The following is a 1,003,108-nucleotide window of genomic DNA, read 5'->3' on the forward strand; positions in this document are numbered from 1 at the left end:
GTGTACAACTTAGTTGGGGAAAGGGCATTCAATGTCTAAAGAGAATAAGCCTGATGCAGGTGGTCCAAAGGTCAAACTGATAAACTTTGTTCCAAAACAGATGAGTCTACTTTTTTTCTATTAAAATCCTTAATTGCAGTGCCTAAAATCCTTAACTGCAATGAATATGAGACTTAAAATTAACTATAAGAAACTCTCAGGGGTGTAATCGTCAACTAGTCATCTATGAGTGAGTAAGTGAAGGTGTTGACAGCTCCAAGAGGCCACTCTTCATTACATTCTTTCTTATTTGTGTCATTTTCCAGTATTAGCCACCACTTATGCTGAAATTGATGACATAAAAAAGGGAAAAAGTGAGAAACCCACTTTTCCTTTTAGTCCCTTCCTACTCATCAGTCAGCTGAAGAAAGAAAGTTTGGGTAGAATGTGTGCATATTAAGAAGTGACATAAAAACAGTTGAATTATTTTTGTACAGCATTTCTACTGCGATGTTTAAACAAATGAAAAAAAAAATACATGTGCATATACAAGCTACAAAACAGAAATTGTGAGACTTTTTGGAAATTTTGCATATCAGATAAATGTTCTTATATTTACATGTAAAACTAGCACTCTTGTTATAAAAAGGAATGCTAAAATTAATGCTAATAACTTTACATTATACTTTTTATTTACTTAAAAATATTAAATAGCAAATTTTTAAAAAACTATGAAAGTAGAGAGACTACAGAAAAAAAGAAAAAGCTTCATGTTTTATTTATTTATTTACTTAGTTACTTATTTTTAGAGACAGAGTCTCTCTCTTTCTGTTGTCCAGGTTGGAGTGCAGTGGCACAATCATGGCTTAGTGCAGCCTCAAGCTCCTAGGTTCAAGCAATCCTCCCACCTCAGCCTCCCAAGTAGCTGGGACTCCAGGTGTATGCCACCACATCTGGCTCTTCATTTGTTAGTACTGTACTACTTTCTTAGGGCTTCCATAATAAAATATAGCAGTCCCTCGGTATCTGATGGGAATCGGTTCCAGAACCCCTGTGAATACCAAAGTCCGCAAATGCTCAAGTCCTTTATATAGAATGGCTTAGTATTTACATATAACCCACATACATTCTCCTGTATACTTAAAATCAACTTTAGATTACTTGTAATACCAAATACAATACAAATGCATTGTAAATAGAAGTTACACTGTATTTTTTCATTTGTATTATTTTTCATTGTATTGTTATTTTAGACTTCCAGTTGGTCGAATGCATGGATGTGGAACCTGTAGATATGAAGGACCAACTGTACCACAAACTGTATGGTATAACCAACATAAATTGATTCTTTTACAATTCTGGAGGATAAAAGTCTGAAAATCAATATGTTGGCAGGGTCTTGTTCTCTCCAAAGGCTCTGAGGAAGCATCATTCCTTGCTTCTTTTGGTTTCTGATGGTTGTCAACAACCCTTGGCATTCTTTGACAGCACATCTGCATCACTTCACTCTCTGCCTCCATCATCACATGGCTATCTTCCCTCTCTTTGTATGTTTGTTTCCAAATCTCTTTCTCCTTTTAAGAATAGAAGTCGTTAGTTCTTGCACCCTAACCCAGGACAACTTCATCTTAACTTGATTATATCTAGAAAAAAATACTAACTCTATTTCCAGATAAGGTTACATTCACACATTCCAGGTGAACATTAATTTGCAGAAATGCTATTCAACTCAGTGAAAATGCCTTTAACAGCATTTTTTCCTTATATTTTGAACAAGGCACCCTGAATTTTCATTTTCCCTAGGCTTTACCCATTCTAGCCAGCCCTGATTGTCACCTTGTCATTGATAGAGCCCATGTTGGAAAATATGGTTTAATGAGACAGACAAATGAGTCTGCTAGCTCAACTCCAGAATTATACAGACTTGCCCACTCTGTTGCAGCCAGTTGCTTCTAGACAGGCCCATGGGAAAGAGGCATGCCCATAAAAGACACATGCCTATGTAGCATGGAGGAGCAGAGACTTTTGTCTCTATAGGAAGGCTTACTCCTAAGATGAAGAAAATAAGAGCAGAACAAAGCATGGCCAATTGTTCATTCCAACTTTCTAGTCAGGCCATTTCATCTACCCAGGATTAGAGGTCAAAAAGTATACTAGTCAAACTCCCTTTACAAGGAAGCAACATTAAAAATGAAAATAAAATTTTTAAAACAATCCCCTGCTTTTGACTCTTTTAATTAATTGAACTATGCCTTTAAGCCTGTAGCCAATGAAGTATGGCTATCTCCTTCAGAAAAAACGGATCAGAAGTTTACCAGGATATCACTGCTCTCATTTCATGTAGCTACTCATTTGGGTGCCTCCTTGGACTGCTGGTGAGCAACCTAGATTTAAGTCCCTGAACTCTCTGAAATGGATGAGAAAATGCATTAATTCAATCAAATCCAATGTGAAAATCACACTTCTATTTGCCATCCTAAAATGCAGCTAGCCACAGAAATATGACAGTTATAGGGCATAAACCTTCTAATATGTGGCTGAATTCACTTTGTTCATATTTTGTTGAATTTTGTTTGTTTGTACATCAATCTTCATAAGAGATATTGACCTGTATTTTTTTTCCCATATTATATTTGTCTGGCTTCAGCATCAGGGTAATGCTGGCCTCACAGGATAAGCTAAAAAGTTATTTCCTCCCTCTTCAACTTTTTAGAAGAGTCTGAGAAAGGCTGGCTTTGAGTTACTGTATAGCATCCTTCCATTTCAATCTGAAAGACTGCCTTTACCATTTCTTCTAAAGAAGATCAGTGATAATGAATCCTTTAGCTTTTTCTTGTCTGAAAATGTCTTAGTTTTCTCCTCATCATGGTGGACATTTGTGGTAGGTATAGAATTCTCAGTTGACAGGTTTTTTTTTTCCTTTTAACACTTTAAATATATCATCCTACCAACTCTGGATTCCAAAGTTGCTGTCTGATAAGCTGGTTGATAATCTTACTGACAATGACCTATGCATGAGGAGTTGCTTCTTTGTTGCTGCTTTCAAGAGTCTCTCTTTGTTTTTTGTCTTTCAGCAGTTTGGTAATAATGTGTTTGTGTGTAAGTGTCATTGGCTCTGTCTTGGAGTTCATTGAGCTTACTGGATTTATAGATTAACATCTTTCATCAAATTTGGACGTTTTTAGGCATAATTTCTTTAAATATTCCCTTTGGCCTTTGTTCTCTTTCTTTGCCTTCCTGAACTCTCATAATGCATATAGGTCCCTTTGATGGTGTCCCACATTTACCTTAAGCTCTGTTCACTTACTTCATCCTTTTTTTCTGGACTCCTCAGGAATGGTTTCAGTCAGTTAATTTGGTTCCTTTAATTAGGTCATGTTTTTCTGTTTCTTTATGTGCTTTGTGATATGTCATAGTTGAAAATTGGACATTTGGCTGGGCATGGTGGCTCATGCCTATAATCCCAGCACTTTGGGAGGCCGAGGTGGGCGGATCACCTGAGGTCAGGAGTTCAAGACCAGCCTGGCCCACATGGTGAAACTCTGTCTCTACTAAAAAATACAAAAAGAATTAGTCGGGCTTGGTGGTGGGTGCCTGCAGTCCCAACTACTTGGAGGCTGAGGTGGAGAATTGCTTAAACCCAGGAGGCAGAGCTTGCAGTGAGCCGAGATCGCACCACTGCACTCCAGCCTGGGAGACAGACCGAGAGTCTGTCTCAAAAAAAAAAAAAAAAAAAAAGAAAAAGAAAACTGGACATTTGAAAAATAGACACATCTCCTATTTTTGCAGACTGGCTCTGTGCAGGGCAGTCCTTCGCCCATTAGCTGGACTTCCTCTGAGCCTAGGGACATCCATACATGAAAATTTAAGGTCTTCTTAGGTCTTTTCTGAGTATGCATCTTTCCTGGGCCTGAAAGTGGCCTTCTCAACTCTCCCATATACATGGCTTCCATTGAATGTCTTAATTTTCCAAAAAGTCTGACCCTTGATTCCCCTCTGGGTCTTAGATGGTCTATTGCATATTTCCACCTGTAATCTTTATCCCAGGCATCAGGTCTGTAGTCTCCCTGTAGCTTTGACAAGCAGAAAGCTGACATTTTTTCCACCTGAAATCTGAGTTAGGAGAAATAGAAGTCAATCCTTCAAGCAGCACCCAGAGAGGTTAGAACATTGCAAATAAAATATTCTCTTCTGCAGGTTGGGGTGAGGGGACTGGTAACTGGGCTGTCATCTCTCCCAGGCCAAGACCATGATACACGAGAAGGGAGATGGGAATTTGGGCAAAGCCAAGTGAAAGTAACACAACATTTCTTACCATTTGAAGGTGGCTTTTTCCTGATTCAGAATGTGTTTGTTTGCTAAAAACTTTGACTATTTTCCGGAGTTTCTATAAGGTTAGTAGAGCCAGTTTCTGTTTCCTTCTTTGGTGTTTTTGGCGTTTCCAGAGCTTGGAGCTTCCTAGTCTGACATTTTGTTAATGTCACTCTTGTTGATTAGTCCTTTCATTGAACCTTTTAATGTGTTCTTCACATTCATTGATAATAGGACAAAGACCATTCATTCTTCAATGCCATTATTTTTCACCCACATTCTAAAGACAGTTTCTATGATACCACCAAAAACTTATTGTTAAACGCAACGTAATAACACAGAAAAATCTTGGAGTTTAGAGTTCATCAGGACTTCATTGGAATTCTGGTCCACAATGTATTCGTTTTTGGATCTTGGACAACCATCTTAAGCTCTGCAAGTCTTAGGGTAGTGAGTTTATCCCATTACCTTCACCTGTAATATAATCACATTACAATTTTGATTTAAACTCAAGCTTAGACCAAAAGCTAGGTTTTCTGTGACTTCTCCCCTGATTAACTCACAAGCCATCTCTCCCTTATTCAAATGGCTTATCTTATGAAAATCCCATAAGCGCTTTTATGCCTCCTTTGAATTAGTATAGTATTTCTTGTTTGTATCACTTATATGTCAGTTGCCACTTTGTAACTAGAAATAATTTCTTCTATTTGTTCATGTCTTGGCACTTTCTTAAGAATGTGTTCCTCTGGAAGAAAAGTCATGTCTATCTGCTAATTAATCTATTGTATATTTATTGACTGTTTCCTAGACATTGTGTTAGGTTCTGTTTATAGATGATAGTGAAATATAATTCCTCCTCAGAAAGTCACAGTCTTTTTGGGAAAATAGATAAATCAAGCAGCCTATGTATCAAATAGTTTTGCATTTCCCACAGATAAAGTGATTAATAGGTACAATAAATTCATGTATCATAAGTAAATATATAAATGCTTATTTGGTATTAAAATCCAGTTAACCACTTTTCTATTTTGAAATAGAAATTTTCTATTTTCTCCTTGGTTTGCTCCTTGCCATCTGGTATAAACTTCAGATAGCAAGAAGCAAACCTCAAGAGGTTCAGAACTTTAGTTCTGAGAAGTATCTAGAAGTTCAGGTGATTACTTGGCATTTATACAACTTGCTTTACATGAAAATACAGCTGTAAATCTCACAAGGTTAGGTGATCTTTTAAGAATTTCAATATGTTCTGCTATTTGTTGGAAGACCTGTAAGAATAGCCCACCTTTAAAATGCAATTTAATATACAACAGGCTATGTGTTAGCTAAATGAGCTCAAGAAATGAAGGAAATATGTTTTAGTTCCATCTATTTTGGACCCCCAGTCGAACCATCCACTTCTGCTCTATCTCTGCCATTTTATCTTCTATAAAATGGAGGAAGCTCTAAAGACATAGTTAAAGAGATGCTACACAGCTTCATATGTAATTGTCTTTATTTGTTTTAGAATACCAATGACATATAAACAACTACTACAATACCAATGACATAAAAACGACTACTACGAAGAATCAAGTATTTTTTGAGTCAAGTAGGACTCTGTCAAAACAAAGAGAAGTAAAGGGACCCCAAAATGACTATGACTTTCTCAAGGGGACACAATTATTTTTTGATAGATCTGGAACAAGAACCTAGATATCCTCAATCCCACTTTATTGTTCTTTCATTGGGTTCTGAACACAGATAAATAAACAGAAAATAAAATTCTTGTCTTCTACATAACTGGTGCAGGTCCTGGCAAGATTGAAATTGGAATACTGAGTATTAAGAAGTAATTGAAAAATTGTGAAAGCTAAATGATACATACCAGGTACATAGGAATGTGTAGCACCTGAAGATGATTCTATAGGTGAGCAGAACTGGTAATTCAATGTGTGTGTGTACTGTAGTTTACAACAGGATAGTTAAATTTCATTTTCTGATACCTTGAAGGCTCCTCCCAAACATACAACACTAAATAAATATTTAAACTAGATCACATTTAGTTCTGCATGCTTATATACATCAATAAATAATTTGTTTTAGTTACCTTGATTTTTAATTTATACTTGGTTATTTCCAAACACAAAACAGAGGCTGGACATAGGTATATGGGAGGCTGCAGAGATAAAATAAGCTCACTTTATTCACTGCCAAAAGTAAGATCCTAACAACCTCTACATACCTGAATGTGTTCAGACCAACTATCTTCATTTTACAGGCAAGCCTTCTGGAAAAATCAAGCTGAAGAAATCTTAATTGCCCAATGTCCCTTATCTGTTTCAATAAGTATAATTATATAATATCAGAATTCTTCTGAGTGACAGAGAAAGGCAGCCTGGCTGAACATCCCCATGGCCATAATGCAGATATGATGGTCTCCAGCTATTTTAGAAAGACTGGAGCCTACTATTCCCATTACTTATCTTAATAGAGAATAACATTTAATATTCTCTATGTTTTGTGCTGGATAAATCTTTTTCCCTTTATTAAAATGAATGACCCATAACTGAGTCTGTAGTTTGTACATTGTTGGAAGCTGAATAAATCTCTGTGGGTTACCAGAATCTTATTAATAAGTCACAGCTTTCTAGGGAGGATCTGCTCAAAAACTCAAAGTTTAGTTTTACATTTATAACTAAATTATGATACAACCTTGAGCAAGTTAAGCTCATCTGTAAATGAAGAATACTGATACTTGCTACTTCAAAGGGCTCTTGTAAAGCGTTCAATAAATTAATAGAGGTGTATACACATGCATATATTTTAATACTTACACATACTTTAAAAGAACCCTACATAATCCACTACAAAAATTTTGTGATGTGTCTCCCTAAACTAGTTCCCAACTACCCTGTTAAAATTATTTAAATGAACAAAAATCTATATATTAAGATACACATCAGAGAACTCCAAATACTGCTTCTCACAGTACCCTGTCCCAGCCATGCTGCCTTCCTCTTCACACAAATCTTCAATTCAGAAACCCTAGGGATTAATTCACTAATCAACCCACACCTTAATTCATTCAAGAAAATTATTGATACCCTACTAAATGTCAGGTACTGGTTTACAGGTATATTCAAGGAATATTAGCGAAAAAGAAAAAGTAAATATTCCTACCTTCTATTTGGGTGGGGGGGAGTAAACAAATGAATATGCAAATACATAAACATAAGTGTACACATGTAAATTAAATTTAAATAAATAGGTAAAATAAACAGTATATCAGATATGTCCTAGAAAGAAATATAATGCAGGGAAGGGAGTTGAAGAGTGTCAGTTGGTGTGGGGGTTGCAATGTGAAATTATGTGGAAGGTGAAATTTAAGAAGAAACATAATGGGATCCTAGGAAACAATGATGTGTATGTCTGGAAAATGAGTGTTAGAAAAGAAATGGTAAAGAAAACAGTCAGATGGGACAGCCATGGGCAAAAGTGTTCATATAGTATTCAGGTAACAGAAAGGATGATGTCACTGTGTAGGGGAAAGAGGGATCAGAGTGGAAAGAAGGAAATGAAGTCAGAAAGGAAATGGAGAGCTCAGATTGCTAGGGTTTTGGAAGCATTTTGAGTACTTTGGCTTTTGCTTTGAGTAAGCCATTGAAGAGGCTTGGGTGATATTATCTGACTTACGTTTCAACAGGATCTCTCTTGGAGATCATTTTGATTAGAGACTGTAGGAAATTAAGGACAAGATTGGGGAGACCAGGCTGGGCACGTTGGCTCACACCTGTAATCCCAGCACTTTGGGAGCCCAAGGTGGGTGGATCATTGAGGTCAGGAGTTGGAACCAGCCTGGCCAAGATGGTGAAGCCCCATCTCTACTAAAAATACAAAAATTAGCTGGGCATGGTGGCAGGTGCCTGTAATCCCAGCTACTCAGGAGGCTGAGGCAGGAGAATCGAATCCAGGAGGCGAAGGTTGCAGTAAGCCGAGATCGCGCCACTGCACTCTAGCCTGGATGACAGAGCAAGACTCCATCTCAAAAAAGAAAAAAAAAAAAAAAGATTGGTTGATTCAAACAAGCGATTTACTCAAAGATGTGCCTTCTACTCAGTAAAGACATAGATCAGGGGTTAGCCAAAAATGACCCACAGATCATTTTGTATGTCCTGTGAGCGAATAATGATGATTACATTTTAAAAGTGTTCCTGAAGAATAAAAGGGAGGAGGTAAAAGAGGAGGAGGAAGAGGAGCTAAAGAAACTGCATTTGGCCCACAAAGACTTAAATATTTAAAACCTAGAAAATGTTTGCCAAAACCTGAAATAAAGCATCTGACTTTTCTTGAGGAAGTAGGTCCTCAATAAAATTGGAAAGAGGAATACATGAGTAAATTAGTTGCTGAAAATATTGTGAAGTAATAGATATCGAGAAATATCTATGGCTTCATCCCCACCCTCAAAAACAATGCCATTCATTTCCATTGAGCTAATGAAAAATGCAGTTTGGTTTTCAAAACAGTTAACCAAAAAACACGGTCTTACATAAAAAAAATCATAAAATTTATATAGCAACAAAAAAGCATTTTCACAGAAATTAAAATTTTACAAAGCATTTCTATATCGATTATGTAATTTAATCTTCCAATCAACTCCATGGGATAGGTACTATTTCCCCATACAGAAATTACCATATCCTAAATCCTTAGTGATTGATTCCTCAAGAAAAATTAAAGTCTTGAATGCTACATCTGTTAATACTAAGGGTAGTTTTCTCCTATGGGAAGGTTGGCTTCTAGAATGAACAGGAACTTTCAGTTCAAGGTGACAGACCAGGAACACATATTTACTTTGTGTTCCTCCTGAAATTGTACTTAAATAAAAGTATACAAATACCAAAATGTAGTAGACCAACGAAAGCCAAGAGATTGTGGAAGTCATCAACCACAGAAAGGTGTTGATACATTTCTGAAAAGCAAAAAGTTAACTGGAGAGGAAATAGATGAAACAACCAAGGAAAGGCTACTCTAAGAAGTAGCAGCACAAAGTCTGTCTGTCCTTGCTGAGCCCTGGTTACAGTAAAGGGCGGAAGAGTGTGGACAAATGTGAATCTGAAAGAGCCAATTCTTCTAAATCAATCCTGTGTGGCTAACTGGGCGTAAATTTAAAATACAGCCCAGCAGCCATTTGCTGACTAGAGTTTATACCTGCACTGGCCAATTGGAACTAAGCCAATGTCTTTCTTTCTCTTTTTCTTTTTTTTTTTTTTTTTTTTTTTTTTTGAGACAGAGTCTCACTCTGTCACCCAGGCTGGAGTGCATTGGCATGATCTTGGCTCACTGCAACCTCTGCCGCCTCACCCAGTGAAGTAGCTGGGATTACAGGTGTGCACCACCACACCCAGCCAATTTATTTATTTATTTATTTATTTTTGTAGTTTTAGTAGAGACAGGGTTTCACTGTGTTGCCCCGGCTGGTCTCAAACTCCTGATCTCAAGTGATCCATTCACCTGGGCTTCCCAAACTGCTGGGATTACAGATGTGAGCCACCACAGTGGGCCAGAACTAAGCCAGTTTCAAACCTTCATTTGCCTAAAGAAACTTATGTGGGAACCTGGACAGCGAACTTTTGCTATAAAACCCAAGTCTTCCCTTTGTTTTCTGGAATGCACCTTTGTTTTGCAACAGAGGATGCAAACAGTTCACTGGAATAAAGTCTCTTTCCTCCACATTCCTTTTTCAGATAACTTTTCTTCACGAGAGAGGAGACTGAAATTATTTTAGGGAAAAAAGTTCATTTAATGAGGTTCATGAGTCAATAAAGTCCAAAGGATTCAGTGTGTCCTCACATTAACTCTGTATGACTTACAGTGGGTTGTTGGTGAAAGTGTTCAACTATAGGGTGCTAGGTATGGTTTATTGTCACTACCACAATTCTATACAAAGCTAGCCACCCAGAGATTCATTTGATATGACTGGAGATTGGTGCTTTAAAAAATTATTAAATTACAAGTAATCTCACCTGGCAACTATAAATTGTTGCTATTATCACAGTATTTATATAATTATTAAATTAAATTTTTGGAAAATATTTTGCCTTGACAAATTTCATCTCAACATGTTTGCGTCTGCCAAGTCAAAAGATCTCAGAATAATCAGTTGCCATCTAATGTTATTTTGCCTCACAAACACAAGGAAGATTTTATATTCAAAAAAAGCATCTATTCCCATTTGACAAGAAAAATAAAGAGGTGGATTTTTCTGGAATACCCTTGTCCAAATTTCCTTTTATTGTCCTGAAGCCCCAATATTCATTATTTGTTTAATGCATTTTTCCTGTTTGGGGGAAAATGCTGTAATTTATTGTTTTCAAATAAGCCTGACATTTGATTTTGTTTCAGAGTTCTTGTAGGAAATCTTTGTCCAAAACTTGTACCAGATTGTTCTTTTTGTTTAAACAAATAAAATCAAGAGATTATTTTTTATTAAACTCTCCTCAAATGATATCAAGAGATTACAGTTAAATGCCATAATTGTAAACAATTTCTCGGTTCCCTGAGAGGTTAGGAAGGACTTATAATATGTCTCCTCTTTTTAAACAGAATTTGGGTCTGAGCAAAACTTTGTGTCCTAGAAACATAAGCTTTGTTGGGTATGGAAGCCCACATTTACTCTGACATAGTATAAAATATATGAACAGGGGGATAAAAAGGATTTTGTAGTATGTTAACTAGGTTTGATGTTATTTTAAATCGATTTTTAAACTAAAAAATACATTAAAATATTTTTACTGATCTCTGATTCTTGGTTCTGAACCTTCCACATGTCCTATGTCTGGCACACAACATTAGCCCAAAGAGAGCAAAGCAGTCCAGTTAAATAAACCAAAGAAACAAGATTAAAACTAGATAAGGTCATGTGTAGGATTTTCCAAATCTTTCTTGTCATGCTGAAACTTCCAGCTCTTAAAACAGTAACACATATTTCCTTTGTCCTAAAAACCAATATTAAGTCTCCTTCCTTGGGCATAAGAATATGGATAGTTATACTTAGGTGACAGTAATGTGTGGTAAAGAGTGGGCCTTGCTGGCATGCGGACAATGACCAAATTGTATTGATCATATTTTAATCGAATACATTGCTCCACTACTGACTTGCAAATACATGATGAATTTGCTTTCTAACATATTCCAAGAAGGCCAGAGAACTGGCTTATCCATTTGGATTAATCCACTGGTGAATTTCTTTCGGGATAGGCCAAAATGGATCTGGACTATAATCTTTACATATTTAGATCCTTCAAACTAGACCAAAAAGGAAATCTGGGCTGCAAGGCTCAATTAGAAGAACAGTGTGGGATGCTGCTTTGCTGACTATTGGGGGTCGCTGCCCCATGTCTTCAGAGGAGACTGGAGCCCAGTGCCTGCCATGACCAACTTATGAGGTGAAGTAAGGGCTTCCCCCTAGGAACGCATGTGCTTAATACAGATGTGCTGTGTGCTAGGTACCCTAAGGACTACAGGAAATAATGAGAATACATGATGTGTCCATAACAAGGAGGCACACAGGCCACGGCACCAGCTCTGGAATCACACAGCCCAGGTTCGAAGCCTGGCTAGGCCACTGTCATATCAATGACCCAAGGAGCAAGCAGCCTAAGGCTTAAATGTTGTTGCTGTTGTTTGTTGTGGTTTTTTGTTTTTGTTTTTGTTTGAGACAAGAGTTTTGCTCTGTTCCCCCAGGCTGGAGTGCAGTGAGGTGATCTCAGCTCACTGCAACCTCCACCTCCCGCTTTCAAGCGATTCTCCTGCCTCAGCCTCCCTAGTAGCTGGGATTACAAGTGCGTGCCACCACGCTCAGTTAATTTTTGTATTTTTAGTAGAGATGGGGTTTCACCATGGTGGTCAGGCTGGTCTCGAACTCCTGACCTCAGGTGATCCACCCGCCTTGGCCTCCCAAAGTGCTGGGATTAAAGGCGTGAGCCACCGCGCCCAGCCTTAAATGTTGTTTAAAACAAATTTGTGAAAAGAAGTGAAGAGGCCCTGCCTGCCAGGAAGAGATGTGGTAGGGCGTAGCATCTAGTCAGGACAAGGCACCACGTCCCCTCCTCGGAAACCCTCACGGCCTGGCTGGTGACCCTGGCGCCACAGAGACGGCACACCTGGCTCCAGGCAGCACAGAGCACTGCCAAGGTCCTAGAGGAGGCTGGCAGGATATAGGTTGTCCTGTGCTTAACTTGAAGCAGATGTGCCCTCTGTGAACCGGGGAATGGGGACGGCCGACACAGGGCCACTGCGTGCAACAGCGCCGGGCCAGGGCTAAGGAACAGGCAGAGCCGGCGCCCAGGTGACAAGAGCTCTGGCGATGGGCCCGCAGGCCCCAGCAGTTCCCTCATAGAGGCCACGCGGTGCAACACCTGCCACCGGCAGCGGGGCTTCCGGGGGTCCTGGGGCAGCTGGGGCCGACGGGGCGTCGCCCTTTGCCCTCTGACCCCTGCCTTTTGCGCCCCCGCTGGCGCTCCCTGGTTCTGTGAGGAACCTCGCGGCGGCGTCGCAGGCGTAGAGCCAGTCAGTTTGTGCTTGGTCGCCAGAGGAGGCGGTGGCTGAGGAGAGTTGAGTCCACTGCTGACCCTGTTTTACGGTAGGAGGCACGGCTAGCTCTAAATGGGCAATTTACTTAGTAAATTTAGACCCGGGTGCCGCCGCCGGCCCCTGCCAGGGCCAGGGCGTGGCGCCCCCGCTCCCCTGTCCCGGGACGCCTCCCCGCCCGGTCGGGCTCACTCTGTACCCACCCCGCGCCCTTTCCGCGGCCTGTTCCGCCGGAACGCCCGTCGCAGGCCTTCAGCAGCCAGCATCTTCGTCGCCCCTAAGAGGCCGTGTCCTCTCCCTCGGGCTGCGGCCGCCCCTCTGGGGGTCCTGCCGGCTGTGGGTTGGGGGCTGGCCATCAGGAAGACACCCATGCTGCCTGCTCGGAACCCCCCGAGGTTTGGACACCCCAGTTCCGTAAGGATCCCTCCTCCCAGCCGCATGTTCACTCTCCTGCTGCCTTCACCACGTGAGCCGGCGGTCAAGGCCAGGAAGCCCATCCCAGCCACTCTCCTGGAGGAGACCGAGGTGTGGGCCCAAGAAGGGCCCAGAAGAGTGAAGAAGGATGAGGATCCGGTGCAGATCGAAGGGGAGGATGACGAGAAAAGGACCCCCCTTAGCAGCGGAGAAGCATCGTCCACATCCAGGTCCCAGGGCACCCAGGGAGACGTGGCCTCCTTCAGATGCAGCCCTGGGCCTCTGGAGGGAAATGTCTACCACAAGTTCTCAGAAAACAGCATGAGTGAGAAGGCCCAGGCGTCTCCAGCGAGCTCCTGCTTGGAAGGCCCTGCCATGCCCAGCACACACAGCCAGGCCGGATGTGCCCGGCATCTTGGAAAGCCTGATCCGGATGCAACAGCGCCCCCTGAGCCAGCCGTTGGCTGCTCCCTGCTGCAGCAGAAGTTGGCTGCGGAAGTGCTGAATGAAGAGCCACCGCCCAGCTCCCTAGGCTTGCCGATTCCGCTGATGTCCGGAAAGAGGATGCCTGATGAGAAGCCTTTCTGTATTCCTCCAAGGAGCGCTGCTCCTCCCAGAGCTGCCCGCAACAGGCCCTGCAAAAGGAAAATGTCGATTCCATTGCTGCTGCCGCTGCCCCCTTCACTGCCATTGCTGTGGGATCGAGGTGAGCTTCCCCCACCTGCTAAGCTCCCCTGCCTGTCTGTTGAGGGAGACCTACACACCTTGGAGAAGAGCCCTGAGTATAAAAGGAATAGCAGAATCTTGGAGGATAAAACAGAGACCATGACAAACAGCAGCATCACCCAGCCTGCCCCTTCTTTCTCCCAACCTGTGCAGACCACAGACTCCCTGCCCCTGACCACTTACACTTCCCAGGTCTCAGCTCCTTTGCCCATCCCTGACTTGGCTGACCTGGCTACTGGACCCCTCATCCTGCCTATCCCTCCACTTTCCACCACACCAAAAATGGATGAGAAAATAGCATTCACAATCCCTAACTCTCCTCTGGCTCTTCCTGCTGACCTTGTTCCCATTTTGGGTGATCAGTCTAATGAGAAAGGAGGCTCTTATAATTCAGTCGTAGGAGCAGCGCCTCTCACTTCTGACCCCCCAACACCTCCTAGCTCCACACCCTCCTTCAAGCCTCCCGTCACAAGGGAGTCCCCAATATCTATGTGTGTGGATTCCCCTCCTCCTCTTTCCTTCCTGACTCTTCTTCCAGTCCCTTCCACCGGGACCTCAGTTATCACCAGCAAGCCTATGAATTCCACGTCAGTCATTTCCACTGTCACAACAAACGCATCTGCCCACCTAACCTCACAGACTGCGGTAGACCCTGAAGTAGTTAATATGGATACTACTGCCCCATCTCAGGTTGTTATTTTCACATCTTCCCTAAGCTCCAGAGTGAGCTCTCTCCCAAATTCCCAAATACATTGCAGTGCAGAGCAGAGGCACCCGGGAAAGACATCAGTCTACACATCCCCACTTCCATTTATATTCCACAATACCACCCCAAGTTTTAACCAACTCTTTGGAAAAGAAGCCACCCCTCAGCCCAAATTTGAGGCTCCTGATGGGCAGCCGCAGAAAGCTTCTCTCCCCAGTGCCTGTGTTTTCCTGAGCCTTCCCATCATTCCTCCTCCAGACACCTCCACTTTAGTGAACAGTGCCTCTACAGCATCATCATCCAAACCTCCCATTGAAACCAATGCTATGCATACCACTCCTCCTTCCAAGGCTGTCATCTTGCAGTCTGCCTCTGTCTCCAAGAAGTACCTCCCATTTTACCTGGGGCTTCCTGGTTCTGGGAACACACAACCCAGCGGCAACACTGCCTCAGTCCAAGGCTCCACCAGTTTGCCTGCACAGTCAGTCAGGGCACCAGCTACAGCTTCCAACCATCCTTTAAATCCAGGAGCCACCCCTCAACCCAAATTTGGGGCCCCTGATGGGCCGCAGCAGAAAACCTCTCTCCCCAGTGCCCATGATTTCCTGAGCCTTCCTATCATGGTTCCTCCAGACACCTCCACTTTAGTGAGCAGTGCCTCTGCAGCATCGTTATCCAAGCCTGCCATTGACACCAGTGACATGAATACCACCCCTCCTTCCAAAACTGTCATCTTGCAGTCTACCTTTGTCTCCAGGAAGGAGGAGTACATCCGATTTTATATGGGGCTTCCTGGTTCTGGGAACACACTACACAGTGACAGCATTGCCTCAGCCCAAGTCTCCACCAGTTTTCCTGCACAGGCAGATAGGAGACCAACCACAACTTCCAGCCATCCTTTAAATACAGGATCCATCTCTCATTCCACACTTGGGGCCACTGATGGGCAGCAGAAGTCTGACAGTTCTTTTATTCTGGGGAATCCAGCAACCCCAGCACCAGTTATAGGCTTAACATCTCCTTCAGTCCAGCCACTGAGTGGCAGCATAATTCCACCAGGTTTTGCAGAGTTAACATCACCATATACTGCATTGGGCACACCTGTTAATGCTGAGCCAGTCGAGGGTCACAATGCAAGTGCTTTCCCCAATGGCACAGCAAAGACTTCTGGATTTAGAATTGCCACTGGGATGCCTGGCACTGGAGACAGTACCTTACTGGTTGGAAATACTATTCCAGGCCCACAAGTGATTATGGGACCTGGAACCCCTATGGATGGTGGGAGCATTGGGTTCAGCATGTCTGCCCCAGGCCCCAGTTCCACATCAGGAGAACTCAACATTGGACAAGGACAGAGTGGGACACCCAGCACCACTTCTGTTTTCCCATTTGGTCAGGCAGCCTGGGACCCAACTGGCCACAGCATGGCTGCTGCACCACAAGGGGCTAGCAACATTCCTGTATTTGGATATACTTCTGCTGCCGCCTACATTCCTGGTTTAGACCCACCTACCCAGAATTCATGCAGTGGTATGGGAGGGGATGGCACCAGATCCATAGTTGGAGGCCCTTGTGTTCCTGCTTTTCAACAGTGCATCCTGCAGCACACATGGACAGAGAGAAAATTCTACACTTCAAGCACCCACTACTATGGACAAGAAACATATGTTAGGAGACATGTCTGTTTCCAACTTCCGTAAGAGCACCTGTGGTTCACCTGATCACACCACATCAGTTGTGGTTGTAAATACCAGCATTATCCTTTTGTATGGTCATGCTTCTAGTTTCATCTTCATGCCAAGCACCTGCCATGTACCTCTCCAGAACTCAGGTTGTGCACCAGGAGGGGACAACAACATCCCTGTGCTCCCTTTCTCTGTCAGTACACATGGGTCCCACCTGGACAAAACACAGGTGGTGCATCTGCAGTGAATGGCAACATATCTTTAATTAGAGGCCCTTGTGTATCCACCTACCAACAAAGTACCTAGGGCCCACCTGGACAAAACACAGATGGTACCTCTTCCAGGAGTGTCAACATTCATTTGATAGAAGGCCCTCATGTGCCCATGTATCAGCAAAGCACCTGGGGCCCACCTGGACAAAGCACAAACCATGCAATGAGGGACAGCAACACAACGGCTGTGACTGGTTGTACTTTTGGTCCCCCATTTACACAAAGCACCTGAGGCCCACCTGGCTAAATGCAGGTGGTGCAATAGGAGATAGCCCCAGATATTTGTAGGGAGAAACCTCTAGTCTCCCTTTCAGTAAAAATACTATGGACCTGCCCAACCAAGGTGCTCCTTTTGACTTTAGAGGAACCAGCATTGTTTTTGTTTTGGTTTGTTTGTTTGTTTGTTTGTTTGTTTGTTTGTTTTTGAGACGGAGCCTTAGCCCAGGCTGGAGTGTAGTAGCACAATCTCGGCTCACTGCAACCTCCACCTCCTGGGTTCAAGCAATTCTCCTGTCTTAGCCTCCTGAGTAGCTGGGACTACAGGCATATGCCACCACACCTGGCTATTTTTTATAATTTTAGCAGAGACAGAGTTCCACCTTATTGGCCAGGCTGGTCTCAAACTCCTGACCTCAGGTGATCCACCCACCTCGGCCTCCCAAAGTGCTAGGATGACAGGTGTGAGCCACCATGCCCAGCCTAGAGGAGCCAGCATTGTTAGTTAAATACTTGTGTTTGGATGGTCCTGGTCAGAGCACCTGTGCCTGTGATGGAAAGCAGCCACTAGTGACACTTGTACCTGCCAAGGCCTTCATAGGAGCCACCAACTCATTTTTTACTCCTATCAATGGTCTTAAGAAATAAGCACTCTCCCTGCACATACAGTTCTCATAAATTGACATTGTTCCAGGAGGAATGGGCTCAGTTCCCTCAAGGTTAAACTTAACCTGCTCTCTTCCTACAGAAGCTGGAGGCCCAAAACCACAGACAGAGAGAGAGAGAGTGTGTGTGTTTGTGTGTGTGTGTGTGTGTTTATTGGTGAGTGTGGAGCAGATGAGCCCAGTCAGAACCGCACTGTATTTTAGTGGTCTTCTGCACTGTGGAGGGTAGAGGAAACCTGGCTTGACTGTTAACTTGGCTGACCCTACCTCTGGGCCAGTTCTCTCTAGTCATGGACAGAAAGGCAAAATTCCCGACTTTGTGGACCCTATATTCTAGTTGAAGGGGAGAAAAGAAGCAAAAACATGGAAATTATCTGGTAAATTAGCCAGTAACGAATGCTATGAAAAATAAAGAAGTACATGGAGGATTGAGATTGTAGATAGAAGCAGGTGTTTCAGTTTACACTGTGAACAAGCCTCACTGGGAAGGTAAATTTAAACGAAGCCTAGAGAGAAGCAGTTGAGCCAGATATATGAGCAAAGACCTTTCCAGATAATAGGAGTGGTCATTGCAGAGGCTCAAAGGAAGGATCCCTGGTGTCCTCATGGAGCAGTTAGTAAGGAAATGTGGCTGGAATGGAGTCAGCAAGTGGGAGGGAGGGATAGAGAAGAGGACAGAGGAGAGATGTGAGTGGAATTCCTTCCTCCACTTTTTACTAATTGTGTAATAACAGTTGACTCAAACTTCAAAAGTCTCAATGAAATCAGTACTTTTACTATGGCCTGTTTATCTCATAAGATTTTTGAAAGGATAAAATGAAATAATATGGAGAAATGACTTATAAGCTTTTGTTGTAATTTGTTATATACATAGGGATGGATAGACGGATGGATAGATTAGATGATAGATAGATAGATAGATAGATGATAACGTTATGGACTGAATGTTTGTGTACCCCCAAAAATTGATATTTTGAAGCCTAACTTCCAGTGTGATGGTATTAGGAGGTGAGGCTTTGGGGAGGTGATTAGGTTTAGATGAAGTCATGAAAATGAAACCCCCATGATGGGATTTGCGCCTTTATGAGAAGAAATACCAGTGCTTTCTCTAATTGCCATGTGAAGGTATACCAACAAGGTAACAGTCTGTAAGCCAGGAAAAGAGTCCTCACAAGAAACAGAATTTGTCTTTATCTTGGACTTCCTAACCTTTAGAATTGTAGAAAATAATTGAATGTTGTTTAAGCTACCAGTCTGTGGCATTTTTTGTAGCAATCAGAACTGACTAATAAAGATAGATAGATGATAGATAGATACATAGATAGATGATAGAGATAGATGATAGATAGATAGATAGATAGATAGATAATATACATATATATGTATGGTCAATGACTGAGTTCCTTAGGCAATGGTGCCCTGATTGCCTTTATTAGGCAATTCAAATAGAAGAATAGAAGAACCCCCTTTTTTTTTTGAGATGGAGTCTTGCTCTGTCACCCAGGCTGGAGTGCAGTGGCGTGATCTTGGCTCACTGCACGCTCCACCTCTCGGAAGAACCCCTTTTTATTAGCATAAAAGCACTTACTTTTATGAAGCAAACACATGTAAAAATATGATAACAGAGACTAAAACATTTATGAGATTAGGCCTGAAAGAAAACAATCACAGAGAAATTACTGAATTCCTCTTGGCACCCTGGGGCCTGATTCATTCGCTCTAAATTGTTTAGTACAGTTCCAGAGGATCAAAGCTCCTGTTTCCTGGCCAGATAATCACCTAACTTTTGTAATCAGAACTGCCTTTCAGAAGTAGAGTGGAAATCCAGTTTTCTTCTAATAGCCCTATACCCTTGCAGTATTACCAGGGACAAATTTTTTAAAATTCATACTTCTTGACATTTTTTAAAAGGCTTCAAGCTAAATATTATGATCCTGGTAAGACAAACTTTGAATAAATGTGTGAGAGATACAAAGATAATTTTTGTTTTCATGTTTTGATGCACTTACACAACTGAAACTATTTCTAAATATTCTTTTATTTTTTATTAAGATAAAAAGCAAACATAATATCAATTTAAATAATACTGAAAGTCAACCTTCCTACCACAGTTCCCTCCTCCAGAGATAGTGTTTAGCTACTTTGATGTCACTCCCATAGTTCTGAGTTTGCTTTTTTACTTCAACTATTATGTTATCTTACAGATGTCATTGTTTTTCCTAAAACTTGAAGTGCCTTCCTTTTTTTCTCCTTGAACTCTTTTCCCATAAAAAAAAAATGTTTTTGGTTTCTAGAATTTTCAAATAGTATTGTTTACTTGACTGAATCCCTTCCTTTTCCAGAAACCTTGAGCCTCCTCCACTGGTTTGGGAGTGGTAAGACCAAAGTAAATGTAAAAAGTAAAGTAGAGGTTCCTCTTCAAAGACTTTCCTCCCTATCTAATTAGAAATAAGTAGTAACTTCTTTTAGAAGCAAAATGTATTCACAGACCTGTACTAACATTCTTAAATATCTGCTAGTCATAATAAAGAAATCAATGTACTTTATGTTCTTAGCTCCCACAATTTAGCCTAAGTATTTGCCCTGGCATGCTTATACTGGTCCAAGCATTAGGTCATAGCCTGTTCCTCTTCCTTATTTAGAAGTGTTTTTACCTTTCTCAGCATTCCACAAGTTACTTCCTCATTCCTTTGTTCTCCTCTACCTTTGCCTCTTTTAAAAGTTCTAAATTGCTAGCCAATCGGGACAAATACAGAATGTGAGGTCCTGTTCCAGCCAATGGAAACCGGACACAGCAGTAGGGTGGACGCGTCAGGTTATAAATGACCCTGTCTCCTTTGTTCGGTGTACTCTTGTGGCAAAACTGCTGGCAAGTGTACCCTTTCTGCAGGAAGTAAAAATGGCCTTACTAAATAAATTTATGTTCAAGTGCTATTTCTTTACGACACCGAGGAACAAGCATTTCAAACATAAGGACATGGTCTCAGAAGAAAGAGGCCTAAAGGAGCCACCCAAACTGCTTTTAGTTTAGCCCAGAAATGCTCACTAATCAATAATTTTTAAAAAATGTCTAATTCTGGCTGCATCATCCTAATTTCCTGAATCTATGGTAGAGCCAGGAATCTGGATTCCAGGCAGCACTCTAGGGAGGTATGATGCAGACAGTCCATGTTTCCTATTATTCCAAACACTGCTTCACACCTTACATGAGAGCTCACCAAAGTCCTCATTCATCTCATAAGATAAAAAAATTTGTATAGGATGTGGTTCCAAAGCCCTAATTAGTAATAAGCAGAGTGTTTTCCTTACATCTGTGTCTCATGAACTAGAAAATGGCCTGCGGAAAATTTGAGAATTTCCAACTCATGGATGCATGTCTTTCTTGCTCTAAATATCTTCATGTTAGAGGTCTAGAAACTGCCCCCAACTGTGAGAACACTGTCCAGGGCCCCCTTAACCAGTCACTGCTGTGATCCCAGGGTTATGTGATGCAATGAGGGCTTCCCAAACAGCAATTCATTCTTTACCTGAGGCAGAGCTGGGAATGGCTCTCTCAGAAGTCCCAGGACAGGAATATCATCATCAGATGTGCCTTCCAGATAGGAAAATTGAGGCTCATAAAATCAAATATTTGCTAAGTTTTACAGCCATGATCTAGATCCTGGATTTATCCAATGCATGAAATGGGGCATGGGAGGGACTAGAAAAAAAGAAGCCAAACAAAATCTCTGCTAAAAAAATTATCTGTCTTAGGTAAATAGTACCTTTGCTTTAAATGCATACTAAGCTGTGAATGACTGATATCAGAGACTTTCTTGGAAGTAGGTTTCATAGGATGGAGGACAAATGAAACTTTATGGGCGAAGAAAGAAGGGTCAGTTGGGTGGTGCATTGAAGTAAGTGGTTCCAAAAGCAAACTAGGTCAACTTTTTAACTGGCTAGTGAAAATGAGATTCCTCAGGATACAAAAGCAAGGAGAAGACAGGAATAAATCAGGACTCCAACAGGCAGAACAGGATTTATTTAGGGCATGCAATGTGGAGGGCCCTAATGGGAACATGACAGTGTTGAGAGGAGCACATTCTCTTGGGAATGAAGCATTCCTGCAGGGAGAGTCTCTGAGACTTCCTAGCATATGTCTGCTATGCAGGTAATTACATTGTCAATCTAATGGTTTAAAAAATATTCTGGTGAGGGGAAGCATTAGTTCAAGACATGTGAGATGTAAGCAATCAACAGACCAAAAACATTGATACTTTATGGGTGTCGTAACTCCATATTACTAAATGGCCATGTTTTGCCATCTTAAAGCTACAGGGGTTCTGGGCTTCAGTACTATATGCAGAGAATATTAACACCAGACATTGGTTGTTTAAAAATGATTATCAGGCTGCGCACAGTGTCTCATGCCTGTAATCCCAGCACTTTGGGAGGCCGAAGCGGGCAGATCACCTGAGGTCAGGTGTTCAAAACCAGCCTGGCCAACATGGCGAAACCCTGTCCCTACTAAAAATACAAAAATTAGCTGGCCATGGTGGCATGAACCTGTAATCCCAGCTACTCCAGAGGCTGAGGCATGAAAATTGCTTGAACCTGGGAGGTGGAGGTTGCAGTGAGCCAAGATCAAGCCACTGCACTCCAGCCTGGGCAACAGAACAAGACTCCATCTCAAAAAAAAAAAAAGAAAAAAAAACTTGTCATCCTTACTTTATTATATTACATCCTGGCACCATTAACCATCATTTTACTGCATATAGAGAGCAACTCTATACTTCATGCAAACTACATAGACTAGCATTTGCTTTGTAAAGAGAAAGGCAGGACGATTCTCAAAATAAAAGGAAACTGGAGGAATTCTGGGGAAAAAATAGAGGAGATAAGTTTCACTCGCGTCCATGTGAAGAGACCACCAGACAGGCTTTGTGTGAGCAACAAGGCTGTTTATTTCACCTGTGTGCAGCGGGCTGAATCCAAAAAGAGAGTCAGCGAAGGGAGATCGGGGTGGGGCCGTTGTATAAGATTTGGGTAGGTAAAGGAAAAAGGGGGATTGTTCTCTGGCAGGGAGGGGTGGGGGTCACAAGGTGCTCAGTGAGGGAGCTTATGAGCCAGGAGAAGGAATTTTACGAGGTAATGTCATCAGTTAAGTCAGGAACAGGCCATTTTCACTTCTTTTGTGGTGGAATGTCATCAGTTAAGGCAGGAACCAGCCATCTGGATGTGTACATGCAGGTCACAGGGGATATGATGGCTTAGCTTGGGCTCAGAGGCCTGACATTCCTGTCTTCTTATATCAATAAGAAAAATAAAATGAAAAAGTGGTAAAGTGTTGGAGCAGCGAAAATTTTGGGGGGTGGTATGGAGAGACAATGGGCGATGTTTCTCAGGGCAGCTTCGAGCGGGATTAGGGGCGGCGTGGGAACCTAGAGTGGGAGACATTAAGCTGAAGGAAGATTTTGCGGTAAGGGGTGATATTGTGGGATGGTTAGAAGAAACATTTGTCGTATAGAATTATTGGTGATGGCCTGGATATGGTTTTGTATGAATTGAAAAACTAAAAGGAATAAGACAAGGAGAAAAACAGGTATTAAAGGACTAAGAATTGGGAGGATATAGGACATCCAATTAGAGAGTGCCTAAGGAGGTTCAGCATAGCCCTGCCAGCAAAGATTATTTATTTACTTTAAGAGGGAGTTAAGAGTGGCGGTTTGGGGCTAGCACCAGGAGATACCAGCTGTGATGGATTGCAGAAACAGTTTACTGACAGTGTAAACAAGAGCGGGGCATTTAGGAATAGTTGAGAATGGTGAATAGGAGTATGACTAGACAGAAGATAGTCATATTTGTCATGACAAGTTTTTTGGGGTGCAGTCCAAGTTGTTCTGGTGTCTGGAATGAGACTGGGACCTAATAAAAAGGAGCGTCTATGCAGGAGCTCAAATGGGCTGTACCCTGTAGCATTCTGAGGACAGGCCTGAATTCTGAGAACGACAAGTGGTAAAAGTATTGTCCAGTCCTTTTTAAGTTGGTGGCTGAGCTTGGTGAGGTGTGTTTTTAACAGACCATTAGTCCATTCTACCTCTCCTGAAGACTGAGGACGGTAAGGGATATAAAGGTTTCACTGAATACCAAGAGCCTAAAAAGCTGGTTGGGTGATTTGACTAATAAAGGCCGGTCTGCTATCAGACCGTATAGAGGTGGGAAGGCCAAACCGAGGAATTATGTCTGACAGAAGGGAAGAAATGACCATGGTGGCCTTCTCAGACCCTGTAGGAAAGGTCTCTACCTATCCAGTGAAAGTATCTACCCAGACCAAGAGGTATTTTAGTTTTCTGACTTGAGGCACGTGAGTAAAGTCAATTTGCCAGTCCTGGGCAGGGGCAAATCCCCGAGCTTGATGTGTAGGGAAGGGAGGGGGCCTGAGAAATTCCTGAGGAGTAGTAGAATAGCAGATGGAACACTGAGAAGTGATTTCCTTGAGGATAGATTTCTACGATGGAAAGGAAATGAGAGGTTCTAACAGGCAGGCTAGTGGCTTGTAACCTACATGGAAGAGGTTATGAAATGATGACAGAATAGAATGGGCCTGTGAGGCTGGAAGGAGTTATTTTCCTTGGTCTAAGAACCGTTTGCCTTGTGTGGGAAGAGATTGATAGGTGGAAGTTTCAGCAGGGGAGCAGGTGGGAGTGGCCAGATGAGAAGGAGAAAAACTGAAAGTGAGGGATGTAATTTGGAACGCTAGCTGCTTTTTTAGCTATCTTATCAGCATAAGCATTGTCCTGAGCAGTGGGATCTGATGCCTTTTGATGGCCTTTGCAGTGAATGACTCCAGCTTCCTTTGGAAGTAAAGCGGCTTTGAGAAGCGTTTTATTAAAGAGGCATTAATGATGGAGGACCCTTGCGTAGGGAGGAAATCTCTTTCAGCCCATATAACAGCATGGTGGTGCAAGATATAGAAGGCATATTTAGAGTCAGTACAAATATTGACGCGTAGTCCTTTTGCAAGAGTGAGGGCTCAAGTTAAGGCAGTGAGTTCGGCTTGCTGAGAGGTAGTGGAGGGCAGCAGAAAGTATAAGCATCAGGTGTGAGTAAGAAAATAGATTTTGGAAGTTATGAGAACGGTAGAGAGTGAGTTGAACACATTTTGTGATTCTGAGGGCCTCTAAAAGTATTAAGGCAGTGGTAGCCGCTGCACACAGACATGAGGGCTACGCTAAAACAGTAAGGTTAAGTTGTTTGGACAGAAAGGCTACAGGGTGCAGTCCCGGCTCTTGTGTATGAATTCTGACTGCACTAACCATGCCTAGGAAGGAAAGGAGTTGTTGTTTTGTAGAAGTGATTGAGGTTTGGGAGATCAGTCAGACACGATCAGCAGGGAGAGCACGTTTGTTTTTATGAGAATTATGCCGAGATAGGTAACAGATGAGGATGATATTTGGGCTTGACTGAGGTAATGGGGGCTATCTGTGAAGGCTTGTGGCAGTACAGCCCAGGTAATTTGCTGAGCCTGATGGGTGTCAGGGTCAGTCTAAGTGAAAGCAAAGAGAGGCTGGGATGAAGGGTGCAAAGGGATAGTAAAGAAAGCATGTTTGAGATCCAGAAGAGAATAATGGGTTGTGGAGGGAGGTGTTGAGGATAGGAGAGTATATGGGTTTGGCACCATGGAGTGGATAGGCAAAACAATTTGGTTGGAAAGGTGCAGATCCTGAACTAACCTGTAAGGCTTGTCTGGTTCTAGGACAGGTAAAATGGGGGAATTGTAAGGAGAGTTTATAGGCTTTAAGAGGCCATGCTGTAACAGGGAGTGATAACAGGCTTTAATCCTTTTAAAGCATGCTGTGGGATGGGATATTGGCATTGAGTGGGGTAAGGGTGATTAGGTTTTAATGAGATGGTAAGGGATGCATGATCGGTCACCAAGGAGGGAGTACAGGTATCTTATACTTGTAGGTTAAGGTGGGGGATATGAGAGGAGGAAGTGAAGGAGGCTTTGAACTGGGGGAAAAGTTGGCAATGAGGTGTGGCTGTAGCCTAGGAATAGTTAGGGAAGCAGATAATTTAGTTAAAATGTCTCGGCCTAATAAGGGAACTGGCAGGTGGGGATAACTAAAAGGAGTGCTTAAAGGAGTATTGTCTAAGTTGGCACCAGAGTTGGGGAGTTTTAAGAGGTTTAGAAGCCTGGCCATCAATACCTACAACAGTTATGGAGGCAAGGGAAACAGGCCCTTGAAAAGAAGGTAATGTGTAGTGGGTAGCCTCCGTATTGATTAAGAAGGGGACAGACTTACCTTCCACTGTGAGAGTTACCTGAAGCTCGGCATCCATGATGGTCTAGGGGGCTTCTGAGGCGATCGGGCAGCATCAGTCTTCAGCCGCTAAACTGAGAAGATCTGGGAAGGAGTCAGTCAGAGAGCACTGGGCCACAGTTCCAGGGACTCTGGGAGTGGCTGCCAGGTGAGTTGAACAGTCCAATTTTCAGTGGGGTCCCGCATAGATGGGACATGGCTTAGGAGGAATCCTGGACTGCAGGCATTCCTTGGCCCAGTGGCCAGATTTCTGGCACTTGTAGCAAGCTCCTGGGGGAGGAGGTTCTGGAGGAACGTCTGGCCGCTGCGGTTGAGGTGTTTGGAAGTTCTTGTGTGCTGGAGATGTGGCTGGGGTTTGTTTCACAGTGGAGGCAAGGAATTGCAAAATTTTTCTATTATTGTACACCTTGAAGGCGAGGTTAATTAAGTCCTGTTGTGGGGTTTGAGGGCCAGAATTTAATTTTTGGAGCTTTATTTAAAGTTGGGAGCAGATTGGGTAATGTATATTGAGAATAAGGTGGCCTTTTGACTTTTTAGGGTCTAGGGCTGTAAAGTGTCTCAGGGTTGCTACCAAACGAGCCATGAACTGGGCTGGGTTTTTCATATTTGATGAAAAAGAGCCTAAATGCTAACTGATTTGGGAGAGGTCGGATAAAGAAAAAGGAGTATTAACCTCGACTGTGCCTTTAGCTCCAGCCACCTTTTTAAGAGGAAATTCTTGGGCAGGTCAGGGAGGGCTGGTCACAGAACGAAACTGTAAGCAGGACCAGGTGTGAGGAGGGGAGGCTGAGGAAGAATTGGACCTAGCTCAGCCTGGCAAGGAGCAGCCTGGGGAGGAGGGGAGAGGTCAGATGGGTCTGTAGAAAAGGAAGATTAGAAAGACCCAGTGATGCTTGGGGTTGGGACTGAGGGAACAGGCGAGAGGCAAAGAAGGAGGATTTGGGATGAGTCACATTGGAAACAGAGACTAGGGAGGGAACAGTGTGTGAAAGAATGCCTGGACGTCAGGCACCTCAGACTGTTTGCCTATTTTACGACAAGAATTATTTAGATCTTGTAGGATGGAAAAATTGAAAGTGCCATTTTCTGGCTATTTGGAACCACTGTCGAGTTTGTATTGGGGTCAAGCGGCATTGCAGAAGAAAAGGTGTTTAGATTTTAGGTCAGGTGTGAGTTGAAGAGGTGTTAAGTCTTTGAGAACACAGGCTAAGGGAGAAGGAGGAATGGAGGGTGGAAGGTTGCCTATAGTGAAGGAAGCAAGTCCAGAGAAAAGAGGGTAGAGACACAGAGAGAAGGGATGGGGGATGCTTGCCCCCCAGGAAACTGGAGAAGGGGTAGAGACATGGAGAGAAGGGATCGGGGGTTTCCTTCCCCCCAGAAAAGCAGTACTTGCCGCTGAGGGTGACAGGACCAAGGCAGGCATCCCCACGTGGTCAGACACCTCTGAAACGTGGGTGAATAATCAGGCAGGTGTCCCCGCATGATTAAACACCAAGGGAAGACTGTCTTCCCGAGTCCGAGACTGGCGCCGGAGTTTTGGGTCCACAGATAAAACATGTCTCCTTCGTCTCTACCAGAAAAGGAAAGGAACTGAAATTAAGAGAAGGGAGAGACTGAAGTATGGTGCCAAGATTCAAAGGAGAAAGAGGTTGTGGGATAGTAACAGAGGTTGGAGAAGAGAGTAAAAAAGGCTGCTTACCAGATTTAAAAATGGTGAGATGTTCCTTGGGCTGGTTGGTCTGAGGACCAGAGGTCGTAGGTGGATCTTTCTCATGGAACAAAGAGCAGGAGGACAGGGGATTGATCTCCCAAGGGAGGTCCCCCGATCAGAGTCACAGCACCAAATTTCACTCGTGTCTGTGTGAAGAGACCACCAACAGGCTTTCTGTGAGCAACAAGACTGCTTATTTCACCTGGGTGCAGGCGGGCCGAGTCCAAAAAGAGAGTCAGCAAAGGGAGATGGGGTGGGGCCGTTTTATAAGATTTGGGTAGGTAAAGGAAAAAGGGGGGTTGTTCTCTGGCAGGCAGGGGTGGGGGTCACAAGGTGCTCAGCGGGGGAGTTTTTGAGCCAGGATGAGCCAGGAGAAGGAATTTCACAAGGTAATTGTCATCAGTTAAGGCAGGAACAGGCCATTTTCACTTCTTTTGTGGAGGAATGTCATCAGTTAAGGCAGGAACTGGCCATCTGGATGCATACATGCAGGTCACAGGGGATGTGATGGCTTAGCTTAGGCTCAGAGGCCTGACAGTAAGTGTTACTTGTTTCTCCTTCTTTTGATGATAATTGTGTTCTGCTATTTCATAAAGAAAGGTCTACATTAATTAGTTGATAATGTAATTAGTTTATTAGCCACATGTAACAAGAAATAATAGAAAAGAAAGCTTAGGGTCCACATAGGGTGGTTCAACTTACTTATAAAGGTAATTTACATCACCTATAAAGAGTACCTCTTCATCCTGGGGCTGTTGCAAGATAGTTGTATCATGCAAAAGCATCTGTTGTTCTTGCAGTCAGGAATTAGATGAAAGGGTTGAAGGCCAGGCTTATAAAAATGACTTCTCCTTGTGTCTTCACACTTTTCTCCTGTATTATTCCTGCAGTTCTGTGACCCATGCCCCCGTAGAGTAATGACAGAACATAGCACCTCTGCCTGCATGGATGCTGCCATGATAACCCTGTCTCCTTCTTACCACTGGATATGAAGATTGGCTTGATGAAATTGGGACAAATTGTTCTCCAGAATACCAGGTCCATCTTCTCCATTCTCCTGCTTTCCCAGGTGCCTGCCACAGTGCAGCCTGGGACTCTCTGAAAGCAGTAACCTGAAGCCTTACTAGGTCTCAATCATTGTTTCACATCACTCAGGTATCATTCTATCCTTCATTGTCTTGTGTACAGTTTTCTGCAAACTGTTGTCTCATATCTTTCCCTTTTGCATGTGTTTACATGAGATAAGGTATGTCCCAATGCTATAGCTTTATCCACAACACCTTGGTTTCTTCCTTATACAATTACTCAATCATTACTGTACCTCTGGCTTGGCTATCTGCTTCCAGCTGGCAATATTAAGGTTAATAAAGAAGAATGTGCCCATGCCTATGTCCTGAATGGTATTACCTAGGTTTTCTTCTAGGGTTTTTATGGTTTCAGGTCTAACATTTAAGTCCTTAATCCATCTTGAATTAATTTTTGTATAAGGTGTAAGGAAGGGATCCAGTTTCAGCTTTCTACATATGGGTAACCAGTTTTCCCAGTACCATTTATTAAATAGGGAATCATTTCCCCATTTCATGTTTTTGTCAGGTTTGTCAAAGATCAGATAGTTGTAGATATGCAGCATTATTTCTGAGGGCTCTGTTCTGTTCCATTGGTCTATATCTCTGTTTTGGTACTAGTGCCATGCTGTTTTGGTTACTGTAGCCTTGTAGTATAGTTTGAAGTCAGGTAGCGTGATGCCTCCAGCTTTGTTCTTTTGGCTTAGGATTGACTTGGCAATGGGGGTTCCTTTCTGGTTGCATATGAACTTTAAAGTAGCTTTTTCCAATTCTGTGAAGAAAGTCATTGGTAGCTTGATGGGGATGGCATTGAATCTATAAATTACCTTGGGCAGTATGGCCATTTTCACGATATTAATTCTTCGTGCCTGTGAGCATGGAATGTTCTTCCATTTCTTTGTATCCTCTTTTATTTCATTGAGCAGTGGTTTGTAGTTCTCCTTGAAGAGGTCCTTCAAGTCCCTTGTAAGTTGGATTCCTAGGTATTTTATTCTCTTTGAAGCAATTGTGAATGGGAGTTCACTCATGATTTGACTCTGTTAGTCTGTTATTGGTGTATAAGAATGCTTGTGACTTTTGCACATTGATTTTGTATCCTGAGACTTTGCTGAAGTTGCCTATCAGCTTAAGGAGATTTTGGGCTGAGACGATGGGGTTTTCTATATATACAATCATGTCATCTGCAAACAGGGACAATTTGACTTCCTGTTTTCCTAATTGAATACCCTTTATTTCCTTCTCCTGCCTGATTGCCCTGGCCAGAACTTCCAACACTATGTTGAATAGGAGTGGTGAGAGAGGGCATCCGTGTCTTGTGCCAGTTTTCAAAGGGAGTGCTTCCACTTTTTGCCCATTCAGTATGATATTGGCTTTGGGTTTGTCATAGATAGCTCTTATTATTTTGAGATACGTCCCATCAATACCTAATTTATTGAGAGTTTTTAGCATGAAGGGTTGTTGAATTTTGTTGAGGCCTTTTCTGCAGCTATTGAGATAATCATATGGTTTCATGTCTAAAACACCAAAAGCGATGGCAACAAAAGCCAAAATTGAGAAATGGTATCTAATTAAACTAAAGAGCTTCTGCACAGCAAAAGAAACCACCATCAGAGTGAACAGGCAACATACAGAATGGGAGAAAATTTTTGCAATCCACTCATCTGACAAAAGGCTAATATCCAGAATCTACAATGAACTCCAACAAATTTACAAGAAAAAAACAAACAACCCCATCAAAAAGTGGGTGAAGGATACGAACAGACACTTCTCAAAAGAAGACATTTATGCAGCCAAAAGACATGAAAAAATGCTCATGATTACTGGCCATCAGAAAAATGCAAAGCAAAACCACAATGAGATACCATCTCACACCAGTTAGAATGGCAATCATTAAAAAGTCAGGAAACAACAGGTGCTGGAGAGGATGTGGGGAAGTAGGAACACTTTTACACTTTTGGTGGGACTGTAAACTAGTTTAACCATTGTGGAAGTCAGTGTGGCTATTCCTCAGGGATCTAGAGCTAGAAATACCATTTGACCCAGCCATCCCATTACTGGGTGTATACCCAAAGGATTATAAATCATGCTGCTATAAAGACACATGCACAGGTATGTTTATTGCGGCACTATTCACAATAGCAAAGACTTGGAACCAACCCAAATGTCCAATAATGATAGACTGGATTAAGAAAATATTCTCACTCATAGGTGGGAATTGAACAATGAGATCACATGGACACAGGAAAGGGAATATCACACTCTGGGGACTGTGGTGGGGTGGGGGGAGTGGGGAGGGATAGCATTGGGAGATATACCTAATGCTAGATGACGAGTTAGTGGGTGCAGCGCACCAGCATGGCACATGTATACATATGTAACTAACCTGCACAATGTGCACATGTACCCTAAAACCTAAAGTATAATAAAAAAAAGAAAAGAAAAAAAAAAAAGAAAATGTGGCACATATACACCATGGAATACTATGCAGCCATAAAAAAGATGAGTTCATGTCCTTTGTAGGGACATGGATGAAGCTGGAAACCATCATTCTCAGCAAACTATCGAAAGGACAAAAAACCAACACCGCATGTTCTCACTCATAGGTGAGAATTGAACAATGAGCATGCAGGGACACAGGAAGGGGAACATCACACACCAGGTCCTGTTGTGGGGTGGGGGGAGGGGGGAGGGATAGCATTAGGAGATATACCTAATGCTAAATGACGAGTTAATGGGTGCAGCACACCAACATGGCACATGTATACATATGTAACTAACCTGCATGTTGTGCACATGTACCCTAAAACTTAAAGTATAATAAAAAAAAAAGAAGAGCGTGAATGAAGTTTATAAAGAGAGATAACTGCACTACCATTGTATTGCCAAAGGGAAGGTCAGAATTAACCAATGCACTGAGTCTTAAGAGTCTCCATGGGGTTGTCTACTGTATGTCAATGAATGAATGTTTTAAGAAAAATCTAAAGAAAAGAATAATATCTTTGCCAATCAATTACACATACAATAGCATTATTTTATAATTACAATAAAATCCTTTATAGAATTATAAAGTTTTATTCACATAAAAATTAAAGCAAAATTTAAATAACTCATAAATTAATCCATAAATATATTGGTATTCTGATTCTGATTGTTATGAATCATATTTTCATCCAGAGTTACAGGTGGTATAACATCACCCACTGGTATGAAGAATTATAGCAATGAAACATTGCTTTATAAAGGAGGCTGCACCATTGCCTGTGTGATTTCTGCCTTTCCTATTAACACACATTCTTCAAATTATAATGCAGGTGAACTTTATTTATGCAGCTGAACTTTCCAGAAGATGACAGCATAAGATGTCAGGGGAAATTGTTCCATGTGCAGACACTGAAAACTATGCCATGGCTGCCACCAGAGTAATAATAATTATGATAAAATGTGAAAAAAGTACTAAAAGAGGTGAAATGTGGTAACTGATACAGACACAAAAATACCTATCAAGAGAGCATATTGATAAACTGAATCTTAGAATCTTAGAGCACAAGAAGACTTTCCTTGATCTCAGAGGACAAACCTGTCCAAAAGGATAAGAAGTACAAATCGTTGAGAATTAGCATGGTCCATAGCAGGTCTCTATGGTGGTTTGAGAATGGTGCGGCTGGAGAAGAGACTGGCTGAGGGAAAAGTCAGGGCTCACATCCTGTCCTCAGAACAGAAGAAAGTAAAAAAAAAAAAAAAGGTTAATCTTCAAGTTCAAAACCCCTTCAGATTGAAAGAATGTTGGAGTTTATTGGGAAAAATATAGGTGAAGAATTTGAGAGATTCATTCATTAGTGAAATCCAGTATAAAGGATAATTTTCTGTTGTTCTTTGTCCACTACCTGTGTGGAGTTTGTAAGGGAGCCACATCGACAAAGTATTCATATTCTCTGGTATTTCAGTTCAGTGGGTATTGAAAAAACTTAACAGAAATATGCACTATAGGTGAAAGAGCTGCCCTTGAGAACTCAGGGCAAAGGCATCAGACCTGGAATGGGATGAACAAAGGAGACCTGTAGGAGGAGGAACATTGGAGGAGATTCTGGAAAGTGAGAATCAGTGAGTCCAGCAAATGGGAAGGAAAGAGGAGAAAGTGTGTCTGTGGCACAGGCCAAGCCATGAGAAGGGGCAGTGGATTGGAAGGACTACTGGGATCAGTAATATATGAGGACAGGAGCAGGAAGGGCAGACCATGGAGGGACTGAGGATAGACACAATGGATACGTTTCTTCATTAACATACACATGTTCACACATCTATGTCTCCATCTTCTCTTACATGTTCTTTGATATTCTCATGCAAACCTCATGGTATTCTCGTGTGTCTCGGCAAAACATATATGACTTTACTATTTCCATCACAGGGCCTCTTTTAAATTATATACATAGCAATTGCTACCGACCTAAATTTCTTTGGTGAATTATTTATATGTACAGTATTTGCCTACTTAGTAAACAAACAAACAAACATCCCCCTGTGAACCCAAAATATCTGAGATAGATCTCAACGAATTTAGGAAGATTATTTTGCCAAGGTTAAGGATGTGCTTGTGACACAGCCTCAGGAGGTCCTGACAACATGTGCCCAAAATGGTCGGGGCACAGCTTGCTTTTATCCATTTTAGGGAGTCATGAGACATCAGTAAATATGTGTAAGATGTACATTGGTTGGGTCAGGAAAAGCAGGACAACTCGATGTAAGAGGCTTCCAGACCATAGGCAGATAAGAGACAAAAGGTTACATTTTTTTGAATCCTTGGTCAGCCTTTCACTGAATACACAATTTAGTCTGGCTCGGTGAATCTGCATTTTTACATAAACAATAGGGCAGAGGAAGCAATCAGATATGCATTTGTCTTAGGTGAGCAGAGGGATGACTTTCTGTCCCACACCTGTGACGATAAGCTGTCAGTTTACATTGCCAGGGTGAAATTCAACAGAACTGTTTTAGAGTAGAAATCTTGAGGCCCACAAGGAATGTTCTTGTGGGCAAATTGTGAGGAGGATGTGTAGCTTTAGCTTTGTAGCTATCTTATTTAGGAATAAAATGAGAGGCGGGTTTGTCTGACATCGTTCCCTGCTTCACTTTTCCCTTGGCTTAGTGAGTCTAGGGTCCCAAGATTTATTTTCTTTTCACACCACTTTAGTATGCTTTTGGTTGATCATTTCTGACAAGAAGTATCTCCTCATTTCATGGGGGAGTCACCTCTGTATGCTCTTGTCAGGTTCACGACTATGGCAATTGTCACGCCAGGGGTCGGGTTCCAGCCCATGCTGAGGTCCTAAGGGAGTGGGTGGATGAGCAGAAAGAACACTTGGGGGGCCGTAGGCAGGTGAAAGATGATTTTATTCAGTAGCAACTCTCATTAACAGCTTTCTCACACTGTCCAGCCTGTCTCATCTGCTTAGTGCTGCGGCCCCCACACACAGCTGCGCAGCCAGCTCTGCCTTGCCTTCAGGGTCAGCAGCTTAACCCTTTCTCTCTCTGGGCACAAGCGAGCCTAGCTGGATCCTGGCTTCCCTCTGTCCGTCTGCAAAGACGGACAGCTCTGGCTCCCTCTCTTTCTCTGGGTGCTAGTGTGTCTGCACAGTGTTAACAGAACAATTACACCTTTTACGGACAATAGTGGCATAGAGACAAGTAATGGCCTTCCCATGTTATGGCTACATGGCTGTGATAAGAAGTGGAGCTACATGCCTGCACTCTAAACTCGCTAAGTCATGCAGGATGTAAACATCCTACCTCGGCCGATCCTTGACCAAAGCACAGCCATGTTCCTTACAGCTCTTAAGCGAGGGTTTTGTTTGGGATGTTGTGTTTTCCTTCTTAATTTTGGATGCTTTTATGTTCTGCAGACTATTAAGCTATCAATATTTATTCCAAAATTCCAATTGCTTTATCTTTCATCTTGTTTTTGCTTTCTTTACAGTAAATATATTTCCTTCTAAGTTCTGCTTTCATTGCATCTCACATATTTTGGTAAGCTGTATTTTCACTTTTATTTATTTTATAAAAGTTTTTATTTCTCTTGAGATTTTTTCTTTGGGTCACATTGTATTTAAGAGTATAATGTTTAATCTCCGTGTATTTTGGGATTTTCCAGTTATCTTTCTGTTATTGATATCTAGTTTAATTTCATTGTTGTCAGAGAGTATATATTGTACAATTTTGATTCTCTTAAATATTTTAAGATGAGCTTTGTGTTCTAGAATATGTTTATTTTGGGGAAGATTCTGTGTGGGCTAGAGGAGAATGTATATTCTGCCTGTTGTTGAATTAAGTGATCTATAGATATAAGTTATATCCATATGAGTGATAGTGTTGAGTTCAAATATGTCCTTACTGATTTTGTGTCTGCTGTATGTTTCCATTTCTGATAGAGAGGTGTTGAATTCTCCAACAATAGTGAATTCTTCTGTTTTTCCTTACAATTCTCTCACTTTCTGCCGCACATAGTTTGATACTCTATTATTACCTGTATACATGTTCAGGATTGTTAAATCTTCTTGAACAATTGACCCTTTTATTATTACCTAATGCTTTTGTTTATCCTTGATAATTTTGCTTGCTTCAATGTCTGTGCTGTCAAAAATTAACACAGATACACGTACTTTCTTTTAATGCTAGCATGATATATTTGTTTCATCCTTTTACTTCTAATTTGTATGTATCTTTATATTTTAAGTGAGTTTCTTGTAAACAACTTATACTTTAGTGTTTTTTTAATCCACTCTGACAATCTGTGTCTTTTAATTGGTGTTTTTATTTTTTATTTTTATTTTTTTTTTGAGACGGAGTGTTGCTCTGTCGTCCAGGCTGGAGTGCAGTGGCGCGATCTCAGCTCACTGCAAGCTCCGCCTCCCGGGTTCAAGCCATTCTCCTTTCACAGCCTCCTGAGTAGCTGGGGACTACAGGCGCCTGCCACCACGCCCGGCTAATTTTTGTATTTTTAGTAGAGACGGGGTTCACCATGTTAGCCAGGATGGTCTCAATCTCCTGATCTCATGATCCGACCCCTCCCAAAGTGCTGGGATTATAGACGTGAGCCACCGCTCCCAGCCTAATTGGTGTATTTTGACAATTGGCATTCAATGACATTATTGATATAGTTGGGTTAATCTCTACCATCTTTTAGTTATTGCCCTTGTCTTTCTTCCAGTCGTTCCCTGCTTTTCATAGTTTAATTTGAGCATTTTATATGATTCAGTTTTCTCTCTTTTCTTAGCATATCAGTAATACTTCTTTGTACGTTTTTAGTGATTACCGTAGGGACTATTTTTTATTTAGTAGGTTTATTCTAAGAGATAACGCTTGGTAAAATAACAATAGCAACAATGTATTTGATTAGGTATACTAATGTATGTTATATATATAAACACATATACATAAATATTTATAGAAGTATGCTTATATATAAGTGAAACTCATGAAAGAATTTATAGCAAGAATGGAAGGAAAGAATTGGGGTATTCTGTTATAAAGTGTTGACACTACCTCTGAAGCAATATACTCTTATTTGAAAGGGAAATTGGATTAGCTTTAAATGTAATATTGCAAAGTATCGGTCAAGCTGTTGGACCAGGAGCCTCAGTTCCTTGCTGGCTGTTGGTCTGAGGCTGAATTCAGTTCCTTCCCATGTTGGCTTCTCCCAAATGGCAGAATGCCTCATCAAAGCCACTAAAGGAGAGAGTTTGCTAGCAAGACAGAAATCACAATCTTGTGTAGCATAATCATCCAAGTGACATCCCAGCACCTTTGCAATATTTTGCTGTTTACAAGCAACTCACAGTGTCTGTCCAAACTCAGGATGAGACTATTAGAATACAAGGTTGTGTTTACCAATAAATTGGGATAATTGGGTGCCATGCTAGAGTCTGCCTGCCATATGAGGTCTTCTCCAATCTGCAACATTTTTTCAGACTTCACATATTTTAAATAACGTTGATGTGTTTGAAAAGAACTGGTTGGATATTTTGTAGAATGTCCCGCAATATAGATCTATCAGATCATGCTTGGACTAAGGTTATGGCTTAATTTAGACGCTCATGTTTATCCAAATTTGAAGACAAAATACCAAGCAATATACTATTTGCAAATATAAACTAAAAGATAAAAATAATTAAAGAAAAATAAGGGAATGACAAATAGACAATTCAAAATAACAGTAATCTTCCCCAGGCGAGGAAACAAATGCAACTTGGATATGCACACATGGGGCATCAACAATATTGATAATGTTCTGTTTATTAAGTTTGGCAGTAACTGACAAAAAGGCAAACTTTTCTATTTTAGAATAGTTTTAGATTTACAGAACAGTTGCAAAGACAGTACACAGTATTTACACATACCATACATACAGTTTCCTTTATTATTTTCCTCATACATTAACGTGGTATATTTATCATAATTAGTGAATCATTAGGACACATTATTATTCATTAACTTCCTAACTTTTTTCAGATTATCTTACTTTTTACTTAATGTCCTTTTTCTGTTTCAATATCCTACCTAAGCTCCCACATCACATTTAGATATCATGTCTCCCTTAGGCTCCAAAGGTTACGGTCAACTAATTTTATAAGGTTGTCAAGGAAATTCAGAATGAAATATTTATCTATCTATCTATCTATCTATCTATCTATATGTATTCTGAGACTCTTTTTTTATGAAATTGACATACCTAAATTTGGATTTCTCTGATATTTTTCTCATAATTTAAGTATACTTACATTAATTTATCTATTTTGTTGCTCAAATTGTTCCAGTGTTGGTCCTTGGAAGGTCTTTTATATGATTCCTATACCATTTTGAAATACCTAGATCATTATGGTTTGGTTGGTTGTCTGTTTCATTGGTTTGATTTGTTGTTTAGCATTTTCTTATTTTTATTCATTACAAGGTACTTCTGGTTAATTTGCTTGGTTTCCTGCCCAATCCTAGTACACACCATTTCTGCATGAAGTTCTAATTCCTTTTGCTCATGAATGGTATTAGAAGCAACCATTTGGCCAGTGGATGTACTCATTGCTACAAAGAAAAGGATATTAATTCTAGATTTTGTCATCTGAAATAGCAAAAGAAAGAGCCTTTTATCTATCTCTATAATTCCACCTTTCCAGAGTGTCATATAAATGGATTTATACATTGTGTAGTCTTTACAAACTAGCTTTGTTCCACTGAAGCATATGCCTTTTATATTTGTGAAGTGTATCTCATGATGATGTAGATTTGCATTTCACTAAGGACTAAAAATGATAAGCATATTTTTATGTGTTTATTGGACATATCTAAAGAGGTTTTGTAAAAATATATATTCACACAATCTACCCACTTTTAATTATAATATTTTATTTTTCGCCAGGTGTGGTGGCTCACGCCTGTAATCCCAGCACTTTGGGAGGCCAAGGCGGGTGGATCACCTGAGGTCAGGAGTTGGAGACCAGCCTGGTCAACATAGTGAAACCCTGTCTCTACTAAAAATACAGAAAATTAGCCAGGCGTGGTGGGGGGTGCCTGTAATCCTAGCTACTCCAGAGGCTGAGGCAGGATAATTGCCTGGGAGGCGGAGATTGCAGTGAGCAGAGATTGTGCCATTGCACTCCAGCCTGGGCAACAAGAGTGAAACCCTGCCTCAAAAAAAAAAAAAAAAAAAGACATTTTATTTTTCATTTTTGAGTTGTAAGAATGTTTTATATCTTCTATTCAATAGACTTCTATCAGCTATATGTTTTGCAAACATTGTCTCTGATTGCTTGTGTACTCTTGATGGTGTGCTTTGAATTGGAATCACAAAATTTAATTCTGATGAAGTTCACTTTACCATTTTTAACATGTGACATTTGTATTTTGGTGTGATGTATTACAAGCCATTGTTTTCCTAAGGCACCAAAATGTATTTCTATGTTCTCCTATATGGGATTTGTACTTTCACCTCTTACAACTGATTTTATATTTTTATGTATGGGTTAATTATTGGACACTCAATTCTATTCCATTGACCTATTAGTCTATCCTTATACCAGTAACACAATGCTGTGATTACTGTCAGTCTGTATAAGTTTTGAAATCAGGAATTATGAATCCAGGACTCCAAACTTGTTCTCCTATTCAAGATTGTGTTGGCTGTACTGGAGCACTAGCATTTCCATAGGAATTTTATAAACCATTTGCCAAATACTACCGAAAAACTTTTACGAAGGAAGATTTCTTTTTTTTTCCTGGTAGGTATTATACTTTATTGTTTTAATAATTTTTATTTTTATTTTAAATTCAGAGGGTACATATGCAGTTTTGTTGCATGGGAATATTTTGTGATGAGGGTACATATGCAGTTTTGTTGCATGGGAATATTGTGTGTTGCATGGGAATATTGTGTGATACAAATGATCCCATCACCCAGGTTGTGAGCACAATACCTGATAGTTTGTGAACTGTAGCCCTATCTCTCCTTACTCTGCTAGACACCCGTATCTATTGTTGGCAATTTTATTTCAACGAGTACTCAATGTTTAGTTCCTGCTTACAAGTGACAACATGTAGTATTTGGTTTTCTCTTCCTGTGTTAATTGATTTAGGACAATGGCCTCCAGCTGCAATCATGTTGCAGCAAAGGATTTGATTTTATTCTTTTTCATGGCTGTGTCCATGGTATATATGGACCAATTTTTTTTTAATTCAGTCCACCATTGGTAGGCACCTAGGTTGACTGCATATCTTTGCTATTGTGAATTGTGTTGCAATGAACACACTACGGCAGGTGTCTTTTTGCTAGAACAATTTATTTTCTTTTAGATGTATACCCAGTAATGGGATTGCTGAGTCAAATAGTAGCTCCATCTTAAGTTCTTTAGGAAATTCCAAACTGTTTTCCAAAGTGGCTGAACTAATTTACATTTCCATCAACAGTCAATAAGCATTCCCTTTTCTCTGCAGCCTTGCCAGCATCTGGGGTTTTTGTTGTTGTTGTTGTTTTTGCTTTTTAACAATAAGGATTCTGACTGGTGTGAGATGGTATTTCATTGTGGGTTTGATTTGCATTTCTCTGATGATTTTTGATGTTGAGCATTTTTTCATATGTTTACTGGCTGCTTGTATTTTTTTGTGAGATGTATCTGCTAATGTCTTTTGCTTGCTTTCTTAATGGGGCTATTTGCTTTTTGTTTATTGAATTGTGTAAATTCCTTATACATTCTGAATATTAGACCTTTTTCAGATATATATTTTGTGAATATGTCTCCCATTCTGTAGGTTGTCTATTTACTCTGTTGATAGTTTCTTTTGTTGTTCAGAAGCTCTTTAGTTTAATTAGTTCTCACTTGTCAATTTTTGTTTTCGTATCAATTGCTTTTGAGGACTTAGTCATAAATTCTTTCTCAAGGCTGATGTCCAAAATGGTGGTTTTGGGCTGTTGACATTGTGGTTGTTGTTTTTTATTAACTTAATGCATTACACTAATTACTTTTGTATGTTGAACCAAAGTTCTTGGGATAAATACCCTTGATCACAATGTATAATCATTTGTATATGTTGCTGATTTGTTTACTCGTGTTTCCTTGAGGACTTTTCCTCTATATTCTTTAGTCATATTTGCCTATAATTTCCTTTTCTTCTAATGTCTGTCTAGTTGTGGTATCTGAGTAAAATAGCCTCAGAAAATTGCATTGGAAGGGATTGCTTCTCTGTTCTTCTGTTTGTTTGTTTTTGTTTTGGATCACCAGGATTCTTGTAGTTTGAGGTTTTCCATTTAAATATTTTATACGTCTTGAGTCATTTTTTGCATGTGGTGAAAGACGGGTCCAGTTTCATTCTTCTGCATATGACTAGTAGCACCATTTGTTGAATAAGGAGTCCTTCCCACATTGCTTATTTTTATCAATTTTGTCAAAGATCAGATGGCTTTAGGTGTGTGGCTTTATTTATGATTTCTCTATTCTGTTCCATTGGTCTATGTATCTGTTTTGGTACCAGTACCATGCTGTTTTGGTCACTGTAGCCTTGTAATATAGTTTGAAGTTGGGTAATGTGATGCCTAGAAAGCTAAGATTTCAACATGGATTGTCTTGAATCTGCAGATCCATTTTGAATGTATTGCCATCCTAAGACTATTAAACCTTCTGATCAATGACCATCAAATATTTTTCCACTTATTTAGTTTCTTTAAATGTTTTCAATGCCTTTTTGTTTTCAGTGCACATATCTTGCAGTTATTTTGTTAAATTTATTCCTAAGTATATTTTGATGATATTTTAAATGGAATTGTTTTTTGAGTTTTACCTTTAGATTCTTCATTGCTACAGTATACAAATACAATTAATTTTTGTATATTGATCTTGTATGCCGCAACCTTGCTGAAGTTGATTTTTTTTAGTTCTAATCATATTTTAGTATATCCTTAGATATTATATACAAAAGACCATGTTATTTTTGAAGAGAAATAATTTGAATTCTTTCTTTTCAATATGAGTGTTTTACCTGTGTTTTTCTGGCCTAATTGCCCTCACTACAACCTCCAGTATAATGTTGAATATAAGTGGCAAGAATAGACATCATTGTCTTGTTTACAATCTTGGGGAAACTACTGAGCTATTCATAATAGCACATGATGAGAATTTTTGTGGATGCCCTTTTTACGTTAAGAAAGTTCTCTTCTATCTCTAATTTGTTGAATGTTTATATGATAAATGGGTTTTAAATTTGTCAAATGCTTTTTCGGTATCTTTTGAGATGACAGTGTGATTATTGTTCTTCATTAATATAGTGCATTACACTAATTATTTTTGTATGTTGAACCAAAGTTCTTGGGATAAATACCCTTGATCACAATGTATAATCATTTTTATACATTGCTGATTTGTTCACTAAAGAAGTCCTGCCTTGAGGAATTTTGCCTCTATATTCATAAGCTATATTTGTATATTTGTTTGTAATTTCCTTTTCTTCTAATGTCTGTCTAGTTGTGGTATCTGGATAAAATTGTCTCAAAGAATGCATTGAAAGTGATCTCTTCTCTGTTTTTTTATTTATTTGTTTGCTTTTGTTTTGGTTGTTTTGAGACATTAATAAAGGATTGGTAGTAATCTTTAAAGGTTTAAAATAATTCAACACTGAAGTCATCTCAACCTAGGCAGGGAATTGAATCCTACCAACAATTACATGAGCTTGGAAAAGGAACCTTCCCATGTTAAGCCTTCAGTTGAGACCTTAGTTGAGACCCGAGTCTCAGACATTCTCTGTATCTTGATTCTTTACCTGGAGGAATTGTAATAAGAATTATTTTAAGAAGGTCTATACAGAGGCCTCTGGTCTCAGCTTCGCATCTTGATGATAAGATTGTTGCCTTTCTTCCAGTGTGGGGAAGGCACCATTCACATCTCTTGCTCTTAAAAACAGATAATAGGTCAGAATGACCTTCTTGTACTTGCTGTTTTTTCAAGTGCCTATAATTCAAAATAGTCAATATACCAGAGTGGTATATTATTAACTCCTTCATGTCTACCATATGGAACTTCTCTAGAAGTTTCACATATTAAATGCCTAATTTGGTGGCTTTGGAGAGAAAAATCAAGTAACTGAGTGGCAAGAGATTTACGAAGGTAGAAAATAACATAGATTAAAACAAGAATAAATAAGCAAGAAAAAAAACCCAACAAATCTAAGCACATTGCACCATTTCCCATTAACGAAGTCTCTCATCCTTGGAAATAAATCAGTCAAATAAAATTGTTGAGCCTCATTTATCTGATGGAGAGAGATTATCTTGTCTTTTAAAAGGGCAGATTAGACACTATTTGTCTCATGTGCTTTACGTAGAAGCAACATTCTTCACCAATGATTGCACAGATTCCACCTTTTAGGGCCTTAAATGTGCATAGTGTGACAATTATTTAAAGTATGACCAAATCTAAACTGTTAACTTCTGATTGGAGTGCTTCCAACGATTGCATAGTGACATTAAATTCTTGTTATATTACTATGAAAAAATTTATAAATGCATTTTCCAACTCATAAGTCACAGAGCCAGGAAAAAGATTTCTCAATACTAAAGAGAAGTTAGAATTATATAATAGTTCTATTTTAAATTTTTAAAATTATTCTAATGGTGTTACCTATTTTTTTCAACATTTTAATTATACTTTAAGTTCTAGTTCAACATTTTATTATACTTTAAATTTAAATTTAAAATTTAAAAAAATTTCATTTACTTTTTTATGGGGTTATTTGTTTTTTTCTTGTAAATGTAAATTCCTTGTAGATTCTGGATATTAGCTCTTCATCAGATGGATAGATTGCAAAAATTTTCTCCTATTCTGTATGTTGTCTGTTCACTCTGATGGTAGTTTCTTTTGCTGTGCAGAAGCTCTTTAGTTTAATTAGATCCCATTTGTCAATTTTGGCTCTTGTTGCCATTGCTTTTGGTGTTTTATTCATGAAGTCTTTGCCTATGCCTATGTCCTGAATGGAATTGCCTAGGTTTTCTTCTAGGGTTTTTCTGGTTTTAGGTCTTATGTTTAAGTCTTTAATCCATCTTGAGTTCATTTTTGTATAAGGTGTAAGGAAGGGATCCAGTTTCAGCTTTCTGCATATGGCTAGCCAATTTTCCCAACACTATTTATTAAATAGGGTATCCTTTCCCCATTGCTTGCTTTTGTCAGGTTTGTCAAAGATCAGATGGTCGTAGATGTGTGGTGTTGCTTCTGAGGCCTCTGTTCTGTTCCATTGGTCTATATATCTGTTTTGGTACCAGTACCATGTTGTTTTGGTTACGTATCCTTGTAGTATAGCTTGAAGTCAGGTAGTGTGATGCCTCCTGGTTTGCTCTTTTTGCTTAGGATTTTCTTGGCTATATGGGCTCTTTTTTGGTTCCATATGAAATTTAAAGTAGTTTTTTTCTAATTCTGTGAAGAAAGTCAATTGTAGCTTGATGGGGATATCATTGGATATATAAATTACTTTAGACAGTATAGCCATTTTCATGATATTGATTCTTCCTATCTATGAGCATGGAATGTTTTTCCATTTATTTGCGTCCTCTCTTATTTCCTTGAGCTGTGGTTTGTAGTTTTCCTTGAAGAGGCCCTTCACATCTCTTGTAAGTTGTATTCGTAGGTACTTTATTCTCTTTGTAGCAATTGTGAATGGGAGTTCACTCATGATTTGGCTCTCTGTTTGTCTATTGTTGGTGATAAAAATGCTTGTGGTTTTTGCACATTGATTTTGTATCCTGAGACTTTGCTGAAGTTGCTTATCATCTTAAGGAGATTTTGGGCTGAGACGATGGGGTTTTCTAAATATACAATCATGTCATCTGCAAACACAGACAATTTGACTTCCTCTATTCCTTCTTGGATACCCTTTATTGCTTTCTCTTGCCTGATTGCCCTGGCCAGAACTTCCAATACTATGTTGAATAGGAGTGGTGACAGAGGGCATCCTTGTCTCGTGCTGGCTTTCAAAGGGAATTCTTCTAGCTTTTGCCCACTCAGCATGATATTGGCTGTGGGTTTTTCATAAATAGCTCTTATTATTTTGAGATATGTTCCATCAATACCTAGTTTATTGAGAGTTTTTAGCATGAAGGGCTGCTGAATTTTATCAAAGACCTTTTTCTGCATCAATTGAGATAATCATGTGGTTTTTTTCATTGGCTCAGTTAGGTGATGGATTATGTTTATTGACTTGTATATGTTGAACCAGCCTTCCATCCCAGGGATGAAGCTGACTTGATTGTGGTGGATAAGCTTTTTGATGTTCTGCTGGATTTGGTTTGCCAGTATTTTATCGAGGATTTTTGCATTGATGTTCACCGGTGATATTGGCCTGAAATTTTCTTTTTTTGTTGTGTCTCTGCCAGCCTTTGGTATCAGGATGATGCTGGCCTCATAAAATGAGTTAGGGAGGAGTGCCTCTTTTCTATTGTTTGGAATAGTTTCAGAAGGAATGGTACCAGCTCCTCTTTGTACCTCTGGTAGAATTCAGCTGTGAATCCATCTGGTCAGGGGCTTTTTTTTGGGTTGGTAGGCTATTAATTACTGCCTCAATTTCAGAACTTGTTATTGGTCTATTCAGGGATTTGACTTCTTCCTGGTTTAGTCTTGGGAGGGTGTATGTGTCCAGGAACTTATCCATTTTCTAGTTTATTTGTGTAGAGATGTTTATAGTATTCTCTGATGGTAGTTTGTATTTCTGTGGGATCAGTGGTGATATCCCCTTTATCATTTTTTATTGTGTCTGTTTGATTTTTCTCTCTTTTCTTCTTTATTAGTCTGGCTAGTGGTCTATTTTGTTTATTTTTTCACAAAACCAGCTCCTGGATTCATTGATTTTTTGAAGGGTTTTTCATGTCTCTATCTCCTTCAGTTCTGCTCTGATCTTAGTTATTTGTTGTCTTTTACTAGGTTTTGAATTTGTTTGCTCTTGCTTCTCTAGTTCTTTTAATTGTGATGTTAGGGTGTCGATTTTAGATCTTTCCCACTTTCTCCTGTGGGCATTTAGTGCTATAAATTTCCCTCTAAACACTGCTTTAGCTGTGTCCCAGAAATTCTGGTATGTTGTGTCTTTGTTCTCATTGGTTTCAAATAACTCATTTATTTCTGCCTTAATTTCATTATTTACCCAGTAGTCATTCAGGAGCAGGGTGTTCTGTTTCCATGTAGTTGTACAGTTTTGAGTGAGTTTCTTTATCCTGACCTCTAATTTGATTGCACTGTGGTCTGAGAGACAGTTGTGATTTCTGTTGTTTTGCTTTTGCTGAGGAGTGTTTTACTTCCAATTGTGTGGTCAATTTTAGAATAAGTGTGATGTGGTGCTGAGAGTTATGTATATTATGTTGATTTGGGGTGGAGAGTTCTGTAGATGTCTCTTAGGTCCACCGGGTCCAGAGCTGAATTCAAGTCCTGAATATCCTTGTTAACCTTCTGTCTCATTGGTCTTTCTAATATTGACAGTGGGATGTTAAAGTCTCCCACTATTATTGTGTGGGAGTGTAAGTCTCTTTATAGGTCTCTAAGAACTTGCTTTATGAATCTGGGTGCTACTGTATTAGGTACATATATATTTAGGATAGTTAGCTCTTCTTGTTGCGTTGATCCCTTTACCGTTATGTAATGTACTTCTTTGTCTTTTTTGATCTTTGTTGGTTTAACGTCTGTTTTATCGGAGACTATGATTGCAACCCATGCTTTTGTTTGCTTTCCATTTGCTTGGTAGATCTTCCTACATCCCTCTATTTTGAGCCTATGTGTGTCTTTTCATGTGAGATAGGTCTCCTGAATACAGCACAGCGATGGGTCTTGACTTTTTATCCAATTTGCCAGTCTGTGTCTTTTAATTGGGACATTTAGCCCATTTACATTTAAGGTTAATATTGTTATGTGTGAATTTGATCCTGTCATTATGATGTTAGCTGGTTATTTTTTCCAGTTAGTTGATGCAGTTTCTTCATAGCATCGATGGTCTTTACAATTTGGCGTGTTTTTGCATTGGCTGCTACCGGTGTTTCCTTTCCATGTTTAGTGCTTCCTTCAGGAGCTTTTGTAAGGCAGGCCTGGTGAAGACAAAATCTCTCAGCATTTGCCTGTCTGTAAAGGATGTTACTTCTCCTTCACTTATGAATCTTAGTTTGGCTGGATATGAAATCCTGGGTTGAAAATTCTTTTCTTCAAGAATATTGAATATTGGCCCCCACTCTCTTCTGGCTTGTAGGGTTGCTGCAGGGGGAAGGGGCAGCTATGGGCACAGCTTCAGCAGACTTAAACGTTCCCACCTGCTGGCTCTGAAGAGAGCAGTGGATCTCCCAACACAGTGCTCAAGCTCTGCTAAGGGACAGACTACCTCCTCAAGTGGGTCCCTGATCCCTGTGCCTCCTGACTAGGAGACACCTCCCAGCAGGGATCGACAGAAACCTCATACAGGGGAGCTCTGGCTGGCGTCTGGCAGGTGCCCCTCTAGGACAAAGTTTCCAGAGGAAAGAACAGGCAGCAATCTTTGCTGTTCTGCAGCCTCCACTGGTGATGCCCAGGCAAACAGTGTCTGGAGTGGACCTCCAGCAAACTACAGCAGTCTGCAGCAGAGGGGCCTGACTGTTAGAGGAAAACTAACAAACAGAAAGGAATAGCATCAACATCAACAAATGTTAGAAGGAAAACTAACAAGCAGAAAAGAATAGCATCAACATCAACAAAAAGGATGTCCACACAAAAACCCCATCTGAAGGTCACCAACATCAAAGACCAAAGGTAGATAAATCCACGAAGATGAGGAAAACCAGTGCAAAAAGGCTGAAAATTTCAAAAACCAGAACACCTCTTCTCCTCCAAAGGATCACAACTCCTCACCAGCAAGGGAACAAAACTGGATGGAGAATGAGTTTGACAAATTGACAGAAGTAGGCTTCATAAGGTGGGTAATAATGAACTCCTCTGAGCTAAAGGAGCATGTTCTAACCCAATGTGAGGAAGCTAAGAACCTTGAAAAAAGGTTAGAGGAATTGCTAACTGGAATAACCAGTTCAAAGAAGAAGATAAATGACCTGATGGAACTGAAAACCACAGCACGAGAACTTCATGAAGCATACAGAAGTATTAATAGCCGAATCGATCAAGTGGAAGAAAGGATATCAGAGATTGAAGATCAACTTAATGAAATAAAGTGTGAAGATGAGATTAGAGAAAAAAGAATGAAAAGGAAAGAACAAAGCCTCCAAGAAATACGGGACTATGTGTAAAGACCAAACCTACATTTGGTGTGCCTGAAAGTGATGGGGAGAATGAAACCAAGATGGAAAACACTCTTCAGAATATTATTCAGAAGAACTTCCCCTATCTAGCAAGACAGGACAACATTCAAATTCAGGAAATACAGAGAAAACCAGAAAGATACTCCTCGAAAAGAGCAACCCCAAGACACATAATCGTCACATTCACCAAGGTTGAAATGAAGGAAGAAAGTTTAGGGCAGCCAGAGAGAAAGGTTGGGTTACCCACAAAGGGAAGCCCATCAGACTAATTTTCTTATATTTTGATGATTGCCATTCTGACTGAAGGGAAGAGATATCTTATTGTAGTTTTAATTTGTATTTCCCTGATAATTAGGGATGTTGAGAATTTTTTATATATCTGTTGACCTTTTGTATGTCTTCTTCTGAGAAATGTCTATTATTTTGCCCGTTTTAAAATCAGCTTATTTTTTGTTGTTGCTGAGCTATTTGAGTTCCTTATATATTTTTTACATTAGCCCCCTATCAGATGTATAGTTAGCAAAAATATTCACTTATTCTATAGATTGTCTCTTTGCACTGTTGATTGTTTCCTTTGCTGATCAGAGGCTTTTTAGTGTGATATAATCCCGTTTGTCTATATTCACTTTTGTTGCCCATGCATTTGAGGTTTTATTTGAAAAACCCTTGCCTAGGGTTTTTATAACTTATTTATGACCTATGACATTAGCTTACTAATGTCATTAAGTTTTCCACTCATGTTTTCTGCCAGTATTTCTATAGTTTTGAGTCTTACCGTTATGTCTTCAATCTGTTTTATGGCTTTTTTATTGCTTTTGGATATGGTGAGTGATAAGGGTCTAATTTCATTCTTCTGCATGTAGATATCCAACATGATTTATATGCAAAGGAAGAAAAGTCAATATGTCAAAGCAATGTTACACTCCTCTGTTTATTCATAATAGCGAAGAGATGGATCAGCCTAAATGTCTACAAACAGATGAATGGATAAAGAAAATGTGTTATATATACACAATTGAATACTATTGAGTCATAAAAAGGAATGAAATCTTGTCATTTACAACAACATGAATGAAGTTGGAGGACATTATGGAAAGTGAAATAAGCTAGACATGGAAAGAAAAATATCGCATGATCTCATTCATATGTGGTAATTCTAAAACACATTCTCATAGAAGTAGAGAGTAGAATAGTGGCTACTAGAAGATGGAAAGGGTAGAGGAAATTGGGGATGGTGAGACATTGGTCAATGGGTACAAAGCTTTGGTTAGATAGGAGGAATAATTTCCAGTGGTCTGTTGCATAGTAGGATGACTAGAATTAAATGTAAATGTATTATATATTTTAAAATAGCTAGAAGAGAAGTTTTTGAATGTTCTCATCACAAAGAAACATACATGTTTAAGATGATGGATATACTTACTCTAGATTGATCATTACACAATTTATACAAATATTTATACATCACATTTTACCCCATAAATATTTACAATTACTGTATATCAAACATGAATTAATAAAAATAAGGCAGCTCACAATGCAGAAAAAAAGGGATTTAGAATTGTGAAGCTACAAGTGGATTTTCTATGATGCCATGCCAAGCATGTTTCTGTGGTAGTACTTTAGGAACAAAGGATCCCAAGTTTGTAACTTTGCTGGCACTTAAGATGGAGTGCCTGGTTGTAGAATGTGTTGGGTATCAGCATCCATATGGTCCTGACCATCTAGATGGGAGCTCATTACATATCTTGTCACCACTTAATATAAAAAGACCAGTGTTGTTAAGGGATGATGTCAGAGTGGAACTTGTACCTCACCTGGTTAAGGTTTACTGTATCTTCTCATCTGTCATGTTGGCATCTGCTCATTACTATTTTTCATGTATCCAGGTCAGTTTGTAGGAGCAAAACACTTTACCACTTTACAAAATAACTAATAGATGAGGCCTTCAGTTTGGCTTTGGCAGCAGTAAAGCTTAGTATTGTCTGCCAACCAATGAGCCCAGAATTTTGGTGTGTGTGTATATATATATAACATACATATATATAAATAAGTTATATTTATGACCTGTTACATATATATGTATGTAACATATATATATGTATGTAACATATATATATATGTGTAACATATATATATGTGTGTAACATATATATATGTATGTAACATATATATGTATGTAACATATATATATGTGTGTAACATATATATGTGTGTAACATATATGTATGTGTAACATATATATGTAACATATATATGTATGTAACATATATATGTAACATATATATGTATGTAACATATATATATAACATATATATGTATGTAACATATATATATATATATATATGTATGTATGTAACATTTGGTGTTTGGCAGCTCAATTAGAAGGAAAGCTGAGCTACTCCAGTTTTCCCAGGGCTGGTTTTTTTGCCAGCTGTAACATCTGTTGATTTGTCAAGTACATGTATCATAAGAGTAAGTAACAGGAACATATAAAACCTTCATGAGAGGTTTAAGGATAACACCTGTGGATCAAACCACAGGGATTGTTTGCAGCATTGCCTTTGTATGGCATCTAGAAGGAGTTCAGCATTATGTCTGTTTTCCGTGTAAAGCGAAAACTTCTCTTCTAATGACTTTACCTGAGCAAAGGACAGTGCTTAAGCTTCCATAGAGGTCTATCTGCAGCTAATTAACTCACCACATGAAGAAGTAGAGCACACTGTTTCATTGGTTGTAGATGCCATACCCTGCTAAACATCCATTTTATGGAGTTGCTACTGATATTGTCAGGAATTAAAATTACTTCAGGTTCTTTTTTATTATCTAGATGTTAACCAGTAATCAAACTAGTTAACATGGCCAGGATTTGGAAAACTGGTGCAAAAGATCCCACATCAGTGCTTGACCTGTTGAGAAATTGGAGAAGATTAATAATAAGAGTAAGACACTGAAAGAAAACACATGTTTGAGAATCAGAGAGAGAATAAGATAAATTGAGACAAGAAATATTTAGTGAGCCACAGAATAAATGACCAAGAAATGGGAAAAAAATTGGTGAGAGACCATTGTTAAACGGCAGAGTTTTGCTGTATTGTTATTGTTGTTTTGAAAGTAGCAAGGCTAAGAAAGGGGGAGAAGTAAAAAATATACAAAGTTTCTTGATCTTTGATCTTGGGAAAATCTGCTTACTTTTTGTTGCTGCCTGGGCCAATTCTCTTAAACACTATGCTGTTCTATAATGAAGAATGTGGAAAAACTTGCATGCCTTTCACCTAACCAATATTCCCAGCTGTACCTTGAATAAAGAGGGGGGTTTAGAACCTTAGAACATTACTGTTAATGCTTATTTCTCTAAAGTCCTTGTGAATCATAGGCAATCCCCAACATGTCTCCCACTTTATTTTTTAAATACATTCTCAGTGAAATTTATTCGATGCCACACTTCCTCTTTTTTTTCCCTGTTTTCTGGAGACTTAGGGACCTTCCTCTCCATCTGTAACATTCAGTGGTGCCAGAACTCTGTACAGACACATCTGGGTTTCTCTTGGGCAAACACAAATGACCCAGTGGCCATCGTCCTTCCCCTGTAGACCACAACCTCAAAGAGCAGGGCTACAGCTGGTCCTGCTGAGCTCAGAGCCTCTCTGAGGGTTCTGCAGGGGCAAGGACAAGAATACATGTACATAGATATATAACATGGACCATTTGAGCAAGGAAATGTAATGCAGACATTTACAAAACTATGTTGAAGGAATCATAGATTCCAGCCAATGTCTATAACCTTTGGGTAAGGGAAAATCAGACAATATGCTGAAATTCATTATTGCATATTAATGAAATTGTTGGTCTCAGCATTCAGAGTGAGAGTGTTAGTGTTCGGTCTATACAAATTAATGCCTTTTTAAACCTTTCACAATTAGGACAAACTAATCTACAATAGAAACATTCATAGCTCGTTTTAAGCATGAGACTCTGAGCAATTTTGTCTTGTTGGTTTTCAGAAAAGTCTCTGTCCTTCTACTTTTGAACCAGAGGTTTGTCAACGATCAGATGGTTGTAGATATGCAGTTTTATTTGTGAGTTCTCGGTTCTGTTCCATTAGTCTCTGTGCCTGTTTTTGTACCAGTGCTATGCTGCTTTGGTTACTGTAGACTTGTATAGTTTGAAGCCAGGTAGTGTGATGCCTCCAGCTTTGTTTTCTTTGCTTTAGATTGCCCTGGCTATATTGGTTCCATATGAATTTTAAAAGAGTTTCTTTCTAATTCTATGAAGAATGTCAGTGGTAGTTTAATGGGAATAGAATTGAATCTATAAATTACTTTGAGCAGTATGGCCATTTTATGATATTGATTCTTCCTATCCATGAGCATGGAATATTTGCCCATATGTTTGTATCCTCTCTGATTTCCTTGAGCAGTAGTTTGTAGTTCTCCTTGAAGAGGTCCTTCACCTCCATTGTTAGCTGTATTCACAGGTATTTTATTCTCTCTGTGGCAATTGTGAATGGGAGTTCATTCATTATTTAGCTCTCTGCTTGTCTGTTGTTGGTGTATAGGAATGCTTGTGATTTCTGCACATTGATTTTGTAGACTGAGACTGCTGAACTTGCTTATCAGCTTGAGAAGCTTTTGGGCTGAGTTGATGGGATTTTCTAGATAGACAATCATGTCATCTGCAAACAAAGACAATTTGACTTCCTCTCTTCCTATTTGAATACCCTTTATTTCTTTCTATTGCCTGATTGCCTTGGCCAGAACATCCGATACTATGTTGAATAAGAGTGGTGAGAGAAGGCCTCCTTGTCTTATGCCAGTTTCCAAGGGGAATGCTTCCAGCTTTTGCCCATTTAGTATGATATCGGCTGTGGGTTTGTCATAACTGGCTCTTATTATTTTAAGATATGTTCCTTCAATACCTAGCTCACTGAGAGTTTTTAACATGAAGGAATGTTGAATTTTTTGCACTGATGTTCATCAGGAATATTGGCCTAAAGTTTTCTTTTTTTGTTGTGCCTCTGCCAGGTTTGGTATCAGGATGATGCTGGCCTCATATACTGAGTCAATTTTTTGGAATAGTATTAGAAGGAATTGTACCAGTTCTCCTTTGTACCTCTGGTAGTCTTCAGTTGTTAAACCATCTGGTCCTGGGCTTTTTTTGGTTTTAATTTTATTTATTTATTTTATTTTATTACAGCCTCAACTTCAGAACTTGTTATTGGTCTCTTCAGGGACTCAACTTCTTCCTGGTTCAGTCTTGGGAGGGTGTATGCATCCAGGAATGTATCCATTTCTTCTAGATTTTGCAGTTTATTTCCACAGAGGTGTTTATGGTGTTCTCTGATGGGGGTTTGTATTTCTGTGGGGTCAGTGGTGGTATCCCCCTTATCATTTCTAATTGTATTTATTTGAATTTTCTCTCTTTTCTTCTTTATTTGTCTAGCTAGTGGTCTGTTTTGCTGATTTTTTCCCAACAAACAGCTCCTGGATTCATTGATTTTTTGAAGGGTTTTTCATGACTCTAACTACTTCAGTTCCTCTCTGAGCTTAGTTATTTCTTGTCTTCTGCTAGCTCTGGGGTGTGTTTGCTCTTGGTTCTCTTATTATTTTAGTTGTTACGTCAGGGTGTCAATTTGAGGTCTTTCTCGCTTTTTGATGTGGGCATTTTGTGCTATAAATTTCCTTCTTAAAACTGCTTTAGCTGCATCCCAGAGATTCTGGTATGTTGTCTCTTTGTTCTCATTCATTTTAAAGAACTTTTTGATTTCTGCCTTAATTTTGTTATTTACCCAGAAGTCATTTAGAAGCAGGTCGTTTGATTTCCATGTAGCTGTGTGGTTTTGAGGAGGTTTCTTAACCTTGAGTTCTAATTGGATTGTGCTGCAGTCTGAGAGACTGCCCTCAGTTATGTTGCATTTGCTGAAGTGTGTTTTACTTCCAATTGTGTGATCAATTTTAGAGTAAGTGTCATGTGGCACAGAGAAAAATGTATATTATGCTCTTTTGGGGTGGGGAGTTCTGTAGACATCTTTCAGATTCTCTTAGTCTAGAGCTGAGTTCAAGTCCTAGATATTTTTGTTAATTTTCTGACTCAATGATCTGTCTAATACTGACAGCAGGGCATTACAATCTCCCATTACTATTGTGTGGAAGTCTAAGTCTTTTTGTAGGTCTCTAAGAACTTGTTTTATGAATCTGGATGCTCCTGTATTTGGTGCATATATATTTAGGATAGTTAGCTCTTCTTGTTGAATTGAACACTTTACCATGATGTAATGCACTTCTTTGTCTCTTTTGACCTTTGTTGATTTGAAGTCTGTTTTGTCAGAAACTCGGATTGTAACCCCTGCTTTTTTTTTCTCCTTTCCATTTGCTTGGTAAATTTTCCTCCATCCTTTTATTCTGAGCCTCTATTTTTCTTTGCAGGTGAGATGTGTCTGTCTCTTGAATACAGCACACTGATGGGTCTTGTCATTTTATCTAGCTTGCCATTCTGTGTTTTTTTGATTGTGGCATTTAGCCCGTTTACATTTAAAGTTATTATTGTTATGTGTGAATTTCACCTTGTCATCCTGATGCTGGCTGGTTATTTTGCAGATTTGTTAATGTAGTTGCTGCATAGTGTCATTGGTCTGTGTACTTCAGTGTTTTCATAGTGGCTCATAATGGCTTTTTCATTCCATGTTTAGTGTTTCCTTCAGGAACTCTTGCAAGGCAGGCCTGGTGTTAATGAAATCCCTCAGCATTTGCTTGCCTGAAAATGATTTTATTTCTCCTTCAATTATGAAGCATATTTTGACCAGATGTGAAATTCTAGTTTGGAAATTCTTTTCTTTAAGAATGTTGAATATTGGCCCCAATCTATTCTGGCTTGTAAGGTTTCTGCTGAGAAGTCTACTGTTAGTCTGATGGGCTTCCCTTTGGAGGTGACCTGGCCTTTCTCTCTGGTTGCCCTTAACATTTTTTCCTTCATTTTGTCCGTAAAAAATCAGATGATTATGTGTCTTGAGGATTGTCTCTCATGGAGTATCTTCTTGAGGTTCTCTGGATTTCCTGAATTTGAATGTTGCCCTGTCTTGCTAGGTTGGGGAAGTTCTCCTTGATGATATTCTGAATTGTGTTTTCCAGCTTCATTTTATTCTCCTCATCTCTTTCAGGTACTCCAATCAGTTGTAAATTCAATCTCTTTATATAGTCCCATAGTTCTTGGAGGCTTTGTTCATTCCTTTCAATTCTTTATTCTCTAATCTTGTCTGCCTGCCTTGTTTCAGCAAAATAGGCTTCAAGCTCTGATATACTTTCTTCCACTTGATCGATTCAGCTATTGATACTTGTGTTTGCTTGATGAAGTTCTCATGCTGTGTTTTTCAGCTTCATTAGGTCATTGATATTCGTCTCTAAATTGAGTATTCTAGTTAACATCTCCTGTAAACTTCTATCATGATTTCTACCTTCTTTGCATTGGGTTAGAACATAATCCTTTAGCTCAGCGAACTTTGTTATCACTAACTTTCTGAAGCCTACTTCTGTCAGTCATCCATCTCAGCTTCAGCCCAGTTCTGTGCCCTTGCTGAAGAGGTGTTGCAATCATTTGGAGGAGAAGAGGTACTCTGGATTTTGGAAACTTTAGTGTCTTTGCATTGATTTTTCTTCATCTTAGTGGATTTATCTATCTTTGATATTTGAGGCTGTTGAGCTTTGGATGGGGTTTTTGTGGGATCTTTTTTGTTGGTGTTGTTATTGCTTTTTGTTTGTTTTTCTTTCTAACAGTCAGAGCCCTCTTCTGCGGGTCTGCTGCAGTTTGCTGGGGGTCTATTTCAGACCCCGTTCACCTGGGTTTCACCAGTGGAGGCTACAGAACAACAAAGATTAATGCCTGCTCCCTCCTCCAAAAGCTTTGTACCAGAAGGGCACTGATCTGATGCCAACCAGAACTCTCCTGTATGAGGTGTCTGGCTAGCCCTGTTGGGAGGGCTACTCAGTCAGGAGGCACGGGATCAGGGAGCAGTTTGGCTGCCCCTCAGCAGAGCTGGTGCTCTGTGCTGGGGGCTTCCCCCTCTTCCAGATAACCCAGACTCTTCAGAGACAGCAGGCAGGAAAGATTAAGTCCGCTGAACCTGAGACCAAGGCCACCCCTCCCCCTAGGTGCTCTGTCCAAGGGAGGTGAGAGTTCTGTCTGTAAACCCCTAGCTAGAGTTGCTGGAATTCCTGCATGGAGGCCCTGCCCAGTGAGGAGGGATGAATCCATGTCCCACCAGAAGAAGCAGTCTGGCCACGATTGGCCACAGCTGCTGTACTGTTCCTTGGGAAATACTGCCCAGTCCAAACCACCCAGCCTCTCTAGCACTGGTGGGGGAAAACTGCAGACTAGAGCCACAGTAATGGTGCCCCCCACTTCCCATAACTCAGTCATCTTAGGCAGACCCCAGGCTGTTGTGCTGGCCAGCAGGGATTCCAAGCCAGTGGGTCTTATCTTGCAGGATTTCATAGGAGTGGAACCCACTGAGTGAGGTCACTTGGCTCCCTGGCTTCAGCCCCCTTTCCACGAGAATGGACGGCACTCTGGCCACCTGGAGTTCCAGGAGCCAACAGAGTATATAAAAACTCCTGCAGCTCAGTGCCTGCCCCAATGGCTGCAGAATGGTGCAGCTGCCATGGGTCTGCCCAGTTTTGTGCTTGGGACCCAAGGCCCTGGTGAGGTAGGCACACAAGGGAATCTTCTGATCCACAGATTGCAAAAATTCATGGGAAAAGTGTAGAACCCCAGGCAGGCAGCACTGTCCCTCACTGCCTCCCTTAGCTGGGAGAGAAGGTCCCAGGTGAACCAGCTCCCGAGTGAATCATCGCCTCACCCTGCTTTTCCTTGTTTTTCATGGTCATGCCAACTGCCTAGTCAGTTGCAATGAGAAAATCTGGGTACCTCAGTTGGAAATGCAGAAATCACTTGCCTTTTACATTTGTCTCAGTGGAAGCTGCAGACCAGAGCTGTTGCTACTCGGCCATCTTGGCCCAGCATCTTCTCTCTTTCTAGCACTACAAGATGCTCTGTGTTAATTGTGTTGATTCTCTGCCCACACCTCATAGTCACAATTTCTTCAAGGAATCCTAATTCTTTTATTTAGTTAATAGTATAGGGAACAAAGTTCTGGGCAATAGGTGCACTCATTGCTATTGGGAATCTGTTGTTTCTAGGCTATGTCAGCTGACAGAGCAAAGGAATATGTGTGTATACTAACTCACACATATACACGTATGTATACATGTTACTGCATTTGCCCATATGTGTCTATATAGAGTTAAACTGAATCCCTACTAATGTCTCGTCACCACATTATCTAATCCAGCAAAACATGAATCAGTTTCTTGTTCTTGGAAAACAACTTTACCAAGTAAAGTGCAGTAGTTATGGACAACTCCTTTGACAATTAGTATAGTCACTTGTTTTCTAAGTAATGTACATCACTCTCCCTTTCCGTCATTCCTCTCAGTGAGGATATTCCATCCATTTATTTTACAGTTACAGAATTTTTTGTATTCCTCTCTAGGATCCCCATCTTCTGAATAGATAGATAGATGGATAGATAGATAGATAGATAGATAGATAGATAGATAATTTAGTTTCCATGCATTTATATTTACTCTTTGTAATGTAAAGTTCAGTATGATTTGAAAAAAAGTATCAACATATCATTACAGTATCATAGAGAATAATTTCATTGCCCAAAATAAATGTTTTCTATTTCATCTATTCCAACCTTGCTCTCTCCCAAGCCCCTACTTACCACTAATCTTTTTTATTTTTTTCTGTAATTTCACCTTTTCCAGAGTGTCATATAAATGAAATTATACAGTATGCCTTCTTTCATGTAAGAATGTGCCTTTAATATTTGTGAAGTGTAGCTCTTGGTGGCTGAGATTTGCATTTATATTTCACTAACAGCTAAAGGTGTTGAGTATCTTTTCATATGCTTATTAGGCATAACTATAGCTTTTTTGGAGAAATGTCTGTTCACACAATTTACCCACTTTTAATTAGAACATTTCCCTTTATATTTTCGAGTTGCAAGAATATTTTACATATTCTGGGCAATAGGCCTCTATCAACTATATGATTTGCAAACATTGTCTCCCATTCTTTCATTTATGTTGATGCTGTTCTTTGAGCCACAAAAGATTATAATTTTGATGAAGTTCATTTATAATTTATATTTTTCTTCTTTCATTTATATTTTGGTATCATATCATAGAAACCATTCTTTTACCAAAGGCCATGAAGATTTATTCCTATATACTCTTCCATGAGATTTGTAAATTTAGCTGTTATATTTAGTTCTATGATCAATTTTGAGTCAGTCGTGTGTATAGTGTGGGAGGAGTCCAACTTGGGTGTGAATATCCACTTGTCCCAGCAATATTTATTGGAAAAAATATTTTCCATATAGAGTTGACTTGGCAACCTTGTAAAATCAATTGACCATATATGCCAGGGTTAATTTTTAGACACTAAACTCTATTTCACTGACCTATATATTTATCCTTATACCAGTACCGCAATGTCTTGATTAATATCAGGTTGTAGGAAGTTTTAAAATTATTAAATATGAGTTGAGTAATCCAACTTGTCCTTTAAAGACTGTTTTGTAGCACTTGCACCTCCATATGAATTTTAGAATTGCGTTGCCAATTGCTTGAAATCATGAAAAGAAAAAGCTAGGATTTTTACAGGAAATATATTGAATCTGTAGCTTTCTTTGGAAAGTAGTGTCACCTTAACAATATTAAGTCTTCTGGTCAATTATCTTGGGAATTTGTTTTTACTTTTTTGGGAATTTATTTAGGACTTTTTTGATTACTTTTTATTGATTCATAATACGCATTTATTTGGTACATGTCATATTTTGTTACTGCATAAGATGTATAATGATTAAGTCAGGGTATTTAGGGTATCCATCAACTCAAGTATTTATCATTCCTATGTCCTGGGAACATTTCAAGTCCTCTGTTCTAGCTATTTTGAAATATACAATATATTGTAGTTAACTATAGTCACCCTAGTCTGCTATCAAACATTAGAACTTCAAGAAGACAAATATCACATGTTCTCATCCATATTTGGGAGCTAAAAAAGTTTATCTCATGGAAGTAGAGAATAAAATAATAGATACAAGAGGCCAGGAAGTGTGTGGGTGTGGGATAAAGACATTGGTTAATGTACACAAAGTTCTTTAATTTCTTTCAGTATGCTTTCTGCTTTCCAGTGCACATATCTTGCTCATATTTTGTTAAATGTATTCCTAAATCTATTCTTCTTTGATGCTACTCTAAATGAAATTCTATTCTGAGTTTCATTACTAAACTGTTAATTTGCAGTATATAGAAATACCATTTACTGGTACCAAAAGAGATATATAAACGAATGGAACAAAACTGAGGCCTCAGAAAGAATGCCACACATCTACAACCATCTGATCTTTGACAAACCTGACAAAAACAAGCAATAGGGAAAGGATTCCCTATTTAATAAATGGTGTTGGGAAAACTGGCTAGCCATATGCAGAAAACTGAAATTGGACCCCTTCCTTACACCTTATACAAAACTTAACTCAAGATTGAATAAAGACTTAATCGTAAGACCTAAAACCATAAAACCCTAGAGGAAAACCTAGGCAATACCATTCAGGACACGGGAATGGGCAAAGACTTCATGACTAAAACACCAGAAGCAACGACAACAAAAGCAAAAATTGACAAATGGGATCTGATTAAACTAAAGAGCTTCTGCACAGCGAAAGAAACTATCAATCAGAGTGAACAGGCAACATACAGAATGGGAGAAAATTTTTGCAATCTATCCATCTGACAAAGGGCTAATATCCAAAATCTACAAGGAACTTAAACAAATTTACAAGAAAAAAAAACCATCAAAAAGTGGGCGAGGGGTATGAACAAACGCTTCTCAAAAGAAGACATTTATGTGGCCAATAAACATATGAAAAAAAGCTCATGATCACTGGTCATTAGAGAAATACAAATCAAAACCACAGTGAGATACCATCTCATGCCAGTTAGAACAGTGATTATTAAAAAGTCAGGAAACAACCAATGCTGGAGAAGATGTGGAGAAACAGAAATGATTTTACACTATTGGTGGGAGTGTAAATTAGTTCAACCATTGTGGAAAACAGTGTGGCGATTCCTCAAGGATCTAGAACTAGAAATACCATTTGACCCAGCAATCCCATTACTGGGTATATACTCAAAGATTATAAATCATTCCACTATAAAGACACATGCACACATATGTTTATTGCAGCACTGTAATAGCAAAGACTTGGAACCAACCCAAATGCCCATCAGTGATAGACTGGATGAAGAAAATGTGGCACATATACACCATGGAATACTATACAGCCATATAAAAGGATGAGTTCATGTCCTTTTCAGGGACATGGATGAAGCTGGAAACCATCATTCGCAGCGAACTAACACAGGAACAGAAAACCAAACACCACATGTCCTCACTCATAAGTGAGAGTTGAACAATGAGAACACATGGACGCAGGGAAGGGAACATCACACACTGGGGCTTGTCAGGGGGTTGGGGGGTAGGGGATGGATAGCATTAGGAGAAATACCTAATGTAGATGACAGGTTGATGGGTGCAGCAAACCACCATGGCACGTGTATACCTATGTAACAAACCTGCACATTCTGCACATGTATCCCAGAAAATAAAGTATAATGAAAAAAAAAAGTACCATTGATTTCTTTATTGACCTTGTATACTGCAAAACATTACTGAACTTGTTTTCTGGTTCTAGTCTTATTTGAGTAGTTTCCTTAGGATTTTCTCCTACACAAGATCATAACATTTGCAAAAAAAAAGATTGTTTGAATTTCTTTCCAATATGGATAATTTCCATTTCTTTTTCTAGACTAATTTCCCTGAATATATCCTCCAGTACAATATTGGATAGGAGTGACAAGAGTAGAAATCTTCATCTTTGTTCTAATCTTGTGGAAAATATTGAGGGTTTCATGATAGCATATGTTGTTATATGAGTATTTTGTGGATGTCCATTTGAATTAAGAAATTTTATGTCTATCTCAAATTTGTTGAGGTTTTTTTTTTCCATGAATGGGTTTAAATTGTCAATTGTTACTTCCACATCCTTTCAGTTGATCACCTGGTTTTTGTTCTTTAGTCTATAATATAGCACATTACCTTAACTGTTTTTATGCTTGGAACCAAACTGTATTCTTGGGATAAATACACTTGGTTATAGTGAATGATCCTGTTTTTATGTTGCTGTGTTTGGTTTTCTAGTATTTTTGTTTAGGTTAATGCCACAATATTCATAAAGTTATTTGCCTGTGATTTTCTATTCTTGTAACATATGTGTCTAGTGGTAGTAAACTGGCCTCATAGAATGCATTTGTTCTCCTCTCTGTTTGTTTGTTACAAGAACAAGCTTAGCACAACTGATGTTAATGTTGGAGACAGCATGGCCAAGATGATTTCAAAGTTGATTCAGAAGACATTTATCTGAATGGGAAAAATTTTAGGAATACTTTTGTCAGTGTACTTTGCTTATATTTTCCATCTCCTATAACTGCAGAACTGACATAAGGCAAATATCCATTTATTGATTTCAATTCCTTTGGATACATACCTAGAAGTGTGACTGCTAGGTCCTATAGTAGTTCCATTTTTAGTTTTTGGAGGAAACTTCATACTGTTTTTCATAATAGCTGTACTAATTTGCATGCTGTTATAAGAATTTGCTTTCTTATAACAGTATAAGAAAGTTGCCTTTTGCACATTTGCAAAGTTGAAATAAATTTTTTCAGTAATAATAAGACAAAATTCTAAGTGATAAATATTTGTGTTATACTTTGTCAATGGTTTTATTCTTTCATTGTGACATATAAAGTAATGGTGCATCTTACAACTAATGCAAATGATATATCTTGCAATTTACTTAGACAACACTGTCAGTATTAACAAATATTGGCTTAATGGTTGGTATATAACTGCTATTAGTCTACATGCTTTATGTATTATTAGTTCATTCAAGCTTCACAGAGTCTCAAGTGGTAGGCATTATTACCACTCCTATGGTCCAGTTCCAATCTGAGGTAAAGTTCCGTAAGAAAGAAATAGAAGCTTGAGATTAACTCAGTCTATCTCCAGAGTCAGTGCTCACATCAACTATGTTAGCATATCTTTTCTCCTGTATGGTAATTACTCTCTAGGTCTAGTTTCAGAAATCTTACTCTACCTCATGGTCATTAAGTTACTTTTCTAAGTTAAACTCTAAAAACTGTAACAAATTACTTTTACATTTAGGTCAATGATCTACCTGGAATTGAATTTTTGTGAAATGTGAGATCAAAAGTCAGATTTTAATTTCACTCTATGGATATTTAATTTCCTAGAATATTTGTTCAAAATGTTATTTTCCCCCATTGGTCTTATGTATAATTCACTTGTTTGTATATGCACATGCCTTTATTCAGTTCTCTTTTCTCTTTTTCATTTACTTATTTCCCTTTGTGCAAATGCCACTGTCTTAGTTAATGAAAGACTTCACTTAACACAAGTATTTTCCATCCAGAGCCCTGTCTCTTCATCACTGTGCTGTTCTGTAATGAAGACAGAGAAGAGTGAAAACTGCATGTCTTGTACCTACACAAATATTCCCAGCTGTGCCTCCAATAAAGAGTAGGGTTTAGGATTTTAGAACATTGCTGTTGACACTTATGTCTCTAATGCCCTTGTAAATCTTAGGCAATCCTTCCAACTCCACTCACCCTATATTTTAGAACATTCTCAGTTAATTTTATTTGATGTCACCCTCACCCATCTTCATTTTCCTTTTCTGCTTTTCTGGAGCCCTAGGGAATTTCCTAAAGGCTCCCCAGTGACAGCCAGGCATGGCAAGAACCAAGAAAGGTACCCCTGAATCCTCCTGGACAAGTAGAGACAACACAGTGGCCAAGATCTTCCTTCTCCAGACAATGTCCGCCAAGGACAGGGCCACAGCCTGTGCAGCTAAGCCCAGATCCTCTAGGTAGGGTCTGCATGTCCAGCTGCTTCCTTCCCTCCCTTTGGGTTCAGTTGGGGAAGTCAGCCCTTTGGTATAAAGCAAAAGTTTGTTCCAAAACCATTCTGCTTACTGACCAAGGAAACATTACTGCTTCACACCTTGCCTTGTAATATTATATTAGTTCTTTTTATTATTATTATTATACTTTAAGCTTTAGGGTACATGTGCACAACGTGCAGGTTTGTTGCATATGTATACATGTGCCATGTTGGTGTGCTGCACCCATTAACTCGTCATTTAGCATTAGGTATATCTCCTAATGCTATCCCTCCCCCCTCCCCCCACCACACAACAGGCCCTGGTGTGTGATGTTCCCCTTCCTGTGTCCCTGCATGCTCATTGTTCAATTCCCACCTATGAGTGAGAACATGCGGTGTTGGTTTTTTGTCCTTTCGATAGTTTGCTGAGAATGATGGTTTCCAGCTTCATCCATGTCCCTACAAAGGACATGAACTCATCATTTGTTATGGCTGCATAGTATTCCATGGTGTATATGTGCCACATTTTCTTAATCCAGTCTATCATTGTTGGACATTTGGGTTGGTTCCAAGTCTTTGCTATTGTGAATAGTGCTGCAATAAACATACATGTGCATGTGTCTTTATAGCAGCATGATTTATAATCCTTTGGGTATATACCCAGTAATGGGATGGCTGGGTCAAATGGTATTTCTAGTTCTAGATCCCTGAGGAATCGCCACACCGACTTCCACAATGGTCGAACTAGTTTACAGTCCCACCAACAGTGTAAAAGTGTTCCTATTTCTCCACATCCTCTCCAGCACCTGTTGTTTCCTGACTTTTTAATGATTGCCATTCCAACTGGTGTGAGATGGTATCTCATTGTGGTTTTGATTTGCATTTCTCTGATGGCCAGTGATGATGAGCATTTTTTCATGTGTTTTTTGGCTGCATAAAAGTCTTCTTTTGAGAAGTGTCTGTTCATATCCTTCACCCACTTTTTGACGGGGTTGTTTGTTTTTTTCTTGTAAATTTGTTTGAGTTCATTGTAGATTCTGGATATTAGCCCTTTGTCAGATGAGTAGGTTGCAAAAATTTTCTCCCATTCTGTAGGTTGCCTGTTCACTCTGATGGTGGTTTCTTTTGCTGTGCAGAAGCTCTTTAGTTTAATTAGATCCCATTTGTCAATTTTGGCTTTTGTTGCCATTGCTTTTGCTATTTTAGACATGAAGTCCTTGCCCATGCCTAAAATTTGAAAATATTTTTAACATTTGTTTATTAATTTTTTTTGGCCATACAAACTTTATCTACAGTGTTTTATTTTTGTATTGTATATTAATGCCTTCTGTATTTAATAATGCTACCATAAATGTATTTAATAATGCTACCATACCAAAAGGCATATATTAATGCCTTTTGTATTTAATAATGCTACCATAAAATGTATTTAATAATGCTACCGTAATAACTTTTCAAAATCGCTTTTTAATCATTTTCATCTTTTCAAGCATCAGTCTTTCCTAAATTGAATGGAAATATCACTTGTTTTAGGGAAGACAGATGGTACATATTCTCTGTATTTGCCATAAATATCCTCTGAAATACCTCTGGTTGTGAAGAAGAGACTTGTCTAGCAGTCACAAGGCAAAATGTATCCACAGCCTGTTGCTTTAAAAGAGCTCTGAATGTTTTCATTGTATGGCCTAGCTTATTCTAATTTTGAGAGATTCACAAAGGCATTAACTTATATAGACAGAACACTGAGATGTAGACATCATCTAAATGCAGACACCAGTCACTTCTTTACTGTACAAATATGAACTTCATTGTACTGCTTGCAAGAAATGCAGACACCAGCCACTTCTTCACTGTGCAGATATGAACTTCATCATACTGCTTGCAGGAAAATGCAAGATGGCAGTGTCATATAAAGTTGCCTTTTTGTGGTCAAGAATAAGACAAAATTGTTGAAGGCTAAGTTCACCCAAATGGCTTCTTCTTGTGTCTGGATTTTTTCCATAGTTCTTTGATCCATGTGCCACATCAGTGATGATGGTACATAGCAAAGCTATCTCATGGCAGCTGGCATGAATACTCTTTCCCCTTCCTAGCACTGGACATGGAGAATGGCTTGATGAAACTCAGCCACCTTGTTCTCCAGACTCTCAGTTCCACCTTCTCAACTCGAGTGTCTTCCAAGGTCCTTGCCACACCCACAGCCTGGAAACTCAACCATAACCCAAGGCTACAGTAGGACTCACATCACTATTTCTCATCTCTCAGGGATAACTGTCCTTTTTTAAAAAAAAAAATGTTCAGGCATTTGCAAACCATGGATTCCTATACCTGTGAATTTTTTGTTTTCACATGGCATAAGGAATATCTAGTCCCTATTAGTTTCTTGATGACATTTTGGTTCATTTGTGCAATGAATCCACCATAAGTGTACTCCGAACTGTATGTTTCTACTAGGCAATATTAAGACGTGTAAAAAGAGATGTGAGTCAAACCCATAGAGACAGACAAGTTAACTGACCCACGTAACATTAAAAGGGAGGTGTAATAGCAACAACACAACAAAGGTTGCTGCCTGGGCATTAGAAGTAGAACACCACACCCAAATGGCTAAAACTAGTGGCCAGAGATAAGAACTTAGAGGCATCTCTGTCACCTAGCAGGCTGAGTTTCCACCTTCCTGCTGCTTTCTTTAAACATGCCATTCAGGCATTTGCCCGTGAACTTGAAGTAACATACCCATTATTTCCTAATATATACCCCAGCTGCCGCTCTCCTCGCTTTCTTTCTCTCTTTGTCTCTCTCTGACCGTAGGATGGAGGACTGCCCTCCTGACTCATTGTGCCCTTCCTGGCAGGATCTGTAAGTAAAAATCTTTGAACTTATTTGTTTTGGGGGCTACCCTAGACCAGATTTTCCCCAGGACACTAAGGAGAACACAGGTTGAGCTCCCAACATCAAAGCCATGGTCAGGCAGGAATAAACTGGACACAGGTCAGACAAGAGCCACAAGGGTGTCTGCCAGTATCAATGTTTTCCATGTAAGGGACACCTGGTCACAGGTCTTACAGCTAGGCGTTAGAACGTCTACCAGGTAAGAGAAGTAGCCTGTGAAAGACACAGTATAAACACCCACATCCAGTTCCCCATTATGTACTGTCAGGGCAGGGTGGCTAGCCTCTCTGATACTGGAACCCCAGCTTAGCTGGGGCATATCAAAACAATAGTCAGTGAGGATGGGACGGTTGGCTCAGTTGTACACCTCCATGATGCCTATGAGCTGCAAATGGCTCAGTAACTGCCTCTCCCCCGTGGCCCTGTCACTTTGGGAAGCCAGCACTGCTTGCCAGTGGTATGTAAATGCTATTGCCAGTGTTGCTGTGTTCTCACACAAAACTGTCAACACTGTGAAACAGATTCCCCTGTGGTGTCTGACCACTGGTGTCCAGTGCAAGGCAGGTGTGTTTCCTGATAGTCTCTCATAGAGACGACCTGGGGGAAAGTCTGAACGTTATTAATTGGCTGGTGCACAGCACACAGACAAAGTCGCGCCAAGGAGCGCTCAAGAGGATGGTAGTGCTCACCTCCACTCTTTGGACAAAGCCAGGCATGGACTCTACCTCCTGGGAGCCTAGGAGAGTCCCCTAGATAGTGCTGGTTAGAGAAGCCAACTGCTGGGCCCACTGTGTCAATGTCAGGACTGAAGCTGTGACAGCAAAAAGGGTAAGTAAAGCAAGCCCTGACTCCTGAAGGAGGCAGAATCACCAGGGAGATACGCTGCCAGGCAAGCCCAATTATGTTGCTGCACACCTTGCTTCTGTTGCCACGCGTACCCCGACCCCATAGGGTATCATGAGTCGAATTCCTGGAACAATGTGCCTACGGCTCTGATGGGCAAATACAAATGCCCTGCTCAGCCAGTCCTTGCCCCACCATAGACAGTAGATGATGTCAAACAGGGCTTAGATAAATACAAATTTCCCAAGGAAGCTGCCTGGGCTGTACACAATGCCACTGCCAGTCATTGTGCAAAGCTCTAGAGCTGCAGCCTGGAGCTCAGGAGCCAACTCTAATAATGATTTTTTTTTAATTGATCACACTGCTGCATGTTGACCCTGGTCCCTCAGAGGTCAGTGGGGACACCCTGGAATGGGAGGTAGCATTTATGAGTCTGGGAGGAGGCAGCCTCGTCCCCAGGTGTCCTGGTCACTACCCACCAAATCAAAATGACCAAAGATAATCAGCAGGACCAAGAAATGGGCACCAAAAAGGGAGACCCGTGCTTACAATAGAAGCTACTTGACACTCCCAGGTGCTCAGGAGCTTGTCAGGTAAACATCTGAAGACAGAGAGGAACAAAAAGTCATTTTTAGCCACATAGAAATACAAGCCATTCTAAAGATTTTACTCAAAAGGAAAAAAAAGATCAACAAAGGACTGCTTTTTTTGCAGTGGGGGTTGTCCAGGAGAGTTGCTGCTGCTTAGAGACACTGGACCTCTTTCCTCCTCCCTCTTCCTCTTATCAGCCAGAGGCAGAAACTGAGAACCTCAGCTTCAGGTGGCCTAGCAGAGAAAGAGAGAGACAGAGGGAGAGAGACTGCCCCTTTAGGTGGCTACAAGTCCAAGAAAAAAAGAGCGGAACTTGAAACTTTATGTGAGCAAACTCCAACTTTAGCAAACATAATGCTAGTCTTAGATTACTTTTATGGACTTATGAAAAACTCCTAGATACGGGTGGGTAGGGGAAAAGAAAAATAATAAAATGTATTATTATCTTTAGTAACCTCAACATTTCTTAAAAATTACTTACTGTAGAGCGGGGTGTCCAATCTTTTGGCTACCCTGGGCCACATTGGAAGAACAGTCTTGGGCCACACATAAAATACACTAACACTAACAATAGCTGATGAGCTGAAAAGAAATAGCAAAAAAAGGTTATAATGTTTTAAGAAAGTTTACAAATTTATGTTGGGCCACAGTCAAAGCCGTCCTGGGCCACATGTGGCCCACATGCCACAGGTCAAACAAGCTTGCTGTAGAGGTTTTGACAATCTTTTATAAATGCCTTCTGGAGTCTCTTGACCACTCATAATGAAGATTAGTTGCTACAGGGCTTCTGATGCAAGAAATTGCCCCACTGGGCTTTGTGCTACAGCCCATTAAAACAAAACATGACCCATCACCTGCTGGGCTCTCCTGAAATAGAGGGTCTCACAGATCCCGGGCCTGGGACTCCACACCCAGCTGCCCACTATGCTTTGGGTGATAGAAACAGACCCGCTCAAGCTCAGCACAGCTACTGAGGCCTCTTTAAGGCAGGAGGAAGCCAAATCCGGGCCCTCCCATAAGTGCCACCTGCAGGAGGGTGTGGCTTCCCCTGTCTTCAGTCCCTTGCCAGATTCCAGGGCTCTAGAGGTGTTCACCTCTCCCTCAGACCCCTTGACTACCAGATGAGTGCCCTGGGATTCCCTAAGTGAACATTAATGGGAGTTGGTAAAGTATGTGAATGGCACTGCTGACCATCCTATGGAGCTCGGTGGAGAATTAGTGCTTCAAATTAAAGAAAGTGAACAGGCAAACATCTACCATTACTACCACCAACAATTAAAATTTACCCAAATTTTGCTGTTAGAATACTTCCAATCTCTTATCCAGGATGTCTCTGATAAAGAACTGGACCCAAGAAATGATGTACATGACCGAGCTTACGCAGCCATCTTAGCACCGGATGCCCTTGTCAAAAAATGATGCCATCTTCACATTTTTATAAACTATTTAGCCATAACCTGAAAGTTGTCCCTGTGAAGGCAAAATACAAACAAACCTCTAGGACTCTGTGGCCTCAGAGACACCCAAAATATAAATCAAAATTACACCTCCACCTATATACTGAGGCCACAATGCAAGACCACTCTAGAACACTCCTTATTCCCCTCAAAGTCACATTACTGAGAGTAACCAAAACACACATTTCAATTCTTAGAACAGCATGCTGGGCTCTTCAGAAAGGCTGTTAATAGAACTTTCGTTCCCTTATAGTTACCAAATAACTTATTTAATTGAGAAATACAATGGTGTCATCAAAGAAGCCCTTTTCAAATTTCAATGCCACAAAGAAACGCCTAGAATTCTCTAGTTTGCCACAGGCATTAATCTACTTTATAATAACTTTTATCTAATTCCCATTCCATAAAGGCTGGAAGCCAGATCGAGGATACATAACCTTCTGGGACTCACTAAATATAGATTATCCCATAGGCCAGGCAGCTGTTCATGTGATTTGGGACCCGTGTGAACCTAAATTTCCACCCAAAGCACAACCCTGTAAGGTGCAGCTGCGCACTATTCTGTTTGTTGCTGGCTTTATTACTACTGGCTTGGGTGCTTTTATTGATTTACAATCCAGAGGCCCAAAACCTCCAGTAAACCATGGTTTCAACCAAACATGACAAATGTTGAGGCCCACATCAGCTTGAGTGGGTACCTATTTGAAAAGAACACTCCAGTCAGGCCCCTGTGGAGAGCTGTTGGAACCAAACAGTCTTGGGAAGCAATTTTACACCAAGATGGGAAAAGAGTCTTTGTTGGAAGGCAGTCCTAGAGGTACTGCATCTCCACTGCCACCAGGACTGGATACAGACAGGGCAATTACAACCAATTAAATGGAACCAAAAGCACCAGTGTTTAACACTGACCCAACCTCTGCAAACAGTCCTAGAGACTCATCTCAGCATGACGCCCAGCTAATAACCTCACTTCAACCCCAACTGGATGGTTGCACCATGCAGCCCTGAACCATCCATCCTCACCTGAGGTCAGACACTCAACTGCCCAAAACAAGTCACTATGCTCTCTTTTGCCCAAGGTCATGCATGCACTTCCAATTTATACTAACCATGGATGGAAACAGCCTACACTTCAGAAAAAAAGTGCCACTCAAGTCTTTCACGATGTACCCTAAGGATCCACAGCAATTACTTATAATCTGTGATTCTAGTCATTGACCCCAACAAGGTGAGCAAAGCCTGCTCAGGGCTTTCCAAATATATTGGGTCACACCAGACCCCCAAGTCCCCACCTTCCCATATAGGGCTGCTACCTGGGAGGGCTATAGGTCACCCCACCAGAGATAACAATGTCCCAGATGACATCACTCCAGCCCGAGATGACACTGTACAGCATAACACTTAGCTACAAAGGTTTCCAGAAAGACAAAACAACTGGCAATTGACAGATCCCCCCACTACTTGGCTACAGAACTCAAAAGTTACCTTCCTAAATTTCCTGGTGAGGACCCTTGGAGTGGCATTTTGCTGAGCTAATGCTTTGCCTACCCCAGGGCCCCTGGTTTACATCACTGACTGTGATTCTACCAATCGGCTCCCTGACACCTGCTGGGTTGCTCTTTACTGCTATTAACCAGCTTTGGCCGACTAAGGTAGCTGTGCCTGCCGACAGCCTCGTGGATCCCCTACTAACCTAACCAGCCCCGTGCAACCACACTCCCCCACTAAGCGGAGTTCTGTGTGTTCTTGTGGTGGAACCATTTTGCCTTTCTTGGAACAGTTATTTATTCCCCCCACTGCCCCACCAACCTCTCCATCTCCCACTTCACCAGCTTCCCTATTAATCTTAAGTACATCCCAAGGGGTCTCCCCAAATGTTGGTGATCCACACCATCAGAGTTGAAGACTACCCAGGCCCCTCTACCTCCGCTTCTCCTTGGGAGCCTGATTGTCCCTGTATCTTAACATGGTGGCTAAGTGGGGGCCACGCATCTCAGGAGATGGAATTGCTGGGCCTGCCATTAGACCACACCAAAGCGCCTCCCTGAGTTACAGGCTTACTTTAGCATGTAGTCTTATTCTTCCCAACTTGGCTTAACTATAGGCACCATGGACATCTCTCCTGCTCACACATGACCCTAAGTTGCAGCCCAATTGCTCTATGTCCAAAGCACACATGTTGCTATTTGCCCCTCCACATCGCCAAGCATAGTTCACATATTTACATATCAGCCCCAGATTTAATGCAACTTGGGGACACTTGGGGGTTCAGAAGCCACCACCTCTTGAGGCCTAGGGGTAATAAAACACATCTTAGGGTTCCCTCATGCATCCACAGAAATATACTTTCATCCTGTGGAACTTGGAATTCATTACACCCACTTATTCCCACAGCCCTGCTTTTGTTTTCCTCAATGAAAGGGTGACAACGGAGCTCAGACTCAAGTCTGTAATTTCAAATGTGTCTTAGTATCCTGGGCCTTCCCTTGCACTTAACTAGCCAATACTTCCAACCTTGGTTCATGCCACACCCATTATGACAAAGGCGGGCTGTTTTTACCCCCACACTCTTGGGGAGGGGATTGTTACTTTAACGGGCAGGGACTGTGGTGAGCACCACTGCTCTGTCCATGCAACAGTAAATCATCCAGACCAATACAAATGTGTCAGCTGCACTAGCAGAACACACACATCTGTTACTGCACAGCCTCACTTTGATGTAAGAATCAATGGAGTCTGTCCCAGATGGGATCAAATAATCACCTCATCATAGATCACCTCCTGCCCATAGGTTAAGGGGAGGAGTCTGTACCATCTTGGGAATAACCTACTACATGTACATAAATAACCCTGGCCAAATACCAGCTAATCTAAAAGCCATGACTAAACAGATGTAGGTATTTCATGACTTTACCCGGGTTTACAACAACATTCCCACCAAGACTCTGGGTAAAGGGTTTGATCTGTTCACATGGCTCCACCCTACACAGTGGAGTGGATGGCTATGCATGGGATTTGGGGCCATGCTTTCATATCACTTATCATTTCATTGTGCTCATCAAATACCTTACTCAGTGCCTGACTCAGATTTCCCTGTTGGCCTTTGATGTTTCCACTGTTCAAAAATACCTCCGCATACACAAGCTCTAATACCTAGACATCGTGTGGTCAATGGTAACAAGAATGACATAGAAAAGGTCATAAAGTTGGGCATTAGCAGTAGAATAGCACACCTAAGTGGCTTAAGCCATGGCCAGAGATAGGGACTTAGAGGCATCTCTCAGACATTTACCTGTGAACTTAAAGTGACTCACACCCTATTCTCTTATATAGACTGCTAGTCACCATGCTTTCTCTTTACCCCTCCCTTCCTCATTCTCTTATTCTCTCTCTCTCTCTCTCTCATCCTGGAACGGATGACTGCCCTTCTGACTCATGGTGCCCTCCCTGCCCAAGGTCTCTTAAGTAAAAATCTTTGGACTTGTTTCCTATTTTGTCAGTGGATTGAATTTGCACATTCCTTTGGAGGAACCAGGGGCTACTTCAGGGAGATTTTTCTCTGGGATGCTGAGGAGAACACAAGGTTGGGCTGCCAGCACCAGAACTTTGTTTAGGCAGCAACAAACTGGACACAAGTCAGAAGGAGCCACAAGGGTGTCTGCAGGAATAAGCAAGTTTCCCATGGGAGGGACACCTGGTCACAGGTCGAACAAGGCATTAGGCACAGGCATTAGGACATCTGCCATGTAAAGGAGTATCCTGTGAAAGGCTTATTGTAAATGCCCATGTCCAAATCCCCTTTATTTCCTATAAGGGCAGGGTTGTTAGCTGCTGTGGTATGGGAACCCCAGTTTAGTTGGGGGCTCTCAGAATAGAAGGTCAGAATTGGTGTATGCATAGCACCTGTAGGAGTCCAGGTGAAGGTCGTCCACTGGAAGTCAGTGAATCAAAGATTTAAGATGGATCTAAAAGGAAATATATCTTTCAATTAAACTATAAACATAATAGTCTTATTTTACACTTGCTGGAAAAGGCATTCTAGAATTATAAAGGCATAAGTTTTATACACATGAAAATGAAAGTAAGAATTTGTGAAATTCAACATAAAGGAAAACTCATTAATTTGTGAAATTCAGCATAAAGAAAACTTTTCTGTGTTGCTCTTTGTCCACTACATGCGTGCATTTCTCAAGGGAACAACATATACAACGTTTCCATTTTCTCCTACATTTTGGTCCAGTAGTGATTCAGAAAATGTAGCCAAAACTAAACCGTAGATGGAAGAGCTGCCCCTGGGAACTCAGGGGACAGGCACCAGGCCTGGGATGGGATGGACAAGGGACGCCTCCAGGAGGAGGAGCATGGAGGAGATGCTGGAGAGTGAGGAGCAGTGAGTCTAGCAAACAGGGGAGAAAAGAAGAGGAGAAAGTGTGTCCGTGGCACAGGCCATGCCATGAGAAGGCAGTGGATTGGAAGGACCACTGGGATCACTGATATATGAGGAGGTGGGAGCAGGAAAGGCAGACCACAGTAGTACAGGGCAGGGGAGAGAAGGCCTCTCAGGGAGTGATGCAGGGGCAGCTCCCTGAGGAATGCATTCTGCATGGAGGGATTTGAATGTCTGGGTCCTATTTGTTTAAATGTTACCCCTGCCCATGAGATCTACATGCCAGGATGACAGTCAGGAGTGAGAGTGGTCCCTGCCCACTGAGAAGGCCTCTGTGGGATTAGGTTTTGGGAGGAGCGAGGGTGGAGAGGGACAGAGAGGACCCCCATGCTCATGGAGTAGCAGGCTCAGGGACCTTGGATGATCCTGTTTATGTCCTTTTGTCCATTGCTCAAACCTTCCACTACACCCCTAGTACAGTTCCTGTCCCTGCAGTCATTTTGCAGATATAGGTGGGATCCATGGATCAGAAAACTCAAAGCAGTCGGCTTATGGCCATGTGGTGTCTAAACATCTGAAACTGATTGCTGCCTACGAGGAAGTGCAAATAAGCGGGATCTGCAGCTGCCCAAGACAGGGGACCCAAAGGGAGAGAGCAGTGTGGCAAGCAAAAGGCATGCTGAAGAGGCAGTGAGCCAAGGTGGGCCTTGGTGGGGGCACTTTTACAGGATGTTTTCCTAGGCCCTACACATGTTCCCCCATCTGGGTCTGCCTGTTCCTCCTCCATGTGTTTTACTATTCTCCTACAGACCTTATGATGCTTTCCTGTCTCAGACTGTAACTTTTTTTAACTTCATTCTTTCTATGGCACATCTACTGTCTTTGCAATATTATATCTTTCCTTCTGCTTACTTTAGATTTAATTTGCTCTTCCTTTTCCAGTTTCCTAAGTTGGAAACTTAAGTGATTGAATTTATATTTTTTCTCTTCTAATATATGCATTCAATGCTATGCATTTCCCTCCAATCTCTGTTTTCCTTGAATCCACATATTTTGATAAGTTGTGTATTCATTTGCATTTGGTTCCATTTTTTGTCTCTCTTGAGATTATTTTTTTGAACTCTATCTTATTTAGAAATGCATTATTTAATCCCCAAGCATTTTGGGATTTTCCAGTTATTGTTTTGTTGTTATTTTGTTATTTATTTCTAGCTTAATTCTATTGTGGTCTGAGGGTAGATGTGATAAAATTTCTAGTCTTTTAACTTTGTTAAGATATGTTTTACAGTCCGGAATGTGGTTTATCTTGAGTCGTCAATGTGGGCTGGCAAAAAATTTATATTCTGTCCATTGTTGGATAAAGTTGTCCATAGATGTAAATTATGCCCAGATGATTGAAGATGTTGTTGAGATCAACTTTGTCTTACTGATTTTCTGCCCATTGAATCTGTACATTTCTTCTAGAGCTGTTGAGGTGTCCAATTATGATAGTGGACTCATCTCATTCTCCTGCAATTCTGTCAGTTTCCTCCCACATAGTTGGAGGCTTTGTTGTCAGGTGCATACAACTTAAGGATTGTTGTATCTTGGAAAATTGAGCCCTTCATATTTATAGCATATCCTTCTTTATTCCTGGTAATTTTGCTTGCTTTGATGTCTTCTCTATCTAAAATTAATTTGGCTACTCTTGCTTTCTTTAATTAGTCTTAGCATGATATATTTCCAGCCATTTGCTTTTAATTTATACTTGTCTTTATATTTAAGTATGTTTCTTATAGGCAATATATACAGTGGTTGGGTCTTGTTTTTTGATCCACTCTGACAATCTGCTTTTTCATTGATGCATTTAGACATTCAAAGTAATTAGTGATATAGTTTAGTCAAAATCTACTATATTTGTTATTTGTTTTCTATTTGTTGCTCTTGTTTTTTGTCCCCATTTTATTATTATTGTTGTTATTAGAGACTTGGTCTCACTCTGTCACCCAGGCTGGAGTGCAGTGGTGAGATCATGGCTCCCTGCAGCCTGGAAATCTTAGGCTCAAGCCATCCTCCTGCCTCAGCCTCTTGTGTGTACCTGGGACTATAGGTGCCTGCCACCACACCTGGCATATATATGAATATAGTGGCATATATATTTAGAGATGGGGTCTTACTATGTTTTCCAGGCTAGTTGTGAACGCCTGGCCTCAAGTGATCCTCCCACCTCAGCCTCCCAAAGTACTGGGATTACAGGCATGAGCCTCGGAGCCCAGCCTTTGTCCCTATTTTTGCCTTCCACTTATTTTTTGCCTTTTATCATTTTATTTCAACATTTTATATAATCTATTTTCTTTCCTTTCTTAGCATATATGCTATACTTCTTTTTTTCTTTTATTAGTGGTTGCTTTAGTAAAATCTTTTATTTTTCATATTCTTAATTGATCTAACACAATAATAGTTTATCAAAATAATAATAGCAACAACATATACAAATATATAATACAAGATTATCTATATTTATATATATGCATGTATGAGTATATATAAGTGAAATGAATGACAGAAATAATATAAAGGACAGAAGGGAAGAAATAGGATTAATTTTCTTTATAGTAAGATACTCACACTACCTGTGAACATCTATAGTATTATTTAAAAAGGGGGTTGGTTTACTTTTTTTTTTCTTGAGACAGAGTCTTGCTCTGTCACCCAGGGTGGAGTACAGTGGCACAATCTCAGCTCACCGCAACCTCCGCCTCCTGGGTTCAAGCGATTCGCCTGCCTCAGCCTCCCGAGTAGCTGGGATTACAGGTGCACATCACCACTCTCGGCTATTTTTTGTATTTTTAGTTGAGACAGGGTTTCACCATGTTGGCCAGGCTGGTCTCGAACTCCTGACCTCAAGTGGTCCCCCAACCTGGGCCTCCCAAAGTGCTGGGATTACAGTTATGAGCCAACACATCTGGCCTCCAAATTACTTTTTAAGTAAATTGCAAACTGTAGGGCAGGCTGTTGGACCAAAAGCCTCAGTTCCTTGCTGGCTATTGGCCAGAAGTTGACTTTTAATTTCTTCCCATAGTGGCCTTGCCCACTGGAAAATTCTTCCACATTGCAAAATGATTCTTTAAATTTATCAAGAAAGAGTTTGCTAGCAAGATAGAAATCACGATCTTATGTAACATGATGCCCAATGTGATATGCCACCACCTTGACAGTATTCTGTTGTTTCAAAGCAATCACAGTTTCTGACCACACTCACTCACAGGGAGGAGGTTAGCATACAGAGTGTGTATACCTAAAGGTGGGGATCATTGGGAAGCATCCTAAAGTCCACCTTGCAGCTCAGGTCTTCTCCAGTATGAAATCTTTTCTGTCTTCATTTATTTTTCATGACCTTGATGCCTTTAGAAAAATACCAGTCAGACATTTTGAAGCTGCCTCAAACATGGATTTGTCTGGTGATTTCTCATGATTAGACTGCAAATAAGGGTTACATTAAACATTTGCATTGATCTAAGTTTGAAGACAAAAAAATTGAGCAAGATATTAATTTGAAATGCAAACTTAGAGAAATAATAAATAAAAACTAAAGAGAAAGACAAATATAGAATTCAAAATAATAGTTACCTTCAGCAAGGAAGAAAGAGGATAAAATTTTGGGAATGCTCTCAGGGAACATCAACAATATTGCTAATAACCTTTCTATGCAGCTTCGCAGTGACCATAGGAATAAACTTTTACTTTGGAATAGTTTTAGATCTATAGAACAGTTGTGAATATCATACAGAGAGTGTATATATGTCCCGCAAACAGTTTCCCTTATTATTAACCTCTTATATTAGTGGGACATATTTGTCTTTTGTTTTGTTTTGTTTTGTTTTTTGTTTTTTGTTTTGAGATGGAGTCTCGCTCTGTTGCCCAGACTGGAGTGCAGTGGTGCAATCTCGGCTCACTGCAAGCTCAGCCTCCCCGGGTTCACCCCATTCTCCCACCTCAGCCTCCCGAGTAGCTGGGACTACAGGCGCCCGCCACCACGCCCGGCTAATTTTTATTTTTTTATTTTTTTATTTTTAGTAGAGACAGGGTTTCACCATGTTAGCCAGGATGGTCTCAGTCTCCTGACCTTGTGATCTGCCCACCTCGGCCTCCCAAAGTGCTGGGATTACAGGCGTGAGCCACCACGCCCGGCCATATTTGTCACAATTAACAAACAAATATTATATGTTATCACTCACTAACATCCGCACTTTATTCAGATGTCCTTGGGTTTCATTTAACGTCTATTATCCATTCTAGGATGCCTCCCAGGACACCTTTTCACATTAGATGTCATGTCTCCTTGGGCTCCTATGCCTGTGACAATTTCTCAGACTTTCCTTACTTTTAATAATATTGACACAGCTAATTTGGAATTTCTCTAATGTTTTTCTCCTGATTAGACAGAAGTTAGGAGTTTGGGGGAAGAAGAACAAGAACACAGAGGGAAAGTGTCACTCTCATCCCATCACCTGAAGGGATGGTCTATCAATAGGCTTTATCACTGCTGATGTTACCTTGATCACTTGGATGATGTAGTTCTTATTTTCTCTGCTGTAAAGTTTCTCATTTCACCGTTTCCATGCTGTATATTTAAAAAGAAGTTGCTATTCACAGCACATACCTAAGAAGTAGAAAATCATGCTCCACCTCTTTGGGCAGATTACCTACAAAATTACTTGAAATCCTTATGTCAAAAGGCACTGAACAACCTTTCATATGCTCATCCAACAAGAAATGGTTATTCAAATAATTTGCCCATTTTTAATTTGTATGTTTGCCTCCTTGAGTTGATTTTGTTTTTTTGAGACAAGGTCTTACTATGTTGCCCAGGCTGGAATGCAGTGGTGTGATCACAGCTCACTGCAGCCTCGACCTCCCCTGGCTCAGGTGATCCTCCCGCCTCAGCCTCCTGAATAGGTGGGACAGGTGCACACCACCACACAAGCTAATTTTTCTATTTTTTTGTAGAGACTGGGTTTTGCCATGTGGCCTAGTCTGGTCTTGAACTCCTGGGCTCAAAAGATCTGCCTGCCTCGGCCTCCTAAAGTATTCTGGAGATTATTAATGTATTCTGGAGAACAGAACCTTATCAGCTAAATGAATTACAAAATTTCTTCCATTTTTGGGGTTTTTGTTTTACTTTTGATAGTGTAATTTTAATCACAAATAATTAAGATGAATATATCTATTTTTTTCTTCTCTCCCTTGTGCTTCTGGTGTCAAATCTTAAAAACATTGTTTAGCACTTACATTTAGGTATATGATCCAGATTGAATCAATCAGACATATGGCTTCAGGGAGGAGTCCAACTTTCATTTAAGTATCCACTAATCCCAGCAACATTGGTTGAAAAAGACTTTTTTCATATTGAAATGACCTGGGAACCTTATAAAATCAGTTTACCATATTTTATAGTCCATTATGATGTATAATCTGTATTTCATCTCTCTCTACCATGTCTTGGTTACTATCAGGTTTTAGTAAGCCTTGAAATCAATGAGTGAGGAGTTGAGTACACCAACTTCGTTCTTCATTTTGAAGATTGCTTTGTCTTTTATATATCTCTTGCATTTCCATGTCAATTTTACCATCAGCTTGCCAATTACAGCAACTGAAAAGCCAGCTTGGCTTTTTGATAGGGGTATAGCTGACCTGGACCACATTTCTCACTTCTGAGACCTGGATAACAGCTATTTAGATGCTGTTATTTGAGTATTTGCAATTCAAGATATTTTCCCACTCTTCCAACCTCATAGTTAACTCCTTGAGAAAAGACGTAATTATTTAAGTTACTCATATCATTTTAATTCCTCACCTTAAAATTCCTCATGGACAGTTATTCTGCTCATTATAACAGAAGCTCCTATAAGAGCACAGTGACTTGTTAAATCCCATTTTACTCTTTATTTCAGTGCATATTTTATAGTCCATTACGGTTTATACCCTGTATGCTATCCCTCTCCAAACTCTCCAGGAAAATAAAAAGGCAGAGATGCAGGCCATGAAGGAGACACAGGAGACATAGACAAGGAGGGACCCATCTTAAACTGACAAATAATGTAACCAAGCACCTTCACAGCTGAGCCTCAAACTGCTTTTAAACTTTTTTTCTTCTTTTCCTCTTCCTCTTTCCCTTCCGAGTCTTAATATATAACTTTGAGACAAACTACATATATGTTATCTTTTGTCTTGAAAACAGCCTCAGAATGTGCTGTGAACCTCCACTCTCTATTTTTCCCCACACTATACTCCCATGCCTTTGCACCTTTATTTACCTAAATGCTTGTTAAGCACGTGCCTTGCTCTCTTATCTGGTCATATATTTCCTTAGAAGTTTCAGGGGTCACATCCTGATAGGGACCCGGCACCTTCAGAATTCTCTTTCCAACAAAAGATTACTTCAAAGACAGAACCCACACCCTGCTGAAGAGTGCCAACAAAATTAACTACAACTAATTTATAAGCTGGCAGGATCCACGATCGTGCCAGCCCCTTCGCCAAATGGGACAATAATTCAGGAGGACCACCAGAGCAAGCCACACCCCATGGCACCTCCTAGCCCCTCTTGCTTCTACATTCCAAACCCTTTCTTTAAAACCCCTCCATTCCCTCCACAAATTGAAGAGTGCAATGGCTCTCGGCTCTTCCCCTTGCTGGCACCAATAGTAAAGGAATATGACTCTTTCTTGTCATAACTCATTATTATTTTGACTTATTTCAAGCAAGTGGACCGTTTTGCCAATTACAATAAGAGTCAAAGAGCTCTAAGTGCTCAGACTTAAGACAGGACTGATGATAGATACAAAGCTGTAGGGGGAGGGCAAGGAAAATCTGTTTTGTTTTTGTTTTGTTTTTGTTTTTTTTTTGAGACAGAGTCTTGCTCTGTCGTCCAGGCTGGAGTGCAGTGGCGCAATCTCGGCTCACTGCAACCTTCGCCTCCTGGGTTCAAGCAATCCTCCTGCCTCAGCCTCCCAAGTAGCTGGGACTACAGGTGCGTGCCACCACGCCCAGCTAATTTTGTATTTTTAGTAGAGACAGGGTTTCGCCATATTGGCCAAGCTGGTCTCGAACTCCTGACCTCACGTGATCCGCCTGCCTCGGCCTCCCAAAGTGCTGGGATTGCAGGCATGAGCCACCTCACCCGGCTGGAAAACATGTTATGGAAATCACAATGAAACTACTTCTGCAGTGACCAATCATAGAGGGATGTGTATAATCACCATCCATGCAATTAGAAGAATGAATGGTAAAGAAGAAAAATATAGATTTAAAAATATTATGGGTTGAAGAATTGAATTTGGAATAAAGCTTACAAGAAACATTACTCATATTTTTAAGCTTAGGACAGAAATCCTCAAGATACTACTTTTTCTAAAAGTCTTTAGAAAGCTCCTGCTCCACCACAAACTTTCAAGTAACCCTTTCCAATTTCTGTCTTCCACCTCAATGGATTCCTTGAATCACAGTTTATAAAATTACCTCTCCAAACTTTGAATAAGAATTCCAGTAGTACACTAATAACTCTAATATCTATAATAACTATGCCAAAAATAGAGTTATTCAATTATATGAAAACATATTGAAGCATATTTCCTCAGTAATAGCCCATAATACAGCAGATGTGGACAATGATTTACCACTGAGAAATGGGCAGTCACAGAAAAAAACAGAGTATTCTGTTTATGTTACAGTGCGCATTTTCTTACTTTTTCAAAGAGACATATATGTCTTAATATTGATATTGTAAAAACACTATTGACCAGAAGGCAGCCATAATGTGGTTGCAACTGTGCACACATTCAAGAACTTGGTCTGAAATCCTTCCATTAACACCTCTGGCAGTACCATCAACACAACTTGCAGAGGGACTGTTACTAAGTAAGAAAGATAATCTCACAGAGAGTAGCACAGGACTCTCCCAAGAAATGTGGCACAACCAAAGTTTCCAATTAGCACAAAAGATGCTAACGTGGGAAAAATCAAGGAAAAGAGGAGTTAAAAAGTGTTTCAGAAGGCTTTCATCTGATGAGAGCTATTTTAGGAGCATTTTTGTTAATGTAATTTGCTTTCATTTTCTATCTCACGTGATCATAGAAGTGATATAAAACAAATATCAGCATACTGAATTCTATGCCTTTTGCTACATTCCCAGAAGTAGGATAGTGGGATCATATGGTAGTTATATTTTAGTTTTTTGAGGAATTCCCATACCATTTTCCATAATGTCTGTATTAATTTGCATTTCCACCAACAGTGTACAATGGTTACCTTTTCCACATTTACATAAGTTGAAAGAAACTTTTTTCACGAATAATAAGAAAAGTATCCTAAATGCTAAGAAATATCTATGTGATAGTTTCTCAATTGTTTTCTTTCATTGTGACATATAAAGTAATGGTACATTTTACAATTGATGCACATGATACATGTTGCAATTACATTTAAAAAATTGGTCAGTATTAGTGAATACTGACTTAGTTGTTAATGCAGACCTGCTATTATTCTACACACTGTATGTATTATTAGTTCATTCAACGCTCACAACTTCTCAAGAAGCAGGCATTTTTTTTTTTTGGTGAAGTGCATTTTATTTTATTTTATTTTTATTATACTTTAAGTCTTAGGGTACATGTGCACAATGTGCAGGTTTGTTACATATGTATACATGTGCCATGTTGATGTGCTGCACCCATTAACTCGTCATTTAACATTAGGTATATCTCCTAATGCTATCCCTCCCCCCTCCCCCCAACCTCACAACAGGCCCCAGTGTGTAATATTCACCTTCCTGTGTCCATGTGTTCCCATTGTTCAATTCCCAAACATGCGGTGTTTGGTTTTTTGTCCTTGCAATAGTTTGCTGAAAATGATGGTTTCCAGCTTCATCCATGTCCCTACAAACGACATGAACCCATCATTTTTATGGCTGCATAGTATTCCATGGTGTATATTAACACTTCCACAGTCAAGTTCTGAGCTTGCGCTAATGTCCTCCATGAAAGGAACAGAAGAACTGTGAGATTGACTCAGTCTGGTCCAGTGTCCTCGCTCACATCAACTGTGTTAGAATATCTTTCCTCTTAAATGGTAAATACTTTCTACAACTATTTTAAGAACTTACCCTACCCCACGGTCATGACATTATTTTCCTAAGTTAGGTTCTAAATCTTGTATTAAATTTTTATTGTATTTATATCAATAATCAAGCTGAAATTGATTTTCTGTGAAATATGAGAACAAACATCTTACTTTATTTCTCCATCTCATTTTATTTAACATAAATAGATGTTAAATTTCCCAGAACATTTATTGAAAAGGTGTACTTTCCCTGTTGGTCTTTCTCATAAATTACTTGCTCATATATGCTTTAGTCTGTTTCTGTGCTCTCTTCTCTTCTTCCATTGGATTATTTTTCTTTCTCTGTACAAATAACGACACTTAATTACTAAGAGACTTAAGATAACACAAGAATTTTTCCTCCAGGGTCCATTCTCTTAACCATTGTAATATTCTGTAATGAAGAAAGAGAAGAGTAAAACCCACATGGCTTGCACCTACCAGTACTGCCAGCCGTATTTTGAATAAAGAAGAGGGTGTTGAACTTTAGAGCACTGTTTTTGATGCTTATGTCTCTAACATCTTTGTGAATCTACACCACTCCTGCTTTATTAGTACATTTTGAGTGAATTTTATTAGATGCTATGCCTCCTCTTTGTTTTTCCCTACTTTCTGAAGCTTCAGGGACTTTCTATTGCCCCAGAAAAAGCCATCCTTGGCAGGTTTTTGAAGAGGCATCCCTGGTTGCATCCTACTCACACAGATAAGCCTCAGTGGACTTGGTCCTACTCCATTGAACAATGGCTTGGCTGCAGCAGGCACAGCTGAGCTGACAGCTCTTTGTGGAGTCTGCATGGGGAATGCCTCCTGCCCCCAGCCTTCTGTGGTCAGTTTGCAAATTACATTCATTTTTATTTGTTTAATAGACAAGGGTCTTGTTAGGTTGCCTAGGGTGGTCTCAAACACTTGGGCACAAGCAGCCCTCCTGCCACAGGCTTCCAATTAGCTGGGACTAGAGACATTCTTTCTTATAAAGAATGTGTTGGTTCAGTGATCACTTTAGCTTGCTAACCAAGCATTGCTATCATTTCACACTTTGCCTGGTAATATGTGTTCTTGCTTTTTCTTTTGCAGGCAAATATTTTTAGCACTCGGTATAAAATTTCTTTATTTTTTGGTCATATAAAAATCATCTAAAACAAAATTTGTATTTTCATATTATATTTTAATGCCTCTCATTCCCTAACATTCCCTAATTTAAAGTATTCATAGTCATTTTTCATAATATCTTACTAATTATTTTTTCAAGCATCACAATTTCCTAATAAAATGAAAAATATCACTTTTATTAGGAAAGACAGGTGTTACATACTCTCTGTTATAGTGTTTTCCAGAAATTTTCTATAAAATACCTATGGTTGAAAAGGAGAATTACTTGGACTTTTCTGAGAGCCAAAAGGTAAAATTTGCTAAGAGCCTCAGGCTTATAAAAACAGTGAATGTTTGTATGACTTAGTCTGTTGTGATTGTGAAAGGTTAAAAAGGCATTGGTTTGTGTAGATAAAACACTGAGACTCATTTTTAAAGCAAAGGCCAGCCACAATGTTACTCACAATGTTACTGTGCATGTATGAACATCACATTGTTTGCTTTTTCCTTGACCCAAAAGCTATAAACTTTGGCAGGAGACTTTAATTCCTTCCACCTTACTTTCACAAAGGTAAACATGGCATTTTTGTACAAGTGAACCATAAGATAGATATGTATACTTTTCTTGTAATTTGATAAGTGATTACTAAAATTACTTTCAATGAAATGAAAAATGCCACTAAGGAAAACTGTACATACATCTCCAGGTGGAATATATTTTTGTAATAGGTTCTCTTGGAAAGAAAATTGAAACCTTTATTTATCACCTAACAAAGTATTTTTGAAAGTTCTCATGCTTGTGTTTTTAGAATTTTATTTTTGTTGATTCAGTCAATAATTTTCTCCATTTTCTATTGCTTAAATGTACATTCATGTCCATTGTTTTTTAGGCTCAGACTTTGACAGTCCTCTGATATACTTTATATGTAAATAGATGGCTGAGTGTTCTGGCTGATGAACATGGGTTACTTAACCAGAGTTAAGCGAGGACTTTCTCACCTGAAACCACCAAGAGACACAAAAGCCAGAAAAGGACAGAAATTAATTCAAGGGTCAACAAATAGAGTCGGCTTTCTTTAAGACCTGAAGTGTAGAAGTCTAGGTTGAACCCTAGGTTGATTACGTTGAAGACTACATTCTCCTGTGAAGCAAGCATTCCTAAAGGGTAAGGCTATGAGACACAATAGTGCATGCTGGCTATGCAAGTGATGAGATGGCCAAGCTAACAGTCCAAAAACTATCCTGGGGAAGGGGCAGTCATTTGTTCAAGATTCCTGAAATGTGAGGAAGCAACAAAGAGCAGACACACTTTATGGGTAATTTTACTCCAAATTAATAGATGGGCACTTGTTTTGTATGCTGTTTTACAAACTGCCTTCGTTTTCTTATGAATATGCCATTAGGATTTGTGAAATGGGTATCATGACGGTTTAGATTTGCATTTCATCGAGGACTAATATTGTTGAGCATCTTTGCATTGTACATTTGTATAGCTTCTATGGAAAAATGTCTATTCATAGAATTTGTCCACTTTTAACTAGAATGTTTTTCTTTATATCTTTGACTTATAAGAATATTTTACAGATTATGTACAATAGACCCTATCAGCTACATGATTTGTAAATATTTTCTCCTATTGTTACAGGATTCCTTCAGTGCTGCTTTGCCAGCCGGGAATCTCTGCAGCCATCGCCACCTCTGCCCGGGTCTCATTCAGACCCACTGGGTTCGCTCTGCCCACTCAGCCCGGCACGCTGTGCTCTGCTCTCGCCCCAGCCCAGATCCCACGGCCCCTGTGGCTCCCCACTCAGCCTGCAGCTGGACTGGGAGTGCCATAAGTGAATTCCGGTTGGGGGCCAGCATCCAGACAAGGGGAATGTGGTGGCACCTGAAAACGGAGGTGACAGCAGTTGCAAAGCCCCAAGGGGTGTTACAGCTCTTGCTTGGGGAGCCCTGAGGTCTGAGCCCCACAGGAATGTTGCAGCTCTTCACTCCTGTAGCTCATAGCTCAGTGAGCTGCGGCATATTACAGCTCTCTTTCTCCTATAGTCCAACCAGCAGGAGCATGTTACCAGCCCTTTGATTCCCGTTATTTCCAGCTTGGTGAGCAGAAGGGAGTGGCACTCAGTGGCTGTTTCTCTCGGTGAGCAGAAGGAAGTGTTACAGCTCATTTTAATCCCACCATTCAGTGAGTTCCAGGTTCTTGTCCCACGACCAGGAGGAATGAGTAACGTGGACACTGGAGAGTGAACAAGGCAGAGAATAATTTTATTGAACAACAGAAAAGCTCTCAACAACGAGACAGGACCCAAAGTGGGTAGCCGACTGTGAGGCTGAGTCCGGGAGTTTTTATGGGTTTGGAATGAGGAGGTGCAGGCTGTAGGTAGTCTTGGGAAAGGCAACATTTGATTGGTTAAAAAGCATTATTCCAAAAAACCAATCAGTAAAGAGTGGGCAAGCATGAATAGAAGTTCTCACTCTGGTCCATGGACTCTCTCCAGAACTGGTAGTTTGGTTTTCAGGCTTCAGACTGTCCTTGGCTTGAAGGTCAATTTTCACCAGAGAACCCATCCCCGTCTGCCTAGGAATTTGTCTGCCTCCTGTGGCTATCACTATTATTTGGGTGGTCTTGATAGTGTAGTTTGAATAACGAAAGTTTTAAATTCTGTTGAAGTTCAATTTATTCTTCCTGCTTCTATCACTTCTATTTTGTGTGATAACTTAGACTGTATTATTTGACCTAAGGCCACAAAAGCAGATACATATATTGTCAATCACAGGTTTCATAGTATTAGTGATGGCAGCAGTGGGCCATCCGGAGCAGCTGCTGTTGTCATGCTGGCCACTGTGGGGAGGGCACAGGAGGAGGCAGAGCTGGGTCTGGGGTGGTGCTGCGCTCCACAGAGCTGGCAGGAGCCAGGGACAAGTAGGAGTCCCCAGAGAAGCCCTGGGGGCCATCATGATTGGGATGGACCAAGTTGCCCACTGGTCGGGGAGCAGCGCGGTCAGGCATGAAAGGGTATGCAAAGAGGGTCCCAGTGAGAACCTGGGGCCCCTGCCCCAGGCTCTGAGGAGGCGCAGCCAGGGCTTCCTGCATGCTCCACAGAACAGGCAGGAGCCCTGCCCTCCCAGGCACAGGACTGGGCATCTCTGCAGTCTACACCCTTGGGGGCCCAGGCAGGCTCCCCTTACCCCTGCAGGCTCAGGGGTGTTGGCTCTTGCTGCCTGGCCCCTCCCCACTCTGGGTGCCCACTCTAATCTTTGAGAAGGGTTGGGGCCAAGCCCAGGCACTGCCACAGCCCAGCCAGTGTGGGGCACTGGGGCAGCACTGACACATCAGCCCCTTTCCACCTCAGCCCCCTCCAGACTTTGGTCACCAAAGAGCATGGGGTAAGCTGAGGGGGAACTGAAGGTGACTCAGCACTGGCCTGCAGGTGCCCCTTGGTGCAAATAGCCTGGGCACCATGGACAGAGGCATCTGGCAGACAGGCTCTTGGGTGAAAGGGGTCGGTCCCCAGTGAGGCCCCACTTTCAGGCCAGGGAGGGCCTGAAGGCTGGGGGCCAGGCTGATGCCAGACCCATGGGCCAGAGTTAGAACTTGTATTGCCTTTTCCAGGCCCAACTATGGCCACCCATGGACCAATCCACATGCACTTTCTCCCCTCTGAGGCCCATAAAAGCCCCTGGCTCAGACAGAGCAGAGCAGAGCAGAGGATGGGATGACCAGTTGCAGAGAGCTACCCTCTCTCCTGAGAACTGAACATTTACTGGAATGACCTGCTTGCAGAGAGGAGTTACCCTTTCTGTTAGAAGCTGAACACTCGTCAGGACACCCTGGCTACAGAGAGGAGCTGCCCACTGTAGGGCTTCTCTGAGCTGTTCTATTGCTCAATAATGCTCCTCTTCACCTTGCTCACACTCACCCTGTGTATTTCATTCTTCCTTGTTGCAGGACAAGAACTCAGGACCTGCCAAATGGCAAAACTAAAAGAGCTGTAAGGCAAATAGGGCTGAAACATGACCCTTACCCACCACATTGCTGGTGAAGAGAAAGAGAAAAAAGCTGCAGCCCTTCAGGGAGCTCAGACCTGGGAGCCCCCTGAACCAGAGCTGTGACTCCCTCTTTGGGGCCCTGTGAGTCCTGACATCTCCAAGTTTCCAGGTGCCACCACATTCCCCAGTGTCAGCCGGAAGCTGCTTGGGGTGCACTTGGTCCAGCCACAGCCTCACAGAGAGCCAGCATTCATGCCAGCCACAGGTTTTTGGCCACTAGCCACAGGTTCCTGGCCAGAAAAGCAACACCCCAAAGATCTTGTAACATTAGCTCTTACGTTTAGGTCAAAAGATTTTATGAAAACCATAAAGCAGCTACATCTGCAGTAACTGATCAAAAACAATTTGTATGACCGCCATACATGGGATCATAAAGGAGGAATGGGGAAAATGGATATTCAGTTTTTCTGGATGAATAATTTAGATTTAGAATATCATTTACACATAAATTGAATTTTTGTTATTTCTAGTTTACTCTTCAGGTATTCCTTTGGACAATGTCTATAAAGTCCAGCCCTGAAATTTGAATTAAATAACTGTAAAAATTAACATGTAAAATAGAAATTACAGTATTACTGAAATAATCTAATATACATAATAACTAGGTAGAAGGTAAATAAAGTTTGCCAATTTGTATGAATCTATATTTCAACAGGTTTTCTCACTAACAAAGCAGAATACAGCCAATGAGACACCACAATATAACACTGAGAAATAGGCAGCCACAGAGAAAAATAATATATTCCACTAATGCTAGAGGATGTATTTTCACAACTTTCAAATAGAGTTCCATCTAACAATTGATAGTGTCAAAGCACTGTTGCCCAGAATATGGTCATATGTGGTTCTCCTCATATGCACACACATGAACTGGGTCTAAAAAACCTTTCATTGGCCAGGCGCAGTGGCTCATGCCTGTAATCCCAGCACTTTGGGAGGCCGAGGTGGGCAGATCACGAGGTCAGGAGATCAAGACCATCCTGGCTAACACGGTGAAACCCCGTCTCTACTAAAAAATACAAAAAATTAGCTGGGCATGGTGGCAGGTGCCTGTAGTCCCAGCTACTCAGGAGGCTGAGGCAGGAGAATGGCGCGAACTTGGGAGGAGGATCTTGCAGTGAGCCGAGATGGTGCCACTGTTCACTGCACTCCAGCCTGGGCAACAGAGGAAGACTCTGTCTCAAAAAAAAAAAAAAAAAAAAAACAAACCTTTCATTGACATCTTCTACTAAAATCATCAACACGGAAACTGGCAGACGGCTGTCAGTAGGTTAGAAGGATAATCCCACAGAGTGTAGCAAAGGAATCTCACAAGAAATGCAGCATCACCAGTGCTTCTGATTAGCAGAGATGATGATAATGAAGGAAAAATCATGGATGAGATGAGTTTAAAAGGGATTCAGAAGAGTTTGTTCTGAGTGGGAAAAATTTATCAGTACCTTTATTAACATATTTTGCTTATAATTTCATCTCATTAAATAAATGGAATGAAAAAAGACAAGCATCCACACACATATACATTAATAAGAATTATTTTCAATATTTGCTAAATACTTGAAGTCATAAGAAGCATTTTGTCATACTTTGTCAAGGTTTTATTCCTTCACTGTAACATAAAATCATGTTGCATTTTACAATTATGGAAATGATCCATATTCCATTTTGTAGAAAACAGTATCAGTATTAACAAATACTCACTTCATGGTTGATATAAGTCTATAGGTGTTATGTATCATTTGATCATTCAGTTCTCACAAAGTCTCACGTGGTAGGCACTACTCTCACTCCCATGTTCAATTTCTGAATCTGAGCTAAGTCCTACAAGAAAGGAAAATGAGGACCTTGAGTTTGACTTGGTCCATATCCAGTCCTTGCTCCCGTCAGCTATGTTAGAATATCTTTTCTCTTGTGTGGTAAATATTTTCTATGACTAATTTAAGGAATCTTACCCTATCCCATAGTCACAAAGTTATTTTCCTAAAGCAGGTATAAATACTGTATTAAATTATTTTTATATTTGAGTTTATTATCTACCTGCAACTGATTTTGTGTGTAGTACAAAATTAAAGATGGATTTGATGTTCCCCAATGAATATTTGATTTCCTGGATCATTGATTGTAAAAGTCATCTTTACCCCATTAATTTCGCTTATAAATTATTTTCTTTTGTATGATTTTGTCTGTTATTGAGCTCTACTTATTTCATTGCTTTATCTCTATGCAAATATCACATTTTCTTAATTACTAAGAGAATGCATTTAACATAAAAATTACCCATAGCCTGTTATCTTACTCACTGGTCTATTCTGTAAGGAAGAAAGGGAAGAGTAAAAACCTGCATACCTTGCACAAATACCTGTATTCCCAGCTGTACTCTGAATAAAGAGGAGGGTTTAGAACATTGGAATATTACTGATGATACTTATGCCTCCAATGTCCTTGTGAATCTTAGGTAATCCTCCTAATATTAGTCTCCACGTTAGTTGCTTACTACTTTTTTGGTGAATTTTATTAGAGCTCAATGTGCTTTGTTACAGGTCTCTACTTTTTGTAGCCTGGGGATTTTCTACTCCCCCAACAGCCAGATGAGGCAGAAACCCCTACAGACATCCCTATGTGCCTCCTGTGCAAGTGCAGTTGCCCCTTGAAGGCAGTTCTCCTGCTGCAGACCACGCCCACCAAGGGCAGAGTCACAGCCACTGCAGCTGAGCTCAGAGCCTTCTGTGGGGTCTGCAGGGGCAAGGCCAGCTGTCCCCTGGGATAGTTTGAAGAATGCAGTTTGTTTGTATAATAAAGATGTTTCTCTACGTCATTCATCTTGCTAATCAAGGACGTTTAACAGCTTCAGACTTTCCTGGTAATATTTGTTCTTGCCTTTTTTTGGCAAATATAGTTAACACTTCTATGCATTTTTTACCTCACATAAACATCATCTAAAACCATTCATATTTCTGTATTGCGTATTAATGCTTTTCATTCCTGTATATAAAAATGCATTCATAATCGCTTTTCAAAATACATTTTCAGTTACCTTTTCAAGCATCATTCTTTACTAATTGAATGGAAATATCACTTTTATTGAGAAAGACAGATGTTACACAATTTTCATTTTAGTATTTTCTAGAAATTTGCTGTGAAATACCTCAGGTTGAAAAGGAGAGGGACACAGGCTTTTGTGAGGACCATAAGACAAAATTTACTGAGAGTCACATGCTTAAAATAATCTTTCATTGTTTGCACTATATGGCTTAGTTTGTTCTAATTGTGAAAGGTCACAGGCATTAATTTGTGTGGAGGCAACACCAAAAATCCCATTGTGAATGCAGAGAATCACTTTGTTACTGTGCAAGTAAGAATGTCCTCATATTGTTTGTTTTTATTCTTACCAAAAAGCTGTAGACATTGTCTGGAATCTTTGATTCCTTCCAACTTGTTTTTGTAAATGTCTGCATGATGTGTTTTTGTCCAGACAACCAATATATAGACATGTATTTTTTTTTTACTCTTTGATGAGTGATTATTAAATTGTTTTTAGTTTTCATTGAAATAAAAATGCCATTCAGGAAATGTCATACATCTCCAGGCAGCATATATTTTTATAACATGGCCTTGGAGAAAAAGAATTAAAAACTTTATTTTCTGTTATCAGTGAACTAGCAAAATATTTTTAAAAGTTATCACAGGTGTGAGTTTTTTTTAGATTTTATGTTTTTTTGACTCAGTTAATAATATACCTACCTCAGTTATCTAGCTGCTGTGTCAATATCCACTGTTTTAGGCTAAACCTTTTATACTCCTCTGGCATAGTTTGCATGTGAACAGATGGTTCAGTGTCCTAACTAGTGAAGGTGAGATTCCTAAAGCACATTTGAACAGGAATTTAGGACTCAAGAAGCAATTCTGAGTTCTGAGTATATTAAAGGTAGGCTAGATTAAGTTATTATGTTTGGTAAGTTATGTGTATTACATGTATTTTCCAATTAAATTATTTTCAACTTACGATGGGTTTATCAGGAAGTACACCCATCATAAATTGAGGATCATCTGTAATTTAAATGGAGGTTTCTATTTAAAAGAGCATAATGCATTTCTCATCAAAAGAAGGAAAACCAGTAATTTTTAGGTCCTTTATTTGTGTCCCTGAAAATCTTCATAAATTCTATAAAAAGAGTGAAAACAGGTGAATCAAAACACAGATTCCATTCTGTCGTATAAAACAGAACATCACAAATCATTTTCATAGATAGCTTTTTTCTAGTTTTTAGAGCTGGATATACGTTTTTGTTTTTTGTTTTACATGATTCAACGGCCTCAGTAATGTCACTTCATAGATTCTACGAAAGAGTGTTTGGAACCTGCTGAATCAAAACACAGGTTCCATTCTGTGATAATAAAAATGTACATCACAAAGCGTTTTCACAGACAGGATGTTTCTAGTTTTTTATAGTTGGATATTCGTTTCTTTTAAATTTGGGGATGACCTTGCCCTGCTGTCTTTCACTACATACATACCACAGCTATATAGTTTGCATGGAGTACTGGGTGGCTCTCAATATTTAGGAAAATTAAGATTAGTGGTATCAAATCACAATACAATAAAATAACGAAGATGATGGAGACCAGGGGAACTGTCTTGTTTTGTTTTGTTTTTAAGAAGATCTGCCCTTGAAATTCTCTGTATAGAGTATAGAAGACCACAGCCCCTGACCACAGCATCACCTGGCAAACAAATATCCATCTATCATTTGGAATAAAAATATCCATAAAGTATCAATGCTCTTGGAAACTTGGATTCTCACAGCTCATAAATGTTTTGGAAATCCTGCCAAAAATATTTTTTAGATCACTAGACTGAAGATTTCATTGCTTGTGTAGCAGCCAGTTGGGCAAAGTTATCTAACACAAAGCCTATTTTATAATAAAATGTGGAATAGCTTATGCAATTTATTGACTACTGTACTGAAGGTGAAAAACACAATGGTTTCATGGGTCCTTGAAGTACACTTTCTGCTGAATTCATGTCAGTTTCCCACTATCATAAAGTTGAAAAATCTTAAGTGAAACATCCCAAGTCACAGAGCATCAAAATGTAATCAGTATATCAGTCACACATAACAACACATTGTAGAAAATGCAGGTTTGGTTTAGGTGTGGTGGTTCATCCTACTCATAAGCAGTTCTTTCATCTCTAACGAGTCGCCTCTCATCGTGGGCTAATGCTGCAACATGGGCTGTGTCATGTAAAAGCCTGTCTTTTTACAGTTAGGAATAAGATGAAAGCGTTGAAGGCTAAGTTCATTAAAATGACTTCTTCGAGTGGCTTTGCCTTTTCTCCTGGACTGCTCCCATAGTTCTGTGACCCATGTCAATATAGAAAATGGTAGCACAAGCCAACCCTCTCTGCATAGGTGCTGGCATGATTCCTCTCTTCCACTCTTAACACTGGGCTTGGATAATGGCTTGATGACACTGAGCAAAACTCTTCTTAAGACCCTCAGTTTCATCTTCTCGACACAAAAAGTCTCAAAAGTCCTTGCCACACTACAGAAGGAAACTTAAAGCTGTAACTTGACACAATCTTAGGGCTCCTATAATTGTTTTAAGTCTTTCAGGGATTACTGTCCGTCCTTGATTGATGTACAGTGTCTTGCAAACCATTGGTCCATATAATTTTTATTGTTCCGTATAATTTCCATTGTTCCATATAAGCTGTCCAGTTTTTTACATTTGTTGAGGCATGTCCAAACCATATTTGTTTTTCCACAGCGTTTTGATTCATACCTTCCACAATTACACAATGATTACTGCATTCCCAGCTGTTTGCTTCTAGCTCGCAATACAAAGGAAAAATGTGTGTGAAACTCACAGAGAAAAATCGATAATTAAACTCCGTTTGTAACACTAAAGGGAAGATCATAATTGACCTATACACAGTATCAGTAGGAGTCTCCATGGAAGTCAGCCACTGTGTGTCAATGAATCAAATATTTCACATGGAACTATAAGAAAGGATATCTCTGTCAATTAACTACAGTCAAGCATTAGAACGGGGATGTGTTCTAAGAAATGTGTCATTTGTCGAGTTGGTCATTTTATTGTCAATGAAAAGAGTCAAACTCTGTAAAATATTTGAAGAGATTTATTCTGGGCCAAATATGGCCCGGGACACAATCTTCAGGAGGTCCTGAGAACACGCACCCAAGGTGGTTAGGGTGCAGCTTGGTTTTATACATTTTAGGGAGGCATGAGATAGCAAATACATATAAGAAATATATTGGTTTGGTCCAGAAAGGCAGGTATTCTAAGAGGGGTGGGGGGTGAAGGTAAACTTAAACATTTTCTGATTGACAATTGGTTGAGTTGGTCTAAAGACCTGGAATCAAAGAAAGGAATGTCTCAGTTAAGATAAAAGGTTGTGGAGACCAAAGTTTTATCATGCAGATGAAGCCTCCAGGTAGCAGGCTTCAGAGAGAATAGGTTTTTGTGTTTATTTTTGTTTTAGAGACAGAGTCTCACTCTATCGCCCAGGCTGGGATGCAGTAGTGCGATCTTGGGTCACTGCAACCTCCACCTCCAGGGTTCAAGCAATTCTTCTGCCTCAGCCTCTCGAGTAGCTGAGATTACGGGATGCGCCAGGGTGCCTAATTTTTGTATTTTTAGTAGAGACAGGGTTTTGCCCTGTAGGCCAGGCTGGTCTTGAACTCCTGACCTCAGGTGATCTGCCCGTCTGGGCCTCCCAAATTGCTGGGATTACAGGCATGAGCCACTGCACCTGCCTAGGTTTTAAAATGTTTCTACTCAGACTTAAAGTTGGTATTAATATTAATGCTGGAGAGGTATACTGAGGCATGACCAACCCCCACTTCCTGTTAGGGCCTGAACCAGTCTTTCAGGTTAAATTTTAAAAGAGCTCTGGCTGAGGGGAAAGTCCATCCAGATGACTGGGCACTCTTAGAATTTTATTTTTTGCTTACATTGTGAACATCATAGAGTGCACTTACACAGACCTAGCTGGTATATCCTCCTATACACCTAGGCTGTATGCCTATTGCTTCTAGGCTACAAACCTTTGCAGTGTGTTACTGTACTGAATATTCTAGCCAATTGTAACACAATGGCAAATATGTGTGCCTGTAAACATATCTAAACATGGAAAAGGTAAGAATACAGTATTAGACATAAAAAATGGCACACCTGTATAGGGCACTTACCATAAACGGAGCTTGCAGGACTGGAAGTTGCTCTGGGTAAATTAGTGAGTGGTGAGTGAAGGTGAAGGCCTAGGACATTACTCTCTGCTTCTGTAGACTTTGTAAACATGGTTTTTGTCCCTTCCATCATTTTCCAGGTGCAGATACGATCTATGGATAAGAAAATTCAGTGTCCATGCCAGGCACGATGGCTCATGCCTATTATCCCAGCACTTTGGGAGACTGAGGCAGGTGGATCATTTGAGGTCAGGAGTTCAAGAGCAGCTTGGCCAACATGATGAAACCCCATGTTTACTAAAAATACAAAAATTAACCGGGCATGGTGGTGTACACTTTTAGTCCCAGCCAGTTGGGAGGCTGAGGCAGGAGAATTGCTTGAACCCAGGAGGCAGAGGTAGCAGTGAGCCAAGATTGCAACACTGCACTCCAGCCTGGGCAATGGAGTGAGACTCTGAAAAAAAAAAAAAGGAAGGAAGGAGGAAGGAAGGAAAGGAGGGAGGGAGGAAGGAAGGAAGGAAAGGAAGGAAAGAAAGAAAATGCAGTGTACAACTCAACACCACCTGGTATCAATACATTGTGGGTGAAAACATTCTAACAGGAAGCTGTAGAATAGGGAGATCTGCAGCTGAACAGACAAGGGACCCAATGAGAACTCCAAAGACAGTGAAAACTGGGAACATGCAGAGATGGTGGAGGGTGGCAGTGGGTGGGCCTTTCGGGACTTTTCCCCAAGGATAAACACATGTTCACCAATGTCTGTCTGCATGACCTCTTCCATGTTCTTTGATATTCTCCTAGAAGCCTCATGATTTTCTCGTGTTTCTCAGAGAATAATATGTATTTTGTCTTTATCCTTGTACCCAATACCTTGTATACCTAACTATACATACCTAAATTTCTTATGGGTGAATTATTCACAGTTAAAAAATGTGCCAACTTTGTAACCAAATGAAATTACCCTGGTTTATACACCCTTCATGTCTTCAGAGTCCTGCCTGCATGCCTATAAGCAAGGGTTAAGTTTGGGGTGTTGTATTTTCCTAGTTAACATTGGATACTTACATGTTCTGGGAACTTTTAGGCTATCAATACCCAATTAAAAATTCCAGTTGCTTTATCTTTTACTTCTTTTCCTGCGGTCTTTAAAATATATCTTTTCTTCTATTTGCTTTGGATTTAACTGTCTCTACTTTTTTCTTTTAAGCTTCCTAAGGTGGAAATTTAGATGAGTGATCTTTAGATTCCTCTTTTCTCATATTACACTAAGGCTATCCGTTTCTCTCTAACCTTCCACATTGCATTCCATGTTGCATTTGATAGGTTGTAATTTCCTTTAAATTTAGTTCAAAATGTTTTTAAAATTTGTCCTGAAATTTCTTCCTTGACCCATGTGTTATTTAGAAGTATGTTATTTTGCTATGTATTTTGCAATTTACCATTTATTTTTCTTTTACTGATTTGTAGCTTAATTCTGTTGTGGTTTGAGTGCATGTGTTGAAGGATTCCCATTCTTTTAAATTTGCTAAGGTGTGTTTTATGGGGGAGAATTTGATCTATCTTAGTGAGTGATTCACGTGGGCTTCAGAAGACTCTGCATTCTGGCCATTGTTGGATAGTCTGTGGGTGTCAATTGTATCAAGTTCATTGATTGTGCTGCTGTGTTCAACTGAATTCTGCTTTTTTTCTGCCTACTGGATCTGTCTATTTCTGAAAGAGGAGTGTTGAAGTCTACAACTACAAGGTGAATTCAACTATTCCTCCTTGTGGTTTTAAGTTTCTGCCTCACATAGATTGATGCCTTGTTGTTAGATGCACACTTGTTCAGGATTGTTACATCTTCTCGGACAATTGACACCTTATTATTATGTACTGCATTCTTTATCTCTGACAGTGGAGAATATTTGTCACAATTAATAATTTAATAATAGACATTATCATTCATTAACAACCACATTTTACTTAGATTTTCTCTTTTACTTAACAAATATTTGTGTTCCAGGATCCCATCCAGGATAACCCATCATTTTTAGATATCATGTCTCATTAGGCTCATTTTCCCTATGTTGATGATAATTACATCCCTGATTTGGAATTTCTCTGATGTTTTTCTCATGATTTTACTGGATTATGGATTTGGGGGAGGAGGAAGTTGTCATTTTTATCACATCTTATCAAAGGTAGATATTATCAACACACCTTTTCTGTGTTGATAATTTTATCACCTGGATAAGAGAGATTTATCAGATTACTCCACTGTGAAATTACTCTCTTTTCCCATTTCACCAGTTTCCTTTTTGAAAACATGTCACTGTACTTCTTTGAGGAGTGCTTTGTATTAGGTTGGTGCCAAAGTAAATGTGGTTTCAGACTGTGAATTGTAAATCATTATAACTAGGCTCAAGCACATCTTTATTAATCAAAATAGGAACCATTACAATCAACACTCTTTTTTTTGTTTGTTTGTTGGTTTGTTTGAGACAAGGTCTTGCTTTTTCACCCAGGCTGGAGTGCAGTGGTGCAATCTCGGCTTACTGCAACCTCCGCCTCCTGGGTTCAAGCAATTCTCCTGCCTCAGACTCCAGAGTAGCTGGGACCACAGGTGTGTGCCACCATGCCTGGCTAATTTTTGTATTTTTAGTAGAGATGGGGTTTTGCCGTGTTGGACAGGCTGGTCTTGAACTCCTGACCTCAGGTGATGCCCCCTCCTCGGCCTCCCAAAGTGCTGGGATTACAGGCGTGAGCCACTGCGCCCTGCCAACACATTTTTGTTGAATGAGAAATAAGTTTGTTTATTCCTGTAGTGTAAAAAGCCATGCTTCGGGATTTGATGAACTATTGGAAAGCATTCTCTGTATCCTGCTGGTTGTGGAAGTGTTTTCCCTGCAAAAAGTTGTCAAGGTGCTTGAAGAAATGGTAGTTGGTTGGTAAGAGGTCAGGTAAATATGGCTGATGAGGCAAAACTTCATGGAAGCCCAATTCGTTCAACTTTTGAAGCATTGGTTGTGCAACATGTGGTCTGGTGGGCATTGTCAAAGAGAAGAATTGGGCTCTTTCTGTTGAACATGCCAGCTTCAGGCATTGCAGTTTTCAGTGCATCTCATCAATTTGCTGAGCATACTTCTCAGACGTAATGGTTTCGCTGGGATTCAGAAAGCTGTAGTGGATCAGACCAGCAGCAGACCACAAACAGTGACTGTGACGTCTTTTTTTTGTGGTGCAAGTTTGGCTTTGCAAAGTGCTTTGGAGCTTCTTCTCAGTTCAACCACCGAGCTGGTAGTTGTCAGTTGTTGTACAAAATCCACTTTCGTCCCACATCACAATCCCATCGAGATTCATTCATTGTTGTTGCTTAGAATAAGAGAAGGTGACCCTTCAAAACGACAATTTTTTTTTATTTTTGCTCAACTCATAAGGCACCCACTTATCGAGCTTTTTCACCTTTCCAATTTGCTTCTAAATGCTGAATGACCATAGAATGATCGACGTTGAGTCCTTCAGCAACTTTGTGTAGTTGTAAGAGGATCAGCTTCAATGATTGCTCTCAAATGGTCCTTGTCAACTTCCAATGGCTGGTCACTACACTCCTCATCTTCAAGTCTCTCATCTCTTTTGCCAAACTTCTTGAACCACTACTGCTCTGTACGTTCGTTAGCAGTTCCTGGGCCAAATGCATTGTTGATGTTGCAAGTTGTCTCTGCTACTTTACAACCCATTTTGCTCTCGAATAAGAGTTCAAAACATTATTTCCATAGTCTAAAATAAACAAAGTAAACAGCAAGTAGTAAGTCATTAGCAAAAACAATTAAAATGATGTATAACATAGCTACATTAATTTAAGAATGTATTCCAGCATCAAATGGCAAATTCCAACAACGCAAAAACCTCAATTACTTTTGAACTCACCTAATAATTCTCATTGTAGAGATCTTCCACTTCCTTGGTTAGCTGTATTTCTGGGAATACAGCTTATTCTTTTTGTGGCTATTGTGAGGAAGATTGCATTCTTGATTTGGCTCTCAGTTTGAATGATGTTGGTGTATAAAAATGCTACTGATTTTGTACATTGATTTTGTATCCTGAAACTTTGCTGAAGTTGTTTATCAGATCAAGGAGATTTGGGGCAGAGACTATGGGGTTTGCTATGTATAGAATCATATCATCTGCAACTGAGGATACTTTGATTTCTTCTCTTCCTATTTTGATGCCTTTTATTTCTTTTGCCTGATTGCTGTGGCTGGGACTTTCAATACTATGTTGAATACGAGTGGTGAGAGAGGGCAAATATAGTATATTCTCACTTATAATCAGCATCTAAACTTTGAGTACACATGGACACAAGGAAGGGGACAACAGACACTGGAGTCTACCTGAGGGTAGAGGGTGGGAGGCGGATGAGGATCAAAAAACCACCTATCAGGATATGTGTTTATTACCTGAGTGACAAAATAATCTGTACACCAAACCCCAGTGACATGCAATTTACCTATCGGTAAATTTTATCTACAGGTAAAGCACATCTGCACATGTATCCCTGAACCTAAAATCAAAGTAAAAAAAGAAAATATGTCACTATACATAGCACTATACATAGAGGGTATTCATGCTTCAACTTCTTATGAAAAGAGTATCTGAAAATGTCGTTGAAGCTTCTTCAACAAGGGCAATTTGGCTGTTTTCCATAATTTATTTCATATTTATCCAATTATTTATTTGTATCCTGGAAAATATTGTATGAAATTATGGCTATTTAATTTACACTGTTTTATAATTCTTTCTTTATTCTATTGCTCAAATTGTTTCAATGCTGGCCACTAGAGGTCTCTCAGTTGGCTCCTGTATCATTTTGAAATAACCCACATCATTGTGGTTTGCTTTAGTTTATTTCATTGGCTGTGTGTGTTATTTCACACTTTCTTACTTTCAGGCACTACAAGATGATCCAGGCAAATTGTGTTTATTTCATGCCCAAGCCAAGTATCCACCATTTCTTCAAAGAGTCGCTACAGGGTCATCTGTTGACTGGGGGCCTTGTTAGCTGACACAGCAAAGAAATATACCTGTGTATACTAACACACACATATAAATGTATCTATAAATATTTCCTCATGTGTTCATGTGTATCTTTATTAAGTTAAATATGAATTCCCCTAATGTCTCTAACACCAACGGCATCTAATCCAGCACCACGTGAGTCAATCTCCCCATTCCCTCTACTTCTTCGTAATCTCTCACTCTAACAGTGAGAAATTTGGCCTCCTTTACTTAATAATTGAGTTCCAAATTACATGTGCAGTGGCTTCAGAATAGTTAATCTATACCCCTAGTGAAACAGCATTACCAACTAAAGTACAGTGCTCATGGACACTCCTTTGGCTTTTAGGCTCAGAATTTCCACTTATTTCCTTAGTTACTTAGGTCAGCATCTTTCCCCACCTTTATAATCTCCCTTCAGTGAGATTATTTTATACATTTGTTATTCATTTATCTTATTTTGTCTGCATTTCTCCTCCAACATATTAACTAGGTATTTAATTTTCAAACATTTATGTTCACTCTTTGAGTTATAAAGTTCTATAGGGCTTCAAAAACAGTACAATATACCCATCATTACAGTGTCCTTCAGATGAGTCTCACTGCCCTATAGAAGTTCCATGTACTTTACATATTCAGCCTTCCTCCTTCAAAAGCACCTAGTAACCATTAACCGGTTTAACATCTCCATTGTTTTACCTTTTCCAAAGTGTCATATCAATGGAATTATACAGTCTGTAGTCTTTCTAAACTGGCCTTTATCATTTCAAAATATGCCTTTAATTTTTTTTGAAGCATATGGTGATTTATATGTTCACTTCCTTAAGAACAAATGGTGTTGAAAATCATTTTATATGCTTAAAGGAGTTTGTATTGCTTCTTTGGAGAAATGTCACACAATTTACCAATTTAATTTTTTTATTTTTAAATTTTGTGGGTATATAGTAGGTTTATATATTTATGGTGTACATGAGATGTTTTGGTACAGGCATGCAATGTGTAATAATCACATCATGGAGAATGGGGTTTCCATCCCCTCAAGCATTTATCCTTTGCATTACAAATAATTCAATTACATTCTTTTAGTTATTTTTACATGCACAATTAAGTTGTTATTGACTATAGTCACCTATTGTGCTATCAAATGCTAGACCTTATTCATTCTTTTGTGCTATCAAATGCTAGACCTTATTCATTCTTTTGTGCTATCAAATACTAGATCTTATTCATTCTTTCTATTTCTTGGGCCTATTAATTACCCCACCTCCTTTCTAGCCTCCCACTGCCCTTCCCAGCCTCTGGTAACTAACCAGTCATCTACTCTCTATGTCCATGAGTTCAGTTGTTTTGTTTTTAGCTTCTACAAATAAGAACATAGGAAGTTTGCCTTTCTGTGCCTGGCTTATTCCACTTAACATAACTATCTTTAGCTCCATCCATGCTGTTGCAAATAATGGGATCTCATTATTTTTTATAGCTGAATAGTAGTCCATTGTGTATATGTACCACATTTTCTTTTTCCATTCATCTATTGATGGACACTTAGGTTCTGTGGTATTGTTAAAGAAAACAAAACCAGACACTAAAGTGATAAGGACAGATTTTAATTCGTAATGACTATTGTAATAGCGGGGAGGATCCAGAGTAAACTGAACTCAACTTTGAATTGCACAATGGAAAGTGGGCTTTTTAAAGGAAGAATGAGGGAGTGGGGTAGGGGAGAGGGATGAGCAGGGCCTTACTAGAGTTGAAACTGCCTTTGCAAATATTATGTCAGTGAGAAAAAATGTAACAGTAAACTAAACTAACCCACCCCCTTTCTTGCCTTTCCCTTAATTATTTCTGGGCTGTTGGGCTGAGCTAACTTTGTAAGAAATTTAGGCTACAGTGTAAAAGATAATAGGCCTTCCCTAAAACTCAACTGCTTTTGTAAAGCTAATGGGAGGCTTATCAGGATGTGGGGAGGAGAGGCGCCTGGGTCCTGCTAAGGTGCAGACATTATCCGTAGGTTATAAGACATGCAACTTCCCCAATTACTCCTGCAAATAACACCACTATTGTAGATTGGCCTTTTGAGATATCTTTCCAGGTTTTTTACAAGTCTGACACCTATGGCTCCACCTAAACCTGACGGTTCCACCTGGACTGCCAGTCCCACCCACGCCTAAGGCCCCACCAGAAGCGATTTGGCCCTCAGGAGAACAGCCTCGACCCCCACTATGATTTCATCTCCACCCCAACTAATCAGCAGCAAGCACATGTTACCTGACCACCCCCACCTCTTCCCCCAAATTGCTTTTAAAAAACCCTAATCTATGCAATTCAGGTGAGATGATTTGGGTATAAACCCTATCTCCCATGTGGTGTGGCCAGCCCTGTGTCTATTAAACTCTTTCTCTACTATAATGCCTTGGTCCGTCTTTATTCACCGGGCAACAAGAACCCTTCAGGTGGTTACAGAGTCAGGAAAGTGAAAAACCACAAAGGCTGGTTAAGCGTAACTGTGCTTAGGCCAGCTGTGTCTGCTAGCTGGCAGTTATTGAGGTTAGGATTCTATCTTTCCACAGAGAATAGGAGACAGAAGCCCTATCCTTCCCAGTGATAACATTTCAAAGCAATGACTTTCAGGTCTTTGAGAAAGGCTCTCTTGAGTTGAAAGGGAAACATATGTATCTCAAAGGGACAGAGGAAGGATTCAAAATGGTAAGCTTTTTAATAATTGTTCTAAGAAAGTGTGGCCAGGGGCCTATTCTCAGGTGTTGGCTGGAACAAAAAGTAAATTTTTTTGGCAGCCTTGACTCATACTGCGGTTAACGACCTTGCGCTAGTAGAAACTGTTTTAGTGTTTGGCTAAGTCTTTTAATGTGGTAGGAGAGGGGTTGAATGAAATAATTTATACGGGGAGTCTGCAGTTCTTATTTGTAGGTCACAGTTAAAGTCTAGTCCAGAAGAGGGCTCAGAAGAGCCTAGCTAGAGTTTGACCAAGAAGTGAAACTCTGTCACTATCAAAGATTATATTGGATCCCAAAATTCATACAGAATCTCAATGGACTCTGAATACTCAAAGTAATCTTTAAAAAGAACAATATTGAAGGTCTCATACTTCTTGATTTCAAAACTTATTACAAAGCTACAGAAATCAAAACGGTGAGGTGCTGGCATAAAGACAGATATATAGACTAATAGAACAGAGAGCCCAGAAATAAGCCTTCACATATGTAGTCAAAGGATTTTTTGTAAAGATGTCAAGGCCATTCAACTGAGGAAAGATCGTTTTTTCAACAAATGATGTAGGGAAAATTGGGTATCCCCACACAAAAGAATGAATTTGGAGCCTTACCTTATACTGTATATTTTAAAAATTCAAAATGGATCGAAACCTAAATATAAGAGCTAAAAGTCTAAAACTCTTTGAAGAAAACATAGGTGAAAAGTTTATTACTATCAGACTTAGCAGTGATTTACTGGATATGCCACCAAAAGCATAGGAAACAAAAGTAAAAATTTATAAATTGAAATGTATCAAAATTAAAACCTTCTGTGTATCAGAGAACACAATCCATACACTAAAAAGGCAGTATACAGAATGGGAGAAAATATTTGCAAATCCTATATCTGATAAGGAGTTCATATTCAGAACATGTAAACGACTACAACTCAACATTAAAAAAACTGATTTTAAAAAATGGGTAAAGGACTTGAATAGACATTTCTCCAAAGAAGATACATACATGGCCAATAAGCACATGGAAGGATGCTGAATATCATGGTTATCAGGGAAATGCAAATCAAATGCACAATGAGATATCACCTCAAACCAATTTGGATGATTACTATACAAAAAAAAACTGTGAAATCCAGAAAACAAAAAATGTTGGTGAGGATGTGGAGAAATTGGAATCCCTGTACACTGTTGGTGGGGAGACAAAATGGTATACCCTCTAGAGAAAGCCATTTGGTAGTTCCTCAACAAGTTAAAAATTGTATTACCATATAATCCAGAAATTTAATTTCTGGGCATGTACCTGAAAGAATTGAAAGCAGAGTCTTGAAGAGATATTTGTGCACTCATGTTTATAGCAGCATTATTCACATTAGCCAAAACATGGAAGCAATTCATGTATCCACTGACAGATGAATAGATGAACAAAATGTGGTACAGGTTAAGTATCCTGTATCCAAAATGCCTGGGACTAGGAATATTTTAGATTTTGGATTTTGGAATATTTGCATCACATGTAGAGGATGAACATCCCTAATCCCTAAATATCCAAAATTCAAAATGCTCCAATGGGCATTTTCTTAGAGCATCATGCTGGCACTCAAAAAGTATCAAATTTTTGAGCATTTCAAATTTTGCTTTTTTGGATTAGGGATACTTAACCTGTCTACATACAATGGACTACTATTCAGGCATACAAGGAAGGACATTCTGATAGATAATGCTCAATGAATAAACCTCGAGGATATTATGGTAAGTGAATTAAACCAGTCACAAAAAGACAAATTCTGTATGATTCCACTTATACAAACTACCTAGGGTAGTCAAATTCATAGAGACAGAAAGTAATATGGTGGTTGCCAAGAGCACAGGAGGGAGGAATGGGGAGTTACTCTTTAGTGAGTATAGAGTGTCAATTTTGCAAGATGAAAGTAATTTGGGAATTAATCACACAACAGTCTGAATGTACTTAATACTACTGAACTGTACACTTAAACATTTGTAAAATAGCCAGGCACAATCACTTGCACCTATAATCCCAGGTACTCTGGAAGCTGAGGCCAGAGGACACATTTGAGCCTAGGGGTTCAGGGCTACATTGAGCTATGATCCTACCACTGCACTCCAACCTGGGCAACAGAGTGAGACTCCATCTTAAAAAAGAAAATGATAGATGTTATGTTGTATGTATTTTACAAGTGATGTTTTTAATTTTAAAATGTTTAAAAATGCAAAATTGCTATCTAAGACATATACTGCATTTTTAAAACATTTTTAAATTTTAAAAATTACACATATGGCAAATATATATATTTATATATGTTTATATATTTATATATATTTACATATATTTATATATTTACATATATTTATATATTTATATATATTTACATATATATTTATATATATTTATATATATTTATATATATTTACATATATATTTATATATATTTATATATTTATATATATTTACATATATATATTTATATATATTTACATATATATATTTATATATATTTACATATATATATTTATATATATTTACATATATTTACATATATATATTTACATATATATATTTATATATATTTACATATATATTTATGTATATTTATATATATTTATGTATATATATATATATATATATATATATATATATATATATATATATATATATATATATATATATATATATATATATATATATATTTATATATATTTATATATTTATATATATTTATATATTTATATATATTTATATATAATTCATTTTATATATATATTCATTTGCTACTAAGACGTGTGTGTATGTGTATATATTATTTATATATGTAAAAGTTGACCAGACACAGTGGCTCACGCCTCTAATCCCAGCATTTTGGGAGGCCAAGGCAGGTGGATCACTTGAGGTCAGGAGTTTCAGATCAGCCTGGCAAACATGGTGAAACCCTATCTCTACTAAAAATACAAAAATTAGCTGGGCGTGGCGGTGTGCACCTCTAATCACAGCTACTCGGGAAGCTTAGGTAGGAGAATTGCATGAACCTGGGAGGCAGAGGTTACAGTGAGCCAAGATGGTGCCACTGTACTCCAGCCTGGGTGACAGAGCAAGACTCTGTCTTAATAATAATAATAATAAAATTAACAAAACTATGAGTCTAGGTTCAGGAACAACTGAAAAGATGACTTAAGAACAGAGTGCAGAAATTATTGTGGCAGGGCCTGGAGCTCATTTCTTGACTTTGCAGCTTGTTTCTTGACAGAGCAGCTATAGGAGAGAAGATAAAATTTTCCCTTTGCTCTCTGAACGTTCACTGAAAAATCAGCTGGCAAAAGGCAGATTAATAGGAGAAAGGGCATACAAAATTCTATTTTAACATGAGTAGCACAGTGAACCTCAGACTGATTACCCAGTAACCCAGTGTGTTAGGCAGTGTACTACATAAACTTACATACCCTTTTCATAAGGGAGGGGAGATGGGGAATGTAGGCAAGACTTTGGAGGGGCATTCAGTCATTAGAGAAGATAAATGGACCCAGGAGGTGGGAGGTAGACATTAGGGGAAGGTGAGGGGCAGAGCTGCACAGGAACAAAGGTTGTTTTATTATGCAGATAATGTCTTCCTGGTAATCTCTTGGAGCTGCCCTCAAAAGAAGATGGTAAGTCTGTCTAGGCATGGTTAGGACTCCCTGTCTTTTCTATGCTGAATGATCTTTCCTAGTTCTTGGATGAGATCCCCAGGGAGGGGTTTTAATACAATTACATTTCTTTCCAAAAGAAACTTTCTTGGTCAGATAAGGAAATTTCAGACACAGCCCCTCTCTACCACTGGAGATAGGAAGAAGGCAGGATTACAGGGACCTTGATTCTGAGGCAGCTTCTAAGGCCTCTCAGCATGTCAAAGCACAAGTCTTTGGGGTATCACTCTCTAAGCCCTAGCAAAATACACTGATTTGTGTATGAAAAATGGAGCTTACAGCTCAGACAGAAAATCTATCCTTAATAACGGAATTTTCAACTTGATGTGGCTTACCACATGTACAGTATGAAAATATGTCATTTACGGCTCATGCCTGTAATCCCAGCACTTTGGGAGGCCGAGGCGGGTGGATCACCAGGTCAGGAGATGGAGACCATCCTGGCTAACACGGTGAAACCCCATCTCTACTGAAAATACAAAAACTTAGCCGAGCATGGTGGCGGACGCCTGTAGTCCCAGCTACTTGGGAGGCTGAGGCAGGAGAATGGCATGAACCTGGGAGGCTGAGCTTGCAGAGAGCCAAGACGACGCCACTGCACTCCAGCCTGGGTGACAGAGCTAGACCCTGTCAACAACAACAACAACAAAAAAGAAAATATGTCATTTATATTCAAAGCATCAAATAAATTTTTTTTTATTTCTTTTTATATGTGGACATATGAATTTAGGCTTGCCAGAATATAATTATTAATTCTAGCAAATGTGCATTGTCATATTTTGCCCAAATGTTTAATCAAATAAATGAGTTTAAAATTATCTCATTTCCAAAGAAGCAAAATTCAGCTTATTATTCTAGATGTTTTACTTATGAGTTTACTATTTACCCCGTTACTGTTATTTCTGGCCTTCCTGTGGCAGTATTGCCATCCACTGAAACTGTCCCCATAAGAGGAGCATTCGTAGGTTTTTAGGAATACTAAAAATACAAGTCACTCCCCATCTGTTATCTGTTGTTTCTTCCCCCAAAATTTGTGTGATCCCTGCAATGGATGCTTACATTCATTCTTTTTATTTGCAAATCACTGACTCTTAAAATGAAAACTATTAAATTGTAGAACCACTCAGCAAGATGTACAAATTAAAATTATATTATAATAGGGAACCTAAGCTCAGTGTACGTTATTAATGCAGAGGAAAAGTATTTAAGAACAACTTGAGTGGTAGGGGGTCAGTTTCTAAAGTGAGATGATGAACAAACTGTGTTGACCTGGAGGTTCCTTCTCAACTCGAGATGTCACATTCACTAGAAGGGGCAGGAACAAACCCCAGGTTGGTCAGAACTGTCTCTCCCTATCTCAGGAGATTGCATTCTGGGCTGATTCTACAGTTATTCTTGAGAATTGCAAGTGAGAAAGGGGGAGAATCCATCTGATTTACCCTCTGATAACCAGAGAACTGCATTACATTTTAACCTCAAAAAGTTACATTGTTCCCCATTGTAGTAATCCTCCTCCCACTCATAGCCTTGGCAATTATTGATCATCTTGATCTCAATAGATTTGCCTTTTCTAGAATGTCATATAAATGAAATCATTCTGTATGTAATAATTTAGGTATGTTTTTTCTCAGTTAGAATAACACTTTTGAGATTTATCATATTGTTTCATGTATCTGTAGTTTTTCTTTTATGTTGACTTGTACTCTTTCGTATTCTTTCTTGAATGAAAATACCACAATTTGCTCATTATTTTTATGGATATAAAATGTTATCAATATGGATAACTTCATGGATATAAACAGTCTAAATGGTCATTGTGATTTCAATTCACATCAATGAGCATAGTTTGTACTTATTTGCCATTCATATCTATTGATTAATGGTTACCATTTTATTTTATAATGTTTATTAATTTATTCTTAAATTTAATCTTATATGTATAATTCTCTATACAAGATTGATCACAGTTATACACTGAAAATAATATTTCATGCTGAGCCTCTGGCATCTCTTGCCATTTTCTTAAGTGACATTCAAAAACAACAATTATAATAATTTTTAATTGAATACATTACTTTTTCTGCTTTATAATATTTATTTCCTGTATACAAATTATTTCTTAACCTAAAATCACAAAGATTAACCTCTATGTTTTCGTGTGTGTGTGTGTGTGTGTGTGTGTGTGTGGTTGAGACAAGGTCTCACTCTGTCATCCAGGCTGTAGTCTAGTGGCACTATCTTGGCTTACTGCAACTTCCACCTTCCAGGCTCAAGTGATCCTCCTACCTCAGACTCTCAAGTAGCTGAGACTACAGCCACCACCATGCCTGGCTAATTTTTTTGTGTTTTCATACAGCCAAGATTTCATCATGTTGTCCAGGCTGCTCCCAAACTCCTGGGCTCAAGTTATCCACCCCATTGGGCCTCCCAAGTGCTAGGATTACAGGCATGACCCATTGCGCCTGGCTGTTTTTTAGAAATTGTCTACCTTAAGGTTTTACATTTTAATCTATGATAAATTTTGAATAATTTTTAATATATACTACAAAATAAGGGTGAACATTTTGGTTTTTATTTTTGGTATATGAATATTCAGTTGTTCAAGAATCATTTGTTGCAAACTCTGTCCTTTCGCCATTAAATTTCTTTGGAACATGAGTCAAAAATCTACCAACCACATAAGTGTAGGTCTATTTCTGGGTGCTAAGCTGTTTCATTTATCTAAATATATATCCCTACACCAAAGCACACTATCTGTACTAATACTGCATTATATTAAATTTTGAAATAGGTAAAGTGAGTACCCTAACATTGTTCCTCCTTTTCTTAATGTGTTTGGCTATTCTACTTTGACTTTCTAATACAAATTTTAGAATCTATTTGTCAATTTCTACAAAAAAAAATAATGGGATGTTGATTGAGGATTTAGTGAATGCATAGATTAAAATGTAAGAATCGCTCTCTTAATATTGACCTTCCAATTCATGAAATTAGTGTATCGCTGTATTTATTTAGATCTTTTAAAACTAATCTCATCAGTGTTTCCTAATTCCCAGAGTACAATTTTTGCCAGATTTATCTCTAAGAATATCATTTTTATATTGCTGTAAATATATTTTAACTTCAATGCTCAATTTTTCATTATCGCTATAAGGGAAGACAGTTGATTTTCACCTATGCATTTTTGCAAACTAAGAAAATCTAGTGACAACCATGTGGTATATATATTGCTACATGTGAGGCATGGACAAATGAACAACAAACATACATTTCTCCTATATCTGAGACATCAGTCAAGCTGATATTCGAACATATAGGCAATAAAAATCAGATTAGAGAGGCTGCATAGTTATGTGGAAATCCACAAAATGCATGTGCATACAACACTAATTTAAATGGTCACTGCAGGTATCCTGCAGGAAGTAATTTAAGATTGAAAACATGAATAAGTAGCTGAAAAACGATGCAAATTTAAGCTGGGAAAGACAAAAGAATGATTAGTATTCATGTAGAAACCATGACATGTATACAAGTCAAAATATTTGAGGCATCACAAGAATAGCAATTTCAGAACACATGAAGGAAGTTACAAATCTATGTCAGGGCTAGATTTTTAAGAAATTATGTGGGGTTGAGGCTCAGCCCCTGCATTGGCAAAGAAAAAGTTATGGGTGATGAAAATAGACAACCTAAAGTCCTGGAAAAGAGTCCACACAAAATTTTAGTATTTTCAAGGTAGAAGCTTCTCTTGACTCAGTTGGACCTCCCTGTGAAAAATACGAAATCAGAAAAGGAACTTTCCACCTAGAAAACGAATTTCAGTACCAAGCATAGGTTGCTTTCACGCCTAAACCCCTCCTTACTTGAATTGCAGAAGTACCTGCTATACTGTAGTTTTTGGGCATGAGGGACCCCTGTGCTCACAGCGCCATCTAGCATCAACAGAAAGGGGGGCTGATGGCAATAGAAAGGGGGGCTGATGGCAGCCTTAATAAATTCAGGAGAGGAAAAAAAAAAACACAAAACAAAACAGATGGCGGCCCAGCATCCAGGAACTGCTGTGTTCATTTGAGTAGGATTTTTCTTATATTCGTTTAAAAACTGAAACATAATTCATAATTGCTGCAGGGGTTAGGGGTGAAATGCAATTGGTAACCATTCCCAGTAAAGACTCAGGGAATCCTGGCCCAAGACCACATTTCCTGTCATTTAACGCAAGGGTTAAAAGGTCGAAGTGAATCCCATTACGCTAACTGATTTCATTTACAAACATGGATGTATAGGAGTGTGTTACTATGCACGGAATCATACTTCGGATGTGAGTGTAAAACGAGTTCAGCTGATTTTGCACTGTCACATTAAACCCGGAACCATGTGTTTCCATATACATCACGCTCCTCTTTGGTAGCACTACAGTTCATAAGATGAATGTAATTTCTTAGATTACAGCCTTAACGGGTTATTACTCTTTCAATGTTTTCTAATGTGATATAGATGTCGGACGTATTCGCTCAAGTATACGTGGCGGGGCCGGGGTCCCGACCGTCTGTCGGAGCGAGCTGTGCCGCAAAGCCCAGCTACTCCGATCTCACAGGGATGGTGGCAGGAAATGCGCCATTGTTCGGCGCAGCGAAACAGCCCGCAGTGCGCTGTAGGAAGGTCACATGACAGAGGGGGAAGACGGTGGCCGGCAGCAGCCGATCCACTGCGCGCCTGCGCGGCTCCGGTGGCGTGAATGTCGCTGGTCTCCCGTCACCGTTTCCGTTTCCGGGCGAGTCTGTTCGGCTTATGGCGTCTGCTAGGAGTCTCCTATCCGGCGTTTGTGCCGCAGAAAACCTTTAACCTGCGTTTTACCCGTAAACATTTTCCTTTTTAGGCTTCCTATCATTGTTTTGGTTCTTGCTCCTGTATTAACTTTGTTTTTGGTTTTTTCTTTTTTTTTTTTTTTCAAGACGGAGTCTCGCTCTGTCGCCCAGGCTGGAGTGCAGTGGTGCGATCTCGGCTCACTGCAAGCTCCGCCTCCCGCGTTCACGCTATTCTCCTACCTCAGCCTCCCGAGTAACTGGGACTACAGGCGCCCGACATCACGCCCGGCTAATTTTTTTAATTTTAATAGAGATGGAGTTTCACCATGTTAGCCAGGATGGTCTCGATCTGCTGACCTCGTGATCCGCTCGCCTCGGCCTCCCAAAGTGCTGGGATTACAGGCGTGAGCCACCGCGCTCGGCCGTATTAACTTTGTTTTAACCTAAGTTTTGTTTCTTTTTCCCATAAAAATACCTTAGTGTTTATGCAACACTGTCTTTTCATAAACGTTGCACAGACCATGATTTTATACCCTTTCTTTTAAATATTAATTTTCATTTCTCTTTTTTCTGCATTCGTCTGAAAAATTGAATTATTTTTCAATAATTTTGAAATTACTGTCATTTTTTAAGGGATACTTCTTTAATCATGTTTGTATTTTCCCTAAGATTCTCGATTGACTCTCTTTTATCTTTTCCAACTAAGCACCTGTTTTACGAGAGGTATTGTGGGGGCTTCAAGGTCAAACTTTCCCCCAATGCCTCTATATCCATTATAAAATACCATTTTTTATTTTAACAAAAAGTTGTACAAGGTTGAAAGAAGTTTCTCAGCTATATGCTTTTCTCTGTATCCTGACTTCCCTTACTTCATCACTCTATCCATCACTTTACAACTGATAATTCAATCCCAAAATTCTTTTACTAATCGGCTTATTAAATTTGTGCCTTCCATTTGAAGAACCGGGGGTTACCCAAGGCCTGATTTTTCCTAGGACACTGGGAGAACACAAGATCTGGTTCCCAGTGCCAGAGAGATGATCACCTAGGAAGAAACAAGTCATAGGTCAGACAAGAGCCACAAGGGCGTCTGCCGTTCTAAACACATTTCCTGTTAGACAGACACTTGGTTATGGGTCAGACAGTTATGGCTTAGGGCATTGGCCACGTAAAAGAAGTATCCCATGAACGGCACACTGTAAACACCCATTTCCAGCTCCCTTTCATCTCCCATTACGGCAGAGTTGATCGCCATTCTGGTACCAGGACCTGGATATAGTTGTAAGTTCCTAGAACCGGAGGTCAGAATTGGCCTTGTACAGTACCTGTAGGAGTCTAAATGAGGGCTACCTACTGGAAGTCAATGAAACAAAGATTTAAGGTGGATCTAAATGGAAATACATATATCTCAAACTGCTATACACATAATAGTCTGATTTTGTACATATGAACTTGAAAGTAAAAGTAATTCATAAATGAATTCGCAATATTTTGAAACTAATTCTGATCTGAATTGGATTTTGAATCAGAAGTCATGGATGTCTTCCACCGTCTGTGCCATGAAGAGAGATGGCAATGAGGCATTCCTTAGTAAATGAGGCTGCACTACTCTGTGATTTCAACCTGTCCTGCTGACACCTTTGTGCATGTTTTGCTGCAGGTGACATTACAGAAGGAAATAGCAGAAGGTTTCAAAACAAGTTCATCCATGTGCAGACAATGAAAACTATGCCATGGCTGCAAGAAGGCTAACAGAATTGTAACATTTGACAGAAAATAATACAAAAAAGTGAAATATGATAAGTAAGAAGGATATGGAAATATTTATTAAGGGAGCCATATTAGTAGAGCTACATCTTACAGAACAAGAACATCTTCCTTGATCAAAGGGGCAAAACTTTCCAGGAGAGAAAAGGAGCATATGAGGTAGAAATAGCGTGATCCATAAGAGGGTCTCTACAATGGCTTGAGAATGGGGAGACAAGAAGAGTCAGGGAGACAGCAGGGTTTACACCTGTTCTGAGAACAGAAAGGAGCAAAAAAAAAATGTTCATTTTCAAGTTCAAATCCTCTTCAGATTGAAAGATAGAGTTAATTGGGGAAAAGACAAGAATATAGTAAAGAGTTTGAGAGATTCATTCATATGTAAAATTCAATATTAAAATAATCTGTGTTGCTTTTTGGCCACTGCATGTGTTGGGCTCACAGGGGAAAATATTTTTAAAATTTATGTCCTCTGATTTCAGTCCAGTGGGAATTCAGAAAACTTAACAAAATCCAAACTGTAAGTGGAAGCGTGCCCCTGGGAACTGAGAGGACAGGCATGAGACCTGTAATGGGATGGACAAGGAAGGCCTCTAGGATGAGGAACATTGGAGGAGATTCTGAAGATTGAGGAACGGTTTTTGACCAAGCAGAGGAGGGGAATTAGAAGAGGAAAAAGACTGTCCATGGCACAGGCCAGGGCATGAGAAAGGGGCAGTGGATTTCAAGGAATTCTGGGAGCTACTGTTTGTAAATTATAGGAGTAAAAAGGGAAGAGCACTGTGGGACTGGGTGTTAATCCAGTGTAGATGTTTCTCCATGTACATACACTTGTTCACACAGCTGAGCCTAGTCTACATGTCTCCTTATGTTCTTTGGTATTCTCCTACAAGCCTCATGATTGTTTTTGGTGTCTCAGAGCATAACATGCGTTACAATTCCAGAAAAATATGCAAGGTCTGGGAGGAAGAAATTTGTATTATTTCACTCAAGTAACATCCCATTACCTTTGTAATAGTCTGTGTTTCAAGTACATCCCATATCCTGTCCACTGTCAGGCGTGGCAGATTATACTACAGGGTTTTGTAAAACAACAGGTAGGGTTCATTGAGCACCATCTTATGGTCTACCTGTCACATCGGGTCTTTTCCAATCTGCAGTAGTTTCTCAGTCTATTTTGCATGACTTTGACCCTTTTGAAAAGAACTGATCAGGAATTTTGTGGGGTGTCCCACAATATGGATTTGTCTCATGTCTTCTCATGATTAGACTGGGGACATGCATAAATTAAACATGTCTAAATTTGATGACAAGAAAAACTGTACAATATACTATTAAGTAAGGTAAGGCTAGGCACAGTGGTTCATGCCTGTAATCCCAATCCTTTGGCAGGCTGAGGCAGGAGAATTGCTTAAGCCCAGGAGTTCAAGATCAGGCTGGGCAACATGGTGAGACCCCCATCTCTACAATAAATTTTAAAAATTAGCCAGGGTTTGTGGCACTTGCCTGTAGTCCCAGCTACCCAGGAGGCTGAGGCAGGAGGATTGCTTGAGCCTAGGAAGTCAAGGCTGTGGTGAACCGTCTTCATGCCATTGCAATACAGCCTGGAAAACAGAATGAGATCATATCTCTCATTTTGGGGAGGTGGGGGGACAGGGTCTCACTCTGTCACCCAGACTGGAGTGCAGTGGCGTGATCTTGGCTCACCACAACCTCCGCCTCCTGGGTTCAAGTGATTCACCTGCCTCAGCCTCTTGAGTAGCTGTGATTACAGGAATGTGCCACTACTGCCCGGCAAATTTTTGTATTTTTAGTAGAGATGGGGTTTCACCATGTTGGCCAGGCTGAGGGACCATATCTCAAAAGAGAAAAAAGAAATGCAAACTTAGAAAAATAAGCAAAAAAGGGAAATGTCAATTAGCAAACTTAGAATACTGGTAAACTTCATGGGGTTAGGAAGTGGATTGAATTGGAGAATTGCACACATGAGGCAATGTTGGTAATGTTCTGTTTATTAAACTAGGAAGTGACTTTTTAAAAAATATTAATTTTTCTATTAAATATTTTAAAATGCTTTTATATTTACAGAGCACTTTCAGAGACAGTGCAGATGATTTATATATACCCCAAACACAGTTTTCTTATTAATCTCTTAAATTAATGTTGCAAATTTCTCAAAATTAAACTAGTGTTATATATTATAATTCAATAACATCACACTTTTGTTCAGATTTCTTAGTTTTCTTTTATTGTCCATTTCATGTTCTAGGATTTCATCCAGGATATCATGTATTCCTAGACTCTTTTTGCTTTGACAGTTTCTTAGATCTTTCTTGCTTTTGAGGTCATTGACATCCCTCATGTGGGATTTCACTGATGTTTTTCTAATGTTTTGACTGGAGTTGTCAGTTTTAGGGAAGAAGATTACAGACAGAATATGCCATCTCATCACATCATATCAAGGGTACACACTATCAACATGCTTATTACTGTTGACATTAACTTGATAATTTCCATGAGATAATTTAGGTCAGGGATCACCATTTCTTCAAAGAATCTTAGTTCTTTATATTGTAAGGTAATTTTTGTTCCCCTTTCCATGTTGACCTTTTTAAAAAGAAGTCACTGTGCCCAGCACATATTTAAGAATTGGAAAAACATGCTCCACCTCCTGCTAGGCAGAGCTTCTACAATGCCATTTATGTTTCTTTACCATGGACAATTTCTCTATTCTGCTCCATGCATTATTTATATTCATCATTTAATATATCATATAAAATATATGAAATCACAAATATTTACTTCACACTATAATTACTAGTTTATTGATTTTGTTCCTCAAATTGTTTTAGAGTTTGCCATGTAAGGTCTTTCAGATGATTCCTATACCATTTTGATATATCTACGTTGTTGCAGTTTGATTTTGTTTTTTGTTTGTTTGTTTGTTTGTTTGACTGCTTTGTTGGTTGTGTTATTGTTTAGCATTTTATTACTTTCTGGCACTATAAAGTGTTCAAGCTTAATTGTTTTGATTCCCTACCCAAGCCTAATGTTCGTAATTTCTTCAAGGAGTTTTTATTTTTATTGGTGTCTAGTATTAGAAACAATGATCTGGGCAGTGGGTGCACTCATTGCTACTAGGTGATCTGTTGATTCTGGGCTTTGCCAGCTGACAGGAATATATCTGCATATTAACTCCACAAAAACACATATGTAAAAATATATCTACATTTGTCTATGTATATCTATATAAATTTAAACCTGTATTCCCACTAATGTCTCCAATTCTAATCCAGTACCACATGAATGAATCTACTTATTTTTACTACTTGCATATAACCTCTCATTCTAACAATGAGAAAACTGGCCCCCTTTATGAAAACGTTGAGTCCCAAAATATATGCAGACTGGTATCAGAGTTGGTCATTCATACTCCCATAGGAAAGGACTTTATAAATTAAAATGTGTAAGTATATTATTTTACCTGTGTTTCTCAATGGAATGGCCCCTTTCAATAATGTTTTAATTTGTATACATTTTTATTCACTCTTTGTGATATAAAGTTCTGTAGAATTTTACAAATAGTAGCATTAACTGACCATTTTCGTAGCATAGAGAAAAATTTCACTGCTGGAAAGAAATCTGTAATTTTCCTTTCCAACCTTCCTCTCACAAGTTCCTAGTAGCCTCTAATCATTTTAGTATAATTTCAACTTTCCGCAATGTCATATAAATTATATTGAACAGTACATAGTGATGCAAACTACCTTCATTTTCTTATAAATATGCCTTTAAGATTAGTGAAGCAGTGAAGTGTATCACACAATGAATTTGATCTGTGTTTTACTAAGGACTAAATTTGTTGAGCATTGTACATTTGTATAACTTCTTTGGGAAGATGTCTAGTCACACAAAAATTTTGCCCCTTATTTATTAGGATATTTTTCTTTTTATTTTTTAGTTGTAAGAGCATTTTACATATTGTGGCTAATAGACCCCTATCAAGTGTATGATTTGCAAACATTTTTTCCCATTGTTTGGGTTATCTCGATTGTGTACTTTGAATAATGAAAGTTTTAAGTTTTGATGATGTTCAATGTATGGGTTTTGTTTTTTTTTTTTTTTGCTTGTTACTTGTATTTTGATGAAATATCTTAGACTCTATTGTTTAACCTAAGGCTGTGAAGACTAATTCATACATTCACTTTCATAGATTTTGTCATTTTAACTCTTACATTTAGGCCTATGATCCACTTTAAGCCAATTGTTTATATGATGTGAGGGAGGAATCCAGCCTGCAAGTGGATATCCACTTCTGCCAGCAACGTTTATTGGAAGAAACATTTTTCCATATTGATATGCTTTCACAATCTTTAAAATCATTTAAACCATAAATATAAAGGTAATTTTGTGGACCCTCAGTTCTATCCAATAACACATATGGCTAAACTTATACCAGTACCACAATGTCTTGATTACTATCAGTTTGTAATAAGTTTTGAAGTCAAGAACTATGAGTCAAGTACTCCAACTGTATTCTTTTGGGTTAGTTTTGGCTATTCCGGAGCAATTGCATTTTCATATGAAATTTAGAAGTAGCTTGCCAATAACTGCATTTTTTAAAGAAGCAGTATTTTACTATGGATTGTATTAAATCCATAAATCCATTTGGGAAGTATTGTCATCATCACAGTATTAAGTTTTCTAATCATTGATCATGGGATTTTTATTTTTACATTTTTTAGGACATCTTCAGTATCTTTCAATACATTTTATAGTTTTCAATGTACATATTTTACACAGATTTCATTAAATTATTCCTAAGTATATCTCCACTTTGAAGCTTTTTACATAGGAACAGTTTTCTGACTTTCATTATTTTTTTTTTTGAGATGAAGTCTCACTCTTGTCACCCAGACTGGAGTGCAATGGTGTAATCTCGGCTCACTGCAACCTCCGTCTCCCAGGTTCAACTGATTCTACTGCCTCAGCCTCCCGAAGAGCTGGGATTATAGGCGCCTGCCACCATGCCCAGCTAAGTTTTGTATTTTTAGTAGAAACAAGGTTTCACCATATTGGCCAGGCTGGTGCCGAACTCCAGACCTCAAACAATCTGCCCGAATTAGCCTCCCAAAGTGCTGTGATTACAGGTGTGGGCCACCCCGACCAGCCTCTGACTTTCATTTTTAGATTAATTGCTAGTATATAGAAACAGAATTGCTGGTCATCGCTCACTCCAGGCTCCTGCTCTCAGGCTCAAGTGATTCCCCTGCCTCAGCCTCCTGAGTAGGTGGGGCTACAGGTGCATGCCACTAAGCGTAGCTAATTTTTTGAATTTTTTTGTAGAGACAAGGTCTCACCAGGTTGCCCAGGCTTTTCTTGAATTCCTGGCCTCAAGCGATCCTCCTGCCTTAGCCTCCCAAAGTACCAGAACTACAGGTGTGAGCCATCATGCCTGGCCAGAAATAGAATTGATTTTTTTTTTTAGATGGTATCTCACTCTGTCGCTCAGGCTGGAGTGCAATGGCCTGATCTTGGCTCACTGCAACCTCCACCTCCTGGGTTCAAGCGATTCACCTGCCTCAGCCTCCTGAGTAGCTGGGATTACAGGTGCCCACCACTATGCCCAGCTAATTTTTGTATTTTTAGTAGAGACAGGGTTTCACCATGTTGGCCAGGCTGGTCTCAAAACTCCTGACCTCAGGCGATCCACCTGCCTCGGCCTCCCAAAGCGCTGGGATTACAGGCCTGAACCACCTTTGTATACTGCAAAGTTACTGAACTTGTTTTTAGATTCTAATCTTACTTTACTGAATTCCTTAGGATTTTCTATACACAGGATTATGTCATTTGCAAACAAAGATGGTTTAACTTCTTCCTTTCTATTGTGAATGTCTTACATTTTTTGTAGCCTAATTGTCCTGGCTACATCCTCCAATACTCTGTTGAATAGAAGTGGCAAGAGTGGACCTCAGTGTCTTATTTCTAATCCTGGAGAAATTACTGAGGCTTCCATGACATTGTATGTTTCTATGTGAATTTTTAATTGATGCTCTTTATAGGCAAAGTTCCCTTCTATGCTTCATTTGCTCAATGTTTTCATAAATGCTCCAATCATAAATGGGGTTTTAATTAGTCAAATGCTTATTCTTCATCTTAAGTGATCATGTGTTTTTACTCTTTATACTATTTAGATAGTATATTTTACTAATTGTTTTTGTATGTTTATCCAAACTTGCAATGCTGGAATAAATACCCTTGGTCATAGTGTATATCCTTTGTCTACGGTGCTTTTGTGTTTTGATAGTTTTTCCTTGAGGATTCTCGTATTTATAAGGCATGTTGGTCTCTAATTTTCCTTTCTTACAATGTCTTTTTCCAGTTGTAGTATCAGGTTAACTGACTTCATAAAATGCATTGGGAAGTGCTCTCTTTTTCCTTTTTGGTTTTCGTTCCTTTGTTTGTTTTCTTCTTCTCTTGGGAGAGGAGTTAGTGAAGGATTGTTATAAATTCTTTAAAGTTTTGGTATAATTTACTAGTGAAGTAATCTCACCCTGGGCATGTAATTGAATCCTAACAACAATCTGTGAGCTTGGAAGATGATTCCTCCCCAGCTGAACCTTCAGCTGAGACTTCAGCCTAGACATCATCTACACCAGGATTCATGCCCTAAAGAAACAGTGAGTAATATGTGTGTGTGTGGTTTTGAGGCACTTTGCTGTATAAATGAGTTATACAGCAATAAATAAGTAATAAACCTGACAGTTAATGTACTGTGGCATCTGGAATGAATCATTGACAGAAAAAGTGACATTAATGTAAAATCGGGTAAAGTATAAAGACAGTCTGTATTTCAGTTAATGGTTTTTACCACATTCAATTTTATTTGTTTTCACAAATATGTTATGGCTATTTAAGATGTTAAGATTGCAAGAAGCTGAATGGTATACAAAACTCTTTATATTCTCCTTATACCTTTCAGTAATCTAAAATTAATTGTTATTTTTAATTGTCAGATAATAAGTGTATGTACTCTTACTCATGGGGTTAATTGTGGTGTTTTGTTATATGTATACATTGTGGAATGGTCAAATTAGGCTAATCATCATATCCATTACCTCAAATATTTATTATTTCTTTGTGGTGAGAACATTTAAAATCATCTCTTTTAGCTGTTTTGGGAAATATACAACACATTCTTATTATCTATATTCACCATGCTGTGAAATAAATCACCAGACATTATTCCTCCTGTCTAATAGAAACTTCAAACCCTTTGACCAATGTCTCTCCTTCCCCAACCACCCCTTCATAACAACCTGTGGTAACCACCATATGATTCTCCACTTCTATGAGTTTGACTTCTAAGATTCCACATATAATTGAGATCATATGGTAATCGTCCCTCTGTGTCTAGCCTATTTTACCTAGCATAATGTACTGTAGGTTCATCCAAGTTGTTGCAAATGACAGAATTTCCTATATTTTTAAGGCTGAATGGTATCACATTGTGTATATGTACCACATTTTTGTTAATCCATTTATCCATTAATGAGCTCTTAAATTGTTTCCAAATCTTGGCTAATGTAAATAATGCTGAAATGAACATGAGAGTAAAGACATCTCTTCAACATAGTGATTCCAATTTTTTTGGCATATACCCTGGAGAGAGATTGCTATATCATATAGTAATTCTATTTTTAATTTCTTGTGACACTTCCATAGTATTTTCTAAAATATCTGTACTAATTGACATTCCCACCTACAATGTACAAAGTTTGTCTTTTTTCATTTCCTCACCAACATTTGTTATATTTCATCATCCTGACAATAGCCAAAGTAGCAGGTGTGAGCCAATATCTCATTATGATTTTAATTTACACTTCTCTGATGATTACAAATGTTGAAGAATTTTTTCATATGTCTGTTGGACAGTTGTATGTCTTATTTTGAAGTCCTTTGCCCATTTTTTATGTTGTTACTTATACTCTTGTAATTAAGTAGTGCTGAGACCAGCTCGGTCGTGGAGACCATAATCCTGTGGCACTAGAGGAATTAAAGACACACACACAGAAATGTAGGGTGTGGAGTGGGAAATCAGGGGTCTCACAGCCTTCAGAGCTGAGAGCCCCGAACAGAGACTTACCCACATATTTATTGACAGCAAGCCAGTGATAAGCATTGTTTCTATAGATTATAGATTTACTAAAAGTATTCCCCCATGGGAAACAAAGGGATGGGCCAAAAGGAAGGGATGGGTCTGGCTAGTTATCTGCAGCAGGAACATGTCCTTAAGGCACAGATCACTCATGCCATTGTTTGTGATTTAGGAATGCCTTTAAGCGGTTTTCCGCCCTGGGTGGACCAGGTGTTCCTTGCCCTCATCCCGGTAAACCCACAACCTTCAGCGTGGGCATCATGGCCATCACAAACATGTCACAGTGCTGCAGAGATTTTGTTTATGGCCAGTTTTGGGGCCAGTTTATGGCCAGATTTGGGGGTCTGTTCCCAACAAAGTAGTTTGAGTCTTGTATATTTTTTAAGCATTTCACAATTAAAATCTTATTTTAAAAGTGTTGTTTTGGTACCAAAAAAAAACTACACAGACATAAACAAATAACCTCCATCAGGTAATGATGATTCATTGGATGATGGTCATATACATAGGGAGAGAATAGGAAAGCATCTTCCTTATCTATTCACAATTCTAAATTCAGGTGCATCTGCTTCAGAAAGACACCATCAAGCTCCAGGAACTTTTCTCCTCTTTCTTTTTTCCCACTGGCTTCCCATTACATAGTCACCACTTTCCTGAGTGTCAGTAATCACTTCTTCAAAGAAAGCTTCCTGTGTCTCACATATCACAGAAAACCCCATTTTAAGAAGTTGTCAGATAGTTTATCTACAAGATCCCACTAAAGCCTTTTTGGAAGGCAGGGATTCAGGACATTAGAAGGAAAGATTGAGAGATACCAATGACAAGGAACATAAGTCATATTTCTGCATTTAGGAGAGTGTTTCCATGTGCAAGGAATCCTTCTTTAAATTTTCACATGACAACTATACCTTCAAGACTTTGAGAGAACCCTGTGATAATGAAGTTATTTTATTCTATAGACTCCACCATGAATTTATTGGGAGCATGTGTTCTGCTGAGATTTCGTTGTGGAATTATTGTTGTAACCAAGCAAGTTAGAGAGAAATGCCACACTTTGAGATGAATTCAGGAGTCCTTTATTAGCTGGCGACCGAGAGACAGCTAATGCTTGAAATTCTCTCGGCCCCGAAGAAGGGGCTTGATTTTCTTTTATACTTTGGTTTAGAAAGGAGAGCGGGGAGCTTAACTGTAGCAATCTTACAGAAGTAAAACGGGCAAAAAAGTTAAAAAGACAAATGGTTACAGAAAAGCAAACAGTTCCAGGTGCAGGGGCTTTAAATCCATCACAAGGTGATAGACACTGGGCTACTAACCAGACACGAACACAGGGGCTTAGGGTGCTATCATCTGGACAAATTCCTGGGAACTGCGGACCTAGCTTGCCATAGCATCTTATCAGTTATTTGCATTTTTTGATGTCCTGGGAGTCAGCTGGCAGAAGTTAAGTCCTTGAGGAAGGGGGTGGGTAAGGAGCCCTTGTTGTCTTGCAAATGAAGGAGCCAAAAGGAGTCCCTCCGCTTTCTCAACTAAGAGGGAGTGATTCAGGTTAATACAAGTTAGAGTATCACATTATAGTGCCAAATGACAATTCCAACAGCCACAGAATAGATATCATCATGGTCGTGGGTGGGCTGTGAAAAAAATAATAACTTTATATACCTGATAGATTAAGCCAATTTCTGCTGACACTGACCAAAAAAAGTCAGAATGGCAGTCCATTAAGTATACACAGTAGATGTGCACAAGGAGTGACCCACTGAAAAATGGCAAGCACGTTGATGAGCTCTAACGCCTCATGGTGAGAGACTAAAAATTGTGCTAACATGATATTACAGGCACAGAGGACACAGTGCTAAGCAGCAAAACCCCAAATATTACTATGAAAGCATCACCTCCTAAACAACTTGTAAGCTGGTTTCACTGAGATTAGACTGCCCAGCAGATTTCTCAGAAAGATGTCAATGTAAACATTTAAACTTCCCAAATAAGAGCACATTATGAGGCAAGAACCCAACACCCTGTTTCCACACAAGAGTCTGAATAGAAGTTAGAGTGCAATGAATACATAGCTTATATGTATGACATCCAAACATGCTATTAACTTAAATGAACCTCTACAACCTGAAAGTCTAGTTGCAAACACACTCAACATCCAAAATTATAAATTACGCTTCTTCTTCACTTAATATATTCATGAAGAAACACAAAAACCCATTCCGTTTTTTTAAGTAGCTAACAGGAGAGTTGACCAGAGTAACAATTAATCCAAAGAACAAGTTTTATGAAAGCCGCAAAACATCTACTTCTGCAGTGACTGATCAAGAGTGATTTCTATGATCACTATCCATGAGATTAGAAAGAGGAGTGGAGGAAAAAAAATGAATACTCAATTGTTCTGGATTAAAGAATTGGATGTGGAATGCAGCCTACAGAGACTATTGTTCATATTTCTAAGATAAGGGCAGAAATTCTCAAGTACAGTTTTTTCTAAGTCTGTAGAAAGCAGCCAGTCTAGTGCAAACATTCAGCTACCTCTATGCCATACCTGTCTTCCTTCTCAATAGTTTTTCTGAATTGTATCTTATAAAATTATTTCTCCACATATTTTGTACTTTTGTTATTTCTAGTTTGATCTTAAGGTATTCCTCTGGACAGTGTCTATAAACTCCAGCCCTGCCCAAAGGAGACTTAATACAATTTGGTCATGGATATCTACTATGTACTTTTCACAGGATATGTACTATGTACTTTTCATAGGTGGCCAAATGCATAAGTATCTGACCTGTGACCAGGTGTCCCTATCACAGGAAACTTGATTATATTGGAAGATTCCCTCGTGGTTCTTGTGTGATCTGTGTATGGTTTACCCACGCCAAAGCCGCCACGCTGTCAGGGAGCTTTGGCTGGGAAAACACTTAGGTTCAAGTGTGTTCGTCAGGTAAGACATAGAGGAGGCAACTCAGCAAAACACATGAAATAGCATGAGCAGTGCATTCTTTACACATCCCAGAGAGAAGAGGTCAGCATGCCTTACGTGACCAATGAGAAGGGGGAGCCTTCCTGGACACAGGCTCACAACAAGCCAGTAGGGAGCAAAGAGAGAGAGTCAGAGGGAAGCCCAGTCGCTGAAGCCTTTATTGGGATCCACTGCATTACACATGCAGGTTTCTCATGGGGAGTTCTAATTTCTGGGTTTGCAGGAAACAAGCATGAGTTCCACAGAGTCACACTATGACTGACAGGGGGCTACTGCTGCATATCTGCTCAGTTCACATGGAGTAGGTGTACTCTGTGGGACAAGTCAATGTAACTGTATCAACAACTTTCAGGAACTGGGAGGAATTGAGGAACTTGAAACTGTGTCAAGGATGACTGAGTCCTGCTTCTGGTATATGCCAGTTAAGTGTTATACAAAATAGATGCTGAGGCAAAGTAAAATTATCAGAATTTGCAACATATAAAATAGGAATTCCAGTAATCCACTATTAACTCCCTAAGAACCATGCAGAAGGTAAAAGGACTTGGTTAATTTATATGAAAATATATTTGAGCATGTTTCCTCAATAAAAGAACAAACTACAGCAGATCAACAACCATAATATTCCACTGAGAAATGAGCAGTCACAGAGAAAAATAGTGTATCCACTAATGCTAAAATGCACATTTTCACACCTTTCAAATAGAGATCCGTCTAAAAGTTCATCGTATCAAAACACTGCTGGCCACGACACAAACTTTATGTGGTTGTCTTTGTATGTGTCACCTGAATCTGGTCTAAAAAGCTTCCTTGACAGCTTCCAATAATATCATCAACATCAAAACTTGCAGAGTAGCAGTGGATTAGAAAGATAATCTCACAAAAAGTATCATAGGAATCTCACAAGGAATGCAGCATCACCAGATGCTTCTGATTAGCACAGACAATAAGGGGGGAAAAGTCAGGCAAGATAAGATTAAAAGTGACTCAGAAGAGTTTGATCCAAATGGAAGAAATTTAATAATACTTTTCTTAATGTATTTTGCATAATTTTTCATCTCCCTGAATAAGAATGATATAATACAAATATCCACATTTGTATAAGTTGAAAAGAGATATCATCAGTAATTATGAGGTAAATATTCTAAGTCATAAGAAGTATTTGTGTCACAGTTTGTCAATGGTTTTATTCTTTCATTGTGACAAAAAATAATGGTGCATTTCACAATTGATGCAATTGATGCAAATGATACACCTTTCACTTACATAGAAAACACTGTCAGTATTAGCAGTACTGACTTTGTGGTTGGCGTATTGACCAGCCGTTAGTCTACAAGTGTTATGTATCATTAGTTCATTCAATTCTCACAACATCTTAAGAGTTAGGCCTATTACCCCTCCCATGATACTGAATCTGACCTAAAGCCCTACAGGAAAAGAAGTACCTTGAGGTTGACTGTGTTTGTCTCTAGAGTTCAGACATTCATTCAGCTTGCTGATGAAGGACACCTTTTACAACTTCAAGCTTTCCTGGTAATATTTAGTCTTGTTTTTGTTTTGGGTTTGTTTGTTTGTTTTGGCATAAAAATACCTTTAACATTTGTTTGCAGTTTTCTTTTTTTAATCTCACATAAACATCATCTAAAAGCAAGTTAACATTTTTGCATTCTCTATTCATGCCTTTCTTTCCTTTATTTAAAAATGTATTCATAACTTTTTAAATATACTTTTAATTATTTTCATCTTTTCAAGTATCATTTTACCAATTGAATGGAAATATCACTTTTATTAGGAAAGATAAATGTTACACATTATTTATTTTAGTGTTCCACAGAAATTTGCTCTGAAATACCTGTGGTTGAAAAGGAGAGGGATAGAGACTTTTCTGAAAATCACAAGTCAAAATTTGCTCAGAATCACATGCTTTAAAAGAGCTGCGATTGTTTTCATTATATGGCTTAGTTTGTTCTAATTATGAAAGGTACACAAGGAATTAATTTGTGTATACAGAACACTGAGATTATTATTCTGAATGCAGTGAAAGCCACTTTGCTGCTCTGGAAGTTAGAATGTCCTCATATTGTTTGCTTTTTGTCTTACACAAACGCTATAGACATTGGCTAAGTCTTTTCTTTGATGCCTTCCAACTTGTTTTTGTGAATACATGTCTTTGTACAGATAAGCCATAATATAGATATGTATCCTTTTCCTACTCTTTGATGAGAGATTACCAAAAATTGCTTCTGGTTTGCCTTGAAATAAAAATACCACTCAGGTGGTGCTGTCATCCATCTCCAGCCTGCATATAGTTCGATACTATCGTCTTGTAGGAAGAGAACTACAAACTTTATTGATTTTCTATTATCAACTAGCAAAATATTTTTAAAAGGTTTTCATGCTTAAAGTTTTTTACATTTTATTTTCCTTGATTCAATCAATATTTTACCCACTTTTCTATTTCACTTCTATGTTGTTGTTTATTGTTTCAAGCTGAACCTTTGATACTCCTCTGAGTGAATCGATGGCTGAGTGTCCTGGGTAGTGAATATGGGATTCCTCAACCCGGATTCAACAGGGATTTCCATCTGAAGAAACAATTCAGGGCTCCAGAAAGCAGTCTGGGATTTCTTTAGCACCTGAAATGTGGACTGTGCAAATACCAACAGGATTGTATTGAGAGGAACACATTCTCTAGTGAAGGATGCCTTCCTGCAGGGTGAGTCTGCAAGACTCAATAGCAAATGGCTGCTATACAAGTAACAAAAGACTCAATATAATGATTTTAAAATGATTATGGTTGGCAATTGTTCAAGATTTATGAGATGTGAGAAATGAAGAGACCAAGAGTATTGATACATTATGGATATTTTTATTCTGAATTAATAGATAGACATTTATTTGCCAGGCAATGTTGCAGGGACTCTAGTTTCAGTCTTCTACACAGAGAATTTAAAGGGCAGACTTTAGTTTTATCTACAGTACCCTTCATCTTTACTCTATTTGATAACCTGGCACTCCTAACCTTAATTTCCTTGTAAATTAAGAGTAACCCAGTGCTCCATGCAAATTGTATAGACTGTGATATTTATGCAGTGAAGGACAGGCACAAGATTATTCTTAAATTGGAAAGAAACTGGAAGTGTTCTAGGGAAACAAAGAGAGGAGATAAGACATAACAGTTTTTCCTTGTTTGCATGAGAAATTTTTTCTGTTCTTATAAATAGAAAACTCGGCCAAGCGCAATGGCTCACCTGTCTAATCCTAGCAGTTTGGGAGACCAAGGCAGGTGGATCACTCGAGGCCAGAAGTCCAAGACCAGCTTGGGCAATATAGTGAGACCTTATCCCTACAGAAAAAAATTAAAAATTAGCTAGGCATCGTGGCACAAACCTATAGTCCTGGCTACTCAGGAGGGTGAGGAAGGAGGATGACTTGAGCCCATGATTTCAAGGCTACAGTGAGCTATGATCGCACCACAGCACTCCAGCCTGAGTGACAGAGTGACCCCTATTCCCCACAAAAAAGAAAACTCCCTTTAAATTATAGATGCTCTCTGAACTTACTTTGGGATGACATTCGCGTAAACCCATCAAAAGTTGAAAATATCATAAGTTGAAAATGCATTTAAATCACCTCACTAACCTAACATCATAGCTCAGCCTAGCCTACCTTAACGTATTCAGAACACTTACATTAGCCTATAGTGGGTCAAAATTGTCTAATATGAAACCTATTATATAAGAAAGCGTTAAATAGTTCATGTAATTTAGTGAATAAATCTGTGAAAAACAGAGTGGTCACGTGGGTAATTGAAATATGGTTTCTATACAAGGTGTATTGGTTTTCTGCCGTCCTACAGTCAAAATATCTTCAATCGAACCATTGCAAGCCAGAGAGCATTCATTTTAAAAAATGTAATCTTTGTCAGCCACAAATGACAACATATGGTACGAAATGTAGATTTGGGTCCAGATGTGGTGGTTCAACCTATTTATACACATTTCCTTCAATTCTAATGTTTCACTTTTCATATGGGCTTGTTGCAAGATGGTTGTGTCATGTGACTGCCTCTTTCTGCAGACATTAATAAGATGAACAGGTGGAAGACCAGGTGTATTCAAATGTATTTTCAAGGGTCTTTGTTTTTTTCTTGTGGACTGCTACTGCAGTGAAATTAGGCAAACTTGTTTTTCCAGACCCTAGTTTAATCGTATCAACACAAAAAGTCTCCAAACATCCTTGCCACATCACAGCAGGAAATTATCTTGAAGAAGTACCTTGAGGCGATAGTAGGTCTCATGTCACTATTTCATATCCCACAGGTATCACTGTCCTTCGTTGCTTCATGCACAGTGTCTCACAAACCATTGTTCACATAATTTGTCCACTTTTTTTGCATTTGTTAAGGCGTATTAAACCCTATGAATTTTACTACAATATTTTGATTCCAGGCCGGGTGCAGTGGCTCACACCTATAATCCCAGCACTTTGGGAGGCCGAGGCAGGCAGATCACGAGGTCAGGATATCGAGACCATCCTGGCCAACATGGTGAAACCCTGTCTCTACTAAAAATACAAAAATTAGCTGGGCATGGTGGCACGTGCTTGTAATCACAGCTACTAAGGAGGCTGAGGCAGGAGAATTGCTTGAGCCCAGGAGGCGGAGATTGCAGTGAGCCAAGATTGTGCCACTGCACTCCAGCCTGGCGACAAAGTGAGACTCTGTCTCAAAAAAAAAAAAAAATTGATTCCTGCCTTCTGCAATTACTCAGTGATTACTGTATCCCTGACTATTTGCCTCAAGTTGCCAAGATGAAAAAATAATGAAAGTGAAATGCTTAGATGAAGATAATTGAACTGGCATTTGTGACACTAAAGGGAGGGGAGGTCAGATTGGTCTTGCACAGTATCAGCAAGAGTCTCGATGGGTGTCAGCCACTGTGTGTCAATGAATGAAATATTTAAGATGCACCTAAAAGAAAGGATAATGTCCCTGTTGATTAAACTACAGTCATGTTTCACTTAATGAAGAGGATACATTATACATTCTTATAAATGTTTGTTGGGCAGTTTTATCATTCTGGGACCATCATACAGTGTACTTACGCAAACTGTAATAGGTTGTGCCATCTACTACACACTTAGGCTATATGGTATAGCCTATTGCTCACAGACTACAAACGTATGTAGCATGTTGCTATACTTAATACTGTATGCAGCGCTAACAAAGTAAGTATTTGTATATCTAAACATACATAGATGTTAGAAAAGTCACAGCAAAAAATATAGTACAAAATCTTTTTTATGGCCAGGCGCAGTGGCTCATGCCTGTAATTCCAGCACTTTGGGAGGCCAAGGCGGGGGGATCACCTGAGGTTGGGAGTTTGAGACCAGCCTGACCAACATGGAGAAACCCCGTCTTCCCTAAAAATACAATCTTAGCCGGGCATGGTGGCGCATGCCTGTAATCCCAGCTACTCGGGAGGATGAGGCAGGAGAATCACTTGAACCTGGGAGGTGGAGGTTGCAGTGAGCAGAGATCGCGCCATTGCACTCCAGCCTGGGCAACAAGAGCAAAACTCCATCTCAAAAAAAAGAAAAAGTATATATTTTTTAAATTGTACACCTGTATAGGGCACTTATCATGAACGAAGTTTGCAAGACTGGATGTTCCTCTGGGTCAGTCAGTGAGTAGGAAAGTGAGGGCCTATGGCATACTTTACACTACTGTAAACTATATAAACACTGTACACTTGGGCTGCATTAAATTTACTTTAAAAATAAAGTAATTGGCCAGTTGCAGTGGCTCACACTTGTAATTCCAGCATTTTGGGAGGCCCAGGTAGCCAGATCACTTGAGGCCAGGAATTCGAGACCAGCCTGGCCAACATGGCGAAAACCCATCTCTACCAAAAATACAAAAAAAAAAAAAAAAAAAAAAAATTAGCCGGGCATCATAGCACACAACTGTAATCTCAGCTACTCTTGAGGCTGAGGCATGAGAGTCACTTGAACTCAGGAGGTGGAGGTTGCAATGAGCCAAGATTGCACCAGTGCCCTCCAGCCTGGGTAATACAGTGAGACTCTGTCTCAAAAAAAAAAAAAAAAAAAAGTAATTTTACTACGACAAATGCCTACAACATCATTAGGAAGTACTTTTTTTAAGCTCCATAATAATCTTGTGGAACCACCATTGTATAAGCAGACTGTCATTGAAAATTGCATTATACTTTGCAGCAGAAAAGTGTATTATACACATAAGGGCCTATTTTACACTAATGGAAAACGCCCTCTAGAACTATAGAAACTTGAATTTTATTTACATAAAAATGAAAGCAATATTGAAATTAATTTATAAATGGGTTTGCAAATATCTTAAAATTCTGATTATGATGGTTCCAAATCAGATTTTAATCCAGGGCTATGAATATTTTAACATCACCCTCTGTGGCCTAAAGAGTAAAGGCAGGCTGGGCACGGTGGCTCACGCCTGTAATCCCAGCACTTTGGGAGGCCAAGGTGGGCAGATCACGAGGTCAGGAGTGCGAGACCAGCCTGGCCAATATGGTGAAACCCCATCTCTACTAAAAATACAAAATTAGCCAGGCATGATGGTGCATGCCTGTAATCTCAGCTACTCGGGAGGCTGAGGCAGGAGAATTGCTTGAACCCGGGAGGCGGAGGTTGCAGTGAGCCAAGTTACGCCACTGCACTCCAGCCTGGGCGACAGAGCAAGACTCTGTCTCAACACACCCACACACAAAAGTAAAGGCAATGAAACATTTTTTAATAAAAGAGGCTGCGTCATTGTGTGATTTCCACTTTTCCTGCTGACACCCATTATGCAAATTCTGATGCACATGATCTTACAAGAAGATGACAATGTAAAAGTTCAGGACAAATTCATCTATATACAATGAAAATGAACAATGAAAATGAAAACCAAGTAATGACTGCCACCAGGATAACAACTACTGTGATAAAATTTGAAAGAAAAAAATAGCAAAAATGGTGAAATACAGCAGCTAGCAAAAATTTGGAAATGTTTATCAAGGAAGTCATATTAATAGAGGTGAATCTTGGAGAACAAGACAATTTTCCTCGGTTTCTACGAAGGCAACACTGTCCAGAAGGACAAAAGAGGGGCAGATGAGGAGGATGGAGCAAGCAACCAGGCCCATGAGAGGGGCTCTGCAGTGGATTGAGGATGGAGAGGCTGGAGAAGAGGCTGAGGGTAAGTCAGGGCTCACATCCTGACCTGAATAAAGAAAGGGGCACAAGAACCAGGTTCATCTTCAAGTTCAAGTCATTTCAGATTGAAAGAGAGTTGTACTTTATCGTTAATTAGGTAAGAATGTAGTTAAGCATTTGACTGATCCATTAATTCATTTGTGAGATTCAATATAAAGGAGAATGTTCTGTGTTGCTTTTTGTTTATCACATGTGAGGGGCTCACAGAGGAACAACACAGATAAAAGTTTCCATTTTCTCTGATATTTCAGTCAAGTAGTGATTCAGAAAATGTAACAGAAACTAAACTGTAGATGATAGATCAGCTCCTCAGAACTCAGGGGACAGGCATCAGACCTGGGATGGGATGGAGAAGGGAGGCCTCCAGGAGGAGGAGCATTGGAAGAGATTCTGGAGAGTGAGGAGCAGTGAGTACAATAGACAGGGGAAGGAAAGCGAAGAGGAAACAGTGTGTCCGTGGCACAGGCCAGGCCATAAGAAGAGAGCAGTGGATTGGAAGGACCGCTGGGATGAGTAATATGTGAGGAGGCAGAAGGGCAGACCACGGAGGGACTGGGCAGGGGAGGGAGGGCCGCTTCCTGAGGACTGCATTCTGTGGGGAGGGATTTGAATGACTCAGTTTTCTTCTTTGAAATATTCCCATGCTGGGTGCGGTGGCTCACGCCTGTAATCCCAGCACTTTGGGAGGCTGAGACGGGCGGATCACAAGGTCAGGAGATCGAGACCATCCTGGCTAACACAGTGAAATCCCATCTCTACTAAAAATACAAAAAATTAGCCGGGCGTCGTGGCTGGCGCCTGTGGTCCCAGCTGCTTGGGAGGCTGAGGCAGGAGAATGGCGTGAACCCGGGAGGGCGGAGCTTGCAGTGAGCCGAGATCACGCCACTCTACTCCAGCCCAGGCGACAGATCGTGACTCCCCATCTCAAAAAACAAAAACAAACAAAAAAATATTCCCCCAAGTCCATGAGGTCATCCAATCAGAAAAGACAGTAAGACAGTCAGAACATGTGAGGATGGTCCCTGTCCACTGTGGAGAGGGGACCGGAGGAGTTGGTGCTGAGGAGGAGTGAGAGTGGAAAGGACAGAGAGGTTCCTGTCTGCTCAGTCATTTTGCAGGTGTCGGTGGGATCCAAGGATCTGAAAATTCACAGTGGCTGGCTCATGGCCGCCTGGTATCAATACACTACAGGGTGAGAGCAACGTCACAGGCAGCTGGAAATAAGGGGGTCCACACCTGGCCCCAGAAGAAACCCAATGCAAGGCACACAGGCACTGCAGGAGGGGAAATGCAGAGAGGGTGGGGGTGGGTGGGGTGCGCAGGCCTTTATGGGACTTTCTCCAAGGACATGCACATGTTCACCCATCAATCGGTGCCTGCATGTCCCCTCACATGTTCTTCGATATTTTCCTACAAAATCTCATGATTATTTCATGTTTCTTGGAGTGTCACATGTATTTTGACTCTCTTCTCACACCCTTTTCTTTGTATACATAGCAATACTTCAATTTATTTTTGGTGGGTTATTCATAATTAACGTATTTCCCAACTTTGGAACCAAATTAATTTGCCCCGCTTTGCATGCTTAGGTTGATCATAGATTCGTGTCTCCTAATTTCAGAGTGGATCACCTCTGCATGACCCTAAGCAAGCGTTCAGTTTGGGGTATTGCATTTTCTTAGGTAACATTCGACACGTTTATGCTCCATAAACTATTAAGCTGTCACTAGTCATTTAAAAATTCCAGTAGGCTTTATCTTTATTTCGTTTTCTCTATATTGGCATATTATATTTTTCTTCCGTTTACTTTGGATTTAACTTGATACACTTTTCTTTAAAGGTTTCTAAGGTGAAAATTTTGATGACATATATATATATATATATATATTTTTTTTTTTTTTTTTTTTTTTTTTTTTTTGAGGCGGAGTCTCGCTCTGTCCCCCAGGCTGGAGTGCAGTGGCGGGATCTCGGCTCACTGCAAGCTCCGCCTCCCGGGTTCACGCCATTCTCCTGCCTCAGCCTCCCAAGTAGCTGGGATTACAGGCGCCCGGCTAATTTTTGTATTTTTAGTAGAGATGGGGTTTCACCATGCTGGCCAGGCTGGTCTCACACTCCTGACCTCGTGATCCACCAGCCTTGGCCTCCCAAAGTGCTGGGATTACAGGTGTGAGCCACCGTGCCTGGACAGATTTCTTCTTTTCTAATATATATATTTGAGGCTATAATATCCCTCCAAGCTCCCTGATTGCACCCCATGAATTTTGATAAGTTGTGTTTTCCTTTAAATTTAGTTCGAAATATATTTTTAAATTTCTCTTGAGATTCCTTCTTTGACCCATGTGATAGTTAGAACTCTGCTATTGAATATCCATGTATTTTACCAGTTATCATCCCTTTATTAATTTCAATTTTAATTCTATTTTGACCTGAGTTTATATATTATATGATTTCTATTCTTTTACATTTGTTAAGGTGTGTTTTATGGAGGAGAATGTGGTCTCTCTTTTGATGAGCGGTTCATGTAGGCTTGAGAAGATTGTGTGTTCTGCCATTGATATGGTTTGGCTGTGTCCCCACCCAAATCTCAACTGGAATTGCATCTCCCAGAATCCCCATGTGTTGTGGAAGGGACCCAGGGAGAGGTAATTGAATCATGGGGGCCGGTCTTTCCTGTGCTATTCTTGTGATAATGAATAAGTCTCACGAGATCTGATGGTTTTATCATGGGTTTCCACTTTTGCTTCTTCCTCATTTTCTCTTACTGCCACCATGTAAGATGTGCCTTTTGCCTCCCACCATGATTCTGAGGCCTCCTCAGCCATGTGAAGCCGTAAGTCCAATTAAACCCCTTTTTCTTCCCTGTCTCGAGTATGTCTTCATCAGCAGCATGAAAATGAACTAATACACCCATCGTTGGGTAAAGTAGTCTGTAGATGTCAACTGTACCCCCAATCCGTTGATGGTGCTGCTGAATTCAGCCAAATCCTACTAATTCTGCCTGCTGGATTGATTTCTGATAGAGGAGTGCTGAAGTCTCCAAAAATAATGGTGGATTCTTCTATTTCTTCTCGTAGTTTTAACAGTTTCTTCCTTACATAGATTGAAGCCCTTTTGTGACTTACATACTTGTTAGGGATTGTTATACCTTCTTGAATAATTGACCTCTTTATCGTTATGTAATGCTCTTCTTTATTCCTGATAATTTTCCTGGCCTAATAGTCCACCCTTTCAGAAATTAATATAGCTATTCGTGCTTTCTTTTCATTCATGCTTTCTCCGCCCCCCTGGGTTCAAGCAATTCTCCTGCCTCAGCCTCCCAAGTAGCTGGGACTACAGGCGTGTACCACCATGCCCAGCAAATTTTTGTATTTTTAGTAAAGATAGGATTTCACCATGTTGGCCAGGCTGGTCTCAAACTACTGTTAGCATGACATATTTTGTGTCATTCATATACTTTTAATTTAGGTGTGTCTTCACATTTTTTAATTGACAGGTATAATTGTATGTATTTACTGTATACAACATTATGTCTGAAGTATTATATACATCGTGGGATAATTCTAGCTAGTTACTTTGTGCATTACCTCACCTATTATCTCAGAGATGTGATGTGATAGCTCACTATGGCTTTAATTTGAATTTTCTTTTATTTGTCTTTATATTTAAATGGGTTTCCTATATAAAACATATGGCTGGGTCTTTTTTAATTCACTTTGACAATCTGTGTATTTTATTTTATTTCATTTTATTTTATTTTTGAGACAGTCTCACTCTATCACACAGGGTGGACTGGAATGACAGGATCTCGGTTCACTGAAGTCTCTGCTTCCTGGGTTCAAGCAAGTCTCACATCTTAGCCTCCCAAGTCACTGGGATTACAAGTGTGCGCCACCACTTCTGGCTAATTTTCGTATTTTTAGGAGAGACAGGGTTTCACCATGCTGGCCAGGCTGGTCTCAAACTCCCGACCTCAGGTGACAGTGCTTCGGCCTCCCACAATGCTGGGATCATAGACATGAGCAACCGCTCCTGGCTGACAATCTGTGTATTTTAATTGTTTTATTTTTACCATTGGTATTCAAAGTGATTACTGATATAGTTGGATTGATATCTACTATATTTGTTACTGTTTTCCATTTGTTGCCCTTGTTCTTTGGTCCTATTTTTGTCTTCCACCCATTTTCTGCCTTTTGTGGTTTAAATTGAGAATTGTATATGACTCCATTTTCTCTTCTTTAACTTTTTTTTTTTTTTTTTTTTTACTTTTTTAGTGGTTGCCCTAGGGAAGAAAAACTTTTATCTTCCTAGTAAAATCTAACATAACAGTTTGATGAAAGAAATGACAGCAACAATGTATTTGATGATGTATTACTAGGTATATGTCGTGTGTGTCTGTGTGTGTGTGTGTACATATGAATGCTTATATACAAGTGAAATGTCATGACACTGGTGGGTGTTTGATTTAGTATGTCTTATTAGGTCTGGGGTAGGGCATGGGTCAAACCCAACACCACGCTGGACCCAGCCAGTCTCAGCGAACTTAGCCCATTAAAGTCTTATCAGCCTGGGCTTGTCCTTGTCCTTGTAGCTCATTTTAAAGATCCTTTCTTGAAGTTATGTGAAATTACTGCTTGATATTTTCTTCTTTTTCATATGACCACTCAGCCTTCCTATTTTATGCCTGTTTATTTAACTAGGGGGTGGAATAATCATTAGGTATTCTGGAAAGGGAGGGGATTTCAGGGACCCCCGGTTACTGTACCCTTTATTGCTTACTTGGGTTTGCTGGGAAGGGTCATGGACATGTCACCCTGACAAGGATTTTGGCCATTTTCTCTCTCTTATTTTGGGGTTTTCCTCTGGTTTATTCACCTGGTTCATGTTTTAGCTGTTATTTTGGTTTTTCATCCTCTTGCCACAACCCAGTGCTATTCCTATATCAATGAGGCATCAACAATATTGATAATATTTTGTTCATTAAGTTGGGCAAAGACTTAAGAAAAAAATAAACTTTTTTAGAATAGTTTATATTCACACAACACTTGCTAAGGTAGTACAGTTTCCCTTATTAAACTCTTAACTATTTTTATTATTAGTGTGGGACAATAGTAGTAACTAATGAACGAATATTATACATTATCCTTATCTAACATACATATTTTATTTATTTATTTATTTATTTATTTATTTATTGAGACGGAGTCTCACCCTGTCACCCAGCCTGGAGAGCAGTGGTACAGTCTTGGTTCACTGCAACCTCTGCCCCCCTGGGTTCAAGCGATTCTCCTGCCTCAGCCTCCCAAGTAGCTGGGACTACAGGCGTGTACCACCATTCCCTGCTAATTTTTGTATTTTTAGTAGAAATGTGGTTTCACCATGTTGGTCAGGCTGGTCTCGAACTACTGACCTCAGGTGATCCACCTGCCTTGGCCTCCCAAAATGTTGGGATTACAGGCATGAGCCACCGCACCCGGCCCACATGCACATTTTATTTAGATGCCTTAGCTTTCACTTAATGTCCATGTTCCATTTCAGAATCCCATCCAGAACCCCACATCACATTGAGATGTCATGTGTCTCCTTGGGCTCCTATGCCTATGACAGTTTCCCCTACTTTCCTTGTTGTTGAGGACACTGACATCCCTAATTAGGGATTTCTCTGATGTTTTCCTCATGATTTTACTGGATTTCTGGGTTTAAGGGAGGAAGAACACGGAAGGTAAGTGTTATTCTCATCATATCATGTCGAGGGTGCACACTATCAACATGCTTTATCACCGTTGATAGTAATTTTGTTCCCCTTGGCAAGCAGTTGTAGTCAGATTTTCCCACTGTAAAATTATTTTTCCCCTTTATTTTTACATTTTTGAAAATAAGTTACTATACGTAGTACATATTAACAACTAGTATTCATGTTCCACTTCCTTATGAATGGAGTATCTTAAACAGTTGGGAATTCTTCACCATGTACAATTTGTTGATTCTTCACTATTTATCACATATTAATTCAATAATGTATCCATACCATAGGGATTATATGAAATTATGAATATTTATTTTATGCTTTACTTACACTCATGTGTATTATTGCTCCCATGGATCCATTCTTAACCATTGGAAGGTCTTTCAGTTGACTACTGTATCATTTAAAATTGCCAACATCATTTTGGTTTTAGTTTGTTTGGTTGATTGTGCTGCAGTTTCACGTTTTCCTACTTTCAGGCTGTGGAAGGTACTCCAGGTAAAATTTTGATCACTCCCTGACAAAGCCTAGTATCCACCATTTCTTCAAAGCATCCTAGTTTATTTCATTGGAAAGTGGAATTAGAAATGATCTGCCCACCAAGCGTACTCATTGCTACTGGAGTGTCTGTAGATTCAAAGCCTTGTCAGCTGACACAAAAAAGAAATGTACATGTGTATACAAACCTGCCTATATAAACACCTGTGTAAATATTTCTACATTTTCCCATATATATCTACATAAACATGAATTCCTACTGATAATCTCCATCACCACATGATTTCATCCTGCAACACATGAATGTCTCTACCCATTCCCACTACTTATGTGTAATCTCCTACTCTAGAGAAAGTTGGCTTCCTTTATGTAATAATCGAGTCCCATAATACATGCACGATGGCTTCAGCATTGTTAATCCATACTCCCATAGGAAACAACATTACCAATTAAAATACACTGCTCATAGACAACTCCTTTGGCCATTAGACTCAGAATCTCCACTTATTTCCTAAGTTGCTTAGATCAGCTCCTTTTTCCCCCATTCCGTCAATGGGATTATTTTCATACATTTGTAATGCATTTTTCTTATCTTGCCTGCATTTCTTCATGGGATTCCCCCAACCTAAAAATAAGGTTTTTTTTTTTTAATTTTCATATATTTAGGTTCACTCTTTGACTTATAAAATTCTGTAGGGTTTCAAAAACAGTATGATGCGTGCAGCGTTACAGGATCATGCAGAATGTCTTCACTGCTCTAAAAATATTCCATGTACTTCACCTATTGAGCCTTCTTCCCGCTTAGAAAGTTCCTAGTAAGCACTAATCCGTTTACTATCTCCATTGTTTTATCCTTTCCAGAGTATCATATTAACGGAGTTACATGCTCTGCAATCTTTTCAAAGTGGCTTCCTTCACTTTAAAATATGCTTTAATTTTGTAAAGCGCTTTTTTTTTTTTTTTTTTTTTGTGAGACAGAGTCTCACTCTGTTGCCCAGACTGGAGTGCAATGGTGTGATCTCACCTCACTACAACCACCACCTCCTGGATTCAAGCGATTCTCCCACCTCAGTCTCCCGAGTAGCTGGAATTACAGGCACCCACCATCATGCCCCAGTAATTTTTGAATTTTGTAGAGACAGGGGTTCACCATGTGGGCCAGGCTGGTCTTGAACTCCTGACCTTAGGTGATCCGCCCACCTCGGCCTCCCAAAGTGCTGGAAGTACAGGCGTGAGCCATCATGCCTGGCCATAAAGTGTATCTTATGGTGACTTTTTCCCTAAGAACTAATGGCATTAATCAACTTTTCAGGTGTTCATTGGGCATGTGTATTGCTTATTTAGAGAAATGTTTATCCAAACAGTATACCCATTTTTAATTTGGATATTTGACCTTTGTTTGGAATTGTGAGAATCACTTCTATATTCTGTACAGTGGACACTGAGCTATATAACTTGCAAATATTTTTTCCCATTCTTTCAGTTGTCTTTCAACTTTTTGATAGTGTTTGTTGAATCACAACTTTTAACTGTGATGAAGACAAACATGTTTTTTGTCACTTTTTTTGATGGTAACATCAAAAATGGTATCTTAGAAACCACTGTTTAACCTTAGCCATAAAAACATATTTCCGTGCTATCTTCTACAGGTTTTGTAGTTTTAGAGCCTGCGTTTAGGTGTGTGATATATTTTCAGTAAGTCACGTATATGTCATGAGGGAGGAGTCCAATTTAAATGTGGACATTAGCTTGTCCCTGCAAAATTTGTTGAAAAAAATATTTTTCACCAATTAATTGCCTTGGCAACTTGTAAAATCATTGACGATAAATGTCAGGATTAATTTTTCAACATTTCTATTCTATTTCATTGATCTATATGGCATTCCTTATGCCACAGGATTCTTGCCGTGTCACTTCACCAGCCGGAAACCTGTGGCCAGCAGCACCTTCTTCCTGAGTATTGCTTGCTCCTGCTGGATTCATTCCTCCCACTTGGCCCAACAGGCTGAGCTCAGATAGTTCTACCAGCCCAAATCCCAAACCTGGCAAGGGTGAGCCAGGCACAGAGTGGTGAGAAGTGTGTGCGTGAGCAAGTACAGAGTCCGGCCATTGTGCACAGCCAAACATGCTGACTGCTGCACAGAGACAGGCAGCTCCTGGCACCAGCACAGGCGCCAGCTCTATGCAAGGATGTGGCTGGACCAAAGGTACTACATGCAGCTTCTGCTGTGAGCACCTGCATCTGGATTAGGGGAAAGTGGTCGCACCTGCAATGAATGAGGTACACAGACAATGGGAGGGTGACCAAGGTGGAGAGGAGTGTAATTGAGCAGCAGAGCTGTTCCTAGAATATGACCTGCAGTAGGCAGCACTTTTCGGCAGGCAAGTCATCCCCACATTTCTTATAGTCTTCCTGAGTCCAGAGTCTTTATGCGCCCAGAAAGGTGAAAGTGCATGCTGATTGGAACCGAGAAGTCCATGGGCAAGCTCAGACAAATAAGCATTAAGTTCTCCCACCTGGCTGCGTACTCCACCCACAACTGGCAACCTGCACTCCAGGTTTCAGGTCATCCCTGGCTTGAAAGTGCGGTTTCAGAAACGACCCCGCTTATCCCTGGCTTGAATGTTAGGTTTCCCTAGGGACCGTTTCCACTCCCAGCACCCATCTGCCTCCTCCCCTCAACACACCCTCAACAGCGCCCCTGTGGTTCCTGCCAAGCTCCCTTCAACACCCCCGCCCCAAGCTTCCCTCCCTGAGCTCCTTGGTGCCCAAAGTTTCAAAGTGGGCCAGAGCAGCACAAGGGGACGGTGTGACAGAGCCACCCCAAGCACACACATACATCTGGCCAGGTTGTGATATGTCCAGAGTCAGTTCCTTCCAGTAGGTTCGCAGTCTCGCTGACTTCAAGAATTAAGTCAGGGACCTTTGCAGTGAGTGTTACAGCTCTTAAAGGCAGCACATACCCAAAGAGTGAGCAGCAGCAAAACTTATTGTTAACAGCAAAAGAACAAAGCTTCCAGTACACAAGTCCCAGCGAGTTGCAGCTGTGGGCTGGGAGGGGGTGGTGGCCAGCTTTTATTCCCTTATTAGTCCCCGCCCACATCCTGCTGATTGGTCCATTTTACAGAGTGCTGATTGGTCCATTTTACAGAGCGCTGATTGGTCCATTTTACAGAATGCTGATTGGTCCATTTTACAAACCTCCAGCTAACTACGGAGTGCTGATTGGTGCATTTTACAATCCTCTCGTAAGACAGAAAACTCCAAGTCCCCACCCGACCCAGAAGTCCAGCTGGCTTCACCTCTCAGTGATAGCTCCTGGGCTTGGCTTCAACTTTGTTCCGAAATCAGAGCTGGTGCCAGGAGTGGGGAGAAGCAGGCGCAGGCACTTCTGAGCTTGTTGAGTCAGGAGAGCTTCACAGACACTTGAGAGTGCAGGGGTGCCCTTATTTAGAGAAATGCTTATCCAAACAATATACCCATTTTTAATTTGGTTATTTGACTTTTTGTCAAAAAGTTCAGAGCTGCAGCTGGGTGGCTGCAGCTGCACCTGGGAGCACAGGGTTCCCACCCTGCCAACTTGGTAGGGTGCGGGGTTTCTGCCAGCTCCGTGGAGCATGCAGCCCCAGCGGCACCTCCCCACCGGCAGCTGGCTTCCCCACAGTGGCAGCCAATGCCATCACCTATACTAGTACCAAAATCCCTTGATTACTACCAGTTTGTCACTTTGCATTAGGTATTGAAATCTGATAATCCAACTTTTTTTTTTTTCAAGATTATTTTGGCTGTTCTGGATCTCATGGATTTTTATTTAAATTTTAGAAACAGCTTGCCAGTTACTACAGAAACACACACACACACAGAGAGAGAGATTTCCCTATCACAACCACAGCACTCTGCTGAGCAGCAGCAGAGGTTCCAGGAGCCGTGCCTACAGCACTTACAAAGCCGTGGAGCTGCAAACTGCTCTCTCGTAGACATCCACACAGCCAAGACTCTTCTTTTATGGTCTGTAATCATGGAGTATATTTTCTCTACCTGGTTCAAAGCTTCCATGAGAGAACGGCTCCTGGGATCTTGAGATCTGGGGTGACAGATACAGCTGACCTGGACCGTGTTTCTCACTTCTGTCATCAGAGTAGCATATTCTTGGGTACTTTTTAGTTTGACTTTTGTAAGCCAAGAAAGCTTCTCACTTCTCCAAGCTCACATTTCACTCCTTCAGGAAAAACAAATTCATTTAAATTCCTCATCTTCCAGAAAAATAATAATAAAGGGAAGAGTAATTGTAATAAACAAGCCATAGATGAGGACAAGGAGGGACCCATCTCAAATGACAAGACAGTCGATGAGCTCCAAGTGCTCACTGTAGGAGAGGACTGTTGATACATAGATGACTGTGCTAACATGATGTCACAGGCACAGAGGACACAGTGCTGAGCACCGAGTCCCTAAACGTTGCTCTGTAATAGCATAGAAGATATTATTTTCTACAATTTACTAAACCATCAGATTTCACAAACACTTGACCTTGCCATCAGAAGTCTTGAAAGATGACATTGCCAATGTTCCAAAGTCTTGAACCACATTAGGCAAGAATCCACCACCCTGTCTTCACAGTGCAGCTTAAACAGAAGATAAATTCCAGTGGATGGATGGCTCATACATTGAGCTCAGGGCTTCTTGTCCATTTAATTGTGCCTTCCTGGAGACAGAAAATCTAGGTGTAAATTCATTCAACATCCTTAATCATAAGTTGTATGTGTTTTTCCCTCACCCAATGTGTACAATAGGGGACACCAAAACCCATTTCAATATCAGTATCCAAAAGCAGAGTTGACCAGAGTAACAAGGAAGCAGAGCAAAATATTTTATGAAAACCGTAACGAATCTTATTCTGCAGTGACTTATCATGAAGTGATTTGTATAATCACCATCCACATGGTTAGAAAGATCAGTGGTAGAGAAGAAGAGAGATAGATATACAAAGATTAAGGATTAAAGAATTGAGGGTGGAATGTAGCTTACAGGGAGCATTGCTCATATTTCTATGGCAGAAATTCTCAAGACACACCTTTTTCCAAGTCTTTAGAGTGCTACTGCTGCAGCGCAAACTTCAAGTAAATTTTGAATTTATATCTCCTTCTCAATTGATTTCTTTTCTTTTCTTTTCTTTTTGAGTCAGGGTCTCACTCTGTCACCCAGGCTGGAATTCAGTGGCACAATTACAGTTCACTGCAGCCTTGACTTCCCAAGCTCAGGTGACCTTACCTCCTCAGCCTCCCAAGTAGTTGGGACCGCAGATGCATGCCACTGCACCCAGCCAGTTCCTCGATGGGTTTCTTAAGCCACAGTTTACAAAATTACCTCTTCACACTTAAAATAGGAATTCCAGTAGTCCACTAGTAAGTCTAATATCTATAATAGGTAGGTAGAAGAAAAATGGAGTTGGTCAACTTACATGAAAATATGCTTAAGCTTATTTCATCAATAACCAATCAGAATATAGCTGAAGAGTCACCCTGATTTAACACTGATAAATGGATGGTCACAGTGGGAAAAGGTGTATTCCATTAATGTTAAAGTGCACACTTCCACATTTTTCAAAGGGTTGTGTTTTAATATGGGTATTGTAAGAAAATGACTGGCCAGACAGCATGATACGGTTGCCATCTTGTGCACAGGCATGAAGTTGGTCTAGAAACCTATTATTGTCACCCTCTGATAATATCATTATCATCAAAACTTTTAGAGTAGCTGTCAGTAGGTTACAAATATAATCTCACAGAGGATAATACAGAACTCTCTAAAGATATGAGGCAAAGCCAAAGCTTATGATAAGCACAGGTGATGATAATTTGAGGAAAGTCATGAAAACGGTGAGTTGAGAAGTGATTCAGAAGAGTTTGATCTCATGAGAGCTATTTTAGGATTATCTCTGTTAATGTATCCTGTTTTAATTTTTCATCTCATGTACTCATAGGAGTGATATAAGATAAATAACATGTTGAATTCACTTCCTGTGTATATATTCCCAGAAGTGGAATAGCTGGATAATATGGTAGTTCTATTTTTAGTTTTTTGAAACCTTCATTTTTTTTTCCACAATGGCTGTACTAATTTGCATTCCCACCCACAGGGATTCCCTTTTCCACATTTATTTAAGTTCAATAAAATTGTAATCAATAATAATATAAAAATTCTAAGTGATAATAAATATTTGTGTCACAGTTTTTCAGTGGTTTTATTTTTTGTGGCAAAAAAATAATGGTGCATTTTACCAATGATGCATCTTGTAATTACTTAGGAAAAGCTGTCAGTATTAGCAAATTCTAATTTAGTTGTTAGTATAGACCTGCATTAGTCTATGTGCTCTATGTATTACTAGTTCCTTTAAACCTCACAACATCCCAAGAGGTAGGCAATATTATCACTTCCATGCTCCAGTTCTGAATCTTAGCTAAAGCACTTCAGTAAAAAATAGGAGATGCTGGAGCTTGACTGGGTCTGTCTCCAGAGTCCTTGCTCACATTAGCTATGTTACGATATATTTTGTGATAAGAACCTTCTAGATCTAGTTTCAGAAATCTTATATACCCCATGGTCATGAAGCTATTCTCCTAAATTAGGTCCTAAATACCGTACTAATTTTTTTTAAAAAAATATCTAGGTCCGGCCAGGCACGTTGGCTCACGCCTATAATCCCAGCACTTTGGGAGGCCAAGGTAGGCAGATCATAAGGTCAGGAGTTCGAGACCAGCCTGACCAACATGGTGAAACCCATCTCTACTAAAAATAAAAAAATTAGGCATGGTGGCGTGCACCTGTAATTCCAGATACTCAGGAGGCTGAGGCAGGAGAATCATTTGATCCTGGGAGGCAGAGGTTGCAGTGAGCTGAGATTGTACCACTGCATGCCAGCTTGGGTGACAGAGCGAGGCTCTGTCACAAAATATATATATATCTAGGTCAGTGATCCATCTGGAATTGATTAATTTTGAAATGTGAGATCAAATGTCTATTTTATTTTCTCCTACGGATATTTAATTTTTTGGAACATATATTGAAAAATCAATATTCCCTATTTATCTTTCTTTACACTATTTTTCTTACATATTCTTTTGTCCTTTTTTGAGCTTTCTTTTTTCATTTGTTTATTTCTGTATTTTTCTGCGAATACTAAAGTAACTCAGTTACTGAGAGACTTCATTTTACACAAGAATTTTCCCTCCAGAGTCCATTCTCTTCATCACTGTGCTGTTCTAGAATGAAGAAATGAAAGAGTAGGATCCTGCATTCCTTGCACCCCAACCAAAAATACCAGGTGTACTTTGTTTTGTTTTGTTTTGTTTCAATAGAGTTTAAGACTTCAGAACATGACTGTTGACACTAATGTCTCTAACGTCTTTGTGACTCTCAGACAACCCCAACCAACTTCACTACCACTTTATTTTTCAGTAACAAATCAGTGAATTTTATGTGATTTTGTGCCTTCTCTTCCACCACTCTGGGCTTTCTCTATCCTTAGAAACATTGGCAGGAGCTTGGAGAGTCATCCCTGGGTGCATCCCGCTCATGTGGATGAGCCTCAGTGGACTTGGTCTTACTCCTCTGGACCATGACCCATCAAAGTCCTGGCTGTGGCAGGCAAAGCTGAGCTGAGGGCTCTCTGTGAGGCCTGCATGGGCAAAACCAGCTGCTCCCAACACTCCCTAAGTGATCTGTTTGGGTATTCATTCTGTTTTTAATAAAGAATGAGTTTGTTCAACAATGACTGAGCTTGCTGACCAAGGATAATTACCCTTCAGACCTTGTCTGATAATGTTTGTTCTTGCTTTTGCTTTGGCACACAGTTTTCAACACTTTGTATTAATTTTTATTTGTTTTGGTCACATAACAATTTCTGCAACCAAATTCATATTTTTGTCTTGTGTATTAATTTCATTATTGTATTTAATAATGCACTTATACCCATTTTTCATAAAACCTTTTCAATTATTTTCATCTTTTCAGTCATAAAATTTTCCTAAATAGAATAGGAATATGACTTTTATTGGGAAAAGCAGATGCTACACACCCTTTTTCCGTGTTTTCCAGGAATTTCCACTGAAGTACCTCTGGTTGAAAAGGAGAACAGAGACTTTTTTCACAGCCACAGGACAAAATTTGTTCAGAATTAAATGCTGAAAAAGGAGGTATGATTGTTTTCATTATATGGCTTAGTTTGTTATAATTGTGGAAGATGCACAAGGCATTAGTTTATACAGGCAGAATACTGAATCTTCAATTCTGAATGCAAAGAATAGCCATTTTGTCACTGAGCAAGCATAAATATCATACTGTTACTCTTTATCCAAAAGCTATAGACATGGCTGAAGTCTTTGATTCCTTCTAACTTGTTGTAAATGTATGCATGTAATTTCCTTGTACACATGGACCATAATATAAATATCTATAGTTTTCTTGCAATTCAGTGAGTTACTACTAAAACTGTTTACAGTTTTCAGTAAAATAATAAATGTAACTCAAGAAATCTGTAAATACATCTCCAGGAAGCACAAATTCTTGTAGAAAGGGAATTGCCATCTTTACTTATTTTTTTTTTTTGGTCATCTCCTAGCAAAATATTTTTAAAGGTTTTCATGCTTATGAGTTTTTTAGATTTTTGTTTGCATTGGCTCAGTCAATAATTTTCCCATCCTTCGATTATTTAACTGGTCTGATGTTTATTATTTTAGGCTAAACTTTTGACACTCTTCTGATATAATTTGTATGTGAATAGATTTGCTGAGTGTCCTGGATAGTGAAGATGGGATTCCTTGACATGCATTAAGTAGGAATTTTCCCACCGGTAACCAATAAGAAACACAAAAGTAAGAAGAGGACAGAAACAGTTCAGGACTCTAACAATTAAGAATAGGTTTCCTTAATTTAAAGTTTACAACATGGAGGGCACTAATGACAGCAAATTCCTTTCACTAGTGAAAGGAAAACATTCACTAGTGAAAGGACCATTCCCACAAGGTAGATCTCAGACTCAGTAGCATCTATTTGCTATGCAAGTAAAAAAATTCTGTAGTTGAATTCAAGATGGCTGACTAGACGCGCCAGGAGAAACTTCTGCCTCTGAGAGATAAGCACGTCAGGAATACTGGCACACTCTGAGCAGATCTTCAGAGAGAAGGCATTGAGAGTGAACAGAGGGAGAATACAGATGCTGGGCTGAAGGGAAAGGAAGCTGGAAATCTCACACAGGGCTGCCATGCCCTGGGACTCTTTTCTGACTCCCAATAACTCAACTCTTGGGGAAGGGGTGAGTTGAACAGGAACGGAGCAAGGCACTTTCACCATGGGCCTCTGGAATCCTGGCAGCTGGAGACCCCACGACCCCCTTGGACACTGGAGCTAGCAGAGAAAGCGTCTTAGAGAGGTCGGAGGGGCAGGACTCCAGCCTGTGTGGAGCCCAGAGGCTTTGATGAGGGAATGTCTGCAGTGGAGCATGGCCAGGGATGCCAGTCCCCGAAGCCTCACCATGCAGCTCTAGGAAACTTTAGCCTTAAGGAGACTGTCGGACCTGGATGGAGCAGGGTGGTCTTGCTCATGAGGCAGGGCCAGTCTGATCTGGACTCCCTCTTTGTCTGCTGGCCTCCCCCAGGTCCCCAGGCTGGCCATGCCCACTTGCAGTGCAGCCTCAGATGCCCAACTGGGGTGCTTCCTGGGAGCCTGATCCTTCATCAGCAGACCATGCCTGTTAGAGAGCTCCAGCAGAGCGGCCCCCACCAATGCATGCCAGCCCACCAGCACTCTCCCTCTACTGCAGCCTCCCTCATGCCACTTTGACAGGGCTCAATTGCCCATGGCCACAGCCCTGCTGCTTTGTGGGCATGTGCACACAGACCTCACCTCCCCTACCTATCCAGTATGCGTGTGCAGGTGCAACCCACTGTGCAAATTTTGCCAGTGTAAGTGGAGCCGAATCCACCATCCCTTACGCCACACTGCCATTGCAGACCCAAATGGGCACATGGAGACCAGCAACCCCATCCCCTCTGTGCCAACATTGCCACCATTGTGAACACACATATGAATGCCAAGGCCTGGTGCCTCTCTCTGTGCCACCACTAGCATGAACACATGTACAGATGCCAAAAACTGCCACCACTGCAAACACACGCTCAGAGGCTGGCAGCCCTGTGCCTGCCAGCAGTGTGATATAGTGCCCCACTTCTACTGGTGTGAGTGTGAGCAAGAACACTGAAACAGCACTCTGATGATACTGCACCCCAGCCAACATGAATGCACCCCAGCACACTGCCACTGCTGCTGGCATGTGCAAATGAACACATTCCACTGCCACCATCCCTAAAAGCGCTTTGGCTGGCACCACCTATTGAAATATTGTGGCTAGTGGTCCAGGAACACATCAACCTCTCTGGCACAGCTGGTGTGAATGTAAATTACTTCAGCCAGCATGGAAAGCAGTTTGGTGATTTCTCAAAGAACTTAAAACAGAATTGCCATTCAGCTCAGCAATCCCATTATTTGTTATCTACCCAAAGGAATACAAATGTTTCTGCCATAAAGACACATGCACGCATATGTTTATCACAGCACTATTCACAGTAGCAAAGACATGGAATCAACCTAAATGCCCATCAACAGTAGACTGGATGAAGAAAATGTGCCACATATATACCATGGAATACTATGCAGCCATAAAAAAGAATGAGATCATGTCCTTTGCAGCAACATGGATGGAGCCAGAGGCCATTATCCCAAGCAGAGTAACACAGAAACAGAGAAACAAATACTGCATGTTCTCACTTACAAGTGGGAGCCAAATATTGAGTGAAGATGGACACACAGAAAGAAACAACAGACATGAGTTCTTACCTGAGCGTGGAGGGTGGGAGGATGGTGATGATCAAATAACTACCAATCATGTAGCATGCTTCTTACCTGAGTGACAAAATAGTCTGTACACAAAACACCTGTGACATGCAGTTTACCAATATAACAAACCTATACATGTACCCTTAAAATTAAAATACAGGTTTTTAAAAAATCCTCAATCTAATGGTCTAGAAACTATTGGGGAGGGGATTTGTTAAAGATTCCTGAAATGTTAGCAACCAACAGACCAAGAACATTGACACTTTGTAGGTAGTTTTAGTTCAGATTAATAGATGCACATTTGTTTCACCTGGTAAGTCTGCAGTCAGGAGCTCTGGGAGTCAATGCTGTATGTTTCAAGATAATGTCAAGGCCAGATTTTGGTTAAAAAGAAAACCTAAATAAAAAGCCAAGCATTCATCTTCACTCTATTTTTGTATTAGAACCTGACACCATTATTCATAATTTCACTGTATATGAAGAGCAACCCTATACTCCATACAAACAACATAGACTGTGGAATTATGTTGTGAAATGTAAAGAGAAGATGATTCCCAAATTTAAAGGAAACTGGAGGTGTTCTGGAGAAACAAATAGAGGTGGTTAACCTTACTGATTTCTTCTCTTGATGATAATTGTTATTTGCACTGTAAGTAAAAACTTCTACTTGAATTACTCTACAATGCTGTAAATCTATCACTCACACATACAAAATACCATAGGAAAAAGGGGTAGTTCCACATGTGGTGGTGAAGCCTACTTAGGTGCATAATTTTCTTCATCTCTAAAGAGCGTCCGTTTGACGGGGTGTAGTGGCTCATGCCTGTAATCCCAGCACTTTGTGAGGCTGAGGTGGCCAATCACTTGAGGTCAGGAGTTCAAGACCAGTCTAGTCAATGTGGTGAAACCCCATCTCTACCAAAAATATAAAAAATTTGCCAAGTGTGGTGGCTCACACCTGTAATCCCAGCACTTTGCGAGGCCAAGGAGGGCAGATCACAACGTCAGGAGTTCGAGACCAGCCTGACCAATATGATGAAACCCTGTCTCTACTAAAAATACAAAAATTAGCTGGGCATAGTGGCACATGCCTGTAATCCCAGCCCTCAGGATACTGAGGCAGAAGAATCGCTTGAACCAAGGAGGTAGTGGTTGCAGTGAGCCGAGATTGCACCGCCGCACTCTAGCCTGGCCGACAGAGCTAGACTTCGTCTCAGAAACAGAGAGTGCATTCATCCCTGGGCTTCTTGCAAAATGGCCTTATCATATACAGGCCTCTGTTTTTGTTTTGGAGTTTGTTTGTTTGTTTGTTTGTTTTGCAGACAGGGATAAATCAAAAGGATTGAAGGCCAGGTTCACTAAATGGCTTCTCCTGGTACTGGGTTTTCCTTCCGAACTGTTCCCATAGTTCTGTGACCATGTCTCCATAGAATAAGGGTGGCACGTGGCAAACCTAAATGCATGGAAGTGGGCATGTTTACTCTCTCCCCATACTTAGCACTGGATGTGGAGAATGGCTTGATGAAATTGGGTCAAAGTGTTCTTCCAGAATCGCCGTTCCATCTTCTTAACTCAGAAAGTCAGCCAAGGTTATTGCCACGCCGTAGACTGAAAATCCCCTGGAAGCACAAAGCTGGAGCAATATGAGGGTTCACATCATGTTCAACATCTCTCAGCTATCACTGCTCTTCATCGTTTCATGTACAATGTCTTGCAAATCATTGTTTAATATACTGTGTTGATTTTTTTCTTTTTTGCATGTGGTGAGGCATATCAAATTTCTATTAGTGTTTCCATATCTTGATTCATTCCTCCTGCAATTGCTAAATTATTACTGTACCTTCAAGTTGTCAATATTAAAGTGAGTAAGTAACAATGTAATTCAAACTCACAGAGAAAGACAGAAAAGTAAACAGGTATTTGGAACTCTAAAGAGAAGGGAAGAAATGGTCTACCCACACAGTGTCTGCCAAAGTCTCCACTGTATGTCAATAACTCAAAGACTTGAGGATCTAAAAGAAAGGATAATATCTCTGACAATGAATCTATTATACACTTCTTAGCCTTATTTTATGACTACAACAAAACTCTCATATAATTATGCAGGCACAAGATTTATTCACATAAAGTGAAAGCAATATTGGAAGTAATATATAAATAATTCACAAATATCTTGATATTCTGAGTCTATATATTCTAAATCAAATATTGACCCAGAGTCATGGAAATCTTTATATCACCCTCTGTGTCATGAAGACTGATGGCAATAAAACACTTCTTCATAAAAGAGGCTGTACTATTCCCTGTGTAATTTCCATCTTTCCTGTTCATACACATTCTACAAGTGTGGGTGCAGGTGATCCTACCTGAAGGTGACAGCAGATCAGATTTCAGGACTAGTTCATCCATGTATGGAAAATGAAAAGCATGTCATGGCTTCTACCAGATTAATGCAATTGTGGTAAAACTTGAAAAAAGATCAAATTGATGGAATAGTGTAACCAATAGAGATTTTGAAATATTTATCAAGGGAGCCCTATTAATAGAGCTGAAATTTGGAAAATAACAAGATTTTCACTGGTCCAAGAGGGCAATGCAATTCAGAAGGACAGAAAGGGGCAGATATGATAGAAACAGCATGGCCCATGGGAGGGACTCTACAGTGGATTGAGGATGAGGAGGCTGGAGAAGAGGCTGAGGGGAGTCAGGGCTCACATCCTGTCCTGAGAACAGAGAAGAGCACAAGAAACAGGTTCATTTTCAAGCTCAAACTCTCTTCAGATTGAAAGAAAGTTAGTTTCTTGGGAAGCAGACAAGAATATAGGTGAAGAGTTTGAGAGATTCATTAATTTCTTTGGGAAAATCAACATAAAGGAAAATCTTTTATGTTGCTCTTTGTCCATTACATGGGTGGGGCTCACGGGGGAACAACATAGACAAAGATTTCCTCTTCTTTGATATATCAGTTCAGTGGAGATTCAGAAAACTCAACGGAAACGAAATTGCAGGTGGAAGAGTTGCCATTGGGAACTGAGAGGACAGGCATCAGACCTGGAATGGGATGGGCAAGAGAGGCCTCCAGCAGGAGGAGCATTGGAGGAGATTCTGGAGGATGAGGAGCAGTGAGTCCAGCAAACAGGGGAGGGAAAGGAAAGAGGAAACAGTGTGTCCATGGCACAGACAAAGACATGAGAAGAGAGCAGGGGATTTAAATGTCCTCTAGAAATAATAATATGTGAAAAGTCCTGGAGCAGGAAGAGCAGGCCATGGAAGGACTGGGCCTTGGTTCAGTGGATGTTTTCCGCAGGACATACACAGGTTCATACTTCTGGGTCTGCACATCCTCTTACCTGTTCCTTGATATTTCACTACAAACCGGATAATTTTTTCATGTGTCTCAGAGTATAAAGTGTTACAATGATAGCAATAACACAAGATCTGGGAGGGATAAATTAGTATTCTTTTATTAGCAATAACATAAGATCTGGGAGGGATAAATTAGTATTCTTTTGTTAGCAATAACATAAGATCTGGGAGGGATAAATTAGTATTCTTTTGTTATTATACAGTACTTACACTCCCTGTATAGCAATATAGTGTTATTTGAAAGAGGCTTGGGTTAGTTGTAAATAATATCGCAAATTCTAGGAATGGTTATTGAATCAAGAGCCTTAGATACTTTCTGGTCATTGGACCCAGCCTACATTCAATTCCTTCCCATGCTGGCATTTCCCACGTGGCCAAACACTGCATCAAAGCCATCAAGAGATAAAATTTGCTAGTAAAACAGAAATCACAAGTATGTCTTATAGTCAGCCAAGTGACAACCTATTACCTTTGCAGTATCTGCTGTTTCAAAGCAAGCTACATGTGCTGTCCCTAGTCAAGAGTAGAGGGCTGTTCAGATTCCACATATAAGTGAGATCATATAGTATTTGTCACTCTGTTCTTGGCTTGTTTCCTCAGCATAATTTTCTCTAGGTTCGTCCATGTTGTTGCAAATGACAGATTTTTGTTTGTTTTTGTAAACCAAATAGTAGTCCATTGTGTATATATGCCACATTTTTAAAAACTTTCATCCCATTGATAGTCACTTTAGGAGTTTCCATAACCTGGCAACAGTGACTAATGCTGGAATAGACAGGGAAGTGGAAAGGACTCTTCAACACACTGATTTCAATTCATTTTGGCACATACCCAGACATTGAATTGCTTCATCATATGATAATACTATTTTTTGTGTTTTGAGGAACCTCCATGTTTTCTTCCAAAACAGCTGCACTATTTTGCAATGTCACCAACAGAGCAAAATGGTTGCCTTTCTCCACACCCTCACCAACGCTTGTTATGTTTCATCTTTCTGACAATAGCCAATGTATCAGGTGTGAAGTGATACTCACTGTAATTTTAATTTGCACTTATCCAGTTATTAAAAATGTTGAGCAGTTTTTCATATATTGTTTGGCCATTTTTATTCCTTCGTTAGGGAAATGTTTGTTTAGGTCCTTTGCCTATGTTTTTAATACTGAGTCTTGTTCTGTTGTCCAGGCTGGAGTGCCGTGGCACAATTATGGTTCACCAGCCTCAACCTCCTGGGATCAAGCAATCGTCTCACCTCAGCCTCCTGAGTAGCTGGACTGCAGGTGAGTACCACTATGCCTGGCTAATTTTTGTATTTGTTGTAGAGATGGGGTCTTGCTATGTTGCTCAGGCAGGTCTTGAATTCTTGGGCTCAAGCGATCCTCCTTCCCAGGCCTCTCGAAGTGCTAGGATAATAAGGGTGAGTCACTACACCTGGCCCTTTGCTCAGTTTTTTTTTTTTTTTTTTTCTTTTGGAGACAGAGTCTAGCTCTGTCGCCTAGGCTGGAGTGCAGTGGCGCGATCTCGGCTCACTGCAACCTCCGCCTCCCATGTTCAAGTGATTCTTCTGCCTCAGCCTCCTGAGTAGCTGGGACTACAGTCACGTGCCACCATGCCCAGCTGTATTTTTATTAGAGGCGGGTTTCTCCATGTTGGCCAGGCTGGTCTTGAACTCCTGACCTCAGGTGATCCGCCTGCCTCAGCCTTCCAAAGTGCTGCGATTACAGACATGAGCCACCGCACCTGGCCCCCTTGCTTATTTTCTACGTTGTTGTTTGTAGTCCTGTTATTGAGAAGTCTGGGATTCTTGTATATTCTTAAATTATTTTGTAATTAAAGTGTTGTTTAAAAAGTATTATTTTGGTACAGAAAAAAGAAACAATCCAAACACAGACATAAACAAGTGACCTTTGGCTCAGGTGATGAATGGACACATGGGAGTGTATGAAAAAGCAGCTTCCTTATTTATTCACGATTCTAAACTCCTGGGCACCTACTTAAGAAAGACACCATCAAGCTCCAGGGACCCTTCTCCTTTGCCTTATTCCCCTTTCTCCCTTTTTATACTCTTTTTCTTCAGTCACCACTTTCAGTGTCAGTAACCACTTCTTAAAAGATAGGTTCCTATGTCTCATATATCACAGAAAGCCCATATTCAAACATCCTATGGCACTGTTATCTGCAGGATCCCACTAAAGCCATTTTGGATGATATGACATGTGGACACTCAAAACCAAGAATGAGAAATATCAATGACAGGGAACATAAACCATATTTCTTCATCTAGGAGAGTGATATGGTTTGGATGTTTGTCCTCTCCAAATCTCAAGTTGAAATGTGATTCCCAATGTTGGAGGTGGGGCCTGGTGGGAGGTGATCCCTCATGATTCTTTGGAGAGTGATATGGTTTGGATGTTTGTCCTCTCCAAATCTCAAGTTGAAACGTGATTCCCAATGTTGGAGGTGGGGCCTGGTGGGAGGTGATCTCTCATGATTCTTTAGCACTATCCCTTCGTGATAAGTGAGTTTTCACTGAGTTAGTTAGCTCACCCAAGATCTGGCTGCTTAAAAGTCCTGGACCTACCCTTCTTCTCTTCCTTCCTTCTGCTCTTGCTATAAAAAACACCTGCTCCTGCTTCACCTTCCCCCACGAGTACAAGCTTCCTGCACCTCCCCAGAAGCCAAGCAGATGTTGGTGCCATGCTTATACAGCCCTACAGAATAGGGAACCAGTTAAACCTCTTTTCTTTATGAATTATCCAGCCTCAGGTATTTTTTAAAACAATGCAAATGGCCTAATACAGATAGCATTTCCTTATTACAAGAATTATTTAATTTTCAAATGACAACTGTACCTTCAAGTTTCTCAGGGCATCCTGTGATAATTAAGCTCTTTTCATTCTACTGACCCTACAGACTCCATCAGGAATTGACCACGTATTCTGTTGACAATTACACTGTAGAATTTTGTTGCCCATTGCAAGCCTAAAAGCCACAGAATAGATATTGTCATGGTCATAGGTGAGCTGTGTAAAAAAAAAAAAAATGTTTATAAACCTATTGGTTAAAGCCACTCCGTATTTACAACCAAACTGCTTAAAGGTTAAAATTAACCTTTTGATTTTTGGCAGGTGCAGGCTAGTAACTTATTCAGAATGTGTTGTGCACAGGTGAAGAAAGCCTAGCAGAAAAAAAGAAAGACAAAAATACAACAACCCGATACAACACATCTTCAACATTCCTGCAGTGATACATGAGATAGACACAGGCTGAATGGTGACTCTGCATATGTGCTGGCTAAACAAAGAATCCCCATAGTGGATAGAACTGTCCACTCATCCCCTGCACAGCTGCCTATTCACAGACCACAGCACTGTGCTGGGTAGCACCAGGGTTTTGTCCAAGAACCATGTCTACAAAGCCTACAGTGACATGAGAATGCATACTGCACTCACATAGACATCCACGAAGTCCAGATTCTTTTTCTTTTTCAGATCATTATCATCCTCCACACAACATTCATAGCTTCAGTGAGGAGACTGGCTTCTGCAGGCTTGGAGGTCTGAAGTGAGAGATACAGTTGACCTGACCACATTTCTCACTTCTGAGATTAAAAGAACAGTTAACTTAAGGGCTGTTATTTTGTGCATTTGCAAATTAAGAAAACTTTGGCTGGGTGCGGTGGCTCACGCCTGTAATCCCAGCACTTTGTGAGGCCGAGGCGGGTGGATCACGAGGTCAGGAGATCGAGACCATCCTGGCCAACACGGTGAAACACTGTCTCTACTAAAAATACAAAAATTAGCTGGGCGTGGTGGCGTGTGCCTGTAATCCCAGCTACTCAGGAGGCTGAGGCAGGAGAGTAGCTTGAACCAGGGAGTCGGAGGTTGCAGTGAGCCGAGATCGTGCCACCGCACTCCAGCCTGATGACACAGCAAGATTCTGTCCCCCCCCCAAAAAAAAGAAAAAGAAAAAAGAAAAGAAAACTTTGCACTCCTCTGAGTTCATACTTCCTTCCATAAAAAAAGCAGGCTTATTTGAATTTGTCATCTTAAAACATGGATTTTTCTTCCATTTATTTTATTATAATGGGAGTTCTGCTAACAGAGAAATGTCTTGTCAAATTCACTTTTCATCTTCATTTCAATGCACACATTACAGTCTATCATGATTTATACTGGGAACAACATATAGATCACCAAATTCTTCCTAAAAGCTGGGGGAAGAGAATGGCAAGCCATGAAAGAGACATAAGTACATATGGACAAAAGGGACCCATCTCAAATGACAAGAGGGTCAATGAGCTCCAAGTGCCCAGAGCAGGAGAAGACTGGTGATACATATAGGACTGTGCTAACGTGATGTCACAGGCACAGAGGACACTGTGCTGAGCACCGAGTTCCCAAACATAACTCTCTCATGGAATGGAAGACATGGTTTCCCAAAACCTACTAAGCAACCTATAACCAGATTTCACTGAAGTTAGACTCTACCAGAATTCTCAGAAAGATGCCATTGCAAACATCCCAAATGCAGAGCACATGGTGAGGCCATAACCCAATGCCCTTTCTCCACATTCAAGCCTGAATAGAAGAAATTAGAATTCAAAGAATGCATGACTAACATATATTACATCAGATATTGGTGTTAATTTTATTGAGCCTTCCTGGAAACTGAAAGTCTATTTTCGAATACAAACAACATTCTAAATTATATGTGTTTCTTCTTTATTCAACATATTCATCAAAGAATACCAAAACCCAGGCCCAGCACAGTGTCCCACACCTGTAATCCCAGTACTTTGGGAGGCCAAGGCGGGCGGATCACCTGAGGTTGGGAGTTCGAGGCCAGCCTGACCAACATGGAGAAACCCCATCTCTACTAAAAATACAAAATTAGCCAGGCGTGGTGGCACATGCCTGTAATCTTAGCTACTCAGGAGGCTGAGGCAGGAGAATCGCTTGAACTCGGGAGGCGGAGGTTGCAGTGAGCCAAGATCGTGCCATTGCCCTCCAGCCTGGGCAACAAGAGCAAAATTCTGTCTCAAAATAAATAAATAAATAACCAAAACCCACTCCATTTTTCAGGTACCCACAAGTAGGGTTGACCACAGTAACAAGTAAGCAAGCAAAACATTTTGTGAAAACCGTGAAGCATCTTCCTCTGCAGTGACTTATCAAAAGGGGTTTGTATGATCACCGTCCACAGAATTAGAAAGTAGAATGGGAGAAAATTAGATACACAGTTGTTCTGGAATGAAGCACTGGATTTAGAAGGCAGATTACAGGGAAAATTGCTCTTATTTCTAATATTAGGGCAGAAATTCTCAATTACATTTTTTTCTAACTCTACAGAATACTACAACTCCAGCACAAACATTGAACTACCTCTTTGCCATTTCTACCTTCCCCCTTAATGGATTTCCTGAACCATTGCTTATAAAATTATCTCTGTAGTTTAATACAAAGATAATATATTAATATGCTCTATTTTTCTTATTTCTATTTTACTCTTCAGGTATTCCTCCGGACAATGTAATGCTAACCTAGCCCAATGAGAATTGATAGAATTTGGTCATAAGTGTTTAAAATGTGCCTCTATATATTCTGTTAGATAGCCAAATGCATAAGTGTGTGACCCATGACCAGGGGTTCCTCTCACAGAAAATGTGTTTATACTGGAAAACAACCTTGTGGCTCTGAACTGCATCTGGTTTACTTCTACTAAAATAACCAGTCTCTGGGAAAGTCCTGACTTGAAAAAAATTCAGGTATATTAGTCGAATGAGACATAGAGGAGTCAACTCAACAAAACACATGAAATAACAGATTCAGTGCATTACTTACAGATCCCAGAGAGAGCAGAGCAGAATGCCTCAGATGGCCAAAGGGGGAGCCATTCTGGACACACACTCACACGGCTGAGAGAGGGGCCCATAGCTGAGGCCTTTATTGGGGTCCAGTGTGTTATTCAAGCAACCTTCTCACAGGGGGTTCTAACTGCTGGGTTTACAGGAAGCAAGCATGAATCCTATAGAGTCACACTGGGACAAAGAGGTGGTCACTGTGGCATATTCACACAGCCCACATGAGATATGGATGGTCAGGGGGCAAAGTCAGATGCTTCATCTAGCTATCTCATAAGGAGTGGCTGTATAAAGTCTGTATCTACAACAACTGCATAAAGAAAGTGGGAGGGATTAGAGAACTGGAAAATGTGTGAAACGTGTTAAGTCCTGCTTCTGGTATGACCAAGATAAACATAATTCAAAATAGATGCTGAGGCAACATAAAACTATAAAATTATAAAAATTAAAATCATGTAAAGTAGAAATTACAACAGTACTCTAATAATCTCACATATAGCTAGGTAGAAGGTAAATGAAATGGGCTAATTTATATAAAATTATGTTTGAAAAAGTCTTCTTGAGCCAGACGCGGTGGCTCACGCCTATAATCCCAGCACTTTGGGAGGCCTAGGCGGGCAGATCAGACCAGCCTGACCAACATAGTGAAACCCCGTCTCTGCTAAAAAACACAAAAATTAGCCAGGCATGGTGGTGTGCGCCTGTAATCCCAGCTACTCAGGAGGCTGAGGCAGGAGAATCACTTGAACCCGGGAGGTGGAGGTTGCGGTGAGCCTGAGCCAAGATCATGCCATTACACTCCAGCCTGGGCAAAAAGAGCAAAATTTCATCTCCAAAAAAAAAAAGAAAGAAAAAAAAAAAGAAAAAGAAAAAGAAAAAAATCTTCTTGGCTAGGCATGGTGATTCATGCCTATAATCGGAGGAATTTGGAAAGCTGAGGTGGGAGGATTGTCAGGAGTTCAAGACCAGCCTAGGCAACACAGCAAGACCCCAACTCTACAAAAAAACAAAATTTTTTTCCAAAGTGGCTGGGCATGGTGGCACATGCCTATAGTCCCAGCTACTCAGGAGGCTAAAGCAAAAGGATCCCTTGAGACCAGGCATTGGAAGCTGCTGTGAGATATGATCACACCACTACATTCCAGCCAAGGTAATACAGCAAGACCCTATCTCTTAAATAATAATAATAATAGACCAGAATTCAGCAGACAAGTCACTATGATATCACACTGTGAAGTGAGCAGTCACAGAAAAAATATAGTGTGTTCCATTATTGCTAGAGTACATATTTTCACATCTTTCAAACACATATGTACTATGGTTTAGATCTTTGGCCCCCCAGACCTCCTGTTATAAATTGATCCCCAGTGTTGGAAGTAGGATCTGATAGGAGGTGCTTGAGTTTTGGGGGAAATCCCTCAAGAATGGCTTGGTATTGTTCTCATGGCAATGAGTGAGTACTTACTCTGCTAATTTCGAGGAGAGCTGGTTGCTGAAAAGAGCCCAACATTTGCCCCCTCTCTTGCTTCCTCTCTCACCATGTGATCTCTGCACACACAAGCTCCCCTTTTCTTTCTGTCATGAGTAGAACCAGCTTGAGACCCCAGTCAGAAGAAAGTATTGGTGCCATGCTTCTTTTACAGTCCATAGAACTGTGAGCTAAATAAATTTCTTTTCTTTATAAATTACCCAGACTCAAGTATTCCTTCCTAGCGATACAAATGAACTAAGACAAAATGCTTCTTAAAATTGATAGTGTCAAAACACTATTGGTCAAAATGCAGACTTTTTGTGGTTGTCCTTATATGAATGCACATGAACCTGTCCTAGAAACCTTCCATTGACACCTTCTTTTAATGTCATCAACACAAAACTTGCAGAGGAGCTGTCAGCAGGTTGGAAAGATAATCTCACAGAGTGTTGCGTAGGAATCTCACAAGAAATGAAATATCACCAAAGCTTCTGGTTAACAGAGAAGATGATAATGAGGAGAAAATCATAAGAAAGATGAATAGTGACTCAGAAGAGGTGCATCTGGATGAGAGAAATTTATCAATATCTTTATTTTTCTATTTTTTGAGACAGAGTCTTGCTCTGTCACCCAAGCTGGAGTGCAGTGGCACAATCTCGGTCCACTGCAACTTCCATCTCCCGGGTTCAAGCAATTCTTCTGCCTCAGTCTCCCAAGTAGCTGGGATTACAGGCACACACTACCACACCGGGCAAATTTTTGTATTTTTAGTAGAGAATTTTTTTTTTTTTTTTTTTTGAGATGGAGTCTCACTCTGTTGCTGAGGCTGGAGTGCAGTGGCACAATCTCGGCTCACTGCAAGCTCCGCCTCCCAGGTTCACGCCATTCTCCTGCCTCAGCCTCCTGAGTAGCTGAGGGGACTACAGGCACCTGCCACCACACCTGGCTAATTTTTTGTATTTTTAGTAGAGATGGGGTTTCACCGTGTTAGCCAGGATGGTCTCGATCTCCTGACCTCAGGATCCTCCCGCCTCGGCCTCCCAAAGTGCTGGGATTACAAGTGTGAGCCACCGCGCCGAGCAGCAATACCTTTTTTAACGTGATTTGCTTATATTTGCATCTCATTGGAGTGATATAAAACAAATATCCACATTTATATATGTCGAAAAGAGTTATTGTCATTAATTGTGAGGTAAAAATTATAAGGTGTAGGAAGTATTTGTACCATATCTTGTCAATGATTTTATTCCTTTACTATGGCGTAAAATAATGATGTATTTTACAATTGATACAAAAAATATATTTAAATTACTTAGAAAACACTGTCAATATTAGCATACTGATGTTGTGATTAGTATAGACCTGATATTTATCTACAGGCATTATGTATCATTAGTTCATTCATTTCTCCCAAAATATCAAAAGGTAGGTTCTATTACCACTCCTAAGTACAAGTTCTGAATTTGAGCTAAAGCCCTGCAAAAAAAGGGCTGTCTCCATAGTCCTTGCTCACATAAACTATGTTAGAAAATGTTTTTCTGTTAAATTGTGAATACATTGTAGGTCTAATTTAATAAATCTTATGCTAGCCTATAGTCATGAAGATATTTTCCTAACATAGGTTGTAAATACTGTATTAAAAGGTATTTATATTTGGGTCTATGATGCACCTGCAATTAATTTTATGTGTAATGTGAAGTTAAAGGTACATTTAACTTCCCCCAATGAACATTAATTTCCTAGAACATTGATTGTAAAAGCCATCTTTCTACTAATAACTGCTCTTATTAATTATTTGCATTTATATTATTTTGTCTGTTTTGAGCTTTCCTTTATTTCATTGGTTCACCTTTCTATCTGTGCAAATATTACATTGTCTTAATTACTAAGAGTCTTCATTTAATACAAGAATTTTCCATCCACAGCCCTTTAGCCTATCTACTGTGGTGTTCTAAAAGGAAGAAAGAGGCTAGTAAATCCTGGATACTTTGCTCCTACACCAATATTCCCAGCTGTACCTTGAAATAAAAGGATTTAGAACTTTAGAACATTGCTGTTGTTGCTTATGTCTCTAATGTTCTCTTGAATCTTGACAATCCCCGAACACTGCTCCCCGCTTTATTTGTTTAGTCCAGTCCCAGTGAAATAAATTAGATGTCAAGGCTCCTCATTATGGTTGCCTGGTTTTTGGAACCTGGGGTACTTTGTACTCCTCCAGCAACAGCCAGAGGTGGCAGAGAGCTGTCAGTCATCCCTGGGTGCCTCCTGCGCAAGCGCAGTTGTCCTCCTGCGCCGACCTCGAATGCGGTCCTCCTGCTGCAGACCACGCCCACCAAGGGCTGGCCGCAGCCACTGTAGCTGAGCTCAGAGCCTTCTGTGTGGTTTGCGGGGGCAAGGTCAGCTGCCCCCTGCCCTCTCTCTGGGGCTATTTGAGGAATGCGGCCTTTTTGCATAAGAAAGGCTTTTCTCTACAGTAACTGTGGTCGCTGATCAATGACACCTTCCTGGTAACATTTCATATTGCTTTTTTGGAGGTGGGGGTGCAGATATCTTTAAAACTTGCATGCGATTGTCTTTCTTTTAATCACATAAACATCATTTAAAACCAATTCATATTTTGTATTGTATATTAATGCCTTTCATTCCTGTATTTTAAAATGCTATCATAATCATTTTTCGAAATACATATTTAATTATTTTCATCTGTTCAATCATCTTTCTTTAGTAATTAAATGAAAATAGCACTTTATTAAGAAAGACAAATGTTACATATTCTCTGTTTTAGTGTTTTCCAGAAATTTGCTATGAAATACGACTGGTTGAAAAGGAGAGGGTCAGAGACTTTCCTGAGAGCCACAGGACAAAATTTACTTACAATCGCAGGCTTAAAGAAGCTATGATAGTTTAAATTACGTGGCTTAGTTTGTTCTTATTGTGGAAGGTGCACAAGGAATTAATTTGTGTAGACAGAACACTGAGAGTCCCATTCTGAATGCAGAGACAGCTACTTTGCTACCGTGCAAATGAGTGTCGTCATATTGTTTGTTTTTCTCCTTACCCAAAAGCTATAGACATTGGCTTGCATATTTGAGTATTTTCACTTTGGTTTTGTAAATGGCTGCTTGACTTGCCTTCCTACAGAAAATCCATAATACAGAGATGTATTATTTTCTTACTCCTTTATGAGTGATTAGTTTGCACTGAAATAAAAATGCCACTCAGGAAATGTCATACATCTTCAAGCAGCATATATTTTAATAGTATCATCTTGTAGAAAGGGAATTACAATCTTTATTTCTTCTATATCAATGAGCAAACTACTTTTTTAATTTTTATATGTTCATTTTTATTGACTTAGTCAATAGTTTACCTACTTTTTAGGTTTTACGTGCTCCATTAATGTCCATTGTTTTAGGCTGAACCTTTGACACTCCTCATATATCGTTTGTATGAGACTAGATGGCAAGTAAAGATAGGATTCCTCACCCTAGGTTAAACACTAACTTCCTCTTGAAGAAACAACTTAGGAGTCCAAAAAGCAGGCTAGGAATTGTTTAGGTTCTGCAATACGAATTGTGCAAATGCCAACAGGATTGAATTGAGAGAAACACATTCTCTAATGAAGGACTCATTCCTGCAGGGTGGATCTATGAGATTCAATAGCAAATGGCTGTTATACAAGTAATGAAATCCTCAATCTTATGGTCTAAAAGCGATTCTGGGGGGCACTTATTTAAGATACATGAGATGTGAAAAAGCAATGGACCAAGAGCATTGATAGTTTATGGATATTTTTATTTCACATTATTGATAGAGCTTTGTTTGCCAGGCAATGCTGCAGTCAGGCACTCGGGGTTTCAATACCCTATACAGAAAATCTCAAGAGCAGACCTTGGTTAATTTTTTTAAGTAACCCTCATCTTCATTCTTTTATTGTATTATGACCTCGCGCCATTGACCTTAAATTTCACTACAAATTTAGAAGAACCTAATAGTCATTGCAAACTAGATAGATAATGGTATTTATGTAATGAAGGACAAGGGAAAGATGATTCCCAAATCTGAAAGAAACTAGAAGTTTTCTGGGGAAACAAATAGAGGAGATAAGATTTACTGGTTTATTCTTCATTGATGAGAGTTGCGTTCTGTTCTGATAAATGGAAAGCTCCATTGAAATTACAGATGGTCCTCAACTTAAGTTGGGGCTACTTCCCAATAAACCATATTGAAAATGGTTTCATAAATTGAAAATATCACCATAAATTGAAATATCATAAATTGAAAATATCACCAGTCAAAATGTGTTTAACATGCCTACCTTACTGAACATCATACTTTAGTCTAGCCTGTCTTAAGAGTGCTCAGAACACTTATATTTGCCTACATTTGTACAAAATCATCTAACAGAAACCATATTTTATAATGTGTTAAATATCTCATGTAACTTATTGAATACTGCAATGAAAATGAAAAGCAGAATGGTTGTATGGGTACTCGAAGTACAATTTCTACTGAATGTGTATTGCTTTCTCACAATTATAAAGTTGGGAAATCTGAAGTCATACCTCAGGGAGTGCTTTTATTACACAATACAGGTTTATCAGACGCATATACCAACAAATCATAGGAAATTCAGGTTTGGGTCAAGGGGGAGGGGTTCAACCTACTTATACATATTTCCTTCCTCTCTGTTGGGCTACCTTTATCCTTGGGATTGTTGCAAGATGGCCGTGTCATGTAAAGGGCTGTGTCTTTTAGCATCATGAATAAGATGAAAGAGTTGAAGGCCAACTTCATTCAAATGTCTTCTCGATGTGTCCTTCCCTTTTTCTCCTGGACTGCTCTGTGATCCATGTCTCTGTAGAAAATGGCTGGCATAAGTCAATTTCTGACTGGGAGCTGTCATGATTACTGTCTCCCACTGTTAACACTGTACTTGGAGGTCTTGATGGAATTGGGCAAACCTGTTCTTTCAGACCCTCAGTTTCATCTCAACACAAAACTCTCCAAAAGTCCTTGCTGCTCCACAGCAGGGAACTCTCTTGAAGCAATAACATGAGGAAATAGTGGGCTTGCATGGCTGCCTCACATTCCTCAGGTATCACTGTGCTCATTGCCTGATGTACTGTGTCTTGCCAACCATCATTCCACGTAATTTACCCATTCTTGGTTTTTACATTGGTTAAGGCATGTACAAACCCTGTTAGTTTTTCTGCAGTATTTGGATTCATACCTTCTGAAATTACTTGACGATTACTGTGTCTCTGGTTATTTGCTTCTAGTTGGCAATACAAAGGAACAATGTGAATGAAACTCATAAAGAAAAACCTATGATTTAATGGGCGTGTGTAACACTAGAGGGAAGGTCAGAGTTAGTCTATGCATGGGTATAGGTAGGAGTCTCAGTGGGTGTCAGCCATTCTGTGTCAACAAATCAAATATTTAAGGTGGATCTAAAAGAAAGGTAATATCTCTGCCAATTAAACTAGAGTCACGCATTGACTAATGGCAAATACAGTCTAAGAAGTGCATTTTTAGGCAATTTTGTCATTATGAGAACAACGTAGAGAGTACTTACACAAACTTAGATGGTATAGCCTACTACATGGCTAGGCTATATGGTAAAGCATGTTGCTTCTAGGCTACAAACCTTTACTGAACTGTAAGCAATGATAACACGATGGTGTCATATCCCATATATATACACATACACACACATACATATATATACATATACTATAGTAAAAATATGATATAAAACATTTTTTAACTGGTACTGCTGTTTAAAGCAGATATCATGAGTGGATTTTGCAGGACCGGAAGTTCATCCAGGTGAGTGAGTGAGTGAGTTGTGAGTGAAGGTGAAGGTCTAGGGCATTATTGTACACTACTGTAGATTTAAGAAACACTGTATGCAGCCGGGCGCGGTGGCTCACGCCTGTAATCCCAGCACTTTGGGAGGCCGAGGCAGGCGGATCACGAGGTCAGGAGATTGAGACCATCCTGGCTAACACGGTGAAACACCGTCTCTACTAAAAATACAAAAAAGTTAGTCGGGTGCGGTGGCGGGCGCCTGTAGTCCCAGCATACTCAGGAGGCTGAGGCGGGAGAATGGGGTGAACCTGGGAGGCAGAGCTTCCAGTGAGCTGAGATCGCGCCACTGCACTCTGGCCTGGGTGAAAGAGCGAGACTCTGTCTCAAAAAAAAAAAAAAAAAAAAGAAACACTGTATGCTTACGCTATACTAAATTTATTTTAAAAACCTGAAGTAGGCCAGGCGCAGTAGCTCACGTCTGTAATCCCAGCACTTTGGGAGGTTGAGGCAGGAGGATCACGAGGTCAGGAGTTCGAGACCAGCCTGACCAAGATGGTGAAACCCTGTCTCTACTAAAAATACAAAAATTAGCCGGGCATTGTGGCACATGCCTGTAATCCCAGCTACTCAGGAGGCTGAGGCAGGAGAATCACTTGAACCCAGGAGGCAGAGGTTACAGTGAGCCAAGACTGCACCACTGCACTCCAGACTGGGTGACAAAGCGAGACTCCATCTCAAAAAAAAAAAAAAAATCCTGAAATACTAATGACATTATGATTGCTACAATGTCACAAGATAAGATAAATTTTCAACTCCATTGCAATCTTATGGGACCAGCAACGTGCATATTGTCTGTTGTTGACCAAAACGGCCCTTATGTGGTACATGACCCTATACACATAACAGCATATTTTATATTTATGGAAAAAGCCCTTCTAGAATTATAAAATCACAAGTTTTACTCACATAAAATTTAACACAATATTGAGATTAACTCATAAATGAAATTATAAAAGTCTTAAAATTTTGACTATGATAGTTCTAAACAAGATTTTAATCCAGAGAAATGAATGTGTTCACGTAATCCTCTGTGGCATAAAGAGTAATGGCAATGAAACATTTCTTAATAAAACAGGCTGCATCATTGTCAGTGCGATTTGCACCTTCCCGTTGACATCCATTCTGTAGGTATTGAATGCAGGTGATCTTACCTGAAGGTGACAACAGAAGATTTTATTACAAGATCACGCATGTGCCCTCAATAACGCCATGTCATTGATGCCACCAGGGTAACAGCTATTGTGATAAAATTTGAAAAATAAACATATGTGGCTTGAACCCGGGAGGCGGAGCTTGCTGTGAGCTGAGATCGCGCCACTGCACTCCAGCCTGGGCGACAGAGCGAGACTCCGTCTCGAAAAAAACAAGAAAGAAAAAAGAAAGAAAAATAAACATACGCTAAAAATTTAGAAGGATAGTAAGTAATAAGCATTTGATTGCTTGAGCCCAGGAATTGGAGGCTGCTATGCTCTGTGATCACAACTATGAATATCCATTGCACTGCAGCCTGAGAAATATAGCTAGGCTCCATCTCTAAAAAAGTAAATAACTAAATAAGTGTTTGAAAATATTTAGCAAGGAAGCCATACTAATGTAGCTGAATCTTGGAAATCAAGAAAAAAAATTGTTCGTTTAAAAGGGCAAAATTAAAAAATTCTTTCCAGATAGAAAGAATAGGTGCAGATGATAGAGCAGCGTGGCCCAGGGGAGGGGCTAAGCAGTGGACTAAGGATGGGGAGGCTGGAGAAGAGGCTGAGGGGAGTCACATGTTGTCCTGAGATGAGAAAGGGAAAAAAAGAAACATGTTCATCTTCAAGTGCAAACTCTCTTCAGATTGAAAGAAAGTTTTTAGTTTCTTGGGAAGCAGAAAAGAATATAGGTGAGGAGTTTGAGAGATTCATTAATTTCTTTGTGAAATTCAACATAAAGGAAGATATTCTGTGTTGCTCTTTGTTCACTATATGTGTGGGGCTCACAGGGAAGCAATATAGACAAAGTTTCCAAATTCTCAGATGTTAAAGGCCAATGGGGATTCAGAAAACGCAACAGAAACTAAACTGCAAGTGGAAGAGCTGCCCTTGGGAGCCCAGAGGGCAAGTTTCAGGCCTGGACTGGGTGGGCAAGGGAGGCCTCCAGGAGGAGGAGCTTTGGAGGAGATTGTGGAGAGTGAGGAGCAGTGAGTCCAGCAAACAGGGCAGGGAAAGCGAGGAGGAAACAGTGTGTCTGTGGCACAGGCCAGGGCATGAGAAGAGGGTGGTGGGTTGGAAGGACCACTGGGATGAGTAATACATGAGGAGGCAGGAGAAGGAAGGGCAGACCATGCAGGGACTGGGCATGGGGGTGAGGGTGCCGGGCAGCTCAGAAAGTGATGCAGGGGCCGCTCTCTGAGGACTGCATTCTGTGGGGAGGGATTTGAATGTCTCAGTTCTTTTATGAAATGTTATCCCCAATCCATGAGGTCTTCTGATTCAGGAACCAGTCAGAACAGGTGAGGGTGGCCCCAGTCCACTGTGCAGGACCATTAGCATTGCCAGGAGGGGTTGGTGCTGAGGACAAAAGAGAGTGAAAAGGGGCAAAGAACTTTCTTTCCTGTCTGTCATTTTGCAGATGTAAGTGGGATCTGTGGATCTGAAAATTCACAGTGGCCAGCTCACCACCACCTGATGAAAGATACACCACAGGGTGAGAGCATCCTAACAGCAAACTGCAAATGAGGTGGGTTTGCAGCTGCACAGAGAAGGGACCCCAGGGAAGCTACACGGGCAAGGCAGGCAGGGGACTTCAGAGGTGGTAGCAGTGGGTGTTGATGAAATTATTCTCTGAGGATATACACGTTTGTCAGTGTACGTGCATGACCGCTTACATGTTGATGTTCGCATACAAACCCCACAATTTTCTCATGTTTTTCAGAGCATAGCATGTATTTTGACTTTATTCTTTCTACCACACGTAACCATGCCTTGTATACCTAGCAATACTTAACGTTTATTTTTGGTGGATTATTCATGGTTAATGCATTTCCTGACTTGGTAGCCAAATGAAATTACCTTGCTTTACAGGCCTTTGGTTGATCATTTCTGAAGATTTGTGTCGCCTGAATTCAGTGGGGGTCACCTCTCCATGATCTTAAGCAACAGTCCTGTTGGGACTGTTATGCTATCCTACTTAACTTTGGACTTGTATGTCCTGGAAAATATGAAACTATCGATACTCACTTGAAAATTCCAGGTGCTTTACCTTTTACTTTGTTTTTGCCGTGTTTCCAATGTTATATATTTTCTCCCACTTACTTTGGATTCAATTGCTCTGCTTCCTTTTACAGTAAAAATTTAGATGTTTGAATTTTGGGTTTCAACTTTTCTAATATATACACACTCAATGCTGTAATTTTCCTCTAAGCTTCCCTGTTGTAGCTGACAAATTTTGATGAGGTGTGTTTTCCTTTCAATTTAGTTCAAATTATTTTAAAAAATTTCTCTTGAGATTTCTTTGACCCATGTATTATTTGGAAATGAATTATATAATCTCCACGTATTTTGCAATTCACCAGTTTTTAAAAATTGATTTCTAGCTTAATTCTGTTGTGTTTTGAGTGCATACATTGTATTAGTCTGATTCTTTTAAATGGTTTCAGGTGTGTTTTATGGAGGAGAATGTGGTGCATCTCGATGAGTGGTCCTGTGGGCTTGAGTTCAATGTGTATTCTGCCCGTTGTTGGATAAAGTCTGTAGATGTCAATTATATCCAATTGACTGATGATACTGTTGAGTTCAACTATGTCCTTACTGATTTTTTCTGCTTGGTGGATCTGTCTATTTCTGATAGAGGAGTGTTGAAAGTCTCCAACGATAATAGCGGATTCATCTATTTCTTATTGTGGTTTTAACAGTTTCTGCCTCACGTAGACTGATGCCCTGTTGCTCTGTTGTTACATGCATATATATTAAGGATCATTATATTTTCTTGGAAAATCGATCCCTTTATTATCACATAAGGTCTTTATCCCTGATAATTTTCCTGTATTTACATTACATTCTTTCTGAAGCTAATAAAGCTATGCCTGCTTTCTTCTGGTTACTGTTAGCAAGGTACATTTTGTTTCATTCATTTACTTTTATATGTACTTTTACTTTTTTTACATTTACTCTTATTAATTGACAAAATTTGAGGTATTGACTATGTAAAATCTTCACATCATCTTCAAACATGATGTTTGAAGAATAATATATATTGTGAAGTGAAAAATTCTTGCTAAGAACATATGTGTTACCTCACACAGTTATTTTTCGTGGCAAGAACACTTTACATCCACTCTTTCTTCATTTTTCATAATGCAATTTATTGTTAACTATAGTTACCATGTTGTACAATCTCTTGATCTTTTTCTTCCTATCTAACTGAAATTTTGTACCCATTCACAATCATCTACCCATCCTCATCCCCTACCACCCTTAGGCCCTAGTACTCACCATTCTACTTTGTATTTATATAAATGAGCTTTTTTAGATTCCGCTTACACATGGGTTCATGTGGTATTTGTCTTTCTCTTCCCGGCATATTTCATTTAACATATTGTCATGCAGATACATTCATTCTGCCTCCAATGACAGTAATTCTCCCTTTTTAAGGCCGATAATATCCTGTTTTGCATATACACTGCATTCTTTTTATCCATTAATCTGTTGATGGGCACTTAGGTTGATCCCATATTTGGCTATTGTGACTAATTCTGGAATGAATGTGGGAGTGCAGATATCTATCCAACACACCGGATAGTCAATGAAATCTCCCAAGGCAGATTTTATTACCTTTGGATATATACCCAGTAATAAGACTGCTCGATCAAAGGGTAATTCTATTGTTTTTTTTTTTAGGATCCTTCACAATTTTTCCCATAATTACTATATTGTACTAATTTACATTCCCACCGACAGTACACATGTTCCCTTTTCTCCCTATCTTTATCAACACTAACTTTTGTCTTTTAAAATAGCCATTCTAACAAGTGTGAGATGATATCTCATTGATTTAAATTTGCAATTGTCTATGTATGTCTTCATATTTATACAGATTTCCAATATACAAGATATAACGGGGACTTGTTTTTAGATCTACTCTGACAATGTGTCTTTAATTGGTGCATTTCAACCATTGCTACTCAAAGGGATTACTGACATGGTTGTGAGAGGTGAGGCCAGCTGGACTTCCTGGGTCGAGTGGGGACTTGGGGAAATCTCCTGTCTTACAGAGGATTTTAAAATGCACTAATCAGCGCTCTGTAAAATGCACCAGTCAGCAGGATTCTAAAAGTAGCCAATTGAGGGGAGGATTGAAAAAAGGGCACTCTGATAGGACAGAAATGGAACATGGGTGGGGACAATAAAGGAATTAAAGCTGGTAACCCCAGCCAGCAGCCACAATCCGCTGGGGTCCCTTTCCACGCAATGGAAGGTTTGTCTCTTCGCTCTTCACAATAAGCCTTGCTACCGGTCACTCTTTGGGTCCATGGCATCTTGGACTAAGAGTCCAAGGTCAGTTCAACTTGGTGGAGCAAGCTGGCAGTTAGATGAAAAATATACACAGACTTGCTGCAGCTGTACAGATGATGAACGTAGAACTCAAAAGATGATGGAGGCCGGGCGCGGTGGCTCAGGGCCTGTAATCCCAGCACTTTGGGAGGCCGAGGCGGGCGGACCACGAGGTCAGGAGATCGAGGCCATCCTGGCTAACACGGTGAAACCCCGTCTCTACTAAAAATACAAAAATTAGCCAGGCGTGGTGGCAGGCGCCTGCAGTCCCAGCTACTCGGGAGGCTGAGGCAGGAGAATGGCATGAACCCGGGAGGCGGAGCTTGCAGTGAGCCAAGATTGCACCACTGCATTCCAGCCTGGGCGACAGAGCGAGACTCTGTCTCAAAAAAAAAAAAAAAAAAAAAAAAAAAGATGATGGAAACAGAGTAGAAATGATGAGAATGATGAATGATGCCTGGAGCTTGGTTCCTGGGTTGCTGTGGTGTTAGATGGTCACAGAGCAGCTTTTTGGAAGCTTATGTCCATGTCTCCTGCTAACAGTAGATACTTGATTAGAATGGAACAGAATGTTTACCTGATTTTTACTTATAGCACCTGGAATGCTAGTAGTAAAATGTAAGCCCTTTGGAGACAGAAAATTTTTCAATTCTGTGTTTTCAGAGCCTAGGATAATTCCTCTGACCTCACTGGTGAGAATACGTAGGTGTTAAACTAATGCACGGATTAAACTATAAGGGCAAAGAAAAAAGTTCCCCTTTGTCCTCTGAAGGTTCACTGAAAAATCAACTGGCAAAAGGAAGATTAATAGAAGAAAAGGTATGTAAAATTTTATTTTAAATTGCATAGGGAGGGAACCACAAAAGAATGATGACCCAGTGAGGTACACACGTTTATATATCTGTTTTCATAGAGGAAGAAGGCGATGTGTAACATAGACTATTATTTTAAGAGGCAATAGACCATCAAGGAGAATGAACAGACCCAGGAGGCAGGAAGCAGACATTAGGAGAAGGTGAGGTGCAGAGCTACGCAGGAAGAGAGGTTGTTGTTTAATGCAAATTAAGTCCTCCAGATAATCTCTTGGAGCTGACCTCAAAAGAACAGACGGTAGGTGTGTCTGGGCTGGTGAGGACTCCCAGCCTCTTGATCTTTCCTGGTTACTTGATGAGATCCCTGGGGAGGATGTTCAAGACCATTGCATTTCTTTATTTTATTTTATTTTCAGATGGAGTCTCACTCTGTTGCCCAGGCTGGAGTGCAGTGGCATGATATTGGCTCACTGCAACCTCCACCTACCAGATTCAAGTGATTCTCTTGCCTCAGCCTCCTGAGCAGCTGGGATTACAGGCGCCTGCCACCACACCCAGCTAATTTTTGTATTTTTAGTAGAGACGGGGTTTCACCATGTTGGTCAGGCTTGTCTCAAACTCCTGACCTCGTGATCCACCTGCCTTGGCCTCCCAAAGTGCTGGGATTACAGGCGTGAGCCACTGTGCCCAGCCTGTAAATGCCCATCCCATTATATTTCTTTTGTAAAGAAGCTTGCTTGGTCAGATAAGGAAATTTCAGAGAGGCTCTTCCTGGACTTGGGAGTGGGAGACAAGATTAGAGAGACCTTCATTCTGAGGCAAATTCTAAGACGGCTCAGCATGACAAAGCACCAGTCTTTGGTATATCTGAGCCCCAACAAAATAAACTGATTTGTGTATGAAGAATGGAGCTTACAGCTCAGACAGCAAATCAATCCTTATTGACTCAGTTTTCAACTTCATCTGGATTACCAGATGCACAGTGTGAAAATAAGTCATTTGCCAGCCTGAGCAACATAGCAAGAGCCCGTCTCTATAAAAAGTGTAAAAATCTAGCTGGGCATGGTAGTGACCGTCTGTTGTCCTAGCTACTCTGCAGCCTGAGATGGGAGCATCACTTGTTACAGTGAGCTGTGATCATGATCAGGTCACTGCACTCCAATCTAGCTACTGAGTGAGACCTTGTCTCTCTCTCTCCCTCTCTCTCTCTCTCTCTCTCTCTATATATATATATATATATATATATATAGCCAGGCGTGGTGGCAGTCACCTGTAATCCCAGCTACTCAGGAGGCTGAGGCAGGAGAATCGCTTGAATCTGGTAGGTGGAGGTTAAAGTGAGCTGAGAGTGCCACTGCACTCCAGCCTGGGCAACAGAGCGAGACTCCATCTGAAAAAAAAAAAAGAAATGCATATAATATATATAGTATATATAGTATATATATCTATATATAAAATAGATATATATAGTATATATATCTATATATAAAATAGATATATATAGTATATATATCTATATATAAAAATATAGATATATAGTATATATATCTATATATAAAATATATAGATATATATACTATATATCTATATATAAAATATATAGATATATATACTATATATAAAATATATAGTATATATATGAAAATAAGTTATTTGTATTCAAAGCATCAAATAAAATTTTGTTTTAGTTTTCTAAAAAAATACAAGTAACATATATAGGCATGCTGTTTTTCTTCTTATATGTGACTACATTACTTTAGTATGTAGCAAATATCATTTGCTAGCTGTAGTAAATGTGCATTGTCACATTTTGTCCAATTTTGTTCAAACTTTAATCAAATGCCTAAGAATTTAAAATTACCTTAATTTTGTAGAAGCAAATCACAGCTTATCATTTTAGATGTTTTACTTACTTATGAGTCTACTATTTCCCACGTTACTGCTGTTTCTGGCCTGCCTGTGGCAGTATTGCCATTCACTGGAACCTGCTTCCATAGGAGGAGCATCCTGATGTGTTTAGGAATACTAAAATTCAGATCATTCCCCATCAGAGTTGTCTATTCTGTTTCTCCCTCTCATCCCCATAATGAATGCATACATTCTTTCTGTTTGTTTGGTAATTATTGGGTCATTTAAAATGAAGACTATGAAATGAGAACAGAACCACTGACCAAAATGTACAACTTTTTAAACGTACCATGGGGAAGAAAGGTCCAGAACCTATGCGCGGAGTATGTTACTAATCCAGAGAGAAAGTATATTTAAAAACAACCTGAGTGGTCAGGAAGTCAATTTCTTTTTTCTTTATTTTTTTAAGAGAGACAGGGTCTCGCTTTGTTGCCCAGGCTGGTCTCGAACTCCTAGGCTCAAGCCATCTTCCCTCTTCGGCCTCCCAAAGGGATCAGTTTCTGAAGTGAGATGAGTGAGTTGATTCCTTGAGCATTGTCTTAATATGCTACGGCTACCATAACAAAGTACCAGAGACTGGGTGGCTTACGCAACAGAAGTTAACGTTCTGGAGGCTATAACGTTCTAGAGGCCGGCAAGGTTGTATTCTTTGTGACCTCTCTACGTGGCTGGCAGATGGCCACCTTCTCTCTGTGCTCTCACCTCTTCCTTCCCCTGTGCTTGCACATCCCTGGTTCTCTCATCCAAGCATTCTATTCTTATAGGGACACCAGGCAGATAGGATTTGGCCCACCTTAATGACCTCATTTACCTTAATCATCTAATAGAAGGCCCTATGTCCAAACAGTCACATTCTGAGACACTGGGGGTGAGGGCTCTGCAGGGGAGAAAAATAATACCTTTCCTTCACCTGCTGCAAGGTTCGTGGCTGAGTCCTCATAACAAAATCCAGATTAACAAAAGAAAAGTATGCAAATGCATTTTTTTTTTGAGACGGAGCCTCACTTCTGTTGCCCAGGCTGGAGTGCAGTGGTGTGATCTCTGCTAACCACAAACTCTGCGTCCCGTTTTCAAGCGATTCTCCTGCCTCAGTCTCCCGAGTAGCTGGGACTATAGGCGCCCACCACCACACCCAGCTAATTTGTGTATTTTTTAGTAAAGATGGGGTTTCACCATGTTGGCCAGGCTGGTCTCAAACTCCTGATCTCAGGTGATCCGCCCTGCTCGGCCTCCCAGAGTGCTGGGATTATAGGCGTGATCCACCACGCCCAGCCACAAATGCATTTAATGTAAGTTTTATGTGACACAGGAGACTACGGAAATGAAAACTCAAACATCTAGGGAGAACTGTGCATTTTTATGGACAGTCATTTAGAAGTATGATTGGAGGACAAAAGGGTATGATCTAATGGTAATAAACTGGGAGGAACTTACCAAGGCCTGACTGTTCAGGTTCTTCTTGGCCTCCAAGTTTGATATTCCTTCCCTTCGGGCATAGGGCAGAATACCTGTCACATGAGGGTCTTCAGGAGAGAAGAGGTGGGAGCAGGTCATTTCAAACCTTTCTCCCTCTGGAGTTTTCTGTCTCCTCCAGCTTAAAATCCTTAGTGTGCCAGGGTGCCATACATTGGGGTAGTATTTCCTGTACTCCAGTAGCTTCAATGTATAAATCTTAGCCACAACAAGCATGAATAGAGATTTCAAGCTACAGAAGGAAGCAAAGGACTACCGAGAGGTAAAGATGTCCAAAGGTAACTCTGGCGAAAAGAATGAACTCCTTGTACAGCTGTGAATGGGAGTTTGGGCAAGCGTTAAGTCTGAACCTACCTATAGGTGGGACTCTTAACCATTTTATATTTATGCAGAGCGAGTAAATGGAAAAATCCCGTGGAAAAACACTAATCATATATTGCGACTTGAGGGGGCTACAGATTTTTTTTTTTTTTTGAGGTGGAGTCTCACTGTGTAGCCCAGGCTGGAGTGCAGTGGCTGCGATCTTGGCTCACTGCAAGCTCCGCCTCCTGGGTTCACGCCATTCTCCTGCCTCAGCCTCCCGAGTAGCTGGGACTACAGGCGCCCACCACCATGCCTGGCTAATTTTTTTGTATTTTTGGTAGAGACGGGGTTTCACCGTGTTAGCTAGGATGGTCTCGATCTCCTGACTTCGTGATCCACCCGCCTCGGCCACCCAAAGTGCTGGGATTACAGGCGTGAGCCACCATGCCCGGCTTGGGGGGCTACTGATTTAAAGAAAGAAAGATTAAAAGGATTTTGATGCAATAACTCTTTAAATTTTTTTTTTTTGAGTTGGAGTCTCACTCTGTCGCCCAGGCCAGAATGCAGTGGTACAATCTTGGCTCACTGCAACCTCCGCCTCCTGGTTCAAGGGATTTTCCAGCCTCAGCCTTCCAAGTAGCTGGGATTATAGCATGCACCACAATGCCCAGCTAATTTTTGTATTTTTAGTAGAGACAGGGTTTCACCATGTTTGCCAGGCTGGTCTTGAACTCCTGACCTCAGAAGATCCGCCTGCCTCGGCCTCCCAAAGTGCTGAGATTACAGGCATGAGCCACTGTGCCCGGCCAACTCTTTATTTATTTATTTTTTTTTTTTTGAGACGGAGTCTCGCTCTGTCGCCTAGGCTGGAGTACAGTGGTCCAATCTCGGCTCGCTGCAAGCTCCACCTCCCTGGTTCAAGTGATTCTCCAGCCTCAGCCTCCCAAGTAGCTGGGACTACAGGCACCTGCCACCACGCCCAGGTAAAATTTTTGTATTTTTAGTAGAGACGGGGTTTCACCGCGTTAGCCAGGATGGTCTCAATCTCCTGACCTCGTGATCCACCCGCCTCGGCCTCCCAAAGTGCTGGGATTACAGGCGTGAGCCACCATGCCCGGCGCCAACTCTTTAATTTTTAAAATTGGGTTTCTGGAGGTGATATCCATCCTTTTCCAGTACACAGTTTATAGAGTTTCAACAAATACATACTGTCATGAAATTACCACCGTAATCAATGTTTCCCATAGTGGCCACAGCTTGGGAAATCCTAACAAAGGCTTTAGGCTTCCTGGCCTCTGCTGCCATGACCCTGTAGAAAGAATGGATTACGAGATTCGTTCCCACCTGCCCCTCCCTGGGTCTCAGATCTTCCCTATCTATCAGATAAGGATTGGATTGAGCTGGTGTAGCCAGTTTGTCTGTCCCTGTGCTGAGGTTACTACTTCTGCTGGCACCCAAAGCACTTGTTATAGATCTAAACAAGTTGATTTCAGTCATCCAGTCCAGCAAGGGAGGACATGTCCTATATAAACTTGATGTGCCTGATAACATAAGCCACCCCACTGGAAGTATCAGATGTTTCCCGCACTACTAGAGGGTTCCTAGCACCCTGGTCCTCCCTGATCCTGTCCCCCAACACTGTGAGATCCCATAGAAAGTGGGGGTCACCTTGGGGAACACTGCCATAAAATTAGAGTTAGGGGGCCCTTTCTGGGGTTTTATGGTGGCCTGAACCACAAACCACCCCCAAGAACATGCACTTTGAAGAGAAAAGGAAAAAGAATGGTAGGGAACACTGAGGTTGGAATTTCACAGGAACAGCCTAATTAGCCAGCTACCTGGTCCACCTCCATCCACATCAAGCTCAGTGTTTCCCAACATGTGCTGCAGTGCCCCATTTCCCATGCATTGGAGTGTAGTGTTTAGTGTTCATACTACTAGATAGAAGTACCGCCTCCTGAGCAGGCCTTCTTGATGTCCTATCTTCAGTTGCTTTGGCTGTTCCATTGTTCAGTAGCTCCATTGGCTTGCAGATGACAGGGTGCATACAAAGCCCATCATATTCCATGAGAGCATGGCCATTGTTTTGCTGGTCATGTAGTGAAGGATGCTTCTTGGTGAGACTGAGGTCCTCTGGGGTGTTCAAAATCATGACATAAGTTCTCCTCAATAACAGCAATGGTAGTATCAGCATCCACAAGCGTGCATATTTTTTGTCCTTTCCAAGTAGCAAGCTGTTTTGATAGTCTTTGTCCCCACAAAGAGGCTCTTTAAATATTCTAGTCACTCAATTGCCATTCCCTGATGAGGTATGTAGGCTGTCAGCAACGGCCCACACATTGGTGAAATGCAGGAAGACCTGGTGGTAGGGGTGGCCTGCATGGTCATCACAAATGCGTGTTGTTTGGTCCACTGGGCAAATTGCCAAGGTTTATTCTGACAAATGATGATGACAACCACAGCCTAACAGACCCCATCTGCTCTGTTGTTTCACTGAGCCATCAGTAAACCATGCCACACCATCAGCAGGCTTGTCTTGGAGCCTTAGGCTCCAGACAGCCATGGGAGGAGCCAAAGCACACCCAGTGGTTCTCTTGGTGTCTTCTAATTAGCTAGCCATTTGTTCACGGAGCCTGCTGGTCACATGTGGTCCTAGCTGGGCCTGAACTTGAATGCACCACTTCCATTTGATAAGTGAAGTCTATGGAGCCTGTCTAATTTTATTGGTTGAGCTTGTGAGCCATCCAGAGAGAAATGGCAGTTCAGGTTGCAGAGTTTCATCTGGCATTCTGGCCACGAGGTGCCCAGTCCAAAACAGTACCCAATATCAAGTAAGGATTGCCATTTAAAAGAGGGATATAGGCCGGGCGTGGTGGCTCATGCCTGTAATCCCAGCAGTTTGGGAGGCCAAGGCGGGTGGATCACCTGAGGTCAGGAGTTCGAGACCAGCCTGACCAATGTGATGAAACCCCATCTCTACTAAAAATAGAAAAATTAGCCGGACATGGTGGCATGCGCCTGTAATCCCAGCTATTCAGGAGGCTGAGACAGGAGAATTGCTTGAACCCGGGAGGCAGAGGTTTCAATGAGCCGAGATTGCACCATTGCACTCTAACCTGGGCAACAAAAGTGAAACTCCATCTCAAAAAAATAAAATAAAATAAAGAGGGATATTTGGTGGCTGCCTGAGGCAACTTATGTGTCCAAGATCTGAGAGGCTGGTACACCCCAGTGTCAGTTTTCTGTTGCCAGAGACATCCATCACTGTGCATCAGGTTGCACACAACTGTGATTTCATCTGGCTAGCACATTTAAGGTTTAAAAGGAAGTGCCTGAGACACAAATTGTTGTAAACCTGCTGCTGCAAAGGGTTCCATTCAAAGTGTGTGGCTTTATTGGTTACCTTGACTCTGGGTGCCAGAAGAACCCCCATGTGAGATGCATGTTGTCTCCAGTACCCAAAGCGACCTAACCAGCTGCCAGGCCTCCTTTGTATCCGTGAGTGCAGCCAGGGGCTTGCCTGTATCTGGGATACTGTTTTGGCTTCTTGCTCAGGTAGCTTTGGCATTCATTGTGCCCATGGCCTTTTTGACCAGCTAAACTGGGCTGTTACATTGTGACAGGTGGGTTGTCACTTTTTTCTTTTTTTCGAGACGGAGTCTTGCTCTGTCACCCAGGCTGACCTGGTGCGATCTTGGCTCTCTCTAACCTCCGCCTCCCAGGTTTAAGCACTTCTCCTGCCTCAGCCTCCTGAGTAGCTGGGATTATAGGCGCCCACCACCATGCCCTGCTAATTTTTATATTTTAGTAGAGACGGGGTTTCACCATGTTGGCCAGGCTGGGCTTAAACTCCTGACCTCGTGATTCACCCACTTCAGCCTCCCAAAGTGCTGGGATTACAGGCATGAGCCCCCACGGCCAGCCGGTTGTCACATTTTTATCTGTAACAAGTAAATCCAGAATTAATAAAATAGTGTCATTGTTCCATTTAGTATGCAGTACCACTTTTTTTAATGATTCAGTGCGGCTTGGGTAGCTTAGGTAACAGGCAGGAGTGGATACGGCCCACTATTGTGTCTTAGTTCTTAGCTGTGAGGGGGCATAATCTTCCAGGACATCAATGCCTATAATGCACTCAGGGTGGGAACCAGAGCCACCTGCATAAAAAGTTGCTCACAGGGCTCTACCCACAAGTACATAAGCATTGTGTGCAGATAAGCATCACGGGCCACCAGTTTGTTCCCAAACCTCCCAATGTCATCCGTTTAATTATTCTCCTAAAAGGACCCAGAAACATTGTCATGTGGGTTCCGGTATCCAAGCACCTGAGAAAAAACTGAAGTCTTCTCTTTTCTCCTCTTATCATAACAAGGGTATAAGGCCAGAGGGCTTCAGTAGGGACCTAGAGGCCTTGGCCCCATTCTTAACTGTGTCAATCAGACCAAGACACTTAGGTGGCAGTGTTCCTTTATCAAACACTCACAATAGCCACACTGCGTAAGATTTCCCTGGTCTTCCTCCTTATCCTTTCGAGCCTGACTCTTCCCATCTTCTGGGCTGACATTGTACGTGTTAGTTCCTCTCATGCCTCAGGGACCATACAAGGACCTCTCTCTAGTTTCTTCTTGGGTGCCTCAGGGGCTGTCTGAATACTCACCATTCAAGCTCTTGGGCCCTGACAATAAGGGATCACATAAGTGCCCAGCACCTAGGGGACCTTGAACTATGATCTGCTGTTTCCACATTCCTTTCTCTCTGTCTCAGTCCATGCAGCCAGCTCACTTACATCTGTGGGGAGGAGAGTGACATGTCCCATTTACCACCCATCCTTATCCATAACTCATCCAGGTACATGTCCAGCCCCTGTGCTCCTGGGCTGATGTCTCTGCCTTGGGCTGAGTACTGGGTGGTATTGCCCCTCCCACTTTGCCAGAAAGCCATGTTTCTCTGACCGAACCTTACCCACTGCACCAATTTTTCAAAGCAGGTTCACCAATTACCAATCCCAAGGGAGGACTCCACCACACAGAGGACAGCAAAGGTCATCACTATACCAGCCATCAGGAATAGGAGTCCAGACACTTCTACCCACTGCATCCTCCGCTGCAGTGCTACAACTGCCTGAGAGCAGTGAGACAGAACACATTCTCAGGCAGTAAGTTAAAGGATGCACATTTATTATTTACAGATAGGGAGAAAGTCTTCCTTCAAAAGAAGCCTAGGCTCCATTCTGAGCTCATCCCCAAAGGCTCAAGAAGGGTTCCCAGGGCAGATGAAGTCTGGATTGCAAATGCCCCCCTTTCACACAGCTGAGGAAGCCCAAAAGGCAGCCCACCCTGGGTTACATATCTCAGGGCAGACATGGCGCATTGAGCAAAGCTTTAAGGAAATACTGCTTTCAGGGCAGAGAGGAACAAACCCCAGCTCTCCTGGACAGTCCCTCCCTAACTAAAGATGTGACATTCCTTAGGAAGGGCCAGAACAAGGCCAGGGTTGTTCCAGACAGTCCCTCCCTAGCTCAGAATATTGCATTCCAGGCTGATGCTACACTTATTCTTGACAAATTAAAACTGAGAAAATGGGAATAATTGAATCCATCCAAGGCCACCTGGAGGACTGTTTTGCATTTTCACCCCAAAAGTTCCTTGTAGTAGTCTTCCCACCATATTTAGTTTTGGAAATTATTGATATCTATCTCCATAACTTTGCCTTTTACAGAATGTCATATAAATGAAATCATTCTGTATGTAATCTTTCAGTAACACTTTCGAGATATGTCATGTTTACTGTATCAATGGTTTGTTTCTTTTTGAAACTGACCTGTGCTATATTCAATGAATGTACCACAATTTACTCAATTGTTTATGTTTTTTTTTAAGACAGAGTTTCGCTCCTGTTGCCCAGGTTGGAGTGCAATCCTGCAACCTCGGCTCACTGCAACCTCCACCTCCTGGGCTCAATGATTCTCCTGCCTCAGCCTCTGGAGTACTCATCATTTTTATTAATATAAAATGTTATAAATATGGATAACTTGATGGATATTTGTGTTGAGGTATTATATGGTTACTACAAGCATATGGTTTCATTCATCTTGGGAAAATAGATCTTAGCGCTGAGATGCTGGATCATATAACAAAAGTATGATTCAGAAGGCTGGTTGTGGTGGCTCATGCCTATAATCCCAACACTTTGGGAGGCCAAGATGGGAGGATCACTTGAGGCCAACAGTTCAAGAGCAGCTTCGCCAACATAGTGAAACCCCATCTCTACTAAAAATACAAAACTTGGCCGGGTGCAGTGGCTCATGCCTGTAATCCCAGCACTTTGGGAGGCTGAGGCAGGCGGATCACCTGAGATCAGGAGTTCAAGACCAGCCTGGCCAACATGGTGAAACCCCGTCTCTACTAAAAATACAAAAGAAAATTCTCCAGGTGTGGTGGTGCATGCCTATAATCCCAGCTACTCAGGAAGCTGAGACAGGAGAGTCACTTGAACCCACGAGGCAGAGGTTGCAGTGAGCCGAGATCATACCACTGCACTCCAGCCTGGATGACAGAGTGAGACTCCATCACAAACACACACACACACACACACACACACACAGAAAACTTAGCTAGGCGTGGTGGCACACGCCTGTAATCCCAGCTCCTCATGTGGCTAGGGCATGAGAATAGCTTGAACCTGGGAGGCAGAGGTTGCAGTGAGCTGAGATGGTGCCACTGCACTCCAGCCTGGGCGATAGAGCTGACTCTGTCTTGAAAAAAAAAAAAAACGTATGATTCACTTTACAAGAAACTGCCAAAATGTTTTCCAAAGTGGCTATCATTTTGCATCCTAACAGAAAATATGGGAATCCCCGTTACTCCACATCCTTACCAGCACTTGGTTTGGACTCTGTGTGTTTGTGTGTGTCTGTAGTGTGTGTGTGTGTGTGTGTTTGTGTGTGCGCATGAGTAAATATATGTGTATATATGTATATATATCGACTCTTAATAATTCCAGTAGGGACATAGTGGCACCTTACTGTGGTTTCAATAATTTACATCTTCCTGCTGATAATGGCATTGAATAAAACTCATTAACTTGTTCGTCATCCATATCTACTATTTGACTGTCACTCTTCTCATTTCAAAAAATGTTTATTGTTGTATTATTAAATTTAACTATGTATATGTATAATTTTGATATGACCTACATCTGTTAAGTACCGAAAATATTTTTTTCTGAGCCTGTGCCATCTCGTCTTTCTCTTAACAGTGTCTGTCAAAGAGCAGCATTTATTTTAATTTTGACTAAGAATAATTTGTCCTTTTTTGTTGTTTTTTTTTGAGACAGAGTCTGTCTCTGTCACCCAGGCTGGAGTGCAATGGCACAGTCTTGGCTCACTGCAACTTCCGCCTCCTGGGTTGAAGCGACTCTCCTGCCTCAGCCTCTTGAGTAGCTGGGATTACAGGCACCCTCTATCATGCCCGGCTAATTTTTGTACTTTTGTAGAGATGGGGTTTCACCATGTTGGCCAGGCTGGTCTTGAACTCCTGACCTCAGGTGATCCACCTGCCTCAGCTTCTCAAAGTGCTGGGATTACAGGCATGAGCCACTGTGCCCAGCCAATTTATCCATTTTTAAATTTTGTGCTTAATATTTATTCCCTACCATTATATATTGCTTAACACAAGGTCATAAAGATTACCTACAGTATTTTCCTTAGAAATTTTATGTGTTAAGGATTTACATTTATATCTGTGGTATTTTGAATTAATTTTATATCTAGTGCAAAAAAGGGTGAAGAGTTTTGTTTTGTATTTTGGCATATGAATGCTCTGTTGTTTTAGGAGCTTTTGCTACAAATACTCTCCTTTCTTCAATTCAAGAAAATTGAATTTCCGTGGCACATGAGTCAAAAACCTACCAACCATATATGTATATGCTATAATGCTCCAGTTATCTAAATATTTATCCTTATACATATCCATATATGAATATGCATATGCTATACATACATACATATATGTATTTGCTATACTGTTCCATTTATCTATTTATCCTTACACCAATACCACACTATCTTGACTAATACCACATTATATTAAACTTGAAATAATGGCCAGGTGCGGTGGCTCACGCCTGTAATCTGGCACTTTGGGAGGCCAAGGCAGGCAGATCACCTGAGGTCGGGAGTTCGAGACCAGCCTGACCAACATGGGGAAACCCCATCTCTACTAAAAATACAAAAATTAGCCGAGTGTGGTGGCACATGCCTGTAATCCCAGCTACTCGGGAGTCTGAGGCAGGAGAATCCCTTGAACCTGGCAGACGGAAGTTGCAGTGAGCCGAGATCATGCAGTTGCACTCCAGCCTGGGCGACAAGAGCAAAACTCCGTCTCAAAAAAAAAGAAAAGAAAAGAAAACGTGAAATAAGTAGTGAGTCCCCCAATATTGTCCCTTTTCTTCTAAATTGGTTTGGCTATACTAATTATTTAGTTTCTTACATAAATTTTGGAATCTACTTCTCAGTTTCTAAAAAAAATATAAAAAATCAGCTGAGGATTCTACTGAATGTATAGATAAATATGTAAGAATTGACCCTTGGTCAGGCGTGGTGGCTCAAGACTGTAATCCCAGCACTTTGGGAGGCTGAGGTGGGTGGATCACGACGTCAGGAGCTTGAGACCAGCCTGACCAAGGCATGGTGAAACCCTGTCTCTACTAAAAATACAAAAATTAGCCGAGCGTGGTGGCAAGCGCCTGTAATCCCAGCTACTCAGGAGGCTAAGGCAGGAGAATCTCTTGAACTTGGGAAGTGGAGGTTGCAGTAAGCCAAGATCGTGCCACTGCACTCCAGCTGGGGTGACAGAACGAGACTCCGTCTCAAAAAAAAAAAAAATTGATCCTTAATATTGAGCTTTCCAATCCATTAAATTGGTATATCTTTATATTTATTTAGATTTTTTTGAATATCAATCTGATCAGCATTTTCTAATTCCCAGAGCACACATTTTGCACACATTTTGTCAGGTTTATCTCGAAGTATATCACGTTTTTATGCTATTATAAAATACATTTTAACTTCTATAGTCAATTTTTCATTATCAGTATAAAGGAAGTCAACCGATTTTCACTCACTCATTTTTACAAACTAAGCAAATCTAGTGGCAGCCATGTGGTATATACATTGCTACTTGTGAGGGATGGATAAATGAAAAACATTTCTCCTTTATTTGAGGCATTTGTCAAGCAGAGATATGAACAAATAGGCAATGCAAATCAGAGGGGTTGTAGTAGGGAATGTGCATTATTCTGTGGAAATCCACAAAATGCATGGGCATACAAACCAAATTTAAATAGTCATAGAAGGAATCCTGCAGGAAGTAATTTATGATTGAATAAAGTAGCTGAAAACCATGCAAATTAGAATTAGACAAGACAAAAGAAGGATTAGTATTCAGGTAGAGACCAGGGTGTGTCTACAAGTCAACATTTTTGAGACATCACAGGGAGAGTAACAATTTCAGTACACTGAAGGAAGTTAGAAATCTATGTCAGGGCTAGATTTTTAAGAAATTTTGTTCTGTGTCAATAAGTTAGGATTTTTATAGTTTTCTAAGGTTCTATTCAGCTACTATGGGGTCGACTCAAGAATACAGCTGTTGTAATTGTTAAAATGGGAATTTGGGAGTCTTTTGAATTTGAAAGAAAAAACAAATGTGCGGGATTGAGGCTCAGACCCTGTACAGGCAAAGAAAAAGTTAAAAGTGAGGAAAATGAGAGACAACATAAACTCTGGGAAAAGTGTTCACAAAAAATTTTAGTATTTTCAGGGTAGAAGCTCCTCTTGATTGAGTCATACCTTCCTGCGAAAGATACAAAGTCAGAAAAGAAATCCTCTACCTAGAAAACGACATTTTGGCACCAAGCATAGGTTACTTTCATGCCTTAATTTCACCTTACCAGCATTTCAAAATACCTGCTACACTGTGGTTTGAGGAATGAGACTACTATGCTCACAGCGCCACCTAGCATCAACAGAAAGGGAGGCCCATGGCAAACTTAATAACAAGAGGCGGGAAAAAAAAGGTGAGGCCCAGGAACCGGAAACTTAATTTGAGCAGGATTTTTCTTATATTTATTTAAAAACTAAAATATTGGCCGGGCACTGTGGCTCATGCCTGTAATCCCAACACACTGGGAGGCCGAGGCGGGCAGATCACTTGAGGCCAGGAGTTCAAGACCAGCCTGGGTAACACGGTGAAACCCTGTCTCTACTAAAAATACAAAAATTAGTGGGCATGGTGGCGGGTGCCTGTAATCCCAACTACTGGGAGGCTGAGGCAGGAGAATTGCTTGAACCTAGGAGGTGGAGGTTGTAGTGAGCCGAGATCGCGCCACTGCACTCCAGCCTGGGTGATAGAGTGAGACTCTCCCTCAAAATAATAAAATAATATTGCTGCAGGGGTCAGTGGTGAAATGCAATCCATAACCATTCCCAGTAAACACTCAGCGAGTCCTGGCCCATGCCCACTTTTCCTGTCATTTAACGCAAGGGTTAAATATCAAAGTGAATCCCATTATGCTAATTGATTTACAAATACGGATGTATAGGAGTGTGATACCCTGAGCGCAATCATACTTCGGATATAACTGTAAAACGACTTCAGCTGACTTTGCAGTGTTGCAGTGTCACATTAAACCCTAAGTTGTTTGTGTTTCCCTACACATCACTCTCCAGGAGCATTATAGTTCAGAAGATTAGAGTAATTTCTTAGACTAAAGCCTTGATGGGTTATTATTACATAAAACGTTTTCCACTCTGATGGAGAAGTCAGGTGCATTCGCTCATGTCTCCGTGGCAGGGCCGGGACTCCTGGTCCCCCGCGATTCTGAGCGGTGCCTCACAGCCTAGGTCCTCCAACCTCACAGGGCGGCCCGCAGCAAATGCGCCACTGTCCGGTGCGGCCAACCAGCTCGTGGTGCGCTGTGGGAAGGTCACAGGACGGAGCTGGGGGGCGGGGGCGGCGGTGGGGGCGGGGGCGGCGGCGGGGGCGGGGGCGGGGGCGGGGGCAGATCCTATTTGCGCCTGCGCGGGACTGGAGGATTCGGTGTTGCCCTTTCCCCCTGCTATTTCCGTTTCCGCGCTTCAAGCGGATCTCTTCCGGTTATGGCGCCCGCTGGGAGTGTCTTATCAGCCGCTTATACCGCGGAAACTTTAACCTGCGTTTTCCCGTAAAATTTTCCTCTCTAGGTTTCGTATCATTGTCTTGTTTCTTACTCTTGTATTAACTTTGTTTTAACCTAAGGTTTCTCTTTCCCAAAAACTGTGGTGTTTCTTTACAACCTCTTTTTATAGTTATATAAACATTGCAAGAACCATGATTTTATATTCTTCCTTTTCAGTATTAATAACTTCAATGTCTTTTTTGGCATTTGTCTGAAAATTTGAAATATTTTTCAATTTACTGAACTGATTATCGTTTTGTAAATATCGGATACTACTTTAATCATTTGTGTATTGGCCTTAAGATTCTCTATTTTTAACTCTTCCACCAACATACCTTTAATCTGAGAGGTGTTGTAGGGGCTTCAAGATCAAACTTTCCCCACAGTCTCTATTTTCATTATAAAATACCGTGTTTTAAGAAAAAATGTACAAGGTTGAAAGAAGTTTCACTACTACGTGTTTTTTTTTTAATTTTTATTTTATTTTATTTTATTTTGAGACGGAGTCTCGCTCTGTCACCAGGCTGGAGTGCAGTGGTGCGGTCTCGGCTCACTGCAACCCCCGACTCCCTGGTTCAGGCAGTTCTGCCGCCGACTCCCTGGTTCAAGCAATTCTGCCTCAACCTCCCGGGTAGCTGGGATTACCGGCACATGCCACCACGCCCAGCTAATTTTTGTATTTTTAGTAGAGATGGGGTTTCACCATGTTGGCCAGGATGGTCTTGATTTCCTGACTTCGTGATCCACCCGCCTCAGCCTCCCAAAGTGCTGGGATTACAGGCGTGAGCCACCGCGCTCGGCCTCTACTATGTTTTAAAACAGTGGCTAGGTCATGCTTTTCTGTGTATCCTTACTTCCCTTATTCCATCACCTCATCCATCACTTTACAACTGATCATACAATTACAAAATTATTTTACTAATCAGATTAAATGTGTGCCTTCCATTTGAAGAAGAAAGGTCTACTAAAGGCTTAGTTTTCCCTAGGACACTGGGAGAATACAGGATCTGGTTTCCAGTGCCACAGTGGTGATCACACAGGAATAAACGGGACACAGGTCAGACAACAGCCAGAAAGTCATCTGCCAGTATATGTTTCCTGTGAGATGGACACCTGGTCCCAGGTCAGACACAGGTGTTAGAGTGTCAGCTAGGTAAAAGAAGTAACCTGAAAGAGACACGCTGTGAACAACTATGTCCACCTCCCCTTCATTTCCTAGTATTGGAGGGCTGCTAGCTGCTCTGTTACTAGGACCCAGATTTAGTTGGGGCCTCTCAGAACAGGTCAGAATTGACCTATGCACAGTACCTGTGGGAGTCTGGATGAGGGCCATCCACTGAAAGTTAGTGAATCAAAGATTTAAGATTGATCTAAATGCAAATAGATCTGTGTCAAACGACTATACGCATAATTGCCTTATTTTATACTTATTGAAAAAATCCTCGTAAAATTATAAAGGCATAAGATTTACTTGTTATGAAAATGAAGGCAATAATGAACGTAATTCATAAGTGAATTTGCAAATATCTTGAAATTCCAATTCTGATTTTTCCAAATTAGATTTTGATTCAGAGTCATCGATGTCTTCACACCACCCTCTGTGGCATGAACAGAGATGGTAATGAAGCATTTCTTAGAAAACAAGGCTGGACCACTGTCTGTGTGATTTCCACCTTTCTTGCTGACACCATTCTGCATGTTTTGATGTAAGTGATGTTACCAGAAGGAAACAGCAGAAGGTTGCAAAACAAGTGCAAACAATGAAAGCCATGTCATGGCTGCCAACAGGCTAATAGTGATTGTAACAACACTTGACAAAATAATTTTTAAAAATTATTCAAATATGATAACTAATAACGATACAGAATTATCAAGGGAGGTCCAATTTTTTTTTTTGTCTGAGACGGAGTCTCTCTTTGTTGTCCAGGCTGGAGTGCAGTGGCACGATCTCGGCTCTCTGCAACCTCCCTGACCCAGGTTCAAGCATTTCTCCTGCCTCAGCCTCCTGAGTAGCTGGGATTACAGGCGGCTGCCACCACACCCAGCTAATTTTTGCATTTTTAGTAGAGACGGGGTTTCACCATGTTTTTTGGCCAGGCTGGTCTCAAACTCTTGACCTCAGGTGATCCACCCGCCTTGGCCTCCCAATGTACTGGAATTACAGGCGTGAGCCACTGCACCCGGCCTAAGGGAGCTCTATTAATGGAGCTGAATCTATGAAACAAGAACATCTTCCTTCATCAAGGGAGCAAAACTGTCCAGAAAAAAAGTACAGATGAGGTAGAAGGAGCCTGGTCTATGTGTTCATCTTTGTGGTGGATTGAGAATAGGGAGGCTGGAGAAGAGGCTGAGGGGGAAGTCAGGGCTCACTCCTGTCCTAAAAGCAAAAGGGAGCAAAAGAACCATGTTCATCTTCAGATTCACACATTCTTCACTTTGAAAGAAAATTTAAGTTTATTAGGAAACCATATCTGTGAGGAGTTTTTATTTTTTTTTTGTTTTCTTTTTTTGAAACAGGGTCTTATTTTGTTGCCCAGGCTGGAGTGCAGTGGCATATACACTGTTCACTGCAGCCTCTACCTCCTGGGCCCTAGCAGTTATCCTACCTCAGCCTCCCATGTAGCTGGGACCACAGGCATATGCCACCAAGCCCTGCCTATTTTATTTTTTTGTAAAGACGTGTCTCACTTTGTTGCCCAGGCTGGTGGGGGGAAGTTTTAGAGATTCATTAAATAATTTGTGAAATTTAAAATAAAGGAAAATATTCTGTTTTGGGTTTTGCCCAGTGCATGTTTGGGGCTCATAGGTGAACAACATGGACAAAATAACCTCTGATATTTCAGTCCAGTAGTGATTCAAGGACTGTAACCCAAATCTCAAATGTAGGAGTTTTGGGTTACAAAACTTTTGGGAGCTGAGAGCACAGGCATCAGACCTGAAATGGAATGGACAAGGAAGGCCTCTAGGAGGAGGAACATTGGAGGAGGTTCTGGAGAGCGTGGAGCAGTGAATCTGGCAAACAGGAGAAAGAGAAGAGGAAAAAATGTGTCTGTGGCACAGGCCAGGGCATGAGAAGGGGACAGTGGATTAGAAGGACTGCTGGGATTAGCAACATGTAAGGAGGGCAGGAGCGGGAAGGGCAGACCATGGAGAGGCTGTGAAGGGGAGAGTGGGCAGGTCAGGAAGTGACACAGGGCCGGCCAGCCCACTAAGGAATGCATTTGTTGTGCTGGTAGTTCAAATATCAGTCTCGTTCCTTGCAACAGTACCTCCAGGTCAAGAAGAGTGAGGATAGCCTCTGTGTCTGAGGAGGTCCCTGTGCATTATGAGGAATTGGTTCTAGGAAGAAGGGAGAGTGAAGAGGAACAGAGAGGACCCTCCAGATCCAGTACGGGCCAACTAAGGGAACTTGGATGCTCCTGTTCATGTCCCTTTCTCCATCACTGAGACTCGCCCCATCCCACCCTGAATGCAGGTTCCTTTCCCCTCGGTTATTTTGTGCGTCTCAGATGATGACATGTATTGTAACTTTATTCTATCACATATGACTTTTACATTATATCATAGAAAAAGTTACTTACATAAATTACTTAATGGTGGATTAGTCATAGTTAAAATGTTGTCAGCTTGGTAAACAAATGAAATTATCACACTTTAGTTTTTCTTCGTTGATCATTTATGAAGATTAGTGTCTCCTCATTTCATGGATGTCACAACTACATGTTCTTAAGTAAGGTGTATGCTTGGGGTGTTGTGTTTTCCCTGTTAATGTTGGATACTCCAGTGTTCAGCAAACTATAAACCTATCAACACACATTTGAAAAATCCAGTTGTTTTGTGTTTTATTTCGTGTATCCTGTCTTTACAATATTATATCTTTTCTTCTGCTTACTTGAAATTTAATTTGCTCTTCTTTTTCTAGGTTCCTAAGATGGAAACTTAGGCGATCATTGGGCATCATCATAGGGTCTACCTGCCAAATCAGGTCTTCTTCATTCTGCAAAAGTTTCTCAGTCACCACTTATATTTCATGACTTTGACCCTTGTGAAAATACCAGTCAGATATCTTGTGGAATGTCCCACAATGTGTATTTGTCTGATGGTTTCTCATAATTAGACTAGAAACAATGTGTAAATTAAACATATTTTTCCAAATTAGAAAACAAGAAAAACAGAATAACATATTAGTTAGAAGTATTAACATAGGGCTGGACGCAGTGGCTTATGCCTATAATCCCAACACTTTGGGAGGTGAAGGTGGGCAGATTAATTGAATCCAGCAATTCAGCAATTCAAGACCAATCTGGGCAACATGGCAGAACGCTGTTTCTAAAAAAAATGCAAAAAATTAGCTAGGTGTTGCAGCATATGTCTGCAGTCTCAGCTACTCGGGAGGCTGAGGTGGGAGGATTGGGAGGGTGGCCTGAGCTTGGGAGGTCAAGGTTCACTGAGCTGTGATTGTGCCATAGCGCTCCAACCTGGGCAAGAGAGTGAGACCATATCTCAACAAAAAAGAGAGAAAAGAAAAAATAACAGAGAAAAATAATTTTTAAAAATCAGGTAATGACAAATAGGGAATTCCAAATATATTGCTAATGGTCTGTTAAGCTTGACAGTGCTTTTAGAAAACTTGTTCTGTTTAGAATAGTGTTAGACTCACAGAACAAATTGGTAATATAAAGAGTTTACATATACCACACACAGTTTTCCTTATTATAAATCTTAACATTAGTGTGTTACGCTTGTTACAATTAAGAACCAATGTTAAACATTATCATTCACTGCTATCCATGCTTTATTCACATGTCCTTAATTTCACTTAATGTCCATTTTTTGATTCTGGAATCCCATCCAGGATGACACATCATATTTAGATGTCATTCCTCTTTATGCTTCATAAGCTGTTGACACTTCCTTCAACTTTCCTGGTCTTTCATGACATTGACATACTTCATTAGGAAGTTGTCTGATTTTTTTTTTTTTTGAGATGACTCTCGTTCTGTTGCCCAGGCTGGAGTGCAGTGACGCGATCTCGGCTTGCTGCAAGCTCCGCCTCCCAGGTTCACGCCATTCTCCTGCCTCAGTCTCCCAAGTAGCTGGGACTACAGGCGCCCGCCACCACGCCCAGCTAATTTTTCGTATTTTTAGTGGAGACGGGGTTTCACCGTGTTAGCCAGGCTGGTCTCAATCTCCTGACCTCGTGATCTGCCCACCTCGGCCTCCCAAAGTGCTGGGATTACAGGCGTGAGCCACCGTGCCCAGCCATAGGTTTTCAAAAGGAGGACTACACAGGGAAATTGCCATTCTTATCACATCATACCAATGTTACATACTAATAGCATGTCATATCATGTTGACCTTAATTTGATTACCTATTTGAATTACTTCTTATCAGATTCTTCCACTGTTAAATTGCTATTTGTTACACTTCCTGTGTTGTACTTTTGAAAAGAAGTCATTAGGCTTAGTAAGAAGTGGGAAGTCATTCTTCACCTCTTTATGGGAAGAGTATCTGCAAAAATAATTTGGAATCCTTCAACATGTGAAATGTGTCAGTTTTCCTCCATTTGTTTTATATATTTTTTCACTCATTTATTTATATCAATATGCAAACATGGATCTTTATTTTACACTTACATTTTACTAGTTTATTTTGTTGTTCAAAATTTTCTACTCTTGGCTATTGGAAGGTCTTTTAATTGGCTACTATATCATTTTCGTATACACACTCCTAGTATAATGGCATGAATCCGTTTATGAGGCTAAAGCCCTCAAGGCCTAATTACCTTTTAACAGCCCCACCTTTTAATACTGCTACAGTGGCAGTTAGTTTCCACTAACTGTAGGGGACAAAAATTCAAACCATAGCAAGAACATACCAAAACCATTTTTAAAAACAATAATGCATTTATTTCTGCAAAAAATGGCCATAAAGGGCCACCTTTATATGTGATCATGTAGATCACCCTCTATATGATAAGGAAGACAAATGGAGAACGAATTAGATAGAGAACTGTTGTGAATTAAAGTATTAGGTTTGGAATACAACTTTTTGGGTTGATTGCTCATATTTCTTAGAACAGAAATTCTCAGTGTACAACTTTAACTCTGAAGAAAGCTACCCATCCAATGAAGAAGTAGCAAAGTGACTGTTTGCCATTTCTATCTTCCTTCTCAATAGATTTATTGAAACATAGCATATACATCACCTCTCCACATTTGTTGTACTTTTGTTATTTCTAGTTCATTCTTGAGGTTTCTCTTTAACACAGCGACTATTAATTCTAGCCCAGTTGGCCAGGAGCTGTGGCTCACACCTGTAATCCCAGCACTTGAGGTTGAGGTGGGTGGAATGCTTGAGCTCAGGAGTTCAAGACCTTTGGGCAACATGGTGAAACCCCATCTCTACTAAAAACACAAATTTAGCTGGGTGTGGTGATGGGCACCTGCAGTCCCATCACCATACTCGGGAGGCTGAGGCAGGAGAATCACTTGAACTTGGGAAGCAGAGGTTGCAGCGAGCCGAGATTGTGCCACTGCACTCCAGCCTGGGTGACAGAGCGAGACTCCGTCTCAAAAAAAAAAAAAAAATTCTAGTGCTGCTCAAGAAGCCTCTAGAAGATTTGTTCATGGATGTTTACATTGTGCCTTTCAGGGTACACTTTTTTAAATCTTATTTTACAGCCAAATACATAATTATCTGATTTGTCAGTGGTTTTATTCTCCATTGTGAAATGTAAAGTAATGATGCAACCTATAATTGATGTGAATAATTTATTTTGCAATTACTATTTATGTCAGTATCAGCAAATACTACATTCATTTGTATAGATGATATTAATCTACAGGTTTTATGGATTATTAGTTCATTTCATCCTCACAGCATCTCAAGAGGTCGGCACTAGTTTTACTCCCAATCACCTAGTGAATTTGATCTAAAGCCCTACAAGAAAGGAATGGATGAAACTTGATTTTGACTGAGTCTATCTTTGAAGTCTTTACTTACATCACGTGTTTTAGAATATCTTTTTTTGTATGGAAAACACATTCTAGGACCGGATTAAGAAATGTTACTCTAGGGCCAGGCGCAGTGGCTCATGCCTGTAATACCAGCATTTTGGGAGGTTGAGGCAGGCAGATCACGTGAGGTCAGAAGTTTGAGACCAGCCTGGCCAATGTGGCAAAATACCGTCTCTACTAAAAATACAAAAAAATTATCCAGGCATGCTGGCGGGCACCTGTAATCCCAGCTACTCAGGAAGCTGAGGCAGGAGAATTGCTTGAACTCAGGAGGAGGAGGTTGCAGTGAGCCAAGATTGCACCATTGCACTCCAGCCTGGGCAACAGAGCGAGAATCTGTCTCAAAAAAAAAAAAAAAAAAAAAAAGGTATTCTACCCCGGAAGTCATGTTCCCAAATTAGATGTAAATCCTGTGTTAAATTGATTTAATATTTAGGTCTAAGATCCACCTAGGAATGATTTTATGTGTAATGTGAGGTTATAGATCAGATTTTATTTTTCCCTGTGGATATATTTCTTGAAATATTTATAGAAAAATTCACATTTCCCCAATTAATCTTATAAATTATTTGTGTATATATGCTTGTGTCTGATTTGCTCTCTCCTTTTTTTTTCCATTGGTTTATTTCTCTGTGAAAATATCACACTATTTTAGTAAGACACTTCATTTAACACAGAATTTTCTCTCTAGGGCCTTCTCTTAGCCAAGTGTGCTATTATATAAAGAAGAAAGAGTGAAAACCTCTATGCCTTGAACCTACACCAATATTCTCAGTTGTCCCTTGAATAAAGAGCAGAATTTAGAACTCACTATTACTGATGACACTTAGGTCTTTAATGTTCTTGTGAATCTTAGACAACCCCCACAACATCATTCCCTGCTTTATTTGCTTAGTCCATTCTTGGTGGATTTTATGAGATGTCAACACTCCTCATTAGGATTCCCTCCTTCTGAAGCCTTTGGGATTTTCTACCCACCCAGCAACCACCAGAGGTGGCAGAAACCCCTGCAGACATCCTTCTTGCGCAAGCGCAGTTGTACCATGAATGCGGTCGTCCTGCTGCAGACCACGCCCACCAAGGGCGGGGCCACATCCACTGCAGCTGAGCTCAGAGCCTTCTGTGGGGTCTGCAGTGGCAAGGCCAGCCGCCCCCTGTCTTCCCTCTGGAGCTGTTTGAGGAATGCAGTTCTTTTGCATAAGAAAGGCTTTTCTCTCCAGTCATTCTGCTTGCTGATCAAGAACACTTAACAGCTTCAGGCTTTCCTGGTAATATTCATTCTTGCTTTTGTGTTTTTGTTTTAAGGTCCAAATATCTTTAATACTTGTATGCAGTTTTCTTTTTTATAATTTCACATAAACATCATCTAAAACCAACTTCGCATGTTCGCATTCTGTATTAACAACTTTCGTTTTTGTATTTAAAAATACATTCATAATCACTTTTTCAAAATATCTTGTCAGTTATTTTCATCTTTTCCATGATCATTCTTTACCAGTGCAATGGAAATATTACTTTTATTAGGAAAAGCAGATGTCACGCGGTTTTTAGTGTTGTCGAGAAATTTCCTATGAAACATCTCTGGTTGAAAAGGAGAGGAACAAAATTTTATGTGAGGCACAAGATCACATATGCTCAGAATCGCATGCTTTAATAAAGGCTGTGATTATTTGCATTATATTGTTTAGCTTGTTCTAATTGTAAAAGGTAGACAAAGAATTAATTTGTGTAGACAGAACATTGCGACTCCCATTCTAAATGTAGAGACAGTCACTGCACTGCGCAAATAGGAATGTCGTCATGTTGTTTGCTTTTCTCCTTACCCCAAAACTGTAGACATTGGCTAGAGTCTTTGATTTTTTTCCCAACTTGCTTTTGTAATTGTCGGCATGATGTTTGCACAGATAACCAATGATATAGATATATATTTTTTTCTTACTATTTGATGAATGATTAATATTTTGGGTTTTTTTTATGTTTTCAGTGAATCAAAAATATCATTCAGAAAATGTTGTCATCCATATCCAGGTAGCATATAGTTTTATAATCTGATCTTGTAATAAGGAAATTACAGTCCTTATTGATTTTCTGTTATTAGTTAGCATTTTTTAAGTTTTCATGCTTGTGAGTATTTGGGAATTTTTTTTTTACTCTGTCAATAATTTAACACCTTTGTATTGGTCATCTGGGTCGATGTCTATTGTTTAGGCTCAACCTTTGACACTCCTCTGAGGTAGTTTTTATGTGAATTTGTAACCACCCAAGGGATTCACCTTGCCAGCTGTCTAGACAGAGCCGATTTATCAAGACAAGGGAACTATAATAGAGAAGCAAGAATTCACCCAGAGCCGGCTGTGCAGGAGACCATAGTTTTATTATTACTCAAATCAATCTCCCTGTAGGGGGATCAGGGGTTTCTAAGAATAATTTGGTGGGTAGGGGGTCGGAAAGTGGGGAGTGCTGATTGGTCATGTTGGAGATGAAATCATAGGGAGTGGAAGCTGTCCTCTTGCGCTGAGTCAGTTCCCCGGTTGGGGCCATAAGATCAGATGAGTCAGTTTATTGATCTGGGTGGTATCAGCTGATCCATCGGGAGCAGGGCCTGCAATAGATCTCAAGCACTGACTGAGCTTAGGTTTCACAATAGTGATGTTATCCCCAGGAGCAGTTTGAGGCAGTTTAGAGTCCTGCAGTCTCCAGCTGGATGAATCCTAAACCGTAATTTTTAATCTTGTAGCTGATTTGTTATTCCTACAAAGGCATGATGGAGGGGGGTTGTTTTGGGAAAGGGCTGTTACTGTCTTCATTTAAAAGCTAAACTATAAACCGAATTCCTCCTGAAGTTCGCGGGGAATGAACAAGGGCAGCTTGGAGGTTAGAAGCAAGATGGAGTCAGTTAGGTCAGATCTCTTTCACTGTAATAATTTTCTCAGTTATGATTTTTTGCAAAGATGGTTTCAAATTGATGGCTTAGTGTCCTGGGTAGTGAAAATGGAATTCCTCAACCTGAATTGAACATGGATTTCCTCCTGAAGAAACAATTTAGGGCTCCAAAAAGTAAACCAGGAGCCTGGCACAGTGGTCACACCTGTAATCCCAGCACTTTGGGAGGCTAAGGCGGGTGGATCATAAGGCCAGGAGTTTGATACTAGCCTGGACAACATGGTGAAACCCTGTCTACTTAAAAAAAAAAAATACAAAAATTAGCCGGGCATGCTGATATGCACCTGTAATCCCAGCTACTCGGGAGGCTGAGGCAGGAGAATTGCTTGAACTTGGGAGGCTGAGGTTGCAGTGAGTCAACATCGAGCCACTGCACTCCAGTCTGGGTGACAGAGAAAGACTCTGTGGGGTATGATGAGGCTTCTCTTCAAATAGCCTGATCAATCGTTTATTCTTTAATTAATAGTAACCCCCACCCCCTTTTCCTTTTTCTCTTTTTTCTTTCTGCCTTTGTTGCATGCCCGGACATGCCACAGTAGCAGGCTTATCAGTACCAGCTCACATTCCTTTCCTTATTTGGAAAGGAGACTAGCTCTCTAGCTCATTGCAGACACCCCTTCCCCTTTTCCCCTCTCTCCCTTATGTGCCCACCTTATCTAAAGAAAGTTCAATTGTCTAGCCAACCAGGATTAGTTCAGACTGTGCGACCTGACCTCCACCAATGGGAAAAGGGTACAGGGGCAGGACTTGGGGCAGGAATAAAGACTCTTGTGCCCCTTTGTTCTGGTGTGCTTTCATGGCGACTGGCCAAGGAGAAGCACCCCTCTGCGCAGAAGTAAAATTGCTTTGCTAAGAATCCTTTGTTTGAGTGTTCAATCTCCCTTAGGATTTTGAGCATTATTCCCAACCATTCAATCCAAAAAAAAAAGTAGACCAGGATTGATTTAGGGCCTGTATTATAAATTGTACAAATGCCAACAAGATTGTATTCCACTAGAGGAACGCATTCTCTAGTGAAGGAAGCATTCCTGCAGGATGAGTCCCTGAGACTCACTAGCAAATTTCATACAAGTAATGAAATCCTCAGTCTAATGGAATAAAAACAATTCCAGGGGCATTTGTTAAAGATGTATAAGATGTGAGAAACCAACAGACTAACAGCATTGATACTTTATGGATATTTTTATTCCAAATTAATAGATGTGTTACAGGAAAAGGGTCCTGATCCAGACCCCAAGAGAGGGTTGCCGATATTCAGGGCCAGTCTGCAGAGTAAAGTGAAAGCAAGCTTACTAAGAAAGTAAAGCAGAAAAAGAATGGTTACTCCATAGACAGAGCAGCCCTGTGGGCTGCTGGATTCCCATTTTCATGGTTATTTATTGATTATATGCTAAACCAAGGGTGGATTATCCATGCCTCCCCTTTTTAGACCATATAAAGTAACTTTCTGATGTTGCCATGGCATTTGTAAACTGTCGTGGTGCTGGAGGGATGTAGCACTGAGGACGACCAGAGGTCACTCTCGTCACCATCATGGTTTTGGTGGATTTTAGCCGGCCTCTTTACTGCAGCCTGTTTTATCAGCAAGATCTTTATGACCTGTATCTTGTGCCAGTCTCCTGATGTGACTTAAAATGCCTTAACCATCTGGGAATGCAGCCCAGTAGGTCTCATCCTCATTTTACCCAGCCCTATTCAAGATGGAGTTGCTCTGGTTCACATGCCTCTGACAGATGGACATTTGTTTGCCAAGCAATGCTGCAATCAGGGGCTCTGGATTTCAGTCCTCCATACAGAGAATGTCAAGGGCAGACCTTAATAAAAATAAATAAATGAATAATCAAATTTTTAAAATTACCTCTTTCATTCTTTTATTGTATTATGATCTGACACCATTAACTTTAATTTTCTTGCATATGGAGAGCAACTTGATACAAACTGGTATTTATTTAGTGAAGAAAAGAGATAAGGTGATTCCCAAATTTAAAGGAAACTGGAAGTTTTGTGGGAAACAAATGGAGGAGATAAGACTTACTAGTTTCTACTTATTTTAATGAGAATTGTGTTGTTCATTTATAAATACAAAGCTCCATTTAAATTACAGATGCTTTTGATTTATGATGAGGTTACTTCCAGATAAACCCATCACAAGTTAAAAATGTCATCAGTCGAAAATGCATTGAATATACCTAACTTAGTTAAAATCACAGCCTAGCCTATCATCCTTAAGTGTGCTCAAAACACTTATATTAGCCTAACGTTTGGGAAGATCATCCACACAAAGCCTATTTTATCATAAAGTGTTGAATATCTCATGCAATTTATTGAATACTGTACTGAAACAGAAAAACAGAAAGATTGGACACTCAAAGTATAGTTTCCATTAATGTGTATTGCTTTTATTTAATTTAAAAATTTTAAGTTGAATCATAGCAAGTGAGGAAGCCCATATATTATAAAATGTAATAAGTTTACCAGCCACAAATAACAACAAATCATAGGAAATGCAGGGATTGGGTTGAGGTGAGGTGGTTCAACCTATTATACCCATTTCCTTCATCTCTAATGGGCTGCCCTTCATCCTTGGGGTTGTTGCAGGGTGGCTGTGCAGTGCAAAGGGCACACAAGAATTGCTTGAACCTGGGAGGTGGAGGTTGCATTGAGCTGAGATTGTGCCACTGCACTCTAGCCTGGGCAACAGAGTGAGACCCCATCTCAAAAGCATAAATAAATAAAAGGATAATATCTCTGTCAAAGTACAGTGATGCATTGCTTAATCATGGAAATACCTTCTGAGAAATGCATTGTTTGGTGATTTCATCTCTGTGCAAACATGGAGAGCATTACACAAACCTAGAAGGCATAGCCTACTACACATCCAGGCTACATGGTACTTACTATTGCTCCCAAGCTATAAGCCTATAAGCATGTGACTGTCCTGAATACTATAAGCAATTGTAACACAATGATAAGTATTTAAACATGTAACCTATCTAAACATAGAAAACATAAAAAGATGGTATAAAACAAAAAATATTGTTCAGTTGTATAGGGCAGTTGCCATGCCTGGAGCTTGCAGGACTGGAAGTTCTTCTGGGTGAGTCAGTGAGTGAGTGGTGAGTGAATGTGAAGACCTAGGACATTACTGTATGCTACTGCAGACTTTAGAAACACTGTAAACTAAGGCTACACTTAATTTATTAAAAACTAAAGTAATTGTGCTATGGCATCGTGACAGCTTTGACATCTCTAGGTGATAGGAAGTTCTCAGGTCAATTATAACCTTATGAGAGTACCCTCCTATATGTTGTCTTTCCTTGACAGAATAAAATATCATTTTGAGAGCCATGACTAATAAACACATAAGAGTCGATTTAATATTTATTTTAAAAGCCCTTCCATAGTTATAAAAGCATAAGTTTTAGTCACATCAAAATATAAACAATCTTGAAATTAATTCATAAGTAAATCAATAGATATCTTGAAATTGTGCTTATGATAGTTCTAAACCAGACTTTAATGCAGAATCTTGGATATCTTAATCGCACTGTGTGGCAGGAAGACTGATGGCAATAAAACATTTCTTAAAAAAGAGGCTGCAGCATTTTCTGTGCAATTTGCACCATTCCTGTTCACACCTGTTCTGTAAGTGTTGCTGCAGGCGATCCTGTAAGAAATGACAGCGGGTTGCAGCGCAAGTTCATGCAAACAATGAAAAGCATGTCATGGCTACCACTAGGCTAACGCTATTGTAATAAAATTTGAAATAAAATAGACTAGAAATGATGAAATATGAGAACAACATTGGAAATATTTATCAAGGGAACCATATTAATGTAAGCGAATTTTAGAGAACAAAATACTTTTCCTAGGTCTGCAAGGACAAAACTGTCCAGAAGAACAGAAGAGGGACAGATGAGGTAGAAGCAGCATGGCCCATGAGAGGGGCTCTGCAGTGGATTGAGGGTGGGGAGGCTGGCAAAAAGGCTGGGCAGAATCAGGGCTCACATCCTGACCTGAGAACAGAAGAGAGCACAAGAAACAGGTTCATCTTCAGGCACAAATCCTCTTCAGATTGAAAGAGAGATGGAGTGTCTAGGGAAGTAGGCAAGCATTTGGGGAAGGAGAGTCACTGATTCATTAGTGAAACACAACAAAAAAACAAAATCTTCTGTGTTGCTGTTTGTCCACTGCATGTGTGGGGCTCACAGGGGAACAACATAGACAAAGTTTCCAAATTCTCAGGTGTTTAAGACGAGTGAGGATTCAGAAAACTTAACAGAAACTAAACTGCAAGTGCAAGAGCTGCCCTTAGGAACTCAGGGGACAGGCATCAGGCCTGGGATGGGATGGACAAGGGGGGCCTTCAGGAGGAGGAGCATTGGAGGAGATGCTGAAGAGTGAGGGGCAGGGGATCCACCAGACAGGGGAGGTAAAGGGAAGAGGAAACAGTGTGTCTGGCACAGTTCAGGGCATGAGATAAGGGCAGTGGGTTGGAAGGATCGCTGGGATGAATAATATATGAGGAGGCAGGAGCAGGAAGGACAGACCATAAAGGGCCTGAGCAGGGGAGGGAGGACAGCTCTGGAAGTGATGCAGAGGCTGCTCCCTGCGGACTGCCTTCTGTGGGGAGGAGTTCGAATGCCTTTTCTTCTTTTAAGTGTTACTCACAATCCATGAGATCTACTGACAAGGAAGACAGTTGGAACAAGTAAGAATAGTCCTTGTTTGATGGGAAGGAGCAGTAGCATTACCAGGAGGGGTTGGTGTTGGGGAGGGGCAAGGGTGGGGAAGGGCAGAGAAGTTTCTGTCCCCTCAGCCATTTTGCAGATGTAGGTTGGATCACTGGATCACAAATTCACAGTGGCTGGCTCATGGCCACCTTGCATCACAGGGTGAGAGCAGCCTCACAGGAAACTGCAGATAAGGGGGGTTCCCAGCTGCACAGAAGAAGGACAGCAGGTAACTTTCAGTCAAGGTTGGCAGGGGGCTGCAGAGGTGGCAGCAATGATGGTGGTGGGCAGTGTGCAGCCTTGTAGGCCACTGTCTCCATGGACATACAGATTTGCACGCATCTGTGTCTGCGTGTCCTCTCGGTGTGCTGACATTCTTACAAAATCCTCATGAATTTCTCATTGTTCTGAGACCATAACATGTATTTTGACTTTTTTCTACCACATGTACCCTTTCATGTGTACCTAGCAAAATTGACCAAAATTCCTTATTGGTGGATTATTCATAGCTACAGTATTTTCCAACTTAATAACTAAATGAATTGCCCTGCTTTGTATATGTTTGCCTAATCATTCCTGAAGATTCATGTCTCCTCATTTCAGGGGGAGCCACCCCTGCATGTTCATAAGCAGGAGTTCAGTTTAGGGTGTTCTGTTTTCCTAGTTAACTGTGGACACATCTGCGTTCTGGAAACTATTAAACTCTCAATACTCATTTGAAAATTCCAGTTACTTTATCTTTTACTTAGCTTTCACTTTATTTACAGTACTCTCTCTTTTCTCCTGCTTACTTTGGATTTCGTTTGCTCTACTTTTAAGTTTCCTATGGAGGAAATTTAGATTATCGATTTTTAGATGTTTTTTCTTTTTTAAATTTTATTTATTTATTTATTTTTATTTTATTATTATTTTTTTTTTTGGAGAGGGAGTCTCTCTCTGTCGCCCAGGCTGGAGTGCCATGGCGTGAACTCTGCTTACTGCAAGCTCCGCCTCCCGGGTTCACACTATTCTCCTGCCTCAGCCTCCCAAGTAGCTGGGACTACAGGCGCCCACCACAACGCCCGGCTAATTTTTTTTGTATTTTTAGTAGAGACGGGGTTTCACCATGTTAGCCAGGATGGTCTCGATCTCCTGACCTTGTGATCCGCCCGCCTCGGCCTCCCAAAGTGCTAGGATTACAGGCAAGAACCGCCGCTCCCGGCCCCTCTTCTTTTCTTTTTTTTTTTTTTTTTTTTTTTGGTGGAATTTTGCTTTTGTCACACAGGCTAGAATACAATGGCGCAATCTCGGCTCGCTGCAACCTCTGCCTCCCGGGTTCAAGCGATTCTCCTGCCTTAGCCTCCCTAGTAGCTGGGATTACAGGCGCCCGCCACCACGCCCAGCTAATTTTTGTATTTTTAGTAGAAACGGGGTTTCGCCATGTTGGTCAGGCTGGTCTCCAACTCCTGACCTCAGGTAATCTGCCCACCTCAGCCTCCCAAAGTTCTGGGATTACAGGTGTGAGCCACTGTGCCTGGCCAATGTTTTTTTTTGTTTGTTTGCTTTGTTTTTAATAGATACATTTCCCCCCTATGCTCCCTCACTGCATTCTACAAATTTTGATAAGATGCATTTTAATTTAAACTTAGTTCAAAATGTTGTTTAATTTTCTCTTGAGATTTCTTGCATCATGTGTTATTTAAAAGTGTGTTAGTTAATCTCCATGTATTTTGAAGTTTACCAGTTATGTGCCTTTTATTGATTTCTATCTTAATTTTATTGGGGTTTTAGGGTATATATTTGTTAACATAAAAATCATGAGATCTATAAATTTGGAAAGAAAAAGAGCTATAAATATTCTTGAAGGTAGCCCTACAGCATGTATACTGAACAAACATGCACGTAACCTATGACCCATGTTCACCTTGGTGTGGAGACTGAGCTTTTTTTTTTTTTTTTTTGAGACAGAGTCTTACTCTGTCCCCCAGGCTGGAGTGCCATGGTACCATCGTGGCTCACTGCAACCTCTGCCTCCCAGGTTCAAGCGATTCACCTGCCTCAGCCTCCCAAATAACTGGGATTACGGGCACCTGCCACCATGTCCAGCTAATTTTTGTATTTTTAGTAGAGACAGGGTTTCACCATGTTGGCCAGGCTGGTCTTGAACTCCTGACCTCAGGTAATCCACCCGCCTTGGCCTCCCAAAGTGCTATGATTACAGGTGTGAGCCACCACGCCCAGCTGAGACTTAACATTTAAATGTATTACAGTTAGGCCCTACACACAAAAGCCCCTTTCAGGACACAAAGGCAGACAAGTACACAATCTCTAGAAACCAGTCAGACCCAGTCCATGTTTGGTGGGCTCTTATCAGGAGAAAGTTACTGAAATCAGTCTCTTGTGCAATCAAGGCTGTAGCGATGGCTGTTGGAACAGAGGCTGGAGTTAGCGTCTGGCGGTGGATGAGCTGCAAATTGTTTTAAGATTGTTTATGTGGAAGTCAGTGCTTGCTTAGCTGCTAGAGAAAAAGATAAACCTCCTGTCAGTTAGAACATAGTTTATTCTTCAACTATAGGGGTGAGTGACTTAACCCTTGCCTGTCATGGCCTTAGGTCTTATTTATAATTTGATATCTTATTGCCACCAAGAAGAGTTCATTCCTTCATTCTTATGATCTCTATTTTAATATGAATGCTGGTCAGTTGTTGTGTCTAAACTGCAAAAGAGACAGATGATAACGAGGCATGTCCCACTTCCTGTCCCATCATGACTGGAAACTCAGTTTGTATGGTTTCCCTGCGGTCCTGTCTGTTCAGTCAGTTGGGGGGCTTAGGATTTTATTTTTAATTCTCATAGAGGAGTGTTGAAGTCACCGACCGTAATAGTGGATTCATCTATTTTTCCTGTTTTAACGGTTTCTGCCTCGTAGTTTTATGTTCTGTTGCTACATGTTAGAATTATTATATCTTCTTGGAAAATTGACCCCACTATTATTATGTAATGCCTTTCTATTTCCCTGATAATTTTTCTGACTGTATAGTCAGCTTTTTCTGAAATTAATATAGCTACTCCTGCTTTTTCTATTTGCTTGCTATATTTTGTTCCATCTATTTACTTTCAGTTAATATGTCTCCATTTTTATTAAATAACAGATAAAATGAGATGTATGTACTATGTATAACATGAGGTTTGAATAATAATGTGCATTGTGGAATGGCTAAATCCAGCTAATTAACATGTGTATTACCTCACATAGTTATCATTTTTGTGGAGAGAACACTTTCTATCCACTTTTTAAGCATTTTTTTAAATAGACACAGGCTCTCGCTCTGCACCTAGGCTGGAGTGCAGTGGTTTGATCACAGCTCACTGCAGTGTAGACCTCCTGAGCTCAAGCAATCCTCCTGCCTCAGCTTCCTGAGTAGCTGGGACTACAGGTGCACACCACCATGCCCAGCTAATCTTTAGCGTTTTAAAAATAAGACTTATGTTTTTAACTAGAGAAACCATATGGTACAATAGATCTCTTGAAATTATTCCTCCTCTCTGACTGAAATTTTGTATCCATCCACAAAACTTCTGCCCAACCCCACCCTCAACCCCAGGCTCTGGTAACTACCGTTCTACATCCCCACTTGTATGAAATCACATTTTTTAGATTTCACATGAGTAAGATCTTGAGGTATTTATCTTTGTATGCTTAACATTTCAGTTAACATAATGTACTCCAGGTTCAACCATGTTGTCGCAAATGACAGGATTTCCTTTTTATATGCCTCAGTAGTATTCCATTGGGGATTATATATATAATTTTCTTTATCTGTCAACGGACACATAGGTTGATTCCGTATGTTTGCTATTGTGAACAATGTTAAACACTTCTCATTGAGGAGTGTTGAAGTCACCAACTATAATAGTGGATTCATCTATTTTTCCTGTTTTAACAATTTCTGCCTCATAGTGGTTTGAACACTGCTAAAATATACATGAGTGTAGGTATCTCTTCAACATACTGATTTCATTTTCTTTGGATATATAGCCAGCGTTGGGATTGCTAGATCTTATGGTAGTTCTATTTTTAATTTTTTGAGGGGCCTCTATACTTTTTTCGATAATGGCTGTACCGATTAACATTCTCATCAACAGTGTGCAGGGGTTTCCTTTACAACACCTGTTATCTTTACTCTTTTTAATAATAGCCTTGTAACAGGTATAATATCTCATTTTGATTTTAATTTACATTTCCCTGTATCTGTCTTTATATTTAAATAAGTTTTTTTTTTTTGGGGGGGACGGAGTCTCACTCTGTCGCCCAGGCTGGAGTGCAGTGGTGTGATCTCGGCTCACTGCAAGCTCCGCCTCCCTGGTTCACGCCATTCTCCTGCCTCAGCCTCCCGAGTAGCTGGGACTACAGGCGCCCGCCACCACGCTCAGCTAATTTTTTGTATTTTTAGTAGAGACAGGGTTTCACCATGTTAGCCAGGATGGTCCCGATCTCCTGACCTCATGATCCACCCGCCTCGGCCTCCCAAAGTGCTGGGATTACAGGCGTGAGCCACTGCGCCCGGCCTTAAATAAGTTTTCTCTAGAGAACATATGGTTAAGTCTTGTTTTTTGATCCACTCCAACAGTCTGTGTCTTTTCATTGGTGGTTTTGAGCCATTGAAAGTCAATGTGATTATTGATAATAGCAGATTGCTATCTACCATGTTTATTTCTGCTTTTCATTTGCTGCCCTTGTTCTTTGTTCCTCCTCCTGTCTTCCATTTGTTTGCTTCCCTTTATGGTTTTAATTGAGAATTTCATATGATCCAATTTTCTCTTCTTAGCATATCATTATATTTTCTTTTTATTTTTAAATATTTTAGTAGTTGCCATATGAAATAAAAACTTTTTCATATTTTAGTTGATATAACAGATAACAGTTTGTTAAAAACAAAAATTGTAGCCATTTATTTGATGAGGTATTCTTATGTTTATAGTTTGAGTGTGTGTGCATGTATATGGGTGTGTGTGTGTATATATATATATATACACACACACATATACATATGCATGAATGCTCATATATAAATGCAATGAATGACAGCAATAGTACAAATTACCAAAGTACAAATGACTATTGTTTCCTTATTATAGGCAACTCACACTACTTGTGAACTGATAGAGTGTTATTTGAAAGGGAGTTTGAATTAACTGTAAATTTAGGGACTGGCTATTGGATTAAGATCCTCCATTCCTTGGCTGGCTGTTGTCCAGAGGCTGCATTCAGCTCCTTCCCATGTTGGCTTCTCCCACATGGCAGAATGCTCCATCAAAGCTACAAGGGGAGAGTTTGCTAGCAAGACAGAAGTAATGATTTTACATAGCATAATTACCCATGTGATGTACCTTCAGCTGTGCTCTATTCTCTTGTTTCAAAATAAGTCAAGGTTGCTGCCCACACTTACAGGGAGAGGATTAGAATGCAAGGTTGTGTTCACCAGCAGGTGGGAATCACTGGGTGCCAATCTAGGGTCTGCTTGCTGTGTCAGATCTTCTCCAACCTGCAACAGTTTCTCAGTGTTCAATTATTTTGTATAACCTGAATTCTTTTGAAAAGTACCAGTCAGGTGTTTTGTGGAATTTCCTACAAAATGGATTAGTCTCATGGGTCTCATTATTACAATAGAGATATGCATTAATTTAGACACATGTATGTGGGTGTTAAGAAAAACTGAACAATGTATTACTTAGAAATACAAAAGGAGAGACCAGGTGCAATAGCTCACACCGGTAATCCCAGCACTTTGGGAGGACGAGGTGGGAGGATCACTTGAGGCCAGGAGTTCCAGACTAGCCTAGGCAACATAGCCAGACCCTATCTCTAACCACAACAACAAAAATTTAAAATTAGCCAGGCATGGTGGTGCACACCTGTGGTCCAAGCTACTAGGGAGGCTGAGGCAGCAGGATGTCTTGAGCCCGGGAGGTCGAGGCTAAAGTGAGCCATGATCACACCACAGCGCTCCAGCCTGAGCTACAGAGTGATACCGTGTCTCAAAAAAAATGGGGATATGCACTCAGGGGTTTTCAACAATATTGACAAGGTTTGGCTTATTATACTGGGAAGGGAATTTATAAAAAAGAAACTTGTTAAATTTTAGAATAGTTTAGATATACACAGCAGTTGCCAAGATAATACAGATCATTTCCTTATGCTTAGCATATAGTTTCCCTTATTATTAATCCCTTACATTAGTGGGTGATATTTGTCACAATTCATAATTCAGTAGTATACATTATCCTTCTCTATGATTCACATTTTATTTAGAATTTTTCTTCTACCGAATGAACACTTTGTGTTCCAGGATTCCCTCCAGGAGACCACATCACATTTAGAAATCCCATCTCATTAGGTTCCTTCTGCCTGTGACAGTTTCTCAGACTTTCCTTGTTATTGATGACATTAACATCCCCAATTTGGGATTTCTCTGACATTTTTCTCATGATTATACTGGAGTTGGGTTTGGGGAAGGAAGATCACTGAGAGAAAATGTCATTGTAACCACATCATATCACGGGTGTCTACTATCAACATGATTCATGCCTGTTGATAGCAATTTGATTACCTGGACAAGTTAGCCTTTGTCAAATTTCTTTACTGTAAAATTATTTCTTTCTCCACTTTCCCTGTTTCACTTTTTGAAAATAAGTCAGCATACATAGCACATACTTAAGAACAAGAAAGTTATGCTCTACCTCCTTATGAACTGAGGACCTAAAACAAGAGTTGAGAACTCTTTACTGTATACAGTTGGCCTGTTCTCCACCATGATTTCATACCATTTATTTATACTGTATTGAATATGATATGAAATTAGATATATTCAGTTCACATCTCCCTTATACTCCTTTATTTCATAGCTCGAATTGTTCCATTGTTGGCCATTGGAAGGTCTCTCAGTTGGCTCCCATATCATTTTGAAATAGCCACATTATTTTGGTTAGATTTTGCTTGTTTGGTGGTTCAATTGTAATGTTTCATAGTTTCTTACTTTCAGGCACTACAGGGTCCTCCAGGCCAATTGTGTTTATTTCGTGCCCAAGCCTGGTACCCATCATTTCTTCAAGGGTCCTAGTTTCTTTTATTGGAAAATGGCTTTTAAAACAAAGATACAGACCCAGGTATATTCACTGATACTGGGTCATCTGTCGATTTGAGGAGTAGTCAGCTGACAAAACAATGAAACGTACCTGTGTATACTAACCCACACATATACACATATGTGTAAATATTTCCTCATATGTTCATATATAACCTGATTAACTTAAACATAAATTCCTACTAATGTCTCCAGCACTACATGAATATAATATAACTTGAATCAATCTCCCCATTCCCACTACTTGGTTGTAACCCCCACTCTAACAGTGAGTGAGTTGGCCTTGTTAACTTAATCACCAAGTTAGAGGCTACATGCATAGTGGCTTCAGAATTGTTCATCCACACTCTCATGAAGAACAACATTACCAACTAAAGTACAGTGCTCATAGACAACTTCTTGGACCTTTAGATGCAGAATCTTCACTTTGTACCCAAGTTACTTAGGTCAGTTCTTTCCCCCGCCTCCCAGCTTCCTTTAGTGAGGTTATATCATACATTTCTTATTCATTTTTCTTATTTTCTCTGTATTCCTCTATGGGATCCCTCAACCTACAAATAATTATTTTCTCTGTATTCCTCTATGGGATCCCTCAACCTACAAATAATTTTTTTTTTTTGGTTTTTTGTTTGTTTGTTTCTTTGTTTTTTGAGATAGAGTCTCACTCTGTCACCCAGCCTGGAGTGCAATGGTGTGTTCTTGGCTCACTGCAGCCTCCGCCTCCCAGGTTCCAGCAATTATCTTGCTTCAGCTTCCCAGGTAGCTGAGATTACAGGCACGCACCACCACGCCCGGCTAATTATTTGGTATTTTTAGCAGAGATGGGGTTTCACTATGTTGGCCAAGCTGGTCTCAAATACCTGACCTCAGGTAATCCACCCACCTCGGTCTCCCAAGTCTCCCAAGTGCTAGGATTACAGGCGTGAGCCACCATGCCTGGCTTACAAATAATATTTTTAATTTCCGTACATTTAGGTTCACTGTTTGTATTATAAAGTTATGCAGGGTTTCAAAAACAATATGATGTAGCGACCATGCAGGAAGTTTTTATTACCCTAAAGAAATTCCATCTACTTCACCTATTTCACTGTCCTCCTTGGAGAGTCCCTAGTTAGCATTAATCTGTTTACTATCTCTATTATTTTACCTTTCCCAGGGTGTCATATACATGGAATTGCACAGTCTGTCATCTTTTCAAACTGGCTTCCTTAACTTAAAAATATGCCTTTAATTTTATGAAGTATATCTTACGGTGATTTAGATTTGCATTGCTGAAGGACTAATGATGTCAATCATCTTTTTATGTGCCCTTTGGGGATACATATTCTTTGAAGAAATGTCTATTTATACAATTTACCCATTTTTAGTTGGTATTTGTCTTTTATTTTTTGAGATGTGACAATCTTTTATATATTCTGAACAGTAGACCCTCATTACCTATATGACTAGCAAATATTTTGTCTCTTTTTTTTTTGAGACAAAGTCTCGCTCTGTTGCCCAGGCTAGAGTGCAGTGGTGCAATCTTGGCTCACTGCAAGCTCCGCCTCCCCGGTTCACACCATTCTCCTGCCTCAGCCTCCCAAGCAGCTGGGACTACAGGCGCCCACCACCACGCCTGGCTAATTTTTTTGTACTTTTAGCAGAGACGGGGTTTCACCATGTTAGCCAGGATGGTCTCGATCTCCTGACTTCATGATTCGCCCACCTCAGCCTCCCAAAGTGCTAGGATTACAGGCGTAAGCCACCACGCCCGGCCTTTTGTCCTCTTTTTAGGGTTGTTTTATACTTCTTGATAGTATATGTTGAATGACAAACATTTTAAAAAATAGATGAATTTATCTATTTTTGCTTCTGTTACTTGTGTTTTTTGTGTTATATCTTAGAAACCATTAATTTCAGACCATGAAGATACATTTTTAAAATAACTTTTTTTTTGAGACATGAGTATCACTTTTGTTGCCCAGGTTGGAGTGCAGTGGCACAATCTCAGCTCACTGCAACCTCTGCCTCCTGGGTTCAAGTGATTCTCCTGCCTCAGCCTCCCAAGAGGCTAGGATTACAGGTGCCTGCCACCACACTAGGCTAATTTTGTATTTTTAGTAGAGACAGGGTTTCACCATTTTGGCCAGGCTGGTCTCAAACTCCTGACCTCAGATGATCCACCCACCTACCATACCCAGTCAAAAATACATTTTTTTTTGGAAAATATAGTTTAGGCTGGGCGCAGTGGCTCACGCCTGTAATCCCAGCACTGTGGGAGGCCAAGGCGGGCGGATCACCTGAGGTTGGGAGTTCGAGACCAGCCTGACCAACATGGAGAAACCCCGTCTCTACTAACAATAAAAAAATTAGCTGAGTGTGATGAAACATGCCTGTAATCCCACCTACTTGGCAGGCTGAGACAGCAGAATCGCTTGAACCTGGGAAGCAGAGGTTGTGGTGAGCTGAGATCCCACCATTACACTCCAGCCTGGGCAATAAGAGTGAAACTCCGTCTCGAAAAAAAAAAAAAAAAAAAAAGCTGGGTGCGGTGGCTTACGCCTGTAATCCCAGCACTTTGTGAGGCTGAGGCGGGCGGATCACACTGCACTCCAGCCTGGGTGACAGAGCGAGACTCCGTCTCAAAAAAAAAAAAAAAAAAAAAAAAATAGTTTTCCTCATTGAATTGCCTTGGCAACTTTTGCAATCCATAGACCATAAATGTCAGGGTTAATCTTTGGACAGTCACTTATATTCCATTGACCTATATCACTGTCCTTATGCCAGTACCACAATGTCCTCATTACTATCACTTTATATTGTTTAGAAATCCCATAATCCAACTTTGTTCTGCTTCTCATTACCAGTGTGGTTCTTTTAGATCTCATGAATTTCCATATGAATTTTAGAATCAGCTTACCAATTACTCCCGCCTTGCCCGCAAAAAAAAAGCAACAGGGATTCCCATAGCACAACGACATCACTCTGCTGGACAGCAAGAGGGTGTGTTCAGGAACCATACCTAGTCTACAAAGCCATGGGACTACATACCACAGTCCCAGGGACAACCACAAAATCAAGACTCTTCTTTTGTTTTTGTTTCTTTTTTTTTTTTTTGAAACGGAGTATTGCTCAGTCACCCAGGCTGGAGTGCAATGGCACGATCCCGACTCACTGCAACCTCTGCCTCCTGGGTTCAAGCAATTCTCCTGCAAATATTTTGTCTCTCTTTTTTTTTGAGACAAAGTCTCGCTCTGTTGCCCAGGCTAGAGTGCAGTGGTGCAATCTTGGCTCACTGCAAGCTCCGCCTCCCCGGTTCACACCATTCTCCTGCCTCAGCCTCCCAAGCAGCTGGGACCACAAGTGCCCACCACCACGCCTGCCTAATTTTTTGTATTTTTAGTAGAGACGGGGTTTCACCGTGTTAGCCAGGATGGTCTCGATCTCCTGACCTCGTGATCCACCTGCCTCGGCCTCTCAAAGTGCTGGGATTACAGACGTGAGCCACCGTGCCTGGCCAACTCTTCTTTTTATGGTCTGAAATCACGGAGTATATTCTCTACATCTCATTCCTACCTTCAATGAGGAAATTAGTTCCTGGGATCTGATGACCTGGAGTGAGAGATGCAGCTGATCTAGACCACATTTCTCACTTCTGAGATCAGAATAGCAAATATGTATGTACTAGTAATTTGGACATTTGCAATTCAAGAAACCTCGCACCTCCCACAGCATACTTCATTCACTCCATGAGAAAAAAACAAACTCACTTAAATATTCATCTTCAGAAAAAAAAAAAAAAGGCTGCCCGCTGCGGTGGCTCACGCCTGTAATCCACTTTGGGAGGCCAAGGCTGGCAGATCACGAGGTCAGGAAATCGAGATTATCCTGGCTAACACAGTGAAACCTCGTCTCTACTAAAAATACAAAAAATTAGCCGGGCGTGGTGGCAGGCGCCTGTAGTCCCAGCTACTTGGGAGGCTGAGGCAGGAGAATGGCATGAACCCGGGAGGTGGAGCTTGCAGTGAGCCAAGATCGCACCACTGCACTCCAGCCTGGGTGACAGAGTGAGACTCTGTCTCAAAAAAAAAAAAAAAAAAAAAAAAGGCAGAGTGGCAGACCAAAAACGAGCCATATGTCAATCTGGAGTAGGAGTGACCAATGTCAGAGTGGAAAATGAGGGCTGATGAGCTTTGGTTCTCAGGCTTTAGAGTAAAGGTGGTAGATGCAAAACTGTCTATCCACCGTGGGTTTATACTGATAAGTGGGCAGTAAATGAAAGAATAGTGTAATCAGCTGATGTTAGAGTGCACCTTTTAACAACGTTCAAGTACAGATGCATCTTAAAATTGACATTGTAAAAACAAAGTTTGCCAGAATCTAGTCATAATATGGCTGTCCTTGTCTGCACATGCATGAACTTGATCTGAAAACCTTTGATTGACGTCTTCTGGTGATATGATCACCATCAAAACTTACAGAGATGCTGTCAGTAGGTTGAATAATCTCATAAATAGGAGAGTAGGACTCTGTCAAGAAATGTGATGTCACCAAAGTTCCTGATTAGCAAAGATGATGACAATGTGGGGTAAATCATGGACAGGGTGTGTTGAAGGTGATTCAGAAGAGTTTGATCTGAGTGACAGGAATTTTAGGAATGCTGTTGTTAGTGTATTCTGCTTATATTTTCCATCTTTGTCATCATAGAAGTGATATAAGACTAATACCTGCATTTATAGTAGTTGAAAGTTTTTTTCAGTAATAATATAAAATTGTAAGTGATAAGATGTATTTGTCCTATAGTCTACGAATTTATTCCTATATTGTGACATAAAATAATGATGCATTTTACAATTGACTCAAATAATAACTATTTCAATTCCTTAGAAAACACTGTATGAGAAAATGCTGACTTCATGTTTAGTATAGATGTGCTATTAGTCTACAGGTTTTAAGTATTATTAGTTCATTCAATTCTCACAACATTTCAAGAGGTAGGCAATATTACCACTCCCAAGTTCCAGTTGTGAATCTGAGCTAAAGCCTTACAGGAAAAGAGTAGAAAAACCTGAGCTTGACTTTGTCTGTCTCCAGAATCTTTGTTTACATCAACTATGTTAGAATATCTTTTCTATGATAAATACATCCTAAGTCTAGTTTCAGAAATTGTGCTTTACACAATAGTCATGAAATTATTTTTCTCAATTTCAATCTAAATGCTACATTAAATCGTTTTTAAGTTCAGGTCAATGAACCATCTGGTGATCATTTTGTATGTAATGTGAGGTCAAAGGTGAGATTTTTATTCCCTCCCCCACCGCAACAGAAGAATATTCAATTTCCTAGAACATTGATAGAAAAATCAATTTTCCCCCCATTGAACTTTAATATGTATGTATAAGAGTTTTCCACTGGGCATGGTAGCTCACACCTGTAATCCCAGCAATTTAAGTGGCTGTGGTGTGAGGACTGCTTGAGCCCAGGAGTTTGAGAAAGGCCTAGGCAACATAGCAAAACACTGTCTCTACAGAAATAAAAATTTTAGGCCGGGTGCGGTAGTTCATGCCTGTAATCCCAGCACTTTGGGAGGCTGAGGCGGGCAGATCACCTGAGGTCAGGTGTTCGAGACCAGCCTGGCCAACATAGTGAAACCCCATCTCTACCAAAAATACAAAAACTAGCCAGACATGGTGGCACATGCCTGCAGTCCTAGCTACTCGGGAGGCTGAGGCAGGAGAATCGCTTGAACCTGGCAAGTGGAGGTTGCAGTGAGCCGAGACTGTGCCACTGCACTCCAGCTTGGGCAGCAGAGTGATACTTTGTCTCAAAAAAAAAAGAAAAAAAACAAAAAAAATAAAAATTTTAAAAATAAGGAGTGTTCAACACTCTTTCTACTTGCTAACACTTATGCAGGTTCAAATCTTGCCTTTTAATATTTGTTTTTAATTTGTCTTGCAGACTAATGTCTTTATCACTTGTGTACATTTTTTTTCCTTTGGCCACATAAGTATCATCTACAACCCAAAATACATTTCTCCTTTATTTAAAGCACAAGTCAAGCAGACGTTCAACAAATAGGCAATAAAAATCAGATTAAAGATACTGTAGGTCCAGGAGCTGTGGCTCATGCCTTTAATCTCAACACTTTGGGAAGCTGAGATGGTGGATCACCTGAGGTCAGGAGTTTGAGACCAGCCTGGCCAACATGGTGAAACGTCTTCTCTGCTAAAAATACAAAAATTAGCTGAGTGTGGTGGCGTGCGCCTGTAATCCAAGCTACTCAGGAGGCCGAGGCAGGAGAATCGCTTGAGCCCAGGAGGCAGAGGTTGCAGTGAGCTGAGATTGCTCCACTGCGCTCCAGCCTGGGCCACAGAGCGAGACTCCATCTCAAAAAAAAAAAAAAAAAAGATGCTGTAGTAGGAAATGTGCATTACTCTGTTGAAATCCACAAAATGCATGAGCATACAACCCAAATTTAAGTGGTAATTGAAGGTTTCCTCGAAGAGGCAGTTTGTGATTGAATAGATGAAGAATAAGCAGCTGAAAACCATGTAAATTAGAACTAATAAATAACAAAGGATGATTAGTATTGAGGTAGAGAATGGGAATGTATAGAATGCAAAAAAAATTGAGACATCGCAAGGAGAGCAGCAATTTCAGTACACTTGAAGGAAGCTAGAAATATATACCAGGGCTAGATTTTTAAGATATTTAATGCCGTGTCAATGTGTTGGTATTTTATAATTTTCTGTAGTTCCAGACATTAGCTAGGGTGTGCTCACTTAGGAACACAGCTGTTGAAATTGTAAAATGAGAATTTGGGTCTCATACATTTGAAGAAAAAAATATATGGGGTTTAGGTTCAGATTCTGTACAGACAAAGGAAAAGTATGGGTGGGGAAAATGTGAGACAGCCTGAGGTCCAGGAAAAATGGCCACAGAAAATTTTCGTATTTTCAGATAAAATCTACTCTTCAAGTTAGACCTCCCTACGAAAGATGCTAGTTCAATAATGAATTCTCCACCTGGAAAAGGACATTTCAGCTCCAAGTCCAGGTTGCTTTCATGCCTTAAAGTCACCTTATTTGTATTTCAGAAGCACGTGCTACACTAGCTTTAGGGAATGAAGAACCATGTGCTGACAGTGCCATCTAGCATCAACAGAAACAGGAACCAATGGCAACCTAAATAAGTACAGAAAAAAAGGTGGGGTCCAGGAACCAAGAATGACTGCTGATTTGAGCAGGATTTTTACAATTTGTTTTAAAACTTAAACATAATGCATAGATGCTGTGGAATTAAAAAATGCAACCTAGGCCGGGCGCGGTGGCTGACGCCTGTAATCCCAGCACTTTGGGAGGCCAAGGCCGGCGGATCACCTGAGGTCAGGAGTTCAAGACCAGCCTGGCCAATATGGTGAAACATCTCTACAAAACACACACACACACACACACACACACACACACACAAACACACTAGCCGGGCGCAGTGGCGCGCGCCTGTAATCCCAGCTACTCGGGAGGTTGGGGCAGGAGAATCGCTTGAACCCGGGAGGAGGATGTTGTGGTAAGCCAAGATCGGGCCACTGCCTGGCGACAGAGCGAAACTCCGTCTAAAAAAGAAAAAAAATGCAATCTAATAATGTCCAGCAACGATACAGGGAAGCCTGGCCCATGCTCACTTTTCCAGTCACCTGCTCTTAAGTAGTGCACGGGTTAAAGAACGATGTGAGTGCTAGTGGCTGATTCTTTCACTTACAAACATGCATGTACACGATTGTGTTACCATGGACAAACACATAAAATTTGATTGTAAAACTAGTTGACTCTTAACTGTGACACATTAAATCCTTGAGTAAATGAGTGTGTGTTTCCATACATATATTCAGTACCACTACAGTTCACAAAATGAACGGGACTTCTTAGGTTAAAGCCTTGTTAAGTTATTCTTTAAAACGCTTTCCAATCTGATAGAGAGCTCTGGCGTATTCGCTCAAGTTTCCGTGGCGGGTCTAGGGCTCCTGAAGCCCCACGGGTCTCACTGCTACCCACATGGCTATTACCGCAACCACCGCTGCCACGCAGCCCGCAAGAAATGTGCCACCGTTCTGAGCGGCCGACAAACCCGCAGTGCGCTACGGGAAGGTCACCTGACAGTTGGGGAGAACGGCAGCCCGCAGGGGCCGATCTTCGGCGCGCCTGCACAGCGCAGGCGGAATTGGGGCGCCTTTTCTCCTTCCGGTTTCCGTTTCCGTGCGCCCCGAGGGTCTGTTCCGCTTATGGCGCCCGCCGGGAGTCTCCCTTTCTTCGCAAGCGTTAACCTGCGTTTTACTCGTAAAAATTTGCTTTCTAGGCTTCGTATAATTGTTCTGGTCTTGCACTTTATGTGTGCATTAGCCTTGAGTTTGCTTGTTGTTTTCCCATGAAAAATTGTATTGTATTTCTGTAACAGCCCCTCCTCTTGTTACATAAACATTGACCAGTAATTGTATATCCTTCCCTCTCAATATTAACAATTTTATCTTTTTTGCGTTCTTTGAAAAAAACGAAATCCTTTTCAAAAATACTGAACTTGTCATTTTTAAGAAATGAGATACTACTTTAATCATTTCTGTATTGTCCTTAAGATTCTTTATATATTCTTTATTGTTTATCTTTTCCACTAATATACCTTTAATATGAGAGGACTTGTAGAGGCTTCAGGGTCACACTTTCGAAACCCAGAGTTTTAGTATCTCCTTATAGAATATTTGTAATTTAAGAAAAATTATACAAGGTTGAATTTTCAAAAATATATTTTTAAAATATATTTAAAAAAGTATTTTTAAATATAGTCCTCCGGAATGCAAAAGGACAATACTACTTTCAGCTAGTACTTTTTAAGTGATTATTTTCCGCCACGTATTCTTTTGAAATTATGCATTTAGGCCGGGTGCGGTGGCTCACGCCTGTAATCCTAGCACTTTGGGCGGCCGAGGCAGGCAGATTGCCTGAGCTCGGGGGTTCGAGACCAGCCTGGGCAACACGGTGAAACCTCGTCTCTACTAAAATACAAAAGAAATTACCCGGGGGTGGTGGTGTTCGCCTGTAGTCCTAGCTACTCGGGAGGCTGAGGCAGGAGAATTGCTTGAACCTGGGAGGCGGTGGTTGCAGTGAGCCGAGATCCCGCCACTGCACTCTAGCCTGGAGGACAGAGTGCGATTCTGTCTCTACAAAAAAAAAAGAAAGAAAGAAATTATACATTTAATTGAAGCTCAGAAAATATATGTGTGATGTTTTCTATGAAATGAAACATTGTTTAGATGAGAAAATAAATGTAAAATGCATTTGCCTTTTCAAAGCAGCAATTAGTGGCGAAGTGTGAATACAAAACCAGTCTTCTTTCTGCAGAGACCATGTCTGTCACCCTTGTGCTGGAATGAACAACATCACATATTTTTTTGTTTGCATATGGCCTGAGGGTCAAATTCTGCCCAGCATGTTTGCTTTCTTTTTTAAATAAATATTTATTGGAACACAGCTATGCTGTTCATTTTTGTATTGCCGATAGCTGCCTTAATGCTACAATGGCAGTAGTTGCAAGAGACAGAATGACCCATAAAACCAAAATTATATACTCTCTAGCCTTCCTATCACCCACTGTTCTGTCTGGTGTTGGGGCAATTCAGTCTTTGGTATGCTAATTTGGATGAGATTCACACTTGGGCTGTTGGAGAGGAGTGGGTGAACCTGTTGAGTTAATCAGCAACTCCAAGAGGTCCATTTCCCAAGCATCTTTCCTTCCATAACTTCACAGTAATTTTCGTTTCCTTATGTCTCCTCTGGCCAATATTTTTCTACTTCTGGGGTAGGCGGTCAGAGGAAAGAGAAAAAAAGGAAAATGGTGAAGTTGGACCCACTGTCTTGGACCTATGACGACTCCTGGCAGAGAAAGGTTTTCCCACTTTTCGTTTTTGTTCTTGTGAACTCCCTGAGCAGCCACTGTCATGACAACATGATGGTCTGAGAGGTGGAGTAGAAGAGATTGGAGAAAAGGGCGACAGAGTGAGACCTTGCCTCTAAAAGAGGGGGGTGGTGGTGGAGGGATGGGAGGAAAGGGGGATTCTTCACTCTTGAGTTCCGTTTTCAATCCTCGAACTTTTCCTGGAGCCCGCAGTCTGCACCACAGCCTCACTTCTGGGTTTCTGCCTGTCTTAAATTCAGGCCTGGGGATAAGTGAGTGGTAAAAATTAAAATTCATCACCAATTTAGTAGTACTTCACAGTCCAGTGTTATTCCTTCATTTCTGTTACTACTTAGTCCTCAAACAGCTGTTCCATACATTTTATCCAAGTTTTATAGCTATATTCAGTAGGAGAGACAGGGCAGAAAATACTTTTTCTTTCCTGAAAATGGAACCCTAATGGGAGCCTGATGAATTTTTTAATTGAAGCCAAAATAAAAAAATTAATATGTGCTCATAAATTCATATTTATACTCATAAAATATGACATTCAACCCAAGTTCTTCATTTTAACACTTACGCCTTTTTTTTTGAGACAGAGTCTTGCTCTGTTGTCCAGGCTGGAGTGGAATGGCATGATCTTGGCTCACTGCAACCTCTGTCATCAGCGTTCAAGCAATTCTTGTGCCTCACTACCGGGTCTTACTACATTGCCCAGGCTGGTCTCGAACTTCTGGGCTCAAGTGATCCTCCCGCCTTGGCCTCCCGCAGTGCTGTGATTACAGGCATAAACCTCTACAAATTTTAATCTACAAAAAACAAAATTATATTCGCTTTACCTGTGTGACATTTGAATAATGACGGTCCATGCAGGCTTTACATTTCACTTTTATGAACTAAAAAAAAATTGAGCCTCCACAGGGCAAGTCCTCTGCTGTGCATGGAAGATAGGCAGGTGTTCAAAGCATAGAAAGGTACTGCTGCCCCAGGTAATGCAGTCAAGAGGGAATTCAAGCATATGGAGGTGATTTTCATTGCTATCAAGAGTGTGGTTTAAAAAGTCACAGTAAGGGCTGGATGTGGTGGCTCATGCCTGTAATCTCAGCACTTTGGGACGCCAAGGCAGGTGGATCACCTGAGGTCAGGAGTTCGAGACCAGCCTGGCCAACATGGTGAAACCTTGTCTCTACTAAAAATACAAAAAAAAAACAATGAGCTGGGCATGGGGGTGGACACCTGTAATCCCAGCTACTTGGGAGGCTGAGGCAGGAGAATTGCTTGAACCTGGGAGGCAGAGGTTGCAATGTGCTGAGATTGTGCCATTGCACTCCAGCCTGGGCAACAAGAGCGAAACTCCGAGAGAGAGAGAGAGAGAGAGAGAGAGAGGGAGGGAGGGAGGGAGGGAGGGAGGGAGGGAGAGAGAGAGAGAGAGAGAGAGAGAGAGAGAGAGAAAGTCACAGTAAGGCACCCTAGCAGAGTGAAACAAAAACTAAAAAAAAATCGTGTTCCAGCATAGGCCTGAGCATTTAAAAATCGAAGAACCGTGGAAATATTAACAATTACATAAAGTGCATCTAGATTTTGAAGTCATTTCATGCAATATTCATGAGTTCTGGGTTTATCAGTTATTCCTCAGCTTTATTTGGTGTATCAGTTTTAGGAATGTGTATGTATAATCGTCAAGTCTTCTATCTGAAAGGTACCAGAACAAAGCCTGGCTTTAGGATCAGATCCTGGGCAGGCAAAAGAGCGCTAGAGGCGGAACAAGATATCCTTCCTATCTGAAGTGGCCATGGGTTTTCAACTGACAGCCTTCTCCTCATCCACTTCCACCTTCCCCGATGCTCTCAGAGGTAGACTATGAAGGCCTCTCCCTAACCACTTTCTAGCTGCCTCTTCATATCCTTAGTGTATCATTTCTCCAAGCTGTAGGTGTCCTGCTAATTGATTTTGAATTTTTATGTTCTTCTGTGTGCGAATGATTAAATATTAAATACAAAAGTCGGTTCATTTGTTTGTTTTTTCCAGGCTTGTAATCTCTAACTTTCATTTTTGCTACAAAGCCTTTAAAAAAAAAATTCAGTTACTCTAGATTCAGATTTTAATTAAAATTTATTTTTGAAGGTAAACATCTTACATAAAATTTGGCTAAAAGGGAAGAAAAAAAACTACCTAAAGTTTATGTGGTCATCCTACTTGCAATATTTTAGCAAGCATGATTTTTATTTAATGAGTTTCAAAAATTTTGACAATGAATACTATCACAGAGACTAAGAGTGTGTGATTTCTTCCACTTTCATAGCACAGATGCTCCTCGACTTACAATGGGGTTATGTCCCCAATAAACCCATCATAAATTGAAAGTATCTTAAGTTGGCCAGGCACGGTGGCTTACGCCTGTAATTCCAGCACTTTGGGAGGCTGAGGCAGGTGGATCATGAGGTCAGGAGTTCGAGACCAGCCTGACCAACATGGTTAAATCCTGTCTCTACTAAAAATACAAAAATTAGCTGGGCGTGGTGGTGCACATCTGTAATCCCAGCTACTCAGGAGGCTGAGGAGAAGAATCGCTTGAACCCAGGAGGCAGATGTTGCAGTGAGCCGAGATCATACCACTGCACTCCAGCTTGGGCGACAGAGCGAGACTCCATCTCAAAAAAAAAAATATATATATATATAGTGAGTTGAAATGCATTTAATATATCTAATCTATTGAATATCATTGATTGGCCCAGCCTTGAGCACTTAAATTTGCTCAAAACACTTACATTAGCCTACATTTGGGCAAAATCATCAAACACAAAGTCTATTTTATAATAAAGTGTTGAATATCTCATGTAATTCATAAAATACTGGAAGTGAAAAACAATGGTTGTGTGAATTCTCAAAGTTCAGTTTCTACTGAATGCTTATCACTGTCACACCATCATAAAGTTGAAAAATTGTAAGTTGAACCATCTTAAGTTGGGGACTATCTGTACTGTGAAATTCCAACTTCTGGACAGTCAAGAAGGAAGCCAGTAAAATCAGAAACCAGCGGCTTTGCAGCCAAGTAAGCAGGGAGGCCAAGCGTATTCCTTGGATGGTCTGCGGTGGGCAGTCTCTGCCAGGATGTGCCCACTTAGCACACACAGCCCTGTACATCAGCCTGCAGGAAAGGCACCTTGGCCAGAGCCTCGGGCTCACCCTAGAGCACTATAGAAAGGTCATCTGGCTGTCTGGGAGGACAGTAGCCCACAGGGGCTGAAGCTGGGCACACCCACTGGGTGGCTCAGGGCCAGTTTTATAATCCCTACCCCCTCAACAAACACACTCCACTCTTGACCACTGCACTCCAACCTCTGTCCCTGCATCCTCCACCAGGCTTTACACCTGCAATTGCACTTTGGATAATAACAGGCATCATTGGCAATATCTTACACTCTATCATTTCAGATAAAGCCTTGAAAAATATGTGCAATTATATCTGTGCTTCTTTGTGGATATATGTTTTATTATATTCACTATATGATTATAATAATATTAGTTACTACTAGTATTTATCAAGAATGTAGGGCTGAAGCTGGGCACAGTGGCTCATGCCTGTAATTCCAGCATTTTGGGAGGCTGAAGCAGGTGTATCACTTGAGGTCAGGAATTTGAGACTAGCCTGGCCAACATGGTGAAACCTGATCTCTACTGAAAATACAAAAATTAACCGGGCATTTATGCCTGTAGTCTCAGCTACTCGGGAGGCTGAGGCACGAGAATTGCTTGAGCCTGGGAGGTGGAGGTTGCAGTGAGCTGAGATCGTGTCACTGCACTCCAGCTGGGACAACAGAGCCCCACTCTGTCTAAAAAAAAAAAAAAAAAGAATGTAGGGCTGGGCATGGTGGCTCACGCCTGTAATCCCAGCATTTTGGGAGGCTGAAGCAGGAAGATTGCTTGAGCTCAGGAGTTCAAGACCAGCCTGGGCAACATGGCATAACCCTGCCTCTACAAAAAAAAAAAAAAAAGATCTATATACACACACACAAATGCCAGGCATGGTGACACATGCCTGTGGTCCCAACTACTTGAAAGGTTGAGGTGGGAGGATCGCTTGAGCCCAGAAGGTCAAGGCTGCCGTGAGGCATGATGGATCCACGGCACTTCAGCCTGGGTGAAAGAGCGAGACCCTGTCTCAAAACACAAACAAACAAAAAGGGTGTAGTATATTCCTGGTATTGATTGTGCTTTTCATAGTTTAAAAGTAAGACTTGGTGTAAAGGTATGCATTGTGTAGTATAAATGCACAGAGAGGAAAGGAGAGATTGGGTACAAATTCAGGAAGGCATGAAGTGTTGATGTCATGACACTTAGCCCATCCTTGCTCTGCACAGACCACGTTTCTCACCACTGTGCTGGTATGTAGACACCAGCATGATCTTCTGAAGCCTCGGATAATTTGGTGTGGATAGCTTTCTTTTGGATTCTTTTAAATTTTGTTATCTTAAAGCTTTCCATAGTATTTCATATGGATAGGCCACAGTTACTTTCCATTTACTATTATACTTTTATATATTTTTTCTTATTTTGATATGAGAAACAATGTTGGAATAATCATGCCTAGACATAAATAAGCCAATTTCAAAATGTTTGTAGGGGAGACTCATAGTGTTGCCAGAAAAAGGGGCCCTGACCCAGACCCCAAAAGAGGGTTCTTGGATCTCTAGCAGGAAGGAATTCAAGGCGAGATGCAGAGTGCACTGAAAAGAGAGAGTTTATTGAAAGCTACTCAGCTATAGAGTAGAGCATCCTCAGAAAGCAAGAGGAGAAATGCCTTGTATTTAAGTTTTTTTTATGTAAGTGTCTTGTCTATGTAAAGACTAAACTAAGCTGTGTCTACGTGCAGATGGGTTGAGAGCATGACAAAATTTACTATTCTGTTGATTTAAAGAAAATGGTCCTTGACATTTTAGTAAGTACATCAAAGCCATAACTGTAAGTAACTTGAAAGCATATATTGTTATGGGTATTGGGACATCTGGATTTTGTGTTGTTGTAGGAGTGTATCCTTGCACCGGTAGCCTAGGTATTGTTAAGCTGTTTCCTCAATTATAAACATGACTATGGGTTGTGACCAGCAAGGAATGTGCCTTAGTTAATCTCAAGATGGAGCTGAACTTAAAATGCCATTACTTTGGCTCTAACCAGCTCCTGCTTCCATAACAGTGGGGTCAAAAGGTGTTCCTTTAAAATCTTCCTAGACACTGCCAAATTGCTTTTGGAAACTTCTCACCTGGTGAGATGGCATGAGTATCTTTGGCTCATTTTTCTACATAGACTTGGAAACAGTTTTATGTTTATAAAATATGTATCACCTCATTTATAAATTTGTTTGAATAATTTAACCATTTTGCTTTTATTAGCTATTTTGCTACTCTCTGTTTTCCTTGCCTGAGTCTTTCCCACATCTCTGCAACATTGTATCATTTCCCACACCTAAAACCAAAGAGGGACAGGCAAGCCAGTGGAGAGAGCAGAGGCTGATGAGAACGAAGGATTTTCCAGGAAGGAATCTGGGGCTGTGTGTGTGTGTGTGTGTGTGTGTGTGTGTGTGTGTATGTCTGGGTGTGTGAATATTGTTTTTATTAGCCTGTAGCCCACGTGTTGCATGGCCATATTTTTACTATCAGGATATAAAACACACTTACACACAGCTGCATACAAATGCAATGAGTTTATTTTTCATATACATTTCAAAATAATAGCGTGAACAGACCAGAACTCTTCTTCAAAGTTCAAGAATGTCCTCATGGATCCAGCATCCGTCTGGTTTCTGTTTCTGCATTCTCAGTACATAGCCTCACTTCTCTTTCTCCAATTTTGGAGGATGTGTAAAAAATTTTATTCTTAACCAAACATTAGTCAGGCTCCGGAACGTTCTCTTAACTCCATCCATGCACTTTCTTGTAAAATGCAGTTTTAACAAGAACACTGCTAAGTTAGTTTAGCAAGACCCCCACACCTTAGACATCTGATCACCTTCTATATCTTATCAGGTTCCTCATCCTCCACCATCCCTTAAGTGATCATCCCAGCTTGTCTTCAGCAAGAATCCTATTAGATCAATTTAGCCAGAATCCCTCTTGCCCCTGATGTTAATTCTTAGTAATTTTCCAACCACTAGTCCCCACCCTGTTCCTTGGCTATAAATTGCCACTTGCCCATGCTGTACTTAGAGTTACTTAGAGTTGAGTCTCACTCTCTCCCACACTGCAAGGCCCCATTACGGCGGTCCCTAAATCTATTGCAGTGGTCCCGAATAAAGTCTTCCTTACTATGCATTAACACGTATCATTGAATATGACTTTTTCTTTAACAGATACTTTGACGAAGGTAATTGGGACTCCCATCAAGTCTCCACACAGCTAGCAGCCACGTGGGGCACTTCTCCAGGTAAGGATTGTCCCTGTTCCACTTATGTTCCTGTCAGTAAAATGGTAGGTTCAGTGTCAGGCTTTACCATTTTCTTCAGGGAGAGACCCATCTGATATTTAGTCAGCCATCAGATGGGTCCAGCCATAGCACACATTAGCTGTGACATGACGTCGTTTATGACAATGACTTTGAGCAGAGTTGCACACCTAAAAAGGGACTCAATTAAAATTATCATTCATTTTAGTTATTTCTCAGATGCATTTATTATTTCCATTTTCCAAAACTCCTAATGTTACATTTCTTCTTCACATGTTAGATATGAACAAAGTAAGACTAACTGTGGCCACATCCTCTTTACTTAGGACCCTACCCAAAGTGGCAGGAATGGGATGTAAAGTGACATAATCAGACACAGTCAAACTGGCTTTTAATCGTTAAGTATCATTGTCATCTCAAAGCACTTGGCATAGTTACTGACCCCTTAAATGTCCTTTCTCCATCTTATCTTCTCCTTTGTTCTCTGTATCATCTTCCGGTCCTATAGAAATATATCCCCACGAGCACACACTGAGGTCTTTTTTTTTTTTTTTTTTTGAGACGGAGTCTTGCTCTGTTGCCCAGACTGGAGTGCAGTGGCATGATCTCAGCTCACTGCAACCTCTGCCTCTCGAGTTCAAGCGATTCTCCTGCCTCAGGCTCCCATGTAGCTGGGATTACAGGCATGCGCCACCATGCCTGGCTAATTTTTGTATTTTTAGTAGAGACAAGGTTTCACCATGTTGGCCAGGCTGCTCTCAAACTCCTGACCTCAGGTTATCCTCCGGCCTCGGCCTCCCAAAGTGCTGGGATTACCAGCATGAGCCATCGCACCTGGCCTCACTGAGGTCTTAATGCTGAGTTGAACTTTGTCTCTGGCCATGAGCATCAGTCCATGTATTATAATAGGTTTGGGTTGGGTGTGGTGGCTCACACCTGTAATCCCAGCACTTTGGGAGGCCGAGGCAGGCTCACAGGTAAACAATTTAGACAAAGTTTTCACATTCTCTGAGATTTGTATACATTGGAGATTCAGAAAAATGTAACCGAAAATTAAACTATAGGTGGAATAGCTGCCTTTGGGGGCTGAGAAGACAGGCATCAGACCTGGGATAGACAAGGGAGGCCTCTTGTTCCTTGAAATGATACCCCAGCCCATGAGGTCTGCATGCCAGGAAGCCAAATGAGTGAGGATGGTCTGTGTCCGCTGGGGAGGTCCCTGGATGTTGCCAAGAGGGATAGGGTCTGGGAAAGAGTGAGGATGGAGTCAGGCAGAGAGGACCCCCCAGGCTCATGGATGGACTGACCTGAGGACTTATATTAAGTCATAGGACAGTAGAGAAAGTAAGAGCCAAGCATAATGTAATCCTAACAATGTAAAAAGTATTAATCATTTTATTATTAGTTAATGTCACTGAACTGTACACTTAAAATGGCTAAAAAGGTAAATTTTAGGTTACATATATTTTACCGTAATATAAAATGACAAATATATTAGAAATGACTTTTTTTTTTTTTTGAGATGTAGTCTTGCTCTGTTGCCCGGGCTAGAATGCAGTGGCACAATCTCGGCTCACCACAACCTCCGCCTCCCAGGTTCAAGTGATTCTCCTGCCTCAGCCTCCCAAATAGCTGGGATTACAGGTGTCCGCCACCATGTCCAACTAATTTTTGTATTTTTAGTAGAGACAGGTTTCACTGTCTTGGCCAGGCTGGTCTCGAACTCCAGACCTCGTGATCCACCCACCTCGGGTTCCCAAAGTGCTGAGATTACAGGCGTGACCCACCACGCCTGGCCAGGAATGACTGTCAACTATATTTTCTTAACATATGTATTCCTACACAACATCAGTTTTGTAATAGTTTATTTTTGTTTTGTTTTGCAATTTTTTTCTTTTATTGTAAGGAAAGAAGTACATTTTTTCAGCGTGTAAGAATGCAAAAGTAATTATCAGATGTTTGTCACATCTTAACAAAATAGGACCTTATTTTCCTAGATGTTGCTGCATTCAGTCCCTTTCTTGGTATGGTAAAAGCATCAATCAGCCAGGGAGGCAACTATAAATACAGAAGAGCAGTTTCCTACAGATAGTCAACCATGCTACCCCTCTTACTGACTTAATTTTAATATTGGAGCCTGGCACAATTAACCTAGTTTCCTCGTAAACACAAGAACAACGTACTGCAATCAATGTAGGCATATACAGGCTCTTAAAGTTCTGAGAAGCAGCAAGTAAGTTCATCATTTACTAAGATCCTTGACATTCTTCTGTTTCTGTGAAATTTATGCATCTGTGAGAAGTTTCTTTTCTTTTTTTATTTTTTTTTGAGACAGAGTCTCGCTCTGTCACCCAGGCTGGAGTGCTGTGGCACAATCTTGGCTCACTGCAACCTGAACCTCTGGGGTTCATGCCATTCTCTTGCCTCAGCCTCCCGAGTAGCTGGAACTACAGGCACACGCCACCACACCTGGCTAATTTTTATATTTTTAATAGAGACAGGGTTTCACCATGTTGGCCAGGCTGGTCTCGAACTCCTGACCTCAGGTGATCCACCCACCTTGGCCTTCCAAAGTGCTGGGATTACAGGCGTGAGCCACCGTGCCCAGCTGAGAAGTTTCTTATACTAGAAGAAAAAGAAAATTTGATTTATTTTAAAATATAATGGTTTAGTCTGTAGCAAGTAATATTAATTTTTTTATTTTTTTATTTTTGAGACGGAGTCTCATTCTGTCACCCAGACTGGAGTTCAATGGCACGATCTCCGCTCACTGCAAGCTCCGCCTCCCGGGTTCAGGCCATTCTCTTGCCTCAGCCTCCTGAGTAGCTGGGACTACAGGCGCCTGCCACCACGCCCAGCTAATTTTTTTTTGTATTTTTAGTAGAGACAGGGTTTCACCGTGTTAGCCAGGATGGTCTTGATCTCCTGACCTCGTGATTCACCCGCCTCGGCCTCCCAAAGTGCTGGGATTACAGGCATGAGCCACCGTGCCCGGCCCTAACACGAATTCTTAAGAGAGGTGAACCAGGGATGGGATTGTGGATCAATCATGCAAAGACCGACTCCTCTGGGCTTCATTTCCTCCATACTGAATGTGCATCCCTACATGTTCATGTTGTTGTTTCATAGGTAGTGCAGGGGGTCAGAATAGGATACCCCTGGCTGGGTGTGGTGGCTCACGCCTGTAATCTCAGCACTTTGGGAGGCCAAGGCAGGTGGATCACCTCAGATCAGGAGTTTGAAACCAGCCTGGCCAACATGGTGAAACCCCTTCTCTACTAAAAATACAAAAATTAGCCGGGTGTGGTGGTACACGCTTGTAGTCCCAGCTACTCAGGAGACTGAGGCAGGAGAATGGCTTGAACCCGAGAGGCAGAGGTTGCAGTGAGCTGAGATCGCACCTCTGCACTCCAGCCTAGGTGAGATTGAAACTCCATTTCAAAAAAAAAAAAAAAAAAAGGATATCCTCAATTGCGGTGCCCTGGCATACTGAGTATTTTAAGCTGAAGGAAATTGAGAAAACCATGGAAGCAGGAAGGCCACTCTCTGATTTGCTCCCACTTTTCTCCCCTGAAGCAGGTCATAAAAGAATTATCTGCCCTACCTGTCCTGAAAGTAGGTCATAATGGGACCCTCATTTCAGAGGAGTTCTGCCCTATCCCTGGATACCAACAAAGATCTGAACAAACAGGTCTTATGAATTTCTCCCCAGGTAATTACTATTAGATGATACCCTTTGTTCCCCAAAGCTATTTCTTCAAAACTGTCCATAAAAATACACCTATCCAGCTGGGCACAGTGGCTCACACCTGTAATCCCAGTACTTTGGGAGGCTGAGGCGGGTGGATCACGAGGTCAGGAGTTCAAGACAAGCCTGACCAACATGGTGAAACCCCACCTCTACTAAAAATACAAAAAACAACTAGCTGGGTGTGGTGGCACAAGCCTGTAGTCCCAGCTACTCAGGAGGCTGAGGCAGGAGAATCGCTTGAACCCAGGAGGTGGAGGTTGCAGTGAGCCGAGATCGCGCCATTGCACTCCAGCCTGGGCAACAGAGCGAGACTCTGTCTCAAAAAACAAAAACAAAAACAAAAAAACAAAAAAGCCCCACCTATCCCTTGGCCTTTGCATCTTGATTTCTGAAGACTCACATGTCATGTAAAACTTACGTTAAGTAAATATATTATGTTTTTCTCTTGTAAATCTGTCTTTTGTAATCAGGATCTCAGCCATGATGCATTTTGGCTTGTCAGAAATAATCACAACATGTGGAGAAATAGATAAAATGCCATTTTTAAAATTATTATTATTTTTTATTTTTTTGATAGAGTCTCGTTCTATCGCCCAGGCTGCAGTGCAGTGTCATGATCTCAGCTCACTGCAACCTCCACCACCCAGGTCCAATCAGTTCTTGTGACTCAGCCTCCCCAGTAGCTGTGATTTCAGGCATGCACCACCACGCTTGGCTAATGTTTGTATTTTTAGTAGAGATGGGATCTTGCTATGTTGGCCAGGCTAGCCTGAAACTCCTGGCCTCAAGTGATCTGCCCGCCTTCGCCTCCTTAAATGCTGGGAATACAGTTGTGTAATGGTATTTTTTTTTGAGACAAGGTCTCAAAATGGCATTTTTTTTGAGACAGGGTTGTTGCTCTATTTACCAAAGACTATACAAGATTATGTGAACTTAAAATAATATTCGGGTTAATTTCTGTATTTCTAAGTTTTAGGAATACTTAGTTATGTAAGCATTTACTTCCCTTTAAGTCAATTAAATCCTCTTTTAAGGAACTTTATAAATTAATTTGGTAGTATCATTGGGCCCAGTAGAGTTTTTTTTTTCTTTTTTTTGAGACGGATTCTCGCTGTGTTGCCCAGGCTGGAGTGCAATGGCGCAATCTCAGCTCACTGCAACTTCTGCCTCCTGGGTTCAAGCGATTCTCCTGCCTCACCCTCCCAAGTAGCTGGGATTGTAGGCTCCCGCCACCATGTCCAGCTAATTTTTGTATTTTTAGTAGAAATGGTGTTTCACCATGTTGATCAGGCTGGTTTCCAACTCCTGACCTCAGGTTATCCACCCTCCTCGGCCTCCCAAAGTGTTGGGATTACAGGGATGAGCCACCACACCCGGCAAATTTCTTTTAAGATATTTTATAAATTAATTTGGTAATACCATCAGAGGCAGAAAAATTTCACACAGATGGAGAGACATACATAAACATACAGGCAAATATCAAAAGAGATCTTCTAGCTATCATTCTAAAATCTTAGCCATGAATCAGAAACACATAGTAATACAAAGTCACTGTTTTATATGTAACAGTTATCTCTCATATTTTCTCCATTTCATATTTTTTCCCTATTGTCCCTGGTAAATGGGACAAGTTAAGGCTATGTACTAAATATTAGGCCTAATGCTTTTTACCAATATTCATGGAGAAGGTTTTTAAGATCTTCATTTGCCCTGTGAAGCCCTTTTGAAGGCTGTGGACTAAATGTTAAATGAGTCACTGCAAAGACATCTAACAGCTATCGAAATGTCTCCACCACCCATCTGAGTGGATAAAATATCCAGTCTATTTCCAAATAGTCTTTTTTTCCTCTTCAGCCTTGGTACTTACTTTTGGAGGACTCTGAGTCCCTTGACAGCAGGGTGGACTAAAGTTTAAGAGAAGAAGTCTGACAGGGGAGGAAGACAGAGAGATGGAGAAGGTAGGAGTTTGAAGGGATCATATCCAGGACTCAAAGGAACTGAATGGAAGATTGAAAGTGGCAAGAGTAGGAAGGAGGAACAGAAAGAGGGGGAAGGAAGAGGTCTTAAGGGAACCAGCTGGGGGAGATATTAAATTCCCCAAAGAGGCTAGTGAAGCTCCAAATTATCCTTAGCAAAATCAGGCCGGGTGTGGTGGATCACTTGAGGTCAGGAGTTTGAGACCAGCCTGGCCAACATGGTGAAACCCTATCTCTACTAAAAATACAAAAATTAGTTGGGTGTGGTGGCACATGCCTGTAATCCCAGCTACTCGGGAGGCTGAGGCAGGAGAATCGCTTGAACCTGGGAGGTGGAAGCTGCAGTAAGCCAAGATAGCACCACTGTACTTCAGTCTGGGTGGCAGAGTGAGACTCCATCTCAACAAATAAATAAATAAATAAATAAATATCCTTAGCAAAATCATGCCAAAAAGAGGGAGGTAGGCAGAATTGTGAAAGCTTATAGCCAACAGAGGTTCAAGAAAAGGCTTTTTGTCAATGGATAAGTTTACATGGGAAGATCCGGATCAAAAGGAGAGAACAGAGAGGACTTAAGAAAATTGTTCCTATTGGCTGGGTGTGGTGGCTTATGCCTGTAATCCCAGCACTTTGGGAGGCTGAGGCAGGCGGATCACCTAAGGTCAGGAGTTCAAGACCAGCCTGATCAACATGGTGAAACCCCGTCTCTACTAAAAATACAAAAATTAGCTGGGCATGGAGGTGCACGTCTGTAATCCCAGTTATTCGGAGGCTGAGGCAGGAGAATTGCTTGAATCTGGGAGGCAGAGGTTGCAGTGAGCCGAAATCGAGCCACTGCACTCCAGCCTGGGTGACAGAGTGAGACTCTGTCTCAAAACAAACAAACAAACAAACAAACAAAAACAGAAAAGAAGAAAAGAAAGTTTTTCCTATAAGTCTGTAACTATCAGCTTCCCATTAGGCCAACTATTGATCATAGAGGTCTTAAAAAATCCTTTCAGGCTGGGTGCCGTGGCTCATGCCTGTAATCCCAGCACATTGGGAACCTAAGGCGGTAGGATTGGTTGAGCCCAGGAGTTCCACACCAGCCTGGGCAACGTATTGAGACCTCATCTTTACTAAAAATAAACAAAATTAGCTGGGTGTGGTGGCATGCTCCTGTAGTCCCAGCTACTCGGGAGGCTGAGGTGAGAGGATCACCTGAGCCCAGGAGGTCAAGGCTGCAGTGAGCTGTGATTGTGCCACTACACTCCAGCCTGGGTGACAGAGCAAGACACTGTCTCAAATATATATAATTTTTTTCAAATATCTTATCAGGTTTTGGTCAAGAGGAAAGGTAAATATTCCTGATAGTACATTCCCATTAAAAAAAAATGTACCCGTTACAAGTGACTTGGAACCAAAATCCATAGATTCTTTCATGGTTCTTTATCGGTATGGTGATAGGGTTTTCATATTCATGTGTGAGATGTGCCTCCCTCAGTCCTTGTTATGACATCATTACGTGTCTGACATGACAAAAAGGAAAAGAGAAAAAGGTGGAGAAAGGTAAAAAATAGGAAAAGAAAAACTGAAGGAAAAAGGAAAAAAACCCAATCCGTAAGCCTTTTATGACTTACCCATGAATGCAGAGGCATCTTCAAAGAGGGTGCAAAAAATGCAGCCCTCTAAAGATGCCAAACCACTCTCAAAGATAGCCAAAAGAAAGGCAGGCCTAGATACTCCCCCTGAGAGCTGGCAATAGATGTTAGCTGCAAATGGGTTGCAACCCACATGTCTGTCCAGCTGTATTCCCACAGCCCCCCAACCTGATGGTTGGCTGCTTGCACACACAAGAACCAACAACTTGTACGCCCCATCAAGTGGAAAACCAAGCCAAATTCTTTTTTTTTTTTTTCCTTTGAGACGGAGTCTCGCTCTGTCGCCCAGGCTGGAGCGCAGTGGTGTGATCTCGGCTCACTGCAAGCTCTGCCTCCCAGGTTCACGCCATTCTCCCGCCTCAGCCTCCCAAGTAGCTGGGACTACAGGTGCCCGCCACCACGCCTGGCTAATTTTTTGTATTTTTAGTAGAGACGGGCTTTCACCATGTTAGCCAGGATGTGTCTTGATCTCCTGACCTCGTGATCCGCCCGCCTCGGCCTCCCAAAGTGCTGGGATTACAGGCGTGAGCCACCGTGCCCAGCCGAAACAAAGCCAAATTCTTGACACAAAATGACAGAAACAGAAAAGCAATAGCTGCTCCTGGGAGGGAAAGGATCAATAACCAATAGGCACCACAAAATCAAGCTACAGTCACAATCTAGATAATGAATTTTTATAATTTTTTTCCTATCCATCTGCATTGGGAAAATAAGGGACAAGGAGTTTTTACTTTCTTCTCTTGACCAGGAACTACTGACAGAGATCTGGGAGAGCTGACTTTGGTGAAAATTCTCACCTTGCACAGGCTTGTGTCTGTTTTCCAGAATCCTACCTGCAGACTCCAGAATGAAGTGTCCCAGCTGTCCCTTTCTCGTTGCCAGAAACTTCTACCCTTCTCATTCCTTTGCTTGTCCCCCTGTAACAAGAGACAGATTAATGAGAGAAAATCATGCAAGTTGATTTACTGTATGTTTTATGTAACATGAGTCTTCATAAGAAAACTAAGCCCAAAAGAAGCAGTTAAACCTGAGTGTTTTTTTTGCTGGTCTGATGAAGAGCGAAGAGTCATGGAGAAATGTAATGGGACCAAAAGGTGTCAGCTAAGTGTAATAAACTGGGGGAAACAGCAAGGGCTATTCCTTCAGATTCCTCTCAGTGTCCCTGTGTCTTCAGAGATAAAGATCTTTTCCTCTGGGTAAAGCGTGGCAGCTCTCACATGAGGGTTTTATTACTTGCTTCAGCAGAAAGTCAAAAAGCCCTTCCCAGGTTTTATGACCTCTTTCAGCGAAAGGTGAGAAAGTCCTTCCTACACATTTGGTTTCTGAAATTCCTTCAGCTTAAAATATTCATTATGCCAACTTTCCATATTTTGGGTTGGCATGTCCTGAATATATTGTCAGAGCATTACAGAAAAAATACACCCAAACACACACACACACACACACACACACACACACACACACACGGACAACACATTCCCTATGACTATCTTAAAATTGATTAACCTCAAACATTTAATTTTGGATGACTGAGTCAAAAAGAGAATTGAAATTGCCATCACATATCTGGTCAAGCTGAAAGATGGCATTTGGTATTGGAAATTGATGGCTGCTGGTCATTTAACACCCATGCCTCAGTTACATATCTGGCTCATGAGATAAGAATGCTAAACAGTATAAACAAGACACCTCAGTATGAAAACGTTCTGCCGTTACAAAGGTACTCTCTTTGTGTTACTCTGCATTCTCTCCCAGCCCTGTAGCAATTTATCCTTTGTCCATATATTGAAGATAGATTTGTTTACATCTACTCTTAGCCTTCCTGAATATCCTTTGCTCCAGGAGAGCCTTAAGCCAAGGGTAGAAATGACAAGACAGACTCTATGTTTGCAGAACACCACATAGTCACAGCGATGCAAATGGAAAGGAAAATATGAGAACAAGGTCTTTCAATCCAGATTTGGCCTATGTTTGTATTAAAGGTGTTATTCCCATGTAAGACCTTAAGACATAATATTAATAATAATTCAGCTATGAAAGGTTCATGTTGAGTTCTACTTGCATGGGCAAGCTATTAGGTAGAAGTTAAAGATGCACAGAACACATTAGTTCTTTCTAGGTATATCCTTAGCAGAGCAAAATTGCAACCCAAGTTAGAACAGGAAAAACTTGATGAAGCATGAAATTACCAGCTGGTCTGATGGGAGATATGATGTGGCCCTGAGGTACAGTAGGTGGTGCCTGAAGCATGGTGACAGTAGTGGAAACACCTTAGGGTGACCCACAATTAGTCACTCTCATTCAATTCCCTTTCCTTGGGTGTGGGAAGAACCTGCCAATAGCATGTGGCAAAGGATATCGTTACTGTGTTTATGCTATGTTATATGTCAAAAGTGAAGATATAGTGCAGATGTAATTAAAGAAATCAGTTGGCTTTGAGTTCATTAAAAGGCAGAATAGCCTATGTAGACCTCCCCTTATCAGATGAGCCACTTAAAATGGCTCCTAGGCAGATCACAAGGTCAGGAGATCGAGACCCCCCCGCCGGCTAACACGGTGAAACCTCATCTCTACTAAAAATACAAAAAAACTAGCTAGGTGTGGTGGCGGGCGCCTGTAGTTCCAGCTACTCGGGAGACTGAGGCAGGAGAATGGTGTAAACCTGGGAGGCGGAGCTTGCAGTGAGCCGAGATCGTGCCACTGCACTCCAGCCTGGGCAACAGAGCGAGACTCCGTCTAAAAAAAAAATGGCTCCTAGGCCTTCCCTGATGTCAGGGAAAATAGAAAAGACTCTGTCTCTTCACTGTTGCCTTTGAAGAAGCAAGCTGCCATGAATTCTATAGCCATTGTAAAATGAATTCTGCCAACAAGCAAATGAGCTTAAAAAGTAACAGAGTCTGCGCACAGTGGTTCACGCCTGTAATCCCATCACTTTGGGAGGCTGAGGTGGGTAGACTGCTTGAGCCCAGGAGTTTGAGACCAGCCTGGGCAACATGGTAAAACTTCATCTCTATAGTAAAATACAAAAATTACCCGGGCACAGTGGCATGCACCTGTAGTCCTAGCTGCTCAGGAGGCTGAGGTGAAAGGATGGTTTGGGTCCAGGAGGCAGAGGTTGCAGTGAGTCAAAATCACCCCTCTGCACTCCAGCCTGAGTGAGAGCCAGACTCTATCTAAAATAAACAAAAACAAAAACAAAAACGTAATACAGGCCACTGACACCTTGACTGAATCCCTGTGAAATATTTCACCTGAAAATCCAGCTAACCTGTGCCCACTGACCCACAGGAATGGAGATAATATATTTACATTGTTGTAAACTGCTAAATTGACTGGATGTGGTGGCTCACACCTGTAATCCCAGCATCTTGGGAAACCAAGGTGGGGGGAATCACTTGAGGCCAGGAGTTTGAGACTAGCCTGAGCAACGTAGCAAGACCCTGTCTCTACAAAATTAAAAAATTAGCCGAGTGTGGTGGTGTGTGCTTGTAGTCCTAGCTATTCTGGAGGTTGAATGGGAAGATTTCTTTAGCCCAGGAGTTCGTGGTTACAGTGAGCTATGATCACACCACTGCACTCCAGAATGGATGACAACGTGAGACCTTGTGATATGGTTTGGCTGTGTCTCCACCCAAATCTCACCTTGAATTATAATCCCATGTGTCAAGGGTGGGGCCAGGTGGAGATAATTGAAACATGGGGGGTGGTTTCCCCTATACTGTTCTCTTGGTCATGAATAAGTCTCATTAGATCTGATGCTTTTATAAATGGGAGTTCCCCTGCACAAGCGCTCTTGCCTGCCACCATGTAACATGTGCCTTTGCTTCTCCTTTGCTTTCCTCCATGATGGTGAGGGCTTCCTAGCCATGTGGAACTGTGAGTCCATGAAACCTCTTTCTTTATAAATTACCCAGTCTCAGATATGTCTTTATTAGCAGGCTGAGAATCAACTAATACACCCTGTATTAATGTATTAATACATGAATAAAAAAAGTTGCTAAATATGTAGAACTACACTCTGTGTCTTCCCTTTAGTGTTAGGAAGATCAAATAGGCACTACAAGAGCATTTTCTTGGTAAATGGTATCTAAATTCCCTCTTATCAATGGCAATTACTCATTTGGACTGCTAACACCATAGGGGCAAAAATCCTGACATGTATGAATCTTGTGGGAGAAGCACTTGGAAAAAAAACAAAAACAAAAACAAAAAACAGAGACAAACATTTCTGAGCAAAAATGCAAGCTTTTTAAAAAAAATAGTTTGTTTTGATCAGTTCACATCATGTAGGTCATTTCATCCGGCCTCATTGGCATATAAGTAGTATATATTGAGCTAGGCGTGGTGGCTTACGCCTGTAATCGCAGCACTTTGGGAGGCCGAGGCAGGCGGATCACGAGGTGAAGAGATCGAGACCATCCTGGCCAACATGGTAAAACCCCGTCTCTACTAAAAATACAAAAATTAGCTGGGCATGGTGGCGGGCTCCTGTAGTCCCAGCTACTCGGGAGAGTGAGGCAGGAGAATCACTTGAACCCGGGAGGCAGAGGTTGCAATGAGCGAAGATCGCACCACTGCACCCCATCCTGGCGACAGAGTGAGATCTGTCTAAAAAAAAAAAAAGTAGTATATATTGAAAGTATAAAGGGGTGAACCACTTTGAATTGCGTATGACAAAAGAAGCTCAGAGTTCAGGTGAAAAATGTGTTATTACAAACTCAACTATCAATTTAATCTGTCTTTAATGTATGAGTCAAAATTAAGTGTTTTCTGTTGGGGTGATCGGACCCAACACCAGGCCGTGGGGGCGATGAAGTCCCACGGAGTCAAAGGAATGAGAAAAGACAAGTTAAGAGAGAAACTGGGACCAGGGGCCAATGCTAGTATGGAGGCTGCGAAGGCCCCAAGCTCTGGGACCCCATGCTATTTATTGGTGATCAAACAAAGAAACAGGTGGCGAGGCTGTGGGGGTTGAAAGGAAGTGGTGTATCAAGCAAATGAGCTACAGCTGTGATGGTTTAGCATTTTCTTTGAAACATATGGCTACTTGAGATAATGGGAGTGCTAGAAGCAAGGAGCCAGCAAGTCTAGACACATTCCAAAGGCCACAAGGGGTTTTAGACCCTGGACCCCAGACACGTTCCAAGACTCTTTTACATTATGTCAGACATCCAGGCCCTGCCTCAAATTCTCTCCCAACACTCAGCTTTTCTCCCAACACTTTCTATTACAAACATCAACGGAAAAATCAATGATCTGTTTAAAATATTGTAAATACCATCACTATGTTTGAAGATATGTTTTAATTTTTTATTATTCCTTTAATTAAAAGAACTGTATGCCAATTAATAAGCTGTTGCCTTTTAGATCAAAATTAATCATTCATTGCCTGCTCTGTGAAAATTGAGTCAGATACCCTTAAAAATATATTGTGTTGCAATAGTAAGTTTTTTCAGTAATTGAAGGTGGTTGGACATTGTAAAAAGAGATTTTCCTTTCTGATTCCACTGTGGTCTCTCAGCCGTTTCCCATAGCATGCATGCCTTTCTCCAGCACTATATTTCTACAGTATGCATGAGCAATCCTGCAGCAACAATGGCTTTTCTAGCATCAGGCTCCTACAACGCATGACAGTCAGCAGCACTAGTGGTCAGCCACTTCCTATATCCCCTACCCTTAGGTGGTTTCTAGTGTAGTGCTTCCAATAATATACCTACCTGTGAACACCTTTCCCTGGCACCTAAGTGGGAAGATTTCTGGAAAGTTCCACTGGTGCCGCACACTGTGACTATTCTGTGTAGCCTCTAACAAGCTCTGGATTGCAATCCACTTATAGTAAATAAATGTCCACTTCAAACATTCCCTCCTCAAATTCTTGTGTTTTGTCTGCCTCCTGATTGGACCCTCACTGAAAGAATTAATGCTGGCATTGTTCCAAGAGATATTTCCACAGAGATGAATCTGGGAGGTTGTGTTGGTCATTCCTTTATGTTTGGGCACATTCCACAGCTCCTTGTCAATGTGCAATGGGATACTAGCAACCTATGACATGCAGTGGTATCACAATTAATCAAGCAATGACCTGTGGTTGATTGTGGCAAAGTGCCAACTGAAACACGTGCCTTGGGAGCCCGAGTGACTGCTGCACTGAATGTTATGGCAGTCAAGATAACTGTAAGGACTGTGGGGTGGAATGGATTCAGTTGAGGGTCCTTGAGTGATTACGAACAGAAAATAACAAGCTTAGGTTCCTTAATTCTCAGTTCAAGCCACGGTTTGAAAACCTGAGAACTTCCATGGCGACTATAAAGGAAATTCATTTGTTGTAGCTGCAGGGCTGATATTGTTAAATATCAAAACCAAGAATGAGATCCTGAAACTTGGAATGGGTCAGGAAACTTGGAATGGGGGAATCTGTTTAGACTCAGTTGAAACTGACCATCTGGAAACAGAAAGTCAGGCTGAGCCTTTCTTACCAGTTTAAGTAGCTTGTCTCTATTGTTTGAAGAAAATATCTTTCCCTTGCACAAAAGCTGGGTTAGATACCATTAAAGGGGATGCCCATTTTTCTTAAAGTCCCCTACAAATCATCACTTTTTGCTAGTAGCATGACTAGACCCCATAACTAGGATTGAATAGCAACCTATTCCTAAGGGATAGGTACACACTATGACCTGTAGGAAACAGCTACATGCAAAAGGAACTGTGACATATATTGGAAGAAACCTGGGGAATGTTGGAAGAGCATTCTAAGGCCGTTATACTAAGGAGGACAAAATATAACAGTAGATTGGGTTAATTAATCTCAGTGCTATTACTGGGGATTCAAGATTTATTGTGCTGCAGGCATGTGGCTCACACCTATAATCCCAGCACTTTGGATGCCAAGGCAGGAGGATAAGATGAGTCCATAAATTTAAGACCGGTTTGGGCAACATAAAGAGACCTTGTATCTACAAAAAATAAATAAATAAATAATCCAGTGAGAGTGGTGCACCTGTAGTCCCAGCTACTTGGGGGCTGAGATCAGAGGATCACTTGAGCCCTGGAGGTTGAGGGTGCAGTGAGCTGTGATCATGCAACTGCAGTCCAGCCTGGGCAACAGAGCCAGACCCTGTCTCAAAAAATTAACAAAAAAAGATTTATTTTGTAGTTCTCCTGGTAGAGATCTTTCATCTCCTTGGTTAGATGTATTCCTTGGTATTGCCGTCTTAGGTAGAGGAAGAGGGCTCAAACATCTTGCTTATGTGATAACTTTGCCAAAGACACAATGTACAATTTGTTTTAAAGGCCAGTGAGGGATGTACCAGTAATCAGAATGTTTTGGCAAACAGAAGACTTTGGTGGTAGCTAACTGATCACAGGGTCCCTAGAATGAAATAGATGAGAAGCATACTTAGAGTATTGTTTGATCTCTATATCAAGAAAAGTTCCGGGTCTGGTAGTCAAATGTTCAACAGATGCCTACCTAGCTTTCAACCCTAAGTCAATTCACAGTTGCAGAGTGATACCACACGGACCATGAAAAGAACACTTGTTTGTATGACTGAGACAAAAAAGAATGTCATCGTGTTCTACCTTACCTGGGAATATGCTCAATTGGTGACAAAATTGTTGCCACTCTGTGCATGACCACAAAAGTACCGCAGGTATTGATTTTGAAGTTACACATAAACTTTAGTGAGTGGGCATATTTGCAAATATGTAACCTGAGAATAATGAAGATTAACTATCTTTAAACAACATAAGGAGTCAACATCAGTTTCTGAAGTAAAATAATGACTAAGTTAAATTTTCAAGGGCAAATTCAGATTCCAAGTGCACAGAACATAGGAAGAAAAGGACATGCAAATCAGAAAAATTCACAAGTGTAATGAGGCGAGAAGGGACATGGCGCACCAATTACAAAGGAATCAGAATGATCTGTTCATAGAGTTGTAAATGGGGTTGTGGAGGAAGAAATGAGGATGAACAGATAGGCAAGACAAGTTCTTTTCCTTCTATGTAAATAAGAGAAACTGAGAAATTGTAACGTAAGACAAGATCTAATATTATTTTTGGACTTCAGAATGGTATTGCATAAATGCTTAATTGTTCCTGATTTCGGGAGGGGAAAATGGAAATAGCATTTCCGTTGCATTTTTGTGAACAAAATTTGAGTGATCATGTTCTTTGTTGCATGTGGTAGATGGAGAGGTGAATGAAAGATTCAGCTTTCTTCCTGTACTTGAGGCATCTGTGAATTGGGAATTCAGACAAACAGATAAGCAACTAATTCTGGATATAAAATTTGTGATTTAGGCTATGCATTCTACTGGGGAATTTCAGATGTATAGGAATGTAGTTGAAATTTAAGTGGTCAGGGAATGCTATCTAGAGGAAGAAAATTATGACTAGAGACAAGAATAAATAGTAGTAACTTAAAAAAATATATATCAGGGAAGAAAAAATGGATTTTTGTTCCAGGAAAGAAACTAAGTATGAACAGATGATGAACTATTTCAGGAACTGTGTCTGCAATTCGTTCCTTCCAGTGGGTTCTTGGTCTTGCTGACTTCAAGAATGAAGCCGTGCACCCTGGCAGTGAGTGTTACAGTTCTTAAAGATGGTGTGTCCAGAGTTTGTTCCTTCAGATGCTCAGATGTGTCCAGAGTTTCTTCCTTCTGGTGGGTTCGTGGTCTTGCTGACTTCAGGAGTGAAGCCACAGACCTTCGCAGTCAGTGTTACAGCTCTCAGTCCGGAGTTGTTCCTTCCTCCAGGTGGGTTCATGGTCTCGCCGGCTTCAGGAGTGAAGCTGCAGACCTTTGCGGTGTTACAAGCGTTACAAGCTCGTAAAGGTAGTGTGGACCCAAAGAGTGAGCAGCAGCAAGATTTATTGCAAAGAGCAAAAGAACAATGCTTCCACAGCGTGGAAAGGGACCCCAGTGGGTTGCCACTGCTGGCTCCGGTGGCCAGCTTTTATTCCCTTATTTGGCCCTGCCCATGTCCTGCTGATTGGTTCATTTTACAGAGTGCTGACTGGTCCATTTTTACAGAGTGCTGATTGGTGCGTTTACAAACCTTTAGCTAGACACAGAGCACTGATTGTTGTGTTTACAATCCTTTAGGTAGACAGAAAAGTTTTCCAAGTCCCCACCCAACCCAGAAGCCCAGCTGGCTTCACCTCTCAGAACCACAGATACAAATTATTTTATTTACCTGAATCAATCTGAAAGCATATGCTGGGGCTGGATGTTGAGGATACTTAATGGCACATTAATTCTTTGATTTTGTATATGTTTAGATACATTCATTAGCTACAGTTTGCAGCTTCCTAACAGGGATTCCACAGATATGACTGTAAATTGAGAATTTTGGTTTCCCAGTGTCTGAAAAGTGGTTAACCCAAAGTTTTGGCTTTAGAGAAAGAGTCTATACAGGCAAAAGCGTAGAGGGTTTGGCAGAGAAAAAACAAAAACAAAAACAAAACATCCTAAGGGCCAAAGGAAATGGTTGCAAGGAAAACGGTCAAAAACTTGCATCATTCTCTTCATCCACTCACACCACTCTATGCAGGATCCCAAATCAGTCCTTGAATGTTTCGGCACAGGTTCCATTCATGCTTTCCAATGGAAACTTCATTTGGTTTATAGGATTCAGGATTGTGGAACCATCCGGTATCAAGAAAATAAAAGGCCATGAAAAAGTTTACAGAATGTTGGTATAAGCAGCTGCTAGGGATATTACTGAGTTTTAATGGGAGAGATAGTCCCAGAAAGCTGGAAGAAGAAAGATCAGGGCCAAGCGCGGTGGCTCACACTTGTAATCCCATCACTTTGGAGGCAGAGAGGGGCGGATCACTTGAGTCCAGGAGTTCGAGACCAGCTTGGGCAATGTGGATAAACCCCATCTCTACAAAAACATACAAAAAATTGCTGTGTGTGGTGGTGCACGCCTGTGGTCCCAGGTATTTGGGAGACTGAGGTGGGAAGATCACCTGAGCCCAGGAGGTGGCAGTTGCAGTGAGCAGAGCTGAGGTCTGGCCACTGCATTCCAGCCTGGGCTACAAAGCAAAGTCCTGTCTCAAAAAAAAAAAAAAGATCGGAGCAAGAAAAAGGAAAAAGATGGGTAAAAACATAGAAACGACTAAGTTCATTTCAGCAGGAATATATTTTTAAATATATTTCAAAACTGAAACAATGCTATGTTTTGCTGCAGTGTGTGAGGGAACACAATTCAGGCTAATGCACAGTAAAAATGCAGGGAAGCCTGGCCCCGTAACCACTTTTAATACCACATACTACAGTTAACAGTTGGTGAGAACCCTATTAGGCTGATTTCAATTACAAACATGGATGTACAGGAGTATGTTTTAATGGCACACATGCATAGTTCATATTTTATTAGAAAATCTGTTCAGGCCGGCTACAGTGGCTAACGCCTGTAATCCTAGCACTTTGGAAGGCTGAGGCGGGTGGATCACCTGAGGTTAGGAGCTCAAGACCGGCCTGGCCAACATGGTGAAACCCCGTCTCTACTAAAAATACAAAAATTAGCTAGGCATGGTGCCGCGCGCCTGTAATCCCAGCTACTCAGGAGGCTGAAGCAGGAGAATCGCATGAACCCGGGAGGCAGAGGTTGCAGTGAGCCAAGATCGGGCCACTGCACTCCAGCCTGGGCAACAGAGCAAGACTCCCTCTTGGGAAAAAGAAAAGAAAAGAAAAGAAAGAAAGAAAATCCGGGCTGGGCACAGTGGCTCACTTCTGTAATCCCAACATTTTGGGAGGATCACTTGAGATCAGGAGTTCAAGACTAGCCTTGCCAACATGGTGAAACCTTGTCTCTACTAAAAATACAAAAATTAGCTGGGCATCAGCTACTCTTGAGGCTGAGGCAGGAGAAAGGCGTGAACCCGGGAAGTGGAGCTTGCAGTGAGCCGAGATCGCGCCACTGCACTCCAGCCTGGGCAACAGGGCAAGACTCCGTCTCAAAAAAAAAAAAAAAAAAAAATTAGCTGGGCGTGGTGGCATGTGCCTGTAATCCTAGCTACTTGGGAGGCTGAGGCAGGAGAATCGCTTGAACCCAGAATTCAGAGGTTGCAGTAAACTGAGATCCTGCCACTGCACTCCAGGCTGGGTGAGAGAGCAAGACTCCGTCTCAAAAAAAAAAAAAAAAAATTAAAAATTAAATCCACCAAATTAGCTCAAGAACACTTCCTTGACTGGCTCAGAAATCCCATCCGATTTTAAGATAGATGTTAAAAAATAACAGGGAGGACCGGGTGCGGTGGCTCAGACCTGTAAACCCAGCACTTTGGGAGGCCGAGGTGGGGGGATTATGAGGTCAGCAGTTCGAGACCAGCCTGGCCAATATGGTAAAACCCTGTCTCTACTAAATATACAAAAATTAACTGGGCATGGTGGCGTGCGCCTGTAGTCTTAGCAGCTCAGGAGGCTGAGGCAGGAGAGTCGCTTGAACCCGGGAGGCGGAGGTGGCAGTGAGCCGAGATCAAGCCACTGCACTCGAGCCTGGGTGACAGAGTGAGACTCCATCTCAAAAAAAAAAAAAAAAAGACACATTATTTCATTTTAATAATGTTAGTCAATTTTTTTTGTTGTCGATGAGTTGCGTTTTGTTCATTAAGAATCAGCTGTAACATTTGTTGGGACTTGGTAGAAGATAACTGCTAGGTGGTTGTAGCTGCCAGGCTTTTAATGAGAGGAGCTTAGTTTAGCGAAAATAAAAGAAAAACAAAGATTAATATTTGGAATAAACTGTAAACTCAGCTTCTGAGTCCAGAGATCAGCCAGTCAAGATTGTTTAGACTTGAGCTTATCTTTAGATGGTGAAGTTAGGAAGGTAGTGACAGTCTAATGAGTTTTCCTAGTTTACAGTTTGTATGTCTTTGGTGATTACATCCAGTGTTCTGGTGAACTTCCTGAGGGGCCCACCCAGCAACAGACACAAAGGTGATTTATTTGAAACTGTAGGAACGAAAAAGTAATATATTTTCATCACCCATTACAAGGTTAACGAGTGAGACTCCTATAACAAAAGACATATTAATAAGAAAAAATAATATCAAATGTAGTTACTAAAAGTATTATGTGACATGGGAGCTTTTAGAAATGAAGATCAAAAGAACCAGGGAGAATCCTGGGTTTTTTTGTTTTTGTTTTTGTTTTTAATTGAGACAAGGTCTGGCTTTGTCACCCTGGCTGGAGTTCAGTGACACGATCCCAGGTCACTTCAACCTCCACCTCCATGGGCTCAAGCCATATTCCACCTCAGCCTCCCGAGTAGCTGGGACTACAGGTGGGTGCCACTGCACCTGGCTAATTTTTGTTTTGTTTTGTTTTTGTAGAGATGGGGTTTTGCCTTGTTGCCCAGGCTGGTCTTGAGCTCCCAAGCTCAACTGATTCACCCACCTTGACCTCCCAAAGTGCTGGGATTACAGACATGAGCCACCGTACATGGCTGGAAAAATCTATTTTTACAGAGAGCTATGCAAATGTGTGATTGGAAAACAAATGGGTATGACCTAGTGGCAATAATCTGAGGAGAAATTAGCCAGATCTGTTCAGATTCTTCTTGGTCTCTGCGTATAGAAAAGGACTGCTCCTGAGTGAGGAATTTATGACCTACTTTCCGGGGAGGTAGGTCAGAGAATTCTTTTGTGACCCACTTCAGGGGGAAGAGGTCAAAGACTGTGCTTCCTGCATCTATTATCTCAATTTCTGAGGTGCCATATTTGGGGGCATTATTTACAGAGACTCAAGGGGGTGTAAGTGCCTATTATCAGAGGTCATTCTTACGGAGGCTATTAACGAAATTTTAGGTGAATGGCTGAGCAGACATCTAGAAGTTGTCATCCAGTCTATTTCTAATTAGGTTTTTTCTTTTCTGACGCAGGTAGTTGATTTTGCAGGATCTGCTGTCCCTTAGGAGAAGAGGGCCCTAAAGTTCAAGTGATTGTGGGACTGGAGGAGATAAAAGGCTGGCAGGGGAGGGCAGAGGGAGGGAGGATGAAGCAGTTAGGGGCTTGAAGGGGGAAATATCAAAGGAGGCAAGAGAACTGAAGGGTAAAATAATGCCAAAAAAGAGGTGGACAGAGTTGGCAAAGCATATCGTAAGCAGGGATTTGAGAAGAGGGGATTCAGATGACAGAGAACATCCCAAGGGAGAAGCAGAATCCAATATAGAGAATGGATTGGTCTTAAATAGAGCTGGGAGTAAAAGATTCGCAGCCCAGGAAGTCAGGGAATAATACCTACGGAGGAAGGACTTCCAGGCCAAGTATCCAGGGAATAATCCCCACTGCTATGGTTCTAATGATGGTGCCCTCTCAAAAATTCGTGTTGAGGCCGGGCATGGTGGCTTATGCCTGTAATCCCAGCACTTTGGGAGGCCGAGGCAGGCGGATCACAAGGTCAGGAGATCGAGACCATCCTGACTAACATGGTGAAACCCCGTCTCTACTAAAAATATAGAAAAATTAGCCAGGCGTGGTGGCGGTCGCCTGTAGTCCCAGCTACTCGGGAGGCTGAGGCAGGAGAATGGCATGAACCCAGGAGGCAGAGCTTGCAGTGAGCCGAGATCGTGCCACTGCACTCCAGCCTGGGTGACAGAGCGAGACTCCATCTCAAAAAAAAGAAAAAAATCATGTTGAAATGTAATCTTCAGTGAAATAGTATGTTGCCCAGGCTGGTCTTAAACTCCTGGGCTCAAGTGATCCTCCCACCTCGGCCTCCCAAAATGCTGGCACTATAGGCATAAGCCACCACGCCTGGCCAAGACACTACCTTGAAAGCACAGAGTAGGCCAGGCGCGGTGGCTCACACTTGTAATCCCAGCACTTTGGGAGGCCAAGGTAGGCAGATCATGAGGTCAGGAATTCGAGACCAGCCTGTCCAACACAGTGAAACCCTATCTCTACTAAAAATACAAAAATTAGCTGGGCATGGTGGTGGGCACCTGTAATGCCAGCTACTCGGGGGGCTGAGGCAGGAGAATCACTTGAACCCGGGAGGTGGAGGTTGTGGTGAGCCAAGATTGCACCACTGCCCTCCAGCCTGGGCAACAGAGCTAGACTCCATCTCAAAAAAAAAAAAAAAAAAAAAAAAAAGAATAAGAAAGAAAGAAAGCACAGAGCAGCCCTTACTAGACACAAATTATGCCAGTGACTTGATGGCGTAATTGGACTTCCTGACTCCAGAACTGTGAGAAACAAATTTCTGTTCTTTATAGATTTCCTAGGCTCAGTTATTATGCTTAGCGGCACAACTGACTAAGATAGAAATTGGTACTGAGAAGTGGCAGTGTTGCAATAACAAATACCTAAAAATGTAGAGGCTGCTTTGGAACTGAGTAATGGGTAGAGGCTGGAAGAGTTTGGAAGTGCATGCTAGAAGAAGGCTAGTTTGCCATGCATTAAGGCGATTCTGACGAGGCTTCAGAAGATGAAAAGCCATAGAGAAAGCCTCCGTCTTTGAGATTATCTAGGTGGTTGTGAACAGAATGTTAGAAAGAATATGGACAGTAAAGGACATTCTGATGAAGTCTTAGATGGAAATGAGGGATATCTTATTGGAAACTGGAGGAAAAGCCATCCTTGTTACAAAGTGGCAGAGGATTTGTTCCTGGAAAGAACAGAACAAGGTCTGGGAAAGAAGGGAGTTTATTTCTGCAGCTGGTTACAGGGAGAAGGCCGGAGTAACTCACCATACCAACTCAAAGTTACAAGTTTTTTTCTAGTGCTTATATACATTTTAAGCTCCCATGCTAGGAGTGGAATTGCACCTCCAAGCAGGAGTGTTTCCTTCAATCTATATCTAAACTTTAACTAGGACCTAGGGTCTGGAAATCTTTCTCTAGAGTCTTGGAAAGCTTTTTAATCTTTTTTTCTTTTTCTTTTTTTTTGCTGTCCATAAGTTTATTGTCTGTATCTGAAAAATCATCATAGAAAATTGTTTGGTTTAGCTCTCAGCAGCCTGCTTCTGAGCTCTGAGGAAGCTTGCATTCTTTTGAGCTACCCAATCCTTCTTCTGAGCAAGGGACATTTTGGGATGGTTCCACCTCTTCTTTTTAACTTCTTTCTTGGGCTTATTTTCATAGACTGGATTCTCTCGTATAGCAGCATGAGCTTCCTTATACATTTCCTCCATCATGTCTGGAGTTACCCTGTTCTTTATGTATTGAGAGAACTGTTTCTTGTAAGCATTTTCATCTTCTTCCATTAAGTAGCACATGTAATCGGCAACATTCTGGCCCATGATGTGCTTCCGGTGTACTTCTGCATTAAATTCCTTGCTTTCAGAACCATAACCAGGGAATTGTTTGGTACTGTGAGGGATAGACAAGCCTCCATCCACAGCTCCCTTCAGGGCACCAAAAACTTTATTGCCAGTGGTAGTTCTGGCAAGGCCTGCATCCAAATAGCAGGTAAAGGCACTTGGCTGACCATCAATGCTTTCCACAATGTATTCATCGCCAGTCACCTCCACTTGGCCTTCATAGATCTTGTCCATGCCAAACCTACTGAGAAGCCTGCGGGCCAGCGGCAGGCCAGTACAATATGCTGCAGCATAATTTGTCGGGCCAACCTTCACACCATATTTTGGCAGTTCGTGTGCATATGCTGTGCAGACTATCATATCCCCCTCTATATGGGCATAAGCAATCTGACAAATGATATCTCTGTTTGTTACACGAACTATCATCCTGTATTTGAGTGTGTTGTATTTATTTTTATCCTGTATCACCAAGCGTTTCCGAGTATCGTAATCAGTTTTACCCTCTCATCATCGTCTTCTAAATTTCACTTGGTATCTCTTAAAGTAGGCCTTATTCTTAACAACTTTAACAAACCCCATCCTGCAGAACAGAGACCCGCGTCCACAGCTCAACAGAGACCAGCAGGCACAGCGGCGCTGGGGCAGGGAGAAGGGGAAAGCTTTTTAATCTTCAGTGGGTACCTGGAACAAGGTATCTGTGTAAAATGCTTTTATTATTCAACCAGACTTTAGGCTAAGAAAGCCCATTTTAATGGGTTTATTTTAATATTCCAGCCCTCATGCTCAGTCACCTGTTTCTCCAGTTCTTTAATGTTTAACTTATACATTCATTAGAATTATAATAGAGGGTCAGTGGAAACTGACTGTTCTGGTTGCTAATGGGAGCCTGCCCTGCCACAAACTTGGTGGAAGTATTTCTGTGTCTTAATAGTTTTTTGGAGGGTAGAATGTAAGAGCGATGAACTAGGACATTTGGCAGAAGAAATCTCTAAGCCAAGTTTTCAGGGTACTGCATAGCTTCTCTTAACTGCTTATAGTAAACTGTGAGAAGAGAAAAGATAGGACTTCTAATCAAAAGGGAAGCAGATTAGCTGGGCATGGTGGCACACACCTGTAGTCCCAGCTACTCTGCAGGCTGAGGTAGGAGGGTTGCTTCAGCACAGGAGGTCGAGGCGGCAGTGAGCTATGATCGTACCACAGTCTGGGCAACAGAGTGAGATCCCATCTCAAAAAAAAATGCTAATTATTATTATTATTATCATTGAGATGGAGTCTTGCTCTGTCGCCCAGGCAGGAGTGCAATGGTGCGATCTCGGCTCACTGCAACCTCTGCCTCCTCCCGGGTTCAAGTGATTCTCCTGACTCAGCCTCCTGAGCAGCTGGGATTACAGGCGCCCGCCACCACACCCGGCTAATTTTTGTATTTTTAGTAGAGATGGGGTTTCATCATATTGGCCAGGCTGGTCTCGAACTCCTGACTTCGTGTTCCACCCACCTCAGCCTCCCAAAGTGCTGGAACTACAGGCGTGAGGCACCTCACCTGGCCAAAGACTATTATTATCATTATTTTATCCAAAATGTGTTTATTGAGATGGTTTCCCACTCATCTTGATTCAGGGTGCTTTTAGTGCTGCTTTCTCCTGAAGGACCATCCTTCCATAAGCCTTGCTTTTCCTCCTGTAGGCTGGCAGAGGAAAGTGCAGCAGCCAACACCCAAAACCACTGTTGGCACATGGCTAAAGACCGTGGTGATTTTATAGCATCCTGGGCATTTCACATCCATGAAGTAGGAATTGGGGCTCTGCACCAGGTGTTTCTTCTTGTGTTTCCTCTTCTCCTCTTCTGGAGAGGGATGAAGGAGATCCTTTGCAAGAAGCATGTTCTTGTGGGTAGGTCGTCAGTGCTGGAAAGGGCCAAAGAAAATTATTTTTAAAGGGAAGTTGAACATAAAGATTTGGAAAATTAACAGCCTGGCCTTGTAAAGAATTTTTTAAATAAGTTCAGGAGACAAAACCAACTGTGTGGCCAACTGACCGTTTCATAAGGAGATTAGTATGACTAGAATGCCAGATGCTATTCATTAAGACAATGGGAGAATGACCCTGAAGACATTTCAGAGAGCACTGAGAATGCCACAACCATCACAGGCCCAAAGTGCCAGGTCCTTGAGGGAATAACAATTTTAAGGAAGGAGCCCAGGATTCCAGTGCAACCCAAGATGCCTGTGGGAACTTGGGGCTCACTGACTATGCTGCCTCATGTATCTGCTCCCTGAAGTCAAGCAAAGCTTCCCCATCTGTGGTTCAGGTGGGCCCAGGTACAGCTCAGATCACTCCTCCAGAAAACACAAGTAGTAAAACATGGGGCAGCATGCATGTGGTGCTAACTGCAGGCATGCTAAATCCACAGCTGTGAAGGCATGGCTTTCTCCACCTAATTTCCAAGGAAGCCTTGAAGAATGCCTCAGGGCCCAATCAGAGAACTGCTGTAGGGGCAGGGCTGCCATAGAAAGTTCCCACTAGGGCAATGTCCAGCAGAACTATTGGGTTGGGGCCACCACAGAGTGCCCTCACTAGGGCAATACTCAGTGGAGCCATAGGGACAGGGCCACCCCTGAGTTCCTAGACCCAGACCTGTAGATCCGGTAGTGCGTATTCCAACCTGTAATAGACATAGACACCTGACTACAACCTGTAGAACTGTGGCATGGGCTGACTCCAGCAGTCATGGCAGCAGGGTCCCCTGGGGGCTTGGGAACCTAAGCACTACCCCAGTGTCTCTGTAAGGTGAGAGGTAGAATCAAAAAAGCTGACTCTCACACCTCAAGATTGAATTTTGTTGGCCTTGTTGGGTTTTGAAGTTATGTGGGACATGTTACCCCTATCTTCTTGCCTATTTCCTCCACCAACCTTTTGTTTTTGCCATGGGGTCGAGCTATGTCACCCAGGCTGGTCTCAAATTCCTGGGCTCAAGAGATCCTCCTGTCTCAGCCTCCTGAATAGCTAAGACTGCAGGCACCATGCCTGGCTTATTTCTGACTTTTATAAAGGGAATGTTTATCCTGTGCCTGTCCAACCATTGTATTTTGGAAACACATAATCTGTTTGACTTCACAGGTTCACAGCTGGAGAGCCATTGTCTCGGGATTAATTGTACCTTGAGCATCACCTATATCTGATTTAGATGATATTTACATGCGACTTTCGACTTACACTTGAAAGTTGATGCTGGAATGAGTTAAGACATTTTGGAGTTACTAAGATGGAATGGACATATTCTTGTGGGTGAGAACGACATGAATTCTCATGTCATGGCAAGGGTGGAGTGCTATGGTTTGAATAATGGTGTCCCTTCTAAAATTAGTGTGGAAATTTAATGCCCAATGCAACAGTATTAAGAGGTTTGGCAATTGCGTGGTGACTAAGCCATGAGGGCTCTGCTCTAATGCATGAGATTAACATCTCTATAAAAGTGTATTAATTTAAAGGGAGTACTTTCTTGCCCTTCTGCCCCATTCACCATGTGAGGACATAGTCATGGCTCCTCCACAGGATGCAGCAACAAGACATCATCTTGGAAACAGACAGCAGCCCCGTTTAGACCTCCTTCTGCTGCTTTGATCTTGGACCTCTCATCCTCCAGAAACACGACAAATAAGTTTATGTTCTTTATAAGTTACTCATTATCAGGTATTTATTTATTTATTTTTTTGAGACAGAGTCTCGCTTTGTCGCCCAGGCTGGAGTACAGTGGTGTGATCTCAGCTCACTGCAACCTCCGCCTCCTGGGTTCAAGTGATTCTCCTGCCTCAGCCTCCTGAGTAGCTGGGATTACAGGCATGCACTACCACACCTGGCTAACTTTGGTATTTTCAGTAGAGACAGGGTTTCACCATGTTTGCCAGTCTGATCTCGAACCCCTGACCTTAGGTGATCTGGCCCCATCTGCCTCCCAAAGTGCTGGGATTACAGACGTGAGCCACTGTGCGTGGCCAATATCAGGTATTTCTAATAGCAGTACAACGGACTAAGATACTCAGGAAAACAGAGCCAGGAGGAAAAATATTCTATCTCAGGGAGTTAAGGAATCATGCCCACTCAAGAAAGAGTATAAGGGCTGGGCATAGTGGCTCACGCCTGTAATCTCAGCACTTTGGGACGACAAGGTGGGCAGATCACTTGAGGTCAGGAGTTTGAGACCAGCCTGGCCAACATGGTGAAAGACCACCTCTACTAAAAATACAAAAATTAGCCAGGCGTGGTGGCACATGCCTGTAATCCCAGCTACTTGACAGGCTAAGGCTGGAGAATCGCTTAAACCTGGTGGGAGGCAGAGGCTACAGTGAGCCAAGATCACGCCACTGCACTTCAGCCTGGGTGACATAGTGAGACTCCGTCTCAAAAAAACAAAACAAAACAAAACAAAAAAAACAAAGAAAAAGAGTGTAGGGGAAAAATAACACTCAGTTTATTTTTTAGTCCAAACAGACCCCTTTAACAAAATAAAGATTAACAAGAGAAAAGCAAACAAGTTTATTAATGTGTGTATTTCATCTACACATGGAAAATACCCAGAGAATGAATAGTTATCAAAGAAGTGCTTTGAATTCCAGCATATATAGCATCTTCAGCAGAGAACCGTACATTTTTAGAGAAGTGAAAAGATAAAGAAAAAGGAGATTGTGTCCGTAGGGGTGACAACTTACGGAAAGGCAAATAAATTGCAGATAAATTCAGTTACTAAGCATGTTGCTATAAATTCCTTTGGTATCATTTCCAGGCTGACCAGGGTCTAAAGTTTTCTTCAGTGGTTAGCCTTTGTTCTCCCTGGTAAAAGCGTGAGTGTGGAGAGTGGGGAGGGAGAGGGTACCTTTTGTCTTCGCAACTCTATATCTTGCTTTTCGGCCAGTAAAGGAAGAACAAAAAACTTCCCTGCATCTGCTTCTTCTTAATTGTCTTCAGCTCAACAATGCTTCCAGTTTTAGGGTGGCATATTCTGGCCTCCCACAAGAGCCAGGAAGAACAGATGTGCAGCCCAACGGTGAGGAAATAATTTTCACCCTACAAAGAGCCAGGAAAAAGACCTTCCATTCCAGGAAGTACCTTTCAAAAGATACCTGGGAGTCTAATCCAGCTTCAAACTATACTCTGAATTCTTAAGAATCAAGGCCAGGTGTGGTGGCTTATGCCTGTAATCCCAGCATTTTGGGAGGCTGAGGCAAGGGGATCGATCACTTGAGCCCAGGGTTTGAGACCAGTCTGGGCAACATAGCGGGATAGTGAGATCCTCTCCACACACAAAAATTAAAAATAAAAATAAATAAAAAAAATTAAAACCTATCCTTACAAGCTTCAGTGGACACTTGTCCAGAGCAATCAATGGCTCCAGAGTCTAATTCACCAGTGGATCCCCAATCAACTTATTAGGAATAAAGACAAGGTTTCAAAGGTGCACCCTGAGGTCCTGGGTGAGAGGTCCAGGGGACCAAAAATGAATAACTGAAAAAATTATATATTCAGTGATACTTATTAAAGCATGGTAAAGAAAACTTTATTCAGGACCATTGTGATAGATACAGGGACCAATGCAATGGGATTTTGCAATGGAATAGAGAGATTGCTCTGAACTCCAAATAGATCATGGGAAAAAGGGACGTTATAACCAAGAAGCAGGGTTGGGGTGTAGTGGGTGAAGGAATGGAAAATTACTAAAAGGAAACATCAGGGATAAGGGGGATTCTGGCTAAACTGACACCTAACAAGATTCTTGTTAAAGATGGGCCAGAGTGGTCATGTATCACTTGGAAGATGGTGGAAGATGAACCTGATCAGATATCAAGGGTGATCAGATATCAAGGAGAAGAGGGTTCTTTTTTATATTTATTTATTTATTTATTTTTGAGACAGAGTCTCGCTCTGTCATCCAGGCTGGAGTGTAGTGGCGTGATCTCGGCTCACTGTAACCTCCGCCTCCTGGGTTCAAGTGATTCTCCTGCCTCAGCCTCCTGAGTAGCTGGGATTACAGGCGTGCACCACCATACCCGGCTAATTTTTGTATTTTTAGTAGAGATAGGGTTTCACCATGTTGGTCAGGCTGGTCTCAAACTCCTGACATCGTGATCTGCCCGCTTCGGCCACCCAAGGTGCTGGGATTATGGGGGTGAGCCACCTTGCCCGGCCGAGAAGAGAGTTCTTGATAAACAGACTTCCTTGTTAAAACTAGATTTTATAATGAGGTCCACAGATGGGTGGAGGAGAAGCCTGAGTAAATTTTGGTTAAGCAGAGAAACTTTGTCATCCCTCCTGTATGCATTATGCTCCCTTTTCTCCAGTGGAGCTCTCTTCAACCTTGATGTTATTGTCCAATCAGTTTGTTTTCCCAGTGTTGATGTTCTGATTTCATCCTACAAAAATATAGCATAAACTTGTATTTGTTGCATTCTACAACATAAGCCTGACAATATAACAAACTGTTCCCAAAGTTATAAATTCCTCGTCTTTTTATTTGTAATTTGACTTTTAAAAATCTATGTAATTATAGAAGAATGTTGCTACTATAAAAATTTTAAGGGGTGGCAGGGAATAATTCCAAAATTATAAAACTCCTTGTGACAAATTTAGGAATGATATTCAGCTAGTTCTATAGTTTTTTATTCCTTGAATAATCAGCGATATACATCTGATTATATACACACATTGTGGTTTTTTTTTGGCCAGGTTGACTTTTTTTTTTTTTTTTTTTTTGAGATGGAGTCTCACTCTGCCACCCAGGCTGGAGTGCAATGGCACAATCTCGGCTCACTGTAACCTCTGCCTCCCGGATTCAAGTGATTCTCCTGCCTCAGCCTCCCATTACAGGCACCCGCCACCAAGCCTGGCTAACTTTTGTATTTTTAGTAGATAATGGGGTTTCACTACGTGGGCCGGGCTAGTCTTGAACTCCTGACCTCGTGATCCACCCACCTCGGCCTCCCAAAGTGCTGGGATTACAGGCGTGAGCCACCGCGCCCAGCCTTGGTTGACTTATTCTTTTAAGGAGCAATGTGGGTTAATGTTTCAAAGTGAAAAAATTTAAAAACTTAGGGGAAAGTGGGGGGAGAGAGAGACAAAGACAGAGACAGAAAGAGAGACAGAGTGAGAGATGGAGAGAGATCAGATAGGTACATAAGCTTAGTGACTCAGCCTGTAGTCCCAGTTACTTAGGAGGCTAAGGCAGGAGGATTGCTTGAGCCCAGAAACTCAAGTTTTCAGTGAGCAGTGATCTGCAACACTGCACTCCAGCCCATGTGATAGAACCAGATCGTCTCTAGAAGAAAAAAAAAGAAGAAAAAAATACATATACATACATACATTGGTGTTTGTTTCTACATATGCTTCATAGTATATGTGTACATGGATTATAGGTAGATCATATAATGGTAACAGTATTAAATTAGGTGTCAGCATTTGTTGAGGAAGTAGTACGCTCGTGTTTGAAATTTTAATTAAGAATTGTGTACGGAGTTGGTTCCTTCCGGTGGGTTTGTGGGTTTGTGGTCTCACTGACTTCAAGAATGAAGCCACAAGCCTTCTGAACCTTCGTGGTGAGTGTTACAACTCTTAAAGGTGGCACAGACCCAAGGAGTGAGCCGCAGCAAGATTTATTGTGAAGATCGAAAGAACAAAATTTCCACAGCATAGAAGCAGACTGAGCAGGTTGCCACTGGTGGCTGGGGTGGAGTGGCCAGCTTTTATTCCTTATTTGTCCCCACCCATATCCTGCTGATTGGTCCATTTTACAGAGTGCTGACTGGTCCATTTTACAGGGTGCTGATTGGTCCATTTTACAAACCTCTAGCTACAGAGCATCGATTGGTGCATTTTTACAGAGCACTGATTGGTGCATTTTACAAACCTGTTGTAAGACAGAAAAGTTCTCCAAGGCCCCACCTGACCTACGAAGTCCAGGTGGCTTCATCTCTCAGAATCAGCTTTTAAAGGCCATAAATTTCCAGGTAAGTAGGAATAGAAGAAATGAACATTTCCTTTGAGATCTATGATGTCATATTTTTTTCTCCATCAACGATTTAGTTCCTTCTGGATCAAATACTTTTTAAATGGATGTATGTTTTATAGTAGATGTTATGTTGTCTTAATTATTTTAAAACTCCTATTCCTGGACTCTCCTGAAGAGGAGAATTTAGTAATTTCGAAGTATTTTTTGAGGCTAGGGAAGAAAAACCAAGATTACTGCATAAGGTTTCAGGGGATGTTCCATGCCTGCCACCTGGTGAAAATGAGGGAGCTTTCCTCCTACCTGCCACCATTACACCTGCCTGCAGGTAATAACGCCATCATTTCAACGCGGCCTGGGGTATTCTGGGAAGGTGACGTGTGGGGGCGCAGTGACCGCTAGCAGGGGCCAAACCCGCCCTGGTCTGCGCTGCAGTGCGCAGTGAGGATGTTGGTGCTGCTCTTCAGGGTTTTCTTTCCGCAGCCACGGGAAGCCCGTGTTCCATATTTGTTTTTCATGTTCTCTCGTTTTTATGTTGTGGATTTAGTTTTTTAAAAACCATAAATGTTCCTCTACAGTCTTAACAATGTACCCTGTAAAATAAGATTTTAAAAGAGCCAACTTCCCTATTAATCTTATACTTTTTTCTTTTCGTTCTGGCTTTAACAAATGTGACCTAAAGAGAGCTCTTGATTTTATGTAGAACAATACAAGAATAGTTTTACATTAATCTTATGGTTAGAAAAATCATTTATGGGCAAATTTGTTCCCATGCCTTACTTTTAAAATATTGTGTTGTCTTTAATTTTCAAAATACTTTAAATATTTTTCAGTAAGTTTGAGGGTAGAATTTATTTTAATGAGACTCCTCTTATAAAAAGTACGTATCTGTATGTGCATATGTGTATACTGAATTTGCTTTGCTTTTGATTCTATCATTCTGTCACTTTTCTATCAAAATATCTCTAATGGACAGAGGCCAGAGACAAGGACTTTTACAGCAAATTTGCCACAGTACCACACATTTTATCTTAAAAGATGGTATGGATTTTGCATAACATATATATGCAAACATATATATATATAACATAATATATATGTGTATATATATATAACATTATATATATGTGTATATATATAACATAATATATATGTGTATATATATAACATAATATATATGTGTATATATAACATAATATATATGTGTATATATATAACATAATATATATGTGTATATATATAACATAATATATATGTGTGTATATATAACATAATATATATATGTGTATATATAACATAATATATATGTGTGTATATATAACATAATATATATGTATATATATAACATAATATATATGTATATATATAACATAATATATATGTGTGTATATATAACATAATATATATGTGTGCATATATATAACATAATATATATGTGTGCATATATATAACATAATATATATGTGTGCATATATATAACATAATATATATGTGTGCATATATATAACATAATATATATGTGTGCATATATATATAACATAATATATATGTGTGCATATATATATATAACAATATATATATGTGCGCATATATATAATATATATATGCGCACATATATATAACAATATATATATGTGCATATATATATAACATAATATATATATGTGCACATATATATAACATAATATATATATGCGCACATATATATAACATAATATATATGCGCGCATATATATATAACATAATATATATGTGCGCATATATATATAACATAATATATATGTGCGCATATATATATAACATAATATATATGTGCGCATATATATATAACATAATATATATGTGCGCATATATATATAACATAGCCGTTTGGTTTATTTTATGTGTGTGCGTTAAAAAGTTATTCAATTGCTGGGCGTGGTGGCTCACGCCTGTAATCCCAGCACTTTGGGAGGCCGAGGCGGGCGGATCACGAGGTCAGGAGATTAAGACCATCCTGGCTAACACGGTGAAACCCCGTCTCTACTAAAAATACACAAAAAATTAGCCGGGCGTCGTGGCGGGCACCTGTAGTCCCAGCTACTCGGGAGGCTGAGGCAGGAGAATGGCGTGAACCCGGGAGGCGGAGCTTGGAGTGAGCCGAGATAGCGCCACTGCATTCCAGCCTGGGCGACAGAGCGAGACTCTGTCTCAAAAAAAAAAAAAAAATATTCAATTATGCTTGTTAAAGCAAGGTAAGGGTCACCATGGTGATAGGTACAGGGACCTCTGCAGATAGAGATTGGGCTAACTCCAAACAGCGTAGGCAAGCGGAAATTTATAACCAAAGAGCAGGCTGGGAGGTCTGTGAATGGAAAATTACCAATGAGAAACCTCAAAGGTTAGGGGGATTCTGGCTAAACCAGCCTAACAGGATTTTTGCTGAAGACAGGCCAGGGTGATCAAACATCACTTGGGGGATGGTGCAGGATGATGAACCTGGTAAGATATTAAGGGTGATCAGATATCAAAGGTAAGGAAGTTCTTGCTAAAGCTGGATTTGACAAGGAAGTGCACAGACTGGAGAAGGTTCAGGTGCCTGACTAATGTTTGATCAAGCAAAGAATCTTTGTCAGTGTACAGAACGCTATGTTTTTATAAAATGTTCCTCTGCCCCATTTGTATCTCCCCTTTTCATGGAACACAAAGCACGTTTTGCATAACTTCTAGATACATGTACTTCTATTTTGAATGACCTGATATATCTTTTTTCTTTACAATTCTCAACCTCAGCATATGTAAGTGGAACTCAGAAGGCAACATTCCCTGAACATACTCTTCCACCAGAATCTCCTCTACAGATTTTTGCTGCCCCTTTTACCAGTGGCTGAATCTACTTTCTCTTATGTAAGTAGAAATTTTATATATCTCCAGCCTCTTCCTCCTTACCTTCCACTTGCATGCACATCCTGTCTAGTCTGTGACCTCCTCTGTTATAAATGCTTGTAAACCTTTTTTTCTGAATCAGAAACGTGTTGTGTTGCTCAAGCCGTGTTCATTTTAATTACGATTTAACTGCATAATTTAATTATTTCCCCATTTTTTGGATACAGTGTTTGCTTTTCTCCGGTTACTTTGTTCTAGTATATCCCTCTGGCAAGAGCAGTCATTTCCCCACTTGAGTGTGCATTAGTATCACCTGGGGGCTTGTTAAACACAGCGTGCAAGCTCCATCCCAGGGTTTCTAATTCTCAGGGTTTGGTTTGCGGCAGAAGAATCTGCATTTCGAACAAGTGCCAGGACTGGTCTGAGGAACACACGTTGAGAGAGGTGGGATTCGGGTTCACTAACCTGGGTTAGAGAAAATTACAGTAATGTGCCAAATCTGAGGAGGGAGCAGAGCTGAAGCCCAGTTTCAATATGTGAATGAGTGCTTTATACACTCAAACCCCCTCAAGGGCTGGGGAGTAAGGGAGAACGTGGGCGGGCAGCGGGCGTGTATAGAGGCATAAACTCAATCCCAGACCTATGGATTCAGAATCACATGTTAACAATTCTTCCAGTGTTTTGTATGTTTATTATAGTTTGAGAATGACTGGACCAAATTGCCTCCAAAATCTTAAGTCCCAGCAGTGAAGCGAAGCTCAGACATCATTTGCATAGCTATTGCTTTGTGTCTGTGTTTTAGGTCAGCTGCTGTTAAAGGTTTGTTTCGGAGAGTTACCCAGGTGTAGTACCCTTCCAAGTAGATAATGATTGAAAGAGTATGTGCTGGAGGTGTATGATATTTTCCATCCACTTCAGCCCATTTTTCTGATGGGTCAGTGACAGTCCATGATTTGTCTGGTGTAATACAAATTCTGGAAGTGGCATATATCCAAGGACAGCCATAATATTCCACTTGGCCAAGGCTCTTCTGACAGGCTCATGTTCATGCAGGATCAGATCTGACCCAGAATCAACAGAACTGAAGCTGCAAATTCAGCTTTGTGAAGGCTTCAGATGTAGCCATGGTTAAAGAAGATTGACATTAAGCAGGTGAGCAGAGTTTGCTTGAGGTTCACCCAGGGAATTCGTGAGGATGCAGGTGCGTTTTTTTATGGCCTGAAAAGCCCAGTTTTTGAGGAGTTACAGTCCCTCTCAGAAACTGTTCCTGCAGAGTAGCCCTGGAAACATGTTTGTCTGCATTCAAGAAAGATCTTCCTTCTGTTCATATAAAGGAAGCCAAACTTATTTCCCAGGTAAGGGAGTGGAAGCAACTGTGATACGGAATCCTAAGGCATGGGGGTTAGTTGTAATCCAGGCAATATGTAGGGTCAGGTTCTCCAAGTCCTCCTGTGGTTAAAGGGCTCCACCCTAGGAAAGTGAGCCACCCAGGGCTTGGTAAATGACCTTATGATCAGCCCTTGGCCTGTTAACATGTCGTAACTGAGGCACAGGACTGGGTTCTTGGTTTGAATTTGCTAGTCAGATGGCCATTGCAGAAAGGGAAGAGAGCACAGTCCTTCAGGCCAACTCACTTGGCCTATTGAAACTGGCTTTTCTGAGCACAGTCTAGTATTGTTGCGAATTAAATACAGCAGAGGATGTAAGTTACCAGTATTAGTCACTATCAGTTGAGTACTTATTCTGTATCAGCCACTGTTCCTCTTTTCCATTTCCACCTGTTATATGTTAGTGACGATAAAAATGCCATACAGACCGGGCACGGTGGCTCACGCCTGTAATCCCAGCACTTTGGGAGGCCAAGGCAAGTGGACCACCTGAGGTCAGGAGTTTGAGACCAGCCTGGCCAACATGGTGAAACCTCCGTCTCTACTAAAAAAAAAAAAAAAAAAAAAAAAAATTAGCCGGGCACCGTGGCGGGCTCCTGTAATCCCAGCTACTAGGGAGACTAAGGCAGGAGAATCGCTTGAACCTGGGAGGCGGAGGTTGCAGTGAGCCAAGATCGTGCCATTGCACTCTAGCATGGGCGACAAAAGCAAAACTCCGTCTCAAAAAAGAGAAAAGAAAAAGCCATACAAAAAGGCTAAGAGCCTTGTTCAACCTCACACATGAAAGTGGCAGGGCTGGGGTATTAATTCAGGCATTCACAATCCAGATCCTCTACACATTTCACTGACATGAAACCCAGAAATTTCAGGTCTACTACCTTGAACCCAGAACTATTTTTCTCAAACTTGTTTTCTTGTGAGCTATATATAGGGAAAAATTGCATACAATACAGTACTGCTTTACAAATATATCATCTAATACCCAAGTCAAGAAAGACATGATCCTGAGCTCCCTCAAAACTCGTGGGTATCCCTTCTGAATCTTGACCTTTTATTCTGACTGAGATGAATCCTCCATGCTGCTCTTTGTAATTTTATTCCTCGTGATTACATACTTAAGCTACAGGAATACATCTTACGTAGTTTTGTTTATTCTTAACTGTATGTATTTTTTTGTCTTTTCCACTTGATATTGCATTTTCTGTATTTATCCATGTTGTGTGTAATTCCAGCTTCTTAATTTTTATTGATGGTGTTCTCTCATTATATATAATATATACAGCATGTAGCATGTATCTTTCTCACTGTGTATGTATACAGAGTGTATGCATATCACTATAGGTATACAGACATATCATTATCCTAGTATTTCCATATCTATGCCACAGTAGGCAGATCCTTTTTTTTTTTTTTTTTTTTTTTTTTGGGAAGACAGAGTCTCGCTCTATTGCTCAAGCTGGATGGAGTGCAGTGGCGCAATCTCAGCTCACTGCAACCTCCGCCTTCTGCATTGAAGCGATTCTCCTGCCTCAGACCCCCATGTAACTGGGACTACAGGCACCTGCCACCACACCCAGCTAATTTTTGTATTTTTAGCAGAGATGGGGTTTTACCATGTTGTCCAGGCTGGTCTCGAACTCCTGACCTCGGGTGATCTGCCTGCCTCAGCCTCCCAAAGTGCTGGGATTACAGGTGTGAGACACCATGCGCGGCTGCAGATCCCTTCTATACCTGATGATTGTTTGGGTTGTGTCTAGTCTGCAGTTATCACCAACACTGCAATCGTAATCACTGAAGTATGTGTATCCTGATTTATATAGGTACACATCTCTCAAGGATCTGTAACTGGTAGTGGAATTCATGGATCTTCAATTCAAATGTTGCTCATGGCAGTGTTAATTATAACAACCACTTTGGTAAACTACCTGCTATTACCTACAAAACCATGTGTACCTTACACACGCACCATCCATTCTACTGTGTGGAGTAGGCCACGGAAAAGTACATGCACAGTTGATGAAAAGACATGTATTTAAATGTTTATAGCAGCATTATTTGTAATAGCCAAAACTGGAAATAAAGCAGAGTGGGTAAGTAAATGGTGGTATAGGAATTCAATGGAATTCAACTATAAATAAAAAATAATGAACTGTATCTACATGTAAAAACCTTGATGAATTTTATAAACACAAAGTTGAGCAAAATAATCTAGGCAAAAACATACTTGTCTGAGCCCATCTCTGTAACATTCAGAAGTCAGTATGACAAGTCAGGATGGTGGTTACCTGTGACAGGAGAGAGGCTGTTTTGGGAAGGGCTCACTTGGGTCTTCTCAGTTGCTGGAGTTCACTGTGATAAATTTAGGATTTGTTTCTTTTTAGTGCCGTGTATGTGTGTGTGTGTGTGTGTGTGTGTGTGTGTGTATATAAACATTTTTTTTTTTTTTTTTTTTTTTTTGAGATGGAGTCTCACTCTGTCACCCAGGCTGGATGCCTGGCTTTTTGTAGTTTAGTAGAAATGAGGTTTCAGCATGTAGCTCTGGCTGATCTCAAGCTCCTGAACTCAGGAGTCTTTCCTCCTGTACAGGAGGGAAGACCTTTCCTCTACTTTCTGAGAATTCAATAATTGAGTCCTTGAAAGAAATTGACAGTAGTCAGATTAATGGGAGAAAAGGTATACAAATTAGATATGGACACAGGGACATCACATGAAAGAAAAGCGAATATCCCAGAACCCAGTGAGATTCAGAAGCTTATGTACCCTCTTCTTAGGACAGAGGGTATAGGTGATTAGGTAACTTAGGGGAGAGTAAACAGTTTGGGGGAAAGATAAATGGACTGTCAGAAGAACAGGTAACAGCCGGTGACAAAGTCTGCGTGTGTTATCAAGGTCTACTCTCCTCTCCTGTGATAGGAGCCAATCTTCCCTGGTTAGTGAGTTTCCTGGGGAGGGGATTCATGACAATTAAGTTCCTTTTAGATAATCTGTCTTTAGATAAGGAAGCTCAGAGAAAACCTCTGCCTGTATGAGCTGCTCCCCACATAACCTCAGTTGAAAGTAATCAGCACACCAAAGCATCATATTTTGGGGTGGAGATCCTCCCGCCTCAGTCTCTCAAGTAGCTAGGACCAGAGGCATGCACCATCATGCCCGGCTACTTTTTTTTTTTTTATTTCTTGCAGAGACAGAGTCTCACCATGTTGCCTAGGCTGGTCTCCAATTCCTGACCTCAAGTGATCCTCCTATCTCTGTCTCCCAAACAGCTGGGATTACAGGCATGAGTTACCATGCCCAGGCTAGGGGTGGCATTTCCTGAACTCCTTCAGCCCTCTTGGGAAATGTGCAGGCAGGAAGAAAGAAAAGAATACCCTTGTCCACAGCCAGGTCTTGTTGAGCTTATGCTTGGCAGAATAGAACCTTACACCCAGCCACGTGAAAACTGGGATGATAAATGTCTGCATGTCTGACAGAAGGTTTGGCCTCTGATTCAGCTGTGGTGATTTTTCCATCTACTTAACTCCAAATTCTATTAGCTAGTATAAACTCTCTATTGGACTATGAACACAGTAAGTACACAATCATATGATTATTTTATCTATTGACTTAAATAGAATTGTGTATGAAGGCTGTACTGAAGTTATTCAGGGTTGAGTCAGGAAAAGCTAAATTTCAACCTCTTTTAAGAAAAATATTGATGCCTCCAAATCCATAGTATATATGTTGCTTACTAGCTTATAAAGGGCCCCTGGAAGAAAGGACATTTCCGGTGTTTTATGTCAATCATAGGAAAATAAGCTATAAGCTTTTTTTTAATTCTTTGATTCTCAAAAGTAGGATTGTGGCCAGGCATGGTGGCTCACACTTGTACAGCACTTTGGGAGGCTGAGATGGGAAGATCGCTCAAGGCCAGGAGTTCGAGACCAGCCTGGGTAACAAAGCAAGACCCCATCTCTACAAAAAGAAAAATGTATGATTGCGTCCCCCTACCACTCCCCAACACTTCCCTGGCTCCACACCCCAGTTCCTCTGCTCTCATTTCTGCTGTGTCTTACTCCATGAAGCTTTCAAAACTGCTTTTATAGAGTCCTCCTTTTCTTTTTTATAAATTTATTATTGTTGTTGTTTAATTAAAAGACAGGATCTCACTCTGTTGTGCAGTTGTGCGATCACTACAGCCTCAATCTCCAAGCGATCCTCCCATCTCAGCCTCCCCAGTGGCTGGGACCATAGGTGCATACCACCATGCCCAGCTAATTTTTTTTTTTTTTGAGACAGAGTCTCGCACTCTTGCCCAGGCTGGAGTGCAGTGGCGCGATCTCGGCTCACTGCAAGCTCTGCCTCCCAGGTTCACGCCATTCTCTGGCCTCAGCCTCCCGAGTAGCGGTAGCGCCCGCAACCACACCCGGCTAATTTTTTGAATTTTTAGTAGAAATGGAGTTTCACTGTGTTAGGCAGGATGGTCTCGATCTCCTGACCTTGTGATCCGCCCGCCTCGGCCTCCCAAAGTGCTGGGATTACAGGCCTGAGCCACCGTGCCCGGCCCACTAATTTTTAAATCTTTTTGTAGAGATGGGATCTAACTATGTTAACCAATCTAGTTTCAAACTCCTGGCATCAAGCAGTCCTTCTGTCCAAAGTGCTGAGATTGCAGGCATGAGCCACTGTGCCAGGCCCCTCATTCTTTAAATAGCTACTTTAGATTCTATTGTAAGGATATTTTAATAATTTTCCAACTTTTATTATATTGAGTAGGTGATTCCTTTTTAAATTATATATGTAAATTTTTATTTATATATTTGAATAATATGTTTACATAGTTAAAAATCAAAATATACGAAAGGCATACAGTAAGAAGTCATCTCTTTCCACCCGTAATGACAATATATCCCCTTTTGCCTGGCACAGATGCACACATAAATTATTGTCCTGACATGATTATGAATAATCCTGCTTTCTCTCAGAAGTGTGCTAGTTTGAATGATAAATTATGCAGACATTCTGCTTGTATCCCTGCTTCTTCACCATGCTGTTATATTCCTTCCAATTCAGAGGCAAATGTGATATCATTGCCTATGTGTCTTCCAGAGGAATTTTATTTATATTTTGTAAGTACATACATGGATTCTGGTTTTTTTTTTGCACTTTTTAACAAATAGATGTATCCATGCTATTTTATTTTAAATTTTTACTTTGAAACAACCTTAAACTTACAGAAGTTAAAAGAATATTAGTAGCAGGTGTGCTGGCTCACGGGTATAATCCCAGCACCGTGGGAGGCTGAGATGGGTGGATTGCTTGAGGCCAGGAGTTTGAGACCAGCCTGGGTAGCATAATGAGACCTCCTCTCTACAGAAAAAAAAAATGTAAAAGTTAGTTGGGTGTGGTGTTGCATGCCTATCGTCCCAGCCACTCAGGAGGCTGAGGCAGGAGGATCGCTTGGGTACAGGAGTTAGAGGCTGCACTAGACCATGATCACACCACTGCACTCCAGCCTGGGTGACAGAGTGAGACCCTGTTGCTTAAAAGAATATTTTAAAAAAAACCTACCCTTTATCCAGATTCACAAATACTAATATTTTTTCACATTATTTAATCAATTTTTCTCCTTCCCTCCCTCTTTCATTTCTCCCCCTTTTCTTTTTTTTTGGAGACATGATCTTGGTTTGTCACCCAGGCTGGGGTGCAATGGCATAATCATAGCTCAATGGCATTTCAAACTCCTGGGTTCAAAGAAACCTCCTGCCTGAGCCTCCAGAATAGCTGGGACTACAGTCATATGCTACCGTACCTGGCTAATTTTTAAAATTTTTTATAGAGACAGGATCTTGCCATGTTGCCTAGGCTGGTCTCAAACTCCTAGGCTCAAGTGATCCTCCCACCTTGACATCCCAAAGTGTTTTGATTACAGGCATGAGCCACCAAGCCTGGCCTCCTTTCCCTCTTTTTTTTCTCCCTCTGTTTCCCACTGCTTATAAAGTTTTTAAATTTTTTTTTTTTTTTTTTTTTTTTTTTTTTTTTTTTTTTTTTACTTTTGACCACTTTGAGAGAAGGTTGCAGACATCATGTCCCTAATGCATTTCCTGAGAACCGGGATATACGTTTGGATAATCATAGTAAAGATATTAATTCAGGAAATATAACATTTATACAATTATTTTATCTAATCTACAGGCCATAACCCAGTTTCTTCATTTGCCCCAATAATGTTTTTTATAGCTTTTTCATGTTAAATATCTTGTTTGGCACTAAGTATCTTATCAGTCTGCCATAATGTTTAATATCTTTCCTCTGAAATGGTTCCTCTGCCTGCCTTTGCCTTTCATGTGTTTGTGACTTTTGAAGCATGCATGCTAGGTATGTTACGGAATGTCCTCAGCTTGAGTCCATCTGAAGTGTTCTTAAGACTGGATTCTACTGATGCTGTTTTGGTTGGCACAACACGGTGTTTACTATTGTGGTCGTCAAAATGATGTTTTATGGCTAAACCATTCTTTCAACATTTAATCATCAAGGAAATATAAATCAAAACCACAATGAGATATCATCTCATCCCAGTTAGAATTTGCTGTTATCACAAAGACATAAAAATAAATGCTGATGAGGATGCAGATGACAGGGAACTCTCCTATACTTTTGGTGGGAATGTGAATTAGTATAGTCATTATGGAAAACAGTATGCAGAGTCCTCAAAAAACTACAAATGGAACTACCCTGTGAACCAGCAATTCCACTACTGAGTATTTATCCAAAGTTAAATCAGTGTATTGAAGAGAGAGCTGCACTCTTGTGTTCATTGCAGCATTATTCACGATAGCCAAGATATGGAATCCACCGAAGTGTTCATCAACAGACAAATGGATTAAAAAAATGTGGTGCATATACACAATGGAATACTATTTAGCCATAAAAAAAGAATGAGATCTGGACATTCACAGCAGCATGGATGGAACTGGAGGACATTATGTTAAATGAAATAAGCCAGGCACAGAAATATAAATAGCTTAAAAAGTTGACCTCATAGAAGTAGAGAGTAGAATTGTGATTAATAATCACAATTATAAATAATGGTCAGTATCAAAAAAAATTGTCATTCTACAGTGCTGCAGAACATTAGAACTTGTTTTCTCTATCTAGCTGTAATTTTCCCTCTTTTATTTTTTTTGAAACAGGGTCTTGCCCTGTCACCCAGGCATGGCATAAGCACGGCTCACTGCAGCTCAAACAATCCTCCTGCCTCAGCTTCTGGAGTAGCTACAGGCACATGCCATCATGCCTAGCTATTTTTTTTTAATTTTCTATAAAGGTGGGGTCTTGCCATGTTGCCCAGGCTAGTCTCAAACTCCTGGCCTAAAACAATCTTCCTGCCGTGGTCTCCCAAAGTGCTAGGATTACAGGTGTGAGCCATCACTCCCAGCTCCAATTTTTAGATACTGACCCCATTTAGATACATGACCTCAGAACACATTCCAAGCTCATGTTGTATCTCTCTTGTCCCCACTATTAAATCAGCTGTGTTTTTTCCAAGGAATCCTGATTTCTATTGTGGAGAAGCGTACTTAGAAACCAAGGTCTTGGTGCTACTGGTATGTTATTGCTTTTAGGCCCTTCCAGATATACGGGATATAAAGATATAGCTATATGTATGTGACTATATGTATTGTGTATATATGTATGTAGCTATATGTGTGTATGTGTATATATATCTTCATGTATTTATAGTGATATTTTCCATCCCAATCTACACCGCAGGGTTTTTCCTTGCCTTCCTATTTGTAGAGCTTCCTTCCACATTAAGAACCCTCTCTCCCAGTGAGTGTCACCCCATTTCTGTTTCATCTCTTTCCCTACTCTCCCCCTTGCCTCCTAGGGTCCCCTTTCCTCTCATCAGTTGCCAGACAAGAGGAGCATCATCATACACACATCATAGATTTAATATTAAACTTTTAAAATTTTCAGATAAATGTAAGCAGGCTTCTGCAGTGAAAGGGGCCAGGTCTAGGAAGATGGGGAATACTTGCAGGCACCTGGGAAGCTCAGGGAAGCTGCAGGTACCCTGTCAGTTGGGTGTCCCCTCATGAGGGTGGCAGACTGTCTCCTTGAGTTCTGGGTGGCAGAAATGGCCCAGGGCCCTGGGCTGAGACCCAGCCAACTCTCTATGGGGCTGCCACACGACTTCCTAAAAAGGCATAAACACATTTTCTTCCAAGTGGAGTCCAGCATATTTTATTTTCCTGTTGAATGGTAGACAGCATGAGAGCAGGGTCCATGTGATGATTTTTCTGTCAGTATCAGTTTCTGCAAGAGCAAAAATTACATATTTTTATTTTTCAAATAAAATCAATTGAGACAGTAACAAATTTGCTCAAAGAATCAACCTGAACACATGTACATCTATTATGTATCAATAAAAAAATGGCCAGGCACGGTGGCTCACACCTATAATCCCAGCACTTTGGGAGGCCAAGGCGGGTGGATCACGAGGTCAGGAGATCAAGACCCTCCTGGCTAACGCGGTGAAACCCTGTCTCCACCAAAAATACAAAAAATTCTCTGGGCGTGGTGGCAGGTGCCTGTAGTGACAGGGCGAGCTTGCAGTGAGCCGAGATTGTGCCACTGCACTCCAGCCTGGGTGACAGAGCGAGACTCCATCTCAAAAATAAATAAATAAAAATAATAAATTTTTTTCTAGATAAAAAATATAAAAATTACACCACAGTCCAAAAAAAAAAAAAAAAAAACTGTTCAAGACTGATCTTTCATAGTGATTGGGTCTATGAGTAAATGTTAAATAGATGATTTATTAGGTTTCTTTTTATTTCAATGATGAGATGGAGAAATATATTATTTTACATGAGGGCAAAAAATATTTTATGCATAGATATTTTTTATTTTGCCTATGTCCTTAAATTCTCAGAATATAGATTATTGCCTTCAGAAATCTGTCTAGGTTCACCTATACCTTATTAGAACTCAGCTTTGCTGGCTGTGGTACACCTGTAATCCCAGCACTTTGGGAGACTGAGAAGGGAGGATCACCTGAGCTCAGGAATTTGAGACCGGCCTGGGAAACATAGGGAAACCCTGTCTCTACAAAAATACAAAAAAAAAAAAAAAAAAAGTCTGGGTGCAGTGGCTCACGCCTGTAATCCCAGTAAATCCCAGTACTTTGGGAGGCCGGGCCGGGTGGATCCCGAGGTCAGGAGTTCAAGACCAGACTGGCCAACATGGTGAAACCCCGTCTCTACTAAAAATAAAAAATTAGCAGGGCATGGTGGTGAGCATCTGTAAGCCCAGCTACTCGGGAGGCTGAGGCAGGAGAATTGCTTGAACCTGGGAGGTGGAGGTTGCAGCGAGCCAAGATTGTGCCACTGTACTCCAGCTTGGGCGACAAAGCAAGAGTCTGTCTCAGAAAAAAAAAAAAAAAATTAGCCAGGCATGGTGGTGCACACCTGTAGTCCCAGCTACTCAAGAGGCTGAGGTGGGGAGCCCTAGTGGGTGCAGTGAGCCAAGATCACACCACTGCACTCCAGCCTGGGCGACAGAGTGAGACTCTGTCTCAAAAAACAAAAAAGTGAGCTTTAATAAATTCTATAAAACTTTTTTCTAGTTGAGAGTACGTTACTACAAGCTAACTTTTAAAAAAGTCATATTATTTGATTACTAGGAACTTTGCAATTAGTTTTGCTTCTTCTGGTTTTTATTTTTGCCTGGCACAACATTTCCTTCCTTGGCCCCTGTCTGTATTAATAATGCTGCCAGGATATACTGAATGATTTTATTCCAGTTTTTTCTACCTTAATTATGTTAAAGAAAAACAAAAGCTGGGTATTAGTTATAGTGGTAAGGACACATTTTAATCACTAATAACTATTGTAATCGTGAAGAAAGTCCAGCATGAACTGAACTCAACTTTGGTGTGTACAGAGGTGACTGGGTATTTTAAAGGAAGAATGAAGCTGGGTGTCTACTGGACACTGGAATGAAGCTACTGCAGAGGCTGAGGCAGAAGGATTGCTTGAGCCAGGGGTTTGAGACCAGCCTGGGCAATACATCAAGACCTAGGCTGGGCGGGGTGCCACACGCTTGTAATCCTACACTTTGGGAGGTGGAGGGGCGGGGGGTGAATGGCTTGAGTTCTGGAGTTCGAGACCAGCCTGGGCAACATCGTGAAACACTGTCTCTACAAAAATACAAAAATTAGCAGGGAATGGTGGCACATGGCTGTAGTCCCAGCTACTCAGGGGGCTGAGGTGGGAGAATCCCTTGAACTTGAGGAGACAGAGGTTGCAGTGAGCCAAGATCTCACCACTTTACTGTAGCCTGGGTGACAGAGTGAGAACCTGTCTCAAAAAAAAAAAAAAAAAAAAAAAAAAAAAAGACTTTGCTTCACCCACAAAGGGAAAATCAGGGAATAGGAGGGAGTTGAGTTGTGGGGTAGGGTATGCTCAGTTGAGTCAGAGAAGTAAAAATTTACCAAAAGTGGTGGTTCCATGTAAAACCTACCTGGGATTGCTAACTGGTGCTGTTTGAAGTTAGACTATGACCCTCGCACAGAGGCCAGGAGACAGGGGCCCTATCTTCTGCTGTTGGCTGGAACAAAGAGTAAATTCATTTGGGAGGCTTCACTTTTTTCAGGCAGGCTATTTAAGGGGGATACAGTCAACCAGGGGATATGGCCTTGAGATGCTAGAATCTATGTTAGTATTTTGTTCAAATATTTATAGGCCAGGGTTAAGACTGACTTTGTTTCTTTGTTTTTTGAGATGGAGTTTTGCTCTTGTTGCCCAGGCTGAAGTGCAATGGTGCGATCTTGGCTCACTGCACCCTCCGCCTCCTGGGTTCAAGTGATTCTCCTGCCTCAGCCTCCCGAGGAGCTGGCATTACAGGTGCTCGCCACCACGACTGGCCAATTTTTGTACTTTAGTAGAAACGGGGTTTCACCATGATGTCCAGGCTGGTCTTGAACTCCTGACCTCAGGTGATCCGCCTGCCTCAGCCTCCTGAAGTGCTGGGATTCCAGGCATGAGCCACTGTGCCCAGCGTAAGACCTAGTTGAGAAGGCAGCTCAGAGGAACCTGGCTAGAGTTTGGTCAAGAAGACTATCTCTGTCAATCATAATGTGTATTCCACCAATAAGAGTCATTGAGTCTGTAAATGTTTTTTTTTTTTTCCTTTGAGACAGAGTTTCACTCTTGTTGCCCAGGCTGGAGTGCAATGACACAATCTCGGCTCACTGCAACCTTGGCCTCTCAGGTTCAAGTGGTTCTCTTGCCTCAGCCTCCAAAGTAGCTGGGATTACAGGCATGTGCCGCCACACCCAGCTAATTTTGTATTTTTAGTAGAGATGGGGTTTCACGATGTTGGTTAGGCTGGTCTGGAACTCCTGACCTCAGGTGACCCACCTGCCGCAGCCTCCCAAAGTGCTGGGATTACAGGCGTGAGCCCCCATGCCTGGCCAAGTCTGTAATCTTGATTGAAAGTTTACTTTTGACTGGGCATGGAGCTCATGCATGTAATCCCAGCGCTTTGGGAGGCTGGGGCAGGAGGATTACTTGAGTCCAGGAGTTTGAGACCAGCCTGGGCAACACAGGGAGACCTCTTCTCTACAAAAAATAAAATTAGCCGGGCTTGGAGGTGCGTGCTGATAGTCCTAGCTACTTGACAGACTGAAGTGTGAGGATCACTTGAGCCTGGGAAGTTGAGGCTGCAGTTAGCCAAGATCCATGCCACTGTGCTCTAGCCTGGGCGACAGAATGAGACCCTGTCTCAAAAAAACAAAAAGAAAAGAAAAGTTGACTTTTTGCCAGCTGTTAGGAAAACATCTGTGGCTCTGGAGGGCGGCTGGTTTAAAGAAAAAAAAAAACAATCAGACATACCTGATATCTACAAGAGGATAATGAGCTTAGTATGGTGTGTGTAGGAGCCTAGAGGAGAGAGGCTGGGAGGGGATTCTTGGGGAAAACGGTGGTTGAGTTGGGGTTCAGAGGCAAGCCCCTAGGTCTTAGGCTGGGCACGGTGGCTCATGCCTGTAATCCCAGCACTTCAGGATGCTGAGGTGGGCGGATCACCTGAGGTCAGGAGTTCGAGACCAGGCTGGACATCATGATGAAACCCTGTTTCTACTAAAAATAGAGGAGAATTTGATGGCCATTCACAGTCAAGGGAACTGAACACATCAAAGGGATTGCCAGAAGGGCAGAAGTCCTGACTTACAGGTATAAGGAGAAACAGAAGAGGAGACAAGGTGTGGGGTCTACCAGGTGGGCAGGCCCATTGAGTAGAGGGTACATGGCATTCATTGAAGGATTTTCATCAAGGCAGTCTTCTGGTAAGATACGGGGAAGTCCACAGGCTAATTGGAAAACAGAAAGAATGAGATCATGGAGACAAATTTAGGGACTGACTCCGTCTGTATTAATTTATACCAGGGGTCAGCCAAGTGCAACCTGTGGCTAAATTTGGACTGCTATGCATACATGTATGGCTTGTGAGCTAACAAAGTTTTTTATGGTTTTAAATACTTGAGCCAGGTGCGGTGGCTCACACCTGTAATCCCATCACTTTGGGAGGCCGAGGCGGGCGAATCACCTGAGTTTGGGAGTTCGAGACCAGCCTGGCCAACATGGTGAAACCCCGTCTCTATTAAAAATACAAAAATTAGCTGGGTGTGGTGGTGCATGCCTGTAGTCCCAGCTACTCAGGAGGCTGAGGCAGGAGAATCATTTGAACCTGGGAGGCGGAGGTTGCAGTGAGCCGAGATCATGCCATTGCACTCTAGCCTGGGCAACAGAGTGAGACTCTGTCTCAAAAAATAAAATAAATAAATACTTGAAAAAAGCAAAAGAATAGCATTTAATAAAAATTATATAAGATTCAAATTTCACGGTCCATAAGTGAAGTTTTATTGGAATACACTCATGCCCACTTGTTTACATATTGTCTGTGACTGCTTTCACACTTCACACTACAAAGGTTGAGTAGTTGTGAGTGATCGTCCTCAAAGCCTAAAATATTTACTCTCTGGCTCTCCTCTCTACAGAAAAAGGCTGCTGATCTCTGCCTGATTCATTGATTGATTATTATTTGAAATGGGGTTTCACTCTGTCATCCAGGCTATAAAGCAGTGGCGTCATCTCAGCTCACTGCAACCTCCACCCGCCGGGCTCAAGCAATCCTATCTCAGCCTTCTGAGTAGCTGGAAGCAGAGGCGTGTGCCTCCGCTCCCAGCTAATCTTTTGTATTTTTGGTAGAGACGGGGTTTCACCATATTTCCCAGGCTGGTCTTAAACTCCTGAGCTCAAGTGATCTGCCTGCCTCAGCCTCCCAAAGTGCTGGGATTATAGGCATGAGCCACCGTGCTTGGCTGACCTCTGATTTATATGGCCAGATGGGGGCAGGTACTCAGTTGCTTGTGCATATTTTGTTGGGAGATCACAAGTTAGCAAGATAAAAGTGCTTTCATCACAGAGGTTTCAGTCTAGTAGAAGTTAAATTTTTGTGCCGGGTTCAGTGGCTCACACCTGTAATCACAGCACTTTGGGAGGCCGTTGCAGGCCGGTTGCCTGACCTCAGGAGTTCGAGACCAGCCTGGGCAACACAGTCAAACCCCATCTCTACTAAAATACAAAAATCTAGCTGGGCATGGCAGCATGCCCGTATAGTCCCAGCTACTCGTGAGGCTGAGGCAGGAGAATTGCCTGAACCCGGGAGGTTGAGGTTGCAGTGAGCCGAGATCATGCCGCTACACTCCAGCATGGGCAACAGAGCGAGACTTTGTCTCCAAAAAAAAAAAAGTTCGATTTTTGTTTAATAGGTGAGATCATATGAAACATAAATATAAGTACTGATGTAGGGATTGTGCTTTGTGAATGGGTCTCTGCCTGCAAAACATTCCTGAGAAGCTTTCTGAAGGGTTCAAGCTGAGAACAGAAGGATGGAGAAAGAGATTCTGTAAGTTAGGAGGCAAGAATCTGAGCTAAGATTTGGATGTGACAGGACCATGAGTGGATAGGGAATGTTTTGTTTCTTGAGTGGGAAGTGGGAAGCATTTTGGGAACAAGGTAAGGAAGAGAGAGGAGGCTGCAGTGTTTTTAAGGAGTCCTGCCCACGCCAAGAAGTCTGGACTGGAGGTCATTTGCTTTAAACATGTCATCTCAAGCATGTGTGATCTATTTGGAGCAAATATAATCAAGGGAAGTTTTAAACAGGAGAGTTTTCAGAGCAGTGGAGTCTGAAAAGTTGCCCTAAAATAAGGTTGAGCATAAGAAAGTCCTTCTTGCTTCTGGAAAAAGTGGACTATGGGTGCTCACTCTTTGGGGCCAGACAGAGAAGAATTAAAAATCATGGGCTGGGTGCGGTGGCTCACCCCTGTAATCCCAGTACTTTGGGAGGCCAAGGTGGGTGGATCACGAGGTCAGTTCAAGACCAGCCTGGCCAACATAGTGAAAACCACGTCTCTACTAAAAATACAAAAATTAGCTGGGCATGGTAGCGCATGCCTGAAGTCCCAGCTACTTGAGAGGCTGAGGCAGGAGAATCACTTGAACCCAGGAGGCGGAGGTTGTGGTAAGCCGAGATCATGCCACTGCACTCCCGCCTGGGCAACAGAGCAAGACTCTGTCTCAAAAAAAAAAAAAAATTGTGTTATTTCTCCCTTTTGCACCTAATCTCCCACTGAAGATGACTGCAACTTTCCTGTGAATTCTGAACCTGCTGCCAAAAGATACTTCTTTATATTCCATGATTTTGTGTAAAACTTTGTGGTGAGAATTAGAGAAAGCTTAATTTGCTGCTTGGCATCCAGAATTAGGAGGCCAAGTTAGGCTCCCATGTTAATTTTCAGAAAGCCCATGTTCCTGATATCTGGTAGGGATGGCGGTGCTGAACTGTGAAGGTGTTGGAAACCAGAATTTTGGCAGAAACGGAGTCAGATTTGAACATGGTACAAATTTGGACCAAGGGCCTAGTGATAGTTAGGTCAGGAAATTGGGGACTGTATTGGTCCATTCCTGCACTGCTATAAAGAACTACCCGAGCCTGGGTAATTTATAAAGAAAAGAGGTTTAATTGGCTAATGGTTCTGAAGGCTCTAAAGGAATCATGGCTGGGGAGTCCCTAAGAAACTTGCATCATGGCAGAAGGCAGAGGGGAGTCAGGCACATCTTTACATGGCAGAAGCAGGAGAGAGAGAGCAAGGGGAGGAGGTTCCACACACTTTCAGACAACCAGATCTTGTGATATATCACAAGAAGAGCACCAAAGGGGAAATCCACCCCTGTGATCTAGTCACATCCCACCAGGCCCCACGTCCAACATTGGGGATTACAATTTGACATGAAATTTGGATGGGGGCACAGACTCAAACCACATCAGGGACCAAAGAAATATTTTACTTATTTTCAGTTATCAATGGAATTTACTGCTGATGAGAAATAAATGTATCTTGCCAGTAACTTATAAAGTAATAAAACCGGCCAGGTGCGATGGCTCACGTGTGTAATCCCAGCACTTTGGGAGGCTGAGGTAGGTGGATCATGAGGTCAGGAGATCGAGACAATCCTGGCCAACGTGGTGAAACTCTCTCTACTAAACATACAAAAATTAGCTGGGCATGGTGGTGCGTGCCTCTAATTCCAGCTACTTGGGAGGCTGAGGCAGGAGAATCACTTGAACCAGGGAGCCGGAGATTGCAGCAAGACGAGATCATGCCACACCACTCCAGCCTGGCGACAGAGCGAGACTCCGTCTAAAACAAACAAACAAACAAAAAAATCAAAACAATTTCCCTAGAAATGTATAATTATTGACACTTTTTAGTATTTAAAAAATTTTCAGTGATACCCTGTATTTACAAAACAAAACAAAACAAAAAAAACGAAAAAGCAAGACAAAAACAAAACAGGCATGGTGATGTGCACCTGTAGTCCCAGCTACTCAGGAGGCTGAGGTGGGAGGACTGCTTGAGCCTAAGAGTTCAAGCCATGATCTCACCACTGTACTCTAGCCTGGATGACAGAGCAAGACTGTCTCTAAAAATTTTTTTAATTAAAAAAAAATTTCATCTTGACTTGCTTTTCATGTGAATCTAGTGTATTTGCTACTTTTTGATAATGCTTTGCACTTTTTAAATTGTAAAAACATTACATAAAATTTTCATCTTACCCGTTTCAGGGGCACTAAGTGCATTCACATTGATGTGCAACCATCACCACTGTCTAGCTCTAGAACTTTTTGTCTTACAAAACTGAAAATTGCCCATTAAATAATAACTCCGTTTCCTCCTCCCCACACCCCATCCCCTGGCAACCACCATTCTACTTCCTGTCTCCATGACATTTGATTAGTCTGGATATCTCGTATAAATGGAATCATACAGTATTTGTCCTTTTGTGACAGGCTTATTTCATTCTGTGTAGTGTTTCCAAAATTCATCCATGTTGTAGCATGCATCAGAATGTACTTCCTTTTTGAGGTTGAATGATACTCCATTGCATGTATGCATTACATTTTATTTATTAATCCATCAGTGGATGTTTAGGTTGCTTCTGCCTTTTGGGTAATGCAAATAATGCTGCTATGAACATGGGTGTGCAGATACCTCTTTGAGTTTCTGCTTCTAATTCGTTTTTTTTTTTTTTGAGCTGGAGCCTTGCTCTTTCGCCCAGGCTGGAGTCCAGTGCCACGCCATGATCTCGGCTCACTGCAACCTCCACCTCCCAGGTTCAAGCGATTTTCGCTTGATTCTCCTGCCTCAGCCTCTCAAGTAGCTGGAATTACAGGCTCAAACCAACACACCAGGCGAACTTTTTATATTTTTGGTAGATTGGGGGTTTCACCATGTTGGCCAGGCAGGTCTCAAACTCTTGAACTCAAGTGATCCACCCACCTTGGCCTCCCAAAGTGCTGGTATTACAGGTGTGAGCCACCATGCCTGGCCTTCTGCTTCTAATTCTTTTAGATATAACCTTGAAGTGACAGTGCTAAATCTAGCACTGTCTGGTCTTGAACTCCTGACCTCAAGTGATCTGCCTGCCTTGGCCTCCGAAAGTGCTGGGATTACATGTGTGAGCCACCATGCCTGGCCAATTGAAGATTTTTATTACTTACATTTTCCCAGAAAGGGGGCATGCCACACTACACCACATCACGTGAGGAGCACTAGGTTTTGGTCAGGAGGCAGAAGATAGGAGTGAAGGGAAAAATCTAGGGCAAAGCCTTTACTGGGGACTCCAAGGGAAACACAGGGCAGGTTTGAGCATAGGATGGGTTAGTTTAAATAATTCTGGTTGGCTTTGGGCTACAGGGATGGTCTCTAGTGACTTGGTTTGTGCCCTGGGTATATAGAATATGGGAAATAGTGGCCAGCGAGAGTTAGCTAAGGAGTTGGCTGGGCTACAGACTGGGATTGGTTGTTTGGCATATGAAAGACATGCTTATAGACAAATTGTTATTATATTCGAGAATTAGCTAGCTTTGGGAAGGACATTCTCTCCCATGATTTGCAAGGCCCTCAAAAGCCAGAGCAACAAAAATACAGAAAATAAGATATAGTTAATATAATTGGCTTGGTGATGAACGGATCCCAAATAGTCAAACACAGAAGCTAAGAAAACCCAGAACACATGGTAATTCTTCTGTTGCATTTTTTTTAGGAAACCACATAGTGTTTTGCATAGTGGCTGTAAAAATTTTCCATTCCTACCAACATTATACAAGGTTTTCAATTCCTCTGGTCTTCACCATGACTTACGTTCTGTTTCTTCTGTGTTTTATAGTAGCCATCCAAATGGGTGTGAAGTGGTATCTCACTGTGATTTTGATTTTGATTTTGATTTCCCTGATGATTAGTGATGCTGAGCATCTTTGGATGTGCTTCTTGGCCATTTGTATGTCTTTGGAGAATTCTTATTAAGACGTTTGCCCATTTTTATGTATGTATATATGTATGTATTTATTTATTGAGATGGAGTCTCTTTCTGTTGCCCAGGCTGGTGTGCAATGGCCCAATCTCGGCTCACTGCAACCTCCGTCTCCTGGGATCAAGCAATTCTCCTGCCTCAACCTCATGAGTAGCTGAGATTACAGATGTGCACCACCATGCCTGGTCAATTTTTGTATCTTTAGTAGAGACGGGGTTTCACCGTGTTAACCACGCTGGTCTCGAACTCCTGACTTCGAATGATCCACCCACCTCGGCCTCCCAAAGTACTGGGATTACAGGCGTGAGCCGCTGCACCTGGCTTGGCCCATTTTAAAATCAGGTTTTTTTTTTTTTTAAAGTTGATTATAGAATTCTTCTTTTTTTTTTTTTCTTTTTGATACAGAGTCTCACTCTATCGCTCAGGCTGGAGTACAATGGTGTGATCTTGGCTCACTGCAACCTCCACCTTCCGGGTTCAAGCAATTCTCTTGCTTCAGCCTCACAAGTAACTGGGATTACAGACGTGTACCACCATGCCCAGCTAATTTTTGTATTTTTATTAGAGATGTGATTTCACCATGTTGGCCAGGCTGGTCTCAAACCATTGGCCTCCTGTGATTCACTCACCTTGGCCTCCCCAAATGCTAGGCTTACAGGCATGAGCCACTGTGCCTGGCTGAGGAGTCTTATATCTATTCGGACTATTAACATCTTATCAAATATATGATTTGCAAATATTTTCTCCCATTCTGTGTGTTGCCTTTTCACTCTGTTGATTGTGTCCTTTGATGCACAGAAGGTTTTGATTTTGATATACTCCAGTTTATCTATTTTTGTGTTTCCTTAGCTTTTGGTGTTGTAGTCAAGAAATCATTGCCAAATGCAATGTTATGAAGCGTTTTTTCCTGACAGTTTTATAGCTTTAGGTCTTATATTTAGGTCTCTGATCCATTTCAAGTTCATTTTTGTATATGATGTAAGGAAAGGGTCCAACTTCATTCTTTTGCATGTGGATATCCAGTTTTCCCAGTACCACGTGTTGAAAAGGCTGTCCTTTCCCCATTGAAGGTCTTGGCACAATTGTTGAAAATCATTTGACCATATGGAAGAGTTTATTTCTGGGATCTCTATTCTATTCCAGTTGTCTATGTTTTGCATTCTTTTTAAAAAATATTTTTAGTCTTTACATTTCAGAATCAGTATTTCAAATGTGACTTGTAGGACTACGTGCAGTGAGGAAGATTGTTAATCATCCTATTCTGACCAGGAGTTCTGACAACTTTGGTGCTGTAGGCGGTGTCTAAGGCAGGTGTCAGCAAATTTTCCTCTAAAGGAGCTGTGTGTGTGTGTGTGTGTTTGTGTGTGTGAGTGAAAAAGAGGTGAGATTTATTTTAAATTTATTTTAAGAAATTGGCTTACATGATGGTACAGTCTTGCAAGTCAAAAATCTGCAGACTAGGCTGGCAGTCTGGAGACCCAGGGAAGAGTTGCGGTGTTAAGTGTTAAGTCTGAAACTAGTCTGAAGGCAGAATTCCCTCTCTTCCTCAAGAGATCTTAATCTGTTTTCTTTTGTTTTTGTTTTTGTTTTGAGACAGAGTCTCACAGCCCAGGCTGGAGTGCAGTGGCACAATCTTGGCTCGCTGCAACCTTCGCCTCCCAGGTTCAAGCGACTCTCCTACCTCAGCCTCCTGAGTAGCTGAGACCACAGGTGCACACTACCATGCCTGGCTAATTTTTGTATTTTTAGTAGATACGGGGTTTTAACATGTTGGCTAGGCTGGTCTTGAACTCCTGAGCTCAGGTGATCCATCTGCCTTGGCCTCCCAAAGTGCTGGGATTATAGGCGTGAGCCACTGCACCCGGCCTAACAATGACATTTTATATACACACAGGCACATACACAAACCTATTTATAAAAGATGAAATACTCAAGACAATTACAGTTCTGATTTCTGTAACTGGTCAGGTGGTCACAGCTCATATTTGTAATTACCTTTGTCTACTACTCATTATGTATTTCCATTGTCCTCAGCAAGCACCACGGCTGGTTGTGATTATTTATCTGGTGGGGTGACCCAAACCTTTGATTTCTGAAGGGTCTAGGCCAGTCATAGTCCTGCCTGAATTTCGTTGTTAGAGTTTTCCATGGGCTTTGGTCACAGAGCTTGGTTAATCCTGAAATACCCTAAGGGATCCCTTGTACTTCATATGTATTCTTCCTTACTTCCTTTGTGAAGCAGAAGTCCAGTTTCTCCTTGGTAATCAGGATGAGTGGCACTAGCCAGCACAACAATTCCCTTCTTTGTTGATTCAAAGGCATGAGGAGCCTAAAAGGGTTAGATGGCAGTTTTTTGTTTTTATTTATTTATTTATTTATTTATTTTTTAGACAGAGTCTCACTCTGTCACCCAGGCTGCAGTGCAGTGGCGCAATCTCAGCTCACTGCAACCTCTGCTGCCCGGGGTTCAAACAATTCTTCTGCCTCAGCCTCCCCAGTAGTTGGGATTACAGGTGCCTGCCACTGTGCCCAGCTAATTTTTGTATTTTCAGTAGAGATGGGGTTTCACCATCTTGGCCAGGCTGGTCTTGAACTCCTGACCTCGTGATCCACCCACCTTGGCCTCCCAAAGTGCTGGGATTACAGGCATGAGCCACCGTGCCCGGCCTAGATGGCAGTCCTAACTTCTACTTCAGTCCAATTACTGCTATATCTACTGATGGAAATATTCCTGCTGTTGGAACTAAGACTGCCAGACCAGAAGAGTATGAGATCATGGGGACAGGAAACACAAATTTTGCTAGTTGGTCAACTAGGGATATTTGTGGAGGGCTGCCACTCCCATTTCTATCTTTTGGTTTCTAGACTTGTCAACCCCGACTATGGGAGAAACAGCAATATATTGGACACTGACTCAGACAGTATACAGCCTCCTGAAAAGCCTTACCCCAGTCCTGTAAAGTATTACCAAATAGCTGGTACTGTAACTGAATCTTCAAAAGGCCTTTCCACCATTCTATGAAATCATCTGCCTTAGGATGGCGGGGAACATGGTAAGACCACCAAATTCCATGAGCATGGGCCCATTGCTGCATTTCCTTTGCTATGAAGTGAGTTCCTTGGTCAGAAGCGATGTTGTTTGGAATACTATGATAGTGGTTAAGGCATTTTGTGATTTTACAGAGGGAACTTTTGACAGAAGCATTGCATGCAGTGTAAGCAAATCTGTATCCAGAGTAAGCATCTGTTCTAGTCAGGACAAAACACTGGCCCTTCCATGATGGAGGGGATTCAGTGTAATCAACCTGCCACCAGGTAGCTACCTGATCACTGTGGGGAATGGTACCATAGTGGAGACTCAGTGTTGGTCTCTGCTGAGGGTAGATTGGGCACTCAGTGGTGGCCATAGTTAGGTTGGTCTTGGTGAATGGGAGTTCATGTGGCCAAACCCATGCGTAACCTTCATCCCTGCCATCATGGCCACTTCGTTTATAATCCCATTGGGCAATGACAGAAAAATGAGCCTGACTGTACATATGAAACAGGTCACCCTATCCACTTTGTCATAAAAATCCTCCTCTGCTGAGTGGGCATTCACATGGCCACAAATGTCTTTACCTTTTTTTTTTTTTGGGGCTGATTTAGAGGGGTCTATCTATAAGTCCATCTATCTCTTCCCAAGGCTTCCTTGTCACCAATTTTCCAATCATGCTCCTTCCACATTACTGACCAGCCAAACCATTGACCACGGCCTATAAATTGGTATATAATTGTATATCTGGCCATATGTCCTTCCAAACAAAATAAACAACCAGGAACACTGTCCCAAGCTTTACCCACTGGGAGGATTTGTCTTCACCACTCTTCTTCAGGGAGGTCTTCAGAAAGGCTCTGTAGTGCAGCAGTTGTCCACTTCTGGGTGGTATGTGCATGTTTTGTAGAACCATCTGTAAACCAGGCCTGAGTCTTCTCTTTTTCCATCATCTGATTGAAGGGAACCCCCCATGAGCCATAGGTGCAGCTGGGATAGAGAAAGCAGTGTAGCAGGAGTGGGGGCCGTGGACATTTGAGCCACTTCTTCATGTGACTTAGTTGTGTCTTCAGATCATGTTCTGGCTGTGTAGGCTTAACTTTACAGCTGGGCTGGTAAGATAACACCCAGTTCATGAAGGGCAGCTTAGGTTACATGGTAACTTGGTGTCCTATGGTTAAGCCTTTAGTCTCCACTAATGCCCAGTAGCAGGCCAACAGCTGTTTCTCAAAAGGAGGGTAGTTAACTACAGAGGATAGCAGGGCTTTGCTCCAATATCCTAAAGGCCTATGCTGCAACTTACCAATGGGGGCCTGCAAAAAGCTCCAAAAGACATTACTGTCTGCTACTGACACTTCAAGCATTATTGGTTCTTTTTTTTTTAATTTTTTTATTTTTCGAGACAGGGTCTCGCCCTGTTTCCCAGGCTGGAGTGCAGTGGCATGATCCTGGCTCACTGCAGCCGCTGTCTCCCAGGTTCAAGCAATTCTCATGCCTCAGCCTCCTGAGTAGCTGGGATTACAGGGGTGCACTACCATACTCAGCTAATTTTTGTATTTTTAGTAGAGACGGGGTTTCACCACGTTGACTAGGCTGGTCTTGAACTCCTGACCTCAAGTGATCTATCTGCCTCAGCCTCCCAGAGTGCTGGGATTACAGGCATGAGCCACCACACCTGGCTGCATCATTGGTTCTTGCAGAATCATGTGACCATAGAGGCAGAGAAATTTATGTTGCAGCCTGGACCTGTTGCAGAAGCTTCTGTTGTTTTGGGATCCACTCAAAACTACAGCTTTTCAGGTCATTAATGTAGCACATGAGCTGGGTGTTTGAATCCCTGAGCTAATTTTCCCCCTACTTTGTTCAGTGAAATTAGGTGCAACTAGACAGTCTCATTATACTTGTTAGTTTGACAAAATGTTTGAAGGTATCATACATGTTAACCCAGAACCTTGCCTTTTATACTTATTTAATTTAAAGTATCTGGGCTGGGCGTTGTGGGATCCCAGCACTTTGGGAGGCCAAGGTGGGTGGATCACCTGAGGTCAGGAGTTCGAGAGTGGCCTGGCCAACATGGTGAAATCCCATCTGTACTAAAAATACAAAAAGCAATTAGCTAGTGTTCTTTTGATTACTCGTAATTAATGCCTTTAAATCTAGTTAGTTTAGAGTACCAATTTCAGAAACCAACCCCAGAACTAATTCAGAAAATTTATTCTTAAGATCTGGTTCAGGTAGAGCTACTCTTGCTACCGAAATCTGTGTGTGTTAGGGTTCTCCAGAAAAACAAAATGAACTAACAGGATGTGTATAGTCTCAGTCTCTGTTTCTCTTTCTCAGAATTGGTCATGTGGTTATGGAGGCTGGCTAGTCCAAAATCTTCAGAGCAGGCTATGGATTCAGGGAAGAGTTGATGTTGTAGCTCTAGACCAAGGGCAGTCTGGAGAGAATTTCATCTTCTTTTTCTTTGGTTTGTTTTCTCTTATGGGTTTCAATTGAATGGATGAGGTCCACCCATATTAAAGAAGGTATCTGCTTTACTCAAAGTCTACTGATTTAAATGTTAATCCCATCTCAAAACATGCCATCGTGGCACCATCCAGGTTAATGTTTGACCAAATATCTGGGTACCATGGCCTAGCCCCATTGACACATAAGATCACTATCACAGTCAGATAACAAATGTTTAGCTTTGTGGGTCATATGGTTTATGTTACAACTACTCAACTGTGTGGTTGTAGTCATAGACAATACATAAACAAATGGCTGTGGCTGTGTTCCAAGAACACTTTATTTATAGATACTAAAATTTGAACTTCATATAATGTTCACATCATAAAATAAACTTTTCCTTGGATCCTTTCCTCCTTTCCTCCTCTCCCCCTTTCCCCCACCCACCATGTAAAAAAAAAAAAAAAAAAAAAAAGTACCACAGCCAGTTGCAATGGTAGGTACCTGTGCATATCACTATGCCTGTAATCCCACCTACTTGAGAGGCTGAGGCAGGAGGATCACTTGAGCCCAGGACTGCAAGGTTATATTGTGCTATAATTAAACCTGTGATCGTGCCACTGCACTCCAGCCTGTGCAATATAGAAAGGCCCCATCTCTTTAAAAAAAAAATATACAGGCAGCAGGCAGGATTTGGCATAGTTTGCTGACCGTCAAGGGCTCTCTTTTCTAAAACATAGGCATGGTAAGAATATGTGCAAAGGCCATGGGTGAAGAGCTTTTTATTTTGTTGCTTGTGTTCCAGTTGGTGCATTCTCAAGAGTAGGTACTTTCTTTTCTTGTTCATTCTCTTCCTGAGCCTATCTTGGGATTTTCTAAGAAGGTTGCTATTAGTCTAGTCTTTTTCCAGCTGCTCCCTAGATTGAGGCGGGAGAGGAGAAATTCAGCAAAGATTTCTCTCTCCTCATCAAGGCTGTCCCTTGCCTGCTTTCCTGTGGGACAGATGGTGCATGTAGGCAAAAGGCTGGAACATGTTGGCTGCTCCTGTTACTTGGTGCTTTGAGCAGAAAGGCCTGTTGGGTTAGTTCCTGGGCTCCAGTGCTCAATGTGTGTGTGTCCTGTTTTGTGTTTTTACCCATCTTTCTGCCTTGGCTTTAGGTTTATATGTTTGCATTTATAAAAACTTCTTATGGAATAGAATTATAATGAAGAGGAGCAGCAAAGAGTTGTGGTTGAGAGCTGGCAGTACTGGAATCAGAATGCTTGGCTTGAATCTGGGCTCAAATGCTTGAGAGCTGTGTGACTTTGAGTACGGTTCTTTTCTTTTCTGGGCATCAGTTTCCTAATCTGTAAAAGGGATGGAAATAGGGCCAGGCATGGTTCCTTATGCCTGTAATCCCAGGTACTCAGAAGGCTGAGGTGGGAGGATAGCTTCAGCCTAGGAGGTCGAGGCTGCAGTGACCCATGATTGTGCCACTGCACTCTAGCCTGGGTAACAGAGTGAGACCCTGTCTCTAAAAAAAATAAAAAGAAAAGATGGAAATGAAATAGTAACTCACACGGTTTTTTTGTTTTGTTTTGTTTTTTTGAGACGAAGTCTTGGAATCTCACTCTATCACCCAGACTAGAGTGCAGTGATGTAATCATGGCTCGTTGTAGCCTTGACTTCCTGTGCTCAAGCAATTTTCCTGTCCCAACTTCCTGAGTGGCTGGAGCTACAGGCACGTGCTACCATGCCCAGCTAATTTTTGTATTTTTAGTAGAGATGGGGTCTCCCTATGTTATGCAGGCTAGTCTCTAACTCCAAGGCTCAGGTGATCCCTCTGCTCAGCCTCCCAAAATATTGGGATTATAGGCATGAGCCTGCAGTGGCCATCACATGGTTTTTATTTTTTGTTTTTTATTTATTTTTAATTTTTTATGGATCTAGTCCTGAATCCAGAACATGATTTTTAAATGAACTAATGTTAAAGTACTTAGAAAAGTATCTGCTGCATAGTAAGGATATGTGGTTGTACAATAAATAAAAATAAAGAGAGCTGCTCACATAGAGTGCAGATTTCAAACCATCTAGTCTTTCTCGTTTTATTACATTGAATTTCTGCTTCTGAATTTTTAATTTTGTTATAAGAAGGATGTTAGTCCCTCTAAAGTATCATTTCCAATATTTTGTTTATGTTCCATAAATTTTAAGGTTATTTTACTTCAAATTATTTTATAATGTATATGCCTTTTATATTTGTTTTAGTTATATCAAAATGCAGCTTTCAAAAATATTTTAGTGTGTATAATTATTTCAGATTACTATTAGTAGAAGTGCTTTTTTAAAAGACAAATATTATATTTAAGAGACCCTGCCACAAAAGTACTCCTCATGGAAGGGAAGATGGACTGGGGATGATGTGGCAGTTATACAGGGAAAACTTCACATTATTTTGTATTTAAAACATAACCTGAGGCTGGGTGCGGTGGCTCACGCCTGTAATCCCAGCACTTTGGGAGGCAGAGGCAAGTGGATCACGAGGTCAGGAGTTCAAGACCAGCCTGCCCACTATGGTGAATCCCCGTCTCTACTAAAAATACAAAAATTAGCTGGGCATGGTGACATGCACCTGTAGTCCCAGCTGCTTGGGAGGCTGAGGTAGAGAATTGCCTGAACCCGGGAGGCGGAGGTTGCAGTGAGCTGAGATCGTGCTATTGCACTCCAGCCTGGGCAACAGAGTGAGACTCTGTCTCAAAAAGAAAAAAACCAAAACAGAAAAACATAACCTAATTTTATATTTTGTTTTGTCATACAGTTGTATTTGTTTTAAAATATCTTTCCACCCCTTCCAAAAGTATTTTATCCAAGTAGCAGCACATCTTATTTCCATGTCTGGGTTGGACTTTATTTATACTTGTCTGAAACTAAGGAAAAAGAAAGTAATTTATATCAGTTAAAAGACCTCTACTTCTCAATAAGTTAGGGGGCGGAGGAATGGGTCTCAATCTACCACTCACTTTTCTGCTAGAATTTTTTTTTATATTGATACCTCCCATTCTTTTTTTATTTTATTTTATTTATTATTATTATACTTTAAGTTTTAGGGTACATGTGCACAATGTGCAGATTAGTTACATAGGTATACATGTGCCATGCTGTAGAATTTCTTAATGTTGCATCAGTGTTTCACAATGTAATCGAAAACTCAAAATAGCAATCTTCCTTTTTTATTTTATTTTATTTTATTTATGTTTTGAGATGGAGTCTCACTCTGTCGCTCAGGCTGGACAGTGCAGTGGCATGATCTTGGCTCACTGCAACCTCCAGCTCCCAGGTTCGAGTGATTCTCCTGCCTCAGCCTCCTGAGTAGCTGGGACTACAGATGCATGCCACCATGCCCAGTTAATTTTTGTATTTTTAGTATAGACGGGGTTTCATCATGTTGGCCAGGATGGTCTGAATCTCCTGACCTCGTGATCTGCCCGCCTCGGCTTCCCAAAGTGCTGGGATTACAGGTGTGAGCCACCGCACCTGGCCTCAGAACAGTTTATATTTAAAAATTATTTCAAAGATAGGAGAGAGTTCCCATGTGTCTCATATGTTTCCCCTATTAACATGTTACGCTTGTTTCATTGATGTACCAATATTGGTACATTTTTATTAACTGAAATTTATACTTTATCCAGATGTCTTTGGTTTTTCTAAAATACCCTTTTTCTGTTCCAGGATCTCACCCAGGAAATCACAGTACAGCTAGTACTCATGTGTCTCAAGGTTGTTCTTGGTTGTGACATTTTCTCACTTTGTTTTGATGACCTTGACAGTTTTGGGGATTACTGGTCGAATGTTTGTAGAATGTCCCTCAATTAGGGTTTTTAAAAACTGATTTATAATTCACATAGTATAAAATTTACCCTTTTAAAATATATAATTCAGTGCTTTTGAGTATATTCACAACGTTTCCCAACCATCCTATGGTTGGAAAATTAGATAACCTACTAATTCCACAAAATCCAGAATATTTTGATCATCCCAGAAAGAAACCTCATAACCAACAGCAATTACTCTCCTTTCACTCCTCTCCCATCCCCTGAAAATCACTAATCTGCTTTCTGTCTATATGGATTTGCCTATTCTTTTTTTTTTTTTTTTTTTTTTTTTTTTTGAGATAGAGTCTCACTCTCTCACCTAGGCTGGAGTGCAGTGGCGCAATCTCGGCTCATTGCAACCTCCGTCTCCTGGGTTCAAGTGATCCTCCTGCCTCAGCCTCCTGAGTAGCTGGGATTGCAGGCACGTGCCACCACACCCGGCTATTTTTTGTATTTTTAGTAGAGACAAGGTTTTGCCATGTCGGCCAGGCTGGTCTTGAACTCCTGACCTTAGGTGATCCACCTGCCTCGGCCTCCCAAAGTGCTGGGATTACAGGCGTGAGCCACCACACTTGGCCTGGATTTGCCAATCCTTAACAGAACATATAAAAAGAACCATAAAAACGCCTGACATGTTGCCTCATGTCTGCAATCCCAGTACTTTGGGAGGCCAAAGTGGGATGATTTTTTGAGTGTAGGAGTTGGAGACCTCTCTGGGCAACATAGTTAGACCAGGTCTCTACAAAAAAATAAAAAAATTACCTGGGCATGGTGGTGCATGCCTGTAGTCCCAGCTACTAAGGAAGCTGAGGTGGGAGGATTACTTGAGCCCAGGAGATGGAGGCTGCAGTAAGCCATGATTGTGCCAATGCACTCCAGCCTGGGTGACAGAGTGACACTCTATCTCAAAACAAACAAACAAAAAACCCCATAATATGTGGCCTTTTTCTGTCTAGCTGCTTTCACTCAGCATAATGTTGTCAGGGTTCTTCCATGTTGTTTCATGAATCAACACTCCATTCCTTTTTATAGCAGAATGATATTCCATTGTACCATGCCATAGTTGTTTCCTTTTTCTTTTCTTTCTTTCTTTTTTTTTTTGGAGAACGGGTCTCACTCTGTTGCCCAGGCTAAAGTGCAATGGTGTAATCATAGTTCACTGCAGCCTCAACCTCCCTGGCTCAAGCAGTCCTCCCACCTCAGTTTGGGTAGCTGGGACTAGAGGTGCACACCACTATGCCTAACTAATTAAAAAAAAATTTTTAGTAGAAATGGAGTCTTGCTATCAGGGAGATCTTGGACTCCTGAGTTCAAGCAATCCTCTCGCCTTGGCTTCCAAAAGTGTTGGGACTGCAGGCATGAGCCATTGCACCTGGCCTCACATTTTGTTTATTCATTCATCAGTTGATGAGCATTTGAGTTGTTTCCAGTTTTTAACTTTTTTTTTTTTTGAGACGGAGTCTCACTCTGTCACCCAGGCTGGAGTGCAATGGCAGGGTCTTGGCTCACTGCAACCTCCGCCTCCTGGGTTCAAGCGATTCTCCCACCTCAGCCTCCCAAGTAGCTGGGACTACAGGTGCGTGCCCTCACACCCGGCTAATTTTTGTATTTTTAGTAGAGATGGGGTTTCACTGTGTTGGCCAGGCTGGTCTCGAACTCCTGACCTCGTGATCAGCCAGCCTCAGCCTCCTAAAGTGCTGGGATTACAGTCATGAGCCACCACCAGTTTTTTAGCTATTATAAATAAGGCTGCTATGAAAATGCATATACATGTTTTTGCATTAAGATATGTTCTCATTTCTTTTTTTTTTTTTTTTTTTTTTGGTGACAGGTTTTGCTCCATCACCCAGGCGGAGTGCAGTGGTGCCATCACAGCTTACTGCAGTCTCCACCTCTCAGGCTCAAGTGATTCTCCTACCTCAGCCTCCCGAGTAGCTGGGACCAGAGGTGTGCAACACCACATTTGGCTTTTTTATTTTTTATTTTGTAGAGACGAGTCTTGCTATGTTGCCCAGGCTGGTCTCGAACTCCTGGATTCAAGCGATCTGCCTGCCTCAGCCTCCCAAAGGATTGGGATTACAGGCTTGAGCCCCTGTGCCCGGCCCCTATGTTTTCCTTTTTTTTTTTTTTAAATTTGAAACGGAGTCCTGCTCTGTCGCCCAGGCTGGAGTGCAGTGGTGCAATCTCCCTCACCGCGACCTCTGCCTCCCGGGCTCAAGGGAGTCTTTAGTCTCAGTCCCAAGCAGCTGGGACTGCAGGCGCCCGCCACCATGCCTGGCTAATTTTTGTATTTTTTAGTAGAGACAGAGTTTTACCATGTTGGTCAGGCTGATCACGAACCTCCTGATCTCAGGTGATCCACCTGTCTCGGCCTCCCAAAGTGCTGATATTACAGGCGTGTGAACCACCGTGCCTGGCCGTTTTCATTTCTTTGTGATCTGCTTAGGAGTAGAATTGTAGGTCATATGGTAACTTCAGGGTTAACATTTGTAAGCATTGCCAAACTCTTCCACTGTGGCTGTGCTGTTTCACATCCCAATCAGCAGTGTTAGAGGGTTCCAATTTCTCCACCTCCTCCACAACCCTTGTCATTGTCTTTTTAATTCTAGCCCCAAGTGGCATCTCATTGTGGTTTTCATTTGTACTTCTCTAATGACTTAACGATTGTGTCTTTTCATGTGCTTATTGGCCATTGGTATTTAAGAACTATTTTAATCCTTTGCCCATTAAAAAAAAATGTTTTTGTCCTTTTATTGTTGAATAGTAACACTTTTTTTTTTTTTTGAGACAGTCTCACTCTATTACCCAGGCTAGAGTGCAGTGGCGTGATCTGGGCTTACTGCAATCTCTGCCTCCTGGGTTCAAGGGATTCTCCTGCCTCAGCCTCCCGAGTAGCTGGGACTACAGACATGTGCCACCATGCCCAGCTAATTTTCATACTTCTAATAAAGACGGGGTTTCACCACGTTGGCCAGAATAGTCTCGAACTGCTGGCCTCAAGTGATCTGCCTGCCTCAGTCTCCCAAAGTGCTGGGATTACACTTATGAGTCACTGCGCCCAGCCAAGTACTAACACTTCTTTATACATTCTGGATACTACACTCCTAGTAGCTTTATGTTTAGCAAATATTTTCTCCCATTCTCTTGGCTGTCTTTTCACTTTCTTAATGTCCCTTGAATCGAAAACTTTTATGTAACTGTGATGAAGTTCAGTTTATTTATTATTTTTGGTTGCTTTTGTTTTAGGTGTCATATCTAAGAAACTGTTGCCTAATTCAAGGTTACACGGATTTATATATATACACACATATATTTATACATGTATACATAAGTATACATGGAATATATGTGTAAAATATACACATACACAAATGTTATATATCACATTTATACATAGGTATATATGTGTACCTGTATACATATATAACATGTATATATATGTTCTATAACAAGTGACTTATATTTTATTGATCTATTTTGAGTTAATTTTTGTACATGGTATGATGCAAGGGTTCTGATTAGTTTTTCTAGTCTCCTTTGTCTATTCTGTACAGAATAGTTTTATTGCAGTTTTAGTGTCCTTTAAGTACATAACCTTAAGTGTTTGGCTTGGGGATAAATGTAGACTTTGGGAAAATTGAATTGTTGGGAGACCTATCAGGGTCTACTAGCATGTCATAGTGGAGTTTAGTGGCAATGTCTCCTTCTCTGTATCTTCACTCCCCAGTTGTAGGATATGTTGAATCAGACCTATTATTAACTAACATAAAATATAAGTGAGCCTAATGGCAGTTCTCTTTAGATTTTCTGTAAAGCCCAGGACACCCATTGTGACCTCTCAGACTCCAAAGCGAATTTCCTAATGGAGTAGAACAAACAGGAAATTATGAGGAAAGGCAGTCAGAGTTTGAAAAGAGAACACACCAGAAACAATGGAAGATAGGTCCAAGAAACTAGATAAGTGCGAGTTGAGAATTGAATATAATTTTATTTAATTTTAATAATACTTTAATTGTAAAAGTAATTCATAATCACTGCAAAAAGTACCAAGCACTGTAAAAATTAAAAATACAAAACAATCTCAAATTGTGACAGCCAAGAGAAACCTAAAGAAACATGATTATAATGTTTGTGGCATGTAAGTTTGGTGTCCACAATGGAAAAAGGATATTAGGAAAAAAAAGAAATATAAGATATAGAAATTAGTTAAAACAATGAGAATAAAAAATGAACACCCAATTCCTGCTCCTAGAAGAAGTAGTACTCTAACATTTGGTGAAGTTCTAAGAGCCAACATTTTTACCCAGCTTATACTAGGACCTGTTCTAAATAGTATTTTAGCTCATTTAATTGTTAAGCCATTGTATAAAGTAAACAGAATCCCTTCTTTTGTTACAGATTAGGAATTTAATGCACAGAGGGTTAGATAACTTGCTCAAAGTAACATTGTGGTCAAGAGTCAAAGCTAGAATTTGAATCAAAAGAGCCTGAGTCCAAAGGCATGGTTTTCATCACTGGACTATAATGGTGTGTATTCTTTCATAATTTTTTCAGTGTAAAACTGAACATACAGTATGCTTTTATTTTATTTATTTTTTTGAGATGGAGTCTTGCCCTGTCACCAGGCTGGAGTGCAGTGGTGTGATCTCAGCTCACTGCAACCTCCGCCTCCCACGTTCAAGCAATTCTCCTGCCTCAGCCTCCCGAGTAGCTAAGATTACAGGCATGTGCCATCACGCCCAGCTAATTTTTCTGTTTTTTGTAGAGATGGGTTTCACCATGTTGGCCAGGATGGTCTCGATCTCCTGACCTCGTGATCTGCCCACCTCGGCCTCCCAAAGTGCTGGGAATACAGGCGTAAGCCACTGTGCCCAGCCTACATTTTATTTTTCGATTGACTCCCGTGATCAGAGTCAACTTCCCATGTTATTTTATGTGAATATGTATCAATGAACTATTAGAAATTGCAATGTTTTTGTAGGTCAAAACAATTCAATATTGACAATTTTATATGATTCAGCCTAATACATCATTTTTTCCATCAGCCATATTGCATGTTATTATTTATATATACGTTTATTTAGTTAGCCTATCTGTTCTCTGTGAGGAACATTACACAGTTTCTGAGATTTTGTTACGATAGAAGTCAGCATTGATAAGCCTCTGCGCACCTGTTTTAATGTAGGATCATTGGGAACTGAGCAGTAGCTTACAGGGCTTGGGAGGGGATTTAACCATTTAGTCAACCTCCACTCACATCACCCTCCCTTCTTCGATAATGGGCAATTGAGAAAGGGCAAATGTGTGTAAAAACTATGCAGATGCAGTTTCAGGATTATTTTCTTCTTTTCTGCAGTGTCTTTTCCCAAGCTACATCAGCGTCTAAATTTTGGAGTTACTGATGCTTCCGTTATTTCTGCAGATAGAATATTATGTCGTAAATAATGTTTACTTGTCCATTAGTATTATATAAAAGTGCCTGTTTCTCCCCACTCCAGCTATCATTGATTATTGGTAAAAATTTTAATGTATCCAATTCTAATAGGCAAAGAAAGGCTCTCCTACTTAGATCTTAGGTGGGGGTCTAAGTTCATATTTTTGTTTTACAAAAATTGAATAGCCAGTGTTTTTGAGTTGAATGATCTATCCATTCCGTATAGGAGAGTTTAATTATATTGTGATTTTGGGGGAGATAATTTTCACAATTTACCCCCTCAAAATGTAGAAAGTAGAAAAAGGGTAGAAAAATCGCACCAAATTTGAACAATGTAGCATGCTTTTAGAGTTAGGGATATTTTCTTTTGGAAGGATTTCAAGTCTGGCGTATTTGCATTGATTGTGGTTATGGCGCATTTAACTTTTCCAAACCAGCTTTTTTGTACCGCACATAGGAAGACCTGAGGGTGAGTGTAAATTAGGATTGTTTGGCCAGTGGTGTGTGCAAAAATTTATTGTAGAACCAAGAATTATTTCTTTAGTATTTTACACATTTTAAAAAACAGGTAGACATGTCCATTGATCCCAGGTTGCTTATGGTTTCTAGAGGCCCCCTCTCATTGCAACAGTGCTGTGGGGCCCTAGGGGTCCAGTAGCCCCCTCCCCCCAGGTCATTCCGGTGAGGGAGGGAGCTGGGACCCCTGCACTGCGGCAAACAAGCACGCCTGCGCGGCCGCAGAGGCAGGCTGGCGCGCATGCTCAGGCGGGGATGTGTGCGAAGCCTGCCGCTGCTGCAGCGAGTCTGGCGCAGAGTGGAGCGGCCGCCGGAGATGCCTGACGCATCTGTCTGAGGAGCGGTCAGTGACGCGATGGAGCGGGCAAGGTCAGCTGTGCCGGTGGCTTCTCTCAAGAGACAGCCTGGGGAGCGGCCACTTTTATTCATCAGATATTCCAAGTTTTTAGGACTTGGAGTACTGAATAAACGGAATTTGGGCCCTAAAGTCCTTTGTTCTGGAGAACCAGATCCGGAATGTTCAGAGGCTTGCTGTTGTGCCGTTCTGCCCCGATGGTATCCTGTCCGCTCGCATTGGGGCGCGTCCCCCATCCGCCCCCAACTGTGGTGTCGCGACAGGTCCTATTGCGGGTGTCTGCGGTGGGAAGGGCGGTGGTGACTGGGAGCATGCGGGGTAACCGCAGTGGGCAAGGGACATGGGTGGAGGTGGGTACATCAGGGTGATTGCAGTTCCGTGTGGCGAGGGTACGTGGGGGGACCAGTGCATAGGGATTTTAGGCGGAGGTAGGTATATTGGAGTGATTGTGGCGGGGCGAAGGTACGTGAAGTGATCGGTATTTAGGGGGTGTTGAGCGCAGGTAGGTGTATAATAGTGACCACTGCGTGGTGGAGCAGGGTACGTGGGGCGACTGGGGGGGGAATTCGTCGCAGTGACCGAGGCGAGGAGGCTATGGCAGTGGACCAGGGGGATGAGTCGGTGTGACAGTGGTGGGGGTTGTGTTGGTGGTCGCGGCGCGGGGAGAGTCCGTAGGAAGTGGCTGGGAGGTAGGGGGAAGGCGGCGACAGTGGGTATTGGCGGCGGTGGGCATTGGCAGCGGGTAGGCATGGCGGTGGTGGACTTTGGCGGCGGTAGGCATGGCGGCGGTGGGCATGGCATGGAGGCGGTGGGCATGGCGGCCGCGGGGCCTGTCGCTGTCCGGAGTGACTAAGGGACGCTGAATGATTGCTGTGTAGAGGAGGGGGCATCAGAAGGGGCAGTAGCACAGTCCGCAGCCTTTAATTTTCCTGTGACCTGCGATGGTCATCTGGTTTGCCTACTGTGGTGGTGGTGCTTTTTTATTAAAACTGCGCAATGCCTACACTGCCGCAGGGGCTGCAGAAATGCGTGGAATCCTTGCGTACCCTTTAGGAACCCTCGCTTTAGAGGCTATGGCATAAGAAGACTGGAATGATGTGCAGAACTTGCATTTACAGATCTTTTGACTGATAGGCCAGGTGATGCCTGGGGGTTACTTTTTTTTCATTGTTTCTCTCTGTTGGGAACCAGGTCTTGGAAGGCTATGTCGAAATAACCTGGGGGTCTGTGTTGCGTCACTGCCATTGTGCAGCTCCTTCAAGATGGCCGCCGCTGCAGCGGCTTAGATCTGCGCAAGCGCTTCAGCGGGGGGGTGGCCGCTTCCTCCCTGTAGAGCCGCCAGTGGGGAGGGGGCAGGTGGTGTGTGTTCAGCTTCTGCTGTTTCGGAGTTTCAGCCGTACCCTCTTTAGGGTGCAGTGGTAAGGAGAGGAAGCCGGCCAAGGTGGGCGGCTGCCCCCTCCCCAAAGTGCTGCTTGGGAAAGGATGCAGGTTGCGCAGACGCAGCAGAGGTGACAGTCGCCTCCGCTTGCAGTGGGGCGAGACGTGGGGCAGGGGAGCGAGGGCTTACGCAGCTTTTGCCTGGAAGGAATGGCAGCCCTCCCCTTCACCTGGCTGATACAGCAGCTGTTCCTTTCCGGTTGTGGCGCAGTAGAGGGGGGAGGAGGGAGATGGGTTGGCGCAGGCTCCGCCTAGCAAGCTTGGCAGCCACCCCTTACCCACGGTGCAGCAGTAGAGGACTGGAGGGGAATGTGGCTAGAGGCCAGGCATTTGTACCACCTCCGCCTGTGTGGGATGGCAGCTGCACTGGGCTACTGCTTTTCAGCTCTGCAGTAAACTAGAGTGGTGGCGGCCTGGAGGCCATCAAAGGTGCAGCCACCCCAAGACCTGCTGTGCTGTTTCAGCAAGCCTCCATTAATGATAGAGATTTTAAATTGGTTTTCTGACTCCCTGGAAAATCGTACCTTTTCATTTTTGTAGTTCCTCTCTTGGTTGTATTGTGCGCTAATTCTCTATTTTCAAACTGGACTTGTTAACCCCTTTTTTTTAACTCCCTGTAGTCTTTGATTTCCATTCGACACATTTAATAAATGTCACCATTTAAGATTCAGTTATCCTTCTTAATCTCTGGATAGTCCATTCTGATGCACTGCATACTTTCCTTAAATGGGTTGGGGGAGAGGACATCGTGATGGCTCTTCCCGACTAAGGTTGAAAGGTGTTTCAAACACTGGACCTCTTCATCTTCTGGGAGTTGAAAGCTGCAAGTTTTGTGCTCAAAGAGAATAAAAGAGAAAAGTGGAGACAATCTTATTGGGGTGGGGTTGTGCTTTGGATCAGTTACTGTCTTTTTTTGGATTTTTAAATTAATGATCATTTTTGAAGTTGGAGCTACTACAAAAATTTGGTGAGAAAGGTTAATGAATAACTGCATTTTTATATTCCAGTACTTTTTTAAAAAATCATTTTATTCTAAGGATTTTGTCTTCCTTTGCAGGATTTTCAGTGCTTGCCTTTTCTGTATTTACATTTTCCCTCTATCATAACTGGTATGTCTGGTTGCACTGAGTTGTAATTAACAGAAAAGTTAAATCTACGAAGCCCGAAAAGCCTTGTTCTGGAATAATCTATTTTTGGGTAGTTTTAAAAATAGCAGGAGTCTGGGATTTTATATGATATTTATAATTTACCCTTTTTTTTCTGCTTGCATGAAGATAGCAGTTCACATACATATATTTCTTGGTTTAACTTCTGGTCATTTGGCTATTTGCAAGCTGAGTATTTAGTCTGATCCGCCATTTTGTAGTCTTGCATTCAGGCCCGGGATCCTAATATGGCAGATCCCTTTGGAAAGGCCTCTTGAAGTTTCAAGGTCTGTGTCCTACTCAGTGAATTGGCTCTGTGCTAGGGCTTTTTGGAGGCAGGGAGTGGCAGCCCTTCCTGTGATGCAGAGGAAGGAAGCTTGGTTGAGAGACCCTTATGTTGTTGTCTAAGGCAGGGTACTAACTGATTTGGATTTATTCACAGACCTTGCCTTATCTTGATTTCACTATTCTATCTGACCAGTGTGTCATTGCCGAAATGTTTTCCACATTTATAGTTACTCTGTATCTTTATGTTTCCCTTACCCTGTTCCTTTTCCTAATAAACATCTTTGTTTTACAAAAAATTTTGTTTATAAGGTGTCAAGGATGCCAAGATAACCTCCTTTGTTTATCAGCGCCCTCTGTTTAGCTATTTTTTAGGAAGAATCATTTAAGCAGGTTGTGAGTACTGCCCTCAATTACTTGGACAATGAAGTTTTAAAAATCTTATTTAGACCTGTCACTGGTCCTGTCTCCTTTTTTTTTTTTTTTGTGGCCCAGGGCCAGAAAGCTTGAGTGAGAATTGTTACTACTTAAGGTAGCCTCTCTCCATTTCTGGATGCTAGCTGGCTCAAAGTTTTTTTTTTTTTTTTTTTTTTTTTTTTTTTTTTAAATAGACCAGGGTCTCCCTATGTTGTCCAGGCTGAACTCGAACTGCTAGACTCAAGCTATATCCTCTCCCTCCTCAGTCTCTCTCTGGCCACTGTGGCTGGCCCAAATTCTCTTTTTGTTAATTCTCCTCAGATTTGTTTTGGAGGCAATGAGGTTTCTTATATTCATGGGGTACAGATTAGCAGCCTATCATTAACCTTATTTTTTTGTTTTTAGGAGACAGGGTCTGGCTATGTTGCCCAGGTTGGAGTGCAGTGATGCAGTTATAGCTCCCTGTAACCTCAAACTCCTGGATCAATCTAGACTCCTGCCTCAGCCTCCCAAGTGCCTGTTAGTACAGGCTTGAGGTACTGTGCCCAGCTAACTTTTTATTTTTTTGTAGAGAGGGGTCTCCTTATGTTGCCCAGACTGGTCTCGAACTCCTGGACTCAAGCAGTGCCCCTGCCTAGGCCTCCCAAAGTGCTGGCATTGCAGCCATGAGCCGCTATACCTGGCCAACTTTGTTTATTTTTATTCTTGAGATCTTAGTTAAATTTTATGGAAAATTTAGGCCGTAATAAAATTGGGATTCCATTGCTTTTTGCTTTTCAATATATTTCCGGATTATTACTTTCAGTGTAAGTGATCTGAGGGCAAACATTTAACACCCTTTCTATATGATGATTTTTTCATGATGTCCTCAGTTTCATAAAATGTTGGTTTCTGTGTTGGGGATGCAGTTAGATAAATGCATGTGTGTGTGTATCTAGAACATTCAATAAAGTAGTGTTTTCAAAATCTTATAGATGACATTTTATATGTAGATTAAAAATAAGTAGATTTAAGCCAGGTGCGGTGGCTCATGTCTATAGTCCCAGCACTTTTGGAGGCCAAGGCAGAAGGATCACTGGAGCCTGGGAGTTCAAGCTTGGGTATTGAGACCCCGTCTCTACATTTAAAAAAAGGTAAATTCAGAAAGTTGAAATAATAGAATATTTTGGTTTGATGGCTATTTCCTCAGTTGACCTCAGACCTTTCATATTGAGCAACTGCCGAATGGGTTCTTTTTGTTTTTTGGTAAGACAGTGTTTGCAGTTGTACACTATTAGATTAATCATGGTTTAGTTGATAGTTTCTTTAATTGTATTATATTAAGGTACTACATTATTAGCTGTATTTGTGTGCCCACCATAATGTAGCACTGATCAGTACTAAATTCCTTTTTATGGCTGAAAGACATTCGTTTGGATATATCATATTTTCTTCATTCGTAAGTTGATGGACATTTGAGTTGTTTCCACTCTTTGGCTATTATGAATAATGCTACTAGGAACACGTATAATACGTTTAATACAAAGAATTAGTTTCACAAGGTTTTACTTAGCCCTCGTATATGCCAGGTTCTTGAAATTTTGTCTTTTTGGAAGTATGAGAGTAGTGGTAGCTGGGAAGGCTGCAGGTATAATAGAAAGAACATGAACTGTCTGGGCATGGTGGCTCATGCCTGTAATCCCAGCACTTTGGGAGGCCGAGGTGGGTAGATCACCTGAGGGCAGGAGCTCGACATCAGCCTGGCCAACATGGTGAAACCCTGTCTCTACTATAAATACAAAAATTAGCTGGGTGTGGTGGTGCATGCCTGTAATCCCAGCTACTTTGGAGGCTGAGTTTGGGTCTTGTAATATTACTTCATCTAGCAGTAGAGTTAGTGTCATATGTTACTTTCATGATTAACATTTTTAGGAAGTTGGCAAAGTCTATATATAACACTTTATGTTTCCACCAGCAGTTTCCCCACATCCTTTACAAATATTGTGGTGTCAGATGGTGGCATTTCAGTGGGGGTTTTTTCATTTTGAGGCAGGGTCTGGCTCTGTCACCCAGGCTGGTGTGCCAGTGGCATGATCTCAGGTCACTGCAACCTCTGCCTCCTAGGCTCAAGCGCCCTCTCACCTTAGCCTCCTGAGTAGCTGGTACCACAGGCATGCACCACCACACCCAGCTAATTTTTGTATTTTTTTGTATAGATGTTGCCCAAGCTGGTCTCCTGAGCTCAAGTGATCGCTGGCCTCAGCCTTCCATGAACCATTGCGCCCTGCCTCATTGGGATTTTGATTTGCATTTTTTAGTGACTAATGTTCAGCATCATTTCATATAGATTAGCCACTTGTATGTGTTTGGAGGACTGTCTATTCAAGTGTTTTACCCATCGTAGCAATAGAATTTGCCCTTTTATTGTTGAGTTGTGAGAGTTCCTTACATATTCTGGATACCAAACTTGAAAAAATACTTTTTTGAGGTGTGAGTGACATACAAAAGCTGTAGATAGTTAATGTTAAAAGTTGATATGCTAAGAGATAAGTACATGCCTTTGAAATCATTCTTATCAAAATTAGTGGCATAAATGTGTCTGTCACCTGAAAAAGTTTCTTTGCCTCTCCCTACCTTCTTTTTTTTCATTGTTTGGATTTTCTTTTTGTTTGTTTTGGATACTAGAAACTTAGCTGTATGTTAAGCAAATATTTTTTCCTATTCTGGTTATCCTTTCACTTTCTTTAGTGTTTTCGGAACTTTATTTTTTGATGAAGTCCACTTTATTTTTTATACTGCTTGTAATTCAGGTGTTATATTTAATAGACCATTGTGTAATCAAAAGTAATAAACATTATCAGTGTATAAAATTTTACCATTTAGAAATCAAATATGTGTGTATGGCTTGATTAGAACATTTAAACTCTTGAAAGAATAAAACAGCTGTGCGTTATTGGTAAGCTATTTTACCAATCTAAAAGTCTAACATGACTTAAAAACATCTAGGGTTCAGAGAATTATTAATAGCTTTTGGCATGTATCTTTGAATTTTGCTTTTGAGATATTACTTGTGTTACTTTAGTGAAAGGTCCTGCTGACCTTTCTGATTTATCATCTTTAAAGGTTCATAGGTGGTTTCTGCAGTCCCTAATATGGCTAGTCTGGTGTGGGATTTCATGTTCTGTTCCCTTGAGCAGCCATTTTATGAGGGGTTCTGCAGACGTAACATGGCGGGTTTTTTGTTTGTTTGTTTGTTTTTGCTATGTGGATAGTTTTTAGCTTGAGCAGCTCTTCTATTGCTTTGCAAATCCTAAAGAAAGCACCATTTGCATGTTTTTTTAAAGTAGATATTTTATAATTTAAACTATGTTCTATTCCACTATATAAGTATGTCTACTGTATCCTAAAAATATTTTTTGAAACCATTTTGGAAATCAGGTTTACTGTTTTTGGGGGGAAGGTGAGTAGGGTAGTGGTGGTATGTATGTATCTACATCTGCATAAGTGGGAATTTTATATGTACGTGACTACAAATAGAGGTAGATATATTATTTTAATTTCATTTTCTGATTTTTTTTAAAACCAGATTTTCTGATGTCATGGGCTTCTAAAAGGAGAAAAAAGTGGTTATAGCATAGATTATGACTGTTTGAAGGTTAAAGATCTTGTAATAATTTTACCTTGTTTTAATTAGATTTAAAAATCCATTATATTAAATGTAGTTCTAAATATAACCTTGACAAATAGTTATTTCATAGATTGATGCAGTCTACCAAACAAATGCCTCTCTTTTCTGTTTCAGGGATCGCTTACACCTGAGACGAACTACAGAACAGCACGTACCAGAGGTGGAAGTCCAAGTCAAACGCAGAAGGACTGCCTCACTGAGCAACCAAGAGTGAGTACAGACTGTGTTGGGAACAAATGCAAGTCAGAATCTCCTTTCAGATTAGAACAAAATATCATGCAATGAGGGGATTAAAATGAACATAATTGAAGAAGCAGACACATCTAATACAGAAGATGTAGTAAAAAAGCAATGAAATTCTTAACCATATTATCCTAAAATAATTCACCCTCTTAAAGATTTTAGTATAATTTTCTTTTTTCCTATACGTGGGTAAGTGCATTTTATCTTTATAAAATTTTGTAATTACCCTTCAACATAAGCATACTTAAATTTTTCTGCATTATTAAATCACTTTGTATGCTTGCAAAATGTACTGTGCGCTGAAGTGATTAATTTACATATTCATTCTTGCTCTGTGATATTTAGGTGTTTGTTTTTGGTTAGTGCATTTATTCTGTTAAAATTTAAAATACATTTGTGTTTTTTATCCTGTTTTAAGTATATATATGTGGAATGTATATATAGGATGTATACACAGACACACTCAGACACATATTTTAATTTAGATTTCTAGAAGGGAAATTTTAATTAAAAATAGGTGAACATTTTAAATGACCTAATACATATTTAGTCCACATTGAAACTTTGGCATTTTGTCATTGCCATTAAAATTTTGATGGCATTAAAATTTGATGCCATTAAAATTTTGATCAGTAGGTAGCATTTTTTTCTTAGCTACAATTGTTTTTTTTAATTATAAGTATTAAAAATTCATGAAGATGATTCTTTTTGTAAAACAGTTTTGCATAAAAAGTAAGTCTCATTTTAAAGCAACTACCAACTTAACTGGCCTTTTCCTCCCCAGAGATAATCATTAAGTAAATAGCCATCAGACCTTGTCCTATGCATTGTGTGTGTAGTGGGGAGAGAGGAAGGGAGGACATGGGACACATTTGAAGTTTGTGTGCATACGACACCGTGCTGTCTGTATTTTGACAATATGTCTTGGTGATCTTTTCATATCAGTACACATAAATCTACCTTATTTTACAAAGTGTGCGTGGTGTGATAACATTATTATTGTAATCGTTAGCTTGCTGCTGGATATTTAGTTTGTTTGCATTGTTTGGCTATTAACAATGAAAAGAACAGTCACTTTGAAAACGCAGTGTAGGCCAGGCATGGTGGCCCATGCCTGTAATCCCAGCACTTTGGGAGGCTAAGCCAGGCGGATCACAAGGTCAGGAGTTCGAGACCAGCCTGGCCAACATGGTGAAACCCCGTCTCTCCTAAAAATACAAAAATTAACCGAGTGTGGTGGCACGTGCCTGTAATCCCAGCTACTTGGGAGGCTGAGGCAGGAGAATTGTTTGAGCCCAGGAGACGGAGGTTGCAATGAGCTAAGATGGCACCACTGCACTCTAGCCTGGGTGACAGAGCAAGACTCCATCTCAGGAAAAAAAAAAAAAGAAAATGCAGTGTATGAATACTAATTTATTTTATTTTTTTCAAATTAAAGGTTTTTCCTCATAGTAAAAACTGAGTAGTAGTTTGTGTGTCTTTTGTTATTTCCTCATTTTATATGTGAAAAGTTGAGCTGGATGTGGTGGCTCATGCCTCTAATCCCAGCATGTTGGGAGGCTGAGGTGGATCACTTGAGCCCAGGAGGTGGAGACCAGCCTGGGCAACATAGAGAGACCTCCTCTCTACAGAAAAATAAATTAGCCAGGCGTGGTGTTGTCTACCTGTAGTCTCAGCTACCTGGGAGGCTGAAGTGGAAGGGTCACTTGATCCCAGGAGGTTGAGGCTGCAGTGAGCCATGTTTGTGCCACTGTACTCCAGTCTAGGTGACAGAATGAGATCTAGTCTCAAAAAGAAAAAAAAAGTTGTAAAACATCTGTTAGCAAGTTTTAAATTATGGTGAGGGTAAAGATTTTTTTTTTATTTTTTCCTATTTATTTTGCCGATTTTTACTATAGTGAGTATATTTAAGTACATTTTCATTTTTTAAAATTGCTTTGGAAGACGTATTTTATGTACGTTTTGTTTGTATATTGGTAAATATTTTGAAAGTATTTTGTGTAATATAATTTGTCCTTTATATATAATAGGTTATTCGATCATTCATTTTATTTGATATGAAATCTCTTTTTTCATCTCTTCATTCTTTTTGAGACGGAGTTTTGCTCTTGTTGCCCAGGATGGAGTGCAACCTCCGCCTACCAAGTTCAAGTGATTCTCCTGCCTCAGTCTCCCAAGTAACTGGGATTATAGGTGTGTGCCACCATGCCTGGCTAATTTTGTATTTTTTTAGTAGAGACAGGGTTTCTCCATGTTGGTCAGGCTGGGCTCGAACTCCCGACCTCAGATGATCCGCCCGCCTTGGTTTCTTTCCCAAAGTGCTAGGATTACAGGTGTGAGCCACTGCGCCCAGCCTCTCCCTTCATTCTTTTGCAGCTCTGACGTTTTTTTAAAGTGCCATTACTATTCCCTGAGTTTCTAGAGGTAGTTCAGAGATGGTGGTGGAGGTAGGGCTGAGGTTTAGGACTCTTAGGTTTAGGACTGTTAAGTGGGTGAAGGTTCTATCTTGCTATATTTTTGTTACAGTTTTTTTCCTATGTAACCTCAGTGTGGACTAAATAACAGGTAGTCTCATCCTCATCTTGTTGTGGGATGACGTTAGCCTTCTAGGCATCTTGTCCATATTTATGGAAACATTTTGATGGTTTTGAAGAAGAAATAACTTGAGTTTTTCTTATCTGCACTGCATATATATGTACAAATACTGCAGGGTCTTGAGTTGGGGGAATGATCTGAGTAAAGTGTAGAGTTAGGGAAATAGTATAATTTTTCCCCCTTGTGCGTTTTCATTTTGAGAGTAATTGGATTATGGAATGGGTAAGCAGGATTGGTTAACACTGCCTCATTGTCCATGTGTTTAGGATTCTCAGGATTGGTATACTTAGAATGTTATACTAGAAGTGTTCAATATTTACCCATTCATCTCCTACTTCCTACCAAATCATAAGTAGTATTGGGAGGCAGTCTTCCTGGAGGAGTTGTGTGGTTATTAGCCCTAAAGATCAATGAAGGAGGCTGGGTGCGGTGGCTCACGCCTGTAATCCCAGCACTTTGGGAGGCGAAGGTGGGCAGATCACCTGAGGTCAGGAGTTCAAGACCAGCCTGGCCAACATGGTGAAACCTCATCTCTAGAAAAATAAAAAAATCAGCCGGGTGTGGTAGTGTGCACCTGTAATCCCAGCTACTCAGGAGGCTGAGGTGGAAGAATCGCTTGAACCTGGGAGGCAAAGGTTGCAGTGAGCCGAGATGGTGCCATTGGCTGTGCCTGGGTGACATAGCAAGACTCCATCTCAAAATAAAGTAAAAATAAAAAGTTCACTGATTTATTTTAAATTTTTTATTCTGTCTTTCAGTGTATTTGTCACTAAATTAGCTCTTATTCTTTGGGGCTGGATGATGTATCGTGAGTTCGAAGGGAAATTGGAAATTGGAGCTGGAGAGTTGTCTTAATATATTTTATGCTAAGCTTCACATGTCTTTTCAAATTAATATTCTGCACTCTATGAATTAAATTCTGTGTAGGCTGCCTCATTTTCTCAGTCTTTAATCTTCTATTGGGTTACAGGTTAGATCTGAGGGGGACATTGCAATAGAGAATTATCTTACGTTTCAAGATAACATTATATATATTTTTTTTTACTGAAACACTTTTTAGACCTTTATGAATAATAATCAGAAACTTAGTTGTCATTTGTAAACAGAGGTTAGAGTGGAGAATGCCCAAATTAAGATTTATTTATTCAGTGATTAGACTATGAATTAGAGTATAAAGTAGACTATGAATTAGAGTGTGAAGATTTAGAGGTATGTGCAGTGCAATTCTGACTACTTGGAGTTAGTGCAAATTTCACAGTTGTCTAGATGCCCTCCAGAACATTCCCCTCAATGCAGACACCAACTCCAAGCTCCAGGGTTGGCAGGGCACCCACACTTCCGACCAACAGTCTATAGATTCTGAGGTCCTACTATTTTCTCAGACTTTATAATTGACTAAGGTTTTATAAATGACTAGTAGATCTCAAGAAAGTGCTATACTTACTAGTTTTTTTTATAAAGGATACAAATGAACAGATGCATAGAGCAAAATCTGGGCAGGTCCCACACAAATCTTCCCTGTCCTCAGGATGCATTACCTGCACATTAGCGTATATCACCAATCAGGAAGCTCACCAGAACTCCAGATGTCGATGATTTTTGTTGGGGATTCATTATGTTGACAAGATTGAATCACTGGACATGTCACTGAATTCAGTCAGCAACTCTCCTGCCCTCCCAGGAGGGCTTGCTCAAAACCCCAACCCTTTAGTCTTTGTTTGATCTTTTGTGGCCTGGTTAGTCACCATCTTGAGACATCTCATTACCAAGAACTCAGGTGTGATCCTAGGGACCCACCTTGAGTAACAAACACATTTCTTTCACTGGGTAAATTCCAAGGATGTATAGGATGTATAGGTTACTTCCCAGGAACCAGGAGCAAAGGCCAGTTAAATTCTTTATTATACAGAAGCAATTTTAAAATGTTACTGAAAAACCATAGAAAAAAGTCCAATTTCCAAATCCTTACATGCCAACAAGGGCAGCATTGTTGGTGATCCCCCAGCTCCTCACCTCAAGGCAAGCTGTCATTTCCTGTATGTCTTCCTTCTCATCATCAGATTTCACAGCCAGGTTACTGATTCATAGGGGTATGTCGAGGGCTTTTGTCTGGAATTCCCTGCTTACCAGTAGATGATTGGTTTACATATTTTAAGAGCCCTTAAATAGCCCTGGAAGTTCTATATTTCAGGTAGTGACTTGTCAGGAGGATCAATATGAAGGACGGCCTAAACATCTCCCTGCAAATGCTTTAGCAGCATCTCCCTCCCCTCACCCCTGGGGAGAAAGGATTGTTCACACAGGATAATTTGAAAGTGAGTGACTATATATGGTACTGATGGTGTTTCTTCAAGGCTGCCAGCTCTTGTGTTTTTAGTTCTTTTGGAAATATTTCTAGACTTGGTAAGTATCTTAAGTATCCACTAGTCCCTTGTACAATCTCTGTGTAGAGATTCCTGTTTTGTGTTATAATTTCTCATAAGATAGTGTCATCCTCTGACCCTAAAGAAAGATCTTCTTCCCTGGGCGTGGTGGCTCACGCTTGTAATCCCAGCACTTTGGGAGGCCAAAGTGGGTGGATCACCTGAGGTCATGAGTTCCAGATCAGCCTGGCCAACATGGTGAAACCCCATCTCTACTAAAAATACAAAAAAATTAGCCGAGAGTGGTGGCAGGCACCTGTAGTCTCAGCTACTCGGGAGGCTGACACTGGAGAATGGCGTGAACCCAGGAGGCGGAGCTTGCAGTGAGCCCAGATCGTGCCACTGCACTCCAGCCTGGGCGACAGAGTGAGACTCTGTCTTAAAAAAAAAAAAAAAAATTAGCTGGGTGTGGTGGTAGGTGCCTGTAATCCCAGCTACTTGGGAGGCTGAGGCAGGAGAATCACTTGAACCCCGAAGGCAGTGTTTGTGGTGAGCAGAAATTGCTTCATTGCACTCCAGCCTGGGCAACAGAATGAGACCCTGTCTGGAAAAAAAAAAAAAAAAAAAAGGAATATCTTCTTAAATGTAAGGGTACCTAGTTTTCTTTCATATGGTTTCCTATAAAGACAAATGTATTTTTATCATTTATATATATTGTGCTCTTGTTGTAGGTGTCAGTTGTACCCGAGGCGTTCTCAGCAGCAGCAAGTACCTGTGGTGGATTTCCAGGCTGAACTGAGGCAGGCATTCTTAGCTGAGACACCAAGAGGTGGTTAAAGCCATATTGGAGTAGCGAGGAATCTGATTCCAAGCAAAAACCAGGTTAGAGCTAATGCAGCAATGATCAAGAATAAAGAATCATTAAAGAATGGGGTGTTGGGGGTTCTCTTAATTATCAGTGACACATTAATTTTTTTCCTTAGAGCTTCATACAATAAACACATTGCAGAAAGTTTTAGAAAGTTTTGCAGGACCTTAAATTTTCTGCCCTGACACTTTCGTCATGTTTCTGTATTCCAGTTATTGTAGCGCATGCTTTTCAGGTAGTTTTCTTTTGCGTTTTTTTTAATTATATAAAAATATTTCACTATAAATGGCTCTTGAATACCCTGTTACTGAATGTTTATAATTTCCTTTTGTGGGAGGTGTCATTTTTTTCTGCCAGTAGTTTGAACAAAGCTTTAGTAGATAGCTTTGTATAAAACTTAGAATAATTTTTTCAAATATGCAGATGTGAAAATAAATTGAATCAAGGAATATGAACTTAAGGTACATTTTTCTAAATTATATTGCAAAGTATTAAATTAGTATTCATTGCTTTCGAAAAATAAAGGGCCAGTTACAACATACTTTCACAGCATTATTTTAATTCAAATATGGTTTATGTCAGTGAATTATAAATACACAGCACATAATTAACAATGAGTATTAGAGAATCTAAATACTTTCTCATGCTTATTTACTAATTCCTTTTTGTTTTGTCTTTTTCTCACTTTTCTGTTTTAACCAATGTATTTCCTCTTTGAATCAGCAGACAATGTAATAAAAATATTATTCATAATTTTTCAATGTGATGTAGATTTATTTAGTTCTTTTTATGTTGCTTTCATTTTTTAGGAAAAAGTTATTACAAAGTCGATTTTGATTTGTTTTCTTGTTTTTCCTCTGTGATTTTTCTTTTTTTCTACTTTAAGTTTTAGAATGCCCTCATTTCTGAGAGTTTACTATTTACTTTTTACAAAGTAAGAGCAGAGAGGAATTGGGTTTACTGATAAATTCCTTCTAGCCTTTTTTTAAGTCTGTTTTTGAAGTATTATCCTTCAACTTGAATCAGTTAGGCTTGTTTATGGCCACCATTTTGAGTTATTAATTAATTTATTTATTTAGAGATGAAGTTTCACTCTGTTGCCCAGGCTGGAGTGCAGTGGTATGGTTTCGGCTCACTGCAACCTCTGCCTCCCAGGTTCAACTGATTTTCCTGCCTCAGCCTCCCAAGTATCTGGGATTATAGGCACCCACCACCACACCTGGCTAATTTTTGTATTTTTGGTAGAGACGGGGTTTCACCATGTTCTCCAGGCTGGTCTCAAACTCCTGAACTCAGGTGATCCACCTGCCTTGGCCTCTCAAAGTGCTGGGATTACAGGCGTGACCTACCGCGCCCGGCCCATTTTGAGTTTAAATCAAAGGAGACAGAAATTTTCTGAGAAATCCTCCTTTCTTGAATCCTTTATACACAACATTTTCTAGCAATTGCATAAGCAAATTGGAATCTAATCATTGTCCAAAGCTTTTCCCTTGAGTAAGGGAATTTTTCATTGAATAGGTGTGCACAACTGATTTTTTACTTTTTAGGAATTTTTTAGCTTCTCAGTTCAGTTCACAGATTTTTGTAAATTTTTAAATACAACATTTAAGTCATACATTATAGTCTGCAAGTAGGACCATCTAATTTTATGATACTTAATTATATCTTATTCTAGTCTCAACTGCTAGTTCTACCTAAATAGTACCCATTACTAGTATTCCTGTAGAAGAAGGGTTGGTAATATATCTGGACCACTACCTGTGTCTATAAATGAAATTTTATTGGAACACAACTCAGTTCATTTATTATGTTATCTTTGGCCACATTGGTGCTACGGTGGTGCAGCTTTGAGTAGTTGTGACAGATTGAATGACAGGCAAAGCCTAAAATACTTAGTATCTTGCTATTTAAAAGAAAATAATTGGCTGAGTTTTATTTTAGAGGAGCAGATTGAAAGAAGAAAACACCAAAGTGGGGGCCAGTCAATATAGTCATAATGTCATAGAAGGTGATAAAGAATAGATTATAGAAGTATATACGAAGTATACATTACAGCGTAGACAATCAGATGAATTTCTTGGGGAAGGGATCAGTCTAAGAGTCATGTTAAAGTCTGCTGTGGAGGAAGATGGGTAGTCTTTAACAACATTTAAACACTTCGTACCCGTTTTCATTAAAAATGTAAGGCACACGATGGCCAGGAAAAATAAGAAAATAAACTATTAATGTGGCCGGGTGTGGTGGCTCACGCCTGTCATCCTAGCACTTGGGGAGGCTGAGGCAGGTGGATCACCTGAGGTCAGAAGTTCGAGACCAACCTGGCCACATGGCGAAACCCCATCTGTTCTAAAAATACAAATATTAGCCGGGTGTAGTGGGGGACACCTGTAATCCCAGCTACTCGGGAGGCTGAGGCAGGAGAATTTCTTGAACCCTAGGGGCAGAGGTTGCATTGAGCAGAGATTGTGCCACTGCGCTTCAGCCTGCGTGACAGAGCAAGACTTCTATCTCAAAAAAAAATTGTGTTATGAATATTCTGTTTTTCTTTGGTACCTAAATATTTACCAGGGTACATATCCAACTGGATACCTACCTAGTAGTTGGGATGCAGGGTGTAATATTAGTATGACTTTTAAACGTTTTTGTTACATTGTTTTCTAAACACATCATGAGAAGTGCTGATGGCCACTAAAAATTAGTAGACCATTAGTTTCTCAGTACCACCCTTTGTATTCTGGTGTTTTTTTGTTTTTGTTAAATAAACCTTTCCAATAAAGGAAATTTGTTTTCTTGTGTTTTTAATTGGAATTATTGTGTATTAATATTTTGCATTTAGTTTTCTTTTGTCACTTGTTTTTGCATACTCTTCGATGGAGGATCTCTATGGAGACCCTCTATAATTTTAAATTTTAACAGATCAATACTGATATTCCATGGTGTGTCTCATTTGCTATGTGTGCCTTGGCCAACCCTAGTCATCTTATTTTACTATTTGCTATGTGTGCTTTGGCCAACCCTAGTCATCTTATTTTACTTTTGAATTAAAGTAGATTTACATTTTTATGTAGTTTAATCATTTGAAAGTCTACAGTTTCCTAAAGTTTGAAAACTTGTGCTTCTGTGAGGGATACCAGTTCGTTAATTTGCTTATGTGCCCTTTGATCTCAGAAGATACACTATGACTGCTCATCCATCCTTGCAGTGTGATGTTGCTACTCTCGTCGCCTTTCTCATGAAGTTTTGTTTTCTTGTGCTGTAAAGATAAATTTGACCACTCTGCAGTGATTTATTTTCTTCTTTCACTTACAAGGTCATGACTACATTGTATCACATTTAGGGATGAGAGAGAACTGTTTCTAAATTCCAAATCTGTCTCTTAAGGGAATCCTTTTAACTGCTGTAGGAGGTCAACTCCTATTGTGAGTAAAACATATATCTCTTCTAGCTATACAGGTTATTATTATATTATGATATATATATAAATATAAAATAATAATCTGTCCCTAATTCTCTAGGTCTTCAGTTCTTTGGGCCATAACTCACATCCCTAGATGTGTTTCATACCTCTGGACCGCTAAGCTTGTGGGAGTTATTTATATCCTATTGCTCAAGGTCATTGCCAAGGTCTGATTTTTCACAAAAAAATTCCAACCTCTGGCATAAATGGGTTAAAAACGGCTTTAGTGATGTAGTGCTGATAAACATAAAATTCACCCAATTTAAGTGCATGAAGCAATGATTTAAGTAAATTTACAGAACTGTGCAATCATTGCCATGAACTACTCTGGAAACATTTTCATCACCACAGTAAGATCTGTCTTGCTCATTCACAGTCATGATCCTTGTTGTCTCTTTGGATGGCTGAAGGTCCCAAGTGTTGCAGTGCTATAAAAATGGATATTGCTGGCTGGGCGCAGTGGCTCATGCCTGTAATCCTAGCACTTGGGGAGGCTGAGGCCGGCAGGTCACCTGAAGTCAGGAGTTCGAGACTAGCCTGGCCAACGTAGCGAAATTCCTTCTCTGCTAAAAATACAAAAATTAGCCGGGTGTGGTGGCGGGCGCCTGTAATCCTAGCTACTCAGGAGGCTGAGGCAGGAGAACCACTTGAACCCGGGAAGTGGAGGCTGCAGTGAGCCGAGATCACTCCATTGCACTCCAGCCTGGGCAACAGAGTGAGACTCTGTCTCAAAAAAAAAAAAAAAAGGATATTGCTAATGAGTCTCATATACCATGTTTTCTTGGATTTAGACTGCTTTATAAAGAATCATAAGATAATATTCAAAACTTCTAAGTTATAGTCCTTAAACTCTTACTCATATTTAGGACAGAAACTACATTTAATTTTTGTGGAGGTCTTTGTTTGCTTATTTGAAAAGTTCTTTTGAGATCTTTATAGGTTTTATTTAATACATTTTTTAATGTACAGACATCAGATTCATGGCCACTGAATGACAGCCAGGCATTAGAGTATTCTTTTTTTTTTTTTTTTTTTGAGATGGAGTTTCACTCTTGCTGCCCAGGCTGGAGTGCAATGGTGCGATCTCCGCTCAAAAAGATACTTTTGAATCCTTTTCAAAAGTAATTTGTGTTTCATTTTTTAATTAGTATGATAAGCACTTCAAGACCCTTTACAATTCTGGCTAGATTTGGTTGCCATATTTAATAGCATTTTATAAATAATGGAGAAAAGGGAAACATTATGCATGCTTGATTACGGTCATGAGCTGCATTAACAATTCCGTTCAACAACAGACTGCATATGTCAGAGCAGTCCCTTAAGATTACAAAACCATGTTTTCATTGTGCCTTCTCTCTCTTCCCCACCACCCCCAACCCTGAGATGGAGTCTTGCTCTGTTGCCCAGGCTGGAGTACAGTGGTGCCATCTCAGCTCACTGCAAACTCTGCCTCCTGGTTTCAAGCGATTCTCCTGCCTCAGCCTCCTGAGTAGCTGGGATTACAGGCGCCTGCCACCACACCCAGCTAATGTTTGTATTTTTAGTAGAGATAGGGTTTTCGCCATGTTGGCCAGGCTGGTCTTGAATTCTTGACCTCAGGTGATCCGCCCACCTCGGTTTCCCAAAGTGTTGGGATTATGGGCGTGAGCCACCACACCCAGCCTCTTCTCTGTTTAACATTGTATTGTGAGTGTTCATAGTATGCAGGATAGTAACATGATATACAGGTTTGTAGCCTAGGATCTACCATATTGCCTAAGAGTATAGTAGACTCTGTGTATCCTCTAGGTTTGTGTAAGTACACTGTTCATACTGTGATGAAATCACCAAATGCATTTCTCCTAATGTGTCCCCATTACGTGACTTATTTATTTATTTTGAGATGAAGTTTTGCTCTTGTCCCTCCTTGTTGCCCAGGCTGGAGTGCAGTGGCGCGATCTCAGCTCACTGCAACCTCTGCCTCCCAGGTTCAAGCGATTCTCCTACCTCAGCCTCTCAAGTAGCTGGGATTACAGGCACCCACCACCATGCCTGGCTAATTTTTTTGTATTTCTAGCAGAGACGGGATTTCACCATGTTGGCCAGGCTGGTCTCGAACTCTTGACCTCAGGTGATCCACCTGCCTTGGCCTCCCCTGGTGCTGGGATTACAGGCGTGAGCCACCTCACCCGGCCGTTAACGTGATTTATAACTTTGTCCTTCATTACTTGATCTATGAAAGTTGTTTATGTGAGTCTATATATATATATTCCATAGTCATGTGTTCTCTTTTGACATGGGAAGTCTTAGGCAGGTTTATAACACACTTGGCTCTTAGTGGGGAAAGATTACCTGCCATCATCTTGAAGCGAATTTAGGGGAAGAAAGAATATTGCAAATGACAACATAGGTATTTCAGAAAAAAGGAAAAATCTGAATGAAAGAGTAATTGAGATGTTGATACAGAGATGACTTCATATTAATTCTGAACTAGAGAGAGAGACACTACCTTAAATAAGGATGGAAAGAAAAATACTAAATTTGGGAAAATGACGCTTAGTTTTTGAAACATTTAGGAATTACTAGGTAAAATAAAATTCAATGACTTTCATCAGTCCTAAGTGTGTCAAATGTGAGAGTTAAGAATGAGGGACTAGGGAAATGTGGCAGTCCCTTGGTGAGGAAGCTAGTATGAGAGGAAGGATGTTTTTGAACGTGTCTGTCATAGTGATTTTCATGCAAAATTGTCTGCCTGTTTTAAAACATGGTAGATTGCAGTGCAGCTTTAACATGCTTTCCTCTGCAGGCTCCATCTACTCTTTGAAGCTTCTGCCCAGCTTGCATTGTTTCTAGGAGAACCTGCGTCATACCTTTATCTATAGCCTTCCCCTAGGTCTTCAGAAGCATCAAGTTTTAACTGTGGACATTGGATTTGGTGGAACAGCAATCATGGTAAGCTGTATGATAAGGCTGAGGGTTGAAATGTGCTGTAAGGGCCGAAAGAAATAGTTTGCCAGCATGTGCAGTGATCTTGGGTTCTGAATGTTAGAAATAAGGATACATCCATGGATATGGATTCTCATTGCATTGAGTATCAGCTGAAGATGAGCTGATTTTTTTATTTTTATTTTTTTCAGACGGGGTCTTGCTCTGTCTCCCAGTCTGGAGTGCAGTGGTGCGGTCTTGGCTCACTGCAACCCTGGGTTCAAGAGATTCTCGTGCCTCAGCCTCTTTATTAGAAACAGGGTTTCACTGTGTTGGCCAGGCTGGTCTCAGGCTCCTGACCTCTGGTGATCCACCCACCTCGGCCTCCCAAAGTGCTGGGATTACAGGCATGAGATGAGCCACTGTGCCTGGCCATGAGAAATGTTTCATGATGTGAGAAAATACAGGAGTTTTTGGTCATGATTCCACCAGTGGTGAAGGACTGTCCTGCAGATGATGGACTCTCAGGTCAGATTACAATAGAAATAAAGAGGGCTTTGAAAATGGAAGGGTTTTGGCATTAACAGTACAGAGAAAAGCAGTCTGGAGAGAGAGAACACCCTACATCATTGTGGTTTGGTTTACTTAGGGGAGTGGACAGTTTAGAGCATGCATCGTCACAGAGAAGGATAATCACCTGTAAGGAGGTGAAAATTGGTTCTTGAGATGTGAAAAAATACTTCATAATCCTTTGTGGTCCTCCAAAGAGCCATACTAAATATGGAAGAATGTTGGTGAAAAAGGAGAGAATATTTGTTTAGTTAAGGAAACCAGGCTTAGATTATGTAAGGGTGGAGAAGAAACAGGAGAAGATTAGAAGACTAGGGTGTTGGCAAGCTGAACATGACTCTTGTCTTACTGCTTCTAGACTGTTGGCAAGAGTAGCAAGATGCTGCAGCACATTGACTATAGAATGAGATGTATCCTGCAAGATGGCCGAATCTTCATTGGCACCTTTAAGGCTTTTGACAAGCATATGAATTTGATCCTCTGTGATTGTGATGAGTTCAGAAAGATCAAGTAAGGCTGATTTGGGCAAATGGGGGTTGGACACAGAGGCAGTGGGAAGGGAAGGCCAGAGCTGGAGTAAGGGATTTCCGAGGGTAACTGAAGTAGTTAGGGAAACTATGGTAGAGCCAGTCTATTGTTTAACCTCTTGACCTGATCTCTGAATTAGGTCAGAGTCTGCATCTGAACTCTTTTAAGTTTGTAAAACAATCATGGATTTATTACTGGGAGTAAAAGTATATGCTATGGTCAGAATACTCGTATTTATTTTTAAAATTGAGAAAAATGCTATATTAATTAATTGGTTGGCTTCTGCAGCAGTCTTAGACCAAATCTTGGTTGAAATGGAGAAGAACAGTTGTTCTTCATGGTTGAGGAGTTGGGATATGGTTGCCATTTGGTATCCTCTCTTTGCCTATCACTGTTCCCATTATTTCAGTTCTGTGTCACCTGTCATTATGATTTAATTATTTAAGTAATTTTTTAAAGAAATTTCCATTTTAATGTGGAAACCCAGGTTTCAATTTTGTTTTTCTTAAAAGGTATTTCACAAAAGAAATTAGTCTTGTTGTAGTGTAACATCAAAGGAACATTCTGTAAAAGACTAAAGTTAGATTAGAAAATAGCTTCACTATTTACCCTTGTATATTAACTGTGTTTACAGATATTTTTTGGCTTGTTTTTCAGTGATAACTCAGTAAATGTTTAGCATCAGTTGTCTTAATTGATACTTGAGGTTGTATAAATATTTTGATGAGTGAGTGATCACTAAAATTTATCTCACTAAAATTTAATTCTGATTTGTAGGCCAAAGAATGCGAAGCAACCAGAGCGTGAAGAAAAGCGGGTTTTGGGTCTGGTGTTGCTGCGTGGGGAGAACTTGGTATCCATGACTGTGGAGGGGCCACCCCCCAAAGATGTAAGGAAGATGTAGGGCAGGACAGAACTTTAATTTGCAGGGACATCATATTATGTGAGATGTCTGAAATCAGGGTAGAGCAGACACAGTTCAACATGGATTGTCAAATAAAATGTGCCAGGCACTTAATATCAATTGTTGGTTGCCTATGCTATTCGGGATTAGGGGATTTTTGGTGAATTATTCTATGTGCTGGGCATTACCTAGGTAAGGGTAGGAGTTGGTGATTCATGTTTGCTTGGTATGTTTATAAAAGAGGTGTTTTCACAATTTGACAAATAATGTGCATTTTATACACAAGATACCTCCATGGTATACTTGCTTGTTTGTTCATTTGGACACAGAACTAATATGAGATAGGTGTCATGGGAAAATGGTGGAGAGAAGTGATCTCTGATGAATAAGAATACTGAGAACTTGTAAATTGTTTGATTTTAGGCTATGAATTTTCTTGTTTCAGACTGGCATTGCTCGGGTACCACTTGCTGGAGCTGCTGGAGGCCCTGGGGTTGGTAGGGCAGCTGGTAGAGGAGTACCAGCTGGTGTGCCAATTCCCCAGGCCCCTGCTGGATTGGCAGGCCCTGTCCGAGGAGTTGGGGGACCATCCCAGCAGGTGAGGAACCAGCAGAGGGTTTTATATTATTGGGAGAATATGACTAAGCCGGAGGCCGAGGAGATTTAAAAACCTAAGTGTATGTGTCATACAATGTAAACAGCATATGGTTTAGGAGGAACCAAAACACAGATATATGGGAGGAAGGGAATAAAACTAGCTGCTTAAAATGGTCATTGGGTGATTAAAGTTACCCAGGTTACTCTTGGCAAGAGTAACTTGCCACTAGTGGTGAGTGAACAGAATGCATGGATATACCACAGTTGAAAAGACCAAAGGGCTTTTTGGATGTCAGTGTACTAAGATTAGTTTTTAAAATATGGGAATAGGCCGGGTGCAGTGGCTTACGCCTGTAATCCAGCACTTTGGGAGGCCGAGGTGGGCAGATCACTTGAGGTCAGGAGTTCGACACCAGCCCGGCCCACGTGGTGAAAACCCTATCTCTACTAAAAATACAAAAATCAGCTGTGTGTGGTGGTGGGTGCCTGTAATCCCAGCTACCAGGCAGGGAGACAGGAGAATCGCTTGAACCCAGGAGTGGGAGGCTGCAGTGAGCTGAGATTGCGCCATTACACTCCAGCCTGGGTGACAAGAGTGAAACTGTCTCAAAAAAAAACATGGGAATAATGAGAGAAGTACATTGCAACAGTTGTTTGTAACTAATTGGTCATTTTTCTCATTTATTTTCTGTGTTTGAATAATGTGAAGGTTTGCATCGCTTTGACTGTTTCCCGCCCTGCCTTCTCAGGTAATGACTCCACAGGGAAGAGGCACTGTAGCAGCTGCTGCTGTTGCTGCGACTGCCAGTATTGCTGGAGCCCCAACACAGTACCCACCAGGACGGGGCACTCCGCCCCCACCCGTCGGCAGAGCAACCCCACCTCCAGGTAAGGGATTGGTGAACACGAAGACGAACTTGAATCTCTGATGAGAGATAGCTTACTGATTTAAGACACAGCCTGAGAGCCTAAGAATTTGGGGAATATGCTTCCTTCTTCTAGATACTGGTTTTTAATGAAAGACATAGAAGAGTAATTGTCATATAGAAGTTATTTGACTCTATCATTGTTGTCTGGCCCATTTCTTTAGGGATTATTTGGGCTAAATTCTAACTTTTCTAAGCCATTTTATGAGGCCTTTATTTCTACCATTTTTCACTGTAGGCATTATGGCTCCTCCACCTGGTATGAGACCACCCATGGGCCCACCAATTGGGCTTCCCCCTGCTCGAGGGACGCCAATAGGCATGCCGCCTCCGGGAATGAGACCCCCTCCACCAGGCATTAGAGGTGAGTGGGAGCATAGGGGTTTGATGGTTCAGCCAGGCCCCTGAATATGTGTATCCTCTTTTTCTCAATGTTTCTATTTCCTTTCCAGGTCCACCTCCCCCAGGAATGCGTCCACCAAGACCTTAGCATACTGTTGATCCATCTCAGTCACTTTTTCCCCTGCAATGCGTCTTGTGAAATTGTGTAGAGTGTTTGTGAGCTTTTTGTTCCCTCATTCTGCATTAATAATAGCTAATAATAAATGCATAGAGCAATTAAACTGTGAGGTACTGTTGTATATATTTTTTTGCCTGTTGATTTTGATGAGATCTTAAGTTACTGTGGATGAGGGTGATGCCTATTAAGCAGTTGATTCAAATCATATTCTCTTTAATTCTTAGGATAAAAAGGTTTTCTGCTATCTAACTTTCACTTTGTGCATTGACTGGTGTTGGTTAATAATGTTTTCATGACCCGGGGGTTTAAGTGGTTGTGCTGCTTCACACATGGCCTCCTGCTTCTCATGTTGCTATGTCACATTATCTGAAGGGAAGTGGGGATGGGATGAAAGGCCTTGTAAGGCCACCTATATACTGAAGGAAGTTGTAGTGAATCACAGTCCATGCTCATTACATATCAAGGCATTTGAAATAGAAGTTACTCTTTTTCTTGGGATGTTGACCTCAGTTGATCAGGTTTTACAGTGTCCTATGATCAGAATAGAGGATGTGATACTGGAATAATCATTTTCTACCATTGAGTAAGTATTTATTTATAAATTACTAAATGAGTGGAAGATCCTGGGTACTGGGAGGCAGGAGGTTGCATATTTGAGTTGATAAGTTGTACTACTGATAATAAAGATAACTGACACACTAAAACATACTTGGTACACTGAAATACAAATTACGGTTATGTCCAGTGGTATCACCAAGTGACAAACTGGGAGCTAAATAGTTCAGAAATGCCCTAGTCTCTAGGTCCAGTTTGAATTGGTTATGGAACAAAGAAGCCATTTATAAAAGGGAAGAGATTTTTAGGTTTTGCAGCTAAGGTTTATAGTAGGCAGCGAGGGAATGATTCATAGTGATTGTAGCAGTTGGTTTACCAAGCACTAAAGAGATTGGTGTTAACTCCATAATACTGATAGACTGATTGGAATTACATTTTTTCTCTTGAATTTACCAGGAGTGGTTGTGAATGTCACCTTTTCCATCTTTTAAATTACATCCTTGCAGGTGGTAATCACTCAAGGAAAAGGAATTATCAGAGTAACAATAGTTCCTGTTACTGACTTGATATGGTCTCTGCCAGAATAGCTTCTCAGATTAATGGCCACTCTCAGGTAAGGAAAATAAAGAGGCGAAGCCTTAGTTGCTTTAGGAGATGATATAATACAGGTGTGACATCAGTGTTTTCAGAATTTGTAAATGTTAAAACAAACTTCTTGATTTACCAAAGCCACAACCAAAGTACTTTACCTGGATCTTTCAAGACAGAGCTTCTCAGTTCAGACAAATTGACTGATGATAAGACAAACACTTTTCCTCTACAAACCGTGGGGTAGTATGTAGAGAGACCTGTGATTTCTTCCCATACTGCTCTGGAACTACTTCTAATTATACTTTTTTCTTTGTTTGTTTTTGAAGGGGAAGCATTTCTCCTTGCATTGGTTTGCTGGTATGGATGGCCCTTAGATTTTGGCATGAGTGATTATGCAGCCTATTTGAAGAAAACCTGTTTTCAGGACCTTTTTAATTAAATATGGCCTGTTACATGAGTTAAAGGTAAGTTATAAGAGCTCTAGATTCTGCAAGATGCTTGCTTCTTGTAGTTATTTTGCTTGGTGATAATACATTTTCTTTTGTCTGGAGCTTCCTGGACTTTTTGAGAATCCTGATTGTGATGATATAATAGGAGAAAACTTGGGATATAGATAGTATAATTGAGTGTGGTGAATCTTTTGTTATGGAATGCTAGTCTAAGCTTCTGTGTGTTTCCACTAGGGACACACATCAACATATCAGTCTTAAAACATTCTTGGTAGTTAATGCTTGATGTTACTTAAAAATCATCCTACATTCTTGCATTAAACTACATACACGTGGCTGGGCGCGGTGGCTCATGCCTGTAATCCCAGCACTTTGGGAGGCCGAGGCAGGCAGATCCCGAGGTCAGAAGATCGAGACCATCCTGGCTAACACGGTGAAACCTCGTCTCTACAAAAAATTCAAAAAATTAGCCGGGCGTGGTGGCAGGCACCTGTAGTCCCAGCTACTCGGGAGCCTGAGGCAGGAGAATGGTGTGAACCTGGTGGAGCTTGCAGTGAGCCGAGATCGCGCCACTGCACTCCAGCCTGGGCGACAGAGTAAAACTCTGTCTCAAAAAAAAAGAAAAAAAAAAAAAAAAGAAAATACATACATGTCTCATCTAAAACATGGTTGGTCAACAACTTTCTGATTTCCTGATACACATTTTATTAACCGGCTCCTTAAATATATCCATGTTGCATATCATGTTTGACATGCTTTCATTGTAGCTTATAGAATAATTTCAAATAGAATTTTGGGATAAAAATTATGCTACCTTAAAATAGGTTATGAAGTATTTGAGGTATTCTCTTTTTATATGATAGGTAAACTTGGCTTGGAATTAAAAAGATTTTGAAAGTTGCTTAGGGAGCTCCCTGCTTTTGTGAACTCATTATTCCTTAATTATGATGTCAAATTTCAGAAGTTTGTTATTAACATACCGGTATTTTGCTTTTTATAGATTCTTGTAATAGAATATTACAAGTAGAAACTGATTTACATAGATAATTATGTGAAATAGTGCTGCTTGACTAGGATTTTCATGATCTCATTTCAAAGATTAGCAAAAACACCCTTTACCTGGTATGTTTACCTCTGATACTACCTTCACTGATTTCAGCAGGTAGTCAGTTATAATCCATGGATTGAAGTTTTGATTTATTTATTTATTTATTTGAGACAGAGTCTCACTCTGTTGCGCAAGCTGGAGTACAGTGGTGTGATCTTGGCTCACTTTAGCCTCTGCCTTCCGGGCTGAAGCGATTCTCCTGCCTCAGCCTCCTGAGTAGCTGGGATTACAGGTGTGGGCCACCACACCTGGCTAATTTTTGTATTTTTGGTAGAGACAGGGTTTCACCATGTTGGCCAGGTTGGTCTCAAACTCCTGACCTCAGGTGATCCGCCCAACTCAGCCTCCCGAAGTGCTGGGATTACAGGTGTGAGCCACCGCACCCCGCCATGGGTTGAAGTTTTTAAATGCATGTTTTCCGGTAGTTAATACATTGCTTGATTCTGTCTTATAATTGCATTTCAGTTCTCTTCATCTTGTCCATACACATAATAATGCTTAGTATATAATAAAGCAAGGTATATTTTCATGGGATTTTTGTAGTGGGAGAATGACATCTGAGCCTGAAATAGGATATTTGTGTTGTAACTTTTTCAGTGTCATACGATACCATTTTTTGACCACTTAGTTGATGCCTCTGAAAGGAAGAGAGAATCAGATCGCTAAAATTTGATGTGTCGTCAGTGTGGATCCTACTCAGTAGTGTCACAACGAGGCTGAAAATCATATTAAGTGCTTTTAGGACAGAAACGTAAACTGCTCAGGTAAAATAACCTTATAAAGAGAAATAAGCATATATTGCAGAGGCCTTGGCTAGGTTCATGATGACACAGGACCTTGTCTGAACATAATGATTTCAAAATTTGAGCTTAAAAATGACACTCTGAAATCCAGTCAGTGTGCCTCACTAGACTTTTCGATTTCAAGATTTTCTGCAGAAAATGTTTTGAAAACTTTGAATACTTAAAAATGGCAGGTGTAGTATTGCACTTTGCTAGTTGCTCAGATACCCTTTTTTATTTGTATAGATATTCTGAGTTCCTTTTTTTTTCTACATGTTGTACGTTGTCGAAAGCTAAAAGGAAACTTATCCTTGGATCACGGAAGGCAGAGGCATTTGGTGAGATGGAAACAAGGATGTGTAAAAATGAGACGACCACCTCTCGGATTAAAAAAAAAAAGTGCCAGAGTTCTAGGGTTCTAAGTGATGTCCAGGAAGGAGGAGGAATAATATTTATGGAGCATATATTATGGAACACAGTGAGTATAGTACCTGCCTTTAAATGAATACTGTTGGTTTTTTAGGACAGTTGCTTTTTTTTCTTTTTTCTTCAGCTGTGTGCAGTTGATTAACTTGTACAGAGCCTATCACACAATAGATGTTTAAGAAATATTAAGTGAATGAATGAGGCAGCATTGCTAATTTTTGTATAGTGAGACAGTATCTCACAGTCCAGGCTGGAGTTCAGTGGCATTAACATAACTCACTGCAGCCTTGAACACCTGAGCTCAAACGATCCTTTCACCTTATCCTCCAGAGTAGCTGGGACTACAGTCGCGTGTCAACATGCCTGGCTAATTTTAGTTTTCTAATTTTTTTAGAGTTGGGATCTCACTATGTTGCTTAGACTGGTCTTGAACTCCTGGCCTCATGCCATCCTCTTGCCTCAGCTGGTATTGTAGGTGTGAGCCACTGTGCCAGGTACTAATTTTTTTTATGTTAGAAAACAAGTTTTTAGGTATTTTATAGTTACTTCCTTATGACAATATCTCATCAGAATCTAGGCCTATCTGATATCTGACTCCATACGTTTATACCGTGTAGTCAGCCATTCCCAGATAGAGGTCATTTGAGTTACTTAGTGTTTACCAGCACTTGTTTACTACCTTGCGATGATATTTACAGTGTATTTTTGGGTATGGTTTTGGGGTTATTTGGTTGTTGTTAAAATGCCTGTAATCCCGGCACTTTGGGAGGTTGAGGCGGGTGGATCACCTGAGGTCAGGAGTTCGAGCCCAGCCTGGCCAACATGGCGAAACCCTACCTCTACTAAAAATACAAAAATTAGCCTGGCGTGGTGGCAGGCACCTGTAATCCCAACTACGCAGGAGGCTAAGGCAGGAGAATTGCTTGAACCCGGGAGGCGGAGGTTGCAGTGAGCCGAGATCGCGCCAATGGCACTCCATTCAGCTTGAGTGACAGAGGTGAGACTCCCATCTCAAGGTAAAAAAAAAAAATAGAAATCAGCAACTGCTATTTGAGTTTACAGGAGTGAGAAGTCCTCTCTTGCATGGTGAGATGGGGAACATTTAATTCAATAGAAATATTTGAGACCAGGTATGGTGGCTCAAGCCTGTAATCCCAGCACTTTGGGAGGCTGAGTTGGGTGGATCACCTGACATCAGGAGTTTGAGACTAGCCTGGCCAACATAGCAATACCCTGTCTCAAAGATACAAAAATTACCCAAGCTTGGTGGTGTGTGTCTGTAATCCCAGCTACTCAGGAGGCTGAGGCAGGAGAATCACTTGAACCTGGGCGGCAAAGGTTGCAGTGAGCCGAGACCATGCCACTGCACTCCAGCCTGGGTGACAGAGTGAGACTCCGTCTGGAAAAAAAAAGAAAAAAATGAGATATAAAGTTCAAAGGATGTATTTATTAAGCCAATATAAAGTAAAGAGGTGGGGAATGTTGTAGAAGTATATGTTGATAAAGGGATCAGGTGGTTGTACAATAAGAAGGGGGTTGCAGACATGGAGAAACAGTTCTTCTAGCTCTTCCACTTTCAGTATCATCTGTGTGGGTCACTGGAATCCTTTTTCACAATGCCTGCTTGCCCATGAGTTTTAAGAACTAGTACAGTGTAGAAATGATTAGTAGGAAAAACTTGGCTGGGTTAATTTGCTTTGCTGAGCCGATTCAACTTAAAAAGCGAGGTCCATACTAAGTGCCCAAGAATCAAGAAGGAGGCTCACATTTGAACTTGATGTTTAGTTAATGTGAATCATTTTCTGTTGAACTAATGAGAATACAGTGACCTTGAGGGTTAGGTTGTACATCTGAATTGTTCGGGCTGTTTCCTGTCTTTTGGATGTTTTGTTTGTATAGATATTTTCATTTTATGTTACATCATTTGTTCTTTGGTAGCAAAAATTGAGTTGAAATGATACAGTTCCTGAAATCTATGATTTCATGTTTCGGAGATATGTATCAGGAATAATAGTGTGGGTTCTCATGAGAAAATCTGGATTGCATTACTGTGCTACTTTGGTTTCTTGTCAGAGAAGTTAGTAGTTTAGACCTCCTTCAGAATCCTTTCTTTGGACTTTGTGTTTCTTACGTTGTGCCAGCCTTGATTTTATTTGTCTGTCCTCTGTCTTTCTATACCATTTGTTTACACTTAACTCTAGAATTTTTTGATGCATGTTTTCAGTGTACTCTAGTCCTAAAATTGGTTTACATTTAATTATTGGGGAGAATAGCAAGTTGTCGATAGTATCTGTGGTGGCATTAGTGTATTTCTGTTTCAGTTCTTTGGACAGTTTGCTAGTGGAAATAGTCATTGTATTTAGCTCTGTGAGACCCGACTGGCAGATTGCTGTCTCTCTCTCTCTCTCTCTCTCTCTCTGTGTGTGTGTGTGTGTGTGTGTGTGTGTGTGTGTGTGTATGCGCGCCCGCGTTTGTTTCCTTCATGTAGATTGCTGTGTGTGTCTTTTTCTTCATAATTCCCCTTAATTCTGTGTGCTTTGAATGACACTGTTGTTGTTACTGTTGTTTTATATCCATTGTCACATAAAACTCTTATCATTTATTCTTCCAGGCCAGGGACTGTCCTTATGGGTAGAGATACACTATCTGCAGGAATTTATTTTTTTACGTATTTTTACTAGTTGATGGGAAAGACATTGGGAAAGACCTGGGCTGGATTTGTGATGAGCTGTGTTTACTGAGCATGATGAAGTAAAGCTCAACGTGATTACTCTGAAGTCCAGCCTTACTGTCAGTCTAAGGACTCAGGATACAAATACTCAAAACATAAATTCTTAGACTCTAAATTTCACATGGTTTTTCCTATCAGTACAGGTTAAGGATAATGGCGTGTTGTAGGTTTTTCCAGTGCAATACAAGGAAGTTGGTTCTAGATCCTTTAGTACAGTTAATGTTTTGTAGAGTGTGTTCTATGTTCACTGCATTGGTATGTCTCATCTTTGGCATGATCTTGGCTCACCGCAACCTCCGCCTCTTGCATTCAAGCACTTCTTGTCTCAGCCTCCAGAGTAGCTGGGATTACAAGCATGTGCCAACATGCCCGGCTAATTTTTGTATGCTTTTGTGGAGACAGGCTTTGCCATGTTTGCCAGGTTGGTCTCTAAGTGATCCACCCGCCTCAGCCCCACAAAGTGCTGGGATTACATGCGTGAGCCACCGTACCCAGCCACACCTTTGCTTATTTCTACTATGCATTTCAAGTGATCATTTCAAGAGAATAAGTACTTAGGAGCTCCTATGCTCTTTTTTTTTTTAACCCTGTTGCTTGCATCACCCGGTTCCAACCCTATATGAAAGTTTCATGAGCATGTTTCTGTCACTGAGGCAGCTTCTCCATTTGGCATATAATTGAGAAATTGCTAGTTTGTGGCTGAGACATTGGTTTGAGAGGAGACGTAATTTATATATTTAGCAGAATGCTTAAGTTACATTTCCAGAGATTAATTTAATTCTACTTTTAATTAAGTTAACCCTTTGCTGTATCTTTACAAGACGTAGGTGGAGATTTAATTTTGACTCTTAGATTCAGTTAAGGTGATGAAATTGGCATTATATAGTTTTTGATGCTGAGCCCCACGGAGATTAAAAGATTTGCTAAACACCATGCAATTTTTGAATCACATCTCTAATCTCACATTATTCTGTACTCTATTTTTTGCTTGTATGATTGATGGGTCTTTCATTATCTGTGATTGACATTCTATGAGTAGGTGCTTTTGCTTTGCCTATAAGTCGTTATTATGAAGGAGGAATGGTGAATAAGAAGGTAATTTAGAAAAGCCTATATTAAATATACCATGAACATTGAATATAGCAAGATCTTATTCTCTAGTTGTTATCTTAGTTGATAAATTCTGTATGTGTTATGTGTTTGTGTATACATATGTACATATTAATGATGTGGGTGTTGATACTGTGATCACATGACAAATGACTGGTTTATAGTGAAAAGCTGTTGGGGTTCAGAGAAATGAACATTCTTCTAAAAGTGAGGTAGATAAGTTATTTTATAGTTCTTGCCTTTGAGTCTCTGTTCTTCTGGTAGAAATGTTAGTGTATTTATAACCTCTCAGATTTGTTTGGTTCTCTTAGTGTTCTTGATCCAGGCAGTTAGCGATATGTTGGATGAATTGAGAAAAATGAGTTTTTCCTTTCCTACTAACTGAATTAGATTAGAAATAAGCAGTTAAGTGAGAAAAATAGGGAATTAGTGCCAGATATGTTGAGGTGTAGTGTTGACAGGGGGTCTTTTACCTTCAGATGTTTGGTGCAACTTAGAGAATGCAGTGGTAGTTGCTGGCCCAGCCCATCCAAACAACCTCATTTGTGGGGTGATACTTCACAGATGACTTAAAATAAATCCCCTGAAAATAAGAATCTCTGGAAGAGATGACACGTGTATGTGCGTGTGTGCACGTGTGTGCGTGTGTGCACGTGTGTGTGTGTGTGTGTTTTGGTGGAGTGGTAGGAGGAGGGTTGGCTTAATGATGAGAATCATTATTTCTTGAATTGGATGACACTTTCCATTCCTGCAAAGGGAGCGTGAGGTCCAGCCTTGCTAATTCATGATCAAAGTAATTTGCTGAGAGTAGTGGAAGGAATGAGTTAGCAGAAGATGGCAAATTGCATTAATGAGTAGTAGGAGGAAAACAAATAAGCAAATTTTAATGTGGTTGGAACATGTTCCTGAGTTGTATGAAGGGAGACAGGTAAATTGAGAGTAATGTTATGATTGTTTCATTTGTTGGAAATAAGGAAAACTTGCATGGTTTGAATTGTGGAACAATAGGTGGTGTATGTTAGGAGTCAGAATTATCATTTAACATGTAAGTTTCTGTTTTACTTCAGATAAAGAATGTCAGCTACCTTTCCCATGTTAGCTTCTATACCTTTTCTTGAGGTGACCATAAATAGGTAATATTGTCTTTCACTGAGATTGTTTTAATTAGCGAAGTGTGCTGATTAAATGTCTTTTCTTGATAAATTATTAGAATGAATAAAGGATGGTATTTCTAGATAGCCTTGGTTAGTCAGTGATTTGTTTAAATTTAGTGTGGATAAGAATCACCTGAGGGCTTTTTAAACACAGTTTACTGGGTCCTGACCTTAGTGTTTCTGGCTTATTAGGTATAAGTATGAGAAGTTGATTTTTATCAAGTTTCTAGATGCTACAGATCTAGGAACCATACTTAGAGTGCTATTATATGTCTTTTAATGTACACTGATATGGAAAAAGCAATGATACATCATGTTATCGCATATTTTAAAATGTGATCATGACCAGGGAATCTTGAAAGTTGTCTTATGTAATAATGTAAATCAATGTAGAATACCATATATTTTTTTCTTGCAAGGTTATTATTAATAGGAATGACTATTTGTAGCCAATGTGTTCAAATGCATGGGAGGACGTAAACACTTCATAATTTCCTGGAAATACAGACATATATCACTTAAAATAATACATTTCTAATATAAATTTAAATTATCTACGTGATATGAGGAAACGAGCTTATTTTTGATAATTTTCCTAGCAGTGAATCAACTATACTCATTTGAATCTAAATTAAATTAAATTTGAGTAAATTCAGCCATTTCTAAATTCAGTCCATATAAATTCACTTTGGGTAAAAGAAGACAAAATTCCTGAAAACAGTAGATTAAAAAAATAACATTTTAAGAGCAGGTATGATCTCAATGAATATAGTGTGGTAATTTCTGCCTAATACCTACCCTTTTGGAGGAAGGAAAGGTAATCCTGTTTGTGTTTAATGTTAATTACTGAACTCTTTATAACTTGTTTTATTTATTTATTGTTTGATTTTAAGCATCTGCTTCTGGTGGACTTACATATGTTGGGTTTGGGAAATTTCAACATACAGGTTGGCATTCCAGTGGCTATAGTTGTTTCTTGAAATTTAGTACTGTTTTCCAATGATGATTCTCTTTGGGAATAGGCTGTTCTCTTTTACTTAAAAACTGTAAAATTAGCCACTTCAGTTGAGACTCCTCCAGGTTTGGAAGTGGTGAAGAATATGGATATATTCAGATCAAATCAGTCATTCTCTGTGATACAGCAACTGAACAAGAAACCCAGACTTCAAACAAGCAGACTTCTTTGGGTTGGACTGAATAAAATGAGAAGAAATTACAGAGGATTTGAAAATGTATATGGCCTAGGAATTATTGAAATTATTTTGGAGGGTGGCAACAAATTTGGGACATTGTACTTTCTGTTTTAATGTCAATTGTATAATGTGTAACTCTAGTGAGCATGGCTGGATACCGTGGCTTCACATTTTAGGTAGACTGGGTGTTTTATCTACTGAGTGAATTACAGCCTTCGGCAATGATGTCAAGGTAGCAACAAAACCCAAAAAATCCATCCTTTAGAAATTGTTTTAAGTCACAATGATGATACCTTCTTTAAAAGCTTTGACTTACTGAAATAATGCTTTTCATTTGTCCAAGATGAGTACATAGCAGAATTTGGAAATATGGTTCCAAAAGGCTAAATAGACTGACTTTTTTGATATTTTTCCCTTATAGGGAGAAAGAAACATTAACGGTTTATCAGATGCCTTGACTGTACTTTTTACTGCTTTGTCTTCAAGGCCTAGTGTAATAATTAACATCTAGTATGTGTTTGATGGATAGCCAATTTTTGCTTCATTGGTATGTTGTTACCACAGTCATTGGTAGAGTCAATATATGAATGAAGAAAGTATAACAAATTTGCCCTCTAGTAGAGTACAGGCAAAGTATGGCCGTCAGTTTCACCCTGATTTTTTTTCCTCCATTCTTTTTTAGGGTTTAGGTCAAGAACAAGGGCATTTCATTGTACCACATAGCTGAGAGTAGGGAATTGGGACATACTGTCTTGCTTTAAATTAAAGTTGTCTGTTTCATCAAGTAGAGAGGTTCCTAAGATATTGCCAGATTTCTGACTCGGGGTTTGTTAAAAATAGAAAAGGTAGTTCCTTAAGGTTGTATTTTATTGGATGCCTCCACCTGCTTCAGGCTAGCTCACTGGAGAATAAATATTCCAGGTTAAAAAAAAAAAAGCATGTGTTCACGTGAACTTGTCCTTTGAGCAAACCTGTTGGAAATCAAGAGGTCATTGCTGTTGGAGAGGATAAGAGGGTGTACTTGTTGGTGTGTTAAGAGTAGTTCACAACATAAAAATAAATGTAAATGCATCTATTATATTTGGGTTGGCAAAATATATTGGTTATTTACTCTGTTGATTCCTGTAGTGTACATAAATATGATCTACAACTCTGTGAACAAAAAGGCTTGAAAAATTGTTCTGAAAATGGACAAATCATGAACAGATAATTGAACAAGAAAATAAGCAGAAAGTAAATTTGTGAAATATTTCAAACTCATTTACATTCAGAAACATCTTTTTAAGATCACTGTGATACATTCGACTGTCAATTCTGAAGAGACGTATAAAGGAAATGCCAGCTAAGGAGCAAGGAAACAGCTTTCATTCATGGGCTAAATTGCAGCTTAAAAAAGATGGACCAGGATTATTTCCTTTAGAAACTTACTGTACAAAAGATACTGTTCACCCCATTAGAGAACTGATTTGAAGTTACTCTTCCCTGTGAGGGCTCTGTCATCTTAACTGTATTCACATACTTTCAACTGTTCCCCTTGCTGCTAACCTCAGGTTCTTTAGTTCATCTATCTGGCAGAGCTGATTTGGGGAAAACAAGACAAACCTTCTCAGGTTTTCTTAATAAATAAGCAGTTGTCATGTTTCAAGAGTTTTAGAAATGAGCAATAATCAAGGAAGAGGACAACGATTGCATACGTTTATAATATTTAGAACATCTTTTGCCACAATAAACACTGGAAACCACCCACTTGTGGACACCAAACATTTGGATTTGTATATTTTGTGGCATTCCCTCACTCTAATCCTCTCATCCTTAAAAATTTTCAGAAATTTTTGCAGCAACAAACACTGATTGCAACATATGATTTAGGGTAGATTTATGAACCATTTTTTCACTGAAATACATCAACAGGAGTGAGTAGTCTGAGTGACCACCCCAGCATGGAGAAAACTGTAGTTTACAGATTCTTCTGGAGCATTTTTATTTCTAGATTGCGGTGGAAGTCTAACCCCCCTTGGAGATGTCTGCCTTAAAGGGTCTTTGGCCAGGGTCCTCTGTAGAGCCATAGTCCAGATCTACTCTATTTGTGTGCTCCTTACAACATCAGAACAGCAACTCTCAATCCGGATTCATCCCCAGAATGCCGTCTGAGTCACAGCGTGGCAGGTGCATAAAGAATTATCTACTGAATTGAGAAACATTTCAAATATATAAAACTTGAAATATTTTGGGTAGTCTGTACAAACTCAAGTTGACAAGCCAACCCTGCAGGAATATATGGATAGAAGGGGAAGGATAACATGTTGAATTCAGCTACATGCCTCATCAGCTAGAAAACCTTGGAAGAAAGAAAGATAGATTGATACTTGCCTGAACTTCATCAACCAATAATATTTTTTTTCTTGCTATGGAGAGTCCACTCGCCTTTGGAAGATTTACCAGTAAAAGCCCTGCACATGATATACTTGTGTGCACATGCAATAAGGACATCATTCCCCAACTCCTGCTAGCATTGTGAAAGAGCTCCAAATATTCAAATAATATAAACTTTTTTTCGTGGACATTTAGCTTACGAGTTTGTTTAAATATGTGGGAAAATTATGTTTAGATAATAGTATTGAAATGAGAATGTAAGATACACATTGAATGATAAATGTGTATGAATTGTTCATTGTGCCTTAGGTAAGCCAGACAGTGAAATTAAATGTGTAATAGTTGTATTTTTTTGCATAATCTTGGAATGTAATTAGTTAAAAGCAAACACTTAGATTTTGAACATGAATCTGTTAAGCTTGTTAATGTAGTTGCTGTGGCTAAATAACTGGTTTCCTGGGGAAGCTTCTATTTGCTAGAATTTTATTCTGGAACAGTTGTTAGAAAGGAATTCTCAGGTCACCTTTTAAAGATATACACAATTCTGTATTCACTTTTTGAGTGCATAAGGGTAATAGAAAATGACATGGGAAGCGTTAATTAGAAAAAAAGGCATTTTGTTTATGTGCATTTGAGGATACAGTGTTTGAAGTTTCTAAATAATTGTTTTATGACATTTTCTTGGTACATAGATATTGCTAACAATTAGTTTGCTGAAGTATGTAGAAACATTTTAAGAAATGATTTTAGAAATATAATTGTTAAAGTACCTCTGATGTATATTAAAAATCCTTTTATTTTGGTTTATATTGCTATGGATGTTTTTCTGGGGGAACTTAATGTATACAACTTCTAACTAAGAAGTTTTATTAATGCTGCTTTATGTATGAAAGTCATGGATGTGGATGTTATTTTGTCAGTGGTCTTTCTGTTAAAATTTACGTGGTGTAAGATTTTCTTTTCATGATGGAATTGCCAAAAAGGCCAGCCTCTAGAACACTTACATGTTAAGGGTTGGGTGGGATTTGTATTACTTTGTGTATATAACCGACAGGATTGTGTTACTGAATCTTAACCAGCATAGAGATGGCTGACATTTTGCATTTTGGGGGACATTAAATTGTTACACAATGATGTCATTGGTTACTGATAGGAGTGTTTAGACTCTTAGATGGCTTTGTTAGTATTAGGCAAATATTAGATGTGGATTTAGGAGATAAGAGGGTGGGGTGTTGGAGCCCTGTGTGCACATGAGCATATGTTGCAGGGCCTCCAGACCTAAATCCACGTGAAGATGGTGGTGGTGGTCTTACCTATATGTTAACATTACATTGTAAACAGGTAGACTACTTTCCTTTTGCTAGTGGGAGTGTTAAATCACCTCTCAGAACATTAATTCATTAAATTGCCCCTAAACATTAATTGATTGCTGGTGGATATGCTAAATATTTTTAACATCTATTTTTCTAAATGTATAGATGTCATTTTTAATTCATAGGGGATAGAACCAGTTTTGCTTGCAAAAAGCAAACTGTTCACTGGATCATTGGGCTTAATTTTTAGGTTGTGGTAGATATAATAGAAATGTTCTTACAATTTGTAGTATAATACTGTATATCTCTATAAATATATATGTGACTGTTTTTCTGATAGATGCAACATGGTGGAAATGTCATCATAAATGTCGGTCTGCCTTTGTTTATAGTTTTCAGATGTGTATATGCAGTTTTTTATACAACAGAAAAATTGCCACATGAGTCAAATAGCATAGGTTAGAAAAGTTCTCATTTGCCAAAAATATGTGACTTTCATAATAGTGAGTTGTTTTTGATTTAAAATGTTTCTATCTGTAGAGGCATTTTATAAGTTTTTATGGGGATACTAGCAATGGGATGTGAAACCTGAGTTCATTAGATCATTGGGTGATAATGGAACCCTTATGTGTATACAATATACATGGTTATATGTTTTTTAAAGCATAGGAGCTATTATGTCTGCATGGTTCTAAATATATATACACACACGTAAACACATATCTATATATCTATCTATATAGATAGATAGATAAATACATACATATGTAGTGAAAGCTTTTGTTTCCTCCCTCACATAGGCAGATTATTTGTGTGTGTAAATGAGCAGCTGAAGGGGAATTTTGTTACATGTGTATAAGACAGTCACAATATATAATTGTTTTGCTTTAATTGTTTAGTCTTTGATTTGTAGGAATTGCCAACACGTATATTTGTGTGTATGCAGGTTTATATATAAATACATATCACTGTATAAACAACATTTATTGTCATAGGATAGAAATATTCTTAAGTTGCCAGAGATACTGTATGGCTGCTAAATGTATAGTAGAAAAATGTTACCTTTTGCTTTTTAGCATCTGCATACAGATTACTAATAGGCGTATATTGTGACCAGTAAACCACTAGACAAGGGCATAAACACTTTAGTTTGATCAGTAGAATTGCTATGCCATGTTTAAATGGGATTTATTTGGTTGATGCAGAATATATAATTGTATCTAGAAGATAAATATTACAAAAATATTTTAATATACAATTTCTGTCATATTTTTGGAAATATATTTTTATTCAAAAGTAGAATCATTGTTGCCAATAGAGTTAGCATCTTTGTGTGCTTGTGAGGTTTGATTTTGAGGGTTTTCTTGGTTTTGTTTTGGGTTCTGGAGTTCTAAAAAATGAGATTGTCTTTGTCTAAACAATTTTTATATAAAAATGTACATTTTTGTATTATTTTTTCTTATTCCAACCTAATCGGTGGCTTGTCCCTTCCTGTGTTTATTGGGCTGTTGGGTGCCTGGATAGAGCTGGAGACCATTTAACTGCTGTATGAATAATAGATAAGCGTCTTGAATAACATCTGAATTTCCTAGGTATGTAGAAACACCCACCATGCACATATATGAACATACAGAATATATGAATGTTAAAATATGGTGAAAACAATCTTTTGCTAATAGAAGTGTTAACCTTTATTTTTAAAAAAAATTTGGTGTGTATGTAGAGGTTTATTTGATTGTTAGTTGTGTCCATGTATAATATGTCATCTACCTTTACAGATGTGCAGAAATTTGTTGTATTTGGTGGATATATTTTACTTAAAACTATAGGGCAGAAGCTTTTTATGTTTGTTGAAGTGAAATGGCATACCAAACCTGTGTGGTAGAGTGGGATTTTTAGATTGCTGTGTGTACAGTCAGGTTATATCTTTAAAATACCTATTCGTTATATATTAATATGTAGACATTGCTGATACATATGTATGTAAAAATCAGAGTATTTTTATTAATATAGGCATTAGCTTCTTGATTCACTTGTTTGTTGGGAAGCACTTGGAGAAGGATGTTGAATACTTTGTCATTTCATCTCTGTGACGTACAGTTGTCATGTCAACCCTCCTATCTGCGGGTTTTGCATCTGCAAGCACATGCAGCTGGAAAGTACAGCATTGGCAGAATCTGAAACCCGAGTAAAGAGCACCTCATTTTCATAACCATGGGTTCTGAAGAGCTAAGGGAGTTGAGGATGCACCGATTTTGGTATGGGGGTACGGTACAGGTACAAATCCCCGATGGATATCACTAGACAACTGTACAATCCTCTTTAGCTTTTTTTTTGTTTTATAGACAGTGTGGACGTGCATATATTGCAAGCATCACTTTGTTAAACTATGCTTAACCCTGCAAATGATTTTAAGAGCTCTGTGTGGGTGGCTTTCTTGGGTTTACTATTAAATATCTGTGTTTATCATAGTTGTTCTATAACATTTCAACTTTGTAAATATGTAGTTTGTTGATAAAGAGGATAGAGACATTTTTCTTTTGTTGATAGATTGTTCTTTCCCCTTTGCTTAGTCTTCATTGTGTTGCTGGGATTGTAAAAGACAAATTACTTGCACATATTTAAGCTTATATATTAAATGTATATATGCTGTCATGTTAGAGAGGGAGAGTGGTTCCCTCCCCCACATTTTGATTTAAAAGTAAAAATTAATTTTTATTAAATTGTTTGGGTCAGTTTCATGTAAGAATAATCTCTACATTGAATGGTATATCTTGGCCGGGTGCGGAGGCTCACGCCTGTAATCCCAGCACTTTGGGAGGCCGAAGGGGCCAGATCACGAGGTCAGGAGTTCGAAACCAGCCTGGCCAATATGGTGAAACCCCGTCTCTACTAAAAATACAAAAACTAGCCGGCCGTGGTAGTGCACATCTGTAATCCCAGCTACTCGGCAGTCTGAGGCAGAAGAATAGCTTGAACCCAGGAGGCAGAAGTTGCAGTGAGCCAAGATCGCGCCACTGCACTCCAGCCTGGGCGACAGAGTGAGACTCCCTCTCAAAAAAAAAAAGGTATATCTTATTTTCTTTGATGTACTGAGGTTCATGATGCAATTCATTCTTAAGCATATACTATAGAATCTTTAAATTATATGGTTCTGTGTTCATTTGTGGCATGACAGTAACCAAGACAATTTAGTAAATAATCAGCAAATGAAATATTTAATTTTGAACATCTAGTATTTCTAGATGTATAGAGAGTCTCACGAAGTAGATTTTTTAAGTATCTTGTTGTAAATTTGTTAGTACTGTTGTCTTTTGCAATTAATGTGGCAATGAAATTGATTATTGATACACAGGCTCTTGGAGCTAAACAAAATTTATCGTGTTTTAATTTGGATATTAGAAGGAGGAAATGAAAAGAGACTCTCTACATTTTACCTGTTATTATATAGCTTACCATTATATCAGATATGAATTGCTTTTTTTAAAAAACTTAGATTAAATGTCATGTAAATGCATTTAGTCTTTCCAGATACACTTCTTGATATCATAATTTTTATTTCCTGTTAATATTCAAGATATAAATGACTTCATTAAAGAGATTTTCTACTACCTCTAGGAACTATACAATATTCTGTATGTGTTCCCTTGGTTGCATGACAATATTCAAGACAACTTTGTAAATAATAGATAAAAAATTTTAATTTTTAACATCTAGTCTTTCTAGATGTATAGAGTCTCACAAAGTATAATTTTGTAAATAAGTCATTGTAAAATTTCATGGTTTCATTGTGTTTTGCAAATGTCTTGGCAAAGAACTTGATAAAATTTTGGGCTTCTTGACCTATACATATTTTGGTATCTCTTTATTGGGTTGTTTAGTGTAAGGAAAAAGTTGAAAGAATGTATTTTCAACTTTGAATTGTAATCAGAAAGAAAATATATTTTAACCATTGTTTAGTGCTTCTGTTATATATTGAAAACTTCAGTCTTAATTTTTTAGTTACATTGTTGATAGGGCATTATATAAATATACTTCTATAGTCATTGTAGGAAATGTCTTTTATAAGGAAATATTTCTTCTACCTCTGAATTACACAGTTTTGTATTTACTTGGACTGCATGGCAACATTCAAAAAACACTTTGAATAACAGATAAAAATGACATTTTCTAAAGCTCTAGGTTTGCTAGATGCATGAAGTCTCAGCAAAGTATAAATTTGTAAATATTTCATTGTAAAATATCATAAATTGACTCCTTCAAGTGTTCAGTAGTACAATAGGTAATCAATAATTGGCCTCTTGGGACTGACTGTAACGTTTTGGTGTTTGTATGTTTTGAGACAGAGCAATAGATTGCCTCCATATCTTTTAAACATTCAGGTCTCTTGTATAAGAAAAATAACCATTGTGGGGTTTTTGTGCATCTTATACTAATATGAAACAAACAAAACCCCCTGGATATTTTATCCTTAGAAAGATAGAGGAAGACAGGAGAAGGGAATGGTCATTGTAAATTAGATAGATATATTGAGTGTTAGAAGATTATTTAAATAATTGTTCTTTTGTTATTTGTACTCTTTGCAAATTTATTTAAATGCATATTCATGTATATCATAAGTATATATTCACATGCATGTCTAAATTTAGTGGCATAGATCTATCTCAGGGGTATTAATCTTTCATTCGTGTACTGATTTGTGTTTTATTTTCATTTAAAAAATTGTGGAACCAGTGGCTGGGCATGGTGGCTCATGCCTGTAATCCCAGCACTTTGGGAGGCTGAGGCGGGTGGATCACCTGAGGGTCAGGAGTTCGAGACCAGCCTGGCCAACATGGTGAACCCCCCCGTCTCTACTAAAACTACAAAAATTAGCTGGGCATGGTGGTAGATGCCTGTAATCCCAGCTACTCGGGAGGCTGAGACAGGAGAATTGCTTGAACCCTGGAGGTGGAGGTTGCAGTGAGCCGAGATTGCACCATTGCACTCCACCCTAGGCAACAAGAGCAAAACTCTGTATAAAAAAAAAAATTAAAAAAATTGTGGAACTAGTGTTTTATTTCTAAGCTTGCAGATATTTCTAGAATTCCACTTACTGTTACATCTAAATGTATGCTGATTTTTCGTTAAATAATAAGCAGGTCTGTAAACATTTTCTTTTCTAACCTCTTTCCATATTTATATGAGTATAGAAAAACTGTGGTTATGAATATTTTTTACTTTTTGATAACTTTTAAAAACTATCAGATATGTGATAATCAGATAGATTTCAAGTTTACTTACGGTGTAAATTAGGAAAATTTTTATAAAGATTCTATCCAGTATTGATCAAAAGTATAAATTGTGTGTCTTTTTAAGCAGCAGTTTGGCAATGACAATCAAATTGATACTATGTAAAAGTTTTGAAATGTTATAGCTGGCTACTGGGGTTTTTATCTATTCCAGTTCTCGAAAATTTACCAAATATAGGTTGGCTGTAAAATCATAACTATCTGAGGTATCTGTCAATAAATCAAAGATTGCAATGATGATAGCTTCTTTAACATGAATGTAATTCTAACAGTAAAAAATTTCTATATGGAATATGTTTTGTAGTCCTAAATTGATATTTTATATCATTTTTCAGTGAACAAGTAGTTGTTTACAGGTGTCTGTGCATATGTCTCAAGTTTTTCTAACTAAAATATTAATAGTTAAGTCTAAAAATATGAATTATACGTGGGGCTTGTCATTCTGACATTTAATACTTCAGCGTGGTGATAATGGTGATATAATATACTGTTTGAAATTGTAACACATGAGTTAAAATCAAAAGATTGATAAGTACATATTTGTATATTGCTACATGACAAAAATCTAGGAAGAATATGATTCACATGAAAATTCTTTGGAAGGACATGACAGACTTTTAACAGTCCTGTATAGTGAAAGGAGAATAGAACGACTACTTCTACTTTCTGTATCTGAAATTTTCAAAAGCTATTTCAAAATGAACATTTAAACAACAGGAAATTTTAGAGACAACCACTTTGTGCCTGTCTTCATCCTTGACATTCAACATCCTAGGAACAATGGGCTGTTGTATTCAACTTCTTATTCCCAACAGCCATTATGAATGGTTTTTGATTGATCTCACAAAGAGCATGTGCTTTAGACATTAATGCAGCGACTACCATGAAACAGAGTATTGGATTACCTAAGGAAAGAAGCAGAGGATGGAATTTGAGGTAGGTGTCAAACAGTGAAATTTCGTTTGAGAAACAGATGAGTGAAAGAAAATAGTAACTGAAACATTCATTCTATAAGGAGAGTACATTTTAATACTGGCGATGCTGTATTTGTGGGTACTGACTAGATCAAGATGTTAGAGGAGGTGTCTCTTGGGATAAGTTGGAAGTTATCCTTCATTAATTTGGTATAAACTGAAAACAGATTGCTTCTTTCCTTTTAAAGTGGTTGAGTCTCTGATGGGTTTAAAGTAGGCCTTTGGGGATTTATAGATCATTCAAAATTAGCAGGGGAAATTTTAAATATTCTCTGCATCTTTCTAAAAGGTGTGGTTTAAAGTTGGTGAGAAAGTGAAATGGTTGCTGGTTGAACTTGATTTTCTCTATTCACTATGCCTGGCTAGCCTAAAATTATCCTAATGGGTATGTTCAGGTGCCTGATTTGTATCTAAATGTTTCTGTATTGGATACTGTTTTTCTTAGGCAATCAGGATGAGTGAAAAATTGATTTGCAGCTGACCTGCAAATGGAATCATCAGGAACATCCCTTTCTCATGGAGTCCCTTAATTTACAAGTTAACTGCAAACATAGGTAAGAAGGTTCTGGTGCTATTTGGGGGTGAGGTATTGGTGAGGTTTTGCCTAAGCTCAGGAAAATAATACTGGTACAGGTGTATTTCTTGGCCACCTTGGAATTATCAAATGAGTTAGTCTTTAAAATATATTTTATCGAAGTGAAGGTATAGTTTGGTTCCCAGACCAAACTGAGGGTCGGGCTGCTATTTCTCGTGCCCCAATAATGAGATGCAGATGAACAGGGGAGGAAGAGTTAGAGCTAGTTACAGGAAGAAGGCCTGGAAATTGTCACCACACCAACTCAAAATTACAAAGTTTTTCAGAACTTATATACCTTCTAAGCTATATGTGTACATGTAAGTGTGTATCTAAAGACATAAGTGATCTATAACTAAGGTCTGAGTCTTCGAGACCTTCCTTTGGAGCCTCAGTAAATTTACATTAATTTAAATGGGTCTGGGTGCTGAGGTGATTACCATTATCTTGTTTCCTACTAAATCATGGAGGTTTGGGGAGTTCCTTTAGAACCCCCAATAAACTTGTTTGTGGAGGCCTGGAGAGTTTCTTCAGACCCCTAATAAAACTTGTTTAATCGTGCTTTAAGGTTCAAGAGAGGCCTAGGTAAAACTTGGTGGGCTTTTGTGACATTCCAACCTTTGTATAACAAAATGGCTCTTTCAGCTTTTAGTATTTAACTTAACCACTCCGTCAATACTGAAACAGTTGTTATGGAGGCCTCCATTAGAGGGACCTGGCCTGCCACAGGTGCGCGCGCACACACAGATGAGAGTACCTTTAATTAGTTTACTTATCTATGGTCAAACACGACAATATAACTAATAAAAGAAATGACCAGGCATCTAATTACTAGAAATTATAAAATTGACAATATGTGTGTTTTCATAAATGTACAGTTTTCACAAAATGTTTTCACATACAGTTCTTTGATAAAGGGTGAAGTTCATGGAAACCACAGAAAGATGCTGATACTGTAAACTATTAAAGTCATTACTGAGGTTGTAAGTTGACTTTGCTATAGGATTGATAATGGGAAGTGTTTCTAAATGTTAACATAACCTGTAATAAAGTTCAACATGAGCATTCACTTAACCTGCCGCCTTAGCTGTTTCATTAGAGTGGTATATATCTCACCTTACAGTGTTTCTTCTTTTTCCTTGTCAGGAGATGATAGTTCCAAGAAGGAACATTTTATCGTCTTTGTTTTTAATCTCAAGAATGGTACCTACCATCAGTGAATGACCTGTTGCAGTGCTTTCATTGAAGTGTTCTTCGTTCCCTCAGCAATATGATTGTAAGGGCAGTTGAGTGCTAACTTGACTGGGAGAGGGGCGGTTTGGTTAGACAGGACTTGATATATTCTGTTTTTCATAAGCTTGATGTTTTTTTCTGGCAGCTACTTGACATTCAGATCTGATTGGTTACATATTGCTATGTAATAAATTATCCTGAAACAGGGGCATAAACAATATTGTTATGTCCATGGATTCTGTTGGTCTGACCATGCCCAGGACAGTTTAGGAATTGTATCCTCTCCAAAGTTTCATTGTAGCTTCTGTGTTTTTAGTATAGTTACTATTTCTTTCTCATCAAATAGACTGAACTCCTTTTGTTATTATCATTTAAATATTTAGGCATTGTTGTCATGTATATTGTGCATAAATGCATGTATACTGCAGGTAATAATTCTGTATGTGAACAAGTGACCTAGAGGTAAAGGAATCCAAATACAGAGACGTGTGGATAATGTGGGAGAGGTCAGTTTTTCACAAGACATAGGAAAGAGGCTGGGCGCGGTGGCTCCTGCCTGTAATCCCAGCACGAGGCCGAGGTGGGTGTGTCGGTCACTTGAGGTCAAGAGTTCAAGAACAGCCTGACCAACATGGTGAAACCCCGTCTCTACTAAGAATACAAAATTAGCTGGGTGTGGTAGTGTAATCCCAGCTACTTGGGAGGCTGAGGCAGGAGAATCGCTTGAACCCGGGAGGTGAAGATTGCAGTGAGCCAAGATCACACCATTGCACTCCAGCCTGGGCAACAAGAGTGAAACTCCATCTCAAGAAAAACAAACAACAACAACAACAAAAAAGAAGGAAAGAGCTAACATCTGACCTCCTTTATTATTAGAATACTCCAAAAGGAATTTTGATCCACATGCTCTTTCTTCATAATAGAATGAATGTTGCATGTCATTTTACAGACAAATTTTATTAGTTCTTGCTGATGATATAAACTTTGCTTCTAACCTTTTCCCATTTTCCCAACTGTGTCTCTCAGGTGATGACTGAAAAAGGGAAACTGTGCCACTATTTGTACCATCATTTTCACCAAAATCTAAAAATGCTTTTTATGACGTATGGAGACATTCTTCATGTTTGTTTCAGTGGACACTCCTTGCAGATGTAAAAAACTGAGAAAACTCACTTTTGGAAAGTGACCTAAAGAGTGTCATTGAAGTGAATTTTAAGTAGGCACGATGATTGTTTTCATGGTTGCTGTTGGATCATATCTCAGGAGCTGGAATGACAGACATTATTGAACAAAGAAATCAGGATAGTGGAACTTAAAGGGCTTCATCTCAGTGCTTTCATAAGTATGAAGTGCATATATTTATAATTTTCACTAATCACAGGGTAAATATAAAATTGATTCATTAAAAATGTTTCATAAGAATTCAAAGGACATAGAATTTTGTGAAATGTAGTATTTTTACTTAAGTGCCTTTTCTCTGCTTCTACCCCACAGCCAATTTTTTATAAACCAGTTGATAACATAAGTAGTTTTTGGGGGATGATACATTACTTATACATTTTCTATGTAGTAAACATGTATGTGTATGTGTGTGGGTGTGTGTCTAATTACTTTGTTGGACAGATTCCTGTGGTTTGGAACTGCTGGGGCCAAGTTTATACAAAAATCTACATTTTTGAGTAAACTCCCCATGACTCTAGTAAGTTTCCACAGTATTTGAGTATTCTTTATTTCCTAAAGCTGTACAAACATCAGATAATCAATATTTGTAAGGATCGATAATATAATTTATAATGAAATTGCTTTATCAGCTATTAATGTTAACTACATCATCTTCATATAGCCTTATAACTCATTTGTGCTATTCCATTTTCCTCTGTTCCTTTTATTTTCACTTCCCTTGTAATGTTAGTCTCTTTGTACTGATTTCTGAAGAGTTCATTTATGATTAAACATGTTAACATTTTGTCTAGAATTGCAAATATGTTTTTTCTCATTCATTTTACTATGGTGTTTTATTTTTTGGTTATACAGAAGTTGTATATTGAAATATAATCTTGTTCTGTTTTATGACTTTGGAGTTTTGTGGTTTTTTAAAACATGTTTACATTGGTATCATTTATTTGTATTGCCTTCTATTTCAGCAGTTAGTTTGTCATTTCTTTTTCCATTAATCATCATTCTGGTGTTAATGAATGCATTAAATATTTAAAGTACTCACTTTGACCCGTGTAGTTATCTGTTAAGTTCTACCATAAAGAAAATTTCCAGGTAAAATTGGCTACATTTCTGTTAACTTGCCTTACCATTTTATTGACACTTTAATAATTACTAATGATTTATACTGTCTTATCTATTCCATTGAGTTCTATCTCATTTCTCTTCTTTTTCAGAATATTCCCTCTGTATACTTGCATTTTTTTCTATCAATTGACGCTTACAATTATTTTTGCAAGTTGGAAAAAAATGCAGTATTAATTTCATTTGCAACAAATTTAATAGATTAATTAGGAGAGAATAGATATCTTTAAAATTGAGTCTTCTGTCCAACTGCAAGGTAGGTCTTTCTATTTTTAATGGAATAATAATTTGGGGATATTGCTAGTGCAGTTTTTTAAAGTATTTTTTAATACTAGGCATTTTTTAGTTATTTGTTAATTTAGTGATTTGGATTAGTCATTCAACTTGTCTAATTGGTATGTGAAAACTTTTTGTATGTCTTTTCTAGTAATCTTTACTGAATTTCTAAAATTATGACTTTCTTGAACAATCTGTCATTTTAATTACCTTGATTAAAGTACATTTGTAAGTACTTCTAGGATATATGGAAGTAGAAAGTATACTTGGCAATTGGACTGTTAATTGCAATCCCCTTAGGTCATGGTTGTTTTTGTTCTTATTGGTATTTTAGTAATCTTTTAGAAGAAAGATGTTTTACCAAATTTGGTGACAGGTTTAATAAAATTTCTTTTTGTATAGTTGAAAAACTTGTCCTTATAATTATTAAGGTTAAAATTAACATATTCCAAAATTGAACATTATTCCATCCCATGAATGAAGTAAATTATATTTTAGTATATACTCCTTAATTATAGTTGTTATAATTTCATTTGGAATTTCTGAAATGATTCCTAAACAAACAGCTTTATACTTGTTCTGTTATCAGAGGTTTTTAATGTTTTACTGGCTCTTTGAAACCATTTTGAGTATTTCTGACACAGACTAGAAACAAGTAATATTTTTCTTTAATTATTTTGAAATGTTGGCTTAAAAAGGTGTTGAAATAATAGCGTGTTTTTTTTTTTAAAGTTATTTATCTTTTGTCCAAAATCAACTAAGCATTTATGCAAGCATGTGTTTTTTGGAACCCTTTTTTCTGTTTCCTTGTTCTTTGTGTTTTTCTTTATGCCAATATCACACTGTTTTGATAATTGTAGCTTTGTAGTTAACATTTTGAAATTGAGAACTGTGACTCTTCCACCTTTGTTCTTTTTCAGGTTTATTTTGCTCATTTCAGTCCTTTGAAACTCTGTATGAGTTTTAGGATTTTTTTTTTAATTTTTGCAAAAAATGTCATGGGAAGTTTACTAGGGATTGAGTCTGCACATTGCATGAGTATTATTGACATAAACAATACTAACTCTTCCAGTCCATGAACATGGGATGTCTTTTTATTTATGTCATTTATTTCTTTCAGAAATGGTTTGTAAATTTCATTGTACAAAAAATTTTCTTTGATCTTACTGGTTAAGTTACTTTCTAAGTATTGTATTTTTAAAATGCTATTGCAAGTGGAATTGTTCTTTGAACTTCTTTTGTGAATTGTTCATTGCTATTTTTGCATGCTGAATTTGTAGCCTGGTATTTTGTGGAATTTATCAGTTCTGAGATTTTTTTTTATGCTCCCAAGGAAAATTTTAGCCCGTAATAATTTTTTTGGAGACATAGTCTCACTGTTGCCCAGGCTGGAGTGCAATGGCACTATCTCCCAGGTTTGAACAATTCTCCTGCCTCAGCCTCCTGAGTAGGTGGGATTACACGTGTCTGCCACCACGCCTGGCTAATTTTTGTGTTTTTAGTAGAGATGGGGTTTCATCGTGTTGGCCAGGCTGGTCTCGAACTCCTGAGCTCAAGTGATCCTCCTCCCTTGGCCTCCAAAAGTGCTGCAATTACAGGTGTGAGTCACTGTGCCCGACCAGCCTATAAAATTTTAGTGGATGCCAAGAGAGATACTTCTACTTCTTTTCTGACTTGGGTGTCATTTCTTTCTTTTTGTTACTTGATTGCTGTGGCAAGGATTTGTAATACTGTGTTGAAAAGAAGTGGCGAAAGCAGGCATCCTTGCTTTTGTAACTGATACTAGAGGAAATCCTTTTAGTGTTTAACCTTTGAGAATAATGTTTGTTTTGAGTTTTTCATTTATAGCTTTTACTATGGTGATGTGATTTCATCTATTCCTAATTTGATGAATGTTGAATTTTTTATTCCTTAGTCTTTGTCTTGCTTTGGTAAGAGGGTAATGCTGGCCCCATAAAATGTGTTGGGGAGTGTTTCCTCCTTGAATTTCTTAGAAAAGTTTGAAAACACTTGTTATTTGTTATATAAGTATTTATTTGATGGAAGATTTTTTTTTTTTTTTTTTTTGAGACTGAGTCACGCTCTGTCGCCCCAGGCTGGAGTGCAGTGGCGCGATCTCTGCTCACTGCAAGCTCCACCTCCCGGGTTCACGCCATTCTCCTGCCTCAGCCTCCCAAGTAGCTGGGACTACAGGTGCCCGCCACCACACCCGGCTAATTTTGTGTATATTAAGTAGAGATGGGGTTTCACCATGTTAGGCAGGATGGTCTCGATCTCCTGACCTTGTGATTCGCCCGCCTCAGCCTCCCAGAGTGCTGGGTTTACAGGTGTGAGCCACTGCGCCTGACCGGAAGATTTTTCATTAATAATTCAGTACTGTTAATAGTTTCATGCGTGTGGTTTTGTTTTGGTGGCCTTTAGTTTCCTAGGTTTGTAGGAATTTGTACATTTCATCTAGATTATCTAATTTTTTAACATTCACTTGCTTATAGTACTCTTACAATCTCTTAGTTCTGTAGACTTTATGTTTCTGATGGTAGCAATTTGAGTCTGCCCTCTTTTTTTCTAGTCCACTTAGCTGAAGCTTTGTCAGTTTTCTTGATTTTTGTTTATGAAGAACCAAGTGGTTATTTTGTGTTCATTTTCTGTTTTATTCATCTCTATATCATTCTTTATGTCCTTCCTTTTCCTCTTTGTGTTTACTTTGCTTGTGTAATTCTTTAATTTGTACAGTTGGTTGATTTGAAATTTTTTTTCATGTTACATTAATAGGTGTAAGATTCATAAGAAAACATGTTTTATTTTCATTTTCATTCATTCCCACATATTTTCTAATTTTCCTTATAACCTCTTGGTGTACTAGTTGTTTGTGTTTTCTCATGTCCACAAATGTGTGACTTTTCCAAGGCTTTCCTTCTGTTACTGATTTCTAAATTCATTGTCTTGCTGTGGTCAGAGAAGAGGCTTCTTTTTCTGTCTGTTTTTTCAAAATTTATTGAGACTGAATTTGTGAATTAACTACATTTGTTGTGAAAAATATCTCATGCACTTGAAGGGGAGTGTGCATTTTGTTGTTCAGAGATTGTTGTGTGCATATCTGTTAGATATAATTGATTTATTGTGATATTACACACTTCTATTTTCTCTTTTTTTGTGGGGTGAGGGGTGAGACAGAGTCTGGCTCTATCCCCCAGGCTGGAGTGCAGTGGTGTGATCTCGGCTCACTGCAACCTCTGCCTCCCAGATTCAGGCGAGTCTCCTGCCTCAGCCTCCCAAGTGGCTGGGATTACAGGTGCCTGCCACCACACCTGGTTAATTTTTGTATTTTTGGTAGAGACAGGGTTTTGCCATGTTGGCCAGGGTGGTCTCAAACTCCTGACCTTGTGATCCACCTGCCTCGGCCTCCCAAAGTGCTGGGATTACAGGCGTGAGCCACCACACCTGGCCCACACCTCTATTTTCTTGTTTTCTGGTTATTCTACCCATCATTGAGAGTAGGTTCTTGAAGTCTATATTTCTTAGTGAGGAAATGTCTATTTCTCCCTTCTTTTATGTCAATTTTTGTTTCATATATTTTGATGGTTTACTAGGATCATAAATGTTGGTCATCTTTATCTTGTAATTTTTATTAATGTATAATGTACATTTTTGTTTGTTGTAACATTTTGGATTAAAAGTCTGTTTTGTCTGACTTAAGCAGTCTACAAAATAACTGCTTCTGTAACACCTTCTCTCCTACCCCTTTCAGTTGATGCTACAAAATTATATGTTTAACATTGTGTATCAAAATATATATATATATTTGAGATGGAGTCTTGCTCTGTCACCCAGGCTGGAGTGCAGTGGCGTGATCTGGGCTCACTGCAAGATCCGCCTCCAGGGTTCATGCCATTCTCCTTCCTTAGCCTCCCGAGTAGCTGGGACTACAGGTGCTCGCCACCACGCCTGGCTAATTTTTTTGTATTTTTAGTAGAGACGGGGTTTCACCATGTTAGCCAGGATGATCTTGATCTCCTGACCTTGTGATCCGCCCGCCTCGGCCTCCCAAAGTGCTGGGATTACAGGCTTGAGCCACCACACCCGGCCCAAAATATATTTTGTAAAATTTATTTTTTGTTAAATTTTTTAGAAGATAACTTGTAGAGTTATAATCAAAGTTACAATAATATTTACTGGTTTTTTGCCTAATGTGTGGTTTTATAATTGATCAATTCAAGTCATGTAGAATCTAAAAAAGGCAACAGGCTGGGCATAGTAGCTCATGCCTGTAATACCCAGCACTTTGGGAGGCTAAGGAAGGAGGATTGCTTGAGACCAGGAGTTTGAGACCAGCCTGTGCAACATAGCAAGAGGCTGTCTCTACAAAACAAATTTTAACAACAAAAAATAGCTGGGTATGGTGGCATATTCCTGTAGTCCCAGATACTCAGGAAGCTGAGATGCAAGGGTCTCTTGATCCCTGAAGGTTGAGGCTACGGTGAGCCATGATGATGCCACTGCATTTTAGCCTGTGCAACAGAATCAGAGCCTGTTTCATAATGAAAAACAAGTGGAGGGACAGTACACCATTATTAACCTCTCATAATTGCTCAATTATTTACCTTTAACCACATCTTTATTTCTTTATAGGGCTTCCATTTACTATTTATTTCAACCTTCAGGAGTCTTTTCAGTGTTTCTGTTTGGTGGGGGAGCAGATCTAATGTAAACAAACTCCTGTTGTTTGTACATCTGGGAACGTATCAATTTCTCCCTTACTTTTTAATTAACAGTTTTGTTGGATATTAGATTCTTAGTTGAGTATTTTTTTTTTTTTAGCACATTGAATGTGTCAGTCCACTACCTTCTGGCCTTATGAGAAATTGACTGATAATCCCTGTTACATGATATCGTTTTTCTATTGTTGCTTTCAGAATTCTTTCTCTTTTGCTCTTCATAGTTGAAAGATATTGTGTCTCATTGTGGGTCTTTGAGTTCATCTTGCTTGGAGTTTGTTGAGGTTCTTAGATGTTAGAATTCATGTCTTTCATCAAATTTGAGAAGTTTCCATCTAGAATTTCTTCAGATATTCTTTCTATTGCATGCTTTCTCTTTTCTGGGAATCCTGCATCGTTTGTATTGGTTAGCTTGGGTGGTGGACCAGAAGCTGTTTAGACTCTTACCTTTCTTCAATATTTTTTCTTTTTGTTCCTCAGAATTGATAAAATTCTGAAGTTTGCTGATCTTTTTTGTTGCCTGCTGAGATAATGCATTTGAATCCCTGTAGAAAATTTTTCATTTCAGTTAATTGAATGTTTCATGTTCCAGAATTTCATTTGGGGTTCCTTTTTGAAAGTTTTTTTATTTTTGATTATTGATCCTTCCATTTTGCTCATGCATCATTTTCTTAACCTTCTCTATCACTTCCTTTAGTTCTTTGAGCAACTTTAAGACAGTTGTTTTAAAAGCTGCTTACCTGTCTTACCATCTTTGAGATCAGAAGTGGTAAACTGATGAGAGCACAGCCTCTCAATGTTTGTATAACAGAGTGGTGTGTTTTGTTTTTTGTTTATGCCTACCATCACTCCTTCTGCAAGCTGTATGTAAGTTGTCCAAGAAATGTGTACAGCTACCTTGCGTGAGGGTGTAGGAGTTAGGGATAGGTAATTTGTACTTTGCTAAGAGTTGATGTTGAGTGAAATTAACCTCAATAAATCTGAATTTAGGGTTAATACAATCCTCCAGAGTTCCAAACCAGTTATATCATACCGATTATTCTGGTGTATTTATCATCTCAGGGGGAGAAAGAGTTCTGTTGCGTCCTGCTCTGCCATACTCCCAGAATCCTCAGCTCACCAGTTTTTTAGTTTGTTTGTTTTGTTTTTGTATGGATACAGTTTCTCATTCTGTCTCCCAGGCTGTAGTGCAGTGGCACTATCATAGCTCACTGCAGCCTCGACTTGTTGGGCCCAAGGGACCCTCTTGCCTCAGCCTTCTGAGTAGCTGGGACTATGGACATGCCCGAATAATGTTTCTTTTTTAAAGAGATGGGGTCTTACTACATTGCATAGCCTCATCTCGGAGTTCTGCACTCAAGCATTCCCCCAGTCTCAGCCTCACAACGTCCTGGGATTCTAGGCGTGAGTCACTGTGCCCAGCTTGTTTTACAGTAGTGAAATGAATCTGCCCATTTATACTTTCTGATTATCAATGAAAGTTGTGTTCTATAATTTTGTTGCTTTTCAGTTGTGATAGTTTATGCATCACATAAAATTTGCCATATTAACCAGATTTAATTGTACTACTCATTAGCATTAAATGCACTCACAGTGTTGTGTAACTAACACCATATTCAAAACTTTTGTCATCTTAATTGGAAACTCTATACCTGTTACTCTAATCCCTAGTCCCTTGTCTCCCCAATCATGTTTTCTGCATTTGATTTTGCCTATTGTAGGTATTTCTTACAAGTTGAATCACATAGCATGTGTTTTTTGGTTCCTGGCCTATTTTACCTAATGCTTTCAAGTTTCATGTAATACATGAGAACTTCATTTCTTATTATGACCGAGTAAATCCATTTTGTGTATGTATACATGTGTGTATACATGAGTGTGTGTGTATACACATATAACACAATTTTTATCCATCTGCTAATGGATAGAATTTTAAATCTATTCCTCTGCTAATGGACATTTTATATGCCAGTGCTCACCAAAACATTCACAGTGTCCATTAAGAGATGAATACATTTAAAAATATGTCCATTAATATTTGAGTGAGCATTGGCATACAAATATCTGAGTTCATGTCTTCGTATCTGATTATGTATATAGGGGAATGAAATTGCTGAGTTATGTGGTAATTTAATGAACTCACTTTTTGAGGAAATATTTGTTATTTATTATGAGAAATTGAAGTCACCAAAAATGAGAACTGAATAATGAACCTTCTCATATCTAGCAACTAGAGTTAATAACTATGAACATTTTGCCATATTTTGAAAATTACAGTTACCATGGTGATTTAATCCTGAATAGGTTTATATTTTTATGTATCAATTTTTAAAATAATCACAATATCCTATCTCTACCTAGTAAAATTTACTAAAATCCCTTATGTGTCTTCTAAACACACAAAGAAAAAACAATTCTCATTTAAATTTCTCAAGGTTGTGCATGGTGTCTCAAGCCTGCAATCATAGCATTTTTGGAGGCCAAGGCATTTTGCTTGAGCCCAGGAGTTCCAGATGAGCGTAGGCAAATAGTGAAACCTGTTTTCACAGGAAAAAAAAAAAATGAGGTATGGTGGCATGCACTTGTGAACCCAATTATTTCAGAAGCTGAAGCAGGAGGATCACTTAAGCAGTAGGCTACAATCACAACACTGAACTCCAGGCTGGGTAACAGAGTGAAACATTGGCTCAAAAATATAAAAAATTCTCAGTTGTGCGAATGATACAACAGTTTTTTGAGCAAATCTGGATCCAAGTGAGTAATTCACTTTTATCTAGGCTATTTTTATGTTAGTCTTGACTGTATTAATTTATATTCAATCTTAAATCTCTCTTAATTAAGGTATGAAAGTCAACCCTTTTTTGGTTCTATATTTAAGTAATTTTTAAAAAAATCTTGAATTAAAAACATTATTTAGAAGTAACTTTCATATTCTACTGGATTTCTTATTTGCTGGTTTTTTTGGGGGGATTGATTCTACCCTTTATTTTTAGTATTCTGAATGAGTTTTGGTGAGCTACTGTGGTCCAAAATATATATTGTGTATACACAATACATAGTCTGAATTCTTGTATAACAAAAGTACAGTCCATATTTGTAAGGGGTGCTTGGAAAGGTATATTAGGTATATTACCTTACATGTGTAGATCTTCATAAGTAATAGTTGGCAAGGTCTGCTATAAACTTGTTACATATTTCTATATTTGTCATTATATTAGAGACATTTTTAGTCTTTGATGTTATTTTTCCCATTAATATGGTGTCCTGACCTGGTCATGCTTTCAGTTTTTCATGAGATCATGCTAATGAAATTTCTTAAAAGTTTTGCAAATATAATCTGATAACGTACTTTGATTTTTTGAAAAAAAGTCATCTCTTACCCAGTAAATATCAACTAATTGCTGGTTTTCTTTTGTGATTTCTTCTCAATGTATTTTATATTAAGGTTTGGAGATACCAGTCCTTTTAAGCCTAATCCTCATGCTATCTGGTAAAAATTATTAACAACTAAAAATTACTTAATGTATATTACAAAGGAGGTAGTACCATCTATGAAATCTTTTTGATAAATCTTACTCCACTCTGTCTTATGTATGTTTAAATGAGCACCAGAAGAATTATGCATTACATTTCATTTGATTGGTTAATCTTTGAGCTCTTGGTTTTTAATATTTGTTTCTTGCTGTTTTCTCTTTGAGGAAATGAGTTATTTGCGATATAAAACTTTCACATTTCTACATTGTGCCCATAGTAGGATGCCACCCCTGTGGTCATGTTTAATAGTTTTTTCTCAGTGTTTCGGTGTTTAATATTTTCTATCATTTTTTTAAAAAAATATTCAACATTGAGACATTTTTCTCAATGTATTATATTCTCAAGATCTGATTTTTTGTCTGACTAGTTTTATCAAATCATTAATTCAGCCATTTATTATATGAACACCTTTTGTAAAACAGAAGAACACTAATTTATCATGATATTTTCATATATATTTTGTGATATTGAGAATCATTAAGTATTTTATCACCTGCTTTTTACAAAAACACAATAGTCTCTCATTTCACTAATAGTTATACATTTGCTCTAAGTATCAGTAAATTTACTCTGAATGATAAGTTCTTCATTTAAATAGGAACTTAATCAACTTTTTTGGGATTTCAGTTCAAAAGGAAAGGTAAATAAATGTTTTTTCCCTTATCTTACCATTTATATAATAATGAATTGATGTGCAAGTAATCTTCAAAGGTGACTAGTTTTTAAATTCATGTTCTTTATTCAGAAGACAGAAAGCATTTTCAGGAGATTTGAATATTTGAAGTTATATTTTAAAGGTGATAATGCTAATAGCATAATTAAAAAACAGTTTCTGCATGTAAACACATGGTAGAATATAACAGGTAATATATATTTGTAATTATTTTTCTATTTCATGTTTATTCAAATGTATGTACAATCTCTGTAGCTTGTAGTTTGGCTGTGTTATGCTTTATAAAATTTATTTATCTGAGACAGGGTCTCACTCTGTCGCCCAGGCTGGAGTGCAGAGGCATGATGTCAGCTCACAGCCTCCACCTCCCAGGTTCAAGTGATTCTCCTGCCTCAGCCTCCCAAGTAGCTGGGACTACAGGCGTGCACCACCACATCTGACTAATGTCTATGTATATATTTTTTAGTAGGGTCAGGTTTTCACCATGTTGGCCAGGCTGGTCTTGAACTACTGAGCTCAAGTGATTAACCTGCCTTGGCCTCTCATACTACTGGAATTATAGGCATGAGCCTCCACACCCGGACATAACATTTATTTTTTATTTTATATTTTATATTTTATATTTTATTTTATTTTTGAGATGGAGTTTTGCTCTTGTTGCACAGGCTGGAGTGCAATGGCACGATCTCGCATCACCACAACCTCCAGCTCCCGGTTGCAAGCGATTCTCCTGCCCAGCCTCCCAAGCAGCTGGGATTACAGATAAGTGCCACCACGCCCGGCTAATTTTTTTATTTTTAGTAGAGTCAGAGTTTCGTATGTTGGTCAGGCTAGTCTCAAACTCCTGACCTCAGGTGATTTGCCCGCCTCAGCCTCCCAAAGTGTTAGGATTACAGGCATGAGCTACCACGCCCGGCCCATAAAATTTATTTTTATCCCAGTTGTGTGTACTTATTTACTTATGTATTTATTTATATTTATTTATTTGAGATGGAGTCTGACTCTCTTCCCCAGACTGGAATGCAGTGGCACAATCTTGGCTCACTGTAGCCTCTGACACCAGGGTTCAAGCCATCATCCCACCTCAGCCTCCCAAGTAGCTGGGATTTTAAGCATGTACCACCATGCCCAGCTAATTTTTATATTCTTAGTAGAGACAGGGTTTCACCATGTTGGCCAGGCTGGTCTTGAACTCCTGACCTCAGGTGATCCACCTGCCTCGGCTTCCCAAAGTGCTAGAATTAGAGAGGTGTGAGCCTCCATAAGGAATATGATTTGAAGGGAAGAGGGGATATGAGTGTGAGGTAAATGTTTTCCTATTTAAATATTGAAATATAAAAGGCTATTCAGTTTCCATTCAAGTAACATTTGGAAGCTTTTTATTTCATAATACTATTTTGTGTAGAAACCATTACTGTTTGTTTTGTATTTGTGTAGGTAAAAAGTATTATGAAATTATGTAATTACAGTATTCACTCTGCCAAAAAAAACAAAAATAATTATAACTCGGGTATCTAATGATTGAACATTTAGTAATTCTTCCCTGACAAAAAGAGAAAAATATTATAACTCAGGTATCTAATGATTGAACATTTAGTAATTCTTCCCTGATTATAAAAGTAGCACATTTATACTTTGGAAAATAAAACAGCATGTATGGGAAAAAGTAATAAACATAGAGAAATTCCATCACCTCCCTTCCCCTCTCCTCCAAGAAAAAGTGGCTTACGCCTGTAATCCAAGTTCTTAGGGAGCCAGAGGCAGGAGGATAGCTTGAGCCCAGGAGTTTGGGACTTGCCTGGGCAATATAGCGAGACCCTGTTTCCCCACCCCACCCCCCCAAAAAAAGAAAAACGTAATTCCATATTTTACAGGTTTAGTGTTGACTTCATAAAAGATGGAAGGGAAGGTTATCAGAGTATCCCATTGTAGTGATTATAGTGCTCAGATTCTAGCTCCATACCTGTTAGAACACATTCGCAATTGTCAGCTTAAACTATATTTGTATGTATTGTTTGTCTGTTTTGTATTAAAGGCAAAAGCTCATTATCAATTAGTTGTATGTTTTAAAGAGTTGGCCACAACATCCATCATAAGACCTATCTAAAGAGGAATACATGATGTCTTAGTACAAAGGAGTAGAGATACAATGAATGTATTTATTTTCATGTTTCTTAAGAGGGAATGCACTAGCAATTGACGGTAAAATAGATACAAATCAAGTAAAGAAACCAGTATATTTTTAGTCATTATGTCGCTTTGAACAACAATTTGTTTAATCATTTTGCGGTAACTGGTTGCTTGGAACTGCCTTATTTTTTGTATTCAATATATTTATTTATGGGAGTGTATACATATTCCAGGGTGTTCTAGTTCCTCAGGGAAAATCTGGATGACATAGAAGAATTTTGTTCTTTATTATGAGTCAATTTATAATTTCATCTTTTTTTAAAAGGCATTTTTCCTACAGCTAGACGTTTTGATTGTCACTTTTGTTGTGAGAAAAAAATTACAAAGACGTTGTAAAGATTGGGAATGAGGAAGGTGACTTGATCGGGTATCACAGACTTACAAAATCTTGTATGTAATTAGAGTTATGTTAATGGCACATTTATAAGCAAAGTAATGTCATGGAATGGAAGACCCATAAGTTGACATGAGAAACAGAAAGTGTATTAAAGTTAATCTGCATTCATGGGGGCAGATTGTTAGCCAAATGAATAAAGAATTAGATTCATCTTCATGGTATGTAGCATGAAGAATTTAAAATGAATCAGAGGTTTAAATTAACTGCAGAAATTATAGAGTTTCAGAAAACGAATTTCTCTCCAATTTTGAGGAAATTACTGATGATACACATTGTAGAAGCAACAAGAAACACAAAGATTGATAGTAAAAATGAAATTACAGAGTTGAAAAAGTTGTGACATCACATAAGAAGAGTGAAACCCTTGGTGTGTAAGATATAATCGGGGAAAAATACCAGTTCAAAGGAAAAGTGACTTGAGCACATAGTTCACTGAAAAAAATACACAAAGTGCTGTTAATCATATAAAAGGATTCTTGGGTTTGCTCATAATAAGGATAATGACAATTGAAAATACAACTAAGATATAATTAGTTTCTCTACTATTAGACTAGCAAAAGTCCAGAAGTTTGACAACATTTTTTTTTTTTTGGCAACATGTTCGGAATTATGGAAAATCATACGTTGCTTCTGGGCATGTAAAATGTAAACCATATGGGTAGGAATTTAATATTTTGTAAATTTATATCTGTGGCAAATACATAGTTCATCTCCTAGTAATATGTAGCAGTAAGAAGGATTGATGGATGTTTGTATACCACTATGTGATAATGTCTTGGATATAATGTAGAAATAGGGGAGAAGTCGGCTACAGGAAGTAAAAATGGCAATATGGTGCTCAGGGTGCATTCATCACTATAACAGATAACCATTTTGTTAATGGTGCCCTGCGCGGTAACTGAAATTGTACTGGGCTTTCAACAGAATTTTGTCAAAATGGGACGCTGCATGAGCTAATAAGTTGTGAAATAAATAGGGTTTTATTGTGGAGTAATAAGTAACACAAAGAAGGGGGTTTGCAGTATCTTAGGAAGAAGAACAGACGTTCTTGGTAAAGTTCCTTTAATATGAAAATAGCATTTTTAAATACTTGGAGTAGTGAGTGAAGAAGCTTTCTCTATGAGAGCACGGTTAGTTCCCAAATAAATCCCAGCCTCCTCTCTTCTGTTAATTTCTTCGGAAGGATTTGAGGTAGCTTTTGAAGTATTTGGTCAAAGTTGCAAACTCCTCGGGAGGAGGCCAGGCATGGTACCTCACGCCTGTAATCCCAGCATTTTGGGAGGCTGAGGCGGGAGGATCACCTGAGGTCAGGAGGTCAAGACCAGCCTGGTCAACATGGCGAAACCCTGTCTCTATTAAAAATATAAAAATGAGCTGAGTATGGTGATGCACGCCTGTAATCCTAGCTACTTGGGAGGCTTGAGGCAGGAGAATCACTTGAACCCAGAAGGCAGAGGTTGCCGTGAGATGAGATTGTGCCACTGCACTCCAGCCTGTGTGACAAAACAAGACTCCTCCTGGAAAAAAAAAAAAAAAAAAAAGGAAACCTGAGATTCTGCTTAACAATTGTAAAGTCAGAAGGTATGAAGAGTATTTGAAGTTAGACCTGTGGACAGGCTGATTGGATCTTCAGCAGTATGAGAAAGTTTAGTTAAGCCAAGGTACTATGTAAAACTCCAAGCTGTACAGAGCTCTGCCTGGCCAGCTGGTCAGCACTTGGGTAATGAGGAATTGATAAATGGCAAATTGCTTCATTGAATGATTGGATTAATAGTAGCATGAATGGATAAATTAACGGGAATGGGTATATAAATGGGTATGAGATCAGGAATATTAATGGAGTCACAAGTAGATGATGCGTAAATGGGACTATATGTGTGGATTGATGGATGGATGGACCCTGAAATGCATTTTTGATGGAATTAGGGAACAAGAATAAATATAATAGGAAGTGTGGTATGCATGTAAGCATGTTTGTGTGTGTATGTGTATATAGGTTGATGCAAGAGTGGAAGGGTAGTAAGGACAAAAACTTTGGACAGCTATATTGACAATGCAAAATAAAAACATGAATGTATGAATGTATGAATTTGACGGATATGTGCTTGAAAGAATGAAGTCAGTTTAGGAAAGGATAATTAACAAATCTCAGTAATGATTGTAATCATGTGATTCTCACAGTAACTGTTCAACAGTGACTGTTAAGGATGCTGCGTGCTCATGGCAGTAACTCATGGGCAGATGTCACAAAGACAGTAATACCTCTTATTGCTTTTATGACAGCATAAGGTTTTATTTTTCACTGTGGCTTTGTTAGAGTTATGGAAAGTCATCCATTGCCTCTTAAATACGTAATGGTAAATTGGGTAAAGGAATTGGGTAAATCACATGGTTTTCCAAAACTTCAGGAGATTTAGAAGCTGTATTTTATGTTTTCTCAAGGAAAGGATGAAAAGGACACGTTAAACACTGATAGTGTCTACTGTAGGATACCTTTCTGGTCTCACAAACTAGGTATACTTTCTACTTAAATGGAAACTATCCCCTTCACAGTGGGAACCAATAAAAACCTCACCCAGGTAAAAATCCAGCGTCTCAGTGATGCTATCTCCCTATCATGAGGTAATTCACAGTAATCTGTACCTTAAGTCTCAGTGTACCTACTGTTGGCCCAGAGATAGGTGAAACTTAAAGATAATTGTACCTTGGCTGCATGTAGTGGCTCATGCCTATAATCCCAGCACTTTGGGAAGCTGAGGCGGGCAGATCACACCGTCAGGAGTTAAAGACCAGCCTGGCTAACATGGTGAAACCCTGTCTCTACTAAAAATACACCACACCCTGGTGTGGTGGTGTGTGCCTGTAATACCAGCTACTCAGAACGCTGAGGCAGGAGAATCGCTTGAACCCGGGAGGCAGAGGTTGCAGTGAGCTGAGATCGTGCCATTGCACTCCAGTCTGGGCAATAGGGTGAGACTCCATCTCAAAAAAATAATAATTGAACCTTATTTCCTTTTGTACAATGTACAATGAGCAGAGTCAGGGCAACTATAATACAACTCCAAACTCTAAGGTGTCAAATGTGATAGAAATCACTTTTCCATTGAAATTTTGAAATCCCTCTGGAAATACACTGTGAAGGCTCCCTATACTGTGCTAGAGAGTGTTTTACTAGGGCCTGGAAGATGCTCACTTTTTCCTTGTTTTCCTTGGCTGTAGCTTTTACCTCTGGCACACTTTCCCAATCCCCTTATCCTACTTAATTATTTTTAAAATAGGCATTGTGGAGGATGTTTGTTCATATTTTAAGTCTTAATCATGGGCTTCTAGTTTCTTTGGAAGTAAAAGTGACCCATTAAAAATGTAAAATGTGTTATGTGCATCATGGGCACAGGAGTTTCGTGGCCTATATGTGATTCTAACTTATATCTTACCATGGTGATCGTAGAACCATGTGTTGATATGTAATTTTCAAAAGAGGTGAATGCCCTTGGCACAGTAATCTGTCATATTTAGCAAAGCTTCCCTGAGAGCCATCATAACAGACCCACAGGAATATTTTCATTAGTAAGAAGTAGATGTGTTCAGCCAGTAAAATTTTGAAGTGGCCATGACTTCAATCTGAGTACAGAGGGAAAGTTACACACAATAATTCAGTGATTGGTGGATAGGTGCGTTCAAGGAGGCAGGGTTGGATTGGTGTTTTCAAGCTTGGTAGTAGTAGTAGACAGGCAGACATGTGAGTTGATGGAAGGATGCAAGAATGGTTACTGAAATTTTCTTTGTATTATATGGTTAATGTGGATTTAATAACTAGTCATTGAAATTATGTGGGATTGGATATTTAAAGCCCAGAAAGATGAATATAATAATCGTCTAATATAATTTGAAATATAATAACGGATGCATGCAAAATTGGGTGTATTGAATAATGTAAGAAATAGATGGAAAGTAGAATATGAGCAAATGGCTGGATGCAAGAATGGAGAATGCAGGTTTTAAAAACCTGTTGGGTGTATGTATGGTTATATGCACAGTGGAATCATTTAGTGAAGGTGCAGATGGTTATATGCCTAGGTGTTATCATTGGATGGATCAAAAATGGAATGCTGTATGGATAGATCTTTAGATTGATGAGTACAAATATGGCTATCTAAAACCTTGGATAAATGTAGGGATCAGGGTTCAGGTACATTGGTTGCATAAGTGATAGCTGCCTGTTTGGTGGCTTTAGAGTGGCTTAATAGACTGATAGATGGGTTGATTCACAAGGTGATGGTACAGGAATTTGATGACTATGAGAATGGGCTGATGCAATAATAAAGTCATATATGTAAAGTTGACTGGAAAGATGGACATTTGAAAGCCAATGGTATATTTTCACGGGCAGATTCATTATGAAATTATAAAAGTTTTGTTTTTGCATTCTCAACATGATGTGTTAGCAAATAAGCAAAAACTAACTGCAGTGGGTTCACAAGTTAGTTTAATTAAAATGATCTTTCAATATTTTAATAATTTGGGGACTTTAGGAGGTTGAGGAATGAGAGAACTTCACCTTCTGTATATTAACTGGTCGTATGTCACAATTTTCCCATATTTTTCACAGTTATAGCTGAGGTGGTACCAGTTTAAGAAGTGAGAACTTCTTCACTGACTGAAATTTGCATATCAATCCAAATCATTGTGCTTATTTACTATTTTTGTAGACGTCATTCTTCAAAAGTGCTGGTAAGAATCAGTAACCCTGGTGTACTGTTTATTTTTGACCAGTTTGATATTGAATCTAATTTGTAATATTTTAAAATCCAAAACTATACATGAATTCTATAAAACACAAAGTTGTGAATTTGTGGAGTGATTATCAGTTAGGTGAAATAAAAGAGATAAAAGGGCTCCCTAAATTTTGACACAGTTTTGATATGTAGTTTATGCAGGTTTTGATTTACCAGTCTTATCTACTCTCACCGTAGTATGTAATGTCATCTGGACTGAGACTATAACTTTTTATCTGTATACTCAGTAAATTTTATATTATTTCAGTAAATTTTATTGAATAAATGCTCTGGAATAAATTCATCAGCTAGAGGGAGATAAGAAGGAAGTCTGGCAGCCTGTGGAAAATAAAGAAAATGGATAGGCTATTAAAAGATGTCAGAGACCAAAGTCATTAGGAATTAGAATTTACTATAAATAGTATGGGTTATAATGAGAGTAGCAGGTTTAATTTTAGTTCCAAGTGCATGATTTAGGATATCATCAGTAAGTAGGTAAGGTCAGCAGATAGGAGTTGAGGAATATTTCAACATTGAAGTGGTAAAAGTAGGGTCTTAACACCCTTTCTTTCGATGAGTGAATGAAAAATCTTCAACTATTTTCCAACATTCCTGTTTTTCTTTTTTTTCACAAGCATCTTCAATAGTCAAGGAGGACAAAGACATCTTTCCTGCAGGTAAAATCATTAAAGACTATATTGTGATTTTGAAGCTGTTCTATTTGCTACGTTGAGGATATATTAGATTCTTATTTGAGTTCTTTGAAATTAAATTTCTTTTCTCATACATCCTACTTTGTGGTTATGTGATTATTTTGAGTCGATATTTTAATCAAGGACTTTATAGTTAACTCTTGTTAATAACCAACATTTAATGAAATCAGGCATTTTCTTGACTTTAGTACCACGAGAAGTTGCACAAGAAGCATACAGGGTAGCAAGGAGAATTGATGGGTGGATACTGGGTTTTAGTTTGTGGAAAGATCTTAATGGAATACACAGAGTATCTTATTAGTATTTCCTTATATTGTGTCTTTTAAAAAAATTCTTAACCCCTGAATTGGTGTATAAATTAGAATGAAGAAACTACACAGGAAATGCTGGTTCAAAGAATAAATAGGTGGTTGGTTGGCGTGAAAATAATTTGGAATAGGAGATAGGTATTCAAATCACAAAAAAATGTGTAGAGAAACGAAGGAAAATGGCAGCTTTATCATTTGCATACAGTACGTATACCTGGTTTTTGTAGGTTTTGGGTTATTCCACATCAGATTGTAGGAGTTCGGTTTTATGGAGTATTACTTGACTTGAAGATGATATATTTCTGTCACCAGGCATGGCTGTGTCATAACCTGTTGTTTATTTCCATTTGCAATCTCTTCTTCTGTACTCTCTCAGGTGGTGACCATGTGGATAATAGGATCATAGACAAATGGTGGTTCCATCTACAGCATCACCGAAATGCTGTTGTTACTGCTTCTTTCTGGGATCTTCTTGCATCTTTGCTTCTAAAGGGGCACACCTTTTATAGAAGTACGTCCAGGAATAGAAGTGACCTGCTTTTTCGCAAGTAATTGCCTGGAATGTTTTTATGTACTTCTCTGCACTCTCAATACATTTCATGCTTCCCTCTATTTTTGTATATTAACTCATTGTATTTCTTAAATTTATATTTTACTTTATGAATGGAAGTGAGATTTGTGTATGGTAAATATAATTAATTCAACCCCATGGATACGTTAGTCACTGTCCAGATGATGGCAAGTCTTTCTCAGAAGCAGAGGGCCTTGGTGTGCCAGTGATTTTTTTTCCCCATGTGTAAGATACTTTTTTTCCTCATTTGAATCAGGAGCCCACAGTTTTTAGACAAGTCCCAAATGAAATCTTAAGCATTTGTGTTATCTGGACTAGACCTTCTGTAGTATCCTTTTTGTTAGACCTAGTATATCTCATTGCAGATCAGGATCTGAGATTGACTATAGTTCACCTCTTTCCAAGTACACAAACTTGGATGACATGACAACTGAGTGTGTAAGGGAGAGCGAGACCCTTGCACTGCCATTTGAGCCCTTGTGATCTCATCTTGTAGAACATGTTGTACAATCATTTTATTGGTATCATTAGTGTTATTTGGGGCTGGAATAAAAATCTCAGTGCACCAAAGAGATTTCCCCTTTATCCACGTTACCCTGGTTTTCCTTTGTTTTCTGTTTAACCTAAACGGGCTTAATATAAAATAGTGCTTATTTGGTGTTTTAATTGTCTGCTTCTATAACATAAGCTGCACTGTCCATTGGGGAACTGCTCACCATATTGCCCAACCTGTCTTGATAGGTTTATACATGGGAGGCATTCAGTAATATTAATTACCTCTCTAGACCAGTGTTAGCAATAACAAACACTTGCTAGAATTTTAAGACTATATAATCAATCACTTTGATGTCAGTTAATCCTACCAACACAAGATTAAAGGTTTAAAAATCTCATACGTGTACAGCCATTAGTGTCTCCTTTCATACTATATTATTTTGTTCATTGGCAGCTAGATTTTTAGGTAGAACTTGTGTTCCTTTTTGCAATGCTCATTTATTTTACCTGGACAGAAGGTGCTCTTCTGTCTCTTCTCCAAAGTTAATTTATCTCATACTATTTCTTGTGTTAATATTTTCCAAGTTCAGTATGCTGTTCTGGTTATAAGAAGATCAGTGTCCTAATCACACACTTTTACATTATATGAAACATCATACAGAGTTTTGTAGTCTGTATAACAATACACAGAGGTAGCAAAATTTGTAAAAGAGCAGACTATATAGTCCATACTGTAGTAACTACTCAACATTGCCATTATACGTGAAATCGGCTATAACCAATTCATAAACAAATGAATTTGGCCGTGTTCTAGTAAAACTTATTTACAAAAACATGTGTTAGGCCAGATTTGGACCACAGGCTGTAGATTTCTGACCTCTGGCTTACAGCAGAAGTTTATTATGATCCTGGGGAAGGTGGATATACATGGAAGGCAGAAGCGAGAAGATGTATTCCATCCCATGTCATTTTTCTGAACCCTCAACGTAGGAAGTTAAACTAAAACATGGGGCAGAATCTGCTTTAAGCCTTTGAATTCTTGGCTCTTAAAGCCAGGTTGAGGGTTATGTGTTTTTATTCTTTTATATCTCCTTTTCACTTAGGCTTGGCAACTAGTTCATTGAAACAGAGCCAACAAGAATGAGTGAGTCACTCAGTGATATGAAGCAAGCTGTGGTCATTTATCTACTACCTTCCATACCTACTTCCTAGGTTTGATAAGTAGTGTTTGTAGTGTAGTTGTCAGTAACTTTTCTCAGCTTACATAAGTTTATGTGGAATTCATTTACAAATGTGTGATTATTACGATAGATGTTATTTTATAAATTTCAAGGTTCTTTAATACAGCATGGACATGTTTCTAAATCAATAAATATAGCTTACCCACAGACTTTTTATGGGATGTAAAGTATGTATTACAACAGGTAAATCCATTTCTCTGTTTTGGGAAAGCAGGTTAATGTTTTGTTTGTTTTGTTGCTGCATATAATGTTGCACTATATATATATTCTAATGCAGTTGGTCTCCTAATTCTACAGGATAAATGTCTAGCTGTGGCATTGTTGGATCATCAGTTTCGTTTCAGTTAGATGCTGTGAAATTGCTCTTGAAAATGGTGTCCTCTGCCACCACAGAACGGTGTTGTAATGGAAGTGCCAATTTTCATAAAAACTTGTGTGCAACAGGTATTAAGAATTTTTGAGGTCGGGCGCAGTAGCTCACGCCTGTAATCCCAGCACTTTGGGAGGCCTAGGCAGGTGGATCACCTGAGGTCAGGAGTTCCAGACCAGCCTGACCAACATGGTGAAATCCCATCTCCACTAAATACAAAAAATTAGCTGGGCGTGGTGGCATATACCTGTAATCCCAGCTACTTGGGAGGCTAAGACAGGAGAATTGCTTGAACCCAGGAGGCGGAGGTTGCAGTGAGCCGAGATTGCACCACTACACTCCAGCCTGGGTGATGAGCGAAACTCCATCTCAAAAAAAAAAAAAAGCTTTAAATTTTTAGCCAATCTAATAGGTGAAAATGGCATTTTTAACATAAGTCTGACTTAAACAATTAATGGCCGTGGCTAAAAGAAGAATCAAATAATGATGTGTGATTTATAAGATAAGGAGGCAGTACCCCATTTTTCCTCACTCTACCCAAAAATCCTGTTTATCTGAGCAAGAAATCATTAATATTTTCTAAATCCGCTTGGAAGTTCATAAACGCCCTAAGTATACCTTATACCAGCGTTTTTATGACTTTGTATTTTTGAAATAATTTTAGATTCAGAATCGCAAGAATCATGCAGAGCGACCTGATTTACGCTTCACCTAGATTGACTTTTTATTCTGCATCGTTGTGTTCTTCCCCCACTTCCTCTTCTTGCTCTCGCCTCCCTTTATATGTTTATACATAGCATTATCATTTTATGTACTATTTGAATGATTTGCCGACATTATCTTCCTGTAACCCAAAACACTTCAACATCTACTTTCTAAGAGCCTGAGCATCTTATATTGACTTCGGTAAAAATTTCAAAATAATGAAATGTGTCAATAGTATAAAAGTATAACAGTATGCAGTCCATATTCACATTTTACCCATTTTTCCAGAGGTGTTCTTTATAGCAGTTTCTTCCCTTCTACAACATCCAGAAAAGGATCTTCTATTGCATTCAATTATCATGTCTCTTTAGTTTTGTTTAATCTGAAACAGTTTCCTGGACTTTGATCACATCAGTGTTCTTAAAAAGTAATAGCTAACAGATTTAAGGAGATACCTCAGATTTTGAATTTTGTGTTTCCTCATGAAAAGGTTTAAGATACTCATTTTGAGCAGAAATAATTCAGTATTCTCAGTCTTCCTTAGTGAATCATCTCAGGTGACAAATAATGTCACTTTGTCTCACTTTGAATTACTTTGATCTCTTGGTTCGATTGGTGTCCACTGGACTTTTCCACTATAGTTAACATTCCTTCATAATTAATTTGGAACTATACAGGTATTCTATTTTTCATCAAACTTCCACATAGTAGGTTTAATATGCACAGGTGACTTTTACCTGAATCAGTGTTGATTAGAAAAAAATCTGTTATTGCTTAGATGCATTATTTAGTATCTTGTACTGTAAGGAAGAGTTTGTATATCATGGCCTGTCAGAACAGTCCCGCAATGTGTTTTATGAACTGAAAATTCTGAAAGAATAAGGTAGTGATTTATATGAGAATACAGGGAAAGGGTTACCCAAAGAGTCTAATGAATTTATGTCTAAACCATAGAGTGGAATGTGAGAGACACACAGAACTCCAGAGTTGTGATGCAAATACACTGCACAGTGGAAGGAGAAGAGGAAGTTTTTGGTAATAGTGTTTCATCTAATGTAGCTCTGTAATGTATGTGTGCCTTCATTATTGGAAGAGTGTTCAACAGTTCACAGTTGAATAGACTGAAGCATGATGCTGGAATCTGGGTTCAGATTCTAGATCCGTATCCTACATATCACCAATGCTTGTTTCTCAATTTTTGTTTGTCATTACTTTAAGTCTCTTTAATGCATTAGAGTATCCAAGGTTGACAGTGAAGGGACTGCATTTGGGAGCTATCTGAAGACAAAAACAGCTTTTTGAAGTTTCTTTCATACGTCACCTTACATGGCCTCTCGCATTCTCTGTGGAGAAGTTTGTGTAGATTATTCAGACTACCGTGCAGTGACTGTGTTGTTTAAAACCTATACATATCCAAACTCTGTTTTGTGTTCTCTATAACTAGGGCATTAGTCTCCCAATAGTAATCCTGCATCTTATGCTATTTAAAGAAGGTTCCCAGAATACAGACATTCTTACTTTTGAACAATGACTTGGGTAGATTGAGGAAGTGGTTTTAATAATCACTTTGATATATTTCAAAATCTGGTTCATTATTGGTGAGGTGCAGGCCACCTGGTATTAATGAAAATGTGTAATTAGGAACCAGTGCAGTGGAATCAGAGGCTTGAACATGACCTAAGGCTTGGTCAAAAGTGGTGATCTGAATGTTCCCTGCTCTCTGTATGTAACTTTGTACTTAGTCTTCAGTGGCAGGGTTGCAGCAGAGGCCCAGTAAATATTGTTCATTCAACGTATGAAGGAGAAAATGGAAGTAAGGCCAAAAATTACTGATTGTAAACAAATGAAGCACCAAGTGAATAAATGTACAAATAGACAAGTAGCCAGTAGGAAAAAAAACAATAATTGTTACCTAAAGAATGAAAACCAAGTGGAAAAGGCCGCCAGGGACATTTTAATATGCATATTGTTGCTTTCACATATAATACAGTAAGGGAGTATCAGAAAACCTGAATCTGCCTGACTAAAACATACCCTGTTCCACAAAGCTATATATATGAGAGTATTGAAGGTGGTTTAATACCAAATTCAAAAATTCAGCCTCAGTGTAGCAAACTTTTAAATTTTCCATGATATAAAGTAAGTTTTAACCAACAATGGAAGTCACAGCACTAAAGTACATTACTATTATATGATTCTCTGATGGTAATAGAAACTGTGCTGCAGGACACGTTTTGATTCAGGAAGAAATGTGGAGTAACTCCACAGAGGAATTCATCCTTTCTAAGTTTAAATCTGAACGGAACCCATATGCCCATACCCTGAAGATGCATGTAAGGGAACAACATGGCTTGGTCTGTTGAAAAAAGAAAAGAACCTTCAATTAAGCATTCTGTGAACTTGATAAGAGGATGCAGAGGAACGTAAATGCACTCTGCATATCTGTGATTGACCTTGGAACACAGTGATTGCCCTCTAAAGAATAGCCGAGTAAGTACTGTTATCATTCCACCGATCAAATTAGAGCCTCTTCCTTCCAGTGGGAGCAGAGTGACATAGACCAAGGAAAGCCGAGGAGAAGATTGTAGCCTTTTATTTCTCCTTATATTTGTTGAGGTTCACTGCTGACTGATAAACGATTTGCACAAAAAAATTCAGGCCTCTGACTCTTCTGGTATTTGATTTATCTAGTAAAGTTAATTCCAAGACAAAAGTACAGTTGGTTAAAAATACCAGTCTCATGTTTATTTGATGGTTTGAAATATTCTGTTACATTGTTGTATCTCGTTTGTCACCTTGGAATATATGACAATCATGTTATCTTGATTTTTTCCACAAGATAATTTGATTCTAAAATCGATTCATTGTTTATCTTCAGGAATTAGAGATTTTAAAAATGTCATCTCATGTCTCATTCAGTCATTTCCAAGATTTAGCGAGTGTTCTCCCTAATGCCTTGGATAAGAATGCCTTGTTCAATGGCTGTATTTTACTCATAATTAGCATTCCAACTGCTTTGGGTTTTTTTAGATTTACAATTTTTATTTCTGCAGTACTTAACTTTCTATATTTTATGTATATTAAAACAAGTTAGGTAGGATGAAGATCACTGGATGATATAAATACTAATAGCAAAAGTAGAAATAAGTTGTATTATATAAGTTGTACATAGGTGTTACATTAGGTTGTCTTACATGAAAGTATTACAAAGTATGGGATTTGGGGTGTATTTTGAAATCCTTGCCAGTTCTACTTGATAAAGTATTGAATGGTATCATGTGAGAGGAGAAGAGGACGGAAACAGGACTTATGATTTAGACCTCAACAACTGCTAGGGAGGGTTGGTTTTCTCTGAGTGCATGATTTTTTATAAAAATGCTATTTTGCCAGTTTTAGATCCATATTAAACCCACAGATTAAGGTTTTGGTTTTTAAAGTGTAAATAGGAAGCTTGAGCTGGGGGGGAATTTGGAGGTAGAGATAATACTTAATCGCTGTGGGAAAGGATGAGATCTAGAGATAGAGTGTATGTGGGAGTAGGAACATATGTGTCTGAGACCATGCTTTGGATGCTCTAGCATTTAGATATTGAGAAAATGAGGAAGACCCATTAAAGGAGATTGTGGCTAGAGTTACTGGTGAAAACCAAAGGGTTGTAGTGTTCCTGAAGATACATGAAGAGTGAGATTAAAAATTAATGGGGCAGCAGTGGCTTTTGCATGGCATTGAAAAGACACAGTTCAATTTGAAAATTGAGTATCATTAATCGTAGTGCTCTTATTATTGAAAAGGCCAAATCAAACAATACCTTTGAGTTGATGGTCTGTACTATAATTAGGTTACCATTGTTAGCCCAGCATAGACACATGCTGATACCTGTGAGTTGCTTTCATCAATTAGTATGTGAAGATGCATCCCAGTTGTACAATTTTAGATCCTCTTCATCATTCCACATTATATGTATACAAGATAAAACTTGATGTTTTCATTACATCCTTTCAATCTTCTAACAGCAGTCCTTACGTAGCTTTATCATTGGAGTTTCCACTTGCAGTGTCTCTATCTGTACCTGCATTCATTGGCCACGGTAGAGTTTTCATTACGGCAGGATTGCATTTCATTGTTTTGGCTTGTGTCAGACATTTAGCAAAGATTGTTGAGGAAAGGAATGGATGGAAGGGGCCAGCTGAAAGAAAAAGTAACAACCTAATGATGGATAAGTGAAAAAGGAATGAAGAAAGGATGGTGCTAGGAATCGAGGGAGTAAAGCAAGATAGAATGTACAAAAGGTCGAATTTTTAAAGAAAGTTGTAGGGCAAGGGCAAGGTGTGTTGAACCTACATTTAAAATACAATAACATCACTAAAGTCGAGGCCGGGTGTGGTGGCTCACCCCTGTAATCCCAGCACTTTGGGAGGCCAAGGCAGGCAGATTACCTGAGGTCAGAAGTTTGAGACCATCCTGGCCAACATGGTAAAACCCCATCTCTACTAAAAATACAAAAATTAGCTGGGCGTGGTGGCGGGCGCCTGTAATCCCAGTTACTTGGGAGGCTGAGGCAGGAGAATCACTTGAACCTGGGAGGCGGAGGCTGCAGTGAGCCAAGATCATGTCACTGTACTCCAGCCTGGGCGACAAGAATGAAACTCTGTCTCAAAAAAAAAAAAAACCCATCACTAAAATCAGGGAGAAAAAAACCATCACTAAAGTCAGGGATAAAGTACCATTGTGGAAGGTGTTCTTTTCCAGCTTAACCTGAAGAATTGTACAGTCATTGTACATTGTCATTCCCTAACTAATGGGTTAGATATGAGTCTGTAGAAAATTGTTTGTCCAACATACTTTATGCCTCTTAACATTTCACTTACCAAATTTCATTTCATTCCTTCATTTTGTGTCTAACAGACTAGAAATAATGAGCTCCTATTGACAGGGATATTTTCCTCTTCATACTTTCCTTTACCTTACAGAGCCTTTTATGTAGCAGATATTTAATTTCATAATGGGTCTAAACTACTTGTTTAGACCATGGATGAGTGAAATTTTGATGAATGAGCCCCAATCACCTGAAGGGTGAGTAAAAGAAGAATTTCTAGAGACCCAATATGAAGTAGCTGCTTCACACTTTTTTGAGAATGTTATGGCATGACTGAGGAAATCATAGATGCTGTAGACCATGTTGAGTTGGATTGTGTAAATATAGATTCTGGTATTAGGGAACTCAGCATCTGCTGGATTAGACTTCTTATGGTGAAAGTCTTTTTTTAGGGATTAGGCATAAATCCCCACTGATATTTGTGCAGTAATAGAGTATAGCTCCTGTTTTCTTTCCTGCTTGTATAGCCTGTGCCATTAGTGTCCTCTTTCTCACTGTTTTCTCAAAGGAAAACAGTCAAAGAGGAAGCCATATGCATGGTAGACTTTGTAATCCGGGAAAAGTCAACATATTTCATAGTAGTGCACTTTTTATGTGTTGTCAGTCCTTAGAAAGGATTCATTTTCTCCATATTATATACTACTCTATTTTAAAAATTTCTTGGGGGAGAATGGCTGTAGACAGGCCAATGATAGAATCATAGAATATAGTCACTGTCTAATTACTTTCAATCAAGAGAGGGAACAATAAAGTACAATGTATGTCGCTGACTTCAGTGTGACCACTCAGTATTTCTGTAACACAGTATTTATATTGCTGTACGGTAGAGTTATACTTATTTCTGTGATCCAGTTCATTTGTTTAATATTGGGATTCAAGGAGTGTTGAAGAAATGTCTACTGATTAATAACAGATGGGAAGAGTGTATGTGTTTTAAATAAGAGACCAAGAGAGACAATAAGGAAAATAAGAAGGAAGTGTTTGTGAACCTTTCACATTACTCTTACATTCGGGAAGTCCACAAGACACCGTAGTGGAGATTCTGAGGAGGTGAAAACCTGTAGAAAAATGCTTTATTAGTAAGGAGCTGACTAAGTTGTCAGAAAGTGTTGATTTTTAGAAGGATATTGAGACATTGGGTATATAGGGTATATGACTCCTTGTCTTCCTTTCATTCTGGCTTCTTACCAGCTGTTGTGAATAAGTTTAAGATTTCTTCTGACGTTATAAACTTCAGAAAAGGTATGGCTGTTTGTTCAGTTTGAAGTAGTATCATATCCGCCAAAGCCTTGTTCAATTGTCTTGTTGATTCATGGTTCTCTTCAGTGATAATATTATATGGGATTCCTACCCACAGCCACCCAATATCTCAGTGGAGAAATGCAGGTTTGGAGAGAACATCTGAATAGAATCACGCTAAGATGGTACATTTGCACTGAGACCATTGTTATGTGGCAGGCAGACATGAAGTATCCTAGGATTGATCAGTATGCCTTAATGTAAATAGCTGCATATAGACCTGATTTCTTAGGCTCCCCACTTCAAGCTCTTGAATATTGTGTTGATATCCTTATCAATACACTTTGTCTTGTGTTCTGTGTTGTTTTTCCAAAATATAACGAGCTCCTACTTGACAGGGATTTTTTCTTTCTATTGTCTTACGATAAAATGTCAAGATAAAAATGTATGAGTTTCATTAAAGTTTATTGAATAAAATTTGTGATGGAATGAGTGACAGCGAGGTCATGAATGAGAGAGAATATGGAAATAATGGAGAATGTGATATTCTGATAGTCATGCAATATTCTTTTTGATATAATATGTAACATATATTAGTATGTTATATTCTATGTATTATTTGTCATATATTATTACTATATCCTGTTGCTATATTTGGATAATTTGGGAATCTGCCATGTTTGATGATGTTGAAAAGAGAACATAAAATGTAGTGATTTCTTAATAAGGTGTAGAGGTGTAGGTATTAACTCTTTAAGAATATAGTGATTTATTTTAAAATAATGATAGGAAAGGACCATAAAAATGTCTGAATTTGGGAAATTAGAAAATGTTTTCTCTCTGGGGCTTTCATATGTCTGTTCTATGTGAATGTCGCTTTGCCATGGCTCCCTCTTTGCTAACTCTTCTTAACCCCTGCAGAGAAGGAAGTGTAGTGATGGTATTTTGAGTCCATCTTCAGGTTTATTGGGAATGCAAGGGAAATGAGTTGTTACCAATGGGAGTAAAGGGCTAGTTGCTATGCCAGTAGCTGCTACTTTTGACACTGCTTGAGCAATCTGAATGGCTAGGTTTGAATCTGGCTTCTCAGTCAGAATTTTACCTTCACTCTAATGCTGCTTTTTTTCAAATCACCTATATTTACATAAATATGAACCAACTTCAGTGATCTTAATTCTTTCCCGAAGATCCAAGTTTCTTTCCATCTGCCTGAAGAACTTTCTTTAGCACTTCTGGTATAGCAGACCTACTGATGATAATTTTTCTTTTAGTATATGGTGATTAGTTTACTTTTTATTCAACTGTGTCTTTTTTTGAAGTCTTCTTCATTGAAATATATTGTTACTAAATATAGAATTAATGGCTTTCTTTAAGCACTTCAAAGATAATCCACTGTTTTCTGGACTCCGTTGATACTTAAGTCTTTATTTTTGTGTAATTCTTTTTCTTTAAATGTGCCATTTTTCATTTTTCTCTGACTCCTACCTACTAAGATATTTTTACCTAAGTATTGAGTCAGTTTTGGTTATGATGTGACTCAGTGTGTTTTTATTTATATTGTTTGGTTGTTTGAACTTCTTGAATCTGTAAATGTTGTGCTTTATGTTAAATTTGGGGGGATTTCAGCCATTTAAAATATAACTTTTCAGTCTCTTCCCCCTGGGACTCCAATTTTTACATATGTATTAGACCTATTAATATTTTTCTATGGATACCTGACATTCTTTTTAAATCTTATTTTTGGTGTTTTTCACTTTGAACAACCTAATAATTTGTTTCCATCCATGTTCACTCACTGTTTATTCTATTTTTTCCCAATCTGCTCTTAAGCCTATCCTGTGAATTTTCTTTTTAATTTATTTTATTTTTTAGTTCCAGATATTTTCTGCTTTTTGTTTGTTTTTGAGACAGAATCTTTCTCTGTCACACAGGGTGGAGTGCAGTGTCATGGTTCACCGCAGCCTTGACCTCCTGGTCTCAAGTGATCCTCTCACCTTAACCTACCCACTCCTAAGTAGCTAGAACTACAGGTGCATGCCACCACGCTCAGCTAATTTTTTATTTTTGTAGAGATGGGGTCGTTGTGTTGCCCAAGCTGGTCTTGAACTCCCAGACTCAAGCAGTCTTCCTGCCTCGGCCTCATGCCCGCGCCAACCAGTTCTTTATTTTTAATATTATGTTGTATTTGATGTGCTATCCTATTCATTTAGTATAAGCACATTTTTCTTTATGTCTTCAGCATAATTATATGCTTTTTCAGAATTTTAACATCAGGACTGCTTCCAGGGTAGCTTTATTGCCCTTTGTCTTAAGTATGGATTATAGTTTTCATTCTTTGTATGTCAAGTAATTTTGGATTGTAACTTGAACTTTGAATATACTGTAGAAACTCTGAATTCTATTTTATTCTTCTAAAACAATATTTCTCAGCTTCAGCACTACTGACATTTTGAACTGGGTCATTTTGTTTGTGTTGTTGTGTGTATTTTGGGAGGGTACTGTTCTATATGCATTGTGGGGTACTGAGTATTATCCTTTGTCTCCACTCACTACTTACCAGTAGCATAACTCTCTCTCCTCCCCACATCCCCTGCCAAAAAATGCCTTCAGTCCTTTCTAAGCGCTCTTTTTTATGGTGTTGGGGCCAAAATCATGCATCTTTACTCACTCTTTCTCATTGAGAGCTATGGCTATAAAGGGTAGTGATACTTTTACTTATTTATTTTTAAGGCAAGCAGTTAACTTAGCTGGATTCAAACTCCAGGCTGCCTCGTGTGCTGTGGGAAGCAGCCTACGCTCTATTCAGTTCTTTTCTTTTCATATTGGTTGGGTTACTTTGAGTCTGGCCTACATGATGGGCAGTTTAGAGGTCAACCAAAGGATTTCAGCAGAACTTATACACAGAATTTCATTCAGGCTTCCCGTGTCTGATTGGCTACAGTGTGGGAATTTCCTCCCACTTTTCAGCCACTACTGAGGATGCCTTTCGGCAAAATTCCTTGAAATTGGAAACTTACAGGGAAATTCCTTTCCTCCAAGAGTGCGCTCTCCTCCAGTGTTGGCTTGCTTTTGGTTGTTCTCCGTGGTTTTAGATAGCTGTCTTTATATTAATTCTGGAGTTTACAGTTGATATCTGTTGGGGGCTTAGTTTGATAACATGTATTCTTCTATTACTAGTAGCCAGACCTGTATGTCTTACTTGACCTGATGGAGAAAAGTTTCAACTTATGAGACAATACTGTGCTAGCTAGTTTTACTGATTTGTACTCTAAAGTACCCAAGCCTAAAATAGTAGAGCTGTCTATCCCACATGAAACTTCTCTGATTTTCACTGTTTTTTATAAAAAGTATACATGTTCACATTTCTGTAGGTTTTTTTAAGCATCACAATTTTTATAAACTTTCTATATTTCCAAGGTCTACCTGCTTTGTATTTTGCCTAGTGAGAGTTTTGTATTCATGTAGGAATAATCTCTTGGTGTGAGTATCTATTTTCCACTCATCCAAAACAGATAGAGCATTGATTTCACTAAGCGTTATGTTCTAGTTTGCTTTGGTATTATTATTAGAAATACCTGGTGATTAATTTGAGCTAAGTATTCTTCTCTACCCTCATTCCCAGCATTATCACCCGCTTTTACCACTTCCAAGGGGTGGAAGCATTCTCCACAATGCATTTTTTCATGCCAGAGAAAAATCTAGAAAAAAATGAATAAAACGAAGAAATTCTTTCCCCTTGGTATCTGTAGCTAACTTGCCTAAGTGTTCTTTCCCACAGTTTAAGTCTTCAGTCCATAGTTCATAAGCAAAGGGGTGTAGCGAGCTCTGATCTTGCCAGAAGAGAGAATAAGTGAGCTACCCCACGGTGGACATTCTGGCCATCTGAAATGAGTCGATGCATGTGGCTTTTGTCTAAAGGCTACAAATAAAATGTAACCACTTTCTTCTTTGAGTAGTTGATATAGCAAATAGTTGAAACAGAAGTTTTGATTGGCAAATCAGGATGTGGTAGATACTTTAACAAAGAGTAGAACTATTACCAGTTTTATGTGTTGCTGTTTGTATCTCTTTCACAGTTTTGATAATATCACATCCTGGAAAGTGAAACAGAAAATTATTATTCCATTTTAAATGACTAAATTTGCTTTCATGGTATTTACAGTGAAAGAGTAAATTAGAAAGTGAATGGATGACTGTTCATGAGAAAAAGCAGGGTAAAAAGATTTTATTTAATTAATTGAAAATATTAGGGTCAAAACATAGGCTTATGTTATGTTTTGTGAATTGTGCTGTGTTGTAGACATTTGATGAGTCCTAACATAGAATTGATCTAGCTCTTGAAATACCATTTTTGATTGAGTATAAATGGGATATAGGCACCTTACAACTTCAGAATTCGAGGAAGATGATGTGAATCTTCCAATTTTATCTATTTGATTCAAATGGTATGTTTTTTCACATTTCTCATAATTTCCACGTCAACTCCCATGATGATCATGCAGGAAAGCAGCATGATTGCACTTCTTGTAGTGCATACCATCACTAAAACATAGTTACTGTCTTTCTGTGGTCTTAAGAAAAATTCAGAAACAGCATACCAATGTACATATAAGATAAATAAGCTTATGTGGTACAGTAAGTGTTCTGTTCTGAGAAATACCTTGATTCGTATCCTAATGTCTGATGTTATTGGTAGTTCTCAAACTTCCCCAATTCTGCTTTCATCTAAATTCATCTTATCTATCTATTGTTAAATAATCTATCAGTCCATTTTTATCTATCATCTATATATCTGTCTTTATCAATCATTCGTCTGTAATCTATCTGTGCCGTTTGGCATAAGAGACAGAAGGGCATAGCAGTGGAAACTCAAAGGAGTTACCTCCATGTGAATGGACAGTGGTGATGGTGATCTGTGAGGTGGTGATGTATAGAAAGAAAAACTAGAAGAGAGCATGCCCTAACTCAGGGACCTTGTCCAGCAGGCACTCTGGCCTTGTTATACTGTGCTTGAATATGAAAAAAAAAAAAATCAAAATAGTGCTGACATTCTTTGTCTTCTGGGTCTGAGAAAACTTAGAGTAGATATGATGACTCTGCCATTTCAGTCTTTTGTATTTCCACATTTAGAGCTCAGTTTTAATTATGTAGAATTATTTCTCCAGCCTGTGTTAAACTAGACCATGGATTGGCAAACTTTTTTTGTAAATTGCCAAATACACATTTTCAGTTCTGAAAGCCTTGTGGTCTTTGTTGCAGCTAATCTACTCTGCTGTTGTGTTATGAAAGCAGCCATAGGTAATTTATAATTGAATGAGTGCGCTGTGCCTTTCTTCCAATAAAACTTTACAAAAGCATCCTGTGGGCTGGAGTTTACCCTTTGGGAAACCAGAGCATTGGCTAAACTGGAACCTGAAAAAATAATCACATCAACTCAGCCACATGGTAATAATATTTAGAGTATTATTTCAACATTTTCATTTTCATAAAAATTTTTTTAGCTCTTTTGCCAAATTCCATCTGTGAGTGATACAAATGACTACCACGTGCCATTAACATCACCTAAACAGTGCAAAACAAGCATAGTAGAAGTAATTGGAATGATATAAACCCCTTGCTGTAATAGTTATAGTTGATAAATTATGTTTCAAAATTGAACCTATTTCTTCCAAATTTCATCTATAAAGTTCCAAGGAGTTCCAAAATCTTGCCTGCCTTCTTTTCCCAGTTAGCAGTATTGTCTCTGAGCAGCCATGGTGGTATCCATCCTCCTTGGACAATGAATTTAGCCTATTTTGACTTCATTTGAGCAGTTGTAATTGTTTCACCACATCAGAGTAAGATTACTACATGCCAGAGCTATTCTTTAACTCAGCTTGTAAAAACATGATAGCATCAACAATATACATAGCAAATGAATGCCATCTTTAATCCAATTAAATGGTTTTTACAAATTTGCTCTTGTTTGTTGATGCTATCTGCATTGCAGTAATTAAAGGTGAGGTAAAAAGAATGAATAAACTGCCAAGTTAAAATTAAATTTGGGCAATTTCTCTTTTGCAGTAATGTATGTATATTTACTCAAAACATATGCCAAATTTAGTGTTGAAAGGCTCATTCAAATCAATTGGGAAAGCACGTAAATGAACAATTCATAAAAGAAAAGCATTGCAAATGGCCAAGAGCATAGAAAATGTGCTCAATCTTACCAGTCATTATAAGGAAATAATGAAATTTGTGTATATATGAAATACTTAAAATATATATAAAATAAAACAATTATTTGCCTTTTTTCACCTATCAGATTAACAGATTATATGTGTTAACAAGGTGGGGAGAATTTACAACTCCTGATATGTTAAAATCTTTCAGGAAGGTAGTAGAAAATATATGTAAGATGGAAATTAGCACTTTTGACCAACAATTTTAGTTTTAGATATTTACCTATAAGGATATAATAGGAGGTGTTCAAAGATGCATGTAACTCAATGTAGTATTAATTATAATTGTAAAATAGTAAATAACATTTTTGTCAAATCATAATGTTAGGAAAATTAGTGATGGCACATTTAACCAATTGAATTATATTCAGTTCTGAATACCGTGATGCATGTTCAAATTAATTGATACAAAAATCCAACAACTTTAGCAGTTTGTTTACCAGTTATTGAGTACCAACTGTGTTCAACATTGTTATTTCACTCATATGAAATGATAAATGTATGTGCGTGTTATGATACGGTCAATAAAACCACTTTTATAGGAAGAATACTCACAAAATACAGCGAGTTCTGGTCATTATTTTATTGTTGCATTTGTGTGTTTGTGTGTTTTGAATACATACATGTATTTCAATTAACTATAGCATTTATTGAATTTTTATCACATGTACCAGATGGGGAGATCAACACTTTACATGAATTATAAGTTATAATATAATAACTTATATAATGTTATTATATAATAACTTATTATTATAATAACAGATGGAATAACGAATTTGTCTTTTTAAAAGATAAGTAAATTGAGGTTGAGTTTGAATTTTGTAATTCATTCTATTATATAGAAGTTAAATAAACCTATCCTAGGATGTCACAACCTTTGGATAATAATAATTAAAAATACTTATGATTTATTAAACCCATTGAGCAAAATCATGTTTTGTGAAAGAACCCACATTTCAGAAGTCATATTCATTCTTCTTTTGTCTTTAAGGCCAGAGACATGATAATTATTAAGTGCAGCTTCTCAGGACAGAAAGTGTAAGTGTTGGTATATTGTAGGAACAGGAGAAAAACATGAATAGGAACTTGTCTTTTGGAAATTCTTACAGTATAAACCTTTAAGGAGTTACTTCTAGAAATATGGGGTGCCTTTGCTCAGGATGTGGAACAACATGTTCCCGGGCAGAAACCATATTATACACAAAGCTCTGAGACATCATGGAGGCACAGATGAAAGTCCAAAGAGAAATGGCCAGTAGAAAGAGGATCACTAAATGGAAGAAGCTAACTTTGGAATAGAGCTGGTGACAGGTAATATGATGACTTAAATGCTGCCAATAGCAGGGAAAAGGTCCATGGTAATATCTGAGTGAAGAAACAATTGCCAACTGATCTAGATTTGAAGGGCATAACCTCTTGGAATATTTTTCCAGTGTAATTTGTGATCATATGGTCTGGATTCTACAAAATCTCCCCCATTCTACAAAATCTATAATCAGTTCTCTTCCATTTTCTTCATTCATTCTAACCCTTTTCTAAAGACGGCACTTTGTGTCTTGTGAATGCAATCCCTTAGCAGTTCTCAGCTAGTAGCTGAAACTTTGGTTAAAATGGTAAGCATGGGGGATTGTGACATAAATTTTGCTTTGCTATGGCAGTTATTGAAATATTTTTATAATTTTGACTATTTGTCATGTAAGGAATGCACAGTGCCATTCTAACTGTGTATATTCTGGTATTTGGGGGGTTGGAAATTGACTATATGAGATTCTTGCAGCTGGGTCTCTGACATGTTGAGAATGCTGAAGAAGAAAAAGTACAGAAGGAGAAAGCAGAGATGGGGAAAGCTGCATCCCTCAAATAGGATACCACTGGATACTGAGCAGTGAACAACCTCTGGTTTTGTCGGACACCATTTTGGAATATTTGGACACAGTTTCCGGAAGGATGAGAGACCTAATCAATGGTAGTAAGATGTTTAAAATATTATTAATACGAATGAATGCTTAGGCAAGGTTGACGGTAAAGCTCTTCTGTACAATAGGTAGCGTTAATAAAGAAATGACAAGATTTGGAAAATCAGTATTTGGAAATAATCATAATTGTTTCAGCCAGGAATCATCAAATGATGCTAAAACTTGGAGAAAATTTTAAGAGAAACAGGACATTTGGTGTCCTTATCAGTTACAAAGGGAAAGTAGTAGCTTCCTGATGGAGAACATGGTTGACAGCACCTGAATTAAAGAGGTGAAAGTTAATACCACAGTAGTGGGAACATCAGGCAGCGCTGATAGGATGCACTGAGAAGAACACAGTCTCATTTCTGTAGTATTACTGACTAAACTGCAGAAACCTGAGTCTACCCATGAGGAAACATCAGTCTCAAATTGACTGATATTTTGCTTTTAGTATTCAAACATACTAATTTCACTGAGGAAATGGTCCAGATTATTTCAGACTATATAGACATGAGAATGGAATATCACATTGGTTCAGGATGTCTATAAAAGGATAAGGAAGGTTGGCAAAATTTGAAGACAGTCCCTCAAGTAGATTATAGTGTTACGTGAGTATTAATTGCCTAAGTTATATAATTGCCTGAGGTTATATAACAGAAAATTCTTGTTTTTAAGAAATTAAAACAATTTAAAGGATAAAGGGATAATGTCATAGCTGTAATTTTCCAAGCATTTGGATAAAATAATATACATGTTTCAAAAAAAAAATGAAACAGATGTTGTAAGATGTTAGCAAATAGGGAATCCAGGTGGAAATAATCCAGGAATTATGGATAGTCTTGTATCTGTTCAGCAGGTCTGAAAGTAGTTGATGAAAATAATGCAAAAGAACATGTCAAAAAGAAATGGTTTGGGCATATGGCTTCAAGCATACATAAATGCTCAGGAAACATGAAAATGTGAAATAAATGGATGAGTACTATAATACCAGCAGGCCTTGTAGATACCTGCATTTGAAGCATTTATATTAGAAGGAAGCCTTTTTACCCAGAATTTTTTTCACTTAGCCTAATGTTTTCAAGGTTTGGCCATGTTGCAGCATATATCAGATCTCCATTTTTTTTGATGGAGGAGTGATATTCTATTGTATAAATATATCACATTTTGCTCATCCACTCACTAGTTTTTGGCTATTATGACTAATCCCGCCAGGAATATTTATGTGGAGGTTTTTGTGTGTTTATGTTTTCAATTCTATTATACATGAGAATATAGTAACTGTGTTTATTTGACATTTTGAGGACCTGTCTGTAAGTGATGTTTAAGATAATTTTTGTTACATTTGAAGGCAGATAATAGTCTATGCAAAATGAATATTCTGTTGAATATTGATGTGAACTATTCTTATTGTAAAAAAAAAGTTACATTGAAATAGTAAGTATAGAAGTTATATCTTGGTGGCGGGGCGTGGTGGCTCATGCCTGTAATCCCAGCACTTTGGGAGGCCGAGGCAGGTGGATCACAGGGTCAGGAGATCGAGACCATCCTGGCTAACATGATGAAACCCCATCTTTACTAAAAATACAAAAAATTAGCTGTGCGTGGTGATGAGCGCCTGTAGTCCCAGCTACTCAGGAGGCTGAGGCAGGAGAATCACTTGAACCCAGGAGGCGGAGCTTGCAGTGAGCTGAGATTGTGCCACTGTACTCCAGCCTGGGTGACAGAGCGAGACTCTGTTTCACCCAAAAAAAAAAAAAAAAAAAAAAAAAAGTATTGGTTTTTGTACTCAACAAGCAGTTTTATGTTTTTATTTTTCAGGAACTCTCCAATACTGAATTCAGGCTGGGATATTAGAGAAAAGGAAAATACATGAAACTCAGTGGTGTTTTATGGCACTTTGAGTTCCCCAATTCACCTTCAAACATTTAGCCTTCCAAGTTCTCTGCCACCGTATCAGTGCATCCCTCCTGAGATTCTTAATTCTTTGATTGTGTAAAGATGGACTATGCTTACTCCATCTTACTTCTCTTAGGTCTTACAATGGAAGTGCCCTATTACATTTTGTTCTTTTCTATGATTTCCAATTATTTTATGAAATTTTTCATTTATTTTTTCTGTTCTTTCTATCTTTAATTTCTATGTAACTTTTTGAAATAGATCTCAAAGATTTTATATATATATATATATATATATATACACACACACACAGAGAGAGAGATATATATCTACTGTACTATTGAAGTAGATTCCTAAAGTTTTTATCTCTTCTAGAATATTGGTTTCACAACACCCCTATTATGTGTATTTAATTTTACCCACCACATGGCGTTTTCAAAAAGTCTTTATTTGGCGGAATACAACTTCAGAATCTGATTCGAAGAGAAAATTGCTCACAGCCGTGAGCCACTGTGCCTGGCCGATTTTTACTATTTAAAGAAGGAAGAATTTTAGCAGCGTGGGGTGGCTCATGCCTGTAATCCCAGCACTTTGGGAGGCTGAGGTGGGCGGATCACTTGAGGCCAGTAGTTCAAGAACAGCCTGGCCAACATGACGAAACCCCATCTCTACTAAAAATACAAAAATTAGCCAGGCGTGGTGGCACGTGCCTGTAGTCCCAGCTACTCGAAGGCTTAGGCAGGAGAATCGCTTGAATCAGAGACAGGGAGGCTGCAATGAGCCGAGATTGCACCACTGCACTCCAGCCTGGGCGACAGTGCAAGACTCCATCTCAAAAATAAAGAGGAATTGGAGGAGGAAATAAATGAATAAATGACAAAGGTGACAAAGGACCAAAGATCTGTGACTTGTGCAAAGATTGCTCTGTGGTAATTATTACAGAAACAATGTTTGTATCTTATTTTTTAGGGAATTTTGTATATTGTCTAATCTGATTTACTTTGTTTTTAATAGTTTGCTGCAGGTCTAGAAGATGTCACAGAATTTCAAGGAAGAGAGGTGAGCAGCTGCTGTGGTGATTTTGAAATTGTTTGTGTGTGTTGTGGCCAGTGATGTCAGAATTTCAGGATCTGAGAGTTCATGATTTTAGAGGCTCAAAGGAGAATATTTTTATAACTTTTTTCTATAATTTTTTTATAATTTTTTTATATATTTTTTATAATATTTTATAATTTTTTTTGCTATGTGAGTATCCCTACTTTGTTCAAGGAATCTCATTATCTTTTCCCTTTTTTTAAAAAGGGATTTTTTTGTAGTAACCTGAATAAATTGGGGGAAGTATTGATATATTTCCTTTTCTCACCATTTTTTGTTGGATGAAAATAATCTTTTAGTGAAATTCAGTGTATTAAATATTTATTTTTTAAAGTCTAGAGATGGGGTCATGCTGTGTTTCCCAGGCTGCCCTTGAACTCCTGGGCTCAAGCAATCATCTTGCCTCAACCTCCTGAGTAGCTGGGACTACAGGCATGTGCTGCCATGCCTGGCTTAAATATTTAAAAAATTTTATCTGGCACATTCTGAACACAGATGTTTCTACTTATATTTGTCATGTAGTCACAGTATATATTGATTTTGCTACCTCGCCTACTCCTAAAAGTTTTAATTCATTTAATTGGTCTTAATTGGACTTAAAAATTTTTTCCCTGGCCGGGCGCCTTGGCTCACGCCTGTAATCCCAGCACTTTGGGAAGCCGAGGCAGGCGTTTGAGACCAGCCTGACCAACATGGAGAAACCCTGTCTCTACTAATAATACAAAATTAGCTGGGTGGGGTGGCACATGCCTGTAATCCCAGCTACTCAGGAGGCTGAGGCAGGAGAATCACTTGAACCCGGGAGGCAGAGGTTGCAGTGAGCTGAAATTGTGCCATTGCACTCCAGCCTGGACAACAAGAGCAAAACTCTGTCTCAAAAAAAAAAAAATTCCCAATAGATTTTAATCTAATTTTATTAGAACAATTCAGTCATATGTTTTTTCATGCTATGTATATGAGAGTTCCATTATTCAGATACTAAACAAATGTCTACTGTACATTTACTCTTCTCACTGATGATGGATTAGATAACCATGCACAAAATAAGCCTGGCTGTGGAAATGCTTATTTGTTGGGAGGGTGCTTGTTTGGATCGATGATGAGAATAATTGTCTGAGGATGCTGAGGGACTCATTCCAGATGTCAATCTGAGGTCCAGATGTGTGGCCCTCCAATAGGACAAATAAGACTCTCAGAGCCTGGCTCTATTTGGGGATCCCTCAGTGACAACATAGTACCTCTGTGAGCGTGCCTTTTCTATCTCTCCGAAGAGGGCATTAGCATCCTGTCTTATGAGTCAGTATGCACTTTAGTATGGTTAGTGACCCAAGACTCACTTTATTTTGTTCATTTTGAGCAGAGAATTGTAGATAGATACATATATGGGAAATATGTTCTTGATTAACAAATGAAAAAATGAAAAAGTTTCAGTCAAGAAAGGTCAAGGAACTGTGATGTATAGTGAAGGCAGGGAACACTGCATGCCTGTATTAAATATTGACAAAGGAACCAATTTTAGTGCTTTGTTATTTTTACTGTTGAGTATTTTCTGAGACCATTTCTTTTTCTTCTATTTTGTTTTGCTGAGGTAGAGGAGGGCTGGAATGAGGTCCTCCACTTCAGAAAATAGGGGTGAGTAGTTAAACCAACATCCTTTGGAATTCATATACGTCATGCGTTCCATGCCACATCCTGAGATCTTTTTGTTGATTTTTTTAGTGGCTTACTGGATAATATCTAAATACTGTATATTTTACTTTGGTGAGTCTCTCCACCTTCATTTCTGAATCATTGTCCTTTACATTTTTATTCTATTTGAATTTTGCATGAAATGACAAATGTAGAATTTTGCCCAATTTATTTTATTTATTCATTTATTTATTTGGGAAGACAAAGTCTCTCTCTGTCACCCAGGCTGGAGTACATTGGCCCAGTCAGAGCTCACTTCAGCTCTTCACCCTGTAGCCCTTAACTCCTGGGCTCAAGTGATCCTCCACCCTCAGCCTCCCAAGTATCTAGGAATACAGGTATGTGTTACCACACATAGCTAATTTTTAAATTTTTTATTTTGTGAAGATAGGATCTTACTGTGTTGCTAAGGCTGGTCTTGAACTACTGGGCTCAAGCAGTCCTCTTGTTTTGGCTTCCCAAAGTGCTAGGATTACAGGCAGGAGCCACCATGCCTGGCATCATTAGGGATATTGGTCTGTGATTCACTTTTGATGATGTCTTTGGTTTTGATAAAAATTAGGGTAATAGTAGACTCATGGAATAAGTTGGGAAATGTTTTCTGCTCTCCTGTTTTTTGGAAGAGTTGTGAAGGATTGATGTTATTTCTTTAATGATTTGGTAGAATTCATCAGAGAAATCATTTGTGTGGAATTTTATTTGTGGAAACTTGAGTAGCTAATTCAATCTCTTGTTAAAGGTGACTTCAATTTTCTGTTTTTCCTTCTTGTGACAGTTCCTGTAATTTATATATTTCTAGGAATGTGCCTATTTAATCTAGGTTATGTAATTTGTTGACATAACTTGTTTATATAAGGGTGTTAGTCTGATTTTCATCCCAGATTTTATGAAAATTGGGTCTTCTGTTTTCAGTAGTGTAGATATAGTTATGTCAATTTTTTAAGAGACAGAGTCTTACTGTGTTGTTTATGCTGGCCTTGAACTTCTGAGCCTAAGCAATCCTGCTACCTCTGCATCTTGAGTAGGTGGGAGTGTGGGAACACACCACCACACCTGGCCTGTCACTAAACAAACAAAAAATTTCAGTGAACCAGCTTTTGATATTTTTATTTTTCTTCTGTATTTTTTATTTTATTTATTGGCATTTTATTCTTATATCTTTTATTCTACTTGATTTAGCTTTGCTTTGTTTTTCTGTTTTCTTAAGGTAAAAGTTTAGATTATTGATTTGAGATTTTCCTTTTTTTAATATGGACATTTACAGCTATAAATTTCCCAAAGAACTCTTTTAGCTACATATATATTTTCTTTTGTTGTGTTTTGTTTCCTTTGATTTCAAACTATTTTATAAATTTTCTTATTTCTCCCAAGAACTCCCAATGATTCTTAGTAATGTGTTAATTTCCATATATTGTGAATTCCCCCCAATTTTTTTCCTTTATTTCTGATATGATTCTATTGTGGTTGGACACCATACTTTTCTGATTTCTTTACTTTCAGATTTGTTGATACCAGTGTGTGGTCTAATACCTACCCTGCACACTGTTCCATGTGCACTTGAAAATAATATATTTTCTACTGGTTAGATTGTTCCATAGATGGATGTTATGTAACTGTTTTATAGTGTTGTTTGTCTTCTATTTCCTTGATCTTCTGTCTCATTGTTATGTTCATCATTGAAAGTGAGGTATTGAAATTTTCAGTTATTATAATGTTTATTTTGCCTTCCATTCTGTCATTTTTAAAATTTAATTTGGGGGTTATGTTGTTGGATGCACGTATCTTTATTATTGTTATATCTTCCTGATGGATTGACAGTTTAATCATCATGAAATGTCCTTTGTCTCTACCAACAATTTTTTTTTTTTTGAGATGGAGTCTCGCTCTGTTGCCCAGGCTGGAGTGCAGTGGCACCATCTCTGCTCACCACAAGCTCCGCCTCCTGGGTTCACACCATTCTCCTGCCTCAGCCTCCCGAGTAGCTGGGATTACAGGCACCTGTCACCACGCCTGGCTAATTTTTTGTATTTTTAGTAGAGACGGGGTTTCACCATGTTAGCCAGGATGGTCTCGATCTCCTGACCTCGTGATCCACCCACCTCGGCCTCCCAAAGTGCTGGGATTACAGGCGTGAGCCACCGTGCCTGGCCCTCTACCAACAATTTTTATCTTGAAATTTATTTAGCCTGATAATTGTAGTTTTTGTCTGACTTATAGCCCATAAACTCTCTCTGGTTACTGTATGCAGTTTATCTTGTCATTATTTTACTATCTACCTATTTTTAATTAAAACAAAATATCTTTGAGACAGGATCTCACTCTCTCACCCATGCTGTAGCGCAATGGCATGATCATAGCTCACTGCAACCTGAAACTCTTGTAATTCAAGCAATTCTTCCACCTCAGCCTCCTGAGTATCTGAAACTACAGGCCAACACCACCACACCTGGCTAATTTTTTTGTATTTTTTTTCTTGTAGAGATGAAATCTTGGTATCTTGCCCAGGATGGTTATTTTCTACCTATTTTTTGTCCTTGAATCTAAAGTGTATCTTTTGTAGAGAGCATATAGTTGTATCATGTGTTTTTTTAAAAAGATACATCTCTGCCTTTTAAGTGGAGAGTTTACTTCATGAACATTTAATGTAATTACTGATAAGGTAAAATTCACATCTGCCATTTTCTATTTTCTTTTATGGCATATATCTGTTTTGTTTTTCTTATTGTTCTTTATGTTAAATAAGTAATAGTGTACTGCTTTAATTTTCTTTTTAATTTTTTGTGTTTACTTATTAGTGGTTGCCTTTGAGATTATAGTTAATTTGTTAATTTATAATATAGCTTAGATTTAATAGTTAATTTTAATAGTACACAGAAACTATTTTTCAATATAGCTCTGTTTTCTCACCCTTCCTTTTGTATATTATTGTCATTCAAACATTTATACCATCTTTTATATTTGCCTAATAATTATTTTACTGGTCCTGTGCATTTCTTCATATGGATCAAAGTTAATGTCTAGTGCTATTTCACTTAAGGCTGAAGTCTCCATTTAATTTTTCTGGTAGGATAGGTATTTTGACAAATTCAGCTTTTGTTGGTTTAGAATGTCATTTCTTTTTTATTTTTGAAGAGTACTTTTGCTGTTTCAAGATCTATGGGTAGACAGTCTTACTTCTTTTTCTTTAAAATAGTTTGAATATGTTATCTTACTGTTTTATGGCTTCAAGAGTTTCTGATGAGAAATCAGCTGTTAGTCTCATTGAGGATTCCTTGTACCTGATGGGTTTGTTTTTCTCTTCATATTTTGAAGACTGGCTTTTGAAATTTTTACTATGACGTCTCCATGTCTTTATGTGTATCTCACTTGAGTGAGTCAAGTTCATTTGACTCATTTTATATGTACATGTATGTTTTTCCCTTACATTAAGGAAATTTTAGGCGTTTGTTCTTCAAACTGTTTCTGCCCTTCTACTGTGACTTTTATGAACATGTTGATATGCTGTGTTCCTCAGTTCTCTGAAGCTGTTTTTCTTTTTTCTTTCTGCTTCACAGAATGGATCTCCTCAACTGTCCTGTATTCAAATTCGATTACCTTTTCCTGCTAGCTCAAATAGTGTGATTAAATTTTTCTAGTGAATTTTTATTATTTATTTCTCTGTATCTTTATTGTCTAGTAATTGATACATTTTTAAAAAATTTAAATTTTAGGTTTAGGAGTACATGTGCAAGTTTGTTATATAGGTAGATTGTGAGTCATGTTGGTTTGGTGTACAGATTATTTCATTACCCAGGTAATAAGCATAGTACCTGATAGGTAGTTTTTTGATCCTCACTCTCCTCCCACCTTCTACCTTCAAGTGCTCCCAGTTACAAGAGAGAATGTATGGCATTTAGTTTACTGTTCCTGCATCAATGTGCTTAGGATTATGGCCTCCAGCTCTATTCATGTTGCTGTAAAGAACATGATTTCATTCTTTTTTCATGGCTACATAGTATTCCAAGGTGAAAATGCTCCATATTTTCTATGTCCAGTCTACCAGTGTGATAGTTAATATTGAGTGTCAACTTGATTGGATTGAAGGATGCACAGTATTGTTCCTGGATGTGTCTCTGTGAAGGTGTTGCCAAAGGAGATTAAAATTTGAGTCAGTGAATTGGGAGAGACAGATTCACCCTCAATCTGGGTGGGCACAATCTAATCAGCTGCACAGTCTCATCAGCTGCTGGTAGAATAAAGCAAGCAGAAGAATATAGAAGGACTAGACTGTCTGAGTCTTCCAGCCTTCATCTTTCACCCATGCTAGATGCTTCCTGCCCTTGAACATTGGACTTCAAGCTCTTGTACTCTTGGACTTACACCAGTTGTTTGCAAGGGGCTCTCAGGCCTTCAGCCCACACTGTTGGCTTCCCGACTTTTGAGGTTTTGGGACTCAGACTAGCTTCCTTGCTCCTCAGCTTGCAGAGGAACTATTATGGGACTTCACCTTGTGATTGTGTGAGTCCATCCTCCTTAATAAACTCCCTTTTATATATACATCTATCCTATTAGTCCTGTCCTTCTGGGAAACCCTGACTAATACAACCAGTCCTGGGTACCTGGGTTGATTGTATGTCTTTGCTCTTGTGAATACCACAGTGATGAACATTGAAGTGCATGTGTCTTTTGGTAGAATGATTTATTTTCTTTTGGGTATATACCAGAAATGGGATTGTTGGGTGAAACTGTAGCTCTGTTTTAAGTTATTTGAGAAATTCTCAGACTGTTTTCCTCAGTGACCGGACTAATTTACATTCCCACCAACAGTGTTTAAACATTCCCCTTTTTCTTCAGGCTTGCCAGGATCTTTCTCTTTTTTGCTTTTAATAATAGCCATTCTGACGTTGTGAGATACTATCTTATTGTGGGGTTTTTTTTGTTGTCGTCGTTGTTTGTTTTTCGAGACAGAGTCGCCCAGGGTGGAGTGCAGTGGTGTGATCTCTGCTCACTGCAGCCTATGCCTCCCGGGTTCAAGCGATTCTCCTGCCTTAGAGTCCCAAGTAGCTGGGACTGCAGGCGTGTGCCACCATGCCTGGCTACTTTTTGTATTTTTAGTACAGATGGGGTTTCACCATGTTGGCCAGGCTGGTCTCGAACTCGTGACCTTGAGTGATCCACCACCATGGCCTCCCACTGCTGGGATTACAGGCATGAGCCACCGCATCGGGCCCTTATGGTGGTTTTGATTTGAATTTCTCTGATGATTAGTGATACTAAGAGCATTTTTTCATATGTTTGTTGACCATTCTATATCTTCTTTTGAAAAGTGCCTCTTAATGGGGTTGATTTTTGCTTGTTGATTTATTTAAGTGCCCTATAGATTCAGGATATTAGGCTTCTGTCAAATGCATAGTTTGTCAATGATCTCTGTTCGCCAATGATATGGTTCTATACCTAGAAAATGCCTTCTTTAAGAAAATAAAATTGTATTTTGTGGATGTATCACATTTTCCTTATATATCTGCTTTGGGCATTTGGGTTGCTTCTGCCTCTTGGGCATTATGAATAATGCTACAGTGAATATGGATATGCAGATGTATGTTTGAGATCTTGCTTTGAATTACTTTGGATATATACCCAAAAGTGGGATTCCTGGATCATATGGTAATTCTATTGTTAATTTTTCAGGAACCTCCATACATTTTTCCACAATGGCTGTACCATTTTATGTTCCCATCAACAGCATGCAAAGGTTCCAGTTTCTCCACATTGTCACCAACACTTGCTGTTTTTTATTTCACTCTTGTTGCCCAGGCTGGAGTGCAATGGCACTGTCTTGGTTCACTGCAACCTCCACCTCCTGAGTTCAAGCGATTCTCCTGCCTCAGTCTCCCCGAGTAGCTGGGATTACAGGTGCCTGCCACCATGCCCAGCTAATTTTTATATTTTTAGTAGAGACAGGGTTTCACCATGTTGGCCAGGCTGGTCTTGAACTCCTGACCTCAGGTGATCCACCTGCCTTGGCCTCCCAAAGTGCTGGGATTATAGGCCTGAGCCACCACGCCTGGCTCGTTGTTTTTCAATTGTATCTTCTAATGGATGTGAGGTGATACCTCATTATGGTTTTGATTTGCATTTGTTTAGTAATTAGTGATACTGAGCATGTTTTCATATACCTGTTGTCCATTTGTTTATCTTCTTTGGAAAAAAATCTATTCAATTACTTTGCCCCTTTTTTAAAATTAGGGTTTTTTGTTGTAATCTGAGTTTGTTCCCTCCCTCCCTCACTCTCTCCCTCCCTCTCTTCCCTCCTTCCCTCCCTCCTTCCTTCCTTCCTTCCTTCCTTCCTTCCTTCCTTCCTTCCTTCCTTCCTTCCTTCCTTTCTTCCTTCCTTCCCTCCCTCCCTGTCTCCCTCCCTGTCTCCCTCCATGTCTCCCTCCCTGTCTCCCTCCCTCCCTCCCTTCTTTTCTCCCTTCCTCCCTCCCTTCCTCCCTCCCTTTCTCCCTTCCTCCCTTCCTTGATCACATCCACATCCTTCCTTCCTTCGTGCTGTGTTGCTCAGCATGGAGAGCAGTGCCAAAATCATGGCTCACTGCAGCCTCAACTTTCCAGGTGCCAGAGAGCCTCCCACCTCGTGCTCGTGGGACCACAGGCACATGCCAACACGTCTAGCTAATTGTTTTTTAATTTTTATTTTTTGGTAGATATGGGGGTCTCACTGTGTTGCACAGGCTGGTTTCAAACTCATAGGCTCAAGGAATCTTCAAACCATGGCCTCTCAAAGTGTTGACATTACAGGCATGAGTTACCATGCCCATCCTGCATGTGAAAGCCTTACGAGATATGATATGCAAATATTTCTCTCATTTGGTACGTTTCCTCTTTCATTCTGTTGATTGTTTCCCTTCATGTACAAACATTTTAGGTTTGATGTAGTCTTGCTTGTCTGTTTTTGCTTTTGTTGGTTATACTTTTAGTGTCACATTCAAAAACTTATTGACAAAAACAAGAAGGGTTTCCATGTGTTTTCTTCTAGTTTTACAATGTCAAGATGTATCTTTAAGTACTTAATTTATTTTGAGTTGATTTTTGTGTATGTTGTAAGGTAAGGATTCAGTTTACTTTTTTTTTTTAATTTGCGGATATCCAGTATGCCAAATATGATTAGTTAGATAAACTGTGCTCTGAGCACCCATGTCAAAGATAAATTGAGTAGAGTACATGGATTTATTTCTGCATTCTTCATTCTTTTCCATTAGATTATGTCTGTTTTTTGCCAGTATTCTAGTATTTTGAATTACTATAGCTTTGTTATATACTTGGAAATCAAGAAGTGCCTCCACCTTTGTGTTTCATGCTGAATATTGATTTAGCTATTTTGGTTCTTTTGTGGATCCAGATAAATTGTATGATTTTTTTCTCTATTTCTGGAAAAATGTGATTGTGATTTTGATAGGAATTATAGTGAATCAGTAGATAACTTTGGGTAGTATGGATATTTTGACAATATTAATTAGTCCCAGTGGTGGTGTTGAGGCCGTGTTGACCTGGAGGCACTGGGGTCAGTGATAGTGTTGTCAAGTTGGCTGCAGGATGGGATGGTGCCTGGGAGGTCAGTGCATAAAAATCCTATGGATGTGATCAAGGAAAGGGTGATGGAAGGTGATGTGTCCTGTCTGCTTGGTCCTTGTAGGATCAGGCAGGACATCCTGTAATAAAAGGAGACATTACCTTCGGATGTCCTGAGGGCATGGTGCAGGCACCAGGACTGAGTGGAGGGGAGGAAGCTCATGTCTTGAGGTCCTTTGGCTACATGGGGAAGACTGTCTCTGGGCTTGATGCTGAGTTCCAGACTGACGTGCTGGCTGTTGTGATGGTGCTCTCCAGTGCTGGTTGTGGTTGGTTTTTGGCTAGGTACACCTCACCTGGGACAGTGGCCAAAGACAGTGTCAGTTCCAGACATCAGAAGCCCCATGAGGAAGAGCATGTGCTCGCGCCAGGAGTGGTGGCTGTTAGGGGAGGGACCTCAGACCTATGTCTGCATGGCCTGAGGTCAGAGTTCACATCCTACTGATTGAAGACCTTGTTCTTGAGCTGTCCGGTTGCCACAGGGTCGGACCTGGAGGCTGCAGACCATCGTGGCCCTTTGCAGTGTTCGGAAACATATGCGCACCCCAGGGAGGGACACACACACACACACACACACACACACACACACACACACACACGCAAACTCACAAACACAACACACAGACAGAAAATGACAAATAAACACACACACTCACACACACACACACAGGAGCCCACAGAAAAAAGCAAATAGACGCAGAAACGGGCACGTGCAGTAGTTCTGGCCACACATGTTCCCTAGGTATCCACAGAATGGCATGGGTATTGTATATTCATAAAGATGGAGATCAGTCATGGAGGCCAAGGACAAGTAGGTGCACTGGTTGAACTACAGTAGAGAATGGCATGGAAGTGGTGAGCAATGGACCTGGGCCTGTTTCTCAAGTGTGTATTTGATTTCTTTACAATTCCCCGGAGAAGTTGTCATGGGAGGCCAGCCGCCTGCTGGCAAGGAAGATGGTTGATTCTTCTGATCAATGGAGGCCCTGCAGAGTCCTGTAGTCACTGTGGCCTGGCATCCATGGTGCACCCAATGCTGGTGGATGGCTTAGGACGGTAAGCATTCCTCTGCCCCACGTGCTGAATGAGAGTGGCTTTTGGATGTCCTATACCTTCAAGGAGCTGTTTGTCAGCAGCGAATGACATGGCAAGTTCCACTCCTAGAGTGGATGGTCTGTGCCCATTGCTCAGTGGTGCAGCTCTGGCTTCCCCAGCATGCTGAATGTCTTTAAGGTCATCAGCTCGCCCCTTCCCAGCCTGTGGTGTCAAATGTCTTGCCCCTTGTCAAATGTGCTTGGATCGATGATGAGTCCCCTATAAAAACATTCCTTGGAAAAGCTGAACAAAATGAGTGAGAACTCATAACGTCATTCTCATCGGAACTGAGGTCCAGCATGTTGCTTCCTCTGGGGCCTGTAGGAGTGAGGGACAACTTCCACTGATTCCCATAGGTTCCACCACCCAGGGCATCCACAGACAAAAGTCTCGTGTCACAGGCACGTTAGGAACATTCCCTCTGTGTGAGGTACATGGGTGGGAGAGTGATGGGGGATTCGGCCGCTCTGTGATGGCGTGGTGGCCGTGGAAGCAGGCAGAAATGTTGCAGGCCTAGGGGAAGTGGAAATGTTGCCAGCACAGGGGTGTGTGCTACTGGTAAGCTCCCAGAAGGAAGACCCGGACCTCACAGTGGTCATCTCAGTGCAGAAGACCAGGTGTCTGTTTTCATGTCGAGGAGAGCCCAAGGCCCAGACCTCAGGCAGACCTTGGTGTTGATTTTTGATTAGTTGAGAACAGGGGAGTGCCAAGGTGTTAGGGGAGAGTGCAGAGCAATAGGTGTCGGGGCAAACAGTGAAAGCCTCTTCAGCCTACCCTGCAGCATTGGTCACCAGGAGCCCTCCTGGAAGGGATTTCTTTGCCTCCTGAGCTGTGAGATGCCTGTGGTGCAGTGGCAGAGGCCTAGGTAGGAAGGTACTCCAGGGGAAAGGTGGTAGAGGGATCACATGGACATGAGTGTCATTAGCAGGCTTGGGCTGTCATTCAGGGGTGATGGGCTTCCCATGGATTTTTCTGGTGGAAGACAGGTTGGCCAGCAGGGGTCTTCGAGGCCAGGTCCTGGGGAGCACGAGGATCGAGTTGGTGCCCGTGGCCCTGGGTCACTTCCAGTCTTCCCAGGAGAGTAATGGGCTCCTCCATTGTGCAAATCTTCCTATAAATGGTCTCTTGGCCCGCCATTATTGGGCGGCTCCACCTGCTGCAGCTTGTATGAGCAAATACTGCTCTGGATCCTCTTTCCTGCTTGGAAAGCAGCTTCAGTCCTGAAGGTCCAGAGTGAATGTGCCCTGACCCTGGCTCTGGCCCAAGTCTGTGCCGTAGGTACTCGTCACACTTGGAGCTATCCATGGAGGTCTGTGTGCATTCCAGGCAACACGGGTGCAATCCCAGGGGTGCTGCCACAGAGTCCTTTTACTTGGGATGCCTCACACCTCTGCATGTTGGCAATATTTAAGTGTTGGAGTCCACTACACCCTAGGGGTGATGAACTGTTTTGGCTCCCTTAACCGGTTTGAAGTCTCAGCGCAGCCAGGACAGCCATGCCATGTTGAAGGGCATGCAGATGGCTTAGGAATGTTGGAAAGGATGGGTGGTTCTGAGCTCGCAGCTCACTCACTAGCTGCATGCATGTAGACCCAGTGGTGGTGTTCAGGTAGTGTTGACTTTGAGGCATTGCGGCGGGTAGTAGTGCAGTCAAGTTGGCTGCATAATGGGATGTTGCCTCAGAGGTCAGTACAGGATAGCCCTGTGGGTGTGTCCAATGCAAGGAAAATGAAAGGCAGTGTATCCCATCCGCCTGGTCCTTGGGACATCGGTAGGGGGGACGTCCCATTGGAAAAGCAGCCATTCCGTTTGTGTGTCGAGAGGGCATAGTGCAGGCACATGGACTGAGTGGAGGGGAGGAAGGCTGTGTCTTGAGGTCCTTTGGCTAGATTGGGAAGACCACCTCTGGCCTTGACGCCAAGTTTCAGGCTGATGTGCTGGCCATTGCAAAGGCGCCCTCCAGCACAGGTTGTGATTGGTTTTCCACCAGGTACGCCTCACCTGAGAGGGCGGCTAGAGACAGTGTCTGCTCAGGACATCAGATGTCCCGTGAGGAGGAGTGTGTACTCACACCAGGGGAGTTGACTGGTAGGCGAGCCACCTTGGGCCTATGTCCGCATGGTCTCCAGGTCAAAATTCACATCCTACTGATTGAAGGCCTTGGTCTTCAGCTGTTGGGTTGGCGTGGTGTCAGGCCAGGAGGCTGCAGACTATGACTGCCTGTTGCAGTGTTGGGAAACACACATGTTAGGAAACACATGTGCATGAGGGAGACACACACACACACATTCATACACACACACACACACACACAGAGGCATGCCGAGCCACAGGCAAATACATGCAGCAATGGGCGTATGTGACCACGTGCACTTTTAGGTATCCACAGAGTAACACATGTAAGATATATTCATGGAGATGGAGGTCAGTCGTGGAAGCCAAGGAATAACGGGTGTGCAAGTTGCCCAACGGGAAAGAATGGGATTGAAGTGTTGACCAGTGGACCTGAGCCCATTTCTCAAGCGTTTATTTGATTTCTTTACACTTCTCAGAGGCAGTTGCTGTGGGAGGTGTGGTAACTGCTGGAAGGAAGATGCTCAATTCTTCTGAGCAACGAAGGCCACACGGAGTCCTGGATTCTGTGTGGCCTGGCATCCATGGCGCACTGTGTGCTGGCAGGTGGCTCAGGACGGTAAGCATTTCTCTGCCCAGTATGCTGAATGAGGGTGTCTTTCGGATTTCCAAGACCCGCAAGGAGCAGTTTCTCAGCTAACCACTAATGGCATGGCGAGTTCCTCTCCTAGAGTGGATAGTCTGTGCTCATTGCTCAGTGGCATCGCTCTAGTGGGGCCGAAGGTCTTTAAGGTCATTGGCTCACCCACTGCCCAGCCTGTGGTGTCAAATATCCTGCCCCTTGCCCCTTCAAATGTGCTTGGATCGATGATGAGTCCCCAAAAAAAACATTCCTTGGAAAAGCTGAACAAAATGAGTGAAAACTCATACCGTCATTCTCATCGGAACTGAGGTCCAGCACGTTGCCTTCCCCGGGGACTGTAGGAGTGAGGGACAACTTCCACTGATTCCCATAGGTTCCACCACCCAAGGCATCCACAGCCAAAGTCTCCCATCAAATGCTCATTAGGAACATTCCCTTTTTGTGAGGTACACAGGTAGGAGAGTCCTGGGGGGAACGGCTGCTCTGTGATGGCCTGGTGGCCATGGAAGCAGACAGAAATATCGCAGGCCTAGGGTAGTGTGCGCCTGATCTTGGCTTGGTGAGCTCCTAGGAAGGGAGACGCGGACCTCGTGGCAGGCGTCTCTGAGCAGAGGACTGAGTCCTTGTTTTCTTGCCGGGGAGAGCACAAGGCCCAGGCCTCAGGCAGATGTTGGTCCTGATTTTTGATTAGCTGAGGACAAGGGAGTGCCAAGGGTGATGGGGGACAGTGTATAACAAAGGGTGTTGTGACAGAGAGCCAAAGCCTCTTTGGCCCTCCACCCAGCATCCAGTCATGGAGGCCCCCCAGCAGGGATTTCTTCATCCCCTGAGCCGTGAGATGCCCCTGGTGCTATGGTGGAAGCCTGGACTGGAAGGTACTCCACAGAAGAGGTGGTAGGGGGCTTATGTGGACATGTGTGTCATCAGCAGTCTTGGGCTGTTGTTCAGCGTTGATGGGCTTTCCATTTATTTCTCTAGTGGATGACAAGTTGGCCAGCAGAGGTGTCAGAGGGCAGGTTCCAGGGAATACAAGGGTCAGACTTGTGCTCCTGGCCCTTGGTCACTTCTCGTCTTCCTGACAGAGTAGTGGGCTCCACTGTTGGGCACATCTTCCTGGAAGTCGTCTCTTGGCCCGCCATTGCCGAGCGGCCACACCTGCTGCAGCTCGTGTGAGCAAATATGGCTCTGGATCCTCTTTCCTGCTTTGAAAGCAGCTTCCATCCTGAAGGCGTCCAGAGGGTATGTGTCCTGGCCCTGGCCAGGAACTCTGCTGTGGGCATTGGTCACACGTGGCTATCCATGGAGATCCGGGTGCATTCCAGGCAACATTCTAGGGGCCTGCCATGGAGAGTTCGTTGACTTGGGATGCCCCTGCACCTCCCATGTTGGTGATGTTCCAGTGTTGCATTCTGCTACACCCTAAGGGTGATGAAGCATTTCAGCTCCCTTAAACAGTTTGATGTCACAGTGCAGCCAGGACAGCCATATCATGTTGAGGGGCCCACGACTGCATTAGGAATGTTGGAAGGGATTGGTGGTTCTGCAGATCGCAGCTCATTAGTAGCTGTTTACTTGTAGACCTGGTGATGGTGCTGAGGCAGTGTTGACTTGCAGGAGTTGGGATGGGTGGTAATGCAGTCAAGTTGGCTGCATGATGGGATGTTGCCTCAGAGTTCTGTGCAGAGAAGCCCTGTGGGTGTAACCAGTGCAAGGACCATGGAAGGCAGTGTGTCCTGTCAACCTGGTCCTTGGGGAAGGGACGTCCTGTTGGAAAACAGCCATTCCCTTCGGTTGTCCTGAAGGTGCAGTGCGGGCATGTGGACTGAGTGGAGGAAGCCCGTGTCTTGAGATCCTTTGGCTAGGTTGGGAAGATTGCCTCTGGCTTGATGCCATTTTCAGACCTATGGGTTGGTAATTGTGAAGGCGCCCTCACGTGCTGGTTGTGGTTGGTTTTCCGCCAAGTGAGCCTCACCTGGGAGTGCAGCCAGAGACAGTGTCAGGTCACAACATCAGATGCCCCATGAGGAGGAGCATGTGCTCACTCCAGGGGTGGTGGCTGTTAGGTGAGGGACCTCAGGCCTATGTCCTCCTGGCCTGATTTTACATCCTACTGATTGAAGACCTTGGTCTTGAGCCTTCGGGTTGCAGGGGCTTCAGGTCTGGAGGCTGCAGACTATGGCCTCCTGTTGCGGTGTTGGGAAACACATGTGCATGAGGGAAACACACATACACTATCACACACACAAACAGGCGCTCACAGCCACAGGCAAATATACGTAGCACCACGTGCGTGTGGTCGTTCCGGCCACACGTGCTTCCTAGGTGTCTAGAAAGTGACACAGTCAGATACATTTATAAAGATGGAGGTCCATAATGGAGGCCAAGGAGAAGCGGGCATGTGTGTTGCTCTGTGGAAGAGAGTGGCGTTGAAGTGACCAGTGAACCTGGGCCCATTTCTCAAGCATGCATTTGATTTCTTTACACTTCTCAGGGGCAGTTATCATGGGACACCCGCCATATGCTGGCAAGGAAGATGGTCAGTTCTTCTGAGCCACAAAGGCCCCCAACATCCTGGAGTTGGTGTTGCCTAGCATCCACGGTGCGCCCCCTGCTGGTGGATGGCTCAGGATGGTAAGCATTCCTCCGCCGCACATGCTGAGTGGGGGTGGGATTTCCAAGACCTGCAAGGAGCTGTTTCTCAGCAGGCCACTGATGGCATGGCGAGTTCCACTCCTAAAGTGAACGGTCTGTGCCCATTGTTCAGTGGTGCAGCTCTGGCTTCCCCAGCGTGCGGAGGGTTTTTAAGGTCATCGGCTTGCCCACTGCCCAGCCTGTGGTGTCAAATATCCTGCCCCTTCAAATGTGCTTGGATCGATGATGAGTCCCCCATAAAAACATTCCTTGGAAAAGCTGAACAAAATGAGTGAGAACTCATACCGTCGTTCTCATCGGAACTGAGGTCCAGCACATTGCCTCCCCCGGGGACTGTAGGAGCGAGGGACAACTTCCACTGGTTCCCAGAGGTTCTACCACTCAGGGCGTCCATGGATGAAAGTCTCACATCACAGGCACAATAGAAATATTCCCTCTGTGTGAGGTATACAAGTAGGAGAGTCATGGGGGGATTGGCTGCTCTGTGATGTCGTGGCAACTGTAGAAGTGGGTGGAAATGCAGACCTAGGGGAGTGTGCGGCTGGCCTTGGCTTGGTGAGCTGCCAGGAAGGGAGACCCTGACCTCCTGATGGGCCTCTCTATGTGGCGGACCAGGTCTTTTTTTTATGCCAAGGAGAGCACAAGGCCCAGACCTCAGACAGACCTTGGTCTTGATTTTCAGTTATCTGAGGAGAGGGGAGTGCCAAAGTGATGGGGGACAGTGGAGAGCAATGGGTGTTGTGGCAGACAGCCAAAGCCTCTTTGGCCCTCCCCCCAGTGTTGGTTACAGGGGCCCCTGGCAGCAATTTCTTTGGCTCCTGAGCCATGAGTTATCCATGGTGTGGTGGCTCAGCCTGGGCAGGACAGTACCCCAGAGAAAAGGTGGTAGAGGGCTCACATGGACACGCGTGTCATCAGTGGTCTTGGGCTGTCATTTGGCAGTGATGGGCTTTCCATGGATTTCTATTGTGGATGACAGGTTAGCCAGTGGGGCCTTCAAGGGCAGATCCAAGGAGCATGAGTGTTGGGCTGTAGCCCGTGGCCCTCGGTCACTTCTGGTCTTCCCGGCAGAATAGTGGGCTCCACCGTTGTGCACATCTTCCTGGAAATGGTCTCTTGGCCCTCCATTGCTGAGCAGCCCCACATGCTGCAGCTCTTGTGAGCAAATAACTGCTTTGGATCTTCCGTCCTGCTTTGAAAGTGGCTTCCATCCTGAAGACTTTCAGAGGGAATGTGCCCTGGCCCTGGCCCTGGCTCGGAACTCTCCTGTGGGATTCGGTCACACTTGGAGCTGTCCATGGGGGTCTGTGTGCAGTCCAGACAATGCATATTTAATCCTAGGTGCCTTCCATAGAGAGTCCCTTGATTTGAGTTGCCTCTACTCCTCTGCATGTTGGTGATACTCAAGTGTTGGATTTAGCTACGCCCTAGGTGTGATGAACTGTTTCAACCCCGTTAGTCTCAGCGTAGCCAGGATAGTCATGCCATGTTGAAGGGCATGCAGATGGCTTAGGAAAGTTGGAAAGGATTGGTCATTCTGCGGCTCGTGGCTCACTTAGTAGCCATGTGCATGTAGACCTGGTGGTGGTTGTCAGATGTCGTTGAGCAGGTGTTGGGGAGGATGGTCCTGCATCCAAGTTGGCTGCGTGGTGGGATGTTGCGTCGGAGGTCGGTGCAAGGAAGGCCTTTGAGTGTGATCGATGCAAGGATGATGGAAGGCACTGTGTCCTGTCTGCCTGGTGTTTGGGGCGTTAGGCAGGGATGTCCCATGGGAAAAGCAGCCATTCCCTTTGGGTGTCCTGAGGACATGGTGCAGGTACATGGACTGAGTGGAGGAGAGGAAGCCCGTGTCTTGAGGTCATTTGCCTAGGTTGGGCAGACTGCCTGTGGCCTTGATGCTGAGTTTCAGAGTGACGTGCTGGCCGTTGCAAAGGCGCCCTCCAGTGCTGGTTGTGTTTGGTTTTGTGCCAGGTGTGCCTTTCCTGGGAGTGCTGCCAGAGACAGTGTCTGGTCACGACATCAGATGCCCCGTGAGGAGGAGCTTATGCTCAGGCTAGGGATGGTGGCTGTTATGTGAGGGCCCTTGGGCCTATGTCTGCATGGCCTCGAGGTCAGAGTTTACATCCTGCTGATTGAAGGCCTTGGTCTTGAATTGTTGGGTTGGTAGGGGCTCAGGTCTGGAGGCCGCAGACTATGACTGCATGTTGCCATGTTGGGAAACTCGTGTTGGGAAACACATGTGCATGAGGGAGATACACACACACACACACACACACACACACAGCCACTCAGCAATGTGTGTGTGCGCGGTCGGTCTGGCGCCACACACAGCTCCAAGCTGTTTGCAGAGTGCCACTGGTAAGGTACATTCATGGAAACAGAGGTCACTCATGGAGGCCAACAGAAGCAAGGCGTGCAAGTTGCCACGCATGAAAGAATGGCACTGAAGTAGTGACCAGTGGACCTGGGCCTGTTTCTCAAGCGTACATTTGATTTCTTTATACTTCTCAGGGGCAGTTGCCGTGGGAGGCCCGCTGCCTGCTGGAAGGAAGATGGTCAGTTCTTCTGAACCACAAAGGCCCTGCAGAGTCCTGGAGTCTGTGTGGCCTGGCTTCCAGGGTTCACCTCATGCTGGTGGATTGCTCAGGATGGTAAGCATTCCTCTGCCCCATGTGCTGAGTGACGGTGTCTTTTGGATTTCCAAGACCCATAATGAGCTGTTTCTCATGAGGCCACTAATGGCATGGTGAGTTGCATTCCTTGAGCAAATGGTCTCTGCCTTTTGCTCAGTGCCATGGTTCTATCTTCCCCAGGGTGCCGAAGGTCTTTAAGGTCGTCAGCTCACCTACTGCCCAGCCTGTGGTGTCAAATGTCCTGCCTCTTCAAATGTGTTTGGATCGATGATGAGTCCCCCCAAAAAAACATTCCTTGGAAAAGCTGAACAAAATGAGTGAAAACTCATACCGTCGTTCTCAGCGGAACTGAGGTCCAGCGCGTTGCCTCCAGCAGGGACTGTTGGAGTGAGGGAGAGCTTCCACTAGTCCCTATAGGTTCCACCACCCAGGGCATCCGCAGGTAAATGTCTGCCATCACACGCACATTAGGAACATTCCCTTTGCGTGAGATACACTGTTAGGAGAGTCACGGAGGGATTGGATGCTGTGTGATGGCGTGGCAGCTGTGGAAGTGGACGGAAAAATCTCAGGCCTAGAGGAGTGCGTGGCACTGATGAGCTCCCAGGAAGGGAGACCCGGACCTTGTGTCAAGCTTCCTCGCACACAGGACCGGGTCCTGGTTCCCCTACTACAGAGAGTATGAGGTCCCAGCCTCAGGCAGACCTTGGTCTTGATTTTCAGTTAGCTGAGGACAGGGGAGTGCCAAGGGTGATGGGGAAGAGTGCAGAGCAATGGGTGTTGTAGCAGATGGCCAAAGCCTCTTCGGCCCTTCCCCCAGCGTTGGTCCCAGGGTCACCCCAGCATGGATTTCTTTGCCTCCTGAACCGTGAGATGCCCATGGTGTGGTGGTGGAGACCTGGGTAGGACATATTCTCTGGTATTCCAGAGAAAAGGTGGTAGGGGGCTCACATGGACAGGTGTGCCATCAGTGGTCTTGGGCTCTCATTTGGTGGTGCTGGGCTTTCCGTGTATTCCTCTGATGGATGACAGGTCGGGCAGCAGGGGTCTTCAAGGGCAGTTCCCAGGCGTGTGAGGGTTGGGCTGCTGCCTGTGGCCCTGGGTCACTCCGATCTTCCTGGCAGAGTAATGGGCTCCACCGTTGTGTACATCTTCCTGTAAATAGTCTCTTGGCCCGCCATTGCCAGGCGGCCCCACCTGCTGCAGCTTGTGTGAGCAAATACTGCTCTTGATCCTTTTTCTTGCTTTGAAAGCAGCATCCGTCCCAAAGGCATCCAGAGGGAATGTGCCCTGGCCCAGGCCCAGGACCCTCCCGTGGGTTCCAATCATGCATGGGGCTGTCTGTGGAGGTCCGTGTCCATTCCGGGCAATGCGTGTGCAATCCCAGGGGTGTTGCCACGGAAAGTCTCTTGACTTGGGATGCCTCCACGCCTCTGCATGTTGGCAATGTTCCAGTGTTGGATTCCGCTACTCCCTATGCATGATGAAGCATTTTAGCTCCCTTAGCCAGTTTAAATTCACAGTGCAGCCAGGACAGCCGTGCCACTTTCAAGGGCACTTGGTTGGCTTAGGAAAGTTGGAAAGGATTGGTGGTTCTACAGTTCTCAGTTCACTTAGTAGCTGCATGCATGTAGACCTGGTGGTGCTGATGCAGTGTTGACTTGCCAGTGTTGGGGTGGGTAGTAGTGCAGTCAGATTGGCTGCATGAGGGGTTATTGCTTCTGAGGTCGGTGCAGGGATGCCCTGTGGGTGTGTCCAATTGAAGAACGATGACAGGCAGTGTGTCCTGTCAACCTGGTCCTTGGGAATTCAGGTAGGGACGTCCTGTTGGAAAAGCAGCCATTCTCTTTGGGTGTCCTGAGGGAACGGTGCGGGCACATGGACTGAGTGGAGGGGAGGAGGCATGTATCTTGAGGTCCTTTTGCTAGGTTGCTAGTCCTACCTCTGGCCTTGATGCCAAGTTTCAGACTGACATGCTGGACTTTGCAAAGGCGCCCTCTGGAGCTGGTTGTGGTTGGTTTTCCGCCAGGTGCACCTCACCTAAGAGGGTGGCCAGAGACAGTGTCTTGTCATGACATCAGAAGCCCCATGAGGAAGAGGAGGAGCCTGTGCTCCTGCCAGAGGTGGTGGCTGTTAGGTAAGAGACCTGTGACCTGTTTCCACATGGCCCGGAGGTCAAAGTTCACATCCAGTGATCGAAGGCCAGGGTCTTGAGCCATCGGATTGCTGGGGGGATCAGGTCTGGAGGCTGCAAACTAGAACTGCCCATTGTGGTGTTGGGACCCACATGTGCATTAGGGAGACAAACATGCCCATTTAAACTAACATTCTCACACATGCACACACCCACACCCACCCATACACACACACTCTCATACACTCACACTCAAACTCACACTCTCTCTTTCACACACACACACACACACACACAGGCACAGACAGCCATAGGCTAATAGATGCAGCGATGTGCACATGGTGTGGTTCTGGCCACATATGCTTTTAGGTGTCCACAGAGTGACGCAGGTAAGGTATATTCATGGAGCTGGAGGTCAGTCATGGAGGCCAAGGAGAAGCAGGTGTGTGAGTTGCCCTGTGGGAAAGAATGGTGTTGAAGTGTCCAGTGAACCTGGGCCTGTTTCTCAAGCATGCATTTGATTTCTTTACACTTCTCAGGGACAGTTGCCGTGGGAGGTCCGCTGCCTGCTGTCAAGGAAGATGGTCGATGCTTCTGAGAAACAGGCCCTGCGGGTTCCTGGATTTGGTGTGGCCTGGCATCCACGGTGCACCCCGTGCTGGCGGGTGGCCCAGGACGGTAAGCATTTTTCTGCCCCGTGTGCTGAGTGATGGTGCCTTTAGAATTTCTGAGACCTGTGAGCAACAGTTTCTTGGCAGGCCATTAATGGCATGGCGAGTTCCATTCCCAAAGTGGATGGTCTGTGCCGGTTGTTCAGTGGCGCGGCTCTGGCTTCCCTAGGGTGCCAAAGTTCTTTAACGTCATCGGCTTGCCCACTGTCTGGCCTGTGGGTGTCAAATGTCCCACCTCTTCAAATGTGCTTGGATCGATGATGAGTCCCCCATAAAAACATTCCTTGGAAAAGCTGAACAAAATGAGTGAGAACTCATACCGTCGTTCTCATCAGAACTGAGGTCCAGCACGTTGCCTCCCGTGGGGACTGTAGGAGCGAGGGACAACTTCCACTGGTTCCCATAGGTTCCACCACCGAGGACATCCACAGGCCAAAGTCTCCCATGAAATACTCGTTAGGAACATTCCCTCTGTGTGAGGTACATGGGTGGGAGATTTGTGGGGGCACTGGCTGCTCTGTGATGGCGTGGCGGCCATGGAAGAGGGGAGAAATGTCGTGGGCCTAGGGGAGTGTGTGGCTGGTCTCAGCTTGGTGAGCTTTCAGGAAGGGAGGCCTGGACCTCATGGGTGGCATCTCCATGCAGAGGACAAGGTCTCACTTTTGCTACCAAGGAGAGCACAAGGTCCAGGCCTCAGGCAGACCTTGTTCTTGATTTCTGGTTAGCTGAGGACAGGGAAGTGCCAAGGGTGATGAGGGAGAGTGTGGAGCAATGGGTGCCACGGCAGATGGCCAATGGCTCTTCAGCCCTCCTGCCAATGTTGGTCACAGTGTCCCCCCAGCACGGATTTCTTTGCCTCCCGAAATGTAAGATGCCTGTGGTTTGGTGGTGAAGGTGTAGGCAGGGTGGTATTCCAGAGAAAAGGTGCTAGAGGGCTCTCGTGGACATGAGTGTGCATTGGGCTTTAATTTGGCAGTGATAGGCTTTCCATGGATTTCTCTGGTGGATGACAGGTCAGCCAGGGTGGGTCTTTGAGGGCATGTCTCTGGGTGAGTGAGTGTGAGGATGGTGTCCATGGCCCTGGGTCACTTCTGTTGTTCCCAGCAGAGTAGGGGGCTCTACTGTTGTGCACATCTTCCTGGAAATGGTCTCTTGGCCTTCGTTGTCGGGTGGCCCCACCTGCTGCTGCTCTCGTGAGCAAATACTGCTCTGTATCATTCCCGCTTTCCATCCCAAAAGTGTCCAGAGCGAATGTGCCCTGTCCCTGGCCTGGGACTCTCCTTTGGGCTCCAGTCATGCATGAGGCTACCCGTGGAGATCTATGTGCATTCTGAGCAGTGTGTTTGCAATCCCAGGGGCATTGCCACAGAGAGTCTTGACTTGGCATGTCTCCATGTGACTGTGTGCTGGCGATGTTCCAGTGTTGGACTCCAAAAGTCCCTAGGCGTGATAAAGCATTTCAGCTCCCTTAGCTGGTTTGAAGTCACAGAGCAGGCAGGACAGCCATGCCACTTTCAAGGGCATACAGTTGGCACAGAAAAATTGGAAAGGATTGGTGGTCGTACATCTTGCAGCTCACTTAGTAGCTGCATGCATGTAGACCGGGTGGTGTTGATGCAGTGTTGACTTGCTGGCATTGGGGTGGGTGGTAGCATGGTCAAGCTGGCTGAGTGATGGGATATTGTCTCAGAGGTTGGTGCAGGGAAACTCTGTGGGTGTGTCTAATGCAAGGATAATGACAATGTCCTGTCTGCCTGGTCTTTGGGGGGTCAGGTGGAGATGTCCTTTTGGAAAGGCAGCCATTCTCTTTGAGTGTCCAGAGGGCATGGTGCAGGCACATGGATTGAGTGGAGGGAAGGAAGCGTGTGTCTTGAGGTCCTTTGGCTAGGTTGGGAAGACTACCTGTGGCCCTGATGCTGTTTCAGAGTGATGTGCTGGCCATTGCAAAGGCGCCCTCCAGTGCTGGTTGTGGTTGGTTTTCCATCAGGTGCACCTCACCTGGTAAAGGGGCCAGAGACAGTGTCTGGTCATGACATCAGATGCTCTGTGAGGAGGAGCATGTGCTCGTGCCAGGGGTGCTGGCTGTTAGGCAAGGGACCTTGGACCTCTTTCCTCATGGCCTTGAGGTCAAAGTTCACATCCTATTGATTGAAGGCTGGGGTCTTGAGTCTTTGGTTTAGTGGGGTTGGTTCCGGTCTGGAGGCTGCAGACTATGACTGCCCGCTGGGGTGTTGGGAAACACATGTGCATTAGGGGGACACACATCCACACAGAGACACACTCATGCACACATGTGTGCACAGCCACAGACAAATAGATGCAGCAATGGGTGTGTGCAATCGTTAGGCCACACACACTTATAGGTGTCCATGGAGTGACACAGGTAAGGTATGAATGGGTCTTTGAAGGCATGTTTCTGGGCGAGTGAGTGTCGGGATGGTGTCCATGGCCCTGGGTCACTTCTGGTCCTCCCAGCAGAGTAGTGGTATGAATATGGAGATGGAGGTCAGTCATAGGGTCCAAGGAGAAGCAGGGGTACGAGTTGCCCCGTGGGAAAGAATGACATTGACGTGGTGACCAGTGGACGTGGGCCTATTTCTCAAGCGTGCATTTGATTTCTTTACACTTTTCAGGGGCAGTTGCCTTGAGAGGCCCACCGCCTGCTGGCATGACAGATGGTCAGTTCTTCCGAGCAGTGGAATCTCCATGGAGTCGTGGAGTCGGTGTGGCCTCGCATCCACAGTGCACCCTGTGCTGGTGGATGGCTCAGGACAGTAAGCATTCCTCTGCCCCGCATGATGAGTGAGGGTGTCTTTAGAATTTCTGAGTCCCACAAGGAAGTTTTTCAGCTGGCCATTAAGGGCATTGTCGAGGCCTTTAAGGTCATCAGCTCGCACACTGCCCAGCCTGCAGTGTCAAATGTCCTGCCTCTTTGAATGTGGTTGGATCGATGATGAGTCCTCCAAAAAAAACATTCCTTGGAAAAGCTGAACAAAATGAGTGAAAACTCATACCGTCATTCTCATCGGAACTGAGGTCCAGCACATTGCTTCCTCTGGGGCCTTTACTAGTGAGGGACAACTTCCACTAGTCCCTATAGGTTCTAACACCCATGGCGTTCACAGGTGAAGGTCTCCTGTCATATTACAAACATTCCCCCCACTCCCCTCCCAAAAAAAGGAACATTTCCTCTGTGTCAGGTACACAGGTCAGAGAGTCATAGGGTGACTGGCTGCTCTGTGATGGCATAGTGGCCGTGGAAGTGGATGGAAATGTCGCAGGCTTAGGGGAGTGTGGGGCTGGCCTCGGCTTGGTGAGCTCCCAGGAAGGGGGACCTGGAAATCGCTGCGGGCATCCTTGCATAGAGGACCAGGTACGTGTTCCAGTTCTGCTTTCAAGGAGAGCATGAGGCCCAGGCCTCAGACAGTCCTTGGTCTTGATCTTTGGTTAGCTGAGGACAGGGGAGTGCCAAGGGTGATAGGGGAGAGCGCACAGCAATGGATGTTGTGGCAGACAGCTAAAGCCTTTCTGTCCCTCCTTTCACGGTCAGTCCCAGGGGGCCCCCAGCACAGACTTTTTTCACCTCTCGAGCTGTGAGATTCCTGTGGTGTTGTGGCCAAGCCTGGGCAGGAAGGTACCCCAGAGAAAAGGTTGTAGAGGGCTCACGTGGACATGCATGCCATCAGTGGTCTTGGGCTGTCATTTGGTGGTGATGGGCTTTCCAGGGATTTCTCTGGTGGATGACAGGTTGGCCATTGGGGGTCTTCAAGGGCAGGTCCTAGGGAGCATGAGGGTCGGGCTGATGCCTGTGGTCCTGGGTCACTCCATTCTTCCTGGCAGAGTAGTAGAAGTGTCCATCTTCCTGGAAATGGTCTCTTGGCCCGCCATTGCCAGGCGGCCCCACCTGCTGCAGCTCGTGTGAGCAAATACTGCTCTGGATCCCATTTCCCGCTTTGAAAGCAGCTTCCATCCCAAAGGCGTCCAGAGGGAATGTGCCCTGGCCCTGGCCCTGGCCTGGGACTCTCCGATGGGGTCCAGTCACACTTGGCGTATTCATGGAGGTCCTTGTGCATTCCAGGCAACACATGTGCAATACCAGGGGCACTGCCGTGGAGAGTCTCTTGATTTGGGATGCCTCCTCGCCTTTGTGTGTTGGCGATGTTCCAGTATTGGATTCTGCTACATCCTCAGGGCAATGAAGCGTTTCAGCTCACTTAGCCGGTTTGACATCATAGTGCAGCCAGGACAGCCGTGCCACATTGGCATGGCACATAGTTGACTTAGGACAGTCGGAAAGGGTTGGTGGTTCTATGTCTCGCAGCTCACTTCATAGCTGTTTGCATGTAAACCTGGTGATGGTGTTGAGATGGTGTTGACTTGCTGACGTTGGGGTGGTTGGTAGTGCAGTTAAGTTGGCTGCATGATGGGATGTTGCCTCAGATGTCGGTGCAGCGAAGCCCTGTAGGTGTGTCCAATGCAAGGAAAATGAAAGGTGGTGTGTCCTGTCCACCTTGTCTTTAGGGGTTCAGGCAGGAATGTCCTGTTGGAAAACTAGCCATTCCCTTTGTGTGTCCTGAAGGCATGGTGCGGGCATGTGAACTGATTGGAGGAAGGAAGTGTGTGTCTTGAGGTCCTTTGGCTGGGTTCAGAAGACTGTCTCTGGCCTTGATGCCGTGTGCCGTGTTTAAGACCAACGTGGTGGCCATTGCAAAGGTGCCTTCCAGTGCAAGTTTTGGTTGGTTTGGTGTCAGGTGTGCCTTACCTGGGAGAGCGGCGAGAGACAGTGTCTGGTCACGACATTATATGCCCCGTAAGGAGGACTGTGTGCTTGCACCGCCAGGGGTGCTGGCTGTTAGTCGAGGGACATCAGGCCAATGTCTGTCTGACCCCTAGGTCAAAATTCGCATCCTACTGATTGAAGGCCTTGGGTCTCGAGCCTTTTGGTTGCAGGTGTGGGGATGGTTTCCAGGTCTGGAGGCTGCCAACTATGACAACCCGTTGTGCTGTTGGGAAACATCTGTGTGGGGGAGACACATACACATAGACACACTCACTCTGACATACACACCTACACATGCACAGGCGTGCACAGCCACAGGCAGATAGATGCAGCAATGGGTGTGTGCTATTGTTGTGGTCACATGTGCTTCCTAGGTGTCCACAGAGTGACATGGGTCAGGTATATTCATGAAGATGGAGGTCTGTCATGGAGCCCAAGGAGAAGCCGGTGTGCAAGTTTCCCTGTGGGAAAGAATGGGATTGAAGTGGTGACCAGTGGACTTGGGCCCGTTTCTCAAGCATGCATTTGATTTCTTTACACTTCTCAGCAGCAGTTGTCATGAGAGGTCTGCCGCTTGCTGGCAAGGAAGATGGTCAATTCTTCTGACCAACAGAGGCTGCCTTGAGTCCTGATTTGGTGTGGCCTGGCATCTATGGTGCACCCAATGCTGGTGAGTGGCTCAGGGTGGTAAGCATTCCTCTGCCCTGTGTGCAGAGGTGTCTTTTGAATTTTGAGACCTGCAAAGAGCTGTTTCTCAGCAGGCCACTAATGGCATGGCGAGTTCCACTCCCAGAGCTGATTGTCTGTGTTCATTGCTCAGTGGTGTGGCTCTGGGTTCCCCCCAGGATGCTGAAGGTGTTTAAGGTCATCAGCTCTCCCACTGCCCAGCCTGTGGTGTCAAATGTTCTGCCTCTTCGAACGTGCTTGGATCGATGATGAGTCCCCCATAAAAACATTCCTTGGAAAAGCTGAACAAAATGAGTGAGAACTCATACCGTCGTTCTCATCAGAACTGAGGTCCAGCACGTTGCCTCCTCTGGGGACTGTAGGAGCGAGGGACAACTTCCACTGGTTCCCATGGGTTCCACCACCCAGGGCATTTACAGATGAAAATCTCCTATCACATGCATGTGAGGAACATTTCCTCTGTATGACATAGACGGATGGGACAGTTGTGGAGGGATTGGCCACTCTGTGATGTTGTGGCAGCCACGGAAGCAGGTGGAAGTGTTTTGACCTAGGGTTGTGTATGGCTGGTCTCGGCTTGGTGAGCTCCCAGGAAGGGAGACCCGGGCCTCGCAGCAGGTGTCTTTATGTAGAGGACCAGGTCACAGTTCCCCTGCCAAGGAGAGCATGAGGCTCAGGCCTCAGATAGACCTTGGTCTTCATTTTCCACTAGCTGATAATGGGAGTTCCAAGGTGATGGAGGAGAGCACAGAGCAATGGGTGTCACCGCAGATGGCTAAAGCCTCTTTGGCCCTCCTTCCAGCATCAGTCACAGGTGCCCCCTGGCATGGATTTCTTTGCATCCCTAGCCATGAGATGACCATGGTGCAGTGACCAAGGCTTGGCCAGGATGGTACCCCAGAGAAAAGGTGGTGAAGGGCTCATGTGGACATGTGTGTCATCAGCTGCATTGGGCTGTCACTTGGTGGTGATGGGCTTCCCATGGATTTCTCTGGTGGATGACAGGTCAGCCAGGGCGGGTCTTTGAGGGCATGTCTCTGGGCAAGTGAGTGTCGGGATGGTGTCTGTGGCCCTGGGTCACTTCCGGTCTTCTCAGCAGAGTAGTGGGCTCCACCGTTGTGCACACCTTTCTGGAAATGGTCTCTTGGCATGCATTGTTGGGTGGCCTTACCTGCTGCAACTCATGTGAGCAAATAACTGCTCTGGATCCTCTTTCCCGCTTGGAAAGCAATTTCCATTCTGAAGGCATCCAGAGGGAATGTGCCCTGGCCCTGGCCTGGGATTCTCCAGTGGGTTCCAGTCATGCATGGGGCTATCCACGGAGGTCTGTGTGCATTCCAGGCAATGCGTATGCAGTCCCAGCGGCATTGCCACAGAGAGTCTCTCGACTTGGGATGACTCTGCGTGTTGACAGTGTTCCAGTGTTGGATTCCGCTATGCCCTAGGCGTGGTGAAGCATTTCAGCTCCCTTAACTGGTTTGAAGTCTCAGCACGGCCAGGACAGGCATGTCACGCTGAAGGGCACACAGTTGGCTTAGGAAAGCTGAAAAGGTTGGTAGTTCTACGGCTTGCAGTTCACTTAGCAGAAACGTGCTTGTGGACCCCGTGGTGTTGAGACAGTGTTGACTTATAGGCACTGTGGTATGTAGTAGTGAGGTCAAGTTGGCTGTGTGATAGGATGTTGCCTCAGAGGTCGGTGCAGGGAAGCCCTGTAGATGTGTCCAGTGCAAGAATGATGACAGGCGGTGTGTCCTGTCAACCTTGTCCTTAGGGGGTCAAGTGGAGATGTCCTCTTGGAATAGCAGCCATTAGCTAGGATGTCCTGAGGGCACGGTGTGGGCATGTGGACTGAGTGGAGGGGAGGAAGCCCGTGTCTTGAGATTGTTTGGCTAGGTTGGGAAGACTGCCTCTGGCCTTGACACTGAGTTTCAAACTGAGGTGCTGGACTTTGCGATGGTGCCCTCCAGTGCTGGTTGTAGTTGGTTTTCCACCACATGTGCCTCACCTGAGAGGGCAGCCAGAGAGAGTGTCTGGTCACAACATCAGATGCCCTGTGAGGAGGAGTGTGTGCTCATGCCAGGCTTGGTGGCTGTTAGGCAAGGGACCTCGGGCCCATGTCCGCATGGCCTCAAGGTCAAAGTTCACATCCTACTGATTGAAGGCCTGGGTCTTGAGCTTTTGGGTTGTGAGGAGGTTCAGGTCTAGAGGCTGCAGACTATGACCACCCCTTGTGGTGTTGGGAAACATATGTGCATGAGGGAGACACACATACACACACACACAGACACACTCTCTCTCTCACACACACACACACACACACACACAGGCGTGCATAGCCACAGGCAAATAGATTCAGCAATGGGCACATGCTGTCGTTTCGGTCACACACGCTTCCTAGGTCTCCACAGAGTGACACGGGTCAGGTATATTCATGGTAATGGAAGTCAATCATGGAGGCCAAGGAAAAGTAGGTGTGTGAGTTGCCCTGTAAGCAAGAATGGCGTTGAAGAGGTGACCAGTGGACCTTGGTCTGTTTCTTAAGCATGCATGTGATTTCTTTACACTTCTAAGGGGCAGTTGCCGTGGGAGGCCTGCCGTCTGCTGAAAGGAAGATGGTTGATGCTTCTGAGCAATGAAGGCCCCATGGAGTCCTGGATTCGGTGTGGCCTTGCATCCGTGGTGCACCCCGTGCTGGTGGATGGCTCAGGACGGTAAGCATTCCTCTGCCCCGCATGATGACTGAGGGTGTCTTTAGGATTTCTGAGACCCACAAGGAGCAGTTCTTCAGCAGGCCATTAAGGGCATGGCTGTGGTCTTTAAAGTCATTGGCTCACCCACTGCCCAGCCTGTGGTGTCAAATGTCCTGCCTCTTCAAATGTGCTTGGATCGATGATGAGTCCTCCAAAAAAACATTCCTTGGAAAAGCTGAACAAAATGAGTGAGAACTCATACCGTCGTTCTCATCGGAACTGAGGTCCAGCACATTTGCCTCTGCCGGGGACTGTAGGATTGAGGGACAACTTCCACTAGTTCCCATAGGTTCCACCTCCCAGGGCATCCACAGGCCAAAGTCTCCCATCACACACAGGTTAGGAACATTTCCTCTGTGCGATGTAGACGGGTAAGAGAGTCATGGGCAAATTGTCTGCTTTGTTATGGTGTGGCAGCCATGGAAGAGTACAGAAATTTTGCAGGCCTCAAGGAGTGTGTGGCTGGCCTCAGCTTGGTGAGCTCCCAGGAAGGGAGACCCAGATCTCGCGGCAGATGTCACTGCACACAGGACTGGGTCCGATTTTTTTGCCAAGGAGAGCATGAGGTGTGGGCCTCAGGCAGATCTTTGTCTTGATTTCTGGTTACCTGAGGACAAGGGAGTGCCAAGTTGATGGGGAAGAGCAATGGGTGTCCCAGCAGATATCCAAAGGCTCTTTGGCTCTCCTTCCAGGGTTGGTCACAGGGCCTCCCTGGCAGGGATTTCTTGGCCTCCTGAGCTGTGAGCTGCTCGTAGTGCAATGGCAGAGGCCTGGGCAGGAAAGTATTCCAGAGAAAAGGTGGTAGAGGGCTCACGTGGACATGTGTGTCATCAGTGGTCTGGGGCTGTCATTTGGCAGTGATGGGCTTCACATGGATTTCTCTGGCAGATGACAGCTCAGCCAGCAGGGGTCATTGAGGGCAGGTCACAGTGAACATGAGGGTCAGGCTGGCACCCACAGCCCTTGGTCACTTCTGGTCTTCACGGCAGAGTAGTGGGCTCCACTGTTGTGCACATCTTCCTGGAAATGGTCTCTTGGCCCGCCGTTGCCGGATGGCCCCACCTGCTGCAGCTCGTTTGAGCAAATAGTGCTCTGGATCCACTTTCCCACTTGGAAAGCAGCTTCCATCCCGAAGGCATCCAGAGGGAATGTGCCTTGGCTCTGGCTCTGCCCTGGGCCTCTCCCATGGGCTCTAGTCACACTTGGGGCTATTCATGAAGGTCTGTGTGTATTCCAGATTCCAGGCAACATATGTGCAATCCCAATGGCATTGCCACAGAGAATCTTTTGACTTGGGATGCCTCCGTGCCACTGTATGATGGCGATATTCAAGTGCTGGATTCTGCTCCATCCTGGGGTGATGAAGCGTTTCAGTTCCCTTAGCCAGTTTGAAGTCACAGTGCAGCCAGGACAGCCATGCCACATTGACGGGCTTGTGGTTGGCTTAGGAAAGTTGGAAAGGATTGGTGGTTCTACAGCTAGCAGCTCACTTAGTAGCCACATGTATCTACACCTGGTGCTGGTGTTGAGGTGGTGTTGACTTGCAGGCATTGTTGTGGGTGGGAATGCGGTCAAGCTGACTGCACGATGGGACATTGCCTCTGAGGTCAGTGCAGGGAAGCCCTGTGAGGTGACCAGTGCAAGGACAATGTTAGGTGGTGTGTCTTGTCCACTCGGCTTTTGGGGCATCAGGCGTGGACGTCCTGTTGGAGAAGCAGCCATTCTCTTCAGGCATCCTGAGGGCACGTGTGCGTACGTGGACTGAGTGGAGTGGAGGAAGCTGTTTCTTGAGGTCGTTTGGCTAGGTTGGGAAGACCACCTCTGGCTTTGACGTCATGTATCAGTGCAACATTCTGAGCATTGGGCAGGTGCCTTCCAGCACAGGTTTTGGTTGGTTTTCCGCCAGATGTGCCTTACCTGGGAGTGCAGCAAGAGACAGTGTCTGGTCCCGACATCAGAGGCCCTGTGAGGAGTAGCCTGTATTCGCGCCAGGGGTGTGGTGGCTGTTACACGAGGGACATCAGGCCTATTTCCACGTGGCCTTGAGATCAGAGTGCACATCCTACTGATTGAAGGTCTTGAACCTTTGATTTGTTGGGGGGATCAGGTCTGGAGGCTGCAGACTATAACCGCCCATTGCAGTGGGAATCTCACACACACACACACACACACACACACACACACGTGTGCACAGCCACAGGCAAATACTCGCAGCAATGGGCACATGAGGTTGTTCCAGGCACACACACTTCCTATGTGTCCACAGAGTGACAGAGGTAAGATACATTCATGGAGATGGAGATCAATCATGGAGGCCAAGGAGAAGCAGGCATGCAAGTTGCCCCACAGGTAAGAATGGGTTTGAAGTGACCAGTGGACCTGGGCCCATTTCTCAAGCATGCATTTGGTTTCTTTACACTTCTCAGGGGCAGTTGCCATGGGAGGCGCAGGCCTGCTGGAAGGAAGATGGTCGATTCTCCCAAGCAACAAAGGCCACGTAGAGTCCTGGTTTCAGTGTGGCCTGGTATCCACAGTGCACCCCGTGCTGGTGGGTGGCTCAGGACGGTAAGCATTCCTCTGCCCTTCGTGCTGAGTGAGGGTGTCTTTGGGATTCCCAAGACCCACAATGAACAGTTTTTCAGTAGGCCACTAATGGCATGCTGAGTTCCTCTCCTAGAGTGGATGGTCTGTACCTTTTGCTCAGTGGCACAGCTCTGGGTTCCCCAGGGTGCCGAACATGTTTAAGGTCATCGGCTCACCCACTGCCCAGCCTATGATGTCAAACATCCTGCGTCTTTGAATGTGCTTGGATCGATGATGAGTCCCCCATAAAAACATTCCTTGGAAAAGCTGAACAAAATGAGTGAGAACTCATACCGTCGTTCTCATCGGAACTGAGGTCCAGCACATTGCCTCCACTTTGGCTTATTGTGGTTCACGGGTAACTGTCATATTACATGGTACTTCACTACCCAGGCACTGGCATTCAATTTTTGTGGTCGTTTTGACCATAGTAAAATTCTTTATCATAAATGTATTTGAGAATCATACTTGGGTAGCCCATGAATTTTTTTAGTGTTACTCTTCTTGGTGTCAAGTTGGTTTCACCCTTAATGCTAGGTTTTGGATTTTTGTTGCATGATTGATTTTTAGCCAGGTTCTGGTCACCAATCACAGCCTTTCACCAACATTCATGGAGAAAGTTTCCTTGTTTTTTTTATATGTTGAGGAAGTACATATTTCCTGAATGTTTTTGCTTTTGTTCCAATGTTGGGCTGACTGGCATGTCATCTCTTATCTTATCTTGAACTGAGTAGTGGTACAAGTTTTTGGCTTTCAGCATCCAGGGCACCAAGTCTTTTGTACACAAATTGCAAGTATTGAAGCCATGGTGTTGATTGGGATGCTCTACGCCCATACTCTTTAGTGGCATGACGCCCTCCCAGGGTACCCGGAATCCACATGTGCAACTCTGTATATGTGTTTCTGTGAACACAGATATGTGAAGCCATAGATAAGCAGATTTCATATGTACCACAGGAGTCTATATGACATAGCCTTCCTGACCTATGTACCTGTCTGTCTTTCTGAAGCACACTCATTTCCTCTGCACCTTCCTGGTGTCATTGGCATGGAAGGAAGGCCCTTGTCCAAGAAGGATGGTCTTCGTCTTGTGTGATCTTTGAGATGCCATGAGGCCCCTGGATACAAATGGTGTGGGCTCCTTTGGAGGCTTTTGGATTTCTCCTGAATGTAAGTGATTTCTTCTGAAAGCATTCTGATTTTCCTCACTTGCAGGGACAAAGACTATGTGTAGGTTGATGATGACTTACATATATACGTTTTTTTTTTTTTTTTGGAAAGGTGAACAAAATGAGTGAAAACTCAGTACCATCATCCTCATCTAACTGAGGTCCAGCACGCTTCTCCATCAGGGCCTAGATTTAGGGGGCCAACATCTGTTTGTTATCATGGTGTGCACCAAGGCTTAGGATGTAGTTGTCTTTCAGTGAAACTGAGTAGCTGAGTATTTTGTACTCCCCTGGCTGAGAGATACGTTTGTTGAACGACTTACCTGTGAGAAGGTGGGGTAGCATCCTGCCAGTGTGCAGGAGAAGGTAAACCTGCAGGTGCCACAGGAAGGCGGTATCCAGTTGCCCACCTCTGCATGGCTGGGTCTGTCCTTGATTCATACCTCTTGGGTTCGTCACCCCCCAGAAGAAGACAATTTATTCCACATGAGGAGACAGCACGGTGCCATTCCTGAGCACTTCTTCAACTGTCTTTCATCTGTGGCCGGGGACATGGGACTTCTTATGGTGTTTGGGTAGCATCAAGGGCTGGCCATCTTGAAGCCAGTGGTGATGCTGATTTGCTCTCTGGAAAGGAGCCTGGAGAAGCTCTCTACAGTGAACTTGTACATCTATAAGTAGAATTCCAAATTTCATGGCCCAAGAAGGGTAGTGGCTGTGGGAAGGGGAGAGGTCTGTGTGTGCCTTTACCTGGCATCATTCCATGTGGGTCGTGGAGTGATGACTGTGAGGCTCTTTAAGACATTGCAGGGTGCCCAAGGTCCATTTCGTGATATCCTCAGGATGGTTTGCTTGGGAGAGCCTGATGTCATTTGCCTCTGAACCGCTCAGACATCTTGATGCAGTTGGGGTTTATAAGAGTGTGTCATTCCCCACATCGTGGTGACTTCTACTTGGAAATGTGACCTGCGAAGGTCTCCTTGCTTATATACCTCAGCGTCTCCTGATATTAGGGTATTTTCAAATTCCTCCTAATTCTTCACAGCAGTCTTCTTTGTGAAATAGTCGTTGTGTGGTAGGACAGGGCTACCATCCACAGGCCAATGATGGATAGGTGTTGGACTCTGATGTTATGTTCACAGGCAAGTGCCTTAAGATCTTGTTTTCTTAGCTGCAGCACCTTAGAAATCTTGTAGGATTCAGAATGCCTGGTGCTCTTCTGGGTCCCTGATCTGTACCTGTGTAGTGCACATGGAGGTTGATTTGTGATGTTTCTGGATGGGAAGAGTGTGAAGGACCCAAGGGGTAAAAATGCCTCAAGGCCAAAGGAAAGTTAACCTTTGCATAGGAAGAGGTTTCCCCTCCAAACTCTCCTCACTGAAGTATCACCATAGCCTTTGTCTTCTCTGATGGCCAGGAGAAGGGTTTTTGAGTTGGAGGTGTTATAAGAGTGGTGTTGAGAGTGTTCTTCATGCTTAGTGCTCTCTAGTTGATGGTGCCTTCAAAATTCATGCCTGCCTCCTACCTTCATGTTTGGGCAAACCCATGCATGTGTGCAGAAAGAAGGGGAGCCCATGGGAGGTAGATACAGATTACTCCACAACAGGACAAATGACATGACCCTTGCCACCTATGCACCTCACTGCCTTTCTCAAGCACACTGTTTTGCTTCTGCACTTCTTAGGTGGCGTTGGTATGGAAGGAAGGCCAGTGACCGCAAGGGATGACTTTGATCTTGGGAGATTTTTGGAGATGGCAAAGTGCTTCTAAACATGTTTGGCATGGTCTCCTTCAGGCTGGTGGATACCTCAGGATGGTAAGTATTGGTTTTCCAAAGGCACCTAATGTTCCATGTTTGCAGGTATGAGGACTGTGCATGGATCAATGATGACTTCCATACGTGGGTTCCTTGGAAAGTTGAACAAAATGAGTGAAAACTTTATACTGTCATCCTCTTCAAACTGAGGTCCAGCACACTGCTTCAACAGGGGCTAGAGATGGAGGTCTACCTCTCATTCATTGACGTGGGTTGCACCAAGGGGTCTGTCCAGGCTTAGGATGGGGTTCTCTTTTGGCAAGGGGTAGCCCCAGGGGAGTGGGAGCTCCCATGCACAGGAGATTCCTGGTGTGAAGGACATCTCTTAGTGAGGCCAGGGTAGCACACACACCATCTTCAAGACTAGGTGAATGTGCAGGTGACACAAAGGACTTAGGCTCTGTGTCCCCCAGTTTGTTCTTGAGTCTTAGTTCTTGGTTCTCTCATCATCGGGAGGAAGGCAGGTCCTTCTCGTTGGGAAGAGAGGACAAGCCTACACTTTTGCCTCATTTTTGGCTCATTTTTATCCTTGTGTATGTACATAGATTTCTGGTCACCTGCATGCTTCACATCCAGGCCAGAGTGCCTCTGTTGTACCCTCTGTGTTATGAAGACATACAGTTGGCCTCCTGCCCTAAGCTGGGGCTGATAGGCAACGAGTCTCTGGCTTATCTCAAACCTGGTGTAGGTCAAAGGCTTCCTCGTTAGGGGTGCAGGTCCCCGAGGCTTTTATGATCAACTTTGCAGGTGTGCACGGGTGTTTAAAGGGATGCTCAACATCAGTTCTCTCTAGTGGGATTATGTACTCCATGGGCTCCCAGGATCCAGACGTGCATCCCTGTGTCTATGCAGTTCTGCGTCCATAAACAGGTGAAGCCAGAGATGGGCAGATTGCAGATGTACTGCAGGGGGCCAGATGGCATGGCCCTCATAACCTCTGCACATGTCTGCCTTTCTCAAACATGCCCATGTTTCATCTGTACCTCCCAGGTGGCGTTGGCATGGAAGGAAGGACTGTGTCTGTGAGGGATGATCATCCTCTCATGTGATCCTTGGAGATGCCAGGAAGCCCCTTGACACATGTGGCATGGGCTCCTTCAGAGGCTTTTGGATCCGTCGTGAATGTAAGCAAGCCCTTCCCAAAGCCCTGATTTTCCTCATTTGCAGAAACAAAGATTGTGCCTGGATCAATGATGACTTCCATATATACATTCCTTGGAAAGCTGAATAAAATGAATGAAAACTCTATACCATCATCCTCATTGAACTGAGGTCCCAGCATGCTGCTACATTGGAGGGCAAGGAGAGGGGGCCAACATCTGTTTGTTGACATGGTCTACACCTTGGCTTAGGATGTGGTCCTCTTTGGGCAAATGCAAGCGTCTGGGCTTTTTGGACTTCTGTAGCTGAGAGACAGCTTGGTTGAAGGAATTTCCTCTGAGAAGGTGGGGTAAGCACACTGCCAGCCTGCAGAACTTGAAGCTGCAGATGGCACAGGAAGCAGTAGCCAGTAGTCTCTTTGTGCATGACTGTGTGTGTCCTTGATTCATAGCTTTTTGGTTTGTCGCCTCCCCGCTTGCACAGGAATACCATTGCTTTCCTTTGGGGAGAGAGCATGTCATTCCTGGACACTTGTTCGGCTTACTTTCATTCTCAGTCGAGGATGTGGGAGTTCCCATGGTACTTGGGTAGCATCAGGGGCAGGCAGCCATGAGGTGGGTGGTGAGCTGATTTGCTTTCTGCAGAGGAGCCCAGGGAGGGTATCCACATTGAACTCGTATGTCCATAGGAGGAAACCCAAGTCCTTTGGTCCCTGCAGTGTACTGGTGGTGGGAAGGGGAGAGGGCTGTGCATGCATGTACCAAGCGACATTCCATGTGGGTCGTGGAGCAATGACTATGAGCCTCTTTTGGGAGTTGTAGGGTGCCCATGCTCCATTTCATGATGACCTTGGGGTGCTGGGATGGGAATGAGATTGCAAGTCCCTGTGTTCCTGCCACTTCGCAGACTGACTTGGTTTGAGAGATCTGTGTTCAGGAACCCCTGTGGGATGCTTGTCTGTGTTAGGCATTTGAGCAGATATTGGCCCAGGGTTTCTACCCTTCCATGGTTGTACATACTGCTGGAAGGGCTTGTTGCTCCCTCTGTATTGATGAGGGGAAGTTTTGCCCAGGAGAGCCTGATGCCATTTGCTTCTGAACTGCTCAGGCACTTCAATGCAGTTGAGGTTAAGAGTGTGTCACTTCCCATGTCGTGGTAGCATCTACTCAGAAAAGTGACCCGTCAAGGTCTCTGCACTTAAATTCTCCATTATCTTATGATGTTAGGTTATTTTCAAATTCCTCCTAATTCTTCACAACAGTCCTCTTTGTGAAACAGTCATGAAGTTGTATGAGGGCTGTCATCCACAGGCCAGTGATGGAGAGTTTTGTACTCTGTGGCCATGTTCACAGGCAAGTGGCTTAAGACGTATCGTGTTCTCAGGGACAGCACCATAGAAGCCCTGTAGGATTCAGCATGTCTGATGCTTTTCTGGTTCCCTGAGCTGCACCTGTGAGGAAGGCCAGAGGTGGAGGTTGATGTGTGATTGAATGTGTTTCTCAATGCAAAGTGTGTGGAAGGAGCTTCAAGGCCGAAGGAAAGTTGTTCTTTGTGCTGGAACACTTTTTCCCTGCAGCTCTCCCCATTGAAATATCCTCATGGCTGTTGTCTTCTCTGATGGCCAAGAGAATGGCTTTTGAGTCAGGGGTGGTGAAAGTGTGGTATTGAGAGAATTCTTCGCGCTTAGTGTTCTCTAGTTTGATGGTGCCCTTGAAATGCATGCCTGCCTTATACCTTCATGCCTGGGTATATCTGTGCATAAGTCCCCAAAGAGAGGTCACCCATGGGAGGTAGATATAGAATACAGCATGGCAGGAGGAATGGCATGGCCCTTGCAAACTGTGTACCTGCCTGCCTTTCTCAAGCACACCTGTTTTTCCTCTGCACTTCCCAGGTGGCATGGGCATGCAAAGAAAGACAGAGGCTGCAAGGGATAAACTTCATCTTGGGAGATCCCTGGAGATGGCAGGGAACCCATGGACACATGTGGCATGGGCTCCTTTGGGTGCCGGTGGATCCCTTCATACGGTATGTGTTCATTTCTCAAAAGACCCTAATGTTCTTCCTTTACAGGAATGAATACTGTGCATGGACCAATGATGACTTCCATACATGCATTCCTTGGAAAGCTGAACAAAATGAGTGGGAACTCTGTACTATCATCTTAGTTGAACTGAGGTCCACCGGGGGCTATAGAGGGACAACTGTCATTTTTTTTGATGCCCGTTGCATGAAGCATTCTTCCAGGCTTAGGAAGGGATTCCGTTTGGGTGAAGGAGAGTCACAGGGGAGTTGAGGCTATGTGCACAGGACTTCTGTCTACAAGGCTGGGGTAGCACACATGCAGTCCGTGGGACTAGGTGAATGTGCAGGTTGCTCAGGGAGAGTTAACCTGTAGCCTGCCTCTGGGTGGCCAAGATTGTCCTTGACTCCTGGCTCTGGGTTCCCACAACCCCTGGAGGAAGACAAGTAATTGTGCTTGGGAAGAGAGAACAAGGCCATACTTTTGCCTTTCTTTTTTTCATTCTTAGTTTGAGAACAGTGGAGTTCCAATCACCTGGCATAGCTTTCATGTTGTGTTCCATGCATTGTGAGTACATGCATATGGCAGGAACACACAGGTTCCCACTGCAAGCTGAGCCTGATAGGCAAGGAGTCTCTAGCTTAACCCCAGCCCAGTGTACGTCAATGGCTTCCTCATTAAAATTGCATGGCCCTGTAGCTTTTGTGAGTGACATTATAGGTATCGATGTAAGGGTGTTGAGAGGGATGCTCAATGTCAGTGCTCTTTAGTGTGCTGATGCACTACTACAAGGGCACCTGAGCCCTTGTCCATGCATTTCTGTGTCCAAAATCAGGTAAAGCCAGAGTTGGGTATCAACCAGATACACTGCAGGGGATCAGAGGACATGGCCTTTGTGTACTGCACATCTGTCAGATTTTCTCAAGCACACCCGTGTTTCCTCTTCACCTCCCACGTGGAAGTGATGAATTGGCCAGGACCATGTTGGTGAGGGACAATCATCATCTCATGTTAACCTCAGAGAAGCCAGGAAGCTCCTGGACACACATGGTGTAGGCTTCCTTGGAGGCTGTTGGATCTCTCCTGAATGTAAGCAATTCCTTCCCAGTGCACCCTGATTTTCCTCATTTGCAGAAACAAAGATTGTGTGTGGATCGATGATGACTTCCATATATACATTCCTTGGAAAGCTGAACAAAATGAGTGAAAACTCTATACCGTCATTCTCGTCGAACTGAGGTCCAGCACATTACTCCAACAGGGGCTAGACAGAGAGGGCCAACATTGATTCGTTGACATGGGTGGCACCAAGGGGACCATCCAGGCTTAGGATGGGGTTTCTTTGGGTGAATGGTAGACACAGGGGAGTAGGATCTCCCATGCACAGGACATACCTTGTTTGAAGGACTTCTGTGTCCTAGGGCTGGATAACTCATGTGCTGTCTGGAGGACTAGGTGAATGGCAGATTGCATGGGAAGAGTTAACTGGTAGCCTGCCTCTGATGGCCAAGTTTGTCCTTGAGTCCAAGCTCTGGGTACCGAAGTCCCCCAGAGGAAGACAGATCCTTCTGGTTGCGGGGAGAGCAAAAGGCTACACCTTTGCCATTAGTTGGCTCATTTTATCCTTAGCTGAGGATGTTGGAGTTGTGTTTACCCGGCATAGCCTCTGTGCCTATGTGCCCATGTTGTGTACTGTGCATTGTGAGGATGTATATTTGGCATGAACAGGCAGGCTTCCTCTCCAAACTGGGGCTGATAGACAGCGAGGCTCTGGGTTATCCCAAACCAGATACAGGTCAATGGCTTCCTCTTTAGGGGTGCAGGGCCTTGATTATTTTGTGACTGGCATTGCAGGTGTTGAAACAAGGGTATTGAGAAGGATGCTCAACATCAGTGCTCTTTAGCGGGATGATGCATTCTGAGGGCTGCCATCCCCAAGATGAGCATACTTGTGTCCATAAATTTCTGGGTTCACGAACAAGGGAAGCCAGAGACAGGCATATTCCAGATAAACCACAGGGGGAAGATAGCATGGTCCTCGTGACCTGTGCACCCGTCTGCCTTTCTGAAGCATGCTTCTTTATCCTCTGCACTTCGCAGGTAGTGTTGGTGTAAAAGGCAAACCCGTGTCATGAGGGATGGTCATCATCTTGTGTGATCCTTGGAGATGGCAGGAAGCCCTGGACATACATGGTGTGGGGGCTCCTCCAGAGGCTGTTGGGATCCTCCTGGATGTAAGTGATTCCATTTCAAAGCACCCTGAGTTTCCTCATTTGCAGGGATGGAGATTGTGTGTGGATCGATGATGACTTCCATATATACATTCCTTGGAAAGCTGAACAAAATGAGTGAAAACTCTATACCGTCATCCTCGTCAAACTGAGGTCCAGCACACTGCTCCATCAGGGGCTCGAGAGAGAGGAACAACATCCATTTGTTGACACAGACTGCACCAAGGCTTGGGGTGGGGTCTTTTTCTGGCAGAGGAGAGTAGCTGGGAATTTTGGACGTTTGTAACTAAGAGACAGCTTGGTTGAAGGCAGCCAGGTGTGTCGTCAATTTGTACCTTGGGTCCCTTGTCCTCCAGAGGAAGACTATTGCTTCCACATGGGGAGACAGCACAAGGTCATTCCCAGACACCTCTTTCACTCACTTTCATCCTTGTCAAGGGACGTAGGACTTCCCATGGTGTTTGGATAGCATCAGGGGCAGGCAGGCAGTCTTCAGGAGGATGGCGATGCTGATTTGCTTTCTGCAGAGGAGCCCAGAGAGGGTATCCACACTGAACTTGTATGTCCATAGGAGGAAACCCAAACCGCATGGTCCCAGAAGGGTCCTGGTGGTTAGAAGGGGAGAAAGCTGCACATGCATTTACCACACAGTCTTCTGTCTGGGTTGTGGAGAGATGACTGTGAGCCTCTTTTGGGTGTTATAGGGTGCATACGGTTTATTTTATGATGATCTTGGGATGCTGGGATGGGAATGTAATTGCGAATCCATGTGTTCCCGCAACTCCACAGACTTGACTTGGTTTGGCAGGTTTGTGTTCAGGCCCTCTGTGGAATGCTTGTCTTCATTAAGAATTTGAGATGGGGCTGGGCACGGTGGCTCACACCTTCTGGGTGCTTGAGCTGCACCTGTGAGAAAGACCCCGAGGTGGAGGCTGAATTGTGATTGAGCATGTTTCTTGAATGTGAAGTGTGTTGATGGATGCTTGCAGTAAAAATGCTTCAAGGCTAAAGGAAAATTGCCCTATGCACAGGAAGAGTTTTTTTTTTCCCAAAACTCTCCCCATTCAAATATCTCTATGGTCTCTGTCTTCTCTGATGGCCAAGGGAAGGGCTTTTGAGTCGGGGCACCAAATGAGTGGTGTCCAGAGTTCTTCACATTTAGTGCTCTGAAGCTTGCTGGTGCCCTCAAAATGTATGTGTGCCTCAAACCTTCATGCATGGGTACTCCCATGCACACATCCTGAAATGGGTATCCCATGGGAAGTAGCGATAGGGTATCCCACAGGGGGTTGAATGGCATGGCCCTTGTGACCTATGTGTTTGCCTGCCTTTCTCAAGCACACCCGTGTTGCCTCTGTACTTCCTAGGTGGTGTGGGCATGGAAGGAAGGCCAGTGGAGACAATGGATGATCTTGTTCTTAGCAGATCACTGGATGTGGCAGGGAGTCCTAGGACATGTGTGGTGTGGGCTTCTTCAGGTGCTGGTAAGTATCTATTCCCCAAAACCCCCTAATGTTACTCCTTTGTGGGCATGAAGACTGTGCATGGATCGATGATGACTTTCATACATGCATTCCTTGGAAAGCTGAACAAAATGAGTGAAAACTCTATACCGTCATCCTCGTCGAACTGAGGTCCAGCACATTGCTCTTACAGGGGCTGGAGTGAGGGCCAAGTTTCATTTGTTGCTGCAGGTTGCACCAAGGGGTTTGTTCAGTTGTAGGAGGGGCTCCCTTTCTGCAAGGGGTAGTCACAGGGTTGTGAGATCTCTCATAAATAGGAAATTGTTTTAGGGACTTCTCTCTGCAAGGTAACACACACACACCGTCTGTAGGACTATGTGAATGTGAAGGTGACATGGGAAGACTTAGCCTGTAGCCTGCCTCTGGTGGCCATATTTGTCCTTGAGTCTTAGCTCTGGGTTCCATCATTCCCTTGAGGAAAGACAGGTGTTTGTGCTTGGGAAGAGAGCACAAAGCCCCACCTTTGCTGTTTTTTCCACTCATTTTCATCATTGTTCAAGGACATTGCAGTTCCGGTTTTATCCATAACCAGGGAAGCCAGAGACAGGCAGATAGCAGATATGCCATAGGGGGCCAGATGACACGGCCCTCATGACCTGTGAATGTGTCTGCTTTTTTGAAGCACACTCGTATTTCCGCTGCACTTCCCAGGTGGTGTTGGCATGAGGAAAGGAGGTATCTTCGAGGGACAATCTTCTTCTTGTGCGATCCTTGGAGATGCCATGAGGCCCCTGGACACATGTGGTGTGGGCTCCTTTGGAGGCTGTTGTATCCCTTCTGAATGTAAGTGTCCACTTTCCAAAGTCCTGATTTTCCTCATTTTTGGGCATGAATAATGTGCATGGATCGATGATGACTTCCATATATACATTCCTTGGAAAGCTGAACAAAATGAGTGAAAACTCTATACCGTCATCCTCGTCGAACTGAGGTCCAGCACACTGTTCATCAGGGGCTAGAGAGAGAGACAACATCCATTTGTTGACACAGGCTGCATCAATGCTTGGGATGGGATCGTCTTTGGGTGAAGTGGAGTAGCTGGGCATTTTGGACTTCTGTGGCTGAGAGACAGCTTGGTTGAAGCTCTTCCCTCTGTGTGGCTATGTGTGTTATCGATTCATACCCCTTGGCTCCTGCACTCCCCAGAGGAAGACAGTTACTGCTGCATGGGGACACAGCACAATGTTGTTCCCAGGCACTTCTTCGGCTCACTTTTATCCTAAGTCGGGGACATGGGAGTTCCTGTGGTGTATGGGTATCATCAAGGGCAGGCAGTCGTGAGGAGGGTGGCAATACTGATTTGCTTTCTGCAGAGAAGCCCAGAGAGGGTATCCACGTTGAATTGTATGTCCATAGGAGGGGGAAACCCAAGTCCCGTGGCCCCTGAAGCATCCTGGCAGTGGAAGGGGAGAGGGCCGTGCATGCGTGTACCACACAGCCTTCTGTCTGGGTCACAGAGCGACGACTGTGAGCCTCTTTCGGGCATTGTAGGGTGCCCATAGTCCATTTCATGATGACCTCAGGGTGCTGGGATGGGAATGTAATTGTAGGTCCACGTGCTCCTGCATCTCTGCAGACTGACTTGGTTTGGAAGGTCTGTGTTGAGGAACCTCTGTGGGATACTTTTCCTTGGTGCATTTGAGGTGTCTGATAATGAGTGTGTGGGTTTCTGTATCCTGGTGACTTCTACTCAGAAATGTGACCCAGCAAGGTCTCTGTGCTTAAATACCTTAGTGGCTTGTGATGTTAGGTTATTTTCAAATTCCTCCTAATTGTGTGTGACAATTCACACAAGTCTTTGTGAAATTGTCCTTGAATTGTATGACAGGGCTAGTGTCTGTAGGCCAGTGATGGATAAGTTTTGGACTCCACAGCCATGTTCACAGCCAAGTGGCTTAAGATGTATGGTGTTCTTAGTCATAGTGCCTTGGAAGCCCTGTAGGATTCAGCATGTCTTGTGCTCTTCTGGGTCCCCGAGCTGTACCTTTGAGGAAAACCCAGAGGTGGAGGTTGATTTGTGATTGAGCATGTTTCTCAGTGGGAAGAGTGTCAAAGGAGCCTGGGGTGAAAGTACTTCAGGACCAAAGGAAAATTGCCCTTCACTCAAGAAGAGGCTTTCCTTGAACCTGTCCCCACTGAAATATCCTCATGGGCTTCATCTTCTCTGATGGCCAAAAGCAGGACTTTTGATTCAGAGGTGGCAAATGAATGGTGTTGAGAGAGTTTGTTATGCTTGGTGCTCTGTAGCTGGAAGGAGCCCTCAAAATTATTGTGTGCATGATAGCTTCATGCCTGCTTACACCCATGCACATGTCCCAGTAAGAGGGGCTGCCTGTGGGAGATACATACACGATACACCACAGTGGGATGAATTGTATGGCCCTTGCAATGTGTGTACCTGCCTGCTGTTGTCAAACACACCTGTTTTTCCTCTGAACTTTCCAGGTGGCGTGGGCATAGAAGGAAGGCCAGTGGCCACGAGGGACAATCTTGGTCTTGGGAGATCCTGGAAATGATAGGGAGTCCCTTGATATGTGTGGCATGGGCTCCTTCAGGTGCTAGTGGATTCCTTAGGATGGTAAGTGTCCATTTCTCAGAAGCTCCAGATATTCCTCCTCTGCAGGGACAAAGACTGTGCCTGGATCGATGATGACTTCCTTATATACATTCCTTGGAAAGCTGAACAAAATGAGTGAAAACTCTATACCGTCATCCTCGTCGAACTGAGGTCCAGCACATTGCTCTTACAGGGGCTAGAGAGAGAGGGACAAATTTCATTTGATGATGCCCATTGCACCAAGGGGTTCTGTCCAGGCTTAGGATGGGGTCTCGTTTGGGCAAAGGAGAATGGCAGGGGAGTGGAGGCTATGTACACAGGAGATTCCTTGTTTGAAGGACTCTATTTGTGAGGCCAGGGTACCACACATGCTGTCCGCAGGAGTAGGTGAATGTGCAGTTGCCCAGGAAGAGTTAGCCTGTAGCCTGCCTCTGCATGGCAGTTTGTCCTTGGGTCCTGGCTCTGGATTTCCATGTTCCTTGGAGGAGGATAGGTGATTTTGCTTGAGAAGACAGCACAGTACCATACTTTTGTTGTTTTTCTGCTCATTTCATCGTCCATTGAGGACAATGAAGTTGTGGTCAGCAGGCATAGCTTTCAGGCCAGCGTGCCCATGTTGTGTCCCATGCATTGTGAGCACATGCATGTGGCATGAACACATAGGCTGCCACTCCAAGCTGAGTCTGATAGGCAATGAGACTCTGGCTTATCCTGATCCCGGTGTAGATCAAAGTCTTCCCAGTAGGATTGCATGGCCCCGAGGCTATTGTGAGCTGCATTGCAGGTGTGGAAGCAAGGGTGTTGAGAGGGATGCTCAACATTAGTGCTCTTTAGCGAGATGATGCACTATAAGGGCACCCTGAACCCAGACGTGCATCCCTATGTACGTGCATTTCTGTGTCCATAAATAGTTGAAGCCAGACAGCCAGATTCCAGATGTATCGCAGGGGGCTGGATGACATGGCCCTTGTCACCTGTGTACCTGTCTGCCTTTCTGAAGCACGCTTGTGTTTCCTCTACACCTCCCAGGTAGCATTGGCATGGAAGGCAGGCCCATGTTGGTGAGGGACAATTGTTATCTTGTGTGAGCCGCAGGGATACCAGGAAACCCCTGGACACAAATGGCAAAGGCTTCTTTGGAAGTTGTTGGATCCCTTCTGCATGTAAGCAGTTCTTTCCCAGAGCGCTCTGATTTTCCTCATTTGCAGGGACAAACACTGTGCGTGGATCGATGATGACTTCCATATATACATTCCTTGGAAAGCTGAACAAAATGAGTGAAAACTCTATACCGTCATCCTCGTCGAACTGAGGTCCAGCACATTACTCCATCAGGGGCTAGACAGAGAGGGCCAACATTCGTTTGTTGATATGGGTTGCATCAAGGGGTCCATCCAGGCTTAGGATGGGGTCCCTTTGGGCAATTGGAAGTCACAGGGAAGTGGGAGCTCCCATGCACAGGAAATTCCTTATTTGAAGGACTTCTTTCTCCCTGGGCGGGATAACTCACCTACTGTCTGAAGGACTAGGTGAATGGCAGGTGGCATGGAAAGAGTTTGTGGGTAGTCTGCCTCTGGTGGCCAAGTTTGTTCTTGAGTCCAAGCTCTGGATTCCCAGAGGAAGACAGATCCCCTGGTTGCGGGGAGAGCACAAGCCTACACTATTCTCACTTGTTAGCTTGTTTTGTCCTTGGCGGAGGACGTTGTATTTCCAGGCACCCAGCATAGCCTCTTTGCCGCATTTCCATGTCATATCCCATATGTTATGAGGATTTGTGTATTGCATGATCAGGCAGGCTTCTGCTCCAAGCTGGGGCTGTCAGGCAAGGAGTCTCTGGGTTATTCCAAACCTGATTTAGGTCAGTGGCTTCCTCTTTCAGGATTCATGGCCCCAAGGCTTTTGTGAGCACCATTGCAGGTGTTGAAGCAACGATGTTGAGAGGGATGCCCAACATCAGTGCTCTTTAGCAGGATGGTGCACCTCGAGGGCCCCTGGCCCTGGGACGAGCATCTGCGTGTCCATGCATTTCTGTGTCCATGAACAGGCGAGGCCATAGACAGGCAAATAGCAGATGTGTCACAGGGGACTGGATAACATGGCCCTCGTGACGTGTGCAACCTGTCTGCCTTTCTGAAGCACGCCTGTGTTTCCTCTGCACTTCACAGGTGGTGTTGGCATGAAAGGCAGGCTTGTATCATGAGGAATGATTGTCATCTTGTCTGATTCTTGGAGATGGCAGGAAGCCCCTGGAAACACATGGTGTGGACTCTTTCACAGGCTGTTGAAACCCTCCTGAATGTAAGTGATTTCATTCCAAAGCACCCTGAGTTTCCTCATTTGCAGGGATGAAACCTGTGTGTGGATCGATGATGACTTCCATATATACATTCCTTGGAAAGCTGAACAAAATGAGTGAAAACTCTATACTGTCATCCTCGTCGAACTGAGGTCCAGCACATTACTCCAACAGGGGCTAGACAGAGAAGGCCAACATCCGTTTGTTGACATGGGTTATATCAAGGCGTCTGTTCAGGCTTAGAATGTGGTCTCTTATGGGTGATGGGGGTCACAGGAGAGTGGTGGCTCCCATGTATAGGAAATTTCTTGTTTGAAGGACTGTCAGTGAGGGTGGGTAACACATGCATTGTCTGCAGGACTAGGTGAATGTCCATGTGGCCTAGCAAGAGTTAGCTGGTAGCCCGCCTCTGGTTGCCAATTTGTTCTTGAGTCCTTGTTCTGGGTTCTCAGGTCCCACGGAGGAAAACAGATCTGTGTGGTTGAGAGGTGGGTACAAGGCCGCATCTTTGTCATTTGTTGGCTAACTTTGTCCTTGGTTGAGGACATTAGAGTTTTGGTCACCAGGCATAGCCTATGTGCCTTTGTGCCCGTGTTGTATCCCACGTGTTTTGAGGACATGTATTTTGCACGTAAAGGTGAGCTCCTGCTCCAAGCTGGTTCTGATACCAAAGGAGTCCCTGGCTTATCCTAAACTCATGGTAGGTTAAAGCCTTCCTCCTTAGGGGTTCAGGGCCGCAAGGCTTTTGTGAGTGGCATTGCAGGCGTTGAAGCAGTGATGTTGAGAGGGATGGTCAATGTCAGTGCTCTTTAGCAGGATGGTGTACTGCAGGGGCCCCCAGCCCCGAGACGAGCATCCCTGCATCCATGCATTTCTGCCTCCATGAACAGGGGAGGCCAGAGACAGGCAGATAGTAGATAAATTGCAGGGGACTGGATGACATGGCCCTCGTGACCTGTGCACCTGTCTGTCTTTCTGAAGCACGCCTGTGTTAACTCTGCACCTCCCAGGTAGCACTGGCATGGAGGGCAGGCACATGTTGGTGAGGGACAATTGTTACCTTGTGTGAGCTGCGGAGATACCAGGAAGCCCCTGGACACAAATGGCAAAGGCTCCTTCGGAAGTTGTTGGATCCCTTCTGAATGTAAGCACTTCTTTCCCAGAGCACTCTGAGTTTCCTCATTTGCAGGGACAAATACTGTGCGTGGATCGATGATGACTTCCACATATACATTCCTTGGAAAGCTGAACAAAATGAGTGAAAACTCTATACCGTCATCCTCGTCGAACTGAGGTCCAGCACATTACTCCAACAGGGGCTAGACAGAGAGGGCCAACATCTGTTTTTTGACATGGGTTATACCAAGGCATCCGTTCAGGCTTAGGATGGGGTCTTTTATGGGTGATGGGGGTCACAGGAGAGTGGTGGCTCCCATGTATAGGAAATTTCTTGTTTGAAGGACTGTCAGTGAGGGTGGGTAACACATGCATTGTCTGCAGGACTAGGTGAATGTCCATGTGGCCTAGCAAGAGTTAGCTGGTAGCCCGCCTCTGGTTGCCAATTTGTTCTTGAGTCCTTGTTCTGAGTTCCTGGAAGGAAACAGATTTGTCTGGTTGGGAGGAGAATACAAGGCCACATCTTTGTCGTTTGTTGGCTAACTTTGTCCTTGGTTGAGGACATTAGAGTTTTGGTCACCAGGCATAGCCTATGTGCCTGTGTGCCCGTGTTGTATCCCATGTGTTTGGGGGACATGTACATTGCATGAACTAGTGAGCTCCTGCTCATTGCTTCTGATACCCAAGGAGTCCCTGGCTTATCCTAAACCCAATATAGGTTAAAGCCTTTCTCATTAGGGGCCCAGGGTCCCAAGGCTTTTGTGAGTATCATTGTAGGTATTGAAGCAACGATGTTGAGAAGGATGCTGAACATGCTCTTTAGTGGGATGACGTACTCTGAAGGCTCCTGACCCCCAGATGAGCATCCTTGTGTCCGTTAACTTCTGTGTTTATGAACAGGTGAGGCCAGAGACAGGCAGACAGCAGATGTATTGCAGGGAGCTGGATGACATGGCCCTTGGAACCTGTGCACATGCCTGCCTTTCTGATGCACGTCCATGTTTTCTCTGCACCTCCCCGGTGGTGTTGGTATAAAAAGCAGGCTTACATCAGCAAGGGATGATTGTCGTCTCATGCGATCCTGGGAGATGGCAGAAGTCCCGGGACACATGGAGTGTGGGCTCTTTCGGAGGCTGTTGGATCCCTCCTGAATGTAAGTGATTCCTTCTTAAAGCATGCTGATTTTCCTCATTTGCAGGGGCAAGGACTGGATCGATGATGACTTCCATATGTACATTCCTTGGAAAGCTGAACAAAATGAGTGAAAACTCTATACCGTCATCCTCGTCGAACTGAGGTCCAGCATACTGCTCATCAGGGGCTAGAGAGAGGGACAACATCCGTTTGTTGACAAGGGCTGTGTCAACACTTGGGATGGGGTCGTCTTTGGGTGAAGTGGAGTAGCTGGGCATTTTGGACTTCTGTGGCTGAGAGACAGCTTAGTTGAAGCACTTCCCTCTGCGCAGCTATGTGTGTCCTTGATTCAAACTCCTTGGCTCCTGCACTCCCCAGAGGAAGACAGTGGCTTCTGCATGGGGACACCACACAATGTTGTTCCTGTGCACTTCTTTGGTTCACTTTCACCCTCATTTGGGGACGTGGCAGTTCCCATGGTGTTTAGGTAGCATTGAGGGCAGGCAGTCCTCAGGAGGATGTTGATGCTGATTTGCTTTCTGCAGAGGAGCCAGAGAGGGTATCCATGTTGAACTTGTATATCCATAGGAGGAAACCAGTCCCATGGCCCCTGAAGGGTCCTGGCAGTGGGAAGGGGAGAGGTCTGCATGTGCATGTACTGGACAGCATATTCCATGTGGGTCATGGAGTGATGACTGTGGGCCTCTTTCGGGCATTGTAGCAGGCCCCCATTTCATTTCATGATGACCTCGGGGTGCTGGGACAGGAATGTGATTGCGGGTCCACGTGCTTCTGCAACTCCTCAGACTGACTTGGTTTGGAAGGTCTGTGTTCAGGACCCTCTGTGAGATGCTTGTCTCCATTAGGCATTTGAGCTTATATCGGCCCAGGGTTTCTACCTATCGTAGGTTGTGCATACTTTGCCTCTGAACCACTCAGGCACCTCGATGCAGTCAACGTGCCCGATTATAAGAGTGTGACTTCCCATATCCTGGTGATCTCTACTCGGAAACATGGTCCAGGAAGGTCTCTGTGCTTAAATACCTTAGTAGCTCGTGATGTTAGGTTATTTTCTAATTCCTCCTAATTCTTCCCAGGAGTCTTCTTTGTGAAATAGTCATCTTGTTGTAGGACAGGGCTGGTATCCACAGGCAGTGATGCATAGGTTTTGCACTGCGCGGCCATGTTCAAAGGCAAGTGCCTTAAAATGTATGGTGTTCTCAGCCACAGTGCCTTAGAAGCCATGTGGGATTCAGTGTGTCTGGTGGTCCTCTGAGCTGCACCTGTGAGGAAGACGCTGAGGTAGAGGTTAAGTTGTTATTGAACGTTTTTCTCAATCTGAAAAGTGTTCAAGCAGCCCAGGGTGAAAAGTCTTCAAGACTGAAGGAAAATTGCCTTTTGTACTGGAAGAGTTTTTCCCCAAAACTCTCCTCATTTAAATAGCCCTGTGGCTTGTGTCTTCTCTGATGACCAAGAGGAGGGCTTTTGAGTCAGTGATGGCAAATGAGTGGTTTTGAGAGAGTTCTTACACTTAGGGCTCTGTAGCTTGATGGTGCCTTCAAAATTAACACGTGCCTGCTATCTTCATTCCTGGGTAGACCCATACACCCATCCCAAAAGGGGAGTAGCCTGTGGGAAGCACATATGGGATATACCACAGTGAGTCGAGTGGAATGGCCCTTTTGACATGTGTACCTGCCTCCCGTTCTTAAGCACACCCGTTTTTCCTCTGCACTTCCCAGGTGTTGTGGCCATGGAAGTAAGGCCAGTGGCTACGAGGGACAGTCTTCATCTTGGGAGATCCCTAGAGAGGGCAGGGAGCCCCTTGACATGTGGAATGTGATCTCTGTTGGGTGCTGGTGGATCCCACAGGTTGGTAAATGTCCATTTTCCAAAAGCCCCTGATGTTCCTTCTTTGCAGGGATAAAGACTGTGCATGGATCGATGATGACCTCAATACATGCATTCCTTGGAAAGCTGAACAAAATGAGTGAAAACTCTATACCGTCGTCCTCGTCAAACTGAGGTCCAGCACGTGGCTCCAACTGGAGCTGGAGAGAGAGAGACAACTTCCATTGGTTGATGTGGGTTGCACTAAGCCATCCATCCAGGCTTAGGATGGGGTCCACTTTGGATCAAAGGGAGTCACAGGGCAGTAGGTGCTCCTGTGCAGAGGAGATTCCTTGTGTGAAGGACTTCTCTTTGTGAGGCTGGGTAGCACGCACAATGTCTGCAGGACTGGGTGAATGTGCAGGTGGCACAGAAGAGTTAGCCGGTAACCCGCCTCTGTGTGGCCAGGTTTGTCCTTGAGTGCTGGCTCTGGGTTCCCTTGTTCCCCAGAGGTAGATAGCTCCTTGTGGTTGGGAAGAGAGCCCAAGGCCACATCTTTGTTGTTCTTTGGCTCATTTTTTTTCATGGCTGAGGACTTTTTAGTGCCCATGGTGTTTTCGTAGCAGCAGTGGAAGTCAGTTGTGAGGAGGTTGGTGATGCTTATTTTCTTTCTGGAGAGTACCCTGTAGATCGGCTCCATTTATGATTTGTGTGTCTCCAGGGAGAAACTGAAATCCCATGGCTGGTGATGGATACTCCAGGTGGGAATGAGAAAGCGCCATACATGTGTTGACTTGGTACCCTAAGATGGGGATGGTCCGCCACATTTGCGCGTCTGTTTTGCATGGTGTGTACTGCACATCACAAATGCCATGTTGGCCTTAGGGTGCTGGGAATGGAATATGATCTGATGTCTACATGGGAGGGCCTTTCAGCAGATTGCTTTTGTTTCCTGACAGTCTTTGCTCCATCCCCAGTCACACGTGTTTTTCTCCAGGGAACATTTTATTGGAGTATATCAGGTCGATATCAGAAAAAAAAATGTTGTGGTTATCCCAACATTAAGTGTGGTGATGTAACAGCAGTGTGGATGGTAGCTCAAGTGAACAGTGGCAAAACCAAAATATATTGGTTTACGTAAGTGACCCTATTCTCTCCTATGTTTGAAGTCTGGTATGCATCTCTTTCTGCAATAATCTCAGTGATCTGGAAACTTTCAGGAGGTCTTTTTTAGATATTTTATGTCCTTGTGGTTGTACTCATACTCCCTGCAGTGCTAAGTCTGAGTCATTCTGCTATCCTAGTGCTACTGGAATTTCTATTGTTTTGGGGGCACTGTCTGGTCATTGTGGATACCTCTCTTGGGGCCCTTTAATAAGAAGTATGTTAGAGGTCGGTTTTGGGGCAGTGTTGACCTCCTGCCTAAGGTCAAAGGCAGTTTTCTTCCTAAATCTTATTGCAGGATTCACTGCCTGGGGGTTGTGTGACAGGGAGAGCACAAAATTAGGGTATCCCATGTGGACTTGTGTCCAGTATCAAGGCAGTGTTGGATAATTTTCTATATCCACAAGGCTCCCACTGGACTCTTTATGTCCAGCAGACATTCACAGGCCAACTTTTCTCTTACACAGGGGGCCTCATTCCTGCCATGTGTAGCTTCCATGGAACCATCCTTCAGGTTTTAAGTGCAAGGATTTCTCTCAAGAGTTTAATTTGTTTCTTTAAGACACCGTTTTCTTTTCTATAAATTCTGCTTTCTGTGGTTTGTAGCACAGATGAAATTGCCAGGTCATATTCTACATTTCTGCCCAATCTTGGATTAGTGAGCCTTTGAAATATGTTCCTTGATCACTGGCAATGGTTCTTGGAATACCAGAACTTAGTTACAAGCATTGCAGACCTACAGAGGTTTGTTGTTATTTTTAACTGCATGAAGCAGTGGGTTTGTTTGTATCTTGTCACTCACGGCTGTCAGCAAAACTTAGGTGTTGCTAAACCAGACCACACCCATGAATTATAGTGCCTCTGGTTCCTTCTGTAGTAGCCTGTGGGAAGTAGATACAGGATGCACCACAAGGGAATGAATGGCATGGCCCTTGAGACCTGTGTACCTGCTTGCCTTTCTCAAGCACACCTGTTTTGCCTCTAATTCCTAGGTGGTCTGGCATGGAAGAAGGCCAGAGGCTGCGATGGATCATCTTTGTCTTGGGAGATTCCTGGAGATGGTGGGGAGCCCCTGGGCACGTGCAGCATATGTGGCGTGGGCTTCTTCAGGTGCTGGTGGATCCCTCAGGATGGTAAATGTCCATTTTCCAAAATCTTCTGATATTCCATCTTTGTAGGTACAAAGACTGTGCATGGATCGATGATGACTTTTATACATGCATTCCTTGGAAAGCTGAACAAAATGAGTGAAAACTCTATACCGTCATCTTCGTTGAACTGAGGTCCAGCACATTGCTCCAACAGTGGGTAGATAGAGAGGGAAAACTTCCATTTGTTGACGCAGGTTCCATTGAGGGGTTTGTCCAGGCTTAGGATGGGGTCCCCTTTGGGCAAAGGGAGTCACAGGGGAGTGCGGCCTCCTGTGCACAGGAGATTCCTTGTGTGAAGGATTTACCTCTGTGAGAGCAGGGTAGCACACATAACTATGCAGGAGCAGGTGAATGTGCAGGTGGCACAGGAAGAGTTAGATGGCAGCCTGTCTCTGCACAGCGAGGTTTGACTTGTCCTAGCTCTGCATTCCCTCATCCCTTAGAGGAAGTTGGTTTCTTCAGAAGACTTAAATTTGTGGAATTCAGTAGAATATTATCCACATAATGTTCCCAGTGAATGCTAGGCATATCACCCAAGATGGCCAGGCCTCTGGCCATAAACCATAGTAAATAGTAGGGTGTGCATATATCCATTAGGGAGAACCTGAAAGGTCCTTTTTTGGCCCTCCAAGGTGAATGCCTGCAAAAGCAAGCGAAGCACGCTATCTGCCTGCATGAGCCCCATGTACCTGGCGTGGCCTGTGCTCCTCACCGTGTGTCCCACTTCTGCTGCCCCTTCGCCTTGCCAGGTGGAGTCTGACTGATTTTTTGCCACTGCTGCCACCACAGGCCACCTGGAGCCCCAGCCAGTTTGAGGAAAGTGGCTCTGCTTGATTTTCCTTTTTTCTTTTTTTTTCCTCTTTTTTTCTCCATTTCTGACTTCAGCAGGTGGGACTTGGAGCTTCTGCTTCTGCAGCCACAGAAGACTCCCCAGTTTGGAGGGCTGTGGTTGTGGGCTCCCTAAGCATCTCTCTGCAGAGCCTCTTTGTTTTCCATTTTACCCACCATGTCAATAATTTAACACAGTGGCGGAGGAGTTCATGTCTCTTCCTATTTGTCATTACTCTTCTAACTTTCACAGCTGTACTCGGCTACTGGTCAGAATAAGAGAAAAAGCAGTGGAACCAGGAGGATCCTACAAGAAATATTCCATTTCACTTTTGTTTGTGCATATACCTTTTCTGTTTAAATGTGGACTTCGATTTGATATGCTTCCAGTGCAGACACAGATCCCATATGTAAGAGAGTATGGAGTTGCATAGAAAGAAGACTTGTCATTTTCCTGTACTGTTGGTGTTCTAATCTGTCTTCGTGGTTTTTGCCTCTTCTGGCTTTAGAAGATACACCAACATGGTTTTGCAACATAGCCTCTTCTTATTTTAGTAAGGGACCAAATGTGCATGTCAGTAACAGGTGTTACCTTGAATTGGGATCAGTGCTTGTGTGACTATATTCAGTGATGTCATTTTCTGTCACACTCAAGTCACAAAATATTTAACCACTTATTTTTTTATCTCTGGAGGAATAATCCAAAAGATTGTACTGGTAAAGCCAGAACAATTTCCAATTATGCTAATTATTTGTATAATACTTAGTTGGCTTTATCTGTGGTTTGTTGGCTTATTTTCCTGTAGCTTTTCAAGGTTTTTCTATGAGTTCTGTTAAAGAGTCTGAAAATGGAGCGTAGAAGACATGCTTCGATTTCCAGGATGGTTGTGTTTTCCAGAGAGGCGGAGGTAAACCACTGGCGCAGCCCTGCCTCCCACAGATAATTCCGGGTGCAGTGTTTCATATCTAGACTTGGACTTCTATCCTACCATACTTCTTTGTGTGCAGGTATTTTTGGGGATAAAATCCTTGTTTTCAGCTGTATAGATGTCTTGCACATACTCTTTTGATGGTTTGATTTATCCATTGTGTTCAGCACGTTTCAGTGAGCAAGATATGGGATTTAATTTCCAATATAAAATCCATGACTGCTGGCCGGGCGCAGTGGCTTATGCCTGTAATCCCAGCACTTTGGGAGGCCATGGTGGGCAGATCACGAGGTCAGGAGTTCAAGATCATCCTGGCCAACATGGCAAAACCCCATCTCTACTAAAAATACAAAAATTACCCATGCGTGGTGTTGTGTGCCTATAGTCCCAGTTACTCAGGAGGCTGAGGCAAGAGAATCCCCTGATCCTGGGAGGTGGAGGTTGCAGTGAGCTAAGATCATGTCACTGTATTCCAGCCTGGGCGATAGAGACTCTGGCTCAAAAAAAAAAAAAAAAAGAATGTTATAATTATTTTCAGCCTCATGTCTCCGTGTCACACACAGGTCCATGAAGCTGTGTTCTTTTTTTTTTTTTTTTTTTTTTTTTCAGAGTATTTTCTTTCTTGTCCAGATTAGCTAAATTGGATTGTTCTATGCTAAATTCACTTAATCACTACTCTATTATTTTTGAATTTTTTAGTTCTGTTTTTTTCACTTGGTTCTTTTTTTAAAAAAACTTCTACTACCTTTCTGAGACTTCTACTTTTTTACTTTTTTCAAGAAGCTTTATAATTACTTGCTAAAGCATTTTTACCATGACTGTTTTTAACTTCTTCAGATAACCACAACATTTGGTTAATCTTGAGGTTGGCTTGGTTAACTGTCTTTTCTCATCCTGCTTATGATTTTCCTTCTAATTGTGATTTTTCCGGTTCTTGATAGATGGGTGATGTTTTAGTTTATCCTGCATTTTTTTTTCCTTTTTAAGTTAGAGGAATCTGAATCTATTCAAATGTTTTATTTTAGCAGGCATGTGCCCTGTTTAGGTTTAATTTGAATGTCCTGTCCTACTTTTGTAGGCCATGTTTTCGCAGGCAGTCTTGCTATCAGAGCTGAGGGGATGCTGTTTTGATCACTTAGTTTATCTGATGTTGCTGGGCCTCCAACTGGTGCTGACTGGTACTTCCTGAGATGGCGAAGGTTTTTCTGTACTCTGAGATGCCGTGTATCTCTATGTAAGGGGAGGAGACTCTGGACCACAGGAATGAAGAGAACATCTTAGGTCAGGCAGCTCAATCATATGCGATAACCTGGGTCAACCAGCCAGTAGCCTCATGAAGTATGGGAGGGAATTCTCCAGTGTCAGCATTCAAAGACATCATGAGTTTTTACTTCTCATTTTCTTTTAAGTGAAATAATCGCATGGAAATTAAAGAATAAATATATGAAATATATGAAACTTATATGAAATATAAGAATGTGAGAAGGCCTACAGCGTGGGGATCCCCAGGCTATTTGAACAATGAATGTCTGTGTTACACATCTTTGCTCACTTTTTCTCTATTTTTGTAGTTCATTGTGGAACCAGCACAGATTTTCATACGAAAGTTATTTCTTTTTAACCTCAAAAAGTGACAGAATGGAGTGTATCATGAAAAAGTCTGACATCAAAACCTCAAAATGTGATATTGGTAAGCATTTTGTCCTGAGAATACCAGCATTTCCTCTTAGGGGATCATGACACTGCAGTGACCATGTGACCCTGGCTGTGCTAGTCAGCCTGGGCTGTTCATTGACTGTGATGCTGGTCTCCATGTGATTGACTAGTGTGGGTCAGTGCCTCCAAAGGTGACAGCTGTGTGCTCAGTGTCTGCCACATATCTCAGGCTCAAGGTCCCTTTTATAAATGTGCCTGGATCGATGATGACTTTAAAATGGATCTCATCGGAATCTGAACAAAATGAGTGACCAAATCACTTCTGTGCCACTTCTGTGAGCTGAGGTCCAGCACAGGGGCCATGCCAGACAAACACATGGAGGGTGTTTTGTTTGGTCAGCACTGGTACTATGAAACGGCCTGTGGAATTAGACAACTAACCAGCTCACATACAGTACAGGAAATTACTGGACAGTTAACCTACCAATATATGGTTGGGGGTAAGACGGAGACTTTTCAAATGCTTGGCTGGTAGCATCTGTACACTACAGTGACCAGACACTGGGAGCCAGCACAGGAGTTATAGGATTTACAGGAAATTATTGTGTGAACCCACAAGCCATTCAGACATTTGTGTGAGCGCCCAGAATATTCTGGTTGATGGTTTGTTGCTTGATGGCAAAGAGATGTCAGCATTCAAAGACATCATGAGTTTTTACTTCTCCTTTTCTTTTAAGTGAAATAATTGCATGGAAATTAAAGAATAAATATCTTATATGAAATATATGAAACATATGAAATATAAGATATTTATTTATATCATATAAGATATAAATATCTCATATGAAATCTTGTAGTATATTTTCATTTGATTGCCAACCCAGTCACTAGGACTGAAACAGTTGTTTATTTTTTGTTTTCCCATCAACCAAGCAAGCTATTTAATACATGTTTCAGTGCTGGTTTCAACTACATGTTGCAGCAAACATTTTTAGAAGTGATATTTCAAATTCTTGGATTTTCACATGGATTTCATTGTCTACTTTCATATGTCCTCCATGTGTGACCACTGTATTAATTAAAAGTTGTAATAAATGATTTTGAAAGGTATGTGCTGGAGGAACTTCGGGACAAATGTTTTAGAAAACATTATTTCCATAAAATTTGGATCAAAGATGTGAGCATAATTGTTCTTGTTATACAGATGGTCCAATGAGTGTCTAATGTGAATTCTTATAACTGTTTATAACAAAGTAGTCCATGAAGCAAATTTTGTTTCACAACTTTCCTAATTTCCCCTGTACTCTGTAGATTGGGTGAGATAGAATTCCATGGAATTTCATTGCCAAACCAGTGAAGTGCTAATTTTGACATTTGTACCAGCTAACGTAGCTGTGAAGAAACACACCAATACACTTCTAAGGTAACATTCAATTTTTAGTGAATTTATTTTTGTGAGTTATTTTTATTCTTTTAAGTAATCAAGAATTTATGTTCACAAGGAATTGGTTAATACTAACAGTTTCAGACATTAATGTTCTGATGAGCTGAGGCATCAATCTCCTTTTGATAAAGGTTTTGTTCTTTTCTCTACTTTGAATAACATATGAAATGTCCAACAGCAGTTCTAAGTTAGTGTATATTCCATATATGTTAATAGTGAAACATCCTGTCTTATGCAAGGCTAAAAATTGTCCGTGTATACTTCTCAGATTTGTATACATACTCTCTTCCTACAGGACAGCATAGACCAAGATCTAGGTTTCATATGGATGAATTTATTCTTCCCTTTGAGGCAAGACAAGAAGGAAAGAAAGTATTGGGAATAATGCTGCCCTCCCATCCTCAAGGGCCAGTGGGAACTCTAATATTGGTAAGCCTTTTGTCCTGAAAATACCAGCATTTCCTCTTAGGGAATCATAACACTCTGCTAACCGTGAGACTCTGGCTATGCTAGTCCGCCATGGGCTGGTCATTGACTGTGATCCTGGTCTCCATGATTGAATAGTGTGGGTCAGTGTGTCCCAGAGTGACAGATGTGCTCAGTGTCTGCCACATATCTCAGACTCAAGGTCCCTTTTATAAATGTGCCTGGATCGATGATGACTATAAAAAAAATGGATCTCATCGGAATCTGAACAAAATGAGTGACCAAATCATTTCTGTGCCACTTCTGTGAGCTGAGGTCCAGCACTGGGACCATGCCAGGCAAACATGAGGAGGGAGTTTACAGGGACTAGGGTATTGGAAAACTAACCTACCCATATATATTAGAGCAAATGAATTGTTCTCAGTTCTGTAAATATCCAGCTGTGGTTTGACATAGCAACTCTCTTTGTATTTGCTTGGCAGCATTTATAGAAACAGCTGGTAGACCCTGGGGAACCAGGGCATAGTGAGATTCATGGGACGTTATTTCACCTACTCTTGAGCCATTCACACATTTGAGCTCGCAGAATTATCTGGTCAATGAGCAGTCTCTTGAGGGTAATGAGATGGTCAACATCCAAATCCAAAGATACTAATGAGATTTTACTTTTTTTTTTGAGATGGAGTCTCATTCTGTTGCCCAGGCTGGAGTGCAGTGGCATAATCTCGGCTCACTGCAACCTCCACCTCCTGGGTTCAAGAGATTCTCCCGCCCCAGCATCCTGAGTAGCTGGGATTACAGGCGCCCGCCACCACCCCTGGCTAATTTTTGTGTTTGTAGTAGAGATGGAGTTTCACCATATTGGCCAAGCTGGTCTCGAACTCCCAACCTCAGGTGATCCAGCCACTGCAGCCTCTCAAAGTGTTGGGATTACAGGCATGAGCCGCCGTGCCCGGCCTTACTTTTTATTTTCAATTAAGTGAAACAATTACATGGAAATTGAAAAAAAAAAAAGGTACTCTAAGTAGACTACTCTAGTGTATTTTAATTTTCTTGCCAATTCAGCCACTAGGATTGTGTCACTTGTTTTTTTGATTTTAGTTTTTCGTATCAAAAAGCAAACCACTGTTTATATTTGAGTGCTGGTTTCAACTGTATGCTGCCTCAAATAAACTTAGATTATATTACAAATTCTTTTTTACATAGATTTCATTGGCTATATTCATATATCCTCAAAGGTTTCCATTGTGTTTGAAGAGGTATCCTAATTGTAATAAATGCTTTTGATTGGGGATGCCAGGGAAGCTTTGAGACTAATGTCTCAGATTTTTTTTAAAAAAGTTTATATTCTATAGTGATCAAAGATGTAAGAATAATTTTTCTTGTCATTCATTGGATAGTCCAGTGAGTGTCTACTGTGAATTCTTATATTCACTTGTAACTAAACATTCCATTTGGCAAATTTCGTTTCATAACTTCCCTAATTTCCTCTACACTTTGTAGATTGGGTGAGATACAATTCCATGGAATTTTACCACTGAACCAGTGGAGGGCTAATTTTGTCATTTGTACCAGTTAACTAACTTGGGAGGAAACAGAACAACACACTCCTGAGGTAGTATCCAATTTTTAGTAAATTTATTTTTATTATTTTTCAAACTGTCAGTGATTTGGTTTGGTGAACAATAGGTTAATACAGACAATGTTAGGAATTATTAATCTGATGCGCTATCTGAAGCATCAGTTTCCTTTATTTTTAAGATTTTTTTCTTCTCTGTAGTTTGGATAATATTTAAAACATTTCCAAGAGTTATAAATTAGTATATTTTCTATGCTGATTAATAATGAAACCTTTTGTCTTATACAGATTTTTAAAAAATGGACGTGTGCGTGCATGTGTATATATATAAATATATATATATATAAAATCTCTTCTCACAAGATGATGCAGACTAAAACTGCATTTTACATTTTATATGGCTAAGTTTATTGTTTCCTTGTGTTGTAATATGATGGAAAGTAATGGGAATAATTCTGCTTCCTGTCCTTAGGGACCAGTAGGAATTTTCCCATGATAAGCATTTTGTCCTTAAAATACTGACATCCTGTTAAGAGATCATGACACTCCAATGACCATGAGACCCTGGCTATGCTAGTCAGCCAGGGGGCTGACCATTGACAGTGATGCTGGTCTCCATGATTAAATAGTGTGGGTCAGCATGTCCCAGGGTGACAGAAAGCTGTGTGATCAGTGTCTGTCACATATCTCAGACTCAGGGTTCCTTTTTAAAATGTGCCTGGATCGATGATGACTTAAAGATTTATCTAATTTAAATCTGAACAAAATGAGTGACCAAAACACTTCTGTACCACTTCTGTGAGCTGAGGTCCAGCACAGAGACCACTCCAGTCAAACATGTGTTGCCTGGAGTTGCAACTAGTTGGTCAGTTAGAAGCAACCACAGGGACTGGGGTATTTGAAAACCACTTGAGTGCATTTATTAGAGGAAACGAATTTTACATTTGTGTATAAAAATTCAATTGTAGGGTAAAATGGAAACTCTGAGAGTTTGGTTGGCGGCATCTATATACCATAGAAACAGAGCCTGGGAAGCAGAACAGTGAGACCCAAGAGAAATGTTCCTGCCTATACTTGGTCTGTTCTCACATTTGCCTGAGCTACTGATTGATCTTTTGAGGGTGATGAGATGGTCAAAATCCAAGGATATGATGAGTTTTTACTTCTCATTTTCTTTTTTTTTTTATTATACTTTAAGTTTTGGGGTACATATGCAGAACGTGCAGGTTTGTTACATTGGTATACACGTGCCATGGTGGTTTGCTGCACCCATCAACCCATCATCTACATTAGGTATTTCTCCTAATGCTATCCCTCCCCTAGCCCCTGACCCCCCAACAGGCCCTGGTGTGTGATGTTCCCTCCCTGTGTCCATGTGTTCTCATTGTTCACCTCCCACTTATGAGTGAGAACATGTGGTGTTTGGTTTTCTGTTCTTGTGTTAGTTTGCTGAAAATGATGGTTTCCAGTTTCGTTCATGTCCCTGCAAAGGACATGAACTCATGCTTTTTTATGGCTGCATAGTATTCCATGGTGTACATGTGCCACATTTTCTTTATCCAGTCTATCATTGATGGACATTTGGGTTGGTTCCAAGTCTTTGCTATTGTGAATAGTGCCGTAATAAACATATGTGTGCATGTGTCTTTATAGTAGCATGATTTATAATCCTTTAGATATATACCCAGTAATGGGATTGCTGAATCAAATGGTATTTCCAGTTCTAGATCCTAGAGGAATTGCCACACTGTCTTCCACAACGGTTGAACTAATTTACACTCCCACCAACAGTGTAAAAGTGTTCCTATTTCTCCACATCCTCTCCAGCATTTGTTGTTTCCTGACTTTTTTTAATGATCGCCATTCTAACTGGCATGAGATGGTATCTCATTGTGGTTTTGATACACATTTCTGTAATGACCAGTGATGATGAGCCTTTTTTCATGTTTGTTGGCTGCATAAATGTCTTCTTTTGTTTTACTTCTCATTTTCTTAAAGTGAAACAATTTCATGTGGTATCTTCCAAGTATATTTTAATCAGTTGCCAACCCAGCTGCTAAGATTGAACTGTTTCTTTTGTTCTTCTCTTGTTTTTTTCTATTAATTTAGCAAACAATTTTATATATAGTTTGCTATCCTTCTCCATGGGGCCTGCATCTTCAGATTCAACTAGCCATGGATTGAAAATACTTGACAAAAAATTGTATGGTTTCATCTGTACTGAACATGTACAGTCTTTTTCTCTCTTTTTCTCTTTCTTTCTTTTTTTTTTTTTTGAGACAGAGTTTCACTCTGTCACCCAGGCTGGAGTGCAGTGGCACGATCTCAGCTCACTACAACCTCTGTCCCCCGGGTTCAAGTGATTCTCCTACCTCAGCCTCCTGAATAGCTAGGATTACAGGCGCCCACCACTGTGCCAGGCTAATTTTTGTGTTTTTAGTAGAGATGGGGTTTCACCATGTTGGCCGGGCTGGTCTCGAACTCCTGACCTTAAGTGATCTGCCTGCATCAGCCTCCCAAAGTGCTGGGATTACAAGCATGAGCCACCATGCCCAGCCAAGTACAGACTTTTTCTTTGGTTATTATTCCCTAAAACAGTACAGTATAACAACTATTTACGCAGCATTTACATTGTATTCAGCATCATGAGTAATCTAGAAATGATTTCCTGCATATAGGAGGATGTACATAGGTTCTATGCCAATAGTGCACAGTGCTCGCTGTGTTTAAAGAAATATCCTAGGTATAGAATAAATAATTTTGAAGTCAGTGTGTTGAGAAAACACTGACATGGATAGAAAATATTCTGTCTAGAATAGAAAAAACAATAGAATAGAAAAAGTTCTATCTGTATCAGTCTGATCAAAGATGTGAGCATAATTATTCTTGTCATACATATAGTCTAATGAATGTCTAAAGTGAATTCTTATAACTGCTTGTAACAAAATATTTCATTTGGCAAATGTTATTTCACAACTTTCCTAATTGCCCATGTACTTTGTAGATTGGTTTTCACAGAATTCCATGGACTTTAACTGCTGAACCAATGATGCACTGATTTTGTCACTTGTACCAGCTAACGCATCTGGGAGGCAACAAAACAATACTCTCCTGAGGTAACATCGAATTTTTAGTAAATTCATTTTTGTGTGTTGTTTTTATTATTTTTTTAAGTAATTGAGAATTTCATTAGGTGTGCAAGGAGTCACTTAATACAAATAGTATTAGGCATTCAATACTCTCATGAGATATCTGAGCCTTCAGTTTCTTTTATTTTAACATTTTACATTTTTCTCAACTTTAACATCAGAAACATCCTATAAGTGTAATAAAATTCTTATACTTTACATATAGTTACATAGTAAATCCTCCTGTCTTATTTAAGTTTGAAAAATGAACATGTATACTTCTCATTCCCATGTATATAATCTCTTCCCACAGAATGAGGTGGACCAAGAAACTGGGCTTCATACGGATGAATTTATTTTTTTCCCTGTGTGGAGACATAAAGGAAAAGTATAGTGAATAATTCCGCCTCCCACCCACAAGTCCCCATGGGAATTCTCACATGTTAAAAAGCATTTTGTCCTGAAAATAACAACAATTTTTCTTAGGGAATCAGGACACTCCAATGACAGTGAGACTCTGGCTATGCCAGGCAGCCATGGGCTGGTCATTGTGCTGCTGGTCTCCATGATTGAATAGTGTGGGTCATTGGTGACAGATAGCTATGTGCTCAGTGTCTGCCACATATCTCAGGTTCAAAGTCCCTTTTATAAATGTGCCTGGATGGATGACGACTTAAAAATGAATCTCGTTGGAATCTGAGCAAAACGAGTGAGCAAACCACTTCTGTGCAGTTCTGTGAACTGAGGTCAAGCACAGGGACCATGCCAGGCAAACACGTGCAGAGAGTTCAGTTTGGTCAGCAACTGGTACCAAAATGGCCTGTGGTATTGGAAAACAAACCCACTCACATAGCTTACAGCACATGAATTGTACAGAGGTCTGTATGTGTTTGTATATATTTATATATGTTTGTGTACATATATCTTTGGGGATTATATGGCATTTCTTTCAGTGTTTGGCTGGCAGTGTCCATACTCTCATAGTAAACAGAATTACACAAGAGTAGAGGGAACAGTAGGAAATGGTTTTGCCTACCCTAGAGTCTTTTATACATGTTTTTAGGTGCTATAATCTTGTGTGTGAGGTCAGTCTCTCAGGTTCATTAGATGGACAGTGTAAAAGGTATTATGAGGTTTTACATATTATTTATCTATTAAGTAAAAGAAATATATGGAAATTGAAGAGTAGCTTTTATCTATTAAAGAAAAGAATGTATGGAAATTGAAGGGTACTTTCTATTTGTGGAAAGTCTTAACATTTTAATTTCCTTATTGATCTTGTCACAGAAGTTGGAATTTAAGTTTTGCCTGTCACTCAAAGAGAAGCTTTTTAGACATTTGATTAAGGGATTCTAGTAGATGCTATAGTAAACATTTCTAATTGTAAAATGATTAAATTTGCAATTCATAGAGTTTTATGTGGATTTCATTGCCTGATATTCATTATTTTTATTAGTGGGTTTCATAGATGTTTAAAGGGAGATCCTAGTTTTATTGTGTGATACTAAGGGAGGCCTTTTGGTCTTAGAAAACTGACTTTCAGTACTACCCATTTCCAGGGAGTGAGCATAATTTTTATTCTCATACCACATGGGCAAGTGAATATCTATGGTTTATTTCTTATAACTCGTCATTAGTAATTATGAAAGTAAGAAAGTTGACAAATGAAACTCTTTTAATTATGAGGGTTTCATTTGTCGACTTCCTACTTCCTCAGTGTGCTTTGTGTATTGGAGGTAATACTGGAATTGCATGGAATTCCTACTGCTGCTCCAGTAACCTGCTGATTTTGTCACGTGTACCAGATTCGTTGTCTGGCAATGAGAACAATACACTTCAGAGGTAATATTGCAATTTTTAGTAAGTGCATTTTTCCTGGGTTCGTTCTATTATTTTATTTTAGCAAGTAAGATTATAATTGGTTTTTCAAGCAGTCTGTTAATCCAAATGGTGTGAGGCCCTAATAATCTGGTTAGTCATCTGAAGTTTCTGTGTTCTTTGTACAGTATTTTTATACTTCCTCTGTTTTCAAATAACATTAGGATACCCTACTAGCAAAATAATTTAGTATATTTTATATACTTGTGCATAGTAAGCCTGTTGTATATGTACACTATTTGCATGGTTGGCAAATTACATTTGCACTTTTTATTTTTCTATAATTTTTTCCTATTTTCAAAGGTTAATGTGGACCAAAAACTAGATTTCATATAAAAGAGTTTATTCCTTCTACTTGAGGTGTGACATGAAGGAAAGTAATGGAAATAATTCTGCCCTCCCATTCTCAAGGGCCAGGGGGAATTCAAATATTGGTAAGCATTTTGTCTTGAAAGCACCAACATTCTTCTTAGGGGGTCATGACACTCCAATGACAATGAGACCCTGGCTGTGCTTGTCAGTCATGAGACTGGTCACTGGCTGTGATGCTGGTCTTTGTAATTGAATACTGTGGGTTGGCAAGTCCCCAGGTGACAGAAAGATCAGTGTTCAGTGTCTGCCACATATCTCAGGCTTAAGGTCCCTTTTATAAGTGTGCCTGGATCGATGATGACTTAAAAAAATGGAAACCTTGGAAATCTGAACAAAATGAGTGACCAAGACACTTCTGTGAGCTGAGGTCCAGCACAGGGACCATACCAGGCAAACCCGTGGAGGGCGTTCAGTTTGGTCAGGAACTGGTACCAAAACGAACCCACTTGCATATGTTAGAGCAGATGAATTGTACAGAGGCCTATATATCTTCGGGAATTACATGACAATGATTTAAGTGCATGGCTGACAGCCTTCAAACACCTAGTAATCAGGCTTTGGGGTACCAGCGTCAGAGGAGTGAACACTGTAGAAATGGCTGTGCCAGCACTCGAGTCATTCACACTATTTTCGTAGACGCCACAACATTCTTAGTGAGTATCAGCATGTATAGGTATATTATGTAGTCAATTAGAAAGAAATTATCAGTCTTTGCTTGCTATTTATTCTTTCACTAAAAGAAATATGTGAAAATTGAAGAGTGGGTTGTATTCATGGGATTATCTTATTACATGCTGGAATTTGCTTCCTAACTCAGTCTCAAGGATTAGAACAGCATTTGTTTTTCTTTTTCCTGTCACTCAGGGAGCAATTTTCTAAGCATTAGATGATAGATTAAATTAGATGCTTCATTAAACATTTTAATGTGAAATAATGAAATTTCTAATTCTAGGGATTTTAGATGGATATTGTTGGCTAATAGGAATATTCCTTCATTGAGTCTTTGTATATTTTAAGAGAGATTCTAATTTTAGTAATACTCGGGGCCTTTGGCCTTCGAGACCAAAATCTTGGAAACATTGATTTTCTGTACTTACCCTGTTCCAAGCAACAAGCAGATTTTTTAGTTATGTGGATAGTCAAGTGACTATGGCTAATTAATTACAAACTGTTGTCAGGAATCATTCAGTTGGGAAGGTTTTGTTTCAAAACTCCTGTAATGTCCCCTGTGCCTTGCAGAACGGAAGTGATTTTGGAATTGCATGGAATTCTCACTGCCATCCCAAAGAAATGCTGATCTTGTCACTCTTACCTGTTTCATTCCCTGGGGGCAGAACAAAAGGACGCACTCCAAAGGTAACATCCAAGTTTGAATAAATTTACTTTTTATGGCTTATTTTGTAATTTTTTCTGTAGTCAAGTAGATAATCAGTTTTGTGAATGATCTGTTAATAACAGTATGAGACATTAATTATCTGGTGAATCATCCAAGGCTTTCATTATCCTTTATTTCCAATTTTTTTTGCGTTCTCCTTTTCAGTAATATCAAAAACATCCTAGTAGAGTTATGTTAGTATATTTGATATTAATATACATAACAAACGCTCCCTTCTTGTGCATGTTTGACAAATGGACATATATACTTACCATCTTCCCATATTTGTACTGTTTTCACAGATCGGCATGAACCAAGAACTGGGTTTCATATAAAATATTTTATTCTGTCCTCTTGAGATGTGACATGAGAAAAGTATTGAGAATACTTCTATCACCTCATCTTCAAGAATCCGTAGGAATTCTCCCATGGTAAGCATTTTGTCCTGAAAATACTGGCATTCCTCTTAGGAGATCGTGACACTCCAATGACCATGAGACCCTGGCCATGCTAGTCAGCCATTGGCCAGTCATTGACTGTGATGCCAGTCTCCATAATTGAATGAATAGTGTGGGTCAGTGTACCCCAAGCTGATGGAAAGCTGTGTGCTCAGTGTCTGTCACATATCCCAGGCTTAAGGTACCTTTTATAAATGTACCTGGATTGACGATGACTTTAAAAAAAAAAAATCTCATTGAAATCTGAAAAAAATGAGTGACCAAACCACTTCTGTGAGCTGAGGTCCAGCACACATGATAGGCAAACGTGGAGGGATGTGGATGGTCAGTGCCCACAGGGACTGGGGTATTTGAAAGCTAATCTGCCTGCGTATGTTAGAGGAAATGAATTGGACAGTCATCTATAAATATCGTATTTTTTAATAAAATGGCTATTCCTTTGGTGCTTGGCTGGTAGCATCCATCCACTGGTAGTAAATAGACCCTGGAAAACCAGCACATATGTAGTGAGACCCCATGAGACATGATTGTGCCTACCTTTGAGCCATCCATAAGTTATCTGGGACATGACAGTCTTTTGAGTGAGAGCAGTTTACTAAGGTCATTTAGATCATCAGTTCCAAAGATGGTGTGGATCTTATCGATTATTTTTTTAGGCAGAGGTAATATCTGGAAAATTAAGAGTGATTTCTAACCATGAGAATATTTTAGTTTGTTTAAATTTGCTTGCTAACCCAGTACCAAGAATTCAGACCTTTTTTCTGTCTGTATAAAGCAATATTCTAGACATTTGAGTGATTCAAGTAGATGTTGTGAGATGATTACATTTCCAGTCCTTGGAATGTTATGTGGATTTTATTGGCTAATCTTCATATTTCATCAGTGGATTTTCCTATGCATGTTAAGGGAGATCCTTGTTAATTGATGTCTAGGTGGACTTTACGGTTAACCTGAACAGGTCTTGGAAAAAGGACTTTAAACATTCTCCTGTTCTGTGGAATAAGTATACTTTTTTCTGGACATACACCTTGTCAGTGAGTATGTATCATAATTCCTCATAACTTCTTATCAGGAAACATTCGATGTAGAAGATTTCTTTCTCAACTTCTCTAATTGCCCCTGTGGTTTGCAGGTTCCATGTGATACTAGAGTTGCATAGATTTTTAACCTTTACGCCAATGAAGATCTGAGGCAAACATTGCCCCTTTTTTAGAAGTTTGCATTTGTCACTGATAACTGTAATAATTGATCTTGTTGAAAAGCCTGGGAAATGAAGATCTGATATGTCACTTTTACCGGCTTCCTCAACTGAAAAAGAATACAATGAAACACGCTGAGGTAACATCTAATTTTTGATATCTTTTTTCCTGGGTTATTACTGTTTTAAGTATTTAGGAATTTAATGGGTGCTATATGGAGTCAGTTAATTCAGATACTATAAGACCTTAATCTGGTGAGTCATCTGAGGCTTCTGTTTGTTCTTTTCCAGAATTTTTGTGCTTTCTCAGTCTTGCTGATGATCTTTCTATGGGCCTGAAGCGTGGAGAGTGCCAGAGAGGCTGATCCTCAGCAGTGTGGCAGAGGAAAGTTGGGTGCGACTAAGGGGTATGCGGTGCCCACATGCCACTGGGTCCTCAGCAGTACCACCTGGTGAGCGTCACTCTTGAGAGCTGAGAGTAGGTGGGAAGCAGCTCATGGTGAGAGGGTTCAGAGGCCGCCTTTCCCTCTCTGCGCACTGCCCAGTTCTTCTAGTCACATGTCCCGGGACAGTACCATACCTGTGTGTGTCCTGCCTGCATTGCTGTGACCACTTTTAGTGGAATCAGGTGCAGTGCAGCTCTGCAGCTTCTGCAAATTGCCACGCTCCCACTCTCAAGCAGGTTGAGTGCTACGAGTGATTTTTAGACCATTTGTTTATTCCCTTATCATGGCTTTTTGTGACTTCTTCCTCCCCAGTCCGTTGGGTCACCTTTAAAGGTAAAGTAATCCTGAGGTGGTTGAATTTACGGAAATGCTATGCATTATTGTGAATGGGATGTTCACCGGGCCAACATCTTCTTGGAACTTTGAGCAAACTGATAGTCTGGTTGCACATTTGATTTGTCTGGCAGTAAATGTTGGACAGTATTTGGACTGATGGAAGCTAGAGACAAACACATTGACTATTGTTGAATAACACTGGAAACATCTTAGGAGAGCAGTACATTAGCTAATTTAATAGGTACATAAACTGAATCCCACTGTCTTGTGCTTGACGGACCAGCAGACACATATGCTTGTATCGTTCTCATGTTTCTACATGTTTACCCTATTCCCACAGGTCAACAAAGACAAGGCACCTAGCCCCACATGAAACTTTATTCCTTTCCCTTTTGAGATGTGACATGAAAGAAAATAACAGAAATGATTTTTCCATCCCATCCTCAGGGACCAGTGGGAATGAATTTTACCATCCCACCCTCAAGGGCCAGGTCAGGTCGCTAAGCATTTTGTCACTAAAATATTGCCCTTTTTTAGGGATTATGTAATACTCTATAAGGCACTGTCTGTGCTGGGCAGCATGGAGCCTGGGTCATTGCTGTGTTGGGGGCTTGGTCTCCATGACTTAATAGGGTGTATCAGTGTGTCCCAGAGAAGTGTACTCCAGAGTGCTCATTTTCTTTCATGTTTCTGAAGCAAACAGTGCCCCCTTTTTTAGAAGTTTGCATGTGTCACTGATAACTTTAATAATTGATCTTGTTGAAAAACCTGGGAAAACAGTGAGTTAAATAATAACTTCTCTGAACATGAGGTCCAGCCCAATTACCTGCCCTAAGCAAACTATATGGAAGGAGAGTTCAGTTTGTTCAGCTATGTGGTCCCAGCAAGGACTGTGGTACTGGAAAACTAACCAGCTTACATGCACTAGAGAAGTAGAATTGGACAGTGATCTGTAGGTACCCAGTTTGGAGATGAAATTGCAACTCTGAGTTCTTGATTGGCAACATAAATACGTTGATAGTAAACAGACCCTGGGGAATCAGCACTTGAGTTGTGAAAAGCGGGAAATAGCTATGCCTACACTAGAGCCATTCACACTTTTGCTGGAGCTGCAATAATCTTCTAAGTCATGCTTGCTCTCGTGAGGGCAATGAGATGGTCACAATCCAAGGAGAGTTGGGGTTTTCACTTTTCATTTCTCTATTAAGTGAAAAAAGTATATGAAAATTGAAAAATAGATATTACTTATGTAATCTTCACAGTATAATTTGCTTGCCAAGCAGTCACTGGGATTTAATCAGTTTCTTTGTCTTTCGTTTTTCTCATAAGCTGAGAGAGTAATTTTGTGTGCACAGAAGTACTGTCTTCAGCTACATGCTGCATTAAACATTCCTAGATGTGAAATGATTAAATTTCCAAGTTTTTAAAATGTGGATTTTTCTGGCCACTTTTATATCTCTTCAATGGGTTTCTAATGGATTTAAGGAGAGAGCCTAGTCATGATGAATGGTGTTGTGTTGGGTATGCTGAGGAAACTTTGAGACCAATGTTTCAGAAAAAATTATTTCTATACTGTCATGTTTCAAGTACCGAGTATTGTTCTTGTCATACAGATGGTCCAGTGAACATCTCTGGTGAATTCCTTACAACCAACCTCTTGTTACTAAATATTCCATTAGGAATGTTTTGTTTCTCAACTCCCTGATTTCCCCTTTATAGATTGGAAGTGATATTGGTGGAAGACAACATTTTGCCGCTTGGAATTCTCACCTCCACACCAAAGAAGTACTGTTTTTGTCATTTGCACCAGCTTCTTTCTCCAGGAAAGATCAAAACGATGCACTGCAAGGTTAACATCCAATTTTTAATACATGTAATTCCCTGGATTATTTTTGTTGTGTTATTAAATAACTTAGAATTTTTTTTACAAAGTCTGTTGAACCAAACACTGTAAGGCATTAATAACCTGGTGAGTTATTTGAGGCCTTTTTTCCTCTCCTAGAATTTTTGCACAATTTATATTTTGAATAATATCAGAGACATCCTAGTAGAGTAATGAATTAGTACATTTTATATGCAGATACATAGTGAAGCCTCCTTTCTTATGCATATTTGACAAATGGACATGTATATTTCTCATCTTCCCATATTTTTACTCCATTTCCACAGGTCATGTAGACCAAAATGTGAATGTCATATGAAAGAGTTTAAACATTGCCCTTGAAATATGACAGAAAGTATCAGAAATAATTATACCATTCCATGCTCACAGGCCAGTGGGAATTCTCACAGTAAGCATTTTGTCCAGAGAATATTCTTCTTAGGGAACTATAACATTCCAATGATAATGGTAGTCAGCCATGTGGCTGGATCATCGTTCCTGTATCCTGGTCTCTATGACTTAGTGTGGTGATGGTGTCATTGTGTCCAAGTGTGACAGAATTGTTAGTGTGTAGTGTCTGTCTCCTATCTCAGGCTCACAGTCCCTTTTATAAACATGCCTGGATTGATGATGGCTTCAGTATCTTTTGGAAATCTGGACTGAGCAATAGAATTGCTTCTCTCAAATTGATTTCAAGTCATATAAAAGGCCATGTTACACATATATTGTTAATCTGAGGGAGGCTGTGATCATTTAAGTTGTATTTTATAAACACTAGGACCACCAGTAAGAAAACAATTCAAAAAATATTAAAAGAACAACCAAAGAATTAAAATAGAATAACCGAAAAGATCTGTTTAACACAAAAGAAGGCAGTTAAAGATGAACAGAGGAACCAATAAGACATATAGAAAACAGATAGGAAAATGACAGACATAAACCCAGCCATATGACAATTATATTAAATTTTTAAGAGATTAGGAAATTCCGTTGTTTTTTAAACATGAGCAACTATACGCTGTCTACAGAAGAGACACTTTAGAACAAAAGATACAAATAGTTGGAAAGTAAAAAGATGGAAAAAGCTATATCCAGCGAATCCAGAAGAGAGCAGAAGTGGCTATTCTGACATCAGAAAAAAGAGACTTTAAGATAAAGTATTGCTAGAGAGGAAGAAGGATAGTATTTAATGATAGAAGGGTTAATATGGAATATGTAACAATTACAATCATATCAGCACTAACAACAGTGCCCAAAACTACATACACTGAAATTTAACATGATTGAGGGGATCAATAGGCAATTCAACAATAAAAGCTTTTGTTCATACCCTCTTCTTAATCAGTGATAAGTCAATTAGATAGAGCATCATTGAGGTTACAACATACTTCAGCAATGTTGTCAACCAATTTGACCTGAGATAGATAGATAGACAGTTAGACAGACAGACAGACAGACAGAGAAAACTTCACCCAACAACAGAAATACAAATTATTTTCAAGCATACCTGGAACATTCTCCAGGATAGAGTATATGTTAGGCTATAAAACTGTACTCAATAAATTTAAGATTGAAACCATGTAGAGTATGTTGTGTGACCATAGAGGAATTAGAAATCAACACAGAAATAAATTTGGAGGTCACAAGATATTTGGAAATTAACACACTTTACAGAGCCCATTGGTCAAAAATATATATATTAAACTAGAAAGGCCGGGGGTGGTTGCTTACACCTGTAATTCCAGCACTTTGGGAGGCGTAGGTGGGCACATCACTTGAGGCCAGGAGTTCAAGACCAACCTGGGCAACATGGCAAAACCCCATCTCTACAAAAAAATACAAAAAATGAGTTGAGCATGGTGGTGCATGCCTGTAGTCCCAGCTACTCAGGAGGCTGAGGTAGGGGAATCACCTGAGCCCAGCAGGTAGAAGCTGCATTGAACCAAGATTGCACCACTGCATACCAGCCTGGGCGACAAAGTGAGACCCTGTCTAAAAAATAAAAGGAATCCAGAAAACATCTTGCATAGAATTTGATACAACTAAAGACATGCTTAGAGGGATATTTATAGTTTTAAATAACTGTATCAGAAAAAAAGGGAAGATAAATAAATGACATAAGCTTCCACCTTAAGAAACAAGAAAAAGACTAAACTAGAAGATGAAATCCAAAGCAAGCAGAAAGAAGTAAACAATAGGGATTGGAGCAAAAATTGATGACATAAAAAACCAGACAAAATACAGAGAAAAATCCATGAAACCAAAAGTTGGGTTTGTGCAGAGATTTGTGAAATTTACAATCCTTTAGCTAGACTGACACAGATCATTAGAATTAGGAATGATGGAGACAACATCACTACTGACCCTATAGATTGGATCAGGAATGTCGCTGTTTGCTGCATTGTGCTTTCTTGAGGGGAGAGCTATGAAGGAAAACAAAGTTCTCATTGCACTTACAACTCAACAACACAGCGTTGACATTTTGATTCTCACTGGCTTCAGTGCTCATCTCTGTGAGGTTTCCAGAAGATCCCGTAGCAATATCACTCATTCTAAATTTATCTTTGGGCTACTCTGGGAACGCTGTCTATGGGTTAGCCCTGCTCTGCAAGGAGCAGTAAGAAAATATATATATATTTTTTGAGGCTGAGTCTCGCTCTATCGCCCAGACGGGAGTGCAGTGGCACGATGTTGGCTCACTGCAACCTCCACCTCCAGGGTTCAAGCGATTCTCCTGCCTCAGCCTCCCAAGTAGCTGGGATTACAGGCACGTGCCACCACACACCGCTAATTTTTGTGTTTTTGTAGAGACAGGGTTTCACCATGTGGGCCAGGCTGGTCTCAAACTCCCAACCTCAGGTGATCTGCCCTCCTTGGCCTCCCAAAGTGCAGGGATTACAGGCATGATCCACTGTGCCTGGCAAGTATGTTTGTAGCCAGTGGGGAATTATTTTAACTAGGCAATAATTTGATCTATTTTGGGAAGCCTCTTGTAATCAAATCATATATCAACATTAATCACATGGTGAGTCCTCCATGGTTTTCATTCCTAGAGATTCTAGGATGTTTGACATTTCTCTGCTTAGCTTATAGCAGAAAGGTATTGGATATCAAGAATGTTTGAACAGTTTCTCCTTTTTGGGAATGAAGATGAAATTGGGCTAGAATGAGATGTGTGATTGAGAGAATGTCCCTGAGGCCTGAGCAGTGTGTCCTTTTGGGTATGGGCATTGGAAGCATGTAGTGAATTCTTATAATTTTATGTTGCCTCGGCATCCATCTTGAGTATAAGTTTAACTTTGTTATACCAGAAGCAAGGCTTACTCACTTTTGCACAGTTTCCAGTTCTACACCTCCTTCTCGTTCCTCAGTGTGATTGGTCCAGATAGCTGCCTTATCCAACTGCCTCCTTTGGACCACTTCATCATGGGACAGCTTGATGCAATCTACTTGACAAGACCCTGGAACCCCACACCCCTCATGGAACCAGTGTCCACCTCCCAGTCACAGTGTGACCCCAGGGAACTCTTGCCTGCTTGCTTTAAACCCACCACTTAAAAGTCTCCACAGAAAACCTGTTTGAATAGTACCCTTGACCCAATAAGGGCATTGGCCCCTGGGTGTCTCTCTCTCTCTCTCTCTCTCTCTCTCCCTCTCTCTCCCTCTCTCTCTCTCGCTCCCTGACCTCTGCGTGTGGACTCCAGGCATGCCATATACCCCTCAGGACCTGTAAGTAATACTATCTTTATTTTTATTTTATATCTCTCCTAATCATTGAAAAGGTGCTCTCTATCTTGAAGATACTATATTAAATAAAATGAGAACTTGTCCCTAACACAGTTAGTGATAGGCTGAAACACGCTGATTGCACTCTTTACCCATTTAGTGATTTTTCTCAAGTTACTCTACACCATGTATTATCAACATAATTGATATTACAGAATAGAATTATAAGACACTTCTTTTGCCACAGAAAGTTCTATTGGACTCAGATTATCTAGAGCTACTACATGTATGCTATTCTATGATAAAAGATGTAGATGTGATAAAAACATTTATAAAATATCTGTCTTAGAAAAGTTAGCTAAAATTATTTTGGGAAAAGTATGTTTGAAAATAGAATCGTAAGCTACCACATTGTGATAAATATTTCTAAATGTGTCTATTAACTTGTCAGGAGACAACAGAGTGAATTAAAACAGTAGCCTTGTATCAGTATGTTTTTATTCAGAAGACAAATGCACGTTTTAACTATTATATGTTCTTGGCTTAACTTTTTTTGTAAAGTTAAGACATTACACTTTTACATGAATCTGTAATTTCAAGATATCTTAATGGTTGACAGGGACAGGACAATTGAAGAAAACCTGTAAATACATTTGGTAAAATTTATGATGGATTGTTTTGCAGATGGCTTCAGAGGTTATTAGCACATCTGTTTGAGATATGCACAGTTTTACATTTGTCCCTTAGGTAATCAACAGGGCTGAGATCAGTAAATCACATGTAAGCCACTGTTATGAGGCTATTCTGAATAGAGTTACATCATTTTATCATATCTAGACTTTCTAGTTATATTGGTGCTGTTGAAAATGATTTTGTATTACATGCTTTCTTCCAAATCATAGATCAAGATATTTTATTTATGTATGTCTTTTAAATGAAGAGTGGTTAGGATAGTCCTGATTATTGCACATAAATATTGCCTTTCACTAGATTATTGTTTTGGGCCAAATTTTAGACTATTATTTTAAAAAAGAGTACCTTAGTTTAATCCAACCTTTCCAGATACTTAGAAATTATTGAAATGTATATTTTGTGAAGATGGTCTTATGAAAGTTGTTGAGCTAGAAACATGTCCTTCACCAGTGGAATTCTTAGAAGCTTTCCTTGGGCTTCACTGGGTGCTAATAGACCATGATCGTATTGCTCTGTATATAATGGTACAAATTTTGTTTTATAACACTCAGTCTTAATAGAATGGGAATATTTTATCTTACTAACGTAGTCATTAGCTGGCCACTCTCTGTGTCCATTGGACCTTATAGGGTAAAGGGAGGGCAGTGCGTATTTGAAGCCTGTGCACGTGACACACAAAGGGCTTAGCAACCTCCGTGTTTTCCCAGCACAGGATACCCATTCTTCCTGAATGTTTCATTGTTAAATTAGATTGTGTGTGTGTGTGTGTGTGTGTGTGTGTATTTTATATTAACATACAGATGTATGTATTTTAGTTGCATTTTTTTTCTTAAAATGTTATTTTTTCTCTTTTTCTTTTATGTCAGGTGATGATAGAGCCCCTAGGGAAGCAAAACTGTCCATGCCCTTGCCTTAACTTTCAGATACGATAAAAACAACATTTATAAAATACCTGTCTTAGAAATATTAGCTAAAATTATGTTGGGGAAAGTATGTTTGAAAATAGAATTGTAAGCTACCACATTGTGATAAATATTACTAAATTTGTTTATTGACTTGTCAGGAAGCAAAAGAATGAATTAAAGAAAACTCCAGAGAATGAGCTGACAACCTACTCCCTGGTCAGTGGCTCTCCATGCCTACCTGTGGTCTCTTGGACACCCTTGCAGGTATGTGGGCAGGGAACTGCATGTTTATAGGAAACAGGCCTAGGATGGAAGGAGTTAATAGATCTTGCTCTTCTTGAGTTTGATGACATTTGTTTCCAGTTAAATAGCATGAAAACCCATCTGAGAGCCAGCTGAGGGTGGATACAGTTCTGGGGAGTTAAAGACGAGTGGTCACAACAGGTCTTCCTCGGCAATCCGAGCCCAAAACTGAATCTGCCTCCATAAGACCATTATGTGTCAGCTCTTTATTTATATGATTGATTCATCCAGTGGACTTTTAATTTCTTATGTCCAGATATTTTTTCAGTTCTTTTTTTCGTGATACAAGCACCTTGTGGATTGCCTGTCATAGAACAGGTTCTCAATAAACTTTTATTGAAAAAAGATGTATAAGTAGATTGTCTTGAGTAATTTTGTGAATAACCTGACCAACTAAGCAGTAGAAGACAAATGATTTTAAAACAGAAAGAGACATAACTTTCAGTGGGATTCAGGTGATCTAGTCGGGTCTGGAAATGCGCAAGAGAGAAGGTCCCTGATGCAGTGTGCTGACATTGAAATGTGTAGTTGTGGACTAGATGGTTATGGTTTCAGAACTGTGTAAGTAAGGGGTAGATTCCAAATTAAATCAATATTAAAGAGTAGCAGAGAAGGAATTTCCAGATTCCAGCTGCATTGCTTGTTTCATTGGAAGTGGTGTTTCTCTTTTTTCTTTTTTTTCTTTCTTTTTTTTTTTTTTTTTTAAACCTCAGAAGATGACTTCCTGGGAACTCTTCTGGGAGTGAATGTTATCAGCAAATTCCCAAAACAACACCCCTTAGACAAAAAGCCTCCTCACCTATGCATTGCCTAGACCACCCACTAAAGGTAAGATGTTAGTTAAAATAGTCCTTGCTTTCTGGGAGAAGCCATGTCTTAGTAGAAATTGAGCTGTTAATTTTCCGAATATTGATGATGTTTGATTACATTCTAATTGATTCTAAGATTTCATAATATGTTAAGAGATGCAGCTTTTCTTATATACCTTCGTGGCTTTTCTACATCTCAGTACATTTACTGTTAATATGAAGGATTTCCATAACTTCTCTCATCTAGTAAACTGAACTCCTTCATGGCTTGATCCATTGTGATGCTAGAAAATTGTTGTACACAGAAGACACAGTAGCCTCTCCATAACTGTTAGACTGGAAGTTTGACAAACTGGTCTGAAATAACTGATCAAATCAATGAATGACCTAGAGCTTTAAGAAACCAGATGGGAAGAGACAGACATGAAACCCAAGGTTGTTGATGGCTATTACTTTTGAGCCCAGCAAAAGGAGAAAAAGCAGCACCAATATCTGGCATCCTGGACATGAGGAAGTTTTAATGTCATTGTTTTGGCCTCATCATGGACCCAGGTGCTAGAAATGAGATTTTCTCTGTGTACTCTGGGTATATTTGTTCTAGCACAAGTAGGGGGAAGATTAAAGAGGAATTTCATACCCCCATGACTCCTTAGGAAATGTGTTTCTCACCTTTGCCACTTTTCCCCACTGTGTCCTTGCAGGTGATGGCCACAAAGAGGTGGATTTGTTGAGTTGGTGCCATTCCTTCTACTGCCAGCTTCACCAAAACAATGACACAGTCTTCCTTCCGCATGGAGACTCTTCTCTTTCCTGTGTTGCAGTGGATGCCTCCTGCAGATAAGAAATGCTTAACTGAGAAATGCTCATGTTGGGATATCATCGATGAGACTTTAATTTGGGCATGGTGACTGTTTCCCTTGCTGCCACTTGACTCAATCCCAGGAGCCTCAGTAGAGGATATAATATTACACAAGATGCTCAAAATGGTGGAATTGCTCAGTGCTCCCATAAATATACATTTATAATTTTCATTTGCCACATGGTAAACTGAAAAATACAGACTATATTAAAAAGAAACTGCATGATTTTTTTTCAAAAATTCAAAGCATATTTAAATAATATATAAATTAAATGCCCTCCTCTCTTCCAATTCTGTCCCTATAGTTTTCCTCTATTAAGTGAACTACATGCATTCTTTTAGTGGATAGATGCACACAAACACACAAGCCATTATGGGGAAGGATCCACGTGTGTGGCCATATTGTAACACATTTTTCTGCAAATCACCTCTTTCATTTAACAGCCCTTATTCAATGGCCTTTTTCTTTTTCAGTAGTACATACACATCTGTGTCATTTGTTGAATGACGACATGAATGTTTTGTAGATAAAATATAATTAAATGTTTTAAGCATTTCTCACTCATAGATATTTATGTTAGCACCAAATTTCTGTGCAATGAACCTCCCTATATATCAGTAATTTTGCATTTGTCTATAATATCATAATAAATTACTTATCAGTTGAATTACTGGGATTAAGTATGTGCACACTTTATATTTATATTTTGAAAATTATTGCAAGATTGCCTTCAAAAATGTGGTTAACAACTTTATCTTCAAATGGCAATGAATGAGATTGCCAGCTTTCCTACAGCCTCACAGACAATGGATTTTATAAATATTTAACATTTTTGCCAATGTGATCACCCAAACTATTGTCTTAAATTGTATCTCTTTTGTTTTTGAGTTTGGTCATTTTTTCATGTTTATTAGCCATCTGTATTTTTTAATTTCTTCTTTATGTCCAATTTTGTGGGTGGGAGGAGGATTTAGTCTCTTCCTGATTTCGAAGAGCTCATTTACTATTTCGGGAAATAAGATTTGGATTGTCAACCATTATAGCTATTTTTTACACACTTTTCAACTTTGTTTTTGTTATAAGAATGTGTATGATTGTTACATGTCCAAGTATAACCATGTTCGCTTTTATGGCTTCTGAGTTTCATGTCATTTTTGGAAAGATATATATATTGAGTCCATAAAACCCTTCACCTATGTTAAATTCTAATTCTTTTGTGTTTTTTTAATTCAAATTCTTAAATCATGAGAAATTTTTTTGTTTTGAAATCTTAAAGTTGCCAAGTTACTTGCCATTACTTGCGATTATTTGCCAATAATTGCCCATTTATCTGTACCGCCATCTTGCGCATATGCTGTACTCTCATCTGTGACTGGCTCCATTTTTGTTCTGTGGATTTGTGTGTCTCTTCTTCTGCCTCCTGTCTCGTGTCTGCTCGTTGGAAGAAATTACAGTTTAGACTGCAATTTCATCAACTTTAATAAATCAATTGAGGGGAGAATTGGTTTTTAAAAATATTAAGTAAGTCTTCGTATCCAAGGACAAGGTATGTCTTTTCTTATTCAATAATTTTAATTACTGTTAATATTTTCACTGTGGTGATGGGAGTTTTTCTTTTAATTTATTTTCTTGTTCATTTTTTGTATCTAAAGTTTTTGTTTTGTTTTGTTTTGGGGGTAAGTTGTCACCTTACTGTTTCTTGTTGCTTTTCAGATTTTTTCAAAGTATAGACTAAATCCTTCACAAATATTTAAAGTTTTTATTTTCCCCCTTCATATTGATCCTGATTTTAGTTATGTTGACAAAGTCCACAGACTGTTACTATCAGAACACTTGAACAGTTATGGAAATATTACCTACCCTTGATTTAATCAGAGTTTAATGGTATGCTTCTTTGGTTTGACTGGCACATTGTCGCTGGTCATTTCCTCCCAAAGACCACCAGAAAGAGCTATGATCAAGCAAAGCTGAGTTTGTTAAACTTACCTGCAGCAAGGGAAAACACCACCTTGATAGGGTTTAATAATGTTTCAAAATCAAGAAATGAGGCTTTGGGGTCTGGGCAGGGAACTAATTAGAAATGGGCAAAATTTGTCATGCAATACCTTGTGGGAAAGTGAGATGAGGTTCTTAATGTGAGTATTGATGGTGAAATCATTTTCTAGGTGAGCTGTTTGCCTATATAAAGATGTTATCAATGACAGAAGAACTATTTGCCTAGATAAACAAACTGAATTTATTTATTGGTTTACAGTTTTATCTTGCTGGGCAGGACTCTGCTGGGGGTGGTATCAGGTCTTATTCCCAATAGGTAAGTTATTTGGATATGGGTGGTCTTAATCATCAATGTGTAAAATGCTGATTTTAAGTGCGAAATACTTTGTCTACCATGTTAGGAAAGTCTGCCACCTTTTATCTTTTTTAAGGAATTTTAATCAAAACCAGGTGGTAGATATAATCAAATTGTTTTGCAGAATCAATTTTCCTGTTCTCTTTAAAGACTTTTATCACTGTGAATTAATTTACTATTATTGCAACTTCCTTTAATTCCTTGAATGAACAGACCCTACTGGTTTTAAAAATGTTTTATTCTTTTAATTTACTACTTAATTGTGGGTATTTTAATTTGATTTGGAATTTTTACAAGTATACAACTAAGTGAAATTGATCTGTGATTTTTCTTTTTTGTGCTATTTTTGTCATGTTTTGATATCAGATATTCTGGTTGTGTTAAAATAATTTTGAGGATTTTCTTCTTATACTGTGTTCTAGAGTGGGTAAAAAAGCCCTAGTCTCACTATCAGTGTTTAAGTGAACACATCAGTGACATCATCTGGACTCTCCTTTGTTTTTGCTGGTTTGGAGTTAGGACATCTAGAAGTTTTTTTCTTTTTTTCCTTTTTTTGTATGGTTATTGCTTGTTCTTTGTTTTGTGTCAAATTTAACCTGTTTTCTCTTAGCAAATCACAGCTCATGCAGATTTTCAAACACATTAGCCTTGTTATACAAAGTGTTCTTTCATCATTCTATTAAATTTCCATTTTCATTCCAGTTATAGTTATTTCTGCTGTGCCTTTGTTAATGAATAAGTTTAAACAGTGGATGTTTAGCATCACTAGCCTTCCCCTTCCATCTCCCTTAATCAGGACCTTGGTATAATTTATCAGGTATTTTTTAAGGTTCTAATTTACTTATATATATTGTTTCTGTATTCTTTTGTTTCTTTTCTTAATAAATTCTTAAACCTGTGTAACACATTCATATTCACTTGTTCTTGGCAATGAAAGATTTACCCTGCTGTGCATTTTATAAAACTTGTCATTATGAACACATTGTAAACATACAGTGTATGAAGAGAAGAAAACAGTGAACTAGCACATACAAGGAACTGGAACTGGTTCCATCATTATCAGTATTTTGCCATATTTACTTTGTGTTTATTTTAAGTATTTTCAAATAAGCTAGAGAAATCTTAACGCTTCTTATTCTCCCATAAACATTTTTACAATTTTATTTTTGAATGTGTATGTATACACATTCGTATGCTTTTATATTGTTCTATAACTTTCTTTTATATCATGTAATATATAAATATTTTAATATTTCTATCTGATTATTACATATCCATAGATGTGAAGCTTCCCTATTTTTAATAACTTATATTTTTACATAAGTAAAATTTACATAGTTAAATGCATTGATATATAGTAATTGTATAATTCAATAAGTTTCTTAAAAGTAATTACTATCCCATTCAGGAGATAGAATATTTTTATTACTTGAGAACCTACCCTATTGCCTCTTTCCAACCAAGCACCTTCTCAAAAAAACAATGTTGTGATTTTTATGATCATAGATAAGTTTTGCCTGTTTGGAAATTAATATAAATGGAATCACACAGTGTGTGTCTGGCTTCTTGCACTCATCATAATCATGTTGAGATTTATCTGTGCTATTCCCTATATCAGCAGTTTAAAAAAGTTTCTATAGTTGTAATATTTCACTAAATGGTTATATTGCAGTTTATCTATTCTCTTGTTGACGGACACCTGAGTAGTTTCTAGTTTTTAGCTGTTTTGAATGTTAGCAGATCTCTTATGTAAATACCTAAAAATTGAATTGTTTGATCATAAGACAGATTTTGCTTAACTTATAGGAAACTGCTAGAGAGTCTTCTAAAGAGATGGACACTTTTCGCACTCCCAACCAGTGATATGAGATTTTTAGTTGCTGTCCATTTTTGCCAACATTGGAAATTGTCAGTCTTATCTATTAAGTGGGTGTGAGGTGATATTTTGTTGTGACTTCAATTTGAAATTTGACCACTTAAGAAGGCAACCAGTTTTTCATGAAGTTATCCAATTGTAAATCTTCTTTAGTAAAATTTGTATATTTTTCCCAACTTTTAAATTACAATTTTGAAGTAATTTTGGACTTACGGGAAATTTGCAAAAATAGTAGAGTTCCTGTGTATTCTGTACCCAGCTTTCTGGATGTTAGCATTTTATATAATCATTATTATAACATTATTACATACAATGATAATTGAAATCAGGAAATTAATATAATACTGTCAACCAATCTGCAGACTATATTCAGGTTTTTCAAGTTATGCTACTAATGTCCTTTTTATCTAGTCCAGGATCCAATTCAAGATCTCTTATTTTATCTGGCATGTTTCCTTTGCCCTCTCTCCTGACTACAAATCTGGGAGAGCTCCCTCAGTCTTTCTTTGTATTTCATTTAATTGACACATTTGAGAAATACTAGACCATAATTTGGTACACTAGTCCTCAATTTGGATTTGTCCGATATTTTTATTATTAGATTAAGGTTATGCACTTTTGACAAAAGATAACACAGTAGTAACAGTGTGCCCTTTTCAGTGGATCATCTGGAGTACATGAAGTTAATGTCTTATTTCTGCTGATACTAAATATGACGCCTTTATTAAGGTAGTGTCTGCCAGGTTTATCCACTGCAAAGTTACTGTTTTCCTTTCTTTGTAATTAATATTTTATGAGAAAATAATTTGAGACTATGCAAATATTTTATTTCATCTAATTTCAGTATTAATTGAAGATTCTTGCCTGCAGCAATTATGATTATGGTGTTTACCTAGTAATGGTTTCTATTTCCATGATACTTTCTCTACTTACTAGAATTTGACTGTAAGGAAGATCTGTCCTTCTTCCCCATTTATTTGTACTCAGTTGTTATTTTACATCAGTATGGATTTGTGGATATCTTATTTTATGGATTGTTATATATTGCAATCATTGTTTGTGTTTGATTTTCAATTTTTTTTCTGGATTTGATCATTGGGAGCTCCTTAAAGTTGGCCCCTGTGTTCTTTTAATACAACCTCATAATTTTTTGACCACTTCTTATTTTCGGGTATCACAAGATATTCTAGGTTTATCTTGTATTTTCCTTCCCCACGCCTGTAATCAACCATTTCCTCAAGGGGTTCTAGTTCTTCATATTGGAAAATAGTATTTAGAAACCAAGATCTTGGTATTAAGTGTATTAATTGCTAATGGGGTTTTATTGCTTCTAGGCCTAGAGCTGGGAGCTGTGTGTCCGTTTACACACATACACATACACACACACCCCTATATTGTCTCTATTCATTTATCTATCTTAAATATATATACTAATAGTATGTAGAATACTATAGATAGTATATATCTATCTTTATTAAAAATCACAAGTTCATACTGTTGTGGATCATAATCCATCATCATATGGTTCATTTTATTCTTCCCTCTTGGCTTATTTGTGATTTGCTTCTTCAACAGTGAGAAACCTACCTTTCATTATCTACAATATGTTTTGTTATTTCTTCAGTGCAGTATACACTTAAATAATTTCAGAATTGCTAAATTATACCCCTTTAAAAATGAAATCACTAACTACAGCACAGTATTTAAATATAGTTCTTTTGTCTTTATCCTTAACAGCGTTCAGTCAACATACTATTATTTCTAAACGTATTTAGGTTAGTTATCTTTTTTTTCCTATCCCCTGCCATATGGTTACATTAATCATATAATCAAGCAGGTTTTTTTATTGTTTATATTCCATTTTGAGTTCCCTCACCTTTTGGATTATTTTAACTATATTTTGTATATGTGAAATATTACTATGTTTCTAAAAATTAGGACTGTGAGAAATACCACTCTCCCATCATCCCTGCTACACTGATTCTATTCCTCCCTTCTTTCCACCCTAATCTCACCCAACCCTTAGAGTTAACTAGTCTAATAGTTTCTGGTTTATTTTTTTCTCTTGTTATTCTTGTTCACAAGTGGGCAGATACATGTATATTTTATCATATATCACATGTATATTTTATATCCCCTTCCTTCTTACATGATTAGTGGCATACTATAGATTTTTTTTTGTTGCAGTTTTCTTTTTCCGCTTAATATGTCCTGGAAATCACTTCATGTGTATTCAAAGAGATATTCCTCATTCTGTCATGCTTAGTGCTTAACTCCATGGATGCACCACAATTTATTCAACCCCTCTGCTCTATGAGAATTGTTTGCAATATGTGTAAAGTATCACACTACAAATAGTTTTACATTGGATTGTTTATTTGCTCTTCGTTTGGAAGTGTTCTTTGTATTACTGGGACATACATTTCTTGTTCAATATATGTGTTGCAAAGGTTTCTTTCATTAAGTATCTTAGCCTGCCTGCCTTCCTTTCCATTTCCTTTCTTTTTCTTTTCTTTCTTCTCCTTTTAATGCTGTTATGCTCTAAATTTTAAAATGGCCCGAATTTGCCAGTGGCTCATCCCTTATTGCTATTTATTCTTCCTCTCCTTTTCTCCCCCATCTCTTTTCCTTTAATTTACGTGAAATTAACATAACGTAGCCATTTAGTGCATTCAAAATGTTTTGCAACTGCCATCCTTAACTAGTTCCAAAACATTTTCAGCACCCCAAAGACAACCCATACCCATTAAGCAGTCAGTCCCAACTCTCTTTCCCCATCTTTTCATTTTTGTTTTTTGGAGTTTTTTTGAGACAAAGTCTCACTTTGCACCCAGGCTGGAGTGCAATGGCACAATCATAGCTCACTGCAGCCTCAAATTCCTGGGCTTATGCAATACTTCCACCTTAGCCTCCCGAGCAGCTAGGACTACAGGCATATGTCACCACACCAGGCTAATTTATAAAAAAAATTTTTTAGACACAGAGTCTTGCAGTGTTGCCCAGGCTTCTTGTGTCTTTCGATAAACAGACATTGAAAATTTTTAAGTCCAGTATATCAGTTTGAGTCTCTTATTTTTAGTGCTTATTACTTACTATTAAATCTTTGCTTACTCCAGGTTTGCAAATAATAGTTTTCTAAGTTTTCTTCTAGAAGCTTTGGGACATAAGTATAACATCTATCTCAAATCATTTTCAAATGTAGTTGAAGTTACTTGTTTTCATCAATCTCCAGTTGTTGCAGAACCATTTGATCAAAAGATTTTTCTTTTTCTACTGAATTATCTAATGCCATTGTTGAAAATAAGTTGGCCATTTACGTATGGATCTTTTTTGAACTCTCTGTTTTTCCTTCTTTATGCCATTCTTTTTCACTGAAGTTTAATAGTAAATCTTGAGATTAAGTAGTGTGAGTCCAAAATTTTGTTATTTCAAGGCTTTATAGAGGAAGGAGATGGCTACACTGGGTCCTTTGTATGTTCACTTAAATTTTAAAATTATCTTGTCAATTTCCTAAAAAGCCCAACCGAGAAATTGATTTTGATTACATCAAAACTATAGATAAATTTAGGGGGGATTGACATCTTAACAATGTTGAGTCTGTAGTTCTCCATTTATTAGGTCGTCTATAATTTCTCATAGATGTCTTTTATGGTGTTTAGTATAGAAGCATACCTTGTAGTTTTCAATATAGAAACATTATTAAAATTTAACATTTAATAAACTAGATTAAATTGTTAAATTTATTTGTTTTGTTGTTTTGATGCTATTGTAAATGAATATGTTTAAATTTCGTTTTCCAGATTTGTTACTATTATATGAAAACAGTAATATTTTCACATTGCAACTGCTTTTCAGTTGGGTTGTCTTCTTTTCAGTCTTAGGAGAAAATATGTAATTTCTTACCATTAAGAAAGATACTAGCTGTTATTTTTTTGTAGATGCCCATTACCAAATTGAGCAAGTTTTATTCTAGTGCCAGTTTGCTGTTAATTTTTATAATAATAATGTGATAAATTTGCTGAATGTTTTTCTACATTTATTAATATAATCATGTTTTCCCCCTTATTCTCTTATTATGGGAGACTGCATTGGTCAGCTTTTGAATGTTAGCCCAACATTGCATTCTTGATGTAATCCAATTGGTCACTGTTATCCTTCTTGTATATATATTACTGTATTCAATTTTTCTGCTAGTTATTTAAGAGTTATTCACCTATGTCCGTGATGGCCATTATCCTGTGGTTTCCTTTTTAAAAATTATTTTTGTCAGATGTTGGCATTAGGCTTCATAAAATGTATTTAGTATAGTGCTCTATTTGCTAGTACACTTGACCCTTGAACAACAGACATGGAGATTAGGGGTTCAGACTCCCCCATAGTTGACAATCTGTGGACAATTGTTTGCTCTCCAGAAACTTAACTACGAATAGCCTACTGTTGACTGAAAGCCTTACAGATAACATAACTAGTCAATTAACACATATTTTATGTTATATGTATTACATACTATTTTATTAACAATAAAGTGAATGAGAGATAAAATGTTATTACGAGACATAAGGAAGAGAAAATATATTTACTATTCGTTACGTGAAAGTAGATGATCATAAAGGTCTTCATTCTCATTTTTATGTTGAATAGGCTGAGGAGGAGGAAGAAGAGGAGGGGTTGTTCTTACTGTATCGGGGTGGCAGAAGCAGTACACTTGGTGTAACTGTATGGAAATATAGTTTCTAGCTTTTTTGATTTTTCATTTCTCTAAAAATGTTTCTATATGGTACAGTCCTTCTTCCACTGTTTACTTATTTGTAGTACCCACATCATAGAAGGAGCCATATTGTAAAGAAGTCAAATGCAGACTTAAATAATTAGAAACCTTCTGCCAGCGTGTTTTTCTGGCACTCCTTCTGTGTCGTCTTCCTTATCGTCTGGTACTGGTTCAGAAGCACTTGTCTCCATCACGTCATCTTCTGTTAATTCCTCTAGTGTGTTATCTATTAGCTCTTGAATTTCTCCAAGGTGTATATCTTGAAAGCCTTCACTCACCACCCTTTTTTCCGTGTTCACGATCTCTTTCGTGATTTCCTTGGTTGGCTGTATTGTAAATCCTGTCAAGTCATGCACAACATCTGGACACAGTTTCCTCCAGCAGGGGAGTGTGTTGTGTTGGGCTTGATGCTTTCACAGCTTTTTGTGTAACGATGGCATCTTCAGTGCTGTGATCCTTCCAGACTTTCATGATGTTCTATCAGGGTTCTCTTGCATAGTGTTAGATAATCCTTTCCATAAAGTACTGTGTGTAATGAGCCTTAATGGTCCTTATGACTCCCTGATCTAGAGGATGATTTAGAGATGTTATGTCTGGGGGCAAATAGACCACTTTGACACCTTCAGTATTGAACTCATGGGGTCAGGGACATTGTCCAATCAAAAAAAAAAACTTTAAAAGGCACTCACTTACTGCAAGGTACTTCTTGACATCAGGGTCAAAACATCAATGAAACCAATACAGAAAAAAAGACTTCTTATTGTCCAGGCCTTTTTGTTTTACAATCAAAAGACCGGCAGCTGGTGTTTTAACTTTTCCCTTCGAGGCTCAGGAGTTAGCTGCTTTATAGATAAGGTCAGTCCTGATCATAAACCCAATTACATTTGCACAAAACAGTAGAATTAGCCCATCCCTTCCTGCCTTAAATCCTGGTGCTCACTTCTCTTCCTTACTAATAAATGTCCTTTCTGGCATTTTTTTTTTTTCAGAGTAGGGCACTTTCGTCAGTTTAAAAACCTGTTCAGGCAGATATCCTTTCTCCTCAATGATTTTCTTAATGGCATCTGGGAACTGCTTCTCCTGCTTGACTGTTTTTAAGCCAGACTTCTTTCTAAAATTATCAAACCATCCTTTGCTGGCATTAAATTCTCCAGATTTAGAACCTTCACCTTCCTTTTGCTTAGGATCATCTTGCACCCTAGAGGTATGCCTTACAGCAATCCTGTACCCGCAGAAAAGATGCATTTTCAATAGATAGATACTTTGCAAAAGTGCAAGGTTTTCACAGTGTTGGTACAGCTGCAACAATGGCTTCATGAATTTCCTTTTTTTTTTTTTTTTTTTTAACAATTGTCCTCACACTGGATTTACTTATCTTGAAATGGCAAGTAGCCCCTGCTGGAGACCTCAATCTGTGGTACCTTTTAAGCAATTAAACGTTTTCTTGTAATGTCATGACTTTCCTCTGCTTCTTAGGAGTACTTCCAGTATCACCAGTGGCACTTCATATGGGTCCCATGGTGTTAAGGTTTATGGTATTACACAAGACACTATGAAAAGTAATATGAGAACTGTGAAAGCTTTTGTTTTGCTGCCACATGCAATTTACTGGAGGGAGAAACTGTTTCCTGGCATGATTTCGGGTCACCTGGCACTTTAAGCAGATGCAATTGAGCTCCCCACTGTAGCAAAAGGAGGTGGCTACAAAATTATTACAATAATGCTGGGTGTACTACAGCTAATTTTATGCAGTTAGGATTTAATACCACATATTTACATTTCTCTCAACTGCAAATGGCACCATGTAGGATCTGTGAGTATGTGTGAGTAGGTTTTGATAAATTTTAACTTTTTATAATTTGTGTATATTTTATGGTAATAAATGATAAAAATAGGCTAGTATCTACATCTATTTTATGCATTCATGACATACCTTTTTCTTAATTTTTTTGGTATTTCTGGACTACGCAGTTGAGTTTTTTCAAATTGTCACAAATTTCCAAAAATGTATCCAATGTATTTATTGAAAAAAGTCTGCATATAAATAGATCATATGCAGTTCAAACTTGTGCTGTTCAAAGGTCAAATTTCTTTGTGGAATGTTTGATAGAATTCATTAGTGAAATGATCTGGGCCTGGAGTTTCCTTCGTGATATTTTAATGAACAATTTCAGTTTATTTAATAATACAGGATTGAGAGTTTCTGTTTCATTTAATGGCAGCTTTAGTACTGTTTTTCAAAGAGTATAGTCCATTTTATCAGATTTGTCAAATTCAGTAGTATAAAGTTGCTCATGATAGTTCCTTATTACCCTTATACTGTCTGTAAGATCTCACCTTTCCAATTCTGATATAGGTAATATTATTTTTTCTCAGGTTGGTCTTTTTTTTTTTTTTTTTTTTTAACTATCTTGTCATTTAAAAGAATCAATCTTTGATTTGCTAATTTTCTCTTTATCTGTTTTTTATATTATTGATTTCTTTCCTTCATCTTACCTTGGTTTTAATATGCTCTTTTTTTTGGTAGCTTCTTAATCTTGAGACTATTAAGTCTTCTATTATGTACCTTACTTATTTTCTAATATAACCATTGAAGGCTATAAGCACTACATTGATAGATTCCACAAACTTTGATATATTGTTTTAATTACCATTTAATTCAATTATTTTCTTCCTTTGTGTTTTAATTTGATCTGTTATTTTTAAGTGGAGTATTTAATTTCCAAATATTTGGGGCTTTTCTGTGTAGTTTGTTACAACTTCTGTTTTAGTTTTGTTTTGGTTCTAAAAAGTTACTCTGATATTTCAGCTTTCCAAATTTATTGAGACTTATGGTCTAGCATATGATCTGTCTTGACAAAAGTTTCACATGCACAGGAATATATATTTAAACTCAAGGTGTGCAGATTTTGTTCAGATAGATAGTGTCTAGATTTTCTAGATTGTCAGTGAATTTTTACAATTGTTTTATAAGTTACAAAGAGAATAGTGTAAAAAATTTCTGCTGTGATTATGATTTTCTTTATCTTTAGTTCTCTCAGTTCTTCGTGTATTTGGAAATATCTTATTGTTTATACTTTTATGAACATCATGACTGTAATAAATTTTATCTTTTCCTAATTTGGCCTGTCTTACCTTATGTAATATTTCTGGTCTTGATGTCTGCTTCGTCTGATATCTGAATAATATTACCAGTTTTCTTGGGTTTGCAGTATGTCTGGTGTATCTTTTTCTGTTCTTTAAATCTGTCTTCATAGTGCTTCCATTATAGAGAGCATAGAGATGGATCTTTTTTGTCCAATTTAACCATCAGTGACTTTTAAGTCTTTGGGGTCTTAAGTCCCTTTGCATTAAACATACTAACGTGACTAGACTTATGCCTACTATTTAGCTATTGTTTTTCCATTTGTCCCCTCTAGTTTGTTCCTCTCTGCCTGCTTTGCTTCGTTCTTTTGGGTTAATTGAATATTTTTAGTATCCTACATTAACTTCTCTGTTTACATTTCGGCTCCACCTCTGGGTATTTTGTATGGGTTATAAAATGTACCCTTAATTTATGACAATCTGCTTAGAGTTAGTATTGTACACTTCTCATGAAGTAAAATTTTATATATATATATATATATATATATATATATATATATATATATATATATATATATGAGGGAGTCTCAATCTGTCACCCAGACTGGAGTGCGGGGGCATGATCTCAGCTCACTGCAACATTAGGTGGAACTGTATTAACTCTAAAAGGACTGTGATAATTTAAAGATGTATATTATAACCATAGAATAATCACTAAAAAGTACAGAGAAATATAGCTAAAAAAGCAACAGCAGAATTAAAATGTAATAGTAAAAATACTTGATTAAAAGAATACAGGAAAGAATGAAGAAAAGAACAAAGTAAACTGTATAGAAAACAGATGGCAAAATGGTAGACCTAAACACAGTCATATTATAAATTACTTTAACGGTACACTTGTTTTTCATTGCTTTAATTGATCAAATGATAGGTAAAGTATTTTAAAGTCTCTTTGTAGTTTTCTTTAAATCTTAACATTTTGTGCAATGTTTGCTTTGTGAAGATTGATGCTATGATATTTACCAATCATTTAGAAGAGATATTGCTGGGTGTTTTGGTAAGTTTAGGTTACTTACATATCTTATATGATGAAATCAACATTTTTTATTTGATCAACTTAATAGAGGCATCCTGTTTGAAAGAAGAAAATAACAGATCTACAAAATTCTGATTCATGTAATAAGTAACCATTATGATAATAAATGTTTTTATTTATTGAGTGCATACTGAAAAGTGGTAGGAAGATTTTGTGCTGAAATATTTGTAAACCTAGTAATTAAAAAATGTTTTGGCTGGGCTTGTTGGCTCACGCCTGTAATCCCAGCTCTTTGGGAGGCCGAGGGGGGTGGATCACTTGAGGTCAGGAGTTCGAGTTCGAGACCAGCCTGGCCAATATGGTGAAACCCTGTCTCTACTAAAAATATAAAAATTAGCCAGGCATGGTGGTGCACGCCTGTAGTCCCAGCTACTCGGGAGGCTGAGATGGGAGAGTCGCTTGAACCCAGGAAGCAGAGGTTGCCGTGAGTCAAGATTACACCATTGCACTCCAGCCTGGGTGTCGCAGTGAGACTCTGCCTCAAAAAAAAAAAAAAAAAAAAAGCTGCTAATTACCCCATGCTAAATGTGTTGTAATGGTATTAATTTGATATATAACATATATGTAACATTTTATATATGTGCTCATATGATGATACTGATAATACCTCCCTCAAATTGCTCTTTTGAGTATTAAGAAAAGTTTATATAGAAAAACCAGTTTGGAAAGGTTTGGAACATAAGGCTACAGTGATTAGATGTTGAGAACAGCAGCAATAATAGTTGTCATTATAATATCTGATTAAGGCAATATTTGCACCCAGGTATACCTTGCTTCAGAACTGTGTGATTAACCATTATACCTTGAGGCTATTCATACCCTACCTTCACTTTGTTGGCATAATCTGAAGTTTTAAACCATAATCACATATTGCATTTGCACAATTAAATTTTAAAATATATACAAATTACAGTCAAATTATTGCATTCATTTCATGACTATATTCTGTTTCCATCCATAAGTACCGTATGGTCAACAATAACATGTCAAAGAGAATTTTGTTGTCACCTCGTTTCATTGTACCATGTTCACACTGTTCTTTATCTCTTTTTTCCATTGGCAGTATTGTGTTCTCAAGAAGAATTATTCCAGAAGCACCCCTGAAATAATATATTTCCTTAATTTTGGTATTATTAGCCCTTCTTTGCTTTTCTCTATAAATTGTCCTGATCAGTCACCTCTCTCAATTATATACAACACAAAGTAGCTTAAAGGAGAAAAAAAAGGAGATAAATAACCATGTTGGGTCTGGCGTCAGGCTTAATGGAGTCCAGTAGTCCAGAATTTAAAGACACATATGACCGTTTGCTCCCTTATCTCTTAGTTCTCCATTTCTTGGTTTGGCTTAAATCTTCAGTCACTTTTTCTTTATGTGAATTTGCAAAGGGATCATTTGAAGCCCTAGATGCAATTATTACCTGCCTTGCAATCTTGGTAGGATGTGTCCTCCTTCCCTCCTCCTTGTCCATGTAAAAGTTGGTGGGTGAAGAGATGGACAAGGCTTGAGTCACTAAGACATTCACTGACCTGGGAATAACTCAGGATAGGTCTGGTCATATCCCCAATGGAGGCAATGTACCCTAATGAAAAGGTCAGGGTCACTGGTCTCATTGTCCAAGGTGTTATCTGAGCTCATGGTCTCACAACCAAGAAAATTAAGGAGTATGGACACAGGGTGAGGTTGGTTGGAGCAAAAGTTTAGTAAGCGAAAGAAGAAAGCTCTCTGCAGCAGAGAGGGGAGTCCAAGTGGATTGCCGTTTTTACAGTCATTCAAAAGCTTTTTTAAGAAACTCCTCTCATCTCTGTAGCACTTTGAGTAACTTCTCTTATCAGCAAAGCTGTCTGTACAACTCCCCTTATCTTATGCAGCTGTGGGTATGTCTCTAGGCAAGCACAAAGCGCCGCTTATTTTTGTTTGTGTAACTGAGGGTTTGTTTTAGGTAAGCCCCCTCCTTTCTGTGCAGGCTTCCAGGGAGCCCACCATGTACATATCTGAAAAGGGAAGGAAACTTTTTGCTGGGAGCTTGTTAATCATACAAAGAATAAAGGGCTTCCATGCCAGACTTTGCCTGCCTGCTTATCTATGGCTTATCTGTGCAGCTATAGCCTGAGTTTCCCCTGGCTGCTCTGTTTTTGCCTGTAGCTGTGATTTTTTCAGGCAGACAGCTTCTCTGAGGACTAGTCTCTTAGCTGTTTACTCAAGTAATTTTTCCTGTCCTTTTCCCTCACTATGATTACCAGCTCCCCTAGGACTTCATGGTCTGGAATGAAATATTCCGTGGGAGTCAGGGAAAGGGAGTTTGTTGCAAACATGTCCAGGCCAGACACTTTATATAAAGTGTCAAAGTAAAGTACACTTACATAAAGTGTAAGTGCTGCCACCACCACTAGGGTGCCAGGTACTCTAACACAAGTCTTTATTCCCATAGATGTGAGTTAACATTTATACCACCAGCTCACACTATCAAACAATCCCACGTACCCCAAATAAACACTGGTGCCTGGTGGGCAGCAACAAGCCCTCCTTCAAGGAAGGAGTTCATTTGTTGGTTTATCCAGCTGCTCCCGCTTTGCTTATGGAAGCGCTCCGTTTTCTAGGGGTCTTAGAAGCTGTAGCAGTGGTAGAAAGCCCCTTTTTTGTGGACTATTATGACTTAGGCTTTTATCAGAGCCTCAGAGAATTGCTGTTGTTTTGTTGGTTAGGCTTTAGGTTTCCAATCTGCATACACAATTCCTTTGAAGCACCAGGCTTCCAGGCAATTTGGTTGAGGGAACTTATTGGGATATGAAATATTATCAGGCACCATTTCTAATCAATGTACCTAAGTTATGACTTCAGGTTTAGAGAAAAAAAAAATTTTTTTCCCTTGGCTTCAGGCTTCCTTCTGGAGGTGATAACCTCCTAAATGGACTGTCTTTAAGGGCCTGTGGCATGTGCCCTCCTTTCAGGAAACTAGTGTATGCCTGGAGGCATTGGTAATGGCTTCTCTCATCTTACTGTGGCTTGGGAAGAATATGGCTATTGCAGATTTTCTAGTTTCATTACCACCTGACCTTCAGGCTCCTTACATGTTATAGGCAGAAAAGGTGCCTCCACAAAGTTGTGGGCTATTCTCTGCTTTCAGAAGGACAGCTGGAAATGGTACTTAATTCTTTGTAGCAGCACCATCATGAATAGCTGCCCACACCCATATACATCATTATCTTTTTTGGTGAAGACTCTAAGACTTCAGGCCATGATATCCACAAGGCTATGTTCATGCACTACTTCGGTATAATCTCAAAATAATTGCCAGCTCCCCAGTGGAACGCCTGCCTTGGTCCATGTGGAATGTGGGCATATGGTAGGATTTCCTTGGAGGAACTAGAAGAGGAACATAAAGAATGTTAGGCATATAAATTATTGTTTCTTTTTCTTCTTGTTTCTTTCCACTGAGTTATGTGTGAGCCCCCACACCCACCCTACCTTCCTGTCCTCTACCTTACTGATGCTATTTTCAGGCTGTTGTAGAATTGGGTGTGTAAAATTAAATTAGCCTTTCTCCTCTTAATATCTGTAAAATGAACAAATTTGACAAAGAAACTACCTATCTGATATATAAGAAGGTTATTAGCCTGTACCACAAGTGAAAAAGTTTCATCCTGATATATCAAAATAGTACCACTTGAAGGAAAACGTTGGGGCCATCTGTTTCTCTCATTGTAGTTAGAGTACAGATTTTTAAAATATGAGCCTCAGGCATAAAAATGCAGTATTAGCAACTCAACTTGAAGAAGCAGTTACTAGTGTCCTGGGTGGGCCCCAGGGAAAATAGTACCAACTGCCTGTTATATTTAACTGCAATTAAAAATGGCAGTGCTGGGTATCTTCTGTCTCTGGGTCATCTCCTAAAGATCCTGCAGAGGGAGCCATAGCTAGTGTAGAGGCCAGCCATAACTAGCCATGGCAAAGACCACAGGGAACGCTCTTCAACATGCTCTGCACTGATCCTCTACCCTGGTGTGGAGAAATGTCAGATTCATCACTAACAAGGTTAAAGGTGTAAATTGAGGGAAAAAAATGAGAAAAGTTATCTTTCACATAAGACTTCAGAAAGAAATTGCGTCGTCAGGTTTGGAACTGGTTTGTAATTTCATCCAGTTATTTTCATTTTAATTACTGTCACTGTTTTCTTCATCCTTGATAAACTATGAGCTCTTTGAGATTGTCTTTTTCATATCCTGATGTCAGAGCTTCCTGTATTTTCTGATCATGGTATGTGCTAAGTAAATGCAATTTTTAGCATTTTGAATGGTTTATCAAATGATTGAAGGAGTGGGTAATAATATAGATTACATATACAGTCAGCCACATATGTGTATGTATGTGTATTTGTGTGTGTGTGTGTATATGTATATACTGTTGACCCTCCGTATCAATGGGTTTCACATTTGTGGATTCATCCAATCATGGATCAAAAATATTCTTTAAAAATATGGTTGCATCTGTACTGAACAGGCACAAACTTTTTTTCTTATCATTATTCCCTAAACAATGCAGTATGACAACTATTTATCATAGCATTGACACTGCATTAGATATGATAAGTAATCTAGAGATTAAAGTATATAGGAGGATGCATGTGGATCATATGCAAATAATACACTACATCTTATATAAGGGACTTGAACATCCATGGAGTTTGGTATGTGGTGGGTGATACCTCCTCTTTGAGGAGGTGAGTATCAGAGACGCAGGTAAATATGATCCAGAGGGCAAAGAGGCATTGCCAGCCTCACACTGGCTGTCAACACCATGCTGAGTTCCACGAAAGCAGCGAGGAGAGGGTGGTGTTCTTGTTTCTGGTACAATACCTGGCATAGAGAAGATGTCACAGCAATGTTCGTCTATTGAATAAGTCACCAAAATTGTGAATGACTGAATAAATGGGCAAAGGGATTTGTTCCCTACTTGCTGTGGGAAGTTTCTTGTAGTTATGACCTCCATGAAAGAGAGACTCGTATCTGGAGAAAGTTCATAGCTGAAACCATGAGATTTAACTTTTGAAGTTATAATGGATCTATTTTTTTAACATCATAAATGAAGATTATGCAATACTGTATGTGCTTCAATTGACACAACCCCTTCCCATTCAGGGCTGATTTATGTTCTGTACTGAATGACAGGCACAGAAGTAAATGTGATAATCCTGTCCCGTCGTTACCCTTTATTGTGGTCTTGCTGTGTCCCAGCCACACACTTCATACTGTATCTGTGTCATCATTCTCATATACATCTATATAGGTACACTTCCATAGACTTAGGCCCATTTAATGGAGGAGCAACTCCAACATTTAGAGATCATGAAAGGTACCTCATGACATATATTGACCTAGTGGCAGAGCTGCTTAGTTCTACAGCCTCTGAGTGGAATCCTCACGACAGTAAAAACACAAGCTTGGTTTCTCACACACTCTACCTGCTTTTTCTCATCCCCTTTAGTCTCTATTCCTTGCTGAGATGTGTTAGGCATTAAATGGTTACAGTCTACTTCTGTGTGTAGTCTCCAAACACTCAGAAACCTCAAAATTTAAAAAAATACAGAACAATATGTTATTAAATAATCAGGGACAAGTTAAAATGGTAAAGAGAATAGGCCACTTTGTGAAATCATATGCAGGGAAGAAAAAAATACTGGAGTGAAAACAATATAAAAATAATACTAGATGCTGTTTCGTAGCACCAAGTGTGTTCTAGCTTCTGTGGTTGTTGCTTTATATCATTTTATATAATCTTTACACAAAACCTACAAGCAGATATTATTTCCCCTATTTCAAAAATGAGAAAACCAAGGCAAATAGTTGGTAAGTAGTACATATATATTATCCTAACTCTGAACTTCTGGATTCAAAGACCATGTTCTAGGATACCATTTTGTGTACCAGCATGGAATATGTTTTTAGTTCATCTATTTACTCTAAAAATGTGGAGCATGTAGTGTGAGACAGAACTGTTCTAGGCTGTGAGGAAGTAGCTGTGAGGATGGTAGTATGGGTCCCTGTAATAATGAAAATGGAATATATTGGTATGTACAAGTACATGCTCATTAAAGGAAATTGATGTTGGCATAGATTGCCTGGGTTCAAATTCCCATTTACCATGTTTTCCTAGTTGTCTCTGTGGTGAGAGGAGGTGGAATGTACTAGCCATTACCAAAATTAAGAGAGATTGTTGGAAAAAGTCTCATTTAGCACAATAACACATTAAATGTATTCAATAAATGTTACTTATGACTCTTTGAGAAAACATACGTTTAAAAAACATGGCTTATGTTACACATACTATATGCTGGCTCCCAAAAATAAACATATTTCCCAAGAAGTGTCTGTTGATAAAGCCAAATATATTCTTACTACACTAAGGGGAAGCCCATCTTAGCAGTGTCTCAGCAGCATATTAGGGGCGTGGGGGACAAAACAGGATATCTGGGATCTTGAAGTTTCATTTTAGATGGGTCTTTCAGTGTGGGAGCTTGATTAGGATTGGGTGAGGGTCATGACACAGCATTTTAAGATTGAACGTTAGGATTTTGAGATGAGGGATTCTACAGTGTGGAGGCATAAGCTGTGGTCTGATGCTTTCTGTTGATGAGTTGATGGTCTTTGGGAAGTTCCCAGGATGAACAAAAATATTTGCAACTTTTATCTTCCTGGGCAAGAGTCTCAGAACATCTACACTTATATCAATGAAGGTAAAATGATAATAATGTCCCCAGCGAAGACAGGAAGCCATGTGGGTAGATAATGTAAGTTGTGTCATTTCATGGTTCCATGGATAAGCAGCTGTACTTAAGCTGCTTATCCTGGTGGATTCTGGAGATCCACACTTGAAGGTATCAACACAGAAATATACTAAGAGGATTGTGGTCAGAGTTTGTTGTCAGCTACTGAGTGAGGAGCCAGGAACATACAGCTTTTACCAAGAAAATCTATACCATCCACACTGTGATGAGCCCACAAGACCAGATATGGGACTTTAGCCAAATTACCTAATTTTATTATGTCTTTGATTGCTTTCTGGTCCTTATCTGGGATATCAGAGATCCCAGAGAGATGGCAGGGATGCAAATTAAACATTCTTCCCCCAAAAACAACACATTTTTCCCTTATAAAATTACTATATTCTGAAAAATTTCATGAACCTCCAAGTCAAGATGGGGCATTGTCTAACTTGCCTGCTGTTTGCTATACAATAGCATGGAGTCAGCTCCAGGCTTCCCAACCCTTTCGAAAAGCATGAATTGAAGAGGCTTAAGGAGAGAAGAAAGCAACCCAGAATTCCCTGTGTGGTTACAGTTTGGGTTCTTGCCTCAAGGCCTGGTTTTTCTCTTTTTGGAGTAAAGTTATCTGAAGACCTCTTTTTCTAAGAGAAGAAACTAATGGGTCAAAATGGACCCTGGGGGATGTCAGGGACTACAGTGAAGGCAGACGTTAGTTCACCCCTGAAATAAATTTCTGTCCAGTGTGCAGACAGTAGCCAGCAGACCTTTGTCTCCATCATCCAATACCAGTCTTTTCAGATCTAGTCAATGATCTATTTAAAGCCAAAATATCCTTATGAGACTGTCAAATAGTATTGTATTTTTTTGTATCACTCGTCAAGAATAGCTTAGTACCCGGCAATAAATTTTATAGTACTGATATTAATAGATCTCAGGTGAAAGAAAAGTCATGTGTCTTATAAGATGGGTGAAAGCCACCTCCAAATAGATACTCTGTTCTCTAGTTGTTTTTCATGTTCTATTCCTCTGTAAGTTCAGTTACAAAAGCTGACTTCCACAAAAAGTTCTCCAGTATTGTTTTGGAACCTTATTTTCTAATATCTTGTCATATACGAGTTGAGTCCCAATTAATGATTCATTATGAGGAACTGGAAACGAGAAACTGAGTGGCTCACCAAGGAAAATATGTGCAAACCTAACGGACAATTTGGTTATATGATTTAACCACTGCATGCATAAATTATAACTAGGTATTGGACTCATACTGAGGAGTGATTAAAATGTAACTATGCCTTATAAGCAACATAATTAAATGTAGCTTTAAGCCAGATAGGCAAGAAAATAACAAAAGGACGCAGATTAAAACATGACAATATATGGTATTGTTCTATGAGTCTTGAGTGGAAACTCTACATTTCATGCAGTCATCTACTTGGGCTAAAAATCATGTGTAGTGGCCATCTCCTTCCAAAGACCATCTTACTTCTAATGAGTTCTCATTGAGGTCTCACGTTCTCAGTCTGAGGTCTCCAGGTCTCAAGATTTCTCAGCTTGAGGTCTCCAGTAATGATTTAAGATGGTTTATGCCTCTTTGATTGGAAGACATCACTCTCAGTATCAACTCCCTGGAATTTTACTTCTGGATGAGTCGTTAACAGTATCCGATAGGGTCTTTTCCATCAGGGTTCGAGGGCTTTCTTTCTCAGGTATCTCTCCTGGAGATACCTGAGACCAAGCCTCTGAATTTAGACCATGTGAGGGTCATTTAGTAGAGGAAAAGCTGCTTGTTTACCTCTTAATAAGACTGGATAAATTGCCTGAGTTACCTGCAATATTTGGCTGTGATCACTTCCAATAATGTAGAGTCTAGAAGCAGAGGAGATATTCCTAGACTCGTGGGTTGGCCTGTTGCTAACTCAAAAGGGAAGATTTGATGAACCCCAGAAGTTGAGCTCATTGTCATTAAAGCAAACATTAGGCCATGTGAGTTTGAGAGTCTTTGATAGTTTTGCTAATTTGAGCTTAAACTTTTTGTTTATTCTTTCTATATTTCCTGAAGATTAGAGTAATATGGACAGCAGCGTTTCTGTGTGGACTGGCAGAGCTGTACAAAGCTCTTTATCATCTCAGTAAAATGGAGATAGTTTATACTTGTACTAGAGAGAGAGTTTGGGAACATAAAATCATGTCAAATTTTGCTCTGGCAGAGCTGGAAATCTCCAAACAAGGCCTCAATCTATCCTCCAAATAAGCGAACAATTACCATACATACTCAAAACCCATTGCAGAAGGTACTTACAAAATCTGTAAGTGTTCTAAGGGGCCCTGAGATTCTTGTTCATGCCCCATCTTTGCATTTTTACCAAGATTATACTGGTAACAAATAAGACACCGCATGCAACCTCAATAATCTTAGTGAAATTTCTCCATCAATGTTGATTGAGTGCAGTAGCCAATTTTTCTTTGCTTAGGTAGTTAATTGCATATTAAATGTTTGAAACATCCCGTTTAAGGTCCTCTGGCGCTACTAAGCATCTATCCTAGAGTGTGAGAGATTTTCCTCTTGCAATTTACCTGCAGATTTATATTAGTAACGGTTTGCCAACTGTGGAACCAATTGTTGACATTCTATAAGAACCTGTTTGAACCCGTCAGAAGGTTTGATTATGAGGACCAGGATCTTAGTGAGGGCTCCATGCTGGGGCCTCCTGGTATCCCCATCTTGTATTAGTGTTTGTTTTTTTAATAGCCACATCTTTAGCAAGCTTTACAATACTCAAAAGTTCTTTTATTTGCTGACCATTTTTAGTAGAGGCTCCTGCTGAGATTGAGAACTCTGTTTGTTCACAAACAAGACCAAGAACTACACACAAAGCATACCTGCCACCAGCACTCTCCTATCTCACTCAAACTGACCAGATCTGTAGAGCGAAATGAGTCCTGTCATCTGGCAGATTTTGCCTCTGGTAGTGATTATAAGGGTGAAGTATGTCACATCATGTGCCATCTGATATTCTTTTGTCCCAGTCTTAAAGTACAGCACATCAAAGAACAAGATGAAACATGGATTTTTAAAAAGAGATTACTAATACATCTATTTAGGGCATAGTTTGTAAACAAAGACAGTACACAGCTTCTTCTTAAGGTAATGGAAAAAGTAGCAATTTTGAAAGTATTGCCATAAGTAATAAAGATGTGAGGTGCTGATGTGAAGTAATATTTCATAGGAATTTAAGCCTCTATGCTGAAAAGTATGTATTTTCAATTTTGTGTATTTTCAGTAAAGGTTATCCAGCAAGAGGGACTATGAAACTTAAAGGAGACCCTAACCTAAACCAAGCCAGCAGAGGCTTCCAGTAATTTAGCTGTTGTGGCTATTGCCACTGGGTGAAGATACAGACTTCAATGAGCTGGCCCCTGAGGATTCTCCTGAAATGCATTTAGAACACCAAGAGCTTATCCCCAGCACTCATATACAAACTGGTAGAGAGTTCTGTGATAATTAGGTAGGCCTAAAGTGGGAGGTCATTGGAAGGCTAATTTTAACTCACAAAAATCTCTTTGTGATTAGGTTCTTAGGGCTCAGTTTTGGCTACTCATAAAGTGGGTAAGTCAGAGAGATGGGAAATTTTGGAAAATTTTGGAATGTTCTGCAATAAGCATCCAAGGAAACCCAGGAATCCTCTTAATGATCTCTTAACTACTAGCCTGAAAAGTTTTGGATAGCTTATAATCTATCAGGCATAAAGGATTCATCTTCTTGGGATAAATCACATCATAGGTAACGAACTTAAACAAAATTCTAACTTCTCTTTGGAAATTGTATGACCTTTCTGAGCTAAAACAAAGTAGATAGGTAGAATAAGTCTTAGAACTTGCTTTGTCTTTAGAACACAGTCACTGGTCATTCATATTATCTATTGATAAGAGTGGAATCACAGAAATTTAGGGTCCTTGAAATCGTTGTGAAAAGTAGGAAGGTATCTAAGTAAATCCAGGGGATATAGTACAAGTATGCTGTTGATTTTGCCTAGGGTGTACCAACAAGTATAGAGTATTTTAATACAAAGGCACTATAACAAAAAAGTAGAACACAAATCTGCCACTATAAGATATGCAGCCTCAAGGACTCAGTGGAAATAAGATGGTATTTGGGTGGGGTATGATAAACAGCGATTATTCTATTTATGGTTCTGAAGTCCTGAAAAAATCTGCTATCTCTGCCACTGGGTTTTTGAGCATGGAGTGTAAAAGAATTATAAGGGCTGTTACAAAGTTTTTAGCTATTATTTTAGTCCTTTAGTCCTTTTTAATCTCTTGGTTTTAGAAGAGATTGTGCAAGTTGGGTAGCAGTTAAGGTGGATAAATCTGAGTCTTAACCGGGTTTATCCATAAGAATGTCAAGCACTTCCTTGAGATCTTCAATTTTGGCTTGATTTAGATTCAATAGTAGTCGTGAATCAATGTCCAGATTATCTATGGTTTCTTTATGAGTGAGGGAGTCAGAGACTCAAGGTCTAGACCATCCAGATAGCATTTAATTTACAGTTCCACCCACGTAGTAACTTCCTACCTATCATGTGAGTGAATATGGTATTACAGAGAAAGAAAGAGTGTAATTTAGTTAAAGTCCAAGGGTGGCTGTAATGGGCTGGGATGTGAGGAATATTTGATAATTATTGCAGAAACCTACCATGTGAGTAGTTTATTTTCAATGAAGAGGTTGTGTAATAGTGATAAGGTTTAAGGTTGATGATATTTAGCACCCATATCAGTTAAAAAAATTTGCAGAGTTGTCATTTAATATTTAGAGAAAGTTTTCTTTTTGACTTGAAAGATGAAATGTTTTGTGCTTGATACCCACCGGAAGCACCTTGATTTGTCACTTATTTCATGTTTTGCCCTTTGATTCTGAGCTAATGCAAAACAAGTGTTTTCCAATTTCCTTACTGCTTACAGGCGTCTTTATCAAGAGACTTCCTTATTCCGGGTTTAATGTCTGGGATAGGAGGATGTAATTTTATCTCTACTTTGATTTTTTTTAATGAAACTCTTTCAAAATGTTTAGTGAGGTGCTAGAGATCTGATAATGGGAATAATATTGCTCATTGTAGTTTTTTTTTACATATTAAATCCTGTTTTTTTGGCTTCAGTTCCTTTCTGCAAAATGGGGAAAGATGTGTGTGGGCTCATATCTGCTTCAAGGTCTACTGAGTCCTTCCTAAGGGTATTAAAGAGCCTATCTTCAATTTCTCCAATGGACACATCCTTTCTTTGCTTGCAGGACTGGATTATAAAACAATCTATTTTCACAGGGAAGACTTTAGGGGTAGTCTCCAAAAGACCTTGTCCAATATCTTCAGTTTTTCTAAAATTCTTTGTTTCCTGTAAAATTTGAAACTCTTTGGTTTCCTGTGGTCTTTTATGTCACCACTGAGACTGACCCATTTTGCCTTTTTCATGTACTTTTTTGCATCTAGGGTTATCACTAAAATATGAACTCCTTGGTATAGATTTGGGAGCCCTGGATTCTAACTTCCTAAAGATGTTTTATAATCCTCGCAAGTTTTCCTCTATTCTGCCTGTGCTTTGAAGAGCCTTTGACGGGGTCTCTCATCTCAGAGTTAGATGGCTTAAAATCAACCACAGATGTTTCCCTGTTGTGAGGGTAGTTTAACATGAAGAGGTCATTGAGCTTTGGGGTTTTCTGGCTGTCTGAAAGAGAAGAAAAATTGTTCAGAGGGAGAGATGGGGGAGAGAATAATAATAGGATAAAGTCTATTTGGTTTGAGTTATGATTTGTTGGTATCTAAAACAGAGAGAGAGTTTTTTTTTTCTTTTGCCCTGGCTAACAAATTTCATAAGAAAGCAGTTTTGAAATCTGAATTGCCTTTGGATGTTTCTCAGATTAATTAAAAATGTAGACTACTGGATGTTTGAAATTTTGATCTATTTTTATTTTAATGTACTCTTAAAAAATTTTGTTCATAGAAAAACTTCCCCCAAAGTGGCTGCTATAATTGTAACTCATCTCTGTTGAAATTATGCCATTTAAATAAGTATATGAATGTGGATTATCTTATAAACATATGGAAGAAGAAGTCCAGAGGGCGTTTGGAATTAGAATGAGACTGGAGGCATACCCTGAAAGTGTGGTAAAACTCTGAAAAAAATGTTGCTTATGACCCCTTGGGTCTCTCAACCTGATTTCTACATTGTCTAACTGTAGACCTGAAGGAATTTGCAGTTTCTTGGGGGTACATAAGATGTTAATAGGGGATTTCTCTTAGAACCAGACTGATGATCAAGACAAGATTGAGGAAAATTGTCATAGGTTTTGATAAGGACCTAGGGAAAAATTTCTCCAAAGGACAGCAGGCTGAGAAGAAATCTTACAAACTTCTCCATCCCTGGGGCTGTCTTGAGGGATCCACTTACCTGGGTCTCTCTCACTCTCTTCCCTATGAACATTCCTTATATATACACATGAAGTGGCAAAGACAAAGGCGAAGAGTAGCATCACTAGTAATAAGGCAGTTTCACCAAAGATAAATTTTTTTCAAGTCTGATCAAAGTGTTCCTGAAAAGAGTTCCTTACCCTTAGGAGACAAAATAATCTCAGTATACTGGGAGTTCAATGAAAATATACTGGGGCTCAGTCCAATTTGATTTACTTAATACACTGTTGCACTAAGAGATAGTCCTGACCAGGAAGCTAAAAGGATATCTGAGGAGGACAATGAATTAAGGTTCTGAATTAAGGTTCTTGTGCCTAGGCTGCAAAGAGGTCTCAATCTTTATGGATCTTGGTGAGATCTCCAAGATTGTTCAATACTGAATTCCTAGAAATACAACCTGAAGAATATTTTGATAAGGCAAAGCTGAGTTTATTCTTAATGTGGTAAGAGAAAGCAATCCCCTAATAGATATTAATAACATTTTGGACAAGGAAGGACAAAGTTAGAATATTTATGAGACTTTAAAGGCTCATTTAAGATGGGTCTTTAAATGCCAGGGCTTGATTAGGATTTGGCGAGGATTATGATAAAAGAGTTTACTGTTGGTGGACACAGCAAAGTAAAGATTTGGAGGTGAGGGATTCAAAAACTCTTAGAATATAAGCTATTGTCTGATGTTTTCTACTGATGAGTTAATAAGTTTCTAAGGAAGTTCTTGTAATAAATAATAAACATTATTCACAACTTTTATTTTTCTGAGCAAGAATTTACTGGAATAGTAAAGTGAAAATAGTGCCAGTGAAAATAGTGGAAAATTTAAATTGGAGGCAATTAGCCATGAGAGTGTACATGATTTTGTTTCTCACAGTGTCAGTTAACATTTCCCCTCTGTGCAAATCCTTCAATAGTTTACAATTTGTTTATAATAAATGTCCGTAGAATGGCCCACAAAACTGGACCTGGTCAAGCCACTTTCTGTCACCTCTTACCTCTTAGCTACTACTTGCTGTTCTGGAACCACTGGGCCAGCTTCTGCACCAGATTCTCTCTTGGCCCCAAGCATTTTTCCACCGTCTCTCTCTCTCTGCTTACTCCTCTGCCATCATCAGTTGTCAACTAGGCTAACCTGGTACACTTCTCTAAGTATCAATATCACTACAATGTTGCTCTTTACCCCTTTCCACTATTTTCAACACTGATCATGTAATATAAAATATTATTTAATATTTTAAATGATTATCCATCTCCTTGCACTAGAATGTAAACATGCTGACTGTAGAGATTTTTGTCTTTGTCTTTTACTGCTCCAACACCAATTCTCTGACTTTGAAGGCAATAAAAACTGACTTTAAACCTGAAAAGAAAGAGCTAAATTGCCTTCCAGTTCTTTGAAGTAAAAGTTTATACTTCAAAAGAATTGCTCTGGAAAGGGAGAAACTGCAAGAGAAATTTCAACTTCTTGCTTCTCAAAGAGAAAGGCAAAATTATATAAAATTTTGAGGAAGGGTGGCATTTAGGTTAAATTTATAATAAACAGTATAGCTGGGTTAGATGGAAGCAAATGGAGTTGGTCAGATGGGGTTGATTTGATCAAAGCCAAGTGGAAATGATTGGAAGGATTAGAGAGCAGACCAGTACAAGCAGTGCTTGCTGATGTGGACATTTAAGTGAAAACTCATTTTGACCAATTTTGCAGCTTCCTGAGTATGGGGTGAGGATATCCTGTTCTTTAGGGGATAATAAGATTTTCAGCTTCTTTTGTACATGTGATGATGCCTTTAGGCAAGGGTGATATTTTTCATTCTCATGACCAAAGCACAGACCATAAGTCTGAACACAGAACACTATACATGGTAATCTAGGTACTCTATTTGCCTTTGTAGGTGATTGCAATTTTTTCCTTATTTAAAATTTTAAGACCATAAAGAATACTTGAAAAGTAACTTTTTACCAATCATTTAAAAAATACTGATTAAATGATAAAATCCCTTAAAAACACAGTTAATGCAAAAGCCACAAAAAGAAATATAAAATATAGCTTTACATCTGTTAAAGACACTGAACACATAATTAAAATATTCCCAAACAACAATGCTCCATGCTGAAATGTTCCACTAGTAAATTTTTACAAATATTTAAGGGAAAAATGTATAATTTTCATTTTCTCAGGATAGCTGACTTCTAGTAACTAAACATGACAAAGAACTATAAAAATTGAATTTACAGAACATGGCTACTAGGAATATAGATCCAAGTAGCCTGAACACAATAATAGTAAATCAAATTATGTGAATTTTTTTTTTTTTGAGATGGAGTCTTGCTCTCTTGCCCATGTTGGAGTGCAGTGGCACGATCTCTGCTCACTACAACCTTACAACCTCCACATCCCAGGTTCAAGTGATCCTCCTGCCTCAGCCCCACTAGTAGCTGGGATTACAGGCACTTGCCACCATGCCAGTTTAATTTTTGTATTTTTAGTAGAGACAGGGTTTTGCCATGCTGGCCAGGCTGGTCTTGAACTCCCGACCTCAGGTGATCCACCTGCCTCGGCCTCCCAAAGTGCTGGGATTATAGGCATGAGCCACCGCACCCAGCCAAAATATTTTTTTAAAAGGTCACTGCATTATAATCATTTGGGGTTTACTTGAGAAATGAAGATTTTTTTTTTAAACATTCAAAAAATCATTCAACACTTCTGGTTTCAGCTCTGATATGTGAGGAACTTGTAAGTTATAATTACTGTCCTTATAACAAGATAAAGCAGAACAAATTGAAAAAAAAATCAATTATTTCCTTTAACCCATCAGAGAACTGAGGCTTCAGGGAAAGTTGCCACCCCAAAGTCTGGGGACACCGATTGATACACAGCTGAAATTTGCTTAGCTGGAACAGAAGCCACTGGAGCCACAAATTGATAGGAACATTTAAATAGCAATTTAGATGAATAGCTGGGCTGAATGTGGGCTAGAGTGAAAGGAAGAAACTCCTGGGAACCCCCACATTTTTGTGGGTTCTACCTCCAGAACCTCAACAATTTCTCATGGTAAAGATTTAAGAAAGATCCCCTCCTCCTTTGGAAAGGGAGAGAAGAGTAATCATTGTGAAATACACCCAGAGCATTCTTCATAACAAAGACCTAACCTCCAGGGGAAAAATTTTATCTGAGCCATATCTCAGTAAGGGATAAGGGGAAGGGCATTCCTTTCATTTCAGCCTTCTCTAGCTTTCCTGTTTTACCAATCAGGAAATAAAAAACCCACAATTGTCAATAGAGATCAGCACTTCAAGGAAATAGATTGGAAGCAAAAGAAGGAGGGAAAAGAGTAGAGAGGTCAGGTGGAGTTGAGGGAGAGGTTCTGCCACTGAAGGAATGTTTGTGATGGTTGTAACACCAAGACACAGGCACACAGAGACTTATTCAAAAGATCATAGAACACTCTCCCCTATGTCTTACGACCCCACCAGCAGTGTTCTGTGTAATAGTAGATTACAGTTGAAATAGCTGTAAGACACCAATTCTCTCAGAGGAGTACTTAGGGAAGTCCAAAGTCAAGAGCAGAAACAAAAGACACTAGAGGAATTTGGCATTTCTGGTGCCTCTAGTAACAGCAAACATTAAACAAAGCCCAATTCCTCATCAGATTTCTGTAAATAGCATTCTAAAGCTCCATTTACCTCAGTACTTACTACCAGATACAGTTCAACAAAAAATTACAATGCACATCCTATGACAAGAAAAAACAGTCTGAAGAGAGAAAGCAATTAGCAGAACCAGACTCAGAACAAAGATGTTGGAATTAATAATAGAGATTTAAAATAACTATGATTAATATGTTAAGGACTCTTAGACATGCAAAAATAGATTATATAAGCAGAGAGATGGAAACTCAAAAGAAGCAAGAGGAAATGCTAGAAATAAAAAACACTATAACATAAATGAAGAATGCCTTCAACAGGCTCGTAAGTAGATTCAGCACAGCCGAGGAAAGATTCAGTGATCTTGAAGTTAGGTCAATAGAAATTTTGCAAACTAAAATGCAAATACAGAAAAAGAAAAGAATGAAGAAAATGGGACAGAACATCCAAGAACTGTGGAACAATTTTTAAAGGTGCAACATAGATGTAATGGGGATACTAAAAGAATGGAGTATAGAGCATAATATATGTTTGAAGTAAAAATGGCCAAGAATTTTTCAAAATTAATAACAGACACCAAACCACAGGCCCAGAAATCTCAGAGAACACAAAACAGTAAAAATGCAAAAAAAGCAAAAACAAAAACAATAAAACCTACAAATATCATATTCAACCTGCGGAAAGACAAACACAGAAAAAGAAATCTTTAAAGAAGGTAGATAAAACATCCTCGTCTTCTCATCAGGAAAAAAAATCCGAAAGTAGTAATGTGGTAGTCAATTATGGCATATGGATGTGTGAAAACAATGGCAGCAATGCCACCAGAGATAGGAAAAAAAATGGAAATCCTCTGTTATAAGGCACCTGCACTAAGCGTGAAGTGGTATGGTGTAATTTGAAGATGGGTTTAGATTAGTTAAAAATGTATATTGTAGCCAGGGTGACATAGCAAAACCCAGTCTTAACTAACAATACAAAAATTAGCCAGGTGTGGTGGCACACATCTGTAGTTCCAGCTACTTGGGAGGCTGAGGTGGGAAAGTTGCTTGAGCCCGGGAGGCAGAGGTTGCAGTGAGCCGAGATTGCACCCCTGTACTCCAGCCTGGGTGATACAGCAAGACCCTGTCTCAAAACAAACAAACAAACAGAAATGTATATTGTAAGTTCTAGCTCAACCAGTTAAACAAATAAGAAAAGATAATTGATATGCTAAGAAAGGAGATAAAATGGAATCATGTAACATGATCAAGTAAAAGTAGAGAACACAGTAAAATAGAGGTCTTAAAGAAATAGTAATGCAATGACTAGAAAGCAGTTGCAAACATGGAATATATTGATCCAACTGTATAAATAATCACTTCAGATGTGAATTATCTACATTGAAAAACAGAAACTCTCAGAATGGACTAAGACAAGACCAAACTAAATGGCTACAAGAAGCCTACTTTAAAATTAAAGATTTGGATACTCTGAAAGTAAAGGGATGGAGAAAGATATAACATGCTTACAGTAATCAAAAGACAGCTGGAGTAGCTATATTGATTTTCAGACACAGCAGAATTCAGAACAAGGAAGGTTACCAGGCATGAAAAGTGGCAATACATAGTGAGAAAGGGCCAATTCTACAAGAATATCTAAACGTGTATGCACCTATTAACAGTGTCAAGATATACATGAGGTAAAAGTTGATAAAACTGAAAAAAGAAATAGATAAACCCTATTTATAGTCAGAGGTTCCAACATCCCTCTGGCATAGACATAAATAAGAATATTGATAACCTGAACAGCATTATCAGTTAAGTTGTTTGATGTTTATAGAGTACTCCAACAACAGAAGAATTTACATGAATATACATTATTCCAAAGTTTACATGAAATATTCATGAAAACATCATATTATGTGCCATAAAACAAATTTAAAAGATTATAAATCATACTAAGTACTCAGGTCACAATGTAATAAAACTAGAAACCAATAAAGAAAGACATAGCTGGGAAATCTCCAAATATTTGGAAACTAAACAACAAACTTGTATATAATAGACACATCAAAGAACAAGTCATTAGAGAAATTAAAAATTATTTTGAACTAATTCCAGCTGGACAATACTGGTTACAATTTGTGGGATGCAGCTAAAGTAGTGCTTGCAAGGAAATTTTTAGCATTAAATACATTAAAAAGAAAAAGACCAATAATCAATCTGACCTTCCACCTTAGAAAAATACAGAACAGTTTAAGCAAACAGAAGAACCTTAAGCAAACAGAAGACAAGAAATAATAAAAGAATAAAAATCAATGAAATTTAAAACAGAAAAACAGTATGGAAAACCAAGAAAACCAAAAGTTGATTTGTTTAAAAGATTGGTAACATTGCTAAACTTCTAGTCAGGCTAAGCAAAGAAAAGAAAAAAGACAAATGACCAATATCAGGAGTAAAGGAGGGGACATCAGTATTGATCCCATGGACGTGAAAAGGATAACAGAATACTAAGAACAACTCTATGCCTCCAGATTTGATAAATGAAATGGACCAATACCTTGAAGTAAACTACCACAACCTCCAAAAGGAAAAATAGGTAACCTGAATAGCAATATATCTATTAATGAAATTGAAATAATAATTAACCTTCCCCCAAAATAGCACCATGCCCAGAGAGTTTTACTAGTGATTTTTACTAAACATTTAAGGAAGATGCAATACCAGTTCTCCACCATTACTTCCAGAAAATAGAAACAGAGGGAAGACTTCCCAACTCATTACATCACACCATCATTACCCTAACATAATAACCAGATAAAAACATTAAAAGAAAGAAAAACTACAGACCAATATCTCTCATGAAGATTGACGTAAAACTCCTTGACAAAATATTATCAAATCGAATTCAACAATGTATAGAAAAAATTAGTACCATTATGTACATTATGGGATTTATTCCAGGTATGCAAGGCTCTTTGAACATTCAAAATTCAGCCAATGTAGTAGACCGTATCAATAGCCTACAGAAGAAAAATTATATTATTATATCAATAGATGCAGTAAAAGCATTTCACAAAATTGAATATTCATGATTTTTAAAATCTCAGCAATCTAGGAATACAAGGAAATTTCCTCAACTTGATGAAAAAATTCTACAAAAAACCCCATAGCTAATATCATACTGAAATGTAAGAGACTGTATGTTAATTTCAGGAGCAAGGCGAGGATGTCCTCCAATTCTATGCAACATCATACTGGAAGTCTTAGCTAGTGCAACAAGACAAGAAAAGGGAATGAGGCATACAGATTGTGATGGAAGAAATAAAACAGTCTTTACTCAAGGATGACATGGAGAAAATCCCAAAGAATCCACAAAAGAAAAACTTGGAGCTAATAAGTGAGTATAACAAAGTTAAAGGATATAAGGTTGATATACAAAAACCAATTGCTTACCTATAAACCAGTAATAGTCTATTGAAATTAGAAAAAAACTATAATAGCACCATAACAAAAGCAAATAAAACCCTTACTTATAAACCTAAAGAAAAACAGGTTCAGGATCTATATGTCTATATGTAGAAGACTATAAAACTTTGATAAGAGAAATCAAAGAAGATCAAAATAAATGAACAGATATATCCTGTATCCATAGATAGAAGACTCAATATTATAAAAATGTCAGTTCTTCCTAACTTTATAGACTCAATTCAATTCTATTCAAAATCCCAGCAGGCTATTTTGTAGATGTTGACAAAGAATAACCAACATAACACTGAAGAAGCACAAAGACAGAGGAGAAATACTACCTGATTTTAAGACTTTTACTAGAAGCTGCAGTAATCAAGACTTTGTGGTACTGGCAAAAGAACAGATACATAAGTTAATAGTACAGAATAGAGAGCCCAGAAATAGACACCACACAAATATAATTAACTGACCTGTGTCAGGGAACAAAGACAATCCAATGCATAAAAGAATAGTCTTTTCAGTTAATGGTGCTGCAACAAGGAGATGTCTGTATGTGAAAAAGTGAACCTAGACATAGGTTTTAGATATTTCACAAAAATTAACTCAAAATAGACCATAGAACTAAATATGAAATGCAAAGTGTTAATAATTCTAAAAGAATACAAGAGAAAATGTATTTGATCTTGGGTTTTGTGATGGGGAACACCAAAGACACAGACCATGAAGGGAAAAAAATGGTAAGCTTTTAAAATATAAGTTCTGTTTGGAAAAAGGCACTTAATTAAAAGATAAGCCACAGATTGGGGGAAAATATTTTCAAAGTACATATCTAATAAAGGTATTCTAGTCAACTGTATAGAGAACTCTTAAAACTCAGCAATAAGAAAACAAATGACCAATTAAAAAATAGGCAAAAGATCTGAACAGACACCATACCAAAAAACAAAAACAAATACAAATGATAAATACACTTATGTAAAGATGCTTAACATTTTCTGTCACTGGAGATAAAAAATAATAAAATACCACTACACATGTACTCATATACATGTACACAGTACACATATACACTACACACAGTACACATGTATTCCCATGTAATAGAATGGCTAAAATCCATCCAAAGCCTGATCATGCCAACTTCTGTTGAAAAGGCAAGCAACATTAATTGGTGATGGAAATGCAAAATAGCACAGCCACTTTTGAAGACAGTTTGGCAGTTTCTTAGAAAGCTAAATGTTGTCCTGCCATATATCTAGCCACTACGCTCCTTGGTATTTACCCAACTAATCTGAAAACTTACGTCCACATAAATGCCAGCACATGAATATTACAGCTTTATTCATAATGACCAAAACCTGAAATTAACTAAAATATCATTCAATAGGTGGATGGATAAACTGTGATACATTTATACAATAGAATACTATCAAGCAATAAAAAGGATTAACCCATCAAGCCACACAAAAACATGGATAAATCATAGATGCATATTGCTGAGTAAAAGAAGCCAATCTGAAAAGAATACATACAATATTCTTCATTTTTGTAACATTCTGGGCAAGGCAAAACTATAGATATCAATGGTTGGCAGGGTTCAGGCGAAGGGGCAGGGATTTAATAGATAAATCACAGCAAATCTATTCTGTATGGTACTGTAATAGTGTATACATTATACTGTGCGTTTGTCAAAACACAGTGAACTTTAAAGCACAAATGAACCTTAATGTACACAAATTTTAAAAAATCATTTAGGAGTTTGGGGGATCCAAGATGGAACACAGTGTCTGACAAAAGAATCCAGGTGTTTTACAAATGTATTAGACAAGCTTACGAATAATGTTGGGGAGAAAAGATAATGACTTAAGTAACTTTGAAAATGAGTGGAATCTGTTAAGACTAGAGGCAAAGTGACTGTACAGGAGCACTGCACACTATTTGATAAAGTTGTTTTCTGTAGGTGTATGAGTTAGCAATTCTAAATCATGATACATATGTATATTGGAATTGAACAATTAAGTAAATGGTTGGCAGATGGTGTACATTTTCTTATTGTTGGAATGAAAAGTTACAGACAAGAAGAAAAGAATGATTTGTGTTGTAATGGATTAGAGTTGGAAACGTCAGTGTAAACTTATGTTTAGTTTAATATGCAGACAGATGGTTACACATAGAAATATAGATGCATGTATTTACATAGTTATTGTACACACCCTGTGTCAACTGAGAATGCTTAGAAGCAATGACACTCTAGTAACAATGGGCACACCTAGAACCCAGCCCTTAGTTTCTAATACCATTCTCCAATAGAACAAATCAGGGATCCTTGTAGAAATGGCTGATTCTAAGACTGGTTAGGAAATGTACAAGATGAGCCTGGAGCATCATATAGTGCCAGAGAGTAAGGAAGTACTAAAACAAGAACCCCACATTGATGAAAGTATATCAAAGGGACTCAGGAACCAACCAAAAGAGCTTCCAGTGGTCAAATCTGGAACAAATTTTTAAAAATAAATAGCATAATATTAGATTACAACCCAAAGTATAAAATATCCATGAATCCATATTGATGTAAATAATCAAATGAATAAATAAACTGGGGAGAACATAGATTTTTTGTGCAGAATAATTTCATATAGTTTTTATAGATACTTTTGCCCTTAAGGAGGTTGAACTCCTTACTCGTCAAGTGTGGGAAGAAAGTCATTAGGCACATTGGTGACTTTCTTTCAAAGAGTACAGGGTGGAAATGGGGGATGGAAGGGAAGAGTAACTGTGCAGGGGAGAAACCTGACAAGCACTATCTCTACATGGTAATCAAGGTTAACATCAGTAGTGATAAATCATGCTGATAGTATATACCTTTGATATGACGTGATAAAAATTGCACTTTACCTCTACAGTCTTCCTCCCAAAAACCCATAAGATCAGTATCATTATGAGAAAAATCATCAAACAAATCCCACATGAGATATACTCTACAAAATACTTGACTAGTTTTGCTCAAAACTGTGAAGGTCCTCAAAAAGGAAAGCTTGAGAAAGTGTGACAGTCAAGAAGAGCCTAAATAGACAAGACAACTAAATGGAATATGGCATCCTATATGGGATCCTAGAAGAGTAATAGTACATTATGTAAAACTATGGAAATCTGAATAAAGTGGGCTTTAGTTAATAATAATCTATCAATATTGGTTCGTTGAGTGTGACAAATGTGCCATATTAATACAAGATGTTAACAGGAGGGGAAACTGGGTATAGGGTATTTGGGAACTCTGTTTCAGCTTCACTTTTTAAAAAATCTTCAAATGTTTACTTCAAAAATGAATTCAAAATCACTCAATGTAAATCACTATGGTAACATAAGAGAGAAGAAAAGTTATATGATCATCTCAAAAGAGAAAAAGCATTTGATAAAATATAAAAACTATTCTTTATAAATCTCTTTATTGGAACTACGAATTTATGGGAACTAAAAATTGAAAAAAATTTAATGAGATAAAGGGTATTTACAAAATAAATTAATTGTAAAATTATTGACAGTGGAGATAGAGAAAGCTTTTTTATGAGATTGGGAATAAAAGAGGATTTTTTTTCATCATTTCTATTCATTACTATACTGGATGTCCTAACTAGGGGAGTAGAGTCATAGAATAAGGATTGGAAATGGAAAGGTATAAGTTTCATTATTTACTGACAAGAAACAAGTCTGAACATGATCAATTAAAATTAGGAAGTTAATTGAGCAAGATTGCTGGGTTAAAAAGCAGATAACTAAAATGTATTTCTATGTAAAATGACAAATGAAAAATGAAGTTTTTAAAAGATAACATTTTTGGGAACATCAGAAACATCAATTCCATAGGAAAAAATTCACACAAAATATTATGAAACATTATGGAAAGGAAGCAAGTAATACCTTACAAATGGAGGGATATAATATATTCACAGTGGCAAATTCAATTACATATACTATACATGTTAATTCTCCCCCAAATTCACTTAAAGATCCCAACGTAAGAGCATTCTAAATCTGAATGCCATTTATTAAATGTTCAATCTAATTTCAAGAATTATATATGACACAAAAAGTCAAGAAGAGCCAAGATAGTCTTGATGAAGATGACAATTTTGCATGAGTTACATGGCCAAAATTTAAGGCCTACTATTGCAAGGTTACAGTTACTGACAAAAGACAGAAAACTAGCCTAATGGAGCAAAATAGAGACTCCACTCCACAAGCAGATCAATAGATATATGATTACTTGCTTTATGATAAAAGTGCCACTCCTGCATGATGAGGAAAGAATGGTTTGTTCAATAGTTAGTGCTGGATATCAATACATAAAAAAGTGAATTCCTTTTCAAACCATACAGATCCATCATTTCTAGGTGTAATGTTGGTCTATTCATGAAAGGCAAAACAGTAAAGCTTCTTGAGCATAGCATAACATAGGAGGGTGTCATCATAATTTGGCAGAAAGTGAAAAATACCAATAACACTAAGCATAAAGGAAAATATTGATGAATTAGTCTGCATCCAAATTAAAATTTTTATTTCTCAAAGTATATAATCAGTGAAGAAGCATCGTATAAAAGATACAACTTGTACATGTCAAAAAGTTAGAAAACACTTAAATGGGTACTTCACAAAAGAGGATATCTGAATGGCCAATAAGCCTATGAAAAGGTATTCAAGGTCATTAGCCATGAGAAAAATAATTCAGACAACAATCAGATAAACATCTTCCAGTATATCTAGACAGTCCCCAATTTATAATGGTTTGATTTATGATTTTTCCACTTTATGATGTTGTGAAAGTGGTATGCATTCAGTAGAAACCATACCTTGGATTTTGAATTTTCATTTCCCGGGCTAGCCACTGGCAGTATGATACTCTAGTGAGGCTAGGCAGCAGCAGTGAGCCATAGCTCCTAGCAGTCATGCAGTTATGAAGGTAAACAACCAATACTTCATCGCGTACTGTGCTGCCACCATTTTGACCCACTGTAGGCTAATGTAAGTGTTCTGAGCACATTTAAGGTAGGCTAGGCAAAGCTATGATGTTCAGTACATTAGGTGTACTAAAAGCATTTTTTATTTACAGTGTTTTTAACTTATAGTAGGTTTATTAGGAGGTAACTCCTTCATAAATCAAGGATCATCTGTTTAAAATTTGAAAGTGTGTGTTTTTTAGAATTCTCTTAGTATTCACTGAAGTTGAATGGAGGCAACATACTCTCAGGTATATGGTTAACAAAAATTCATGCATGATTGACCCAAAATATGTATACATGAATGCTTATCATGGTGCCATATCTAATAGCAAAAATTGAAAACAAAGTGCCCAGGAGGAGTTGAAGGATAAGTAAACCTTAAAATATGCACATATTCTCTCAAGGAACGTGGATAGTATTGTGACTGATTCTTCTCCATGTGTGATCCACATAGATGATAAGATCATCATGAGAAGAACTTAATTTTATACTTGAGCTTTGCTTTGACTGAAAGATGAGAAATTTTGTGATTATTGGTATCATCTCTATGATGTCATATTACCTAGATTCACATATTCTTAACTCCATTAAAATAGAAATTATATTTGTGGGCGGGGAACTTATTTTCATCCATCTCTGTTTCCTTCCAATTGAGCAATTCCTTATTTTATGTTAACCTGATTTTAGTGGTTCATTGCCATAATTCTTAGAAATTATATCTCATTTTTTCCTGTGATTTTACTGTATTGAAGTAAATCTGGTTGGCAGGATATACAATATTACATGAATGAAATTTGCCTTTGGTAACTGAGAAAGTTCAAATAGACCTTGGTTCTAGCGAAGACTTGTTTCTAAGGAATTTAGATTCATTCTTTCAGACAGTATGAATATCATTATGGGGTCTTCTTCATGAGTTATGTATGTGATGGGATTCTTGTAAGATTTTCACCTTTTACCTGAGCTTGCCTTGACTGAAAGTTGAGAAAATTTTGTGATTCATTGGTATAATTTCTACAGTGCAATATTTATTTGGATCTAAGCATGCAAGTAAAAAAATTCATCCCTGTTATAGTATTTCAGGTTTGCAGTACGTTATGACATTTGTAGATCATTGATGGACTATGAATATTCAAGGGACCTGGCAATTGTACCCAGGGGATTGAGATCCAGATACTTGTTTGTTTGCCCATAGATATAAAATTAGGAGCTTCCTGATATCTAATTTACTTTTTTAGGAATAACACCCATGAGATACAGTTCTCATCTACTGCCCTACTCCTGTCCTTAGATAAATAACACCGGAAGAAGAAGACTCTCTGGCCTCTTACATCAGGGACACATGAAAAGCCACACTGAATATGTATGAACTCCAATATACTTTCACAGAAGGGTTTAAGGATGCCATCCCTGGTTATAATTTTTAGGACCAAATATATATATATATACACACATACACACACATTTAGGATAGATATATATTTAGGATATATAGGATAAATATATATATTTAGTGCCATGGTTTGGGTCATGAGGAGGTTTGATGACATAAAAATTATGCTCATAAGTATTATGCTGAGACCCATTCTTGGGAGGAGATGTGGGGGTGTCCTAGGCTGTGCAAAACATAGCTATGGAAACAGAAGTTATTAAGAGAAAAGAACAAGCAGTCAGTGAGAATTTAGATAAGAGACTGTAATAGAATAAAAGTATCAGATTAGTGAATGGTTGTCCTAGTAATTTGGAAGAAAAGGAATAAAAAATGGAGTCAGACTACTAAATGGCAAAAATAAAGACTTGAAGAACTTAATTTTATACCTGAGCTTTGCTTTGATTGAAAGTTGAGAAATCTTGTGATTTGTCGGTATCATCATCTCAAATCAACTTATTTTTCATCTCAACATGAAGAATATCAGCTCTAGCCTTTTGGAATTTCAGCAACTCAGATGCTTGTTAGAACTTATCCAGGACTGCTTGCAGGACCCAAAATACTAATAATCCATATGCCTTTTTTTCCAGCTGAAATTAGCTGTCTTAAGAGTTGTTTTTCAGTGCTCTGAGGATATCCACAAATATATCCCAAGGCACTCTGAAGTGTGTTTTCAATCTTTGGCCCTGCACACTGGGGATGCCCACTGGATGTTGCATGGAGTGTTGCCTCCAGTTGACTTTGATAGACACAATAAACACCACGTGAGAGCCCCCTCATGAAGGAGGGCTGAGGACTTGGAGTCCAATTCTCCACCTCCCCTGACAGATAGGCTATTCAATGCCTTGGGAATCCGACATGAAGGACTGCTTATAGCAGTCCTTGAAAACTTTCTACAGAATGTGAACTGGGAGAAGCTAAATGCTGTACTCACAAGCTGGGTGACTTCTCCATTGATTTTTACCATAGCTCACTGAAACATTTTCTAAATTAACAGGTATAAATTCACAGACAGATCAGAATAGATCCTTGGTCCTTTCCATTTTTCTGGCACTTTTGTTGCCAGGAATTCAAATACAACTAAGAGAAAAAGTGGGTAGCTAGCAAGAACAGATAGTTTCTCAAATATTAGTGGCAGTAACCCAACTTTGAGAAAATATGGAGAAAGAGAAGAAAAAACCCTTAAGACTGCAGTGTTAGCTGCCCAGTTACAATTATTCACAAAGTGAGCAAATACTTATTTGGGCCACCAATAAATAAGAGGGCACAAGCTAACGGGAAATTAATACGTCACTCATGTAAAAAGTCAACACATTAGAAAAAGGAATCTTGGATGAGATTGAGAAAGATGCAAGGGATAAAACCTGACAAGCTTTACAACCTCCTTGAGGAGGTCTTCCCTACTCTGTAAAATCAGACAGAAAATCATTGGCAAATGGAGCAAAGCATGGGCAAAACTGATATAATGAGGAAACAGAGCTGGGAAAGGATAAATTTATGTGTCTGTTTCTGTTTCCTATCTTTTAATCCTTTTTTACCCTTTCTTCTGGATACTGGAGCAACGTATTCTGCAATTTCTACAGGCCTTTTCTGTTTTATCCTAAACTAGGAAAATATCCAGATATAAGTATTTCTGGACTATCTGCTACCTCTTCTTTCTCCTCTGAGGTTTTCATGCAAATAGGCGAGGTCCTATTTGCATAAAATAGGAAGAATATGCCTTGTCTCCTAATATGCCCAATAATCTTTTAAGAAAGGGCCTGCTGTGTAAACCAAGGGCTATGATCTTCTGTACTCTGAAGAGAGTGCTTTTGGAGCTTCTGGGATGCAAGGTATCTACATTGCTAAATATGTGCTTTCTGAAACAAAAGATGGCTGTGGGAGAGTAGGAGTCTCACTCAATGCTGGAGAAGCACTCCCAAGTTACAGAAAATAAACCCATATCTATGAGTCCTAGGAACAAATGATAAAGATTTAACAAAAGAGATCAATACCATTGTTGTAACTTACAACAGAGAAAAACCTTGGCCATGTATAGAACATTTTCTCTATTTTTACCTCAAATATGATGTAATTAGAAAAATTTTAAAAAACGTGGCATAGTTAAAAAAAAATGGCACATTCACTTCATAATGCTTCCATATTGCCTGTGGGAAAGTTAGGAAAACTTGACAGGGAAGGTCAAACTGTTTATAGATTTATGCATGATCTTAGAGAAACAAGTTGTGATTCCTCTGACACTTGTAATTCCCAGCCTTGCCACTGTTTTAATATCTGTTCCTGAGTTATCTAAGTATTTTTCTGTCATGGATTTATGTTCAATGTTTTGTTCTCCATGTTTAGCTGGGGAGTCGAGGTTCCTGTTTGAGTTTACCTGTGGAGCGGGAGGCTTTCAATATTTGTGGCAACGGATCTTCCTGGAATTCAGAGAGTCACCTACTCCATTCTCTGGGCATTTATAAGAAAATATAAAGAATATTCCTCACATTAGGATTCCATACTAATTGTTATTGATAGCTGCTAATAACTTACATGCTAGTAAAGAAGACATTTTAGCTTTACTAAATTTCTTAGACTCCCAGGACGTAAAACCTCGCTAGCTAAGTTGCAATATTACCAACTGAAGTAAAATATTTGGGATCTGTGTTATTGGCAGATGGAAGGTGGTTGCATCTTGAAGTCAGCCTAATATACAAATGAAACAACATGCCAAAAAAAAACTTCACCGATTTTGAGGATTAATTGTAGATCTTTGCGTTTTATGAAAAGGCTAAGCCTCTCACTGAGATGTTACATGAAACATCACTAGAACTCTTTATTAAAGTCAAAATAAGGCTGAAGAAGTCTTTTATGCCCTTAAAATAGCTGCTATTTCTTCACTTGTATTACTTTTTTAACCTTGTTAAAAAAGGAGTTCTACCTTTTCTGTCTTGAGATTAAGGGTTACTCCAAAATTAGGCCTTGATTATAGGCACATTGCTTACTTTCCCAGGTTCTTGTATTTTGTCTCTCTGGAAATGCGATGATATTTATAAGGTACAGTGGCAACCACTCCCCTGATTAAAAAGGCTCATTCAGTCCTTGACTCTGAGAAATTTAACTTACTTACAGGTACTTCATGTTGTTACTGCTATTTTACAAGTTCATAAGACACAACACTTGTCAGTATGCTGTCAAACGAGCTAAGAACAAGTCTTATTGTGTGATCCTAATGCTATTCTAGGAAGGTGTAACCTTTTGACAGCTATTCTGTGGCCAGATCTTGACAGAATAAGTTGAACTTGACTGTCTCAGAGTGATTGAGGAAGACACTGGAGCATGGTCTAATTTTTGTAATATTCCTATTCCCAATGTTGACTGAATATTCATGAATATATTCTGTGTGAAAGACCCACAAAGGAATATAAAAGCATGTTCTACGGTAATCAACCCTCATGAAGCTTAGAGGCTTCTGTTTTTCGAAACATAAAATCAGCCCAAGTGGCAGAATTGTAGTTATTATACCAGCTGTTAAATTAGCCACCAGTTATAAAGCAGATATCTATACTGGTAATAACTATATGTTTGTGGTCTGTTATGTGACTAGCCAACTTTGGAAGAATAGATGCTAACGTCAATAGGAACTAAAATATTACATGAGAAGCTAATTTCTGATTTAGTAGAGTCATTCAAACTTCTCTAACAGATTTATGTAATTTATTGTAGAGCTCACAGTGGAAAACAAGATTAACTCTTTAAAAAGAAATTAATTTGCAGACCTAGCTGTGAAGGGCTTCTGACGTTTAGACTGGGGAAATCAAACCTCTATCACTTCTGTCCAAAACCTCCTATTCATAATTTCAGAAATAGCCAACTCTCTTAAGAATTAGAAAATTAGGAATGAAGGAGAACTAAGATGAACACCATAGGAAAATGAGAATTACATAATGAAATCTTTCCTTTATTCCGATTGTTATATGATTGAGTGGCTTTTTCATGCCACCAACAAGTTCGTTCAAGCAAAAGGAATATGCTGACAACTTGAAATCTTTGTAATAGCATCATATAATTCAGGAAATAATATGAAGATATGCTCTTTGTCAGAAAAATTCTTTCCTTACCTAAAATAAGTCAAGAAAGCCTACTAAGGCCCATGATACCTAGGATCTGCTGGCACAAGAACTTTATAGAACTTCCACCTTTAGAAGATAGTAAATATTTTTACCAGTGTTGTGTATTGGTGTCTGGATAGGCTAAAGCAGATGCTCAAACAGTGATCAAGCTCTTACTGAATCATATCATCTCAACCACTGGAATTCCTGAATATCTGGAATTCAGTAGGGGAATCATTCTGTATTTGTGGGAATTCGGGAATTTTGTAATACTCTACAAATACCAATAATTTACCTACCTGTTATCCCCAGTCTTCTGAACAAGTGGAATGAGTGAACCACATACCCTAAAGAATTATTTAGCTGAATTATTTAGCTAAGTTATGTAAAACCTTACCATCCGTTTCATTTAAAATAAGATTAAATCCCTCTAGCAAGCCCAACATTACTCCCTTTGAGTTTGGAAGGTCTACTAATCTTGGGCTTAAGCCTAACCCTTTCTCTGATACAATGGAAAATCCTCATGACCATATATGATACTTAAAGAGTTTGTGGGTTTCCCTAGGCTCACCTTGCCAACATGTGGCCAGATGCTGAAAAAGCCGCCTGGGGAAGTGTGTCATTGATATTGAACAGGAGATTCAGTCTATATCAAAGTGTTCTGATGACAGACTGTGACCACACTGGACAGAACCCTATCAAGTGTGGTTGAGAATTCATAGTGCTATCAAGATGAAGGAGAAACCCAAGTGGATACACGCTTCACATGTGAGACCAACATCCACCATCGAGTGGGGTATAATTCCCATTTAGGACCTTAAGGATAAATTCTCTAGATAGTAACCTTGAATAATATGCAAGCTAAAGAGAAAAACTTATTTGATAGACAGCAGGAGAGATAGACTGTTTTGTTATTAATACGTTCTTCTTAATTATTTTGACCATTATAATTTTGATACTTAGTTTGTATTAATTTTGATACTTAGTTTGTATCAATTGAACATAAAGCTTATTATTAGTCTTTCTTTTAAAAGTTAGTATCTCAACCTCAAGGAATTTTGTGGTAATTAAAAATTGTCCTGAATATGAGATCAGGACTTAAGAAACCCCTTTCTTTGTCATAATACTTCAAACTCACCAACTGGATGATTTAAATTCAGAAGACATGAAAAATTTCAAATCTTCCCACTGATTAGTCAATATTACAAAAATCTTAAATATCATCACCCTTTGTGTTATTGAAGATACTGATGAGAAGAAATTTTTAACTAATTAAGTTGAACGTAATTATATTCAAATTGAAAGTCCCTGAAGGGTATCACAAAACTCCAACAACTCTGTATCTTTTTTTTTTTTGAGCAGAGTTTCACCTTATTGCCCAGGCTAGAGTGCAATGGCACGATCTTGGCTCACCACAACCTCTGCCTCCCAGGTTCAAGCGATTCTCCTGCCTCAGCCTCCTGAGTAGCTGGGATTATAGACATGCACCACCATGCCTGGCTAATTTTGTATTTTTTGTAGAGATGGGGTTTCTCCATGTTGGTCAGGATGGTCTCAAACTTCCAACCTCAGGTGATCCACCCGCCTTTGACTCCCAAAGTGCTGGGATTACAGGTGTAAGCCACCACGCCCGGCCCAACTCTAGATCTTAAATAGCCATGGGGGTCCAATTTAATAAAGCTTAAATAGACACACAGATGAGAAAATATCCCAGCCCAAATGGTGAGGGTTAGTTTCTTCAAAACCCCCAAAACGTATCATCACCTAAAAATGAGCTTACCCTGTTTAGAACCTGGCAGTCTCCAGTCCCCATACTTACAAACTCGAGGATAATTAAATGGTCTGTATCATTTAATATTACAATAGCTAATGTGAGTAAACTGAATTCTACTTGTACATGATAGGCTTTACCACTATGAAATGTTTTTACACAGGGACTAAAATGGCACTATGATCAAACTGAAAGAGATTTCTTTTTTTAATAGATGGGGTCTGGCTTTGTTGCCTACACTGGAGTGCAGTAGCACAATCATAGCTGTCTATCGCCTGTAACTCCTGGGCTCAAGGGCTTCCTCCGTCTCAGCTTCCTGAGTAGCTGGGACTACAGGGACATGCCACCATGCCTGCCTATTTTTTTTTGTAGAGTCAGGGTCTTGCTCAGGCTGGTTTCGAACTTCTGGCCTCAAGTGATCCTGCTGCCTCGGCCTTCCGAAGCACTGGGTTCGCAGACATAAGCCACCATACCTGGCCAGAGATTATTAAATACAGTATTAGGGGGAATAAAACTAGGACTACAATTGTAAACTCTTCTGATATAGAAACAATTACTGATAAACAGTGCATTGGACAATTTGCAGAAAGATGCAAACATGATAGAATCAAAATCTAAACAAGATATGACAAAGAAAAACAAAAATGGAATTGGGAAAGCATTTGGAATTGGACATCTGGTAATAAAATTCTATTGCAAAAAAATATATAGTAAAGAATTTTCAGAAGCCTTCACTTGCATTAGTGCACAACCACTGGTTATTCAACAACTACAATGTATACTTGCTGGTACTGAAGTACAAGATTATACCTACTCAGACAAACAATTAGGTATTGGACATACTACTGTCTATGTAGAGATTAAATGATAGTGTAAAAAGGTTGATCATATTATAGGTAAAAGAGCTGAAATCTGGCATTGCAGATTGAAATTTCTGAAAACTGAAATAATAAAACTAATTTCACTAAAGTATGTACATTTTCTTATTTACATAGTTTATAATGTGTTATATAATTCATGAATCTTCAAAAGAAATATACTGAGCTATTCAATAAAAATTTACATTACAGCTTTAGGCCACCAAGCCCCATCTATTGATTATGTACTTGGTGTAAATTGGCGGGGGGAACAAAACAAGAGTGAAAACTGAGCCTCAAAATACAAAGCATGTAGCAAAACAGACTACTAAAATTATTCTCAATTTCTAAGCCCATTATATGATGCAGGAGAATTCTTATGTGTAGGTAATAAAGAATCTGTTCAAATATGCATCAGTGGTATGACAGTTTCAAATAACCCACTGAACTAGGAAATATTCACCACCAAGGAGGTCAGGTATACTGATTTGGTCAACCTGGATATTGACATGGGATGTTCTTACGGATTGACAGCTCCACTTGATGCTATCCTATCACAAAATATTATTACCTGATGTTGATATAATTAACAAGTCAATACAAAAAGTAAGGTCTCTCTACAAGACAAGACTAACATCTCTGTAATATAAATGGGACTCTGAGTGTAATAGATTTAGGGTTTCTGCAAGAATTTTGAAAGTTAAGGATCCAACGCCTGTAATCCCAGCACTTTGGGAGGCCGAGACGGGTGGATCACGAGGTCAAGAGATTGAGACCATCCTGGCCAACATGGTGAAACCCCGTCTCTAATAAAAATACAAAAAAAAAAAAAAAATAGCTGGACATGGTGGCACACACCTGTAATCCCCGCTACTCGGGAGGCTGAGGCAGGAGAATCGCGTGAACCAGGGAGGCAGAGGTTGCAGTGAGCCGAGATCGTACCACTGCACTCTGGCCTGGCAACAGAGCGAGACTCTGTCTCAAAAAAACAGGAAAGCAAAAGAAAAAGTTAAGGATCCTACCAACAAAATTGGAATATGAGACTGAGGAAATTCCTATTCCAGCTAAACCCAGAATTGATTATGTTGATGAACACATGAATTTCATGTGTGTGAAAACATATGAACTCCTCATTGTCAGTCTAATGAGAGTGAAAACAACACATCGAAGATGCGGGGAGACGACAATACAGAGTGGGCTCATAACTGCATTCTAGATACTGGGATTACTTTCCATTAAGGTATATAATTTTAGAATATCTCACAAATAGCCCATGCAAAATCCTGCGGAAAGGCAACCATAAATATAGAGAGAATATGTAAAAAAGTGGCATGGTCTAGTATATGCCAAACAAGGCAAGGGTATACAAAAACCTCAAGGTCCCAGTATGACAAATCATGCTTGTATTGCACACCCATTAAAAAGTCTTCTAAAAAGTTTTTTTAATGGTGTGCAGGCAGGTTTATTCAGAAAAAGCTCGGATTCATACTTGTAAAAGTCTGAGAAAAGCATTAAAATGCTATTATGATACAGTTGACCCAAACAACACAGGTTTGAGCTGTGCAGGTCCACTTATCTGTGGATTTTCTTCTACCTCTGCCACTGAGACAGAAAGACAAACTCCTCCTGCTCCTCAGACTACTCAGCATGAAGATGAGGATGAAGACCTTTAGGATGATTCACTTCTTCCTAATGAATAGTGAATGTATTACTTCCTTAATAACGTTTTTTTTTCTCTAGCTTCTTGTAAGAATACAGTATATAATATATGCAACACAAAAAATACGTGTTAATCAACTGCTTTATGTTATCAGTAAGGCTTCCAGTCAATGGGAGACTAACTACTAATTAAGTTTTTGGGGAGTCAAGTTATATGCAGATTCTCCACTGAGCAAATGTTCAGCACTCTTAACTCCTGTGGTGTTCAAGTGTCAACTGTATATATGTTTAAGAGTTATTGTTTACCCAGTAGATCAAGCCAAGACCAAGTTAGGTTTATGTGTTTTTGGCTTAACCTAAGAAAATGTTCAGACTAAAGCAGTCCATCAATAGAACAGACTGCCTTTTAAACCAGGGAACAACTTGTCTTTGTAGGTATTTTAGGTATATGAATGACCATATGTGATCTGCTTTGGGTCATCTATGGTCCCTTCCAACTTAAAACTTCTCTATTCATGAACATTGCATAACTGAATTGTGGATTTCATATAAATAATATCTTGTTGCCTACTTTAGGTTTGAAATGTTTTCCTTCTCAGTTGCATAGATATGTATAGCACCATCCCCACTATGAACTCTCATGTAGAAAATACCAGATTCTAAAGTCATCTGTGAGGCTAAATGTCAGACTTAGGCACTTCCACATAATGCTGCAAAAAGCAACAGCTTAAAGGTATTACTTGCTCAACATGTCATTCCAAACACATACACTATGATTAGCAGCTGAATTTAACAGTATCTTTCCACTTTGAAAAACACTTTATATACCTTTACAAAGAAGCCATAGTATCTCAGGGTAGAAAAACTCAACAGGTAGAAAACATGGCCTTCTCTTAGAAATGAGCTACGTAATTTTGAGTACTTATCTCAAAATCATTGCAGAAACATATCTAGTGCTTATGGAAAAAGAATCAAAAGATCTTTTTTTTTAGCTAAAGATTTTGAGTTTTTCTTGTGACATTTAAGTCTTTTAATGTATGCTGATTTTTATGATTATCTAACTGTTTCATAATGGTTATTCTTGCCTCCATGAAAGGGAAGACTAGAACAAAAACCTGACAAGAACAAGTTCTAGCTCCATCACCGACTTACTGAGTGACCCTAGGCAAATCATGTGGGCTCTTTCTTGTGTTTTAAGTTTTACCTCCAATGAAGTAACTGCCTCAGACTAGCTGTGAAGCTCTCATAAAGTGATGGATTTGAAAATGCCTTGCAAAGAATGAGCAGTTAATACATAGAAAGTTTCATGTACTTCCGTATATTGCATGATGCCCACCCAGGGTTAGGTTGATAACAGTTGTTGATCCAATAATGAAAGAAATAAAAAGAACTCTTTAAAATAACGAAGTAAAATAGCTAATTTTCCTGTTGTAGTTTTAAAAATTATATAAACTATATAACTAAACATATTTATGTTTATTATATATAATATGATATGCAATTACATAAGACATTATTATATAATGTTTTTATATAATGCTTAAGTAATTAAACAATTATATTTAAATATAAGTTATACTTTCCTTCCCCAGATAAGACAAAGAACCTGTTTACTTCTCTGAGGGATTTATTGGTTCCTGTGAAATCTGTGGAGGCCGCTAACACTCCATAGCCAGAGAATGACAACATATGATTTTCTTTTCAGTCTTGTAGTATCCACAGTAGTGATGTCTGTCCATGTACAAGTGTCTGTCCAGGACATCCATTAAATTCCATGCCTGCTCTGTGTGTTATGAGGGCAGGGACAGAAGACAGATTCACTGGTGGTACTTTCAAACAATGTGGTAGGCCTTCCTTTTGGGGTCTGCCATGACAATGATACCCCAGGCGGCAATGCTAAGGCCCATGACCATCTTCATAATGGTCCATGGACCCGGGGGGTATCCCATCTTCATGGGCTTCTGTGCCACCCAGTACACATACCCGCCTGCCCCCATCAGCCGCAACCCAGAAAGCACGTGACAGCTCCAGCAGGTCTCCAACAGGTGGTGTTCTGCTGGTGAGGTCGGCGATCCGGGTGTAGCTGGGGTTGCAGGCTTGGCAGGCACGGCGGCGGTATCGGGAGGCACAGCGATCTTGAGGGACTCAAAAGGCTGGGACAACTGAGACCCCGTGTTCTGGAACTCGGCCTCCCTAAAAATTATGTTTTAAAAAATACATAGAATCGGTAAGATGAGGAAAAAGCATAAAACGGTCAAAAACACTGGGATAATTCAAGGTTCATTTTGACAATGGTAATACAAATAGAAAAACTGACAAAAAAGAAAATACATCTTACATTAGAAAACATACAAGAGTAGTTGTATACAAACGAAGACACGTACCAAAAATAAGTTACAAAATATGAATGCATATACATAAAAAATGTAGTTTCAAACAATTCAAAAGTAAAATGATGCAAGACATTAAAATATTCACAAACACGCTCGAAAAATAAGAGCTGACGCCCAAATTAGACCAGTTCAACGGAAGTGTGGGGTGTGGTTGGGGATCCGCCGCAGAAATCACGTGGCGCCCAGGCCAAGGCTGCAATTTCCCATGCTGCTTGGAGAAGACGCCTGGGAGGGCTCCCACCATGCCCAGGGGCAGGCTATGTGACTGCCCGGTCTGCAGCTGTAAGTGGTTTCTGGGCCAGTCTCTTTGTCTGGTCATGACCTGGTTGGTGGCCCTAGCTTGTGCCGAGTGGTCCCGGAGTGGCCCAGGGGGTTGTGTGTGGGGAGCCAGCGTGGGCAGCGGAGGTGCTCCCTGGGGCCTGCAGTAGGGCACAGCCTCTGCATCTTGTGTGAGCCCAGTGACCCGCCTGTCCTGTCCTTCCAGGGTTGGGTGGCAGGGAGGGCCAAGGGTGCCCTGCGTCCGTGACGGGTCAGCGTTTCCAGCAAATGGGTCCATGGAGGGAGAGCCTAGCTGAGCCGGCGGGCTCTACCACCTTCATGAGGTTCTGTTTGGACACCTGTCCTACTCCTGTTCCCCCAGATGGTGACCATGGAGGAAGACTTGTGTTGGGCCCAATGGCCCTCGGCCAGTGTCCGTCTGCCAGGTGCCAGCCCCCGGTGCGCTGAAGCTCAGGCCATTCCTGATGCCCTGGCCTCCTGCACTGAGCTGTGGTGAGCCCATCCGGGTCCTGCTGGATACATGGGCGGGGAGGGGGGTGCCCTGGGTTGTGTTGATGATGAGAACCTTATATTATCCTGAAGAGAGGTGATGACTTAAAAATCATGCTCAATAGGATTACGCTGAGGCCCAGCCTAGGTGAGAATTTTGGAAGAGGATGCTGGGATCCAGAGGCCCCCGACGGGGCCACTGTATTTCGGGCTGCAGACCTAGAGGCCCTGAAGGGCATCTGAAGGTGGCCCAAGCCTATCTCTGAGCAACCCCGTGAGGCAGTCAAGGATCCCTGTGTGGGCATAGGCTGGGGCTCTGGTTCCCTAGGGGCAGGGCATGTGGGTGGCTCCTCCCTGACCCCCATTCTCCCCTGTGTCTTTCAGTGAGCTCTTCTGCCCAGGCAGGCCCCCTGGCATTGACCGGCATAGGTGAGTGGATCCTGCTGGGGTCATGGGCCATGAGCCAGGCTGCTGGGGTCGCCAAGGGTCAGCCTTTGGGACAGGAGGGTTTCCTTAGGGAGCCAACCTGAATCCCCACTGGGGAGGGCTAGGTTCTCCAGGAGGGCAGCTTCCTTGGGAGTCTGACCCAAGGAGGATATCTTCTCTAAAGCCCTGCAGTGGTGAGGGTGGTCCAGGCAGCAAAGGGTTCCTTCAACCCCACCCAGGACAGCGCCCAGCTGAGACTCAGTGTGCAGGTCTGGCCATGAGGACTGCCCAGGTCACATAAGGGGGTCCATAGGAGCTCCGGGGCACCACAGGGGTCACACAGGAGCTCTCCTTCCCCAGAGAGGGGTGAGCGATTGGGCCTATGGGGTCAGGCCTTTGGAGATCAAGGATTGGGCCCCACCCATGAACCTGAATGGGACTGAGCCTTTGAGCAATGGACCATCCCAGTGGTGCCTCGGAGCCTAGTCGGGGGTGATGTGGCTTCAAGGGGGTTGGGTCAAGGCTGAGCTCTGGCCGGTGCCTGGTAGTGCTGCAGGCTGGCCCTGGGACTCGCTGGCTTTGGGCAAAGGGGCCAGCCCGTGTCCCACTGGAGGTCACCCCTTCCCTGTGGGCAACTAGCAGGAAGGGTGGCATCCTTAGCTGGGAAGGCCCACTGTCGAGGGTCCTGTCCAGGGAATTTGCCTCCCAGGCTTCTTCTGATCCACGGACTCACCTCCAGGGTGGTGGGGTCTTGGGCCCGAGGAAAGGAGAAGATACCCTGTGTTCCCCAGTTGGCTGAGTGTGGCTTGGCTCTGTGTTTGGGAGGTGTGTAGGGTATGAATGGGGACCCACCAGAGAACACACATGGCCCAGGGCCCCAGGTTATGATTTCCCATGCACACTTGGAGAGAACTCTGGGTGAGTGCCCTCCACTCCCAGGCACAGGCTATGCAACTGCCAGGTCTGCAGTGGCATGTGGCTTCCAGGTCAGCCTCCTTGGTTGGCCATGAGCAGGTTGGTTGCCCTGTCCTGTGCCCAGTGGTCTTGGAGTGGCCCAGGGGTCCTGCAGGGGAGCTGGTGTGGGTAGTGGAGGTGCTTGTGGGGCCTGCAATAGAGCGCAGCCTAGGTGCCTTGCACGAGCTCAGTGACCCACCTGCCCTGTCCTAGTCCTAGCTCAGTGACCCACCCCCGCTTTGCAGTGATGGGGAGTACCAAGCGTCTCCTGCGTCTGTGATGGGTCAGTGTTCCCATCACATGGGTCCATGGAGGGAGAGCATGCATGAGCTGGCACCACCCACCACCTTCCCACTATGGAGGCGTGAGGCCATGTTTGGACACATGTCTTCTTGTCCCCCCAGACAGTGAGCCTGGAGGAAGACTTGCCCTGGTCCCACTGTCCCTGGGCCAGTGTCCATCAGCCAGGTGCCCAGACCCCAGTGCGCTGAAGCTCAGCCCTCCCTGGCACTCTGGTCTCCTGCACTGAGCTGTGGTGAGCACATCCAGGTCCTGCTGGATGTTTGCATGGGGAGGGGCTTTCCCCGGGTTGGGTCGATGATGAGAAGCTTCTGTTTTCTTGAAGAGAGGTGATGACTTAAAAATCATGCTCAATAGGATTATGCTGAGGCCCAGCCTAGGTGAGAATTTTGGAAGAGGATGCTGGGATCCCCGGCAGGAGGGATTTTGGGCTGGAGACCTGGAGGCCCTGAAGGGTATCTGCAGGGGCCCCATCCCTGTCTCTGCACTTGTCTGTGAGGCAGCCCAGTTTCCCTGTGTGGGCTTCGTGTCAGTGCTCTGGTTCCCTGGAGCAGGGCACGTGGGTGGCTCATCCCTGAAGTCACGTTCTCCCTTTGTGTCTTTCAGTGAGCTCTTCCGCCCATGAGGGCCCCCTGGCCTTGAGCAGCATAGGTGAGCGGATCCTGCTGGGCTCATGGACCAGGCCACATGGGGTCACTGAGGGTCAGCCTTCAGGACAGGAGGGATTCCTCAGGGAGACAACCTGAATCCCCACTGGTGAGGGATTGGTTCTCCAGGAGAACCACCTCCTTGGGAATCTGACCCAAGGAGGACACCTTCCCTGAAGCCCTGCAGGAGTGACAGTGGTCCAGGCAGGAAAGGGTTCCATTAGTCCCATGCAGGGCAGCTCCCAGCTGAGACTTGGTGCTAGGGTCTGGCCTCGAGGACTGCCCAGGCCACATGAGGCAGGGTCTCAGGCTGCTATTTCCAGTGCATGCTTGGAGAGGGAGCCTGGGTAGGCCCCCTCCCTGTGCAGGGGCAGGCTGTGCATCTGCTGGGGCTGCAGCGGTGCCTGCCTTCAGGACCAGCCTCCTTGGTTGGCTTGAGCTGGATAGTGGCCTTGGCCCCACCCAGGGGTCATGGTGCAGCCCAGGAATTGCAGGGGAGCTGGCATGGGGAGTGGAGGTGCTCCAGGGGCTTGCAGTAGGGCACAGCCTGGGCATCTTGCTTGAGCCCAGTGACCAGCCTGCCCTGTTTTCCAGGGTTCAGTGGCAGGGAGGACCAAGGGTCCCCCACGTCCATGACTATCACTGTTTCACATGGATCCCATCAGGTGGGTCCATGGAGGGAGAGCATGTGTGAGTCAGCACCCCCTGCCTCCTTTCCCGCATGGAGGCATGAGGTTCTGTTCGGACACTTTTCCCTGTCTCTCCAGATGGTGACCCTGAAGGAGGACTTGTGTTGGGCCCAATGGCCTGGGGCCAGTGTCTGTCAGCCAGGTGCCCAGCCCCTGGCGTGCTGAAGTTTGGGCCCTTCCTGGTGCCCTGTTCTATCGGGGGAACCCGCCCCCAATAATTCAACGTAGGTCCTTTTCTATTTTCCCTAAGTGTCGGCCGGTCTGAGAAATAAAGGGAAAGAGTACAAAAGAAAGAAATTTTAAAGCTGGGTGTCCGGGGGAGACATCACATGTCGGCAGGTTCCATGATGCCACCCAAGCTGCAAAACCAGCAAGTTTTTATTAGTGATTTTCAAAGGGGAGGGAGTGTACAAATAGGGTGTGGGTCACAGAAATCACATGCTTCACAAGGCAATAAAATATCAGAAGGCAAATGAGGGCAGAGCACCAGGGCCAAATTGAAATTGCTAATGAAGTTTCGGGCACGCATTGTCATTGATAACATCTTATCAGGAGACAGGGTTTGAGAGCAGACAACCGGTCTGACCAAAATTTATTAGGCAGGAATTTCCTCGTCCTAATAGGCCTAGGAGCGCTTCGGGAGACCAGGGCTTATTTCATCCCTTATCTACAACTGTATAAGACAGACATTCCCAGAGCGGCCATTTTAGAGACCTCCCCCTAGGAAGGCATTCTCTTTCTCAGGGTTGTTCCTTGCTGAGAAAAATAATTCAGCAATATTTCTCCTATTCGCTTTTGTAAGAAGAGAAATATGGCTCTGTTCCGCCCGGCTCTCAGGCAGTCAGGCCTGATGGTTGTCTCCCTTGTTCCCTGAACATCGCTGTTATCCTGTTCTTTTTTCAAGGTGCCCAGATTTCATATTGTTTAAACACACATGTTTTACGAACAATTTGTGCAGTGAACGCAATCATCACAGGGTCCTGAGGCGAAATACATCCTCAGCTTACGAAGATGACGGGATTAAGAGATTAAAGTAAAGACAGGCATAGGAAATAATAAGAGTATTGATTTGGGAAGTGATAAATGTCCATGAAATCTTCACAATTTGTGTTCTTCTGCCATGGCTTCAGCAGGTCCCTCCGTTTGGGGTCCCTGACTTCCCTCAACACTGGTCTCTTCCACTGAGCCTTGGTGAGCCCATCTAGGTCCTACTGGATGCATGTGTGGGGAGGGGGGTGCCCTGGGTTGGGTCAATGATGAGAACCTTATATTGTCCTGAAGAGAGGTGATGACTTAAAAATCATGCTTAGTAGGATTACGCTGAGGCCTAGCCTAGGTGAGAATGTTGGAAGAGGATACTGGATGCTGAGGTCCCTGGCTGAGCTACTGTATTTTGGGATGGAGATCTGGTGACTCTAAGGGCACCTGAAGGGCCAGACCCTGTCTCTATGAGGCAGCCCAGGCTCCCTGTGCAGGCTTGCTGTTGGCACTCTGGTTCCCTGGGGTGGGACATATTGGTGGCTCCTCCCTGAGCCCTGTTCTCCCCTTGTGTCTTTCAGTGAGCTCTTCCACCAAGGAGGGCCCCCTGGCATTGACTGGCATAGGTGAGTGGATCCTGCTGGTGTCATGGGCCATGGGCCAGGCCACGTGGGGTCACCAAGGGTCAGCCTTCAGGAAAGAAGGGTTTCCTCAGGGAGCCAAACTGAATCCCCACTGGGAAGAGATGGGTTCTCCAGGAGGGCGGCTTCCTGGGAAACAGGAACCAAGGAGGACGCCTTCCCTGAAGCCCTGCAGGGGTGACGGTGGTCCAGGCAGGAAAGGGTTCCTTCAATTCCACCCAGGGCAGCTCCCAGCTGAGTCTCGGTGCTCGCGTCTGGACTGCCCTGACTATGTGGGGGGCCACAGGGGCTCTGGGGTGCCTTGGGGGTCACACAGGTGCTCTTTGTCCCTGGAGAAAGGTGGGTGATCAGGCCCATGGAGTTGAGCAGTGGAGATTCAAGGATTGCACCTGACACATGGTCCTGAATGGAACCCACCCTGTTGAGCAATGGGCCATCCCATGGGCCTCTTCAAGCCTGAAGAGGGGCGGTGCTGTTTCACTGGGTTTAGGTCAAGGCTGAGCTCTGGCCGGTGCCTGGTGGTGCTGCAGTCTAGCTGTTGGACTCGTGGGCTTTGGGCCAGTGGGGCAGCCTGCATCCCTCTGGAAGTCACCCCTTCCCTGTGGCTGGAAGTTACCCCTTCCCAGTGGGCGAATGTGGGGAAGGGTCACCTCCTGAAGTGAGAAGGCCCACTATTGAGGGTCCTGTCCTGGCAATTTGCTGCCCATGCTGCTTCTGAGCCATGGAGACACCTCCAGTGTGGTGGGATCTTGGGCCCAAGGAAGGGAGAAGACACTGTGCCCCCCGATTAGCTGAGTGTGGCCAGGCTGTGTGTTTATGAGGTGTGAGGGGCATGGATGGAAACTCACCAGAGAAAGCATGTGGCCCTGGGACCCCAGGTCGTGGTTTCCAGTATGTGCCCAGATACAGCACATGGGTGGGTGCCCACCATGCACAGGGACTGGCTATGTGACTGCCAGCTGTGCAGCAGCATCAGGCATATGGGCCAGCCTCCTTGGTTGACAATGAACTGGTTGCTGGCCCTGGCCTGTGCCCAGTAGTCCTGGGGTGACCCTGGTGTCATACAGGGGAGCTGGCATGTGTAGTGGAGGTGCTTGTGGGGCTTGCAGTAGGGCACAGCCCTGGCTTCTAGCCTGAGCCCAGTGACCTGCCTGTCCTATCCTTTCGGTGTTCAGTGGCGGAGAGAGCATTGGGTGCCCTGCATCCATGATGGGTAAGTATTCCACATGGATCTCATCACATGGGTCCATGGAAGGTGAGCATCCCTGAGCTGGCACACCACACCTTCTGTCCACATGGAGGGGTGAGGTTGTGTTTGGGCACTTGTCCTCTTCCTGTTCCTTGAGATGGTGACCCCAGAGGAGGACATGCGTTGGGCCCGCTGTCCCTGGCCAGTGGCCATCAGCCAAGTGCCTAGCCCCTATTGCACTGAAACTCGGGCCCTTCCTGTCACCTTGGTCTCCTGCGTTGAGCTTGGGTGAGCCCATCCGGGTGCCACTGGATGCCTAGGCAGGGAGGGGGGTGCCCTGGGTTGGGTCGATGATGAGAACTTTATATTGTTCTGAAGAGAGGTGATGACTTAAAAATCATGCTCAATAGGATTACGCTGAGGCCCAGCCTAGGTGAGAATTTTGGAAGGGGACACTAGAATCCCGAGGTCCCCAGCAGGGCTGCTGTATTTTAGGCTGGATACCTCGAGGCCCTGAAGGGCACCTCATGGAGGGGCCCAATCCTGTCTGTGCTCCTCTATTAGGCACACCAGACTTTCTGTGTGGGCTTGGTGTCCACGCTCAGCTTCCCTGGGGTGGGACACGTTGGCGGCTCCTCCGTGAGCCCCATTATCCTCTGTGTCTTTCAGTGAGCTCTTCCCCCCAGCAGACCCCTGGGATTGACGAGCATAGGTGAGTGGAGACTGCTGGTGTCATGGGCCATGAGCCAAGCTGCGTGGGGTCCCCAAGGGTCAGCCCTCGGGCCACCTGGGTTTCCTCAGGAGCTGATCTGAATCCCAACTGGGGATGTGTTCTCCAGGAGGGCAGCTTCCTTGGGAATCAGACATAAGGAGGAGGCCTTCTCTGAAGCCCCGCAGGGGTGGCAGTTGTCCAGGCAGGAAAGGGTTTCCTCAGCCCCACGCAGGGCAGTGCTCAGCTCAGACTTGGTGCTTGGGTCAGGCCTCTAACATGGCCAGGCCACATGAGGGGGGCAACAAGGGCTCCGGGGAGCCAAGGGCATCTCACGGGGGCTCTCCAACCCTGGAGAAGGGTGGGTGATTCGGTCCATGGGGTCAGGCCATGGAGATTCATGGATTGCAGCAAACCCAGGACCCTCAATGGGACTGACCCTATAAGCAGTGGGCCCTCCCAGTGGCACCTCTTTGAGCCATTTGTGGGGCGGCGCTGTTTCTCTGAGGTTGGGTCAAGACTAGCTCTGGCCAGTGCCTGATGGTGGTGCAATCCACTCCTGGGACTCGTGGGCTCTGGGCCAAGGCTGCAGCCCATGTCCCGCTGGGGGTCACCCCTTCATTGTGGGCGAGTGGCAGTAATGGCCTCCTGAGTTGGGAAGGCCCGCAGTGGAAGGACCTTTCCTGGAAATTTGCAGTCCAGGCTGCTTCTCAGCCATTAGGACAACTCCAGCGGGTTGGGGGGCAGGGGCGGGTCTTAGGCCCAAAGAAAGGAGAAGATACCATATGTCTCCCGGTTGGCTGAGTGTGGCCCTGCTGTGTGTGTGGGAGGTGTTGTGTGGGGCATGGATTGGGACACACCAGAGAAAGCTTGTGGCCCTGGAGCCCCAGGCTGCGATTTCCAGTGCACCTTGAGGAAAGGAGGGTGGGTGCCCTCCATGCACAGGGCAGACTGTGCAACTGCCAGGTAGGCAACAGCACGTGGTGTCCGGGCCAGGGTCCTTGGTTTGCTGTGAGCTCTTTGGTGTCCGTGGCCCCTACCCAAGGATCCAGATACCACCCGGGGTCATGCAGGGGAGCTAGCATGGGCAATGGAGGTGCTCAAGGGGCCTGCAGTAGGGCACAGCCCAGGTGTCTTGCCTGAGCCCAGGAACCCACCTGCCCTGTCCTTCCATGGTTCAGTGGCTGGGAGAGCAAAGGGTTCCGCTGATCTATGACACATCAGTGTTTCCCATGGATCCCATCACATGGGTCCACGGAGAGAGAGCATGTGTGAGCTGGCACCCCCAACCCCATTCCCTGTATGGAGGCGTGAGCCCATGGTTGGACACATGTCCTCCTCCTGTCCCCCCAGATGGTGACTGTGGAAGAAGACTTGCTTTGGGACCGCTGGCCCCAGGCCAGTGGTTGTCATCCAGGTGCCCAGCCCTTGGTGCACTTGAGCTCAAGCCCTTCCTGGTGCCCTGGCCTCCTGCCCTAAGCTGTGGTGAGCCCATCCAGGTCCCACTGGATGCATGCATGGGGAGGAGGGTGCCCTGGGTTGGATCGATGATGAGAACCTTATATTGTCCTGAAGAGAGGTGATGACTTAAAAATCATGCTCAATAGGATTACGCTGAGGCCCAGCCTTGGTGAGAATTTTGGAAGAGGATGCTGAGATCCCAAGGTCTCTGGCAGGGCCACTGTATTTTGGGCTGGAGACCTGGAGGCCCTGAAGGGCATCTTAGGGGTGCCCGACCCCATCTCTGCGCTCCTCCTTGAGGCAGCCCAGGCTCCCTTGCGGGCTTGGTGTCAGCCCTCCAGTTCCCTGGGGTTGAGGCACATTGGAGGCTCCTTCCTGAGCCCCCATTCTCCCCTGTGTCTTTCAGCGAGCTCTTCTGCCCAGGGGGACCCCTGGCCTTAAGTGGGATAGGTAAGTGGATCCTGCTGGGGTCGTGGACCATGAGCCAGGTCGCTTTGGGTCACTGAGAGTCACCCTTCAGGCCACGAGGGATTCCTCAGGGAGCCCATCTGAAACCCACCAGGGACGGATGGTTTCTCCAGGAGGACAGCTTCCTTGGAAGTCGGTCCCAAGAAGGATGCCTTCCCTGAAGCCGTGCAGAGATGATGGACGTCCAAGCAGGAAGGGCTTCCTTCAACTCAATGCAGTGCACATCCTAGCTGAGACTCAGTGCACAAGTCAGGCCTGGAGGACTTCCCAGGCCACATGAGGGGGTCCACAGGGTCTCCAGGGGCCACGGGTGTTATGAGGGTGCTCTCTGTCCCCGAGGCTTGCAGAGGGGCAGGGTGTGGGTGATCGGACTTATGGAGTCAGGCCGTGAAGATTCAAGGATTGGGCCCAACCCATGGCCCAGCATGGGCCGAACCTGTAGAGCAATGGGCCATCCCGGTGGTGCATCCTTGAGCCTTGTGGGGGTGGTGTGACCTTAGTGGGGTTGGGTCAAGCCTGAGCTCTGGCCTTCACCTGGTGGTGCTGCAGGCTGGCCCTGGGAATTTGGGCTTTGGGCCAAGGGTGCAGTCTGTGTCCCGCTAAAGGTCACCCCTCCCCAAAGTGGAGTGGCCAGAAGGATGGCATCCTGTGGTAGAAGTCCCACTGTCAAGGGTCCTGTCCTGGCAATTTGTTGCCCAGGCTGCTTCTAAGCCATGGGTTCACCTCCAAAGTGGCGGGGTCTTGAGCCGAAGGAAAGGGGAAGACATCATGTGTTCCCTGATTGACTGAGCATGGCCTGGCTCTGCATTTGGAGGTGTGCGGTGCACGAATGGGGACCCATCAGAGAAGGCATGTGGCCCTGGGGCTCCAGGATTTGATTTCTGGTGTGAGCTTTTACAGGGGGTCTGTAGTGGCACGTAGCATTCAGGTCAGCCTACTTGGTTTGCTCTGAGCTTGTTGGTGGTCCTGGCCCTGCCCAGTGGTCCCATTGTGGCATAGAGTCATGTGAGGGAGCTGTGGCAAGGAGGGCCAAGGGTTCCCCACATTCATGATCGTTACTGTTTACATGGATCCCATCTCTTGAGTCCATGGAGGGACAGCATGTGTGAGCCAGCACCCCCTGCCCACTTTCCTGCATGGAGGCGTGAGGCCGTATTTCTATACGTGTCCCCCACCCCTCCAGATGGTGACCCCAGAGGAAGACGTGCATTGGGTCCGCTGGCCCCAGGCCAGTGTCTCTCAGCCATGTGCTCAACACCTGGTGAGCTGAAGCTCAGGCCCTTCCTGGCATCCTGGTCTCCTGCACTGAGCTGTGGTGAGCACATCTGGGTTCCTCTGGATACGTGTGCAGGGAGGGGGATGCACTGGGTCGGGTCAATGATGAGAACCTTATATTGTTCTGAAGAGAGGTGATGACTTAAAAATCATGCTCAATAGGATTACGCTGAGGCCCAGCCTAGGTGAGAATTTTGGAAGAGGATGCTGGGATCCCAAGTTCCCCAGCATGGCCAGTATATTTTAGGCAGGAGACCCTGAGGCTCTGAACGGCATCTCCGGGGGGCACAACCCTGGCTCTGGGCTCCTCTGGGAGGCAGCCCAGGTTCCCTGTGCAGGCTTGGGCTCTGGTTCCCTGAGCCCCCATTCTCCCTCGTGTGTTTCAGTGAGCTCGTCCTCCTAGGTGGGGCCCCCAGGCATTGACCGGCATAGGTGAGTGGTCCTGCTGGGGTCATGGGTCATCAGCAGGTTGGAGTCACCAAGGGTCAGCCTTTGAGACAGGAGGGTTTCCACAGGCAGCCGACCTGAATCCACACCATGGAGGGATAGATTGGTCCTCCAAGAGGGCTGTTTTTTTTCGGAATCAGACCCAAGGAGGATACCTTCCCTGCAGCCCTGCGGGGATGACGGTGGTCCAGGCAGGGAAGGGTTCCTTCAGTCTCACGCAGGTCAGCTCCCAGCTGAGTCTCAGTGCATTGGTCTGGCCTCCAGGACTGACCAGGCCACGTGAGGGGGGCAACAGGGGCTTCGGGATGCAGTGGGGTCACACAGGATCTCTCCATCCCCAGAGAAAGGTGGGCATAGAACCCATGGATTCGAGCTGCAGAGATTCAAGAATCGCACACGAATTATTGCCCTGAATGGGACCCACCCTGTTGAGCAATGTCCCATCCCAGGGCACCTCTTTGAGCCTGAAGGGGGTGGTGCTGTTTCCCTAGGTTTGGGTCAAGGCTGAGCTCTGGCCAGTGCCTGGTGGTGCTGTAGTCCTGTCATGGACTCGTTAGCTTTACGCCAAGGGGTCAGCCCACGTCCTACTGGGGATCTCCCCTTCCCTGTGGCTGGAAGTCACCCCTTCCCCATTGGCAAGTGTCAGGAAGGGTGACCTCCTGAGGTGGAAGTCCTGTTGAGGGTCTTGTCCCTGGAATATGCCACGCATGCTGCTTCTGAGCCATGGGGTCACCTCCAGGGTAGCGGGTCTTGGGCCCAAGGAAAGGAGAAGTCACCATGTGTCCCCCGATTAGCCAAGTGCGGCCCTGCTCTGTGTTTAGGAGGTGTGTGGGGCATGGATGGGGACCCACCAGAGAAAGCATGTGGCCCAGGGACCCCAGGTTGCAATTTCTAGGACATGCTGGGATAGGGCACCTGTGTGGGTGTCCACAGTGCACAGGGATAGGCTATGTGACTTGCAGGTCTGCAGCGGCATCTGGCATCCAGGCCAGCCTCCTTGGTGGGCCGTGAACTGAATGGTGGCGCTGGCCTGTGCCCAGTATATCTGGTATGACCCTGGGGTCGTGTGGGGGAGCCGGCATGGGCAGTGGAGGTGCTTATGGGACCTGCAGTAGGACACAGTCGGGGCTTCTTGCCCAAGCCCAGTGACCCGCTTGCCCTGTCCTTCCAGGGTTCGGTGGCTGAGAGAGCTTTTGTTGCCCTGTGTCCGTGACGGGCCAGTGTTCTGCATGCATCCCATCACATGGATCCATGGAGGGTGAGCATCCCTGGGCTGACACACCCCACCTTCTGCCCCCATGGAGGGGTGAGGTTGTGTTTTCACACCTGTCTTACTCCTGTTTCCCCAGATGTTGAGCCCAGAGGAAGACTTGCACTGGGCCCAATGGCCCCAGGTCAGCGTCCATCAGCCAGGTGTCCAGCCCCTGGTGCACTGAAGATCGGGCCCTTCCTGGTGCCCTGGTCTCCTGCATTGAGCTGTGGTGAGCACATCCGGATCCTGCTGGATGCGTGTGCGGGGAAGGGGGTGCCCTGGGTTGGGTCAATGAGAACCTTATATTGTCCTGAAGAGAGGTGATAACTTAAAAATCATGCTCAATAATAGGATTACGCTGAGGCCCAGTCTAGGTGAGAGGTTTGGAAGAGGATGCTGGGATTCCGAGGTCCCCAGGAGGGCCCCTGTATTTTTGGCTGGAGACCTGGAGGCCCTGAAGGGCATCTTGTGGGTGCCCAACCCTGTCTCTGCGCTCCTCCTTGAGGCAGCCCAGGCTCCCTGTGCAGGCTTGGTGTCAGCCCTCCAGTTCCCTGGGTTTGAGGCACATGGGAAGCTCCTTTCTGAGCCCCGTTCTCCTCTTGTGTCTTTCAGTGAGCTCTTCCACATGGAAGACCCCTGTCATTGACTGGCATAGGTGAGTGGCTGGCATCATGGGCCATGAGCCAGGCCGCGTGAGGTCGCCAAGGGTCAGCCTTCGGGAAAGAAGGGTTTCCTCAGGGAGCCAACCTGAATCCCCACTGGGAAGATATGGGTTCTCCAGGAGGGCGACTTCCTGGGAAACAAGAACCAAGGAGGTCCCCTTCCCTGAAGCCCTGCAGGGGTGACGGTGGTCCAGGCAGGAAAGGGTTCCTTCAGTTCCACCCAGGGCAGCTCCCAGCTGAGGCTCGGTGCTTGCGTCTGGACTTAAGGACTGCCCTGGCCATATGAGGGGTGCCACAGTGGCTCTGGGGTGCCATGGGGTCACACAGGCACTCTCTGTCCCTGGAGAAAGGTGGGTGATTGGGCCCATGGAGTTGAGCTGTTGAGATGCAAGTTTTGCACCTGACACATGGCCCTGAATGGGACCCACCCTGTTGAGCAATGGGCCATCCCATGGGCCTCTTCGAGCCTGAAGGGGGGCGGTGCTGTTTCACTGGGTTTAGGTCAAAGCTGACCTCTGGCCGCCACCTGGTGGTGCTGCAGTCCAGCCCTTGGACTCGTGGGCTTTGGGCCAAGGGGGCAGCCTGCATCCCACTGAAAGTCACCCCTTCCCTGTGGCTGGAAGTTATCCCTTCCTCATGGGCGAGTGTTGGGAAGGGTGGCCTCCTGAAGTGGGAAGGCCCGCTATTGAGGGTCTGCTCCTGGCAATTTGCTGCCCATGCTGCTTCTGAGCCATGGAGTCACCACCAGTGTGGTGGGGTCTTGGACCCGAAGAAAGGAGAAGACACTGTGCCCCCCGATTAGCTGAGTGTGGCCAGGCTGTGTGTTTGCGAGGTGTGAAGGGCATGGATGGAGACTCACCAGAGAAAGCATGTGGCCCTGGGGCCCCAGGTTGTGGTTTCCAGTATGTGCTTGGATATGGCATATGGGTGGGTGCCTACCATGCACAGGGACTGGCTATGTGACTGCCAGCTGTGCAGCAGCATCAGGCATACGGGCCAGCCTCCTTGGTTGACCATGAACTGGTTGCTGGCCCTGGCCTGTGCCCAGTAGTCCTGGGGTGACCCTGGTGTCATGTAGGGGAGCTGGCATGTGTAGTGGAGGTGCTCGTGTGGTCTGCAGTAGGGAGCAGCCCTGGCTTCTAGCCTGAGCCCAGTGACCTGCCTGTCCTGTCCTTTCAGGGTTCAGTGGCGGAGAGAGCATCAGGTGGCCCACGTCTGTGATGGGCCAGTATTCCACATGGATCTCATCACATGGGTCCATGGAAGGCGAGCATCCCTGAGCTGGCACACCCCACCTTCTGCCAGCATGGAAGGGTGAGGTTGCATTTGGCACCTGTCCTCTTCCTGTTCCTCGAGATGGTGACCCCAGAGGAGGACTTGCATTGGGCCCACTGTCCCCGGGCCAGTGGCCATCAGCCGGGTGCCTAGCCCCTGTTGCACTGAAGCTCAGGCCCTTCCTGTTGCCCTGGTCTCCTGCATTGAGCTTGGGTGAGCCCATCCGGTTGCCACTGGATGCCTAAGCAGGGAGGGGGGTTCCCTGGGTTGGGTCAATGATGAGAACCTTACATTGTTCTGAAGAGAGATGATGACTTAAAAATCATGCTCAATAGGATTACGCTGAGGCCCAGCCTAGGTGAGAATTTTGGAAGAGGACGCTGGGATCCCTAGGTCCCTGACAGGGCCACTGTATTTTGGGCTGGAGACCTGGAGTCCTTGAAGGGCATCTGGAGGGGGCCCAAACCTGTCTCTACGTTCCTCCATGAGGCAGTCCAGGCTCCCTGTGCGAGCTTCGTGTCGGTGCTCAGATTCCCCTTGGTGGTGCATGTGGGTGGCTCATCCCTGAGCCCCTGTTCTCCCCTTGTGTCTTTCAGTGAACTCGTTTGCCCAGGAGGACCCCTGGCCTTGAGCAGCATAGGTCAGTGGATCCTACTGGGGTCATGGGCCATGGACCAGGCCACGTGGGGTCACTGAGGGTCAGCTATCAGGACAGGAGGGATTCCTCAGGGAGACAACCTGAATCCCCACTGGTGAGGGATTGGTTCTCCAGAAGGGCCGCCTCCTTGGGAATCTGACCCAAGGAGGACACCTTCCCTGAAGTGCTACAGGAGTGACATTGGTCCAGGCAGGAAAGGGTTCCATTAGTCCCATGCAGGTCAGCTCCCAGCTGAGACTTGGTGCTAGGGTCTGGCCTTGAGGACTGCCCAAGCCACATGAAGGTGGCCCCAGGCTGTGATTTTTGGTGCGTGCTTGGAGAGGGAGTCTGGGCACCCTCCCTGCACAGGGGCAGGCTGTGCGTCTGCCAGGTCTACAGTGGCGCCTAGCTTCAGAGCAAGCTTCCTTGGTTGGCCTTAGCTGGTTGGTGGCCCTGGCTCCTACCCAGGGGTCACAATGCAGCCCAGGAAGTGCAGGGAAGCCGGCTTGGACAGTGGAGGTGCTCCAGGGGCCTGCGGTAGGGCACAGCCTCGGCATCTTGCCTGAGCCTAGTTACTCGCCTGTCCTGTCCTTCCAGGGTTTGGTGGTGGGGAGATACAAGGGTTCCCCAGGTCCATAACTGTCCTCGTTTCACATGGATCCCATCACATGAGTCCACGGATGTAGAGCATGTGTAGCCAGCAGCCCCTCCCCGCTTTCCTGCATGGAATCTTAAGGCCCTATTTGGACACCTTTCCCCGTCCCTCCAGATGGTGAGCACAGAGGAAGAATTGCGTTAGGCCCTTTGGCCCCGGACCAGTGTCTGCCAGCCACGTGCTCAGCCTCCCGTGCGCTAAAGCTCAGGTCCTTCCTGTCATCCTGGTATCCTGCACTGAGGTGTGGTGAGTCCATCCAGGTCCCTCTGGATGTGTGAGTGGGGATGGGGGTGTCCTGGGTTGGGTCGATGATGAGAACCTTATATTGTCCTGAAGAGAGGTGATGACTTAAAAATCATGCTCAATAGGATTACGCTGAGGCCCAACTTAGGTGAGAATTTTGAAAGAGGATGCTGGGAATCACAAGGTCCCCGGCAGGACCACTGTATTTTAGGCGGGAGACCTCGAGGCCCTGAAGGGCATATCATGGAGGGGTACCCAACCCAGTCTGTGCTCCTCCATTAGGCACACCAGGCTTCCTGTGTGGGCTTGGTGTCTGCACTCAGCTTCCCCGGGGGTGGGACACATTGGTGGCTCCTTCCTGAGTCGCATTCTCCTCTGTGTCTTTCAGTGAGCTCTTCCCCCCAGCAGGCCCCCTGGGATTGACTGGCAAAGGTGAGTGGATACTGCTCGTGTCATGGGCTGTGAGCCAAGCTGCGTGGGGTCCCCAAGGGTCAGCCCTCGGGTCACCTGGGTTTCCTCAGGAGCTGATCTGAATCCTGACTGGGGATGTGTTCTCCAGGAGGGCAGCTTCCTTGGGAATCTGACACAAGGAGGAGGCCTTCTCTGGAGCCCTGCAGGGGTGGTGGTGGTCCAGGCAGGAAAGGGTTTCCTCAGCTCCACACAGGACAGTGGAGCTGGGCAGTGCTCAGCTCAGACTTGGTGCTCAGGTCAGGCCTCTAGGATGGCCAGGCCACATGACGGGGGCCACAAGGGCTCCAGGGCACCACAGACATCTCATGGGGGCTCTCCAACCCTGGAGAAGGGTGGGCAATTTGGCCCATTGGGTCGGGTCATGGAGCTTCAAGGATTGCACCAAACCCATATCCCTCAATGGGACCGACCCTATTAAGCAATGGGCCATCCCAGTGGCACCTCTTTGAGCCATGTGGTGGGTGGCGCTGTTTCTCTGAGGTTGGGTCAAGACTAGCTCCGGCCAGTGCCTGATGGTGGTGCAGTCCAGTCCTGGGACTCGTGGGCTTTGGGCCAAGGGTGCAGCCCGTGTCCTACTGGGGATCACCCCTTCCTTATGAGGGAGTGGTGGGAAGGGTATCCTCCTGAGGTAGGAAGGCCCGCTGTGGAAGGAACTTTCCTGGAAATTTGCAGTCCAGACTGCTTCTGAGCCATGAGGTCATCTCCGGGGTGGCGGGGTCTTGGGCCCAAGGAAAGGAGAAGACACCATATGTCTCCCGATTGGTTGAGTATGGCTCCACTCTGTGTGTGGGAGGTGTTGTGTGGGGCATGGATTGGGACCCACCAGAGAAAGCTCGTGGCACTGGAACCCCAAGCTGCAATTTCCAGTGCACCTTGGGAAGGGGACTGGGTGCTCACCCTCCATGCACAGGGCAGGCTGTGCAGCTGCCAAGTTGGCAGTGGTGCGTGGCATCCGGGCCAGCGTCCTTGGTTCGCTGTGAGCTGGTTGGTGTCCTTGACGCCTGCCCAGGGGTCCCAGTGCTGCTTGGGGTCATGAGGGGAGCCAGCGTGGGCAAGGGAGGCCTGCAGTAGGGCACAGCCCGGGGGTCTTGCCTGAGCCCAGGATCCTGCCGGCCCTGTCCTTCCATGGTTCGGTGGCTGGGAGGGCAAAGGGTCCCCCACGTCTGAGACACATCAGTGTTTCACATGGATCTCATCACATGGGTCCATAGAGAGAGAGCAAGCGTGAGCTGACACCCCCCACCCCCTTCCCTGTATAGAGGTCTGAGCCCCTGGTTGGACACATGTCTTCCTCCTGTCCCCCCAGATGGTGTCTGTGGAGGAAGACTTGCCATTGGGTTGCTGGCCCCAGGCCAGTGGTTGTCATCCAGGTGCCCAGCCTTGGTGCACTGAAGCTCAGGCCCTTCCTGGTGCTCTGGTCTCCTGCACTGAGCTGTGGTGAGCACATCCGGGTCCCACTGGATGGGTGTGTGTGGTGGGGGGTGCCCTGGGTTGGGTCGATGATGAGAACCTTATATTGTCTGAAGAGAGGTGATGACTTAAAAATCATGCTCAATAGGATTACGCTGAGGCCCAGCCTAGGTGAGAATTTTGGAAGAGGATGCTGGGAATTACAAGTTCCCTGTGAAGTCCACTGTATTTTGAGCTAGAGACCTGGAGGCTCTGAGGGCATCTGGAGGGTGCCCAACCCTGTCTCTGCACTCCTCCATGAGGCAGCCCAGGCTCACTCTGTGGGCTTGGTGTCGGCGCTCCTGTTACCCAAGGGTGGGGTACTTTGGCATCTCCTCCCTGAGCCCCCATTCTCCCCTGTGTCTTTCAGTGACCTCTTTTGCCCGGCAGACCCCCTGGCATTGACCAGCATAGGTGAGTGGATCCTGCTGGGGTCATGGGTCATGAGCCAGGCTGTGTGGGGTTGCCGAGCATCAGCCTTTGGCTGCAAGGGTTTCCTCAGGAACTGACCCGAATGCCCACCTGGGATGGGTTCTCCAGGAGGGCAGCTTCCTTAGGAATCGGACCCAAGGAGGATACCTTCCATGAAGCCCTGCAGGGGTTGTGGTGGTCCAGGCAGTAAAGGGTTTCCTCAGCCCCATGCAGGGCAGCACCCAGCTGAAACTCGGTGCTTAAGTCAGGCCTCTAGGATGGCCCGTCCACATGAGGGGAACCACAAGGGCACTGGGGCGCCAAGGGGGTCTTATGGGGGCTCTCCGACCTTGGAGAGGTATGTGTGATTCGGCCCATGAGGTCAGGTTTTGGATTTTCAAGGATCTCTCCAAACCCATGGCCCTGAATGGGACCGACCCTATTAAGCTATGGGCCATCCCAGTGGTGCCTCTTTGAGCCAAGTGTGGGGTGGCACTGTTTCCATGAGGTTGGGTCAAGACTAGCTCTGGTGACCCCATGATGGTGCTGCAGTCTGGCCCTGGGACTCGTGGGCTTTGGGCCAAGGGTATAGCCCATGTCCCACCAGGGGCCACACCTTCCTTGTGGGCAAGTGGCGGACAGGGTGTCCTCCTGAGGTGAGAAGGCCTGCTGTGGAAGGACCTGTCCAGGCTGCTTCCAAGCTATGGGGTCACCTACAGGGTGGTGGGGTCAAGGAAAGGAGAAGACACCATGTGTCTCCCGATTGGCTGAGTGTGGCCCCACTCTGTGTGTGGGAGGTGTTGTGTGAGGCATGGATGGGGACATATCAGAGAACACACGAGGCCCTGGGTCCCCAGGCTGCAATTTCCGGTGTGGTGTGGAGCAGGGCCTGGGTGCTTGCCCTCCACACACAGGGGCAGGCTGTGCTACTGCCAGATTGGCAGCAGTACGTGGCATCCAGGCCAGCCTCCTTGGTTGGCCGTGAGACGGTAGGTGGCCCTGGCTGACACCCAGGGGCCAGTACAGCCCTGGGGTCATGTGAGGCAACTGGAGTGGGTAGTGGAGGTGCTCAAGGTGCCTGCAGTAGGGCATAGCCAGGGCGTCTTGCCTGAGCCCAGTGACCTACCTGCCCTGTCCTTCCAGGGTTCAGTGGTGCAGAGGGCCAAAGTTCCCCTGTGTCCATGACACATCAGTGTTTCACATGGATCCCATCACATGGGTCCATGGTGGGAGAGCAATCGTGAGCTAGCATCCCCCACCCCCTTCCTGCATGGAGGCGTGAGGTTCCATTTGGACACATGTCCACCTCCTGTCCCCCAGATAGTGAGACTGGAAGAAAACTTTCATTGGGCCCGCTGTCCCGGGGTGAGTGGTCATCAGTCAGGTGCCCAGCCCTTGGTGTGGTGAAGCTCAGGCTCTTCCTGGCGCCCTGGTCTCCTGCACGGAGCTGCGGTGAGCACATCCGGGTCCCGATGGATGCATGCGTGGGGATGGAGGGCGTGCCCTGAGTTGGGTCAATGATGAGAACCTTATATTGTCCTGAAGAGAGGTGATGACTTAAAAATCATGCTCAATAGGATTACGCTGAGGCCCAGCTTAGGTGAGAATTCTGGAAGAGGATGCTGAGATCCGAAGTCCCCTGGAAGGGCCACTGTATTTTGGGCTGGAGTCCTTGAGGCCCTGAAGGACACCTTCGGGGTGCCCAACCCAGTCTCTGCACTCCTCTGTGTGGCAGCCAAGGCTCCTTGTGCAGGCTTGGTGTTGGCATTCTGGTTCCCTGGGGGTGGAGCACATCGACGGCTCCTCCCTGAGCCCCCGTTCTTCTCTGTGTCTTTCAGTGAGCTCTTCTACCCAGGCGGGCCCCTGCCCTTGAGCGGCATAGGTGAGTGGATCTTGCTGGGGTCACGGGCCAAGAGCCAGGCCACGGGGGGTCGCTGAGGGTCACCTTTCAGGCCACGAGGGTTTCCTTAGGGAGCTGACCTGAATCCCCACCAGAGATGGATGGTTTCTCCGGAAGGGCAGCTTCCTTGTTAATTGATCCCAAGAAGGACGCCTTCCCTGAAACCCTGCAGGGGTAATGGAGGCCCAGGCAGCAGAGAGTTCCTTCAACCCAATACAGTGCAGCAGCTTGTTGCCTTGATGCTCCCCCTCCCTGGAGAAAGGTGGGCATAGGGCCCGTGGAGTTGAGTTGCAGAGATTTAAGGATCGCACAGGACTTATTGACCTAAATGGGACTGACCCTGTTGAGCAACGTGCACTTGGTGCATGGGTCAGGTGTGGAGCACTGCCCAGGCCACATGAGGGGTCCACTGGGTCTCTGGGGGCCACGGGTGTTATGCAGGAGCTCTCCGTCCCCAAGGCTTGCAGGGGGGTAGGATGTCGGTGATCGAGCTTATGCAGTCAGGCCGTGAAGATTCAAGGATTGGGCCCAACCCATGGCCCTGATGGGACCGACCCTGTTGAGCAATGGGCTATCCCACTGGTGCCTCCTTGAGCCTGGTGGGGGCAGTGCGGCCTCAGTGGGCTTGGATCAAGGCTGAGCTCTGGCCAGCACCTGGTGTTTGGCCCTGGGAATCGTGGGCTTTGGGCCAAGGGTTCAGCCTGTGTCCCACTGGAGTTCATCCCTACCGGAAGTGGAGTGGATGGAAGGGTGGCATCCTGTGGTGGAAGACCCACCGTTAAGGGTCCTGTCCTGGCAATTTGATGCCCAGGCTACTTCTGAGCCATGGAGTCACCTCCAGGGTAGCAGGGTCTTGAGCCAAAGGAAAGTTGAGGACATCATGTGTCCTCTGATTGGCCGAGCGTGGCCCAGCTCTGTGTTTAGGAGGTGTGCGGTGCATGAATGGGGACCCACCAGAGAAGGCATGTGGCCCTGGGGCCCCAGGATGTGATTTCTGGTGTGTGCTTATAAAGGGTGCCTGGATGGGTTCATTTAATGCCCAGGGGCAGGCCATGTGACTGCCAGGTCTGCAGTGGTACGTGGCATCCAGGCCAGCCTCCTTGATTTGCTGTGAGCTATTTGGTGCCCATGGCCCTGCCCAGTGGTCCTGATGCAGCCCAGATTCGAGCAGGGGATTTGGCGTGGGCAGTGGAGGTGCTCCAGGGTCCTGCACTAGGGTGCAGCCTGGGCGTTTTGCTCGAACCCTGTGACCCTCCTGCCCCGTCCTTCCAGGGTTCAGTGGCCAAGGGTTCCTCGCGTAAATGACCATCACTGTTTTACATGGATCTCATCTCATGAGTCCATGGAGGGAGAGCATGTGTGAGCCAGCACCCCCTGCCCACTTTCCTGCATGGAGGCATGAGGCCTTGTTTGGACACCTGTCCCCCACCCTTCCAGATGGTGACCCCAGAGGAAGACTTGCGTTGGGCCCACTGGCTCTGGGCTCAGCCCCTGGTGAGCTGAAGCTCAGGCCCTTCCTGGCACCCTGGTCTGCTGCACTGAGCTGCGGTGAGCCTATCTGGGTCCCACTGGATGCATGGGTTGCGGGGCAGTGGAGGGTGATGCCCTGGGTTGGGTCGATGATGAGAACCTTATATTGTCCTGAAGAGAGGTGATGACTTAAAAATCATGCTCAATAGGATTACGCTGAGGCCCAGCCTAGGTGAGAATTTTGGAAGAAGGTGCTGGGATCCGGAGTTCCCTGGAATGACCAATGTATTTTGGGCTGGAGACCTTGAGGCCCTGAACAGCAGCATCTCGTGGGGGCCCAACCCCTTCTCCGTGCTCCTCTGTGAGGCAGCCCAGGCTCCCTGTGTGGGCTTGGTGTTAGTGCTCCGGTTCTGTGAACCCCCATTCTCCCCTTGTGTCTTTCAGTGAGCTCTTCCACCCAGGTGCAACCCCCTGGCATTGACCAGCATAGGTGAGTGGTCCCGCTGGGGTCATGGGTCATCAGTCATGCAGTGTGGGGTCACCAAGAGTCAGCCTTTGAGACAGGAGGGTTTCCACAGGCAGCTGACCTGAATCCACACCATGGAAGGGTAGGTTGGTCCTCCAAGAGGGCTGTTTTTTTGGGAATCGGACCCAAGGATGATATCTTTCCTGCAGCCCTGCAGTGATGACGGTGGTCCAGGCAGGAAAAGTTTCCTTCAATCTCATGCAGGGCAGCTCCCAGCTGAGTCTCAGTGCACTGGTCTGGCCTCGAGGACTGACCAGGCCACGTGAGGGGGGCCACAGGGGCTTTGGGATGCCATGGGGTCACACAAGAGCTCCCCATCCCTGGAGAAAGGTGGGCATAGAGCCCATGGAGTTGAGCTGCAGATATTTAAGGATCACACAGGATTTATAGCCCTGAATGGGACCGACCCTGTTGAGCAATGTGCCATCCATCCTATGGTACCTCTTTGGGCCTGGATGGGGTGTTGCTGTTTCCCTAGGTTTTGGTCAAGGCTGAGCTCTGGCCAGTGCCTGGTGGTGCTACAGTCCAGCCACGGACTTGTTAGCTTTAGGCCAAGGGATCAGTCCACGTCCTGCTGGGGATCTCCCCTTCCCTGTGGCTGGAAGTCACCCCTTCCCCATTGGCAAGTGTGAGGAAGGGTGGCCTCCTGAGGTGGAAGGCCTGCTGTTGAGGGTCTTGTCCCTGGAATATGCCACCCACACTGCTTCTGAGCCATAGGGTCACCTCCAGGATAGTGGGTATTGGGCCAAAGGAAAGAAGTCACCATGTGTCCCCTGATTAGCCAAGTGTGGCCCTGCTCTGTGTTTAGGAGGTGTGTGGGGCATGGATGGGGACCCACCAGAGAAAGCATGTGGCCCTGGGACTCCAGGTTGTGATTTCCAGTTCATGCTGGGATAGGGCACCTGGATGGGTGCCCACAATGCACCGGGGCAGGCTATGTGACTGCCAGCTTTGCAGCGGCATCTGGCATCCGGGCCAGCCTCCTTGGTTGGCCATGAACTGGTTGGTGGCCCTGGCCTGTGCCCAGTAGCTCTGTCGTAATCCTGGGGTCATGCGAGGGAGCCGGCATGGGCAGTGGAGGTGCTCGTGGGACCTGCGGTAGGACACAGCCAGGTCTTCTTGCCCGAGCCCAGTGACCCACCTGCCCTGTCCTTCCAGGGTTCAGTGGTTGAGAGTACAGGGTGACTTGTGTCTGTGACAAGCCAGTGTTCTGCATGGATCCCATCACGTGGATCCATGGACGGCAAGCATCCCTGAGCCGCCACACCCCACCTTCTGCCTCCATGGAGGGGTGAGGTTGTGTGTGGACGCCTGTCCTACTCCTGTTTCCCCAGGTATTGAGCCTGGAGGAAGACTTGAATTGGTCCCAATGGTCCCAGGCCAGCATCCATCAGCTAGGTGCTGAGCCCCTGGTGCACTGAAGATTGGGCACTTCCTGGCACCCTGGTGTGCTGCACCGAGCTGTGATGAGCACATCCGGGTCCTGCTGGATGCATGCGCCGGGAAGGACGTGCCCTGAGTTGGGTCGATGATGAGAACCTTATATTATCCTGAAGAGAGGTGATGACTTAAAAATCATGCTCAATAGGATTACGCTGAGGCCCAGTCTAGGTGAGAGTTTTGGAAGAGGATGCTGGGATCCTGAGGTCCCCTGGTAGAGCCAATTGTATTTTGGGCTGGAGACCTGGAAGCCCTGAAGGGCATCTGGGAGGCCCAACCCTGTCTCTGTGCTCCTCCATGAGGCAGCCCTGGCTCCCCATGTAGGCTTGGTGATGGCCTTCCTGTTCCCTGGGGGTGGGGCACATGGGTAGCTCCTCCCTGACCCCCATTCTCTCCTGTGTCTTTCAGTGAGCTCTTCCCCACAGGTGGGCCCCCTGGCATTGACTAGCATCGGTGAGTGGATCCTGCTGGGGTCGTGGGCCGTGCACCAGGCTGCATGGGGTCACCAAGTATTAGCCTTCAGGACAGGAGGGTTTCCTCAGGGAGTCGACCTTAATCCTCACCTGTGGAGAGATGGGTTTGTCCTCTAGGAGGGCAGCTTCCTGGGAAATCAGACCCAAGACGATGCCTTCCCTGAAGCCCTGCAGGGGTGACGGTGGTCCAGTCTGGAAAGGGTTCCTTCAGTCTCATGCAGGGCAGCTCCCAGCTGACACTTGGTGTGAGAGTCTGTCCTTGAGGACTGCCCAGGACAAATGAGTGGGACAACAGAGGCTCCCGGATACCACAGGGATCACTCAGGGGCTCTCCGTCCCTGGAAATGGGTGGGCGATCGGGCCCATGGGGTGGGGCTGCGGAGATTCAAGGATCGTGCCCTGCTCATGGCCCTGAATGCAAATGACCCTGTTGAGCAATGGGTCACACCAGTAGCTCCTTTTTGAGCCTGGTGGGTGGCGGCTCAGCTTCAACTGGTTGGGTCAAGGCTGAGCCATGACTGGTGCTTTGTGGTGCCGCAGGCCAACCCTGGGACTCATGGGCTTTGGGTCAAGGGTGCAGCCCGCCTGCTGCTGGGGGTCACCCCTTCTTCGAGGTCAGTGGCGGGAAGGGTCACGTCCCGAGGTTGGAAAGCCCCCTCATGAGGGACCTGTCCTGGGAATTTGTTGCCCAGGCTGCTTCTGAGCCATGTGGTCACTTCCGGGTGGCGGGGTCTTGGGCCCAAGGAAAGGAGAGGGCACCATGTGGCTCCTGATTGGCTCAGTGTGGCCCAGCTCTGTGTTTGACAGGGGTCTGGGGTGTGGATGAGGACCCACCAGACAAAGCACGTGGCCCTGGGCCCAGGCTGTGATTTCTGGTGCGTGCTTGGAGAAGGATCCTGGGCAGGCATTCTCTCCAAACAGGGGCAGGTTGTGGGACTGCCAGATTGGCAGCAGTGCCTGGCATCCAGGCCAGCATCCTTGGTTGGCTGTGAGCTGGTTGGTGACCTTGGACCCTGCCCAGGGTTTCCGTTGTGGTCCAGAGTCATGCAGTGGGGCCAGTGTGAGCAGTGGAGGTGCTCCAGGGGCCTGCTGTATGGCACAGCCAGGGCATCTTACCCAAGCCCTCCTGCACTGGTCTCCTGCACTGAGCTGTGGTGAGCCCATCTGGGTTCCTGTGATGCCTGTGCGGGGAGGGGGTTGCCCTGGGTTGGGTCGATGATGAGAAACTTATATTGTCTGAAGAGAGGTGATGACTTAAAAATCATGCTCAATAGGATTACGCTGAGGCCCAGCCTAGGTGAGAATTTTGGAAGAGGATGCTGGGAATTATGAGTTCCCTGGCAGAACCACTGTATTTTGGGCTGGAGACCTGGAGGCTCTGAGGGCATCTGGAGGGTGCCCAACCCTGTCTCTGCGCTCCTCCGTGAGGCAGCCCAGGCTCACTATGTGGGCTTGGTGTTGGCACTCCTGTTACCCGGGGGTGGGGCATTTTGGCATCTCCTTTCTGAGCCCCCAATCTCCCCTGTGTCTTTCAGTGAGCTCTTCTGCCCAGCAGCCTCCCTGGCAGTGACCAGCATAGGTGAGTGGATCCTGCTGGGGTAATGGCCCATGAGCCAGGCTGTGTGGGGTCACCAAGCATCAGCCTTCAGCCATAAGAGTTTCCTCAGGAGCTGACCCGAATGCCCACCTGGGATGGGTTCTCCAGAAGAGTGGCTTCCTTGGAAATCATACCCAAGGAAGATACCTTCCCTGAAGCCCTGCAGGGGTTGCAGTGGTCCAGGCAGTAAAGGGTTTTCTCAACCTCATGCAGGGCAGTGCCCCACTAAGACTCAGTGCTCTGGTCAGGCCTTTAGGATGGCCAGGCCACATGAGAGGGGCCACAAGGGCTCTGGGGCACCAAGGGGTTCTTGCAGGGGCTCTTCAACCTTGGAGAGGTGTGTGTAATTCAGCCCATGAGGTCAGGCTGTGGATTTTCAAGGATTGCACCAAACCCATGGCCCTGAATGGGACAAACCCTAATAAGTTATGGGCCATCCCAGTGGTGCCTCTTTGAGCCAAGTGTGGGGTGGCACTGTTTCCTAAGGGTGAGTCAAGACTAGCTCTGGCTGGCACCTGATGGTGGTGCAATCCTGCCCTGGGATTGGTGGGCTTTGGGACATGGGTACAGCCCATGTCCCATTGGGGTCACCCCTTCATTGTGGACAGGTGGCGGGAAGCATGTCCTCCTGAGGTGGGAAGGCCTGCTGTGGAAGACCCTGTCTCAGAAATTTGCTGTCTTGGCTGCTTCTGAGCTATGGCGTCACCTCTGTGGTGGCGGGAGTCTCGGGTGAATGGATCCTGCTGGGGTCATGGGCCATGAGCCAGGCCGGGGTGGGGTCCCTGAGCGTCACCTTTCGGGTCATGAGGGTTTCCTAAGGGAGCCGACCTGAATCCCCACCAGGGATGAATGGTTTCTCTGGGAAGCAGGTTTCCTTGGAAATCAGTCCCAAGAAGGACACCTTCCCTGAAACCTTGCAGGGGTAACAGAGGTCCAGGCAAGAGAGGGTTCTTTCAACCCAACGCAGTGCAGATCCTAGCTGAGACTTGGTGCACAGGTGAGTCCTGGAGGACTGCCCAGGCCACATGAGGGCATCCACAGGGTCTCCGTGGCCAGGAGTCTTATACGGGAGCCCTCTGTCCCCGAGGCTTGCAGAGGGGTTGGGTGTGGGTGATCTGGCTTACGGAGTCAGGCCGTGAACATTCAAGGGTCGGGAACCACCCATGGCCCTGAATGGGACCGACCCTGTTGAGCAATGGCCATCCTGGTGGTGGCACCTTGAGCCTGGTGGGGGTGGCGCTGCCTCAGTGGGGTTGGGTCAAGGCTGAGCTCTGCCTGTCACCTTGTGGTTGGCCCTGGGAATCATGGGCTTTGGGCCAAGGGTGCAGCCTGCGTCCCGCTTGAGGTCACTCCTACCTGAAGTGGAGTGGCCGGAAGGGTGGCATCCTGTGGTGGGAGACCCACGGTCAAGGATCCTGTGCTGGCAATTTGCTGCGCAGCCTGGTTCTGAGTCATGGGGTCACCTCCAGGGTGACAGGGTCTTTGTCAAAGGGAAGGAGAGGACATTATGTGGCCCCTGATTGGCCAAGCATGGCCCAGCTCTGTGTTTGGGAGGTATGCGGTGCCTGAATGGGGACCCACCAGAGAAGGCACATGGCCCTGGGGCCCCAGGATGGTATTTCTGGTGTGAGCTTATAAAGGGTGCATGGATGGGTGCATTCCATGCCCAGTGGCGGGTTATGTGACTGCCAGGTCTGCAGTGGCACATGGGGTCCGGGCCAGCCTCCTTGGTTTGCCATGAGCTGGTTGGTGGCCCAGGCCCTGCCTAGTGGTCTCATTGCAGCCCAGAGTCATGTGGGGGAGCTGGCGTGGGCAGTCGAGGTGCTCCAGGGTCCTACAGTAGGGTGCAGCCTGGGCGTCTTGCTGGAATCCCATGACCCACCTGCCCTATCCTTCCAGGGTTGAGTGGCAGGGAGGGCCAAGGGTTCCTCGTGTGCATGACTGTCACTGTTTTACATGGATCTCATCTCATGAGTCCATGGTGGGAGAGCATGTGTGAGCCAGCACACCCTACCCACTTTGCCCTATGGAGGCACAAGGCCCTGTTTGGACACCTGTCCCCCACCCCTCCAGATGCTGACCCTGGAGGAAGAATTGCACTGGGCCCACTGGCCCCGGGAAAATGTCCCTCAGCCAGGTGCTTAGCCCCTGGTAATCTGAAGCTCAGGCCCTTCCTGATGCCCTGGTCTCCTGCACTGAGCTGTGGTGAGCACATCTGGGTCCCAATGGATGCATGCATGCGTTGTGGGGTGGTGGTGTCCTGGGTTGGGTCGATGATGAGAACCTTATATGTTCTGAAGAGAGGTGATGACTTAAAAATCATGCTCAATAGGATTACGCTGAGGCCCAGCCTAGGTGAGAATTTTGGAAGAGGATGCTGGGATTTCTAGGTCCCTGTCATGGGCACTGTATTTTGGACTGGAGACCTCCGGGCCCTGAACAGCATCTCGGGGGGGACTCTACCCTGTCTCCACATTACATGTGAGGCAGCCCAGGCTCCCTTTGTGGGCTTGGTGTCTGCACTCTGGTTCCCTGTGGTAGGGCAGCTTGCTGGGTCCTTCCTGAGCCCCTGTTCTCCCTTTGTGTCTTCTGTCTTTCAGTGAGCTCTTCAGCCCAGGTGGGCTCCCTGACACTGATGCGCATAGGTGAGTGGATTCTGCTGGCATCATGGGCCATGAGCCAAGCTGCGTAGGGTCACCAAAGGTCACTCTTTAGGCCACGTGGGTTTCCTCAGGGAGCCGACCTGAATCCCCACCAGGTTGGGACAGTTTCTCCAGGAGGCTGGCTTCCTTGGGAATCAGACCCAAGACAATGCCTTCCCTGAAGCCTTACAGGGGTAACAGTTGTCCAGACAGGAAAGGGTCCCCTCAGTCCCATTGAAGGCAGCTCCCAGCTGAGACTCAGTGTGCGAGTCTGGCCTCAAGGATGGCCCAGGCCACATGAAGGAGGCCACAGGGGCTCTGGGGTGCCACAGGGGTCACACGAGAGCTCTCTTTCCCTGGAGTGGGGTGCTCGAATGAGCCCATGGGGTCAGGCTGCAGAGATTCAAGGATCGCATCCCAACCGTGGCCCTAAATGCGACCGACCATGTTGAGTAATGGGCCATCTCAGTGGGGCCTCTTTGAGCCTGGTGGGGGGCGGGGCTGTTTCCCTGGGTTTGGGTCAAGGCTGAGCTCTGGCCAGCGCCTGGTGATGCTGCAGGCCAGCCCAGGTTCTTGTGGGCGTTGGTCCATTCGGCAGCCCTGTCCTCCTGGAGGTCACCCCTTGCCTATTGGTGATTGGCTGGATCCTGAGGTGGAAAGACCTGCTGTTGATGGTCCTGTCCCAGGAATTTACCACCCAGGCTGCTTCTGAGCCATGGGGTCACCTCCAGGGTGGCGGAGTCTTGGGGCTAAGAAAAAAGAGGACACTATGTAGCCCACGGTTGGCCAAGGGTGGCCTGACTCTGTGTTTGGGACATGTGCGGGGCATGGATAGGGACCCGCCAGAGAAAGCACGTGGCCCGGGGACTCCAGGCTTCGATTTCAGGTGTGGCTTGCAAATAGCACCTAGGCAGGTGCCCACCACGCCCTGGGGCAGGCTATGCAACTTCCATCTCCACAGTGGCGCATGGCTTCTGGGCCATTCTCCTTGGTTGGCCATGAGCTGATTGGTTCCCCTGGCCTGTGCCCTGTGGTCCCGGAGTGGCTCTGGGATCGTGTGGGGCAGCCAGCATGGACAGTGGAGATGCTATCAAGGCCTTCAGTAGGGTGCAGCCCAGGTTTCTTGCCTGAACCCAGTGACCCACCTACCCTGTGTTTTCAGGGTTTGCTGACAGGGAAGGCCAAACGTGCCCCACGTCCATGCTAGGTCAGTGTTCCTCATGGACCCCATCACATGGGTATCCCTTACCCCTTCCCCACATGGAAGTATGAGGCTCTGTTTGGACACATGTCCTCTTCCTGTCCCCCCAGATGGTGAGCCTGGAGGAAGACTTGCATTGGGCCCAATGGACCCAGGCCAGTGGCCATCAGCCAGGTGCCCACCCTGGTGTGCTGAAGCGCGGGACCTACCTGTTGTCCTGGTTTCCTACACTGAGCTGAGGTGAGCACATCTGGGTCCCTCTGGATGCATGCATGGGGCGGGGGGTGCCCTGGTTTGGGTCAATGATGAGAACCTTATATTATCCTGAAGAGAGGTGATGACTTAAAAATCATGCTCAATAGGATTACGCTGAGGCCCAGCCTAGGTGAGAATTTGGAAGAGGATGCTGGGATCCCAAAGTCCCAGTAGGGGACTTTATTTATTTATTTTGGGCTGGAGCCCTGGAGGCCCTGAAGGGCATCTGGGGGGCCCAGCCCTGTCTCTGTGCTCCTCCGTGAGGCAGCCCAGCCTCCCTGTGTGGGCTTGCTGTTGGTGGTCCAGTTCCTTGGGGCGGGGCACGTGGACAGCTCCTCCTTGAGCCCCCCTGCTCCACTTGTGTCTTTCAGTGAGCTCTTCAACCCAGGCGGGGCACCCTGGCATTCACCAGCATAGGTGAGTGGATCCTGCTGCCATCGTGGGCCATGGGCCAGGCTGGGTAGAGTCACTGAGGGTCAGCCTTCGGGACAGGAGAGTTTCCTCAGGGAGCGAACCTGAATCCCCACCAGGGAGGGATAGGTTGGTCCTCCAGAAGGGTGGCTTCCTGAGAAATCGGACCCAAGGGGGACGCCTTCCCTGGAGCCCTGCAGTGATGACGGTGGTCCAGGCAGGAGAGGGTTCCTTCAGTCTCACACATAGTAGCTCCCAGCTGAGTCTAGGTGTTCGAGTCTGGCCTTGAGGACTGCCCAGGCCACCTGAGGGGCCAACAGGGACTCTGGGACACCATGGGGGTCACATAGGAGCTCTCCATTCATGGAGAAAGATGGATGATAGGGCCCATGGAGTCGAGCTGTGGAGATTTAAGGATTGCGCCCAATGTATGGCCCTGAATGGGACAGACCCTGTTGAGTAATGAGCCATTCTATGGGCCTCATCGAGCCTTGAGCGGGGCGGTGCTGTTTCCCTATGTTTGAGTCAAGGCTGGACTCTGGCCGGTGCCTGGTGGTGCTGAGGTCTGGCCATGGACTCGTTGGCTTTGGGCCAAGGGGTCAGCCTGCTCCCCCTGGAAGTCCCCCCTTCCCCGTGGCTGGAAGTCATCCCTTCCCAAGGGGCAAGTGTCGGGAATGGTTGCCTCCTGAGGTTGCAAGGCCTGCTATCTAGGGTCTTGTCTTTGGAATATGCTGCCCATGCTGCTTCTGAGTCATGGGGTCACCTCCAGGGTAGCGGATCTTGGGCCCAGGGACAGAAGATGCCGTGTGTCCCCTGATTAGCTGATTGTAGCCCTGCTCTGTGTTCAGGAGGTGTGTGGGGCATGGATGCAGACCCACCAGAGAAAACTGTGGCCCTTAGACCCCAGGTTGCAATTTCCATTATGTGCTGGGATAGGGCATCTGGGTGGGCACCCACTATGCACAGAGATAGGCTATGTGACTGCCAGGGCTGTAGCGGCATCTGACATCTAGGCCAGCTTCCTTGGTTTCCTGCGAATGAGTTGGTGGCCCTGGCCTGTGCCTAGTAGTTCTGGGGTGACCCCGGGTCGTGTGGGGGAGCCAGCAGGGGCCCAGTGACCAGCCTGCCCTGTCCTTCCAGAGTTCTGTGGCTAAGAGAGCACTGGGTACCCTGTGTCCGTGATGGGCCAGTGTTCCGCATGCAAACGATCACATGGGTCCATGGAGGGCAAGCATACTTGAACTGCCACACCCCACCTTCTGCTCACATACAGGAGTGAGGTTGTGTTTGGACAGCTGTCCTACTCCTGTTCCCCTAGACTGTGAAATGGGAGGAAGAATTGTGTTGGGCCCAATGGCCCTGGGCCAGTATCCGTCAGCCTGGTGTCCAGCCCCTGGTGTGCTGAAGCTCATGCCCTTCCTGGTGCCCTAGTTTCCTGCACTGAGCTTGGTGAGCCCATTTGGGTACTGCTGGATGCATGGGTGGGGAGGGAGGTGCCCTGGGTTGGGTCGATGATGAGAACCTTATATTGTCCTGAAGAGAGGTGATGACTTAAAAATCATTCTCAAAAGGATTATGCTGAGGCCCACCCTAGGTGACAATTTTGGAAGAGGACACTGGAAATCAATGAGGTCCCTGGCAGGGCCACTATAATTTGGGGTGGAGACCTGGAAGCCCTGCAGGGCACCTCGTGGGGGCCCAACCCTGTCTCTTCACTCCCCTGTGAGGCAGCCCAAGCTCCCTCTGTAGGCTTGGTGTCGGCACTCTGCTTTCCTGGAGGCGGGGCATTTTGGCTGCTCCTTCCTGAGCCCCTGTTCTCCCCTGTGTCTTTCAGTGAGCTCTTTTGCCCAGAAGACTCCCTGGCATTGATCGGCATAGGTGAGTGTCTCCTGCTTGGGTCATGGGCCATGAGCCAGACCATAGGGTTGCCGAGGGTCAGCATTTGAGCCATGAGGGTTTCCTCAGGAGGCGACCTGAATCCCCACCTGGGATGGGTTCTCCAGGAGGGCAGCTTCCTTGTGAATCTGAGCCAAGTAAGATGCCTTCTCTGAAGCCCTGCAGGGGTGCCAGTTGTGCAGGCAAGAAAGGGTTCCCTCAGCCCCAGGCAGGGCAGCGCCCAGCAGAGACTCGGTGGTTGGGTTAGGCCTCTAGGATGACCAGGCCACATGAGGGGGGCCACAAGGGCTCTGGGGCACAACAGGGGCTTCGCAGGGTCTCTGCGACCCCAAAGAGTGGTGGGCGATTCGGCCCATGGGATCGGGCCCCAGATTCAAAGATCACACCACACCCATGGCCCTGAATGGAACCGACCCTGTTAAGCATTGGGGCATCCCAGGGGTGCCACTTTGAACCTGGTGTGGGGTGCCGCTGTTTGCCTGAGGTTGGGTCGAGACTAGCTCCGGCCAGCACCTGATGGTGGTGCAGTCCGGCCCTGAGATTAGTGGGCTGTGGGCCCAGGGTGCAGCCTGTGTCCCGCTGGGGGTCACCTCTTCCTTGTGGGCGAGTGGTGGAAGGGCATCCTCCTGAAGTGGGAAGGCCCGCTGTGGAAGGAACTGTCCTGGAAATTTGCCATCCAGGCTGCTTCTGAGCCATGGGGTCGCCTCCAGAGTGGCAGGGTCTTGGGCCCAAGGAAAGGAGAGGACACTGTGTTTCCCTCAATTAGCTGAGTGTGGCCCTGCTCTCTGTGTGGGAGGTGTTGTGTGGGGCATGGATAGGGACCCACCAGAGACAACACATGGCCCTCGGGCCCCAGGCTGCAATTTCTCAGTGCATGCTTGGAGACGGTCCTGGGCCTCCTCCATGCCCAGGGTCAGGCTGTGCAACTGTCAGGTTAGCGGCGGCATGTGGTGTCTGGGCCTGTCTACTTCGTTGTCCGTGAGCTGCTGGTGGCCCTAGCCCTTTCCCAGGGGTTCAGGTGCAGCCCTGGGGTTGTGTGGGACAGCCAGTGTGGGCAGTGGAGCTGCTCTGGAGGCCTGCTTTAGGGTGCAGCCTGGGTGTCTTGCCCGAGTGTAGTGACCCGCCTGCCGTGTCCTCACGGGGTTCCCTAGCAGGAAGGGCCAAGGGTCCCCTGTGTCTGTGACACGTGAGTGTTTCCCATGGGTCCCATCAAATGGGTCCACGGAGGGAGAGCATGAGTGAACTGGTACCCCCCACCCCCACCCTCTTCCCCACCTGGAGGCATGAGCCCCTGGTTGGACATATGTCCTCCTCCTGTACCCCCAGATGGCAGCGCTGGAGGAGGACTTGTACTGGGGCCGCTGGCCCCACATCAGTGTCCGTCATCCCGGCGTCCAGCCCCTGGTGTGCTGAAGCTCAGGCCCTTCCTTGTGCCCTAGTCTCCTGCACTGAGCTTGGTGAGCCCATTCGGATACTGCTGGATGCATGGGTCGGGAGGGAGGTGCCCTGGGTTGGGTCGATGATGAGAACCTTATATTGTCCTGAAGAGAGGTGATGACTTAAAAATCATTCTCAAAAGGATTATGCTGAGGCCCGGCCTAGGTTAGAATTTTGGAAGAGGATGCTGGGATCCTGAGGTCCCCAGGAGAGCCCCTTTATTTTTGGCTGGAGACCTGGAGGCCCTGAAGGGTATCTGGGGGGCCCAGCCCTGTCCCTATACTCCTCTGTGAGGCAGCCCAGGCTCTCTGTGTGGGCTTGGTGTTGGCACTCTGGTTTTCTGGGGGCGGTTCAGGTTGCTGGTTCCTTCTGAACCATTGTTCTCCCCTTGATTCTTTCAGTGAGCTCTTCTGCTCAGGCGGGTCCCCTGGCATTGACCAGCATAGGTAAGTGGATCCTGCTGGGTTCATGGGCCATGAGCCAGACCACATGGAGTGACTGAGGGTCAGCCTTCAGGACAGGAAGATTTCCTCGGGGAGCCAACCTGAATCCCCACCGTGGAGGGATGTGTTAGTCCTCCAGGAGGGTGGCTTCCTAGGGAATCTGACCCCAGGAGGACACCTTTGCTGAAGCCCTGCAGGGGTGATGGTGGTCCAGGCTGGAAAGTTTTCCTTCAGTCTCATGTGGGGCAGCTCCCTGCTGACATTCCGTGCCTGCGTCTGACCTTGAGGACTGCCCGGGCCACATGAGTGGGGCAACAAGGGCTCCAGGGTGCCACGGGGATTATGAGTGGGGCTCTCCATCCCCGGAGAGAGGTGGGCAATCAGGCCCATGTGGTCAGGCTTGTAGGGTTCGGTGGTGGGGAGAGCCAAGGTTTCCCTGGGTCCATTACCGTCACTGTTTCACCTGGATCCCATCACATGGGTCCATGGAGGGAGAGCATGTGTGAACAGGCACCCCTTGCTCCCTTTCCCACATGAGCCCCTGGTTGGACATATGTCCTCCTCCTGTCCCCCCAGATGGTGGCCCTGGAGGAGGACTTGTATTGGGGCCACTGGCCCCACGTCAGTGTTCGTCAGCCTGGCATCCAGCCCCTGGTGTGCTGAAGCTCAGGCCCTTCCTGTTGCCCTAGTCTCCTGCACTGAGCTTGGTGAGTCCATTCGGGGACTGCTGGATGCATGGGCGGGTAGGGAGGTGCCCTGGGTTGGGTCGATGATGAGAACCTTATATTGTCCTGAAGAGAGGTGATGACTTAAAAATCATTCTCAAAAGGATTATGCTGAGGCCCGGCCTAGGTTAGAATTTTGGAAGAGGATTCTCGGATCCTGAGATCCCCAGCCAGGCCACTGAATTTTTGGCTGGAGTCCTTGAGGCCCTGAAGGGTGTCTGAGGGCTGCTGAAACCTGTCTCTGTGCTTGTCCGTGAGGCAACCCACATTCGCTGTGTGGACTTGGTGTTGGCCTTCCCGTTCTCCGGGGATGGGACATACTGTCAGCTTGTCCCTGAGTACCCGTTCTCCCCTGTGTCTTTCAGTGAGCTCTTCTGCCCAGGTGGTCCCCCTGGTCTTGATGGGCATAGGTGAGTACATCCTGCTGGTGTCCTGGTCCATGAGCCAGGGTGCGTACGGTTGCCGGAGGTCACCTTTAGGCCATGTGGGTTTCCTCAGGGAGCTGACCTGAATCCCCACTGGGAGGGATGGTTTCTCCAGGAGGATGTCTTCCATAGAAACTGGTTCCAAGAAGGATGCCTTCCCTGAAGCTGTGCAGGGGTGACGATGGTCCAGGCAGGAAAGGGTCCATTCAACCCAATGCAGTACAGCTTCTAGCTGAGACTCGGTGCACGGGTGAGGGCTTGAGGACTCCCAGGCAACATGAGGGGTTCCACAGGATCTCCGGAGGCCACAGGTGTTAAGCAGGAACTCTCCATCCTTGAGGCTTGCTGGGGGTGGCGGGATGGCAGCAGGGTGTGGGTGATCGAGTTTATGGATTCAGGCCAAGATTCAAGGGTCAGGCCCCACCCATTGCCCTGATGGGACCAACCCTGTTGTGCAATGGGCTGTCCCACTGGTGCCTCCTTGAGCCTGGTGTGGGCAGCGTGGCTTCAATGGGGTTGGGTCAAGGCTGAGCTCTGGCCCGCACCTGGTGGTTGGCCCTGGGAATTGTGGACTTTGGGCCAAGGGTGCAGCCCGCCTGCCTCTGGAGGTCATCCTACCCAGAGGTGGAGTGGCCGGAAGGGTGGCAGGCATCCTGTGGTGAAAGGCCCACTGTTGAGGGTCCTGTCCCACCAATTTGCTGTTCAGGCTGCTTCTAAGCCATGGGTTCACCTCCAGAGAGGCGGGATCTTGAGCCCAGGGAAAGGAGAGGGCATCATGTGTCCCCTGATTGGCTGAGAATGGGGAGAGTGTTTGGGTGGTATGTGGTGCATGAATGGGGACCCACCAGAGAAGGCGCGTGGCCCTGGGCCCCAGGATGCAATTTCCGGCGTGCTTATAGAGGGCGTCTGAGTGGACACTCTCCATGCCCAGGCGCAGGCTATGTGACTGCCAGGTCTGCAGCAGTTTGTGGCATCTGGGCTAGCCTCCTTGATTGCTTATGAGCTGGTTGATAGCCCTGGCCTGTGCCGAGGGGTCCTGGTGCGGCCCTGGGGTTGTTCAGGGGAAGCCGGCATGGGCAGTGGAGGTGCTCTTGGGGCCTGCAGTAGGGCACAGCCCAGGTGTTCTTGCTTGAGCGCAGTGAACCACCTGCCCTTTCCTTCCAGGGTTCGGTAGCAGGGAGGGCCAAGGGTCCCCCACGTCCATGACAGGTCAGCGTTCCTCCTGGATCCCATCACATGGGTACATGCAGGGAGAGCATGTGTGAGCCGGCACTCCCCACTCTCTTCCCCGCATTGCAGGGTGAGGCCCTGTTTGGACCCATCTTCCAGCTATCTCACCAGATGGTGAGCCCAGAGGAAGACCCCGTGGCTCTGGGCCAGTGTGCGTCAGCCAGGTCCCCAGCCCCCAGTGTGCTGAAGCTCAGGCCCTTCCCAACGCCCTGGTCTCCTGCACTGAGGTGTGGTGAGCACAACCAGGTCCCACTGGATGCATGCACAGGGAGGGATGTGCCCTAGGTTGGGTCGATGATGAGAACCTTATATTGTCCTGAAGAGAGGTGATGACTTAAAAATCATGCTCAATAGGATTATGCTGAGGCCCAGTCTAGGTTAAAATTCTGGAAGAGGATGCTGGGATCCCAAGTTCACAGGCAGGGCCACTGTATTTTGGACTAGAGAACTCGAGGCCCTAAAGGGCATCTTGAGGGGGTCCAACCTGTCTCTGTGCTCCTCCATGAGGCAGCCCTGGCTCCCTGTGTGGCCTTGGTGTTGGTGCTCTGGTTCCCAGGCGTGGCATGTGGGCACCTCCTTCCAGAGCCCCCATTCTCCCCTGTCTCTTTCAGTGAGCTCTTCCGCCCATTTGGGCCCTCTGACATTGACCGGCATAGGTGAGTGGATCCTCTTTGGGTCATGGGTCATGAGCGAGGCAAAGTGGGGTCACCATGCATCTGCCTTCGGGCCATGAGAGTTTCCTAAAAGTGTGGACCTGAATTCCCACCGGGGATGAGTTATCCAGAAGGGCCACTTCCTTGGGAATCGGACCCAAGAAGGACGCCTGTCCTGAAGCCCAGCAGGGGTGGTGGTGGTCCAGGCAGGAAAGGGTTCATTCAGCACCAAGCAGGCAGCTCCCATCTGAGACTTGGTGCATCGGTCAGGCCTTGAGGACTGCCCAGGACACATGAGGTGGCCACAGGGGCTCCGGGGCACTACAGGGGGTCTGCAGAGAGGGGTAGGCGATTGGGTCCGTGGGGGTCATGCCGCGGAGTTTCAAGGACACCCATGGCCCTGAATGGGACTGACCCTGTTGAGTAATGGGCCATCCCAATGGCACCTCCTTGAGTCTGGCGGTGGGTGGTGCTGTTTCCCTGGGGCTAGGTCAAGGCTGAGCTCTGGCTAGTGCCTGTGGTGCTGCAGGCTGGCCCTAGAACTCATGGGCTTTGGGCCATGGGGACAGCTTGTGTCATGCTTGGGGTCACCCCTTCCCGGAGGTTGAATGGCGGGAGTGGTGGCTTCCTAAGGTGGGAAGTCCTGCTATTGAGCAACCTGTCCTGGGAATTTGCCACCCAGGCTGCTTCTGAGACATGAGGTCACCTCCAGAGTGGCAGCATCTTGGGTCCAAGGAAAGAGGAGCATAACATGTGTCCCCAGATTGGTTGAGTGTGGCCTAGCTCTGTGTTTGGGAGGTGTGCAGGGTGTGGATGGGGATGTATCAAAGAAAGTACATAGCCCTGGAGCCCCAGGCTGTGATTTCCAGTGTGTGCTTGGAGAGGGGCAGGAGCAGGCTCTCGACTGCCAGGTCTGCAGCAGCGCGTGGCATCCGGGCAAGCCTTCTGGTTGGCCATGTGCTGGTTGGTGGCCCTGGCCTGTGCCCAGTGGTCTCAGGGTAGACCTGGCATTGTGCAGGGCAGCCAGCAGGGCAGTGGAGGTGCTCTCAGGACCTGCAGTAGGGCGCAGCCTGGACTTTTTGTGTGAGACCAGTGACCCACCTGCACTGTCCTTCCAGGGTTGGGTGGCTGGGAGGGCCAAGGGTGGTCCATGTTTGTCTCCGTGACACATCAGTGCTCTGCATGGATCCTATCACATGGATATCCCCTACCCACCTTCCCCACATGGAAGCATGAGGCCTTACTTGGACATGTGTCCTCCTGTCCTAGATGGTGAGCTCGGAGGAAGACTTGCATTGGGCCCAATGGAGCTGGGCCAGTTTCTGTCAGCCAGGTCCCCAGCTCCTGATGCACTGAAGCTCAGGCCCTTCCTGGAGCCCTGGTCTCCTGCCCTGAGCTGTGGTGAGCCCATCTGGGTCCCACTGGATGCATGCATGGGAGGGGGTTGCCCTCGGTTGGGTCGATGATGAGAACCTTATATTTTCTGAAGAGAGGTGATGACTTAAAAATCATGCTCAATAGGATTACGCTGAGGCCCAACCTAGGGGAGAATTTTGGAAGAGGACGCTGGGATCCTGAGGTCCGTGGCAGGGCCACCGTATTTTGGGCTGGAGACCTCAAGGCCCTGAAGGGCATCTTGGCAGCCCCCAGCCCTGTCTCTGCACTCCTCCGTGAGGCAGCCCAGGCTCCCTGTGTGGGCTTGGTGTCAGAGTCCCATTCCCCAGGGGCGGGGCAGGTTGGCGGCTCCTCCCTGAGTCCCCTTTCTCCCTTGTGTCTTTGAGTGACTTCTTCTGCCCAGGTGGGCCCCCTGGCGTTGACCAGCATAGGTGAGTGGAACCTGCTGGTGTCATGGGCCATGAGCCAGGCCATGTGGGGACTCCAGGTCAGCCTTCAGGACAGGAGAGTTTCCTCAGGGAGCAGGGGAATCCCCACTGGGGAGGGATGGGTTCTCCCAGAGGGCCACTTTCTTTTGAATCGGACCCATGGAGGACATCTTCTCTGAAGACCTGCAGAAGTGATGATGTTTCAAGCAGCAAAGGGTTTTTTCAGCCCCTGCAGGGCAGGCAGCTCCCAGATGAGATTCTGTGCATGGGTCAGGCCTCAAGAACTGCCCAGGCCACATGCGGGGTGCCACACAGGCTGTGAGGCACCACAGGGGTCATGCAGGAGCTCTCGGTCTTCAGGCTTGTTGTGGGGGTGGTGACAGAGTGATCAGGCCCACAGGGTCAGGCTGCAGTGTTTCAAGGATCGCGCCCACCTGTGGCCCTGAATGGGACCGATGCTGTTGAGCAATGAGCCATCCCAGTGGCTCCACATTGAGCCTGGTGGGGGCGCCACTGTTTCAGTGGGGATGGGTGAAGCTTGAGCTCTGGCCAGCACCTGATGGTGTTGCAGGCTGGCCCAGGGACTTGTGGGCTTTGGGCCAGGTCGGCAGCCTGAGTTCTGCTGGGGGTCACATCTTTCCTGAGTTTCAGTGTCAGGATGCATGGCCTCCTTAGGTGGGAAGGCCTGCTGTGGAGGGTCCTGTCCTGGGAATTTGCTGCCCAGGCTGCTTCTGAGCCATGGCGTCACCTCCAGGTGGTGGGGTCTTGGGCCCAAGGAGCAGAGAAGACACCATGTGGCCCCTGATTGGTCGAGTATGGCCTGGCTCTGAGTTTGGGAGGTGTGCAGGGCATGGATGGGGACCCACCAGAGAAAGCACGGGCCAATGAAGCCCCAGGCTGCGATTTCTGATGCGCACTTGGAGAGGGCGCCTGGTTGGGCGCCCACCATGCCCAAGGGTAGGCTATGCAACTACCAGGTCTGCGGCAGTGCCTGGCATCAGGACCAGCCTCCTTTGTTGGCTGTGAGCTGGTTGGTGGCCCTAGCCCGTGTCCAGTGATCTCTGTGCAGCCCTGGGGTCATGTGGAGCAGCCAGTGTAGGCAGGGGAGGTTATCTTGAGGTGTGCAGTAGGCACATCCCAGGCATCTTGCCCGAGCCCAGTGACCTCCCTGCCCTGTCCTTCCAGGGTTCGGTGGCGGGGAGGCCCAAGGGTACCCTGTGTCCATGACAGGTCAGTATTTCATGTGAATCCCATCACATGGGCCCTCCTCCTGTCCCCCCAGATGGTGAGCCTGGAGGAAGACTTGCACTGGGCCTTCTGTGCGCCGGCCAGAGGCCATCAACCAGGTGCCCAGGTCCTTTTGTACTGAAGCTTGGGCCCTTCCTGGCACCCTGGTCTCCTTCATGGAGCTGGTGAGCCCATCCGGGTTCTTCTGGATGTATGCATGGGGAGCGGGGTGCACTGGGTTGGGTCAATGATGAGAACCTTATATTGTCCTGAAGAGAGGTGATGACTTAAAAATCATGCTCAATAGGATTACGCTGAGTCCCAGCCTAGGTGACAATTTTGGAAGTGGACACTGAGAATCACAAGGACCCTGGCAGGGCCACTGTATTTTGGGCTGGAGACCTGGAGGCCCTCAAGGGCCTCTCACAGGGACCCAACCCTGTCTCTGCACTCCTCCGTGAAGCACAGCAGGCTCCCTGTGCGGACTTGGTGTTGGCACTGTTTCCCAGGGGCAGGGCACATTGGTGGCTTTTCCCTGAGTCCCCATTCTTGCCTTGTGTCTTTCAGTGAGCTCTTCAGCTCAGAAGGGCCCCTTCACCTTGATTAGCCTAGGTGAGTGCATCCTGCTGGTGTCATGGGCCATGAGTCAGGCCGCGTGGGGTCACCAAGGGTCAGTCTTTAGGACAGGAGGGTTTCCTCAGGGAGCCAACCTGTATTTCCACCGGGGAGGGATGGTTTCTACAGGAGGGCGGCTTCCTTGGGAACTGGACCCAAGATGTTGCCTTCCTGAAGCCCTGCAGGGATGACAGTGGTCCAGGCAGCAAAGACTTCCTTCAGCCCCGTGCAGGAGAGCTCCCAGCTGAGACTCAGTGCATGTGTCAGGCCTCGAGGATTGCCGAGGCCACATGATGGGGGCCACAGGGCCTCCGGGGCACCACGGGGGTCATGCAAGAGTTCTCTTTCCCTGGAGAGGGGTGCTTGAATGAGCCTATGGGATTGGGCCGTGGAGATTCAAGGATTGTACCCAACTATGTCCCAAAATGGGACTGACCCTGTTGAGCTATGGACCATCCCATGGTGCCTCTTTGAGCTTGGTGGGGGGCAGTGCTGTTTCCCTGGGTTTGGGTCAAGGCTGAGCTCTGGCCAGTGCCTGGTGAGGCTGTGGGCCGGACCTGGGACTCGTGAGCTTTAGGCCAAGTCGACAGCTTGTGTCCTGCTGGAGGTCACCCCTTCCCCATGGGTGAGTGGCTGGAAGAGTGGAATGTGCGGTGGGAAGGCCCGCTGTTGATGGTCCTATCCTGAGAATTTGCTGCCCAGACTCTCTGTGCCATGGGGTCATGTCCAGGGTGGCAGGGTCTTGGGCCTAGGGAAAGGAAAGGACACCATGTGGCCCAGGATTGGCCAAGGGTGGCCCGGATCTGTGTTTGGGACATGTGTGGGGCATGGATGGGGACCCACCAGAGAAAGCACATGGCCCTGGTACTCCAGGCTGTGATTTCAGGTGTGGCTTGGAGAGAGTGCCTGGGCAGGTGCCCACCATGCCCAGCGGCAGGCTATGCAACTTCCATGTCCACGGTGGCACATGGCTTCTGGGCCAGGCTCCTCGGTTGGCCATGAGCATGTCGGTGACCCTGTCCCATGCTCAGTGGTCCTGGGGCAGCCCTGGGATCGTGTGAAGGAGAAGTCAGAGGGGGCACTGGATGTGCCCTCAAGGTCTGCAATAGCATGAAGACCAGGGGTCTTGCCCAAGCCCAGTGATCCACCTGCCCTGTTTTTTCAGGGTTTGGTGATGGGGAGGGCCGAGAGTGCCCTGTATCCGTGACAGGTCAGTGTTCCACATGGATCCCATCACATGGGTATCCCTTACCCCATTCCCCACCTGGAGGTATGAGGCCCTGTTTGGACACATGTCCTCCTCCTGTCCATCCAGATGGTGAGCCTGAAGGAAGACTTGCATCAGGACCAATGGACCCTGGCAAGTGTCCGTCAGCCAGGTGCTCAGCCCCTGGTGCACTGAAGCTCAGGCCCTTCCTGGCCCCTTGATCTCCTGCACTGAGCTGTGGTGAGCACATCCGGGTCCCGCTGGATGTATGTGTGGGCAGGGGGGGTGCCCTGGGTTGGGTCAATGATGAGAACCCTATATTGTGTTGAAGAGAGGTGATGACTTAAAATTACCATGCTCAATGATTACGCTGAGGCCCAACCTAGGTGAGAAATTTGGAGGAGGATGCTGGGATCCCGAGATTTCCGGCAGGGCCACTGTATTTTGGGCTGGAGCCCTGGAGGCCCTGAAAGGTATCTGGAGGAGGCCCAACTCTGTCTCTGCACTCCTCTGTGAGGCAGCCCAGGCTCCCTGTGCGGGCTTGGTGTTGGCCTTTCTGTTCCCCAGTGAAGTGGCACGTGGGTGGCTCCTCCCTGAGCCCCAGTTCTCCCCTTGTGTCTTTCAGTGAGCTCTTCTGCCAAGGGGGGGCCTCCTGGCATTGACCAACATAGGTGAGTGGATCCTGCTGGCATCATGGGCATGGGTTCACTGAGGGTCAGACTTCAGGCCATGAGGGTTTCCTCAGGGAGCTGACCCCAATTCCCATCAGGGAGGGATGGTTTCTCCAGGAGGGCGGCTTCCTTGGGAATCTTACCTGAGGAGGATGCCTTCCCTGAAGATCTGCAGGAATGACAATGGTCCAGATAGCAAAGGGTTCCTTCAGCCCCATGCAGGACATCGCCCAGTTGAGACTTGGTGTGCAGGTCAGGCCTTGAGGACTGCCCAGGCCACATGAGGCGGGCCAGAAGGGCTCCAGGGTGCCACGGGTTTCACTTGGGAGCTCTCGGTCCCCGGGCATGTTCCTGGGGGGGGTGGTGATGGGGTCGGGCCATGGAGGTTCAAGGATCTCATCCCACCTGTGACCCTGAATGGGGCTGATCCTGTTGAACAATGGGCCATCCCAGTGGCACGTATTGAGCCTGGTCAGGGGTGGTGCAGTTTCAATGGGGTTGGGTCAAGGTTGAGATCTGGCCAGCTCCTGGTGGTGCTTCAGGCCAGTCCTGTGACCCATGGGCTTTGGGCTAAGGGGGCATCCCATGTCCCATGGGGGTCACCTGTTCTCCATGTTTGAGTGGCAGTAACAGTGGCATTCTGAGGTGGGAAGGTCCACTGTCTAGGGTGTTGTACCGGGAATTTGCCACCCCGCCTTCTTAGCCAAGGGGTCACCTCCAGGGTCTCGGGATCTTGGGCCCAAGGAAACGAGAAGATACCATGTGGCCCTTGATTGGCCGAGTGTGGCCCAGCTCTGTGTTTGAGAGGTGTGGGATATGAATGGGGTCCCACCAGTGAAAGCTCATGGCCCAGGTCCCCAGGCTGTGATTTTTAGTGCACACTTGGGGAGGGCTCCTCAGTGGGTGCCCACCACGCCCAGAGGCAGGCTATGTGACTGCCAGGTCTGCAACGGTGCATAGCTTCCAGGCTACCCTCCTTGGTTGGCTGGGAGCGGGTTGGTGGCCATGGCCCATGCCCAGTGGTCACAGGGCAACCCTGGGATCATGCAGGGGAGCTGGTGAGGGCAGTGGAGGTGCTCTCCGGAACGGAAGTATGGCTCAGCCCAGGTATCTGGCCCAAACCCAATGACCAGCCTGCCTTGTTTCTCAGGGTTTGGTGATGGGGAGGGCCAAGGGTGCCCTGCATCTGTGATGGGTCTGTTCCACATAGAACCCATTACAGGGGATCCCTTCTCCACATGGAGATGTGAGGCCCTATTTGGACACATATCCTCCTCCTGTCCCCCCAGATGGTGAGCCTGGAGGAAGATTTGCATTGGGCCCAATGGCCCTGGGCCAGTGTCTGTCAGCCAGTTTCCCAGCCCCTGGTGCACTGAAGCTCAGGCCTTTCCTGGCATCCTGGCCTCCTGCACTGAGCTGTGGTGAGTATATCATGGTCCTGCTGGATGCATGTGCAGGGAGGGAAGGTGCCTTGGGTTCAGTCAGTGTCGAGAACCTTATATTGTTCTGAAGAGAGGTGGTGACTTAAAAATCATGCTCAATAGGATTACGCTGAGGCCCAGCCTAGTTGAGAATTTTGGAAGGGGACAGTAGGATCCCGAAGTCCCTGGCAGGGCCCTTATATTTTAGGCTGGAGACTTCAAGGCCCTGAAGGGCACCTGGAGGTGGCTCAACCTGTCTCTGTGCTCCTCCATGAGGCAGTCCAGGCTCCCTCTGTGGGCTTTCTGTTGGCACTCTGGTTCCCTGGGCCAGGGAACGTTGGTGGCTCCTCCCTGAGCCCCTGTTCTCCCCTTGTGTCTTTCAGTGAGTGCTTCTGCCCAGGCAGGCCACTTGGCATTGACCGGTATAGGTGAGTGGATCCTGCTGGGGTCATGGGTCATGAGCAAGGCCACATGGGTCGCCGAGGGTCAGCCTTACAGCCATAAGGGTTTTCTCAGGGAGCCCACCTGAATTCCCACCGGGGAGGCATAGGTTCTCCAGGAGGGCGGCGTTTTGGGGAATCAGACCCAAGGGGGACACCTTCCCTGAAGCCCTGCAAGGGTGATGGTGGTCCAGGCAGGAAAGGGTTTTTTTCAGCCCCACACAAGGCAGCTCCTAGCTGAGAATCGGTGCTTGGGTCAGACCTCAAGGATTGCCCAGGCCACATGAGGGCGACTGAGAGCCTCCGGGGCACCACAGGGGTCACGTGGGAGCTCTCGGTGCCTGGCGTGTGATGCACAAATGGACCTCTTGGGTTTGTTCATGGAGATTCAAGGATCGCACCCCACCATGCCCCTGAATGGGATGGTCCCTCTTGAGAAATGGGCCATCCCAGTGGGTCTCCTGGAGCCTGGTTGGGGGGTGGCATTGTTTCCCTGGGGTTGGGTGAAGGCAGAGTTCTGGCCGGCACCTGGTGGTGCTGCAGGTCAGCACTGGGACCCGTGGGCGTTGGGCCAAAGGAGAGCCCGAATCCCACTGGGGGTCACCCTTTTTCCAACATCAAATGTCTGGAAGGGTGGCCTCCTGAGGTGGGAAGTCCTGCTGTTGAGGGACATGTCCTGGGAATTTGTCACTCAAGCTTCTTCTGAGCTTTGGTGTCACATCCAGGGTGGCAGGGTCTTGGGTCCAAGCAAAGCAGAGGGCACCATGTGTCTCCTGATTGGCCAAGTGTTGCTGGCTCTGTGTGGGAGGTGTGCAGAGTATGGATGGGGACCCACGAGAGAAAGCACGTAGCACTGCAACTCCAGGCTATGATTTCTGTTGCATGCTTGGAGAGGGTGCCTGGACAAGCGTGCCATGCCCAGGGGCAGGCTGGGCAACTACCAGGTCTTCAGCGGAGTGTGACATCTGGGCCAGCCTCCTTGGTTGGCCGTGACCTGGTTGGTGGCCCGGCTCTGTGCCTACTGGCCCCAGGGCAGCCCTGGGATCATGCAGGGGAGCCATTTTGAACAGTGGAGGTGCTCTTGGGGCCTGTAGTATGGCACAGCCTAGGTGTTTTGCTCAAGCCCAGTGACCCACCTGCCCTGTCCTCTCCGGGATCGGTGGAAGGGAGGGCCAAAGGTGCTCCGTGTACTTGATGAGTCAGTATTTCACATTGAACTCATCACATGTGTCCATGGAGGGTGAGCAAGGGTGAGATGGCACTGCTGACCCCCTTCCCCACGTAGAGGTCAGTTTGGACACTTGTCTTCCTCCTGTCTCCCCACATGGCGACCCCAGAGGAAAACTTGTGTTGGGCCCGCTGTCACTGGGCCAATGTCAGTCAGCCAGGTGCCCAGCCCCTGGTGCGCTGAAGCTTGGGCCCTTCTGGCACCCTTGGCTCCTGCACTGAGCTGTGGTGAGCCCATCTGGGTCCTGCTGGATGCATGTGCAGGGAGGGGGATACCTGGGTTAGGTCGATTATGAGAACCTTATATTGTCCTGAAGAGAGGTGATGACTTAAAAATCATGCCCAATAGGATTACGCTGAGGCCCAGCCTAGGTGAGAGTTTTGGAAGAGGATGCTGGGATTCTGAGGTCCCTGACAGAGTAAATGTATTTTGGGCTGGAGACCTTGAGGCCCTGAAGGGCATCTGGTGGGCCCACCCCTATCTCTGTGCTCCTCCGTGAGGCAGCCCAGGCTCCCTGTGCTGGCTTGGTATCTGGGCTCCGGATCCCTGGTTATGGGGCATGTTGGAGTCTCCTTCCTGAGTCCCCGTTCTCCCCTGTGTCTTTTGGTGAGCTCTTCTGCCCAAGTGGTCCCCGCGGCCTTGAGCGGCATAGGTGAGTGCATCCTGTTTCGGTCATGGGCCATGAGTGATGCAGCATGGGGTCCTCGACATTCAGCCTTCGGGCCACTAGGGTTTTCTCAGGCTGCCAACCTACTCCCCACCAGGGAGCAATGGTTTCTCCAGGAGGGCCACTTCCTTGGGAATCTGACCCAAGGAGCACATCTTTCCTGAAGCCCTGCAGGGGTGACAGTGGTCCAGGCAGCAAAGGGTTCCTTCAGCCCAATGTAGGGCAGCTCCCAGCTGAAACTCGGTGGACAGCTCAGGCCTGGAGTACTGTCCAGGGCACATGGGGAGGAGGGGCACAGGGAATGTGGCGCACCCTAGAGGTTACACTGGAGTTCTCTCTCCCTGGAGAGGGGTGAGTGATTGGGCCCACACAGTCAGGCTGTGAAGATTCAAGGAATGCTCCACACCCATGGCCTTGAATGGGACCAACCCTGTTGAGCAGTGGGCCATCTTATGGTACCTCCTTGAGTCTGGTGAGGGATGGCACTGTTTCAGTGAGGTTGGGTCAAGACTGAGCTCTGGCTGGCACCTGGTGCTGCTGCAGGCCCTGGGACTTGGGGGCCTTCAGTCAAGGGGGCAGCTCTGATCCTGCTGGGGACAAACCTTCCTTGAGGTCCAGTGGTGAAGAGTGTCCTCCTAAGGTGGGAAGGCCTGCTGTCAAGGGAATTTGCCACCCAGGCTGCTTCTGAGCCTTGGGGTCACCTCAGGGTGGCAGGGTCTTGTGCCCAAGGAAAGGAGAAGACACCATCTGGTTCCTGATTGGCTGAGTGTAGCCGGGCTCTGTGTGTCGGAGTTGGGCAGGGCATGGATGGGGACCCACCAGAGAAAGTGTGGCCCAGGGGCCCCCCAGGCTTGGAGAGGGCACCAGGGCCGGTGCCCACAATGCTCAGGTGCTGGCTCTGGGAGGGCCAGGTCTGCAGCGGCTTTTGGCATCTGGCCAACCACCTTGGTTGGCCAGGAGCTGGTTGATGGCCCTGTCCTGTGTCCTGTGCCCTGTGCCCTGTGTCCCTGGTATGGCCCTGGGGTCATGTGTGGGAGCTGGCCTGAGCAGTGGAGGTGCTCTTGGGGCCTGCAGTAGGGTACAGCCTAGGCATCTTGCCTGAGCCAGCACTGTCTTTTGCTTTCCCTGTCTTTCCAGGGTTTGGTGGCAGAGAGGGCAAAGGATGCCCCACATCTGTGTTGGGTCAGTGTTCAGCATGGATCCCATCACATGGGTATCCCTTAGCCCCTTCCCTGCATTGATATGTGAGGCCCTGGTTGGACACATGTCCTCCTTCTGTCCCTCTAGATGGTGAGCCTGGAGGAAGATGTGTGGGACCCGCAGGCCGAGGGCCAGTGTCTCTCAGCCAGGTGCTCAGCCCCCAGTGGGCTGAAACTCTGACCCTTCCTGGCACCCTGCTCTCCTGCACTGTGCTGTGGTGAGCACATCCGGGTTCCACTGGATGTTTGTGCAGGGAGGGGGTTCCCTGGGTTGGGTCAATGATGAGAACAGGGCCACATGAGGGGGGCCAGAGGGGCTACAGAGTGCCATGGGGTAACAAGGGAGCTCTTGGTCCCTGGAGTGTGGTGTGTGAATGGGCCCATGGGGTTGGGTAGCAGAGATTCAAGGATCCTGCTCTACCCATGGCCCTGAATGTGACCATCGCTGTTGAGCAATGGGCCATCCCAGTGGGTCTCCTGGGGCCTGGTTGGGGGGCGGAGTTGTTTCCCTGGGATTGGGTCAAGGTTGACTCTGGCTGGCACCTGGTGGTGTTGCAGGTCAGCCCTGGGACTCATGGGCTTTGGGCCAGGGACAGCCCGCATCCCGCTGGGGGTCACCCAAGTGTTGTGAAGGGTGGCCTCCTGAGTTGGGAAGGCCCGCTATTGAGGCATCTGTACTGGGAATTTGTTGCTCACGCTGCATGGGAGCCATGGTATCACCTCCAGGGTGGCAGTCTTGGGACCAAGCAAAGGAGGGGGCAGCATGAGACTCCGGATTGGCTATGTGTGACTGGCTATGTGTCTTGGAGGTATGTGGAGTATGGATGGGGACCCACCAGAGAAAACAAGTGACCCTGAGGCCCCATGCTGTCTTTTCTGGTGCCTGCATGGAGAGGGTGCCTGTACGCATGCCCACCATGCCCAGGGGCAGGCTGTGCCACTGTCAGGTCTGCAGTAGCATGTGGCATCTGGGCCAGCCTCCTTGGTTGGCTGTGACCTGGCTGGTGGCCCGGACCTCTGCCCAGTGGTCCCAGGGCAGCCCTAGGGTCATGCGGAGGAGCAGTTTTGGCCAGTGGAGGTGCCCTTGGGTCCTGCAGTCGTGCATACCCTGGGCGTTTTGCCTGAGCCCAGTGACCTACCTGCCTTGTCCTTCCCGGGTTCGGTGGCAGGGAGAGACACTTGCATAGGTGATGAGTCAGTATTTCGCATGGATCTCATCACATGTGTCCATGGAGGGGGAGCAAGCGTGAGCTGGCACCCAACACCCCTTTCTCCACATGGAGGGTGGTCACATGTTCTCCACCTGTTCCCCTAGATGGTGAGACTTCTGTTGGGCTTGCTTTTCCTGGGCCAGTGTCCATCAGCCAGGTGCTCAGCCATCGGTGCGCTGAAGCTCCAGCCCTTCCTGGTGCCCTGATCTCCTGCACTGAGCTGTGATGAGTACATCCGGGTTCCACTGGATGCATGTGCGGGAAGGGGGGTGCCCTGGGTTGGGTCAGTGATGAGAACCTTATATTGTCCTGAAGAGAGGTGATGACTTAAAAATCATGCTCAATAGGATTACGCTGAGGCCCAGCCTGGGGGAGAATTTTGGAAAAGGATGCTGGGATCCCAGGGTCCCCAACAGGGCCACTGTATTTTGGACCTGGGACCTGGTGGCTCTGAAGGGCATCTGGAGGTGGCCCAACCTGTCTCTGCACTCTAGTTTCCCTGTGTGGGCTTGGTGTCGGTGCTCCAGTTCCCTGGGGGCAGGGAATGTTGATGGCTCCTTCCTGAGTCCCTGTTCTCGCCTTTGTCTTTCAGTGAGCTCTTTCACCTAGGAGGGCCCCTTGGCATTGACTGGCATAGGTGAGTGGATCCTGCTGGTGTTATGGATCATGAGCCAGACCATATGGGGTCCCCAAGGATCAGCCTTTGGGCCACAAGGGTTTTCTCAGGGAGCTGACCTGAATTTCCACCTGAGACGGAAAGGTTCTCCTGGAAGGCAGGCTTTTTGGAATCGGACCCAAGGAGGACACCTTCTCTGAAGCCCTGAAGGGGTGATGGTGGTCCAGGCAGGAAAGGGTTCCTTCTGCCTAACATAGGACAGTGCCTAGTTGAGACTCGGTGCTGCAGTAAGGCCTTGAGGACTGCCCAGGCTACATGAGGGGGGCCAGAGGGGCTACGGGGCACCACAGGGTTAATGGTGACCTCTTGGTCCCCAGAGTGTGGTGCGTGAATGGACCCATGGTGTTGGGTTGTGGAGATTCAAGGATAGTGCCCCACCTATGGCCCTGAATGCAACTGTCCCTGTTTAGCAATGGGCCATCTCAGTGGGTCTCCTGGAGCCTGGTGGGGGGCAGAGTTGTTTCCTTGTGACTGGGTTAAGGTAGAGCTCTGGCCAGCACCTGGTGGTGTGGCAGGTCAGCCCTGGGACTCTTGGGCTTTTGACCAAGGGGCAGCCTGTATCCCGCTGGGGGTCATCCTATCTCTGAGGTCAAGTGTCGTGAAGGGTGGCCTCCTGAAGTGGGAAGGCTCGCTGTCGAGGGACCTGTCCTAGGATTTTATTGCTCAGGCTGCTTCTGAGCCATGGTGTCACCTCTAGGGTGATGGGGTCTTGGGAACAAGCAAAGGGGAGGGCACCATGTTGCTCCGGATTGGGCAAGTGTGGCCCAGCTCTGTGTGTGTGAGGTGTGCAGAACATGGATGGTGACCCACCAGAGAAAGCACATGGCCCTGTAGCTCTAGGTTGTGATTTCCGTGCACACTTGGAGACAGCATCTTGATGTGTGCCCAACACGCCCAGGGGCAGACTATGCGATAGCCAGGTCTGCAGCGGTGTGTGGCATCTGGGCCAGCCACCTTTGTTGGCCATGAGCTGGCTCATGGCCCTGACCCATGCCCACTGGTGTCAGGGGGCCCTGGCGTCGTGTGAGGAGCCATCTGTGGCAGTGGAGGTAGACTCAGGGCCTGCAGTATGGCGCAACCCATGCATTTTGCCTGAGCTCAGTGACCTACCTGCCCTGTTCCTCCAGGGTTTGGTGGCAGGGGGAGCCAAGGGTGCCCCACATTGGTGACGAGTTAGTACTTCACATGGATCTCATAACATGTGTCCGTGGAGGGCAAGCAAATGTGAGCCCGCACCCACTACTGCCTTCCCCACATGGAGGTCAGTTTGGACACATATCATCCTGCTGTCCCCCAAATGGTGAGACCGAAGAAGACTTGCCCTGGGCCCTCTGTTCTTGGGCCAGTGTCAGTCAGCCAGGTGCCCAGCTCTAAGTGCGCTGAAGCTTGGGCCTTTCCTGGAATGCTCGGCTCCCGCACTGAGCCAGGGTGAGCACATCCGGGTACTGCTGGATGCATGTGTGGGGCAGGGGTGCGCCCTGGGTTGGGCTGATGATGAGAACCTTATATTGTCCTGAAAAGAGGTGATGACTTAACAATCATGCTCAATAGGATTACATTGAAGCCCAGGATAGGTAAGAATTAGGGAAGATGATGCAGGGATCCCAAGATCTCCAGCTAGACCACACTTATTTTGCACTGGAGAACTTGAGAACTTGAAGGGCATCTCAGGGGAGCCCAACCCTGTCTCTGAGCTCCTTCGTGAGGCAGCCCAGGCTCCCCTTGCGGGCTTGGTGTCTGTGCTCCGCTTCTCCAGGGACAGGGCAATTTGGTGTTCCTTCCTGAATGCTCCTTCTTCCCTGTGTCCTTCAGTGAGCTCTTCTGCCCAGGTGGGGTCCCTAGCTTTGAGCGGCATAGGTCAGTGCATCCTGTTGGGGTCATGGGCCATGAGTGAGGCAGCATGGGGTTGGTGAGAGTCAGCCTTCAGGCCACTAGGGTTTTCTCAGGGAGCCAACCGATTACTCACCGGGAGGGATGGTTCCTCCAGGAGGGTCACTTCTTGGGAATCTGACCCTAGGAGCACACATTTCCTGAAGCTCGGCAGGGAGATGGTGGTCCAGGCAGGAAAGGGTTCCTTCAACCTAACGTAGGGCAGTTCCCAGCTGAAACTAGGTGGGCAGGTGAGGCTTGAGGACTGCCCAGTCCACATGAAAGGGGCCACAGGGGCTTTGGGGTGCCCTGGGAGTCATGCTGGAGTTCTTCCCCCAAGAGGGATGGGTGATAGGGTCCACGTGGTCAGGCTGCGGAGATTCAAGGAATGCCACCCACCCATGGCCCTGAATGGGACCAACCCTGTTGAGCAATGGGCCATTTTCGGCATGTTTCAATGCAGTTGGGTCAAGGCTGAGCGCTGGCTGGTGCCTGGTGGTGCTGCAGGCCGGCCCTGGGGCTCATGGGCTTTATGCCAAGGGGGCAACTCCCATCCCACTGGGGTAATCCCTTCCTTGAGGTCCAGTGGTGGGAAGGGTGGCCTCCTGAGGTGGGCAGACCTGCTGTCAAGGGACCTGTCCTGGGAATTTGCCACCTAGGCTGCTTCTGAGCCATGGGGTCACCTCCAGGATGGCGGGGTCTTCAGCCCAAGGAAAGGAGAGGACACCATGTGGTTTCTGATTGGCTGAGTGTGGCCTGGCTGTATGTGTGGGAGGTGTGCAGGGCATGGATGGGGACTCATCAGAGAAAGAATGTGGCCCTGGAGGCCCCCAGGCTTTGATTTCTGGTGTGTGCTTGGAGTGGGCACCAGGGTGGCCCTACCATGCCCAGGGGCAAGGTCTTTGCCTGCCAGGTCTGGAGTGGCTCCTGGCATCAGGACCACCCTCCTTGGCTCAACCAACCTTCAGCAGGTTGGCTGCCTTGGCCCGTGCCCCATGGTCCCGGTACGACCCTGGGGTTGTTCGGGGGATCTGGCCCAGGCAGTGGAGGTGCTCTTGGGGCCCACAGTAGGGCACAGCCCAGGCCTCTTGCCCCAGCCCAGTAACCCACTTGCCCTGTCTTTCCAGGGTTTTGTGGCAGGGAAGGCCAAGGGTGCTCTGCGTCCATGTTGGGTCAGTGTTCTGTAAGGATTCCATTACAAGGGTATCCCCTACCCACCTTCCCTACATTGATACATGAGGCCCTGGTTGGACACATGTCCTCCTCCTGTCCCTACAGATGGTGACCCTGAAGAAAGACTTCAGTTGGGCCTGAAGGCCCCGGGCCAGTGTCCATCATCCAGGTGCTCAGCTCCCAGTGCACTGAAGCTCAGACCCTTCCTGGTTCCCTGGTCTCTTGCACTGAGCTCTGGTGAGCACAACTGGGTGCTGCTGGATGCATGCATGGGGAGGGGGGTGCCCTGGGTTGGGGTGGTGATGAGAACCTTGTATTCTTCTGAAGAGAGGTGATGACTTAAAAACCATGCTCAATAGGATTACACTTAGGCCGAACCTAGGTGAGAATGTTGGAAGAGGACGTTGGGATCCTATTATCCCTGGCAGAGCCACTGTATTTTGGGCTGGAGACCTGGAGGCCCTGAAAGGGCATCTGGAGGGGGCCCAACCCTGTCTCTGTGCTCCTGCATGAGGGTCCCCAGGCTCCCTGTCCAGCCTTGGTGTTGGTGCTCTGGTACCCTGGGGATGGAACAAGTTGGTGGCTCTTTCCTGAGCCCCCATTCTCCCTTTGTGTCTTTCAGTGAGCTTTTCTGCCCAGGTGGGCACCCTGGCATTGATTAGCCTCCTTGGTTGTCCATGACCTGGCTGGTGGCCCGATCCTGTGCCCAGTGGTCCCAGGGCAGCCCTGGCATCATACGGGGCAGCTGTTTTGGGCAGTGGAGGTGCTCTCCAGGCCTGAAGTATGGCACAGCCTGGGCATTTTACCTGAGACCAGTGACCTGCCTGCCTTGTCCTTCCTGGGTTCGGTGGCAGGGAGGGCCAAGGGTGCCCTGCGTCAGTGATGAGTCAGTATTTTGTGTGGATCTCATCACCTGTCCATGGAGGGAAAGCAAGCATGAGCTGGCACCCAACACCCCCTTCTCCGCATGGAGGGTGGTCACATGTCCTCCACCTGTGCCCCCAGATGGTGAGACTTGAGGAAGACTTCCACTGGGCCTGCTTTTCCTGAGCCAGTGCCCATCACCCAGGTGCTCAGTCCCTGGTGCACTGAAGCTCCAGCCCTTCCTGGCGCCCTGGTCTCCTGAACTGAGCTGTGGTGAGCACATCCGGGTTTCACTGGATGTTTGTGCGGGGAGGGGGTTCTCTGGGTTGGGTCAATGATGAGAACCTTATATTGTCCTGAAGAGAGGTGATGACTTAAAAATCATGCTCAATAGGATTACGCTGAGGCCCAGCCTAGGGGAGAATTTTGGCAGAGGATGCCGGGATCCCAAGATTTCCGGGAGGGCCACTTGTATTTTGGGTTGGAGACCTGGAGGCCCTGAAGGGCGTCTGGAGGTGGCCCAGTGCTTTCTTTGCGCTCCTCTGTGAGGCAGCCCAGGCTCCCTTTGTGGGCTTGGTGTTTGCGCTCCTCTTCTCCAGTGATGGGGCACGTTGGGGGCTCCTCCCTGAGTCCTGGTTCTCCCCTTGTGTCTTTCAGTGAGCTCTTCTGCCAAGCGGTTCCCCTGGCATTGACCAACATAGGTGAGTGGATCCTGCTGGCATCATGGGCTATGAGCTAGGCCGCATGGGTTTGCTGAGGGTCAGACTTCAGGCCCCAAGGGTTTCCTCAGGGAACCGACCTCAATTCCCACCATGTGACTGCCAGGTTTGCAACAGTGCATAGCTTCCGAGCTACCCTCCTTGGTTGGCCGGGAGCTGGTTGGAGGCTGTGGCCCATGCCTAGTAGTCACAGGGCAGGCAGACTGCCCTGTTTTTTCAGGGTGTGGTGACGGGGAGGGCCAAGGGTGCCCTGCATCCATGATGGGTCAGGGATTTCAGGAGGGATGGTTTCTCCAGGAGGGCAGCTTCCTTGGGAATCTTACCCAAGGAGGATGTCTTCCCTGAAGCCCTGCAGGGGTGACGATGGTCCAGATAGCAAAGGTTTCCTTCAGCCCCATGCAGGACATCACCTAGTTGAGATATGGTATGTGGGTCAGGCCTTGAAGACTGCCCAGGCCACCTGAGGGGCCCAGAAGGGCTCTGGGGTGCCACAGGTGTTATGTAGGAGCTCTCAGTCCCCAGACTTGTTTCGTGGGGTTGGTGACGGGGTTGGGTTGTGGAGGTTCAAGGATTTCATCCCACCTGTGACCCTGAATGGGGCCAACCCTGTTGAGCAACAGGCCATCCCAATGGCACGTATTGAGCCTGGTGGGGTGTGGTGCAGTTTCAATAGGGTTGAGTCAAGGCTGAGATCCATCTGGTGCTTGGTGCTGCTGCTGGCCAGCCCTGGGACCCGTGGGCTTTGGGCTAAGGGGGTAGCCCACATCCTATTGAGGGTAACCCATTCTCCGAGTTTGAGTAACGGTTAACAGTGGCATTCTGAGGTGGGAAGGCCCACTGTCTAGGGTCCTATACTGGGAATTTGCCACCCCGGGTTCTTCTGAGACAAGTGGTCACCTCCAGGGTCATGGGGTCTTGGGCCCAAGGAAAGGAGAAGATACCATGTGGCCCTTGATTGGCTACATGTGGCCCAGGTCTGTTTGGGAGGTGTGTGGGATGTGGATGGGGTCCCACCAATGAAAGCACATGGCCTGGGTCCCCAGGCTGTGATTTTCAGTGCACACTTGGAGAGGGTGCCTCGGCGGGTACCTACCACATCCATGGGCAGGCTATGTGACTACCAGGTTTGCAACAGTGCATAGCTTCCAAGCTACCCTCCTTGGTTGGTCGGGAGCTGGTTGGAGGCTGTGGCCCATGCCTAGTGGTCACAGGGCAGGCAGACGGCCCTGTTTTTTCAGGGTATGGTGATGGGGAGGGCCAAGCATCCATGATGAGTCGGTGTTCCACATGGAACCCATTACGTGGGTATCTCTTACCCCTTCCTCATATGGAGATGTGAGGCCCTATTTGGACACATATCCTCCTCCTGTACCCCCAGATGGTGAGCCTGGAGGAAGACTTGCGTTGGGCCCAAAGGCCCTAGACCAGTGTCTGTCAGCCAGGTTCCCAACCCCCGATGCGCTGAAGCTCAAGCCTTTCCTGGCACCCTGGTCTCCTGCACTGAGCTGTGGTGAGTATATCCTGGTCCTGCTGGATGCATGTGCAGGGAGGTGGGTGCCTTGGGTTGGGTCAATGATGAGAACCTTATATTGTTCTGAAGAGAGGTGATTATTTAAAAATCATGCTCAATAGGATTACGCTGAGGCCCAGCCTAGTTGAGAATTTTGGAGGAGGACACTGGGATACCGAAGTCCCCCGCAGGGACTCTGTATTTTGGGCTGGAGACCTTGAAGCCCTGAAGGGCATCTGGAGGTGGCCCAACCTGTCTCTGTGCTCCTCCCTGAGGCAGCCCAGGCTCCTTTTGTGGGCTTGGTGTTGGGGCTCCAGTTCCCCAGGTCAGGGAATATTGGTAGCTCTTTACTGAGCCCCTGTTCTCCCTTTGTGTCTTTCAGTGAGCTCTTCTGCCCAGGCGGGCCCCCTGGAATTGATGGGTATAGGTGAGTGCATCCTGCTGGGGTCATGGGCCATGAGCCAGGCCACGTGGGGTCACCAGGGGTCCCCCTTCTGGCCATGAGGGTTTTCTCAGGGAACCGACCTGAATTACCACTGGGGAGGCATAGGTTCTCCAGGAGGGCGGCTATTTTGGGAATCGGATCCAAGGGGGACACCTTCCCTGAAGCCCTGTGGGTGTGATGGTGGTCCAGGCAGGAAAGGGTCCCTTCCACCCCACACAGGGCAGCTCATAGCTGAGAGTTGATGCTCAGGTCAGGCCTCAAGGATTTCCCAGGCCACATGAGGGGGACAGAGGAGCTCTGGGTGCCACGGGGGTCACATAGGAGCTCTCAGTATTCGGTATGTCATGCACAAATGGGCCTCTTGGGTTGGATTGTGGAGATTAAAGGATCGCGCACCACCGTGGCCCTGAATAGGACCATCCTTATTGAGCAATGGGCCATCCCAGTGAGTCTCCTGGAGCCTGGTGGAGGGGAGGGGGTGGCATTGTTTCCCTGGGGATGGGTCAAGGCAGAGCTCTGGCCAGCACCTTGTGGCTTCTGCAGGTCAGCCTTGGGACTCATGGGCATTGGGCCAAGGGGGAGCCCGCGTCCCACTGGGGGTCACCCTTTTTCCGACGTCAAGTATCTGGAAGAGTGGCCTCCTGATGTGGGAAGGCCTGCTGTCGAGGGACGTGTCCCAGGAGTTTGTCGCTCAAGTTTCTTCTGAGCTTTGGGGTCACATCCAGGGTGGCGGGGTCTTGGGCCCAAGCAAAGCAGAGGGCACCAAGTGTCTCCTGATTGGCCATGTGGCTGTCTCTGTGTGTGGGAGGTTTACAGAGTATGGATGGGGACCCACCAGAGGAAGCACGTGGCCCTGCAGCACCAGGCTGTGATTTCTGTTGCACACTTGGAGAGGTTGCCTGGACACGTGCCCTTCATGCCCAGTGACAGACTATGCAACTACCAGGTCTGCAGCAGGGTGTGACATCTGGGCTAGCCTCCTTGGTTGGCCGCCACCTGGCTGGTGGCCCGGATCTGTGCCCAACAGTCCCAGTGCAGCACTGGGGTCATGCAGGGGAGCTGTTTTGGACAGTGGAGGTGCTCTCGGGGCCTGCAATATGATGCAGCCTGGGCGTTTTGCTCAAGCCCAGTGACCCACCTGCCCTTTCCTTTCTGGGTTCAGTGGAAGGGAGGGCCAACAGTGTAGTGCGTACTTAACAAGTCAGTATTTCACATTGAACTCATCACATGTGTCCATGGAGGGCAAGCAAAGGTGAGCTGGCACCCCCGACCCCCTTCCCCAAACGGAGGTCAGTTTGGGCACACGTCTCCCTCCTGTCTCCCCAGATGGTGACCCCGGAGGAAAATTTGTGTTGGGCCCACTATCCCTGGGCCAATGTCAGTCAGCTAGGCACCCAGCCCCCAGTGCGCTGAAGCTCAGGACCTTCCTAGTGCCCTCGGCTCCTGCACTGAGCTCTGGTGAGTCCATCTGGGTCCTGCTGGATGCATGAGCTGGGGGCGGGAGGGTGCCCTGGGTTGGGTCAGTGATGAGAACCTTATATTGTCCTGAAGAAAGGTGATGACTTAAAAATCATGCTCAATAGGATTACACTGAGGCCCAGCCTAGGTGATAATTTTGGAAGAGGATGCTGGAATTCTGAGGTCCCTGACAGAGCAGCTGTATTTTGGGCTGGAGACCTTGAGGCCCTGAAGGGCATCTTGTGGGCCCACCCCTATCTCTGTGCTCCTCTGTGAGGCAGCCCAGGCTCCCTGTGCTGGCTTGGTATCCGGGCTCTGGGTCCCTGGTGACGGGGCATGTTGGAGGCTCCTTCCTGAGCCCCTGTTCTCCCTTGTCATTCAGTGAACTCTTCTGCACAAGTGACCCCCCCAGCCTTGAGCGGCATAGGTGAGTGCATCCTGTTTTGGTCATGGGCCATGAGTGATGCAGCATGGGGTCCCTGACATTCTGCCTTTGGGCCACCAGGGTTTTCTCAGGCTGCCAACCTACTCCCCACCAGGGAGCGATGGTTTCTCAGGAGGGCTGCTTCCTTGGGAATCTGACCCAAGGAGCAAGTCTCTCCTGAGGCCCTGCAGGGGTGACAGTGGTCCAGGCTGGAAAGGGTTCCTTCAGCCCAATGTAGGGCAGCTCCCAGCTGAAACTCAGTGGGCAGGTCAGGCCTCGAGTATTGCCCAAGGCACATGGGGGAGTGAGGCACGGGGGATACAGTGCGCCGTGGAGGTCACACTGGAGTTCTCCCCTCCCTGGAGAGGGATGAGTGACTGGGTCCACACGGTCAGGCTGTGGAGATTCAAGGCATGCTCCACACCCATGGCCTTGAATGGGACCAACCCTGTTGAGCAATAGGCCATCTTAGTGGCACCTCCTTGAGCCTGGTGGGGGACGGCACTGTTTCAATGAGGTTGGGTCAAGAGTGAGCTCTGGCTGGCACCTGGTGGTGCTGCAGGCCCTGGGACTTGTGGACTTTGGGCCAAGGGAGCAGCTCTGATCCTGCTGGGGACAAGCCTTCCTTGAGGTCCAGTGGTGAAAAGAGTGTCCTCCTGAGATGGCAAGGCCTGCTGTCGAGGGACCTGTTCTAGGAATTTGCTGCCCAGGCTGCTTCTGAGCCTTGGGGTCACCTCAGGGGGTGGCAGGGTCTTGAGCCCAAGAAAGGAAAAGACACGATGTGGTTCCTGATTGGCTGAGTGTGACCCGGCTCTGTGTGTCAGAGTTGGGCAGGACATGGATTGAGACCCACCATAGAAAGCATGTGATCCTGGAAGCCCCTAGGCTTGGAGAGGGCACCAGGGCCAGCGCCCACCACGCCTAGGTACGATCTCTCGGACTTCCAGGTCTGCAGCGGCTCTTGGCGTCTGGGCCAGCATGCTTGGTTGGCCAGGGGCTGGTTGGTGGCCCTGTCTTGTGCCCTGTGTCCCCGGTATGGCCCTGGGGTTGTGTGTGGTAGCAGGCCTGGGCAGTGGAGGTGCTCTTGGGGCCTGCAGTAGGGTGCTGCCCAGGCATCTTGCCCGAGCCAGGTGACACGCTTGCCCTGTCTTTCCAGGGTTTGGCGGCAGGGAGGGCCAAGGGTGCCCAGTGTCCGTGAGGGATCAGTATTCAGCATGGATCCCATCACATGAGTATCCCTTAGCCCCTTCTCTACATTGATGTGTGAGGCCCTGGTTAGACACATTTCCTCCTCCTGTCCCTCCAGATGGTAAGCCTGGAGGAAGACTTGTGTTGGGCCCACAGGCCCCAGGCCAATGTCTGTCAGCCAGGTGCTCAGCCTCTGGTGCGCTGAAACTCTGACCCTTCCTGGCACACTGGTCTCCTGCACTGAGCTGGGGTAAGCACATCTGGGTTGCACTGGATGTTTGTGTGGGGAGGGGGTTCCCTAGGTTGGGTCAATGATGAGAACCTGATATTGCCCTGAAGAGAGATGATGACTTAAAAATCATGTTCAATAGGATTACGCTGAGGCCTAGCCTAGGTGAGAATTTTGGAAGCAGATGCTGGGATCCCAAGGTCCCTTGCAGGGCCATCGTATGTTGAACTGGAGACCTGGAGGCTCTGAAGGGCATCTGGAGGTCGTGCAACCTGTCTCTGCACTCCTCTGTGAGGCAGCCCAGGCTCCCTGTGTGGGGTTGGTGTTGGTGCTATGGTTCCCTGGGGGTGGGGAACATTGGTGGCTCCCTCCAGAGCCCCTGTTCTCACCTTGTGCCTTTCAGATTTTCCACCTAGGAGGTCCACCTGGCATTGACTGACATAGGTGAGTGGATCCTGCTGGGGTCATGGGTCATGAGCCAGACCATGGGGGGATCCCAGAGATTCAGTCTTTGGGCAACAGTTTTCTCAGGGAGCAGACCTGAATTTCCACCTGGGAGGGAAGGGTTCTCCTGGAGGGCGACTTTTTTGGGAATCGGACCCAAGGAGGATGCCTTCCCTGAAGCCCTGCCGGGGTGATGGTGGTCCAGGCAGGAAAGTTCCTTCTGCTCAATGCAGGGCAGCACCCAGCTGAGACTCGGTGCTCCGGTAAGGCCTCCAGAACTGCCCAGGTCACATAAGGGGGGCCAGAGGGGCTACGAGGTGCCACGGGGTAACAGGGGAGCTCTTGGTCCCCAGAGTGTGGTGCATGAATGGGCCCATTCCGTTGGGTCTCAGAGATTTAAGGATTGCACCACACCATGGCCCTGAATGCAACCGTCCCTGTTGATCAATGGGCCATCCCATGGGTCTCCTGGAGCCTGGTGGGAGGCAGTGTTGTTTTCCTGGGGTTGGGTCAAGGCGGAGCTCTGGCTGGTACCTGGTGGTGCTGCAGGTCAGCCCTGGGACTTGTGGGCTTTGGGCCAAGGGGCATCCCGCATCCCGCTGGGGGCCACCCTTTCTCCATGGTCGAGTGTCGTGAAGGGTGGCCTCCTGAGTTGGGAAGGCTTGCTATTGAGGCACTTGTACTGTGAATTTGTTGCTCAGGCTGCTTGGGAGCCATGGTGTCACCTCCAGGGTGGCAGGGTCTTGGGACCAAGCAAAGGAGTGGGCACCATGTCACTGCAGATAGGCCATGTGTGACTGGCTCTGTGTCTGGGAGATATGTGGAGTATGAATGGGGACCCACCATTCATAGAGAAAGCAAGTGGCCCTGCAGCCCGAGGCTATGATTTCCGGTGCACACTTGGAGAGGGTGCCTTTACACCCAAGTACCAGGCTCAGAGGTAGGCTATGCCACTATCAGGTCTGCAGTGGCACGTGGCATCTGGGCCAGCCTCCTTGGTTGGCCATGACCTGGCTGGTGGCCTGGGCCTGTGCCCAGTGTTCCCAGGGTAGTTCTAGGGTGCTGCGGGGGAGCTGTTTTGGCTAGTGGAGGTGCTCTTGGGTCCTGCAGTACAGCACAGCCTGGGCGTTTTGCCTGAGCCCAGTGACCTGCCTGCCTTGCCCTTCCCAGGATCGGTGGTAGGGAAGACCAGGGGTGCCCGGCATAGGTGATGAGTCAGTATTTCACATGGATATCATCACATGTGTCCATGGAGGGGGAGCAAACATGAGCTGGCACCCGCCACCCCCTTCTCCACATGAAGGGTGGTCACACGTTCTCCATCTGTTCCTCCAGATGGTGAGACTTCTGTCGGCCTCGCTTTTCCTGGGCCAGTGTCCATCAGCCAGGTGCTCAGCCCCAGTGCACTGAAGCTCCAGCCCTTCCTGGCGCCCTGGACTGAGCTGTGGTGAGCACATCCGGGTTCCACTGGATGCGTATGTGGGAAGGGGGGTGCCCTGGGTTGGGTCAATGATGAGAACCGTATATTGTCCTGAAGAGCGGTGATGACTTAAAAATAATGCTCAATAGGATTACGCTGAGGCCCACCCTAAGTGAGAAATTTGGTAGGGGATGTTGGGATCCCGAGATTTCTGGCAGGGCCACTGTAGTTTGGGTTGGAGGCCTGGAGGCCCTGAAGGGCATCTGGAGGTGGCTCAACTCTTTCTCTGTGCTCCTCCGTGTAGCAGCCCAGGCTCCCTGTGCGGGCTTGGTGTTGTTGCTTCTGTTCCTTGGGGGCAGGGCATGTGGGTGGCTCCTCCCTGAGCCCCAGTTCTCCCCTTGTGTCTTTCAGTGAGCTCTTCTGCCAAGGGGGTCCTCCTGGCATTGACCAACATAGGTGAGTGGATCCTGCTGCTGTCATGGTCCGTGAGCCAGGCTGCTTGGGGTTGCCAAGGGTCAGACTTCGGGCCATGAAGGTTTCCTCAGGGAGCTGACCCTAATTCCCATGAGGGAGGCATGGTTTCTCCAGGAGGTCAGCTTCCTTGGGAATCTGTGACTTGACAGGGTTGAGTCGCAGAGGTTCAAGGATCTCATCCCACCTGTAACCCTGAATGGGGCCCACCCTGTTGAGCAACTGGCCATCCCAGTGGCACATATTGAGCCTGGTGGGGGGTGGTGCAGTTTCAATGGGGTTGGGTCAAGGCTGAGATATGGCTGGTGCCTGGTGGTGCTGCAGTCCAGCCCTGGGATCCGTGGGCTTTGGGCTGAGGGGGAAGCCTGCATCCTATTGGGGGTAACCTGTTCTCCAAATTTGAGTGATTGGTGGGAAGGCCTACTGTCTGAGGTCCTGTACTGGGAATTTGCCACCTCAGCTTCTTCTGAGCCATAGGGTCACCTCCAGGGTCATGGGGTCTTGGGACCAAGGAAAAGAGAAGATACCATGTGGCCCTTGATTGGCCGAGTGTAGCCCAGCTCTGTGTTTGGGAGGTGTGTGGGATGTGGATAGGGTCCCACCTGTGAAAGCATGTGGCCCGGGTCCCCAGGCTGTGATTTTCAGTGCACACTTGGAGAGGGCACCTTGGTGGGTGCCCACCATGTCCAGGGGCAGGCTATGTGACTGCCAGGTTTGCAATGGTGTGTAGCTTCCTTCTACCCTCCTTGGTTGGCTGGGAGTGGGTTGGTTGCTGTGGCCCATGCCCAGTGGTCACAGGGCAGGCAGACTGCCTTGTTTTTTCAGGGTATGCTGACAGGGAGGGCCATGGGTGCCCTGCATTCATGATGAGTCAGTGTTCCACATGGAACCCATTATGTGGGTATCTCTTATTCCTTCTACATATGGAGATGTGAGGCCCTATTTGGACACATGTCCTCCTCCTGTACCCCCAGGTGGTGAGCCTGGAGGAAGACTTGCATTGGGCCCAATGGCCCTGGACCAGTGTCTGTCAGCCAGGTTCCCAGCCCCCGATGCGCTGAAGCTCAAGCCTTTCCTGGCACCCTGGTCTCCTGCACTGAGCTGTGGTGAGCATATCCTGGTCCTGCTGGATGCATGCGTGGGGAGGGGTTGTCCTAGGTTGGGTCAATGATGAGAACCTTATAATGTTCTGAAGAGAGGTGATGACTTAAAAATCATGCTCAATAGGATTACGCTGAGGCCCAGCCTAGGTGATAATTTTGGAAGAGGACACTGGGTCCCGAAGCCCCCTGCAGGGCCCCTGTGTTTTGGGCTGGAGACCTTGAGGCCCTGAAAGGCATCTGGTGGACCCAACTCTATCTCTGCCCTCCTCAATGAGGCAGCCCAGCCTCCCTGTACTGGCTTGGTATCCGGGCTCCGGGTCTCTGGGGACGGGGCACATTGGAGGCTCCTTCCTGAGCCCCCATTCTCTCCTGTGTCTTTCAGTGAGCTCTTCGGCCCAAGTGGTCCCCCCGGCCTTAAGCGGCATAGGTGAGTGCATCCTGTTTTGATCATGGGCCATGAGTGTTGCAGCATGGGGTCCCCGACATTCAGCCTTCAGGCCACTAGGCTTTTCTCAGGCTGCAAACCTACTCTCCACCAGGGAGCGATGGTTTCTCAGGAGGGCCACTTCCTTCGGAATCTGACCCATGGAGCACGCCTTTCCTGAAGCCCTGCAGAGGTGACAGTGGTCCAGGCAGGAAGGGGTTCCTTCAGCCCCAATGTAGGGCAGCTCCCAGCTGAAACTTGGTGGACAGATCAGGCCTGGAGTACTGCCCAGGGCATATGGGGAGGAGGGACACAGGGAATGTGGCGCACCCTAGAGGTCACACTGGAGTTCTGTCTCCCTGGAGAGGGGTGAGTGATTGGGCCCACATGGTCAGGCTGTGGAGATTCAAGGAATGCTCCACACCGATGGCCTTGAATGGGACCAACCCTATTGAGCAATGGGCCATCTTAGTGGCACCTCCTTGAACCTGGTGGGGGATGGCACTCTTTCAATGAGGTTGGGTCAAGGCTGAGCTCTGGCTGGCACCCAGTGGTGCTGCAGGCTGGCCCTGGGACTTGTGGGCTTTGGGCCAAGGGGGAAGCTTCCATCCTGCTGGGAACAACCCTTCCTTGAGGTCCAGTGGCAGGAAGGGGGGCTTCCTGAGGTGGAAAGCCCTACTGTTGAGGGACCTGTCCTGGGAATTTGCTGTCCAAGCTGCTTCTGAGCCATGGGGTCACCTCTAGGGTGGTGGGGTCTTGAGCCCAAGGAAAGGAGAGGACACCATGTGGTTCCTGATTGGCTGAGTGTGGCCCGGCTCTGTGTGTCGGAGTTGTGCAGGGTATGGATTGGGACCCACCAGTGAAAGCACATGGCCCTGGAGGTCCGCAGGCTTGGAGAGGGCACCAGATCTGGCACCCACCATGCCCAGGTACAGGCTCTGGGACTGCCAGGTTGCAGCAGCTCTTGGCATCTGGGCCACCCTCCTTGGTTGGCCAGGAGCTAGTTGGTGGCCCTGTCCCATGCCCCATGTCCCTGGTATGGCCATGGGGTCATGCAGAGGAACCGGCCCTGGCATGGAGGTGCTCTTGCAACATGCAGTAGGGTGCATCCCAGGCATCTTGCCTGAGCCAGGTGACCCGCTTGCCCTGTCTCTCCAGGGTTTGGTGGCAGGGAGGGCCAAGGGTGCCCCGTGTCCATGTTGGGTCAGTGTTCAGCATGGATCCCATTGCATGAGTATCACTTAGCTCCTTCCCAGCATTGATATGTGAGGCCCTGGTTGGACACTTGTCCTCCTGTCCCTCCAGATGGTGAGCCTGGAGGAAGACTCGTGTTGGGCCCACAGGCCCCAGGCCAGTGTACGTCAGCCAGGTGCTCAGCCCATGGTGTGCTGAAGCTCTGACCCTTCCTGACTCCGTGGTCTCCTGCACTGAGCTGTGATGACCATATCCAGGTCCTGCTAGATGCATGCGTGGGGAGGCAGGGTGCCCTGGGTTGGGTCAATGATGAGAACCTTGTATTATCTTGAAGAGAGGTGATGACTTAAAAATCATGCTCAATAGGATTACACTGAGGCCCAGACTAGGTGAGAATTTTGGAAGAGGATGCTGGGATCCTGAGGTCCCCAACAGGGCCACCATATTTTGGGCTGGAGACCTGGAGGTCCTGAAGGGCATCTGTAGGGGGCCCAACCCTGTCTCTGCACTCCTCCCTGAGGCAGCCCATGCTCCCTATTCGGGATCGGTATTGGTGCTCCACTTCCCTGGGGGCAGGACACGTGGGTGGCTACTCCCTGAGCCCCCGTTCTCCCCTTGTGTCTTTCAGTGAGCTCTTCCAAACAGGTGGGCTCCCTAGCATTGACCGACAGAGGTGAGTGGATCCTTCTGGGATTATGGGCCATGAGCCAGGCCATGTGGGGTCCCCAAGGTTCAGCCTTTGGATCCCGAGAGTTGTCTCAGACAGCCAACCTGATTTGCCACCTGGGAGAGATGGCTTCTCCAGGAGGGTGGGTTTTTGGGAATTGGACCCAAGGAGGACGCCTTCCCTGAAGCCCTACTGGGATGATGGTGGTCCAGGCAGGAAAGGGTTCCTTCACCCAGCTGAGACTCGGTGTTCCAGTAAGGCCTCAAGGACCTCCCTGCCACATGAAGGGGCCCAGAGGGGCTACGAGGCACCACAGGAGTGACAGGGGAGCTCTTGGTCCCCAGAGTGTGGTACATGAATGGGCCCATGGGGTTGAGTCGCAGAGATTCAAGGATGCTGCACCACCCATGGCCCTGAATGTGACTCTCCTCCTGGAGCCTGGTGGGGGGTGGCGTTTTTTCCCTGGGGTTCGGTCAAGGTGGAACTCTGGTCAGTACCTGGTGGTAATGTAGGTCAGCCCTGGGACTCGTGGGCTTTGGGCCAACGGACAGCCCACATCCCTCTGGGGGTCACCCTTTCTCTGAGGTCGAGTGTCGTGAAGGGTGGCCTCCTGAGGTGGGAAAGCCCAATGTCGAAGGACCTGTACTGAGAATTTGTTGCTTAGGCTGCTTAGGATCCATGTTGTCACCTCCAGGGTGGTGGGATCTTGGGACCAAGCAAAGGAGAGGGCACCATGTGGCTGCCAGTGGCTATGTGTGACTGGCTCTGTGTCTGAGAGGTGTGTGGATGGGGACCCACCAGAGAAAGCAAGTGGCCCTGCAGCCCCAAGATGTGATTTCTGGTGCAGGCTTGGAGAGGGTGCCTATACCTGCTCCCACCACGCCCAGGGGCAGGCTTTGCCACTGCAGGTCTGCAGTGCCACGTGGCATCTGGGCCAGCCACCTTGGTTGGCCGTGACCTGGCTGGTAGCCCGTGCCTGTGCCCAGTGTTCCCAGGGCTGCCCTGGGGTCTTGCTGGGGAGCTGTTTTGGGCAGTGGAAATGCTCTTGGGGCCTGCAGTATGGCACAGCCTGGGGGCATTTTGCCTGAGCCCAGTGACCTGCCTGCCTTGTCCTTCCTGGGTTCGGTGGCAGGGAGGGCCAAGGGTGCCCTACATTGGTGACAAGTCAATATTTTGCATGGATCTCATCACGTGTCCATGGAGGTGGGGGCAAGCGTGAGCTGGCACGCACCCCATTCTCCCCATGGAGGGTGGTCACATGTACTCCACCTGTGTCCCTAGATGGTGAGACTGGAGGAAGACTTCCATTGGGCCCACTTTTCATGGGACAGTGTCCATCAGCCAGGTGCTCAGCCCCCAGTGCATTGAAGACCCAGCCCATCCTGGCACCCTAGTCTCCTGCACTGAGCTGTGCTGAGCACATCTGGCTTCCACTGGAAGTTTTTTTTGCGAGGAGGGGCTTCCCTGGGTTGGGTCAATGATGAGAACCTTATATTGTCCTGAAGAGAGGTGATGACTTAAAAATCATGCTCAATAGGATTACGCTGAGGCCCAACCTAGGGGAGAATTTTGGAAGAGGATTATGGGATCCCAAGGTCCCCAACAAGGCCACTGCATTTTGGGCTAGAGACCTGGAGGCTCTTAAGAGCATCTGGAGGTGGCCCAACCTGTCTCTGCTCCTTCGTGATGCAGCCCAGGCTCCCTGTGTGGGATTGGTGTTGGTGCTCCATTTCCCTGGCATGGGGAATGTTGGTGGCTCCTTCCTGAGCTCCTGTTCTCGCCTTGTGTCTTTCAGTGAGCTCTGCCACCCAGGACATCCCCCTGGCATTGACTGGCATAGGTGAGTGGATCCTGCTGGGGTCATTGGTCATGAGCCAGACCATGTGGAGTCCCCAAGGTTCAGCCTTTGGGCCACAAAGGTTTTCTCAGGGAGCAGACCTGAATTTCACCCGGGAGGGAAGGGTTGTCCTGGAGGGTGGCTTTTTTGGGAACCTAACCCAAGGAGGACCCATTCCCTGAAGCCCTGCAGGGGTGATGGTGGTCCAGGCAGGAAAGGGTTCCTTCTGCTCAATGCAGGGCAACACCCAGCTAAGATGCGGTGATCTGGTAAGGCCTCCAGAACTGCCCAGGCCATATGAGGGGGGCCAGAGGGGCTACAGGGTGCCACAGGGGTAACAGGGGAGCTCTTGGTCCTTGGAGTGTGGTGCCTGAATGGACCCATGGGATTGGGTTGTGTAGATTCAAGGATCACACCCTACCCACAGCCCTGAATGTGACTCTTCCTCTTGAGCAATGGGCCATCTCAGTGGGTCTCCTGGAGCCTGGTCGGGGGGTGGTGTTGTTTCCCTGGGGTTGGGTCTAGGTGGAGCTCTGGCTGGTACCTGGTGGTGCTGCAGATCATCCCTGGGACTTTTGGGCTTTGGGCCAAGGGACAGCCCGCATCCCGCTTGGGGTCAGCCTATCTCCATGGTCAAGTGTCATGAAGGGTGGCCCCCTGAGGTGAGAAGGCCTACTGTCAAGGGATCTGTCCCAGGATTTTGTTGCTCAGGCTGCTTCTGAGCCATGGCGTCACATCCACAGTGGCAGGGTCTTGGGCCTGAGCATAGCAGAGGGCACCATGTCGTTCTGGATTGGCCAAGTATGGCCTAGCTCTGTGTGCGGGAGGTGTGCAGAGCATGGACGGTGACCCACCAGAGAAAGCACGTGGCCCTGCATCCCAGGCTGTGATTTCCAATGCACACTTGGAGAGGGTGTCTTGATTTGTGCCCACCATGCCCAGGGGCAGACTACGTGATAGCCAGGTCTGCAGCCTGAGCCACGTGTGGCATCTGGGCCAGCCACCTTGGTTGGCCGTGAGCTGGCTGGTGGCCTTGGCCTGTGGCCAGTGGTGCCAGGGCGGCCCTGGGGTCGTGTGGGGGAGCCATGTTGGGCAGTGGAGGTGCTGTCAGGGCCTGCAGTACAGTGCAGCCTGGGCATTTGGCCTGAGCCCAGTCACCCGCCTGCTCTGTTCCTCCAGGGTTTGGTGGCGGGGAGGGCCAAGGGTGCCCCGCATCCGTGACGACTCAGTAATTCACATGGATCACATCACATTTTTCCTTGGAGGGCAAGCAAATGTGAGCCCCCACCCCCCACTGCCTTCCCCACATGGAGGTCATTTTGGACACATATCCTCCTCTAGTCCCCCTAGATGGTGAGACTGGAGGAAGACTTGCATTATGCCCGCTGTTCCTGGGCCAGTGTCAGTCAGCCAGGTTCCCAGCTCCAAGTGTGCTGAAGCTCAGGCCCTTCCTGGCACCCTCAGCTCCTGCACTGAGCTGGGGTTACATCCGGGTTCCACTGTTTGCATGCAAAGGGAGGGGTGTACCCTGGGTTGGGCTGATGATGAGAACCTTATATTGTCCTGAAAAAAGGTGATGACTTAAACATCATGCTTAATAGTATTATGCTGAAGCCCAAGCTAGGTGAGAATTTTGGAAGATGAGGCTGGGATCCTGAGATCCCCGGCAGGGCCACACTTATTTTGGGCTGGAAAATTTCAAGACCTGAAGCGCATCTTGTGGGGGGGCAATCCTGTCTCTGTGCTTCTCCGTGAGGCAGCCCAGGCTCCCGTTGCGGGCTTGGTGCCCATGCTTCGCTTCCCCAGGGGTGGGGCAATTTGGCATCCTCTTCCTGAGCCCTCCTTCTTCCCTGTGTCTTTCAGTAAGTTCTTCTTCCCAGGTGGGGCCCCTGGCTTTGAGCGGCATGGGTCAGAGCATCCTGTCAGGGTCATGGGCCATGAGTGAGGCAGCGTCGGTTCGTCGAGAGTCAGCCTTTGGGCCACTGGGGTTTTCTCAGGGAGCCAACAGGTTACCCATCAGGAGGGATGGTTCCTCCAGGAGGGTCGCTTCCTTGGGAATCTGACTCTAGGAGCATGCATTTCCTGAAGCTCTGCAGGGTGATGGTGGTCCAGGCGGGAAAGGGTTCCTTCAGCCCAACATAATGCAGTTCCCAGCTGAAACTCGGTGGCAGATCAGGCTCAAGGACTGCTCGGGCCACATGATGGGGGCCACAGGGGATTTGGGGTGCCCTGGGGGTCATGCTGGAGTTCTTGCCCCAAGAGGGGTGGGTGATAGGGCCCATGCGATCAGGCTGCGGAGATTCAAGGAATGCTACCCACCCATGGCCCTGAATGGGACTGACCCTGTTGAACAATGGGCCATTTTAATGGTGCCTCCTTGAGCCTGGTAGGTAGTGGCATTGTTTCAATGCGGTTGGGTCAAGGCTGAACTCTGGCTGGTGCCCGGTGGTGCCCACATGGGCTTTGGGCCAAGGGGGCAGCTCATATCCCTCTGGGGTCACCCCTTCCTTGAGATTCAGTGGCAGGAAGGGTGTTCTCCTGAGGTGGAAGACCTGCTGTCAAGGGACTTGTCCTGGGAATTTGCCACCTAGGCTGCTTCTGAGCCATGGAGTCACCTCCAGGGTGGCAGGGTCTTGAGCCCAGGGAAAGGAGACACCATATGGTTTCTGACTGGGAGTGTGGCCTGGATCTGTGTGTGGGAGGTGTGCAGGGCATGGATGGGGACCCATCAGAGAAAGCATGTGGCCCTGTAGGCCCCCAGGCTTTGATTTCTGGTGTGTGCTTGCAGTGGGCACCAGGGCAGCCCTACCATGCCCAGGGGCAGGCTCTGTGACTGCCAGGTCTGGAGTGGCTCCTGGCATGAAGACCACGCTCCTTGGTTGGCCATGAGCAGGTTGGTTGCCCTAGCCTGTGCCCTGTGGTCCTGGTGCAGCCCTGGGGTTGTTTGGGGAGACAGCACCGGCAGTGGAGGTGCTCTCAAGGCCTGCAGTAGGGCGCAGCCCAGGTGTCTTGCCCGAGCCCAGTAACCCACTTGCCCTGTCTTTCCAGGGTTTGGTGGCAGGGAGGGCCAACTGTGCCCCGCATCTGAAATGGATCAGTGTTCTGCATGGATCCCATCACAAGGGTATCCCCTACCCAACTTCTGTGCATTGTTATGTGAGGCCCTGGTTGGACACATGTCCTCCTCCTGTCCCTGCAGATGCTGACCCTGGAGGAAGACTTGTGTCGGGCCCCCAGGCCCCAGGCCAGTGTCCATCAGCCAGGTGCTCAGCTCCCAGTGCGCTGAAGCTCAGACCCTTCCTGGCACCCTGGTGTCCAGCACTGAGCTGTGGTGAGCCCATCCGGGTCCTGCTGGATGCATGAATGGGGAGGGGCCTGCCCAGAGTTGGGTCAATGATGAGAACCTTACATTGTCCTGAAGAGAGATGATGACTTAAAAATCATGCTCAATAGGATTACGCTGAGGCCCAGCCTAGGTGAGAATTTTGGAAGAGGACGGCTGGGATCCTGAGATCCCAGTCAGGGTCACTGTATTTTGGGCTGGAGACCTGGAGGCCCTAAAGGGCATCTGGAAGGGGGCCCAGCCCTGTCTCTGTGCTCCTCCGTGAGGCAACCCACACTCCCTGTGTGGGCTTGGTGTTGGTGCTCTGGTTCCCCAGGGACAGGGCGGGTTGGTGGCTCCTTCCTGAGCCCCTATTCTCCCTTTGTGTCTTTCAGTGAGCTTTTCCACCCAGGTGGGCCCCCTGGCATTGACCGACATAGGTGAGTGCATCCTACTGGGATAATGGGCCACTAGATAGTCTGTGTGGGGTTGCTGAGGTTTAGCCTTTGGGCCACAAGGGTTTTCTCAGGCAGCCAACCTGAATTCCCACCTGGGAGAGATGGGTTCTCCAGGAGGCAGCTTTTTTGGGAATCAGACCCAAGGAGGACACCTTCCCTGAAGCCCTGCAGGGGTGATGGTGGTCCAGGCAGGAAAGGGTTCCTTCTGCCCAACTCGAGGCCCAATGCAGGGCAGTGCCCCCCTGAGAATTGGTGCTCTGGTAAGGGCTCGAGGACTGCCCAGGCCACATGAAGGAGGTCAGAGGGGCTATGGGGAACCATGGGGGCAACAGGGGAGCTCTTGGCCCCCGGAGTGTGGTACATGAATGGGCCCATGGGGTTGGGTCACGGAGATTCAAGGATTGCATCTCACCCACGGCCCTGAATGCGACCATCCCTGTTGAGCAATGGGCCATCCCAGTGGGTCTCCTGGGGCCTGGTGTGGGGTGGCATTGTTTTCCTGGGGTTGGGTCAAGGCGGAGCTCTGACTGGTACCTGATGGTGCTGCAGGTCAGCCCTGGGACTCGTGGGCTTTGGGCCAAGAGGCAGCCCGCATCCTGCTGGGGGTCGCCTTTTCTCCGAGGTTGAGTGTCGTGAAGGATGGCCTCCTGAGGTGGGAAGGCCCACTGTCAAGGCACCTAGACTAGGAATTGTTCCTCAGGCTGCTTGGGAGCCATGGTGTCACCTCCAGGGTGGCGGGATCTTGGGACTAAGCAAAGGAGGGGACACTACGTGGCTCCCAATTGGCCATGTGTGGCTGGCTCTGTGCCTGGGAAGTGTGTGGAGTATGGATGGGGACCCACCAGAGAAAGCAAGTGGCCCTGCAGTCCCAGAATGTAATTTCTGGTGTAGGCTTGGAGAGGGTGCCTATATGCATGCCCACCATGCCCAGGAGCAGGCTATGCCACTTCAGGGTCTGCAGGGGCACCTGGCATATGGGCCAGCCTCCTTCGTTGGCTGTGACCTGGGTGGTGGCCTGTGCTTGTGCCCAGTGGTCCCAGGGTAGCCCTGGGGTCGTGCAGGGGAGCCGTTTTGGGCAGTGGATGTGCTCTCGGGTCCTACAGTACAGCACAGCCTGGGTGTTTTGCTCAAGCCCAGTGACCTGCCTGCCTTGTCCTTCCCGGGTTCAGTGGCAGGGAGAGCCAAGGGTGCCCCACATTGGTGACGAGTCAGTATTTTGCATGGATCTCATCACACGTGACCATGAAGGACGAGCAAGCATGAGCTGGCACCAGCCACCCCCTTCTCCGCGTGGAGGGTGGTCACATGTCCTCCACCTGTGCCCCCAGATGATGAGACTGGAGGAAGACTTCCATTGGGCCCACTTTTCCTGGGCCAGTGTCCATCAGCCAGGTGCTCAGCCCCTGGTGTACTGAAGCTCCAGCCTTTCCTGGTGCCCCAGTCTTCTGCACTAAGCTGTGGTGAGCACATCCGGGTTCCACTGGATTTTTGTGCGGGGAGGGGGTTTTCTACGTTGGGTCAATGATGAGAATCTTATATTGTCCTGAAGAGAGGTGATGACTTAAAAATCATGCTCAATAGGATTACGCTGAGGCCCAGCCTAGGTGAGAATTTTGGAAGGGGATTATGGGATGCTGAGGTCCTCAGCAAGGCCACTGTATTTTGGGCTAGAGACCTGGAGGCTCTGAAGGGCATCTGGAGGTGGCCCAACCTGTCTCTGCGCTCCTCCATGAGGCAGCCCAGGCTCCCTGTGCAGGGTTGGTGTTGGTGCTCCGGTTCTCTGGTGTGGGGAATGTTGGTGGCTCCTTCCTGAGCCCTCATTCTCACCTTGTGTCTTTCAGTGAGCTCTTCCACCCAGGAGGGCCCCTTGGCATTGACTGGCATAGGTGAGTGGATCCTGCTGGGGTCATTGGTCATGAGCTAGACCGTGTGGGGTCCCCGAGGTTCAGCCTTCAGTCCACAAGGGTTTTCTCGGGGAGCAGACCTGAATTTCCACCTGGGAGGGAAGGGTTCTCCTGGAGGGTAGTTTTTTTGGGAATCTAGCCCAAGGAGGATGCCTTCCCTGAAGCCCTGCAAGGGTGATGGTGGTCCAGGCAGGAGAGGGTTCCTTCTGCCCAATGCAGGACAGCTCCCAGTTGAGACTGAGTGCTCCAGTAAGGTCTCCAGGACTGCCCAGGCCACATGAAGGAGGCCAGAGGGGCTATGGAGCACCACTGGGGTAATAGGGGAGCTCTTGGTCCCTGGAGTGTGGTGTGTGAATGGGGTTTGGTCACGGAGATTCAAGGATCACACCCCACCCATGGCCCTGAAAGTGACCATCCCTATTGAGCAATGGGCCATCCCACCGGGTCTCCTGGAGTCTGGTGCAGGGCGACGTTTTTTCCCTGGGGTTGGGTCAAGGTGGAGCTCTGGTACCTGGTCATGCTGCAGGTCAGCCTTGGGACTCGTAAGCTTTGGGCCAAGGGACAGCTGGCATCCTGCTGGGGGGTCACCCTATCTCTGGGGTCGAATGTCACGAAGGGTGGCCTCCTGAGGTGGGAAGGCCCATTGTCGAGGGACCTGTCCCAGGATTTTGTTGCTCAGGCTTCTTCTGAGCCATGGTATCACCTCCAGGGTGACAGGGTCTTGGGCCCAAGCAAAGGAGAGGGCACCATGTCGCTCTGAGTTGGCCAAGTGTAGCCTAGCTCTGTGGTGGGAGGTGTGCAGAGCATGGCTGGTGACCCACCAGAGAAAGCACGTGGCCCTGCAGCCCCAAGCTGTGATTTCCAGTACATGCTTAGAGAGGGCATCTTGATGTGAGCCCACCACACCCAGGGGCAGACTACGTGACTGCCAGGACTGCAGTGGCACATGGCATCTGGGCCAGCCTTCTTGGTTGGCCATGACCTAGCTAATGGCCCTGGCCCGTGCCTTGGGGTCATGCAGGGGAGCCCTCTTGGACAGTGGAGGTCCTCTCAGGGCCTGCAATATGGCGCAGGCTGGGCATTTGGCCCGAGCCCAGTGACCTACCTGCCCTGTCCTTCCAGGGTTGGGTGGCAGGGAGGGACAAGGGTGCCCCATGTCAGTGACAAGTCAGTATTTCACATGGATCTCATCACATGTGCCCATGGAGGACGAGCAAGCGGGAACTGGCACCCGCTACTTCCTTCCCTACATAGAGGCCATTTTGGACACATGTTCTCCACCTCTCTCCCAGATGGTGAGACGGGAGGAAGACTTGTGTTGGGCCTGCTGTTCCTGGGCCAGTGGCCATCAGCCTGTTGCCCAGCCCCTGAGGCGCTGAAGCTCAGGCCCTTCCTCACACCCTGGTCTCCTGCACTAGCTGTGGTGAGCACATCCGGGTCCCGCTGGATGCATGCAAGAGGTGGTTGGTCTCGTGGGTTGGGTCGATGATGAGAACCTTATATTTTCCTGAAGAGAGGTGATGACTTAAAAATCATGCTCAATAGGATTACGCTGAGGCCCAGCCTAGGTGAGAACTTTGGAAGAGGATGCTGGGATCCTGAGATCCCAGGCAGGGCCACTATATTTTGGGGTGGAGAACTCAAGGCCCTGAAGGGCCTCTCAGGGGGTGCCACCCTGTCTCTGTGCCCCTCTGTAAGGCAGCCCAGGCTCCCTGTGTGGGCTTGGTGTCTGGTCTCTGGTTCCCCGGGGGCGGGGCATGTTGGTGGCTCCTTCCTGAGCCCGCTTTCTCCCCCATGTCTTTCAGTGAGCTCTTCTGCCCAGGTGGGGCCCATGGCCTTACACGACATAGGTGAGTGTATCCTGTTGGGGTCATGGGCCATGAATGAGGCAGCATGGGGCCATTTAGGGTCAGCCTTCGGGCCACTAGAGTTTTCTCAGGGTGCGACCGGGGAGGGAACATTTCTCCAGTAGGGTCACTTCCTTGGAAATCTGATCCTAGGAGCACGCATTTCTTGAAGTCCTGCAAAGGTGATGGTGGTCCAGACAGGAGAGGGTTCCTTCAGCCCAACATAGCGCAGCTCCCAGCTGAAACTCGGAAGGCTGGTCAGGCCTCGAGGACTGCCCAGGCCACATGAGGTGGGCAACAGGGGCTCTGGGGCAACCTGGGGGTCACGCTGGAGTTCTCCCTCTCTGGACAGTGGTGGGTGATTGGGCCCACGCAGACAGGCCCCGGAGATTCAGGACTGCACCCCATCCATGGCCCTGAATGGGACCGACCCTGTTGAGTAATGGGCCATCTCAGTGGTACCTCCTTGAGCCTGGTAGGGGGAGACACTGTTTCAATGCAGTTGAATCAAGGCTGAGCTCTGGCTGGTGCCTGGTGGTGCTGCAGGCAGCCCTGAGGGTTGTGGTCTTTGGGACAAGGGGTAGCTCACATCCCACTGGGGTCACCCCTTCCTTGAGATTCAGTGGCCAAAAGGGTGTCCTCCTGAGATGGGAAGTCCTGCTGTCGAGGGACCTGTTCTGGGAATTTGCCACACAGGCTGCTTCTGAGCCACGGGGTCACCTCCAGGGTGGTAGGGTCTTGATCCCAAGGAAAGGAGAGGACACCATGTGGTTTCTTATTGACCAAGTGTGGCCTGGCTTTGTGTGTGGGAGGTGTAACGCAAGATGAGGACCCACCAGAGAAAGCACGTGGCTCTGGAGGCCCCCAGGGTTTGATTTCCGGTGTGTGCTTGGAGAGGGCACCAGGTTGGGCACCCACCACGCCCAGGGCAGGCTCTGCGACTGCCAGGTCTGCATTGGCTCCTGGTGTCAGGGCCAGACTCATTGGTTGGCCATGAGCAGGTTGGTTGCCCTGACCCATCCCCATGGTCCCAGTGTGGCCCTGGGGTTTTTCAGGGGAGCCGGCTCAAGCAGTGGAGGTGCGCTTAGGGCCTGCAGTAGGGAACAGCCCAGGCATCTTGCCTGAGCCCAGTAACCTGCTTGCCTTGTCTTTCCAGGGTTTGGTGGCCGGGAGGGCCAATGATGCTCTGCGTCTGTGTTGGATCAGTGTTCTTCATGGATTCCATCACGTGGGTATCCCCTACCCACCTTCCCCTTGCTCATACGTGAGGCCCTGGTTGGACACATGTCCTTCTCCTGTCACCCCAGATGGTGAGCCTTGAGGAAGACTTGTATTGGGCCCCCACAGGCCCCAGGCCAGTGTCCGTCAGCCTGGTGCTCACCCCCAGTGTGCTGAAGCTCAGACCCTCCGTGGCACCCTGGTCTCCTGCACTGAGCTGTGGTGAGCACATTCAGGTTCCGCTGGATGCATGCATGGAGAGGGGCTTGCCCTTGGTTGGGTCAGTGATGAGAACCTTCTATTGTCCTGAAGAGAGGTGATGACTTAAAAATCATGCTCAATAGGATTACGCTGAGGCCCAACCTAGGTGAGTATGTTGGAAGAAGACACTGGGATCCCGAGATCTCCAACAGGGCACTGTATTTTGGGTTGGAGACCTGGAGGCCCTGAAGGGCATCTGGAAGGAGGCCCAACCCTGTCTCTGTGCTCTTCCTTGGGGCAGCCCAGGCTACCTCTGCGGGCTTGGTGTTGGTGCTCCAGTTCCCTGGGGCCAGGGAACATTGCTGGCTCCTTCCTGAGCCCCCATTCCTCCCTTGTGTCTTTCAGTGAACTTTTCCTCCCAGATGGGCCCCCTGGCATTGACTGGCATAGGTGAGTGCATCCTGCTGGGGTCATGGGCCATCAGCCAGGCCATGTGGGGTCGCTGAGGTTCAGCCTTTGGGCCACAAGGGTTTTCTCAGGCAGCCGACCTGAATTCCCACCTGGGAGAGACGGGTTCTCCAGGAGGGCAGCTTTTTTGGGAATTAGACCCAAGGAGGATACCTGAAGCCCTGCAGGGGTGACGGTGGTCCAGGCAGGAAAGGGTTCCATCAGCCCGGGCAAGGCAGCTCCTAGCTGACACTCGGTGTTCGGGTCAGTCCTTGAGGACTGCCTGAACACGAGGGGGTCCAGAGGGGCTCTGGGTGCCACGGGGGTCACATGGGAGCTCTCAGTCCCTAGAGTGTGGTGTGTGAATGGACCCTTAGGGTTAGGTCTTGGAGATAAAAGGATTGTGCTCCACCCATGGCCTGGAATGTGACCGTCCCTGTTGAGTAATGGGCCATTCCAGTGGGTCTCCTGGAGCCTGATGGGAGGTGGCGTTGTCTTCCTGGGGTTGAGTCAAGGCAGAGCTCTGGCCCATACCTGGTTGTGCTGCAGGTCAGCCCTGGGACTCGTGGGCTTTGGGCCGAGGGGCAGCCCGCATCCCGCTGGAGATTACCCTATCTCTGAGATCAAGCGTCATAGAGGGTGACCTCCTGAGAAGGGAAGGCCCACTGTCGAGGGACCTTTCCTAGGATTTTGTTGCTCAGGCTGCTTGGAATCCATTGTGTCACCTCCAGGGTGATGGAGGTTTGGGCCCAAGCAATGGAGAGGGCACCATGTGTCTCCTGATTGTTCAAGTGTGTCGGAGATATGCGGGGTATGGATGGTGGCCCACCAAAGAAAGCATGTGACTCAAGCTGTGATTTCCAGTGCATGCTTAGAGAGGGCGCCTGTATGCGTGCCCCACATGCCCGGGGTAGGCTATGCAACTGCCAGGTCTGCAGTGGCGCATGGCATCTTGGCCAGCCTTCTTGGTTGGCCATGACCTGGCTAATGACCCTGGCCTGTGCCCAGTGATCCCAGGGAAGCCCTGGTGTCATGCAGCGGAGGCCTCTTGGGCAGTGGAGGTGCTCTTAAAGCCTGCAGCATGGCACGGCCTGGGCATTTATCCCAAGCCCAATGAACTACCTGCCCTGTCCTTCCAGGGTTCGGTGGCAGGCAGGGCCAAGGGTGCCCCGTGTTGGTGACAAGTCAGTATTTCACATGGCTCTCATCACATGTGTCCGTGGAAGATAAGCAAGTGTGAACTGGCACGTCCTACCTCCTTCCCTACATGGAGGTAACTTTGGACACATGTTCTCCACCTCTCTCCCAGATGGTGAGACCGGAGGAAGACTTGCATTGGGCCTGTTGTTCCTGGGCCAGTGGCCATCAGCCTGTTGCCCAGCCCCTGATGCGCTGAAGCTCGGGCCCTTCCTCGCGCCCTGGTCTCCTGCACTGAGCTGTGGTGAGCACATCCGGGTCCTGCTGGATGCATGCACGAGGTGATTGATCCCCTCAGTTGGGTCGATGATGAGAACCTTATATTGTTCTGAAGAGAGGTGATGACTTAAAAATCATGCTCAATAGGATTACGCTGAGGCCCAGCCTAGGTGAGAATTTTGGAAGAGGATGCTGGGATCCCGAGATCCCTGGCAGGGCCACTATATTTTGGGCTGGAGAACTTGAGGCCCTGAAGGGCATCTCAGGGGGGTCCAACCCTATCTCTGTGCCCCTCCATGAGGCAGCCCAGGCTCCCTGTGTGGGCATGGTGTCCGGGCTCTGGTTCCCTGGGGGTGGGGCATGTTGGTGGCTCCTTCCTGAGCCTGCTTTCTCCCCCATGTCTTTCAGTGAGCTCTTCTGCCCAGGTGAGGCCCATGGCCTTAAGCGGCATAGGTGAGTGTATCCTGTTGGGGTCATGGGCCATGAATGAGGCAGCATGGGGCCATTTATGGTCAGCCTTCGGGCCACTAGGGTTTTCTCAGGGTGCGACCGGGGAGGGAATGTTTCTCCAGTAGGGTCACTTCCTTGGGAATCTGACCCTAGGAGCATGCATTTCGTGAAGCCCTGCAAAGGTGATGGTGGTCCCGGCAGGAAAGGGTTCCTTCAGCCCAACATAGAGCAGCTCCCAGCTGAAACTCAGCGGGCTGGTCAGGCCTCGAGGACTGCCCAGGCCACATGAGGTGGGCAACAGGGGCTCTGGGGCAACCTGGGGGTCACGCTGGAGTTCTCCCTCTCTGGACAGTGGTGGGTGATTGGGCCCACGCAGACAGGCCCCGGAGATTCAGGACTGCACCCCATCCATGGCCCTGAATGGGACCGACCCTGTTGAGTAATGGGCCATCTCAGTGGTACCTCCTTGAGCCTGGTAGGGGGAGGCACTGTTTCAATGCAGTTGAATCAAGGCTGAGCTCTGGCTGGTGCCTGGTGGTGCTGCAGGCAGCCCTGGGGGTTGTGGTCTTTGGGACAAGGGGCCAGCTCACGTCCCTCTGGGGTCTCCCCTTCCTTGAGATTCAGTGGCCGAAAGGATGTCCTCCTGAGGTGGGAAGTCCTGCTGTCGAGGGACCTGTTCTGGGAATTTGCCACACAGGCTGCTTCTGAGCCACGGGGTCACCTCCAGGGTGGTAGGGTCTTGATCCCAAGGAAAGGAGAGGACACCATGTGGTTTCTTATTGACCAAGTGGGACCTGGCTCTGTGTGTGGGAGGTGTAGGGCAAGATGAGGACCCACCAGAGAAAGTACGTGGCCCTGGAGGCCCCCAGGCTTTGATTTCTGGTGTGTGCTTGGAGAGGGCACCAGGGTGGGCACCCACCATGCCCAGGGTAGGCTCTGCAATGGCCAGGTCTGCATTGGCTCCTGGTGTTAGGGCCAGACTCGCTGGTTGGCCATGAGCAGGTTGGTTGCCCTCACCCGTCCCCATAGTCCCAGTGCGGCCCTGGGGTTGTTCGGGGGAGCCGGCCCGAGCAGTGGAGGTGCTGTTGGGGCCTGCAGTAGGGCATCTTGCCCCAGCCCAGTGACCCACCTTCCCTGTCTTTCCAAGGTTTGGTGGCCAGCAGGGCCAATGGTGCCCTGTGTCTGTGATGAGTCAGTGTTCTTCATGGATTCCATCACATGGGTATCCCCTACCCACATTCCCCTCGCTCATATGTGAGGCCCTGGTTGGACACATGTCCTTCTCCTGTCACCACCCCAGATGGTGAGCCTGGAGGAAGACTTGTATTGGGACCCTACAGGCCCCAGGCCAGTGTCTGTCAGCCTGGTGCTCATCCCCCAGTGCGCTGAAGCTCAGACCCTCCCTGGCACCCTGGTCTCCTGCACTGAGCTGTGGTGAGCACATCCAGGTTCTGCTGGATGCATGCATGGGGAGGGCCTTGATTGGGTCAATGATGAGAACCTTATATTGTCCTGAAGAGAGGTGATGACTTAAAAATCATGCTCAATAGGATTACGCTGAGGCCCAGGCTAGGTGAGAATTTTGGAAGGGAGCGCTGGGATGCCAAGATCCCCGGCAGGGCCACTAGCCACTGTATTTTATACTGAAGAACTTGAGGCCCCAAAGGGCATCTCAGGGGTCCTAGCCCTGTCTCTGTGCCCCTCCGTGAGGCAGCCCAGGCTCCCTGTGTTGACTTGGTGTCCAGGCTCTGCTTCCTGGGGATAGGGCATGTTGGCAGCTCCTTCCTGAGCCCACGTTCTCCCCTGTGTCTTCTATTGAGCTCTTCTGCCCAGGTGGGGCCCATGCCCTTAAGCAGTATAGGTGAGTGTATCCTGTTGCGGTCATGGGCCATAAATGAGGCAGTGTGGGGTCATCGAGGGTCAGCCTTCAGGCCACTAGCGTTTTCTCCAGGTGCCCCCGGGGAGGGAACATTGCTCCAGTAGGGTCACTTCCTTGGGAATCTGACCCTAGGAGCACGCATTTCCTGAAGCCCTGCAAAGGTGATGGTGGTCCAGGCAGGAAAGCGTTCCTTCAGCCCAACATACAGCAGCTCCCAGCTGAAATTTGGTGGGCTCGTCAGGCCTTGAGGACTGCCCAGGCTTCATGATGGGGGACACAGAAGCTCTGGGGCTCCCTGGGGCTCACACTGGAGTTCTCCCTCCCTGAAGAGTGGTGGGTGATTGGGCCCACAGTCAGGTGGCGGAGATTCAAGGAATGCCCCCACCCCTGGCCCTGAATGGGACCAACTCTGTTGAGTAATGGGCCATCTTAATGGCGCCTCCTTGAGCCTGTTGGGGGTGGGTTGCTGTTTCAATAAGGTTGAGTCAAAGCTGAGCTCTGACTGGGCGCCTGGTGGTACTGCAGGCCGGCCCTTCCTTGGGCCAAGGGGGCAGCTTGTGTCCCGCTGGTGTCATCCCTTCCTTGAGGTCCAGTGGTGGAAAGGGTAGCCTCCTATGGTGGGAAGGCCTGCTGCTCAGGGACCTGTCCTGGAAATTTGCCATCCAGGCTGCTTCTGAGCCATGGGGTCACCTCCAGGGTAGTGGGGTCTTGAGTCCAAGAAAAGGAGAGGACACCATGTGGTTCCTGATTGGCCAAGGCTCCTTGGTTGGCCAGGAGCAGGTTGGTTGCCCTGGCCCATGCCCCATGGTCCTGGTGTGGCCCTGGGGTTGTTCAGGGGAGCTGGCCCAGGCCGTGAAGGTGCTCTCAGGGCCTGCAGTAGAGTGCAGCCCAGGCATCTTGCCCCAGCCCAGTGACCCACTTACCCTGTCTTTCTAAGGTTTGGTGGCCAGGAGGGCCAATGGTGCCTTGTGCCCATGTTGGGTCAGTGTTCTGCATGGATCCCCATCATATGGGTATTCCCTACCCACCCTCCCTGCACTGATATGTGAGGCCCTGGTTGGACACATGTCCTCCTCCTGTCCCTTCAGATGGTGAGTCTGGAGGAAGACTTGTGTTGGACCCCCACAGGCCCCAGGCCAGTGTCCATCAGCCTGGTGCTAATCCCCCAGTGCTCTGGAGTTTGGACCCTCCCTGGCACCCTGGTCTCCTGCACTGAGCTGTGGTGAGCACATGGATGCATGCTTGGGGTGGGGGTTGCCCTTGGTTGGGTCAATGATGAGAACCTTATATTGTCCTGAAGAGCGGTGATGACTTAAAAATCATGCTCAATAGGATTACGCTGAGGCCCAGCCTAGGTGAGAATTTTGGAAGAGGACACTGGGCTCCCCGGAATGGCCACTGTATTTTGCGCTGGACACCTGCAGGCCCTGAGGGCCATCTGGAAGGTCCAACCCTGTCTCTCTGCTCCTCCAGGAGGCAGCCCAGGCTCCCTGAGGGGGCTTGGTGTCGGGCTCCTGTTCCCCGGGGTTGGGGCCGGTTGGTGGCTCCTTCCTGAGCCCCCATTCTCCCCTTGTGTCTTTCAGTGAGCTCTTCCACCCGGGCGGGCCCCCGGCATTGACTGGCATAGGTGAGTGGATCCTGCTTGTGTCATGGGCCATGAACCGGTCCATGTGGGGTCACCAAGGGTCAGCCTTTGGGATAAGAGGGTTTCCTCAGGGAACCAACCTGAATTCCCATCAGAGAGGTATGGGTTCTCCAGGAGGGCCGCTTTTTTGGGAATTGGACCCAAGGAGGATAACTTCCCTGATCTCTGCAGGAGTGACGGTGGTCCAGGCAGGAAAGAGTTCCTTCAGCCCCACCCAGCGCAGCGTTCTGTTGAGACTCAGTGCTCAGGTCAGGCCTGGAGGATTTCTCAGGCCATCTGAGGGGGTTAGAGGGGAGCTCTTTGTCCATGGAGTGTGGTGCTTGAATCTGCCCTTGGGGTTGGGTCATGGAGATTCAAGGATGGTGCCTCACCCATGGCCCTGATTGGAATTGTCCATTGAGAAATACGCCATTCCAGTGGGCCTCCTGGAGCCTGATGGGGGGTGGTGTTTTTTTCCCTGGGGTTGAGTCGTTGATGGGGACTCACCATAGAAAGCATGTGGCTCTGGAGGCCCCCAGGCTTTGATTTCCAGTGCCTGCTTGGAGTGGGCACCAGGGCCGGCACCCACCATGCCCAAGGGCAGGCTCTGCGACTGCCAGGTCTGCATTGGCTCCTGGCATCAGGACCAGCCTCCTTGGTTGGCCATCAGCTGCTTGGTTGCCCTGGCCCATGCCCCGTGGTCCTGGTGTGGCCCTGGGGTGGTTGAGTGGAGCTGGCCCAGGCAGTGGAGGTGCTCTTGGGGCCTGCAGTAGGGTGCAGCCCAGGCATCTTGCCTGATCCCAGTGACCTGCTTGCCCTGTCTTTCCAGGATTTTGTGGCAGGGAGGGCCAAGGGTGCCCTGCATCCGTGATGGGTCAGTGTTCCACGTGGATCCCATTACGTGGGTCCATAGAGGATGAGCATGCGTGAGCCAGCGCCCCCTTCCCACTTCTTCTCATGGAGCTGTGAGGCCCTGTGTGGACAGCTGTCTTCCTCTTGTCCCACCAGGTGGTGAGCCCGGAGGAGGACTTGCGTTCGGCCCGCTGGTCCCAGTGTGTCCGGAATTGGTGGGTTCTTGGTCTCACTGACTTCAAGAATGAAGCTGCGGACCCTCGCTGTGAGTGTTACAGCTCTTAAGGTGGCATGTCTGGAGTTTGTTCCTTCTGATGTTCGGATGTGTTCGGAGTTTCTTCCTTCTGGTGGGTTTGTGGTCTCGCTGGCTTCAGGAGTGAAGCTGCAGACCTTCGCGGTGAGTGTTACAGCTCATAAAAGCAGTGTGGACCCAAAGAGTGAGCAGTAGCAAGATTTATTGCAAAGAGTGAAAGAACAAAGCTTCCACAGTTTGGAAGGGGACCCAAGTGGGTTGCCACTGCTGGCTGGGGCAGCCTGCTTTTATTCTCTTATCTGGCCCCACACACATCCTGCTGATTGGTAGAGCTGAGTGATCTGTTTTGACAGGGCGCTGATTGGTGCGTTTACAATCCCTGAGCTAGACACAAAGGTTCTCCATGTCCCCACTAGATTAGCTAGATACAGAGTGTTGACACAAAGGTTCTCCAAGTCCCCACCGGAGTAGCTAGATACAGAGTGTCTATTGGTGCATTCACAAACCCTGAGCTTGACACAGAGTGCTGATTGGTGTGTTTGCAAACCTTGAGCCAGATACAGAGCGCGGATTGGTGTATTTACAGTCCCTGAGCTAGACATAAAGGTTCTCCAAGGCCCCACCAGAGAAGCTAGATACAGAGTGTCGATTGGTGCATTCACAAACCCTGAGCTAGACACAGGGTGCTGATTGGTGTGTTTACAAACCTTGAGCTAGATACAGAGTGCCGATTGGTGTATTTACAATCCCTGAGCTAGACATAAAGGTTCTCCAAGGCCCCACCAGACTCAGGAGCCCAGCTGTCTTCACCCAGTGGATCCCGCACTGGGGCTGCAGGTGGAGCTGCCTGCCAGTCCTGCGCCATGCGCCCGCACTCCTCAGCCCTTGTGTGGTTGATGGGACTGGGCACCGTGGAGCAGGGGGCGGCACTCGTCGGGGAGGCTCTGGCTGCACAGGAGCCCATGGAGGGGGTGGGAGGCTCAGGCATGGCAGGCTGCAGGTCCCGAGCCCTGCCCCGAGGGAAGGCAGCTAAGGCCCGGTGAGAAATCAAGTGCAGCGCCGGTGGGCTGGCACTGCTGGGGGACCCAGTATACCCTCTGCAGCTGCTGGCCCGGGTGCTAAGCCCCTCATTGCCTGGGGCCGGCAGGGCCGGCCCGCTGCTCCGAGTGTGGGGCCCGCCAAGCCCACACCCACCCGGAACTCCAGCTGGCCCACAAGCGCCCCGCGCAGCCCCGGTTCCCACTTGCGCCTCTCCCTCCACACCTCCCTGCAAGCTGAGGGAGCAGGCTCCGGCCTTGGCCAGCCCAGAAAGGGGCTCCCACAGTGCAGCAGTGGGCTGAAGGGCTCCTCAAGTGCCACCAAAGTGGGAGCCCAGGCAGAGGAGGCGCCAAGAGCAAGTGAGGGCTGTGAGGACTGCCAGCACGCTGTCACCTTTCATCAGGACAGTGTCTGTCAGCCAGGTGCACAGCCCTTGGTGTGCTGGAGCTTGGGCTTTTCTTGGCAGCCTGGTGTCCTGCATTGAGCGGTGGTGAGCTTGTCCAGGTCCCGCTGGTTACCTGCACGGTGACGGGGGTGCCCTCGGTTAGGTTGATGATGAGAACCTTATTTTGTCTCGAGGAGAGGTTATGTGATGGGTGTTGTGGCAGCTCTTTGTATTTCATTTTCTTCAGTGCTTTTTGTGTGTTCTCTTTGTATTTTTTACCGCTTTGTGTATTTTACTTTCACAAAGGCAGCAGCAAATGTTTTATTGGTGGTGGTATTTTTCATTTTTATTTACTTCCTAATTTGATAGTGTTTTAGTTGGAATACACAGTCTCATTGTAGTTGTTCAGAAATATGCTTTTTTTCTGTACATTATATGATTGTGCATAATTTTTGCCAGTTTTTTTTTTAATTGGGGACTACAGTTGAATGCACTGCCTATCTCCTACTTTACTGAAACAGATTGTATGGAAATCTAAAGACGAGAAAGTAGACAAGCACAGCAGAGGACATTTATTTTGATATAACCACAGAAATTCATTGATATGACCTTATCATATTGATGGTTTTTCAAAGAAATATAAAATCTTTCGATAATGGATTGTCTCAGTTGCGTTTCTCCTTATATCATGTTTTGCCTTCAATACAAATTGCAATGCTTAGAAATTTAAAGAACACCTTCTGAAGTGGAAGATCTAGCTAAAGAATTAGATTGGTATTGGCTGAAATGTTGCAGTAATCACATGATAGGGTTAATACAACATGAGTTACATGCTGAGTGCTCTAAGGTAGAAAGTAGGTAACAAGGAATAACAGGTAGGTAATGTAAGTCGGGAGAAGGAAACTCTAGGACAGAATCATTAGAAAAGGCTTGACGTCAACAGCAGTGTATAGAATTTACAGTGTATAGAATTTACAGTGCATAGAATTTACAATAAGTGCCTTTTTTTGTGCTCATCAATGCTCTTGCTTATATTGTAGGAGGAGTTAGTTCCCTTGAAGAAATATCAATACAAATTTCCAAATTGCAATGCAGAGGGAAAAAAGAATGAGAAAGTAAAAAATATCCAAGAACTCTGGAAGCATTTCAAAAAGTGTAAAAATGCATAGTGACAATGTCAGGAGAATAAGGAGATAAAGGAAAAGAAATATTTGACACAACAATGACTTGAGCACTTTCTAAAATTAATGATGGACAGAAACCCACATGTTCAGGAAGCTCAGAGAGCACTCTGCAGAATAAAAATATTTTACAAATCGACACCTTTGCATTTCATATTTAAAGTCCAGAAAATCATAGACTAAGGGAAAAGCTTGATAGGAGCAATAGGAAGAAAACCATCTTACCTATGGAGCAACAAGAATAAAAATTGCTTTGAAATTATCTTCAGAATCCATGAAAGCAAGAAGTGAGTCAGGGTGAAATATTTAGTGTTAAAAGTAAGAAACAAAAAAAAGTACCAACTTTGAATTTTCTGCTCATCAAAATTATTCTTCAAAAGTGAAGGAGAAATACTCTCTGAGACCAACAAAAATTGCTAGAACTTCTTGCCACTACACCAACCTTTTAATAAACGTAACAAGAAATTCTTCAGAAAGGATAAAAATGACATAGGTCGGAAAATCTAATTTACATAAAGAAATGAAAAGCATTGGAGAAGAAATATATGAAGAAAAATTAAATATATATGTATTTTTTGATTCATAATTGATCTTTCAACAATTTGTTCAAAATAATAACAAGATTATATTTGGTGATTATAGGTTATGGAAAAGTGAAATGAATGACAGCAATATTATAAGTCATCCGGTTCCAAGATGGCCGAATAGGAACAGCTCCAGTTTACAGCTCCCAGTGTGAGTGACGCAGAAGACAGTTGATTTCTGCATTTCCAACTGACGTACCAGGTTCATCTCACTGGGGCTTGTTGGACAGTGGGTGCAGCCCATGGAGTGTAAGCCGAAGCAGGACGAGGCATCACCTCACCTGGGAAGTGCAAGAGGTCAGGGAATTCCCTTTCCTAGCCAAGGGAAGCGTGACAGATGGTACCTGGAAAATTGGGACACTCCCACCCTAATACTGTGCTTTTCCAACTGTCTTAGCAAACGGCACACCAGGAGATTATATCCCGTGCCTGGCTTGGAGGGTCCCACATCCACGGAGCCTTGCTCACTGCTAGCACAGTAGTCTGAGATCAAACTGCAAGGCAGCAGTGAGGCTGGGGGAGGGGCATCCACCATTGCTGAGGCTTGAGTAGGTAAACAAAGCGGCTGGGAAGCTCGAACTGGGTGGAGCCCACCACAGCTCAAGGAGGCCTGCCTGCTTCCGTAGACTCCACCTCTAGGGGCAGGGCATAGCAGAACAAAAGGCAACAGAAACTTCTGCAGACTTAAACATCCCTGACAGCTTTGAAGAGAGTAGTGGTTCTCCCAGTACAGAGTTTCAGATCTGAGAACAGACAGGCTGCCTCCTTAAATGGGTCCCTGACCCCCAAGTAGCCTAACTGAGAGACACCTCCCAGTAGGGGCTGACTGATACCTCATACAGCTGGGTGCCCCTCTGAGACGAAGCTTCCAGAGGAAGGATCAGGCAGCAACATTTGCCGTTCTGCAATATTTGCTGTTTTGCAGCCTCCACTGGTGATACCCAAGCAAACAGGGTCTGGAGTGGACTTCCAGCAAACTCCAACAGACCTGCAGCTGAGGATCCTGACTGTTAGAAGGAAAACTAACAAAGAGAAAGGACATCCACACCAAAACCCCATCTGTACGTCACCATCATCAAAGACCAAAGGTAGATGAAACCACAAAGATGGGGAGAAACCAGAGCAGAAAAACTGAAAATTCTAAAAATCAGAGCACCTCTTCTCCTCCAAAGGAATGCAGCTCCCTGCCAGCAATGGAACAAAGCTGGACGGAGAATGACTTTGACGAGCTGACAGAAGTAGGCTTCAGATGATCGCTAATAACAAACTTCTCTGAGCTAAAGGATGAGGTTCAAACCCATCGCAAAGAAGCTAAAAACCTTGAAAAAAGATTAGATGAGTGGCTAACTAGAATAAACAGCATAGAGAAGACCTTAAATGACCTGATGGAGCTGAAACCATGGCACAAGAACTACGTCACACATGCACAAGCTTCAGTAGCCGATTTGATCAAGTGGAAGAAAGGGTATCAGTGATTCAAGATCAAATGAATGAAATGAAGCAAGAAGAGAAGTTTAGAGAAAAAAGAGTAAAAAGAAACAAAGCCTAAAAAAGTAAAAAAGTAAAACAAAGTAAAAAAGAAACATGGGACTATGTGAAAACACCAAATCTACGTCTGATTGGTGTACTTGAAAGTGATGGGGAGAATGGAACCAAGTTGGAAAACACTCTGCAGGATATTATCCAGGAGAACTCCCCCAACCTAGGAAGGCAAGCCAACATTCAAGTTCAGAAAATACAGAGAATGCCACAAAGATACTCCTTGAGAAGCGTAACTCCAAGACACATAATTGACAGATACACCAAAGTTGAAATGAAGGAAAAAATATTAAGGGAAGCCAGAGAGAAAGGTCAAGTTACCCACAAAGGGAAGCCCATCAAACTAACAGCAAATCTCTCAGCAGAAACTCTACAAGCCAGAAGAGAGTGGGGGCCAATATTCAACATTCTTAAATGAAAGAATTTTCAACCCAGAATTTCATATCCAGCCAAACTAAGCTTCATAATTGAAGGAGAAATAAAATACTTTACAGACAAGTAAATGCTGAGAGATTTTGTCACCACCAGGCCTGCCCTACAAGAGCTCCTGAAGGAAGCACTAAGCATGGAAAGGAACAACCAGTACCAGCCACTGCAAAAACATGCCAAATTGTAAAGATCACTGATGCTAGGAAGAAACTGCGTCAACTAACGAGCAAAATAACCAGCTAACATCACAATGACAGGATCACATTCACACATAACAATATTAACCTTAAATGTAAATGGGCTAAATTCTCCAATTAAAAGACACAGACTGGCAAATTGGATAAAGAGTCAAGACCCATCAGTGTGCTGTATTCAGGAGACCCATCTCATGTGCAGAGACACACATAGGCTCCAAATAAAGGGATGGAGGAAGATCTACCAAGCAAATGGAAAACAAAAAAAAGCAGGGGTTGCAATCCTAGTCTCTGATGAAACAGACTTTAAACCAACAAAGATCAAAAGAGACAAAGAAGGCCATTATGTAATAGTAAAGGGGTCAATTCAACAACAAGAGCTAACTATCCTAAATATACATGCACCCAATACAGGAGCACCCAGATTCATAAAGTAAGTCCTTACAGACCTACAAAGAGACTTAGACTCCCACACAATAATAATGGGAGACTTTAACACCCCACTGTCAACATTAGACAGATCAACAAGACAGAAAGTTAACAAGGATATCCAGGAATTGAACTCAGCTCTACACCAAGCAGACCTAATAGACATCTACAGAACTCTCCACCCCAAATCAACAGAATGTACATTCTTCTCAGCACCACATCGCACTTATTCCAAAATTGACCACATAGTTGGAAGTAAAGCACTCCTCAGCGAATGTAAAAGAATAGAAATTATAACAAACTGTCTCTCAGACCACAGTGCAATCAAACTAGAACTCAGGATTAAGAAACTCACTCAAAACCACTCAACTACATGGAAACTGAAAAATCTGCTCCTGAATGACTACTGGGTACATAATGAAATGAAGGCAGAAATAAAGATGTTCTTTGAAACCAATGAGAACAAAGACACAACATACCAGAATCTCTGGGACATATTTAAAGCAGTGTGTAGAGAGAAATTTATAGCACTAAATGCCCACAAGAGAAAGCAGGAAAGATCTAAAATTGACACCCTAACATCACAATTAAAAGAACTAGGGAAGCAAGAGCCAACATTTTCAAAAGCTAGCAGAAGGCAGGAAATAACTAAGATTGGAGCAGAACTGAAGGAGATAGAGACACAAAAAACCCTTCAAAAAATCAATGAATCCAGGAACTGGTTTTTTGAAAAGATAAACAAAATTGATAGACCACTAGCAAGACTAATAAAGAAGAAAAGAGAGAAGAATCCAATAGATGCAATAAAAAATGATAAAGGGGATATCACCACCAATCCCACAGAAATACAAACTACCATCAGAGAATACTATAAACATCTCTATGCAAATAAACTAGAAAATCTAGAAGAAATGGATAAATTCCTGGACACATACACCCTCCCAAGACTAAACCAGGAAGAAGGTGAATCTCTGAATAGACCAATAACAGGCTCTGAAATTGAGGCAATAATTAATAGCCTACCAACCAAAGAAAGTCCAGGACCAGAGGGATTCACAGCTGAATTCTGCCAGAGGTACAAAGAGGAGCTGGTACCATGCCTTCCGAAACTATTCCAGTCAGTAGAAAAATAGGGAATCCTCTCTAACTCATTTTATAAGGCCAGCATCATCCTGATACCAAAGCCTGGCAGAGACACAACAAAAAAGAGAATTTTAGACCAATATCCCTGATGAACATCGATGCAAAAATCTTCAATAAAATACTGGCAAACCGAATCCAGCAACACATCAAAAGCTAATCCACCACGATCAAGTTGGCTTCATCCCTGGGATGCAAGGCTGGTTCAACATACACAAATCAATAAACATAATCCATCATATAAACAGAACCAAAGACAAAAACCACATGATTATCTCAACAGATGCAGAAAAGGCCTCGACAAAATTCAACAGCGCTTCATGCTAAAAACTCTCACTAAACTAGGTGTTGATGGGACGTATCTCAAAATAATAAGAGCTGTTTATGACAAACCCACAGCCAATGTCATACTGAATGGGCAAAAACTGGAAGCATTCCCTTTGAAAACTGGCACAAGACAGGAATGCCCTCTCTCACCGCTCCTATTCAACTTAGTGTTGGAAGTTCTGGCCAGGGCAATCAGGCAGGAGAAAGAAATAAAGGGTATTCAATTAGGAAAAGAGGAAGTCAAATTGTCCCTGTTTGCAGATGACATGATTGTATATTTAGAAAACCCCATCGTCTCAGCCCAAAATCTCCTTAAGCTGATAAGCAACTTCAGCAAAGTCTCAGAATACAAAATCAATGTGCAAAAATCACAAGCATTCCTATACACCAATAACAGACAAACAGAGAGTGAAATCATGAGTGAACTCCCATTCACAATTGCTTCAAAGAATAAAATACCTAGGAATCCAACTTACAAGGGATGTGAAGGACCTCTTCAAGGAGAACTACAAACCACTGCTCAACGAAATAAAAGAGGACACAAACAAATGGAAGAACATTCCATGCTCATGGATAGGAAGAATCAGTATCGTGAAAATGGCCATACTGCCCAAGGTAATTTATAGATTCAATGCCATCCCCATCAAGCTACCAATGACTTTCTTCACAGAATTGGAAAAAACTACTTTAAAGTTCATATGGAACCGAAAAAGAGCCTGCATTGCCAAGTCAATCCTAAGCCAAAAGGACAAAGCTGGAGGCATCACACTACCTGACTTCAAACTATACTACGAGGCTACAGTAACCAAAACAGCATGGTACTGGTACCAAAACAGAGATATAGACCAGTGGAACAGAACAGACCCCTCAGAAATAATACCACATGTCTACAACCATCTGATCTTTGACAAACCTGACAAAAATAAGAAATGGGGAAAGGATTCCCTATTTAATAAATGGTGCTGAGAAAACTGGCTAGCCATATGTAAAAAGCTGAAACTGGATCCCTTCCTTACACCTTATACAAAAATTAATTCAAGATGGATTAAAGACCTAAATGTTAGACCTAAAACCATAAAAACCCTAGAAGAAAACCTAGGCAATACCATTCAGGACATAGGCATGGGCAAGGACTTCATGACTAAAACACCAAAAGCAATGGCAACAAAAGCCAAAATAAACAAATGGGATCTAATTAAACTAAAGAGTTTCTACACAGCAAAAGAAACTACCATCAGAGTGAACAGGCAACCTACAGAATGGGAGAAAATTTTTACAATCTACTCATCTGACAAAGGGCTGATATCCAGAATCTAGAAAGAAGTTAAACAAATTTACAAGAAAAAAATCAACCCCATCAACAAGTGGGCAAAGGATATGAACAGACACTTCTCAAAAGAAGACATTTATGCAGCCAAAGACACATGAAAAAATGCTCATCATCACTGGCCATCAGAGAAATGCGAATCAAAGCCACAATGAGATCCCATCTCACACCAGTTAGAATGGCAATCATTAAAAAGTCAGGAAACAACAGGTGCTGGACAGGATGTGGAGAAATAGGAATACTTTTACACTGTTGGTGGGATGGTAAACTAGTTCCACCATTGTAGAAGACAGTGTGGCAATTCCTCAAGGATCTAGAACTAGAAATACCATTTGTCCCAGCCATCCCATTACTGGGTACATACCCAAAGGATTATATATCATGCTACTATAAAGACACATGCACATGTATGTTCATTGTGGCACTATTCACAGTAGCAAAGACTTGGAACCAACTCAAATGTCCATCAACGATAGACTGGATTAAGAAAATGTGGCACATATACACCATGGAATACTTTGCAGCCATAAAAATGGATGAGTTCAAGTCTTTTGTAGGGACATGGATGAAGCTGGAAACCATCATTCTCAGCAAACTATCGCAAGGACAAAAAACCAAACACTGCATGTTCTCACTCATAGGTGGGAATTGAACGGTGAGAACACTTGGACACAGGGTGGGGAACATCACACACGAGTGGCTGCCGTGGGGTGGGGGGAGGGGGGAGGGATAGCATTAGGAGATATACCTAATGTAAATGACGAGTTAACGGGTGCAGCACACCAACATGGCACATGTATACATATGTAACAAACCTGCACGTTTTGCACATGTACCCTAGAACTTAAAGTATGAAATATATATATATATATATATATATAGTCATGAGGGAGAGAAAATACTCTTAGTTACTTGGACTAACCCACGAAGTAGGACAGTATAATTTGAAAAAGGACTTGGATTAGTTGTAAACGTATAATGTAATATCCAGCACAGCCACTAAAAATGATTTTGAAAAAAGCAGTATAATCAATATACTAACAGAAGAAAAAGCAGAATCAGGCCAGACATGGTGACTCATGTCTGTAATCCCAGCACTTTGGGATGCTGAGGCAGGAAGATCACTTGAGCCCCGGAGTTCAAGTCCAGCCTGGCAACGAATAAGAGCCCATCTCTACCCTCCACCCCCCCCAAAAAAAAAAAGAAAAAGAAAAAGAGGCCGGGCACGGTGGCTTACTCCTGTAATCCCAGCACTTTGGGAGGCCGAGGTGGGTGGATCGCGAGGTCAGGAGATCAAGACCATCCTGCCTAACACGGTGAAACCCCGTCTCTACTAAAAATACAAAAAAAAAAAAAAAATAGCTGGGCATGGTGGCGGGCGCCTGTAGTCCCAGCTACTCAGGAGGCTGAGGCAGGAGAATGGTGTGAACCTGGGAGGCAGAGCTTGCAGTGAGCCGAGATTGCGCCACTGCACTCCAGCCTGGGAGACAGCCGCAAGATTCTGTCTCAAAAAAACAACAACAACAACAAAAAAAAACAAAAACAAAAACAAAGAAAACGAAAAGAAAAAGCAGAATCTTTTTTTTTTTTTTTTTTTTTTTTTTTTTGAGATGGAGTTTTGGTCTTGTTGCCCGGGCTGGAGTGCAATGGCACGATTTCAGCTCACCACAACCTCCACCTCCCAGGTTCAAGCAATTCTCCGGGCTCAGCCTCCCGAATAGCTGGGATTACAGGTGTGCACCACCATGCCTGGCTAATTTTTTGTATGAAAAAGCAGAATCTTATACAATGCTCAATTAAAATCAGGGAGAGGAGAAAAAGAGTAGAATACCAAAAAAGTAACAAATTACAAGGTTGATATAAATAGAAAACAATCACAAATACTGAGTATACTAATCTAAGTATATCAATAATCACTTTAAACATCGCTTAAAAGACAGAGATTGTCAGTGGATTAAGAACAAGACCCAAATATATGTTGTCTATGAGAAATGCACTTTAAATAGCTGGGCATGGTGGTGTGCACCTGCAGTCCTTAGGAGGCCAAGGCGGAGTGTCACCTGAGCCCAGGATTTTGGGACTACAGTGAGCTATGATCATGCCACTGCACTCTAGCCTGGTTGACAGAATAAGACCTCATCTCTATAGAAAAAAGTAAGTAAATCTACTTTATAAAGGCACAAATATATTCACAGTAAAGGAATAGAGAAAGATATCCCATGCTAACATTAATCAAAATAAAGTGAAATAGCCATATTAATTTCAGACACAACCGACTTTAGAACAAGGAATATTATCAGAGATCAAAAGGGACATTCCTTAATGATAAAGGGATCAGTTTTCTAAGAAGACATAACAATCCTTAATGTGTACGCACTGAACAGCAGATCATCAAAGTACATGAAGCTAAATCTGATAGAACTGCATAGAGAAATAGATAAATTCACTCTTAGAGTTGGAGGCATTGGCATCCCTCTATCAGAAATGGACAGGTTTAGCAAGCAGAAAATCAGTAAGGGCATAACATGATCAATCATGATCAAAAACTTGATTCAGTCAACTATATGTAACTGACATCTATGGACCACTTTACCCAACAACAGCAGATGACACATTTTCTCACACACACATGAAACATTCAGCAGAATAGACCACATTCTGGGCTAGAAAATGCACCTCAACAAATTTAAAAGAATAGAAATCATACAAAGTATGTTCTCAGACTACAATGGAATGAAAGTAAACAAAAATCACTAAAAAAGATAGCTGAAAAACATGAAAATACTTGGAGGTTAAACAACAGACTGAAATAACTGAAGGTCACAGAAGTCTCAAGATAAATTTTTAAAATATTTCAAACTAAATGGAATTGAAAGCACAACTTATCAAAAATTTAGGAACGCAACAAAGGCAGTGCCTACTGGGAAATTTATACCACTGAATGTATGTTAAAAAGAACAAAGATCTAAATAAATAATCCTTCCCATTGGAAAGCTAGGGGGAAAATTCAAATTAAATTCAAAGTAAGCAAGTAAAAGAAATAATAAAATATGAATACAATTCTGAGTGGCCTGATATCTGATTTCTGGAAGCTGAGTTTTATGTGGCTTTAGAAGTTTCATGTTATGAGTGTGAAATGGCAAGTGACCATGGCGATTGCTTCTGATATGGCCACCTCAATTACATAGAGAAGGGATGATCAGTGGCATCATCCCAGTTCTGCATGATACCACACCAGTGATTCTCCAAAGTCAAGAAACCTGTATATGTTGTCCTTGTGTTTGGTGAATCTGTGGTCTATAGACTACATAATGGGCTATTTCTGGGGTACTGACCATTTTGCTCCATTAAGGAAAACCATGCATGAGCCATATAACTATGGGAAACAATGTTTTCCTTTTTGACACCTGGCCTACTCTCTTCTTAGGTGAGAGCAAAGGAAGAGCACCACTTGGCCTGCTGCACCCAGGGCAATTTATACCATCCAGATATCCAGCACTGAATATGTAGCAACTCCAATCCACCATAGAACATTAATCTATCTCTGATAAGCATGCTAATATCTATGATTCTGCCTTTGTGGGGAGATGACTCCATAGATTAACCCCCTGGCTTGGGGCAATATGGAGATGTTATATTGTCTTCGACAGGGAAGATGACATAAAAATTATGTTCAATAGGATTATGTGGAGACTTAACATAAGTGACAAACCTAAGACAAGAAGTTAGAAATCCTTGTTTCTTTTAGGTGAATAATTTTGGAGCTTGAGAAAAAGACACCATTGTGGCGAACTTGCTTTGCCAAACCCTGTGTATGCATTTTTGGGTAAACAACACATTTTCATCCTTTAAGCATTGTTTCCATTATTTATAATTCCTAATAGTATGAGACATTTAGGACTCATTCCTTGGTTCTTCTTCTCTCATTGTATCTTTCATTGTATCTTTCAGTGCTGCAAGAGATGCAATCATCCCATTAATGAAAGCAGAGTGACTGCCTTCGTCACACATACATTCAAAATAGATCACTAGGCTAGTGATGATTCTCTCTTAAGGCTATTATGTTTACTCATTTAAAAAATCTGGATCTCAGTATAGATTTTCTTCTCAGTGAGTGACTGACCTATCTGATATGATGCTATGACAAAATCTTTACTTTTTACCTGAATTTGGTGGGATTGAAAGTTGAGAACATATTAATTTATTTTCTGTTTCACTTGATTAATAATGCCCAATCTAACATGCAGTGTTCACTTGGGTACATATATACAACTACATCAAATTTTTTCTTGTTTTACCTTAAAAGTGTTAAGATATTGTAATGGTATGGCCAGTTTACTCACTGGTAAACTTTTCATAACAGAAATATCATGCCAGTGGACACAAATATGTAACATCAGTAATTTGCTTTCCTCATGAAACAGAGAACTGAATAAGTTGATGGGTAAACTAGTATCTGAATTATAAACCCCAAATATCATGTGACTTCATCATTTTCAGTATAATGAAAATACAGGCTGTGAATGCTTCCAGTTGGTCCTGAAAGGGCCTTTGAGGTGAGTAGGTTCACCAAAGCGGCAACATATGTGTCCCAGTGGGCATTCTACTCCTCAGTAAGTGACTTGACATTCTTTATGGCTTCCTCATGATTAAAACAAGTCTTTTTATTGAAATTTTACTGAAATAATGATGAAACAATGTAATATTCTTTTCATCTACATATAAGAGTAGACATAGATTAACCTCTACCTTTTTTTTTTTTTTTTTTGAGACGGAGTCTCGCTCTGTTGCCCAGGCTAGAGTACAGTGGTGCGATCTCAGCTCATTGCAACCTCTGCCTCCCAGGTTCAAGCGATTCTCCTGCCTCAGCCTCCTGAGTAGCTGGGATTACAGGCACGTGCTACCATTCCTGGCTAATTTTTTTGTAATTTTAGTAGAGACATGGTTTCACCATGTTGGTCAGGCTGTTCTTGAACTCCTGACCTTGTGATCTGCCCACCTCTGCCTCCCAAAGTGCTGGGATTACAGGCTTGAGCCCCCGTGCCTGGCCTTCACCTCTACCTATTATAATATTTTCATGTTATTCCATTTTGTCATGTTTGTGGGTCATTTGATGAGGGTTCACAATATGAAAACTGGGCATTTTGGCCAAGATGCATGTAAATGAATACAACTCCATGTGCCCTGATAACTGATTTCTAGATCCTGAGATGCAAGTGGCTTCCAGAGTGTCTGTATTTTATGAAAGTTCATATACAGTAAACCATGCTAATTGTTACTGATACAGCTTCCTTGAATATATAAAGCGATGATTAATGGGATGTTTTGTTTCTGCAGAAAACCACTGAATTGCTTCTCCAAAGCCAAGTGACCTGTATGATTTGTCCTTATTATATTTTGTGAACCAGTGGACTAAAACCTTTATAATGGGTCATTTTTTTAGTATTGTCAATATTGCTCAATTAACAAACATGACTCATATACACAGGTGAGATGTAGTTCTCCCTTTGACATTTGCTCTACATCTGTCCCTTAGATGATGATATGGAAGAAAAGCACTCTTTGGCCTGTTGTGACTGGGACAGTTGACAGCACCCAGGTGTCCTTTAATGAAAATGCTCTTGACACCAATGCATCCTAGCATCACAGCTTCAGGAAGCCTTCTCAAGTGTGCATGGGGAGTACTATGTCTTTCATCAATAATGAAATCTTCTGATTTGGTGAGAAATAATGCCTTAAAATTACACTCAATAGGATTATGCTGAGGCTCAGCCTACCTAGATGAAAATGCTGAAACAGATAATAGTGACTTCTTATTTCCCTTCAAGGGGAATTTTATTTTGAACTTGAAATAACAAAATCTTTATGGGTAACTTGTTTGCCCAACTGTATCAGTGCACCTATAAATGAACAAAAAATTCTCAGCCTATAAGCTTTGCTTCAGTGACCTTTAATTTCTAATAGTAAGGTATATTCAGGTCTCATTCTTTGGCTTTTTCTCTTATTGTGTATTTCAGTAAGACATGCTGCCAAGAGATGTGCCATTCTATTATAAAAGATCAGTAGCTTCCTTTACCGACGTGTATATTCTATCTAGAACATTGAGCTATGGAAGACTCCCACCTAAGGGAATTAGTTTTACACCTTCAGGTAATCTGAACTTCAATATGAGTTTTGCTTTATGATATAATCCTTATGACAAAATCTTTACTTTTTATCTGAACTTCATACAATCAATATTGAAGATTTTTTAAATTCACTGTTACCTAGTCCAATATTTAATATACATTTGGCTGTAGATACATGACTAGACAAAAATTTTTTATATTATTATTGTGGGGGCTCTAACAGTGTTTCACTGTTTTGAGTTACTGATGAACTTTCTGTAACTGTGAGACCATGGTAATGGAAGAGACCGTGGTAATGGGGAGGAGAATGTGAGGATCAGTATGTACTTTGCCTATAAAACTTAAATATTTAGTAATTTGATCACCAAATTGATACTCAAATTTCAGTTCCTATCATGTGTAAACCAAAAAGTATCTGAGATTTAGAAGTTTATTTAGAAGTGGATTTTGCCAAGGTTAAGCACATGCTCAGAAGAAATAAACCCAAAATCACAGAAACCGTCTGGGGTCTATGTCTTTCTCCAAAGATGATTTTGAGGGCTTCAGTGTTTAAAGGGGAAAAGTGGGCTGGAGGGGGAAAAGGGAGGGTATGATAATCCGTATGTTCCAAGACAAAAGGAGCAGGTAGGGGTATAGTCAATAATGTATTCATCTCATGCTCAGTAAATCAGCACTTTACATAAGATAAGGTGAACATAGAGAAGCTACCTGTGGAGATCTTTAACCTTTAATCTGTAGCTATCTGCTTAAGATCAAAAGGAAATTCTTGCATGACTCAGCTTTCAGCTTATTTTTTTTTTCTCTTGGCGTAGTAAATTGGGGTCCCAAGTTTATTTTCCTTTCACACATGTGACCCCACTATTTTCAGAATAATGAAAGCACATGTTAGAAATGATGACACTTATTCCTAATATGGACTTTGAAATGACTGGGTTCACAAATTTAGAATCATGGATCTCATTATAGGTTTTTATTTTCAATGAGTGACTGGCCTACTTGATGGAATTCTTTCAAAAAATGTTCACTTTTTACTGAGATTATATTAAAATAATGTTGGAATGTGTTCAGTCATGTTTACCATCTCTATAGTATGATATATGATAATATCGCAGATTACTCAGTGTCAAAAACCTGGCATACCTTGTCCTTATGATGTTGATGAGTCAATGGTCTAGAGCCTTAGTAATATGTCTTTTTGTGGTAGTACGGACCGTATCTGTCCACTAAGAAATAGCCTGTGTAAGCCATATACACATGAACAATTTATGTCTGATTTTGAACTATGGTCCCATTCCTATGCCTGTAGATAAAGACTGCTGAGAAGAGCACCCTCTGGTGTTGTCACAGAGGCAAGTGCTACCGCACAGGCATGCTGCAGTGAATTTAACTGATCCTCTGTCCCTGCAACCGTTGTTTAAGGATGCTATTCTGGTAAGGGTTTACAAGACAACGTAAATATATGTATAAAGAGTATCTTCAGGAGACGTAATAATGTAAAAATCATGCTCAATAGAATTAAGCTGAGGCTCAAAATAGTGCCAATCCTTGCAAGAAGGTGTGAGAAGTCATTAGATTTGGGGGGTATGGGTTATTCCATTTTGAACTTGGTAGGAAGAAACCCTTGGGGGAATCTTACATCATTTGCCTCTACCTACTTCTAAAGGAACTTTTAAAATTCTTTTATCTTGTCTTTATTCTTAATACTCATACATTATTAGAGAGAATATCTTGGTTTATTTTTTCCTCATGGTGTGCTTCAGAATGTTCATCCAGCAAGAGGTGTGTCATTACACGGATTATATATATGAGTTCTGTCTTTCGTAATTAAAAAATTTCAAGTGGACCATTTGAATATTAAACATTGGCCTTCAAAATGATTACATTTACCTGTTCATACAAAATTAGTGAGCAATGATCTATTCTTTCCAATGAGTGACTGATCTAATGAGGTCCTCATTAAAACTCCTTTTTTTTTTTTTTTTTTTTTTGCCTGAACGTACTTTGATTTAAAGATGTGACATTTAGTAATTCATTGCAATCAACTCTTTAGTGATTGCACAAATAGACAATCCTTTTCTATTATTTTATTTTTTGGTTGCTGTGTATGGTGTTATGATGTTTGTGGATCATTGAGGCACTACTCACAACTGAAAGACTTTGGCAATTTTAGGGAATGGCTTGAGATTCAGCTATAGGTTACCCTTGATTGAAATTGAATACAATACAGGTAGTCTGAAATCTCATTTCCTTATCCTGAGTCTCACTCAGGTGTCATTAGATTCATTATAAAGAAATGCATACACTATGTATGATGCCAGTTGTTACTGATATGAAGACGATAAGAAGCTTTTATTTCTGCAGGGAAATAATCCCTTACCAGGTCATCAAAAGACATGATACCTATGTGCTTGGCCCTTACTGTACACGGGGAATCAGTGGTCTACCACAGCTTAAGTAACGGGTCATATTTGGAGTATCACACATCTCAGTCTTGTAGAAATTAGGAACAGCAATTAGGAGTCATGCACATATAAGAGATGTAATCCCACCCTTTGACTATAGCCTACTCTTGTCTTTTACAGAAAAGACTGTGGAGGAAGAAAACCCTTTACCCTGTTGTTCAGGGAGAAACTGACACCACTCAACTGCCTGGCACTGAAAATGTGGCATCCAGTCCACTTTACCATCAGTGTTTAAGGAAACCATCTCTGGTAAGCATATTTGATCCAAGTGTGCATATGCACATGAGTGCCATGGGCTGGGTCAATGATGAGATGTTACCTTGAAGAGAAATGATGACGTAAAAATTAAGTTCAGTTGGATTACGCTGAGGCCCAGCCTAGGTAACAATTGTGAGACAAGAAGTTTGGATTTCTTAGTTTCCTTCCATTGGGGACTTTATTTTGGGATTCTGGCAATGGAATCTTATTGCGAAACTTGTTTTGCACGCTTCTATCTGTGTGCTTCTAAGTAAACTATAAATTCTGATTCTTTAAGTGCTATTTAAGTTTCCTACAATTCCTAATTTTCTTGGATATTTGGCACTAAGACCCTTGCTCTTTTTCTCTCATTGGATGATTTAGTAAGTCCTACTGGCACTATTCTATTGAGTGGAGGTGAGAGGCTGCCTTTGCTGACTGAAAAATTTCAAATAGATAATTGAACTAGTGAAGACTGAGCTCTATAATAATTAGATTTATTCATTCAGACAACATGAATATCACGATAGGGTTTTCTTCTCAATGATTGACTGACACATGTGATGCAATCCTCATGAGAAAATCCTTACTTTTGCCCTACGATTGATTGTTTTCAGGGTTGAGAAATATGATACATTGGAATTTTGCTCAATGCGCTACAGTTATCGTGGTCTAAATATACAGACAAAATTTTCTGTAATGTTAGTATAATATTTTAACAGTGCTAGGATATGTTTTGATCATTAATGAATCTTTATGACTTAAGGGTCCTTGCAATTGGGATAAAAATGTGAGTTTCAATAATATGTGTTTGCCCATGAAACTTGAAATTAGATAAATTGATGAGCAATCTGGTGCCTGACTTTTCTTTCTCAAGTACCTTTGGCTTCGTTTTCATTATGATGAAAGTGTGTGCTGTGAATAATGCCAATGGTAAATAAGACCTTTATGGACACTTATATGAATGACAGTCAGGGCCGTTCCTTCAGGCCACATGATTATCGTTATGCATTCTTCTTCTCAATGAGTGACTAGCATACTTGCCAGGATCTACAAGAGGGAAACTTTATTTTTTACTAAAATTGCATCGATATAATGTTGACAAGTTTTGTGATTATTGGTATCATCTCTAAGATGTGATGCTCATTTGGTCTAAATATAGAAGTTAACATATTAACTTCTAATTTATATATGTCAGGTTGCTATGTTTTTACAATGTTTGTGGTTTATTGATGATGACTCACAACATAAAGACTATGGCATTATGGCTACATGTTCTAATTCTGATATATACATATCCCATCATTCATTAAATTAAATACAATTATGAGTAGTATGATGTCTGTTTTCTAAAATCTGAGTTTCACCTGGCTCCAGTATGATCATTATATGATGGAGTGCAAGCAACATGTTAATGCCAATTGTTATTGATATGGCTTCCTTGAATATGTAAACAAGACTGATCAATTGAAGGTCTTATTTCTGCATTAAACTACCTGAGATATTCTCCAAATTCAAGAGACCTGTATAGTTAGTCTTTATTCTGTTTGATGAATAAATGGCCTATAGCCTATCTAATGGATCAGTTTTTCCAGTACTAATCATATCTCTTCATTAAGAAATAGCATGCATAAGCCATACATACAGGAGGTAATATTTGTCATCTTGATCTACTGTCTTATCCTCCTCCCCTTAGATAAGGATGACTGAGGAAGAGTACTCTTTGGCTTGTTGACACCAGCACAGCTGACACACCCAGATATCTGTTTGGTCTCCTGTGAACTTTCAACCAGGATTTAAGGATGCCACTCTGGTAGGTATTTTCAGACAAAGTGAATATGTGATTGTAGAGTTCCATGGCTTGTTTCAACAATAAGACCTTATGTTGTCTTGAGGACATGAGATGACATGAAAACTAGACTGGCTGGTCCTTATCTTTTCTGGGGTATTCTAGTTTGAGCTTAAGATAAAGAAATATATTTGGGATATAGTTTCTCTCACCTGTTTCTATTAGCTTCTAGAAGACCACTTATCAATTCTTTCCTCCTGATTTAGTGGAAAACATTTTGGCAGTTCCTCAAAAAGTTAAAGATAAAATTACCATGTAACCCAACAATTCTGCTCCTAAGTACACACTCAAAAGAATTGAATACAAATGTTCAAATGAATACATACACATGAATGTTCATAGCAGCACTATTCACTGGCTGGAGTTCCAGACCAGCCTGGCCAACGTGGCAAGACCCTGTCTCTACTAAAAATAGAAAAATTAGCTGGGCATGGTTGCTCACGCTTGTAGTCTCAGCTACTCAGGAGGCTGAGGCACAAGAATCACTTGAACCCAGGAGGCAGAGGCTGCAGTGAGCTGAGATCACACCATTGCACTCCAGCATGGGTGACAAGTGAGATTCTGTCTCAAAAAAAAAAAAGTGAAGGTATGATGACAATGTCACACAAAATAGTGAATACCAATAAAAAGATAGAAATTATTAAAAAGAACCAAATGAAAATTCTGGAGTTGAAAAGTACAATAACTAAAATTTAAAAATTTATTAGAAAGGCTCAATAGTAGATTTGAACTGGGAGAAGAAACAAGAAGTAAACTTGAAGATAGAACAATAGAGATTATGTTCAAAAGAACAGAAAGCATAAAGAATAAAGAAACAAAGAGAGTCTCAGAGAATGTGGAACATCATTAAGCATACCAGCATACACATATGGGAGTACCAGACAGGCAGGGGAGATACAAAGGATCAGAAAAAAATATTTGAAGGAATAATGGCTGAAACCTCCCATATTTGTGGAAAACAATAACTGACATATCCAGGAAGCTCAATGAATTCCAATGAATAAATGCAAAGATTGACAAATGGAAACATCACAGTAAGATATCTGAAAGTCAAAAACAAGAAGAAAGTCTTGAAAGCAGTGTGAGAAAAATGATTTGTTACTTACAAGGGAACCCCAGGAAGATTAACAGCTGACTTCAGCAGAAGCAATGGAGGCCAGAAGCAAAGGCATAACATATTAAAAATGCTCAAAGAAAAAAGAACCTGTCACCTAAGAATTCTGTACCTGGCAAAGCTGTCTTTCAAAAATGAAGGCAAAATAAAGACTTCCTCAATTAAAAAAAAAAAAGTTGGAGAATCTACTGCTCTCAAAACCCCCTTAAAAGAGTTCTCTAAATACTTAAAGAAGTTATTCAAGCTGAAAGCAAGTGAGCCTAGGTAGTTATTCAAATCAACAACTACAAAGCAAATGCTTGTAAAGGTAATTATATAAATATAAAAGACAGTAGAAATGTAATTTTTCTCTGAAGTGATTTTAAAATAAATTCTATAAAATAATATGTATATAATGTATTTTGGGGTCTATAACATATAAAAGTGTAATATATTTGCCAAAGAAGATAGGTGGATGCAAAGCAATACAAGACTAAGGAAATGACTACAGATGGTAGATTAATATTTATTATAATGTCTTTCTTGGCTTATAGCATCAATAAATGTAATATGTATAATAATACCACAAAAGATGGCAAAAAGGGAATAGAGCTATATAGGTGTAACATTTCTGTATAAGACTGAAATTAAGCTAGTGTAAATTAGAAACTTATTTGGGTGAGTTAAGATATATGCAGTAAACCCTAGAGCAACCACTGAAAAAATTCAAAACATATAGTGAAAAAAATTATTAAGGAAGTTTAAATGCTACATTATAAAATAATTACTTAATGAAAAAGAAGTAAAGAGGAATAGAGGAACAAAAACACATGAGACACAGAGGAGAAGAAGAATGACATAATAAACTCAACTAAATAATAAAATTACATGTGAATACAGTAAATATGTAAATTAAAAGGCAGAGATTCCCAGGCTGGATAAAATCTCCAGGTTTAATATCCCTTTGCCCCAAATAAACTCCAGCTTTTTTTCCTATGATGTATTTGATCATTGTGCTGGTTTACAAAAGATTTCTAACCTTTCTAAAATCTTTAAAATCAGCGGCGAAGTGTTCTATCTCATTTCACCCATATATATCAGAGACTCAAATCCTGAAAAATACCAAGTTGACCTGCCCATTCTTGAGTTCTGCTGAATGGTGTGTTCCCAGATCACTATGGATATTGCTGTTTACTTGACCAATTACTTTTAGTCAACAAGATTTGAACAATGCTTTTGATTCACACAGCGTGAGACCTAGACTTCCCTCATATTGAAATAGGAGCATTAGCATCCTGGATTCCTGCACCGGCTTTTGAACCTTATGTTTCCTGCACCCCAAGAAGCCATGTTATCTGGACATTGTCCTCTCTGTGATGGGAAAGAAGAGTTTTTTCAACAAATGTTGCTAGGACAACTGGATATCTAGATACAAAAGATACTGCATTTATGTTACCAGTTTTCTGTGTCAGTCCATTTTGCTCTGATGTAACAGAATACTGCAGACTGGGTATTTGTAATGAGTGGAAACTTATTGGCTCACATTTCTGGAGGCTGGAAAGATCAAGGGGCTGGCATATGATAAGGGCCTTCTCACTCTGTCATCCTATGGTAGAAGGGCAAAGAGAGGGTATGGATGGGACAAATATCTTCTTTTATAGGAACCCACCCCTGAAATAACAGCATTAATCCATTGATGAGGGCAGAGCTCTCACAGCCTAATCACCTTTTTTTTTTTTTTTTGAGACGGAGTCTCGCTCTTTCGCCCAGGCGAGAGTGCAGTGGTGCTATCTCGGCTCACTGCAGGCTCCGCCTCCCGGGTTCACGCCATTCTCCTGCCTCAGCCTCCCGAGTAGCTGGGACTATAGGCGCCCGCCACGGCGGCCGGCTAATTTTTTGTATTTTTAGTAGAGACGGGGTTTCACCGTGTTAGCCAGGATGGTCTCATTCTCCTGACCTCGCGATCCGCCCGCCTTGGCCTCCCAAAGCCCTGGGATCACAGGCGTGAGCCACCGCGCCCGGCCGCCTAATCACCTTTTAAATGTTGCTTTATTAAACACTGTTGCATTGAGGGTTACGTTTCCAAGACAGGCTTTTGAAGTGAAATGAAAAATTTGACCATTCCCAATTATAGTTTGAAATTTCAATGCTCCTTTCTTAGTATGTGATTGAACATGGATAAGATAATCAGTAACGGTGGATGTAAGAACACTATTAACCAACTTGACTCCACTGTCATATGTAGAACACAACACCCAACAATAGCAGAATGCACATTATATTCAAGTGCTCATAAAGCATTATTTTGTATATATGTATTTTCTCCCTTTTTTGATAAAGTTAGCTAGTAGAGTGCCTATGTAGTTAATATTTTTTAAAAACCACAGGCTTCTCAATTATTAATTACATCTATGGTTTTTAAAATATTATCTTCATTAATTTCTGCTTTGATCCTTATTCCTTTCTTTCTTGTACTTTCTTTTATTTTTGTTCTTTTTTAGTGTTTTAAGATGAAAATTGAATTGTTTCATTCATCTTTTTCATTTTTTAAAATAAAAACATTTAGTGCAATGAATTTTCCTCTAGAACTGCCTTTAAATGCATATTACAGATTCTCATATGTTGTATATTTTAAAATAATATGTAAATATATATTTGCATAGAAAAACATATTTACATACAAAATATGTATTTACATATTTAAACATATGTATTTTCTGTTTATATTTTTCCTTTTACTCAGGAGTTAATAGGATATTTTTAAAATTTCTTGGTGAAAGCGCCTTTATCTTATTGTTAGTAAAGTCTATGTTTTTGCATTGTGATCAGATAGTGCAGTTTTTAATATTTCTTGAGTTACTAATTTTTCTTTCCAACCTAATATATAATCAGTTTTTTGTGACTATGCCATGGGCACTTAAGAACAACACAGATCTTCTATTATCTGTCAAGTTTAATATGTAGCCATAAAATCTACCTTATTTTTATGTTGCTATTTTTGCCCACTTGATCTGTCTTTTTCTGATAATGGTGTATTATAGTTTTCTATTATGGGATCATCTATGTCTTGTCTCCTTACATCTCATACATCTCATGCAGTTTTTTATTCATAAAGGTGGTTATTATGTTATTTGGTATATAAGTCTCCATAAGGGTCAAATCTTCATGTGTATTATATCTTTTAGCATAAAAAAAGTGTCCTTCTTTGCCTTGATTAACATGGTGGGACTTGAATACATTGTGTGATATAAGAATTACTACGCTTGCATGCGATTGGCATGAAAAAAAAAAAGATTACTCCTATCTCTTTTTGTTTTCATGTGCCTGATATACTTTCGCCCATCCCTTTATTTTCAGTCTTTTAGAATCCATTTGTTTTAGATTCATCTCTCATAGAAAACATATTATGTTTTATTTTGTGAGCCCACTGAAAATATTTTTCTTCTAGTAGGTGTGTGGAGTCCACTCACGTGTGTGTGTGTGTGTGTGTGTGTGTGTGTGTAGCTATGACTGATATTTATTGTGTTTGTATTTTCTTTATATTTGCTACGCTCTTTTGTCACGGTGTAGTCTTTGCTTGCCTATTTATTCATACTTAGGAGAGTTTTTGTTTTTGTTGGAGTGTTTACTTTTGTACCTCTCTTAATTCTGTTAGTTCTGTGTTTTCCTAGTTAATCTTTTACTTCTGATTTATCAGTTTGGGGGATGTTCTTCAGCACTCCCCTATTCTCATGCAAAGTGCTTTCGGTTTTCCTCTTTTTTTTTTTTTCCTCCTCCTGTGTTTAGTTGTCTTATTTCTACTTTGTCACAATATTAGTGACATTTGTATGCTAGTCTTCTACCCTGGATAGGGAATATACACCTGTCAGATGGAAGGAATATCATGTTGTATGCTGCTGTCAAATAGATCCTAACATACTTTAATAATCTTTTAAATGATATAATCCAAGTTCATAGTTAACTCCTGACTTTTTATTTCTATCATATTCAGTAGATATATCAGCATTGACAGCCATCCCACTGCAATATCACTTCACATTTTGCTTAGACCAAAGGGTTCTGAGAAGCTTCTGGAGCTGTTGTGAAAGCCAGTTTCATTAAAGTCAAGTCAGACATCCACCTGTGCTGTTTTCTGCTATAAGCTGAATGCAGGGGATACAATGTTAGGAGCATCAGTGTGGTATGAGGAATGTTTACTTATTGGTAGTAGACTTGTCTGGATCAAGGATAAGTACAAGTATCTGAGATGCTGAGGTGTGGCTGAATGAATGGCCATCTGTTCTATTGCAACAGGATAAATAACACATTCGGAGCAGGCCTAACTGGTGAACTCCTCAATTATCTCACAATAGCACTATCACGTGTCTTTCATTTTTCACAGCACAGTGTATTTTCATAAAATCTTTATTGGTAGACCACAACTTTAGCATTTCCCATTCAAGATACAACTACTGTGTCACTTGGATAGCTTGGTAGAGAGGAAATTGGCTATTTTCAGAGTAAAGAATTCAAGGAGGAAACAGATTATAAATGAAATGACAAAGGTGATGAGATCAAGCAATGCTGACGTTTGTAGCAAGGAGTAGAGGGCTGAGATGCCTGTATGATAAGAAATTATAATGGAACCAATCTTGTGCTTTATTTTTTATTAATTTGGAGCATTCTCTGATCTGATTTATTTTCTATGTGATATTTTGCTGCAGGTTAAAAGCTGAAACAACTTCAAGGAAACTTCAGGGAAAAGAGGTGAGCAGCCACTTTGGTACTTTTGAAATTCTTTGTTCTGTGGGCAATGATGTCAGAATGTCAAAGACTGTGAGTTCATTATTTCAGAGGCTTAAAGGAGATTATTCTTTTGGTAGATATATTTCCCCATGGGTGTCCCTACCTTGTTCAAGGATTCCTTATTATTGTTTCTTCTCTTTGTTTAAATCTCTTTTTGAGATGACCTAAACAACTGTGGAGAATCATTGATATATTTCCTTTTTTCACTGTTCATGTTGGGTGAAAATAATCTTGTAGTGAAATTCACATGTTCTAAATATTGTTTTTTTACATCTTTATCTGGCACATTCATAACATAGATGTTTCTATACATATTAGTACTGTAATCATACCATATATTATTCTGTTACCCCACTTACTCCTTAAACTTTTAGTTAATTAAAGAGTTTTTATAAAGTCCCCCAATAGATTTTTTTTTTTTGAGACATAGTCTCACTCTGTTGCCCAGGCTGGAGTGCAGTGGCGTGATTTTGGCTCACTGCAACCTCCCCATCCTGGGTTCAAGCAATTCTCCTGCCTCAGCCTGCCAAGTAGCTGGGATTACAGGTGCCTGCCACCACGCCCGACTAATTTTTGTATTTTCAGTAGTGACAGGGTTTCACCATCTTGGCCAGGCTGGTCTTGAACTCCTGACCTCGTGATCCACCCGCCTTGGCCTCTCAGAGTGCTAGGATTACAGGCTTGAGCCACTGCACCCGGCCAGATTTTAATCTAATTTTATTAGAACAATTCAGTCATATGTTTTTTCATGCTATGTATATGAGAGTTCCATTATTCAGATACTAAACAAATGTCTACTGTACATTTACTGTTCTCACTGATGATGCATTAGATAACCATGCACAAAATAAGCCTGGCTGTGGAAACGCTTATTTGTTGGGAGGGTGCTTGTTTGGATCGATGATGAGAATAATTGTCTGAGGATGCTGAGGGACTCATTCCAGATGTCAATCTGAGGTCCAGATGTGCGGCCCTCCAATAGGACAAATAAGACTCTCAGAGCCTGGCTCTATTTGGGGATCCCTCAGTGACAACATAGTACCCCTGTGAGCGTGCCTTTTCTATCTCTTCGAAGAGGGCAGTGGCATCCTGTCTTATGAGTCAGTGTGCACTTTAGTGTGCCTAGTGACCCAAGACTTGCTTTAATTGTAGATAGATACTTACATATAGGAAATATTTCTTAAGTAACAAATGAAAAACTTTAGAAGATTGAATTAAGGGTCAAGCAACTGTGATATGTCTGAAAATCTCATTAGTGTTGTGCTGAAAGAAGGAAATATGGCATGCCTCTATTAAATAATGACAGTGGAACCAAGTTTATTGCTTTGTTATTTTTACTGTGGAGTATTTTCTAAGATTATTTTTGCTTTTTTTTTCTTTCATGTTTTGCTGAGATAGAAGGCCTGGAATCTGATCCTCCACTTCAGAGAACAGGGGTGAGTAGCTAAGCCATTATCTTTTGAAATTCATATGTCATGTGCTCTTTGCTAGGTCTTTAGGTCGTTTTGTACATCTTTTCAGAAGCTTATTGGAGGACATTTTCATGATATGTCCTTTTCCTCATTGAGACCCTCACCATGTCACCTACACTATTGAATCCTTATCATTTCTCTTTTAATTTTAACTCTCTTTTGCTTTTATGGAAAAATGTAGAATTTAAGAGAATTTTTGGCAATTTCATATTGGATCAAAATGTATTGTAGTGAAATCCAGGTGTGCCAAAATATTAACAGATTTTCCCCATCTGTTTAATTATTGGGGTTTCAGAATAGAGACTCCATGGTTCATAATATCTTTGTGGTCATACTACATTATATTTCTGCTTCTAATTTAATTATTAAATATTGACTTGAATTAGTCTTTTCCTCATTGTTGCAACAAGGTAAGTTATATAGGAAATTTTCTTCTCTTGATGGCATGTCTGAGATAATCATAGATATAAGACACCTGGCTGGTTTCTAGAATGCATGTAATTTTTATTTCTTGATCTGTGTGTTGAGTACTTGCTGTGATTGCATCATGCAAATACATTGAGCTTTACAATTTTAGTGTATGCACTTTTCTACATGTATATTATTCTTCGATAGAAAGTAAAAAAAACTTATCGAACTAGTCAAAATATTGGTTAATACATAAAAAAAGTCTCAAGTAGATTGTGTATTACATGGTGCTTGTTGATTGATGCCCTCATAATAGATCAAGTGGGTTCTCTCTTTAGCACAGGGCTTTTTAGCAAATCATGTCATGAGTAGTTACTCAAGTATTTTTATTTTAACACATTTATATTTTTTCTATGTATATTCTTAAATTCTCTTATACTTTTTTCTCTGTTATAAAAACATGCTGAACAATCTCAAGTCTTAAGGATTGCAGTATTGTCCCCACATATTCATGTATTTTGGTACTCAATTCTTTATACTTTCTTTGACAGATCACTTGAACTGGCACATGTCTCTTGTTTTGCAGAGAGGGAATTAATGTGATACCTTCATGCTTTTCTATTCTATGTGCTACATAATTGAATATACAAGCAAATATAGTTGTTAAGATTTAGTGTGATTATTTCTACACCACATGCAAAGAAGTTTCTCATAGATCTTAATAGAGGCCCACATGCATTGTACAGTTTAGAATTTGGGGAAATATTGATGAAGTTGGGTAAAGTATAAAGCCAAAAGTCAGAACAGTGAACTCCTTGCTTAAGGATTTCCTTGGAGATTACTTAGTCAATACACAACTGATAAATTTAAGTGCTTTTCACCTTTTGAGTTCTCGACATACTAAAGCTAAAATGTGTTTCAACTTTTAATCCTGCTTCCCTGATTTTCCCTTTTTTAGTCTGAGATCAAAGAGTTTCAGCCATAAATTACTGCCAAGAGTAATCACTTCATTTTAAGAAAGCTTAACAATATAGAAGAATATAAAATTATTTATGACAGATGTATTTTTAACCTTTTCCCCATGCTTTCCAGAGGAAATATGTTTAATCATCTGCCCTATATTAGGGAAAAACTTTCTATGCTAATACAAGTATCTATCAATCCATTTATCTTTCTATATAAGATGTATTGATCATAACCAATTAACTTTACTGTAAATGAGCTTTAGATTTGACATTTTGGTAGTAATATATGTTGTACAATCTCCTGAGGTCCTATAGGTCTTGAGGTCTCTATGTCAAAAACTATAGATGTGCCAGTGTCCTCAGTGAATGTGAAGGACACCACATTTTCCTTAGCCATTTCTTGTTTTCAGAATAATGGTTATCAACATTTTGCTACTGCAAGATACCATACATTTATAATCGGAATATGCCAGTTTTTATGCACTCATGCCTCTGTTTCTGTAGAGCATTCCCAGAATGAGTAATGCTTGAAAATTAGGTCCATGTGATTTCTTTAATGAGTTATAGTCAAATCATGAAATATTCAGGTTACCATTATTTCAGTAATGTATTAGAATGTCAAGGTAAAGTTATCTACATTGTATATATACACACAACATAGATATAATTTATACAACATCTATATTTATACAACAGATATATATTTATGTATATATTTATACAACATAAAATATATTTTATTATTTAAACATAAAATATATTTTATTATTTAATATAGATTCTTAAGTGATAAATATGTTTAATATTATTAAAATAGGTTAAAATAGGTTATAGTTAGTACAGTGAAAATTGGCAGCCCTTTTACAAAACATATGCCATAACTATAGCATTTATCACTGACAGTCATACCAGGATAGTCTTTTATTTCCAATCACTTAAATATTCCTAATTGCAAAAGAAATTTGAAGACTAAAATTCAGAAGTTTTGAAAGAGCCATTGCCTGGGTAAACTATACAGGTTTCAGTTTTATTTATAATAATTATGAGGCCAGGCGCAGTGGCTCACACCTGTAATCCCAACACTTTGGGAGGCCGAGGCGGGTGGATCACGAGGTCAGGAGATCGAGACCATCCTGGCTAACACGGTGAAACCCCATCTCTACTAAAAATACAAAAAATTAGCCGGGCGTGGTGGCGGGCGCCTGTAGTCCCAGCTACTCGGGAGGCTGAGGCAGGAGAATGGCGTGAACCTGGTAGGCGGAGCTTGCAGTGAGCCGAGATCGCGCCACTGCCCTCCAGCCTGGGAGACAGTGCGAGACTCCGTCTCAAAAAAAAAAATTATGTATATATTTATAAATTAATACTTAATAAATTAATAACTTGTGATAGGCAATGCAAAGATGACAGTAAAAGGACAAAATTGATTAGATTGATAAAGTCCTGTTAACATGAAGAAATTGACCAGGATACCATCCACACTATAAAGTTAGAGAAATTTATCAGGACAATTCCCTAAAATACTCTTCTCAATTTTAACATTGTAACAGGAATTTTTAAAATTTTGGTATTATGTGTGTTTCCTTCCAGATAATTTGAACAGATTCATATTTGGTATTTTTAAAAGCCATATCTTTGTCCTTAGTGCTGGCAATGTATTCTTGAGAATGAACAAATAAGAGATACGTAAAAGCATAAGAGAAGGTATCAGGTTGAAGTAGTCAATCAGTTATACAGAACACAAAGAATTTTATCTTGTATAATGTTTATATAGCTTTATAGAAGTGTGCTGAAAGGGCTATAAAACATGGACATTATTATCTCATTGAAAGGTCCAATACGTACTGAAATACATGCTTTTATTTTGAACCAACCACCCTATAAACGTTGTATGGCTTATTTAGATGAGAGCCCAGGTTGTGTGTGTCTGTGTGTGTGTGTGTGTGTGTGTGTGTGTGTGTGTGTGTGTGTGTACCTGACAGGGAAGCAAGAACATCGAGTTGCCAATGCACTCTGTCTATGGTTAGAATCATGCTGAAAACATGGCTCCCCCAGTTCTGGAATGAGCCCACAGATCAAGCATTCCCCAAAGACATAGCAGGCTCAAATCCCTGTGTACACAATATTTTATGATTATCTTATGTCAGTACTTTCAAAGTATACAGTTTGTGTGAAGACAAATCCAATGTCATTTTTCTTGGCTAGCCTATATGTGTGGTAAATCCATTATTTACTTACTTGCTTCCTGAAAATTACAATTAGATTAACAAACTGCAGCAAAGTGGGCATGATGAGATAGAGATTGAAGTGTAAGCTTATGTTAATGATGCCCTTGGTTTGGATAAACACATCTAAGAGAAAAATGGAAAAACACACATGGCAGGGAAGCCTTGATAGAGCCAAAATATAGGATTGTATGTAGTAATGCAATCCATAGATGAGCATTTGGCAGTAATATTATTTTTCAGATATGGATAAAAATTGCTTAGGAGAGTAAAGAGAGACAAAGTTGAAAGCAGGTTTATAGTAGGTGTTGTTTTAGTGTTGATCCCTTTTTGCTCCAATAATCAAAGTGATAAATATTGAAAATTGATTCATGCAGCATTACTTACTCCATTCTAATTTTTATATATGTCAAAAGTGCCATCTCCCAAACTGTGCTATCCCCTTCAGGAGAAGAGACTCTGCTGAAGTTTATAAGGTTGACATATTGCCAGCTTCAATAATGTAAAGATGAAGTGTATACTGAATTCTTAATGCAAATAACAACTCTATTGGAAAGTAACCCAGTTATAGAAGTGCTAATTTGTCAGGAGCTGCCTTACCAAGATCATGATGAGTACAGTTATCTCAGGATTCTGAAAGATTGTTTTCCGATTTCAACTAGTCTAGCTGAATGTTCCTTGATAGAAAGAGAGGACTTTTAGAATTGGTTCAATATGATGACCTCCTGAATTATCTCACATAGCCCGTTTGTACATGCCTTTCTTTTCTCTCAGAAAATGGCACTATCATAATAGCTTTCTTACACAGACTTCACCTTAGGGTTTTACATTAAGGGAGGGGTCTGGTGTTTCATTTATTTTGAAGTATTTGTTGTTGATTGTGTACAGTGCTTGAGTAAAAAATTGAATATAGAAACATCTAGAATATTTTTTTAAAGGATCAGTGTTTATAAAGTGAATTATTAGTGTCAATAATGTTGGGAAAGTTTTAAGAGAATATAGGAAACTTGAACATTACACAACTACAATGGGACCAAATTGTGGGGTCTCATTATAGTTAATATTTATGTATTTTTTTCCAATTGATTTGTGTGCTTTTTTTCTGCATGTTTTTGGCAGATAGAATGGCTATAACAAGTAACAGCATGTCAGGTAATAAAAATAAGCAGAGCCCTATTCCTTTAAAAATCTTCACTGATGGGAGGGCCATAAAATAAGTCTTAATACATTTAAAGAATTAAATTCATGTAAACCATGTTAATTTAATTCCACAATGATATTGAATTAGAAATAAGAGGAATATCTCTTGAACATCTCCTAAATGTTTGGAAATTTAAATTAGCATTTCTGACCTATTTATTGGTTAAAAAAGATACAAAGAAAGGAAAATTGAAAAGTCTTTTGAACTGAATAAAAATAAAAATATAGAATCTAAAACTTTATGGGATACTGACAAAACAGGATATAGGGAATAATTTATAGCACTGAAATGCCTATATTAGAAAAGAAAAAAGGTTTTAAATCAGTAAATTTGTATTTTACCTTAAGAAACTTAGAAAAGAACAAATTAACCCAGACTTAAGTAAAATAAAGGCACTAATAAAGATAAGAGCAGAAATCAATGAAATATAAAACAACAAAACACAGAGAAAAATTGAGAAAATTTAAAAATAGCCTAGTGAGAAGATATTGATAAACTTGTAACCAGACCAATTTAAGAAAAAAAGTCAAAACACAAATACCAATATTTGAAAATGTAGGAGGGCAAATCATTACAGATTCTATGAATACTAAAATGATAATAAGGAAAAATTATTTAAAAGGGGCATGTCAGCCAGGCATGGTGGCTTACCCCTGTAATCCCAGCACTTTGGCAGGCCGAGGTGGGAGGATTGCTAGAGCTCAGGCATTCGAGACCAGCCTGGGCAACATGTTGAAACCTTGTCTACACAAAAAGTACAAAAATTAGCTGGGTGTGGTGTTGCACACTTGTAGTCCCAGTCACTTGGGAGGCTGAGGCGAGAGGATCACTTGAGCCCAGGAGGTTGAGGCTGCAGTGAGCCATGTTTGTACCACTGCCCTCCAGCCTGGGTGACAAAGTAAGACCCTATGTAAAAAAAAAAAAATGTATGCCAACATTTTTCAATAACTTAAATGAAATGGAAAAATTCCTTGAAAGACACGAACTACAAAAACTCAGTGAACAAGTAAATAACCTGAATAGCCCTGTATCAAGTAAATTGAATTTGTAGTTAAAAGCCTTCCAACAGAGAAAACTTCAGGTACCTATAGCTTCATATGAAATGAAAAAAAAAATACCAATCCTCTACAAGATTCCAGAACATTTAAAAGAAGGGAATATTTCCCAACTTATTCCATTTGGACAGCAATACCCAGGTAAGAAAAAGAGACACAGAAATTTAAAAAGAAGAATATACATTATTCCTTAGGAACATAAATGCAAAGAAATCTAATCAAAATTTTGGCAAATGAAATGTAGAAATACTTTATGACCAAGTGAGAGTTACCCAAAGAATTTAAGGTTGGTTTTATATGTAAAGATCAACCAATATAGGAAAATCACTTCTGGAAAGTCAGAGTAAGAAACTCCAAAAATCTACTCCTCCATAAAACCAATAACAGCCTTGATAGAAATAGTTGAAATTAATTTTCCAAAACTTTGGAAATTAACCAAAGGCTTACAAAATTCCAGAGAACATTAATTCAAGAAAAATGGCTGAATCAGTAAGAACAGCCAGCTTTGTGGCATTTTAATATGACCCCTTCCCATGCTTTTCTCCCTAGTGCTGAGATAGTCTTAAAAATTAGCAGGATAGCAACCACTGGAGAAGAAAGGTTTGGAAATTTCCCAAAAAGTTCCATCCCCATAGAATTATCACTATTTGACCTCTAAAGCCCAATCTATAGGATTTATATTCATTTGGACTGACTCAGAGCTCACTCAGTAAGGAAATCTCAATTTCAAGGTATTGGTCAAAAAGAATCCATGGCAATTGTTGACTATCACAACTGCCTGAAGTCTTGGTAACAGTTGGGATAAACAAGAAGCTGATCAAAAACTGAAAACTAAAATCTTGGGAATGAGATATCTACAGGATGCTTCAAAAAGCTTTGATACATTCCTGTTTATCTAGAAAGCTACATGCAGGCTGGGTGCAGTGGCTCACACCTGTAATCCCAGCACTTTGGGAGGCCGAGGCGTGCGGATCATGAGGTCAGGAGTTTGAGGCCAGCCTGACCAACATGGTCTCTACTAAAAACACAAAAATTAGCCAGGCGTGGTGGCGTGCATCTGTAATCCTAGCTACTCAGGAGGCTGAGACAGGAGAATCGCTTGAACCCGGGAGGCGGAGGTTGCAGTGAGCCAAGATTGTGCCACTGCACTCCAGCCTGGGCGACAGAGCAAGGCTCTGTCTCAAAAAAAAAAAAAAAAAAAGCCACATGCATGTAATTGTTTACCTCTGGCTTTCCTTTTATGCTCTGGGCAAGCTAAGGAAGAGTTGTGAACTACCTAAGTGCTGAATGGGAACCATAACACACACACACACACACACACACACACACACAGCACCTTAGTAAAGGGTGAGAGGCATGTTAGTTAGAAGCATTAAAGGAAATCTCTTTCTAGTCATTATCTGTGCACTAACCTAACTGAGCAGAGACTTCAGTATCCACATACTACAGGGCATATAAACTTTACAGAATTAGTCCAGGAAAATCATATCTAAAAAAAAAAAAAAGCAGTAACAAAAATAAACTCTGGGAAAGGGGAGAATATGATTTAAAGAGTTGCCACATTATACATAATATGTCTAGTGTTCAACAAAAAATTACGAGACATGCAAAGAAATAGAAAAATATGGCACAAAGAGGATAAGATGAAGTCAGTGAAACTATCCTCGAGGAAGACCAGATGTTGGTCTTACTAGACACAGACATTGAACCAGCTATTAAAAATACGTACACAGAACTAAGAAAAACATGTCAAAAGGGTTAAAGAAAGGTATAAAAATAGTGTCTTACCAAATATAGACTACCAATAAAGAGATAGAAATTATAAGAAAAGACAACATGAAAAAATATAAAGCAAAAAAATTAGACAATTGAAACAAGAGGGCCTCTATTCGCAGATTTGAGCAGGCAGAAGAAAGAATCAGTGAACTTGAAGATATGTCAACTGAGATTATCCAGTCTGAGCAACAAAGGTGGGAAAAAATGAAGAAAACTGAGCAACAAAGAACTGTAGAACAGCATCTCTCATACCAATGGATACATAAACTGGAGCCCTAGAAGGATGAAAAAAGGAGAAGGAAAGAAAACTTCCCAAATTTTAAGAAAAACATTAATTTATATACCCGAGATGACCAATAAAATCCAATTAAGATAATCTCAAAGAGACCAACACCTATACACATCATAGTCAGCGTGTCAAAAGACAAACATAAGGAGAGAATTCTTGAAGATAGTAAGAAAAAAATTATTCATAACATACACACCATCCTCAATAAGTCTGACAATTGACTTCTCACTGTAAACCATGCAGGCTAAAAAGGCAATGTACATAACCAAAGTGATGAAATAAAAACCTTCAACCAATCATTCTAGATCCAACAAAACTATTGTTCAAAAAGAAGAAATGAAGACATTCCTAAACAAAATCTCAGAGAAATGTTCTCTATAAGACTTGTCCTAATAGAAATGCTAAAGGAACTCCTTCGGTCTGAAATAGAAAGGCACTGGAGAGTAAATCAAATCCACGAGAAGAAATAAAGAGAACCAGTATAAGTAACTACATGTGTAAGTTTAAAACAAAGTATAAATTTATTTTGTTTGTAACATTTGTCTTTTCCTATTTGATTTAAAATATAATCTCAATTATAAACTTGTGTTGATGGTATTATATAAAGATGTAATTTTGGGTTATAGCACCAAAATGGCAGAATAGGAATTTTCTGTAGGTGTTTCCCACATAAGTATCAATTTTGACAACCATCCATGGGCAAGAGTACCTTGTGGGAGTTCAGGAGTTGACAGTAAAACTTCAGCACACCAGAGGAGTAAAGAAATCTAAGAATAGATTCATTGGAAAGGGTATAAACAGTTTCACTTTACCTGCATCACCAACCCCCAAAAGTGGCACAGCTCAGTAACAAGAGCCCATTATTTCTTCCACAGAGGAAAAGGAGAGTATAATAAGTAAGTGTCCAGTTTCTCAAGACATACAGGCCCCTGCCCAAGAGATCCACTTTATTTTCATCTCACCCAGAATATTGAGGTGATCAGCAAGGTGGAGTGGTTGGGAGAGGGTAAAAGCAGGAAAGAGAGATGGGGACTCAAACAGCAGCCCATACTTGGAACTGCCATAGATCCTACCAGTTACTTCATGGACTCCATCAGGAACCCACCTATAAGCCACAGGGGATGCATCCCTCCCATCTTGCCAACAAAACCCCGAATGCTCCAAATGCCTCACCCACTCTTTGGCTGGCTCCCAAGTGCGCTCCTGTGAAAAGCGAGTGAGTATCTCTGCAGATGGCTTGCAAGCACATGTTGACAGCTGGCTCCACTCTGTAGAACTGGAAAAAAGCTCACATACATGAGAATTTCAGGACACTACCCTAAAAAAAAAAATGAGACTTCAGCACCTGGCCTGGCTTTATGCAACCTAGAGAAGGTGATATGATTTGGCTCTGTGTCCCCACGTAAATCTCATGTCAAATTGTAATCCCCACGTGTTGGACAAGGGACTTGGTGGGAGGTGATTGAATCATGCGGGTGGACTTCCCTCTTGCTGTTCTTGTGATAGAGTTGTTATGAGATCCAGTTATTTGAAAGTATGTAGCATGTCCCCCTTCACTCTCTTGCACTCCTGCTCCACCTTGGTAAGACTTGCTTGCTACCCCTTTGCCTTCTGCCATGATTGTAAGTTTCCTGAGGCCTCCCAGCTATGCTTCCTGTATGGCCTGCAGAACTGAACTGTGAGCCAATTAAACCTCTTTTCTTCATAAATTATCCAGTCTTAGGTAGTTCTTTATAGCAGTGTGAGAATGGACTAATGCAGAAGGCATACAACCTTTAGAATTTGCCCCCTTGAGGGAACAAGATGTGTGAAGCAGGTTCATCCATAGAAAATGTCTGAGAGAACCTCAAAATCCCTAACCTGACTAACTGATGAAAGTGTTTCTCTCCTAAGGCCAGTCAGTAAAGACCAGAGGGGGTGACTGTTTCTTTAAATGCAAAGGCAGCAGCACAATAATTCAAGAAACATGAAAAATCAAGAAAACATGACACCACCAGAAGAACACAATCATTTTCCAATAACCAACTCCCCAAAAATGGAGATTTACAAATTGGTTTATAATGAATTCAGAACAATTATGTTAAGGAAGCTCAGCAAACTAAAAGGAACACCAATAGACTACTCTGTGAAGTCAGGCAAACAATTCATGAACAAAACTAGAAATTCAAAAAAGAGAAAAATTATCTTAAAAGAAAACCCAGAAGTTATGGAGCTAAAGAATACAATGCATGAAATGAAGGAGCGTATCAACAGCAAAGTTGATCAAGCATAAGAAAAAAAAAATCTGTGAAACTGAAGACTGGCTATTTGAAATTATTCATCAGAGGATTAAAAAAAAAAGAATGAAAAGAAATAAAGAAAGCCTACAGGATGTATAAAACACCATCAAGAGAACTAATATAAGGATTATTGGAGTCATAAAGGAGAAGAGAGAAAAGGGTAGAAAACTTATTTAAGAAATAATGGCTGAAAACTCTCCAAATCTAGGAAAAGATATGAGCATCCAGGTATATGAAGCTCAAAGATCCCCGTACAGGATACATTCCAAAAAGACTTCACCAAAACACATGATAATCAAACTGTCAAAAGCAAAATCAAGACGATGAATAAACCACCAATCACTAAGAGGGAGACAGGATTCTTATGTTGTCATTATTATTTACATATAATTTCAGTAAATGTTATTGGAAAATTTATAATGTTTTAAAAAAAGAAATTTGAAAGCACCGAAAGAAAAGAGACTCATCACATACAGGGAACCCTTTTAAGGCATTCAAGAGATTTCTCAGTAGAAACCTTACAAAATAGGAGAGAGTGGGATGAACTATACAAGTGCTGCAAGGAAAAAAATGCCAACCAACGCTTTACCTGGCAAATCTGTTCCTCAGAAATGAAGGAGAGAGAAGAACTTTCCTAGACAAACAAAAGCTGAGGCAGTTCATCACCACTAGACCTGCCTTACAAGACATACTAAGGGGAGTTCTTCAAGCTGAAATGATATGGCAATAGTTAGTAATATGAAATGATAAACCTCACTGGTAAAGGAAAGTACATAGTCAAATTTAGAACACTTTGATACTATAATGATGGTGTATAAATAATTTTACTGTGCTATGAAGGTTAAAAGACAAAAGTATTAAAAAAAACCCATAGCTGCAATAGCTTGTCAATGCATACTACAGTATAAAAAGATGTAAATTAGAACATTAAAAACATAGCATGCAAGGGTAGGGAAGTAAAAGTGTAGTTTTCATATGTAATCAAATTTAATTTGTTATCAGCTTAAAATAAATTGTTATACCTATGTTTTATGTAAGTGTCATGGTAACTATAAAGGAAAAACCTCTAGTAGATACACAAAAGAAAAAGAGAAAGGAATCAAAACATAACACTACAGAAAATTATCAAATTACAAAGGAAGACAGCAAGGGAGGAACAAAGTAAAAAGAGCAAGAAAAAATTTAACATAATGAAAACAGTAAGTCCTTACGTGTCAATAATTACTTTAAATGTAAATGGATTAAATTATCCAAACAAAAAAACAGACTGGACAAATGGATTTTAGAAACAACAACAACAACAAACACCGCACACACACACACACACACACAAACCACCCAGCCCCAACTATGTGCTGCCTACAAGAGATTTACTTCCACTTTAAGGACACATACAGGCTGAAATTAAAAGAACAGAAAAAGATATTGCATGCAGATAGAAACCAGAAGAGAGGAGAGGCATCTATACTTACAGCATACAGAAAAGATTTTAAGTTAAAAACTATATCAAAAGGCTAAGAAGGTCAAAATGGTGAAGCAGTTAATTGTTCAAGAAGACATAAAAATTGTAAATATTTATACACCCAATATTGAAGCACCTAAATATATAAGGCAAATATTAATACATATAAAAGGAGAAATATACAGCAATACAGTAATAGTAGTGAACTTCAGTGCCTCCCTTTCAAAAATGGATAATCCAGACATAAAATCAATAAGGAAACATTTAACTTAAACTTCACTTTAGACCAAATGGATCTAACAGACATTATACTGAACATTTCATCCAACAGTGGTAGAATTCACATTCTTCTCAAGCACACATGGAACATTCTCCAGGATAGATTATATGTTAGCTCACAAAATAATATTACAAAATTTAATAAAGCTGAAATATCAATTATTTTGCACCACAATAGTATAACACTAGAAATCAATAACAAGATGGAAACTGGAAATTTACAAATATATAGCATTAACATATTCCTGAACAACCAATGGGTCAAAGAAAAAAATCAAAATAATTTTGTGACAGCAAAGTAGAAACACAACATACCAAAACATACAGGACACAGCAAAAGCAGTTCTATGAGGTAAGCTTATATTGATAAACACATTTAAAAAAAGATTTTAAATAAACAACATTACACCTCAAGGAACTACAAGGAAGAAAAAAAAACAAGCCCCATGTTATCAAAGGGAAGGAACTAACAAAGATCAGACAGAAATAAATGAAACATAGACTAGAAAAACAATAGAGACTATTAATAAAACTTAGAGTTAGTTTTTTAAAAAATAAAATCAACAAACCTTTAGCTAGACTAAAAAAAGAGAAGACTCAAATAAAATAAAAAATGAAAGAGGAGACATTACAACTGATACCACAGACATACAAATTAAGAGAAAACTATATGCCAACATATTAGTTAACTTGCAATGGGTAAATCCCTAGAAACATACAACCTACAAAAACTGAATCATGAAGAAATGGAAGATCTGAACAGATCAATAATGAATAAGGGAATTGAATCAATATTCAAAAATCTCACAAAAAGAAAAGCTCAGGATCAGATGGCTTCACTGGTGAAGACTGCCAACCATTTAAAAAAATTAATACCACTCTTTATTAAGCTCTTCCAAAAAAATTGAAGAGGAGAAAACACTTTCAAATTCATTATAAGAGGCCAGTTTTACCTTGATATCAAAGATTTAAAAAGAACACTTTGAGAAAGGAAAATTACAGGCCAAAACCCTTGATAAATATAGATGCAAAAATGCTCAGCAAAATACTAGCAAACCTAATTCAGCAACACATTATAATGGCATACATCATGACCAAGTGAGATTCATGCCTCGGATGCAGGATAGTTCAATATAATCAAATCAACAAATGTTACACTACTTTAACAGAATGAAGGATAAAAATCATATGATCATCTCGATGGTTGAACTAGTTTACAGTCCCACCAACAGTGTAAAAATGTTCCTATTTCTCCACATCCTCTGCAGCACCTGTTGTTTCCTAACTTTTTACAGATCACCATTCTAACTGGTGTGAGATGGTATCTTATTGTGGTTTTGATTTGCATTTCTCTGATGGCCAGTGATGGTGAGCATTTTTCAAGTGTCTGTTGGCTGCATAAATGTCTTCTTTTGAGACGTGTCTGTTCATATCCTTCACCTACTTTTTGATGGGGTTGTTTGTTTTTTTCTTGTAAATTTGTTTGAGTTCTTTGTAGATTCTGGATATTAGCCCTTTGTCAGATGAGTAGATTGCAAAAATTTTCTCCCATTCTGTAGGTTGTCTGTTCACTCTGATGGTAGTTTCTTTTGCTGTGCAGAAGCTCTTTAGTTTAATTAGACCCCATTTGTCAATTTTGTCTTTTGTTGCCATTGCTTTTGGTGTTTTAGACATGAAGACAGTGTGGTGATTCCTCAAGGATCTAGAACTAGAAATACCATTTGACCCAGCCATCCTGTTACTGGGTATATACCCAGAGGATTATAAATCACGCTGCTATAAGCCATAAAAAATGATGAGTTCATGTCCTTTGTAGGGACATGGATGAAGCTGGAAACCATCATTCTCAGCAAACTATCACAAGGACAAAAAACCAAACACCGCATGTTCTCACTCATAGGTGGGAATTGAACAATGAGAACACATGGACCCAGGAAGGGGAACATCACACACTGGGGATGGTTGTGGGGTGGGGGGAGGGGAGAGGGATAGCATTAGGAGATATACCTAATGCTAAATGACGAGTTAATGGGTGCAGCACACCAACACGGCACATGTGCACATATGTAACAAACCTGCACGTTGTGCACATGTACCCTAAAACTTAAAGTATAATTAAAAAAAATAATGCTGCTATAAAGACACGTGCACACGTATGTTCATTGCGGCACTATTCACAATAGCAAAGACTTGGAACCAACCCAAATGTCCATCAATGATAGACTGGATTAAGAAAATGTGGCACATATACACCATGGAATACTATGCAGCCATAAAAAAGATGAGTTCATGTCCTTTGTAGGGACATGGATGAAGCTGGAAACCATCATTCTCAGCAAACTATCACAAGGACAAAAAACCAAACACTGCATGTTCTCACTCATAGGTGGGAATTGAACAATGAGAACACTTGGACACAGGAAGGGGAACATCACACACTGGGGCCTGTCGTGGGGTCAGGGTAGGGGGAGGGATAGCATTAGGAGATATACCTAATGTAAATGACGAGTTAATGGGTGCAGCACACCAACACAGCACATGTGTGCACATGTACCCTAGAACTTAAAGTATAATAAAAAATAAATCATATCATCATCTCAGTAGATTTAGAAAAGCATTTAACAATATTCAACATCCTTTCAGAACTAAAAACTCTCAATAAATCAGGTATAGAAAGAATGTGCCTCAACACTATAAAAGCCACATATGACAAACCTGGAGGTAATATACTCAATGGTGAAAAGTAAAAAGCTTTGACTCTAAGATCAGAACCAAAACAAGGATGTCCATTCTCACCACTTATATTTAACATAGTAGTTGAAATTCTAGCTAGAGCAATTAGGCAAGAAAAAAGGCACCCAAGTTGGAAAGAATGAAGTTAAATTGTCTCTGTAGATGACATGATCTTATATATAGAAAACACTAAAGACTCCACCAAAATGCTGTTTTAATTAGAGCTTAAAAAAATAATTCACTAAAGTTGCAGGATACAAAATCAGTATACAAAAATCAGTTGCATTTCTAAACACCAAAAACAAGTTATCCAAAAAATTAAGAAAACAATCCTATTTGTGATATCATCAAAAAATAAAATACTAAAGAATACCAAAGAAACTGAAAATAAATGGAAATAAATGGAAAGATAGCCCATGTTCATGGATTAGATGAATTAATACTGTTAAAATGTTCATACTACCCAAAGCAACCTACAGATTAAGTGCAATTCCTACTAAAATTCCAATGACATTTTTCACAGAAATAGAAAACACACTCCTAAAGTTTGCATGGAACCGCAAAAGACTCAAATAGATGAAGCAATTTTGAGCAAGAACAGTAAAGCTGGAGACATCACACTACCTAACTTCAAAATTTTATTAATCAAAACAGCATGACATAAAAACAGACAGAAAAGACCAATGGAACAGAATAGAGAGCCCAGAAATAAACTCACGTTTATAGAGTCAACTAATATTCAACGAAGGTGCCAAGAGTACACAATGGGGAAAGTATAGTCTCTACAATAAACAGCACTGGGAAGACAATATCCAAATGCAAAAGAATGAAATTACACCCTTATCTTATACCATACACACAAATCAAATCAAAATTGATAAAGACTTAAATATAAGACCTGAAACCATACAATCTTTAGGCAAAAACTCATTGACATTGGTCTTGGCAATGATTTTTTTGATATGACACCAGAAGCACAGGCAACAAAAGCAAACCTAAACAAGTGGGACCCTAACAAACTAAAAAGTTTCTGCACAGCAAAGGAAACAATCAATCATCAGAATTAAAAGGCAATTTATGAAATGGGAGAAAATGTTTGCAAACCACATATCTGATAAAGGGTTAATATCCAAAAATATATAAGGAATGCATAAAATTCAATAGAAATAAACAAACAAATAATCCAATTTTAAAATGGGTGAAGAACCTGAATAGACATTTTTTCAAAGAAGACTTACAGATAGGCAACAGGCATATGAAAAAATGCTTGACATCACTAATAATCAGGGAAATGCAAATCAAAGCTCCAGTGAAATACCACCTCCAACTATTAGGATGGCTATTATCAAAAACTCAAAAGAAAACAAGCTGGGGGAATGTAGAGAAAAGGGAAAAGAAGATCCTTATACACTGTTGGTGTGAATTTAAACTGGAATAGCCCTTATGGAAAACAGCATGGAGGTTCCTCAAAAAATTAAAAATAGAACTACTATATGATCCAGCAATTTCACTATTGAGTATATATCCAAATGAATTAAAATCACTGTCTTGAAGAGGTATTTGCACACTCATATTTATTTCAGCATTATTCACAATAGCCAAGACATGGAATCAACCTAAGTGTTCATCAGTAGATGATTAGATAAAGAGAACGTGGTATATAGACACAGTGGAATCTATTTAGTGTTCAAAAAGAAGGAAATCCAACTTTTAAAATCCTTTAAAAAGTTAAACTCATAAAAACAGAGAGGAGAATGGCGGTTTCCAGGAACTGGAGGGTGGGAGAATGGGGAGATGTTGGTCAAAAGGTACAAACTTTCAGTTATAAAATGAATAAGTTCTAGAGATCTAGTGTACAACAGCATTACTATAGTTAATAATAATATTTTTTATACTTGAAATTTGCTAAGAGTAAATATCAATATTCTCAATACACACAAAACAGAACTATCTGAAGGCACTGATATGTTAATTATCTTCATTATAGTAATCATTTCACAATGTATAATGAATATCAAAACAATAGTGTACATCTTAAATATATACAGTTTTGATTTGTTAATCATACATCAATGAAGCTAGAAAAAATGTTGTAATTTTTAAAACAATAGTAATATAAATTAGGGGTGAAGGAATTGACCTATGTTGGAGAAAAGTTTTTGTAAACTATTTAAATTAATTGGTATCCATTCAAGCTAGATTATTTTTAATTGTTAATTTAATTGTAATACTAAGGCAACCACTAAAAAAGCCTTTAAAAAAATATAGCACTTGAGGCTGGGCATGGTGGCCCTCAATTATATATATAATATATATAAAATATATATTATATATATAGTAGATGAACAACAATGGGATTTAAATGGTACACTAGAAAATATCTGTTTAACAAAAAGAAAGCAATAGTGGAGAAATATAAGAACAAAACCATGTAAGATTTATAGAAAATGAATAGCAAATTGGTTGACCTAAACCCTATCTTATAATTATATTAAAGATAAATGAAATAAATACTACATCAAAAGGCAGAGATTATCAGAATAGAGAAGAAAAATCCAAACCATAATTCAACCTTATGTTATCTGTATTTAGAATATTTAGAGTCAAGACACAAATAGATAGAGTTCCATTTGGGCGTGAAAATATTTACCATGCAAAATGTAATTAAAATAGAGCTAGAGCAGCAATACTAATATCTGACAAAATATACTTTAACAAAAATTGTTGCTAAAGACAAAAAAGAACATTTTATAATAAGACACAACAATTATAAACATATACACCAAACAATAGAGCCCAAAATATACAAAGCAAAAACTGCTAGAATTGAAGAAAGATAGAAAAATCAATGATTACAGTTGGAGGTGTCAATACCAAACTTTCAGTAATACACAGAACAACAAGTCAAAAGCAAAAAGGAAATAAAAAACTACACATTATCATACAACACCTTAATACGATATCCAACAATAGCAGAATACACATTATTCTGAAGTGCACATGGAATATTCTTCAGGATGACACATATTAGGCTGTAAAACATATCTTAATAATTTAAAAGAATTGAAATAATACAGCACATATTCTCTGACTGCAAAATATTAAACCAATTACAGAAGAAAATGTGGGAAATTCACAATGATATGGAGATTTAAAAATACTTCAAAGTAACCAATGAATCAAAGAACAAATCACAAGAGAAATTAGAAAATATTTTAGATGAATAAAACTGAAGAAACAACATACCAAAATTTTGTGGTTGTAGCTAAAGCAGTGCTTCAAGGGAAATGTATAACAGTATATCCCTAAATTTTAAAAAAATCTCAATCCAATAACCTAATTTTTCACCTTAAGAAATGAGAGTGAAAGAGCAGACTTAACCCAAAGTAAACAGAAGGAAGAAATAATAAAGATTAGCATGGAGATAAGTAGTGAAAATAAAAACAATAGAGAAAATTAATAAACTTGAAAGTTGGTTCTTCTGATATATCAGTAAAATTGACGTATTATTAGTTTGACCGAGAAAGAACAAAAGAGAGAAGATTCAAGTTACTAGACATAAATGAAAGTATAGATATCACCTTACAGAAATTAAAAGAATTCTAACAGAATATTGTGAAAAAGTGAATGTCAAAAAATTAAATTATATGAGATACACAAATCCCTCTAAAGGCACAAACTACCACAGCTGGTGTAAAAACATGAATACACCATTTACAGTTAAAAAGACTGAATAGATAAAAATTTTAAGAAGAAATTGAGTAAGTAATTTAATTTTCAAACTATAATCCCAAGACCAGATGTTTTCATTGGTGAATTCTACCAAACTTTAAAAGGATTAATATCTATTTTTCATACACTCTTTCCAGAAAATAGAAAAGGAGGGAACACTCTATAACTCACTGTATGAGGTCCGTATTACCCTTATATCAAGACCAAACATCATAAGAAAAGAAGACTAAAGACTTATGGTTTCTGCTCTGATATGTTTGGAAGTCATCACTACTATTGTCACAAGGAAAAATCTGAACAAACTAAAGTCAACGATTTCTTAAACTAACCATAGAATTGAGGTAACGGGCGAAAACTGGAGATGTAGGCAAATACAAAAAAAATCACAGTTTATCAGGAGCAGAAACTGCTGAAACCAGCAACTCGTATGAACATGTTAAGTGGTAATTGACAAATTTCTGGAGATTGAATGTGGACTGGATTGAGAGTTAGGAACTCCTAAGTGCCCAGTTTTTGATGACCCCACACACTTTTGTAAACTAGACTTCCAAGAGCCCCAGCAAGTTTCTTACAGTGAAGACTGCAGAAAAATCCCCTGATGCTTCAGATAGGAGGAAGGGAAAAGCAACTATTTTGAAATAAGCCCAGGGGACAAGTAGTTATTTCTAAACACTCTCAGAGCATTTTCTTTCACACGGCAGGGGGCTCCCTGCAAGGGAAGCTACTTTGCCTGAGCCTTGTCTGATGTAGGAGAAAAGGAATTGGATGGCTCAAGCTCCATCTAGCCTTTCTGATTTATATAAGGGAAGCAAAAAATAGGTTAAGAAACTCTTCTGAAAGTCACAACTCAGATTTATTTTATATTTATTTATTTATTTATATTTTTTGAGACGGAGTCTCGCTCTGTTGCCCAGGCTGGAGTGCAGTGGCGCGATCTCGGCTCACTGCAAGCTCCACCTCCCGGGTTCACGCCATTCTTCTGCCTCAGCCTCCTGAGTAGCTGGGACTACAGGCGCCCAGCTAATTTTTTGTATTTTTAGTAGAGACGGGGTTTCACCACGTTAGCCAGGATGGTCTCGATCTCCTGACCTCGTGATCCACCTGCCTCTGCCTCCCAAAGTGCTGGGATTACAGGCGTGAGCCACCGCACCTGGCCTCACAACTCAGATTTAACCATAAGATTATAGAACACTTCTCCTCCCAAAACAGAGATATAGATCAATGGAACAGAACAGAGCCCTCAGAAATAACGCCGCATATCTACAACTATCTGATCTTTGACAAACCCGAGAAAAACAAGCAATGGGGAAAGGATTCCCTATTTAATAAATGGTGCTGGGAAAACTGGCTAGCCATATGTAAAAAGCTGAAACTGGATCCCTTCCTTACACCTTACACAAAAATTAATTCAAGATGGATTAAAGACTTAAACGTTAGGCCTAAAACCATAAAAACCCTAGAAGAAAACCTAGGCATTACCATTCAGGACATAGGCATGGGCAAGGACTTCATGTCTAAAACACCAAAAGCAATGGCAACAAAAGACAAAATTGACAAACGGGATCTCATTAAACTAAAGAGCTTCTGCACAGCAAAAGAAACTACCATCAGAGTGAACAGGCAACCTACAAAATTTTCACAACCTACTCATCTGACAAAGGGCTAATATCCAGAATCTACAATGAACTCAGACAAATTTACAAGAAAAAAACAAACAACCTCATCAAAAAGTGGGCAAAGGATATAAGCAGACACTTCTCAAAAGAAGACATTTATGCAGCCAACAGACACATGAAAAAATGCTCATCATCACTGGCCGTCAGAGAAATGCAAATCAAAACCACAATGAGATACCATCTCACACCAGTTAGAATGGCGATCATTAAAAAGTCAGGAAACAACAGGTGCTGGAGAGGATGTGGAGAAATAGGAACACTTTTACACTGTTGGTGGGACTGTAAACTAGTTCAACCATTGTGGAAGTCAGTGTGGCGATTCCTCAGGGATCTAGAACTAGAAATACCATTTGACCCAGCCATCCCATTGCTATATATATATATATATACCCAAAGGACTATAAATCATGCTGCTATAAAGACATATGCACAGGTATGTTTATTGCAGCACTATTCACAATAGCAAAGACTTGGAACCAACCCAAATGTCCAACAATGATAGACTGGATTAAGAAAATGTGGCACATATACACCATGGAATACTATGCAGCCATAAAAAAGATGAGTTCATGTCTTTTGTAGGGACATGGATGAAATTGGAAATCATCATTCTCAGTAAACTATCGCAAGGACAAAAAACCAAACACTGCATGTTCTCACTCATAGATGGGAATTGAACAATGAGAACACATGGACACAGGAAGGGGAACATCACACTCTGGGGACTGTTGTGGGGTCGGGGGAGGGGGGAGGGATAGCATTAGGAGATATACCTAATGGTAAATGACGAGTTAATGGGTGTAGCACACCAGCATGGCACATGTATACATATGTAACAAACCTGCACATTGTGCACATGTACCCTAAAACTTAAAGTATAATAATAATAAAAAAAGGCTACCTAAAAAAAAAAAAAAGAACACTTCTCCTCCCAACACCATATCACCACATCAACCAGGACTCCAGTGTAATAGCAGTGAATTCTAACTGAAAGAGGTGAAAGACACTGATTGTATTTAAGAAAGATCTTCTAAGGAAATCCAAAAATAGTAGGGGAGATCAAAACAAAGATACTAGAGGAAATTGAATATGTGACACCTATAGCTACAAAAAAATTAAACATAACATAGCCCTAACCATATAAACATAAAACCTCACACAAAGACCTATTATCTGAGATTCTGTTGCCTGATACATTGCGTTTTATTTCAATAAAAAAATTAGAGGGTATGTTAAAAAGCAGGAAAAGTTAGTCTAAAGAGACAAATTGAGCCTCAGAAGTAGGCTCAGATATGGCAGAGATTTGGCAATTATACCTAGAGTTTAATATAAATGATTAATATAATAAGTGTTCTAACAGAAAAAGGCAACATGCAAGAACGGATGGGTAATGTGATCAGCAAGAAGGAAACTCTAAGAAAGAAGTCAAAAGGAAATGCTAGGAATAAAAACCTACAAGAAATAAAGAATGCCTGTGATGGGTTCCTCAGTAGACTGGACAAGGTCAAAGAATCAGTGGATTTGAAAATATGTCAACAAAAACTGCCCCACTGAAATACAAAAGAAAAATAGAATTTTAAAAACGTAACACAATCTCCAAAACAGTGGGACAATTACAAAAGATGTAATGTGCCTAATGCAAATGACAGTAGGAGTATAAAGGGAGAAAGGAATAGAAAATCTGAAGTAATAATGGCAGAGAGTTTTCCAAAATTAATGCTAAACCACAGATACAGCAAGCCCAGAGAACAACAAGGAGGAAATTTAGTAAAGCGTCTGCAACCAAGTATGTCATATTCAGACTGACAAAACCAAAGGTGAAGAGAAAATATTGAAAGAAGACAAAGAGGAAAATAAATATCAAGAAAATACATACGAAATACATCATACATACATAAGAAATACATCAGACCATACAAGCAAGAAGAGAATGGAGTGAAATGTTTAAAATGTTGAAAAAAAAACTATCAATTTGCAATTCTGTATCCAGTGAGATTATCTTTCAAAAGTGAAGAGGGAAATGGCAGAGAAGTCATCTCCAAGACCTATGGTTTCCCTTCACAGAAACACTGAAAAATATGAACAAAAGTGGTCAGAATTAACTTTCTAAGAATTCTATAAAATGGTAAAATGTTTACACCAGTAAAGCAAATGCTGAATTGAGAAGGCAACTTAAAAAGGTGAAGAAAACTTCGTATTATTTTTATGTGTCCTTGCCCCACGTCCTTCCCTACCTTAGTCTTGAAGATGGCAGCCCACATTTCTACTGTGGGGCTCTGGTTTCTGTTTCCTGGTTCAAGAGGGAGAATAACAGACCTTACTTTTAGTCATTATTATTTCCTTCTTTCTGATTTCCTTGGGTTTATTTTGCTCTTCTTTCTACTTTATTGAAATGAGAACTAAGATTATGATTTGAGACATTTTTCTAATGTAAGCATTTAGTGCTATAAATTTCCATCTCAACACTGCTTTAGTCACATCCCACAAATTTTTATATGTTGTAATTTCACTTTCATTTAGTTCTATTTTTAAATTTTTTCTTTTTATACTTCCTCTGACTCACAGATTACTTAGAATTGTGTTGTTCAGTTTTCAAGGATATTGTAGATTTTCCTGTTTCTCTGTTGTCTAATAGTTCTGTTCCATTTTGTACAGATAGCTCACGCTGTATGATTTCAATTTTTTAAAAAATTGTGCTTTGTTTTATGGCCCAGATATGGTCTGTGCTGTGAATATTCCATGTTATTATAAAGTATGCCTGTTATATTATTATATATATATAATATATATAATTATAAAGCATGCCCGTTTTGTATTGTTAGCAGAGTATTCTAGAAATGTCAATGAGATCTTGTTGGTTGATGGTGCTTTTCAGTTCTATATCTTTGCTAATTTTTTTTTTTTTTGCTTAGTAGCTATATGAGATTCTGAGAGAGGAAATTGAAGTCTCCAACCATAATTGTGGATTTGTCTATTTCTCCTATCAGTTCTATCAGTTTGTGCATCACATATTTGAGGCTCTGTTGTTTGGTGCATACACAAGTGGAATCATTGTGCCCTCTTGGTGGCTTATTTTATGATTATATAGTGCCTATCTTTGTGGTATTTTTATTTGCTCTTAAATCTACTTTGTGTTATATTCATATACCCATTCTTTTTTAAAAAAAATTGTTTGCGTGATACATCTTTTCCATTCTTTTAATCTCAGCCTATCTGTGCCATTGAATTTGAAGTGAGTTTTCATATAGAGAACATATTATTGAATCATCATTTTAAAAATTCCTTTTGCCAATCTTTTTTATACTGAGGTAAAATTGACATAAAATTTATCATTTTAAAGTGTACAATACAGTGGCATTTGGTAATACACATGTTATGCAACGTTAACTCTACCTGGCTCCTAAATGTTTTCATCATCCCCAAAAGGAAACTTCATACTCATTAAGCAGTTAATTCCCATTCCTTCTCTCGGCCACTGGCATCCGCAAACCTACTTTTCTGTCTCTATGAATTTACCTATTATGGATATTTTGTATAAATTGAATTATACAATAAGTGACCTTTATGTTTGGCTTCGTTCGCTTCGCATACTATTTTTCGATATTCAACCATGTTGTAGTATGTATCAGTTTTATTTGAATAACTCAATTCTTTTTGTTGTATAGCTAAAAGTTGATTCCTAGGTCATAATGATAATTCTATGTTTAGTTTATTGAATAGCTGCCAAAGTTTTTCCACAGTGGCTCTGTCATTTTAAAATCCCACTAGCAATGGATGAGAGTTCCAATATCTCCACATCCTTACCAATATTGTTATTTTATATTTTTATAATTATAATTTTCCTAGTGAATACGCAATGGTATCTCATTGTGTTTTTGGTTTGCCTTTCCCTAATGACTAATGATGTTGAGCATCTTACAATGTACTTGTTAACTATTTGTGTTCTTTAGAGAAATGTCTATTCAAGTGCCTTGTCCATTTTAAAAATCGAGTTGTCTTGTTGACTTATGAGTTCTTTAATACAGTAAACGCTTATCAGATATGATTTATAAGTATTTTAACCCATTCTGAAGGTCACCTTTTCACTTTTGTGGTAGACCATTATGCACAAAGGTTTTAATTTTGATAAATCCAATTTATCCGCTTTTGTTGTTGTTTTTGTTGTTCGTGCTTTTGCAAAACCTAGTGTCATGAGGTTTTCTCATTATCTTTGGAGAATTTTATAGTTTGGGTCTATACATGTAGATTATTGATCTAATTTCCATTAATTTGTGTGTATGCTACGAGGTAGGGGTCCAAATTCAATTTTTGCATTGAATTGAAAATTCATATTTTCAGTTTCAAATTTCAACTGCATATTCAGTTGTTGCAGCACAATTTGTTGAAGAGATCATTCTTTACCACAGGGAATGATCTGGGACCCTTGTCAAAAATCAATTGATCATAGATGTATGGGATTATTTCAGACTTTAGATCTTGTTCCATGAATATGCCTATTTTTATGCCAGCACTGCAGTATTTTCATTACTGTAGCTTTATCATAAATTTTGAAATCAGGAAGTATGTATCCTCCAAGTGTGATTTTCATTTGCTAGAGTGTTTTGACTATTTGGGGTCTTTGCAATTCCATATGAATTTCAGAATTGGCTTTTCATTTAAAAAAATGGTAGTTGAGATTTTCATAGGAATTATATTGAATCTACAGATCACTTTGGGTAGTATTGCCATCTTAACAATATTGTATTCCAATCCATAAACACGGATGTATTGCCATTCATATCTTTTTTTCTTTTCTTTCGGCAACATTTAGTATATGACACTTGTAACTCCTTGGTTAAATTTATACCTAAGCATTTTATCCTTTCTGATGCTGTTTAAATGGAATTATTTTATTAATTTCTCTTTTAGATGGCTTGTTGCAGGTGTATAGAAATAGAACTGATTATTGTGCTTTTATTGAATTATCTGAAACTTTGCTGCATTTATTAACTCTAGTAGGTTTTTTTTTTCTTTAAAGTTGTCTATATATCTTGCTCTGTGAATAGATAATTTTACTTCTTGATCTCCAATATGGATGCCTTTCTTTCTTTTTCTTACCTAATTGCTGTAGCTAGAATTTTCAGTATAATGTATGATAGAAGTTGTTCACAACTATCCTTGTCTTCTTTCTGATCCTAGGGGTATAGCTTTCAGTCTTTCACCATTAAGCACAATGTTAGCTGTGGGGTTTTCTTAGATGCCATTTAATATATTAAGGAAGTGCTCTGCTATTTCTAATTGGTTGAGTATTTTTATTATAAAATGGTGTTAGATTTTATGACTTTATGTACTGCATAATTGAGATTATCATGTGGTCTTTTCATTCGATTAATGTGGTATATTTTATGATTTTCATATGTTGATCCACCTTTATATTCTTGGGGCAAATCCCACTGTGTACACGGGTTTTTTAGGGTCTCCTAATTTTCTTCATTCTTTTTCTTTTCTCTCCCTGAGACTGAATAACGTTAACTGACCTATCTTCAAGTTTACTATTTTTTCTTCTGCTGTTCAAATCTGCTTGAACCTATAGAGTGAATTTTTCATTTTACTTATTGAACTTTTCAGCTCCAAAATTTCTCTTTGGCTACTTTGTATAATATCTATCTCTCTATAGATATTCTCTATTTGGAAAGACATTTTTCTCCTGGTTTTCTTTACTTATTTGTATTTTTTAAAGTCTTTAAGCATATTTGAGACAGTTGATTTAAGTATTTGTGTACTAAGTCCATTGCCTAAGCTTTTGCATAGAGATTTTATATTAATTTCTTTTTTTTCTGTGAACAGGTCTTTTTTTTTTTTTTTTTTTTTTTTTTTTTTTTAGAAAACTGGACATTTTGAGTAGTATAAACGTGGCTATTTTAGAAATAATTTTCCTCCCTCCTTAGGTTTTGTTTCCACTTGTTGCATGTTGCTGTTGTTTGCTCATTAGTGACTTTTCTAAAGTATTTTGAAAAGTCTGTGTTCTTGATCATGTGGGTCCATTGAATTCTGTATTCTGTTAATTTCATAGTCAGCTAGTGTTCTGAAAGTTCCCTTAAGTGCATAGAGCCAATAAAAGAAAAAGAAAAGAAACACAGAAAAAGAAAAGAGGAAAAAAGGAGGGAAAGAGATTTAAAAAAATAATGTCGGTTGGGCATGGTGGCTCATGCCTGTAATCCCAGCACTTTTGGGAGGCCGAGGCAGGCAAATCACTTAAGGTTGACCATCCTGGCCAACACGGAGAAACCTTGTCTCTACTGAAAATATAAAATTAGCCGGGCATGGTGGCACATGCCTGTAATCCCAGCTACTCGGGAGGCTGAGAGGTAGGAGAATCACTTGAACTCGGGAGGTGGAGGTTGCAGTGAACTGAGATCACACCACTGCACTCCAGCCTGGGCAACAAGAATGAAACTCCATCTCAAAAAAAAATAATAATAATAATGCCTTTGCCGATTTGCTCTGTGTTTGGGCCCTCATTCAATGCCTAGTCAGGCCATTTACAACTCTCTCTTAACTTTCACTACCTGCTTGTGTACTGACTGAAGGCCACCTATAGGTGAAAGCTTAACATCATCTCAGATCTTTTTGGACCATGAATCCTACCCTGGGTATGCACATGATCTTCTTAATTTCCCAGTAGATGCAAGAGTTTTAGTGTTTTAAAAGTCCTTATTCCCTCATCTATCTTCTTTTCTGACCTTTTTCAGTCTGCTTATTGTTCATCTGAACTGACATCCTTTGCCCCAAGCGGCTGTGGCAAAAACTTTTACCTTTAAATGCTTTCACCACAAGCCACTTGGGAAGCTGCCCCAGACCTGGGACTGCTCTGACCCTGATGAAACAAAGACAAGACCTTGTACAGCCAGGCAGCCATAAGACAAGTCCATACCCAAACCACAGTTCTTTCAGAATAAGGTCTATATTGGATTCTCTGGCCCTAGTAACCAGCATGAGTCTGGGCTTGCCATCTTCATGGCCACTTGTCTTAGTTTGCTAGGGCTGCCATAACAAAATATGAGAGACTGAGTGGCTTAAACAAGAGAAATTTATTTTTTCACAATTCTGAAGACCAGAAGTCCATTACTCTGAAATCTCTCTCCTTGGCTTGCAGATACTGCCTTCTTGCCGTGTCCTCACACAGCCTTTTCTCTGTGTACACATCCCTGGTGTTTTTTAAGCCTGTCCAAATTTTCTGTTCTTCTGAGGACACCAATCAGATTGGATTAGCGACCACCCATATGATCATTTTACCTTAAGTACCTCTTCAAAGGTATCAGAGTAGTATATTTGCTACAGTTGATGAACCTGCATACAACATCATCACTTGAGGTCTGCAGTTTACATTAGAGTTCATCGTTAGTGTTATATATTCTAGGGTTTGTTTTGTTTTGAGACAGAACAGAGTCTTGCTGTGTTACCCAGGCTGGAGCGCAGTGGTACAATCTCATTGCTACCTCTGCTTCCCAGATTCAAGCAATTCTCATACCTCAGCCTCCTAAGTAGCTGGAACTACAGGCGCACACCACCATGCCCAGCTAATTTTCGTATTTTTAGTGGAGATGGGGTTTCACCATGTTGGCCAGGCAGGTCTTGAACTCCTTGCCTCAAGTGATCTGCCCGCCTCAGCCTCCCCCAGTGTTGGGATAACAGGCATGAGTCACCATGCCTGGCCTTATTCTATGGGTTTTGAAATGTATAATGACATGTATCCATCGTTGTAGTATTAGATAGAATAGCTTCATTACCCTAAAAGTCTTCTTTGCACTGGGTTGAGTTTTAAAAGCTCTTTGATTATTTTATGACAGTTCCTTATTAGATATATCTTTTGCAAGTATTTTTATCAGTCTGTGGTTATCTTGTCTTTTACAGAGCAGTAATTTTTAATTTTAATAAAATCCAATTTGTCAATTACTTATCTCATATGACTCTGGTGTTACATCTAAAATGTTACCACCATACTCAAGGTCACCTAGGTTTTCTCTAGGAATTTTATGGTTTTGCATTTTACATTTGGTGTATGACCCATTTGAAGTTAATTTTTGTGAGGTTGTAAGGTCTGTGCCTAGATTCATTTTTTTTTTTTTTGGCATGTTACTTCAGTATTCATAAGAAACATTGTTCTGTAATCTTCTTTCTTATAGTATCTTAGTCTTGCTTTAGTTTTTGGGCAATGCTGGCCTCACTGAATAAATTCAAAGTGTTCCCTCCTCTTCAATTATTTGGAAAAGTTTGAGAAAGACTATTGTTAACTGTTTTCTAAATTTTTGGTGGAATTTACCAGTGAACCAACTGGTCCTAGGCTTTTCTCCAGTAGGTGGTTTTGATTATGCTTTCAATCTCTTTACAAGTTACACATCTATACAGACTTTTATAATTCAGTCTTGGTAGGTTGTGCGTATTTAGGAATCTGACCACTTCATCTAAGTTATCCAATTAGTTGGCATGCAATTATTCGTAGTTCTCTGAATAATCATTTTTATTTCCACAAAATTGGTAATATCCCAGTTTCCATTTTTTATTTCATTGAATCTTCTTTTTTCTTAGCTAATCTAGCTAAATGTTTGCCAATTTTGTTGATCTTTTGGAAGAACCAACTTTTGATTTATTAATTTTCTCTACTCTTTTTCTGTTCTTTATATTATTTATTTCCACACTAATCTTTACTATTTTCTTCCTTCTGTTGGCCTTTAATTTTTTTTTTTTAATTTTTAAGGTGTAAATTTAGGTTGAGAAATTTTTTAAATGAAAGCATTTAGAGCTATAAATTTTCCTTCTGGTGTTCCTTTCACTACCTGCCATAAATTTTGATATGTTGAGTTTTTGTTTGTCTTGGAGTATTTTCTAATTTGTCTTCTAATTTCTTCCTTGACCTATTGGTTATTTAAATGTATTTAATTTTTGCATATTGTGGATTTCCCAGTTTTCCTTCTGTTATTGATTTCTAGTTTTATTCCATTGTGATCACAGAAGATATTTTGTATAATCGCAGTCTATTAACATTTATTAAGTCTTGTGGCCTAACAGAGGATCTATGTTGGAGAATGTTCCAAGTGCAATTGAGAATACTATTCTGGTGCTATTAGGTGAAGTATTCTCTATATGTCTGTTAAGTCCAATTCATCTATAGTGTTGACGTTTCCTGTTCCTTACTGATTTTCTGACTTATTATTCTATCCATTATTAAAAGTGGAGTGGTAAAGTCTCTATTATTGTAGAACTCTCTGTTTTTCAAGTCTATCAATATCTGTTTCATATATTTTGGAGCTCTGTTTGCTGCATATGTGTTTACAATTGTTATATCTTCTTGGCAAATTGACCAGTTTCATCAACATAAAATATAATTCTTATTGTCTTCTAACAGTTTATTTTTCTTTTTACATAAAGCCTATTTTATCTGATCTTAGATTCCCTCACACTCCACCCCAGCACGCTTTTGGTTACATTTACATAATATATCTTTTCCATCCTTTCATTTTCAACCTGTTTGTGTCTTTAGATCTAAAGTGAATGTCTTACAGACAGCATAAGCTATGTCATTAAAAAAATCCATTCTGCTTATCTCTGCCTTTTGACTGGGGAGTTTAATCCATTTGCATTTAAAGTAATCACTGATCATTAAATACTTTCAGTATTTTGTTGTTTTATGTATGTCTTATAACTCTTTTGCTCTTCATTTCCTTCAATATTGCCTTTGTGTTTAGCTTATCTTTTTGTGTCACACTTTGATCCCCTTCTCATTTCTTTTTTATATTTTCTTTGTGGTTACCAGGAGGACAATGTATCAACTTTTAAAGTTATTACAATTTTATTTTTTTAAATCTCTCCCATTCGGGGATTTTAGGAAGGTTAAATAATAATGTAAATGAGATACCTAGAACAATATAAGCATTCAGGAATTATTAACTCAATTCCAATCCTTCCTCCACCTCCACCTCTTTCTCTGTGAGATTATAGAAAAGATGACAAAAAGGATGTTTTCTGAGCCCTTTAATTGTTGAGAATGATCTTTGAGAAAAAGAAAAAAAATGAAAGCACTAGGAATGTACAACAGCCTGGAAGTATAATTAAGTGTAAATTAAATAGATAAAAGTTATAAGCAGAGGAAAGTATAGTAGAACTCAGTATTTAAAAGAGAATCAATGTGAAAATTATATAAATTTATGTAAAATAAAACTACCAGACAAATCTGATATCCTTAGGATTTTTCTTTCTTTCATGTGATTTCTAATTGCTACATATGACACTAAACCATTGATCTGAGCTGTAAGAGAAACTGGAAATTGTTCTGTTATCTTTTGTAAGATTTCTAGAACATTTTGCCCTCAGACTTAAATGCCAACGTATTTCTCACTTATTGTTTACTGCTTTTGGATTTACATATGATTTGATTCTTTCTTATCTCTTATCCTTACAATGTAATTCAAACTGATGCCAATTTAAGTTCAATTGCGTACAAAAACTCTACTCCTATGCAGCTCCGCCCCATCTAATTTACATTATTGATGTCGCAAATTCCATCTTTGTACATAGTTTACATATTAACATGGATTTATACATTTTTATGTATTTGGTTTTTAAATCCTGTAGAAAATAAAAAGTCAACACACCAATATTAAAATAATACTGGTTTTTATATTTGTCCATGTGCTTACCTTTATCAGTGTTCTTTACATCTTTATACGGGTTTGAGTTACTGTCTTGTGTCCTTTAGTTCCAACCTAAAGAACTCCCTTTAGCATTTTTATAGGGCAGGTCTAGTGGTAATGAACTCTCTGAGTTTTTATTTAGGGATGTCTTAATTTCTAGCTCCTGTTTGAAGTAAATTTTTCTGGATATACAATTCTCTGTTGATTGATTTTTGTTCATTTTCCCTTCAGCTCTTTTAAATACATTATCCCACTTTCTTCTGCCTTCCAAGGTTTCTATTAACAAAATTCAGCTTATAATCTTATTAAAGATCTCATGTACATGAGTGGCTTCTCTCTTGCTGTTTTCAAGATTCTGTGACTTTGGTTTCTGATAGTTTAAATATAATGTGTCTTATTGTGGGTCTCTTTGGATTTATCCTAGAGTTTCTTGGTCTTCTTACGTTGGTATATCCATGTATTTCAAGACATTTGAGTAGTTTTCAGCCATTATTTCTTCAAACAATCTCTCCTCTTTGGGGACTTCCATTTTACCTATATTGGTTCTTTTGATGGTGTGGCACCAGTCCCCTAGACTTTGTTCACTTTTTTCCAGTCTTTTATTTCTGCTTCTCAGACTCAACAGCTTCAAGTGTTCTGTATTCAAGTCTGCTGACTCTTTCTTCTTCCAGCTCAAATCTGCTGTTGGATCCCCCCTTGTAAAATTTTTAATTCCATTTTAGTGTTTTTCAAGTTAAGTATTTTTATTAGGTTCCTTTTTATAATTTCTTTTTGTTGATATTCTCATTTTATTACACATAATTTGTCTGATTTCCATTAGTTTTTTTCTTTGTTTTCCTTTAGCTCTTTGAAAATATTTAAGACATTTTAAAAGTCTTTATCCAAGTTCAATTTCTATGGTTCTGTAGAGATATTTTCTGCCAGTTTATGTTCTTCTTTTCCATGGGCCATGTTTTCCTGTTTCTTTGTATACTTTCTAATTTTTGGTTGAAAACTGAGCATTTGAAAATAGAGCCAACTTTCCCAGTTTCTGCAGAGAGTCTTTATGCCACAGTATTCGTTCACTGATTAACTGGGTATATCTAAGCTTAGGGAGCAGCTGAGTCAAAAGTTTAAGGTCTTCTCAGGTCTTTTCTGAGTATACATGTTTCCTATGCCTGTGTGAAATGTTCTCAATTTCCCTATATAAACAGCTACTTCTTCTTTTTTTTTTTTTTTTGAGATGGAGTCTCGCTCTGTCACCCAGGCTGGAGTGCAGTCATCTCAGCTCACTGCATCCTCCACCTCCCAGGTTCAAACAATTCTCCTATACAGGTGTGTGCCACCACGTCTGGCCAATTTTTGTATTTTTAGTAGAGACAGGGTTTCGCCGTGTTGGCCAGGCTGGTCTCAATCTCCTGACCTCAGGAGGATTACAGGCTTGAGCCACAGTGTCCAGCCTAAACAGCTACTTTTGAATGCTTTAATTTCCTGAATAGTCTCAACCCAGTTTTTCCTTGAGGTCTTAGGTGGTCCATTGTATGTCTCCACCCATAGTTGCTTGCCCCAGGCATCTGTGGGTCTGTGGTACCACTGCAGCTTTCACCACCTGTAGCTGCCACCTTTCCCTATCTGAGATCCAGGTTAGGTGAGAGAGATCATTCCTTCACGCAGTCCCATGACAGGTTGGAACATTTCAAATAAGGTCTGTTCTGCTCCTCTGGTTGAAGGGAGAAAATTGGGAACCGGTTTCCCACCTTCTACAAACCAAGATCTCATGTTGCCACGGGAGTGGCAGGGCAAGTGCAAGTGAAAATGCCATACAATTTTCTACCATTTTGAACGCGGGTTTTTCTTCAATGGTCATTTGCTTGGTTGCTGTAGGCCTTTCACTGTTTTCCAGAGCTCCCATAAGATTACTTTAGCCAGTTTTTTGTTCTTTCCTGATGCTTCCCTGGCAGAGTAAGGGTTGGAACTTCCACCATTTTGCTGATTCATAACTCTGTAGTCAGTTTTAAATATATTGATACTTGAGTTTGTTTTATGGCCCAGAATATGGTCTTGGTAAATGTTTCACATATACTCAGAAAGAATGTGTATTCTGATGTTGTTACATGGGCTGTTCTATAAATGTTACTTAAGGTGGTTAATAATGTTGCTCAAGTCTTCTATATTCTTGCTGATTTTCTTTTATTTATTTATTTTATTTTTTTTATTATACTTTTAAGTTCTAGGGTACATGTGCACAACATGCAGGTTTGTTATATATGTATACATGTGCCATGTTGGTGTGCTGCATCCATTAACTCATCATTTACATTAGGTATATCTCCTAATGCTGTCCCTCCCTGCTCCCCCCACCCCATGACAGGCCCCAGTGTGTGATGTTCCCCTTTCCTGTGTCCAAGCGTTCTCATTGTTCAATTCCCACCTATGAGTGAGAACTTGCGGTGTTTGTTTTTTTGTCCTTGTGATAGTTTGCTGAGAATGATGGTTTCCAGCTTCATCCATGTCCCTACAAAGGACGTGAACTCATCCTTTTTTATGACTGCATAGTATTCCATGGTGTATATGTGCTACATTTTCTTAATCCAGTCTATCATTGATGGACATTTGGGTTGGTTCCAAGTCTTTGCTATTGTGAACAGTGCTGCAATGAACATACGTGTGCATGTGTCTTTATAGCAGCATGATTTATAATCCTTTGAGTATATACTCAGTAATGGGATGGGTGGGTCAAATGGTATTTCTAGTTCTAGATCTTGAGGAATCACCACACTGTCTTCCACAATGGTTGAACTAGTTTACAGTCCCACCAACAGTGTAAAAGTGTTCCTATTTCTTCACATCCTCTCCAGCACCTGTTGTTTCCTGACTTTTTAATGATCGCCATTCTAACTGGTGTGAGATGGGATCTCATTGTGGTTTTGATCTGCATTTTTCTGATGGCCAGTGATGATGAGCATTTTTTCATGTGTCTTTGGCTGCATAAATGTCTTCTTTTGAGAAGTGTCTGTTCATATCCTTTGCCCACTTTTTGATGGGGTTGTTTTGTTCTTGTATATTTGTTTGAGTTCTTTGTAGATTCTGGATATTAGCCCTTTGTCAGATGAGGAGATTGCAAAAATTTTCTCCCATTCTGTAGGTTGGCTGTTCACTCTGATGGTAGTTTCTTTTGCTGTGCAGAAGCTCTTTAGTTTAATGAGACCCCATTTGTCAATTTTGGCTTTTGTTGCCATTGCTTTTGGTGTTTTAGACATGAAGTCCTCGCCCATGCCTATGTCCTGAATGGTATTGCCTAGGTTTTCTTCTAGGGTTTTTTATGGTTTTAGGTCTAACATTTAAGTCTTTAATCCATCTTGAATTAATTTTTGTATAAGGTGTAAGGAAGGGATCCAGTTTCAGCTTTTTACATATGGCTAGCCAGTTTTCCCAGCACCATTTATTAAATAGGGAATCCTTTCCCCATTTCTTGTTTTTGTCAGGTTTGTCAAAGATCAGATGGTTGTAGATGTGTGGTATTATTTCTGAGGGCTCTGTTCTGTTCCATTGGTTTATATCTGTTTTGGTACCAGTACCATGCTGTTTTGGTTACTGTAGCCTCGTAGTATAGTTTGAAGTCAGGTAGTATGATGCCTCCAGATTTGTCCTTTTGGCTTAGGATTGTCTTGGCAATACAGGCTCTTTTTTGGTTCCATATGAATTTTAAAGTAGTTTTTTCCAATTCTGTGAAGGAAGTCATTGGTAACTTAATGGGGATGGCATTGAATCTATAAATTACCTTGGGCAGTATGGCCATTTTCACGATACTGATTCTTCCTATCCATGAGCACGGAATGTTCTTCCATTTGTTTGTGTCCTCTTCTATTTCGTTGAGCAGTGGTTTGTATTTCTGCTTGAAGAGGTCCTTCACGTCCCTTGTAAGTTGGATTCCTAGGTATTTTGTTCTCTTTGACGCAACTGTGAATGGGAGTTCACTCATGATTTGGCTCTCTGTTAGTCTGTTACTGGTGTATAAGAATGCTTGTGATTTTTGCACATTGATTTTGTATCCTGAGACTTTGCTGAAGTTGCTTATCAGCTTAAGGAGATTTTGGGCTGAGACGATGGGGTTTTCTAAATATACAATCATGTCATCTGCAAACAGGGACAATTTGACTTCCTCTTTTCCTAATTGAATACCCTTTATTTCTTTCTCCTGCCTGATTGCCCTGGCCAGAACTTCCAACACTATGTTGAATAGGAGCGGTGAGAGAGGGCATTCCTGTCTTGTGCCAGTTTTCAAAGGGAATGCTTCCAGTTTTTGCCCATTCAGTATGACATTGGCTGTGGGTTTGTCATAAATAGCTCTTATTATTTTGAGATATGTCCCATCAATACCTAATTTATTGAGAGTTTTTAGCATGAAGGGCTGCTGAATTTTGTCGAAGGCCTTTTCTGCATCTATTGAGATAAACATATGGTTTTTGTCTTTGGTTCTGTTTATATGATGGATTATGTTTATTGATTTGTGTATGTTGAACCAGCCTTGCAACCCAGGGATGAAGCCCACTTGATCATGGTGGATAAGCTTTTTGATGTGCTGCTGGATTCAGTTTGCCAGTATTTTACTGAGGATTTTTGCATCAATGTTCATCAGGGAAATTGGTCTAAAATTCTCTTTTTTTGTTGTGTCTCTGCCAGGCTTTGGTATCAGGATGATGCTGGCCTCATAAAATGAGTTAGGGAGGATTCTCTCTTTTTCCTATTTACTGTACATTTATTCCACCAGTGACTAAAACAGGTGTATCAATAAAATCTGTTCCCTCAGGTTTTGCTTCAGGTATTTTGAGGGTCTGTTATCAGGTGCATAAACAAGATTGTTATGTCCTATTCTTAAATTAATCTCCTTATAATTATGAAGTTAATTTTTTTTTTCTTGAGATGCAGTTTTGCTCTGTCGCCCAGGCTGGAGTGCAGTGGCACAATCTCGGCTCAGTGCAACCTCTGCCTCCTGGGTTCAAGCATTTCTTTGCCTCAGCCTCCCGAGTAGCTGGGGTTACAGGTACCTGCCACCACGCCCGGCTAATTTTTTTGTATTTTTAGTAGAGATGGGGTTTCACCATCTTGGCCAAGCTGGTCTTGAACTCCTGAACTCTTGATCCACCCACCTTGGCCTCCCAAGGTGCTGGGATTACAGGTGTGAGCCACTGCGCCTGGACCTGGCCCGAAGTAAACTTCTTTACCCTTGCTAATGATCTTTGCTCTGAAGCATGCTTTGCTGGTATTAATATAGTCATTCCTTCTTTCTTTGATTCATGTTTGCAGGGTATATCTGTTTCCATTCTTTTACTTTTAACCTATTGTCTTTATATTTAAAGTGCATTTCTTGTAAGTATAATTGGTTTCTTAAAATCCAATTATCTGCCTTTTAAATGTCATTTTTATATGATTTGCATAAATATGATTATTATTACAGCTAAATTGAAATCTGTCATCTTGCTATTTGGTTTCTATTTATCCCATTTTTTTCCCCTCTTTTTTTGCTTTCCTTGAGATTGAACATTGTATTAGTTTTCTAGGGTTGCTGTAAGAAAGTGACATAAAGTGGATGGCTTAAAACAACAGAAATTTATTGTTTCAGTTTGGAGGCTAGTCATCTGAAACCAAGGTGTCATCAGGGCCGTATTCTCTCTGAAACCTGTAGGGAAGAATTCTTTCCTGCCTGTTCTAGCTTCTAGCATTTTCCAGCAATTCTTGGCATTCCTTTGCTTGTAGATGTATCCCTCCAATCTCTGCCTCTATCATAACATAGCCATCTTCTCCCTTTATCTGTCTATTCTTCTCATCTTATAAGAACATTAATTACTGAATTGGGGCCCAGCATAGATTAGGCCTAATCTCATCTTGAATAGGTTACATCTGCCAAAGATTCTTCTTCCAAATAAGATCACTTTTACAGCTTTTACAGGTACTGAGAGTTAGAACCTCAATATATCCTTTGGTGGGGACCGACCTCTTACCCATAAAAAGTATTTTATATGATTCCATTTTATCTCCTTTTTAGGTTATTAACTACAATTTTTTTTTCTTTTTTTTGAGATGGAGTTTTGCTCTTGTAGCCCAGGCTGGAGCGCGATTTTGGCTCACTGAAACCTCTGCCTCCCGGGTTCAAGTGATTGTCCTGCCTCAGCCTCCTGAGTAGCTGGGATTACAGGCATGTGCCACCGTGCCTGGCCAATTTTTGTATTTTTAGTAGAAACAGGGTTTCACCATGTTGGCTAGGGTGGGTCTCAAATTCCTGACCTTAGGTGATCCACCCACCTCGGCCTCCCAAAGTGCTGGGATTACAGGCGAGAGCCACCACGCCTGGCTTTATAATTTTTTTTTAATTCAGTGGATGTTTTAGGGTTTATAGTATACATCTTTATCACAGTCTAGCTCCAAGTGATATATCCCTTTATGTATAGTACATGACCCTTACAGTAGTGCATTTCCATTTTTCCTCTCTGGCATTTAGGCTATTGCACACACATACACTCAATTCATCCCTTTGTGTAGATCCGTATTTCCAGCTGCTATCTTTTGCTTCTGTCTGAAATATATGTATGATTTCTTTTATGACTATTTTGAGAAATTTGGTTATGTGCATTTGTCTATTTTTCTTATGTACTTTTAGCTCATCAATCTTAAGTCTGTGAGTTTATAGTTTTTAAAAACAAATTTGAAATTATTTGGCTATTATTTCCTCAAATATTTTTTTCTGCCGCCCCTGCTTTCCCTTTCCTTAGGGATCTCTGATTTCCACCTATATTACTCTGATTGAAGTTGTTCCACGTCTCTTTTGAAAATCTCTGAAAAATCTTTTATCATTTGGATAATCTGTATTTGTACATCTTCAAGTACATTAATATTTTCTTTTGCAATGTTTAATCTGCTGTTAATCCCATGTAGTGGATTCTTCATCTCAGGTATTGCTGTTTTAATCTCTAGAAATTCCATTGAAGTCTTACTTGATGAAAAAGGCAGATAAAAACAAATGTTGGCAAAGATATGGAGAAATCAGAATCTGCACACACTGATGATGGGAATGTAAAATGGTCAAGGCAATTTGGAAAGCAGTCTGGCAGTTTCTCAAAAGGCTAAACGTAGTTCCCATATGACAGCAATCATTCATCTAGGTATATACTCCAGAGAAATAAAAACATATCCACACCAGAACTTGAACATTAATTTTCATAGCAACATTATTCCTAGGGGTTTAAAATTTTTTACATTATTTTTATTTAAAATAGAGACAGGGTCTCACTACGTTGCATAGGCTGGTCTGGAACTCCTGGAATTAAGCATTCCTCCTGCCTTTGTCCTGTTTTCTCCACTGGAAAAGAATAAAACTTTGTACACTTGGACTAACAACTCCCGATTCCCTCCTTTACCAACATGCCCCACAGCCTCTAGTAACTTACTCTCTACTTTCATGAATTCAACTTTTTTAAGATTCCACATATAAGTGAGATCATACAATATTTGTCTTTCTGTGCCTGGCTTATTTCTCTTAGCATAATGTCCTCCAGATTCATACATGTTGTCTTAAATGACAGGATTTACCTTCCTTTAAAGGCTGACTAGTACTTCATTGTGTATATGTATCACATTTTCTTTATCCACTTATCTGTTGATGGGCACTTAAATTGTTTCAATGTCTTGGCTACTGTAAGTAATGCTTCAATAAACATGGGAATGAAGATATCCCTTCAACATATTGATTTCTGTTCTTTTGGATAATACTCAGAAGTGAGATTACTGGATCATATGGTTGTTCTATTTTTTTCAGAAACCTCCATACTGTTTTTCATAGCGGCTGTACTAATTTACATTCCCACTAACAATGCATGAGTTCACTTTTCTGGACATCCTCCCCAACACTTGTTATCTTTCATCTTTTTCATAAAAGCCATTATATAATAGGTGTGAAGTGACATCTCACTGTGGTTTTGATTTGCATTACTCTAATAATTAGTGTGAGCATTTTTTTTTTTTCATGTACCGAATGTCTTTTGAGAAAGGTCTCTTCATTCCTTTGCCCATTTTAAAATCAGGTGGTTTTCTTGCTCTTGAGTTGTTTGAGTTCCTTATGTATTTTAGATATTTACCCATTTCCAGATATATCATTTATATTTTTTCCTATTCTTTGAGTTCCCTCTTCACTGTGTTGTTTCCATTGCTGTGCAGGTCTTTTATTTTGATGCCACCCCATTTGTCTATTTTTGCCATGCTTTTGCAGTCATATCCAAAAAAATCATTCCCAAGACCAATGCTGTGGAGATTTCCCCCTATGTTTTCTTCAGTAGGTGTACAGTTTTAGGTCTTATATGTTAAGTTTTAAATCTATTTTTTTATATGGTGTAAATAAGGGTCTAATTTAATTCTTTTGCATGTGGATATCCAGTTTTCCCAACACCATTTATTGAAGACCCTGTCCTTTTATACTTTTCAGTATGCAGATCTTTTACCTCCTTAAATTTACACCTCAGTATTTAATATTTGTTGCTATTATGAGATTTTCATAATTTCCTTTTCAGATAGCTCATTAATAGTAGATGGAAACACTACTGATTTCTGTAAGATGATTTTGTATTACGGAACTTTACTGAGTTTGTGTATCAGTTCTACCAGGTTTTAGTTTTGTTCTGGTGGAGACATTACAGTTTTTTGTATATGGTTATGTCATCAGTAATTACAGATGATTTAACCTATTCCTTTCCTATTAGGATGCCTTTTTTTTCTTTCTCTTGTCCAACTGCTCTGGTTAGGACTTCTAGTACTATGTCAAAAAGTGATGAGGGTCGTACATGGCCTCCATACCTAATCTGTTGAGAGTTTTTACCATGAAACCAGGTTGAATTTTGTCAAATGCTTTTTCTGCATCCATTGAGATGATCATATGATTTGATTTACACCCTCCATTTTGTTATGTGGTATATCACACTTTTTGATGTGCATATGTTGAACCACCCTTGCATCCTAAGGATAAATCCCACTTCATCATGGTGAATCATTCTTTGTATTCGTGAATCCAGTTTGCTAATATATTGTTGAGGATTTTTGCATCCATGTTCATCAGGGATATTACTTTGTAAGTTTCTGTCCTTAAAGTGTCTTTCTCTGGCTTTAATAACAGTGTAACACTACCCTTGTAAAATGAATTTAGAAGTATTCCCTCTGCTTCATTGTTTTGGAAAAGTTTGAGAATTTTTATTAGTTCTTTAAATGTCTGGTAAAATTCAGTAGTGAAGCTGCCTAATCCTGGGCTTTCCTTTGGTGGGATACTTTTTATTACTGGCTCAATCTCTTTTCTTGTTATTGGCTTATTCAGATTTGTTTCTTCATGATTCACTCTTTGTAGGTTGTATATGTCTAGGAATTTATTCATTTCTTTAGGTCATCCAATTTGATGGTGCATAACTTCATAGTAGTTTCTTATAATCCTTTGTATTTTGGTGATATCAGTAGTAAATGTCTCCTCTTTCATTTCTGATCTTATTTGAGTACTCTTTTTTTCTCCTAGTCTAGGTAAGAATTTGTTGATTTTATCTTTCAAAAAAAAAAAAAACCAACTCTTAGCAACTCTTAGTTTTGTTCATTTTTTTCCAGTCTTTATTTCAACTGTGATCTTTGTTACTTACTTCTTTATGCTAACTTTCGGGCTTAGTCTGTTCTTTTCCTAGTTCCTTTAGGTGAAAAGTGAGATTGTGATCCTTCTTCTTTATTGGCGTAGGTTTGTATCGCTATAAATTTCCATTAGGACTGATTTTGCTGCATCACATAAGTTTTGTTTCCATTTTCATTTGTCTCAAGGTAATTTTTTATTTACTTTTTGACTTCTTCTGTGAACTATTAGTTGTTTGGGAGCATATTGTTTAATTTCCACATATTGCTGTATTTTCCACCAGAATTGATTCTTGTTCTTGATTTCTAGTTTCACGCCATTGTAATCAGAAAAGGGATTTGATATGATTTCTGTCCACTTAAACTTAAGATTAGTTTTGTGGACTAACATATATCCTGGAGAATGTTCCATGGGCATTTGAGAACAAAATGTATTTTGCTGCTTCTGGATGGAATGTTTCATATATGCCTGTTAAGTCCGTTTGGTCTAAAGTGTAATTGAAATCCATTGTTTCTTTATTGATTTTCTGTCTAGGTGATCAATCTGCCCATGGTGAAAAGTAGAGTATTGAGGTCCCGTATTATAGTATTGCAGCCTATCTCCCTCTTCACATCATTTAAAAATTGCTTTATGTATTTAGGTGGGTCAATGTTGGGTGCATATACTTTTACAATTGTTATGTCTTCTTGGTGAATTAATCCCTTTATCATTATATAACAAACTTCTTTCTTTTTATAGTATTGACTTAAAGTCTATTTTGTCTGATAGAAGTATAGCTACCCCTGCTCTCAATTTCCATTTATATAGAATATCTTTTTCCATCCCTTCACTTTCAGTCTATGTGTATGTTTAGTAGAAAAGTGAATCTCTTGCCGGGCGCAGTGGCTCACTCCTGTAATCCCAGCACTTTGGGAGGCCAAGGCGGCGGGATCACCAGAGGTTGGGAGTTAGAGACCAGCCTGACCAACATGGAGAAAACCTGTCTCTATTAAAAATACAAAATTAGCCAGGCGTGGTTGTGGGCCCTTGTAATCCCAGCTACTCGAGAGGCTGAGGCAGGAGAATTGCTTAAACCCGGGAGGTGGAGGTTGCGGTGAGCTGAGATCATGCCATTGCACTCCAGCCTTGACAATAGCAAAACTCCGTCTCAAAAAAAGAAAAAGAAAAAGAAAAAAAAGTGAGTCTCTTATAGGCAGTATGTGGTTGTGACTTAAAAAAAAAAAAAAATCCATTCTGTCATTCTATGTCTTTTTGTTGGAGAATCTAATCCGTTTACATTCAAGGTAACTATTGGTAAGAAACTGCTAGTGTCATTTTGTAATTTGTTTTCTGATTGTTTTGTAGGTCCCTTGTTTCTTTTTTCCCTATTGCTACCTTCCTTTGTGGTTTGGTGGTTTTCTGTGGTGGTGTGCTTTGAATCCTTTCTTTTATAGTATATGCGATTACCATTGTATTTGCTGTAAGGCTAACTTAAAACATTTTATCCTTAGGCTACTTTAAGCGATAAAAACTTGCCTTTAGTTGCATACAAAAACTCTACGCTTTCACAACCCCCCCGCCTTTCGTGATTTTGATGTCAAAGTTTACACTTTTTTAAATTTGTATCTCTTATTGTAGCTACAGTTACAATTACTTCTTGTAGCTACAACTTATTGTAGCTACAGTTGTTTTTAATAGTTTCATCTTTTAAACCTCCTAATAGGAATAACATTGCTTTACCTGCCACCTTTACAATACTAGAGAATTCTGACTATGAATTACTTATACCATTTAGTTTTTTACTTTTATGTTTCTCATTAACTAGCAGTCTTTTATTTAAGCCTAAAGAACTCCCTTTTAGTAATTCCAGTAGAGCAGGCCTAGTAGTGACAAACTCCCTTAGGCATTGTTTATCTGGAAAAGTGTTTATTTCTCCCTTTGCCAAGTAAAGTATTCTTAATTAACAGCTTTGTTTCCTTCAGCACTTTGAATATACCATCCCACTCTCTACTGGCCTGTAAGGCTTTTGCTGATAAAGCCACTGAATCTGTATTGGGGCTACCTTGAATGTGATGTTTCTTATCTTTGCTGCTTTCAGTATTCTTTGTCTTTGATTTTTGATAACTTGGTTGTGATGTGTCTTGGTGAACTCTTTAGGTTGAATCTGATCGGTGACCTCAGCTTCCTGTTCCTGAATTTTGTCATCTTTTCTCAGATTTGGGAATTTTTCAGCTATTACTTCCTTAAATATGCTTTCTAGGCCTTTTTCTTTCTTTTCTCCTTAAGGACCTCCTATTATGCAAAAGTTAGCTAGCTTGATGTGTCCTGTAATTCTTATAGGCATTCTTTTTTGTTTTTGTTTCTCATTGGATAATTTCAAATGTCTTACCTTTGAGCTCATTGATTCTTCTGCTTGATCAAGTCTGCTGTTGAAGCGTTCTACTTAGATTTTCAGTTCAGTTACTGTATTCTTTATCTTTAGAATTTCTATTGTTTTTGTTTATATTTGTTAAACTTCTCATTCTGTTCAGATGTTGTTTTCCAAATTTCATTTTTCTATCCATATTTTCTTGTACTTTGTTGAACTTAAGAGGATTAGTCTAAATTATTTGTCATTTCACAGGTCTCCATTTCTTCTGAGTCTGTTACTGGAGCTTTCATATCCAATGTACACCAGAAACTTTGCTAATTCCACAGTAAATGTTAGAAATGGGTTTTTATTGATAAAATCAGTGGCTTGCTAATTAGTATGTTAGAAGCTGGCTTGCATTGGTGAAGTTGAGGGTATTCGATATACGTATCCCGGCTAAAATACTTCTAAAGAACCTCTCCAGCTTTGCAAGAATAGAGTATAGGAATCTGAGGAGGCCTTTAACATGGCCCTCAGAAAGGACACACAGGGCTTGACCTCTAAACATATAAACATATACAGAAACGAGGTCAGAACATGTTTTGACTGATGCCAGTAGTAACACAGCAGAGCCTATTGCTGGTCACTGTTACCAATACCTTGTGTAATAAACCTTTCATTTAAATTGAGAGGTTGTAAGCCCCGAAAAAGCAAAGGGCTTACAGTACCTCTTGCCTGAACACTCCTGTGTGTGCTTTCTAAGAAATGCTTTTAAAATAATGCCTGTGGCACAAATTGATTTGACACTGGCTCTCTTTATAAGCTGCTATCAAGGTTGTGGGGAATAGCTAACTCTTACCCACTTTCCCTGACAAATAGGAACCCGTAGTTACCTACCAAAAGTATGTAAAAGCTATATCCGACCCAAAGGCCAGTTAGGTCAAAACACCTTGAAAGGAGCTCAGTTTAAGGAAATCAGTGGTGTCACAGTGCCCCACTAGCGTGTAAAAGTTTTCATAGTTTGACTATCGGATGTGCTTAGTTTCACAGCTGAGTCTTACCTTGTGATACTTTTAGAGCAAAAGTCAAATCAAAGATGATTTAAAAAAACATTTCAAAGATTCATAAAGAATAAATGCCTCCTCAGGAAGTCTTCTGGAGTTCTGCCCACTTCCCTTAGGTGGCTCTTTACTGTGCCCATCTCATAGCCTGTCTCCTTCCACTTGGTGTATTGCAGAGTAAAGCTCACTGTTTACAGGGGTGGTAGAAAGTGTGGTCCTTTCCCAGACTCCTTTTTCCCTTCCTCTTCTCATTTTTCAGAAGATGTGTTTGATAATAAACGAAACAAAATGACTAACACATTGAGCTGAGCTACATAAGCAGATGTCAGTTTGACGTGAAGAGTTTAAAAGATCTATGCATTATCTGGGGACTCCTCCCCCAGACCTGAAGGATCAGGTGCTGCCTTCTATGCCACCTGTGCAGACAGCAAAAGAGGAAAACCATACCCACGTTCAGTATGAACAAAGGGGACATTTGAACTCTGTGTGGACCCCTCATTGGAAGGGTGTTTCTTCTCCTGCTGCATCCACAAAGAGCACTCCTTAGCCTTGCCTTTTGTCAGTTCTCTCTCCAATAAGGCTTGAGCAGAGACAACCCAGTGCAGTTCAGAGAGACTGAAGTCTGGTGTTCCAGGTCTGAGTCCTAGCTCTAGCTCTCTGTGTAACTTTGGGATGTCCCAAAGTAACTTTTCACAACTTGATAGGTGTTAACTTGAATTTTGGATACAGGTGACTCTTAGCCCATCCCCTCTCTGTGCTTCAGATATGTCATCACTTGGGCCATATGACCTCTGGACACCTTTCCTACTTTCCACAATTTCAGAGCAGCAGAGCAGACTGGAGCTCCTGCTGCCTCTGAGCTTCAGTGAATTATCACTCGTTGGAGGGAAGCTTCAAGCATTTTGTTATCTTTCAAGAGCAAACACAGTGTCTGTCAGCAAGAATATGTAGCAGATGCTAGTGAACAGCAGTGATTAGGGTTGAATGCTGGATTTAAATATGGAGCTTAGGCTGTGAAGGAAGCCTGAAGAACCTAGAGCCCCATGAAGCTGCCCTCTGTGAGATCTGACACCATTTCCCACTGATGAGCCATGGGTCTAATGGGTAGCACTGATTCCACATACAGTATGTGAGTGCAATACAGTGAAAGCAAAGAGAATAAAATGATGGCTAACATGATGTTCCAAACTTTAAACAGGAGAAAAACACACAATTCCATTATGTATAAGAACCCACACAGAGATCAGGAGAATAACCTCATTGGAGAATGAATGACCTGTGTGGGGAATTTAGGGTAGAGTTGAGATTGAAAAAATGGGCCGAAGTCAGGTGGCCAAGGGCCTTAATACCTTGTATACAAGATGTGTAGTCAAGGAAGACCATGCCTTACTTATGCATCAATTCCCTTGGGCCTACAAAGAGCTGCCTAGCCTGGGACTGTTGTAGAGAAAAGCTACAGTGTTCCAATGACACAGGGACTCCTCCATGTATGTATGAGTGCCCAGCTGGCTCTGTAATAAATCTTATTTTTATTTATTAACTTTTCTTGCGCATTGGCTTGATGCATCAGTTGGAAGTCAGAGGCCAAACGAAGTGAACACTGAGCCAAAGGAAGTTCTCAGCCTTTAGGGAGGCAGAATTCACTTTAAACACAATAAACAAATGAACTCACATTATACAGGAGAGAGTCAGAAGATCCCAGTGGCTGGTGTCATCGGGCCATATTTGCCCGAAGTGCCTATTCCTTATAGGAACCCACTCCCAGGGTTGATGGGCTACATCCTTAGGAGGCTTTATGCCTATGTTCTCCTGACCACTGGCTCCTCCAGGGCTGGCCTTTTTTAGTCTCTCTGTAGAGGTTCCTGTAGCTGGTTGGATATAGGCTTTCACAGAAGGGTCAGTGCCTTGGGTCTGGTTACAGGACTGTTAATCTTGCTTTGTTAAGAGTAATGTTATTTCCCCATTTCCAAATTCTCCAGGGAGATGGAATGTCAAAGATAGTATGACTGTAGCACCTAAATCCTGGGTTCCAGAAGCAGAGAAGAGAATACACTGAAGCTGTAGAAAGGCCTATTAGTCCATGTCAGAGATTAACTGGATGCGAGGACCATTTCTGGGATGGTGTATACAGAACTGGAGAACTGGATAGGGAGTCAGAAACAAAGAGCTGAAGATGATGCCTTTGAAGTTTCCAACGTGGATAACTAGGTCAACAGAATATTACTCAAGAAAGTATTAACATAGGATTGAGATGCAGTCAGTAGTAATGGAATTGAAATTTCAAAGTATATACCTCATGGATCTCAGGGGGTGTTGAGCTGATCACCTGGGCTAACACTCCTATGACCCTGGGGAAAATCAAATGACCTGGTACTGTAGCCATGGTAGGGGTGTCATCACCTTAATCCAACTGGGACAGTGCTGTTTGATATTCATCTGGAACTTGGTGCAGACCCACATTTTGCTGGGTTTCACCACAACCAAGGCTTTTTTGATTCTTTTCTCTTTTAACATCAGTACATCACTGCAAAGTTAATCCTCATATAATAGGAGATGAAACTAATTGCTTATAAAAACAAGATTTTTACAACACTAAAATTGTTCAAGCATATGGGCATATTTATAGTTGCAGGCAGTGTTTCAGATGCAGACTGTTCTTGGCTGCAGTGGTTGTTTACAGGCAGCATCTGTTCTGATTAAATATTTGATGATTATCCCCGAATGTTTTAAAGCATAGTACTGGGCTCTGCTGACTGTACAACAAACTGGCATTTTTGACCTATAGGGCACTGGGCTAGGAGATACAGTTCTGAGGGAAGTGAAAGATAGTTAACAACTGCACAACTGACCCTTTATTAGTTGCAATAAAGCAATCCAACCACCCAACCCACTGTGATGGCTTTCCTACTATTTAAGGTTGGTGGTGTCAAAGAGACACCCTCCTGTACAGTGTGCAGTGAATCAACATCATTTCCACAAAACCTCCTTCCTGCACAAAGGAATTATCATACTTTGTTACGAAGTAAAATTTTCCTGTATCAGTCACAGGAGTTCACCAGTTAAGATACTGTTAGTTGAAGACTTCTGGGGTGACTTAATGAAATAGCTCAGCCATCTGGTTTAAAAACTGGATTCTTCTATCCCTCCACACAGCTGTCCATGCACCTGCATCATCTCAAGGCTGGTCTCCCTGGTGGTAGAAAGGCTGACAGTAAAAACTGGAGCCACATGATTCCTTGCTTAGGCAGTGTTTCTTCATACTCTCACATGAGAGCAGGCATGTTCTTTCCCTAGGCTCACAGTAAACACTCTGTCAAATCTCACAGGCCCAAAGTGCTTTTGGTTATCCCCATTCCAAGCCAATCTGTGGCATGGAAGATAGCATTACCCTGACTGCCTTAGACTAATATACCTACTCCACTTCTGGGGCTGGGAATAATTTTGAGGTCAACCATCCAAACTGCATGACAGCCATTCCATGGAAGAGGTATGGCCTAAATCTTTGGGGCAACCTGAATTCATGAAAACTCTCTTAGATTTATGTAACTATTTTTAGAATTCACTTCTGTATCATTTAATTTTACTAATAAAAATACCACCTTTACCCTAAATGTCAGCCAAGCGTAAGGCTCCGTTGGGACAGAAGGAACTATCAAAGCTTTGTGTTTTTATACATTAGCAGCATTTGACAAAGAAATAACTCTGAAGGAAGGAGAATAACCAGGCAGAGTCTAGATGCATGGAAAAGAAGTCTTTGAGAAGGCTTCGCAGGCTGAAGGAAAGGGCAGGACTACTTCAGGAATACAACGTTTAAGTAAAAGAGGTTGGGGTCTGTTGATCTTGAGGAGAGATGAGGATGGACTGGAAAATAGGAGTGAGATATAGTAGGAGAGGAAAGGATATGGATGATGTATATACTGTATGGGTAACCATCAGTCGACCCTAAGAAGATAATAGTTGTTAAATGGTTAGCTATTTAATGAAAGAAACCTGAACAAGTAATAATCTTGAGTTGCAAAGTGGCTGGAGTCACACAACAGACTAAATTTCTGGTAGAACAAATCCAGCAGCTTATGTGAAGGTTACCATGTCTGAAGCTGGATAGAAAAGGTCTAACTTCCAACCAAAGTCACAGTTCTTGAGCTCGGTACACAGAGACAGACTGCTAACAGCTGATGTGTCCTCAGCGAGAGTGTCCTCATTTATATCCTCGTTCTCTTCTGCCTCCTTTTTTTGTTTTAAACTTTTGGGAAGTCTCATCATTCAATACAGTTCTAATATATCACAATAACAGAGGCGGCCCAATTTCTACAAATTGACTAATTCTATCCCTGAAAAGTTCATACAATAAAACTATACAAAGCATCATTTTCAACCATCCTATAGAAAAATTTCCCTATTAAATTTTAACTCTAAATCCTCTATCTCTGTTAATAACCTTACTAAAAACTTCCCCATCACTGCCTGCCAGGGAGATCAAAAGAAACCAAATTTAAGAAACCTCCAACACCTGTACCTGACTGAAAAGCAAACATACAGACCTTTCAGTCCTGCCCCTACTATTCAGCTCCTATCACAGAGACATGGTGGATGTCCCCTTGGGAAGCGGATAGCTCTTAGGTGGAAGCTAGGCCTGCAATAAGCAGGCCAGGAAACATGTCTCCCAGGCCCCATACTCTTGGCAGAAGCACTTGGCCACCAGACAGCATGTCCTGTCAACCTACAGAGTTCTTAAAAACAAACACTGGGACCCAGAATAGTACCCTGTGGTCATAGTGCCCACAGTTCACTAAGCACCCTCACAGGTCTTTGACAGAACACTGACTGCCAGGTCACCTGGTGGGCAGAGAAATGGAAGATTCCCAGGCCCAACTAGCATCTCAGGGAAGAACCACAAGCAGAGCAACTTTCAGAGCTGGTCGGCCAGCGTTGGCACCCAGGGAAGCAAGTGCTATTCCATATTTGGAGAGAACATAAAACTCAAGGAAACAGAGAAGTCCTACTCAATACCGTTCTCAACTGAAAACAAGAGAACTTGCAAAAAAGAAACCCAGTTTTCTGGAGTCCATGGAGAAATATGAAGCCAATGCTCGGCTAACAGAGCAGAAAGCCTTTTATAAATAATGCCAGTCAAAGCTCCAAAGGTCAGAGCTGATGCATGCCGGATTGTTCTGACAATTTCTTAGGTTTCTAGGCAACAAGGAGCTGGTCAAACAGCTCACCTCCAAGGACATACTTTATAATACCACCCTGGTAGACGAGAGCGAGGCAGCAGTGAAGGCAATAGTCAAGAACAGGAGAGGGAGGTAAAGAACAAGATGCTCTTCAGACAGTCTGGACAAAGACAGTCCCTACCCAGCTCTCAGGAGTTGCCTCCTTAAGAAGGTGGAGGCCCAGGCAGCTCCCAGGGTGACCCTAAAGACAGACTCCAAGGAAAAGGGTGTGAGGGCAATGGTGAATATAAGGAGGTCCCCTTTCAGTAGGCAGAGCAAGTCAGTTCAGGTCTTATTTTTAGAGTCTCTGAACAGTGAAGAGAAGCTTTCTGTGGACAGCATTCCACCACCATGGGAGGGGAAAGGTGCCATGAGAGACTTCTCCAGTGGGGCATACAAGCATTGTGCAGTGATCCCCAAGATCCAGCCACTGGCAGGAAATCGAAAGGCAAGCTTCTTAAATACATAGTATATGGAGACAGAAGTGTGGAGCACTCCCAAAATGAAAGGCCAAGACCCAGGAACAACCTCCACAACCTGGAGTATATACAAATGAACCCAGCCCTGCTGACTCAGATCCACACCATCCTAAAGCAGGGGTTTCTCATGAATGAAAGGGCTAAGTATTTGGTGGAGAGAATGAGAAGTCTCCCACTGCCCACACATTTTTTCTTCAGAGATTTCTTTTCCAAGAGCCCCTTGAATAAAGGAAGGGAGGGAGCACTGAATGCCCCAGAAATCAGAATGCATGGTGCGGGAAGACGACAGGAAATAGTTCTCAAAGAGATCAGAAAATAAATTGGAAGCAATTTCATTACCACAAAGAACAGACATTTTTTCTAAGGCACCCCTCCCCTTTCCACCCAATTGTCATTCAGCAACTACTGAATACTTACCAATGAAAAACGTTACCCCTGACCTCAAGGCTGCTCCTGAGCTCTGGTAGAAAATGCTTTCCTTGTCTATAAAACATGGCAAGCAAGGCAGGATTTAACAGTAAGGGCACAGTAGCACTGCAAGCCTTCAAATGGAAACCTGGAGACAAGCAGTGAGAACAGGAAGCAAAAGCAGGGCAGGTGAAGCTAGGACCAGGGCATCTGGAACTTTCCACACAGGTTGGATCTCCATGCCAGACAACAGTTTTCAAGGAAAAATATCTAAGAGGAACATGACTTTGGGAAACTTTTTGGCAGTACTGCTTACTGTATACTAGAGAGTAAAAGAATTTGGGGAACATTCACCAATTTGCTTCTTCAGGGGCTTGGGTAGGGAACGTGAACAGGAACCTGGCTCTAATTTCTGAACTTTTTTATCAGTAAAAACAATCCAACAAACGAAAGCTAGTCAGTGAGAGAACTGGGAGGGTCTGCCCTCCTTCCCTGAGTCAAGCCTTCTGGGGGGACCTCCTGACATTTAATTAAGCAAAGACAACGCCCACTGAAGGAAGCTGACCTGAAAGTGACACGCTACTGTGAAATGAGCATGAAGTGGGAGCTTGTTACATATATGAAATGGCCAGCGATCCTGAGCAAAGCGCTTCAGAGCTTGAGACCTAAGTCTTCTCATCTATATACTGAGGGCTGGACAAGATGATCTGTCAAGCCATTTTTATCCCTAATCCACCAAAATCCAATGCTTTAGTTTATTGTCACAAAAGCAGGTATCGAATGGCTATCCTGCAGTGCCTCCAATCAACATTCAGACTTTTTCCCTGAGGCAATATAAGATAACAGTTAACATGTTTTTATCAATTAGGTGGTCATGAGATAAATATATATGGGAAGTGGTAGTTTTTCACTTAAATGCATATAATAATGGTACAGCTCTCTTTGAATAGTATTTGTTTATTTCTTAAATATTTAAGTTCCTAAAGACGGTAAGAATAACCCAAGGAAGTGAAATCAATGTCACAAAGCACATGGCTAAATAACTGCAGGTTTGCAGTGCCATGTGTGAGATCAGATGACAGAAGGGAGAACTACCTTTAGGCAGAGGCTTCTCATGTCCCCTGGAGTGGCCATGTGCTGTTCTACATGACTACTTCCACTTCGGTTATGTAGAAGCTATTTAAAGCACACAGATGTTTGTGATGAGAAAAAAGCCACCCTTAATTGAATAATGGAAATTATAAGCATGATTTGAGGGTGGGGGTGGAGGTGGGAGTAGAGATGGGTAGAAAGGAGTGCAATGGAAACAAAGGAGCCTTCATAAAATTCAAGTCACTTCTTAGGATAACGTGATTGATTTACTCACCACCTTCTTAGGAACATAAAGCAAACAAGTGGGTTTTCCTTTTACTGCTTTTCTGAAATGAGCTACACTCAAGAAAGCAGCACGGGGGTTGTGCTGTCCCTGCACAGTGGCAGGAGAGTATGAGGAGCAGGTGAATGCCACAACAGCTCCATCCAAGATCATTTTTCACATGCAGGAACCATTCTTATACTACCCTTTACTGGTAATTTCTGTAGAAATCTGGAAGTCTGGTTGACACCCTCCTGTACAGTGTGCAGTGAATCAACATCATTTCCCTTGGACTTTGCAATCACGGTGGCATTCATACATTCATTCAACAAGTATGTATGTACAGGACAGTGGAGTAAAGAAAACAGATAGTTCTTACTCTCACGAGGCTTAAAATTTCAGGAGGGAACTAGGCAGTCATGAAGTAAACATAAAAACACAGATTGTAATAGGCACTAGAGAATAATGAAGACTTTGGGGAACACAATTTAAATTGGAAAAATATCTCAGTTCCGTTAACACATGTTGAAGGGGAATAGCATTGTTTTGCTGGATTTGGGGCCTGGATGCAAGCATGTTGGGTATGCATTGTAGGGTAATGCATTTCCTTCCATTTGGGCCCAAGTGTATATTTACCACCCAGTTGTGATGAGCTGGGATCCTCCTGCTCAATCTCAGCTTGAAGCACTTGGAGGTTATCTGCCTGCTGTGGGTGATTATTTTGGAGCAAGGTACTTCATTTGCCTCAAGAAACAGATTTGATACCACTACTGTGCCCTTTTGGAACAGAGAAGTAGGCAAGACCCCAGTGTGAGGCAGAGTGATGGGATCTTTAGGGACATAATTGATGATGTAACTGATGATGATTTTGGAGTTTATACATTTCCAAAGTTTCAAAATATTTTCACTTGGTTGATTTATCTTTATGGTGATGACACTACGTAGATATATGCCCTTCTTAAAAGTTACAGTAAGAGGCTGGGAGCGGTGGCTCACGCCTATAATCCCAGCACTTTGGAAGGCCGAGGTGGGCAGATCATGAGGTCAGGAGATTGAGACCATTCTGGCTAACACGGTGAAACTCCGTCTCTACTAAAAATACAAAAAAATTAGCCGGGCGTGGTGGCGGGCGCCTGTAGTCCCAGCTACTCAGGAAGCTGAGGCAGGAGAATGGCGTGAACCCGGGAGGCGGAGCTTGCAGTGAGCTGAGATTCCGCCACTGCACTCCAGCCAGGGCAATGAGCGAGACTCCGTCTCAAAAAAAAAAAAAAAAAAAAAAAAAAAGTTACAGTGAGAGTTGACATTGAGAAAAGGGAGGCCCAGCCAGGGTTATGCAAAGACACAGTAGGGAGGAGGATGGGAAGTTTCTGAGACACCCCAGTAACTGCATGGGTCCACAAAGCACATGTACAGTCTGCTCTATGCACTGCAGGTACAGCCACGAATAAGACAAAGTCTCTGCCCTCATGGAGCTTGGTGTCTGTCTACTGGAGCAGACAAAAACAAACCTGCTTTTTCTCATTTGCCTCTACTGTGGGTTCCGTGTATAACTCTCAAATGCTAGCATTTCCATGCATTCCATCCTTGTCCTTCTCTCCTCTCTGCCTTTTCCAGGAGAATTTTCCTAGCCACAGGTTCAGCTATGGTCTATGTGCTGGAGTCATACATTTTTATCTTCTGTGTACGTTTTTCTCTAGACCCATATTTTTAATTGCCTTAGGACAGCTCTCCCTGGATATCCCTCAGACACAACTAAAACATCATTCAATTGTACTATTAATAATTTTCCCTTCAAAATCCACTCCTCTTCTCTATAGACCTAACAGCAACACTGTCCGTCCAGCTCTCAAAACCTGAAATGTGGGAGTTGTCTTTGACTCTTATCTTTCCCATGCATGAGCACTGAATCAATCAGAGTCCCTAGCATGTCTTGGACTGTGGCCTCCCTTCTATCTTCAGATTATCTGCCTTTTTAGAATTATGGCAATAACTTAACTGCAAAGACCACATGTGCACTTGTGCTCTTTCAGTTTGTAATAAATATAAAATGAAAAGTGATTATGTCTTTGCTTAACGTCTGCAAAATAAAAGTCCAAAGTCCTTGGTATGGTCTATAAGGCCCTCATTATCTGACCTGCCTGCCTTCCCAATCTCATCTTAATCCCTTACAGCCTGACACTCAGACATACTAGACTTTCCACCTAACTCACTCACATACACCTATCCTGTATGTCAAGATTCGGCTTGACCTTCATCACCTACCTATCTGCAGTATTTTTGGATCTGAATTCTCTGCCCACATTGTACTTTCACATACTTCTTTTACCCTTAGTGGTTTGTACTTATGCCTGGTCTAACTAGATTGTCTCCCTGTAACAGACTTCTTGATTCAACAAAGCAGCTCTGAATCAGCCTGAAACCTATGGCACACTGCAAAATGGCAAACATTCAATAGGTATTTGCCCAGTAAATGTTAATGAAAGGAAAAAAATTCAAACTTCAGTTGGAATAGGATTAGAGACAAGTTAAAAAAAAGTTTCCCATAGAAATCTTCCTCATCGTAAATATCATCATCCTAAATGTCCCGAGTCTTTCCATGGGTCTAATTTACCAAATCATGAAGACTCTCTTTCTCACTGTGTATGTGTAGTGGGAGAGGCAGAGACAGAACGGTTTTTTTTTTTTTTTGCAAGTCTGCTCTCTGGATTCGTTTTTCTGGGGATGAAATCTCAGGCTATGTAGCTTTTCTGGTCCCTTTTTGGTAATCAACAAATCATCAGTTTCTCTAGGTATTAAAAAGCCTACACTTTTGAAACACCAAGAGGCCAAACTCTCTCTTAATTGAAAACATAATTCTGCCTCTTACTGAGGTCTTTGGGTGGGAAGCTTAAAGACAGCAGTGTTGGGGCAATTGGTTTTTCTTTTCCTCCCTCCACCTTCTTTCCCATTCAAGAGCTGTTGCTGCCCTTTCTGGAGGGGAGGGAATTAGAAAAAAAGATCCTGCCTTACCCAGTCACTGTTAATTATTACTTTGAGCCAGGGTGGGGAATGACTTTCTTTCCTGGAATACACCCTGCTGGAAACCACAGCTGAGATTCTCTAAGCTGGCAGCTTCCAACCTCTCCTCCCTCAACAGCTTCAACATTATATGGCACTCAGCTGCAGGGTGCCTGGCTCCAGGCCGGCAGTCCATTTGTGCAGGGTAGTTTTCAAGATGGCTCATAGCCCATCTCTTTCAGTGACCAGCGTGGCCTATGGGAAACATACATCTTGACTCCATTATTGGTAGGAGTACTCTTTAGTTAACTGCCACAGGCCAGTTCAGACACGTCTTACCCTGAGAGCCTTTTCAGAGTCAGGTACCATCCCTGTGTCCCCCAGCATCTGAAGATCACAGGTGAAGGTCTCCAAGTAGTTCACTTAAAAAATACCTCAGTAGGTTTAAGAACAGGGAAAGCTCCCAATTCATTCTGTCAGGAGTATGACTCTCATCCCCAAACTGGACAGATATATAATATGAAAACTACAGACCAATATTCCTTATGAATATAGATGCAAACATTCTAAACAAAATACTAGCAAACCAAATCCAGCAGCATAGAACAAGGTTTATGTAGCATGGACAACTGAGATTATCCCAGGAATGCAAAGTTAATTCAATATACAAAAGTCCATTAATACAACATATTAATAAAGGACAAAACAACATGAAAATCTTGATACAGAAGAAGCATTTAACAAAACCCACAGCCCCTCCTTTTTTTTTTTTTGATTAAAAAACACTCAGTAAACTAGGTTTAATAAAAGAATTTCCTCAACTTGAAGCAAACCCACAGCTAGCTAACATCATACTCAATGGTGAAAGACTGAATGCTTTCCCCTTAAAATCAGGAACAAGAAAAAGATGTCTGCTCTTGTCACTTCTATCCAATATTGTACTGGAGGTGCTAGCCAGCACACTAAGGCAAGAAAATGAAATAATAGGAATCTAGACTGGAAAGGAAGAAGTAAAAGTATTTCTGTTCACAGATGCATGATCTCATATGCAAAAAATACTAAGTGACAAAAAAAGAATTTTAGAAAAGCTACAATATACAAAATCAATATACAAAAATTAATTTTATTTCTAACACCAGTGATGAATACAAAAATAAAAATTAGAAAATAATCATATAATTAAAGTGGCATCAGTAAAATACTTAGAAAAAAATTAAAGACGTCAAGACTTGCACACTGAAATCTCTAAAACATCACTGAAATAAAGACCTAAGCAAATGCAAAGACATCCCACAGTCATGGAACAGAAAACCTAACACCATTAAAATAGCAGTTATTTCTCAAATTTATCTACCAATTCAACTAAATCCCTATCAAGATCCCAGCTGTTTTGCAGGAATTGACACAATGATCATATAAAAATTCATATGCAATGCAAGGGACCCAAAACAGACAAAATGATTTTGGGGAAAAAAAAAAAAAAAATGGAGGACTTGCACATCCCAAATCTAAACTTACTACCAAGCTACAGCCATCAAGACAGTGCGGTGCTGGTATAACGACAGACATATAGGGCAATGGAGTAAGACTGAGAATCCAGAAAGTCTTATATTTATGGTCAACTGTTCTTTGACAAGGGTACCAGGACCATTCATGGGGAAATAATAGTCTTTTCAACAACTGGTGCTTGGGCAGATGGATATACAGATACCAATGCACTTATGCAAAAAATGGATGAAATAGGAAACTTCACTACATTCTACTGCATGCTCGGTCATTTTCAATCATTTAGGTGGCAACACTGACAAGATAACAGAAAGATGGAGGTAATAACATGTGAAAGGCAAAATGGTTTGTTTTTTTTTTTAAAAATGACAGTCTCTATCATGAATTTACTTACACTCCAGGCAAAGGTTATTAGAAGAAAAAAAGATGTAAGAAAATTCCTTAACTGAAATGTGGAAAGAGTATCAAGAGGAGACCCTAAGACACTCTGTAAGAATCCCAGTGACTCCTCACTGTTCAACTAAGAAATGTACCCCATTATGCTGTGCTACCACGGAAGCATTGGAGGCACTTTGGGGGTTGATGAAGTCTTCATGGATGAGGTACTTTAAATATCTGGTCATGAAGAGTATTTGAGAAATATGACAAGTGAAGATGCTGGGTAGGAATGCAGCGAGGAAAGTGTGTAACACAAGGCCAAATTGGAAAGGTCAGTGAGGGGGCAATCTGTGGAGGCACTGAATGCAGAGGATATTAAAATTAGCAAGATAGTGTTCTAGCACAATGAAAAGGATTGGAAGAGGGAGATGAGAGTCAGGGAGTGAAATTAGGCAGCTGCTAAGAATGTCCGGGTGAGTCAGAGGATCAGGACCTGTAAGGGCAGTATAAAGAAGGAAGGAATGATGGGAGAGGTTTAGGGGGAAAGAAGTGACAACCTGTGACAATTGAGGAATGAGAGATTTTGATGATTGGGGTGAAGGTTACATTTCTTAAAAAGAAACAAAGAATGGTCGGTCGATAGAGATGCAAGATGAAGAATTTTGTTTTTAGGACTACTGACTATGAGGTAACAAAGAAATCCCAGAGACAGAGGTCTGAGCAAAAGATATGGGATTGGGGAAGAATCTTTGGGAGTGACTGAGGTTGACTAGAGGGAACTGGGCAAGAACAGGTAAGGACTTTAAGCAGAATTGGAGGAGTATCCATCTAAAATCTGGGTAAACTGGGATGGAAAAACAAGTAGCCAGAGAAGCAACAGCCCAAGCTAGGGTGTTGTCAAGGTTATAGATGTTACTGATTTTGGCAATGAGGAGATTATAAGGATCCTTGAAGACTGTACTTTCGGTGAAACTACCATGCATTAGTAGCCTTTCACAGTGATATCTACCCCACACCTGCATCAAAATCTTGCAGTGCCTATTAATAAATGCCAACCCACTAACGGGGAGGGGAGAAAAGACTTGGGACTCTGTACTTGTAAAACCCTCTACCCTCCCCAGGCAATTCTTTACACACTAACACTGTTGAGGTAAAAGGAGACAAGTGAGGGAGCAAATGGAAGGTGTGTTTTTGGATTATACAGTGGCTCATGGAAGGGTGGGAGGGGTACAGATGGCCCTTAGACACTGGCGGAAAGTCAGAGAAAAAAAATTACAGTAAGCAGGTAAAGGGATCAAGACTACACAGGGACTAGTCTTGGGACGACATTTCTTCCTCTGACAGTTTGTATGGAATTCTTGAGAAAAATTCCTCGAAGGGGCCTGAAATCTCAGAATGGTCATGTTTTTAATGGGAATAGGGAGTGATGCTGCCCCATTACAACCATCTGTTCTAACAGAATGTCTGTACCGAGGAGGGATGAGTAACATCGGCAAGTTCTGTTCGAAGCCTTTTTCAAGTTTCTTTTTGATATGTATCTATCTATCTATCATCTCCCTATACAAGCAAGCATCCCCAAAAGTAGTTGTCTCAGGAAACCAGGGTTAGGATGACCAGCTCATTTGCTGGAGCTGCCAAGGTCCAGAAAAGTTTGGCTGCAGGCTGTTTTCATGTTTTATGTATGTTTGAAATGTTCTATAATAATAAAAGGTTAAAAAAGTTTACATTTATTTGGAAAACCAGTTACTTTAGTTTATGGTTCCTTTTTTTCCCTCCAGAGCTTCCTGGAGATTGAGGTCTAATTCAAAGAAAACCAAAATATATAATAGAGTACCTGGGCAAAAAAAGTACTTTTATAACATAACATTTGGGGTAGAGGAAGTATCCACTGTAGTCAAAATGTCTATGTTTTGCTCTTCCTTATTGTTCAGGGACATTCCATTAAATAGTAATGAAAAGGCAGCAAAAGTAAGAGGAGTGACAACATGCCCGGCATAATTAAGCAAGCTAGAGCAGCTATTCTGTGCAACCGACGATTTTTTTTCTCTAAAATTTTAAGGGTAGGTTCATTCTGACTCTGTTAAAAGTCTACTTGATGTGAACAACTCTATATCTGATAACCTATTTCAATTACCACTTTAAAACTTGTCATATGGATACGTTATTACAATTGTAGAACTTTAATAAATACCATAATAATAAAACTTGAGAACTGAAGAGCACACATTTCTTCACGAATTTATTATATAAAACGCCCTCAGAGTATTTAATTTCTCCTCACTTTAATTACACATTAAGAAGCACAGTGGATGAGAAGCCTTTAAGATGACTACAGTTGCACGAAGGTCCCTTTCATCAAGGTAGCGTATGTACCCTAACAGTGTTCTAAAGGCTGGCCCAGAAAAACCCCATGTTACCTTATCACAATATGGAAAGCATTGTCTTCTTTTTCCACTAAATTAAATTATGGTGAAAAGTGCCACAGTTTTATTTAGCATTATGGTACATAACAAACAGTTCTGTCTCAATTATGAAAAAAATTAATTAAAATAATCCTGAAAGACATCCTTTTTCTCCCCCCAATGATTTGAAAGCTGCATTTTTCCTGCCAATTTCAAACAAACAAATCATCAGGTTGATCTACAGTAATCAGTTAAAACAATCAGTCAATCAATCAATCAATCACCAAGGCACAAGCTCAGCACATTAGCTATAGCTTGTAGCAAAAGGATATATCAATGTCTCACCTTAGTTAAAAATACATAATCCTTTTATTTTATAATGCAATAAAAGAAATTAACAACATCACATACACAGAAGACTAGGAAAGGGGAAACTACTTACTTCTGGAAATCAGTAATGTAAACCTACTTGTACTTTTCCATAGTACATGAAAGTAACGTTTAACATGTTTTGAATTAATTAATTAAATTTAATCTGTGGGGCTATACAATGTAATTCTTAGGAGTAATAGTTTCATTCATTTCCAGGTCAGCTTACTGTATGATTAAGTAACACAAGGCACAGTAGCCATCTTTTTCATTATGTTGCAACACTGATCACGTGCCTCGATAAAATGGCTGATTCAACAAGATGATGGCAACACGAAGGGGAGACTTTGGATTGTCTATTTAAAATCTAGGTAATAAGTAAGTAATTAATAAAAACTCTATCTTAAGTGCACTTTCACATGCTTTTTGTTTATAATAAACAAACAACAAACTTCCTAACTTTGTTGCAATAGGCTTGACTACCATTTCATTTGGCCAAATGCACTTTCCCCAGTAAACTTAAAACAACAACGAGAACAACAAGAACAAAAATCCCTGTCCTTTCATATACTAAGAAAGAGGATTGGCTACTGAAACAGTTCATTGCAAGACACATGAAGACGACATACTGTGGCATGAGTTGTTTTTGTTTTTAATTTGTTGTGCTGTTACTAAAGTTCTGAGGGCTGCAGTTAAAACATTCCAATTTCTCCCTTCCTTCCATCTTTCTTTATTGATTGATTCTCAAGATTTTGCACAGAAAACTCTTTGGGGGCTAGAACAGCAGTAATTGCATCACACTGTTTTCAAGACTTCAAGTTTCAAAAGCAAATCATTAAAAAAAATACAGTTCCTGATTTGAGTTAGATACAGGGACAAAAAAGTAGCACATACTTGAAGGTTACGTGGTCTACAAATGGTGGCAATATTTTCCTTGGGAGAGTAGTTCTGTTGGTATATATTTTTTAAATACTCAAAAGGCTCAACCTCAAGCAGTAATAAACACAAGCAAAAGTGATTTAACCCTTAAAATAAATATTCAGAAAAACCTCTCTGTACATACAAGTGAAAGAATATGTAACACTTTCACGCAAAAAAATAATTATAATAATAATAAAGGATTTGTTCATATATGTAGCTGAAATCTGCTGTTCCAGCCCACATGTCCCCAATAAAGAAGGGAGGCACAGACATAGGTGACTACTGTGGTTGACTATCTTACAGCCTTTTTGTACTGGGACACTATCACCACCAAAAATTTATCCCTCGTTATATTTTTAAAATTTTTTAAATTTTTTCTTTTTTTTTCCTTCCTTTTTTTTGTTTTATTTTGTTTTGTTTTGTTTTACAGCATGCCAAATCCTTTGGCATACGTGATGGCCTTCAACAATCTCTCTTTAAGTTTTTCTTTGCTTGAGTATTCCGGAAGTAAAAGCACATTAAAGCAAGTATGAGATGTAGGTAACCTAAATAGAGAAAAGGGGAAAAAAACAGGAAAACTGTAAGTCATGGGAAATACACTTAGAATTAAATGCTCCTATTTTTAGATTGTATATAGTTGAGACGGTCTGCAATGCAAACTATACATTAATGCAAATCATAAACTTTTTGTTGTGTAACTACCAAGTTGCCTTTATCCTATAAATTACTCAAAGCTAGTGACGATGATAAGATACTGTATCCATTGAGTTTTTACTACATAACAGATACCATTTTAGGTACTGAATTCTTACAGTTCATTTAACTAAATCTTTCCACAACAAAACCACAGAGAGGACATCAGTAAATGCACTTTAGAGGTTAGGTCACTGAGAAGTCAAGTAACTTCCTCTAAGGTGGAGAAAATACTCAAACCTGTTTTACAAGACTGCAAAGTGTGTGCTCTTAAATGCTTATTAGAAACACTGCTGGCAATATGACTAAGAAAATGATTTGATAACAGGATTCTAGCACAATCAAATGATAATCTTCCGAGCCTCAATGTAACCATTCTAAATAGATGATCATGTTATATGGCTTTCAATTAACAAGCTGGGAATCAAAAAAGTAAATGAATCACACTAATTTGATTCCAAACCAATGTGAGCCCCATAATAATTTTTAACTAGGGCAATTTCTTAAAAGTTTCCTCACACAATGACAGCAAAGTATTTTCTCAATTGTCTAATATGATTTGGGGATTTGTATATAAAATCACGAATGTGCTCAGAAACTATAAAGACAGTTCATATGTATGTGACGAGGAATGCAAGGTTTTCGGTAGGTATACAGTCACAAGTTAATAATTACCTACCTTTCTGTGTCTGGGCCATTTTTGGCTATAATCATCTTTAATTTTCCTAGTCCTCCCACAGGTGCTCTGTCTGTGCCCGTTGTAAACTGCAAGAAGAGTCTTTTCTGTTCATCTGTAAATGAATGAACGATTTCCCAGAACTCCCTAATGAGAAAAAATACAATACTGGTTTCAGTTTGGCATTCATTATGACTGGTACTAACATAAGCTTATGATTTGCATTAAAACTATATTAAGAGACAACTTGGAAGTTAATTATCAGGATAGTATCACTTCTGGTGATTTAAAAATTTCCAAGCAAATTTATCCTGAACAGCTCTGAATACGTAAAAATTTAGATTAGATTACAATATAGTAAAATATTAGTACTACAATAGTAAAAAATTGAGAAAACCCAAGTGTGTAGTAACAGGAAGTGACTATTTAAACTATGGTATAATCACATTATGCAGTCAGTAATGAGCAAAAGACAAAATCCTATGAATTGAAAAAGACTGAAATGAATATTTGGAAAAATTAACTCCAGGTGCCTTTGGGTATATATTTTATTTATCCTTTCTCCTTTATTCTCCTGGTCTACTCATCCTTTAACTCAACTTTGGGAGGAAAAAGTGATACAGATTAAGGACAAAAGAAAAAAAGACCCCCTGCCCCAACCAACTGGCCCCAAATGCAAACAACTACATACCTAATAGCAGTAATACAAAAGTTCAATTTTTATATGAACTAGAATACTTTAAACAAGTAATATGTGCTGTGTATGGAGGAGGAGAATTATTCTGACATTTCTGCCACCTGCAGTTATTTTAAGAGAATGATTTATCCTGTGGCATTCCTAAAATCTATGTAATAAAAGCTATGTTTTAATGACACTTATGTTAGTTTGAGTTCTAAAAAACGAAATACAAGCTCATAAAGTGCAATCTTGAAGTTTATTTGAATAATCAGGCATCTATAAAACATATATACACTAGTTCATAGCTAAATAAATTTTTTTTTTTTTGAGACAGAGTCTTGCTCTGTCGCTCAGGCTGGAGTGCAGTGGCGCGATCTCGGCTCATTGCAAGCTCCGCCTCCTGGGTTCGCGCCATTGTCCTGCCTCAGCCTCCCAAGTGGCTGGGACTATAGGTGCCTGCCACCACGCCTGGCTAATTTTCTGTACGTTTAAGTAGAGGCAGGATTTCACCATGTTAGCCAGGATGGGTCTCGATCTCCTGACCTCGTGATCCGCCCACCTTGGCCTCCCAAAGTGCTGGGATTGCAGGCATGAGCCACCGCGCCTGGCCTATAGCTAAATAATGTTAAGATTAAAAAATTAAAAAAAAAATTAAAAGTATTTTTAGTTGCTTATATAATATAAAATGCATTTTAATAGTTATTTAGAAAGTTCTTTCCAGAGCCAGGTGTGGTGGCTCATGCCTGTAATCCCAGCACTTTGGGAGGCTGAGGCCAGTGGATCACCTGAGGTCAGGGGTTCAAGATCAGCCTGACCAACGTGGTGAAACCCTGTCTCTACTAAAATACAAAAATTAGCCGGGCGTGGTGGCAGATGCCTGTAATCTCAGCTACTTGGGAGGCCAAGGCAGAAGAATTGCTTGAACATGGGAGGCGGAGGCTGCAATGAGCTGAGATCACACCATTGCACTCTAGCCTGGGAAACATTTTGAGCCATCTCAAAAAAAAAAAAAAATTTCATCTCAAAAAAAAAAAAAAAAAAAATTCCAGAATGTTAGCAGAGAACATCACACATCCCAAACCAGTAATTACAATTTTCTACCTTTTGATATTCTAATATCCCAACATACTATTTTTATTACCAAAATGCTGGCATTTTTGGTGCTGCAACACCATTTATCTGAAATAACTTAAAAGTTTTATTAGAATTCTTGGCTTTCTCCAATCTCTTGCCACTTCCCTTCCCTGCCCCTTTACAAATCCACCAGTCAGCAAGAGAAAACAAAAAAGAAACACACAACAACAGAAAACTGGACATGAAACTTGCAGGAGCATCTCTCAGGTAAGGAGGAGAGGAATCGGACCCCAGTTCATGATACTCCTTTTGGGGAGGCTGACAAGAGAAAACAAGTCTGCTGTAGCACAGAACCCTCCAACATAGCAGAAAAGCTGCCCTGCAGTGGGTGGTAATAAAGCCTCCTCACACTGCAGGAGGGCTCTGAAGCTTAACTGAACCAGCTACACCTAAGGAGGTAGACCAAAGAGCACCACCGAAGAACAGAGACAGACCCTGCAGGAAGTGGCAGATCAGCAGTGGTCACAATGACCAGTCTGGCTATATTATTACGGAGCTGTTTCTTTGGACTTTTAAACGAAACCTTTAAAAATTTTATACAATGAAAACAGGGAACAAAATGCATCTCTATTCCTATAAGTGTTATGTGTGTTACATTAACATTTTGAATTAAACAAGAATGCATATATTTAGAAAGCTGAAGAAAACACGAAGAAGCTTCCAGGTTTCCACATAAAAGTGGTGGCTGTATCGATCACATCCTACTCACATCTCTAAAAATCTACCCGGATCAAAAAGGGGAAAATAAAAAAAAAACCTATGACTTAGGTCTAGAGTAAAACTAGGAGACAGAACAATAAACTCCAAATACCAAAGAAGTGGGGAAATGAGCAGGGTCCAGCAGGAGCTACATCGAAGAGTGGCTTGTGCGGAATCATACTGATTAGGGATCACCCAAGGCCAGACCCCACCCCCTCCACCACCTGCCCCTCAACAGAGCACTACTGAGTGTAGGTTAGAGCACTGGCAACAGGGTGGTTAAAGGAAGGACTACAGAAAAGTACTTGGGTCCAGCAATGGCAGGCTCAGGAAGGCACCATGCATGAAAGGAAGGGGGGTACCTTCAAAAGCAGAAGTGTCCCTTAAGCGGCTGTAAAGGGGTGGAAGCAGCTAATGAAAAAGAGTCTTCATTAAGCTACATGGAGCTGAAAAATCAGAAAGTGGTGATTCTGCCCTTACTAAAGCAACAGAAGAGGGATCCCTTCAACCAAGACCCCTAAAGCCACACAATTCCTCCCTGCTCCACCATGAGGTCTAGTAATAACAGGTCCAGAAAAAAGTAACATCTGTTATAGAAACATAAACAAGAAAAACAGAATTCGGAAGTCTAAATAAAGTTATTATGGGAAGAGTCTGGCGAATGAGAAGCAAAACTTTCCGGTAGACAAAAGTAGACCAGAAAAATTCAGTCATAAACAATGGGAAACTAGTAACACCACATTCCAACACAAAAGGAGAATGCAGCAGCAGACAAGACAGACCACCAGTGATGAGAAATACAAATTCAGAAAGAAATGAGCACATCTTAAATAAAAATAAGAATACTAAAAAATACTGAAGAAATATGCAAGGTAACTTTGGAAATAAAGGCTAATTTTATTATAAGGTGACCAAAGAAGAAGCAGTATGACTAAAATTTCTACTGAGGACAGACTCTAGAAAATTAAAAAACAAAGAAAATGAATAAAATAAACATAACTAAAGAAATGCATATCAAAGCATAATAACGAAAAAGATTAATAGCTAACTACATAAACATAAAACCTTTCATTTGGCAAAAAAATCCTATAAGCAAGGTTAAAAGACAAATGACAAACTGGGAAAAAATATTTGCGAATTTACCAGCGTTAAAGGACTAATCTCCTTAACATATAAAGTTTCTAAAAGTGAAGAAAACGACCAGCTGAGCAGCAAAATGAGCAAAAGACTATATAAAACTATAAACAGCTCTACAAGAAAAAATGTCCATTATCATTCATAATTGAGGTAAGCTCAAAAATTGTAACTATAGTAAAATACCATTTCTCAATTGGCAAATAAGTAAACATCCACATTTAACAACACATTCTGTTTGGAAAGTTTTAAGAAAAGAGATACTGTTGTAAACTGCTGGTGGGAATGCAAAATGTTATTTTTCTGTGAAGGAGGATTTGGCAGTATCTAGCAAAATTACACATGCATCTACCATTTGATGCAACAATCCCACTTCTAACAATTTATCTTAATGATACTTTACATATGTACGGAATAATGCATGAACATTAAGAGGATTCACTGTGACATTAGTACTAACAGCAAAAGGTTAAAAATAACCTCGATGCCCATAAATATTGATAAGCTATGCTGCATCCACACAAAGGAGCAGTATTCAGTCATACAAAACAAAATGGAAAACACCTCTGCAATAATGTGGGATGATTCTCAGGATACACTAGGAAGATTATTTTCCTAGTTCTGTCCTCTGATAAGGCCTACAAGCAGTAACGTTCAAAAGCAAAGGCCATACTTTGCATCTAAAATCTGACTTCTAAATGCCATTCTCCAACAATTTATTGGAAAAATAACTTATTCCAGGCCTGAGAATGAATGTTCGAGATTAGTTAGAAATCTCAAAATCTAATAGGGTCATTTTAAAAGCACACGATAGCTAAGCAATTTGAATATCATTTAGAGTAATGACTGTGAAACGTATTAAATACAAAAACATTCATTAGTTCGTAATATTCAAAAAGGCAGCAAAAACCAACCAAAAAACAAAATTAAATTGTCACTATTAAAATTATTACATTAACTCCTTACTCTAAAAACCTTAAATCTATTTTATCATGCCTTTTCTGTAGAACTGTTTTTCAAGGTAATCAAATGGCACCCAATGATGAGAAAAAAGAATGCCAGGTATATATGTAGGACAAGCAGATGGAAATTTTTTTTCCCCAAACAGCCATTTTGCAATCCCCAATGAGATAACAGATTAAGGTAATGATACTGATAAATACGAAAATCAGGTGAAGGGCAGGTAGCAGGTTCTGGAAAGATGATGATGGCAACGACATAGTTATTATTATTATTATTTTTTGTTTTATTCCCTCCCAACCTCCCCTACAAAAACAGCAAACTGAATGAGAAAACCAAAGACCCAGAGACATTATCTACAACAAAACCATGAACCATTGCATATAATTGGACAGAAACAAAGCTCTGACAACTACAAGACTGGTTAGTAAGGAAGCAGATGCAAGGTAACTGACTGGGTTTCTGACAGCCCTGAGAACACTGCCAACCCACTGGAAAGCACAGGCCAATCTGAAAACAGGGCTTAAAGTTTTAAAAAGTTCTACAGGATCTAATTTGCAGATGATTACAAAGGGATCATGATGTAGTAAGCTCTGGGCCCTTAAAACACCCGAATACCAAACCCCCACCAGAAACAAACCTTGTACCGAGGAAAAACTTCTGGGAATAACTTCCGAATGGACCAGGTCAGTAATAAAAACCAAAAAAAAGTTCAAATATATGTGTGGGATAGAGGAGTAAAGAAGGCAGTTTCAGAAAGCACAAGGGCATATTTTTGACCATTTTACAAAAACACAGACTTCTCCTCGTCCCTAAAAAGCGAAAAAAGTTATCCTGGCCCATCTCTCCCTCGTCCAAGTATGAGAAACTCATTTCACTCACACACACACACACACACACACAAATAAATAAATAACAGAACAGAGTGAAACAGTGTAATTATTAGAGAAAAAGTATGTGCATATACATGAGAATGGTGTCCCTACAGAAAATCAAAGTACATGAAACAATATGCAAATAAAACATGAAAACTGTAAACAAATTTCAAACTGAGCTAAAAAGAATTTAAAAAATAACAAATCATTAGAAATGGGAAATTTCTGAATGAGGGTAACTGAAAAAAAGGAAGACATGACACAACTAAGGAGTAATTAGAAATGCAAGGAAAAAAATCCCATCAAATACAAAGAAACTAAAACTAAACTAGAAGAAACATAAAGGTGAATAAAACAGAACAATAATACCAGAACCTGAAGGCAGAAGAAAAATCTTAAAATCAAAAAGAAACAAACCCATGCTTGAGACTCTCCTTGCTGGTCCAGAGCCACAGTGCTGCTGTGTACTGGCAGGAGGAATTCTGCTATAATTGGTCCTGGCAGTGTTCACCTTTCCTGCAAGTGTTCCACAGCCCAGGGACACAATGTGGTCAGGAGCACTGCCAGGAACACCAGCAAGGGGGAGCCTGCCACAACAGGCACAAGGCTCAGGAAGCACTCTCCAGCCCACGAAAATCTAGTGGGGGTCCTCTTCCCTCACCCAAACACACTCTGCGCAGCTCAGCCTGGAGAAGGCCCCTCAAGCAGCACTACTAGGAACCAGTGCGAGCCCCAGTGGACTGAGATAAAAGCAACAAACCAAAACAGCACCATAAAGCCTCTGAAAAATGGTCACTGGAACCACAGCTCACAAATATATGCTAGTACCTACATGCTATACCTTAACAGGTTACTACTGAAGTTAAAATTTTTAAAAAGTACAGAGTCTCCTGATATAATAACTAAAATGTCCGAGACACAATCCAAAAATTATCTGTCATACCAAGAACCAGGAAAATTACATGAAGGAAAGAAAACGCCAACACTGGGATGAGTAAGATGCTGAAATTATCTGGCAAGGATCTTAATGCTGCCATCAGAGAAATGATTTGACAAGCAATTACAAGTTCTACTGTTTCAAAAACGAAACAATAGAAAATCTCAGCAAGGAAACAAGATACAAGGAAAAAAAAGCAAATGGAAATTATAGACCTAAAAAATACAATAGGAGAAAAATAATCATTAGATGGGCTCAACAGTAGAGTGAAGATGACAAAGGAGAGAAATCTGAACAAAAGAGAGAAAATAGACTGAAAAATGAACCATGCCTCAGGTCCATGTGGAACAGTAACAAATGACTCAACATTTGTATCATTAGAGGCCTAGAATGGAGAAAAGAGTGACGCTGAAAGAACACCTGAAGAAATAATGGTTGAAAATTTTCCATGTTTGGCAAAAGACACAAACTTACAGCTTCAAGAAGCTGAGCGAACCCCAAATAGCACAAATAAAACTATTCTTTGGGAATAAAGGGAAAATAAAGTCATCTTCAGAAAGAGAAAAACAAAAAGAATTTCTCACTAGCAGAACTGCCTTTGAAGACTGGCTAATGGAAGTAATAAAAGATGGAATCTTGGAAAAAATAATGGAAATAGCAGAAACATGGGTACATACAACAGAGCATCACTCCCTTGATAAGTTCTATAAGTCATATTGGATAACTGATACAAAAACTGTAATAGCATTAATCCTCAAAACAATACTATTTAAAAGTGGGGAAAGAGACCCAACTGAAATTAAGGTTTCCATATCTCATTCCATGTAATGGTATTGATGGCAGTGAATGGTGGTAAGTCACATTATCTATAATGTGATACCCACAATGACCGTGAAAACAACTATAAAAAACACATAGAAGGCCAGGCATGGTGGCTCATGCCTGTAATTCCAGCACTTTGGGAGGCTGAGGTGGACAGATCACAAGGTCAAGAGTTCGAGACCAGCCTGGCCAATATGGTGAAACCTCATCTCTAATAAAAATACAAAAATTAGCCAGGTGTGGTGGCATGTGCCTGTAGTCCCAGCTACCCAGGAGGCTGAGGCGGGAGGATTGCTTGAACCTGGGAAGCCGATGTTGCAGTGAGCTGAGATTGTGCCACTGCACTCCAGCCTGGGCAACAGAGCGAGACTGTGTCTCGAAACAAAAACAAACAAACAAACAAAACAAAACCCAAACACTAAATAAATCAAGGGTCTTAAAAATCTTAAAAAATGTTCAAGTAATCATGGAAGGCAATAAATAAATAACCATAAACAGAAGACAGAAACAGAAAACAAATAATAAAATGGCAGACCTCTCCCTAACATATCAATAATTACCTTAAATATAAATGGTCTAAATAAAAAAATTAAAAGGCAGAGACTAACAGTTTTTATTAAAATGACAACTATATGCTGTTTACAAGAGATTCGTTTCAAATTCAGCAACACAGGATGAAAGTAAAATGATAGTAAAAGACAGATCATGCAAACATTAATTTAAAAAAAAACAAATGGTTACACTCATATCAGATTCAGAGCAAAGAAAATCGCAAAACAGAAAAAACTTATATAATGATAAAGGACCAATCACCAAGACATAGTAATTCTAAATGGGTATGAACCAAATGATAGAGCCTCAAAATAAATGAAACAAAACCTGATAAACAGATAAATCTCAGAAGCAGACCTATATAAATATTCTCAAGTGATTTTTAACGTATGTGAAAAAAACAATTCAATGAAGGAAGAACATACCTAGAAAATACATAAGGAACCCTTAAAACTCAACAGTAAAAAACCAAATGGACTCTTGGTTTTTAATCCCAGAGAAATACAAACTTTTTGTTTACAAGTAACATCACAGTTAATGGTAAATATTATAGTCTCTCTCAATAAAATGAGGAATAAAGTAAGAATACCTTCTACCAAAGGTTCTAGCCAGTGCAATAGAGGAACAGTAATAAATAACATAAACATTGGAAAGAAAGAAACCTGTCTTGATTTGTAGATGACATAGCTGTTTACTAGAAAACCCTATGAAATCTACTAAATAACTACTAGAATAAGTCAATTTAGAAAGGTTATAGGATATAAGATCAATATATAAAAATCGATTTTATTTCAAGATAGTAATAAACAAGTGAAAAGCAGTATTTAAAAAATACCACTAATAGCATTAGAAACATATTTTAAGTTTATTCCTAACCAAAGAGTACATGATTTCAACATTAAAAACTATAAAACAGTGCTGAGATAAACTAACAAACATCTAAATAAATGGAGAGACGTACGGTGTTCAAGGATTGGAAGAATATATTGTTAAAATGTGAATTCTCTCCAAATTGACCTGCCCCAGTCAAGGCAACCCAAATCAAAATCTCTGCAGGCTTTGCCCTTTTGTTTGTAAAAATTAACTGATTCTAATATTTATATGCAAATAAAAGTCAAAGCAACCTAATGAAAAAGTTGTGGGACTCACAGCATCTGATTTGAAGCTGCAGTAACCATAACAGTGTCATTTTGGCAAAAGGACAAAACAAATTAATAGAACAGAATGGAGAATCCAGAAACACGGCTCACACACAGATTGATTTTCAACAAAGGTGCAAAGGCAATTCAATGGGGAAAGAAAAGTCTCTTTAACAAATGGTACTGGAACAAATAAATAAAACTATTTAGAAAATGAATGACATCCACTGTCTAACAGCATCACAAAATTTTATTGGTGGTGGATCACAGATTTACACATAAAAGTTAAACCTATATTACACAATTAGAAGAAAACATAAGATATTTGTGGCTTTGGGCTAGGCAAAGATATAAAAGGACATAAAAAACCATAAAAGAAAAAATAAATTAGACCTCAAAAAATGAATAATTTCTGCTCACCAGAAGACACTTAAGAAAATGAAAACTTGGAGAAAATAATCATAAACTACTTATCAGAAATGGGCCTTTTATATAGAATATACAGTATTCCCCACTTACCCATGGGGAATACGTTCCAAGACCTCCAGTGATGTCTGAAATTGCAAATAGTACTGAACCCTGTATATACTATGCATGATTTATTTTTCCTTCTTCACAATTTCATAGATACAATACTCATTTTTACCATAGATTTTAGCAACCTCAACATATGATTTTTAAATTCTTTCCTTAAAGGAAGCACTTTCCAGCTTCTCTTTGGCATATATATTCGAATTTCCAACATCACTGCTCTTGTGCTTTAGGGCCATTATTAAGTAAAATAAGGGTTACTTGAACACAAGCATGTGATACTGCAACAGTCGATCTGATAACCAGTAGACTAAAAGTGGTGGGTAGTCTAGACAACAACGATATACTGGAAAAAGGGATAATTCATGCCCTGGGTGGAAAGGTGGGAGATTTCACCATGTTACTCAGAATAGCATGTAATTTAAAACTTAAGAGTTGTTGGCTGGGTGCAGTGGCTCACGCCTGTAATCCCAGCACTTTGGAAGGCTGAAGTGGAAGAATTGCTAGAGTCCAGGGGTTTGAAACCAGCCTGGGCAACATAGTGAGACCCTGTTTCTACAAAAAAATAACCAACTAAAAATTAGCTGCACACCTGTAGTACCAGCTACTCAGAGGGCTGACGTAAGAAGATTGCATGAGCCCAGATACTCAGAGGACTGAGGTAAGAAGATTGCATGAGCCCAGGAGTTTCAGTTTATAACAATCTGTAGTCATGCTACTGCACTCCAGCCTGGATGACAGAGACTTTGTCTCTTTAAAAAAAAAAAAACCAACGAACCAACCAACCAACTCTCCCTGCCCTGCACCCGCCAACACACACATACATCAAAAACCCTGAATTATTCATGGAATTTTCTACTTAATAAATATTTTTGGACCACTGCTGACCAAAGATAACTGAAACCAAAAAAAAGCAAAACTAAGGATAAGACATACTGCTATATTTTAAGAAAATATCTATAGTCAATAGAAATACAAAAATCCAATATTAAAAATGAGGAAAAGACACTTTTAGTTAAATATGCACCTGCTATATGCTTTGGAAACTCCACTCCTACATGTTTGCCCAGGAGAAATAAAACATTTCCACAATAAGACTACACAGCTTTATTCACAATAGTCCCAAACTGGAAACAATCCAACTGTCCACCAACAGGTAAAAAAAAAACACTTTGCGTATTCATATAATGCAACACTACTCTATAATTTTTTAAAAGGCACTATAAATCAATGCAATAACATGGATGAATCTAAAGAGTCTTCATGCAGTACAAGTACATAAGATTCCATTCATAAGAAATTCTAGAGCAGACAAAAGTAAGCTACAGTGACAGTAATTAGGACAGTTATTGTCTGTTCTAATGGGGGATGGAGATTCACTGGAAGGGAAAACATGGGAACTCTGTGCTGATGGACATAGTCTACACCTTGACTGAAATATGGTTACATAAATGTAATTTTTAAAAACTAACCCAATTAAGCCCTGGGTATTTCACTGTATTCAAATTTTACCCCACACAACATCGACACCACCATTATTACCACCACATTGATAACATTCAGAGAGCAGTTAGGGAATCACATTATTTTGAAAATTAGTAAGTAATGGGAAAGAATTAAGCATTATCGTATATGATATGTACATATTTATATACATGTATACAGATCCTATATGTGGATCTGTAATTTAGGGTAGTCATAGAGTTGATGAGAAAGAGTTTTTCTTAAGAAGTATTACAGGTAATAAAGGAAGGAGGAATAAAGAATTCGAGTATCACAATTTTGTAACCCTCAATGAATTAGCAGATCTAGGCAATCAGAATCCACGATAAAAATTACTAGAAAAGACAGAAAGCGAGTGAGACTTTTAAGTTATTCCTACAAACCAACATCTATGAAGTATTTGGGAAGGAAATAAACTCTGAATCTGTTTTTCGTTTTTTTGAGATGGAATCTCACTCTGTTGCCCAGGCTGGAGTGCAGTGGCACGATCTAGGCTCACTGCAACCTCCGCCTCCCAGGTTCAAGCGATTCTCCTGCCTCAGCCTCCCGAGGAGCTGGGATTACAGCTGCCTGCCACCAAACCCAGCTAATTTTTGTATTTTTAGTAGAGACGGGGTTTCCCCCATGTTTGCCAGGCTGGTCTCAAACTCCTGGCTTCCGGTGATCTGCCCGCCTCGGGCGTTTTTGCATGTATTTTTTCAGGTGCTGAAAAAGCTCTCCCTGATTTCATTTCTTGTTGACTGCTTAGAGACATCTTTCCAAATGTCCTTCCTTGTCACTTTTTCAAAGTTAGGAGCAGGGATTGCACGTTTTTTTGATTGGTAATTTTTGTTTCAAAGGTTTGATTCAGATTCAGAGTTGATTTTGCTAGGTATGGTGGCTCACGCCTGTAATCCCAGCACTTTGGGAGGCCGAGGCGGGCGGATCACCAGAGGTCAGGAGTTTGAGACCAGCCTGGCCAACATGGCAAAACCCTTATCTCTACTAAAAATACAAACATTAGCCAGGTGTAGTGGTGTGCACCTGTAACCCCAGCTACTCAGGAGGCTGAGGCAGGAGAATCACTTGAACCCAGGAAGCGGAGGTTGCAGTGAACTGAGACTGCGCCACTGCACTCCAGCCTCAGTGACAGAGCAAGACTGTTTAAACAAACAAACAAAAAATTAACAAAATCTTATTTCTAGTGGTTTACATATTAATGATGCTGGCAACTTTTAGTTGAAATGTATTAAACAGCCTCGCAGTTTTTATTTTTATGAATTCTGCATACAATAAATAAATACCAACCAAAATATCTATACAGGCATACCCCAGAGATACTGCCGGTTCAGTTTCAGACCATGGCAAATAAAGTGATTATGGCAGTAAAGTGAGTCACACAAATTTTTTTGTTTCCCAGTGCTTATAAAAGTTACGTTTACATTATACTGTAGTCAAGTGTGTAACAGCATTGTCTAAAAATAAGTACATTATCTTAATTTAAAATCATTGCTAAAAATGCTAATGAAGTGAGCACATTTTGTTGGAAAAATGGTGCTGGTAGACCTGCTTGATGCAGGGTTGCCACCAAAAAAACTCAGTATCTGCAAAGTGCAATAAAGTGAGATACGCCTGTAATGTCTTTTTTCTCTTCTGTTATTACAAGCACTACTTTAAGTCTTCAACTACCGAATACTTGTAGACTATTTAATGAATTAATATTTTCATCATATTTATATTGAGAAAATTAAGAAGCTGAATTTAGTTAGAAAAGGTTTAGAATATCATCAACTCTTGAGGATGAGTTGGAAGCTACTTTATCTGTCATTTTTCACATAACACTAGTTTGCCCTTCAAATCATACATTTAAAAATGATCTTAAGATACATACCAAGTAGGGATTATGTTGTTATAAAAAGCTAGAAGTAAAATTAAGACTTTAATTTCAAAGATAATTTCTCTATAAAGAATAGCACAAGATATGTTCAACTATTCTCAGAGATGCATCAAGATATGACTTTTTTTCCTACTAGAAATTATATCTATGATCAATCATATTACAGAGATATTGCTGTTATACTCCTTGTGACTGATGAGGGGGGTTTTTCCTATCACCATGTTATCCCAACCCTTTAATGAATCACCTTTGAAACTCAGAACAGGTAGCAGCACAGAGGTTGCTAAGAGTAAATACATTCACCACTGCTGCCAGAAATGACCAACGGTGCACCAGAAAGAAGAAATACTGGTGAATTCCCACATACCACGACGAACAACCTTATAAAATAACAGAACAAATGAATATAAAGTAACATACAGCCATCCCTTGGTATATGTGACAGGGATTGGTTCCAGGACCACGTGTGTATACCAAAATCCATGCACGCTCAAGTTCTGCAGTTGGCCCTGTGAAACTGGCATGTATGAAAGTCAGCCCTCTGTATATGCAGGTTCTGAGTCCCACCAATACTGAATCTGCTCTTAGTTGAGAAAAAAAATCTGCATGTCAGAGGGCCCATGAAGTTCACAGCTGTGTTGTTCAAGGGTCAACTGTAATATAAAAATAACATTTATTGCTAGATAGAGTTGATATTCATTCTAGTGTTTATATACTTGAGTCTTAGAGCAATAGCCTTTGGAGACAACTTCCAGGAAGGTACGTGTTTGCATGCCTTCTCACTGCAATCCATCAGTAGCTGCCACTTGAACCAGTCTTAGCAGGGGATGGGGAAGCCTATGTCTTTCAGAATTGGATGATGTAGTACACAGAAGTAGACAGTAGAGTAGTAAGGGCATTTGCTTAAAAGCAGATAGAACTGGGAACCTCTACATCTTTCTGTGAGAATTCAGGGCTTAGTTTTTTAGGGTGTAAAATGGAAATACTAGTATGTATCTGGACATATTATCTTAAGAATTAAATAAAAGACTACCATTTCACTCAAAAAGTGCTTGATCCTGGGAAGCCATGTAACAGTTCACAAATGCAGAGTTCAAAAGAAAGGAAAAATTGCAGACATGGTAGCCTTATTTTAATTATCTTCTAACCAGCAGTAAGCATACTCTAACCAGTGAGGAATACTAGATAATCCATACGCCAAATGCAGGAGATTACATGAGACTTATATATAACAACACTTCATTCATGAAATAAATCACAAGATTAGCTCTGAAAAATGGTGATTATATTACAAATACAAATCTAAGTATATAGATGACAATTTGTGAGTTTGCTTATTTGGGAATTAGTACCTAGAGATAAAGGTCTGAAGCAAAATCACACACCCCTTTGGTGAATCAAATCTTCCTCTGAAGAACTAAGTACCTCACCTAATCAGAACAGAGTCCCTGGTATAGCCACCGTCATATTCTGTAGTTTCTTCTAGTGCTTGGAAATCTAGATTCTGCAAATTCAAGAAAATATGTCTTAGTTATCTGCTATACTACTGTATCATTACAAACAATAAATCGATACATGACTTTTTGCAGACACCTGCTTTCTTACCCGGCTTCCACATATAAGCAATTCAATTTCTTCTGGTCTGAATAAGTACTTTAAGGGAGATTCATTGGTCACCATATGAAAACCTCTCCGAAAAGCCTTGAACTGTTTTTCTACTGATTTATTGAGAATGTAGTCAGAATAAAGATTGACAAATTCCTGTAGAAAACATTAATCACAAGAACTTCTTATAATATGCTATGCAAACAAAACACAAGTTATTGGGCTGCATAGCTTTTTAATTTTTCCAAGAAAAAAACATTCAAGAATATTCTTAAAAATTCAATTTTACACCTACTTCTTAACAATTTCACAATTCTCTGTTATAGCCAATATTAAGCTATGAAAAGGCCATATACATAAAACTGTCAAGAATATTCTTAAAAATTCAATTTTACACCTACAAAGAAAACTACTTCTTACAATTTCACAATTCTCTGTTACAGCCAATATTAAGCTATGAAAAGGCCATATACACAAAACTGTCATACTTATAAATGTCAATTTCGATAATGTATTAAACAGAACTGAATATAAATGCTGGAGACGCAGAAAATTCTTTAGGTTCTCTCAACTAGGTATGTAAACAGACACATTTAAACCATGTATCCATCTATTTATAAATGCCAACCGTTTTAAGAGAGTACAATATATTTGATTTAAGCAAACCAGGAAGTCCCAAGTTTTCTACCATAGAATATTTGGTAAGCTGCCTACTGTATCCAGTTCAGCAAAAATGTGGAAGTACTGACTGACACATAAACTACTGTATCAAATCATAAAAGGAAAATGTGCTTTGTACCCTTAGTGTGTATAATATTTAATCAAAAAATTATATCAATATAAACATGTTTCTTAAAGGTATACTATATATTTGTCATAATTTTTTGCTTGTTATGTTCTGGGTTATTCCCATTCCCGATGAACACATTTTAGTCAATAGAAACCCAAATCTGACGTAAAGTATACTTTTCAGAAATGTATTTTTATCACAAACAGGATATACATGTGTAAATTAAATGTAATTTTTATTTGTTCTGTGATAAAGACCTTAATCATGAGGTTCCTGCTTACAGCTTAATACAAGAAACACCCTGCTTCTTGCTTTATACTACAACCACACTTAGCTATTAACTATCTCCTGCTTCATGTCCTCTTTCTCTAAAAGGGGCTTTAGTGCCCAACTGTGTGCTTTCATACCAACTTATATCCAAGATTTAGAAAAGTGGACTCTAGCATTTACATAAACTTAGTTACTTGTTTTTTTTTTGTACAGACTATATTAGATACTTCTTTAAAAATTATAAGCATACATGCTTTGAAAGTGTTAATGAAGAGACAAAATGTGACATAAAAACATTTATTACCTTCCTGTTTTCATTTGTAATTGGAATTTTATCACCATTTTCCTTTAGATCATACATCATTGGGTTACCAAAAAGATCTGTCTGTGATATCTGGAAAGTGATCATCATGTCATCTTCCACATTCCCTTCATACTCCAATAAATCTTTTAAACTCTGATATAGAACCTAGCAACCAGAAATGGTAAATTGAGGCCACCATAGAACTACAAAATACAACAAATAATTTATATCACTCTTCTTAGAAGACAACAAAAATCTTATCAATAAAAATTGTAAAAAGTGTAGACAGTATCCCTCCAGTCCCCCAAATAGTTTCCAACCTATAAAAGAAAGATTGTCAGTCACTGTGATGTCCCATTCTCTGCTGAGAAACCCCATACCACCAATTTAGCAATAGAATTCACACTGTGCTCTATGAGAAATTCTGTGGTGTCTCAAGGTGGGGGTGGGGGTGGTAGGAGCAGGCACACTCGTTGTAACTACCAAGACCCTTAGCCAGGGCTACTCTGATTTTTACCTATCTCTTAAGATTTCACTAAAACACAAACAAAATGTTTAGAAACACTTCTCTATGAAATCAATCTTACAAAAGCTTCGTGCTGACAGCAATATATAAAAATGTCCCCCTTTGAGTTTTTAAGTGTTTCTGGTACTTCGGTCAGATTAAAACATTTTTATCTTATTGATAAGAGTATCAACAAAGATTCTAAACAAAAACTTTAAAATTTTGACATAAATTAAATTTTTGCATTTAAATAAAATCTAAGAGACTGAATTAAAAAAATGACAAAGAACTTACTGGGTGAGAGTCTCCCAAGTCACGAAAAGTTCCTTTTTTCCCCATTAGCTTCCTGTAGACAACCATGGGAAAATGTACATCCAGTATACAGTTATTGTAAATAGCCAGACCCAGTACTATGCCAATCAGAGTAAACTGACCCTCAGTTTCAAAAGAAGATGGATTAAACCAAAACAATTTTGTAGATTCATCGTATGTGAACATACCTATAAGAAATGATTTTTAAAAATACATTACTTTTGTATTTTATTAAGGACTGATGAATAATACAAATATAAACTTAAAATAATTATGCATATAAAACATTTAAAATATATGTAATTAGGCATGCAACATTGATTTCTATTATATTAGCACTTGAGAAAACAATGTCCACATATATCTGCTATAAATTGGGGTGAATGGTGATATGTAATTTTATGAAGCCAAAGGAATAAAGTAGTAAGTAATTTGGTGGCATCGGGTAGAAAAATACGTTAATTAAATTCAAGCTTTCTAATTTTCTACTAACACATAAGAAAAGTTATATTCATGCTTTATCCACCCATAGCTGAAAAATAAACATAAAAAAACAAAAAATGGCTACATTTCCAAAGTGTTTCATTTATAAAAATATAATTACTTATATCTGTACCACACGTACTATTTTTGAAAACAATTTTTCATTTTTTTCCTTGAGATGGAGTCTCGCTCTGTTACCCAGGGTGGGCTGGAGTGGCACGATCTCAGCTCACTGCAACCTCTGCCTCCTAGGTTCAAACAATTCTCCTGCCTCAGCCTCCTGAGTAGCTAGGACTACAGGTGTGCACCACCACGCCAGCTAATTTTTGTATTTTTAGTAGAGAAGGGGTTTCACCATGTTTGCCAGGATGGTCTCAACCTCTTGACCTCGTGATCTGCCAGCCTCAGCCTCCCAAAGTGCTGGGATTACAGGCGTGAGCCACCACACCTGGCCTAAAAAACAATTTTTAATCACAGTAAAGAAAGGTTCGTTTTTTCAAAATTAGACAATGGTGCCATGAAATTTTTCTAGCATTTTCCTAATAAAATCAGATGATCTGAAATACATAAACCTGGATAAATCTGATGAACTTAGATAAACAAAGCTATTCAATACACATGTTAATTATGGGCCAATACGTAAAAGAAAAGTAGTTTCGTAGTCTTTCAATTTCACATGGTCTTCACTATGCAAGCCCCAATCATGGAGGCTTTTTTTTTTTTTTTTTTTTTTGAGACGGTCTCGCTCTGTCGCCCAAGCTGGAGTGCAGCAGCACTCAGCTTAGTGCAAGCTCCGCCTCCCGGGTTCATGCCATTCTCTGGCCTCAGCCTCCGGAGTAGTTGGGACTACAGGCGCCTGCGTGGAGGCCTTTTTTATATCACTCATTGGAAAATTGGGGCCCGGTGTGGTAGTTCACACCTGTAATCCCAGCACTTTGGGGAGGCTGAGGCAGGCAGATCACTTGAGCTCAGGAGTTCAAGACCAGCCTGGGCAAGATGGAGAAACCCCATCTCTACAAAAACACAAAAAATAAGCTGGGTGTGGTAGCATGTGCCTATAGTCTCAGCTACTTGAGAGGGTGATGCATGGGGATGGTTTGAGTCTTCAGCCTGGGAGGTGGAGGTTGCAGTGAGCCGAGACAGAACCACTACACTCCAGCCTGGGCCTCAGAGCCAGATCCTGCCTCCCTCCACCAAAAAATAAAAGATTAAAAAAAAGGAAAATTGGAATCTTTGGAATGAGTACTACTAAAAATTGATTTCTTCCCTTTTAAATGACTAAGGAAAAAAATTTTAATTGAATTTAAATCATTTTACTACATGTTTAGTTGCTACTGTGAAACAATGAAAACATCTTAAGAATTAAGTCTGAAAAAAATCTGTAATTTCCAATAGAAAAGTAGAGCTTAGAAATCAGAAATCAAATTATACAGTATATAAGTATTTTAACCTGTTTATAAGAATTTTAAAATCTTTGAAAATGTCATTGTCACTTTAAGTTTAAAAATAAGGAGCTTTAACATGTTTCCTTGATCACTAGGAGTATGAATTAAGCTTAGGACATTTTCTGAATGCAAAATGGTTTGAAAATTAAACAATTCATATTTGAGTTTCATGGTTTCTATCTAAACATTTTTTTTACAGGCCAAGTTACAACATCCATGGAAATGCTTTTAGTTATAAGTATGGTATTAACAGGATCAAGAACAGCTGACAAATAATTACAATTAATAAATTTGTTCAAGCTGACAATGGTGTGTCTAAAAAATTAATGAATTTAATAAAATGTCACAAATGCCCTTCCTTGGAACCAAGAGCAACAAGCTATAAGTTAATCAGAATATAACTCTGAAGTTCCATTTTAGGCACATTTTCTCATGTTCCAGGGAGAAAAGCACCATAACCTCCTGGTAAAATACTCCTTTTTGATACTTCTACTGCCATCACTTCAGTTATCTTACTGGAACTGCTTAATCTATGTTTTTTCTTACAAGTATTTCTGCATATAATGCAAGTATGCTTTATAGCTAAGGTTTAACATTTCTAGATACATCAAAAGCTAGAGCTAAGGTTTACCAAATTTAAGAACTTTATGAAGTTTATAATTTTCTATCTCAAAAAGGGCGTCGTCTTATGTATCTCTGATTTACTTAGAACAAACTACATACAAATGGCATAGCTTTTTAGTTATTAATAAAACACTAGCTAGATTATAGATAAGGGATGCGTGTGTGTGTGTGTGTGTGTGTGTGTGTGTGTGTGTGTGTGTGTGACTAAGAACAGTAACAGAAAGGTCAACTCAATTAGAATCAACAGGCTATAACAGCTCAAATCTCAAAGCTGAAGGGAAATGACATACATTATTCTATGCACACTCCTCACAATTCTGATGGTACCTTCAGTGGAAACCTTTTCCTGTAATTGTCATGTACTCAATTTTAAACGTAAGCAAGCTCAGTTACTAAGTGGTTATATTTACAGTAGAAACTGAACCAGTTCAGAATTATGAAGTTAAGTAGACTACCCAAAAGACTGCATCTTTTCCCTGTTCTACTTTATCACAAAAGGGAAAAAACTAAAATTCTGATCCTTCACTTTCAAATTTCCAAATCCCATCAGCCTTTCCCAAACTGTGTTCAATAACAACTCTTCTGTTAGGGCAGAAAAAGAGTTCTGGAGTTCAAAAAGTTTGGGGGAAACACTACCTATATTAAGCCCCAAGAAATCTTATAGCAAATAAACCTAATTAATGTGATATCAGCTAGTGTTTCTGAACTTTGAGCATGACATACTTGTGAGACAGTCTCTCAATACTCTTCAAACCATTGTTCTTTGAAGTTCACAGGTCAGGAAAACCGTGAGTTTGATGATGGTTTTAGACAACAAAAAGCAAAGAAATCCCTCCAACTGTTCCAATATACCATTCTAAAGTGCTTTCAATTCAGTTTACCAAAGAGATAATTTCCTTCATTAGAATATTCCTTCTAAGAAATAAAAGAATTTGAATAAATTAGTGATACAAATCAGTTCCTAAAACCTACAAATTCAGTCATGATGTGTGATTCTGGGTAATCCATACCAAATCCTTCTTTTGCTGCTCTTCATAGCTGAAAATATTTACAAAGTAAGATAAACAAATAACTAACTCAAAAGATGATACGACACCATAATCACATTACTAATGTATTTACCAATATCTGGATTGAAGATTTCCTCCACAACCAGCTGAAAAAATTCTTTGGAAACACCTCCCTCATCAACTCCTTGTTCTCCTTCAAATTCCACATACAACTGCTTCTTCAAGTCTGCAGGATTTTCCATAGCGATCATCTCTAGCTAGTGATTGAAAAGATAAACATGAAAAGAAGATGATTGCTAGTATCAGGAAAAAAACAAAATAAAAACAAGGAGTAGGATTAGGAAACAAATACAAATTTTTGACTTTTTGTATGTAAATGGAAACAGAAAGCAAACTGATAAAAAGCCAGTGAAGACAAAGATTCAGTCTTAAAGATAATCAAAAAGACAGACACAAAACAGACACTAGCATAGTAAAAAGCTAACTTTACTGATTTGTTATGAAATTAACATACAATTAATTAAGATTTTATTACTTGTGTGTTAAGTCTGGACTACACAGGACATGGAAAAGCAGCTAAATCATTTCAGCAAAAACAATGGAGTAGAGGTCTAACCTCAAAATTGTTCATTAGTAGTCCTTTATTAGAATAGAAACTCAAGGGTTAAGTCTTAGTATCTACTAAGTCATAAGTAAAATATTTCAATTAAGAAAAATACACTGAATACTAAAGCAGTTTATGGTCTCTCACAGTAAGACTTAGTATAAATTACCACCTTTTAATGGACTAGAACCCATCTTATATCCACATTTCCTTAAAAACAGGTGAGACATAACCTTACTCATGTCCTTACTCTTTTTTTTTTTTTTTTTGACATGAAATCTCACTCTGTCGCCTAGGCTGGAGTGCAGTGGCGCGATCTCAGCTCACTGCAACCTCCGCCTCCTGGGTTCAAGCAATTCTCCTGCCTCAGCCTCCTGAGTAGCTGGGATTACAGGCAGGCGCCACTACGCCTGGCTAAATTTTTTATTTTTAGTAGAGATGGGGTTTCACTACGTTTGCCAGGATGGTCTTGAACTCCTGACCTCATGATCCGCCCACCTCAGCCTCTCAAAGTGCTGGGATTACAGGCGTGAGCAACTGCACCCAGCCCTTATTCTTAAATTGTAAGTTAACAAACTTTAGTGTCTAGCATTTTCTCAACTATAAATCTTTTACCAAATATTTTTGTGTACCTATAGAATTATGAATATACAGTAACCTCATTGAGATTAATCATAAAATCAACACTAGATTCCAATATTAACTGTTTATACTGCATTTTGTTTGTTTTACTTTATGTATCTAAAATTTGCTAACAGTATGACTGTATCCAGTACATGGATGGATACTGTATCTAGTACATGGATGGATACTGTATCCAGTATCCATCATATCTCCTAACTTGCCTTCAAACATCTGTTGGCTGGTTAAAAAAATTTAATCTTGGAGATGAAAATTTACCAAAACAGGATATTAAATGTTTTCAGGTTATTCCAACTATTTCAAACAGAATTTTAAAAATGGTTTTGAAAAATGCAATAATCACTGAAACAACTGTAACACAGCACTATAGTAGTTAAAGTAATAATACTCATTTGGACAATCTAGTCTGTCTACAAAAAATAAAATCTCATAAATTAACGCATCAGGTCAGGTTGCCCGAGAGCATTGTTTTTTCAAACTTGTCACCTGCAACTCATTAGTGGGTAGTCTAATCCATTTAGTGGTTTGCAATCAGCAATGGGAAAATCAGAATGCATTCCACATAGTAATGGAACCTACTGTTTTGTGAAACTTTTGTTTCAATTAGATGTACAGATGGATAAGCATGTACTGGGATGCTATGTAAAATACTAGGGATTGCAGTCAAAGAGTTTGACAAAACTAGCTGAAATTATCTTCTGGGTATCTTCAACTTTAGGGTCCTATTCTGTGAATTTAGTCTTTAGCTTTAAATAATGTCTGTTGTTGTTCAACACCGATCTCTAATATTTACAAAATCATTTTTAGGCCACACAGTTTACTTTTAGACAATGTTTTGTTATGGAAAGACCAAGAGTCAGTCAGAATTCACCTTACTAGTCCCAACTCTCACTTACCATAACTTTTAACCTTTAAACTTTAGCACGCGATTCAATTAAGCCTCAGTTTCCTCAACATACTGTAAGTTGTGAAGGCTTATTAAGAATATATGAGAACGAGTGTTACCTTTTAAAATAGTTTTGCTCTCTGAACAACAGATTTGCAATTTTGTGTCCCCAAAGGAACTTGATATAGACTAGTTCCAAGATCTAGAGTCAAACAAATGTAGATGTGAAAATAACCTTGGGGAAAAAAATAGTTTCAGTTGGAAACCTGTTTCAAGCTACGGAGTATACAGAATTCTGAGGAGACTAAAATTAGAATTAACATCTTAGCTCAAATGTGGGACCAGGCCAACATTCCATATTGCCATGTAATCCATTCTGAGTTTCCTTATGCCAGTTCCCAACTGGCTAGGTGTTAAAGATGTAAGTCAGTGTTTATATTTACCTTTACATCCAAAGGTATACTTGCTTTTATCAAATATAATGTATTCCAAAGTGGGGAAAAAAAAGGTTATCTGGTATTTAGACTGTGCATTCTACAGCTTTTCCCCACTAACATTCATAGATGAGAGCTGACTCCTTATCAATGTAAAACCTTTTAAAGGATGTGGTGGTGAATTTCTACAGGATTGAGAGGCCCTGTGTTCTATCTAGTCTTAGCTCTACCTAAGACATGTCAAATGATAACTGAAGCAAATTTATCTTTATTCTCCATAAAATATTACATGTCTGTCCACTTCCACTGATCTCTATTCTATGCTCCCCACCTTGGTGCCAAAAGAATGTAATGCAATGCAATATGTTCTATTGTAAATGCAAACATACAACTTTACCTCTCTTATTTCATCTGTAAAATAACCATAATAATATAGTAATAAATTAATGTATGAACTGCTTAGATTAATTCCCTGCATAAAGTTAGTGCTTAAAAGTACTAGCTGTTGTTGCTGTTATTTTATTGGTTCTAAAATATTTTCTGAAAACCTACCATAGCATTATAGAACAAAAATATTCCATGAATACAGCAACAATAATATATAGCACTTTTGTAGCATTTCACACATAGCAACTAATTTAATCTTCACAACACCCTTATGAGGAAGGAAACATTAACTCCACTTTACAGATAAGGACCCCAAGATACTGAAAGGTGAAATAACTTCAAGTCACAGTAAGTCACAGTAAGTTGTGGAACAGAGATACTAATCCAGGAAACAAGCTCTTAACTACTATGCTTTACTCACTCTCTTCAATGACGACCAAAAATTTTTTTTTTAGGATTATGAGTGATTTTTATTTTCCTTATTCTTTTCCATATTTTTCCATTTTTTACAACAAATACATTTTTCAGAGTCAGAATGTGTTCAAATATAAATATGTAAAAAGAATAATTTGAAAAGTAGTTGGTAACTGAATTCTGTAGGCAAAAATTTTGTTATTACCTATTTTAGATTACCATTCTGGTACACATAAGTGATTTCATAAAATACTGTACCACTTAAGAATAAAGGCTGGGCGCCGTGGCTCACACCTGTAATCCCACCACTTTGGGAGGCCAATGCAGGCAGATTGCCTGAGCCCAGCAGTTTGAGATCAGCCTGGGCAACATGATGAAACCTTGTTTCTACAAAAAACTAATAAATAAATAAATAAATAAATAAATAAATAAATAAAAAATAGTGGGGGGTGGTGGCATGCGCCTGTCATCCCAGCTACTTGGGAGGCTGAGGTGGGAGGTCAAGGCTGCAGTCAGTAGAGATCGTGCCACTGTACTCCAGGCCTGGGTGACAGAGTTAAGACCCTGTCTCAAAAATTAAAATAAATAAAATAGTAAAAACAGAATACATAAATAGCCTTTAAAACTATTTTATTTTAAATTATTAACACATAAAATTTAGCAATAACCATTTTGATAAAGGCCATTATTGCATAAACAGCTGTACTGATAATTCTTTTTCTTAAAAATAACCTCCATCAATTGTTCGGTCAATTTAAAAAAGATTTAACAAATAAACTGTAAAGGTGTATTCTTTACATAATAGCTATATTATTTAAAATTGTATGTTGTTGTTTAAACCCAAACCTCACCATAAAACTGTATTTTTTAAGTCAGAAGTTGTTTTAAATGCATTAGGATATTTGAAATTTGGAGGACTATGTCTAAACATTCTGAAAAGGAGAACGTGCATGCATGCCTGAATTTATTTACAATACACACGTGGATTTTTAGGGTTTTTTTTGTTTGTTTTTTTTTTTTTTTTGAGACGGAGTCTCGCTCTGTCGCCCAGGCTGGAGTGCAGTGGCGCAATCTTGGCGCACTGCAAGCCCCGCCTCCCAGGTTCATGCCATTCTCCTGCCTCAGCCTCCCGAGTAGCTGGGACTACAGGCGCCTGCCACCGCGCCTGGCTATTTTTTTTTGTATTTTTTAGTAGAGATGGGGTTTCACTGTGTTAGCCAGGATGGTTTCGGTCTCCTGACCTTGTGATCTGCCCGCCTTGGCCTCCCAAAGTGCTGGGATTACAGGTGTGAGCCACCGCGCCAGGCCAATTTTTAGGTATATTTAAAAGTACAGTGTATGTTGTATTTATTTAACATGGAGACTAGCAACAGACAGAGATTACTGGGGAAAAATAAACAAAAATATCCTGGATATAATCATATCTACCTCTTCACTGCGTAACTTCCTCTTCTTTAAGACTCTTGATTTCATCAATTGCTGGATAAAATGATTTTTAATTTCTGAACTTTTTAATTGGCCATGATGATGAAATCCTAGGGAGTTCATTTTTTAAAAAAAAAATCTGACCTGATATCAAAGCATTTGCAGAATACCTAGCAGGATGACATCTTAATATCAAAATATGATATTACTAGACTTACAGGAATCAAAAGGAAAACCTTATCACTTAAAATCTTATAGTTTTCTGAGCTATTACATCAAATCAATTCATAATTTTTTAAAAAAATTCCTTAATACCATGAATATTTAAGTAGAAGCAATAATCAGATAAAAGAGACCTCTAATACTTAAGAATGCCTGGGATTTCTAAGAAAGGCTAGCTTCAAGGCCGGGCGTGGTGGCTCATGCCTGTAATCCCGGCACTCTGGGAGGCCGAGGCGGGCGGATCACGAGGTCAGGAGATTGAGACCATCCTGGCTAACACGGTGAACCCCATCTCTACTAAAAATACAAAAAAATTAGCTGGGCATGGTGGCAGGCGCCTGTAGTCCCAGCTACTCGGGAGGCTGAGGCAGGAGAATGGCATGAACCTGGGAGGCGGGGCTTGCAGTGAGCCAAGATTGCGCCACTGCACTCCAGCCTGGGTGACAGAGCAAGACTCCGTCTAAAAAAAAAAAAAAAAAAAGAGGAAAAAGAAAGAAAGGCTAGCTTCAACTACTTCAGTCAACTTGAGGCTTAAACTATTGCTTGAGATTTCCAGATTATCCAAATTAATTTTTTCATGTTCACGATAAACACATGAAGAAAAGTCTGTTATATCTCAAATGTAGTTTAAATGTTTGGGTAACACCAAATCACATAATCACGTTCGTCCATGAGACCTGGAATCCTGACTTCTATTTCCAATTCTGCCATTAATTTATGTAGGCTGGAATCTCTTTTAGATTTCATTTTCCTCACATGTAATACTAAGTTTGATGTTTCATTGTCTTAAATTATTATATAATGCTGAGGATCTATGTATATATAGGCTTCATTCTCTCATTCAGTTTCTGAGAAATTACTTTGAGGGCATAAACCAAGCATATTTCTTGGTTTCATTTTTGATTTCAATTAGAATAAATCACAAGAAAGAACAATGGAAATTACATGTTAACCACAATATAGTGTATGTGTAAGACAAAATTAAACATACCTAGTGCAGCACAGAATAATCTCATTTTTAAAGCTCTGTGAGTCAATGAATAAATAAAAGAATTACGTTCATGTTTCACTAGTAAGAGTGTTCACCAATGCTGGAAGCTGGGAGCTGAAAATGCTGGAAGCTGGGTTAGACTAGGCTATTAGAAACCAGATAAAAAGGGCCAGTGACTTTTAGAGGGGATTTTGCAGAACCTCCTGGTAGTGGGGCTTTTTATCTGTGCCAATCACCTTTATCTGTGCTAATTCCTATTTTTGAACTTCCCTATTCAATTCCACATCTCAGCCATTCCTTTTGGTTTTTAGATATTTATGTGAAATGCTAGAACTCCCTGACTAATTGGAACCAAGTTTCACATCATCATCATCCTCTATTCCAAGCTTGCTGTCCCCATGATCCTCTTAAAAATCTGAGTTTCCAAAACACATAAACATACTTGTATATCAAAATGGCCTTTCTCTTTCTCTCTATATATGCACACATACACACATAAACACACATGCACACACACCCCCACCTGAGCTGAACCAAAGGCCATCTTCCCAAATATTGGAGTCTGGCTTTATCAAAATATTTGTGGAGTATTACCAGAAGTTCAGATTCATAGGCTCTACAATACAGCTTCTAATCTAAACCTCTAGAGGTTAGGGCCCTGGATTTTATTTATTTATTTATTTATTTTTTTTAAACAATTTTCCCATTCAGATGTGAAGGCAGTTTGAGGGACCTCATGATGGCAATACTATATTCTTCCATAAACTTATAACCTCTATCTTCTCCTTTAAGAAGTAATTTAAAAAATCTTAATACATACTATCATTGGAAGTGCTTCATCTAAGAAAAATGAGAAATTATCTACTTGTAAAAGAACACACAAATGGGTATATTTACATATTTGTAAATATGTAAATATTTACATATTTGTAAATATGTAAATATTTACATATTTGTAAATATGTAAATATTTGCATATTTGTAAATATGTAAATATTTACATATTTAAATTAAATTAATTTACATATTAAATTAAATTACATATTTATATTAAAAATGTAAATTTGTAAATATGGTTTTACATATTTGTAAAAACCTCATCACATTAGGAATGTCATTCAAATGAAAGGTGAAGTCTAAGCTCATGTTTATCACTGTACTGTTTTCTAAGGAACAATAACGAAAAAATACTGAAAATAAGTCCTAGGGGAACTATGGCAGTAAGTTAAACGGGTAGGGTGGGGGTGTTCTTAAGCAGTTCTAAGGTATTTGTGAAGAGACAACTTATATTCTATTGATTCTAAAATTCACTTTTTTCACATTATCTCTGAAATCAGATTACACCATACAAATGATAGCATCTTACAATGAATTGCTGGTATTTTTCTGTCTTAGCAGTAATAAAATGATAGTGTTTCCTACAATCAGAGATTAGTGAAAATACTATCAACATGAATTCTTCTCTTGTCATCAAAGACAATTTCTCTAAAAACCTCAGGAAAAAAGCTGCTAGTCTGGTTTGAATTTCACAATATATAAAAGCAATGAATATATTTTTCTTTTTTAAAAAAATCCACAATTATTAATTCAAGTTACCACTCCTCAACAGAAAACATACAAGAGTCTCATATATGAAGTCACTATTTTCTGGGCTTGATTTCTAAACTAAGGAGTGGATAACTCTAAGGTTTCTTTTAGCTCTTAAAGCCTAGGATCCCATAATTTTATTTATCAATATTAAGCTTACCACAAAGTTTCTCATTTCTTCTTTTCCACCCAACCCTGCTATACAATTCCAAAATTAGCAAGTCATAAAAAAGTGGCCACTAGTTTGTTCACTGTGATATATAAGAATGAGGCTTAAAAAGCAGAGATCCTTGGGAAATAAGATCTTGAAAAATTCATCACTTTTGAGCTTTCATATGAGAGAATAATCTTAAACCACTTTCTATTATAGAACTTCTACTATGTGTTACTAAAATATGTGGCTTTATCATAATCATCACCTGCTGTGAATACTTACTTCAAAAAATTACACAGGTTATCAATTTTACTTATAAGACCTATTTCGATGCTGGTTTTTCTAGTCTTTTCACATTCTGTTATTTTTTTAAAAAAAAGAAAAGGAAGAAAAAGCAAGGGAGAAAGAAAGTTAAGAGTAAAATCTGCTTAGTGTGAGCATTCAGAGCCCCTAAGGAAGCTTCTCTGTAAGCATCATCTCTTTCTATTTTCACAGTTTATTAAACTGCCTAACACACATGATTTCTGAAGTGAACTGCTTTTGTGGGCTGGCAATATTCAAGTACATATACTATCTAGTGAATCCTGATTTATGATAGGCCACACTATATTATCTAATTTTGATATAATTAAGCAGAACTTGCTAAAAACAAGTTACCATAATTAAAGAGCTCACAGTTAATTTTACACTAACACCTAAGGCTTTAAAAGCAGTTGTTTCCTTAAAATTCTAGAATAGAATTTAAAATATAGAATAAAGTATATACCAAGTACTTAAACTTTTGTTTTTAGTCTTGCTTTACTAGAGAAAAAAATGGGGGACTGAGGAAAATAAGACTGAGTAGACTTCTGAGCGAAAGACAGATAAGGAAGGTAGACAATTTTTTGAACCCTGGAATGATTCTTACAGTGTAATTTCATTGCCTTTTAAAGGCTAGACATAGCTTTTGATGAAGACAGCTGAAGGGATCTCACCTCAAGAAGCCAAACATAAAGTATGTAGCTTTGGCATTTGCAGTTCTGCTCCAACAATGGATAGTCATAGACAGACCTCAACATACCTTTCATAAAACATCACTCACATTCTTATAAAATACCCTATCATTCTGCTAAACTATGTAAAGTAAGGTGCTGGCTGCCTTATGATCAGTCATTAAGTGTATTAATTATTCATGTGTCTCAAAACTATGTAAGTGAAATAAAAAGGGTACCAGAAAGCAAGCAATAATAATGACTTCAGGCAGTTAAAGCCCCCTTTTGTCTCTGCTAGAAAACCACCTGAGTTGCTTAAATAATGCAGAATCTTTCTCCAACACTATAAACATATCTGACATTAAAAAAAAAAAACAAACCAGTAACAAAAAAAAAAAAAACACACAAAATCTCTGCAATTTTTAATTTCTGAGATGTCAAATAACTTTTTCCACCGGGCTACAGCTTTATGAATTCTCGAATTTAGACAATTCTAAAACTAAAATTTAGACATTCTAAAACTAAAATACATTTTAAAGTAAAAATCACATTTCCTAGTTGTCTGTGTCAGACAACTTTACTAGTATACTATAGTATTATTAACTACCTTAATTTTTGTTGACATTAAATTTTACTTGAAGATGATAAAAAAGTAGCAGCAATGACAGGGATAGCTAATACTAGAAATACAATAAAGCTCTGCGATAATGCACCTGAGACAAATGTAAATTTTGGTGAAATGTGACTGACGACTGCTTTCTGTCTTCTGGCCACTCTTATATTCTTAAACAGATACACTAAAATTATCTTGTGGAGGAAAGAAAAGGAACAAATGGCAACCCCATCTGGAAAACCAGGAAGTTAGGATGAGTACCTGAGTTTCCAGTATTTCCCTGCTCAATCTCCCTGGACTTGATGTTACAGGCACCACTAATCCCCAGATTTTTGGAATAGCTGCTGTTTTCCAGAAGTTCCAAGACCCAGAGTTGTCTCTATGAATTTTTAAGTGGGAAGAAACTACCACAGCCAGGCAGTGCCGTCCACACAGGGATATTCTAAGTGGCCCAGCAGGACTCAACTCTTACTGGCAACAGGCACTGATCTGCCATGGTCACTTCATCAAGTCCACAATAATGCAACTCTGAATTTTACACGATGGAATTTTTTGGACACTACCTATAATTTTATGGTATGGTTTTACTGTACCATTACTCCCAGTTCAAGACTGCACATCCACACTTATTATTGGGTATCTCCACATTTCTCTTGTTCTGGTCTTTGTCCAACACTCTATTCTCTTCTGAATGAAAGAAACTTTGGATTTAGTTTTCAAGATTTAGAAAACCCATTCTTTTTCAAAGATAGCATGACCATTATATAATACAACCGATACTTTGTAGAACACATCTATAAACTTGCACAGGAACAACAAAAGTATAATACTTATATAAGATCAGAAATGTCCATGTGTTCCTATGCTATATGGTATCATTTTTTTCAGTCACTTTTAAAATGAATTCACTGAACTGTATCATGATATCCCCATTATTAGGTTTTTAATCTAGCAGCCCAACTTACCCGGACAAGTGCATCATCTATGATATGGTCACGTCTAACTTTGAGTCTCAAATATGGATTCAACTGCTGTCCTTGAACTAAGCTGTAGAGAACAGTGATTCTTCGTTCACTGTACATGCGAATTCTATTGTCATAATATAATCCCAAATTCTTTGTGACAGCATTCAATATAAAGGGACATGTCATAAAAGAGAATTTGTTCTCTGTTTCTACTTTGAAAAAAGTATAATCTTTATCCATTTCTAGAACCTCATTCAGTGGTTCATTAATAAACTCTTCAAAAGGGATAAGTGGTTTTCGACAATCCAGGGTTTTAACACCAAGTTCAGTTTCCAGGGGGTCCACTCGAGGACCTTTCTTGTTTCTTCTTTCTTCTCCCAAAAGTTCCTGAAGTGTCAGCTCGCTGGACTCAGGGATGGGCTCTTCATCATCTTCTTCATTGTGATTTGTGTCCACTTCCCCTCCCACTACATTTGCATAGTAAACCATTTTCAAGCACTTCGAAGCAGCAACAATGGCATCATCATCATTCACTAGATTTCGACTGTTAAATTCATTGCTTATGACTTTATAAGTAATAAGTTGCTGAAATGTCTCCATCATTCTCCGAATCTGGTCTGCATTGTATTTAGACCACAGTCTGATCAGTTTTCCTTGGGCTGCAAGGGGTAGCTTGCTCATCGCTTTGCAAAATAATGGCAAAGCCATTTCCAGATATTCAGGACTGTGGAGATTTCTATTCTCCATTACGATAATGAACAAATTCAGATAATTAGGATCTCGAGAGTATACATTGTGATACGTCAAGTCACATTCCACGTTAGGTGACAAATATACAAGTGCATTGAGAAAGGCAGTTTCAATTTTTTCATTAGAGAGCAATCTGGTGTAGACCCTTCTAATGGCATCAATATCCACAGACACATCATCAGGGCCTAATTTTTGCAAATTGTTGTCTCCCTGTGAGCTATCACCTATCCTTGAGGAAGATGCTTCTGAGTCTTCTTCCATAGCAGCAGCAGAACATGCAGCTTTTTCCTTTTCATCTTCATCTTTGTCTTCATCTTTTGCTTGAAGAGATTTCAGTTCTTCCTTGGTGTGTTGTTTAACTTTCCGGAAGCTCTGTACCAATGCCTCAGCACTAGAAAAAACTCTTCCAATAACACGGATTAAAGGGGAATAATCCTCTCTTTCTCTACATAATTCAAGAATTTCATATACCTTCTCTTCTGTTAAGTAAGTCACATCTAGAAAATCAGAGGAAAAAAGAGAACATTTATTTTCATAATATGTATGTTTACTCTGTTGCAAAAAGTTCTAAAAGTAAAACAGCCAAACATTCTAGGCTCAATATCATTTATGATATACAACTCTTAAAGTATCTAATACTTAGATTCAGCAAACAAAATTTAATGCTTACCTATTTTTTTCAATGAACTACCTACCTATACCAATGACCTCACCCATGCTTTTACATTCTTTCAACAATGTATAACTCTTAATAAGATCATGAGTTTAAACTTTCTTTATAATCAAGATATCTATTAATGTATAGCTTTAATTATAAATATGAACCAATATGTCATGTACTGATTAATCATAATACAGCTCTTAAAACCTCACTGTAGAACACACAGAAATACTACTAATCTGTGAGTTTTCTTGTTTCAGTACTCTGTTCTCCAAAGACTAAGAAGGCAAGGTCTTAAAAAAAGGCTCCTTCAGCATCTATGTATGTATTAAAATCAAACTGGTTCATTTTGGGTCTTCCTAGTTTGTTCCAGGGTAGTCATTCTGTGAGTGATTGAGAAGAATATACCATTTCTCATCGGCTCTTAAGTAGAAACTGCTTTCCACAGCCAGGAATCAGGTTAGACTAAATCTCATAGAGTGACAGAAAATAGTTTTTGAGCAATGAAAACAAACAGTGCAAAGAAGTAAACTTATGAGCTGGCAAGCAGTGCAGAGACTATGTAGTCATCAAAATCTATTTCCTCTTTTCCTGGGCACAGAGTTGGACCACATTTCCCAACTTTTTGAGATAAGTGTTATTTTCAGGCCAAGGCTTTCTCCCTTCTGGCTAATAGGATGAAAGATATTTCATTTCACAGGTAAAAACAAATGATATATTTTGTGTACTGACCAACATAATACTGAGAATAGTCTTAATTCTCCCTTTTATCAATAAAGTGACATACTTGTCATCATCAGATTAACTACTTGAGAGGTTAATTTTAGAGGCACACAGACAATCCTACCTCCATTGCGCCAAATATACCCTTATACATGTAGTGTACAACATGTAGAATTTTTAATGACTCCCACCTCTGCTATAATATATGTTTCACAATGAAAGACAATATAAAATGTAAGTGATCATTGAATGGTCTCCAAAAATTGAAGCACAAAAATACCAAATTTTATCATACTAAGGATCTGATCTGTGGCCCAGCTACAAGAGTACCAACACTTACAGTTTCTTTTATGGGCCTTAACTCTTTAAGAACTAATTCTCAGGTTTGTTCTATTAAGAATATATAAGCATCTTTTGCTAAACATCAGTAACCTCTTCCCCAAAAGCATAAAACCACTGGAAACCTATTTCTCATTATTTTCATTGAAAATTTTTAAAATACCTTCTTACAAGACAATGCAAAACTCCTAATTTCCTAAAATGTAACATAACAGAAAATACTACTATCCTATTAGGACATGAAACACTTTGCTTCCTGAGCAAGTCATAAGGTTAACAAAGACTTGCTTTGCATGCAGTAATATGGCCTGTCCTAGGGATCACCATTCTAGACTCACATGTCCTTTGTTGATATGTCATGCTTTCGGAACATCTTCAAGTGATTCTGACAGTCTACTAATCCTATATAGAATGTACCTATACTTTTTCCAAGGAGTGTTTTTTGTTGTTGTTTTTTGACATGGAGTCTCACTCTGTTGCCAGGTTGGAATGCAGTGGCACCATTTCGGCTCACTGCAACTTCTGCCTCCCGGGTTCAAACGATTCTCCTACCTCAGCCTCCCAAGTAGCTGGGACTACAGATGCACGCCACCACAACTGGCTAATTTTTTTGTATTTTTAGTAGAGAGGGGGTTTCACCACGTTGGCCAGGTTGGTCTCGATCTCTTGACGTCGTGATTCGCCCGCCTCAGCCTCCCAAAGTGCTGGGATTACAGGCGTGAGCCACTGTGCCTGGCCTGTAGTGTTTAATATGTTAAACTGAATTTTTCAGGTATATAGATAAAAATTAGTCAAAAAACACTGTAATTAGATATGAACATTCAAAAAGTTTGGTTTATTGATACAGGTGTTCTACTGAGAAAGACATTTTTATAAGATTTCTTGTGATAAATGTGTCCCTGAAAATACTCAATCTTTTAAATTTTGCACTTAAAAACCTCCTACGCAAAAACAGTTTGGTGCAGACTACTTAATACTTATGCAACTTTGTAATTAGTGTTAACAAACATAATTAATAATCAAAATAAGAGTACTAGTGTACAGAAAGCATCTCTAATTTCCAATATACAATAGTAACTATAGAACAATGCAAAAACAAAAACAAAAAAACCAGTAACGAACAGGGAACAGTAACAGTAGCATATTAGAAAACAGGGATAAGGAAAGGTCACAACTGCTATAATGCAGACTTGAGCAAAAAGAGGAGGGGGCATAAAGACTGGATAAAGCCACACAATAAGCACCTCTAAGATGGAGCACGTGGCCAAAAGAGCAGATGAGCACATTCCTCATGTACCACATCCCCCGCAGCTGGCTGCATTCCACTGTGCCAGCACTCTACATTCAGTTACTGGTACTCTCTGGTGCACACTTACTGGAGAACTGTGTACAATAAAGTCAATGCAGCTTCCACATTATACTGACACACTATATATACAGACAACATTTACCTATTTTCCCATAGTGTGTGAACTAATTCATGAAACAGAATTATACACTCTGAAGCAACAAAGTTGTGTAAAGTGACGAAAATAATTTTATTGTGGAAACAGAGTAGAGGTTATAACACAATGCCACTTCACTAATTCTTTCAAACTTGATTCAAATGATGTTAGTGAAAGTTTTAGAGGCAAATGCCTCTAAAATTCTCTGACTTGTATGTCATAAAAAAAAAGCTTTCTCTCTTAAAATACAATTGCCTCTGGGTGTGTGTAGGGGTGAGAGTGGAGGGGCGCTAAGCCCTGGTAGTCATTCAAAAATTTGATTACTTTGTTACTAATTACCTTCACTGAAGAAAATAACTTGGAGTTTTAGTATTAGCGACAAGGTAATCGAATTCTGAATTTTGGACGTAGGACCATTTAGAAAACAAAAGACCTGAGTGAAGACTGTCATTGGTAGGTCATGATCCTTGGCAGCATGACTGTACCAAATGTCCGGAAGGAGAGTGAGAAGCATATATCTGAAGGAAACGTAGAATTCTCACATAACTATCACAAAATTTTGTCTTGCCTTCAAAAATGGAAAAAACCCACTGTTTCCTCTTTCTGCTTCTTTCATCACATCATCCTGAGGTTCCAGAACTCATGCCAGATACTTAGTCCAGTTATTCTATAACTTAAATAGATGTTGTGGCCTAGTTTTGGAGATTCACTACCACTTAATACATTTTTCCTAAGAATTTTAAAAAGTTCAAATCAATCTATTAACAAATGAACTTTTGGCATATGATCTGCTTCTAATTAGCAATGATTAGACCTGTAAAATGTAGTTATTATTCCTGTCCGTTACCACAATAAAAAATTGGTTCTACGATATCAAAATGTCTTTATGTCACAGAAGAAAAAACAAATAAAAACTAATACATTTAAATCTCCCACATGGTTTTCAGGCAACAATTCTCAATTGAAAATAAAACATCTTACCTTTAAAATCAATTCTAGCGCCTTTCTTGTTCATTTTTATCTCAGAGCAGGAGTTGTTGGGGGCACCTTTCGAGTTCTCAAGGTAAGCTGAGCTTGCTCCTTTCTTGGAGGGATGAGGATCACAGAGTTTTGCATTAATCTTATAAAGCTCGAGGGCTTTAATAGCTGCTGCATTATTATCCATACGAAGAAAAGTTGGACAGGAAGCACAAAACTCATTCGTGCAGGCTTCATTTCCACAGCCCTCAGTTAACTGGTGGTAGTAGCGTTCTATTAGATGCTTTGCAGCTGCTCGCTTCCTGTACCAAACATTCAAACAATAAGCACAGTGATTAGTACAGCTCTCAAGTACAAAGCTCAACATATCATCAAGGCAAAAGTTAGTCAAGCACTGAAGTGATTAACCTGTGTATGAAGATGAGAAGTAGAAAATGGAGATGCACTATTTACCACAACTCCTGACTAGTGAAATAGTTAATAAATATTTTCTAGGATATTATGATAAAGAATGTCAATGCTTACTGACTGTATTAACAGAGTATACATTCCTTTGGTTTAAAAGGGGGGAGGGGGGCTTGTCTGATGGTATATGTGCTTAAGTTGTTTAGTACAACAGCTGAAAAATCACAAGGTTTACAGCTAAGAGTTGTAGGATTCTATCATTTTAAAAATTAGCATTAGGAAAATGAGTCTATTTAAAGCATCAATCCGGTTTTCTTTTACATAATCAGTATTTCATTTTTAACAGCTTGTAAACATTTGACTTATAGTTAACACAGAATATCTATCTGGAATAAAAACTATTTTTCCCAATTATCAACAACATGGGAGACTTAAAAATAAATTTGTAAGTGGAATATCCAAAGATAGTGTTACACTGAAAGAAAGCGGCTGCAGCCTGAGTGAGGCAGATCATGACTGTAATCAATCCCATAACTGTGGGAGGCTGAGGCAGGCCGACTACTTGAGCCCAGGAGGTCAACACCAGCCTGGGCAACATAGTGAGGCTACTCTCTACAAACTTTTTTAAAAAAAATTAGCCAAGTGTGGTGGCATGCACCTGTAGTCCCAGCTACTTGGGAGGCTGAGGATCACTTGAGCCTGAGAGTCAAGGCTGCCATAAGCTGAAATTGCACCACTGCACTCCAGCCTGGGCAACAGAGCTAGACTTTGTCTCAAAAACAAACAAACAAACAAAAACCAAAAAGAAAAAGAAAAAGAGGCTCCAAAGTGTAGAATCTTAAATCTAAAACTTGTCACTAAACCTCCTCATTAGTTCCACGTCACAAGATGGAATATTTTAAGTTCCATCACGTGAAATCTTATATTCCTTTTACTCTGTCAACTTAAAGTACACAGATTAATGTCCTATTATGGCTGTTTCAGGAGAGCTACCAAAACTGAGGGAGGAATTATGTGACCATGTAAGAAGTTAGATGACATTATATTCAACACTAAAGAGTCTATGCTTCTACTAACTGATAAAATTACCATAATTTCAGTAGAATAAACTACTGGATCCAAAGAAACATAAGTCATAGCCATTCCTTTTGGTCCCAAATTCACAAGCATGGAAATAACAACTACAAAGAATCAAAATTATAAGAAAAATAGTTCAGCTGATTTTCAAAACATTCACAGAATTATCTAACATGTAGGACTAGATGACCAATGCCAGAGTTTACATCTTGCTAATCATGAGAAACTCAACAATTAACAAGGCAGCAAGTAAGTGAAGAAACACACGAGATCCAATTTTGTCTCAACAGAAGAACTTTCACTCTCTGTCCAGGTAGGTGACAAAAAGTGATAATTCACACACATTCAATTCATTCTGGTGCTTATTTTTCAAATGTTCCATGCAAATTTACCACTCACTGCATGCAAACAGAGAAAAAAGAAAACCCACAAAGCACATGTAAAAATTGCATAAACATGACTTAAAGACATTTTGCTATCTATGAAGCTATAAACCCCACCTGAAAATTAAAAACTGTTATCACAGATTTAGCACTATGCAAAATATGAAAGTGAAAACATGTAAAAATAAAATGGAAATGCAGAATCTAGAAAATTTAAAATATATATTGCTACCCTTCAGTAAAGAAAGGGAGATAATGTCATGTTCTCCCAAACTACAGTGACTTCCCTGGTGAAAATGTAAGTAGGTATTTCCTTTCTGGAGGAAAACAGTGAACATGTATCGAAAGTCTTAAAAACACGAATACCGTGTGAATGAGATCCTACTTGTGGAAAATAATTTGACAATTTTACAAAAATGCATTGTTTCTATATCTGAAAAAAACATGTCTAATAAAAGATTACTTAAATGAACTGATAATAGGTCACACAATAAAATAAAAACTATCAAGATTTGAATTCGACAAAGAACTGCCTAGTCTTCCTGATATATCACTAACTGACAAAAGTCAGTTAAAAAGTAGCAGGTGTAGGATGAACCCATTGTTATTTCAAAGCATTAATAGCATTTTCTCTGGATGATGTGATTAAGTGAGTTTTAAAACTTCTTCCATCTTTTGATTTCTTATTTATTCTTTCCATAGTAAGGATGCTACTTGCATATTAAAAATTAATAACTATAAGGGGAAAACAATAGCAGTTATAAAACTTCATATACATGATTTGAATGGCCCCGAGATTTACTAAATTGTCTCTGATTTTTAAAAAAATTACAAAAGTCAAAATACCAAAATAGATATTTTTAATGTGAGCTTTTATACTAAAATAACCTCCCCAAAACTTGTCAGATACATAGTACTTCTTTATATACTACATAGGAGGAGAGTGATCAGCACAAACAGAACGAGACTGAAAAATCAGAAGATCTGCATTAAGTGTCATCCTTCTGTCCCTAAGCAGCTGTAGGATCCTAGGGAAACAATTGTCTGGGCCTCAGTTTTCCCAGCTTTATGAGTCCCTTCAGTTCTAATTTTAAAGTTATTTTATGTAATAGGGAGGTGAGCAAGAAACTAGTATTTGCTGGATGCCTGATAACTTATTACACACACTGCGGGGCACTTTGACATGGGTTATCTCATTTGAATACCATGACATTGAGGATTATCTTCAGTCCACAGCCAAAGAGAGAAATAGAACTGGAGTCAAATCACGAAACCAAGATCTCAAAGAAAGTACAGAACCAAGACAAGAATAGGAGTCCAGGAGTCTTTCAGCTTCAGAGTCTAAGTCATTTTGACTATATTGTTTTGCAGAAGGTGATTCATTTCAAAATAATTATTTTTTAACATGAGTAATACTGAAGAATTCTATGGAAAAAAATCTCATAACTAATGTGCAACTGGGAAAAAAATCTGAAGAATCATAACGTGAACCTCACATTTATGCATCTATCTGGTACCACAAAGGCAGACCAAGTTTCTTGAGGAAATGGAACCACTATATTCTGCAAAGTTAATTTCTCTCTAATTTGTTGAGGACCTATGTGCTATGCATTTTATAGACATTCCCACTTTAGAGGGGAATAAACCTTAACAGTTAAGAGCTCGCATTCTGAGGCCAGATGCCCAAGTTCACATAATGGCTCTACCTCTTAATTAACTATGTGACCCTGAATGAATTACTTGATCTTTCTGGACGTAAGTTTCCTCGTAATTTAAATGGTAGTATCTACGAGCATTATCATGGTGAGAGTATTATTCTTCTTCACATTACCAATTGTGAGAAAATTAAATGTGTTAATATATATAAAGTGCTTAGAACATTGCCTGGCACATACTAAGCACTATGAAAGTGTTAGCTACTACTATTATTGTTGTAATTGTTACTATCACCCTCACAAGTGTATGAGTTAGCACTATAAACCTTCATTCTGCTGATGCTCAGAGAAATTACATAAGTCATACATCTAATAAGAGATTTGAACTCAGCTACTAAACTTGAGCTTTTAATAACTATTAAGAGGAGGATCTGAAAGTAGCCCTCTATATTTGATCTGCCTTTCTGTGCCAAGTTTAACAAATAGCAGCTACACTGATGAGACAGGACTAAAGGAAGCCATGCCAGAACCTCCAAGTTAATGGTGGAATCAACTATATTAAGCATTCTTCTTTTTTCCTCACTCCAATGACACCTTAATTTATCTGACCTCATCTGCATCACTATCTAATTTAGGATATGTAAAAGGCATACAAAATTTAGAGCACATAAAAGGGCCTCTACGTTGGAAAAGTATACACTAATAACGACTTTTTGGTATAGTTCCTGCGCAAGGGAAATCCTTGTACCATATGGGTCACCAAATCATAGCTCGTAAGTCAAATCGAGTCCACCACCTGTTTATGTCTCTCAAGCTTAGAATATTTTACATTTTTAAATGGCTGGAAAAAGTTTGAAAAATAATAATAGTTTGTAACGTGAAAATTATAAGAAATTCAAGTTCCAGTATCCATCAAGTGTACTGGAACATACCCAAGTTCATTGATTTATAAATATACTATATATGATAATGCTTTGGCTCTGTGTCCCCACCCAAATCTCATCTTGAATTGTACTCCCATAATTCTCATGTGTTGTAGGAGTGACCCCCTGGGAGATAATCTGAATCATGGGGGCAGTTTCCCACATGCTGTTCTTGTGGTAGTAAGTCTCACGAGATCTGATGGTTTTATCAGGGGTTTCCGCTTTTGCATCCTTCTCATTTTCTCTTGTCACTGCCATGCAAGAAGTGTCTTTCACCTTTCGCCATGATTCTGAAGCCTTCCCAGCCATGTGGAAGTGTAAGTCCAATTAAACTTCTTTTTTTTTTCCCAGTCTCAGGTACGTCTTTATCAGCAGCGTGAAAAAGGACTAATACAATATACTATATAGTTTATGGCTGTTTTTCATACTACAATGGCAGAGTTGAGTACTTTAGGCCTGCAAAACCTAAAACAAATACCACCTGCCCTTTACAGAAAATGTTTGCCAACCCTTAGTTTAGGATCTATTATTTATCTCTGCCCTCCAGTGACCCTGCCATCTAATCATTTGGCCTCTTAACTCTCTCTTTACCCTGAGCAAATCCGTAAAATAAAAGGTATACCTTTCCCCAAGTACTATTAAAGAAAAGAAGAGGAGAGGGGAAAAGGGAAAAAGGGGAAAAGAAAGTGAGGAAAGGGAGAGGATGCAAAAGAAAAAGAAGGAAAGAAAGGAATTTCCCTGATGAGATCCCTTAGTAATACCTTATCAGCTGTTCATAATCAAAATTCCTAGAAGAGGAACAACAGCTTACTTGCTATAATTTCTTCACATTCCATTGACTTTTCTTATTACTCAAAAAACAAAGTATGTTATAATGTGTTGATTTTTAAAATAAAACAAACTTTTCTTATTTAGTCAGCAATGAAGGTCAAGTGAGACCTTCTAGTAAAAGTCCTCTAAAGTCAGACACATGAAAATACTTATCCATTTAAAACAGACAATACTTTCCAATTATTTATTTCTATGATTGAATTAATGGGACAGTGCTACAAACAGAAGTCCTATGGAATAAGTCATACTTGGAAGATCAGAGTTTACTCTAGACAACTTGACAGCAATCAGTTTAAAAATGGTTTCACCTAGAGGGATGTGTACTAATGTTAGCAATTAACTTTGAAAGGCATAAAAATTAAGATGGATTGATGGATACAAGGATGGTTATACGATAAAGCAATGTAAGTATTAATGGCAGAATCTAGGTGGCAGGCATATGTGTGTCAGCTGTAAAATTTGTGTTCAATGTTTTTTTAGTTCCCACATATCAGTGAGAACATGTGATATCTGTCTTTCCGTGTCTGGCTTAGTTCACTAAAAAAATGAATTTACAAGACAACTGGAATATAAGCAATGAATACAAGCACTAAGAAGATGAAGCCATAGAAACAGCTGCCAGAAAGTGAAGATGTGACAGTGAACGCCAAACAAGTAAGATTAGAATTACAATTAGAATCAGAAATGACAAAAAAGAAACATGAACTGTGAGATGCAATATAAAAACTAATGGTGAACAAAGCAAAGAATAAAAAATAAAAACGGAAAGATTAAAAGGAAAATGTGACTGTAAGTAGAGTGACCTTTATATTATACAGAAGGTAAAGCAGAATGAACATGTGAGGAATCTAAAAAACAGATATAAAATAGAAACAACTGAAGGCTTATATAATTAGTCTATAAAGCTAGGAACCACTGCTTAGTAATTTCTCGTAAGTGGAGTCTCTTTGTTCTGAGACGTTGCAAAACTCCATTCCATCTCAAAGTTATTTTTAATGTTAAAATTTGTAAGAGTGAGCAACGGTATCCTAAATAGTTCTAGGCCTTGTAGAAATAGACTGTAAGAGACATCTGTGACACAACTATATTCAGTATGATGTAGGGTCTGTTACAATGGGATGAAGTGAATTTAGATTATTTCAAGACTAAACCTACAATTGTGAACTCATTAGTACCATGAACCGAACAAAAACCTATTAAATATAGAACAAGACGATTTTCATGAAAAAATAAATATGAACAAATCAGTATTTTCAGTTGTTTGAAATATAGGTTAACCTTCAATTACTGTTTTATGGCCGGGTGCAGTGGCTCACGCCACGCCTCTAATCCCAGCACTTTGGGAGGCCGAGGCAGGCGGATCATGAGGTCAGGAGATCGAGACCATCCTGGCTAACATGGTGAAACTACGTCCCTACTAAAAATACAAAAAAAAATTAGCTGGGCGCCGTGGTGGGCGCCTATAGTCCCAGCTACTTGGGAGGCTGATGCAGAAGAATGGCATGAACCCGGGAGGCGGAGCTTGCAGTGAGCCGAGACAGAGCCACTGCACTGTGGCCTGGGCAAAAGAGCGAGACTCTGTCTCAAAAAAAAAAAAGAAAAGAAAAGAACTGTTTTTTTCATTTTTATAGTCTCAATATCCAGAATGCGTGATATATGATAAAAAAAAAAGTAAAATTGTAGAACTAAATATTTACATAATTCATCTGTAAAATGAAAATCTGTTTTACAGTGTCATATTTCACAGTTAGAAAGGAAGAAAAACCTTAAATCAACAAATTAACTTTACATCTTATGGAATTAGGAAATGAAGAACAAATGAGACTCAAACTTACCAAAAAATAAAAAAAATAAAAATAAATTACAGCTAAAATAAAATAGAGAAAAATAGAAAATTTTTGCAATAGAAAAAAAATCAACAAAATTAGGAGTAGCTGTTTTATTGAAAAGATCAACAAAACTGGCAAATTCTTAGATTAAGAAATGAAGAGAATAGACACAAACAGCAACAACTGGAAATTAGAAAGGCGATACAACAACTGCTGCCACAGAAATAAATAGGACCTTAAAAGACTAATATGAACAACTATGACCCAAAAAAATTTGATAACCTTTGAGAACGGATAGACACATCAAACCCACCAAGACTGAGCCACAAATACATACAACTTCTGAATGGACCTATAACTATTAGAGATTGAATCAGTAACTGTCCAACAACGCCAGGGCTTCACTGAAAACTCTACCAAACATTTAAAAACTAACAACCCTTCTCAAACTCTTTGAAAAAACTAGAGGACAGAACACTTTCAAAATCATTTTATGAGGTAAGCATTACTTAGATATCGAAATCAGACAAATTTACAAGAAAAAAGAATCCCTAATAAATACTGATGCAAAAAAAATCAACAAAATACCAAGAAACAGAATTCAACAATGCATTAAAAAGATTATATTTCATAAATTCTCAACTGGAATTTATTCATAAAATCCAAGGATGGTTCAACATACAAAAAAATCACTTTAATACACTGCATTCTTAGGACAAAAACCAATAATCTCAACTGACTCAGAAGAAGCATTTGACAAAAATCAACACCCTTTTAGGATTTAAAAAAAGGCCAGACAGGGTGGCTCATGCCTGTAATCCCAGCACTTTAGAAGGGCAAGGTGGGTGGATCACCTGAGGTCAGGAGTGTGAGACCAGCCTGGCCAACACAGTGAAACCCTGTCTCTACTAAAAATACAAAAACTAATCGGGCATGGTGGTGGGCGCCTGTAATTCCAGCTACTCGGGAGGCTGAGGCAGGACAATCACTTGAGAACCCGGGAGGCGGAGCTGGCAGTGAGGTGAGATAGCATCATTGCACTCCAGCCTGGGTGACAAGAGCAAGATTCTGTCTCAAAAAAACAAAAACAAAAACGCTCAATTCGCTAGAAAGATATGGAAATTACTTCAACATAATGAAGGCCATATATAGAAAGACCACAGCTAATGTTATTCAATGATGAAAAACTGAAAGTTTTCCCTCTAAGATCACAAATGGAACAAGAATGCACACATTCACCACTTCTATTCAACATACTGTTAGACATCCTGCCAGAGTTAGCAACTGGGCAAGAAAAAGAAATGAAAGGTATTAAATGAGAAAAGTAAGAAGTAAAATTACTTCTGTTAGCAAATGACATGATCTTTTATGTTGAAAACTCTAGCCTACCAAAAAGAAAAAAAACCGTTAGAATAAAGGAATTCAGTAAAGTTACAGGATATAAAAACCAATATTAAGAAAAGAGTTGCATTTCTAAATACTAAAAATGAAGAATCCAAAAAGGAAATTAATTTTTTAAACCCATTTAAAATGAAATCAAAGAGTAAAAAATACTTAGGGAATATTTTCACCAAGCAAATGAAAGACATGTACATTGAAAATTAAACAACATAGGCCGGACGTGGTGGCTCACGCCTGTAACCCCAGCAGTTTGGGAGGCCAAGGTGGGCTGATCACGAGGTCAAGAGATTGAGACCATCCTGGCCAACATGGTGAAACCCTGTCTCTACTAAAAATACAAAATAAATTAGCTGGGCTTGGTGGCGCGCGCCTGTAATCCCAGCCACTCGGGAGGCTGAGGCAGGAGTTGTCACTTGAATTTGGGAGGCAGAGGTGCAGTGAGCCAAGATCACGCCACTCTACTCCAGCCTGGTGACAGAGTGAGACTCTGTCTCAAAAAAAAAAAAAAAAGAAAAAGAAAATTATACAACAATGCTGAAAGAAATTAAAGACAATACAAATAAATGGAAAGACATCCAAGTTTATGAATTGGAAGATTTAGTACTGTTAAGATGGCAATACTACCCAAAGCAATCTGCAAATTCAAAGCAATCCCTATCAAAATCCCAATGGCATTTTCTACAGAAACAGAAAAAAAAAATCTTAAAATTAATACAGAATCTTGAAGGACCCTGAATAGCCGTAACAATCTGGACAAAAAACAAAGCTAGAGGCCTCACATTCCCTGATTTCTAAAGATATTGCAAAGCTATAGTAATCAAAACACTATGGTGCTGGCATAAAGACAGATATACAGACCAAGTGAGCAGAAGAGAGAACACAGAAATAGGGAAAAGAGGTTCTTCAACAAACTGTATTGGGAAATCTGGAATCTAACATGCAAAAGAATGAAGTTGGAGCCTTATCTCACACCATATACAAAGATGAACTCAAGCTGGATTACAGACCTAAACTTAAAACATCGAATTATAAAACTACTACAAGAAAACATGGAGAAAAAGCTTCATGACATTGGACTTGGCAATGATTTCTTGAATAGATCACCAAAAGCACAAGCAACCAAAGCAAAAATAGACAAACTGGGGATACATAAACTCAAAAATTTCTACAAAGCAAACAGTAAATGGAGTAAAATGGCAACCTACAAAACAGGAGAAAATATTTCTATACCATGTATCTGTTATTTGGTTAATATCCAGAATATATAAATAACTCCTACAATTCAACAACAAAAAATCTAGTTAAAAAGTGGACAAAGGACTTGAATAGTCATTTTTCCAAAGAATATATACAAATGGGCAATAAGCCCATGAAAAGATTCTCACCATCACTGATCAGTAGGGAGAAATGTCAATTAAAACTGCAATGATACATCATCTGAAACCATTAGGATGGCCACCATTAAAAAAACAGAAAATAAGTATTGGTGAAGATATGGAGAAACTGGAACCCTTATGCACCACTGGTGAAAATGTAAAATGGTGCCAGGCACTGTGGAAAACAACATGAAGGTCCCTCAAAAAATTTGAAATAGAATTACCTCCAGTTCCACATATGAAGAGCTTGGAAGTCACCACTCCATCCTAACAACAAGTAAAAAATGACAAACTTAAAAATAAACAAATCTGAGATAGGATAAGTGAGGTCACAGGGCAAATGACTGCCTGTGAGAGCAGAGAACAGGTGAACACATAGCATCACCATTTATCTGAGATGAAAAACACAAGCAGAAACCTCCACGGGGTAGGAAATCCTGAAGTGTAATAGACAAATTGATGAAGGCTCAGTGTGGACAACTCTGAAAGCTAAAAACTCCAGAGTTACCCAATTATAGGGGGAGCCCTACAATTTTCTAAGTTTTACATCCAGGCAATTGACCAGCTTCTCACAGTAAATATAGGAGAAAAATCCTCAACCCTCAGCAGGGGAGGCAAAGAGAAATGATTTTCAAGTACACTAGACTATTCCAGTCTTAACAAGGTTTGTCCTCAGGAGAAACTAGTTAACCAGAGCCTAACCTGCTGGGGTTGTAGCAAAGCCAAAATGATGTGGGGGAAGAGAAATAACCCAACTTCAGGCCATTATAGCTATCTTGTTCTAACTAAGGGAATGAGGGAGGGGTGGGATTGAGAAACACTTGTGAAGTTCACAGTCCAGAGGCATAAGCTCACTAAAAAGACTGACCTAATCATAAGACTACAGAACTCTTCTCCTCTCCCTACACCTTACAACCACATTACTAAATGCTCATTTACAACAGTTCCTTTTACCTAGTACATCATGTCCAAGCTATCAAGAAAAAAATTACAGGGCATAATAAAAGGTAAAAAACAAGCACCAGGACCAGATACAGCAGGGATTTGGAATTATCAAACTTGGAATCTAAAACAACTATGATTAATATGCTAAGGGCCCTAACGAACTGAGTAAACAACATGTTAAAAAAGTAGAGATGAAAATCCTAAGAACCAAAAGGAAGTGCTAGAGATAAAACACAAACAAAAACAAAAAACAGAACACTGTAAGAGAAATGAAGAATGCCTTTGATGGGCTTATTAGTAGGCTGGGCATGGATGAAGAATCTCTGAGCTTGAAAATATGCCAAAAAACTACATCTGGGCATAAAACGTTGTAATTACAGAAATTCAAGGATAAGAAAAAAATCCGAAGTAAGCCAGAGGGAAAAAATCACCTTACCTGTAGAGGAAAAAAAGAAAAAAAAGAAAAAATACATGTGACTTCCAACAAGAAAAAGAGTGAAATATTCATAGTGTTGAGAGAAAAAAAAACCATAAACCTAGCACTCTACCTTGTGAGATTATTATTCAAAAGTTAAAAAGAAACACTTTCTCAGACAAAAATTAAGGAAATTTGTTGTCAGTACACCTGCCTTGCAATAAGTGTTGGGAAGTTCAGAAACTGAAATCTACATATATAGAGCATCAAAAGAAGGAAACACTGAAAGTAAAATAAAACCTTTTATTTTTCTTATACTTAATTGATCTAACAAATAAGAATTTGTTCAAAATAATGTCAACAATTGTGCTTATGCATACAAATGCTCCTAAACTTACTTATTGGGTTGTGTCCCAATACCATTATAAATTGAAAATATCATGAAAACACAACTTATCCAAATTTGTGGGATACAGTGAAAGCAGCGCTTAGAAAGAAACATACAACACTGATGCATTTATTAGAAAAGAATTATCTAGGCCGGGCGCTGTGGCTCACGCCTGTAATCCCAGCACTTTGGGAGGCTGAGGCGGGTGGATCACATGGTCAGGAGATCAAGACCATCCTGGCTAACACAGTGAAACCCCGTCTCTACTAAAAATACAAAAAAATTAGCCACACGTGGTGGCAGGCGCCTGTAGTCCCAGCTACTTGGGAGGCTGAGGCAAGAGAATGGCGTGAACCCGGGAGGCGGAGCTTGCGGTGAGCCGAGATCGAGCCACTGCACTCCAGCCTGGGCGACAAAGCGAGACTCCATCTCAAAAAAAAAAGAAAAGAAAAGAATGATCTAAAAATCAATTATCTGAGCTACCAACTTATGAAACTAGAAAAAGCAAATTAAATCCAAATAGAAGTAATAAAAATTAGAGCAGAAATCAATGAAATTGAAAACAAGATATCAATAGAGAAAAATCAAAGAAATCAACTAGTTCTCTGAAAAGATCAATAAAATCAATAAGCCTCTAGCCAGGCTAAGAAAAAGAGACAAAGGACAAAATAACTAATATCAGAATGAAAAGAGTGGACATCATTACAGATCTCATGGACATTAAAAGGATAATCAAGGGATATTATGAACAACTTTACGGCCACGAATTTGGTAACCTAGATGAAATGAATCAATTCCTTAAAAGACACAATCTATTAGAACTCTAAGAAGAAATAATCTTGATTAAAAAGCATATATTAAAGAAATTAAATCCATAATTAATAATGTTCTAAAAGAGAAGGCATCAGGCCCAGATGGATTCTCTGATGAATTCTACTAAACATTTAAGGAAGAAACCACACCAGTTCTCTACAATCTCCTTCAGAAGACAGAAGCAAAGGAGATGCTCCTATCTCATTGTATGAAGTCAGCATTACTCTAATACCCAAACCAGACAAAGACATTATCAGAAAAGAAAACTACAGACCCATATTTGTCATGAACAAAGATGCAAAAATCTTTGTATTAGCAAAGTATTAGCAAACTAAATTTTACTACAATGTATAAAAAGAAGTATACACCAGCACAAAGTAGGATTTATCCCAGGTATGCAAGACTGGTTCAATATTGGAAAATCAATTAATGCAATTCACCATATCAACAGACTAAAGAAGAAAAATCACATGACCATACCATAGATGGAGAGAAGTATGTGACAAAATTTAACACCCACTCATGATAGAAACTAGTAAACTAGGAATAGAGGGAACACCTTCAACTTGATAAAGAACGTTTACAAAAAACATACAGCTAACACCATCCTTAATGATGAGAAACTAGAAACTTTCTTACTAAGATCAGGAACAAGAAAAGAATATCCCCACCTCACCACTCCATACTGGAAGTCCTAGCTAAGACAAGAAAAGGAAATAAAGGGTATACTAACGGGGAACAAAAAAATACAACTGCCTTTGTTTGCAGATGAAATGACTATATGTGTAGAACATAGACAGGAATTGAAAAAAAGAAAAAGAAAAACAACAAAAACCTCCTAGAACTAATAAGTGATTATAGCAAAGCTGCAGGATACAAGGTTCATATAAAAAAGTTAATAGCTTTCCTGTAAACCAGCAATGCATAAGTTGAATTTGAAATTAAAAACACAATACCATTTTACATTAGCGTGTCCCAAAATGAAATATTTAAGTACAGATCTAACAAAATTAGTACAAGATATATGAGGAAAAATGTTTTAGAACTCTGATGAAAGAAATCAAATAACTAAATAATGAAGAGCTATTCCATGACCCGTGAGAGACAACTCAATATTGACAGAAAAAGTCAGATGGACACTACTGATTTCAAGATTTACTGTAAAGCTACAGTAGTCAAGATGGTGTGGTACTGACAAAAGAACTGACAAAACAGACCAACGAAACAGAATAGAGAGCCCAGAAATGGACCCACATAGTCAAAGGAGCAATGGCAGTATTTGACAAAGAGGCAAAGGCAATACAATGAAGAAAATAGTCTTTTTCAATAAACAGTGGTAATAACTGAACATCCACATGCAAAAAAAAAAAGAGTCTAGACACAGGTCTTACACCCTTCACAAAAATAAACTCAAAATAAACCAGAGAATTAAATGTAAAACTCAAAACTATAAAACTCCTAGAGGATAACATAAGAAAAAATCTAGATCTTGGGTTTGGTGATGACTTTTAGATACGGCACCAAAGGTACCAACCATGAAGAAAAGAACTGATAAGCCAGACTTCATTAAAATTGTCTACTTGTTTCTTAAAAATTGTTGTCTTTTGCAAAAGACAATGTCAAGAGTATGAAAAGACAAGCCACAGATAGGGAGGAAATATTTACATAAGACACATCTGATAAAGAACTATTAACTAAAATGTGTAAGGAGGCTGGGTGTGGTGGCTCACATCCCAGCACTTTGGGAGGCCAAGGTGGGTGGATCACCTGAGGTCAGGAGGTCGAGACCAGCCTGGCTAACATAGTGAAACCCCGTGTCTACTAAAAATACAAAAATTAGCCAGGTGTGGTGGTGCACGGGTATAATCCCAGCTACTCGGGAGGCTGACGCAGGAGAATCACTTGAACCCAGGTGGCAGAGGTTGCAGGGAGCCAAGACTGTGCCACTGTACTGCAACCTGGGTGACAGAGCGAGGCTCTGTCTCAACAGACAGACAGACAGACAGACAAGACAGACAGAGACAGTGTAAGGAACTCTTAAAATTCCACAAGAAAACAAACAACCCAATTAAAAAATTGGCCAACAACCTTAACAGACACCTCACCAAAGATATACAGATGGCAATTCAGCATATGAAAAGATGTCCCACACATCATATGGCATCAGAGAAACACAAATTAAAATTATAAGATACCTCTACACACCTATCAGAATGGACAAAATTCAGAACACTGATAACACCAAATACTGGTGAAGATGTAGAGCAAAAGAAACACTCACTCATTGCTGGTGAAAAATGTAAAAGGATAGCGTCATATTAGAAGACAGTTTGGATGTTTCCTACAAAACTAAACACTTTTACCATAAGATCCAGCAATTGCACTCCCTAGTATTTACAGAAAGTCGCTGAAAACCTAAGTCCACACAAAAACCTGCACACCGATATCTACAGCAGTTTTATTCATAATTAGCAAAATGTGGAAGCAACCACAATGTCCTTCATTAGGTGAATATTCATTCACAAACTGTGATATGTCCAGAAAATGGAAAAAGAGAGGTACTAACAACCTATGAAAAGACATGGAAGAAACTTTAATGCATATTAGTAAGTAAAAATAGTCAAGCTGAAAGGGCTATATACTGTATGATTACAAGTATATAATATGCTGGAAAAGGCAAAGTTAGAGACACAGTAAAAGGATCGGTGATTGCCAAGGAGTGGGAGGGAAGGAAAGATAAATAGGCAGAACACAGAGGATTTTGGGGCAGTGAAAACATTCTGTATGATATAATGGTAGATACATGTCATTGTACTTTGTTCAAAGCCACAGAACGTACAGCACTAAGAATGATCCCTAATATAAACTACGGACTTTGGGTAATTATGATGTATCAATATAGGTTCATCAGAAAGACATGTACCACTCTGGTGGGAGATGCACACTGGCTATGAGAGAATCCATACATGTGTGTGGAAGGAGGTACAGGGGAAATCTCTGTACCTTCCTCTCAATTCTGTGAACCTAGAACTCCTGTAAAAAAAAAAAAAATCTAAAAAAAAATAGAATACATATGATCCAGTAATCCTACACCTGGGTATACTTCCAAATATATTAAAAACAGGTTCTCAAAAAAATATTTGTATACCCATGTTTATTTCAACATTACAATATTCAAGAAGTGGAAGGAACCTAAACATCCATCAACAAATGGTTAAAGAAAATGTGGTATACATATATAACAAAATGTTATTCAGCCTAAAAGAAAAGAAAGAAATTCTGTAATATGCTACAACACAAATGAACCTTGAGGACATTGCTATGTGAAATAGGCCAGTCAACAAAAGACAAATACTTAATGATTCCACTGACATGAAGTAGCCAAAACAGTCAAATTTTAGAGGCAAAAAGTAGAATGGCATTTGCCAAGGAATAGGAAGAAGGGGGAAAAGAAGAGTTGTTCAATGAATGTAGAGTTTCTGTTTTACAAGATGAAAAAGTTCTAGAGATCTGCTGCACAACAATGTGCACAGTTACCACAATTGTACCGTACACTTCAAATCATTAATATGGTAAAATGTGTTGTTTTTGACAATTTTTAAAACTCTACCCCATTGTTTTCTTTACCTCTTATATAAACTGATAAAAACCTGTTTTATCTTAATCAATTATTGTATGACTACTGCTCCCCAGAGAAAAAAGTGCATGTGAAATACTACTACTTATCCATCTCCTGGCTCTGAGCAGTACATGTCAGGAACAAGAGGGAATTGTAGCTGGAAGACAGTAGAAGAGCCATAGGACAAGTCTCTAAGAGAAGGAAGAAAAGGCGCAATGAAAGAAAACAAGTTTAAGATAGTAGAAAAGCATTCAAAGACGGCAACCTGAGGTAAGGTGTTTTCACTGAAGCTTTTGGGGTAAAACAGTTTTGAGTTGGCATGCCTGTAGACATGGGAAGCAGCAGTGATGCAGAGGTGAACATTACTGTAGATAAAAACGGATGGGAATTTGACTTGCTAGGGACTGAGGGGTTAATCATATAAATAAAGATGGCAGCAGATTTGGGAAAGAGTGAAGAAGAATAAGTTCAGGTAGCAGTCCTCAAAAACCGAGAAGAAACTGATAGCTCACTGAAGGCAGACAGAGGAAGACAAAACCAGAAGGCATAAGCTTCAAAGGAGCAGGGATTTTTATGCTGAGAGAGTAAAAGGAATAGTTCAAAGCAGCAGTGGAGAACACGAATAACGTTCCATGTGGGAAAAGAACATGTCCAGAGCTTACTGTACCTATAACCTAGCTTCTGTAACTGGAAATGAAGAATCTGCTCTAGTCAGGTCATCACTTTTCACTACTTATTTTACTTGGCCTTCCTAAGAAATATAGACCTTTTGGAAATTATTGACTTTTGGGTCTAGGACACTATTTCTTGGTTTCCTCCCTTCTCTCTGGCTGTTTTTCAGAGACTTCCCTTCCAAATCTAGAGACATTTGTATTCTCCAGGGATCAGCTATTAGATACTTTCCCTTTTAAATTTCCCTTTGGACAGTTTCATCTTTCAAGGATTGAGCAATAACTAAATGACTTCCAAATGTCTACTTCAGTATAAATTCTGCTTGTCAGGCTACATAAAAAGGGCTCTTCAAGGAATTATGATGTCTAAAGAAAGAGAAAGCCACGATTTCAATATCACAGAGATGACTACAGAGGAATAGCAATAAAAAGAGAGGCAACTTAGGAGAGGTGAATCACAAAAGATGACTAGGAGCTGATGACACTATGGGTGGGAAGAATGTTTCAGACAGGGGAAGAATGTTTCAGATAGAGGAAAATGAGTAAAAGCACAGGGGCCTGAAAACATGATATTATAAGACAATTCCAAGCACTTCAAGAGCCTAAAGTTCAAGAAAAGTTTCAAAAATATGAAAATGGAGAGGCAGGGAAAAGCCAGATCATGGAAGACCTCAATAGCCATGATAAGTAATTCTTTTTTTAGCCAAAAGAGGAGTAATCTAATAAAAGCTAAAGATCTTCTCCTCATAAAAATACATGCACACTTCAGGAGTGCAAATGCACTCTTCCGGAAGATTCGTAACCCACTACATTCATAAACCATTAGATAAGAACTAAAACACAAGGAGTCACTGAAGGGTTTTAAGCAGGTTAAGTGACTGACAAAATTTGCCTTTTCAATAACTGAAACCAAAGTGGGCAAAACTGGAGGCAAGCAATCCAGTTAGGTAATGACTACTGTAATAGTCCGGACAAATAATGTAGCAGTAGGAAGAAAAAAAAAGATGAAATTGACCCAGGAAATATTTAAAATAAGTAGTTTGTAAGAGGTAAATAAGCTGGAAGAGCCAGAGGTAATGGGTAGGGTTTCTGGTATGGGCAACAAGATATGCTACAAGCTGAGATGTTAGTAAAAACAAGCGTTCATCAGCATTTAGTAAGTGATTTATTTATATTATATCACTGAATACTCAATTATGTTAAGAGGCAGACAGCAGTTAAAAAACAAAGAACTCGGTGAATCAAAAAGTTCTGCTAATTTGGGGAAATAGCATCCCTTTTATTTTTGTTAATCTCTTTTGGGTTTGATCCTCATTTATAGCTGACAAGAAGTTCTATGTACTAAAGGTAAACTATTCTCATTAATGTTCCCAAAAATCTCTTGGAATAATTAAGATATAAAGAAATTCAAAATTCACATGATTATAAAAATCTTTCCTTAGATAATCTCATAATATAGCCATGTTTTGCTCATTCTACTTTGAGAAGATTCAGCCAGAAACAGTTCATCCATTCAACTATCCCTACTGTGAACTAGAAGTATGTTTCCTTACATTTGAAACAGAAGATATAGGTTTATATGATGCTTCAGGTGGTAGAAAAGCAGGGCAGACTATGACTCGTGTCACTTCCTTCCACACGTGATGCCTTTCATGGGCTCCTGTGTCTGTCAGAAGAAAGCAAAGGGCCTTAGCGTGCTCCTGGCTTTCTATATCCAAATGCATTTTTTCACACCTTCTCCCATCAGCTAACTCTACATTACTGCAATACGGAACTTCTTACTACTCAGTGGACTTGTTCTGCTGTCTTCTCTGATTCCAGGTGTTATTCTTCCTGCCTAGAACACTATGATTCTTAGCTATTCCCAAGCATCCTCAAGGTTTCAGCTTATATACCACTTTTAAGATAATTAGGTATTCTTCCTCTGTAGTCTCATACCAACCAGTACCTATTCTATTATATATAATAACTGCCTATTAATTAAATGGGAAGCTGAGGTATATGACCTAATAACTTATTTACTGTCGTATCCTCAGAACCTAGCAAATTACAGAGTCTCAACAGAGATTTTTCAATTTCTCTTCTGATACTGTCTCGATAACAGTGTCAATTAAACCTTTCTCTAATTATTTGACCTTGAAGGGAAATAGATGTCAGACTACCTCCTGGTTTCGAGTATACTGGAAGCATACAAAAGGACCTTCTCAATCTGGAGACCAAGAATATGATATGAGAACCTATAGGAGAACCACTTATTTGATTAAAGAGATTTCTTTTACTTCAGAAAATATTTCAGTATGTTACTTGACCCATAAATGCTTATAGATGTGTAAGTACACCGAAGAAGTCATATAGGAAATAAAAGCATCCAAGCTATATTTCTATGGTCTACTCTGATTAAAAAGCTCAGCTCTCCTATCAAATTCAAGATAATGCATGTGGATTATGGAGCACAGTCACTTGCTACATGGTAAATGCTCAAAAAGATGATAGGTGGTATTACCCACATTCTACAGGCTGTGTACATACTTATCAGTTTATATATATACATAAACTGATCCTAAAAAATTCTTCCTACATTTCTGCAAGATAATTAAAAAGGCAGAAACAAACATTTTGCATAAATTTACTAGCTTCATTCTTTCATGTAGGAAGTAGTTACTGACTACCTACTGTATGCCAGGCACTGTCATTAGGCTTCCATTCTAGTGGTAAAGAAGCAAAACAACAAAGAAATCAATATGCAAGAAGTCAAATGACATTAAATCCCATGAAGAAAAATGCAGCAAGTTAAGGGGAATGCAGAAGAACATGATCATTCTTTGATGCAGCCGGTCAGGAAAAGCATCATTTGAGCAGAGAGCTCTCTGAATCAAGTGAGGAAGGAAGCCACATGGATTATCACAGAGAAGGGTCACAGGGTCACAGACAATAGTTACAAGCCTTAAGATGACAAAGATACAGCCATTTTAGACAGAGATGAGCAAGTGCGGTAGAGAGATCACAGAAATGAAAGGAAGCCAGTTCACACAGGGCCATGTAAATCTCCAGATTTTACTTTTAAGATGGGAAGCCTCTGAAAAGTTCTGTGCATAGTAAATAACATGGTTTAACTCAGATTTTAAAAAGATCATTCCGGCTGCTACTAGAGAATACACTGTAAAGCACAAGACTCCTGGGAAACAATTTCTTTCTTTTGCCAAAAGATGATGCCTTTAAACAGAGTAAACAGAAGTATAATGGTTAAAAAAAATAAAATGAATTATGGGTATTTGGAAGGTGTAGCCAACAAGATTTACCAATAATTTGAGTATGTGACATAGAGAAATTAAAAGATGCTTCCAAGGCTTCTGGCTGCACAGGAGGGGAAAAAAGCTGTTATTGACTGAGATGGCAAAATATTATGAGAGACGTAGGTTTGGGATGATGAAAATCAGGAGCTCCACTTAGGACAGGTTAAGTTTGAGAACCAGACTTAACTGTTGGATAAATCAGTCTACAGTTCAGAGGGCAAGAGCTGACGATGGAAATAGAAGAGTTGTCAATAGACAGAGTCCTGGGGCATTTCTGACATTTACAGTAAACTGAGCATTTATTAAAACTAACTTGCTTTACTGAACCATAAATCACTTGTTGTATTTACCCCTGCTCCATTTATAGTTATACATCTGGAAACATAGCCTTAGTGTTAGAGGTAAAGAGTAAATACCAAACATAAAAAATCTGATCTGGTTGGGTGCGGTGGCTCAAGCCTGTAATCCCAGCGCTCTGGAAGGCCGAGGCAGGCAGATCACGAGGTCAGGAGTTCAAGACCAGCCTGGCCAATATGGTGAAACTCTGTCTCTACTAAAAATACAAAATTAGCCAGGCATGGTGGCACATGCCTGTAATCTCAGCTACTCGGGTGGCTGAGGCAGGAGAATTGCTTCATCCTGGGAGGCAGGGGTTGCAGTGAGCCAAATTGCGCCACTGCACTCCAGCCTGGGTGACAGAGCAAGATTCCATCTCAAAAAAAAAATCTGAAGTTACTGAGAAACTGGTATGAAATCATTAAGAAAACTAAGGTGTCTAAATTAATACATACAAAGAGATTCTACAACACGGTATTTATAAATTTAAACAAAATCCATGGCCAGGCACGGTGGCTCACGTCTGTAGTCCCAGCACTTTGTGAGGCCAAGGCAGAAGGATTACTTTGGGGCCAAGAGTTCAAGACCAGCCTGGGCAACATAGTGAGACCCTGTCTCTACAAAAAACAAACAAACAAACAAAAACACTGTTTTAGCCTGGCATGGTGGCACATGCCTGTAGTCCCAGCTACTCAGGAGGCTGAGGCATGAGGATCACTTGAGCCCAGGAATTCAAAGTTGTAGTGAGCTCTGATCACACCACTGCACTCTAGCTGTATCACTTATGACAGAGCAAGACAATATCTCAAACAACAAGCAAACAAAACAAAAAACTAAAGTAAATCCAGGTAAAATAAACATACGAATAAATGAAAAGATCTGGGTTATTGCATTAGTTCTGTTTCTAGGCTTAACTACAAAATGGTGTCCAGTTGTTAAAAACACTTGTTTAAGAGTATTAATAATTTTTTTTTTTACTATGCTCTTCTACATCCTAGGAAATTGGCAACACTAAGAATTCCTAAAAACAAACAGGAGTGTTAACTGTATATAAATTATTATTTAAGATGCATTCAAGGCGTTACTTAAAATATCAAATGCATGTCAAAGTACAAACAACAAAATCATGCTTCAACAAATGTGGGATGTTGCCATTAATGGACAGTTAGCTCTGAGGTAAAACCAAGAATCCTTCATTACCTATTTTTGTAAATTAGGACAAATACTATTAAGGTATTAGGTTGGTACAAAAGTAATTGAACAAACCTGGACCCACTCACCTCACTGAAAGTGCTGCCTGGCTACAGTTTCTAGATATAGGAATGTGAGAAATGGTAGCAGCCTTGAAGGTTTAGAGCTATATTCCCATACCAATTATGGCTAGAAACTTAAAACAGCTCTATTGAGACATTATGGGAAGTCTAATTTCCTGTTACTCTACTTTAACACAGCCAAGTAAAACAGTAAGAAAGCTTGCTTAATTCAACAAGGACTGAGTGCCAGAGTGTCACCTGGAAACTTGTGACAAATAATCATGCCTCACACATTCATCCTTGGTTTTTACTACCAAATGCAAGCTTCATCTATCCTCTTCCATTCTAAACTTGACTCATCCTCCTAACCTCTTCCAGAAAGATCTCTAGAAACCCAGAGGCTTTCTGAAGACCCATAGGCTATCCCCCATCTTCAACTACTTTACATAATGGCCCCTCAACTTCTTAGCTTTCATGAAAGCCTGGCTCCTCCCCAAAGGCACTGCCTATCATGCAACCCTTTTATGTGACTCCTAAAACTCCTAAGTCCACCATTATTCTTCTAATTCCCTGTATTAAAAATAAACGGCAAAATTCCCTGTATTAAAAACAACAAAAAAACAGCTTGTAATTTGAAACTCATGTCATCTAACCGAATGCCTTCTCTTTCCCTCCCTGTTCTGGTCAATTAAACCCACATATTTAAGCCTCCACTTTGCCCCCAGTTACATCATCAGCAAAGTGACTTCAATGTCCCTGTACATGGTTCTATCCCAATACTCTAGGCCCCCAAAATATTTGCCTTTCTAAATTTGAGACATCTTCACCTCCTCATTTCAGCAAATCACTCCCTTGTCTTTGTTAGACATACTAAAACCTCTGACAATGATCATCTCAGCTATCTTTGTAAGAGTTTCACTCATACTCATATCTCCTTTCACCTGTCAAGACACCAGGTTTGGTGACAAATAAAAATGATACGTATTTGGGAGGCTGAGGCAGGAGAATCATTTGAACCCAGGAAGCAGAGGATGCAGTGGCCAAGATCATGCTACTACACTCCAGCCTGGGTGACAAAGCAAGACTCTGTCTCAAAAAAAAAAAAAAAAAAAAAAAACACAAAAAACAAAAAAAAGGATACATATTTATTGTATTCACATGATGTTCCAAAATATGTATACACTGTGGAATGGCTAGATCAAGCTAATTAATACATGCAATACCTCACATACTTATATTTTATGGCAGAACATTTAAAATCTACTCTCAGTGATTTCCAAAAATACACTGTTATTAACTAGTTTCCATGTTGTACAATAGATACCTTGAACAAATTCCTCTTAATTGAAATTTTGTGTCCTCTGACCAACACCTCTGCAACCCAGTCCACTCACCCCCAGCCCCTGGTAACCACCATTTTACATCCCTGAGTTAAGATTCCACATTTAAGAGAGATGTAGTATTTGCCTTTCTGTGGCTGGCTTACTTTCAACAATGCCCTCCAGGTTCATCCCTGCTGTCACAAATGACAGCATTTCCTCCTTTTTATGGCTGAAGTATATTCCACTGTGTATACATACCACATTTTCTTTATCCATGAACACTTAGGCTGATGCTGTATCATGGGTATTGCAAATGATACCGAAAGGAACATGGGAGTACAGATCTCTTCAGCGCACTGATTTTATTCTTTTATTTATATATATATATATATATATATATATATATATATATATATATAAAAATACATATATATCCAAGTGTGACTGCTGAATCATATGGTAGTTCTATTTTTTAATTTCTGAGCAAACGTCATGCTATTTTCCATAAATGCTGTACTAATTTACATTCCTGCCATGCGCAATATATCTCTTGTCTGCAAATCCTCATCATACTTTAATAGCCATTCTAATGGCCATTTGTATGTCTTATTTTGAGAAATGTCTATTCAAGTCCTTTGCCCATTTCTTAAGTGAGGTGCTTTCTTACTATTGAGATGTCTGAGTTCCTTATATATTTTGCATATTAACCCCTTACCAGATATATGGTTTGGAAATACTATCTTCCATTCTGTGAGTTTTTTCATTCTGTAGATTTTTTCTTTTTGCCATGCAGAAGCTTTTTAGTTTGATGTGATCTCATTCATCAATTTTTATTTTTGTTGCCTGTGCTTCGAGGGGGTCATATCCAAAAAAATCACTGTCCAAACCAATGTCATGTACATTTCTCCTATACTTTATTCTGGTAGTTCTACAGTTTCAGGTCTTATATTTAAGACCTTAATCCATTTTAACTTGAATTTGGTATATGATGTGAGATACAGGTCTGATTTCATTCTCATGCATGTAGATATTCCATTTTCCCAACACCACCTATTGAACAGACTTCCCTTTCCCCGCTGTGTTCTTTGCACCCTGTCCAAAATCAACTGATAGTACACGAATTTATTTCTGTGCTCTCCATTCTGTTTTGTGGGTCGATGTGTCTGTTTTTTTGTTTCTTTTGTTTTTAAAAGACAGGGTCTCACGCTGTCATCCAGGCTGGAGTGCAGTGATGCAATCACAGTTCACTGCCACCTTAAGCTCCTGAGCTCAAGCAATCCTCCTTCTTCAGCCTCTCGGGTAGCTAGGACTACAGATACACAGCACCGCGCCTGGCTTTAAAAATTTTTTTTTTTTTTAATTTTAGAGACAGGGTCTCACTATGTTGCCCAGGCTGCTCTCGAACTCCTGGTTTCAAGTAATCCTTCTGCCTCAGTCTCCCAGAGTGTGGGAATACACGTGTGAGCAACTGTGCCTGGCCTGTCTACTTCTATGTGACTATCATGCTGTTATAATTACTGTAGCTTTGAACTATATTTTGAAATCAGATAGTGTGATGTCTCCAGCTTTGTTCTTTTCACTCATGACAGCTTTGGCTATTTAGGATCTTATGTGGTTCCATATAAATTTTAGCACTGTTTTCTAGTTCTGTGAAATTTAACATTGGAATTTTGATCAGGATTGCATTAAAACTGCAGATTGCTTTGGATAATAAAAACATTTTACAATATTAATTCTTCCAATCCATAAACACAAGATAACTTTCCATTATTTGTATCATCTTCAATTTCTTTAATCAATGTTACATAGTTTTCAACTCTTTGGTTAAAGTTATTTCTAAGTACAATCATCCCTCGGTATCTGCAGGATATTGGTTCCAGGATCTCCTGTAGATACCAAAATCCATGGATGCTCAAGTCCATTATATAAAATGGTATAGTATTTGCATACAACCTACACACATCCTCGTGTATACTTTAAATCATTACTTAGTACCTAATACAACGTAAATGCTATGTAAATAGTTGCTATACTGTAGTTTCCTTATTGTATAAGAAAACAGTATTTTTATTGTTGTATTTTTTTCTCAAATATTTTCATCCAAATGTTGGTTCAATTTGCAAATGCAGAACCACTGATACTGGGAGCCACTGCATGTTTTGTTTTTGGTACCTATTATACATGGAATTGTCTTCTTGATTTTTCTTTTAGATAATTTGTCATTAATGTACAGAAATTCTACGGATTTTTGTATCTTGATTTTATATCTTACAACTTTACTGAATTTATCAGTTCTAACAATTCTCTGGTGGAGTCTTTAGGTTTTTCTATATACAAGATCATGTCATCTTCAAACAGGGACAACAATGTCTTCCTTTCCTACTGGGATGCCTTTTCTTTCTCTTGCCTAATTGCTCTTGCAAGGACTTCCGGTACTGTGCTGAATAGAAATGGCAAAAGTGGGCATTCTCGTTTTCTTCCTGATCTCAAAAGAAAAGCTTTTAACTTTTCAACATTCAGTATAACGTTAGCAGTGTGTTTGTCAATATGGCCTTTATTTTATAGAGGTACATTCCTTCTATACTTAATTTTTTAAAATTTTGTAGCACAAGAGAATACTGAATTCTGTCAAATGCTTTTTCTCAATTATCTCAATTATCTATTGAAATGATAACATGGTTTTGGCCTTTGTTCTCCTAATGTTGTATATCACATTTTATGGATTCAGGTCTGTTGGATAATCCTTGTACCCTTGAGGTAAATCCCATATGATCACAGTAAATGATCCTTCTAATACACTGTTGAATTTAGTTATTATTTTCTTCAGAATTTCTGCATCTAAATTAAGAATACGGGTCTGTAATTTTCTTTTCCTGGAGAGTTCTTGTCTGGCTTTGGTATCTAGGTAATGCTCATCTCCCAAAATGAGTTTGAAATTACTCCCTCTTCTTAAATTTCTCATAAAATTATGAGAACAATCTGTACTAGTTCTTCTTTAAATGTCTGCTAGAATTCAGCAGTAAAGTCACCAAGTCTTGGGCTTCCTTTGGTGGGAGATATTTTTATGACTGATACAATCCTTGTCACTGGACTGTTCACATTTTTCATTTCATGATTAAGCTTGGACAAGTTGCATGTGTCTAGGAATTTATCCATTTCTTCTATGGTAATCAATTTGTTGGCATATAATTGTTCAGTCTCTTATGATCCTCTTATTTCTTGTACTTCTCTGGTATCAGCTGCAATGGTTCCTCTTTCATTTCTGATTTAACTTGAGTCATCTCTTTTTTTCTTAGTCTAGCTAAAGACTTGTTGCTTTTATCATCAAAAAACACAACTCTTTATTTTTTTTATCTTGAGTCATCTCTTTTTTCCTTAGTCTAGCCAAATAACCTGTCTTTTGAGTTCAGATTCTTTTGTCTGCTTGCTCAATTCTGCTTTTAATGCTCTTTTGCATTTTTCATTCCATTTATTGCATTTTCAGCTTCAGAATTTGTTAAAAAATAATTTCAATCTCAAAATTTCTCATTTTGATTGCTGTTTTCCTGATTTTGTTGAATTGTTTATCTGCATTTTCTTGAAATTCATTGAGCTTCCTTAAACAATTACTTTGAATTCTTTGTCAGGCAGTTCATATATCTCCATTTCTTTATGGTTGGTTCAGGTGCCTTATTGTGTTCCTTTGACTGGTGTCACGTTTCCCTGACTGTTCTTGATCCCTGTAGTCATGTGTTGGCACCTGCACATTTGAAGAAGCTGAGACTTGTTCCAGTCTTTGCAGAGTGACTTTATTGGGTAAAGCCCTTCACCAGTCAGCCTGTCCAGAGATTATGCAGCCTGAGTCTACCGGGGCTGGCCTGGAGTCTGGGTCAGCAGGGTAGGTCCTGGAGCCTTGGTACACAGGTGCTGCTGGCCTGGCATCCTGGTCTACTAGAGTGAGCCTGAACCTTGGATCTGCAAGGACCAGTGTGAAGGCTGGGTAGGTGGATGTTGGCCTAGAATTTGGATCACAAGGGGCTGGCCAAGTACTGGGTTTGGACCCTTGTTCTGCAGTGATGTGAGGCCACAGGGGCCGATCTAGAGGGCAGGGCTGCAGGGACCACCCTAGCACTAGACAGGCTTAGAGCCTAGGGCTGTGGGATCCAGCTTGGTGCTGGGGTGGGCCTCCAAGCTTGGTTTGTGGGTATTGGCCTGAAGTTTGGGGCCATGGGGGCCTGCCTAGCATTGAGTTTTACTGGGGCGAGCTCAATGTTAGGGTCTAAGTCTGGTGTACACTTCCCCTCCTTCCCCCAGGTGAACAGTCTCTCTCTCCATGCTGGGATCTCAGGGACTGAGGGAGGTGTGACACAAGTAATGTAAAACTGTCCTTCTTACCCTTTTCAATGTGTCTTTTCTTATCTGTGTGCCACATTCAGGTAATCTCTCGTCTGGTTTCTTAGCTCTTATATTTTTGTGTGTAGACAGTTGTTCAAATTGATGGTTCTACAATGAGATGAGTGCTGCAAAGTGCTAGTCTGCCATCTTGCTGTTATCTAGACCTCAGGCTTTTCTTAAAACAACTCAACACTTTGGTCTGGCATCCCAACCTTTCCAATCATGGCCATCATCCACAGCATATAAATTCAAATACTCCAATGTTAACATCTTATGCACATGCCACTAATGATTCTGTTCCATCAGCTCTGCTAATATCCAACCCTAAAATACCATGCATAATCTTCTGGCTATTGGAGAAAAGTCTTTAAATTTCAAATGTGATAAAGTCTTTAATCTTAACTAGTCACTCAGTGGAATGAGATTCTCCTACTCTGATACGGTTTCTGATTTCAGGTAGCCAGCCAGTCAAGACTCTCAACTTCTGATCCACTTCTTCACCCATTCCCCTCAGTAGCTTCCTAAGTTTTCAGTCTTCTCAAAACCTCTAAACAAACCTTGTATTCCACAAAATATTATTAAAAAATGTTTCATAAAAAGTTTCGTGGTCACTAACCTACAGTAACATACTACCTTATATCCACTACAATGACTACTATTGAAGTACACACACACACACACTCTCACACAATATGTGATGGCAAGGATGTAGAGAAACTGGACCCCTTGTGCACTAGTGGTAGAAACGCAAATAGGTACAGTTGCTCTGGAAGAGTATGGCAGTTTCTCAAAATTTTAAAAATAAAATTACCATATGATCCAACAATTCCACTTCTGGGAAAACAATTCAAAGCAGGGTCTCAAAAAGATATTTGTACACTCCTGTTCATAGCAACATTATCTGTAATAGCTACAACATGGAAGCAACCTGAGCGCTCATCAACAGGTAAATGGATAAGCAAAATGTGGTATATACATACAATAAAACATTATTCAGCCTGAAAAAGGATGCAAATTTTGAAACATGCTAAAGATGGATGAAACTTGATGACACTGCGAAGTAAAATAAGCCAATCATAAAAGGGCAAAAACTGTATGATTGCACTTATAGGGGGTACTTAGAGCAGTCAAAATTAGACACAAAGTAGAATAATGGTTGTCAGAGGCTGTGAAGATAAGGAAATGAGGAATTATTGTTTAATGGGTACAGAGTTTCAGTTCTGCAAAACAGAGAGTTCTGATCGTGACTGTGCAACAATATTAATATACTTAATACCATTGAGCCAAATACTTAAAAATGGTGAAATGGAAAATTTTACATTATGTGTATTTTACTACAATTTTTTAAAGCTTAAAAGACAAGTCACATGGTTGGGTCACATAAATTTGAGAAATACATTTTATAGTCGTTTCTTGCAGATTCACAATATATACCGGCATTTAAATAAGGTTCCAATATTTTCAGTAAAAAAATCTTGATTTTTCCACCCTCACCCACAATTACAATTAATATCACACATCCATCTTTACTTCCTTGTTCTAATTTCATTAGATGGGCATCTTTCCTCTTATTCAAGGTCAATCACTATATCTGCATTTTTCTTTTTTTATATTACCTGTATGAGAGATACACCTGTATTTTTCATTCCAACCCTTAATACCTCGAAAAACTTTGCTTTGATAATTACTACCTCTATTATCTGAAACATCTTTAGTCTTCACAATAAATCACTAAAGTCTTACTTACTTCATGTCCTAAATATTTGTCTTAAATCCAGAAAAATTTATTTTGAATTCCTATTATACCACTGTCATTGTCAAGGCTCTCACTGACTGAACTACCTTACCACCACACGTTTCTCTTCAATCCTTTCTCTCTTGCAAGGTTATTAAAAATACACGTTTGACAAACTTACTATCTACCTACTGAGCAAATTCTTTGCTGACTCCCTAATACCTTCTATCACATCTTATCTTCTTCATTTTCCTACCTCTCAGCTAGTTTATGATCTAAAAGTCCTCAACTGCCTATTGTCCCCTACTCCCTATGCTGCTTCTAACTTTGGCTCATACTTCTGCCTGGAATAAGCCGCTCATGCTTCTAGCTGCCTGATTCCCAGTCACATTTCAAGACTGAACTTAGCATTTCCTGGCCACTCTTACTTCCCTGCCATCTACACTAGATTCCTATTGCATACCTGGGTACTCCAGTACTCCTTCATGTTACTATTGTATTTTGGATACCATTCTACCTCAGTGACTGAAATTATTTGCTTCTGCATCTTTCACTCTTGAGTATAATATAAATTTCTGTAGGGTGAAAACTAATTATTACGCATCTCTGTATCTATAACATAGTACTTGATGCCTTAAATATGGTAGGCGTTGAGACTGTTAAACTCAACTCTTTCCTCAACCTCCCTATTTCCCTACAACTGCTACCAGGGAAGCAAAAAGACTAAGAATTTAGGCGTGTGCATTTATCTATCTAGTAGTAGAAACCTAGTAAACTGTTACCGAGGTTTAGAGTTATCTGATAGGAAAAAAAGTAGGTATGTTCCTATCTCCCATTTACTGCTAAATGATTCCTTTCTTTTAACCAGAAATTATTTCCAAATAATGTGACGTAATTTAAAGCAGTCTAGGGCAACTCAAAATAAGAACCACAGTCTCAACCAAGTTACACTTACATTCGGCTAGCTTCAATGTCGTCAGACTGAGGTTCTCCTGATCTGTAAAATGCAATTGAGAAACAGTTAGCAAAATATTCCATATTCCAAAAAAAAAGGTAGACATATTACTTAGGAAGACAATTTTGTAAACAAGATTTAAGCACTAAATAAAACAGTTTTAAAATTAAAGATGTCAACATGAAAGAAAGTGGTCAGATCAGGTGGCCATACAACACATTTATTTTAAGGGTTGGACTATTAAAAAACTCAATGCATGTTTTTTAAAGGAAACTGTAAACGCTATACATAGATACCAACAGACAAGCCATTATAAGCCATAATTATTCACAAAGTCAAATACGTGTAATAAAACACACAACTAAAAAACTTCCTATAGCCAAGTATTGGTTATCCACATTAACAAAGGTACTCACTGGTATTCACTCACAGTATTAAACTTTAGATTAGTGGCTCAGTAAACTACTCCCTAGGCAGACAGACTAAAGCTTAGGCCAGCCATGTAGTTTTGTAAATGAAGTTTTATTGGGATGCAGCCATACTCATTCATTTAGGTATCATCTATGGCTGCTTTCACACTAAAAGAACAGAGCTGAGGACTTGTGGCAGAAACCACATGGCCCATAAAGCCTAAAATATTTATTTTCTGGCCCTTTAAGAACAAATGTGCCAACCGCTACCGCTACTCCAGACAATTCAAACTAAAATCTAATACCTTGGTAAGTTTAAAGACACTTAAATCAGATACAACATTCTAATGATGATTATCTTGGTTCAACAATGAAACTGTTTCCCTAAAAATACACTTACTGTATGTATTACCTGTCAAAAGTGTATCACCTGAGGTGAAGTTTTGCACTGGATAGCTGTGAATTAACTTCAGTTTTAAACAGTTGCCAGTTACTTTGTTATTTCTAAATATACTACTGCTCTCTCATGTAGAAATATTTAAAATTCTAAGTCACTAAAAAGCCTTTCATTTTCATTTCACGAGATATGAATCAGTATTTCCCTATCTATTCACTTTTATAAACAGCATCAGCAACAATGAATGAGTCAATATAATATTGATTTCTAACACTTAGAAATTCCCAAACTAGATAAAAAATGTTTTTTGAGGTCAAAAGCTAAATTTTCAAATTGGCATTACAAAGTCCTGATTTGTGAACTTCTCACTGACTTTAGGCTTCCAACTTTAAGCAACTCTAACAAGAATCTTAAAATCAGTCACACACACACACACACACACACACACGCACACACACAAACCTGTTTTCTAAATTTCTTAGCTAAAAACAAAAACAAAAACAAAAAACAACCCCTCACTTCTTTATCAGACTCTCAAAATTACCCTCACTGCAATTCATTCAGATTCCAAGGACAAGAATGGAAAAGGAAAAAAAAAAAAAAAAAAGACTCCAGCAGCTCAAATATTTATTTTAGATCTTCTTTGCAATGTATTTAAATTTTCAATTTTGCACAAAATTACATAACAACTAAAAACTGGGGCATGCTGGAGGTGGCAGTGACTTGGCTGTGACACAAATGCAAAAATTTCACTCCACCCTCTCCCCCAGGGAGCAAGCAAATCACCTATGTGACACACCTGGTCTCCACCAGCCTTGTGGGTAAGTACCCCAAGATTGCTTCCAAACTTGTATCTCCCAGACAGAAGAGCTAAAAATTGATGATAACCCCATGTACCAGCTGACTCATTTTTGAAAGTGCGACCCTCCAGCATCAGATGTCATACTGTAAGGAGGCAGAGCTGGCTTGCAAAACAAAAAATAAACCTGCTGGCACTGAGGGAAGAGAGGCAGATTAGAAGTTTTCAAACACGTAGGCAGCAAAACTTTCAAAATTAACAGGGAAAGAGAAGAGAGGGAAAAAATGAGGACATGATGATAGGAAAATAAAAATATTACTGCAAAAAGGTAAGACACAAGAAGAAAAACAAATCTAAGTCTTAGAAGTACAATATGTAACTGTTACAAAGTTTTGAGATCCTGAAATGGGATAGAGTTTAAATACATTATCAAATGATAACTACATCTATCTTCCCAATTTCTGTTCCCTAAGCAAGAGAATATGTGAACTTTGGCATCAAAATGTTTGCCACCAAACTGTAACATATTAATTACTACTTTTTACATATATTAAAGTAGGCTATTAAAAACCATTGATAAGACAAGCTAAGTAATTTAAACCAATCCAGTATAGAAGAAGAAGGATTGAAAGATTATTACCTTAAAATAAATCTGTCCTGGGTCTATTAAACATAGCAAAGTTGTTCTACTCAAATTGGAAATTGTTTTTTAATCAAGAGAAAAATGAATATATGCAGAACTAGCAGACATTTTTCTTGCAGTAATTTATAATAGTTTCTGTCTGAATGAATTTCTACTCATCCTAATAACAGTATATTTCTAGAATATTATAAATAAGTTACCAAAGTCCCGAGGTTAGAATTCAAACTCTCAAAACTATGACATATGCCAGGTGTGGTAGTTCATGTCTGTAATCTCAGCACTTTGGGAGGTCAAGACATAAGGACCACTTGAGCTCAGGAGTTCAAGGTCAACCTGGGCAACATGATGAAACCTCGTCTCTTAGCCGGGTGTGGTGGTGGGTGCCTTTAGTCCCAGCAACTTGGGAGGCTGAGGTGGGAGGGTCACTTGAGCCCAGAAGGTCAAAGTTGCAGTGAACTGTGATCGTGCCACTGCACTCCAGCCTGGGCGATGGAGTGAGACCTTGTCTTGGAAACAAACATAAACTATGAAATATATACCACCTAGCAACAGTTCCCAAGCTTGACTTTGGCTCCTAAAGAGTCTACTTATTCTTTTACTGCCAAGTTGCTGGAAGTAAGAATCCTGTATGTGCTTGTAAATGCAGAACATATAACCTAATTCAAAACATATAACCAAAGGGAAATTTTTGTATTAAACTATTGACTTAGGTTATCCTAAAGTGTGTCAGAATAACAAGTCAGAAATTTTAAAACTGAAACAATAACCAAATAACATTGGATAATAAAATGTAAATCTCAGAATGAGAATCAATTTTAGGTCTTGATTTGAATCGCAGAAAATATGATCACAAAACACCCACTAATCTGAATACTGCAGCATGAGCTAGCAAATTCAAATGGTGGCTCACTTCCAATAACACTGGTGCAGCTTCTCCATCCTGCAAGCCACTCCTTTTACCTCCACTGTAACTCTCTAGGAGAGAAAAGTATACTAGTTTTATTAATGTTATAAAAACTTCTAGAGAAATGTTTAGTTAAAACGTTCACCACATAAAAGGCATACTTTAAAATGCATATTAAGAAATTTTTAATGTTTTCTATAATGTTTATAGTAAAATGTTTAAAACCTTGAAGTTTTTTTGAGAAATACTTTCCTGTTTATACATACAGATAGGTCTTTGATAGTGGCTACTGATATTTTTAATGAGAAAAAAAGACACTAAAATATTTTAAGGAGATTAAATGAAGTAGGTCAACTCTCAGGCCCACTATTCTTAGCAGTATTCCTGCCAACTATACATTGTCTTCATTTTTACAGTATGTATTTCACTTTACAATGACAGCCTTTTAAAGGCTGTAAAATAATTCAAAATTACCTTTTACAAGCTGTGGCCATTCGGTGACATCAGGGTGATCACAGCTTTGAGTCACTGATTAAAAACAGGTTGTCACACCAGTCTAGCTGCTACCTTGATCTGAGCGTAGGCTTAATAACTCTAATAAATTAAACAAACCTTTGGTTAGAACACTTTAATATATAAACCCAATTCATTGTTCAAAAAATAATATTCAAAGCTTCAAATTAGGTGTCAATGTAAAATTCATCAGAAGAGTAATTATTATAGAAAAGTTTTTAAGGACTATTTTCCAGCATTTTGTTTTTCTTAAATGATCTCTTCATTTGAGAAAATGTAATAATTCCTTGTACTTTTATGTAATGTTATAGTTTCTGAAGCATTTTGGTCAATAGTACCTTGAGTCTTATAACAACTTTGGCTTTACCTAATCAAGACAGATAATATACTAAGAATTAAAAAAAAAAAAAATTAAGCAGCCTCCGAGTGATTAACTGACTTGCCCAAGATTTTGGAACTAGTGTTGAAGGACTGACTAAAACCCAGATATACTGACTTCCTATCAAGGGATGGATTTTTTTGTTTGTTTTGGCTTAGTTTTGCTATACTGGGTTTCAAGATTTAAGTATATGTAAATGAGTAAAGATTCAGAACACAGATTGAGATCTTTCAAATACGGACAAATTCAGTCAAAAGATTCCTAAGCTGATAGAGCAATCAGTCACCAAGGAGGGCAACTGCTTAATGGAATAGTTATATACATACACATAAACACACACACATAAACACAAAGTCTAGTCCCACTAATTCTGTATGTACGTAAAGTCATTTAACATCAGTCACCGCATGTTCTCACTCACAGGTGGGAACTGAACAATGAGAACACATGGACACAGGAAGGGGAACATCACACTCTGGGGACTGTTGTGGGGTGGGGGGAAGGGGAGGGATAGCATTAGGAAATATACCTAATGCTAAATGACGAGTTAATGGGTGCAGCACACCAGCATGGCACATGTATACATATGTAACTAACCTGCACATTGTGCACATGTACCCTAAAACTTAAAGTATAATAATAATAAAAAACATCAGTCAAAACCCCTTAAGTACTGCATAAAAATATATTCTACTCTTTCTTGGCCATAAATCTACTAAGATTTAATTTCATGAAAAAGTATGGCAAAAGATGAAAGCATATCCTCCTCCCTCAACCAAATATCTTTTTAACCCCTTACATGGCCTTAGCTGAACTTTTCTGATTGTCACAGTTCAAATTTAGCAGGCCTCTTTACTGACACTGTAGTTCTGGCAAAGATACCATACATCTGAAATATCCCAGTATCAAAAGATCATTTTGTGCAACTAGTTCTTTCCCCTCACGATTCCCCTATCCAGGCCAAATCTGAGGCATCAACTACGGAAAGATGAGGAAATTAGGAGGAAGAAACCTTTCATAATTAACATCCTCAAAGCAACAATAGTCAAGCGTAAAAGGTGGTTACCAGTGTGGATTCAGAACCCAATATAAAACAGCAAGGTATCTGCGAATACCAACGGTTAAAACATGAATGTTTGAGCCCATACCTATGCAGCTATGAACGCAGGGCTTCAAAATCCAGATTAGGTGAGGATTGGCCTGAATATATAAAAATAATTGCAGGGGATTCCAATAAATGGGATTTATAGTATCTGTAAGAAATAACGCAATCTCCCAGATACTCCTATCCTAACTATACATTGCCTAATAAGAACTTAGACATTGCTGAGGTCATATGGGAAACACCACCTTCCCTAAAATAAACAATGTGGTCATGATACAGCTTCCCCTTGGGTTCTCAAGAGACTAATGGTATGTGGAATTAGAAGATTCAAACAAGTCTAACTTTCCATCTTGTAAACACAAAAATAATAAAGTTAAAATATCTTTTAATTGACTAATTGACCTCAATGTAATTAAAGAGCTATATGTATTTTGAAAACTAGAGTCAAGTCCTCTCTTCCAGTCCCCTCTTTTATGAGATCCGGTGCTCAAAAGGCTCCAAGGCCAGGCTGGACTTATGTCTCTGTTTGGTCATTCACTAGCTGAGAAATCTTGGGCAAGTTACTTAACCTCTCCGAGTCTCAGTTTCCTTATAGGTAGAACTAGGATAATAGTACCTATTCCATAGAGCTGTCATGGATAAACAAGCTAACATCTAAGTATCTCAGAACAGTGCCTGACATAATGTGCTCACAAATGGCTGGGCGTGGTGGCTAACGCCTGTAATCCCAGCACTTTGGGAGGCCAAGGCGGGTGGATCACTTGAGGCCAGGAGTTCGAGACTAGCCTGGCCAACACGGTGAAACCCCGTCTCTACTAAAAATACAAAACTTAGCCAGGTGTGGTGGCACACGCCTGTAATCCCAGCTACCTGGGAGGCCAAGGCATGAGAATCACTTGAACCTGGGAGATGGACGTTGCAGTGAGTCAAGAAGGTGCCACTGCACTCCAGCCTGGGCAACAGAGCAAGACTCTGTCTCAAAAACAACAGCAGCAGCAGCAGCAGCAACAACAACAACAAATGAAAGCTATTATTAATACTCATAGCCCAAAATCCAAACCTGCCCTCTCAATCTTTTTATGCATATTATTTTACCTCTCATAGCACACTAATCTCTTGTAAATTTTTTCAGCACCCTACCTGGGTCCCTCATACAGTCTTGGAAGTGTAGTTAGTGAGCACCTGACACAATGCTTTAAAAATGGCAGGGGCCCAAATTTGCTGAACACATCTGTCATTATTATGACATTAAGATACACATGCAATACGAATTCCAAAAAATAAAACAAAAACATACCATATTTCGCCAAACTTCTGAGGAGCTGGTGAATTCTAAAATCAGGCTCTTACAGATTTTTAACCTAAAATATAAAACACCTCACTCAATTCTTTTTACATAAACAACTGGATGAACTTTCAAAAAAAAAGGTACTAAATTTCATCATAAAGGCAAATTTATTTTCTATAATTATGAACATCCAAAAACGTATCAAGAAACAAATTACTGCTGTTGCCGGGATGAGGAAAGCATAGGTAGGCAGGCCCTGTGGCCTGAGTGCTTTCAGCAGGCAAAGCCATATTTCCCATATTCATCCATAAAGCTTAGTGCCTTCTATTTATTTACTCTATCCTCCCTCCAAAAGGGCTAAACACATATGAAAACTATTTGACTATATCCCTCTAATCCTTTCAAATACCTATAGCAATTTTGTTTTTAATTAAATTCTATATGCTAAGCATCGGCTATGTTAGGTACAAATCTGGGCATCTACCACTTTCTAGAGTAGCAGCCTTGGGCCGACCCTCTGACCCTTGAGTCTCCAATGTCAGGTTATTGTAGCAGAGAAAATGCGTTAAAAAGTTATAGTATAATGCCTACCTGGCACAAAACAGGACTTCAATATACGACGATAATTATAATTTATTAAATCAACCACTTAATATATATCAAAACTTAACTCTTAAAAAAAAATCCTGAAGCTTAAAGCAAGCCCCTAAATTATCACTGTAAATTCTTAACTTGTTTGTATACAATCAGAACATTCCTCAATGGAACAAAAATAAAGTCCTTTCATGTACTGCATTACATATAAAGAAAGCAAATCTCAAAGGTTAAGAAACCTATCCAGTGTCCTAGAGGTTGATGGTAGAAAGTGAATACACTGCATATAAAACATTTTGAAATAAAATTAACCAACTTTTAAGGTTTTAGAGACTGACTTTCAAACTTCAGTCTATAATAGAATTACCTGGGGAAATCTAAAAATGCAACTACTTGGGCTCTACTCGCAAAGATTTTCATTCAGTGCATGAAGTAGGGGTAAATGAATTTTTTTTTTAATTTTTTTCAGACCAACCCAAGAACGCAGAAATGAATTTGCATTTTAACATATACTTCACATGACACACAGATCTCATTTTAAGAAGCCCTGCCTTCCAAATTATGAGTTAGGAACACATAATCATGGAGGAAATATACCAAATCTATAAAAATACAGAATAACAAAAACTGTAAGCACTACAAATATTAGGCACACTCACTTGCCAATTTAACCATAAGAATCCTAATACCAGACATAGTTCTCTTACTTTATCTCTTCAACAGAGGGCTCAGTCTAATAATCTTATAAATAAGTATAGTCTAATAATAAATGCCTATGTTGATCTATATCTACCTCCCTAAAATTTTCATTTTATTCATTTCTATTTTTCCTTCACCTCCTTCTAAAGCTGTTTCAAAACTTAATTTCACAAACTGTTTTTTTCTATCACTTTTTATTATAACACCCAACACTTCTGTTCTCCTTTGCATCATGTTTATGGTGTCTTATATTTATGGATAATGCTACTTATTAAAACTGTCTAAGTTTTGTCCGTTTACACATTTCACAATTAAAGGACTACTACAACAATTTTCCTAAGTCCTCCTGCTTTAGTTTCTCCTTATTCCAGTCCATTCTGCAGTTAAGACTTAAAAAGTTTTAAATACTGCTTTCAAATAATACTTGCAACATAATTCCCTCAACTCCATTAGCTCCTCAGAGTACCATTTCTTTATCTTCTTTCCTTTTACTGCCAAAAAGACGTGAAAACCACTAGCTCAGCTGCTATTTTTCTATCTACTGAAATTTTTCTTGTAAAGTTTCCATCATTTCTGTATATTCCCAGTGCTTTGGCCCCTTAATCCTACTTAATTTTTGTAGCTTTTAAGACTGCTAATGACTCCTCACCTCCTCTGGCTTCCCTAATGTTGTATCCACTCATTTTCTTCCATCTCTCTAAAGGCAATAAGGTCTTCTGCTAGTTCATCTTCCTACCTCATACATGGCCTCTCTCCAAGTTTCTGTCAATAGCCACTTTTCTTAACCTAAACCAATTTTCTGCGCAATGTCATCCATTCCCATAGCACCTCTATGCTTACAAACCCCTAACTCTGTATCTTTAAGTCCTTATGTCTGGCATGGTATGCCTGCAACTACATATTACCAACGGTACACATCCATTTGGATGTCTCATTAACATCTACATTCAACGTATCTAATATCAAACTCAATTATTTTCCCAAAGAACTCACTCTGCCTAATCTCACTGTCCTGGTTAAGGACTAAAAAAATTGGTGCCATTCATTACTTTCTCCCCCTCATTTTTATTTGCCCTAACCACTGTGTAGGTTGATACTTGTTCAGCCTTCAAATTCTTCATAATCATTAATTCAAAAACTGTCTACTAGATTTTGAGTGCCTACTAGGTGGATGAAGATGCAGAGGTAGAAAAACTAGACATAATTTCTTGCCCTCATGTGGTGAAGGAAATGGGCACAAATAAAAACCACAATTAATTATGCAATAACAATGCACAGTTAAGTGTTGTGATGGAGAGATACAGGGGGTGTTAAGTTGTGTACTGTAATAAAAAGTCCTTAGTCTGAAGAAAAGGAAAACCATTCTTTATGAGGGACAAGCAAGATTTACAAGACACACTAAGAAAAACCCTGTGAGGTAATGATGGTAGCACTATCAGTCCAGCTGCTCAAATTGGAAGATTCTCAGTCATATTCTAAAGAGTCTCTCTCTTTCCCAGTATATCAAATTGTTTACCAATTGCTACCAATTCATCCTTAGAAATTCCCCTACATTTCTACATTCTCACATTATTCCCCAGTCTTTTTTGATTGCTTTTAGTTGCTTCCAGAATAAAGCCAAAGCTCCCAATCACGTCAGATGAGATTCTACACAATTTGGTCAAAACCTGCCAGTGCAGCCTCTTCTTACAGACTAGACCAGACTTCAAGAGAACATGTGTATCATTTGCTTTTATACTTCCAGTGCTTGCAAATGTTTATAGAATAAGCATCTTACAAAAGAGAAAATTTTTCTCTTAGGGAACTAGCTTTCAGTCCTTTAGTAAATGCAAGGTTAAGATTCAAACCCTAATTTGTCTGATTCTAAAGACCACGCTTATTCCCTTGTACTTGCCTTCTAATTTATACTCAAACCCTATGAATTTCCTTAAAAATATCTCTTACTCCTTTTTTCCTCAAACTTACCAACACTGTCCTACTACAGTGCCCCATTATTTCATCTGGTTTCCCTTTTGCCTTTATCCTCAACTTTGCCACTAGAATTATCTTCCTAAAAACTCAAAGTTACACATATCATTCTATATTCAAAAGCTTTAACACTTTCTCATGCCAACAGAATAAATTTCTAACTCCTTCACATTTTATTTGAGGCCCCTGCCATGTGGCCCTGACCCCAGCCATCCCAGCACTACTGCCCACTATATGACATCATCACCAGTTACCAGATCTAGTCCCATCATTTGACTATTGGCTATAATGTACTGGATATTTGTGTTTCTGACTTCAATGCTTTTGCTTCTGAGGAGACTTCACTCGGAAATGGTCCTCTATCCATTACTAACCTCTATCCCCCACCCACCTATCATGCCATGTTAAAAACTGGCCTCATTCTAAACACTGTATCTCACAGGGTTATCTAAACTCTTATACATAATCACCATCTCCTTCATGTCTTATTATACATTCTTAATACCATAAAATAATTTATTAATTTCTCCTTATATTTATTATGTTATACCTTACATTACAGCTATCTGTATACATTTGTCAGTGCCTCTAGTTGTAAGCTGATTGATGGTAGGGATCATCTCTTCCATATTTTACTTTTCGTAATAATGGTGACTATGTTTTCTTGACACCATACCTCCCCTCTACAAGAAAAAAAAAAAAAAAAAAAAGGAATCAGGACCCATGGCCTTTGAGCTAGTTCCAAATGTGACTCATAGATGAACAAAGATACCATTTCTTCCCAAATTAACACAAATATAAGTAAATGCCAATTTAAGAAACGTTTTTTCAAAGACTAAATATGTAAGAATAACCAAAACAATTGTTTCTAATAATGTTCCTTTCTCTACCAGATATTAAAACATATTAACTTAAATGGAATAATTAAAATCGGCATGCCTTTAAAAAACTGAGTATACACTAAATATATGCATACCTTATGACTTAAAAATTTCACTCTTAAGTATACCAAACAGAAGTAAACATATTCACAAGAAGACAATCACTGAAATGTTTAGAGCAGCAGCAATATTCTTAACAGTTCCAAACCAAAAATGATTAAATGTCCGTAACAGCAGATTAAACTATGGCATATTCTTAAAATGGAATATCACTTCCATTCTTAAAATGGAATATACAGCGACTATCATAAACAATTACTACAACCAACAATGTGAATAAATCTCACAAATACATTAAAAGAAGTCAGACACAACTAAATGTGCTTGATTCTAGTTAAAGGATGAAAACAGGCAAATCTAATCTATGCTATGAGAAGTCAGGACAGTGGTTACACATGGAAGAAAAGGGGTAGTGACACAGAGCACAAGGGGCTACGCAGGAGCTGCTGCTGTTTTTTGATCTGAATGCTAGCTAAACGGGTGCTCAGTGTGTGAAAGTGCAACAAGCTATACACTTAGAAGTGTATAGCTTAAAACATTCTAAAAAAAAAAAAAAAAACCTCATATGGTATTAGCATTAGACAAAGAGGTAAGCACAACAAGCACAACAGAAAGCTAATTTCAGAGAAAGATCCGAAAGTATCTGACAGTTGCTCCTTCTCAAACGAGAATTTTCAGACCTTGGATAACAGGCAGCAGAGGACTATAATGCATGAAAGGACAAAAACAAAGGAGGTGAGCCATCCACTGCTTGGATGTCTGCCTGGAGGTAATTTCCAACCTGCAGTCAATGGAGGGGAAATCCAGTGAGAAGACAGCAGTTTTACTGAGTTCAGAATCAAGAGATCAGAGCTGAGAAAGCTGAAGTGGGTAAAATTGATGACAAGTGCCAGACAAGTGCTTGTCTGAGAAGGCAGAGAAATGGCTTCAGAAATCTGCCATTTGAGAGTCCACTGCTGAGTACTAACTGTACACGATTAAGGTAAGTGACTCCATGAAGCTAGTGAAAGAGGGGCAGTAAGCTGAAATATTCCCAGTACTTATAAAGGACTGGGAGACTCCTAAAATTCTCTCTAACCTGAGTGAAGAGAACACGGTGACACTGGGAGCATTTAGTAAAGACTCAGAAGGATCATGCCTTAGGTAGGAGCTACTACCATTAAAGCAAAGCCTTCTCTAGACAAACTCCAATGTAGCCCTGAAGGGATAAAACTGACCAGCAAGTTATTTAGGTGGCTACAAAACAAAACACTCTAAAAGAAAACAAAATCTAGACACCCAACAACAAAATATTACAATGTCCAGCATCCAATCTTAAAAAATCATTAAATATGTAAAAAACAAAAAATAAAATAAAATAAATACTAGGAAAATACAACCCATGACCAAGAGAAAAAACCAACCAACAAATTCAGAGTGAAAAAATTCAAGAAATCAATAAGTAACCTGATTTTCAAACAGCTATTACAAATATGCTCAAGAATTCAAAAAAATACATGAATAAAATGAATCAAATGGAATTTCTTGAAATATAAAGCGAAATATCTGAAATTATTTAACAAGGGAGGAGAAAAAACAGTAAAATAGAAGACAAAGCAAACTGAAGCACAGGGAAATAAAAAGACTGAAAAATAATGAATATGATGTTAATGACCTGTGGATAATACCAAACAGTCTAACATATGTGTAACTGGAGTCCCAGAAAAAGAGGAAATGATGAAAGAGGAGTAAAGGTGGTAAAAAATATATATATAGAAGAAACAATGGCAACAATCTTCCAAATTTAAGGAAAACCATAAATGTACAGATTCAAAAAGAAAAAAAAAACAAAACCCCAACAACTCTCAGCATGGTAATCATTGTGCAAATATCATAGAACGTACTTACACAAATCTAGATTAGATGGTATAGCTTACTACAGAACTAGGATACATGGTATAGCCCGGGTGCTCCTAGGTTATAAAGCTGTACAGCATGTTACTATACTGAATGAATACTGTAAGCAACTGTAACAAAGTGTAAGTATTTATACATCTAAACCTAGAAAAGGTACAGTGAAAATATGGTGGTATAATCTTAAATGACTATTGTCAACTATGATCTCGTTGACTGAAATGTCAGCATGCGGCACATGACTGTATAACCAGACTTCTCATCAAAAACAAATGCTGAAAGAAAAACACATCAACTAACCAAGAAAAAAGAAACATATATGTCCACACAGAGACTTCTTTTTTTACACAAATGTTCATTGTACCTTTTTATAATAGCTGGGAACTGAAAACAGCCTGGAACTGAAAACAGCCCAGGTGTCCCTTAACAGATGAAGTCACAAACCACCGAAACATTCAACAATATGGATGAATCTCAAAAACATTATGTTGAGCAAAAAGAAACTTTTTACAACATATAAGTATTGTATGACTCTACTTACATAAAGTTCTGCGCAAGCTAAACTAAGATGAAAACAATCTGAACAATGTTAGGTTCTAGGGGTGGTGTGGGGGGAAGGAATAACTAGGAAGAGGTGTAGGTTCTATACCCTGATAGAACTTTCTGGCAAAGGTGTATACATTTGTCACAGCTCATGAAATGGTATATGTGGTCAACTGTATTTTCCAAAGATGGTCACAATAGAAGCCATTCCACATGCTCTTAACAATGTAACACTGTCATTTTTTCATCAGGTGGTGGAGTCTATGGCCCTTCTCCTTGAATCTGAGTGAAATTAGTGAGTCTTTCAATCCAAAGACTACAGTCATACCTCAACTATCTACAGAGGACTGGTTCCAGGACTCCCATGGATCCCAAAATCCAAGGATGCTTCGAATCCCTTATATAAAATGGCATGGTATTTGCATATAACCTACATGCATCTTCAAATATGTTAAACCATCTCTAGATTACTTATAATACCAAATACAATGTAATGCTATGTAAACAGTTGTTACAATGTATTGTCAAAGACAAGCTCTCCTTGCCAATCCCTGACCAAATGAGAGATTCATGAGCAAAATAAATAGTTGCTGATATTTAAGGCACTAAGTTTGGGGCAATGTATTACACAGCAATAAATAACTGGAACAGCATAGTAAATTCTAGTTAAAAATACTAAACTACTAAGTTTTAGTTAACATACATGCTCAAGTTAAGGGTGTGGTATACTAACAACTGCAACTTACTTTGAAAAGCATAAAAAAAGACACTAGAAGAAGACAGGATGGATAGATGGACAAGATAGAAGACAATAACAAATAGAACAAAATGTTGTGAAATTATATTCTACAATTATTTTAAAGTCTGTGTGGTTTGAAAAATTGTACGATAAAATGAAGAGTGAAATAAAGACATTTCCATACAAACAAAAGCTGAAAGATTTTGTAGCCAGTAGACCTATACTTTAGAAATGTTTAAGAAATTTTTTCAAGTAAAAGGAAAATAACACCAGCAACAAACTTGGATCTACAAAAAGGAATCTCCACAAAGAAAAATAAATAAAAATGGTAAATATGAAGGTAAATATAAAGGAATGTTATTCTTAGTTTTTAAGTTTCTTCGTAAGACAACTGGCCTTTGAAAGAAATAGTTTCAAACGCTGCTGTGGAATCTATAACACATATAGAAGTAAAATGTTAAGATCATAATACCAAAAAGAATGAGGGAGAGTAAATGGATGTATACTATTCCAAAATTCTTACATTATACATTAAGAGGAATAATATTTTTGAAGGTAGATTGAGGTAAGTTAAAGGTGCATATTGTAAATCCTAGAAGTATCACTGGGGGGAAAAAAAACAGAGGGACAAGCTAATAATGGAGACAATACAAAATTCCAAAAATGCTCCATTAACCGAAAAGAAGGCAGAAAAGGAAGAAAAGATTAGACAAATAGAAAACAAATAGTGTCTTAAACACAATTATATTGCCAACTGCAATAAATGTAAATGGACTTAATCAAAAAGCAACGATCGTAAAAAGTCAATCTGAAAGCAAGATGCAACTATATGCTATCTAAAAGAAAGACATTAAATGACCAATAAGCTGAAAATAAAAACACAGCAAAATGATATAATGTGCAAAAATTAATCATAAGAAAGGAATGGATACACTAATATCAAAGTAGACTTTAGATAAGGAACATTACCAGCGATAAACAGAGACATTTCATAATGATAAAGACATCAATTAATCAAGGAGATCTAACAGTCCTAAATGTGAACACACCTAAGGACACAACTTTAAAGACTTTGCTTCAAAGCATATGAAGAAAAAATGAACAGAGCAGAAGGAAGATAAACTCAAAATTATAGTTGAAGATTTCAACATTCCTCTCTCGGTAATTAGTAAGTGGACAGAAAATCAGTAAGGATACAGAAGAAATACATTTATCTATCTGACAAAGAACATATGTTCTGAAAAGAATGTGAAAATATTTGAACAGACACACAAAAGAAAACTTCTCAACAGCAGTCATGAAGAAAATGTAAATTAAGACCATAATGACTTTTTACACCCATTAGAATGGCAATTATTTTAAATAAAAAACAGAAATTACCAAGTGTTAGAAAAGATGCAGAGAAATTGGAACCCTTATTCACTGCTGGTGGGAATGTAAAATGGTGCAGTCACTGTGGAAAACAGTATGGCAGTCTCTAAAAAAATTAAACATACAATTACCACATGACCCAGCAATTCCACTCCTAAGTACATAACCAAAAGAATTAAAAGAAGGGACTCAAACAGATACTTATATACCAATGTTCATAGCAGCATCATTCACATAGTTAAAAGTTACAAAGAGTCCAAATGTCCACTGACAAATAAATAAATAAAACAAAAAGTGATATATGCACACAATGAAATATTACTCAACCTTAAAGAATCAAATTTGGATACATGCTACAACATGAATGAACTTTGATGACTGATACGGTTTGAATATTTGTCCTGCCCAAATCTCATGTTAAAATATAATCCCCAATGTTGGGGGTGGGGCCTGGTGGGAGGTAACTGGGTCATGGGAGCAATCCCTCATAGCTTGGTGCTCTCCTTGGGATACAGAGTGAGTTCGCAGATGTGGTCGTTTAAAAAGGGTGTGCCACTTCCCCACCCTCTCTCTTGCTCCTGCTCTCGCCATATGACACGCCTGCTCCCCCTTTGCCTTCCACCATGAGTAAACTCACCATGAGGGCTCCCCAGAAGCTGAGCAGATGGTGGCGCCATGCTTGTACAGCCTGCAGCACCAGGGGCCAAATAAACTTCTTTTCTTTTTAAATTACCCAGTCTCAGATATTCATTTAAGGCAACGCAAGAATGGCCTAACGCAAGGACATTATTATTATTAAATGAAATGTGCCAGACACAAAAGGACAAAAATCGTATGATTCCACTTATATGAAGTACCTGGAAGAGTCAAATTCACATATGAAGTAGAACAGTGATTACCAGCAGATAGGGAGAGTAGGCAATGAAGAGTTACTGTTTAATGGATAGGGTTTCAGACTGAGAAGATGAAAAAGTTTCAGAGATGGATAGTGGTGATGGCTGCAGAATAATGTGAATGTACTTTATGTCACTGAACTGTACACTTAAAAATAGTTAAAATGGTATATTTGATGTTGTGTATTTTAGTACCACTTAAAAAAAAACACTGCAATGGGATACCACTACACACCTCTCAGAACGTGTGCAATTAAAGACTGAGAACATCAAATGCTGACATTTGGAGAACTGGAACTCTCATACACTGATGATGGGAATGTAAAGTAGTATAATCATCTGGAAAATAGTTTGGCAGTTCCTTATACATTTAAACATAAACTTACCATGTGACCCAGTAATTCCAATTTAAGGTATTTACCCTAGAAAAATGAAAACATATGTTCACACAAAAACATGCACACAAAACAGTACCTTTATTCGCAACAGCCTAAAACTGAAAACAATTTAAATGTTCACCAGAAAATGAATGAACTGTGGTATAGTCATATTGTATTTAAAAAAACGAAACAAACAAAAATCTGTGACAAACACAAATTGGATGAATCTCAAAAACATGCCAAGTGAAAGAAACCAGGCATGGAAGAGTACATGTTACTTGATTCCATGGATATGCAATTCTAGAGTAGGAAAACTAATAAACAGATCAGTGGTTGCCTGGGGCCAAGAGGGAGAAATGACTACAGACAGGAAGGAACTTTTTGGAGGTAATTCAATTGTTCTAAAGCTTGATTGTAGTAGCAGTGATAGTGTATATATTTATCAAAATCAATAAAACTATATAGTTAAAATGGGTGCATTTCATTGTGTATCAATTATACATCAATAAACTTGATTTTTTTCAAAGTTTGTGAGAACTTAATATAGAAAAAGGTGGCATTATCAGTGGGGAAAGGATGCCTTACAAGACAATCAGCTACCCAAGTGGAAGAAAATAAAAGGTAGATATAATTCCCAAACCATGACAAATGCAATCCAGATCTAAACCATATCATACCATATCCAAAAATATGCTGAATGCTCATATCTAACTTTCTAAATTAAAGTCTATAAAGTAAAATCACAAAAGTATCAGAAGAAAATACAAGAGATTGGCCAGGTATAGTAGCTCATGCCTGTAATCCCAGCACTTTGGGAGGCTGAGGTGGGAGGATAGCTTGAGGCCAGAAGTTTGAGACCAGTCTGGGCAACACACTGAGATACGTTCTCTACCAAAAAAAAAAAAAAAAACCAACCAACCAAAAAAAAACCAACTAGCTATAGTGGCACATGTCTATAATCTTAGCTACTTGGGAAGCTGAGGCAGGAGGATCACTTGAGCCCAGGAGTTTGAGGTTGCAGGGAGCTATGGTTGCTCCAGCCCGGGTGACAGAGTGAGATCCTATCTCTAAAAAGTTTTTGTAATATATATATGAGATCATATTTATATCAACTTTGTTAGCATGCTGAAACCCAGAAACCATAAAAGATGGACAGATTTGCCTACATAAAAACTTTAAAATTTCACATGACTAGATACTATAAAATTAAAGGTAGGTAGAGATAATATTTGCAAATTATAATAAAGAATTAAATGATATATAAAGAATGCTTACAAATTTAAAAAACAAACACCACAATAGAAATGGACCAAAAAACCAGGCAATTTCCCAGGTTATTTATAAAGACTTAAACAGATTTTATATATACATGAATCAAAACAAGGTAAATGAGCAGTCCCTAATATATTTTAAGGAATGAAACTTGCTAAAATTATTTTTTAAAAGGTAATTGGCAAAACCTATCAAATATTTAGATTGACATGATCTAATGGCCTGACATCTTATTTGTAGGAATCTACCTTACAGAAAAAATAACAGGTACCATCATTGCAAAAGCAAATATTGAAAACAACCGAATTTCCAAAACAGGCAAAGGGTCTCATAACATCATGAACTCTCAGAGTTAATTCCTAGTTCAGTTCTAAAGATTGAGAGAACACATCAGATTTAGAGTATTCCATCTCAGGTTTCTCAAGGACAATTTTTCATTAAGGCCTAATTTATTATATTTTAAAACATGCTTTTCCATCCTTTTTTCTGTTTTTCCTCTTTTCCCCCCACAAGCTTATATGGTAAAATTACCTGTAGTTAAGTGGGCATGTGATATGATGCACAGATTTAATGCAATAATTTATAAGAATTATCCAACTCCATTCTCTCAGCTGCTCTGGTCAAAAAACTTTGGCATCATGTTTTACTCCTCCCTTTATTTCCCACTTTCATCTGGTCTACTACCAAATCCTATGGACTCTATTTCAACATATATCAAGAATTCAACCACTTCTCACCACCCTCACTGTGACCACTCTGTCCATTTCAGTCACGTCTTAATCTGTACTAATGGTCTACCAATTGGTCTGTTTCTGCCCTTGTCCCCTTTTTCAGTCTATGATTAACACAGCAACCAGAGTGACCTTGCTAAACATAAGTCATACTTTTTCACTACTCTGCTCAAAGACTTCCAATAGCTTCCCATCTCACTTATAGGTAAAAATCAAACACCTTATTATGATCAAAATATCTGTACCCTCCATTCTCTCTATTTCCCATCAATTACTTTTCTAAAGCTACACTGGCCACACCTCGAGTTCTTCAAACACATCAGGCACTCTCACTTTGGGGTTTCCCTATTCACTACACTCTGCCTGAAATGCTCTTCCCCCAAATATCCACATGGCTAGCTCTCTCATCTCCCTCAGTTCTTCACCCAAGTTACCATTTCAGTGAAGTTTTCTCTACCTACCCTATCTAAAATTTCCCATCATCCTTTTCACCTGCAAACACTTCCCTTATTTGTTTCTTCTCCTTAGCACTATGTAACATATATTTTACCTATCTTTATGATCTCTTTTTAGGATTTAAGTGCCATGAAAGCAAAGGACTGAGTGGGTTTTATACACTGCTGTCTCTACCAGGACCTAGAAAAAAAGGCCCACTACACAGTAGGTGTTCAAGAAATGTTTACTAAGTGAATCAGATGGATGTGTATGTAGCCAACCATTTGAAAGATTCCTATAACACAGTTAAGAGGAAAAAAAAATTATATGAAACACAAGTTTTAGTACACAAAAATCTATGCACAAGGAATTAAAAACCTGAAATGAAATTTTAAAAAATTCAATTTGCAATACCATCAAAACATAAAATTCTTAGAAATAAATTTTTAAAGTAATAAGTACAAGACCTGTATACTGAAAACTACAAAACATGAAAGAAATTAAAGAACACCTTAATAAATGGAAAGATATCCCATGCTCATGAATGAGAAGACAGTATTAAGGTAGCAATACTTCCCAAATAGACCTACAGATTCAACACAAATCCAAGTCCTATTAAAATCCCAGTTGCATTTTTTTGCAAGCTAACCCTAAAATTCTATGGAAATTTGAGAAACCCAGAGACCCAAAACAATTTTGAAAAAGAATAAGTTAGAATACTCACATTTCCTGGTTTCAAGACTTACTACAAAGCTACAGTAATCAAGAGTGTGTGTTACCCAAAAAAAACAGACATACATGTCAATGAACATACCTTGAAAATACCATGGTAAGTAAAAGAACCCACACACAAAAGGACACATACTGTATGATTCCCATTTATATGAAATATCCAGAATAAATAAATTCATAGAGACAAAGCAGATTAGTGGTTTCCAGAGGCCAGGAAAGAATGGGGAATGGCTGCTAACAGGTTAGGATTTATTTTGGGGATGATGAAAATGTTCTAAAATTCAATAGTGGTGATGGCTGCAGAACTGTGAATATACTAAAAACTTTAAAAGGGTGAATTTTATAGTATGTGAATTATCTCAATAAAGCTATTAACAGTTTTGAAAGTTAGAGAATATGTTTGGTAGGATTTTTTTTAAATACTGCCTCCCCAAAAGGAAAAAAGCTGTATGTATATCAGTACTTTTACAGCTATCTTACATTTTATATTTGATTGGTAATTTCCTTCCAGGCATTTTTTTCCCTCTACAGTTAAACACACTTAACAACTGTTAAGTTTTAGAATTGGCTATGAAGCGAAGAGAAACCTTTCATTTCTTCTTATACTTAAAAAAAAATAGCTTTTTATTTTTCTTTTCTGTATTTCCTCATCCTCAAAAATAGATTCTACACACCAATATTTGAGGGATGGTGGGGCAACTACCACAAAATACAAGAGGCTCTCTTCTGGAAATGTAAAAATGTTAGAATTCCTAGGAACTTTTCATGATTTATGAGCCTAACCTAACATTTAAAACTGAGCCCATGCTGGTAAATCTGGGCTACACAGTCATACATACATAGAACTCTGGAATCACAACACATCCACTGTGCACTGGAAGAGTACTGTAATCTCCTTCTAATGTGCACCTTGGCTCTCCCCTCCCTTGGGTTCTTTGAAATTTTTTTTTTAAATAAGGTATGTTTATTTCTTATTTACCTACTAACTACAGAAGGTAGACTCACAATGTGCCAATATTAAAATGTTATCATTCCTCATTAAAATATTTACTTAAGTGTTTTATTACATGACTTACCAGCAATGGAAGAATCTCATCTGAGAGTAGTTCTCAACTGTCATCTATGAAAATCTTTAGAAATACCAAATCATCAGAATTACTTTAATTTCCTGGCTTTTAATCATAAAGCATTCCTACTGGTCAACAATTCTACAATCTGAAAACAGGGACATCTGTACCATATAGTCCCAATGATTTATTATTCTGAAATTTTCCTCTGGGTTATTTTTACACTGTAATTAGAGTTCAAACTTCCATAGCGCCTAGCCTAAAATTAAACCCAGAATTATGCCAATTTATGCCTGCTATATATGCACACACAAAAGACTTATAATGCAATATACTAAAAGAACTAAAGGTAGGTGGGTTTTTCCTTGAAGGAATCATAGCTACATTATTTTCAAGTTTAATCTGTTACATTCACCTGCCTATCAAATAAATGTAGCACTTAAACGCATAAAACAAAATTTGATTTAGTGACAAAAAACCATTAGCTTCTAATTTAACTTCAAAACGCTTTTCAAAAAATCTACCCCATCTAATTCTAAGTGAACCAGACCACACTTGATAGAAAACTGTTGTTCTAAAAACCATACGTACTTAACACAAACAGTAAACATATGAGAACATTTAGTCTTCTATTAATGTCTTACAAAATATTTCAATGTGGCTGGTTATAATTTTTTTTTTTTTAAGGGACAGGGTCTGTCACCGCGGCTGGAGTGCAGTGGTGTGATAACAACTCACTGCAGCCTGGAACTCCAGGGTTCAAGCAATCCCCCCACCTCAGCCTCCCAAGCTGGGCTAATTTTATTTTTCATAGGGATAAGGTCTCACTTTGTTGCCCAGGCTGGTCTCCAATTCGTGGCCTCAAGTGACTCTCTCACCTCTGCCTTATATTTCCGTTTGAGCTGTTATTATCAACTGGAGTAACATTTCTAGTTGGGGAAAAAAGAACTGATCCTTATCTGTAGATGAACACTTATACATTCAGCACTTACAAATAACTGAATGTGGGCATGAAAAAAAGAATGACAGATGATAAACATTTACTGTTCTCAAAATAAATTACCTAATCTCAGTTGAGATAAACACGACTCAGAATTCAATTAACAGTATAATATAAAGAAGCCCCAAACCAATGAGTGCAAAAAGAAAGACTCTCAAGGAAGGCTTCCCTGAGTAATATTTAGGTTGAGCCCTATAAGATAGAAGGAAGATGGATAACTCAAGAAACTAAAAGCAGCCTGTGTGGTAAGATGGTACTGACCAAAGGGGAATGCACAGGAAGGTAAGGCTCAGAAAGTAGACAGAACCCTATCAAAGCAAAATTTTAAATAGAAAGCACTCTTCTATTTCAAAATAACTGTTATTTGTTCACAATAATACAAAGGAATTATAAACTACTAAAACTAACAAACCAAAGTGGGCAACATAGGAAGACCCCATCTCTACAAAAAAAAAAAAAAAAAAAAAAAAAAAAACCCACAAAACTTAGCAGGGCCTGGAGGTGCCTGCCTGCAGTCCCAGCTACTTGGGAGGCTGAGGCAAGACTATCGCTTGAGGCCAGGGGGTTCAAGGATGCAGGGAGCTATGATCATGGCACTGCACTCCAGCCTGGGGAAGAGAGGGAGACCCTGTCTCCTGGAAAAAAAAAAAAAAAAAAAAAGGTGGGTGGGGTGGGGAGAATTCAATAATTAGGACGAATAGACTTTAAAATGTAGTTTATACACACAGTGGAATACTACTCAGCTATAAAAATAAGAATAAAACCCTGTAATTTGCAGGAACACGGATGGAACAAGAAGCCATTATGTTAAGTGAAATAAGCCAAACACAGAAAGACAAATACCACATGTTCTCACTCATACATGGGCTAAAAAAGTATATCTCAAGAAGATAAGCATAGACTGGTGGTTACTAGCAGCCGAAGTGGGGAGTGAGAGGACAAAGGCAGAAGAACATAACTGTATTTATTATTGCTGAACTGTACACTTAAAAAACTGTACACTTAAAAAATCATTAAAAATGAACTGTACACTTAAAAAAGATGGTAAATTATGTATGTATATTTAACCTCAATACAAAATTTTAAAAATTCAATACTTAATGCTGGAACAACTAGCTTTTCATATTTAAAATAAAAAATCCTAACTCCTTTCAGATGAACCTAAATGCAAATAACAAAGAGTAACAAAAAATCCTCAACTATTAGCAGACAATATAAAAAGAGGATTTCTTAAACAAAAAGCACAATCATAAAGAAAAAGACATGATTTTTACATCAAAAATTAAGGCTCATACTACCAGAGAATACTACAATGGGCAGGATTTTATATTTTACTCTTATTCTGGTAACTTTCTTTGGCTGCACTGTAAAGTAAGAAGGTTGGATGAAATGATCTTCATGGTCCTTTTCAACATAAATGTTGTACGATAGTGTGCCTTTCCTTTAAAAACATTTATTTTTGAGATATTTAAAACATACAGAAAATAATAAATTTCCTATCCTTTTACCTACGATTCAGAATAATCAAGCAACTGTAAATTAAAATGAGATAGCATTTCACATGCCTCAAATTAGTAACTATTTTAAAATCTGACAATCCCAAGTATGGGTGAGGATGCTAGAAATGCCCACATAATGCTGATAAAGTATACATGGGCATATCCATTTAGGAAAAGAATTTACCAATATCTAGTAACCAGCAATTTCACTTCTACGGTTTTTCCCAAAACACCTGCACATACACTCATGTAAAAATAAACACTGCAGCATTATTTATAATAGCAAAAAGAAAACAACTCAAAATATCCATCAATAGTGGGACACATACATTTTATCTATGCATAAAATGAAGTGCCATACAGCAGTGAAACTGAATAAACTACATGTACACGCATCAACATATACACCTCAAAAACTTGATACTGAGTTTAAAAAAATCAAGCTATTGAAAGACAGCGTTATACATGTCTGTAAAAATTTAATACAAAAACCAACACCACATATCACTTACAGATACATGTACACATGTATAGTAAAAGTATAAAACAAGGATGTGAAATTTACTTAAGAATCTCAAGACAGTTGTTACTTTGTGTAGAGACGGGTAACAGGACTTGAACAGTTGGGGTTGTTAAAAGTGATTATATAACTGCATCCTTTCCCCCAAGGGATAAAAATGGACATAATTTATATTTCCAGGTGGTGGATAAATAGGCACTTGCTATGTCATTTTCTGGATGTTTTAAAAATTTTACAATTAAAACATATACACTTATTTTAAAAACAAACAAAAGACATATTAGCATATAATGTCCAAGCTGATAATTACCTTGGAAGATTATCTAATATAAACCTCCCTACTTCACTAAAAACAAAATTACAAAAGATATCAGAATAAAAATATGATACAGGCTGGACGCAGTGGCTCATGTCTATAATCCCAGCACTTTGGGACGCCAAGGCAGGAGGATCACTTGAGCCCAGGAGTCAAGACCAGGCTGGGTAATATAGTGAAACTTCATCTCTACAAAAACAAACAAACAAACATTTTTTTAAGAATGTAATAGGATTGGTGTGGTGGCTCATGCCTGTAATCCCAGTGCTTTCAGAGGTTGAGGCAGGCAGATCACCTGAGGTTAGGAGTTTGAAACCAGCATGGCCAACATGGTGAAACCCTGTATCTACTAAAAATACAAAAATTAGCCGGGCGTGGTAGTGCACACCTGTAGTCTCTGCTACTCAGGAGGCTGAGGCAGGAGAATCACTTGAACCCAGGAGGCGGAGGCTGCAGTGAGCTAAGACTGCACCATTGCACACCAGCCTGGGCAACAGGGCGAGACTACATCTCAGGAGGAAAAACAAAAAAAAACCTATATATATATATATATATATATTTATATGTATTATATATATATAATACATATATATAAGATTATATATATATTATATATATAATACATATATATAAGATTATATATATATTATATATATAATACATATATATAAGATTATATATATATTATATATATAATACATATATATAAGATTATATATATATTATATATATAATACATATATATAAGATTATATATATATTATATATATAATACATATATAAGATTATATATATAATATATATAATACATATATATAAGATTATATATATATTATATATATAATACATATATATAAGATAAATACTATTGTAGCAGGGCAATTTTGGACAAATACTAGGTTATCTGAAACAGCACTTTGGGGAATTAGATCTTGACCATTTAAGAGAGAGATTAGCCCCAGTTTCTCAAAATCTGGCACTGACTAGCAATATGGACAATGTGTGCACCGCCCTCGTTCCACCTCCCCTCCTAGGAATGCCATGTCAAATTCAGCACAGGCATAGGCAGTAAAACTGACCCCTAGTTCTGCCTATCACTATTTAAAATTACTTTAAGTGTTGAGGACTGTCCCCACAGCAGATATCTAAAAGTAGGCCTGAAAGAACTAGAAAGTAGTTCATGCATCCAGCAGTTACAAGTGCCTAAAACTGTACATGAAAAAACAAAACAAAGAAATGAACTGAGAGCAAACATTTACTGTTTTCTTATAATCTTCAATCCAGGATTTAAGAAATTATTTAATATCAGTTGAGATACGTGACCAACCCATTCTCCAGCTGAGATCCATCTATTTTTAAATTCACTCCCCCAGCCTTTCATTCAGCCTAAAAGAGGGAATAAGAATGGGAAGGTGGGAAGGACTTATCCCATACTGAGTTAAATAAGACCACAAGATCTTTTCATTTTTACAATATTTGAAATACAGTACACTGAGCAATAAATTTAAAGAAATATGCATGATTTGAAATGCAGAAATCTTGATTTATGTGTATAAAAGACCAAAATTAGCTCAGTTCGTCTAATACACTACACTTAAGTGTTCTTCAATACTACAGTCAACTTTTCAGAAATATTCCCATTCTGTGAAGCAGGATGTATTCCTACCTTGATTACCAAACTTTATCCACGTAACTTCCTATTCTCCCACTCTGTTCTTTAAACATGTTCAACATGTTACAGAGATGGCAAAATGTGTTACAAAAGGGAATGAGAATGAAGCAGCTTAAGTAATTAGGAAAACTTTACACTTCTTAGAAACTGAATTTGAATGATCTTAAACAGCATATTTTCTTTTCTTTTCTTTTCTTTTTTGAGATGAAATCTTGCTTGCCCAGGCTGGAGTGCAATGGTGTGATCTCAGCTCACTGCAACCTCTGCCTCCCAGGTTCAAGCGATTCTCGTGCCTCAGCCTCCCAAGTAACTGGGATTACAGACGTGTGCCACCACGCCTAGCTAATTTTTGTATTTTTAGTAGAGACAGGGTTTCACCATGTTGGCCAGGCTGGTCTCGAACTCCTGACCTCAGGTGATCCGTGTGCCTCGGCCTCCCAAAGTGCTGGGATTACAGGAGTGAGCCAAGGCGCCCAGCCTAAACAGCATATTTTCAATCACCAACACACAACATGACCACTGACTTCAGAAAACTAGGAAAGAAAAATGTTACCCAATTAATCTTTGTGTGAAACAGGATTTATCCATTAGTATACGTATCACATACCATAGATGCACAAAAGATTTTTTCAATTCCCAAAACAAAAACTTAAAATATTTAGCAAAGATAATATAAAAATCCTTATTTATGGCACGCTGTAAGATTATCAATATTGGTGCATATAACCACAGAGGCACAATAGAATTCTTAGGAAAAATGTATTAAGACAATTAACAAGCTGGAAATAACCCATATTTCCCCTTATGACCCATTAGCTTTATATAGAAAACACTGCTGTGCACTTCATCCTTTGCTTTCTAAAGAACAGCATTATGGTTCACATCTGTTAAGAGACAAAAAAGTATTTGTTGGAAGTACGAAAGGAAGAAATTCCTGTACTGTTACATGCAGTGCCAAAGGAATCATCTGAGAAGAAAATAAAGAACATGAGTTTAACATGAGCTTTAGAGAGGGATTACAAGAGTGCAAGAAAGTGACAAAATGTGACATATGTCCATAGTGAATACATGGTGCTTTATTGTTTTCAGTATTTCTATATTTAATTAGGAGGTGGAAAGTTTCAGAATTTATTCTGCATCACAAAGATTATAAAAATATATGAGTTGGGGTGTTGGCTACAGTACACAAAGGCAATTCTAAGACTACTTATTAACAGAAGCTTGAAATGGAAAAGCCATCCCTTCTGATTTCATTACATGAAAAGAACCTGTGTAGAAGTACAGCAATGGTAGCATCTTCATTCAGCCCACAGCTATGTAATTTGTATGCAAGAGTGCTTGTCTTAAATATGAAAAGGAACATCCTGAATTGCTGAAAGTATATACAACGGGCACACATCCAGAACTAGGAAAGAGCTACCAAGCCTGCATGCTACGAAGACATGGGTCAAAAAATTTTTCTCATGTTTGGTTTCTATAACTAAAGTCTGTGCTAGACTAACCTCAATTGATCCTGAGGAGATGAACTTCTGGAACACACAAAACTGTTAAGAGTCACAGCATTAGACTCTACACTGTCCAGCCAACAGTTTTAAGAAAAATTTTATCCTACTTGTATGAGTGTTCAGGGCTCATATACTACCTCTATGCTCTTACTTGAAACACAGATGCAGACCTTAATAAATAAAGTCTTACATCAGACTCTCTTCTATAATTCACATGTGATTCCTTACACGAGATTCCTGTTCAGATTTCCTGAAAATGAACTATAGGAATAATCTTATCCAATATGATTCTATGTCCCCTAAAAATATCTTTTCCTTTCAGGTCAATCTTATGATTCACTTGCCATTGATCAGATTAACACAACAGGTCTGGTACAGCAAATTACAAAAGAGATTTGACTTTTGATTAATACACTGAATAATGTATCACAAACTATTAAGATCCATTGTCCATGTCAAATGGAGTTCACATATTTAAAATGAATTCACACACTAAAAATTCCCCAAAACAACGTTTCTAAAAAGTTTTTTTTTTTTTCTTTGAGAGGCAGTCTCACTCTGTCGCCAGGCAGTAGCATGATCTTGGCTCACTGCAACCTCCGCCTCCCGTGTTCAAGCGTTTCCCCTGCCTCAGCCTCCTGAGTAGTTGGGACTACAGGCATGCGCCACCACGTCCGGCTAATTTTTTTTTTGTATTTTAGTAGAGATGAGGTTTCACCGTGTTGGCCAGGATGGTCTCGATCTCCTGATCTCGTGATCCGCCCGCCTCGGCTTCCCAAAGTGCTGGGATGACAGGCGTGAGCCATGGCACTTGGCCTCTAAAAAGCTCTTAATCTACATTTTCAAGAATGATCACGTTTGAAAAGCATACTCTTTTAAAACAAAGCAACTATCACTTTCATTTGACAAAAGAAGGAACGAAGGCTTCAAAAGCTAAATAACCTGCTCATGACCATTACGAAGCTAGTTAAAACAACCTCAAGACCAAAAGACAGTGCTCATTCCATTTCAATGACTCTGATGCACTTAAAATTTTATAAATAATTTTTAGGGATATCAGTCATAAGGCTTAGAATCAAATAGTAACGACTCATGTACAAAGACCAGTATTTTTTAAAAATGCTCAGCTGGGCATGGTAGCTCACACCTGTAATCCTAGCACCTTGGGAGGCCAAGCCGCTTGAGACCAGGAGTTTGAAACCAACCTGAACACGGCAAGACCCCATCTCCACAAAAAAATTAAAAAATAAAAAAATTAGCCAGGCATGGTGGCATATGCTAATCCCACCTACTCAGGAGGGTGAGATGGGAGGATCACTCCAGCCTGAGACTGCAATGAGTTATGACAGCACCACTGCACTCCAACTTGGGCAACACAGCGAGACCCTGTCTCTAAACAAATAAACAATAAGTAAAATAAACAAAAAGAAAATGCTAACTTTACTTCACTCTCAGATAGGCCTAATAATTAATAAGCTTCTTTTTGAATTATTATCCATAATGGCATTTACCTGTTATTGATAACTCAGATCAAAGCACTACTAAGCAACATTTTTGATAGCAAATGAAAACAAAAGCTGGCAAAGAAACTGTGTATTAATAAGTCATTTGATTAAAAAAAAGGACTTGGCCAGGTATTGTGGCTCATGCCTGTAATCCCAACACACTGGGAAGCTAAAGTAAAAGCTGAGGAGTTCAAGACCAGCCTGGGCAACACAGTGAGACCCCCATCTCTATAAAACAAAAATTTTTAATATTATCTTTTTACAAAGGACTTATTTATATGGCATCTTCAAGTATTTCAAACATTTCGTGTTTGGATTATGGAATATGTCTCCAGAAGAATTAACACTATTTCTATTTAAGGTAATTTTACATCATTTCCTTTATTAGAAGAAATAACAGATCTGCAGATGGCATTTTGTGAAGGCTGCCTTCTATTAATAGTGTACAAAACACTCATATGTCTCCAAAAAGGTGGGTGAGTAATCACAAAGCAAGTATAACTATTCATCCCAAAAGGTAGGACAGAACATGTGCCAATGTGTGCAGAGTCCTGAACTAGAGACATGGACTCTGGTTCTGGTTCTGACACCTGGGTGACTTTAAGAAAATCATTTTAAAGCTTTGCACTCCAATTTCCTCTTGTATAAAATGACTGGAGCAGCTGACCTCATAGACAATCCTACTCAGGTAGCATCTATCCATGTACTGCCAGAAGACAGAATGATAATCATGCCCCCCAAAATTAGAGTATTTGAAGACAACTGCCGGAGTAAAAATTTTAAATTCTATATACATACACACACACACACACACACACACACACACACACACACACACACACACACAAATACTAATACACTACGTGCCAGATACTGGGGTGGTGGGCTGGGACCAAGGAATGAAGTAATGCATGTGCCAGAGGGTTGAACTTTTTAAAAGGAGTAAAAAAGTAAATCTTTACAGTAGCAGCTGGTGGGTAGGAGGTATTGAGTCCATAGAACTGCTCTTAGATTGGAAGGGCATGGGAAAATGAAGTTCCATTATGTGATAGGGTTTTACACACACACACACACACACACACACACAAATGTGAGAAAGTCACTCAACTATAAGCATTCAAAAAAGACAGACATCTTTCTTGTCTTTGTGGGTCCTGTACTTAGCTCAGCTCATAGAAGCCACAGGAGGAACCTAATAAATGTTAGTTGATCATTTACTGATTTACCAATAACCAATTCATGCCTGCTCTAGTGCTGTGGTCTGAATGTGTCCCCCAAAATTCATGTTGAAAGCCTAACCTCCAAGGTGATAGTATTAAGAGGTGGGGCCTTTGGGAAGCTTTGCCATCATTAATGGAATTAATGCCTCTATAAAAGAGGCCCTATAGAGCCCCGTCTACTCTTCTACTACATGAGGTAATGGTGAAAAGACAGCTAGCTATCTATGAACAAGGGAAGAGGGCCCTCACTAAGATGTCAAATTTGTTGGTACCTTGATCTTGGACTTCTCAGCCCCCAGAACCGTGAGAAATAAACTTCTGTTGTTTATAAGCCATGCTGTCTGTGGTGTTTTGTAATAGCAGCCAGAACAGACTAAGACATCTAGTAACACATTCTCTGGTAAACACTAGGAATTCCTGGCCTTAAAAAGTTCATAGCTAATGAGAAAAGAAATAAACAACATAAAGGATAACATGCTGTAGTCCACTACATACAAGGTGCTTCCAGACCATTCAGAAAAACTGGATAGGAAGATTTCTAAGGTAATACTTATTGAGTGCCTACGTGTTAGGCGTTTTACATACTTTAAGCCTCACAACTCTGGGGAAGTTTCACCAACCCATTTTACAGATGACAAAACTGTGGCTTACCAAGATTAATAAGGCCAGAATTAAAATTAGGGTCTAATTCCAAAGATATTACCACTATACATACCAAGATGTCTTGTTACTACATTTTATCCTTACATTTGGCAGTGAGGGGAAAACTCAAAAAGCAGTCAAAAAACTTTTGTCCTGAACCAACATAAAAAGAGCACCTAAGACTTCATCCAGTATTTTACCGAAAGATCACTTCTAAAAGTTTGTCTTCACCCCGATCTAAAAATTAGAAAACTAATTTTCTTTCAGCAGCTGCATATGTACATAATGTAATGTTTCTACATTTAGACCTACACAATTATAAGTCTAAACAAAATATGTGTAACATGATTGGAGAACATAACTAGCAGTCATTTAAGAAAATGGACATTTGGAAACATCATTTCAAGAGCTTGGGATGAAAAATTTTGCTATGACCTATAAATCTGGATCATTCCACTGACTGACACTGAGAGAAACAGTGTATTATCACAGTTTACACAGTAAATTTTTTTGGAGGGGAGAGGGAGGAGATTGAAATAGAAATGATCGAAATAGAAATTATCTAAAGTTTAAGAAATACAACTGATTAAATGTTACATGTCAAAGACACTGTAGGTACCCAATAAATCCTGTTAAATGGACTGCACAAGTGGGATGAGAACACGTTTTCCCCACACCTCTGACTAGTATGTACCTTTCTTAGGAAGTTATTTTTTCAGCCATGGGAAAAAAAAGGGCAGAATTTAGGACAGATAAAACATAAGTAGCTTATAAATCCTCTGAAAGGAAATCAAAACACAGTATTTTGTATCTCTGTATAAAGTTAAGCTCCTCAGGGACAGGGGCAATGTCCAGAGGATAGTGAGCATACTACTTAGCAAACTAATGCAGGTTAATAAATATTGACACAGTAAGACTAGCATAGTTTACATTCTAATTTTGTAAAGATTATAAGTTACCTCTTCATATTCTGTTCTTTTATTTCTCCTGTGTATATTATAAATACACAAAGATTGAAAATTATTTCTTGAAGCTATTTCCTTTTTTATTTTTTGGTCAACTGTATTAGTGTTTCTTAAAAGGGCTTCTGGTCATCCTTAGGGCTTATCAGTAGCATCATTAATAATGTATTCATTTCACTAAAAATGTGGTAAGTAGCTTGGATTTAAAAACAGGATCTAATTTCAAAGCTATTTCCACTATACACACCAAGTTACAACTTTCTTATCTCTCCTAAATTCTAAATTTTACATGATTTACCAAATCACTTCTTAAGTAAGAGTACTTATTGATCAGAAGTGTGAGACAAACACCTTATCCCACTTGTCCAATTTATTCAACAAGATTGATTGGGTACCTTTGTGTCTCTGACAGGTAACTTTCAACAGTTGTATTTCTTAAACTTTAGGTCGTCTCCCAAAAAAAACTGTAATAATTTGCTGCTTCTCTCAATATTGCAGGCAGTAAAATGATCCAAAATTACGGGTCATATCCACATTTCTTCATGATTGAGGTTAACTGTGCACTGTAAACCCCATATGCTATTAGTTTACATTTTCAACAGCACCCTCGCCACTTAATAATCTCAAACAGATTTTGGACTGTTACTAATTTAGCATATCCATAAAAAGTCATTTAAAAAATGTAGACGCTAAATTCTCTTTCAAGGTTGCCAAGCTTCACCAGTGTCTGTATTAAAATTATTTCTAAAATTTTACGGACTAAGGCATTTGGTACATTCAATTCTACCTTTACCAACAAAAGCCTTTACCACCAAGATGAGGAAAGCATCCTTTTCATTTTCTACACTGAAAAGGGGGGGGAAAAAAGGCCAACTGCTTGCATACAGGTCTGCATATAACACAGCAGTCTCTGGCAAAGCCAATAACTCACGTTCAACTTCAGAAATCCTGGTGGCCGGTAACACAGAGTAACCTGTGCGCACAACCCTTGGGCTTGACATACCACTTCATCCGCCCTCCCTTCCCATCAATCCACCCCCAAAACCCCAACCCACCAAGCACACGGCTAAATATGTCTTCCCCAAGAGAGCCAAAAACCTTGAAAACGCCGAGAAAGGGCTCCCCTTTGAAGGAAAGGGCCTGCCCTTCCCTGTCTGGGGCCCCGGCTGGCTCGAAGAGCCTGGCTCCTAGGAGGCCCAAATCTCGACGCCTCGCACGTCCCGCCCCGCCCCGGGCCCGCTCGCGTCCCCTCGGGCGACAAAACCCTCCCGCCGTCGCTCAGCCAGGACTGACAGTTACGGCTGCAGCAGCCGCGGCCACCAGGGGCCTACTTCTGGCACCAGCCCCTTCGGACCACGCGCCCCCAAACACTCGCCTCGGCGGCGGGGGGCGGGGAAGGGGGGTGTCGACCTCGCCACAGCGGGCCCCGAAGGCCGGCCGAGTGACGGAGGGGAGCCAGCGCCGCCTGGCGCAGGCCGCGGCAACACTGACCTGTCGTCGCCCCCGCGCCTGGGCTGCGGCGGCCGCCTCACTGGTCGTAGTCGCCCTCGCCCGCCGCCTCCGCCCGCCACCGCCTCGTTCTCTTTCGCTGCCGCCACCGCCGGGGCTCATGCGGGACCCGCGCTTCCTTATCCGGAAAACGAGGCCGGGAAAGGGAGCGCCGGGGCCGCCGAAATCCCGGCGTTCGTCGCCAGCCGCCGCTGCCTGTCCACACCGGGGGGCTGAGGGGCCCTCCTGCCAGGGGCTACAGGCCGCGAGCTATTCCGAGGAGGAGCCGAAGGAGGCGCCGCCGCCCGCAGCCGAGCGCGCCGGGTCGGCAGAGGTGAAGCGTAAGTAGGCGGCGGATGGCGGGCGCCCGCGCTGGCGGATGGCTACGCGGCGGAGGGGTGCGCGAGCGAGCGAAGCCTGGTGTGTCGGGTCCTGGCGAAGGGAAAAGGCCCCGTCGTCTCCTGTAGTCACCCCGAGCCCAGCGCCACCATCTTGGGAGACACACGGATCTCGCGGCCGCGGCGCAAGACGGGAGGACTGGCTGGGCGGGCCGAGTATCCCGGCAGGCAGCGCGCGCCGCCCGGCCGGGCGAGGGCTCCAGGCCGGGACGCGGGGACGTGGGGCGGGGCCAAGACGCGCGGGAGGGCGCCGCGCTCCGCCCCTCCTTCCTTCGCCGGCCCCGCCTCCCTCCCGCTTGCCGTCGCCGCCGGCGCACGGGCCATTGGGAAGAGGAGGTGGCCTGCGGCCCCTCGGAGTCCCACCAGGCTCGGTCGCCATCTTGCGACTGGACAGAAAGGGTAATCCCTCTTTTTAGTTTCTGCTGTCTGTGACCCGAAAGAATAAACCTGGGACTTCCGGAAGCCCTCTGGGCACCCCCCCCCCCAGGAGGGTTGCAGAGCCCCTTGGTGTACCCAGCAGAGGAACGCCTCAGACTTTGTTGGGAAACGAATGGCTCTGAAAGTTAGCTGAAGCCGCTGGAATAGCCCCCCAGCCCCGAGGCGGGGCAGGTGCCTGCCGTTATTGGCTTTTCGACCCCAACCCTTTTCTATCTGGAGCTGCCTTTGTAGATGTTGCAGGGGTGCCCCGAGAGTGCAGGCCAGATTTTAGAGGACCAAGGTCATCTACTTAGGCCTCTTGCCAACACAGGATGTGTCAACTAGTTTACCAGAGACGAAGGTAAAGTCCCGTCTCCTGCAGTTGTTGACGTTCAGTAGGTCGTCGGTTAAGAAAAGTGGCTCCCTGGTTGACCCCAGCTGGATAGAGGCTAATTTTGATCCATATGACAGCTGAACGTAGTTAAAGCCATTAAAATTAAATCCATTTAAAGTCATATTTGGTACCAGGGTCACCATTTTAAAAGGTGTGTGTGTGTATGTGTGTGTGTGTGTGTGTGTGTGTGTATAGCTTTACAACACTTGCTAGCAAAGCCAAAAGAGTATCACTAACAATTCATAGTGTTACAACTTGCAACTTTGTTGATAAGCCCTTGAAGTACTAGATGAGTACCCATGTCTAGTATTCAGATTTTTTATATCAACAGTCGTACATAGCAGTGTATCTTTTTTAAATTTATTTTTATTTTTAAACTTAGAAATGGTGTCTTGCTATGTTAGGCCCAGGCTGGTCTCGAGCTCCTGGCCTCAAGTGATCCTCCCACCTCGGCCTCCCAAAGTTTTGGGACTACAGGCATGAGCCACAGTGCTCGGCCAGCAGTGTAATTTTTAACTGTCAGTCTCGGAACATCTTTTTTGTATAGCCAAGTGTGTGGGTGTGTGTGTGTATCCGCCTCACAACTATAACCAACCATTGAAAAACCAACAATAAGCTAGAAGAATTTAAGTTATTCCAGGACAACTGATGATAATGATAGTATTAAGCCATATTCGATTTTAAGATGTTTTAACTCAGCTCTTTACTCACTTTTCATTTCCTCTCATTACACATCCACATTTGGAAACTATTTGCTGTTATATTTCATGGAAAGGACTAGTAAGAATTATAATCTTTAAAAAAATTTATCTTCGCAAGTTTTCAAAATAGGCAACAAAGAATGTAAATCTTTAAGGACTTTATTGTTGGACTAATTAAAGCATACCATTTCTACTATATCTAGCATATGGAGATACTTATAGGTATTCTTCCTTTTAAGTAGAAATTGACAATAAATTAAGTGTAATTTTATAATGGCCTGGTGTATCAAAGTGTGGCGGAAATCCCTGAGTTCCAAAAAGATTAAAGACCGAAGGGAAATAAGTCTGCTTTTAGCTAGATGTCAGAATGACTATTCATTGCTTTACTGAGATCAAGGAGGATCTTAATTCCTCCTGGAGAAATTACGTATATCCGTTTTAGTTCATTAATTTTAAATCTGTATTCTTATGTGTGACATTAGTATTAGAATTCTTTCAAGATTTCACTGTGCTTTTTGTTTTATCCATTTTCAAATTTAGAAATGTTTGCTCATCAAACTTACCAACATAAATACTTTCAGGAATCCTTAAGATACTAGCAGTGTTCCACTTCCCTATACACCTGTTTATATGAAAAATAAAAAAATTCTCCCATATCAGACCCATGTGTTTTTTTTTTTTTAGGTGTGTTTTTCCCAGAAAAACAACTTTGTATCTACTAAGTGAACAGTGATTTCTTCAGACTTTTCTAGTCCAAATGAGACCCAGTAGTTTCTAATAATTTTCTCATTTCAGGTATACAGTAAAAAGAGCAATTTAATTTTATAAGCATCTGCATCAATGCCTTGAGCAAACTTTGAGCTAATGTTTACCCAGAACTATTTATGTGTCATATGTTGGACTACTTGAACTACTATTTATGTGCCAGACCTTGGGAAACAATAAAAGATGAACAATCTCTATCCCTGCCCTCAAGAACTTGCAGTTCCAGAGGAAGTCACACCTGTAAGATTGGACACTTTTTCAGAGTAACCCAACACTTCATTGAGCATGGGGGGTACCTAGTAATATGTATCTGCTAATACTAACAAACTTTTTATTTTATTATTATTATTATTTTTTTGAGACAGAGTCTTGCTCCGTCGCCCATGCTGGAGTGCAGTGGCGCAATCTTGGCTCATTGCAAGCTCCACCTCCCAGGTTCATGCCATTCTCCTGCCTCAGCCTCCCAAGTAGCTGGGACTACAGGCACCCGCCACCACGCCTGGCTAATTTTTTGTATTTTTAGTAGAGACGGGGTTTCACCGTGTTAGCCAGGATGGGCTCGATCTCCTGACCTCGTGATCCGCCCGCCTCGGCCTCCCAAAGTGCTGGGATTACAGGCATGATCCACCATGCCCAGCCAACAAACTTTTTTTTAAAGGAAACATTTTGCCCTAAATTGCTGGTGAAGTTGTTTTTTGACAGAGCTGTTTTATTGCTGAAGATTTCTTATTGATGCCAGTCATAACAGATGAATCAAAATGCAAGAACAACTTTTTTTACTACTCAGCATGCCCCAGGATCAGAAATAAGTCGAGCATGGAAGAGACAAAATTCAGATATGGTGGGATAGAAGTCACGGTTGCTATTTTTAGGCCACATCCAAATGTTACACACTCAACTTCTGAAAAACACTAAGCTTTCAATATATGAATAGCTCCCATTATTTAAGAAATACTGTTAAGCAAACTTAGCTCCATGAAGAACACTGGCATATGATAAGTGCTCAGTAAATGTTAGTGCTTAGTAGTGGTAGTAGTAGTAGTATATGTATCATTGTTTAGTACTGCACACATCAGGCATGAACTCCTACATACCCCCACCCTTATGCCTGCAGACCTGTCTAAATTTGCATTCTTTCTGACCTCGAGTCTTAAGGTAGAAGCCATCCTTCTGTCCTTTCTACAGGTAATTTTTATTTCTTGAGGGAAGAGAGATTGACTCAAGACTCTTACTCCCTTAAATATTCCCACTCCTGTTCATAAATTCTCCCTCTACTTTGTCCCTTCTATTTAGAAAAGCTGTCTATACTTAGATTGCTATTACCTTCCAAATTCCTCTTCAACTACAGAAATTTAGCAGCTCCCTCCATTTTACTGTATACATTGCTTGTATCAATTTCACTGTGGCATAATGGCCAAATTGAAAGGTTGCTTCTCAGTTTTCATAACATCTGATCTCTCTGCAGCCTTCCACACTGCTGACCACTGCCTCCTGGAAACTGCTCCCTTGGTTCTGTCACCTTACATTCTCTGCTCTTCTGCCTTGTCTTAGGCCACTCTTTCTCAGGTCTCCTGTGCAGAATCCTCCCTCCCCATTCTTGGTTCTCTGCCTACCATGTTATAATCTTTGACAGTACCATTTACGTATACTCTTCTATCACTTATTTCAGTCAGGAATCAAGTCTGAATCTTGAACACAGATCTCAGTCAGAAGCATCAGACACAGTATCTTCAACCCCTTATTGGAAACCTGTACTGGGTGTTCTACAGGCACCTCAAGCTCAACATGATTAACATCAAACCCCTGAGTTTGTTCTGTCTTCCACCATGGACTGAGATGTGATAACAGTGCAAAGGAGCAGGTTTTGGGAGAACAAGCAGGAATTTAGTTTTGGTAATGTTAAATTTGAGATACCTGTTGGATATCTGTTGTACAAACTGCTTCCTAGCTGACTCTTATGCATTCTGCTCTTTATCCATGATAATAGAACATCTAGCCAGACACATGGTTGCCTATAATACACCCTTAAGTGTGGCCATATCTCTTAAGTTCTGGCCAGTAGGATGTGAGCAGAAATTATGTATGCAACTTCCAGATCATTTTCTAAAAGAAATTGGGTGTCACTTGCCCTTTCTTTTGTCCTTTTCTGATGAATGTATGTATTAAATAGTTGGGGTAGTAAACCATGTTGAAAGATGCTGTGGTTTCAATGATGGTGTCCCCTTCAAAATTCATGTTGAAACTTAATCCCCATTGTGATGATACTAACAGCTGATGAAATCATGAGGGCCCTGCCTCATGGATGGATTAATACCTTGTAAAAGGACTGGAGGGAACTAGCTTAGGCCTTCTTTTGCCCTTCCATCCCTTTAGCCACACGAGGACACAGCATTCACCCCCTCCAGAGGATATAGCAGTAAGGTCCCACCTTGGAAACTGCAGCCCTCACCAGACACTAAACCTGCTGGGGGTCTTGAGCTTGTACTTCCCAGCCTTTAGAACTGTGAAAAAGTATATTTCTGTTCTTCACAAATTTCCCAGTTTCAGGTATTTTGTTACAGCAGCATAAACAAGACTAAGACACTGGGAAACATTCTAGGGATTGCAGAGCAACAAGTTGGGGCCCTGAGGACTTCATTGGGCAGGTCCTGTGTACCAGGTCAACTCTGATGTAAGACAGCTACTAACTTCTATGATCTGCCATGGTTATTCTAAATCCCTTTAACTGCAGCTGACCTTGTGTCTTAATATCCAAGCAAAGATATCAGGAGGCAGTTGGATGTGGAAGTCTAGAGTTAGAGGAGAATGAAACCAACTCATCTTACATTCTTTGACTTGATTGGTGACTCTACCATCTATGGCGGTCCACAGTCATAATAATGGTAGCAATCCTGGATTTCTTCCTTTCCCTCACTCTCCTGGCAATTAAGAGGCAAAGTTGTATCTCTCTAAAGAATTGGCTTTAGAATTAGTGTAGCAAAGTAGCTGAGAGCACAGGCCCCCAACTTACTGGCAAGTGCACAGATACCAGGCAAGATTGTAAACCCCTTTCTGATTTAGTTTCCTCATCTATAAAATGGAGGTGTAGGGATTAAGTGTTAATGTACATAAAGTTCTTAGAATAATGCTGGGCACATAGTACAACTCAACAAAGGCAGGCTTCCCCCCGCCCCACGCAAATCCCAGTTCTGCCAGTTACCAGAAATACAACCTTGAGTACCTCAATTGGTGTCTGTTTCCTCTTTAGGAAAGTGGGAAAAAATAATAGTACCATCCTCATAGGACCATTGTAATCCTTCATTCATCTATTCAGTACATATTTATTGAATGGATATGTGCGAGCACTGTTATCAGTGCTGAGAATACAGCAATGAACAAAAACAGTCTACCTTCATGGAGTTTGTGATCCATGGAGGAAGAAAACCAACACATATGTGTTATGTCAGAATATGATATGTTAAGGAGAAATACAAAGCAAGGCAAAGGGAATAGGGAGTGCTACAGGAGTTCCGTCATGCCGAGTGGCCAGGGAAGATCTTATTGAAAAGAATTCGTTTAATCAGAGGCTTGACAGAAGTGAGGAATGAACTGTGGAAATACAAAGGAAACAACCTTCTAGACAGAGGGGGCCCTGAAGCAGAAAGGTGCCTAGAGTCATCTAGGAACAGTAGCAAGGCGTTGTGGCTAGAGAGAGAAAGGAGGAGTTGAAGATGAGCTCAGAGAAGTCACAGTGGGTCACAGCCTGGAGGACTTTTTAGCTTTTCCTAAGAACTTAGGTATTTGTGCTGAATGAGGTGGGAAGCCTCTGGAAGGGTTTGAGAGAGTTATGACAAGATCCATAGAATAACTCTAGCTACTGTGTGGAGAATGGACAAAGATAGTGCATATGAGGTGTTTAGTGCCTGACACATGGGAGGTGTTCAATAAATGGTAATAAGCAATATCATCATCATCATTATCATAACATCCATTTCCTTCTGTATATTTCCACTGCTACTACCTTAATTTAGACCCTTAGTGTTTAGACCCGTTGTGTTTCTGAACTAGACTGTAAGTTCCAGAAGGGTAAGATCATATTACCTCATTCACTATTTTAACCCCAACATTCAGAGAATGCTGGTTCATATTATACTACTTTCCTGCCAAATGTCCTCATCACAGTATGTTTTCTTAAGAAACATGTGTTATCACCTTGCTGCCTTTCTTAACTCTATCAGTGGCTCACCATGGCCTTCTGAATAATGTCTAAACTCCAAAAACGGCCCATTGGATGTGGCCTCTGCCTCCATTCCAGCCCCATCTCCCACTTCCCACATGAATGTATTGCTTAGGCAATACTTAAGCTTGAGAGTCATTTGGAGCTCTTTTGCATGCAGTTTATTCTACCTTTTAGACAAGTTCAAGCTCCTCCTCTGAGAAGCCTTTCAGATCTACTCAAGGAGGGTCATTGCTTATACCTCTGTGTGCCCTCCGCATACTCGATGTATGTGCTTAGCACTTCTGTCTTCTCTTAAGCTTCTTGAGAGAGGAGAGCACCCTTGACTTCTTGTGTTCCCAGTATCTATCTCAATGGCTAAAACCTGGTAACTCCTCAAAAAAGGTTTGAATGAGTGAATCGGGCTTTGTGAGTGTAAAAGTTAAGAACTGAGACCAGCATGTCTAATAGAGGGCCCCTTTACTGAGCTAACATGTAATAAAGTAGTGTATCTTTGAATGTTTCATTTTTCAGCTATGTCAAGTAGAGATACAAAGTGCAGTAGTGCCTGCTTATACAATTCAGTGGGAACAGAAAAATCAGGCAAATGAAATAAATGTAAGAAATCTTAACTTCTTGTCAATTCCAATAAATATGCAACAATAAAGTATTTTAATTAGAACCGTGGTATATGAAGTATAAAATTAAGATATTGAACAAGATGATCTATGAAGTCCTTCTAAAGCTATGACTTTTTCAACCACCAATTTCACGAATTGCCTCTATAGCCAAGACTACACAAGAAGTTACTGGAGCAAAAACCTGGAAGTCTATCAAATCATGCTTTGACCTTGGTCATCCCAATCTCTTTGTGCCTGTCTTAACCCAGCTGGAGAGTAGGTGGAAAAGGGAAGCATTTCATTGAACACCAGCTGCTGCTGCTGCTAATCTGAGCTGTTCTGAATAAAACAGTTCCACTTGAATCAATGAAGCAGCCCTTAGAAATTGTTTCTTTCTGACATGCGCATCATTTGAGTTATTTGAAGTCATTCCTACTACAGTCCATATCTCTAATTCCATTTTAAATACGTATCATACTGATTCTAACACAGACTCTAACAAAATGATTTTTAAATCTAAGGAAATGCATTGATTCAATTAAATCTTAGTATTAAAGATGGTACAGACATTCTACACTTATTGTTTTTCTTCAGAATCTCTCAACTGAAAAAAACATCTGACTAGGGAAGAATCATGAGTATCATTTATAATTGATACACTATTTTGTTTTAGTACTGCTTGAGGCCCACATACAGAACACAAAATTCTGTTATCAAAATGATAAATGTTACTATGTGGATTCTTTGGCATTGCTTCAAACAAAATTTTATACTTAAAGTCTGACTTTTTAAAATTATTGATTTTACTTTTATTTTGTAACATTAAATTAGCATACTACATATGGAAAGACCAAGATTTTTAAAGATAGTAATATAGTTATCATTTATGACATACAAATTTTATATTGCTTCTTTTTTTAAGTTACTGCTAAGCATAGTACTGATTGCATCCATATTTCAGTACTTACCACAAAGTTCCTGAAAGGACAGTACATTTCTGCAAATTAAATTTGTACACTCATTAGGTGCCAGTTGTTTAAATAAATCTCATTAATTCATACAACATTCTTGGATATTATATACTTTATGGATTAGAAAATTGAGCTTAGAGTAAGTAAGCAACTTGCCCATGTCTTACAGCTAAAAACTAGTAGTGCTAGGATTTAAACCCACAGGTGTATGTGTGTGCGCTCTTATTGTAGCATGTTGCTTTCCTAGAAAACAAAAATTTCAAAAATATATTTCATTGAAATGTTTCCTCATTCAATAATCCCTTTTTTCATTGCTTCGTAGCAATCTTATAATATACTCAAATTATTACCCCAGCAGAAAACTCATTTTTTATACTCTCCATTCAAGACTGGGCATCTGGGAGTCTCAGCCATCTTCATCTGCCATCAGTCCTTTCCAGCACTCTGTCCTGATTATGTGATACTGAGTCAGCTACTTAATTTATTTCAACCTTGATTTCTTCATTTGTAAAGGGGATAATACTGTGATGAGAAAAGAGATAACATGTTGCTAAGGACTTATTTTGTGCCTTAAGGACTTATTAATAATTGATTAAGCTCAATAAATGATGAATGAATGGACGAAGTTGTCTTAGTTTGTGTTTCTCACGAAAACAGACCTTGAGACAATGATTTCAGTGCAAGTAATTTATTTGGGAGGTGATCCCTAGAAACACTGGTAAGAAAGTAAGTGAGTTACGGAAGGGAGGAAACCAAAAAGGGTGTATTATCAATCAAGTGTCCACTTTGGGCAACTGGAATTTGCTTATGTTGAAGAACTCTGGGAGCCAGTGTAGAACACACACTTCACAATTATCCTGTGAGTGTATAATGTTGTTATCCTCATCTGGCTGGCTTGCTGTGGTTGGGACACAGCAGCTCCAGCTGGTCAGAGAGAGCCCTAAGCAAGAAATGCAGGAGCTGGCAATTGAAACTAGGACTGGCATACAATACAGTAGGAAGATCCAGGGCACCAATCGCATTTGCCACACAAATGAACAAACGAGCCAAACTTGGTGAGTTGACTAGAGTTCAGGTCTGGCCCTCATGATTGCAGGCTTAGAAACTGATTTAAGCCAGCCCACCAATCAAACTCACATTTAACAAACTCAAGAGATGGAATTATAAAATCGGAATGCCAGTTTATTGATTTAAATTGAAAAGTACCCATCAGAGGGACTGGAATGCTGGAAAGGACTGGTATGCAGGTGACCAGAGCATTTTTTCCCTGTAAGAAGACACACAGGGTCCCCACATAACAGAAGCTTCTTAGGAAGCTTGAAATCTAGACAAAGGGAAGTGACAGAACAGGAACTGAAAGAACTGGACAATTGATACCTGATACATTCAACTTCCGTGAAGCATCATTGACGGGAATGAGAGTATGTTGAAGCTTTTGGGCAAATATCCCCTAGGAAGTTACAGCCAGACTTTCCTAGTCTGATTTTATCCAGTGTTTTCATTGATGACTAGCCCTTTTCTTTAGAAATGTCAGGCTTCCATTATATCTTGCAGGCCTGGAAGCCATTTCTCTTTTTTTTAAGTGACTTATAACAAACTCTGCTTTGGTCCATATGTGAATAAGCCAACAGGTTAACACCCAAAGGCAATCATATTTTCCTTTTTTTCCATATTTCTGTGGCATTTCTATGTGTGCCAAGTGTCAACTGTACTATATTTTATTACCTGATTGTAATCTCCTCACATCTAGAAGTCCTTCAGTCTGAACTTCTTCATGACTTTCAAACCTACTAAACCTACTATCTAGTTCTCAGTAGCTTTTTTCCTATTTCTCTCTTTTTTTCAATTTATTTTATATATATATATTTAAGTAGAGATTAGGTTTCACTATGTTACCCAGACTGGTCTTGAACTCCTGGGCTCAAGCGATCCTCCCACTTCAGCCTCCCAAAGTGCTAAGATTACAGGCGTGAGCCCCACACCCAGCCTCCCAATTTCCCTTTTATGTCAAACACTTCTCATATGAAACATGCCATAGTTTTTTGTACTTCCTTATTTCTTGGTCATTTTTTAAATCTAAAGAAAAGTTTAGAGCATAGTATAATCAATAACCATATTTTCTTTAGCTAGATGTCCTGGTAGTTTATATCTGGCCATATTTGTTCTATCTATCCATTTATCTGTTATCTCCAGCTATGGACCCATTTGTCATAAGTTACAGACTTTGTAACACTTTATCCCTGTATCTTTTCCATAAGAACCAGGGCATTCCCATATATAACCATAAACCACATGCAATTTAACCTTGTTCTGGGTTAGCAGAGACATCTTCCTTAGCAGGCCAGTTTTATGATATGGTTCTGGGAAATGTTCTCAGAAATACAAGCTAGAAGCTGTCTTTTCATCCCTTCTGATTAAACTGTGATTTTCCATTTTTTTTTTAAATAAATCTTTTCTTGCTGCACAGGAAAGGGTTAACTCAGCAGTCCTGGGTTGGTCAAACCCTGTAGGTTCCAAAAAAAGGCCTGCCTTGGCTGGGCATGGTGGCTCACGCCTGTAATCCCAGCACTTTGGGAGGCTGAGGCAGGTGGAACACCAGGTCAGGAGATCGAGACCATCCTGGCTAATACGGTGAAACCCAGTCTCTACTAAAAATACAAAAAATTAGCTGGGCATGGTGGCGGGTGCCTGTAGTCCCAGCTACTCAGGAGGCTGAGGCAGGAGAATGGCGTGAACCTGGGAGGCAGAGCTTGCAGTGAGCTGAGATCATGCCACTGCACTCCAGCCTGGGCGACAGAGCAAGACCCCGTCTCAAAAAAAAAAAAAAAAAAAAAAAAAGGCCTGCCTTCAGGATTGGTCCTTGACTAGCCCCTGACTAACCTCTGAGACCCTGAAACATTCTGCCTGATGAGAGTGTTTTATATACCTGAGGCTGTGGGTCATGCTGTATCAGTTTGGCCAGATAAGTTCATCCTAACAAAGTGATTTATGGTAAATGCCTGTTTTTGGCTCAGGAGCCAGCAGGGAGAGGAGAAGTTTGCGGTGGCTGGAATAGAAGTCATACAGGTACTATATGCCTATGTGACTGACCACTAATACCTGTGAAAACCCTGGACACCAAGGTGTGGGTTATCTTCAAATAATGGCAAAATTTATGAAGTCTTGCCAACCAGGAAGCTACTTCATATGTGTTACACATTATTGCAGAGACAATTAAGTGTATCTCCATGTGACTCCAGCAGAGAAGATATCTGGAAGCCTGGACCTAGTTTCTCCTGGATTTCATCCCATGTACCTTTTCCCTTTGCTGATTTTAATCTGTATCCATTTGCTGTAATGAACTATAACCATGAGTGTAAGAGCTTTTCTGAGTCCTGTGAGTCCTTCCGGCAAATACTTGAGCATAAGGGTCATCTAGGATCATCTGACATGCCTGCCTAGACTAGTTACTATGGATTCTGTTGTCTCCAACCAACAAGTATTATTGACACAGAATTGATGACAAAAGATCCTTAAAGAAATAGAAATCTGGGACTAGTGTCTGAAATGGATTTGAAAACAGTAAGTATCTAAGTAGTGCTGGCAGTGGGACAGTGGTCCATGGCACACAGTGACCAAACAGTTAAATGATCTTTTGTAGTCAGCTGGACTAAAGTAGCTTTTGAAGGAAAGACTTTGATTTAAGAGATTGTGGTTCAAGTCATTAAGCAGGCCACGTGCAGTCTAATTTAGGAGGTGAAATCTTGCACAAAAGAGCTAGAGTAGCAATCTGAATAGTTTAGCCTACAGGGATCTTTGACAGGTGAATTGGTCATGAAGTCCCAAGGACTGAAATAGGTAATCAGTTTACTGTGTCCTTTTAGATAAGTACAATTCTAGTTCTGAGTAAACCAAAGCTTGACTTAAGCCACCTCAATAGAGATTCACAGCCCCTTGCCAAATCCCAAACCTCAGTCAGTTCATAGACACAGAGTCATGTGAGTGAAGGTGAGTCTGGGTACAGCTGAGGATAACCCAATAAGTTCATGCTGTATATTTTCCTTCTAGCCCTCCTGAAGGAGCTACGCGATCGTTTAGCAGAATAACTGTTCACCAAGGGAAAGGAAATATCCAGATCTTTCAGGGATTTGGGGGCACTGTCACTGAGCTAACATGTAATAATTCCTGGCGACCATAAAGACACTCTGGTCCTTCAAGCCTGATGAGGGCTTGTGAACATCAGTTGACATCATTTCTCAATGGGTCCAGTAGGTCCATGAGCCATCCTGTTAATTCCTCAGATCCTGAATGTGAGTTGTAATAGACATACTTGTTATCTGACAAGATCCTCAGTTGTTCCACTGACCCATAGAATGAGGGACTCTCGTGATATAAACCTATGAACGTAGTCCTCTATTTGAAAAAAATAAACCAAAAGCAATACCATGCCTCAAGGAGAATATTAGTGATTTAGTGCCACCACCTAAAATTGGGAAGACATAGGGGTGTTGCTTTCTACTACCTCTCCCACTTAACTTGGTTGTTTGGCTTGTGCAAAAAATCAGATGGATATTAGAGAATGACAGTGTGGATTATTGTAAGTCTAATCAGGTGGAGATTTCAATGGTAGCTGCTGTTCTTTTCTTTTGTTGAATGGCTATCAACTCACAGACTGCAGACTGGTGAATCTTACGTAGAGTAAAAGAAAACCCCACTGAAGCACACCACAGTCAGACTGCTGAAAACCAAAGAGAATGAGATGACCCTAAATATGGTCAGAGAAATGAGACACATAACCTTTAAAGGAACAACAATAAAACTTACAGCTGACTTTTTATCAGAAATTATAGGTGCCAGGAGAAAATAGAAAGGCATCTCTGAAACCTGAAATAAAAAAAGCAGCCAACCTAACATTTTATACTCAGAGAAAATATTCTTCATAAATAAATGTAAAATAAAAATGTTTTAGACAAAAATAAGTTGAAAATAGTCATGGCCAGCAGATTTTTTCTAGAAAAAATTTTAAAATAGACTCTTCAGGCTGAAAGAAAGTTATCCCAGATGAAAGCATAAAACTGCAAGAAAGAGAAATAAAGAGCACTGGATTGGGTAAATATATCTGAAAAATATAAACAAATAACTGTTAAAAATAATTATGATGTATTGTGAAATATATAACATGGAGAAGTAAAAATATATGCCAGCAATAGCACAAAGACTGAGGACAGTGAATTGATTACATGTGTTGTAAAGTTCTTGCACCCTCAGGAGGTGGTAAAAACAACTAGCTTAAGGTAGACTGTAGAACATAAGGAGTTTGTATTGAATCTCTAGCTAATTATTAAAATATTCAAGAATAGCTAATAGAGGAGAATAATAGAATAGCAAAAAAGCTGATTATTCAAAAGAAGGCAGAAGAGAAAAAATATGAAATGAAAATAGATGGAGTTAATAGAAAATAAATAGCAAGACTGCAGATATAAATCCATCTATTTTATTTGTTATATTGTATATGTATAACTAAACATTTCAATTAAAGACAGATTGTCACACTGCATACAAAAACAAGACTCAAGTATGTGCTATTGATAAGAAAGGCAGTTTAAATATAAGAACACAGTGAAATGGAGAGTAAAAGGATAGACGTTATAACATGCAAACAATAGCTATAAGAAAGTTGATTATTATATAATATCAAGTTAATAGACTTTAAAGCAAGAAAAATCACTAGAAGAACACAAGAACATTTTGTAATAGTAAAACTGTCAATTAAACAGAAAAATCATAAAATATTCTGTATGTAATATTTCACCTATATGCACCTAATAGCTTCAAAATTTATATTTCAAAGTGTAACAGAATTAGATGAGGAAACATCAAAATCATATAATAATAGTTGGAGATTTTCACACACACTTCTCAGTATTAGAACAGCTGTCAAAGCATCAACAGGAATATAAAATATTTGAACAACATGATTCATTAAATTAATCAAGTTGACTATGTAAGATACCACAGTTAACAGTTCTAGATCAGATTTTCTTTTTATTTACACAGGGAACAGTTACCAAAGTATACTGTATGCTGGCCCCTAATTTAAGTCCTAAAATTTTTTCAAATGATTGATAACATTTAGGTTGTATTCTCTGACCACATCACAGTGAATTTAAACTGACAATTAAGAACAGAAAGGTAAGTAGACAAATTTCCAATAGCTTAGCAATTAAGCAGCACACTTCTAAATAACCCATTGGTAAAAGGATAAGTTACAGCAAATCTTCGAATCTTAGAAAATAGTTTGAATCGAATGATACTGCAGTATATCATATTAAAACCAGTTAAATGCAGCTAAAGAAGAGCTTACAGGAAAACTAATAGTTTTAAATAGAATCAAATTTCAAAATCAATTATCTAAACCAGGGATCAGCACATTATTTCCTGTAAAGCAGGGGTCCCCAACCCCTGTCGTGGCCTGTTGGAAATTGCTGCACAGCAGGAGGCGAGGGCAGGGAAGTCAAGGAAGTTTCATCTGTATTTACAGCTGCTGCCCATCACTCACATTACTGAGCTCCGCCTCCTGTCAGATCAGTGGCAGCATTAGATTCTCATAGGAGCACGAACCCTATTGTGAACTGCACATGCAAGGGATCTAGGTTGCACACTCCTTATGAGAATCTAATGCCTGATGATCTGTCACGTCTCCCATCACCCCTAGATGGGACTGTCTAGTTTCAGGAAAACAAGCTCATGGCTCCCACTGATTCTACATTATGGTGAACTGTATAATTATTTCCTTATATGTTACAATGTAATAATAATAGAAATAAAGTACACAGTAAGAGTAATGCGCTTGAATCATCCTGAAACCATCCCTCACCCCCAGTAGGAGGAAAAATTGTCTTCTGGGAAACCAGTCCCTGGTGCCAAAAAGTTTAGGGACTGCTGCTGTAAAGGGCCAGAGAATAAAAGTTTTAGGCTTTCTGGGTTATGTGGTCTCTGTCCCAGCTGCTTAAGCCTGCCATTGTAGAGTGAAGGCATACATAGACATTAAATTAACAGGTAGGTGGCCCATGAGCTATGGTTTGGGTAATACTTAATTCAGGGACTATGAAGAATGTACGTGGTCTTTAGATCTCGTTTAAAAAAAAAGCAGTTTATCTGAGCAGCCTAACAGACGTGGGTGAAAAAATGAAGTCACACCATAGTATATGCAAGGAAATTATGGAAAACTTCCATCTCTCTGTGATGGTACATCCTTCAACTTTGTGTTTACCTCTTCAGAGAAGCTTTTCCTGGCCTCTACATATCAAAATAGTATTGGCCACATGTACTTTTGCTTCTGTTTTTTTCTCCTGGTACATTTTTTCTAGTACTCACCACTACCTTAAATTATATCAGTAATTTAAAAAAACTTTAATAGAGACAGGGTCTCACTACGTTGTCCAGGCTGGTCTCAAATTCCTGGGCTCAAGCAGTCCTCTCACTTCAGCCTCCCGGGTAGCTGGGACTACAGGCACCGTCCACCTTTCCATCTCATGTACTGAATTGAAAGTTCTATGAAAACATAAACTTTATCTCTTCTACTACTATATATTTAGCACCCAGAACACTGTCTGGCATAAGGTAGGTGTTCATGATTATTTACTGAATATGTAAATAAATGATAGGGAAGAGGACTGTAAGTCAGAAACCCCCAAGTCCCAGAAGTGACACTAGATGGTGTACATGGAGAGCTACTCATAGTCACATTCAATCGATCCCTGGGAAACATGTGGCAACAGAGGTGAGGCATGATAAACAAGGCCTGGCAGATCTTTGATTGCTGATATCAAACCTGTGCTGTCAGTTACTTAAGAAATGGAGGACTCATTCATGCTCATCAGAAATGGTTTTACAAAATGAAAGAAAGAAAAGTAGGACCCACATTGCTTTCCCAGTCAACAAGACATTCACTGAGAATTGTTGATATAGCACAAACACAGTTTCTCCAGCTCTCTTGTTGGAATAAACATGTGAGATCACTGGCGAGGAAGGGCCAGTATGGAGTGATGGATGAGCTTGACTTAATCCTCCCTTTTCCCTAGAGGAGACATTTACGAAAATAATTTCCCTACATTTCTTTATACTTTTGCCATCTAAGTTTGAATTGCTAAATACTATGGTTTAGTTTTTCTTGTTTTTTGAACATTATGTAAAAGGAGTCATACAGCATGTATTCTTTTGTGTCCACCTTCTTTCATCAAAATTGTTTTTGAGATGTATCCATGTTGTAGCATGGAGCTACAGTGAGTTTATTCTCATTGCTATATAATGCTAATATACTATAACGTATTCTTTCTACTGCTGATGGGCATTTCAGTTTTCTCCTATTTTTGAATATAATGAATAATGCTGCTGGAAAAATTCTTGAAATGAATATAAGCTGCTGCTTTCTGGATCATGAACAAAGGACTCTTCTGCCACAGAAATAGCTTCCTAGTACTCTAAGCTTCCTTATTACAGTTCAGTTTTATAACCTTTGATAGCGTTTGATTGGCCATATTCTTTCACTAGACAGTATGATTCATCAACACAAAATAATCCACACTTTCTATCGTAGTCCATTTTGTGTTGCTACAAATACCTGAGACTGGGTAATTTATAGAGAAAGGTCTATTTAACTCAAGGTTCTGCAGGCTGTATAGGAAGCAAGGCACTGACATCTGCTCAGCTTCTGGTGAGGGCTTTTGTGCTGTTTCAAACATGACAAAGGTCAAAGGGGAAGTGGGCACGTGTGAAGAGGGACTTTCCTTATTTTTCTATCAATACGTGTTTGCTAAGAGGGCATGTGATGAGGACTAGTGGGATTTAAGACTTTTTTTTAAATTTAAGATTATTGAAGTCATTTGGCCCCTTGCAAGAAGTACACTAGACTCATCCCTGCTTATTTATATTAATGGGGCCTAGGCATAGCATAAATCAATGGTATCAGTAATACATTAAAATCTTGTTTAAGTCATACAGTTTAAGTTTAGTCCTACTTTAGGAGTTCTCCAACTCCCTTAATAAGGCTGCTAAAGGGCAAAAATAACAGTAAGGACTAATGACAATTTTGAATTGTTAATATCTATATGACTCTCCTGGATAGTTTGTTAACATTCAGTTTCCCTGGCTCCACTTAGAGAGCTTGGATTAATAGGCTTGAAGTAGAGACCAGGAAACTGCATTTTTAATAAGCACCCAAAGGAGACTTTAATGCAGATATTCTTTGGACCACACTGTGGCAGAGCTATCAATAAACAATGGCGGGAAGGAGAAGCAAGGATTACAACTACAGTAGTGAAAAGAAAGACAAACATCTGTAGAAAGATTACAAGAAAACCAATTGTGGTTCTTCCTGGGGACAGGGATAAAGCTCTCTGACTGTGGGCAGTGATTGTAGTTTGTAGCATTCAGGGTCCTCCTCTCTGGGCATGTTCACCTCCCACTCTAGGGTTCAGGCAAGCTGGGGCTCTTACCTTCCACATAGCCCAGCAGATTCTCCAAAGCTTCAAAGGTTCATGCACCTACACAGAAATAAATCATTTGAAAGGGCTGTTTCAAAACTGAAAGTAACATGCTCGATTTTAGATTCTGTCCAACGCAAAAAATGTTAAGAGGACAAAAAAGGTAAATTAGGCCAATAAATATACTAAATGAGATAAGGAACAAAATTAGTAATATTAAGCAAGAACAATTAAAACACTAAAATGAACTAAGCAGAATAGTAGGTATCAAAAATAATACTTAAAGAATACTATCATTGGATGAGTAGCAGACTGGATGTGTTGGAGGATTGAATTAATGAATTAGAAGACAAATTGAAAAAATCTCTGCAAAGGGAAAAAACAAAAAAAATATTGTATACAAAGCCAAAAAGATATGGAGTGGAATAGAAGTGGTAGTACTCAGATAATAGGTGTCTCAGAAAGAAAATATAAATGGAGATAAAGAAGTAGTTGAAGAAATAATGGAGATAAGTTTTCCCAGATTAAATAAAGATGAAAGACTTCTGTTTCAAAGAACTCATAGAGAGTGTCCAAGAGGCGAGAGAAGGAAATCACAACCAGACTCTTTATAGTATGATTTAATAACAAAGGCAAAGAGAAATGTGAAGGCTTCAGAGACAAAATGAATCACAAGCCCAAGAATCACATCGATATCAGATCTCTTTTGCTATCAACTCGATGCAAAAGACAACAAAGTAGGATTTTCAACACATTGGTAACTTAGAATCTAGAATTTTATATCCAGACAAAATGTCATTCAAATTCAGAGATGTGATAAGATATTCTCAGGCATGGAAGGCCTCAGGAGGTTTGCCACACGGAGATCTGACTTGGGAATATTTAGGGGTGAAATATTTATATAAGTGGAGAGAAAAAATCCAGGAGATGCTGCAGGACATAGATGAAGGAACTGGGTTTTTCATTCTTTGGTAACATTTATTGCTTTCTCTAAAAAGTAAGATTAAATAAAAAGACAAAAATGTATTTATAATAACTCTGAATTTTAAACCGACATTACCAACATAAAGAGTGAGGAGTTGGAGTTATTTGAAAGTGTACTAAGATTCTTTCTTCACTGGGAGTGAAAGAGACATAGATGTCAATATCCCCCCTCCCCCGCAAAAAAAAGGAAGACAAATTAAATGATGGAAAAAGTGGGAGAGAACTGAAATAGTAAACTAAGATTGTAAAAATGGGTTTTGAGATTCCCTAAAAGCACACTGTAAGATGAGAATACTTGTATAAATGTTTTACTAAAGAAATGCTCCCAGGGGAAACTGGTAATGGAGTGGGTGAAACAGAACATGGACAGGAACAAAGCGAAGCAAGGCACAACCTCATGAACATGCAGTGGTGGCTTCGGGTGACCTGGAAGAGCAACTCTGGAGTGTGTGTTTATGGCTTCTATGTTCTCACCCCCATCATTCACTGATGAATTCTTCCTGGGTACCTCCAGAGGGTCTGGGGGACTAGGAGACTGAGACAGTTACTTTAAACAGTGGCAAGTGATAGCTGTAGGAAATAAAAAACTCCCTGACAGTGGGGGCTAAGCAAAAATGGCTGAAAAGGATCCACAAGAATCTGGGCAGATCCATTATCCACTAACCAGATCCAAATACATCAGTACTGTCAATATATGTAAATGAAGGAAACCTACAGTCAAAAAAACATGAACATGCAAAAGTTGAAACTATAAGGATGAAAGTATAAGGATGTCAAACACCAACCTTTTCTCATTATGTAGTGATCCCTTCCAACCCTATTAGTGCTTATGGTCTTAAGTCCTATTCTTTTTCGTATTATTAGATAGAAAAGGTCATTCAACACACCAAGTTGATACCTCTGTTTTAAACATGTGTGTACTTAACAAAATAGCTTCAAAATATTTTAAACTGGTGATTCAATAATACAGAATAACAAGGTAAACGGTTAAGTTGAAAGAAAAATTTCCAAAGCGTAATACGTATGAAACTATAAAAGAACAGATTACAATGTGTTTATAGCTGGGACTTCTCCTGGTACTCAAAGTATTAAATTCTGTTGTAAAGAGGTGAAATGTCTAGCTCCCAAATGATTAGATGTTAAATTTATTTCTTCATAATATGAAATTATTTTCAGTGTTGAACAAGACCAGGGAAGCCGTTCATAATATACTGAAAGCTTTAAAAACAACTGATAAAAACCACAAAACTCATTTTGTATAAAACTTAAAAACTACAAGGCCTCATTTTTGTAAATATAGTTAGAATATGCATGTAAATTAAAAACAAAAAATATTGACTAAATTATAGAAAATAAAATAATACACAACTTTATAACTTTTGAAAATATATAAAAATTATAACAAATGTTTTAAAAATAGACTATCATTATTAAAGAGATTGAAGCAATGGTTAACAATATTCACACAAAAAAATTAGGGTCAAATGGTTTTATAGCTTAGTTTTACAGGTGGCAAAGACATTATAAAAAAATTATCAGCTCACTTTACTCACTGATATAGATGCAATAATCCTAAATAAATACAAGCAACTCAAATCTAACAAAGGATACAAAAGGTAATATGCTATGACTAATTTGAGTTTATTTCAGCTATGTAAGGATGATTTAATATTAAATCTGTAAATATAGTTTACTGCACTAACATGAAAGGGGGAAAAAGCTGGGCATGATAGCGTGTACTTGTGGTCCCAACTACTCAGGAGGCTGAGGCAGGAGGATCACTTGAGCCCAGGAGTTGGAGGCTGGAGTGAGCTATAATCACACCACTGCACTTCAGCCTGGGTGATAGAGCAAAACTCCGTCTCTTTTTTTTTTTTAATTTTTTTTAATTTTATTATTATTATACTTTAAGTTTTAGGGTACATGTGCACAATGTGCAGGTTAGTTACATAGGTATACATGTGCCATGCTGGTGTGCTGCACCCATTAACTCGTCATTTAGCATTAGGTATATCTCTTAATGCTATCTGCTATCCCTCCCCCCTCCTCCCACCCCACAACAGTCCCCAGAGTGTGATGTTCCCCTTCCTGTGTCCATGTGTTCTCATTGTTCAATTCCCACCTATGAGTGAGAATATGTGGTGTTTGGTTTTTTGTTCTTGCGATAGTTTACTGAGAATGATGATTTCCAATTTCATCCATGTCCCTACAAAGGACATGAACTCATCATTTTTTATGGCTGCATAGTATTCCATGGTGTATATGTGCCACATTTTCTTAATCCAGTCTATCATTGTTGGACATTTGGGTTGGTTCCAAGTCTTTGCTATTGTGAATAGAGCCGCAATAAACATACGTGTGCATGTGTCTTTATAGCAGCATGATTTATAGTCCTTTGGGTATATACCCAGTAATGGGATGGCTGGGTCAAATGGTATTTCTAGTTCTAGATCCCTGAGGAATCACCACACTGACTTCCACAATGGTTGAACTAGTTTACAGTCCCACCAACAGTGTAAAAGTGTTCCTATTTCTCCACATCCTCTCCAGCACCTGTTGTTTCCTGACTTTTTAATGACTGCCACTCTAACTGGTGTGAGATGGTATCTCATTGTGGTTTTGATTTGCATTTCTCTGATGGCCAGTGATGGTGAGCATTTTTTCATGTGTTTTTTGGCTGCATTAATGTCTTCTTTTGAGAAGTGTCTGTTCATGTCCTTCACCCACTTTTTGATGGGGTTGTTTTTTTCTTGTAAATTTGTTTGAGTTCATTGTAGATTCTGGACATCAGCCCTTTGTCAGATGAGTAGGTTGCGAAAATTTTCTCCCATTTTGTAGGTTGCCTGTTCACTCTGATGGTAGTTTCTTTTGCTGTGCAGAAGCTCTTTAGTTTAATTAGATCCCATTTGTCAATTTTGTCTTTTGTTGCCATTGCTTTTGGTGTTTTAGACATGAAGTTCTTGCCCATGCCTATGTCCTGAATGGTAATGCCTAGATTTTCTTCTAGGGTGTTTATGGTTTCAGGTCTAACGTTTAAGTCTTTAATCCATCTTGAATTAATTTTTGTATAAGGTGTAAGGAAGGGATCCAGTTTCAGCTTTCTACATATGGCTAGTCAGTTTTCCCAGCACCATTTATTAAATAGGGAATCCTTTCCCCATTGCTTGTTTTTGTCAGGTTTGTCAAAGATTGGATATTTGTAGATATGCAGCGTTATTTCTGAGGGCTCTGTTCTGTTCCATTGATCTATATCTCTGTTTTGGAAACTCCATCTCTTAAAAAAATAAAAAGAGGAGAGGAGGAAGCCATATAACCATCTTAATCTATACCAGAAGAAGTATTATATTAAATTTAACATATATATGTATGTATTTATTTATTTAAAAGTAGCAAATTTCTTAACTTGATAGAATGTGTTTATTTAAAAATCTAAAAGGCAATATTCTGCATAGGGATATTAAAAGCATATCTTTATAATGACAAAAGAAATACGGGTATTCATTATAACCACTTCTAGTCAACATTGCCTTGGCAGCCTTACCAGTGCAACAAGACAAGAAAAAGTAATTACAAGTATAAGGACTGAGAGGAGGAAGTAAATTGTCATTAAAGTCATGCACCACATAATCACATAATAACTTTTTGGTCAATGATGCACTGCGTATAGAACTGTAGTCCCATAAGATTATAACGAAGCTGAAAAATCTGTATTGTCTAATTATGTCACAGCCATGGTAAAGTTGTAGCACAACATATTTCTCATGCGTTTGTGGTGATGCTGGTGTAAACAAACCTACCATGTTGCCAATCTTTTAAAATTATTGCATATACAGTGGTGTACAGATCATAACACTTGACAATAAATGACCATGTTACTGGGCTATGTACTTTCTGTACTATACTTTTAATTATTACTTTACAGTATACTCTTTCTACTTATAAAAACACGTTAACTGTAAAACAGTCTCAGGCAGGTCCTTCAGGAGGTATTCAGAAGAAGCCATTGTTAGCATAGGAGATGACAGCTCCCAGCATGTTATTGCCCCTGAAAACCTGCCAGTGTGACAAGATGCAGAGGTAGAAGAGAGTGCTATTGATGATCCTGACCCTGTTTGGGCCTAGGTTAACGTGTGTGTTTATGTCTTAGTTTTTAACAAAGAAGTTTAAAAAGTAAAAAAAAAAATTTTTAATTAAAGATAGAAAAAAGCTGATAGAATAAGGCAATAAATAAGTAAAATATTTTTGTACAGCAGTACAATGTGTTTGTGTTTTAAGCTAAGTATTATTACAAGAGGAAAACGTGTTTAATAATTTTAAAGTTTATAAAGTAAAAAAGTTACAGTAAGCTAAGATTTATTATTGAAGAAAGAAAAATACCTTAGAGATAAATTTAGTGTAGCCAAAGTATGCAGTGTTTATAAAGTTTACAATAGTATACAGTAACATCCTACACCTTCACATGCACTCACCACTCAGTCACCCAAGAGCAGCTTCCAGTCCTACAAGCTCCATTCATGTGAGTGCTCTATACAGGTGTAGCATTTTAAAAATCTTTTATACTGTATTTTTACTGTACCTTTTCTATGTTTAGAGGTATTTAGATACACAATTACTATTGTGTTACAGTTGCTTACAGTATTCAGTACAGTAACATGATGTACATGTTTGTAGCCTAGCAGCAATAGGCTACACCATATAGCCTGGGTGTGTAGTAGACTCTACCACCTAGGTTTGTGTAAGCACACTCTATGATGTTCACACAACAACAAAATCACCTAACAATGCGTTTCTCAGAAAGCATCCCCATTGTTACATGATGCATGACTGATATTTGCAGATGGTGTGGTCATTTACATAATCAGTCTAAAATAATCATTATTTGAAATAATAAGATTAATATACAAATGTTAGCTGCATTTCTATACACCAGCAGCAAACAACTAGAAAATGTAAAGAAAAAATACTCTTTATAATAGCATCAGAGAACTTTAAGTATCTAGTAATAAATACTTATTTTGTAAGTCACTGAAAATTTGAGGTTGTTTGTTATACAGCAAACCTGATTAGCTCTACAAGGAAAATGTTAAAGCTCTATTATGAGATATTAAACAAGGCTCAAGTAAATAGATAGCTCATCTGGCCTTGAATAGGAATTTTAATAGAATAATATCTCAGTTCTTTCCAAATTGATCTATAAATTGAAAATAATTCCAATCAAAACCTCAACAGTGTTTTTCATAGCATGTGATAATCCTAGATGGAAGAGTTAAGGGCTGAAATAGTTAAAATATTTCGTCAGGAAAGGACACTTCCCTTGCTGGTTGTCAGGATTTACTATGAAACTAGAGTAATTGAGACAGTAGTGGTATTAGTTCACCGATCAATGGAAATACGTAGGGAGCCCAGAAATAGATTCCCATATGTTTGGCACTGGGGATAAGAAAAAGGTGGCATATTATCAGTAGAGAAAGGAGCTGAAAGATGGAACTGAAAACAATGCTTCTCCAAGTGGAAGAAGTTGGAGGTGTATCCCAACCTCACCTAATTACAAAATAAACTTCATTTAAGTTAAAGACTTTCAAAAACAAAACTTTGAAACCCATACAAAAAATATAGGTCAGTATTTTAAAACTTGGAGAAGTAACTTAAACAAAACATAGAATTGTTGACTATAAAATGAAGTATTGATAATGTGGGCTAAAGTAAAATAAAGAACTTTATTCATCAAAATACCCCTTAAAGGACCTGAAAGTTAAGAAATAAATTGGGAGATAGTTGCCATGTACATGATCAATAAATAATTGGTATTAAATAGCTCCTACATATCAATGAGGAAAACACAACTCAAGGGAAAACATAGACAACATGAAAATACTGTTAAGAAGAGAAGCACATGAGAGCAGTAAATATGTGACATTAAATACGTGAATATTATTATGAGAAAAATGCAAAATGAGGTCTCACTGAAATACCATTTTACCCAAAAGCAGGCCAGGAATACTAAGGAATTAACACTCTCCAGCAACATCCCTCAACCTGTGATTTGTTGGAGTTAGTGCAAAAATAAATCCACTGCCCCACTCTTTGGATAGAATAATTCTGAGACAAGTGTTTGCACCATTTCTCAGTGCTTTCCATGGGATCTTCAGCCCTCATTCATCCACTGGGATAGCTGGAATAATTGAATACCCTTTATTAGCTGTAGTTCCTGTCCTGTATCCCCTCTCCACTTCTCTATTGGCGTTATTACTTCCCAAATGGGCTATTTTCATTTAAATCCTTGTCTCAGGTTTCCTCAGAAAGCCCAAATAAAGACTGTATTTTTTGCATAAGAATATGTTGAGATGTGATGAAAAATATTAAATGGAATAGTTGGGAATGATGCACAGGGAATTCAGATTGCTGGTTACCTTCCATGGGGTGTTGGATGGCAGATCTGGATGAGAGGGGTTCAGATGGATATATGTGTGATCTTTGTAAAGGTTCTGGCTTTTGTTCAGATGATGAGTTTGTAGGTGAGTGTTATTAAAAATAGCCAACTAATATATCAATATATGTAAATTTTGTCATTAACTCAGCTCTGTGGCCTCAGGTCCTTCAGAATAGGAGAAAAGAGAATGAGACGGGGAGAGAGAGAGAGAGAATAACAAAGCAAGGAAAGGAGAAAGAAAGGGAGGGAGGGAAGGAGGAAGAGAGAAATTATGAGGCCATGTTAGGATATTAGTGAGCTCTAGGAAGAATATTGTCAAGAAAAAGTGGATTGACTCTAAGCAATAAGTGGAACGAGGAAAATGTTGGAAATTATTGGAAGTCTTTTCTCAACAAGAAAAAAGATAAGACAATGAAAAATTTCAGGAACATAAAAACTGTAGAAGATCATACTACAATTATGAATTCATCTAAAATGGAGCATACCTGGGGCAACTGATAGAATGTAAGATATTTGAATCTATTTTCCTGATGTTAGAATAGTTCTCTGTTTTGAGAGGCACAAGATTTATGACATTGTCCCTTCAAAGATTGAAATGTAATTATAGTACATACTTCATTCTACTATGAAACATACTTGCATACTAATTCCCCAGTCATCTTCACTTTCTTACCATCAGAACTCCAACATTAATTATGGCCATGTTGTGCCAAATTTTAAAAAAACATTTCCCAGCCTCCCTTGCAACTAGGGGTAGCCACATGATATGGTTTCAACCAATAAGATATAAGTGGAAGTTGCTGGGTGGAATTTGATCTTTTACCTTCTTGAGTTACTATTCCATCTTCTTTTTTCCTGTCTTTCAGTAACAGACTCGAGCTCAAGATTAGACACTAGCCTAATCTTTGGTTCTCTGCCAAATACCTGTTCTTAATCTTTTAGTTTTCTGCCACTTTTCTGAGAATGCTTTCCCAAAGCTTGCTAGTAACATCTTAATAGGCAAGCCCTAATTACACTCTCTCAGTCTTGATCTTCTTAGAACTTGGTCCATCCTGTAATACTCTTAAAAGCTTCTCATTTTTCAGGCAGCATCTCAGCTCCTCAAGTACTTTGATTCTGTGCTGATCCTGTGTTAACCACAGAGATCCTCCTTGGTCCCTAGTGTCTTTTGTCACTCTGAAATTTAAACAGTCACTGTGGTTTGCTGTTAGATTTCTTTCTTTCTTCTTTTGTCAGTTGTCTCTGCTATGGGGATTGCATTTTTTTTTCAAGGCTGTGGCAATTACGTTGATGAAGATCATTTCCCAGCCTTTAGCTTTCCTCTAGTCTCTCCCCCACGTGCCAGGCCTGTATTTCCAGATGTGTGCTCCATAGAGCCACTACCTCTACTAAAAATGTCTAAACTGAGACATATCGTTTTTTAAATTCCCTAATCAGGTTCTCCTTGTGATGGAGATGTTTTGATCAACAAATTGTTTTAAACTCTCAGCAGCAGGGGTTTATCATGTGCCAGGGACAGTGCCAAGAGCTTTACATTTTTGATTCTCACAGCAGCTCTGTCAGGTGCATAGCATTGTTAGCCCCATTTTACAGATGAAGAAACTGAGACCTAAAGAAGTGAGGCCTGATTTTTCCAACATCACACAATTTTTACTGGCTGAGACTGGTCCCCTGATGCCTAAGTCAAATGGTCTCCCTTTCCATAATAACACTTCTGACATCCTCCTAGTTTAAAAATCTCGATTCTACATTGAATCAGTTGCCAGATTCTGTCAGTTCTCTCTCCCAGACTTCCCATTTCCCCTTCTTATTGCCTAACCAAAGAAAACCCACTGTCAGCTTGTTGTGTGCAGGGTCATTGTCTCTTGTGTTCCAAGCCTTTTTGCACCCTCCACAAGTACAGTTCCTCTCCCTTCAAGTCATGTGGACAGGAGAAAATCCAAGCATCCATGAAATGGCCCCAGCGTACTCTTTCACTCTTCGTTTTGGCTTTTTTCAACCTGTCTTGGGCTGTAGCCAAATGACCACTTGCTCTGGAGGGATTCCTCACTGACCCACCTGAGGATTTGTGCTTGTCCTTAGACTGTAACAACCTACCCAGCCTCCTAGGCGCCTAGCCAAAATTCTCTCTGGCTCAGAGCCCAGACCTCTCCAATGCCTTGCATGCCTTGATGGGACCTTGTTGCAGTTTTCCTTTGACTTTGTGCCCCAGGTTCAGTACCTGGGTTCTTGCCATGTTCTGGTGACTAATTCCCATCTTCTAACCCACTTCAGGAACTGGGGCACAGCTACTCTTGGCAGTTCTCTCAGAGCCTGAAATTCTCTGCCAGCACCACAGGTTAGCAGCTGAAACTGCTACCTTGTGCACCTGCCTGAGCAGCTGCATAAATGCCTGCTCCAAGCTTCACCATGACCCTGTTTGCCTGCCTTCCAGAACGGATCTTGACCTCCACATGTGGACAACTGCTAGGAATGTGGCCCCTGCTTCACGTGTGACCCTCCAGACCTGGAACCTTGTCCTCAATCATCCAAATCCAGGCCACTTTACAGTCTGTGTCCCAGGGGTTCCCAAAGTGTGGTCTGCAGGGTGTTACTAGGCACTGGGTGTGGGGTGATTAAATAAATGTAGGCGACATTTAGTTATATATAGGTAGTTTTCTTAAGATGTGACTTTGTAGAGCTTTTAACATGTTTTCATGTATTACAGTTCTCCAAGTTCAGAACTGTAATTAAGTGCTGTTCCCATGCTTATTTCAAAATGAGACCATGTTTTTCACTGAACAGCTCTAGGGATACTGGAAGCACTGGCCACAAGTAGAGTTGGCATATAAAATTTCCAGGTCCAATTCCTCTCTGGCGAGGCCTAGCCCATTAAGCAGCATCTACTGTGATAAGGAACTGTGGTAGGCGCCACACATAAGCACATATGCTTGGTCCCCAAAGAGCTCATAGTTCAATGGTAGAGGAATATGTTCATAGGTAAGTGGTAGTAGTTACTTGACTGAGAGTGGATAAAGGTCATTTTGGGACGGTAAGGAGTAAATAGTTCTGCAGGAGTATTTGGGGAGTTTTCACAAGAAAGGGATATTTAATTTAGATCTTGAAGGATGATCCAGAAATTCTGCTGTATGCAAAGCATGTGCAAGATCCAGAATCACACAGTGCTGGGTGTATCTGGGGAGTGCTTGGGTTCTGCGGGTCAGAGATGCAGGATGTGTGAGGGCAAAGTGTGGGCATGAGGCTGGAGCATAGGCTGGGGCCAACAGAAAAAGGCCTTAAAAATAAAGAAGTTAGACTTTGGAGTGCCCGGATGGAGTTTTGAGAAAGTTTTTAGCACAGTGGTTATGGCAGTGGTGTGGCATGTGGAGCGGACTCTGCTGGCCCAAGTTCTTCTTTTGGTGCAGATGCAGGCTCAGCTCAGGAAGGCTGACCTGAGGCAAACTTCCCTTAGCTGGTTATTCATCTGTTATCCTGGACCACATTCTCTCCCAGAGGATGATACTTTTTCATGGTGGAGGATGGTATTGGCCTTTTTTTTCCCCTTGGTGCCTTACACAGTGACTCATGTCAAGTACGTGCATAACAAATACTGCCTTTTAGAATAAATAAGCGAAGTGTTAAATAAGTCTGTACAGACTACAGGTGCCACAGTTTTGAGGAGAAGGCCCTCTTTGGGAGCTTGAGTACAGATTGTAGGAAGGTAGGCACTTGGGAGAAGATCTGACTTGTCATTGAAGTGTAGTTGCAATTGGGATATGGATGAAGAAAGGACAACTCATCCTAGGTAAAGGGGGTAGCCCCTGCAAGTGCCAGAACAGGGCATGGTCAGGATTTAGAGGACAGAGAAGCTCAAGGAGCTGGGCAGGTGATGCAAGGGTGCTGTCCACACGCTGAGGACAGAGACTTATGGCTCAGGGAGCCGCCAGGGAGCACGACTTGGCCCTGCCTTGCTGGTTGCCTCAAATGACAGCTCTCCAAACACTTGAAGGGCTAGAAGTGGGACTAGCATGGGAAAAACATGAAACCAAAATGCTAGGGGAAGGCTGGAGAAGGATACAGCTATCCAAATTGAAGTGAAAAGCAGAGCCTTAGTATTGAAAGCAGGGAAGAGCTCAGCAGAGGACAGGGCAGGAATGAAAGATGAGACTTAGATGAGCAGCAAGGCTGACTTAAGGAGAAACTGCTGAGTGGTCACTGAGGACTCTTTTTCTCAGAGGCACAGTTCCCAGAGCTGAATGGAGAGTTTCATACACGTATGAGCTATGCAGTCCACATCAGATACTAAGTACAAAGTGAAATGATGGCTGATCAGTGGTGAGGTGGCTGGGCTGATGGAACAGAGGTGCATCCTGCAAAGCAGGAAAGATATAAGGTTCAGTCATTGGATCAGATTGGGGTGGGCTTGGTCTAAGCAGAGGAATATACAGTTAAACAGTGGAATTAAGAAGCCCTGACTTGGCCGGGGGCGGTGGCTCACGCCTGTAATCCCAGCACTTTGAGAGGCCGACGCAAGCGTATCACCTGAGGTCAAGAGATAGAGACCATCCTGGCCAACACAGTGAAACCCTGTCTCTAATAAAAATACAAAAATTAGCTGGGCGTGGTGGCGCGTGCCTGTAGTCCCAGCTGTTCGGGAGGCTGAGGCGGGAGAATTGCTTGAACCCAGAAGGGGGAGGTTGCAGTGAGCAGAGATCGCGCCACTGCTTTCCAGCCTGCCGACAGAGTGAGACTCTGTCTGGAGAAAGAAAAAAAAAAGAAGCCCTGACTTTTGATAAAGCAGGGGTATGAGGAAAGCAGAAGCACTCATTGCAGGTTCAAAGGAGAGCCTGGAGTCAGCCATTTGGGGAATGTTACTGGAGCAAAGCGAAGTGGTTCTGAATCAGGTAAGGAGCTATGCAGTTGGAGAGAAGAAATGCAGAGAGCATTTTGACAGAACTGCCAGTATGGGTGACTGACGGGACAGCTGGACAAAAAGGAGAGAGTCAGAGATCATGTCAAAAGTTTTGAGAGCATGAGGCCGCCATCTTGGCGGGCCCTGGCCGGCCAGCACACAGATCACGTCCTCAGGCTCTGTGTTTCCTCCGGCTCTGTGTTTGCGCAGCCTCGTGGAAATGGTAGCCAGTGAGCTTGTGTGATTATGAACTGTGAATTATTATTTTCGGACTGCCTGAGGGAGGTGGGAGCATCTGTGATAAGATCGTGAGCTCAGGCAGGAGAGGAGTGCTGTGCAGGTGGCCCCTGGCATGTGTGTGGACATGTTTCCCGATGGAGAATTGGGAGGAAGAAAATGATTAGAGTGTTAGTGCCAGAAGGCAAGTATAATATGGTCTAAATGTTGTATCCAATCCTAAATACCCCAATAGGAAGAAAAAAGAAATCAAGCATGTCATTTTTATAATGTAAAATTTGAGGGTAGTGCCAATGGAAAAGGCCTTGAAAACACCCATAAAGCTCAAAGGATTGTCCAAATTATTTTTTTTGTGCTCAAATTCTATTGTATCAAATATTACTTGAGAAAGTTTAGATTGACAGCTAAGTCTCAGGGATGTTTTGTATTATGTGGAGTTTCACTTGAATTGGATTTGACCATTGTGTATAATCAAATCTGAATCCCCAGCATATATTTTAGGGAATAGTAAGTGAGGTCATTGCATTTGGCATGTTACTGAAAGCAGTGCCCAGGGAATAAATCCTGACATCAACCAGCTAGCTAAGAACATGACACATTTCCTTGATCTTCTGCCAAGGAACACTGCCAACAACTGACACAGAGAGCAGGAGAGAATGCGGGGTGTCTAATGTCCCTTCCACCCTTACAAATAATCCCCAAATAATTCCATTAGACCCAATGTGGAGAAGACAGGACCAGCCTACAGGAAGGGTGTGTCTGTGGGCACATTCTCTGAGCTGTTACTTCTGGCCTGGCCATGGTGTCTTTTATTGGTGGATTATACTTTTTCCTGTTGGAGAAGAAACAACAGCAAACAGGGCCACTGAAGAATATTTTTTTTTGGATATGGAGTCTTGCTCTGTCACCCAGGCTGGAGTACAGTGGTGCGATCTCGGCTCACTGCAAGCTCCACCTCCTGGGTTCACGCCATTCTCCCACCTCAGCCTCCCGAGTAGCTGGGACTACAGGTGCCCACCACCATGCCTGGCTAATTTGTTTGTATTTTTAGTAGAGATGGGGTTTCACCGTGTTAGCCAGGATGGTCTCGATCTCCTGACCTCGTGATCCATGCGCTTCGGCCTCCCAAAGTGCTAGGGATTACAGGTGTGAGCCACTGCACCCAGCCAAAGAATTTTAAAATAAGAGGTGAAGAGGTTAGAGATGTATTAAGAACACCATACTAAAATCTGTAATGGAGCTGCAAGAAACAGAAAACCATTCTTCAGTTTTCTGTTGATTGAATGATATAGTGTCCCATGACTTGCAAAGGTCAGGGTCAGCACAGAGTATATGTTGTTGTCTAAATCAACGACTATGTCAAATAATGCTTGGAACTGATAGATCCAGAGAAGAGAACCAGCCTAGGCCATAAGGTTGCTCTGGAATGCATCATTGCCTCAAGAGGGACATTCTAGTAACAGGCTTGGCAGAGTCAGTCCTGCCTGAGAACCTCACCATAAAAAGTCACACCTGTCAATGTCAGCCTCTGTAGAACAGAGCCATTGGGGTTCTCTTTCACTAGAATCCATTTGAAAGTCATCCTGGTCTTTGTCCTTGAGTCAGCAGAAGTGTCTATTAGAGCATGTTTGAAGAAGGTATTGATTTAATTAAATAATCTTTTTTCAGAATCTCAAAGAGAACAGTTAGCTAAGTTTAATGTCTACCTGAGTACACAAAAACTTCACCAACATACACCTTCTTATATTTCTGAAAAGAACTGTGCAGGATGTGACTTGAACAGGTGATAGTGGGCAGAACGGGAAGTCGGAAAGGCGTGCTTCCAGAAAATAAAAAAGGCTTCGGAACAAACTTCTTTGTCTTCAGTGAGGACTATTGGGAAAATTTGAGGTTAGAAAGGGTAGATTTATGTGGGGATGTGCTTGGATTGCCATGTGGTGATGGTTAGTTATGCTATTTTTTATATGCTTGTTTCTAGAAAAATAGATTTTTGAACCCTAAGTGCAAAAAATGCCATAAGACTTAAGGCAATCATCCAACTTAGGGATGAACTCTGCATATGTCACAAATAATTATAGTTTATAGATTATAGTCATTTTATTTAAAATAAAAATAAACATTTTAAATGGTTACATTGGACATTTTTATTAAAATTTTGTTTTCAGATTATAAAAGTAATACATGCCACAATTCTTCAAGATCTATTCCACCTATATAGAGAAAATACTGTGTGTGCCTATTCACATATTCAACAAGTTTTGGTCCTTTTCTATGTACTAGACACTCTTTTAGGTGCTGGGAATACAAAATTTAAAAGAACTATTCTCATCTTTCAGAAACAGGCAGTCTACAGAAAAATGTGCTCAAATACAATAAAAATCCTGCATGCTGTGAAAGTAGCCTGTGCACAGGGAGAGCAAAGAGGAGACAGAAGTTAGGGGAGCAAGAGAGTGTAGGGAGGCTTCCTGGGGCAGCGAGAATTGGAGGCCAGTTCCAAAGCAGGAGTGGTTGTTGGGGGTGGGATCGGGGGAAGTGGGTGGGCAGGGAGACTCCAGGCAGATGGAACAGCATATGAAAAGGCGTGGAGATATGAGAGGGTATTGGCTGGAGGTGGGCTACTACCAAGTGATGAAACTGGAGAAGTTAATCAGGAAGGCAGCTTGTGAAGGATCTGTGTGCTCGAGAGTGAATCTGATTTCAAATGTGAACAAGACTTTCAGATGTATGACTTAGCCCATTTAGACATCCTCTGAGGTAGAGAGCATAGGTTTATTCTAAGATTGGCTCCTCATTCCATTGGCTAACCTTGGTATTTATCAAAGCCTGTGAGCCTAGGTAGCCTCTGTTATACAAACCGTACCCATCCTCATTTGAGGTAGTATCATTGTCATCAAAAGAAACTTTAGGACAGAAAACAAGCCAGATAAGCACAATGAGCCCTGGCTGAGCATCCAAGGAACCCACACCTGGCCGGCCTGGAGAGAAGCAGGTGATGATCTTGAGAGGTCTCATTTATATGGTGGGAGAAGGCTACTCAGAGGGTTAAAAAAAATGAGATGATAACTAACTAGTGCTGGGACAGAGATTTTCATGGATATTCCCCAAATACTAAGGTTTAACTACTCTTTAAACTGTCTCATAGATCTAAAGGTCAATTTATTGGCTAAATAATAGTAGCTGATATGGTTTGGCTGTGTCCCCACACAAATCTCATCTTGAATTGTAGCTCCCATAATTCCCATGTGTTGTGGGAGGGACCTGGTGGGAGATAATTTAATCATGGGAGTGGTTTCCCCCATACTGTTCTCATGGTAGTGAATAAGTCTCATGAAAGCTAATGGTTTCATGAGGGGAAACCCCTTTTACTTGGTTCTCATTTTTCTCTCTTGCCTGCTGCCATGTAAGATGTGCCTTTCACCTTCTGCCATGATTGTGAGGCCTCCCTAGCCAGGTGGAACTGTGAGTCCATTAAACCTCTTTTTCTTTATAAATTATCCAGTCTCAGGTATGTCTCTATCAGCAGTGTGAAAACAGGCTAATACAATAGCTAATATCTATTGAGCATGTTCTCTGTGCCAGGGGCTTGCTGAGTTTTCATGAGATACAATACGAGAGCAACCACTTTCCCAATCCTAGCTCTCCAATAAAGATGGCATAAGCTGCTCAATGCAAGTATGGGCACATTTTACCCTCTTAATGGGAGAAAAATTTTTAAAGTGATGAAGACCAGCACGAAAATGCTCAAGGTGAAATGGCCAGAAACATAGTGTGAGTCTAGTTTTGTCCATATATGAAAGAAACGCAAAAGCATAAATTGTATTCATCTCTGGGAAGTGGAAGCCAAGTAATGTGTAGTTCCTTCTTTAGACTTTCTTCTAGAATGAACAGAAACTATTTTTATAATAAAATAATGTTGTTGTTTTTTTATAAAAGGATGATTTTATCTGGCTGAATTGGAGCCCAGAAGTTGTGAAGGAAAATAATCCTCATGTTTCTCTAACATGCCCCCATGCCATTGAACCCTGAGTGTGTGTTTGCATCTGTTGCTATGCAGAAGAGTTTTTATTCTGTCACTGGGGTTAGTTTTTGTTGAGTCAGGGGGGCAGAGACTGGATTTGAGTTTCCACAGTTAGAAGGAGACGGGAAATGAACAGAGCTACTTTTTATGGAAGACTTGGTAGAGAAGAGAGGTCAGAAGTTGACAAAACTATCAAAGAAAGACTAGATGACTCTAGAGCAGAATTGTATGGGGGTCATGAGACTGAAGGTGGCATTAAGTAGGAGCAGCCCACTGTCCTCACCTCTGACAGCACCGAGCACCCAGGAGGATCCTAAGACTGCAGGCTGGGCATGGCTGGTGTTGTCACATAATGGGCAGGGGTGGGGTGAGAGGAGTGGGGCTTCTTTTGGGTAGGTAGGTATGTGATAGGTTTGTCTGGATGGTGGAAGCTGAAGCTGAAGACCTGGGTAAGGGATGGCTTGATTTCAAACCAAGAAGGGTGGCCTCATTTTGTGATCACAGGCTGATGGAGGCTCAGTGTGAGGTTATGTTGCTAGGAAACGGAAAGAAGATGCATTTATAAGCAAGTAAGAACTTCTGCAACCATTGGAATGCAGCCCAAAGCTTGGCACAGTTTTTGGTTGGTTTTATGGTTCTGATAAGCACCAGAGTATACAAAGCAGCTGGAGACTGCTAGGGTCCCTATGAAGGAAGGTGGCAGATGTGCTGACTGACATACACCTACCGGCCCCCATGGGACTTTTATGGCCATGAGCGTTAGGGAGCCACACCTCCCTGTGAAAGACACGACCACAGTCATCTGCTGTAGCTCCTGCAAAAAGTGAAGTGAAAATTGATTGACTTAAACATTGGATCTTATGAATAAAAACTTCCAAATGTGACTGGTGAAACCCAACTTAAATCTGGACCCACCAAAAGTTAACGTGATACCCACAGATTTGATGAGCGCTCTGAGGGGTCCTGCGTTCTTCTCATATGGCCACGGACTTATGAGGTTTCTCTTCCACTTCCTTCAGGACAGATGCTAATGTCAATTTCAAAATCAGCATAAGGACCCCTTTCTGACAAAGTTCACTTTTACTGAGAGAGTGCTATTTTCAGACAGACTTGAAGAGTGTAAATTTGCCATTACACTATTTCTGGAATGAGGAAAGGAATAAAGTGGGTACATTTTTAAAAACCTATCTATCCCATTTCAGTGTTTATTGTTATGATATGTAGAAGAAATATAGCTGCTGTTTAAAAAGTGATTTACCATTTAATCAATGAAAGTAGCTTCTCGTGGGCCTAACACCACCCTGTCACTTCCTCAGAGGCTGTCGCCCCCATACTGGGGTATGAGGACAGCCTTGGTGCTGTAACAGGACTGTTCTGGGGCCTCTGGAAGGATCTGCAGTGTTCCCCCAGAGTGTTCTCTTGGATTGCTCCAGGGATACAGAGTGCTGTTGACAGAGGACTGTGTGATAGGTAGCACCCGATGCCCCCTTAGACTGTTGTAATGCACAGCTGGTCATTTAAGAGCCCTGAGAAGTCCTTGGATCATGGAGTATTTGCAAGTCTAACGGGAGGCACTTGGTGAATGTTTCATAGGTGTGCTTGAAAAAAAAAGAGAGTATTCTGCCATTACTGATTGGAATGTACTTAGGCATCTATTAGGTTCTAATAGGTCCTGTGTTGTTTGGTTCTTTTATGTCTTTGATGATTTTCTGTCTAGTAGTTTTATTCTCAATTTTGGTATAAACTTTTGATGATCCTTCCTCCTTACAGCTGCTCTGAATATTCTACTGAACTTGATTTCACTATACACAAATTTTGCATAAGTCTAGAGCAGTATATTAGAATTATCTGTGAGCTTTAAGAGATGCATATGCCTGAACCATATTCCAGACCAATTTAAGTCAGATTCCCTAGGGGTGGGTCCTAAGAATCTGCCCTTTAAAATCTCCCTAGGTGGCTCTATTGTGCATTCAGGATTGAGGACCACTGGATAGAGGCTATACAACGTGATCCAATTCACGTGTTCCAGGTAACAGACCTGGGTGAAGCCACGAGACCACATCCACTGTGTCTAGAGCAGCATTGTCCAGTAGAGCTGTCTGAGAGGGTGGAAGCTGTGTCTGTGTTGTCTAATGTGGCAGCACTCACCACACACTGCTGTTGGGCACTTAAAATGTGGGGAGTGAGACTGAGGAACTGAATTTTTAATTTGATCTTTATTTTAAGTAATTTAAATTTAAATAGCTGCATGTGGCTAGTGACTACTGTAGGCAGCTCTAGATCCATGTAATTTTTGTCTTATTTTACCAAAAAAAGAAATACATTTTCACCCGAACTTCCAATGATAAATGATTTTAAGTGGAAGTACTCAGTTAAAAATGTGTTCTTTTATATCAAATAGTACATGTATCAGCAAAACACGTGAATTGATATTGTTTCTTCTCTGTGGAGAAGTGAGACTTTAGAAAACAATTCAATGTGCCTCTATGATTACAAAATTGCACCTTGGAAAATATTTGTAAATGATTGTGCTGAGGAATAACACTTGTCCTGAGAAATAAACTTACATTTTCTTTCAAATACATGCCTGTTATCTGTGGCTTTTAAAACTTATTGGGGGCTGGGCACGGTGGCTCATGCCTGTAATCCCAGCACTTTGGGAGGCCAAAACAGGTGGATCACCTGAGGTTAGGAGTTCAAGACCAGCCTGACCAACATGGTGAAACCCTGTCTCTACTAAAAATACAAAAATTAGCTGGGCGTGGTGGCACATGCCTGTAATCCCAGCTACTCAGAAGGCTGAGGCAGGAGAATTGCTTGAACCCAGAAGGCGGAGGTTGCAGTGAGCCTAAAAACTGTCTCACTCCCACCTGGGCAACAAGAGTGAAACCCCATCTCAAAAAACAAACAAACAAAAAAAAAAAAACAACTTACTCTGAATTCCCCAATTACATTGTTCATCTCTCCATTTCATAAGGCTTGTAGTTTCCAGGAGCACAATTGTAACGGTAAAAAAATGTTCAAACCCAACTGTGTTGGACTCAGAATGCTTGCAATCACTCTGTCACCTGTAATCAAGGTGCTGTGATAAGATGCATTTGTATTGGCTGTTCAGTGTTTCCTACATGACTGACATAAGTTTGTATGGTGAGCCAGGCCATGAACTCTTGGCACTAGGGAGTAATTCCTTAAACACTGGCAAAATTCGTTGCAAGATAAATCCTAAGTGCATGTATTTTACACCATAAATTTGAGGTAGCAGGAAAACAAGCTACTCTTCATTTTGAAGTATTTATTCATTCTCTGATCTTTTTTTTTTTTTCTTGAGGTGGAGTTTCGCTCTTGTCCCCCAGGCTGGAGTGCAATGGCATGATCTTGGTTCACTGCAGCCTCCACCTCCTGGATTCATGCGATTCTCCTACCTCAGCCTTCCGAGTAGCTGGGATTACAGGTGCCCACCAGCAGGCCCAGCTAATTTTTGCATTTTTAGTAGAGACAGGGTTTCACCATGTTGGCTGGGCTAGTCTGGAACTCCTGATCTCAGGTGATCCACCCGCCTCGGCCTCCCAAAATGCTGGGATTATAGGCGTGAGTCACTGTGCCCGGCCTTCTCTGACTATTTTTAAATGCTAATTTTTAGTGTTGGGAAGAAAAACTAGGAAAAGGAGTGCTTTATCATAAGCTCATCAAGAAAAAGGGTTATGATAAAATTATTTTGGTTTTGGTTCTTTATAAAATGTTTCTGAAAAATTGAAATAATAAATACAATGTATCACGACAGCACGAAAGTCAGATGTTAATTTTTCCATATTTTGTTATTCAACAGAAAATCATTAATGATATGCAAAAACTAGGAGGAAGTGTTTAAAAAATAATGGGAAACTATTAATTCTCACTTTCCATAGCTCCTTTCAGCTTCTGAAACTAAGAACATTAATTTTCACTCAAGCCTGTCCAAGTCCTAAGAAAATCGTAACCAATCCTAAGCCCATATCAATAGGCTCTTCACCAGTTGGTTAAATCTGAATCAGTCTGTAGCCAAGAGTCTGTTGTGTGTATCCCAAGCAGGGCCCAGACAGAGGAAGAGAGAAATCCTGAGTCCATGCACCTGCCAAGTTTCAGTTTTCTTCTGTTCCAGTCTTTCTGGCATCCATTTCAGGTGCCGCTGACCTAGGGGGAAGGGCTACTGTAACCCACTTGAGAGGATGGTCAGCCATCACTCAAATTAACACACTTAGAAGGGCCCAGGAGAATCAGGTTTGTCTGGCGTTCAGCATAACTGTTAGAAAGTGCTAAGAAGCAGAGGGGTGTTTTTTGGTGTTCCTGCAGGCCTGGGAGAGTGGGCTCTTTGCCCTCTGGGGTGAGCTTTTCTCTGCTCTCACCTACACTGACAGATCTGCCATTTCTTGTACTACATCTGCCCTCATTGTCTTCCAGTCTCAAAGGATTGAGTGTCCTTCCCCTGTTGGAAGCTGGCCTACTCAGACTACCATGGTGGCACCAAGCTTTTACACTAAGGACGTTGTGAAAAATGAGAATTTCTGGGCCTTTCCCCCTTTGTGTTCTGATGCTGGGTGTTGCCCAGGGATTTTTGTCTTTAGCCCCCCCAGGAGAACTTCCCATAGGATTTGGTGGGCCTTCCTTGAGAAATACTCCCTGCTCCATGGAGAGTAACCATCCTCTCCATATTCATTTATTTTTATTGAGTCATTCCCTACTCTGTAAGTATGCTCACTTCCCCACTGAAAACAGAATCCTCTCTCAACACCTCTTCTCTGCATTCCTTTATAGTTGACTTCTCCCGAAGAAACAAACCCCATGCTTGTTGCCTGTTTCCCCACCTTTCTCCTCAGTTCTCTGCAGTCCAGTGTTTGTCCCCAGTACTCCACATTTACTCTTATTATCCTCCAAACAAACAAAACTCACCAGTCAGCTCCAATCCAGACCCTCCAACAAAGCCTGCAGAGCCCCGTTCCTGCCCCCTGGTCACGTGCAGCCCTGTCCTGTTCCTTGCTGTCTGCTGCCTTAGGGTCCCGGCTTCCGTATAGCTTCCTGATGTGCAGAGCCCTTTTCTGCCTCAGGCCTTTGCACTGCAGCTGTCTGGAGCTTATGCCCCCCACCGCAGGCTTCCTCCTCACAAGGGACTATGTCATGTTCTTGGTGTGACAGCATCCATATCAGAAAGAGGCCTTGCCTGTGAATGTGATTTAAAGCAGCTATCATTCTCTCTCTTATAGCTCCTGTTATTTTCCTTCAGAGTGCATTTCCTAATTTATATATGTTTTAACAAATTTATTGATACTTCCCCTCACTAGATTCTGAGTTTTGAAAGGCTAGTGGCCTTACTCGTGTAGTTCATCACTGTACCAAACCCAGTTCCTGAAACATGGTAGATGCTTTACTTGGAGACATAGTGAACCAATGATGCTGTTTTGATGGAGGCCAACTAATGACTCCCTAATTTCCACCTTCTCCACCTGAATGCAGAGCTGCCTGGGTGAGAGACCATGGCAAGCGATGACTCTGCAGAAAATCTGTGACTTAATATTTGCCCTGAGTGTTCTCAGTTCTCTGACAAACAAAGCCAGACACCCGGCACTTCACATCACTGTGGCTGATCCCACTGGTAGAAAGGCCTTGGGGAATGTTGTGTTTTAATGATTTCACTGAAAATAAAACTAAAAGCCTAGTTTCTTCCTTTGTACAGAAAAATGGTACTGCTGATGTTAACCTTGTGATTACAGGATAATTTCAATAAATTGCTAGAGACTTTTTGTTTTTTTTTTTGTCTTTGCAGAGTGAATGAAATACAGAGAGAACTACATCCTCCACTTCCTGTGTAGCATTGAGGTATTCAGATCCCCCTTAGGAAAGAAGGTTTCAGGAGCTTTGCCTCTCAGCATCCCTGTACACACAGCCTGGTTCCTGAGCACAGTGCCTGTCGTGTTCCCATCTAAGCCTCATTTCCTTTCCTTCTTTAGGGACATGAATCTGCTAGCAATAAAAATATCTAACTGGGTAATAATGTATGCAGGGTACACTGTTAGTGTTCCTAACTGCTGTTAAATGGTGATGGGCGTTAACTGGCATTTTGAATACAGCCCTTACAAAGCCTTTTTTTTTTTTTTTTTCCCCACTAAAGCTGGTGCCTGCGCAGGTGTCTAAAAAACATGCACAACCCCACAATGGAAACTGCAACAAGTTCCTAGTCCCTTCAAGAAGCTTTCTCAGCACATGAGACACTCTGAATGAGAGTCTGGACATTTGGTTGTTTTATTATTTAAGAATGTCTTAGAATGTAATAGAAATGAAATATAAATAAGAAATATAATTATGGCAAAGAAAGAAAGTAAATGACCACTATTGCTAAATGGCAAGGCTAGAAAACCCATGAGAGTCCCTTGTCCAGCATTAGTTTAGTAGAGATGGATACAAAATAAATAAGAAAAATCACTATAATACAGTTGGTTTCCTATGTGCTTCCTGGGATGTGCTTTACACACATCAAGCCCCTGTGATGCTGAGCAGAAACAGGGGCTTCAGGTTCACACAGGTCAGCTCTTGAGTACGTCTTTGCTACTCCTTGCAATTTCCATTATCACTGCCAACTTATCTGGGTCCTTCATACAGTTCATGTGAATTATTGGTAGTGAATAGCTCTTAGTGCTAGGACTTAGTAGCTGGTCAAATGAGGAGGGGAAGGACAAAGAGGCTGTTCATAAATGTACTGAGCATCTACTAATCTGTATCAGGCCTTGTCCCAGATGCCAGGGTGGGACTGATGAAGACCTAGGGTAGACTCTGAGGACACACAGGGAAGGGTGTGCTGAAGCTCTCGGGTTTGATAATGGGCATGTAAACGGGATTCACAGAGAAGAGCAGGTTTGGGTGAAAGATGGTGAGTTCAGACATGGGCACTAAGGACTTGGATTTCCACATGATGATGACTGGCAACACCCCCAAATAAAAGACCAGAGCAGAAGCAGGGGCCAGAGTCTGAGATGGGGACTCAGGAGCCAGGCCCAAAGTGGTCCCTGAAGTCCTGTGAGTGGATGAGTTTGCTAAGAACATTCAAACAGAAAAGGAGAAATTAGTGAGATTAGAAGCTTCCAGAGATCTCATGAATTAGTCTGCAGGAAGAAATAAAATCATAGAGGAAATAGAGCTGAAATCATCAGTAAAGTTTGCAAGCCAGGCAAGTGCCCAAGAAACAAGGCCAGAGAGAGTTCCTCGAAGCAGATGGGCACAGTGACAAGTGCGGTAAAAGGAAAGGCAGCTAAGCCAGAAAATGGCTTTGACTGACCTGGTGCTGAGAGATGCTGGGGTGAGTTGCTCAGTAGAGCAATGGAGGTGAAAATTGTCCACCAAGGGCTAGGGAGTCAGGGGGTGGGGAGGCAGAGGCCATACAGGATCTGTATGGGGAATGGGGGATAGGGTGGTAGATGGAAAGGGAAATGTGGGAGAAAGGGAGAGGCTGATAATGCTGGGCGACAGCGGATGACCCACCAAGTGCAGGTTGGACTGCAAAGGAAAGTGGCAAGAGAGGAGAAAGGGGAAGATAAGAAGGCATGAGATAAGATGGAAAGAAGAGAAAGTGGAGAGAGCTTTCCTTGGCTGTTCTTGACTATTTTACAAAACTGAGAGGATGGTAATTTGATAAAAATGGAGGGGGCAGAAATGTCCCTGTGGGCTTGAAGGGACCATCCCGTTAGACAATACACAGGAAAGTCAAGAAAAGATGAACAAAGTTGAGCACTGTGCAGTCACTCTGAGGGCCAAATTACAGTTAGCATGAATTTTGGGAATCCAAATAACACAGCTTTGTGACTTTCTTCAGAAATCCTTGGGCAAGAAAATGCAGAAAAGAATTGGGTTGGAAAGCAACAATTCTAAGGCCCCCAGAGGGTCTAGTGGTTTACAGTGCTGACCATGGGGTCCAGCCTGGGCAGAGGGGAAATTGATGGCCGAAAGGGGAGGAAAAGCCAGATCAGGGAAGATCTTAGGGACAGCAGACTCTGAACTGAGGTGAATACCTCTCTTCCCTTAGAGGGAGATGCACCACTTCAAGGGTCTGTGAGGCTCCTCTCCATATCTGCTTGCTGGCGGGTGAGCAGGAGTGGTTGCCCAGGTAGTCCCAGAGAAGCCCATACTCCTGACGGTGGTTTCCCTTACCCAGGCTCAGGTCTCCCTTGTCTTAAACCAATGTCTACCCCAGAGAAGAGGCTGCTGCCCTAATTATAGAGTACAGATTGACTAAACCATACCCTTAATGTCTGTCAATACTGATAAACTACCAAATGTATACAGGTGATTAATAACAGTACTCCCCTCATGATGACATGATCTTGCACCAGTGTTTTATATATATATACACACACACACCGAGTCACTGGCCTAACCTGTTTAGTCTCCTGGAGAATTTAAGTGGCAGCAGGGGAGAGCTGTGCCTTTTGTGTGTCCTGAAAGGCACATACAACCCCTGCAGCCTGCGGGTTAAGATGGAAGATTATAATTAATCACAAAGATGTGGCTGAACGCGCAGTGTTCTTCCTTCTGCTGCTTCCTGCTGCCAGGGAAAGAGCCAGTGGCCTCTAAACGACCCGTGAGAGCAGCTCTGTTGCCGTGTGCAGCATTGGCTTCAGATCCTTCTTCCTCAGTCCTGCCTCCCTGCAGTTTTGGCTTTCCTTTTTCTGTGCTTTTTCTCTTGACTTGCCAAATTTGGGCTTAGTCAGGGCTGTGGTGTTAACGCTCCTAATGAGCCAGCTCACGCCGACTCAGAGCCTGAGCAGCGGTAATCAGAGCTGAAGACAAAAGCAGGGGCGGAGGCACGCGTCCAGGTGTGCTTTCTGCAGTGCCTCTCTTTGTCCAAACATTTTACAGACTCCAGAGGGGAGAGGGCAGGGACAATGTGAGAAGCAATGAACTCCCCAAGGAAATTACTGTTTCAATAAAGAAGGAAGATTGCAAGCTGCACTCTGTACGTGTAGATGAGTGTGTGCTCATGTTTTAAAACTCTGAACATGCAAATTATTATTATTTTTTATTATACTTTAAGTTCTGGGATACATGTGCAGAACCTGCAGGTTTGTTACATAGGTATACACGTGCCATGGTGGTTTGCTGCACCCATCAACCCGTCATCTACATTAGGTATTTCTCCTAATGTTATCCCTCCCCTAGCCCCCCACCCCCGCGACAGGCCCTCGTGTGTGATGTTCCCCTCCCTGTGTCCATGTGTTCTCATTGTTCAACTCCCACTTACGAGTGAGAACATGCAGTGTTTGGTTTTCTGTTCCTGTGTTAGTTTGCTGAGAATGATGGCTTCCAGCTTCAGCCTTCCTTACACCTTATACAAAAATTAACTCAAAATGGATTAAAGACTTAAATGTGGCCAGGCTGGGTGGCTCACACCCGTAATCCCAGCAATTTGGGAGGCCGAGGTGAGTGGATCACCTGAGGTTGGGAGTTTGAGACCAGCCTGACCAACATGGAGAAACCCTGTCTCTACAAAATATACAAAACTAGCCGGGCATGGTGGCACATGCCTGTAATCCCAGCTACTCGAGAGGCTGAGGCAGGAGAATTGCTTGAATCTGGGAGGCAGAGGTTGCAGTGAGCCGAGATTGCACCATTGCACTCTAGTCTGGGCAACAAGAGTGAAACTCTGTCTCAAAAAAAAAAAAAAAAAAAAAAAAAGACTTAACATAAGGCCTAAAACCATGAAAACCCTAGAAGAAAACCTAGGCAATACCATTCAGCACATAGGCATTGGCCTAAAACATCAAAAGCAATGGCAACAAAAGCCAAAATTGACAAATGGGATCTAATTAAACTAAAGAGCTTCTGCACAGCAAAAGAAACTATCACGAGTGAACAGGCAGCCTACAGAATGGGAGAAAAGTTTTGCAATCTATCCATCTGACAAAGGGCTAATATCCAGAATCTACAAGGAACTTAAACAAATTTACAAGAAAAAATCAACCCCATCAAAAAGTGAGTGAAGAATATGAACAGACACTTCTCAAAAGAAGACATTTATGTGGCCAACAAACATATGAAAAAAAGCTCATCACCACTGGTCATTAGAGAAATGCAAATCAAAACCACAATGAGACACCATTTCACACCAGTTAGAATGGCGATCATTAAAAAGTCAGGAAGCAAATTATTTTTAATTGAAATTTGTATCGATCTAATTCCAGATTCATATGCAATTATAAGAAATAATACAGGCAGGGCACAATAGCTCATGCCTGTAATCCCAGCATTTTGGGAGGCCAAGGCAAAAGGATCCCTTGAGCCCAGGAGTTCAAGACCATCCTGGGCAACACAGCAAGACCCTGTCTCCATAAAAAGTAAAAAAATAAAAAATAAATTAGCCGAATTAGTGGCACGTGCCCATAATCCCAGCTACTCAGGAGGCTGAGGCAGGAGGATCACTTGAGCCCAGGAGACTGAGGCTGCAGTGAGCTGTGATCATGCAACTGCACTCCATCGTGGGTAAGAGTGAGACCCTGTCTCAAAACAAAATAAAATAAAGAAGAAGTAATATATAGAGATCCCATATTCACTTTCCCAGTTTTCTGTAATGGTAATATTTTGCAAATTTATAGTGTAATATCACAACCAAGATATTGACATTGATACAATCCCCCATCGATCTCAGATTTCCCCAGTTTTGTTTATACTCATTTGTGCATGTGTGTATGTCCGTGCATATGGTGTTTAGTTCTACACAATTTTATCACGTGTAGGGTTGTGTTTCCACCACCACAATCAAAATACTGAAATTTTCATCACCACTAGAACGGCTTGTGTTGCCCTATTATACCTAAATCCACTTCCCCATAGGATTCCCCATTGCCACCCCAGCCTTCAACCTCTGGCAACCACTGTTCTCCAATTCTAAAGTTTTATTTCAAAAAATGATATGGAAATGGAAACATACAGTATGAAACATTTGGGATTTTTTTTTCACTTAGCCTAATTGTCCTGGGATCCATTAAGTCATTGTGTATATCAATAATTCATTCCTTTTCATTCCTGAGTAGTATTTCATGGTATGGATGAACCACTTTGTTTAATCATTGACCCTTTCAGTCTAACTATATCTGCCAATCTCTTTTTATTGCTGTTTAAATTATTGATATTGATAAGTATTTATATGTTGGTGCTTAAGTCTACCTTTTTAATTATTTGTTTTCTGTTTGATTTCTGGTTCTCATTCCTCTGTTTATTTTCTTACCTTCCTTAGGTTATTTGAATAATTGTTTTGGATTCTACCTTGATGTGTTGTTAGTGTTTTTTTTGTTTTGTTTTGTTTTTTATACGGAGTCTTGCTCTGTCACCCAGGCTGGAGTGCAGTGGCATGATCTCGGCTCACTGCAAGCTCCGCTCCCGGGTTCACGCCATTCTCCTGCTTCAGCCTCCTGAGTAGCTGGGACTACAGGCACCCGCCACCACGCCCAGCTAATTTTTTTGTATTTTTAGTAGAGACGGGGTTTCACCGTGTTAGGCAGGATGGTCTCAATCTCCTGACCTTGTGATCCGCCCGCCTCGGCCTCCCAAAGTGCTGGGATTGCAGACGTGAGCCACCGCGCCCGGCTGTATTGTTAGTGTTTCTGTGTTTTGAATATATTTCTTTGTATAGCTTGTTTTTAGTGGGAAAAAAGTTCTTGCTGTGTTGTCCCCATTGGTCTGGAACTCATGGGCTCAAGTGATCCTCCTGCCTTAGCCTCCCAAAATGCTGGGATTACAGGCATAAGCCACCATGCCCGGCTGGCTTGAGTATTTTACGGTGTTAATGTTTTTGTTTCAATCATCAAATGTGATTTAGAAAAATCATAAGGAGGATAGTCTATTGCATGTACTCATATTTTTATTTCTTTAAAAAAATTTTTTTAGACACAGTCCTGTTCTGTCACCCAGGCTGGAGTCCAGTGGTGCAATCATAGCTCACCGCAGCCTTGACCTGCCTCAGCCTTGTGAGTAGCTGAGACCACAGGCGTGTGCCACCATGCCCGGCTTCCATATTTTCATTTCTGTTGTTTCTTCTTCTTTTCTGATGCTTCAGGATTCCCTCTTACAGTTCCTTGCTGTTTGATAAATTATCCAATCTTTAAGGATAAGTCTCCTAGGCACAAATTTTTCTTTCATTTGAGAATGTCTTTATTTTCTCTTCATTCCTGAAGGATAGTGTTCCCAGACATAAAATCTGTGGTTGAATTTTCTTTTCACTTCAAATACACGAAAAATGTTGTGCCATTTTCTTCTGGGTTCCACTGTTTCAGATAAGAAATCTACTGTCATTTCCATCATTCTTCCCCTATGGGTGATTTGTCATTTTTCTCTAGTTTCTTTCAAAATGTTTTTTCTTTGTCTTTGGTATGGATTTCTTGGGCTTATCATATTTGGGATTCACTCAGATTCTTGAATCCATAGGATTGTGTGTGTTGCCAAACTTCAGAAGTTTTCAGTCTACTCCTTCTTTCAGCCCCACTCTCTTTTCTCCTCTTCATCTGAGACTCTGATGACAGAAATGTTAGATCTATTTTACAGTTCCATAGGTCCCTGAGAATATCCTTAATATTTATTAAGGATATTTTCTGATTGTTCAGATTGGTTACTCAAATTAGGCAAATTATATCCTCAAGTTCAGCGATTCTATCCTCTGTCATCTCCATTCTACAATTAAACCCATCTAGGAAGTTGTCTTTTTTTTAAGTTTCTGTTATTGTATTTCTTAGTTCTCTAATTTCCATTTGGTCCTTTTGTGTAACTTCTGTTTCTTTGCTGAGATTTTTAAAATTGTTTTTATTTGTTTAACCGAATTTATAATTGATTGTTGAAGCATTTTTATTACAACTGTTTTAAAATCTTCATCAGATAATTCCAAATCTTGCTCATCTCAGTGTTGCTGTCAGTTGACTGTCTTTTCTTATCCAAATTGTGATTTTCTTGGTTCTTGGCAAAATGGGTGATATTTTATTGTATCCGGAACATTTTGTCTATTATATTAAGAAACTCTGGAGTCTGTTAATTTTTTTTAATTTCTTTTTTTTATTTTAGCTGGCAGTCACTCTGTTTAGGTTAAGCACTCAGGTCCTGGATTACTTTTGTGGGCTGTGGTTTTAAATCAGTTATATTTCAGAGACTTTGGTCTTTGTTTATCTATGAGGGCTGGGAATCCCACTCCCTGCTGGTGCTGTTTGAGGGACGGAACAGGTTCTCCCAGGTTGGGCTATGGAGTGTCTCTTGGAGTAGGATGGGAATCTCAGGCCAGTGGGGACAAAGAGGTTTCCTGGGCTGGGCTACTTGTCATAGTGACATCCTTCTGCTGGCTCTGCCCACCCACCAGGCAGGCAGGGAATCTCAGCACAGAGGGGTCTCTTGTTTGTATTTTCACTAGACTGTAGACCTGTGGAGGTAAGACCAAGTCTGGCTCTAGCTCCAGTGTGAAGCACAGAATACAATGTGTAACAGGGTGTGTGTGCTGGGCTGGCTGTGCTATTGTTCTCCAACACCCAAGACCTCTTTGCAATTTGGCTTATTCATATATCTCATATGGGTAACGAAATGCAAGCAGGAAAGAGTATCACTTATAGGTGAAGGCTTTGAGGGCCAGGAGAACCTTTGCTTCACACTCTTTCCTGTGTCATCATCACTGACAATGTTTCAGATGGTAGCTGTTCCATCAACCCACATCTCAGAGTCCCAGAGTAAGAATGCAGACAGCTTGAAGCAGAATCCCTGCAGATCTTGGACGGCATATTACGTGAGTGAGCAGGAAACTTTGTATGTGAATTGCAGCAATTTGGGAAGTTGTTTGTCACCACAGCATCACCTGGCCTATCCTGCAGTGAATTTTGCTTAAAGGAGAAAATGAAGAGGCAAATTTTGTTGGCTCTGGAGAGTACTAGAAATGTATAAAACCACATATCTTAAAAATTACATTCATTAAACATTTTAGTAATTCAGCTTGTATCCTCTTGTTAGACATTAACAATTGGGGTTTTACTCTAGGGAAATGAGAAACCACAGTTTGGTTTGACAGCATCTGTCTGCATTAGAGTACCTTGGTGGTCTGTGAAGACATTTGCAATATAGACTGTTTACAGTTAAAGAGAATTGCGGGGGTCTGGATATTTTCAATTGCCAGAGAAAAGCTTTCCTTCTGTCTGCGCCTCCAGGATGGATTCTAACATTAAGGATTATTGACTTGGTGGCTTTGTGCTTATCCCCAAATTATTTCTGTTCATAGATTTTGCATTTCTTTGTCATTCTTCTGTAAATTTCTGTCTCCATCCTATAGCGTTGTATTGAGTTCTCCATAGGCCAGTAATGGAATCAGCTTATCTTGAACCAGACCGTAATACAGCCTCTGGGTGTGAACAAGGCCACAAGCAAGGAAACTGAATACATCCTAGAGGAAGGAAATTGAGTTTCTGCTGAGGACGTTTAGGTAACATCACAGCACTTGTGTTATTGCTGGATGATGTTTCTTAGATTAAGCTGGCCTTGACACTTTCTCCAATGCTTTTAATACGATTTATTACTGAGGAAAAGATCTGGTCATTTAATAAAGATGCAGAAATACTTTCTGTCAAATTGTAAGGAAGCAATCCGTGTATTTTTGCAATATTGAATTGGTGAAAGTGAAATCACTTTAAAATGAAATTAGAGTGACTCATACACCCCCTGAATCATGGAAATACAGAGACCTGTGGCCAGTTAAACCCCTGAAACAAATTATCCATCCATGGCTGTCCCTAAGCACCCTTTTCTATTAAGGAGACACCTATAGCATCCAGCCTATTGTCTTTTTTATCTTTCTAGCTTTATTTTCTGCTTCCTGTCACCTACTTTTTATACTTGACATTTCAGTGTCCCTAAATCTAGCAATAGAATAGTTTTTTCCTCTGTACATATTGGTCCTTTTCTGCTGTTCTGATCAAGGCATACTGTAGACTTTTTATTTTAAGAATTGTATTATTCTCCAGATAGTTTTCAAGTCTATTGTATAGCTAGACAGAGGGATATGGGGCTAGATTATGTTACAATGCCATAAACCCTCTGTTCTTTCCCACTTTCAGCAGTTTTTCTGGAACAAACTCTCCTCAGATTACTGTAAACCTTTGGTTAATTTCAAGATCTCTTAAATAACTGATTTTTTGACAATTTTGGCTACTGTGTTTATTGCTCTGATGGAAAGGTAGATTCATAGGGATTGTCAACCTACTATTCTGGTGGTAAAATTTTAATAAGTTAAATTATAAGGGAATGTACCCACAAAGATAGTGCATTTTATTTAATAAAAAATTGTTGAGCAGCTAGTATTTACTGGGCAGTGGCCTAGCCACTGAAGATTCAAGTGTGGGAAAGAAACACTTTTGCTCACATTTAGCATTTGCTAACAGAAAGTTTACCATTTTCAAAGGAAATAGACTCGCAGATAGGAAGAAGTAAGCTGAGGAAGGAAATAAGTCTTCCTCTTCAGGACTAAAAAAGGGACAGTTGGCCAGAGAATGGAGTAAAGAGGCTGACACATCCACTTCCATTTACATTTTGGCCAAGCCAGAGAATAAAAACCGTAAGGTCATTGTGAGAGTCCTTCCACATTAAACTTTGCCCCAAATTTTCCATTTTTCACTTTATTTCTCTTAATTTCCATCTGGAGAATAATAAAAGAATCAAATGGCAACTGTAGAGCTAAAACTATCTTAAGTTTTAGCTTAAGATAAGATGAGGCCAGGTGCAGTGGCTCATGCCTGTAATCCCAGAACTTTGGGAGGCCAAATCAGGTGGATTACCTGAGGTTAGGAGTTCAAGACCAGCCTGGCCAACATGGAGAAATCCCATCTCTACTAAAAATACAAAAAATTAGCCAGGCGTGGTGGCAGGTGTCTATAATCCCACCTACTTGGGAGGCTGAGGCAGAAGAATTGCTTGAAGCTGGGAGGCAGAGGTTGCTGTGAGCCAAGATCACACCATTGCACTCCAGCCTGGATGACAGAGCAAGACTCTGTCTCAAAATTAATTAATTAATTAATCAAAACATAAATAAAACTATCATAATGAAATGTAAAATTTCTTAGAGGGTTTCAACAGAAGATTTAATCTTACAGAAGAAAGAATCAATGAGTTTGAAAATAGGTCAATTCAGATTATGCAGCCTGGGAAACAGAAATATATAAAAGAATGAAGAAAAATTAACAGTCATAAATACCTATGGGACACCATCAAGCACACCAACCTACCCATAAAGGCAGTCCAAGAATGAGAGAAATGAGAAAAAGGAGGAGAAGGAATACTTGAGGAAAACAATGACCAAAACATCCCAATTTTGATGGAAGCATTTATGTTCATATCCAAGAATATCAAATTAGATAAACTGAAAGAAATCTACACTTACACATATAATAGGCAAAACTGTTAAAAGACAAATAAGGAATACTGAAGACAGAGAAAAATGACTCATTACATGCAAGTGATCTATAATAAGATTAATAGCTAGCTTTCCATAAAAAAATCATAGAGATGAGAATGCAATGAAATGACATATTCAAAGTGCCAAAAGAAAAAGAATGTCAATCAAGAATTCTATATCCAGCAAAACTATCTTTTATATATAAAGGATAAATTAAAGCTGCTGTAGATTTTAAAAAACTGAGGCCAGGTGTGGTGGCTCATGCCTGTAATCCCAGCACTTTGGGAGGCTGAGGCAGGAGGATCACTTGAGGTCAGGAGTTTGAGACCAGCCTGGCAGACATGGTGAAACCCCATCTCTACTAAAAATTAGCTGGGTGTGGTGGCAGGTACCTGTAGTCCCAGCTACGTGGGAGGCTGAGGCAGGAGAATCATTTGAACCTGCAAGGCAGAAGTTGCAGTGACCTGAGATCACACCACTGCACTCCCACCTGGGCAACAGAGCAAGACTCTGTCTCAAAAAAACCCCAAAAACAAAACTGAGAAAGTTCAGTGGTAGATGACCTGCTCCCCAAGAAACACTGAAGGAAGTATTGCAGGCTGAAATTAAGTGATATTTATTAGTAACTTGAATCCGCATGAGTTTGTAACACTTTACTTTCTGATTTAAAAGACAACTCCACATAGCAATAATTATAAAACTTTGTTGATGAGCTTTTAATGTATATAGTTTCCATGATGCACAATGAAAGGAGAATGGAGCTATATTTAAATGAAGCTTTTGAATACCATTACAATTAAGTTAGTTTAATCTGAAAGATATTGTTACTATGTTATTAACCACTCAAAAATAACTAAAAAAATACATAGTAAAAGGAACAACAAAGAAATTAAAGTTGTACACTAGAAATATATATTACTATAATAAGATATTAATGGGCATGTACAGGGACAGAAACCACATAAAGCATGTGGAAAACAAGTAGCAAAATGGCAGACATAAATCTCACCTTATCAGTAACTACATTAAATATAAATGATTAATTAATACATCAGGTAAAAGACAGTGACTGGCAGAAGAAATAATATAATCCAATTCTATTCTGTCTATAAGAGATACAGTTTAGATTTGAAAACCAAATACATTAAAAGTAAAATGATGGAAAAAGGGATACAATGCAAACAGTAGCCAAAATAGAGCTGAAGTGTCTATACCAATATCAAGAAAAATAGTTTTTAAGACAAAACTTGTTACTAAACACAAAGGATAAGTGACAAAGTGGTAGTGATCCCTCTGGAAAACACAATAATAATAAACATATCTGTACCTAACAACACAAATTTTAAAATACATGAAGCAAACTGACAGAAGGGAGAAATAGACAACTCAGCAATAGTTGGAAACTTTAATATCTCCCTTTCAATAGTGAATAGAACAACTAGGCTGAATACTAAGAAGGAAATAGAACATTTTAACAACACTGTGACACAAATAGACCTAATTGACCATTAGGTATATAAAGCATTAGGTAGACTATGCAAGAAAAAAAAAAGAGAAGACTCAAGTCTTAAAATAAAAAGCCAACCTCACAGAAATAAAAAGATTATAAGGGAAAGTATAAAGACTGTATGCCGGGCCTGGCACGGTGGCACACACCTATAATTCCAGCACTTTGGGAGGCTGAGGTGGGCAGATCACCTGAGGTTGGGAGTTCGAGACCAGCCTGACCAACATGGAGAAACCCTGTCTCTACTAAAAATACAAAAATTAGCTGGGCGTGTGGCACATGCCTGTAATTCCAGCTACTCAGGAGGCTGAGGCAGGAAAATCGCTTGAACTCAGGAGATGGAGGTTGCAGTGAGCCAATATTGTGCCATTGCACTCCAGCCTGGGCAACAAGAGTGAAACTCCATCTCAAAAACAAAACAAAACGAAACAAACAAACTCTATGCCAACAAATTAGATAATCTGGATAAAATGGACAAATTCCTATAAAGATGCCAAGTGCTAAAATTGACTCAGGAAGAAATAGAAAATATAAATAGATCTATTAAAAGTACAGACATTGAGTTAATAATTTGAAAACTTCTCACAAAGGAAATTCTAGGCCCAGGTGGCTTCACTGGCAAATTCTACCAATTATGCAAAAAAGAATACTCGTCTCCTACATACTCTTTCAAAAAGTAGAATACTCATCTCCCCCACTCTTTCAAAGTGGTAAGGAATTTACCCACTTAGTCTATAAGGACAATATTACCCCCAGTGCTAAAACCAGACAAAGACAGCATAAGAAAACTACAGACTGATATCCATTGTGAATATTGACACAAAAATTCTGAATTACTAGCAATTCACATCCAGAATATGTAAAAAGGATGAGAATGACCATGACCACATGGGAATTTCCCCAGGATAAATGTTGGCTTAACATTAAAAAATCAATCAACTTAGTACACCATATTAATAAAATAAAGAACAAAAATCACATGATAATTTGAATAGACACAGAAAAAGCATTGGACAAAATCCAACAGCCTTTCTTTAAAAAAAAAACACTCAACAAACAGAATACAAATTCCTCTTCCAAATAAAGAAGCCTATGAAAAATTCAGAAGTCATATTGTACTTAATGGTAAAAGACTGAATACTTTCCACATAAGATCGTGAACAAAACAAGGATGTTTACTTCTATTTAACATTGTACTGGAAATTCTAGCCTGGGCAATCAAGCAAGAAAGAGAAATAAAATGCTTTCAGAGTAGATAGAAAGAAGTAAAACTATTTCTATTCTAGATGACATGAAAATGCTAGAAATAATATATTTTTAAAACTATTAGAACTAGCAAACAAGTTCTCCTACTTTGCAGGATACCAGGTCAATATACAAAAATCAGTTGTATTTCTAGGCACTAACAATGAACAATGTGAAAATGAAATTAAGAAAAACAATTCTATTCTAATAGAATTAAAAAGAAAATAATTTAGGATAAATTTAATCAAAGAATTATACAAGTTCAAGACTTGTACACTGAAAACTAAAAATTGTCACTGAAAGGAATTAAGGCAAACTTAAATAGATGAAGAAGCACCCCATGTTCACAGATTGAAAGACTTAATATTGCTAAGACAGCAATATTTCCCAAATGGATTTATAGGTTCAATGTAGTCTCCATCAAAATCCTAGCTACCTCTTTTGGGCAGAAATTGACAAGCTTATCCTAAAGTCATAAGAAAATACAAGAGAGCCAGAAGAGCCAAAATAATCTTGAAAAAGAAGAACAAATTTGGAGGACTTACACTTCCCAGTTTCAAAATGTTCTACAAAGCTGTGGTAATCAAGACAGCATGGCACGGTCATAAAGATAGACATATGAATCACTGGGACAGAATTGATCATCTAAAAATAAATTTTCGTATTTATGGTCAAATGATTTTTAATCATGATGCCAAGAAAATTTATTGGGTAAAATAAAAGTCTTTTCAATAAATGGTGTTGGGAAAACTGGATGTCCACAGCAAAAATTAAAAGTTTAATGTGTTCAACATGCCATATACAAAACCTAATTCAAAATTGATCATAGACATAAATGTAAGAGCTAAAATTATAAAATTCAGAAGAAATAGAGAAGTAAATATTTATGACTTTAAGTTAGGTAGTGATTTTTTAGGTATGACCCCAAAAAGCATAAGCAACCAAAGAAACTAAATTGAACTTTCTCAAAATATAATATTTTGTGCTTCCAGGGATACCATCGAGAAAATGAAAAGACTACCTACAGAATAGGAGAAAATATTTGAAATGATATATCTGATAAAAGGCTTGTGTCAAGAATATATAAAGAACTCTTACAGCTCAACTAATAGACAACCCATTTTTTCAATGGGGAAAAGATCTGTATATACATTTTTTCCAAAGAAGATATATGATTACCAATAAACATATTAAATGATTTTCAATGTTATTCATTTTTCATTAGGGAAACACAAATCAAATTTTCAATGAGAAAACTGCCCACTAGGTTGGCTGAAATTTAGAAAGTAAACATTAACAAGTATTGGCAAGGATGTGGAGGAACTGGAATCCTCATATATTGCTGGCATGATTTTAAATGGTGGAGAGAACAGTTTGGTAGAATCTCAGATGTTAATTATAGAGTTTTCATATGACCCATCAATTCTACTCTCATGTATGTACACCAGAAAAATGAAAAATAAAAACATATGTCCACACAAAACTTGCATATCAATGTAAAAAGCAACATGATTTATAATAGTCAAAAACGGAAACAACTCAAATATCCATCAAGTGATGAATGGATAAACAAAATGAGGTACAGCCATACAGTGGAATATTATTTGGTATTTAAAAAGGAATGAAGTACTAATACATGATCTTTCCTCTCTGCCTCTGCCTCCACCCAGATAACAAGAATGACCCCTTCAATGACTATGTAGGTCATGAAAACTGGAAGAAACTTCCAGTAGTTTCTGTCTGCCAACCAGGAAAATTTTTGATGATTAAGAGACCCTCTGCCTCCTGAAACAGAAAGGGAATACCATAAGGTGACTAAGCACAAATGAATATTTAAATTAAATGTCCTGCCACTTTGTGGTTGAGTTGAAGGTGACCAAATCCAACAGACTGCATGGTGACATCACTAGGATGTTGTTCTGACCTCCTCCTCTATCCCTTTCTCGGCTGAAGCTGTCTGATCTGGGAGGAGAAACAGAGCAGACAGAGCCTAGACTTTTGTGAGACCAAGAGACTCCACTCTATAGTCTTTTTGTAGTTTCCTGGACCTCTCTTGAATCCCAAGATTCCTTAGACTCCCTGTTATTCATTGCAGTTCTCTTCTTGGCTGTAGTCTCCCATGACACATCTGTCCTCTCTGCAGACACAGCCAAAAGAAAGGCATATGTAGTCCCTTACCCTAGGGGCTGTTTTTGACATGTATCCTCTCCCAGCTTGGTGGTGCTTTCTTGTTTCCTTCCAGATCTAGTTTTCTCTTCCAGGAAACAGTCTTTTTGCTTGTTCCTGGGTGTGGTTTATTTAATGCTGAATCCTTAGTTGGCAAAATTTGAGGATACTACTCTCATTGACTTTACCGCAATTCATGCTCCCTGGAGTGCTGAGATGTGGCTACTCTGGCTTCCCTGGCCTTGGCAGCTGGCTCTTCCTTGTTGACTGGGCTCTAGGTAAAATTCTGGACCTTGGTGCCACCCTGGTGACAAATTACTTTCCAGGAGCTCAGGAGATATGGAAATGTGGTATTCATCCCCACCAGAGTTTATGGACAGATTCACTCTCACTGAGTTTGACTTATTGATGGCAAAGAGAAAGAGACATTTTCTTGGGGAACCTAAGTGGAAAAGAGGAGTCTATTAAAAGGATGCACGGCTAGAGACCAGGCTTGTGACTTTACCCAGGAACAGAAAAATCATCCTGGCTCTCTGTCTTGCATCTCTTTTCTTTCTGATTCATTCTTTTTTTCTCTCTGGAGATTAACTTCTGTTTTTTGATCTTCACGAGGAGGTGGAAGATGATCTACTGGGGAAAATGGACTCTCTGACCCAATTCTCAGGGTAGATTTTCCAAGTTGCTGAAGTTTGGTCAGTGCCCATCCTATGTGTGGACTGGGCTGTCTGAAGACTACTCCTGCACATGTAGGGCAATTTGAGGCAGGGGAAATTTGTGAACGGGGTCAACTCTCATTAAGTTGTTCTTATTAGAGTGTGCCAGTGTTTAAAAGGGAACATAGGATTTCCAGTTTTCACTTCAGTGCAAAAGGAGCCTTGAAGCTGCCACTGTATCCTAAAAACAATTCAAAAAACTGTCAAACTGAAAAATCAACAGTTCTTCTTAGATCTATCAGAAAAGTGAGGACACAGGGTAAGCTGCTGTCCCCAAATTGGAGAGACAGACATGTGGATGCAATGAATCTACTTTTATCACAGCAGAAACTCTTGAGCAGAAACCTCCACGGGCGCCAGTGCCAGCATGGGAAAAGCTGAATTGTAACTGGCAAATTGCCGGAGGTTGAGTGTGGAAAAGATGGAGTTAAAAACTCCAGGAAGACCCAGGTATAGAAGGGCTCTTATACTTCTATGAGGTGTAACTACAGGCACTCTCCCAGCTTCTCAAAGCAAGGATCAGAGAAAAATTCCCTTATGCTTCTCTCACAGGGAGGAGAAAAGCAACCACTTTGAAACGTGCCAGAGCATTCTTCTTATTACAAGGCCTACCCTGAGGAGGAACTATTTTATCAGAGCCTAAATGCTGGGGTTTTATCAGAACCTAACCTACCCAGGGGAAGGGAAATACCTAACACCAGTTACCTGTAACCATCCTGTCCTATCTAAGGGATGGGGGGCAACTGAGAAGCTCCTATGAAGTTCACAGTCCACTTTAGGAAACTAGCAAAAGAGGAGCAAATTAAATCCAAAGAAAGCAGAAGATAAGAAATAACAAAATTACAGTAGAAATCAATAAAATTGGAAAGAAAATCAGTAGAGAAAATCGACAAAATTATAAGCTGGTTCTTTGAAAAGATCGATAAAATTGATAAGCCTCTGTAGCTAGGCTAAGAAAAAAAAATTACCAGTATCAGAAATGAAAGAGAGAACATCACTACAAATCCCATGAACATTAAAAGAATAACAAAGGAATATTATGAACGACTGTGTGCCCACAAATTTGATAACCTAGATGAAATGAACCATTTCCTTGAAAGACACAATCTGCCAAATCTCTTTTAAGAAGAAACAGACAATTGTAATAGGCCTATATCTATTAAAGAAATTGAATCGATAATTAATAACCATCCAAAACAAAGCATCAGGCCCAGTGGGTTTGCTGGTGAGTCCTACCAAATTTTTAAATAAGAAATTATACCAGAGGGAAGACTTTGCAATTCATTCTACGAAGCCAGCATTACCCTAATTCCAAAACCAGACAAAGATATTCCAGGAAAAAACTACAACAAATACCTGTCATAAACATAAATGCAAAAATCCTTAACAAAATTTTAGCAAATCAAATTAACAATGTGTAAAAATAAGTATACATCATTACCAACTAGGATTTATCCCAGTTATGCAAAGCTGGTTCAACATTCAAAAATCCATTCATATAATCTATCGCATCAACAGGCTAAAGAAGAAAAAAATTATGTGATCATATAAATAGGCGCAGGAAAAGTATTGGACAAAATCCAATACCCATTCATGATAAAAACTCTCACCAGACTATGAATGGGGGAAACTTGCTCACCCTGATAAAGAAAAGCACATCTATCTAAAAACCTACAATGAATATTATACGTAATGGTGAGAAACTCAAAGCTTCCTCGCAAAATCAGGAATCAGATGTCCCCCTCATCATTCCTTTTCAGTGTTATACTAGAAGTCCTAGGTAATGAAATCAGGCAAGAAAAGGAAATAAAAGGTATACAATTAGGAAGGAAAAAGTAAAATTGTCTTTATTTGCAGATGTCTACTAGATAATCCAAAAGAGTCCACTGAAGAACTCTTGGAACTAATAAGCAATTATAACAAGGTTGCAGGATACAACACAGAAAAACTTAATTGCTTTCCTGTACCAGCAATGAACAGATGGAATCTGAAATTAAGAACACATTACCACTAACATTACCATGCCAGAAATGAAATACTTAGATATAAATCTAACAAAATATGTACAAGATCTCTATAAGGAAAGCTACAAAACTCAAAACTGATGAAAGGTATCAAAGAAGAACTAAATAAATTGAGATAGTCCATATTCATAGACAGGAAGACTCCATATTGTCAAAATGTCAGTCCTTCCCAACTTGATCCATAGATTCATTGAAATCCCAATCAAAATCTCAGGGAGTTATTTTGTGGAGATCAACAAACTGATTCTAAAGTTTATATGGAGAGGCAAGAGACCCAGATTTAGCCATATTGGTATTGAGAGGGAAGAACAAAGTGAGAGGGCTGACAGTCTACCTGACTTCAAGACTTACTATAAAACTACAGTAAGCAAGACAGTGTGGTATTGATAAAAGAATAGACAAATAGATCAATGAAACAGAACATGGAACCAGAAATAAGCCCAAATAAATTCAGACAACTGATTTTTGACAGAGGAGCAAAGGCAATACAATGGAGCAGAGATAGTCTTTTCAACATGTGGTACTGGAACCATTGGATATCCCCATGCAAACAAATCCATCCAGATTCAGACCTTAAACCCTTAACAAAAATTAACTCAAAATGGGTCACAGACTACCTGTGGAACACAAATTATAAAGTGCTTAGAACATAATACAGGAGAAAAACCTAGATGACCTTGGGTATGGTGATGACTTTTTAGGTACAACACCAGAGACACAGTTCATGACAGAAATAATTAATAAGCCGGACTTCATTAAAATTAAAAACTTCTGTTCTGCAGAAGATAATTTCAAGAAAATAAGAAGATAAGCTACAGACTGGAAGAAAATATTTGCAAAAGACACATATGATAAAGAACTGTTACCAAAAATATACAAAGGACACTTAAAACTCAACAATAAGAAAACAAACTACTCGATTAAACAATGGGCCAAAGACCTTAACAGATACTTGACCGAAGAAGATACACAGATGTCAGTTAAGCATATGAAAAGATGCTCCACAAGATGCCATCAGGGAAATGCAGATTAAAAAACAATGAGATATCACTACATACCTATTAGAACGGCCAAATTCCACAGCTCTGACAACATCAAATGCTAGTGAGGATGTGGAACAACAGGGACTCTCATTCATTATTGGTGACAATGCAAAATAGTACAGCCACTTTGGAAGACAGTTTGGGCATTCCTTTAAAAACTAAACATACCCTTACCATAATATCCAGCAGTTGTGCTCTTTGATGTTTATCCAAAGGAGCTGCAAACTTATGTCCACACAAAAACCTGCAGCTTCATTCATAATTGCCAACACTTGGAAGCAACCAAGATGCCCTTCAATAGGTGAATGGATAAATGAACTGTGGGACATTCATACAGTGGAACGTTATTTAGCTCTAAAAATAAATGAGCTATCAAGCTATGAAAAGATATGCAGGAAACTTAAACGCATATTGCTAAGTGAAAGAAGCCAATTTGAAAGCCTTTATATTATATGATTCCAAGTATGTGACATTCTGGAAAAGGATAAACTATGGAGATAGCAAAAAGATCAGTTAATACTAGGGATTTGGGGGAGAGAGAGATGAATAGAGCACAGAGGATTTTTAGGGCAATGAAACTATTCTATCTGATATTATAACAGTAGAAACTTGTCATTATACACCTATCAAAACCCATATACAACACCAAGAGTGAATCTTAATGTAAACTGTGGATTTTGAGTGATGATGTGTCAATACCATTTCAACAGTAGTAACAAATGTACCATCCTGGTGGGGAATGTTGGTAGTGGGGGAGTCTGTGCATGTGTGGGGTCAGAGGGTATATAGGAACTGTCTGTACTTTCTGCTTCACTTTACTGTGAACCTAAAACTGTTCCAAAAATAAAGCTTATTCATATGAAAAACCGTAAACGAAAACGAAATACACACACACACACAGGATGAACACACCCACTTGTGCGATGTCCTCTTAGTTTCTTTAGTATGCCCTCTATAGAGATTACCTGGCATGCTTTCAGTCTACCACTCACAGCCTTTACAGCCTGGAGATTATGGTAGTAAGAGGCTAACAACTATATAGCCATACCACCCTCCCATCAATTATTTAGTCAACAGGTATCTGTTGAGCATCTAATATGTGCCAGCGGTGCCTAGAGGCTGTGGGGTGGAAAATGAGTCAGCACTCTTTACAGCCCCTTGCCCACAAAGATGCGATCATCTGTGATATCATTTGGATGTTTTTTCCAATCTCATGTTGAAATGTGATTCCCAGTGTAGTAGGTGGGGCCAGGTGGGAAGTGATTGGATCATGGCGGCAAATCCCTCATGAATGGTTTAATACCATCCTCCTGGTGATAAGTGAGTTCTTGCTCAGTTAGTTCATGCACGATCTGGTTGTTTAAAAGAGTCTGGGGAGACCTACCCCTTCTCTCTCTCTTGCTCCCACTCTTGCCATGTGATGCGACTGCTCCCTTTTCCCTTCTGCCACAAATAGAAGCTTCCTGAGGTCCTCACCAGAATCAGATGCTGGCATCACTCTTCCTGCACAACCTACAGAACTGTGAGCCAGTTAAACCTCTTCTCTTTATAAATTACCCAGCCATTAAGCATTCCTCTATAGTAACACAAACAGACTAACACAGTCCACTTGGGAAATAGAATGTCACCATGCAGCTAGTAGTGAATATGATGATATTACATATTGCTACAGTTGACTGGGGACCAGGATAATGGTGAGCTACTAATTATTTGGCACAGGTGATAAGAGTATAAAGATTCGGTGCAGAAAGATTCATTTGAGCTGGAAAACCCTGAGAAAATTGGCAAGAGCAGGGGCAGCTTCACGTAGCTTCACAGCTGATCAGCTCTGTTGAGACCATCTTGAAATTCTTACTAATTTTTGAACAAAAATCCTCATATTTTTATTTTGCACTGGACTCCCCAAATTAAGACCCCTCCTTTCCAGGAAGGAAATGTTTGTATGGGTCATGTCTGATTTAGAAATCATAATTGATACCACTTATTGTGCATTTTTAAGTACCAGGAAGGATCTTAGGTGCTGAGACCTTATCTCCTCTAACCCACACAAAGGAGAGGAAAACCAAGTTTCAGATAGGTCACCTGATCTCACCCAGTTTGTGGGGCAGGCAAGATTCAAACCCAAGCTCTTTTCTTTTATTTCTGATTCATTCTTTCCAGATTTTTATATCAGTTATTTAAATTCATGGTTCATACTTTGAAATGATTTTTAATTAATTAATTAATTTTTTTTGAGGCAGAGTCTCACTCTGTGGCCCAGGCTAGAGTACAGTGGTGCAATCTCATGGCTCATTGCAGCCTCAACATCTTTGGCTCAAGCAATCTTCCTGCCTCAGCTCCCCAAGTAGCTAGGACTACGGGTGTGCACCACCACACCCAGCTAATTTTTACTTTTTTTGTGTGGAGAATGTGGCCTCACTATGTTTCTCAGGCTGGTCTCGAACTCCTGGCCTCAAGCAATCCTCTGACCTCAGCTTCCCAAAGTGCTGGGATTACAGTTGTGAGCTATCATGCCCAGCCTTGAAATGACTAAGATGTTTGAGAGGAATAAACCAGCTCACCTCTGTGAATAGTTTAGTTCAGCAGTTCCTAAACATTTTCAGTTCACAGCACCCTTAATGTCTTAGTAATCTTATTCACAGGGCCCTGAGGCCACATGAAATACCTAACAGTTCTATTTATGACCTTGTTGGGTCCAACTACCTTAATAAGTATTTATGTCCTAACAACTTAGGAGCTGGGTAAAAAATAATATGTACAAATTGGAAGAAAATAAATCATATTTTATTGTAATATTAAATAACCACAATTATTTACTAATGATATGTAGGTGCATCAGTTGGGCACTAGCAATATGTAAAACCTTGGAATTAGATAGGACATATCACTTTTTCCCCCACAACTATCACAACAGTCACCAAAAACCAAGCTTTGCAAAGATATGACATCATGGAAGGAAATTTAGCAACCTAATGTTAAAACCAATTTACCTGGAGCTAGCAGTTCCTGAGATGTCCGACAGGCATCCTTGTGTTCTCCTCAAGTATTTAAAAATACCCAGGCACTTCTGCGAGTCCCTTGAGGTGCCTGCCCCTCTGCCTGTTTATGCAAAGCAATGTCCGCTTGCTGGTGGACAGGTCCAGGCAGTGCTTTTTCCTCTGCGCGATATTAGATATGCAGAAAATCATGGATAGGAAGTGCCAAGGAAAAAACGGGGGATAAAAATAGAATGAACCAAAAAAGGAGCTCAAGAAATGTATTTTTAATGCAGTGCCACAAAAATAAGCTCATATTTTACTATGTATTTGACATCAGAATACAATTACAACTGACATCAATTATGTTCTCTATTAGACTTTTCTCTACCTTATACATTTAAGTGTAATCCCAAATGGGGAGAGAACCAGTGCTTTTTAATATAGGTGCTTTCTCAATTTGAAAACTAGAATGGAAGTCATGTTCAGAAGTGTAAAGAATTCTAAGAATTAGGTGGTGGATAAAAGATTGTTAGCAACCAAGAGGTTCCGTTATTTTTTACTTCAAGAATGCTGGTATGTGGAAAATGGAAACCATATTCAACCACTCACTTAAGTTAGCTAAACCCAACATATTACAGCAATTATTAACCCTCTTTCATCTTTCTAATAACAAGACACAAAAATAGTTATAATTTGTAATCAGTAACATGTCATTAGAGGGCTGTTAGTTGATTTTATCTACCAGTGCTTAGGTAGATGGGTTTTGTTGTTGTTTGAATTTCATGTTAATTCAAACGGAATGAAAACTTGGTTTTTGATGAGGACAGAAAGATTTTACATCTCATTTCACTGGTTCTTTTTTCTTCTGAACGTTGGACTTCTATGTGCTTATTTAAAAAAATATGTGGCTACTGCCATCTGTTGGATGGAATGTGAGTCCTGCTCAGACACGTGTGCCCTTTAAACAATGTCTGTCCCTTCTAACTTCACAAGTGTCTCCTCAAGGTAAGGAGACACTTACCTTGAGTGTCTCCTCAAGGTAAGGCCTTTGCTGTAGCTGCATGCATCCCAGCTTCCAGCCCCAGAACTGAGTTCATTTTGGGAACGTTTTCTATTGTTGTGGGGCACTTTCTCTTCAGACATGTAAATGCTCTCTACTGAAGAGTGTGTATATGGTTTTTTATCTTTCCAGTAAAACTTACAGCATAAGGAGGCATGTCGGGGTAGGGAGGGATGTGGCTGGGAGCATGTTTAGGAACAAGCATATTTTTAGCATGGGTAGTAGAGTCTACATTGGACTAATATAGGCAGAGGAATCAAAGTTCAGCTCTAAATTGTGGTGCATACTGAGGCCACTGATTTTATTTCTCTGAGCTGGCATTTCGTCAGCTGTAAGGCAAGAGCAGGACTAGGACTGAGAAAATCTTCTGAGCTGAAGACCCACGCAGCTCTAAGGAGTCATAGTCAAGAACAGCAGACATAACAGCAAATACGAATTTAAGAAATGCCAGTCTAAAAGCACATAAGAACCAATCTACAGGTTATGGGAAACCCATTTTATCTGACTCCCTTCTCTCCCGCTCCTGGGTTCTTATTTTTCTGCTTTTCTTGGGCTCTGATTGTCAGCATCCTCTCTCCTCACCCCTCCCACTCTTTCTTTGTGGAGGGACTGTTCCCTCTCCACTCCCATTGGGCTTTTTTCTTAGTCCTCCCCTCCTCCTCCAGCCCTCAGTCTCGGATGTCTCTGCGCACCTGCCGATTCCGCATTACAAAATTCCAAGAACCGGTCTTAGAAAAACCATCTCTTCTCTGAGGTAGGAAACACATGAAGCTGAACTAGGCAGCACACACTTTGTGTGTGTCCTAGACCAATACACACACACACACACACACACACACACACACACACACACACAGAGCCAAGCACTTCTGGCAGCAAAAGCCTTAAACCCTGTGCATGAATTACTGTGTCCAAGCATTGGTTCCTTCCGGTGGGTTCTTGATGTCGCTGACTTTTAAGAACGAAGCCCCCTACCCTCATGGTGAGTGTTACAGTTCTTAAACATGGTGTGTCAAGAGTTTGTACCACCACATGCTCAGATGTGTCCAAAGTTTCTTCCTTCTGCTGGGTTCGTCGTCTCACTGACTTCAGGAGCGATGCCACAAACCTTCACAGTGAGTGTTAACGCTCTTAAAGGTGGCGCCTACGGAGTCGTTCATTCTGGTGGACTCGTGGTCTCACCGGCTTCAAGAGCAAAGCCAGCTGCAGACCTTCCAAGGGAATGTTACAGCTCTTAACGTATTGTGGACCCACAAAGCGAGCAACAGCAAAATCTATTGCAAATAGCGAAAAATCAAAGCTTCCACACTGTGGAAACTAACCCAACCCACTTGCTGCTGCTGGCTCGGGTTGCCAACTTTTATTCCCTTATTTGGCCCCACCCACATCCTGCTGATTGTTCCATGTTACAGAGAGCTGATTGGTCCATTTTACAGAAAGCTGATTGGTCTGTTTTACAGAGTGCTGATTGGTCCGTTTTTACAGCATGCTGATTGGTGCGTTTATAAACCTTTAGCTAGACACAGACTGCTGATTGGTGCATTTACAATCCTTTAGCTAGACAGAAAAGTTCTCCAAGTCCCGACTGACTCAGAAGCCCAGCCGGCTTCACCTATCAATATGACTGCAGTGCCTATAGCTGAATTCACTGGTTAGGGAGTGTACAATGGAATTTTGTCCCTTGAATTGGGGATGTTTGAAGATGGAGGCTATTTCACTCCTTCCTCCTGCCTTGCTAAAGAATGACTGGGATCATTACTGAACTCAGTTCTCATTTGCTTTCTTAAAATTTGATGTCCACAAAACCTGGAGTTTATTTACTTCTCCCTTCCCTCCTTTTTTCATTTTTCTGTCATACCATTTGTTAATACCAGATTAGAGAAGGGGAGCATGTCAAGGAATTCCTTTATGACTTCCTCTCTGAGGATGAAGTCTTGGTCAGTCTTGACTGGACATGGTCAGGATGGATCCTGGGAGTGGGACTGGGCTCCACGGTGTGTGTACTCTCCAGGGCAGTTATCCTGCTGGGGCTGGGCCAGCCCTCCTGCCCTAGCAGCCCCCATCTTTCTCTGCCCCACCCTGTCTCCTAGGTGTGCTGGGATTGCTGTGTGGGGAGGGAGTACGGCCAGCCTGCCTGGGCCCACACCTTCAAGGAAATGAAAAATAATTTCTCCTTGCAAGAGGTTAGGGGAGCTTCCCAGGCTTGTCTGTTGCTATTTCTGTCAGTGAAGAAGCAGTTTCGAGGTCCCCAGGCGGCTGGGAGGAAAGGAAGTGTGCCCCAGGCCCACCTAGGGGGAGGTCTACAGGAGAAAGGCTCTCTTTGTCATTGCTGGAGGGTAACAGCGAGTTTGCAGTTGGTGATAATGATTCATTTCCTCAGTTGAGGTTTGGGAGGATTATAGCTGGAATTTGAAAAGTCGTTTCTATATCTGGCAACGAAGGAACTCTGAGTGATCAGCATGTACTGTTTGGTGTTTTGCCATCATTGGTAATATCACTGTCTTAGTCAGCTCGGGCTGCTGTAACAGAACACTGTAGACTGGGGGGCTCACAAACAACAGACATCCACTTCCCACAGTTCTGGAGGCTGGAAGGCCACGATCGGGGGCCAGCTGGCTTGGGTTCCGGTGAGGGCCCTCTTCCGGCTGCAGATGGTTGCCTTCTGATTGTATCCTCACGAGGTGGAAAGAGAGCCAGAGAGCTCTCTTGGTCTCTGTCACAAGGGCATTAATCCCATTCATGAGATCTCCACCCTGATGACTTAATCACCCCCCCAAAGGCCCATCTTCTAAAACCATCACATGGAGGATTAGGATTTGAACATATGAATTTCATGAGAATGCAAACATTCAGTCAATAGCCATCACCAACAACACTAAAATGTAAATTGGAGGCGTCATGTGAAAAAAGAAATGATCTAAATGAAACTCCATGCTATCATAACGGAGTTCTGCAGCCACCAATGTATGTCCTCTGGTTGAGTGTACAGGCGGTATATGTATATGTTAAGTGTATATATATCTTATGATTGTTCTGAGTATTCATGATTTAAAGTACATAATCAAGCAATGAGCAGTGTTCACATCCCCAGCTGATTAGAGCCAGCGTGTTTCTCTAATCATTCTCCACTGGCTGGTTGTGGAGGCAGAATGTTATCAGGATGCCCTGATAGATCAGCAATGTCCTCTCCTGCTTTGTTTCAGGAAGGGGCGAACGTTTGTTTACGGATCTGACAGCATAAAAAGTGAACCTGCTGAGAATGGAGTCCATGCACTCAAAGTCACTTCACCTCCACTGGTGTTGAAGGATCCCCGTGGCTCATGGTCCACAAGCCAGAGAGCTTATTGCTAGTGCAAATGCTTACCCAGTTCCTTCCACTGGGATGGACAGTTCCAGTTCCTAACTCAGCCCAGAGGAGCACAGCTCTTTTGTTTCTAGTATCTTCTAGTGTAGAGGAGCTGTTGTTGAGGATAGGTCCGTGGAGGTGATCGCCTCCCTTAGCTCCTGCACAGTAAGCAGATGCTGAGGCGGTCTTGAACATTAGAGCATAAGGCACCGGGATGTGTCCCCAGGGCTGTGCTGCCCTTGAGTGCCTTCCTGGTCTGTAAAGTTGCATGGCATGCAGGAAGAGAGAGAGGTCTGGCAACTGGCAGCACACCATGACTGAGTGGACCTGACTCTCCAGGCACCTTGAGGGTGCAGAGCCACCACTTCACTCTCACAGAGCTACACCATTATGGGGTATCTTTGCAGGACATAGGAGACAATCTGAAGTGTTCAGAAACTCCAATGCCCTGAAAACACTATCAGGGGATGAATTATAATGTAACATACTAATAATACTAAAAAGGCAAAGGGAGGTAAGGTTTTAAGAGATTCACTATGAACTTTGACCTCAAGTCTATGGAATCCTCTTTTAGCTCATACCTCATTGTAGATTTTTTTAAAAACTGCAGTGAATTATGTTTTTTTCTATTAAAATTGCCTATAAGTTGACAGTGAGTTTATCAGAAGTCTGTCTTTTCCCATTTTGACAAGGTCTAGTGACAACTGGTAAGAACTTAGAAGTATAGTCAGCACCAGCTACTTTCAACTAACTACAGGAGGGATAACTCTGCATTGCTGTTGGTTGATACATAAGCTGAGACATGAATGATATTCACTGCATAACTGGCAATGTGGACACTAATGGGACCCTTCCCACAGGTCATGCCCGCTGTTGAGTGCACTGTATAGATGATCACATTTATTCCCCAGTGCAACTCATGGGACAGGGATTATCATCCCTATATTCAGGGAGGAAATTGAGACTCAAGAGAGGCTCAAGTAGCAGAACCAGGCTTGGATCCAGAGACTCTGACCCCAAAGCCGTGACTTATGGTGGGGAGCTCTGTTTCTTCCCAGAGGTTCTAGTGAGCAGCCTGAGGTAGTGATTTCCTCCTATGGTGACTGAGAGCTCCTACTTTATGGCATCAGATCAGGGAGGGACTCCAGCTTGATCTGGCAGCTGCAGCTGTAGACATTATTCCTGCCCTCGTGAAACATAAAGACTTGTTAGTCTAATGGTAGAGATACGACATCAGTGTAACATAATAGATACTTATTAATCAGTTGCTGTTATTCCAAACACAACATTGCTTTGTTATACTATATGTAGTCGCTTCTTCTGTATGTCTATAAATCAAATATATTTCCTTGCATCCTGAGAGGTAACAACCTAGATAAATACTTTATTTATTTATAATCCATCCACCTATTCATCTATCCAACACATATTTGGTGATTTTGATTACATTCCAGGTGCCTTTGCTAAGGATGGAAGGACATACAAAGATGTGAAAATCCAGGCACAGGCTCTTCCTCCGAGGTGGCTCAGTCTAGCAGGGGGAGACCCTCTCTGTACATAACTCTGAGGAAAGTGCGCTGGAAGAGCAGGGGTTTAGCAGAGAATGTGTTCTCACGGCAGGGGGTCACAGAAGTATTGATGAGTGAGCAGGACTTGGAAAGGGCAGATGGGCTGGTAGTAAGGACATTGCAGATGAGCAAAGGGACACTCCTGGGGAGTCTTGAGTGTGGGGGGGACTTGAGGATGTTCATGGAGGGGAAAAGCTGGGCAAGGCTGAAGAGTAGGGCAGGGCAGGGCACGGAGGGCTTGGCCCCTGGATTGGCAGCTAAGACTGAATTCAGTAGGCAGTGGGGCCATCAAAGCTTCGAGAGCTGGGGAAAGCCATGACATGGGTTTAGTGGGAAACACATATTACTTAAAGTCAGGCAGATCCTGGCTGGAATCCTGGCTCCATCTTTTTAGCTGTGTCTGCTTGGTCAGTTGCTCTCAGCCTGAGTTCCCATGTCAGTCACCTGAAGGAAATGGGCCTGCTTTGTGGTCTCATTTAGAGGTCTTGCTCAATCATGTGTGTAGAGTGCCCATGGGGCCTGGCCAGTGAGTCCTCCGAGGCACCTCAGGCTGAACCACGGGTGGCAATAGAAATGGTATGAAAAGATGGACAGCTCTCAGAGACAAGGAAGAATGACTAGAACTCGGAACCTGACAGGAGGTGTCCTTGTCCGGTGAGGGGGCTGCAGAGTGAGATGTGACCATTCTGGGCTACCTTCCCGGCAGTTCCCTGCCCAGGCATGTGGTCGCTGTGGGGCCCTGAGCCTGGGACAGTCCTTTTTTGGGGTCAGGCTTTTCTTTGGGTTATTCCTTTCAAGCCATAGTAAAACCTAGTAGTCTCTGTTTTCACACAAGTTTCTGACATCTGATGCCAGATTTACAACCTGAAGTGGCCAAAGATTTTAGGTTTTCCTTGGGGCTTAAATCAATGGTGTTGCTTGGCTTCCTCCTGTGCAGTAGGTTGGCCAAGAAAACCACCCTTTGTTCTGTCTTGAAGGGAAGGCATGCTGCTGTGTGGCTCTTGACATTTACCTTATCCCGGAGCTGAGCTTTGTCTATGGCTGTGCAGGTGGGGCGGGAATGGGAAAGACAGTCCTCTGGCACGCTTTCCACATTTGGATGGAAGACCCAGCTTCAGCTTCAAACACTTTTATTCCTGATGGCATTGTTTACAAACATGCTAGAAAAACAGAATTAGGGAACAAAATTATCTCATGATTGCTGAACTATGATGAGATTGATGCTTTTAAGCACTTCCCCTAGGGAAACCAGGCAGGAATCTTTCAAGGGGAAAATGTATCATAAGGGAAGACAATTAAAAGTTAAAACTGGCTAATGAAACTGATAAAGGGAGAATTGTTTTAATTATCGATGCTCGTCTTAAATAAATTGTATGATTTCCCAGAATAACACATCCATCATCATCAAGTATGAGGACATGACCCGATCCTGGGGTCTCACAAGGGGCTTTTGGGTGTCTCTGAGAGGACCATGATGAAGACTCAATGACATTCATGCTTCTGAACCCTGAATCCACTTCAAGATGCCATGTAAATGCTGTGCATCTTCACCAGCAGATGTCACTGTTTACATATAAAATGCAAACAGCCCCCAAAGCTTCCCCCCACCCCCACCTTTATTCTAAAGCAACACACACTTGTCCATGTTTTTTCATAAAGCCTTATTTATCATGTGGTCATTTTTGTTCTGGAAAATAATGATATTGTTTATCCCTTTAAATAGCTGTACATGTAAAGGGAACTGGTTTATGAGAGATACCCATTTCACATACTAAGCTATGCAATGACACCTCTTTTAAAAGATAATTGTTGAACACTTACTATTTGCCTGAAACCAGCTTCCCATGATGAAAGGTATCCAAAAACAGCTAAAGAGCTGTCCTTCTTTAAGGGTCTTAAAACCTCTTTTGAGAGATGACAAATAATAAAGCAACTTACAATGTTGGAAGTTAAATACTAAAACTAAAAATGAGTGTCATATTGTTTCAGGGAGATGAAGGTCTGTGGGGGCTGGAGCAGATGGAAGGCTTTAGGGAAGGAAGCCCCAAGATAATGAGGGTGAATTCATCTGGTTGAGAGTGGAAAGGTACTGTGGGTTTTTGGTTTTTTTTGTTTGTTTGTTTTGCTTTATGTGTTTTGGGGTACTTTTGCTGAGAGAATAAAGAGCAATTATGTTTGGAGGATCTATTTGTTGGAGTCATGAAGAGCAAAATGGAGGAGGACAATGTTATTACAAAATCCAGCTGCGAGAACAGCGACTCCTGCAATGGTAACTAGAAATAAGATCAGATTGGGAGGCATAAGGAAGGAAGACAAGACCGCCATGCCAGCTTATTGACAGGTACAGTCACTATGTCTTCTTGTCTTCTCAGTCCAAAATCAAAATACAAGCATTGACACATGGTCAGACACTAAAACAGAAGGTTTGAAATCAGGGCTGTTTCCAGAAACTCCAGGACATATGGATGCTGCAAATATACGGAGGAGAGAGTGACTCTCATGAACATGTAGGGTATCAATGGTGCTGCCACTGAGAGAAATGGAAGACCTGGGGAGGAAGGTTGGCTTGGACAGAAAGATGTTTTTAGTCTGATCCATGTGGTTGAAACTGATGTGGGCCACAGCATGATCTAGCAAGGCTGGAAGCTATTCAGGAGCCACTGACCTAGAAGTGGAAACGACAATAGGGAGGGGAGAGAGAAGGGCCAGGGTGTAGTCGTCAAGGTTTGTGTTTTAAGGAGCCAGCTCATTTTATTAAATTGCATACATCAATAAGTAATATCCAGGAAAGAAGAGAACTAGAAACCTCTCCCTGGTGTGGTGTACTATTAAGCATGCAAGTTTCTGCTGACTTTGCATCCTCTCTGCCTTCACATCATGGGAATTCGTGACCAGAAGCCTTCAGCCTGCACCCCTCCACCCATCCCAGGGTTTCACCATAATTACTCGGGACTCTCAAACATCTGTGCATCAATCAGCTGCCCATCATACTTGCTCACCCCTTCCAGTCTCTGGGAAAGCAACTTATTATCCAATGTGGAAGGTCTTGTTCTTGATAAGGTTCACTTTTTGAATCCTATGAGGGAGGGAGGGAAACGTGGCTGGAAGTTCAAAGCAGCCAGAGCCATTTCCAAAACACATTCTCCTTCATTTTCCGCTGACTCACTGTGGGATCTTGACAAACTCCTAACTAGAGCTGTGCCTTAGTTTGCTCAACTATAGAATCGGAAAAATGACGCATTCTTCTTAGAGTTACCTCTCAGATTGTGCTTCTGATGCATGTCAAGCCCAGTGGGGGCACACCGTTAGTAATGAGACATCTTAGCACCAATATGTGCTTTTCACATTGGGCAGGTGTCAGGAGAGGCCTGGGGTCATAGGACCAGACTGCAAACAACACAATCCCAGAATAAATCCTATTAATTTGGCATAATTGATGAAAATGAAGATTAGATATTTGACCAGAGATGAGAAATTCATGGGCATGAATGCTGCAGCTCTGATTACTTTGCATGTGAATGTGTGGTAAGAGGCAACATTTCTTTTGTTTAAAACCCTGTGCACCTAATTCACATTCAGAGAAAGGTTGTAGAATCATTCAGGCTCATTGAAAACAAGGAACCAGGATGCCAGCAAGGCCAATGTTGTTGTGAGAATGTTGAGCTATTAATTATAAAATAGCAAAACAGGGTGATTTTATTTATAGCAAACTGTTGCTAGGCAGATAATAAAGACCCCTTTCAGAGCTTGCATTTATATATACATATATATATATATATATATATGTATTTTTTTCTCACAAAAAAGTGCTAGCTTGTGTAATGATTTTTCAGATGAAATGAAAGCAGGACGAGGCTGTCAGCCCTGAATACTTGTGACTTTTAGACTAAAGTCCTTGGCATCAGCCAGCACTGCAGGATGGAGCAGGTGAGGTTCAGCAACCCTGTGAAGGGAGGCTAGGGTATTACCCGCACCCTTTAACAGCAGACTGAGTATATAAACTCTCACTAGACTGGAAGTGAGTGAGCAGCCCCAGGAAAGCCCAGATGAGCTATTGTGCCTTCCTTGGCTTCCCTACCTTCTGTTGTGCCAGGAAGGGTCGGGGAGCCTGTCTGTGGCCTTACTCAGTCAGATATCCCTTCCCTGGCCCCTCTAGAGATGGTTGCTACCTCCTTTTAGGAAGTGTGTGGGAAGGGGCCAATTTGCAAAGGTTCACTTGTGCTCAGTCCCTGCTAAGATGATCAAGCTCTTTTCAAAACTCAGGGGTTGGGCTTTTGCAGTTTCTGGATAGAAGAGGCCCTTAAATATTTGTGGAATTCATGAATGACTTCATGCATGCATTTGGTCCTGTATTTTGGTCCAAGTAGAAGATATGGTAGGTAGAAAAATACCACCTCCCCCGACAAAGACATTTCTATCCCAATCCCTGGAACCTGTACATGCTACTTGATTTGGAAAAAGGGTCTTTATAGATGTGATTAAGTTAAGGATCTTGAGATGGGGAGATCATGCCGCATTATCTGGTAGATCCTAAATGCAATCACATGTATCCCTTTAAGAAAGAAACAGACATTTAACTACATACAGAAGAGGAGAAGGTGATGTAAAGGTAGAGGCAGAGTGCTATAGACTGAATGTTTGTGCACCCTTCCCCACCCACCCAACCCTGCAAATTCATATATTGAAACCTAACCCTAATGTGATGGTTTTAGGAGGTGGGGCTTTTGGGAAGTGATTAGGTTATGAGGGCAGGGTCCTCATGAATGGGATTAGTGCCTTTTTCAACAGGCCCCAGAAAGCGCCCTTGCCCCTTCCACCATGTGAGGATGACCATCTATGAACTAGGAAACAGGCCCTCACCAGAGACTGAATCTGCTGGCATTTTTGATCTAGGACTTCTCAGCCTCCAGACTGTGAGAAATAAATTTCTGTTGTTTATTAGCTACTCAGTCTGTGGTATTTTCTTATAGCAGCCCAAACACACTAAGACACAGAGATTGGAGTGGTGCAGCCAAGAGCCACAATTGCCAAAGGTGCCAGCGACTTGAAGAGCCAAGGCATGGATTCTCCCCTCTGGAGGGAGTATGGCCTGTGGACACCTTGGTTTTAGCCCAGGGAAGTTGATTGTATACTTCTGGCCTCCAGAACTTTGAAGAATAGCTTTTGGTGTTGTAAGGCACCAATGTGTGGTAGTTTGTAGAGCAACCACAGGAAACAAATACAGAAAACAACCATTTCCTCCTGAATCAAACTCCAAACAACCAAATTCCACCTTGGTCATCAAATTTCAGAATAAGTAGCATGAGACATTTTTGTCCCACACAGGTATTACTGGGGCGATGTTATGAAGGTGACGGGAATTTTTTAAAATAGTTTTTAAAATTATGAAAGTGAAATGCAGTCATGGTAGAACAAAGAAGCCAAATAGTATGACAAAGTCTAAAATTCAGTGTGCCCTCCACTCCTGATTCCCGGAGGTCAGTCCTCTGTTTCTGTGTACTCTTCTTTCAATTATGATGAATACAAATATACTTATATCTCCTTATTTTTATACAAACTGAATCATTCATTCACACCACACAGCACATTTTTTGTTCATTTAAAAGTGTATTTTGGGAGATCTTTCGGTATTTGTATATAGATAATTCCTAATTATTTTTCAACAATTGTATGGACATATCATAATTTAATCTGTCTAAACTGATTACTTATTAAGGAAAATGAGATATGCTTTTGCTTTGACAAGGACACTATGCCTTTAAACTGCACTTGTAAGATAATAAAATACTTTTATTTCCCTAAGTCACAGCAAACTATTGTCATTGCTCTTAACAGGCAGCATGATTCATGAAGAGGCTTGGGTTCTGCCCAGGAACCCTAAGATTGTGGGAGAAGTCTGGGATCTTCTGAGTGATAATATTCATCTGTGTCAAATGCAAACTATTGGGCACAGCCCAGGAAAAGAGAAGGCTCTGAAACAAATTGGCTGAATGAAGAAATCAATCAACACACTGCTATTGTGTTTATCTGGGACCTTACTCGAGATCTCAGTGCTAGTAAGTGGCTGATCCAGGATGTTGACCCTGGCCAGCTGACACCCAAGCCCGTCCACACTCTTAGCTAATCAAGGCAAATACTTTGGCTATCCATGGCTGCATTGCAAGCCACCCCGAAACTCAGCAGCTAATACAGCAACAATCATTTATTTGCTCATGATTCTGCCATTTGGGCAGTGCTTGGTGAGAACCACCCATCTTCACTCCATGTAGTGTCTGCCTGCACTGGAATGTCCAAGACAGATCATTTTACTCATGTGTCTGGTGCTTCTGCTGGGTGGGTGGAACACAGGGGCTGATCTGGCATTTCAGTCTCCATGTGGCCTCCCCATGTGACCAACATGGGCTTTCTTACAGTATGGTGGTCTTAGGCTATTGGCTTTCTTCCATAGCAGCTGACTTCTCCCAGATCACAAAAGCAGAAGTTGCATTCTTTCTTAATTTCCAAACTTGGAAATTTAAGGACATCACTTCTGCTGCCTTGATTGGTTAAAGCAATCAAAAGGTCAGGTCAGATTCAAGGGGAGAGGAAACAAACAACACTGCCTCTTGTGGAGGGAGAGTCAAGACCATTGCAAAAGAGCCTGTGGGATGGGAGATATCGTGGAAATCTTTGGAAACACACTCCACAACCGACAATTAAATGTGAACATTAGAAAGCTATTGTAGGAGAAGAAAGAAGAGTCACAAAGGGGAAGGAGTTTGTAAGACTGACAGATTACTTCCAGCCTGCAGAATGAAAACCAGGGATCATGGAGGACATGCTTGAATTGGCATTGGTGGGTAGGTAGAAGTAGACATTTGCATGTGAGAAGAAAGTGGCTTCAGGAGCACAGTGTAAGCAAAGGCCTGAGGTGGGAAGGTGGGGTGTGTGTATGTGTGTGTGTGTGTTTTCATCAAAAGATCTAGCAAGAAGAGGGTTGAAGACCTGTGGGGTGATCTATTTCTAAGCAAAAGGTCATATGTAGCATAGAGGTGGCTGGTGATACTGGCTTTCTTTGGTTCCTAGGGTACTGCAAATAGGGTGGAGATGAAGACAAGTTCTCGCCCTCTGGCTACACTGGCACGTGGGAACAGCCTTCTCTTGGAGGACTGTTGCCAGACAGAGGTATGTGGGCACCTAGGCATTGCCATTGACCTCAAGATGAGAGTGGAGTGGGTCATTATCGCTGCTCCCACCCTGGAGCTGAGCCCCCTCCTGAGCCCTTGTTGCGGCGCCTGTGAGGCGGGCCCAGCTGCAAATGGCAGCCGCGAGGTAATTGTGGGAAAAATATGCTAATTAGCAGATGCCCACGATTAACTTGCCTTTCCTGTTGCCTGTCAAACCCAAGCTGCCTTTGTTGGAAAAGATAATTAAATTGGAATCAGATGTCTGCAGTAAATATTTTATTCAGAGCCGTAGATGACAATAGAGGAAGTTGACTCTCAGTCCACCTTCAAATTCCCACCTTTGTCAAAGCTCAGGGCCTGAGCTTGGAGTCTACTCAGTGAGCTTCTTGTTAAACAATCAAGGGACACCACTGGGTGCTTATTAGCTTATTAATGCTAGCATGTTGTCAAAATGCATCTTTGTTCCTGTAAGAGTGGACGAAACCTGTCTTGGAATGTGTGGAATCCAGATCGACTAGGTACTCTAGCCAGCATCCTCCCTGTGTGCCTTCCTCATGCACCCCGTTTGCTTCCTGTGTATCCGGTCCCTCCGAGGGGATCCGAGGGGACCAAGGGTTCTGCTCCCCTCCCTCACTGAGGCTTTCCCCATGTGCCATCGTGGTACTGGAGCTCGGTGCCTGCACACAATTTTCTGCCTCTCGTGGATGGCTCTGCCCTGCTCCAGCAGGTGACAGTCATGATGGTGACTTTGGCGCGGTGAATGCCCAGGAAGCTTGTTAGATTTCTTTTCTTCATGTGATGCGTCAGCTCTGATACATCTTATAGGATGGGAAAGTAAAGAGTGCTTAGGGGGCAAGTGGCTCTTTCTTTTGAGTACAAATGGTAGTTTTCCTTAAGGACTTTATATGAGGAAAAGATCTGTGAGGAGAAACCAGTATGCCCTGTCCTACCTTCCTCCTCATACTCCAAGCCCTCCGTCATCCTCACAGTATCGTTGCTCTCCCTCCATGCCTGGGACCCTGGAAGGACGAGTAACTGGCCTAGCCTCTTGTTTGTTAGCAATGGAGAAAGGAAGCCAAAGAGTGAAACACATGTGGGAGACCCAACCTAGGAGACACAGGATCAAGACATGGCTCCTTGTAATTAGGTACATCAAACTGAAAATCTTCTGCATGGCAAGGGAAACAAGAGTGTAAAGGCAACCTACAGAATAGGAGAAAATATTTGCAAACCATATACCTGACAAGCAGTTAATTTCCAAAATATCTAAGGAACTCCTAAGACTCAATAGCAAGAAAACAAATCATCTGGTTAAAATATGGGCAGAGGACTTAAATAGACATTTCTTAGTTTTGCCTCTCTCCGCAGAGAAAGACTTTCTAAAAAACAAAAAACTCAAAAAACAACAACAAAAAAACCCTCAGTGGGGTGAATCTGCTGAAGAAGCAGGGAGACCTGGCCAGAAGCTGCCTTGGGGTGACATAAGGGAGCTGTGATGCCCTGCTGGCCTGGGACAGCACATGTGTGCACTGTGACACGGGGAAACTTCAGGAGCAGGGCCTGGGAGATGGCACTCAGCACGGCGAGGGAGTTGTGCCTTAGGATGGCCTGGATAGGGCAGTTTGCCTGTGAATGGGGAGGGTGATGGGAGTCACTGGCTTGCTACAGGTTGCACGTTCTGCCTGTGAGGTCATGCAGGAGGGTGGAGAGCCATCCACGACATGCCAGTCAATGGGAAAAATACCGTCTCAGTAGTACTTTTGAATTGTTTGAGTACTTGCTTAAGGTGAGCAAGGACCTTAACCTTGACCAAACTTTAGTGAGGCTCCTTAGTGCCGTCCCCCCAACCCCGTTTTTTTTTTTTTTTATTTTACCTTATCCTTGGTCCTGTCTTTGGTTTGCCTAGCCCAGTGCTGACAAGAAACCCTGTTGTCTGTTTAACAAGAGTCCCTGTACCCTTGATGCCTAATCAAGTTCCTGGTGTGAATTTTCCATTTGTTCCTTCCCTCTGCTGATTATCCCCACCTGTCCCTGTTGTATGCAGTCGATGAGTTCAAGCTCTCTCCCATTGACAATAGACTTAAATGAAGTCTTCCTTTCTGTTTTAAAAAGTGTCAGAATAACTTCTCTTTTACATGGCCTAGGGCCTAACACTCTAGAAGCCCCATTAGTGTAATTCCTTTCTCCCTTCAACCGCATTTATCCATTTCCCCTCTGCCCCCTACCCTTCCTCACCTCCAGGTGCAGTTGAAAGCCATGCTCCATTAAGTGGAGAGAGATTTGACCAGAGCCTGAGTAGGGAATATCTCTGTGTGCCTTTTTTGTCCATCTTAGAGGCATCTGATTGTAACACAAGCTGGAAGGGTTTTATGGGGTGATCTCTTCTTCCTTGAACATGGTTCACTCTTCAATATCAAGAACTCTGTGCAATCTCTTGAAATAATTAAAATAGAGTGGATGGTTAGGTGATGTTGCTGCCTGCCAACCTTCTGAATGAGGACCTGGCGTTCAGAAACTAGCTCAAATGTGTCACTCTTGGTATTTTTTCTTTGAAATTCCCCAACATTGTTTGAGTCCACCCTTCACATTTAATGTATTAAGACCTTATACATTGTAAGACATAGCGAGTTATTGGATAAGAAATTGTGAACACATCACTTTGACTTGTAAGGATTCATGTCATACCCCAAATGGATGAGTTGACTCTCAGGGATTGTAATTAATGGGCTTCACCAACGATACCTGCTAATGGACAAAGGGTCATTCAGCACAGACAATAACTTTGTCCCAAGTATGTGTTTTATAAGGTGGTGGCTGAACTTTAAGTCAGAGGTAGGAATATCATGGACAAAAGAAAAATATTCTCTAATTTTCTATTCTGAAATCGATTTCCAGCATGAGAATGGCATACAGTGCATACAGCATTCCCCTGCCACTGAACGCTCATGCCCAGCTGCATTTAGGTTTTGAAGGAGGCCTACTTTGAGGTTCAGGATGTGTAACAGCCCTATGTTGGCGTTACTGTTAAAAAGTGAATCCAGCCCCAGCTTCCTGCGGATAGTTTGAGTTTATGCCTTTGTCTCAGCATTTTTATTGATAGTGCCTTGTTCACCCTCAAAGATAGTCAGTTTTGGCTGATTTTTAGATCATAGGGTTACCCTAGTTACAGCACGTTGATGAAGATGTTGTACAGAGTCCTTTTCATGAGGACTTTTCTCATTTTCTTAATCCTCAAGACCAAGGATGTTTGTACTACTTCTTATTAACAATTTTGTCATTATGTTGGAGACAAGGAGTGATTCATATAACAGATCAAATTTCTGTTTTTGCACTGAGTTTGTGGGAAACTCAGAACTATCTCTAGTAATTCTACAGGTCTACCGTCTATGCATTTTTGTTTGTTTGTTTGTTTCTGAGATGGAGTTTCGCTTTTGTTGCCCAGGCTGGAGTGCAATGGCACGATATCTGCTCACCACAACTTCCGCCTCCCGGGTTCAAGCGATTCTCCTGCCTCAGCCTCCTGAGTAGCTGGGATTACAGGCATGTGCCACCACACCCGGCTAATTTTGTATTTTTAGTAGAGATGGAGTTTCTCCATGTTGGTTAGCCTGGTCTCAAACTCCCGACCTCAGGTGATCCACCCGCCTCGGCCTCCCAAAGTGCTGGGATTACAGGCGTGAGCCACCACGCCCGGCCCCCTCTGTGCATTTTTATATGATCTCAGTCTATTTGCTCCAAATTCTTGACTTTTTGCCTATAGCATTGTTTTTAATTTTTCAGACTGCCTTGAATTGACTCTGGACAAGACAATTATAAAACAATTATAAAGGCTAAATTTAACATTCATAGGCAAAAATGAACCTTAGCCTAAGTCTTGTACATTATCTAAAAACAAATTCAAAATGGAGCATAGACATAAATCTATACAACATTTTTTAAAATAGGGGAAAATGTTTGTGATCTAAGGCTAGGCAAGAGTTCTTAGACTAGACACCAAAAGCAAGATCTATTTTTTAAAAAGTTTGTAAACTGGGCTTTATTAAGTTTGAAAATGTTTTCTTTTCTACGAAACACTTTGTGAAGAAAATGGAAATACAAGCTACAGACTTGAAAAAAACATTTTCAAACCACACATCTGACAAAGTACTCCTATCTAAAATATAGAAAGAACTCTGAACTCAACAGAAAACAACAAGAATCGAATATGAAAATGGGAAAGAGACAAACATTTCATCAGGGAGTATATTCAAATGGCAAATAGCCTATGAAAGGTGTTCAACATCATTAGCCATTAGGAAAATGCAAACTAAAACCACAGTGAAATATTGCCACACACTTAACAGAAGGGCTGTTAGAAAGAAGGAAAGTGCCGCATGCTGGTGAGGATGCCGGGATGCAGCGACCAGATCGCTTACGTTTTGCTGGTGGTGATGTGAAATAGCACAGCCTCTAAAGAAAACATTTGGGCAGTTTCTTCAAAAACCAAACCTGTAGCTACCATGACACTCAGCTGTTACACTCCTGAGCATTTAACCAGGTGAAATGAAAACATGTTCTATATAAAAACCTGTGCCCCAATGTTTACAGCAGCTTTATTTGTAGTAGTCAAACAAACTGAAAACAGCTCAGATGTCCTTCAACAGGTGAATGGTTCAACAAACTGGTACACCCCTGCCATGTAATGCTACTTCTGCAGTAAGAAAGAATAAACTATTGCTATGCTGAAAAGCTTAGCTGAATCTCCAGAAAAGTATGTGGACCAAGAAAGGCCAATCCCAAAAGGATACATATCATATAATGTTATATATGTATAATATTCTTGAAAAATTACAGAAATTGAGATGACATGAATGTTTGCCAGGAGTTAAGGAGAGGTATAGGTGAGAGGAAAGTGTTGGTTGCAGGTAAAGGTCACCATGATAGAACCTTGTGGTGATAGAAATGTTCTGTATCTTCGCTGTATTGATGCCAGTATTCTGGTCGTGATACTGCACTGTAGTTTTGAGGAACTGTCATGCTTTTCTTCGTAGCAGCAGCACTATTTTTTATTCTCACTAGCAGTGCCGAAATGTCCCAATATCTCCACATCCTCACCAACATCTGTCTTTGTTTGTTTTGATAATTGGCATCCTAATGGGTATGAAGTGGTTGTAGTGTAGCTTTGCAAAATGCTACTACCATTGGGGGAAATTGGGGAAATGGTACACAGGATCTCTCTGTATTATTTCTGAACAAGTTTCATGTGAGTTTATAATTATCTCAAAATCTGAAATTAATTAAAAAGTGACATGCTTATTGCCAAAATTAGACAGCAATGAAAAATGTAAAGATGAAAATAAAAACCACTAAGAGGAGGCAGCATTTGGTGGCTTTGGAGGCAAAAATCTTAGGTGTGATTTCTTACATCACCATGGTTTAGCTTTTTTGGCCTCTGTTTTCTTATCAATAAAATGGGAATGATATTAGTGTGAAGAATTGTTAAGAGGTCTAACAATTTACCATAGTTGCAAACTAACAAATTAGTCTGCTGCAGTTTCACGAATGCTAGGAAGAAGACCCATGATTCCTGGGCCAGAACACAGCAGGATCCACAGCAGCAGGTGTCACTCAGTTCTCTAAGCCCCACTTTCCCCCGGGAAGCACAGGAGGGCAAGGCAGTGACTCTACCTTCAGTGTTTGAGTTATAGTAGAGTAGCTTAGGGAACTCAAAACATTCATATCAGGCAGTTAGCTTGCCTGACCTTCGCCTGGAGATATTTTTATTATATTGGACAATAAACCCAATTGCCTTATCTCTGCCTTACAAGGCTAAACTTCCCTTGAAAGGATGGATCGTTCCCAACAAAGAAAGTTGGTCCCTCTGCTTGAAAACATTGCCAAAATTCAATAGACACATGGGAAATTGTCTACCAGCCATTACATATGTCAAGATATTTCTGTGAGGTTGTTTCTTCAGGGGAGGAAAGAGTAAAGGCCTCACAGGTAAAGGCTTACACAGTGCCTGGTATATGGTGACTCCTGAATAAAATTTAGTTTCCATCTTTTAAAAAATTTTTACAATCACAGACAGCTCTTCCAGTCAGCTGGTCATGTCATATATCTTTCCACCTACACTTTCCATCAAATTTCAATGATTTCTGGCCTACGTCTGAAATGCCAGTGTCTTTAACCACTTTTCCTTTCTTTATCTCCTTGTTCTTCAAGAAATCAAGAAGTTCCAGAAAATAGCTATAGAGGATGGTAGGAAGCTGCCAGCTTCGTTTCTCAGGATAAAGTTGATGAAATTATCTGTGATTCTAACAGCTTTTCAGATTGTGAAAGATTCAATTCCATCTACTTGGGCCAGTAATAGCTTTTAAAACTCTATATTCCTGAGTTGCTTCCTAGTTTATTTTTGTCCTAAATCTTATTTTAGAAGTATAGATTTAAGTATTTTTAAAAAATGGAATGAATAAAGAGGTGGGACTTGCTCATGAGAATTCAAAGTAGAAGGTTTGGTGGGAAATGAGTTTGAAGTGAAAACTTACCTTTCATACGGTCACATTTCAATGTTTCATTATGGCTAGGGGACCACAAAGGAAAGACTGGAGGATATTACTAGAAACTTTCCCTCATAACAAATATTTCTCTCCCAATTCAGTCTTTTCAACTCTGCATAAGCCGAGACTTAGGACCCTGGACAGGAATCTACCAAGATCTCAGTTCTTAGAAAAGTCTAGTGAAGATTTTTAAAATTTCTGTCCAAATAAATGGTCTCTGATATTCTTAGTGATTCTTCCAACTTAAGGTGTAGGCAAAAGAGAAGGTGAAATAATCTTCTTCACTTTCTATTGAGATAGAACACTCCAGTACCCAATTTAGTTTACTTTTCCCTTTAGAAAACATTGTCCCTTTAGAGTTAACAGAAGCATGACACCGCATGTTTCTCTAAACTCTAAAGGGACAGTATTTCCAGGTGGTTATAATTTTCTTATGATAGAACTAGTAGAAATATGGAAGGAATGCCTGTTGTTTTGGAACCAAGACATTTTAGAGGCCACCTCCATTAGTAGTTAGTTCAAACGAGACTTTTTAAAAGCCCTCTACTGAACTTTCTGCCTAAAACTGCGTGAGCTGCGGGAGGAGAAGTGAACAGCCACAGTCTCTACATTTTAGTATCAGGTATTCTAACTGACAGCAAAAGAAACATGTGGAATTCGGTCAGGTGGACAAAGGTAAGCTAGGGAGACAAAGGAGGGTTGCAGGCAAGGGGTGCTCCAGAGGTGGAGAGATATCATGGGAATTAAAACCACCCTAAATCAAAAATACATAAAAAAGAAACTGGACAGCTCAGAGCCGACTGCAGGTAAGAAGTTTCAATGTATCCACCATTTAATAGGCCAGGCTCTTGATTTAAAGGGATAGACTCCGTTTAGTGGAGCATGCATGATTTAAGAGACAGCCTTCCAAAAGCACAACTTCTGGAGGGAGAGTAAAGGAAAAAGAGAAGGAAAAAGCATCTTCCAGCAATCGGGCAATGATGAGGAAAAGAAGTAAAGGGGAAGAGTTAGGTTCTTCCAGACAGAAGCACCACAAACCCTCCACCATCGCTGAAACAAAGAAGCAAAGAAACAAAAACAAAAGCCCTATTATAAATTACCTGAACTTTGCTAGACAGAAGAATGTACCATTAAACCAGGAATCATTTAAAGCACCTCAATATCATTGAAATGAACAAGAAAAAAATTAAATCCATAGAGAACTTGATTTGCAGAAAGTCACGAAATGAACTTTTACACAAATTTGTCCTCAAAAAATAATCATAAAGAAGAAGAAAACTGGAAATCTACATTTCAAACAGAATTGTGTGTACTCAAATATTTTACGATATGATAAAACACATTGGAATAGAAACTCAAAAACTAGAAACAGAAATGGACAATAAACAAGGAGAAAGTTTTTAAAAGTTGATTGAATTCAGAAGGAAATGGAAGAAAAAGACAAAATTATCTCAGAAATAAAAATTAAATTACAGAATGCCCAAAGGAGAATAGCGTCAAATGCAGATTTTAGTAAAGAGCATCAGAGAAAGGCAGGAAGACACCCAGCAGAATGAAATTGGCATAAAGAGAGCCAGCCACAGTGGCTCACACCTGTAATCCCAGCACTTTGGGAGGCTGAGGTGGGTGGATCATTTGAGGTCAGGAGTTCAAGACCAGCCTGGCCAACATGGTGAAACCCCATCTCTACAAAAATACAAAAATTAGCGGAGCATGGTGGCAGGAGCCTGTAATCCCAGCTACTCAGGAGGCTGAGGTGGGAGAATCACTTGAACCCAGGAGGTGGAGGTTGCAATGAGCTGAGATCATGCCACTGCACTCCAGCCTGGCATGGAAGTGCCGGGAAAGTGCCAAGAGGAAAGAAGGAAGGAAGGAAGGAGGGAAGGAAGGAAGGAAGGAAGAAGTGGGAGAAAAAGTAGGGGAAATGGAAGATAGGCTAAGAAGGAATAATATTTCTATTATTGAAGTCCCTGAAGAAGAAAACCATGTCAACATAGCAGAACTAATATTTAAAATTGCAATCCAAGAAATGTTTCCCAAATTAGAAAAAGACCTGAATCTACATATTGAAAGGACTGACTGGCTACCTGGGAAAATTAACCAAGAATGATCAACTCTGAGAAAATATTCAGATTATGCATCTGACAAAGAACTAGTGTCCAGAATCTACGAGGAACTCGAACAAATCAGCAAAAAAAAAAATCCCATCAAAAAGTGGGCAAAGGACGTGAATAGACGTTTCTCAAAAGAAGATATACAAACAGCCAACAAACATATGAAATAATACACAACAACACTAATTATTAGGGAAATGCAAATTAAAACCACAATGAATACCACCTTACTCCTTCAAGAATGGCCATAATTAAAAAGGCAAAAAAGCAGAACAATTCACAATTGCAAGGATATGGGACCAATTTAAGTGCTCACTGATCAATGAGTGGATAAAGAAAATGTGGTATATATACACCATGGAATACAACTCAGCCATAAAAAGGAACAAAATAATGTCTTTTGCAGCAACTTGGATGGAGCTAGAGGCCATTGTTCTAAATGAAGAAACTCAGGAATGGAAAACCAAATACAGTATGTACTTACTTATAAGTGGGAGCTAAGCTATGAGGATGCAAAAACATACAGAGCAATATAATGGACTGTGGGAAATCCAAGGTGGGAGGAGGTAGGAAAGAGGGTGAAGCATAAAAAACAGCATTGGGTACAGTGTACACTGCTCGGGTGACAGGTGAACTAAAATTTCAGAATTCACCACTAAAGAACTCATCCATGTAACCAAAAACCACCTGTACCCAAAAAACTATTGAAAATAATAATAGTGAAAAAATAAATAAAATATTTATCCATAAAAATTACTAACATTCTTTTTTGTGACCTAAGCCATAGAATAAGATAAATATTCATGAGTCCATGCCATTATATATGGACAAATAAATAAATCGGAGAGAAGAGGCAGCTCTTCCTCACAGTAGAATTTCCAAATAATTAATGTAGACAGAAGAAGGGAAATAGAGAATCACTGTTAGGCAAACACCATAAAATTAAATGTATGCAAGAACCACCAATAAATGCTAAAATTAGTCAATAGAATTAAATGTATACAAGATCCACTAATATATGCTAAATTTAGTCGCATAAGTTGAGAAGAAACTTTGAGGATCTGTATAGTCTCAAAGTATCTCCCTCAATACACTTAACAATTATAAAACGAAAGATAGTAACTTTACAGTGGAAAAAAATAGCAGGCACCAACTCAACCAAGTGATTAAGGTAAACCAGAAAGAACTGAGGAACGGTTACAGACTATAATAGAACAGATGAAATAGCAAATAAATACAGTGTGGGATCCTGGATAGAATTCCGGAACAAAAATACAAAGTCAAAAAATTTTAAAACACATGAAAAGATGCTCAAAATAATTGGTCATTAGGAATTGCAGATGAAACCACAATAAGATATAATTAAGTACATGTTAGACTGGATTAAAAATACTGACAACACCAAATGCTGGTGAGGATACGGTACCACAGTAACCTGCTGGTGAGAATGCAAAATGGTATAGTCTGGAAAACAGTTTGGAATTTTCTTAAAAATTTAAACACATGCAACATCAAGAGTATACCCTTATGTGAATTATGGACTTTGGGTGACTGTGACATGTCAATGGAGGTTCATCAATTGTAACAAATGTGCTGCTCTGGTAGGGGATGTTGATGATGGGGGAGGCTGTGCATGGTTGGGGCAGGGGCTCTATAGGATCTCTGTACATTGTACTCAATTTTGCTGTGAACCTGAAACTGCTCTGAAAAATAAAGTCCAATAAATGTTTTAAGTTAAACATACACTTATGACCCCAGAAATCCTACCTCTAGATATTTATCTTAGAGAAATAAAAAGTTGTGTTTATAGAAAAATTTGTTTGTGGATATTTATAGCTATCTTATCCATAATTACCCCAAACTGGAAGCAATTTAAATGTCTTTCAGTGTGTGGCCGACTAAACAAACTGTGGTACATCCAGACAATGGAATATTATTCACCAATAAAAAAGGAGTGAACTCCTGATATTTTGAATAACACAGATGAATCTTAAAATGCCTTATGCTAACTAAAAAGGCAGTTTCAAAATGCTGCAAACTATACTATTCTATTTATATGATGTTGAGAAAGGGAAAAATACAGAAATAGAGAATAGATTAGTGGTTTCAGGGGTTAGAGGTAAGATGAGGGTTTAAATATTGAGGATCAGTGCAAGGAGAATCTTCAAGGTATTCGAATTTTTCTGTATCTCAGCAGGGGTGGTGGCTCACACCTGTAATCCCAGCATTTTGGGAGGCTGGGGCGGGCAGATCACTTGAGGTCAGGAGTTCAAGACCAGCCTGGCCAACATGGTGAAACCCCCATCTCTACTTATAAAAATTAGCTGGGTGTGGTGGTAGGTGCCTGTAATCCCAGCTACTCGGGAGGCTGAGGCAGGAGAATCACTTGAACCCGGGAGGCAGAGGTTGCAGTGAGCCCACAACTTGGGCAACAGAGCAAGACTCTATCTCAAAAAAAAAAAAAAAAAAGAATTTAAAAAATATCTTCAGTGGTAGCTACAATCATCTATGCACTTTTAGAAACTCGTTGACCTGGAACCCCTAAACGTGGATTTTATTGTGTGTAAACTTAAAAGGCTAAAATAAATCACCCCAGTAGACCCAGGCCAACTTCAGTTCTTTATTTCCCATGATTCAGTCATTCCTATCCCACCTGTGTGACTGCCGGGCCTGTGTGCCACACAATGCCCACCCATTATTACTTAATTATTTCATTTAAATCATTGAATTTCTTTCAAAAAGGAGTATATACTACCTTTGAATTCACTGGATTGATGTGCTAGCTATATTTTTTCAACAAATTGTAATATACATATATAGCTATTTAAACAGACAACATATGACCAGAAAATATGTTAGGAAAAAGTAATAGATCATTGGCTCTTGACAGGATCCTTAAAGATAATCTGGTCTAATTCAGTCATTTTTCAAATGATGTGTGTGAGGGCTGTGCCGTCTTGGCCAAGCAGTGCTATCGGAAGCTGCTTCTCCATGACTCAGAGGCAACATTGCTTCTGCCTGGACCCAGCACTTCCTGAGGCTGGAGAGCACTCCTGGCTCACTCCTGATTACCTACTGACAGCTCAGTGCCTGGCACTGAGTAAGTGCTCAAAAAGTACTTCCTTTGTGGAATTAGATGTGGGAAAGGCACCGGAGTGTCTTTACGGAGAAGGAAGTGCATTCACTGTGGGGGTTCCCATGGCTCCTTGGAGTTTCAGTTTTGATCCTACGTCGACTAGGTTGGGAGTAACTCATCGTCGTTTTTGTCCTTTTTAAGTAGGACTGTTACAGGTCTGCTCACCACTACATACATGGAAAATTGATACAGGAGATTGTTAAGTGGTTCTAGCTCTGGCGGAAATATGGAAAAGAATGTTTGTTCAGAAAAATTTAAAAATCAAGAGAAATTAAAAAATGTCTTTGTACCCCCCCTTTATATGTTAAATCATTTTGTCCATTTAAATGTACTTCCTTTTTAAAAAGTCTTCCTCTTTAGAAAGTGCTGATTTTCCAGGAAAATAAGCTAACCGTCCATTTCTAATTAAAACATTCAGTAGAACTGTACCGTAGCTTGGTGTGTGCATGGCTGGGTGTGAAGAATTAGTATAATAATAACTGAACCCATATGCAACTGCCCTGATGGCCATGTAATATGAAAGATGTATCCTACCACACAGCAATACCTGGGGTGCAGGTTTTTTCTGCTGCAGGCTAAAGGCCAATGTCTACCTATCGACCCAGAAGGCTGGCAGTGTTTTGGCTGAAGTCTCACTCAGCATATTCCTCCTTTGAGTGGTAACTTCCTTCCTTTATTTGAAAATGTATAATTTAATACCTCATATTGCTATAGCATTTTTATGCAGGGTGGATCCAAGTTTTGGGAAGCCTAAAGCTCCTACAGTTTTTGTGATCCTCATTAACAAAAGAATAGATGACTACAAATACAAAATTAAGTACAATGGAGAATATATTTTAGAATGAGAAAACAAATCTCAACAAATTACAAATGTTTAGAAGCTGAAAAAAATCACAAAATCCAGGAAAGCTACATCATATTTTTATTAACTCCCTGTCACATTTCATCATACTTCTTTCTTGCATTTTTTGTCTATGTACTCTTTGATCAATTTTGTAGTGCCATTTGCATAGAGAGGTTAGAAAGATCCTTCAGTCTTTCTTCTGATAGATTTTCATTTTTATTTATTATTGGTACTTGGGATGCATAAAACATGCAACTCTATATAGAGATATACCCCCTATTTGCAGTATTGATTGGAAGAAGCCTACACATATAAGAATTCTGATCAATACTATTTTGTGCAATTCTTATCAAAAAGGAAAAACCAAACCACCTGGTTTATGATCCTCACCGCGTGTGTTTCTAAGAGACAGAGACATTTTGTTTTGACTGTTGCCTGTGGTGATTGACTCCTGGGCTCACGATTCTCAAGTCTGATGATGATTAGGCCTGAACATCTCACTGCCCACACATTTCTGTTGCCATGATTCATGGCTTAGAGGAGGGTAGAGGATTCCTGCTGGCAGAACTGGTTTCAAAATCACTCAGTAAATCCAGCCTTGGTGCTTTACATTTCAGTTTAGGTTATAGGGGTGTTTGGCATCTATTCCATTTTCTTTAGCTGAAACTATGACAAAAGCATAACCCTTGAACACCCTATTACAAAAACTTGTGGAACCATGTATCTTCATCTATTTTTCTTTTAATGCAATCAAGATTATATCAAGTATTGCAGGCCTTGCACCCCTGAGCTGCACCCCTGAAACAAAAGCCCCTAGAGAGCACCCTGATTTGCCCCTGGCCTCGCTGATGTTTTTGTTGTCACTGCTTTGGACTGTGGCCCCCCTGTTGTCATTGGATTTCCATCTGCTTCTAATCTCGCACCACCTTCGTGGTGACACCCTTTCCCAACAGGTATGAAGAGGTTTCCTGCATCACACAACTTACTGGATTTCAGGTTTTCTTTGCAATCGCACAAGTTGAAATATTTGGATGGTGGTGACAGTGGAGGTGATAGTATCAGTGGTTGAGAGGTTGGTGAAGGTGGTATTTGAGGTGGTGGTGGTGGTAGGGGTCGTGGAGGTGGACACTGTGGAGGTGGAGGTGGTGGAGTTGGTGGAGGGACAGGGTGGGTGGAGGTGGTGGAGTCAGTGGAGGGGCAGTGATGGCGGAGGTGGTGGAGTCAGTGGAAGGACAGTGATGCTGGAGGTGGTGGAGTCGGTGGAAGGACAGTGATGGTGGAGGTGGTGGAGTCGGTGGAGGGACAGTGATGGTGGAGGTGGTGGAGTCGGTGGATGGACAGTGATGGTGGAGGTGGTGGAGTCGGTGGAGGGACAGTGATGGCGGAGGTGGTGGAGTCGGTGGAGGGACAGTGATGGCGGAGGTGGTGGAGTCGGTGGAGGGACAGTGATGGTGGAGGTGGTGGAGTCGGTGGAGGGACAGTGAGGGTGGAGGTGGTGGAGTCGGTGGAGGGACAGTGATGGCGGAGGTGGTGGAGTTGGTGGAGGGACAGTGATGGTGGAGGTGGTGGAGTTGGTGGAGGGACAGTGCGGGTGGAGTCGTTGGGTGACCAGCAGGGGTAGTGGTGTGGGTGGTGGAGGTGAAACCTGTAAGGCTGTGCCAGAGCAAACCCAAGGCCCTCATCTGCATCCTCTGTGCTCCAGAGTATGGACTTTCACAGACCACAGCCTCCACTGAAGACGAGCTCCCAGGGAAAACAACTCTGAGCAGAAAACACAAAAGGGAGTTTGCATCCCAAGGCCCAGACTGAAGCTCTAAAAGAGACCTTGGAAAGAGAGGAGAGAGATCATCTAGAGAAACCTCCCAAAAATAAGGCATACCATCCCTCTGATGGTTGAAACACACTTAGTTCTGGGCAGAATAAATGAAAACAAATTCATACCTCGATATATTGCAGTGAATTTTCTGAACTTCAAAAACAATGAGAAAATCTTAAAAGTCACTGAGATAAATGACAGATTGAGGAAAGGAAGCAGGCGGGCAGCTGGTGGTCTTCCAAGCACTATAGCTGATCAGCAACCAGAGATTCCAGAGAAACATGGAATGATACCTTAAAGTGCTGAGGCTAACTAACTGCTGAGCACAAAGGATATTTTTTCAGGCACACACAGGGATTCTGAAAGTGTAAACACGAGTCCCAGGCCCTCATTTGAATATTAAAAAAAAACTAAAGCTTGATCTTCAGGAAAAATGGAAACGAATTCAAAAGCAGAGACTGGGATACAGAAAACAATGAAGAAAGAAGTCCGTGAACATGTTGACAAATCCAAATTAGTATTTCTTATAAATAATAACATTGATAACTGATCTAGATGGGTTTTTAAAAGGCAGTGAAACTAAAAGATTAGAAAACAATAAATACAGAAGATAAGAATTTACAAGGATCTAAGTCTGAGAGTCTCATATTCTACAGGGCCAGAACAAAGTGATCTATCAGATTTCAACCATGTTAAAGAATCATGTTGAACACTTAAGAATAACTTCTTAAAGAATATAAGTAGAATGTATAACTTCCAAACCAGTTGGAATAGTATGGGAACAAAGAAAACTTTTCAATGAATTAGAAATCAGGAAAGGAGGAGGGAAAGGAAGCAAAGAAAATGAATGGTAAAGAAAACATATCAATGAGATGGTAGAAATCACTTCAGGTGGACTGGGAAAAGTGGCAGCTCCTATGCCTGTGGCAAGGCCAGGTGTGGGGTTGGACACCTCTCTTCTACAGCACCTCTTCCAAAAATTTATTTATTTATTTTTTAATTTTTATATATTTAGGGAGTACAAGTGCATATATTGTGTCATGGTGAAGTCTGGGTTTTTAGTGTACCCATTACCCAAATAGTAAACATTGTAAAAAATAGGTAATTTTCAACCCTCTGCCACCTCCCACCCTCCCACCTTTCGGAGTCTCCAGTGCCTGTTATTCCACTCTGTATGTCCATGTGTACCCATTCTTTAGCTCCCACTTATAAGTGAGAATATGCAGTATTTCACTTTCTGTTTTGAGTTATTTCACTTAGGATAATGGCCTCCAGTTCCATCTGTGTTGCCGCAATAGACATGATTTCATTCTTTTTCATGGCTGCATAGTATTCCATGGTGTATATGTGACACAATTTTCTTTATCTAGTCCTCTGTTGACGGACACTTAGGTTGAGTCCATGACTTTGCCATTGTGAATAATGCTGTGATAATCATACAAGTGCAGGTATCTTTTTGATATAATAATTTCTCACCCTTTGGCTAGATACCCAGTAGTGGGGTTGCTAGATCAAATGGTAGTTCCATTTTTAGTTCTTTGAGAAAACTTCCTACTGTTTTCCATAAAGCTGTACTAATTTACATTCCCACCAATAGTATATAAGCATTCCCTTTCCTCCACATCCTCTCCAATACCTGTTGTTTTTACACTTTTTAATAATAGTCATTCTGACTGGTGTAAGATGGTATCTCATTGTGGTTTTAATTTGCATTTTTCTGATGATTAGTGATGTTGAGCCTTTTTTCATATGCTTGTTGGCCATTTGTATGTCTTCTTTTGAAAAATATCTATTCATGTCCTTTGCCCACTTTTTTTTTTCTTTTTAGAGATAGGGTCTCCTTCTGTTACCCAGGCAGGGTGCAGTGGCATGATCATAGCTCACTGCAGCCTCGAACTCCTGGGCTCAAGCGATCCTTCCACCTCAGCCTCTCAAGTAGCTGGGACTACAGGCATGTGCCACCACACCTGGCTTATTTTAAAAATTTTTGTAGAGATAGGATCTCTTTGGGTTCAGCATTACAGGGTGATCTGGGAACTTCACAGGCTGGCAGAGGCAGGGACATGGAAGTTAGCAGAGTCATTGGTCTTCCCATGCTGGATTCGATGCCTGCTTCCACTCAACACAACTCATCCTTTCTCTGAGCTCTTGTCTTCATTTTTAAGCCAGTACATTGCACCTTTGTTGCACCTTTGCAGTCCCCTCAAGGTCTGGTACATTGTTGGGTTCAGGGTCAGCTTGGATGGAATAATCCAGCAGGTGTGACCTGAGAGTATGGTACATGTTTTCAATTTTTCAGAGGAAGCAAGCTACACACAATACCAATTTATTTTCTGTTCTCCACTTATCTGTGTTGCAGGTGCTTCCTCATGGGTTGTACCACCCCTGAAGTTTCAGAAATAAATGTATACCCTTCCAGTTAAATGTGGATGAAAAGCAAAGGATGATAGGGTCTCTGGTGCTTGTGACAAAAATGAATTCTTTTCTGCTCCCATTTTCAGGTGGTTATAGAATTTAAAATTGGCCCCTTAAAACACATGAACTCTATAAACCAGATGTGGCACAACCTACTCCTATTTTAGGAAGCTATTTGAAACCTATTCCATCAAAGGGAGCAAAACAGCTTGATGGATAAACCTTCTGCTTTCTCCCAGGGCACATTTCATCTTACCCATTTGTTTTCTTCTTTTGAAAAGAGAGTCAAAGAGAAGGCAGGAATAAGCACCTCTCCACCTGACCTTTTCTTGCTTTGCAAAAAGATGATTCTTGCTGGCCTGGGGTTAGAAGAAAAGAAACCAGCAGTCCTTTAATAGAAATAGGCTAGGCTCCTGGGGAGAACTTGGGCTGAATTTAAAGAGACAGCCTTGACAACCCTCCTCAGTGGGTTCTGAGTGATCCTGGACTGGCCAAGTTAGGAAGTGACTACGGGTGCACAGTATTTGGGAGACTTGGTGTTTGTGCCCTGTCAGCTCCCCTCGGCGTTTCCATGGGAGCTCCACTGGCCTTTCCCAAGCTCCTGCTGGACAAGAAGCACTTCGCCAGTGGCTGAGGTCCAGTACATTGTTGGGTACATGGTCAGCTTAGATGGGTGCAATAATGAAGCCGGCATGACCTGAGCACATGGCACACGTTTTCCATCTTTCACAGGTCAAAAGCTACACACAATGTAAACGTGCTGTCTGTTATCACTAATCTCTCTTCACAGCTTGTTCCTCTTGAGTTTTTCCCTCTTCAATCTTAAATGTCTTTCTTGCAGGTCCTCTTCTCTTTCTGTATTAATCATATTTTTTTTTTACTTTTTTCCATAAGCAATGCCATTATACTCTTGATATTTTTGTGCACTTGAGTGTGGTGACCGTTTTCTGAGCTCCTACTTGGTGCCTTGCACAGCTGGGAGGCTCCTTTGGAACGCATGCCTGGGGCACCTCCCGAGTCCGCGTTTTCACAAGATCATTTTCAATCTGCAGGTGCTCTGCTCACACTTGAATTTTCCTCCAGGAAAGAAATCCTCCAGATGTAAAATCTTTGGCTGCTGCACATGAAGCTACCACTGGTTTTCCTTCATCTTTATTTTTAAAAGGAGGTTGAGATTCCTGAACTTGGTTCTTTTGGATTTGTGGTCTTGCTTCTTGCTCTTAGGAAAGAGCTGGCAGTAGGTATTTTGCTCACATATTGGCCAGTTAGTTCTCCATCCTCTGCATTATGCCCCTAATTTCCCTAAGGTAATCATGCCATTAGCCACAACACTGCCAACAAAAAACAATGCCAAGCCATTAGATAGAGAGGGTGAGCAGGAAGCACCTCATGACAGGGCTGTGGAAGCTTCCCTTGCCTCTATCCCCTGCAGAAAACAGTGTTGACATATTTAAGAAGCTGGCTCTGCATTAAAAAGCATGTCTGCTGAGTTCAGTCTGCAATAACCTCTTCTCTTTTTTACAACCTATTGCTTAGTCTGAACATGCAGTGTATATTAAAGAGGACTTTTTTCTTTTCCTTTAGGACTAGAGTGCTTTAAAGAGAATTCACCAGCTCCATTGTTGGCAAGAAAAGCACGTTCTTTTATATGTAGGTCCCAGATGATACAATCCCAATTCTCTTTTGAACACCAAAAATAGTACAGGCCACGCCAAGATAAGCAGATGTCTTACCCAAAATCCCAAACAAGGTACTTAAACCCTGAAATTAAACAGCCCAGAATACAGTGACCAGAATCTCACCCGTTTGGTTCTTTCTTCATAAAGCTTGGCAGGGGATAGACATGCCCTATTGCATGCAATGTGTGCTCTACTCAAATACTGTTATTTAAAATTAAATGTTTGCAATTGAATTATTTTGCAAATGGGGTGTTTAGTATTAAAGGAATCTTATGGTGAAATTCCTTCATAAAGCAATAAATCTTCCTTGTTTATTTAACTGTAAAATCAATGTAGTAGAATTATGGCAGGCGTGAACAATAAAAAAAATCAATCATCTGTAATCCCCTAACTTGAATATGACTCTTTGCAAATATGCTCTTCTCTAGCTTTTGTGTATTAGGCATATATAGCTTCCTTAATTGAAACTGTGGAATAGAAATAACACTAGGTTCTTCTTTCCCTGTCAAACTAAAAGAAAGAAGCTGAGGCACAAAATATAATTAAAAGAGCTTACTTGAGCCAAAGTGAAGACAGCTGCCTAGAAGACTCAAACGCATGTAACCCTGGCTATGAGCTCCATTTGGCCTTTGTTACAAGCAAATTTATTTATTTATTTATTTATAGACAGTCTCGCTGTGTCACCCAGGCTGGAGTGCAGTGGCTCGATCTTGGCTCACTACAACTGCCGCCTCCCAGCTCAAGTGATCCTCCCACCTCAGCTTCCTGAGTAGCTGGGACCACAGGTGCATGCCACCAGGCCTAGCTAATTTTTTATATTTTTTGTAGAGATGAGGTTTTGCTATGTTACCCAGGCTGGTCTCAAACTCCTGAGCTCAAGCAATCCACCCATCTTGGCCTCCCAAAGTGCTGGGATTACAGGCATGAGCCACTGCACCTGGCCAATTTATTTATTTTTAAAGTTATTTATTTATTTAGAGACAAGGTCTCACTCTGTCGCCCAGGCTGGAGTACAGTGTTGCGATCATGGCTCAACTTCCTGGGCTCAGGTGATCCTCTCACCTCAGACTTCCAAGTAGCTGGGACTTCAGGCACATGTTACCACACCTGGCTAATTTTTGTGGGTTTTATTTATTTATTTATTTATTTATTTATTTATTTATTTATTGTAGAGACAAGGTTTAGCCATGTTTCCCAGGCTAATCTTGAACTCCTGAGCTTAAGCCATCTGCCTGTCTCAGCCTCCCAAAATATTCGGATTACAGGTGTAAGCCAGCACACCTGACCACAAGCAGGTTTTAAAGGCAAAAAAGGGACAAGGAGTAGGCTGATACAAAGTTGTTCGTTAGGAATGCTCATTGATTTACAGAAATAACATTGATTAGAGATTGGCTATCCATTGTTAAACTTTACGGTGTTGTTTACAGTGTCTCGTAAGGCGCTATTAGGTTAATTTATAGCTACCTGTGGCAATAGCAAACGGTTTCAGGAGATGAATACACAGCTCAAAGCAGGGAGTAGGAGGTGATTGTGGTTTCATTTTAATGTCTCTAGGCCTGGTAATTCAAAAGAACTCGTATTCCTCAGTTAAAAGTTATTTTTCTTTTCTCACCATGCCATCTTATATTATTATAACTTGACTATTATTCATTTTTAAAAGTAATTGTACATTCAACTTGCTCTTGATTGTTTTAGCAAGATAGGAAATGCGATGCAAGTTTTGCACCTGCGCACTCCCACCCACATATCACTGACTCACAGCAGCAGCAGTAGGATAGACACGGTCATTTTGTGGATATACGTGAGGCCCTTCAGTGGAGCTAGGGTGGTTCTTGGAACAAAACTAATAGAATATATTTATATATGAAAGGGAGTTTATTAGGGAGAAGTGGCCGCTTGCAAGCTGGGGAAGAAAAAAAGCCAGTAGTGGCTCAGTCCGAGTCCAAAAGCCTCAAAAACAGGGAAGCAGGCAGTGCGGCCTTCAGTTGGTGGATGAAGGCCCGAGAGCCCCTGGCAAATCACTGGTGTAATCCAAGAGTCCAAAGGCCGAAGAACCTGGAGTCTGAGGTCCAAGGACAGGAGGAACGGAAGGAAGCATCCAGCATGGGACAAAGATGAAAAGCCAGAAGACTCAGCAAGCCAGCTCATCCCACCTTCTTCTGCCTGCTTTTTCTAGCTCCACTGGCAGCCAAGTTGGATGGTACCCACTCGCATTGAGGGAGGGTCTTCCTCTCCCAGTCCACTGACTCAACTGTCAGTCTCCCCTGGCAGCAGCCTCACAGACACACCCAGAAACAATACTTTACCAGGCATCTAGGTATCCTTCAGTCCAATCAAACTGACACCTAAGACTATCATACTTGACTACAAGTGAAACGACCTGCTGCCACTCTCCTTAGTCTCCTGTAGAATAATTTTCTTAATAAATTCCCAGGAAGAGTATAGTGGGCCAGAGAACCCTTTTATAATTACCAGCATCACTAATACTTTAAATCTCAATTTTGAACATTTTGAGTTTGCTTTAATAAGGCAAATGACTGTGGCATAACCTTTTCTAGTTTCTTTTTTCCTATATGGCTTTCTCTGATTAACAAGAATGACTTCTTTTTGAACCTTTCAATTTGGCATTTTCTACATGGAATGTCCCTAAATCAAGTAATTTTCACAAAGCAAAGTTTTCAAAAATCAAGGCAGTAGTTGAGACAAAATATTGTATTTGCTATGAAGTGCAAGAAGAAACCTCTTTTGTTGGTAAATCGAGGCCTAAATGCTGATTCCCTGTGTCAGCTGAAGAATTGTGAGGTTCATATATTTGGAAAGGAGAGCTTTATTTCTCATAACAGGTGGCCATCCTGCAGGCTGGGAAGGGTAGCCTCCAGCGCACGCAGAGACAAAGCACTTCGAGGGAAGGGTAGAGGGAGCAGGAATGGGAATGTAGAGGGAGCTGAGTCGGGGGATGAATATGCATATTCAATAAGCTATTGGAGGAGTCATGAATATTTATGAAAGGAAAGACATGTGTACATGTGCAACTGAGCTTCGTGCCCCTTCATGGGTCTCATGTTCAAAAAATGGTGGTGGTGGCATGATCCGAGGGTAGACATTTTGGCCCTCTGATGTCAAAAGGTGAAGCAGAGGACATGAAGCCCCTCAGTGTGCGTCCTCTGAGATTCAGCCAAAACCAGACCAGAAATGGTGGTCAGTTATCAGGAAGAGGTGCATTGTGAAACTGGTGGGCTGTCATGCTGAGACTAAAGAGGGAGGGGGAGTCTGATCCTGCCCTCAGATGATTGGCTAAAGGCGATAAAGGAATAAGTTGTCCACTTCCTGTTTTCCAGTGCTGGATTCTGCTTCCTCCTCAGAGAGAATTCTGGTTTAAGGTTACTGAGGAGGGGCACACTGAGGCGTGTCCCACCTCCTGTTCCCTCACGGACGGGAACTCAATTTCTAAGGTTTCTCTGGGGTCCCCTTGGCCAAGAGGGGGTTGATTTAGTTGGGTGGGGGACTTAGTATTTATTTTCATTTCTTATCTGCCTTATAGGATCCCCAAACAGCAAAAAAAGAAATCCTCAAACTCTCAGATTCAACATTGGGAGTTAGTGTGGGTGTATGTGCCAGGCACTGTGCTAGATACTCCATTAACCTCATCTCCTACAGAGAATATTTAATTAAAAAAGAAAAGGCAACATTCCAGATCTTCTCATTCGGTAGTTATTTGCTAGAGTTTCTTCAGTGAGGCACCCAAAAGCTTGTCTTGTGTTAGACAGATTTGTGCTTCTTTCACTTAATTCTGAAGCATCAATAGAACTGGCGACTTCCTGACCGACCATCATGACTAGACCCGGGGGCAGTGAACATATTGTGGGTGCCTCTGAGTAACTTGTGTTTTTTTCTTGTTAAGTAGGTTTTTAAAATGCGTGTGTGTGTGCGTGTGTGCATGTGCACTGTGACACACAGAAAAGCACACAAAAAATAAATATACCTTATGAGATGTTTGTTGAAATATCTCATAAAGAACACGTGTAACATGATCATGTAGATTCATGAATAGAATATTTCCAGGAACCCCAGAGCTCCCTCCTTTTGAAAGATGGCTAAATGAGTTTTCTCATTGCTCCTGTAGAAGACGAGAATATGCCATCCCAAAATATGTCTCTTTAGCATAAGGATTATTTTGACCTGGTTATTTTGTGAAACTGCAGACACAGGAGAAACTCTGAAAATAAAAGTCGAAGTGACCCTTTTGTAAGGGGAAATTTACATTTGTAGAGAAAATCTCCATTTGCTTGGATGTCTCCTTTTCTGTACCAGGAAGAGAAAGAGGACTCTAAATCACCAGACTCTTATCAATGAAGAGGCAGCCGCTGAAATCTGCATAGCAAACCTGACTCTTGGGTACCCTGCTTTTCCTAGGCACTTGGCCATGACTGGCCTTCCCCACACCCTTCTTTCTCTGTTTTTAGCTTAAGATGGTATTTAAGACCAAATACTAAGACATCTCTTTGAGATTTACTCATTTTTCCCTAGGTATCTCCCATGTATATTTGATGTATTTATGTTGATACAGTCAGTGCTGCATAACTAGATTTCAGACAATACCATATTGCCTAGGGTGAAGTAGGCTGTACCATCTAGACTTGCGTAAGTCCACTCTATGATGTTCATGCAAGGAGGAAATCACCTAATGATGCATTTCTCAGCATGTAACCTTATTGTTGCATGACACGTGGCTGTATAGTCGTTTGTTTTTCTCTGGTTAGTCTATCTTTTGTTACAATGGATCCCAGCTAAGAACTATTTAGAGCTAAGTTATTTTCCTCCCCGACCCTGCTGTAACAAATTAGCATGAATTTAGTAGCTTAACACACTAATTTATCTCATAGTTCTGGAGTCAGGAGGCTGAAATAGTATCCATGGGTCTACAATCAAGGTGCGGGCAGGGCTGTGTTCCTTCTTGGGGCCCTAGGGAATAAGCTTTTCCAGCTTCCACACTCCACACACATTCCTTGGGTCATGGCCCCATCTCTGTCTTTAGAGCCAGCGATGGTCAGTCAAGTCTTTCTCACAAGGCATCACTCTGACATGACTTCAGTTGTCACATCTCTGGTTCTGACTCTCCTGCCTCCCTATTTCTCTTCTAAGGATTCTTGAGATTACACTAGGCCCTTGGGATAGTCCAGGATAATCTCTCCATTTCACAGTTTTCAACCTTAATCACATCTGCAAAGTCCCTTTTGCCATATAAGGTGCTGGCCTGAAAGGAAGAAGCTGATGCAAAATTACGTGGAAAGTCCACTTGGGGCCAAGCTTGAGGGCCTGGATTCAAGTAGCCCTGAATATACACTCAGAACAGCCACAGTTACTAGTGGATTTTTTAATGCAAAAAAGTGGGGCAGGAAGTGGGCTGATACAAAGTTGTTTGTTAGGAATTCTCATTGGTTTACAGGAATAACATTGATTAGTGATTGGCTATCCATTGTTAAGCTTTAGGATGTGTGTTATAGTGTCTGGTGTGGCATTATTGGGTTAATTTATGGCTACTTGTGGCAATAGCAAGCAGTTTCATGAGATGAACATGGGGGGAAGCTCATGGGGGGAAGCAAGACACAATTGCTGCCTCATTTTAAGGTCTCTCTGAGCCTGATAATTAAAAGGACTTGCATTACTCAGATAAAAGCTCTTTCCTCAAAAGTAACATGTTCATAGATTTTGGGGATTGGTGTGTGGACATCTTTTAGGGAAGGCATTAGACTGTCTGCTACCGTGACACTATCCTGACTTATCGCACTATGATTTATGTTATGTTGCCTGAAATTATACAACATGCACTTTTTTTGTATCTCACTTTTTTCTCGATACTGTGTGAGAGTCAGCATATTGTTTCATGTATCTCTAGCTGATGTATTCCTAATTGTCTAATGTTTTACTGTATGAATACACCACAATTTATGTATACACTCTAAGTGGATGGGCATTTGGATTGTTCCCAGTTTGGGGCTCTTACATAAGATGCTGCTCTGTGTCTGCTTGGGCCTGTGTCTTGGCGTTCCTAGAAGTGGCATTGCTGGGTAAGAGAATATACCACAATTGATGTGAGCACACATCCTAGTTTGCTTGGAACAATCCCAATTTATGCCTGTTGTCCTATCTGGTAAAAGCCTACATTCACTCTCAAAATATGGTCACCCTAGGCATAGTGATACTTATTTCCAACTCCAGTAATGTAGCCAGACAGTTTCCAAAGTGAGAGTAACTGGCCAGGTGCAGTGGCTCACACCTGTAATCCCAGCATTTTGGGAGGCCGAGGCGGGCAGATCACTTGAGGTCAGGAGTTTGAGACTAGCTGACCAACATGGTGAAACATTAGCTGGGCATGGTGGTGCATGCCTGTAATCCCAGCACTTTGGCAGGCTGGAGTGGCAGATCATTTGAGGTCAAGAGTTTGAGACCAGTCTGGCCAACATGGTGAAACTCCGTCTCTGCTAAAAATACAAAAATAGCCGGGCATGTTGGTGATGCGCACCTGTAATCCCAGCTACTTGGGAGGCTGAGGCAGGAGAATCGCTTGAACCCAGGAGACAGAGGTTGCAGTGAGCTAAGATCACGCCACTGCACTCCAGCCTAGATGACAGAGTGAGACTCCATCGCCCCCAAAACACAAAAAACAAAGTGGCAGTAACTTGTGCTCCAGCAACAGTGCGCTCCACATCCTCACCAAACACTTGTGATTGGCCGTCTTTCTCGTTGTAGTTTAATTTGCATTTCCCAATTACTACTAACAAGATTGAGAAACTTTTCATAAATTTATTGCCCATTTAGGACAGTACATTTTTTGAGAAATCTCTGGATCACTTGCTCATTTTTCAATAGAGTCGTCTATCTTTTCTTATGGATTCGTTAGGGATGCTTTTGATATTCTAGATCTGAGTATTTTGTTGATTACATGAATTGCAAATATCTTCTCTCTCTCTGTGGCTTGCCTTCTCACTCTCTTAATGGTGCCTTTTAAGGAATGGACATTCTTAATTTGAATGTGATTTGAATGATTTATCTTTTTATTTATGATTAGCCCTTTTTGTGTCCTATTTAAGAAATCTTTCTCTACACTCAAGACTGTGAAAATATTTTCCTTTATTACCTCCTTGAAAATATGTTGTTTTGCCTTTTATATTTAGGTCTACAATCTACCTAAGCTTGATTTTTTTATGTGAGAAGGTCAACTTTAATTCTGTTTTCAAAAGGGTAAATAATACAATTGACCCAACACTATTTATATAAAATAATATCGTTTTCTTCCCCATTGTTTGATGTACCACCTTTTCAAAAATCAAGGGTTAATATATGCACTGGCCTGTTTCTAGGCTATCTGTTCCATTTGTCATGAGTCTATTTGTTTATCCTTGGGAACAATATCATGCCATCAACTGAACTATTACAGTTTTATAATAAATCATGATAGGTGGAAGAGGAAACTCTCCCCTCATTATTCTTCTTAAAGCGTATCTTAAGTATTCTTAGTTCTTTGCATTTCCACTTAAATTTCAGAATTGTATTAATAATGTCCTTTAAAAAACTCATTGGGATTTTTATTGAGATTGCATAGATCAGTTGTTACCCACCTTCTTGGTCTCCCAATGCAATAGAAATTGACATGAGATCAGAGAGTTTTCCCAGACAAGGCTTCACTGGAGCTTATGCTGGTGCATAAGGGAGGCAGCACCAGAGAGAGAGAGAGAGAGAGAGAGAGAGAGAGAGAGAGAGAGAGAGCGCTATCTGGCTGACTCTCTGAAAAGAGCCAGTAGGGCTTTTTTTTTTTTTTTTTGGCAAAGGATGGGAATTGACATCAGGGATAGATATGTAGGCTGGGTTGGGCACAGTATGTGAGGGGTAGGGTACACAGGTCAGCATATCTGGTTGTGATGGTTATCTTGAGTAACGGGCCACCTGATGGTCTGGCTGGTGGCAACAAGGTTATAAATCAATTGTTCAACATTCCTTCCTGTACTGGGACACTCCACAACCTTGCTTCCATATTTTGGATCTCCTAAGGCCAGTTCCTGGAATTCTTTAAGTAAAACGACTATTAGTAGTGAAGTGGTGGTGTGGGTTTTGTGATCAGTGTGAGTGCATGAAAGAATGTTCTAGTGGGCGTGAGTTGAAGCCAAGCCCTGTCCCTACTCTGTCTTAAATTTATGGAGAACTTACACTTTTACATTATTATATTTTTCAATATAAAATTGTTTTGGAAAATAGGAGGAAATGTTAATAATATCTAAAATATTACAATTTTAAATCGCTAAAGTGAAAGAAAACTTGGCTGCACATATAGACTCATGGTACCCAATATTGATATTAATACCTATAATATGACCATAGCCACCTTAGATTTTCTTGTGTGAATTAATCTGAAATATGTGGCAAAACCCACGTCTCCTCATTGGTGTTTTTTTCTGAAGCTAAGCAAACAACACCATGGTGGTTTGTGAATTGAAATGGTTTTTTCCAATGGAGCAATGTTGTCTGTGGCACTTTGGTTCCAGAAAAGCCCTCAAAGCCCAAGAGACCCCCATTTTGCACAGGAGAAAATCAAGGCAGAGGTAGATTAAGTAGCTTGCTCCAACTGACCCAGCTAGTAAGTGGTACTGTTGGTATTTGAATCTGGGAAGTCTTGTGCAAGAGCTGCTGTCATTAACCATTACACAACATTGCCTTTAAAAATTTGCTTATACCAATTAGGATTTCCTTTTCTCAGGAAATGAGGAATATGAAAATTGATAGCTGCTGGCAGGGGTTTAGCCTCTCCAGGGCACAATTTATATCTCTGTCATTCCATTGGTCTTTGTCTCACAGTCACAAGATGACTGACACACTCTGGGAATTGAAACTGCATGGCAGGCAGCACAAAGTTGGGAGTGGGTGGCACCATCAGTGTCTGCTCTGTTAACAACAAAGCTTTCCCCTAGGCTCCCTCCAACAGGTGAACATGTCCTCTACCAGAAAAGCGGCCCTTTCTGGTGGGCAGGAGAGACTGTCGTAGAGAGCTCATACTGGGTGAGCCGGTCCACAATGCCAGTCACAGCTTCTGGGACTTGAGCAAGGGCTCCAGCAGGGCACCACAACCAAATATCACGTTGGTTGGAATGGGCTGTAGTTTCTAGGGTCTCTTACTAACAGAAAAGTTTAAAGTTTCACCATCTTGTTTCTTGGTCTTCATTTAAATTAAACTCTTACTTTGATCCATTAGAAATTTGCAGTAGAAAAGAGAAAAAGCCATTCCGATACCCTGAAAGCAGAGAACCTCTTATATTCATCTCTAATTCCCCACAAAAATCAGCACAACAGGCCGGGCACAGTGGCTCACGCCTGTAATCCCAGCACTTTGGGAGGCCGAGGCGGGTGGATCACCTGAGGTCAGGAGTTCGACACAAGCCTGGCCAACATGGTGAAACCTGTCTCTCCTAAAATAAAAAATTAGCCAGGTGTGATGGCAGGGGCTTGTAATCCCAGCTACTTGGGAGGCTGAGGCAGGAGAATCACTTGAACCTGGGAGGCGGAGTTTGCAGTGAGCCAAGATTGTGCCACCACACTCCAGCCTGGGCAACAAGAGTGAAACAGTCGCCAAAAAAAAAAAAAAAAAAAAAAAAAAAAATTCAGCACAACAGAGTTTGGACAGGGAAGAGAGAGTCAATAAACATTTGCTGAGTTGACTTGAATTGCGTAATAGTAGGGCAAGAAAAGCATATATTTGACACTTACATTGGATAAAAAATTGACAATATAAGGCATAAAAACACCAGTATAAAGTCACAAACCAAATGTTGATCAATTACTTGAGCATCTAAATCTACCTCAGAGGGTCAAATCTTCATAAGGCATAAAATTTCTTTATGCTGGTCATTCACTCAGCATGTCTTTTTCTCCCCTTTTTCATCCTTTAATCAAGAATTTGGTCTCATGATAGCTCTGACCCACTCAGCGGCAACTAATTCAAAGAATGAATCTCCCCTCCTCCATGGAGAAGCAGTGTGAAGATGCAGAGTTGGAGCCTGTCTGCCCACATGGGATTTTCAGCACAGTGTCTGCATCATCTTTACCGAGCACTTGAATAATTTAGATTGCATGTTCCATGAGGTCTTTGCCTGGTGGTGACAGACACTTAGGATGATCTCTCAAAATGCTCCAAGCTTTTGCATGAAGTGGGTAAGTGATAGTGGTGATTTTAAACCAATCATGAGTTTGTGACGGAGTGTATTAATTTTTTTAAAATGAAGGCAAAAAGATTAAAGAAAAAGTTTAACACAGCTTAGAATTGAGGACCCCTAATGTCCTTTTCTACTTTCACCACTAATTGGGCAAACTTTAGGCAGGCCAGTGGCTCCTGAGTTGAAATAGGAGCCACGGAGCTTCTTTCTGAATTTATCCTCAGGGGGCAGGGCTCTGAACTACTTGAAAGAAATGGTTTGGGCAGTTTGGGGTCTGGGATTTGTTTTTGTTTTTTGCAGGTTTCTACTGCCTTTGTTTTGTGCCCTTTTAGTTGAGCCAAGCCCAGATCTGTTCTTCATCTGCAGGCTGCACTGCTTGATCAGAGATGGCCTATTTCCAAGATCTGGGCTGTGAGCCAAGGTTTGGTAAAACAGAACTCAAGAGGAAAGAGTCTCATTCCTCTTCTCTCTTTCATTTGGGTCAGACTGTAAGTGGCATCTAAGGCAAAGAGGACACATTTGTCCACTCTATTGTGAGGGCTGAAACGCAGAGCTAGCCAGGGACCCTCAACTGCTCAGGAGTTAGTGGGCTGCTCCCAATGCCCTGGTCATCTGTGGTTTCTCCTGAGTCTCTTCCCTGACTTTTACATCCTTCCACCCCCTGGGAAAATTCCAACTTCTCATCCTCCAAGCAGTGTCTGTCCTGTCTTCCCCTTTATTCCTACCAGTCTCTTTAGTTCAGTCACCCTGTTTTTCCCTGTCTCTGCTGTTCTTTTCCTCTTTCTCCTTCCTCATGGTCCTTCTTTGAGTTTTTATTCTTTTCATTTTCCCTTTCTCTTTTTTTTTTTGTTTTTGTGCCTTAGAACTTCTGCTGTCATTCATGGGCCTTAAAGGAAATGTGGAATCTGAGAATAGGCAGCTACAGCTAATGAAATCAGCCTGTGTTTGGTGCCTGGGGACAGGACAAAAAGATGGCTAACCCCAGACAGCACCATGAAGACAGGCTACTGGAAGGATCATGGCAGCAAATCATAGTTGTGATTGTGGCCCATATGTTTGCCAATTCATTCCCTCACCAAATATTGATTGGGTGCCTACAGAAATGAAGATGCCACTCTGTCCTCAAGGGTTAAAGGCTGCTTTTATGGCCTTTCTCCCAGAGCTGTCCAATTAATCCTCATCTCTTTTGTATAAAGATGAGCAACAGGTGTGGAGCATAACATTGACACACACAGTCACTAAATGATTTAAGCAAATGCCAAAGGATTTGGTCATTACCGTAAGTAACAAGACACTGTTCTAAGCCAAAACATTTTCAATTACATTAGGATAGATAAAATCTAGATGGCATTCCAGTTGAATTATATGCTGTCACAGGTGACCTGAGACCACCTTCGGAAATATACATAGAGGCCGGGTCCGGTGGCTCGTGCCCGTAATCACAGCACTTTGGGAGGACAAGGTGGGAGGATCGCTTGAGCCCAGGAATTTGAGAGCAGCCTGGGCAAGAAAGCAAGACCCTGTCTCTATAGATGAAAAAAAAATCTTAAAGAAAAAAGAAAAGAAATCCACATAGAATTCTTGAATGACTTTTTATAACGAGATAAACCAAAGACTCTCCACAAGTCTTTGCTCAGATGGAATAGCCTTTATCCATCTTTTAAAAGAAATGTTAAGATACGGTCTAAAGTAAGCCTGGTCTTGGATAGTCCTGTTATTCCTTCAGAAAAGTAACTTAAACAATTTACTTAGCTAAGTAAACAATTTAAACAATAAATATTATAACCAGGTCAGGTACCTACACTGGCTTTACCAAGGGGTATGCGATATAGTACACTGTCAAATTAATGGAATTCCTTGCAAAATCAACACAGAGCCTCTATGGGGTTACACATTTTAGTTTAGGATCCATAGGACTACTGGATTCTGCTGAGGAATTCTGTCATAATAAATCCCATTCAGCTATAACGTCCAGGTGTCAGACGGTGCAAAACAGAATTAAAACTGTTTTTTAACGTGCATGCTCTTTGGTAACATGAACATCTTAAGATTCTATAAGCATTTATGAGTTCCATCTCCTAAGAGCTTATTACAGTGCTTGCCTGATCTCAAGCAGGTGATTAACAAAAGTTTGTGGATGGTTGACTCTACCTGGTAAGTCCAGTTAATCAGATTGAATCATTTTCCAGTAATGCTGATTAAACTCCCACCTGTGCACCATGCATCTGACTTTTCAGAACTCACTATTCATAGGCCGTGAGTCACTCTCCTCCCACCCACATGCTGATATTCCACAGTTGTCAGAGTGCATCTACACATTTATGTAATGATTCACCAGGAAAGAAAGGGGAACTAGAGGAAGGGAAGGACAAAGTTAGACAAAGAGAATAATGAACAGTTATTGTCAAAAAGGCTGTTGTCTTTGAATACAATATTAGCACTATATTTTTAAATTATGTTAATTTGCTTAAAGTCTCTTGTGACAAGTACATGAAAAATAGACCAGAAATTAGGAATTATAAAGGATTTCAAGACAAATCCCAACAGAACCCAATAGAGTAGATGTAGAGATGGACAGAAAAATGAAGACAAGGATTTAATGTAGTTAAGTCAGCAGAAAGGAATCAACAGTGAGAAAAAGGGGGCTATAATGTCCTTTAAAATACTTCAGTGTGGCGGTGCTTGGTGGCTGGTGGCTCATGCCTGTAATCCCAGCACTTTGGGAGGCCAAGGAAGGTGGATCACCTGAGGTCAGGAGTTCGAGACCAGCCTGGCCAACATGGTGCAACCCTGTCTCTACTAAAAATACAAAATTAGTGGGCATGGTGGTGCATCCCTGTAATCCCAGCTACTCGGGAGGCTGAGGCACGATAATCACTTGAACCTGGTATGCAGAGGTTGCAGTGAGCCGACATCGCGCCACTGTATTCCAGCCTGGGCGACAAAGCAAGACTCTGTCTCAAAAACAAAAAAACAAAACAAAACAAAACAAAAAAAACTTCAATGAAAGTCCTAGCAGCAATGTTTTCCTTACTCTGTGACTCTGACTGTAAACCAACATAATGAATGTGCTCTCACTGCTACAGTTGGGCTCAGCTTTGAGGAAATATCTGTGGTGTTCAGAACACTCTGTCAAGCTCCACGCAGAAGGAGGGGAAACGTTCTTCTTTGCACCTTAGTCACTTAATTTCAAATGTAGAGATGGGGGAAGAAGGAGGTGGAGGAAGAAGAGAAGAAAAACCAAATGACACACTTATCTACTTGCTTTGCATGTTGTCTCATTTAATCCTCAGCACAAATCCATGAGCTTTTTTGCAGCCAGTATTATTGAGGTATAATTGACTGATTCCAACTGCATAAATTTAAATTACACAATTTGATGAGGCCGATGAAATGATAACCCCAATCAAGATAATAACTATATCCATCATCCACAAAAGTTTTCTCATATTCCCTCATAATGCCCCCTCTTCCCAGGCAAGCTGACCTTCTTTGGTTACTATAGATTGGTTTGTATTTTTAAGAAGTTTACATAAATGGGATCATATAATACATAGTTCTTTTTTGGTCTTTTTTTTTTTTAAATGGAGTCTCGTTCTGTCACCCATGCTGGAGTGCAATGGTGCCATCTCTGCTCACTGCAACCTCCGCCTCCCGGGTTCTAGCGATTCTCCTGCCTCAGCCTCCTGAGTAGCTGGGATTACAGGCACCCACCACCACGCCAGGCTAATTTTTGTATTTTTAGTAGAGACAGGGTTTCACCATGTTGGCCAGGCTAGTCTTGAACTCCTGACCTCAGGTGATCTGCTTGGTTTAGCCTCCCAAAGTGCTGGGATTACAGGCGTGAGCCACTGGACCTGGCCTTGGTCTTTCTTTAAAAAAAAAAAAATCAGCGTAATCATTTTGAGATTTACCCATGCTGTTGCATACACCAACAGTTCAATCATTTTTCTTGCTGAGTAATATTCCATTGAATGAATACATAAAAATGTATTTAACCTTTCAGCTCCTGATGGACATTTGGGTTGTTTCCAGTTTAGGAATATTACAAATAAGCTGCTATGAATATTTGTATGTGAGTCTTTGTTTGAGCTATACTTTAGTTTCTCTTGGGTGAGTGCCTAGGAGTTGGATTACTGGGTCATATGGTTGGTGTATATTTAAGTTTTTAAGAAGCAGCCAAAATGTTTTCCAAAGTGATTGTTTTATTTTTAATTCCAATTGGCAATATATGGAGAGTTCTGGTTGCTTCACATCCTTGCTCACACGTGGCTATGGGCAAACTTCATTTTTGCCATTCTAGGGGGTATATAGTGGTACCTCCTTGCGGTATTTATTTGCATTTCCCTTATGGCTTATGATATTGAGAATCTTTTCATGTGCTCGTAGCCCATTTGCATATGTTTTTTGCTTAAATATTTTGCTCTTTTTTGTGTATGCGTGACAGAGTCTCACTCTGTTGCCCAGCCTGGAGTGCAGTGGTGCAATCTTGGCTCACTGCAACCTCCGCTTCCTGAGTTCAAGTGATTCTCATGCCTCAGCCTCCTGAGTAGCTGGGATTACAGATGTGTACCACCATGCACATCTGTAATCCCAGCTACTTTTTATATTTTTAGTAGAGACGGAATTTCATCATGTTGCCCAGGCTAGTCTCAAACTCCTGGCCTCATGTGATCTGCCTGCCTTGACCTCCCAGAATGTGGTGATTACAGGCATGAGCCACCACACCTGGCCTCATTTTTAACTGGGTTTCTTGTCTTTTTCAAATTAAGTTATAAGAGTTCTTTATAGATTCTAAACACAAATTTTTTGTTGGATATAGGTTTTGATTTACCTTTTCATTTTTGTTACTGTATCTTTGAAGAGCAAAACTGTTACTTTGAATAAGTTCAATTTATTAATTTTTTTCTGTTATAACTTGGACTTTTATATTGTAGTTAATAAATATTTGCTAAATCCATAGTCACTAAGATATTATCTTAGGATGGGCGTGGTGGCTCATGCCTGTAATCCTATCACTTTGGGAGGTCAGGGTGGGAGAATCACTTGAGCCCAGGAGTTCAAGACCAGCCTGGGCAACACAGTGGAACCCCATCTCTCTATTTATAGAAAAAAGATATTATCTTAGTTTTTCTTCAAGTGTTTTTATAGTTGGAATTCTTACATTTAGGTCTAAGATTCATTGTGAGTTAATTTTGTATATAGTGTAGTAAAGGCCAAGGTTCATTCTGATTTTTACGTTCATTTTGATATTATGTTTCAGCACCAGGAAAGTCCATATTTTTCCTATTGTGTTACCTTGACTTCTTTGATCAATCAATCTCAGCCAATTGATGACTGTAATAATGGAGTAGGGGTATATTTCTAGATTTCTCCTGATAAGTACAGCTTAAAATTTGGAAAATGACATGGTGACGAGTTTTCTTTTTACTTCATATACCTCGGACTGGAAAGTGGAAAAGCTGCCAACCTGGAAACACCACTGGACACAGAACGATAACAACAAAAGTCTAAGAAAAGTTTTCTCTCTAGCCGTAAGACTAGGAAAGGGGCAACCTTGACAAACCAAAAACTTTTAGATCATCGACACTCTACTCTCGCCACACATTACAGAAAAAATGTTGAGGTGCCATCCATACCCCTACCAGCAAATATAGAATGCAGAGCACAGGCTTCCACACTCGCATCGCAACCCTTCCTCCCCTACCAGAGTGCTGTCAGAGAGGGCCCACAGGAAGCCAGCCCTCCTCTCCCACCACAGTGTCAGTGGACACCACACAGGGAGCCTAGACGTCCATCTTCACTCAGCTAGTGTTGATAAGGCAACTCTCCCTCTCCCTGCTGGGGGGTGGTGGCAGAGGAAGCCTAGATGAGAGTCAGAACTTTCACCACTGCTCAGTGGCATTTAAGGCCACCCACTTACAGTTTTAGTGGATGCCACATGAGCAGTGATAAGATGCCCCACTCCTTCACAGGCAGGGGCATATTAGTGTAGCCTTGGTGGGAGCTGGCATTCTCACTAATACCCCACAGTACAGAGGAGCTACCCCTTCAGGCGTCAATGGAGGTCAAGTAGTAAACCTGGGCATTTACCCACTGGACAGTAAAAAAGTACCCACTAGAACTTCTCCTTCCCCTGCTAGAGTAGTGTCAAAGAAAGCTAGTTAAAACAGAAAGTTTAAATAAGATCCAGAGTCTCCTAACATAATAACCAAAATGTCTAACTATCAATTTTAAATGTACATGTTATACAAAGAACCAGGAATACTTCAACAGCAAAATGAAGAGTAGAGGGGGAAAGAATCAGTGAACTTGAGAACAGAACAAGCGAATTACCCAAACTGAACAACAGAGAGAAAATATATTTCAAATAAATAAATGAATCCTCAGAGACATGAGTATAGGGAAAAATATAATATTCATGTCATTATAGGCACATAATAAGAGGATGGGGGTGGGGACAAAAGATTATTAGAAGAATTAGTGGCTGAAAATTTTTCAAATGGCAAAACTCATAAACCTACAGACTCATAAAACTGAGAAAATTTCAAATAGGATAAACCAGAGAAATCCACACCAAGACACATCTTAGTCAAACAATAGAAAGTAAAAAATAAGAAAAAAAATTGAAAGCAGCCAAAGAGAAGTGATACATTATATTTAGGAGAAAAACAATTAGAATGACAGCAGATGTCATGTCAGAAACCATGGAGATGAGGGTAAAGTGATACAATATGTTTCCAGTACAGACAAAAGAATTGCCAGTCCAGAATTCTGTATCCAGTGAAAATCTTCTTCTGAGTGAAGGGGAAATCATTCTCATATGAAGAAAAATTAAGAGAATTTGTTGTTAACAGAAGTTTTTGAAACAGAAAGAAAATGATAAATGAAGAATGTAGGAAATCGAGGAATAATAAAAAATAAATAAAAATATGAGTAAATACAATAGATTTTTTTTCTTTTGAGTTTTCTAAGTCATGTTTGATCGTTAAAGCAAAACATTGTAACGATGTCTAATGCAGTTCTCAATCTATTAGGGAACGATTTCATACAAATATATTACAAATGGGGAAGGGTAAATTGACAAAGGAGGGAAAGTGGTAAAGGAGGGAAGTGGTAAAGTGTTGGCACCAGTATATGGTGATAAGTTACATATATGTAATGTAATACTTAGAGTATTCATAAATTTAAAATTCTGCAAAAAGAAATCTGTAGGCCCACATAGTTTCATACCAGTTCTACACAATCTCTTTCAGGAAATCTATCAACTCAAACTGTAAGGCCAGTATTACATTGCTCTTAAAACCAGACAAACGCAGTACAAAAAGAAAACCGTAGACCAATATCTGTCATGAATTTAGATACAAAAATCCTTTTAAAGTTAGCAAATATAATGCAATAGTATATGAAAGCAACTATATACCATGACAAAGAGGAATTTATTTTAGTGATGCAAGGCTGGGTGAATATTTGAAAATAACCATATTAATAAGTTAAAGAAGAATCGCATGATTATATCAATTGTTGCAGAAAAAGCATTTTACAAAATTTAAAACCCATTATTGACACAACCCTCAGAAATATACTGAATAGAGAGGAACTTTCTCAACTTGTTAAAAAGCATCTACAAAAACTTTACGGCTATATCATACTTAATGCTGAAGACTGGATGCTTTATCCCTAAGATTGAGAACAAGGCAAAGATTTCTACTCTTACCACTGCAAATCCATACAGAACTGGAAGATGTAGCCAGCTCAATTAGGCAGGGATAGGAAAAGTAAACCATACATATTAGAAGAGGAGAAATAAAACTGTCCTATTTGCAGTAGATATTGTCTAAATAATACATTTCATGGAGTATATAAAAATTCCTAGACCTAATAAGTGAATTCCATAGAGTTACAGGCTACAAAATCAACATGCAGCGATCAATTGTATTTCTGTATACTAACAATGGACACGTGGAAACCAAATTTAAAAATACAATACCATTAACAATAATTCAAAATAAAAAGGGAGAAATACATAGTTTTAAATCTAGCAAAACATTTACAGGACTGGCATGCTGAAAACTATAAAATGCTAATGGAAGAAAGGAAAACAAGATGGAAATAGAGAGCTATTTCATGATCAGAGATTTGAAGACATAACATAGTAACAATGTCAATGGCTGGGCATGGTGGCACATCCCTATAGTCCCAGCACTTTGGAAGGCAGAGGCTGGAGGAATACTTGAGCCCAGGAACTCCAGGCTGCAGTGAGCTATGATGGTGCTACTGCACTCCAGCCTGGGTAACATAGAGAGAGCCTGTCCCCTAAAAAAAAAAAAAGAAATGCAGATGGCAAATAAACACATTAAAAGATGTTCAACATCATTAGCCATTAGGGAAATGCAGATTAAGACTACAATAAGATATCACTACACACCTATTAGAACAGCTAAAATAAAAAATAGTGACAGCACCAAATGCTGTAGAAGAGGAACCGAATCTCTCATACCTTACTGGTGGGAATGTACCCGATGCTACAGCTACTATGGAAAACATTGTGGCAGCTTATTAAACAAGTGAATATACTCTTAGCAGCCGGGCACGGTGGCTCACGCCTATAATCCTAGCACTTTGGGAGGCTAAGGTGGGTGGATCATTTGAGGTCAGGAGTTCGAGACCAGCGTGGCCAACATGGTAAAACCCTGTCTCTACTAAAAATACAAAAATTAGTCAGGCATGGTGGCACACACCTATAATCCCAGCTACTGGGGAGGCTGAAGCAGGAGAATCACTTGAATCTGTGCAGTGGAGGTTGCAGTGGGCCGAGATCGTGCCACTGCACTCCAGTCTCCAGTGAGACCCTATCTCAAAAAAAAAAAATATGTATATATATATACATACACACACACACACAACACTTAGTGTACAATCATGGGCTTTTATCCCAGAGAAATGGAGACTTATGTCTGCACAAATTGTGTACATAATTGTTCACAGCAGCATTATTTGTAAATAGCCAAAAACCGGAAACACCAGAATGTCCCTTATAGGTGAATGGCTGAACAAACTGGAGCAAATTCATACCATGGAGTACTACTCAGCAGCAAAATAGAATGAACTATGGATACAATGACCGGGAAGTATCCCAAGGGCATTATGCTAAGTGAAAAACAGCCAATATCAAAAGGTTACACATTGTATAATACTGTTTATATACCATTCTTGAAATTATAAAATTGCAGAGACAGGAAACAGATTGGTAGTGAGGGCTAGCACAAAGGTATCTTTGCGGTCATGGAATAGTTCTGTGTCTTGAGTGTCGTGGTAGCTACACGAATCTACATATGTGCTAAAACGACACAGAACTATGCACTCACATTGTATCAATGTCAAATTCCTGGTTTTGATATTGCACTGTAATAATGTAAGATGTGACTATGGGGGAGAAACTGGGTTAAGGATCCATGAGACCTGTGTGCTGCCTTTGCAACCTCCTGTGAATATTTATTTCAAAAGTTAAAATATCAGTGGAAGATGTAAGTGCTGGTATTTCTGAACAGTATTCTGTTCCATTGATCAATATGTTTATTTTTATGGTCATTTTATAGTAAGCATTGAAATCAGGTAGTGTCATGAGTCAATTACTAAAATACCTTCATTGGGTATATGTTGAAACTCAGACTCAGAGAGGTAGATACCTTTTTTAAGGTCAGTCATCTGGAAAGGGCAAAATGTATTTAAAACCAGATTTTCCTAATTTCAAAGATCCTGTCCTTTTACTGGCGTTAATACATATGCATACACTGATCATAAACTCACAGAAGTGGCCTTGTGCTCAGGTCTTTACTACTCAGCGTATGGTCCCAGATCCCACAGCACAAACATCAGCTGGGAGCTTGTTAGCAATGTGGACTCTCAGCTCCTCCCACACCCCCTGACGAACTGAGTTAGAAGAGCTTCAGGTGATTCCATTTTAAAGTTTGAGAAGTGGCCGGGCGGTGTCTCACGCCTGTAATCCCAGCACTTTGGGAGGCCGAGGCGGGCGGATCACGAGGTCAGGAGATCGAGACCGTCCTGGCTAACACGATGAAACCCTGTCTCTACTAAAAACACAAAACATTAGCCGGGCGTGGTGGCGGGTGCCTGTAGTACCTGCTACTCGGGAGGCTGAGGCAGGAGAATGGCGTGAACCCGGGAGGCGGAGCTTGCAGTGAACCCAGATCGCGCCACTGCACTCCAGCCTGGGCGACAGAGGGAGACTCCATCTCAAAAAAAAAAAAAAAAAAAAAAGTTTGAGAAGCACTAGGCTCACTGCCCAATGTGTTGTTCCTATCAATTCCATATTCACTGCTTAAGTCATTTGGTCAGATCATGAATATGAGGTAGTTGATCTATTAGACAGTGAATAAAGGTAATTTTGAATAACAGATCTTGAAAAACATGAGACCGTTAAAATTTAACATTTTTGCATACCTTTGTGAAAATCCTTGGCTAAGACTTAGGAGTCATGAAACAGTCTTGGTGAGAGTTTGTATGGGTAGGTAACTAGGTGAGGCTTGGGTATCACCCAGAACCTACCCCTGACAAGAGCAGGGCTGCTGTTTTATGCTTTTGACTTTTACATATTAAAATTTTCTTTTTGGTCTTGATTATTTCAGGCAAGAAATAAATTATAATTCAGATTGTTTATTGCCTCTAAGTAATGTGTCATTTCTGTCTGGCTCCTTTGAAGATTTTTATCTTTAGTTTTCACAAGTTTAATTACGTTGTGTCTTGTTAGGGACTTTGGGTTTTATTTGGGATTCAAGCTTCTTGAATCTGTAGGCATGGTGGGCTGACAAATGCAGTCCCCCCCTCAAAAAAAGATATCCATGTCAAATCCCTGGAACCTGTGGACATTACCTTATATGAAAAAAAAAAACAAAGGGTCTTTCGGGTAGGCATCGTGGCTCATGCCTGTAATCCCAGCACTGGGAAGCTGAGGTGGGAGGATCGTTTGAGCCCGGGAGGTCAAGGCTACATTGAGCACCACTCACTCCAGCCTGGTGACAGAGTAAGACCCTGTCACCAAAAAAAGGTGGGAGTGGGGAGTCTTACAGATGTGATTAAGTTAAGAATCTTGAGATAAAGGAGTAATCTTAGATTATCTCAGGTGGACCCTAAATACTATCACAGGTATCCTTGTAAAGAAAAGAAGAGAAAATTGACACACAGAGAAAACACAGAAAAGAGAAGGCAATGTAATCATGGAGGCAGTGGCTGGAGTGACGGAGCCACAAACAAGAACACCAACAGCCTGCAGCTGGAAGAGGCCAGGCATGGAGTCTTCCCTGGAGCTTTCGGAGCCTGCAGACACCTTGATTTTGGTCCAGTGATTTTTTATTTCCGACTTCAGGCCTCCAGAACTGTGAGAGAACACATTTCTGCTCTTTTAAGACAAGAGGTTTGTGGTGATTCGTTATGGCAGCACAGGAAACTCATGCAGCACATTTATATTTTTTACCAAATTTGAGAAATTTTCAGACATTATTTCTTCTGACACTTTCCAGTTCCACCCTCTCTTTCCTCTTTTTCTTTAACTTCAGTGATTTGAATCTTAGCTCTTTTTATTTTTTATTTTTATTTTTATTGCGATAGAGTCATGCTCTTGTCGCCCAGGCTGGAGTGCAGTAGTGTGATCTTGGCTCACTGCAACCTCTGTCTCCAGGGTTCAAGCTATCATCCTGCCCCAACTTCCCAAGTAGCTGGGATTACAGGCATGCACCTCCTCACCCAGCTAGTTTTTTTGTATTTTTGTAGAGACAGGGTTTCACGATGTTGACCAGGCTGGTCTTGAACTCCTGACCTCAGGTGATCCGCCTGCCTCGGCCTCGCAACGTGTTGAGATTACAGGCATAAGCCGCCACGCCCGGCCCAAATCTTAACTCTTTTTATTGTCTTACAGTTCCCTGAACCTCTGTTAAATTTTTTTTCAGTCTATTTTCTCTCTGTTGTTCAGACTGGGTTAATGCCACTGACGTGTCCTCAAGTTTATTGTTTCTATTCTCTGTCGTCTCCACTCTATTATTTTTTCCAGCTTGTTTTTCATTTCAGTTATTTTATTTTGCAGTTCTGTAATTTGCATCTGGTTCTTTTAAAAAATAATTTCTATTTCTTTGCTGCATTTTTCTATTTTTTCAGTTTGTTTCAAGAGAATTTTAACCACATGTGGAGGCATTTTTATGATGCCTGCTTTAAAGTTCTTTTCAGAACATTCCAAAAACTGATATTGCCTTTTCTCATTCAAATTGTGGTCTCCTGGTTCTTGGCTTTTGTGGAGTTTTCAGTTGTAGCCTAGCCTTTTTGGATATTAGGCTATGAGCCTCTACATCCTATCCAATCATCTTTTTTAGCAAGCATTGCCCCTGGAGGTAGCACAAGGGCCAGGTGGGTGACTGTGTCCATCTTCCCACTGAGCCCTGCCAGTACCAGTGTGAACATTGAGCAAGCCAAATTCACACCACCTCCTTGGACTGCAGGGGATAAAGGTTCAGCCTTTCTTCGTTGTTGACCCCTTCTGGGTAGAAGTTGGGCACTAATTCACACCACCTCATTGCCTACAAGGTTCAGGAGCTCAGCTCAGCTCTTTGCTAGGCTCTGTTGACCCTGGGGAGTGAGAAGCAGAGGGCTGACTTCCGTCATGGGAGTAGAGGCTCAACTCACCCTGGACCCCCTGACTCTACCATGGCAGGGAGACTTGTGTGTCTCACTTGTGTCCCCGGGCAGAGGGTGCACCATGAGCTCCCTGCTCAACCCCACCACAGCGGGCCACCACCTGCTCTGTGGTAGAGGGGGCAGGTGGAAAATCAGCACCTGCCAGGCCACCGACACAGGTAGGAGTGGTTTGTTTTTTTTTCTTGATATTTGACTGGAGTAGGGGTGGCATTGCCAAAAGGTTTTCTGTCCTTAGCTCAGCTTTCCTGGCCCGAGGCTTAGCATGCCAGCCTGCCTGGGGCCTTCTGAGTCTGTGCCTGTGGTGGTCTGGCGGGAGGCTCTGTGGCTGCGCCTGGGATACTGGGAGGCAACACCACGTGTGGTTTCCCAGGTTCCTAGGCAGCGGCCCCTTGTCAGTCTCCCCAAGTGCATTTGTTGTGTTGTGTCAGGGCATTTTTTGTCTTGAGAGGAGGACCTGGAGGAGTGGGACTGCTCCATCTTGGTGGAGCTACAAGCAATCATGCATTGATGATTTTGTATTATTTTACTTGGTGAAGAGTTCTCATAAAAACCTGAAAATGACTCAAAAATTCCTTCTGGGGCTGAAATTCTCAGTCTTTGTCATTTCAACTAGGTGGGAAACAAATCCTGTCCCATTCATTGCATTCCTAAGGCTGTTGGTCTTTATGTTGCTACCCCAGAGAGGCAGGGATTGCTTTAGAGTTGAATGTGGACACCCAGCCACCTGGCTTCACCTCCTGGCTCACTTAACAATTAAACAATTCTACTTAAACAATCTACTTGGCCTGTCTTTGCCTCAGTCTGCTTATCTGTAGAGAGGGGACAGTAACAGTGTTAAAAAGTGCCTGGCAGAGAGTAAATACTATACCTTGCTATTACTATTATTCCTTGGCTTTGCAAATGTTATACCCATGAATTCCCTCCTCCTATGGAATTCTCTCTTTTAATCTCATGTATTTTCTCACTCAGACTCAGCTATCTAAATTAACGTGAGTTTGGAACTGGGAAGTATCAGGTACAGAAAAGGCATGGGATTAGGGACCTTCAGCTCTGTGAGGGGCGCAGGAGATCTGAAGAACAGCCTGGAAGAAGGATGTGGATGGTAAGTCATCGCCTTTGTCCACTTGAGTGTTTTTTAGAGAACTCTAACAAGGGATTGCATGAAGAAATTCGATACAAACAACTATGTGTCAGTGAGTCTGGGTTCAAATAATAATTTCCCAACAGACCTTCAAAAATACTGTCCAACTTTCTTGTCCACTCAGCCAAACCCGGTCTTCCGGAAGTGAGCGAGAGTTCATCCTTTCCCAGCGGGTGCAGGTAGAAGGAACAGTGTTCAGAGGGTCCAGGTATTCCCTCCATCTGCTGTGTCATAAGTGATCTACAGGGGGCTTTTGGCTCCCTGCATTTGCTTGGTTCTTTTAAAAGTGTTAAAAATAAAGCATTTACATCATTCTTTCATACACTTATTATAGTATTATTCATCTTAGACCAAAGTCTCATTCTAGTATTTTTGATTATAGGCAAGGCAATGGTCCAGATACTTTCTAAAGCAAAACTGCTTTCTGTATATATTGAAGAAAACCAATGGGAAGAAGATGTCTAAAGCAAGCATGTGTGAAGGCCTAGGGCTTTTTGTATCAGTATAAACAAAATGCAGCAGGGCATGTCCATGAGTTTCTTTTTGCCATACTGATGAAAGACTAGAGATGAAAAAGTTACACTGTTCTTTGTGGGGGGAGGAGTAAGCATTAGGATGAAAGTCACTTCCAGAAACCACTAGGTAGGCATGAGGTTGTAAGGAAGGCTACGCTCCTGGCTTCCTTCCATATTCGTGGTTTTATCCTACTGCCCCTGCCAGACCTCTTATCATAGCTATAAACATTTCTATAGCTATAAGCATATTTTCATTTGCATGACCTTCACTTATTTCTGCAAAGTCCATAGCTAAAAGTCTTGGACACAGCCGTCACGTGCTGCTCCAGCCAACTTCCCATGAGGTCAGTCCTTATGCATCGCCATCCTGACTGTTGGTGGCCGCAGCGCTCATCCTCAGCCCCAGGTGTGCAACAAAAAAGGAGCTTCTCCCAACTCCTAATTGCATGGAAAGGCTGCAGGTATTTCCTGGCTTTACTTGCATAACCTTTAGGTATGTGTTGTCTGAAACCACGTCTTTCCCATATTGATTTTTCATGAGGGAGGGACATAATTCTGACAGAGATGTAAAAAGCAACAAAAATGTTCCTCCTTCACCAACATAGAGCCTCCTGCTCTATACCAAACACAGGGATACAGAGATGAATGGCATGGCCAGGCACGTACAGTGCGAGGGGCTGCAGGCCTGCATGTGGAATGTCTCATCACAGCCTCCAGTTGTCCCAGTAGCATGCACAGAGGGCACGGGTGAGTCTGGAGGAGCCATTGAAGACTTCTCTAGGGAGAGACGTTTGTGTGAGATCACAGACGATGTGTGGGCATGTGCCAGGTGGCAAAGAAGAGAAGGCTTGTGAGGAATGAAACTTGGCATTCATAAAACCAGTGTTTTTCTCAAAAGCCAGTGTCTTGCATTTAAGTGGGATTAGAAATAAATATTCCCAACACATGCAGGTGAGGAAGATCTGTGGCCCAGGGCAGCCCAGGAGAGAGGACCTTTCTCTGCCAGGACAGATCCCCTTCAGGAGGCCCCTGATGGAAAGGCAGTGGTGGGCCTGGGGATTCCAGGATGTTGGACTCCTGCCCTGGATGGAGAGGCTCAATTTAGGTGAGAAAACCAGCGATGGGCTTTGGGGCTTCCCTCACCTGTAGATTTCAGATACAGCAGGTAAGGGACAGATCTGGAAAACTACAGAAGGAGTGGGGCCTGGGGTTCAAATGAGGAAGACTCATGGAAACAGTGGTGATGAGAGGCCAGTAGACACCAATGACCTCAGCCTCCAGAGAACCCTACAAACGCTGACCCAAGATGCGGTCAGATGCAGCCCTTCCTGGTTGATTAATTTTTGGGCTGCCCAAGTGTGGGGGTGCACACACCAGTGCAGCCCAGGATTTTGTTTTCACAGTGACACCTCTCATCTTCTCTAGGCTTCTCACCTCTTAGCCTGGGCTGTCATCCAGGTCTTGGAGAAGTCAAGCAACTTGTCATGGGCAGGAAAAGACAGCCCAGAACCCAGAACCTGGAAATACTGATATTTGGGGGAGAGGGTCATGTTTCCCCCAGACATCTCTGCCCCAGCCCTCAGCTGTTGGGATGAAGAGGTGCTACCCGATTACTAAATGGGTGGGTGGATTGTCCTTGGATTGCATCTAAAATTGCATGTCTATTCATCCATCAATTCACTCAATGAATATTTTGCTCATCTACCACTCAAATAGATTCAGCAAACATTTCCTGAGCACCTACTTTGTGCCTAGTACTATGTGCTAAATCCTGGGCACACTAATAAGACACATTTCCTATTATTGTTCAAATGTGTGATATATGAATAAGACACATATTCTACTACACTTCAGAATACTGATTTTTAATTGCAGTGGGGGAGGAGATAGGTCTGCAAATCACAAAAGGCCTTTCCACCACTTTGCCCCACTAGGTGGGACTTTCTGTTATTGACTATTGGATTATATCAAGTTCTTCAAACAGGTTAGAGCACACAAAGGGTTAGGAACCACTGATTCAGGTGCCAAAGCCAAGAAAATAAAATATCTATCAGGAAACGTAAGGATAAGATACATGTCCATGATATACTACAAGTAGGTTGAGAAACTGCTTTCCAAAGTCCTGGAAAACAAGAATCTTTACAAGGATTCTCTCCAATGGCTGTTCACACATGTGTGGGCTCAGGGACCTGGACAAAGACTGTGTGAGCCATGGGCATGAAGGTTTAATCACAGGACATCATTTCTGCCAGGAACAGTGTCATGAAGGAGCTGGAGTGAGCAGGTCCCCAAGGGAGGCAGTATGGAGTGGGACCTGAGCTAGAGGCTGGAACTGTGTCTGACTCCACCACGGACTGGCCAGTGTGGGTCCCTCTGGCTGTTCCTGTGCCTGCCTGTCCTCAGCCTCAGCAAAATGAGCAGCGAGAGAAGGTGATACCAAGATCCGTTCCAGCTCCCGAGCCTCTGACTCCAGCTGCCTGGCTCTGAAATCACCGGCTGCCCCCTGAAGTCCACCACTCTCCTGTTGGTGCCCGTGCTCCTTCCCCTGAATCACAAGGGCACTGGCCGTGTCCCTATTGTCCTGGCTGTGTACAACCTCTACCAAGGGGTTACCCCGTCTAGATCATCTCCTTGGTCCTTATCAGCAATTTGGGCTTCCCTTTCTTCCTGTGTCCTCTCTCTGTGAGATGGTAAGTGTGGTAAAACAAACAAGCAAGCAAACAAAACCACCGTCCTGCTTGAAAAGCAATTTAAAGGCAGAGGGATTTTAGAATAGCGCACCTTCCACCTAGTCATCCCTGGATCCCGTTTCCTTACATCCTTTCAGATCCCCTTCCACCTGGAAGTGTGCGCCTCCAAAAGCAGTGGCAGGTTCTGCTTCACACCCCAAGAATGACGCCTGGCATACACTGATCCTGCTGCCTTAGGAGGAGATACTCAAGCGCTGGAAGTCTGCCCTGCCTGCAGAAAAGGCTCCGTTCAGCAGCTGCATACTGCATTTTCCATGTGTATGTGACTTTAACACAGGGGAGAGAGAGGGCTACTGTCTTGCCACCCAGATGTGTATTATAGATGTACACGGGACTAGTATCCATGTGTACAGCATCCTGTATGGTGTGTATGCAACATGCATACCATATATAGGTAATGTGTTGAGATCTGGGCAGACTTCCGATAGCGTTTGCATGAGTAAGGAAACCTGCCTGTCTCTTGGTCCTTTTAATGGTGACCTGACCTGAATAGCTGTTTACATTTTTTTATTTAAAAAAAAATCTCCAAAGCAATGGTCTCCACGTGCCAGTCCCTGAACAATGAAGTTTTCAACAGCTTCCATAAAAACAAATAAAGCAGGACAATGTACAGTTAGCCCTCCATATCCATGGGTTCTGCATTCCTGGATTCAACTAACTGCAGAGCAAAAAACAAAAAAATTTTAATGCATCTGTACTGAACAAGTGCAGAGGTTTTTGGTTACTATTCCCTAAACAAAACAGTATGACAACTATCAACATTGCATTTTCATTGTATTTGGTATTGTAAGTAATCTAGAAATGGGAAGATGTGTGAAGGTTATCTGCAAATACAACACCATTTTATATCAGAGACTTTAGCATCCATGGATTCTGGGATCCAGGGGGGTTCCTGGAACTAGTCTCCCATGGATACCAAGGGACGACTGTACTGTTTTCAGAAAATAAACTATAATCAACCTGAGATTATGTCCTTCTTACTTTTTCTGAAGTTAAAACATTTTTTCTTAATCAAATGATTGTGACAATAAATTATTTTAAAACATTAGGTAATTACTGGCAAAATAAAAAGACCCTCCCCCCACTTTTAATTTAGTGCTTTGTAAATTAAAAAAATCTGGTAACTGGCCAAGCGCCGTGCCGTAGCTCTTAGCTGTAATCCCAGCACTTTGGGAGGCCGAGGTGGGCAGATCACGAGGTCAGGAGTTTGAGACCAGCCTGACCAACATGGTGAAACCCTGTCTTTACTAAAAGTACAAAAATTAGCCGGGCATGGTGGTACGCACCTGTAATCCCAACTAGTCAGGAGGCTGAGGCAGGAGAATCACTTGAATCTGAGAGGCAAAGGTTGCAGTGAGCCAAGATTGTGCCACTGAACTCCAGCCTGGGCAACAGAGCAAGACTCTGTCTAAAAAAAAAAAAAATCTGGAAACCACCAATCTGTTGGGTAAAATTCCATGTTGGGTGATGTATTTGGGTTCTGTATTATATAGTTATTGAAGGAGAGAAGGAAGGAACAAAGGAAGGAAGGAAAAAAGGAAGGAAGGAACAAAAGGAGAAGGGAAAATTCAAGTACACCTGCATGGAAAAAAGTTACCTTAGGTAATATTCAAAGATCGATGACAACTATGGAAATTATTTACAATTTATAGCACAAATATTTCTTAATATCAGTAAGGACTATAAGCCAATAGAAAACTGATTAACACCTACAAATAGTGTTAAAAGAAAAAGAAATACTTTTTTACCCAAAATAACTACAAGATAGCAGTTTTCACTGCTAGATTTGCCGTCATTCAGAGTTTGATTATTCACCGTGCTGAGGATGTTGTGTTGTGGGAAACCTACATGCTCATAGGAGTGTAAATTGCTATAACTGTATGGAGAGAAATTTAGCGACGTTTTCATAGGGTGATTCCACTTTGAGGATTTAATCCTGCACATGTATTTGCACATGTGTAAAATGACGTATGTACAATGTTAGTCTTTGAAGCATTTCTGCAGTAGCAAGAAATTAGGAATATCATCTAAATTCCCATCCACTGGGGTCTAAGCAGACATGGAACACCCATAGAATGGAAGACTGTGCATGTCTGTATGTATATATGTACGTATTTGTTTTTTGAGGCAGAATCTTTCTCTGTCACCCAGGCGGGAGTGCAGTGGTGCGATCTGGGCTCACTGTGACCTCTGCTTCCCAGGTTCAAGCGATTCTCCTGCTTCAGCCTCCTGAGTAGCTGGGATTACAGGCATGGGCCACCACACTGGGCTAATTTTTGTATTTTTAGTAGAGACGGGGTTTCGCCATGTTGGCCAGGCTGGTCTCAAACTCCTGACCTTAGGTGATCTGCCCACCTCGCTTTGCAAAGTGCTGGGATTACAGGCGTGAGCCACCGTGCCTGGCTGACTGTGCATGTATTTAAAAGGATGAAGTAGTCTGTATGAACTGATAGGACATTATCACTGAGATCTGGTGAAGTGGAAAAAGTATAGCCAAGTACATGTGCACAGTAGACCACCATGTGAGTAGAACAAACAAACAAAAAATGACTGTAAAACCCTGTTGATCCATAGCTATCTCTGGTGATACAAGTACACAAGAAACTGGTTGTATTAGTTTGCTAGGGCTGTCGTTAACATAGTACCACAACCGGGTGGTTTAAACAACAGAAATATATTGTCCGGAGTCTGGAAGTCCAAGATCAAGGTGTCAGCAGGGTTGATTCCTTCTGAGGCCTCTCTTCTTAGCCTGTAGAAGGCCGTCCTCTCTGTCTTCCTATAATCTTCCTTCTGTGTGTGTCTGTGTGTCTCCTTGTCCAAATTTTCCCTTTGTATAAGAACCCAATCTAGTTTATAAGAAATTAAACTAAGGCCCTCCCTAAGACCTCATTTTAACTTGATTACCTCTGTAATGACACTGTCTCCAAATAAGGTCACCTTCAGATACTAGGGGTTGGGACTTCCACATATCTTTTTTGGGAAGATCCCAATTCAGCCTACAACACTGATTAGCAGTAACGGCCACAGAAGGAGGAGAATTGATGGCCAAAGCTGCGAGGGAAACTTGTTGAACAATTTTGACCTTTCTGCATATACAGCCTAATTAAAAATTAAAACAAGTTTAAAACTGCAGAAGAAAAGAATGAGGGTGGAGAAATGGCCAAATAACTTCACAAAAGGAAAGTGTTGTAGGTACTTGAGGTCAAAACAGCAGTGGAGCAGTGGAAGGGCATGGTTCAAGAGGTGAGGATTTAGGATGGGAAGGAGAGCAGGGTCGGTGAAGGAAAAAGAAAAGGTGTGAGTAGGGGCTTTGGGATACAAGATGTCAGAGCACCTAGCACTCACCAGTCTCTCAGGGACACTTGGTGACACTGGGGAGCCCGGTCCAGCATGAGTGTGGAATCTGTGTTCACCCCCAGCAGCCTGCCCCCTGGTCACCCCAACCACTGAGGCTTTTTTGGACATGGCGTGATGACCTGATTTGGCGTTTTGTTGTCATTTGGGGTAAATGTCAGAAGGTGTGGAGGGCACTGTGATGTGGACCCTGATGTGCTGCGCTTGCTGCTCCCACACACTACACTACTGCTGACGTATAACAAAAATGTGAATGGGCGATGAATGCCAAGAAGTAGGGGAAAATTACATAACAAAGACACCTCTTTGAATCCTTTGAATCTGAGCACTTTTTGGTAACCCTGTCCTTCAATAGGCATTATAGTATTTTTGTGGTTTGCTCTGCAGTTGAAAGGGAAGAAAAGACCCTTGGATGTTGCTGTCCCTTGCTTGGGATTCTGCAGATATTGTACTACTGTTTTGTTGCACAATGTACCTCCTGGTGTCAGACAAGGAAACCCTTATCTCTTCTGCGAGTGGAGACAGATGGTTCTTCCCAGAAGTCAATGGTCAGTTCTTCCTTATGGAAGGACAAGGAAAATTCATGTCCTTTGGCCAACTGATGGCTCCATTAACAACCTTCAAAGCCTCTGCAAAAACCGTAGTCTCAACCAGGATGTTGATTTACTGGTCATGGCAAGAGTGAAAAGAAAAATCCTGGGATCTGTGGTCTGAAATATTTTTAGATGGTCTAAAAGGGCAAGACTTTAGAACTCAGTTTCAGTTCAACTAAAAAAACATCCTTTGACTGCCTGCTGCCTACTAGATTCTGAAATAAGTGTTGATGAAACAGCAAGGAATATGACATGTGGAGTTTTATCCTTCAGGAACTTTTAATCCAGTGGAGAAGAGATGTAAACAGGTGTCGTGAGTTTAAATCCAGCACACAACTCTACTTTTGTAAAACTCCGTTTCCACTTCAAGTCCCCCTCCCTGCTTTTGAGGCCTCACATGGCGCAAGGTCTCCCTGCACAGGTGGTTAGACATCCACCTGGGGCTGTACTAAGACACTCCCATTCCCTGAGGCCCTGTCAGTGGCTCTTCTGGCCCCTTCTGATCATCCCTGATATTCCAGCCCTCTTGGGGTGACACATCTCTCTGGGACATAGACAACCTTTTCTCCTGGGCACTGCAGACACTGGGTGTTCCAGCCATAGAGGATCACTTCCTACGTGGTCGTTCCTGCCTCTCTCCAGGAAGGTGTGATGATGGCCTCTGTCTGAAGTCCTTTTCTCCACCACAGTCGTTCCCACACAGAAGACGGCCTTGGCTGTGCAAAGCCATCCCCTCCAGCTCTCCACCGTCAGGGCTGCTCCCTCCTCTCCCACAGGGCTGTCTTGAGCCCCAGTAGTCCCCTAGTGGCCCCACACACTAGAGGCTTTCCTTAAGGAGCAGCGGCATGGGCTGGCTTCCCTCTGGCAGCTCCATGGCACTTTCTCTCTTGCCTGTCACCTCGTCTTTGCCACCTTAGCATAGTCACCGGCTTCCCTGTAGCTCTGAAGGCTCACAAACTCTTCCTAGTGTCTGCAGAAGTTCCTGCGAGTTCTCTTCAGTGGTTTTCTACGGAGAAATAAGCAGTCTTAAGACAAAACAAAAAGAAGAACGCTTGTCAGTCCCTCAACGCCGAGGGCCGTCTTAGCCATGTGAGCTCTTTGGGGCCTGGCTTTTCCCTTTTTAGCCTGGCCATGAACTCCTGGAACAAGATAAGTCCGCTTATGCCGTGCTCCGTTGCATACTTCCTGCCTGTGGTGACAGTCATGACATTTTATTAAGTAAGAAGACCAGGGAAGACCTGCTGAGGAACAGGCTTTGGGTCTGAGATCGAAAGGTTGCCTAGTACTGAGAACCTTGCAAATGGAGCAACAGAGTGTTCTGTGCAAAGTGGCATGCGGTGCAGAGGAAGCGTTACTACCTGATGTTGTTTCATATCGTTATTTACTAAACAGTTAATTGTCTTTCTTGCTCACAGTGGATTCCACAGCACCTACATTAGTGCCCAGCACAGCAAACATGTGTCAATAAATATGCACTGGAAGGTTATTCATTGCCCAAATCAAATTGGTGGGCACCTTCTCGGCCGATCATCACTGTCTCAGTGATGTCTAAACCACATTTAGATACCAGTTGTCCTAGAGAGACGCAGCACTTTTGGCCGTGCTTCTCTTTCCTCACTCTTGGCCCTTTCCTCACTCTGGGCACCCTGCAGCTGACAGCCCACTTGGCTCCAGGAGCTTGGAGAGAGGCGTGCTGACCTCTGCTCAACAAGGGCTTGTCAAGAGCTTTGTGAAATCCCTGCTTGGACAAGTAGCCCGGAATTCTTATCAGGAAAGGAGGTTGTGGAAGTGGGTGTCATGCTGTCACTATCTCTGATGTTGATATAGGAGTTAAGAAGAAATTATTTAGGTGGATAGTGAGGTAAAGTCGTCCTTGGTAAGGTTTTCCTTTTAATGAAAAGCCGCCCCAAAATAATTTCTTTTCTATCAAACAGCAGCCTCTAAAATCACTTTGCAAACATAGGCAAGCTGGAAGCTTGTGGGGGGGAACGCTGGGAGCTGCACCAATAGGAAAAGGCTAGGTGGGGAAGACATGTTCTGTGTGGCTGCTCCGTCTTCTCCTTTCCTTGTCAATCACATACACAGTAGGGAGCAGGCAACATGGCACTGGCCCAGTACAGACCACATTTGCATAATACACCATTCGGGTAGGGCTGCCAGCCTCTTGCATGCTTTGTAAATGTTGTGTCTGGAATTTGGTTCTTTCCGGTGGGTTCTTGGTCGGGCTGACTTCAAGAATGAAGCCGCAGACCCTTGGGGTGAGTGTTACAGTTCTTAAAGATGGTGTATCCAGTTTGTTCCTTCATATGTTCCGATGAGTCTGGAGTTTCTTCCTTCTGGTGGGTTCGTCCTCTTGCTGGTCTCCAGGAGAGTCTTCACTTCTGACTCTAAAAGTGAAGCCGCAGACCTTCGCAGGGTGCATTACAGCTCTTAAAGGTGTCACGTATAGAGTCGTTTGATCCTCCCCATGGGTTCGTGGTCAGGCTGGCTTCAACAGTGAAGTTTGTGGTCTCCATGGCTTTAGGAGTGAAGCTGCAGACCTTTGTGGTGAGTGTTACAGCTCATAAAGGTAGTGCAGACCCAAACAGTGAACAGCAATAAGATTTATTGCAAAAACCTGAATGATAAACTTTCCACAGTGTCGCACAGGACCCAGCAGATTGCCACTGCTGGCTTGGGTGGCCTGCTTTTATTCCCTTATTTGGCCCCACCCACATCCTGCTGATTGGTCCGTTTTACAGAGAGCTGATTGGTCCATTTTACAGAGTGCTGAGTGGTCCGTTTTACAGAGTGCTGATTGGTCCGTTTTTATAGAGTGCTGATTGGTGCGTTTGCAAACCTTTAGCTAGACACAGAGCACTGATTGGTGCATTTACAATTCTTTAGCTAGACAGAAAAGTTCTCCAAGTCCCCACCCGACCCAGAAGCCCAGCGGGCTTCACCTCTCAATGTCACAACGGGTCCAACCAATCTTTGGGTCATGTGTAAATCAAACACCACCTCTCAAGCCTGTCTATAAAATGTGGTGCATTCTGCCATATGCTGGAAGTCCCATTGAGGCGCCCCTCTCACTTGCAAGAGAGAGAGCTATTCTCCTTCTCTTTCTCTTTCTTTTGCCTATGAAAGTTCCACTCTTAATCCCATTCCACGTGTGTCCGTGTCCTTGATTTCCTTGGCATGAGGCACCAAACCTTGGGTATTTACCCCAGACAACAATGCCGCTTCAGTGTTATGCTCCTGGTTTGGAAATTAATCACTTTGTGTGTGTGTGTGTGTGTGTGTGTGTGTGTGTGTGTGTAGAAGCAGGTTAATTTTTAAAGACCTTTATTTTCCTGGCTTCATTTTATTTTTAAGAAGAGAATTAGGAATCTTTTCTAGTTAAAAAACATCTGCCCTTGCCATTCTGTATACTTATGGCCAGATCCCGGATGCTGCTTTATCAGTTTGTGTTCTCTGCCTCGTTGTTTTAGGCTTGCATTTTCCTTATTTCACTAAGGGTCAAGACTATCGCAATAAGGGAGAGAGACAGAACTCAACTCCAAGTACAGCAATGACATCTGGGGATTTGTAGCCAACGGGCAAGGAGACAGGATCAATGGATGAAAAATTACTAAGAGGAATTTGATGAGTTGTCAAAGGTGGGGATTGAAACTGGGCTTAGCAGGCCAAGGACAAGGCTTAGTTAAGAAGAGGGTTCCAGGAGCCTGGCTAGGAGGGAGTCCTTATCAAAATTCAGTGACAAAAGAAGCTTGGTATGCTAGAGAACAGTTCATGTGGCATTTAACTCAGGAACTCTGACATGAACTAGACTATTGTGATCAGGGGAGGAGGCATAAGAAAGGGGCTGCACAGATGTCCTTGAAATGTAGGGTCAGGGGAGTCAGGAAGGCCAGAGAGAGACATCACCTGCTGGAGCCCTTGACCGTCCCTGCAGGGGCGAGAACTGTAGCCTGAAGAGGCAAAAGACAGATGGGTGGACTGTGTTTTAACATGGAAATGGCTCCTTTTGATCTGGCTGGGCTACCAACGTGTAACAATGGAAAGGAACAACAAGGCATCAGGCATGAATGTGATTGGTGAGCCCAAGGCCGACCCACAGAAGCCCTGTGGGCAGTGCCCTGTGTGTTTTTGAGAGCTGTGTCAGCTCCGTGGAGGAAGCAGGAGCTTGCAGGCTCATCCCCAATCTGTGTCTTGGAGGATGAGGGCATCCAACCTGCCTCCTGCATGGGCGAGTGCCAGGGCATAGCCTGCTTGAGGGCAGGTGAGGTCGTCGGGATGAGAGAGTCATTTTTATGGCCCTAAATTCCACGACTAAATGTATTCTCATTATACATTTATGCTTTTTAGAGAGCACGTCACAGAATTGAGCTCATTTTAAGCAAGGTTTCCACATGTTTACATATATTTCTGAAGCTAGATGGAAAGAAAAGACATATGGGGGAATTCCAAAAGTGGCTTCTGCATGCTGCCCATTGAACGTTTGCTCAGGAACACTGCACTGATAGTATCGTGGGTGGAGCCAACAGTTATCCCAGGAGAAGGCAGAGCCTGGCGACCCTGACCCTGGGACCCTGGCACAGGCCTGAACACTGGCACCCATGTATGGAAGGTGGAAAATGCTTCCAGGTGCCTTTTGAGTTCCAGATGCCATTGAAGACAGCAGAGAGGCTCAACCCAGCCAGTAGACCTTCTACCTTCATTGCAAGGATGCTTTTTAAATCTTTACTTAGAAAGTTCAGTTCCTTGGCTCGCACAAAGGACAATGTGAAGAACAATTGAACTGCTGAGAACATCCAGATTCGACAACATTCGGAGAGACAGTCAGTGACTGATGAGAGGAACCAGCTTATATTTCTGAAGCTTGGAGGCCTGCTGCCAGGACTCTTATTTAAAACATGCCTCAGAATAGGCCACTGTGGGCGCCAGCAAGACTAGCCTCAGAATACTTTGGAATAACCCCATGCTTTCGTGGCCAAAGCTGTATATTTTTGGATGCCAGGTTTCTATTTGAAACTTGTCACTGTGACCTGCAGACTGTGCTGGTTTGTAGCTGCTGCCAATCGCACAGTCGGTGAGTTTTTCTCCCTGAGTGAGGATCCAGAAATGCATGCCCAGCTGAGCTCCCAGCATATTGATAATCTCCTCACCCCTTGAATGAAAATGATAACAATTGCTTCAGTTAAAATGTCAGATGCTTTTGGTTAAAAATAACCACAGAAATCCTAATTTTAGCTACCTCAACCACAAAGGGGAGTGTTGGCCTGAATCACAGTCTGGAAGGAAGATCCAGTGATAGGTGTTGGGGCACAGGAAATGATTCCCCAAAATATGGCGCTTTGGCATGCGGAGTGCTTTGACAATTGAAAGGCCTCCAAAATAAGCCTTAGGGTCAAGGTTTCTCTCTGACTTTTTCCCCACCTCTTTGTCTCCCTGATACTCTTTCCTGAAGCACCAAGAGGGACTCTTCTCTAGAATTTCCTTATCTAAGAAAGCTTAAATGCAATTGTCTTAAGACTCCCTCCTTAGGAATCTCATTAAAGAAGCAGGACGATCAAGCACAGAAGAGAAAAGACTCAGAGTCCTCACTGTGCCCAGACGGACTTTTCATCTATTCTTCTAAGAGCAGCTCCAAGAGATTACCTGGGGGGCTTTACCTGCAGAATAAGACAACCTTTGTTCCTGTGCAGCTCTGACCCCACTTTCCCAGAGCATCTGCCTCCTGCCTTTGGGGTCCATTCATCTTCCCTAATGATTTCCTGCCCATCAAAAGATCATCTACATTTCCCATCACCTCCACCCCTAGGAAAGGGTAAATGAGCTTCTGTAGGGCACCGAGTAAGTGGGTGATCACTCTGTGATTGTCCCCTGTGCACATTAATACATTTGTTTGTCTTTTTTCTCTGTTAATCTGCCTTTCGTCAGTTGATTTTCAGCAAGCCTTCAGAGGGCCAAAGGGAAGTTTCTCCTTCACTCCTACATAGGCATTCCTAGCACTTTGCAAAATCTCCTTCCCAGACGTGAGACCCCTTGGAGTTAAGCATATTTCAGGACCAACAATAAAAATGATGTGTGTTACTTTGGGGGAGCATTAAGAACCAGGGTGTAAGTCTCCACCTTTCTCCCCATGGCAGGTCATCGTGGAGTCACACATTGATATGAAGGTGCACAGGACAGCCTGGAATGCACTGCCACCCATCAGGGAGCACAGCCCTGGAGCCCACGCAGGCCCACAGCTGGCCATGAGTGAGAAACTAACTTTTGCGAGTTGATGCTGAGGTCATGGTTTGAGATCACCCCATCTTCTTGCTCATCCTGACTGGTAGAGTCTTCAGGGTGGGTTTCATCCAATGACTCAACAATGACCCCGTGGACTGGCTCTTTCTGTCCCTCTGCCCTCTGAACCACGGCAAAATGGCTTCTGTAGTTCCAGAGACTTAAAGTCTGGAGCTACACTACCCAGAAGGTGCCTACAGCCCCGCTTCCATCACACTGGCCAAAATCAGGCTATAGGCCCATTTCCGAAGCAAGTTTTTCATCCAGGGAATGCCATAGACTTGGGTAAAGGGCCAGCCACTGGGGTAAGATCAGGCTGTGGGATCGCATAAATCCTATTAGATGAATCAAAGCCAGCTCCTGTAGGGGGGCATGAGGCTATTGTACCCTGAGGCACATAGAATAGGGGAGGGGTTAGGGAGAAGAGAATGAGGTGTGGGTCGGAGATTAGGAGGCAGGGAAGCAAAGTCATGTGCAGGGTGAACATGAGCCTGTCAAGATCCACCCCAAGGCCTTCCTAACTTTCCTGCAGCATGGCACACATTTCATTTTTCTCAAGATCAATGGGGCAGTGAACTTCTGAGTTCACAGTGAAGAATGAACCTGTAAAAAACAAAATAAGCCAGGCACAGGAAGACAAATACAGCATGATCTCACTTATATATATGTAATCTGAAAATGTTGAACTCGTAGATATGGTGAATAAAATCGTGGCTAGCAGGGGCTGGGGCATGGGGGAAGGGGAATGGGTAGAGGTTGTTTAAAGGGTACAAAGTTTCAGTTACATAGGAAGAATAAGCTTCTGAGATCTATTGCACAGCATGGTGAATATAGTTAATGTATTGTATATTTCAAAACCGCTAAAAGTAAATACCAAATGCCTCACCACAGAAAATGATAAGTGATGTGGTGGACAGGTTAATTAGCTTGATTTAATCATGCCACTCCAAACTTCACATTATACTTCACAAATATATACAATTATTATTTGTCAATTATGCAATTTAGATTTTTTAAAAAAGAAATTGTAAAAACAAGTTTTACAAAAGGCTCTTCTAAGTCCATTAAGAAAATGAAGGCCAAGTATGGTGGCTTAATGCCTATAATCCCAACACTTTGGGAGGCCAGTGTGGGAGGATTGCTTGAAGCCAAGAGGTTGAGGCCAGCCTGAACAACAAAGTGAGTCCCCATCTCTACAGAAAATAAAAAAAAATTAGCCAGGTGTGGTGGCATGCACCTGTAGTCCCTGCTACTTGGAAGGCTGAGGTGGGAGGCTGAGGTGGGAAGATGGCTTGAGTTCAGGAGTTTGAAGCTGCAGTGAGCTAATATCGTGCTACTGCACTCCAAGCTGGGAGACAGAGCAAGACCTCAGAAAAACAAGATCATGAAAACATTCTCTCTTATCTCCTTCCAGAATTGTTTTAGCTTTCACATTTAGGTATATGACCCAACTTAAACTAATTTTCATTTTTAGGGTAAGATATGGGTAAGGTGTTTTCTTTTTTCCATACAGGTATCCAGTTGCTCTGTTTATTATCCAGACCATCTGTTTCCATCTGAATAGCAGCAGCACCTTCGTGGTAAACCACATGTGGGTCTATTTCTGGATCCTCTGTTCTATTCCACTGTTCTCTTTGTCCATCCTTCCTCTAATACCAGTCTATCTGAACTACTGTAGCTTCAAAAGAATTCTTGAAATCCTTGAACTTTGCTCTTCTTCATTAAGTATTCTGTTTCTTTCAGGTCCTTTGTCTTTTCATATATATTTTAAAATCAGCTTCTCAATTTCATCTCTTTAAAAAAACTGTTTAGCTATATCTGAATTCATCAAAAGATACGGGAGGAATTGACATCTAAACAATACGAACTTTTCAACCTCTAAACATGGAACATCTTTTCATTTATTTTGGTCTTCTTTCATTTCTTTCAGTAAGGTTTTCTAGCATATTAATCAGAATTCTCCAGAGAAACAGAAACAACAGGATGTGTATATACAGTGAGATTTATTTTTAAGGAATTGGCCTACAAGACTGTGGAAGCTTGTAAGTCCAAAATCTGCAGGGTAGATTGGCAGGCTAGAGACGCGGGGGAGAATGTCAGTCCAAGTTGCAAAGGCAGTCAGCTGGCAGAGTTCCTTCTTGCTCAGGAGAGGCCAGTCATTGTTCTATTGAGCGCCTTCAGCCGACAGGATGAGGCCCACTCACATTATGGGGGGTAATCTGCTTTACTCCCAGTCTATCAGTTTTGGTTAATCTCAACAAAAACCACCTTCACAGAAACATCCAGAATAATGCTTGACCAAATAACTGGACACTGTGACCCAGCCAAGTTGACTATAAAATTAGCCAGTGCAAGTCCACCCCTTGTCATCTGGGCAGCTATACACATCTCCTTAAACCATACTTAATTTCCAAACAAAGATGATAACAAGGCCATCTTTCACCTATCATAATTGTCCTGCATACAACCAAAAATGCACTAACTCCCTCCCCAAAAGAGTATGCAACGTCCTCAGGTGATGCTTATGCCTCTCGATAGCCTGCAACTTAAATACTATGATGTAAAGTTAACAATACAGTCATGTACCATATAATGACCTTATGGTCAAGAACAAAACTTATATACAACAATGGTCCCATAAGATTATAATACTGTATTTTTACTCTACCTTTTCTATATTTAGATATGTTTAGATATACACATACTGACAAGTGTGTTACAACTGCCTACGGCATTCAGCATAGTAACATGCTATACAGGTTTGTAGCCTAGGAGCAGTAGGCTGTACCATATAGCCTAGGTGTGTAGTAGGTGTACCATCCAAGTTTGTGTGAGTACACTCTACAATGTTTGCATAACAATGAAATCACCTAATGATGCATTTTTCAGAACATATCCCTGTCATTAAGCAACACATGACTATACTTAAATACTATGATAAAAAGTCAATAAGAGGATAAGAGAGGGAAGAAATGAGATATTTTCTAAATATACACACACATAAACAAACATATTCATAACAAAATAAGGATGAAATATTCATAACAATTAAAAATCCTGGTTTCTGGAACTGGTCACATGATCATAGCTGGTGCTTACAGCTACCTTCTTCTACTGCCATTCTGTATCCCCTTTACCCTCAGCTGGTTGTGTTTTTATACAGGGTAGAGTGATCCAAATCTTAATTCCCGAAGTGTCTGAGCCATTAGTAGTCCTGCCTGGATTGGGTTGGTGTAGTTTTCCATTGACTTTAACCACAGGGCATGGTAACACTAAGAGACGTCCTAAAGGAGTTTCTGTATTCTAGACATACTCTTTCTTACCTCCATTGTGGAGTAGTACTCCAATTTCTGCTTGGTAGTGAGAATCAACCACCCCAATCACCACAGTAACTCCCTTATTTGCCTACTCATTCAGAGACCTGAGGACTCTAAAGTGGCGGGGCAGCCGTCTTCTAGTTCATTGGAATCATTTTTGTGTCTCTTAGTGGAAGCCTTTTTTCCCTTTGGAACTAAGACCTTTATGCCAACAGAGTAGAAGTTCACAGGAACAGGAGGCAAAAATTTTGCTGGGGAGTGAATAGGAGTAATAGGGAATAGTACAACTCCCATTTCTACCTACCCCCTGATTCCTACCCATGAACCTGTCATAGAAACAGCACCATATATTAAATACTGATTCGGATCATATACAGCCTCCTGGAGAACCTTATCCTAGCCCTGCAAGGTATTGCCAGAAGCAATGCTGGGTGGAATACCATGATGGTGGATAAGGCATCCTATAAGTCCATGGATGGTAGTTTTGGCAGAAGCATTGTGTGCAGAGAAGGCAGATCCATTTCCAGGGTAAGAACCTATTCCAGTGAGAACAAAACACTGCCCTTTCCATGATGGACGTTGCCCAAGTGTAATCAATCTACCACCAGGCAGGCTGGCTGATCGATCTCCCTGGGGAATGATGTGATTCTGTGGACTCAGTGTTAGTTTCTGCTGCTGGTAAATTGGGCACTTAGCAGATGCTGTAGCCAGGTCACCTTTGGTGAATGGAAGTCCATGTGACTGAGCCCATGCATAGCCTCCATTCCTGCCACCATGGCTACTTTGTTCATGAGCCCACTGGGCAATGGCTGTGATGGGTGGGGAAAGAGGCTGACTGCTTTTGTTTTGTCTGTTTATTTTATTAGTTATTGAGAGAGGTAAGTTAATATATCAACTATGATGTGGATTCATCTCTCTCTTTAGTTTCTGTAAACTTTTGTTTCATATATTTAAAAATTATAATATTAGGTGCATACAAAGTTAAAGTTGTTATGACTTCCTTTTGAATTTACCTACTTACCACTACGAAATGTTACAATCTATCTCTCAGAATATCTTTAACTTTGAAGTCTATTTATATTTTAATTATTAATGTCACCATGACAGATTTCTTTTGATATGTGTTTGCATGTTTTTTCATCTCTTTACTTCATCCTATCTATAAATGTATATTTGAAATATGTTCATTGCCAATAACATATAGCTTGGGCTTTTAAAAATAGCTGACTCACTTTGTATTTTAATTGGTGTATTTAGTCCATTTATGTTTAATAATAATATATAACTGATCTGGTTTGTTTGTTTATCATTTTGCTATTTGTTTTCTATTTGTCCTGAAATTTATTTTCTTTTTTCTCTGTTCCTGCCTTCCATTATATTAATCAGGTATTTAAAAAATATTCTGTTTTATCTTATCCATTAGGATTTTGTTATACTTATAACAAAATGTTATAGTATACTTTATCTTATAATGCACTTCTATCTTATCTATTAGTATGTTATTTTTTTGCTATAAAAGATTAGTATCAATCTTTTCATCATTACACTAGAAATTTCAGAATGCAATCTTACCTTATTATGGTCTGCCTTAAATTAGTATTTTAACACTTCCCCAATGGTCTGATAACCATGCAACAATTTAACTCCATTTACCATCCCTTCCTTTTTTGCTTTTGTTGTCATGTATTTTATTCTACATAAATTATCAACTTCATGAAACATGTTTATAGCTTTTTTTAAACAATAGATTTTACAATTTATACATGTATTTACTCTTTCCAGTGCTGTTCACTTCTTGAACGTCTATCTCTCTGTAAAGATGTAGATGCTTGAAACAGTGGGATCCCTCCATGACAATAAGGAGAGAGATGTGGCCAGTATGTGGCACACCGAAAGATCCTGAGAAATTATGGACTTGCAGAACCAGCCCTGGGACTGCCAGCATCCAGGCTTGTCATTGAGTAAATCTGTCTACTCCTTTATGTTACCAGTCACTAAAATACCTAAGCTAATGCTCCAACACTACCATTCTCGCAGTTATAACCAGTCTCAAAATATGGGTCATTTAGATTCTTCTATTTCTCTCTCTCCCCCCACCCATCACCAATTATTGATGCTAAGGGTTTTGCCTCTACCCTGCCTCCCACAGCAGTCCTTTATTTCCATAGTTACACCAGACTAGAGTCTGGACCCAAGTACCTCTTTTCTGACACTTTCAACAGCCTCCTCGCTCTTTTCAGATTTCTCCATGAAATCCATTCTACATTCTAAGATGAATATCTCTTTAAATATGGCATTCATCTTCAAACCAGCAGTTCTAACTTTTTGGTCTTAGGAACCTTTCACATTTCTAAACTTATTGAGAATGACACGAGCTTTTTTTGGTGAGTTATACCTTTTGATAGTTATCGTATCTACAAATTAAAACAGAAAAATGTTTGAAGTATACTTACTAAGTCATTTAAAAATACCGAGAGTAAACCCATTAAAGGTTAAAATAAATAACACTTGTTATGAAAAATAACTATAACACAAATAGTGAAGAGTGACATTACATTTTTCAAATTTCTGTAATGTCTAGCTTAGAAGACAAAAGAGTTCTCATATCTATTTGACTTGAGATATTCATGCTGCTGAAATATTTTGTTTTAGTTGAAGTTGATGACTAAAATCCAGTTGCATATAGTATTTGAGGGAAGGGAGTATTTTAATACATTTTTATGGTAATTATAGATATGCTACTTTGATACTACCCTCGAACTCAACAATTGGTAGCTTCTTAAAAGTTTTGCAATGTAGATTCTGAAACCATTTCAATAAATTTGTTAACTGTACATTAAAATTAATTGGTCTAGTTTGTACTTTGGATGGATCTTTTCCTCATGCCTGATTGTGTAAAATTATGTACCAGACACTTGGAAAATATTAGTTTACTGAATAACGCAACTCTTTCAAATATTTCCACGTTTCATTATATATTAAAAATTGCATTTATTGATAGTACCACCAATCTTATAAAAAATTTAAGCATTGGGAAGTCATCAAGCTCATGGTAGCAGATACAAGTTTTCCAAAATTTTAATTTTCATTTGAAAACTTAAATGTAATCATTAGCAACAAATACTAATTCCTGTCAGCTGTTTCCCTTAAAGTAACAGGCTTACCTTATTCATTTTCAGGACAAGCCTGCTGTAGGGGAGGGAAAATTTTCCCATTACCCTTCCTCTGAGGATTTGATAATTGAGTTTATGAAATCAACAGACATCAGGCAGATTAGCAGGAGAAAAAGTATACAAATGTATTATGTGCGTGGGAACATCAAAGGAAAGAAAAGTGAATACCCTCAAACCCAGTGAGATCTAGAAACTTACATACCCTCCTCTTAGGAGAGAGGGTAGGAGAGATGTAGGCAACTTAGGGGACAGTAAATTACTTTTGTAAAAGATGGGGTTAGAAGAGGAGATAACAGCCTGTGACAAAGCCTGTGTGTGGCATCAACTTCTACTCTCCTCTCCTGTGATAGGAGTCAATCTTCTTCAGTCGATGAGATTCCTTGGGGATGAGATAGATGGCAGTTCAATTCCTTTTGGAGGATCTGTCTCTAGGCAGATAGGGGAGTTCAGAGACAGCCCCTCCCTGCATTTGCCGTTTCCCTGGTGCCTTCAGTTTGAAGTAATCAGCACACCAAAGTGACATATTTTGGGGTGGCATTTCCCAAACTCCTTCAACTCCCAAATACGCAAACCTAAATAATCACCATTTGTCAGTTGTTCTTTCAAGTAAAAATTGTGTTTCATGAAAAAAGCAGGTGGCTTAGCTCACAACTCAAATAATTGCACAAGTCCTTTCCTTCAAGGTAACCATCCTACTTTATTATGTAGCTGCAGTACGTGATGTGTACTTCCCATCTTATCACACGGAATGTTATAAAGTTGTGTACTCAAGAGTGGAGATTTAAAAATTTAAACGTGTTTTTTTTTTTTTTTTTTTTTTTTTTTTTTTCTGATTCACTAGGACTTTCTTTAGTGAAACTGGCTTTTTTAGTTTTCCGGCAAGTATTTGTACCTTGACTACTAATACAGTTTGGCCTCACTTTGATTTGTGCTAAGTCACTGCAGTTTCACCCAGCATTGTGTTTACACCATCATTGTCAGGGTTAACACAATGGAAAGTCCAAATAACGTCCAGAAAAATAGTTTTGGCTTCGCAGACACTTTGAAAGGGTCTTGGCGACCCCCAAGAGTTGACAGACTATACCTTGGGAGCCATTGAGCTAGGTCATTTCAGGTCTCTCCAAGACCTAAAGAACAAATAACTCATTTTGTAAATCCAAAGTCTTTAAGTGAGGCCACAAACAGGTAACCTGAAGATCAAATCTAGCCTGTAGACATGTTTTATTAATATTTGACTAACTTAGGGTTCTTTAAAAATTTGAATTTGAAAGCCCTTAGGGCAGTGTTTGTTGATAAGCACCACTCCTCATCATCTCTCCCCAATCTAGCTACATTCATGTGAATTGCTCATCTAATCACTAAAAGCAAAGCCTTATCCCAACCTTTGCTTCCAACATCTCCTATTACTCCTTCAAACACACCCTTCTCCTGAGGCTCATTGCTCCTGTTACTTGGAATGCACCCTTTACTTAACCACATATCTAAGTTTTTTTTCATTCTGCAAAATTAAACTTGTCACCCGTCTCCCCTAGAAAACTTTCACTGGAAACTCTGATCCAGGTGACAGCATCCCTTCAAGTCCTGACTAAAGACTGGGCAATGTCACTCCTTGGTTGGAAAGTCACATGCTACCTCTGACTTCTTGTGAATTGTTACCTTTTCTCCTTATTTAGAGTTTCATAGTATATGTTTGCTATGGCTTGGATGTCTCCTCCAAAACTCTTGTTGAAATGTAGTTGTCAATGTAATGGTGTTGGGAGAGAGGGCTTTTAGGAGGTGATTAGGTCATGAAGACTCTGTCCTCATGAATGGATTAATGCCATTATTGCAGGAGTGGGTTACTTACTGTGGGAGTGGATTCCTGATAAAAGGATAAGTTTTGGCCTCCATTTTCTTGCTGTCTCCCATGCTGTCTTTCTCTTCTGCCTTTCCTCTTCTGCCCTCTGCCCTCTGCCCTTCCACCATGGGGTAATGTAGCACAGAACCCCACCAGATGCTGCTGCCATGCCCTTGGTGTTCCCAGCCTCTAGAACCTGGAGCCAGTAAACTTCTATTCTTTGTAAATTACCCAGTCTCTGGTATTCCATTATAGCAACAGAAAACTGAATGAGACAATGTTTTTTGTTGCCTTGGAAACAAAAAGTTGGAAACTACTTAAGGAAAGAAAACAATTTTATACCTTTGGAGAACATATAATGTTCTGCCTAAGGCAAGCATCTAACACACACTTCTTCAAATAATGAGTGGATACTTCTAAAGCAGTATAAACAGAAAGCTGATGCAGATTCAGCTAAAATTTATTGTCTTGTTCTTACAGACCAGGTACTGTGTGCTGTGTAAGGTGCTGTATTAGGGTTCTCCATACAGATGTGCACACACACACACACACACAGATACATATATGGCAACACACACACCACAGTACTGTGGAGACTGGCATGTCCTAAATCCACAGGGTAGGCCTGCAGGCTGCAAATTCAGGCAAAATTCCTTCTTCTTTGAGGAATCAGATTTTGCTCTTATGGCCTTCAACTGATTAGATGAGGCTCACCACACCATGGACATTTATGAGCTTTACTAAAAGTCCAGTGATTATAAATGTTAATCACATTTTAAAGAGTCTTCACAGCAACATCTAGACTACTGTTTGACTACACAACTAGGCACCATAGCCTGGCCAGATTGACACGTAAGATCAACCATCGCAGGAACTTGCACACTTACAGCATTTGTTACTGCTTTCATCTGGAAAGCCCTATATTAAAGAGTGTTGAGGATTAGTTTGTCTCTCATATTTTCACTTACAGTCCCCTGCAGTTTTCTTTATTTAGTTCTCCTGATAACTTCACGTGAGTCTCAGTCTACAGGTTGAGAGGTGAGCAGAGCCCGATACTGTACAACCAGTGTTCATAAAACCTAAATTATTGGCAGAAACCACACAGTTGGATTCTAGGAAATTTCCTAAATGGCAATGACTAGTGGTTTCTAAGCTCTTAGACTTCAAGCATTTTTGATCATGATAAAAAACGAGAAATACATCACTATATCCTGAGTTTTAAAACAAAAATCACAGAACTATTGTGACTAAGGAAGGGAACTTGCTTTCATTGGTTCATTCTTCCAGTAAACATTTATTTAGCAGTATAGGGTCATGAAAAAGAGGGTGAGCTTTTGACAAATGCCTTGTATCCAGTTCTTGCTGAATCACTGGCAGTATAATATTGAACAAATTATTTAACCTCTCTGAGTCTACATTTACTCAAGAGCCTAGTAGGAAATTAGGACATGTAAAAATAACAACAGCACAGGGCTTACACTTCTGGGAAGACAGAATGGACCTACTTTTCCATATTATTTTTAGTTTTATTTTATTTTATTTTTTGAGATGGAGTCTCGCTGTGTCACCCAGGCTGGAGTGCCGTGGTGGGATCTTGGCTCACTGCAACCTCTGCCTCCTGAATTCAAGTGATTCTCGTGCCTCAGCCTCCTGAGTAGCTGGGATTACAGACATGTGCCACCATGCCCAGCTAATTTTTGTATTTTTAATAGAGATGGGGTTTCACCATGTTGGCCAGGCTGGTCTCGAACTCCTGACCTCAGGTGATCCACCTGCTTCAGTCCCCCAAAGTGCTGGGATTACAGGCATGAGCCACCACGCCCAGCCCTACTTTTCCATATTCTTCCAAGTCATCGAAACTAAAAATCCAGGACATTTTGCATAGAATGAACATAAGAAGCTGAGAGGTGGGGAGAAGGTAGAATAGCTAGGGAATCTGGGATCCGAGGAATGCCACAACAGAGAGTTACCTGGATTTTCTTTTTACCTCCTGTATCCTGAATTGAATGCTGAAGAAACCAGTAACTGAAAACACCTGTAGGTGCAGACAAAGAGCAACAAACAAAACAATCAAGAAAGCCTGCTTTCCTTCACCAAACGACAAGGAAAGGGGTGGCCAAGCAAAGGAGAAAACTTTAAGATACTAATTACTTAAGCCAGACACCAGAGCAAAAACAGTGGACTCATCCCACCCTCGCAGGCCATGTTGGGAGCCTAGAATTCCACCCTTCTGAGGCTGGATGAGACTCCAGGTCCCCACTGTAGTGGTGTCAGAAAGAGCAGGTAAGAAATGGAGATGTTTGTCTCTTCCTTTCTCTGACACCACGGTGTGTGCTTGACTCCTCTTCTTGCCATGTTTTCTCACAAGACTTTCAGGATTAAGCGATTCCTGGTCAAGAAACAAAAGTGAAATTGTCCCATTCCCCATTGGATTGGGATGAAAACTGGTGATAAAATCAGTACAACTCCAAACGGAGACATTGGAAAAGAACCAAGCTGGATCTCTAAGGAATTGCACATGAGATGGCACACATATTTATGCTGTCTGAAGGTCACAAACATGTTATCATATCAAGCTGAAAATGACACCACTGTCTGGAGAGTTGGGCATATTTTATTGGGAATATATTTTTTCTCTCTGAATCTGTTATGAACGAGCTGGTTTGCTGGGTTCGGTAATAAATATGTGAGACCTTTCGTTTTTTTTTTTAAAAAAGAAATATGGGAATGTTCATTTATGCTAGGTAGTAATGAGATCTAGCAAGATTGACAAAAGAAAATAGAGAAGATACAAACTACTGATGTCAGGAATGAAAGAGAATACCACTCCAGACCTTGCAGGCTTTCAAAGGATTGTGATAAAATACTACAAACAACTTTAGACACATCAACTTAGATGAAATGGACCAATTACCTAAAAATCACAAACTACCACAATGTGCTCAATATGAAATGGAAAATGTGAATAGCTCTATAAGAATATTGAGTTCACAATTTTAAAACTCTCAAAAAAGAAATCTCCAAGCCCAAGTAGTTTCACTGGAGAGCTCTGTCAAACATGTAAAGCAAAATCAATACCAATTTGACACAATTTCTTTAAGAAAATAGATGAGGTGGAAAAAATTCCCAACTCAATCTATGAAGCCAGTATTACTCTGATACCAAAACCAGACAAGACAGTATAAAAAGAAAACTACAGACCAATCTCTCTCAGAAATATAGATGCAAAACTTAAAATATTAGCTAATATAAATCAGTAATATATAAAAAGTATATATGCCACGACCTAATAGGGTTTATTCCAGGGATGCCACACTAGTTCATTATTCAAAAATCAATCAGTGTAATTCACTATACTAACAGGCTAAAGAAGAAAAAAAATCACATGGTTATATAATTGTTGCATTAAAAATATTTGAAAAAAATTCAACATCCATTCATGATATAAATTCTCAGAAAATAGGAATAAAGAGGAACTTTATTGATATTTTATACAGAACATCTACAAAAACCCTACAGCTAACTTTATACTGAATAGTTAAACAGTGAAAGTCTGAATGCTCTCACCTCGGATTGAGAAGGGGGCAAGGATGTCTACTCTCACCACCATTATTCAACATAATACTGGAAATTCTACTCAGTGCAATAAGACAAGCAAGGAAAAAATAAAACTGTCCTGATTTTCAGAAGACATAATTGTCTACGTTAAAAAAAAAAACACCCAGGAATCTGCAAAGCAAAAAGAAAAGTCCCCCGAAAACTAACGAGTGAGTTTAGCAGGGCCTCAAGATACAGGATCAGCATACAAAAGTAAATTATATTTTGATATAGTAGTGCAAACATGTTGAAACCAAAATTTAAAATAGAATTTATAATCACTTTTACAAAATAAAATACATGAGATTTCCAGTTTCAGCTCCAACATACAATTTAGAAGTCTTCACACTTTCCTTATAACAAGGAAATGTTGGCCGGGCGCAGTGGCTCACGCCTGTAATCTCAGCACTTTGGGAGGCCGAGATGGGCGGATCACCTGAGGCTGGGAGTTCGAGACCAGCCTAACCAACATCGAGAAACGCCATCTCTACTAAAAATACAAAATTAGCTGGGCAAGGTGGCACATGCCTGTAATTCCAGCTACTCGTGAGACTGAGGCAGGAGAATCGCTTGAACCCGGGAGGTGGAGCTTTCGTGAGCTGAGATCGCGCCATTGCACTCCAGCCTGGGCAACAAGAGTGAAACTCCATCTCAAAAACAAAACAAAACAAAACCAAAACCAACCAAACAAACAAGAAACAAACAAACAAAAAACCAGAAAAAAAAACAAGGAAAAGTTGAAGAAATGGAAAATCAGTGAGTTATCCTGGATCCATTAGAGTGCTGAGGTCATGGAGTGAACAGCACCCTGAAATCTGGAGAGAGACATGCCCACAGGGAGCCTCGGCTGAGACCTGCTTCCCTGGAGAAGTAGCTGCTGCAGCCCTAAGCCCACAGGAACACTTGAATGGGAATTTGAACTGCTGGAGGCTCAGCGTGGACTAGTGTAACAGCAAGAAACTCCAGGGGACGCAGTCTTGGGGTACCCCACACTTCATACGTTTTTACCCCAAGGAACTGCACCAGTTTCTCAAGGGGAAGAGCCAAGAAAAATCTCCTCATGTTTCTGACAGGAGGAAGGAGAAAATAACCATTTTGGAGTATGTCCAGGGCACTCATCATAACAGATACCTATTCTCTGTGAGAAAAATACTTACCAGAGCCTTATCCCATCTACAGGAAAAGGCAGCTGATGAAGCCCAGCTTTCCTATCTCACCAAAGGGAGGAGAAAAGGAAAGAAGCAACTGTGAAAGTCACAGGCCAGGGAGAACAGAACCAGTAAAAGACAAATTTAATCATAATATTATAGAAAGCTTACTCCCCAACACCTTCCCACCGCATCAATGGGACTTCCATATAATAACAGGCGACTACAGCTAATAGAGCCACAAGGTACAGGCTCTACCTAAGGAATTCTCAGAGAAGCCCGAAGACAAAGGAAACAGTAACAAGAAATGTGAAGCCTCTGGCACCTACAGCTACAGTGAACATCAAACACAGCCCAGCTCCTAGCCAGGTTAATATAAGACCTCAAATTTAAGGCCTATTTACCTCAGTTACTATTTCCCGTACAGATTGAGTATCCCATATACAAAATGAGACCAAACTCTTCCGGATTTCATTTTTTTTTTTTGACTTTGGAATATTTGCGTGTACAGAATGAGATATCTTGGGGACGGGACCCAAGTCTAAACACTAAACTCATCATGTTCCATACACCTTTAGCCATGTAACTTAACGTAATTTTAGACAACACTTATATATAATTTTGTGCATGAAATAAAGTTCTGACTGCAACCCATCATGTGAGGTCAGGTGTGGAACTTTTCAGTAGTGGTGTCGCATCAATGCTCAGAAAGTTTCAAATTTGGGAGCATTTTGGATTTCAAATTTTTGGATTAGGGATACTCAACCTGTACATCATGTCTGTCTTTCACCAAAAAATTGCAAGGCACACCAGCAGCCAGAAAAATGGTCTGGAGAGACAAAACAAGACGAAAGTATGACATAGATGTTGGAATTATCAGGTGGGAAATTTCAAATGACTATGATTAATATTTTAAGGAGAAAAGTAGAACTATATACAAGAACAGATGGGTAATTTTTTAAAAGGTGTCTCACTTTATTCAAATATAGTACTCAAAAGGACTTTCAAAATCAACTATCTTTTTAATATTTGAGACATGCCTATTTCCAGGTAAAAACCTGAATTATCACCCCATATATTTGAATTTTTTTAACTTTTGTTTTAGGTTCAGGGTTACATGTAAAGGTTTCTTATATAGGTAAACTTATGTCATGGGAGATTATTGTACAGATTATTTCATCACCTAGGTACTAAGCCTAGTACCCAATACTTATTTTTTCTGATTTTCTCCCTCCTCCCTCCCTCCACTCTCAACTAGGCCCCTGTGTCTGTTGCTGTCCTCTTTGTATCCATGAGTTCTCATAATTTAGCTCCCACTTATAAGTGAGAACATGTGGTATTTGGTTTGCAGTTCCTGTGTTAGTTTACTAAGGATAATTGCCTCCAGCTCCATCCATGTCCCTGAAAAGGACATGATCCCATTCTTTTTTACGGCTGTATAGTATTCCATGGTGTATATGTACCACATTTTCTTTATCCAGTCTACCATTGATGGGCATTTAGGTTGATTCTACGTCTTTGCTATTGTGAATAGCGCTGTAATGAACATACACGTGCATGTGTTTTTATAATAGAATGATTTATATTCCTTTGGGTACATACCTGCTAGTGGGACTGCTGGGTTGAATGGTATGTCTGTCTTTAGGTCTTTGAGGAATCGCCACTTTCTACTATGGTTGAACTAATTTACACTCCCACCAACAATGTTCCCTTTTCTCCACAACCTTGCCAGCATCTGTTCTTTTTTGCCTCTTTAATAATAGCCTTTCTGACTAGTGTGAGATGGTATCTCACTGTGGTTTTGATTTGAATTTCTCGAATGATTAGTGATATTGAGCATTTTTCACATGCCTCTTGGCTGCTTGTATGTCTTCTTTTGAAAAGTGTCTGTTCATGTCCTTTGCCCACTTTTTAATGTGGCTGTTTGACTTTTTTTGTAAACTTGGTCAAGTTCCTTACAGATGCTGTATATTAGACCTTTGTCAGATGTATAGTTTGCAAAAATTTTCTCCCATTCTTCAGGTTGTCTGCTTACTCTGTTGATTTTACATTTAAGTCTTTAATCCATCTTGATCTAATTTTTATATATGGTGTAAGGAAGGGGTCCAGTTTCAATCTTCTGCATGTGGCTAGCCGGTAATCCCAGCCCCATTTATTGAATAAGGAGTCCTTTTCCTATTGCTTTTTTTTGTCAGCTTTGTCGAAGATCAGATGGTTGTAGATGTGCAGTCTTATTTCTGGGCTCTCTATTCTCTTCCATTGGTCTATGTGTTTGTTCTTGTACCAGCACCATGCTGCTTCGGTTACTATAACCCTGTAGTATAGTTTGAAGCCAGGTAATGTGATGCCTTCAGCTTTGTTCTTTTCGCTTAGGATTGTCTTGGCTTTTGGGGCTCTTTTTTTGTTCCATATGAATTTTAAAATAGTTTTTTCTAGTTCTGTGAAGAATGTTATTGGTAGTTTGATAGGTATAGCAATCAATCTGTAAATTGCTTTGGGCAGTATGGCCATTTTAATGATACTGATTCTTTCTATTCATGAGCATGGAATGTTTTTCCATTTGTTTGTGTCATCTGTGGTTTCTCTGAGCAGTGTTTTCTAATTCAAATTGTAGAGATCTTTTACCTCCCTGGTTAGCTGTATTCCTAGGTATTTTGTTCTTTTTGTGGCAATTGTGAGTGAGACTGCATTCCTGATTTGGTTCTTGGCTTGCCTGTTGTTGGTGTATAGGAATGCTAGTGATTTTTGTACATTGATTTTTTATCCTGAAACTTTCCTGAAGTTATCAGTTTAAGGGGCATTCAGGCTGAGACTACTGGGTTTTCTAGATATAGAATCATGCAGTCTGCAGAGATAGTTTGACTTCAGATGGGTAATTTAAAGCAAGAGGATGGAAATTTTAGGAAAGAATCAAAAGAAAGTGCTTGAAATGAAAAACATTATAACCAAAATAAAGAATGGCTTTGGGCTTATCAATAGCCTGGGCATAGCTGACGAAAGAAGCAGTGAGCTTGAAGATATGCCAATTCAAAACTGAAATGCAAAGAAAGAAAACAAGATATTCAGGAACTGTGGGACAATTGCGAAAGGTGTAACATATGCATATATGTAATACCAGAGGGAGAAAAGGGAATGGAACAGAATAAATATTGGAAATAATAATGTTCAATTTTTTTCCCTAGTGAATGATAGATACCAAACCACAAATCCAAAAAGCTCAGAAAACACCAAGTAAAATAAATGTAAAAAACCCTACATCCAACCCTATCATATTCAAACTTCAGAAAACCAAAGACAGAGAAAATCTTGAAAGAAGCCAGAGGAGTTAAAAATGAAATACTTTGATGTAAGTCTAACAAAACATGTACAGTACCTGTATGTTGAAAACTACAAAATAGTGATGAAAGAAATAAAAAATCTAAATAATGCAAGAAATATTTTGTGTTCATAGATTAGGGAATACAACATAGTAAAAATGTCTGTTTTCAAACTGACATATAGGTTTAACATAATTCCTATTCAAATCTTAACAAGGTTGTAGATATAGACACAATTATTTAAAAATGTATATTTAAAAGCAAAGGGACTAAAGAATTATGAAAATGATGAGTAAAGTGAGAGGAATTACTCTAACAATATTAAGACCTACTGTGTAGCTACATCAATCAAGACAATGTGGTATTGGCAATGGGATAGACACATAGATTATTGCAACAGAACAGAGAACTCAGAAATAGACCCATGTATGGACAGCCAACTCATTTTTAACAAAGGTGCAAAAATAATTCAATGGAAGAAGGATAGTTTTTCCTTCCTTCCTTCCTTCCTTTCTTTTTCTTTCTTTCTCCATTCTTTCTTTCTTTCATTTTTCTCCTCCTGCTCCTAGAACAATTTGATTTTCACAGGCAAAAAAAGGCACTTTGACCGAATTATCATGCCTTATCCAAAAATTCTCAAAAAGGAACAGATTTAATGTAAATCGTAAAATTATAAAACTTTAAGAAGATACCTATAAGAAGATAAATCTTTGAAACTTTAGACATGACACCAAAAGCACATTTTATAAAAGGAAAAATTAATATATCTGACTTCATTAAATTTTAAATCGAGCTCTGTGGAAAACTCTGATGAGAGAAAACTATAGACTGGGGGAAAATATTTGCAAGCTGCATATTCAACAACAAAATCCTATCTAGCATATATAAATAATTCTTAAGAGTCAGCTCTTGTTAGAAAAACAAACAATCCAATTAGAAAATGAGAAAAAGAGATGAAGAGACATTTCACCGAAGAAGATATATACATGGCAGATAAGTACATGAAAAGATGTTCACTGTCACTAGCTAGTAGGGCAACACAAGTGCAGACAGTAATGAGATATCATCACATATTTATTAGAACAACTAAAATAAAAAACAATGACAATACCAAATGCTGGAGGGGTTGTGGAGAAACTGGATCGGTCATATATCACTACTTAGGAATGTAAGAAGATGCAATCACTCTAGAAAATATTTTGGGAGTTTCTTTAAGAAAACTAAACATACATTTACCATACAATTTAGCAATTGCACTCTTAGGCATTTATCCCAGAGAAATAAGAGGTTGTGTCTGCACAAAAACTGTACATGATTGTTCAGGGCAGCTTTACTTTTAATGGTGAACAATTGGAAACTACCAAAACGTTCCTTAGTAAGTGAAGTTAAACAAGCTGTGGTACGCCCATCGTCTATACCATGGAATGCAGAGAATGGACTATGCATACACATAAACTTTGATGAGTCGCAAGAGCATTTTGCTGAGTGATTTAAAAAAATCCCAAAAAGTCACATGTCATATGATTTCATTGTATAGCCTTGTCAAAATGATGACATTATGGAGTTGGAAAGCAGATGACTGGTTTCCAAGGTTAAGGAGGGTGAAGGGAGGGGAATAAGTGCAGTTACCTAGGTGTAGCAGAGTGCAGTGTCGGTGGTGATGAAATAGTTATTGTGATGATCACGTGAATCTGTACATGGGAGAAGAGAAAGAGACAGAGACAGAGCTGTACACTCACATTGTAGCAATGTCAATTTTCTGATTTGGGTATCATGCTATAATTATGAAAGATGTAACCATTGTGGAAATCTCAGTAAAAGGGTACATGAGACCCCTATACTATCCTTGCAAAGTCCTGTGGGTCTATAATCATGTCAAACTAAAAAGTTTGGGGCCAGGCGCGGTGGCTCACGCCTGTAATCCCAGCACTTTGGGAGGCCGAGGTGGGCGGATCATGAGGTCAGGAGATCGAGGTCAGCCTGGCCAACATGGTGAAACCCTGCCTCTACCAAAAATACAAAAAAAAAAAAAAAAAAAGCTATCTGTGGTGGTGCACACCTGTAATCCCAGCTACTCCGGAGGCTGAGGCAGGAGAATCGCTTAAACCTGGGCAGCAAATGTTGCAGTAAGCCGAGATCACGCCACTGCACTCTAGCCTGGGTGACAGCAAGACTCCGTCTCGGGGATAAAAAGAAAAAATAGTTCGAAAGCACAGAAAGTAGAGTGACAACCCTAGGGGAGGTAGAAAGGTTGTGGAGACCATACAGGAGCTGAGCCCCACAAGTTGCACAGGGGCTTCCAGGAGTGGCAGAAGCCTTCTTCTAGGCAGAGATCAGATCAGCCTTTCCAGAAGCATGGAGGTGGGAACAGGTGGAGGATCCGTCAGGGTGCCTTTGGCCAAAAGTAACAGAAGTTTTGTCTAAAAGTGGCTTGATGAAGAGGGGTTTGTTGTAAGTGTTGGCTGTTCTCTGATGGCCCTTCCACATCCATACACTGCACTTCTCTGTGTCCTGGGGAGCTGACCTCACCACCACCTGGGCTCCCTCTTGGATTCAGCCAGTGAATCCAAGAACCTTTCCCTTCCCTTCCCTTCAGGACTTCAGAAGGTGCCAGGTGGCAGAGGTTCCAGTATTTGAACCACCTTTTCCACACTGGGCTGCAGTTTTGAAAATAACTAAAGAGTTACTTGACCTGATCCCTCATGCCCTGTGAATTAAGTCTCACCAGGTCCCGGGAACCACCTCTTCCTCACCTTCACCGATGTGGTGTAGCAATTCATAGCTTCCTGCTGCTGCCTGTTCCTGGATGTTTTGGCGACCCTTGCAAGTTTCTTTCATCTCACCCACACTTCTGCCACCAGAACCTCCACTAACCTCTTCAGTGAACCCTTTGAGAGTGGTCTATGTTCTGCAAGAATATAATCTGAAATTGAACATCAACTCACATAACAAGAATTCTGGGGCAGATGGTTCCAGGTTTGGTTCACCTGCAAACTTATTTCAACAAGCGTCCAAGCTCTTTCGTCTTTGGCATATGGTCTCAGCATTAGTTTCATCCTCTAGCGGTCCAACTTGTTAACGTTTCAGGCAACCTAATATAAGCACAACAACAGGATTGTCTAAGGGTGACACTGGAGATGTGTGTGTGTGTGCGCGCGTGCATGTGTCTTTGTATAAAAGCAGAAATGCTTCCATTACACTTCTTTTAGGTCCCATGGGCCAGGATTAGATCCATGTCCATGCCCTGGCTACAGGGGTGTGGAAGTAACTATTCAGTATTTTTATCCTCTGTGATAAGAGGTGGGCTCTGACCACTGGCAAGAAGTGAATGGCAAGATCAATGGGAGGGAGGCAATTAATCATGTCCTCCTGACTTGGAAGATCACAGGCTGACCATGTGGTGGCGTGGGGCTGAGGAAGATGGTGGGGAGAGTGGGGCCACTTCACAGAGAGTTTTGTGTGTCAAAGACGTAATCCAAGAATCATTCAGGTTCACTTAAGGACCTAAACCAGCAGTAAAGTGACAGAGACAGAGCATTTTTGCCTCTATAGCTTCCAATGGTCACTTTCAAGAACCCATACTGGGAGTAAGATGGAATATTCTAGACTAGAGAGGGATAAGCTCCCTGGCCAGTCTGCACAAGGCTCATTGGTTTCTGGGCTCCTCAGTGTATTCCACTTGCCTGCCTGTCTACGTCTGTACAGCACCACGTTATCTTAACAATGATGACTTTATAATAAGTTTATAATAAGCCCAACTTGTATTTCTTCTTCTAGAGGGTCTGGGAAATTTTTGACTTTTTACAGACTGATATAAATTTTAGAATCAATTTGTCAAGGTCCACAAAAAACTCTTTTGGAACTTTGATTGGGTTTTCATTTAATGTATAAATTAGTTCAGGAAGAAATGAAATCTTTATAACGTTTTGTTTTAAAACTCACAAACACAGCATCTCTCTATTTATTTAAATCATTTTTACTGCCTCTCAATAAAGTTTCAAAATTTTCCCATAGTATTTTAAAACACATTTTATTAAATTATTACTGGCTACTTACTATTTTATGATTTTGCTGTTAATGGCAGTTTTTTAAAAGTACTTTTAAATTATGTCTTGTTAACATATAGAAATACAATTCATTTTTATTTTTACTTAATATACAACAACCTTATTGAACTCGATTAATTCTAACATTTTATGTTATTTTTCCATACATAATCATATTATATCTATAATGTCTTATTTATTTGTTTCTAACTCTTGTATCTTTGGTATATTTTTCTAGATGGCTAGTACTTTTAATAAATATTTCAATAAAATGTTAAGTAGAAGTGGAGATAGAAAGCACCCTTACATCCTTATTATATTCACATTTCAAATAGAAAACTTTCAATGTGTCACCAATAAAGATAATATTTGCTGTAGGTTTTGTGTGTGTGTGCTTTTTTTTCTTTTTTTTTGAGACAGGGTCTCACTCTGTTGCCCAGGCTGTGGCGTGATCACAACTCCTTGCAGCCTTGACCTTCTGGGCTTAAGCAGTCCTCCCATGTCAACCTCCTGAGTAGCTGAGACTACAGGTGTGCACCATTACACCCAGCTAATTTTTTAAATCTGGTAGAGACAGGGCCTCATCATGTTGCCCAGGCTAGTCTTGGGCTCTTGGCCTCAAGCAATGCTCCCTCCCTCGGCCTCCCAAGGTGCTGGGATTACAGGCGTGAGCTACCATGCCTGGCCTTTGTAGGGTTTTTGAATATTCCTTTTTATCAGGTTATCTAAGCTTTTTCTCTGTTTCTAATTTTCTAGAGGTTTCTAATAATCAATAGATGTCAAATTTTAATAAATCCTTTTCCCACGTCTGTTGGGATTTTTCTGTTAAATGATCATGATAATGGGTAAATTATATTACTTAGTTTTCTATTGATTAAAGCAATCTTGCATTCCGGACACAAACTCAACTTGGTATTGATATACTTGTATTGTCCTCTTTATATATTTTTGAATTTTGCTTGCTATAATGTTGTATAAGTGTGTGTGTGTGTGTGTGTGTGTTTGTGTGTGTGTGTGTTTGTGCGTGTGTGTGTGTATTCAAATGAGGTTGGCCTATATAATTTTCCTGTCAGGTTTTGCAATCAAGGTTATGTGATCAACTTAATATCAACTTAAAATAGTTTCAAAGTATACACCCTCTCACCAATCTTTGTGTAAATAAGATTAAAAGAATATTTCCAATTTGTGCCTGAAATTTTCATTATGCGATGATTTTTAAATTTCTGATTTAATTTCTTTAATGATATTAGGACAGTTCAAGTTTAGATGTTCCTCTGTCCCTACTTCTAAAAAATAAATTGGTTGTTAAATCCATAATCTTGATCAGAATCAGGGGTTTAGATTTTGGCAAGAATACATCATGGCAGAGTTGTATACTTCCAGCAGGAGGCACAAACGTCTATGTAGCTGTCTCATTGTGATGAGAGATGCCATTGGTGATACTTGCCTAGACCCAGCAATTCACTGGTAGTTACAAAATTATGATAATCTAAGTATATATTTTTCTTCTTCACATCCTGGATGGAATATTTCAACAAAGAAAAACTTTCTGGCTATTATTTTGTTACTGTAGTGTACAGTTTGTACAGGAAAGGCAGAACCAAAGCTTTCATTCTTTCCCTTTATCCCAAAATAATGAATTGCTCTTCCTAGCATCAACCAAATGACACCAGAGTTTTTGCTGTTGTTGTTGTATTATCTTTACAAATTAACGGATTAATAAACACATTTGCTTTGTTTTAGTTTGTAGCATGATTGCCCTTATTAATGCTACAATTTCCCATCTTGTCCACCAAGTGTTTCTTTAGGTTAACTCCTGAATCCTTTTGACACAAACTTAAGAGTCTCTCATAACTTCCTTGTTTTCTAATAATATGGGTTCATCTAATACATTTCCTCCTCCAGAGCCATAAAAGCCATTTCTCTAATGAGCCCTGGTCCTTCTATTGAGAAATGGCATTTAGAGACCACAATCTGGGGATCAGGAGTGCTCATGGTTAATGGGTTGTCATTGTTTCTGTACCATTTCAGTGGGAAGGAGTAGAAATATGTGTTTTGTTTTTTTCCTAAAGATGTATATACATCATGGATTCATATAGACCTTTCCAATTCAAATTTAAAACTACAGAAGTTTTACTTAACCTCATTGATCTTACTTCTCTATCTGCTTTTACTTTACCTAAAATTCCCACTAATTTGCTTTTCCCAAAAACTGTATCTGTCTTGAATGTTAGCACTAATAAATTCCCAATTATCCAACTACCTGTCTGTGCTTCGTTTACTTTGTTTTGATTTTGATTTTTAGAAATTATTTCTATTTAGTTTTGTCTTATGATTGTAGAAAATATATGGTTCAAAGTTAAATTTATAAAGCATACTAAATTGAAAGAAATCTATGGTTTATTTTTTTCACTTTTATGTCAGTCTATTTTGTGTTGCTGTAACAGAATACCTGAGACTGAATAATTTATACAGAAAAGCATTTTATTTTATGGTTCTGCAGTCTGGGAAGTTCAAGGGGAATGGTGCTGGTGTCTGCTGGGCTTCTGGTAAGAGTTTTTGTGCCAGGACAATACATGGTAGAAGGTCAAAGGGGAAGTGGACATGTGCAAAGAGGGCTCAAACATGAGGAGGAACCTCCCTTTATAACAACCTACTCTCCTAGGAACTAATTCATGCTTATGAGAACTAATCCAATCCCGTGGGAGTGAGAACTCACTCACTACCTCAAGAAGGGCATCAAACTCTTTAGGAGGGATCTGCCCCCATCACTCAACACTTTCCACGAAGCTTCACTTCCCAGCACGGCCACACTGGCAATTAAACTACTACACAAGTTTTAATGGGGATAAACCACATCCAAATCAGAAAGAATCACTCCTCATTATTTGTAGATTCCATATTTGCAAGTTTGCTTACTCATTAAAATTTATTTGCAACACCCAAATCAATACTAGTTGCACTTTGGTGGTTATTCATGGTACAAAACAGTAAAAAAAATGTGGCATTTGACCCATCCCAACTGAGGTGGAACAAGGCAACATTTTGCATTCTTATTTTAGCTCTCATATTGCAAAAAGGGTCCTTTCCTTGGTCTATTAGTGCCACATTTTTTGAATTTTGTGCTTTTATATTGGTGATTTCACTGTTTAAAATGGCCCCCAAGCATAGTGCAAGAAGACTGTGACATACCTGAAAGAAAATACATGTGTTAGAGAAGCTTTGTTCAGGTATGAGTTATAGTGCTGTTGACAATTAGTTCAATGCTAATAAATCAACCATATAGTACATCAAGAGAAAGGAAGAAGAAAATCTGATGCTTTATATATATGACACCACTCTGGAAATGGGCTAAAGTAACATCTATAAGATGTGATGAAGCTATGGAAAAGATAGAAAAGTGGTTAAATTTCTGTATTCATGAGATGATGACAACTAATTTAAAAAAAAAGCATAGTTGACAGGATTGTGTGAAGTTGAAAGCCAAAGGAACTGGAATTGGAAAAGTCAAAGGCTCATGCTATTCAAGGACAGGATAATAGGAAACCCTTCTCAGCTAGTGCTGGCTGGCTTGCACATTTCAAAAGGTGATATGGTGTGAAAAATGTTAAAATTGCTGTTGAGGTATATGAAGCAGGTCCTTTGGATTAGGAGGCTGCAGAATAATTTTTAAAATATCTGCTATGTGTTGAATGGGAAAAGGGTTATGTGGAAGACTGATGAGACAACCGGCTCATTTTACAAGGATGTTGGAAAACAAATCTATAAACTACATGTGATCTCCAAAGCCCCTGGCTTGAAATCATTCAAACACCATGCGATTAATTATTTATTAGAAATGTATATATAATAAGGTATGTTTAAACAGAAACACACATAAAACAAGGTTGTGTATTGGTTGGTTGGCAATAATGTTGTGACCAGAGGCTAATAAGAATCTCTGTATTTTTCCTAGAAGCAGTGGTTCAGTATTTACTAATTCAGTATTCTTGGTGGCTTTATAGAAGATAAATATCATGAATAACAGGAACAATAAGAGCTATCTAAGCTATCACCTATCTATCTATCTATCTATCTATCTATCTATCTCTATCTATTTATCTATCTATCTATCTAGTCTGATTTAAACCTTACAACACGGGTCCCCAGTGCCTCCCCGGGCTGCAGACTGGTATTGGTCCATGGCCCGTTAGGAACTGAGAGGAGGAGGTGAGAAGGGGTGAGCATGATCACCTGAGCTCTGCATCCTGTCAGATCAGCAGAGGCATTAGATTCTCACAGGGGTACACACCCTATTGAGAACTGCGCATGCAAGGAATCTAGGTTGTACACTCCTATGAGAATCTAATGAATGCCTGATGATCTGAAGTGGAACAGTTGCATCCTGAAACTATCCCCCGTCCAGCTCCTTGTCCGTGAAAAAATTGTCTTCCACAAAACTGCTCCCTGGTGCCAAAAAGGTTGAGGACCATAACCTTACAACGTATCCTGGAGCTCACTCCCTGGCAATATTCCTTTTAATATGAGTATAGCATTACACCTTGTGCATGTACCATAGTCTACGGATAAGGAGCTGGGTGTGCCAGTCAGCTAAGACTGCCCAAATCCAAGTTCAAGGTCTGAGGTTCCCTGTGCCACACAGATGACTCAAAACCAGGTTGCAAGTCCTGGCATGGTTGGTTTATGTCCACTTCACCCTTTCCCTGCATGTTGTTGGCCTTTGGAGTCCTAGCTTTATGTGAGTACAGTGTGCCAGTAGCCCCATTTCAGAAAGCCTGGGCATTTGACTTTTATTTCTTCTAATCTGATTTCAGTTTTCCTGCTATTTCTTTGTTTATAGAGGAAATCCTCAGGGCAAAATTCGCTTTGAGCCTTCAGCTTATTTTTTCTGGCTCTTGTCTTCTTTCAAAGTATGGTCCTGTAATTCTTCACTCTCATTGGCTCTTTGATGCTTTTAAGATAATATATTTCAACATCATACAGATATTTTCATTTTTCTCAGAGCAAGGATTGGTCTGAATTACCCAGCCTGCCATTACTAGAACCATTTGTTACTTTTACAGTTGGGGAAAAAATTAAAAAGAAACATCCATGCATATTTGGGAGATCAGTGTCAGTTTTGACTTGTAGATGCTGAACCCAAGAAAAATACAATGTTAGTATTTTTCTCCTTTGGGAATAAAATAATTTTCTTTCTCATAGCATAAGCCCAAGCACCTTGGAAGCTAAAACGACTATGTATGTCTCAGAATGCCCCCAGAGCAGTTAATGAGAATGGACTGTGATTTGTAGGGAAGGATTATGAATCTTTTCAGAGACACATTTCCAGCACACCCACGTCTCATTATCCCAAGTCACGGGAGAGGTTATGGAAGTAGTGTGGCCCCCAGAGCCTGACCTTCACCTCTCCAGTGCAATACAGCAGCAAGAGAATTAGCAGATAAACAGACGAAAGAATGAGCAAATGAAGGAACAAACCAAAGATCATTTGTTTTTCTTTTTTTTAATTTTCAAAAGTTTTTTTTTTTTTTTTTTTTAGACACAGGGTCTCACTATGTTGCCCAGGCTGGTCTTAAAGGAATCCTCCCTCTGTGACCTCCCAAAGTGTTGGGATTACAGGCGTGAGCCACCTCACCCGACCATAGACCATCTGTTTCCAGGCCTGAGCTCGATAAGAAGCCCAGTGCTACATTTTCAAAGACCTGAGTGGCCACTGAGAGAATATCCAAAGACAATTTAAATCAGACTGTGGATGCAATTATCACGCGCCCGATGATGTGCCTCATTTTCTATACAGAGGCCCTTTTCAGGAGATGCTGTACCTCCAGATCATAAAATCAGGTAGATGACCTCTGCAGATCTGGCTGTTCCCAGGAGGGCTGAGCGCAGCAGTCAGAAGCTGGCACGGAAGGGAGAAGGAGGCCGATGGGAACAGCACTGACAACAGCCCGTGACAGGGCCGGCCCTTCTGTCTGCACCAGCCCAGCACGCCGGGCTGCACAGCAGATTCTCCAACGCGTCTTCCAGACCTCAGCTTCCACACTGTGACGGTTAGCAAGGCTGACGGGCGTGGACGGCGAGGGGTCGGGAAGAGTGAGAACGTTTAGGATCATGCATGTCTAATTTTATTGAAGCAGGGGCCCATCTAGCTGTGCGGCTGATTCCATATGTCAGGCAGGGCGGCGTGTAAACGGCCCTGAAGTTGCGCCGTCTGTCTGTGTGAACAGGAGCTGCTTCCTCCGCAGGACTCCAGCTGCTGTCCGTGGCCGGGCCATGCGATGGAAATGGAAACAGCAGAGTAAGGCGGTGCTGATGTGTGTGCCCGATTTCTCCTCGGGAGGAAAGCCCTCTTGGTGTTGAAGTGATATTAGTGTAGTCGCCATTCTCTGCAACCACCAAGGGCCTGCTGGATGACTCCTGCTGTCAGTCTTGAATCCATGCTCTGTCACGATGGTATGCAGAGAAACAGCTCTGCCCAGCCGCGCGGAGAGCATGCAGCCTGGAGAATGTTTCTGAAATCCAGATTCTCAGATCAGGTTCTGAGCTGGGGAAAGCCCCGTGTCTCTGGACAGCTCTGGTTTCCAGAGTGAATAACCCATCTCCTGTTGGCAGAGACAGCGGTCTGAGTGGGCTTATTCCTTAGCCGGCAAGCCTTTGGCTTTTCCCGGCTGTCCTGGAGCTGCAGAGCCTTCAGCCGGCCTCTCCGAACGAGTGGTCGCTGGATCCCGGTTCCTGCTCCACCAGCAGCGACTTTGGAGGCATTCCTTAGCAGAGGGACTGCGCTGATTCCAGACAAGGGAATACACCCTGTGAGACTGACGCTCCTCACTTCCTCAGTCACCACAGGTCCTCCTCCATCTCTTCTTCTTCTCCTTCTCCTTCCTCTTTCAAATTGCAGTTTATTCTCTTTTTCCAGATTCCATTTTATTGCCAACATCAAACTCTTCTCAGACTTCTGGCACAACTTTGGAAAGGCATAAAAGCCTAAAAAGGAATTAAAAACAAACAAACGGGCAAAAAGCCCAGCCCAGTTCCTGCCTTGCTGTGTTTCCTGTTCCTTTGATTAAGAAAGTGGCCCGCACAACTCACAGATGCGCCTTCTGGGTCCTCAGGGCCAATGCGATTTCCTCCTGAGATAACATATCTGGGACAGCGTTGAAAGTTTACTTTTTTTTTTTTTCTATTAAGAAACTCTTTCTGGAATTTGTGCCTTGCTGTATTTGGCAGCTTTGATGAATGTTTTGATCATCTATTCTATTGGTTCTTATAATTTGCTGTTTATGTGCCTGGACCATTCCTTGCAGACCTGGCCCACTTCGGGAGTATTTCCATAGGTCCAATGAGGTCTATACAGGGGTTCACTGAGACCATAGTCTTGGAAACTGAGCTGCTTCATAGAGTCTATTTACTTGAAGAAAAAGGTGGCCTTCACGGAAATGTGTGACTTGACGTTGTGGTTTCTTCCTTATTACTTACAGAGATTTCACCATACTTTATATTTACTTTCCTTAAAAATTATGATTATCCCAAAAAAGTTAAACATAGAATTACCATATGGTCCAGCAATTCCAACTTCTGGTTATATACTCCAAACAATTCAAAGCAGGGACTTGAACAGGAATTTGCACACCCATGCTTAGCAGCAGTGTTCACAAAAACCAAAAGTGGGGAAACAACTCAAATGTCCATCAATGGATGAATGGATACACAAAATCTGGTATATCCGTAAAAGGGAATATTATTCAGCCTTGAAAATGAAGGAAATTCTGTCAAATGCTGCAACATGGATGAACTTTGATGACATTATTATGCTAAGTAAAACAAGCCACTCACAAAAGGACAGATACTGTATGATTCCATGTATATGAGGTACCTAGAGTAGTCAAATTCACGGAGACAGAAAGCGGAGTGGTGTTTGCCAGGAGTTAGGGAGAAGGGAATGGTGCGTTATAGATGAGAGTTTCAGTTTTGCAAGAAGATTTCTAGAGATGGATGGTGGTGATGTGAATGTACTCAATGTCACTGAACTGGTTAAAATGATATATTTTATGTTATATATATATATACATACACAATAAAAATGTGACTAGTTTGGATTCGTATACATTAAACCATGCTCTACCTACAGAGCAAGAGTGCTCTGGAAGGGAAAGGCACAGAGCCTCTGTAAAGGGAGGGTTTGGGGCCTGCCTGTAGGCACTGGCTTCCTTTCGTCGGTAGGTCTACATTTGTATACAAACATTAGCTTGTCTGTATTGCCTTGAAAAAGCTGTTGAAGAATTTTTTCCACTGTCATAAACCAGCCTAAGAGGCCACTGCTGAAACTCTCTTGACCCTATTGGTTTTTTATAGTTTACAGAAAATTAGTTGTGTTTTGTCTGTTTGTTTTCATTTTTGTTTTTTTGGTTTTTTTTTTTTTTGTAGAGATGGGGTCTTGCTATGTTGCCCAGACTGGTTTTGAATTCCTGGGCTCAAATTATCCTCCTGCCTTGGCCTCCCAGAATGCTGGGATTGCAGGTGTGAGCTATTGAGCCCAACCAGGAAATTAGTTTTTATATGCCTAGAGTACTTATTGCAACACCAAAATAAAGGGTACATTGTGTATGGACTTTGATTCCCTTTCTTTAAGTAACCTTAGAAGGCATCAACGTAGAAAGAAAGAGAAGTTTCTGAAAAAGTTTTCAGTTTAGGGTTTATTGCTAAAGGAACTCGAACCAAAGTGCTGGACTGAAGCTCCTGGGTTATTCTGACTCAAAGCATCTTTGGGGCCTATAAGCAACATTGTTAACTGCTGATATTCATGGATGGCTTAGTAAAGTAATCTCACAGTATTGGCACCCAGACAAAGATGAAGGAAAGCCCTTCAATACAGTTACAACATGACTTCATGGTATTTCTAGAACTATCAAGTCCGATTTGGTATGCTTTTAAAGCTTGGGAAATATTTTCAATAGTCAAGTTAAAGTACACTTGATGAAAATGTTTACACTAAACCTAACTGAATCTTTTTGTCTGACTTCTGGTTTATAGAAAACACAGGGAAGAGAGCACCAAATAAAATGACGCCACCGATGACACTGCCATACAAATCCAGAATGTGGGCATTTCGTGAGACATTGTCCTGGCCTCTTCTAACGTCATAATCAAAAGGGGCTAAGAACATGAAACAGCCAAATGCAATCTGTGAATCTTGGTTCTTTCTATGTTTTTAAAAATTTGAGCTATAAAATCATTTCTGAGACAACTGGGAAAATGTTGGTATATACTGGATATGAGATGATATTAGGAAATTGAGGTTAATTTTTAAAATTGTGATTATGCTACTGTGGTCACAGAGGAGACTGTTCTTTTTCCTAGAAAACGCATGCTGAAGCAGTGAAGTGTCGTAACAACTGCAACTCACTTTCTAATGATTCAAAAAACACATGGATAGTTGGCCAGGGGCAGTGGCTCATGCCTGTAATCCCAGCACTTTGGGAGGCCAAAGTGGGCAGATCTCTTGAGGTCAGGAGTTCAAGGCCAGCCTGGCCAACATGGTGAAACCCCACCTCTACTAAAAATACAAAAATTAGCTGGGTGTGGTGGCACACACCTGTAATCCCAGCTACTCAGGAGGCCGAGGCAGGAGAATCACTTGAACTTGGGAGGTAGAGGTTGCAGTAAGCTGAGATCGTGCCACTGCACTCCAGCCTGGGTGACTGAGTAAGACTTCATCTCAAAACAAAACAAAACAAAAAACACACAGATAGATTAGACAGATACAGAAGTAAATACGACAAAATGTGGAATATTGAATACTACTGTGGGTATGTGAATGTTCACTGCAGTAATTTTTCAGCTCTTCTTTATGTTTCAATTTTTTATACTAAAATATTGGGCAGAAAATTAACATTCAAGTTACTTTTGGGTAGTCAGTCTAAGCTACAAACTTCTTGCTAGGTAGACAAGTCCAGGTTTGTTCTCTGGCCTCTTGAAGAATTTTTTTGCTGATATACAAAGGAACGCCAGGAAAAGAAATTTAACTTGAGCAAGAGAAGGGAGGCTCATAAGAGAGTTCCAACACTTAGAACTGAACCTCAGCATGGAAAAGACAATTTGGAGCGTGGAAATGTGGGGTGCTACTCACCTTACTCAACTTGTCCTTTGAGACTGGGTGGAAGGAGACTCTGAGTCATGTCATTAAAATCTACAGAAGACTCAGCACCCACCATTGCCAGAAACAAGGGAGGAAGGCCCACATGGTGACTCACATCTGTAATCCCTGTAATCCCAGCACTTTGGGAGGCAGAAGCAGGTGGACAGCTTGAGGCCAGGAGTTCAAGACCAGCCTGGGCAACATAGTGAGATCCCTATCTCTACAAATACTGTTTTTTTAAAAAAAATAGTCAGGTGTGGTGATATGCAATTGTAGTCCCAGTTACTTGAGATACTGAGGTGGAAAGACAGCTTGAGCCCAGGAGATCAAGGCTGCAGTGAGCTATGACTGTGCCACTGCATTCCAGCCTGGGCAACAGAGTGAGACCCTGTCTGTGAAAAAAAAAAAAAAAAAAAAAAAAAAAGCTTTGGCTGGTTGCAGTGGCTCATGCCTTGCCTATAATCCCAGTGCTTTGGGAGGCCAAGCAAGGCAGGAATGCTGGAGTTCGAGACCAGACTGGTCTACATGGCAAGACCTTAGTGTAGAGGTTAGGCTACGTCTCTGCAATCCTGCACAGGACCTACAGTAACACAGTCTTGTGACTGCTGTTGGGGTCCTTTTATATAAGTTAAGCTTTTGTGTTAATTTTACTTCAATTTATCACAAACTTCTACCCTGAAAAAAATATATCTGGGCAAGTGCCACTTGTCAATAAGAATGGATAAAAAAAGTTTTTAAATTAAAGCGTGATCTTGATTCTTTAAGAAACCTGTTGCACCTTCAAGCAATCTGGTGTGCATTCTTTCTGCCCTGCTCCCTTTCCTACTCCTACTTGTCTGACCTAGCCATCCTTTCAAGGTTCCCACCCTATTTCTGCTCTCTCCAGCTTTCTATCCTGGCCTATAATCTCATCTCCTGCACCCCTCCTCCCCAATCTATTCAGCCCACCACATTCAAAGCAATCTTTCTCATGTGTAATACCAACCATGTGTCCTCTCTCCCCCCTCCCCATTTTTTTTTAGCTTTATTGAGGTATAATTGGCATAAAAGAAACTGCACATAATTAGGTGACTGACTTCTTTCACTTAGCATAATGTCTTCCAGGTTTATTCATGTTGTCACAGACTGTAGGCTTTCCTTCTTTTTTTTAAGGCTGGATAATATTCTATTACATGGATATACCAATTTTTCTTTATCTGTTAATTTTTCAACGGACATTTGAGTTGTTTCCATATGTTGGCTATTGTGAATAAACCTGCAGTGAACATGGGAGTGCAGCTATCCCTTCAAGATCCTGACTTCAATTGTTATGGATGTATACCCAGAGGTGAGATTTCTGGATCATATGGTAGTTTAATTGTTAATTTTTTGAAAAATTTTCATACTGTTTTTCATGATGGCTATACCATTTTACATTACTATCAGCAGTATACAAACCTCACTAATATTTATAAATATTTTTATAGTAGCCATCCTAATAGGTGCAAGATAATATCTGATTGTGGTTTTGATGTGCATTTCCCTGCCGATGGGTAAAGCTGAGTATCTTTTTGTATACCTGTTGTCCATCATTTGTAGGTGTTCTTTGGAGAGATGTCTATTCCAATCCTTTGTTCATTTTTTAACCAGGTTTTTTGTTTGCTTCTGTTTTGTTTTTGTTTTTGCTATTGAGTTTAGAATCTCTTTATGTATTTTGGAAATTAACCCGTTATCAGATATATGGTTTGCAAATATTTTCTTCCATCCTATAAGTTGGCTTTTTACGCTGTTGATAGTTTCCTTTGCTGTCCCACTTAAGCTTTTCCCTCATGTTTTCTTCTAGAAGTTGTATGGTTTCAGCTATTACATTCAAATCATTAATCTATTTTGAGTTAATTTTTGTGTTTCATATAAGAAAGCATACAATTTCATTATTTTGCACGTGGATATTCAGTTTTCCCAACACCATTTATTTAAGAGACTGACCTGTCCCCATTGTGTATTCTTGGCATCCTCATCAAGAATCCATTAGCTATGTATACCTGGGTTTATTTCTGGGCTTTTTATTCTTTTCTATTGATCCATATGCCTATTTTTATGCCAGTATCAAACTGTTTTGTTTACTGGAGTTTGTAACGTAATTTGAAATCAGGAAGTGTGATTTCTCCCACTTCATTCTTCAACATTGCTTTGGCTATTTGAGATCTTTTCTAGTTCCATATGAATTTTAGGGTTTTTTTTTTCATTTCTGTAAAAATACCTTTAGACTTTTGGTAGGGATTACATTGAATCTGTAGATTGCCTCAGCAGTATGAAAGTTTTAACAATATTAATTATTCTATCCATGAAAATGAGATGTCTTTCCACTTATTTCAATCTTCTGATGAATTTCTTTCATCAATGTTGACAATTTTCAGTAAATTCTTTCATTTTCTTGGCTAGGTTTACTCCTAAGTATTATATATATGTTAAACATATATTATTTATAACATATATATGTTCTGTTATAAAGTTGTTTTCTTAATTTTCTTTTTGGATCATCTGTTCTTAGTATATGGAATTTTGTTCTTAGTATATGGAATTTTTTTCCTTGCTATGTATTGCCTAGCTTTGGTATGAGGGTAAATGCTAGACTCATAAAATAACTTTGGAAGTGTTCCCTATTATTTCTTGGGAGAGTTTGAGAAGGATTGGTATTAATTCTTCTTTAAATGTTTGGTAGAATTTACCAGTGAAGCCATCTGGTTCTGGGCCTTTCTTTAGGAGGTGTTTGATTACTGGCTCATTCTCCTTATTTGTTATTGATCTGTTGAGGTTTTCTATTTCTTCTTGATTCAATCATAGTAGTTGTATGTCTCTAGGAATTTATTCATTTCTTCTAAGTTATCCCATTTGTTGGTTTATTATTATTCACAATAGTCCATTATAAACTTAACATTTCTGTAGCATTGGTTGTGATGTCTCCTCTTTTATTTCTAATTTTATTTAGTTTCATCTCTTTCTTCTTATTCTAATAGTTTGTTAATTTTCTTTTCAAAGAACAAACTTTAGTTTTGTCAAATTTTTTTCTATTGCTTTTTTGGTCTATATCACTTATTTCTCCTCTAATCTGTATTATTTCTTTTCATTTTCTAATCTTACATTTAGTTTGTTTTCCTTTTTCTAGCTCCTTGAGGTTGTTTACTTGGGAACTTTTTTCTTTTTTAATGTAGGGATTTATTGCTCTAAACTTCCCTCTTAGTATTGCTTTTGCTGTATCCTGTAAGTTTTGGTACGTTGTGTTTTTGTTCTAACTTGTGTGTTTACATTTTAATTTCCCTTTTCATGTTTTCTCTGAACCCATGGTTGTTCAAGAGTGTGTTGTTGAATTTCTATGTTTTTGTGAGTTTTTCTGATGTCCTTTTGTTACTAATTTCTAGTTTTATTCCATTGTGGTCAGAAAAGGTACTTGGAATTACTTTAATCTTCTCAAATTTGTTAACATTTGCTTAGTGACTTAGTATGTATTCCATCCTGGAGAATGTTCTGTGTGCACTTAAAAAGAATGTGTATTCTCTTACCATCAGGTGAAACGTTCTGCATAAGTCTGTTACGTCCATTTGGTCTACAGTGTTGTTCAAGTCTGCTGTTTCCTTCTTGATTTTCTGTCTGGATGATCTATGTATTATTGAAAGTGGGTATTAAAGTCTCCTACTATGAAGGATGGTTAGCAGAGACTTAAAAGGGTAGGTAGTAGGAGTTTGTGTGGGGAGGTGTGGATGGTCAATGGGTACTAAAAATGAAAAAAATGAATAAGACTTTCTATTTGATAGCACAATAGGGTGACTATAGTCAACAATAACTTAATTGTATATGTTAAAATAACTTAAAGAGTGTAACTGGATTGTTTGTAACTCAAAGAATAAATGCTTGAGGGGATGGATACCCCATACTCTATGATGTGCTCATTTTACATTGCATGCCCTCACCAAAACATCTCATATATTCCATAAATACATGCAACAACTGTGTACCCACAAAAATTTAAAAAAATAAAAATAAAGAAAAATTTTAAAGAAATAAATATGACCTTAAAAAATAAAAAATGTCTCCTACTATGATTATATTACTGCCTATTTCTCCCTTTAGGTCTGTCAATATTTGCTTTATATATTAAGTGCTTTAATTCTGGGTGCATATATATTTGCAATTGTTATATATTCCTGTTGAATCAATCCTTTTATCAATATGTGATGTTCTTCTTTGGTTCTAATCACCGTATTTGACTGAAAGACTATTTTGTTTAAGTATGGCTACCTCTGCTCTCTTAGGGTAACCATTTGCACATAGAATATATTTTTCCATTCATCACTTCTGTTTATGTGTCCTTAAATCTATGGTTGGATTTTTGTGTGTGTGTGTGTCCCATTCAGTCACTCTGCATCTTTTGACTGGTGAGTTTAATCTGCTTACATTTAAAGTGATTATTGAAAGGTAAGAATTTACTATTGTCATTTTGTTCATTGTGTTCTGTCTTCTGTTTCGTAGTTCACTTGTGCCTCTCTTCTTCTCTTGCCTTACTTCTTTGTGGTTTAAATCTTTTGCAGTGATATGCTTTGACTCTTTTGTCTTTATCTTTTGTGTATCTTCTATAGAATTTTTTTCTTTGTGGTTACCCCATGGGGCTTCTGTTGAACTTCTTATAGCTATAAAAGTCTATTTTATGCTGATAAAGACTTAAATTCAATTACATATGAAAGTTCTACCCTTTTACTCCTCCCCAACTTCATATTGTTTTTTTCTGAGTTACTTTTTATATTGTGTATCCATTAATGCTTTTTTGTGGTTTTAGTTATTCTTAACACTTTTTTCTTTTGACTGTTATACTAGGGTTTAGGATGATTTACATGCCACCATTATTGTATCATGATATTCTGTGCTTGTCTATTTGCCTTTTACCAGTGAAATTTGTTGTTTAATATGGTTTCATGTTATTGTTTAGCCTGTATTTCTTCAACTTGAAGAGTTCCCATTAACACTTCTTGCAAGGTAGTTCTGGGGTAACAAATTCCCTTAGTTTTTGTTTATCAGGGAAAGTCTTTATCTGTCCTTCATTTTGAAGCACAGTTTTTCTGGGTATGGTAGTTGTGCTTAGCTCTTTTTTCTTTCAGTAATTTGAACATGTCATCTCATTTTATTCTGGCCTGCAAAGTTCCTGCTGAGAAATCTATTGTTAGCCTTATGGGAATTGCTTCATATGTCATGGTTGCTTTTCTCTTGCTGCTTTCAAAATTATTTTTTCTTTGACTTTTGACAATTTAATTATAATATATCTATGTGTAGATCTCTATGGATTCAACCTTTTTGGAAATCTTTGGTCTTCATGAATCTGGATGTCCATTTTCCTCCCCAGATTTGGGAAGTATTCAGTCATTATTTATTTAAATAGGCCTTCTGCCCCTTTCTCTTTTCTTTTGGAGATTCCCATGATGCACATGTTGTTTCACTCAGTTGTGTCTCTTAAGTCCTATAGGCTTTCTTCACTCTTTTTAATTTTTTTTTTTTTTGAGAGCGAATCTCGCTCTGTCACCCAGGCTAGAGTGCAATGGCATGATCTCGGCTCACTGCAACCTCCACCTCTCAGGTTCAAGCAATTCTCCTGCCTCCACCTCCTGAGTAAATGGGTTCATAGGCGTGTGCCACCACGCCCAGCTAATTTTTGTATTTTTAGAAGAGATGAGATTTCACCATGTTGGCCAGGCTAGTATCGAACTCCTGACTTCAGGTGATCTGCCTGCCTCAGCCTCCCAAAGTGCTGGGATTATAGGCGTGAGCCACCATACTCAGCCCACTCATTTTAGTTTTTTTAATGCTTCTCTGACTGGGCAAATTGTGTTCCTCTTAATGAAGTTTTAGATTATTTTTAGTGAAGTTTTTCTCAGTTTCTGTGCTCTACCAGGGTGTTATAGCCTCACTCCTGGGTTCTGGAAGGTTCACAAAGGCCTTCTCATCTGTGGATAGAAGCTACATCAGTGTTTCTTTAGAGAGACTAGGGCTGGAGACTCCTTTTCTGCCATGTTGTTGATGTCACCCCTTTCCTCTATTTCTTAAAATACTATAATTTTCCCCATCACTCCTTCAGGATAAAGCCTAAACTCCGTATTTTGTCAGATGAGTCTCTTCATGATTTGGCCCCCACTGAAATTCTAATTTCATCTCCTGCTGGCTTCTATGGCTCAGCTTTACCAGATTTTCCATGTCCCCAAACTGAATGGTCTTTCCTTATGTTTTGTCCTTCTTTTCTTCCTCATAATAAGTCTTTATTTAGTAGGGACTGTGTCTTCATATGAACTGTGTCTTCATACTTTAGGGACCAAGGAAGGGGCAAGTAAACTAATGAAATCTTGCTTTCAAGGAGCTTGCTATCTGGAAGTGGTCAGACAAGAACAAAGGAAAGTTTCAAGTGTTTCGTCTCCCATAACATCCTTCTCTCCTTTGTCCACCTGATGGCCGTTCATCTTTCCAAGGTGTTTCCAGACATACCTCCCAGTAATGTATTCCTTGACACTCCTCTGCCCACCCCATGCTGCCCACTCCAGGACCTCCGCTGTTTGCCCCTTCCCGCTTTGTTTATGGGCCTTTGCATCTTTCAGTAGGCATAGCTTACTATGGGCATCAGAATTTTGATCTGTTTCACAAAGGAAAGGAGTGTGCCCCATAGTGACTTAGTGGCAGCTGTAGAAACTAGATTCATAGCATCTCCTCCCTTTGTGTGACTATTTATGATAGTACATTTTGACCTGTGTCATTGGGACCTTCCACTAATTTCATTAGAGAGTACTTGCTTTTCAAAGCAGTGAGACGCTGCTGCACACACAGGAGTGTGAATACAGACTTAGGACCTGGAAAGTTCTGTGCTGGAGATTCATTAGACCAACACATGACTTCCCTCAATTATGTGATTGACCGATGAAAAATTTATGAAAAGGAAGTTTAGTTTATGCTCCTGGTGTCCCTATCAGTGATTACAGCCATGGCTGATATTTTAATCATGAAGGGATAAAGGATTTAAAAACCAAGACAAATTTCCTCCTTCCCATAAAACACTTCTCATATCCCTTGTTCTGCTCTATCATTTTTCAAGGCACTGACCACCTCCAACACACTGTATAATTTACCATCTGTCTTCTCCCCACAAGAAATAGATTCATGAGGAAAGGGGTTTTTCTCTATTTTTGTCGTGGTTCACTAGCGTAACTCAAATGCCTAGAGCAGCGCCTGGTGCATGGTAGCTACTTAAATGTAGCTGGCTGTTCATATCCACGGGTTCTGCATCTACAAACTCAACCAGCATTGAATTCAACCAACCACAACTTGAAAATATTTGAAAAAATAACAATACAACCATAAAATAATATAAATTCAGATATACAGTATAACAACTATTTGCATAGCATTTACATTATGTTAGGTATTGTAAGTAATCTAGAGATGATTTAAAGTAAATGAGAGGATGTGCATATATTATATGCAAAAACAGTGCCATTTTACCTTAGGGACTTGAGCATCCACAGATTCTTGTATCTATGGGGGGTTCTGGAAATAATCTTCTGTGATACTGAAGGACAATTATATTTCTCGAGAAAAAGAATGTATAAAAGTATAAACTAAGTGTTTAAATACCTTCAGATACAAGAGCTACCAGACTTCGGCCACACTCAGAAGGATACCCCATAAATACACAGTGGCCATCCAGGCATCTTTGCACTCATAGCTGGGCCTAGGGAGGGGGTCCAGCTGGTGATGCAGTTTGTGAGTATGGCTCAGAGGCAAAAGCCAATAGAGCCTGGCATTGTGGACGGTGAAGACTTCCAACAAAGGCAGACACACGATCAGTCCCTTCCCCAGGGTGCAGCTAACTGGCACGGGGTTCCTCTTAATCTGCATTAATGATGCAGATTAATGATTTTAGCAACATGTATACTAAAATTACAGTGATGCAGAGAAGACTAGCTAGCATGGTCTTGACAAGGATGACACATTAATGACAATCTGCATTACTTGAAAACTTTGGAAAACAAAAAAAAAGATTTTTATCTATCAAGCACAGGAACAAGAATGCCCAGCGCTTCTTGCAGCCTTCCTCTCCTCTAAATGTTTGTGCTGTTGTTTTCTTTCAGAACTTCCCTCATTTCCTCTTATGGATACTGTTAGGCAGTTTTTCAATGAGCTTACCTGTCCCACCACTTCACATTCTTACCCTGTCCAGCTTGAAAGGCTGGTGGGACAGGAGCACAAAGAGAGATCAAAGGCCATCCTTTTGCCCTGAGGGTAATGGCATGTGGATTAGGGAGCACCTGCCTGGCAATTGGAGTGGCGGAGCACAGAGGCCCGTTCCTCCATTGGTATCAGCAGGGTCATCTGCCCTGCCTTGGTGCACAGGGATCACCCTCTTCAGAGATGGCGGCCCAATGGGAGTTGGACTCCCTCTCCAAGGGAGCGTTCCCTTTTCCTCTCCCCAAACAGAGAATAAAATAAAAATACCTCCGTGTGAACCAGGATAACCACCCTTGTCCTTGTGGATTACTTACCCACGCAGTGTTGAGTTTACTCAGAGGTAGGCTGAGTCAGCTTAGCCTGGCTTGGGAAGGCCGACTGTGCTAAGCTCATCTCAAATATGCCTGCAGTAACCTCACACTGTGGCTTGAAATTGGCCATAGCTGGTGTATTTACATCGTGGATATTGGCAAATTCTGCAAAGCAGAGCTGGTTTCCCAGAAAACCACTTGCTAAAGACGTATTGGCCCATGGCCTGTTTATACAGCACAAGGAGTGTATTTGGTCTCATGGCCTGCCCTGTTCAGTGTCACATTATGGACAGAGTGACCAGGAACTGGAAGAGTATACCATCCATGATTATACCTAGGACTGTAATGGGAAAATGCGGATGCATGGTCACTCTAATCATGAACTCTTTGCCAGATTTGAAACTATTATTCCAAAACATAGTTATCTGTTGGCTGTATAACATTCCTTCATTTGGAAATTTAGAGGAGTTTTTTATTCTTCAACTGTTCACAGATTTTCCTAATGTAAATGATATTTCAATAAATATGTAGTAGAATAAATTTCTGAGGGTGTATTTCTAGGGTAGAGGGTATAAACATTATTAAAACTCTAAATACATTTTGCCAAGTTGCTTACCCAGAAGGTTAGAGGCATTTACGCTCTCTCTGTAGTCGGCCCAGTTCACCAAGTTCGTATTTCCAATACTTGAAATAAGGACAGAGAACATTTTCTAACCACCTCTAGCTCCTCTCTGTGCTGAGTCTGCTTTCCAATTAAGCTGAGTATATTCTAGGAACCCAACCAATTCTGTTCTCTCTGGCCCTCATCTGCTCCTTTGCACCCACTGTTCCCTCCACACAGAGGCTGTGGCTCTCATTCCTCCCTGTAAATCCTGTCCATTCTAGTTTTAGGCATGAATCCCAAAGTCATGATTAAAACGGTGCACTGGCCAGGCGCGGTGGCTCATGCCTGTAATCCCAGCACTTTGGGAGCCTGAGGCAGGTGGATTACCTGAGTTTGAGACCAGCCTGGCCAACATGGTGAAACTCTGTCTCTACTAAAAATACAAAAAATTAGCCAGACGTGATGGTGGGAACCTGCAATTCCAGCTACTCAGGAGGCTGAGGCAGGAGAATTGTTTGGACCTGGAAGGCAGAGGTTGCAGTGAGTCGAGATCGTGCTTCTGCACTTCAGCCTGGGTGACAGAGTGAGACTCTGTCTCAAAATAAATAAATAAATAGTGCACAAAGACATATACTCAAGTGTGTTTATTTATAATAATGACAAATTAGAAACAACTGGAAATGTTCGAAATGTTCAAATATGGGGATTCATCAAATAAATTAATGGTATCTTATGACAGAATAATATGCAGTTATGAATAAAGATTGTGTAGACATAATTGTGCACATGAAATGATCCTCACGAAATGGTCACTAGAAAAGAATATGTCATCAAATAGAATATTAGGGTGTAATCTCATTTCTGTGTATTTAATTTAAAAGAAGCTGGACCTAAAAATAATTTAAAAGTTTTTAATCTATATTTATGACTTCTAGACAGTGAATTATTGAAAATGAATTATTTAGATAGTGAAAAGGCTTTGGGGGAGATTTTCACACATGAAAAAACAGTAACTCCTACCCATACGTCAGGATCCATTCAAATACTCCCTCCATTGGAGGAATTTGAGAAAGCAGCTATGACAGCTCCATTCTTTGTATCTTGGTCAGTCTTTGTGGCTCTTTCTGGATCCTCATATGCTATCAAATCAAAAGGTGTTGGCTTGCTTGTCTTGTCTTTTACTGATTCTGTATGTTTTTGTTTTTACTTTTTGAGATAGAGTCTCACTCTGTCATTCAGGCTGGAGTACAGTGGTGTGATCTCAGCTCACTGCAGCCTCTGTCTCCCAGGTTCCAGTGATTCTCCTGCCTCAGCCTCCTGGGTAGCTGGGATTACAGGCACGTGGCCACCACACCCAGCTAATTTTTGTATTTTTAGTAGAGATGGGATTTCACCATGTTTGCCAGGCTGGTCTGGAACTCCTGACCTCAGGTGACCCACCCATTTTGGCCTCCCAAAATGCTGGAATTACAGACATGAGCCACCAGGACCAGCCTTGATTCTGTATATTTTAAAAGAAAGAAAATGCTCCATCACATTTGTGCTCAAGAATATGCTGGTGCTTCCAGTTTGTTGCAGAGTTTCAATAAATGTTTGATAAAATGATACAATTTAATTTTCCTAGGTGATCCACACCCTAGTAAAAACCATGTTTGCTGAAAGTCTTGGAACACGTGTGTGAGGCAGTCTTAGTAATGCATGACACACACAGAATGATGACATCTATGAGTCCTGGTTGGCCGTGTTGGGTGGAAAACTCATTGCTGGCTGCTTCTGGGGTTTGTGTTGCATTTTCCATGAGCAGCCGTGGCCTGCTCTGGCATGTGGGAGGTCTCAGTGCAGCCAGCACAATAGGCAGGATTGTTGGTCTTGTCCAGCACAGAGCACACTTGGTCCCATAGCTTCTAGGCAAGGATCAGATGAACTCATCCAAGAAAGCCAGTGCTGAAGCCCCAGCCCGAGGAAGCATGATCTGATCACACAGGATACCACTGCACTGGGCATTTTCTTAGTTGTACTGAAATCCCAGAATTGACCAGTCTCTTGTGCCTCCCACCCTCTGCTCCAGTGGAAACTAAGCCAGCCAGGGCTAGAAACAGGATGAGGGCAAAAATCTCTTTGGTCTTATCTTTAGGATTGAAAAAATAATTGAAAGCTGTTTGACAACTCTTTGCATATAATAGGCATTTAATAGAGTTTTAATAAAAGGAGTGTATCAAATAAGAAAGCCCACTGAAAATTGAAGCATGATTTCATAATTTGACTTCTAAAATATCAATGCACCAGCCCCAGGGATTTGGGTAAATCTGGACTATTGTATCCTTTCTTATTATTGGGTAATTTTCAAGCTCCTCCTCCCGGCGGGTGGGTTTGGCTATCCCTCCCCAGAAACACCACCCACAGCCCCTGAAGAAGTGTGATCCTGGAGAAATGGGGCTGTGGCCCTGATAGGCTGGGTCCAGCTGCCTCCCAGCCATAAGAACCTGAGGCTTCTCCTCCTTCCTGAGGATATGTGAGCGGCAGTGTGGGGGCCCAGGGCAGTTGTGAGGATGACAGGGAATTCATACTTTTCTAGTGGTAGCCAGTGTTTTTCCTGACATCTACCAGAGCCTGGAGCTCCCCGAAAGCCTGCCTGGTCCAAATACAGAACTCTCTGCTTTGTGCCGCAGGCTCCGCACGTGCACCCATCAACCAGCGGCAATTGTGAATGTAAACAAAGGGTGGCAAAACAAAGGCTCTGCAGCAAGAGGCGGATGTCCTAAGGAAATGTATGGGCTCCTCACTTTGGTGGGACTCACACAGGAAAAAATGCCCGGTGACCATTGCTCCTGTCTTAGATCTGCTTTGCAGGGAATGGCAGCTCCTAGCATGCAGCAAACCCTGAAGTACAGCCCTCTTCTGTTGAAACCTGCCTTGTAGCAGAAATATTTGTGGATCCTCCTCTCCACGTGGGTGAAGGCCACTCCCCGGGCACACCTGCATCTCTCTGCCTGAGGCTTTCCCTCAGTTTCCCCGAGGGGAAAATCAGAGGCACATCAGGCTGGAAGCAGTTCTCCACCCACCGAGAAGGGGGCTTTGGCGGAGAAATGCCCCAGCCAGGGCCAGCCGCAGGAGTACGAGGCCTGTGCAGGTATATGGGCCCAGCATTGAGAAGGGCCCTGCTCCTGGTTCAGTGTTCTCTGCTGTCATTGACCGTCTTGAAATTCTTTGTTGTTTTATCTCTGACTAGTGCTTTGTAACTGAAGCCTGACGGGGCACTGGAGCATGCATGTCCGCAGAGGAGATTGGTGCAGTGTGTGTCCCTGCTGCCCTTCCTTGCCCTCTAATTGCTATAGAGCTTTCCGAGTGCCCCAGGAGCACAGAGTTTCCAGGACCTGTAATGCGTGAGAGTTCAGAGAGCCAGGGCAAGCCCAAGGTCAGTGTGCCATGGTTGTGACGGAGCAAAGGGGATATGGATGCCCCCACACTTTCCCATCACACCCGAACTCACTTCCAACGCAAAAAGAAGATACGGGAGCAGCCAAGTAACCCTGTCACATCCCTGCCCCTCCATATCACTACCCTGAATTAGCCAACCACTCCAGCTGACTACACCAAGACAGGAAAGGGAAAGTGGGACAGCCACTGTGCCTTTCCCTCTCCTTCCTTCCTTTCTTCCTTTCAGGGAGAAGGATCCTTCCTTCCTTTCAGAGACAAAGATCCGGGTGTTGTCGCCAGGAGACTGGGAGGATGAGATGGGTGCCCATGGAGAAGTGAAATAAAATCAGATGAGTGAGTTTCCCACAGTCATTGTTCTGGTAAGAAACATACAGACATTCTGATGTGCAAAATACAAATGGTATAATTTCCTTGACTCTGCCTAGGAGTTAAATGTTGATATTTGCTGTCATTGCACAATATAAAGATAAATGGTGAATGTATGTGTATAATTTAAAATTACTTCTCACTGCTTGGCTGGAGTACCTTTGGGTGTGTTCTCCACTGTGGATAGAGGTCCCCAGGAAAACTGGTCTCCAGCTGTCCCTGCAGTTACTTGCTGGATGACACCTCCTACTGGCTGTCTTCCCTCCCTCACTTGCAGTCTTCCTTGGGATCACCTCCCCAAAACAAGACTTGCCCCAAATCCTCGAATCAGCTCCTCTTCCACGGAATCCATTGAAAACACCTGTCTGCATTGGCCACTGCGGTTCAGGGGCTGCTGACGGGGCCATTTCTTTTGTGGCTTAGCCGTGAGGGGCTCGTCACCCGCAAGGCAATGGAGAGCTCACAAGTGCCTATGACCAGCTATCCCTGGAGCTCACTCTTTCTCAGGCAGGCAGGAAACTGCAGTGCTTTTTGAAGTTGTATTGATATTTTGAAGGAAAATATTGTTAGTTTTAGAAATGTTGAAACCAATGATCAAAATATTTTTTCTTAATGTCAGACCATCCCCAGATAAATACCTTTTCATCATTTCACCAACCTGTGGAATTTGTTTTGTAGACACCTGGGGCATTTTATTATTTTCATGTGGCCCGTGAACTTCATGGGCAAAGACAACATGAAGCCTGGAGCCCGTGTTGAAAGTGTGGACCTGTAGTGCCAGGGTGTAGACAGCCACACCGAGCCCTCTCTCTGTTCCTTGTCATAATTCTTTTCTGAATTGCAAGGCCTTCCCTACAGTCAAATGGCAATGACGAGGTGGCGTTATCAAGGGAGACGGGAGACTGCTGTCCTTAGGTCAGGGGCGTTTGTCCAGGGAAGCTCCTCTGTTGCAGTCTTAGCCCTCACATCAGCACTGAATTATTGAGTGACCAAGGTACAGTCATTCTCGGACAAAGGTCACTGTCGGGACAAAGGTACAGAGACCCTTCTCTCATGTCTGGAATCAGAAGACGCAGTGAGCGCCAAGGCCATACTGAACCCTCACAGTCAAATCCTGGTTGAAGGGAGGGCCAGGTATCCCTGGGTGGCCCCACTTAACAAATACGAAATGACAGAGATGCTGCCCTTCCTGTGTCCCTGAGGAGCAAGGGGAACACATTGTAATCAGACAAGGTTTTGCTGTCACTGCTGACACCAGAGCCCCATCTGGTCCTAACAGTGTTGACTCTGTGCTCCCTCTTTTGAGCAAGCACTGCAAACACCACAACGGGCTGTTCCAGAGCACTCACAAGGTGAAGGCGCAATTTTCTGGCTCTATCCTCACCTGACCTCTCTCAAAGACTTCCTGCAAGTCCCCAGGAGGCATTCCCATGACACAAGACCCCTCCTCTGGATTTGTGAGGTGCCAGCTTTGCCCTCTCTCCTGATCTGGTTCAAAGTTGGGTCCAACTTGTCATCACTGTCACACTGACCCTCAGGTGCTTCCAACCATAGAGGGCAGATCACCTTTCCAGAAAAAGACTCAATGCAGCCTTCCTTCAGATAAGTTCTTTGCTTACCTCCTTTTTGGAAGAGATTCTTGGGTCTCTCTGTAACAAGGGGAGTCCCAGGCCCCTACCTGGAAATAGCCTCCCAGGATGATTGACAGGCTTAGAATGGGGCCCACATGTCACTCCCTTGTCATAGCAGCCACACAAGTGCCCTTGGGGTGCAGGACAGTGCAGGGTCAACCCTACTCAGTCAAATGCCCATGCTTTCTCTGAGATAGTCTAATGGCCTCCGAGAATCACCAGGATTGTTTTTAAAATTATTTCCAGAAAGGGAGAAAAGTGGGGAAAGAACTTACCATCACAAATGATCTGTCTGTCACAACCCGGTCTTTGTTTCAAATGAGGATATTTTTTGGAAGACGCTGCCTTAAGAGGACTCCAGCCTACACTCCAATGCCAAAGGCAGGAGAAAGCAACCAAGAGTTAGAATAAGAGCTCAGCTCTGAAGTAAAATGTGTGTTTGCGAAATCTCCAGGCAATCTCTTGTCTGGAAGTGTCGCATGGTGTCTTGCTTGCTTGCCCTTGTGTAGTGGCTCCATTAATCTTCCACGTGGATGGCTACCTTTTGATGGAGCCTCACTGGGAATTGTCAAGGGATAAGAGCTAGAAGGGGAATATGAATGTGAGCTCCATAGTCTAAGGGTCACCTTTCATGGTTCGTATGGTTCATATTTTTCTTTTCGGTCAGCACATTTTTATAAATCACCTGAAAACATTAACATGGATACAATTGCATTTTTAAAGTTATGTATCTGAAACTATTCTTTTTATATGTATGTATAATTTTTAATAACCTACTTGAGAAAACAAGTAGGATTTTTAAACAAGAAGGATTTTTTCAAAGATCATTCTTTTACCCATTTTCCATATTATATGTTATCTATTGCTTTATAATAAATTGCCCCGAACTCAATGGCTTCAAATAGTGATAAATATTTGCTGTCTCACAATGTCTGTGGTTATGACTTGGGGTCTCTCTTGAGGTTGCAGTCAGGTGTCAGCCAGGGCTGCAGTCATCCAGAGGCTTGAATGGGGCCGGAGGATTCAGTTCCAAGGTGCTATTCACATGTTGGGCAGAGAGTGCTGGCAGGGGTTGCTGAGTGTTGGCCAGAAGTCACTGTCTCTCCTCGTGGGCCCCTCCACAGGCCTCGCCAGTGTGCTTCCAGCATGACAGCAGGCTTCCCTGGAGCCAGTGACTCAAGAAACAGGGGTGGAAGCCACAGAGCCTTTTATGAAACAGCCTTGGGCATTACACACCATCACTTCCGTCATATTGTGTGGGTCACCCACACCAGCCCTGATTCTGTACAAGAAGTGACTACCTAAGGGCATGAATACTGGGAGGCAAGGATCCTTTTGAAGTCCTTGGAATCTTTGAAGGTAGCTACCACAGTTATTTATTTATTTAGAAACGGAGGCTTGCTCTGTCTCTCAGGCTAGAGTGCAGTGGTGAGATCATAGCTCACTGCAGCCTCAAACTCCTGAGCTCAAGCAATCCTCCTGCCTCTGCCTCCCAAAGCACTGGGATTACAGGTATGAGCTACTGTGCCCAGCCAGCTCCAACAATTTAAATGTCATATTTGAGTACACAGTTTTCTTTATTATTATTATTATAATACTTTAAGTTTTAGGGTACATGTGCACAATGTGCAGGTTTGTTACATATGTATACATGTGCCATGTTGGTGTGCTGCACCCATTAACTCGTCATTTAGCATTAGGTATATCTCCTAATGCTATCCCTCCCCTCTCCCCCCACCCCACAACAGTCCCCGGAATGTGATGTTCCCCTTCCTGTGTCCATGTGTTCTCATTGTTCAATTCCCACCTATGAGTGAGAACATGCGGTGTTTGGTTTTTTGTCCTTGCAATAGTTTGCTGAGAATGATGGTTTCCAGTTTCATCCATGTCCCTACAAAGGACATGAACTCTTCATTTTTTATGGCTGCATAGTATTCCATGGTGTATATGTGCCACATTTTCTTAATCCAGTCTATCGTTGTTGGACATTTGGGTTGGTTCCAAGTCTTTGCTCTTGTGAATAGTGCTGCAATAAACATACATGTGCATGTGTCTTTATAGCAGCATGATTTATAGTCCTTTGGGTATATACCCAGTAATGGGATGGCTGGGTCAAATGGTATTTCTAGTTCTAAATCCCTGAGGAATCGCCACACTGACTTCCACAATGGTTGAACTAGTTTACAGTCCCACCAACAGTGTAAAAGTGTTGCTATTTCTCCACATCCTCTCCAGCACCTGTTGTTTCCTGACTTTTTAATGATTGCCATTCTAACTGGTGTGAGATGGTATCTCGTTGTGGTTTTGATTTGCATTTCTCTGATGGCCAGTGATGATGAGCATTTTTTCATGTGTGTACACAGTTTTCTAACAATGAGGAGGCATATGAAAATGTGTGAACTGTCCTAAGATGAAGCATCTTACATTGTCCTAAAGTGACACCAACCCTCAAGCCCCAGATGTTTGAGTCAGGCCAGCCTCAACCACTCTCCTGGTGTCCTGTACACATCTGTGTGCACGCACACACACAAATACACTCACACTAAAGACACACTCATACACACTTATTAACAGACACTCGCACTTACACAAACATACAGTAAGTCCTCCCTAAATATCCTCGATAGGTTCACAGTGAAATGATGTATAATAAAACTGTTTTACCATAGGCTAATTGAGATAAACAAGACTTAAGTTTCTATGACATATTTCTGTTCACAAAAAATCACCAAACTTCTTAATAAAGACCAAAACACTTCTAATATTAAACATTGAAGTACATGTGAGCTATACAAACACTTAAGAAAGATTAGTAAAAACTAGTATGAATTATTTACCCACTTATTCCACTTCAGGGTCTCACGTGACAGGAGTCTGTCCCGGCAGCTCAGGGTGCAAACTGGGAACCCGCCCTGGCTAGGATGCCATGCCCTCATGGGGAGCACTCACACAGCCACACTCATTCACACGGGGACCATGGAGACATGGGGATCTGCTTTACCTGCACGGCTTTGGGATGTGGGAGAGAACGAAGTACCTGGGGAAACCCATACAGACAGGGGGAGAACGTGCAAACTCCACACAGTGGCCTGGCCAGGAATAGATTTTTAAATCATCAACATCGTAACAAAACAATCTTAAAAATGACGTTATTTGAGGACCTGCTATCCTCACACACATATATGCACACTCACACACACACACTCTCACAGACACATTTATGCACTCACACTTATTCACACACCTATATACACACTCACAAAAGCCCACATGCACACTCACACATATAGACACTCTCACATACACATGTACACATATATACATTCACACTCACATGTGCACATATGTACACACTCACCCACACTCACCCACATTCATGCACTGATGTATACACACTCAAACACGCATTCACACATAGACACACTACTCACAAACACACACATGCTCTCTCTCACACACTCACACATATATGCATGCACACTGACGCTCGCTCACATACACTGTCCATGCACTGTACTGAGACCCTTGGCTGACGCTGTCCACACTGCTCAGCGGCCCCTGCCCCTTTCCCTATGCACCCCACAGCCTCCCACAGCTGCAGTTTGCTGAGTTGGCTCATTCCATGCTCCAGGCTCTTGGCTTCCCACCTGCTCTAGATGCCCCCCTTCTGGTTTTACGTGTGCCCATCATCCTGCACTCCTCTCGGATTTCAGAACCGAATCTTCCTGCATGGTTTTCACAGGTCCCCTGCTTCAAGCTTGTTGTTTCCTTTCATATCAGAAGAAGATTCCCCAATCCAGCGCCAGCCCGTCTCTCCTGCTTCTCTCCACTCCAGCTTTGTGACCAGGATCCTGCTGGCAGCAGCACCAGCTCCTTACTGAAAGAAATGAAAGGATTTAGATATCACGGCCATAAGGACCATAGCAAGCGGAAATGAGACACGATTTGAGCTGACACTTCCAGGCATTTCTCTGAGCCTCTTTAGCCTTAATTTGAAAAATTGTCCCTGAAAGCCCAGACTTACATCCACCGGCCACGGGCCATGGGGGTTGATGAGAGGCATCTTCCCCCACTTGCTGTTAAGCCATGCTCTCTGCGATCTCCAGGGCTCATTCCATGTAGGTTTTATTTTCTTAGCACATATTTCCACCTTCACTACCTGCATATGGGGCCTTGGAGATATTCCAGCTTAAAAGGGGATTTACACGTCCTTGTGGGAATTAGTACACCAATGAAGCTGGTCACCAGGAGTGAAAAATGGCTCATTTAGGCATCCACAGCCAGTTTCATAAAGCAATATACCAAGAGAAGATAAAACGTTTTCCGGCACTGGCTGGAAAGCCAGCGTACGAATGGGAAAGCATTTGCAGAAGTCGCTGATTCAGGGTGATAGGTGCCTATGTCTAGGAACGCATGTCTGGGATGAAGAACTCCATGAAACACACCCTTTCCAAGAATGCTGCTGCACGCCAGGCTCTTGGCTAGGCTCTAGGAACACAAAGATGACAGGTGCTCTAACCCCATAGGGGTTAGACTCCTGGCCTGGGACAGAGTCAAACATGCAGATACCAATGGGTAAGCAGATGTCGAAGAGCACAAGTAGCTGTGCCTGCCGCTCCTGGAAAAAGACTGCTGTGTTCACCCCAAGCTCTGATTGTCTGAGTCTTTGGCCCTAAGCAGAAGCACTTCCCTACTTTCCTTAATCTAAAGGTTTAGGCAGGGCAAGGTGGCTCACGCCTGTAATCCCAGCACTTTGGGAGGCCAAGGCGGGTGGATCACTTGAGGTCAGGAGTTCGAGACCAGCCCGGCCAACATAGTGAAACTCTGTCTCTACTAAAAATAAAAAAATTAGCTAGGCGTGGCTGCGGGTGCCTGTAATCCCAGCTACTCAGGAGGCTGAGGCAGGATAATCGCTTGAACCTCGGAGGCAGAGGTTGCAGTGAGCCGAGATCACGCCACTGCACTACAGCCTGGGCGACAGAGGGAGACTCTGTAGCAAAAAACCAAAACAAAACAAAAAATCTAAGGGCTTAAAAATATACATTATTTACACTTATTTGGATGGCTACTATCCCCAAAAATAACAAATATTGGTAAAGATGTGAAGAAAGTAGAAACCCTTGTGTGCACTGCTGGTGGGAATGTAAAATGGTGCAGCCACAGTGGAAGACAATGTAGAATTTGCTCATAAAACCAACGATAGAATTATTATATGACTCAGCAATTCCACTTCTAGGTAGATACCCAAAAGAATTGAAATCAGGGTCGTGAAGAGATATCTGCACTCCCACATTTATAGTAGCGTTGTTCTTAGCAGCCAAAAGGTAGTAACAACTCAAATATCCATCAACAGATGAATGGGTAAGCAAAATGTGGCGTATGGATACAATGGAATATTATTCAGCCTTAAAATGGAGGAAATCGGAATGCGGCACAGCATGAATGAACCTTAAAGACATGCTGAGTGAAATGAGCCAGTCACAAAAGCACAAATACTGGATAATTCCACTTACATAAGGTGCCAAGAGTCTTCAAATTCCTAGAGAAAGAAAATAGAATGGTGGTTGCCAGCGGCTGGGGGAAGAGGAAAAGGGGAGCTCCTGTTTAATGGGTACAGAGCTTCAATTGGCAAGACGAAGAGTTCTGGGGATGGAGGGTGGTGGTGGTAGCACAGCACTGGATGTACATAATGCTGCTGGACTTCATGCTTAGAAATAGCCCAAGCTGCTGAGAACCTGCCTGGATTGATGGCACTGACTCTGGTGCGCAGGCTGGTTCCTCCCTTCACTAGAAGCCTGGCCAAGCAGCCCAAGCCTGGACACAGATCCATCATGGTGGGCACCAGCCAGGGTCAGCAGACATGTCCAACTCTGCCGGCATCTGCCTTCTCTCCCCAGGGACCCTGAGCCATGGCAAACTCCCAGTCACAGGCATGCTAGCCCTGTGGGTTCTGCCTAGAACTCAGGTGTCCTGTGTGAGAGAGACACTTCCCTATCTGGGCCCCAGAGAGTGTTTTGCTGGCTTGAGGCTGCCATGAGACCACCCTGAAGATGTTTGCTTCCTGGAGTTCCTGCTGTTTCCTGGCTGGCTTCTCTCCACCCTGGAACTTGACCCTCCAGCCACCTCTTGTAGCAGATTGGTTTTCTCTCCTGTCCTGAGAATCCAGTGGCTACTGGTGTCTGGGAGCCAGCCCTGGCCCCAAGGGCTTCATTCTTCAAGTTACCCGCCCTGCTGCTGGTTTTTTTGTGTGTTTGTTTGTTTTTTGATGGAGTCTCGTTCTGTCACCCAGGCTGGAGTGTAGTGGTACAATCTCAACTCACAGCAACCTCCGCCTTGTAGGTTCAAGCAATTCTCTTGGCTCAGCCTCCGGAGTAGCTGGGATTATAGGCACCCACCACCATGCCCAGCTAATTTTTGTATTTTTTAGTAGAGACAGGGTTTCGCCATGTTGGCCAGGATAATCTCAAACTCCTGACCTCAGGTGATCCACCCGTCTTGGCCTCCCAAAGTGCTGGGATTACAGCTGGGAGCCACTGCGCCCGACCATGCCCCCGGTGTTTCCACTCCAAACCTCAGAGGTGCATCTGGGGAAAGCTCTCCTATTCAAGTGTCCACTGCCCCAGTGATGGAGCACTGGGCAAGAAGACACTACAGCGTGGGGTGGGGGTGGCTTTGGGACCAGAGGCACATGACATGGAACCTCCACTTTTCCAAGTCCTGGCTCTGCGACTGTGGCAGGTTCTCAACCTCACGGGCTTTGGTTTCCTCTTTGGTAGAGTTGTTGGAGGAAAATCAAATGAAAATAGATACGTGTGAATGTCCCACAGTGTAGGGTGCAGAGGAGGGGGTGCGTCAATGGTAGCTCTAAGTGGTGGTGTTTGCAGTTCGGCCTAGGTCTCTGGTTCTTTATCCCGAGCATGGTAGGGCAGATCCCGTCCTGAATCACAGCCCATGTTCCCCTGAACACATGGAGGACCCTGGGTGCCCCAGGGGTCAGCGAGTGGAGCTGGGAATTTACTCCGCAGGCAAGGGCTCCCACACCAGTGAGGAAGTCTGCTCACCTGAGTCTCTGAGAGGGAAAGTTCAGGAATGCTGATGGTAGAGGTTTTACTGTGGCCATGCTAATGGAGGACTGAGGCTGGCCCCCAGCTCGGATTAACTAATTGGTCACATTGAGTCCCAATTGACTTGCTGGTCAGGAAGCATCTTCAGTTAGTCCCAGAGAGGGTCTGGTATCCCAGCTGGTTATGTCAACGAGAAACAGCACAGAACACTTGTTAAAGGTGGCAAGACAGATTTATTCAGACTGTTTCAATGGGGGAAAGGGACACCAGCATAAATGAACTCAACTCCAACCAAGACCTAAAGGTGGTAGGGGTTTTAAAGAAGAGAACAGAGAAGGAACAAAAACAGGCTATGAGAAGTATAAAAGGGAGAACCAAAAAGGTGACGAGAGGGGATGTGGGGAAATGAAAAGTTACAGGATTGAAGTAAGCAGGGGATTACTGGAAATTGTTTTGGCGATGTGGGTTGGGACGATGTACATTTTGCAGTTTGGCAGCAAACTGCAAAGACTCAACGTGGGGGCTGGTCATGTTAAGGGACTGGGCCAGCGCAAGCGAAAAGCAGGCTGGAGTGTGGCTGAGGCTCCCAGTCGAGTGTCTGGGCAAGCCCTTTGTGTCTACTGGAGTTTGCAGTTGGAACCAGACAGCCGCTGGTTTGGTTAACTCCTTGGAAGATGCTGGTCCAACTGCCATTTCTTCCGTTTACACCTGGACGCTTCTTGAAGCCACCTCCAGGGACATAGTCTTGCAAGATCCTGACAGTTACAGTAGCAATGTGAGCAGCCTTGGGCAAACAATAACAAGAACATGCACCGAGAAGCAAGAGGTTACTTGCCCCTAACAGCAAAGTGTAGAAGGTCAAACTGCCAAGGCTTCAGGAGGGACGAGAGTGTCCTTGGGACTGAATGCACAAAGGGCCACTGTCATCTGGGTTTGCGTGGGAGCTTGCAGAGGGGAGTGCACCATTCAGTGGGATCCTCATTTCCAGATATTCTACGTTTGTCGTCTGGCTTGCTGTGATTATTGTGCAAAAAGGACTTTCCCCACTTTTATTTGCTTAGTATTGAATCCAAGCAATATTTTCAAGAGCTATTTGTCAGGGGCTGAAAAGATCAAGGAGGCACAAAATCGTGGCTCCAGGGCACATGGGTACCTCAGAACAGGCCTGGAAGGAGTCCATTTGCTGTGCCCAGGACAGTGTGAGTGGCTCCCTCCCTGAATCCTAAAATGGGTTTACCCTGCCTTCTCTCATGCTGACTTCTCCTACCTGACTTCTGCTCCTTCACACCTGGCCATCCTCCAGGACTCATCCCCCTGGCCTCCACCCAGCTCTGAAAAGCTTTTCCCGGCACCCTCATCACCAGCCCCTCCCCAGCACTCCTCATTCACTGGTTCTCTACACCACTCCCTGCTGCCCTCAGCAGGACCCTGCTTTGTAAAGGCTTGGGGACTTCATACGTGTGTCTGGTTTCTCCAGCTGCTGGACAGAAGGGCAGAGAAGGTTCTTCTACTTTCGCCGTTACACCTCTGAGCACAGTGATAGATGTACTCCTTTTGGCAATGATGGGGGGACGAGGTGGATGTTTAGGCTTATGCATTCGTAGGCAAGACCACCGCAGTGCCTGGATGTGTCAGGCAGCATTTCAAGCCAAGAGAAACTCAGCAATGGCTGGAGAAAGTCCAGGACGGTCAGGAGAGCAAAGACTGAGTTACTTGAAGCCTGCTGCTCACAGACTCCAGGCAAGCACCTGACTCTGAGCCTCAAAGCCCAGTAAGATCTGGTTCATCTTCCAAGGTGGTGTGGAGAGGTTGGCTGTTGCACTGAAGAGGCCCTTTGCAAGGCCACTTGCCCAGACTTGAGCTGGACAACATCAGCTTTTATGTAGTATAATTTTGCAGAGGAAGGTTCCTCTTGATTTGACCATTTGTCTTGAGTTTTGTTGCCCTGAGTATTGTCTTGGGCATAGGGAAGGGCTCTGATTTCCAAAAGAGGCCAGCCAAGAAGAAGGAGAGCCCAACTCTAAAGTGGACTTGGGTCTCAGGCATCCTGGCCTGGAGAAAGAAATCCGGATCAGCAGCTCGGTTCAAAGGAAGCAGAGCTGGAGTTCCCAGAAGAGGAACACCAGTTGGAGGAACCGTGCTAGGCGTGGAACCAGTGGGCGTGAGTGTTTTTGACTTCCGGTCCAGCTTGGCTCTGGGGCTGTGGTGGACTGAGCCCACAGCTGAGGACAGCTGAGCTCAGCTCTGGGGAACACAGAGGCATGTACACTGCCACAGGCATGCTGGATTTGGTTTGAGCAGAAGTAGCCTCTGTTTTGTCTTCCCTTTGTTTCTCAGCATCACAACAGTGGAAGCCGACATCACTGTGTGAGTGTGAAGCATGCCGTTCTTCAGCTCTGCACAGCTTGCTGGGGACTCTGGATCAGCCCAGTCACCTCTGCAGCCTCAGGCCTATGGCCCATGCCATGAGGGGCTGCTCTCTTCCAGTTCAAAGAGGCGATGACTCGGAAGTGTAGACAGACACCGGGCAGCTGAGGGGAAGGCTGCAGGCTCAAGATGGCAGCTGTCTTTCCCATCTGTTTAATTTGCCAAGCAGCAGGCTAGAGTCTCCAGGGGCAGGAATGGAGCAGGGTAGGGAGAAGAGGTTTGAAAGGTTATCACAGTTTGAAATTAGCCTAGTGTGGCCGTGTATTATTATCTCATTTTTCTTCTCCTTTCTCAGGCAGTATGGAGACTTTGAGAAACACCAACTTATGTTGCTGAGTTTTCAGAGAAAGTTAATTTCTAGAGGAGACATTTCTAAGTATGAATGAGGACACAGAGAGTTTGGGTCTTGCCATCCCCACAGACTCAAGATTTGCCTCTGTGAGCAGTCTTGGGTAGGAGGAAAAGTCCATCCAGGGCCAGCCGCGAGGTGTGTCTGGGGCCTCCATGGACTGCCCCACAGGGCTCTGTTTCCTGGCTTTAAAAAGGTTATGTTTGCACTTTGGGAGGTGAGGCGGGTGGATCAACTGAGGTCAGGAGTTCAAGACCAGCCTGACTAACATGGTGAAATCCTGCTTCTACTAAAAATACAAAAATTAGCTGGGTGTGGTGGTGGGTGCCTATAATCCCAGCTACTCAGGAGGCTGAGACAGGAGAATTGCTAAAACCCAGGAGGCGGAGATTGCAGTGAGCTGATATTGCGCCATTCCACTCACTCCAGCCTGGGCAATAGAGCAAGACTCCGTCTCAAAAAAAAAAAAAGAAAAGAAAAAAAGAGAAAAAGAGGTTATGTCGGGTCCCCCATGCACCCTACACATGTGGGCCTGTTCTGAATCTTTCAGAAGCTGCCTCTGTGAAGTTTCCATTCCATTGCAGAACAAAGATCATTCTCTGGTCCAGATGCTCTGAGCTGCACAAATCTGAAGACAAGGAGGGTGGCTGGTGGTAAATGAAGATTATAGGAGGCCATTGTTGTGGACTAAGTCTAGAAATCAAAGTAGAATCAGCCATGCTCAGCAAACCTAAAGTAAGTTGTTATCTGACCTTCTGCAAAATCAGGAGTGACAACACCCTATTTCCCAAACAGACCAGTTTCCATCTTCTGTTGACAAGGTCATGAAGCTGCCCCTGTTTTCATCCTTAACTGAAGTCACCTGCTGGCAACAAACAGTTATTTTTCTATTGTTCTGCCTCCTTGTCCTCATCTTATAAGACAAGTAACTGTGAAATGACCAATCTGTTTTTGTCCTGGTTTCTGCTCTCTTCAGCCCTTCCTTCTCTGTCTACAAAGCCCTTCTCTGTCTCCTCTGCTCAGCTCATTGGAGCACTGATCCTGCATTATGGAATGAGGTGTTGCCCAACTCTGGAACTGCAAATAAAACAAGTTGAGATCTTTAAACTAAATTTGTTATAATTTTGTCTTTTGACAGTGGCTAGACCTTAACCCATGAGTGGCTGCTGCTGTGAGCAGTAATTCTCTTTTTCTGTCTGAGCCACTGGAAATAAACAGAGTTAATAATAATAACTGACCAGGCATGGTAGCTCACACCTGTAATCCCAGCAATTTGGGAGGCCAAGGCATGGTGGTCCCAGCTAACTCGGGAGGCCGAGGCGGGTGGATTGCTAGAGCCCAGGAAGATGAACCTACAGAGAGCCATGATTGTGCCACTTCAAATTAAATAAATAAATATTTAAAAGCAATGACTAGGAATAAAATGCTAATGAATACAATAAAAACAGATTGGCCTGGGTGCTGTACTCCCCCTGATTCCTGGGGATGACAAAATTTTGAGTAAATGCTCAACTTCAAGATGAAATGGTGAAGTTTACCTTGAGGGATGGTGATGGAGGCTGGTGAATATTTAACTTTTTTTTTTTAACTTTTAATTTAGGTTCAGGTGAACATGTGCAGGTTTGTTGTATAGGTGAACTCATGTCACAGAGGTTTGTTGTACAGGTTATTTCGTCACCAAGGTACTAAGCCTAGTACCCAATAGTTAGCCTCTAGCTCCATCCATGTTCCTGCAAAGGACAAAATCTCATTCTTTTTTATGGCTGTGTAGTATCCCACGGTGCATATGTACTACATTTTCTTTATCCAGTCTACCATTGATAGGCATTTAGGTTGATTCCATGTCTTTGCTATCGTGAATAGTGCTGCAATGAACTCCGAGTGCATGTATCCTTATAATAGAAAAACTTATATTCCTTTGGGTACATACCCAGTAATGGGATTGCTGGGAACTTACACTCCCACCAACAGTGTATAAGCATTGCCTTTTCTCTGCAACCTCTTCAGCATGTTATTTTCTTGACTTCTTAATCATAGCCATTCTGACTGGTGTGAGACAGTATCTCATTGCGGTTTTGATTTGCATTCCTCTAGTGATCAGTGATGATGAGCTTTTTCTTCATACACTTGTTGGCCACATGTATGTCTTCTTTTGAGAAGTGTCTGTTCATGTCCTTTGCCCACTTTTTAATGGGGTTGTTTGTTCTTTTCTTGTAAATTCAAGTTCCTTATAGATACTGGATATTAGATCTTTGTCAAATGCATAGTTTGCAAATATTTTCTCCCATTCTGTAGGTTGTCTGTTTACTCTGTTGGTAGTTTCTTTTGCTGGGCAGAAGCTCTTTAATTTAGTTCCCATTTCTCAAATTTTGCTTTTGTTGTGATTGCATTTGGTGTATTTATCACGAAATCTTTTCCAGTTCTGATGTCCTGGGTGGTGTTGCCTAGGTTGTTTCCCAGGGTTTTTATGACTTGGGCTTTTACATTTAACTTTTTAATCCATCTTGAGTTGATTTTTATATGTGGTGTAAAAAAGGGGTCCAGTCTCAGTGTTCTGCATATGGCTAGCCAGTTATTGTGGCATCATTTATTGAATAGAGTGTCCTTTCCCCATTGCTTCTTTTTGTCAGCTTTGTTGAAGATCAGATGGTTGTAGGTGTGTGGGCTTATTTCTGGGTTCTCTATTCTAGTCCATTGGTCTATGTGTCTGTTTTTGTACCAGTATCATGCTGTTTTGGTTACTACAGCCTTGTAGTATAGTTTGAAGTCAGGTAATGTGATGCTTCCAGCTTTGGGTTTGTTTTTTTTTTCCTTAGGATTGTCTTGGCTATTCAGACTTTTTCTGGTTTCATATGAATTTTAAGATAGTTTTTCCAGTTCTGTGAAGAATGTCACTGGTAGTTTCATAGGAATAGCACTGAATCTGTGAATTGCTTTGGGCAATATGGCCATTTGAATGATACTGATTCTTCCCATTCGTAAGCATGGAATGTTTTTCCATTTGTTTGTATCTTCTCTGATTTCTTTTAGCAGTGGTTTCTAATTCTCCTTGTAGAGATCTTTCACCTCCCTGGTTAGCTCTATTCCTAGGTATTTTTATTCTTTTTGTGGCAATTGTGAATGGGTTCGTGTCCCTGATTTTGCTCTTGGCTTGATTATTGTTGGTGTATAAGAATGCTAGTGATTTTTGTACATTGATTTTGTATCCTGAAACTTTGCTCAAGTTGTTTATCAGCTGAGGGAACTTTTGGGCTGAGACAATGGAGTCTTCTAGATATAGAATCATGTCATCTGCGAAAAGGGGTAGCTTTCTGTCTTCCTATTTGGATGCCCTTTATTTCTTTCTCTTGCCTAATTGATCTGGCCAGGACTTCCAAAACTATGTTGAATAGGAGGGGCAGAGAGAGGGCATCCTTGTGTTGTGCCAGTTTTCAAGGGGAATGCCTCCAGCTTTTGCCCATTCAGCACGATATTGGCCGTGGGTTTGTCACTGATGGCTCTCATTATTTTGAGGTATGTTCCTTCAATACCTTGTTTATTGAGAGTTTTTAACATTAAGGGATGTTGAATATTATTGAAAGTCTTTTTTTGCATCTATTGAGATAATCATGTGATTTTTGTATTTAGATCTGTTCATGTGATGAATCATATTTATCGATTTGTGTATGTTGAACCAATCTTGCATCCCAAAGATAAAGCCTACTTGATGGTGATGTATTAGCTTTTTGATGGGCTGTTGGATTTGGTTTACAAGGATTTTGTTGAGGATTTTTGCATCAATGTTGATCAAGGATATTGGCCTGAAGTTTTCTTTTTGTGTGTGTCTCTGCCAGGTTTTGGTATCAGGATGATGCTGGCCTCATAGAATGAGTTGGGGAGGATTTCCTCCTCAATTTTAAAAAATAGTTTCAGTAGAAATGGCATCAGCTCTTTTTTGTACATTTGGTGAATCAGTCTTCTCCTGAGCTTTTTTTGGTTGGTAGGCTATTTATTACTGCCTCAATGTCAGAGCTGATTATTCATCTGTTTAGGGATTTGATTTCTTCCTGGTTCAGTCTTGGGAGAGTGTGTGTGCCCAGGAATGTATTCATCTCTTCCAGGTTTTCTAGTTTGTGTACATAAGGGTGTTCATAGTAGTCTCTGAGGGTTATTTATATTTTTAGTGGGGTCAATAGTAATATTCCCTTTGTTGTTTCTGATTGTATTTATTTGCATCTTCTCTCTTTTCTTCTTTATTAGTCTAGCTAGTGGCCTATCTTATTATTTTTTTTTTTTTCAAAAAACCAACTCCTGGATTTTTTGGTCTTTTGAATGGTTTTTCGTGTCCTAAGCTCCTTCAGTTCAGCTCTGATTTTGGTTATTTCTTGTCTTCTGCTAGCTCTGAGGTTGGTTTGTTCTTGCTTCTCTAGTTTTTTTTAGTTGTGATGTTAGGTTGTTAACTTGAGGTCTTTCTAACTTTTTGATGTGGGTGTTTAGGGCTATAAATTTCCCTCTTAACACTGCCTTAGCTGTGTCCCAGAGATTCTGATATGTCATATCTTTGTTCTTATTAGTTTCAAAGAATTTCTTAATTTCTACAATAACTTCATTATTTACCCAAAAGTCATTCAGGAGCAAGTTGTTTAATTTCCATTAACTTTCACTTCATACATTTTTCCTGCTGGGTCTCTTTTTACAAGAGGCATGCTTTGCTTTGTTAAATTAAAAAAATAAAGAAAATTGAAAGAGAGAAATAAACAGCAATTTTGAAAAGAAAGAAGAAAAGTTGAAATAAAGATGATTAGGGATGGGATATGGGGGGAGATGAGACAGCCTAGGGTCAGAGAAGACCGAGAGAACCTCTCCGGAGTCAGAGCCTACATGGATCTTCCAAGCTCTAGAACCCAGTTTGTAAATTGCATGTGCATAGTGCAAGGACGGTCTGAAGCACAACTTTGTCAAAACTATGGGATACAGAACCTCATGACCCCCATCACCACAGGGCCACAGGGTGTTTGTTCCCAAGAGCCAGGCAGCCCCAGCTGGCATCCATCCCTCCTCCTGGGCAGCATGGCTGAGGGCACATGGTAACTGGGAAAGTCCCCAGCCCAAAGGCCTATTTGAATTAGGACCAGCCAGTGGTGGCATCAGAGATGAACCCACCTCTACAATGGGCAAGTGTTATCATTCTTTGAATAACTGTTATTGAGTCTTTATTAAGAGAGGAGTAACTGGGCATTAGAATTCACATGTGTTGGAGAAAAAGTTTGTGTTTATCTGATGACATAGTCTGGGGCCAAAAAGCTTTATTAGCCACCATTTACAGCTCTTGCTGAGCATGCTCTCAGTGAAAATTCCAGGATTTCCCACTAAAAGTTTGGCTTCCTGAATACTCTCTTCATCCTAAAGTGGAGGAGCATGGCATTCTGAGGACAAGAAAAGGAGAAATGGTATATGATAAGTAAAGCACTGAGTTTTTAATCCAGAGGCTTCTAGTAGCTGCTTTGGGACGTCTTCCACAGGATACAGATGCCTTGTTCTAGAGCTAACCCAATCAGCTTTGTCATGGCCCCTGGGAGGTGCTGTCCAGAGTCCCTTCAATGACAAACTCTCTGCCCAGCTCCAGGGAGTGCTGGTGGCAGGTGGTTTCCAGCTGCCAGACCCTTGGGGACTGCCTCTGCTTCAGAGCCACCTTGTCCATGGATGCATCCCTCCCTGGGGTGGCCCACACCCAGTGATGGATCCAAGTGGTTATAGGAAGGCCTGTCCATCTCTGTCCACCTTAGAAACAACACTAACTAGCTAAGGAGCCCCCCTAGGGCCAGCTGAAGCCACTTCTGGGTCACCCCTCAGCCCAACTTCCCCTGAACAAATCCCACTTCTTGCTTCTCCTCCCATAGTGTTGATCCCTAGCAAGCACCCTGTGTGCCCAGCTTCATCTCAGCATCGGCTTCCAGGGCTGACCATGACAACCATCTGACCTAAAAATGCTCAAAGGCAGAACACTGAGGAAGCAAAAGGTTTAATTTATGTACTATGTATATCTGCAAAAACATATTCAACATACGAAGTATATTTACACAAATGTTAATGTATAAACATAAATATTCAAAGTATGTATTTACATCTACACACATATTTAATTATTTGAGTATTTTTAAAGTATTTAAAGTATTTACTAGGAGCTCTCTTATCTAATTCCTGTGAACCCTGTAGTGAGTAAGCATACAGCCAAAATTATTTAAAGTAGAAAATCATTATATATGAGCATATATATATATATATATATCTATTACATGCACATGTGTATATATGTGATGTGTATATGTGTGTGTCTATGTAGGCATGTGCAGGTATGTGCGTGGGCACACACATATGCACATCACATGTAAACATAGTTACATATGTGAACATACATAGGTATACGTGCGTGTCTATATGTATATGTGTGTATGCATGTATGTGTGTGTCTGTGTGTGTGTGTATAACATTTTATTTTAACTTGAAGCCTAAAGACATAGATGTACGTGCTGGTCATCTGATTTGGTGATTTCAGATCTATATTGACTTCCTGTTCAGAGCACACAGTTGTAATACATTGTCCATATTTATCAGTTTCAACAGATTTAAAGTGACATGAGAGCTTAAAGACTTTTGGACAGACTCTAAGCGTGGAATTCTTATGGAATTTTACTTCCCTCCATTTGTTAGAGTTTCTTCCCACACACTTAATTGGACATAATGTTTTTTCATGATTCACCTTGATTGAGTCTTTCCAAAGCTTTGAACTTCATTTTCATAGAAACAGTAACTCTTTCCCCACTCATATTGTCATGGGATTAGGTAATATTTAACTAAATCACATGACAACACTATCTGGGCGCACTAGGGCCGGGCACCAACGCCACCGACTCTAAGGCGGCGAGCATCTTGATGGATCAGGCATGGGGCTTGCTCCCTGGTGCTCCAGGACCTCAGCTGCAGCCCAAGGATTCCTTCGGGAAGGTGCAGGAAGCTGGAAGAGCCCTGCCAGCCCAGAGAGGCCATTGTGGGAGGGTCTTTAGGAGAGTTTCTCTTGAGTAAGTGTAAATGCAAAATGTTGAACGTCTAGCTACTGCGGTGTCATGTATGTTTTTAAGAGGTGCACACGCTCACTCCCGTCACTCAGCCCATATCACTAGGTTTCTCTGTGCTGGGCACTGAAAATACAGTCCCCCAGAATGCAAAGTCCTTGCCTCAGAGGGACTCACAGGTGCATGGCACCAATCTGTAAATAGCTATCCCAAGCAACGAGATAGGTGCTGTGAGAATGTGCAGGTGAGAGAGACCACCTAGGCAGGCAGGGCACAGTCCAAAGGGAGGTGACATTTATTTGAGGCAAGTCTTGCAGAATGAATTTGAGGCATATCTTGCAGAATGAGTAGGAATTATCTAGGTGAATAACTGGGGGAGGCACCTTCCCAGCCGGTGACCTTTAGGCAAAGCCACTGATTTCTGGAAGGCTTCAGCTATCTTCAGGAATGATCAGCAATTCAGTGTGACTGGAGGCCTGTGCATGGAATCAGAGAGGCAGGAAGCACAGAGGCTGCAGAGGGAGAGGCAGAGTGGACAGGAACACTCATGTGTTTGTATATTTATGTTCTCCTCACATACTAATTTTCCTATGGAACAAACAATAATACTTTTTTTTTCTTTGGACAGAGTCTTGCTCTGTCACCCAGGCTGGAGTGCCGTGGTGCGATCTTGACTCACTGCAACCTCTGCCTCCTGCATTCAAGCGATTCTCCTGCCTCAGCCTCCCAAGTAGCTGGGATTAGAGGCGCCTGCCACGTCACCCAGCTAACTTTTGTATTTTTAGTAGAGACGGGGTTTTGCCATATTGGCCAGGGTGGTCTTGAACTCCTGACCTCAGGTGATCTGCCCACCTAGGCCTCCCAAAGTGCTGGGATTACAGGCGTGAGCCACAGCGCCCAGCTAACAATAATACTTTTTAACAGATTTTTTGAAGTTTTAAAATTTTAATTATTATGGATACATAGGCACATTGGGTACATGTGATGTTCTGATACCGGCATACGATGTGTAACAATCACATCAGGGTGATTAGGGTACCCATCACCTCAAGCATTTATCATTTCTTTATGTTAGAAACATTCCAATGCCACTCTTTTCATTATTATTATTCTTATTTATTTATTTTTGAGACGGAGTCTCTCTCTGTCGCCCGGGCTGGAGTGCAATGGCGCGATCTGGGCTCACTGCAAGCTCCACCTCCCGGGTTCACGCCATTCTCCTGCCTCAGTCTCCCGAGTAGCTGGGACTACAGGCTCCTGCCACCATGCCCGGCTAATTTTTTGTATTTTTAGTAGAGACAGGGTTTCACTGTATTAGCCAGGATGCCCTTGATCTCCTGACCTCGTGATCCACCCGCCTCGGCCTCCCAAAGTGCTAGGATTGCAGGCGTGAGCCACCGCGCCCAGCCCATTATTTTTGAATATACAATAAATTATGGTTGACTTTAGTCACCCTGTTGTGCTTAACTGAGATTAAATGCAGGTCTGATTAAATGCACCTGGAATTTATTTTGCGTGCTAGAAGGCAGGCATCAAGTGGCTCATCAGATTTTCCAGGACTATTGATTGCACTGTTTTTGTTTGTGCTCACTGAGTAGCAAAGGCTGGCCTGTCATGTATCCTGTGGCCTTGGTGCTGCAGTTTCTACATTACAGGATTCCAGGGGCTTTGCTTACATCATAGTCCACAGGCTGTGCAGTGAGATGCCATTGCACCCCTATGAGAATGATGACAGTGATAAAGGCCAACCACACAGGTGACGGTGAGATTGTGCAGGACTGAAACCCACACACCGCTGATGCAGATGTCACATGAAACAGAAACTTTAGAGAACTGCCTGGCAGCCTCTTAGAAAGTTAAACATACACCTACTGCATGATCCGGCCATTCTGTGGTACTTACCCAGGAGAAAAGAAAGCATAAGTCTGTACGAAGGCTTTTACACAAACGTTCTTAGCAGCCCATTTGCAATAGCCAGAAACTGGAAACACACAGTTTTATCCACATGATAGATGACTACCCAGCAATAAAAATGAATCAACTATTGATACGCGTAATCATATGGGGAAAAAATAAATCTCAAAATAATTACGCTGAGTGAAAGAAGCCAGGCCCCTTCCCCCAAGAAAGGGGAGGGTGCTGTATGATTCCATATATTCTATAAATTTATAAGATGTATATAAAATCCTAGAAAATACAACTAATTCACAGTGCCACCATATAGATACGGCAAAACCCATCAAATTGTATATTTTACATATGTGCAGCTTATTGTATGTCAATTGTACCTGAATAAATGGTTGAGAGTGTGTGTAATCCATGCAGCTACCAGAATAAAGCTTCTCGATCAAGAGGTGTTTTGGAATAACAGTTATTTTATTTTAAGTTATTTATTTAGAGACAAGAGTCTTTTTTCGCTCAGGCTGAAGTGCAGTGGCGTGATCTTGGCTCACTGAAACCTCTGCCTCCTGGGTCCAAATGAGTCTCATGCCTCAAGCTCAAGTAGCTATTTTTTATTTTTACTAGAGACAGGGTTTCACCATGTTGGCCAGGCTGGTCTCGAACTCCTGACCTCAAGTGATCCACCCACCTCAGCCTCCCAAAGTGCTGGGATTATGAGTGTGAGCCACCATGCCCTGCCAGTAATTTTAATTTTAGATTATATAATAGAAATGGATTTTTGAGTCAATGTGGGAAAGGTAAAACTTTCCCTAATTGTTTTCTGTTTCGAATTAGAAAAAGAAATTTTTTTCATGGATAACATAGAGAATTTACAAGAAGCTTATATGAGTTTCCTGGGGCTATTGTAACAGAGCACCACAGACTGGGAGGGTTTAAACAACAGACACTGGTTGTCTCACAGTTCTGGAGGCTGGAAGTCCAAGATCAAGTTATAGGCAGGGTTGGTCTCTTCTGAGGTCCTTCTCCTTGCCTCACAGATGGCCACCTTCTCCCTGTGTCTCTTCACCTATTCTTCTCTCTAGGTTTGTCTTAGTCTCTTCACATGGCATTCTTTTCCTAGTCATATTACCAGTCATATCAGACTAGATAGAGCTCCACCCTACTGTGGCATGACCTCATCCTAACCAATTATACATAACTGCATGTTTCCAAATAAGGTCATATTCTGAGGAACTGGCTATAGAACTTCAATATATGAATGGGGGTAATGAATTCAACCCATGACAAAGTTCTACCTTATATTTTCATTCTTAAAAATAATAGAGGGGTTAGGTGTGGTGGCTCACACCTGGAACCCTAGCATTTTGGGGGGCCAGGGTGGGAGGATCACTCGAGACCAGGAGTTCAAGACCAGCCTGGGCAACATAGTGAGATCCCCGTTTTTACAAAAATAAAAATTGAAAACTATTTAAAAAAAATAGAACAAGAAAGAAATGTGCACCTCTGTTTCTGCCATGCTATACTTGGAAATCAGCCAGGAAGGGAAAGAGCTTTTTGTGCAGCAACTCAGGCTGCCTCCTTGTGCTCTGGAAAAGACTTTCTCTCTGCCCCTCTTTGTTCTGCAGCCTGGGGTGCAGGTTTCTGCCAGGCTGGCCCTTCAGGTTGCCTGCTTTGCTCCTTTGGGCTGGGCCTTTGTAAGGGTGGCACCTGTGCGTGCCACATCCTGCAGGGTTCTAGGGGCATTGCTGCTTTATTGAGGTTTGTTGGTTCGTTGCCATCCTTTCCTGACCCTCCTTTCCTTAGACTAGCATCAAGTTGTCTACATGAACTGAATTCACCAAAACTGTTGTTAGAGATCTGCTGGTAGCAAGCCCTAAGCCTGTCATGAACAGGCCTTAAAGAAACTGGCCATAAACAGCATTTCTGCAGCAATGTGACATGCTCGTGATGGCTATCACGCACACTGCTAAAAGTTGTTGGTTTACTGGAGCGGGACAAGGAAAACCTGGCCCACCCAGAGTGGAAAACTGCTCAAATCACAAACAATAGCAGAAGCGGCCTGTGCCTTAACAACATGCTTTTGCTGCAGATAATCAGCCAGGGCCTGTTTCTCTGCTCCTCACTAGGAATGCTTTTAGTTAATCTATAATCTGTAGAAACTATGCTTATCACTGGCTTTCTGTCAATAAATGTGTGGGTCAACATCTGTTCGTGGCTCTCAGTTTTGAAGGCTGTCAGCCCCCTGATTCCCACTCTGCACTCTATTTCTGTGTCTTTGTCTTAATTCCTCTAGCGCTGCTGGGTTAGGGTCTCCACGACTGAGCTGGTCTCAGCAAGCGGTGCTCAACATGGGGGCTTGAACCCAGGATGAAGAGTCGCTGGAGCGGTGGTTGGAGAACCTGGAAGTAAGCTGGAGAACACCCGAGTACTCTTAAGCAATCCCCGTGGTGAGTAAGAAGGGGAGCTTGGAAGCATCAGGGTAACAATGGGGCAAGGGTCGAGCAGACAAGAGGCTTATTTGAGTCGGCTTCAGCATCTCCTCAGAAAAGGAGGAGTGAAGGTTAGCACTTATGCAGCTTTTTAGTGCAGTAGAGAAATATTGCCCCTGGTTTCTGGACTGAGGAACTATGAATGTAGAGGTCTGGGAAAAGATAGGCGGCACACTGAAAAAGGCATATAAGGATGGTGCTGAGGATATTCCTGTAACTGTCTGGTCAGTGTGGGCTCTGGTTTGCTCCACCTTGGAATCTTTCCACACAGATGATGATGAGGAGGAATCAGAGGAAGAAGAAGAGTGTAATGAAGTAACAGAAGAGGTGACAGAGCAGGTTTGCTTGCCAGCTAAAGCGGCAAAGGAGGGAGAAGTTTGTCCCTACCCCTCTGCACCCCCCATTATTTTGAAGAAGAGTGGCCTGACCCTCCAGATCTTTCTTTTCTGGAGGACGGGGGCAAAAAGTAGCTGCCCTGGTGACCGTTCAAGCAGCGCCTCGAGTGACCTCTCTCAGTTCTATTCAGGCAGGAATCCAGCAAGCTAGACAAGAGGGTGGTATGGATGCTTGGCAGTTCCCTGTTAGAATACATCCACCTGATCAACAGGGGAATATTATAGCTATGTTTGAGACTTTTCCTCTTAAATTACTTAAAGAATTTAAACAAGTTATTAATCAATATGGACCAGGTTCTCCTTTTGTAATGGGACTGTTAAAGGATGTTGCTGTCTCCAGTCAGATGTTGCCAGCGGGGATGGTAGGATTACTTCTAGGTAGGTCTAATTTAAATTTAAAAGGAGCACAAGTACAAACAGGAGCCATTGATTCAGATTACAATGGGGAAATCGAAATTGTTATATCTACTTCTGTTCCCTGGAAAGCAGAGCCAGGAGATCGCATAGTGCAGCTCCTGATTGTGCCGTATGTGGAAATGGGGAAAAGTGAAATTAAATGAACAGGAGGATTTGGAAGCACAAATAAAGAAGGTAAAGCAGCTTATTGGGTGAATCAAATTCCTGATAAACATCCTACCTGTGAAATAACTATTCAGGGAAAGAAATTTAAAGGTTTGGTACATACAGGAGCGGACATTTCAATCATTTCTCTACAGCACTGGCCGTCCACGTGGCCAATTCAACCCTCTCAATTTAACAGAGTTGGAGTTGGTAAAGCCCCTGAAGTATATCACAGTAGTTATATTTTGCATTGTGAAGGGTCCGATGGACAATCTGGGACTATTCAACCAATTGTAACTTCTGTACCTATAAATTTATGGGGAAGAGATTTATTACAGCAATGGAGAGCACAAGTGTTAATTCCAGAACAATTATATAGCCCTCAAATTCAGCATATGATGCAAGAGATGGGGAATGTGCCTGGCACGGGATTAGGAAAAAATTTACAAGGGTTAAAGAAACTACTCCAAGTGGAAGGACAGAATTCTCGTCAGGGTTTAGGATATCATTTTTGATGGCGGCTATTGGTAAGCCTCCAGAACCTATACCGTTACAATGGTTAACAGATAAGCCAATTTGGATAGAACGATGGCCACTGACTAAAGAGAAACTAGAGGCTTTAGAGGACTTCTAATTTTTACTGAACAATTAGGAAAAGGACACATAGCTCCAACATTTTCCCAATGGAATTCTCCAGTCTTTGTTATTAAGAAAGAATCAGGTAAATGGAGAATGTTAACTGACTTAAGGGCCATTAATTCAGTTATGCAACCTATGGGCGCATTGCAGCCAGGATTGCCTTCTCCTGCTATGATTCCAAAAAATTGGTCTTTAATAGTCATAGATGTAAAAGGCTATTTCTTTACTATCCCCTTAGCTGAGCAAGGCTGTGAATGGTTTGCATTTACAATTCCTGCGGTAAACAATCTGCAGCCTGCTAAGCATTTTCACTGGAGAGTGTTGCCACGAGGCATGTTAAACAGTCCAACAATTTGCCAGACTTATGTAGGGCAAGCAATTGAACCTACTCGTAAAAAGTTATCACGGTGTTACATTATTCATTATATAGGCGATATTCTTTGTGCTGCCCCCACTCGGGAAATATTACTCCAATGTTATGATCACTTAACAAAACTCGATTTCTCAAGCCAGTTTAATTATAGCGCCTGACGAAATTCAAACTACTACTCCTTACTCCTACTTAGGGACCTTAGTAAATGACACTACAATAATAGTGCCACAGAAAGTAACTATATGTAGGGATCAACTAAAAACACTGAATGACTGTCAAAAATTACTAGGGAACATTAGTTGGACACGACCTGCTCTAGGCATTACTACCTAAGCCATGAGTAATCTATTTTCTATCCTTAGAGGAGATCCTAGTCTCACTAGCCCTCAACAATTAATAAAGGAGGCTGAGACAGAGTTACAGCTGACGGAGAAGCAAGTGCATAAAGCTCAAATAAATAGAATAGATCCAAAAAATACTTTTGACTTGTTGATTTTTCTGACTCAGCATTCACCTACTGGTGTTATTGTCCAAGAGCAGGACTTGGTAGAATGGCTTTTTCTTCCACATACGAATTCACAGACTGTCTTTATTTGGATCGTATTGCTACTCTGATAGGAAATGGGAGAACTCGAATTGTTAAATTGCACGGATATGACACTGGAAAAATTATTGTCCCTCTTACAAAGACACAAATACAACAAGTCTTACTTGGCAAACCCATTTAGCTGATTTCGTAGGTGTTCTTGATAATCACTTTCTGAAAACAAAATTATTTCAATTTTTAAAATTAGCGAATTGGATTCTCCCTAGAATAACTAAATTTAAACCAATCGAAGGTGCTGAAAATGTTTTTACAGATGGGTCTGGTAATAGTAAAGCTTCTTATTCTGGATCAAAAAGTAAAGTTTTCCGGACACCCTATACTTCAGCTCAAAAATGGAGCTTGTAGCTGTAATTGAGGTACTGACTGCTTTTGAGATTCCTGTCAATGTAATTTCTGTTTCTTCATATGTGGTTCATTCTACACAGTTAGTTGAAAATGCTCAGCTACAATTCCACACAGATGAGCAACTGATGACTTTATTTACCCAATTGCAAACAGCCGTTAGGAATAGAATGCACCCTTTTTACATTACTCACGTTAGGGCTCATATACCTCTTCTAGGACCTTTAACTGAAGGTAATCAAATGGCTGATCACCTAGTTGCTACTGCAATATCTAATGCTAGACACTTTCACAATTTAACCTATGTCAATGCCTCTGGTCTCAAACGCAGATACAGCATTACCTGGAAAGAAGCTAAAGCTATTATCCAGCGATGCCCAACTTGCCAAATGGTACATTCCTCATCTTTTACAGAAGGAGTTAATCCTGGACGATTGAAACCTAATTCTCTTTGGCAAATGGACATCACACATGTTCCCTGGTTTGGGAGACTAGCTTATGTACATGTATGTGTGGACACCTTTTCTCACTTTGTCTGGGCTACATGCCAGTCAGGAGAGTCTTCTGCCTGTGTTAAACATCATCTTTTGCAGTGTTTTGTGGTGATGGGCATTCCAGCTTCTATTAAAACAGATAATGCCCCAGGCTATACTAGCCAAGCTCTAGCTACATTTTTCTCTATATGGAATATTAAACACATTACTGGTATCCTATATAATTCACAAGGACAAGCCATTGTGAAAAGAATGAATCTCTCCCTAAAACAGCAGTTACAAAAACAGAAAGGGGGGAACAGTGATTATAGGACTCCACACATGCAACTAAATCTAGCATTATTAACTTCAAATTTTTTGAGCCTGCCTAAAGGCCAGGTGCTATCAGCAGCTGAGCAGCATCTACAGAAACCCGCTGCAAAGACAGAAGCAGAACAACAGGTTTGGTGGAGAGATCCGTTAACAAAAAGTTGGGAAATAGGTAAAATAATAACTTACGGTAGAGGTTATGCTTGTGTTTCTCCAGGCCAAAACCAGCAGCTGATTTGGATACCATGAAGACACCTGAAACCTTATCATGAGCCAGATGCCGAGGAAGAGATTTTGCGAGGGACCCAAGGACCACCCTGTTGCAGCCAAGTCCAGACTGACAATAAGGCCTCCTTTCCTGTTTGTAGTGGGTGATTTAAAACTTGATCTCTCTAGATCAAGCTTTTTTTTTTTTTTTTTTGAGCTATACTTCAGCTCAAAAAGAGGAGCTTTTTGATGTGATTTGTCAAGAATGTAGATTGTTTTCTTGTGTGAATTCTTCCCTGTATAATCCTGATCATTCTATTTTAGTGGTAAGAGCCCGAGAAGGAGTATGGATACCTGTAAGGCTTTCCCGTCCTTGGAAAGCCTCTCCTTCTGTGCATATTATTACTGAAATTCTTCAAAAGATTTTGAGGCACTCTTGGCGTTAAATTGCTGCTTTAATTTTAGTCATTATGGGATGATTGCTGTCACAGCTACTGCCACGGCAGCTGGAGTTGCTTTGCATTCCACAGTACAAACAGCAGACTATGTAAATAATTGGCAGAAAATTTCTACTCTGCTGTGGAATTCCCAAACTAATATAGACCAGAAACTAGCTAATCAAATCAATGATCTCCAACAAACTATAATGTGGCTAGGAGATTGAGTAGTTAGTCTAGAATATAGAATGCAGTTACAATGTGATTGAGATACTTCTGATTTTTGCATTACTCCTCATCTGTATAAAGAAACAGAGCATGAGTGGGAAAGAGTTAAGAGACATTTAAAGGGTCATACTGGAAATTTATCTTTGGATATTGCAAAACTGAAGGAACAAGCATTTCAAGCCTCTCAGGCATATCTGACGCTAATGCCAGGAACTGAAGTGCTTGAAGGAGCTGCAGACGGATTAGCAGCTATTAACCCGTTAAAATGGATCAAGACACTTGGAGGGTCTGTGATTTCAATGGTGATTGTGCCTTTAATCTGTGTTGTTTGTCTTTGTGCAGTCTGCAGATGGGGATCCCCAATCCTGTGAGAAGGAGCCCACCATGACAAAGCTGCCTTTGCCTTTATTGCTTTGCAAAAAAACAATAAATAAATAAATAAAGAGGGACATGCTGGTAGCGAGCTCTAAGCCTGTCATAAACAGGCCTTAAAGAAACTGGCCATAAACAGGATTTCTGCAGCAATGTGACATGCTAGTGACGGCTATCACGTACACTGCTAAAAGTTGTTGGTTTACTGGAGCAGGACAAGGAAAACCTGGCCCACCCAGAGTGGAAAACTGCTCAAACCACAAACAATAGCAGGAGCGGCCTGTGCCTTAACAACATGCTTTTGCTGCAGAAAATCAGCCAGAGCCTCTTTCTCTGCTCCTCACTAGGAATGCTTTTAGTTAATCTATAATCTGTAGAAACTATGCTTATCCTGGCTTTCTGTCAATAATGTGTGGGTCGAACTCTGTTCGTGGTGCTCAGCTCTGAAGGCTGTCAGCCCCCTGACCCCCACTCTGCACTCTATTTCTGTGTCTTTGTCTTAATTCCTCTAGCGCTGCTGGGTTAGGGTCTCCACGACTGAGCTGGTCTTGGCAGAGTTCCATATCCAAATCTGAGTTGCTGTGAAGGTGCAGATTCTTTTAACATTAGGAAAAGGGAATATCCTGCGAGGATCAGAACTCCAAGACAGAGTCTTGGATTTCAAAGCCTGGTGATGGTGAAAATGGTGTGTCTTTGGGGATAGAGAGAACTTTTGCCTTCACATCTCTCACGTTCACCCTTATACATCGTTGCACAGGGGAGCTTGTGAGCTCTGAGCCCAGCTTGGCTGTGGGAGCAGGAGGAATCTCTGGTTTGGGTGCTGAGGTATCCTCAGCAGGGTGGGTGTGTTGAGGAGATGAATAGTTGGCAGAACTGTCCACAGGCTTTTCTTTTCTGCCACTGTCCTCACTGTGGTGTCCTTGGGAGGCTACAGGAGTCATGGGACCAGGGACCTGCTCAGCTATCCGACCGGTGGCCCCACCGCACACAGACACTTTTGCACAGGACATCACCCATCCCAGGGACTGTAACATATTCATTTTACCAACTCTTTCTTCCTCAGCATACAGATGTCCTTCCTGCCTGCCATTAGCACTTCCCAAAAAACTGCCAAGCCACGTATCTACCTGACTTTTCTTTACATATTCTTTTTTTTCTTCAATTTTTATGTTAAGTTCAGGACACATGGGGAGAACAACACACACGGGGTCTTCTTTTTAAAAAACAGAACAATCAATACTTGCTATCAAAAAATAGAAGCTACACACTTAAATAAAAGATGTTGCCCATGGAGTCCCTAAAATTGTCCCGTGCGTCAGCGGCTGGGTGCACACCACACTCTGCGAAATGGTGATGCTAGGCCTCTGGCCCTTTCCTGGAATTCGCAGCCCCTCATGAGGAGCCCTTTGGAATGAGAGGAAAAATAAGCATGTGGACATGCCCTAGCCGAGGAGTGTTCTTTTAGTATCTGCCAATTGAGAAAATAGACAACGTACAAAGCTACTATTCAGAATGAATTCACCTTATGTTAATGAAATGGCCCTCTGCAGATGGCCTGGTGCACTAACCCTCCCTTCCATCTGCAGAGGGCCTGGTGCACTAACTAATTTGAAGCCACTTTGCAACTCTGTGGCTTCCTGGGGTCGGCAACTCACAGTTGGGAATTCCTGGTTTAGGGGAAAGAGCCAAGACCCCCTTTGTTCCATTGTGTGGACTTGAGCATTTTGCCTTCTAGCTGGTTTTAGGTTCCCCTGACTATGAAATAGGCATAAAAGCCCCTGCGTTTTTTTTTTTTAAACCTCACAGATGTTATTTTTGTGAAGACAATGGAAAACACTATTCTTCCACTCTGGGCAACATGGTGAAACCCCGTCTTTACCCAAAATACAAAAATTAGACAGGCATGGTGGAACTCACCTGTAGTCCCAGCTATTTGGGGGCGGGATGATGGGGAGGGCCGTTGAGGCAGGAGAATTGCTTCAGCCAGGGAGGCAGAGATTGCAGTGAGCTAAGATCATGCCACTGCACTCCAGCCTGGGTGACAGAGTGAGACTCTGTCTCAAAAAAGAAAAATAAAAAAAGGAAGAAAGAAGGAAAGAGAAAGAAAGAAAAAGAAAGAAAGAGGAAAAAGAAAGAAAGAAAGAGGAAAAAAGAAGAAAGAAAAAGAAAGGAAGAAAAAAGAAAGAAAGAGAAAGAAAGAAAGAAAGAAACTATTCTAAAGAGGAGAAAAATCATATTTCTAAATGCAAATTGTCAATATAACCCTTTCCATGAAATCTCAGAAGAAGCTAGGACTCCTGGGAGACAAAGAAGAAAGAAAATATGAATGGAAACATCATGGGAAGGCCAGTGATCAGTGATGGAGACACTGACCACAAGAGCCCCAGTGACTCAGCTCCTTAATAATCACCAGGCCCAGGAGCCCAGGAAGTTGAGACCACATGTGATGTGGAGGAAACTCGGCAGCATTGGGCTTAGGCGCCTGGCTCCGGGCACTGAAGGGAGGGCTGCAGAGATCATGGGGACAGGCCATTCCTCTTCTCCCAAGGACAGTCTGTGTTACTGCGGAAACGGGCCAGGGCTGCCCTTGAAGTCCTTGGAAATCACACCAGGAATGGCCTGACCACACTGGGCAGGAGGGAGAAGAAAAGGAAGCCCAGGGACTGGGCGGAGAGGGAGAGAGCCTGCCGCAAGGGCTTCAGGGCAGGAGGGGGCTTCTCATTCCCCGCTCAGCTCCTGGAACAAAGGAAAGCCCCGCCCTGCCGCCCTCACTCAGTCCCGTGTTCTATTTAAATCCTGTGCCCCATTGCAAGACTGCATTCAGTCTGCATGAGCCTTAGTTTCATAAAAGCCCCCTCACACCGAGGGGACAATGTTCAGAACTAAATGACTGCAGGTGAGCAATTCTCTGTATTATACAAACTGGGACCAAAGATGACTTTATAATAGTGGCAAGAGACAATCAGGCAGACTGGGAGGACCTTATAAATAGATTATAAGGCTGTGGTGAGTTTATTTTAACTTAAAAAAAAAACCTTCTTTTCTGGTATACCATAGTGAAAATGTAACAGTGTCTGGATGATCTATTGCAAAAAAAATTATCCTTTGTTTCTTGATTTTTTTTCTTTTTAATTCAAAAGCCCCAAATTTCTGAGTTTCCATGTTGAGGATAAAACTCCTTTTAGAAAAATTCTAAACTTGGAAAATAGTGAGGCCCTGATTAAAATGGCAGCTCATTTGGAAAAAACCAGAAAACAGCCCATTTGCTTTCCTGATGTCATCATCACCAGCAAGCATTTCTTGAGCTTTGGTTTGATACACAGACTGGGCCCAATAGAGCCGCTGGGCATGGAGGTGAGGCCGGTCCTCTGCATCCCTGAAGAAGGCAGTCTGTATATGCACAACTGTGCAGGCAGCACACTGAGGACACATTGGATCCTTTGGGATGTCTTCTGGGCTTTCCACTTAGAGTCAAACAAAAAGGCAGCAGGAGTACAGAGAGCTGGCTAGTCCCTTCCCCTATGTGAGGACCCAGTGAGAAAGTGCTGTCTATGGACCAGACGATGGGCCCTCACCAGACAGCAAACCTGCTGTGCCTTGATCTTGGACTTCCCAACATTCAGAATGGTGAGAAATACATTTCTGCTCTTTATAAGCCACTGAGTTTATGGTATTTTGTTATAGCAAATGGACTAAGATAATGACTTAACACTGGAACAAGCTGGCAAACGTGTGGTATGCACATGTGTGTGTGCGCTTATGTGTCCATGTGCATGTATGTGTGTTTATGTGTATCTGTGTGTGTGCACACATGTGTGTGCATATGCGCTTGTGTTTTGAGATGGAGTTTCGGTCTTGTTGCCCAGGCTGGAGTGCAGTGGCGGGATCTTGGCTCACTGCAACCTCAGCCTCCTGGGTTCAAGCGATTCTCCTGCCTCAGCCCCCCAAGTAGCTGGGATTACAGGCGTCCACCACCACGCACAGCTAATTTTTTGTATTTTTAGTGGAGACAAGGTTTCACCATGTTGGCCAGGCACAGCCCAACTCTTGACTATCCCAGTGTCTGCTTGGCTGTCTTGCGGGATTCCAGGGTCCTGTGAGGTGCTTTGTGCAAAGGGCTTCCACAACCAAGTACGAGCAGATGTTCCTGTGATGAGGGAGTCAGAAGGTTGCAGTTGGACTTTGCTGATAGAATCTCCATTCCTGGAAATGTTTTTCAGAACAACAACAAAAAAATAATCTGATTAAAAGATGGCCAAAGGACTTGAACAGGCATTTCTCCAAAGAAGACATACAAATGGCCGACAGGTATATGAAAACGTGCTCAACATCAGTGATCACCAAAAGGAAATGCAAACCTAAACCACAATGAGATATTACCTCTCAGTCGTTAGAATGGACAGTATCAAAAAAGTGGAAAACATATTGGTGAGGATGTGAAGAAATTAGAACACTTGTATACTGTTGGTGGTCGTGTACAATGCTGCCGCCACTATGGAAAATAGTATGGAGGTTCCTCAAAAAATTATGAATAGATTTACTATATGATCCAGCAATGCCACTTCTGGGTATATATCCAAAGGAAATGAGAGCAGGATCTGGAAGAGATATTTGCATACCCTTGTTCACTGCAGCATTAGGTGTAATAATAAAGAGGTAGAAGCAACCCAAGTGTCTACGGAAGAATAAGTGGATCAACAAGATGTGGTCTAGCCATAAACAGAATATTTATTCAGCCTGTAAAAAGAAGGAAATCCTGTCGCATGCTACAACATGGATACACTTTAAAGACATTATATTAAGTGAAATAAGTAAGTAACAGAAAAAGACAAATATTGTGTGATTCCACTTACGTGAGTTATCCAAATTAGTCTAATTGGGCCAGGCACGGTGGCTCATGCCTATAATCCCAGCACTTTGGGATGCCGAGGCAGGAGGATCACTTGAAGCCAGAAGTTTGAGACCAGCCTGGTTAACATAGTGAGACCCCATCTCTAAAAATAAAAATTTTTAAAAAGATTAAAAAGTAGTCTAACTCATAGAGACAGAAAGTCGAATGGTGGTTGTCAGGCACTGGGAGAAGGGAAAAATGGGGTGTTGTTCAACAGCTATAGTTTTGGTTTTGCAAAATAAAAAGGTTCCAGAGATCTGTTATACAACAATGTGAATATAGTTAACATTACTAAACTATACACTTAAAGATTGGTTGAGATGGCATATTTTGTGTTTTCTTTTTTACCACAATTAAGTTTTTTAAAATTTAAATGTACAATATGGTCTAAATCAGACATAATATTTTGGCTATATTTTAATTCGTAACAACAGAATTAGATCCCTAAATCTTAAATTTAGCTGGATAAAAAAATTGGATTCCCTAATTTTAAGAAAACTTAGGAGCGGAAAATTTAAATCTGGGAAATTTTATCCACTAATTTTATTTTGTTCTGCTTAATTTGAGGGAGGAAAAAGACTATTACCCATTGTAGTGGCAGATATTTTGTTCTAGTTCTAAGAAACCAGCTGAGAGCCGAGATTGGGAAGTCTTGATTTAGGGCAGGAATTCTCAACTTGCTGGGGCCCGCCCCAGCTGTCTGTGGGGAACCTAGGCACACAGGCATTTTTAAACATCCTGGTAATTCTGACTGGCACTCAAGATTGAGAATCGCTGATTTCCAGGAGCAGCATCTGCTCGTACTTGGTTGTGGAAGCCCTTTGCACAAAGCACCTCACAGGACCCTGGAGTCCTGCAAGACAGCCAAGCAGACACTGGGATAGTCAAGAGTTGGGCTGTGCCCAGCCAACATGGTGAAACCTTGTCTCTACCAAAAATACAAAAATCTAGCTGGGCGTGGTGGCGGGCACCTGTAATCCCAGCTACTCGGGGGGCTGAGGCAGGAGAATCGCTTGAACCCAGGAGGCCGAGGTTGCAGTGAGCCAAGATCGTGCCACTGCACTCCGGTGAGGGCAACAAGAGCAGAACTCCATCTCAAAACAAACAAACAAACAAAGAGTTGGGCTGTGGAAAGAATGCAGGAGAAGAGGAGCAAGAAAAGAATGCCTGCCTCCACAAACATAACACACGGCTCTTCCAGGTATGGCATGGGGCCAGGTAAGGCGGAAGAGAAGCTCACATTACCCAGGTGAGAGGAGACCTGTGGACAGAGAGGGGAAAGAGAAGAGCACCCCCCTGTCCTGGTTCCCTGCGGCAATGTCACCCTCACAAAGGATGGGTTGACTCTGAACCTATTTTGTCCCCAAATAGGTGCTCTCTCACAGTGGTTTTTGTTGTTGTTGTTGCTGTTGTTGCTTCTTTTAGTTTAAATTCTGGAACTGTACAGAAAAATTCAGTAATTCTTAAAATGCCCATGAATTTGTCACCTTTATAACATTTTCACAAGGCCTCATTCTAAGTGGTTCTAACAAATTCAACACCAGGTACGGAATCATTACCGTAGCCTATACACATACACATTCTATTCCTTCCACAACGGAGTGTGAAATCTTCAATCATGATCATTCGCACAGCAGCTCCAGGTCTCCCCTCGAGGCCCCTGGAGGAAGGAGGCACAGTACATTGGATCTGTGGATGAGCAGATACATTGATGAGTGGTGCTTCAGCAAGATGACAGATCTCCCAGGGCAGCTGAAAACATTCAAGTGCTGAAAAATTAAGGCATCTTTTTCCTTGATACTTGCAAAACAGTTTATTCATCATATTGTTTTTACTTTTACTAATTCCTCTGACCATGAGTGACAGGTTTATGCCATTGGATGAGTGATATTGCATCCCAGAGCCCAGAGTCCACTGTCTTCCTGATGAATGACAGAGGCTAAGTGGATGGGTGGGTGGAGAGATGGAGAGGATGACAGATGGAGGATGGATGGATGTATACATGAATGCATGCATAGGATGGACATATGCATACATTCATACATGCCTTCACACACATATTCATCCTTCCATACACAAGAAAGACGGATAGGTTGCTATGTAGGTAGGCAGGTATACAGATGAATGGATAAATTGCATTTGTATGGTCCACAAAGCACTCCAACTTCACATGATTTTACTGAATCTTTGCAGTACTCTTGAACAGCTACTGTCATAATTACTCCGAATTTATAGATGAGAATGCCATACCTGGGTTAAGTAACTTGCACAAAAATCACACAACTCGCAAGAAACAAAGCAAGGACTTAGACAAGAGATTTGGTCCTCCTGCAGGCCCTCAAGAAATGGACCCTGTCCTAAAAAATGTCTCTCTCTCTCTCATCCCAGATGCTCTCAGCTACCAGTGAGCTACCCTGTCCACAATCAGTGATGAGGTTTACGAAGAAGTACACCTGCAAGAGGTCACATCTGCTGACTCCCACACCAAAGGATTAAGAACTCAAGTGAAGTTGTTCCCTAGCAAGTTGTTGGTTGACAAAGGGAAAATAAGGAGAGAGCTCCAGACTGCCAAGGCTGCCTGTGTAGGGGAGAAGAGGAGGGTCTTCAGGGGCATAGGGTTGGGGACATTCAGAACTATGATAATGGCCTTTTCTTGATCCACACACTCATCTACCACCAACCCTAGCAGAAAGACAGAGGAGGTATTTATCCATCCCTGCTGCTTCCTTCCTACCCTAGTCTAAATCCTTGACCAAGTAGGGCTGGATACCAGGATTGAGATGTCACAATTTTAAGGGGGGTTTCAAGCAGGGGAAATCACAATACTTCATCTTCTCTTGCCATTAGCTTTTTCTGTTAAAAATACGATGTTTAAAAAGCACATAAACATTTATCCATTTATCATTTACTTTGAAATTCAGCCTTTGTTCTATCCAGAACCAAATGCCAACACAGCATTCTTCTCCAGGCTTAATATGACTTATTCACTTAGGGAAGGGCTGGGAGGCTCTGAACCTTCTGAAATTAGATGAAAGCTGTGTGTATATGTACATTTTCCGAGGGACAGGGATTATCAGTTTTATTGGATTCACAAAGGATCTGTGTTAGAGACCTTGAGAGGAATTAAACATCTCTGTGAGTATATGCTGTAGGGCTTTGCTGCACTGTCCTTGGAGGCTGTGCTGACAGTGACCCCAGTGGTGAATCCCCCAGGGCTCTCATGGGAAGTTAGAAATGAAAGCAGCTCAAATAAAGAAGCCTGACTACTGAGTGTGGCCAATGGGAGAGAGAATCAGGTAGGGGAAGAGACCTCCAGACCACAGCAATTATCAATCAGCATGGGGAGTTGGGAGTCTGCAGAAAAGGTCTTTTTTCTTTTTTTTCTAGAAAAAAAATTTCTTTAAAAAAGTAAGGATTCTTCTAGAGGGTGTGTACTTTAGAAGACAATTTGGCATGGCTTAATGTCTTAGTGTGCTCAGCTGTCATAGCAAAATACCATAGACTGAGTGGCATAAACAGCAGACATTTATTTCTCACAGTTCTGGAGCCTGGAAGTTCAAGATCAAGGTGCCAGCATGGTCATTTCCTTGTGAGGACTCTCTTTTAGGTTGCAGACAGCTGCCTTCTTGCTGTATTCTCACATGGGGAAAGGGGGGATGGAGAGCGGAGAGAGAAACAACGAGCAAGCCTCTGGTCTCTTCTTATAAAGGCACTGATCCCACCATGAGAACCTTACCCTCATAACCTCATCCAAACCCAGTGATCTCGCAAAGCCCCATCTCCAAATACTGTCACATTGGGGGTTAGGGCTTCAACATCCACATTTTTTGGGAAATGATTCAGCCCATGGCACCTAGTAAAATTAAAGATACATAGTGATGGTTAATTTTATGTGTCAATGTGACTGGGCCACAGGGTGCCCAGAATAAACCTTATTTCTGGGTGTGTCAGGGAGGTTGATTCCAGCACCCAATCCTTTGAAGGCCTGAATAGAACAAAAAGGTGGAGGAAGGAGGAATTTGCTTCCTTTTTCTGGCTTCACTGCTTGAGCTGGGACATCTCATCTCATCTATCTCCTCTCCTCTCCTCTCCTCTCCTCTCCTCTCCTCTCCTCTCCTCTCCTCTCCTCTCCTGTCATCTTCTCTGGCCCTCAGACTGGGTTACACCATCAGCTCCCCTGGTTTTCAGACCTTCAGACTTGGACTGAATTATACCACCTGCATTACTGGGTCTCCAGTGTGCAGACATTAGATCATGGGACTTCTCAGCCTCTACAGTTGTGTGAGTGAATACCTCCTAATAAATCTGTCTATCTATTATCCATCCATTCACCCATCCCACTGGTTCTGTTTTCCTGGAGGACCCTGACTAACATATGCACATATGTTGCTACCCAGCAATTCTGACCCTCTACATATGCATTAGAGACACATACGTACACGTGACCTAACAGGTGCATTGAACATTCTCAGCAGCACTGCTAGCAACAACAGCAGCAGAATGGACAGACACACAAGACACATTCACACTGGGGGACACTGTGTAGCAGTGAAAATAGATGAAGCACATCTCCAGGCATGAGCCAGGAAGGATCTCACCAATGTTGGGCAGGAAGAACTGGCTGCAGAGGATACATACAAGTGATCTGGTTTATATGAAGCTAAAAAATAGGCACAACTGAGCACTATATTGTCTGTGAATATGCACATGTGGGACATGGCTTCCAAGAAAGCCAAGGAAACAAGTAACCAAGTTCAGAGTATTTCCCTGGGGATGGGGTGGCAGGCTGTCAGAGGAGGGCACATTGACTAGGGGGTCATTGGTATTGGTAATGTTCTCTGTCTTAAACTTGGCTCACGGGATCATAGCAGTTTATTTTATCATTATTTTTAAAAATGTATTTGTGCATATATACATATATATACACACACGCAATATAATACATATTTACATAATGTATGTCACATATACCGTATATCATATATAAAGCATGGCACTCTTGTATGCATATTTCTTTTTTTTTTTCGACACAGGGTTTTGCTCTTATTGCCCAGGCTGGAGTGCAATGGCAGGATCTCAGCTCACCGCAACCTCCGCCTCCCAGGTTCAAGTGATTCCCCTGCCTCAGCCTCCCTCAGCTGGGATTACAGGCGTGCGCCACCATGCCCAGCTAATTTTGTATTTTTAATACAGATGGGGTTTCTCCATGTTGATCAGTCTGGTCTTGAACTCCCGAACTCAGGTAATCTGCCCGCCTCAGCCTCCCAAAGTGCTGGGATTACAGGCGTGAGCCACTGCACCCAGCTTGTATGCATATTTCAAATTAAAAAAGAATCTCGTTAGAGAAACAAAATGTAAAAAATAAAAAAATTAAAAATTCTCATTAGAAAAACAAAATAAATTTTTTTTAAAAAGGGAGAATTAATAAACACTGTAATATAGTCACGCAATGGAATACTAATCAACAATAAAAATCGCATTATTCATATGTATTAACAACATGAATGAATCTCCAAATAACTATGCTGAGATGCGTACATCTCACTGTGCTGAGCAACAGACACAAAACAATGTATGCTCCGTGGTTCTGTTGATATGCGTTCTGGGACAGACATAACTATAGTGACAGAAATCAGATCAGTGAAAAGTGTGGGGAATGGAATTGATGAAATGGGCGAGAGGGAACCTTCTGGGCTGATGGAAATGTTCTATACCTTGTTTAGGGTGGTGGTGATGTGGCTGTGTGTTTACATTAAAAAACCAATGAACTGTATCGTACATTTAACATCTCTGCATTTAACTGCATGAAAATTATACCTCAATACAAATGAAAGTTCGGGGTGACAATTTAGCTCCTCCTTTGATTCTGCTGACAACTTCAGGCCTTAGACTACCCAAGGCTTGGAGAGGGAGGCTCTAGGACTGCTGGGAGCTGGTGAGGGCAGGACCATTGGCAGCTTGGCTATGGAGGGCAGGTGGGGGCTTCAGGCCAGCTAGGGGGTCACAGGCATAGAATGTAAAAATGGCTGTTCCAGTAGCCTTCTCTTTTACATCAGAGCCAAGCAGAGTGGACGAACTGACTTTCACCCCGGGATGAGGCTTCAGGGTGACCGATCCACTCTAGAAGAAGAATTCTAGTTAGGAGCCAGAACTGGGTATTGCAAGTCAGCTCCCAGGAGTGGAGGAAGCTTTGGTTTAGACAGAGGGCACACTCTGGGGTAACAGAGAGCCTCCACTCCAGGCCTCAGAGCCTGGAGCAGCTGTCTGGTCCTGAGTCCTCTTCCTCATCTGTGCAGCAGGAGCACTCACCACCAGGCTGATGTAAGGCTTGTAGATTACAGTGAGAGGTGCCCCAAGGATTCAGAGCTCAGGAAGTTACAGCTTTTATTATGACTGTGCACGACCTGCTGCACCCCTTTCCTCACTTATTTTCTTGCTGTGTCATATTTGTCATCATCATCTTCTTCCCCTTTTCTTCTTTCTCTCCTCCTCCTCCCTCTCCTTCATCCTCTTCTCCTTCTCTTTCTCCTCCTCCTCTCTCTCCTCCTCATCTCTCTCCTCCTCCTCCCCGCCGTTCTCCTCGTTCTTCTCCATTTTCCTTCTTCTTCAATTGCAGCTCCCAAAGGCATTCAGCATATAATTTTGTTAATGGAAAAACCCAACTCTGTAAAGTATTTTAAAGAGTTTTATTCTGAGCTAATATGAGTGACCATGGCCCAGGGAACAGTCCTAAGAAAGTCCACCTGAGGTCGTCTGGTTACAGTTTGGTTTCATACATTTTAGGGAGACAGGAATTATAGGTGAAATAATAAATTAATGCATAGAAGGTACACATTGGTTCAGCCTAAAGAGGCAGGCACTACTGAAGCAACGGGGTGTAGGTCATAAGTGGTTTCAAAGATTTTCAGATTGGCAATTGGTTGAAAGGATTTAGCTTTGACTAAAGACTTGAAGTCAGTGGAAAGGAATGGTTGAGTTAAGATAAGGGGGTTGTGGGGCCAAAGTTCTTGTTATGTAGAGGAAGGCTCATAGGTGGCAGGCCTTGGAGAGAAGAATAGATGGTGAATGTCTCCTCTCAGACCTTAAAGGTGTCAGGCTCTCAGTTAATCTCTCCTAGATCAGGGAAAGGCCTAGAAAGGAAAGATCTGGCTGCATTAATGGCGATCTTCTACAGATGCAAATTTTCCCCACAAAAGATGGCTTTGTAGGGCTGTTTCAATCCGTCAGCCTTGTGGCAACCATTTCATTTATTTTTTAAAATTTACTTTTATTTTTAAATTATTCATACAGACAAGGTCTCACTATGCTGCCCAGGCTGATCTCGAACTCCTGGCCTCAAGCAATCTTGCCACCTAAGCCTCCCAAAGTGCTGGGATTACAGGTATGACCCACTGTACCCAGCCAAAATTTTTTTTCTTTTTTTTCTCTTTTCTTTCCTCCCTCCCTCCCTCCCTCCCTCCCTCCCTCCCTTTCTCTCTCTCTCTTTCAAGACAAGGTCTCACTCTGTCACCCAGACTGGGGTGCAGTGGCGTGATCATAGGACACTGCAGCCTTGAACTCCTGAGCTCCAGTAATCCTCCCACCTCCATCTCCCAAAGTGCTGGGATGACAGGTGTGAGCCACCACACCCAGCCAGCCATTTCAGAATGTGTCAGAGAAACATATTTTGGGGTAAAACGTTTTGATCTCCTTCAGGTCGGCTGTCATGTGATGATACACCAGGGTCAGGATGGAAAGTAAGCCACATTGTACTGGGCTAATAGAAAACTGTCTAACGCGATTTCATGGTGTGTCAGGAGTGACTGAATCCCTGACTTGCATGGCTTCAGGTCTTGCTTATAATTTGGTATCTTATTGGCACAATAGTCTGTTTGGCTAGTCTTATAATCTCTATTTTAACCTAAATGCCAAAAAACAGGGGGTGTAACAAGGTGTGTCTGACCTCCCTTCCCATCATAACTGGGAATTCAGTTTCTCAAGTTTCTCTGGGGTTTTCTTGAGCAAGTTTTCTTGAGCAATGAAGGGGGCCCATTCATTTGGTTGGAGGGCTTAGGATTTTATTTTTGGTTTACAATTTTTATAAAACAAATAAATTGATACACCCTCCCTGTATTTGGTTTCAGAAATTAAAGAACAAACAAGGCTTTGCATAAGACTGAGAAATAAAAATAAAATCAAAAGTCCCACAACAAACTGGATGGAATCTCCTCTTGGCCAAAGGCCCCCCAGAGAAAGAAAACTGATTTCCTGGCTCGCCGGTCCTTCCTCCCTCCCTCCCTCCCTCCTTCCTTCCTTCCTTCCTTCCTTCGTCATCCAGGCTGGAGTGCAGTGGTGCGATCTTGGCTCACTGCAACCTTCCACCAAGCAATTCTCCTGCCTCAGCCTCCCGAGTAGCTGGTATTATCAGTGCACACCACCATGCCCTACTAATTTTTGTATTTTTGGTAGATACGGGGTTTCACCATATTGGCCAGGCTGGTCTCAAACTCCTGACCTCAAGTGATCCACCCACCTCGGCCTCCCAAAGTGCTGGGATTACAGGTGTGAGCCACCGTGCCTGGGCACAACCAACCAGCATTTCTTCCTGAAAACAGAACACCAGTGGCTCTGGCCAGTCGAGGGAGGATGCACAGTGAAAAGGGGTCCTCTGTCCACCTTTTGACATCACAAGTCCAAAAGCTCCACCCTCGGATCATGCTAACAACACCGTTTGTTGAACGTGGGCCCTATGGAGAGCCAGGAAGCTCGACTACGCATGCGCACATTTTTCCTTTCATAAATATTCATGACTCCTCCTATGCTTATTGACTATGCATATCTGGGCACACTGCTTAGCATAAATCCCTGACTTATTCTTCTCACTCTCTAGGTGCCTGTTCTGGCTTCTGGCCGGAGGCTACGCTTCTCAGCCTGTCAGAATGGCCACCCTGCAGGCTCAACACTGTATGAGAAAAAGCTCTCCTTTCTAAATGTATGAACCTTGTCGTTCTTCAGTTGACAAGACGAAGCAGGCAGGTAGAAGGGAAAAGGAAGAAAAACTTCGCTTTCGTTTTTATAAGCCGTTTTTCCTGTTCATTAAATCTAATTCAGAAAATGTCAACTGAGTACCTCCTCTAGCTTGGGCACTGTGCTAGCTTCTAGGAAACACGAATAAAATGCTTTCCCTTGCCTGCCTCCCAGAGCTCTCTGGATTTTGTATTATAATAGGCTCAAAAGCTTCTAGAATAAACCTTGGTGAAGAAAACAATTGTTATGTATATCATGCAATCTCCCCCTAATTGATCCATTATATAAAGCCAGAATTTTTATATTTTGAATTTGTTTAAAATTAGAAACAATCCATTTGGTTGGCCAGTTTTAGACTAACTGATGATTTCTGAAAATAATTTCCGGAGGCTTGAGAAGCTGGTTAGTCAAATTGGACAGAATATAAAGTTTTGAAAACAGGCCATGGTGCCTACTTGGGGGGGGGGGGGTCTTCTTGCACTTGGCAGGTTCTTTGTGGGCTGATGGTGAAAAAGAAGCTGCTCTTGCTCTTGCAGAAGTTACAGCTGAGAAGGGGACACACGAAGGAAAGCACTTGAAGCGGATATAAGATGAACACTGAGGCTTCAAGTGTGGGCAAGGAGCTAGGGCAGCATGAGGGGTGATCCAGCCGTTATGGGAACTTCAAGGGGAGAGGGGGCTTGAGGAAGGAGAGGCACTTTGTTATGAGAAGACGATGAGGCTAGCAGACATTCCAGGCAGAGGGGACAAAGCTGAGTGCCGGGATTAATTTTATGTGCCAGGCTGACTAGGTCACAGGCTGCATAGATAGCTGGTAAAACATGATTTCTGGGTGTGTCTGTGAGGGTGTTTGTGGAAGAGACTGGCATTTGAATCAGTACACAGAGTAAGGTGGATGGCCCTTACTAGTACAGGCAGGTATCATCCCATCTGCTGAGGGCCTGAACAGAACAACAAGGGAGAAGAAGGGCAGATGGGCTTTCTTTCCTCCAGCTGGGCCATCCCTCTTCTCCTACCCTCAGGCATCAGTGCTCCTGGTTTCTGGGCCTTCAGACTCAAATAGTGAGAGACAGGACTAGCTGGATTTCCTAGGCTGACTAAGAATTCCTAAGCCTAGCTGGGGAAGGTGACCACACCTACCTTTAAACAAGGGGCTTGTAACTCAGCTCACACCCGACCAATCAGGTAGTAAAGAGGGCTCACTAAAATACAAATTAGGCTAAAAGCAGGAGGTAAAGAAATAGTCAATCATCTATCACCTGAGAGCACAGGGGCAGGGACAATGATTGGGATATAAACCCCAGGCATTCGAGCTGGGCGTGGGCAACCCCCTTTGGGTCCCTACCCATTTTATGGGAGCTCTGTTTTCACTCTATTAAATCTTGCAACTGCACACTCTTCTGGTCCATGTTTGTTCTGGCTCGAGCTGAGCTTTCTCTCACCGTCCACCACTGCTGTTCGCCGGCATCCCAGACTCTCCATTGACTTCCACCCCTCCGGATCCGGCAGGGTGTCTGCTGCATTTCCGATCCAGCGAGGCGCCCATTGCCACTCCTGTTCGGGCTAAAGGTTCGCCATTGTTCCTGCACGGCTAAGGCTCGGGTTTCTGCTAATCAAGCTGAACACTAGTCACTGGGTTCCACGTTCTCTTCCATGACCCACGGCTTCTAACAGAGCTATAACACTCACCGCATGGCCCAAGGTTTCATTCCTTGGAATCCGTGAGGCCAAGAACCCCAAGTCAGAGAATAAAAGGCTGGCCGCCATCTTGGGAGCGGCTGCCACCCTCTTGGCAGCTCTAAGAACAAAGACCCACCCGTAACAATAGGACTTAGACCATGGACCTCCAATTCTCCGCCTTCGGTCTTGGATTGGGACTTATGCCATCGGCTCCTCTCAGGCCTTCAGGTTTGGACTTAAATGAGACTCCCAGCTTTTCTGGGCCTCCAGCTTGCAGTAGTCAGGCCATGGAACTTCTTAGTGTCCATAATCACATGAGCCAATACTTCATAATAAATTTCTTCCTATAGCTATATAAATTGAATATAAATATAGATCTATGTATATCCAATGGGCCTTCTCTGGAGAGCTCTAATATACTGAGAGACATCAATGATTTCTCAGTCAGGGCAGGCTAGATAATGCTGAGTAACAGACAACCCTAAGGTTACCATGGCTTAAGGCAGCAAGGTGGACGTATCTCTCACGCTCACGTCATCTTTATTGGCAGTGGGCTCTGCTCCCAGGCTGATGGAACCACCATCTATGGCATCGCTGTCTCCTTGGTCTGGGAGAACCCAGTGAATCACATGCTCTTCAAAGCTTCTCTGCAGAAGCCACACATGTCCCTTTCGCTCACATCTTAGTAGCCAAAGCAAGTAACATGGTCACACCTAACTTCAAGGGCATGGGGTCGTGCCATCCTGCCATATATCCAGAATGAGAGGAAACGCTATAGATGAAAGCCTCGAAGCATATTGACCCTTCATGGCGGGTCAGAAGTGGCAGGGGTGAATGGAAGCAGGCTGGTGAGATTGTGAAGTGCCCTGACAGGCTCCATAGTTCAGACCCTGGAGCTGTGGAAGGCCTCTCATAAACAGACTCAGACACACAAGGTATGTTTAAGCTTCCCAAAGAGGATGCTGGTGGTGGGGTGGAGAAGGTCTCAGCAACCAGGGACAGGGAGGAAGATTCTGCATTGACTGTGGGACAAAGTGGAGGAGAGGTGATGAATTTGAGAGGTATTTCTGAGGTAAAATCAGTGGGATTTGGTGAAAGACTTGCTCTGTCAAGAGAGGAATTTAAGACAGGGTGGAGGGTTTTCAGTTGGGAGCTGAGGCCATTGATTTTATGACTAAGAGCAAAGGTTAAGCAGAAACAGAGGCTCAAGGGGAGACAAGCTGGATCTGGGACGCTTGGGGTTTGAGATTCCTGGGGCATCCAAGACATCGCGTCTCCTTGACACGCAAGGCAGAAGCCCCAGGCGCTAGGTTGAGAGTTATCTTCGGAGGCTGCTGAAGGGCTGGCGGTGGGTGGGCACCCCGAGACAGAGGGCACATAGTGAGAGGGAGGCTCTGGCTGGAAGTCGGGCACACACAGGTGGAGATGCAGGGGGCAGCCAGCGGGCCGCGCGTGAACACCGAGGGGAGGAAGCTTCCACGGAGCAGCTTCAGCTTCAGGGACAGCCCTGGCGGACGCGGGGGAGCCGGGGGAGCCATGAACTCGAAAAGGAGACATCCGTGGGATACTCAGAAATCATTGGCGATATTTGAGAGAGCAATTGCAGTGCAGCTGTGGGGGCAGACACCGCCAAAGGTGGAAGGCCCTTCTTCAAAGGGCTTCACACAAGCTCTTTCCTCAGCTCAGAAATTCCCTGGCTTCCGGCTGAGGGTGGTGGCTCACGCCTGAATCCCAGCACTTTGGGAGGCCGAGGTGGGCGGGTCATGAGGTCAGGAGTTCGAGACCAGCCTGGCTAACCTGGCGAAACCCTGTCTCACTAAAAATACAAAAATTAGCCCGGCGTGGTGGCACGCACCTGTAATCCTAGCTACTTGGGAGGCTGAGGCAGGAGAATCGCTTGAGTGGAAGTTGCTGTGAACCTAGATCGCGCCACTGCACTCCAGCCTGGGCGACAGAGCGAGACTCCGTCTCAAAGAAACAAAAACAAAAAAACAAAAGAAAAGAAATTCCTTAGCTTCCTTAGTATGTAAAATAATCTGGAAGAGCATTTCTCACTCCCCTGGGCTCTCCCCTCTGGAGGCCTCCCCACCCGTTGCGCCCCAGGAGCCTCTACTCCTGCAGCCTGGTGTGTAGCGCCCACTGCCCTCTCCTGCGCAGCCGGGGCCTGGCTCTCCTCTCCCTGCCCATGCTCAGCTGCCTCCGCGCCCGGCGGGGATCGGGCATGTGCTGTGCTCATCTGTGCAGCCTCAGTGTCCGTCTCATAGAAGAGGTCCAGGAAAATTCATCAGCTTTGAATGAGGGGAGGTGGGGGAGCGAGCATACCTGCAGGCTGAGAAGGAGTCAGTAAAGAAAGAGAGGTGGAAAACAAAAAAGAAGAAAGACTATGGCATCGGGGGGAGATGGGGCAAGAGTGCAGGAGAAGGGATTTCCTTGGCAAAGGCGTAGGGATGCTCCTACCAGGGACAGAATGCAAAACAAAAAGAGCAAGAAAAGTGGTGGATAAATCCACGTCCAGTTAAAGATGGCGGGCTGAACACCCGTATTTATCTCAGCTCCTTCCGGAACCGCAGGAAGTTATAGTCGGGGAGAAAACAGTGTATAGACCGACCTAGTGGACAAGAGCATCCGATGATTAGAGGAAAGGAAGGCAGCAGGGAAAGAACAGAGAAGGAGTCGCCACTGAGATGTGCAAAGAGCCCGGAGTCTCCCTGCAGAGCCCGGGAAGCCTGGGCGCCAGGAACCCCAGAACACCAGGAGAGGGTGCATTGACTGCAGAAGCACATACCCTCCCCCTACACAGAAGAAACGCATCCAGAAGCCTGTGAACTCTGGCAGTGGGAGAGAGGGGTGAGAGACTGGTGTGAGAACAGGTTACCTGTCTGTTGTGGAAGGGGAGAGCTTCCAGCCCTGCCCCGGCTTGCTCCACAGCACAGGTAGACACACCTGTGCTTGGTCCACACCACCCCAGGGTGCAGACTGGATGCCTCATTACTATAATAACTAAATAGCCCCAAAGTAAAGACCTGCAACTTCTCTAACTTGGGTCCCAGCTCAATCACCCTAAGGAAAATTGTTATCTCCAATTAGATTTCAATCATTTACTTTTAAATATATACAAAGAATCATCAAACATTTGAGAAAGCATCATACACGAAAGTTAGAGCTCAAAACAAACAGGGAAAAACATAATATCCCCCAAAATACTGCACCTATGAAAAAAAACAGGAAGGCATTACAAATAATAAAGAACAAAAAAGTGCTTTTAGGAATTAAAATTATAGGCTGGGCACAGTGGCTCATGCCTGTGAACCGAACACTGTAAGGGGCCAAGGCAGGAGGATTGCTTTGAGCCTAGGAGTTTGAGACAAGCCTGGGCAACATAGTGAGACCCCCATCTCTATTAATTAAAAGGAAAAAGAAAATTTTTAAAAGAACTTTAAAAATAAGAAATTAAAAGTATATCAAATTAAAAATTTTAATGAGTAGAAAAAGTCAACGAAATATCCTAGAAAATATTTATAGATTCAAAAAGACAAAGGTGAAAATATAAAGGAAAAGAGAAAAAGTAGACTCTAAATGTACAAAGAATTATAAATTCCATAAAGGAATAACCGAAGAAACAGAGAGAAGAGGAATTTATCAATAGAATAAGAAAAAACTGTCAAGAGGAAGGGACAAGAGTTTTCAGATTTAAAGTGTCAGTTATGTATCCCAGGAAAATACTGAAAAATTTTTTCAAGTATTTTTTCCAAGGCAACTCATGTCACTGTAAAATTTTTATAACGCAGCTATAAAGGAAAGATCATAAACACTTCCAGAAAGACAAAATAACAATCACATGCAAATAACTGGGAACGAGGATGGCTTCCAACCAACTTCTAAGCTGCAACATTGCAAGGTGGAAGGCACTGGAAGGCCTTCAAAATGCCAAGGGAAAGTTATTTTCAACCTGGAATTTCATTGTCAAGCTATTATCAGTCAATTATGAGCAAGGATAAAGCAAGCAAAGGACCTGACCAATGCTCTTACCTTGATCTAACTCTAGTCCGGCTCCTCTGAATTCTGACTGGGCCCTGACCTTGGGCTCTGTTCTTGGCCCACTTACTCTGACCTTAGCAAGAATCCTCCTGAGTCACTTAGTGAAAATCCCCCACCCTTAGTCCGACCCCTCTTGCTATCTTATCACCCTGGCTACCTTCAGCAAAAATTCAGATAGGTCATTTTAGCAAAGAACTGCCTTAGCAAAGAATGACTCTTGGTAATTTTCCATCCACCAGCCCCCCACACCTGCTTCTTGCCTATACATCTGCATTTTTGCTTATTGTAGTCAGAATTGAGCCAGTGTCTCTTGCCTACTACAAAACCCCACTGTGGCAGCCCCCCTTGAATAAAGTCTTCCTTACCACCTTTTACTTAACAAGTGCCAGGAGTATTTTTCTCTTTAATAGATCACACAATTTATTTCCAGTACACTCTTGCTAAGGAAGCTACTGGAAGATTTCACCCAAAATAGGGAGTAAATGAAGAAGAAGGAGATATCTGACTGAGAAATGGAATACAATGCTGGGGAGGGTGGAGGGGACCGCTCCAGGTGGTAAGTGAAGGCCAGGGGGGCAGGCTTGCTGCCTGCAGCAGCAGGAGGGGGCTAGAAGAGAGCCCTGCAGGGAAAGACAGAACTGATACCTGCTATGTGGGGAAACGGCTCCCTGGTAAAAACAAATCAAAACCTGACTTGTAGCATTGGCTGATTTCTGTACTGTAAAGGCTCTCACCATGCTGTGTTGAGCAACTAAATTATAGAATTCCTGAATATTTAACAGCAGATTCTTTCAGCCAGTAGGAGGTGGCACGAGTACACTGCCCGAACCAGTCCATTACCTGATGTGTTTGTGTGGAAAACAGCATTGAGAGGCATTTTGCTGTCCCATTAGGTGGGACAAGATGAATTTGGGATAGCTATATAGAAAATGAGGCAAAGGGAACAGTCAGTTTTAATTCCAAACAAGTATAAAAAACTTACGTGAGACAGCAAATGGGACTAGCCTAGCAGTATATTGGGCTCAGTGTTGAAAATGTAAGCAATGAAAACTGATTTAACAGAAATGGGGATAGACTGGAAGCATTGGGGTGGGAGGGGCAGGTAAGTGCTAAGTTTTCATCTCATAGCAGACAGTGGATGGATAATCAATCAATAAACAGGACAACAAGCATTTTTATTTAGAACTTTGGAAGAACCAGGTTGAAAGTAGAATTCAACCTCAGGCAGGGAGGGAGGCGTTGGCAACTGCCTTTTTTAAATGTCATGGTTTAGGTCCTTTTGGGCACCTTAAACCATGAGCACGTAGTCCTTGGGTAGGCAAAAAGATTGTGTTTTAAAGGCGATGCGTACTCCAGAAGTGGGGAGGAGCTCAGGCAAGTCTACTGGACAGTGGATCAGGAAAGGGAGGGCTAAGGGGAAAAGCTTTTGCATGCTTCCTCTGTAGCAAATCCACTTAGAGATTCTGATCCTCCTCCTCTACCTCTTCCTCCTCCTTTGCTTCCTCTTCTTCTTTATTATGGTAAAATATACATAAAATAAATATTACCATCTTAACCATTTTTAAGTGTACAGTTCAATGGCATTAAGTATCACACATTCACCTTGTTGCACAACTATCAGTACCGTTCAACTCCAGAACTTTTTCATCTTTCTAAACTGAAACTCTGTGCTCATTAAACACTAATCCTCATTCCCCCTCCTGTCAGCCCCTGGAAACCACCCTTCTACTTTCTGTCCCTGAATCTGACTACTCTGGGTACCTCTTATAAGTGGAATCGTGCAGCATTTTCCTTTTGTGACCAGCTTATTTCACTGGTCCTCAAGGCTCCCCCATGTCGTGGCACGTGTTAGAATGCTCTTCCTCTTCAAGGCTGATTAATACTCCCTTGTATGCGTACACCACATCTTCTTTATTCGCTGAGTTGATGGACACGTAGGTTGCTTCCACTTTTTGGCTGTTGTGAATAATGCTGCTATAAACATGGATGTGCAAATATCTGCTTGAATCTCTACCTTAAATTCATTTGGGTACATATCCAGAAGCGGAATTGCTGAATCATATGGTAATTCTATGTGTTTTTTGTTTTTGTTTTTTTTTTTGTTTGTTTGTTTTTTGAGGAACTGCCACACTGTTTTCTACAGTGATTTTACCATTTAATATTCCCACCAGTGGAACAAGTGTTTAAGTTTTCCCCATCCCCACCAATACTTGCTATTTTCTTTCCTTTTTTTTTTTTAAACAAAAAATACAATAGCTGTCCTAACGGGTATGAAGTAGTACTTAGAGATTCTTAATACTGTACTCAAGTTATTTCTCAATCGAATTTCAGCCACTTTCTCTAATTTGGGTCTGGAGAGAGAGTCCCTGACAGCAGCTGGCATCTGGGAAACACTTACTCAGTGGTGGACATTCTAAACCAGCTGACTGTTCACTGCAAACAAGACTTGACCCGACAGATGGCCTGTATGTTCTGTGGGCCTGTAGAGAAGAATCACCACTCAAAACTCACATCTCACTGCCTCCCACCCAACCCACTCGCCGGCCTTTTGCTTTCCAAATGGAGGCATCTGACAGGCCTCATGGTGGATACCCCTCTGTGCACCAGGGATCTCCAGGTGCCCAGGTGATGATGGTTGATGGAAAGAACGTCTTGCTTTGCTTGAGTGTGAGACATTTTGACATTGCCATTTTGATCTTCCCTAAAAGCCAATATTACACCTTTTGAGGAGATACCCTCTTCCTGCCCACAGCCTCACACATCCTCCCACATCCTCTGCTGTGGAATGGGGCTAAGGGTGGTGGAAAATACAGGGACAGGGTGGGCACGCCACGTCAAATAAAAAAGCATGTCATGGGTTTTTCTTTTTTCTTTTTCTTTTCTTTTCTTTTTTGAGACAGAATTTCACTCTTGTTGCCCAGGCTGAAGTGCAGTGGCACAATCTCAGCTCACTGCAACCTCTGCCTCCCACATTCAAGTGATTCTTGTGCCTCAGCCCCCCAAGTAGCTGGGATTACAGGTGTGTGCCACCACACCCAAATAATTTTTGTATTTTTAGTAGAGACGGGGCTTTGCCATGTTGGCCAGGTTGGTCTCGAACTCCTGGCCTCAAGTGATCTGCCTGCCTTGGCCCCCCAATCTGCTATAGGCGTGAGCCACTATACCTGGCCCTACTGCTAGAATCTATTCCTTGTATCTAGCTGTAATTCCGTATCTGTTAACTCATGTCTCACTATCCTACCTCTTCTCATCCTTTAGTAACCGCTATCCATTTCTATGATATGCACCTTTTTATCTCCCACATGTGAGAACATGCAGTATTGACCTGTCTGTGCCTGGCTTATTTCACTTAACATAATGTCCTCAAGGCTCATCCATATTCCTAGGAGCAGTTTTCTAAGAATCTCTCACTTTACACAAGATGCGATGGCCCTGGCTCCATCACAAGCAGGAGAGAGACACACAAGTTTCTAACTATGGAGTAAGAAACTCTTCTATGATAACAGGTGGACCCTGAAGGCTGGCATGACCCCAGCCTAGAGGGACAAACTGCCTCTGACGGTCAAACTCACTCTGCACAGGCTTGCCGAGAACTTGAGTGTTCCTCTGTGGGAATGAGAGAATGTGCCCAGCCCAAGTCTTTCCTCTGACATTGGGTGTATCCTTCACACGGCTAGTCTGCTGGTTTGGTAGTTAGCCAGATGGAAACGACCTGAAACTAAGTCTGAGTCATCTGTCTCACTCATCTTTGAATCCATTCATTCGTTTGCTCCATCACTCATTCATCATAGAAATAATTATGGAACATTCTGTGTGTACCAGGCACTGCTCTTGGCACTTGGGATACTGAAGTAAACAAAACAAAGACAAAGATAACCCCCTAACTTCATGGCAGGGCAAAGACAAGGACCAAGGAGCATCTGTGTAAAAGTGAATTGGAGAGTTTATCTGAAGAGGGTGGCAGGCATGGAGGAAAGAGAAAAGCTTGAGCCTAGTAGAACAGGTGGGGTGATCATGAGTGTTCCGCAGGGTGCAGGGGCCTCACAGAGCATGGAGGAGCAGGACCTGCAGCTCCCTAGTGTGGAGTGTGCCCCTCCATATGCAGGAGGTCACGGAGATCTGGCCCCCTTTGCTGGGAGCAAATGTCGGACTGTGAGTGCAGTCCCAGGGAAGTCAGTGCAGGGGTTGGGGGTGGTGGTGGGGAGAGACAATTGCATCTGGACACATTTTGAAGCTGAACTAAGAAGATTTCAGAAAGGATTGGGTGGGGTCAGAGATGGGGACAGTAGGGGAGGAATGGGGTAGGGGTTGACTTGGGGTGTGGGCCTGTGAGCTCAGGAGGTGTCTGTGTGGAATGGAAAGGTGATTTCTCACTTCGCCCAGGCCATGTGTGGTACCACGTCCGAATGTCTGCACACTTCAGATTCAACTGGACCCCTTTGGGTGTACCCAGAGCTTATTTGCTGCTGTGATCTTTACAGTTCCCTTTCATATTGGGCTCAGATATGTTGAATGTATCCGACTAACTGAGAATTTGAACGAACAAAAAAGATGATGGGACCAGATAGGCAATTACTGCTGGAAAATCATGACCTTCCCAACTTCAGTGTTCTCTGCCCCAGAGGCAGGTTTTCATTTTAATGTGAAACTTCAGCTACTGTCTTGGAGGGGGTGGACTTTTCATCTTCCAGATCTGGGGAGGAAGGTTATATTGAGCATTATGGAAGCCGCTTCAGA

General features: G+C 41.5%; 4 protein-coding genes, 11 long non-coding RNA genes, 84 other non-coding genes and 4 pseudogenes across 262 annotated transcripts, besides 36 other annotated features; 98 read left to right on the forward strand and 5 right to left on the reverse strand.

The window, feature by feature from the left end:
* On the forward strand, window positions 12,841-20,459 carry NPAP1 (nuclear pore associated protein 1). Its single transcript, NM_018958.3, has one exon. It carries the CDS (start codon window positions 12,934-12,936, stop codon window positions 16,402-16,404), a length of 3,471 nt encoding a protein of 1,156 aa, NP_061831.2. The 5' UTR covers window positions 12,841-12,933; the 3' UTR covers window positions 16,405-20,459.
* Window positions 24,045-24,649: an enhancer, noted in NCBI's record as "OCT4-NANOG-H3K27ac hESC enhancer chr15:24932126-24932730 (GRCh37/hg19 assembly coordinates)". NCBI's record gives its function as "activates a minimal SCP1, AML or CMV promoter by ChIP-STARR-seq in naive H9 embryonic stem cells {active_cell/tissue: H9 hESC(naive)}" and the evidence as "EXISTENCE:reporter gene assay evidence [ECO:0000049][PMID:30033119]".
* Window positions 33,424-33,971: an enhancer, noted in NCBI's record as "H3K27ac hESC enhancer chr15:24941505-24942052 (GRCh37/hg19 assembly coordinates)". NCBI's record gives its function as "activates a minimal SCP1, AML or CMV promoter by ChIP-STARR-seq in primed H9 embryonic stem cells {active_cell/tissue: H9 hESC(primed)}" and the evidence as "EXISTENCE:reporter gene assay evidence [ECO:0000049][PMID:30033119]".
* Window positions 33,972-34,518: an enhancer, noted in NCBI's record as "H3K27ac hESC enhancer chr15:24942053-24942599 (GRCh37/hg19 assembly coordinates)". NCBI's record gives its function as "activates a minimal SCP1, AML or CMV promoter by ChIP-STARR-seq in primed H9 embryonic stem cells {active_cell/tissue: H9 hESC(primed)}" and the evidence as "EXISTENCE:reporter gene assay evidence [ECO:0000049][PMID:30033119]".
* Window positions 109,337-110,233: an enhancer, noted in NCBI's record as "H3K27ac hESC enhancer chr15:25017418-25018314 (GRCh37/hg19 assembly coordinates)". NCBI's record gives its function as "activates a minimal SCP1, AML or CMV promoter by ChIP-STARR-seq in naive and primed H9 embryonic stem cells {active_cell/tissue: H9 hESC(naive and primed)}" and the evidence as "EXISTENCE:reporter gene assay evidence [ECO:0000049][PMID:30033119]".
* Window positions 109,337-111,129: a biological region, named in NCBI's record as "H3K27ac hESC enhancers GRCh37_chr15:25017418-25018314 and GRCh37_chr15:25018315-25019210".
* Window positions 110,085-110,254: an enhancer, noted in NCBI's record as "experimental_39217 CRE fragment used in MPRA reporter constructs". NCBI's record gives its function as "activates a minimal promoter by MPRAs in K562 erythroleukemia cells, with activity observed for both the introgressed and non-introgressed 15:25018251 variant alleles {active_cell/tissue: K562}" and the evidence as "EXISTENCE:reporter gene assay evidence [ECO:0000049][PMID:34662402]".
* Window positions 110,148-110,442: an enhancer, noted in NCBI's record as "tiled region #9168; HepG2 Activating DNase unmatched - State 1:Tss, and K562 Activating non-DNase unmatched - State 3:PromF". NCBI's record gives its function as "activates a minimal TATA promoter and a strong SV40 promoter by Sharpr-MPRA in HepG2 and K562 cells {active_cell/tissue: HepG2 | K562}" and the evidence as "EXISTENCE:reporter gene assay evidence [ECO:0000049][PMID:27701403]".
* Window positions 110,234-111,129: an enhancer, noted in NCBI's record as "H3K27ac hESC enhancer chr15:25018315-25019210 (GRCh37/hg19 assembly coordinates)". NCBI's record gives its function as "activates a minimal SCP1, AML or CMV promoter by ChIP-STARR-seq in naive and primed H9 embryonic stem cells {active_cell/tissue: H9 hESC(naive and primed)}" and the evidence as "EXISTENCE:reporter gene assay evidence [ECO:0000049][PMID:30033119]".
* Window positions 160,674-756,528, forward strand: SNHG14 (small nucleolar RNA host gene 14). Its single transcript, NR_146177.1, has 148 exons — window positions 160,674-160,889; window positions 166,864-166,971; window positions 223,582-223,655; window positions 257,077-257,190; window positions 299,180-299,275; window positions 304,998-305,148; window positions 311,377-311,522; window positions 312,424-312,575; window positions 313,371-313,482; window positions 313,943-314,095; window positions 314,844-314,982; window positions 315,259-315,384; window positions 315,473-316,708; window positions 317,013-317,150; window positions 318,841-319,503; window positions 335,432-335,552; window positions 336,036-336,144; window positions 337,311-337,440; window positions 338,424-338,779; window positions 339,791-339,954; window positions 356,093-356,214; window positions 356,894-356,935; window positions 357,656-357,827; window positions 388,168-388,302; window positions 390,894-391,033; window positions 393,549-393,688; window positions 396,221-396,360; window positions 396,523-396,784; window positions 398,372-398,479; window positions 399,016-399,154; window positions 401,781-401,921; window positions 407,186-407,325; window positions 409,791-409,929; window positions 410,958-411,117; window positions 412,801-412,932; window positions 413,923-414,056; window positions 415,928-416,061; window positions 418,157-418,290; window positions 419,655-419,771; window positions 420,462-420,593; window positions 422,256-422,388; window positions 423,576-423,680; window positions 424,533-424,665; window positions 426,680-426,932; window positions 428,656-428,785; window positions 430,900-431,040; window positions 432,693-432,894; window positions 434,387-434,505; window positions 435,783-435,894; window positions 436,211-436,344; window positions 440,925-441,036; window positions 443,230-443,360; window positions 444,538-444,654; window positions 444,976-445,104; window positions 446,064-446,165; window positions 446,264-446,469; window positions 446,621-446,781; window positions 448,831-448,960; window positions 452,365-452,722; window positions 454,476-454,581; window positions 455,334-455,448; window positions 507,602-507,732; window positions 508,114-508,158; window positions 509,514-509,644; window positions 510,016-510,060; window positions 510,824-510,969; window positions 511,879-511,936; window positions 512,305-512,349; window positions 514,223-514,265; window positions 515,616-515,747; window positions 516,130-516,173; window positions 517,375-517,506; window positions 518,876-518,961; window positions 519,085-519,171; window positions 519,263-519,394; window positions 519,778-519,820; window positions 521,007-521,141; window positions 522,509-522,640; window positions 523,026-523,069; window positions 524,415-524,545; window positions 524,928-524,971; window positions 526,289-526,420; window positions 526,807-526,850; window positions 528,306-528,416; window positions 528,783-528,828; window positions 530,199-530,475; window positions 530,713-530,757; window positions 532,313-532,356; window positions 534,448-534,579; window positions 534,975-535,019; window positions 536,328-536,457; window positions 536,844-536,889; window positions 538,202-538,332; window positions 538,718-538,761; window positions 540,106-540,236; window positions 540,618-540,662; window positions 541,236-541,366; window positions 541,750-541,794; window positions 543,109-543,266; window positions 543,651-543,695; window positions 544,962-545,093; window positions 548,673-548,804; window positions 549,190-549,235; window positions 550,525-550,656; window positions 551,040-551,084; window positions 554,279-554,408; window positions 555,506-555,630; window positions 555,994-556,038; window positions 559,225-559,356; window positions 560,125-560,256; window positions 560,641-560,684; window positions 562,081-562,212; window positions 562,595-562,639; window positions 563,984-564,115; window positions 565,846-565,977; window positions 566,360-566,400; window positions 567,736-567,847; window positions 568,232-568,276; window positions 569,266-569,397; window positions 569,777-569,821; window positions 571,124-571,269; window positions 571,641-571,685; window positions 573,475-573,519; window positions 576,716-576,847; window positions 577,234-577,278; window positions 578,625-578,756; window positions 579,138-579,182; window positions 580,493-580,623; window positions 581,006-581,050; window positions 581,201-581,337; window positions 582,204-582,275; window positions 582,355-582,487; window positions 582,872-582,916; window positions 584,223-584,354; window positions 584,738-584,782; window positions 586,080-586,213; window positions 587,747-587,877; window positions 588,242-588,285; window positions 589,291-589,399; window positions 603,497-603,680; window positions 603,978-604,110; window positions 605,395-605,519; window positions 606,671-606,799; window positions 608,484-608,600; window positions 614,433-614,475; window positions 615,913-615,950; window positions 728,662-728,857; window positions 755,854-756,528. It is a non-coding gene; the product is annotated as a small nucleolar RNA host gene 14 (long non-coding RNA).
* SNRPN (small nuclear ribonucleoprotein polypeptide N) lies at window positions 160,703-315,789 on the forward strand. 112 transcript variants are annotated; one of them, NM_001400640.1, is made up of 17 exons: window positions 160,703-160,889; window positions 166,864-166,971; window positions 223,582-223,655; window positions 249,429-249,596; window positions 257,077-257,190; window positions 257,539-257,613; window positions 258,223-258,321; window positions 287,641-287,756; window positions 299,180-299,275; window positions 304,998-305,148; window positions 311,377-311,522; window positions 312,424-312,575; window positions 313,371-313,482; window positions 313,943-314,095; window positions 314,844-314,982; window positions 315,259-315,384; window positions 315,473-315,789. In NM_001400640.1, the coding sequence occupies exons 11-17, from the start codon at window positions 311,520-311,522 to the stop codon at window positions 315,508-315,510; spliced, it is 723 nt and encodes a 240-aa protein (NP_001387569.1). In that variant the 5' UTR covers window positions 160,703-160,889; window positions 166,864-166,971; window positions 223,582-223,655; window positions 249,429-249,596; window positions 257,077-257,190; window positions 257,539-257,613; window positions 258,223-258,321; window positions 287,641-287,756; window positions 299,180-299,275; window positions 304,998-305,148; window positions 311,377-311,519; the 3' UTR covers window positions 315,511-315,789. The 112 variants fall into 112 exon arrangements, with proteins under 112 accessions (NP_001387569.1, NP_001387581.1, NP_001387669.1 ...); NM_001400712.1 differs by lacking the exons at window positions 160,703-160,889; window positions 166,864-166,971; window positions 287,641-287,756 and adding exons at window positions 193,637-193,782; window positions 276,544-276,817; window positions 295,804-295,934; NM_001400652.1 differs by lacking the exons at window positions 249,429-249,596; window positions 287,641-287,756 and adding an exon at window positions 278,073-278,185.
* Window positions 193,425-193,938: an enhancer, noted in NCBI's record as "OCT4-NANOG-H3K27ac hESC enhancer chr15:25101506-25102019 (GRCh37/hg19 assembly coordinates)". NCBI's record gives its function as "activates a minimal SCP1, AML or CMV promoter by ChIP-STARR-seq in naive and primed H9 embryonic stem cells {active_cell/tissue: H9 hESC(naive and primed)}" and the evidence as "EXISTENCE:reporter gene assay evidence [ECO:0000049][PMID:30033119]".
* Window positions 194,808-195,102: an enhancer, noted in NCBI's record as "tiled region #849; HepG2 Activating non-DNase unmatched - State 7:EnhWF, and K562 Activating non-DNase unmatched - State 24:Quies". NCBI's record gives its function as "activates a minimal TATA promoter and a strong SV40 promoter by Sharpr-MPRA in HepG2 and K562 cells {active_cell/tissue: HepG2 | K562}" and the evidence as "EXISTENCE:reporter gene assay evidence [ECO:0000049][PMID:27701403]".
* Window positions 194,808-195,477: a biological region, named in NCBI's record as "Sharpr-MPRA regulatory region 849".
* Window positions 194,966-195,477: an enhancer, noted in NCBI's record as "NANOG-H3K27ac hESC enhancer chr15:25103047-25103558 (GRCh37/hg19 assembly coordinates)". NCBI's record gives its function as "activates a minimal SCP1, AML or CMV promoter by ChIP-STARR-seq in naive H9 embryonic stem cells {active_cell/tissue: H9 hESC(naive)}" and the evidence as "EXISTENCE:reporter gene assay evidence [ECO:0000049][PMID:30033119]".
* Window positions 195,478-195,991: an enhancer, noted in NCBI's record as "OCT4-NANOG-H3K27ac hESC enhancer chr15:25103559-25104072 (GRCh37/hg19 assembly coordinates)". NCBI's record gives its function as "activates a minimal SCP1, AML or CMV promoter by ChIP-STARR-seq in primed H9 embryonic stem cells {active_cell/tissue: H9 hESC(primed)}" and the evidence as "EXISTENCE:reporter gene assay evidence [ECO:0000049][PMID:30033119]".
* Window positions 195,992-196,504: an enhancer, noted in NCBI's record as "OCT4-NANOG-H3K27ac hESC enhancer chr15:25104073-25104585 (GRCh37/hg19 assembly coordinates)". NCBI's record gives its function as "activates a minimal SCP1, AML or CMV promoter by ChIP-STARR-seq in primed H9 embryonic stem cells {active_cell/tissue: H9 hESC(primed)}" and the evidence as "EXISTENCE:reporter gene assay evidence [ECO:0000049][PMID:30033119]".
* Window positions 199,418-200,147: an enhancer, noted in NCBI's record as "H3K27ac hESC enhancer chr15:25107499-25108228 (GRCh37/hg19 assembly coordinates)". NCBI's record gives its function as "activates a minimal SCP1, AML or CMV promoter by ChIP-STARR-seq in primed H9 embryonic stem cells {active_cell/tissue: H9 hESC(primed)}" and the evidence as "EXISTENCE:reporter gene assay evidence [ECO:0000049][PMID:30033119]".
* On the forward strand, window positions 230,813-230,914 carry LOC124903612 (small nucleolar RNA U13). Its single transcript, XR_007064837.1, has one exon. It is a non-coding gene; the product is annotated as a small nucleolar RNA U13 (small nucleolar RNA).
* Window positions 235,692-236,324: an enhancer, noted in NCBI's record as "OCT4-NANOG-H3K27ac hESC enhancer chr15:25143773-25144405 (GRCh37/hg19 assembly coordinates)". NCBI's record gives its function as "activates a minimal SCP1, AML or CMV promoter by ChIP-STARR-seq in naive and primed H9 embryonic stem cells {active_cell/tissue: H9 hESC(naive and primed)}" and the evidence as "EXISTENCE:reporter gene assay evidence [ECO:0000049][PMID:30033119]".
* Window positions 236,956-237,456: an enhancer, noted in NCBI's record as "H3K27ac hESC enhancer chr15:25145037-25145537 (GRCh37/hg19 assembly coordinates)". NCBI's record gives its function as "activates a minimal SCP1, AML or CMV promoter by ChIP-STARR-seq in primed H9 embryonic stem cells {active_cell/tissue: H9 hESC(primed)}" and the evidence as "EXISTENCE:reporter gene assay evidence [ECO:0000049][PMID:30033119]".
* RPL5P1 (ribosomal protein L5 pseudogene 1) lies at window positions 245,930-246,966 on the reverse strand (annotated as a pseudogene).
* On the reverse strand, window positions 247,880-248,212 carry RPS27P2 (ribosomal protein S27 pseudogene 2; annotated as a pseudogene).
* Window positions 287,939-288,579: an enhancer, noted in NCBI's record as "OCT4-NANOG-H3K27ac hESC enhancer chr15:25196020-25196660 (GRCh37/hg19 assembly coordinates)". NCBI's record gives its function as "activates a minimal SCP1, AML or CMV promoter by ChIP-STARR-seq in primed H9 embryonic stem cells {active_cell/tissue: H9 hESC(primed)}" and the evidence as "EXISTENCE:reporter gene assay evidence [ECO:0000049][PMID:30033119]".
* On the forward strand, window positions 292,053-315,789 carry SNURF (SNRPN upstream open reading frame). Of its 3 annotated transcripts, NM_005678.5 has the most exons (10): window positions 292,053-292,128; window positions 299,180-299,275; window positions 304,998-305,148; window positions 311,377-311,522; window positions 312,424-312,575; window positions 313,371-313,482; window positions 313,943-314,095; window positions 314,844-314,982; window positions 315,259-315,384; window positions 315,473-315,789. In NM_005678.5, the coding sequence occupies exons 1-3, from the start codon at window positions 292,115-292,117 to the stop codon at window positions 305,101-305,103; spliced, it is 216 nt and encodes a 71-aa protein (NP_005669.2). In that variant the 5' UTR covers window positions 292,053-292,114; the 3' UTR covers window positions 305,104-305,148; window positions 311,377-311,522; window positions 312,424-312,575; window positions 313,371-313,482; window positions 313,943-314,095; window positions 314,844-314,982; window positions 315,259-315,384; window positions 315,473-315,789. The 3 variants fall into 3 exon arrangements, with proteins under 3 accessions (NP_005669.2, NP_073715.1, NP_001381263.1); NM_022804.3 differs by lacking the exons at window positions 311,377-311,522; window positions 312,424-312,575; window positions 313,371-313,482; ... (2 more) ...; window positions 315,259-315,384; window positions 315,473-315,789 and adding an exon at window positions 305,861-305,887; NM_001394334.1 differs by lacking the exons at window positions 311,377-311,522; window positions 312,424-312,575; window positions 313,371-313,482; ... (2 more) ...; window positions 315,259-315,384; window positions 315,473-315,789 and having other exon boundaries at window positions 304,998-305,887.
* Window positions 292,468-293,033: an enhancer, noted in NCBI's record as "NANOG-H3K27ac-H3K4me1 hESC enhancer chr15:25200549-25201114 (GRCh37/hg19 assembly coordinates)". NCBI's record gives its function as "activates a minimal SCP1, AML or CMV promoter by ChIP-STARR-seq in naive H9 embryonic stem cells {active_cell/tissue: H9 hESC(naive)}" and the evidence as "EXISTENCE:reporter gene assay evidence [ECO:0000049][PMID:30033119]".
* Window positions 293,034-293,599: an enhancer, noted in NCBI's record as "H3K27ac hESC enhancer chr15:25201115-25201680 (GRCh37/hg19 assembly coordinates)". NCBI's record gives its function as "activates a minimal SCP1, AML or CMV promoter by ChIP-STARR-seq in naive and primed H9 embryonic stem cells {active_cell/tissue: H9 hESC(naive and primed)}" and the evidence as "EXISTENCE:reporter gene assay evidence [ECO:0000049][PMID:30033119]".
* Window positions 293,424-293,583: an enhancer, noted in NCBI's record as "active region_9161". NCBI's record gives its function as "activates an Ori minimal core promoter by ATAC-STARR-seq in GM12878 lymphoblastoid cells {active_cell/tissue: GM12878}" and the evidence as "EXISTENCE:reporter gene assay evidence [ECO:0000049][PMID:35858748]".
* Window positions 293,600-294,165: an enhancer, noted in NCBI's record as "H3K27ac hESC enhancer chr15:25201681-25202246 (GRCh37/hg19 assembly coordinates)". NCBI's record gives its function as "activates a minimal SCP1, AML or CMV promoter by ChIP-STARR-seq in primed H9 embryonic stem cells {active_cell/tissue: H9 hESC(primed)}" and the evidence as "EXISTENCE:reporter gene assay evidence [ECO:0000049][PMID:30033119]".
* Window positions 293,854-293,903: an enhancer, noted in NCBI's record as "active region_9162". NCBI's record gives its function as "activates an Ori minimal core promoter by ATAC-STARR-seq in GM12878 lymphoblastoid cells {active_cell/tissue: GM12878}" and the evidence as "EXISTENCE:reporter gene assay evidence [ECO:0000049][PMID:35858748]".
* Window positions 319,060-319,134, forward strand: SNORD107 (small nucleolar RNA, C/D box 107). The gene has a single exon (NR_001293.1). It is a non-coding gene; the product is annotated as a small nucleolar RNA, C/D box 107 (small nucleolar RNA).
* PWARSN (Prader Willi/Angelman region RNA, SNRPN neighbor) lies at window positions 319,060-320,856 on the forward strand. The gene has a single exon (NR_022011.1). It is a non-coding gene; the product is annotated as a Prader Willi/Angelman region RNA, SNRPN neighbor (long non-coding RNA).
* PWAR5 (Prader Willi/Angelman region RNA 5) lies at window positions 321,926-325,298 on the forward strand. Its single transcript, NR_022008.1, has one exon. It is a non-coding gene; the product is annotated as a Prader Willi/Angelman region RNA 5 (long non-coding RNA).
* On the forward strand, window positions 322,166-322,232 carry SNORD64 (small nucleolar RNA, C/D box 64). The gene has a single exon (NR_001294.1). It is a non-coding gene; the product is annotated as a small nucleolar RNA, C/D box 64 (small nucleolar RNA).
* On the forward strand, window positions 323,991-324,059 carry SNORD108 (small nucleolar RNA, C/D box 108). Its single transcript, NR_001292.2, has one exon. It is a non-coding gene; the product is annotated as a small nucleolar RNA, C/D box 108 (small nucleolar RNA).
* Window positions 359,368-359,662: an enhancer, noted in NCBI's record as "tiled region #7323; K562 Activating non-DNase unmatched - State 24:Quies". NCBI's record gives its function as "activates a minimal TATA promoter and a strong SV40 promoter by Sharpr-MPRA in K562 cells {active_cell/tissue: K562}" and the evidence as "EXISTENCE:reporter gene assay evidence [ECO:0000049][PMID:27701403]".
* PWAR6 (Prader Willi/Angelman region RNA 6) lies at window positions 368,939-373,556 on the forward strand. Its single transcript, NR_146168.1, has one exon. It is a non-coding gene; the product is annotated as a Prader Willi/Angelman region RNA 6 (long non-coding RNA).
* SNORD109A (small nucleolar RNA, C/D box 109A) lies at window positions 379,040-379,106 on the forward strand. The gene has a single exon (NR_001295.1). It is a non-coding gene; the product is annotated as a small nucleolar RNA, C/D box 109A (small nucleolar RNA).
* SNORD116-1 (small nucleolar RNA, C/D box 116-1) lies at window positions 388,542-388,638 on the forward strand. Its single transcript, NR_003316.1, has one exon. It is a non-coding gene; the product is annotated as a small nucleolar RNA, C/D box 116-1 (small nucleolar RNA).
* On the forward strand, window positions 391,275-391,371 carry SNORD116-2 (small nucleolar RNA, C/D box 116-2). Its single transcript, NR_003317.1, has one exon. It is a non-coding gene; the product is annotated as a small nucleolar RNA, C/D box 116-2 (small nucleolar RNA).
* On the forward strand, window positions 393,925-394,021 carry SNORD116-3 (small nucleolar RNA, C/D box 116-3). Its single transcript, NR_003318.1, has one exon. It is a non-coding gene; the product is annotated as a small nucleolar RNA, C/D box 116-3 (small nucleolar RNA).
* Window positions 396,603-396,700, forward strand: SNORD116-4 (small nucleolar RNA, C/D box 116-4). The gene has a single exon (NR_003319.1). It is a non-coding gene; the product is annotated as a small nucleolar RNA, C/D box 116-4 (small nucleolar RNA).
* SNORD116-5 (small nucleolar RNA, C/D box 116-5) lies at window positions 399,398-399,494 on the forward strand. Its single transcript, NR_003320.1, has one exon. It is a non-coding gene; the product is annotated as a small nucleolar RNA, C/D box 116-5 (small nucleolar RNA).
* LOC128966705 (uncharacterized) lies at window positions 401,928-407,185 on the forward strand. The gene is made up of 2 exons (XR_008485583.1): window positions 401,928-402,520; window positions 404,475-407,185. It is a non-coding gene; the product is annotated as an uncharacterized LOC128966705 (long non-coding RNA).
* On the forward strand, window positions 402,091-402,188 carry SNORD116-6 (small nucleolar RNA, C/D box 116-6). The gene has a single exon (NR_003321.1). It is a non-coding gene; the product is annotated as a small nucleolar RNA, C/D box 116-6 (small nucleolar RNA).
* Window positions 404,853-404,949, forward strand: SNORD116-7 (small nucleolar RNA, C/D box 116-7). The gene has a single exon (NR_003322.1). It is a non-coding gene; the product is annotated as a small nucleolar RNA, C/D box 116-7 (small nucleolar RNA).
* SNORD116-8 (small nucleolar RNA, C/D box 116-8) lies at window positions 407,497-407,593 on the forward strand. Its single transcript, NR_003323.1, has one exon. It is a non-coding gene; the product is annotated as a small nucleolar RNA, C/D box 116-8 (small nucleolar RNA).
* On the forward strand, window positions 410,172-410,268 carry SNORD116-9 (small nucleolar RNA, C/D box 116-9). The gene has a single exon (NR_003324.1). It is a non-coding gene; the product is annotated as a small nucleolar RNA, C/D box 116-9 (small nucleolar RNA).
* On the forward strand, window positions 411,179-411,282 carry SNORD116-10 (small nucleolar RNA, C/D box 116-10). The gene has a single exon (NR_003325.1). It is a non-coding gene; the product is annotated as a small nucleolar RNA, C/D box 116-10 (small nucleolar RNA).
* Window positions 412,994-413,087, forward strand: SNORD116-11 (small nucleolar RNA, C/D box 116-11). The gene has a single exon (NR_003326.2). It is a non-coding gene; the product is annotated as a small nucleolar RNA, C/D box 116-11 (small nucleolar RNA).
* SNORD116-12 (small nucleolar RNA, C/D box 116-12) lies at window positions 414,116-414,209 on the forward strand. Its single transcript, NR_003327.2, has one exon. It is a non-coding gene; the product is annotated as a small nucleolar RNA, C/D box 116-12 (small nucleolar RNA).
* SNORD116-13 (small nucleolar RNA, C/D box 116-13) lies at window positions 416,123-416,216 on the forward strand. Its single transcript, NR_003328.2, has one exon. It is a non-coding gene; the product is annotated as a small nucleolar RNA, C/D box 116-13 (small nucleolar RNA).
* SNORD116-14 (small nucleolar RNA, C/D box 116-14) lies at window positions 417,207-417,300 on the forward strand. The gene has a single exon (NR_003329.2). It is a non-coding gene; the product is annotated as a small nucleolar RNA, C/D box 116-14 (small nucleolar RNA).
* SNORD116-15 (small nucleolar RNA, C/D box 116-15) lies at window positions 418,352-418,445 on the forward strand. The gene has a single exon (NR_003330.2). It is a non-coding gene; the product is annotated as a small nucleolar RNA, C/D box 116-15 (small nucleolar RNA).
* Window positions 419,833-419,926, forward strand: SNORD116-16 (small nucleolar RNA, C/D box 116-16). The gene has a single exon (NR_003331.2). It is a non-coding gene; the product is annotated as a small nucleolar RNA, C/D box 116-16 (small nucleolar RNA).
* On the forward strand, window positions 420,653-420,746 carry SNORD116-17 (small nucleolar RNA, C/D box 116-17). Its single transcript, NR_003332.1, has one exon. It is a non-coding gene; the product is annotated as a small nucleolar RNA, C/D box 116-17 (small nucleolar RNA).
* Window positions 422,450-422,543, forward strand: SNORD116-18 (small nucleolar RNA, C/D box 116-18). The gene has a single exon (NR_003333.2). It is a non-coding gene; the product is annotated as a small nucleolar RNA, C/D box 116-18 (small nucleolar RNA).
* On the forward strand, window positions 423,592-423,685 carry SNORD116-19 (small nucleolar RNA, C/D box 116-19). Its single transcript, NR_001290.2, has one exon. It is a non-coding gene; the product is annotated as a small nucleolar RNA, C/D box 116-19 (small nucleolar RNA).
* Window positions 424,727-424,820, forward strand: SNORD116-20 (small nucleolar RNA, C/D box 116-20). Its single transcript, NR_003334.2, has one exon. It is a non-coding gene; the product is annotated as a small nucleolar RNA, C/D box 116-20 (small nucleolar RNA).
* On the forward strand, window positions 425,869-425,962 carry SNORD116-21 (small nucleolar RNA, C/D box 116-21). Its single transcript, NR_003335.2, has one exon. It is a non-coding gene; the product is annotated as a small nucleolar RNA, C/D box 116-21 (small nucleolar RNA).
* Window positions 426,988-427,081, forward strand: SNORD116-22 (small nucleolar RNA, C/D box 116-22). Its single transcript, NR_003336.2, has one exon. It is a non-coding gene; the product is annotated as a small nucleolar RNA, C/D box 116-22 (small nucleolar RNA).
* Window positions 428,851-428,944, forward strand: SNORD116-23 (small nucleolar RNA, C/D box 116-23). Its single transcript, NR_003337.2, has one exon. It is a non-coding gene; the product is annotated as a small nucleolar RNA, C/D box 116-23 (small nucleolar RNA).
* Window positions 431,102-431,195, forward strand: SNORD116-24 (small nucleolar RNA, C/D box 116-24). Its single transcript, NR_003338.2, has one exon. It is a non-coding gene; the product is annotated as a small nucleolar RNA, C/D box 116-24 (small nucleolar RNA).
* Window positions 434,728-434,821, forward strand: SNORD116-25 (small nucleolar RNA, C/D box 116-25). The gene has a single exon (NR_003339.2). It is a non-coding gene; the product is annotated as a small nucleolar RNA, C/D box 116-25 (small nucleolar RNA).
* SNORD116-26 (small nucleolar RNA, C/D box 116-26) lies at window positions 436,564-436,661 on the forward strand. The gene has a single exon (NR_003340.2). It is a non-coding gene; the product is annotated as a small nucleolar RNA, C/D box 116-26 (small nucleolar RNA).
* SNORD116-27 (small nucleolar RNA, C/D box 116-27) lies at window positions 438,640-438,733 on the forward strand. The gene has a single exon (NR_003341.2). It is a non-coding gene; the product is annotated as a small nucleolar RNA, C/D box 116-27 (small nucleolar RNA).
* On the forward strand, window positions 441,707-441,799 carry SNORD116-28 (small nucleolar RNA, C/D box 116-28). The gene has a single exon (NR_003361.1). It is a non-coding gene; the product is annotated as a small nucleolar RNA, C/D box 116-28 (small nucleolar RNA).
* Window positions 443,586-443,670, forward strand: SNORD116-29 (small nucleolar RNA, C/D box 116-29). The gene has a single exon (NR_003360.1). It is a non-coding gene; the product is annotated as a small nucleolar RNA, C/D box 116-29 (small nucleolar RNA).
* SNORD116-30 (small nucleolar RNA, C/D box 116-30) lies at window positions 445,334-445,418 on the forward strand. Its single transcript, NR_047032.1, has one exon. It is a non-coding gene; the product is annotated as a small nucleolar RNA, C/D box 116-30 (small nucleolar RNA).
* On the forward strand, window positions 453,611-459,542 carry IPW (imprinted in Prader-Willi syndrome). Its single transcript, NR_023915.1, has 3 exons — window positions 453,611-454,581; window positions 455,334-455,448; window positions 456,131-459,542. It is a non-coding gene; the product is annotated as an imprinted in Prader-Willi syndrome (long non-coding RNA).
* On the forward strand, window positions 472,708-475,119 carry PWAR1 (Prader Willi/Angelman region RNA 1). The gene has a single exon (NR_022009.1). It is a non-coding gene; the product is annotated as a Prader Willi/Angelman region RNA 1 (long non-coding RNA).
* On the forward strand, window positions 496,287-496,345 carry LOC124903592 (uncharacterized; annotated as a pseudogene).
* Window positions 504,249-506,860, reverse strand: DMAC1P1 (DMAC1 pseudogene 1; annotated as a pseudogene).
* On the forward strand, window positions 507,789-507,870 carry SNORD115-1 (small nucleolar RNA, C/D box 115-1). Its single transcript, NR_001291.2, has one exon. It is a non-coding gene; the product is annotated as a small nucleolar RNA, C/D box 115-1 (small nucleolar RNA).
* SNORD115-2 (small nucleolar RNA, C/D box 115-2) lies at window positions 509,701-509,782 on the forward strand. The gene has a single exon (NR_003294.1). It is a non-coding gene; the product is annotated as a small nucleolar RNA, C/D box 115-2 (small nucleolar RNA).
* SNORD115-3 (small nucleolar RNA, C/D box 115-3) lies at window positions 511,993-512,074 on the forward strand. Its single transcript, NR_003295.1, has one exon. It is a non-coding gene; the product is annotated as a small nucleolar RNA, C/D box 115-3 (small nucleolar RNA).
* Window positions 513,898-513,979, forward strand: SNORD115-4 (small nucleolar RNA, C/D box 115-4). The gene has a single exon (NR_003296.1). It is a non-coding gene; the product is annotated as a small nucleolar RNA, C/D box 115-4 (small nucleolar RNA).
* Window positions 515,804-515,885, forward strand: SNORD115-5 (small nucleolar RNA, C/D box 115-5). Its single transcript, NR_003297.1, has one exon. It is a non-coding gene; the product is annotated as a small nucleolar RNA, C/D box 115-5 (small nucleolar RNA).
* SNORD115-6 (small nucleolar RNA, C/D box 115-6) lies at window positions 517,563-517,644 on the forward strand. Its single transcript, NR_003298.1, has one exon. It is a non-coding gene; the product is annotated as a small nucleolar RNA, C/D box 115-6 (small nucleolar RNA).
* SNORD115-7 (small nucleolar RNA, C/D box 115-7) lies at window positions 519,451-519,532 on the forward strand. The gene has a single exon (NR_003299.1). It is a non-coding gene; the product is annotated as a small nucleolar RNA, C/D box 115-7 (small nucleolar RNA).
* Window positions 521,372-521,453, forward strand: SNORD115-8 (small nucleolar RNA, C/D box 115-8). The gene has a single exon (NR_003300.1). It is a non-coding gene; the product is annotated as a small nucleolar RNA, C/D box 115-8 (small nucleolar RNA).
* SNORD115-9 (small nucleolar RNA, C/D box 115-9) lies at window positions 522,697-522,778 on the forward strand. The gene has a single exon (NR_003301.1). It is a non-coding gene; the product is annotated as a small nucleolar RNA, C/D box 115-9 (small nucleolar RNA).
* Window positions 524,602-524,682, forward strand: SNORD115-10 (small nucleolar RNA, C/D box 115-10). The gene has a single exon (NR_003302.1). It is a non-coding gene; the product is annotated as a small nucleolar RNA, C/D box 115-10 (small nucleolar RNA).
* On the forward strand, window positions 526,480-526,561 carry SNORD115-11 (small nucleolar RNA, C/D box 115-11). The gene has a single exon (NR_003303.1). It is a non-coding gene; the product is annotated as a small nucleolar RNA, C/D box 115-11 (small nucleolar RNA).
* On the forward strand, window positions 528,482-528,563 carry SNORD115-12 (small nucleolar RNA, C/D box 115-12). Its single transcript, NR_003304.1, has one exon. It is a non-coding gene; the product is annotated as a small nucleolar RNA, C/D box 115-12 (small nucleolar RNA).
* On the forward strand, window positions 530,387-530,468 carry SNORD115-13 (small nucleolar RNA, C/D box 115-13). The gene has a single exon (NR_003305.1). It is a non-coding gene; the product is annotated as a small nucleolar RNA, C/D box 115-13 (small nucleolar RNA).
* Window positions 531,987-532,067, forward strand: SNORD115-14 (small nucleolar RNA, C/D box 115-14). The gene has a single exon (NR_003306.1). It is a non-coding gene; the product is annotated as a small nucleolar RNA, C/D box 115-14 (small nucleolar RNA).
* Window positions 534,642-534,722, forward strand: SNORD115-15 (small nucleolar RNA, C/D box 115-15). The gene has a single exon (NR_003307.1). It is a non-coding gene; the product is annotated as a small nucleolar RNA, C/D box 115-15 (small nucleolar RNA).
* SNORD115-16 (small nucleolar RNA, C/D box 115-16) lies at window positions 536,514-536,595 on the forward strand. Its single transcript, NR_003308.1, has one exon. It is a non-coding gene; the product is annotated as a small nucleolar RNA, C/D box 115-16 (small nucleolar RNA).
* On the forward strand, window positions 538,389-538,470 carry SNORD115-17 (small nucleolar RNA, C/D box 115-17). Its single transcript, NR_003309.1, has one exon. It is a non-coding gene; the product is annotated as a small nucleolar RNA, C/D box 115-17 (small nucleolar RNA).
* Window positions 540,293-540,374, forward strand: SNORD115-18 (small nucleolar RNA, C/D box 115-18). The gene has a single exon (NR_003310.1). It is a non-coding gene; the product is annotated as a small nucleolar RNA, C/D box 115-18 (small nucleolar RNA).
* Window positions 541,423-541,504, forward strand: SNORD115-19 (small nucleolar RNA, C/D box 115-19). The gene has a single exon (NR_003311.1). It is a non-coding gene; the product is annotated as a small nucleolar RNA, C/D box 115-19 (small nucleolar RNA).
* On the forward strand, window positions 543,328-543,409 carry SNORD115-20 (small nucleolar RNA, C/D box 115-20). Its single transcript, NR_003312.1, has one exon. It is a non-coding gene; the product is annotated as a small nucleolar RNA, C/D box 115-20 (small nucleolar RNA).
* Window positions 545,149-545,229, forward strand: SNORD115-21 (small nucleolar RNA, C/D box 115-21). The gene has a single exon (NR_003313.1). It is a non-coding gene; the product is annotated as a small nucleolar RNA, C/D box 115-21 (small nucleolar RNA).
* SNORD115-22 (small nucleolar RNA, C/D box 115-22) lies at window positions 546,984-547,065 on the forward strand. The gene has a single exon (NR_003314.1). It is a non-coding gene; the product is annotated as a small nucleolar RNA, C/D box 115-22 (small nucleolar RNA).
* On the forward strand, window positions 548,758-549,099 carry PWAR4 (Prader Willi/Angelman region RNA 4). Its single transcript, NR_022010.1, has one exon. It is a non-coding gene; the product is annotated as a Prader Willi/Angelman region RNA 4 (long non-coding RNA).
* SNORD115-23 (small nucleolar RNA, C/D box 115-23) lies at window positions 548,862-548,943 on the forward strand. The gene has a single exon (NR_003315.1). It is a non-coding gene; the product is annotated as a small nucleolar RNA, C/D box 115-23 (small nucleolar RNA).
* SNORD115-24 (small nucleolar RNA, C/D box 115-24) lies at window positions 550,725-550,795 on the forward strand. Its single transcript, NR_003495.1, has one exon. It is a non-coding gene; the product is annotated as a small nucleolar RNA, C/D box 115-24 (small nucleolar RNA).
* On the forward strand, window positions 552,607-552,688 carry SNORD115-25 (small nucleolar RNA, C/D box 115-25). The gene has a single exon (NR_003342.1). It is a non-coding gene; the product is annotated as a small nucleolar RNA, C/D box 115-25 (small nucleolar RNA).
* On the forward strand, window positions 555,683-555,764 carry SNORD115-26 (small nucleolar RNA, C/D box 115-26). The gene has a single exon (NR_003343.1). It is a non-coding gene; the product is annotated as a small nucleolar RNA, C/D box 115-26 (small nucleolar RNA).
* Window positions 557,569-557,644, forward strand: SNORD115-27 (small nucleolar RNA, C/D box 115-27). Its single transcript, NR_003496.1, has one exon. It is a non-coding gene; the product is annotated as a small nucleolar RNA, C/D box 115-27 (small nucleolar RNA).
* On the forward strand, window positions 559,420-559,493 carry SNORD115-28 (small nucleolar RNA, C/D box 115-28). Its single transcript, NR_003497.1, has one exon. It is a non-coding gene; the product is annotated as a small nucleolar RNA, C/D box 115-28 (small nucleolar RNA).
* On the forward strand, window positions 560,312-560,393 carry SNORD115-29 (small nucleolar RNA, C/D box 115-29). The gene has a single exon (NR_003344.1). It is a non-coding gene; the product is annotated as a small nucleolar RNA, C/D box 115-29 (small nucleolar RNA).
* Window positions 562,269-562,350, forward strand: SNORD115-30 (small nucleolar RNA, C/D box 115-30). The gene has a single exon (NR_003345.1). It is a non-coding gene; the product is annotated as a small nucleolar RNA, C/D box 115-30 (small nucleolar RNA).
* Window positions 564,175-564,256, forward strand: SNORD115-31 (small nucleolar RNA, C/D box 115-31). Its single transcript, NR_003346.1, has one exon. It is a non-coding gene; the product is annotated as a small nucleolar RNA, C/D box 115-31 (small nucleolar RNA).
* Window positions 566,033-566,114, forward strand: SNORD115-32 (small nucleolar RNA, C/D box 115-32). Its single transcript, NR_003347.1, has one exon. It is a non-coding gene; the product is annotated as a small nucleolar RNA, C/D box 115-32 (small nucleolar RNA).
* On the forward strand, window positions 567,904-567,985 carry SNORD115-33 (small nucleolar RNA, C/D box 115-33). The gene has a single exon (NR_003348.1). It is a non-coding gene; the product is annotated as a small nucleolar RNA, C/D box 115-33 (small nucleolar RNA).
* Window positions 569,453-569,534, forward strand: SNORD115-34 (small nucleolar RNA, C/D box 115-34). The gene has a single exon (NR_003349.1). It is a non-coding gene; the product is annotated as a small nucleolar RNA, C/D box 115-34 (small nucleolar RNA).
* Window positions 571,313-571,394, forward strand: SNORD115-35 (small nucleolar RNA, C/D box 115-35). Its single transcript, NR_003350.1, has one exon. It is a non-coding gene; the product is annotated as a small nucleolar RNA, C/D box 115-35 (small nucleolar RNA).
* SNORD115-36 (small nucleolar RNA, C/D box 115-36) lies at window positions 573,151-573,232 on the forward strand. The gene has a single exon (NR_003351.1). It is a non-coding gene; the product is annotated as a small nucleolar RNA, C/D box 115-36 (small nucleolar RNA).
* SNORD115-37 (small nucleolar RNA, C/D box 115-37) lies at window positions 575,052-575,133 on the forward strand. Its single transcript, NR_003352.1, has one exon. It is a non-coding gene; the product is annotated as a small nucleolar RNA, C/D box 115-37 (small nucleolar RNA).
* Window positions 576,904-576,985, forward strand: SNORD115-38 (small nucleolar RNA, C/D box 115-38). Its single transcript, NR_003353.1, has one exon. It is a non-coding gene; the product is annotated as a small nucleolar RNA, C/D box 115-38 (small nucleolar RNA).
* SNORD115-39 (small nucleolar RNA, C/D box 115-39) lies at window positions 578,812-578,893 on the forward strand. Its single transcript, NR_003354.1, has one exon. It is a non-coding gene; the product is annotated as a small nucleolar RNA, C/D box 115-39 (small nucleolar RNA).
* Window positions 580,680-580,761, forward strand: SNORD115-40 (small nucleolar RNA, C/D box 115-40). The gene has a single exon (NR_003355.1). It is a non-coding gene; the product is annotated as a small nucleolar RNA, C/D box 115-40 (small nucleolar RNA).
* On the forward strand, window positions 582,544-582,625 carry SNORD115-41 (small nucleolar RNA, C/D box 115-41). Its single transcript, NR_003356.1, has one exon. It is a non-coding gene; the product is annotated as a small nucleolar RNA, C/D box 115-41 (small nucleolar RNA).
* Window positions 584,411-584,492, forward strand: SNORD115-42 (small nucleolar RNA, C/D box 115-42). The gene has a single exon (NR_003357.1). It is a non-coding gene; the product is annotated as a small nucleolar RNA, C/D box 115-42 (small nucleolar RNA).
* Window positions 586,264-586,345, forward strand: SNORD115-43 (small nucleolar RNA, C/D box 115-43). Its single transcript, NR_003358.1, has one exon. It is a non-coding gene; the product is annotated as a small nucleolar RNA, C/D box 115-43 (small nucleolar RNA).
* SNORD115-44 (small nucleolar RNA, C/D box 115-44) lies at window positions 587,925-588,006 on the forward strand. The gene has a single exon (NR_003359.1). It is a non-coding gene; the product is annotated as a small nucleolar RNA, C/D box 115-44 (small nucleolar RNA).
* On the forward strand, window positions 601,593-601,645 carry SNORD115-45 (small nucleolar RNA, C/D box 115-45). The gene has a single exon (NR_003498.1). It is a non-coding gene; the product is annotated as a small nucleolar RNA, C/D box 115-45 (small nucleolar RNA).
* Window positions 603,657-603,727, forward strand: SNORD115-46 (small nucleolar RNA, C/D box 115-46). Its single transcript, NR_047033.1, has one exon. It is a non-coding gene; the product is annotated as a small nucleolar RNA, C/D box 115-46 (small nucleolar RNA).
* SNORD115-47 (small nucleolar RNA, C/D box 115-47) lies at window positions 605,583-605,615 on the forward strand. The gene has a single exon (NR_003499.1). It is a non-coding gene; the product is annotated as a small nucleolar RNA, C/D box 115-47 (small nucleolar RNA).
* On the forward strand, window positions 606,849-606,924 carry SNORD115-48 (small nucleolar RNA, C/D box 115-48). Its single transcript, NR_003362.1, has one exon. It is a non-coding gene; the product is annotated as a small nucleolar RNA, C/D box 115-48 (small nucleolar RNA).
* On the forward strand, window positions 615,409-615,475 carry SNORD109B (small nucleolar RNA, C/D box 109B). The gene has a single exon (NR_001289.1). It is a non-coding gene; the product is annotated as a small nucleolar RNA, C/D box 109B (small nucleolar RNA).
* Window positions 668,948-669,242: a silencer, noted in NCBI's record as "tiled region #5757; HepG2 Repressive non-DNase unmatched - State 16:ElonW". NCBI's record gives its function as "represses a minimal TATA promoter and a strong SV40 promoter by Sharpr-MPRA in HepG2 cells {active_cell/tissue: HepG2}" and the evidence as "EXISTENCE:reporter gene assay evidence [ECO:0000049][PMID:27701403]".
* Window positions 670,794-776,122, reverse strand: UBE3A (ubiquitin protein ligase E3A). 49 transcript variants are annotated; one of them, NM_001354543.2, is made up of 17 exons: window positions 775,555-776,090; window positions 757,722-757,818; window positions 752,776-752,908; window positions 748,974-749,037; window positions 746,154-746,273; window positions 745,686-745,750; window positions 744,133-744,278; window positions 742,527-742,568; window positions 712,531-712,829; window positions 707,632-708,878; window positions 697,449-697,593; window positions 693,757-693,962; window positions 692,958-693,122; window positions 691,594-691,749; window positions 691,419-691,492; window positions 677,151-677,294; window positions 670,794-676,323 (listed from the first exon to the last, which is right to left on the reverse strand). In NM_001354543.2, coding segments are annotated over exons 8-17 (2,559 nt in total). In that variant the 5' UTR covers window positions 742,529-742,568; window positions 744,133-744,278; window positions 745,686-745,750; window positions 746,154-746,273; window positions 748,974-749,037; window positions 752,776-752,908; window positions 757,722-757,818; window positions 775,555-776,090; the 3' UTR covers window positions 670,794-676,202. The 49 variants fall into 49 exon arrangements, 48 of the variants coding, with proteins under 48 accessions (NP_001341472.1, NP_001341469.1, XP_047288965.1 ...); NM_001354540.2 differs by lacking the exon at window positions 745,686-745,750 and having other exon boundaries at window positions 744,133-744,328; XM_047433009.1 differs by lacking the exons at window positions 744,133-744,278; window positions 757,722-757,818; window positions 775,555-776,090 and adding exons at window positions 758,992-759,027; window positions 763,232-764,667.
* Window positions 775,206-776,151: an enhancer, noted in NCBI's record as "NANOG-H3K27ac-H3K4me1 hESC enhancer chr15:25683287-25684232 (GRCh37/hg19 assembly coordinates)". NCBI's record gives its function as "activates a minimal SCP1, AML or CMV promoter by ChIP-STARR-seq in primed H9 embryonic stem cells {active_cell/tissue: H9 hESC(primed)}" and the evidence as "EXISTENCE:reporter gene assay evidence [ECO:0000049][PMID:30033119]".
* Window positions 775,206-777,097: a biological region, named in NCBI's record as "NANOG-H3K27ac-H3K4me1 hESC enhancers GRCh37_chr15:25683287-25684232 and GRCh37_chr15:25684233-25685178".
* Window positions 775,235-775,654: a silencer, noted in NCBI's record as "silent region_6263". NCBI's record gives its function as "represses an Ori minimal core promoter by ATAC-STARR-seq in GM12878 lymphoblastoid cells {active_cell/tissue: GM12878}" and the evidence as "EXISTENCE:reporter gene assay evidence [ECO:0000049][PMID:35858748]".
* Window positions 776,015-776,354: a silencer, noted in NCBI's record as "silent region_6264". NCBI's record gives its function as "represses an Ori minimal core promoter by ATAC-STARR-seq in GM12878 lymphoblastoid cells {active_cell/tissue: GM12878}" and the evidence as "EXISTENCE:reporter gene assay evidence [ECO:0000049][PMID:35858748]".
* Window positions 776,152-777,097: an enhancer, noted in NCBI's record as "NANOG-H3K27ac-H3K4me1 hESC enhancer chr15:25684233-25685178 (GRCh37/hg19 assembly coordinates)". NCBI's record gives its function as "activates a minimal SCP1, AML or CMV promoter by ChIP-STARR-seq in naive H9 embryonic stem cells {active_cell/tissue: H9 hESC(naive)}" and the evidence as "EXISTENCE:reporter gene assay evidence [ECO:0000049][PMID:30033119]".
* On the reverse strand, window positions 793,337-915,872 carry LINC02250 (long intergenic non-protein coding RNA 2250). 3 transcript variants are annotated; one of them, NR_187214.1, is made up of 7 exons: window positions 915,691-915,872; window positions 853,514-853,711; window positions 845,125-845,272; window positions 838,151-838,318; window positions 814,963-815,230; window positions 810,974-811,178; window positions 810,649-810,850 (listed from the first exon to the last, which is right to left on the reverse strand). It is a non-coding gene; the product is annotated as a long intergenic non-protein coding RNA 2250 (long non-coding RNA). The 3 variants fall into 3 exon arrangements; NR_187215.1 differs by lacking the exons at window positions 810,649-810,850; window positions 810,974-811,178; window positions 814,963-815,230 and adding an exon at window positions 793,337-793,536; NR_187216.1 differs by lacking the exons at window positions 810,649-810,850; window positions 810,974-811,178; window positions 814,963-815,230; window positions 853,514-853,711 and adding an exon at window positions 821,897-823,904.
* Window positions 818,113-818,652: an enhancer, noted in NCBI's record as "NANOG-H3K27ac hESC enhancer chr15:25726194-25726733 (GRCh37/hg19 assembly coordinates)". NCBI's record gives its function as "activates a minimal SCP1, AML or CMV promoter by ChIP-STARR-seq in primed H9 embryonic stem cells {active_cell/tissue: H9 hESC(primed)}" and the evidence as "EXISTENCE:reporter gene assay evidence [ECO:0000049][PMID:30033119]".
* Window positions 818,648-818,942: a silencer, noted in NCBI's record as "tiled region #718; K562 Repressive non-DNase unmatched - State 24:Quies". NCBI's record gives its function as "represses a minimal TATA promoter and a strong SV40 promoter by Sharpr-MPRA in K562 cells {active_cell/tissue: K562}" and the evidence as "EXISTENCE:reporter gene assay evidence [ECO:0000049][PMID:27701403]".
* Window positions 881,562-882,761: an enhancer, noted in NCBI's record as "CDK7 strongly-dependent group 2 enhancer chr15:25789643-25790842 (GRCh37/hg19 assembly coordinates)". NCBI's record gives its function as "activates an origin of replication core promoter dependent on BRD2, BRD4, P300/CBP, MED14 and CDK7 cofactors, with strong dependence on CDK7, by STARR-seq in HCT116 cells {active_cell/tissue: HCT116}" and the evidence as "EXISTENCE:reporter gene assay evidence [ECO:0000049][PMID:35650434]".
* LOC107984789 (uncharacterized) lies at window positions 892,152-898,098 on the forward strand. Its single transcript, XR_001751756.1, has 2 exons — window positions 892,152-896,005; window positions 897,212-898,098. It is a non-coding gene; the product is annotated as an uncharacterized LOC107984789 (long non-coding RNA).
* Window positions 900,513-901,077: an enhancer, noted in NCBI's record as "OCT4-NANOG hESC enhancer chr15:25808594-25809158 (GRCh37/hg19 assembly coordinates)". NCBI's record gives its function as "activates a minimal SCP1, AML or CMV promoter by ChIP-STARR-seq in naive H9 embryonic stem cells {active_cell/tissue: H9 hESC(naive)}" and the evidence as "EXISTENCE:reporter gene assay evidence [ECO:0000049][PMID:30033119]".
* A 57,645-nt stretch (window positions 915,873-973,517) lies between the features above and the next one.
* Window positions 973,518-978,833, forward strand: LOC124903448 (uncharacterized). Its single transcript, XR_007064543.1, has 2 exons — window positions 973,518-973,750; window positions 977,730-978,833. It is a non-coding gene; the product is annotated as an uncharacterized LOC124903448 (long non-coding RNA).
* Window positions 979,950-980,893: an enhancer, noted in NCBI's record as "OCT4-NANOG-H3K27ac-H3K4me1 hESC enhancer chr15:25888031-25888974 (GRCh37/hg19 assembly coordinates)". NCBI's record gives its function as "activates a minimal SCP1, AML or CMV promoter by ChIP-STARR-seq in primed H9 embryonic stem cells {active_cell/tissue: H9 hESC(primed)}" and the evidence as "EXISTENCE:reporter gene assay evidence [ECO:0000049][PMID:30033119]".
* Window positions 987,804-988,304: an enhancer, noted in NCBI's record as "H3K4me1 hESC enhancer chr15:25895885-25896385 (GRCh37/hg19 assembly coordinates)". NCBI's record gives its function as "activates a minimal SCP1, AML or CMV promoter by ChIP-STARR-seq in primed H9 embryonic stem cells {active_cell/tissue: H9 hESC(primed)}" and the evidence as "EXISTENCE:reporter gene assay evidence [ECO:0000049][PMID:30033119]".

The sequence above is a fragment of the Homo sapiens genome, chromosome 15, assembly GCF_000001405.40.
Source record: "Homo sapiens chromosome 15, GRCh38.p14 Primary Assembly".
Lineage (NCBI taxonomy): Eukaryota > Metazoa > Chordata > Mammalia > Primates > Hominidae > Homo > Homo sapiens.

Excerpts from the sequence above, each read along its gene's own strand:
- NPAP1 (NM_018958.3), top strand. The coding sequence starts at position 12,934 with ATGGGCAATTTACTTAGTAAATTTAGACCCGGGTGCCGCCGCCGGCCC.
- UBE3A (XM_047433008.1), bottom strand. The coding sequence starts at position 745,714 with ATGGAGAAGCTGCACCAGTGTTATTGGAA. Across the intron at positions 693,963-697,448 it reads AATCTTCAATCCAGATATTG|GTATGTTCACATACGATGAA; the intron begins GTAAATACATTA and ends CATTTCTTATAG. Across the intron at positions 676,324-677,150 it reads AATGGCCCAGACACAGAAAG|GTTACCTACATCTCATACTT; the intron begins GTAGGTAATTAT and ends TTCTCTATTTAG.